The sequence below is a fragment of the Phalacrocorax carbo genome, chromosome 13 (assembly GCF_963921805.1).
Source record: "Phalacrocorax carbo chromosome 13, bPhaCar2.1, whole genome shotgun sequence".
Lineage (NCBI taxonomy): Eukaryota > Metazoa > Chordata > Aves > Suliformes > Phalacrocoracidae > Phalacrocorax > Phalacrocorax carbo.
This window is the reverse complement of record NC_087525.1, coordinates 2,394,164-3,547,596: the sequence shown is the minus strand read 5'-3', so window position 1 is coordinate 3,547,596 and position 1,153,433 is coordinate 2,394,164. Positions and strand designations below refer to the sequence as shown.

The window sequence follows — 1,153,433 nt, the reverse complement described above, 5'->3', positions numbered from 1 at the left end:
TGTAGCTGAGACTTACACTGCATCAGCAGCAGCTATTTGGGATCATCCTTTATTGCCAACCTGTTAAATGTAATTGTTGCATCCTTCTGGTCTGCCCACCTGTTCGTTCCCATTAAGAAAATACTACCTTTATAAAAGTGTTAGACTTCTTGTTGGTGAGGGAAGGATTGTGCCGTCTGTTAGCATAGCAGCGCTAAAAGTCAGGACTGAAAAAAACCTGAGGTAACTAATAAAAAAGAAATTCAAGTAAAAATGGTGAAGTTAGTTTAAAGGTTGCTTTTGGAAGTGGGCTGCTTGACAGGTGGAAAAGCTGCATGTCTTTGGTGCTCAGCTGAGCCTGGGAATGACGGAGCAGTGAACCTCTCTAGTGGCATGAAAAACAATTATTAGGAGGAGAATTAAAGAACATTTATTATTCACAAACTGAAAGATCTGATGAAGACATTGCCTGTGTTTAAATCAATCATCTCCGCCAATTTACTGCAATTCTTCAAACTTCAGCAGTAGTTGCCTCAAGATGCTATTCAGGAGGCTAATAGTTAGAGAAGAGAGATTAAGCACAGTGTGGGCACAGAAAGCGCCAGTGAGATAGAAGGAGTAGAAGCTGCTGGGTTACAAAAAGTTGGGAGTGCCTTGAGGTAGTTGGCTTAGAGCTAATGATCTAGAGAAGAGTGATAATCAGTAAATTGTCATTAGCTCATGACAAAATGGTGTAGGTCAGCGGAGATGGGAGGTGACGGGGAGGCACTGTGAGGTTGCCCTACAGTGCCAGGCGAGGGAGCAACCTCTTGGCTAGAGAAGAGTATTGCAGGTGGGTGGTGGCAGCTAATGAGCACTGGAAGACATAAAAACCCTAACTTTACTGAGGTCTCAGAGAAGCGTGTCTGCATGGGAAGGATACTTGGCTGTTGTTCAGGCCACCTCTAGCTGCCTGTGTGACTGTGGGATCTCAGATATTAAAAAAAAAAAAAAAAGAGAAGGGAAAAAATGTCCCAAAGTATTTAATAAGTGAGATTGAAATGGCATGGAAAAACTTTGTGAACCATTTATCTTTTCTTCTGGAATTGATTTCATGTGGAATTCTAGGCTAAGTGCGAGTCATCCATTAAAAAAAAAAATCCGAGGGAAAAGAAATGCAGGAAAATGCAGGTTTTATTCCCTCCCCCTCCCTTTAGGTATTAAACAACTGGGAAAAGAGACAAATAACCTGGGACACTCCAGTTTAGCTGTGTTCTTGTTATCCTGACAGTATACAAAGTAAAAATACGCAAAATCAAGCATTGTCTATATTTCTCTGAGACAGAACACGGAGAATTCTGATGAAATTAGAGGCAGAGCATTTTAGCAACAGAGAAATTTATGAAACATGATTAATAATCGGAATTTCTGACCTAAGAGATTACTGGTGGGAAGAAGTACCTGGATAGATTGACCAGATGCCTGGTGGGACCCAGCACGTAGCAGTCTGCCATTGCCATTCTGTCCTACGCTGTGCATGCTCATACCCCAACAAATGCCTGCTGAGATTTCATGGGTTTCCTGCCCATCTCATCAGACCCAGGTCTAATGAGATTCTTTGCAGAGGGAATCACTTGTCACTTAAAGCCCTTAAAATCACCGACTAGACAAAGAGCAGATTTAAAAAAAAAAATAAATATCCTTACCAGACTCTAGGTTTTATAAAGTGCGTCCATGCACAGATTGGTAACAAGAACATGGCTATACTGCAACGTTATGATTGTCTGCTGGTGTGTTAATATAGATAAAATAAAAAGTGGTACTTTAGCTATCGAGGCATCGTGCTGTTTCACATGATGAGTAACTTAGAGGAGTTTATGCTGTGTTTTTCTCGACTGAAGACTTATTTGTTTGTCTTATTAGTTGCTATAAAAAGAATGTTTTACAATGAAGAGAGGAAACCTTACCAAACAGTCCCAAAATAATTCAGGCAACTGACAGAAGGCAGTGCTTTCTGCTATGAAGATGTTATGAATGCCTACATTTTTTCCCTATCTCTGTCATCCACTTGAAGTTAGCTTTGAAGAGTGGTTTTATCTTTAAATATGAATCAGACAATGTTGCCAAGACAACCTCTCCTCAAGCTTTTCATTTCGCCCACAGTGTGTGCTGAACCTCAACCAAGTCTTCTCCCAGTGATTGGTCACTTATTTTTCGAGTGGGATTTGATTTGATGAAGCAAAATATTCAAAGTACTTGATTTTCCTGGCTCCTCGGCAAATCACTCCAGCTAGTTTCGCTTGCTCGGTCTCTAGGGCTAGAGGAAGCTAATCACGCTGGCAGGTGGATTCCAGCGTGAGAGGCAGAATATTTGAGGGCAATTACAGCCGTGCAGTCGGCTACTGCCTTCCTAGCCAGGCCGTAGATGGGGCGCGTACAGTCACTGACAGAGCACCTCCTCTGCAGGGTGTTCTACAGTATTTTCTCCAGAATATAAATTCTCAGTGTAGTGATGATCGCTTTTAGGCTATTAGAGTTATACCTGCTTTGTATTCCCTGCAGACGTTGTCTCATCGCAAGGTACCTTTTGTTAAAGCCAAATTACTTTTGTTGCCTGAAAGGTGCTTGTGTCCAAACTGGCTGCCACGTTGCTGATGGGGCAGGGAGCGGGATGGGGCTTTTAGTCGGTTGGCATCATCGCTTCCTGCCGTGAGAACTTTTTGAAAGGTATCTCTGTATAGGCTTTTCCTCATAAGGGGAGTGACAGACTTATGTACTACCTGAATAAATGTAGTCTGTTTGTCATACAGTAACACTACATTCCCTTTTCATTTCTTACAACCTCTGTATATTTTATGCCCCTTGTGCTCTTAATTCTCACTGCTTTTTCAACAGACTCCCTCTTTTCCCAGGCACTGCTCTTTATTAAAAGAGCTTTATTAAAAACGGTAGTATTGTTCTGTCTTAAACTTTCAACAAAGTAGGCTTCTGCAAAGTGATGTTTTAATTAAGTGTAACAGTAGCAATGGCTCAGCTTATATTACTAAAAAAAGGGAAAGAATCTTGTGTGAAAGGGGTTTTTTTTTTTGCTCTTTCGCTGCCACTGCAAATTTGATTTCTCAAGAAACACAGTAAGATTGGTGACAAGATGATGACCGAGACCGTCGATAGTCGAGGCTGTAAGGAAGCAGCAGGCGGCAGTGCCTTGTCTGTGGTGCCGAGGGGCACCGTCCGCAGGGCTGGGGGCGCAGCAGGGATCCGGGGAGCCGCCCCAGTTCCTCCTGCCTGCGCCTTCGGTGGTTGGAATTCCAGATTGTTTACCGAGAAGCAGCTGAAAGATGAGGCAAACAGGAATTCATCATCCTGACGGAGATGAGAGTTTTTCCAGTGACAGGCTTATATGATCACTGGTGCTCTGAACAGTTTGTGTTTTTCACCGAGAGAAAAACAATTTCCCCATGAAGGATTTTTTTTTTTACAAATATTTCCAATGTTTCAATTTTTTTTAGGTATTGCATCCTTTCATTGCAGCAGAGGCACAGAGAGAGGTCTAAATCTTTGCTCCATCCATCTCCTGAAAGTCCTTTCCATTTTCTGAAAGGTTTGCTGCAGCTAAGGGGCTGTGTTTCCAGTCTGCAGGTTTAATGTAGCTTTCCTGTTATATTTACAAATGTGGAATCTGTTGATATTGAATATGATCTGTATTGAAACCACAGCAGAAGTATATATATTTATAACTTTTTGTTTTCTGTGCAGACTATGAGGTTTTTAGATACTGGCTCCGTATCTCATGGGTTGTTGTGCATGACAGAGAGGGCTGTGGAAAACCCATCAAAGTCGTCCTGTGCCCTGAATACAGAAAATGCTGATTATATTGAGGGCTGCAAGGTACTAGAGTGAAGGGATTGTTCTAAATGCAATACCTCAAAAGTTATTTCAAGCCAGGACATAAATGACATTTCAGAATTTGAAAGAATAATTATGTGAACTGTCACTTGAAAGAGAAGCTCTTTAACTATTAGGTTTTTATGTTTCAACCTGTAAAAGACATCTATGGGATTTAATTTTAGTATGTGAATAAACCTGATGGAATAAAGTGGAACGACTAATAACCCTCGGTCTGCCAGACGCAGCCATTAGCCGTTTGTCCCAGAGGTACTCTGCCCATGCACTTTTTCTTGACACACTATGCAAGTCCAGGTCTTGAATCTCTGTTTTATTCACTTTGAGGCACCTGTGTGACTTGCAGAGTACAGGCCGAACTGTCACACCGGTTACTGCTACTGCTGTTCGAAGGCCGATTTCCCCGGGAGGTAAGCCCGTGTGGTAATGCACTGCCAGCACTGTGGCTGTCTTAGCACACAGTAGTTTCTGTACCTCTAGGTGTGCGTGTAAGGAATGGCAGCTGATTTGCCTAAAAACTTTTGAACTGGGCTGTACCTTCCTGACTGAAGTTAGTCTAGTCAGCATTTTGAAATGAAGCCTGAGCGTAACTGCATCATTGAACCGAGGCTTGATGTACTAACAGATCTATACAGAACCTAACTGTAAAATCCATCTCCAAGCTCTGTCTGTACAAACTGGCTCTTCCACTATTCAGATAAGTGAATTTCCTCCACTTTCTTTGACAGCGATGGATTTCAATGACTGACGAACACAAATTTCAGTTCCCCTCTGCAGACTATGGAGAACTCCTCAATTTCAGAGCACAGCTGGGCTCTGAAGGCTTTACCTGCCCTCTCACTTTCTCTCTTGTACTTTTTTTGGGTTTTTTTTGAGGGGAAAACTGAATTTGGAAACTATTGGAAACGCAAAGACATAGGAACCAGCAACCGATTGTCTTGATAAGAATTCACACAAAAAAATAGTTTAAACAATTTTTTTCTCATGTAGAAATTCAGCAATAGAGTGCTATTAAGAACATTAACCTTTTAATGAATTAATTAAAAGAAGAATAAAACATAACTAAATCTCATTTCCTTTTACAGATAATAACAAACAGTTTCCACAGTTTGTTATGTATTTTAAGAGTAAATTAAAAAAAAATGTCATGGCTATATAAACAACACAATTTAAGTATACAATATACAATTATATACAGTATACGTAAGTGTACAGGAAGAACTGTAGTTCTCTCTGAAATAGATGGATGATGTAAGAAAAAACTTGTGTTTACTGAAATGGACTGTGACCACAGAGATTAGCTTTGGGGCTTCATTAGTAATTATTCTCTTCCCAGCTTTGTAGTTTAACCAAACCACAAGGAAAAAGTTAAGAATTTCATGCCTTTTCTGATTGCTTTCCAAAACAATGCCAACCGATTGCTTTGGTTTTCTTAATATTTGTAAAATACTTAAAGGATTAGTTTAAAGAGATGACAGGGAGACAAACATCCTCTATGCCAGGAATTCACTCTAGCCTGATAGTCTGTAACTCTCCAGGAAAGCAGAAGGCATAGGTTCAAATTATTTTAGGTGAAGGAGCATAGGAGGGCGTTTTTTCAGCTGTCTGGGTAAGTGCCTTAACCAAAGACCTATCGGGAGTGCTGCTGCCACATCTGCTGCTGAGGAGCTGGGGCTGCACAGAAGCTTGTTACTAAGGGACAGCAGGAGAAGTGTGAACAGGAGTGAACTCATTGTGCACTCTGAGCAAGGGTGAGTTAGTGTGTAAGACATCGCAGTTAAAGATCTTCTGTAGAGTCCCCGTAGCTCTGCTCTGCTCCCCATAGCTTGGTTACAGAGAACAAAGAAGACAAACAAATACGTCTGTGAAATCAAATCACTCCCTGATCTTTCCCTAATCAACCTGACAGCTTCTCATTGCTGTGTTGAGAGATCCCACTGTACTTGTTTGTGTTCTCCTTCTAACATCCATTGTCATCTGAAATATTCCCCTAAATATTCTAAAGATAAATATTACCTAGGTTTATAAGAGTTTCTGGAAGGTGATAAGATTTAAGGATTTGTGGAATAGGCTAATATGCAAAATAATAGTCTTCGATGATAGTAATTGTTGCTTTATTCAGAGTTCCACTGCCTGATACCTAACGTGGTGAAGGTGTCCCAGCTTACACGGATTGCCATCTCCTAGTAGATAGTCTTTGTGGAGTAGCCCCTGCTATTGAGGTGAGCTCTGGGAATGCCACCAGTTTCTAACTCCTTCTTATCATATTGCAATACTTGATGTGTTTAAGCTTGTGCCTTAAAATCATTTTGCACATATTGTATCACAATATCACTCCTTGCTGTATAACAACCAAGGAAAACAGATGTTAGCTAGCTTTGAACTTTACTGACCAGCAGAAACTCCTCTGACCACCAGCCACAGAGCCGGTATGTAGGAATCCTCTGGTAATCCTTATGTGCTTTTGAAAGGTTTTTTTTTTCATTAGTAGTACTGGCCAGAATGGGAAAATGAAGTTACTCTATCTTAGATATCAGAGGAGTCAAAGAGCTCTTTTCCTAGAGGCATTGGAAATTAATGGCTTGTATTTCTGTAAACTTTGCAACTCATTTCTGTGATCACAGAAGTAGGATCAAATTGAAAGATGAGGAAGAATGTTGATCATCAGATGTTGTGTGGTTTGCAGGAGGTAAAGGTGTATCTCATTGCTAAAGGCATTTGTATGTTCATTCGTGTTGGCATGGAGGGACAGCAAATCCAGAACAAATTAATTGTTTTGCAGATAACTAGCTCAGGTCAAAGGGCAAACATTTTCCCCATCCTTTTTCTTTGCTTCATAACTAAACATATAAAAAGAATTAAATATTAGTCATCCATTTCTTTTGAAAGGAATAAAGACCATTATGTAGTATGTGTCATACGTCTGCATCATTTATTACAATTGGATTTTGAAGCCACGCTTAATTTAAGGTAGCTTGGGTTTCCTAGCCTTTCAGTTGTCCTTTAGCCTGCTAAAATGATGGGTAGACCAATGAGTGAGCACTGTGGGTGTTTTCATTTGCCTTACAGTACAACATGCCTGGAGACCTGGCAGCCATAAAGCTGCATAAAACAGTTTTCAAAGTCTATGGAAGAAACTTCATATCCTGTTCAGTCTCAATATTTATTGTCCACAGAATAAATGTACTCTTTAAAAAAATTAACCCTCTTGATATTTGCTCTATTTTTACAGTGTTGGCATTCCTTCAGAGTAAGTGTGAGCGCAGAGATAAATTTCTGTGGTTTGAAAAGAAAGTTTTATCTATTTTTGCTTGCTAAAGCACACAGAAAGGTCATATGTCACTATGAAATCTTAACGAGAACAGAGGTTTTTGGTAGTATTGCTTGATGTTTTCTGCAAACAATCAACACGTTTTCAAGGCATTTTAAGCATTGATTATTTTTTTAAATCAAACACATCTTTTTCCAAATGGTAGATTGTTTGGTTTGTCCGCAGTGCCTCAGCATTTATTTAGGCCATGAACCCTGCACTTACCCAATTCAGTAGACAGAGTTCCTTTTGTGATTCTTTACACTTCTGTACTTGTCACCTACTGTTTCATCCACAAACTAGATTATTTTTGTTTTCCTGGAAGCAACACCATAGGCATAACAAGTCTCTCTGAACTGTCACGGTTTACGTGTAAAATAGCCTTTTAAGGTTGTCTTTAACTGTTGTAAATCTCTTCATTCCCCCTCATACTGCAGAAGAGAGTGTTTCAGAATGTGGCTCGTTTGGGAAACTCTTTGCAGGACTTCTGCAGTACTCAGGATGCTGGGGAATCTGAAATGAAGGCAAACTCGACAACTTGCAGTTTATGAGAATTCGTATCATTTGAATGGCTTTGGAAGCTGACGTGCCTTCTTCCTGCCAGGAGACTGTGATGGTGGCATCCTGATTAGATTGCATGGAAGTCATCGATGAAGGGCAGTGAAGTGGTCAGCTAAAGGTCAGCTAAAGGGCAACATAAATGCTTTAGAGACGGTGGTAAGTTAGAAACAAAGAAACTGAGGAGGGGAAATCTCAGTTGCTCTGGGGTTAACCCACTAGAGCTAGGAGAGTGATCCTAATCCAAATAATCATCAGTAGCTAAAAAATATATCATACACCTAGGCAAAATCTTCCTGGAGATGTTGATGCTTTGATCTGTCAGTACCTGATGCTTGTCTACCTTTCCAGTCACTCTTGCCTCCAGCGCAGTCATTATTCTTCACCTTTCTTCTCTCTTAATTATGTACCTAGGAGAGTGTGGTAGTACTGTTGTGCTGGAACTGAACTTTCTTCTTTCATCAAAACTCAGCCAGGTTCTCAACTTTTCATGCTTCAACTTCTGTAGGACTCTTTAATACATTCTATTTCCCACAATATGGATATTTTCTTCTTGACACCAACCCCTACGTTAACTTCTGTCTTCTCTCATTCCTGAGACATACTCTTGAAGCTCTAAGAGTAATTTCCCTTTACTCAGATGTTCTCTTTGTAAAGCCCACTTTTCACTGGAGGTTCACCTGTGTTCACAGGATATACTGTTCCTCAGCCACCTCACCCGTAAGTATTTTTTCACTTTTTTCCACATCGGTTCCTGTGTATAAGGAACAAATCATTCTCATGCAGCTGTCCACCCATTTCTGTGTCCTTCCTTGAATTGTCCTGTGTAACTTCTCCTGAGTCGCTACCTGTGAGTCACTGTTAAGTCTGAGTGTGGAAATGCGATGCATTGTCCTTCCTTGCTTTGCTTCTCCCACTCTTCCTTTCCTCTTAACTTTCCCCATTTCCACCATTTCTGGAGGAAATTCTAGTAGGTAACTAAGCCCACAGCGTGTCTAACAGCAGACAGCCAAGAAATTTAGGCCTGGAACTTGTGATTAGCGTGTTGCGGGTGGTGGAAAATGTCCATAATTCTGTGACTGTTGTTAGCGAAACTGTATTTTCTATCAACATATTAAGCTCCTTACCCTCTGTGAGGGATGGTGTTCCTGGGACACCAGGCTGTTTGACTAGAAATGCTTTTGCATTACTTCTTTTGAAGACTAGCATAATAATATTTTATTCTTTTATGTTTGAGTAGCTTAGAAACTAAATTCTAATGCAATATTTGCATAAGTCATTCCGTACACAGAAATTTTTTCTAAACTTTTTAAGACATTAAAAATACCTGAAGCTGCAAAGTGCCGTAAATCAATAATGTATATTAATCCTGATTCATAGGTAAATATGCACACTTAATCTAACTTCTTTCTTTTCTTCAGAAAAAATCACAAATTAAGTAGTTGGGTTGGGATCGGATCATACCGACACATGCCAGAGAGCTTTCAGCTGAAGATATATAAGAGAAGGTGGGGTAGTTATTGGTCATTCTTTTCCATGCTCAGTGCTAATGTCTATTAATGTAACACCTCTAAATTGTAACCACTAATGAAAAGCTATAAAAATCTACGCTCTTCTATCATGAATGCAGAGCACAGTAAAATGTATCAAAATATCAACTCTGAAAGGTAGTGAAGAAATCAAAGTTTAAGAAGTTAAGCATGGACATGGGTTTCTCGGAGTTGGGTTCGATCTGTGATGAGCCTACCACAGAGAAAGTGCACTTCATGGGAAGGGGCAGTTTGTCTTTTTCAAGTAAATCTGATGCATCATATGGAGCAGCTTCAAATGTCTGTTCATTTCTTTAGATGATTTGGAATATTCCAGATTCAATTCTCCCAGGTAATTTCTGACCGTAATGGCAAGCTTCTCTTAATGCTGAGGTCTGTGGGTAATTTAATTATTGGAAAAGTGAACATTATATTCACATAATGGCAAAATTACAGCCGGAAACTTTTTGGTCTTTTTAAATTTTTTTTTCTCTCTCTCTATGAAGATGAGCATTAAATTACAGAAGGGATAAAGAGTGGGAACTTCTGGCATCTTGAAAAAATGTGTTCTAGAACCTAAATCTTTAATATTCCACCCCCCCACCCCCTTTAAAATATTACTCTTCTCCAAATAAGAACATGAATTCTATGGCTCTGTCCCCACAATGGCTTGGTAATGAAATTTTAAAACTGCTTGGTGTTTCACAGAACTGTGGCCGGGGTGTGTAATGCGACTTCTTGGATATCACAGATCATATGTTACGCCTGTGTGCTTTATAACAGGCAAAAAGACTTCATTTAACATTAAAAAAAAAAGGGAGTAAAAAAAAAAAATGTATTCCCCAAGTTAGAAACTGTCACAAGCAAAGAACAGGATTGCTACCAGTGCCTGAGGGTTCTTATGCTGCAAGGATTTGATGTGGTAAGATCTACTAGATCCTTTCACCAGGTAAATTACTTCTTGTCCTATAAAGAGAAAGAAAAAAAACCTCACTGTGTTTTTCACCAAGTGTCAAATTCCTTCTCACCCCCAGATCTACTGATCAGAGGGACTCCGCGCGTGAGTCAGCCGCGCCGGTCTGGCAGCTATGAGTGAGGATTTTTGTAATGTCACAGGGCTGCGATCCATATCATGCCATTCTTCCACTGCTGAACTTAAATGCTGCAGAGGAGGGCAGAAAAAATAGATTTTACATAGTGTAGAAGAGAAAAGGCTTCCTGGCTCACTTAAGTGATATGCTCGATCCCTAAAGTGTCAGAATGTGTTGAGAATAACAGAGAAATTTCTGCCTTCTCCGAGGCCTGTGAAAGGAGAGGCTAAAAGGGTTTATACCTGTATAGGTTGTCAGTTTGAAAGATCAGCCGTCACGAACCGCAGACAGACATCTTCTCCCAGAAGTTAGACTTTCTTTTAGGCAGACTTCCAGGGCATCAGATGCCCTTGGGTATGAGACATCAGCATGCCACTTACAGGTATGGGTCAGGTCCTGTGGGAAACTGATTTCTTCTTGACTGGCAGATGGATGTTGGGTGAGGAACACTCCAGGGCATCAAAAATAGTGCCTGATGCTTGTATTTCAGCAGCCAGAGCCCATCTCTTTTTTTTCTTTTTTTTCTTTTTAACAGGCTCTGAACAGTGCTAAGTCTGACGTTTTTCTTTGCAAACTGTTCCAGTGTTCCCTTATTCTCTTAGCTACCTAACTGCATATTAATTCATGGTTCAGCTTGCCAAATTTTGACTTCCAGCTGTTCAATCCTGTTTTTATCAACCAGGTTGAAAGAATTCTCCTACGGTGTACGTTTTGGCTTGGTGTTTAGCCTTGTCTTTGGTTAAAGCAGTAGAGCCAGTCATGTGGTACCCATGGCTTGCTTTATTCCCTGTGGAGTAAAGGCCCCATGGGTCTGTTCTGCTGCCTCTTTGTTTTCAGCAAAACCCAACTCTTGTTCTTGTGTTGCCTGTCAGGTCACTGTTGCTTTTGTGTCACCAGTCTTTTTGTGAGGACCCTATTTTTTAAATGCCGTTGCAAATCACGAGAAACAGTTGCTAACATTTCATTTCACTGATCAGCAGATATGGGGGATGGTTTGGTCCTTTTGAAGCTCTAGACCTCTGCTTTAAAGGGATCCAGATCTAGAGCAGATGTCTCTTACAGCTTGTAGGGCAGATATGCAGGTATTTTGGTTCTAGAGAGTGCTTCAGTTTATCTAAGGCTTCACATACCCACTGCATCCCTATGTAACGTCCTTCCAGCAGCTGCTGCCCTGCAAGAGAAGGCTTTCCAGGCAGACATTCTCGTGTAGTCCACCTTCCTTCAGCACCTGCATGTTTTACTTTTTTCTGTTTCCTGGCAAAAATCCCAAGCTTTCACGGATCCCCATTAATACACAGCTCCAGCCATTCCCTGACCTTGAAGAGGGCTTTGCAAGCCCTTACCATCCAGCCCCGACAGATTGATGTCACTGGTACATGGCCAGGAGGCTGCCTTGAATTTCATTTTTATTCCAAAGCTTTTGCTTGCCATCGCTTCACCTCTCAGGGTCTCAAACTAAACATCGCTTTGAACCAGCTGCTTCACTGTCCCTGTGATCTGGCCCGCTGACTTCTCCTATCTCCGTGTGTTTTTTACATTGCTTTTTCAGCAAGCGTTACTGCCCGTGACCTTCTCTGTCTTTGAGACTAATATTAATCCTACTTTGAGTCACTGTTCCTTTGCTGGTAGTTCTGAATTAGCCACTCTGTTCAGCATTCCAGTTGTAGGACCACCTCCACCAAATTTCAGCTACAGCAGTACCATAGTCACTGTCATAGAGCTTTGAGTCTTCTGATACGCTGTTTTCTTTTGTTCGTTTTCTTGTTTATTACATCGCCTCATGCTTGCATTTATCATACATGTAATTCTACAGCCACTTCAGAGAACTCACCAAAAGAAGCAGGTGTACCCTCATTAGGCACCAAAAAAAAAAAATCTCTGCACTGCATTTCGTATCTTTTTTGATATTTCAGCAATGACATACAATTTCTGTTACTAACAAAATCTGAATGTGAATAAGAGAAAAGTCCCTTAGTTACTATTCAAAATTCTAGTATTGGGTACCACTTCATGGTATTCGGTACAAGTGGGATCAAGTGCTGTCAAGTGTGCTGTTTTCCTGCTATATAGAAAAATATATTTCACAAAAGAACTCGGTGTATGAAATATGCTTCACCAAAATCCTTTTCTTTTTCCAACAATTGCATGGCAGTGCTGCTCTTTCTTTAATCCTCATTTTTAACTTGGTATTATTCAGATTTATTTTCCTTTTTCCTCCAGCCACAGAGCAAAGATAAGAAAAGAATTGGAGACTTTACTATTTTATTAGCTTTCTCTGAATACCTTTGCAAAACAGGCCAAGGATTTGTCTCTAGTAATTCAGCTCCAAGAACTGCCAGTTTCATGTATTTTCATGAGTTTTGCAATAAAGACTATCTATTAATAATGTTTTAAACATTTCACATTGTTTTTATGGTATTAGAATTGTCCCTATGGCTAAGCCTTAGACATTTCCTTGATCTGCATTTTGTGGGGGGTAAAAGTTTTAAGAGAGTTGCAGAAGCTTCCTCATTGCGCCAGGTTATAAAATCAGGAGGGAATAAATAAAACTGCACACACTTTCCCAACTTCCCAGGCAAGATGTGTGTCCACTTACTATCATCAGAGAGCTGAATCTGTCTCTCTCTCTGGGAGCAACCAGAGCATTGCCTAAGGCTGCCCCAGCCATGGTAAAACACCCAAGGAGGTGGTTCTTGGCCTCCAGATGTCTCAAAGGTAGCACCATTGCTTGCCTCCCTAATTACTTTTGCATTTCTCTCTTGTTATTTATCCCTTGAATGTAACTCTCTTTCCTTCTTGTCTTTGGGGAATATGTTAAAATAGAAGTGGCTTTCTTTTCTGGAACAGACAATGTCATGTGTTATGGATTGAACTTCAAAAAGATACTATAATTGAGAAGAAAATTTTCTGCGTGTCAAGCATCCTCAGTAGAGCCCTTCCTTTTTCTCCAGATTAAAAACGCAACAATAAAAACAACCCATAATTGTCTGTATTATCAGAATGGGGTACCTACAACAGCTTGTGAAGGGCAACTGGAGAAGTGGAGCACAAGACAGCTGTTCCCTCTGCTGCTGCCAGGAAAACAAGCTGCTCTATGTCTGCAAAAGGACTGCTGAACCCTTGAAAATCCCACAGGACTTTTTCTCTCCTGTGGCTCTCAAGGAACTGTATCTACTCCTGGGGAAAAAAGTTGCCCTGAAAGATCTTGAACTGGGAGCAGAGATTCTTCTTGAATGCAAAAGCCCACCCACGGTACCCACCCACCGCCCCTTTGAGGAACGCACAAAATTGTCTAAATAGCAAACACCTAAATACCCAAATTTGCACTTACTGTTTTGAAATGTTAAGGTTGGCCCCTTAATCAGTCTGTGAAGCTCTGGAAAGAGCAGACTGAGCTGCTGTGTTTCAGAAAAAAAACAGTTTCTGAGGTGAAAATGCTTGTGCGCTCTGGAAATACACTCCACAAGAGGATTTTAGGCAGGCTCGACTACACACAAGCCAAGCTGAATACTAACAGTTCAGGTGAGGTGTTAAAGGAACGTTACTTGCCCAGTGGAGGAGGTGGTTGTTAACGTTAAAAAAAAAAAAAAAAGACATTTCAGTTACGTCAGTCCCAGCATTGCCATCTGCCCCTGCTTTGGTATGTCTGTGGCGCTCTTCTCACAGTGCTTGATAGTTTTGCAGGGCTTTACAGCCACGTACGTGAGATGTTAGAGAAGCTGTAGCTTCCCCTGCATCAGTGTATACTGTATTACCGCTGCCTGGGAACTGGGGAAATAAATGTTTTTTCTTTATTCCTGAGATATTCCCGGCTGAGTGATGGGTGGGTGGCTCAATTAGGCGGACTGAAAGGTGGCTCAGTGAAACTCCTGTTGTTCAAAAGTAAATCTCTTTTCCATTCCTGTCTCTGACTTATGTCAATTGCTGAAATCTAGTCACTTTTAGCAGGGAAATTTGCACCTATAAACTCCTCTACAGCAGCATTTCACAGTCTTAGGCCAACGTGTGGGAATGCTCTGACTTCTCCAAACATGTGTTTCAGCTTCCAAGATGACAGTTTGGTGTTGCCTGAGGGATGTGCCTGTCCAGCTCATCATCATCAGGAGGCAGGGAGTCTCTTGGGTAACTGTTAGCAGTTTCCTTGTGAACTGTGCTCTTTGTGCCCACACTGGGGCTTTGGTACTTTCAGTTTTGAAACCACAGCCTTTAAATGTCACGGTATCTAGTGAACAACACGTAAACCTATTCTGTTGAGGCGCTGAGTGCCTGTTACATTTTAATGGTGATATACTAGTCCTTCAGGGCCATGTAGGCTTGACTACTTTTGGTGAAATTCCTTGATTTATTCACTTTATTCTTAAAAATGTAATCCAGAACTGGTTACTTCTCCATATTCTGTTTTGGTTCATTCAGTTCACTTGAGATTCTATATGTGTGTGTGTCTTACACCCATGCAAATGTATACAAATACCTGCAATACTAGCATTGCCTTGGGTTTTGGTGAAAGGAATTCTGTTATCTAAAAGATATTAAGTCTCTTCTCACGCACGTAGTTTGTCATTCCACTAGATGAAATGTATGTATCTTTAGGTGACCTGGCTTTAACTGATTGCTCTATCCTTGAGGAAAAGCACTGGTGTCACACTGCGCCTATCTTCTCTTTTGAAACCTTAATTCTGCACAGTATAGTTTGTCTAAATCCAGTCATAAGAAAAACCCATACATTACTAGCAGGAAATATGAATCGGCTTGATTACCACCTGAGGTTATACATGTATGTATGAAATATACACAAATGTAATATATAATATGTACAGTATTTTTATTTGCCGCCTGCCAAAAGTGTAAATGTGCCTGTGCTGTCAGTATATTAGTGTTGAAATGGATAATTCTTTCCCTAGGTACCATATTCTCAAATAGCTTATTGGGGTCATTAGTTTGTTTAATGTTATTGTTGCTGGTTTAGCTTACAAAAATGTGAATGGCCTTTCTTTTATAACAATGTGCTTCAAGCAATACTGTTTCTCTTTTAGGTAAAAATATTTCTATATAAAATGTCACATCTATAATACCACGTCTGTTATTAACCTCTAAAGAAGCCAGAACTTTTGCATAAAAACCGAACAGGGTCACTAGAGCATTTTTTCTTTGTCAATCCGGTTACACATCAACTATAAGACTTTGCAAAGATCCTGAGGACTGCCGTAGGCCAGCAATGTGTTCCTGGAAAGAACAAAGCCAGCGCAGCAAAGGCACTTTGCTGTCCAGCCTCTTGCTGGCTGTGGTCAGCCACTTCACTGAGTCCAGCTGGTGTCATCCTCTGACACCCTGGTGGTTATTCCATCAAGGGATTCGAGCTTTCTGTCATGATTTGTTTTCAGTAGACCCTGTTTGGTTTGCGGGGTTTTAGGTTTAGGTTTGGTTTTTGGTTGGGGTTTTTTGGGGGTGGTGGTGGTGGTGATGTTGGGGACTTTTTGGCCTATTTGGTACCTGTTTGGCAATTAATTTTCACTTACTTACATCAAGGTGAGGCTGACTGCTCTGTGCTTTTTTTTTTTTCTCCACTGGAGACAGACAGATGTCTGGAGAAGAACAAACAGAACCTCTGGGTGCTTAAGCTCCTCTTGCCTGGAGCTGTGAAACAAAATATAATGGTTTAGAAATTGCTTTGGCTGGGGTCTCCTGAAGAGAAAGTACTTATACTTTTAAACTGTAACCTGAGTTTTGTGGATATGTTTATGAACATAGATTTTTATTTTTATTTTAATCTTTAATGTTGGGACACAAAGCTAGAAGAATCAATGTAATTTTGTTTTCTCTTCGACTGTATTATTGTGAGTGGTATTTTTTTTCCTTGATTTTGATAGGAGGAAGGAGTAGTGAAAGAACTAGAAAATTATTTGTTTAAAGTAAGGCTCAGTTTTCTTTCAAATTGAGCTTGACAGTGAGAGAATACATTTTCATTAACATTACCTGGAGCCCAAGTGAAGATTTGATGCTGCAGTATAAGCAGCAGAACACCGTGTATTTTATACCTTCATGATCATTAAAACTAGGTATTTACTGCAGAAGAAATTTAGGTGGTTTTTTTTGTTGGGTTTTGGGTTTTTTTTTTTGTTATGGTTGTCTACTATGCCATACTGCATTTTAGAACACTCTTCAATTACTTTCAAGGTGCCTAAACTGAAAGCCTCCCCCTCTGTCATGATTTTGTACTTCTGGTTCAGAAACTTCAGTGTTTCATTAGTGGAAAGTAATTTGTAGCATCATGTAATTTGAACATCATTAGTTTAGGGCGCAGCTTTAGTACGTGATTTCTAGTTTCAACTTGGGATCGCTAATTTTAATGGACTGGTAGGCTCTATAGGTCTAGCAAGCCATCATTTCTGCATTCATACTTTGAAATGAGTTTGTCATACTTCCACTGTAATTTAGTCATAAGGGGGTTGGGTATTTTTTGTTCTGGTAGTGTGATAATTAAATGACACAACTTTTCAGAGTTTTTTGTATGTACAGTGCACAAAACATCTGCATTGCTCTCAGTTGCACTGTTTCAGTAAGTATGAGATGAGACAGGTTGCTGTACGTTTCTGTGCCGACAATAGCTTTCTCTGTGCAAAGCTCCGTACAGCGCAGGAGAAAGTATTAGAGTACAAGATCTGAAATACTTCCTGAGACTTCCATACGTCACAGGGCTGTCCCCTGTAGAATAAAAACAGCCCTTGCCTTGGTGGTCACTGTTGCAAATTAAGCGGAGACTTGTGGTTGTACTTGATGCCAGTTCAGGAAGGCCCTTCAATAATCATAGTCATCATCACGGAATACATCCTCTCCATAATCAGAAGCCACTTCTGCGCCACAGTAACTCACTTACCAGTATAGTATGCAGTCTGCTTATTCCAGGTTTAGTGTAGATAGCCATGTGTTTCTGATGGCACCCATGGAATTAGTGCTCTGGCATAAGTCTATTCTAAAGGCCATCAACTCTATTTTTGGTTAAAACAAATTGTTCTGTATGCAGTTGTACTCACAGACTTCATCAAGAGGAAGAAAAAGGGCTGCCTTATCCCAGGCTGTGTTTAGCCACAAGGGAGGAAAGCACAACTGGATGGGTGAGGTTCACTGACAAGTTACAAGGAGAAGTCATGGGGCTGGATGTGATAAAAACTAGTTGAAGTGAGAGAATGGGGTATGAGTGGAAAGCAGGAAACTTGTTTTCTTGTATTTCTTTCTTTCTGCCTTTCTTCTGGTTGATTGTGTTAGGAGCCTTGAGTTGTCCCGCTTCTTTTCTTTCTCATAAGGAAGTCAGCACGCCCCTACTGGCAATTAGGCAAGAAAGACACCGATCGCCTCCTGATTGCACACAGCCCAGGCAGTGAGATGGCCAGGCAGTAGTGAGCAAATCACAGCAGCTCTTGAAGCTTTCTGAAGGAAACACCTAATTCAGGGCCTTCAGTACTTATGCTACTGATTTTGCATTTCTTACCCCCCCTCCATTTTTTTTTTTCCCGTTTGGAATAAATTATCTTTTTGTTTATCATTAAAAAAAGATAGAGCCTGAGTTTGAATTAGGCACATCTCCATCTGTAAAAGTGCAATAATGATGCTGTCAAAACCAATAAAGAGAAGGGCTTTATTAAAATCAGAGGTATTCAAACGTTCTTGCCAGGTACTTACTCCTTTATTTTGCAGATATTCATATACTATTTGTACTTGGCTGACAAGTAAGAGTAGATATTGCTGCTCGCCTCTACTTGATATTAAGGAAGAGAAGCTTTGTGGTTTTGTGTGATATATGTATCTCTCTTTGTCCAGTATTTATTCTACTTTACATTAGGTATGAGAGGCATGTAATTAAGGGCTATATTTTCCTCTGTAGTGGGTCAGGTAGCACCAAATGGCAAGTCTGATAAGAAGTGGGCTTGATTTGTGACTTATTGTGCTTAACTTGCCCTTCACAGTAGGAGGGGAGGTGACCAGGCTCAGCCTCAGCCCATGGAGGAAGCTGAGGTGGGCCTAGGCTTTTCTACTGTTAGCTCCTACCAAACTGCAAAGCACAATTACTCTCCCTGTATTTCTGCTTTGAAAAGGAATTTGAAGATTTTCTTGCCCTCTGTGTGAGCAATAAAGTATGAAACAAGAAACAGGAGGGAGTTTACCAGCTTACTGTGCCTGTTCTTTTCAACCTAGAGGGTATGGAAGATCAACTTGAATTGCTATGTGAGACTTGACTATGTATCACAGAATCACAGATTCATTAAGGTTGGAAAAGACCTCTAGGATCATCAGGTCCAACCACCAACCCAACACCCCCAGGCCTCCTAAACCATGTCCCCAAATGCCACGTCTACATGGTTTTTGAGCACCCCCAGGATGGTGACTCCCCCACCTCTCTGGGCAGCCTATGCCAGGGCCTGACCGCTCTGTCAGTAAAGACATTTTTCCTAATATCCAACCTAAACCTCCCCTGGTGCAGCTTTGTTACTAGGGAGAAGGGACCAAACCCCCCTCACTCCAGCCCCTCTCAGGCAGCTGCAGAGAGCGAGAAGGGCTCCCCTCAGCCCCCCCTTCTCCAGGCTAAACCCCCCCAGCCCCCCCAGCCGCCCCCCAGCACACTTGTGCTCCAGACCCTGCCCCAGCCCCGCTGCCCTTCTCTGGACACGCTCCAGCCCCTCCAGGCCCTTCTTGTCCCGAGGGGCCCAAACCTGAGCCCAGCACTCGAGGTGGGGCCTCCCCAGGGCCGAGCACAGGGGCCCCATCCCTGCCCGGCTCCTGCTGGCCACACCAGGGCTGACACAAGCCCGGGGGCTGGTGGCCTCCTTGGCCACCCAGGCACTGCTGGCTCATGCCCAGCCGGCTGTCAGCCAGCACCCCCAGGGCTTTCTCCGCCGGGCAGCTCTCCAGCCACTAATACATACATGTATGGATATGTACACATACATATGTGTATGTATACGCTCACACACGATTTCCGTAGTGAAGAAAGCCACTGATAACTTTGATTTAAAAATGTATGATGATAACATTTGACATTAAATTTAAAGTAGCTACTGGAAAAATTATTTCTAGTAATTTATAATCTTATCTGAATGCCTAATCATTAATGGGTTTCTTTGAACTAATCAGGGTTGTTTTGTCACCTTAATGCCTCCAGTATAGTTGAAATATAAATAGCTGACCTTGACAAAAACTCACAAGAAATAAGACCACGATCATAAGAACCTTGCATTATAAAATACCCCGCCATACCTGGTAGCATGTCTGTTGACCTCAAGCTAATGCTTGCTTACTTGGTTAGTAGCCTGATTTTTCAGTTAGATATTTAAACATAGAAAGTAAAGAATCAGGCATCCTTGTAATTCTCCTTCTTTGGTATTTAAGATCTACCAAAGAAAGGGTTATCATTATTATAGGTAGAGCACTAGTTCTGCAAGTTTCTGTTTAAAGGCTGACTGTCTTCTACATGCTTTGAAGTACATAGGCTTATACAGATTGTCTTCCAGTTGAATGTGTCTCATGGCCACATTGAACTGAGTTACTCGGTTTTGAGGGTCACTAGAAATGGGTTTTTTTCTTCCTTTTTTTTTAGTCCAGGTGAAGAAGGTACTAAGTTGTTTCTGTTATGAAAAGAACATCATATCATTTTTCTCACTGAAAGTCGCCAGTGCTTCACCTCTATTTGGTTTTATTTCTGTTTGCAAAACTGTGCTGTTGGTGAAGCTGGCATTAGATGAATGTTTGTTTTTACTGGCAGTGTATATTTATCAAAAGGTTTTGCTGCAGAGAAGATCCCAGAAGTCTCATGCTGAGACAAACTAGGCTGGAAATTGTACATATTTTCCTTGGAGGGTGAAACTCTCTTCTCTGCCTAAGCAGGGTTAACGTAAGAAGCTTTTCTGTTGGGAATCTGGCATTGCCACTTCTGCTTTGGAGTGGGAGATCGTCATGGGCTTCATTTTGATAGAAGCATTGTTTGTAAAGAAAAGTTAACGCATTTAATACAAACGTTGAAAAGGAGCCATACAGCTCATGTTCTGCGGGAAAGATTGGGGCCGTTTCTCTCCTGTTAGAACCTCATGTTCAACAGTCTTCCACATTTCAGAATTTCAGGAATTCCAGACAAATGATTAATACACATAATCAACTCTCAGTGAGATATCCATCAAAAAATACAAGAAGAATCATTTCAATCCTGTGAGAGTTGCCCCCAGAAAACAAGTGGGCTTATGTTCTAAGGTGGACAACTTTCCTTTTTACCTTTGAGAGATTTCTGTTGCTTTTTTCTGTAACGGCATTACCGTTCTGCTGTGGCAACAGATTCCTTATTTCATTCTCATTGCGGTCTCTATCAGTAGATTAGTCTGTGTGTGGTCGCTAGATAAATGCTTCAAATCCCCTGCTGTTCTTAGGAAATAGAAGTTGTGTCCTCAAATCTGATTATTTATTGAACTAGCTGTACTGGAGCTGATGCTTTGGAAAAGGTATTTCCAGGCCTCACTGGTTTTCTTGGCTATTATCACATTGAACAACAAACGTAACGTTTTCCAAGGTAACCAACACTTTCTAAATAACTGGTCGGTTTTTCCAGGTATCAGAATTTTGCGGGTACCTTTGGGTAATGCTTTTCCCTTTGTGACAGATGAGCGTTGGTCACCTTTGTGTGCTCAGCACCAGGCTCAGCCAACCTCGGCAATACATCCTGCAGCCCAGGATGTCTCCTACATTTAGGCTCCATGTGACCTACAAAGGACCAGAGGCCTCCCCCATATTCCTAATGATGCCATTGAGTTTACAGAGAGAAAAATTTTGCTTGAAGAGGTAAATAAAGGATTTTTAAAAAAGTAGATATTACAGACAATCTAGAAGTGTAACATTACTTCATGAATAAAGGTATAAAAGGCCAAATCCTCTGAAGCAGTCACCTCCTGCTCCAAATTAACTTCAAGGAGGAGAGTTAAATGTATCTCCTTTGTCAAACAGAGAGCTGAGACTATGGTATTGGTGAAAATGTCCATAAATTTTAAAAACAAGCCATCAAGCAAAAAGAACTCAGTTGCTAACAGTACTAGAAGCACTATGGCAGCAATCAGGTGCGTCACTATATGCAGCTGTTGGAGATGTGTGAGACCCCTTAGCACAAAGTGCACTACACAGGAGGTTCGCTGCGTTGTGGTCTGAACAGGCTGCCGTGGAACTTTCAAGAGCGCTTGCTTTATACTCAGTGCCCTACCAATGTTTGTACGGTCTTTTCTAACAAATTAAAGATCCAGCATGTATGTCAACAGCGGTACTGAAAAGTAGATATCCTGAACTTGTCTGCCATCATATCAGGCTGTCGTTATTTGGGGATTTATTAGGAAATATTAGTAATGGAAACATACTTGAAGACTTGAAAATAGATTAGAAGTTCTGACTGCCATAGCATAGTGCACAATGCAGCTCAGGAGCTGCTCAGTTAATTGTTGAAGAAAGCAAAAGCAAATGACACACAGATGCAATTTTTCATCATTTGTACAAGCACTAGACAGTCAGACCTGATTTCTTCAAAAGACAAGAAAGAATGTCTCTTGCACCTATTCCACCTTCATCAATAATTGAATTATAATCATCCCGATTGCTCTTGTAGAGGAAAGCAGATGGTAAAATGTTACTTCAGAGTGTTCTGTGGAACACAAAATTTTGCTTAAAGGTTATTAATACTTCTACTTAAGTGTTCTATAGGTAGCTTTAAGAATATCTTAGGGATATCTAATGCTAATATAGAAATAATAAGGAGGAGATGATGTTCTCACATTTGGATTGCAAACTGGTAAAAGAGATTAAGTCCATTTAAGCTACCACTGGTTTACTGAAGAGTTCTTCGGTTTACCTTTTCAGGGCAGTATAGGTCAAAATGGAGGGTTTGTGCCTGAATTAAGTCTTGTCACAATAAGAAAATGGATTTATTTTGTGGGAGATCTGATAAAAAGTTAATAGGGAATTTGCTTCTTCTTGTAATCAAAAAGAAGCATAGCGGTTATTTTTAGCTTTTTTTTTAAAAAAAGTTTTTCCAAGTACACCAGTGAAAAAATGTGCACTGAATAGAAATTCTACACAACCACTGTTACTTGTTAATGAATATATTCAAAATAATAACAGAGCTTGCCAAAGAGCAACTTGAGAGGTGATTTTACATTTTTGTGCAGCTAATTATGCGCAGAAAAACAGCGATAGTGCTGGGGTTTTCCACATGGCTGACAAACATAGAAAAATTTAGTTGCTGAAATTGGCAATAGAGATGAATTCAATAATCAAGGAAGTGGCAATATGCTGCAGTGAGGATGATTAAAGACTAGATTTCAGAGGTGGTGATCCTATTACCATTTGAGCCTTTAAAACAAGGTTGGTTATCGTTATGAAATTCATCTTGTGCCCTAGATTTTAGAGGCTTTCTGCAGTCCTGCTTTGCAGGTGTCCACCGTGGCCCCTGCTGAGCTTGGAGCTGCTTAGTTAATGCGAGTTGCCATTGTAAAGCGTAGCCTTGAGGAGCCTTGGGGAGGGCAGGATTGCTTCTCGGGCCCTCGGGGAAACTCCTGCCTGCCTCGAGGCAGTTACCGTATTCCAGCCTGGAGCCTAGTGGGTTTCACTGGACGCTTATAGGATCTGGGACGTTGGTTTTTCCCTTTTTGTGCCTAATTAGCAGAGAGTGTTGGTCATAGGGAGATGTTTGTTTGTTTTTTATTAACTGACAGGTTTTTCATATTTTGATTTCATTGAAGCGTTAGTAATTTCCTTGAGCTGGTGAAAAAACAGCATTTGGTGGACTGAGAAACTGAAGTGATACAGAAAATAATCTTCAGTAGTTGGCAGGGAGCTACTGAAAAAAGCTGCAATAGTATGTTTAAAGTGTAGGAACAGTCTGCAGAAGAATAAAATCCTCTGATGGATCCACTTGTTAACAAAGGTCCTAATAATGACTAATAAACTGAAGGGGTGAAAAGCAAAACAAAGCTCCTGTTCTCACCTCTCATTCATAGAATTCAGATATAATCTTATGCATTGACTGAGATTTCTGCAACCTAAATAATAAAAGATAATAAACCATTAAATATTTCTTGTTTTTTCTATCAAAATAGCAGGAAATCTTATTTCTTGTGGATTTATCACATATAAATTGGAGCATTTGAATTGAGGTTGAATCCAGCATAACATACTTGTAAGGAACCTTGTCTGTCTTGATTTTATAGTGTATTCCCAAATTGGACAAGTAGCACTATCCAGGTTTCAGAATGTAATTTCACATAATTCCATGTTTTTTTCAATGGTTATTTGAAGATTTTGCTCTGTTGTTGGCTAGAAGTTATAGGTGGCTGTGGTTCTTCCTCCCCCGACCCTGGTAAATTAATGAATTAATGAATGAATGAGAAAATGCATAAGGCATCTTCTCCCTTCCCTTTCTTTTCACTAATGTATTAATGAAAGTCATAGTGTGGCTCCCTGTGAGCCACCTTACATTCTGAGGATGCAGACTTCGGACACCCTTTTGGTTGCTTACAGCCAAAGAAGGTGTTTGCGTGGGCCAGATTAAGGAAATTGTAAGCTAGGTTTCCTGCATCTGATATTTACTGTGAGATGATAGTGATAATAGGTTACATAGAACTTTAATACCAAAAGAAATAATTATTTATAGAAAGGAGTCCAAGTATCTAAAATAGTACTTTGTTAGATACTCTTGTGCCTGAAAACAGGTACAATTTTATAGTTTTAGTATTCTAAGAAAAAAAATATCTATCCTTGGCTATTTTGCATTAACCCAGAACCTGTTATCTCTTTGGTGGGAGGGCAAATGGCTCTTGTAAAGGCTTTGGGACCACATTTAGAATTGTTCTCGTTGTACAGAACTGCAATAGGCTTCCTTTTTGGATAATACTTTTGTGACTAATGACTATAACTTATGCAAGATCTGGCTAATAAATTCAAAGAAATCATATTAATTAGTTAATCGACAGTTTGATTGTGGTCAGTATCAAAATGATTCTACAATACTAGAAAGGAAATCTTATTTTAGGAACTAGTCACTTCTTTCATATATCTCATTTCTACAAAAGTGAGATTTGGAAGAAGGTTCATTAACAGTGAGTCACGGCATAATGGAATCGTACCAGAGCCTGCGGAATCCCTAAAAAGTTACTGAGCAAAATGGCTTGAGGAACTAATGTGCAACTGCAAATTTGAGGGGAGATGAATACAGTGTCAGCTACCATTGAATCTATTTCCATATATTAGATACCACTTCTTTTCACTTGCGTTTTAAAAAATATTTAAGTAAAAATATGGTTCTGTACCTCACAATATTTACCAAATGTTTGCAATTTTTCTCTGTATAAGTTACATGAGTAAATGGAATTCCCTTTTTCCATGGCTTTATAAAATATAAGGGAAAGAACTTACTTGGTAGACCTTATGCTTGAGCAAGAAATTTTGAATTCATATATCCTGTAAAAACACAGGGAATGTATATTTTCCACACGTGTCAAAAAAAAAAAAAGCAAAGGAAGATTCAGTGCTGCTTCTTTAATTCAATCGAAAGATAGTGAAATCGCATTAAAAAAGCTACAGTAGGGAGAGAGGAAAACTTTTCATGTGTAATGTGTAAAATTTAATTGGAGATGTCAGGCGAATATCAGAAATCAAAGAAAGCTCTTAAAGAGGCCTAGACAATGTTTGGCAGTTAAAATAAGGTAATGGTTGTCTGACCAAAGATGGTAAGTTACGAAGCTAGTAGTAACTGCCCTGCCGGGGCGGGGGAGAGGGGGGCAGGCGGGGTGCGCTTCCATGATGTGCGTGGTGGTTTTGTGAGCTTGAACGGAAAATGCTATGACGTTTGTAATCAAGGTAAAAGGAGGAAAAAAAAAAAAGTATTGTAAAATAGTATTCTCTGGAATGAGACGTGTTTGAAAAAAAGGTATTGTTTATAAAGCCAAGTATCAGGTATCAGAGTTAAAGTTTTATCTGCAGGAATTAAGGTCTTCCAGGCCTGATGCAATGTCCATTCAAGTCAACAGGAGGACGCTTACTGACTTGAGTGCACTCTGGAGGAGGTTCCCAAAACATTTGGCTTCGCTTAAGTTGTCCTGCTTAGGTCAGGTCGATCTCTTTTTGCTTGAAACACAGTCGGGCTTATGGAGGATGAAGGGTGATGGATATTGAGAATCCTCAGCAAACACTCAGCTGGGGAATTAAGGCTTTTGAGGTGGCTATGAAAGCCAGCCATTGACAGAAAGGAAAAATGTCATTTGTTTTTCTAGCACACGCCGAACAAGTGCCAAAATGAGTGATTCACTGTCTTAAATTTTAAATTAACAGAATCTGTGCATTTTGGAAAGCAGCTTATCAAGCCTGCAGTTTTGTGACAGAGGATTCTACAGTGTCCTCAAAGCTTTTGTGATCCTGTTAAGTACTGATGGTAAAATGAGATAATGATATAATTTATATACTAGAGCAGGCTGTCTGATCCAGAATGCCACTATGAATAAAATTCCAATTTCTAAATCATGTTTTTTGCCTAAATGGCTGTATTTTCTATGCTGGATCCCCTCCTTGCTCTGCCTTCAGAAATTTCAGAAATTTGCACCCAGAAAAAATCAGGAAAAAACCAGCCACATCGTTCTAGTTCAGCTCATTACAGCACAGAGATTGATATGACTATGAAGACAAATCAATAAGAATGGAACGGATCAGTCTGATTTCTGTTCCACCCACTTTTAGTGCAAACCATCCTATTTAACGTCCTAAAACCCATGACAGTGTGTTCGTAACCAAACAAGGAAAAGCTCCCATTTCCCACTGTGGCTGTAAGCTAATTACCAAGCCTCTACCAGTTTAAACATTTACTGATCCAGAAAGCAGCCTTCTCTGCTAGAGGAAATGCCTGAAGAATAGGGCCAAAGCTTCTCTTTGTTTTCTTCCCCACAAGGGCGTGCAGGAGTGGGAGTAGGAAGGACACGGGAGGCGGAGAGGGCGGAACTACACCCCTTCAAAGCTTCACGGCTCTTGCTGCTGTAGAAGTGCTCTAGGAACCAGCGCAAGAGGCATTCGTCTGGAATTCCTCCCCCTGGTCCCATACAGTGCCAAGCAATGCACAGTGAGAGCGGGTGTCTTTAAGGCACACTTTGGTCAATCGTATTTTAAGCAGTGGTTTTCATTAGCAATACGATTAAAGTGAAAACCCTGGTGGTAAAACAGTACCAGTCTTCGTGTGCAAGGGGCACATGTTTTTCTGTTCCTGTAGATGAGAGTGAATTTGCAGGCTTGCTGTCAGCATCGCTTCTCACAGTTATTCAGAGTCGGGAAAGGATTCAGCTAAAACTGGAATTGGAGGATTTCTAAGCTGCTTTGTGGTGTGTAAACATGGTGACAGGGTGAAAAGTATTTTGCAGGGAAGAAATTATTGAAGAATAAGTGTTTGTACTATTATAGATTTAAATGCAGCATTCTGGACAAAACTATAGTCACATTAAAAAGCCAGTTTATGTGAACTTCAGCATTTATTGATAACAAATAGTAAGCGATGAACTGAATTGTGCCTGAAAATAGATAAGGGTATAAAAGCACCATTACGGCAACCGTCATTATCAGTAATGAGGATGTGGCAAACTCCTATCTGATAGCATCACATGCATATTTTATCTTTAATGTGTGAATGGTCTCGTTTAGAGTTTGATAGAGATGTATTTTGTCTATCGTCCAAGAAGATGGTCAAAATCATTCCTGTCTTGAACAGATTAGCAATTCAAATGCCTTGAAAGCGTTTGTGAGGTGCAACCTAAAAAATCCAAAATCCTTTAATTAAATGTGTTTTCTCCACACTTTCATAAGAAAGAGGGAGTTTGAATTCTCAATATTCACTTATTTTCATACACTGCTCCTAGCTTTTGAAGGGTCTCGATAACTTAGATCACAGCTTCTTTTTGCAAAAAACATTTGATCCAATGTCTGCCTTTATAGGGTTAACGTATCCACTTTATTTTGAAGAATAACTGTTGATCTGTTCCTGTGCTTTTTCTGTGTACACTGCAGGAGAGAAGCCAAAAAATTAAGCGTGGTAGGTGGGGCTGGGGGGTTGCTGTGTTTTGGTTTTACATATATTCAACTTCCTCAGCAGCTCCAAAGACTTTATCTCTCTTCTGAAGTATTGTTGCACTCCTATCGGTAAGCAAGGCTTATTCTTAATCTTTTTATCATTTCAATCTACAGCCAAGTTTTTGTACAGACAAAAGCAGAACTGGCTGAGGTGGATATAATGAAATTTGACCTGAAAGGAATTTTGCAAAACAAACAAACGAAAGCTTACTAGGTGCCTTGATGCTCTGTGTTTTAAAAAGGGGTTATAAAAGTGTGTGTTTTCAAAGGTTACTTTAAACTTATTTCTTGTGTTCTAACCTAAAAGTATCAGTAATGCCAGCTCTTATTCTCAGTTTTTCTGAAAGCCTGCTGAGCTGCTTACGAGGTGTGCATTACCTTTCCTAATTTAGTTAGAGTGACCAGCATGTTGAATGTACAACTAAGACGTGCTTTCTGTAAACGTTTAGACATTGGCTCTTTATAGTTGTAAAAAAAGTAATAAATTTCTGCACAGATACTAAATATTTTCCCTACTTCTTCCTATTGTTCACAATTGAGTTTGTTTACTCTTCTGTAGTCATTTCACAAGCGCCATGACCTCTCTGTTTCTCTGAGTGTTACCGAAGCTAGGAAGCCCTAGTCTGGATGCCTAAGGGTCTGTTGCTTTTACCTGCTTGTGATTTGCATGAATCTTGCAGGGGTGTGACTGCATTAAAGACTTCGGTCTCTCTGGCAAATCTGATGGAGAATTGTCAGTGCATTAAGAAATTACTGTGGCAACAACAGGCTAAAAGGCTCTTCCTTGTTCCTCTCTTTCCTTCCCTTATACACATGTCACAGAAGCCTTGTTTCCATAGGAAGCAAGTTTTGAGTTGAAGGGCATCAGTGCCGTTGACAGAGGAGCAGACATGCTTTTCTACTGAGGTGTACGTGGAAACATTATTTAACCAATATTAAGTAGTATCAATATTACAGCATCACAGACTGGCGGGGCTGGAAGGGACCTCTGGAGCTCACCCCGTCCCACCCCCTGCGTGAGCAGGCACCCCCAGAGCAGGGGCACAGGGCCGCGTCCAGGCGGGGGGTGAATGTCTCCAGGGAAGGGACCCCACAGCCTCTCTGGGCAGCCTGTGCCCCTGCTCTGGCACCCGCACAGCAAAGGGGTTTGTCCTCATGTTCAGGTGGAGCTTCCCGTGTTCCAGCTTGTGCCCGTGGCCCCTTGGCCTGGCGTTGGGCACCACTGAAAAGAGCCTGGCCCCATCCTCCTGACACCCACTCTTCAGATAATTATAGGTATTTATGAAATCCCCCCTCAGTCTTCTCCAGACCGAACAAAGCCAGGTCTCTCAGCCTTTCCTCATAAGGGAGATGCTCCAGTCCCCTGATCATCTTCGTAGCTCTCTGCTGGACTCTCTCCAGGAGTGCTCTGTCCTTCTTAAACTGGGGGGCCTAGAATTGGATGCAGCACTGCAGATGTGGCCTCACTAGGGCAGAGTAGAGCAGGAGGATAACCTCTCTCGCCCTGCTGGCCACATTCCTTTTAATGCACCCCAGAACACCGTTGGCCTTCTTGGCCCCAAGGGCACGGTGCTGGCTCATGGTCAGCTTGTTGTCCACCAGAACTCCCAAGTCCTTCTCAACAGAGCTGCTTTCCAGTAGTTCAGCCCCAGCCTGTGCTGGTGCATGGGGTGGTTCCTCCCCAGGGGCAGGACCTTGCACTGGCTCCTGTTGAATTCCCTGAGGTTCCCCTGGGCCCAGCTCCCCAGCCTGCCCAGCTCTCGCCGGATGGCAGCACAGCTTCTGGTGTATCAGCCACCCCTCCCAGCGTGGTAATATTAAGTACTGAGTGACAATCCATTCCGAGTGAACCTTCTGCCTTTTACAAATGTGCATCACTCTTTCAGTTGCAGATGAGAAAGAGCTTGTGGCTTTTCCCTCTCTCTCCATGTATCTTCGTTATAAGTCATTACAGGAAACTTATACTGCCTGAGGTTACGGACAGCAGTCTGATTGCACTTCTAGATGAAGTCACACGAGCAATGAGCAGTTAGATAAAATCAAAACAAATTTGGAAGAGCTAACGGGTTTCTGTTATCAGACATCTGTCCAGTGGAAGGCAAGGAATAGCTGCGAGCAACAGTGAGCACTGCTTCCAGTCAGGGCCTCATTTCTTAGCAAACTCTTCTTCTGATAGCACCAGAAACAGTGATGATGTCCTGATGACACTGGCTCCACATGGACGTGCAAGAGAAGAAATACCTCTGTCTTTGCTGGGAAGTTTCAGTGGATAGATTGTAACTCCCTCTGGCATCTCAGCAGAACACAGGAACTGTTGAATATCCTGTCATTAAATAAAGCCCAGATATCATTAATTTCCATAAAGGTCTGGGCTCTCATTAAACGTTTATGAAGAAGTCAACAAAATACAACCCACAGTGCTATATCAGGACTGTGCTTTGAACAGTGAGGGAAAGATCATTTTCTGAGTAGTACCATTCCTGTAGCACTGAGAATCCCCACTAAATACAGTCCCAGCTGAGGTGGCTTAGCCTTTAGGGCTGTCAGGCAGGTATGACCTCGGAGACGGCTTTGGGTCATAAGGTTTTGATTTGCACCCACTGTCGGTTTCACAGTTTCATTTTGCAATTTACAGAAACCTTACCAGAATCTTCGTGAGTAAAATGAGAAAATTTTAATAGGACATAGAACTGCAATAAAATAAAAACTGTATAGATTTGTTTTTCTGCTAAAAGTTGGCTTTCCAGGGTAGGATATAAAGTGTTCAGCAAAATTCAATCGTTCGTTTACAGGTGAGTGCCTCTGTCTGCTTGATAGCAAGTCTCCTCGGCATATAAAGAATGTTGATCATCACCTGTCCTGGGTACATATAGTCGTTTTTGTAACAGGAAAAAAAGATTATTCTTTTTTCCCCTGCCCTGTTTAGTCTTCCTGGAGAGAATCTACGGTTCTCAGGTTTTAATGTTGACTATTCTTTTGGCTATTCCACACTGAATCTTTCTCCCATTCATGTGAGGGGGTGTAGGTATGGCTTTTAGAAAATCAGTTTGACAATTTCTCTACTAGCCTTTATGGGTACCAGAGAAATTATACTTGAGCAAATCACCAGTGGGTGTTTTGGAAAGGAAGAAAATGAAAATAGCTCCTTTGGAAAGGCATTTGGCTTGTCTCTTGCTGTAAGCCTGCTGCTACATTTACCTTCTCAGTATTAGTAAAACCTGAACTCCCCCAGCCTCCGAAGAGACCTTTTTTCCGTGTCAAGAAATGAGGAATACTCAAAACTGTCAGCCTGTCTCTGCTCGTAACATGTTGTATTTGTGGAAATCCCGCCCAGCTCTAAGCAATGACTTCAGGCTTGCGCTGGTTGCTTCTGACTTTCAGTCATTTTCAACTGTATTTTGAATAAGATGCCAGCTTCAATATTTCTCTTGGTATGAATCAGACCTGGGAAGGGCAATATCATTACTGCAGATGGGAATGAAGAATTTTATGGAAATTAGGGCAAGAAGATTGCATTTGCTATTTATCTTAAAATTAAAAAATTATCTGTGGACATCTTTAGAGAACTGGAGCTGCTAGAGATCATGTCTAGTACTAAGCCCGACCTGGAGAAAGACTTGTTATTTACTGTGGGAAAGACCAGCTAATTATTGACAGTCCTTTTATTCTGTCCATTTCTACCATTTCTCATGGTTGATTTTGACAAAGCATTGCTAAGAAGACAAAGACCAGTTTAGAAAAGTGTTTGGGTTAGTTTCTTGGTAGGTTCTAAAAATCAAAGCATTTGGCAGTGTTTTAGGAAAGCACTAGGTTACCTGAATGCTTTGGTGAGTACCGTGTAACATTTTTCACTCAAGTCAGGTGAGCCGTGCTTAGAAAGGATCTTGTAAAACATTGGTTATCGTTCTTCCGTCTGTAGCTGAAATAGTTTTTCTACTGGTGGTGGTGGGAAAAATTTTGTCTGGCCAAGAGGAAGATCAAAAAACTTCTGAATTTATTTTGTAATTGTAACTGAACCCTCCATCAAATGGACACATTTTGACTAAGTGAGGATCAGTTCTTTCTTCATAATCCAGTTTGTGGCGATGCTATATAAGAAGAAATAAAATCCAGAAAAAGTTTAGAGAAAGTGCATTTCATCCAGGGACTTTGTTCTTTAACTCTTTTCCCTTGACAGGGTTTATATGCTACTTGGTTTTCACCATATTGTGTAAAGGAAGCTTAGAATACGTGGGTCACGTGCTTGTCAATGTCACCTGCACACAGTTACAGGCTTTCTGAAGTGGTGAGAAGTAGGTCACTTCCCCAGAATTCAGCAGTTCGTTTTCATGTTTAGTGGTGCTGAAGGTTAGGAAAAATTTCAAACCCTCTTTTCTTTTCCTTTTTTAAGCCATTATTCAACCTTGAAATGAAAACTCAGTCACTAAACTATGCTAAATAGCTCATTTGCCTAGTTTGCTGATTGAGCTAAATGGCCTTTGGAGCTATTTATGAAGATGACTTACCTTTCTCTTAGACACAACACTCATGCTTCCTCATCCACATAATAGAAACAAGAGAGATTCAGGCCTAAGATTTTCACATTCTGAAGTGGTTTAGCTATTTTTGCAATGAATTTAATGTTTTCATCTGAGACCTGAGTTTTACATTTTAGAATGAATCACAAGATTTATTTTTTTTTTCCAAAGAATTTGACCTTTAAAACCAAGGTACATACTTGGAGAAAGTTGGATTCCTACAAACATGAAGATTTCAGCTGTGTTACTTTTATGTGACCTCTGAAATTCTGTACCTGAAGAAAGGGAAGAGCAGCTCTTCCTTCCTGAGCCCGCCACAGCTGGAGGACAGGGACACTGGTTAGGGGCCTGCTGAGCCGTGCTGGGGATGGCGATTGGGTCAAAGACTCTACACTTCTAAAAGTAATGTTAAATAATATAGGTATTGATCTCATCAATACCAAAAATATCTGAAGGGTGGGTGTCAGGAGGATGGGGCCGGGCTCTTTTCAGTGGTGCCCAACGCCAGGCCAAGGGGCCACGGGCACAAGCTGGAACACGGGCAGTTCCCCCTGAACATGAGGACAAACCCCTTCCCTGTGCGGGTGCCAGAGCAGGGGCACAGGCTGCCCAGAGAGGCTGTGGGGTCCCTTCCCTGGAGACATTCACCCCCCGCCTGGACGCGGCCCTGTGCCCCTGCTCTGGGGGTGCCTGCTCACGCAGGGGTGGGACGGGATGAGCTCCAGAAGTCCCTTCCAGCCCCGCCAGTCTGGGATTCTGTGAACCTTCCCTGTATGGAGAGACAATGGCTTTCTTCTACACAGAGCAAACCTCATCAATTCATGTATTAAGTTCTTGCCCCCTCAAAACTTCTACATGAATAGAGAAGCTGGAAGTGACTGTAAAGAAATACTAATCTTGCCTGTGTTGCATTTGACTTCTCAGTATCACTGCTGGCCATCCGGTAGAGATCAAGAAACCAGCAGAAGCTTTAGTTCGCTCCTCCCCTGCAAGCCCCCATCCTGCGGGTGGGCGGGCAGGGGGGCGGGCAGGGATGGAGGGGTGTAGGGGGGCGGGCAGGGGGGCGGGCAGGGATGGAGGGGTGTAGGGGGGCGGGCAGGCAGGGGGATGGGGGCAGGCAGGGGGGCGGGCAGCCAGGCAGGGGGGCAGGGGGCAGGCAGGGGGGCGGGCGGCCAGGCAGGGGGGCAGGGATGGAGGGATGGAGGGGTGTAGGGGGGCGGGCAGGCAGGGGTGCGGGCGGGCAGGCAGGGGGCAGGGATGGAGGGGTGTAGGGGGGCGGGCAGGCAGGGGGATGGGGGCAGGCAGGGGGGCGGGCGGGCAGGCAGGGGGGCAGGGATGGAGGGGTGTAGGGGGGCGGGCAGGCAGGGGTGCGGGCGGGCAGGCAGGGGGCAGGGATGGAGGGGTGTAGGGGGGCGGGCAGGCAGGGGGATGGGGGCAGGCAGGGGGGCGGGCAGCCAGGCAGGGGGGCAGGGGCCAGGCAGGGGGGCGGGCGGGCAGGCAGGGGGCAGGGATGGAGGGGTGTAGGGGGGCGGGCAGGCAGGGGGACAGGGCCAGGCAGGGAGGCGGGCGGTGGGCGCGGTGCTGCCGGCCCCGGCCGGCCCCGGCGGAGCAGCAGGGGGAGCTCCCGGACCGCCTTTGCGCCTCCCGCAGCCGCGCCGGGCTCGGGGCGGGCACCGCAGCACCCGGTCCGGGAGGTGGGGGGACCCCGCTGCGGGGGGGACCCTGCCTCAGCGTGCAGGCTCCCTCTCGCTGGTCAGAACCTCTCTGTGCAGATTACGTTGAAGACACGTTCAGGCGTACCTCGCTGGAGCGGGGTTAGGGAAGGGAACCCTTACAGCTTTGCCAGGGACGGGCTTTATTCCACAGGGCGCTGCTCTGCGTGTTGCTCGTGCAAGGCCACGGCCGGGCATCCACCCGCATCGCAGATGCACGCTAAAGGCATCGCTTATCGAAAGTTTAACGTTTAGATACAACCCCTATAGAGATCCCTATAGAAAAGAAGCAGAAATGGCTTTTGCACGGGTTTCATGGCTTTTTTTTTTTTTTTTTTTTTGGCTGTGGAAAATCACTTCCTAATTCCTCCCGTGGGCACAAATTTCATTTTGGTCGGGTAAAAAGTGTTGGGAAACCTTTCTTTAGTTTTTTGATAATGCATTAGCTCATTTAATGTCATAATTTGCCTAAATCTGGAAACATTTCCAATCCTATGCAAAACTCGGACATATTTTATTCGAAGGTAATATTCAGCAATAAGGCTTTTTTTGAATTTTGGTTTATTTACAAATTCAAATATAGAAGGAGTAAACATAATAAAGTTAATTTGAAAACTGCAGATCTTCTAAGGCATTGCAGAATGTGTGTTTATCTCTTATGCACAAATGCACAGGAGGTGACGTGCTGTTTTCAGAAGTCTCTTGGGAAATGGTTTGCAGGCAGTTAGTCCTGAAAGAAAGTTTGCATCTGACATGTATGCAATTATTTAAATTCTAATGTTTCTTCAGCTGTGGGAGAATACCAAATTCATTCACTGTATGGACATCTATATGCACCTTTCCTGCTGGCTTTAGTAGGCATTTGGTAAACGCTAAGGTGGCAAAGATTATGGTCACCTTGTGGGAGTACGTATCTTCTCCTTATTCTCCTAGTCCTGCTCCTCCTCCTCTTTTAGCAGAGTTCTCTTGGGGGGGGGGGGGGAAGAAAGACTTCTCGAATAAAAAATAGCCTTAAGCAAAAATCCAAAGGAGAACATCTTCATTGGAGGCTTCAAGTGAATTTGGCAAGAGTGGCTCGGCGTCGCAGATGGGGAACTATCCAGCAGAACTCTCCTTGCAGTCCTCAGGAAATCAAATTAGCCTGACAAATGTCTGGCTGCACACTTCAGAACTGAACTCATGAATGTTCTAGCAACATCTGCTGTTACTTATGTGAATGTGACAGAAGAAAATTGAACATAACATGTGCTAGTGAGCCAGCAAATCTGACTTTGATCTTTCTCTCTTATTCAGGACAAAAGGAGGGAACGAAGTACAAGATGGAAATCAATTTCTAAAATACAGTTTAAAATTCAAATTATGACTAAAAAGGTCTCAAATGGCCTATTTCAAATCAGGCTATCAGTGTGCAGCAGGTCAGATTTTCCAGGAATTCCCCTTGTTCAGAATAGTTGGCCAATCAGTGAGGAACAGGAGCTGATTTTCTAAGCTGACATATTGCAGTTTGTGAACTCCAGATATCAGAGACTTTACAGTCATTGCAATGAACCAGAGAGAGACAAATCCTAACATCAAATGTAGTCATGAAAGCTACTTCTTAGCAAGAATAATTAATAATTAAAGACATATTTTCCCAATTTGAAGAGAAAAATATGCATAATAGAAGTTTTTCCCAATAGGTCATTTTGATCAAGGAAGTAAAATACTGCATCTTTTAAAGGAAAAAAAATGTGCTTTGAACGCATAATGTTTGTAAGAGTATGTTGGAGAATCCTTTGCTTATGTTAAGGCTATTCAGGCTGCCATCACATTTACGCAGCACTTGGCAGATTGTCACATCCTTATATTCATTTTCAACTTAATTTCTTCCCATGTGTGGCATAACCGTTGACTCCAATTTTAAAAACAAGTGTGCAGATGCATGCTCATCTCAGCCATGGATGTAATGCCATCCCTTGCATACCAAGCTCAGTATTGCTTATATTCTGGCATTTTTCTCTGCTAATGATAACAGTTGTGGGTAAAAAGCATTTTACTAATGATGAAGTGGTAAGAGCAAGCGTTTGGAATATTTGATTCTAGCTCTGCTATTAAGTTGCTATTAATTTAGGTTTTAAACATGTCATAGAGGAACTGAAGGAACGGTCTGACTATTGGCCTGTGTTTTCACGTGGGATACAAAGCAGCTCAGCGAATTCCCTCTAGTGCGTGCAAAACGAGCTAGTGTATAGTCACCAGTTACTGCCTGTAGGTGCGGGGTCCCATGCCTGCAATGCTACTGCTGTAACAGAAAGGTCTTTTCAAACAAGATGAACTCCATGTTCCATGGTCTAGCTCTGAACCTGCTGTGCTCCAGAGGGCTGACAAAAACGTCTCACATCACTGAGTTGTGCCCTCCTTCCTAAAATGACTGTACAGCACTTCTCAGATCTTCGTGGCTTTTGAGGGTGAGAAAGAGTCAGTGTGTTTGCAGCTCCCGAATTTTCCCATGAAGCTGGTGGAAAGCACAGGGAATTTTGATGTTAAGTTCAAGAACCAAATCTATTTCTCTTGTATGCCAATAATGCCAACCAGTTTGAGAACACAGAACAAGACAGAAGAGTATAATCTTGTAGCTTCACCTGTTATGTACATGTCAGTAACATTCTAGTTAGAGTTTGCCAAAGTCTGGACTGTGGTTTAGGTATGAAGAACAAACCTCATTACTCATCTCCATACATCGTTAATTATTGACAGATAAGTTCTGAATCCAGTATTTTTATTTCAGCCTTGAGAAAAGGAGGCTCAGAGGGGATCTCATCCCCATGTACCGGTACTTAAGGGGCAGCTACAAAGAAGATGGAGACTCCCTTTTTACATGGAGTCCCATGGAGAAGACAAGGGGGGATGGACACAGGTTACTCTTGGGGAGATTCCAATTGGACACCAGAGGGAAATGTTTCACACTGAGGACAGTCACCACTGGAATAATCTCCCCAGGGAAGGGGTTGGCTCAGCCACGTTGGACACCTTCAAGAGTCGTCTGGACAGGGCGCTGGGCTATCTTGTCTAGGCTGGGCTCTTCCTAGAAAGGTTGGACTAGATGGTCCCTGAGGTCCCTCCCAACCTGGGATTCTGGGATTCTGTGATTTTAGTAAGGTAATGCGGTAGTGAATGGTATTCTTACTTGCGTTTCAGGGACTGGAGTGAGCTTGCGATGTTCTTAGTTGAACAGTCTGGCTTTGATTTGCTCACTGAACAAGCCAGATACAGAAGTTGTCTATGAAAGACACCTGTGAAAGGGATAGTGGTGTATTTCTGTGGAATAAGACACTGGACCATAGCCGTACTGAAAACATTAACATTTACAGCGTGGCTTTCAAGGAAGCAGATGTAACTCTGTACCTGGGTGTACTGTTGCCCCCTCCATGCATGGACCTTTCCCGACAGGCTCTGCATCCCAGAATTGGGCAGACAGACCAATACAATGTCTGTGCTTGTAGTAGGGTTTCTCTCCTGCTGGGTGCGGGCCTTGCAACAGTTCTGAAGGGAGTTTCCCAAAGCCTGTATGATCTTTAGCTTTATGATAGCCAGGAGGAGTCAGGGAGTTTGGAAGCAACCTGGGTGCTGCCCATGCTTACATGAGGAGCAGTGATATGGAATCAGGGAAATTCTTTATTAAAACTTTTGACATTTCCTTCAGCCTTTTCTCCTCTGGTGGCTTCAGAATGATTTTCACATTTGGTGATCTTCTTTAGGATACGCAAGTATCGCTCCCTGCAGGGGTGGGTGCTGTGTTCTGAGACTAAACTGAGAAAAATGTTGGTTTGCAGAACGGACCTAGGGTAACAGCAGTTTCTGTGAAGACCAATCAATGTATTATTTATAATAGTATCAGAAGTTAAGAAATAATAAAGTTATCCTTAAGTGCTTTGATTTTTTGAGACTTCTAGAAGGCAGCCTACAATGTAATACTTAAGGAAATTTGACTCTTAAGGAGAGCTTTTTTGCATAGTTTCCAATACCCTCTCCCAGGTAGGCTGCAGTAAGCCAGGGCCAGACTCTCAAAGGTAATCATGTGTTTCAGTGCTCGTTGGTCTCTGACTCTGCCACTGAATTAAGCACCAAGTCCAATGAATGCACAGGGAAGGGTGTAACTTTACCCAAAAGAAGGTAAAATGTCTTCAGAGCCCCAGGCGCAGGCTGCAGGCTCTTCATGCTGTGTGCTATAAACACAGAACAGCAAAAAGTCTAGAGGAGTCCAAATATAAAGTATATATGAAGAACACCAGAGGGAATGTAATGAAGTTAATCGACCTTCATAGATCTTTTGGAAGGCTTTAAGACACCTTGGAAATATTCTGCTTTGTCAGCAATGTTTTTTGCTTAAATAGGCCAGAAATAAATAATAAGAAGAAGGAAAATTATGATGATAATATGATAGCCAGCAGATTGGAGCTGACCACCAGATAAAAGATCAGGGTGGTTCATGTAACTTAAAGGAGACTAGAGGTGGCGTGTTGGCATGTGGGCTAAGCTTCTGTACAGCTCCAAGGCACCTTTGGGTGGTTTTGCGATGCCGACTGGTAGCAGCCTGTGCATGTGCGGGGGGGGGAACCCGACTGGCATGATTTTTTCAGCATATTGTCTGTGGTTTTATGCTGTGCTCTGCTTTTAAGCTCTGTTTAAGCATTGGTCAAGCACAGAACCAGCTTGAGATCTGAAAGGTTCTGACTGCAGAGAAATGACATGATTGGCAGTGGAATTAATATCCTAATTTTACTTTGGTCCTGATCAGAAAGGCTTTTCGTTTCATCAGCATGAGGTCTTTTATTTGTAAACAGATGGGTAGGAACTCATTATCTTCTCTAATACGTATCTATAATGCTGTACTAACTGATTAACATAGGACTGGTCTGTGTGTACATGTACACGTAGTGCTCGTAAGCCATACGCTGGATTTCAGTACTGGTCTTCACACCTGCCCCCCTCCAGAATACTGTTTTAAAGAAAGAAATCTGTGGAACTGTGGGTAAATAAAAGCTTTTCTGGAAAGTATAACAAAAATCTAAATGACAGGCTGACATGTGCCTATCTCAGACATTTATATCTGATAGAATCAAGGTTTGTTTTTCTGTGGCTGCCATTGAGCCTGTCTGCTTTGCTTTTTTTTTTTTCCAGCCAACAGTGTTGTTCCTCAGAATTTGTTGCTGTTGTCTTCCCAGACTCTTTAAGCCTTCTCAACTTAGAAATGTATTATTTTGGCTGGCAGTCTGCAGAGTGCCAGTATTCTCAGGAGGAGAGCATTAAAGGAAAACAGGTATTCATCTTGATATTGCCAGTTGAATAAAAATGATTAAGAGAAGAAACTGTTGAATGTGAAGATACATCCCCTGACTGCAATTCATTCTTTCTTGCAGCTTCTCAACATCTTGGTTGTCACCTTTTTTATCTGAGACTTACTGTTTTTCTGAATAACATAGAAACAAGTTATACAGTTGGCTTGAAACGGCTCAGAACTTATCAATATAAATGTTTTCTTCTTTCAAGAAGATTAGCAAAATCCAACACCTTCTGCTGTTCCAATTCTCTACAAGTTGGTCTCAGTCATCAGCTCTTGCTGGACTCTTAATGGAGAGGGTGAGCCACCTCCACAGGGTGAGCCATCCAATCTATTAATCCAGCTCAAGACAGTATCTTCTGCTGGACTTCCTTGCCTTGCCTTGTGATCTCATGTAATCTCTTTTCCCCCTCTGGCCAGCAACGGGCTCTCTACAGACCCCTGTAATGTTGGGCATATTGTGGAATCAAATAAGGATGTTAAAAAATTATAATTTCTTCTTGCCTGGTTTCAGAGCATTTTAGTAATCATACAGCTGGTGGGAGAAGTAACGCTAGCCATTAATTTTCTCACTTAATGTAAGCACTTTGTTCCAGACTGGTTGGTAGCGGAAGAAGGCAACAGCGAAATAAGAAATGCAGTCTGGAAAAATGAAGACAGATCAGAATGACTTCATTGAATGGATGGCCTGTAATGTAGTGAAATCAAATTCCTCTGTATTGAATAAAAGTAATGCCCTGTGAAAGTACTTCACAGAGAGCTCTGTCTCAGGAATTTTCTCCACTCATGTTTCTCACTGTCCTATTTTTTGTTCTTTTACATTCACTTTTCACTTGTGCGTGCTTTCACTCAACAAGCAGGGGGGAAAAATAATCAACAGGAGAAGAAAAGTTTCTATTTGATGCAATATCACTAGTACTTGTGTTTTGAAGGGAAAAATAGGAAATATTCTGTTATGTGGTAACATTTTCCTTCTCAGTTTCTGGAGCTCCTTGATATTGGCAAATCCTACCCTTACGAACCCACAAAGTTTTTTTGTTTGATTGGTTGGTTGGTTTGTTTGTTTGTTTTTATTTTTTCTTTATGTTTAGAATGGGCAGAAGTTTAATTTCTCCATAGCAAAGGAAATCCAAACACAGCAGAGGAAACCTGTGGGCAGTAGGTACATTAAATCCTTGCATTTCTTTGATGCTTAGAGGCCAGTGAAGAAGGCAGATTTCTTTAGCTGTGAGGGCATCTGAATGCCACCATTGCGCAGTGGGTCGCCTTTTCAGGCACCCTTATGGCTCAGTAAGAGACTCACTGAATAGAGTAGAGGCAAGAATAGAAAGATGTCCTTCATCAGCTACCACCCGCAATGGGTAGCTGGGACTAATGTGCTCTGCGTTAATATGCTCACGACACTCAGTGACTTTCTACTGACCAGGCAGCTGGAGGTCTTGGTCTCCATCACTGCTTGGAATGGGCTGATCCTTGATGATGCTGTCTGCTACCCCTTCCCACCCCACCCCACCCCACCCAACTTTGTGTCAGTATGTTTTCTTTAATTCTTGGTCTGCCAAGTATTAGTATTGCAATTATTGCTCTGCTGTCAGCATGATTACTTTTCTTATCTTACATTACTTTAGCTCATATCCCTTCTCATGCCTTAGCAACAAATTTTCTTAGCAGAATTGAGCAAAGGTTGTAATGTACCTAAGCAGGCCTTCAGTCACAAACAGCTCCTTGTCCAATGGTTACATGAATGTGTTCAAAATAAACTGGAGTGGAGGAGAAAAGCAGGCTCAGTGGCAGCAACGCTGATGCAAGACATAGTGGAAAAAGTTGTCATTATAATCCTGTTGTGCTAGGCAGTATGGGTGTGTAAGGAAGTACAGCATTCAATCCAGTGAGGACGTGGGGAGCAGAAGGCCCAGAGCGGTGAAGGTTACGTATACCTAGCTGATTACCAATGTGTTTTGTCTTTGGAAGGTGCACACAGGTAGCATTCTTCAGCGAAAAATAATTTTTTGAGGGGAAAAAAAGCATATTTTTAATTATGAGTTGTCAGCATTTAATAATATTTTTATTTTGTTGTATTTGCTGAATTGTTCATACCAGAAGTAGTCTGAAAGCTATGATGCTACATTTTAATATTGTGAATTGAATTAACTTTTTAACTAATTTTTAATTTAAAATGGTCTTTGCTTTCATTTTATGCAAGCATAAACAAAAGAATTAAAAGCTCAATATTCAAGTATTTTTTTCAAGTTATCACTACTGCCAGCACCTTTAAAACTGAGCTCCTACGCAGGATCGCTAGCGCCTTCTGCCTCAGTACCTCATCAGCAACGCCACCATCTGAACCCCGGTGCACTACTCAGAAAGCATACCCCATTTCCTTGCTGTGAGGAAGGCTTTTGTTTCAGGCTCTGTGTACGTTTGTTTGCATAAAAAAAATATCGTTATCTTTTTCTTTGGGTCCCAATACATAGAGACACACACACCACTGGAAACCAAAATTATTGAATTACATCTGTTCCAGCACCCACATGTGAAAGATGAGGTCTGATGAGCAAGAAGCGCTCAAAATACATGCGGTTAAACTGCTAAATATATCCCCAACACGTCGTTCGGGGTTCTGAATGTGGAGGAAGAAAGGCCAGAAGGGCTCCTGGGGCTGCCATCAGCAGGTCTCTGGGAGGTGCTGCAGGATGCCCGGCCTCATGCGCCCCTGTCAGGACTTTGAGGGTTCCATTGGCCTCTCTCGCTTATGAACCACTCCCAAAGCTGGTAGTCTCTGGTTTTTGTATTTTGGCCATACAAGGATTTTGCTGTTGTGGTTCACAGGATCAAGGGGACCTGGGAGCTGGACCGATCTCTAAGGAACAGCTGTAACAGAAGTGCTGTTCTGTTACAGAGCCTTTTATAATTAACCCCTTTAGAAACTGGTAATTACACAACAAATGCAGAAAGGTATCCTACAAACCTAGGTAGGCTGTGTGTTTTACTTACCTAGTAAGTGGAGTGGGTTTTTAATTTATTCTTGGTAGCCAGAGGTCTGACTTGAGCTAAAGTCTTCAAAATACAGGACAAAATCCATTTTTAAACTATGATAATGGACAAGGCAAGTCTTGTCCAATTAAGGATATTTTAAAAAAGTTATTATGTCCTCTTTGCAGATACATTCTCATTGGGTTTGAGATTTGTGTGTTCCCCACCCCCCCAAAAAGATCTGGAATATTGAGGCTGTCCACAGTGGAATTAGAAATGCTTTGATTCTTTGTAGCTAGAGCTGCTATCGAACAAACAGTAAAACAGCAATGTTAAAACATGAAACGCATCAAATCTTACCCTTTCAAAGTGAATGGCGGTACTTCCACGGAATCCCTAAGATGTCAGTTAAGTAAGGATTTGGGTCAGTGCAAGAGCACTTCAGCTTGCAGCTGCGGACAAATGTTTCAGAAGTGCGATAGCAGCGAAAAATATATGGAACAGCCTACCCTGAAGGTGAAAGTTTGAAAAATTTCCTTAGCTGTTCTAAATTCTGTAGTTTGCAGTGATTCTGTCGGTGAGTTTATGCTCAGGGAGCGTCTTTTGGCTAGTAACAGCCTTTTTCAGCCCTCAGCCCAGATGAAACAGGCTGGAGCAGGGAACAGGGCATACAGAGCCCAGCAACATAACTCTGAAAAGTCTTATGTCTGATATTTGGTTGGCACGTGTCAAGCATGTCAGTTGCCTTTGCAAGAGCAAGAACATCATTACAGGCAATGTGTGTGGAACCAATCTAGCCTAGCATCCTGTCTTGGCAGTGTCCAGCAGGAAGGGGTGTAAGAGTGGGGGAAACGTTTAGGGGCACTTCCCTGGAATAGTCTCCCTATAAATGTTTGTGCCTCAGTGAGTTTCTGGGTTTCTCTTGAGAGATTCCTCTTCCATTTGTCCATTTAATTTGTCCAATCTCCATTTTCCTGCCCACAGCATCCTGTGGCAAAGAGTTCTGTGGCTCACCCACATGTTGCGTGAAGAACCAACCCCACTTGGTTCTTCTGAATCTGTTACTTGCAGCTTTACTGGATGCCACCTGCTTCTAGTACTGGAAGGTACAGTGAAAAAAACCCAAAGCAAACCAAACCAACACCCTATTCCCCCTTTCCATGCCATTCATGACTGTATAGGACTTCAGTGTTTCTTCCCCAGTCGTCTTTCTCAGGCTGAAGGATCCTAACTTATTAGTCATTTTTTATGCAGAAGCTGTTGCAAAACTTGATCATCTTTTCAGTCTCCAGGTATTGAATCAGTTTTCGTTCATGCTTAGGTTTGCGTCTGTACCCACTCCTGGAGGACTTTTGTGTAGAATTCCAGCAATTCCAGCTAGGACTTCTGCATGTCCTGGTCATTGTTTCTTTTGCAATTCAACTTTCATTACTTTTTTAATATATTATTGTATGCATCATTGTAGAGTATGTCAAACGTTTCTCAAATATGCCTAGTTTCTTCATCTTTATTTAATGCAATGACTGGACTTTACTGAGAGTATTGCATGGATTCATTACACTGGAAATAGGGTTAAGGCTTGTCTTTTTTTGCTGTCATCTTTACACTAGTTTAAAATGAATCATCCTGTGCCACAATAGCATATGACAGCCATGAAGAATCACAGATCTTGCTCTGAGTCAGAATTGATTTAAAAAAAAACAAAAACAAACCCAAACTGACACAGTGTTATTTCAAGAGCTTCTTTGTTGGTCTTTCTTTTCTGTAGCCCTGTAGCCCTTTTACCTAGAAATGTGCACACTGATTTAAGAAGCAATATCTGTAGGCCTAACCTGGTTCTGCAAATTCTGTCCAGGGCAAGGCTTATTTAAAATGGAGAGATTTGGGCCTGTAAACAGGGAATTACTTAGGTTTAGTTGTGTGATTGTCACATAACTCTTGAAGCTGAAATTGTTTCTGTACCCCAAGCTACATACAGACATTAAGGTAAAACACACAGACAACCCCATTTCTTCTGCACCCACCCTAGCAGACCCCGTGGCGAGTCTAATGTTGCACAAAAAAATGATAAAAACTCTGATCTGTTAGCTGCAGAAGAGCTGTCTGACAACTTCGTAATTTCAGTATTAGATGATCAAGGTCATTAGAGAAGGCAGGCATTCGAGCTACTTTTTAAAGCGTCTCAGATACATACTCCAAAGTGTGTTTGCTATTATGTGCTATTACCTATCCAAAATAATAAGGTATAAGATACATAAATAGTACAGACTAATTCTAAAGGCTAATTCTCCTGGCTTTTTGCCTTTCATGTCTAAAAGCCTCTCTTCTTAGTATTCGGAAGTGGTTGGTTGTATATTCCCCAAATGTGGTCCTGCTCACAAGGAGCCAATTCTTCGACCTTTTTTGACCTTGATTTCTAAGTTTCAAAACATGTAACCCTTCCTGGGGGATGGGATGGAAAGAGGAAATAGTTACAGATTATTAAGGGGTAGGGAGTTGGAGAACTTTAACAAGAACTTCAGCCTTATTGGCTTGAAACAAATACTGTCCAACACGTGCAACTCTGTTAGCTCCACTTAGTATGAATTAGTAATTTGGTAAGAGAATATGTCAAAAGCAAAGGAGGACATTGCTGCTGAATAATAAAAGGGAAGAAATTGCTAGTGCCCTCCAACAATGCACATGCATTCTAGGATTATGGTGAATGCTCTCGGTCAGCCCTACTGGTGTCACCAGCAGTTACAATTTTCATAAACAAATATTCTGGGAAAGAAAAAGTACTGTTTCAAGAGTTGCAGTTCCAGCATTGCACAGCACGAGGGCTGGTTGTGCCTGTCAAGTGTCAAGTTAGTCACCATCTCTGGAAGGTAGAGTCCAGTCTTTGGAGGTAACGTTGCTCCAGGGGATCACCACGTCTCCACGTGCTCTTCGTTGTAAAGCAGACTCTGATAAAACATGCTACCCCAGGATGAAATCCACATCTGTTAGAACAAGTCATACATTCAGTACCTGAAAGTATAACAAAATGTCTCATAGGAAAAGGAGGTGCAGCTTCTGGGCATCAGGATGGGAAACTTCAGCTGTTTGTGTTTATACTTGTTTGTGTGTTTGCTCTTAATCAGCACTTGAAACACAAAATTGATTTACAAAACAGAATTTAGGATGAGGTAATTAAACAAACAAAAAGCTAGAATAAGAATAAACAAAAGCAGGGGCTCCTTTAAAGCACCAGTAGGATGAACGGCAAAATACGAGAATACAATTAACTAAAGTACTTGTCAGAGAAATGTTTGATTCATTTTAGGATCAAAGAATATCTAAGGGGGCTCCATTCAAGCTCAGATATATTGACCTGTTTCTGTGGGATTATTGTACTAATGCAAGAGGAATGAACAGTAATTTTAATTTGTAATGCTCATGAGTTAAACTTAATTTCATCGTCCTGAAGTATGTCTTGCTGTAATGGTATGATTACTTAAGATACATGCCACAAACAGGAATTTTTACCTTCAGCTGGGGTCAAGCCTTCCTCCAGTGTTTTAATGGGAATGGAGCGGGTCTGTTTTTTCAGGAGACACTTCAAACACTGAAATAGTTTAGGATGTTTGTTCGTGTAAAAGAAAAAAGAATCTTCTGTGAGGTTTATTTTTCTTCATGACCTCAATCTTTCAAAACTATAAGTAGCTGGGAAATTCAACAAGTCCTTAGTATTTTTTTAAAGATTAATATTTGTAAAGATTGCAAGTATGTTTTACACCTTAACCGTGATTAGAATTAGTTCACGAAAATTAAAAAAGTTATTTGAACTATCAACAAATATTTAGTTGATACTGACAAGGTATACTTCTTCCTGGAGGTTTAGTCCTGTTAACTTGCTTATGAATATTTAAATGAGCCTGTAAAGACTCCATGCACCCACACAAATTGCTTGCTATGTTGAGCTTCATAGTCCATACAGAGCAGGTACCCTGTATAGATTGTTTCTTTTTCAGTATACATTTCCAGGCCAAGAAAAATGAAGAAAAAAAAAAACCTAACCCAAACCTCTGCTGTCCCCTGTTTGCTTAAATCTCTAACTTTTTTAAGGCGTTCTTGTACTGGGTCAGATGAAATTTGTTCTTCAGAAAATGCACAAGGGAAAGGAAATGCCGCTTCACTCGCTGAACCTCTCTGCTGGCTCTCAAGCGTGGTATAACCTCCTCAAACTTTTCTCCAAGGATTGTGCACATTGATGTCCATCTTAAAGACCCATTTCTGTCATGCTGCCGACAGTGAATTGAATTAACTTACATCTTGCTCCTGTTCTCCTTCCCTTAACCAACACCTCATCCTCTACTGCTTTCGGATTTTTGAGCACCTTGAAATTAGGACTGTCCTTGAGGTTTCTGGAAGTCATGTGGGCCAGAGTGTGCGCACAGGAATTAAATGAAAGAGTTTGTGTTTGAGCAAATCCTAAATGGGTGTCAAGGATTTAATAAAGCGAGGAGCTCTGCTCAGTGTAACAAATCATTTTCTCGCTGTCTCCTGAGGCGCGTGGTGTCTGTTCCTTTGCTTCTGCTGTAGCACGGATTATCACAAGCAAGAAAGAAAACCGTGGCAAGCACTCCAGAGCTGCCTTTTTTGTGCTTTGTGTGCTCAGCGGTTGAATCACAAAGTTGGAAAGGATCTGAAGAGACAGTTTAGCTCACTGCTCTTTCTGGCAGATAGCTATCTAACCTATCCATTATCTGTCTGTCCGTCTAACAGAGGTTTAGCAGGATATTTGATCAGTTTGTTTTGGTCTGTACCTGTCCAGACCACCAGAAGGGTGTCCTAATAACAAAATTAAATCCAAAGCCATTTACAACTGTTTCTTCTGTGCCGTTCATAAGAACAGAGGAGGGAATTGTGATCCCGTTAGAAGCAAACTCTGCGCTCCAGAAAGGCAGGAGCACTGCCCTGCCGTCTCTACTAACTCGCCTTCCAGGGTGAGATCAGAGGAGCTCTCGTGGCCTGTTCTGTGTCATGGGCTATGTGCAGGCTGGTATTGCTGGACTTCCCTCTTTTTTTGAAGGCAGGGCACACCCAGCTTTAGTTGCTGGCTGGAGTATCTCAAGCATATATGTAGAACCAGCTGGTAATGCTACTATCCAGTTCCTAGTCTGTGCTTAGATTTGAAAGCGGTGACTAGCATTAGAGGTAAACATTATTTTTTAGCTGAACTCTTCTACTCAATGCGTTTAAAACTGTTACACATTTATATCAATACTTCATAAAACAGAGAAGGCTGAGCTAAAGCAATTTTTACGTTATTGCTTATAATTCTTTTCTGCTAAATTCATTTCCATAGTTTGGTTGTGGTTTGGAGGGGGTGGGCTTGTTTTTTTCTTTCCAGCTGGATGTAAGAAAAACTTTATCCCAATCAAATCTTTTAATGGGTGGAACAGGTTGCTGAGGGAGGTGGTGCAGCCTCCACCCTTGGAGCTTTTCAAGACAAGAGTGGATAAAGCCATGGGTACCAATGTTTAACCTCATGGAGCTGACCCTTCCATGAGCAAGGAGGGTGGACTAGAAATCTTCTGAAGTCCTTTCTGAGCTGAATTATCCTATGCTCCTGTGACTCTTATTGAGCTTATCAGCTGAGAGGGTTTTTTTTTTCTCCCTCTGATGATACAGAGATAAAAGACCACCACCCCCCGCCACCCCTCCCCAAGTATGTAGAACCTGTGATTACAGTGCAATGTATGCTCTGGTTACCAAATTCACACCCAATGTCTTCAGGGCAAGACAAATTTCAGTATACTCAACATCAAGGGAGCCATTTATAATGAGATTATTGTTGTGAAGTGCTTATGAACAGAAAGCACAGGGCTGGAGGGGTTCACCTGTCCTTACAAGCCTCGTCTACTGCCAGTTTAAACCCATCTGTCCTTTGCCAGCACTACACTTGAACTTCTTTCACCTTCCCGCTGTGTATGTTTAACACAGCTGTATTTCTTTCTTTGCAGCTGGCATTTCGCTGGGCTAAACAAGAAATCCTGTTAGTCTTTTTTCATCTCCTCTTGGGGGAGAGCCACTAATCACCCTTCTGCCTGCTCTGGGTCTGGTCCCGACTGAGATCTGGGAGGCGGCTTTGCAGCTGCGTTCTAGAGAAGGTCTCACCACCGCGCTCGGTTTTCTTGCAGTTTCCAGGTGCTAAGCTCCCAGCATTTCACAAGAGTTCCCGTGATTAGTCAGTAAATACCTGACTTCGATTTTTATATTATTCTCTCTCTTTCCTTCTCTTTCCTCTTGGCCAGTTCCTTCCTTGTTTTGCAGATTTACCTAGTCCCTGTATTATCCGGTTCAGCTCTTTTTTCACAGTATTTTGAATGTTTCGTAGAAGTCCACATCGATTAGGTCTATCACGTTTCCTCGCCTAAATAGCAAGGCAAAACAATACATAGCTGCCGTACCACAGCAAGCTGCCTGTTCAGTTTGGTTCCGACTCTCATGCTGAATCTCACTGTTCTGTTCCCCTCCATGTTCTCCACTACGCTTTCCTACAGAATGTGTTTGAGCCCTGAGTATCACTGAGATAAAACTAATGGATCTGCTGTTGCTTGGCTCACCTTTCTCCCTCTTTCTGAAGTATAAGTACGATTTCAGCTCCTTTTTGCTCAGGCAGTGACTCACCTCCATTTGATAGAGGCCTGTCCTATTTCACTTGTACTCATCTCTGTGTGCTTTCGTATAGTCTGGAATGGAGGCTGTCTGCTCCTCGCAGTGTAAGCACATTAAATCCTTTGATCTGAGTTTCTTTTTTGACTGTGGCAACCTCCATTTCAGTACTTTATTCTCATTAGACAGTGTGTTTTTTGCCTTAGACTCTTCATTTTTTCCCTTATTGAAAGCCAAAGAAAATTCTAAAAAAAATTCTTTAAAAATCTTAAATCTTAAGATGTAAATTTAAATAAATTTAAGAATTAAATGGAATCTTAATGTACTTTCTTCTTTTTTATGTTCTCTGTTATAGGACTGAAGACCCCTGTTACTATGTAGAAAACATTTGATTTTGGGCCATTCTCAAATTATTCTTGCACTTCTGTCTCTAAGATGTAGCTTGCTTGTGCTGCTTATTTTCCTTCTAGTGTGTCTCTAATATCTCTTCATGGATGATTATCATCCAGTTAGGGCTGGAGGCCTTCTGAATAAGTTCTTTCCTTTTCTTTGGAAAAAAGTTTTCGATTATTTTGAATTTCTTGAGTTAGTTTGAGTCCTGAGGCTCTTCAGTTCATTTCAGGTACTAGTGCTCTTAATTTGGAGGTTGTTGTTGTGTTCTACTTTTTTTGAATTATTTTTGAAAATGAAAACCTTTGTTTACTGTCTGTTTTTATTTATCCTTTACTGGTCATAAATGGAAACAACTCATGATCTCATCAGCTGTTTTCCATGGTGGTTAATAACATTAATAACAAAAAATATAACTAAGGTAGTATTAATTGTTATTGGCTTAATATATATTTCACTGTGTGTATATGTTGTGTGTATATATTGTGTAATATATATTTTTTGTGTGTGTCAAAGCCCGTGAATTACCCAAGGAAATATTGAGGCCCTATCACTAACCCAGGAAATAACCAGACGCTACAGTTACTATGGGCTGATTTCTCAAGCATAAACCAAGGAAGCTACTGCCTTCTATAGCAACGAAAGAGCCCGTTGCTGGTTTGCAGTAAGACCCTATAAGAGCAATAGCTACTCCTTCCCCTGAGCAATATGTCTGCAATACGCTGTGTTATCCACCTGGTGAAACAACAGACACTGAGGAGCAGCACGGCAGCAGGGCACTGATCTCTTGTTGCTTTAGACGGTCTGCTTTGGAATGTGTCTCCTGAGTAACATTAGTGACCTCTGCCTGCATCCCATGAGATTTATGGTGGTCTTCTGGGAGAGTGTCTCTTAGCAGCTAGTGTTGTTTGATCTGTTTTCATGTTTATTTCTTCAAAGTTTACCCAGTAATAGACTTAAAATGCTACATACCCCCCACCTTTATTTCTACTCTTTCCTCCTTTCTGTTCTTCCATCCACATCATGATAGGCGTTATCTTTCTGTTATCTGTTTTCCCGTCCTATACATTATTTCTAGTTCCTCTGTTCTGTTGCTGAAGTGCACTGTGTTGGTTTACAAAAACAATATTCCCTCCAGCTTTGCCCAATGCATTAATGAAATTGAATCTAGACCCTGGCGTAACCTCATTGCCCATCCCCTTTACTTTGATCTCTGTTAATGCTTTCTCCCTCTTTTCCCTTGTCCGGTGTTCCTACCCTGTATATTCTTGCATTACCTGAGTTTCTTCTTCCTTTAAAAAGAATTTAAAAAAAAAAAAATCACCCACATAACTTATAGGCTAGTGCTGCTCTTTTCCCCTCTGCCAGCTTGGATTTCAGAGGGGTGAGAGACTGTCTGTTATGCAGTCTGCGCGCCAGAGTCCTCTTTCATGCCTGGACATCTCGGAAGGTTCCTTGCAGAGACAACTGTGAGCTATCTGTTGATCTATGATAGCTCAAGGCCAGGTTTGTCCCTCTCTAGGGATCAAAATAATTTAACTGAAAATCTTCTGAATCCTTTTTCTTAGTCAAAATGTTTTTCTAATTCCTGAATTACCTTCTGTCTTCCTTGTTCTTTTATATCTGGTGTATTCTGAATACATCTTTTGCCTCCCACTGCATCCAAACTCCTCTGATCCTTTCTTCTGTGAGCATCGTCAGGCCACTTTCCACACAGTAATCCATAGCCTCCTCTCTTGAACGTCTATAAAAAGACAATTTGACGGGACATTATTTAAAAAGCCTCTTGATATTAGTCTGTGAATTTATGTGAAGGAGTTATATCTGCATTTATTTGTATTGCCCTATAAAATCCAGCATTGTGAGATCTTCAAAGGAATGAGAAGGTGGAGAACACTCCATTAAAAAAGAAAGAAACACACACCCCCACCCCCCCACCCCCGGTAACAACTTGCAGGTATTTTTCAGCTATTTGGAGGTGGGGTTTTTTGTAGTTGAGAAGATCATATTTCAACAGAATACTAAAGTAGGGGTTTACAGGAGAAGTGTTTCGGTACCCTCCAATTCAGTTTGCTTGTAATTAGGTTTTGCCATTTTAGATGATGATTCAGCAAAATATTTAATATTCTACCCTTAACTGTTATGCATGTGCTTAAATGCTTTGTTGGATTGAGTACTTGAGGGAGAACTTTCTACTCTTCTTTACATACCAATGCCCCAAAACTGTTTACTATGGAGGAGATTATCACTATCGAGAACATCGTGGCTTCCCAACTAGCAATAGAAATGAGACTGGAAAATGCAAGCCACTATGCAAAATGCCTTGTTGGGTTCCCCTTTATGTGTCACCTCAGGCTCTGCACCAAATGCCAGAAACCTGAAATCTTGGCACACCCAGAATTTGCAAGATAAGAACATGAAACAGAACAGAACTGTCTCTCTGCCACTGTATGTATGAGGCTGTTCCTGTAAGGTCAATAAGGAGAGGACAGGGTCCTGATCCCCCAGGTGCCATCAGGAATGCAGAGCACCCAGAAGGGTGTGAGGGTGATGAGAGATCAGGACAGCTTCCAAACAAACGAGGAACCAGCCAGAACAGGACTCTGCAGTGTTGCGATGTGACCTTCTCCTGGTTCACATCTTCTCCAGGTTCACCTCTTCAGATGTTGAAAGACTAGACTGACATTTGAGTCTGTGGAGCTGTAGCCAACAGAAAAAAACTTGAAAGTCTGACCCACAATATTCACATTTATGGAAAAAACATTAAAATGAAGATTGATTTAAAGAACTAATTTGAATACCAGAAAAGCTTTAATGATGTAATTTCCTTTCCTCTGTTTACAATAGCTAATGAAAATTTTTCATTAAAAAATACTGTGTATGCAGGTATAATGCATAAGACAGAAATGAAACTGCAGGTGAAGCATTCACAGTCCAGGAAATTATCCGGCAGATAGTGGCGCAGTACTCTCTGTTCTTCCTTACTCTGTTGTCTCTACTGTACCTATTTCACGCTGATTCTTCCCCTGTGATCATGTTGCTTCCAGTTTGAGATAACAGAGCAACCACGTGGTAGATCACTTGGAGAGTTTGTTCAAGAATTTTGCATGTAAGGATAACTGCGCTGCATCTTGTTTTCCCCACCGAGAACTTACTGTGTTATTCTGTCTTAAGTTCTTATTAAAACACCATGACTGCTCTGCAGCATAGTTTCTTACACTACCCCCGTTACCGCAGGCTCGTGTCCCTTCCAGTGCTGTGTTAAGCAGCACGACAAACATCTGTCACATGTTGGCTCTTCCATCTTCTCCGCGGGAGGAGGAGTGTTTGCAAAGGAGTCGTTTATTTTGGATTTATCTTGATTTGTACCTACACATATCTGCACAGAGAGAAACAGAAGCACACGTGCCTCGCTAAGCATTTGTTAAAGGACATGGAATCCACTCAAACATGCCTACGACGTAGCTTGGAAAGTAGAGATGTGTGATATGTTCCGTGGTTTCTCTGGGAGCTCGCTGTGCAGTGTTAGGTTACTTCACAAGAAAGCTATGACAAAATGAGCAAAAATGAAACAAAAATCTTTATGCCCCATCTGCTGTATGAGAGACAGTAGTCAGGCTCGCTACTTTAACCTCTTACCAATTCTTTTTTAGTTTGTTGGCCATTTCATCACTTTTTCATCAGTGCTGAGAATATAAAAGGAAGAATAAGAGTGACCATTTGGTAAAAATATAGAACACCGAAGAGGTCAAAGGAATACTGTTTACTGTTATCTTTCAGTGAACATATGAGGCTATAAAAACGCAATGCCTCATTCTGGTGACAAAGATAGTGACGAGGACAGAAAGGCCTGCACAAATCCAGTCTTTTGACAATGTCTACAGGAACGGGAAATAGCACAATGTGATCCATTGTCGTTAGAGCTTTTATAGAATCGTAGACTCACAGAATCATTAAGGTTGAAAAAGACCTCTAAGATCGTCAAGGCCAACCGCCAACCCAACACCCCCAGGCCTCCTGAACCATGTTCCCAAGTGCCACGGCTACACATTTTCGTGACACCACCACCTCTTGGCAGCCTGGTCCAATGCCCGACCACTCTTTCAGTAAAGACATTTTTCCTAATATCCAATCTAAATTTTACAATCTAAATATAAATTCAGTCATTACAATCTAAATTTAAATTCATTTACAATCTAAATCTAAATACAATCTAAATTTACAATCTAAAAATTTTAGATTGTAATCGGTTGGTTAACAGCCATGAAGTTTTAGAAGACTTTTAGTTTCCTTCAAGTGAGCCGGTAGTTGTTTTGTGACTATTTTGAGGCAAGTTGCAAGTGAGAAAGTGTAATGTTTTATTTACTTTACTCTAGTCGAGAGTCCAAGTTGAAACTGCAGGATGTCGGAACTTGTCCAGGTCAGTCATTTACTCTTAGCTCAGAGAAGGAGCATTCCCTAAACCAACTGAAGAAGCGATATCGTATGATTATTTCCAAAGCCATCAAGCTCAGGCTATCTATTGTTATGGCCTTGTCTACAGGCTTCTCTGGATTCTTCACATGCTATGCCAGCAGAGCTTTCGGTTATTGTTGTGGATGAGCATTAGACTGCAGAATTGGGAATGAAAGCACAGCTGGGAAGGTATTTGTGGAGGTGTTGCTTCGTGCTCTCTCTGGTTCCCTTCCCAAGGCAACTGCTATGGATGAGTTTGGGGAACAGACTTAGAGACTAGGTGGGCATTTGCTCTAACTTAGTGAGGCTGCTCTGAAGTTTGTATAGGATCCACCTTTCTCAGTCTATTTATTAAATATATATAATTATACACGTGTTCCTTTTCCGGGTTAAGTATAGCTGTCTTAAATACATTCTCTTCAGTAGCTGTTGGGATTTCTTCTGTGGCTGATGAAGGCAAACAGGCACCTCTGAGGGGGCATGCCAGATGTCTGGTAGTTAGCCCCTGTGGTTATACAGGAACCTTACACAGTAGATGTTTATCTTTTAGATGGCTGCATTCAGGAGAGATGAACACTAATACAAAGGATGTAATTCATGTTCGACTTCTTACCTTTGCAAGGGCTTCAACTGAATATTGCTTTCTGCCAATTCCGAATTCAGTTTGGACTAAATTCATGTTGTCTGATGCATCTAAGAATTAATTAGAGCACTCCCTTTCTTAGTAAATCTCGTTGTCCATAATGAGAAAAATATCCAGGTGTTGTAATACTCCATCTATGAATCCTGAACTCTCAAAAATTTTGGTTTGATATATCACAAGACTGTAGACTGTGTGGTTCAGTAGTACACGTAGCATAGTAGGAGCCAGAAGTCTTGAGTCTTAGATTAAGATTCTGTTTTAAAAACACTGGATTAAATGTTGCTGTTTAACCTTGAGAGTTTCAGAACATGGACATAGTAAGTCAGAACCAGCCTGGCAGACTGGAGCGTGTAAGAATGGGAGAATAACCTGTTCAGCATAACAGGCAACAGTCCATCTGCCTAACGATTGCCCTGTGAGTTTTTTGTTTGGTGAGTGCTGAATAAAAGGCGAAACACAGTCATGGAGGAGGAGCAGAACTTGGCTTCACAGGAGTTTATTTGGGAGTTCTTCTGTACCACAGAGCATGTGGTCATGCTCATAGCAAAAGTCACAGCCTTTGCTTGAAGTCATGACAAGTGAGCAATGGAGGAACTGTGGGCCATCTGGTGCAACCACTGACCTTCTAATATGGAATAAGAGGTGAGAGACGGGGAGCTGGAAGGGGGCGGCTGCCTGGGGGGAGCCAGCCGGCAGGGGTGTTGGCAGTGAAGACAGCAGGCTTCTGCTGGGCATGATGCACAAAGGGGTCAGGGAAGGGAAAGGATTGTGCCGAGGTTTGACGTGGTCCCAGCAGCAAGTGGAGAGCAGCTTTTTATAAGGACCTTCTAGCCAGACATCAGGAGAGCAGGATTACCTTTACCAAGGTCTGAGAAAAGGCTGCTGCAATCATTGAGACACAGTATAGTGAGAACTTCAGCTGTGCACACATGTAGGGATGTGGGTTCCTTGGTTCATTTGGTGTTTTTTAGTTTGCCTCCCCTCATCTTTCTGAATTGATTGATCTGATGTGTGAGCTCACTTATTAGATTTAAGCTTTTGGTGGCTTTTTGGAACTAGAATTTTTAAATTGAGAGTAATTTTTTCCTGGTGCTTTTTTTTCTTAAACTACTTCTAATCCTCCGTTGGTCTGAAAAGATATTCACATATTTAACATGCTGTCATTCATTAAGACAATCAAGCTTTTAATTAAGAAGATTTAAAATAAAGTTGTTTTAGAGGGGACAGTGAAATACTCTGAATTTCTTATTTAAATCCCGTCTTACATATTTTATAGATGGTAAATATTATGCATTTGATCAGTATGTACAGATATTAGGAAATTGACAAATCTTTTAAAATAACCATACATATCTTTAGTATAATTCTGTATTTGCTTTAAAAATGAATTTTGTTAGCTGGCAGTATAATAGAAAGGACTATACCATCTGCTAGCTGTATATAATTATATTAAAAACATCAGTCTGTACTTGATTCAACAATTTTCAAGAGCTTGTTAACCTTTCAAATTAGATTTGTACTATCAATTATACTTAACAAGGAACTTCTTATCCATGGGTTTTATACTTCCTTAATTAGTTCCATAACTCATTTTAGGCATTTTTCTAATACAGTAATGTCACGCAGCCCCAGCAGGATTTTCAGGGATGTCTTGTTTCATCTTCCCCCTTTTCGTTCCCCACTACCACACCATAACACTTTTGTAATGATGAATGTTATCACCTCCATCCCCACTCCAACAGCCTACACTCGCTGTGTGGCTCACGTGAAATATTCATGTTAAATACGTAAAGGGCCAGACGTTCTGCCTCTGAGCGTGCTGTTGCGAATGGGCTCTGCAGCCAGCCAGCTTCACGCCGCCGTCTTGAAAGAATGGATTATGTGTATTCCATAATCCTGTCTGGTGGGAGCATCCCTGCCATTTTTAAAAAGGTGTGAGACAGTCTTTTTTGCCTCTGAAACTTTCAGAGAATTCTTTTCAGTGAATTGTTCTCACCTTGACCCTTTAGAGGCCAGATTTAAGCACGTAGTGTGTGTAATAACAGTTTCAGCATTACCTTCAAATGGTGTGACATCCCAGTGGCGGATAGCTCTGTTTCCCTGGCATTCATAGCAAGTCAGAGATGTAATGGGATCGGTGTCCAGCAGGCATTTTCTGCAAAAAATACCCCTTGTGAATTGGATGTGGAAATGTACAGAGATGCTGCATCTTACTGACATATTCCACTATGAGGTGGGAAGGACCCTACAGTTGCATCACTCTCTCACTCATCACTCTCCAGAAAACCTCTTTATGTAGCCGCCCAGTTTTTTACCCTTTATTTTAACTTCTAATCATGATATTTTTCATGACTGTTTGCAAAATACATTTTAGAAAATAGACATTATATGGTAGAGAACTATATTGCAACCAACTACTGTTATTTTTCGCTTACGTGCCCATCAAATTCATGTTAACAGCACTGATTCATCATAGCTTAACCTTGCTCCTTAGCTCAGAGCTGTAGGATGGGAAAGGATAGGGAAGACAACTTTTTAAAATAGTCTTGACAGTTGTTTCTCCAGCCTGTCAGGAAAGGTCTCCCCATGGGCCATATGTTAAAGTCTAGCCTGAACTTTATTTACTGTAATTTCAATCCATGATCTCTTGTTGCATCAACTATAGGTGTGGAGAATGGATTATTTCTGTCAGCTTTATAGTGGCCTTTTATGTAGTTGAAGAGTGTTGCCCTTCCTAGTCTGGAGGCTGGGCAGCCCCATTTCATTCCGCCTTTTTTTGTCTGTCATATTTTCTATGCCTTGGTTAACCTACGCCTTTCTCAAAGGATGGTGCCTTAGACTGGATGCAGTGCTCCAGCGGAGATCTCCTTGAATTCTGCTTACTTCAAGCTTATTTGCTAAAAGCTGTCATCCAAGTCGCTCATATTGAATAGTGCTGGCCATAGGATGGATCCTCCAGACCTCTGCTGGAGGCATCTCTCCACTTCTGTAGGGAACCAATGGTAATGAACTCCCATGTGCAGGTTTTCCTGCAGCTTTCCATTTTTAAAGAGATTTTGGTTGTGTGTGTGCTGTTTTTAGCCTCCTGGTGCTCCATTTGCCTCCCAGGAGTTCTCTAGAAAGACCGGGTTAGTCTAGCCAGCCTTTCAAGTGTGTAGGAAGAAGCTTATCAGGCCCTACTGTGTGAACTTAAAACTAGTTATGCTGTAACCCATTTCTTCCTTAGAGAGGCTTTGAGCTTATCCTTTTGTCATTGGTCTTTATTGTGCTCAGCTATCTCTAAAGCTTGACAACTTTAACAAAAACAAAAAAGGCAAAAAAAAAAAAAGAAGCTTTAAACACTGGCCTTCAAAGTGCTGTGACCTTAGAACTGTTGCAAGAGCCTGCCTAAGCCTGTGGCAATCCTGTGCAGTAGCCTAGAGATCATACTTTCCTGCAGAGGTAGGTAGCTTTTATGCCCACCACCAATTGAGGCTAGGTGGGAGCAGGTCACGGAGCGTGGTTCCTGCCATTCCTGCTATTCTCCATTCTCCTTCTGCCTACCTGTTTGTGCAGGGAAATATTGGAAAAGCACTCCCTGATGCATCTCTTCCAGAACCACTCTATTTGGTGGCTGCACATTTAAATAAATTTAGAATATGCCCAAAGGAAGGGACTCATCAAACATTTCCAAGAACCTCTTAAATGTCTACGGTGAAGTGAAAAAAAGAAAAAAAAACAACACCCCAAACCTGTTACTGTTCAGTGAGAGTCGCCCCTTCCTGAACTCGATTATTTCTCCTGCTATATGGCTTTGTTTTTTTTAAAAAAACAGTTAAGTGCTTAAAGATGGAATAATACCAAGTGCATGTAGTCATCTTTGTTTCACAGCATTGTTCCCTAAAAAGCTGCCTCAGTTCTGGGTATATCAATAGGCTGCAGTGCATTTTGAATACGGTTTTAAGAATTTTAAGTTCTATCCCTTGCATATGGTCTTGGATAGGCAGCCGCCAGCCCGCTGCAGTGAGGTAATAACTTGTGGGAGAGCATATCCTCAGCTATTTCCAGGTATGAAACAAGGAATGGCACCGACCTTGCATCACGGGCTGGTGCTGCTGGCGTGCTGTGTGCCAACCCAGATCACAAGAACAAGAGCCTGCCTCTTCCGCACGCACTTACCCATAGCTGAGGTAGTTTCTGTGCTGTTGCCCTGAGCACTGTAGCAGCACCACGGTTTCTGTCTTGCAGGCAAAGTAGCCAGCCACAAGAAATAAATTGAAGTACTCTTAGTCAAATGTATTAAGAGGATTCTAATGTCGGTATTTCTGGGGTCAACATTTAGTCTTCAAAGGGAATTCGTGGATGTGACAAATCAGCATAAGATGCAAATGCTCTTACTTCTGAAGCCGGGAGAGCTCTGCATTAAAGCAAAAGGCTATGGTAAGAAAAGCATCTATTTTACAAATGTATTGGGATGGATAAATTGGCAAGTCCCAAAATGCCAACAAATCAGGTTTTTTGCTGTTCTAAAACATAGATGTATGGAATGGTTTACTAATAAGCTCTTATGCTGGTTTTTTTTTCTACCCAGGCTGTAAATAATACGTATAGTAAACTTAGATTGACAGTTTCTAGTCATCCAGATATTTCCTTTCATTGTAGCTGTAAGTTTATTCTAGAGGATGGCTTAAATCGTAGAATAGAATCATAGAATCATTGAGGCTGGAAGTCCCTTAAAATTATCAAGTCCAACCATAAACCCAGCACTGCCAAGTCTACCACTAAACCACGTCCCTAAGCACCATGCCTACGTGTCTTTTAAATACCTCCAGGGATGGTGACTCCACCACTTCCCTGGGCAGCCTGGTCCGGTGCTTGGTGAAGGAATTTTTCCTAATGTCCCATCAAAATCTCTTGTGTTCTAAACCTCGGCACAACTTGAGGCCGTTTCCTCTCGTCCTATCACTCATTACTTGGGAGAAGAGACCAACCCCCGCCTCGCTACAACCTCCTTTCAGGTAGTTGTAGAGAGCGAGAAGGGCTCCCCTCAGCCTCCTCTTCTCCAGGCTAAACCCCCCCAGCTCCACCTCATCAGACTTGTTCTCCAGACCCTAATATCCTGATCATCTATGAATTCATCATTAAAACGGTGGTTAGTATAAGTTAGAATCACATCTAAATATTAAAAAGTTGTAGGGGAATAGACAGGGATCAGCGACCGGAAGATCACGGGCTGTGACGGAAAGATAGACCCCTCCCCATAGGAGTGGCAGGAACAGGAACCGCAAGAGCTATATAAGCGTGTGACGCAGCCAAATAGACGGACATTTTGCATCCATCATATTGGTGTCTGTGCATCACTGTCCCCAGGGTGGGTAGAGCCCTGTGTCCCGGAGGTATGCGGCCCAAGATAAGTTCTCCCGTAGAAGCGTACAGCTACAAAAGTAAATGGCATACCCAAACTTTTAAACATTGTCTTAGTCCATACTTACTCACCATGTTTTTGACAAGTTATATGAAAATCACAATGAAAATTAATGACCTGTGTGAAACTTAGCTTGACTTATGGCTAGGCTAAATAATGCGTAAAACTAATGGAATTATTAAAAGCAGAAATTAAGACAAGGCTGTTCGGTACAGCTAGCAGTCTCAAAACTCCAGGTTTAGCCTTGCTGACAACATATGAAAGTATATGACATAATTATTTGGTACTGTGATTGTTAATTCCAGTAGTTCTTTATTATTACTTTTTTTGTTCCTCATCTAGGTAATTTCACTTGCTTCTGACAATACAATCAATTTCACAATAGTATTTTACAGTAGAATGTAGTGAAACCAATGGGCAACAGAGCACTGAGACCTTCCTTAGAGGAGCTGTGGGTAAGGGCCAAGGGAGCGCATCGCTTATGGGCAGGCTTGTGGCTGACAGGGGTGTGCATCTTCGTTATCTATTAGTAGTTTTCATAAGAAGCATATCCCAAAATTGGATTTTTGTTTAACTTTGTCTCCTTCACTTGATTTCTATTGAATCATGTCTATAGCTAAATTAAAGCATTATTTTTGCATGGCATTTCAGTGCAAATTGATTATAGTTTAAATAAAAAATAGTACTTCAACTTTTAGCAGCCCTAGAAATTCTGCCATATGTAACTATTACAGAAATTCATAATTCACCGCTGCATTATTTAATGAGGTATTTTAGTACATTTAGTGAACAAAAACAGTCCTTGAAAGCTTGTCTGGCTTAACTTCACTCTTCATTTTTCTCCTGCATGACTTATATTCCTGTCGTCTATATGGTTTTACAGCACCGATGCTAGTTACATAAGTATTAAACATAAATGTATTTAGAATAATTTAATTTAGTTATGCTTGTACTGAGCATAAAGATATTTAAACGTAACAGAAAAATGTAGAAAACTTTAGTACTTTTTAGTAACTTACTATTTGTGGCTCTGTAAGAAAGTTGATCCTGCTGACCTAGATATCTGTTCCTGAAACAAAGAGCTAAGGCACAAGTTTTTGAAGCAGGTAGATACATATGTGCCAGGTTCAAAATGGAAGCGAGCAGCTGTGTTTATGTAAGAACAACTATCCAAATTTATTTCCAATAATGAATGTTGTTGGCAAATCACATGAGGACTGTATATTAATTAAATCCAGGGCCTGTATGATAGGTGAATTATTCATAGAGTCATTAAAATAGCACCAGAATTTAGATGGAATTTTTTGTCAATTAAATTATTAGATAACTTCTCTTCTACGAAATTCCCAACAATACTAAAGTCATATCTGTGTACGGATACTGGATATAAATTGCATAGTTTTCAGATTGGATGCTTGCGGAAGAATGTACGTTCTTCCAGAAAACATGGTAAGAGTAAGGGCAGTATCTGTGGTTCATGTCTGTCACCTCTGGCCACTGTTACAGCTTACTTGAAAAACAAATGAAAAAAAAAAAAGTTACACAAAGCTACAGTTGGGCTACTTGTAACTTTATTGTCGAAACTTCTCCTTTCCTAGCTGGTATCCTGGATACAGGTTTCCTTGCTGAAAAGGCTTAGTGCCAGATCTTAATTAATTTAATTTACGAAGAGTGGAAGCCTTCAGGAGTCATCACCTGGAGAGTTAGAATTAATTATCCCATTATAGTATAGAGCCCCTTCTCCCAGGGTATACGACCTTTAAAGACGCTCGCTGGATTACTGCACGTCCTTCTAGGAGTCTTCTACGAACAGAGTAAGGTCAGAAGCTAAACCAAGTGCATGCTTGAGGGGAGTCCATTTGTAGCTTCCTACCTGGGGAGGGTGGTCTGAGCTCATATTTGCGTACGTGCCCCTCAGATGCCAATGCAAGGTAATAAATCTGCTGTCTCTGAACCTAAAGGAGAACAAATAAGATGAGTAATAAACTGAGCTAATAATAAATAATTAAAAAAAACCCCCAGGACATAAAGAACAGGGTAGAATATTTTTTAAACTGGTTATCTCAACCCATTTCAGTAAGCAGCTGCATCGATAAATTGTTATTCATTTTGAAGGTTAAGCTGTAATAATGCCTTTAAAACACTCAAGGAAAGTTGAAATGCGATCTACTATTTAGGATAAAGCGTTCCCAGTGTTAGACTCAGCTCCTTCCCAAATTGATTATATTCTCTTTTGAGCAGAAGTAAGTTTCAAGCATCTAATTCAAGAGGAGCCATCCATCTTCCTTTCTGCTAGTCAGACAGCTCGATATTCCAGTTTCTTCAGAAAATCCAACTTGCCAATGGAATGGATATTTCTTTTTCTTCAGCAATACTTTTTGAGTAGTTCCAAGCCTGGTTAGCATTTGTGGTGTTCGTGACAGGCATTCATTATGCGAACAAACTCCTATGCATCAGAAATGAGAAAGCACAATTAAAAAGAAGAATGCCAGATTATTTACAGGGGCATTGGACAGATTTTTAAGGGTAACTAAAGAAATTTTTTTAAAATATTTTTAGATATTTTACAGGTAGTCTACAGACAAAAAGCAATTATTGTAACCTGGGAATGTATAGTGTGAATTCATATTATTTTAGTTTACTGTTTGTGGGTTTTTTTCTTAATCAGTGATAAACAGCTAGAGCTTATGGTCATGAATATTGTTGGGAACACATCCAACTAATTGTTTAGAAAATGCTTTTATCTTAAGTTTAAAGAAATGTCATTCTTCTTACATGACCCTGGCGTAATGATACTTCATACTACAGAGCAAATCCCGTAGAAGAGTGACCAGGAGCTAACCAAGTAACTTCAGATCACAAAATAGTTTGGTATTACAAATGAATCTATCAGGGATGTCAATCACAAAACTGGTACAACTCGGGTTTTGCAATGAACTTGGCAAGGGTACATAGTTTTCTTTCCAAACACAACGGCCAAGAAAGAAATGCTGTTTTCACATTCCTAAGTGATCTAACTCTGTATTTTTCACAGCTAAAATTGGACATCTCAGTTGGCATTTAAATTCTTTACTCTCACTGTGTATGAACCAAATTCATCCTGGATGTAAAACAAAGTATGAAGGCTTTCTTTCAATGAGCAATCACCTTTAGTAGCATTTTCATTGATAGGATTTACCAAAAAATAAATCAACTTCTCAACATTTTCCAGGATGCCCCAAGTCCTAACGTTATCACTCCTTTCCCAGGGAAGTTGAAAAGATGACCTTTTAATTTTCTTTCATGTACAGAATGCTAAGCAAAAGTCATAAAACGTCTGTATACTTCAGGTGTAAAATCACCCTGTAAAACAGTCTGAGCCTAGCATTGTTACTCCCAAGACTTGAAACATAGCTTTGTGACAGCACCCAACCAAGTGTAGCCTCAAAGTAATAACGCTATAATTAAGGCAGAGGTGGCACTTCAGCTTTGTTGATACCATTCTTCCAAAAGCTCCCTTCCGGCTTAAAATTTCTCATGTTGTTCTGCCACTTCCAAGAGCGAATAAAAAACTATTGCTGACCCATCAGGAACCTGCAATTATATTTGACTGTGACTTAGATCACAACCTAAGCCTCTGCTGGGAGGGGAGACTTAAAAACTCGTAGATAAACAGATACAGACAGAATTCAGCTCCGATTTAACTTCTGATTAACCAACCTTGTGTCATAGTTTCACAAACAACAAGATTGTGCTGCTAACTTCTTCTGAGAAGAAAATCAGTAAAATTGAATGTCTGGAATATTTGAAATAGGAAGTAGTTCAGTAGTATGTGATTCAGGGTTGTTAATTTAGGGAATAGAAGTAACTTCAGGTGGAATTTAGAAGTGATGGAGGAGGAGGAGGAGCAGAATTCAGATGAACGAGTCCTATTGTGTGATGACTGTGAATCACTAATGAGATACAAAACTAAAAAATGTAAATGAATCCTCGGAGCCCTGTCAAACACGACCGACGATGTGATAATGCGCGGTTAGACCTCATTAGCTTAAGAAGGGCTATGATTGCAGGGTGAGGAAAGAACCTTTTAAACTGAAAGCTAGTGCTGGTAAAAATACAAAAGGTTTCAACCTGGTGTTGACTACATTAAGGCTTGATGTTCGAGTAAGCTTTGTGACCATTTCTGTACCTTAGAGCACTCGGATCCCAGAAGAACCTTCCAACCAGATAAAGGGAGAGCAAAAAGAATAATGATGCGGGGTGAAGCAGCTCAGCCTGTAGAAGCATTTTTGTGTGATGTGATCCTACAGTAACATCGCCTGACGAGCCAGGGAGGAGTCCTGCTCGGTTCCAGATCCCTAATTTTTGGGGAGCTGGGTTTTGGATTGGAGAATTCCCGTATGTTCTTTGAGTGCCCTAAATACCTTCTGTCTGCTTGTTCTGCAAGGACACCGTGGCTCTTCCTCCCTTTCTTGTCCAGTCCCTCCAGGCTCTAGGGCTCCTTCCTCAGCTCTTCAGAAGCTTGCCTTGTAGCACACAAACACTTATGCCAGGAAAACCAAGGCTTAGAAGTATGTAACCCAGACAACTCTGTAATTGTATAATTTCTATACCTTCGATGTTTAAGAAACATTATTGTGCCAAAGTTTTAAAAACTATATTATTATTATTATTAGGAAGGGAATTTTTTTAAGGCCTTCAAAAATTAAGAGTTCCTGTCTTCAAAAAATTTGTCCTGAGTAACTTAAGTTTTACAAACATCTACTTTAAAAAAATAGACCTAAAGACAGTTTGTCTTTCTTGCTGCACTCACTAATAGCAGATGTGCCTTTTCAATGGCATCACCTCCGTTTGCTTGTGGAGGCTGAAAAATATTATCATTCCACAATACAAAATTTAGAGGGGCATGTTATCCTTATACTTGGCTGTAAAACAGTGATATTGTTCAAAAATATCCATTTTTATTCCTAGCCCAGGCCTGTTGCTTGATGATGTGAAGTGCTTCATAGTGCTTGAAACAGCAAAATTATCCCACCCTTCACGCCCACACCCAGAAAGAGAAAATAGACCTATAATCCAGCAGAAGATTTTAATGTCACAAACGGAATTGTACCATCTAGCCTAGCAAACAGCAAGGGCCTTTCATTTAAGATAGGAATAATCGTACAGAAAACGGAACAAGCTGTAAAGCTGCTGCACGTTACATATGTTGCAGCGAGTACAGTAATCGACTCGGTGACCCCGCGGAGGCGTTTCAGATTTGCGGAAGGGGAATTTCAGGCTTACTATTGCTTGATAGAAGCGAATTGCATTATGGGTTGGTAGAGACTTGGAAGGGTTTCGGTCACCCCAGATGGTCAAGCTGACCTTGTTTGCTGATTATAAGGTAAGGCTAAAGACAAGGTTATTTTGCTGAGCAGGAACATTTGGTGTTAATGATGTGGCAGGATAATTTGTAATTATAATATAACCATGGCGATACAGAATGGAAAGTAGTATCTTAGTAGCCAATGAGGGTGAGAAAGGATTGTAAACTGAATATGCAAATTATATAGAATGAATAGCGAAAAGCACACTTAAAGAAGTTGTTATTTGGAACTTTACTTATGGTGATATTTTGAGAAATTGTGGCACAGTGCTTTTTTTGGGTTTTTTTGTTGTTGTTAGGAACAAAGAACTCTGCTTCTTGATTTCTCTTTCTGTTTGCATAAGGTAGGAATGTAATCACTTTGGCATGATTGTTTAGAGCGAAACGTATAAAAGAAAAGGAAGGGCTATCTGGGCTACACCTCATTTGACATCCATGTCATAGGCTATGAAATAAATTTTTCCATTACTCTTTCTATCTGAGGCCTTCAGAGGAAATGAATTCTATTTAAAGGTGATTAAAACCAAGCTGATTGTTTTTCCAGTGGGTTTTAAATCAAATTCGCTTTTTGTACTTTTAAAATTCATCTGCAAGAATCAGTTTAGAAAGCATATGAGACCTTTCCAGAATTGACCACAAACCCCAAGTTTATTAAAACTAAGTTAACAAAATATTAAACTGAATATAAGCTTCATACTGCTTCTGGAATTTTCTTTATGAACCCTGAAATGTGTATTATAATCCCTTTACATTTGAATTAACTTTTGAAAGTATTTTGTGAAGTTAATAGAAAAGTTGACATTCACTTCAAATGAAAACTTGTAGGTTCTTGGAGTTACCACTTCTTTCATTTAAGGAATAGAGCAAATATGTTTCCATTGATGTCTGCGGAGCAACACTGGTCTACAAAAGCTGGGGATGTTGCCCAGCTGTATCAGTCTTTAAAAAATAAAATCCTAGAATAACATTTCATTAGATTTTCTTTTTGGTAAAACCTTTCATGAGGCTACGAGATCCATACAGATGGTACTAATTATGTCATCTTGTTCTTTTAAAGATTTTTTTTCCCTCTAGATTTATTTTTCACCTCTAAGCAAAACACAGAATGCTGTTATATATAATGCATGGCCATTTAAGCAGAAAATTGTCTTAGAACAGTTATTTATTTAATTATTGCATGCACTATATCCTTGGTAACACAGTTTAGGGAAAAAAAAAAACAAACCCGTTAAGCAAGCAGAAGCTTTTTTCCTTAAACTTCATTCTTAAATAACATTGCCTACCGTTTTAATTGAATTTAGGATAGATGAAAATCCATTCAAATGAAGATAAAATTTACATTTTAGAACCTGGTATTTGGTTAACTTGGCTATATGTAATACATGTAAACAAAAGACTAGAATCGTAGAAAGAGGCACCATAAGAGAAGATCCACTCCTGTCTGCAGCAAGTCAAGATCAAATAGAGATGTCTGTTTAACTTTGTCTCATCTGTTCCTTCTGTGGAAGGGAACTCCAGAACTTCCCTTACAACCTCTTCTAGGACTTCATTGCTCGTATATTAACGTTATTATGTGATTTATTTTCCTTCAAGCGAAGCTAATGTCACCCCAGAAAGCAAGCAGAACCACGCCCCGCTGTCGCCTCTGTGCCCCAGAACCAGGGCTGGACACCTGGGTGGCTAGCTGGGCGCTCCCTGCCGCCTCCCTCGTCTCCTTCCTTCTTGCCACCCTTCCGACCTCTCTCAGACCAAGACAACAGCCAAGTCTTCTACACCAAAGCTTCGCCTTCTTTACGCTAAACCAGCTGGTTTCACCCTTTTCCCAGCGCATTCAGCAGGGTTGCAACGGTAGCAGTTCGAGTTTCTGCTCAGCATCAGTGGTCCTTAGCTGCCTGCCGTCTCTCTCCTCCGTATGGAGAGCAGAGCGCGCTGGCCCTGAACAGCAGGCGTGCCTTAGGCCCTGAAGGCTCTTGGCGTTCAAGAAGGGGTTTTTTCCCACCCCCCAATACCTGCTTCTCTCAGTGCCTTTAATATAAGCAGAAATATAAGCAGCGGAACAGCTCAACGTCAAGAATGAGGCCAAAAGAGATCAGCAGTACCTGTCTGATCGCCAGTGACTCTGACCCTCCATAGTGAGAACTTCCTCGTGTGGGAGGTGCGCTTCAACACCTTGCATAGGATGTTGCTAATGAGCTACCAAGTCACTTTTGTGTACTTGACACACACCCACCCCGCTCAGCATCCTCACTGCACATTTTTCCCCGTGCATCTTTGACATGTTTGGAGCTATTCTAGCTTGTAAATAGTATTTGAAATAAGGTTAAGATAAAACTACCTGCAAACCCAGCTGAACAACATCAGTATCATCCAGCACTGCTGAGCCCCGAAGCACCAGCTGATGGCTCGTTGTCGTGGAATTTCTCTGAAGAGCCGCAGGTCTCCAGTGGTAAGAAGAGTGCAGTGGATGTTATCTGCTGTATGCAGACTTAATATCTGCTCATGAAGGTCATGTTCCTTTAAAAGGTTTTGATAACAGGAAAAGATCTCAGCTGCTTGATGGCAGTGTACTGTCCTCGCTACTGCAGGTGGAGAAGATGGATGGGATGGGATGGGATGGGATGGGATAAGAGCACTCCTTCCCTGGCAGCACTTGAGCATCCTTCCTTGAGGGAGGTTTGCCAGCCTCTGGGCAGGATTGTGCATGTAAAGGGCAACCTGCTGCCTCAGCAAGAGAGAATCTGATGGCACTGTTAGAGAAAGGGGGACTTTGGAGAAAAGCAGACATACAGCCTGACCTCAGAGAAGACAGGAAATTTATTTTGATGAGTCCTGAGGGGATTAGGGTGGTCTGTTACAGCACAGAAAGGCTCTAGAGGTTGCTGAAATTGGAGTAGGCCTAGAAGAAAGACCCTGTGCTGTAAGGATACAGTGGATAGAGGGGAGATTCCCTCGAAGAAGTCTCTCTTTTCTGTTCAGTGTTATTCTGAGTTTTATCTGCTTTTGAAGAAACAGTTGTTTTAGTTTGTAGCATAATGAAACATGGCCGTAGAGTTAACAAGTTTTGGTAGTGTTTTGGGGATCTTGCTTGAAGGAAAACATTTAGTTCATGTCAAAGCTTTTGCCAGTTTAGGGCCACATCCTAACCAGTGTACGTCCAAGAACGTGTGCCTGGATTACCACAAAAGCATCTTCCTGTGGCTCTGCTCTTGGAGATGGAAGGCTTTTGTGTTTTGCTGGCTAAAAGGTGAATGCTAAACTTGGTCTTGTGTTCAGTTACTTATAAATCAGAGGGTCTTGTGTATGGTCACACTGGAATGGAAGAAGTACCCAGTGACACTACTTAAAAAAACTGCTTGAGAACATGGACCACAGCTAGTCTTATGAAGGACTGTACACGTGTGCGTCACTTCAGATCTAACATCTTTGGAGTTAAGCAAGTGCTTTCATTGGTTGAACTGAGACCTGCACACATTTGCTGTTATGAGCAGTGGTAAATCTGGGAATTAAATTTGTTCTGGTGTAAGAAAGAAATCGCTAACTGTCATAATCACTGAGAGTTAATTACAGGTTAAAATCTATGGGGGTTTTAAAGTATGTAAATATTGGGGTGAACAGGAGGGGAAAATACCCTCAGAATTTATGACAGTATTTTTCCGTAGCCCTGTCAAGGCTGTTTGCCTGGTGCTCTTCCGTGCACGGGGAGAAGCTGCCCCAACTGCAGATGTGCAGAGGAGAATGATGTTAGCCTGGAATAGAAGTGGCTCTCACCAGCTAAGCCTGGAGCACTGATTTTCCCTATTACATTGGGCTCTTCATTTGCCCCTGGGATTTCTGCGTGTTACCAGCAGGTCTTTGAAAGGGCCTCCACTGCCAGTGCAACATTTGGGTAGTCATTCACCTGTTTTACAATTTATCCTGCGACTACATAGCAATTACCTGGAACAGATTATAATGCTAATCCAACAAGTAACATTAAAATCACTAGTGGTTGAAAATAACAAGTTTTGTGTCATGGTTTTTAAAGGCAAATACAGACATCAGCTATTATGCTTAGAGCCTCCTGTGAAATTAATAATGAGGAAATACAGAGAGTTGTACAACAAGCAGCAAGTTGTTCTTCTTTTGTTGACAGAAGAGCTCTAGTTAAAAGTAAAAAGCTCTTAAAATATATCTATGGGGTATGGTTACTACAATTTTTTCAAGTACAGTCTGGCCTTTCTCTAAGTACTCCTGGTAATGGCATTTATGGTGACAAAGGCATTCAGAAGGGCTGTAGGTTTCCCCAGCAGCTTACCTACAGCCTTTCCCAAATGAATTGTGGATTGTCCTTTGGTACTATTAGTACATTAGCTGAGATAAATAGCGGTGTGCTTTCATTTGTCATTTCAGTCTGAGAAAGAAATGAGCAACGTTCACTGGCAGGATCACAGTCCTATACAGGACTTAGGGGAGTTGTCAAGGGCTTTGTGACATCAAAACCCTCCTATTTAAATTTTGTCTATACCTCATATTTTAAACACTTCCTAGAGCTGTGTAATATATACAGCACTTATAAAAATACCTTTAAAAATACTGTTCTACTGGGGACCTGTGCCCAGAGGCTGGCGGCTGAGGGGTCTGCGTGAGAAGAGTCTGGGGCTGTCCCAGGGTGGGCACGGCCAATTCCATCCGCTTCCAGCTGCCCCACGGCCGGCCACAGCCCAGGCCCTCTGCCCCACTGGTGGTGCCTCTGGGGAAAAGGATTAAAGAAAGGGGAAAATGTGGGAAAGGAGATGAATGAGGTAAAAAAGTGTGAGCAACAGCTCTGCGAGCATCGAGGGGGGAGGAGGAGGAGGTGCTCCAGATGCCAGAGAAGGGACTTCCATGTGGCCTGTGGGGAGACCATGGAGGGGCAGGGAAAGGTGCGGGGAGGAAAGGGTGGAAGAGCAGGGCTGCTACGGACTTACTGTAACCCCCATTCCCCATCCCCTGTGCCGCTCGGGTGGGGAGAGGAGTCAGGAATGGAGGATTAAAGTTGATCCTGGCAAAGGTGGGGACAGGGAGAGAGGAAAGTGGTTCTTTTTTCTCACCAATGAAGTCTAAGTCAGTTGGAAATAAATTAATTTTTGCCAAGTCAGTTATGCCCGTGATAGTGATTGGTAAGCGATTGGTAAGGGATCTCCATGTCTTTATCTCGACCCATGAGCTAATTTTGTCCCCCTCTCCTGGTGATGGCTGTCCGGCTGGCCAGGGTCAGCTCACCACAGTTGCGTAGCGCTTGCAGAGCATATCCAGCTTAAAGAGTGTGCGCGGTTTAGGAAAGAAAAACAAAGAGAACCGCCAGCTTTCCAGAAGCAGGATGGATATCATTAATGCATTTTATTAGTGCTTTCAAACACCAGGGACTGCTGATGTTTATGAAGTGAGTGTAAATGGTTGGGTATCTAATGCTGTGAAATAACCGTAGATTCGAGTTATAAGAGTACATCCATATTGAATGAAAGTGCTTGAATGTGGATTTTGATCTTCGTTGTGCACACCGAAATCTAAGGTGGTTGGAGGGAATTATGTCACATGAAGAGCATCAATTCAGAGAGAGAACAGTCTGAGGAATTGTGAAATAAACATCAATAGCGCTGTGTTCCTTCGCTACGGTACCCTACAGGTCGGGAATCAAAAGATGTGACAGATTTCGGGGGTAGCCTAAATGAGCCAAGATTTCAAACGTTTTCGGTCTAAAATTGGAGACTCAAACCTCTCATAATATGGCTGAATGCAAATATGTATGGCAGTCAATTAGTGACAGTAATAAAGTTCTTTCTTCAATTACAGTGAGAGCGGATGGTGCAGGCAAAGCCGAAGTGGGAGGCAGATGCAACACTAGAGGAAGAAGGAGAAAAAGAACTCATTTGCCAAAGGTAGGGAAGACATCCCACAAAATGTTTAGAAATTAGGGTGATTTTCTTGTGCTTGATCAAATGCAAAAAGTGATGTTAAAAAACCCGATGTCATTTAAAAATCCTTTTGATGTGATTTTCAAACTGTGGTTTGATAGCTTCTCTGGAACTGGCAGGATGTAGATTGCTGTTTCATAGGAAATGGAGTGCAATTAGTAACTTCCCACAGCTGAAGACAGTAGTCAGCAGTAACTTTGAGGCTTTTCTGATCTTAGCTGCATCTGAAACAATATTCTGATGCGTAGTACCCTTGCTGGTACAAAATTCCCCAGAGGTCTGTCTCCACAAAGTAACATTTTTTTTTTTTTTACTCACAGCTATGTTTCTCTCACATCATCTTTGGCAAGGAGCACTTGGGGTTTTCCCTTGCTCTGTAGTCTGGGGAGTGGGCTGTTGCCTAGGAGCATCTGGGAAATTCTTCTGAAAAACTCTTGTTTTGTCAGGGCCTTGGGACCTGATGATGCCTGTGAACTTTCCTGGGCTCCCAATGGGTTTAGAGAGCAGGTTTTCGCCTGTTGTAGGTAGGTTAGAGGCACATTCTGCAAACCTTTCTGGACTGAATGTCTGTTAAATGGTTTTAAGTGGATCTTACAACCATTTGCAGTCATAGCCATTCAGTTTATCCTGAGCTGTACTAATATATCACCCTGATGTGATCTATATAAATCAAGTAAATAATAATTTATAAAATTTTCAGGGTTGTTCCTTGTATGGAAAAGCCATTATGAAGCTAATATGTTTTAAAATTGGTAATTTGGCTTTATAATTTGCAGATTGCTGTTTGTCTCAGCTATACGCTCAGCTCAGAGCAATGTAAGACCCTACTACTCACCCATTTATTGTTTTATTTACGCGTGTCACCAGTATGGTTCACAGTTTGGGGCCTGGAGACGTTCCTGGCTTGTCTGATGTCTGTAGTTTCTTTCTATACTGTGTGTTTCATTCACAGTGTTAAACAACGGGAGATACAATGGACTGTGTTTACTGACTCTCAGATAGTTACCTTGATATCTTTAGTTCAGACTTATCCATCTACCAGTCTGTGCAGAATATGGCATCCGCTCCCATGAATCGAGTTATTCTTTATCTGATTTATAGCATATGCCTGTAATAAGTTATCTCAGCACAGTTGGAGTGCACTGAACAGCAGATTAAGAGCTGGAATGACCAGGGAAGGCAGGGACTTCATAAACCGGAGTTACGGAATCAAAACTCTTCTTGTTGTTTTGATTCTATAACAGAAGCTAACAGAAAGTTATCCTAATTAATAACTTTATAATGTACTTCAGCAAATTCTTTTTTAGCTCCACTGATTCCATAGAATTCATCTAATCTGTGTTCTGTATTTTAAATAAGCATCCTGCAACTACAGCAACTGTTGGTCTATCAACTATTAAGAAGCAGTTAGGTCAAAGACTGTTTCACCATGTTTAAGTCCAGAGCAGTGATATGTTTATTATTTTTATTAGTATTTTCTTCACTGAGACCTTCGTAAAATGCTACTTTCATTTTGATGCAAGTCCTCAGCCTTTGACTTCAGGCAGAGGCAGCGAATGTACTGCGGCCCCATCCTGCGGACTTCTTCCCTCAGGGAGAGTTATTTTAGCCACCGGTGAGGTATTGCTCTTCAGAGTGTGTTTGTTTAGTACATAATCCGGATTAACAAACTAGACACTGAGCTTCATGTTTTCCCTGAAAGGAAACACTGCCAGGCTGTGCATAACCTTGGTGGAAATAGGTATTTGTAGAGCTAAATGGAGATTAGAGAACCCATGTAATCATGCCAGCACTTAGACCCCCTAACTGCATGACAAGGCTTCAGAGGTTACAAATCCAGGAGGAGCTAAAGATCTGCTCAGTAACCTGGAATGCAGAGAACGACCAAAGTACCATTCCGAGGGTATGAGCTAAAAGCGTGGATGTTGGGTAGAGTGGTTGTGAACTTGGTAAGAAACATCGTTGTGGCCTCAAGGCTTCATTTACAGAGGAATGCTCAGCAGGACAGTTGGATTCCTGCAGGAGGCGTAGTGCCGTAGATTGATGATGGGAAGCACAGCCTGACTACATTCAGTAAAGATCAATTAAAGATTAAAACAGATCAACAAAAACCCTCTTTTGAGCGAGAGACCGTTGGAATAAAAAAAAATAGACTTCAGTGAAACAAGGTTGATGGAACAAGAGACTCTTCATGCTCCATTTTCTCCCATAGGTTTAGCAATTTGGCAATTTATTATAGTGATACATCTCTCTTGCTAATTCTTAAAATTATTGCCAGAAATACTTCCAATTCTAGGTTTATAAAGAGGCTGGGGTAAATTCAGGATGTTCGAACTTTGCTGATTCTACAGTACTTTTTAAATTTAATCCTCAAAGTTGAGTTCATTTGTGTCAGACGTTGGATTCTGGAAAGCACTTATTAAAAATGAGTCAGGAATAATTTCTGTTTGTTTTTCTCAGATATACCGCATGTAAGAGCCATGTAATTTTATTAAATTTAATAGTGTTTCTTCACAGACAAGCAAATGGATTGTCAGATTATCTGAACTGTTACAATTGTTTAAAAGGTCATAAACGATAGCACTTGGAGACATACCATTCTATTAGTCTAGAAAGCTTTCACCAACATTGCCCAAATATATTGTGTGTAACTAGTGAGACTAAAAGACTGCAATTGCCAATATTTGGAAGTCGCGCAGGGATTTTGGCTCAGTGTGAGGCGGTATAAGGCTGCATGTGCTCTGTTGTAAGGACACAACTTCCTGTGAGTATTTCCAGTAGCTCCTGGTTAAGGGAAGCTGTTGTAATGGCCCGTTGCAGGGTGTTCTGTTTCTCTGTCGTGCTCAACCTACCCACACCTAAGAGAGCTAAGAAAATAAAAGTCCAGACAGACTGTATGTTTACATACAACATCTCAATGAACGCAGTGATTCTTATTTAATCCAGATCATTGTATCCATCCCCATGGTCACTAAAGAACCACAATAAATGGTATTTCTCCTGTCTGGAATTCTCTTTTTCTAGCGACTTGCCATTGTAGCACTTGGATAAATACACCTAAAGCTTAAAAAACAGAGTGACAGAATGAGTTTTTAAGCTCACAAACATTTATCATGGACAGGACCCACGGAGGTAATATAGCATAGCCTTAGATAAAACGTCCAGAGTTAGTGCTGTATAGCAGTAGTACCGCTGTGTTTCCTATAGAAGCACACAATAACAAGCTAATAAATGCTGTCTCAGGTTTGACAACTGGCCAGTTGTTCTTTCCCTCATTAATAAAGCAGTGAACGCTCACGTTCCTTGTATCATGTCCGTTACGCAGTAATGGACAATATGAAATGTTTCAGTCGTGCTCTTGGAAACTTGCAACTCCAAACAAATGGTTTCGTGTCTTCCCTGTTGGTCATACTGCAGACGTTCTGAAAGGGTTATATATTAATGGGCGGTTGCTGTACTTCTGAATGGGCCCGTGGAAGCTGCCAGCCACATAGCTAATGGATACTGCTGTTTCGGCAACAACTTTTAAGTGAAATGCTGGAGATTGATAACTAAATATAGTTTTTTGGAAAACAGCCTAGGAAAGAGAACAACTTTTGAAGGTACTTTAATTAATTCATAAAACAAATATTTGCTGTGAAATAAAATAAATGTCTTGTTTACAGCATAAGGAGTCCATATTCAAGACGCCTTCATCTATTGTTCTTTGAAATATTTACCAAAAAGCTTTCTTAGATAAATAAAAGGCTGTGGGGATTTCACTGACAAATGTTGCGCTGCAGCCTGTTTCGTGTTTGCTATTCACTGAGGGATCGGTAGCCTTCAGACGAATTGCTGTTATAATGCAAGAAAAAAAAATTGTATAGCTTTAAGAAATTAAAACTACAGAACAGAGTGGTACAATAAAAAGGAAAACAGCACCCAGAGCTTGTCAAATATTCTGTTTTGGTACCCAGAATCTCAAATGGAAAAGAGAACACAAGCTAGAGCCAGCCACTGGTTAGCAATGCACATAGTAAATATTGCAGGGGTTTTGGATTTAGCTAGATTTGAGTCCAGTTTTCCCTTCTTACTTTATGGAATTCCCAGACTTGACTATAAATTAATAATATTAGTATTTTTTATACAAGTTTCAATACCTAGTTCAAATATTTTACAATGTGTATGTGTCGATGTATTACTCTATGCCTCATGTTAATATAAAAAGCAAAACAGAAAAGCTTTACTGGACTGAAATGACTAATCTGTCCTGTAACCAGTATTTTCCAATTAAAAACTAGTGAAAAAAATATTTTTGAACCAGCACTATGACTATAATATTAAAGAACTAAATGGAAACTATAGACAGAAATATGAACTGTTAATACCCTGTATGGCATATAATGTGAGAAATGAGAAAGTGGCTGCAAAGACGTAATGGTATTACAAGATGCATATAATTTGAGTCACGTGAAATCTGGATAACCTCCTGATGCACTTAGGGATTCTCAGAAAGGCAGTCCTGCTTCCTGACGTTGTTTACCCTAAGTTATGAGTCTGTGGAGCCTGTATGGGAGGAGGTGCTTCCAGAGCGTGATTGCAGAAGAGCAGTTAGGAGCCTAGCGAAGACTTGCCCTGGGTCTCCGCGTAACCTCCTGGAGAGGTCTGGCTCTCCCCACTATACAGATTGGCTTGAGAGAGGTTTGTAAGTGGGCACCCGACTTTCTTCCACTCCTGGGTGTGGTGGCGGGACCACCCTGGAGATCGCCACCCTGACTTGGCGTGAGACTCACCACGAGGTGAGGCTTCAACCTCGCGAGCGCAGCTGCTCCTGCGGGGACGGGCAACCAAACTGTCTGGCAAAAGGGGGAAGAACCTGCACGTTCGTACCTGCGAGCGCGGGGTCCGGCAGCCCGCAGAGCGCCGTCTGCGTAAAGCTGTCGTGTGCGTGTCTCTGCCGCGGTCACACCGAGCCTTCCCAAGATCCAGCTACGCTTGTGTGTAACGTCACTCCTAAATATCTCCGTATCTGAGTACAGCAGCACTGGCTACCATTGACCGAAGTGCTGCCGGTGATGAGCTCCTCCAACACAGACACATAGAATAACATAATTGTATGGGTGTGCTCAAAATCGTTGACTTTCCCATAAATCATGTTTAATTAGCTCTGGACTACCATTTGCCTGTCCTTCCCTGATGGCCATGGTGTGCGGGAACGGAGATTTAAGGGGGGGGTGGGGGGTGTGTGCCACACACTAGTAATGCATAAGGTTGCAAAGATTGCAAAGAATGGTTGTTTTGTAGAAAATACTGTAGATGTTAGACTGGATCTGTAATCTGGGGTTTTAGCAAAGTGTCTCAGTCCTCCTGGGAGATTGGCTCCATAATCCCTCAATGAAGTGAGTTTTCCTTCGTTAGTGGAAGTAGTTTTCTAGAGAGGACTAAAGGACTTCTCCATTTTCGGTGAAAGTACTGCAAGTTCTGCACTATGGCCTGAGTCATGGCATAATGTTACAGCTCACTCCATTATTTCCAGCTGTATAACTGATTTTCATGCAACCTGATTTCTTGTATTGAATGTTTCATTATTTCAAAGTGAGTTTAGGCAATTCTACCAACAATACCCACTTTCACTAATTTGTGTCAAACTTACATGGCCCTCTCCAGTCACTGAATTAACTACAGAACTCTGTGCAGAATTCTTAGAAATATTTTCCAGGTTCTTATGGAAAGATTGACATTGTTCTGCATATTTCAATGTAATCAGTTTTTTTAAACTAGTTTTAAATTGTTTTTCCTTTGCAGTTCCAATTAACAGAGAATGGGGTTTCCTAAATGAAAGGAGCTAATTTCTTTTTGCCTCTTAACCATTTAGCTATGAGGAATGAAAGAAATACAAATCTGAACAGTTTTCTGTAAGAAAAAAAGAACAGGGGAATGTAGCAGCATGACAACAATGGTAATTACAGACGGAGCAGAGAAGGGGGTTGTGTCAAATTAGTCTCAGGTGCATGAATTTGGATTTTTCATTTCTGTAGAATAGTGCAATAGTGGAAGAAGTATCTTGCAAGAATATTTCTTTCAGTCTGCCACTTGGAAACAAAGCTGAAGCTCTTCTGAGTCCTTGGGTCAGGACTGAGCTCTGTGGGATACCGCGTTACTGCTAGATGGTCTTTATGTGTGATTAGCAGAGTGGAGTGGTACAAAGAGCTGGCTTCCATCTTTTTTCCCGCTGCAGTTTCATGCGTGTATACACACATACATGGATAATGCGCAGGTACAACACACAGGTCCTGCCGGAGTTTCTACAAAAATATCGCAATATATTGTGAAAGAAAGATTTGAGTGCTGTAACTGTATGGAATATAAAAATGAGTCTGTGCCATACATCACTATGTAAGACTCAAACGTCCATAGTTGTGTAAGATTAAAATGTTGATAGTATATTATTATTACTGAGGTAATATTATGTATTTATTTCTGTAATTATTGAGATAGCAGCAACGTAGCATTGGATGTCTTCAGCATCTGTAAATAACTTTTAGGCTTGTTTGGGTTTTTTATATTCTGCCTATATATAATTTATAGGGGCATAGATTATTCTGATAACTCTGGAGATCCTATGATCGATGCAGGTAGAGCTGGATGGAGCCTCAGGGGGTCAGGTAGCTCAGGCCCCTGCCCCAGCAGGAGCAATTACACCTAAACCATGCCCGACAGTTAATTAGCTAGCCTGTTCTTAAAACCCTCCAGTGACTGAGATTCCACTCCCCCTTGGCAATTGATTTCAGTGCTGAACTGTCTTGACAGCTAGAAATATTTCCCTAAAGTCTAAACTAAATTTCCCTTGCTGCAGTTTAACCCTTTTCCTATCCTGTGAAGAATAGTTGTGTCCCTTTCCCTTGATGGCAACCTTCTGGATAATTGAAAACTGTTCTCATGGAGGGTTCACAGCATTTTAAATTAAAAAACCCAAGATTCTTCGGTCTTTTCTTCTAGCTCATGCGTTCTAGCTCACAGACTCTACTTGTTGCTTTCCTCGCGGCGCGCTCTGAATGACCCGCCTTAGGGGCCTGCTGCGAAGCCTTGGAGAAGTCCTCAGCGTGGTGCTGCGTATGGGGTGGGGGAGTGCCCCGGGCCGGTGGGAGCCCCTGCGGAGGCGCTGGGCTGGGGCAGGGACGGGCGCCTGCTGGGCGGGTGCTGCCCGGGGTGCGGCGGGGCAGGCGGCGCGGCACGCAGCAGCCCTGGGCCGAGCCAGGACACCAGCGCAGCGTCACTGCTGCCTCCTGCGCCTCTGCACCGCCTTTCCCTCTGCACGCCCGCTTACGGGCTCCTTAGAATGCTTTGAAATCTATAGATGAAATATACTTTGAGAGGTGTCGTAATTTTTCTCTTACAAAACCATGGCTCTGTAATTTACATCACTTAATGTGACAAGTACAAATCAATCCACATACTGTATATTTTTAAAATGTTCCTGGGTTGTTATTTTATATAGTTAAGGCATAGTTTAAAAGCATTTATTAGGACAAAATGTTGGCGGTTAGAAAATGCCAGCCCCAGTCTTCGTTTCATCCACACGAAAAGCAGTGATAGGTCAAGGTTGTTTAAGTAGGGCCTTGAGATGGTGAGGCTGCTTGGTTTACTAGCGCTGGCCGCATTTGCGGCTTTTCCCCCTGCGCTCTGTGTTGAGACTTAAGGATCTTTCTTTCACTGTTTAGAGAGCTGAGGTTTTCTAACGGCCTGCTGGAAACCCACTGAGGTTGGTGGCAATGGGTTGCAGTGACGCTTTTGAGCCCCATCTATTGCTACTTCAGTAAATTAGCTTTGGCCCATTTGTTTCATTTGGAATGGAACAATCCTCGCACAGAGCAGGATCAGAAGCAAATGAGTAGCCTTGACAATCCTTTTTTGGTGTTTTTAGTGATTTTGTAAGACTAAAAAGTAGATTAAAAGCATCTCAAAGACTAAAGGGAGGACTACCTTTATGGCAGGATTTGTTTGCAACACATATGTTTCCAGCTTTGCTAACTATTATGCTAAAAGGGGGAGGAATTCAGGCTGTGACCATTACATCCCAAATTTCTGATTAGTTGTTCTCAAAAGCTTGCTGTAAACACAGTCGCAAGCTGCTTGTCTCAGCAAGCAGGCCACAGGAAGGCGGAATTCTGGTGAAAGCTCTAGGTTGCTAACGGCTTTGGTGTTTGCATTTTCCAGAGTGATGCCGTTTTTCAAACAGGTCAGTCAGCGTCTGAAGAGTCGGTGTCCACTAAAGGTCCGCTCAACTTCACAAAAGCTGTGCTGACAGTTGCGTACTTTGGTGTATATACACTCTTCTTGGGGAAATTAATAAAGGGTCGGCAGGGAAATGGAGAGGAAAAGGAAAATAAGGGCAAAAACCCCAATTCCTCAGCAAAATAATAGGGTTAAGCATTGTGTTACTACACAGGTAATTTAAATATTACAAAAGGCAAATTTTATATTTTTCATTTTAAATAGATCACAGGTTATCCTGCTTTATTCATGCATCTGACACGCAATAGCAACAAATATATTAATAAACCCAATTTTAACCTCTGCGCTTCCCATTCTATCCTCACATATCTACATTTTTCAACGTCTCAGCATAATTAAGCACCCCAACTGCATAATGTGTTGTGCTGGGTAAGTGTGAGAGGGCATATGGTACATTTCTCCAGGAACTGAGCTCTCCGTTGCTTTTATTGTTGTGTCACAATCTTAATGCTTTTTTAATGGAGTTTTCAGAGGGTGAAACTCCTGTTTCTCCCTGTCAGCCCATTGTCTGCTATGCGCAGCATAGGGGAATGAGAAGTATATCCTTTATCGAAGCAGGGTAGAAAAATAAAGAAGGATATCATTAAAGTATGGGAGGAAGTTTCTTGATGAAATGATGATGCTCTCTGTTCTCAGGCATGACTTCTGCCAGTTTAGCAGTGATTTAGACTGAAATTATTTCTCGTGATGTTCACACCAGTTGGGTGGCCTGCAGTAAGGACTTGGAACAAAGTCATTCCAGAAAAAAAAAAACAGTGAAGTAATTTATAAACAACTGAAATCACTGCATAACTCATGAGTCATTTGGATGATCCCTCTCATTTCACTGCATATTTTCTCACTTGGTTTTCATTGATAAGAAAATCAATGCTGACTTTTAAGGCCTGATATGATCTAGAATATTTCACAGGAAGGCCTTATGGAACAAATCTGTTTTTAAATGAAATAACATACCTGGTTTATTTAGTCCCCTGTCCAGCAAATCACTTAAGCTCTTGACTTAAGTCAAGACACTCACATATTTAAAGTTCTGCTCAAACTACTGTGTGCTGCTGGAGTGCTTCCATATTTGGTTGAATAGATCTTAAATACATGATCGGTTCCTTTGTTTTGGCTTTTCCTTTGCTTTTCTCCCTTTTTTTTCTTGTACAACAAGTCTTGTTCCCATTTTAGTTTGGGATTTGTTTTTTTTTTTTTTTTGGTTTCCTGAGCATAATGCCTTGTCCCCTATGTTTGTAACAGGGTCTAACAAAAAAAAAACATTTTACATTGCTCATATATTAGATACAGGCATGCGGAAGATGAATTTACAGCAGCAGGTAAGGGTCAGAATTTGAGGGCGCAGCTGTCTGACAAAAAGCAGAAAGTGATTACATTTGGTACAAAGCGAGAACGGGGTGAGAGAGCAAAACGGATTGCTTTTAATGGCTCCGTGTGATATTTCTAGATTACACTTTAGGAAAATTCACTGCACAAGCTAGCCTTCATAGCTGAAAATCACGGGTTAATTAATCAAGCCCAACAGACATACCTACAGACGTCTCCATAATTCTAATACAAGCCTTGACTGGACAATATAGGAAACACCATTGCTGTTAACTGAGCTTGGTAACGCTGACACATAATTCACTTGTTTGGGCAACTGTATGTATCCAGCGATTACTTCACTCTGAATCAAAAACTGAAGTCTGAATCAAACATCTCTGAAGTGGCATCAACTGCATTGAAAATAATTGCTGCAATGAGGCAGAGCTAGAGAGATTAAGAATATGATTAGTTAAAATTTGGATTGCAAAATGAAACAGCCTAAAAAAGTTGTGCAGGCCTTCATTTACAGACTGTATGTAGTTAATATTTATCAGTTACATAGACAAAACAGGTTTAATAAATACCAGAATAATTTTATCTGTACTGGGTACCAGTTCACAAATGTTAATTAGGACATTATCTTCCCAAGATCTATAATTAAGGATACTGCTCTTTTACTAACGAAGAGATGGAAATTCGCTGGCCAGACACTCCCCTCTTCCCCCAGAAGGCATGCTGGTAGAGGGGAGACAACAAGTGAAGCAGTGCTGCAGAGGAGAGGTAACAAAATATTCTGCATGCTCACCGCAGACGGGATGGGAGGTCTTGGGTTGAAATTTCAACACGAGATCCTGGCGTCAGGTAAACTAGTGGTACCGGGGATAGCGGCCCGCAGGAGTGGGCTGGTTAGAGAGGGCAGAGGCAATGGAGTACCGCTTCACCTCGGCACGTGACACCTTCAGATCACCCTTCTGACATTTAGTGGCAATTCTGTGGCTGAATTCTCTAGGCTGTAACTGCTGTAGGGCCTACGCAGAGAACGTGCAAGTACGTGTGCGTGTGTGAATGTAAACACAGGTGGAACAACCTTGAGTTTTGGAAATGAAATTAGATTTAATTTTTCATTACGGTAAGTTTATGGACACAGCAATTTTATGTTTCTACTCTTTTCTTGTGTGTCTTGTTACTTTAAGTAGGGGAGCTTACCCTTCTGCCCCCTCTCAAGAATGAAAAGCTTCTACCATAACTTATATACCACTTGAAGCTTTAGAAATGCAAAAGCGTGACCATTTTGTGGCTAGTTGCATGTCCATGACTGAAGCGTGTCCTGAACTGGCTGTTCACCAATCTTGAACCCAGTATTATTTCTTTCTCCTTTTATCCTCTCTGCATAAATAAATAAATTGCAGATTGAAAGTGCAGATTCTGAAAAAAGGCACAGCAATGTGGAAGCCGCTGCAAAAGCTTTTCAAAGATGTTCTGGAGTCATGTCTTGGTGCATACACATATTCCGTGTTTCCTCTCTCATCAGCCTTGGTTTCTGTATCTTTTGAAGAAGAATGTAGGCATGCCTTTCCTATGACCTTGCTTCTGCTTTTCTGTAAGGAAAAAGTAAATGTGGAAGTTATTTCAGCAAGAAGAAATCTCTGTGTGGGATATCTTTGTCGATACCTCCTACATCTCGGAAAAGGCTAAGGGACCAATTCCTAAACTAGAAGAGTCTCCGGTTTGTTTTCTGTAATTGTTTGTTCAGTCTCACCTAACCTAATTATCATCTAACAGCTGGCCTTGGCAAGTGCTCTGGGCCGGCTCAATAATCAATAGAAAAGAATAGGCACCTCCAGAGGATGGCTTATATCATCCTAAGGTAATTACCTAAAATTGGTGGGCTGAATCACCTCTGGTGGTATTTATCTTCTTCCATCAATTATAGCAAAGGTCCGTGTGACTGACTCAAACTGGGTGATTAAAGAGATGAATCCTGCTCTCACGTAATGTTATGAGGTCTGCATCCTACAGTGTCTAATTTATCAGCACTATGGAAAATCACCTTTCCCGTAGCTCAGCAATAGGTTACAGCGGCCCCCTGTATAAGCCTCTCTCAGACGCAGTCCTCTCCTCCCAGCTGCGGGGGCTGCCACTGTCCGCCCCGGCCCCCCAGAGCCCCGGAGCTGGCATCCACCTGAGCCCCGAGAGCAGTGCCCTGGGTCACTGCAGCCGCTCCCCAGACCCTCGCGGTGATGAAAGGAGGATGCAGCGTGCCAGCTCCAGTCCTGAGGTGTTGAGGTAGAGAGAGGAAATAAGCGCCACCACCACGCTCCACAGGCACATCTGCTTCCCCTTGGATGCTCCCAAAGGCTCGACCAGGCGTTTCTTTTGCGTGGCAGCAAGTTACGGTGTAACCTCCTCACTCGGCCACTTCTCTGCTGCTTCTGGTGATCTGATTTGCCTCTCTGTTCTTCCTCTTATCTTCACTCTCTCTTATCTTCTCATGGGTTGAGTTTTCAAGCTACTAGTACAGCTTGTTTGGATCAAATGGACCCTCTTCCCTAATACTGTAGGCAAATTTATCCCACTTAACTGCAGCTATTTAAAAGTTTGGTGCTTGTTTGAAACCAGCAGTCTGCATTCCCTGATGACCAGTAGACGAGATACCACCAGAGGACATTCAACTCATCTAAGGCACGGCCTGACCTGCTGGGCATACCAGCCTATCGCCTCTAGAGCAAACCTGTGGTTTGGCTGAGCACCTCTTGCATGGCTATCGAGTTGGGAGCGTTGTGCCCTATACGCTGATCCCTCAGGGTGGAGCAGGCCACGCAGAAGCCTTTGTCATCCCTCTTGCGAGGACATGCTAAGCGCAGAACAGAGGGTTGAGGAAAATGGTTTATACCTTTTCTGTCCTAATCACAGAGGCACCACGAGTATCGATGGGGAACCGGCTGCAAGTTGGGGCAGCCACTGATGGTCAGTAATTACATTAGTAACTGGGGGCTGGCAAGAAAGGAGTATGAAAAGGACCTTTTATTCCCTGTATCTTATTCACATTTTCTGGTCTCCTTCTCTCTGATGCAGTTCCCAAAAGATTTGTCAAAGAGCCTTGCTTTCCTGTTCACCGTTCCTGAGGGTTATGATGGAAGGGGATTTTTTTCTGCCCACAGTAGGTTGTCCAGTAGAACATCGTTAATGTTTTTCAATGACCTACTGTAAAGGTAGTGACCCAAAGCAGCACTGCCAGAGGTAATTATCAGTTGCTTTTCTGCTAGACTATATGTCAAAGATTTGTTCACATAATTTGTTGTTAACTCATATAAGGGACAAAATATGCTCAAATGAGTTGTTACCCACTCTGGGTTTTCTTCCAGATTTTAAAAAGTGGACATGTACATAAAAGTCAGCCAAAAGAAGTTACACATCCCTGTGGTAGGTTTTTATCATCAAATATTGTCATGTATGACAGCAATCAGTTCTTACCGGTGTGTGTTGGTGTTTCTGAATTTACCTGGACTGAAATAATACAATCACATTTCTAAGTGCATTTTGTTTCCAAGTGCATTACATTATAAGTCAGATTCATTTTGTTCTTGATGTTATCCTGCTGCAAAACACAGAGAAAACACTCAATAAATGAAATTGCATCTCTCTGATTCCAAAAATCTGAGTAATACTAAAGGTCTTCAGCTGGAATAAATATATTTCTGCTAGAAAGGTTTTTCAAACCTTCTTCCACCAATAAATTCCGGCTGTTATTTTAGCACAGATAAGATAATACTCTCAAAATATGATTGCAAGAAGATCCATAAGACTGGTATGACAAACCCTGTGTACTTCAAGAAATTATTTTTTCCAGCAAAAACAAATATACAGTGTAGCGTATGTCATCCAAATGGCAGTTGTGTTTCGTGAAGTAAAAATCTACCATCAGCAAGCTCATATATTTCTTAGTGGCATCATTGGGCTTTGTAAATTTGGACTTGGGGGATCATAAAACCCCAGCCTGTGTACAATGAATTTTCTATGAGCAGTACAGCGTTCAAATTCTGAGTGTTTTCGACAGTATGTGTAATAATATATCTGTTTGTGAAGTATAAGTGACTTGGTAAGAAATAAGAGGAGGAGGATTAGCTACTAAACTTGTCAGAAATATATTCCAAGTAACTACCAGGTGGGGCGGGGATTGAAAGTGGTGGTTTTCCACAGCAACAGCATAGTAAGTTCTATCAGATTTACAAATTTCTTTTCTAATATGGAGGCAAAACTGTTAATCTTACGAAGGTAGGGTACTACGTAACTTGCACACAGAGGCATTTTCTGAGCTGCCAGCTCTTCGGGTGCACGTTCAGTGACGTACTTCGCTGTTCTCTTTTATATTACATTTTTGTTTGGAAGCCCATTTATATTTATTCCATGTGTCTCATCATGTATGTCAAAAAATCCTGCTTTTAAATTCTTAATTTTCTTACAAAATTTGTCTCAGTTTAGGAAGAAGAAAAATCAGTGTTATATAATTTCCTCATGTGCCATTTAGCTAAATCTCTTTGAGAATTGATGCCATTGCTCTGGGAGGCTAAATATGAAAGAAACGAGTAAAAGTGCATAATACTTGCTTGCATATTCCATATTTCAATGGAAGTAACGTTTCTATTGAGAATAAACTTAATTTCAGCTAGGATTGAAGGTTTGTGTTATTTTATTTTTACACTTATTAACTCTCAGAGCAAAATTACGCTGTGCCAAGGATGAGTTATTTCACCATGTAACTGCCCTCAGCTGGAGATTATAAAGGCAAAAGGACTTCTTGTTATAATCCTGTTAAATCTTCTATATAACTAGAACGTAGAGCTCATGCAGAACAATAATTGATGCTAGGCAAAACTTATTACTCGTTGGGTATGGTTTCTGATAAAATCTGTGTGGTCAGAGCTGGTAACCTGTGCCTGGCTTCCTCTTGACTAATATTCTGCATCTCTGGCAGTCAGTGTCAATCATGGAATGTGAGGATCACTTAATTTATAAAATTCTAAATAAAAACTTACGGAGTTCAAATCTGAAATTTTGAGGAGCATTGACAGGAAAATCAGCTGCAAAAGTATGTGAATGTCAAGTAGAAAAAGAAGAGGCGAAAAGAGGAATATGAGACAATGTTAAAGTAATTTTGCTTGAGGTTTACTGTTAAAGCATATGATAAACCTAAAAGTCATACTCTCCTCAAAAACTCGTATTCCATCTCTTACACAGTTGGACCACAGCTGCTTGGTTGTGGTTCGTCTCTCCGAGTCCTGTATCTTCTGTTTAGCTCATGTTTTGAATAGTATATCGTGATTGTCAGGGCCTTTTGAAAAAGTATTATTTTCAAAAGTAGCTTTTTTTTCATCCCTGCTATTTTTTGTTTTGAATGAAAGCCTCCTGTGAAGTTCACTGTGATTTCAATAGGCTTGGTATTAAAATCTCCTGCGTTTTGAGTGTTCAGGTTTAAGATTCAAATACACAGAGCAAGTAAACCTCAAGCAATAGTAACATGTGTTACAATGCTGCGGAGAAAATACAGGCTTCAAATGCATTGACATTTGCATAGATATGGAAAGACTCCATCACGACTCTAATTCTAGGGAAATTACCCATTGTGCCAATTCCTGCCAATATAATAACGATTCTCTCTCGAGATGGGTTTTCTTATTGGCTATTTTGCTAGTTTGGCGTACTGGGAAAGTCATTGGGTAAGTTAGATTCTTACTAGATGGCTTTTATAAGTATGCTTCTAAAATCAAATCTTTCCTTTAAGGGAGAAAAAAACCAGACTACTTGGTCTGTTTTCCTGATCTCTGGCTGTTTCAAGACAAACCATACATTATTTAATTTTTTATTTTAAAGATTACAGACAGACCAGCACTGGGACTGTAAGCTGTTCTTTATAAACCATGATTTATACATACTCCTCATTTCTGAGGAAGTTGCTGCAATAGCTTTTCTAGGACGCAGTAGAAGTGCTACACTGACAGAAAATCACAAATCACACATGGTCAATGGACAGAGAGAACCTTGAAAAAAATAAAATCTTTATTGAAAGCTTATACAGAAGTTATGCGTGCACAAGAGAAGCAAGTGAAAATGAGGCCTTTAACTCTTGAAAACATCCTCAGATTTTTCTGCAAATTACATTTTTCAGTTTAATAGCTCTCTGACATGTACTTGACACATCTCTTCTGTAGTTTAGGATGATCTCCTATCTTCATTTTCTGGGAAATACATCTCTAGTGGAGTTGCATTTAAGATAGGTGCAACAGAATCTGGATTTGTATAATTTTGCATGATGAAGGATTGAAAAAAGCTGCCTAAAATGCCTTCTGTTAAACATTGCTTGCTGTGCATTATTCTCTTTAAGCATGAAACAAGTTTCTTTTTCAAAGGTGGGATTTACAGCAGTCTCTCATGCAGAGAGCGCCGTGCGTTCTTCGGAGGAAGCTGGGCAGCGCTGCCTGAGCAGAGTCTGGAGAAGAGGTCTTAACAGAGTTGCATCCGCACACGGTGTTTCTGAATTGGGCTCTTTGTTTCTGTGGCTGTATTTCTAGGTGCCAGTGTTACATATGGCTAAATTGCCTTCAGGTCTAAGGGTTTCTACTGTCTGGGAATTGACTTGTTTCCCTGCGGTTCTGTCTCTTCAACTGGAGTGAGTAGGCAAAGCCCAATGATAAATCTGTGAATATACTTAAAGAAATAGCAAGTGTATTTTGGCTGCATTATTATTTTGAGTTCTGTAATATTAACTTATTATTGCCAACATAATAATGCTTTTTCAAAGCAGAAAATAGTACTGAGTAGTACTGAATAATTGGTGAATTGCTGAATAGCAGCAATAGCAGTTGTAGCGGGGGGGGACTCAGGCCAGAAGCGAGGCCAGTTGGGCAGCAGCAGCCCTCATCTGTTATTAGACCACCTTTGGAGTGATGCGTGGGAGTCAGAGGGTCAGGGGCTTGTAAATCCTTTGACGAAAATTCTGTGTTTGTTGCTTAAGCTTAGGGAGCCAATGTCGCATTAAATCTATCTTCTTCTTTAGGCTCTGTAGTTTCTATTTCAAATGGTACATTACAAAACCTACTGGTTAGATTAGTTTTCCTACAGCCGTGGCAGTCAGTGTAAAATTTCTCATCACATATTACACTCAGTAGAATCAGTGGCATTATCTGAGACAAAACAGTTTTTGATTGGCATTCAGATAACACCATCTGCTACAGAAGCTCCTTTATGAAATTGTACCTGGCGAGTGTTTATCACGTATGTGTAGGATCTACTGAGTGCATTCATAACTTTTTTTTTTAAGGTTCTTGAAATCTTTTATTTGTAGCCTGGGAAAGAAAGAGATTGCCGGTTTTTTTAATGGCCTTTAAAAAAGTTGAGTAAACAACATATATAATTACTCTGTAGGGAAATACTGCTTAATTAAAACGCAAAGTCATTCTATTAGCATACGCACCTGCTGCTCATGTGGTTCATTTCTTCCAGAAATAACCAAATTACTGTATAGAGATTGTTCTATAGTTCAACTACCTGGGATGTGTGCTTCAGCATTTTGTCTTGTCCTGCTGGTGATTCATTGTTGTCTTAAAAATAGTCACGCTACATGCAGATAGAGATCTGCTGGGACTCAGCTACCGGCTGTGAAAGGCTACCATTCATCTTGGCCGTTTAAGGGGGGAAAAAAAAATCCCACAAAGCCTATATAGTTTTCACAGACGTTACCTATGGGGGAAAGTTGCATTTGAATTTGGACACAACTGAATAGCTACTTCCCCCACGCACTACGCCATCACCCAGAAAGTGTGGGAAACGCAGGTTGTGGAAGAAGCTTGGAAATGCTTTGAAAAGTTGTGGCTGCTGTATAGGGCTAAGGTTTCTTATTACTTAGGGGCCTTGCAATGTATTTTGATTAACTTAATTATAATGTATCTGTCAGACAAAATACTCCTGGAGAATGTGAATATGTCCCAGCACGTGCCAGAAGTGCCTTTTCTGTGTATATACATGACAGCATTGATCTGAAAAAGAATTTGACTTGTTCTTGTAATATGATGGGATTTAATTCACATCATCCACTCTTATGTTATTTTTTTTCCCATGCGGTTTTAAAGTGAACGTAATATTCACAGAAGGGAGTAGACCAATAGAGATTAAAGTTTTCGTTTCTTCCAAGCTATATAGAGCTGCGTGTACTTGCTTTAACTGAGGCTCCATCTCCTCTGAAGAGCCTTAAATAAAGTGTATAAGAGGCACGGCAAGTGTGAAGTGACCCTTTCCTGATGCTTCTTTCCAGTTTCTGGTAATCAGGGCTGCAGAGGTCTCTGGAGCTGGTGGTTGTGGCTGGAGTACTAGGTGTAATAACTGTCGGTAGACAGTCCTCCTTCGATTAAGTGCACAAACTTTCTACAGAAGGTCTTGCTCCTTATTTGTTTCTTCATCTTCTTTCCATACTGATGTGCATTAAGTATTGCAAAGAGTTTGATTTAGCTGTTCCTACAGATTTATACAGGAAAACAGAGACAAAACTCAGCATGTGTAAGGTTCTGTTTCGATAAATCCTGTTCATACACCTCTAGGGTTGTGAAACTGTCAGTATGCCAATGTCACCCTTCAAACCTTCCTGTTATCAAAGTTTGCGTTCTTTCTGCCACACCACCCATTTACTAAATGGTTCTCTATCTAGTTATGATCGCAGTAGCGTGGCAGCCAGCTATGGAGAATAAATTGTTTACCTCCTGAATGTGGTTTAATGCAGGTAGGTTGCAGACCTCGTTGGGAAATCTATTCTAAGTACAAAGTGTAAAAGTGCCTCATAACCCAGCCAGCCACCCCAGAACTAGATTAATAGTTTAATCCTGGTGCAGAGTGAAGGCCACAGAACATAGTATAGTTTCCCAATCACTTCAGGATATGATTTAACAGGTCCTTGGTTTTTAAAGCTCTTCATATCTTTGGTGTGGATACTTCAGATATTGGCTCTCTCCTAGTGTCCTGTTAAAACAACTGGAATCAGCGGAGATGCTCCAAATTTCCTTTTAATACTGGCCATAGGGACGGAGCCGTTTCTGTGAGGGGACACGTCTCTAGGATTCAGCTTTCACCACAGCTCAGGCAAAAGCACAGACCTGAGCTTTTTAAGGGTGTTCCAAATCCTGATTTTTTTTCCCCCCTTAAGCTGGTGTTTTGGAGTATGTGCAATAAAAGAGGAACACTGGCACTGAAGTTCTTTCTTTGTGGAGCATCATTTTGTCAGCTCGGTTTAAGAAAATGCCGGAGTGTCTGGAGATGTTTGTAACTTGTGCTGTGTAGATGGAGATACAAAAAAAAAAGTCAATGTAATTTGTGAATTGTGTATTTAAATCAATCGATGTCAAGCCATTGCATAAGCTCTCTGAAAAGCTGTTTCAGGTTAGATTTTCTTCATGAGCAGCACACTAATTTCACTCAGCTACATGTTATTTGCTTTAGCTGATAAAAATTCAATCTTGGAAGAGGAAACATTAAAAATGTCATTTTATGGAAGACTTTAAATTAAAGACTTAATTTTCCAGTGCATATATTTAATACAACCTCATGTAATTACCACTTAAAGTATTGTTTACTGTTACAAAAGCAAGATTAATTACTTGAGTCAGGCTTTACATTACCCCATACCACAGAAAGTATGAGCTCAATCTTCCTTTTGATTTCTTATTGGAGACTGCATAACCTTCCTCATCTATTTTTAAGAGACCTTTCATCTCCGCTCTTCATTTCAGTAAGAAAGCAAGCAATGGGGAAGAGCAGCATGAATTTCGGGTAGCGCTCGATCCATGGCAGCCTCACTCCTCTCCAGTTAGTTAATGCATGTGGTTAAACCCTTCACATTTCAGGTTATCACTAAACTCTACAGTGCTAGTCAAGGATGAGCATATCTCTGGTCCCTCTTCCTCCTTTCCCCTCCAGCAGCTGAATTATGTTGGAGTGATGAAACCAAAACTTTTAGGAAGGGTCGTCTGAAGAGCAGGAGATAGGGCTTCCTCGGGAGCTAAGACATAGTCTTCACGTGTGCTGCCGGAAGGGATTAGAGCCTCTGAAAATTTGGAAAGTAGTGCCAAATTTATCCTTACGCTTTGGGCTGCGGCCTAGTTAAGAGGAAAAGGTAATAGAAAGGTGTGGTGGGTAGTGAGATATGATAGGGGAAAAACACATTCTTGTTCAGAGTACTTGCTGCTAACAGCCTGCTCAAGTCCCCCCGTCACTTTCGGGTGGATGTATAAGGTAGGCAAATAAATAGACAAATACCTTTCTCCACAAGTGTCTTCCAGCCTACCTTTTTTGTAGTTACGTGGTGTGCTAGTAACTGAGCGAGCCTTTAGTTACTGGGAAAACATATTTAACCTAAGTGTCTGCCTCTCACATAGAAAGGTCTCTAAGTTCAAGCTTTTAGGTGTACAAGTGAGCTAAATTTTGAAAGTTGTACAGAATTCTTTAAATTCACTTTCCAAAGGTTGAGGCATGTCATTGTTTCATTGTTATGTGGTATTAATAAGGGCAGGAAAGTTTCTAGAAAAAGAGTATGAGTGAGGTAACATTTATTATGCAAATCTGAAGTGTTACAACAGTGAAAGAATTATCATGAACAAAAATAATCGAGGGAGAAAAGAGGGACAGGGGGGAATCTAATTTAATAGGAAGAAAATAACTAGTAAACTTCTAAATAGTACACTTTACTCATTGACAAACTCCAGCTGAGGCTGATACAGTACTGCTGAAGTGGAAGGCGTCAGAAAAACCTCCAACTTGTGGTTAAATACCTATGCATGAGCTTTTCTGTGCTTTGCATTCTTTTGTACTGGACCTGGTGTCAAATCTGGTGGGCCTGATTAAAGTTTGGAGAGCCAGAACAGGCTTATGTTGTGCTCTGGGGTTATTCATGAGTTCCGTCACAATTTCTGAGGCTTCCTGTTGTTCAGTAGCATTGATGCACAGCGCTACGTGGTGTCTCCCTCCCCAGCTAACATCTCATTGTTGAAACTGTCGCACATAGAGAATGTCATCATTAAGTGTCCTGGCGTCCTGCCTGCTGCTGACGTACCACAAAACATCTGGGCAGTAGTCAGGCTGACATCTGCACGTTAGCTAACTAGCCAAGTTGTTCATTTATCCAATGGAAGAAGTGGAATTCTTTAAAATTACAAGCCATGCTGCATCTTACAATTTTCTTTCTGGCCGACAATTTTTCATTTTAAGTCCTTTAACAGAAAATTTCACGGGCTGGGTAGTAGAGGCTCCCTCCCTTTGAGGTACCCTGCGTATGACTGAAGGCTTTTGTGGAGGAAGGAAGAAAAAACACATGTTCAAAAACTGTGTAGATATGGCACTTGAGGTTTAGGAGCCATGATGGTGTTGGCTTGATGGTTGGACTTGATGATCCTAGAGGTCTTTTTCAACCTTAATGATTCTATGATTCTGTAAGAATGGTCGTGTGCTTCAGATATGGAAAAGTCTGCTCAGACATCCTGAAATAGGTGGGGGATTGTAGTCTAAGTATGCAGAAATAAGGCGTGAAGCCTAAACTTGCTTTTAGGCCTCCTGAGTAATTGAAGAGGGAGAGCGCGATTGACTTCCAGCAGGTGGTTCATCCTACCTCTCTTAGGCATTTTGGAATGTAATTAAGTGATCTTTGGAATTCTCTTCATTAGCTTTTGAGGAAGCTTTAATGATTGGCTTGGGGTAGATGCCTAGCTCTTACATGGTAGTGTTCAATGAAATGAAATCCACCCTTAAGCTCTCTGTAACTGAGATCTATATCTGTAATATAAAGACTATACTTCAGAGTCTGTTCATTAATTTTTTTGTGAGGTTCTCAGGTGTTATGATCATGGCAGCATACAGGAATATTGTCTTTCATGTCAGGTAACTTTAAAAATGCCTCATGACGGATACCCTAGCAAGAAAATAGAGGGACAAGTATGTTTATTGTGTTCTGAAAGAACATGCAACAGAATTGGGTAAAAGATCATCAGTTACGATAATTGGTTATTGTAAATCACCTAGTAGATCTGTGCATCACTGTACCTGTTAAATGCTTTTAAATGTTTGTGTGTTGATTTTGTGGAAGCCACTAAGGCTGTCTTGTCCTGTTGATATTACTATGACTTTACTCGAAATGACCGCGTGTCAAAGGAGGAAATGTGAAAAATGATACTAAAATTACAAAAACTCAAGGCACAGATCATTGTTACAGGGTTGTGCCGGAGGGAGGAAGGAGGCATTTGCTATGCAAACACCGAGCATTCATACACAGAAAAATCTAGGCATTAACTCCCCCCAAGCCTTTGGCCTTGGGAGCTGGGGTGCTCTGAGACAGTACAAGGTGCCTCTGCCAAGGTGCCAAACCTGCTGATAAAAAGAACTGGCTAATAAAGAGCATTATTCTGTTTTTTTCTGGTTTGTGTCTGCCTTACATCCCCTAAACACACCTTTTCCTCCAGAAGGAGTAGGCTGTCACCAACCTGGAATCTTACCCAAGAATTCATCCCCAAAACACTAGGTATTTTGGATGTGTTCAGCATTTACTTCCTGTTGTGAGGACTCTCTGGGGCAACCTTTATATTCAATCTTTGGGTCCTCTGCAGATTTGACTTTTCAAAGGTGTTGTGATATATTTGGTTTTATTCTTTCTCATAATGAAATTACAGTATAAACCTGAAATATCGAGGGTGGCATATTTATTCATGCATTAAAGATCAGATTTCTTAATGCATTTCTCCCAGCTCCCCCCTGCCCCCATTGAGTGGCTAATTCTTACCAGTGACTTTAAAGAGGACTCATCTGGGGGCACAGCCCAGTTCTGCACAGCCCTTTTGACCTACAGTACACCTGAACAATATGAAATTTGTTCTTTTACTCCTGCCCCTAGTTATTGTTTCATTTCACTACCTATAAAAGCTAGATCACCTTTTTCCTCTCTTCACATAAGAAAACTGCCCAAGGCAATGTTTTAGTGCTGAAACCGGCCTGACTCCCATGTACAGCTCAATGCTTTATTATTTTTGCAAGAATAAAGTCTATCATCATGCTCCAAATTGCATTGAATTGGAGCCGTATAACGCCGAACTGTTCCTTTGTTATTCCTCTCAGTGTCATGCTCTGTAAGTTACTGTAGAAGGAGAGTTACCCTCAGTACCTGTGTTTGGCATGACAGCGCCTTTCCAAAGCAGAGATTGGCTAGTTTGCCCTGGTACTTCCATCCTGTACCCGCTTGTGCGCGCGTCTCGGGTTTGATGGTGTAGGTGATGTGCTGAACTGGAAAATGGGAGCCAGGCTGTATCCTCAAGTGCCGCGGCAGGTTTCAGAACACAGAGACAAACCTGGCTGTGAAGTTTTCTTTTCAAACTGCACGTCTGTATTCACCTGCCACACAGGAAGCAGGTAGTATTTTATAGTCATTTATATACTGAATTATCACATGCTGGAGACTGCATGGAAACACTTTGTGGATTTTGCTGTCAAATTGCATTGACTAGAAGGCTACTGCTGCTATTTGGGAAGGCTTTTTACTCCAACCCATGATTTTACAAAAGTGCAAGTTTCCCTGTGGCTTTGTCAGTCTGTTGTCCAAAGACAGTGAGTCCAGGTGTCAGAAGTGAAGCATAACGTACAAGCAGTGGGATAAGTGGCACCGTGTTATTCCTGGAGCAGAGATACAAGCTCACCTGTGGTAATTAGTATAAGTTTCTTCCAGTTATTTCAGCTGAGCAAGAGGCTGCAGAGGAAAGCGTGCTCCTCAGCGTGCAGAGAACTTCAAAACCGGTGACAAGATTGAGCGTTACATCTGATAATATTCATCTGTTTTGACTTTGAAAATTGTTCAATTGTTTGTTTTGAAAAAAATCAATTATCTGAAGATAATTCAACCGAGCTTCTCACCTTTTACTCAAACATAAGTCTTTCAAGCCTTCTGTCAATATTAGATGACTCTGTACAGCATATGATGTCAAACTTTACCTTACTACAGATATTCCAGGATCCCTGACATACTTGGCATTATTGTAAGTGAACAGATAAGTATGATTCGCCCATTAAGTCTGTATCCCTCTTAAGTTAATTAATAGAAAAAAATTTCTTTCTCTTTGAAACGGGAGAGCTCTAGTAGTGATTTATGGCACGTTGACTTCACAGTTGTGTAGTTGCAGTATTATCCGTTATGGAGGTAAACGTTGGATTAGAGATACATTTCTTCTTAGAGATGGGAATTACTGATTTGTTTTATGGTGTGTGATGTAGTTGCATACAAAGCAGTCTGAAAAGGTTACACGGTCTGTGTAATAATGCTGTGAAACTGCTTTCCCACACCTTATTTTGGCATTCCCTCTGCCTTGCTAAATGGGCGAGGAAGGTGATTTCTTTAAAGGCTGTGTTATGAAATACAAATGACAGGAGGTAAACCACCTATCGGCCCGCGTGTCACTTCCAGCAAAAAGATAAGCAGTTAGCTAGGACCAGGTTCATGTCTGATGCTGTAATGCTAGTGTGTCTGCAATGTCGGTTTGCAGGATCTAGGGGTGGACCCTTCATTTCCCACCTATCAGCTCATGAAATCCCTTTCAGTAACACACCGGCTCCCTCGGTGGCTGCTCGCTGGTTTCACAGCAAGTCTATAATCTCATCAAAGCTTTGGGAACTTGATCAGGTTTTTGCTCCAACTTGTATTTTCACTTCACCTGTTTGATGAATGCACATTTCTTCTGCAGTTGCCTGCACCCCTAAGCAGAATATCTGCTGTCGCTTCCTTCCTTTTCCTCCCCGCCCCCTCCCCCCCCCCTCCCCCCCATATTTTGGTATTTTCTGGCCATTGGTACAGGTTAATTTTTGTTAAGAATCTCAGCCAGCATAAGAGTTTTCTGCAAATAATCAATTATTTGATTATTTGCTTTTCTGAAAGCGTCTGATGGATAGGTTTTCTTATGGACTCATTTCTGATACCTCAGCTAAACGTGGTTGTGTAAACTCAACTGTTCTGAAGGCAAATTCAGAAATAAATTTGGTTCCAAATTGCCAAATTATTCAGTAATCTCTTGGCTGCAGCACCTGTAGCCCTCTGATTAAAATAAAGGTTTTTTTCCAAAAAAATATGCTGATTTTCTTTCCTTCTGCTAGGCTGGTTTATTTGGGCTGTAAAGTCTGGAGGCTGTTCTGAAGCCTGCTCAGAGTGGGATAAAAAGAAAGGCGGTGTTGTCTTTTCTCCTGTGCAAGTAGATCTTTGCTTCAAAGAGAAAAAGAGCTATGGGCTCCATTTCAAAAAAGGCCAATTGCCGAGTATCGGAGCTAAGCTACCAAGGAGCAAAACACGTAGCTGAGATGAATGATCTCAAATTAATTGGGCCTGATGGCTTTAATCAGAGAGGCTTTCTTAAAGTGACTAAAGCAATCTCAGATCCATTATTAAGTTTATTTGAAATCTTAGATAGGATGAGTGGGATCCAGAAAATAAATGTGTTGGTAAACCTAGTGGCTGTCATAAAAGGAGCGAGTGGATGAGCTGGAGAAAATTCAGGCCGGTCTGTGTAACTTCACTTCCTGAAAAAATATTGGCATAAATAAACTATTTGTGAGCACCTTGGAGACAATTAACCTCTGATAGGGGATCAATAAGAGGCAGCATAGTGTTGTCAAAAGTAAACTAAATCACAACGATCTGATTTCTTTCAACGATAACACAGAAGGCTTTCCTAGAGGAAAGGCAAATGAAGTCCCGTGATTAGACTCCAGCAGAGGTGAAGCTTTGGGCAGCGTTGCATGTGGTATTCCCATAAGGAAAACAAAAGAACGTAGATGAATTAAGGTAAGATGAATGCAGTGTCCAGATGGAGCAGTGGTCTGTGGTTCGCTTCGAAAATGCAAGGCCTCTTACAGGCACGATTCCTCCAAAGTCTAGTCTTGGATCATTTTCATGAATGACGGGTCTGCTGGAACACATAGCACCTATAGCTGCAGGTAGTACTGGTTGAAAGGGGCTACACGATGAAAATTCAGAAGAAACTTGACAAGTTTGAAAAACTGTCTGGCCTCCAATGAGAACAGGATTCAGTGAGAAGTGTAAGCTATTACACTTGGGTAGGAGTCATCATCTGCTCAAATTCAGGCGGGGGGGGGGGAAACGGAACGCTACGAATATGCAGGAGGGAATTTGGAGGGTATCATGAATCATAAGCGCCGCAGTGCCAGCCTTTTACCGGGGAGGCAAGCCTCGCGCTGGAATGCTCAGAGAGGATGGCATAATCTGCAAGACAAGCGACGTGATCGTTTTGTGCTGCTCTCAGTGTACGGCGTCGGCTGGAGCGCGGCACTCGCTTGTGGGCGCTGCACCCCGGGGAAAACGGGGCATTTGGGAAAAATGGAGGAGAATGAGGAGAACGGCAACAAGGTCGGAAGAGTGCTTTGTTTAGTTAGGAGCGGGCTGACAAAAGCCATTATAAGCCATCAATTATGTAAAAGCTTACTTAAATGAAGTAATCGGTTCTCCGCGTCCACAGTATGTCAGATTAATAACCAAGGGCTTAAAGCGCAGCAACTGTGATACAAGTTTGACATTAGGAAAAGCCTTTGAGCTACAAAGAGTAATGTAACACTAGAGTAGGCTTGCAAAAGAATTGGTGAGATCTTCAGTACTTCTTCACTGAGGAAAACCTCTTCCTCAAGATTTTGAGGGACAGGAGAGGCACCCGTTCCCCAGGAGGCGTTTTGGTTGTGGTCAGTCCAGTCGCAAGGCGGGGGAACAGGGCACGTGCCTTTCCAGGTATCGCCTGTATTCCATCCCTTTCAGTTGCAGACACACATTGCTTTTCAAGTACATTATATATACACTGAAATAGCTTATTCCGAAATCCATGTGATCGCGTCCTTTCATCTCTCCTTTGTAAAAGTATAAATTTGGCTGTTAGAGTGAACATTTTTGTTTCACTTCTTGTGATAGTGCTAGATGAGTTGTTCTTTCTTCTCTTTTATGCTCTTTGAAATGTATTTTGCAAGTTTCTTTTATGCTATATTAAAATTGCTGAGTGTTTCTAAAAGCTGTGGGGTTTTTTAATCATTTTTCTCTGGTAGCTTAATCTGTGCAGGGTTTTTAATTTTTTTTTTCTTTTCCTTTGTCAACTTTTCTGTTCTTCTAGTGGATGTGCATACTGTTTTCAGCTCCACTGTGTTTCAGAAGAGAAGGGGAGCAGAGGAAAGCCAGTGCGTGATATAGTATAGCCATTTACCCCGCCCCTTTGTGACTTTCTTTTAATGGTTTCTCTTCCTTCCCTTCCTTCCCCCCCAATATACTGCTTTGATATGTGGCAAACTGTTAAAACCCAGCGGTGCCGTTAAGGAAAGATCTCGGCAGCGTTGGTTCGCCCAAAGGCTGTCTCGGGCCCCGAATTGCAGCGGTGCATCCGCCACAAAGAGCGACGGTTGCGGAAGCTGCTGGCACGGCTGCGAAGAGCCGCCGTGAGCCCCGTGACACCAGCAGCGTGCTGCCGCCGTAGTCGCCTGCACGCGTGTCGGCACTGGAAGAACCGGGCCCTGCGAACGTGAACCGTGAAAGCAGATGTTCAGATACGACTGCCAAGCGGGTACAAAATGCTGATCACGTACATAGATTCTGAAATACTGTAAATATTATCCTATGAGAAAATTATGACAAATTAACGGACTCACACTGCTACTGTAATGCTTTAATAACAAAAGACTACAGTGCCCACAGTTTTCCTCCCACTGGAAATGGAATCGACTGCAGCATATGCTTTCGCTGATAGAAATTAAAAGTAGTCTGACATTAATTATTAACATTTAAATGACATTTTAAATATTAAATGCAAGAAAAGTCATATTATTTCCCCGGGAAAGCTAACTGCTTTCAGGGTCTAATGACAATAAAATTAGCCTTCAGTGGTGCTAGCCTTTCGGGTGTCCTGCCCTCCCAGGGCCCCAGGGGCTCTCAATAACTGGTAAGGTGTCCTGCCTGCAGCGGCACTGAATGGGTTGTAGAGCAATTCAAACATCTTTATTTCACCTAAAATATTCTAACAGTGGTGATTAGGCAAAGGATACAAAATGTTCCCCTTTTTAGAAAAGTCAGGATTTCAGATACTCCTGTGGGATATGTAAGAGTGTTTTGGTGGGGGGGTGCCCGGGGGTGCCCTCCCGTCGCATGCTCTGTGGGTCTGCATGTGCCTCTCGTCCTGCCAGCGAAGAGGCTCCTGAGAAAAGGGCTGCAGGATGGGGAACACAGACGGTATTTGGTCTACATGGCTTTTAGTTCACAGATGATTATTTTGCTCAGTTTAACTCTTTTTTTTTTTTTTTTCCTTTTGGTAGTAAAATAACAATACTGTCTGAACCCATACTGTTTCTTTCTGGATAAATAGAGTTCAGTAATTCAGATACTGTGGAAGACCACCTACTGATTCCCTGTATGATTAAATGTCATTAGGCCAAACATTTGGCATTTTAGTGCACTGAAATCAAAGACACTAGATGAGCAGGATTCTAGATGGGGTGTCACTATCTCAAAAATCATTACGGGATTAATTAAGATATGCCCACTCACCACTTGAAAAGAGATCAGTCAAAAAAAGAAAAAAAAAATCTTGGTTTTTTCAATTAACATAAGACAATATATTTAGACATCTGTGAGGATCTGTAAAAATGCTTCCAGTTTCCAACAATGCTAGCCTTTTTTTGATTTTCTGAGATAAGTATGAGCTGTAGCAGTGAAATAAAATGTTTCTGTTGGAATTACTTTCAGGGTAAGCATTCAGAATTCAGATATTTTGTATTTACAGTAACAAGTCATTCACTTATTCATTCATTCATTCATTTATGAAAGGGCTTTGCTGTTCTATATTTATTATGCATTCCCTTGGCTCGCTTTCCAGTTTTATAAAGGACTCTCATGAGAGGTTTCAATGATAGCGAATACTGCAAACTGCAAGTGAGCCATTCGTTGTGTTGCCCTCACTGCAGACGAAAGCCCTTTATAACAGATAAGGACAGAAGCAGGTAAAGCTTTATTTGCATTGGACAAAACAATAAAAAAATCTTTTACGCATCCTCAGCAAATGATAATGGAGTTGTCTTTTAGATGCCATTTTGTTAAATAAATAAATAAAATTAAGGGGTTTTACTGAAGTTTTAGTATCGGCACCTAATTTGACTTGTTTTTTTCTCTATACTCAGCTAAAACAATGTTGAGCTTTCTTAGTTACGGTTGAGACTTGCAGCCCAGTCTTATGTCAGATTTTTCTATGTGTGGCTTTGAATGACTGCCTACAATCCCTGTTCTTCAAAACGAATTTCCCTTAGCTGTAGACACTGGTATGGCCTGCAGCATTATGGAAATATTTATCATTTTTTGCATATTAAGGGAGCTTTTAGAGCCAGCATTGCTCCCATGCGGTCTTTGCCTGTGCTTCTTCAAAGAGAATGTTTCTTAGCCTGTTCTGGAGGTCTCCTCCCACCGTAATTGTATTGTGAAGGCAAGAGAAATGTTACCGCTGATGGTTTGTGTCAGAGAAGCTAATGAGATTGTTTGGATTGAGATCATATGGGGTGTTACTGGCCTGTCAAGTAGCATCGCTGGAATGGATGGGTGCTCACACAGTCATTTCGCTTGCAGCAGGGCATTCTTCTGCACCCTGTTCTCCAAAGGTTGCTCTCCAGTCTTAACAAATACCAGTGTTTGGCGAGGCGGGAAAGGGAAAAATGGAAACTGCATTTCCAACGTCTACTAATTAACTAAGGTGTGTCAGGCATGAGTTACCCTCACGCTACAGATAAGCAGCAAGTGGCAAAGAGCCTTCGGAAAACCACCGTTAACGAGTTCACAGTGTCTGGCATTGGTTTTGTGTTTGGTACATGGAATAAAGCCCTGGATGAATCAGCGATCAATACTGTTTTCTCTGATTTCATTAGGTGTATTAGACTGGGCTATAAATACTCAGTGTGAATTCCCCTAGTATCATTATTTTATTCCTTTGTTTGTTTACAAAGGGTTAGTCAGCGGAGCAAGGGCTGTAATCAAGATATCGCTCTCCTAATTGGGTCTGCTGCCTGTCATACAGCGCAGTCATTACTGCACCTATTTAGCCTAGCTTAATCTTGGAGCAACTTTGACAAGGCAAACTGAGCATCCTTTCCCAGTGTAAACGGTAGCCGGGGAGTTAGGGCACTTGGCTGGGAAGCGGAAGACCAGTGTTTAAATACTTGCTCTACAACGTTTGAACCAGGGGTTTGTTCATGACCTAGATGTCACTAGTCCTGCGGACAGCATTGAAGTTTCCATGTTCATCAGGTCTTTTCTTTCCAAATTTTTATTGCTGTTAATAAAATGCATGGAATTGAAATAAAACAGGGCTTGGGGTGGGAGGGGGAGGATTGGCTAATCTGCTCTTTCTAATGGTTTGTGGTTTTTTTTGTGTTAACCTAGAATATTCTTAACCAGAGTTGAACTTTAAAAATCATTTATTCACATAATGGTAGTTTGGAGGGATTCAAAATGGCTGTTTTCACATTGCTTAAAGAGAAATATTGTATCAGCCCAAGTTCACTGAAAATCTGCCAGAGGTTCATCTGAAAGGTACATGAACCTTAGCTTGTTTGTCAACAAACTTGCCTTGGTTTTCAACCACGTCACACCACTTGGCACCAGCAGACTGTTGTATGTGTTTGGAGCTGATAAAAAAAGTTTCACCCCTGTGCCCTGCTGAATTAACTGTATTATTTAACCTACTCTGTAAACAAAGGTGCTTGTAGGTGATCATTAAGTAGTCCAGCCGAGAATATTCATGTAACCTAAAATGTGTTTTGAAGGTTTAAACAAGCACAGATATTTCCATTAAAACCTATGCAAATCCTACCCTGCAGAGTGTGATTCTTACATTATTCAAATTACAGATTCACTGTTAGATTTATTTAAGAAATTATCTGCATCATCAAAAGCAACAGAGATGACAGCAAATGCACAGGTGACGTAAAGTCCTGAAGAGAGGTGTCATGAGAGGCTGAGACTTGTAACAGGCGGAGGTCTCGGAGTTGCAACAAATGAGCAATGAATGTCAAGCAGCGCAGCCAGCCTGGCTCACTCAATACCAGTCCTTCTGAACTCAATTAGAGAATCCAAACTGGACAGAAAAAATGGGCACACTTAGAGTAAAATGCCAGTCAAGTCAACACTGAACAACACCGCAGTTTTCTGATGTGAACTGTAAATGGCATTACAAGAAACTAGTGGAAGAAAAGGAATTAGGAATCCATTATGTATGAGAGAAAACCATAACCATGAATGTCTTTTAATCAGGTTTGATGTCAGATTATAAATAACTGATTGCAAGGCTGCTTTGTACAGAAAATTACCCTCTTTGCATGAGTAACTTAGCAAAAGATAACCCTTTCACTGCTGCCCTTTGTCATTCCTTATGCTTTGTTGTCCTCAGTTGTTTGAGAAGATGGCCCACACTAGGAGCATTTCCTCAAGAAGCTGGCAGGAAGCTAATGCTGGACTTCATGATGGAGAGTGAGCGATGTCAATTGCATGCTTTGGTGAAGGTAGTGGAGAAAATGATATTCACCCTGATTCTTCATCTAAAACTGGCAAAACTTCTTGACTTTTATGATGTTTTGAATCACTTCAATATTTTTTTATTCTGCTCATTTAGAAATTGTAACACTTCAACTTAGAAGACAGCTGCAACTTTCCCGTATATGAACGACACAAATCTTGCAAATCATAGACCTCTACCTTCGCTGAGGAGAATGCTCATAAAATATATCGAGAGATAAATGCTCAACATTTTCATAAATGTTAATATTGAGTCACTGTCAAATTCTAGTTTCAGTCTTAAAAGAATTTCTGAAGGAATTATTTGTATTATTTCTTTATCATACTAATTTTTTTTTTCCAAATAAGGTTGTATCAAATAGCAGACTTTTTTTTAACTTAAATAAAAGAGTTCCTGTGCAGATACTATCGCTAGTAAATTGGAACAGATGAGGGGCTGATTCCTCTACCAGGGGCTGTTGGGCATGAACTGGTTTTCATCTATGGTGTGTAGGGGAAGAAGCCTCTAGAGCAAACTGTCCACACCCACACCGCCCACGATTTTGCCCTGGCTCTCCCCACGTGGTTCCGAGGTAATAATTAATTTTTTATGAGTTTCAGTTCAGTGTCTGTAACCCTGCAGGATGTTTGTTGGAGCCTGCCAGGGCATTCTTCCGGCACGATGCCAGGAGCACTCACTGCCTGCGCTGCGGTATGGCCTGAAGACTTGCGCGAGTTTTAGGGTGTGCCGATCATATCGGAGGAGTGTGGAGGGCAGAGGGAGTTAAACCTCACGCGTTCCTGCCCGTACCGTCTTTGAGCGGCGGTGCGTAAGTAAGCTAACACCCGAATTTGCCCAGGCATTGTGGCGAGGTCGTAGGAACAGTCCAGAGTAGGGGCAGGGACAAATCGATGGGCCGCGGGCTGCGGCGTTGCGTGCACTCCTTAGCCCTCTCAGTGTGCGGTATGGATGTATGCATTAAGACTGAGAAAACAAAAGCTTTCCAGAAAGAGTTCCTTCAAACAGAAGAAGTGAGGCAACCTGATAATGTCAATGAAAAAGCTGCTTTAACGTTGTTATCCCTTCCTGAACTAGTGGGATATTTCTGCTTTGGAGAGTGATGACATGTTTGAGGGTGGATTATAGTTTACCGGTGTTTAAGCTCCTTGGCTCAGTTGAAGCGCCGTGGCTTCTCACCGTTATCACACACAAAGGAAGGTGGGCACACTGATTCTGAAACAAAATGGTTGGTGTCTGCAGATGCTTTTTGCATGTGCCAAGGCAGAAAAAAAATCCAGAGGCATTTTTCAACAGTTTCACCCATAAACTTTTCAGTTTGTGAAAACCATGGGGGATTGTGAGAGACTCTAGATTAATTTTAAAAACTTGGCATATGAGATTCAGCTTGCATAAATTTAAAGATAATGTGTGCTGGCAAAACCAAGCCAAACCTCTCATGCTGCCGAGCTTTAAACTTTCCCGTTCCTCTGAGAAAAAGAAATTCTCATTGTCACTGGGAAACTAGCAAAGTAAAAATCTCTCCAGAATGTATCAACAGTAGGAAAAAGCAAAAATTAGATCTTCGATTCATTAGGGAAATGGAAAGCAATGCAGAGAAAGTTAAGATTTTATTGTCAGTGACAGTCACAAGCCTTTGTTTGGAACGCAAATCCCACGTTAAAAAAATACAGAAATAATTCTGAAAACATCCGGAAGACAGCAAGGCTAATGTTATGTTTTGAATTGCTTGTGAGCACTCCTTGCAAGTCTTGTCTTAAATGGAATGAAAGAAAAAAACCTGTATTAGAAGAATCAGTCATAATTCAGTGTAATTGATGGCAGATAAAGTAAGATAAAGTGAAGAAGTATTTCATTAGAGTACAAATAGTCAACTTGTGAAATTTGCAGCCAGATAGGGTGAGCGCTGAACATTATAGCTGAGTATTATCGCTGTTCTTAGGGTAAGACTAGTGTAATTTTTATGACCAGTAATAATATTCATAATAACATCTATTTCCACATATAGAAAATCAAATTGAATGTAGTAGACAGTAAGTTGTTTGCACAAGTATCAGCAAATACTTTTTTCCATCTCTCTGCATAGGAAACATAACACAAATTGTCATTACAGCTGAACTATTTCCCCCTTTTTTTCTTGTTCTCACCATTTTTTCCACACCTCTATACCCTCCCAAGGGAAACTGTTAGCCAAAGAAGCTGCAAGTTTTTCCTGTGTCCCATGATTGCGAGTGTTTTGCAGTTGTTCCTTGCCAGTTGTGTAGCGTGCATTCCGTCGTACACTCAAGGACAGTTTTGTTCATAGAATCATGGAATCGTTAAGGTTAGAAAAGACCCTTAAGGTCATCGAGTCCAACCGCTAACCTGTCACTGCCAAGGCCACCACTAAACCATATCCTCAAGCACCACGTCTACCCTTCTTTTAAATACCTCCAGGGATGGAGAAAGGATTGCCCTTCATTAGGGGAAACCGCCTAGCTCGCCTGTTGCACCTGCCATGTCATGGGGCGCAGAAGGTGCACCACGACAAGCTGGATGCACATGGACGCGCATCATTTTATCACAAGGGGGTATTTGCATTTTGTTACCAGATGTGCTTTCTTGGTCATGCTGAAGGGAGGAGGTACAGGGCACTTGAGAAAGGACCCAAAAGGATCTGCGAAGCCTTCTGTCCTTCACTTATGCCAGAGTCACCCATTATAAAAAAGGCGGCAAGGAATGAGGTGTAGGCCAGGTGACCTGGTCTGTTGTGTTGGATCCAGCCAAGACATCACCTGTGGTTTCATCACAACTGCTGTACTGACCACTCAGACCAGCGCTGTTTACTACCTTACTGACGCGTTTTTCTGCGCTGTGCGGGAACAAGGGCAAGGATAGGGTCATGTTCATATGGTGCTTTTATTTTCTTTCACATTAAAAATATCTAAAGGCAAAAAGCAAAACCATCTTCCTGAATGTGTTTATGCAGGTTGAGCTTTTGCCCCAGTAAGATTTATCTGCCTGTTAGATTTTACTTTTCTTATATCAATATTATAAAATACTTGAGTATAGATTAACTTTCCCACCATCTCAAGGAATACTTTTTTTCAGCAGTGAAATATGTGTGTTCAGTTATTAAACTTGATGGTTCTAAACTGCTGAACTTTGGGCTTGCTGAGGTTTGAACTGGGTGAAGGTCAGGTGGTTTTCAGAAATAATCCCTTCCTACCCCACTATGTCTGTAGACCTGCAGCCCTGGACCTTGTACTGGTTTGCTCTTCCACGTGCATTATGGAGCCCTATGTGGGCCTGCTCAGAGATCCAGGGAGCTATACCTGGTTTTAGTATACTGTTAATGCCTAAATAATCCTTGCTGTATGAAATGAAGAACCAGTTGCATTAGCTATCATTCAGTATGACTGTATGTAGGAACGGTTCATATGGGGAAAATGAGATGATTTTTCCCTACTTCAGCTTTCTTCATATTTCCAGAGCAGTTAGGAATAATGAGCAGTGAAGTCATTAGCAAAGTTCACACTGACTCTGTATTACATATCAATAGTAAACCCTAACGCTGAGGTGAAACCAGAATGTCTGACCTAGGTGAATGGTAAAACTGATAACTCTTTCGGTCAATTAATAAACTCAGAAAGACATTCTGGTACCAGGCTACATAAGGCTTGGAGGGATTAACTTGCACCCATCAAAATAGTGTGCGCTGACCCTAAATCTCTGCAACTGTAATCAACACCGCTCTGCATTCCACATCAGCATTCAGGCTCTTACCCGATTCCCCTACCTAAGTAATCACTTGGTCCCTATTCTCAAAAATCAGGGTGCTAACAGAATAAACCATTCAACTGCACTAAGGGGTGGTGAACAACTAGTAACTAGTGGCTCAGTCGGTCGCTGACCAGTGACCTTCCTTTCAAAGGGAAATAGGAACAGTTGTGTCTGTGAAAACTGGACACAGTACAGCTTAATTGAGAAAGAATCAGCATTCTTATTTGGTAGTGATGAATTATTACATAAATACTGAAAGCCATCTGCTAATGTTGTGATTTCCCCAAAGGTTTCTCCAGCTAAAGCCACAGCTTAAGTAAGCATTTTCTTAGAAACTAGGTTTTTCAACCCTAGGCCTCTGCATGCCTCCCTGTATTACTTTAATTCACTAAAAGAAATCAAACACAGCACATATTTAAGTAAAATATACCACTGTGTTTGCATTATAACATTAATAAATTATTAAGTGCAATAAGCATAATCAGAGGATAGAATGGAATAATGTAAAAAAAAGCTGAAGAATTCTGTGGACCTCTGCTATAGTCATCATTATGGATTATTAACTATTCTAAAACATGCTTAAATTTGGGACTACACAAGTAAATGTACTGAAAATAAACATTTCAGGGATAGTGGTGTGAAATATAAATTACCTTGAACTTGTGACTGTACATTGAAACATGGAAAAGAAATTGAAACAAAATGAAATTTACTGTGTTTTACCATTTAGTACCACCCATTAATATTTCTGTGTTTTTCACTAGAGTTTAAATTGTACTGAGCCATAATTGCTGTGTAAATACATATTTGAATTCACTTTGGGACAAGCTTTGGCTAAGAAATATATAAGCTTGAGATAACTCGAGCATTTGAGCATTCGCTGCAGTGCAGAGAAATTCATCATTTTCTTTGACTAAATGTCAGTTCCTTTTGACGGATCGGAATGGTTTTAAGTTGAAGTCGTAAAATGATGAGAGATTGATTAAAAGATTTGCTGTCATCAAATCGAAATTTAGATAAACACTTTAATCTGCAGAATATATTTTCAGGTCAACGCACAGGAATGGTTGGATACTTCTCCATTCAAGTACAATTAGTATTTATGATTTATTAATTCAATCAATTAGTTTGTTGTCTATTAATTTGAAGAATTATGTGGAAACACACACATTTCCTACTTCACATGAGTATTTGTCCAGGAAGATACTTCAGCAAAGAATAAAGCCCATGGGAATTTTTCTAGTTCAAGAGCAAGAAAAAAATGGAGGGGCTGTAAGATGTCCCCAGTAAGTAGATGTCCCCTTGAATAGCATTGAGCCTTTCTTTTACCCCTTTTTCCCCCTCCAGCAGAGCAATTCTAGCCTCAGGCCTCGTAGGTGGTGTGATTTCTCTCTATTCTTGTGGCCCAGGCCATTGGGAAGACGTACCAGGCAGCACCAAAAAAGGGGTAACGGCAGCAACCACTGCACCTTCGAGTGCGCAGGAACCCCACTGTTTTGCAATTCAGATAGTTAAAGCAGTCTTTTTCCTTACAGAAATATCACGTTAGCTAATTTTGTTTTGTGATCTTTACTTTGGAATAGAGACTCAACGTCTTATTTTCTTCGGTAGAAAATGATTCGGTGTCTTATGTATCGCTCCGTGGAGTTGGAAACCCTCCGTCTAATCCTGCCGGCAAAAGGCTGAGAGCACGTGGTCACCAGGAATCCGTGATGCTGGAAAGGAGGGCGGGAGGTCCGTGTGTTCGGCCGGTCACATCAGCATCTTTTCCAAACTGAGATCAGGGCTTCTTCCGCCTGCGCGGAGAGTTGTCAGCCTGTTTCTATGGTGATCTCCAAGACACTGATGGATTTGCTGGGCTTATATAACACGTTCCAAAAAAAATATATATTCAACTTAACTACCAGGCTCTTTGAACACTGTCAACATCTTTGAGTGTAGCCTGGACATTATGAGAGTCAGTGTGAGCTTAAACGTGAGCGGGTATTTAAATAGAGAGGGGATGTGTCTGCGGTAGGCTTTCACCCGGCGCACACATCCCCTGGTGGCTGCTGCCTCTGGGCTTTTCAGCTCTAACTTGTCCTGCTGGAGGCTTTGCTGCAAACCTGCCTGGAGATGTTTCTGGAGAGCGCAGCTCATGCGTGCTTTCTCTGATAGATATGAAGCGCGTGATCCCTGGGTGCGCCCTGTTACCTGGCTGATTCTTTTTTGCTTGCTGGGTCCACAGAGTTACCCTAACCACACTGGTTACACTCCAGCACACTCCCGATACCTTTGTCAGAGGATTATTTCCTTCCCTTCCCTTTACCAATGCTTGTAATTTGATTGTAGTTTGCACTGTATTTGGGGCAGATACTTTTTTTAAACCACGCTCTGCTTCCTCCACCTCCCTCCCTGCACACACACACCATCTGCCATTCCTAGGTTTATTTGGTTTCATGAAAATGTCATCTCTCATTTTAAGCAGCCGGACCTCTCTGATTCAGGTGGATGCTGCTCTGAATTAAATGCCAGGGAGGGGAAGCGTGCTGGGCAGCCAAGGGGACGTGGCAATACATGCCACACCGATCAATGCCACTGAGGGGGACACTTTGCAAAGCCTTCTTGTCTCCTGCTGTTAACTCCCTGTTTACTGGTGCTAGCAGTGACAAGAGGAAAAGCTCAGAGAATTCAAACCATCAGTAGTTGTTGTCATGATCTAAATTATAGGCTAAATTATTGGATTTTGGCTGTCTTTGAGGCCTTTTGTCTCCAAAATGCTTGCTTGCTCTGCGTGTTGCCCTGAGGCGATGTGGCTCCATGTATGAAATAAAGGGCTTGGTTTATATTAAAAACACGAATTGATCAGTGGTCGTCATGGCACATACGTGACACCCTAAATGAACAGTGTGGCATATTACTATTTTTAGCTGTAGTCAGAACTTCTTAACATGGATCTACCTCTATCAAACTATTAATGAGTGTTCCTAAATCGAATGACCAGTGCTTTGAAAGGAGAATGAAGGAAGATCTGAGAGGAAATACAGCTGGACAGACAAGACAGACATATGTTTCCTCAAAATACAGAGACCTCCCAAGGTCTCTATGAATGTGCTGCTGGGTTAGATGGCCCATAGCCTCACTAACTACAGCTGCTCTCGTGTGCTTACTTTCTTAGCAGATGCTGTATTCAGTAATCGTATTTCTGCCCCTTCTTCCTTAGATGTACATTTAAGCACTGCCTCAGTACTCTTACCAAAACTCGGGACTCTTGTTTCCAATAGCACTGTGGGGCTGCCATGATGCACCATCATAATTTATCTTTCTAAATTACCCAGTTTTGTACATTTAATTGAATAATCTTTTCCCTAGTTGCCTAAGAGTAAACATGTTATACGCCCGACACAAAAGGGCAATAAATGCAGGGCCAGAAAATCGTTTTGTATTCCACATCACCTGCGTTAAACATACAGTCTTAAATTGATCTCTAGGCAGCCTCCCGAGGCGGTGGAAGGGCAACTTTTCTAAAGGACAATTCATCCCACAATAAAATTGTTCTCTCTAAGTCAGGAGAGTTGCGCTTTCCATTCAGCAGTGAGCAAGTCTGAGTAGTTTTGACAAAATGTTTAATCTAGAGATGGCTACATTAAGGCAGAACGGATCTGTTTGCTGAAAGGAGTGAAATTCATACAAATATGCAGTTGAACCCTTGTACGCCTCTTTCGGGGTAAGCATTGACCCATGAGAGTGGCTGGGGAACTGTTACAAAAAAAGGAAAGCCTGGAATGTCAAACATACCCGTCGCCTTTTTTTCCATACCCCACATGCTCTGCTTTTTGTACACAGAAAAATGGCAGTTGCCTAAACTTTGTGTTTTTCACTGAGCTTGCCTGTCTTACCAAATTGAGCACCATTAGCAGAGGGAGATGCTAATTTTCCATGGAAACACATGGAAAAGGAAGCAGGTTTCAAAATCATCTCTCCACATACACGTGTAGCATCCTAGCGGCTGTTGTGGTTGGTTTAGAGATAGGTCCCCAGGCACAGCGTGCTCAAATGACGTGCTTGGTGTCATGCAGGATGGAGAGCAGGAAGCTCAGGGCTTGAATCTGCGCCTGTTGTCTTGGTCACAGCTTCTTCATGGTATTTTTGTGGGTTTAGATTGAATTTTTTAAAAATTTGTGGTTTTTTCCTTGTAGTACATGCTTCGGCTTGTGCTGTGGTTTTTCATGTGAATGATAGGCACACAACCATGAGTAATAAAATTACTCGTCAGTTCACAAGTAACTAGATCGTGTATTGAAATGGGGGGATGGAGTAAGCTGTAGGGAAATCAGGAAATCATCAGTTACAGTTTTTTATCGTAAAGCAGAAAGTGAAGCTTTGTCAAAACTGAGGTCCTGTCTAGACTGGAAGATATTTCTTTGGGTGTATCCAAACTGGATGCATTTTGCCCATAATGGCAAAATCTCCAGGTATAAATACCTCACCTGGTCAAAGCATAATTTGCTAACAGAGAGTACGTGTGCTGGCCAGGCAGGTTCCTTCCATGCGAACACTGCTGTCTTGGTGTCAAACGGTTCGTACCCATGTCCAGGCAGCAAAAAAGTCATCCCTCTTAACTCACGTTCTGCACTGGAAAATGTACCCGCCCCATGCAGGCCAGACGTTAGCTTTACTCAGAGACTGCATTTTGGAACAGACAGATCCTACTTGCTCTAATGCTGCAGCCACTCTTCTAAGCGCTGTCAGCTTTTCTGCTAAGGATAATCACGAAAGAAATAGGTAGTTCTTCCTACAAACTGATGCTGAACTTTAAATTGGTCCTAGGTAATTATGTATATAACAGATTTGTTTTCATATGGCATACCTGAACACAGTGCAAAACAGAGGAAAAGATGGCGTTTCATTTCTCTTGTTGCTACTTTGGAGGATAAAAGTGGTGCCGTATATCCAACGCTGTAAACAACTTTCACAGCTTGTTAAATGCTGAAAAGAAGCTCGAGAGTTTAATAATTTACAAAAGCTGCTGTTTTTATAGCAGGTAAAACATTTCCTGCGACAGGACACACCGAAAATGCTCGTTTTCATAATATGCTAGTTCATAACCAGTAAGTTGCAGCTCCATCTTTTGATGTTATTTCGTTGCTAACAGTGAAACCCTTTATCACTAACCCACCTCCAGGTCACTGTCCTTGCTTTTTGTGCGATGGCATTGCCTCTCCATAGCGATGCGGTCTCTCTGCGCACAATAACCGGTGGAGGAAGATGCAGGCTTTGACCACTTTTTTTTTTCCCCCAAACAGGGAAATGAATACCAATTATATATATAAAAGCTTAATTTCCGAAATGCAGATGACATAATTGCTAAGACAAAGTGAGTTGTAATTAGTCACTTGAAAATACGCGCAATGTTTATGCCAGGGGCATTAACTCAGAGGGGCTAAGTAACAGTTGCAGCGATTGGAGGAAAAAGGCCATGGTTATGTGGATTGAGGAATCTCAACTGACCAGTGGAATTTGCTTTTATTCTTATTGGTAATAATCCCTTTAACCATCTGCTGAAAAGGACTTGTTTTCATTTTGTGTGGTCAAGACTGCTGACACTGCATCCTTTTGACACTGCTGCTGGCTTTTCGTAGCGCTGGAGAATCTGGAAGAGTCTCTGTGCGTGAGCTCCTTCCCTCTGATTTAGGTTGTTCAGATGTTTTATAGACTTGGTGCAGGGTTAGTGTTCAGGCCACTTTCCCTTTTTTCCTCAATTTTATTGATTTATTTATTTTCTTGCTCACTTAAGACTGATTATTTTATCTCCTGCCATTATCACGGAACAGTTTACTCTGTGTCTGATTGAATCTTGTTATTGATCCAACTTGAAAGAATAATTTTTATAGTCTCATGTAAATTTTTTTTATAATCTTGCTTTTATTGGAGTTAGGAATGTTAATTTATCCATCATTTCAAGGTTGCATTGAAAATGTTTCTCTTCACCTATATCCTAATCCCTGTGTAAACTTAATGATGTGTAGATATTACATTGCAGCAACTCTCTCTCCTACTTTTCCAGTTGACTAATAGCCCCGTGCCCTGAAACGCGTGTCCCCCGGCCGCAGGGAGGTGAGCGAAAGCGGCCGGGCACACAGCGTAAGGTGGGAAACGTTTCACAGTTCAAAGTGAGGGACGGTTCTGCGAGCAATGCAGAAGCTGTTTCCCGTGGATTCATATTTTCAGGGCAAGCTTCTATATCAATGAGGAGCATTAATGTCAGCTTTTTACTCTACCTGACTCCCTGTTTGCATAAAATTTGTACAAACCTTAATGTCTTTTCAGTCTCAACTTCTCCTCCAGTTTGGTTGAAATCAGATGATAGATTTTAAAATAATCAGGTAGGAAATGCCAGCACATGCACCATATGCCATGATCACACAAGCTTTGCTTCCAAGCTGAGCTAAAAATGACTACTGAAGGGTAATGAGACATAATTACAAATCTGAGTGAGATCTGTCTGCATTGTTTCACTATGAATGTGGTTACTGCTAATGCATGTCTGTTTGTCTCTAATGTGGATACTATTACCGGGAAACTTCCTGGAGCTAACTACAGCTAAACTATGTGTTCACTGAGAATTGCGACGAGTGTGGTTTTTTATTGTTCAATATAATCCACCACCAAGGTAATTTGGCTTTTTTCTGCAAGTCATTAGCATAATAAATTGCCTAATATGCATCTTTTATTGTGAACTAATTCATCCTTTGAGGGGAAAAAAAGGCAATCGCTAGTGTCAAATCCTAAATTAAAATAAGCTTGGGAACATATTTGGCAAGATAATGCTGATGAAAGTGAGAATCTGAACTCCAACTAAAACAAAAATCATTAGCTTTGCTGCGGCACTTACAACTAATAAGCATACTGCTTATAAAGTGCCTTGTTACGCTGCTCAAGTAACGAACGGTTTCGGGTTCGGGTTCAATGCCATGGTCCGTTTGCACTTGTTGAACTGTTCTTCTCATAAGTCTTTGTCTTGTCAGTCTGCACAAACCTGATCTTAAACAAGGTGAGCGGTGAGGCTGTGGCTTTGCATACAGCCTGTGCTCTGCTGGGCAGTTCCGTCACCTCCTTCAAATGTACTCATACCTATTAAAAGTAAGCAGCAGTGGTAAGACCGAACCAATATTTGATCGCCCTGACAATTGGCAGTGCATCACTTTAATTAATAAGAAGCCTTTCCTTCTCTGTTAATCTTACCTTCCACCTTCAAAAGCTCAGCTGAGCAGCACTATCTAATGGAATACATAACAACTCAATCACAGGGAGAGAGCTATCTCCTCGGCTGCTTCGCAGCATCTGTCACTACGTTTGCTTGATATTTGAAAATGTAAGAATACATTATAAGTGGTTGAGATGTCTCATGAAAGAAATCAGCGTGTTAAAAGCTATTAGAACTTGTAAATAGAAGTTTCTTCTAAAGTACTCCCTATCCTGCGTTCCCTCTTGAAGAGGGAATTAATGTGCATGGAAAGTCTATTTTAGCTCTTCAATTGAATGCTTCTTCCTGGGGGATTGTTCATAATTCCACACCTAAAGATACTCTCTTCTACAAGGGAAAACAAAATATTTTGATGCACCAGGGAAACCTGGAAACGGTTCTTCATCCATTCTCATTTTTCAAAAAATCTGCACAAAATCTTGCGTTTGACAACTCCCAGGCAATAATTCCTGGCATATAATAACCATCTCATTACTGCATTATGAGCCCAAAAAGCCCAGGAACCCCAGGTGCTTCAGGTTCAAGTTCATGCCACCATTTCAAGTATAAAAAGGTATGTGCTTCCTGGTGTGTCTCCTTTTGGAAATATATCAGAACGCAAGCCACATGCCCAGGACAATTAGCCATTTCTCATCCTGCTGGGCCTAATATTGTATAAAGAAACACTGCACACAGCCAACTGCCTCAGGTACTTTTAACACTGTATGCATTCCTCTCCAGATGTCTGGAGGCTATGAAATAATAAACCTTTTATTTCTCTTGTCTTCCCAGAGGAGGAAAAAAAAATCTTGATTAATAGCTTTCTTTTGAACAAAAAGTTCTTTAAATGCGTTACCTGCATAGATAACAATCTCTCATTTAAAATACAAAAAAAACGCAGGCCAACTTTTACCTATAGTACTCCCTTTCCAATTCCCCCAAAAAGCAACAGAAAGGATTTCAGGGGTCCAGAGAAGGGCCACCAGGATGATCACAGGACTGGGAAGCTGCCATACCAGGATAGGCTGGGAGAGCTGGGTTTGTTCAGCCTTGAGAAAAGGAGGCTCAGAGGGGATCTCATCCCCATGTACCAGCACTTAAGGGGCAGCTACAGAGAAGATGGAGACTCCCTTTTTACACGGAGTCCCATGGAGAGGACAAGGGGGATGGACCCAAGTTGCTCTTGGGGAGATTCCGACTGGACACCAGAGGGAAATGTTTCACAGTGAGGACAGTCACCGTTGGAATAATCTCCCCAGGGAAGGGGTTGGCTCGGCCACGTTGGGCACCTTCAAGAGTCGTCTGGACAGGGAGCTGGGCCACCTTGTCTAGGCTGTGCTCTTCCTAGACAGGTTGGACTAGATGATCCCTGAGGTCCCTTCCAACCCCTGCCATTCTGTGATTCTGTGATTACCTTTTTCACTGGTACGCCAACTTTTGGAGGACTTGTGGGTGTGGAGGGTGGGGGGATTTGCTGCTTTGCTTCTATTCTGACCTGATTGTTTACCACTTAAGTGAAGTTAAGCATTTTTTGAAGACCTCACAGCTGATAGCTGATGGTTACTCTACAACCACGCTACTCTTTCAATGCACTTAGGTGACTTCTTCAACTTTGCATTTTGGAGGAGAAAAGATCACTCTTCTCATCCACTTCCACTTAGGGAGTCACCCAACTGTTACGCTTCTATAGGCAAAATGAGAAGATGGGAGAGTGCAAGGTCTGTTTACAAGTTATACTGTGTAATAAAATGACCTTCACACAGAGAGAACAGTGGAGAGGTTGTCATTAAAAAGCTTCATTAATAGGACCGACCGTGCCTGCAATGCTTTGATGAAGGTGTTCAGATGAGTTCCTGTAACTCACACTGCACCGCTGCTTTTCGCCCTCGCTTACCTATTTCCTACATGTAATTTTTCAAGGCATCTGTTCATACAACCTGGCTCGCTTTGGCCTCCTCTGGGTCCTCTCAGCTGGTTATTCCAGCTGGGTGGCCTTTGCTTTTTCTCAGTATTTTTTTCAATGATGCTGAAGGCTTTCAGGACAGGTAGTTTGTTTAACAAGACAGTTTAACAGTGACGTCTTGCTTAAACCTGCCTCGAGGATCTTTTGTTATCCAGAGTAAATCTTACAGGGAGCTACTTAATACTGTTATGCAAAGTTGGTCTTCGGCTGCTTTTACAAACGCTTTACAATAACAATTTTTTGTTGTTGTGTTTTGTTTTCTTCCCTGAGTTTCAGGCTTCTCTCTGAGCGATTATTCTTCATCTCTTGTCCTATGCAAGATTTGTCATTATACATAAGTCTGTATACACACTATACCTATAGTGTGTGTGCATATGTGTGTACTATCTATACACGTCTGCAAGTCAGCATCCTGCCAGACTATGGGGACTACAGTGCATAATATAAGTACTCTGGTCCCTGAATTTAAAGCAACACAAGCAAATTGAAACAACCACAATGGAAAATTTCATTTTTAAAAGTAATAAAGTTCTGTAATACTCTAAATTCTTTCCTTCATCCAATTCCCATTCCCTGCAATTAAATTCATGTTGACAAATTACCCTGTACATAAAAAAATTAATTTTGTCAGTTAAGTAGTGGTCACTCACCTGTTAATGGCAGCTGGTTTTGTCTGTGAGAGAAAAATTGGATACATCAGCTTTTGTAGCCAGCCTTAACTCATTCCTTTATTTTATTTTTTTTAAAAAAAGAGGCATCCTCCGACTACAGAAAGTCAGGTATTTAAGCATTGATATAAGTGCCCTCTTCCTTTCAAAAAAATCTACTCCTGTACCATATACAGTACGTGACCTTCTAATTAATTACGCTGTCCTTACACTGAGTAACTATTTCACAAATTTCAGTGAAGAGCCGATGCAAATATGTGACAAGACTGGCTGCATGACCACACAGCAGAGAGAGGTCCTCCCGTCTTGCTGGGAAAAGAGCATAAATCCAGACAGGAGTGTGTTGCTGTTGGGAGGCATGAACCTGGATTTGTCCCTGAAAGAGATGGAGGAAAGCATGGGATGCTGTGGCTGCTGTGAACTTCTCTCTCTCTCTTTAATGTCTTCCCTCTGCATGTACTCAGTCTGTTGACCTTTGTAAGGAAGCAAAGCCTAAATCCATCCTGTTAAAACCTGTCAGATCCCAAATAGAGTGCAGTACTATCAAACTTCTCTGTCCCAGGATGGGAGGCTTTTGGTTCTGCAGCAGTGGCTGAAATCTTCCTTTATTTCTTTAAAACGGGGGGGAGTCTTTGTAACGGGGGTGGGGTGCGTTACTTTAGCAGGTGCGTGGAGAGTTGTGAGGTGCTTTTGTAGTTTGTGTCTCAGCCAGGGAGTGAGATCTTCCACCCACGGGAGATGTGGTGGCTGTGGTACTACTGACCTGAACAAATTAGTTAATGTAATTATATCTGTGTAATTACTGAATCAATGCTACATTTAGATTTTTAACAAGAATGGAAGCAAACTAAGGTATTTATTACTGTGCTGTGGAAAATGATGACAGTGAGCTCAGATTAAAAACCATCTGTTTTTTAATCCTTTAGGAAGGGTTTTCACTGACAGGACATGGGAAGGAAAAGTCTCCATCCAACATTTTTACTTAATTTAAAGAAAAGCTAATTCAATGTTAGTTTTATTAACAGTAAGCCGAGGTGACAGTTGATCCATTGTAGCCTGCAGTGCAGGACAAACTGTTTCGGTGACGGTCGCCAGCGTCATGCTCCGGTTTCTAGTAGAGCCGATGCTGGAGGCATGGCTGCTGCCGCGCCGCAGGTCCCTGCCTCGCTGGTGGCTAGTTGCCAGCGTTGTGTTCTTCTGCGGTGGTGTAGAGGTGACGGGTGCCTGCTAGAGGGCTGTCTCATGTTCAAGGCCGTTGAATGGTGCCTGTGGAGTGGGTTTCCAGCCTTTGCCAGAGATGTGAGTAATGAGATGAGACATCTGGGAAAGGGTCGCTCATCACTTGGCCCTGATCACCTGGTGCCTGCCTTGAACCCCCAGGACCCGACTGGCAAAGTCACCATGTTCTCGCAGTTGAAAATGAGCTGGTTTAGATGTTAAAATTTGAATATTATAATGGTTTATGAAGCAGCAGGTGTTCCCCAAAATCAAGACCCAGGTGCCAAATTGGGGGCACTGCACTGGTGGCTACTTTTTGTCCTTATTTCAGTGTGTTTCAGTTTCCACATGTGAAAAATGAGGTGACAGTGGTCTGCAACAACCTGTCTACCTGCTTATAAAGCAAGCTGGCTTGCTTTTCAGCTCAGGGTAGGATTCACACTCTGCTTTTTCTTGGCTGAGTGTGAATTTTTCACAAAACTCAAGCAAGTCTCAAGCAAAACAGCCTCCTTATCACAGTTGCACACCCTCAGTACAGATACTTCTTCCCTCGTTCTCCCAGCTGGAGGTTCTCATCTCGTCTATCTGCCACACTCTCAGCTCTTTACAGAGAGCACCTCATGGTTTCCTGGCTGGAGCCGGTAAGGTTGTTAAAGGGCTGACTGCTGCCCAGTCCAAATCAAGTTACCTTCTTACACATCGTATCGTCTCACAGGTGGGTTATGCAAACAGATGCCATTAATACTTGAGTCACTCTCAGACTCTACATCGTGAGCGCCAGAGAAAGCCCTTTGCAAAAATTAGTAATTCTGCCTTCAGAGCAGCACACAGTAAATAAGGCATAGAGCGGCACACTGGATCTCTAGGAGAAGGCAAAAATATGGAATTGCTGCTTATTCAGGGAGTGTTGTCCATTCGGAGAGACAGGGCAGAGGCTGTAGGACAAAGTGATTATTGATGTCATGAAGACTCTCCTGGACTGCATATACGCGGGAGGCAGGGGCAAACTGCCATCCACAAAGCAGCTGAATTCTGGCATTTCCTAACTTTTTCAGGGCTTGGATTCACTGCCTTAATAATGCTATTTTATTGCTGTTTGTTTGTAGGCCGTGTGCATTTGGTTCCCTTTGTGCTCCTCTGTTTCCATAGCGTAGTTTTGATGGAACCATACAAGAGAGTCGTCCTTTCTCCGGTGAGCCCTGGTGGAGGTGCACTTATAAATGTATTTACATAATGAATAAAGTTACTTTGGTTTGGGTTAAAAATGTTTTCCGTATCCTCAGGCCATTCTAGGCGGATGCCATGGTACAGCTGAGGAGCAGTTTCATGGCCCAAGGCACCATTCACATCCAAAGTTATAACCGGGGCTGTTCTGTCAGTCCTGCAGTCCCATTGTGTGGTCATATCTCAGGGCTTTATAGCTGTCGTAGTTTTACGTCTAATTGCTCAGGTCTCCATAGACTTAAACACTGCAACATAATTAAGAGACAAATGCAACCCTTTGAGCAAAACGCTGGTGCAGCGTGCTAGCCAGCTGTGTCGCTGGCGTGGGAAGCCTCCTGCCAGCACGGGGCAGCTGCAGAGCAGGCTCTCCTGCTGGCTGACTGCCGCTGGTAACTTTTGCTCTTGCTCGAAGCAGGCGTGCTCGCAGGCAAAACACGCCGCACTTCCAGCGCTCCTAACCCTCAGGAGAAAGTTGATATGTATCCTGCAGGTGTAGCTTTCCACGGCGCCAAGTGCGCCCTGGGGATGGAGCTATTCGGCGAAGCTGCTGGTGTGGGAAGCGAAGGCACTTGGTTTTCTCTCCCCCCCACCCCCCCACCCCACCCCCCGATGCAGCAGTACGGCGGCAGCGTGGTCCACTCTAAGCTCAGGTAAGGTTGTGTCTTTCTCAGGGCCTTTCTGTGTTCTTGCCCTGGCTATGCATCTCACATTTTGAATCCCATCATTAATTGTGCTTTACTTTCCATTTCAACAGATTCGTCCTTATTGTCTCCGTCAACAGCCATCTGTATCTGTTCCATAACATTTCAGGTTGAAGAACTTCTGCCCGGTAAAAGTGGCCCAGGCTAATCACGTTCCACACAGGGGAATTTGGATTTGCATTAGAAAGCAGCGCTGGTGTATCTGTTTCAAACACTAAACCCCAAGGAGGAGGCTGAGATGTCTCTTCCAGAGAAGTGGAGTCTGAAATACCTACTTGTAAAGTTCAGCTTCACTGAACAAGTGCACGGGTCAAAGAGAGGCAAGCGAGTGAAATGTCAGGTGCGGTACGAGGTCTGCAGGAGTACTGAGCACTCGCGCTAACTTGGAGTTAGAGAAATATCTAGTGCTTGGGGCATGTTTTAATGATTTAGGAACCATGTGATGTTTACTGCATTAAGGTAAATTTTCAGATTGATTGCCCTTCACAGTAAATAGCAGCCTAAAGTTTGCCTCAGTAACTATTTGGCTTACACATATTGATGTTCACCAAACCGAGAAATCAGTACATGTATTTTAGAAATACTCTCACACTGTTAAGTCACAAGCATGTAGCTATTCTGCTACAGGAATTGAGGAGTATAATGGATTTTACCTAGTCTGAGATCCGGTAGAAAATTACTATTCGCCTTCTGAGATGAGATTTATATCTTTCCCTTGATTTATCTGCAAGAGCCATCATGTATTTTTCCTTTTGTGTGACCAGACTAATTAAAGCTGTGTTTCCCTCTCTAACATTGCTAATCTCTCTGGAGATGAAAAGGAGACTGAATGATACCAATTGCTTATTTTTGGCCATTGGTGTGGCAGGATTTTACCACAGAAAGAAACCACCCCCATTTCTTCACAGTTGTATTTATTAACCTGAGAAGGAAGGCAAGAACAGTATAGTCACATCCCTGTAAATCTGGCACACTCAACGTACAAAAAATGTTATATCGATGCAGCCTGATCTTGAGAAGAAGTAATATCGTCATCTGGTTTGTCTCTGAAATTACTTGAACAATATTCATTGCTGTCTGCAGTCATTTAGACTTGCAGTATGACAAGGTTGATGTAATTTGAGTAGCATCTCTGAGACTTCAGTAACAGAATCATGAACCAGTAAAATAAAGAAAATCTAAATCATAAAAAGGCATTAAGATTCCATATTTCCTTACATACATAAGGCTAAATTTCCATGGGCTTGCATAGCCATTTTTCACCTCTGTGAAGGGAGGACTAAACATGATCCTCCCAGGCCTAATACGTGACCTTCTGTTTTTACTTGGTGACCATTATTGACATACTTTTGCAGTTGAGTAGGAGAAATGCATGAGGCTAACGCTAAGCGGGTAAGACAGACTGTGGGCAGGAGAGCAGCCATGGTCGTGTTCTCTGAGGATTGCCTGGAGCGGTGAGTGGCGAGACAGAGTAGAAGGCGCTGGAGTAGTACGTACGCCTTGCTCGTGGCAGCATCGCTTGGGCTAATGACTTGGAGTAGATTTTTTACCGTTATTGTGACATTGCTCAGTCTACGACTGCGCATGCGTGCACGTGTACACCTCTCCGGTGCCTGTGACGGCGACGTAAAAGTTGGGGTTTAATACTGTCTGTTCTTTCTGTGAGCTATGTTTTAAGTTTTTAGTATTCTGTAAGCAAGACATGAAAAGAGAGATCAGGAGGAAGCACTTTGTCAGGGAAGGCTCCTCAGAAGGTGAGTGCAGCATGCAGGAGTACGTGTTGCTGCTCATATGATTAAAGAACTAATTTAAAGCTCACAGGAAAAAAGGAGGCAGCTTTCCCAGTTTAAAAAAACATCAAAAATAAAAAGAACAAAAGAGGATTAGGAAATAAAGCTGGAAGGGTGTAATAAACAGATTTAAAAAGCATAAACTTTTAGTGAACAGAGAATTGCCAAGGAAATAAAGAGAAACAATAAGATTACTTTAAGAGCTCTGTGTGCAAACACAGAGTGGCCGGCAGAGAAGGGGGTGTGTGTGTGTGGGAGGCAGGGGGTAAGCGAACAGGAGAATGGAGAGAGAGAGACAAAAATAAGAAATTAAAATCAGTTTCTCTGTGTAACTCTTGTTGCCTTTAATCTTTAACATCCAGCTTTTCAATAATGTATGAGTAGCCACTGGATACTTTTGAAATATACCATATTATCTCCCTATTAGAAAAAGGATAAAACTGTAATATAAATCCACAAAAATAAATTTAAAAAAAAAATAAAAAGGGGCAGCTACTACCTTACACAACCTTCCGCCTCGTTCCAGTGATGACCATTAGACAATGCTACCAAATACAGTGCCATACGTGGTTTTAAATTCTCCTTGTTGTGTTGTCCTAGCCCCAAAATAAGGCAGATAAATGTTAATGAAGGGCATGTTCTGTGCTAGAAAGATATTATTCTCCTAAATTAGGAATCTTATAACAGAGAGAATTATTAGAAACATATCTTTGTTTATCTTAATACACGATTGGTATAGGGCTTCTGCATACGGGAAAGCGCTCCGAGTTGATAGCTGTAAATGGGTAAGTATCATTTAATGATTTCTTTCTCCTCAGAGTAGGTCCAGAGGAAAGGGAGAGTATCTCAAAACCCTGGTGACTGCTCACCTCTTCAGGAAGCTCACTAAGCCCTGTGCTTACTCTAAATGAGCTTTAATGTGGTGGTGGCTAAAAAAAGCTCAGCTTGCGTGCCAGGGCACAGAGGCAAACACTAACGACATTTTTGCTTTGCATCACAGCTGAAGCTCTGGGTTGTTTTCTACTTTGAGTACTTTGTCCTGACAATAAGCCTAAATAGCAGAGGCACAGATCTCATTTCCCCTATAACTGCCATCAAACACGGTCTCCTGCATATACATGCTGTTTCCTTCTGATTCATCTTCAAGAGAGTGGGGAAAAATGGTGTAGTAACTAGAGAAATGGTGCTGGTGTGTTTCTGTGTATAAATTCTATGGGCGGTCGTGCGCTCATTTGCTCTGTGCAGTAGAAGTTGCCCAGTACATCACAGTCGTCTTTTGGGCGAGTTCAACAAGGAGCCTCAGGTTTGGTGTCTGCGCTCTCGGATCTGTTCTCTAAGCATTAATGACTCTAGTGATTTAAAGCCCAAGAAGGGTGAAACTGTGCAGGGTTCCACCTACTGTTGTGCTCCCTCTATTGTTGTAAGGTTAGCGTTTGGTGACATAGTCATCATCAGTTTTCTTAGAGCTGGCAGAAAGGAAAATGGTGCAAAAGCTAGTTTTTCACTGACATATTGCCTGTAAGAGCGCAGGTGCCTGGTGAATATCTGGGACACCAATATGCCTCCCATTCTTTTTCCTCAGTTGTCTGAACCAGATTGGAGATGACCTTCTTCAGTGTGACAAATTCCTGAACCTTTATTGTCAATAGAGTTGCTTTTCCTTGTAGGAACTACGTTGATGATAGTAACACCCCCATTTTTCTTCTCCTCCTTCTCCTCCTTGCTTTACACCTTTTTGCCAAGACATTTCAAATGAAAAAACATTTAGGCATGCACCAGGCTCTCCTGCCCTCCCAGCCTGACACCAGCAGTGCTTTGGCTAAAGCACCATTTAGCCCATGGTGAATGCTGCTGAAGCTACAGCTGGAATCAGGTCTTTCACAGGTTTCTTTAGTAGCTCTCATTGAATATTGGGGAAAGCGGCAGAGTGAAATTGTACAAGTTTAGAAGAGCTTCATCAGTCCATATTACGTCTTTGTCCTTATGAAATAGCTATTAGAGCTGATATGTTGACATCTGTTGAACTGAACTTCCTAGTAATTAGGCGTCTCGGCTCTAGTGGTGTCCCCAAAAGCACAGAAGGCGCTTCATTCTTTTTAGCAAATTATAGGAAAGCCAGCTTTCAATGATCATCAATTACACTAGCTTCTTTGAAGTGTAATTATGTGACATTTCTGACTCATTATCAGATAGATGTAGTGCAGATCACAGAAAAAAAAGAGAGGAAGGAGAGAAAGTGCTTAATACAGAGTGGTGGTAGCACAAGATCATCTTGAATTTTCACCTCTTGGGCCATTGTTTGAGGCTCTAATACAGCTATTTTTCCCCTTGAAGACTAGGCCTGCCTTTCTTATCTGCAGTCCCATGTTCATTGATTTGAATGGTGTCCTGATTAACACCCTTGTGACCCTATGGACTGGAGCCCTCCGCTATCTGAACTGTGTTCATCCAGTTTCTAGAACATTTGAAATGGTTTCTTTTCTTACTTTACACACCAGGGAACTTTTTCTTTAAAATGTTACACCATCTTCCACAGTCCGCAAGTTCCACTCTTAAACTAACTAACCTCTAGCTGTTCTTGTACTCACGTTTGCTTGGGAAAAAGCCAGCAGGCCTTTCTGTCTTACTTGTTCAGCTTGCCAATGTGAGGAGTGTCCTTCTTTGTGGCCCTTCTCTAAAGTTTATCCCCGTGGGGTACATAATTTTATTTCTATTCGAAGTTATATTTCTGAATTTAGTGACTGGCAATTGTCTGTAGAGATTTTTACCAGATAACTCAACTAGGTTACAGTCAAGGTTAGAGACCAAACCAATGTCAAGAAAGTGACAAACCTGCTCTAGTCCTCATTTAGCTGACTATTTGAAATCAGTTGCTGGCCCAGCTCCTGGTAGGCTCGTATCCAAATAATAAAGCAGAGCAGAAGATGCTGTATTTGGTGATAAATATAAGTCAGACTATGGGATTCTGAAACTGTCTCTGGAAGAAGTTGCCTTGCTCTTGTGAGCCCTAAACCAGCCCAGCATAGCTGTGAAAGCATTCAGCTCTTATGGAGGAATGTTATTTTCTCGGCCGCTCCGAAGAGGTGCAACACGGGATTGACGTTCCTGACAATGGCAAGACTCCTCGCTTAGGTGCTGGTGACTGAAAGATTAAACTGAACAGTAGTGGCGTTACTAGGAGTGCTAAGCAGAGTTTCGCTTAATGCAGTCCCTTGCTGCCATAGCCGTGAACTGAGGAATGGTAGAGGAGTAAAAGATTTTAGGACCACAGTAGGAAATCTCCTTTTTTCACTGAGATTATAATGTTGGTATCAGATTATTCTCTTTAGCTTTGACACAGTGCAGACTAAGGGAAGATTTTGGAATGTTCTTAATGGGCAAACAGGCAGCAAATGCAGAGGAAACAACCCACAGAAAAAGTATGTTCTGTTCAAGCAGTGTCCATAAAGTCATTGTGTAAATAGCTAGATTACTCTTCCAGGTTTGTTTTATTTTTCTTACAGGAAGATAAATTGTCTAGTTATGCCACGAGGAGCCCCCTCATAACTCACATTAGCCTAGAAAGGCTGTAATTTCCCTTCTGGCTCACTTAATGTTCTCTGTCCTGTTCCTCCCCCATGTTACGGCCCAGTCATTAGTTTCCGTAACGCTCCCTAGACCTGCATCCTCTCCCATTTCCTTTGCTCTTTGCTTATCTTCTGTGACAGCACGTTCTGCAAAAGCTCAGCAAACCTCCTTCAGAAGCCAGGCAGCCAAGACATCTACCGCGTGTTGCGCATGACTGATTTCCCACCTTCGCAAGTCTCTGGGCTGATCTACCAGAGTCAGGAACTATAGCAAGATTAAGTGCTTTGTGCAAATACCTGAGCCGGGATTACCCTAGCCCTACGGTGCTCATTAAATATTACAGTAAACAGATGTTGTTTAAGTTATTTCACAGAGTAACAAAGGAGAGAGCTGTGATATTCCTGTGGATTTTCAAACCATTTTGCCTTCCATTAATTCTTCTGTCGTCTTTTTTGCTTGTGTTAGTATTAACATTTAATTCAAACCAACTAGGTAACTCTTCTTTTACATTCTTTTTCCCAGCACTTTCTAAATACCTAATTATTTAGAAATTAAATATTTATTCCTTTGGGGAGGTTACAAACTTTGTGATGGATTCAAAAATTGATTATGATTTTTCTTCCTTAACATGACTTAAAACATTGATGACGACAGCCTTCAGCTGTCAAGTTTATCTATCCTCTACATTCAAAGTACAGTCTAAGATACTGACTTCTTCATTCAGGTTTGAGGAGCCAGCCTTTAAAAAATACTTCTTTGGATATTAGAGTAAATAATTGAGAGAGGAACTGAGTTACTCGGTGATCAGCCAGGGCAGAATCTGGATTTAGAAACTGCTGGTTCTAGACTGGGAAGAGACATGATATTTACCATTTTCCTAATTGTTGTCTTTTAGTGTCTCACCACACTCACTCGCAGCACAGCGGGCTTCAGTTTGTTAGCGAGGGACGCGTCATGACGAACGAGCTGTTATTAGATTCTTCCTGATGATACTCTGTTGAAATCAGTATAGTAGCAACAGGGACAAATACGGCTCAGTGGGAGAGAGAAGGAAAACTGCTTTTACCAAGAACACGTCTGTGGTAATACAAAATTTTAAACTCTGGAAAGGTGTTTCTCTTCCTCTCTTTGTCGAGTTAAAAATTGTTCTTCTTATTTGTGATCCTTCAGTGAAATTATGCACGCATTAACATTCATTTATCTTCTCCATTTATTTACTCAAAGCAGGCTTCAACTCACTGTTTAATATATTCAGTAACATTCCTTTTTGTGTTGCACCTTGAGTTCTTGCTGGGCTTTTGTGAACCAGACATTTTATAGCACATAACAAAAAGACGATCTCTGCCGCAGCCAGACTTTTTCTATTACTGAAATTGGCCAGAATTTTTAATGTAGTTTCTTTGTGTGTCTGATGTATTTGCCTTTGAGCAGCTAATGGCACAACTCCTGTTCAGTCTTTGCATGAGTATTACAGCATTGCCGCTGGACTCTGGCTCAGACTGAAGTCCTGCTGAGCAAGGCGGTGTCAGTACATAGGAAGGACAAGTGGTTTGCAAGGAAGCCTGCTCTGCAGTAAGCATCTCTGCTCTGCCCTGACAGCTGTATCAGAGCAGAACACAAAGGAGGAAGGTTCATGGAAGAAAAGCCCCGAACTTCACCCCTTTTCCACATTTGGGGTTTTTTTGCTGACAAACCGGGTACTGGAATTCCGGCATGACATATTAGCTGGCCTTTTCACTCCAGCATCTCTTGTGCAAGACAACATTGCCTTAATCCCTGGGTTCTCCGGATTTAAATGGCAGGCTTTGTCAGCATGGAGATTACATGCTTATGTGGGGTCCCCTCCTTTTCAATTCACCTGAGCAGGCACCACAGAAGAGGCTACTGCTCCCTTAGTAGCCTCACTCAATAGCTGCTATAGCTCACCATTGGTAAGAGCAAAAGGTTCCAAAACCTTGAATCTGGGACCAGACCTTCTTAGAATTTGTTTTAAACTAGCTATTTAGACACCTCACTACTGAGTAATGATACCAGAAAAACCTCTTTTCACTTATTAAACACAGTGACTGTTCTTTCTATCCACAAAATGAAAAGTACAGTTGACATTATGAGAGACAGCCTTGTGCATGTATATCTGGTGACAGCTCATCTATCCAACCTCAAATTAGGTTGCTGCTCAGATTGTTTTCAATGAAGGCAAAATGTAGAGCAATTTTACTGGTTAGGATAGAGTGGTTTTGAAAACACCAGTTTAACTTTATTTTAGTGCTCGGAGTAGCTGAAAATACTTTCCCTTCTTACCGGATTCAGAGTTTATTTCATGTCACTTTTCTCCTGTAAATGGTTAAGAGTCGATCAAATTCTTTTAATGGATATATAATTATTTTTTGAAATGATGCACAGGCAGTCATGGCTGCTACTTCACATGTAGTAGCAGGGTACGGTAAAGATGAGGCTGTGAGTGAACCCAGCAGGTATTCAAAAAGAGGAGACTGGTGGCAGTGAGCTTAGATCCTACAGGAGGAAGCACTACAGACAGGTCTGCAAAGCAGTTTCCCCTCCTCTTGTAGGAAGGGGTTTGTTACTGCTCTGGTCTCTGGTAAGATCAGAGAGAAGGAAAAAGGTCAGTAACCAAGGAGAGGGAAGAGATGGTACAGAGGAATGAGAAAATATATTGAGCTAATAAGGTAATCTGCAGTCATGGTGCACGGTTGCAGAGGGTGACTAGGCTCAGAAGAGAGGCTGCAGCGTATCTGGGAGCAGGCATTGGTTTCTGTATCGACTGGTCAGGTGAACAGCCCCCGTGCCCCAGCATCTGTAACCTGCGCTGAGCAAACGATTTTACATCAGTAACTCCAAGGGCTTTAGTAAAGCGGTTCGTCTGAAGAGGTAGTACAGTGCAAAGGCTACAGCGCCAGACCCAAGGATCGCTGGGGAGCGCGTGAATCACACCTTTCAAGCAGATAATGTAATACGTGTTTGATTTACCCTAGCTCTGAGGGCTTTCCCTCTCAGGTGTAACATCATCTGCTCCGGAGCAGGTTGTTTCAGGAGCCCTGGGGGGCTCTGCACCAAGGAGGCAGAGGTGGCAGATCCACGGCCCGCGCCCACAGGGTGTGTAGGCGGGTGCAGGAGGAGTCACAGCTGCTGGCTCGCGTGAGGGCTTTCAGGATGAACAACTCTGCAAGGCCTAAGGCAATACACCCAGGTGCTTTGAGCAATCAACAAATGGTGGGGGTTTTTTCTCTTGTCATTTTCTGTAGGAGGAGAGATGTTTTTGCAAAGGGAATGAGAAAGACCACTCTGCAAGTAAACTTTTTTTTTAATGTTGTGACATCATTTTAAAAAACAATGTGTTCTCATGGTTTGTTTTTTACAAAAACAAAAAATAGCAAGTCACAGCAATTGGCAGATCCCTGCTGTCAGTATCTGGTGACGCCAGCACTAGCTGCAGCAGATGGAGAGATGCAAACATTCTGGAAACTTGGACAAACTGATTTTCTCGAGCTTGAGAAAGCAGCGCTGTAAAACGCTCCTTCCTCCTCAGGTGTAAGTTTTCTTAATAAATGAGACTTTCAGAGGAAAGGAAGTTGGGATGTGACAGTGCTTTTGGGACCAAGCCAGCTTTCTATCCAGCAAGCTGCTCTTTCTGTTGGTGGTGGCTATTCACGAAGCATGTGCCAGGAACATGGCAAAGGCAGCAGCAAAAGTCGGTTTGCTTATAGTAAGGCGAAGGAGTGTGTTTTCTTATTCTCTTGCTTTAGTAATGACAATCATTGCCGAATCTTAAAAACACGGAGTCTGAAGCTGGATAAGCATCAGGAATTACAAACCTGAAGATATACAAGCACAGTAGCTGGATGACAGGCACCTACATCATCAAGAAATCACTGATGTTCATGTTTTAACCTCTTTAATACCACTGACATTTGCTGGAGAATTTAGGGGTGTCACAGAGGTCTCACTATACCAGCAAATGTCAAGGGTGGAACCACAGACCTCTGGTGCCTCAGACTGATACTACTTAAGGGTGAAATGATTGTTGGTGAATTGCCATATACTGTCCTGACTTACTGGGCAGTTGCCTGCCATTTCTGTGAGACAGCAAGTGCAGTGCGGGTATCACAGAAGGCTGAATGAGGAGGTTATTGTTACTTTACCAGAAGTACCAAAAATATGCAGGGTTTATAGACAATTCTGTTTGGAAACTCATTTGAGAGCTTGTAGCGTTACTTTGCTCGCTCTGTAGACCCCCAGAGAGCGACCCCAAAAACCCAGGCGATTTCTCGGTTGCTGAGGGTGACTTGTTGGGCTGGAAAGGGACACAGGACTAAGGGAGCTTGACAGGTCAGGCCACTAGATAAAGGATCTGCAACGTTACATGGAGAGTCCCCTATCACAAGGAAGCACATAGGTACTCTAATCCTAGAGCTTAGCAATAGAAACAACAAGCAGAAGGTGCTGAGATCAAACCAAGCCAGAAATACATGAGATCCTACTCATTGGGCGAATTGCAAGTGGTTAATGGCACTAGTGAAGAGCATCAGCAACCTCTGTAATACACACATGGGGAACGAGGCTGATTGTCTCATTCTACACTGTGCAGTCCCCTGCTTATCTTTCTTAGGAACATAAATAAGTGAAAAGACAGAGTAAAAAATCAAGGGAGAGTAAGTCAGAGCTGAGAAATACTTAACTTTTCAGTAATGCCCTAACAGAAATGATGAAAGCCCTTAAAACTCTATCACTAATAAAGCTTTTCTCCCATATCCAGGCTGTTCATTTCTCTGTGTCTGGAAAAGGTGGTTTTAGAATGCAGCAAAACTTGTCTCCCCTTTCCTCTGTATCTTAATTTCCTCACCCAGCAGGGTTCTGACTCCATGATGAAAATGAAATTCCTTGCGCTGGCTAACCAGTCACAGAGAACATGTGAAGGATGCACAGACTTAGCTAGTCATTGCTTTCTCTTTCAGGGACCAGTCATGGTCATATTTTTTTTAATGTGTAATTTTTATATTATTGCCTAAAACTTGGTTTGGAGTTGGAATACAGACTGAATAAAACAAATATTTACATCATCAGTATTAAAGGAGATTATTGGTGCTTATGCGAAGTTGTCATTACAACTATTTTGTTATTATTGTTAGAGAATTTTTCCCGTGTAACGGTTCTTGTCATAAACTAAGCCACGACCCCACATGTGTTTGAGTTCCCACAGACACCAGTGACACCTGGGGAAGCCCTTCTGGTGGTGTGGTCCTGTCCCTAGAGCCACTCCTGAAAGTGCACCAGAACAGCTTGTTGCAGGGCAACCCACGAACCAGACACAGGACCTAGGGAGAACCAGAAATAATCCCTCTTTTTTAAGGTCAGTGTTAACTTGGACCAGTGATGGCCAGCACTGTTCCTGGAAGAATATCTGAGTCCATCGGGGTGAAATATGGACATGTAAGTGAGCACGATACTCTTTCTAATTCTCTTTAGTCATATTTGTGGGATTCTCATTACTGAACTATCCGTTACATGATTCTGTATTGCAGAGAAGACAAAAAAAATACACATTTAAATGAAACCTACATATAGAAATAATATGTGTGTAACATTCATTAATTTGGATAATATTGTCTTTTTCTTTGTTGGAGGAAATAGAGGGTTAGGCATGATCTGTCGTGAGCTGTTGTATGTGAATAAGATTGCTGTGGAGGAGCCATGAAAGACTTGGCATCTAATCATTACAGACACTCGCTGAATGCTGGCCAGGGTGAATATAGCTTGATCGGATCTTGAAGCAAAAAAGGATGTAGGTGAGCTGCCTTGATATGTCAGGGCAGAACAGGCAAAGCGACGATCCTGGGGCGCTGTCAGTGACTTACGCTGCCAGTACTTCTGTCTGCTTTGGGCTCTCCTCTCCTGCTCTAACCTAATGTTTTAACTTAATGGGTGCCAGTGACAAGCAGAGCGCTGCGGGAGGTCTGTGCTGCGGCTCACTCAGGTTAACGTTTTCATCCGTGGCCCGGAGGAGGTGAGGATGTGCACTCTCATCATAATCGTGAATGACAACGAATTGGCGGGCTGGAGGGGTTTTACATCCTTGCGTGTTCTCAGGGTTCGAGTGGATAAAGCCCTGATCAGCCTGGTCGGACCCCAGAGCTGGTCCTGCCTTGAGCAGGAGGTCGGACTGGAGGCCGCCTCAGGTCCCTTCCAACCTAAATTAGCCTGTGAGCCTGTGTCTCTAGATGCAGTGCTCTGCCTTTTTAAAATGGCTGTTCCATGCCACTGCAAATTTCCGCTGTTTTCCTGTTGCTTGGTGCCCTTGTAAGACACTCCGAACTGCAGCAATGTCACCTGTGGTGCTGAAGTCATGAGTATGTTGTAAAGTAGGAGTGCTGAAAGGATTTGCTTGTCTGATATGGAAAGCCAAAGCACAGCATTCAGAAAGGTATGCTCCCCACGAGACAGGCTGAAGCTGAAATACCCTTCCTGGGTCCTTGGCAAGGAAGTTTCACGGTCTCATCTGAAGCTGCCTTGGTGAAAACTGCATTTTTTATTTTGTCGGGGGTTATGTTCCCACAGTTCTTCTTAGAGAATTTTCTGCCTCCTGCCCTCTGGGGTCTGTAGCTGTGGTTCTGATGCGCCGTGTCCCCAGCCGCTGGAGCTGTCATGGTACGAGAATGTGAAGAGGTGTAGAGAAAATTATTGCAGCCTTGCTCTTGAGGGTTTCAAAAACCGGGTCTGAGAAAAGGCAGCACCAAGATAGCAGGAGGGGAGAGAACTGGCTTCAGCACACCAACACTTCATAGATAAAAATATATTTCTGGCTTATTTTACTTAAGAGTTGGGAAACTGTAGAGTATGAAGCTTGCAACAGTTTGTGATTCTGTTCTTTTGTTTAATAGCTTTTTTGGTTTTTTTTCTAATGAGTTTTTCTAATTAAGATCCAGTCTTAGGCTACTTTAACTTATCTTGTATCTCTTGTACTATTAGGTATTCTCATTTGTGTTTGACCTTTTCTGGTATTAATGGTGAAGCTGGTGTCTGGTGGTAGCAGTGGGATAAAGCCATATCAAGATCTCAACTGCTAGTTTCTTTTTAAAATACGTTGTGAATAAACACTCTTGAGGGACAGAGAAGGGCTGTACTGTATCAGTTTTGAGCATTAAACATAAGCCTCTCTATCTTGAGAGCTTCAACTGATGTGAATCCCTGATGTTTATCAGGTGATTATGTTACTGCTCTCCAATGGGCTCTACCCAAGATCTAGGAATTGCAAACTGGACAAGGCCAGAGTTCCCCTAACCTGTCTCAAATCCCTCTGCAGAGGGATACTGGGAAAATCTCTTACAGACGGTTCTGGAAAAAAACCTACCTGGAGGCTGTTTCCTTCTGGTCTGAAATAGGGGTGAATTATTAGGCAGACTAAAATGAAGAGAGCTTATGAGTAGTTGATGGCAAGTGTTGTGCCTGTAGAAATGTGTTGAAGAGAAGGAAAAGAGGATGAGAAGTATCATGTTGTGTCATGTGGGGAACAGAGCAACATATCTCAGTGAAGAGCAATAATATTAAAAAATAAGCTACTCATATAAATCAGCCTCTCTAAGGACAATACAGAGCATGAAAACTTCTCAAGGCTTGGGCATGTTTTCAGCATTGTCTTGAGTCACCATAAATACTCTGAGACCATCTATATAAATTTAAAAATATTCTTTTTCATATTCTTGGAGAATTAGCATTGAATGGACTCCTTTGATATACGTGTTCATCCTTATCTGTTTGCATGGCTTTCGGTGCACGCGAACAAGTTGTCCTCTAAGTCCGTATGGATTTTTATATCACCTGGAGGACTTGCTCTCCGCGAGCTCTACTGTAGTGCCCTGTGCTGCGCCGTTACCTGTCTGCACGGCCCGCAGGGCGAGGGAACACCGCATCTGTTTGTACAAACGGAGCTCCCTGTTCCTGTAGAGCTTTCAGTTGATCTTGAAAGAGCTGTGAAGTGCATCGGCACTGTGTGTTCGTGCACGGATGAAATAGGCCTAGTGAACTTTTGGCAGACGCCCGCTTTATTTATTTTATATTCAACTGTAATGAGCAATTACCTGATTCTTCTCTTGTTCAGCACTTTATCTGTCTCACGTTGATGATAATGGCTGATTTTAAAATGTTACAAGTTCACAGGCAATTAGGACAAAGACGTATCAACAAAAGTGACTTTTTTGTGTGTTAAAAATTAGTTACAATTCAAACCAAAAATGACCAGAGAAAATGGAGGGTGTTGGGAACGTGACTTTTGGTTGCCCTTCTTCAAAACTATTACAAAGTCTGATTTATTTCTGCTGGTGAGTGTGGTAGGACTGTCCACAGGTGGCAGAATCAGAAGCAAAATGAGCTTCTGAAAGTGCTGATTTCCGTTGCACACAGTAATTAGGAGAACAGTGAACTCTTGGGCGCATAACAAATCATGGCGCATCCATCATTTCACACCTATCTGGTGAGGTACTAATGAGGTTTGAACACTACACAGGTCTGGTTCTGGCCTCTGCACTGAGTCAGAAGAATGCTTCGGAAACGTTTATACAGTAGCTATTTTAATTCTCGCTGATAACAGTTACTCCTTTAATAATACAGCTTTATTTTTTATTGTACTGGATAGCAGACCTGCTTCTGTATGCAGAATCTTCCTGTTTTTTCTGTCGGCAGGCCAGCTTATCTGGTGCTGGTACATCACCAACCACCTGCTGTGGGCTATGTATCTGTTTTCTTAATTGCAATGAAATCATTTACACCAAATACTGCCACATTGCAACAGCATAATTTAATTTGGAGCTGTTCATTATAGTTCTATTACCCTTCAGCTTTGGCACCCTCCCAGAAAAGGACCCATGAGTAGCAGGTCAGACAGCTTCCTGAAGTGATAAAAATGCACCCCACACAGCTCACTGCCAGGGCATTTCTGCTGCCGAATTCTGGCATAATTACATTTCCTGGGTTCCGCTTGTGTCGTGCTAAAAAATAATAATAATAGTGGGTTTTTTCCCTTAGACTTTCAAGTCTAGATTACAATCTCTTGCAATTCTAGCTTAATCATGCTGTACTATGAAAAATAAGGGGGTTTAAGATGCATTACGAATGTTGCTTACATTTGAACAGTGGAGCTTTTAACTTAAAACCTGTACAGAATTATGCACTACATTAATAGATGCCAAGGCTAGAAGAAATTCAGGGTGCTTCACAGTTATTCCCTATTGATCATAGTAATGACAGTTGAAGTTGTGAGCATTTGGCTTTTTGTAGTTCTTTAATGTACATGGTTTAAGGACTTTACTCCATTATAATTTAAGGTATTACTATGCAGAATGTAGTTTATTAACATTTCCACTGTTTGTCTAAAAGTATTTATAGTAAACTTTTTTACAATTAATCAAAAGCAGACATTGTAAAAACGAAATTTGGATTTATTGCCAAGATCATAAATGTCAAGTATACTGTTATGCAGGCTTTGTATTACTTCAGCTGTAACTTTAAAGAACATTTTAAGTGATTGGAAAAAGGAAGTTTATTAAAGGCTCAGCAGGTCTCCTCTGCACTCTGCTGTTGTTAATGTAAATCATTGCATCGTGTGGCAGAGGAGCAGGCAACGTGGTAGCAGCAGTTTGTAATCAGGTTTTCTCTGTGACTACCAATGCCTTTGGGAAGAAGTTAACACAGAGACCACCCTGTTTCCTCTGACGAACAAATGCAATGAGTTCTCAGAAGAAAGGACAGTGCAAACCATCCAGGGTACTTAATTGCTGAACTAGTTTTTGAATATATCCCTATGTCTTCAAGTAGCAGCTGGATGGTTAAAATATAGAGACAGGTTTGCCATTCACAGGCGAAATACAGCAGTGCATTTCTTCCCTATAGCTAGAGTCCTGGGGTGGAGAAATCGCTGCAGGAGAGCTCATCAGAGATTTTGTGCATTGTTCTTTTGGCAGGAGAGGTCTGCTAGGTCTGTGGAGAAAACATTGGCCCACACTGAGAACTGCCGTCGCAGCAGTTCCTCTGAGCTGCCGAGGCGCACGCGTGAAAAGGCAAAAGCTTCACGTGCAGAGAACGCATGATGCCCGTGGACCTGAATGAACCCCGCTGCCCCATCCTGTAAGGATTGCAGTTGGACACAGCTGAGTGCCGTGAAATGTATCTATGAATAAACCACACGGATCGTAACCAATACAGTGAACGGGAGAGAGGTTCGTTGCAAGGAGGACGGGGCCGGAGAAGATGTCTGCGAGCGAGACAGGGAGCACTGACTGTCTATCAAAAAAGCAGCTTATGGCATACCTTGGTAATGAGCCTTGTGATCTGTGGGGGTGTTAAAGGCTGTAGAAAACTCTGACCCTAGTAGACAAAGGCAATAGAGGGTGGAGCTGGAGAAAATCAAAGCAGTTGATGAGAAACAGCGGTGCCTTCTAGGACAGTAGGTGTACAGCAGCCAGTGAAGGGGGGGGGTGGAAGGAAAAAGCTTTGCGAGATCAGATGTCTGTATGGCTGCTCCACAAAACATGATCTGCAGTACACGTACACACCACGTGGGGCTAAAAAAAGAAGCTACAACTTTCTTACCTCCCTCATGGTCTTGAACATCAGTGCACAACTTAGCAGCCAGGCACTGTGATGTTTGTAAGGAAATTCAACACTCCCAACATTTTTCCAGTGTAGTTGGCTGTATCTTCAGTCCAGGATGCTTTGTAATGCTTGAGGCAAAGGTTGGTTGGTTGCTTTTCGTAGACAACACTAATACATTCCCTTAGCTACTAAGCTAGGGAAAAATCTACTAAGAAAGTTAAACGGTTTTGGTGCATGACCTAAACTTGCATTCTGGTTTGTAGGTTTTGATGACTTCTGGCATGATGGAGACATGATGGGGACTCAAACACGACCATAGCACAGAAGGCTCTGGGCTGGGATGCGGCTCTGGCCTCAGCTCCCCCATGGTCCATTTTACATGTCTCTGAAGTGTGGATAAGGGCTGGCACCTTCTTTCCAAACTCTTTTGACACTAGTAGATTAAAAATGTCACTGAAGAAAAGGACAGCGTTTTACTGTTAATATGCACTTAATTAAGTTGTGTAGGAGACAGAAGAAAGAAGTGAACAAGTTTTCCTCCATTTTTGCGGTTGTGACTTATAAGTAGGGAAGACTTGGGATAGGTATAGAAGGATAGAGAAGTACTGTAATATCTCTCAGGTGGACATTTTGAAATCTTCGTCTTTGAAGCTCTTTCAAGAGAAGAGTGTAGGGGATCCTGTTTTAAGAGCAGGTATGGATTGGTGAATTCTTGAGGTTGATTTTAGTCCAGCTGTTATGTGCAATACAAAGTCAGGTAAGAAGGTAAGCTAAGGAAGCTAGGTAAGGTGAAGAAGAAAGAAGAAATAGCTAGATGAAAGGCAAAGCTATAATTTCAAATGTTTGATTCCTATATTGCTGTGTGTTTTCAAAATACCGTAGTCCCTAAGATGTAAACATGATTTTAATGGCCTTTCTGCTTTGGAAAGCTACTGATCGTTTGCATTGAAGCATTAAACACAGTTATTTCATTATCTGAGAAGCTTTATCACCGAGAGGTGATAGAGTGAAAACACTAAGGAGTGTTTTGTTGCTGGCGGTGCAGGGAAATCAAAATAAAGCTGGAGCGAGTAGGACACATGCAAACAATACAGAATATTCAGAGCACTCTTACTGTTGAATAAGCTTCTAGGAAAAGCTGCTAACGTGTCAGGGAAGTGAAACGGCTAGTTTACAGATCTTTTCCTGTTACAGAAAAAAACCTGGCAAATGATACATGAAGTAGTTTATGACACTGTCATGAGAAGTCCTACGCTGTGAGTGACGGCTGACTTCTGCACACCTGGGCACTCCTCCTACTCACAGAAGCTCCAAGGCCTGACCAAAACTGTGTCTGACTTAACAACGTGTTCACCCCTGCCCAAACACTCACAGAGCACTGCTTACAAACCAGCATTGCCAGGGACTTAAATACAACCAGCCCTGTGGAGCTGATCCATTCCTGGTCACCACTTGGTTGCTTTTGTAATTGGTGAATACCCATATGAGCATTTGACTTGACTTGGAGTGATGCTTAATCAGCAAGGAGGGACTTGATTGCAGCTTTCCATAACGCCAGCCCACACCCAGCTAACGCACCTGTACAGTCACTTTTTTAATCTCTAAATGGAAAGATCTTAACAGGTTAGTTTTTAGTCTGAAAAAAACCCCAGATTTCTTTGTAATTCTACCTCGTTAGGATGATATTTAGAAGATTTAATTGCAACTCTGGAATGGAAAGTATCAACATTTTCAGAATTCTCTGGAACAGAACTACAGGCCTGCAGCAAGGTCTTAGCTCCAGCCCTTCTCTTTTCGACTTCTCTTCCTACCAGGACGTGCACTTCAGCTGAATTCTCCGTGATACTTCTCCTGCGGTAAGAAGGTTTGAAATAGCTTACTGGATTCCAGCTGTGACAAAATGGGACAACTGGGACTTTCAGTCCTTTAAGAATTCTGTAATTGACCTCAACTTCGGTGTGTGGTGGGGCAGCTGATGTCACACCTAACTCTAGCTGACTTCCAGTTTTCTCCTGGCTTTCCCTGTAGGTCTGCTGACTGCAGTCAAATTATCTACAAAGCAAAGTGTCTGAGATAAGTAGAACTGGAAGAAAATGGCTCTAGTTGTCTAAGGTACTCTGCAATATTTGTAATCTGTGGATAAGCAGCAATCAGCAAAACTCACAATAAGCGGTAAGTGCTCTAAAAATCGTAATAGCTCAGTCATTGAAATCTGAATGCCATTTATGTTGCCCTTTGATAATAATTTGTGATTGCCACTCAAGAAGACAATCATGTATCCAGTACAGCTAAAAATTAGATGCATAACCCAGGCTTTCCGTTACAGTCTGAACTGCTGTAAAGTATACTGAAAGGATCTTTGACTGCATTCGTGTTTAGATGGCTTATGTATGTCACGTATTAAAAGAGAAGGGAATCTTAAATAACAGGATTTGTGTGGAAAAAATATGTGCAGATTTCTGGTATTCTCTGGAGAATTCTACAGATAATGTTCTAGCTCATAAAATACATGTTATGATGCTAACAACATCTGGTCTCTTTCCTGCCCACATCTGTATGTTTTGGAGCGCTTGCTCAGTCAGAGCTGTCATACTAATCACCTCATTTTGGGGTTGGTTTTGTCCTTCTTTTCTTTCCTCCCTCCTTTCTTTTTTAGTTACCTATTGCTGACTGTTGAGGTGTTTTGGCCTGATTTTAGGATTATAACACCTTTTCTTTCTTTTCTGCCTCTTGACAGAACAATTTTTTAATATTTTCTATCTGAAAAATTTCTTGACCTGATGGAATGCTATGAGACTCTTTTTGGCTGGTTTTTTCCTTCTGTGTAAATGCCAAATGAATCACAAATATAATATAAAACCATGTTTGATACTGATGGGCAGGTAAAACTTGGCATTGTTGGCAGAGAGTACATACTTTCTTCTTCAACATAAAGGAGAAAGACAGGAAGAAGAGACTGGATGCAGCTTATCCAGTACCTGTTCCAGTGTCGACATGGATTATTCCACTGAATATTGGTAGGTAGCACGCTCTGTGCATGACACGCTACGTTGATCACACACCACTTTATCTAGTGGTAATGATACCCAATTGGTAATTAAGCTTAGCATTTGGAGGACTTTAGCAGACTTATGACAGAGCAAGCCCTCTAGAGAGGTATGTGGAAGGAAATTACTGCGCTGGTTGCTCAAGAGATGCAAAGAGAGGATGTGAGCCTAATGTTCACACTGCAGAACCACCCCAGTTCCCAACAGCAAATGGCTAAATCGTTTTTCCAGGCCTAAATTTAAGCCTTCCTCAGAGACTGTGCAGACAGTTTGTGCAAGTGGCTCTTCCCTGGCAAGTTCATTCTCCGTTTTTTTGCAGCGTGCTGTACCTGGATCTTGGCAAGAGCTATCCCTCCACCTTTGGCTTCTTTTATCCTGCAGGAGCACCACCATGTTGACAAAGAACCTTCTGAGCCACAGAACTTGCACACATCAATGTTGCAATACTGTGTATCCAATGCGTAGAGTCGCTGTATTAAATATACTCTTAGGAACGTAAAGACCACCATACAATTCATACCAACAAGATACTTAGTACAGTAACCTGTGTCCAACAATAGCCATGATTCAACAGACCCAGGATAACTGGAGTACCTTCCTGACTGTTGAGGGCTTTTCTCTTAGGGCATCTCTTCTAGGGTCCTCTGACCAGTGGCTGCTTGAAAAAGCCAGTGACAGAGTGAGAAAATTTAATCTTTCCTACTGTAACAGCTTACCAGGGGCTTTGGAAATCTCCCGGTAGCGCTGTATCTCCTGCCTTGCTGCTTCTCTCCTCCCAACAGCTCTTCATCATCAGGTATTGGAGTTTGGCTGCTGTAAAAGTTCTTTTGGGGTTTGGACTTTCGGCCGTCAGTTATCCAAGAAGAAAACTTCCCAAGGTCTTGGAGAAAGATTGTCAGCCTTGCATTGTTTGGAGTCTGCAGTATGACATTTAGTAGTCCTTCTGTACTTCAGTACCTACTTTTAGGTATCTGGTGCTATCTAAGACTATGCGAACAGTTACAGAATTAAGAGATAGTGAATGAGAAGGGGATAGCAAAGCAGCAGCAGAAAACTGCTGGCAAGGCTAAATCATCTCCATAGGAAACATTCTGCAGTGGGTGTGAGATTTTCCCATTAATGGTCTGTTGCTTCTCTGAGGGGTAAGTGTGGGCATCTGTCACTCCAGGGCTCAGAGGGAAACTCTTCCGTGCAGCAATCTTTCCATGGAGGGTTCTTTCCATGCAATGACAGTAAAGATTGCCATGCTAGTCACTGGCAGGTCATATGCTGTATGCAGCCTTCTGTGCCCTGGTTCGTCTTAAGGATATAAGGAAGTATCAGTAGGTGGATAAATTTCAGATGATGCTGGAATGCTCCCAAGGAGTGAAAAAAGCGATTCTGAGTTACTGAGTTTGATGGCGTTTATCTGCTGGAACAAGTGCACGCAGCTGAGCGTTTCCTCTGTTCATGGCAGTACCGTGCTCTATTCAGCTGATCAGTCCCCCACACCCAGACGTGTGTCAGAAAAACTGTCAAATGTAAGATTTGGAGGGCCTGGAAACAGCATGAACTGGCCTCCAGAGGAGTAACACATGTATACTGTTTGCATCTGAACGAGAAGACCAATAGCTCATTCAAATTATTTCAAAAAGCCTACTCCTATCTTTGAAGTAACATTCGCTTGCCGTATTTGCCAGTTGTTCATTGCTAGCGTGACTGAGTTTAGATTTTTTTTAATCACAAATCTTTGCATAAAAAACAGAGACAGAAATTTAGAGACAGAAATTTCTTCCCAGACCACGGGGCTCCTGCATGGAGTAAACCTTATTTCATATTTTCTGGATTTTGCAAGCAGCCTTAGAAAAAAATCTGTATTCAGTAAGGGTGTATAAAGTGTGCATCAAATGAGATAATCATAAGCCACCTACATCAGAACAGCTTTCCAGCACGCCTTTGCTGTCGTGGCTCTTACATATGTTGTATATATTATCTAAACATTGAGACGTTGCTCAACAAGTGCGGTAAACATAGAAAATACAACTTGGGTACTATATATGACGATTTGCTAATGATCTTTGTGGACTTTTCATCCAGGTTATTGCAGCAAACCTCAAAAGAAACAAAAAACCAAAGGAATTCCATTTGATAGTGAGAGAGACGTACACTGCAGTAAGGAACTATTGAAAGTGAGCTTGTAATTGCGTTTGCCCGAAGGTCTGAAAGGTGCAAGATTTATGGAAAGAGATGCTGTGTGTCTTTTATTAGACCAGCTGATTATATCTGGAAAAAGCAGATGAGGTTTGGGTCGCGCTGCCTCGGCATCAGACAGAAGAGCAGCAAACTTCAAGCCAAGTGCTGACTGAGACAAAATTGGTAGGAATGAGATAGCTCACTCTAGCAATAGGGAGAAACTGTTAACAGTGGAAGAGGTGATGAGTTGTCTCTCTAATTAGTATATGTGAAATAGAAAGGTGTTATTAGGGGCTAAAGAATGAAGTTTGTAATACTATAATACTTATTTTCCTGGTGATTCTGTGAGGGATTTTTTTTTTTAACCCAACTGTAATTCCTAGGCTTCTTAGGGCCAGCACTCTTTAATCTCTTTGTTAATGACTTTGAAGCAGGACTGCAAAGAATACTAATTAAGTTTCCTGATGACACAAAACTGGGAGGAGCTGTTGACACTCCTGAAGGCAGAGAGGCCCTGCAGAGGGATTGGGACAAATCTGGGAGCTGGGCAATCCCCAACCGTATGGAGTTTAACAAGGACAAGTGCCGGATTTTGCACTGGGGCGCAGCAGCCCTGGATGCACAGGCAGCCCGGGGAGCGAGGGGCTGGGGAGCAGCTCTGCAGGGACCTGGGGGCTCTGGCCGACGGCAAGTTGAACGTGAGCCCCCAGCGTGCCCTGGCAGCCCCGAGGGCCAGCCGTGCCCTGGGGGGCACCGAGCCCTGCATCGCAGCTGGGCGAGGGGGGGATTGTCCCGCTCTGCCCCGCGCTGGGGCGGCCTCACCCCGAGCGCTGCGGGCAGCGTTGGGCACCGCAGGACATTGAGGGTATAAAGCTACTGGAGAGTGTCCAGAGAAGGGCCACGGAGCTGGGGAAGGGTTTAGAGGGGAAACCGTACGAGGAGCGGCTGGAGTCCCTTGGGTTGTTCAGCTGGAGCAGAGGGGGCCGAGGGCAGCCTCATGGCGCTCTGCAGCCCCCTCCCGAGGGCAGGAGGAGGGGCAGGGCTGGTCTCTGCTCTCTGGTGCCCAACGCCAGGCCCCGAGGGAACGGCAGGGAGATGTGCCAGGGGAGGGTTAGGCTGGGCATTAGGGAAAGGCTCTTCCCCCAGAGGGTGGTGGAGCCCTGGCACAGGCTCCCCAGGGAGGCATCACGGCACCAGCCTGGCGATGTTCCAGAAGCACTTGGCCAAGGCCCTCAGAGACACGGTGTGAATTTGGGGTGTCCTGTGCAGGGACGGGAGCTGGGCTTGATGATCCTTGTAGGTCCCTTCATGCTCAGGGCGTTCTGTGATTCTGTGGTCCTGAAGGTGTTTCATCAGCCTCCTTTAAAGGTAAGATCTGAGAGGACAGACAGAAAGGTAGTGACTTTGTGAAAGCATTCTCCAGCTGGTATGTGGGAGTTTCTGTTTTTAGACAATACACGTTCCCTCTGTTTCTGCCTGGCTGTTTGTTTTCACCTATGTGCTTCCCAGGGAGGTGGGGCAGAAAAGCTAGACAATAAAATGTGGTGAGACGAAGACTTTCGAAATCTACAGGTGGCAAACCAGGACCTGTCTGCCTTTGGGATGAGGTAGAAAATGCCTGCAGAGACCAGAAGGAGCAATGCCTGCCATGCAAATTGTCGTTAAAATGGATAATGATACTCAGATTTGTGTCTTAAAATCTGGGTCTTATTGGAATAGGTTTGGGTGTCTGGCATCAAGTAAAAAAATCTGATGAATTGTCTTCATTTTTTTAATCAATGTTTATCAGATTTCCAAATATGTTGTTACTTTGCATTGAAAAAAGAAAAAAAAAAACCCAAACCCAAAACCTTTGAAATGATTTCTAAGAATGAAGAATCCAATTATGACAGAAATAGCCCCTGGCCCACTTGGTAGGGCATGTCCTCAGGATGTGAAACACTGAAGGGGATAGAGCAGGAACTAAAATATTTGTCTTTCATATGCCAGACAAACATACCTTTTGTGTACTCAACAGTAGTTACTAACTTAATTTGTTCTTTGAGGGAAAGCATACTGTGAAGAGTCAGGATTACAGGTAGCACTTGTCCCACAAGAAAAATTCACTAAGGGAAGAAAAACTTTTTTTTAATTTTTGTAATAAAAGCAATGAATTTGTTGGTTTTTTTTCCATCAATACTAACATGGTAGTTAGTAGAGGGACTTTCCCAGCCTCAGTGCTCCCAGGGAGGAGATCTGTAGCACAGCAGTGGTGTGTTAATGAGGTGCCTCTCCAGTGGCGTGTCTTGGCTTCTGACAGTCCAGACAGGCTTCAAAGAAGCTATTAGAAGACAAATACTGATTAGAAAGTAAAGGCTTGTTTATTATTTGACAGTGTGTTTCAGGTTTTTTTTTTTGAGTAGTTTATATTTCTGTCTGCTGAGGGCGTATGAACTTGCAGAAGCCCAGATTTGGAACTTTCTGCCTCATTCTGGTTCATAGTCCAGCCCCACAAGCGCCTGTTTTCACTCTGCTGCCGGCTTTGACACATTAGTTGCATTTGGAATTGATTATTCTGGGCTCAGTTTTGGATTGGTCTTGCAAGCCACTAACCGCGGAGCTGCTGCAGAGCCGCTCTTATCAGCCTCTGAGTACCATATTGCAACCTGGTAGAGCCTGCAGGGAGTTTTTTTCACAAGCAATGCCTTACTTCTTTCAGCACGGTACGCAACACGTCGCTGCTGAGTAAGAATGAGGTTTTACAGTGCGCTGCCCAATACTGTCAAGCGTAATAACAACCCAGTAAGTAACCTCATCTATCAAGGTGCAGAACGCTTCAGAAACCAAGTTCACATGGTTCTATAAACTTTTTTGATTTAACTTAATTAATTTTTACCTTCCAAAAATGTAGTAGAAATTGATACGCAGAATGGAATCAGTTGTCATACTCCTTCTAGCATAAAAATCAACAACTAGTATGTTGCTCAGTCATGCACACAGAGGCTGCTATGGGCCAGCTTGATTTGCCGTGTGAATAGTATTCATTGAAATATTTAATCCAGATAGTTTGAAAACAGTAACTCACATAGTGTTTAATATCTGCCTTTGGGGATGTCAAAATATACATATTTTCAAGTGCTGTGTGTGAAAGCCTTTGCCTTCAGTGAAGAAGACTGACTGTTCAACTCCAAAGGAGTCAAACAGGGAGCAGAGCTTTCGGAAGCCTTGCCGAGACTCTCTCACCTGTTATACAAGGCAAGGGAGGCAGTGTGGTATTTAAAGTCAGACCTTGTATTTTCATTTTTCCCAAGCCCTTAACCACAAGGTTCCAGAATTGTCAGTTAATTTTCAGTTAATTTCAGTTATTTATTTAGCAGTCTAAAAGATTAAAAGTTTGAAAACATCTAAAGTACTGTTAGGAAATTCGATTAATTTTTTTTTACCTCCCAGGGTAATTTCCAGTGCCTTTAATCTGCTGCAGATGTTTGTCATTAGACGTCTCATAGTCATACAGAGAAAATGACCAAGTCAGGGAATTTGCAGCTTGATTCCCAATATGGCAAGGGATGCTACCTTAAAAATTGATCTCCTGAGCCTATTTCAGCTACAACTAGTAAAAAAAAACAGAAGAAAAAAAATCCAAACCCAAAACAAAAACCCACCAAATCAAAGTTCGTTCTTAATCTTTATCAATGAGACTGCCTTCCGCATTTAATTTTTCACTTTGGAATCATTTCCTACTTCCATAGTAGAATTTAAATTGATTTGTCTCTACACAGAGTAGCCCATTTTTACCTATTTGGGTTTTTTGTTTGGTTGTTTGGGTTTTTATAAGATTAATATAGCAGTCATGTGGATTTCTCTTCTAATTTGTTGAGGTAATTGTCCTGGAGTTACGAGCTGTCAAGTACTCAGTCTGAACCAAGAGGTGAATAATACTGAAATATATTAGGACGAGCTAAGTGTGTTTTCACCGCTGGTACGTCAATCTGATGCTGCGATGTTTCTGTCCAAAGCGATCAGATGTACAGATTCCCTTAGGCAGCTTGGTGGTCTGAAAGTCAAGGCCTCTGTCTGGTGACAGCCTGGGAAATATCCCTCTAAAAGTATCTGTATATCACAGAGCCCCTAGGTGTTTTGCTTTCTTTTCCATTTTTTTCTTCATTTCAGTCTGGATTTGAAAATAAACGGAACACTGGAATGGTCTAATTGATATAAATTATTAGAATGTCACTACATATTCTGTTTATGGAAACTTTTTTCACTTTGTCTCTCTAAAATGGTGAATTGCAGTTTGGTACCGAGTTATAAGAAGCACAGTTTATCTTTGTGAATCTTCATCGTCCTAGAAATCCATGTAAATCAATAAAGTCTTGAATTTTTTTGTGTAAGGTCTGTATCCTATAAACTATTTAGTAATGAAAGCATCTAAGGACTGGAATATATAAATCGGAAATTCTACTGGACTTTAAGATCTTTTGATTAAAAATACATATCAGGATGAAATATTAATAAATCTGTAGTGCTGGGTACGCTGTGTATGTCCTGGCGTTCAGACGGGCTGAGTATCCAGCGAGCCTCTTGGAGTCAGCTTGTGCGGTACACGCTCAGCACATCTGAAACCGAAGCCCCGTCCCCAGCCGCTCAGAGGAGCGCGGTGTCCGTCCTCCGCTCGGGGTGCCTGCGCCCACAGGGCGCACACACCTGTGCATGGCCCCACGACGTCCTGTCCCCTTCCTCCTGGCTGCGGCGCTACCGCCTCGGGTGCCCCACAGAAGCCGCAGCCCCTAGCGAGATGCAGAAGTTACAGATCTTCCTTTGAGTGCTATATTCAGCACTTACTTGCAGCAAGTTCCAGGCCCTTATGTGACAAGAGTCGTGCAAAACTACAACTTGGACTGATTTCTCCTATTCTAACTTCAGGTCCATATGCTGACAGAGTTGCTTCTTTCCAGGCAGACTTTGTCAGCCTCTAGTAGAGCCGTACATAGCGAGTATTTAATACAGCGTTGCCAAGGCATTAAATAAACAAAAAATAATCACAAAGTATTAATGCAAGAGGGTGGGAGAGTTTGTGGTATTATGTTGTGTATTTACATGAAATAATAAGCTTATGTTCGTTTCAGGTTCTCCCTCAAATGTTCTCATTACTTGATTTTGCTTATTTTATTGTCAGCCTGGTGATGAAGGAACACCTAACTGTGCTACTGAGTGTACTGACCTGGGTGGTCCCTCATGGTGAGAACCTGCTGTTGAGTTTTGGTTTGATTTTTGTTTTGCAGTAGCCCAAATTATAGTAGGAAGATCAAAAATAGCAGAAAACAAAACCCCTGTGCCGGAAGGCTTGCAGATGAAACAGAAAAACTTGTGGGCCTGCTGTAGTTATTTGATAGTAGTGAAGCTTTGCAGGGGAGGAGAAGGGGATGAGGGGAGAAAGGTAAAGGAGTAGGGTGCTGTAGATCCAAATATTTGGGTCCATGTTCTATATATATCTGTGTCTATAACATGCATTTTTTGCTAGTTTTCCTCCTCAACCTGTTTGTATCTATACCTGATGTAGAATGAATTATATTTTAAACTGGGAAGGTCTGATTTTCTATCATGGCAGTTAATAACACAGAGTAACTCCCCCTTTTTCTCCTCCAAGATGTTACTTCGGTATTAGACAATCACTTTGCCTGCAGGGACTGTGGATCTTCCTTCATTCATTATTTAAGTCTTTCTCATCCTGGCTTTTATATTCATGGCTGTACTGGTTCAGCCTGGACTGCTTCACACAGCTTAGATTTTCTTTATGTTGTATCAGGGCTGTATACACACGAGGTAATAAAGCTAAGCCTAATCCACTCTTCCGTGTCCTCTGGCCACCATCCTTGCTCTCTGTCTCCACAGCCAGCCCCTGATTTTAGGTCCTCACAGAAAGTGCTGCTGTGAAACAGAACGGAGAAACGTCCAGAGCTGTCAGGGTGTGAAAGCTTGCAGATCTCTGTGCCTGTTCACTGCTGGGATTCCTGACTCGACTCCAAAGGCCGTGGGAGGTAATAGAGGTTAAGAGACCTATTTCTGATACAGCTCACAGACCGAACAACGGAGCCTTTTCCTTCCCGCTTTCTTGGTGTGCAACCACCTGCTCAGTGATTAGGTACATTCCGCTCACCCAAGACACGGGGAGTAAGTAGTCTTTGGGTGAAAGCGCCGAGGTGGGATGCAGGCATGTTGGGTCCGGGTTTTTTTCTCCCCACACTATGAACGTGCCATTTTGTACCAAGTGAAGCTGCAACTGGTAGATGTTAATGTAATTAAAAATAAAGACATTTAAATGTCATTTTCCCAGTTCTACCTCGGGCAGTATGGTAGAGTTAATTCCAGCTTGGAACGATGTTCTTTTATTTATCATGATCAGAGATGTAGGCATTGCTGAGAATGAGCAGAAGTGATGCCCTGAATCACTTGGGAATAGCCCAGTAGTTGCTTTCCAAGATGAATATGGATTTGAGCCTCAGGATGGAAGAACAAGGGGGTTGATGATAAAAACTTAAAAGGAGTTCAGAGGTGGTAAACTGTCAGTTCAATTTTCATTCGATAAGGAAGTATTCCTTTGTATCCTAAACTCAACATGTTAGCGGATCTCGCAAAAAATTCATAAGAACATGCAATAATTCCTTATATATCTACTGTATTTCAGCTTTGGATACTAGAGCATTACTTGTTTTATTGGAGGGATGGGTGCGCAGTGGTCTCTTTTTAAACTGTTTTGGTTGTGATTTAGTCTTACATAAAATCTTACTTCAGAAGCACCTGATTTAGCAGGAAGCCATTAAATGGTTTGAAGGGAAGTGTGAAAAGTTACACGGTCTGAGGACTGCCAGTATTGCAGTGTGGAAATAAAAGCCCAGAAAATGCTGACCACCTTCTCTCTTTTCCCTTTTGTTTGTATAAAAAACAAAGTTAGAAACCTCCTTATTTGTCTGAAACAGAGGCAAATACATTTGCTTTTTCTCCTGACTGTCTTATCGGCTGTGCTATATATGTTTACAATACATATTGCAGTTGTCCTTTGAAAAAAAAGAAAAAAAGAACTATTTCATTTCTGTTTGATCTTGAGCACAGAAGTTCTCTTTAGAACAGTACTGGCTTGGTTATCTCACTCTCTACCGACATTAAGCAAAACTAAGTCCAGATAATGAGTAGCCATAAAAATAAGACATAAAATGTATGAAAACTGTTTTGATTGTTAAATCCTTAATCCAATCCAAATACGCATGCAGTGCTTTGCATTTACAGTAATAACTTTGCTTACATAGTCTGGGTAGGTAGCTCTCTATGATCATCATTTATCTGTGAAACACAAATAGTACGTTCGTCTGAGAAGCAATGCGATGAAGCCTTCAGTTCAAAAGGTAGACTAAGATTAGAGAGAACCTACAAAGAAATACAAAAACAGTCTCAGTAAGGAAGAGTGAAAGAATTTAACACAGACAATAGCCTTGTAAGAGGCCTTCTGAGCTACTCGGCTGAAACACTGACAGGAGGTGACGGTGCCCAATCTGACACAGCTTGGATGCGTGTTCTTGTCTACATACAGAGGTACGTAATGAGTTTCAGAAGGGCAGACTCCAGAGCTAAATAATGGATAATCTGTGGTTCTGAGAAGCAGGAGTCAGGGCTTAGTCTCTGTCCTTTAGGATGCACAGGATTTTGAGCTTGGTTACAGCGGCATCCCGAAGGACCGCTCCCACTTAAAACTAGTTTTTTCCTCTGTATTTGTTTTTGTGAATTTTTAAAATACTCCAAGTTAACTGAATTCTAATGAATGACAAAAATCTTACCCCGTGGAAAGTTTGCTAACTAATTAGATGTATATGCCTAAATGGTTCCCCAGGTTTTCTTCTGACAGTAAATAATGGAGCGGTTTTTTTTTTTCCCCTTTGGCTGAAAGCAATGCATTCATTTCTGTTATCAGAGAACATTCAACCCTCTTGCCTGATACCCTGCAAGTGTTAGACTGATAGGATGCTTGTTTGCATCATGAGTAGGTATCTTTGGAGCTCCTTGCAAAGCTCTGGTTCTGGGAAAGAATATGTTCTGAAAATAAACAAATACAAACTTTCTTTTACTTCTGGCCATTTTCTGTAATTGTCAGAACTGGAAAGAGCAAATGTAAATATTTACAGACACATTTTGAAGTGATGGCCCTGAATTCCATCTTAATCTCTGTGTTAGCAGGTTTTGGCTGGCTGAATCCTGCTCAGTACTTACACAGGCCCTCTTTTAGAAGTGCATCGCTGTGCCCCTTACATGCAGGCATGTATGGACCAAAGGTTGGGCATTTTGTATTGCTGTATGTATGGTCTGGAAAGTTCAGCAATAGAGATATAACTTGCCTCCAGAAAATGAACGTGTTATCCTGAAAGTTACAAATACAGAAATACCTGCGTTCACGTTCGTGGTCTTTTTATGGGGCGTTGGTTCCCGTGGTGGCTGATAGCTGATGGTGCAGAGGCTGCGCGGGGTCCCCACTGACTAGTTGCGTGGTACATATCGTGGGAGAACAGCTTCTCCATGCCTGGTTTGCGTTCAGCTGTAGTGCTCAGCACAGGACTAAGGAAGCCTGTCTAACAGCACATATTCTTTCATTTTTCAAATATTTTAGCTCCCCATGATAGCTAATTTTGTCAGGTGAACTACATGTGGTCATTGAAGTGTCTGAATTTCAAGCTGTTATAACAGTTTTAATAGTGCTGTGTTGTTAAATCTAGCCCTATTGTTCAGATTTCAGTCCAGAGACACACATTTATCAGAGAACCAGAGGCTTCTGTGGATGTAGAACTTGTCTTCTTCTGAAGAGGAAGGAAAAAAAGAACGTATTTCATCATAAAACAGGTATTTTCTTATTCCTCTTTCTTGTTTGTCATTCTCAGCTTTATCCTTGTATTCAGAAATCACAGAGCCTGTATAAAGGCGGGGTTTTTTGTGTACATATATGTATATGTTCCTGGTATCGTACTGTGGTAGCACAGTAATGTATGCTAGCATCAATACTTCGTAGAATATAACATTCCTGGCTAGGGATCTAGAAAGGAAAAACACACATTTTGATTCATTTCATGGGAAAATGAAATGAGGTTGCTAGAGTGCGGCCCAAAAAATCAGTGAGATAATTAAAACATTGTTATATTTTCCTGGAGCTTGAGTAATATTTGAATTCTTCTGTAGAGTTACATGTGCTGCTAGTTCCTTTTGCTTTAGAAAGTAACCTGAAAATTTCAGTGAGATGGATTTTAGTGAGACATATCTCTTCTCTTGGTAAGAGTTTGGCACTTCTAGTTTTAGTCCTGTAAGAGGAGTGAAACACGTATATACAAATATATGTTTAAAAAAGGAAACGCAAACCTAAATCTTTTGAGAAAAGGCTGCTGTGACACACGGGAGACATATTTTCTAGTAGCATTTAAACGAAATGGACACTTTCCGGCTCATAGGAACCTAAGGGAGGGCTATAAAGGAAGTTGGTACAGTGGTGTGAGGAGAAAGGTGGCTCCTCAAGGAGAGATTTATACTTGAGAGAGCAGGAATATCACCAAGAAGGGAGCTGAGCAAGCATGGCTTGCATCTTCCTGCAGCCTGAATGACTGATACAGTCAACAGAAGCAGAGAAAGAATCTTAGATGATAGTGCTGGAGCTGGGGTATGTGCTCTTGGTTTGGCCAATAAAATTAGGAAGGGTGTGTGGCCTTGAAAAGAATCTGGCATGAAAGGTCTTCCTGTGTTTCTATCAAGCCTTCTAGTGGAGGAATATGAATTCTCAAAGGATGAAGTAGTTCAGTATCAGTGAAGGCTTGACTGGCTCTGGTTTGTTTGGGTAGGTGTGGCAGACTGCCTTGTCCGTGTCCTGTTTGTCCATCAGGAGAGTGTGGAGCTGGACCTACTGCTTGGTAGTTGGCTATGTACGCTGAGCAGAGGATGGTCCTCAGTGCCTCGTGAACCTACCCCAGTTCCTTTTGCATCTGTGGCAACCGCTGCTGCCCAGTGGAAACGAGTTACACATGAAGGAGTTATAACTTGCTCAGCAAGGTCATGTAACAGTGAAATCCTTCAACTACAGAGGCAGTGATACACAGCCAAAAAAGTGAGAAAAGGACAATTAGCACTGATTAAGTTGTAGTTCATAAACAGAAATTTCACACAGAGCTTTTTCCAGTTTTTAAACAACTCTCGCCACCACCTATGCATTCAGCGGAACATCGTCTCTAACTGAAAGCACTTCTCACACATGAAAAAAACAGTATTTGAGAAGGCAAAAAGACAGGCGCTGGTCTGGGCGAGGAGGCAGGTAGGAGAAGATGGTATTTCACCATAATAGGAATCACGCAAAAAATCCTCTGGAGTAGAATGGCTCATCCTCACATGAGTGAGAGGAAGCGTTCATATGGAGCATTGCCTGGTCGTTGCAGATGCACTGGTTCCTGACTTACGGATACATGGTTAGGTTTCGTTTTGTTTCCTTATTTTCTCAGTGGCATAGTTTTAAACTCAATTTTTCTTTAAACCTGGCAAATGCAACCAGTATTTTCAAGTGATCCTGCATCTCGGAGTTTACTTCTTTGCAAAAGAAAACTTTCATGATAAAACTTCAGGCTTGGCTTTTTGTGCTTGTCAAAGCAGCTGTGCCTTCTCTGTTCATCCTGGTGACTAATGGCAGAGTTTAAAACTCTTGCTAATATAATTCTCTGTAGATTATGGTCATATATCATAATCCTATCTAGCAAAAGCTGTTCTTTGATAAAAGGGAATGTAGTATCATTTGTATTTACAGTCTTGTTGAAAGGAGTGATGTGAGGTTAATTGGAAGGTTAATGAGGAGAGGTTTAATCGAAACGCAACAAGTCTAATCTCCACTCTCAGATTCACGAGAGAGCTCTTTTCGCTCAGCTTTTCCAATAAAAGCCACATTCCTCAGAGATAAAGATCTCTGACACCGCAGGCGATTCCATTTATTTCATGGTAGTATAAGTTCACAGGCATACTCACCTGGAAATACCGCAAGGGGACTGTAGCTGCTCTGGTTGTGCTGTGCCAGCCACACTAAGTCATCTTCCACGTTATCATGGAAAATCAAAATCTTGAAAGGAAACATTGGAGTCAAGTTAGGCTTTCTGACAAAACAGCTGTAGCTGAGTGTGACTTATTTTGCCTTTTTGGCAACCACAACAGAATTTCCAAGGTCAACAATGACACTGTCTGGTACTCTGCATTTTTCAATCAATAAGCATGAGAAAGATGAATTGCTTTTTAGATTAATAGCCAATCAGCACTGTAAGTCAAAGCCTGAAAAAATTACATGCCCTTCTACTGAGTTGACCTTCATATAGCCCAGCCTTGCCCTGAGCACCTGTGGCTATTTCTGCAGCCAGGGATTAGACAGTGTAATGGTTCCTTTTAGGCCAGAGCAATAAATAATGTTCTAAATAGACCGTGAAAATATAAGGCCTCCTGTAGTTGAGTAGCTACTGCTGTGCTCTCTTCTGTGGGCTGACAGTCTTGAAGCAGTGTGGTAGAAGTGAGTCCAGGAAGCCTTTTCCTAAACTTGCTTCAGGACCTGTTACTTCATCAAGGCAGAATTACCCAGGTGCTTTTCTTCCATTCATCACTTTGGTACTTGTCTCTGCCTCTTCTTCCCATCTCCCTGTTTCTCCTTTGTGATCGCTTACACGCAGCAACAGTGAGGAAGGGAAAGGAGAGGAGAGGTAAGTAAGTTCCAGAAGAGGCTGAAAGGGTGAGAAGAAACCATCAATGGCACAGATGGAAAAGGCGGAGAAAAGGGCACAGCAGTGGGAGGAGATGCACGTGGGCTGTAAATCAGAGAGCAGGCGGCCGATCTGCGTGCTTGGCCACACCGCTGTTTCTGGGATGTTATGGCTAAATGTTCCAAGCTTTGGGGTCACCCGTCAGGAGTTTCAGGCCAGGTAGTTGGAGCTAGTGATGCTTCACGCGTCATTTATGATGTGAACTCCCATCTTGATTTGTTTGGTTGTTGAATTACAGAATTTTAGAATTAAAAAACATTAAAATAAAAATTTTAGAATTAAATTTAGATTCTAAACCTCAAAGGTCTAAGCCACGTACTGCATGAGAAACGAGTAGACATCTGAATGCTGAGAAGGGTAAAGCCTGCAAAGCGAGAGAAGAGAAATGGCATTTTAGTTCAACCATGTGACTCTGCTGCAGATGCCTAAAACCAGGCAGCAGGGTAAGAAGATGAAAAGATGGTACTGAGGGCTCTTAAGTCTTCAACGGGATTCTCTAAGAGTACACTTAAAGACAAATGGAGCACTCCAGGAAGTCAGCTGATGTAGGCAATGAGGAGAAGAGGCTGTTTTTGAAGTGTACCTTATAGCTTTCACAATAGCGTATTAATTACCTTTCAGTCTTTTAAGCTTCACGAGTAAATTCTAAAAGTATCTCACGATGGACACGTTGTTTTACAGGCAAGAGTTTCTATTGCATTCTGGAAAATTTCCTTTAGTGGCCATCATATGTATAGTGTTAAGCTAATTCAGAGTATCCTTGCCATGTGATATGCTTCAGGACTCAAGAGTCACACTTGCCATCTCTGCCCTGTATTTAAGTATTTCCTTCCCATCATCACAATCTTAATTTTTGCCTTTCTTATGTCAGCATTAGGGTTTATCACACTTTTCCGGTTTGTGTTTGTAATTATCGGCTGTGTATACAGCTTTAATTTACACCTGTTTTAAAAATTAAATGAGATATGATTTTTTAGAAGCTTGTTTCTCATTGAGGCCAGAAATGAGGACATTGTCTCTAGTATTGGTGCATGACAGCTCTTGGTAGGTGATAATCTGTATTGGTGTTTGCTCCACAAAAACATAGTAAGCCTGTGGCCTGTCAGCATCAAGTACCATGGGAAGTGTCAAGTGCATGGGCAAAGTGTTAGAAGATGTCTGCCTTCACTGCAGCACTAAGGCTGGCGTTTGTCTTGTCTAATTAACCAGCAGTTCACTTGTGAAGGGTGTCCTTCCTCCTCCTCCAGCTAATACTGAAGACCCTTGAAAATCCATAAGCAGGACTTTGCCAGGTAAGTCCTTTCTCTTTTGTATATCAGTCCAGCTCAAGTGTTTAGGCAAGCTGATGACTGCCAGGGGCTCTGACCCCCTCACACCTTCTTCCCTGCTCACACACAGCCATTAATTTCAGTGTTGTCTACTATTACTCCCTCCTGCTAAGACCTTTGCCTCTTCTGCAGGCCTTGCCCGTGAAAAGGCACATGCAACAGCTCAGTTACAGCATATATGGGTAGGAATATCCCATACCTTTCTACGCTGAAGACAGAAGCACAGTCCATGTTACGTCAAGAGGTAAAGCCAGTACCTTCATCTTTCTCCACGCTCTGCTTGCCTGAGAGCCTGCCCTGGGGGAGACAAGCAGCGCACTACAGGTGCTGAAAGGTGAATGCCACACTCTGCAATGTCATAAGCGCCATTTGGATGCCTTGGCAGAAATGAGAGAGTACTTCAGGGCAGAAGCAGCAGCTCCACGGGTTCTGGAATAGCAGTGTCACATCAGATGTGTACAGTTCTGTGGCCTTTCTCAGATATGTCTGAAAACAGGCGCCTAGACAACTTTAAACAACCAGCCTAAAATCTCATTCTGAGTGTTTCGGTACAAAAGCATGGTCTTTCCCAGCTTCCAGATAAGACTGTGCTCATCTCAGCATGCCATTTGTTTCCCCTTTGCCTGGACTCTAGATCCCGACCACCCTGGTAGCCCAGCACAAGTACTGCTCCAGCAGCCCGAGCTTGTCATCAGTGTCAAACAGAGGTGTGGCCCAGCCCTTTTATCCATAAAAAAATCTACCGTTCTGGCTAGGTTTGGTCACCTACTAACTTGTTTAATCCCCACCCCTGCTTAGAGGAGTTGCCTTCACAGTACATGAAAGAATGGCATTTTGGGCAAAGGCACCTTTCCCGGATTAAGCAGAAACTTCTCCCCACACACCTCCTTTCCCAACTGCATGGACACCCAGGCCAAAAAGACAGCTGCTTAATCCGCCCAAGGTTTCCTCCATGTGGCAGTCTACACAGGAATCTCAAGCCCTTTATCTGTAACACTTTATGCCCTTTCTGGTCCCTCCTTTCCCTTATTTTCCCCAGGCCCAAATGTTTTTTGCATAGCAGGGGCCTTCCCTCTTTTCCTCCTAACCTGTCATATCAATAAACAGGGCAATGAACTACACAACAGTCTCCGAGACAATATTCAGTCCACTCAAACAGTCAATGTTTTGCCAAAATGTATGAACAGGGAGGTCACTGCTGTGCCAAGTGCCAGCCAGGCTGCCCGTTGCTGACGTTACCACAGCTGGGTTCACTTGTGCTGTGGCACTGTAAAGACCCCACATGGGACTTCTCCTGGGGCTTAAGAAGATTAACCAAAAAAAAAAAAAAAGAAACAACAAAAAAAACCCCAAACCCTTGATTATTAAGATCAAATGCCTGATTATGAGCAGTATTGTTTCCAGCAGGGAGGTGGCAGCAGGTGTGAGCGCTGCGTTTTGGCACTGCCGTCCCCACCAAAAGAGTGCAGCAAGGCTTTGAATGTGCACGTGTAGTTCGGCGCATCAAAGCTATAGCAGGAAAATAAGAGGGAGCCGAGCATGACCTCGGCGGGAAGGAGGGCCATGGAGAGGTGGGGCAGAGTTGATGCCCTCTTCCAGAGGTTGATGGTGGCCTCCTAGTAACCTAGCTGTGTGTTATCACTTTGCTATCTGGTACAGCACTTAACATTTTTGCTTTTAATTTTGTTCTAGTACTTGAAATCTTGGAGCAGTACTTTAAGATTGTTTTTGTTTCAAAGGTGAGAGTTTTGAGGAGCTCTTGATTCTGAATATCCATGGCTCTCTGCCTCCTCTCTTCTCTCAACCAAGGCATCATATCGTATTGAAATTCCAAGCTGACATTTTTTTCTTGTACATTGAACTTCAGGCATCTGTTTTGTATATGAGTAATAGTGAAAAATGACCCCACACTCGGAAATCATTCTGGTAACTCTGATAACAGTGAAACAACAAATTTCAAGGATCATCGGCCTCTCCAAACGTTCATTTTGTTAACAGACGTAGCAGCGAAGTAATCATCATTAGAATAGTAATTTTGTTTCAGCAACCCTTAAACTCCTGCTGTGCCACTGTATTGCCAGTCTCTGTGCTGAGTTGATGGAAGGAGAGGGTGATTCTATTAACTAAGTCTCAGAATAATTTAAGAAGGTCTTTTAAGATACAAACTTTGCTTTGATATAGGAATTTCAAAGGTGAATGGAAGCTTCAAAGGAGGCGCTAGGAATGCAAGGATAGCAGGATTGAGTTCTTAGTGGTGGGTAGCTCCTGACTTCAAATTATTTCCTGTAAAGATACTGGTTCCTTCTTTTCAAACCAAAAATATGTCAAAACAAGAAACTTAATTTATTCAGTTCTCTTGGATGCCATATGTAGCTGTCTTTCTCATGATTTAATGTATAAACATGAGAATTCATCTTTGCCATTAAATTATATTAGCAAATACTGTCTCTTTTAAGTACTCCTCTGAAAATTTGCTACATCTTTGGAAACAGAACTACAGAGACTGTGTTAAAACAGTATAGACACTAATGTGAAATGCCTTTGGTCTTGTGTAATTTCTAGACTGAGCCATGAAAAGTTGTCCTGTAAAGGTGGAAAACTATGGAAAGTAAAAAAGAAACTGAAAAAATTAAAAACTCTGACATTGCTCTGGATTCTAGGAGCTTAGATATTTGGCAGATTTCTTGTCCTGCAGGCACCTTTCTTTTGCACCTCCTTTGATGCAGAGATTCATGCAGTTGTAGAAAAGCAGTACCCAAAAATAAGAGGTTTTCTAAGTCGCTTCCATGCCAGACCTACTCAGCCTATGTCATTCCTGAGAGAATGATGGAAACCTCAGTCTCCCCAGCATATCTATTCTAGTACTTTGCTATCTTTGTGGTTAAAAATATTATTCTAGGACCTAACCAGAGACTTTCTTTCTGTCTTTGATGTTAGCCTGTTCTTGTTCCGTGCTCCCGGATGTGGAGAAAAGGTTATTCGTCTTCGCCGTGTGGTATGTATGCGGTGAGCATTCCCCCATGGTTTTTTTATGCTTTAGAGTAAGCGACTCCAGTTCTTCTAGGCTTTCCACATAGGTCACGATGTTTAGATTTTTGTTTGTGTTCCTTGATTTGTTTGGACCCTGCTCAGTTGTTTTGCATTTTTTGGACATGCAGAGCATGAAGTAAGAGACGACATACTAGTTATGTATTTATCATTCCTAATTACAACGGAAGGGTTAGCTAGCAGGTAGCATAGGTTATATTCCTTTGAATGTATCTTCCTTTTTTGCAAAGGAATGAAACTGATGACTCCTGTTCAATTCAATGTTAAGGCTAGTGCCGAGTTCTTTTCTGCAACATTGCTCCCTTGCCAGTTGCTCCTCGGTGAGTGTTTATTCAGGCAATTATTCCTTTTCAGGTGTAGAATTTTGCTAGTTCATTTTTAACCTACTTTTCAGACTAATTGTCAAGATTCTGAATTCTAATCCCATTCCTTATTGTAGTGAAATCTGCTGGTCCTTCTGGTTATTAAAACTATGTAGTTTTCAATAGAACATGAATCACTGGGAACTGACAGTAGGTGTGGCTATTCCACTGGTGTTGTCATCACCCAGTAATTGATTCATCCAGGTAATGTTTGTCAGACTTGTTGGGAAGATTGTCTGTCACTGGGGATGTTGTTCTTAATTTTGGTCTGCTGAATCTAACGCAACTGAAACACACCTACGCTCAAGGCAAGTTATTGGTATGACTTGTGTGCATCTGGCCATTTGTATCGTATGTAGGAAACAGACAGTATAACAAGGACACTAACAAAGATTCTAGTCTCTGCTACAGAAAAGTGTTTAACATCTGCATTTTAATAAAGTAGCTATAGAAATCTTTTACTTTATTAAATATCAACTACCTAGCCACACATGAATATTGGGTATATCCAACATTTTTCCCTCTATTTTTTTGGTGGATTGAAAAATATTGGCATCCAATGATATTTTTAGTAGGCTACACAAAGCTTTTCCACCATTAGTATTGATTTTGGATTCTTTACTTGTCAAGGGAATGGTGAGATTAATGAATAAACTTTGCTCTTTCGTATAACAGTTCGGTCTAATTAGATGATGGGATTAACTGAAGTCAAACAGCCACCAACCACTGCAATGGTGTGTCTTTGACAAGGGTATAAAAATAAAAAGTCTTCCTGCATGTTCAGGAAGAGAAGGGGTAGTACGTAGCAATGTGTTTTGCTGAGGACAAGAAGAAGATGGTGGTGACTGTGGAAAGAATAGCAGAAATGTGATGACTGTGAGAGGAAGAAGAGGTGGATGGACACATGCCACTGCAAAGCATCTGACTTCTTCAACAAACCATGGGGAAGAGAACAGAAGTTTTTAGAAGCTCAGTAGCAATCACGGATGTTTTTCAGTCGAGAGAATAATGATGCTTTTAGTGATCAGGAGTGCAAGATACTTTCCCACATACTTCAAATATTACAAAAAGCGCAAATTCATAAACATAATAAAATGCTTTTCCTAAAAGCAAAAGGAGACAACAGCATCAGAAATAAAACATACTGCCTCCTTTCCTTTGGAAAGGCAGACATTTTCTCCTTTTCAGGATGTTTCCTTTTCGGAATGTAAGCCTACATGCAGAACTCTGCACACTAGCCCACAGGTCATCTCTTTTCTCCTGTGTTTTTCTTGTTTTAATAGATGCCACAAGGGATTAATTGTGCATTCAAACAGACCGGTTTCTTTCTATTACTTTCTTTTTCATAGAGTTTCTTTTGGTACATTTGAGGCCTCATCCAAATTCCCCTCTGGGCAGCCTTAGGGACCTTTGTTCTTCCGTCTGTAGGGGGGCAGTTTGCTGGCCAGTGTGCTGGGAATGTGTGCCCTGTTCCTGGTGGGGTGGGCATTGAGTGGTGGGGCTGTTCCTGGGCTCGGCGGCTGGGAACGCGCCGCCTGCACCACCAGTCGTCGCAGAGGAGCTGCTACTCCCTGGGCCTTGTTATTCCCCCACAGTTCCTTCACAGCCCTGACCGCAGCAAAACCACCTCTGGACTTGTGTCAAGGTAGAGTAATTTAAAATTATTGCTTTTCTAGTCTTCCAGTTAAAAAGTAAATTATATCAAATTTGGAGAAGTTGGACCATTTTTAAAAGCTCCTTCAGATTGTCTTTAGTCATTTAAGTAACTTGGTAAGTATTACCTGATGTTCTCCTTTTGAGGAAGAGCCACTGTTGTCAGAAGCCTGCCCCAGACCAATGACAGTCAGATGAAAGCTGAATCAGTGCCTCACAGCATTCCCAAGTGTCTTCAGGAGCTGTGTCATGAAGTAAATAGACTTGCAATAGTTAACGGCAAAATGTTGAGCTACAGAGACGTTACAGCAGCAATATTTGTCAGAGACCTCTTCTCTATCCATTACAGTTCACTTCACAGAGGACAAATAAAGGCAAATTCCTTATGATATGCCTGCAGAAGAGTTGGTGTGGCAGGTAATTTAACAGCATCTTTTGTCCAATAGGTATATTTTAAAAGATTTTTGTACCTTGGTTAGGGAAACCTGCAAGAATTAATCTACGGAACGTGTTCAGATAATGTGTCATTATGATCACTTGGCCCCTACTGTTAAATCTCAGTGGATATTGCCATTTATAGACAACAAACTCTGGTTTTGCATCCAGAGCTCCATTGGCATAGTAGGGCTTCAGATCACTGCTGGGAAACTGACTGAAACAGATATCCAAAATAGAAAGTACCAATATTTTAATGTTGAAATTCTCCTTTGAAACAGCAGGAGAGCATAATTAATGCCAGTCAAAAGTTTTATGGAAATAAATATTGTCTCACAAATTTGGGGTAAGTTTTCAAGTGATTACTAGTTTAGCTTATACGAGTAATGGCACTAACAGAGTATATTCAGACTGTTATAAAGTGTATGACTAAATGATGCATGAAATCCCTTTAAGAGATCTGTTCTTAATGCTGTGTACTATCTGAAGAAAGCATGATGGCGTTGCTAATAAGATGACAAAAGTTGGTTGACTTTCGGATAAGTTTATGCAGCCAGTTCTAGTTCCTATAGTTAGATCTAGGTGATATTATATCCATTTACTTTAGAAGTTAGATTTCTTTGGGGGTATCATACCCAGTTCTTGTACCTAAGGATGATCACTGAACAGGAGAACAGTTGCAAGACCGAACAATGCCGTACAGTAAGAAGGAAGGAACTATAGCTTTTGTAGTTAACCTTAAAATAACAAGTCACAAGCTGTGTCAAGTCACTGGTAATATGAAGGAAACCTAATGGTAGCTGGTTCTCTACTTCAGCTGGGGAAAAAACCAAACCAGCAAGAATTTCTGTCTAGAAATTTAAGTCCTGAAACAAGTACAGAATTTTAGTGGTGAGGAAAATTAAATACTACATTTAATTTAAAATTTATTTATCTAGGGATAGATTCTGCAGGGATGTTGCTGTTCTTTCAGAACATCAGTCAGAAAAGATGCAGGATAGCTGATCTTGTGTGTAAAAATTAGTTAGATGGTGTAGCAAAGTCACTCCTAACCCTGCCGCTCTGTGATGCCACAGGTCCTCCAGCACTGAAGTGTTGCTGGTGGCTTTTTTTAATGGCAAATACACCTGATGTGATACAATGTTTGAGATCAGAACATTTTCAATGTAATGATCAATAAGTCAAACCTTCAAGGGAGCGTTTCAAACACATTTAAGATATGCAGAGAATGTCCAAAACTTTCCTTGCAGGTTGTGTATTGACTGTCTTTCTTTGGACATCTTGTGCTGTCGGCAGGAATTTCAAACGACAGTAGCACGTATTTGTCTCGGAGCTGTGTATCAGCAGTGGGCAAGTCATAACAGTGTGAAGATATTTGAGACAAACTACTAAATGAATTGAAAAATAGATACTTTCTAGCTGTGAGTTCTTATTACCTGCAGTTCTAACTTCTCTGTATTTCTTGTAATCAAAAATTTAAAGCATAATTCTAAATTCCTAAAGAAATCAGTAATAAAGCCTATTGAGCTGAACTACCATTTCCCAAGAAAAGCTGATGTGGCATATAGTTGTTTTTTCCAGTTTAATGGTTTTGTGCCCCATTTGCTGCTTTTAAGCTAGGGGTTGTCTTTTGGGGTTTTTTGTTTTAGTTTTTGTTTGTTTGTGTCTCTATGTCTAGGAGGGGGGTGAATACCACAGCTGAACTTTGGGGTTCCAAACCTGATCAAGTAGTTATGGTTCAAAATAGCCCCGTGTGAGCAGATAGCTTTGAGGGCTCTCTGTATGGCCCTACTAACATCTCACAAATCAGATTCAGTTGTTTTCAACTATGCAGATATGCTGTGGTGAAACATGGAGTTTTAATTAACAGCTTTGTCTGTCTGTCCTGTGGTTTCAACTCTGCAACCAACGAAACCACCATAGCGTTCATATTGTCTTTGTTTCCAGCCATTTCCAGCTGTTTAAGTGCTATGGGTTAGACACTCTCTGTGTGTTTGTACATACCTAATGCAGGTAGATTCCATCTCAATTAAAGCTTCTGGATACTAAAACAGAGCAGGTAACAGAATCAACAAGCAGAAATAAGTTGACACTGTTTATTTTGATACCAATTATGAGGCTTGTGACAGTAATGTTTTATTTGCCATAGGTATGACAACATGATGCCTGTGAGCCATTTTTCTATCACAGAGGTGGAATGGAGAAGAAATGAAAAGAATTATCCTATCCCACCGGCTGCTTCTAAATTCTTTTTTCTCTTGTTCTTCTGTAATGACGTTCTATGGCTGGAATGTTGCTTTTTAAAATTGTTTTGGCTTCCTATAAGATTTGCCTCAGTCTGACTCACATCTTCTCTAGCAAGCCCTCCATGACAGCTTTGCTGTTGAAAATACTACCTTACTTTTACTTTGTCCTTGGCAACAGCTAGCCCGGTGACAATAATCCTCAAGGAAAGATACAAAGGGAGCTGAAGGAAGCTCTTGTGAGAACACGCTGTGTCTGCTGACTCAGGTGAAGTGGCTGTGAAGAAGGAATTGGCTTCCTTGTCTGCACACAGATTGTGTCCTTTGCTTCTGCTTTGCTGAGAACCCCGAAGAAAGAAGTTGGGACTGCAGCTTAGAATGCCTCCTTTTTGCCTAGATAATATATTTCTCTTGCCATGAACAAGTGCCAGTTCATAAACATATGAGAAAAAACATATTACTACAGCTATATTTCATACACCAGTTATTGTGTTTCACTCATAAAAATAATTCATCGTTTTCTTCCTCTTTTCTGTTCTTATGTGATCTGGAAAGTGAGTGCTTGCTTAGAGGAATGAAAGGACTCTCAGCATCCCTGAAACTCAAATCTCAGGTATATCAAATCACTCCCTCAACTATGAAGGCATTCAGAATTCAAAGGATACCTTGTCAGTTTTGCTCTTTCACTCTCTGGGGAGCACATAGTAAAAGTGAAGATGGAGTATGGTTGGAAGCAACTGAAGGGCAGGCAAGCCAGAAGAGGCAGAAAAGAAGATCCTAGTTTGGTCTGGGCGCTTGGGTCAATCCTTCCTACAAAGAGCAGGAGCCCGTAGAAAGGAAGGGGTGATGAGCAGGGAAGAAGAACAAAAGCTGAATGAAGCGGTTTCAGGAGGGAAGAAAGGTGGAAATTAACTTTGCAAGAAAGGAGGAGCAGTACGGAGGATCCTAAGGAAAGAACTGCATACTAGGAATACAAGAAATTTACACAGGGAACAGAAAGTATAATAATCAAGTAATAGGCTCAGTAGCGTATGGACACAATAGGGAACGAGAAGAACAGAATGTTTCTGTCCGTATAGGAAATGGGACACAGGAAAACAGAAGAGCACAGCAAAGAACAAAACAAAGGGACAAGCAGAGAGAGAGATCTCAAGTCTCCCACAGCTTTTGTGCTGGTGAATTCAAGTACAAGTGAAGTGATTGCTGTGTGTTCTTAAACAGATGTGTGCTGTGGAGGAAAGCAAGCCATTCCCAGCAATTCTATTACATTAATGTTGTTGTCTGCTCTTCCCTGACATTTTTATGAGAGTGCATCAGCTGCTCCTCTAGACTGAAGAGCCAATTCTCAAGGCTCTTTTCAACATCTTAGACCTATATAGTGGTCCCCATATGCTCACCTTCCCTTCAATAAACTAAGTGAATGAATAGTACACAGCAGTATTTTCTATCTGAAGACTTTATTAATTGAATGGAGAAAGTTTAGGGCACTAAAACTATTTGCAAATCCAGGATAAATTTAGTGAAAAGCTCAGATGAAAAAGAAGAGATTGGATGAGGCATAAGGATGGGTTGTGGTTTTTTTAAAAGGTCATTTGCATTGTGAGATTGACTTAACGTGAGAAAAGGGATAAAACAAACACAAAAACCTGAAGAATCTAAAGGTAGACTATTTGCATTTAAGATAATATTATGAGTCCACCTGAGAAAAATTTCTTTTAATTTTTGGATTGGCTATCACCTAAAAATAAATACAGAAATCCTGTGCTTGCGCAAGACTTTTCTCAAGCTGTTTTCAAAGCTATTGCTTCTTCATATAGAGTCCTCCATTGTAGAAGTCGAACATCCTTTTTTTGATATCTGTTTGACTTACTATTTGCCTATGCTATAAAGCCTGCTGTTTCCTTGCCCTCAGCTTACCAAGCCATCAGGACACTGTCTACCAGTGATTCATCCACTGAGATTTGCTGTTCCACCGCTGTTTCTGTCAACCTCAAACTTCGTCACTAATTATTTTGTTTTTCACCCCCCCAAGTCACTGATAATAACACGGAGACAACATCCAAGCTCTGTAAAGTCTCATGGTGATTCCTGTTGATGATAATGGCCTGGTGGTTGTCAAAACCATCGGTTTGATGTGGGTGATGATAATTTATTTTCTAATGAATCCCAGTCACTCACTCTGAAAGAAATGTGCTCACTGCATGTCGTTGCCCATTTTGGGTGGGACTCTGCATTGTGTTGCACTAGAGATCTTTAAAATGCTGTTATGAACATGCTTTATATATTTTTTCATTACTTCAGAAAAAAAATAAACCATGTACATCTCAAGATTGGAGAGGGCCCTTTTTTTGTCATTTCTTGTCTCCATGCAATGAAATAAACTTCCCAGTTGCTGAATATTCCTAAGTGATTACTCTCTCAGCACTTGCATAATAGTGAAAAATACCAAATGTGAAGCTTCTTTTCCCTTTTCCTTTTCTCTTTGTCTTTTTTATTCTCCAATTTGTACATACTGTGTTCTTATAACATGGATCCTTAATTTGTTGCTGCAGTGAAAGACATGGAAGTAACACATAGTTTATGAAAACTGTTTACAGGATTGGTACCCATTTCCTGACAGGTCATTCTGAATTATAACAATAATGAATGATACTCTAGATTAATGATGTAGGGGGGGAAGCTTCGTTACTACTGAAGCCAAGGGAGGTTGTTCCATTGACCTTTCAATGTCAGGATTTCAGTCTAAGAATTAAATTGAAACTGAATATGGATGTAGAGACTTGGGCAATGGTTTTCTATGAAAATCCTGTGTGCCTAGAATCTCTCCTCAGTGCTAATAGCTAGGGTAAACAATGTGCTCTGTGCCAGTGCTATTTTTCTGTGCATTGTCGCTAATTTTCAGTGCTTTGTGCTCTAGGATCTGTTTTGTTATGTGTCCTATCATTTATTAAAAAAATATACCCTACAGAAGTGTTCTTCATGTGTCTGCACATCCAAGTTAGCAAATGCTTAAGTTTTTCAGTTCTCAGTATGCCACCAGAGGTATTTGTCTGTCTTGTGAATTGAGTTGTTGGAAGTAGGAGTTGCTGATGTGCTACTTTAAATATATTTTAACTTTTACAAAAAAGGTTATATAAAAGATACTGCTGGAAATTAGAAGAGATTCTTTCTGAAGTAATTGTGAGCCAGTAATTGATGGTGAGCTTGCTTCAATAGCTCTCTTTTTGTGTTTCAGAGTTCAAAAGGTATTGTGTCATTTCTTTAGCAGATGTTGCAAGCAACTGAATAGTTTGTTTAAATATTTCATGTAGTTAAACAAATAACTTTTGAACAGATAGCTTCCATTAACAAACTGATTCGAATATCAAAATGCATCCTACTTCCAGGAGTTCCAACTGTTAAAGATATGCATAACCTAAATTTTAAAGATAACAGTTTTATTTTATTTTACATGAAGCTTCTTTAAATAACTATGGTAAGCCTGGAAGATTTGGTGCTGAGCTGGTAATCTATCCTTGAGAAAGGTGTGATTTATTTGTGCTAATGCTAAAAGAAAAACAAGAAGATTCCATCCTCTTTTTCTTTTGTTATATTTGGTAATTTCTATTTTATGTGATGTTTTCTGTGCACATCACAGCTGTGGTACTTCAACACATCCCAAGTCATATTTTAGCCTGGAAGGATTAAAATGAAGACTTAACTTAGAGTGGCATCCTGTTGTGGCCCTGCTGGCTAGTCAGGCAAAGCAGGCCCTGAATGGCGTGACCAGGAGCCACTGCTTGCATGAGGGCGTCACAGACAGTTGTCCCATGGTGCCATCACGTAACAGACTGATGAACCGATCAGAAACAGCAGATCATATTTTAGTCGCTTTGCTGTGTTTGCTCTGCTTTTTGTGGTTACCTTAAATGGCAAAATTACTTTCTGGCTCTTAGCAAGTTATTGCAAATTTAATTTGGGATTATTTAGCAGGTTGAAAAATTAATGTCTTCATGTTTGAAATCCAGCCACTGGATTTTTTAATGAAGTTGAAATATCAAGAAGAGTGTTCACTTAGTATAAATCATTATAAAGCCATGTCCAGACTAGTCTAAGAAGTGAAGAGGACCTTTACGCAACCTCCTGAAAAAAAAAGGTCTAATGAAGATTTCCTTCAGGTTTAATATGGATATGCTGCAAAGCTGAATTATATTCTGCTTATCTTGAGAAACAGAAAAATGTCATGGCCTAGCATGAGGGGGAGAAGGGAGAGGAGATATTAATTTTCTTAACCATTGCCTGAGACTTCACAGATGAGGTGTCTTAGTCCTATCATTGGTAGATAAAAAAAAATTTGAAGGAAAAAAGAGTGAGGGAGGATGCTCAACACGTGGCTGTAAAGTATATGGAAAAGGTACTGACAATGTTAGCAAATAAATCAAACACGGGTGTAGAAGTCACGTTTATAAATCTGCTCATTAAATATTTAAAACTTACACTCTCAAAATTGGAAAATATGTTGACATCTCAATTTATCTTTTTGAACAAACTGTCATACCTGGCATGGTATAAAATTGGTAACAAAGAATTAACTGGTATGGAAAATCCAATTATGCTTCTTGATTTAGTGAAAATGACACTGAAAAAATGTAACATGTCTTTAGAGTCTCTTTTTGTTTATCTTTATACTTTATATTTGCTTTATATAGGATGACAACAATTCCACGTGCTAGGGTACAAAAATCTTCCTGAACCTGACTTCTTGAAAAGTTCTTCATTAGCATTTTCTGCTTTTACTCCGGTGGGGCAAAGAATAAATGTGATGAACAGTAGTCATGAAAGCACAAAGTCTTCTGTTGTTTCCATCTGCATACAGACGTGAACTGCAGGAGGATGCAGTGGTCTTGATTTGTTAGTAATTTTTTGGATTTAGAAAATGGTTTTGGGTTTTTTTTCAACAGAAAAAGACAAATATTCAGATAATTAAATGCACCTTAAGATTGCATTTATAAATTGATTTATATTTGCAAAGGAAAAAAATAATTTTTTACACTGTTTTTCTTCTTTTTAAAGTTAATCTCCTTTGAAACGCACATGTTTACACTAACCAGATCCCTTCTTCAGCCAGGATCATTGTATCTGCCATGGGACTTCTTTCCAAGTATTATGGAAATGAATAAACAGTCAAGTAGAAAGAAACATAGTTAGCTGAAATTTTGGTCTTAGGTGAGAGTGGAGGGAATTATGTTTTTTAAAGTGGTGGAAATGTATAGAAAATGTGCTGATTGTGTTTGTAAAGGAAGCGGGAGGTAGGCATCCAGGAACTGATAAAATCTCTAAATATTTGTTTAACCATTTAGGCTTGAGCTGTGCTTTTACTGCCACAGAGGTGAGGCCCAAAGACGCCCCTTCCGGGTCCTGTCACTTGGGCTGCGCTGCAGCAGAACATCCCACCTCGGGAATCCCCTGCAGCCCCGGCGGAGGCGCCTCCGCCAGCGCAGAGCCCCTTCCCGGAGCAGCCGCCATCGCCGCCCCCTCCCGCCCATCTCCTCGCGCCTCTGCCGCGCCGCCGCTGACCTCAGCAACAGCACCACGAGCTCCTCTGATTGGCCGGAGCACAGAGGCGCCCGTCTCTGATTGGCTGGAGCGCTGCAGGCTGGCGCCGTCGGGCACCCAGCCGGCTGGAACCGGCTGTGAGGGGCTCAAGGCGGAGCAGGGTCGCCTCCCTCACAGCTCACGCGGTCGTGGGAGTCTCTGCATTTATGCCCTGCACAGGACAAGATTTACTGTGAAATATGCTCTTCCCTCTCTGGTTTCCCTCAGCAGGGACCCCCTGGCTGCGGAGAAGCAGGTAGATGTCTGCTCGCAGGCAGGGCTGTGGAAATGGGGCAGCTCGTGTGGGCCGTGGTTGGCTGGTGTGTCGAAAGGCAGCTCTTGCAGCTTGTCCTACCTGAGGTTGGAAGGGGGCTTTGTTTTTATTACATAGATTTTGGCATATGGAAAGTGCATTTCTTCTAGCAGAATGATGTTCCTAATCAGATCAGTTCTGTATTAACAGTTTCTAAATTGCGTTTATTTTTCTTTCATTTAGCAGGCTGGAGCCACAAAATATATGTGGAATGGCATGAAACGTAAGGAGGTATTAAAATTCTTTGCCCTTTATAAGTCTGTGATGTTGTATTCGTTACAGTTTTTATAAGTCCCTGAGTTCAGGAATGAGACAAATCTGATATTCCGTCCATTTTCATATGCCATTTAGCTCTTTCTGCCATAGTGTCACATTTGTATTGATTTTAGTATTGACTGACTGAAAACCAGGACAATCTGAGTTGCATCATCCTCATACAGGCGACGTGATGATAATAGAGCAAGATATTCTCTAGGAACAAAAATATTCACAGGGAAAATGTATGCTGTGAAATAGAGTATCTTTTTGGACACTTATCTGTGCGTATATGCATTAATGACTTGGTGATGCTCACAGACTGTGCAAATAAGTGAGAAAAAGCAGATAATTAAAATTACTACCTCAGCAGGAAGAAGTCGCAGGCCCAGCTGAAAAGAACTTAATCCATAAACAGGGGCTCAGCTGGGCATTTTAAAGAAAAAGGACTGCCAAGAGGCAAGCAATAGTACAAGAAGAGAGAGGAAAGCAATTGAAACTCTCTCAGAAAGGAAGAAGAGGGATGAGGATCCTGTGGTGGGGGCTCTGTGGTTGGGGTTTTTACCCTTTCCATTCTGATTTGCTGTAGTTAGGGTCTTTCATTAGGACATACAGCTCTTGCTATTGCATGTGTCTGGGTAAGAAGAACCTGAAGTACTCCAGATTTCTGAAACTAAAGTTTGAGTCTTGTTTGTCAAGCTATGGAGAGTAGGAGACCATAAAATAAAGGTGAGGTGGACAGTTGTATTGAACTGCAGGAAGGTTGGGAAAAAAAGACTGCAGTGGAGGTTATTTAAACCTTTTGTAACTGAAAATTGACTGCACTCAAGATGTAAATAGGCATGATCATTGTTAACAAAAAGGAAAAATGTCCCTGAATGGGATTTTGAAGGGGAGGGTGAGAATGGCAGTATTTTATAAAAGTGACCTTAGAAATGTGTACATTGAGTGCTGAGACAGGAGAACTCAAGTAGAAGGGTGTGAAATTTTTGTACAGTTTTTCCATTTGTAATGAGGATGCTCTAGTTAGATATGGTGCCCAGCTACATACTGAAGCCTGGATTTTAAATATTAAAAATACTGCATCATGACGCTGTATAATGAAATACAACTCTTTTCAGAAGAACATTAAGAGCATAATGTGGATGTGATTCATTAGGATGAGATGAATGGCTTGGCTGTTACGCTGAGCTTCAGTAGTATGAGGTGCAGCAGTAACCACAGGGAGCTCCCAGAACGTGCACGTATACTGATCGGAATCACTAATTTTCCCTGTGTCAGGCCTAGGTATGGAAGCATGCCTATGAAAAAACATAGAATCATAGAATCGTTAAGGTAGGAAAAGACCTCTGGGATCATCAACTCCAACCACCAGCCCAACACTACCATATCTCCTAAGCTGTGCCCTGAAGTGCCAAGTCTACAGGTTTTTTGAACACTTCCAGGGATGGTGACTCCACCACCTCCCAGGGCAGCCTGTTCCAATGGCCGAACACTCTTTCAGTGAAGACATTTTTCCTAATACCCAATCTAAATGTCCCCTGACGCAGCTTGAAGCCTCTGGTCCTATCACTAATTATTTGGGAGAAGAGGCCAACGCCCACCTCGCTACAGCCTCCTTTCACGTAGTTGTAGAATGCATGTTCCAGAATGTGTTAGTGAGGGGTTAGCTGATTTTCTAATAAACAGGCAGGCTGGAGAGGAAGGAGCCAAGCAGCAGTATTTCTTGATATCAGAATCTTTGGTTGTCACAAAGAGGGAAGAAGAGTGGAGGACACTCTTGATTAATAGAGCAGAGGAAACTCCCTTCAGGACCTCAATGTAGCTCTGTTCCTTAACCCTGAAGCAATGAGCAGGTGGGGAGAGCAGGCTATGGGATGGAGGCAGTGAGCATGCATCTGTTTTGTGGAGATGGGGTGAACGAGGGACTATCTGCTGCCTTTGGCCAAGTGGTTACAAGGAACTGTGACCTCTCACATAGGGGTTTTCACAGGTTCTAACAGATGAGTTGTATTAATAAAACTGTGGCTTCAGGAAGACTCAAAGCATAAAGATTCATTAGCAGTCGGCCTGGTTCTGGCACGTATTTGGTTGGTTCATTCAGCCCCAATAATACAGACTTTACCTGTCCTCCCACACACATGCAGGATTTTTGGCTTCCCTGAGCGCTGTCACATGCTGACTCAAAGCCCTGCTCTGGAGGGACAGGTTGTGTGTCACCGCTGAGAGGAACATCCTCAGTCAGTGACAGCTCTTAGTCATGTTGCTCTGATGCGGTAATAGCCACGTAACTTCGTTTAACTTGTGCAGTCTGGAAAATGTATCAGCCTGGGATCTCAAAAACCTTTATGGCTGCTTTGTATCTGCACAGAAATTTGCACTTGGAAGAAAAATACTAATCCATCAAGCACTGAACAGCATGCAAGAAGAATGAAGTAAGCCTGCATCACCTTGGTTTTTAGGCTTAGACTTAAACACTGTAATGGCACTGGGATCCCATGACCTTTTAACGGTGAGTAATTCTAATAGGTATAGCAAATAAGTTGTAAAGTTTAGATGAGTGAAAATGCCTGTTTTCTTTATTAGCTTGTGAACTGTTTTTAGTAAATCTGTACCTGTTTGCACATAGAATCATAGAATCACAGAAGGCCCTGTGTTGGAAGGGACCTACAAGGATCATCAAGCCCAACTCCCGTCCCTGCACAGGACACCCCAAATTCACACCGTGTCTCTGAGGGCCTTGTCCAAGTGCTTCTGGAATATCGCCAGGCTGGTGCCGTGATGCCTCCCTGGGGAGCCTGTGCCAGGGCTCCACCACCCTCTGGGGGAAGGACCTTTCCCTAATGCCCAGCCTAACCCTCCCCTGGCACATCTCCCTGCCGTTCCCTCGGGTCCCATCACTGGTCACCAGAGAGCAGAGACCAGCCCTGCCCCTCCTCCTCCCCTCGGGAGGGAGCTGCAGAGCGCCATGAGGCTGCCCTCGGCCTCCTCTGCTCCAGCTGAACAACCCAAGGGACTTCAGCCGCTCCTCGTACAGCTTCCCCTCTAAACCCTTCCCCAACTCCGTGGCCCTTCTCTGGACACTCTCCAGTACCTTTATACCCTCAATGTCCTGCGGCGCCCAACGCTGCCCACAGCGCTCGGGGTGAGGCCGCCCCAGCGCGGGGCAGAGCGGGACAATCCCCCCCTCGCCCGGCTGCGATGCAGGGCTCGGTGCCCCCCAGGGCACGGCTGGCCCTCGGGGCTGCCAGGGCACGCTGGGGGCTCACGTTCAACTTGCCGTCGGCCAGAGCCCCCAGGTCCCTGCAGAGCTGCTCCCCAGCCCCTCGCTCCCCGGGCTGCCTGTGCATCCAGGGCTGCCGCGCCCCAGTGCAAAATCCGGCACTTGTCCTTGTTAAACTCCATACGGTTGGGGATTGCCCAGCTCCCAGATTTGTCCCAATCCCTCTGCAGGGCCTCTCTGCCTTCAGGAGTGTCAACAGCTCCTCCCAGTTTTGTGTCATCAGGAAACTTAATTAGTATTCTTTCCAGTCCTGCTTCAAAGTTATTAACAAAGAGATTAAAGAGTGCTGGCCCCAGGATGGATCCCTGTGGAACCGTGGTGGTGACTGGCCGCCAGCCTGATGTAACGCCATTTACTATGACCCTCAGAGCCCGACCCATCAGCCCATTGCTCACCCACTGCATTCCATGTTTATCCAGCTGCATGCTGGACATTTTGTCCAGGAGGAGACTGTGAAAGCCAGTATCGAAAGCTACTGAAATCCAAAAAGATCATATGAATTGGCTTTCCTTGGTCAACTAGGTGGGCGACCTTGTCATAGAAGGAAATCAGATTTGTTAGGCAGGTCTTTCCCTTCATGAACCCGTGCTGCCTCAGACCAATGACTGCGTTGTCTTTCACTTGTTTTTCAGTAACTCCCAGAATAATCTCCATAATTTTACCAAGCACAGAAGTGAGCCTGGTGGGCCTGTAGTTAGCGGGGTCATCCCTGTTGCCCTTCATGATGTTTGGAACAATGTTTGCCAGTCAGTGGGGACCTCTCCAGATTCCAAAGAGCATTGAAAAATCATTGAGGGAGGTCTTGCTGTGACATCAGCCAGCTTTTAAGTACCCTTGGATGGATCCCATCAGGCCCCATCAACTAATAGGGGTCTCCCTAGAGCAGCAAGTCCTGCACAAGTTCAGGGTTTGTAAGTTTATCATTCCCACAGTCATGGGTCTCTAGCCCAGGGCTCTGGGGGTTTCTGAGCCCACTGTCAGTGTTGAAGATCAAGGTGAAGAAAGTATTAAACATCTCTGCCTTATCTATGTCCCTGCTTGTGAGGTGACCATTCTCACCAAGGAACAGGCCAATGTTATTTCTAGCCTGCCTTTTGCCATTATTTTTTTTAAAAAGCCCTTCTTATTGTCCTTCACAGTACTGGCCAGCTTCAACTGTAATTGAGCTGTGCACATTACTGCTTGGGCTCACTGTCATTCACGAAAAATATTTCCATCATTATTTTAAATGGGATTTTGCCAGTGTCTTGGAACAACAGTGGGATCTCAAGCCAGGAGTCCGTATTTCTTTCTTGTAGGTCTGGATGGCCCCTGCAGCACCACATAGCTTTAATCCCAGGAAATAAAGAAAGTAGCATAAATAAGCGTTTTAGAGATGCAAAATTGTTGCACCTTCTGGAGAGATTACTTCACTTTTCAGCATGGGGGCGCTGTGCTTCAGCCTCTCTAACAATGAGAAGAAATGGCTGGAACGGGGACACCTTGGCTTTGAAGCTGTGCCACTGCAAAGAAGATAATTTAAATTCACAGGTATACATAAAGCAGGAGAAAATGTTTCTGTAGCCCAGTGGCTAGGCACCTGCCAGGGATAGGAGATTGCTGCATCACTACTCCCCACACTTCCCCTGCTTGAGGCAGAGGCTGTTGCATGTGAAATAGAAATAAGTTGTCACCCTTTTTATACCCAGTATGTTCCTTTGTAGTTGGTGCTGATTTTAGCAGTGTTGAGAGTTGATTCTGATCAGCTTCAGTTGCTCTGAACATGAGGTAATGTTAGCTAGATGTGAACTGTGCTTGTTGTCTTCATCATGTTCCAAGTTCTGACCTGAAACTCTTCTCCCTTTGTACAAAGGAATATTTTGCTCTGTGTCTGTCGGAATGGGGGAGATGGTGGAGGGGAAAGTTTTTCTTGCTTTCTGATGTTTGTAAAATACTAATTGGCCCTTTGTCTTCAAATATAACAGGTGACAATGGCATCTGTACTACCTGGCAGGATTGCCTCCTGCCGTTGGTTTCCATATCAGTGAGCACTTTGTGCAATTTTGACAGCCCCAGCCCCTGCCCAGAGTAGCTATGCGTCTTCCGTGCCCACCTCAAGTACAGACTGTTAAAAACAGTGTGCATCAAGTATATTTGAGGGTTCTTTGTCATACTTCATTTTTCTTGAGCAGCAACATAAAAGCCTTGAAAGTTGTCATAAGCCTGGCTGATTTACAAGCAGATTTTTCAAAAGGCTGTAAATTCTGGTGGTGTTTTTGGAGCACCCAAGCCAGGTCTAGGGAAATTACAAGCAGAGAAGTCTAACAAGGCGTGTTCTTTTCCTTATTGGGTTTCTCAAAAAAATGAGTTAGTTTTATGACATTTTTCATTCTTCTTTCATCTTTGATGGAGGAATGGATTGGATGATTTTCTTCTTTGGGAGTTTTTTCTTCACCTTGGAGTGTGTTTTCACAGGTTCTTTCAGTTCTCAGCGGACATTCCCTTGCTTCCCTCATGGCTGGTGAGGTTGTAAATGGGGAATGTGGTGCATTGCTGAAAGGGTGAGTCCTTCAAAATGTAGAATATTGAAAAGGTCAAAACAATTCTGAACAGCATCATGGTTTAGTGCATACTGTGCGTATTAACATTCAGATACCTTCCACTGCAGCAAAAATTGAAACAAGGGACAAAAACAATCCCTTCTGATGACAAGTATTGCAAGTGGGATGGAGAAAGGAAATAAACACTTAACCTGTAACTATTTTCAGATTTTAATCATTTTTTGCTTGCTTAAATGACAAAATCTTACTTACTATTAGTTTATAAGTTATGTTTTGCGACTTAATATATAAATACTACTTTCAGAGCTTATGATCAAAAATCAAACTGTAAAATGAGCTTTTCTTTCCAATTCTCTGACTGAACCAGAAAAATAAAATCAAAAATTTATATTCCTAATCACCACCCCAGCCATTGTTTTTCTTCTCTTCCCCCTTCACCCAAATAAAAACCTGAAGAATTGTTTTGGGTTTTGGTTATTGATTGGTTTAGCCTTCAAAAATGAAATAAACTTCAATTTCAAAATTTCTAACTGAAACTAGTTTTTGAGACAAGATGCTTGAAATTGAAAGAATAAGAAGTTTTGCTTATTTCAGATTTTTTTCAATGACTATTTTCCAAATGTAAAATATTCACAAATACTTTTGATCCACCTTAAACTGCTTTTTAGGGGCTTGAGAGGCTTGTTCTTGGCTATAGCCTGCCTGGAGCCCGGGCTATAAGGCGTGATACTAACAAAGCTTAGTCAGGTATGTTGCTGTGCCGATGCCGTGCACGTGCATCAGCTGTATTTTCGGTCCAGGTAGCCATGGGAACATGAAGTAAGAACTGCTTAGAGCAGAATGGGAGAAAAGCCTCGGTGACATGTTTAGTCGCACTAAAACAATTTCTCATGCTCCAGCTTATCCTAGTCACTGTTTCCTGTAAGTCTGTAACAGTCATCATTGTGGATGATCCAGTACTTTATTTTAAAAAAAAAAAACAATAAATCCCCTCTTTTACCATTTCTAACTTTGTCAATGCAAGTTTAATTAGAACCTTTCATATGTGGGTTCCTGTTCAACCAAGTAACCCTTTTCTATTCATCAGAGCTGCTCAAATAAACACAAAGTGGAATTAAAATCTCAAGAGTTTCATGCTGCAGTATTGACTGCTGAATGTTTTTTCTTCAGCCAAGTGTCCATTTTGCAGCCCCAGCAGGGTCTGGCTGGGGCAATAGTCAGCGTCTGGGGCAGGTAACTTTGCTGCTCGCAGCGTCCTCCCAGCGATCAGAGCAAGGCACCATTTTGCACGCAGCGTGCTCTGACCCACCGAGTCAGGTGACACAGGCACTACATTTAGTGCTGCACTCGTAGCACAGATTGTGTTGTGGAAATTACAGGGAGGAGTTGAAAAAATCATGGATGTATGCAGTCTTGCACAGGAACCTGATGGCTGCTGAGCTCCAGTACGCACTGGACTGAGCAGTGGTCTTCAAGTAGTTGCTGCTGTAGCAGGCTGATGGCTGGCTCTGCGTGAGAGGCAACGCACAGCTTGGTACTCTCTCATTATTCCTTACTTGGCGTAAATGGTGTGACTGACTTCACAGGGTCTGTGGTGAGGTGGCGGCTGCAGCAGGGGCACAACTGGCAAGGTTTTCTGTCAAGCTTTCTCAGCAGTTGAAGTGTTAATTTTCACTTGAGTGTTTTGGCAGGACTGTTGTTAGGTGCATTATGGCTAATTTGCAGCTATCTCTTAGGCTTATTTTAAAGCTCTGAGAGACTGGTCTTTATATTAGTGTTTGCAATTGACAGCTTGTAAAGTTGGAGAGCAGAAGAAGTTGCTGTTTAGGATAAATAGGAAGCGTTATTTATAAATAGGAAGGAAGAAAATTGACAGCTAGAGCAGCGTGAAGAAACGCAAGAAGGGTACTTTTAATAAACTAGCATTAGACTAACCTATTCTAACAGAATAAAATAAAGCAAGAAATCACTTGTCAGGAGGTGCTGCTTTTCTGTGAAAGCAGCAGGTATAGAAATTGGAAGGCAGGGGATCCTATACCTCCTCCTCTACCTGAACTGTTAAAATGCAACCAGGTTAGGCCTTAAATCCCTGGATTTAGGCATGCTACGCTGTGCAAATATGCTAGCCAAAGGATTTCTAAACATGCTTCCGCCAGGTTCTGTGTAGCAGGACTTAGCAGAGAGTCCTGGTGTTCATTGCTTGTGCCTTGGGAAGGAATGGTTAAGCGCCATAACTCTGCTGTCATGGAATGATGAAAGAGCACCTGAACATGCTTTTGTCATCCCACACCAGGCTGAGCAGTCCCAATCTTGCTCCTGAACACACATTTTGGACACCCCATATGCCATTCTCTAACCTTGTCCCTACCCCATCTAGTGCACTAGGCCTGCAGATCGCTAAACTGGCCCCGCTTACAGCTCTAACTCCTACCAGCTTCTGGGGAAACCCCAGTATGAGGGAGAGGAGGCTTACTTTCACCTTGTGAAAATGTAAGCAGAGACTGTTTTCACGCAGCCAGTCAGTGAGCAAAAGAGAAATAACTTTAATTGGGAGAATGGACAGTCTGAATGGATTTTTGCTTCTGCCCACATAACAAAATACTTACTGTCAGCTCTCAAAGTGATAGCTGCATTAGGGATGTTTGTAAAGAGAACTAAAATAAATGTATCGATCTGAGGCTCATAATTAAGCCTCTTATCCATGCATCATCTTTTCAATTAACAGAGTGTATAGTATTTTAAGCTCACCAAAGTTTAAATGATATCAGACATTCAGTACGCATCTTTTAATTGGCTGTCTTGATTGATGGCCTACGTAGAGAATCCTGAATTTCATTTTGTAGTATAATAATGAGACCTGTCCTAAAAAACTGCCATTAAACTACCTTTCAGGTACTTACTGAAACTTGTCCGACTTAAACATTAACTTTATAACAATGAATGGCATTGAGTAAATATTTTAACAGAGAAAATTTTAAAGTAGCTGTGATTGCAAGTTGGTTTTTTGGTTTTTTTTTTGCATTGGAAAGTTATCTGTTCTATGCTATTATTAGATTATTTCTAATACAAAAATAATGTAAATTGTCTTTTTAGTGAGGATTCTTTGATGTTTTTTGTGGCAAGGTTAAGATTTTATAAGAATTTAATTGATTTTGATTGATTTGCCTGTATAAAGAGGAGCATAACTAAGAGGGGCTGGTGAGTATGCCTGAGAGTACAGAAACTAAGAGGATGTTATGTGAAACTGTTTAATCTGAGACTTCATTCACCTGTTCTTCTTTGAAAACAATCCCAGGAAGGGGTAGATGTGAAAAATTTTAGAGAATAAGTGTTAATTAGAAATACGACATCTGGTTGAGTCTGTGTCATTAATGAATGGTACACCATGTTTATTCTGCTTCTGGAACATTTTGTTCTCTTAGAAAGAAATTACTTCAGAAATGGAAATTGTACATACTAGACTATCAGTCATATTCCAGTAAGACTTACCGGCATCACCTGTCATTGTCTTCACCCCATCATGTGGTTTAAATCTCTCCTGGACTCCCTTCTCATGTGAAAAACACTGTCTTGTTGCCTTCATCTTTACAAGCTCTGGCATGGCTGAGGAATTCTGTGATGTCCTGTCCTGAGGTCATTGCTGTGACTGTTGCTGTGCCCATTGCTGTGCCCATACCATTTGTCTTATTCATCTGATCCCTCCCCACACTTTTCACACCATCACTTCTATGGGTTTTCTTTTTCTATATGTAGCTGCTTTGGGAGTGTGAATCTCTGCCCTGCACCATCCTTGTTCCCTGTCATTCCTTCAGTATTTTGTACCTGTCTTTGATGTCTGCAATTTAGTGTTATCCAGCCAGGATGTTGGGCTGGTAGCAAGCTGGGACCAGTTTGAGCATATTGAGCATGAAAAATATTCGTACTTATTGCTTTTTTGCTATATATTCTCTCTCCTCCCTTAATTGGTTTACATACTTGTCATAACTGTGGATTTTGATTCCAAAAGCTCCCGGTCTATTTCTTTTTATTTGTTTTTACTGCACTTGCATTCTTTTGTGGTTATTAATGGGAACTCTAAATCAGATTTTATAACTGTTGGGATGCTGAGTCTTGAATGGTAAAAAAGGTAGATTAGCTTCTGCTGGAGAAAGAGCTTGTAAGGAGAACAAAGATCCTAGGGCTTTTATGTGGCTCAGACATGCTGCGTACTTGAATATCCCCTCCAACCGACTAGTCCTTGCCAGGGTGCTTGAGACACTGTATAATTTCATATTATTTAAGGGTCAGTTACCCTTACATCTGCTAGCTTGATGCCCTCACACATGTTGTAGCTTCTAGCAGCATGGGTAAATACCCTTCAGCAATACAGGTAATCTTTGTGATGCTAAACCAAAAGTTTGGTATCAAAGAAATGCAAGGTGTTCCCTCGATCAGGTTGACCATTTAGCCAGCCGGACGTCTGCCTGCTTCTACTCCACCATATCTTGATCATAAATCACACCGGCTTATGTGCTAATGCTGCCTTTGTTGAGTAAATTTAGAGGAGTTCACGGTGGTCCCTGAGCACATGGAGAATCCCTGTTAAAAAAGAAAAAGAAAAGAAATATGCATATTTTTGAACAAGAAGAAACAATGCCCAAGTGTCATTTGTTAGGAAGTGAAATGAAAATGTGGTCTAAGACAGGAAGGCAGGCTGAAACAGTTACAGAGAAGGAAGAAAAACTGGGATGTTGAGGACGGAGCAGGGAAGATGCTACAAAACAACAAGAAAAAAGCAGACTGGAAAGCAATGGAACAGATGTCCCACTTCGCCATTCAAGAATTTCGCTTCTTTGGCATTTAATCATTACTTCTCATATTCTCAAACACTAATTCATTACGTGTACCATCAAAATTCTCAACTCTTCCTATATGTTAAGCGTGTTACAGATAACACTCGTGTAGATGTACACTATGCTGCTGAAAAAGCTCAGAGAGATGTAGAAGTACCATTGGTTACATCTTTTTAAACTTCCTTTGAACAAAGAATATGCGCTTGCTGAGGCAGAGTTAAGCCCTAGCAAAAGCATGACGCAATATGATCTTTTTGGTTATTCTAATATAACTTCAGATTCTCAGGTTTCAATTCTCTTTTTCATCTTAGAGTGACTTCGGGCAGTGATTGTGCCCCCGTGCTCGGCACTAGTGTGTCCCACCTCAAATGCTGGGCTCGGGTTTGGGCCCCTCGGGACAAGAAGGCCCCTGAGGGGCTGGAGCGTGTCCAGAGAAGGGCAGCGGGGCTGGGGCAGGGTCTGGAGCACAAGTGTGCTGGGGGGCGGCTGAGGGGGCTGTGGGGGTTTAGCCTGGAGAAGCGGGGGCTGAGGGGAGCCCTTCTCGCTCTCTGCAGCTGCCTGAAATGAGGTTGTAGTGAGGTGGGGTCAGGCTCTTCTCCCAAGTAATTAATGATAGGATGAGAGGAAACAGCTTCAAGCTGCGCCAGGGGAGGTTTAGGTTGGATGTTAGGAACAATGTCTTTACTGAAGGAGGGGTCAGGCCCTGGCACAGGCTGCCCAGAGAGGTGGGGGAGTCACCGTCCCTGGGGGGGTTCAAAAAACCTGTAGATGTGGCACTTGAGGACATGGTTTAGGAGGCCTGGGGGTGTTGGTCTGGTGGTTGGAGTTGATGATCCTAGGGGTCTTTTCCAACCTTAATGATTCTATGATCCAATGATCCGGACAGCAAAACAAAAGAGTTTCTATTGCTTGAACCCATTTAATTTATATTGCTTGGATATTTAAGAAAATTAACATTTACAGATGTCATTGTTAATGATGGGAACATAAATGATAAACATAATGATAAAGGACCATAAAGTAAACATGTGTATTTTCCTATTTGAAATACAACCTTCCACATGCAACATTCTCTGTCCTTAAGTTAAACACACAGTTACCATATGTAAATTGCATATGATAACTGTGTGTTTAACTGTAAGGGGGGTGGGGGCGGGAAAGAGAGAGAAGGCATTGCATCCTGAATGCAGTGCAGGTAGCACTGGCTGAACTTGAGGGCCAGATCAGTAGAGACGAAAAAACGTAATGGTGTGGTGTGAATGGTGAGGTTATGGGTTATGCTGATATGAAGTAACAATGCATACCAGAACAAAGCAAAGCTTAGGATCTGGTCGTCTTTTCAGGGTCTCAAAAGCAGGGTAGTTTCAGAAGGGAAAGCACTTTTAATGGCCAAATGGCATGCAACTACTAGGACCTCTTCCTAAATGTTCCTTTGCATAGGACAAATTGTCATCACCTTTACTGTGTGCTGGTGTGTGTTGCAAATGCCTTTTCTTTTTTCTTCAGGAATTTTTTGCCCCTTCCTCAATCCCAAATGGCTCCTATGCATTCTCTTTTTAAAAACAAGCACAGTGATTTTGGTTTCACTTATACTATTTATGGCTTTATCAGGCAATACATTTTGTGCATCAAGATTGGTACAGACATTTCTACCTAGTCACATCTTTTGGCACTGCCTGTTGACGAACAGGTCTTTCCATCAGATGCTATCCCATGCTGACAGAGTAATGTGTCATGTGTGTTGTGAGACAGCCAGGAAGGAAGGAAGATCTTCCTTTAAGCAGTTATAAAACTCCTAAAGTTATAAAACTTCATCACTGCGTGAAATCAGTATGCACAGAGCCTTCATTAACTAGGCAAAGACTTGATTATGGGCTACTGTTTATTTTGGGTAATGATATTTAAACTTGGGTCACTGGGTGTTTCTTATGTAATCAAACAAAGTATCTAGAATCTCTTTTTCTGAAAACGTACTCCTGTGGTTAGCACAGAGAAGAGAAAGTGTAGAACTCTTTAGCAAAGCGTGTCTATTAAATTCATTGAGGTGATCAGTCCTGGGTTTGTGAATATGAAAGGCTTTCATTCTGTGATTTTGTTTCAGAAAATTTAAGATGTCTAAATATCTTTGCTAGGGACCGTTGACTGGTTAGTCATGCCTTTGAATGCATGCTGATCACTCAGCTGGTTCCGCAGGGTTTGTGCTATGGCTGCAGCTCTGCTCCTGCTGTTTTCTGAGCTAGTCCATACTAAAGCCTTTGCCTGTTTTCCTCATGAGTCACAGCATTTTGGTGAGATCAAAACTAGTTCAACAGAAACACCAGATTATCAAGTATAAGTGTTATGTCATCAGAACAGTTGAGAAGCCATATTTAAACTGTGAAGCAGAAGGATATTTTCAGTTTTGGACGTGACTAGGGAGCTTCAACCAGCTTGTTTATACAGAAAAGCCCCACAAAACTCTGTGTCATCCACTCATCTTTTGATCAATGCAGGTTTACCACGCTTCTCCCTAGGAGCGCCTTTGCGATGGCAAGGTGTTTCTTCCACCTTCCACTACTGACTTAGTGCATTGAGGAGAAGATACTACTTTCATCAGGACTTATTTCCAGTACCGTGTTTGTGGGTTAGAGATCAGTATGTGTGATACAGCAGTTCCCATGCTTTTAGCAGTAACTCTACACTGTGACTGCTTTTGCATTAATAATGAAAAGTATTTTAAATTTACTGTATCTTTTTATTTGCTCAGTAATCCTCTTTACATTTTATGTGTGAACTTAATCTCTGAGAAGAGATTCATGAACAATTTTCAAGGGTGCCTGTGTGTTTCCCACTGTATCCAGCTCAATGAAGCATCAATACACTCTGGAGAAGTGACAGACATTCTGGAAAGCTCTGTAGTACAGACTTTCTCTTCTCAAAATTGGGTTCAGATTTTAAGGGAAATATAACATCAGTTTGAGCTGCTGGATATAATATATTTCATATTTGATGTATTTTCTCTCGAGCCTATTGAATTAGAGGGTGTTAGCTTTGCCATCCAGGGGTGCAGCTGATAATTTTGCCTACTGCTGCTCAGGTTGTAGCACACGAATGCTGAAGTCTTGACATTTACAAGCTCAAAATGATTTACACATTTAACAAAAGTTTTCACAGTGTAAAAAGTGTTTGGCAATGGTATACAAGCTAACCTGTGCCCTTTAATGTTATTACCTTCCAGAAACTGCCAGTCCTAAATGATTAAACAATAAATCATAACACACTGAAACAACAGCAGTCACTGGAGTCATCTGTAAAAGACAGATTTCTTGAATGTTTTTGTATTTCCAGGCCATAATTTTCTCTTTAGAATGCTTTAGCAACAAGGGCAATTGAATTAGGGGTTTTCTGCTGTTCCTAGCCAAATATTTGACCTCTAGTGTGGGCAGGATAGTTTGGGGTTTTTTTGGGGAGGGTTTTAATTTGGAAGTTCATATTCCCACATTTCTGGAAGAGCCGTAACTTGAATTACCTCATCTAAAGTAGATGGCATAGTTATGGACAGACAGTTCAAACTAAAAGACAGAAACTGTTCTGAGTTCAGGAACGTGCTTCTCATTGACATAAGTGAACTTCCTATTCTCATAGTTAGATTTTTGATAACTTCTGGATAATATGAGCATCTTTTGATTACCTTGAGAAGAAATATGTTTACGTTTCTGCTCGTGTATGATTTTGTGGATTTTCAGTCAGAACTGTAAGACTGGCAGAATAAACTTTGAAAATTCTTTTAGGCATTAGGATGTTAGGGTGATTGTAGGTTTTCACAGGAAATAATTCATTTGTATTAGGATTTTTTTAAAAAAATTGTCACCTCAGTCAGGTTTGTTGGATGAAGTGTCTAGTATTTGTCACTGTTTCTCCACTTGTTAAATCTTCTGCATTCCGAAAGGCAATGACCCTATTACAAGTACTGTCTCTGAAACTGAGGTAATGGTCATGGCGAGGAGCAGTTTTCAGTACTTACGCTGAGTCTGTATGTTGTGGCATAGTGTAATTAGAGGAGAAGCTTGCGTATTTTATGCATGTGTGTACCCATGTATGCACACACTAAAGTATAACCAAATAAATGAAAAATTTTTCTGGGTGGGTACCTATGAGTCCCCACAGCTAAACACTAGGGAATTAATTTATACCCATACAAACTAAGAAGCAGCAGCATAAGGAGCATCACATTAATATCTTGCCTGCAAAAAATGTCATATATGGCTGCCAGGGGTTGAATGGGTGCAATAGCAATGCTTTTCTGCGGTTTGTTTCTGGATAACATACTGGGCTCTGGAGCATTGGACACACTTCAGCCGCGGAAACACTATATCCCAGCACCGTATCCCCTTTGGAGCTGCGGTACAGCCTGGCTCCTGGCTTTCAGTGCGCTTTGACTTGTCTCTCTGAGCCATTCCTCCCAAGCTGCCACAACATCCTCTCTCTCTAGTTTCCTCCACACACCTCTCCACCCCAGGAAGCTACTGGCTCAGGAGAGTCGTCTGTTATTTCTCTCTCCAGCCAGGTCTTTCTAGGTGACTTTTGCTGCAAATGGGAGTAGCAATTGCATGTGGCTATCTCTACACCACCTCTGCGTGGATCTGCTGCTTATAGTGAAGTGTGTGGGTGGGTGGCAGGCAAAAGGAACAGGCACTAAAATCATGAAAAAACTCCCTTTCTGTGCCAGTGTTGCTAAGCTCATCTGTTGAAGTACTCTTCACTGAAACACTGAATGCTTAACATCACCAAAAAGTACCCAAATTCCACCTGTGGAGACGTTGTAATCCTGTCTGCCAAAGTATATGTTTGTTCTCTATAATTTCGCTGCCTAAAACCCGTTTGATCTAAGTTTTCTAATGCTGTTTGACATTATGCTAATAAAATTAGCTTTGTCTAATTCCATTGCTTGTGAAACAAATTGACAAACTGACCTCCAATAAGCAAGTGTGTATTTAGTAAATGCCTTTAAAATCATTAATTTGTACTGGAAATTACTTACTACTGATGCTGAAAAAGATTTAATTGAACTGTTTTGGGTTTATATTCTCTTAGAATCAATGTTTGCTTGTTCATAGTAATGGTATATATATAGCCCTTTAGAATTGCAGTCATAAGTCCAGTATTACAATGCTTCTATTAAAGCAAAATGAACAAATTAGCTTTAGGAAGGGAAAAGTATAAATGTAAAAACTTAGTAAAGTGTTACATGGACTAGATTGCCATGTTTTTCTTTTCCTTTAAAAATCTTTACAACAAAAGCATAGAGTTCTATAAAAATAAAGATATAGGGAACTTATGATTAATATGGATTTCAGTAAATGCATTTCACTTCATACATTACTTTAGTCTAAGAATTCAATCAGAAATAAGGAAAGGCTGTTCTTTAGTCCAGTTTCAGAACATTCCTTTACATTTTGCAAGGTAATGCAGGAGGTGAGTGACAGAGATTGTTTCTATAACGTAGAATAGTCAAGGTTTGGTTCCACAGGTGAGGAAGGGAGGCTGAACTTCCTCAGCGGGAAGAATTTTTTATCTGTGATAGCTTGAGACAGGCTGTGGTGATGCTGATTCACATAGTCCCTGTCCTGCAATGGAAACGTTGTCTATTTCCTCCTTTTATTCTATAGTTAGAATATAAGGCTAATGAAAGTCTTTACATTAAAGGCAAGGTTTACATTTCTACCACAGTACTATATTCAATTTAAGCTTTAAGTGTGAAGTGGAAAGCAATCCATGTGGTACTAATAGTATTGCACTGGCTGTGGCTCTGGGAGGTGGCCTGCACTGGGGCTAGGCTGGTTGAGGGGAAAAAGCTCTTTCCTCTGTTTTGCTCAAAAATGACTCTTCAGTGTGCAGGAAAGTTGTGATGAAGAATGGTGGCAATAGTGTGAAGACACTACTGATGACAGACTAGGTTTTTGGCAAACAGATTGTCGTGGTTCAGCCTCAGTTGGCAATGAAACACCAGGCAGCCACTCGCTCACTCCCCCCACCCCTGTGGGATGGGGAAAGAATCGGAAGAGCAAAAGAACTTGTGCGTTGAGATAAGAACAGTTTAATAATTACAATAAAATAATCATTATAATAATGATATTATAATGATTATGATAATAATGACAATAATGATAATATAATGAAATGGAAAAGGAAAAGAAAAAAAAAAGTAAAAAACCAGAACCACAAGAGACACAACCGCTCACCACCCGCCGACCGACGCTGTCCGTCCCCCAGCGGCGATTGCTGCCTCCCTCCCCCAAACAGCCCCTCCCAGTAACATACTGGGCATGACATTACATGATATGGAATGTCCCTTTGGCCAGTTTGACTCCGCTCTCTTGGCTGTGCCCCCTCCCCTCCCGGCCCCTTGTGCCCCTGGCAGAGCCTGGGAGGCTGGAAAGCCCCTGACTAGCACAAGCGCTGCCCAGCCACAGCCAAACCATCGGTGTGTTATCTCAACATTTTTTGCATGCTAAGTTCAAAGCACAGCACTATGCCAGCTAGAGTGAAGAAAATTAACTCTATCCCAGCTAAAACCATGACACAGATAAATTTAAAAATAAATTTATTTCAATAGAAAAGTCAGCATTTTCACAAAGGGTGGTTTTATGAGTAGGCAAAATATTGCTTATTGCATATTTTGGTACACTCACAAATCTGGCTCAATTTCTTTGCCTCTCTTTGAAGTGCAATGGAAGAAGTCCCCCCACATGGAGAGTGAATATACATTTTATTCAGAAAGCTGGTTGACATTTTCTTTGGTTCAGTGGTGCAGCTTCAGTAGACCTGCAGAAACTGCCCATTTTGACCACACTTATTCTCTGAAGTGATACTATAAGGCGTCCTCAGCTGAAAGCAGAGAAGTGATCAAAATTTCCCTAGGCAGAGAAGCTTCGACCTTTGTATGTTATGGTGAGTGATTAATTTTTACACTCTTAGGTAGTTTAACGAGAGTGTGGCCAGTGCTTGAAAATTGCCATGGAACGTGTGTCTTGGTTTTAGGGCGATTTCCTGTGTTTTATAGGTTACCAAGCCTACCAGTCATGATCTTCACAGGATTTAGCTGTAGGAATGCCTAGGCTGTGCATTGCAAGTGATCTTCCCTGAGACAATTACACTTGCTAAACTGGGGTTACAGCAGTTCAGGGTATGAGCAACAGTTTCGTAGGCATACAGGGAACTTTTGTGGCCAAAACTTAGAATCATAGAGTATCTCAGGTTGGAAGGGACCCCTAAGGATCATCAAGTACAAAGTAAGAAATTAGATTACAGAATGAACAGACATGGACTCCTTTTGTAGCTCTGGACAGTTAAATGCAGACCTTTTTCTCTGCTGTTTTCCTGTTCTATGTTGCTGTGCTATGAAGCATGATTTGTTCTCTCCTGTGCCCAATGGGCATGTTTTCTTTCTTACATTTTTTACCTAGGCGTGTGGTCTTCACAGAATCACAGAGTCACAGAATCCCAGGTCGGAAGGGACCTCAGGGATCATCTAGTCCAACCTTTCTGGGAAGAGCCCAGCCTAGACAAGATGGCCCAGCACCCTGCCCAGCTGACTCTTAAAGGTGTCCAACATGGCCAAGTCAACCCCTTCCCTGGGGAGATTATTCCAGTGGTGACTGTCCTCACTGTGAAACATTTCCCTCTGGTGTCCAATCAGAATCTCCCCAAGAGCAACCTGTGTCCATCCAGGAGGAGACTGTGGGGGACCGTATCAAAGGCCTTGGAGAAGTCCAGGTAGACAATGTCCACTGCCCGCCCCATGTCAACCAGGCAAGTCACTTTGTCATAGAAGGCCACCAGGTTTGTCAAGCACGATCTGCCCTTAGTGAAGCCATGTTGGCTTTTCCCAGTCACGGGCTTCATTTGACTTGTGATGGCCCCAGGAGGATTCGTTCCATAACTTTCCCAGGGATTGAAGTAAGGCTGATGGGTCTATAGTTACCCGGATCCTCCCTCGAGCCCTTCCTGTAGATCAGGGTAACATTTGCCTTCCTCCAGTCCTCTGGGACATCCCCCGTTCTCCACGACTTCTCGAAGATTATGGAGAGTGGCCTTGCGATGAAGTCAGCCAGCTCTCTCAACACCCTTGGGTGGATGGCGTCAGGGCCCATTGATTTGTAGGGGTCAAGCTCCCATAGTAATTCAGATACTAACTCTTCCTTCACTGGTGGTGGGTCGGTGTTTGGATCAATTGGCAATTTCGTTCCCAGAGCCTGGGACCTGACAGTGTTGGTAAAGACAGAGGTAAAGAAGGTGTTGAGGACCTCTGCTCTTTTTCTATAAACAACTCAAAGGGTGTGAATAGACTTCCTAGTAGATATTTCAATAAGATCACAATTGCAGTAAGGACAGCAAAGATCCATTTTCAAGCAAATATCCGCAAAATATCTAGCAAATATCAGCAAAGCTTTCATTAAAATAACAAAATATTTTTGTATGTTTTTTCACATTTCATATCAGATAGCAAAATAAGCTCTACATATTAAAACAATATCACCTGTTTTGTATTAGCAAAACCCACTAGGGAAAAAATAATACAATTTTGATATGTTAATTTTAGAAGAGTTGTTAAAATGAGCCTTACAAAAAACAGAAAAGAACATATAAACAACCTGTGGGAGGCAGAAAAAATGTAAAATGCTACGATAATTTTTGTACATTTTAAACCCATGTTCATGAAAAAGATTCCCAAGAAACTGTGTAAACAGAAGAAATACAGATCATTCTACATATTAAGAAAAAAAATTATTTCAGTGTGACCAATTTAAAATAAAAAAGTTGCTTTAAAATACTATCTGCAAAACCTGTCATCAGTTAAACTGAACAAATAAAAGAACCTTAACATCTTTGATGTTTTTCTGTTCAGCCCCGCTCTTTCCACTGCAGTTGATTCGATTTGGGTACTTAGTACCCACTTTGGCTATCCACATAGCTAAAGCAGAAAAAGTCGGAGGAGTAGCCGGATATCCAGCGGGCTTTCACGTGATGGTGTTGCCAGGGAAACCACTCCCCTGGTACCCATGCAGCGAGCAGGGCCGCCTCCTCAGGCTCACAGACACAGAAGCATCAGTCTATCAGCTGACGGAAAGAAAGCAAAACAGCTGTGGAGGAAACTTAATACGGAGACGTAATTAAAGTGTTTAGGTACTTCAAATTTAAAAGTTATGATATTTTTCTTAAGTGGTCCACCGAGGGGCCTGCACTAGGGTGCCGGGAAGGGAGCTGTCACCAGCATGCTGAAGGCCTTGAAGGGAGTTACGCTTCTGGTCTCCTACCTGGGGTAGTTGTTAGCTCAGGCAGTACCAGTCTGTCACTCTGTTGATTTAAATTATATGCGTGTGGTGCAACCTCCAAAGGGAGATGGAAATCACAAGGCTGTAGCTGGGTCAAAATGTATCTAAATGCCTGCATCTTTGGTGGGCATTAACCATACACAAAGGACAAGCAGGCTTCCTAGTTGCAGGTGTCCCTTAAAATGTGTCCCACTGGATGGCATGACTTGCTTGTCCATAAACTATTGGGAAAGGGATGATTTTCCTTCTCACTGAGTGTGCAGTTTAAACCAATGCATTTCCAGGAGTATACTTAATCTCTCAGAAACAAATGATCCCCAGGACTACCAGCCACAGATGATCTTGGTACTAGCAGCTGTGCCCCTGAGGGACATCTTTTCCTCTGGTCAGTTGATGGTTTCAAAGGCCTGTGGGGTGTCCTTCACTAGAGGTAGAATGTCACGAGGGATACGAGTCTGAAAGAAATAGTCTCCTCTAAGCATTATTTAAAGTCAAGAGAACTTAGAAGCTAAGATGTTACTTGGTTAAACAGATCAGTAGAAATGCCCATTAAGAATATAGATTAATTTCTTAATCACCGGGGAGCTCATGAGCATATTTCCCCTTCTCTGAAAGTACCTGCCTAGCAGCTGATGTGAAGCCAAGGTATAGGCGTTTCTTAGTTCTCTAGCATCAACTGAGCTGTTAATATTTCATATTTTGTTGACTCAGATGATTCATATCTTTCTTACAATTTTTTGTATTATATGGAACACTAAATGTGTGGTTTTTGCAAATTTTCTGGAAAACAGAATGGAAACAGTAAGAGAGCTCTGTTGTCAGACCCAAAGCTTTACTTTGACCAGATTATCTCACCAAATGGTTTTCAATGGAAGAGAAGGCATCCTGTGCCCAGCTGTTAAGCCTTCTTGCTCTAGAAATCTTCAGAAAAGGAAGAAAAGGAGCTCTATTAAGCAGTTTCTTGCCAACATCCCCTGAGTGAGTGAAGATTTAGAATTACAAGGAAAACTGGGATAGTAAGTTGGAGGCCATGTCTGTCTTGGTTTCCATAAGTTGTTCCTCTGCATGCTCCCTGTTTTTTTCACTTGTGCATACTGCATATAAAAGACAGGGGAAGGATATATTTGGTTCTGCTGTATTGGTGCTACCCAAGCTAAGTAATTGAAGAATATTAACCTCATTATTTTGGTCCAATTCTAGTTTTGATAGTTATGCTCTACACTTAAAAGTCTTGGCAATTCCAAAATGCGCCATCTTTCTCTCACGTCTTACTAACTTCTACATATCACTGTTGTGTATAGTAAACTTTCGCTATCTTTCTCCTATGAGGGGCTGAAAATGATTCTTGTAAGGCATGTACTTAGCAAATCCATTTGTAAAGTGCATTTGTAAAGCTCATGAATGTGTGTGTGGTGTACTGTATAAATGGAAGATTATTCATTCAGTGTGAATTTAGTTACACATTTTCTATGCAGTATAGACTTCCCACCATGGAAATAACCCATAAAGTTTCTGTTGGGGGGGGAACAGTCACATAAATCGGTGTCTGTTTTTCTTTTTTTATGTGTTCATAGAAATATGGATTACTGAATGGATTAGAATGATTTTCTCACAGCATGCCATTTCTTGAATGATGCTAATACCTTGATGATTGACAGTCATTGTAGATGGGAGGGCATTAATAGTAAATACAATTGTTTTATTTCCCTGTCTATACATACATATTGTATTTAGCCAGAAACACATATTCTTATAGCCTCGCTGCTTTTAAATGCTACCACATTACAGTGCATGTCCTGAATAATATTTTTACAAATATACTTTGAGCTAAGTTATTTATAAATTAAAAAAACACCTTTACTTATGGCCTAATAAGATTTGCTAAATTCGTTTTTGGTTTGAATACAAAATTTTATGAGTAATCTTATAGGTAGGTGCATACATTATATTTTGAAATGGCAGTAAATTACTGAAATACTGTTTACATAGCCAAATGTTAAAATGTGCTAAGTAGTTGCCTTTGGACCTTCAGTCTTAAAAAACAACATCCTATGCAAACAAAAGATAGGTCTTATTAATTCTTGGTTTTCATGTTCACAGGCTGTTACTCCTTTTTTCCATTTTTCTCTCCTTTTCTCCTATGAACCACATTTCTTGATTCTGTTTTCTATTGCCTGTAGGTCTTCCCTATGAATGTGAAATGTTAAGAATAAACAAACAATGGCATGCTTATATTTTATAAATTAAATTGCCTCTTTAGTATATAACTGTTCATTAGCCAGCATGTCACTAGTTCTGCAAGACTGGATCTAAAATTTGCGTACCTTGATGCCCAGTTCATTTTGTTCTTCTCAGTTAATGTGTTCGTAGAGAAACTACTGCAGGTCACTGCTGGTTTACAGCAAGCCTAAGTGTAAAGTAACCTCCAGAGTGGGTACCCAGGGAAAAGGACAGTGAGCCTTACAAGACTGCCATATCATCCCTTTCTTCATACCTCTGTACTACCACAAAACTTTGTAGAGCTCGAAATCCTCAGTGGCCTTCTTAGCATGTTCAGGACTTACCTTGCTTTATACTTCCATGAGAGTCAGTATGTTGAAATAAATACTGCTCAGCCCACCTGGGTATTGCAGACAGCTTCAGATCACCTTGAATTAGTCCCACTGAAATTATCTATAAGGTTACTTGCATGAACAATGTACAGGAATTAGCTTGATTTTTTTAAGTAGGCATTTGCTATTTCAGTGCTTTATTAGTAACAGATGGAAGCTATTCTTAAGGATTAGTGTTGGTACTTCTGTTACTTAAGAAAACTTTTATTGTCTGTAGTTGTCTCTATAGGTATCAAGCTGCAGAGCAGAGATGTGACTGTACAACTCAGCATGGCTCTCAGTTCTAAATTAAAACTATTTGAGTTTAGTATTTCTAGGCCATAGTATTTCTGACACTACATTTCAATACCTAAGTGAGCACAGATGGCAACCTGTCTGAATGTCCACAAGGACTGCAAAATTGATCTTTAACATCATTGCTAAATATTGGGTTGATTATTGTGCTAGCTAATTTGAAAACACAGACTTCATTCAGAACATGTTATAGCTTCATTTACTTAAGGGAAAAGGAAAATTTCCCCTAATTTTCCCTCGAGGGAAGTTTCCCCACTGAATGAGTACTACCCCTAATCTCCCTCATGCCAAACCCACAAATTGCTCAAAGCCTTTGAAGCCAGAAGCAAAAGGAAACCATGGGATGCCACTGGATTAATGAAAATGGAAGGGCTATTGTAATCCTACCTGTAATAAGCCAGAGCAGTGTGAAGTAGGAGCTTTTCTATGCTGACACTGTGAGGATGACGGCATCCCCTGAAACCTGGATATTTTGCCTCTTAGGGCAACTATGGCACTGTCAGAGCTCAGGGTTCCTTTTCTTTTTTTATTGGGAATTTCTATTCTTGTCTGCACAGCTCTAGACACAGCAACCACTCCTTCATCCTTTCTGTCTACAGTGAGTATACACTGCAGCTGCTCTGTCATAAAGGATCCGGGGCATGAAGAGGGACATGGAAAAATTTAGTCACCGAAGTGCTCAGCATGACCAGGGAAATAGCTTCCTCGGGGGTTCCTCATTTATTTGAATCAGCCCTGGCTGTGCCCTGAGCTGTCCTGACCCACAGCAGCTGAGCCAAGCTGATGCTGGCAGAGGCTCTCCCACTTAACAGCACTTGAATGCCCTTTGTGGATGGGCTGCTGGGGTGCTCAGGATGTGTGCAGGTTAATTCTAACTTCTCACAGGCCAGATGACAGCCCCATGAAGGCAGAGAAGCATTTAGGATTATGAGGGGTAAAATTAACCTCTACAACTAGCCAGCAGGCTGTCTGTCAGAAAGACCTGCAAAACAAGAGTATCGCTTGTTCTCCTACCAGTTGGAAGACATGAATATGATTTAGTGAACAGCTGCAATGAACAGAACAAATAGGTGTTGTAGAAAAGATTTCTGTTTGGGTTACAGAAAAAGAGAATTATTACAAAGTGGTTTAATTACTTATAGATTAGGTTCAGTGAGTCAGGTCTTCTGCTAACATTCAACCCCCTTTACTCACTGAGGTTCAATAAAGGTAATTGATAATGGTGTTTGGCCCAAGATACTAATTCAATCCAGTGAGTCTCACTTCATGTATTTGAATCTGGTCATTCAGTTGCCATTCTGGTTTACATAGTAAGCAAAAATGTATTTAACCCAACACAGAGAGGCCTTGATAAAAATTTATCAAGGTCTGTAAGCTTTCAGACTGAGAAGAATGTAAATGGTTATTAAAAGCCTTATGTGGTCAAATGGGGAGAGAGTTAATCAGAGCAATTCAAGCTGGCTTGGAGTACTGGGAAGTACTGCCTCCTGTCCAAATGGCTGTGTCTGTTAATATATGAAAAAAGTTTATTTTTTACTAAGATACTTCATAAGGCCTCATTCTCAAAACAACTGTTAATTGTACCTTAGCAGGCTGGCTGTGTCAGGCAACAGCTTAGGTATGCTACAAACAGTTGGATCTATTGATAGTTGCCCATCAGTATCAAATTCTCCGAGGATGAGTGATACATCTAAGAGTTAGATGACCCAAACCTGTGATAGACAGCTTTAAAATGGGATAAGAAGGAATTGGCAATTTTGAATGTATTTCCTGCCCAAGTCTGGGTTTTTTTCTGTCTTTGTGGACTCTGGAGCGTTGCTGATTATTTTGTCCTATTTTATATAATAATTTTTACTCAGATTTTTCTACACATGTTTTTAGTGGCTAATTAATGCTTCTATTGATTTAGTGAAATCAATAAAGTGGATTTTGATCTACATACTTGATTGAACTTACAGATGCTGTCAGGGAAAAGAATGTTAAGCTCTTCCCAAGAGCAAGACGAATCATAGAATCATTAAGGTTGGAAAAGACCCCTAGGATCATCAACTCCAACCACCAGACCAACACCCCCAGGCCTCCTAAACCATGTCCTCAAGTGCCATAGCTACACGCTTTCTTAACACCCCCAGGATGGTGACTCCCCCCCCTCTCTGGGCAGCCTGTTCCAGTGCCCGACCACTCTTGCAGTAAAGACATTGTTCCTAATATCCAACCTAAACTTCCCCTGGCGCAGCTTGAAGCTGTTTCCTCTCATCCTATCATTAATTACTTGGGAGAAGAGCCTGACCCCACCTCACTACAACCTCATTTCAGGCAGCTGCAGAGAGCGAGAAGGGCTCCCCTCAGCCCCCCCTTCTCCAGGCTAAACCCCCCCAGCTCCCCCAGCCACCCCCCAGCACACTTGTGCTCCAGACCCTGCCCCAGCCCCACTGCCCTTCTCTGGACACGCTCCAGCCCCTCCAGGCCCTTCTTGTCCCGAGGGGCCCAAACCTGAGCCCAGCATTCGAGGTGGGGCCTCCCCAGGGCCGAGCACAGGGGCCCCATCCCTGCCCGGCCCCTGCTGGCCACACCAGTGCTGACACAAGCCCGGGGGCTGGTGGCCTCCTTGGCCACCTGGGCACTGCTGGCTCATAATGAACATGACTGCCTTGCAAGAGGTCTCCAAGAGAGCAGAGATTGCCAAAATCTTCCTCTGAAGCTGGGCCAGCTGCCTCAGAATTAGAAATTACCATTTAAATTAACACTATGAAGAGGTGGGATGCAGTCTGGATACTGTTGTGAGGAAGGAGAGCTGTGTAAACATTTCCCTGTGGTGAGATGGTACTGATGGGCTGGGGGAAGCAGTGGGCTTTCTCTCTGTATAAGCTAGTAAACCTGTGCTTATGTGTGCTACAAAGAAAGCTGGATTCCTGGTGGAAGCCTCTTCAAACTAGTAAAGTTATTGGTAGTCAAACAGGCAAACGCAACTTGGTTGGAGTATATGGGAGAAGAAGGATTTTTTGGTTATATAAATCTTACTGAAAATATCCTGCTAGTGGTTCCTGTTGTTGAGTTTTATATCTTTTTGGATAGTATAATGCTACCCTTATTTTCTGTGTGGTGTTATTAGTATTTATTTCATGCTTACACATAGTCATGGAAAAATAACTTACCATATACTTCCTTACATTATTTCTGTACCTAATTTCAATGAAGCCTATGAGAGTACTTTCTTATAAGTTAACAGGGTTTGTTCCTCCTACATAATAAACCATCACATGTCTAAATAGGTAAGAACTTCATATTTCCGCATAGGCTGAAACATAGTGAGTCCTAAAAAGTGTTTGATGTTTTAGAGACATAGCTACTAAGATTGAAGAAAAACATGAAACAATACACTGTTAAATTACAGTAATGTAAGTTAAACACTCAAAATAGGTAAACTGTAGCTGTAATGTCTGATGAGTACACCCAGCATGGTACATGAAAGTAGTATGGTTATTTCAACTGTGTATAGTACAGCTATGGTTTTTAGTGATTAATATAGCTAAAATAATAAAACCAAATGTAACTGGTGACTATAAGCAATAAATACCATTTCAAGCATCACAGGCTGAAAATAAGCCGTATGTTTTGGGCTGAAACATCCTCCTCTTCAGAGGAAACTTATCACCTTCTAGCTATCTGACTAGATTTATTGGCTACAACACAAGTCTGTAATGAACCTTAACAAAACAGTCAATTAGCAAAGAGCTTACCACTGTATTAGAGCAGGTTTTTTTGTAAACGTGTTGCTCCAAATTTTGAATCCCTAATATATTTTTCCTCTTATTAAATTGACTGTTCAGTTCGATTTCCTGATTTTGAGTGTTTCTTCCCAATTGCCCAACTCCTAGGCCTCATCACGTACCCTACTTAGTTTTGGGCTAGTGCCGCACTCATCATTCAGCAAGTTGCCATTGCAGTAAGAACTATTTAATAGTAAATGTCTTGCATAAATAAAAAAATAAATAGAATTGCATGCTTTATCCATCAACTATGATAACATGGAAGAAAATGTTTCCGAGTTAATATGCCTGTTAGTATTTCACAGTTAAGGTACTTGTAGTTTTGGGCTCAAATCATCAAAAGTAAGGATCTAAGAATTGTCATATTACATTGGACTAATGGTTTGTCTAGTCCAGAATCCAGTCTCAGGAAGTTTGCTGAATCGGATGCATTTAAGGGAGACAGAGAAAGTGACACCCCCCCCCCCACCCCGCAATTTGTCCATTCTTCCAGCTTCTACTTGGTGATACTTGGTTTACTTCCCAGATCATTAAGATTTGTGTCCTCATGTTTGCAATTTTATTATCGTCTGATGTAACTTCATTTTCATATAAATGTAATTTAAACAAAAGGATTGGCTAACTTGTTTTCAAGAATGTTTTTCAGCTGTGAAATCTTCAGGCTCACTTTTCGTTATATAAAATTATGGTCTGTCATGCCACTTTCAGATTGTTTCCAGTAATCCCTTGCTTTCCTGTCATGAGAATGGTATCTTGCTATGACCAATTTTGTTTTCATGTCATTCATTAGCTTTACGTATCTTTGCTTCCCCTGTATTTATCTCTTCTTTTAGCAAAATATTTCGAATCCATCATTCTTCCTTCATTATGTCTGTGATAAGTTTTACTGCTGTATCTCCCACTATTTTTTTTAATAGGGAATGACTAGATATTATGAGAATAGTTAAATCATTCTGATGAGTATAATCACTGTCTTACCAAGGCTGGAATTCTAGGAGGTGCTCAACCTTGCTTCATTTCACAAGCAAACCTAAGCCCTCAGAGGACACACTTGTGAACAGTAAGGAAACAGCTGTAGGAAGAGAGAACCTTGTGGGTTAGGCTTTCTAGATTGCTGTTCTATGGACCTATTATTTGCGGTTCACACTGAACAGGAGTTGTAATGACTGTTCCTGGGTCAGGGACTACAATGCAGGGCTCTTTGCCAGTTTAGTGAGCAGTGTACTTCCTTACATGTTTGTTGTTGTTCTCTGTGGATCAGCCTGTCTGAAATTCCCCATTTCTTTTTTTCAAATGTTTTATTTTTCTGTCATTATGGAAACTGGCACGACTTCAACATTAAGAGCTGGGAGATATTGTTTCCCCTAGGACAGTAATGTAGCCTCTGTTCAGGGGAAGTGGAAGATATAATTTTGGACCCTTTCAGAGTAAGTTTGACAGAGGGCTACGTTCTCCCATAGGCCTCTTTCATAAAAAAGAGCTTACCATCACCATCAACACTTACATATATATATTTTGATGAAATTTGCTGTAGATGATTCGTATATGCAAACACGGTCTTGTCAACACTGAATCTTATTCAGAATATGACTTCCAGGAAGTTTAAATATGGGGACACCCTAGTTTGAATAGACCAACTGGATTCTCATACAACACTGAACTTCTTAGTCCCATTGAGGCATAGGCAGATTGTACAATAGCAGAACTTCAAGTCTGCAATACCAAACACCTTGAACAGGAGCCTTATGATTAACTGTGAAAACTCCTTTCACTCTCTCAGAACCAGCATGTTGTTTTAATTTTTAAAGTAGAGGTAACTAGTACTGTAAGATTTACTTTGTTTTCCAGAAAAGGTGAGTGAAGAGGCAGTGATAGGAGTGGGTGCTCTACCGGTGATACAGATAGTGTGTTCAGAGACTACACGCACCTTTTCTTAGGTGAGCTGATAATGCTGACTATAATAGTGAGATTCAAAGCATGAAAGCCCAAGGACACTGAAGGAGAACAAATGTTCAGGGAAGAAATAGAGCCGTCATAATGCGTACACCTGCATGCTGGCCTCTGCGTTTGTGTTCTGTCATCAGGGTTCAGGAGATGTGTGAGGTGTACCTCACACCAAGAAAAGAGCCAGAATTGTCTCTGAGAGAGAGGACAACTTACCTTGCATTTTTAGAAGGCTCTCAGGCACTATAAGGCAAAGAAAGCTTCCCCACAGTGTGTGTAAATATTTTTCTATCTGTGCAAAACAGTGGGTGATTTTCCATCTAATTTGTCTGTAAGAGAAATGCAGTTAACAGTAATGCTTTTGTCTTATTCTCAAATTTCTATTTAAGTTTTGCTTACACTTGCATTTTGTTTGCTCCTAGACCAAAACAACTATTTTATACTCAGACAGTAATATTGCATGCAAACAGCCATTCCCTAACAATTTTTGCCAGTCTAAACTCACCTGAGACAGGCTGAGCTGATTCTTTGAATTGAGCTTGTCCACATACCTTACTGCATTGGTGAGACACTGGATACTTCAATTAGTCAAGATTTAACCAATTCTTCACATCCAGCTTTGTGACTCATCAATATGTAATGTTAGTCTTAAAAGGTCAATCCAATAACATTGAAAATCTATCTTCTCATGTTGCAAATACACAAGTGACACAAATACACATGCTGGCCTAGTAGGCATTAGGGGCAATGGCGCAGTTAGTTTAAGAAGATTCTTGAATAGGAGCTCTTCAGGGATGTAGTCAGTTGTCAATGGTAGTGATAAAAGATTCTCAAGGACTGCAAAAAGTTTCAGAAAGGAATTCATTGTTGAAATTGTTTTATCCACTTAAAATCCTCTCTCTGTTTCTCCTGATTAAGAAAAATAAATGACCTGTTTAGATTTTTGTTTTGGGCTCTTATCTCCATTGTGCCCATATAAATCAATGGTAACTTCAGTGAGACTATTATGGATTTCTACTGATGTAAACAAAGATTAGTATTAATCTGGCCATCAATCTATAAAAGGAAGATGCCATGGGTTGTGTTTCAAATGTTTATATCAAGGGTGTTCAAGACTTAATAATAGAGATATAATTATGGAAGAAGACTGTAAGTGACTGCTTTTAAAAAATGGCTGAAAGAGACCAGAGCTAGTATGGTTGGGAGTGATATGATAAATACCAAAGATTGCTCTTCTCCCTCAGGCTAATGTGAAGAAGTCACCAGAGGAGCAACACTGACCTTTTTGGCCATTAAACGTTACACTTTTCTGAGAGTAAAGGTTATTAGCTTCATGGTGCTGGCAGAATTCCATTTGGCATAACTGTATCCTAGCTCCTCAGTTGCTTCTGGTAGCAGCTCAGGGAGTCTCCACGTCCTGTCCTAAATGGATAGGTGGAAAGTAACCTGTGACATGTACTGCTAGTGAATAATCGGTTTTGACAAGGTCTTCAGTGGAATAGTGTTGGAAACCATTTGGACTTCAATGGGATGTCCATTCGTCCATCTAAAATAATTTGTCCTGCATCTGTTAAACCTTTTATAGCTATGCCACATGTGTTTCTTGTCTGTGAAAGTCACTTTCCTGACTTTCGTCCCTCTGTTAGACCAAAACAGTCCAGTAAAGTAAAAACTTGACTTTATTCCCAACTGTGCTTTCTACCTTGTTTGGGGCTGAGGTCCTGCTGCTGGACCGTGCCAGCCGTGTGCTCCACAGCAGGGAGCTATAGGACATCAGGATTTTTTTCTCACAGCTGGCTGGGCAGCTTGAAGGAATTGGAGATTTTAAAGGAGAATATGATACTCTTCCAGGTTTCTCCAGCACAAGGCATTGCACCTTGTGCAGAAGTAATAAGGGAATGAAAACTGCTACCATCCTGATACTGTAGTATGATTTTATTAGCTATTTCATAACTTACTTGGTACTGATTACAGATGTCTTCATGAGTCAGCCCTTTTGTGCATGAGTCCAGCCCTGCACCATAGAAATATAAAGATCATAAAACAACTTTATTTCCTTTATATCTTAATATTGATACATCAAAATATCAGGAAATTGAGATTCTACTATATCCTTTGGGAAGCCCTGGAAATGGTTTGCTGCTATGGTACCATAGTCATGGTTTATTTTTAGTGCACCTTCTTCTAGCTTCCATGAACGGCACAGAAGAGCAGCCTTGTCCACCCAGAGGCTATGCTTTTGAACCATTCATGTATTCTCATTCTGGGAGGAACCGGTAGACTGCCTGCCCTAACCACTTCCCATGCATCCCAGAATGGCCGCGCTTAACGAGTCTGTATTGAGACAGCCTGCGGTTTTCCATAAAGCAGTGCAGCAATGAGATTTCATTTGCTTAAGCCAGGGGAAGGTGTTTACCAAAGCTGCAAGTGCCTCATCGCTGGCATAACTGTAAAGCCCCTGTAGCTTTAGGAATGAGGGAGCAGGGCCACAAAACATGTCTAGTCTGTCTGTTCATGGTTCTGTCTTTTCTCTTACAAAGTGCCTGCCTCAGTTTTCTTTCAAGATTATCAAGCTTTATTTCAATTCCTGGAAAAATGCTGGAGCAAGTCATCCATCCTTGTGAGCTCCTAGATTTCAAACATCCAGAAGGTATTTGTCTCAAGGGAAAATAAATCACATCTAGCTGATATAATTTTCTCTTGAAACAGGGAAATTATTTTTGTGGATAGGGGAAACACAGTAGGTGTTCTTTTCAGTCTCATGGGGAAGCGTCCTCTGAATGAAACTACAAAAGAATAGATACAAACCTGGTTAGATAGTATATGTGAGAGGACTTGGTCACATTTCGCTGTCAAAAGAGGAGGGTGCTGTGCATAAGATCTGCAGAGCTTTGTGCAGGAGCCAGTTCTGTTCGGTGTTTTCATTACAGACCTGGATGATGGCATAAACAGCATGCTGCTTATATTTATTTGTAGGAGGAACGACAAGTAGGTTGTACGACAAGGTGAGAGTAAGAAATTATTGTATAAATTGGGTGGTTTAATGAAAAACAGAATGAAATTAAACAGGGCATAAGGTAACACTCAGGTAATAACACTGTGCACAAAGATGCTGGGGGATAACTGGCCGAATAGCAGGTCTGTATAAAAGGAATTGAAGGAAACAATCAGCCATAAGTTGAACAGGAATCAACAATACCATGTTCTTCCACAAAAAGAAATTACATTGGGGTGTATAAAAAAGATGTGTGAATGGATCCTCCCAAGTTACTTAGCATTGGTACTTAGAATTTAGAACAAAGAAAAAGAAAGAAAATAGGAAGACCACAAAGAAAATGAATGTGAAGTGTAAAGGTAACAATCACTTGGTGACATGGTTGAGCAGTTAAGTGATTTGGATCATCACTCTCTACTACTGGTAAGAGGAGGCAGGTCATAGTCAAGATTAGCTGTTTTCCAGAAATGGACACGCAAGGTAAGGAGATAATAGAAAAAAAGTGCTGAAAATGCAGTAAATTGCTGTAGTTCCAGGAGCTGAATTATGAAGTAGATGGCTAATGAAAAGAATATCAGTTTGGGGGGGAGGTGTACGTTAAAAACAATGAGGGTTTTTGGTTTTTTGTTTTGTTTTTTTGTTTTTTTTTTTTTTTTATTAAAAGGTTGTAAAAGTGATTTTGGGAATTAAAAACCTATAAGGCTTACACCCGGACCTGGCAAGCAGGACAAAGTATTACCTCAGAATAGCTAATAGTCCTATGGAAGGTCTAGCCAGAATGGGTTCAGCAAAGACATAACTGTACCACCCCTCTCTCCAGCCACGTAAGTGAAGTAGGGGATCTAGAATCAAGACCTGATGTATGTAGCCTCTAGAAGGCCATTACAGATACTATCTAATCACAGTGCAAGACACAAAGTACTTTTTCAGGCCAGAAACTGAATAGGAGATGAAAAATAAGATGGCACATTTTTGGTATGGTTTGGTTTCAGTAGGGAAAAATATGAGAGCAGGTGTTTTGTTGTTTGATGTATTTATTAATCTCAAAATACAGATCTGTACTGAAGCAGGAAATTTGTAAAAGTTCGTCAGCTCTTGCCCTGACTTGGGCCAGAGTGAGGAATTGAAAGAAAGGCATAAACAGAAAGGTGAATAAACAGAGTGCGATGTTGACCAATGCATTAGAAAAGATTCACAAGGGCAACCATATGTGGCTGCACCTTTTGGTTACTAAGGTTAAGAGATGCCAGTTCTTACAGTTGACAGCACAGGAGAAGAGTGCTCAGGTCCGAGCACCTCTGAGTCCCCCGCCCAGATAACTGTGCCCCGTGGCCTTTGAGACAGAATACAGTCTTCAGCAGAGAATAACATACATGTCTCTGTGCCCTTAGTGAGACGGCTTCAGTCTGCTGCCTCACTTAACACTGGCAATGCTGCTAATGCTGTGCTACAGGTATTGGCAGAGCAAAATATCCCCTCCTGGGTGCAAGAGAATGCTCCCAGAAAGACGTTCTTTCTGCTCAGAAAGACTTCCTCCTACACATAGTCTGGAAATGAGAAGAGATGTATGCAGGGCAGGTGCTATAGTGCATCTCTCTCTTCCAGGTGTCTCTAGGGCTCTTACTTAGGCCAGGCTGGGGAAAGACCAGTCATGTTACAAGAAATTCTGCATGAAAAGGAATAATGCCATATATTGCTGCTGTTAAATGGTTCCCGTGACTGTAAACATGCCCCGGACATGGGGGCAGCCTCTGGCATCTTCTCACAGAAGTGACCCCTGCAGCCCCCTGCTACCAAAACCTTGCAGTAACCTTTTCCATCCTTTGTATTATAGTAAAGTTTTTACTTCACCTGCTTTGCTTAATTGAAGATGGTGGCATTCTGGTGATAGCTGATCACCCCAAATACTGTGCTGGACCTCATATCAAGGTTTCTGAGTATTTTGGTGAAGACTATATTGAGCTGAACTCTTTCTTTCCCACTTCTACAGGTCAGGCTGGGTGTACTCTTCAGATTACAAGAAGGAGTGATATTCGGGTTACACGGGAGTAAATTCCTTGAGTAAGTGAAAATATGCTTTTTAAACTTGCATCAATTATTGTTCACGTGTCACAACTCAAATGAGTTTTGCTGCATTGAAAGGTGGGGGAGATTTCTGCCCCAACCTGAATGTACCTACCTGTGGGTTTGCTAACAGAGCGATCAACAGAAATACAAAAATGCTTGTGGCGAAATTTCAGCTGTGGCTGTGCTTGTGTTTCCTCCTAGGACTGCTCATTTCCCATCTGCTTAGCTCAAGGGGTTGGTCCATATGCCTCAGACAGCGGAAGCTAAACGTGTCTTTCCCAGCCACTGAAGGCATAGACTATCCCAGGCATGCCCTAGCAGCCTGTCAAGGCTCGTATGAAAGACAGGAAAAAATAACATTCAATCTATTTTGTAAAAAGTAATGCGTGGAACATATAATGAGACAGCAAGTCTAGGTACACCATATGCAGGGAGCTGCAAAGGTCAAACACCAAACAGATGTATAAAAAGGGCCTCTGAAAAAGAGGAGAAAAATGTACACTTCCTGTAAATAATGCTGAAATATTTTAAAGCCACTCTGAAATGTGAGAACAACCTGGAAGGCAGGTAAGGGTCAACATCTTGAAATGCAAACTGAAACACAGTTCTCTAAATGGCCGGACAGACCCGTTCTGGTGGCAAGCAAGCCGACGGCCCCACATTCAGAGGGCGATGGATAGGAACGCGTTAACCCCTCTGTCATTAGATCTGGAGGGTGAAAGGTCGCTGTGTGTCTCTGTGCTTTCCAGCTTTGGCAGAGCTGAGTAGATTATTAGAAAATGGTGGAAATTATTACTTCAGTAGGTGACCATGAGTACTCCTAGGCATCGTTTTAAGATACTGAATACAAACTTCAAAATATTAAGTAAACAAGGGGTAGTATTTTTCAAAGTTATTAGATTTTATTTGCAAATAAGTAAATTAAAAAGCTGTACAAAGGTGTTTATGAACCACAGATACAGAAACGTTGCCAACTGATAGTAAAATGATGTAAGCACTAAACTTCTATTGACTTTGATGAGTATATAGGCATTTTAGTTGTTGTTACAGTATGCATCTTGAATCTGTGTTTTAACTTTATAAAACACAGTTTTACATCTTTACATCTTTAAAGTTTTACAGATTTATCTGGAAGCTGCTAATTATTCTTAGCTGTTATTAGTTTTAGTGCCAGTCAGAGATATTCAACTCTTGACTCCAGTATTTTCTGTGCATAAGAACAGAAACCTTATTAGTGTTAACTTTCATAAAAGTACACCTGATTTTGACATCTGTCCCTAGGCACCACAGAAATGCAGGGAAGTAATTGTCACTGATGCAAATCAGCCCTTTTCCCGGGAAAGGGATCAGAAGCTCTGAGTAAAGTGCATCCCATGTGAGATGAGCTTTCCAAGACCTCCCTCTGTGCAGTATCATATTTTGGAAAAGTGGGACTATGAGCTCTACTTATTAAGAATCATAAATATGTTCTTCCTTGTATGAAAGGCTTTATATTTGCTATTATCCAGTCTTATTTTGTGATTCAAACTATGATACCTTCTGAGCACGGCATATTTATTTCTGATGATTAGAATTTACCCTTGTAAGAGACTCTGACAATGTTTTTTCAGAGGCTGAAGCACCTATGTTGTTTTCCATAATCCTTTGGAACTTGGCAGGGAAGAAAATCTCCAGAACCAGAGAAAAGCATTTATTACTTTATGAAATTCTGTTCACTTCTGGCTGAGATCTAAACTTGATAATTTCCCTTTTTAGCACTTGATTTCTTAGCAAAATGCTGGCAGTTTCTCAAAACATAAAACAGTGTAACCTGGCGCACTGTGCTGCCAGGAACAATGGCATCTCACGCGGTAGACGTAGATGTGTAGACGCAGGGAACAGGGAGAAGGTCTTGGGTAGACTGGACTTCTAATGAGATACTGTCTCACCTATTCCAGTGATCAAACCAATGAATAACCTCAATACTCCACTTCCCAGGTAGGACAAAACCCTCTTCTCTTTGGCAGGTGATGTAGTTACTCTTGTTGTGTGGGATTTGCACGCAGCTGGTGATAGATAACTGGGAACTGTTGTGATTTCTCTTGCCCCTTGCTCTCACTTGAAGAAAAGACAGGGAAAACAGCAGCCCTCTCCGCTTCACATTGGTTTTCTTGTGTTAAAAGCCACTTCAGTTGTGGAGTCAGGCACTCAAAAGTTATGAAAAGCCAGAATGACAGTCATCAGTATAACCTTTTAATTCAACCTCTGTGTGCATGCTCATAATGATGTAATCTTTCATTATGGCACTTAACTCTCTTGCCAGCTCTCTCACATATTAATCTCTAGATCTAAGTGTGTGTATGCGTGTGTCAGGAAGATTCTCAGTTCATGTGTAGAAATCTGAAGGTTCATGGAGAAGGGAACAATGAAGGTGATTGTTGAAAGAGAAAGGATCATCCTGTGATGAAGGCGGGTGAATAAGAAGAATTCTCTTCTATCCCCGTTTCTGCCACAGTCTTTGTGCGTGTTGCTGAGCAAGCCGCTTCAACCAAAACACCCTTTGTGGCTGCTTTCTGTGTTTGTCTCATCTCCTAGACCCCTCAGGCCTAATGTGTAGAAGTGCTGAGCGCTCACAGCTGCAAATGTGATCGATGGGAAGCATGGTCACTCAGCATTTCTGGAATTAAGGCAGAGTGGACAGGATATCTGGGCATGGGAAGGACAGTAGGTTCTGGGCGCCAATCTTTCCTCTGCAAATGATTTGCAGTGTGGCCTCTGTCGCGACACGACACACCTTGCAGGAAATGTGAATTAATTAATTAATGTCTGAGAGACACCCCTGGCAAACAATTTCCCAAATGCACAAGTGAAATGGATACCTTTTCTATGCATAGCAGATTTGGGATGGTACAGAGGATACAGTATCATGCAGCTGTACACAGCAGACATGTCACGCATGTACATACACACACGCACAGACTTCCCTAGATGAATATGTATGTGTACATTTTCAAAACATGTAGATGTAAAGGTAGCTTAATGCTTTTATTTTTACACATTTATAAATGTATTTGAAAATGTATTCTTAGACTTGATTCCCAAATTGGAGCTGGATAATATCTCTTCCCTCTGAATAGATGTCATCCTTAAATCAAGGGTTAAGGTGGAGGATGTTTATTAGCGAACAGGTAGAGTCATTGCCCCTTGCCCGGCTCTGTGTGAAGGTCAGACTAAGTAGCGGAGGCTGCTTCAGCCACTCCTCGCGTTAGATCTGGGAGTATTTTCAAATTGTTTTAATTAACTTCAGGAGCGCAGGATGGGACTCAGATGGTATTAAAGGAAAATAAATAGGAATGAATAATTAAGAGTGAGGGTTGGAGTCTTAGAAGACAATGTATCTTTCTAGTGGGCAATTGAATTGCGTCAGTAGAGTTACTCTGGATTTGCCCCTGCAAATGTCAGACAAGAAAATGGCCTGAAATGGACGAACACATAAAGGAGCTGCACCTGCTTTCGCCGAAATCAATATTTAAATTTTCACTCATTTCCACAGTGCTAGGAGATGATGTGTTAGGACAACTTTATTTTGGGTCTTTGGGGAATTATATTCACAACTTTAATTGCATTTATATAAAATGCACATTGATCCTTGAACAAATTCTCAGCACAGCTGGCCAGTGGAAAAAAAATCAGAAATGTTGCAAATGCCTCTGCACATTCTTCCTGTGATTAACTGTTCTTTAAAAGAGAAGAGAATGTATAGCTGTAATAGCAGGTATTGCCCTGTTTGCAATTATTTTGAGTGGTAAAACAGATTAAGCAGAGGCTTAAGGCATAAGCTTAGTGAATGTAGCCATATCTAAACAAACAGTGGTGAATTTGCTCTTTCACTCTGAATTTTAAGATTAAATAAATGGCAGAGTTATTTAAATTATATGAAAGCATATGCAAATATTTAATTAATGGGGTCTTGACACTTTAGCTTGTAATTCCTACTCTCTTATTAAAATCATCCACCAAATTTTGAAGTAGAAATTAAATCTTTCTCTAATTAAAAGCATTACTTTTCAAATAAGACTGTGTACTGTGACAGGTACTTGTGAATCCTGTGTTAGTACAAAAAGCTCTCAAATTTGTAGGTCTTCTGTATAAGCAAACAAGACTGTCTGCTAAAATCTCTGTGACTCATCTAATAACGGTGGTGAGAAGTACCTGGCTAGTGCAACAGCTGGCTCGAATGTTGCTATATATTTTCCTCATACTCAACTTCCTTATGCTTCCTTTTCTTCCTCCAGTAGTTAATGTGAAGAATTTGGATGTTTAAGAAGCCTGAGAAGGGAGGTACAGCATGCGGGGGGGAGAGAATAGAAGTCATTACACAGGTTTTCATTCACCTGCGTGTTTACAAATGATGCTGAGGCACAAACCCCGAGCTTATTTCCCTAGCGCACATTGCCATGTAAATATTTATAGGATTCCTGCACCAGGACATAACAGGGGTTAAAATTAATGCTCTTATCACTTTTGTAGGGGAGAGGAACAGAAGGCCTTGTCTAAAACAGTAGGAGTTTTGCTTTTGACTTCAGAGAGCATGTGGGATGAAATACTGGACTCAGCTGCAACTGGGGGATTTAATCTGGATTTACCCAAGTGAAAATGAGAAGAAGGGATCACGAAGTGGCTGAGCAAATTTCACCACTCCTGGCAGCTGGAAGGGATGGTCCTGCGCCACCTGCATGGTCTGCTCATTCCTGACCTGCTCAGCAATGGCTTTGCTGCTTATCTGACTCCTCGGTGATCCCACTTGGCTTGTTAAAGATGAAGGAAACACTGCTTTTCTCTGCCAGGTTAGTTTTTCTGCTGATTTAATGAGTTGAACTGGCATGCTGCAGGGTCAAGCAAAGTTGCTGCAAGGAAAAGAATAGAAATATGTGGCTTGGGAAAGTTTGGGGTTTTTTCTTGGTAGCAGAGCACTTTAAATAGCTCCCATCCCATATTCCCACCTATGTCACTTGCTCTCCACAGTTGCACCATTGCAATGGCCTGTCTATGGGGCTGCTGCAAGAAATGAGATCAGGGAATTGAACCAATGCTAAACTCAATTATGAAAAAAAAGGGATATTTTGAACCTCAGTCAGTTCTACGTGGTGGCATGGGAGGCTGACTTTTTAAACCAGCCCTGAAAAAAGCCAACTGGACATAACTTGTTTTCTGAGCGCACACCCTATGTGCGTTTTCATGTGAGCAAGTGCGGTGGGAACAGACAGGGCACTGGGGTTGCTGGAGTCTCTGGAGGGCCAGTCCTCACAGGATTTTATTGTTAAATATATAGTTCTTCGCAATGCTGTACCGAGGAGAGGAGTCTGGCCTAGCCTACTGCGTTGATCTGGGCTCAAGCTAACATTCCCCCGAAGGCAGGGGTGAAATTCCAGTGTGTGTGGTTAAGGCTGTAAATTTTTAAGTAAAAATTATAATGGCTGAGTCCCTGAATCCACAGGCTGCTGATCCAGCCTGTTTGAGGTTTTCCTTAAGATAGTTTCACACATTTAAACCTGCAAAGCTCACGCATTAAGGAAATGCTCATATTTAAAGCAAATAGAGTACTACAAGAAAGCTCATGGGCCTCTGTTGAAGTGCAGGAGGATCTTTACAAATACCCCTTGTTGGTAAAAACAAATGTGCAAATACACTTGGTGGGAGCCTAAACAACACTCCTGGTAATGAGCTGATGCCGTCTTCCCCCTTCAGCTGCTATAATTAATATTCTTTTTTACTTCATGGAAATCCCCACCCTCATTAACTTCCCAGCCCGTGCCAGCATCCCTAAACAAATCCCACTCGTAGAGTTCATACCTGTGGCACCAGCACACCTGTTTCTATTTCAATTAAGTTTGAAGGGGATTTTTTTCCCCTAACAAGGCAGACTACAGCAAGCGTATGATCTTCGTGAGCCCCCAGAAGCGGATCGGCCTCCGAGGTCAGGGCGCAGAGGCGGCGGCCGCCGACCGCGTTGCTGGCTTCCGAGCCTGCCGCGGGTGCTGCTTCAAGCCAGCACCGGGGGCGCCGTGCTGGGGGGCGCGGTGCCGGTGGCCGGGCGGGCGGGCGGGCGGGCGGCCGCGGCAGCAGCAGCCCCGCTGTCTGCGGCTGCAGTTCGCCGGCCCTCCGAGCCGAGAGGGGGGCACAATCCGCCCGCGTTTGGCAGCCCTGCCGCCTCGCCCCGGCTCCGCTCGGCGCGGCTCCCACCCGCCCGGGGTTGCGCGGCCCGGCGCGGGAGCGGCGGGGCAGGACGAGGAGGAGGAGGAGGAGGAGGCGGACGGCGAGGGCCGGCGGGCGGCGGCGCCGCCCCGCGGGAGCGGCGGCAGCAGCTCGGTAACGCCGCGGCGGCAGCGGGGCCGGAGCAGGCGGCGGGGGGCAGCGCTGCCCCGCCCCGGGCCGTGCTCGGGGGGCTCCGAGGCGGAGGTGAGGGGCGCGCTGGGATGGGGGAGCCCCCCCGGCACCTCAGTGGACCTTAATGCTGAGGCGGCCGGCTTGGGGAGCCGGAGCCCCGCGCGGGAGGGAGCGAAGTCGTCTGCCCGAGTAGCTCCGGGCACCGGCGTGGGGGGCGCGGCGGGGCGGGGGGCGCCGGGGGGTGAGCGCCGCCTAAGGGCGCCGTCCGCGGGAGAGGCGCTGCCATACGGTAGTAGTTGTCAGCATCCCGTTCGCCGGGGAGACCTCGCCTTAAACTCTTTTTGCTCCTTCTCTAATATCCAGGATGTTTAAGCTGTTGACTACTCTAGAAATTTAGTCTGAGTCCTTCTGAAGGCTGGGTTTAGTTATTAGGATTAAAAACGAATTCGCAGGCTCATCTAAAAAACCCTGGAAAAATCGGTTTTTATTCAGCTTCCGCGCAGAAAATTTGTGGTTCATATATTTACTTTATCGGTGGGATTTGGGATGATATTGAGACAGTAAAGATTTACATGGTCATCTTCACTTGAAAGGTCAGGAGTTATTATTTTCCTTCTTACGAGGTTTTACAGCAAGCTGTCGGTGGATTAGCTGATGGAGTTGCCCGCAGAGGTTTAATGAGGGGGGAGCCCGGGTGAACCCGGAGACGGGATTTGAAGGCGGGAGGGGAGGGGAGTTTGGTGCGGTGGAAGAGGCAAAGTCGGGTGTAGCGCTCGCTTGGCGGACGCTGCTCGGGAAAGCTCGGCTCCGGGTGTGCCGGGGCCCGGGAGCGCCGGCCCTGGCCCGTCTCGGGGGGCGGTGGAGGGGGTTCTGTGGAAAAGTGAACACGGGCCTTTGAAACCAGCGGTGTCTTAGGGGTCGCCGCTCGCCTCCGAGCGGTCTTTCCCTTGCGTTGGTGCCAAACAGCTGAATCAGTTTGGAGCTTGTTTACTAAGAAATGACGGTATATAGTTCTTTAAGGTGACAGCCGGAGGTTTGCCGTTGCAGGGCCTGTTGTGCTCCCGCAGCCGGCGCAATTGGCCGCGGGTTCATGCGGGACCTTCCCGGGGAGGAGGAGCGGGGGCCGCGGCGGGGCTCCCCCCGCGCCGCCGAGCACGAACCGGGCAGCCCACGGCTCCCCGCCGTGCTGATTCACCACCTGCAGCTCCGCACGCTGAATTCAGGTGGGTGGTAGCCGAGACACTTGTCCTCCCAGGGCAAAAGGCCTACAGGTGGCATTTGGGGATAAGGCACCACCAGGCTTGGCAGCCGAGGCGCGCCGCTCCGGAGTTGGGATCAGTAAGTGCTGAGAGCGGCTTTGAGTGCGGTTTTATTCCCGGTGCCGCCGAGCATCTCCCCGCACGGCCGCGGGGGGGGGGGAGGGAGCGGGCGGGGGGGATGCCCGGCGCCACGCCGAGCCCTGCGGGGCGGCCGAGCCGGAGCCCCCTCCCCGCCCGCTCCCTCCCAGGAGCCGCTCGCCGGGAGGGCTGGGGAAGGGGGCGGCGAGGCTGCGGGGTGTTGCTTGCTCCATCCCGGAGGGAGGAGGTTGCAGGGATGTCCGGAGCCTTATAAACGCTTGCGGTTCCCCCATAGGCCCCCCCCCCCCCCCCCCCGCTTATTTTCTCCCCAACCCTCCTTCCTCCCTTTTTTTTTTTTGGTACTGCCGGCTCATAAAGCGGGGAGGCGGGCGTGAGCAGCCCCTCGGCCGCGGCGCCGCGCTTTCTCCGCGCTCCCCCAGCCGGGAGCGGCGGCGGCGGCCGCCTTGCCCGAGCCTGCGGCGCTCCCGGCCCCTCCGCCGGGGAGGGGGGGCCGCACCGCGGCGGTGCCCCTTCCCCGCTCCCCCTGCGAGCCTCAAAGTTTTCCTCCCGCCCCTGCGCGGCTCCCCCGCCGCCGCCGCCGCCGCGCAGGCAGCCCCAGCCGCAGCCGGCGGCAGGCGGAGCGGGCACGGAGCCGCCGGCGACACAAACCGCCCCGCGGGCCTCGCTGCGAGGGGGCGGCGACCCCCGGCCCCGTCCCGCTCCCCGCCGCGGCCGAAACTTTCCCAGCGCCTGGCGGAAAGGGGGTAAGTGGGAAGGGGAGGGAGGGTTGGAGCAGCACCGGTCCAGCCCGGAGACCCCCCGCGCACCCTCCCGAGGCTGGGGCAGGGCTCCGGAGCCGGGGGAGCCTCCCCCGGTGGGGACAAACACCCATCTCCTCCCCTCCTTCCCCATCGGTTCCCGCCGCCAAGCATAGGAGGAACGGTGACCTCAAGTATTGTTTTAAAATGTAGGGTTAATTTGAAAGGGCTAGTGGAAGAAATGCAGCGCTTAGACTTTAATATCTGCGTATGGTAATCAGTAAAATAAATGAACCGGTTAGTATTCCGCTCCTGTAATACTTGGCGCGGGAGAGAGGCTGCTGTTACGTCTCATTTCCGAGCTCGTTTGGGGGAAGCGGAGTGATGCTGGGTGCCTTATCTGCTGCCTTTGCCCGAGTGCCTGATTCCTTCGAGCATCGGGGAGCCCTGCGGAGGGGAGAGGGGAAGCTCCTTGCCTCGTAACTGTAAAGCTGCGGGGAGACACCTTCTGGGGCTTGGAAAGCCCCGTGGATGCTTTGGGAGCGGAATTGCAGCAGCGGACTGAGCGCGGCATCAGCAGGGTGACCCTGGTCCCCCGACTCCTGGTAGGTGGTGTGGCTGCCTGCCTTTTGCACACCCTACAGATTTTGTCTTTCCCTGCGGCTGATCGGAGCTCTGCATTTGCGATGTTGTGCTAACTTGAGAGATGCACGGTGAAGTCAGCCTGGTGGGCTGGAGCCCGAGGAATACGTTACCTTTGGAAGAACAAACTAGGCGTGTGGGTGGTGGCATCTGGGGGCACACGTCGGGAGAGGCAGGCGCCTGCTTTCCAGACCCTGTACGTGTTTCAGCCGTGGCCGTTAATGACAACTGTGTGGTTGTCACCTTAGAGCGTGTTGCGTGGTGGCTGGAGGGGTGGGTTGGTGTGAAGCAATTCACATCTAGACTCATTTAGACTCTGCCGGTGGGGGGGAACCCCCTGTGTCTGCAAGGCTGGCTGCTCCCACCTCCCATCTTTAAAAGTTCAGGGGGAAACATTTCCTTGTTTGTTCCCCCGCACCACCCTGATGGGAGGAGGTTTGCGGCATGTGAAATTCTTGGACTGCTCTTTGGGGAGTCTGTGGGTTAAGTGAATATGTTTTTCACTTTCAACTGAGAACTGTTTTGCTTTCTGAGGGTTGGAAATTGGGGAAAAGGAGAGATTTAAAAATAAAATCAGGCTGTATAGCTGAAGTGGTAAAGGAAATGTTCTCAAGATCCCACGTAGCAAGCTGGGAGTGAATGCAAACTGTTCCTGCTCTGTACTTCTTCCAAAATCAGTTCTCTCTGAAAGATGCTATCTCCTCCTGCATCCCAGCAAAGCCCAATCTGCATGGCCAGTCAATCACATAATGGAAATGAGGTGCTTTTTCTCAGCCTCCTAAAGAGGCGATGGGAACGTGGAGGTACTGCAGCAGGAGTGGCAGTCTGGTCACATGCATAGCCCAGCGTGTATGGCAACGACGTGGAAATCCGTCCTGCCTTAAACCGTTTGTCATGCCACAAGGCTTCACAAAATTTGAGGCAGGCTACTTCCCAATCGGGGACCGCTGCCTCTACCCTTTTGCTTCAGCTGCTGTTGATCTGGCAAGCCCCCTTATGCCACCCTCTGGAAGGTACAGTGACTGTAGTTGACACATAATTTTCAAGAGGAAGACTGTAGACCGGTAGAGGGATAGTTAGAGTCAGATCAGGCTTGCTGAAGATATTTAAAGTCAGATCGTGCAACTTTGCACATCCTGCTACGATAAGTACTTTTTCTGTAACTTCCAAATGGCACTACATAGGCGTAGTTGGAAAGGTTTGTTAAAATGGGAAGAGTTACTAGAGCAACCTCCTGAGCATCTTTAAAGGTGAGTGTGTGTTCTGCAGATAGAGTTTCAGTCAGCTTTTTGAGGCCATAGCTGTTGTAGTAGCATTGTACCGGTTGTGGAAATGTGTGCGTGCTTTTCTTAAGTCAGCTCTTTAGGCGCTGGTTTTTCTATACCCCATGGGAAGTCTGAAGCACCAAGACCGAGTTGCTGCATTGTGCGTCCACAGCGTATATGCATTTGTTCCTTTGTCGGCTAGCTTGGGGCTGTCAGCGTCCTGGTGTCTGTCTGCAGGGACAGCTACACCGCAGTGCTGGGCGGGCGCAGCGCGCTGCGGAGTGTTGCACTTCAGAAGCAGATCCAGGACTGAACTAGGGAATGTAGAACTTTACCAGGGTTGATTTAAGAGCATGGATTTCAGACAGGAGTTGGAAGTTGGCTGCAGTTCTTTCTCCTCATCTTTATAAATCGGTGAGTTCCTTAGGCCTTGCTGCTAGGACCTGTACACCTCAAGATTCGGGAGCTATGTTCGTACTTCAGTAGGACACATTCTTAAAATGTAAGATCCTTCAGGTCTCCCTTGCTTATTGCTCCTTCCCCTCTTCCCATGCCTTAGCAGCCTGATACGCATGGAGATTTACTGCTGAACTCGACTTAAGTATTTGTGAACAACTTCTAACGTGGGGCATGCTTTGTTGTTAAAACTCTGCTTGTTGTCAGCAAACAGGTAAAGAAAGTGAAACCAGTAGTCTTATGCTTTTCCTTTCATAGATTTCATAAAGTTTTGGAACAAAGTTGATTACGTTTGTGGCCTTTATTAAAATTTTCTTAAACAGTAGAATAGTATGAATGCTGGCTTTCCTTTTTTTTTTGTTTTTATGTTTGTATCAGAGCCTCTATCCAGCTAAGCATAAAAATTTGAAAATAGGAAACTCAATTCTGGTCTTAGTCCAGCTGTAACAATAAGTCAGATAAAAACACCATTGGTTTAGCAAACCAAACCTTTTTACCCTGTGAAGGTGGTTTTCGGATCTTCATCAAAACTTCAAGAAAACTTAACAGGACTCTGGCAAAATGAGGTATCGCTTTTGTGTGACCCATCTAGTTTTCTCCGAAATTTAGAGTGTGCAGGTGAAAATTGAACTAATAACCAATTAATATGCACTTCACAGTATTTAAAGCATGCAGATGGGTGACTCTGAATAGTTCAAGGTTGAGGTCTGGATCTAGCCAAAAGGCTGCTTGAGGCTGAATTCCAGGTTTGCTACTTTTGTCCTATGAATAGTTTATGAATTCGGTATGTGAACCACAGAAAACAGTAGTTAAAGTGGAAGGGATTACAGCTCAAAATCCTTCAATCAGGCCTTCCTGTTTTAATTAAAAATAACTAATCAACTGATTGATGAAGGCAAAAATGTATCTTGCAGGTATTTAGTGTTCATTTTGCTGCTACTAGAGTGTTCTATTTTATGCATTTGTTGATGTGAAATCTTCTGGGGAAGGATATGTTGAGTGCCCCAAAACCTGTAAGAGTACAACAGAGCAGGCTTCTGGGAGAGACGGTGCTCCTGCACTTTGGGTGCTTAGGTGGTTTGTTATAAGAGACTTCAAAATAAATACTAACTCAGTAGTAATTGGATTTTACTTGTCTTTTGGCAGTTGATATAATCCTATTGGCAGAGGTTTTATGTATTCTAGCTGTTAGGATTACATGCTGTTCTTTGGTGACTGCATACCGGACGATTTTTCCAAGCTGTTGCACAAAAGAAGTTAGAACAAGTACTTCTAATCACTCGTGATAAACCTCTGAGTAAGAGCTGAGGTCGTTTAAAATAGTGTCTGTTTTCTATACATAAAATGTATCTGTCTGGCCTTTGTATGACACCTATATCTGCACAAAGCACCCGCCTGTGGGTGTGGGGAGAGAAGGGTGTTCTTGCTGGATTTGCCTTGGAAGGGAAAAGCCACTAGAGTGTTCATTTGAGAAGGCCGACCTATGGCTTTAGTGTGGCGGCGTTTGCTTGGACCACCGTAGATCCCCCTGTGTTCAGAGACTTGACCTGGTCAGTGGGATTGCCTTGCATCCTCGGCTGATGTTAACGAGCTTTGTTGGAGGTGCCAGAACAGAGCAAAAACCCAGCGCTGTGAAGGGGTGGGCAAGGGAGCCAGCCCCCTCTGCTCTCTGGCCTCTGCTGGAAGCGCAGGTGAAGGTTGTCATTGGGTGTGCTTCTGTCTTGGTTTTCTGGAGGAACTCGGTCTCTGCTGGGTATCCCTTTGGAGGGGCTTCTGAGGGCAATTAATGACCAAGAGGACTAGTGGTCTCAGGATGCTGCAGCTGCGGTGACAGCATAGAGCAGCGAGAAGCCAGGTGCCAGGCAGGCTCTTGCCTTGTGTATAAAGCTCTTATCTCAGCTCTGCTGGCTCATACTGGGAATAACTAATCAGAAGTGATGCTGTTCCTGGCAGTTGACATTACCAGTGTCACGATTGGAATCTTAGCCTAAAGCCGAACAGCGGAATCCTGGGTTTTTTCCTAATTTTACTTGAAACTTCAACCAAGCAACTGTAGTGGATGTTTGCCTGAGGAAGGGCCATGGACTGCTGTCTTTCCCCAGCCTATTTTGTCTATCAAGAGAATGCCCTGAAACACCGAAAGACGCAGTCTTGGTTCAAATGAATTCCCTGAAATAGTTCAGTCTGAAGGGCAAAGAAAAAAGAGAAACAGAGGGAAGTTCAAAGTGAAGTGCCACAAAGACCGCGGTTATTTTCTGTCACTGGTGAAGTACTAGCTTATTTTTTATTTAGTTCATACGTTTCATTTCTGTTTCCTTTTCTAACCTGAACAAACCATTTGAGGTATCAGAAAAAGAAACTGAGTAAAAAGACAAAGCTGACTGATAAAAGCTGTTAGAAAGACTTCCAAAGGCATTTGGGAAGGGTGGAAGGAGAAAAACATTCCTGATAAAACATCTTCAGGAACAGTCTTAGAACAGCAGTGAGTCCTTTCTTATGTGAAGATCATGCTTAAGTACTAAAATGCTGCTCTTGCTGAAGTGATTTAATTAGTGGGAGAGAAACATACAGCTCATTGCTTTCAGTGCTTTGGTTTATTATTATTTTGTTTGTTAGGCGGTCAGATTTGGATAAGAATTTGTGGATAAAATAGCTTTGTTTTTACAGAAATACACATTAGCACACATTTCAACTTAAAATACCAATTTCTGGAGAAAGTGGTTTATGCCCCAAGTTGTAACACTGGATGTGTAAATAGCTTGAGGATCTGTGAGGGCAGTGTGAGGAGGGCTGTTAATGTGTCCATTTTACAGACTACTTATTGTGGTAAGCGAGGAGCCTTCCTGCAAAGCCAGGTTATTGCTTGTCCATTTACGTGGCAAGGAACCACATGAATGAAGTACTGTAAACGGAACAGAGATTCTCCTTGATTTCCATTCAAGTTATGGTCCAGTGCACAACCATTGGAGTGGTTTTAGTGATTTAATGTTTTGGATGAGGTATAGAACTGCAGTCTTTTACTGCTCTATCCTTAAATTTCATGTGGTGGTTTTTACACAAATACAAATATTAATGCCGGCATGCCAGTGCAATTTGAATGGTTGATTACAGCATTTTCTGTTTGCCTACATTTTCCCCCTCACTGTGGCTTGAGAAACAGTTTTTCTGTCTCGGTGGTTTGTGCCTCCCATCTGGTACTTGGCTGCGTTTGGTAAGGGGGAAGGTACTCCTCTATAAGGTCTGGTGCCCCGTGAGCTGTCCCAGGGGAGCGCTCCACGAGTACTGCTGAGCTGCGGGCCCCTTCCCAGCCTCGCCTGCGGCAGCGCAGGGACAGCACGCATCAGTATTACTAGCGCTGTGCTAGATTGCAGCACTTGCGTGCCACCGGGTGACTGTATGATTCCAGGTTCCTTAGAGTCATCCTGTACCATAGGAATGGGGGAGCCACCCTATTTCAAAGCTAACAGTTCTATTTAAATATAAGGATATTACTTGGACCAGCAGCTCCAAATTTTGCTGGCTGATGAGCAGCAATATAGGGGTGATGACAGGCAGCGTTGTGCTCTCTTCTTGCAGGTGGTGGTATTTGCTATATTATTATAACGTAATATTTTTAAATGCAAATATCTTTTGTCTCTAGGGGTATTTCCCTAGTCAAGCAAATGCGATGGGAGGAGGTCACTGTATGTTTCTTGCTACAAGAGCTGTTAAAATTTCACAGTGATGTGTATTAGAGTAATGGACAGACAGTTTTTGTGAAGGGCATTATTCATGGCTCTTGTGGAGAAAATAAATCTCATCGAAACAGAAGTTAATTATTCCCTGTCAGAATTAGGAGAGAGATGCTTTTAAAAAACCCCAACATTTGACTACTCTGATCTGGTTTTGATCAAATTTTCTTTTGACTGCATTTTGTGCATTTTCTACAAACAGCAAATATGTGATGATGTAAACTTCGAGAGTGGTCATTCCGGTACATAATGGTGATGAATAGGCTAAACCTCATAGACCCTCCTGGGCCTGTCAGGGACAGAGTAGAAACTCTTCCTCTGGGTTACCCCTAGCTCAGACCTTGCAGAGTAGCTGTTTAAGCTAATCTGATTTTGTTTCATGGAAAAGTGGTGTCAGTAAGGCTGGCTGGGAAGCAGACCTCGGGGAGAGGTGAGACTATGCGGGTGAGCTGGAGGACTTCTCATCTGAAGCTGGGAAAGGCCTTGCCTGTGCTGGGCCAGTGGTGTCTTCTGAATGGCAGTAAAGTCACTGTTTCATTTCTATGCTAGTCCTCGCTTCATTTGGCAATCCCAAGTTACGTAGATAAGCATATATGGATATGTGCTGGTTCACTGTGATGGTGTGTGAATTCCTGAGTACTGTGGCAGATACAAATTCCCAAGAGTCTTCATTGAACAGACCTGTGCTTAATCTAGCAAACTTAATTTATTGCTTATGAAGATTTTCTTGATTCCCCTCCCCATGCCCCTTTAGTTTATATGCTTGGGTATTATCAAAGCTTGAAATAACTTACATCACCAGACACCTAAGACACCAAGTATCCAACAACACAAAATAACTAATGTCTTTATTCTTTGCTGTTGTCTGCAAACAGAGATTGCAAGCTTGAGGAAAGAAAATATTTGTGAGACAGCATGATGAAAGTAATTGGAATATGGTATATTTAATTTCTATTGTTATGTCTAAAATGAGTGTAAACACAAGCTAGAAATGAAACCTGCACTCTGATGGACTTACATTTAAGTGCCATGTGTATGACAAGGAAAAATTAACAACCTGAAGCAGAAATGCAATTTTGTGTTTATTAGTCACTCTCTGACAAAGAAAAGTGGTAGATGGATGAGCAGCAGTTAAATGCATGTCGTGGTTTAACCCCAGCCAGCAGCCAAGCCCCACGCAGCCGCTCGCTCATTCCTCTTGGTGAGATGGGGGAGAGAACCAGAAGGGTAGGAGCAAGAAAGCTTGTGGGTTGAGGTAAAGCCAGTGTAACAGGTAAAGCAAAAGCCGCACACACAAGCAAAGCAAACCAAGGAATCCATTCACCCCTTCCCACGGGCAGGCGGGCGCTCAGCCGTCCCCAGGGCAGCAGGGCTCTGTCACCCATAACTGTGATGTGGGGGGACAAATGCCGTCACTCTGAATGTCCCTTCCCCCTTTCCTCCTCCTTCCCCCAGCTCTGTGTGCTGAGCATGATGCCGTGTGGTGTGGGACGTCCCTGGGGTGAGCTGGGGTCGCTGTCCCGGCCGTGTCCCCTCCCAGCCCCTTGTGGCCCCCGGCCCACTTGCCGGTGGGGTGGGCTGAGGGGCAGGAAAGGCCTTGGCTCTGTGCAAGCCCTGCCCAGCAGGAACGGAAACACCCCTGGGTTATCAACCCTGTTTCCAGCACAAACCCAAAACACAGCCTGTACTAGCTACGATGGAGAAAACTATCTCTACTCCAGCCAAAACCAGCACAATGCACTAAATGAAAACCTATATAAAGTTTCTTCCTTTCTTGCATGGAACAGTCATCTGGGCCTGTGCTTTCCTGGGAGGGAGGGAGCTCAGCTAAGAGAACCCCTATGCTGAATAGGAGGTGCTGTGAGAGGGTCATGGTGAATTGCAAACAAGTTCTTGACTTGGCGTAGGTTTAACCAAAGCCTGCCTGCAAGACATGAGTGAAAGTCTTGTCTTTAGTTACACAGGAAGTAAGTGCCATCTGTGATACAGTCCTGCAAGTGGGGCCCAGCAAATAATCTCATGTCCTCTTCCTAAAACACCTGAAGGTAAAAATCAAAATATCTGAGTTGTTGGAAAAGAAACTAACCGGGGTTTAAGGCTTTAGTGAACTTGTGATATTGAGAGTATCTTGGACTACTTCAGTTGTATGGGTCGCACGTGCACACCCTCTTCAGCTTTCTGTTCTCTGCTGATGAAGGTTTGCATAGTGCTTGTTGCCTTTGAAGAAGCACCGACTGTTTCTGAATCCATTTACCTTATGAGAGCTTTCAGTTATTTAATGTTCACAAATGGAATCTTTGAATATCTTAAACAGTCTGAACTCTGTCACTCCGATGTCCGCTAGCATAAAATTATTCATAACAAAATGGCTGCAGTTCTGATAGTTAAGGAACTTAACAGTGCGCACTCATCTTTCTTTAGTTGGAGGGTTTTTTCCTCCTGTAGGTGCCCAATTCAATCGTAAGGCAGTAGATAATCGTTTTCAGCAGCCTTCCTTTGCTTCTCTTTTTTTTTTTTTTTGCCTACCAAGATCTGAGAGCAATGCATTGCATGGGAATAAAGATTCTAGTTTGGAAAAAAGTTCTTTTAACATTTAATGTGAAACAAGGTTATTTACATAAGTACTTAAAACTGAATAAGATCTGGATAAATGCACCTGGTGAATATCAGGTGGTGTCTGTTTCAGTGATTTGTTTTTTAAAACAGTAGACTCTTTAATAAAACGAGATTTATGACTGTTGAACCATGGGACAGAACTTGAGCTTGTACAAGTCTCCTTTTATTTTGAAAAACTCTGGAGAATAAGATACTGTTAACTCCTGTTGAGAACAGTTGCCGCTACGCTTGGGAGCAGGAGCAGAGTGTACGGCCTCCAGGAACTCTATACAATATGGTTTCCTTCTGTTTGGCAGCCAACTTGGGAAGCAAAGCAGAGGGAGGTGAAAAGCTGGTGGTGAGCGGTGTTTCTCCTTTTCTTAGCAGGTCAGCTAGGTTTATCTAGGGGCTTATCTGGATATGGGAGGTTTGACACTATGGCAGCTATAGGAGGGTCAGAAAAGCTGACCTACTCTTTGGTGGTCTTTTTCATCTAGAAAGGTGGCCTGAAGTACACTGGTGGGACTGAAAGTACTGAATAGATGAATTGGGCTGCTCATGAAATTCATAATGAATTGAAGCTTTGTCCACTGGCACTGCAACCGCTTCCTTTTTTGCTTTATTTCTTCCTGATTATAACTACAAAGAGCAATGAAGCAGTGGAAGATAGTGCCTAGGTTTCCCTATTGAAGGTAAAGGACAGAGGATTATTGAAATCCCTTAATAACTCTCCTCTTTGGGGGTACAATGATCTCTCCGAGTCTCTGATAATGTTCTTATTCTAATATCTTTGAACGCAGATTACAAAAAAAAAAAAATCCTCTAACTATTAGGGGAGTCTCAAACTAAAGGGAGCCATCTATCAGAGATATGGATCTTATGTCCTCTTGTCCTCCCACCAATTATCAAGATAGTGACAAGTTTATGACTTGGACTGTCAACCACAGGGGATGTCATCAAGGGCATGAAATTCCAAGTTCCTTCTGAAGTTGTCCTCATACAACTTCTGTGAAATAAATTAGCAAAATATTTTGATGGCACAACAGGTAACTACAACATCAAGGGTAGTGCAAAACTAAGTTGATCCTCTGGGGAACACATACCTAAGACACATTGGGGCTAAGATTTGCATTTTGGGTAGAAAGTAATCAGTTCAGGGCAATTGCTTGTCTGTTTTCAAGTTCATTTTGAAGTGAATTGAGGCTGGCATTGGTTGAGCCAGAGTTAGTCCCTGTGTGCTCTGTGGTGGTGGTGATTTGGTGGGGGCGTGTAAAGCTGATGGAAGAAGTGTCCTGTGTCTGGAAAATTTCTTTCCTTCTAACTTTGCATTTGCTAATGTGAATAGTACAGTAGATTTTTTTTCCTCATTTAGTGAATCAACTCTTTAGCTCTTAGTTGAAACCAATAGTTCCAGTTCATCTAACAACTGTCTTCTGCCCCTGTGTCAGTAACTTCATGTTACTGGGGCTGTTGAATTACTTGAGCTGGTCTGGGAGATGTGCAGCCTCCTGGAAGGAGCAGATCTGAGGTCACTCAGTAGGAAGAAAGCTCCTGAGCCAAGAGCAGCTAGTACCTAAGGATCATCAAGAAATGTGGCAAGTGGGGACGTGCAGTCTTTGAAAATATTACATTTCCAAGACAAAATTGTAATGAATCGGTCCCCAAAGTTTATCTGTATCCATTTAGTGCCCGCTGGAATTCTGCTTTTTGGACTTTAATGTGAAACTGCCTTCCGTTTCCCCTGGCACAGGTACAGAGAGATGAATGGGTGCCTATGCTCCCAGTCTTTTGAAGTAGATGGGCATTTATTTCTAATGCAAAAGCAATGAAAATTTTCTTGATTTGACAGCGTGTAGTTGTAGCCACAGCACGCAAGAAATTTGGTATTAAGACTGCGTAGATCCATCTTGTCAACAAACGATTATTTGCAGTTCTTGTACTACTATATATGATCTTTTCCCAAAATCAATTGCAGCTTAATATTACATGGAAATTTAAGAATAATGAAATCCATCACTAAGGTTGTGTTGCAGGCAGGCTGAGATTATTGTTAGTGTGCTGGTTTACTTATAGCAATGCTGTTTGCCTTTCATTCAGTCTCCTAATCAAATTTTAACATGAGGGTTGACATTTACATGACATTCACATCTGTAGAAACCCTGTTTCCTTTCCCCCATTCCTCAGTTTTCTTTGAGTTTAATATTATGCTCGAAGCAGTAGACTCTGAGGTGAGAGAAATTGTAGAAGGGGGAGCTGGTAAGAAGTGATGACTGTAACACATTGGTTGTGTTCTCAAGGCTGGCTACAACTGTTTTATACTTTGAGTGGTGGGGAAAAGCCTTTAATCCACAAATTTGGTTTTGGTCCCTTTATTGTTTTTAGCATAAGTCATTTTGCAGGGCTGAGAAGAGCATGCTGCTTGTTGCTGGTATAGACTGTGTTGATGCACTGAGAGCAGTGTCATGTAGTTTCCTAGTAGTAGGCTTAGGAAGTTAGCGTTACCTCCCGGGTGGCTCCTTTTATTTCTTTTTTTACTCCGCTGAGAAGGAAACATACTGTTGTGTATTCAAATGCAGCGATGCCGCTGAAGCAAACCACACGGTGTTCTGCATATATGTTGCCTCCTGATGCATTGTATTGCACTTGGTTATGGCATTTTTGGGTAAGACTCTGGGGCTCGAGAATTCGGGAAGGAACTCGCAGCCTGGGGTGACACCGTATACCCTGGACCAGTGCCTATACCTCCTCCCCAGAGCACCCACCTGGGCCTGACTGAGGGGTGGGTGGTGGTGGGGTGCTGAGCGGGGCCCTTTCCCCAGCGAGAGGGATGGGGGTGTTGCAGCCAGAGGGCACCAGCCTCACTTGCTGGCCTGACTGGGGAGTATGGGGACCTTGGAAACAGGGCACAGATGAGATGCGCAGTGTCTTGTTCACAGTGCCTCGGAGGTCGGGGCGCCGTAGTAACTGCAACAGTACATCTTGTTTTACATATTTTTACATGTGTCACAGAATGGTTTGGGCTGGAAGGGACCTTTAAAGGTCATCTAGCCCAACTCCCCTGCAGTAAGCAGCAGCACCTTCAACTAGATCAGGTTGCTCAGAGCCCCGTCCAGCCTGGCCTTAATGATACTCATAATAGAACAGCGTCCTCAAGGAACAGCACGGATACTGATATAGCCCTTGCGTGAGCAACAGGTGAGTACCTGTGTACAGTTTATGAATGAAGAGAGCATATTAGATTTGTTGTCTTCAGAGGAATTGTAAGCTCTGAGACTTAAACCACTATCTGCTACATGCTGACCTTACAAATATTCACTCAAGCATGCTGAAATGGTCTCTAGATCCTCCTAAAAGTCATGAAGACGTTTTTAGGATTTGTTCTGCATGCTCTGCTCAAATCAGAGCTGGTAGATGTGTATGTGCTCAATGTACTTATAAGGGTTTATTGTTTTCCTACAAAATTGTGCCATTCCTGGGCTGGTAAGTTTGTTGCATGTAAAGGAACAGCTTAATAATGAAGTTTTGATATATGAAATCTGAAATATGAAATCTGAAATATGAAAGCTGTGGATGTACCGTGGCTGCCCTGAGTGTTACCAATACCAGGGTAAGAAGGATTAAGCTACATTACTATATATGTCAGGTTTTGTTTTCAGCTGTTACTAGTTCTCCAGCCTGCCACAGCCTTTTCTGCAGAGCTGTATGCCAGCCTTGGCCTGCACGTTTTTCAGAAACTGCGTATATGTTTAAATCTAGTTCTTAATTTCACCATAACAATACTGTGCCAAGTAGATTTAGAAATTGAGCAAACCAAAGTGTATCTACCTCAAAAATTTGCATCCAAATACAGGTACTTAAAATCTACACATTTTGCAAGTCACATGGTCCAGAGTTGCTGCCAGCAACTTGTTCTCCCGTGGTCAGGATGGAACCGTTTAGGTAGACATTTGAACTGATCTATGTTATCATATTGCTTTTAGAACAAATGCTGAGTCCTGTGCAGCAGGTTTTTATCATGCATTTTTATTTCATAATTTTAACATCTGTGCTTGCTGTTCTCCTTGGCTCTTACACTGAGGAAATAGTTTCAAAAGGCAGATCTGTGGACAGAAAGGAGTCTGTAGCCCCACTTCACAGTCTGGAGAGCGCTAGCTGCTTTACATGCAGCAGGAGAGGGTGCAGTGCTTTGACTCCGGGAAGGTGGTCCCTGCATATGGGACTGCCTTCAGTGGTGTTAAATCATGTGTTAAAGTAATGCAGAATTGGGGTTGTGGAGGGCAACCCTACAAAACCAGGACTTGCTGCCGTATCAGATACGTACAGGTAGCAACCTGTTGGAAAGAAACTTTAAACAGCTGTGTGGTATGAGTGGTTTTGATGCTGTTGAAATGATGTACAGTGTTAGAACTCATCGTGCTGATAGTGAACTGTGACAAAAACATGAACTGCAATGTGGGGTTTTTGGATTAAATAAAGCATCCCAGTCTGTTTGTCCCTTGTAATTTCAGGCAGACCATGTACTTTAATTTTTGTTAGCAACTGAATGTAAGCTTTGCTGATAGGAATATCTGCTCAAGTATTTTCAGATCCCCCCTCAAACCCCCGCCTCCTTTTCAATCCTGTTGCATGTAGCAGCTGGTGCATTGTTCCATCCTGTCATGGAAGGGGAAAAAAACCCCAACCTTTTTTTCCTTTCTGTACTTAAGAAAAGTGTCAGAGCTTAAAGGAATTGATTATATTGTGTAATGGTATCAGCTGGGAACTAGTGAAGCACAACTAATGGATTTTGGACTCCAAATTCAGTAATAATAAGGAACTGAAAATCTGGAAAATTGTTTTTGAAAGTTGTTAGAAACAAAAACAGCCATTCTCAGCTGCAAGGCTGAACGTTGACTCTCTAAGTTAGGTGGGCATGTCTAACGGCAAAAGATTGTTCATTAGCTTTTGATCTGCTCTGAGGTACCTGTGCACCCTGGCTGCTTTTGAAATGGGTAGAATTAGAGAGGAGGAGGGAAAATTATTAGGAACAACAGATCTTCTCCGTTCAAATACATTGTTAGGTAGAGGGCCAAAGTCCTCGTCCCCATGTTTTGTCGTTTCTGTTTCTCCATATTACGTTGTATTGACTTTTTAAATGCTCTTTAAAATGATGCAAGTTTTATTTCCTCAGTTTGTTTTCTTGTAAGTACCTGAAACTGAATTTGTTCTTGGCCTTGTTTTAAACAAAACCTCCTGCTATTTTTGCAGCCAGACAATGATAAAGTAAATAGGAAACACTGGACATAGATGGTCTTTAAAATACAACCCAAAACCTTGGCAGGGTCTTTGCAAGAGATCACTTCTCATTAGTCAGCCTCCTGTCCTAGACTCCCATAAATGTATTGCTGATGGAGACGCTCTTTTCACCTGTGCTGTACTCCTTATTAAGCTCCTAGTTTTTCTGTCTCTCTTGAGTGGTCATTTAGAAAATGGTTTCATCCAAGTGCTCAAATAAACAAGTGGATTTGTTGTTAAAACTCTCATAGGAATGTAAAGCTTTAAGGGACCTTTTGGGTCATTGAATTGGTCTGCGTGCTACTGCCACAGTGAAAACTCCCTTTTGCAAAACAAAGCATGCCATGGTTAATATTCCCTCTTCGCAGTGTAAGGCTGATTACTCAAATTACTGTGCCTCTCACTTATAATCTATGCTTATTTAAGGCCCACATATTCATATTTGTTGCTGTGCCAGTGCTGTTTGTTTGCATAAGTAGTTACCTGCCCTCCTTGGTGTCCCCCGCTTCCACGATGCGTTTTGTGGAGAGAATGGTTACATTGCTTTTTGCCTGTGGTTTCCCAGAGTAACCAAACCACTATTCTCTTGTGAGATCTGTGTCGTTCCTAGCATCATCTTAAAATGTGGCAGCTTAGGTTTCCTTTGGGGACTTGAGGACTTGCTGCATTTAAGAACTTGTTAAATCAATGAAAAAACTCGGTCAGTGGTTTCGAGCAGTGTAGGCAGTATGTACTTTTGCCATTCCAAGGATTAAAGCAACCTTTTTTCCTAATAGTTGTGGAGAAAGCATGGCCTTTAAGGGTGGAGGGAGCATTGTCAGAGGATAGTGCTGTTCAGGGAAACGGTAGGAAGAGTTGATATCCGTTCTTCTCTCTCTCCCTAGTCAACTTACAAAGCCTAGGGACTTTAGGGACTTTATGGAAAAACTGAGCAACTCTCCTGTCCCCAGCCAACTTAATCTTCCTTTTCCTCCTTGGACAAGAGAGAGGTAGAACTAGTGATGCTGCAACTTCTCCTGGTTCAGGGCAGTGTAAATCTGTCTTTGTGGGTTTGTGTGGTTGGGGTGTGTGTGTGTTTTTTGGTTGGTGGTGTTTTGGTGGTGTGGGTTTCTTTTTGTTGGGTGTTTTTTTTGGTGTGGTGTGTTTTGTGGTTTTTTTGTGTAACAGAGCCTGAGCTAGTGGTAAGCCCTAGGCATGCAGTCTGGTTGTGTGCAAGACCAGCGCATGTATCTCATCATCATACCAAGTCAGTAAAAGGCTGTGGGATTTGCTGATATGGGCCCAGATCCATCTCTGTTGGGCTCATGTGAGCTGTGCATGGGTGAGACCCCCCAGACCATATCTGATTCTGAGCAGGCTTGGCGTGTTCCAGTGCCACACGAGTGCATGGGCCAGCCAGTGGTTGGTGTCTGCACCATGGGCAGGAAGCCCTGCTGTTATTTGGGGTAATGTGGAATATGATGTAGAAATACTCTGAGTCTTCAGAAAGCCAGTCTGGATCCATGATGGCTGGGGCTACTCAGCCTGTTCATATCTGAATTAGTCTTCCGGAAGAAGCACTTCTGTATTGTGCCTTTTCTCCTGGTGCTCTCTAAGCCCTTCAGGATCCTATTAGCTTTGCTTGAGTACATAGAGCCAACCTGAGATGTGTGTGCATCCAAGTAATTTGCTGTCCATACACCCAAACCACACCAAGGCAGGCACATCTTAAAACCTCCAGAGAAAGAAGCTTAGGTATGACTTGATTCCTTGGGTAGACCATCGCCCGCTTGTCTGCTTGATGCTCCCTGAGACTTTTATGTGGGTTTTCCAGTGTTGTCTAGGGGAGCGCTGCTGTATTCCTCTTCCAGACTTGTTCCTTTCCAGTTCTATTCTTGTTTTTCCTCAAACCAGTACTTCTAGTCCTGGTTTTCTCTGGATTAGTTTCCCCTAAGGTGTTGTACCAAATATATCACTATAGTTCCAATGGGGTGGAGAAGCATCACATCTACTTGTTTATTGCTGCCTTAGTAGAAGTACTTTGAAAAGCTGTTGTGTTTGCTTGATGCTTGTGGGTCTTGGCAGGTGAACTTGTCTTTGCCAAATCTTCATTGACCTGCATATCTTTTTCAGGTAGTCTTCCCTTCTAAAGCTCTGTATGCATTGGATACAGACTTACAAGCTTAGCTTCTCAATATTTTTTAAAATCTTTTTCTTAATTAAAAACCTGTATTTTCTATTCTGTAATCAATTATATCATTCTTGCCTTGAAGTGTTTGAAACTGCAGCAGCAGCAGGATATACGATTCATATGGTGGAGCGCTCAGAAGTCGTAGGCAGCCTGTCTGGCTCTACTGTTTCAAATGCCCTGAACTTCGCTAATTTGTCTTCTCCTGAGTAGCTGTACTAATTACCATCTGTGTACCCTTGATTTGTCTTAACTGTGCATCCTTCATAAGAAATGTTTCCCACAGGTTTTGGTGAACTCTTTGTTTCCATTACCTGAATTTTTCTCTTTTTTTTTCCACTTCTGTCAAGTGGCTCCATTTCTTCTCTGCCTGTAATAATTGTAATATATGGCAGAAGACATTTTTGCTGTTTATTGTACTGCTCTGCCTAATGTGCAGCTGTAGCCTAATCTGTACTTGAACTGACCGTTGGCAGTTTTCACTTTATTTTTATGCTTTCTTAATCTCTGAGAAAGAGCTCTTTCAGTTAATTGTACACTCTTCTTTTAAAGGTAACAGCTGGTTCTTTTTCCAATGTTTTTGGTGAGAGCTGCTCATTTACTGTGCTTCTGACCTCCATTTGTCCCAGGAAAGAGGGAAGGGATTTTGGTAGTAAGCGGTGGGGGGGTGTGCTGAGCCATAGGTCATTAACAAGTGACTCCAGAGCCCTTTTTAATTAATGAGCCTCCACTCAAGTCCTGAGTTGGTTCAGTACACAGAAACGGAACAGGACTTTCGCATCTAAAATATGTAATCCCATTTAGTTGTTTCGCTTGTAACGTTGCAAGAAGCAAGAGACACTTCAATGCTATTTGTTCTTTCTGCCTCAGGTTTAACAGCTCATTTTCTTCTAACTTCGGGGTTTTGCTATGTGACATGGTGATGTGTTTCATCTCATATGAGGCGGCGGGGGGAAGCGGAGGCAAATGTCTGAAAGTGAAGACACAACAGAAGTGTGGGAGTATCTTGGTACACGTTCATCCACCTACACTATTATATGGCTATCACAACTAAATTTAATTTTGTTTTAGAAGATTGCATCAAATAAAAGAAGAGGTAATCGAAATTTTAAGTATACAATCAAAACAGCTTTTGCTTTGCCTGTTGTACTGGGAACCATATATGGAGAACAGTACTATTTGCCCAACAATTTTGGTGATAATCTCAATTTAAAAAGCTCTTCCTCGGCAGCTGTAGCCAGATGCATGCTTTCCTCTGGCTTATTACTGCTCCAGGATGGCAATTACAGCCTGGCAAATAGGACAGATTGAGGAATACAAGACCTGCAGAACCTTCCTGTTTAAATTATATTACCAGTTAACAGCAGGGTTACCTCAGCACTTCTCAGCTCTTCCTCATTTATTGCTTCTAAGAGCCAAGCGTTTTTACAGTCTTTTAATTTTCTGCATATTTTTAAAACCCTCAAGAAGCAACAATCAGAAGGACCGTTAGCACCTCAGCTATGGACTAATGAGGAAGGGAACTTCTGTGTTAGAGATACTGACCTGCACAGTTCCAGTTGTATTTCTCCCCTCTAATTCTTTGTGTTCTCCCCTCAGCTGTGGTGGTTGTTTACTCACGGTACACCCGAGTGAGGACGGGAAGAACCACTGAAACTGAGTGAAACATTGGTTGCAAGGATGTTCCCGTTAATCATGACATGCTCCCTCACATGCAGTATCATTTTTCTTTCTTTTAAATGCTGCTGTTTGGTCATTGGTATGTGAAGGTCTTTCCCTTTGCATTCTTTAAATGTCAGAAATCTCCTCCTATTTGGAGCATCTTCTTAATCTCTTCCTTTATCCATGAAGGAAGTAAAGAGCTACTTTCAACAGTGTACTTGTTTGTTTTGGTTTTTTTTTTCCTGCCATACTCTGAAGGTGCTTCTTTCGCTTAAGTTGCACCTTCCTAGTCTGTTCCATTTCTGAGATGAGAAGGCAGGCAGAATTTGTCCCATATGCGTATGTGGATCAATTCCCTTTATTTTTTGATAAAGCGGTTTCATGTGGGTTCTTCAGCTGGATTTTCTCGTTTTAAAAACGAAACGTTTTGTTCTGACCTTCATTTTATCTGTGTGGCATTAGGAAAACAAAAGGATATAAATTAACAATTTCAGCGAATAATACTGTCTAAATTGAAGAATAAAATGGAAGAGGATAAACCATCAGTAAATACATTGGTAAAATGTCCTGAAATACGCCGCTTACCTTCTTGTTTGATATATTGCATTTTCTGAGCTCAGACAAATATTTATTCCTTGAAAGCAATTTCAGATTCACTTTTCCTTGCAAGATACAACTTCACCCTGTAAAGTCTCTTGTGACTAGAATATTGTTTTAGAGGAAAAAATAATATATATATATATAAAAAGAATAACCTTAAGCTCACTCCCTGCTGCTTAAACCTTTTGCTGCTGCACTGTGAATTTTGAGGTGTGAGTTGAAGTATAATGGTTTTATGATGTTTGTACCTAAGCACGATCAGCTGCTGTCCCTGTCTCTGCCTCCCAGTTCCAACACTGGGCGGTTTCTTACATTGCTCATTGTAACTGAAATCCAAACTATACGAAAGCAGCTCTTTCCATGTTAGCCTGCTTCCAAAACAGGTTGTTGTCATGGTACAGGTGTATTAGTTTACCAGATGACTGAGTTTGAAGGAACAATGTGTAGAAAATAAGAGTATGAAACTAGCAAGGCACACCTTGTTTTGACTTGTCAATCATGATTTCTACATTGTTCCTTATTTAAAGGCATTGCTTAAATACAGGCTCAGTGGTTTTTTCTTTTTTTTTTTTTAATACTAATTCTTATGCTTGTATTTCTCTTCTTCCAAGTTGTACTGGCTTAGTTTGTGTAAAAATGTGTGGGTGCTGGCAGATTGCAGTGTTTTGTAAACTCCTGAGGAAGTAGGTAGGCTGCACTTGTAATCTCAGAATGCTTTTTTTAATTGTGTTATTTTTTTCCCCTGGTGCTTGAATATGAAATAATTGTTAAATATCCAAAGCTTCTTAAAACAGAATGTTAATTTTTTTAAGCACTCAGTTATGATTGGAGAGCTATCTCCCTACATTTATCTGTATTTCAGGATGTTCCTTTCCAAAAGAACTGGAAACAGTCATGCTTCTCCAGAAGTGGCTTGCTAGATGCACAACGCTTCTGCTTTACATGGTGAAGAGAAAGAGAAAAATTCTGTTTCTAATAAGAAATGTTAGAAAGGACTGCAGATCAGGGAAAGGCAACATAGTGACAAAGAAATTAAGTGCAGCTTCAGAAAGTCAAATAGCTTGTTAAGTCTGGGCAGAAATCAATGAGCACTTTTGAGAATGGTGGTATTGAGTATTCTATTTTGAGGAAAACCTTCTATCTCTAGAAAACTAGAGTAAATGACCACAGTAGAGATGCAGATGAATTTTGGAGCGGCTTTTCTAGGCATGCACCTGGGAAGTCAAGGATGTCTGTCTTGCTAGACGTGTCTGGCTGTTGCTGTGGCTGGGTTTCCAGGTGGCCGCTGGACCCTGGGGTGGGCGGGCAGTGTCTGAGGCGGTTGCACCCCAGGACGTGCCCCGGACGAGCGTCCGTGATCTGCTGCACTGCTCTGCCTGGGCCAGGTTACAGCACCTGCCCTGGAAGTGGTCTGAGCCCACCCTGTGCTTCCTCGGTATTTGTCACGAGTACTAGATGGGATAACTGTAGGCTCTTCAGGACCGTATAGCAAGCTTTAAAATGCGCTTCTCGGCTAACAGGATCGACAGTGTCCTCCCCCCAGCCCCATTAGCAGCGCTCTTCTGCTACAGGGAGTAAATGATACTGTTTTTTCCATTTTCATTAAAGCTCAGCTGTGACTTCTGTTTTGACTCTGAACTGGATGAGAAACGTTCACCTTGAACCATTGAAAAAAGCTGAATCTGAGGTGGGATGCAGCACCCTGCTCTTCCCTCTCCATTGCAGCTCCTTGTAATGGAGCCGCTCTGTCAGAGGGGTTTGGCCAGCGCTGCTGCGAGTGGAAAACGGGAGAGAATCCTGGAAAGCAGCTACGTTCTCCCCCTGTCCTGGTAAGCCGTGGCGCTGTGTTGTCGCTGTTCGATACTGACGCACTGGCAGCTTCGCTCTGTGTGAAGGCCAGTTCTTGCAAAGGAGCGCTGGCTGCAGGAGGGCAAGTAGGTGGTTTTAAGTGTCTTCGGACCTCACTGCTGCTCTGTGCCCTTTGCAAGAGGAATATTTACGTGGGTCTGCAGAAATGAAGCTTGACTTTTAGTGGAAAATAGGACACTGATTGGAACTGGTTGCTGAACTCAACTGAAATAGGAGTTAGACTTTATGCCAAACGGCATACAGTGGGTCTCTAGATCATTACTGTTTAGTGAGCAGTCTATAAGGAAGCTCACTTTAAGACCCACAGGAAAACTTATGTTCTCTTACACTTAAATCAGTTAATGATACAAATCTGCTGATAACTGGAAGTATTTATTTCCTGTGAAAACAGCCTGCTTGTGTTGCACTGAGTCTCGTGGTTGAACAGAAAGTAAAAGGATTGTATATTATACGTGTAAATGATACTGGAACATGCATTATTGACACAGTCTTATTCAGGGGAGCAAGTTGGCATTTCCCGTGTGTTTCACTGTAAGGTGAGTTGAAAGGATTTTAATCCTAGCTTATGGTTTTTACATTGCCAAACAAGGTAAGATGTTGATGGGTATTGGAAGAGTCTGGGGTGCTGCTGGTTTCAGTGGGCCCAGTTTGTGCAGTAGGAGGGGGACCAGCTTTACTCCAGGACGGAAGCTTCAGGCTCACGGGTGTTTGAGAGGCGGTTTCACTTAGCTATTTCCCAGCTGCGGCAGTCAGTCCCTGTGCCTGGCTGGTTTTTGCAGTGTGGGGGACATAGTTGTTGTGTGATTGTTTCTTTCCCATGGAGGGGGAAAGATGTGTCCGCAAATGAGCAGGTGTATATTTTCATAAACCTCAAGCATTACTTTGTGGATGAAAGTGTTGTAAAATATCTGAAAGCTATTTTCTTTTACATATTCTCTGTTTAAAGAATATGTGGAATGATTTCTTATTAGAGCTGAAGTAGATGAAACTGTTACAATGTTCTGATGTAATGGACTGTATGAAATGCATATTTGGGCCTTTTTAAAGAAAACACTTTGAACTTGTCTTGAGCTGTGAAACAACTCAGATTGAACTGTAGGGAAACAGATAAGCAAAAATACCCTACCAAAGAGAAAAGAGAATTTCCTAAGATGTGCAGGGAAATGTGTGCTAGCGTTCAGCAGTATGTTTGGAGGGAGTGGACCCTTCACTTCTGGGGCAAGGAATATGTTGTTTGGTGACGTGATGTGAGAAGTGTCATTGTGCAGTGTTGCTATCAAGATTTATGTAAATCATTCATGCTGGTAAATGGTTTAGCTGTTTACTGTGGGAATAGTACCTATCTTTACAGGGAAATGTTATTAAAATTAGATTGATTAGAATCTGTGCAATGTTAAGGTGGAGGGAGGTAGAATAAAGTCTCAGTTGATTCAGTTTTGCAAAGAAATCCTGGATACAGTTATTGGTAAGTGATCAATCCACTAGGTATAACGGTTAGCATGCAGGCAGTTAATTTTTTTTTAATAGCTGTTGCTCACTGTTGCCCATGCAGTTTGCATCCCTGAGGGGTGTTGCAGCTAGGGTATGAATGTGAGAGAGATCACGTGTTCCATGGAAATTTTGGGAAGACTAGTAGCATTAATTAGCACAAAGGCCATATGCTTCTAGTCTGAGGGTCCTGGCCAGAGAATTGAAATGGCTGATCCCAAGAAGAGAGGGAAACAGTCTGAGGAGCTAATAGGGGTGTTGAATTTCACAGTTTGCAAATCATCTTGGCCTGACCTGCTGCGTATTGTGCAGCTTTCTTGTCTACCCAGATGCTCTGCGTTGGGCATCAAGACTTGAATCCAGACGAGAGCGTTTGGATCAGCAGGCTTGACAGTCTGCCACGGGCAGAGAGCAGGAACAGCCATTTAATCTGCGTTCATCCACCAGGCTCTTGATGATGAGAATATGATACTTATTTGTCTCTTGCCTCTATGAGGCCTCCTGAGAATATGCATTTATGAACAACCGGGGTTTCACATGCTCTCTTTTTTTTATCTTTGCGACTTTCGGAAGTGAGGCGAAGCGCCCTGCACAGCAGTGCAGCTGCTAAGCAAAAAAGAGCAAAGATGTGTTTGAGCACATAAAACCCTGTTCCTCACGGTGAAGCCCTTGATTCTGAGGTAAGGATAAATCACAGCTGTGTTAATCGAGGGACCAGAGCCTGTTGGTTTTTCCCACTACATAGTGTTTCCAGTGGTGCTGTTGGCCTGAGACTTGAGGCATAGTAGCAAAACCTCTTTGTACTTTGGGGGACAGGGCGTGTATGGACAGCTTTATCCAGAAGCACTGAGTGGTGGTGGCTGTTAACTATACTGATTTTTTTCCAATACTCCTTGTTATCTGACATACAGGGTTTGTTCTTCAGTGTTTGGAGGAAATAGCTGCTCGAGGCATTGCTGTGTCTGTTGCCCACCATGGTGGCTGAGCCCTTTGCACAGCCCCGCAGAACGTGGGAAGCGCCTCTGCTGGTGGCCGCTTTCACTTTTGTAAGTAAGAAATCTGCATGGAAAGTAGTTCTGCTGTCTTGAAATACCATGTTGTTGTTTCACGTTGTGCCGTGATTTGCATATTTTGTATAAATTAGTGGTGGTGGGGAAGGAGTAAAATACGGCCGTAGGGGAAGCCGCTCTGTAGCACTAGCTTCCTTCATAACTTCTTACTACTTGGCACGGAAGGAGGAAACCCTGTTAAAATAATTGAGCCTGCTAATAGATATCTCCAACCGCCTCATTTAAGCAATGAGTAAACTGTGACTATCCTGTCTTTATCCTGATTTAACTTTACCATAAAAGGCCTTTAAAGGGCATATGTACATGAGCATATCTGAACAATCATATCTGTACTTTGGTGTCTTATTGGAGTAACATATGATTTTATATGTGAAGCTTTGCTGTTGTAGTCCAAGGTGCAGCACTCTTGCATTATTTCACATCCTTTCCTCTTGCAACACCACTGAAACACAGATGGAGTGGCTTAAGAAATAAATTTTAAGGTGTATGTAACTCAGCTGGTTGATGATGAACAAGTTCTCTCTTAAAGGAGGATAGCTTTATCCGGAAGCGTTGAATCACTGTTGGAGGTGCGAAATGTAGCTCAAACTCAAGTAGAGAGCTGTGAGCAGTGCCTCCCTTATTGAGGTATGTGGTATGGGAACCAGAGGTGCAGGCTGGGCTCTTCACCATGCATCAGATTCAAACTGAGCGGAAAGAGTTCGTCCAAATCGGTGCCTGATTGTTTACCCAGTTCTGACAGTCTTAATTATTAAATTCCTGCTCTGCAAGCGGAGGGCTCCAGAGCGTTGTGCTTCTTTCTGACAAGACTAAACACTTTTTTCTTCATTTGCCCTATGACGTTATAACAGGGAGACTATTTTGACCCTAGAGGTATGAAAGGGTTGCAAAGTCTTCCTAGAACCTAGCTGGGTGTTTAGATACTGAATGGTTTAGTTGCCTATATGTGCTAGTTTGCAAAAGATCATAAGTGATATTGCATCTGTCGATGTGTGTCACGGGATCTTGAATGCTTTGTGGGAGGCCAGTTGGTTGCGGTAAAAATAACCTGTCATTGGATTATCTATGACACTTTAGTTTGTGAAGTGTGTTCCAAGACAGTATTATTTAATATCTCCTCTAGAGGAAACCTGATCATAAACAAACATTAACAAAAAACCTCCCAAACCAGCCCTCTTCAGTACAGTGTATTGGAAGGAGAATCATCTGCCTGCACTGTGAAGTTGTTTGACAAGTTGGAAGACGTGATGTATTGTTTGTGTGTGAGGGAGTGAATCGGCAGAGACAATAAAATAAACTCAGCCAAGCTAGAGGGTCTGGGGACATCACATACCATGATTCTGTGCAAGCAGTTTGATTGTTCTCCCCCACCACCTCATACCCTCGTTCTTCCAAGGAAAAGCATTTTTTCTCTTTTGTTTTCCCTCTCAAATTTTGTTCTTCAGAAAGCTCTTCTCAAAAGCGGCCATCAATGCCTGCAATTATTTCATACATATGTGTATATATATGTATGTATACATATATGGTATTCTAGTAAGACTTGCAACTTGGAAATTTTTTTAATTTACAGTTTCTTTTTTGTGGAGGTTATTTCAGTTGTCCAGTAATCTTACTGACGCTGAAGTGAAGCAACTGTTACAGCACCACAATCTGGCAAAGTTGTAAATAGGCACTACACATCTGTGGGGTTTTGCACCACCAGTAGCAACTGCATTGACTCTGGAGCTCGTTTGCTTCAGGCAATTAACAGTTGTGGAACAACATAATTCCAGAGCTGATAATTTAAATCTTCACATGACTTTGGTGTTTAGGATGTCCTTGTTAATTTTGAAAGCTTTTTCCCATAAAACTAAAATTTTACATCCATCTTAATGTTCAAGAGGCAAACATTACTTATATGTGCACATGTAGGTTTTTTTATCTGTCTACAAATGATAGCAAGAACTACAGTTTAAAACCCTGTTTGGTGTGTCTTGTTGCTCTTTTAACCACTTCTTTTCCTTCAGTGTCTGTATGGATAAAGCTAACTTATTCCAAAATATTGTTAGGGAAACTCTTAGTTCTATCTTCTGGGATTCAAGATCTGTATGCTGTGCTGTGAAAGAATCCTTTCTTTGCTATGGGGAGCAATTTTACCTTTTTAAAAATTAGTCAGTGTGGGGAAGCTCTATCTGCTTTAACAGTGTGTAGATCTGGGTAAAAGCTGTACGTAGGGCCCTTGGTAGGAAGAAAACCAAGATGTGTACCTGTGTGCTGAGAACAGCTTACGGTTTGCTGGTTTGAGCGTGTCTAAGGGGCAATTCCTCTCCCCATCTTCGCTCTCTGTGATACAGCTGCAGCCGTTGTTTATCTTTGACACAGCTGCTAATTTTAAATTATGGTTTGATAGACACAGAAATTAACAGTATAAAGGTCTTAAGGCTGTTCATTTCATTGCTTTCTGCTGTTTATTTGGTAATTGAAAACTTTAGTTAAAATAACTGACCAACTTGACACGCAAGAAATTGATTCAGAACTTCAATCTTCTGCTGCCATGCGCTGTTAACTTTGCTCTACAGCTCTCGTATTAGACGATCTCATCTCTAGGCTAGCAGCCATAGACCTGCTGAGACGGGGAAAAGCACTGCGCAAGAGATCATCAATGCAGTGAAGGCAGAACTGTTCTGTAAATAGGCCCTCCCCATCAAGTGATGGCTGCGTGTTCATTTGCATCAAGAATACCCCTTCAGCGACAGGGATCCCAGCCAAGAGGAAGAGAGAGGATGGTAATGCAGGGGCTTGACTGTCAGCTGCATGACTACGTGCATTTTGGGTGACTGCAAGGTAACTTGCCTGGCAAATGCAAAAAATCTTAGACCTCAATGGATGTCTGGACAGTCTCTTGGCCTGTGGATGAGCCAGTGGTCACAGTCTACATGTGTACCGGTGATTTAGGACTTGGACTGTTGAGGAGGGACCTCAGCAGTGTGTGACTGTCGTCAGTGGTGACATCCTCTGAAATGCTGCATGTGTCGTGCACAGGACCAGAGAAGTAAAAGCAGTAGTTGAAAAATGATACAAGACAATGGGGAATGGGGGAAATGTCTGAAACGGGGGAGACCTGTATAGCGGATTTGTCAAAATAACAGAGGAACTAACTGTTGGTGCTTAAAGACGACATTGAGAGTGAAGGGTAATTTTAAAAAGAAAAGTGGTGGAAAGCTAATGTGTGTGGAGCTATGTGTAGTTTGGGATGAAGCACTGCCCAAGAGTGGGGTGTGCTTAAAACTTTCTTTAGTAGAGGAAAATATGGCAGATGATGTAGAACTGAAATAGGAGACTGAGGTTTGAACAGAACAGGGTATGATAAAATGGATGCTTGGACAGATCTGTCTTTAAGCCTAAGAAATAGGTTGGAGAACTTAAAATGTTACAGCTGCTGCAAGGCCTAGCTACTTGGGGACCTTCACAAGAGAAACAGCTCTTTACCTGCTCCTGAGAAATGCAGAGGGTGTGATTCATAATATTGCTGTCAGAGCCCTTCTTCCATTGACCAGAATATACGTATTTGTAGGAGCTGGAGTCAAGAATCCATGGCAGCTGGACTTGTTACCAAAAAGGGGAACAGGAACAAAAGAAAGAGGCAACTGAGAAAAGAAAGGTGTCTCTCGATGAAGTAGTTGAGGGGTATTCGATGAAGTTACAGATCAACAGGTCTTATGTCAATACTAGGCAAGTTGGTTGAAACTAGTAAGGACTAGAACGAGTTGATGCATGGAAACAGCAAAGTAAGGAAGAATCAATGTGACTTTGTAGTGGAAGATGATCTTTATACAATTATTAAAGCCTTTGAAGGGGTCCACTGGGGCTGTTAAGGAACCAAGGGCAATAAGAGCAAAGGTTCTTGCACTGATAAAAGATGGTTGTAGCATGTAAGAAAGTTAGAAATAGAGAGCCAACTTTCACAATGCGGGAAGGTTACTAGCAGACCTGTGTTGTTCTACTGTTCCTTGCTGCCTTGGAAGAAAGAAGTACTGTTATGTTGATGATCGCTATTCAGGAATGAAAGATGAGAGCTAACTGTGAAGAGCTGCAAAAAGGCCTTGGAGTATTGAGTGGCTGGGTAATAAAAAGGCAGATGAGATTCAGTATAGATAAATGTGGAGTGATGTACATAGGAATCCTAATTTTCATATGAAATATAGCTCTGACTGACTGTTATAATTCTGGAGTGAGAGCTTTGTGTTAAAATAGGGAATTCTATGAACATATCAGAACAGTGCTTGGCAGCTGTCAAAAAGCCAGCTGAAGGGTTGGGAATTATTAGAAAAGGAGTAGAAAACAGAAGGGAATGCTGTATGACCGCATAAATCCATGCATTGCCTGTATCTTTGCACAGCTATCATCCTTCCAATCTCAAGAAGAGTAGTGGTAGCAATGGAAGCAATTTGGAGATGGATGAAAGGCATCATCTGTATACAGAATGGTGTCTGTGCAGCACAATGAAATAGGCTATACCTGTCAATCTGAAAAAGAAATATGGGGGAGAAGAGGAAAGGAGTTTGTTACAGGTCTCTGATGTTATGAGCGACATGGAGAAGGTGAGTAGAGAATCAGCTTTTCACAGAGGACCTGGAGGGTGTCTGATGAAGCTAAAAGGTTCAAAATAGCAAAAGGAGTTAACTTTTCACACCCGACGCAGGTGTGCTGCAGGGACCTGCCGTGAGGTGGTGTGGTGGCGAAAAAGTCATACTTTCACATACGCATGAAAGCAAACAGACAAAATGAAAACTCACTGCCATGGTTAAACACAGATATTCCCCCTGTTCAAAGCACTGGGGCTGCGGGTTTCTGAAGCCTAGGGAACACGGGCAAAACTTTGATACATGCTTGCCTTGGTCTTACTGGCTTCCTTTGCCATCTGTTCTTGGCCACTGTTGCAGACATCTCTGGTTTGATCTGATATCGTTGCAAACTTCCAGATTAAAATCAAACTTAGACAAATATTCCACCTGAGAAATTGCTTGGATTTATAGTGTCAGGTATAACTTTGAAAAGTGACATGCGAGAGTAACATACTTTAGCGCAACATTGCGTATTGATAAGGCTGGAGTTTAGATGAAATAGCGATGAAAGGCATCCATCATTGCTAAGAGCAAGGAATACCAGGTTTGGAGTTATTTGGAGTCTTAAAAGAAGAAAACACAACTCAAAATATTGTAATCTGCCCCCTTTCTCTCAGCCTCACACTATAGGGGTCATTTTAAAACAAACAAACAAAAATCATAATGGGAAAAACTTGCTCTCCTTTCCCCACTTGCTTGTCAAGGCTTTCCTGACTTGCTTTTCTTCATTTGATACTTGGTCTTAAACACATTCCTCATCTTACTTTAAATTTTAACTGTGGGCAAGAAGAACCTATAGAAGGCTTATCGTGGCTGTAATTAGAACAAAAGGACCTAACCCACAACTCCTTACTCAGGCTGAAATTTGAGAGCACTAATTGTGCTGGACACAAAGAACTTGTGGTGTCTGAATAGAGCATACTGGAAATTATTAATGATTTGTGATATTAAAAAGGAAAATACTTTTTGAGCATGGGGAATACTGTGATAAAACCATGTAAATAAATAAAATAAAAATGGAGATTACATATGTTTGTGCTTGGAAGATATCTTATATAGTTTAGCAAGACAAGATGCAGCAGAGGTGAATGAGAACTAAAAATAATGAATTTCAGTCTCCAGAGTTTATGACAATGGAACTAGCTGACAGCAAAACTTTGCTCAGGTCTGCTTGCATCATTCATTGATTTATTTATACAGCATCTAAGATCTCATTTCCCCACCTCTTAGAAACAGTGACCTAAATAGCAGAAGCTTAATGGCTTTTTTCTGTTCTTGAGAGAGAAATTAAGCAGTAGCTGGTTCAGCTGCTGCAGTAACTTCTTTTAGTGGTTTTGTATCAGCTATGATTTTCAGAAGTCCTTCTGTTGAGTGAAACAGTTCATAAATGCTTCCCATGCGGACAGAGAGCACACCAGTGGTCTCAAGGGAATTGCTGGTGGAGCGTAGGCTTCTCTGGTTCCCTACTGGCCAGCCAGTGTTGATTGGTGTCATTACCATTTTCCCAGGATAATTAAAGATGCAGGGTAGGCAGAGACATATGTAGCTGTGATCTGATACTGGCAGCAAGGCAACCGCAGCCTCTGTTTTCAGTCAGCTTAGTTGCATACTCATCTTGGTGAGTCACAAATGCTGTTTTCTTTTTTTTTGATCTGCTGTACCAGAAGTAAAATGTGAACATGAAAGTGTTTGCCTTAGTAGTCTCCACTGGATTTGGTTAATAATTTTTCCCTTTGATATTTTTCCAACTAATGTAATTGAGTAGGGGGAAAACTAGAAAGGGGGGCGTGGGAAGCTGCTAGGATTTCTTCCAGCCAAGCAGGGTGAAATTACTCTTCAGTGGTATGCACTCCAGTAGCAAAAGCAGAGAGCTTCCCTTGTGAGGCTGGTGCGTTGGTCCTCAGCAGGATGTCTCCTGTTTGCACTATAATTTAAAAAATGACCCTACTTGGTTAGGAAAACAAAACACAACCCACAAAGCAACAAACATGGTGGGAAGGGTTGACAATAAAACACAATCTCCTAAAAGTCTTCATGTATGCCATAGCTGTTATGTGAAGGCGGTGAAATTGAGTTTTGTGTGCATTTCTCAGCTTCATTGTCTGGTGTTGAAGAGTAGCTTTGCATTGGTGGAAATCAAAGCTTGGTAATGCATGAGATTTCTACTTGAGGTTCTGGCTTTAGATTCTACCATTGTTTAAGGATTATTTTTTTTTTAATGGGCTTAATGTGTACCTTTAACCATGGCTTTTCTTTGGCTCAGAAGTACCCTGTTATGAAACTATGACTTGGCAGTTCTAAAAGATTGAAGATTTATTTGGGGGGAAAACAAAAACACAACCAAAATCAAAAAAAACCCTCGTCTTGCATTTCTCCAAGAGAAGATATATGTGAATTTTGATTTGGCACGTGCTTTACGTGTTGAGCTGTAGTGCTCTACACTGTGGCAGAAAGACTGCTCCTGCATACAGAACAGACTTCTGTAATGCAACACAGCATACGTTTTGCCTAGTTAATCATTAAGTAAACTGTGCTTGAATGCATATGAGAATAACGTTTAAAAACATGAGAGGCACTCTGAGTATGTAACTCAAATAATTAGCAGTTACATTTCAGAATATTTTCCTGAGGAATACCCTCCCTTTGGGTGGATTTCCTAGGGTTCTTTTTTGGCATAGTTAATATCCATAAGCTTGCAAGGGAAGATGGCTGAAACAGGTAGCAAACAGTAGGTTTGCTTCCCAAAACCCTTTGAAATATTATAGTACTACTAGCTTGGCTAATTTAATGAAATGTCAGTGTGAAGTACTCCAGGGATAGTTAACTCCATAGTAACAGTATCAAGTTTTGTAATTTTTTTTCTCAAACTCTCCTAATTAAAACAGCAGGGGATCTCATGAAAAATCTTTTAAAATTTTATTCTTGTAAATGACCTTCTATATTTGGAATGATTAACAAAAATAGTCAAGATGCTTAAATTAATATTTTATTACTGTTGGGAAGGAAGAGTACAATTATGCCATGCCTTTCCGCCCCCCCCCAATCATCCTTTTCCTCTGTGGTGCTTCTCACTTCCCTCATATCAAGTCACGCTGCTGTGGAATTAACAACAAAAACAAAAAAACAACCACAAAACAAACAAAACAAGAAACCAACCCAGCCTCAAACCTGTGTCTTCTGCGTGTGAAACATTAACTGTGTGATGCTTGTCATCAGAGGAGGGCAAGGGCTACCTTCATCCTTTTTTATTGCAGCCAGATCAGTGCGGTGCTGCCCCACAGAGGACCAGCTGTGCAGGAAGAGCTCAGATGTTCTCCGCAGCTTGGGGTTTCTGTTATGAATCGTTCATTGAAAAAATAGATGGGGGAAATAAAAACTTGTATATGGCTTTTGGGGGTCAAGATGTGGTGAGGAATCACATGAGGAACGTGAGGCTCTGTACAGAGAAAGATGGACCGATTCTGAAGGAGCTTTGTAGCCAGTGCACTCGCTTGGGCCAAAGAGGCTCAGAGGACTTGGAAGCACTTGTTTTCAAAGGGGGGGAAATGAGATAGGAGAGAGGGCAGATTACCTGACAAATAACACTCTCCAGTATCTTTAGTGAGATCCCGGTGAAAGGTTTAGGTGCTTTTTTACAATCTTCAGATTATTTGGAAAGGACTTTTTTTCCCTGCCCTTATTCCAGTATGTGTTACACCTCTGCCAGTATATGGTACTGTCCCCGTCCCTGAAGGACTGCAACTTGATGAGTGATGTTCCTTAAAACTGGAAGTGTGCGTTCTTCGCTTGAACCTCTTTATCACATATGACCTGGCTTTGGAGATTTTCCACCACCTACGGCTTGGCAGGAAATAAATTAACTCTCTTAAAAACAAACAAACCCAAGAAAAAAACCACTGAAAAACCCACCTTAAAAACTTTTCCTGTTGCAACTCTGATTTGAGGAGTTCCTGATATCGCAATTACAGGCTGAATCAACAAGCTGTATTAAAAATCTGTAACCAATTTACTAGCATGTGATGGGTGCAGAATATGTGTATACTTATCTTTATAGAATCAGTCCACAAAATTCATTTCTGGAAGCACGTAGAAATAATGAGCTTGCCGGAAAACAAGACGGAGGAAGTCAATCAGGAAGGCCACTTTTCCTGTGATACTGCATAATTAGGGGCTCTCCCCCCTGCCCCCTTCAAATTGAGATATAGATATCTATGTGTGTATGTTTGGAGTTGGGTTGACCCTTAAAAATTTGGGCAAGACTGAACAGAATTGGATTTACAGTTCCAGTTGTTCTTTCTGGTTTCCTGTTTCTTTCTGGCTGACTGGAACTCTCTCCCGTTTAGAATTACCTGCCTTTTTATCCCAAATTGGTATGTTGTCCTAAAGTGTTCGCTTGGATAGAATAGTGCATGAGCTACGGGCACTTGAGCAGAAAGATATTTTTATGACCACAGAAATTAACATCAACTGACAGATATGTGGAATGGAAAACCTATCTGCAGGCTACTGCTGTGAGGAGAAGGGGGAAAAAAAGGACACAGAATGGAACAATTGAAATTTTTTGTTGTATTTTCAGGTTGAGTTTTGTTACTTTCTTTTGTGCCTGTGGAACAGAGATCGGTGAAAGGAGTTATTTATGGGTGGAAAATTGTAAGAAATTTAGAACAACATGGTAACCTGCTTGGACTCTGGGCAACTTAATTAGTTGATCCAAATTTTGACTCAGCCTTGCACCGTATGTAGATGATGAACGTACCATCAAATTAATTTTACCTGGTATGAAGGAGGAAATTATTACTATTGCCATAGATGCAGATTTTAGCAGGCAATTACAAAATCGTTGACACTAGTCTCAACAGAGTGATTTTGAGTTAGCGTGCTTTTAAATTTTCACTTAAGGTTTTGGCTTTTACTCATAACAAGGTAGGTTTTGTAGTCAAGGACAAAACAGCTTCTTTTTATTCTTTTGTTGTTTTTTTTTTTTTTTCCTTTTAACTTCAGACCTTAATAACTATTCATTCCAGATACAGTGCCACTGCAATACAGTTCCGTTCTCTTTTAGGTACCTACTACTGCCTGTAAACCTTTTGTGGGAATGTAGCTTGGGCTGCGCAGCCCTGTTCCCATCAAGGGGGCCATAGTAAATGTGGTAAAAGGTGTGAATGTGTTCAGTATTGAGACAAAACTTAGACAAAAATGGGCTGACAAATTGTCTAAAAATACATGTTCTCACCCAGAGAACTTTCAGGTGTGTGTTTGAAGTCTGATTGTGTAGTTCTTGTAGGCTAATGACTGTCTTGGTTAAGGTTTTCTTTCTTCTGTGAAGACGCTTTTCTGGAGCATCTTGGCAAAGTCTTTACAAGCTGGGAGCGATGGTCATTGTCAAGACCTCATGGAGACTGCGTCATTTGACATCCCTCCTGTGCGTCATAGCCCAAGAAGGCTTTTTGCTCCAAAGCACTTTTTCTGCTTTCCACCTTCACCTCTTAGGAGAAGAAAACTTGGTAAGTGTTCCCTGACTGCCACTGCTGTAAGAAACTGAGCGAGCGTGTTCCACGTGGGAAATAATTTTCATCTGCTTTTTAGAGAGAAAAAAATTTAACACAAATGTGTGACTATGACAGAGTGAAGTTATTGATCCAGATATATTTTAATTTTAATGACAGTTACCACTTTAACTTATTTATTTCCCAGGTGTTTCTTTACAGCAGGGCAGGCAAATTGCTGGCCATATCAGCGTGTACCAAAGTCTGAACAGCTAGGTTACCTAAGAAAGCTATACACATTTTTAAAATGTACGTATGGAAGGAAGCTTTGTTTTATTTTCCCCCCTCAACTGTTTTGCAGGTCTTGGCTGACATTCAGAGAAGCACTTGCACATATTTCAGTTCCTTCAGGTTCAGGGGAAATGAATTCTTTCTCAAGTCCATGGTCCAGAAAATGCTTTTCCTCACTGAACGCTTGTGCAGATACTTAAAATTCTTATAAAGAAACAAAAATACCCTTTGCATGATTTAATTCAGACATTTTTGGAGATCCTCCATACAAAGTAATTTCTTATAGATGAAAGTAAAGGCCAGTTATCTGGGGTTCTGTGACATCAGAGTCATTTTTTAAATGAAGTAATATTTTTTAACTGAACATGCACATAAATTTAAAAGGCCAAACTAATTTCCCATAGATTTCAAAACTTCCACAAGATCTTGTATTTTTTTATCATCTTTCTCCTGTCTTGGAAAACCACTCTGCATGGGAACCAAGTTGGATGAGGCACATGAAATAATGGAGAACGGGATGGATAGGGAACCGTGAGTTCTCTTCCTCCCTGGCTGTGAACAGACAGAATTAACCTTTTCCCTTCCATGTTCCAAGGCATTCACTTTCAAGGTGTTGCAGGGCAGGTGGTTTGTTTTGTGGGTTCCCCCCTGCTCCCCCTTCTGTATAATCCTTTTTCTTGCAAAGGAGATGTCTAAAAGCTCCCACCTCTTCCTTCCTTGCTCAGCCAGTGCACATTTTCTCCCCTGCTGGTGTTGATGTAGAGACGGTGCTGGAGGCATCGTACTGCTGTAGAATCCTCAAACTGTAAAGTGACACACAACCTAATCTGCCAGAGGGGGGTACTCCCCCTAAGTAAAAATGATTTCCAAGTTCTGGATGGGTGAAGCTGCCCTAGGCTAAGTTAGTGAGATCAGTTGGGAGTTTGTCTCGTTGCCTGTTATAGCTTGGTATCGTCACGTTTGTGGTGAAGGTGGGTTCTAACTGGGTGTAGGAGAAGCAATTTATGAATTTTTGTGGGTTTTTTTTTTTGTTGCATGGAGGAAAGGTACAATGAAACGTATCTTTTTCTGGAGGCAAATTTCTAGTTAGCATGTAAATGGTTTGCTGTGTCCAACAGAGATATTGGACACACAATCTGGATTAAAACAGTGGCTCTTTTGCTGGAGGGACCTAAAAAGAATTAATTCGTAGAAGAAATTCGCTAACCACCTTGAGTCGTTTTGCACTAGGACCAGATGTTGTCTACGTTGTGATGAATGGAGCATTCTGGAGAGATAGGTATGAACGGGGAGGCATGCAGAGAACAGATGCATATACAACATGTGTGGGGTTTTTTGTGGTGTGGTCTTTTTCTTGTCTTAAATCTGGGTCTGTCTGTTCAGACAGACCTTGGGGTGGCAGTTGGGCGCCGTAAACATTTATTGTGATCCAAAGGCTTTGAAGTCAACAGATACTAGCTTGTAGACCCTGTTTTCTACTTCGTGCCTCCAGAAGGTAATACAGGTCTTTAAAAAAAAAAAAAAATCATTAGTCTTCTGCCTTCACGGTAACAATTATGAAGAAGTAACAACTTTTCTGGAGTGATGGAAACTTATGGCTGCATAACACAAACTAATTTCTTTGGTAGCCGTTCTTGCCATTCACCTTACTTCTGCTGTAGAGATGTTTTCAAGTCATGTTTCTTTCTGCTAATGTCGTGTTAGTAAACACGTGCCCTGTTCTCATGGATTTTGCACGTCGCTAGCGTTGCTTGCCAAAGCTGCGCATGTATGAGATTCTCCTTGCGCTCATGTACAGAGACCAGGAAGGTGGCAAAGTCACAGTCGTCCTGCTTCCTTCTTGCTCTCTGTGGTAGTCTAGACTTTTCTTGACCAGTGGATGTGTTAGCTGTGACCCCATGAGAGAAACTTTCCCATCTTGGAAATTCATCACCATAACTTAGCTCATCATATTTATTTCTTACATAAAAGAGCAGTATCCCAATTAATGTAATCCCTTGAAGAGAGTTTCTAAAACTCAGATAAGTGCATGTTTCTTTACCCCCATCTGGTTGTATGTAGAGGAGCCCTAAAATGGTAGCGTTGTGCTGGGAAGTTTTGAATGACCGCTCAGCTCAAAGCAAAACTGCAAATGGCACCAGTTGGAGGTAGAGCCATGGTAGCAGTGACCGTGTCTGAAGGCTTTACTCTAGGTGTCTTAGCATTGCTGTGTGTTTATAAAACCGTGTCGTAACTAGAAAAAGTATTCATTCTAATACCTGTGATGAATATGGCTTGTCTCATTGATAGTCTTTTCAGTGCCTATATGCATATTTTTATTGCATAAACTGCCACTGTTTCCTACTTACTACAGGGAGGTATCTGTAGTTTTTACTGATGGTGGATAAATATTGAAATTTTTTCCTTTTTTATTGGTGTGCCTGCTTTACGGGCTCCAGTGAAGAACTTGAATTCTCCTTTTAGTCCTGTGGTAGTTTGATACCTGTTAAAGATTTCATTTGAAGTCACTGTTTTGAGGATGTTGCTTTTGCTGCAAGGAAGAACTCAGAAGTAGTATGTTTCCTTTAGTGAAATTACAGGACATGTATTATACCTGTATGACGTGATTCATATAACTCAAAATCTGAATAAAACTCCAGTGATTGGGACCATTTTATAATGAAACGCTATAATGAACTCAAGGCAAAAAAAGTATTACTGTTCTTCAGCTGTCTGTGCAGAAGGAATTTACTTTCTAGTTTTACTGTTTCTTAGACTTTGGAGCTAGAGTTCACAATACTATAGAAATAGGGATTGGGACATTTTTATGGATGGTTAGGATGGAAAGTAGTAGAAAATGGAGGATTAGTGGTTTTTAAAATGCCTTCATTAATACTTTAGTTAACTTATTGTGGTGTATTTGTCGGCACTGAAGGGCTTAGATTTCAAATGCTGAATTACTTAAAAAAGCCAAAAAAATCTCCTATGGAAATAAATGCATGTATCTTCAGTTTGAAGTCCAGGCAAATCTGTAATTTTCACAGCAAAGAACCAGACCAAAGCTTTGTGTACGAAAAGAAAAACATAATTGAGATGTAAGCTCAGTAATAATCTTCTAGTCCAAAAAGCATTTCTAATTGTACTGTAGTCAGAACAGGATGAAGTTATGAAAGGTAACCAATGAAACCAGAATTGTTCTCTTGTTTTCAAATCCGAATTGTCTGCCTTAGCAGAAAGAATCATGCTTGACTTTTTTTCTTAATGCATATTTTTTAAAAAAGTAATTAGCGTTTGTAAAACAGGATCAGTGTGATTGAGAAGCAAAACATGACACTAACCGGTTTGATTGAAGCTGTTTGGCTCTGCAGACTGCGAAGTGCTGTGTGCTTATGCTATCAGCAGTTACTTGAAAATGGTGTTTGAATTGAAGCTTGACTTTGCAATTGCTGGAACATAGACATGAAATGATGCGCAGAAAAAGGTTTAATGCAATGATCAGAAAACTTGTCAGAGGATGGAATGCAAGGGTATTTAAATAGTTCTTCCTTGCTTTGTGGAGGCACTGAAAGGAAAATACCTGTAGGAGAAGCGAACAAGGCTGGTAAAACTGATCAGTGTAAGACTTCCTTTGAGCCAAAACATGGAATGAAGGGGAGTAACATTGCAGACTGAAAGGAGACGGGTACCTGCTGAAACAGTATTGTGTCTGAATTACTTTAGCATCGCTGCAGGCTGATACTGTATTCCTGGCATGCTAACAAAAAATGAAACTTCATGGAAACTTTGCCTGGTGAATTTAAGGTGATAAAAATTTTTTCAGGTTAAAATTGTGGTTATGAAATAGCAAAACAATGACTGCGACTAAGAAAAGCTTTTCACAGAATGAGGTGAAATTTGACCTTTGTGTGCATCATCTGCCCCAGGGTAACTGTTCTTCTGTATGATCTGCCTTGAGGGTACCCAGAAGTAAGTGTGACCTGAGTTCGTGTATTACACTTCGGAAGTGAAAAAGGGGGTAGGTGGGAAGGGTGATAAGGTACAGGGGTGAAGCAGAATGGCTCACGTTCTGTCCGTCCGCATCCTGCCTTGCTTGTGCCGTCCTGGTGGTGGGACTGTAACATCTGTCTGTGGGGGTCCCTCATGGTGCCGTAGGAGAGAGTCAGTGCTGTGTGAGTGACCCTTCTGCTGATGGAGAGCCATTACTCTTAAATGCAAGTTTACCTTTCACTGAAGAATGAGGAAAAGTATTTCACTTCAGGAAAAATAACTGAGATGATGGAAACCATTTGAAATTGTGCCACTTGCACAGGAGCCAAGTTGTCTTCAGAGAAGTGGCTCCTTTTTTGCTGCTCTACTCAGAACAAGTGCTTAAACACACAGCAGAGACGATGACAACCCTAAAGTGTGTCTCATTTGGCCCTGCTGGGAGTGGTGGTAGTCAGTCGCCACCATGAAATACAGCAGTGTTAATGGAGCTTCATTAAGCTGACTGCTGGTCTCAGAGCTGCAGGAGAGAGACTAGAAGGAATTTTAAATTGCAGAATGTAATCTTAAAAACATGCCTTCACATTTGGGGTTGAGGGAGGGGAAGAACTCTCACCATTATTTTTTAGTCCATACAGGAAACTTGTATTGTTCCATTACAGACCGCAACAGAGATGAGTGCTTGTCCAAGTACATTATACAAGATAATCCTTGAAAATTTTTAATCAGTTTTTTTGGAAAAAAAGGGGAGGGGATCCAGGACCAGGCTTGCTTATTCCTGCTTGAAAGTCCAGGTACAGAGAATGTGAATACGTGTGCTGTGCGGTGTAAGTGATGAGTTGAATCCGTTTCTGGGCAAGTCAGATGGCATATCTGATTGGCCAGTCTAGCTTGCTTATGTCAGAGCCCTGTAGGGGCTGCAAAGGACCTCTGGATCTGTTCAGGTTTTTACAGACCATCCATTTTCCTGATCTTCTCCTTGTCTCTTTCCTTCTGCTGGTGACAGTAATTATTCTGGTACTCAGGACACTTTCAGTTTTCACAAGCCATAGCATTAGCTGAACACACGTGAGGCCCAGTAGGTGCTGTGGCTGTGCCTCTTGGGGACGGAGACTAGATGATCTCTGAGGTCCCTCCCAACCTGTGATTCTGTGCTTCTGTGAGACTTTGTTTTCTTTGTGGCTCTTCCCAAGACACTTTTTTTGTACCTTACTCAGCCAGGCTTTGTTGGGATGGAAAGTAGAGGGCAGAGTTTAATAGCACTAAATAGAGAACCTAAAAGCAAATACTCTTTTAATTGTCTCCTCTAAGAAGATTTAAGATTGGGTTTGATATCTGCCCTTCCTATGTGCATGTAACCTTGATTTAATTTGGCAGCATGGGGATAGCTGTGTTACACCAGTAGGCCACCATCTGTATCCCAATTCAGAGCTGTACATTTTCCTTTTTTCTTCCTCTGTTGCTATTGTGAAAGCTTTAAGGCTAGTTTGGGCTGGGTTTTTTTGCCAGCTGCATACAAAGTATCACCCTTTGCCAGGGACCGTCCATTGTTCTCCTCTGATAAGGCTGTTGTTTCTGTCTCATCTGGGGCAGAGGCAGGGCTTGCTGGGAACAGCCATTAACACACTAGAGATTCTGATGATGTGCACAAGTTCCTGGACATGTTGTGCTATGAAGCAATGAAGGAATTTCAAAGCCAGCTAATTTGCACTCTCAATGCTTGGGGTGTGTGTGGTGTCTTTTATTTTTCCTTTGGCATCCGCATCAAAACCAGCAGATGATCACTAACAAATGCGTTGAGGGCTTTAACAGTTTTATATGTATTTAGCCCTATGGTCGTCACTTGTCAGTGTGGTGAATGACCATCCAAGACAGCCTGCAAAAGGACACGTCAAAAGACAAGGAAGCTGAGAAAGGCGACTGATTGGAAGACTCTTTCTGTATCGGCATGCAAAAGAGAATTGGCAGTTACTGCAACTTCTTAACAAAGAACAATTATTTGCATTGAGCTTCTAAATCTAAATTTAAAGAGAGCTTTCTCCAAAATAAGGACCAAATTAGCCTTCATTACTGAAGGTAAATTTAGTAACTTTATGACATCTAAATTTAGGCTTCCAAATAAGCCCTTCTGCTGAAGATATGGCTTCTAGACATATGGGGGCTCATGAACACAAGGAGATCTGCTTGGCATATGATAGGAGATACTTCTAGTGTGACAGCAGTTACAGCTGAGAATATTCCCATGCTTCAGGTTTCCCATGCAACTTTTTCCAACTGGACACGGTGAGGACCTCTAGGAGTCCTGTACTCCAGCTTTAAAGCAAAATTGTTCTCAAGGTCTGAGCACAGTTGAGATGATTGACATTTATTTAATATACGGAAATCTGAAGCACCTAAAGTAGCCAGTAGCTTTAGAGAAGGAATTAACCTACATCTACTGTGTCTCGGTATCGGTCTTCCAGGAAGACTGGTTAAAGTCCGAGAGGACTTAATCTGTGGTGTGGGCCTGGAAAATGTAAAGGTGGCATGTATTATCTGTTTCTCATCCCCTTTCAGGCCCTGCTCTGTGTGATTTGTTATAATATTAAGGATGCTTCAACATTGTGGAGAACAGTGGAATACTGCAGAAATCATATTTTGCAAAAATAAAGTTAAGTTTTTTTGTTGGAACTGGCGCAATTGAACATATTCACTTAAAAGAAAGAGTTGAGGCTGACTTTGCCTTAAGTCAACCCATAGATCCATGCAGCTGTTAAATGGTGTCTCTCTTCTGGACTCATGTTTCATACAGAAGGCATCTGAAGTACCCAGTAGGAGGTTCTAACTGCAGTTTCATGCCACCCTCATTTGGCCTCTTCGTCATACTAAAGTTACTTGGGAGATGCTTGATGGTTAGTATGGATGAACCAGAGGTCCTTATTATCTTTTGTAAACTGACACCGAGATGACAGCCTCACTTGGGACAAGCCTACTTTTGAAGATTAAAAAAAATGAATCCACAACTCCTTTCATTATTTTTTCCCCTTCCTTCTGAAGATGAAAAGTAAAAAAAAAAAAAGAATAATTGATCAGTAACTTGTATTTGGAATTATAGCTATAGTAAGTTGTGGCGTTTTGTGTAGAACTACACAGGGATATCAGTACATCTCCTAGAAGTCCTGTCGTAGTTATTGGTACCTGAAGGACCCTCAGAAATCTTTCGAAAGAGACTTCCCTCCTTCCCTGCTGCTGGTGTCGGATATCTTCCTTTTTGTGTCAATGCTGGAGATTCAAGAGAAGTCTGCTAAGGCTTTGCGCTGGTCCGTCTCCTTCTGCATTTATCTCAAGGACCACTCTTGCGGAAGTCAGTCACTCTTGCTGAAGTCAAGTGCAATATCTTTACAGGCTCTAACATAACTTAACTTAACTTAACTTAACATAACTTAACCCTTGGTCAGAATATGGTTCGCCTGTGGAGTAACAGGTTAACATTTTTCCAACAGAACATTTCTCAGGACTGTGAAATGTGCTGGGAGATCACCTTTCTCAAGCTGTTTCTTAGCTACTGTTAGTCAGTAAAAGACAGAAATTTAAGGGGATCTGATCATAGTAATTTCCTTGCCAATGTGCTGGCAGGAAAAGAAGTTGTATAGCACCACAGGACAAGGCACCAAGGTGCCTGATGCCAAGATCTCTGGCAGAACTGAGCCAGATTAATCAAGGTATCTCCTCTGTGACCACATCATGCCTTGGACTTGAAGGGTTTCTGAGCTGACATTCAGAAATGTTGCTTTTCTAGCCAGATCTGAGACTGACAGTCCCTACAAGTTGTCTTCAGGTACAGGTGCTCGCTGGCTGCCCTCAGAAGAATGCAGTTCAGCACCCCTTCCAAGGGTCTGAATCTTCAGTGGCATGGACAACGAGGTTTGTTTATTTTTAAAATGATCCTGTACCTGGATAAACCCATAAATAATTTTATAGACTCTAAAAAGCATTTTCTTCCATCATACCTCTGTGGCATTCTGGTGGGCTCAGAGAAGGTTTGCCTCACAGCTCTTTCACGTCCTTTTTCAATATGGCAATTTTCTCCATTTTTGCTCTGTATTGTCTGTAGAATTTTACAAGCTCGGAGTCTGAAGGTACCGTGAATAATTAGCACTTGGTGGCAGGCCCAAGCAGCTTAAAGATTTGTAAATTGAGATTGCTTCTGATCATTTGTCAATTTGAGAATATTGGTTCAAGGAAAGTTATCTTTTTTTTTTATTTGTTATACTACCAGTTAATACAAATGAGTCAAAGTAACAGCTGATACCTGAAATTTTATCCAAACTAGAACTGGGCAGTGCAGTCATTGCAGTAGTGCTACAGTTGGAATAAGTAACTGAGAAAATTTTGTATAAAAATTACTAGTGTGAAATTAAACAGATCATCCTCACAAATGCTTAGTTCTGGAAGCGCAGTGAGCAAAACCTGCTTTAGAGCAGCAGCTGTGCCCTTTGTTTCTGTAGCTTGAATATGTTTCACAATTAACGCTCTCCCTAGGCTCGGTTCTAATACAGAACGGCTTGGGGTTTTGTGGCTGTTCTTACTGTAGCTGGTGATTTTCCAATCCCTGTGTGTGTGGTGATTTGAGACCTCTTTGGTTAGGTGTTTGTATTGCGTGCACGCAGCAATTTACCACACGTTTATGAGCAACAAGTGCACCTTCAATACAATACAAAAGGGAAAAAGAAGGTTAGCTATTAAAATTGTAAGTTGTTGCCAGCATCAGACTGAGGCTTTGGTTCCGAGCAACAGGTTGGTGGTGTCCTTGCTCATTTGTATCTTGTGCACGTAGACTCAAGTTAAGTTAAACTCATGTAGCCTAGAGTTGTTTCCTCCTAGCCTGGTGTCCTGTTTGAGGCCAATACCACCGATCTTCCTTGGCTGTGTGTCCCAAGACCTTCTCACCTAACTGTTCTGCTGAATAACCATGTCTCTGGCTGATAATCTCCTTCTGGCTTTTGGGAGCTGATGGCAAGCCAGAGGTTAGCTGATTTTTCCTACAGTGAGAACTTAACTGGGGGACTTGAACACATCCTACCAAGATACCTCTTACCTGAATAAAGCAAATGGCTGCCATTGATAAAAGTTCACTACGTTAAGAGCAGCGCTCCAAATAGCTGAAGTTCAAATTCCAGTTGGGCAAATGGTACAGGACTCTCTTATAAAGTACTTTAAGAACTATTGATAAAAGAGGCCGCACTGAAGGGTTGAATGAAATTATTACTGTTACTATAACATCTTTTGGGGTATATGGGTAAGTTCTGTTCAAGTGTAAATGATTGGAACTGAGATCTGATGTCAGTCTGAGTGGAAATTTGCAATAATACTTTATGTAAGAAATTGAAGGGGAATAATTCTTACTGATATTGACTGATCTCATTAAATAGTCAACTATGCTGTTCCATTAGGAAGAACAGAAACATTACATTTTGGTACTGAGGAGAGTATGTTTAGGGTCATACCACTTGACATGCAGAATTACTAAGTGCCAACTAATTTTTAAACTTTGTTCCTAAGGTGGAGTGAGGTTTTTGGGAGTTACTGAAGTCTGCTGGGAATCTGGGGTCAGAGTTTAGGACTTGTGATTCTCAAAGTCCAGGTTAATGTCTGTATTCATCTTCTGAGGGGTAGAGAGTGGTTTTAAGCAAGTTAAAATTCACTGATCACCTGTCACTGCTGTTGTTCAGCTGTGCATACTCTCAGTATACTTGGGGATGGCATAAGATCCTCCCGAATGAGGGAGACCTGTCCAGGAGTTCTATAAAGAATTACTCTTAAGATGCAACCAAAGACTAGCTCAGTGCCCTGCATTGTCCCCAAAATCTGAATGAAATTTGATAGCAGAGAACTGGACATCTCTATAAGAATGTTGTGAAGTTCTCTGTGGCTGTAAACTTACCTAAACCTCAGTGTGTCTGTCCTACTAGCTCTGTTGCCATGGCTTACTTTTTTCTTTTGATTAAAGTATTTCTTGGTTTTGCTAGTCTTTTCAAAGACCAAAAATCTGTATCATAATTTAGAAAATAATTCTCGGTACAGGAATTGTTGATATACATAGTGAATTGTTTTGAAATGTTGAACCTTTGAACTTTGTTTTGATTGAATGGCTAAAAATAAGAAGATATTGGTGATACTTCTGCCTTGCAGATGTTGAGATGCAGGTTATTCCGCATTGATAGTTTGAATTTCCTAAAATCATAGAGGATGCTTATTTATAAAGAGCTGGGAGTGTTTAAAGGACTTCAGACTAAAAATCGACTTTCTATTAATTTAGCTGCAACCATTGATCTTATCAAAGCTGAGAATACGAAGAACATTGATGGTTAGAGGGAAGAGATTGGCTTCCTCTGAGGGAATGAGCGGTCTGTCGCTTATTTTATCACACAATTCAAGCACCATAAATTATAACTCAGTGGGTTGAATGTTCCTACTGCTGTTATGTTTCAGAAGGCTGTTTATGTTGGAATTCCAAAAATATGAGAAATATAATACAATTCTTTTGTTGAACTGAAGAAAAAGCATATGTACCTGCATGCTTTTGGGGTGTAAAGAAGATCTGAGAAACTCTCCTGTTGTGCTTTGTCATCGCCTTTTCACAGAATCCCAGTCTGGCAGGGTTGGAAGGGCCCTCTGGAGCTCACCCCGTCCCACCCCCTGCGTGAGCAGGCACCCCCAGAGCAGGGGCACAGGGCCGCGTCCAGGCGGGGGGTGAATGTCTCCAGGGAAGGGACCCCACAGCCTCTCTGGGCAGCCTGTGCCCCTGCTCTGGCACCCGCACAGGGAAGGGGTTTGTCCTCATGTTCAGGGGGAACCTCCCGTGTTCCAGCTTGTGCCCGTGGCCCCTTGGCCTGGCGTTGGGCACCGCTGAAAAGAGCCCGGCCCATCCCCCTGACACCCGCCCTTCAGATAATTATAGGTATTTATGAAATCCCCCCTCAGTCTTCTCTTCTCCAGGCTGAACAAACCCACGTCTCTCAGCATTTCCTCACAAGGGAGATGCTCCAGGCCCCTGATCACCTTTGTAGCTCTGCGCTGGACTTGCTCAAGCAGTTCCGTGTCCTTCTTAAACTGGGGGCCCAGAACTGGCCGCAGCACCCCAGATGTGGCCTCACTGGGCAGAGCAGAGGGGGAGGATAACCTCTCTCGCCCTGCTGGCCACATTCCTTTTCATGCACCCCAGGACACCGTTGGCCTTCTTGGCCCCAAGGGCACGGTGCTGGCTCATGGTCAGCTTGTTGTCCGCCAGCACTCCCAGGTCCTTCTCAAAAGAGCCGCTCTCCAGTAGCTCAGCCCCCAGCCTGTGCTGGTGCATGGGGTGGTTCCTCCCCAGGGGCAGGACCTTGCCCTGGCTCTGGTTGAATCCCATGGGGTTCCCCTGGGCCCAGCTCTCCAGCCTGGCCAGGTCATTTTTATGTGATCAGTTCTTTACCTTTCAAACCAGTGGCTTTCATCCAAATTTTCACTTAATGCTCTTCATTCTTCTTGTTTCTCTCACTTCTCTAAATACGACTTTTTGCTTTGACGCTTCATAATTTTTTGAAATTTATAAAGTAACAAGTTTAGAAGTCTGTTTCTTTGCGTATGCGTAACTTCAGTGGGGGAAAATAAAGCTTATATTAGGATTTGAAAAGAACTTTGTATTTGACTCACATCAAATCTAAAATGTCTTAAGCATTTTCTGTCTTGAAAATACAGCTATTGGTGGAACCTATTTTTCATACTGTAGTTGTTTGAAATAACTTGGAAAAAACTTACATCTGGACCTTCTCTGAACTGACAATAAAATATTTTTCCCTTTGAACTCACTACCATTTCAGTGATCTGCATACTTTACCACCTCTTGAAAAGTACTTTTTTCTATTGATCTCTATGTAGACAATCTTATTTTGTCAGGTATTACCTGATGTAAGCTCTTGAGAAAAGAAATGGAGGTATGTGAGAATTGAAATTGCATTCTAAGACCTGCAATTAAGTACTGGCAGGAATATCAAAAGTAGACCCATTTTCCAGTGGGGATTTTGGACTTCAAGTTATAAAATCGGCACTGGCTGTTAAATTTGAAAGTTGAAACTTTTTTTATTCTTTTGAAAAATTGTCTGAGAAGACTTGGGAGTAATACATTATTCACGTGACAACCCCCTAATGGAATGACTGCGTTCCTCAGTTGATGGTAGATTTTTTTTTTGCATGTAGTCAAGGTTCCATGACCTAGCTCAAGAGCTGGTTTATGCTCCTCTGCTAAATGTTATTTATTTTAAAAAACATTATTAGTTAATAAAATCTGTCACATCTTGAAAGACTGACAAATACCAGCAGAATGTAAAAGAGCTTGCCCCTTTCTGTTCTTTCTAAATAACAGTTGGTTGGGTTTTTTTGCAGGAGGTTTGTCTTTTTTCTTTGTTAATACCAAATACTACTATTCCAGTAATTAATTGCAGTAGACAATGTTGGCCTCCCCTAACTGCATGTGTTCTTAGTCTTTAAAAATGCATTAAGCAAATAAATAAAATTGCAATATGAAATAAGACAGGAAAATAAGACAAATGCTTTTTTCATGCGTGTTAGTGTGGCTTGTCATGTGCTGCTTGGATTATATGTGCTGTGTTGCCAAAACAGAGGCACTCTCTCCATCTGAAGATGAAGATTAATAATGAAACACAACGCTATTTGTTTCAAAGTACTATTATAGGAAGGAAACGAGGGGGGAAAAAATGAAGTGCTTTACATTCTGCTAGTTCGTTTAAGTACCGTTTTCTTCCATGTAATTGCTATGGACAGCCATATGAAAATGACCATATTGTGTTTATAGTGTCTCCTTAAAAATGTCATTCCCTTCTCTTCTTTTTTTTTTTTTAAGAAGAACATTTGGCTTCTTAAATGCTTGAGTATTTGATACTCATTATTTCTTCCATTTACTCATGGGATAAATTAGAAAAATTGCAGTACTTGGAGAGATGGAAACTGCCTGTAATCAGGACAGATAAATGAGTATTGGTAGTAGAGGAGCACTGCCAGCTCTAGCTTATTGTAATATCTGGTTTGTCCTACTTCTTGTCATGTTTCTTTTATTTTTTTTATTTTTATGGCAATAGCCTGGGTTTCTTCTGTTAATTGATACCATTTGAGTAATGGTACCTTAGTTCACAGGGGCTCTTGGCTAAGGACACTGACCAAAGCAGATCTGACACAATTTTTCCAAGCCACCTTCTCAAATTAAACAAAACCAACAAAAAGCAAACCCCCAATCCTTCGGTTTTTGTAGGTAACTTAATTGACCATGTTTTTGTCAAGCAATTTTTTTGTGCCTAAACAACAAACAACTTTCTAGAAATTAAGGCACAGAGTTAACTAATGAGCTTTCTTGTTCAGCTGAACCTCAGTAAATGTATGTTTGTACCAAACTAGGTCCCTCTCCAGGCTTTTATGGTGTTGCTTTTTCTCTTTTTGCCCTTCATTTGACTTTGATTGTGGATTCATCCTTTTCCACATGTAATGGTGGCCTCTACTCTTGAACTTTGAGTTCTTTAACTTCTTCAGTTTTCATTGTTAGGCTATGTGTTTGGTGGTTGGGATTTATTTTTGGCTCCCCTGCTAGCTTTTATCGGAAAGGAGCAGCACAGTCACTCGACAGTAACTCTGTGTATGCTGTTTATTGAGATTAGTCGTTGTACAGCACCTGTCTCAAGTGTGTATCAACAGATAATTAAGTATTAAACCAGAAAATACCTATACACTCTCAAGTTGGTTTGCTTCTGGATTAGGGTCCTTCAAGTCTCTGCCTCTGGTAGAGCCTTGTTATCTCAGGGAGAGTCCTGGTGCTTTCAGTGGGACTCTTTCACTGACATGATAGACTTGGATTTTTTGTCTTGTGTTTTCTCTTCACCTTAGTATTGAGGTGTTTGTTGTTGTTCAGGACTTCGACGTTGTCGTGTCTGTGGTCTCTGTTGTCCACAGGGAATAACAGCAAATATAAATTGCGAGCCTCTGTGGACCTCAGGATGAAGTACCACAGTGCCAGACTTACTCCTTCACCAAGTGATGTGATTAGCTTTCATACTGAGTAGAAAGATCGGTTTTCTTGTCTTTCTCAGAGTTTCAGATCACCTTGGAGCGGGCAGGTTGGAGTACAGGTTATATCCTTTTCGGGAGAAAAGTCAGAACCTGCATGCTTTGGTATTTGGTGGTTTGTTTTGTTTGGGTTTTTTTGTTTTGTTTTTCTTCCCTTAATGAAGGGCTGAAGTTTTGAACCTCCCTTCTTTAATCAGAAGACGTAACATTAGTGATTTTTTTTTAAGGTTTGTTGTTTTTTTTATATCTTTGATGCTTAACTGAAGGTGAAATCACGGATCCCATCTGTTTTCCCTGGTGTTGTTCTGCAAAAATAATAGAAAAATAACAGGTAATAATTTCCTTTTCAAAACTGGTAGGCAATATCTGCACTCTTTCCAGCAGATTATAAGGACGTTTTGGGGTAGAGGGAACTTAAACCCTCAATTCTCTGTGCAGTTCATAGTCCTGGTCTAACATCAGGTTTTAAGAATGATACTGTGTTACGGCTGTCAACTCTTTTTGGCACTCAAATATTTGAACGATCGGTAGCAGGAACTCCAAAGCAATGACAGAGCAAGAGCACACAGTTATAACTTTCTACTGTAGAGATGTGATCTTCCTGTAATGATGGATGAAGGTTGCTCAGAGATTGACAGATGCTCTCAGTTGACTCCAAGGTGACAAACAAATAATCCCTGAGAGGACGTTAAAGCTCATTGACATTGGTGGTGCTTTCTTTAGCTGGCTTTTGAGTAGAAACTTGCAGGCTTTCCTTTCCCTAAATGATTTCCACTTCCTCAGCGCTTCACTACTTCTGTGTGGGATCTGGTCTTTCTGTACGTTCCATCTCCTGGAGCAAAGATGAGATGGTATTTCTTGAAAGGCAAAAGGCAGAATGGCTACTTTAAAGTTTTCTTTATGACATTGTGGAAATTTTTAGAAGTACTTATTCTGATCATGGTGACCAGTGCTGGTGTTTTAAGGATGCCTGAGCAGCAAATAGTTCAAATATTGCTCTTATTTCTGTAAAGATCTGCATCGTATGTAGTTATCCAAATGATGATCAGCAGTAGTTTTGCTTAGAGTAAAATACAAGATCCCAGTATAACTTCAGCTAGTAATACTTTGTAAGTTATTTGGAGCTGTAAGGACAATAGTTTAGCCCTGCTACTTATGTTTAGACAATCAGACATATTACTCTTACCCATATTACTGCTTAACCTTCTAGGATGCTGAATGTTCACATCTGTTAGTGACAACTTGAGAGTTAAAGGCTTGATTTTCATGTATTTATTGAACCAATTATTGTAGAACAACCATCTCATGTTACCAGAGTGGGCACTGAGAAGGTATGCTGAAGGTAGGATTTATTAGAGCAAAGCAGCTTACCTGGCATGTTTCTGGTGACTTTCCTTTATGACAAGCCTCACACTTGTAATGATTTTGCATGACTTAAGTTCCTTCCTATACAGGGTAGTTTTGCAAAGATGGGAGAATAAAGGGTTTTTCCCCAAAAAACAAACAAGCCCACACACAAAAACACCAAACGCACACAGAAAATACACCCCATTTACATAAAAAAGGGATTCCTATGATGGCTTTATTTCTGTTGATGGAAATAAATCAGAAAATAAGGTTTGAAGAAAATAATAGTAAATACAAGTATTACAAAAAAAAGCTGTGAAATCATCAACTCAGAGGTAAATAAGAGGTATGAACACAGTGTTGATTGTGCTATCAATGTGAAATCTAAGTTGCAAAGCAGAGTAAATGCTGTATATTGGTGAACATCAAATGGACGATACTTGAGATATAGAAATCCTAATTTCCATTGTCATTAGTTCTATTACTGCTAAATAGCCAAAGGATTGGATTTTACTAAAATTGTCAGCACCATGGGGTGGAGAGAGCAACTTTGAGTTGTTAGGAATAAGGACTTTTTGAATCCTTTAGCTTGGAGGTGAAGTGATGAAACATGGTTTTTCATACTGAGCGAGCAGCTGGTCATTGCATGTGGGTGTTGTAGGTTTTTTTGACTGTGAAGTGTGTTAAAGTTTTGGGGGTCTCGTGTTTGGTTTGTGGGGTGGTTGTTTGTTTTTTATTTTTAAATAAAATACTATGGTATTTGTTGTTGTAATTCCCTAATGTCCTTGTAGCCCACTTTCTACATTGCAGCACTATCCCTTGTTTAGCCAAAAAAAGAAGAGAAAGGAACTGGGAAAACAAAATGGATTTAGCTGGCACACTGTATCTCTATGTGCATAGAGCTGAGCAAGTCAGCTCAACAAGAAGGGGCATAGAACCTTCTAAAACCAGGATGTGATCCTAATGGGAGATGTAAAATTACTACTATTGAAATTTCCGCCCCCTCCGCTGCTTCCATTATCAGAGGCTAGTCTGCTATGGGTGTTGCCTTTCTCTTGCAACTCCCTAGCCTCAAAGAGCTGGGCAAAGCAGTGTGGAGTATTAGGAGGAATATAACGGTAAGGGTTGAAAACAGCTTTGGGGATGCACTGGCTTATCGATGGGAGATGGCAGTGTGCCAGTTGTACCTTTCCTCTTGATGCAGGGGATTACTATTCCAGCTTTACTTAGAACGACACCTTCCTTTATTAGGGTAAAGCTTGATCCCATGGCAATGCAGATGTTGAAGCCTGGAGGAGAAATGGAAGGAAAGTAATTTTCACCTGAAGAAGCTACCCAACCTTGGGAGTTAACTGAACCGCTCTGAACTGTGGTTCTGTCTGTCATAAAGAGATCAGAGGCAAAACCAAATATGAGCTTACACAGTGTTTTTTCACCTACTGGCTAATAAGAGCAGAAGGAAAAAGAAAAGGGTGGGGGTGGGGGGAAGCTGCAATCTTTCTCTAGGAGGAATACACAGAATTTCTGCTTACAAGTCATCCCTGGTCTTACAGAGTATTGTATTGTATACTGTATTGTATACTACTGAAACTGTTCTCTGTGTACGCAAGCGTGTGCTCTCCAAAGCTGTGCGGAAATCTCTTAAAAATTAAGAATCCTGAAGTAATGCGTTTTGAGGCTCTGTGTGCCTCTGACTCTTTCGGGAAGAGTGGAATCCTGTTTAGTGCTTGGGCAAAGTTAAGTAGGACTAAAATATCAAAATTACAGACAACATTTTTTCCTCACTCTTCCCAGCAGCTTTTCAGCTTAGCTCTTCTGCTGAGTGTCATTAAATCCTTATGATGGTGATTCAATACCACCCATTCAATCGCCTTTCAGAGATCAAATGACAATAAATAAGTACTGACATAATGGACCCGGCAGCGCTTGAGCTGCACCGTCATAAGTGATGGCATGTGTGCTTTAATAAAGGGCTCCCGGTCCTGCACTCTCTACAGCTAATGCTTCTGAAGGGCTGGCGTTATAGGGGTGACCTACACAGGGGCAGGGGCTGGAGCTGACACCAGGCTCAAGGTCAAAATCGGGAAAGATGCTGCGCTTATTCTTGGTCCATTTCTTAACAGACGCACCATTTGCTTTCACGTCAGAGTCCCTTATAGATGCATCTACACCTTACTGCACCCTGGTTTAGGCCTCCAGATTTCATGTTAAACACGATGTCAGCTCAACACCAGGGGAAAGAGTTTCCTCTGCACATGGGTACCATCCTGCTGTACCTAAATGCAAAAGATAGTAAAAGTGCTCCCTTTGCTCCTCTGAAGAAAAACCACATTGTCCGATTTCCGCTTGTTGAGTATGCTTGCAGAGCTTATCCAAAATATCAAATATAGTATTTTTAAGTTACTATAAATCAGACATTGCTTTAACAGTTGATTGATATATTTAAAATTAAACCAATAAAAAATCCAAACCCAAAACCTTCCCATCTGCAATGCTGTCACCTTTGTGACTAAAGGTCTCAAGTTTTATGAAGCAACCTTCCATGCACATCAAAATTAATCAAAATATGATAATTGAATGCATAAGCACAGCGGTAGTCGCTCTACAGGCAAAAGGAAAATAGAAGGAACAACTGAAAGCAGCTCTTTGCTGTGCCTGCAGTGCACTTGACTTACTGCATGTGTTGAAATAAATATCTGTGTATCTGTATGTATATGTATACATATATAAAACATATGCAGTAGCAACTTAGGTTCCCAGCTTCAAAAGCCTTCCTGTTTTCTCACCTGAGAGGGGTAGCTGTGGTTTGGCAGCTCTGCTGCTGGCGCGTTCTCTTGTTACGTGCTGTGCTGTGCTTGAGCTCTGGCTGGCACCAAGGTCAGATGGTGCCCGAAAACCTCGTTCTAGGGTTTAAGGGATGTGTGAATTAGTAGCTGCACCAGTTTGTTGCTATTATTCTGATTTTTAAAATGTTAACAGCAGCTATGCCAACAGATGGCCTTTGTCATGCTCCTATTGCTGCTTTCCTGCATGGCATTTTCAAAACCCATGCATCTAGGTGCTTTAAGCCTACGTTGTGTAATTAGCATCGGAGCCACTTAGATGCCATGTACGTGAATAGTTACAGTCAGACGGCAAGCATGCTTCAAGTCCTAACGCAGGAGGTGAGTGACCCAGAGGTGGTTTTCACCAGCTTATGTCAATCAATTTGCAGCTCAGCAGTTTCCTTCTGCAGCTCTGTTGTTCTTGTGCTGAATTGTAAGGCTGGTTTTCCCTTTATTGTCATTATCAAAACAATAAAGCTTTTGCCTTTATTGTCATTCCATTATTGTCCTTTTGATTTGATGTAATCGGACCCATCAGCTTACTTCCAAAAGTACTCCAGCATCCCAGTGGAATGCTATGTACAGGCATGTTAAATCTTTTTTTCATTTAACTCTATCATACATATTTGCAGGTATGATAAGGTTTGTGTTAGTCATGTTTTACTGTTACTTCTGTTATCCCACTACATTCCTTTTTCTTATTTTGTTCCTGCTACAGTCTCCAGCTGGTTCTACCAGGGAATGTACCATATGAAATATGGAAAAGAAAGAAACATAGTTTGTTCCCAGAAATATTAAAGGTCTGCACTAAAGTATTCCTCCTTTACAGAAATCATAGTAGTCTTATTATAATCTAAACTGATTTTAGTCCTGGATAGTTTGTAATTTGCTTTCTGAACACTTGTCTGTGTAATGGTCCAATGCACCTCTCCACGGTTGTTGTATCCGTTAGGCACAGAAGAGGAGACGTAAATATAAGAATACTGGCTAATTATCGATGGGTATTGTTATAAAGCATGCTTAAAAAAGAAAGGGGAATAAAAACAAAATTATCAAATCCAGACTGGACAATATAGATGCTGTTGTGTAAGTTTGAAAGTTCAGTCTCAAATTAGGTATTTCGGTAATTGATACGGTATTGGGACTCTAGTTATTGTATTGCATAGTGAGTATTAGCTGTGTATGAGTAAATAACATGGCTCTGCTAACCCCAGAGTTGGTGCCTTGCACCAGTTTAGTTGAGAGAGAAAAGAAGAATAGAAATAGTAATTTCAGCAATAGATTTCACCAGTGAAAGCTAAGTGTATCAGTCCTTGCTAAAAAGTGTGATTGTGATCCTAGTTCTACCTTCAGTTGCTCAGTTTGATTTTTATTTTCCTTTGGGTATCATTTGAGCACTTAATTTATCTCCAGGACTCCACTGGAATATTTTTATAGTAGACAAATTATTTGTCAGATAGCTTTTGATGGGAGCCTTTCTCTTATTACTCCCTAATGACTTCTCTGTAGGCTTTTTATGTTCTTTTTAGGAAGTCCCAGGGACCAAAAGCACGTTCTGGGGTTGAGGCAGAGTTTCCTACTGCTGCTTTTGCCTGGGGAGACGCTCTCTAGGAAAAGGCTAATCTTTTAAAGAAAACTCCCAGCTGAGTGAGGGCCTGGTTCCCTCCCCATTCCTCCAGTAATTAAATTTGTATCGTCACAGTGTCCAAAATTATACAGAATAGAGAGCCCTTGAACTGGGTACCAATTTGTTATTTGTGACTTGAGTGTATAGATCTAATGCTTATTGGGCATATTCATCGCGCCATATCAAAAGACCTACCGAATGCACGAACAGTAAGTGGTACCTTAGAGCAAAGACAAAATTCTGCTTTCTTGCTGGGAGAGTCAGAGAGGGGAGAGCTGGAAAATATGGCTGTGACCAGCACGGACATGTGTGTGCTTGCTGCATTTAAATAAGTGCATCTATATTTAGTCCGTAACGACTCAGTTACTGTGCAGCCCCAGCTTCAAAAGGTTTTCTGCTCTCTCAGGTAACAGAACCAACCACGCAGCATTGGTGGGCTGTGTGAGGTATTGTCCGGGCTCAAGGTCAAGGAGCTAAAGCTGGCATCAGTCAGGAGTGTGAACGCTGTTCTGGAATGCAGCTTCTGCGGCTGAGGCCACTGATGTCATCAGGTGAGGGTTTTGGCCATGGTCTAGATCTGAGGCGTTGCCAAATACCGTCAGATCAGTTAAATAACAAAGTGGTAATTAACAAATTTCATAATCCATGACAAGAATTTGGGTGAAAAATGACATTCTTAAACAGACCTTAGGGTGGCAAAGGGATTATACTTTTGCAGTGCAAAGACTGTACAGGCCTGAGGTGGACAGATTCTGAGGATGAATGGGAAAAACTGTGGTTCAGGGATGATAGATGTGGGGAAGTCCCTTTTCTACCATACGTGTAGGATCTCTCTGACATTGTCCTTTGAGGATTTTGCTGTCTAGAGATGACCCACAAATGCTGGTTTTCTCTGCAAGGCAGAAGAACTCAGTTCTGCGTTACCTGTGGAGCTGGCCCATACAGCATGATGGAGATTTGGGGGAGAAAGGGTTGTGTGTGGGGACTTGTGTTAGCTGCTGCTTCCCCCTCCTTTTATTTTCTTCTCCCTCAATCCAGTCTAACTTTGCAAGCAAGGGCTTGCCTCTAGCTGTTCCCCTGTAACGAAGCCACTGCTGGCTGCTCTCTTTGCTTGCCCAATTTGCACCCCTCCACTCCCATTTCTTTCCAGTTCTGTTTTGCTCTCTGGTTCCTGGGTCTGTAGGGTTTCTGGATTGAGGCGAGTTTGGGAACTGGCTACCGCTCCAGGTAAGGCCAGGGCCCGCCTTTCCTTCTGACCCATCCTTTTTTATTATTTTTCTCCAAGGCACCTAAGAATCAGGGTAGATCTCTGCTCCACTGGTTGTTTAACAAAATATACCATGTTTGCTTGAGCCCAGCAATAGTGGTAAGCCGAACCACGCATTGCTGCTTGGTGGTTTTCTGTACTGTTTTTTTATGTGTGTGTGTGTTACCTGAGAACGTCATCACTGAGAGTGGCAGAGTTGGGACAGAGGAGGAGTTAGGGCAAGGTGGGAAACTGGTTCCCTGGAACAAGTTTTGCATCTTTGTCCTCCTGTACAGCTGCATGCTGAGGTCCATCACAGTTTTTAATCCAATTTTTATGACGTTGCACTGCTTTTGTTTCCTAATCAAGATGGCCTGAGGTGCCAAGTAACCAAGTCTGAGATTCCCAATGAAAAACTCTGTAATGATTTATTTTGACAAGATCTATTTACCATGAAATCATGACCAGTGATGCTAATTTTACTGTCATTTTTAGATGAGCTATTATCAGCTTTTCCAGCACTTCTTACCAGGAGTGCTCTGACAGGCCTAAAATTGTGTGGCTTTCACGTTTTGGCACATTACAGTTTTTTCCCTCATCCCCTGGGACCATTCTTGCTCAGAATTGTCATGTGCGACAGCGCTAGACCAAATGAACAAAAGCAGGCTGTTGCTCAAAACTGAAGATTATTTAGCCACGGATTTAGTCAAAGTCATTATAATGAAAAAAAGAATTAAGTGGTTTAGGATGTTTTGAACTCAGATTATGGTTTCTGAAGAGAATTCCAGCAGTTCCCTTGCCCCACACATTTGAGTTTTTTCTGCAACTCTCTGACATTGATACTGACTGATAAGTTTGAGTAGCGAGGCTGCGGTTTTCTAAAGGTTGTAAGTGATAATAATCTGTAAACCAAATTATTTGGAAAGGCTCGTTCAGCACCTTCACTGGAGGAGATGATGATCTTCCTACCTGACTTAAAGCGAAACTCTGATTGCCAGTGCTATTTCTGGTGACATAATGTAGCCTCTTCGTTCAGCCCCCCATCCTCCCTGCTCATGCTTGACACAGGCATTAGCATGACACTAGTGTTACCACTAGATGGATCTGTTTCTTTAATAAGCCATGGACTACCACTTGTTAGAGAGGAATCTTTTAAGACTTTTCTGGGTAATATAAAGTACATTATCTAATTTATCTTTGATGACTACAGTTACTAGTAGGAAGGGCCATTAAAAAGTTATGCTTTTTATAATCTGCAAGACTGAACTATTCTACTGCTTTCTGTATATAGAACTAGTAAAAGCTCTATAATTCTGGAAAAAAACCCACAATATTTTGGGTTGGTTGGTTGTGAGTTGGTTGTGTTTTCCCAGTTTCGTTTGATTGGGTTTCTTTGCTTTTTTTGTTGGTGGTGGTGTTGAGGGTTCAACACTACTAACACCTCACTTAAGTTCCTATATGTACATCTGAATAATTTATCCGAAATTTTCCTGTGTAAACATAATTATTTTGACCCATGACAAATTGAAATGCTGGGCTTCAGTAAATTTGTTATACATGGTCATCAGTTGTTTTTATTGAGGACAAAATAGTTTATTGCCTTATAAATACTGAAAGCACATGAACATCTACTTTGTTTTACTCAAAATAATCTGAAACCGAATTGCAAGGCCATTGCTAAATTGTTTGTAACTAAGACAAGTCTTAAATGTGAGGTGCAAAGGGTATTTTTAGAAGCAGGTGCTTTATCAGTTCAAAGATGTGGCAGTTGCAATTTCTTCAATACTTTCATGCACTACGGTAAGAAAATCAATTTGTGTTTGATGCTTTGCTTTGTATCTTTATGCCAGGAGACATAAACCAAGAGATTCTCCCCGCCCAAAACTGACCGGTTCTGATAGAGGCAAGGAAAAGGGATGTGTCATTTATGCAGTGAGATCCTGGGAAAGAGGCAGAGGTTTCCCAGCAGAAGTCTCAAACAGCTTCACTGCAGCCCTCGAAACCAACCACAAGCACCAAGGCATTTCCTTTCTCTGTTCAGATATGAATAGCGATGTCTCAAATGGGTGTCATGGTTCACCTCAAAAATAAATGGGTAAGCACTTCAGAGGAGTTGAAAGTTGGCTGGGGCATCAAGTCCAAAGAGATTGGTGGTTGTTGTTTCGATGGTAGTTAGATCATGGAAGCAAATAGCTTTTAGTTATCAGACAAAACGAAAAGAGGCAATGGCCACAGATTACAACTTGAGACGTTCAGGTTGAACGTTCTGAGAGAATATTTCATTTAGAGGGTGGGGCAGCTCTGGAACAAGTTGCTTGGAGGGTTATGGCATCTCTGTCCTTGGTGGTTTTCAAGACCTCTCTAGAAAAAAGCTACAAATGACCTAGTTTGGTGTTGGCCGTGGTGGGAGTTGGTTTAGAGATGTCCATTCCGACGCATACTACAATTCTGAAATCTGAAAAATGTGAACGGATCGTAGATGTCTCTTATTCCACAAGAAGGGGCGGGGGAGACCTAACCAAACAAACCCAAAAGGTTTCTAGAAGCTTTCTTCACACATAACATGACACAAGAAAACTATCGGATCTTCTGTGCTTACTATTTTTTTTGGCAGACCATCACATTCCACACAGTTATGGATTTATTGAATTACTGTTTGATTTAAGTACCTCTTAAAAAAAAAAAAAAAAAAGGTGGGTTTTTTGTTTGTTTATTTTTTCAGTTCCAGCCTTGAAAGAGCCCTGTTCGCCCTGGCAGTTTACATGCTGAAGTTTCAGGTCAGCCTGTCTGTAATAATTGCCTGTAGCCAGCTCCAAAGTTTATTTGGTTTATGGTTTTAGTGTTGGACTGTCAGAAGACACAAAATCTGCAGCTTTAATTGACTGCAGCTGGACATCTTAGTTACCAGCGTGTCTGAACTTCTCGTCATTAAGCAGCAACTCATTTCTGCATAGGTGTTCCTCTAATGCTTATTTGTCAAAGCAGTTATAGCATGTACAAGGTGCAGCTGTGCCTCGGGTGATGGCGGTTTTCCTCTGAGTTCTGCAGATCTTCCAGTCGGTGCCTGAGACAGCTGTCTGTCTTTCCAGGTCATAACTGCAAGTATTTATTTACTTTTATTGGGCTGCTTTGATTCTTGTTTGCTTCCACATAGACAGCAGCAGCTGCCTGTTTCTTCCTGTAGGTTTAATTAATGTGGATACATTTTCAGAAGCCTGTTTCACACTGTGGTAGCAAAGAATCGTAACTTTTTTCTGTGTTCTCAGTGACTGTTTTCAACATTTGCTTGAATTTAGCAGGTTGGAGGTATTGTAGACAGAACTCATGGGTCTGAATTTTTAGAAGACACAAGTGGAACTGAGCTTTTTGTGGCATCTAAAGCAGTACAGCAAAGGGGGGAAGTATAAGAGGAGTAGATGTCAGTGTAGCATGAACTGGCCTTGAGCTATCAGTATCTTGAGCAACTGCTAGTTCATATAGAGGGTGTGTGCACGTGTGTGTCTAACCCAACCGTTCTGTGCTGTAATTAAGTGCGCTTGCAAATCACAGACCTTTCATGTGCATTTACTGTTCTAGTAGTTTTAAGCAGTCAAACAGACTAAAAGGATCGATATTATTAGTTGCTTTCTTCATTTTTTTCAAACAAGCCAAAGTATTAGGGTTCATGCCGCTGCTTTCTCTTGTTGCTGCTTTGGAAACAACTACTGTAACACAACTGGGATGGTGCAGGCGGGCTGACAAATAGGACTTTTGCTAGGAAATCCCTTGCAAATTAGAAACAGCAGAGGCATCCTTGTTGCAGTATCTTCACACCAATTGCATTAACCTAATTGCATGTGATTACACAGGCACCTGAGGTTGGTTTGGTTTACGTGGTAGCCTGCAGGTGTGTTTTTGCTTGGCTGCCTATGGCAGTGTGTCATGGCATCACCTACCAGGGCAAACTGCCAGAGCTGCACTGGAGGATGTAAGCTCTATGCATCTGTATATCGTCTATTCAGTGTTCTTGCCTGTAAATACTAAAATAGGTTTCATAAGGCTTCTGATGAAAATCTTCCTAATGGCAATTTATGTTTGAGGGGGGGATTTTGGTCAGGATTTATTTGCCTGAATTATCGTTTTATTGTGGGAATCTTTTTGTTAAAATTTTGTAGACATTATAGTTATTAATATCTGAAATCAGTTCATTAATGGTAATGAATAAAATCATAAAATATGGCAGTATAATAATATCTAATTGCAGCAAGCTAGATTACAATCTTTTATTTAGAGGAGGCATAAATGAATTGCAGGAGTACAACTCTGATAATACATATTCTTCTGCGTTTCGAGAAGTTTTTCTGTTTAAAAAAACTACTCTTCAGGAACACCTACGTAGGTATTTAAGTGCAAGGCATTCCCTGCACCGGTATGCTTTGTATTCTTAAATTTTGGTATATGCGTACGTGTTGGCTAGATGAGGCTATATAGAGAGCTTGTAGTTCGCTGTTTGCCTGCTGTAGCTATACTATATACAAGTTGGTTTAGGTGTGGGAAAGCGCTTGGTTTTCTCCCCATTTGGTTATTTAAACTAGGTGAATGTCTTTGCATATCAGTGTTAAAGCTGTAATTCTAGTTACTGCTACAGCATACAACTACGTTGGCGTTTCAGGGTGATGGGTAGCAGGCAAGGAGTTTGCTGTAATATTGAATGCCTATTATATGACGTGTATGGAAGCTCTGTTGCTTTAGTGGAACATCAGTTTAAGGAGGGCGTACAGAAGAGCTGTCATTAAAAATGTAAGCATGGTGGTTTAGTATAATGCAGGTTAATGTTCCGACTGCAGACCGATTCAACAGTTTGTCTCAATTGTGACATGGATTTTACATAAAATAAAAGGCAGAGCTTTCTTCTGAACAACTGTGCAGTGGTTAGAGTAACTGCTAATTTTCACCTCACAAGTGGCAAGTAAGAATAATAATTTTCTGTCTGCAAAAACTGCTTTTAGTTTCAAAAAACTTCAGTGCTTTAGCTGAAAATACTGGTCTTTCTCTAGCTATGTAGTTTGCTTCTGTGTAGACATTGAGCTATTAGCTGGAGACTCCTAATAGGCTGTTTCTTGTGATGCCTGTCTTGTGTGTATTTTTGTTCGCTGGTGATCAGGTAGACTCTGGCACACCTGATTTGTCACTCCACTCCTACAGTTAGCATTTGTGCTGCCATTTTGCCCAGAGAGAACGTAAGTGCCAAGCGCTAATTACCTACTCACTGTTCCTAGGAGGTTCAAATGATAAAGCAGTAATAAAACTAGGTTTGACTGTGCTATTTAAAGTAGTTTCAAATTTCCTCTGATTTTTTACATTGAAGTAGGTTCATGGTGGTATGGTCAAGGCTGTTGTAGGGGGCTGTCACGATAGGCTTTGCCCTCAGTATGTCAGCTGTTTGTCATCAGGTAGTCTTTTGGCGGGGTGGGAAGGACAGCTACGTGTTTCAATTTAAAATACACATGCCACTCTTAGGGTAGTACCTTCTGTATCTCTAGAGGAGATAATGAAGTTGCAAATTGTCTAATCACTGTAATGCATGCATATTGCCATTCTGTTTGGCAAATCTGCAATCAAGCCATTGATTTGGTTTAGCTAATGCTAGCTAATCACAAAGGGTTAGAATTTCAGCTGTGACTGATAGGCTCTGTGAGCAGCTTTCGGTGGGTGACAGATTGGTAAAAGCAAGAAGCTGTGAGAACAATGCTGTGCTTTCCTACTTTGCACTGCTCTGTTACCATTACAGCTGATTTAAATGGTCCCAGATGGCTGCTGCCAAAGATGGGTCTGTGAGCCTGCGATGGCGAGAATTCAGTGTTACTTAGACCTAGTGCATGTGTCCTGGGGAAATGAAGGTCTGCCGGGTGATGTTGCTTGGAGACTCCCATATAACCACTGTCAGTCCACCAGCATCGTAGGTTTTTGTTTTAGTTGGATGATGATTAACATAATGAACAGTTTCAGTAGGTAAGTGCCTGGAGCAGTTGCGTTACTCTGAGTAGCTGTGCTACTGTGCTTTTCTTACAGGATGCTAAAGATTCATGGCACTGTATACACAACAGCAAATCTACAGGAGAGAGAATTTACTGTGACCTTTGACATTTACAGCCGCTGTATTTCTTAGGCTGTTTGGTTTAGTATTGCTTCACACTGTTACTGCTACTTAATGTGTGTTCAGGAGGCGCGTGTGCTGTGTCAGCATTGTGTGCTGACCTATATTCCTGTGAAAAGCATTGCATTTTACTCTAGAGAAAGAATATCCATGTCCTGGAATTGTCTGTTATTGTCACTATGAAGTTATTAACATTGGGTTAGCATCATACTTGACACGTGCATGCAACCACAGTTTACAGTTCTATCGCACTCCTCTCAGCTCCTTTGCTGCCTAGTTTTTTTTCAGATTTTTCATGACAACCAAAGTCTCATCCCCTTTTTTCTAGTTTAGCTAGCCTTATGTTGTGGTGTAGCCGGCAGCTCAGCCCCACACAGCCGTGCACTCGCTCTCCCACCAGTGGGAGGGGGGAGAGAATCAGAAGGGTAACGCTCGTGGGTTGAGATAAGAACAGTTTAATAATTAAAACAATAACAACAGCAGCAACAATAATGCAATGGAAAGGAAAACAATGACAGAGGCACAAAACCCAGGCCAGGGGGGAATGAACAACCAGAACAACCCTCACGTGACACAGCCGCCCGCCGACCCGGCACCACCAGTCCCCAGCCGCAACTGCCCCGTTAATGTACTGGTCATGGCGTCACATGGTAGGGAATGAGCATCCCATTGGCCAGTTGGGGTCAGCTGCCCCGCCCCTCCCGGCCTCCTGCCCACGTGGCAGAGCGCGGGAAGCTGGGAGGGTCCCTGACTACTCTACGACAGGCGCTACCGCGAAGAGATTTCACTCTTTCTTAGCCAAAACCAGCACGCCTTACTTTTGCCTCTACAGTAACCACAATCTCCATTTGTGCATGGCAACTTCCCTTTATTCTCTAGCTTCTCTTAGGAAAGAAGTTGAGCATTACAGGGGGTCTCAGATCTCTTAGACTATAGACATTATGTACTGAGGCCTGAAGAGGAGCAATCCTAAGTTTACAGCATTCTTCAGAATGTGTGACCAATGTACCGCATCTGGTGGTTGGGCCGGTACCCTTACCGACCTCAGCCACGTCAGTATGCCCGAAGGCGGAGGACTCTCTATCAGATTAATAGGTCTAGCGCTAGTTTGGATGCTGCAGCTTTGGCCAGCAGTTAAAGCATTCGCAGACATTGCTAGCAGCCCGGGCAAGCTGACGAAGCATGGTTTAGTTCTAAACATGGCTTTTAGGAGGATACTGTACTTAGCAAGTAGGTCAGTCTCTCTTCTGTCAGCACTCACTTGTGGCTAGCTTTAAGGCTTCATGGCTATCAGCAGCCCATAAATTTCTATCCCTAAATACTACTGAGAAATAATAGATGCTCGGAAAAGGTAAAGCCCTGCAGTGGATAGTTTATGCCATGATACTCAAGTTTCTTTTTAACTGAGGATATTTGGTGGTAGACTTCTGTGCCATGAAAAAAATGACAGATAAAATGTGTGTTGTCCCCATGAGTCAAAGAAATTACCCCCCTAATAATAGTAATTACACTGTGCATCTGTGATGTTCTGCATGCTTAAGACTGTAGAGATATTAGCTAATTAATCCTTTCAACACTGCTGTGCAGTTGGTATAGCTGGTGTTATTATCTTCCTTTTGTAAATGAAGGAAAAAATAGAAAGGTTGACTGATGTGCTTAGCAGCACAGAGCAAACTCAAATTTCAGAAGTTTATTCCACTGCAGTGCCGTGAAGGCACAAGCCAGATGGGGGCCCACCTAGGAGCATCACTGCAGAGACAGGGAGTTAAAAATGCTGGCTGCTGTTGCCTCCCGCCCTGTTTTTTTTTATAACTACATTACCTACCAAAATAGTTGGTATTAAAATGATGGTAGAGGGGACAGCTCTTGTGGCACAACAGCTGTAAAAACAGCTACTGATGGACACATATTCAGCTTTCAAGCTTCAGCAGCTCTGGTGGCATGTAACATGCGTGTGAATTATGACAGGGTATGGTGTTTTCCAGCTGTTCAGGAAAGAAAAGCAGCTGTTGGTAAGTGCCAACTGTGAAGCTCATTTGATATATCATTCATTCATAGAGTGAATGAACAGTCAAGAGTGTTGATACAGCATCTTCTATGAAAACAGTAGAGCTACAATTCTCATGTTAAATGTGGTGGCCGCAAAAGTTGATGCTAACTGAACTCGAGGTGTTACTGCATAGTGTCCTGAGCAAATTAATTTCTTTCAGTGCTTGAGGCAGTAGATGTTTCATGTTCATCTACTGTTCAAATGCTGTAAAGACTGTGTAGAGTAATGTGGTTGCTATAATGCATCATGATAATCTGATAAGTGTGCTGCAGCTTGTGATGAGTAAATACTTGTTGCCTTCATAGCACTAACTATTTTTGTACGCAGTTTTGGTGACCCAGCTCAGGCACATGATGTGCCAGAAAAGCTTGTGTCCAGAAGGCTGATTTCCTCTAACACAGCCACCCTCTGCCCTTCCAGTTCAAGTCTCTTAAAAAGCCACCTGGCTGTTTCTGTCGTACCACAGCATGGTGGAACAAGGGAAAGCATGTATGCGTGAAGCACATCTAAAAGCTTGTTTGTTGGAACCACCTCCTCCGTTCCTGAGAAGCAAAGCCTTTGCATTATATGCATCTATATGGTCTGCTGATGGTTCCAAAGCTATGCATACTCTAACTGATGTTCTTGGATCTTTTTTGAGGTAGCAAATAAAGACGCTGTTGGCATCTTTGTGTCTAATTTTTGCTCCTTGGCAGCCAGCACAAAATATGCTGATGTTGTGCAGTACCTTGCAATACCTCCCCTCTTACGCTCGGGGGGTGCTCCGCTTGCTTAGTCAGCGGACAGTGCAAAAGGGAAGAGCGTACAAGAACACAGATCTGAGGGATCATCAGGTTTGGAAATGTCAGCTGATAGTTTCCCGCTATGCTGCATCGTGACCAAAGTGGTTGGTGGTGACACTGGCAACATTTTTAGTTTCTCACTGCAGTCTTACATGCATTTTTTTCCTTATGATTTGTCATCATCTCTCCAGTAATTTTTGACCCTGTCATCTGTTTCTGATCCGTTTTGAAACAGGAATGGAGACCTCAATGCTCATTTGCTTACTTGGAAGGAAAATTGCAGCTGGCTGTGGAAAACACACGCTAATGAGAGAGAAAGTGCTGTGTGGGTTCAAAAATGACAGACCGTATTTGACTTATGACTGACCGTTTGGTATGTGTAGCTCTGAACCAGCCACGTTTTATGCCACCTCTTAACCAGTGGTAACTTCTGGATGTCCAAGAGATCTGAGAATACTGGTTACATTGAGTGAGTTTGGCAGACATGCAGGGGAAATGAGAATCTTGCATTAAATAAATCCACAAGGGTCGTAAGGGAATTTGGTGATATTGCAGGGGAAGGTTGGAGCCGGTCTTTGAAGTTGGGTATCTTATTTTTTCATCACTTGGAAAACATTAACTTCTTTTTTTAGTTAATGAGTGTGAAGGGAAAATGACTCTTGATTGAACTGCCTGTCTATTTTCATAGCTATTAGCTTTGTGCTGCAGCGTGTAAAGCTAGCTTCATAAGCAGCATTACCAAAATAACACAACCTTTAAACTGAAACAATAAATACTATTTATCTTTAAAAATGGCACTTTTCCACTTTCCTCGTTTTCTGAATTATTTTTGATTCGTGGTCCCTTAGGCAGTGTGCTTTCCTCACAAATGCCAGTGGATATAAAGATTAATAACGCTGTACAGGTGAGCGCTTCTGATATTCTTATGTGTGCGCTAAACAGCCTGGCCCCAGTCTGATGCACTGCTTTTGGATGCTGGTGTGGAGAGAGATGCAATTAAAGAACTATTGAATGGGTTTGTATTGCTAATATTTATATGTCCCTTGAAACATTTTATTGAATTTCTCTTCAGTTTTTTGCCAGTTTGAAGGCTGGGAGGTTATCCGTCAATAGGCACACGATCTGTAAACATGCAGCGCATTTCTGGGTCTTCACTTTGAATTCATTCTCCCCAGGTGCAAGACTTCAACAATTCCCCTTGCTGAACTTGAATTACTAGTAACCCCTTGATTTGGGGCTGTCAGCCTGGCCACCCAGACAAAAAAAAAAGTACGTTATAGTGAGTGTTAATGTTTCAGAGGGCGTAATGGCCACCAGCGCTGCAACTGCGAAGATTTGGATCTAACAAGGTCTCCCCACGGGCTGTGACCCAGCCCAGGCAGCTGCCGACAGCTGCCTGTCAGCCGAAAGCGGTGGGGGGTGTGCCACAGCGCTGGGCTTGGGTTTGTTCAGAGAGAAAGCTGCCGAGCCTGCTGCGCTGTTCTGACCTGCTCTTCTGTTACTTACCTTTCTAAAAGAGAAGTCCTTGTTCTTAAAATCTTCCATGTTTATAAAATCTTCTTTATTCTGAAAAAAAGTTTTGCTAAGAATCGTTTTAATATTAGCTGTGATACTTGTACTGTTTGCCAGGTCTGATAGAACACTTTCTCGTTGTAATGTTTCGGTGAAATTCAAGATTCAAGGAACTGTACTAATCGGCAGGCTTGTCTCTTGGTCCTTGTCTGTAGAGGTACCACTTTTTCCATGCAGGTAGGCCAATTATTTGATTGTTTGAGGCAGTAATAACCAACTTACCTTTTTTGCACGCGGTGAAATTTACCTCCGCTCAGATACTCAGAATTTTAAGTATTTTTTCTCAGCTTGTGGATTTCTCTTCTTTTTTCATTTTCATCCTTTCAATAAATTATGTTGCCCGTGACAACTTATATTGTTTCACAGAAAAAGAGGGTCTGTTAAAATAGCTGGGGTTTTTATATCACTAATTAGTGTGAAACAGGTAACGGGATATGTTACTGCTGGGTTGAAAGTGGGAGTAAAAGGAGGAAAAGAATTGTGATTCTGAACACATGACATTTTATCTAGCACAGGGAAAGAATTCCCTTTATACCAGTAATAATAAAGTAGTATGTGTTTTGAAGATGTATTCAAGTGGCGTGATTATTTTAGGATTGTAGCATTTATTATAGTATGACAACCTTTCTCCCTTCTACCAGTAACACTTTATGTTCTAAACTGTCAAGCAAAATATCCCAATGATTGCATTAAGAATGATGATGTAACCAATGTATTTTTTACTTCTCCCCAGAAGAGGTTTTTCTTGAAAAGGAAAGACACTATGAGGATAGACAGTATTGGCTGATATCCCCTAAAGCTTGTGCTTAGGGAGAGAAACACAACTTTACGTAACTAGTGCTTAACTGAGTGTGAGAGACCAGAAACGAGCGATGTACATTGATCCCATATCGAAACAACTGAAATCCCTTCCAGTATATGCGTGGCAGAGGCAGTCAGACCTATTCCTAAGCGGAAGCCGAGAGCATTAATTGTAGCACCATTTAAGAAAGCCTTTGGTTTCTTCCTTAAGGCAATTCTTCTGTTTTACGTAGCCAGTGTTGTTAAATCTGGAGTGTTGATTTTCTTTGCTTTGTGGCCCAGGATTCATATGACGGGTTATAGGGAGGGCTGCAACTTTTCTGTCAAGTAATTCATGTTGGATGGTAATTTAAAACCTTGCAGCGAATTTATAAATGTATGTGTGCTTCTTAAGGCTGGGTTGCTGTGCATTTTTTATGTAGGGTACAGAGGAAAGGCCAGTGCATCCCTGCATGTAAGGTGAGGCAGCCTTTCGCCTTGCCATAAAGCACATCTCCCGTCAATGATACTCCATCGTGTAAATTTTCAAATGCGCTTAACCCAAGGGAAATGAGGTTTTCAGTTACAGTGAAGCCATCTGAAATGTTGAAATGTAGGCAGGGTGCTGGAAGTTTTTGACTTTGTTCACGTTTTCCAACTTGATAATTAGGCACAGCTCCGCTGCCACGGGGGAGGAGGAGCCTGGCTGCTGTGCTGTCTGAAGGTAGTCCTGCAAGTCCTCCCTGTTTTATTAATCACTAGCCCTGCTGCCCAGGTACTGGGGCAACGCTGCCTCCAGAGAGTGAGGGGAAAGGCAACGTTTTCCCTTGGATGCTGCCTTTTCCAGGAGACCAATCAAGTGATTGCTTTTTAAGTACGGTATGTATTTGACTGTTATGTGACGTGCTTTTATAGCCACGTGTAAATGCGCTGTGCTCATTTCTCTGAAATCACTCAAGTCTCTGATGAGGTTGTAACAGGCTGGTGGATCAAACGTGTTTCATGTCCCTTATCTTTCCAAGCCATCCAAAATCAGTTTCTCCTGTGCTGTTAATTGGACAAAAGACAAATGTCCTGTAAACAAACCAGTTTGATTGATGTATTTATGCATTGCTCTCACCTGGTAATCAGACATGAATGAGAAGTTAGGCCTTACGTGTGTGACTGTAGGAGAAATTCAAACCTATACTTCAGAGCAGTTGTTCTGTGAGCAACTTTTTAGATCTTTTTGTTTTAGAAATCTGTGCTGTAGGTCAGAATTCACAATTATCTATGAAGCTGGCGCCGTGAGATGTTTTGTTACTGAGTTCATCTAATAGCACGTTCCATGAGGCCAAAAGTTGTCTGCTATGAGATGAGATGCACTGATGTACGTCCTTGATCTGCTGTTACAAGTTAGATATTTTTTTTTTATACTTCACTTCTGGTTTTCTGTGCAGGATCTTGTTGACAAGAGGTACAGAACTTTGGCTTCTTCTTGAGGGTCTTTTTGATGAGCTGCTACTTTCAGTGATCACCTTAGCTAAACCAAAACATAGGTACTGCATAGCATCATTTGTACTGCTGCTGCTTTTGGACTCCACGGGTAATGTCTCTGTAAATTTGAGGTGCCCTTTGACAGAACTACGTCATGGGGTGCACACTGGAAAGCTCAGAGAATTTCTGTGTCACAGTGCACTGTGAGTCTGCTGTGTACTTGGTCAACCCTGAAAGACTTAAAAGTCTTAACTGGATGGTGGAAGCCAATATCTGTCTTGGTGCATCATCTTTTCTCTCTGGTGACCAGTGATGGGACCCGAGGGAACTGCAGGGAGATGTGCCAGGGGAGGCTTAAGTTGGATGTTAGGGAAAGGCTCTTCCCCCAGAGGGTGGTGGAGCCCTGGCACAGGCTCCCCAGGGAGGCATCACGGCACCAGCCTGGCGATGTTCCAGAAGCGCTTGGCCAAGGCCCTCAGAGACACGGTGTGAATTTGGGGTGTCCTGTGCAGGGACAGGAGCTGGGCTTGATGACCCTTGTGGGTCCCTTCCAGCTCAGCGCATTCTGTGATTCTGTGGTCTTTTATATCTACCCCGTATGAGTTAAAATACTGACTTCATAAGTAAAGTTTGCCAAATAGCAAGAAAAGAGACAGACATAATATTTTGTTGGTGTGGGCAACTGGGGAGCAGTAACATGCAAAGAAGATGAGATGGAGAGTCCTTCCTTCATAAGCCAAGAGGGGGAGAAGAGTGAGAGACACTATGAGTCCCTGCTGTAGTAAAAAAAGGATGGGGAATGAGCAGACCATGCTTTGGCCCTTGGTAGCGAGCAAGGCATGCAGAGCTTCTCCGGGCTCTCTGATTCTGTTTCTTGCTACACTTGCTGGACTCCTACCCTTCTCAGAAAAAATGCTGAGGACATCTACAAAGATAATCTAAGAATACTCCTTTTAAGTAGAATACTTTCATGCTTTAGATCGCTGAAGAAAACTATGTATCATAAAGAGAACATGGATTGTTTTTGTTTGTTTTTTCTAATTGTGATGATTCAATGACAAACCACTGTTAAAATTGAAGAGCTAAAATGCAGGTGAGCTAACACACAGTATGAAGCTGTGAGGTGTTACCTAGTTACTGATTTGGACTGATCACCTCAAAAACCTGAAGTGTTATTTGAGCGTGTAATCTCTGGTTTTCTTCTGGCTCCACCTTATCTCCATTTGATTGCTGTGTAAGCCTACATAGTGTTACCGAACTTGTAGTCTGGTGGTCAGGAATATTTTCTTTTTTAGTGGGTAACATTCCTCCTCATCTCACAGCCACTGAAGGATTGAACTGTAGTGCAAATGGTGTTTCCCTGGTTTAATAAAATGAGAAAAGATATGGCACTATACGTGCCTTGATTTGTATTTACCTGTGGTTGATGAGTTGCATCACTCTGCCTTTCCCATGCCCAGACATGGGCAAGGATGTTTTTTTGCAAAAACTGCCTTGATGTTCAGTGCTTTATATAATCTCTTTGAGTTCAGTGACTCCGAGATCTGCCAACAAAGCTGTTAAGTAAATCCTAGGTTTTTCAGTGCTTGAAATACATCAGAAAACTGTTATTTTATGATAAAGACTCTTTTTGCTCATTTCTTTCTTGAGCTGTCTGTTTTTATCTTTCTAGGAAGATAACCGCCCTTACTTTCTGGTAGTGGAACTGGATTTTCTGGATTACATTGGTTCATATTATTATGTCATGTACTTACCAGAGAATCTCTCCATGTTTCTTGCAAGCTCTCCATACGCAATATAATTTCAAGTAATTTGAAAGAATGAGCTATTGGCAAAGCTGTGTTACGGTAGGATTTTTTTATGTCTCTTCTATGGAATAATATAGAAATTGCACCTGGCCAAGTTTAGTTGCAGTGGCATTAAGTGTTTTTAGGATTTTTATGTCTGAATTCCAAATATCTTGTATTGGAATGTTTACAGGCCTTTTAGGAACAGTTGTTACCTGGAGCACAATTCCTTGTGACTGCCTTGAAAAGCAGGTAATGATGAAAACAGTGTGCCTGTGTTTCTAATGATGTTTTAGAATAGCACTGTGAAATTCTGTTCTTTAAGACAGATGACAGAGATGCTTTTTACCACTAAAATGCAAGAAAAGAATTAATGCTCAATAGAAGCATTTTTCCTCTCCTAATAGTGAAGCAGATAAGGTTTCTATCAAATACCCTATGAAATCAAAATAATGAGGACACAAAAAGTATGCATGAGATTCTTGAAGTTACAATCAGTATTTAGGTCCTCAGCAAAATAGAATTGTTCCTTTGATGTCTTTTCTTATGTAAGGAGATACAAGTAGCTTTTTCAATTTTCTTTCTCCATCTGTAAATCCTGGGTTGTGTTGGTTTTTTTTGGTTGGTTGGTTTTGGTGTCCCCGTCGCCCCCCCCCAGCAGAGTTGCATGCCTTTCCTTTTTTGGCATATGAAAGTGTGAGGTATTCTTTATTTCTGTAAACTGGCTTTGTGTTGAAGGTATGGGCAGTGCAGCTTGCCAGAGGTGTTTTTCATTTACTAGGTCTGCATTCTTAAGTGGGGGTGGGAAACCTCACCCCGCCTGCTACCTCGGGTATGAGACTTTTATAGTGACTTTGTTCTAAAAACACATTACAAACTATATGGGCAATATTTTTCTGCAATGAAAGCCACTCCAAGGAGCGAACAGTCATTTTACAGCCCATGTGAATTCTGTGGAGGGATCTAAAAGCACAAAGTTAGCGCTGGAGTTGGTATTGGCTTAGGGCACTGCTAACGGGGTTGTTCTTGCAAACGTGCCTGCAGGCAACAAGTGTTGCAGAAGAAGGTGTCAGATCTTTAACAGGAATACAAGCTCTGAATATGCTAGCATTATTTTAAAAATGCGTTGTGAAACAGTTTTTTGGTGGTGTGTCCTTGAGCCATGAGATTCTAGGTCTCAGTGCTGTTTTTTCACACTTAACGGCTTTTCCTCTGCTCACATGTTAATGCGGTAACTTAACTGAATAGTTTCCTACTTCACAGCTGTATCTGGACGTTCCCACAGCTTACATCAGTGCTGAAGTGGTCTTTAGCTAGCCTTTCCTCTATGGCTGCTCTGGGTAGGTTTTAACCACAGCCCATTCCCTCTTCCTGAGTGATTTATTGCCTCATCTACCTGACTGCTGGAGTCTCATCTTTACGTGAGGAAGGCTCAGACTGCTGCTCCAAGGTCTTTTAGTGCATCTGTTGTCAGGGAGGTGTCTGTGAGATTCCCACATTGCCTTTCAGCAGTGATTCGGAACGTTTGCTTTCCTCTAGAAGATCATCGCTTCGTTCTTGAAACGGGTTCGATATGTGCTGGTATTGGGCACACGCACTTCTGGAGGAAGCACGGTCTCCAGGGAAGCTCCCTGATGTGTCCTATATACAAATCCAGTCAGGCTCCGCGTTTGGTAACAGGTACCCCAAGCATGAGCAGCTGCGTAGGACACTATCTAATTAGCCTCTTTTTTTTTTTTAATTATTTTTATTTGACTACTTTTTATTTACTATTATCCACGTTATTCCATCATGCTCTGTGTGAAGGGTCTTTTCCCTAAGTTTTGCTTTCAAATAATCCCTTTGGCTGCCAGCTGTAAGATCAGGTGGTGAAGGGGATGAGGGTCCCTGTCTCTAGCTCAATACCCCAAACCCACAGAAAATGGAGCTATTCTCCATCTTGAGAGACAGTGTGACTTTGACAACCAGGGAGGTGGCTGGTCCCGCACTGCAGTGTCTGGTAGTCGCTAATTCAGGTCATCAGTGGGATAAACCAAACAACAATAATTGGTCCATGTCTTACAGTGATAAGGAGGCTGAAATCTGGAAGGAGACTGCAGTCGCGCTATATTGAGTGGTGAAACCCATCTTGAAAATAAGGCAAAAGAGAGAGAAAAGCCAGAAGCAGCTTACAGCTGGGTATAATCAGACAGTCTAGACAAGGTGCCTACACTGAAAAGGGAAAATAATACAGGTAATTAAATAAGTGTTAGCCAAGTGAACGTGCCCCCACCACTGCATCTGAGAGTTGATTGATCTCTTTGGTAATCTACTGAGCACACCAGTGTCTCCTCTCTGTTTGTTTGTTCTTTTATTACCTGCATCCATTTTGTTTCTCCTCTCATTATCTGCTGCAGCATGTTTATTCTTCCATCTCTAGCACTTTGCTGAAATAAATACCAGCCTTTTGCCATGACCAATGGCGTTTTCCTTCCTTGGAGTGCTGTAAGCTAAAAAGTTGTCTTAAGTGGAATCCTGAGATTTACTGTTGGGCTGTGTAAGTCTTTCTCCTGGGAGGATGCACAGTGTGGGGCTCGCTATGGGTATGCAGAGCCCCACAGAAACTCTGCCTGCCGATAGCTTCTGCCCTGCCTCTGTGTCTGCAATGCAGCTCAAGCTTCAGAGTAGCACCGTGTCAGTTGTGGTGCCTTAAAAGTGAAGTCCAGTATGGTCTTCCACTCAGCTTATAATGTGATATCATGAAAAATGATGCGCTTCGTACTTTCTGGTTTCATTTTGTTAGTTTTAAAAAATAATCTTTACTGAACTTCTGTCCTGAGTGTAGGAATAAATGGTGAAATAAATACAACTTATGGTTGTTATGTTGTTGTTCTGTATATGTTCCTTGTTTACCAATTATATCTTACCTCTAGGGTAATCAACTTTAAATATCCACCAATAATCTGAACATCAAATGGTACTTAGCCTAGAAGTACACCCGTGTAATCTATGCACATACATTAGGAGTATGCCAAAGTGTTTACTTAGTTTTTAATGTGATGTTCTGTATAATTTTCACATAGATTAGATACTGAAGGAAGTTTGCATGTCTTTTTCCCCTAAAAGCTACATTCAGTAATAATGGGTAGTATTTATAGCAGTTGTGGTGAATTAGAAAACTGATTGGGTGAACTACTTGATTGCTGCTCATTTAGCAGTTACGCTCTTGCCAAATCTCTCAGTGAAATTTTGCATGGAAGTTTGTGTGTTTAAATATGCCGGCACCAGCCGGGAGCATCTGAGGACAGACAGAGTTGCCTAGGCAGTACAGAAGTCAAAGCAGGATTTGCAGCATGTGCGAGAACTATTATTTGTCTGTAGAAATGACTTAGCAGCCTTGTGAGCTTGAAAGAGTCATATTTTGGTTTTAAGTGTTTAACCAGGAGCAGACGTTTCAGGGACAGAGATGCAGTCCCATGAGGACCTTCTCAATTTTAGGACTCAAAATCCTGAAGATCTTGAAGCATCTACAGATGTTTCTCCTCTTCTCTTAATCTTGGCGTGCCAGCAGCAAGACACGTTTGGTCTGTTGTCCCAAGGTACAGCACAGGTCTCGCATGATGAAGGAAGAATTTGTCAGATTTTTTGGAACACTGTTCAGTACCTGCTCACTATATGTAAGTGGATAGGGGATAGTTTAGGGTCTTGAGTGAAGGAAGCAGCTAAGTCTCCTAACCTTCTTTCTATCAAGATTAGGTGCTTTGGTCCATTTCAGAGTCTGGTTTTGAAGACTCTTCACAAGGAAAAGGATATTTAAATTCATATTACTGGGACATCTGAGACTGTCTTTGGCTCTTCTTGTCATCAGTTAACAGTTTCCGCAAGTGTTACGTAGTGTGCTTGGTGTATCTCTGAGCACAATAAAATCAGCAATGTAAAAAATTTCACGAGAAAATAAACGTTTGCATATTCTCCTGGAAGGAGTTATGAAGCTTATTAAGTGTCACACGGTAGTATTTCCATTATGTAAAAGTGATCAGAATTGCATTTATTCTGACATGCCTAGCACGATGTAGCAGAGTTACTCTTATACACTGCAGATACGTTGTGTTCCCGTATGTCATCTATAGAAGGAAGAAGATCCCTTCATAAATACTAAGGGAATGTTGTTTCTCTGTTTTACTGATGTGCCAAATAATATATGTATTTGATTTCTTTAAACTGAGGTTGACTCTTTGTTAATAAAATGCAGTTTCACAGAGCACAGTGGACAAATTAACTGCTCTATCAACACAATATGTAAATACATCTAACCAGACAGTTAAATCAGGTTTATGGTGGGTTTCCATTGCTGCAGTTGTAATGCAGCCAGCCTGCAGATGAATCCGATACGCTTTCTTTCTCTTAGTTATAAAAACTGGAAAAGAGAGGTTTGTCCTGGTTTTGTTGCTTTTTAAAGAGTGATCTTAGTTCTGATTTGTTTTTTCATTTCCATACCAGTTGGGAATAGTTCACTGATGACTCTGCTGTCAAGCTAGATACAGTTCGTGACAGTTGTTAGTGCGAGTGTCCCTCCTTCTGCCTCTGAGCCACACGGAGCTCTGCGTTCATTTTTTCCCCCGGTGCAGGTCAGCGTGCGTTACCCAGAGCCTTGCGCTGCTGCTGTTTGGTGGCCTCCCCGTGAGACAAGCTTTGGACAAGTAGGGGCAACCTGCCCTTGGCTGTGCACATTTGGCAGGTACGCTGCTCTCGCTTGTTCTGCTGGAGGGCATTGAGCTGTGCTAATAATTGCGCTGAAGCTAGAAATAAGCTTGGGAGTACCTCTACAAAAGGCAAGGGAATACGTGTCTTGAGTTGATGTCTGGGGTGGTGACTGCCCAGAAGAAGCACCTTCAGTGTATTTCTTAGGTCAGGAGAAAGATCATCTTTGCTTGGGTCTGGCACCGTGTTCACTGCTATGACTTCTCAGGTTGTTACTGTGGCATTTGAACCTAGATGTAGGTACCTTTAGGGTGAGGTGCAATTAATCTCGGTTCCTTATAAAGACTATTAATAATATTAGCTGTGTCAAAATGGTGTTGTTATTGGCACTGCCCACCGTGTGGACCCGAGCGTGCGTGGTGCCAATTGCTCATCACAGGTAGCCAGCTTGGAGGATGTGGGAGGTAGCCAGATGAAGTAGGTGCACTTTATGTATTTCACATGAGAAAGGAGCAAGTGCTTGCGTTACTGCGTAAGCTAATCCCACAAAGCAGAAAGCAGTCCCGAGCTGCCAGGGTGCCTACATCTGTCCCTAAGAGAACTCTGATGTGAAGAGATAACCTGATGCAATGTGTCGTTCTCCACTTTACTGGCCCAAGTTGTTACTTTTCCACATTACGCCATGCTGGCACCAGGTCGTAGGATTTTTTGATTTAGTTGGGTTTAAGGAAACTTTCATAAGAAAGTCTATTTAACAATGTCCAGGAATCTGGGACTGCAAGGAAGAAAAGAATGAGAAAAGGTTGCCCACTTTTGTTTTTTAGATTATATGTGAGGGTTTATGTTATTAATCAAAATAATACAGTACAGCACAGCTTCTCTATCATGCGCTGTGTTAATCCCTAGCCCTGCAGAGGTGGCTGGCTGTCAAGGTCAACAAGGCAGATAGCATCCTCAGGAAGCACTGCTGAAGCGTCGTACAGATGTCCTCCCTTCCCCTCATCCCTCTCGGTAGCAACAGCAAATAATGCTATTAGGTTCCTTGGCTCTGATGTTGATCGCAGGAAGGCTGCAAAACACTGAAGTCTTTGGTTACCGTCAGTGATCGGAGCTCAACGTTGCAAGGAACTGGTTGCTTAATGGGTAACTAATTATTTAGTGTTTATTCTGTGAAAGCTATCCGAGGCTATTGTGCAGTTTTAGGATCTGGTTCTTGGTAATGAGCAATTCATAATTCCTACCTATTTGTGGTGTCCAAAGAAAAATGAGAAAAGGTTAAAGAATAAAAATGAAGGGGCCCATTAAAAATTAGCAGATCCTGTAATTACTCTGATTTCTAGTGAAAAGCAAGTGAAAAGTTTCTTTTGGAAGTTATTTTTTTTAGGGTACTGCTTCATTTACCTGATTCTGTAATAATGGAAAAAGAGTTATCAATGAGTATGTAGTGTGAACAAAAGTTAGTGAAAAAACTCTGTTGATACTTGTTTGAATCTGGATCAATTCAGTTGTAAAAATAAGAGTGACAACTCACATTTTGCATATTTGCCAAATAGCATTGACATGACATTAAGTAGCAGGTAAAGTCAATACAAGATGAAATTGATGCTGTCATCCAGAATGCTGCAGAAATAGCAGCTGCCGACTCTTGTTATTAAGTCCTGGATTAGTGAAAAGGCCATGCAATAAAAATTGCAGGGAGGAAAACAACTCTTAAGTTACGCTGAGCAAAGAGGGCTAATGGGTGTTATGGGGCATCTCCGCGTTATGTTCATGTGGGGGTTGAGTGGTAGTGGTTGGAACTGGAGGAGTGAAGGGTTATAATAGTGACGCAAACTTCCAGCTGGGGGAGAAAAAGAAACAAAACATGCATTTTAAAATCCTGCAATAGCTATCATAAGACCAGTGCAGCACAGTGGTTAATGGATTTTTTGGGTTTTTTTAATATCATGAAGATGTAACAGATTACTTTTGTCAGTTCCTGTACCTATTTGCAGGAACCACAATATAAATAAATATAATGAATACATATATATAGAAGTAAGATGTGACCCTGTTTTTTTATCTCACAACAGTCTTGTATGGCTGTGTATTATTTTTAGTCTGGAAACCTTATTTTTTCTAAGCAATTCATAAATTTGAGCTGGACAGCTGTGGGATCTAGTGCTGCCTCTGTTTAGTCTGACTCAGTGCTTCTGGTACCATCAGTTATTGAGGAGATAATGAGATTAAAATATCCTTTCCCTCATAAAGAGGAGCTATTAATAACTGTTGCATTCCATTGACAATATAACAGGGAGGTGGTTATGTCGAAACAACTCTGCTGGGTCTCGCTTCCTGAGCGAAGCCATTTCTATCCACTGCTGGTGTGGCCTGCGTGCAGATATATGTGTGTATATGCATATATATGGGTCCAGGTGTGAAATTTGGTTTGTTAAACACCTAGGAATGCCATCCCGTTGAAGTCGAGGCGGCTGGCTCTATGTACAAAACCGGTAATTTTAGATGCAGCGATATTTTGACAGAAACTGGGCTTTTTGGTGCTGTGGCCATGGTAGGAAGCGGCTGGTTTCTCTGGCTGCTGGTAGTTTCCTACAAAGCCAGGCTGTTGTTGTGTCCTCATACGTGCCTGTCTGGCAGCACTGTTGCTCTCCTCTCCTGGGAGCTGATGTGCCGCTTTGGCCCTGGAAACACGAAGGAAGCCGGAGGCTGTTCTTATTAGAAAAAATAACTCCCCTAAATAGGGGTTTGCTGCAAGCCTTGTGCAGTTACCAAGGGAGATAGCAGCTCTGGGTTGGGGATGTAATAAGCAGCCTGTCATTTGTTCTAATTCTGCAGGATAATTGATAGCTGCGTGGACTCGAGTCCTAAACAAGACTGTGATTAATGCTGGTCATAGGTGTATGGGCTGGTGTGTCTCTGTTGCTGATAGACAGTCCCAGCTTTCTGCCTCCTGTTTTTAAAGAGGGTACGTCACATGAGCCCCGCTGATTTGTTGAAATCCTGTATCCAAACATTTTCAATTTTATCCTAGTGTGACACGTTTAAAAGGCTGTGTTGTTTAATGTCTGTGAAGCTTGTGTGTGCTGTTTTCCTTGTAACAGCCCTTTAGGTATTCTCCAGGTGTGTCATCCTGTTACTTGAGCGCAGGGGTACGTCTGGAGACCTGGCCTAACTCTCAATATCATGTGCATTAGTTCCTTAATAACAGGTCGATTTAAAGAAAGAGTTTTTGAGGGCAAATGCATGAAATTTCTGGGTTTTATTCCATTTTAGAGACCGATGAAAACTGTGCTCCTAAAAAAAGTCACTATTTACTTGTGTAATCCAGATTTTCCAAGATGAGGTCTAGTACTGAAAATTCGGTATTTTTGTGGAGAGTTTTACTCTGTAAATCTATTTCCAGAATAAGGGTATAATGAAAAAGAATTATATGTATATATAAAGTATAGGAAACTTCTGAAAGCTATACAAAATTGCTTCTGTAAAAGAGTTAAACAAAAAACTGTGCTTGCTTTATCCTGATGAGTATTTTGGCTCTTTCCTACTCAAGCATTTAATCACACCTTAATTTTAACTTCATTTTAACCTTCATTTTAACTGTCTTAAGTTCCATTGAGATCCTATTAGCTCTGTACTGCACATGCCAAGACATTTAGCAGTGTTTGGGCCAACAAGTTTGGAGATCCAGGTGAACAGCATAGAATAACATGCTAGGGAAGAGCCAGGGCACAGGTTCATTTAAGTGACAGAATAATAATAGCGATAAGCTGTGCTTAATTTTATGCAATAGTCTGCAATGTTTTACATACTTTGACATGTATATTGCTGCTTAGCTGTAGTAATGCCCCCAGCATCATCAGGTGGCCTTCAGTTGGTGGGTTTCTGCTTGTTGGTGGTTTTCCGGACATCAAGCTACCAGCATGTTGAAGAAAAAAACCTACAGATCTTAACTACAGAGGAAATGTGAGTAATTGAAGTTTTTGTCCCCAGCTTACAAAATAATGCAAAAGAGTGAGCTTCCTTGGATGTAATTTTCTTGTCTCTTGTGAAACTTAATCTATGCACAATACTGTGAACTTTCATGGAGCTAGACCCTTAAATGGTGAACTTCAACCCTAAACCCATATCCACTTTCAAGAACATTTGCACTGTTGTATGTTGAAACCTATATATTGTGTATATCCCGTAGAAATCAATCTAAAAGCTGCCACTGGCTACGTATTTACTAAGGCAGGGTATACCTGTTCTACGGAAGTCTGGAGCTGCTTGCTGCATATGGAAGTTCAACTTCCAGAATGTTACTGAGCTGTTGTAGAGTTTAAAATACGTACCTTCTTAGTATACTTTTTCTAATGTGCTCTGAAGTGACTATGGCTTAATGACTTTGAGCTTGACTTCTGTATTTGTCGTGAAAAATAAACCATGCCTTTTAGAAGGCAGAGTCGAAGTACTGGATAAAGTACGCTGATAACCTTATCTATGTTTGTGCTTTCAGCCCATGTTCAGGGTACCTGCTGCTGATTTTTACATGAGTGGTATTTCCACATAGGGCTTTCATGCCATTAAAACCTTAATGATGGCTAAAATTTTTTTTTCCTCTGTTAGGCCCATATGAAAAGACATGCGTGTTGGGTGACAGGGGAACTAGGGTTACAGCAAAATATATGGAATAGTGTGAGGGACTTTCTGCTAACTGGTTCCTATACAGGGAGCAAATCCTCATGCTTATATTAAAAAAAAAAAAACCACAACACAACAACAACAACAACAAACCAACCAACAAAACCCTACCAAAAAAACACACATGAGGAACTGTGCTGGTGTAGGCATAAGCACTGTGTTTTGGCTGCCAACATGCATCAGACTGCTTTTGCTGGCATGCCAGATGCCCGTGATGTGGACAGTGTGTGAATGTCACCTTGAAGCACATAACCAAAATAAAACTTATTGTTCTTTAATCTTGGAACCGCCAAATAAATTTTTGTATTTGTTTCGTGACAAGTCTGCCAAAAAACCCACAAAGGCAGCTGTGTCCAGTGGCACACAATGGTAATCTACTGAAAGAGATCTATTTACTTAAAATTTATTTCAGAGTAATTTTAATGTGAGTTTTTACAAAATCCTAGCAGTTTTTATGTAGCCCACCCCTTTGGAAAGTGTTTTCTCAGAGAGGGGTAGCTTCCCTTCTTACACAGGTCGCTGCCAGCAAAACATCAATTTTGGGAAAAAGAAAGAGGAATTGGATGAATTTTTGAGTGGAAGTAAGTAGTGTTTTAGAACCATCTCACCAAATCTTAAGCTCTCTGTGCCTTCTGTTGAAGGATAATGCAGATTAATGTAGGCGCACGAACTTTAGGGTTCAGGTTAAATGATGAAATTGGTTTCCTCCTTTGTTCTTCTCCAAAGGTGTCTGATTTGCTGCTGTCCACAGTGTCTTAAGTATGCCACTGGTTATACCCGGCCTCTTGATCCTTCACTGGCTGCAGCTTTGTTCTGTTTCTGTGAAATGCTGTTTTCAAAGGTGATGAGTTTTGTACACAGCTGGCTTACATGACCTTGCTTGAAATTTGTCCTAGAAGCTCTTCTGAGGAGTGTAGAGGGTGAATCAAAGACTGACCACCCTGTATTTCGGTGTCTAAATTACTAGTTTCTGTTAGCTCTCTCCCTGCCTGGTTGTGTTTCTTCTCTTGCAGTTTATAGTTGTCTGGTGCGTATCTGCTGAGCTACTCAGCTGAAAACTGAAATGTAGGTCACCCACTAACTTCAGTCATCTCATTCTAAGCATTGAATTTGTGCTCTTCTCTATTAGGATTCTTGGAATCCTTCCTTAGAAGAAGGCAGGCATGGGCTCAGGGCAGAGCCTCACAAGCGCTAGGAGGTGAGGGAAAGTCCAGGTTATTTAACATTAGCTGTTTGGTTATTTCTGGGAGCGCAGCTTTCTGTTGCTACTAGACATTCCTGGATCTGACCTCCATCTCCTTGTGACTCCATTAATTCCTATCGATAGAGCTAAAACTGCAGTGCAGACAATTGTAGGGCCAAATTCTGCTGTTACTGACATTAAAATGGGATTTTAGTGCGGTGGAGAGTTTGCCTGAGGGAAGGCAAAATTACCACCTCCTCTTCCATCACTGCCTTGTCCTGATGGCTGGTGCTTAGTGCCCTCAAGCATATTTGGCAAAAAGGTCTCACAGCTTCTTTTTTGGGGGGGAGGCGGGATAACTGCTGGAACAAGCTAAAACATCGAGCTGGTGGCTGCCCTGAGGGTCTGGGGGTGTAGTTAAAGGTGACAGAGGTGACGGTGGCCGAGTTCCTCTCCCAGCTACTGAAAGCGATTAAAAAAAGACGAAGCAGGGGTTGTTCCCTGAGGCTCTGCTGTGTTTTCAGCTGAGTGCGCCCTGGCCGTTTCTCTGGCCGAGCCATGGCTGCTGACAGTTTCTGACCCTGGCAGTCCCAGTCCCGCCCTGGCACTGGTCCCGCAGCGTCCTGCTGGGGAAGGGCCGGCCGCGATTACCCGGGAGCTCATCCGTTGCACAGAATTGCCCCCTCACACTGGTCAAGAGTGTTCTGGGAGGAGGTGGCCTGCTTGGGGTTTTTGTTTGATTTTTCCCCCCCTCCCAGAAGTCCAACCTGCAGCAAATCTTCCTTGATTATGGCTTAAACTGTAAAGCCACTCGTACCGCCGTTTGGGTTTTCCTCTTGAGAATCAGAAGACCACAAGATGACTTCTGCAGCTTAATAGAAGTTGCTCTGATCCAGCACGTTTAGTTGGCTGGGTTTGGATGATATTACTTAAACCCGCTGATGCAAAAGCATTCAAAACTTCCTGCTGTGTGTGTTCATTTTGCTTTGGTTGGAATACTGCATTCTGGTCAGGTTTGACTTCCAGATGGGGTTTAAATGATGGGATTTAAAACTGTTCATGGAGCCTGCACTCTTTTTAGTAGAAGATAAAAACTCTGTACATTTTAAATTGCATAGTAAGGAAGGAAACAAACAAACAAAAGGCAATGCATTACAGATATCACATTTGATAGTACTATGGAAATTCCCCATATATGTGATCACAGGTTATGCTGATGCTAGATGAGACTGAAAATGAACTTTGATTAGAATGAAACGTTACCTCAATGAACACTAATAGGGAATTTACTTTCTGGGACAGAATAGCTTCTGTATTTAAACTTGAAGACTAACTTTCAGTGAAAGCTTTGAAGCATTTTCAGATAAGGCTTATCTGTACTCATGTTGCAAGATCGCCGTTTTGTGGCAGAATCTCTCTTTTATTAGCCCTTCTTGATTGCCAGGGTAAAATAATCGGTATAAAGTGACAGGATAAAATTCAAATCATCTTAATAAAGTGTTACATCTATTATATGGGTTATAATTAAGGTGCTTCTCTAACCTTTTGCCTGTGTAAGGCACTGACTTGTTTTTGTCTCCAGAATGCCCCCTCTGACATTTTCCCATCGTCTCTTTTCCTATTAGCCCTGCGAAAGCTATGTTAAACCGTGCTGCCTGCCACAGTTTCTAATGCTTGCTAACCTGAGTGTGATTGATCTCATTGTCACTTTCTGTCTCTAATGGTCCTAGTATACTATTTCCAATAGTATCTTTTTGATAGATAATACACTTTGCCTGCTAAAAGAGTTGAAAATTAAATGACTGAATTCCAGCAGTTGTATTTTTTTTTTTTTCAGAAGAAGGCATACTGTGCCAGGTTCTTCTGTTCTTCAGTACTTTATAAGTCAATAGGACAGCTGTGGAATAAAATGATTTTTAATGAGAAGCTATGAGGGAATCTGGCAAAGAAATAATGGTGAGTTACTTGGGAAACTTCTGCGTTTTTGTAACAGCCTATTCTATGGTGTCTTAGTCAAATGATTTGAAATAATGTTCAGAGCAAGGCAGTAACAGTTCCGTATGTAGATATAGTCATAATTAAAGAAAACCCTAAACATCTACTTCTTTTCCCCATTCATAGTTGATCATGTAGCAGAATGCCTTTACAAAGAAATTATTCATTTGGCAGTGTCCGGGGTGGGGTATACTGCTGTGGGCTCTCGCAAGCACCGTTAATTTGTGAGTACTTAACTAAGGTGATAGTGGTGAAGCCTCTAACTCTGTGCTCTACAAAGACAGCTGGGAGAAGGCGAGCCAGAAAAGGTGCAATATGAAAAATACATACCTTTTCTTTTTCTTATCCAATGACTTCCAGTGTCAAATCAACAACTGTCTCTTTTAAATGAGGAGGTGTGAAAGTCTCTTTTGATACCAGACCCATCATAAATATGGAACTACTTTTTTTCAAACTTGCATAAGCAACTCTGAGAGAATAGTGGCAGACGAGACACATGGGTAACATGCTATCAAGCTGAGGTATACAGTTGTAGCATTATGCAGTAGTAAAAGCTGCAGCTATAAGGAAGATGTGATCAGACTTCTTTTGCTGTAAACAAGAAAAGGGTGAAAAAAAAACCACCCTGACTTCCTGCTGAAACTTCTTGCATTTTAGTTAAAAAGGTGATTTTTTTTTTTTTTCCCCCAATCAGCTTTCTGTAGGTAAAATGGTATAGCATCTGACACACTTCTTGCTCATAACAGCCATTTGAGAGCGGATTAAAACTAGTCAGTCCTTTACTGGAATTGAGAAAAAAGGCGTACATGTGCTCAGCCATTGCCAGCTAATTAATAAATTAATCTGTATCTCAGTTAAACATATGGTGGCTTGAAGAAAAGGTAGAGCTTTTGTGGTCTTAAAGATTTCTTTGTTCTTTTGGTAAAAGAAATGTTATGGTTTGCACTTCAAATGGTGTTATTGCAAGCAGTCCCCAAGATAGTAAACAGTTGGCTTATTGGGTAGGAAGTGCTGAGGTCTTTCAGAGTGGCCATAGGTGGGGTTGCACTTTTGCAAGAGCAGCGTGTTGGATGTAGAGGGTATGTTTGACTGCAGGGAATGGAAGGGACCATAACCATTTACTGACTTTTTGCTTTTACTGGGCAAGCATGACAATTATGTGCTCTATAAAAGCAAAGCCTGTGTGTTGTAGGCACTCAAAGACACAAAAAACACTTCTCGTAGAGCTTGAAAATGTGGAATGTGATGGGCGGGATGGGATTTGTTCTAGCCCCAAAGAGAGCATCTACCATGGGATATCCAGTGGGAAGAATGATGCCTTAAAGGGAGAAGCCTCAGACCAGTCCTGCAATGAGAGTCATCTCTGGTAACTCTGCAGCACTGGGAAGGAGGGCATTGTGTTTGGAAGATGCCGTTGGTGGCAGAGACGGAACGAGAAACCCAAGGTGCCACTCTCCTCTTGGGTCTTTCCGTTTCAATTACACTTAGGTGATTCACCAACAGGGGTTCTGATCTCGCTTGTCTTCTACAGTCATTGATTTATGCTCTTCCTTTAATATCACTGGGTTCCTTGGCAGCAGAACAGCATGACTCCATGCATATTTATAACAACACTAATTTATCAAGTGTCAGCGAGGCAGATAACTCTTGGAGGAAGGTTGTGTAGCAGCCGTGCATCTGCCCGTTGCCACTAATGCCATCCGCTGGAAAATAAGACGCCAAGGAAGCCTGCTAAATGTCTTTGGATTGATAACTAATGCTTATGTTCAGTGTTCTGGCTATGTGTTATAAATGTTTGGCATGTTAACTATACCTTTCACCTTTGGATGTACTGTTTATGAAAGCTAGGCACATTACAAATACAGTAGCTTTGTAGTATACTTGAGGTTGAACTAAGCAAATATTAGTGCAGTTCTATCCACAAACAACTTTCCATCTGAGCTGAGAATCTAAGTCATGATGAGGAAACTGGTAGTAATAAGATTTCTTTGTTACGTACTTCAGAAATGTGTTTAAACCAGAACTAACTTGGCCATCACAGATTACTTTACTTTGTGATTATAAAATGGTGTTAGAAGTATGGATGCGAATGAGAAGGAGCTTGAAGGGTAGGATATGGCAGTGGTCTCAGCAGATAATAGGGAAATGTCAGATGATGGAGAACTTTAGAATCAACATTCTTGGTCGAGGGGATGGCGTATTTGTAGTGCGCACTGAGCTTAAATGCAAGACGTACACGAAATACTAAGTTGCCTTTTGAGTGAGTCAGAAGTGCTGTTCTGCAGTCATAGACCTATGTTGTGTGTCAGCGTGTGGTGGGCTGGCATTGCTGCATCCTGCTGTGTTTTAGTTAGCTTGCCGTAGGGGTCAAAAACAGACTTCTGCAGCTTTTTTTTTTCCCTTATGATACTTGGGTGAAGCACACTGCTCATACTACTCCAGTTTTCCCCTAATAAGTTTATGAGGATTCAAAAAAGTAGTTCCCATATTGGTACTTATTTCTTTGTTCTGTTTTGTGCTTATTCCTTGCTCTCTGTTCAGGCATCTCACGGTAAGGGGGACTGCAGAGAATGCATTCCTCTTTCCAGTTTCTTCTCTGTTCTCAGTACTCAGCCAGATATTTCCCCAGAAGTTTGGTAGTCTTCCGTATGGTGCAATACCATCAGGATGTTAAGTCTGTATTTTATTTCTTTTTAAATATACATTATACTTCTATCCTTTGGAAGATTACTTGTTTCTGCTGTATCTCCTGAAGATTTGTTATACCCTTCTCCCTGCCACTATTTGATATGTTGGTAAAGCCTAACAAAGAAAATCTGCCCTTCGGCAAATCTTTTGCCTTAATGCTTCTGCTTTACAGAAATCACAGTTTGTGTTACCATCTTTAAAGAACTACATACGAGTGGAGTTGGGGAGTGCTGATGGGATCTAAGGTATGTTTATCGATATTCAGCTTATTCCTATTGGCTGTTCTTACTTCTCTTGCTGGTGCTTCACCTGTAATCTGTAAATCTTCACCTATTTTGCCTCTGTCACTTGCCCAAAGCAGACGGCTTTCTCTTTTTATATCTGGGACTTGGATTTTAATCTGGACTAGACCACAAGCCATAAAGCAGTTTTTTTTTTTTACTTTTCACTTGCCCAACATCTGAAGAGAAGCATTGTACAAAAAACGTTCAAAGGTTTGACACTGATAAAAACTAAATTTCTGCATGTGTTTTCAAACTTAGTGTTAGGTCTTGAGCTGTCACGGATCCTGTGATCTTAACTGCTTTTAGAAAATCTTGCATATGGTTTACGTGTGTCAGGCAAATACCTACGTAAAATCTGATTTCCAAAGGTCGGCTCTGGAGATAAGTTTGGGTGCATTGACAGCAATCCTGCCAAGCCTTGGTGATGGGCACGAACATGCAAACATTATCTCCTCATGTCATGGTCCATGCTGGGAGATGGATTTTAGATTTAAGTACAGTACTGAGGCTCAGTATTTTTTTACCGTTTGGTGCAAAACTGTAAGATCACTTTTTTCTCTTCCTCCTCAGGGCATCGTCTGGTTTGCTCATTGCTGCCGCTGTAAAAATGACTGCCCACGAGGTTGGCATCTGAAAGCTATACTCGGGGACTAGATGAAATCATTAATATGTGAATTAGGGAGTTCAGATCCTCCTTGAAGTGAAGCTGCAATCACAGTCTTGGTTTTGGACCTAACACTTCTTTATCTTCAGCTTCCTGTGATATTGGCTAATCGATGCTTTATGTGATGTAGCTCCTGTAGCTACGCAGGAGTCAAGGGAAGGGAGAAATGAAGGATGTTTTCTGTTCCCTAAATAGCAAACAAGAAGGGGCTCACCTCCAGCAAGGCTAACCTTTACATCATTGTGTCTGGAGTGTATTTCTGTAATAACAGTTTATCTTGTGGTGTTTGGAGTTTGTGTTCCATTGTTTCCCTGCTCACCCTGCTCTGCCCCAAGTGGTCGGTCTGTATTGATAAATGATGCATTTAGGACACGCGATGATAACTGTCAAAGTGAAAGCCTGAAAAACATATCACTGAACTGATGTACAATGAATGGTGGGAACCCAGATTCAACAAGGGGGGACAGGATCTCTGTGTGCGGGTCTGAGATTTTAGCCCCTAGGTTTCCTCCTCGGAGACACCCAGGCTCTGAGCACTCAGGAAAAGATCTGTCAACTTGTGGCACAGTCCCAGCCACCTTGCCTGGGGTAAGGCGAATCGTCCTCCCACCCCCATGGTTAGTACTAAGGCAGGTCAGCTCAAAGTGTAGCTGCGTGTATGTATTGGGAAAGAGTTTTACTAATATGTGTTCTGGGCCTCTGTGTTTACATGGCTGTATATTGGGGTTTTTTTTATTGAAATGAAACCTCTTTAGAGTTCCCCATTTCAAAAGACTGCTTTGTCTTTGCAAGAGAGTAAGAACAGTTGTAAAAGTTGTCAGAAAAGTCAGGCTCTTAAAGTTAAGGTCTTGTCTTAAACTCTTTGATGTAAACAATGCTCTAGGTAGTGGCGTGGCTTTCTCCCAGTTACATTGACTTTATTTAAAAGGGATCCTGACATGCTCTGGAGCCTGTAACTTGTTGCTCTTAAGAACTCCAACCAGAAATTTTTCTGTAATTTAAACAGAAAGTGTAGTTTCAAATATTCTCAAGTGGCAATAAAAACCAAGGCTTTGTTCTGTGTTGCAGGCATCATTCTCAAAGGTTAAAATTTCAGCTGTGTTAAGTAGTGATGAAGTGAAGCAACAACTTGCAGAGTTCACAAATTAAACATTACAAAGCAAACAGATCAAAACCATGACAACTAATGAATGGGTAGATGAAAATCATTGTATTATCACTACATCGGAACAAGTACTTTATCTACTTTAAATATAGTTCCAAAATTTGCATCTGCTTGTAATTTGATAATTAGCATGCTAAATTAATTGGAATACATTAACTTGTGTTTTTTTTTTAAATAATTAAACTGGTATTTTTGTTCTTTTTCTATTTAAATCTCATTACATTCCAATAACTTTATTTAAGGAAATATCTTTGTAGGTATAGAGTATTTCTGCATTAGCCTGAAGTTATTAATGAAGCAGTACCTGGGCCTGTTCTACTGATGGTTATGCGAGCATTTTTGGTCCTGTAGCTGCCCAGTTCTGTGGCACGCTGGGTGGTGTTCACCCACCCTGCACCTGGAAGCCTTGGAAGGATGTATCAAGAAGTGATGGTGCCCCCGTGCTCGGCCCTGGGGAGGCCCCACCTCGAATGCTGGGCTCAGGTTTGGGCCCCTCGGGACAAGAAGGGCCTTGAGGGGCTGGAGCGTGTCCAGAGAAGGGCAGCGGGGCTGGGGCAGGGTCTGGAGCACAAGTGTGCTGGGGGGCGGCTGAGGGGGCTGGGGGGGTTTAGCCTGGAGAAGGGGGGGCTGAGGGGAGCCCTTCTCGCTCTCTGCAGCTGCCTGAGAGGGGCTGGAGTGAGGGGTCGGTCTCTGCTCTCAAGTTATGAATGACAGGACGAGAGGAAACGGCCTCAAGCTGCGCCAGGGGAGGTTTAGGTTGGATATTAGGAACAATGTCTTTACTGCAAGAGTGGTCAGGCCCTGGCACAGGCTGCCCAGAGAGGTGGGGGAGTCACCGTCCCTGGGGGTGCTCAAAAAACCTGTAGCCGTGGCACTTGAGGACATGGTTTAGGAGGCCTGGGGGTGTTGGTCTGGTGGTTGGAGTTGGTGATCCTAGAGGTCTTTTCCTACCTTAATGATTCTTTGATTCTCTGTGGCAGGCCAAGGATAGCAATGGGTGAAGCATCACAGGCTGCTAATACTGTTGGTGATGGAGGATCATGGACTGGCTCACTCCCAGGACTGTTGCTATCCTAGACCTGTCCCAGAAACCAGAACCACTTTGGAAGAATTTGTTAGTTGAAATGCCACAATTGGAGATTTTGATGCCTTTCTTTTTTTCTGCTGTGCAAAACACAGGTTTTCCTTGAGAAATCCCTGTGCTGGAAAATTTATGATCGGTGCTAAAAGACAGTGTGAAGTTCAGATATTTTTCATTTGGGGGGGTGGGGCGGGGGAGGGAATACACCCTTTTTGTATATTGAAATAACTGTATTATTCCTGACAATGGTTTAGAAACTGATTTTAGTTTTTTTCCATTTAAGTGTAATTTGTCTTGCCCAGTATCCTGTTAGGTGACTGAAGAATTCGAACTTTCATAGACTTATTTGACTTGTTTATCTTTTGCCTAATAAGGCTGATGTTGAAAAGTACTGTTATTTTATTTTTTTAACACAACAGGATGGGCAAAATACTTTTGGAATGTGTGAACCCGTCTGAAACTTCATCTGTTTCTCTCATCAAAAACTTTTCCTTCCAGCTGGCAATTTTCTTACTGTTTCCCTTCTCTATCTCTTCTCCTGTCTGTTTGCTTGGAGCCGTTGCCTCACTGAGGAGACCAACTTCACAAATGAATTACAGTGGGGTAACACGTTTCCATGTGCTGCTTGTTTAGCGTTAAGTCACCTTCTGTTTGCTCCTGTTGTGGGTGATTCAACCGTTGGGTGAGGCTGTGAAGCACACATGTTTCAGGTTACCTCCTGGTGTTGGGTCCACGATGGAGCAATTTGGGAAACGCTGGATGGGAAGGAAGTCTGTATATAACATTGAGCATTTAACTGAACGCGACCCCTGCTTCAGCTAAGCCACAGCTACATTGCACAAGTCCCTTAATGAACCTCACCGAATGGGGTCTGGCGTTGCATGTGGATGGGTCTACCTTGGTTTCCTATTGCTTCACACAGCAAGCAGGCCTGAAAGCAAGGGCTGTTAGCAGCAGTGAATAATCCAGGTGGAAAATGACGGCACTCTGGGGTAATTGTGTTTTAAGGAAACCTTTATTCTTGGTTCGTCTGAGGGTTGGGGAGGCCTTCCTGGGAGTTCTCTTCTATTTTGAGCAAGGGAGGTTTTGGATAGAGGTATGGCACTAACTGTTGTGCTGGAAACTGACACTGGTAAATTAAGTCAGTGCTTATGTTCAAAAGGCAATTTGTTTGTGGCTTAGAATACACGATTGAAGAGCTCCTTCCTTTTTGAGAAAGGAAGAACAAAGACGTTGATACAAGTCCATCCATTTAAGCAATGCATTAGGGCTGATTTAGGGATGGCAAGAAAATTATAATTTCCATTAGTGCCATTAGTAGTAGTAATCTGTCTGTGTAAACTTAGCACTCCACCCGATAGCTGCAACTGCTTTGAGTCACCAAGTATTTTTTTAAAAAATGAAAAATCAGTTTCTCTAAGATGTCTTTAAGAAGGTACTTTTGTATTGGAAGATTGAACGTAAAATGGTAAAGAAAAGCAAACCCAAAAGTAACTCAAAATGAAAAAAACACCTCAGACCCTTGATTTTTTATTTTGATTTTATATTTAATATTTACCTTGACATTTTAGATGACTCTAAAAGGAATTCATGTTGCAGCTACAGTCCTTCAGCATTTAAAAAGTGAAGATTAATGTGGAAACTATGAAAACAGCCTACAAAAATAGTTAGTCTGTCTGACTACATTTGCATAGCACCAAATCAATAATATGTCCTGTACTCATAGAAGAAAAGTTCCTTAATAAACATCCATGAATAAAAACCCTAGAGTGGAAAGCTCCTGTTCTGATCTAAATCAAATTGCATGACATCTGTGTTCTCATCTGAAGATAATAATAGCAGTTGGCCAGACTGCATATGGGTGCTAATAAGAGCCCTAGAATCGTGCCTTACTGAACTTGTTGAGGCTAAGGAAAGAGCTGGTTAATAAAAAGGGTTTTTTAGTTTGTTTTTTTTTATAGGTGAACTCCTCAAGGGGGTGTTAATTTTCACAATGTGGTGTCGTCAATCTTTGGGTTTTTACTAATGATATCTCAAAATACTGTGTGCCGTGAGAACTTTGATTGTTGTCTTCCATCTTTTTCAGAGAAGGGAGGAAGAATGATGTATTTGAACAGCAGCAAGCTTAAGTGAGTTCATACAACTGGTTGAAAGGACCTGAAACCTTGAACATAGGCTAACTGATAGCAGTAACTTCAGAACCTCTCTAGAACTTGAGTTTTTCACATAGATACAGAATTAAAAGGAAAAAATCATTGTAGCTACTTGTGTTACTTTATTATGTGTCTTCTGTACTTTTATCCTAGAATGTGTATTTATACTATTATAAATTACCAGTTGAAATAAGAGTAGAAGTTTTAGTCGAGAGGCATCACCAATGATGGAGAAGCTGATCTTGTGTCCTCATGTTGTTACTTCGTGGATCAGCTCATGAATAGCTGTTCTTGGCAAACTGAGGCTTACCTGGTTTATCCTGTAAAACCAAGTGAGCCACCTGAAAATATTAATCTCATGTATTGTCTTTCTTGAAACCATGTTCTCTTTTATCAGAGAGTTATCTTAGTTCGACTGGAAGGCTCTTTGGGGGTTCATCATCATTAGTCTCCCTATCCAGACGCAGGACAGATGTTTGCCGAAGTTTGCTCTTACGGTAGAGATTCGCAGATTCCCCAGATGCTTTGTACTGGGGCTGCGCTGGCCTTGTTTACAGAAAGTTTTGCCTGAACCTCAATAATCTCTCCCAAAAATACAGCCTGTTCATGCCTGTTCTTCCCAAATGATTCAGGAATGGGGCTGACTTTTCTCCTCTTCATAATAACCTTTATATGGTTGAAGACATAAGTGCCACAAGTGCTGTGAGGTTTGATGGGTTTTTTGTGCTTTTTTTTAAAGACACTCGGTTCATTCAGCTCTTCTTAGTATGCTCTTTAATTATAGTTCTTGTGGTTTTCCTCTGAACTTCTCCAGTTAATTATAATGCAGTGACGTGATCTGGATGCGTGTTGTAGAGATGAGGTGGTGAATACAAAAGGGAGATTGCATTTCTGCTTACAGGGTGCAGAGTTCCTGCTGTATGTGCCTGGAGTGAGGTGCTTCTTTCTGCAGCAGTGTTACTTTGTCATACATTCACTGAATTTACTGCTTATAGAAAGTCCCAATTCTCTCTGTACAGCATCGTCCCCTTGTCCTGAGGTCCCCCACATGTGTTCTTGCTTCTGATGTAACTTCTCCTGTGTGGATTATGGGCTTGTTTGCATAATACTTTTGTACTTTTTCTTCCAGTTTCTCAAGATAGCTTCCAATTTTTGTCTTGTTCTCCAGAGTTATTTTTACCCTTTTCATCATCATCTGCGTATTTTTGTAGGTCTACTCTATAATTCATCTTCTAAATCATTAGTGAAGATATTAAAGAACACAGGACATATCTCTTCAGAACTGTACTTGAAACATCCTTCAGGTTGAAAGAGAACGTTTTAGCAACTACTCTTGTGCCTTTTTACCTAATTGTGGAACTTAATTCAGTTTTTCTAAATAAAATGTATGTCACTGGTAGAAGCCGTAGTAAAGACATTTCATATTTATGCACTAATCTAGTTACTCTGTCAGAGGTGGAAATTAGGTTGGTTTGACGTGATTTGTACTTGACAAATTCATGCTGGCTGTTTGCTATCCATTTATTATCCCCTAGGTGCCTGTAAATTGAATAATAATATGTTCTGGTATCTTTCTGCGTAGCACAAGTTAAGACTACTGATCTCTAATTCCTCGAGTCCTCCTTCCTCCTGTTTTTGAGATAGTCCCAGATTTGTCCTTTGCTTGTCCTTAGGGACATCCCGAGTCCTCTGTCAGTTCGGGGTTTGCTTCTCCTAGTTCTGAAGATAATTAAAAGTTTTTTTTTTGCCTACCCCTGCTGATTTGAATTATTCTTAATAGACAGTATTCTTTAGCTGGCTTTTTCCCCACTTTTGGGACTTGAGCTTCTAAACCCTGGTTAACTTGGCCTTGAGTATCTGGTAATGTCCAGTATTTCTGAAGAATTACACTAAAAATGTCTGACTTGAGACATTTTTAGACTTGCATACAGGATTATTTGTCTTCCCTATTAATCAGTCATTAGTACTTTCCTTTGTCTCTACTCTGCAGTACTTAAGATACTGTCATTTTGCATTTTACATCCTATGCTACTTGCCATTCATTTTATACCTTGGACTTTTGGTTTTATGCCTTTGTGCTTGTACAGTTCTCTCTTGCTGGTTTGCAGGATGCAGTATCAGGCTATATCTGACATGATCAGCAGGCAGGATGCCCTGAACGGAGCTGTCCTGCTCTCTCCTGCCCTGCCACATGTTTCCATGCCCCTTCTCTAGGTGGACACTCAATTGCTCGTATAACAAGACTAACCAATTTGGTTTCATCTTTTGACGGGTTTTTTGGCAGGTTGTTTTTCCATCACATTGATAAGCTGATTAATTCATCCTGCAGCTGCATGATCACTAGATCCAGCACAGGAAGGGAACAGGAATTGACAGTGCACAGCAGAGGGAAGAACAGATGGTCCTGTTTGGTGGCAGCCCCCAGTCGGAGTGAATGTGCCATGAGAATGCATTGAGTCATTTCCCGATGTGCTTCGATTTTGTTTTCTTTAAGAGGAAATTATTTTTAGGTCCTTATGAATCTACCCCAGTATTCATACTGGGATTCCTTTCTTGGATTGGAATTGTTCAGCTTCTCCTTAGCGCAGTCCCCTGCAGGAATGGCTGACCTTTCTGCTTTCCTTTATTCCTCAGCTTGATTCCAGTATCCCCAGGGTTTTCCGAAATCTATAGAGTCAGGAGTTTTCAACCACTTTATAACTGAGGTAAAAATTATTCTCCCTCCCATACACTTACAATGTAATAAGCTAATGAAGAGGCCAGAGTGGATCCTGACTGGTGGCATGGAAGCATGGACCGAGAAAATACTGGGCCATGTTGCAACTACTGTCAGCTTTCTTCAAGGCCTGCAACCCTTTGGAGAAGATATTCAGAGCAGTTTTCAGGAGTTCACAGCTGATGTACAGCAAACAAGTGGTGAATGGTGTCATTTTTGGTCCAGTCCTATTCAGCTTTTTAATTAATGTCTTTCCTAGTGGAATACCCTTGCTGTGGTTCTGAATATTGAGCACTGAGAAAGGAAGAGATGGAGGTGTTTTGAAAGTGTGGCTTACACTTCAGGAGGACTTTCACTACTTAAGAGTAGTCTGAAATAAATGGAATGCGATAGAAGAGGGATATATGCAGTGTACTGAACTTGGGCAAACATAATCCACATAAATACAGGTGGTGAATGGCTGCTGGGTATCTGCTTCAGAGAAAAATAATTGGGGATACTCTGAACGAAAATTAGTGTAAGTCAATGGTCAGACCAATGGGTCTGTTGCCAAACCCAAATGTCAGGAAAAAATATTAGAAATCTAGAATATCTGTAAGAACTAGGTGTGTATTCTAATGAGGAGAAGAGAGGTGAGAAGTTAAATAGGTAAAAGCCTCCTGGAAGGTAGATCTCTCTATTATTTTGGCAAAGAAAGAAATAGCAGGGGGAGGAGTAGGTGTTCAATTACAACACAGAAGCAAGAAGAAAAGGTTCTAAGAGTAGGCAGTGTTAAGCGTGGAAATAAATGATCACGGCGGTGGGATCTCCGCTATAGGCGTTTCCAAATATGCTGGGGACGCGTTTGTCAGGAGTGGTTTTTTGGATACAACTTATCCCACTTCTAAAAAGCAAGAAGTAAATACCTGAAGGTACTTTCTAGCTCTGCATTTTGGCGTTTTTTATTCTGTTGCTGTAATTTTTGCCTTTGTTTTGGCAAACCTCTGTTGATTCAATACATTTTGCTTTTACAGTTCGCTTAGTTCCTTCTTAATTAAAATTAGATGTCAGCTAGTGGGTCTCTTGGTAACTTCTGCAGCCTGTTGGGGGCAGCGCTGTCCCCACTGTACTCGCAGAATCAGTGCGTTGGCCTCAGCCTTTTGCATTGCTTTTTGCAAGCTATTTAAAACTGTAATTACTGCCAGGTCTTGCCTAGATGATAAATCAGTTGTGTTTTCCTGCTACAAACGAACGTGCCTTCCTTGTGGCACCTGGCAGCACGTGTTGCTGCCGGTACTTACTAAAAAGCTGTCCCTGCCTATGGTATAGTTGTACTCCTTTGTCCTGTTCTTATTTGTTGCCAGTATCGTCATTTGTGTATTAAAATGTCAGATGATACATGAGATGTGTGTTTATTTGTTAGTCTGTTATTTTCCTTCAGCTCTTATGCACTTTACATCCGTTTCTCTTATTTTTTTTCTTCCTTTATTGTCATATTGTTGGAATCGATTCCTTTAGGCTACTTTTTACTTCATTCACCAGTAGGCTTTCACTGAAGGTATAGAATCCTAAAAAGTGAAATTAATCTAGTCAGACGACCCTTATGTATCTTTATACGCATTAAAACAAAATTAAATATTACATTTCTGAACCACTTTATTATATGAGTAAAATTGTAAGGAAAAAAGGGAAAAGAATGCACAGAAATGGGAGCGCAGCAAGCTGTGTCTGAATGATTTGTTCTGAGAAACACAACTGCTGCTTGGATTTATTTCTGATACAATAACTGCTGAAGCAGGAATTAAATACACTGGAATGTTCTCTTAGTGCATGCAGATCTTGGGCACAAAAGGGGTTTACTTTCTTGGTAGCGTGTGATCCTGATTTGATTGAAGAAAGGAAGGACAGTTTTGCTACTCAAATGCTGTATAATGAACTTAAACTGTAGCTTGTAAGAATTTCACTTGTCTGTGCAGGTGGAACATGTTACAGTACATCTTTATTTTTCCTCAATCAGCCCAGTCTGGGTAGTAGGAGCAAGACATTATAATATGTGCAAAGGAGTATTGTTTTATTGGAAAATCCATCCTTTAAGGTAAACATATCTGAAGAACATGGTGGGTTGAGTGCCTGTACTACTGGAAGATGTAACCCAAAACATGCTAACTGAATTTATTTTCTTGCAACTGCATCATTTATAAGACAACAGCGAGTGGTATGGCAGCGTGACTTTGATGGAGATCATGCTTCCTATCACAGACATGCTGGAATTGATTCACTCCAAAAGGAAAACAACAATGGAAAAGGCTTCTACATCTGAGTCCTATGGTCAAAGACATAAGGGAGGATTTATCTAACCTTATTGACTTCTTGAGCCAGGAACTGAAAGGCATGTGGGTTTGTTGCCTCTAAGCTACATGTAATGGATTAACTGACAAAGCAGCTGTGTCAGAAACAGCAGCATCGTGATTTGTGTTTATACGAAAAGCTTTTATCAATCTGCTGGTTTTTGTGTTTGCTTTGAAAATGGCTAAATCATGGACCTAATGTTAAAAGACTCAAACTGCAGTTGGTATATATGAAGTTCTGTCTGAAGTAGACTCACATACAAATACTGCTCTTCAGTGTTGCCCAGGTTTGCAACTGTGCAACTTTCTCCTTCTCCTGTTCCCTTCTGTTAAACGTTCCAGACACTACTCTTGTCTCAGAAGAAGATACAGGTTAGAAGTGAAAGCTTAATGTTAGAACGATGGGCAGGAACACTGAGTTAAAGCACTTGGGCTATCAGGTTTTGTGATGTCAGGTTTTATATATTGGATTAAAATGTGTTTCTTCTACTCTTCAAGATGCTTTCTAGCGAGGGTGCATAGTGTTAAAGATGCTTGCTTATGGCAGGGTCCTCGTTGGTTAATATTGGCATTAGCACTACTTTTTGGTACAAGTTGGGGGGAGGGTATTGCAGCTTACTATTTTTATTTTTTCAAAACAGCTTAGCTTATGTTCCTTTTACTGTGTTTGCCGTAAGCATGTGAGCATGGAACCAGTCACTCCACTGCTTGTCCCGTTTTCCTCTTGGTTTTATACCCTAAAAGCTAACTTTCACAATTAGACTAGAGAGGAAAGGCTGCAGGTCAGAATTGAGTCTGTGCAGTCCTTCGTTCAGAAAGCTTTTGTTCTGATGTCCAATTTGATTCATTTTTAAGATCAACATTTTATTCTTAGGTATCCTATGCTGCTGCATGTCAGCGGGGCGGAGTTGTGAACGTTAGTCGATGCTAGAATCTGATGGAGGAGTTCTTGGTATCTCATTGCTGCTCTTTTAATATTTTGACTCTGTGTTATCTTTGTGTCTGTTTATCATAAATGAAAAAAATCATACGAACCTCTTTTTGATGGAGTGCGGGCATTTGGTAAAGGTCCTAATAAAGCTCAGCCTTTTTTATTTTATAGCAGTGGAAATTTGTATTTATATACTGGTAAAGTTTGCTGTTATTTTTCTGATTAGCTGTAGCATCCCATACTGTGGTCAGCGTTGCATAGTGTGTTCAGTTCACACTGCACATCAGCCTGGAAGGGCTTGGCTTTGGCTGTGTTTAGGCTTGAGTTTCTTTTGGTGATATGGACTGGAGCAGTATATTTACAGGAACTGACTTTGACAAAGGTATGTTTTTAGGATTAAAAAAAGAAGTTACAACAAAATGTAAATGCTAACATTGTGCCATGATTTTATAGCTGATGGAGTGCTTTTTCTGGAACGTGAGAAATACTTGGTTTGTTTTCCTAGAAGTAGTTGGAATCTCCAAGGCAAAGAGGGCAGGAAATAGGGATGTCTTCAGAGGGTGCAGATACCGGAGGTCACCTTGCTTTGGTTGTATGATATTATCTTTCCTTTATGAAAACAAGAAAATATGCAGCCTACCAAGTGAAAGCTGATGGTTAAGCCAAAGGAGAAGAAGGTACACGTGTGTTTGCTGAGAAACGTATGTGCAGCCTAAACGGATACAGGAGAGGAACGTTGCTGGTCTCGCGTGGCAGGGCACATCCACTACTGCTGTTTGAAGGTATAAATCTTGAACAGCGTTGCTTTCTAGCAAATAGTCTCTTCTTTTTGATTGTTAGTATTTTAATAGAGGCTGTAGAATGTACAAGTGCAAAATAAAGCCAGAAGTATACATGGTTTTGATTCTGATGCTAGGTCTTGAATTGTGGCAGGAAAAATCCAGTATTCTAGAGATGTGGTGGGTAGCCTTATCTTGAAGTAAAAATATTACTTTGAATTCATTATAAGAGGAGAATAGAAGAAATCATTTCTTTCAGTCTGTAAACTGTATTTTGAGCCTATTTAGTTTGCTGTTACCTTAGAACCAAAATCTGAAAGCTGCACAACAAATGCTCTTGGATCCTATGGCCTGATTCCTTAGGGTAGCTTTCAAAATGGCAAGCTAACTCCCATGCAGCTTACAGACAAGGGCAGGATGGTTGCGTTCTAAAAATAGTAGAGGACTCAAGATTTTGTATTAAATTCATATGTTTTTTTCTGTATCGAGTTATGAAGTGAAACATTCTCACTGTTAACAGAGAGATGCATTAAGTGAAAGTGCATTTTGAATTCTCCTTCAAATAGGCTATTGAAGCTAAAATATATTCTATTTGGAGTGAGGTACTGATATTTTATTTGAAAATGAATAATTATTTTTTTTATTTTAAATCTTGCTGGGCTGGAGGTTATTAATGCTGTTCTTCATTATAAAATCCAAACTGTTTTTCTGAGACTGTACTTTAGTATATGACAGTCTTGTTCTTATTCAGCTGGCTGTTTCTGCAGCTACTTAGGGATGGATTTTAGGGTTCTGTGAATATAACAGCGTGAATACCTGACAGTGAGTAAGGCTAAAAGATTTGCTGAAAAAAAACAGGTGAAACTTTGAATCTTTTTCCAACAAATGGGTGCTTCTCTCACCTTCCATCATATGCCAGTACCTCTGTCAACCTGCCACAGCCATCCAATAATCTTCCCCATTGCTGATGTCTTTGAAGGTTTGAGCAGAAACTAGAGGGTTTTTTCATGGTTCGGCTCCAAGTATGTATAGAGTCAAACGTCGTTTTGGTGCAGACTTTGTCAGCTCACCACTCCACTCCGTTCCTGGGTTGTCTGAGGAATGCGTTGCATGGCACAAACCTGAGCACAGATCCCGAGAAACTCCAATGGCCACTTATTCCTACCTTTTCTTTTTCTCATCTGCTAACCAAGTGGCTTGGTGATCCGGGCAGGGGCCTTGCCTCGTGTGTCGTAGTAGCACAGGTTTTGTAGGAACCTTGCTGGAAGACCTTGCTGAAACCTTTAGGAGAATGAAGTAGGCTCCGTCAACCACCACTCCCTTGTTTTCAGGAAACTCCAGGAGATTTGAGATGCATCTTCACCTTATAAGAGCTGTGTTGACTCTTCCCCATATGTTGCAGTTGTTCGTCTCTGCACCGTTTCTGCTCTTTTCTGCTAGTTTGCCTAACCTCAGGTCAGACCCGCTCACCTGTGCTCTCCCACACCCTCCACTGAATGCTTTTTAAATACATTGGCCTCTTGTTATTGCCTCCTGCCAGTGCATCTGGAGCTGGTTTGAAGTGAGTGGTTTAACTCGTGGTTCGTAAACCAGCTTTTCTATCTCTGAGTTATTTTACAACTCGCAGGGGATTGGCATCTGGTCCCGCTCACTTGTTACCCATGTTGTCTATTTGCTCCGTAAGTTTTTTATCTGTAGTGAATTTTATTCGAGACCAGTTCTCACATCTGCTCCCTCTCCCTGATCCAAGAGGGATTCTGATGTTGGCAGCCTTTTCAAACCCCAGGTAGGTTTACCTATTTTTTGGGGAAAGCTGTCAAAGGCATTTAAGACTATAATTAAGAATAAAATAATGGATCTTTCTAGTGTTATTTGACACACTGATTGTGAGGATATAACTTTTTTGAAAGTTTTCAAATTAGTTTATATTTAAAAGAAGAATAATAGCTTCAGACACTGTGTATTTTAAGGGTGTAAAAAATTAGAAATTCAGATATGATAATGAGACATCTGCATCCCTTTTTTCAATGCTGCAAGAAAAACAGCAGGAGAGCTGTTAGCCGGTAGAGAAATTGAGTTCAGGGAAGCAGCTTGTGTTGAATATTTGTAGAAAGAAGTCTTCAGTGTTGATTAGGTTTACTATTAGGTATTGGTCCAGATTAATGTTTCTGGTGTTACTTAAAGAGTGCTGATGGCTAACCTTAGTAGTCTAGCTGATAACGCGAGGTCCGTGTAGCAGTGACATCTATACTCCAGTAGTACAGTGAGCTGCTACACCAGTCTCTTTTGCCTTTTTACGTGTTTGACATTGGTTTAAAAGAATTCATGACAGGAAAAGAAATTATTTAAAAACAGAGATGTTATCTTGTCATGGTTTAACCCCAGCTGGCAACTCAGCCCCATGCAGCTGCTCTCTCCTTCCCCCCGGTGGGCCGGGGGAGAGAACCAGAAGGGTAGGAGCGAGAAAACTTGCGGGTTGAGGTAAAGCCAGTGTAACAGGTAAAGCAAAAGCCGCACACACAAGCAAAGCAAACCAAGGAATCCATTCACCCCTTCCCACGGGCAGGCGGGCGCTCAGCCGTCCCCAGGGCAGCAGGGCTCTGTCACCCATAACTGTGATGTGGGGGGACAAACGCCGTCACTCTGAATGTCCCTTCCCCCTTTCCTCCTCCTTCCCCCAGCTCTGTGCGCTGAGCATGATGCCGCGTGGTGTGGGACGTCCCTGGGGTGAGCTGGGGTCGCTGTCCCGGCCGTGTCCCCTCCCAGCCCCTTGTGCCCCCCGGCCACTTGCCGGTGGGGTGGGCTGAGGGGCAGGAAAGGCCTTGGCTCTGTGCAAGCCCTGCCCAGCAGGAACGGAAACACCCCTGGGTTATCAACCCTGTTTCCAGCACAAACCCAAAACACAGCCCCGTACTAGCTACGATGGAGAAAATTTATTCTGTCCTAGCCAAAACCAGCAATATGATCCTTTTCCTTTTCACACTGTCACAGCATGCTTAAATGCAGAGGTGGCTTTCAGAAACAAATCTTTTCTTACTATAAGCTTTATTCAAGAGTTAAAAATTTTTTTCAGAGTGCAAAATTGGGGAACCAGAAAAGTACGAGTTTGATGAAAATAATGTTTTATGTTAATAATTGCTGAGGAAGCTGCTGTGAGGAAATTGTTTTACTTTTTTAAAAAAATTTTGATGTAATAATGTTGCCACGAAAACCACAGCTTACCAATACTTCTTGAACTAAAGAGTAAAGTCCATGGGGCTTCCCAGTCTTTCTCATCTTTTTATAAAACAAACAAACAAAATTAATAGTTTAATGCTTTACAAGACTGTCCTTACCAAGAAAGGGAAAAAAATAGTGCGTGAATCTTTACTGGAAGGTAAAATAACTTTCTTTACTCAGTTTAGCTTAGAATTGCAGTCATAGGCACATCACAGTCCATTTTTGATTGGCAAATTCCAGCTGCAGCTAAAAACTGTACATTCTCTCCCCACCCTCATTCTTTAACTTACACTTGTTAGTCGTATTTACAGAATATTTTTGCCTAGAAATATATCACCAATGATATTTAAAGAAAATATGAATCAAAAAAGAGTAAGATAGTGGTGTGGTAGTAAGCCCTTGTCATAAATTAAAAAAGGAAACTACCAAACAATAAATCCAAACCTTAAAACAAATACGTCTAAGTGACCACAGAATGCTTCCTTACTAACTCAAAATGAGGAAAAAACCCTGGAAGAGCAGGTTGTAATTGTGCATTGAATGAAACCACTATCTTAGAAGACATTGGTACCATAGCTGAAATTGGGAGTAAGTTATGTGCATCCCTGGAGTCCTAAAGCCCACCAGCAGAAAGGAAACAACCCCTTAAATTATAAGAAAATAGCAGGGTTTTTCTCTGCTGAAATAGTGACGACATTCTCAGTCTGTGCGCTTTGGAATTTATTTCAAATTGAACGGAGGTGGGAACAATCTAGGACATAATGCATGGTCAGGCCAGGATGCAATGCATGTCAAGAAAGAGATTTTATGGGCTTGCGCCTAAAAGCTTTTACTGAAGCCCAGTGAGAGCAAATGAATTTCTTGAGCTCTGTACTGGTCCCAAAACCTGCCTCTCGAAGGTTAGACACCCAGCTGTTAAGGAAGGGCAGGAGATCTTCAGGGCTGAAGTTTAGTCAGCCTGTGCTGCAGAAGGATGAATGTGAAAATAAAGTTACTAAGCAAGAATTAAAATTGGGCTGCTTTGTTGCCTAAAATGAATCTTTGAAGTTATTGGGAGGGGGGTGGGAGAAAGGATGGAGTCTGCAAACATTTTTGTGGTAGGAGTGGGGACTTAGACCTGTCTGAAAAAAGTATTGGATTAGTGGCAGCTCTTGACTTCAGGAGGTGCAATGAATGTGCTTCACTGAAATCTTGACACTGGGTTTGGGGTGTTTGTGCACACCCCGCTGGGAACTGTACCCTGTTTAACTGTTCAGTGTGAGTGATAGGAGTGTTGTTTGAGTGAATTTGTGCATGTGTTTTAATTGCGGGTGTCCTCACCCCCTTCATGAGAGGAAAGAAGGGGTTTCCTGGCAGAGTGCACACAGAGAAAGCACTGGTTAATCTCTTCCTTTTGCCTGTTATGACCAAGACAGAACTCTCCCAAACCCAGTTTCTCTTTCTCCTTGAGTTTACTGATGATTTGGAAAGCTTCCTCTGTATTCCTGCAGTGTGAAATGTTTATTTTTTCTCTCTCCCTTTGGGTTTCTAGGCCCTTCCCCACAGGCCTCTCCAGGCCCAGGACTGCCTCTAAGCGTTGTTTGTATTCCTCATCCGAACTTCCACCCTGAAACAGCCTCAGGCATTTATTGAAGCCTTGGCGAAGAGACTGAGGGAGCCGAAGCTCTGATGTTTCTGCTGGAGGGGTGCCATGAAAGGAGCCCTCTGATTTGAGAGCCTCAGGTTGTTCTGTAGGCAGATTAATACATTAAGATTAAAAAATTGTATATAGGAGAAGCATCTTATGCAATATCATTCCTATCCTTACCATAGGTATTTCTATGTTTTTCTTTCTATTTTAAAAAGTCTGAAAGGCAATATAGAGGAGGAAAATATTGAACTTTAGGAAATTAAAAAGTTCACAGAGCCAATAAAAGCCACATTCTTTAAGTGGGAAGATGAGCGCTAACCAAGATGTGACAGCACAGTTGTCCTGAAGAACTGTCTTGCAATGAGTGTGTGAAAATCAAGATAAAAAGGTGATTATGAGACAAAAAGTCCCCAGTTTTTCCAATGTCCTTTGCTGTCTGAAGGGCTTAAACTACTCCTGAAACTTAGTTTCTGCTCAGATTAGTAAGGCTGCTGTCCACTTCCTGCAGAGAAAAATCCGATGTATAGTTTTCAGTTCTTGGTGTGGGTTCTACAGCTCTGATACCAGTGTTAGAGACAATTTTCTAGATTGTGGAAAGGACTTCTAATTATAGATTTTTTTCTGTCCACCATGCTAAGTTTGCTGTTTAACCTCACTTATAAATCGATATTTTTCTGAGGGAGAACTAGGTGACTGCAGCCTGAGAGACCCACGCTACCCAGAATTAGTGTGTATCCTTCAGTATATTCTTCTGCCCTAGTGGATTCATACTGTTAAAATTAAGGGGAAAAAAACCGGAGTTGTACAATAAAACCTGACTACAAAGTGTTGCTCATAGTTAGTTTCCACTAGCAGTCGTGAGCTCTGGTAATTGCAGGTTGGTACAGGAACATGCAACGCAGATCTTCTGCCAGCCCCGGGCTGTGTTTGCCCCGTGGCAGCAGGAGAAGCGGGGGCAGCAACCGGGGCCCCTGGTGCTGTGTCTGCCCCGTGGCAGCAGGAGAAGCGGGGGCAGCAACCGGGGCCCCTGGTGCTGCATTTCAGAAAGCACCAGTAAGTCACCGCGGCAGCCCATAGGGCAAACGAAGGGAGTTTGCGTTAGTAAGGGGATGCAAGATGTTTTGGCTCTCTTGCAGAGTACAGTGTAATGAGATAGAGGCGAGGTTGTGTAGAGGACTAGCTGGTATTTTAGTCTCGGGAGAGATAGGGAGCTTTTTGGCACACCAGTGTTTCTTTAATTAGGCTTAAAGGCTGTTTGGCAGCTCTCTGATTTGGATGAATGTCTGCGTTTTGGACTATTGTAACTTAAGCTGCTGAAGCACTTGCATCCTCCCTCCCCCCCCCCCAAAAAAAAAATAAAAATAAAAATCTCTGTGTTATTTGAAATCTGCCTGTGTTTTAGAATGGTATGTATTATTGTCCAGATTTTAGCAGCGTAGCATGTCAAGGAGATAGAGCAGAAGGGCTCAGAGTGTTTACAATTTGACTTTGGAAAAGGCTATAAAACCTGATTAAACACTCTTCACCAGCTCTGCTATAGAAACCCAAGGCCAACCCTCTCCCTCCTGGTGATTCTTGCAGGTTTCTCTGCTGCATTTGTCTGGTTCATTGTTAGCACTTTCATACTGTCTTACCAGCCCCCTAATAAGACTTCAGATAAATTTTGGCTACTGTGGCATGTGTATGATAGTCTCCATTGGTCGGTCTTCACTTGACAGTAGGGTTAACCCCTACATAAACTTACATGCCACCTTCTATGATTTTTATCGTCCTAACAATTGCTCCCTTTTTCCATGATGAAAAAAATAGGTCTCCTGCTTTTTGTTTGCTCTTTGCTAAATATGATAATAGGACATTTATATGTAAACAGATGCTATCATTTATTTATTATTTTGATAGAATAATCTTTTAAAGTGTGTTTCAGAACCTCTTTGCAAAACTGATATCTTGTCTATCAAAAGGAAACTGCTGGAATTGTGTTTGGTCTCTTTTGCAAGTCTCATTTTTTCCACCTGGTTTGCTTATCGCCTGCTCTTGAAGATGGCTGGTAGGCTCTCCTCGTTATTTGTAGACAGAGATGTTTAAAGCTTATTGTTGTTATTGTTAAGGAGTAAACAGTATGAGTCACAGTGGTAACCCCTGGGGGCCTTTTTCATAAACTATGGTCCCTTTTACATGAAGCATTGCAGAATCCAGTAAGACTGCAGTATAAAATACTCCTGGAAACTCAGCAGGTTTTCTTGTTTGGGTATTTTTTTTTTTAACAGAACATGGTGCGTGCAGATAGTTAGTGAAGCATGAAGAAGGGGGGAAACAAAGTAATGGCACAGCATTGTTACATTTCATGCCTTTTCTTCTGAGATCTATGGAAAAGATCCATCATTAAAAAAATGAGATTTTTTTCCTTTTTTTTCCTTTTGTTTTTTTTCCTCCAATGTGACTGTTTTTGTTGGGGGGTGAGGGAGAATTATGTCTCAATTAAAAGAAAGCTGTTATTATTTTTAAGATTTAATAATTTTTTTTCTATAGTTCTAATAATATATGTTTCACCCTCTGCAGTAGCGGGCTGCTCATGGTAAGGTAAGATGATAAATTTATTAAAGGTAAAAGCTCCTCTGATTCCCAGCAGTCTGTGGCTATTTCCCACATAGCCCACTGTTTCCCAGCTGTGATTTGGCGTCCTTAGGTAACAAGCTTTGTATTTCTGTAAATAAATAGGTATCTTTGCTAAGTATATTTTGCATATACCCTGTAGTTAAGGGAATCGGTACTTTTTCTGTGAAGGCTCATTTCTGGATTCATGAGGCACTCTTTCCTTTGTGGCTTCAGCATGTTGGGAAGCTGTAGCAGACTGAAGGTGACCCATTAGTTTGTGTGTGGCAGCAACCAATTCTTTTTGCTTCTGAAAAGAGGAGTTTGTCTTCCGTTTGAGGGCTGAAAAAGGAGATAATTTGTTTTGGCTGGAGAGGGAAAGTCTGACTACTGCTCATTGTTGCTCTACTGATGTGCTTAGCATTACTCTAACTCATGCAATTATTTCACCTTGTGGTTTTCTCTTGAATCCTCAGTTCCAAGTCGAAGATTGTTTGACATGAAAATTTGGACAATAAAACTTCAGAAAAAAATCTGCAGTTGAGCGTTCCGCTAATTGCTGAGGCATTAAAATATGATCTAATTTTTGTCAGACTTCTGGGTTTTGTTGTTGTTGTCTTTTTTTTATATATATATATATATAATATTGATGTACCTTGGCAGTTAATAATTCTTTGGGATCTGAACCCAGAAAAAAGCGTGTTTTTTTTCCCTTAGAGTGGCAAGACACAACATTCAAAAATACTCTTTAAGATATATAGACTCAATTTCAAATAAGTATGTAGCGTATGCCTCAGGCTTCAACAGGACTCATGCTCACTCGGTTCATAACAAAACTGATGGAATAAGATGGTTTCTATCCAATTTCTTTCCCTTGTGGTCTTTCTGTTTTTCTTCCCTCATGCATTCCTAGTTTCGTTTATCTGTGAATTAAGGCTTATGTGATCACACAGCCTCTTGTGTGCGCTTACCCGTTTTCATTTCTCTCCCTCGCACTAACAAGTTTTGAATTCGTTGAACAGTTCCAACCAGAACTGGCAGAAAGGTAGAAATTTCTAAAATTGGTTTACCAAGTTTTATGAGAAAAGGGCATCTGGGAAAGGATGATGTTATTAGAGTCCCACCTGATTTTAACTTTCAATCCTTGACTGTTTTCACTCTTACACACGCAGCTGGTTTAGTGGCACGTAACTCATTGTCAAATTTCATGCTAAATGCTCCATGAAAAATACTTTTCTCAGTGAGAATATCAATCCCTTACTTTGGCAATCCTGAAACCCTGCACTGTTAGCATGATGGTAAGTTGCTGATGTCTACCAGCAATGGCAAAATCGTACTTTATTAGGCTATACCTTCTAGGTTCTGTTGGGTTGCAGACACAAGTTTCATGTGTGTTTTTTTCAGTATGATCTGTTTAGAAAAGGGAAACCAGTGGCCCTTTGCAGAAATCAGAGTATCAGGCCAGAGTGAGACTGGGGTAAACACAGAAATGCTTGGACTTCTGGACAGAGGGCTATTCATGGTTAGCTCTTTGAAAGGTGTTTTCATATTCTGTAAGTGTCCCCATTTTAAGAAATCATCCCTTCATTGTTTTGTCTCCTGAATTGTCTCCACTTGATGATGTCCTCAAGGCTTCAGAGAGGGAGGGAGAATATAAGTCTTTGTCTTTTCCTTTCTTAAGTCAACTTGCATGTATATAAAAGTGGGGTTTGTATGTAGGTTGAAGTTGATTTCGTAGTCTGTTCTGGGTGCAATTACATACCCTCCCTGAACGGGGCGGGGGGAGGCGAAAGAAGAGTCCTTATCGCAAGTGCCATAGTGCCTAGTAGAGTTGTTCACAGGGAGAGGGGAAAACTCCCATTCTGAATGGTTCCAAATCTCCTTTATGTGCATGACCCACGTACAGAAGGAAGCCTGCAGACATGCAGAGTCAGGTTAACAGTGATTCCTGTAGCCAGAAGTACCTGGCTGGGAATGGGTTTGACTACCTCACGGTTGATACTCTTTCCTCAGCAAACAGTTAAGGGGGGGGAAGGTCCTGTAGTACCACTGCATCAGAATCACTCATCTAAACTGGTGGCTTACATCCCAGTAGTCTCTGCTTGGTAAGTTGCTGGTTATCTTTGCTCATAAGTACAAAAATTGAAATAAAATACTTCTGCTATCTTTTTTCCTCTGTGGATCTCAAACTTAATTAACTTAGCACTGGATTACAGATTTCTCTCCCTTCCTTGATTTGCTGCTGCAGGAACTGTTCTTTGCTGGAGAAGAAACAGGCTCAGAATGCGTTCCTGATCTTATGGATCCCAAAGGCAAAGTTAATAAGAGTAATTTATTCTTTTGGCCAGTGGAAGTTCTGTATTTGAACTGCTGTGTTAAACCGGGGAGATTCATATAAATGTTTCCATAGGACATCAAGGTAATTCCAACTTCACAGGTCATAAATGAGCAGCCATGGAAGCCTTTACTGCCGCTGTAGCTGTACCCGCAGTAACCGCCTCCAGGAGATGGTTATGCTTCCTCCTCGCTGCTTGCCCGTGTCCCAGGCAGAGGGGTTTTTTGACTGCAGTGAGGGGGGTGGGCTTTTAATCTCCACCGTACCGAAACAGGCGTTCCCTGAGCACATTTGGGAAGGATCCTTTCTTGTGAAAGCATCGTGTCTTTTCAGGTATTGATGGTTTCAGTGGTAATAAAGTGCATCTCTGATTTTTATGATGTTAGGCATCTGTTAGGCCACAAAACTTTCATTGCTGGTTGTTCGGTTTTAGCCATTTTTATTGGCAGAAGTCTTCTTCACACCTTTGCACAGAGGATTTAATAATACACAATTTTCATCATTAGATGTCTGTGTTTATTGGATGATTTTGCTTTTTATGCTGGATGCATGTTGCCAAAAATTTCAATTTACTGAATCTGTGGATGATGTGACAAAGGATAAATTGTTCTAGTACATCTGAAAAATGAAGTCATTTTCTTGTAGTGATAAGTGACAAAAAAATCATGTCAGATCATTTTTATAGGAATTTTCAGCCACAAAGAATTTGAGAGCAGCATGTAGTGAATGATAGATCTGCCTCTGGAGTGAATATGACAACTTTTATTTTTTGGGGTGGGGTGGTGAGGAATCACTTAAGGTCACTTTTTTTTCTATAGAAAATAGGAAAAATTTACTATTTTCTGTAGTAAATAACACATTTTGTTTTCTGTTTTTAACAATGGGGTAAATTTAGATGGTGTCACTCTGCTATTCTGTTGTTTGCTGCCAGTCTTGATAAAGTCAAAAGCCTATTATGGTGTCGTCTTTTTTTAACACCCATAGCCTTACTTCTATCTAACTAGCTTTCCTGGAGCGTCTTGTTGGAGAGCAAACTTCTTGTTGCAGTGATGGCCCTGCCCTGTCCTCATTGTCTTATCTGTTCCAGGTTCTTACTTGTTTTCATAAAGAGTTCCACTGCGGGCAAACCTAATGCTAACATTCTCAACACTTTTTCTGTTCAGTGATTTACTAGTCTTCAAGTAATGAAAGCAAACAGCTGATTTCTTTTTCTTCCGTTGTTACTATCTGGTATCCTGTGGTATTGTATATCACAACCTGTTAAGCCTTGATAATTCCTTTTAGGCTGTTTGCAGAAAGAGAGGCAAGTTCAATATTTTCATGCTGTGTGTGCAGTGTTTCAGATTTTTCACCGATGTCTGGAGTTCCTGCCCAAGAGTCATTTTCCCCACAGGCTACAATAATTGCATGCAAAAATTAATCTTGGAGCTGCAGTAATTTAGTCGCACTGTTGTGTGCAGAAGCCAGATCATTTAGACCTGACACAGTTTAAGACAGTTCTTCGACCAAACGTCTGCACCTTCCAAAGTGAAGCGAAGTAGCCTATCTTAAAGCCGTGTGTTTTTCAGAAGTTGGGAGAAGCTCCGTTTAATCAGGGTGGTGGGACTAGCCACTCCACACACTTCATTTGAAACCCAGCAGCGCGTCCAGGGCAGGCTGAGGTACATGTTTAGCAGGAGCTTAGGCAGTGGAGTTGAAGATGACCCAAGGAGCAGAGGATCCTGTTGCTTGGCCAGTGCATGAGAAAGGTGGATGGGAGCTGGCATCAGCCCCAGGTTAACCTTACCCCAACTACATGACAGACTTGTCTGCTCCTGTAATGCCCTGCTGCTGTGAATCGTTATGACACCAACGGGAGTCTTTCAACTCCTGATTCTCAGAAGTGTCGTCATTATTGCTCGAAGCGACTGCAAACATTAGAGGTAATTTTAAATATATTGATTTTCTGAATTTTTCTGTTGCTATCAACATGTACAGCTGTGAATACTTTGTTCAGCTTCGACTGCTGAGACCAAATCAGTAGGTTTGGAGAGGTCCCCAGCTAAAGAAAGCTTACATCCTAGTAAATAAGAATACATCATTAAAAATATTTTAATTTGCTGATTAGCAGGATAGGGTAAAGATCATTCTCAGAAGCCTCTCACAGATAGGAAGCCTTGAAACATTTTGTGAGGTGGGAATGAACACATACAGATTTATTGATGGTAGTCTTTGGATGCGTGTTTAATTTACAAATATGTGTCCACGTTAGCAAAGAAGAACAATTTTAAAGAATGAAAACTGTGTATATGTAACATTCTGAGACAAAGTGCTGGTTTAGATTGCAGCTTTTTTTCAAAGACAGGTCTTGGTGGAACTTTAAATTTAAATCTAAAATGCATACAATTTCTGTAACTGCTGTCTTACCTAAATTCAGATCAGTCTGTGAAAACGGTTCATTTCAAAGAGTCTCTTGTAGCCTTAGAACTACAGAATCCATCAGATGGACTCTTTCCTCTCCTAGTGTGGATATCCATGTGCTCATTTTAAGCTTAAGAATGCCCTAATCAACCAACCCAAAAACCCCAACCACCACCAACAAACCAGCCCTTCCCCCCCAAACCCCACCCCCACAACAAAATGATGAAGTCCTGAGCTGAAAGTAATTGGGAGTTGTATGTGTATTTTAAGAACATTATACTAAAGCTAATTCCTAGAGTACATGTACTTTATTATTATTAATAGTTGATATTGCAAAGCATTATGTGGTGATTAATGTTTTGTTAATGAGCTTTGGGGAAGGTTTTTCCAGGAAGTTATTTTATATTTGAAGCTAATTCTCATTGGTTCATAGTATTTGTGATGAAAGGTTTTATTATTATTATTACTAGTACTAGTATTATTTTGCCTTGCCAAGCCTTGAAAGGCAATTTGAAGGCTTTGTTCTGAAATGAGGGAATCAGTCCAGATGCAGTGGGACCTGCAAATAGCTACCTAAATAAGCTTTTTAACTGAAGTAAGGGAGATACTGTGGTATTAACGTATTTTAAAAGAACCTTCAATGGTAGTAGTTCGAAAGTTTTCAGTAAATACATGCTGCAGAAGGGATGTTACCGTTTCCACTGAAAGAAAGAAGATGCGTAACAGCAAAGGAAGAAAAGAAATAACAGATAGACAATTTAAAACTTCGCAGTTCTCTGTTCCTTTTGCTGTATTTGATCAATTGGCATGTCAAAAACGCCCATCGTTCTGCCTGAGGGACTTTTTTGCTGCTGTATTTGCCACTGCTGCTCACTGGTGTCAAAACGCACAGGCTGTAGCAGGCTTTGCCGTGTGTCTGTGTCGCGCTCGTACTCCCGTGCCGAGAAGCGTGGTGAGGTCAAGTGATAGTATTTGAAAGATCCCTTCTGGGATGAAATGGAGAGGAAGCACGCGGGAGGGACGCGCTCTCCCTGCCTGGGGTTGGTTGGTAAGCAGCACGCCTGCAGGCAGTGGAAGCCGTTCGTGGGTCACAAGGTGGCTGCAGGAAATCCCAGCTGCTCCGGCTGGTCAGGGCGAAGCTCCCTTAGCGGGGAATCTGTACAGTGCGGATCCCTCCAATAGCTGGCCTGAGGCACCTGGTCTATCCAGTACCTGGCCCTGGATGCCAGTCTCCCGAGTTGCTGACGGTCATATGAGCCCCCGAGGCTCACCGCCCCACCCAGCTGCCGGTGCGGACCCCGTTAGCACAGGCACACACGCTGCGGAGCCCTCCAGTGCCTGGCCTGAGGCGCCCAGTCACCCCAGTGACTGCCCCGGGCGCCAGTTGCCTCCAGTTACCTGATGTTTTTATAACAAACTTAAGCGGTCTCTGGTTTGCATGCAGGCACAGCTGTAGAGAGCCTGATTTGCACAAAGTGAGATGGTTTGCTTTAATATATATTTTTAAGTCATGTTAGAGGTATCTCCAATCTCTTAAATTATACGTTGCTTTCAACGGATGTTAGGTGGCATAGGCTGGAGATAAGGCGGCCAAAAAGGAAGAACATAGTGACACGGCCTTCATTCTGTCCAAACCTGAGGTAAGGTGCAGAACAGATCCTCAGCTGTTGTTTTATACTTGCTGGGGACATGTGCCTCAGTTCTGAAAAGTAATATTAATTAGGAAAAAATTACCCTGGCTTGGGTGGGTAGCAGTGAGCTGCAGGTATGCAGGACTGTAGCTGTGTTTTATTGGCAGATCCCACACGTTATGTATTTCTCTGTGCTCCCACTTGTAGAAATAAAGGGAAGTGTTGCATTAGTCTTCTCTTCCTCACTGTTAATTCTGGTGTTTCTTAGTTTTGGTTAAACATTTTGATACACTTTTCAGTTTTATCAGGAACCTTGAACCTGTTTTGGTGGCTGATGTGAATATCCTTCATATCAGAAAAAAAAATAACCAGGACATTGACAATATCAAACACTTTTCTCCTTAATATGTGTATCTCAGTGGCATGTGAACAAGATCAGTGCTGTGGCTGGGATCCTTCTGTGATCTGGCAAATAGGCATGTGCTGTTCAGCTGAGCGGAATTTGCTGCAGCACTGATTACTGGGATGTTATAAATACTTGCCCACTGCCAAATCCTGTTCTTCACATGTTCTTTCCATCTTGTAAGACTTCTCTTAGCAAAGGTAACTTCAGAATATGTAACTTCAGAAAGTTCACGGTGCTGTAACCAGCCACAAAATAGCGAGGGAGAAATACAGCGGGTGAAAGGGCGTGGGGAACCCGTGTCTGTGTCTAGATGCCTGGTTGTGAGGAAGCGCTAAGCAGAAGGCAGTAGCACAGGTGGCGTACATAGTATTCCTTTTTTCCCCTAGGTGAAGGAAGAGAAACACTTTATGTCAGTGCAAGCAATAGCCTTTATGGAAATGTTGACTTGTCCCTACACGGAGCCTGCTTGGGGCAGGAGAGATTTTGGTCTCTTCAATTACTGTTTGATACCGTGAGAGGGGGCAACTCATATCTGGAGCTCTGAGGCCACCTGCCTGTTACCCACACAGTGTGGGCTGCTTCTGCCCCTAATTCTACAAGAATTAATATTATGACTGGTCAACTGCAAACATTAAAAGCTTCATGCTCTTTCTTGCCCCCCGGTATGATGCTTATCACAGACGCTCAGCTGGTGTATCATTTGTGGATTCACAGACTTGATCTAAGAATAAGCTTTGTCCTGGAGCTGAAATGTGTCAGTCTGTTCTAACTGTTAGTCCTTCTTATTCTGACTATCCTGTTAAAATCCTGTAGAATTACTCATGCTGGTAATGTTCTAACATAAATAAATAGAGAAGAACATAAATAAACAAGAATCTAATTACTGCCAAGTTCACAGGGAGGCTGTGTCTCAGAATATGAAAATTGCTCTCGGCGAAGGGTAACTGATTATTTCACATATTCTAGGAACAGCAAGAAACCCACTGTTAACCTCTAAAAAGTAGGCTGCTGTGACAAAGGAGGAATAGTGTCAGAAGCATTTTACTCTTAGGTCTCCTAGCTGGTGACTGAGAAGGATAGATGATTTTCTGTGCCAGGGAGGCCTGACTCTGGGCTGATATATGTACATCCTTCCTTCCTGACTGTCTCAAGGGCCTTGCCCATCACTGCTTGGAAGACATCTGAAAAGGATAAGACAGTGCTTTTCTTAATGTCTGGAATGGTATTGGACATCACCTGTGCTGTTTGTCTGTGCCAGAGGTGCATCAGACACTGCTTAATCTCTCTGGAAATTGTATCCTAGAAACAAAGTCAGGTTTTGGGCTTAAGCTCTGTGTTTAGGGGGGTGGATATTGTTGGTTGGCAGAGTAACGCTTCTAGAGGCCAGTCTCTCAAATTCCCAATGTTAAATGTGTCACTAGTGTGAAGGATCGGTACCGTGTGCTTCTCTAGCTATGTATGGGATTAGCAGTTATTTCTCACAATGCCCGTATGTTCACCTAAATCACTCATCTTTTCATGAACCCGTTCTAGACTTGAGAGCAGGAAAAGATGGATAAAGTGGACACGCAGGGCATTTATGTCTGTGACCTTTGTAGAACTGAGCCACCGTATCAAAGTACTATCAGTACATTTCTTTGCACTCTTTCTAGTCTGCCTGAAGGTAAGTGCCCCTTTTTGAGGATGCTTTCCAGGTAGATCATGCATCTGCCAGGTGGTTTGTGAGCCTTTTCTTTCGAACACCGCAGCATATTCCAGCAAAACCAAGTTTGCAAGTATTTTCTGCTTCAGAGATACTCATATGAGAGCTTTAGGGCTCACCCTGGGTAATTTAATGAGTGACTTTGTAATTCTTCCTGATATCTAATAGTAACGAAAATGGATGTTTATTAACAATTTGGCACCTTGAGCACTACATTTCTTATGCCTTGTGAGAGATTTGCATGGAGCTCATGTGCATGGCCTTGACGAACGCAGTATCTACTTGTGCCTGTCCTGTGCTTTGCTGGATGGATAATGATTTCAGTGTGCTGAAGAATCCCAGTGACTGTAAATATTTGTACTGCTGCTGTGGGAAAACAAGTACTTTGATCCATAACAATTATTGCCCTGTAGACCTTTTTGTAGAAAACTTTGTGTGTAGAGTGCTTTATAACTTCCTTGTTTTTATTTATTTTTTAATGTTTTCCATTGCTCTCTGGTCTTTGTATATTGATTCTTGTCCTTGTACAGGTAGAATGTTCTGGTATTATTGTTCCATTAGTGATTTTTCATTTATTTTTTCTGTCAAGTGAATGGAAAAGAATAAAAGAGTGATTTTGGAGATTTCCCGTCTTGGTATGAAGTCTTGGTATGAAGTTTAATGCCACAGTACATCTTTGGTAATAGTGAAAATGTGCCTTGAATAATACAGGTGCTACCATGATCTTCTGCATTTTTCTTCAGGTTACATGTGAAAGTAGATGCATAAGCACTGAAATGTGACGTGCTCAGGCTCCCTTAGCCTGAAAAAAATCAAAATCTTGGCTTTGAAATTGAGCTTCAAAGCCCACCACAGCTGTGAGGCTGTTTTCTTCTATTCTTTGTCATTTTACTGCAGAATTTCTTAGGAATTTGAACATTAATAATTAATTTTAACAACTGTTAAAATGGAATCATGATATAAATATTTGGATTCGGAAGAATAAGTTTGCATTTCTGCAATATAAGTCATTGGAGTTTCTCACAAGTGCCATGATTGGTCTCTCTCTGAGATGGTGGTTCTTATTCTTCAATATAAATGTGATTAAATCGTTAAACAAAACAGTTTCTTTACTTAACTTCAGTTTTGTTTCCAGCTGCTCTTTTGATCACTTTCTGAAGCCTGTCTCTTCCATTTGCTGCTTCCTCGGGTTTGCAGAGGTAATATTTCGCCAGCTCTCACTGCTTTCTGCAAGATTAGCTGCTTCAACGCTCTTCCTCACAAAGAGTATGAAACATAATAATCTGTTAATAGACTGATAAATTTGGGATAATAAGGCAACCAGTTAAATTTGGCTGTATTTTCTCTAGTGATCTTAAGAAGAGACTTAGATGGATATGTATAACTGATGATAAATGTAGGGCAATATCACCCTGGACTCAGAAGTGGTGGTATTTCCATATGAAGTAGTGGTAAGATCATTCCTAGGCTGGAGAATCTGCTTTGGGTATCAACATTGTAAAAAGATAATGGAGGTGGTGCAGGAGGGAGCTGCAGAAATGATTTGAGGATGCTTGATTTCCAGCAAGAGAAAAAATGAATTGTCCATTTAGTTCAAAGGAAAAAAGACATAAAGTGTTTTAATACAACTTCTGTCTGCATAAGTATTTATAGATAATGTGGTAGTAAAGGACTCTCCAATCTAGTAGATGAAGGTATAAGAGTGCCTGTTAAATGGGATCTACAGTTAAAGAAACTCAGATTGCAAATAAAGCCTGAGTTTTTAACATTTATGTTTAAATAATCGCTGACAGTTTACGGAAAGATGCGCTACTTTCTCTGTCAGTGGAAATCTTAAGAAATTAAGACATTTATTGCCTCCCTCTTTCCCCCTCCCTGTGGATAATAGGAAGAAAATCAGTGCCCTGTGCTATCAGGAACTTATTCCAGGATGGTCATAATGGGAACTCCTGCTTTAATCATGCATACAGGTATCTCTCTAAGAAATATGAAAAAAAAATAAAATTGATCTATTCATCAGTAGTTGGAGCAGTATAAATTTCCCGACATAATCCATTTCTGTCATTATGATTATCTTTCAAGTGACTGTGTTGATTTTGCTTGGGTCCTTTCTACCAAGTAGTAAAGGTGTTAATTTTTATGTAGTTTGAACAACAACAACAGAAAATTATAATAGCAAGGTAAAGTACTTGTGTTAAAGCAATTCCAGGTAGAAAGGTTCTGCCTGTATGAGACAAAACATGCTGGCTCACTGGCATCAGGAAGAAAGAGAGGCAGTAACCTGACCGTACTACGTACGTTCCTTTACTAGTGCAAAGCGATGAGGTTACAGTCAAGCTAGTATGTGCTCAGCAGTTAATCTTGCTGATATGATGTTCATGCAAAGGTAAAATGCTTTTTCATTTCTTGCAACCCAAGACATGGGATCATTGAGGCCCTTTCTCTTCCCTCACTATTACTTAGCTCCGAAGTGTAAGGAGCAGTGTGTTGCCTACACCAAAATACTCCCTTTTTTGGGGGAATAATTCTTATGGAGAGTTTGAGTCGGCCCTTGCAGCAGTCATAAGTTGGAGCTTTATTGCTGACTGGCACATATGATTGCAGGCCTGGGGCCAAACAGTGGTGTGAGAGCCCCTTAACTTCCCTTTCTTCCTTCCACTGGGTGTTGTGTGTTCTTTCCTGACCCACAGTTTTTGTCCTGTCCCATCTGTCCCCCTCCCTGTTTTCTATGACTATGCACTGTTTGCAGTTTTTTGTTACTTGAGCAGTATTTAAGGGTTCAGGTTCCGAACCTTCAGGTATATGTAACTTTGGTGCCAAGATAGTGACAGAGGTCAGAGGTTCTCCTTCTGTAGCGCAAGGCTGGGACTAGTTCTAGGTCAGTATTTTAGTACACCTAACTCTTCTGACTTCTGCTCTCCCTCTCGCCCTGCCCCATGCATGGAGCTGCTTTTTTTCTGAGCCGTTATTCTAAGATGTAAATGCTGTCAGATAAGGAAGAAACTTATTTTGCAGTTGGCGTTGCTGAAAGCACTGTTGTTGTTGGAGAGTCAGAGTGGGAGAGGGGCAGCTGAGGGATGGAGCGACCAGCAGCATGTTTCATTTGAAATGTTTTCCCCAGTAACTTTCTGAATTGAGGAATTTCTCTGGTTATCAGTACTAATATTAGATGGTTTAGGTAGTCAAGAGTATTACGAGGTTTTTGTTAAGTAAGCCAAGCAGAAAGCATGTGAGCAGCGTGGTCCTGATGCTCTAATGCTCTGACTTGATACCAAATGATAGAGCAGCAGTGGCTGGTGGCAGTGGCATTTTAGTGGCTTTGGGAAGTATAAGATTGACGGAGGTAATTGTTTAAGGAGAAGAGAAAGGGAATCTGTGTCTCCTTGACGTAATTTCACATATGAGTATGGGACAGAATAGCTAGAGTGCAGCTGGGCTTGGGGAATTGGCATGAATGAGTAGTGTTGCAAGCAGAGATGGTGTTTTCCAGTGTGCAATAGTAGGTGAGCCGACTAAATTGTCCCTGGACAATAAACCATAAAGTTGCTTGAAACACAAAGGAATGTTTGCAGGACAGACACATGAATAGAAAACATGTGAGTTTGAGAAGCAAGCAGTGTCGGCACCGTAGTTAAAAAACCTGTTCCAAAAAAAAAAATCATAACTATGAAATGGTCTCAATGAGAGTACACTGAATTTCAGTTGCCTTTTGCATTTTAGCTTTTGTCAACCTGCACTGCATGGTAGCTCTTGGTCTCTGTTATACTGAATAACTGGACATGCCTTGGCCGTTCAGGGGTACGCTGAACCGCCTCCGTGGGTAAGGCTGCAAGAAGTGAGTCCTTTTTTCCCCTCTCTCTGGAAAGGGTGAGAAATGGGCCTTATAGTACATGGCATGAATGGAATAAAAACTTTACAGAACCGATTTGAAAAACTGAGTGAAAATTCATCATATGCATGCCTGGTGTAATAACGTGTTGGACAGGCAATCGAGAGAGATGCTTTCTTTTCTGAGATATGACTGCATATTTTGAAGGGAATGCTCGCACTAATAATGAATTTACAATAGGTAACTGCCTAGATGTGAATTGTGTCCGTCTCGTAGTAATTTCCCCTCCACCAAGGCATTTCAACCAAGATGTCAAAAGGAAAAGTATGAGGGAAAGAAATGGCACAATTAGCAGTTAATTTAAAGTAACTAAAGTGTATTAGGCCCAGTCAAATGAACTACTTTATTTTTGTTCCTCGTTGTTTGTAATCTCCTAAGTATGAGTCATTTAAAAGCCAATCTGGTTCGGTACAGTGCGTGCTGTTTTATAATGTTTTCTCCTTGCCAGCATGATCATTTCCTTGTTAATGTTTTACATCTGTTCTTTGTAATTTAGTGATTATGTGCAGGCCGCTGTGTCCTCCTTGTTTATTTTAAAAGGACTGTGGGAAGCGTCATTTACGTGAGATTAAATCGATGACTGTGATTTATTAAAGTTTGGGCGTCCTGGACTGCTTCTCTGCTGGTCTGTGTAAATGGATCTCTTTAGCAGAAGATGAAAATATGGATGGTTGGAGAAAATCGGTAATCTACAGTTAGAATCAGCTGAATGTTTTAGAATTGGCTTGGCAAATGTATGCTGGAGATTTATATTGCTTTCTTATCAGTCATGCTCAGGCTCCTTGCAAGCATCTATGATGTGTTTTTGTTTTAGCAAGCGTTCAGGGAACAAGTTTTCATTCTGTGGTTATCTATGTTCACGCAGGCACAGGGTATTCATGCCCGAACAAGAATATTTGCTGTTAAATAGAAATCCTACTTAGAACTTGATATTATTGGCCATTCAGACATTGGTATGGAAAGTAGCAATAACATGTAATTTAGGTGAGTGATTGCATATAATAATATGCAATATGGAGCAGCAGATGACCAGAGTGAACTCTGTTTAGATGTGAAAGTAAATTATTTATCTATTTTGTAAATGCTTTAATACCTTCTATGACACTGAGGTGTTCAAATACACAGAAGGGCAAGCCTCATCAGATGACTTAATAATTACGAATGGTTTGACTGGAGCACATAATGAGCTTTTCGGGTGTTATAGAGGAAGGTTTATTATTTATAGTAGAGTAGAACTAAAAAAAAATCTATCTGGTTGTGGAGATGATACTTTGCAATTAAAATACTACTAAAGGCTGGAGTCTGATTCTGGTATCTACCAAAGCTATCAGTATAACCTTCAGCAAATTATTTAGACCTCCAGTCTCAGTCGAGTGTAGAATTTAGATGCTGGGATTTGAGAGCTACGTATCCGGAAAGGGAAGAACCGACATCCTGAGACAACCTGTGTCCTTTTCATATGTACTCAGCACTTCCTCTTTTTCATGTGCTGGCGTATTTACATGTATGTACCGTCCTGTTGTTGCGAACTTGGGTGAAGGTGCTCTGGCCCAGGGATTACTGATGTGAACTGCGAATTGTGTTGATTGACAAAAGGGGTGAGGGTATATGCCAGTCCAAAAGAAGTTTACACAGCATTTGGGTAAGACTGGAGCAAGGTTTGGGGGGTGTGTGTGTGTGTGTTCTGGGAGTGGAAACCAGCTATAGCAGTTGGTGGAGATGAATGAGCATGGCTTGGCCTTGTAGGAGTCAGACAGCATCAGCCTGGAGCACTGCTGGGTCCCAAGAGCTTTTGACTGGATCCTGCCACCCTGGCTGGTGGTGGAAATCACCAGTGGGGTCACAAACCAGTTCTCCAGTTAATGCTCTCTACAGTGGTTGAGGCTGACCAAGGAAAACTGCAAGGCTGAGTATGATTTTTACCTTTATTTTTTTTCTTCTTCCATTCACAGTTTTCATATACTCCTATTTCATATTGAATGCTGCACTTGCCTCACAACCATCTTAAGCTCAAGATGGAGGGTTCTTCCCTGCTACTCTTGGATACTACTTGATTTTTGTGCTTTTCCATCATTTTTAGGGTTCTTCACTTGAGAGCAGGTGCCTGTGTGGCAGTATGAGCTTAGAGCAAACGTAATAAAACTTACTCAGAAAATTCTCAGTCTCCACACAGTTGGGCAGCTGGGGAGCCAGAGGTGCAGTCAAAGGATCTTCATCCCATATAACTTTTTGAGTCTCCTCTTAGTCTGTTCTTGGTATCTTTGAACAAAGTTCCCCAGCCTAATTACAGGCCATGTAGGAAAACACACTGCCTTTTCTTTGTTTTCAGCCGTTGTCCAATGCCCCATAAGCTCTGATCCTGACAGGGACAGTGAGCACCAGCCTGGGATTTTCACCCTTTCCACCTCACTCTGGATTTTCTAGACCTCTGTCATCCCTCTTCTGAGTCATCTCTCTTTCCTGACTGAAAGGTCTCAGCTTTCTTGCCTTTCCTTGAACCCTTGAGCCCCTTTTTTGAGCACAGGGGCCCCATCCCTGCCCGGCCCCTGCTGGCCACCCCAGTGCTGACACAAGCCCGGGGGCTGGTGGCCTCCTTGGCCACCCGGGCACTGCTGGCTCATGCCCAGCCGGCTGTCAGCCAGCACCCCCAGGGCCTTCTCCGCCGGGCACTTCCCAGCCCCTCTGCCCCGGGCCTGGGGCGCTGCCTGGGGTTGGTGTGACCCAAGGGCAGGGCCCGGCACTGGGCCTTGTTAAACCTCACACAACTGGCCTCGGCCCATTGATCCAGCCTGTCCAGGTCCCTCTGCAGAGCCTTCCTACCCTCGAGCAGAACAACACTCCTACCCAGCTTTGTGTCACCTGCAAACTTACTGAGGGCGCACTTGATCCCCTCATCCAGATCATTGATAAAGATATTAACAAGACCGGCCCCAACACTGAGCCCTGGGGAACAACACTCATGACCGGCCACCAACTGGATTTAGCTCCGCTCACCACAACTCTCTGGGCTCGGCCAGCCAGTTTTTACCCAGCCAAGAGTACCCCCGTCCGAGCCATGAGCCGCCGCCTTCTCTGGGAGGGTGCTGTGGGAGACACTGTCAAAGGCTTTACTAAAGTCCAGGTAGATTCATGTGTCCACAGCCTTTCCCTCACCCACCAGCCAGGTCACCCGGTCACAGAAGGAGATCAGGGTGGTCAGGCAGGACCTGCCTTTCATGAAGCCGTGCTGGCTGGGCCTGATCCCCTGGCTGCCCTGCACTTGCCTGCTGAGCTCACTCAAGATGAACCGCTCCATAACCTTCCCCGGTACCGAGGTCAGGCTCACTGGCCTGTAGTTCTCCAGATCCTCCTTCTGATCCTTTAGGTGAGGTGGGGGAGTCAGAATTACCTACAAGAAGTATGCACTGTGTGTTTTAAACAGAAACACTTTTTTTTCCCGTTACTTTCTATTCTTTCTATCATTATTTCATTTTTTATTTGACTGTCAAGGAGTCCGAGCAAATTTTTTCATAGAGTAATAGTTGCAGCCCCACGTTATTGTTCCTGCACATTATTATTCAGCACAGAGCCCATCATTTTGTATGTAGAGCCAGGATTTTTTTCCCTAGGTACATTACTCTACATTTACTCCTGTTGCATTCCATCTATCATTTTGATTGCTCAGTCACTGAAACATGGAAGGTCCATCTGCAGATCTTCGCAGGTGGTCCTCATCTTTACTGTCTTAACTGCCTTAGTATCATCCACAGAATGTCACCTTCCCAGACACACTTTTCCCAGATTAATTATGAGTATTGGGAGCAGCACAGCTCCTAGCTTGGCTGTCAGCAAGACTTCCCTGGTGAGCTGCCTCCCCTGTGAAAACTCTGACCATTTAATCCTACCTTCTGTTTCCTATCTTTATAACCAATTATTTATCCATGCAAAGACTCTCTTTCCTCCAATATTTTTTCTGTTTCCATAAATGGATTCATTGTTGACTTTTGCGGAGGGACTCAGACAGAGTTGCTGAAAACTGTCTGGCTCAAGAAGAGTTTTTATATTATTGATGTAAGATAAATTTCTATTTAGTGATTATGATTCCATTAAAATAGCTGGTATGCTAGGGATATAATAGCTTCTGGTTTATTCTATTTTAAACTCAAATATGTCTTGATTTCATCATGTTTTTAGGCTTTATGATTACAAAAAAAGGGTATTGTAAAATTATTTTTATTGGTAATATACATTTCCATTTATAGAGTGCCCATTGACATCCTCCACTGTTAGATACATAGTCTCATATGAAAGAGATTTAATTTTGTTTCTTATCCAAGTCATCACATTAGGTGTACAGTGCACACATTACTACTATTTATTATGCTTAATTTTTTATACCTAAACTGGCATTTAGATACAAAGAATAAATTTACTTGGCTATTTGTCAATATCCTATGAAAGCTACATTAAGAATCACTTTTGAAGTACTGACATTTCCAGAAAGAGTAGCTGTATTATAAGTCCACTGAATATGTTTACAAAATCAAATCTTATTAGGGAAATATGTATAAAAATGATTGGTAATAAAAGCAGGGAGAGGGCGGGGCCTTAGGAAAGTGCTGTCAATCCCACCCACTCAGAAGCTATATGAAATCTGGCATTTCTCTACAGAATTGACTTAGTCAGAGTAAAAACTGGAGTAATGCCAGAAAATTATTTGAAATCTCTTTTTGAATCTGAAATGTGGAGGCACCAGACAGAGGATTCCCTGAAGACAGTGAGCAGATAAGCTGTCTGTGCAGCAGACAGAGTAATCATCATTCTTAGCCCTGGTATATTTTTAGATTCTCTCAACCTGGTGAATAGACTCAATAGTGAATATAGTAATTGCTGGTACCGTTGGAACTATTGAGAAACTCTGTTTCCACTCATGAATAAGGGTGATTTCAATAATCTTTATTTTTATTATTGCTTACAGAAAAGTCTTATCAGTAAAATCCAAGTTAAAGATCATGGAAACTGTTTCTTTGCACCCAGCTGACTTAGAAGTGTTCATGATCTGGCTAAACACAAGTATTGCCAAGAATGTATAGGAGAAACCAGGCACTTGGACTAATAGATAGGTTTGGTTCTTTAAACAGCTCCCACCTTCAGTTGTTGCTCTGAGTCAAAAGTGCGGAAGGTGAACAACTGTCAGAGTAAAGAGAACCGGCCTTGTACAGCGGTGCAACATCCTCAGTTTTCCCTACTTGGCACCTGCGGTGCCTCTGCTCTGCTTCCCAGCCGTCACCGACCCTGCTGAGAGATGGGAGATTACGTAGTACCCGTTGTTCTTTGGAGTAAGTGTAGGAAGATACTTCTTAATCGTTAATATTTTGCTTAGTTGTTAGCACTGTCTGCTAAACTTAGAACCTTCCAACTTTGTGCAGAATTTCTTGATGGGGGGGAAAAACATCTTCCTGCAGGAAACTCCAATATTTATTTTGATTCATTGCAACTTGGATGAAAATTTTCAGTACTGAAAGGTGGTATAGACACCTGTATGTGAGCTTGCAGGAGGTTAAATATCTTGGGGTTTGGTTTGTTCTGAAATGTGATTTACTTCTATTTTCATAATGGCTCCAGTTCAAACTCTTTTTTTCTTAACTAAATTAGAATTAGAAAACATACTAAAATGTTAAAGTTAAAATTCAAGTATAATACAATAAAAATTGTGGAGCCCAACTTCTAGATTTCCATAGAAACTTCAGCTGTTTTGTGTAATACATGGAACAGAGAATCTGTCAGGCGATACATTTAACAAGTCAACCAGAGAAAATACTGAATATACTTGTGGTGCATTTCAAGCAGTTCTTTAAAACTTTCTTTTTACTTGTCTTGAGGTTTTATCAGATGGTCATGTAGCATAACAAAACAATCAGATATATATATTTATGTAGATAAGCCATCCCATGTCTCTGTGTGTGCTCTTTGGAAACACTGTAACTTGTTGGTATCTGTGAAGCGGAAAATCTGTGGAGTGTCTAATACATGGTTCTCAGGAAGCAATTCTGATGAGTGGCAGGAGGAGAAGCCAGCTGGTTATGCCGCATCGCAAGTCTACGCAGCTTCACAGCTCTTGCTTTGAGTTAGTCTGTAAAATGGGTGTATGGACTCAGCTTTCCTCATCAGTATCTCCAAGCTTCTCCTGTTCGGCATCTCAGGATTCTTCAGAGAAGTTTCTTAAATTTTTAAACATAAACCCAGTGTTGTACAGTGGACTGAGACTAAAATACAAGCAGGCATGGAAATTTAGAATGTGTTGCAAACCAGTTACAACTGAAAATCTTTTGCCCCTGCTTTAAATAAGTTAATAGGCTGACTGGAGTTGGTAATTTTTAAACTGTACCTTACTAGTCTAGAGCAAAAGCGCTGTCATTAAACATTTAAAGACCATGAAGACCTTGATAAGTTTATGGAATAAATGATAGCGGCATTATCTGCTCTGTCTGAAGGACGCGTCTGTGGCAGTTCACATTAAACAGACGCAGGGCATTTAACTTTTTTCTAACATATCCGATTACACACAAAGACACAGGAACTGGTCTGCAGATCCTGAAAACGGTGGACTGTGGAAAGCTTTCTACATCGCTTAAAGACTTTTTAAATACATCAGCTCATGGGATCATTGTGGTCTGATTTAACACCTGCCTCAAGGCAATGTGACAACGCTATATGTTTTTAATATTGCTACAGATTATTTATTTCAATACACCGTATTTTTGTATTTGTCTCGGTGGTATTGGAAGAGACTGGTGGTGAGAGGTGGAATTAAGTGCCAGCCTACCTCTTATGTGCATCCCATAGTTCAAGCCAGATGGCCAGGCTGATGTTAGGGAGCTTTGTCCACGTCTTCCTGATATCCACTGTGTTCTTTTCTTTTTCTTTCTATTTTGCTTTTTTTAGTACTGCTGTTTTGTCTGAGGATGTCTTTTGGTTGTGCAATTAAGAAAACATTAATTTTCAAAGATACCTTCAAAAGCTTAAAGTCTAGGCCTGGTTTTCAAATCTCTGCTAGGGCCACAGTTGTCTCCATTACCTCACATACGTAGCTTCAGAATATAAGAAGTGCTTTGAGGAATTTCAGAATCTTCCTGATGAAAATTTTGCCAGTAATATTTGCTCTTAGAAGCGTGGAAGTCAGAAAGACAATTCCTATGCGTAGCAGGCCTGTGAGCAGCATTTTGCTTCAGGGAGTAGATCGTAGCTGCAGTTACAAAACTTGGCTCAAGACTTGGAGTTAAAATGAAAGAAATAACATAATGGATTTGCCCAATCTCAGGTGCCACTAGCTGGCCTTTACTGCATTAGCTGCTCCCTTTCTGCAACCCCCAGTTCAACATCATCTCCATTTTGGCAATTAACAAGATTATTTCAAAGTATACTAGTCCTAGCTAACTATTTTAGCTGTATCGACTGGAAAATGTAGCTATGGTTGGATATATGTATAGGTTTTTTAATACATTCAGCTCACCATTGCTATAGTTGCACTGAATGGTACTGTGAGTCAAACATAAATCAAATAGGTATATCCCTTTTTGAATTCTTTGGGGAGTTAAATGTCTGTGGTGCGGTATTGATGAAGAAGCCTATATCATGGCAGAATCTGCAGTTAGTATAAGTGAATAATGTTAATTAAGAATTCAGGTATGCAGATTTGGCCCAACTCTGATGAAAAATAGAGCATTTGGCATTCTTCTGTTAATGAAGAATGTTACGTTAGGATGAAGAAAGACTTGGCATGAAGTAGATGTATTAGTAACGAGATGCAGCATTCTGGGAGGAAGATTTCTTGCCAGAACATGTACCCGAAGGGGAGAACAAATAGGAGGTATAAGAACTGAGTCAGAAAACTCTGCTCCTTCAAAATGTTTGGTGGGTTTGTTTGTTTGTTTGGGGTGGTTGTTTGGTTTTTTGTGTGTGTGTGTGGCTGCTACTCTTTTGGATATGGATACTGTCACCCAGGCTCTCCTTTTGATCCTGTGCCCACGTGTATTACTTTCTTCCCTCTTCACACCTGCACTGCCAATGCTAGCATCACGTCATGGGGAGCCGGGCTGCACTTTCAAGCTTCAGCTGAGGCTTGGTCAGGAGCTCGGGCTTCAGACCTTTGTGTTTGAGCACAAACTGAAGAGCTCTTCAGAGCTCCCGGTGTAAATCTGTTCAGTCTCCACCTTTCATACCCTTCCTAAATCACGCTACCCTAAAGGATACTTCCTAGGGCTGGGCTGACTCTCCGCTGGAAATAAGGCATGCGTCTTGGCATCAGGAGGGGCCCCACTTCTTCTCCTTTTCACTTAGTGAAGCCAGCCGTCTGCAAACCGAGGGAGAAAGCGTGAGAGCTTCCCGAGGGCTAGAGATCAGTGGGCAGAGTTTGCTGTCTGCAGGTCATGAGTTTGCACAGAAAAAAGGATGTACCTGGGAAGATGCAGGGACTGGGCAGAGTGTTGGCAATGACTTTATTTACATCTCTTGCTCCTTCCCTGTTTACTTTGATCTTTCTCTTATTGAATAATTAATTAGCCTAGTTGTTCTCATCAGGTTTGGGATTTTTTGCATGTATTCATGTATCTTTCACACACCTGTGGGAGGCTGACTTAAGGGAATGTCTGGATGGGTCCGCCTTAAAGTTACAGGCTTTGTTTATTTTTCGTATTAACATATATTTCTGCGCAGAATGGCAATAGTTTGTTCTGTTCTCCCTAAATCATTCCATAACACTTTGTTTTCCTGAGTTGAAACAATGCTGGATTTCTCATCAAATGAGGTTCACGCAGTCGCCTTATGAAACTTTCCGTCCTTTTTACAGTTGATGATGCCTGAGAAAATAAATCAGTTCAAGGTTACTGAAGTACTGAAGCCTGCAGCTTTGTTATAGCTGTGTCTAGGAAAGTCACCAGGCTTTAATGAGGTGATTTGTCTCTACTAGTATGGGGTGCTGGTTTGTAATTTATGTTTGTGAACCTTTTACTTAAGAATTGCTCAAAATAGGAAACATCCGCATTAAAATAGTTAACTTCATGTTAGGAAAATAACTTCTGCTGTTTGGACTACATTTCTTCATATACCTGTAGCCAGTTGTTAGGAAACATGCTGATAGATGAACCTTGGCAATCCCCATCCTTGAATTTTAGAGTTGTATTTTGCTTTCAGACAATTTTCAATGTATGTAGTAGTTTTTTAATGTAAGCACTAGTTAAGAATGATTCTGATTAATAATATGTGAAATGTTAATGTGTGTAAGGAAGCATTCTGTACTATATTTACTGGCAGTGATAGGTTAGCGGTTGGACTCGATGATCTTAAGGGTCTTTTCCAACCTTAACAAATCTGTGATTCTGATTCTGTGATTCTGTCCAACTACACCTGAACCCATGTATTTCCCGTTCATTAGCATCAATTAGTTTATGATTTGGGAGGCCCGCTCTGCAATGTTTAAAGTGCTTAAGTTAAGCACAGGCATTTTTAAGTGCTGTGAGGTGATTTTTTTTTTTTTTAATTTCTGCCTTTTAGGAAGAGTGGCGCCGTCTTTGATTTCTCTGATACTTCAGATTATTTCAGTCCTTAGTAATTAACTGAAGGCCTTTATATCCTGGATGTGTATTTGATGGAAATATAAAAGGATCTGACACTGCAATTTGCATCTTAGTCCCATAGCAGTATTTAGTGTTTTCTTTAAGCTCACACCATGTGGGTTTAGTTGATTATGTGAGAATCTTTCTGCTGAGATCCCTGGGAAGCTGAGCAGATGGATCTAAAAGTTTCTGTAAGACTGAGAGATCATCAGTGTTTCCTCCAAAGAGACATGAGTTGGATGTCGTCGCGTCCCTTCTGCCCAGGGCACTGGTAGAGTCTGTAGTGCTGGTGGTTATAGAGTCAGTCTTAGATTTAAGTTTTGCTGGGATTACAAGGTACCCAGATGCTTTTAGGTTCTCTGTCTTTTATAGACTGCTGCTGTATTAGAGAACCCGGTACTGTGTTAAATGAGCTAACGAGTTACTGCTAGTAAAAATGATTAAAATGAGATAGCAAATACTCGTCAGATGTGCAGTCAAATAGCTGTTGCATTTATGCCAACTGGGAAGCAGAATGTGAGCCCTTTTGTAGTTGTGGTTGTCCTACAGCCGTGCCACACCTCTCCTTGTGGAAGGTGAGCTTCTAGTGTCTTTCTCCTCTTTACTGATGTGAAAACTCAGCGACTGCTCTTCTGAAAACTCTTGAACTTTTGGTCTTGGTAGGCTGCTCTTCTTCGTTTTTCCTCCTGTTCAAATTCCCCAAATTTCGTGCACTATGGCAAGTGTTCAAGGCCTTTCTTGACCACTTCGTGGCTGAACCAACACCGTTGGGCCTACAGGTAGAGGAGATGGATCAGGAGGGGAGGTCTGGTGGGTGAAAGTAGGGAAGAAGATAATTTTTTTTGAACTAACACCTTAATGTTACATCCTTTCTTTCCTCCCTCTCACTCATGCATACACACACAAAAATATGTCTCCTTGTGGATTTAAATAGGGAAAATGCCCAGAATCCAGTGTTCCTGGAAAAAGTAATTAACTTTCTCACTTTTTTAATATGTTGGGTGAATTAAAGGAGACTTTCAGATACTTTGTGTCGTGAAAAATACTGGGAAGGTCTGTGTTTCTCCTAATTCTTTCCCTTTTTGTTTTTTCTTCTTAGACGCCAATTTAATAACTTAGTCTGGTAGTCCTGCAATTTGAGAATGATAACTGACTTGATCGTGTTTTCCATTTTTTAATGGATTTTCCTTTCAAATACTGCTTTTCTCCCCAGTCCTTGACATATTTCTAAGAGTTCTTACTCACCCTAAAATCTTTTATTAATGTTAGCACACTTGAGCAGTGGAAGATTGCCAGAGATGTGAAGGAACAGTGGGCTAAATGTCACTTGTCTGGAGAAAAGGCTCTGTGCAATTTGTGGTGGTGTTTCTTTTTCATAGCACTGATAACCAGAGGAGGATATTGGTGAATATTTTTGATGGAAAGTGAGTCTTGGAGAGTCGGCCTTTTTTTGGGGAGAGAATCTTTCTCTTTGAACTGTGAAACATTTGACACAGAGGTGATACACGGCTGTATATGTACGTGCGCGTTTTGTACAAAGGCTAGCATCAAAGAATTTTTTGAAGTTAGACATTCAAGCTCAGAAGTTCTGGATGTACCGTTGCTTTTATTCTTCCCCCTTTGGTATTAAGCCTAAGGCAGGATCCTTCTGGAGTGAAGGAACATGATTCCAGATGGCTTCATAAAAAAAAAGTACATCAGAGGTGAATTAAGAGTGCTCCAGTAATATAAATCTGATGTTTCCAACCCCTTGGCTGTGAGAGTTCACTTCTTAAATGTTCTTTTGCTGTATCTTTGTGTGTGTAATTTAGTTTAAGCTTTAGAAAAGTTGTATTACATGCTGCTGAATATATTCAGGAGTAGGATCAGTTTTCTCGTGAACTGTTGTTGAACTTCATGATTATGAGAATTTTAAACATATAAACAGCGGTTGAGGGATATTGTGTGTTATTCAAGTGGCTCCAGTTTTCTTTGCATCAAACAAGTGGGGATTATTATTCTTCAACACCAGCTCAGTAAACAAGCGTCTTAACTCATCCCTATGACAAGGAATTAAAGACCTAATTCCTGAGTGTCTACTGAAGGTTTATAGCAGATTTAGCATATTTATGGATCTAAAGTAATTTGGAAGCTGTATACTTGTTTCAGGCATGATTTCCTGCGTGGTTAAAGGGAGCGCTACTGTTCTATCCTTCTTCCCTACCAGCAAACCTCATTTTAGATTGTGTTTCTAAGGTTTTCAGCCATAGCATCGCACAGTTCTTTTTCTCAGCCCATTTAGAGTAGGGCTCTTTCCCACTTATCTATGAAAAGAGTGTTGCAAATCAATTTTTTTTTTTCATTAAGAAAAAGTGATTGAAAGAAAAATCTCATTGGCCCAGTTCCTGTTCTGCTTCTGCATTTGTTTGCAGAGCTGCTCTCTGCTGCTCCGCTGAAGGCTTCCGTGCCCGCTGCAGCTCCCCAGGCTTGCAGAACCTGTGAGTGTAGTGTCCTGGGAAGGGGCTGCTGCTGGCTGCCTGAGCGGTGCCTCTCGTCATAGTGTCCTGCTACGGAAAGAAACAGCGCTCACCTGATGGTGTTCTATAAAAGAAATTGCAAGTTGGGATAACTATCGGTTCCGCGTACTCTGTACGCGTTCTTCACCTGCAGACCACATAATGTGCAGATGTGATTAGCCTCACTTGACAGGCTGGGTATGTGTTAATTCTGCCTTGACTTTGCTGTTATCACGTCTGGTGGTTTGGAAGTGTGGCACAAACTTACCCGGTTTTGGCTGCCGAGGCTGCGGATGTGCACCACACTGCCCTTTGCCTGTGGCGTGTGGGTGCAGCACTGCGGCTCCGCAGGAATCATCGGCTCTGCATTAATTAGATGTTAAATATGGATTAAAGTATGCTTCCCTTGGTTTTTCCTGGATGAAGCTATTACTATTTCAAGGTGCATATTTTTCAGATATTTCTAAGAAATTTTAACTGATAATTTTTATATGTTTATTACCGGATTCATTAAAAAAGAATAATATTTAAACAGAACAAGTCTTGCACTTTCTATTTTCTTGAGTACTTTTGATATGTCTCCACAAAATGATCTTTATTCTATTTAAAGTGCACTTTTGTTCTGATGAGAATATACAAGAAATGTTCCCGTTGTGTTTTCTGTGTTCTGATGTATGGTGTTGGACATCTGTTTACTATCAGTTGAGGTTTACTGAAGAAACACAGGGGTTTACGCTGTAATTAATGACAAGTAGTAATAGTTTTGGGGTTTTTTTTCCACATCTGAAAAACAGTGCGCCGAGCAGATCTCCTTCTAGAAGAATTGCAAGGATTGTCGTAACAGCTTACTGCCAGTCTGAAATGTCCCCATTCTCCCCCAACCAAAAGTCTTCTCTTTCTAGACAACGTCCTTTATTTGATCTGTAGAGTATTGATCGCTTTGCAAGGCACTTCCCTTGGAATCCCTCAGGTTAACAAGCTCTGTGCTGAGCAGCTGCTCGGCATCCAACTTAGCCTGTACAGTGGCTGATCTGATACCAGATCTTGTTTTGTTGTCTGATTTTTATTTCCTCTCTGAAGGTTTTCATGCTTTTGAAATGGTTTTTGGTAATGACCTGAATTCATGGATTGTCTTACTTCTTCAGACAGCTCTGCTTGATCATTCCAGCTTTCCATCTTCTATTCTTGCTCCAGCAGCGTGAGTGGGAGCTGCGAAGCTGACCGCCCTCTGCTTCGTCCATGTGCCCTGGCTTATTCTGACTTTCTCTTTCACAGAGCTGATGCATGGGCTTCTTACCAGCTTCAGCACTACAACTAACATGCTGAATACTGCGGAGAGGCAGCAAAGGGAGTGAGCTGCTCTGTGGATAATGCATCGGGTTCTTCCGCACATACGTCAAACAAGGTCCAGTTAGCAAGCCAGAAGCGAGGAAGTCTCAGAAGAAGATTGCTCAGAGAAGCAGAAGGGATATAGTATATTCCGCTGGAGTTTGTATTGGAAGCCGTATCCATCCAAGATTGAAAGGTGAGATTTCGCGTGGGTTTTTTCTTTCATTTTTGCTTTATCTGTTAGATTCAGGGAAGACAATGGTGAATTGTCTTTAGTGCATATCTTTATGAAAGTTATCTCAGGAAGCATGCGTGTTAATTTGCTTTAGTTTGCTCGCTTTACTTGAAACTTGTTTATAGGGCAGTTCTGGTAATCAAATATTTCCAAGGAGATGACTCTTCCCTGACAGCTTAGTGAAGAGAACTGGAGAGGTGCAGGGACTGAATAAAATGTTGCAAAACTGGAGGAAGACCGGAATGACAGAAAGGAGCACAACATGATCCTTGGTAGGAGGCTGAAATCAGAGAAATGCAGAATAGAAACAGAGAGTAAGTATAAGGATTGGGAAAATAGCTTGAAGATGAGATCGAAAAGCCTATTACTTGGTGCTTTTAAATTGAAACTATATAGAATTCCCCAAATACCACCATGGGGCTAGCTATGACATTCTTAACTGTGGTTTTCAGGGGATGTCCAAACAGATGACAGCAGCGTTCCCTTCTGGCCTTTTCTTACGTGTTTGAAGTTGATAGAAAGCATTGTTAATGTGGTTTAAATTGTGGTGTATAAAATCACAGCTGGCAATTAGAGGTGAGGAGGAAGGACCCAGTAAGGATATACTCAGACAGAGAAACCATTAGGAAGACAGTGTGAATTGTCTTGTGTGCATTAGCAAGAGTGTTCCTCTTGTTATGTTTTAAATGGGAAGTATCTGGTGGTGGAAGTCATAGCATGTTGAAGGGGAGAGGAAAAAGGGCAGAGGAGCATGCCAGGTAGAAATCAAGTGATGGCACCATTCTGGAATGTTGACCTAAATCTGCATTTCACTGGTAAAATAACCTTTTCCTGGAACACCTGACAAAAGGTAGGTGTTTCATGTTAAGTAATTTTAAAAGTGTGACATTTAAGTATTTGCTCATCTGGGGTTGCCTGAAAGGCTGCTAACGCTGCTCTGTGGGGAATGTGCATTATTAAACGTTAGAAGAGATTTATGGTTTGTGTTCTTGCTCATCTCAGTAGTGCGACCTGAGCTTTATTTGTGGTATCATCTAAAACTTGGTGTAATTAATTCCAGTGCATAAGATTACTATATTCACATCTATTTCCCTTGGCAGTAAAGCTGATTAATTAACTTTCGTACTATTGATTCTCTGTGCGATATCTAAATATATACAAATGACAACTCAAAGATGATTTTTTTGTGGTTGTTCGTTTGTTTTGTTTACATTTTAAGTAAACTTTTAGCACACTTTCTCTGTTTGTTGTTATTCTTCCTGCTAAGGTTTGTCCTGCAAGCCTATTAGGTCTAGGTTATAGACAAGAAAAATACCACGGATGCGTTTATGATTGTGCATGTGCTTTCAGTTCCAAAAGGTGGTCGAACAGTCTGTTAGTAGTTAACTCTGATTGGTTTGTGGCAGGAGTAGAGCTGCAACACCTTCTCAGCGTCGCTAACTACTGAAAGCTTGAATATGAAATTTAACAAGTTGATTCTGTTGTCTAATAGGGAAATATGGTAGGTATTATTTAGGCAGTAAATGTCTTTATTTCTGTGTAGGAAACATCGACCTAGTTAAACAGTTTCTGGCTACTTTTTATGTTGCTATTTTAGCAGCACGTCTCTAACATTCATTTGCAAAGTCAGGTGGCGACACAGGAAACAAAACTCAAACTCGAGGCTGATCTTTATTACTACTTCACATTTTACTTAGTTTTGTAAAGACTAACTAGGATTAAAACTATATAAAGGCTATATTTGTTGGGCAATATTACAAACCTCAAAGAATTCTGACCAGTTATTTAGGTTTTCCTTTTTAGCATTAAGTTGTTTTTTTGTTTTGGTTTTTCTCTTATAAGCAGAGCATTCAGAATAGGGAAGCTTGAAATTACCTATTCTGTTAAGCCGTAGTAAGTATCGATGTACCTTAAAATATGAACCGTCCCAACCAATTCAAGACATTGTTCTTGATTGAGGCAAAGAGAAGGTTGTTCTAGTGAGCTTTTGTTCTACATATTTGCTTCTTAAAGTACAGTGAAATTTCCCAATTGTTCCACTGGATTGGATTGGTCACGACTCTCAGGTTTAAAATAAGTTTTAAAATAAAAAAAATATAATTTTTTTTGATAAATTCTTTTCTCACCAGTTTCTCCATTTGTTACTCAGTGGATAGTGTTCTGTCTTCTTCTGTCTCTATTTGTAAATTATAAATAACACATCTATGCAGAAAATCAAACCCAGGGTGTCAAGGGAAATGCTCTAGTCTTCACAAATGTGCTTTAGGAGCTGGGACTGCACTTTCCAGATTTTGCATTTGTAAGCAGTGTGGTCGGTACCAACAAGACTTGGACCATTTTATTGGGATGATCTTGGTCCACAGCTGCCACCTGAGAGCACAGGCATGAGATTCCAGAAATACTCTCCTACCAGGCGTATCCTTCTGCATAAATTACAGATTTTTATCACTTCCCTTCTGTCATTACTATGTGGATGACCTAAGGGTGGCAGTCCCCTTTTTGTTCTGTAGGCCTTTTGCTTCCTTTTTTTTTCTTTTTAAATATAAAAATTGCTTTTCATTCTCTTAACCTCAAATGTTAAGAGCACCTTCTCCTCCTTGATCCAGCTCCAAACCAAAACACAACAACCAATGAAAAACCTTCCTGTTTGTCACCCCAACTTCCTAACCAGTTCCGCAATAGAATTTTGGTGACTTTTAAGTCATTTCAGCTATTTGTATTTTCAGTCTGCTTTGGGATGAATATTTCTGTATTTAAAGGTGAGTCTCTCTTCATTCAGTGCTGAAGAATGCAGTAGAAAGCCCCAAACCCTGTGCATGTGGTGAATCTGCCTTTGTATTTCATTTTTGGAGGCTTGGAGAGAGGAACTCCTAGAGTCTAGGGCACCTGCTGCCTTTTATTTCTATGGAATGCAGGGTGGGAGAGGAGGTCTCCGCAGGCCTGAGGCGGCGCGGCGTGCGGGCGTGCTGCTGGCGGCTGGGCCGCGGCGGGTGCGCTCTCCTGGGCCGGCGTTTTCTGGTGCGGTTGCAGCGCTGCAGGCCCGGTGCTGCGAGGTCGGCCTGCGCCCGCTGCAGAAAGCTGAGGGCGCTCGGGACTCGCTCAGGTCTGCCTTCGAGAGGCAATTCAGAGGCGTTCGTGCTGTGTCTTCGTGGGGTGAAAAGGTGAAGGTTGTCTGTTGTTGGATTATGTTTGTTAGGGAAAAGCGAAGGGATTTGCGGGTATGGTATGTGTTTCTGAAGATTGAAGGACTATAACTGGAGGAAGGTTTAACAAACCCCAAGGAATCAAATCCAAGATGGATTTAGAGTGATATTTCTAACTCCTTTCCTTCTGTTTGTTTTTTTGTTGTGATTAATACCTATATTTAATTTTCCCTCCATACAAGATGCTTCCTAAATAAGATGGTTTCAGATGTCATGGCAAGTCCATATCTGTATGAAATCTCTCTGATTATTTTTTTTTTCTTCTCCTGTGCATTCCTTGCAGAATGTATGGTGATTCTGTTAACTTTGTTTAGTTTTTATGATGTTTTCATCATGATATTTTTAGTGCCAGAACTTCTAGGTTACATCACAGGTGTTCCAAAAAGGTCTTTCAGGTAGACCTACTGTTGGTACGGCTCTTACTTATTAGCACACTAGTGCAAGTGAAAATGATACTTCAGAAATTGAGAGTTGCAGCAAACTCTTTTTCCGAGTGTTTTGTGGTGTATCCTTACAGAGTTTATACCAAAAAAAAAAAAAAAACAAAACGCCAAAAAGGTTAAAAGCAATTATGTTAATCCCTAAAATGGAGCATAATTATAATTAATATGCTACTTATAAATTTGCTCTTGATGCTATTTTTCAGCCATGTAAATAAAACGGTTTTCCTATGCCATACTCAGCCATACCCTTTTCAAACGCTGGATGGATTGTGGGTAGTGTTAGCATTACTTGTGGGTAGCACTTCAGTCAGAGTGGAGGTTTGTAATGGGAGTTACGCTAAACAAAATAACTATATTTTCACACTTCTGAATTCCTTAGGTAAAGCTCTGTCACACGGAATCCCTGTTCTTTACATCCACATTTATATTGCAGTTCAACACGTTTCAAGCTATAATCTTTTGTGGGTGCATCAGGCTCCTATTTGGTTGGTGGGAAATCTTTGTGCCTGCTCGGGGGCGTTACTGCCCTATCATTTCTAGTGTGACTTAGCTCTTATAGCTTTCAATTGTTGTGACGGCAGAAATATGGAAACGCACTTAACGCAGGGTACTTGATGACCCATGGTTGCTGTTTGGTTGATTTTTAGACCACCGTTGCCTTCATGGGTACTGCGAGAGCTCTCTCAGTCGCTCTCCTTTATCTTCTCTCACTCTCTTCCTGATTATAGATGCAAACTATGGGGGCAAAAATTTCCTGTTACTTCATTTCTATGTAGCAACTTGTTTACTGCAGGACAGGCCCCACCTTTACGCTCCACATTCTGGTTTTCTCCTCAGGTAACGCTTCCATAAAATTTGTGTCTGAGCAGGGCTCGCCACAGCTCCAGATCCTGGTTCAGCTGTGGAGTGGTCCTCATTGTAAAGTGGATACTTCGATGGCTATTTTGCATAAAATTACTTCCATTATTTTTCTTCCTTTCCCAGATGCTTTTTTAATCTCTGACCCACTCTACCAAATGTAGTAAATGAATTCCAAAACTCACAGTGTTTTCTTCCATCCCCAAAATAAAAGCCATCTCTTATACTTGAGGGTAGAAGTATCAGCAAAATTAGACTCTTCCTCCTTATTTAGCATAGAATAATCTTGTGGCTGGAGATGACTGTTCAACTTCCACCTTCAGCCAGTTTTAAGTTCTAATTTAAAAAAAAAAACAATCAAACAAACAAAACCTAGCCTTTGGATATGGAAGCTCCTTTCTTCTTTAATTCCTAATTTCATTCAAAAAGTATTTTAAGAGAAAAATCTGGTATGAACACCGGCCCTTTTACAGGTTTGAGGAATGTAGTTTCTTCTTTATTTGGTTATAAAATCCTGTATTGGAGAAAGCATCCGATAGAGTGGGTGATAATCCATTAGTACTGCATTTACTGGCATATAGATTGCACACCTCTATTTTTCTTCCCTCCCCGTCCCCCCCCAAGCTGGCAATGACTTTAGATTTGCGTCCAGATTTCCTGGAAACTTCTTATTTCTTAGCAATGGCACCTATGCTGACGTCCGGAACCTTGATTTGAATCAATAAATGTAATGAGTTGTAAGATTAATTCTCCTAGCACTCCAAAATCTTCTGGCAGTTACATTAAACATTCAAATCTTGTATAAATTTATCAAGCAAATTTATTTAGTGGACTCTCCTTATGGCTTCCTTGGACAATATAAGAACATAATAAAAACGTGCTTCAGAAAAAAGGAGGGGCGGTGAAGGAGCAGGTGACCAGTGCTGCCCAACCCAAAGTCATGGGATCAGCAAAATGCTGTCAGCTGTACCTTGTTTCTAATGTGCTTCATTTGGAAAGAGAACATTTAGTGGACTCCCTTCAGGGGTTGGGAATATTTTTGGTCATTTTTCTTTTGTCTATGTGGAATAAACTGTTTTATCTTTTCTCTAAGAAAACGTGCTGTATCATGCAGAAAGAGTCCGGTATAACCAGATAAAGTGGCATTACGAGATTTCATCTTTCAGATATTTCCAGGATTGTTTTCTCTTTCAGACAGGTGAAAATTATCAACGGTTATCCAGTCGCAACTGGTTGGATTCTGACTGAATCACAATAACTTGGTTTCCTCCTTTTCAGTTTAAGTCCCCAGCTTCTTCCTGAGTTGCACAGGAGAGAAAAGCAGGTCTTTCTTAGTTTAAAAAAATATGCACCTGTGGATGACTTGATTTGACAATATGCTGCTTTGCATATGTAAAATAATCTGTACCAGGAGGGAATATTCAAGATCCTACTTTTATTTAGGCAGCTGTGGTTTTTAAATAATGCAGTTAGCATGTCATACTGCATGAAAAGAGATCAGATGCCAATAGCTCTGAAGTTTGACAGTCTCCTGTATAATATCTAAATTATTAAGAACAATTATTGCTTCTGTTACCTTGTAATGATACTGTTGCTTTAGGAGGGAAGATTATTTACCTGATTTTGCCAACAGAAGCGTGGCTGTATTTAGCATAAGGAAACTATTGTGGAAAGATACAGACTGTGTGTTAACTGAAGGTAATTGTGCTCGCTGTGACCTGGCCTATCATGAAGAAATTTCCTGGGTTTCCTTTGAATGACACTGTTTATTACACACAACATAAAAGTTTAAACTTCAGACCTGAAGCCATCTCCGGAGATTAGGCGATTAAGAAGTCAGTTCCTGATGGAATAAGCAGTGACACAAGCCAATGCGACATAGGCGGTTATTACCACTGCACAATAAACTGCTTAGTCCAAGTGTATTTGTCCAACTGAAGATAATCTGAGAATTAGTGTTAATTTAGCTGTCATGTTCCGTTGGTGTAACCACATGCACATGCTCTGTTTACATACATATATATACACACACCTATATGTATATTTGTTTACATTTGTGCTGCATATTTGCATGGAGTATAAATATCTAGAGATCTTGTTTGTTTCTGTAGGGTTCAAATAATTCTAGAGATATGCATCTCACAGGTTGAAAATCATTGAAAGCTTATGCCTTCCTTCAAGGCTGGCACTCAGGCCGTAGCAGTTTTCAGATCACTGCAAGGAATTTATTGTAGAATAAGATCTCCCAAAGGATATTGTATGCAGTTCTTCCCTGTGGGTACTGTGGTATGCTATAATCAGAAAGATAACATATGAAAATATTAATGGAATAAACCTGATCCTTATTGCTGTTTGATTGTCTGATGTTTCTTGGTGGAAGGAGAGGACAAGCTGATGGACTTTGATTTAGTTAGTTAGTTCTTTTGCCTGAAAAAATGTATGCTGGGCGTCTGTATGTTATGACCGCATACAAGTCTCTCGGAAGTTGCCCGACCCAGCTTAGAGATAAGGTTTCTTCTTGGTGCCTTATAGACCTTGAAAGGCTGGTAGATGTAGGTTAATGTCTTTCAGTGACACCACAGGTTGTCCTTTGTGGCATTTGTTTCTAATTCAGTCAGCAGGTTTTAACTATTAATTAATAAATATGGTTGTTGGTTTTTTTTTAAATCACTCAAGAACAGCCTGCCCCTAGCCTATGGAGCATCAATTTTTTTCAATCTGTGAAACATTATATCTGTAAGCTTTCAACTGTATGTGGTGTCTCTTAGATGTAATCAAAGCAGTCTGTGAGGATATCCACTAGCAAACTTCTTGAGAAAACAATAACGACCTCTTCCTCACAGGTTTAAGGCAAAAAGAGGACTTTTGTACAAAAGTCTTGCTTCAGGAGACTGTCAGAGACATAAAGGTACTTTTTTTTTTTTTTTTTCCTGTTACATAGCATAGTGATGTAGCTTTTCCAGATCTCATAATGACACACCTACCTAGTGTATTTGTCCCAGTTTGATTCTAACTTTGTGTGGATCCTCTTGTTTAAAGTGGCTCATTGGGCAACAAACAATGGGATTTTTGAGAAGGATTCTGTATCAAGAGCTTTTGGCCAAATTCCTCACCAGTGTGTTTTAAAGAAGTTAGGCAGCTGGGACTTCAGCAGAGAAATCCTTACGGGGCAAATTGATTAGAAAGTAGGAAACAGAGATTAAAAGTCTAGGATCAGTCCTCATGGAGGAAGGAGTTCACTACCGGAGCGTCCTCAGGATCTCTGACGTTCATTAGATTCATGAACGACCTGGGAAATAGGCTTACTGGGAGATAAGAAAATCTAGTGATGCTAGTAAGTTGTTTAGGGGGTACTAAAGATGAGAGCTGACAAGGAAGATCTGCAGAAGAAACTGCCAGAGCAATTGTCATTAAAATGCCAAATGAAATTCAGAATAAGTAATTGGCAAAAGATGCATGTGGGGCAATAATAATTCTACCTTCAACTCTGCTGATTGTTACCATTTGGAAGCAGGAGTTTGACCTTCCAAGAGAGAGTCCCATTAAAATGTCCTGTCAATGTTTATCAATCAATGAATTAAAGACATGTTATAAAGAGGGTAGATAGGAATCAGTTTTTCATGACTGCCTTGAGTGGAAGAACCAGGTGTCCTCAGATGAAGCTTGCGGGTGTCGGGGCTCCATGGAGACAGGAGAGGTGCTTTTTCACCCCACAGGTGTTTGAACCGTGGGACCTGCTTCCAGGGGATACTGTGGGTGCTGGAAGCTCCCACAGGCTAAAGGGAAGAGCAGATGTGTTTTTAGAAGAGCAATCCATTGCAAGCTACTGAGCAACTGAACTGAATATGGCTTGGCAAGTGCCTGATCTGGAAATGGGTGGACGTGGAGAAAGATTCAAGGATGTGTTTTCTCTTTTATTCTGCTCCCTTGGCTTGTGTTTTTGACACGAGCAGAGGCAAAGAACTGGCGTAACCCTCCAGACTGGTCCGGTACGGCCTTTTTAACTCTTGGCATTGTGCAGGTGTTGCCATAGGATCTGTCCGAGTGGCAGTATGGCTAAAATTCCCTAATGCCCATTACCAATCTCAGCAGCAAATGCATTTTTACTACTTTACTCGAGTTCCCAAAAAGAAATGAGGGCATGTATTGGGATGAATGTGCATGTGGAATTTTTCTGTCTGAGTGAAAGCTTACATAGCATGAGCTAACCGCAGGATTCAAGCTCTGTGGATGAAGATGTGAGATAATTACCTTTTCTGCCTATTTGGCTGCAGTTTATAGGAAGGGTTTTGACTGACGTGGAATCCGTCTCCACGAGTATTCGCTCTAGCCGTATGTCTGAGCAGGATGCATGCTACCTTTCTGGTGTTTATCCCAAATGTCAGGCTGGTGTTTGCGGTTTGACATATACCTGAAGGTAAGCTGAAGCTTACGTAGGTAGATTGATTCTCCTGAACAACAGGGAAATCACTTTTATTTAGCAAATGTCATTCATCTCATTTAAAGTTGTCAAATCAGAAATATACTCTGTTGACATTGCAAAAAACCTTGAAAGTTAAACCTCTTTATTGCTGGATGAATTAATCTTTTTGATAGCTTTATCCAGTCTTTCAGACATGGTATAAGAACCTCGGGGATTGGTGAAACAGTAGATCTTTCATTGTTATTAGTATCAGGTGTTCTCGAGTAGGGTTTGGGTATGGCTGGAAGCTTCTGTGCTCTCTGCCTGGCTCCATGTCTGTGGCATCAGCATGCTGCTCTTTGAGGCCTGGCCATCTTTATGGGGGACTCTCCAGCCACAACTACTCCCCATAAACTCAGAAGGAGCTAGGCTGCATGGCAGAGTTTCTGGAGAAATTGTATTCATTATGGCAGGTGTTTTAAACCTGTCTTGCAGATAGGTTGGTGAACCTTGTCTTTCTAGCCCTTGCTTAACTTTCTAAATACAGAAATCAAAATTTTCTGATGGAAATGGAGAATAAGGTACTTTGCAATTTGATTTAATTATCCCTAAATTAGGTTATTTTTCACCTCATTCCACAAATACTGACCTCTCCATTGTTGCTGGAGCTGTGAATCTGGTTAGTTTTCGGGGGGCGGGGGGACGACTTATATCAAGGACGGTATTTACCTTCAGGCTTTTGAGCGCATGGTGCTTGTTGGCAACCGAGCTCTGGCTGCAGGGCGGGAAGGGCTGCTGAGCGGCGTGGGCTGCCCACAGGAAGGGCTGTGGAACGGGGTGTCGTGTCCCTGGGAGGGACGGTGCCAGCTGCACCACAGAGGGACGCTTACGAGAGGTATGTTAGAAAGGTTTTTGCTTTTTCTTAAATGTCAGCTTCTCTGATGCTTGGGGGTCTCATATCTGCTTCTCAGGAAATCGTGACTTCTGAACTAGTCATTATATTTAGAAAGAAACAGAAATTTCAGACTTTGTTTCTTTTAAGTGCAAGTCTTCTCTTCCAGGTCTGACTGGTGACAGCCTCCTGGTAAATGTTTCATGGCAATTCGGATTACATGTCTGTCCCAGGGCATACTCTTGGACCAGTTTAGCATTTTCATGCCCAAATCACACCCATACCGCCAATTCTGTTTCCTTGAGGAAATAAGAAAAAAGAAAACTTATATTAAATATACTTATTTTTATAAATAAGGCAATGTTTTGTTTGTGTATCTCAGACCTGTCTTGCTGTCTCAGAAAGATGGCTAAATGGCAGCTTAAAGGCAATCCCTTCAGCGGGAAGATTTTTTTCATCTATTTAAATGCAAGCAGAATGTCAACATAAGAAATAGCCATTATGTGCAATCACGGTGTAATCCTGTTGCTGTCCTTACAGCTGTCTTGGCATGCTGCCGAGAAGAACAGATACATTTTCTGCCGGAGAACACTTAACAAGAGATGGTATCAAATGCCTGAGAAACATGCATCAGGACAGATTCTGAATGCTGCATTTAGGTCAGTCGGCATCAAGTTGGAATATGAAAAATGAGGTTTCATTCAGAGGTACTTCTGCCAGCAGACATTGTGTTACTACTTTCCAAAAACAATTTACCTATTAAAAAAAATTCTGAATAAGTCCATTTCTGTACATGTTTCTGTTTCAGTGTAGCAATACTCTCTTTCACAAGCAATGTTGAAATGGCTGTAGATTTGAAAAGCCTTTAAGGGTTTTTTGTAAGATTCCTTCTCTGACTGGATAAGGATTGTTTGTCTAACGGCTCTCCATTTATATACAGAAAGTTTGTGTTCCAGATCTTATACAAACCTCAGACTTTGAGAACATCAACCTAAATCTCTTTGTCACTTCACTTTGGGGAGAGAAGAGAGGGCACAAGAGCAGAATCTATGGCACGTAGCCTTCACTTTCTGATGAGCAGCTTGCCCCAGACATAGCCGAAGTTACAGGCTGTCTGCTGAGGTAACACCACCCCTACTACCCAGTCAGGCACTTCAGAAGAGTGCCCCTTTGGAAGTCAGGCAACACAGCCACTCAGACTTCAAGAATCTTGAATCAGTTTGGTTTTTTTTTATTATTTCTGTCTTGAATTCCCTGTTACTTGTAAACTTCTGGCACTTAACCAGAGCCGCAGCGTAGAGGTGAGAGTCGCTAGTCACAATGAGAAGTGTGCTGGATCACCTGCAGAGTGAGGGACTGTTGCCACCTTCTTGAGAGCCCTGGAGTTGGGAGCAGTCTGGGAGTCACGTGCGTGCCTGCCTGTAGGGTGAGGTTTCGAAAAGAGAGGCAGTGTATGAAGGGATGAGATGGGTGGATAAAGCAGTCTGAAACTGCAGGTATTTTAAGCACGTAAGAGCAAATGATTGGCTGATTCCCTGCAGGTGAGCGTAATGTCAATTCGTGTCCATTGATAACTTCTCAGTTGGTGGAGACAAGCTGGATGAGGGTGTGAAAGTCTGACAAGTGGGCAGAAGTTATCAGTTCAACTTCCTCTCAGGTTATCACAAAATGTTCTTAACTTATCCATGTGTAATTGATCAGCATTGCAATGCTGATCTTGTTATTTCTCCGTCCGTGCCTCCTAAACATAGCACGTGCTTGAACTCAGATCAGACTAATGCATTCAGTTCCCAACTCAACCATAAACTTAATTTTATAATAAACAATTTCCTCAGTCTGCCCTGTGCCCCGGTCTCCTTCTGTAAAATGAGAAGAACAGTTCTTTATTTCACAGGATTGCTATAAATGTAGAACTTATAAAAAATTTGATTTATGCTGTTATTTAATCAATATGTTCCATTCTGGCAGAGCAAAAGATGGTGCATCCCTCATTTTGTGCATCTTGAGCTTGTAGTCCAATTTGTGAAGAGCTGTGAGTGGCCACATACATGTGCACATGTGAACTTCATACCTAATGCTTGCTATTAGGTGTGATTATGCCTTGTCTATCTTTTTCATGTTTTGCTTCCTACTGTTGTTTTCTACCAAGACAAGCTGCCGTATGATGATCCAGCAGGCAGCATAGTTCAGTTCAAATGTTGTTGGCAAGCAAGGAACACGAGAAGTCCTTTTTATTACCTGTGTTGTCAATGCAAAAAAACCCATACAATTGTGCCAATGTCAACATTTCTCACTATCATACAAAAAGCTGAAGTAGAATACCGTTGTGGGTGTATATATATAAACAGGTAAGAACAGCCTCTCGGAAATCTTTTGTGGATTGTCGCCTTTGTACTTACACTGGAATTGTTACTTTATTGTGGTAGCTGTGTGGTCATATATAGCTTTGAAGCGTAAGGGTGGAAAGTTCAGGTTAAGAAGGCACTTCCCTATGTAGTGTTAGCGTTATAGCTTGCACTTGTAAAGCAGTTTTGCAGTAATTTACTGTCTCTGTTTCTTTATTTTTCCTTCTGTCTAGAACCTGTGGTCAAGAGAAGTATATGGACTGTCACATATTTGTAAAGCTTTGTGGAGAGTGTTCTTGTAATGAGAATGCTCAGGGCTTTGCTCCTGCTGGGCTCCACTCTAGGAGCAAAGTTTGCTTTTTTTGGAATAAGTGAAATTTCATGTACACTGCCAAATTATCATGAAAGCCAATAATGGAAACGGGAACCTGGAGGATTACATCTATTTGTAAAGGAGGAAATTGTGCTAAGAATAGGGAAAATAGGAAAAGAAAAATCTGTAAAAATACTATTACTTTGTGTTGTTGAGATTAGTCGATAACTGCTATGCAGAGGATAATCTGCATGTGTTTAGTATGCTTTTGTATCTTCTGGAGGCAACTTCAGACACTTAGAATTTTCATTTTTACATTGAAATTAAAACAAAACAAAAAAAATTTTTGTGGAGGAAAAAACCAGTAGAGGTCAGAAAGAATGCAGATGTCTGCGCCAGTGGTGCCCTGTAGCACGAAGGCTTACAGCACTGCCCGTGGTGAGATAAAACCAGCATCAGGGCTCAATTCAGGCAGGGGCGTAAGTTTGACCAGTGTCATACTGTTATTAAAGGTGATGCTATGGCTCTCTAATATCCTGGTCAGAAAAGTTTCCTTTCTTAATTTTTTTTGTTAAAACACACCACACAACATATGATGGGGAAAGCAAATGTATCTCTATTAGAAAGACAAACGTAGGTGGTCCCTGCCAAATTTATTTCATGTATGGTTTTAGGAAGTCTAGGCCAAATCGTGTGCTACTTCCATGGGGTTAATCCGTCAGTGTAATCCAGTCTTCAGTCCTTTTCTTGATGATTTCTTGTTGGCTTTAGAGTCGATTTCTTTTTACTAGTGGCTTAGTTAATCCTTCCCTTGCTTCTGGTTCAGATGTGCTGATTGCCAAGGTCATGATTTTTATCAGAAGTCCAGAGGTAATGGGAATTTCATAGCAATTTTAATCACTTTTTTCTCCTGAAGTGATTTTTTAGATTTCTTTATGGCTGTCATCAAGACAACGGATATTCTGACATCCACTTTAGAACAAGTAAATGACATCTTTATAATCACCAAAGGTAGTAGCAGGCACATTAATTTTTCAGTGAACAGTAGGAAGAGATGAAGTGACAGTACGCAACTGTGCCAGGTTTCTTCCGGTATCCTGTTTTTGCTTTCCTTTGGGTTACTGCGACCCTCTGGGACAAATGGAGGGCTTGCTTAAAGTCATTGAAACGCCCAATTTATAAAATCATAAACCAGAGTTTGTACATTACTGAGAAGGCAGACAGATTTCATTCAATTTCTCAAAATAGCATTGAATAACACAAAATGTCTTACAATATACTAGACTAATCTCATGAGTGTATGGTTGTACCCAGTGTGACTAGTAGGGCAGCATGTTTCAAACCCGGTTGATGATAGGCAGCCACAGACCGGTACGTCATAAGTGTGTTTGGAAGGAGAGATTTAATTGTTTGTGCAAATAAGTTACATGGCTGTTACTAGAATAAATGCTTCTAAGGAAATAGTTATTAATATGCTGACACAGAAATTATGATGCCATACTCACAATCCAGACTTGCGTTACAGTGGTATTTCCAAATACGCTTATTATGTTGTCTAGTCTATATGGCAATCCTTCTGTGGCACCGAGAATTGCCTTTGCACTTTCTTCCAAGAAAACTCACTGCCAGAGTCAGATTTTTCTCATGATGCGGCGGTTGCTTCGTACTGTTTTTGTCTTTCAGTCAATTCATGTGTATGTAAACTGTCAGCAGTGGACAGCCTTGCCTTTATTTATGGTCATAGTTGCCTTATATTTGTAGCCTTCAATTTCTTGGCCATTTTCGTGGCTAGCCTTTAGAATTATTTTTTACTATTATTTACCTTGTTTGTATAGAAAGTTCCAGTACAAAAGTTAAAAAATAAGGCATTTGTTCTTTCCATTTAAGAAATGTTACATGCATGAGCAACATTTCAGTGCTTTAAAGGCAGGGATGGCTTAAGTTTTAGAGTTTGAATTTTAATATACAAGCATGTTTGAGGATGGGTGCATGTATATATGCGCTTAGAGACTTAATTTTGATTTAACCAAGTCATAACTAACCTAAACAAAGACACAAACTCTTCACAGTGTAGTAAGAACAGCTGGCGGGGGGGAAGGTGTAAGTGTGCATTTTCAGATACTTTATCTGGGGTTATTGCTCTGGGTAGCAAACTGGTGTGAGTGAGAAGAAGTTAGGAGCAGATACGGATTTTCAAGGAGGGAATGAAGCAATGGATTCTGTAAACAACAGATGCAATGTAAACACCAGGGCATTATAATGTATTGGAAACATGATATGTTATTGTACTTTAAGGATTATATTACATTGTAAGGTTAAGAGCATATATACGTGTTTTTTTTAAATAATATTTAATAATTTTTAATACACTTCTTCGCAGGTCTTTTCTCACAGGATATACCTGCTATTATTTATTCCTAATAGCTTGTCTTCTGTAATGTAGCTATTATTGTAAGGACAAAGCACTAACTGAGCAGCTGTATAATATCTGATGTCATGCTGGATTTTTTATTTTCTCCAAACTGTGACCTCTTCCACAATAGATGGAGCACCTTTGTACCTTAATTGTGTTGTTCATGACCCTTTTCTGAGTCACCTACACTATTTTCCTGCTGAGATTCTTAGAATTGTAGACCATTTCAAGCTAGGAGGGGCCAATAAGGATCATTGAGTCCAACTCCCTGTTCCTTGCCGGACTAGCTAAAACTAAACCATGTGACTAAGAGCGTCATCCAGATGCTCCTTCAACTCTGACAGGCTTGATGCTGTGACCACTTCCCCGGGGGGCCTGTTCCAGTGACTGGCCACCCTCTTAGTGAAGAACCTAATGTCCCATCTGAACTTGCCCTGATGCAGGTTCATTCCGTTTCCCTGTGTCCTGCCTCTGATCACCAGAGAGAGGAGCTCGGCACCTCCCCCTCCGCCACCCGCCTCGAGGAAGGTGCAGACTGCGATGCAGTCGCCCCTCAGTGATGAGGGCACCCCTCAGCCTTCTCTTCTCCAAGCTGAACAAACCAAGTGACCTCAGCCACTCCTGGTAAGTCTTGCCCTAGAGACCTTTCAAAAACTTGGTCACCCTCCTCCGGACACACACTAATGGTTCGATGTCCTCCTTACTGAGGCACCCAAAAATGCATGCAGAACTTGAGGGGGGGCTGCACCAGTGCCGAGCAGAGCGGGACCGACACCTCCCTTAACCAGCTAGCTATGCTGTGCGATTCTGGATTTCCACCAATGTGGAAAGTAATGCTTGGTCTTTGTAAGTTGTGTTGTTTGCCCAGCATTTCTGCTCCCATCAATTTTGCTTGCATTTGTTGATGCTTGTTCCTTTAAGCTGGTGAGTCTTGGCATATAATTGTTTTTATTTAGTTTGCTCATTGCCCTCACTTACTGTATTAGTCATCATCCTGCCTCTAAGAAGTATTATTCATTCAAAGTAAATGACTGATGAAGTTTTGTAATCTGGTGTAATGAGGCTGTTATTACTGGGTGTACAGGGCAAGTGGTATTTCTCTCTAATTTCTCATGTTTCAGTTTGTAATGTTTTTGTTTGTTTTTAATTGAAGGAAGATACAGAAACTAGTTTATGATTTTGGACAGGAAGAAAACCTGCGGTTTCTTGAGGTCACTCAGCCTATTCTTTTATAGGGAATTGTCAGGTGAAGCTTGTCTTTTATGTAGGCCTTCAATGGCTCTACACAGGTTACGCTGCACAGAAGAGGGAAGTCAGAAAGCGGCATACAGCTTACTTTCGAGAGTACGGTTCCTTTTGATGACTTCAAAAAAAAAAAAAGGAAAAAAAGTCTGTAAAAAGGTTCTGAAAAAAATTTGCAAAGACAATGGAGCCAGTGTTGAGTCAAAGGTGTGCTGTGACTAGCAGAAATGAGCTTGTTGAGTAGAGGCAACAGGATTTAGAAATGTCAGTGCTTCATATACAGCCACTAAAATATCTTTTTTTCTACAGATAAATATCTCATCCCTATTGTTATATTAACAGTTATGATAACAGAAGAAACATGAAAAATTTCACAGATGAAAAATATTTTGGGGTACAGATCAGGTTTCACATCGATATAAACAAGTTGTCCTTTGGACAGGGGTGAAGCCTGGAGATCCATGTCTCGGAATACATCACTCTTACTCATTCCTCTCCTATATTCTATGGCAAAGTAGCTGGACGACATTCATATGTGTTAAGTACTGCGTGCTGTCAATGTGACTTCAGAGAAAAATTGTAGCTGGGAGCCTTTTTGAATGTTTTTCCCTTTTTGCGCTCGACATTCTAATAATAAACACCCCAATGAACACACAGTTCTGTGCTTCTGTTAGAATGAAAGGGGAACAGATTTCCAGCCCATGGAAATTGGATTTCCTGAACCTTCAAATGACATAAAATAATATTACAAATATGCATTTTGCAGTCCAGAAAGACATTTTGATAATCAGATTTATTTTTCAGTTATAAAGATTTATATTTGATAATGCAGAGGGAACTGTAGGAGGAGTGTGTACGTCTCCCAGAGTGAAAGAATAGTTCTTTAGTAACCACCTATTGTAGAAATAGGAGATCTCCTTGGCTCCCACGAGTAATGACCTGGAATGGATAGCTCTAATTCCCTCTCTTAAAAATGCATTGGTAACTTAAACAGTCCTAGTTGTGCTTATTGAAGCTTTTGCAATTGCAGGAAATGCCTGTCAAAAGCTCTGTTCTGTGTGACAGTTGCTACTGCTTATAGAGATTGATTTATTTAATGCACAAAGTTCTGTTCTTCCCTCAAGACTAGAGCTGCAAAAGTACTTTCACAGGGTTTATTTTTGACTTTTTTTCCACTTTACGTAGTTTTTAGTACTTGATTCAAAACAGCCATCAAATATGTGAAGTAGTGTCAAAGACACTACTTTTATTAGTCAAAACTTGGTCTAAAACAGATGAAGCTGAAAATTTTCCAGAGCACTTGTAAAGTTGTTAAATGTTTCCTCCTTTCTAAGCACAAATCTTTAGTGAACCGCAGAAGTGGTGTCTAATGTCACAGTTTGATATGGAGGTGTGTCTGAAGAAGTCAGCATAGTTTTTCCTATCGACATCTTGGTTCTGGCCCCCTGCTCTGTGACCTGCTTTCTATCCCCCTTCCTTCCCCTGTTAAGGACCTGCTTACCCAATTCCAGCCAGTGACCTTTGGGCAACAGAGCTGCTAAGCGTGTCCCCAAGGCTGTAATTGGGTTGGTCGGACCAGTTACGGTAATGTATGATAATTAAAAATCCAGTAGGACTTTGCTGCCTTTTCCCTAAGTATGTCAGGTTTTACACTTCAGGAATTTTTTAAATTAATATTAATTAGTAGTTTTATTTTAACATACAGACTGAGCACTTTCGCCCTGGTAACTACTGAGTACTACGAATGTGAACCTCCCCAGTCACATTTTTGATGTCTAAGTTTTTCAATGAAGAAGTGCGCTATGGCAAGCAAGGGATTTGTTGTAAAACACTGTTGGAATCTAGCTGGGTTCGGATACATTTTTAGAAGCTTAAACCTCAAACTTAGAAACAGGTTTTCTCAAGATTTCTTAGAGATTTTTCTGCCCAACATACTGGAAAAGAAAACCTTTCATGTTACAGGAAACAAAATAAGCTTCTACCAAATTCTTCTTCAGTACTCCCCAAATGATAGATTTTTTTACTATTCTTAAACACATGGCAAAAACATGACTACTCCATTGCATTGTCTGTGATATGTATTTATATATCACAGATTCCCAGGCTGGAAGGGACCTCAGGGATCATCTAGTCCAACCTTTCTGGGAAGAGCCCAGCCTAGACAAGATGCCCCAGCTCCCTGTCCAGACGACTCTTGAAGGTGCCCAACGTGGCCGAGGCAACCCCTTCCCTGGGGAGATTATTCCAATGGTGACTGTCCTCACTGTGAAACATTTCCCTCTGGTGTCCAGTCGGAATCTCCCCAAGAGCAACTTGTGTCCATCCCCCCTTGTCCTCTCCATGGGACTCCATGTAAAAAGGGAGTCTCCATCTTCCTTGTAGCTGCCCCTTAAGTGCTGGTACATGGGGATGAGATCCCCTCTGAGCCGCCTTTTCTCAAGGCTGAACAAACCCAGCTCTCCCAGCCTATCCTCATATGGCAGCTTCCCAGTCCTGTGACCATCTTGGTGGCCCTTCTCTGGGCCCCTTCCAGCCTGGCCACATCCTTTTTGTACAGCGGGGACCAGAACTGTACACAGCGCTCCAGGTGTGGCCTGACAAGCACTGAGCAGAGCGGGGTAATGACTTCTGACTGGTGCACTGGTTTGGAAAAAGCAATAGCTAGTGTGTTCTCAGCATCTAAGACAGTTTATAAATGATATAGAGGACAGCTCATTCTGGTGGTCTCCGTAAACTACCATAAAATCCAATTTGTTAATTGATTGAATTCCTGTTGAAAATAAAATGGACTGATCCGCTTGCCATAGAGGCAATCCTGTTGCTTCCTCATTTTAAAAAAATAAAGTATCATAGTTTTGGGTTTTTTTATTTCATTTTCTTTGCAAGGGTTTTGTGGACCCGCTTCAGACCCTTTCTTTGACCCTGTCCCAGCTTGGCCTTGTCTGTCTCAAAAACTGTAGGTGCTGTTGGAGAGGAGATCCTCCTGCAGGTGGTTGCAAAACTGGGGGAGGAAAGTGGGGTTTGTTTTAACTGATTGATAGTTGAAAGTAATAGAAAGGGAGAAGGCTAGAAAAGAAAGTTGTTTCTTTGTAGCAAGAGGTGTACTAGGATAAGTAGAAATAGATCAGTACAAACCAGGGCTGGTCTCTGCAAGGAAAATACATTGCGTTTTGTTTGACTCCGGGAACAGCGGCCCTGGGTGGCTTTGTGCAAATACCAAATGTGAGTGTACGTGCACAGGCTGTGCTGGGTGAGAGTCAGAGCCACCAGCTGGTGTGCGCTGTGCGCATTTGGTTTCAGAAGTTTGAAATGTGCTGGTCTTGGAGCTCCAGACGGGCCCAAGAGCTGTCGGTACTTTTATCTTTGACTAATGTCTGGTGCTGCTTTAGAATGACCCAGAAACAATATCAATACATTTATAAAGTGCATTGAGACAGTGGTTTGAGGAGGCAAGTGTCAGTATTGCTTTTAATGACTCAGCACGCTCCAATCTGGCTTCACTATGTGTGCCAAATGAGTGTGTACTTATACCTAACGGCATGAAATAAGGTTTGTTTCAAGTTAGAAGATGCAAAAAGTGTGGCTTTGCTTTTCTTGCATGTGGGTGTCTTCTATAATCAGTCACATAGTCCCTGTTTTTCCTCATGGAGCACACGTCCTAGCACAGAGTGGATAGGTTTTCACTTGCTATTGTGTGGCCTGTTTTGATGAGGTTGTGGATTGTGCCTTGTTTACTGTATGCTATTCTAATACTACCTGGGAGATTATTTACTTACGGTCTTTCCTGTATTGATAATAGCTCTTATGTTTCAGAGAAACTGACTGATTTGGGGGTTAATATCCGTATAAGTAAAGAAAATAATATTCTCAGTTTCTCAGTCTGGGCTCTTAAGATTTGATAGTTGAGGACTCTGTGCCATCTCTCTTCTCGGGCCCTTTTTGCCCTTTGTCTCCTCAATCTGTCACCCTGCCCCTCTAGTGCATTGCATGTATATTTTCTGTCTCAGCTGGCTGTAACCTGCCTTCTCTTCTCATCCAGTACTAAACCTAATGCCTGGGTTTCTCTCAAACTCTACCTAACGTACAGCTTTTTGTTAGCTGCATTCATTTCACACACCTTCTTTTCCTATCGTGTGTGGCTGCCAGTTAAGAAGTTTTCACTAAGGACTTTATTTTCATTTCTAGCTGTGGTCTGCTGTGTGACTTCAGGGGAATTCCTGGCAAAACATATATGGGAAGGTATCAGCATATCACCGTGGTCCTAATCTTTGGAGATTTTAGCTAAGTTTTATGATGACTTTTTATATGCACCTGTACACTGGGAAGGGATGCTGGGGTTTTTATGGTGATGTATGACTTGTCACAGCCAGGTTTTCATGAGGTGGGAAACATAGCCTCAACGCAAAGTGCATTTTTCTTCAAAGCCTGTGCTTTGAGAAGGGGAATAGAAAGAACCTCTCAATGAAACATTGTTTCTTGCAATTCTGGATGTAAAATATGATACCTTACAATTGCTCGGGATTTGAAACAATACCACAAAAGGAATTTGGCCTATTTAAAATGTTATGTACCTCTTTTTGGTGTCCAGGAACCAAGAGTGCTTTTTCTCCAGAGCAGAATGGTAGTGGGGGACAAAAATTATAGAAAACATTTTGTCTTTTTTCTATGAAAGGGGTCAGTCTCAAGTCCCAAAATTGTCCTAGTTGCTTGAACATCTGATAAACTGGACGTTCAGGTCATAATGAGAACTGCTGGGTGCTGCCTGGTTTTGAAGATTTGATCCCTAGCTGCCTATTGATTAAGTCTAATGCATGCTCCGTTAAGAGCACCATTTTAAAATTCTCTTTGGGAAAAGAGGCATTTTTAGTTTAAATGTCCAATGCACAGCAGGAACTTAAAGGTGATGAGAAGAGCTTTCCTTTTTCTTTCTGATGTTTTCTGTTGTCTTCTCTGTTTCATGGTAGCAAAGACACATTGTTCTATAGAAAACATAAAAATCATTTTTGCGATTGCTGAAACCTTTCTTTTCAGATGATTAAAACCACAGAGCATGCTCTCAAATGTCTCTCTGAATAATGATGACCCCCATTAAAATAGTTACTGAGCTATTCTTCTGAGTTGCATAACCTACATACTCATGTTAAAACAGCGCTATAATTAACTTCATTTTTATTGGTCAGGCTCTTTGACTTCAGAAGGATTTATGGCTGAGTGCGGTTACACAAAGCTTCAGACTGGAGGCATATGTCTTCATTCAACTCCTGCAAATTTCACTACGGTCTAAAATCATGCGGAACGAAAGTTTAAAGCCATTTGTGAAGGTGTTCAGAAAGATTAAATAAAGTGTAACACCGAGCAGGATTGAGAGGGGTTAGCAGTGGATTTCATAAGGCAATAGGACATTTTTCGGTTCTCAGAAACATGAAGAGGAATTTTGGTAGTTTCCATGTTTCTCTTTAGATGAGGAGGATTTCCATATTTTCCTCAGGAAGATACCTTCAAAAGTCATCCTCAGGGCCTTCTGATCACTCTTTCACCTCCAAATTTAACAGATGTTTTTTAGTAGTTAACTTACTATGAGCATATGACAAGTTTGCCTGAGCTCTGGAGGAAAAAAGAGTATGTTCCTCGGTCTTCTGGTTAAATATTATGATGATCTGGGTGAGAAGAGAGGGGCCTTTTGGTAAGGCAGTGTGGCCTGTTTCCCTAACAGGCATCGCACGAAGGATGTCATCTCAGTGAGCATTTCCTTTACTCCTAGTTCAGGTGCTAGCTTGAAGCTGTGAAGTGAACTGTATTTCACAGCAGCCATATTTTCACTGTATTTCACAGATTCAGTTGCTTGTGAGCAGCTCTGTAACGGCAAGGGACCAGCATCCCTGCATGCTGGCAGTGCTCCCTTTCCCCCTTGAATGGCCACCGGCAAATAGTACTGAGGAAGAGCAATGACATTGAATCATTTCACCTTCTTCAGTTTTATGTTTATAGAGGCTGTCCTTGACAGATACTCGAGCTGGTTCTGAGTAAGTAAATAAGCAGGTAAACTGACATAAGCCAAAGTTTGTGCTAGGTAAATTATTTCATTTCTTGGGCTCTTCCTTTTAGAGAACACTGACAAGCTACAAATACATCAGGCAATTGCTGCCTAACTCATCTAAGTTCAGAGAATACATTTTGGAGAAGATTAAAAAGCATTTGTAAATTGGCGCTTTGTCAGTTGCTAGAGGAACACTGCCTTACAGCAGCGCTTTTATAATCACTAGTACAAAGCCATCTTAATATGTGTATCTGTGAAAGGTAATATGCGTATCTGACAATAAGACAAATTTATTCTACATGAGGTAACACACACATCTGTCTGCAAACACACTGGCTTACGGATTTCTGCAAGCATAAAACCCAGGTTTCACTTATTTCTCCTCATCCATAATGTTCTTCCAGTCATTCTGCTTCCTATTAGCTTGATTAGATCTTGACTGAAGCTCTTGCTGCAGTTTGGCCAAGCAGCTACTTAAATTATTGTTTTGTTTCTGTTATTGTTTGCCATGATGAGGTATAAAGGCTTATGAAGATAATTCTGGTCGAATGTTAGACCTTTCTCCAACAGTATATGGAATGGCACATCGGTTCCCGGGACTATCAAAAGCGTGGTAGACCTGAAACCCAACAGGAGCCCGTAAGATCTGAGATCAGCTTAATTGTGTCAATGGTAATGAAAGTGTCTGGAAAGGCTTTTGAAGATTTGTGTATGTTGTGGTTGTGGTTTTTAAGATATTTGTGAGCTGAGTTATGGAACAAGCAGCGTAGCGTCTAGCTGAGACGGAGTGCCTCTTCCACTCGGGGTACGGTGCGTTGTGAGGCAAGCAACACAAGGGGCGATCCCAGCCAGGAAGGCAGCCTTTCCCCGTGGTCTTTTGCAGCATGCGTATTTTGCAGCTGCTGTTCCTGTCCCATCTGCAGGAAGGGACCATATGTCCCTGTACTTTAACTAGGTGGTATATTCTGAGAAGCAGCTTTGATTGTTAGTGTCTACTTACAGCTCCTTTCTCTCCCTGTGCTTTTTACCTCTTCATTTGTTCTTCTCAGGCCAGGCCACTCACCGGGTGCTGTTCAGTTCAGAATTTGTTTATTTGTATCAATCAAAATAATGTCATGTTTCTGAGACCACAAGAAGTATTTTTCATACCCCTTGGCATGAGATTGGACTGAAAAGAAAATAACTTCATGTTTATTATTATCACAAAATTGTTGTTCCAGTTGTCACTAAGTTGTAACTAGTAGCTATCACCTCTGCTCCCCTCAGAGCTTTCCCTTCAAGTGTGAGCAAGGTTTCACTCTCAGAGGGCATTCTTGTGTGAGATTTTTGATTGCGCTAGTTTCTCTGTGAAAGGGAGTCGTGCACATTAAGAAAGTAGGAGGTGGGCTTGCTCTTCAAGAATTGAACAGAGATTCCTGAACGGAGAGGTTGTATGGCTTTATTACCCTCTGGGCAACCCCATACTCAATGTACTGGCACGTATGTGAATGACATGCATTACTGCCTTCTACATTCACTGTTAGTCTGGCCTGTATAACTTGGGTGTCTACTCCCGCTTGTTGAAGATCCAGTACTGATGCCACAAGAAGGGATAAATTATTACTGCAATGGGAAAAACCAACATGAATAAAGGAATAAAGTGCCCATCAATGACAGAACCTTAATACCTTGTACTATTGGTCCTTATTACAATAATGTTAGTCATCTATCCATTTTTAATTCATAATTTGTGCTGTCTTCTGGATCCACTGGAGAGACTTGGCTTAAAGCAACTACATCCTTGAGTTATGGCTTCTGTTCTCGCTAATGTTTTCCTCCTGCTATACATGAAACATGCTCAAATAGTAGAAGTAAAAGGAGAAGAGATGAGGAAGTGTTCAAGAAAATATGATTCCAGGTCACAGGTGTAAATTCTAGATTTCTGCATTTCTGATTATTCCTGCTTGTCATTATTCCCAGGTGAAGCTGCTGAAAGAGCAGCTGGTTGTACAGCTCTCTTTAATGCTGGTGTCCTTTAAAATGAGGCTTTGAGTCCTCACTGAGCTGAGCATGGGGTCACAGGTGAAATCTCTCAGAAGTTACGGCATCTGGATATTCCTATGCCCATGGAGATGATGTAGGATAGTAAACATCCCTGAATTTCTCTCCTGGGGTCTCTGAAACCTTCCTGAAAAGTACTTTCACTGAGATGATCTTCAGCTTTGTTTCTCGATAAGGTCAGCTTTATCCCTATACATCATTTACTGGTAGAAATATCAAGTAGTGGTCTTGATGAGCAGTTGCTTTTTATTTTTGATACTAGCAACTGTTTTATCAATAGTAATGGGGTGTGGGGGAATGAATCCAAGAGCTTTCGGAAGAGTGTTGGTTCTGTGAAGTCAGATCTGATGTAATGAGCTAGAAATACAACTCTTCATCTCTCAATACCATACCTATCAATAGCTCCTCCTCAGACCCTCCCCAAATAATCATCTAGTTTCATTCAAATATTTTATTGAAGCATAGGGGAAATGTTAACCTTTCTTACAACAGAGATCCAGAAAAGGTAGAAACCTGCTAGGATAAATAACACAGAGTATTGTTATATTGATTCTGACCGCCTTTGCTACACCCACTGCTTCCCCTATCCTTTAGCAATTTTCAGGGACAGATAACTAATTCTGCAGAGATCCTTTCACTGAAACGACAATTTCGCAGCTCCCTCTTGGGACTGTCATGAGTGTGATCAGATTTTCAATCTGCAAATGCTTATTGATTTGCTTTCTAAAAACTTCCTAAGAAATCCCACCTGGGCAAAGAATTTCTCTAAACTCTATTATTCTGTCTTACAGGTTCTTCAAAAGGATAATTATCATTTAAATAAAACTCCGATGGTATGTTCTTGATAGAATATGAAATTAAATTACCTGAGCTGGAGTGCAGTTACTGCAGTATGTTTACAATGATGCATAAAACCAGATTATCTATCTATACTTAGGATATATTAATGTATTATATAACTAAAATCTTGTGCGTCGTCTTGGGTTGTTTTGTGTTTTGTGTTTTGTTTTTTTTAAATTGGAAAATTGATGGTATTTTATTACTTTTCTTCTAGTACCAGTTAATACAGATACAGCTTGTATTGGAAAGCCATCTAGCATCAAAAACAGATATTGGTCAAAAGGCACCATAAAGTGTTGGTGTTTTTTGTTTATTTTTACAACATTTTATATGTTCCTTAAGAAATATGTTGGAATAGGGCATTAGAGTTTGGTATAGCACTCCACAATTAAGATGGTGCCTCGCTTTTTTGTAGAACACAGTTTAGTTTGTTTTATTCCATCTCTCTCATTCTTTTTATACACGAGAATACATTAATCTTAAATCCTGATTATGTGATTACATTAATCCTAATGATTACATTAAATAAACATGTGAATTAAAATGTGATTTAGGACTAGAATTTGGGTTTGCTCATTATCGCTCAATATCAGGTGCACTATGTTCCATTTTAGAAAGACCTCTGCTGAGAGATGCTGGGCAGTATCCTTGCCCGACAGCGCGTCGCGTTGTGCAAGCCACCATCGGTCTGTGAGGTGAAATGACAGCCAATCTCACAGAGGTTTTGAACTGTATGGATTGGTTTAATACTTTGCTGTTAGTATTCAGTGGGGAGCGTGGTCCTGGAGCTGTGTCTGTGTGCAGGGATTACCTGAACTCCCTAATGGATAAAAACAGCTCTAAGTGGTGCCAAACAGGGCAAGTCCCTGCAAGATGCCTGGGAGAAGAGAAGGCATAGTGATGCGAGTTGCTAGAGGGACTGAAGGAGTGTCAGGGTTGGAATATTTTGTTTGTCTTGGGTTTGGTGTTTGGTTTTGGTTTTTTACTCTCAGAGAGAAAGCTACATTTGTATGCAAGTTGAAGCAGGGGAGACTTGACAGCAAACCTGAGCACTTCAAGTGTAAAATTTTGCTGTCAATTGACTGGAAGAGATCTAGGTTATGTGGAAAAACATCAGTCATAAGATGTCAATATATTAACATAGGAACAACTTGCAACTGTGATGGGGGGGTAGTCACAGATTTGCTTCAGTGTCACTTCAGTCCATCACCACTCACCGACCAAGATAGATTTTTTTTTTTTTTAACAGATAGAGGAAGCAAAATGCTCTTGTAATTCAAGTTTCCATCCTTCATCTTCACTAGATGTTTCCTCCATTGATCATATTCACACACTTTGTGTGGTGTGGGGTACCAAACGATAAGGCAGAAAAGCTCATAACAAATGAGGAGAATGAATGTGGATTTAAAAAAAAAACTCAGTTTTGAGTGATGTATGATTTGATTTCAAAGTTTTGTAGAAATCTTTTCTGCATAAAAGAATTTGGTGATTTAAGAAAAAATAAAGGGGAGATCTTTCTTTCATAAAAAACTTTTCTGGTTTTAAAATGACGGGAAGATCCAATTCCAGAAAATCTGTGAGGAAAGTAAATTTGCCTGCGTTTCCAAGATATGACACAGGAGGCTACAGGTGACTGCAGGTTAGGTGATGCCTTTGCATGGGATATGAGTCAGCGGAGGGCAGAGGTCAGGGTTTTTATTTATTCTGCACAGAACAGTGTATGGCACTTAGGCATAGAACAAATTTTGTCTGAATTGATGTGAGGAAAAAGATCACGAGAGGAAGTGATAAAAACAGAAGCTTTTTTGGTCATTGCACTTCTGTTTCTGAATCTAAGACAACACAGTTATCTGAGTTAAAAGATGAAATTCAGACCTGCCCAGCTTTGTTACTAGCACGAGGGCAAGCAAGCGCAGAAAAGGAAAATAGCAAAACTACCAAGCATGATGAACAGCGGGGGGTGGGGAAATCAGAGACCTGTCTGAAGTTTGCTATATTCGGATGTTGAGCAGTCAGAGCTGCCGCCGTGGGTTCTGTTGCACTATCTGTGAATACGTGAGGCAGATTCATGGTTCATTTTCACTCTGTGTGATGTGAAACCCCAAATCTGTACGCTTCCTATCTTTGAAGTTAGGAATGGTTGTGGTAAGTGTAGTTGTTATAGGATCTTTGTCTTATCCCAAGTCAGATAGCTATGGCACAGTGGTGGCTTTGGAGCTGTCCTGTATTTACCTTGATTAGCTGGGGGAGTTTATCTTTCTTAGTACTTCTAAATGGACCGTTTGTAAGCAGAGATCCTGCTGTGCTGAGAGCATCGCTGGTGTTTTTTTTATTCCTTAGGTAACTAGGGAAGTATTTTCAAAACAAAGCGTTTAAAAATGAGAAACTGTAATATCTGAGATCAGTCTAAATCTTAGTCCTATATATATAAACACACGTGTGTGTGATATGCATAGGTTGTCTTTACAGCCTGTAAATGTAGTTTGGCTGTGGCACCAGTGTATATACACTTGGGAGAGACACAGTTTCTCTTTGCACTCCAGAAAAATAAAAGCAGTGACCGTGGCTGTGAACCTGGGCTAATAAGCTCTGCAGGCTGGTGAAAATCATGGAAGTGTGCTGGTCATTTGTGCAATTTTTGATGGGCTCACAGAATCATTCAGAGCAAGGTATTCTCTGCCTGCAGCATATTCCCTTTATCGCTGTAGCCACAAGATGAGTATTAACCACTCTATTTATAGTCACATCTGCAAAGCATGCAAGTTTTGATAACATTTTAAATGTTTGAAATGTTTTTGAATTCTTGGTGGAGGAAAATAGAGGAAGATACCAAGACTTACTTTTATGACTTTCAAGGGATCGGTTTGTCGAATATATTTAGTCTTCCCAGAAGTGTTTCTCTTGCTTCCTTTCCCTGTGTTTGCTCTATCAAACAGTATTTCCAACCTTAGGAATGGAATTTGTCTGCCAAGCTGAATATGTTGCTTCTGAATAGCTTTAGTAACAAATAAATGGTAGCTGAAAAAGGATGAAATGTACAGGCAAGAGGACAAAAAAAATGTGATAGATTCTGGTCTTTTCAATGGGATTGTTCATTATTTGCTTGAGGTAAACTATTATATTTTTTTAAATCTTTCGCTAGTTTCTGCCTACCATAGTACTTAGACCTTCATTCCTTCTAGGGCAGAGTGTGCATGTGATACATGATCACAATAATGGATACTGTGGCTTTTAGTTCTCCCTTTTCCTTTTGTGTCCAAACGATCTTTTGGATTAAATTTAAATTTATGTATGTTGTTAATGCAGTCTTGTTTAAAAAAGGTTAAATTGATATACAGGAGGTTCTGATGGTACCACAGCTTAAGGAAAATGTGAGAAGTTTGAGCATTACTGGTTTAGTGTGTGTATCCAGTATTAAATTTAGGACTCTTCTAAACTGAGTAAGCTTCTTCATTCATTTTTCCTCAGCTTGCAAGATTGTGCTGAACAGCAGGTCCCCTAGCTATGTTAACTTCATTTAAAGACTGCTCATAAATAGTAATTCACTCATTACACTTCTGTGTTTCTCAGAGATTAAATAATAGCTGATCCTTTCTGTTTGCACTTTTGTAACTGCCCACGTGTGCTTGTTAAGCAAGCCTGTGTGAGAAGCATTTACACTTTTTTTAACATGGTTAAAATTCACTTTTAACACACTTGACAAATCACTGATGTTGCATCTTTTCACAGTTGACTGACTGCATCTTTTCATACTTCACTTGAGCCTTGTAATGTACTGTGGCGTGTTTTAGGTACTTAAATTCCTGATCTGTGTAGTGTTCTAGTACTTTTTTTTCTCCTGGGCTTTACAGGTGTAAGTACACATTTTATTGATCAGTCGGCATACTTTAGTTTTACGTAATGTGCATTGCTGACTAAGCTGTATACCTTAGGAGAGTTAGTTGGTGTGTTTCAGAGTTTAACTACAGTTGTCCTAACTGATAGTTATGCTTCAAAGATTTATTTTATGGTTTTGTTCTTTTATATATGCATAATTCAATATACTTTTAATATTTTATGAAGTTTACTCGGACTCTAATAAAAAGAAACGCATACAGGTTTCATTAACCCACAGTTCTAGCTCATGCCATGATACAAGAGGTATGGTTTTGAATGAAGTAAATGCAATTTAGGTATAATAAGTAGGAATAAATTGCAATGTTCTACAGCTGCCAACAGAAGTGTTGCATTACAGTGCAGTTGTTGCAAATACAATGAACTCATACACAGGATATTAAAAAAAACTTGTATAGATTATCAAAATCACAATTTTCAGTATGTAAGTAATAGAGGTTTGATAGATAACACCCAACAGTGTTCTCATCTGTGTTGCTTGTCTTTGGCTGCAGAGACTATGAAATGTGGTCAAAAAATTCCCCTAGTGGCTTTCCTTGCATACTTTTTTCAAAAGGATCTCAGAGTGGATGATGTCTGCGGCCACATAACTCTGATGCATCTTTAATTTATTCATTTTAACTCTTTAATATGGCTTTTAAAGATTCTGATCTTAGTTCTTACAAATACAATAGGCAACTTGGCGACTCTGTGCTGTGCTGTTTTTATTGTTCCTAAATCTAAGGGTAGCCAACTTGGTATGGAAAGGGATTTCAAATCTTATATAATATTCATGGCAAACTCACACGGTAGTGTTTTGCTAATGGCTGGAGATCATATAAGTAAAACCATAATAGTTCATTTAGGATCAAGGTGCTGTGATGAAATGTGTTGTTTTGTGCTTGTTCCAAGTGTCTGGTGAGAATATTTGTTATGTGAGAGATACCAAGTTGATGAAGTTCTTAATTATTATTTCTGTACTTTTAATCGCATTGTAATGGTGTGATAACAAGTGTATGGTTTTCACTTTGCTTCAAAGACCTGGCAAGATGTGGTAAGTTACTCCTTGTTTAGATTTATCGTAGGTTTTTATGATGATAATGTGCTATGATCTGCTCATACTGGTAAACACAATATAATTTCATTGCCACTGATAGAGCTACATGTCTTTGCAAAGGAAAATTGGCCGTGCACATTGCACAATCCACTATTACGTATTCTCTTATGCTCTTTTTGCAAATATTGTAGGCATTTCTGTAGTCATCACTTGGGCACTTTCCGGCTTCTCTTCCAGTACAACCATATTCTTTAGCTACAATCATTTTGGCTGGAAGTTGGAGGAACTCTGCAGAAGGCGTTTTTAAGGAAGACCTTCACAGCGCAGAATTCATCATCTTGCCAACTTCTAGGATGGCTGCTGTAGTAGTGAGAAACTAAGGGTGGGAGTAAGAATAATTTGGCTAGAGAGGGACCTGAGAGGGGCTCTAGTAGGGGCTCTAGCCCGCTCTCCTGCTCAGAGCAAGCAGGGCCAGCTCTGCAGTCAGACCAGGCTCTTCAGGGCTTTATCCAGTCACATTCTGAAAAACTCTGAGGCTGCGCAGCCTCCCTGGCAGCCTGCTGCACGGCTTGCCCCTGCTGGAGGGGAAAGGTTTCACAGGGCTGCTGCCAGCCCGTTTCTCCAGCCTGTAGGAAACTATCCCTTTCCAATGATATTAAAAATGAAGTCTCTGTCTAGCAATAGGTTATTCCTGTGGCTCAGCTGGTAAAGGAGTGACACTCACTTTAAAAAAAAAAAAACTTCACAAGCTAGCACTGAATCGTTTGTATCCTCGGTTATTTTTGTTCAGAAAATTGTTATTTGCATTGAAAGTATATAAATATTTCTGGAGCTGCATGATGTCACATATTTATTTCAGTGCTAACCTTTAGAACTGTTCTGTGTCTGGAAGACTGGAACAGTATTTCAAGATGGGGGTTACTCAGTAGAGAATGGGAAGGAGATGAAAACCCTCTGCAAGTGCCTTTAATGATATGCACATCATCTCTCTCTGTGCTTGTTTTGAGTAGCTGCAGGATAAATGTCTAAATTAATCTCTGTGTGTATGATATTGTTTTAATACTGCTTTTCAAAAAGACATGTCATTTGATATGCAGAATGATCTGGGTAACTTGGAAACAGCTCAGTGTTAGAAAACATTCTTAGTAAAGTAGTAACATAAATGAAATAAAATCCTGTACCTCTTTTTTATTCCAAACAGAAGTTTACTCTTAATTAAGTGTTGACCTCTGACTTGTAGTAGCACTTCAGTTAGTGAACTTCAGCTCAGATAATTTCCTTTCCACATGGTTTTCTGAATGGACCTGAGTAACTAGAGCACAAGTCTGATGAGGAGCGGCTGAGGGGGCTGGGGTTGTTTAGTCTGGAGAAGAGGGGGCTGAGGGGAGCCCACCTCGCTCTCTTACAACAAAGGAGGCTGTAGTGAGGAGGGGGTTGGTCTCTTCTCCCAAGTCACTACTGACAGGATGAGAAAAAAATGGCCTCTTGTTGCACCAGGGGAGGTTTAGACTGGACATCAGGAAAAATTTCTCCACTGAAAGGGTTGTCAAGCATTGGAACAGGCTGCCCAGGGAAGTGATTGAGCCACCGTCCCTGGAGGAATTTAAAGGACGTGTAGATGTGGTGCTTAGGGACATGGCTTAGTGGTGGCCTTGGCAGTGTTGGGTTAACAGTTGTACTTGGTGATCTTAAAGGTCTTTTCCAACCTAAATGTTTCTGTGATTCTAACTGCAGAACACCTGAAGGAAATGCCATAGAAGAAATTAAAGGGATTGAAAGAGGAGGTTTCAAATTAATAGAGAAACCAGCATTTGAAAGTAATCCATTAAAAGGTGTCGATTGTATGTTTATTATTAGCAGTCCTTTGGTCCAATGCGGTGTTTTGAAGGACTTCAATAACTCAGGAATCCTGCATGAGCTACTTTTCTTGAATTATTTCAGCTCAGTTTCTGCTTTTACCCCCTACCAGCCCCCAAACACATGGCGGATTTTCTGTTGAGATGACTGGCTGTTGTTTTTATCTGCTTCTGCAAATACTTCCATTACCATGTGCAGTGATTAATTGTTACTAGTATTCCATAAAATGTGGGAATGTTTTAGCCTAATGTCCTTATAGTTCGTATAACAGTGAAGCCAATGAATATGGGGGGAGGGGGTGTTTTTGGTTTTTTGTTTGTTTGTCTGGGGTTTTTCAGTAACTCTTACTTTGTATCTCATATAAATGCAGACTGGTCTATAGACCACCGTGCTCAGCACTGGGGTGAACAGGCAAAAAGGATGTAGCAGCACTCAAATCTGCTCACTTCAGTTAATTACCAGTGGAGATGTGCGTTGAAGGTCAGCCTGCTCTTCCTTAGAAGAATGAACACTGAAGGCTAAAGTTTTTAAAGCTAAGAAAGCGTCTCTCATTCAGTAAGAACTCTGGGAATCCAAAATGAAGGATGGAAGGGGAAGTCTTTTGTATTGTAGCTAATGCGTCTGATAGGCCTTACCCAGCACTTGGTCAAACAGCTCTTTATTTAGCAACCTCTTTGAAAAGTCTAGATTAATTGATCTGAATAGTTCAATTCTACTCTTGCCATTACTGTAGATCATCCTGTCACCATCAAATGGGCTGTTGAATTAGATTCTGCTCACTTAATGTCTTTCATAATTGTAACTGTGCATCATTCTAGCCTGAATACTGCCTCTTGTTTTTAGGATCAGCTGCAAGCATGAAGAGGAGCAGTTTCTTTTTGTTAAACAAAATGATTAACTGGGTCACGGACACTGTAGTCTCTGTGTGCATGTACTGACTTGGTCTGGGGCCTTGGCTATGAAATGTCACAGGTTTCCACTGAAAGCTGTTACAACCAAGAAGTTTTCTATAGTATGCATAAAGGTCGTGAGCATGACTGTTGACCTGTGTGTTTAGCAAGTACTTCCACAGGATCTTCTAGTAGGTATTACTGTGGCATGCTGAAAATATACCTTCTGTAAAGCATTACATGGAAGAGCTCCTCAGAGGTGCATTTGGCCTGTCCATCTGATAATAAAATTAATACCAAAAACTTACTAGAGTAACTACTGTTAAATTCCAGTGAGTCATTGTGGTTGATGAACCTGCATTTTATGGAATGCAGTCTTGAAATTTTTAAGCAGGTAATCAAAATATTCTTTATTTTGCAGTTAGTCTTAGAGTTGCTAGTGGTTCTCAGCTGTACTGTGAAGTCCTACTTCATTAATACAGTTTCATCTGATCTTCAGTCAGGCCTTAAGGATTCATCATAATTGTAAAGTTGAGTTGTTAAAAAGCAGTAGCCAGTGGGTTATATTGTATAGCATGGAAGTGGCTGCCTGAAGCTACCTGAATAACACTGTGCTTTCATATTCTTTTATTTCATCAAAAGACTCCATGCTAAAAATACATTAGTTGATTTATCAGTGTCTTTCTTCAAATAAAGAATGCATAATAACATAATACCATAATATTTGACTGTCTCAGAAACACCTAGCCATGTTTACACCTTGCTCTCCTCAGGACCTTGCTGTCCTTGCCCCAGGTCGCAGCTCTGGAGTCCAAATGGACCAGTCTAATTGCTCAATTTGTCCCTAAGATTGTACTTTTAGTGGAAAATAAAAAAAAAAGGGGAGGGGATCATTTAAATGTGGTTTTTTTTATATATGAGTACCGATCATATTAGTCTAAACCATATCATTGCAAAAATTTGCAAGGTGAAAGGATAATGGCCTGTATTGTTTTAAAATGTATGTATATCGACCAGTCCTCTGTAGCTTGTATTTATTATGTTGTATGTGCAGAGTGTAGAGAGGATTTGTGCAGTGTTTTTTTCCCCTGCAGATGACTAATTTAATACAAGGAGGATTTTTGGTTATTTTTCGTTTTGTTTTTTTCCTTTCCCTAGAAATATCTGTTGCAGAGCCTTGTAAAATTGACTGAAGATGGTGTGCAAGCACATTGAGAGACATTAGGCTTAGAAAGAGCACCTTCTAATCAGAAGGAAAACTTAATTTCAAAGGGAGCTTCATGACTTTAGTCATATAAAGAAATGTGTAAATGGAAGTCAAAATATGGTTGATTATGTAGGTATTCTTTAAGAGCAGGAGTTACGCTGTCGGTGTAGAAATGAGAAATGATACTGCACATCAAACCTTCTTTGTTCACCAGCTTTTTGTGTGACTGGGCGTTAGCCGAAGCTCAGTACAGTGCCCAACCAAACACGTGTATCCGCATCCATCTTTAAATATGGAAGTGGTAAAGACAAAGCAGGAGGTATTTTACAAAGCTGACTGCTACTGCAGTACGCTCGTTGCTCCTTGTCAGCAGCCAAAGATTGATATTCCTTGCTTTGGGAAATCTAACATATTGCCCCATTCTGGCAAAGGAGGATATAATCATTGGGAGAAGTTCATTTGAAATCCTTATAGTATTTAACAGGCATCCAACTTTCTATCTTAAAAATAGTAATGATAAAACAGTAACTAATGTGAGATGCATTGGAAATACAACTACTGGTATAAATACCCTGTCAAGACTTGATTTTGGAGAAGGAGGAATATTTTATCTGGGCGATTTTAAATAACATATAAAGAAAATCTTCAGTACTCTATGCATGTGGAGATGTATGTTTACAGGTTTAATACATCTCCTAGTGATACCATATTCCTGTGGAATCAGAAGTTTACACAACGGTAACCAATTTAAAATATCTGCAGAATACTCACTTGGACTGAAATGACCGTGTTTCTTTTTTGTTCAGTAATTGCTTCACTTAGGAAATATCAGGACTCAGAGCAGTATATCTGCCGTTCAGAACCTCCCGATCCCTATTTATCTGTCTGTTTCCTGTCTCAGTGGGTTTCAGACAAAATTTCTCTGTTTTTGTGCTGTGCTAATGGAAAAAGTGAAATTGAATCTAGCATAATTTATCTGCCAGACAAGATGAGTTTTCTTTCAGTACCGCACAGTATTGTTATGCTTCATGTAATGCTTAAGAGGAACAGGCTGACCTTACTTATTTCTGAATGACTAAACCAAACTTTTATAAAATAAAGTCTCCCAAGTCTAGGACTTTAAAATACATGTGCTGCTTTCAGTTCTTGATCCTTGTTCACGTATTTTGGCAGAGGCTCAATTTGACAGCAATTGGGATCATGCTGGGTAACCGAGTGTCTTAATGGACATGAGAAAACTCCCCCACCCTTTTGGTTCTTGTTTAGTTCAGTTTTGCAGTTAACATCAGGCACTGTTGTGTAAATGTACGCATGAGTTAAAAAAAAAAAACAACGCGCCCTGCAACCCTACATCACAAACAAGAGAGACTATAGGACATATTTGAAATAATAACTGTTGCGATCTGTGTAAGTCAATCAAATGCATCTCTCCGATTCCTAATATCTTGTCTCAACCCCCGGTTATGTGGAACAAGGAGAGGGATGAATGAGGAGTCAAGCAGTGTGAATTTGCACTGAAGGAGCAGAGCCTTTCCTACTGTTGTTTGTAACAGGTCATATTGAGCGGAACTGGAGATGAGCTTGCAGCAGGAGTCATATTTGGAGTACCTGCAAATTATAACCCTTAACTCTATTTTTCCAGGGTCTCTTCTCAGAGGGTTGTTTTATTTTCTTTTTGTGTGTGTATGTGAGTCAGCTCCTCAGGTCATAAAATCAGAAAGGGTTTTTTAATACATCTGTGTCTCAATGAATTGGTGCTTTAATGCCTTCATTTTAGAGGAGTGCTTTTGTCTGGATATGTGGCTCATCGGGATCGAAGTAGCTTACTGACTAGCTGGAAAGCTCTTGCCCAGCTACAAACATTTGGGTATAGGTTTTATTATATGTTTTACTTATAGATGGAAGAATTACACTATTCTGCCACACCACAACAAGGAGAAGAATTTGGCAGTTCCATGTGTTGACCTTTGGGTCTGCTTTTGATGTTAATAGAATCCACCCTTGTTTTCATAGTACTTAACTGGGTGGGATGTTGCAGTGTCCTCCCGCCTTGTTCCCTCTGTCTCAGCACAGGTACAGAATTAATTGTGTCTTCTGTAGCAACTAAGTGGTTTAAATAAACCCATATAAACAGAAATCTGTTAGGAGGGTTCATCTGACCTAGAAAATGCACTGACACAACAGTGCTAGGTTAAAGCATCTGTACCCCAACTTGGTATTTCCGCAAACCTTTGCTGTTTCTTGTGCCAGTCCCCATTAACCGCTGTGAAGTCCCACCCTGCCCCATGTCACGGTCACTTCTGTCACTTCCCACACTGTTATCTGCCATGGCAGGCAACCTTTCTTGTCTTTCTTGTCGTGACTCATGGTTTCTCTTGTCCTGTTCAGTGAGAGAAACCTCAGTCAGGAGTCTGTTCAGCAGCTTCATCTCTTTGCTGCCCTAAGAGTTTCATCTCTGGGGTCATTCTTTCTCTCTGCCTTGTGAGGCTGAGGCAAAAGACCTGTTTGGGTTTTTTTCCTCCCCCCCCCCCGGCTTTTCTTGGTTTTACTTCTTTGTTTACAACATGTCTGAAATTTCATTTGCTTCTCAGTTCCTTACAGGTCCTTCTAAATATTGATCTAAATGCAACAGAGCTGGAGGAATACAGCTACACCAGGGAATTTTCTGAATGTCCTGAATAAATTAGGGGAAGAAACTTGACTTTGCTAGCACAGTGGAAACATAGGTTAAAACCGCTTTGATCACTGGCGTGGATTATATTGAAATGGATTTAACATAATGGAATTTACGTTAAAAATCTTGAAACCAATCAGCCAAACATTATCTTTTTATTCTCCCTACCCTTCTTGTCATCAGACTGTTGTCATCTACCAGTTGTTGTTGGTAAAGGTTTGCGAGGAGCAATACACAATCAAATAGTCACTTGAATAATTACAATAATCAGACAACACCAAAATCGATCACTGTCATGGTCTGCACTCAGGATAATATAATTCCTTGGGAGACTATGCATGGCAACAGTTGGAGATTGATGTGGGTGGGTTATCACTTTATTTTTGGATCGCCTTTTCACATTATATGTGAATGCCATTTATTTTAGCTATGTTGCTTATAAGGTTTTTGGAAAATGTTGGTGATTGATGCAAACTGGTTGCTTGAACTTGACATATAGTAGTGAAATTCAGTCATCCGATATGTACATTATCTATTTTAAAGACTGACATTGAGGAATTGTATTTTAACATTTTTAAATGATAGTTTCTGATTTTAGGACATAAAGTAAAACAGGATCACCTTTAATAGTTAATTTTACTTTTTCTCCAACCAAGTTAATGTATTTTTGTAAGCTGTGACATTCTGATTTTCTGATTGTAGTCATCATCCCTTGGACAATATTGGTTAAAATGAATTCTAACTGAAGGCAGCAGAGCTTAGTTGCAGTTACACAGCTGCTGGGGGTCAGTATAAAGGTATGGTGTCTTCCCTTTACTGTTCCTCCAAAAGTTATAAGGAAACTGCAAAGCTATATATGGGATTATATTAAAAATACTGACACGGTTTTCTAATTCCTCTATATCTGTTTTCTGTATCCAAGTTTAATGAGGTTTAAAGAAAGTGTCTCATTGTTGAAGTAAACACCTATGCTAGTATGCTGGTATGCGACTACCAGGAATACCTGAGGAATTTTCTTCAGCTGTCAGGTTATATTGTTACAAATAATAATCTCCCTTTTGGCACTTTTGAAGGAAAATACCAGCTTTTCTTACAAGCTTCTACTCTGCCTTTTTTTCTGAAATACATTAAATATTTTTGGCCTGATGTTGTTCTCCTCTTCTAGAAGTTTTATTTATTGTTGTTTATACCCACAAATGATGTATTTGGGAAAAAATTCTGGTTTTCCATCATTATGGGGAAAGAAAATGTTTAATTTCAACACCTCAGTCAAATTACTAGTACAATTTAAACCTAGAACAAAAGAAAATAAAGACTTGCTACAGAAAGGCTGTCCCTATTGTGGAATTCAGAGGAGCTGGATGGAATGTCAGTTCAGTTATTGTTGACATTCAGCAATTCAGTACAATAAATTTATGATTTTGCTACCTTGACTTCAGGTTACTTTGGCCTTTTATGGGTTGTCCTCAATTTAGCTGGAAACTAAGGATGTTGAAAAAGGGAGTATCTCCTATGTTAATACGAGAAATTGTATGGCAGGCGTGTTAGATCATTGCTCTGTGATTTTTGGAAGTTGATCTCCAAAGCCTGCAGAGGTCAGGGTCTATCTGAGCGGTAGTCTGCGCCATACGGTGGTGACTGTGACAAGAAGACATACTTTAAGCAGAATTGTCTCGTTAAAAATAAAAGGAGAAATAAGAGTGTAGCTCATTCTCCATGAGCAGTCTCAACCTTCAAATTGCCTTTCTCTACTGGTCCTGAAAATTGCTTTTGTGTATTTGATCTCAAAAGCGTTCTTTCCAGGAGTCCTATATTGCTTTAGAGAGAATATATGAGCATAGAAAGTTTTATACTTCTATTTGCAATCTACTTTATACCCTCACTAATACATATTGGCATTTAATCCAAGTCTGTCCCTCTTTCGGTGCTATGTGACCCGATTTACCAGAAGTAGACAGAAGGATCGGGACTCGAGCAGCAAAGCCTCACTGTAATGTCCATGAGCATCCCAGTTCTTTTCATGGTTAATCAGTCCAGACTTATTAACCTTCCAGATAACCTATAAAATGTCCCTTGCCATTCCTGTTTTGGTACAGTGCAGATGTTACTGATTTTTGTGTTATCATAGTCATCTATATGGTGTATAAATAGATCATTGAAAGGATTGAATATCAGTAGATGCTGTGGCTTTTGGTTTGAAGACTAATATTATTTATCTGAAAATATTTTTAACTGTGTAAAATGAGGAATATAGGAGAGGAAATGAAGCTGCATTCTAAAGTGCGGGGGCTACGTGTCTCAAGAGGCTTTAAAGAAGTGTAATACTATATTTAGATATTGTGATACCCAGGTGAATAAAGTTGTAAGATGCAAACTTCATGACATTTCAGTAAATGAATTATTTATCAATTGTGGGGTTGTTTTGTGGTTTTTTTAATCCTTCTTGCATTTTATTTGTGTGGTTTTTTTCACTCTCATCGTTGTGGTTGTCACTTTAAATAAGTGATTCTTAGGCCTTCTTCAGTGTCAAACAGGAGCACTGCTCTTCAAAGAAAAGGCTAGGAAAAACAGGAGATGGTGTTGGAATATGAAGGGCACTTAGACAATTGCATTCTTGTATTCCATTGGCATTTTGGTTTGGTTTTTGTGGGGTGCTTTGTGAAGTCTGATTCGCCACTTAAAGCAAGTTGGGCAAGTGAACACCTTTTATGTGTCTTGTGGAACAAAAGGTCTTCAACCACCTGGTGGGGGGTATAGAGGACACGGTCAAGGCTCTCCCCATCTGAGAACAGACACAGGTTAGGTGAGAAATTCCAGTCAGATGTAAGGAAATTTTTCTTCCATCAGAAAAATGGTTAAACACTCAAAAAAGGACCCAGACAAGCTGAAAAAATTCCATCCTTGGAGATTTTCAACCCTAACTGGGCAAGGCCTTGAGCGACCTACTCAAGTTGAACTTCAATATTGAGCAGGAGGTTGGGCTAGACGATCATTAAGACACAAATAAAAGGATTAATTCAACACAAGCTTTTTCCGGCCAGTGCATTAGTTGTAATGTTGCCATTATGCATACACAGCATGTGGATGTTGTGCATCTGCTAACAAATAGTTTTCTTCTAAATATTTGTATTAGATTCAAAATTATTCTCTAAAGGTAAAGGACAGCATGAAATGGGCAGTGAGATTGCAGAGTAATTTGTGTCTGTTATACTGATATCAAGTCCCTGGAGGCTCTACCTAACGCAGTACGGTCGGGTACCAGGACCTGAAATAGCACTCAGAAAAAATGTTAGTAGCAATTCAGGATTCTAAGGGCAGGTAACTATGAAAAATTATTTACCCTTCCTCAGTATTTTTAAATGTAGTTTTGAGGATAGCATGAGACGTGCATCTTACTTCTCGTTTGGGCTAAATTGACATAACATCTGTTTATCACAGTTGAGGATCTCGCCCTGTATTGCCTAACACAGTCTGACAAGAGCAGCAGGCACTGGAGCAGAAAATTAATGTTGTTGCGTCGTTCTCAGCCAGCGATGGAGAACGAGCAAATGGTCAACACGGACTCTTGAATTCCCAAGTTTCTCTGATGAGAGTGCATTACAGAGTGTTAGAGAAACACACGGCCTTTTTACACAGCCCTTTCTGGAGGGAAAACATTTATGACAGATTACAATATGACTTTCACTTACCCTTTAGTGGGAGTGATATAAGGTTTTTATATATATAATATTGAAAGAACGCTTTGAAGCACAGCACAAAAACTTCTTGAGGCTCTGAAATAACTGAGGAATAAAATAATTTTGATGTTTTTCCCTTTTCTAGATATCTGAAATAGCCTCTCCACTACCAGTTCCTATAATGTAAATAAAATTAGTTAATATAGGTCTGTCACAGAACTTAAATATTGTGTGGCATAGCAATTAAAATTCTGCTGTTGCTGTTGTTTACGCACGGGTTTATCTGCCCCGAATAACTACTCAGCCATAATATTGGTGCAGCGTTCACGTGTAACTAGCGAATAGGAAAAGCAGAGCACTCCAGTTTGCTGGTGATGCTCAGTGTTCATTCTTTGAAGACCTAAGGGTTACTCACATGCAAGATAGGTACTGGTGGGCTATACGGTGTGATTCTGTAGTTAAGCTTAAAGGAGCTATGACTGAGATGGTAACATACAGGAACACTTCTTTAAAGTTTATTTTAAAAAATCCACAAGTAACCTTGAAGGTTTAGAAGTCAGAGGGGATTGCACTTAAGCGATGTACTAGCAGCAGTGAAACAAAAATATTTTTCTATGCATTGAATTTTCCACTCAACTTCAGAATCCCTTTTTGTAGGGTGATGTGCTTCAAAGTTTTTGTTATGGAAAGATAATTGGAGTGGAAGAACTGCATTAAGATTGAATTAATTCCTTTATCCTGGTTTGTGAATATTGTTGGGTCAGCAGCTTGGTATCAGATTTGGGGCTTAAGTTTTGCTAAAAAGATACAAATGCATTTTTAGCATGAATTCTGTAGTTATGATAAATTTTGTTACTTGGCATAGATTTATTCATATAAAATACTGACTGCAGATAGGCAGGCCTGTGTAAATGTTGACAAAGTTTAAACGGAGTTCTTTCAATTTATTTTTCTATTTTCTTTTATGTTTATGCTGGCATTTCACTCAACTGTAAACAGAAAATCTTTCCTTTTGAAAGTAGTTTCTAACTTAGGTTAACTGTCCATGAAATTTATAAATTGGAGTTCTGTGAATAACTTTTTTTTCCCCCACATTCCACACGCTCCTTACATACTGCTCTTTTCAGTCATTTAAATTGAAAGATGACTGTAGGGACCAATACAAATAACATGGGAACAATTATTCATTAGCTTGCATTAGTTCTACTGCATATTGCTTTTCTTCCCTACTCTCTCCTCCTCTGTACTTTCCTGAAGCCTTACAGGGAGGAAGGAACATGCCCAGACTGGAGTAGGGCACTTGGTACTTACATGTCCATATAACGAGTTAATCTCTTGTTTCTCAGTCGTCTTCTTACCTGTATTTCTTTTGCTTTTCACAAACATACAGTTACCTTCTGATGTCCTTACTAATTGAAGAAGATAATTCCTGGGGTAAGTATCAGGTTAAGACTTTGATTCCTGTACTGTAAGGACCCTACTTCTCACTGATTTATTTTAGTATGAGAATATGAAGTGTGTGTGACAACAGAACTGTCTGTGTCTAGGTACCTTGCAGAAACTACTGCTTCAGAGACTCAGAAGTATTCTACCTAGGCTAATTTTATTTTATTTAAATTTTACTTCTACTGGAAAGTAGTTTATGGGAAGGACACAGCAATTGAAGGAAGTGTTCTCTAAGGAGCTGTGGTGATAGGAAAGTGGCTTTTCTGGGGAGGGTGTGGAAATAAAGCCAGCATTGTATATCTTTTCTTCTACAACTACTTTCTGACTAACTCTCTCCTTTCCTGGTTTTTCTAGGGTTCACCTTTTGTTATGAATTTTTGACACATATTTGGATTAAGAACTAAGTATAAATATACACTGTGTACTTGATTTTTGTAGCAAAATTAAAAGGATCTAGGTAACCTGGTTAAAATACTATAATGAAACGAGGCATACAGCTTCCAATCAGTTCAAATGTATGGAACATTATGCTCTAGGTTCTTTGTAATTCTAATTGGCTACAATGAGGGCAGTGCTAAGAGGAGCTTGGATTTTCTGAGTGAGCAGTGTCTTGGTGCTGTGAATTGGTGAGAGAGATGTCAAGCCCTTCAGTTGTAATTTTAGATTTCAGGGTTAAGAAATCATCTGTAACTGAATAGGCATGGTATTTACATATCTTTTGGATTAGATAGGCTGTTAAGTAACAGAAGTATATTGAGAATGCTTGAAATGTACGAGACTGACTTTTTTAAGATGCTTAGTTGAATAAAAATAAAAAAGGATTTTTTTTTTGTGAAGTTGTCACATTAAAATCTTAAAAGCAAATATCTCCTTTGGGTAAATCTTAGATTATTAAGTGTTTATTTTGCTGGCATTTGTCCTCTCAACTATTGAGGTATGGCAGAGAGCGCACAGGAGATATAGTAGAGAGAGATTGTACAGAGTCGATTTCCCTCTTTCAAAAAAGATCTTTCAAATCTACGTATGAGAAAGAAAACCAACAAGTATTAATCTGGAAACAGAGATCTGTGTATCTTACTGATTTCACTAAAGATGGTAAGCATTTTGCAGCAGGACCATCCAGCAATATGGCAGTATAGTATTACTGTATTTCCACTTCCTAAACCTAATGCCTGGGGCAATGCCTGGTGGCTGCAGGTGCAGTGTAGGAAGAACCTAATGCATCCCAGAATGGGGAGTTTGTGACAGTCTGTGCACTCTGCTCATTTTGTCTTTTGCTAACTTACAGAAGTATTGAAGTAGTACAATTTTTTTTGAAGTGTTTGCAAGGTTATTTTAAATGGAAAGTTCAATTAAAGCACAGAGTATTACCTTTGAATGTGTAAATGTGCAATGGGTGTAAAATACTGGCCGTAACGTCATAAATATACATTGTGAAAATACCAGTTTTCTACGTTCCATGACAGCACTTCAGTAAACCATCCCAGTGTAATGAATGCGGAACAAGTTTCACAGAGGTGAACTTTAATTTTATTGCTGGAGCTGCTGATATTTTCTGGAGTAAAGTACATTGTGATAACTTCAATCTCTTTCCCACCTTTTGCTGTTTGTGATTTAGTATTGTGGGTCATTCTAGTTCTTACATAATTTTTGTACTTGTATCTGCTTAGAAGCCAAATGGGATGAAAGTATGATTCATTAGTGCTCTCAAGTATGAGAATCAAAAGCTGCTCGGAATTTAAATTTGAACACTCTAAATATTATACATAATTAATCTCATGTGAATGCCAGAAACTAGGAAGTTTGAATGTGTTAATTATACATAAAACATCTTTCATTTCACTCAGTAAATGTCAGGTGACCCAGATGTTGCTGGCATCCTGAACAATCTGGGACATAAGGACCAGAAAATCCTAGAGGAAACGGGCACTTTAGCGCTGAGAAGAGAGACTTTTTTGGACACTGCTTTCCATAAAAGTACAAATATTCTGTGTTTTCTGGAGTCCCAGAATGGCATGTGTTGTACTGGCTGTAATGGTGGTTATCCTCACTGCAGCTCAAAATGTACCAATGGAATTGAATGACTCCACTGCCTTATCCAAATTCTTCAGTACATCATTTTCAGTAGCTGCTGAAGTGGGCATTTCTTTGTTGTTTTGTTTCAGGTTCGTAGGGCTCAGTTGTGCTTTTCCATGCAATTTATTTAATTCTCTTGATATCCCAGCTGCAGGAACATGCTTGGCTCTGGAGGTGTTGCAGCAAATTCGCTTTCTTAACCTAGTTGTAGTTTACAGTGAACTCTTAGGGGTGCCTCTTCTGAAGAAAGCACTAGGGAAACAGCCTGTTGTGTTTAAGAAATTGAGATTTACTGAAAAATTATAGGTTAGCTGTTGCTTTGAGTACCTGAACCTTGAACAGGGCAGCACTGTGGGACTGAGGAGGCAGGAGAGGCTGCAAAGATCAATACGGAGGGCACAATTGTTTGCCATGGAAGAGTCTGGGCTTGAGCCTATGTAGGAGGTTTTAACCCTGAGCTTCTTGAAGACTGTGGAGCCTGGAGGTCCACTGTCATCCCAGAACTACACACTTGGTGTTTTGGGCATGAGAAACAAATAGTTATTTTGCTGATATCCTTGGGGTGGTAAAATTCAATTTAGTCCCTAATGTTGAGCAGCATTATGCCTGCCCTGGATAAAACTTTGTTTGCTCTTTAATAAGAATGATCAGAACTTCCAGAGGTTATTTCATTAGGTTTTTAAATACTGGGAAATAAAGACTGAATGTTTGACAACCCTCTTGAGTGAAATGAACATCTGTGAAAGTAAAACTGCAAGCATGATCTAGTTTTTGTATATTCATAGTCACAAGGTGAGAAATCTCATGGGGTCAACAACTATATTGTAATCCTAGAACATACAACTCACACTTTTGAAATGTGGTTTAGTTTTTAGCTTTTCATGCTGCAAAACTTTGCAGGAAGCTGTAAATATCAGGAGGAGTTGCTAGTGAATGAGGCATGGTGATGCTGAGTATGGATTTTAGTCCTCAGAGAAAACCAACCCCAAAACCTAATACTTTGTGTATTTCATATCCAAAGTTCTTCTACATTGAATGCTTAGTCATGTAACATGTCTTTGCCTTAGAATTTCTGTATGTATATATAAAACAGACATTATTGTCATTTTAAACTACATTTATAAGATTATTATATGGCTCATGCTGCTGCTGGAGAAAATTTAGAAAAATATCAGAGTATTCTTGTACAGAAAAGCATTTCATTATGTGAAGCAAGAATCGCAGGTAATAAAACTGATTCTCCATTAGGCTCCCACATTGACCACCACATTGCCAAAGCAGGGAGCAGTGAAGCTGCCCACGAGGTCGCTGATGAGACAAGGAAAGGCCAAGAAACATCTGGTAGAAAAATGCATCCCAGATTTCTGCATCTGCCTACTACCCTTGCCAAGCTGTGTCATGGGAAGCTGGAAATTGGCTTTAAGAGTTGAACATTTTAAACCTTTTTATTTTTTTGAGGAAGAAATTGCACCATTGCATAAAGAACAATATCAGCTAATCCCTAAAACGTTATAGGTTCACCAGTACAATTTAATTTTAACTTCTAGTGCTGTTTTGTGGGAGAGTTTGTTTCTCCATTTCTGGGCATAGAGGAATACTTTTGGGATGATGCAGAGACTGAGGAAAGAGGAATCCAGTGCTGAAGCTGAAATTAATTAATTCTAGATTTAAGATCCCTCAGTACCTTCAAGGTGGTAGTAAATGATTTGCAAGAGGTTGGAAAGCAACAAGCAAGTACTACATGCAGAGGGCCCTTTTACTGAAACAGAAATTTTAAGGCTTTATGTTAAACTTTTCTTTCTCTCTACAAGATGGATAATGACAAAATCACTCTCTTATTCCCTAACCTTAATTTTTTCCCATAATCGCCCATTACTAACTAAGGCTGACGGCACGCCCCTTAGCAAGATGGAACTGCTGCGTGGTCCACTACAGCTGCTCTTACGTGCAACAAACGCATTGTCGTCCTAGGTGTGTTTAGGTTTAGGCACCCCAGACGTGTCTGGTTCTACTTGTCACTTCGATTTTCAGAATCAAACCTAAGTCGAGAGCTCAAAGTAGAATATGCGATAGATGTATTTATCCCCCATTATGACTGTCTCCACCCTCTCACATGACAAAGTATGCAACCTTTATTCACATAGTAAGTAGTGTTTCTTTTGTTAATGCAGACAGACTGTTCTAAGGAAACACTTTTTCCATGGTTATTTGTCCCAACTTCTTTTTTTCCTCACATACTATGTTGTACTAGGAATTTTTCAGTTCAGAGCTAAGAATAAAAGTTCTGACTTTTAAGGACTGTTTTTGTTAAAAATAAAAGCGTTGTTACTAAAATAGCTGGCAGCAACAATCTATCGTATCTTTTGTGGTACTTAATTCATCTAATACAATAAAGTGCAGAAATGACATCTTAATAGATCACTGGCTTTGTGGACATGGAAGTATTTTCTAGTGGAGTGTAATTCTGTGTTTTTGGTTCACATACATGGGCTGCCATATATTTGCTTTCCATAGTAATTTTTCACATACCCTTTACAAGCAGTCCACAAATCCCCACGCATTTTCAAGAACTGTTGAAAACGGTTGCTACAATATTGTGCCACTTAGAATGGCATAATTGGTCTGACAGTGGTAACTGTTGATTAACAAAAAGTAAATCAAATGTTGGTCAACCATTTCTGCCATGGGCCTGCCCAGAGAAGGTGGCCTGCTAGGCAGTGAACCCTGTAAGGCGTGCTGGCGAGTTTCCCCAAAACGGCATCCTGGCATTTTGGCTAGCAGCCAGTAGCTGTTGCCAGGTATTTAATTTCTTTTTACTAAACATTTTTGGTGCAATATTAGACTCTGAAAAGCCTGAAAGAGAAGTTCCCATTAACACTTCATTTCTAGACTCTGTAACAGTACACAATAGTGGTGTTTCTTAATCTTCAGTTTTGTTACTGTATTCTGATCATGGAGTACTTAGTCTTATTATAGCATTTTTACCTAAATAGAAGTTAAATTCCATCTTTAGAAGCAATTGTTAAATTAGAAACAAACCCCAAGCAAACAAAAAAACCAAGACAAGATACAAAGCATACTACTTTTGGCTATTTGACTGTGTTATATTTTACTGCTACTCCGACATTGTCTGGAGCCATAATACTCCTGTTCTTTGAAATGGCACATGGATTTTAGACTTGCAGCTACCTTGAGTAAGCTCTGCTGCCGCCTTCTGCTCTACTGAATATTCCACGAAGAGGTCTTAAAGGTCTATATACAGCATCTTTTATGATATAATAATGGTATTTTCTGCTACAGAAGGTCTGTCAGTGCGTGTATGAATGGAAGCTATTGCTGCTTTGGCACGGAAATAGATGTTACGCTAATTAGTCCATTCTGTGCTTACATGACGTCCCGAGAGGACTGGGAACAAATGCTACCTCCCCCTGTGCTGCCTTTTAAAATTGGTTGCAATAACACTAAGTCAGGAGCTGAGTCAATACTTATTTTCTTTTTTCCTTGAACTGTACCCTTATGAAGCTCCTTACTTACAATAAATCATCCCTCAAAACACGAAAATATACTCAATCCTCCTTCTGTCCCCTAAAAAAGAGGAAAAGGTAGGATTATTCTGCGTCTTCACAATCAAAACAAAACAAACAAACCTACTAGCACTGCTACCTTGATATAAATTAGTATGGATAGAAGGCACTGTTTTCTGACTAATCTAACTAAGCTTCATCTCCACCAAAATGTGAGCTAGATGTGGCTGGATTCAGCAGCAAGCAAGATCTTGTACAGTCATAAGTACAAAGTACCTGTAACAGTTTCTGATGGGGTATGTGAGCTTTAAAAGAGTTCAAGCAGCGAGTGGGAAAGGAATTTACAGATTGCTAAACCTATTAGAATAAAAATAATCAGCAGTATAGAAAGACAAAACGAGACTGAAAATGGGTGGGTGAGGGGGCAATAGAGATGCTGCAGAAGGAAAGTCTTAAAATGTCTTAAATTGAAGTGATATTGGGACAAATCCTTTTAAAAAGGTCTTGTGTTAGAAGTTTGGGCTTTTGTTGTCGTTGGGTTTTTTCTGTTCCCATCCTTATTTTCATACTGCAGTGTTTGGTTTGTTTTTCTGCTTTACTCTTTGAATCCTAATTAGCATCTCTAAGATTCATCCTCATTCAGTCTTTACAATTCCAAGTTAATTGGGCCAGATTTTGCATTTAGTTTTACTTGGCTGGGTAGCAGTGACGTGTGGCTTTTGAATCACTCTGTGCTCATCACATAAATTAATACTGTTGCACTGATGCTAGTGGAGTCATTTCATCACTGAATGATTTTAGACTTACCCTTTGTACAAAGTGATCTCTTCCTTTTGACATACTTTTCTGTTTTCTTGGAGCCAAAAAATACCTGCATATTCCATCTAGCAAAAATGCTCTTATTTTCTTTTAACTTATTTCTTGGGCACACTGCTATCAGGAAGCAAGCCTTCAGGCTGATGAGCTAAATACAGTTTGGTGGGGCTGTTACAGTTCCAGTGTGAGTGCCTTTGGATTTACACCGGTAACCCTTCTCTGTGTTTGTGTCTTGTTATATGAACAGTGCTGGGGAGCAGAGAAACCTCTTCAAGGTTAACTCCCTGTATTTTCTGTATAATGAAATGCTTTGCATTTACTAGCCTGCGTAAGTACAGTTCAGAAATTTCTTCAGGTTTATCCTTGAGTGAAGGTGTTGTGCAGGGAACAAAGAGGGATGTATCCTCCTTTGTCTGACATTTGATAACTTTCTGTTCTAGGAATATCCAGGTTTGGTAGTTTGACTATGAATGTGTAACTGAGACTCTAGGAATAACAGCATTATTGCAAAATGAAGAATACAAACAGATCACCTGTCTTAAGAGTGCAGGTCATCACCAAATAGAAGGATTGAGTGTGAATCCAAATTTTTTTATCATTTTATTCTTTGTACTAAGTATAGAACTCAGGCTGTTGTTTTGCTAGTCACTGGCAGCTGGCGATTCTCTTATGACTGAGTAGAAGTCTTTAATATGTAGGTGCAATTCCTCATTTTTAATATATCTAGATTTTGATGTAAAAAAAATGCACTCTATGATTAAATTATAAAAAACTAATAACATAACAGTTACAAAATATAAGCAGACTAAAGCTTCAGCCTTTTTCTCCTCCATCAACCTCAATGTGCTTTAAATATGGGTTAAGTCAGTGTGCACAAAGAGGTGGAGCGGTTGTTTTTTAAGGATTATGCCTCTCCACAGCAGCAGTTCCACACCCTTGTGGCAATGCTTGCTTGTGTCTGCTTTTACATAAATGGACGAGGAAAGTTTGATGGGTGGTGGTGTGACTGGGGTGAGGCACCTTCCAGAAGCTGGTGTGGTGGTGTTGCACTGCACGGAGGAATAGTAGTTCTTGTGGAGGAAGCAAGAGTGCTGGCCCTTGAGGCAGGAGGCTCACACCAGTGCTGCCAGCACCACCACAGGTCATTTGCCATATTGCATTTTGCCTGTGCTGCTACCGCTGCACGCTGCCCGGACATGCTGTGTCAAATGTTTAATGGTTTTTCACAGTGTTGTCTATAGATTCTCTTCCAGGATAAGGCCCTTAGACTGGAAAGGCCATCAGGTGCTGCCCTTCCAGCTAGCTGTGCCAGATAATCCTTCTGCACATTAATCAATATGGTCTTAAATTGTGAGTACGTAATTTTGTGCGTGTGTTTCCTACAGAGAGGCTGTTCTGAACATAATGCTTCAAGCTATGGTTCTTTTATACAGATTTATACCTCAGCCAGCAAGTTTCATTTTGCTTAGCTTAGTTTATATTCCTCCTTCATGCAGTTGGTCTATGTAGAAATTAACAATGAATTCTCTTGGCTTTCATTTTGCCAGATACAAGCAGCTAAGCCCATCTTGCCTTGTTTGGTTAAACACTCTGTAAATATTTCTCCCTCCCTAATTCTGCGTACTTCTCTTCACCTCCTGTTCACTCAAAAAGATTAATTTCAAGTACATAGGCAGGACAAGAGGTCATACTGAAGAAAGGACCTCATGTGTTATTCCTCAGGATCTCAGCAGTCCTCTAGCCCTAACTGAAACCAGGCGAAACGGACTTTGCAGAAAGAAGTAGAAAAGTCCATGATAAAAAAGCATTTAAAAACGGCTCACGTGTAAACAGTCTGTGAAAATGAGACATTAAATTGTAAAATCACGTGTGTAGTAGGCATGTCTTGTTATATGTGTGTAAAGTAACAAGGTTATGGCATTTAAGTTATGATTTAATATGTTTTATGATAAAATATGTAGCACACCATATTTAACTTGTGCAAGATACAGAAACAGCTGGCACCTGCTCAGGTTTTACTTAATCATATATTTTATTCATAGAGACTGGTTTTTGTTTTTTTTTAATTCAGTGTTAAATTTAAATTTTCCTGTAAACTATTCTGTTTAAGCCCTTGATCTTAGGCATTAGGCCCATGTGATCATTCAGAAGTATTTTCCTGTTCTCCCCTGGACTGATTCTTTGCCTCTCCACTGATAAATAATGGAATTAAGGAACCCAGAGTGAGAGCAATTGCTCTGCGATTTGAAGTTTTAAGTTACTGCAAGGTATGTTAGATTGAGCATCTGCTGACTTGACTCAGCAAGTTAACTTTTTTGTTCTTGCAATATTTGTGTATTTTTACACTGCCTGTCATTAGCTGAGAACAGAGCACTCTGTGGTGCTTACAAGACATTTCTAGGCTAGCTAGTCATCTATTTGTGAAACTCAGAATGAGGAAATAACTGCGAAAGTTAGGTCTTTCATTACGCTATAATAATTTATTTTTTTAATCAGATATTTGAAATGGATCAAGACAAGACACACTTTCATAAACTCCTGATGTAATAAAGTTTTTAACTTCCCTCTGGCACAATAAGCATTCAAATATACTTCAAGAATATTTACATCTGATGCTTTGGATGCATCTGCAGACCATATTCTTCAGTCTGTGGTAACTTGCCTGTCACTGCAGAGAGGAAGTGCTCACAAGCTCGGTACAGCAGCTTTTTCTTGGCCTTGACAGAAACGATGCTACTGCTGCTCCGCAGATCTGGCTCTAACGTTGTGATAAACCCCAGTGCTCGTTGTGCATGTCCTGGGCTGGAATTCAGCTTACTGCTGGGACCTCTTCAGATACGCTTTGAACTGGTGTACTGTTGTTTTCGTGTACTTTGTGATAGGTATAATTGTTGTGTATGTATCTATAAGGGTAAATATTTTTATGAAATACAGTGGATCTTCATGAGAGTGAAAACTCAGAAGACAGGAAATATCACTTATATGACAGCTGATCTTACAAATGTGCGCTGCTGTTACGCTGAATATTTTGATAAGCATTCAGTGCAGCCTCTGAAACGAGGTTTGATCATATATACCTAGCCTTTCTCCAGTGTCTGTGGTATAAATCACATGTTGTCACCCAGAACATGTTCTGAAATAATTTTTTAAGACAGAGTGAAGTCTTCAGAGGTTATACCAGGTTGCTTGATATGTAGTCTGTTAGTGTGAAGATAGTATCCTCTCTTCCCAGGGATTATGTATGTCACTCTGTACGTGGTGCTCTGATGCAGAGACCAAATTCAGATCATGCAGTTCCATAGGACTGTTGCCTATTTTATCTAGAAATTGCAAAATGTGTTGTGCATGACACAGGACTAGGAAAGCATATCTGTCAAAGCTCCTGAACAGTGCACTAGAAAAATGGATTCTCTCCCTCCTTTGGTGCTGCAGCCCCATTTACAGAAGGTGGTCAGCTGGCCTAACCCAGAGTACTCGATTATTTCTGCTTCTGTATTCCGTTGTACTTCACTTGTAGAAACTCCAAAATGTGAGTAAATGCAGCGTGCTAGAGTTAGCTACTTGGAAAACTGGGACAGTTCTATTTGACTGTTGAAACCAGTGAAACCTTTCTTGATCTTTCTGTGCCTGTCTTACTGGCTTCTGTGCTCTGCTCCTAGTCTGTCTAGTGGGAAAAGCAGCTCCCCATGGGTTGGGAACATCAGTCAGTGTTTGAGGCTCAGACTCTGCTGCTCTACTGGCGGTGAGCATTACAGGAAAGCTCAGGAGGGAGCGTCTACTTTAGCATGGCAGTTTCCCACTGTTGTGCAGTGACCAAAATCTAGAATCTGCATTCTAAAGGAGAAAATATATTTACCTGATTAGTTAACCTGGTTTTGTCCAACCTGTAAAATTTCTGAGGAAGAGGTCCTATGGAAAAGGTATTAGTCACACATTATATCATAGAAAACATACCCAAAGCGGACAAAATAAGGTTGTACAAGCAGCCTTTTTCTGACAGTACTTCTCGGGGGTTTATGTGTTATCCTTATTTGTGCTTTTGTAAGTCATATATGCGCTCAGAATCAACTTCGCTGTTTTAAGAGTCATTGCTAAATGCATCTAGAAAACTCATCAATGTCTTTTTGTACTTAGTAAAAGTGGAAAATAAATGGATTAGTAATTCTAGTTCAGTTTCATTGTTTAAGAACAGTTTACTTACTGTTTTGGAATTACATGATAGAGGTATACTGGATTTAACACCTATGAAAATAAATATGAAAATAATCCCCAGTAAGAGTTGTTGTTTGTTTAAATTCTGTACTAGGCTGCAATGATAAAATGAAAAATTGGCACACTTCTGCAAGAATCTATATGCTAAAATTTTAAATCCTTGATATGTGACTTAAATGCTGAAACATGGTTGCTCAGTCACTATTTAACCTGGCTTTATAGGCAGTCTTTTTTATTTCTTGTGCATTAGGAGCAATGGGTTGGTATTAAAAGTGTAGTCTGGGATGGATTACTCTTAAAGAAATCTAAAATAATCTGTCTCCCTGAATATGGATCTTCTGTAGAATTTGGATCCTGTTTTACAGAACTCCTGCTCAGCCAGTTATTCCTTATTCTCAACAGGTACAGATGATTAATCTGAATAAATACATTTATTTTTAAATGTACATGTTGGATTTTAGTCTTGGTTAAAATGAAATCTCATCCACACCAGTATCTGTGACAAAAGTTCAAATGTCTTATATGATGTATTATTTTTAACTTGTTATATAGAAACTGTTTACATACGTTGCTGATTATAATTTAAATTACTACTTTAATGACTTTTCCTAAAATTCAGTTATACTAAATAATTTTAATATTTCATTAATTCATTTTCTAAGCTATTATTTTTTTAACAGATGCACGTGTTTCCCTCCAGATAGTGTCTTAAAGTGTTCTCATCTGGCTTTTTGGGGTTGCGTTTGTTTGGGTGGGTTTTTGTTTTGTTTATTTTCTTGTTCTTCAGCAGCTGAGTTGCCTTGATCTCAATAACTGCAGTTATTCTCAACACTGACCCTTCACCTTCTGTGAAGGAGCACCAAACCCCTCTTTGAGGAAGGATGTGTATTCGAACTTTTATATAGTAAGCTGTTCAGCCTGTGAGAAAGAATTAAACATAGCCTACTTGGGGCAAGACAATTTTGCTAATAATGTGATTGTTTAGGTGCCTTCAAACTTTAAATAAAATGGGTTTCTGAGAAAGAGGATATTTATGTGGTGGGATCTACTGATGTTGCAAGTAGCTAAAGTGACATTGTGATGGTAAACATGTAGAAAGATGATCCTAATCCAGGTCTCAGTGGCTGAGAGTGGGCAAGCAGTGTGGGAAGGTGAGACCCCTAGGACCGGTGACGTGAAAGCTTCACGGTTTTCCTGTTGCAGTTATCCCCAAAGCCACGTTCGGCTGTGTAACCAGGATTGTTACCAGGCATAGATGGGTGATGTTTCCCCCAACATAGTCTCTGGTTCTCACCTGTGACCAGTAGGGAACACCTTTTGATGAAGTATAACCCCAGAGTTATTTTAGATCCTTATGTTCGTTATAGGATGACTTCTGTACCCTGTGGTTTTCTCGCTGCATTATGCTGCTGGTCTCATATATTTTTTCCTTGTCATCTCTGTAAGCCCCTGCTCCCTGCCCAGCATTCTAACTGTACTTTTTTGTCTCCTTTCTTTGTATCAGCATAAAGGCAGACGATGAGGCTGTCTCTCCATCTTGAAATAGAGCATTGTTGCCTGGTCCCCCCTTGTGTCTTTCTTCCTTGACTTTTCCAATTGACTCCGCATCTTAGGGCAGTCTGGAAGATTTTGTGGTCTGATGATCTGTTGAGAGAACAGACTTGTGAAAAACTGGAAATTATTTTAGACCTACAGCTGCTCTGAACTTAGGTGGAGTATAAATAGAAACATAAAGTAACAAAATCGCTGCTGTATTTTGTCCAAGCTTTCTGGGCATAGTTTCAAAAGTCCGTTTCCAGTCACATGTATGAAATAGCTTAAACTAATGTATTCCAATAATTTTCCAATACTAAAGTCTGTCTTGGCCTCCCTGGTTTTGCCCATCTGATACAGAGTTTATTCAAACGAAAGTGGCAACACTTTTTTTGAGCATCTGCTTTCATTGTTGCTGTCCCCTTTGCTGGAATAAGCTCTGTCATATATTTAACTCTGCTGATGATGACAAAGCACAGGCTGCTCTGACCTCTACAATTTCTGTCAAAGTTCCCAAATGAGTTTTCTTTCAATTGTTGTTTTACTACCATTTAGTAACTCATTATTTCCATAAATTCTCTACTCTTGATGCCCTGCTGACACCATCTTCTGACAGAGGTCCACAAGTGCCCTGGTGTGCGCAACAGATAAGATATTTAGTGACAAGTCCTCTCCTCCTGACCTCACCTAGCAAATGATTTTTAGCCATGGAAAATGAAGTGCACTCCTCCAAGAAGCCCTATTGTTTGCTGAGACAATGCAGCTGCACTAAAATATGTCTTGTGTACAGAGTATTTTGCATTTGTAAAAAGTAAAGCAATGTTGGTTTGAAGTTGACTTTGCAATCACAAAAGGCTTTCAAAATCTTGCTAGGTTAAATCTGAAGCTAGAACTGGGAGAAAATATATTATTTCAGTAGCTCAGCACAAATCAGGTAAAAGGAATAAATAAAATCACACCATAAGTCTCTGGTACCCTTGAAAACAACTCTGCTGTCTCCACCATTTTTTTTACTTGGCTCCTTTGCCCAGTAAAAAGGGCAGTTACAGTCATCATCAGACCTTCAGCCTTGAACTCTTTTGTGCTGCATTTGTGTTTCGTAGGGAGGTTCTTCAACTGGTGGTACCGGAGTGTTGCTACTGCAGGAGCAGCTGTGATACCCGAGTTAGAGAAATGGTTGGGAACAACCTGGTGGTCACCATCTCATTTATAAAAATAAGAGATGGGACTTGAATTCAGCCCTGGAGTCTTGCTTGGTCTCTTTTCTCTTGTCCTGAAATCATCAGAAGATAAAACACCTTTGTTTCTGATAGGGAAAGCCCTCTAAGGCCATTTATCAGAACACAGATTGGGGTAAAAGGAGATTGGCTTTCTCTGCTTTTGCAGGGAGGTGCTACGTGCTCCACATCATACAGTGTTGCTGAGGGCAGCAGTATAAGATCAGATAAGAATGATCTGATTGGGTTTATTTAGAATGACAGCAATGAAAACACTCCACAGCTCAAAAAACACCAAGAAAAGATGGTAAAGATGGTTCTTCACTGTTGAATTGTGGAATTCCCGAGAAAATTCCTGTTTCATCTCTTAAAGCCTTGTCCTTTTCTGTTCTTAAAGGCATAGAGAAGTTAACAGCCTCTTGTAGACCTTCTTCAAAACAACAAAGAAGAAAATAGAAACTTTTAGTGGAATGTGCTCTGCAGCCTAAGTATTGACTGTAACCTGTTTTTTGGGTTTTTGTTTGTTGTGGTTTTGTTTTTTTTTTCCCCCTGGAAAAGCCAGTAATTCCAGAAATCAATCTCCAGAAAAATGGCTAAAGGACTTTGAAACTGATAAAGGATATGCTGCTATCTTCATACTGATACCGGTCAAAATTGTGTTTTAAAACATTTTGTCTAATTCAGCATATTAAAAGATGACATATTTGTTCTGTTTATTATGAAGAATAAAAAGGAAATTAAAAGATCTCTTGACAGATTTATGGCCCTTTACAACTGCTTCTATTTGTGTCAAGAGTTAAAAAAAAATAATGATAAAGCTGCTGAAATTATATACAGATCTTATCTCAGGCATGACTGTTACATAGTCTCTTTGATTAGCAATGTTAGATATGTATGGACCTCTAGCTGTTTAATTATTTGGATTATGTCTGTCTTTTGTGAAGACAAAATTGCTCAGTTTAAGTCCAGTTCTAAATAACAAGAGAGTGAAATCTCAGTCATTTTTGAGAAAGCCTGCTGCGCTGATTAGAATGAGATTCTGCCATTAGCTTCAGAATAATCACACAGCAAAACAGTAGTGTACTGCAACGTAGTATTCCTTGCATTCCTAAATCTTTATTTCAGAGACTGTATGGCAATGTGAGTGGCTTGATTACTTTGTAACAAAAAGTGGAACTTAAGGAGAAGAGCGTAACAACATTAAACAGAGAACTTGTTATTGAGCATCTTAGGAGGAATCCTGGCAGCTGAGGATGCGGTATGATGACTTACAAGAGCTTTATCAGCTCAGTTGTTTGACTGCTGGCTAATGTATAAGACAGCGAGTGCAAATGGTGTGCAACACCAAGGAAATGGTTTTCCTTTGTGATTTAGGTCTTTGTTTTCTAGCACAAACCATAATTCTTTAATAGCTTAGCACAGAAGAATAGCAAGCTGCTTTCTTTGGAGTCCCACAATTCCTCCATGGCATTAGCTTTTATTTGTGTGCTTCTGCCTTATTTACTGGGTTAGAAAAGTCAGGTGATGTCAGATGCAGATGAAAAGAAGCCAGGTAATGGGCACTGATTTTAACCCTGTGCACATTTGCTCTGGGGCTTGCCTTGTTTTAAAAACAGAAGGAAAACCCTATCCCATTCAGAAGCAACTCTGGTTTGAAGTTGACTTGCCAATCACAAAAGCCTTTCAAGATCTTGCTAGGCTAAATCTGAAGCTAGAACTGGGAGAAAATATATTATTTCAGTAGCTCAGCACAATTCAGGTAAAAGGAATAAAAAAATCACAGCGTAAGTCCCCTTGAAAACTGCTCTGCTGTCTCCACCATTTTCCAGCAATTTCTTCATTATTCTTTTTTTCTATATATTTTTGATATGTTACATTTTTATATTGGTACACACACCAAAAAAATGCAGTTCAGATCATAACTAGACTTCTCAGCTCCTTGGCTAGTATAAGCTCCTGCAGTGATCCTCCCTGCTTGCCTGTCTATGAATGACCTCCTATGTTGCAGCTAGTCTAGTTTTAATTTAGTGGGAATGGGAATAGTCTGAAATTACTCTTGCAAGTGTTTACATGAGCCAGGAGCTTCTTATGATGAGTAACAGCTAAGTTTCTTGAGAGCAGTAGGGCAAGCATTTGCTTCTGTAGCCATAATTAGTTTTCATTATGCGCTTACTCTGCTGAAGGAACAGATCTGTTGTGAAGCAACAAACAGAACTGCTGTTCAGATCTATAAATTTGTATCTAAATCTATACCTGTTGTTTTCAATGATTTATAGATAAGCCTCAAAAATTATCTGGACCTTCCGGCATCCTTGAGTGTTTGTGTCTAAGTATTTGATTTTAGGACCATATCTATAATCATGTTAGCCTCTTCCTTTCAACTCTTTTTTTTTTTTTTTTTTTTATGTTTATGTTGAAAACTTAGGAAGATTTGCATCTAACTATTATAATTAAAAAGTCAGGTACTAAATTCAGGGCTGCATCATGCTGCAAAATTAATTCCAGAGAGTCATCTCTAATGATGGGGGAATACTTCTTGCATGATTAGATAGCTTCAGGCACAGAGGAAAAACCCTTTAATTAGCTTAGAGAAGATAAGTTGCTGTGTCTGAGTCATTGCAAGGTAGTTATTTTGACTACTTGTCTTTGGCTGCTGGTGCTGCTAATGCTGAAAAAAATCTGTTGTGGAAAATTTTCAGGAACTATTTTCCTTAAAAAATAAAAAGGAAAATAATAAATTATTTCCTTATTTCAAGTTTGGAAGTATCTTGATTTACATTTGAATGTCAAAATTGCCTCTTTTAGCAGTGACGGCTAAACTGACTTCTGTTTAGCTATTCTGAAAAGAATTGTCATAGTTATTCATATTATTTGATTGATAACAATGGAACATACTGATTTCAGATATAGTGTTGGTCATTGAGAACAACCTGTCTGTTAACTTTTTTGTTTCATTCTATGTTTCCCAGCAATTTTGTTTGCCTTAAACAAAGACTTTATCACCACATCGATGGCATTCTTCAGTCCTTGCAATCTTTTAAGACTGGGACTCTCTATTTTAAGAATTCAAAGAACTAGTGCCGTTTTGGGGTTATTTGTTCTTTTAAAAGCTGTGCAGCAGCAAGGTAGAAATACTCATCAATTTAGAGCTTCCTGTCCTGCTTAAAACAGAAATAATTTAGAAATGCATCATTCAGAAATCATTGCCACTTAAAGGAATATATATCCTTTGTATGGGCTAGGCATGAAGAGCCCTGAAGGAAATAAGATGCCTTTGGAAAAGCTTCATTAGATACATGGGCTTGCAATACAATACATTTTCTAAAATCAGTATGTATAACAGAGTTTTACAAATACCTTCAGTCAACCTTATGACAGACTTGATCTTTAACATTTTTAAGGTAGTCTGATAACATAGACATGCTGCTAGAACTATTTTTTATGTGTGCCACTTTTTTTTTTTTAAAGTAGAGTGATAGCTGTACTTATTTTTTATGGCCATTATGTATATCATAGTTTACTTTTTGATTGTATTGTGTCTGAATACAGAGAGATAAATAGCTGCTGTTAAGAAAAGCAGAGAAGAAAGATGGCAGTGACCAGTTTTAAGACACTGCTGGATCCAGTACTTAAAGGCAGCTATTGGAAAATAGAGGAGCTTTGAGACATTGCTTTCCTGGAATACACCACCAACACACCTGGTTTTCTGCCAAGGGCAGAGTACACAAGATTCAAGGGCTTTTTAGCTATCTCATGTGGATGGGTCCGCCTCCCAGAATGTTTTTGGTAAAGATCTACCTAAGGGCCCCACTGCTCACCCCATACTGAGGTGATTGTCAGACTTCCCAGGTGGGCGTCGTTCTCTGTGACCAAATCTTGTCCTGATGATCAACTCGCATGATTATATGGACAGATAATACCAGGAAAGAGAGCGCAGGAAGTCAGCCCTGGGCCACTTACTGTATCCTGGGTCTGTTACTACTGTAGTGAGTTGTGAGTGTGATGTAAAGATCAGAAGAAACATAAGATTTCCGGCAAGGGAATATTGCTTGGTGTGGGATAAAATTGTTGTAAATAGCTGTGCTGTGCTCTCTTTGCAAACTCAGTCTCGTATGCGTATTAGGTACGCAGCAGCGCGTGGCTAAGGGTTCTTGCCCAGGTACCAGCATCTGCAGTGACAGCGGTGGGAGCTGCCAATATGTTTTGTGCCAGCTTGTGACCTTGCGGTGGGCTGTGTGTAGTGTAGACCTGGTAGTTGTTTGTCTAATACTGTACTGCCTAATGCAGTTTGGGAGTCCCTCTTCCAGGTGATTTTTGATGTGCTAGGAGCAACATAATTAATCCTTGCCTGAGCAGGGCAAGCAGGAACTGGAACAATTTCCTCAGGTGATTTCAGTATGTTCTTGGAAATTGTCTTGGCTCCCAACCATTTCAGGCTCAAGATACTGGAAGTTATTTATAAACCCACCATGCATAGTGGAGATGCATCACAGAATCTCTGTTTAAAATAGGTGCTAGTTCCCCACTGCTAGTTCACAGCGTGGCAGGTGGAAGCATCAGCATCCTGGGGTCATCTCTGCATCCTCAGGGTTGACAGGGCCTGCTTTCAGCATCATGTAATTACTGTTTTGAAAGTCGGATTACTTAGTATTCTGATTTCATACCTGCTGAAGGGATGAAGTTTATTTACTGCCTTAAAAGCTGGTTATTTCATGTGTGGATAGGTATATTCATGGAGTTTTGAGAAAGACTTGTTCGGTCACTGCCCCGGCTCTACCAAGATTTGTATCTTCTATCCAAGCAATAAATTATCTTTCCTGATGAAGAAGCCGCCATATAAGCTGTGCTTAATGGATTATTTGTTTATAATCTAACGTGCAGTGAAAATATATTTATTGCCACACTTCCTTATCCCCTTTCACAATTTCACTTCTCTTAGGCCATCCTGAATAACATGTTCTTCGCAAACCTAACAACAATCGGGGGAAGGAGTCTGTTGGGTTTTGGTGGTAGTCATCTTTCAGTGATTCGTTAAATGTTTGAGTCACATTAGTTTTAAGTAGACACTTCAAAAAAGCTAAAAGAAGCTCTGTACTAATCTCTGTAAGGTGACATTGATTTAGGGAGACTGCTGTTCTTAATTCCTATACTATTTGATTTCCTGCGAGGCTTTAATGCGTTATACAGGCGCTATAGAAACTGTATAAACATGCTATAAAGCAAATGTATTTTTTTCTCTAGAACGTGGTTGATATAGAATAGACTATTTTAATCTCATCATGAAAAAAGGTTCAATATTTATGGTATTGAATTAATTTCGTGATTAGTTTATTTTTAAAGACTGAATTTACATTGGTAAATAATGGCAATAGTTAAAGGAAAGAAAGATGATCCTGAGGCCCCTGCACTACCTACAGTGTAAGTTGTCAGAACGCTTTAGTAATAAATTGTTAATTTTATTTTGCAGCTAAAATTAATAACTACTGTGAAAATTATGCAAAACTTCTTTGGATCTTTTTTTGCCCTAGTTTAATAAGAAAAGTTTTGTTTTTAGTTTTCAACTGGTTTTCACTTTCTATTTTTTTGGCAAACCACATAACATCTATCCTCCAGTCTATTAGAGCCAGTTAAGTATTTGCTAATGTAGTACTGGGGGTTTTGTCGCCATGGAAGAAACCCTTTTCTTAAAATACTTGAAGGAGAAGACATTTTAAGAGTTTATTTTTGTTGACTCTTATTACATATCTTCAGTGGAATGGATGACTTCTACCTTATTTGTTTTAGAAAACTGTAGTGCAGATATTTTTTTTATTTTTATCAAAACACAGCTATGTCTCCTGCAAACAAATCTGAGTTGAAGGTCAGAGTGTCAATTCTGCTGGAGTTGTTGACACATTAAGAGCGGAATCTTAGCACCCCAACCGACAAGGAACAACAAAGCAAGCTAGCTTAAGTCACTTTGTTTCAACCTGGGCGTTGCTTGTTTTTATCACCAAGACAGGATGAGCTGTGGAGGAGACGTTGCTGCTTACATCTCTGAGTGTGTGCCCAGGCACCTACATGAGCAACCTTGGAGCTCTCCAGCAGCGCTGAAGTCTAGGTCATCATGATCCAACTTTTTTGTTATTAATAATATGCACCGAGTGCAGCTTGTTCTCATTAGTGCATCGACGTTCATTTTGGTTTCTGTATGACACCCTTACCAGCAGTTGATAGTGCTGAGCTCAGTAGAATACCAGTAGCAAAGTTAGCCAGAGATAATGCGATAGGTTGTTGGTGGATTTATTTCCCCCTCCCCACCCCAGTGTAATGCGCGCTGTGATTAGAGATTATATCATAAGAGGAAAACCCTATTATTTAAAAAGTTATTAAAAATGTAAATAAATGCAGCTGTTTTGGAGCTGTTTTCACAGTTCCAAAATATAAGGAATATGTGCACAACGAGCACTCTGCCAAACAATTTCTCCCATAAAGTGAATTTCAAAGCTTGTACTTTCAAATATTTATTCTGTTAAGACTGAACGATAAATACTAAGCCACTACCATTGGGGTACAATGGATATACAACTCTTCATTTTTTTTATTTTCTGCCATCAGGGTACAATGGCTATATGATCCTTTACTGCTTTTGATTGCAAGACAAAGGATAAGAAGAAATCCAAGATGAAACAGAATTTGTTTTAACTGACTTACATTATTAATATTTGATTTATCTATTTTTGTTACATGAGATGAGCACAATAGTGATTTCACTATATAGGGATGAACATCTCGGTGTCAATCTTGGAAAGCTTGGGTTTACTGCTAATTATTGGTGGTAAAATTTGAAAATAATGGCATCATGCAGCAAGAGTTATACCAATTCTAGACCTGCTATCTATTTAACATTTAAACTTACATTTGTATCAGAGCAATATGGTGACATTAAAATTAGAGATGATTAGTTGAACTTTTATGCCAGTTACTAAAAATTAAAAAATAGCTTCAGGCACAGTAAGCAACTTCATTATACTAATGTAAAATATTTTCCTGTTGTTAACAAATCAAGTACATTCAAAATGTTATTTAAACTCCCAGAAAAATAAATATCACTGTCTTTTTAGAGTTACTGATCTGAAAATAAGTGTTACCTACACAGATAATCATTGACAGAGCATGTGGCTGATATCAGGAAAAATATTGTACAAACAATATTATCAAAAGGAGAAATAGCGATGTCTGTATTACCCTTTGTCTCCTCCCTATGCACTTCTTAGTATAAAATTCTTTTATTATTTGTCAGAAATAACTACAAAGCAGTGATGCACAGCTCTAATTTTGTTTTCTTCAGATACTGTAACATTTTTTTCACTTTAAAAAATAAACGAACTGCACTTGCTAGAAATAGCTATCAGATGCACAGACTAGAGTGATTGTCATGGGAACTTTTTATAATTCTTTGAAGGTTTATCACAATCTTGCTGTACTTCAGTTCCCTCATGTGGACTATGAAAACGTGTTACTTCCCTGCCCTTCACAGGAGCCGTGAGAATGAAGCCATGTCTAGCAAGAATGTGTCAGGGATAATGAAGCCGCACACAAAATTATATGAACATCTTTTTGTGAGATTCCTTTGCATTCACACACACAAAATTAGGAAATCTGCTTTTTGTTCTTATTTCCTGCTTTGGATGTTTCATATTCCCCTTCGCTTATAGACTATTCATGAGCAACAAGCTTGTACTTCCAAATATTTATTCTGTTAAGACTGCTACCCCTTTTAGCAAAGTATTAGGACAAAATGGTGTCAGGGGCCAACAGTATACATTGCCCTCCTTAACTGTCTCCTCATAGCAAAGTCCCCTTTGCTCTGGGGCAGAGCCGCAGAGCGAGCTGCTGCTGGATGAGGTGGCTAAGGTTTGCAGGCTGTCCCTACCACTTCTAAATTGGTGGCAGTGCCTGTGAGGTGGTGAAAATTCCGTGGTAAAGGTTGTTCGCCTTACCTGTTGGTGGAGGTGGGATTCGCTGTGGTTTCTTGTAAGTAGGCTGTGCGTTAAGGCAGGCAACTTTTCTGCTTGATTTTTCAGGCAAATCCATTTCGGGGAGACTTCACAAACTTGAAGCGAAGGAGGTTGTGAGGTGCGGTTGCTAATTAATCTGCAGTCTGAATGTTTTTCAGGCCAAATTTTAGGTTTTTTTTCCCATCAGGCCATTTATAATTTTACCTTTTAAAAGAAGGGAATTGTGTTGAGCCATCCCTGCGGCACGCTTGGGGGTTAGTTTCAGTGAGAAGAGGGAGGTGACTGAGGGCAGAGCACTGATCCAGCACGTTCTGGAAGGATCTGGAACCACTGTGGGTGGGATCGGATTGAAGACCCTGCCAGCAGCCAATCAGGGAGCGCCTTGGGGTGAGGCAGACCAATCGCAGCGCATGGTGCCCCACATGGCGCCTGTGGAGGAGCGGGTTAGGGGGATGCCCGAGCGTGGAGGAAGGGGCAGAAATGGTGGATGTGAGGGGAGAAAGGGCCATCTGGAGAAGGTCTGGCCTGCCTTTGCCGGAGGAGACCTCAAGGACCTCCGAAAGACTGAGGGAGAGGAAGCCGGTGCGTGAAGGGCCGCTGAAGCTGGCATTTCAGCTGGCTGCAGGCCCTGGTGACCCCTTGTGATGTGAGGCATATGCGGGTGTGAAAGAGTAACTGGGAACATGATACATGATACCATGCTTGAGGTGATAAAGGTGCAAACTTGTTTGAATGCCCCCTCGCACTGCATCTGTTTAACCCTTGACAGCTGGTGAAAGAACACCTTCAAAGAATGCAATATCAAATGAAATGCAGGAGTGTGATGGTATCTAGGTACTTTTGGTATGTTGCAGGTGTGTGTCTGCCTTACATGTCTCTTTAGATACTTGTTTGTTTAATGTTTACGCAGAAGCAAAACAATGCCTGGTTCTTGTTTCTTTCACAGGTGTTACTCAAACTCTTTATAAATGCAGCCATTGCATTTCAGGAGACAAGAGTATAAAAGTACCATAATGTTCCTACCTTGTCACACCCCTGTTTTTTCTTTGGACCTGCAGCATAAGAAAAACTATATGATTGTGTTTGTATATGAATAAATAAATGTGCTTTAGCCCTGGAAATCCTCCTATCGTTCAATTCCCAGAGTCAAAATTTTGTGAGCTTTAGTCACATATCTGCTTGTTCTCTGTGTGTGATTTGCTTAATTCAAACTGTCTTGGTTACTACAGTATTAAATATTGTCTGTGTGCTTATGAATGTATAACATAATGGAAGAAATAGGATTATGACAGTGATGCATGGATGTGTTTTTGAAATCATACAGAAGCATGAGTAACCATCAGTCTATTCATGTAACAGTATTTAGATTTATTGAGCCTACTTACTGAAAATGGTAAATGTACTTATGTTGCCATAAAAAAAGAGTGTATTTTAAATCATTGTGTTTGAGCTGATAGAGCTGTGCTTGTTTTGTTAGCGTTGTGGTCAAATGCTTCAGGAAGGACATATTTGGGAGTATACTCCCTCTGTTGCTGAAGTCGAGGATGTTACTTGAAGGGTAGGTGGTAGAATACCTTCAAAGGCATTAGTTATAAATCAAACCAGTTCTTTCTCTGGAAAGCTTTGATTTATGAATGTTGAATTAACTTTTCCAAACCTACTGTAATTTATCACAAATATGGGAATTTTCAAGGTAAAATTCTGATGCAGTGCTAATCAATAACTATGTCTTCTAGAATGACGGGGACGTAATTGAAGAGATACGTTTGGAGCAACTGTCATTCTCCTGACTGACAGACAGACCAGGAGAAAAGGTAAGACAAACTTCCTGTTCCTTTCACAGTGTGTTTTTAATTCTGTCTAAATTCTGTGTCTTTTTTTTCCTCTGCTAGCATAATAATACAAAAATGCATGTTAGGAGTTTAGATGGAGAACTATTAAACAGATAAAACAGGTAAAGTTTAACCTGTGTAACTGGTATTGTAATGATAATGAAAGTCAGTGTTAAGGTAGTGAAAGAGAGTTTATTAAACCACGAGTCTCCAGAGATATAAAAAAATGTGTTGTTTCTTCTCCTATGCATTTACAAAAAATAGATTTATTATTCTTCATTGATTGCCTCATTCTGTTGGAGGACATTTCTGGCAGTAAAGTGGTAGACCTGTCACATCTATCATGATGTGTCGGAGATCTGTCAGGTCTATGGCTCTTTTTGAACTTTGTTGTTTCAGAAAAATGTAGCTGAGCATTATAAGCAGAAGTTTGACATTTCCAAGATGAATATCAATCTTATTTTATGTGGTGTTTCTCAAACAAGACTTGCGCTTTAATTGTACAAGTAGTGGTTTCAAATGTTTGGGGGTACAACATGGACACAGAATAATTTGGGAAACAGATGTGACAGGTGTTCTGTAATGAATACAAATTGAAGAAATGATGATATAAGAGGTACTCAAGGCAGATGGCAAATCAAACATGGATCTGCTGTTGTCACAAATATGAACCTAAAAGCTTGTATTTTTCTTTAAAGCTGGGGACTAACAAGGTAAACACAGCCTGTTGTGAACTAGTACACCATTTTTAGAGGGAAAGAAAAGCTGTGAGTAAGATCTGTAAAAATCAATTGCTTATAGTATGATAAACGAAGAAATGTCCTAAATAGGGGAGGAGGGGAGGTCATTGGTCAGACAAAGCACTTCTGTAATTGATGGACCTTGAACTTTAAAATTAATGTAAGAAGTGTTCAAGCAGTTTATTTATTTGTAAAATACATTGAAACAAAGGGAACCATTGTGTCAACACAGGTCCTCGTCAGCTGGCCAGCATCCGGGCTTTTCCTTATGCATATGGTCTTACTAGAGACAAGCCACAGCTAGTGTAGTTGTTTGGGAATGGCTGTACCTAGAGGCAAGAGAAGTCTAAGGAGAAGGGCAGCAAGACAAGCACAAACAGTAAGGTGCGAAGAGACTGATGGTAAAATATTTTGATGTTGGCTTGCTGCCCAGGGAAGATGTTCGGAGATAATGAACAAAGCGGTGGTCTGGTTCTGTTATTAGTTGTGTTCAGTGAAACAATCATCAGAAAATTAAATAAATTTAAAAATGTGTTGAAACTTAGTTTTCCCCTTCCAATATAAAGAAGCACGGAAATTCCCACGCAGTAGCCATTTTTGTTCTAGAGTGTAACTATGTGGGATGAAGAATTGCCTCGAAGTGTGTATGTCTGTGTTGATGCTTTATTTTGGTTTTGATTGAACTGTACCTTTGGTACAGACACACTGTATAATTAAAAGAATATGAAGATGGTCAAGTAGTAATAAGAAAAAGAATGATAAAAGAAAAAGAAAGTCAGAGGCAGAGTTCAGATTTACTTTAATCAGTCAGTTACAGGCATGAATTGAGCGATTGTTCTCTGTAATGTACAAATAAATTTGAAAAATCTATATGAATGTAGCACTGAAGTGTGATACAGCAGTCTACATTTTTAAAGGTGTTTTTTTAATCTACCCTGAGTAAAGGCAATCATTCTCGGAAAGAATTTCTTTCATGTCAAACATCAAGACCATTCTGTTGCCATATAGCTCTACTGATTTTACATTAAGAAACATGGTTTTACCTGCCTGCATAGCTCACAAAGCTCATGCAGCTAGAGAGGTTCTCTCTAAGTATTTTTAAAAATCAGTTCAAGATAATTGGTCATTCTAAAAGATACATATTTATTGAAATGTGTTATACTGAGGAAATAGTGAATGTAATGGAGGCTTTCCTGTTTTGTTTTCCTAAACGCCTAGGAAGTACATTTGGTACCTTCTGTTGTACATGATCTGATATTATTGTTATAACAGTACCTATTTAAATCAGGAGTTTTCAGCCCGGTAGTTTTTCATTTTAGTCACTAGAATATGCACTAGTCTTCCACACATGCAATAATGTCTCAGCCAGAAAATACTGACTCCACTTTGTTAAGGAGTTTATGCATGAAATGCATAATTAGAAGAGGGATGGTTTTGTACCTTTAAGTTTCTAACAATTGTTTCATTCAGGACAATAGCAAAACTCCCTAGAGCACACAAATAGTCTTAGGTTTAAATAAGATGTCATTCAACTTGGACTGATAATTTCTTGGCCCTATAATTACTACTAATAATAAGTTGGAGAAAGAAGTATTAGCTATTTCCAAGGTAAAGGTAAGGAGAGGAAAAAAAAATCCATTCCGTTCCACAGTAGACACCATTAACACAGATTGCCTTCAGCCCATTAAGCTTCCTCACTGAGATGTTTTAAACAAGTGTTTGTTTCTAAAAGCTGCGGAAGCAAAAGAATTAAAAGCCACCTTAGTTTTAAAAGCATGTTTTCTGAGCCTTAATAAAATGACACTTCGTCTTAATTTTGTGTCTCCAGTCATGCAGGAAATTAAAGGACTAGCTTCTTCCTGCAGAACTTTGGTTTTTCAAGCTTCAGGCTCAATTTGGCAGACTGTGTTGTTCAAATTAACTTGTAAATTAATTATTTGGTTCTAAAGTACAGCTGTTATCAACTTGCATACAAATACTTAGAATATGAACATATATTCTCATTTGCTTATGTAATTATATGATGGTTGCTCTTGTCAAGATGTGTATTTGCTCAGAAACTTAATTGATGATACTGCGTTTCTGAAACTGCAATGTGTCATTGCTAAGTATAATTTAGTATGGCCTTCTTTCTCGAATATTGTAAGTTCAAGGCCTGATCTTACTTCATACTAGCATGGTCTCAAAAATCATCCAACCCTTGTGCATGTAGAGTGATAGTGGCAAGTCTGGATGAAGATGATGTCATTAAAATGTCTGGTTTCTTTATGGGTATCTAAATGATATGAAATGACATTTTCAGGTGAGGCCTGCATACTGGTAGCACAAGAGAGGTTTTTGTTGGATTCCAGCTGTGGAGGGAATCTTCTTCTCTGCAGGGTCACCTGCTGGTCCAGACCAAAGTCAGGTTTGGGAGGGAGGAGTTATCTTCGGCACACAAACTGACTTTGAAATAAGAAATAGTCTGTCAAATTTGAGCAATGATTGCTGTCTCTTGCACCCATAGACCCATGCTTTGAGCCAAAACACTGCCTGTGGAACCCCTATGATTTGGTGGATGTTAAAGTCCTTTTGCAGTAATAGCCTTCACAGGTTGCAAGAGAAACATCAGGATTATTAATATTATTATATATTGTGTGTCATGTGATACTTCAGCTTTTTCTGACACTGAGGAAAGGTGAACGTGGGTACTCCGATTGCCCGTGCACATAAGGCACTTGTAGCGCTGTGCTGACACCCCAGTCAGCTAGAGCTTTGAAGGGATCTGCCTAGGCCTTCTCATTAAAGTGAGTTTCTCAAAGATGACTGAAATGCTTTTAAATACTAAATAAAGCCAAGTTCTGATAGAATAAAAACTTGAATGCTTAGTTTTTAGATAGAGAAAATTAAAAGTAATAGAAAGGACATATGGAGGGCATCTAAACATCTTGCCTTATACTGCCCTTGCCCTTCCTAAAGGGTCCTTGGTTTCAGCCAACAGAGTAACGTGCTGAGACACAGCAAACATTTTTCAGTCCTTGCTGATTCCTGGGAGGTCAGTTCGTTTGCTTGCAAGGCCTGACTGTCTGCACCTGCTGCCCTCAGCGCTCTCCTGTTCTCCCGGTGAAGCAGGTTCTCAGCTCTGCGTGCTGTAACTTACTGCTGCCTCCCATAGCCTGCACGGGGGGAGCTTGCCACCCTCCGCACCTCAGTTTTCCTCAGCCTTTTTAAAAGAACATACCACAAGGATGAACAAGAAAACCAATCCAACAACAACAAAAAGCAAACCCCAAAACAGGGGCTGCCTATCACAGATGGAAAAAAAGGGCTAAAAACCAAGGAAGACTGGACATGTCACTCTGTTTTGATGCTGGGACTTTAAAGAGCAAGCGGTAGGACTGACTGCAGAATTGGTGTTCAGGTGTTCTCTTCCCTTTTCTATTCTATTGGCCAACAGTTTCTCCTCAAACCCCTGTGTAAACACCTTACTACTAGTTCTGTAAAAGGCTCTTGATGTGACTGAAATCCATTACAGCGTTGCTCCGTAGTGGTGCATGAAGACCTGCTATTGTTTTTATGAGCAGTAGTTGGTTCTGAGCAAAGCCCACCTGAAGCAGATTATTAACATTCGTAGATGCTGGTCTGTAAGAATACATTAAAAGGCAACTACATTTCAGGAAAGGAGCATTTTTTTCTGGGTTTTTGGGTTTTTTTTGTGTTTGTTTGTTTGGTTTTTTTTAAACTGTATTTGCATTCCATACCAACCCAAAGACCCATTTGTAGAATCACAGGAAAGCTATGCAGGTCCTTGCTTGCAGCCTGTGTCATAATTAGCCAGTTCAGAAGAGGCTGCCATTAGGATGGTATGTTTAACATGTTGGTAACTAAATGCACAAACATGTTCCATGTCTTCTGTTCGTTTTGATGCCAAAAATAAACTAATCATGGTGAAAATTTATTTCAGCTTTTGCATTAATAAACTGGAATATTCTGAACATAGTTCATCTTGATTTCTTCAATTTCTTTTGAACATTATAAGTTGAGAGATCGTTTGCATGATGTGGAAATTAATGTTTAACACATTTTGACATTGTGATCAGAGCTCTTAGATTTCCTGTATGTCTGTGTGGCAGGGGTGAAGACGAGATGCTGGTCTCAGACCATGAAGCAGTAGTGGTTGGATCGAATAGACTCCCTCAGTAGTGGTTACTGTTGTCTGTGTGCTGAACCTGGGGTTCCTGAACCCTTACCTGGGGTAAGACAAAAAAGCATGGGGTGGGCAGTTGTTTTATCTGTTTAGTTTGGTTTGTATTGCTTAGCTAGGGGGAATTTTTCATTAACTCAGTGTTAGTCATTTGAATTCAACTGCATATGAAGTGTTAAGGTTTAAGACAGCCATCCTCATTCCATGCATTTCTTTAACCAGTAAATTATTTTACTTTGGAAGGTACTAATAGCTCTAAGTGAGAGCACTTCGATTTCAGGACAGTCTTTAATGCCAACTGGTATGAGGTGCGCCGTGTATTCATGCTGAATGCAGAGAACAACAGAATCGTTCAGCAGTGAGCTGGCTGATGAATAGAAGCCTCCAACCAACACAGCAGTTTGAGGAGGACAACTGCTTTATTAATAAAAATACAGCTTTTCTCCGACAGTTGATAGCCAGTAGGATCTGGGATATTGTTAGTTTGCAGATTTAAGAGGATAATCAGAAACATGAGATGAGGGACAATGCAGCAGAGAGAGGTGGTGGGGTTGGCAGAACTACCTGAGAGTTCTCAAGTACCTTGTCGAGGAAACAGCTTTGGAAGTTGTAAGGAAGCTCGTGACTGATTTGTTATTTGCTTTTTGTTCAGTGGAGCAGCATTTCTGTGCCTTCATGGACTGTAAGCAGGCTGGTGTCAGAGAGATTTGTTTGTCATCAGGTTTGTTCACTGTGGAAGTAACTAGGGATGGGCCTCAAATTGGCTTCTTGGTCAAAGTAGCACTTACCTTGAAGGTAAGCTTTCTGGTTGACTTGGTTTTAGCTGATAAAATAGGACTTCTGCTTGAATGCCATCTGTGTGCGTTTGCTCTTTTCTAGTTTCTCACTCATCTTTGTGAAGTGCAGGCTGTGCACTAAAAATTATATGTACGCAACTTTTCCCTCCAAAATGATAGCCTCTCCCAGATGTGCTTTTACTCACTATTTAAGACCTAAGCACTTTAATTTATGATAAGATTGCATTAATTACTCATATTCATGTATTCACTTTGCTAATTAAACAGAATCAATTTTCTTCATGTTATTGCAAAGCATACTGTGACAAACTGCAATACATGATCTTTGGTATTTTGAAAACACAGGCTTAAGCAGCAGAGGTGTTCTTCAGTCGTTATGGGAGCATTTATGCCTTGAGGATTGTAAATAAGGGATGTTTTTGCATCTGGTACCGACATAGATTTGCTGGCAGAAATCTGTAGTGTAGGCCAGTTGTTAGTTCAGGAACGATGCTGTGCTATCCTTGGAGCTCAGGTAGGGGAGAGCTACTATGGGTGTGTGGGCCAGCAAGGTCCCCTTCCTCCTCTGCCAGGGCATTTGCGATCTGTTGCAAACAAGGTGGAGTCTTCTCCCCAGCTGCTGCAAGCCTGTTGCGGTTTTCCTTTGTTTGCTCTGACGAGCATTTCTGCTGTAGTGCCATACTAATCCTCTTATATTTGAGTTTAGGGAGTGGTTTTGTAGCTGCTTATGTTTCCAAAGCAAAATATTAGAGCTAGGGAGGAGGAGACTGTATTCCATTTCCCCCAGCAATGTTTCAGGACAGGAGCAGTGGATCATTATGAACAACCCAAAGCTTTGCTGCATTATTAGTCGGTACCTGGAGAAAATTTGAGTGGGATGGTAGATTGTAGAAACTGTGTGTGCCTATGGCAGTGCTTCTGTGATAATGATGAGTTTGATTTTCAGAACTGAAAACAACTAGTGTTTTTCTAAACACAAAACCAGCAGTTCCAGAAAAGAGATTACTAGTAAAAACCTAAAATGTTTTTCAGGTTCCTGTAAAGTAAGGAGGCACCTGCCTTTTGGGTTATTGTCAGCTTTACATCTTAATAACGTCTTCCCTTTGCTTGGGTTTTCTTTAATCTAGGGTTCAGTCTTCCCTATAGGCTATAGAATATATGGGAAAATAATTTATTTTTTCTGTGAGGAAATTGATGTATGAAACTTGTGTTTGAAAGCCATAATTTTGTGAATAAAATTTCCTAACTTCTGCAGACATATATCATAGCCAAGGCAAATTGCTGACGAATCTAGTGAAAAAGATGTATGAAACCTAACCACTGGGGTAGCTGAGCTGTTGGGTGAAACTGATATTTCCTTCACTGCAATGTCTCGCAGTAGAGAGTCTGAACTACTCTACACAGTATAAACTCTGACTCCTTGTCCTAGGATCTTGGAGAAAGACTTAAAAATTAATGTAGTCCCAGCTTTTAAAAAGGACAAACAAGAAAAACAACTTTTTCAGTGCCTCTGATACGATGTGAAATTTTCTGCCTCTCCTCAGCCTCAGCGTGTGGTTTACCGATTTTCACATCTGTGGTGTCAGAGCAGAGAAAGGGCACCTCATTCTTGACATTTGTGTTGCATTGTGTGCCCTGATATAAACTGTCTGCATTTGATGTAATTTCTTCTCCTTATTGGTGATCTAACCTGTGACTGTGTCTGCAGTAGGGTAGCCAACGCTCCCTCCAAATTTCTCCAATGTAGACAAATTACCATACCCTAAGAAGTGAAAGTTATAAATAGCAGGCTAAATCTTACCAGGTGCTGAATCTGTGCAACTCCCAGTTGATCCTACTGATCAGGCTACTGGAAATACTGCTTTTGTGAACAAGCATTTCTTTAGCCTCTGATGAAATCAACTAATTGTGCCTAGCAAAGCGATGTTTTTAGAAGCATGATTTCACAAGGGCTCTAATTACTGTGCGCTGTGTGATGAGCAGGAGGGATTAGATGTAATGCTAAAACCACTTATTTATAAATTAATGTCATCTATTTAAAATTAGTGTTTTAAGAGAGCTGATTGCCAATACACTCAGTGGTAATATGTTGCTTGAGCAATTGTAACAGTCATAAAATTTTTTTAAGTCCCTAATTAATTTTTTTCCATTTGAGCAATTTGCTTCAGATTTATGGTTAAACTTCACATAAGTATGATAGCTGTCTGTGACTTTACATTTGTCATGTTTGCCATTTGCATTTATTTACTTCCTTTGTATTACAGATACAAAGCTAAGTCAAAACCCAGCATAAATATATCACTATTTCACTCTTTAACACAGGGGTGAAGAGAGTGTAATAGGGAAAAAAAACCTTGCTGCAGTAATAACTTCCTTTCTTTGTAATTTGCTCCTTCTTTTAGAACTTAAATAGTTTATATTTAAATATTTTCATTGCTAGTATAATATTTGATACCTTTTTTTTTTTTACATCTATGTGGGCATTACAGTTATTCTCCCAACAATTATAGTCCTTTACATACACAGCATCATCAATCCATGGTCTGTTTTTCCACAATGTGTGGTGGGGCACAAATTGTGCCTGTAGAGAGCTGAGGAGTGCTTGCGGAGAAGTTCGTTCAGCCGAGTACTAACGGCAGCAATCCTTATGTGGGAACATTCACTACTATGAATGACGAAATCTTCAAGTATCTTCAAAGTACATTATCTGCTTTTTCTGTGTAGAAAAATATTTATCTTTAATCAAACTACACATTATCTTTTGGTGTAAGCAAATACCTTGTCAGAAGATGAGATTGAGATTGGAAAGAAGATTATTAAAAAACCTGTTAAGCAACAGTCTGCATTCGTGTTTAAAAACAGACTGCAGTTCAGAACCCAGTAAATCTTGACTCTTTATCATGTGAAACCTGACAACAATGGGATTTATAGACAGGGGCAAGAAGACACTTCCTAAGATCAGGAAAAATAAATTCCTTCAGAAAAAAATAGTGACATACCATATTATATTAAAAATGTGATGGCAGGGAATGAAAGAGCGAGCATGTGGTGTTGGTGTATGATCATAGAGGCTGAAGCAAGTATGAAATAAATAAAATTATAAAAACAGACAAAACCCATCCTGAAATAAAAAAGCAACACTTAAAATTTGGTTGATAAGAGCATTGCCTTGCTTCATGGAGTTGTCCATGGAAAAAGCATTCTACTCCAATATTTAAACACCTAAAACTGAAAATAAAGAGAAGAAATACCATTGACAATTTCCTCTAAATGTGCAGTCTTTGGATGCACTATTAAAGGGTGAAATGAAAGCTAGTGAGGCCACCTGAAAAAACACAGATTGCTTCCATAAAGAAGAAAAAATATGCTTGTATGTCAACTGTTTATTCAAGGTTTACAAGATTTGAAATCTAGACATAAGAAACAGACATACCTATGGCTTACATGTAGCATTTTGGGGCACAAAACCAGGACATTAAAGGCAAGTAACTCCTTCATCCTGCTGCAGTTTTCCTGAAGGAGTCCAGTAGTCTGTGATCTTGCAGAGGAGAAATTATAGAGGAATGTAACGTCTTTAATTTTGTGTGATTTCTCCCAAATTATCGTCATTAGCAAGTGATAGCAAATCAAGCTTTTTAATCGTTGTTCATGCTCTCGTCCTCTAGGGCCAAATCTATGCGGTTAATGCGCTCTAATGCATTTCAAAAACAGAATTGTCAAGCTAGAAGGTTGATTTAGAAATACGGTATCTGACACTCATCTGCTGTGTGTGCTTCAACGATTTACATTTGTGTCCAAGCGAATTATACATATACACATGCGTGCTTATTTGTGTGTCAATAAAATCCGAATGCTTAATTACATGATCTTTCTGGTGGAACATTAGATTAAAGGTTTATGTATGTGAGTCTATTTTTAAAGATAAAATTTAATGCCTTTTTTAGGTAGAAACTGTACTTAGGTAGAAACTGTATTTAGGTAGAAACTGTAACAACAGTCACTAAGTATGTTTTATTTTCAGTGGAGACCACTGAACTAGTAGATTATATACTTTTGTATCAATCTGAAATAGAATGATCAGGAATTGTTCAATTTTACAACAAAAAAAACTTTGAGTAAAATAGCTTGGAAAAAACAGGAGGTTAAGTAGGCTTAATGCTTGATAACGAGGAATGATTGAGTTGCTTGTATGTCCGTACTGCAAATGGGAGGGGTGGAATATCAGTGGGTTCTTGAATATACTGAATAATTTCATTCTCGAACATCTTAGTGAATGGCCTCTTCAGTTGTTGCCAGGACCTGGAGCACATTCCCTGTCTAGGAATTTAATTGGCAAAGTTAGAATTTAGCTGGCTGAGCCCAAGGTCAGCTCTGCAGCTGGTTTTAAAGCTGTTGTGAAGAAAGCTAGAACAGACAAGGAGGGCTGCCTCCTTCTTTCCCTTGGGAACTGCTTTGAGGCTGAGGCTGTATCACTGCCTCTGTCTCTGCTACGTCCCAGCCGTATGTGTGTGCCTGGTCGGTTCTTCTGCAATTCTGACCTGCACCCACTGGCACCTTACTTTAATACAAGTGCTGCACTCAGGAATATTATTTCTCCCTGCTTTTTACAGTAGCAAGGGTTTTTTTGTATTTTGAACTTAGACTGTTTTAGTTATGTCTTTATATATCTTGAATCTCTTCAAATGTAGTAAACCATCAACAAAAAAGCATGTACATCTTAGAGTACCCATTGAAATAGACATTGAAAAATTAAGAGGTTGTCTTAGTAATATAAAATTATCATGCTATTCTACTAATTCCAGTTGCTGCTCATGCATGCATTCTCTCTTTCTCCCCTCTTTCTTTCCCTGTAGTGTTGGGTTTTTTTAATTGTGGTATATTTCTGGAAAAATTATTGTATAAAAATCTGTGCTACATTTCCCTTTATCATCTCAAGGCATTTACCAAATTATATGTGGGTGTAGACATTGGTGTGACTCAGCATTATTAACTCTCAAAAATTTAGCTATCTTGGGGTATTTAGCTTATTAAAGAGCTCAGTTTTGAAGGAAATAAAATTATTACAGGAGTCTCTGAGGATTCAAAGAAATGAAAGTGACAACTAGTCTTTTCCGATAAAGCTTTAAAATGACTCAAAATAGTTTAAGTCAGAAACCTATTACAATGCCTGTATTTGCTGGGGCTTATGATTTGGATGACCTGATTCTCTATATCTGCGTGTTGGGTGGTATTACAGCATCAGGAAGGAGCCTGGGTAGTATGTCCCTGCATCATGTAAACAACTTGCATGATTTATTTTTTTAAAATCTGACTACTTAACCTTACTTCCTTTTTTCAGTACTTATAATCTGTCATATTATAAATCTAATATTTTATTCTGAGTCTATAACACTTTTTATTTACCTCTGGGATTCTAGTAGTTCGTCCTGTTTAATTTATGTACCTGTTTGTCTCGTGACCTCAGGCAGGCACTTGTGTGAGGTTTCTTGTCCTGCAGAGTCTTCACTCTTTGTAGAGAGTGAACTTTTGTGCATGAACTGTAGCTTACTGATGGAAGGGGGTTCTGAAGAGAAACACAAGAATTCTACTATTCCTCCAATGTTCAATAGTATTAATAAGGCCTGTATTTCATTAAACCACACACAAGTGATAAAACACATATAAAACTACGTGTTCGGGTTTGTGTATCTATATTGGTAAAAAAAAAATGTTCTACAAGAAATACGTCTTCAGAACAAGAATGTCACATTAATTAGGAATGTAATACAGAAAGAGATGATGTTATCAACTGTCCTGAGCCCTGAAGTCTACAGAAAATGTTCTTTTTTCTCTGATGAATGCAGAACAGTCTCAGCACTGCTCTGATTATTGTGCAGTTATGGCAACATACGTGTTCAGCATGCAGGGCCCTTTCCTTGCTTGCCTTGGTGTCAGATGAATGAGGTCTAGATGTGGCTGCTCCGTCATGCAAATCGGATAAACTCTTAGTTGAGTGCTAGGAAATTATAAAGGCTACCTGGAAAGTCTGGCACAGTATGCAGTGGCATGGGGAAGTTTGTCTAATAGTTTCAGGAGAACACAAATGCTTATTATAGTCCATCTGAGGTGCTGCTGTTTTACACATTTATCTCATCTGAAGCATTTAAAAATCTTTAGTGTAAAGCTAGCCTTCCAACTCTGAGCTGATCTGCTATAGGTTTTCTGAGTCCACAAAAATGTTTCTGTTAGGTGAGTTTTGTGCTGTTAACTAGAAGGATTTGGAGATTTTTAAATGCTTGTGTAGACCCAGGAAGCAGGAATGGGAAATTCCTGGCTCAGAAGAAAATCTTTAGAAAGTAGTGAGCAGGAGAATATGGATGAGTATACTGAATATATACTTATAAAGTATGCTAAAGGCAAGATTGTATCTGTAACTGTGTCCAAAATCCTTGTATTTCTATAATGCATGCTCCGTTACATGTAGTTAAGGGACAGTTGTTTATTCTGAAAGCCATTTTGGGCATCACGGGCCATGAGAAACGCTTACTTAGTAGATTTATTGAGAGGTAGCATTGGTGACTAGAAGAGCAAGATTATTTCAGGCCTTCTAAAAATAAATGTTATATTGTAATTGCTTTATAAATAAGAAAGTACTGCTTGCTTTTGGAAGAGCTTTAGGAATAGCCTGTACTTTTCTCAATGTACTGTTATATACTTACAAAGGCACATAGACTGTCAGGCTCTTACACTTTGCTGTGGTGTACTGTAGATTACGCTTCAAGGAGGACTTCAAAATTGTCCTCTTTCCCTGATACTGGGTTTCTTCCAGAGAAAAGTGAGCAATCACTGGCACTGTGAATAAAAGTGTACCAGGTGACCACAGAGCTTGGAGTGTAGTGTTATTTCTGTGTTATTTTTAAAGCCTAAAAATACTGCAAATAAAATTTTATTTTTCATTAAATTGTATTATAGAAGGTCCTAAAATACTTTTTCTTTGTCTTAGTGGCTGCCAGTTTCATATAATTATATGTGAACCGTGGCTTCCATTAGAAAATACTAGTGTATGGGTTTGGGTGGCTAGGTTTTGGTGGGGGATGGCTTCTGTGGGAAGCTGCTAGAAGCTTCCCCTATGACTGATAGAGCCAATGCCAGCCCACTCCTAGATGGACCTGCCAGTGGCCGAGGTCAAGCCCATCGGAGATGGTGGTAGCCCCTCTGGGATACTGTATTTAAAAAATCAGGAGTGAAGTTAAGCCCAGGAAGAAGGGAGGGGTGGGGGGAAGGTATTTTTAAGATTTTGTTTTATTTCTCAATACCCTACTCTGATTTGATTGTTGATAAATTAAACTAGTTTCACCAAGTCAAGTCTCTTTTGCCTGCGATGGTAACTGCTCAGTGACCTCTCCTTGTCCTTTGGTTATATTTTCTGCCCCCATCCAGCTGAGGAGGGGAGTGATAGAACAGCTTTGGTGGGCACCTGGTGTCCAGCCAGGGTCAACCCACCACAGTAAGCAACACTGAAAGACTCACGGCTGCAGAGAAAAGCATAACAAAGAAAATGTGTAATTCCAAAAGGTTTAGCAGAAGGAGGAAAGTCAAAAATCTCAATCTGTTTTTAAATACCTGAGGATTTTTCCTTATAAATCATACTCTTTTTGTGATCTTCCATGTGTGATTTGATTATGTGGAGTTAGTAGTACTACGGCAGAGACCAAGAGAATGTGAAAGGGAGTGGGAGAGGGGACATAGAATCAGAACATGTGATGAAAGTAACACTGACTACAACTAGGTAAAAGATAAAATATATGTAGTTGATGCACCACTAACCTGTAGTGCTTCAGACACCAATGGTCCTAAAAAGTGAAACAGAGCTGGAAAATCTTCATGCAGAAATGTAAGATATAGCCGTTAACGAAATAAAAACAAACAAAACCCTGCAATTATTGATTGTACCTTTTTTGAATCACAAGCTGCAGATGAGGCAGTGTTTTAAGAAGGTGACAAAATGTGGAACAAAGATTTGAAAACATAATCAAAGGGTTTTTTCTTCTGTTTTGGGAAAAATTGAAGAAAAACTGGTCAAAAACATTTTCCTGCAGCAATGAATGTTTGTCAGACTGATCCTTATAACTCAGAGTTGTTTGCACAGAGTTTGCAACATTAATGGATGCCATCATTGATAGTCTAAACTGTTGCCTAAGTTGCCTCTGGGAACAAAACAAAAAAGTGCTAAAGCATATCTTCTTATGCAGAAGTATAATAACAGTAGCAGTAGAGGCATGCAATTTTAATAGCAGTTAAGCGGGCTAGACAAAGCTTTGTAAGAAGAACGTTAGAATGCAATGAATGAGCTTGTGATTATTTTAGATGGTTTGACAGAAATGTCAATTCAATGTTGATTGTCTATCAAAAATGCAAAGTGTCAGGGACTATTTGGAAGGATGGAGAATGAAGCAGAGTGTGTCTCTGCTGTGTGAAGTTCACGTTTCTCTTCAGACTCTGGGATTATGAGAGGTTCAAAAGGGAAGTGGGAATAATCAAAATCCTAGGATGGCTTCCATGTACAGCGTGGATGTGTCTTAGGCTCTTCAGGCTGGTAAAGTGACAATTCAGTGCACGTACAATGGAAGTTAAGTTCTGGGCAGCACAAGAGGGCATATAGGGAGTGATCATTGCCTGTGTCTTACAAGGCAAACTGGGGCTTGCAGATTCAAAGCAAACAAAGGGAGGTGGCTCTTGACACAATCAGCTGTGACTTTGCTGGCTTGTGTTTATGTGGATATGAGGGGAAATCGCATATGATTGTGGAAGGAAACATTGGTAAAAGTTAAATACCTAGAACCTGCCTCTGGCCCATGAAGTCCCTGAGCTGCAAGCTTTTGGAAGCTGGGAGCTTGTTTAGATGAAATGGAATTAATTTTCTAACAAGAATTTTTCACTAAAAGGATTCTCACCTGGTTCGCAGTGGTCAGAATCTGAGTCACCTAAACAGCAGGAGAAAACTAAGTGAAAAATTGATTTAGTCCTTTCTGTAATGATTGCTGAGGGGAAGTTTTATATGCAAAACAAATGGGTAAATAAAAAAGCAGTAGCTAAATAACAGAATAGATGGAGTCATAGAAAACATAATTTGCATTATGAATGTAAACCTTGAAATCAACAGTAAATTAGGAGTGTTTGTTTAAATGACAAGGGGATAATCATTGTCCCCTTGTCTTCCTCGCCCCCCAAAAAGGGGAAAAAAAAAGGTTAGACAAAATGGTACCTGAAAGGAAACACTGTTGGACTTATGCACCCATGAATTTCTTTGGCTTATGCATTTGTATGCCCAGGGAGACTCTTTCACTTTTCTGATAATCAGTGCAGCACCCGAAGTGTTTGTTGGATTGCGTTGCCTGCTGCAGAATGTCCTTTTACTCTATAAGAGGTACGAAGCAGTAAAACATGGCTAGTGAGGGTGCCTTCTTATTGAAGATGGGTATAGTAGCTGCAGCTGTAATGCCAAAATGCAAGGGCACCTCCTTTTTGTCAGATTTGGAAACTAGAGGATTTTCACCCAGGCCTGGACAGCAGCAACTGCTGCAGACCCAAGGCAAGAAATCCAGATGTAGCAACTCCAGGGAGACCTCTCTTGGTCATGCCCAGGAATTTATTTCCCTATAGAAAAGAAGTTTCCAAAATCCCAATATAAGTCCCAGACAAACTGTAGAACCAATGATATAATTTTTTCTTTCTTTTCCACCTTGCATTTACTGATCTGAGAAAAAGCTTTAGCCTCTTTGATTTTACTTTAAACTTGATCCGTTAGGGAAGAACTTGGCTGCGCAAATCGGTCTCCAGGTTTGCGGGCAGCTCCACAGCAGAACGTACAAAGAAAAGGTAGTACCAGCAGGTTCCTAACGCCACAATTCATTGTGAGGAGCACTGTTAAATTCGCAAGCATCTGAAGGCAGATGAATGGCTTTATACAGCACTGGCACATACAGCAGGTGACTTTTAACAGAGGTACTAGGATTTATTTTCATAGTTCCAGAAGGGAACAGGGCCTGATGTCAGATACACCGTCCAGGGACTCCAGTATGCACATGGCTGTGCAGGAGCCTGTTCCAGGCAAACTTCTCACCTGACAGGCCACTTGGCTGCTCAGGAAGCACCGCTGGAATTGGAGTTCCCTGCAGGCAGTCTTTGGAAGACAGTGTGCTGTCCCTTTCACTTGGGAGTGTTTCACCAAATACCGACAAAGAAGAGTCCTTAGGTTCCAGAAAGCTAGTGTGATGTTTGGTAGGCCTACTGCGAGGTATATAAAAACGATGTGCTTTTAATGCTGCAAAACAGTGTTGGAATTTGGCTGTTGTACAGAGTATCTGTGGAACTGCTGGACAGATTCTCGTGCCACTCTTGCACTCTGGTTGAGGTGTTAGGAACAGATAACCCTGTTGAAAGACTTCAGTAGATGTGCAGTCAACATATGGAAGCACGAATACCTGCAGTTGTGGTGGCGTGAACCACAGTCCAAGGGCATAAATGCCCAGGCAGTTCCTATGCAAGGAATGGATGCATGAGAAGAAAAGGTGTGTATTTTTGCTGGCAAGCCTCTTAAAGTTAGTGCTTGGCTTGGTGAACTTCTAGACACAAGTAGTAAGTGGTAGACATCAAAATTAGATCAGACACGAGTGTCTTAATAGACCAGTGTTCCTCTGGGCAAAAGGAGTATGCAAGGCTAAGGCTACAGGAGCAGCAGCAAACGGCCTCTTGCTGTGAGGGGCCTCTGGAGTGTACGACAAAAAGTATTTCTTTCACATATATGAGTACTCACAGTTTGAATCTCCCATTTCAGAGATGGGCTGTTGCCATGTGCTTGCTCACCTATCGAAAAGATTCTAGCCAATTAGATAAAGAGCAGTAGTTGCAATAATATTAAGATTTTGCCCCATGGAGAAGATTGGAAATTCAGCATTAAAACTGACTTTATTCTCAAGCTAGATCTCTGTTCTCTTATTTTGCATACTGAGTTTAAAGCTCAAGGGATGACATTTTCAGCTAATGTAAATTCACATAATTCACTTGAAGCTTTGATGATTTACTGAGGATCAGCTCTTATATGAGCCATACTCAAAATTTTTTTGGCTTTTGAGAGTCACGTCACAGCCTTATCGTTTCTTACCATCATATTTTGTATGAAGGATTTGGTTTCTTAAGGAAACCTGTGTGTAAGCATACTGCTTTAAACTCTTAAATTCTCACAAACTGTGTTACTTCAATGTGTGGTACGAGGAGCTAAATTTATATATTGACTTTATTGACGTCTCGGTATTATTTGGTAGTGCTGTAGATGAGATTATTGGGGCCACATTATGAAGGTTTACTACCAATTGTGTGTAAATAATAGGAGATTAGTGTATATGCTGACTGCAGCATATATTTTCTAAAATACAGGTCACTATTATTTTTTCAGCTTTATATACAGTTTTGTTTCATTGCTTTTCCAAAAAATTTTATTAATCTGATAGGTTAGTACCTTTAAAACATCGCAGTAACTCAGACAGATTGCATATTCTAAACCTTATGTTCATCTCATAGGAATATAACTTAAAATTATTGGCAACATCTTGAATATAGAACAACTTGAATATAGATATATCCAGTTCTGTAAAACTCAGTGGGATTTAGGCAAGCAAAGCATAAGAAATATGTACTGCATTAGTTTTTAAAGTTAAGAGCATTAGTGTGGGTGTATACTTCTAAGCTTGCTTTTTTTTTTTCTCTTTTAAATTTTGTTTGTCCAAAACCTTGGTCAATAAAGGAATCTCATCTTGAGAAAACCTGCTTAAACTGTAGCCTGGGCTATGATACAACTGAGAAGCACACCATTTGGGTATATCGTCTTTGCATGAGTTTAGTGCTGGGTGTGAATGATTTGCAACACCTTTCAGATACAGTAAAAAAAATAATTTCCTTGTTCCTCAACTCAAATATTGTCTGATTTCCCATCCTCCTTTTCTCCCTGCTTGTTTTTTATCCATTAACCCAGAGACTAGAGTACTCACCCCAGGTATATTAGACCAAGGTTCAGGCTGCTTTCGGAGAGTGAGGGTAAAAACTGTTTCTCATGGAGAGTTTGTGTGGCAGCATGCTGTAAGGTATCCTGATGAAATGTACTGTGGGGCACTGAATGTGTGAGCGCTGAATGAGCTGCCCAACGGGGGCCAGTCTATATCCACTCAGCTCAAGTTTGAATTGGTCTCCTCCCACCAGGAAACTTCAAACGTGTTGATCCCAAACCATGCAGACGAACAAACCCCACCTTTCTGGCTTTCGTTTCTTCTTGGTCTTGTCATTGTGCAGGAACTACTGACACTGAAAGAGGAAAAAGAAATCTTCATTTGGACAGTTCTTCTCAGATAAAATGTGGAACTGTTTTGTGTTGTCCCCTGCCCCCCATCCCCAAGTGGGTGAATTGGTATCAATTTCTTTCTGCAGAAGTTGGCTAGTGTCATCTTCTGCATTAATGATCTCCAACAAGATGAATACTTTATTGCTTTTCTCAGCACACAACAGCATGGTGCTCGTAAAACTTTATAGAACTGTCAATAGCTTTGACAGGACTCTCTGAAGGTTATTTTTTGCAACAGTGACCATGCTGTTAATATGAGTTCTGGGAGAAGGGTCATTTAAAGTTTCATTAATTCTGTTTCCTGGTGCCTTCATAATAAGATTGTGGCAGGGAAGAATAGAGTGTGGTACAGTTTCCTCCAGTGAACTAATTGTCTTGATAAACATAATGCTTTTATGCTGTTTGTCGGAATTGTGAGTCAGGGCTTTTGCCATAATCAAGTGGAGTACTCTTAAAGAGCTGGGTTATGTCTGCAGCTCTTTAGAATGGAAACCTCTGCTTTACTGTTGCTCAGGAGCGTTATCTTTGGTAGCTACACAAGGTTAGAGTGCTTCAAAAGTCTTATCCTGAGCAAGTGGCAAGTATGAACAAAGGAATTATTTGCTTATTGGAATTGAGCACCCATGCTTGGTTCTCCCTTCTTAAGAACAGGTACAAGACCACAGCAAAACCTGCTTAAGTCCACTCACAAGCTAGGGCATTATGCTCACAGTGCATCAACGTTTTGATCAGCATGGCCTTTTAGGACATGATTTGTGTAATATCCCTAATATAAAAGAGGCTTAGAAGCTAAGATCTGTTGAGAACTTCCACAATTTTAATCAGTGAAAATAATAAGCAAGCCCCCAGCTAGAAAAGAGTTTTGTTTTTTTTTTTACAACAACTGCATAGGGGTGACTGATTTGTCACCTGGCTTCATATTTTTTTACAGTTTTTTCCAATAATGCATTTTCATTACTAACCCAAAAATGTGCACAGAGATGAAAAATACATGAGAGCTATAAATATTTTTAAAGTCTTTTTTTGCTTTATTATTTAAATGGTAGCAATTTAAGACTATAGCTCAAATATATTCTGTTGTAACCTCTGTTCACTGCTCCCTGGAGCTGATGTATCAGGCTATAACTACTTCCCTTTCAATGAATCCAATAAAGTGTATGGTACCTAAATTTCAATTAGAATGGATAGGCCAGTATTTAACACCTCCAGTCTTAGCCTGAGGGACTGTCTCTTCTTAATCAAGTTCTTGCTCCTACAAAGTCAATAAAAATTTGGTAGTACAAACCACTTTGCAAATTACAGATGAATGTTAATCCTGCGAGGTAAATTTTCATAATACTCTGCGATAATTTCATAATGTGAGATAATTAACGTTTAGGCATGTCTGCCATTCACATGGGATAAAGATGGGTTTGAGACCCACATCAAGACTTCTGTCATCGCAGAGAGCTGTTATGTGGTTATTAAAATCCAAAGCAGCTTTCTCCAGAGGTCAAGCCTGTGAGCTCACTGTTTATTCACATGACTGACAATGATGTGCAAACAAAGAGAAGTCACACGAATCAATCCTTAATCACTGCAAAAACTGAGAAAGCAGATTAAGTGATCTCTGAAAGAATTTGTTTTTTTAAGAGAGTGTTAAATACACTGCTAGATTTGTTTGCCTTGAGTTAGGAAGTCTTGATTAGATAGAGAAACTAGATCACTCCTTGTAATGTATTTTCCTCCATAGCCAGTTACAGACAATGCAGGCAACAGAAGAAATCAAAGCAGTGTGATGATGTATAGTACTAAAGGTGAGATTTTTGTATATGCCCATACTTCAAAATATTTTGTCATTTATAGAAAACTGATTTGGAAATTAATTCAGTGCCCTTCCATCTGAAAAATGTAAAAGCAGTCTCTACCCAGAATGTCTTGTGTTGATGTATGGAACTACAGCTTTGTCTGTCATTCTGTCCACATTGTATATTAGGTTTGGGGCCAAGCCTGTGTCTGTGTTCTCTTTACATCTCCAGTTTAAACATTAGGCTCAGACTGCATCATTCCCTAAATTTGATCTAGAAACACTCTGGTCCCTAAGGCTTGAGGTGAGCCAGCTCACCATGCCAAAACTCAAGCTTGCAGAGTGCGTCAATGATGGATGAGTCACACCATGCCATTTCTCAGCAGTCAGAAGTCATCTTCTAGCCATGGTTGGATCCATACACTTAGAGTGCCTTTCTCTTCTATTACTAGAAGGGATCGGCAAACAGGACTGTTTCCAAATGGAGGCTAATCCTCATCCATTTGGCTCCTACAGAAATTATCAAAGTCATGCTGATTTGGAATAGGAGGCTCCAACAAACACATGCTCTCAGGGGGAATCAGTCTTGTTTTCATATATTTGTCCTTGGAGCATAGCCCGATTTTCAGGGGACTTCATGTTGAGGGAATTCCTCAAGCAAGACTCCTAATGAATTAGTTTATAGCAGTGGTTGAACTGTAATTAAAACAAATGAGAAAAAAAAAAAAAGATCAATCATAACTCTGATCTTCGTCTAAGGGGTGAGCAGCTTCCCAGTCCCAAGGCTGATCTGATGGGCAGATGCACAGTGACAGCCCATTAGGCTAATAGCCGTGCAATGCTGGTCTATCTAGTACTGGCCTGGCTACAAGAGCTTAAAGCCTTTTTGGTGCCGGTCTTGGGTCCTGGTCCTTGAGAAGCTTTTGTATGTATTTTTTTCCTCGCAGTGCTGTAAGATACACATGCTGTTCCTCTTTGTAAAGCTGTGATCGTTTCCTCAGGTGCCAATTCAATGCTATATTATCCAAACTCTCCTAATGGATCTGGTACTCTTCCCAGGTTTTGTTGATGCCTTACACCCTGCTTCTTTCTTCCCTTACTCCTTTTATGATAATTTGCTTGAAGAATTTCTTGATTCTCTTAGAAACAGGCCGCTCTTAAATGTACCATTTTTGATAAAGCCTCAATAATTTCCTGTGATTCTGCATACCAATTTCAGATGCTTTGTTCTTGGTTGAAAGGTTGTGTGCCTCTTTTCCTTTGCATTCCCATTCCCTACTCTCTGTTTACATTAAGTTTGTGGTTGAGTCTTGCAGAGATTTAGAATCTATTGGTTTCTAGGTCATCATGCTTGTTGCACTAGATTACAAGAAACATCCTTATGCCAAAACTGGGGCTGGTTTTTGTAGCGGCATTTCCATTTATAGGAGCAGAATGGTCGATTGAAATATGAATCCATCCAATAGCAGCTAATTCCATGCTTTTATATAACATTGATCTATAATGCATATCTATCTAAAATCATCTTTTCTGTTAGCATCAGGGAATTATTATATCATTATTTTGAAATAAGGGTGGTACGATGTTTTGGCATGATGTTTTAGTATTCCATAAATGTATAAACTCAGTTAAACCCTGAAAACCCCCCGCCAGACAGACATTGGATTGAGAAGAGTGTACTCTTACAGCTGCTCTGCTGTCAGCCAGCCATTTCCTGATTTTTGTCGTCTCTTTCAACCATATGAGGCAAAGCTGGGGAGATGCACTCTTCGTGTGGACTTACTCTGCTGGGGTCTTAGTGAACAAGCATGATTGTCATCTCTGGTAGTACTGCAGATATCTCGTCTGTTTCCCAGTGCCTGTTTTCTGTTTGGGGTTGTAACTGCGTCAGGCTCTGGCATCTCCTTATCTGTAATTCCTGCTTTGGTTCTTCTGTAGCCTGAGGTAGCTATCATGACCTGTAGCAGCAGTAAAGTCTTGGGCTCTTGACCAGTTTTTTACTATTCTTATGAACTTTTACATCTTTTTCAAAGCTACAAGGAGAAGGCATATGCTTAGTCTTTTACTTCTGCAAGTCTTCTGTCTTTATTTTCTTCTGATACACTTTTTTCTCATTATCTTTTCTTTGTGTGAAAAGGACTTTTTATTCTGTTGGACTTGGTCACAATTATGCAGTGTCTCTCACCCTCCCACTCCCTCACTGTATCCAAATCCCTTTTTCAAAAGAGAAACAAAAAATATGTATTAACATTTACAAAAGACACATTCAAAAAAACAGCTCAAGAGTGAATTAGAAGTCTAAATCATGACTTCTGTCTGTTTGTTTTTTTTTAAACTGTTATCAATTCCTTGGTTTTCCATAAGTGAAATAGTAATTTACTTCAAGAACATGTTTGTTCTAAGTGTTTCCAAAACAGTTATTAAGAAAAAAAAATCCTAATGCGAACACAGGAGAGCACCTTGTTGTGTAATATCCAGCCTGAATTTTGAACTAGCAATTATATACTTAGGTATACATTATTTATACAGCTGGTTAGTGGTCATTTTAATAACATTTAAAGACGTTTTCATGTGGTTTAATTTCTCTTACTGCTCGCTGGTAAATCTCAAGGTCAGGAAACTCTCAGAAATCTCTAGTTTAACCTTTTATTCAAACAGAAAATTGATTTCAGTCAGACTTAAAACCCATGGAGTTCTTCTGGCTTTTACATTTTATATCAGCTTATTATACATCTAAATTTTGAAATCAACTGAGTTTAATGCCTCTGTAATGTACAGAGAAGCCTTTTTTTAAAAGAAGAGCTGATCCTGAACTTATGTGGCATCATCTTGGTTATAATTGCTGTTATCAGAAAATACAAACCACTGGCAACCTGCATAAACTAGTATCCACAGTATCCTACACCCAAAAATTCTCCAGCTTAATGGTGTTATGAGTAAGGAACTATCAATTTTTGTTTCATTTCAACCCACCACCATGTAATTTTATTTGATGCCACTTAGAATTAATTTTTTTTAATAACAGAAAATCGTGGAATAGCACTGGATCATTTATGAATATGTCTGCCAAACAAAAGGAAAGGTTACTATTGTGTAATAGTCAGTGTCAATTGGGGAAGGCAGGGAACCAGTATGCCCTCGTCTTTTTTGCGGTGACTTCCTTGTTTATAGACATCTTTTGTATTTCCTCTCAGTTGTCCCTTTCCCAGCTTGACGAGTGCCGGTCCATGACGCTGTCCTTTCTGTGGGAGCCGCTTCATTCTTTTGATGAGCATCTGCTGTCCTTCCCTGAATCTCTGTCCCTTTGTACTCTGATTCTGTTGTTCACTATTATTCCTACCGATTTATCTGGTGCAGGCAGCAAGCATAAAAATCTGTAGCTCTCTTGGTCTCTCCAAAACCTTTTAAAGTGAATTAATATTTGCCACCTTTCAGTTTGGCACAAAAGCATTTTTAAGTCAGGGATTACAAATGGCAGTTAACTGTTTTGCTGGTGAGGTCTATTAGAAATGTTGCGTGTTATCTGGCTCTGCTGATTTGTTATCACCTCAGTATATTTTTTTTTTTTATCCTTTAGCCCCCTCTGCCAGCAGGTATGATAGATCCTTTCAGAAGTTACCTGTAAAGAAGGATTCTTGCTTTTCCAAACTTCCCTGTGTCAAATGTACATGCAAAAACATTCTGTTAACTTCTTTTCTATGGTTTGATCATCTTTTGATGCTACAGGCTCCTTGGCAAACTTTTTTGCTCATGATCTCTCTGAAAAAAGATTAATAAGCTTTTCTGCAAATACTGTTTTGTAACTTTTAATTGCCCTGCTTTATTGTGTTTTTATTTGTGAACACCGAGAGTTTATGAGCCTTTCTATTTTTCTCCTAGGAGCACTTGTTTCTTTTTATTTTCAGATTTAGACTTTTCTTTTTCTATTACTTCTTTCTTTTAGTAGGTATTGTTAAGCACATGATACAAACATATACCTAGGCATACAGAATTTATACTCACAGTAACTTCAAATGCCTCGAGTCATAACCAATAATGTATTCGGTCTGACTGTAACGGATTCTTTGTATTTAAGGCTACTACAGGGGTGCTCAAGTTTAAAATTATCTTAGAAATTTATGATGGCCAGCAATATAGGTAGAACACCTATTGGTTTTCCTACTGGCTGAAATTAAGGAGTAAGAGTCTAAATTCTTTCTTTTGTCCGAGGGAGCTGTGGAAGTTGCAAACTGTGTCAAGGAAATTCTGAACAGATATTGGGCAAAAAACTTGCCATGAAGGCAGTGAAACAATGAAACCAGGTTGCTCAGAGGGGTTGTGGGATTGCCAGCTTGGGGTATGAAACTTATCTGGACACCCAAAGCAGCCCAATTTAATGCTGCAGTTAGTGTCTGCTTCAGGACCATGGGGGATTGGATCAGAGATTCCCTGAGGTCCCTTCCAGCCTGCATCACGCCATGGTTCGGAAGTGTCCTGAATGATTTTTCCTGAAGGGAGTAGGAGGCAGATTGTATTCTAACACTTGTGCAAGAAATTCCAGATAAGTGACATGATTTCTGAAGGTGAGGCTTTCCGATCCTTAGATAATATTGTCTTGGAGCCAGTTTTCTTGTTGCTCTGTGTACTATGGGGGTAAGAAACACTGCTTCTCTGGAGAGACTGCTATTCAATTCGTGGTCTGGCGTTTCAGTTACAAGTTTGCCTTGCCAGCAGGGTATTTGCTTCTTCAAAATAATTACCCCGAAGTAAGAAAAGAAGAGCAGCTTCTCAACCACAGCATGGGGTATATAATGCTCAAACTGAAATACTTAATAGCTGTTCCAATGTGATGCTTTTCCCCCTGATGTGGAACTAGATCTTAGCTGTGAATTTTGCGGTCATAGTCTTCAGATTTCAAACACTTATGTTTCAAATACATGTTGCCTTATTCCTTGTGCATGTGACTTCTGTGGGTGTTTGAGAATAGCAAGGAGGTCCTGTTCTAGTATGTACCCTAGCTGGCTCCCTTTTTCCTCAGGGATAATGGATGATCATATCCGCCCAGATTAAGAAATTAGAAGTTGGACAGTGTTTATTAATTCTACTTTCTATTCAAGTAATGTGAATAAAATATAAACATGAAATTACATCTCTTCGTGGTAAAATGAACTCTGGTAACTGAATGTACCTCTGCTCTCTGACATCTCCCCATGCTGCAAAATTGTCGTTTCCTAACCAGCAGAGAGCCCAGGTGTCAGACTTACCAAGTGCACAAAGCACCTCTGAATCCTTCGCAATAGGTGTCCCACACACCCCGGCATATAAATTATCCCATCTGTGTGTATTCCTCAGTGTGACCTCTTGCTACCACTTGTTGTAAAGCTTGACCTGCTACAGAGGAACCCTTGCCCTGACCGCCCCAGTGGCCCGTGTCCTAAAGGGTTGTGGTAGATGGCCCCTTTTAACAATCTTGCCAGATATTTTTAAATCTGGGATAAGGAATGGCTGGAAACGGCATGGTTTCCTCCTTTCCGAAGGAACGAGCCGAGGGAGGCCCTTTACCAAAAGGCTGGGAAAGGGAAGAGGACATTAGCATGCCACAGGGGTGTGTGCTGTACTCCTGTGTAGGTCTGTAAACAAGAGCAGCTGGAGGAGGGAATGTAGGACTTGCATTAGAGCCAAACAGGGGAAACGGAATTTTTTCTTTCCCAGGTAAGGCGAATGCAGCATGGGCTGAGGCCGGTAGTGTTTGTGGAGGTCTTAATTTGTGAGCTGTCCTGCGGATGCTAGCTGGGCCCATGGGTACTCTGGTGCAGCTGGAAAGCTGCTGCATTTAGTGTCCTAAGATGGCATTTCAACGGCCAGGTTCCGTGTGCTGGTTTGCTCTGGATTTTAGCAATGGCAAAAAGGTGAAGTGGCTGTATCTCCAGGTGTCTCCAGCACTGGGTTGTCTGGCTGTTCCAGTTCAATGGCAATATTATGGTAGTTTCTGCCAAGTGTGAAATTTCACTCTGCACTTAGTGGCACGCTTCTGAGTGAAATAGCAGAAGCAGTTGATGTGGTGCATTAAAAGAATAGTGGGGTAACGCTTCTCCCATATTCATCTGATGTGACATATTTCAGTGAACTGAAAATATTATTGTCTTGTCTTGGTGAGTATTTGTGGCCTTTATCTTTGGTAAACCAAAAAAAGGATTAAGCACAAGTCCTTGGCAAAGACAGATACAAGGTTTACTAAACCATCCCTGGTTTTCTCTCTTCTCTTCACGTTACCACTTTCCTTTTGTCTCCCAGTTTGACCAGATGCATTTTTTTTCCATTCTTCTTTGAGTCCTTGTCTCTTTCTGTTGACTTGCACAAGGTTTCTGTTTTCCTTGTTCTGTATCTGATACCTATTCCCTGCTCCAGTGTATGGTTGCCAGCTCTGTCACTTAGGCCATCTCCATGGCTAGTTCTTTCCAGCCTGTGTTACGCTGTCTGCAGACTGGCATGCTGAGCTTTCATCGTGCTTCACAGTTTAAGCTGAATTGCAAATAATTATTTCTCTACTGTACATTCCTTAACTTAGGCATTTTGGGAGTGTTTTAGAGGAATATGTTTAAAAGATAGCAGATAAACCTCCAGATGACCAGTCCTGCCAAGGACTTAAGTTTTGTTGTTGGAATTTTTGCTAATGCGGTAGCAGAATTGCAAGCAGGTGCACGCTGCAGTGGTCAAAAGAGAAGTAGGAACCCCCATGAAAATTGCATAATGGTCTTCTGTAATTAAAACAAAATGAAACGAAAGAAAAAACGTCTCTTAAAAGTTGTGAATTCTTTCTATCACAGCTTTTGGATTAACCCTTTTTTTATTTAGTATTGGAGGAATAAACAATAACTCAAGACTTTTTTGTAACTAATTTCCTCCAGGAAATGTGCTATAATTCCTGATTTTACAGGAATAGGTGAACATACGTGAATCCTATTTTGAAGCAGATGATTCACTAGCTTCAGACAGTCTTAAATATTGGGTTCTTCATTTTTGAGGTAAATGGAATTGAAGCTCAGCTATCAGTGTTGAGTTGCTAATAGCAGCATTCAAAATTCTTGTAGATTATTTGTAAGTCTAAAGGTGTTATTGTTTGTTTAAATACTAACAGGCTCTTGGTGGGGGCTAGGGGTTGCTGGACATGTCTTTCCTTACCAGTGAAGCCAATGCAGAAATTGTTCTGTCATAGGAAATTCTCTGGATTGGCACTTCCCTTGCTCATTTAATGGCTCTCCGGAGGTGGGTGGCTCTCAGTCCTCACGCAATTCTTAGCCTGCAGAATGACAAATCAATTTTAGCGCTATGCACTGTAACAGAACATGCTATTGTTGAATATTTGAAACAAAGGTGTGAAAGGAATTATAGGAATAGGGTGCCATGGATTACCTTTTTGGTAATTATCCTAATAATTCATTTTCTCTTTGTTTTCTTGATTCTCTGTTAATAAAGACACACTTGTTCATTTGTTTGGTAATAGCATAACAAGTGAAAATGGCGTTCTCCACCTATTCAGTTCTTCTCTTCCATTCATTGTAACCTTTTTCTTTTGTTTAAAGAACAATTAAGATAAATGTCATCACAGAACAGACAGACATTTCAGAAAAGAAAATGAGCAATCGTAAATTTTTGACGAGCAGGAAACAGCAATACCTACCTTCTTGATAGCTAATTCCCTCTCGTGTTACAAATAGCAACCTCCATGACTATTTGCAGAATGTATCGCCATCACATTCTTCTCAAGTGAACCAGTTTCTAACAGTGTTCAGCCTCTCCTGTGTAAGTTCGCTTCCTCAGCACATCGCTTCCTGAGAAGTCACGCTGCTGTGGGCAGTCCTGCACGAGGACACCCCTTGCACGTGTGTCTCAGACCATGCACAGATGAATGAGAAAACAGTGACTACTGAAGGCGCGGGGCAGTGGAACACTACAGAATGGCTGAACGGGCCTTTCCTCTTCGTAGAGCGTCAGATCTGTGGTGTACCTACAAAGGGCTTTTCCCAGAAGAAGTAAAAGAACACAGTCCTATGTAATGTCGGTTAGAGGAAAAAAACCTGATTCATTACTTAGAAAATACTCTGCTGAGAGAAATTAAAGGTGTTTTTTTTCTGTAATAAGAGGAAAATGAGTAGGCTTTTAGAGTGTTCTCTGAGGGTCTGTTTTGTCTACAAGCTTCTACAGTTTTAGTACCATACGGGAAAGGCAATACATGTGATTTTCAGATTTAAATGGATTGAACAGGAACTCCTCAGGGTCAAACATTAATGTCTAATAATTTAATCTATTAGGGTGGTATCTAGAGGTTCCCATTGAGACCAAGTGCTGAGCAAGCCTGTGGTAAAAGGCACTGCAGCAAAATTTGTGTTTTGTCAATACAAGCAAGTAGGAAAGCAGTTCATAAGCACGAATCATAAAGGCCTATAAGCAGATTATGATGGGTACAATATGTTGAAAGCATATCGCTGGTTTATGAGGCAAGGACTTTGCGAGACTTCAGAGTAATACAATCACCAGGACAGCCGCAGTCAAGTAGCACAATCACGTAGGCACCTAAGAGTTGTCTGTAGTTTGCATGTGAAGCGTGTGTATTCTTCATCTCTTTGTGAATAATTGGGAGTTTTTAAGGCTATACAAAATTCTGTATTTTGCTTTTTAATGAAATTAATACAATTTTATACTACTATTTTTTCTTCTATTGCACTATTCTTCATCTTACACATAATATATAATTCCCAATGTATTCTTTTTCCTCGTGCTGAACTGAAGTTTTCGTTATGCTGTGGATATCTCAATTTCAATGGCACGGCTCTTGAAATACTTGTGGTATTCGGAAGTACTTGAATAATTATTACTTATTGTGTTGTTTTTTTTTTTTCTTTGAAAAGACTGTGAGAACCTCAGGAATATCCAGGACCATGAGTTTCCATCTGTCTTTGCTATAAGCAATCACACTGTGCACTTCCTTGCAGAAAAGCAAGCTCCATCTGAGTGGCGGTTAATATTTTTACCCAACTGTTGTTTTTGAGAGACTGTTCCAGAAACATGTTCCTCTGATGAGTAAAAATCTATTTTTAATTTCATTGTAGATTCATTCAGAGTAGTAATTTTTAATAGAGCCAACACAGTGTGCTTTCCATGATATGCGAGCAATGAAATTATAAACTGTGGTTGCTCTACTCTCATTTCTATTGTCCAGACCCAGCGTAGAGTTTACAGCTATGAAGGTCCTTCATATATTCAGTATGCATTTCACTTTATTTTAGTAGGTGTTTTGTGTGTAGGGCTATTTGATCATTGGATATTGGATTTAAACCACTTGTGCATAGAGGTTAGCAACAAAGCAATTTGGTAAGCTGTGATTAATAACGGAATATTTTTAGAGTACTGACAAAACTAAGTGATCTGTGAGTACATGCAGTGTAGTAAGGTATGGTATCGTTCTATTTTCGGTCACACTTACAGTGTTCAAAATTTTCCAAAGTCACGTATGAGAGAAACTTGGGAGGGTTTCAATATATAACAGATGAAATTTGTGTTCAAATGACTGGCTCAACTTTTGGACCCAGAAAGCTCCCATTTTGCCACCTGAAACTTGTGGCCATAAATGAAGAATGAGTGTGCATGAAAGAGGGACCGTTATTTGGAAAATTCACTGTTTGTTGACTCTTGGACCTTTGTAGTAATTTGCCTGATTTTAAACTGCTAAGTAGTTCTGATTACTTAAAATATTATGTAGTCTGTGAAATATTTATAAACCCAGTGGGGAGAGAAAACCAAACTTTACTGTGTTCTTTCACATTGACTCATTGGTAAAAAGTCCAGATTTATTTAATGCAGAAGTTATCGTGAAATCAATGGAAGTTGTGTGGTCTTTGGTAAAGTAATCCAAGAGCAGAAGTCCCTCTGATACCTGGGTGTTGTTACAGACCCCACACCATAAGCCTTTGAAGATCAAAAGGCTGTCAGTTGCTTAACTTGTGCACATAGTATTTAAGGTGTCAACACAAAATACAAAGCAAGGCTAATAACATTTTGAAATAGATGCTAGGCTAAGATAGCTTCATTTTATCTGATCTTCCTCAAAAGCTTTTGGGTGTAAACAAAGTGGTTAAACATTTCATTTGCCATTTTGAAAACATTAATTTTAAAATAGATGTGTATTAGATGTGTATTAGGATCCACTTTCGAGAAAAGGAATTATGAAGGACATGAAGATTATCGGCAAATGTTATTACAGTGTCACAGATCTTATATGGCTACTCAATAAAAAGCGAAGTGTTCATATTTGCATTGTGCTTATATTTGTAATGAAGAAAATCACTAAAAATGCATAAAAAGGAACTGCTCAGTTTCAGGGCCAGAGATTGGCATGTACAATAAACCAACTAAAAAACAAGAATTTCCTTTCTTTTCTAAAATAGAAAACATGGACTACATTAACATTTTGATAACTACGCAGAATTGCCTGAAGGCATGAGTTCCCAGGTGGTGAGTTGAAATAAGATTGTGAGATATTACTCAAAGGGAGTTAATTTTAGCTGTTATTTTGACTTATATAACAGGAGTGGTATGAATTGTACGCTTATTTTCATGACAAACTCAGTGATGACTACTTTCCAGTAGCAGATGAATACGTTTACTTCTACTGTAGGATTGCTTCTTCATTTGTAATGAAAAAAGGAGGAAGATGTCTGATAATTACTGAACTTCCTCATAGGGGTTTGAATTTACAGTTCTGAGAAGCTCATTACCATTCAACGCCTGCTGCCTTGGACCTACTTGCACATAAATAGGAGATAGTGGGACTGTAGAGCTGAAAGAATTTGTATCTGGATACTTTATGTTGTATTGCTCTTTCTTTAGAAAAAACGATGCCAAGGCAGGAATGGGTGCGCAAACAGTGTTGGATAAGCATTCTTGGAGTTTGCAGTTTGTAGGGTGCTGGAATGTACTAAAAGGGAGGCTGGGCTGTTACTTTTAATCCTCCAGTCCTATTTTGGTGCACTATGTATTTGAAGTAGGGAATGCCTTTCTGGTTTTGGGCAACTGTAATCATATTGGCACATATGCCTGAGACATGTGGAAAGCTCCCCTGGGTGTGAAGGTCATAAGAATTTTGTGACTTCTTTTTCAGGGGTTGCTTTGGAAAGCAGTATAGGACCAACTTGTGGAGCACCAGAACACAGCAGTGATTGACTCCAACAGTGGTGAAATGCCAAATGTGTTGAGAAGAGTTGAAAAGTTGGCTAACACGTGGGTTACTCTAAGTGGGGGGTGCCAGATGTCTTTCACAGGATCCTGTATATTGCATATATTAGTACTGCAGTAATTGATTTCTGTTGATTTTTAAGTTTGAATTGGAGAAAAGCAGTCTGTGTGTGTTTATGGGGGTGGATGGACTGTAGAAGAGCATATTTATCCACTAAGCCTGGGCACATTTAAATGAAATACTACTGGGTGTGCTTAGCAGCAGGCTTTGAACATGTGGAGGAAGTTTGCATTAATAGGAAGCTTTCCCCAGGTTCTGTGTCTGCTACCTCTGTGTGAAGCCAATTGAAGCTTAGCAGAGAAAGGTCGTGCTAAGAGGAGCTGGAGAAAGCCTTTTTGATTCACCAGCAGTGTAGGAATCAGAGATGCCTGCTGTGAGACACTGCAGGTGTCAGTATCTGTGCTGCGGGGTCCAGCGCACTAATGGTATAATGGCTCTTCAGGGCAGTCTTCAAATGGATTGGGAATGCTGATTGCAGATTCTTCAGGTATTTCTGTATAAACTACAGTAACTTTTAGTACATGTATGAACCAGAGTGGATTGGGTAGCGGGAGGAATGTAACAGTCTAGAAATGCAGGATATAATACTATAAATATAATTTTTCCCCTGTATCCTTGGTAAATAGGACAAGATGTTGAACTGCAGGAAGAAAGTTGAATGTTAGATGGTGTGAAAAAATTTATAACGGTAAAGACTGGAAAACACCAGAGTAGATTCTCATGTGTCCTTTGGGAGTCTCTGTCTGTAAGAATAGGTTTAATTACTCCTCTTTCATTAAAGCTGAATAAACCTTGGAATATGTTCTAGATTGTTGAGATCCCTTCAATCTGTGATAACAAGGTGTATCTTCATATGATGAACTCTTGGTTGGGCAATGAGTCAGTGCCTGGAGAGGGCTGGTGGGATATACAGATTTCTTTTAAATCTCTATCTTGATTTTTCTTTCAGAAATTCAGTAGCATTACATGCTCTGCGTGGAGAAAACATTGCTCAGATATGAGCAAGGGTTCTGAATATGAGTGCAGAAGCCTGCAGACATGGGAGCTGATGTTCTCTGCTCGGACACGATGTTGCAATTGAGCTTTTGGAGGACAAGAGCTGCCACCATCAGCAAGGGAGTTTTCCACTTAATACAAGTCCCCTGGTAGGACTGTGTTGGTAGGATCGAAGTAACAGACTTCTGAGGGGTGCAGTGGAGAGACATGCACTGCAGGTGCATGTTCATGCTCGCAGGGCCAGGGATTCAAGCTTCTATTAAGAGTCATAGCAGTTATTGGTTACAGCTAGTGATGTAGTCTAGCAAGACTAATATATACAGTTTCTCTCTTGGAATTAATTTTAGAGTTCAGAGGAGGTCACAAAGAGCTCTGGAGAAATGCTATGCCCACATTTTCCTACCAAGGGAATTCCCACCCCATTACACGTTAGAGATTCTGTTGTCAGCACTCACAATAAGAAAAACGGCCACAATTCTCTACCCAATTCTGGCTCCAGTTCTCATTTTATTTCCACCCTGGTCATAAAGCAAGAAACTCCTTTGGAGACGTACTGCAGGCTCCAGCTTTGCTGTAGGTGCATGGTCTGCAGCAGGACTCCTCATTCTCTGTTTTCCCAGCTGGTGGCATCTCCTGCCCCAGAGCTTCTGGCACGTGTTCCTTATATCAGACATCGCAGGAGAAGGCTGTGGGGTCTGTATTCTCACCAAGTACTCAGAGTTACTTTAAGTCCCTGCAGTAGGAGTAGCTAAACAGAGAATAAATTGCAAGCCCTGCAGCTGGTGTTTTGTGCAATAAGCTAAGCACCCTTGAGCTTCAGTGACTGGCTGCCTCATCTTCCTTTTGGCCCCCTAGAAACATGCTGAATTAGATGTGGGTTGTCAGGTGTTGGTGTGTTCATCTGGGCCCCACATCACAGTCACCTGCGAGAGTGCCTGCATCTGGCGTGGTTGGCAGCGCTGCCCGCCCAGCTCTGTTGCTGGCTTCCCTCCACGCGGGGCCTCCACGGAGGAGGCTCAGCTGCTTGGCGAGTTGTCGGGTGCGGCGGAGCTGGGCCTGGCACATGTCCTCCTGCAGCTGGAGGGAGAGGCAGCCCTCCCCGCTGCGAGGGGTGCTGCAGGACCTCCTTCATGGGGGTGCAATGAATCTGAGGTGAAAGGATGCGATTGTTTTGAGACTCAGCATGAAGGACGTGGGGAATGACGAGGGTGCCTGGCCTCACCCTCTGGCCTTGTGCCAGCGGCAGGATTCAACTCATCAGGAGGCTTTTCAATGTAGATTTTTTTTCAATAGGGTGTTTTACCTGCATATTATTTGGTAGTTACATTTTTTTATGTTTAGTTACATTTTACTTGATAAAGTTTTTTAGTTATTTAAGGGAGACATTCTTTCTCCCACTAAATTGCAAAAGAAGGTTATGATAGATGTTGCATGTACATTATTTTAAATTCTGAAGCGGTGGCAGCAGCACAGTCCTTCTTATATTTTACGAATAAGCAAGCAATTAAGTTTTACCTGGTTTTCAATGGTGTGATCTGTTACGAATGTCTTTTGAGACTTGGACATCAAAGAAAGAGGATTCTCACCTTTTGGCTTTTTTCCTGATGGTTAGAAGCTACTTTTTTGGGTTTCTTTTTTTTTTTTTTTCCTATTAATTTCTCCTGCCTATAGCTGAAAATGTCTGGTCTCTTGATTTTCATGAACAGCTGGTGCATAGCTAGCACTTCTTGTCAGGCTTAAAAAAGGAGAATAATTACTATCTTTGGGATGTCTGTTTTCTTGCTGGTGACTCAGGAATAGTCCCTGCTTAGGTCTTTTCCTCTTACACATTTGATTATTCCTGTAACAGCATGTAGGAGGTGGTTGGAGAATACCCGCTTTAGCCTTGCTACAGAGCTACGTGTTGAACTACAGTCTCAAGCATCCAAGTATTGTAAGCAGTGAGACTCAAACCTCCTTAACCTGTGAGCTGATTTTACAGCAAGCTTTCTGCTGGTTGTTGCCACCTATTCCCAGCAGGAAGGGTCTCTTAACATCAAAAGTGGTGGTTGTATTCCTACCAGAAGGCAGCCAGAAACGGGGCGTGCTTCTCTGTTGGGTGATAATATGGATTGGATTCTCTGAGTCCCTAGCAGCGTCTGCGCTGGTCACTCATGTAGTAGGAGAGGACCAACTGATTGAAGCAGCTGTTGAGGAGGACCCAACTTTCACATTGTATGTAGTTTTCGAGGTGTTCTGTGGGCAGATGGCCTGTAGTGGTTGGAGCATTTAGTTCCTTCAGTCCTGGGGATGACCCTTCAGTTTAGCCTCCTCTGAAAGAAGCCCAGTTTGTGCATGGCGGGATTGGTGTGCGCTGCGAGCAGAAGCACAGCGAGGGGACACGCTCCTGATCGGAACTAACATGCATCCAGTGTTGCACTGTTCAGATTGACTTGGTTGTGCTGAAAGAGAAGGGTGTTAATTAAGTGAATTTAAAATGCTGATCTGGTTCAGATTAAATCATAGTAAGCTGCTTGGGCATAGGAGGTAAGTGGAAAGGCAACAGGCAAAAAAACCTGAGAAAGCAACCACGAAGTACCGTCCTGCACAAGCTGAGCAATTTGAACCTAAATTTTATGAAACACTGTGGCATTAGTGGGACCATTTGTATCTCTAAAGCTAAAAATTCTGACAGATTTTGCACAATAAAAGTACTCACTCTCTTTAGCATCAGGTTTTTAAAGATAAATCATTCCTATATAAATGCATACATAATTAAAATAATTCCTGTTGAAGCTGCATGGTTTTTATTCCTCTGATAGACTTCTGAGAAATTATTAATATTCACCACTGTTTTCCAAGTTTACGTTAGGAACAGTCCAGGATATTGCAGGAGGATGTACCTCAATTGAAAATATTGATTTCTTTCATGCTTTTGACAGGCATTTCCTTTACTTAATGCTAAACTAAGTGGAAGGAGAAGGTTTTTAAGGGAAACGTGTTATGTTTTGGTGTTGTTTTTTTTTTTACCTTGCCCAATATTTATAGGTATTTCAAAAGCACTGAAGCATATTTTCCCATGAGGACATAGGATTGCTGTCAAACTGACGGGGGCAGTGGCTGAAGTGATCGCCTCAGTTATCATGGAAGTTGATTTAATAACTGTACCCATTTTCCTTTATGAGGTCTGTGCCTATATTATTTGACTTGACAAGTTCTTCCTCATTTTTTGTGGTTTTACGTCCCCTTTGAGATGCAATTCCCCAGTTCCATGTGGAAATTGTCAGGTAACATCTGGTTAAATGAAGCTGACAAGTGTGTTCTGTCAGTTTTCATTTTAGTAACTTAATATGTGAAGAAGTCAGGCTTTTGTGATAGTATCTACAAGATATTTTTGTGTCTTACACAGATTCATATGAGAAGCCCAGCCCACCTCCGGCATGGCTTCTGGCTTTAGGTGAGAGTTTTTACTTTTTAATAGTTTTCATTTTGATTTGGTGTGTTCAGAAATCAGTGGATACAAAGGGAGTGTGTCTGGGCTGCACTAGTCATTCTAGAAAACCAGTGGATTTTAGTGTCATGCTACAAACCCACAAATTGTTACGTGAAAAATTGTTTTGTGCCGAGTTACTAGGCATCAGAGGGTATGATATTAAATCCTGAAGTATTTGGTATTCTGAGGAAGACTTTCAGCAGAGTATCTTCTATAGTCCTAGCTCAGCAAAAAGCTTAACTGTGTTTAAATTTTAAGGATTTTAGTGGTCCTCTCAGGACCATCTGCTCACTGAAACTAATAAAAAATATTTTGGTGTTTGATCTTGGCCTGCCTTTAGATCAGGGTCCTTTGTGCAGGGTAACTTTATGAAATAAATCCATTATTTGCACCCAAAACAGTATTCTGCCAAGCTTAGAAAGGATACTATGTAAAGCAGACACACAGTATTAAGTAACATAAAAAATAGATTAAATTCTACAGTTGGTTGGAGTAAACCATATCGCTCAGACCAAGCCCAGCTGTTTCAGGCCAAGTCGGTGTGACTGAAGTAGGTCATGCTGCTGAGGGTTTGAAGCGGGATTCTGCATCCCTTATGGAGCCTGTGCTTCTGTTCGCATGGTTGTGCTGACTGGGCACAGAGTGCTTCCGCTGCCCAGTTACTGCTTCTCGCAGTAACGGGGAGGTTTCATACCCGCATGAAGAACTGCTTATAATGGAGCATGATTGGGTATACTTTCTACTTTTAACTAGACCCCTCCATTGTTTTGTGTTTTTGTTTTTTTTTTTTGTGTAGCTGATCTGACAAATATTTGGGACATTTAATTTACTTACCAAACAACAGAATTGTGGAGGTTGGAGGGCACCTCTGGACATGTCCAGTGAAACCCCCCTGCTCAGGCAGGGTCACCTAGAGCAAGTTGCTCAGGGTCACGTCTAGTTGGGGCTTGAGCATCTTCAAGGATGGGACTCGCAATCAGTCTGGGCAACCCGTTCCAGCATTCAGTCATCCTTATAGCAAACATTTTTATTCTTTTGTTTATTTGTACTTGATTGTATTTTAATTTGTGCCCATTGCCTCTTGTCCTTACATGACAGACATTTTAAAAAGGTGTGTCAAAACATCCATGTAACCTGTGTTTAGAGTTGCAGGAGTTTGAAGTGCTTTCCACTCTGAAATTCCTAGTAATGATACTGTAAAAAAAATTATATTTTACTCAGAACTATTTGGGTATTTTTTGTTTAGTTGTTTTTTTGCTATGAAACACTCTAATCCAAACTATTTCAAATTGTAGTGGGAACAACTTAGTCGTAACATTGTGCTGCTTATAATCAAAAGGGCTCTGTTAGCCTGTTTAATGCATTAAGTCCATTAGTAGCTTGACATGGCAAGTTCTAAGAGTACAGGTTCTGTTCTTTCTCTGGTATTCTCTACCCCAGCCTGCTTTTAAGTGTGTTCAGTGCTATACACAGTGTTTAAAGAATGTGATAAAGGCATTAATTTCTTAAATGACAAAGGAAATAAAAAATACAAGGGCAATTTCTGCTTTACAATCATTTACTCACTTTGTATATGTGCATGTACTATTGAGGTGAGTGCTGTAACCTGTTTGTGTGTGTTTGGGCAGAGTTGATGGTTCGTAGGAGGAAGGAGCAAATGCTTTCCTCTATGAATGTGTTTTTGCAGTCACATGGATGCAGCATGGATTGTTTTTCCCCTACTTTTCGCTGTTGGCATTAGGCATTCTCCGTTGAGACTGATGCAGTTTGCCAGCTCTACATCAGCCTCTATAATCCTGGCCTATGTCCATATCACAGATATAAGTAATAACGTCATGACTGAATGTACCCGTGGTATGAGCAGACTGAAGGGTATTGGGCACTAGTCCACCTAGGTAAGATGTGTTAAGTCATTAAGCAATGAATTTTTGATGTCAGCCTGAATTATAGCTTCTGTTCCACGTGTTTTAACCAAATTGTTAATTTCAGTGATTTTTCAAATATTTCTTTTGTGGAATATTTTCAGCTTTACAAATGCTGTGTAGCTCTGAGATTAGCCTGAGATACTGTCAGATCTTGTGAAGTGCAGTCCTTTACAATTGCAAAACAGACTAATCATTCTTTAACACTTAATCAACCCTTTCAGTTAAATGCATAGTAAAAAGGTGTTGGTTTATATGAAAGACATTTGGAACGGTTCAGTGTCATCTCACAGAGACATAAGCTTGCATGGGTAGCTGCTCTGTCGAGTAAGGCCCACTGGCAGTTGCGTAAAGTGTCACAGGAATGTCAGAACTGAAAACGTTTGTTAGCATCAGGGCTGCACAGCAGGAGATCCAATTTTAAGTACTTATTGCCTGCAGAAAGAGAAGGCATGGATCAGAGATCCATCAAAGTTTTCTCTCCTCCAGTCCTAAGAATCTAAAAATATTAAACAGGCCTGGCCTGTCTGATCTCTGCTTATTCTTCCAGAGAAGACAATAACCCTCTAATATCAAAACACCAATAAAGCCAAATTCCTTTCAAATCTTAGAAGGAATGATTTTCCTCCTTTCTAGTTCCTATTAAATTTAAGAACATATTATTACCAATGTTAACATCACCACCATTTAACAATCTAGATTATTAGTGGTATAGCTGCAATGTAAATAACTTTTTCTTACCTGAATGTTCAGAGTTCCAAAGCCATATGACACATCTGTGATCAAAGTATTGATCTCTTATATCCATTTTTGCCTCCATGTTCCCATTAAGTGGAGTGTTTTAGTTGAAAGTGTGCTGTGTATGGTGCGATTGCTTTACAGAAATGTTTTATAGGTGGGATTGTCAATAACATGGTAAAACAGTAGCTAAGGCTGTGGACAGACTTCTCTTTTCCGTTACGCCAGTTAAGACACTTGTGTGTGTGTCTCCTGGGGAATGCCATCTTCATTTCTTTTAGACTCTTGGGGTAGTTTAAACAGTGAAAGATCACAGAATCATAGAATAACTTAGTTTGGAGGGGACCGAGGCCAGTCCCTTCCTGGAGCAGATCTAATTAGATCAGGTTGCTAGGGGCTTCCCCAGTTGAGTCTGGAACAGCTCTATAAAGGCCTGGGTTAACCCAGTCGGTCTTGAATCAAATCCAGGAGTGCTCATTCTTCCTGCAGAACTGTGGGAGTCTTGGCTCACAGATGACAAGGGCTGAGAAGTGTCAGGGGAGGGTGATATGTAGCCCCGCCACAACTGCACCCTGAGAGGATGTGCTTAATTACCTTTGCAAACACTTCAGAGCCTGCACACCTGCTGCTTTGGCTCAGGCCAGGCAGACGCAGTGTAAGCCAGGCAGTTCCCATGGCCTAAACTCAGATGCCACAGAAGATTCTGTGTAAGCTCTGTTAACTTATTAGCGAATGTACATTCTCAGCATTGCTCGGAAGCGGTGGCAACCTCCTTCTTAGTTTCCTTTGTGTTTTTGAATGATAACCATTGATCACTACCTGTCCTGTCTATAAGACTTTCTGTCTTATGATAATTTAGTGTAGAAATCTCTGCCTTCTAGTCTTTCCGAAAGTTTTCACTCTTTATCTGGATTTTGGTATGAATATCATTCATTTTGCTTTTCGTAGGTAAATGCCCAGTGAGGTTGAAGTGAAACAGTAATCTGGGAGAAAATCGCAGTAAAGGAAAACATGACTGAAACTTCTCCTGGCAAGATGGAGAACAGAAATAGGCGCACAATATGGGTCACAGCTTCTGGTGCAGTTAAGGGCTGTTGGTGGTGTCATCTGAGAGGGCTAGAAGATAAGCCAGGGACAGTGGTGTTAACTTGGGAGAGGTGATTTGATATTTATTGTTTGCTCAGATGTTTAAGTTGTACAGAATACACAGAACTAATGCTTATTTTTTATTAAATTACTCAAATGTAGAATGCTCAGCTCTAGACAGCAATATCCTGGGTTTGTAGTTGACCTAAGGATAATTTCAATGTACTTAATAAATCAAGTGCCCTCTTATTTTTACCAAGTGAAATTTTGAATTTTGAGTCACCAAAGGTGATGAGTAAAATACTGCTTAGAATACTCACTTGATGATTTTGTATAATCTGGATCATTTACTGTATGCACTCAGTTTATTGACGTACTGTACACCAGAGCTGCAAAAGAAGAACGATGCCTATGCGTTCAAAAAAAGATTGCTTTAAACTAAATCCCTGATTAAAAAAGTAAGTCTATACCTGTCAGAGGGACTTTAATCTCACTGTAAACATAGATGCCATTTTCAGCATAGGTATATGCCTTCATAGGTACATACCCTTTCAGCATAGGTATATATACCTGTATACCTATAGGTATATATAGCCTCAAGACACAATTGAAGTGTTTAGGGATATCTGTTTGCCTACTTTAGTACATACAGAAACAGCACAAAGTATTACTTTATGAAGAAAAATTATTTGGTTGAAGCAGAAAAATTAATAAATCCATCTCGCTGTTGTCTATGCTTATGTTTTCATCCTTTTATCTCATGTTTATTTTGGTTCTGCATTGTTAATGTTGGAGAACATACTTCCTGCTTTACACAAGGTGCTGTCATGTTATAGCAGTTCTGGATCTGCAATTTTCTTTTTTTGGTAATCATAGATCATGTATAAATTAATCTAAATGGAAATGTCTATCAAATAAGGACTTACTAAATCACACTCTGCATATTTTAAAGAACTACCAGCATCAATGCATAAAACCAGTGTAAACAGATTTCTTTCTTTGGCTGTCCTGACTATAAGAGGTTTAAATATATCTTCATCTTCTAGCATCAGGTGACAGCTGTCTCTGGTTATGTGATAACTACTTTTGCATTCATTTTCCAGTGGTCTGCTAAAGGTGTGCTCATTGTCTTGGCACATTCAGTAATGGAGAAAATGTGGGCAAGGTCTTGAAGAATACTCAGTGTACAGAATCAGTTAGATTTTGCTACCTGTGCCTGAGTTCACCACTGTCATCTTCTCAATTAGCTCCACTGAATTTAGAGAGATGACTCAAGACATGAGGAGCTCCTTAGCTTGAGAAGAGCTTTGGCAGAACTCGTTCTTCTGTAAATGCTGCACTGAGATTTTAGGCAGTCCAGAACTTTGTCAGCAGCAGCCCTGGAGCAGTACTAGCTTATGTAGCCAGAAATGAGTTTGCTATTGGGATGCTATGCTGAGGAAGACAGAGGTTTTACGTTAATGCTGCTGCTATTTTCGTTGTTGGCAGATGCATATGTGTGTGTGATGTAAAGACTCGAGGACAAGTCTTAGATACTGTGCTGTTTTGGGCATGTGTTTATCATATTTACGAACTCTGATGTAAGGAAGCATGCAACTAACACGTTAAGAGTTCACCTATCCATCTAAATTTGACTTACTGGTGTTAAAGCAAAAATTTGTTTCCTCGTACTTTTGAAATGACATGACAGTGTCCCCTGGTGGCGAGAGGGATGGAGTCCTGCTGGATTCGCAGCTTCTCTCTTTTTTTTTCATTTGGGTTGTGGGTTTTTTGTTTTGGGTTTGTTTTTTTTTTTAATTGGAAGGAATTGTGACATACCTGCGAAGAAAAAGGCGATTGTTTAAACTAGTAATGATTTATAGAAGAATGTTATAGCATGCATATCTTGTAGATATGTGTGGCTAGTATGTATCTAGGGCTCCTGTAATTATGAAGGCAAAACAGTTGTTCTACCTAAAAACACGTAGTGCTTCACATGCAGAGATGGAGAGAAGGATGTTTCTCTTAAATAAAAAATGTGTTCCTGTACCCGGCAGGAGGTGTAGTATAATAAATTATTTCACAGCACATTCCTAATTAACTTGCAATGACAGTACAGCATGGAAGTTCCCAAGTCACTCAGTTACTAGATCAAACTGAAACAGCCCTGACTAGGTCTTCCAGGCACCCACATCGTACCATTCCTGATACGTGCTGCAGCCTCTGGGCCATGTATTCCCACTCACTCATTTCCTTTCTCTCAGTAGTCTTACAAATCAGATTTTTGGTGTTGCATGCTGGAATATCTTATATGTAATTAGTATAAAGTGCCCTTATCTACAATAGCTTAATGACTGATAGGTAGGGCAAGGACAAGCTTCTTAAAGACATTTCAAGTAACATTCCTCTGTGTATGTATTATACGCATGTGGCACATCTGCGAGAGTTTATTCTTCAAAAAAAAAATTTTATTTTTTTTTTTTTAAAAGCAAGTTTGAGAAGAATGAATTCTGGAACTTGCTGTAGAATGTGGTAGATTTCAGTATAACTTTGCTTATTGAGCTGTTTTCACTGTATGTCCCTTAAAAACAAATCAAAACAAGAAAGCTTTAAGCTTGGCTAGACTGATTTATTTAATTGACTAAGAGCTAGATCCTGTGAAGTAGCATTTCACAGACGGGTGTTGCAGTTGATGACCACATCAAATGTGAATGTGCAACAGAATCTTATTTGTCAAGGTGGGTGCATCCCACTGAACAGAAGTGTGACTCTTGTTCTACGAACAAGTGACTGTGTTTACATTTATATTTGTTTATAAACTATTGACATTGAAGCCAGGAAATATTGGCAAAATTATTACATAATAGAGCATTAAGGGATCACAGTAGAACCTCCTGGCACTAAAAGCTATTAATCTATTAAATGGGAGTGGAGACTCATTTATTTTCCCTATACGTGTGCGTATGCTAGAGAGAGCTGCAAGCCAGAGACTTAACTCTGAACGCCCTTGACCTGTAGAGCTCAGTGTTAGGTCTCAATGTTTAATGCACTCTCCATTTTCATGTAAGTATGGCTTCATCTCTCAAGATTAAGGAACAGAAAATGATTCACTGCATCAACGTATGAATGACCGCTTGAAGAAAGGAGGCCTATTTTGAATATTAATAGCAGAATTCAGTTAATCCATATACCAAGGAAGACAGAAAGTAGGTTTTTAAGCACGTAATAAAAATAACATGCAGATTTTCAATGGAACAATGCTCCTACTACTTTGGCAAGTGTTTTTCATTGAAACTCCTAGGGAGAAGGTTTGGGGATTTTTATGTTTTCAATGATATTGCGTAGTGTAAGCTAATAATATGATGGAAAGGTTCAACAAGCACTCCAGATATTTGAGTTTTTCATGAATAAAACCAGTTCTAGATGAAATGTGGAACTGGTTATGAAATCTAACCCAACTTAAATCAATGTAAAGCCAGTAAATCAGAATTGACTTTATCTTAATTTTTGCTGTTGTGTCTAGACCTATTCTTTACTTACTGTAGCACTGGGCTTCAAAACATTTTTTTCTTAGATGATGTATGAAAAGTATGCCATAAATGCAACATGTCGAGGCTGCAGTACCTAGGCACAGCATTGGGAAGGTCAGATTTTCAGGTTTGACTGGCTCTGCAGGGGCAGACTCTTGCAGATACAGAAGTCAGCTGCCATCTGTGTGCATGTAGGAATTGTTTCTTCTCTTTTTAAAGATGTAGAGTGTGGGTGTCACCTGGCATTTCCAGATGTGAGCATTTGCCTAGATAGTAGCCTTTGCATGCATGAGTAATGGAATTACTGAAAGTAAAGAATGCTAAGTTTTCATCAAAATTCTACTGAAAAATCTCCCTTCTGTAATTATATTGTGGGCAAAATCACAAATGGACAGTAGTTGTTGGATGACTATGTATTTCTTGTAAAACACCAAAAAAGGAAAGTAGTTCACTGGCAGTGACATTCACTGTGAAATTTACTGAAATGCAAAATGAACTACAGGAAAAAAAAAAGGGGGGCAGGCCACTTTAGATGAGAGAGGTGAGCTGAGTGGCTATGCCTGATGGTCACTTTGGAGCATCTTCCCCATCAGGTTGAATGTGATATTTGAAAATCAGGGGGGGAAAGACCTTTCAGGGGCCGGAAGTAGTTTAAGTCAAGATCCTCTAGATTTCACTAGAAAATCAAGACATTTTATAGTGAGAATTAAATCTCAGGCTGAGAATTATAACAGGTTGGAGATGGCTGGTCCTCTGACATGAGCTACTTACTAGCAACATGAGGGCTCTACCATGTCCCATCTGTTGGTTGATGGGTAAGGCACTTGGCATTTGCCCCTTATATCTGTCTTGCTGTACTCATACCTGCTGAGGAATTCAAAGTAAAAGATGTCCTTCTCTGCCCTCGTCTCTACTTTTTTTTTGTTCTCTCTGCAGTCAGTCTTAGAGAAAATTACCCTATTCTGTTATGATCCTCTGCTGCCTGCTATGGGAGCTCGGCCTTTCTGGCAGTGCCCTGTTCTACCCTATCTTAAGCCCAGCACAATGATTAAATATTAACATATATTTGGGCTTTTTACCCACTGAATGCTGGGTTGTTTTTAAACTTCAAGGGAAATCCTCAAAGTTGAAGTCATATTTGTTGGAAGTAAGAAAAATGTAGTAGTTATTGTTGGGGAAATTTTCAGATTATGGCTGTTGTAAATGGCTGCATAAATCCTGTAAGGAAATTTAAAAAAATGGATAGAGAAATGGCTTTCTCACAGAGAAATGATTTGGGGGCCTAACTGCCCTTTCTACCTTAGAAAATGGTCCCCTTAATTTTCAGCTACACAGCTGAATTGTTGAGAAATGTTGTGTTTAGCTATTCCAGAGCTTCTGTATTGGAAGAAGCGATAGCATTTTTTTATCTGAACAGTGTCTCACCCAGCCATGGATGAGTGCAGTTGTAGTTTGGATATTTCAACAGCTTGATTTTTCTGTACAAAAATAGAAAATGTCTGATATGGAAATGTTGCTTACAAACACAGCTAGTCTAATTTATGAGTTTTCTGAATGTCTATTTACTCTGCTAAGAAAACATGCCAATTAGCTGTAGTGACACAAAATATTTTAAGCCATAATAAACAAAACAAACCAGACTCACTGGTGTTTTGATGTATTTGTTTTCTAATTTCTTATAAATAATGAACACACTTTCCCTGTGGTTAGAGAACTACTAGAGGTCAGATCTGGATCCAACTTCCACGTTTGGCCAATTAAAGTACAGTGAGACAAATGAAAATGGTGGAAGAGGATCTCAAATACCGTGGAACTAAGAGTCTACATGGGATTTTGGTTACCTCTCAATCTCATCCCTAAAATTTCACGTCCAGTTAGTGAATCTTCCTCCATTCCCTCATTGATTTTTGTTGTTAGCCCATCCTTTCATTCAGGAAGAAACCCAAAGTGAACATTTTACAAAAACATTTTCTTTCTCAACACTAATTCACCATTTTTCTCCTCTTGCTTCACATAATTTAGTTCTCACAAATTCTATGATCCTACATAATGTCTGATGGATTTCTAATATCTTGTCTACTTTCATATACTCAAAAACAACTTGGAGAAAAGCTGGCAGGTTGCCATCTGCGCTGCATAAGGCATTGGCTATGCATAAACATGGGTGTTGCAGCATGAGCTCTGAGCCCCACGGGCTCACTGGGCAAGTTTCAGGATGAGAACTTGAGGAGGGATTCAGCAGAGATGCTGGTATGAAATAAGAGTGGCCTGCTTTACCTAAAGCTGATCAGGAGTCCGCGTGTCTCAGGAGACCTCAAGTTTTATCTAGGTGCAGCATCACCTACCAGCTGTCAGAGATCTGGCAGCTGCTAGAGTTCGGTACCGCTGTAGCAGGATCCTTTTGCTCCTGTTGTGCCTTGCATGCCATCTGCTCATACCACTCTTGCCAGCTGAATAAACTAACTTTCCACCTGCTTTGTGCTATCAGTGTCATGCAAAACAAGCGGATCGGATATAGAAGCTTGCTCTATCTGTGGTAGTAATTATAATTTGTTTCAGCTCGCTCACATGGTGTATGAAGACATTCTAATATCATAACTGTAGGGAAAACAAAGCGGTGTGGGTTGACTGAATTTAAAGGAATTGTTAATCGGAGTAATAGACTTTTGAAATTCCAGAATAAAGGTAACATAGTTTAGATCACAGATTATGGGTACATAATAATTAGGTAATACCCTTCCTATCATGTATTGTTTGATTTACAGGAAATTAGTCTGAGAAATAAGTTTTAAATAGATAATTTGTCTCAGGTTTCATTGCAAAGCTGTAAATCCTGGAGAAATGAGCAAAATAACCCAGAGCAGTGCCGTAACTGCCTGTGTGACACTGTCACCCATACAGCAAGGTTGCGAGAGAGAAACATCAAGAGTAATATTAATAGTGTTTAAAGTATACTGGGTCTTACCACTAATAAAGTGAGAATTTCTGCATTTTATGCATATAACTTCATAAACAGCACAGTAATGTTCATTTATTACTGTGAGGTGGTTCAAAACACAACCTATAGATACTAAAATTAAAATTGCTTTGGTGAATAAGACTATATTACTGCTTTCAGATATCTTTTAAAATCAGAACCTCAAGTTAATAATGGTTAACAAAGAATCGAAACATTAATGCTGTCACCTGAATAATTGACTTGTGACATACAGATATTTTAGAAGATTAATTGTGATGCTTAGCCAACAGAAATATTCTGTGCCAAAAATAGCATGCAGTTAAAATGGAAAATAATTAAACAATCAATACGTGATCCAGAAATGTCTCATGTTTTATTTTTAATCTTGCAAATGGTTCATATGAATTCAGATGAACAGTAGAATTGCTTTAAGAGATATTCTGTGGTGTGCCTCTACAGCTCAAGGCAATGACTGGGGTTTTATTTGGAAGGGTGGAGGGAGGAAACCACTGACAAATCAGCTGCACTTTTTCAGCGGTTGAAGAAAATAAACCTACAAAATAAATTAACGTATTAAAAAATCGACAGTTTTGAGGTTACCCTACATCAAACTGATTTAAATTAATTCCTAAATTCTGAAACTTGGAGAGGTGGATTAAACATCTGTGCACAGGCTGTTCAAAGGTTTGATTTCTGGTAATGAAAGCGTGGTTATTTAATACATTAGCGCATATTTTTAAATCACATTTTCTTAGAGATGTAGTAGTTAGGCAACACACACTTTTTTCTTACTAATTTAAACTATGTCTTCAAAAGAATGGATTACGTGTATGGTTGTACACATTGTCAGTGATGGTGACCTTTTGCTCTTGTTGCTCTCATTTGATCTGGTGGTTTTATTCCCCTTCAGGCATGCCTCAAGGGCTGCTTGCACAATATGCATGAATTAAACTGATCAGACTAAGTTTCTGACAAAGAAACTGGTATTGTGAAAATGTTAAATCCTGTCAGGTAGAATCATAAAATCGTTAAGGTTAGAAAAGACCTTTAAGATCATTGAGTCCAACCATAAACCGAGCACTGCCAAGCCCACCACTAAGCCATGTCCCTAAGCACCATGTCTACATATCCTTTACATACCTCCAGGGATGGTGACTCCACCACTTCCCTGGGCAGCCTGCTCCAGTGCTGGACAACCCTTTCAGTGGATAAATTTTTCCTAATACCCAGTCCAAACCTCCCCTCACACAACTTGAGGCCGTTTCCTCTTGTCCTATCACTTGTTACTTGGGAGAAGGGACCTATGATTTATTTGTGAACAAGGAAAACCAATTCTGTTTTCTTTTAGCTCTTGTGTGTGTAGTTTAACAGTATTGTGGGTTTTGTTCGAATCGTTGCATAAAGTGACCAGATTAACTTCACTTACCTGCATCATCATACTAGTTTCCATTACGGTAATACCACCAAGCTAGGTGCCCTCTCCCAGCTTGCTTTCCACAGCTGCAGTAGGTCAGGTTAAATGCTTGATATTTGGTAGCATCTTAAGCCATAGTAATATTCTGTCTCTCGTTGGTTTGCTTTGGGGTTGTAACAGGTTCAAAGCTGGAAGCACATCTAAATTTTCGTTTGTGCACGTGTCTATACTTTTTTGCCTATATTGTCTTTACAGTGTTCTTCCAGTAGGCTTTGGAGTATTTTATTTATTTGCAATTTGTGAAAGAAACACCATGTGTGGACTATTTTCTCATGACCCGTGAAAGAGTTTCAGTGCTCTTCAGCAAGTGTGGTTTTTGGGTTTTTTTTTTTTACTATTAATCTCCCCTGTTTTGGCCAAAGTTATTACATTGTTGCCGCCTTTCAAAGAAATGTAGCATTGCTTTTTCATAGAAAATGTACCATTAAATTGCAGATGTCGTGGGAGAAAGCACTGTAACTGCAAGAAAAGAGATTTGACATGCAAATATGTTGGGATCTAGTTCCATTCTTGCTGAAGTCAGTGGGAGTTATACAATTGACTTCAAATGGGAACGGGAGCAAACTCACGATGCTGAAATTAAAAATGTAAAGACCTTGCTGTTTAATCAGAAATGCATACTATTATTCTGAAGCCAGGTGGATTTACAGTGTAGCGTTGCTTAAAAGTTAGTAGTTTGAATTATTCATTTAATGAAGCTCAGTAGTGGATTGCAGAAGAGTCACGTTCTGCTGTTCTAAAGGCAGCAGAGATCTGGTCCTGACCAGCAGCGAGCACTCTCCACTGCCCCGGTGTTACAGGGACCCGAGGTGGTTCCTGATAGCAGCGGCAGCAGCGGGGTTCCCAGTCCTCCCTCTGGCCACCTGGGACCTTCGGTCCTTTCCTAGAGGGACAAATGGCTCACTGGTTTACGTAGGAATCTCCCGTTGTATTTCACAGCTGCTTCCTGATGATAGTTATGGTTTATGGCTGCATAAAGCAAAGTGGTAACATCTTTTTTTACAGTTGACTTTTTTTCTTAATGGAGCATTTTCGAGCAGGTGCTTGGGTCACTACATAGTGTGTGTTCCTTATGCAGGTGTGCATAAGCCGTTTTTATGTGTAAATACAGAGGGGTTTCTTTTGTGTGTTACCTTTGTAATTGATTTTAAATGTGTTTTGCTTAAACATGTAAAAGTATTTAGCTGTGCCGTTGCATTCTGGTGCATGTCAATGCAGTCATTGTTTGGGAAAATGATCTTTCCAAAGCTTTAACAAGCAGTAGCAGTAAAAAAAAAAACACCTTAGCTTTAGTTGAAAGGTGTTGCTTCTTAGGAAAGCCTTTTATTCCAGAAAACCGCACTTGGAAAAACTTCCAAAAGCAGTTTTAAACCTGCAGTGTTTTCTTTGCCAAGAAAGTTAAGCACTGCTTCTTAAAGCACTGATAAAATGTACAGACCTCCTTCGGAAAAGCTGAGATATACACTGTTGCTCTGCTTTCAGCCTCCTTTTCTCCTTAACAGTCCTTTCATTAAATTCTCCTCAACAGCCCTATATATCCTCTGCATTCATGGCAAGATATAGCAGTTTTATAGAAGACACAGTTTCATTTGTCTCACTTGTGTACACTGTATTAAAGCTGGGGCTGTTACTGCAGTGTGCTGGGCTTCTCCTAAAACACAATAGTGCTAAGGATGTCTGCCACTATTAGGTAATCTATTTCACTTCAAAGTAGATATGTAAGAACCTTTGTGTGTTTAAATTTCTCTAAATTTTATCTGAGGTCTTTTCCATTAAGTGAGAAATATATATATATAGTGTTTTTAATATATTATTTCTTTTAGTGTCTTTTTTCTTTTCACTCCTTCAAAAAGTGACTATTTGGAAAAAGAAAAAATATCTCCCTAAAGGAATAAGGGTTTAATTACAAGGTAAAAAAAAAGAGGGTTTGTTGGATTATGGATGGACATTCTGTTCCAGCACAACCAGATTAGTTGATTTGGAGTTGACCTTTGTGGAGAAATGATCCAAAGGCTGTCAAATGAGTAGGCGTTGTGAATTTTCACCTTCCACATCCAGGCGTGACTGTGAAATGTTTCTGTTTGCCTTTGCATACCATGGCACTTCCATTTCCGTGAAAATACAAGTCTGTTCTAGTTCTTCCCAGAGGTGAATCATGGTCAGGTAGCAAAAGCCTTGCTGAAGAAACTTGATTTGTGGTGGCGCTGTGTGAAAGTGCCTGCCGTGGCAGAGCTGGACCATGGAGGAGGTGCTGAGTGATGATGTCTCCTCCTGCAGCTCAGAGCAGCGCATCCATTTTAAACTATAGGAAATAGGGACTGTAGCTGTGGTAGTACTGACTATTAACGAATAGGTTTCTCTCTGCTCCAGCTGAAAACCATTCCCAGTTTTGTCAGTGATGAGTGTGTGATCTGCTGGAATACAGTATAGAAAATTAACGACCATCTCTGTACTTACTAACTTGCAAGATCCTGGTTAAGGAAAGGGGTTTGGTAAATTACAGTTTCCTGAGGGGGGAAATAAATAACATTTGCTTCACAAAATTAAACTGATTATCCGCATTTGAAATTATCCCCAAAGAGTGCTTAGAATTTCTATTTTAAAAAGGCTTGCTTGCTAAAGCAGATAAAATTTTCAGATTCGTAAAGCTGCCACTAAATGCTAAAATGTACTTTTGAAAGAATATAGGCTAAAGAAACTTTTGATGGGATCTCGAACAGGCAGCATTTTTGAATGTCATGGATCATCAAGTACAGGATAACACTGAGTTTTTCATTTTGAGATGATGAGAATTTCTCTATGATTTTTTTTATACCTAAGTGAAAAGAGATTAGACTGAGCCTTGAAATGTGTCACATACAATTTTGTGATATTTTTATACTTGTCTCTTTACGTTGCTTCCCTCCTTTGTTCTTTGTATGAAAGAGGAATGCAGATCTGCAACAGGTTTTCCCCACTGCGAGGGAACCAGCCACCATTTGCTCTCTGTAGCCCCACGAAGTGTCTGTGAGTTCAGAGGTGGCTGTTTGGCTGCTCTTAAGTGAGTCTTTACGATACAAATAAGTAAAGTCTTCCTAACAAGAATCACTTATGAAACCTGATTCTAGTCTTCTAGCATTTGGTTTTTGCTGTCAGTAACAAATGCTTTTTAGGAGAATGAAGGAAAATATACCCCTTTACAACAAAACAACAAAATATTTTTTTAATATATAAGCAGGAACTTGGGGTTGGTAGTTGCTACCCTCTGCCAGAAACAGCCCACACACAGAGCAACAGAGAAGGGCTGTGCCCCATGTGAAGGAAAATGTGTGAGCTCCACCTCCCTTCATGGGCAAGGACCAATGCGCCTCCCATGCAATGTGGTCATACATTGAATCACCTGCAAGAAAACAGCTCCTGAAGGTCTTTGCTCATCACCAGGGCTGCGGCTTTTATTCCTGCTCTGCAGTGCATTGGGGCAGAAGAGGGCTTCCTGCCACAGCTCCGGACACGTGTGGGCTTCGAGACACCACTTTAGCAGACATGGTAGACTCGAGACAGGAGATTTTTCTGTTCCACCCTCTTTTGCCCTGCCTTTTGTAGCAGGGAAGGTGGCAGATCTGCCACGACGGCTTGCTGCCATCCCAGACTGTAGAATCGCAAAGAATCTGTCTGGTAAGCTTTTGAATGGCTCACTCCTCTGGGAAGAGGGTAATGCAATATTTTTGTCTGCTGTGAAAAGGAACTTGTCCTGAGTAGGAAACTTTTTGCCTTGTATGTATGCAACTGGAAGTGGCACTTTCAAATCTTTCTCTCTCTATGAAAACAAAATGTATTTGACTGGAGGATTTTGTTTTAAGCTGTCGGAGGGTGCATGTTTTGAATTCTCGCACCCTCCGTGTTCTCGTAACCTCTGCAGAATCCTCCACAGTACTATATTTTCTACCTAGCCATCTCTATTACACAAGTCAACTGTGGTTCCCTGATATCCCCTGGGTATATCACCATCAGGGTCATCACCTCTTAGTGTTTCTAGAAGAATGTTGGCTAAAATGAACTATGGCAAAACACCTGGAGCAGATGTCATTTTGATCATCTTGATATTTAGAACATTTTGTGCAGCTCCAAGGTTTCAAGTGCTCTCTTGCCTTTCCTGTAATTGAAGGCAATAAGCAGAAATACTGGGTGGGGTTTTTTCTTTTTTCTTTCTTCACTTGTTCTGTTCCAGTAACAACCTGTTATTCTTGGGCTGGTTTTCCTTTTTTTGTCTTCTTTTTTTAATTATTTTTTTTTCTTGCATGTCTGTGGGTGTTTTTGTTTTCTTTTTTTTTCATCACAGTATAACCTTTTAGTGAATGTGGCTGCTGCATCAGAGCTGTGTGCCTATAGCAGATAATCATAGATATTAACAGCATCCGTATTCTCATTTGTGTGAACAGGTTTGACAAACATAGTTGAATTGTGAGGGGATATTGAAATGCAAAGGGAATACAGAAATGCTTACCATTAAGGATGTTTACAGAAATCCAATTTACTAATGAGCTGGAAAGCCCACACCATTTTTTTTTTTATTTAAAGCACAGAAAATAATTCCTACTAAGCGGGGCAGAGCTGAAAGACATTGTAGACCGCTCACCATTGTGGAGCTGTACATTTAGCAATGTATCACAGTATGTTGCTCTCATAACACATCAGCCTAATTACTTTCCAAAAGGCAGTCAAGGATGTTTGAAGCATCTTCTCATTTGATATCCATGATGAGTTTTGAAAGACAGCATTGCAGATAATGTCAAGGAAAAAATGCATCTATTAATTTTAATCTTCATACTTTGCCACGTGGGGTGCATTCGTCCCCAGCATCTCATCACTGTCATTTGACGAACGTAAAGAATCTGATGTCTCGCTTGACACGGTATCAGTGGTTATGGGGCCATGCAGCCAGCTTCAGGGAGGAGCTGAGGTGTGAGAGTTGGTCTTCCTTCAGCACTGACCCCCGTTAGTACTGACAACATGACAGCCTGTCGAGTTGCTTTTTCCTACTCTCACCTCATTGACCACAATGCTTTTTAGTGTCCCTGAGGATTTTTTTTTCTCTTGTCCTGCTGTCTTTTTTTTTCAGGCACTGTTATTGTAAAAGAAAAATTATTATAGTAAAAAATACCTTTTTAAAGATAAAAATCTAATATAAGTTATGTTTCCACACATATGTTTCAATGCATGTCAAAGATAACAAGAAGGGCTTCTTTAAATACATCAACAGTAAAAGAAGACCGGGGATACAGTGCACCCACTGCTGAACGAGGAAGGAGCCCTGGTAATGCAGGATGCAGAGAAGGCAGAGTTACTGAAAGCCTTCTTTGCAGCAGTCCTTACTGCTAAGGCTGGCCCTCAGGCATCCCAGCCCCCAGGGAAGAGAGGACAAATCAGGAAAAAGGAGGACTTACCATTAGAAGAAAAATCATCTTCCCTGTGCGGGTGCCAGAGCAGGGGCACAGGCTGCCCAGAGAGGCTGTGGGGTCCCTTCCCTGGAGACATTCACCCCCCCCGGACGCGGCCCTGTGCCCCTGCTCTGGGGGTGCCTGCTCACGCAGGGGTGGGACGGGGTGAGCTCCAGAGGGCCTTTCTAACCCCCGCCAGTCTGGGATTCTGTGACATCAAGCAGTTGTTATTTGACTAACAGAATAAAGTATTGCACAAAGAAAATACAAGTAGGACTTTTGACAGTAATGTAGATTGTAAGAAAATTCTTTTGTGTTCATCAAGACACTGTGCTGATAAAGTGAATTCAAGTGCCCTTAATAATGCCTAAGCAAAATTAACTTCATCTTACGCTTTCTGCATGTATCTAACAGTTTCTTCATAGAGCTTGGATGTGGTCCATGTGATTTTGAAGTATTCTGCTTTGTTTTTAATTGGGTCTGTATTTTTGTTTGCTTGTCTGTTTGTTTTGACATGCTGCCTCAGTGTTCTATGATTAATTTGGCAGCAAATTTACTTCTGTTTTCTGATTTTGTGGCCGGCAGAAGAGATGGTGCACAAATGTACAGTTTGGGATCACACTCTCCTTGGGGACAGGAGTAGCGCACATGAGGCCAGCCTGATCTGGCTAATTAGGGCTGAGGGGAAGGGAAACGTATGTCCTTTCCTAATGCTTGACCCATCCTGTGTTGTTGTTTGTTGTTTTTTTTTTAATTGGTGAACCTTTATGTGCTGGGGAGTGAGTGGGAAGGCTGGGAGAGAACCTAGAGAAAAACCTCATCTTCCCAGGTTGCAAACACTACTAATAAACATCTGCTGTCCTTTCTCCTGTCCCCGCAGTGCTGTATCTGAAGCCAGTTAAGCCTCCAAAATGTACGTCTTCATACGCATCAAGTTGATAGATATAGATGGGGCGATGACGCAGTGCTTTGTAGGGCAGCTGCTACATGGTGGTGATGGTGGCTTGGCCTGGTCGCAGCAGGAGTCCGTTTCTTCTGTGGTCGGGTCTGAGCGGGTTGTCAGTCTGTCCCCAGGGTGACCCAGGAACATTGAGTTGGAGCTGGTTTAAGTGTTTACCTTTTCCTCCAGGTATCAGCTGTGGTGTAGCAGAGTCCGTGCATGGCTCTTACTGTGGGACCAGAGCCTGAATGATCTTGCAGGGTACTCCAGTGCCAGTTCTAGGCACTGTGCTGTCAAAAGCACAAGCTATACCCGTGAGGGGAAAAAGATAATTTCTGCTAACTTCTTCCAGTCTTGGTTCTTGGGATTGCAGGAAGTGCAGCATTTTTTTAGGCGGTAATATTGATGTTCAAGAAGCTGTGGTCCCTTCAAAAGCTAAACGCGTGTGTATTTTGTGCGCTTGACCTTTTAGCAATGGCAAATACAGTAACGCTTTTTTATAAAATACATTTGTCTCAGCAGTCCTTGACCTGGGCTCAGTAAATGAAAATGTACTAGCAGAGCTGTATCCCCACAGGATCAGAAGAGGGACATCGTAAGCGAAGGAGAAAATAAAGAAAAATGTGCTAGTACTTGTGCTAAAGGATAGCATAGCAGAATCCACCTTCAGGCTGTAAATGTTATGCTTCTTATCAAAGACTTTATGCTTGGTGGATAGAGGGCACTCTCTACCTCTCTCCGGCTGCAAGTGGACGGTTGTGTTGGAGACAGCACTGTCCGGGCTGTGTGATGATGTAGGTCCCATCAACATGGTATCCTTCATTTTCAGTTGTTGTTATTATTTACAGTGTAGAGCCAGACAGATCATTCATCATTATTTAGTAGGATTTGAATCAGGATGGGCACTGGCAGTCTGAATTGGCACGTGGGCACAGGTGTTCTGCAGAGTCACAGGCTGCTGCTCTGCTGAGGAACGCTGCCTCCCTCTCCTTCGTCCAGTTGCCATGCCAGCCCAGGGTTTCCCTCTCTGTGGTCTTCATACTTGGTTTAAAGAAACAGAGATGTTGCTGAATGTAACTTAAAAACTTTGTTAAAAGTGCGTGGTATTTCAGGAGTACTTCTGCACTGGGAGGAAGTGAGACAAATTACCTGAGTGTTTTAAACTTCAGATATTAACACGTCAAATTGAAAATATCTGCATAATTTCTTTTGTCGTGTACCCTCGTAAGGTTATGTTTTGCCTTTGCAGACAGGGAGCAAAAATACCTCTTTCCCTTTTCTTCCCTAAAGAGTTGCCTTGCGAGAGTAGAGAGTATTGCACAACGTAAGGAGACTTAAGGGAGATCCTGAATGCGGTTATGAGTATCGACAGGATGGGGGGGGTGTGTGTGTGTGTGGAGTGGGCTTCGTTCTTAACATACTTGAAATTAATAAATGCAGTTCATAAATTTGAGAGCACCCAATCCATGCGAAAATATAAAATCAGCTGTGGATTTGAAATCCAGTGATTATGTTGGGCTGACAATTGGATTTGATGATCCTAGAGGTCTTTTCCAACCTTAATGATTCTATGATTCTATTTCATTTTTAACATTTATGTTGCTTAAAATTGGTTGAGTAGTTTAATAGTAACAAGGTTCTTCTAGAGTATAATTAGTTAAAAACTGACAATGTTTGATAAAATCATGCTGTGTTTAGGCCTGCAGTTGTTGCTGGAAATACTAGCATAGTGTTTTGGACGAGAGAACTCTTCTGTGCAGGAACACTGCGTTCAGAGGAGCACGTAGTTGTTAAAAACAGAATCTGGGAAATAAACAGGAATATCTGGGAACCTGTGATGACAGGAAAAGGAAACACCATGATGTGTTTAGGAGCAATTCGCTCTGCAGGCTTGTGTCAGGACCTACAATACAATTTGCAAATTTTTTTAAAATATTTTTTTTTTTGGTTTTAGCTACCTGTACGTTTGTGTAATTCTTCCATAGGGTTTGGAGAATTCTGTTTTAGAGGAGGTAGCCAGTACTAATGGCATTGAAGTACATTACTATACAGTTACTTTAAGAGTGTTTGTGAAAGGGTGGTATGTCTGTGGAGTTTTCTTTCTTTCCTTCTGCAAAACAGGTCCTGGATGGTTAAAATTAAGTGGTTGCAAAAAGTATATTGGAAACTTTGGGTTTCTTGGCACCTATTGACTTGTTGGAGTCATCCTTTTTGCTTGGTTCTATGTGAAATATATGCATTTATTGTCATGTTTGTGAAGTGAAATCTCTGTAACACCTGCAGTTTTCACCTTGGAGGTTACATGTGTTAAGATTAGGAGAGACAGACTGTGGTGTGATAGCCCTTTCTAGTCACGTTTTTTGTTTCACAGCAAAGTGTTTAACCAAAAAGAGAAGCCCAAGTGGGAAAAAAAAACCCTGTAGCTGCATTGCAAGGAAAAGTGGCAAATATAAGGGATGGGAGGGTTGTCATACCTACTTTATTATTGAGGGAGTAGTTTAGGATGTATTCGCTTTCCCTGTCAGTATAAGAACAATTTGTTTCATTTCTTTCACCTTAAATATTGTGAAGAAATAAAAGCTGTTGGGAAAATTTTGAGTAGACATCTGAAGGACAATTCAGCTTTGACTGTTACCCTATTTGAATCAATCACTCCTACAGGTTCTGATCTTTTTTTTTTTTAAGATGGAACACTTACCTATTTTCCAAGCTTTTTTTTTCACATACAGCAAAACAGAAAAGATCACATTTGAGTGAAAGCTATAACAACCAAATACCTGTCATCATGAAACCTGCCTCGAGCCAAAATGAAGGATGAGGTTTTGTATATTTGCTTTAAACCCATATTCCCCCTTCCATCCCCTTCTTCCCTGAGCAGAAGATTTCACTTTATAGTCATAAGGACATCATCAAATTGAAACATTGGAGGTGGCTTCACTGACAAGGGAATGGGAGTTGTGCCGGTGAATCCATTCAGGGAAAACAGAAGAGTGAATCCAAGTTTTCCACTCTGTGGGTGAGAGCTCTGATGCTCTTTCTTTTACCCTACAACAAGGCTAAGGAGCAGCAATGTTTTAAGAGGAAAATATCAAATATTAGTGCGTTTTCTTCAGAGCCTGATTGTAGTGCTACATGGTAAACTTTCTAAAGACAGGATTCATCATCTCAAGGAGACACACAAGGATCTCGATTTTTGCTTCTCTAGGGCTTATATGTGAGCGCTGAGCAGTTTAGCTCAGTCGCAACTGACGTGTCCCAAGACATGGGAGGTGGCGTAGCTGTAGGCAATGAAAGGAGTTTGAAATAAAGCCATGTGCTTATGAAACATAGACATGTGTGGCTGCTGCCTAGCGCTTACCAGGAGTTTTCAGGAAATCACTTTTGGGTTTACCTTCCTACTGCTACATACTGCTGTGACCCTGACCTTTAATGAGGGGTTTTACAAGTGTCTTACTCACCACAGCATTTTAATTCCTTGCTCCTGGCAAGTTGCAGTGTTTTGAAACTGCAACCTCTATGGGCCTTCCAGGTAGTCCTTCAGGAGACTTTCCATGCATTTTGCTGGGGCAGATACAACTAGCACTTCTCTGGGAATAAAAAAACTTGCTAATTTTTACACTGGGCAGGCAATCAGGGTGAAATGAGAGAGCTGCCTGAAGCCTTATCTCTGTTAGGGCTAGCAAGAGAATCCAGATACCTTGCTCTTTATTCCATTGCAAAGGTCATCTTTAAATGTTGTGACCTTCTGGTGTACCTGCATAGAATTGACTTCAATGAGCTCATAATTTTTCCTTTTGATATAGAAGAAAACATTTGTAAGAACAAGTACTTCAAATTTTTTGTGCTGTTCCTAAATTTAATCACAAGAGTCTGAGAGTTTTAACTGATCTCATTGAAAATAGAAATACTGTAATTTAGGGACTCTCTGTTAAAAATGAAACAAGCCATAGAACACGCACTCCGAAGTAACAGCAATACCTGCTGTTTTCAGTCCATGCAAATGCTGTAATAGGTCCCTTCAATGCAGCAGCGACTGCAGGTGAGTGCTGGCATATGTGAACACTTAATTCTCTGAATAGGCTTCCTTAGAAAACTAGTGAAGGCGGAGAAAGACTGCTTGTACAATTTGTTCATTTCAAGGCAATTTTTATTTTTATTGGTTTAGTGTTATGCTTTGTTTAACAACTTGGGTAAAGACTGGGTCATATTAGCATTATATTGGTAATGTGCTCAATGAAAATACTTTCCATAGTGTGCTTCCTGGCCTCAGTCTTGCTTGTAGCATCAAAATTCTGCGTTTCAGCTGTATACTGCCTGTGTTTCTGCGAGATGATCTTTTGACAGTATTATTCTAAATTCTGGTTTGCATGGCTTGATTTGGTTTGCTTTAAAACAGAGAGAGGCTTCAAGAGATAGTACTGAGCATTGATTTCTCTATGTGTTTTCTTCATGTGGGTACACCCATTTGAAGCTGATTAAGTTGAATGTGCACAATTAACACATACTAGAGGTAGCTCTGAGTGCATTTCTGATCTGCTGGTTGAGGCAAACTTTTACACAAAAGATGACAACCATGGAATTTTATCCAGCTGTTTCCCAGCATGACATTTTCTTGTGGATCTGTTTCAGCAGCACGTAGCATCTGTTGCATTTTAAAGGTGAAACTTCAATTCTGTTTGCTTTGTTCGCCTGTCATATAATACTTTCTTCTGTGTGCCCTACGAATGTAGTTAATATTTTATAGCTTTGTTTGCCTAGAGTATCAAGCTTCAGGAGTACAACTGGAAATGTTATAAACCAGGGGAGAAAGCCTGCATTTTATATGGCTAATTCCAGTCATTTTGCAGTTTCTATCTTATGGCAAATCTTCCCTTCCAAACCCCTTCTTTGGTAACAGCCTTTACTTTTCATCAGCAAGAATAGCAAAGAAGTTGTATTTTGTCTGTCTCGCTGTATGTGCACAGAACCATATATCTGCAGATGACAAGCTTGCAAAGTGGCATGTTCCTTACTATAAGTGGAAAACAAATGCAAACCCATGTGATTATGGCTCGCCGTGAAAACATATTCCAAGAGCGCGTGTTATCTGAAATCAGAAAATAAGCTGTCCCCAACATCACATATCAGAATAAATGAACAATGAACTAGTTCAACATGATGATTTTCTGTGTCTGGAAGAAGCCTTCGTGATCATAAGTGCTATAGAGGAGGTGACTGTGAGTTGCGTTGTATCCATTAAGTACAGAGGAAGTAACCTAGTAAGTGATGTCTAGAAACTGGGGGTGGGAGGATGTGGGACTGGGGTGTCCAGAGTTACAGTATTTAGCTTGCTTTGTTGAGATCCCTGCCTACATTCAGCGATAGCTGTTCAAATTTTTCTTTACGTGTTCAAGTCTGTATTTTTGTTAAGGATAAATAAGCCACAAAATATTTTACCAAAACAAAAGTATGGCTTTCTGCACTCGCAGGCTTCCATGCAAATTATATTGGTGATTTGAAAGCAGAGATGAAACAAGGTGCTGAATTGACCCGGCCTGAAAAAAAGGCCTGCAACATTATTCTGTTAAAGTGACAAAACAGAGCTGATGTTATAGATCAAAGCATCGATCACATGAGCAGCTGGCACGAAGAGCGCCCTTCCTGGGTTCAATATTTAAAAGTTCAGCAGGTCATTGTTGAAATTTGACAAGTCAAAGCTAAGTCACCAAATGTATGAGAACTTCAAAAAAAGGACCTGTGCAATTACAGCCATGCTCTGAAAAATAAATGGCTGTGGACTGTGACTTTAGAATTAGGTAATTATTTTTTAAAGTTAAGCTTCTCAAAATGTTTGTGGTGATTATATTACTTAGTAAGACATTATTGCTTGAAATAACCTTCTCTATTGTAATTCTGTAAAGACTTTTTTTTGAAATTAGACTAGGTATGGTTGGTATTGAAGAAAAATCTTTTGCATTTATGTTCATGTAAGTTTCCTGGATGTTTTTGTCTCATTGCTTCTCTGTACAGTTAGTGCCAGTTGCTCTCCCTGTGAGGTGCTTTCATTACTGTGCTTGCAAAAGAAAATTAATACAAAAGCAGGTTTAATTCATTGAATTTCTTCCTTTGATATTTTTTTTAAATCAGGAGATTCCAGAATCAGAGCATACCCGCAAGGTACTGTTATATACACCCAGTTCATGGGGAAAATCTAGGCATTCTGATACATTTGTGTGGTTCCCTGACAAATTCAGAGTATGTAAAATCAGGATTTTATTATTTTGAATTTATTACATTCAGAGTTATAAAAGAAATTGTCAGATCTGAATTGAATGTAATAACTGCAATATTTCAGTGTGTCTGCACTGAAGACTGGAGTACAGATGAGAAATACCCAAGCTCAAGTGTGAAAGGCAGCCTGTGTTTGATCTCCTACAGGCAAGTTACATTAACCTCCTCTGGCATTGCCTTTGCTGCCATCCTGTCAACCCTTCAGGAAATGGCAATGGAAACCTGTACTTCATAGCCTTTCATATTCGGTAGATTGAATGTATTTCTTAGTTACAGTCACCCGTGATTGCTGCCTATGGTTCCTAGTGAAATTCCGAACACTGCTGTTTTACTTACTGTTCCTCTCTAGTCAGTATACATTATTGCTCTACACTTGTGCGTCCCCCAGACTCCGTCACGCGTGGGAAGTGCAGAGCCTGGAGGAGGGGTGCTGAAAGCAGGAGGGGTTCTCGGTCTCGGCAGGGCTGAGAGACCACAGGGAGATTCCAGTATTTGGGTTATGTGAGGCAGTTTATCAGCAAGGTAGCTAGCTCTCAATAAAATATGTTTTTCATGCTAGTATTTCATGAACCGTTGCCTTTATACCTCTCTTTCATAGTAGGAGTTTGTAATCTTGAGATCTGAAATAAATAGCCATTTTTAAAAGGTGTTTTTTAAGGAAAATGTCATTCCTTAAGGCTCTGAAAAGCTACAGGAGGAATAGGTCCCACAAACGATACTACCAGGAGTAGAACATAACTGTTTACATTTTGTTCAATAACTGGGAAATGCTGGAAGGGGCTGTGTGGATGGGTGGAGGCATACATGCATATGTGGATTTTACCTCAGCTGGTAATTTTTAGTACTTAAGGAGAAGCTAATAATACTTAGAATCAGATTGGTGTTACATTCTTGAAGACAAGACAAATAGTAGAGGAAAGCAGAATTACTTTTTTTTGTGGTTTTGCCTTCTGTTAGGTTATTTTCTTGTGGTGAGGTTGTTCAGAAAGTGCTCGGCCAGAGTTGTTAATGGTGTCTCTGACACTAACTCTGCTTCTTTCTTTGAGTGGTGAGCCTTTGTTTCAGCATCTTCTCTATGGATCTTTTTTTACTAATAGATCTTTTAAACATTACACAGTGTCACCAAAAAAAAAAAAGAAAAGAAATTTTGGCAGCTTTAGAGCTCTGTTGAATGTCACTGGTACTCAGTTTAGAAGAAAGATGGCCTTCATGGTAGGAGAAAAACATCAAAGCTAACAGTTCTGCAATGGTATTGACACCTGGTTTTGTAACAAAGTTAGTCAAGCTTTAGTTCTAGCTTATGAAAGCTCTCCGTGTGTTGTGCAGTGATAAGGGAGCTACACTGGAAATGAGAGGTATGTGACCATCAGAAGCAAAGAAAGATATTAAAAGAAGCATCAATAGAGTTACATCATATTTAAACTTACATTTCAGGTTGATAGTGCATGGATGACTGCTCCAGAGGAGAACCCCTGGAATGGGTATTTGTATGCATAATACAAAGCGGGAGCTTTGTTAGCTTGCTTGCAAGGAGAACGATACACAAAATGTGCATGGTCTGTAGCTAATAAGGTGGATTTTATCATGAGAGAAGGAAATTGGAGTCGTATTTAAGTGATTAGAATTGCATGAATAAGCTTGTGTTGCATACAGTGATAAATACGTAAAATAGCCAAATGCAAACTGCTGTGAAAACGTGTATAGACAGCTGTTGTTCCAGATGTCTGAAACGGCTTAACTACTGAATGTCTTTTAAGTACCTTATTGCTATTGTTTGCAGAGCTCTCAGGTAGGATCAAGAGCATTAAATCAAAAACCAGGGTACCCTAAGAACAGGTGATTGGCTTTTCAGATGAGCATGACTTAGGGAGTGGTACACTAATTAGACAATTCAGGGTGTTTTTCCCAGGAAGCCTCCAGAAACTTTTCTGAAAACCTTCACAAAACAAGCACTTCTAAAAAGTCCCTCTGTATAACTGGTTTAAGAAACCTGGCTGAAGTTATGGACCTGGAGACCATAAAAGTTAGGCTCAGAGCTTTTGAAAACACAGCCAGCAATTGCATTTTGGTTTTGTTCCTTTCAGTGAGATCTTTGTACGTGCACAGTGCGGGGGGGTGGGGGGTCGGCGTGGGGAGAGGATTTCTTTTACAGCTGGAAAGAGGAGGAGAAGAATTGGAGGGAGGAAAGACCTCTGATTTCGGTTACTGAGAGGAAATACCCGCCATATTTCATGTAAGATTCATTAAGGCTCCGATGAAGACAGTTACTGTTTTGAAGAGTGTAACTCATTTCTGATTTGTCTTTTGTATTGTCTTTCACAAACTGCATGTGGTTAGATAGATCCTCTCAGAGCAGCGGGATGAACAGGATGACCTCCCAACAACTCTGCTCTTTTGTAATGTGATAGGGTGTTGCTGGCATGAGGAGTGATAGAATTGTACATAAAGAAATCACTGCCTTGATGATGAAAATTTGCCACAGTGGAGCATAGACAGATTTGAATCTCAGAATACAGAATAAAATAGAGAGGAGGTAGTATTCAGAAATCCAGACAGTGCAGCCCTTGCCTCCCCAATATGTTTTATCATTTGCCCCTGCTGTTAACGGGGATGTAATCCATAGCTAATTGATCCTTATCTCGAAGCCTGCATGTCCTCAAGCAGTGCCATACACTACGGCAAATCTGAACCTCATCTGGCTACACTAGGTTTGCACTGTGCTTGAACGAGTCAGGAGGAATATGTATGGATTTCGTTTAAACTTTTGTTAACTCAGGTGTTCTGAGGGTGGTATAGACACAGGCCGAAAGAACATTTTTATAGGAAAAAAAGCCACAGGAGGTAAAAAAGACCTCATTCACAGTGGCAAGAGAAAGAAGAGATTACTTCTGGATGCTTTTTGAAGGTAGCTGCTTGAATCGACTTCCAAGGCTTTGACTACTTCAAGTCATCCCAACAGGGAAGGGTCAGGCCACAGAGGCCAGGAGAAGATTGACTGTTCAGTGCAGATTGACAGTTACGGGCACCCCTGCATTCGATCACCTAGAATTTGCGACTTCGTAAAAGCAGCTCTGTGAGGGTCAGATAGGTACTCTCCCTGATGTGGAGGGACCCTTCTGCAAGTGGAAGAAAGCTAGAGTTGTTTTCAGAACCTTCCAGACTTCAGAAAACATGACCTAAAAAAAAAAAAATATAAAATATGTGTTTATACTTAGTATCTCCAAATTTTTCCACCTCTGGCACCTCAAACACAAATAGACTAAAAATGTCAAACAAAAGGCCTGACAACTAGCGGAATTCGGTTAGTTTCTGACCAGTGGATGCCCTTCAAGGTGCCGTTGTTCCTGATAACACAGTAAGTGCAGTGTCCTGTCCTAGGGCTCAGGTGTCACCCTGTGCTACGGATCATACTTGTCTCACATCTTTTAAAGTGAGATGCCCAAATCCGTGCTGCTCTTCTCTCTCTCATCCGGGTTTTTTAGATGATATTGCTTATTATCCGCAATATGTATCCAGCTAACAGATTCATTCCTTGGAGGGACCCAACTGTAAAATTGCAGCTGTTGGCAACCCCCGGTTCACGGCGGGGCAGTATGCTGTGGCGGTTGTGAAGTCCCTGCACTTGCTGCTGGGGCCCCTCACCTGCATCTCTATACGTTCTTCTTTTTTTTCCGATTCCTAAACAATTATTTATACAACTAGTGTGTGGTGTACTCTTAACACTTTTATCTGACGTCGTGAAGAGTATATTCAGAAGATGCGTTATTTCCTGATTTTGTATGAGCTGTAGCAGAGTGGAACAGTATTGGTACTCCCAAGGTTGGCATGGGCCCACGGCAGCAAACGCAGTGCGAGCAGTTTCTGTGAACAGTGGCTTTCTTTAAATGAAGCCGTGAATCTTTCCCACTTACGGTCACAAGCTAAATGCCGGGTATTGAGTGTATGTGTCGGTGTTTGCTAACGTGTGTGTGTAGCCACCTACGTTATTTTCTCGAGCAGCTTCATTTTGATCGCCACTTATTTTAGTTCATCCTGTGTCTTTCCTTGTAGGATTTTGGATTCCTTCTAGTCAGCGTGTTTGAACACTCCACTCTTCACTGTGTTGAAGAGCCAGTTGCCTTTTTTGGTCAGCAAACTTCAGCAAGGTTTTGTTCTCCACTGTCCAGTCATCTTTCTCTGAGAAATTTGGTTCTGAACAAAATCTGTTTGTCATCAGGGTTCGTAAAATTTCTGATCTAAATTATTTGATCTTTACCTTTATATTTGCTGTGTTTATGCTTTGTGCTTGTATTTTCTGTTTGAATCTTTATTGTTATGCTTCATTTTTTTCTGTGTGGAGAGCATTATCTGGAGCAGATTTTCTTGACAGAGTATGCTCTTATATGTAGTCACTTTGCCCGAATTAAAAGGAAATGTTGAAAATAGCAAATCCTTTAGAACAAGCTTCTCTAAAAATACAGTTCCCAAATCCCAGTCTCCAGCAGGTCATATCTACTACTCCTCTGCTTCTGTTAGAGACGGCAAAGCAGAAAGATTGAATGCAAGGAACCCAGTATTCCTGGATTTTGGTTTTTCTTCCTTTGTTTTACTTTCATCTAAAAATAGAAGTCTTCCTTTTATGTTGGTTGTATTCATAGCAACTGAGGACCCTAGTTAATTCGAACTTACGCTGAAGGGATCAGATCAAGTTGTATGAGGAGGGGACAAGAATTTCTTTAGGTGAGGGATGAAAATCTGTTTGTAATTTGCAGTGTAAGAACAGAAAGGAAAGTTTCCAGGCATCTATGTGGACTACCACCTCAAAAGTGTATTCGGTGTAAGGAAAGCCTTCAAGGAACTGAGAAGGAGACTTACTAGTTTAAAAAAAAAAAAAAAAAAAAAAAAAAGGAAAGAAAACAAAAGTGGTATTTTTTGATGCTGGAAAATGTTCATCTCCAAAGCAAACGAAAGAGAAACAAACTTCAGCCCTGTACATCCAGAGAGAGCACGGGGAGCAGTGGAGAAGTCAGAATCGGGTGGAGGTAAATGTAATTGGAAATGCCCAAAGCGCATTGCATAGACCTTTTTGTCTATTGATAGATCTTCTGTATTTGGACTTCAGAAAGTACTTAGTATGCTCTCGCATGAGGAATTATTGCTAGAACTACAAAAGATAATTATTGAGTATTGTTCAGGGAGTAGGGAACTGGCCGGAGCAGTGACAGTGGTGCGACTGGAAGCAAACTTCCACATTATTTGAAAATAGTGAAAATAGTCCATTTACTGTGGAAATTATGTGCAGGTCATCACAAAAGGGAAACTTTTGCAAACAGCCTTCAGGAGGAGCTGGGGAAAGCATAGGAACAGAAAATGTTCCTGTGTTTTAATATATAACTTTATAAATTTCAGAAGTGTTTAACTGATAAATGGTGAGTAGTGGCAAGGGACTGCACAGGGAGTCCTTTGAGGTCTGTTCCAATCCTTTATTCCCTGCCTGTCCACTTCGGGATGATGCATTGGCTGTTCCTGTTTACAGGCACTTGGCAGTTTTTTACACTCTGTCATGTACAGTGCCTTACCATGAAAATAGCAGGAAAAAAGGAGGCAATGTGCCTTATCTTTGCTGATAATCAGATTCAGGTATTGTAATATCACTAATTAGTTCAATACTAAGGCATGGTAGAGGCAAAGATGATTTTCTTGTTATGCTGGAAATATATTTAAAATCTATTTAAAAGATGACAACTCTTTTGATTAAAAAAACCCACAAACAAATAAAGAAACAGAAAAACCCAACTCACAAGAAGAAAAACTATTACATTCAGAATACACTTCCCCTGTATCCACATAGGCTTTTGTTCATTTCAGGAACAATTTCATTCAGAGAAGACAAAACTTCTAAAAACATGAAGTCAGTATAGGTCTGAACTCAATTTCCATGGAAGGTAATGGAAAAATTTCTGGGAACATTTTGTCAAGTCCTAGAAAAGTGAAAATTGTAAGATAAAATAGGGTAATTCAGGAATCTCACTGGGGGAAGATCATCTCTGTCAAGATAAGAGTATTCGTTTTCCCTTCTAGTTGTTTTATGAAATGTACTGAATATGTTTCTTGGTGTCATATATGATAGTCAAATATAAACCAGATATTGGGCTACAGGGCAAAAGCAAGAGCTTCATGCGGCTGTCAATACAGTTCAGAAATTTCATATGTATTCTGTTTTAAGAAAAAGGAATCATAGATTATGTTTTCCCTTTCTATAGATATCATAGAGAATAGAAAAGTGGTGTACCTGAGTATTTTGTGTACTGAACCATTTTTTTCAGGCTGCAGTAAAAGACTGTATTACTCACTATGCAGCTCACTGTGCTGCAGAGATATGTGCTGTTATAGGATATTTGTCTTTTTTCTCTCGGTATTGGCCTCATGCCAGTATCTCTTCCTACCAAAAGGCCATTCTTCACGTACAGAGGTGCAAGATGGAGCTTAGGTTGGAGAAGATTGAGCAGCCTCGTCTTTTATTGTCCTCCACACCAGAGAACACTGAGATGCAGCTGGTCCCTTTGGGTTCTGTTCTCTGCAGAGGTGTGCAGCCATTCACAGCAGTGCTGGGCATGGCTTTCTTCTGCTGCTGGGGTCCTTTTTTAGTTACCCATTCTGTGAAAAATATGTAATTGCTTGGAGATTAGTTCATTTCAAAACCTCAACATGCGACCTCTTGTTTTTCAGTCAGTTGCTTTTTCTAGTCTTTTGAAGTCTTTGCAATGCTCTTTTGATCATCGTAGTTTTTAGTAGGCTAAAATATTATGTTATTGGCACATATTCTCCTGCTGGGAGAAGTCAAATGTGCCAGTTATTTGGGAAAACTGGAGACTCCGGTTAGATCTACACAGTGAGACACTATTTTCTCTCCATTTATCTTTGCTACTTGACACTAAATTTATAACAGAGATTTTGTTCCTGCTTCTGCTGCTCAACTGCAGTACAGTTAAATTGGAGAAGGATTTTCTTTTGTCTTTCATGTATTAACGGCTCTGAGAAGATTTAAAGGGAAGTTTTCCCTTGCACAGTTGTTCTCACCCATGCCTTTATATTATCATTGCTATGGTTTTCCATTCTGTATCTTTTATTTGCTCTTCAGTGTGGCCTCTTTCCTACTCCCTGCAAGGATCACTTGTTTTTACTGTTAAGGGGATTCTTACAGAAGTCGATCTGTGTAAGCTGTCTCATTATATGGTCCTAACCTTTACTCACATCTGGGATTCAGGGCTTACGTTCTTTTGCTCCCTGGTAGATTTCTCATGAGAAATAATTTTTGCAAGTCACTGTAAGTGACATAATGTTGCTTTAGATTTGCTTAAACTTTTTAAGTTCTTGTATTATGACACTAGGCTTTCAGATGCTTTTCCATGTGATATATGAAAAATATATGTTCAGTAAGGAATCAAATTACACAAAGAAGGTCAGTTATAGAGTGTATTAGCCTGGGACATTAGCTAAGTTCCACATTATAAAATTTTAAATAGCATATGTAAAGACTGTATTCAATAATGTGTACTTTCATCCATTACAAAGTCATTGAGGGGATTTATAGGAATTGAGGCACTCTAATACCAACTTTATTTTCTCTCGAGGGAAAAGATGTAGTCTGTGTTATATTGTGTCTTTTATTTTTTCATTACTTACATGAGCAATGGCTTTTCCCTGGAGGAAGAAGATATTTGGTCACGGTACTTCATACGTTTGTGAGTTCTGGTTATGTTGTATGCCTTTGATTTAGGATCGAGATCAGATTAGCTAACTCCATTTGAATCTTTTGTTTTTACGATTGCATCTCCATTAATCACATACTTTTTGGGACAGGTGAAAATTACTTCTTAGAGTGACTGTCCCTTGAACGTAACAGTTATAAAAAACCTGCTCAGCATGATTTCCTCAGTCAGGGGAGTTACCTTGTCTTTTTCTTGTTAACTGGCTGCAATTAAAACCAAAATGGACAGCTGAGAGCTCTATTTGCAGGTCAGACGAATGAACTCCCTCCCATGGGGACACTGTTTTTAGTTGGATAATAACTGCTATCAAGGTTATTAAAGATTAGAGGGTTTTGTATAACTGAATTTTGCTGTTTATGGCAACACACATGCCAGCAGTGGGTTGTGCCTGCTTTGCTGAATTGTGGCTATTTGCTTAATTTCATATGTCTGAAGTTTATAAAGGTTGTGAAATGTATTTATTTTATATATACACACACACACACTGAGAAAATAGCAAAAGGAAAATAAACTTGACTGCTCTTTAGCTTTTGCCTCCTCTCAGGACCCTTCTCTTACCCATGTACTTGGCATATTTAGACCTGGTTAAATAGAAAAGTTTCTCTGTACTGCATTCATGTCCTCACTTTGGGTGCCTTCTGTGACCCTTCCCTTAGAGATGTTGTTGGAAAATACCCAGGCCAGAGTCATATTCTCTTCTTCCTTTTCTGGAGTGAATGTTTTCATATAGCATAGAGAATGAGGCTAAGATGTGTTTGATACTTAATTTTGTAATAAAAGGCAAGCAAACAGGCAGTTTCCAGTAGCATGATCCGCTGTTTTAGACAAGAGGAACCCAACTGAAAAAAAAATTATTATAGAAAGGGCATTTGAGCTGTCTCATTAGGATAAGCCTAAGCACGTGTTTCATGCCAGTTGACCCAGAAGCTTCAGAATCCTTTTGGAAGACCCCTGTGTGCTAGTATTCATGCAAAGCTATGTAATAAATCAAGGACAAAAATATTTAGGTTGCTTTCAGAAAACCCCTCTTCATAGAAAGCAAGTTCTCTGAAGAAAGCTGCTCTATTTTGCACTTAAGTGGCTATGAGATTAATCATTATGTCATTAATATTATGACATTAGCAATTTTTATAATTTATTCCTTTTTAATCTCTCTGCTACAAGATGCAAGAATTGAGAACAGTTAGCCTTTCTGTTTTCTAATATATCTTCAGAGATGGTTGAATTTTGGATGGTGTGCAGAAGTCAGTTCGGTCAATTAATACCAGATTTGTGAGCAAGTTTCATTGTCCTCCCAGGTTTTCACACAGTGTCGTGTTTTATCATGTTGCAATTCTGTTTCATTTAGGCCTTTTCCTACTCTGTCAGGTGTTCTCAGTGGAAGATTAAAATTGTGGTTTGCATACTGTTGACTGGACAGTGTGAGCTTATTATCTTTGGGTCCTCCAGCTGCTGCTGTGGTATTAGTTGGATTGAATTTCCCTGGGATTAGCTATGGTATCCTTACAGAGTTGTAGCTTTTGTATTTGGAGGGTACTGGAGGGCTCTAAGAGAAGGGGGAAATAAGTGCTCTTCTGCCTGACTCCTGTCTGTGTGGTTGAAAGACATGGCTAGAGAAAGTCTGTACATCTGTCTTGAGCTCCTCACAGGGCAAGTGGGGCGTTTTTAGCAAGCATGGATCTTCTCCTGACTGATGGTAAATTAAGTGGCAGATGGGTTTGTTTATGGGCTTAAAAATGGTTAAATAAAAGCATAGTGTTAAAAGGGTGATGTTATCAAGGACAAAGAGTTTATAAACTTTAACAGATGTGCTTTTAATTGTATGGCATCAGCTTAGAGCTTTACTGGAGGACATTTGTAGATAATACTAAGGCAAATGAGTGTATGCATTGTAAGCATATGGGTGTAGAGATAAGGCTCGATTTGCATATTTCTTTCATTTTACTTTCCTTGTTTTCAAAAGTTGCATTTGAGGATGAGTACAGCCCTACTTTTGTATCAGCTAAGTTATTTGCCATTTGCTTTTTAAAGTATTTTCATAGGAATAAGAAATCTGTTTGAGGGATGGAACGACTATTTATGCAGCTGCATTTACAATGATGGTTTTCAGTAGGGATGTGCTCAACGCTTCTCTGTGCCTTCAAACCATCTCCCTTTCAAATCAGAGCACTTCCAGCACAGTCAAACCTCCCCAGTTGCTTCCTTTGCCCTTCCTGTTTACTATTTACCCTTCCTCTCTTCTATCAGCCAGTTTCCTCAGGACCCACATAGTTTGTACATATCTTAGTACACTATTTGCTTCTTGGCCATCTGAGAGAAAAATGGAATTATTCTATGGAATCAGTGCAGTCTTGGGTACAGGAAGAAGGTGACAGATCAGACTTTGCATATTCCACAGCACAGGAAAAGCCAGGACTATGCAATGTCAGGCTGTTGTGGAGTGAGGCTGTCAGAAAGCTAAAGACATGGACGCAGACCAGTTCCCAGAGGAGATGGAAGAGACATAGGCTCTGTGAGGAGCAATAATATTGTTATTCCTCGCAAATCCTAAGCATTAAATGTAAGTCTGACTGTAGAGCTCTAATTGTTATCATTCCATGTTTAAACAGCATTTGTTTCCTAAATGCATAGCAAGTGCTGTCCTCTGGAGCAGAAACTAGCAGATGAGTGAGTCATTTTCATAAACAGAGCTCTCAGCCTTCATGTTTCATGCGGACTGAAAGCCTCCTTGCAATGTTGTTCAGTTAAAAAGGATCACAAAAGAGATGAAGAATAACATTAGCAAAGTTTTCCTCCAGACTGTGTTCCAGACTTATGCGGACACTTTCATTCACTTCTTTGAACAGTGCCTCCAAATGAAAATAAAAGAGGGAGAAGGAAAGAAAGCGTGAATATGCTGGATGGCATAAAAGGTGTAATTGTCCTTGATATAGTTGCAGTTGATAGAAGACAAAAGAAAGATGCTAAGGAAGGTGGGTCCCAGTTATGCTGGGAGTAACATGAACGAAGAGTGCGAAATTAAGCTGTAACTGTGAGCTAAGCTATTTGAAGTGGCAGCTCTCAGAGCCTGACAGCCCACTGCAGTGGAAGTAGTACTTCAGAGTATTTATTAAAACGGGGAAAAAATGAAAAAAGTAATCTATACTGTATAGATGAAATCTATGCTGCTATGCTGTTCTACTTGCTCTTCTGAAGATACACATATCTAACAAAGCTTATAGAGCGCGCCAGGAAAAAAGAAAGATTGTAATGTGATGTGACATATGGCCACCTGTCAATTCTCCAAAAATTTACACGTTAGTTAACGGATAAAACTGTCATACTTAGCTTTTAACATTAAAAGCATGGTCTTTAGGAAAAGAGCACGCTCTCACAAATTGCAGACAGTCTAATAATAAGATTGCAAGATTTTATGTGATTTGGCATATATAGTAAGTTAAGTTGTCTAATAAACTGTAGCAATTAATCATCTACTTTGTAAGTCTGAAGTTTAGTAGGTGGTCATATAGTATGTCTTCTGGTGCCTAGACTACCTCAGGAAAAAAAATCCTGGATTTTAGAGGGGCAAAGGGATTATGGCTTGATTTATTTGGCAACAAAATTGACTATAAAACTACTTTTACTATGCTCAGGGGACCAAGGCATAGAGATGTCATATTGAGTAATAACATCAGGATAATATCAAGGTCTTTGGTCATCTCACTGATTTCACACAGGCAAAGCCACAGATATAAAACACTTGATAGCAGCGGAATAGGAAATTTCATGTGGATAGTAAACACCTAGGGAAATTAATGATCTGTCTGGCTAAAAAGATAAGCCCTGAGTCACAATAAGTGGGAGCACTGGAGGGAGAGCCAGCTACATGCATTTAACTGTTTTAGTGCTGTCCAAAGTATCACTTATTATCAGGGAAAACACAGTTTATATATAATGTATTCCCATATAAGAGCCAGTGCTGCATCAAAGGATGCCCTGCAGTCTGCTGTGTGCTGCCTAATTTCAATAGTTAATGAAAAACGTGCATTCGTTATAAGCATCCCTTTTCCCTACCACACATTTTAATGCCAAAGTTAGAAATGAGGTTTTTGTAACTGGGAGTACCTAGCGGCCTATCTGTGGTCAGTAACACACTGAGTCTCTACTTACAAAATGATCTGTAGTTGAGGTTCCCTAATTTTGGTTCAGCTGCACACTGAGGTGCACAGGATTTTGCAGGAAAGTCGTGGACATGTTGAGCTTCTCTGGAGCTATGGGCAGTCAGAGCCTCACAGATCTGGCCCTTGTTACCCTACTCGTGCCGCGTTGGAAATGTGCAGCGTTTGGAAGCACCACCCCTTAGGATGAAGTGGCAGCAGAACGCATTGCTGTTCCTGCCACTAAGAAGTTTAAAACAGACTTTAACAAAATCTATCCTAAAGAAAAAAGGCAGTTCGGATTGTGGATTCACTCAGCTGGTTTTGTTTCCGATTGCTGCTCGCAATGCCTCGCTGCCCTGCTTTGCAGCAGATCTCAGCTCATGGCTTTATGGGGACTCTCCCCACGTCCACTGGGACTGAGTTCAGCAAAGCACTGAAACGTGCACTTAACTGCAAGCACACACTTGAATCCCGCTCAAGGCAAAACTGTGAATGAACTAACAAGCACATGGTGGAGTAGAGAGGATATGGGGTGGGTGACCCGAGCACAGTTAAATATCTGCTTAAGTACTCTGCTAACCTGGCAGGATATTTTACACTATCAACTGAGCTAAGTGCGAAGTGGAGGAAAGGCTATTTGCAAGTCTTGCCAGAAAATGTCTAGTTTCTTCTCCTATGCCGAGATGATTGTCTTCGCACTGTAGGACACAACTCACATGGCAAGAAACCAGAACAAACTTCTCTGTGGGTACAAAGCACACTGCAAGCAAGCAGCTTTAAACGGTATGTTTTTTCAAGTGGGTATGTCCACTTCTTTGATCCTACGATGCAAAGCGCGGAAAACAAAACACTGAGGTCGGAGAGAGGAGAAAGGAGAGGGAAGGCGGCAGACCCTGGGTTCGCACGTGTGATCAGCGGTGCACAGTGCAAAGGAGGTCGCTGCTGCTTTTGCGCTGCAGATCCGCGGCGCTTGAGTTAGGTGTGGAAGCAGTGCAACTGTTTAGCTCTTACACCAGTGGCTTTGTCCCCCTGTTCCTTATGGCAACCAAAATTGGTTTAAAAATGGCCTTGTAGTAGACGTGAGTATGTCTGCTTCAGTAAACATTTTGGATTAATTTGAAAAGAGAAAAAATCCATAAGCAGTTAAAAGCAACCTCCTGAGGCTTGGGGGTGAATCGGTGAATGATGAATCAATCCTACAGAGACAGGGCCAAAATACGGACCTGGCAGAGGAAAGGGAAGATGACAAAACTGGTGTGCATTCACAGTCTCATTCCACATGAAATGTATATGGATTCCTATCCACACTGAAAATAAAAATGGTTTGACTGAAATTTAATACCCTGTGGGTGGGGAGAACACCATAAGATAGATTTTTGAGATCCAAACACAATTTTAGCTTAGTACTTGGGAAGTTTTGAAAGACACCAGCAAAAGATAATGAGTTGGTTTACAAACGTAGAAATGGAACCTGTGCTCACTATCAACTGCACTATAAATTATGGCGTGTATTTTATGAGAAATGTGTGAATGTTGCTTTTATGGAAAGTTTCCATGAAGTTTGACCATCCTGATACTCCTGATACTGAATTCTGTAGCAGGCTAAGTTGTAAAATACTCCAATATTTGCATTTTTAATACCTCATTGCATTTTATGACTTACAGTTATGTTTTCACATTTTTTATCGTTTTATTTGGTCTGTATATGCATAGCTGTAATAGCAAAATTGCAGTCTACAGCTGTTCTCTCACAGAGAAACTTTTCAAGAATAGCCAGTAACTGTCATCCCAAACCTCTAATTATAAAATTTATATCAAATCGCTAACAAATGTGGACCATATAAATGATAGACTGTAGTGGAGTATGAATACAAACAAGTGATGAAAACACTAACACATCTTGTCAATAGGCTGTGCTTAAAAAGGAAATATTTATAATCAAGCACATAGCATACATACACACATGAAATTTCTTACAAAACTTAGTAGTACAGAGGTATTCCACTGTCCAGGGATCACAGAAAATTACAGTTCCCAGAGGAAGTGGAGATGCACTGCTGTGATTAAGTATTCGTGCCTGACAAATGCAGTAAAAAGCGGCATGCGGTGCTTCTTCCATATGGATTCCTTACGGCGCTGCAGTTTTACCTTTTCTGCGCAACCTGTGTATGCATTGCAGTGTCAGCTTCTAAAACAGGAGAAAAATAATCTGTTGTCTTAATATATGATTTAGTATATAAGGGCTTGAACTGAACTCTCAAAGATTGTTTAAGAAAGGAAATACTAGACTGAGTGAATCAAGAAGATATGTGGTAATCAGGGAGGAAAAAAGCAATTTATGATCCAGAGACCTCCGCTGGTAGAAGAAAAAAGTAAAATGCAGATAGAGCTCTGGGAAATTTCCACTCTAGGAACAGCAAGTAAGATGGCTTTTGGACAGGAAAAGAGGAATAAGATAGTCTCCCCTATCAAATAAAGCAATCTATTTCTAGCTGTTTTCCAGTGCCTTTAACAAAGAAGCCAATGCAAAACCAAACAGAGTTAAGAAAAAGCTCAAGGACATAAGACGAGGATGTAGGATGCTCATATTTAGTCAAGACAAGTCAGTCGTTCTGGTGGCATGTGGACTGAACTGGACAGGTACATGAGAATTCCTGATGTGATTCTCTTGGCAAGTAACCTAATGGAGCAATTGGGCTTTTTTTCTTTATTTTCTAAGTGCCAGAACATGGTAAATCATTTTTCACTGTGGGGACTTGCTTGCAGAAAATGTATACATGTTAATTGGCCTTAGAGTTTACTAAAATACTTGAAGATGGATTATTGAGAGTGATTTACTAGACTCGCTTGAGTAGTACAAGTTCCAGCGATGCTCTTCCAAAGTTTTTGTAGTGTGTACTCTGTTATTGTTTCATTTATTTGTGTTCTTCTAGAAAACCATAGGTGATTCTGAGATTGTTTAATTCCTTTGTTTACTGGGGAGAAAAAAGCTTTTGCCATTAGCATTTGATTAATTTTACAGGGATATAGAAGATGGAGAAAGTAGAAGTACGTTGTTGTTAAGAAATATAACTAAGATTGCCCGTTTCTTCTATAGTTTTCCATGGAGCGTGGTAAAAGGGTTGAATCATAATGGGGGGGGTGTGTGTGTGTGTGTCTCCCTCCCAACTTATATGTACATACATTTTCTTACCTCCTGATTTGACTGCGACTCCTGACCCAGCATTTTCACAAATAACCATGTCTCAGTACTGTAAGTGGTTTAGGTTCTTAGATCTAAGATTACATGATGAAGTAAAGACCTCATTTTTCTTAAATGCCTGCTACAGTGATAATTAAATATACTGTAGAGACGAAATTTCATTTGTGTCCCAAGACTCCATTCTTTAGTGCTTTTAATGCCAAACGTAACTAGAACAAAGAGGTGGTTTTGGTTCGGGGTTTTTCTTTTTCTAGCTGTGATGAGGTGGAATGACTGAAGGGTAGAGCCGGTCAGTGTAGTCTGTGGTTTCAAACTTGGACCTTTTCTAAGCAACATAAATTTCCTCCTTGTAAACTGCTAGTCATCTCAGTGGCAGTGGGTAATAATTGCTTTAAAAAAGATAGCATATTAATCAGGATACTTTAAAAGTTAAATGAGATTCGTTCATTACATATATTATGGTTCACAAATTTAAGAACTAAACCCATATTCTCTTCAAACAAATCCTTTTTATTGTACAAGGTACATGCTACCTCATATGTATATATGAATTAAATTTTCATCTATTTCCTGTTTTTTAAAAAAAGAAAAAATTAAGAAGGAGTCACTTGAAATTACATGCAAAGAAGTGAACTGTAAATATTTGATATTACAGTGAATTAAGAAGATTACCAAATGGCCAGCTTCGACGATTTTTGTACAGCTGTATTTATGTGGTTGTCGCATAGACTGAAACTGCTGGTTGCAAGAATGTTAAAAGGCTCATTCGTCTCTTTAGGCTGAAAGAGACACTTTACACAGGATGGTTGAGTTCTCAAAAAATTCCTGCAGTTAGCAAGGTCAGCTAGATCTTTTCCAGTTGAGAAAAGCAGGAATCTTCAGTGTGTCTGGCCAGTATATTTGGGAAAATACAGATCCCTCTGCTTAAAATTTGTCAGATTTCAAAGTGCTTTGAATCTGAAAGGGAGTAGCTACATCTTCAGCTGGTTTAAATCACTGAGTAGGCACTCAGCTCAGTCCAGCTTTGGTGATTTTACATTAGGTAACCTTTGCAATTCTTCATATTATAGTAATGTAGTTCCAGAGGAACATCATGTGTTAAATAGACTAGGTAGAGAACAATCAATTTCTTGCTGGCCTGTCTTGTATTCTCTGTATTAGAGTAGAGATAACCTACTGGGGCACAGAGCAAAAAAGGTTATCTAATGTTCTCTGCCTTTTATTATCCACTAGCGCTCTCAGGTTAGGGTCAGTGGTATACGGCAGAGATCTGAGAAACTCAGAAAGTTTTACAGTCTAAGACCAGAGGTGAGAAGTGAGTTCAAGGAGTGGCAGGACAGTGTTCATCGCTGTGGCAGGCAGTGGTCTCGGCAGCTGGCACCTGCCTGGTGGCATTTGCAGACCCCCTGCCAGTGGAGGTTTTGAGGAGGGTTCTGATCTCTCAGACTCTACTGAATGTCACTGTGAAGAAGTTTATATTGTCAAATTATTCATGATATATTTACTTTCCGGTGACTTCAGTTTTTAGGTCTGGCAGAAGCTTTCATGAAACTTGAGTTAATTTCAAAGACATTGTTTCTAATTTGGTACTATAGAGTCAGTATTAATACTTCATGTGCTACATGATAAAGATCTTCCGTTACCGTAATTTGACTGATGGCATGCACGTGTTAGGCAGAGATGAAGCTAGGAGAATAACTTTGTTTCTTGGAGTCTATATTAATTTTCAGTAGGTAGTGTTTTCAATATTTATGTCTCTGCAGAAATAAATCATGCCACTTTGTTCAGGAGAACCTCAGTGTGAAGTCAATCTCAAAAACAGGAGCAGCAAAACAAATGCATCATCCACAGAGACCTCGAGCGATGGCGGCGACAGCAGAACTGCAAAGCTTTAGAAAGAATCCAGCCTCGAGATTGAACGGGTTTGTGTAATGTGTAAATGTTGCCCTAGATTTTTGTTAGTCTCAGTCAAGTCCTTGGGATTTTTCTTTCCTTCTGTGATTTCCTTAGAGACTCCGATTCCGATAAAGGGTATTTTGTTTCACTCACATAGTCGCTCAGTGAGCGTGCCACACTTCATTTCAACAGAAAAAAAAAGTATTTTGTTTGGGTGTGTCAGACTTGCATACATGATTAGTTTAGGCTTTTCTTGTAAATACAAAAGATTATTGGAGCCTAAAAGCTAGTGTCCCATATGACTTCCTTGTTGCCCACGGAAAATAGGATTGTTTGAAAGAACAGCAAAAAGTTTATATATACGATCAAACGCAGTTCCCAGTTCTAAGGTTTGTTAAACTGGATTTACAATGCTATAATCTTGAGAAATCATTTCTGATCCTCGCTGCTTATACATCTTGCCGAGGTGTGTGATTACAGCTTGCACAGGCAAGCATCTGCACTTCTTACAGAATAACCTGCGATGGTGAGAAGTCCAGGGTGGCTGAACTTGAAGACTGCTATTACAGCTGTATCGGCCTTAGGGTCAGCAGCAAAATCAAACCTACTTCCAACATCTAGCTGCATTGTGCATTTTAGTGCAGACATCCTCAAATAGCAGTGAGTTTGGATCCTAACTTCTGATGCATAATCGGGCTGGGATCCATTCCTTGTACTAGGACCTTATCTATGCTGCTGGACAGGTAATTGCGGAGGTGTTCAGGTCTCACCCAGACTGCCAGCAGAATGGGGCATTGGTTTCTGTTGTTACTTCAAGAGGGACTCTGTTACTTTCCAGGACATTTTGGGGAATAATCCAGAGCGTGTGGTGCCCTACTGGCAGAGGGAACAGGTTATATTACTGGCAATGAACTTCATGACCAAGAACATCTAATTTGTGCCTCTGTCCTTTAAAACATGCCTTTGGATTGTCTAAAAAATAGCTACTGTGTGTCGAGCAACGACGCTGCAGTGAAGGGATTATCCAAGAGAGGTGAAGCAGTCCCTGCCAGTCGCAGCATGTTTTTTTTCCAAATCTCACCTTTATGCCATCATCCTGGGTGGGAGTTATGCTTGTTTCCTGCGGTTCTCTAAGCAAAGGCTGAAACATCCTATCCACACCTGTTAGTTCAGTCAAGGCTAAGTTTCCCAGCAGTGAAAATTCTTTGCTTCCAGCATCCAGGCAGCGGAGCTCTGGTTTCTGTGTGGGCTGCCCACACCGCTGTCTCTGGCAGTAGCCAGAAACTTGAGTGCTCACCTGAGCAGCGTTGCCAGCTGCTGGGTCTTTCCTGCAATTTTGGTGTTTCTTTCGAGTCAAAAGTCTTTAATTCCTAATGTATGTCTCGATTTGTATGGCTGCTTATTCCAGCGTTCATATGGTTATTCCCAGCATGTTTCCACAAAACACAGCGGTTTACCGGGAGCTAGCATTCCTGCAATAAGCTATAATAAAGGGGGTTTTGCCTCAGCTTCCACAGGATTACTTCAAGCAATTGCAGATTATTTTTGTCCTGTTTAAATATTTTTTAAAAAAAATAATAGCCCCACTTCCAGTAAGTTGACTCACTGTTTTCTCTAACAGTGGCTTAGATTTTCTCTGACAGGCTGCCTTTTCTTCTTCTCTAATTGACATGTATTTAAATTAAAATTCGGATTCGTTGTTGTTAACAGCATTTCAAAGATATGCATATGCACTACAACTATACAAGAAGTAATGTATAACATTTTTAATTGTCTACAAAACTGAAATTCTAGTCTTTCAAAACAGATAAAACCCTTGAGAACATGAACCATAAAGGTTTAGAAACAAAACATAAAGCAATAAAATTGTATAATTAAATAAACAGCACTTATGAAATAGTTTCATATTTGAGCAGGGTATCACAATTTTTGAAGACTGGAGAGGTTTGATCCTAGAAGGTGTTTTGCATAGACAGAGTAATTGTTACCTCTTGTTTAGGAAATGCTGGGACTTGCTCTGCATGAGATGTCCAAACACATAGCTGAGCCATAGTCACTTCCCTGTGGCTTCCAGGTCAGCAGCCTGAGCCCCCCAGGCTTCCTGGTTTTCTGATGGAGGGAAATAAGATCAGAGCATTGTTCAGGGTAGGATCCTGACTTACATTAGGGTGGGATTAGTGTTATTGGCTGAGAATAAGTGGGGCGAGATCATTTAGATGGAGGGTCATGTTTTATCTGGTTCTTCAGCATATTTTTATTGCAGTGTAAGGACTGAGGATGATAATTCCTCCTGCCATCACTTTGTGGTGTCTCCATTCCTCGAGGTGGCTGGAGCAGCCGAGTACCTACTGACAATGAGGAGGAGACATTGAGTATGACGTGCGTCATGTGAACCATAGGCACAGGAGCCTTTTAATGTGCCGAGTAAGCTGTTACATAGGAAAGAAGAAGGTGAGGAGCATTGCTGGGCTCCAGGAAGAACAGGGCAGGTGTCTCTGGCGTTTGTCAGACAACAGGATGTTAAAACACCTTGCTGCTTTTTTTCAGTGGTGCTTGGATTTCTCGGGTGGCATATAATCTATATAAAATGTTGCACAGAGCATACATAGATTATCCAAGAGAGAGTTCTCTCCATTTGCTTTTGAAATGTTGTGAGCTGGTTAATCTGAAATAGTGATACTTAGGCTTTTTGTGTGCTGCTGTTGTGATCACAGTTGTTCTAATCATATGAAGTACAGAAAAATACCATAGCTCTCAGTTAGTGAATTATAGTTTAAATCTACAACACTCAAAGAATCAAGTCTTGAAGTGTAAAACTCCCATAAGAAGTTAAAAGCAGAACTGAAATTATAGACGGTCAGAGGCAATCCAATCTCTTGCAGTCTTTTCTACACATCATTTACTTTCCTTAATATATAGTCCGTGCTTTCAAATGCGTTTTTCCCATGTCGGTTTTGAAAGAGAGAAGTTTATTTTCTGATCATGAAATCAAATTTGAAGCATTTTCTCTTTGCTAATGAGGTGAAACGTTCTTACCTTTCCCCTCCTGGTGAGCACACGTAGCCAGAGGCCTGGCTAGGTGCCAGTAGACTCGGTTCTTAATTTCAGCAAATTCTGCATTCAACAGCTTCAGCATGGTGATACGCTGAGGTAAGAGCTTTTACTAAAATATGAGGAATTTAATTGTATTAAGTTCTGACCTCATTAGATATGTTGGAGAACTTGCCATAAGTAAATGCTGTTTTCCTGGTTTCATAGTATATTTAGTGGTTAGCTTGGTGTAAGGGTTTTAACATTTTAATTAGAACATACATATATATATATTTTTACTTCTGTAGTAAAATGATTTAGTACGTGTAATTAATTGTGCCTGCTCAAAGTTCCTGTTTGCATTCCTAGGTTTATGGTAGGGCTGTGTAGAAAAATTTTATTATAGTCACTAGTATTAATTCTTATTTTTATCTGTAATGCATGCTCATATTAAAGGAGTATAAATGCCCTGAAACTACTTACAAGTACTGCTTTTCTCTTTCAAACTTAAAACCTAGGAACCTTGAAGGATTGATCTTGTCTGAAGCAAGCAGGGAGAAAAGTTCACTAGCTATTGAGCACTGGAGTCCTTTCTCATACCAAATTCACAGTTCTCCATCCTCTTATCCCTACATTTGAAATTGTCCCCCAAAATTTTGGCCTGCTCTTGTCATTATGCTATTTCTTTTTTGATGAGAAAGCATACTCCTAGAACCACTGAAATGTTGAAGTGGACTCAGGTAAGTCGTCTTCCATGCAGCAGCCCATTTGTTTGCATCACAGCGTGTAGTCCAAGTTATTGCAGCTGAGTGGACGAAACTCGTCAGGGGCAGGAGCTCACTCCATGGGACCCCGGATAGGAAGAGGGCTTAGGTGAACGTATCCCACGGAGGTGGTCGGGAAGGGGGCTGGGTCAGGTCGTACAACAGGGACGGTGATAAAGCCCCGTAAATTGCTCGGAGTCAGGCTTGAAGGGGAAGGGCTGAGAGCAGTTCTGCCAAATAGCTGAGAATACATGAGCAGAAGTAATTACGGGAATTGTACAGTTTACTGTAAGATAATTCCTATGTGACTTAATAAAGTTGCAGCAAATTAAGTTATATATTACTCTGTCATCCACAGAACAATAACATCAATCACCTGGCTGAGGAAGGTAAACTTATATAATGTGTCATTGTTTTTCTTCCTATGATATTTCATTTCTCATGGGAAATGTTACAGTATTAGCGCACCCATCCCTTTATGTACAATTTTTATTGCTGTTTAGTTCATTTATAGGTGAGGATTAAAGCTCTCCTATAAATATTAATACATTTTTCAGGATTCTTTCAACAGGGCTTGATGTATAACCAGTTAAAGATGCGAGCACGCTCCTTTTGCTTCTAGGCCAGCTCACTGGTAGCTATGAATGGAGCTCTTGCAGTTAGACTTAAGGATTTTAAGTTCCTGAACTGCTGGATTGGCCAGTCTGTCTAGCAGCCCCTGCCTTGGAGAGGCATGACCAGAGTCATCTTTCCCCCCTGCCCCCGTCTGATGGAAGCTGAAAATACAATATGTGTATTTTTAAAGAGAAACATGGAATAGAGGGTCTGATGTTGTTGCTGGTTTTCTCTAGTATTTTCTGGCTGCGTTCTTCTTCCCTTGAGCACTAAATCCGTCCACAGGATTTTCTTTCTCTCTTTGACAGGGTGTTCAAGCATTTCACGTAATTCCTGTTCTTGCTCAGTCTTTTTGGAACATTAGTGATGCATTGATGTATCATAGTTTTATTTTGCCTAGTGGCTTTGGTTGGCTGTTTTCCTGGTGTGAGAAGTGAGAAATATGGACGTAAGCTTCGCAGCAGAGTATGAACTGTGGTTGGTTCTTGGGAGATCTGTCAACCATAAGCAAAACACCTGTTGCCTTTTGTGAGAGTCCAGACCTCGTAGGCTTATTAATTTCTAATCTGTGTTCATAGCTTAGTTAACTTCCCAGCTTCTTTAAATGAATCTTATCACAACTGTGATAAGATTTATGGTTTGCTGGGATGTTTGCCCACTTTCCACCAACTGTGAGGCTTCATTATTTTCTTCTTAACATCTCCCATCTGCGCTATTGAAATGAATACTACACGGGAAATACTGGAAAGGGCAGACATGTCCCCCTGTGAGCATTCCTCTGAAAAGCAAAAGATTTATTACAAAAGGGGATAGTGTCCAGGTTGCAAGACTTTAAGCCTGTAATAGAGACTTTGATATCAGTTTGAGTGAAAGGGGATCAGTGAAATCTGATTCCAGGATTTCCGGGCTAATGTGTACTCTGTGGATCCCTATATCCACAGTGGTCTAAGCTGTGCTGGTACAAAAGGCTGCTCCCTGACCTGGAGATGATGTTCTCCTTGTATGATTTTTATGTGATATATTTGAAAAAAATATACAAATGTTTTGAAAGCACAGGACCAGTTTATTTCCTGTCCTCAGTTCAGTTTCATCTGCATGTTACCTCTGTGATTTTGTCTCCTAGGACATTGGTCAATCAGACAGACACCTGAAGCTTATCACACAGGATGTTTCTGTACCAGAGCTGAGCTATTACATTCTCTAAAACTAATCTGTTTTGGAAACAAGACCCATTGAACTAACTAGGTATCACTGCTACACCAAGGAAGATTACAGAGTTGCTAATCTGAAACTTCTTTTCATCTTTATTAGATATAGTTTGCCCTGTGGGCATATTGCCTTAGTTATAATGAAATGCTATGGAGAAGGGAGGAGAAGTGTGTAGAGGGAGAATAAAAAGTGAATCCTGTTTTCTTTCCTTATTTTTGTCGTCTGCTGTTCTGCCTTTCTCGTACACTCATCCTAAATTGATAGTATAGTCTGCTTTATGCGAGGTTAAACAACGTATCTTCCAAAGCAGATTCCTGTCATGTGCTGTCTGGAAACTATATCTCTTTTAATTGATAATCACATATTTGATTTTAAATAAAGGGGAATTGCTGTATGGGTTTTGTTCTGTGGCAAGAAGGAGGATTTTAAGGCCTGAAATACCCATTGGCCTGTTTAAAGTTCTTGCTATTATAGTAGTTGAGGAACAATTGTTCAAGATGGCACATGAGAGGAGTGCTGCTTTATAGTCTTTTAAAAGAAAAGTTTTTCTTTATTGGGAAGGTAGAACCTTCCAAATAAAATGCTCATCTGTAATGGGCAATTTGAGGGAGCGCCGGCGCAAGTGACAGAGCCTGCCGACCTGAGGGACTGTCACACTAAGTGTGCAAGTTCTCTCCGTGTGGAAGATTCATCTTCTGTGAGCTGTCATCCCATGCGACAGAAAGGTGTTTCTTACTTGAGATTGCTGATGGTTAAAGTTCATGGTGATGTTGAACGGAGGGTTGAGCTGCCTGTGTAGTTCTTGCCTTTCACTTACCCTGGATGACCTGAGGGAGATGTCTGTAATCAGATTGGGTTTTGATGAAGTGAGCATTTTTCCAACTGATACTGTGGATAAATAACATTGTGAAATCTTCGTTAAGGCTAAACCAGTGCTTTTCTCAGAGTTTATTTTCTGAAAAAGAATGATAATGACTCAGGTTGCTTTGAACCACATTGGGTATTTGTAAGTATCATTCCTTTCCACAAATTCCTGTAATAATAATTTTCCCCATCTGATGGTAAAGATTTATATGTTGAGGGGTGTTGCATACATGATCTTTAATATATTGACTACATTTGCAGAAGTACTAACAAAACCTGTCTCTGGATTTTCAGGTAATTTCATAGAAGACTTGTTGAATGGGATTCAGAGGTTAGACAAGAAAGTAGGAATAGTCTTTGGATAGATCATACCCTGTAAATATGTATATTAACGTCAGCTGCTATAGTCCGGTTTCTTGGAGAAGGACCTGACTGATAATTAATTCTGTAAGTAACCTGTCCCTCAAATCCAGCTTAAAGGAGCTGAGGTTTTTCTCTTTTTTGTTAGAAGAATCAGGTTCAGTTGTGATTGACCTTTGTTACTTCCTTATAGCAGAAGTTATCTGGGGAGCAAGTCTGATCTGAAGCTAAGGTATTTCATGTGTTTAAGGAGAAACGTCTAAGGAAGCTTTGAAAAGGCTGCATAAAAATGATGGATCTGAAACCATTTGAGGAATTTGCTGGTGCGTTCTGGTGTATTTTAAGGCTGTAAGTGGCAGCATTTGATTCAATCTGTTTTCCTTACGTGGTAGAACTGAACACCCACATTTAGCACCCTATGATTGAGTCCCACTTGGACTGCGTTTACGTTGTTTATTGTTCCTTGGTTTTAATCTCGCCTCTTTTCACATTGAAGAATGAACTGGTTGTGCAACACTGGTAATATTGCCATACATTATTATTATTAAAAATAACCTGGTCTCACAAGTTTATATAGGGCTTTTACTTACAAATAAGAAATGTTTGCTTCCCTGAAGGGTTCAAATTATTGACATATTTTCAATGTGTGTATGTGGTATTAAGTAGCTGTGTCACATCCCTTCATATAATGAAAGTGAAATGCCATTGAATGGTACGATGCTGCTTCTGGAAAGTTGCTGGAGTATTAGAAACCTCATTTCATCCAGCTGACTGCTTCAGACTTGGACAGGAATCCAGAATCAAGAGGTGCAGTTATTTTCCTGTCCATCCCTTCCCATAAAGGACTGGTTCCACCGGTCCCATAAAGGTTCTTTTTACTGTAACTTAAGTTTAAATTTAGGCAAGGGTCTCATTCCAACTGGTAGCACATCTCAGATAGTGAAGTTAAAGATATATTTATACCTGATGAATGGAAACATGCCATGTGTTCTTTACGTTACAAAAGTGACTCGTAAGAAAAAAAAAAAAAAAATATCCTGGAGATGTCCAGACTGTTGCCTTGTCCAACATTTGTCTCTCTGCAGATGCTGCTCTGATAGTGTTGTGCAGTTGTGCCAGAGACAGGCATAGCTCCTCGCTAACATAGAGAAGTATCAGCCTTTTTGGATATTTTCCTATGTGGAATGAATGTTTCATAGTGACAGTGACAACAGAAATACTCATAAAGTGCCTTCCATGGAGAAATTAAAAAATTACTCCCCCCAGAAAAACAAAACAACTTTCTTCTGCAAAGATGGAAGCCCATGTTTTAATCCTAGAAACACTCTATTAAAAAGCTGTTTTATCGACCTTTATTTGGTGTAACATTTTAATATTTCCAGATTAGTTTAAAAGCTGCTGTATTACTAATGTATTAAAAAGCCAGCCTCCACATTCAGCATTCTGAACTGTTGGACTTTTGGCACACTGAAAGAAGACAAGACAGTTTGTCCCTACTAATCCTGTTGCTTGTCTATTTATTTATTTTAATTTTCTAGGTTTTTTTACTTTAAGGACTGTATATCACATGTTTAGTACAACAGTGATTCTCTCAAAGGCAGGTTCACCACCTCCAGTAAGCTCTTTTCGGAGGTGTTTTTACTGTATGCAAAGGGGCAGAATTCTGTGAAGGAAGCACACCGTTGTCTTTCGCCTTGACTCATTTGCTCGCAAACACGATAATCAGTTTCTTTTCAGGAATGAAAACTAAAGTTTCTTCCTTTACGCCTGCCTTCCTCCTTGCATGTGCCAGGTTGTGTTCATTCATGTCCCCTGGCCTTAACGTTGGATTTGGGGAGCTGGCAGACCCGTGAACCCACTGACCTCAGCTCACCTTGCACTCCTTTTGGGGAATGTGCAGTGTCCATCCCTGACTGACACCTAGGCGTCTCCTCCCGCAGACGTGGCTACCCATTAGTCCCATCGCAATCCCCACGGGTGATGTGCTGCTGCTGTTTGTTATGTTACACCACAATGGCATCTGCAGAACTGGTCAAGTTCTTGTATGCAGAGAATGCCAAAGCTGGCTCCTGTCTCCAGGAATAACCATGGATTGCAGTTCAGACAAGATCTGAACTTTAATTTCTTCTGGGTGTGTTCAAGCAGAGGGATACGTTATTACTGCAGCAGTCCATACCGGTTGTGAAGTGTGGGTTAGAGTTATAACATAGCTGTACCGTTAGTTTTAAAGGCTATCTAAAATTTGATTTTGTTACTGATTTTGTAAGGGTACTCATAGCTCTAACTCCTTTCTGCCCATGTTTCCTCAATATTTGGCTGCAGGTGCGATTCTAGCTTTTGCTTAATTTGCTCCCTGGTGGCCTTACCACTGTGATAGATGGCAAGGAGATAGTGTCAGAAGGCTCCAGAAATCATTAGTTTCTAAACTTGTATATCTGAGTGGGACATCTTTAGTGTTTGGATCCACTAGTCATTTTTTTTCCTTTGGGGAAAAGATAATTTTTGAGTTTACCATACGTAATTTTCAGTGGCTGCTGCTAAAACACTTCTCAGCCAATAGTTCTGTTCAGTTAAAGGATGTCTCCTTACCTTTGGACTTACGTGATGCTGAGGAGATGTATTTGCTGTTGCTGGGGCCTGCAAGGGCAGCAAATACTTCTGGCCTTTCCTTAAACAGCAGCTGGTGATGCTGTCTATGAGCGTGTGGCTGGGTTTTTCTTCTGACCTGTTCTCAGCAGGGGTCGAAATCCTGTCGCGAGCACATCGCTCATCCTGACAGCAGCAGTCCATTGCCCCAGTCTGCCTGAGAGGGAGGTCACAGAGACCCTTCAGATAAGAAAAGATGGTGAGGTCCAAGAGCTCACCCTGTGCAATAACAACTGAGCTAAAGAAGTTTTAATATTAACTTGTTAATGAGTTGAAACTCCAAGAAGAGGTGAGAGATTGCTGAAGTGCCCAAACAGAGGTGTGAGGGAAATGCATGCCATCACCCCTGGCTCAGATTCTGTCTTCATTTTATGTGTAGAAATACAAAAGGAGTTGATTTTGATCAAAGTTTGGGTAAGTTCTGTACAGGAAACACAAATGAATAAGAGGGGTTTTTTTTTGTTTATTTTGCTTCAATTATATGGAAAAGTGAAATTTCTTGTGGCCTCCTGAATAGAGAAAATACTTAAGTGAGCCTTGTGTTCATTTCATGCATCAGAAGTATTACCAATTTATTTAATTAAAAGTATTTATTGTTGTTAGAACATCATAGTTTTTTTTAAGAAATGAGACTAATTTGAGTGAAAACAAATGTGAGATGGGACTAAGCAGGGTAGGGTTTTACCCTACAGTCACTTTAAGAGAAATTTGTCTTTCCTGTATTTTAACACCATACTATGTTAACACCTATATTGTTATGTTAGCGCAACCTTATGTTAAACAGAGTGCTATCTTAACTCAATCAGCTTAAGAGAAAGTTGTCTTTCCTTCAGGTGTAAGGTTGGACTCTTCTTTCTGATCCTCTGATCTTGTACTTTGCCCTTAGGCAGACTGTAAGTTGTTCCAACCCCAGCAGCCCAGGTAAAACGGGGTCCAGTCTAAAGCTGTGTGCCTGAAGCTGCCGCTGAAGAGCGCTTTACAGCTTTGTAACGTACAAGAGCAGCTTTTGGACTGCTGGATGTTTCCTTTCCATGCATAGAAGGATTTCACAAAACCGGACAAATTTTATGTTCCTTTTGCAGCAATTGGCTTTACTGCAGTCTTTTTGTGCCATATTATAGATCACAGAGACCCTCTTAATCTCATTAGCGTGCTCTAGACTTTCCTCTTATAATGTTTTTTTGCAAAAACCCCTCACTAACTGTCAGTCTTCCTGAGCACAAGAAAGAGTAAGGACACTGCAAACTGCCGATGGATTGGGGAAAAACACAAATAATAAATAAAGTAGGCAAATTTAAGATGGAGGTAACAAAAGAAAAATGTATATTTTACAGCTTCTGTAAATGTTTTATTTTTCCTTGGGTTAGCACTTTTATACAGAGATGCTATTTTTGAAACTAATAGCAAGTACTGCACTTAATAGATTTAAAAAATGCTCATGTTTCTATAAATCAGCCTTTTCTACATTCACATTTTTCTATCCCAGTACATCCAGGAGAAGATAAGATGTGAGAATTATTTTGGAGTGGAATGGGAAACAGTGTGTGTCTAATGTGGCTCCCTGAAGATGAATATTTTCTAAATAAGTAATGAAGCTGGCATGGCTGTAACTCACTGTTGTGAGTTTGTTTATTGATAGTTTCTGCCTCTAGAGCTTAGATTTTGCTGTCTTCAAGTTGAAATGGGCATGGCCAATGGTTTGGTTTTTTGGCTTGGTTTTTGTTTGGGGGGGAGGGGTTAGGGGTTTTTTTTTGATTGCTCAACTTGATTATTACTTGTCTTTCATTTGGAAGAGTTGCTGATTCTGACAAGTGTTGGTAAAACAACTAACTTTGAGTTAAACTCATGTGTTTCTATAGGCTGTTATAGTGGTTCCTTAAAAAGATATCAGCATTATCTTGACAGGGTAGTTATTTCTTATTACAATGTACTCCGAGACAGGAGTTGAAATTACAGTGTGAAAGAGGTTATTATAATTTACTGCATCTTATATAACTTTGCTAAGCAAAATATTTGTTTATAAATAATGATGTTTGGGTTTCTGTAGTGCTGAACCAATGACAAATAATAACAGTTGGTCTTTTGTGTGGAAAATTTTTTTTTCATGTCTTTAGTTTTTTATGAAGCTTATCTCAATTTGTCTCCTTCCCCAGTTACTTATAATAATTACTTTTAAAGCTTTATGTAAAACTGACTACAGCTGTGACCTCCATTCTTGATCAGTTTCCCAACAATACCCTGTTTTTTTAGTTACTTAAGCAAATGCATGTGTGTGAATTTATCTGTACAAACATTAGTTAAATACTGCAGTGGTTGATTATTTTTCCCCCTGTTGCTACGCAGCTGACAGAGTGAGCAGGCCTTTCACATAACCCCAGGGTGCAGTGTCCCCAGGCGATCTTTGCTTCAGTCTCATTTACATGCTGTAGGAAAAAAAAAAAAAACGAAAGAACAATATAAAGGTAGATAAAAGCTGGAAGAGAGCGGTGGCTGCATTTAACATCCTAATAACAGGCAGGGCTGGATCCAAGCATTAGAAACACTTTAAATGCATTAGATGGGAATCATATATCTATATTTGGTTGATGGCCAGCAATAACCATGGCAAGTCCTTATTGTGGAGGTACCTGTTAGCCATTTAAATATAAGGTGTACGTATCACCGCAGAGGATCTTCAGCTAAATTTGGTAAATAATGAAAGGAGAGAGGCAGATACCTTTTGCTAGAAACATCTGGGAGAAACAAAACGTGCATCAATCCAGCATGTCCCTAGCGTTGTGTGCTCTGTGGAGGTGGGGATGCAGTGACCCAGGGCATCAGGTGCCATTTGGAGGAGACTCCACAAGCAGAAAAGCTGGTCTGTTATGGTGGAAAAGGAGGAGGGCCGGCCTCACTGCAGTCTGAGGATTCCGGGGTGATACCTTCTCCTTTGTGCATACCTGGGAATGGTGCTGCTGCAGGTACTGCTGGAGTAAGGCTCGCTCTCAGCAGTGGTTCCTTTTTGCTGTCAAATGGTAGCTTATCCCTTCCGTAGCATCTGGGAGAGTCAGCAGCCTTGTGATGCTGCGCGTGGTGCGAAGTGGCAAGGAGGATCAAACCTGCGCTGGGACACGTCACATGTTAAACAGCAGCCCGTAAGGTATCTGGATGCTGGGGTTTATTTAAGAACCTAATGAGATTAGAGCTTTTACCCTACTTGGTTCTCTCACGCACTCACCCCTGCAAGCCACCCTCAGCCCAGCATCGCATTTATTAGCTCTCGACTTTCCTTCTCATCGGGCAGATCGCTGCTGGGTGAGAAGGTTGGGCACAAAGTCCTGTTCATGCTCTGCAGCTGCTTCGTTACCAATTTTGAGCATTACCAGCCAAGGCCCCTGGGCATGCCACAACATTTGTCCACACGGATCCCCCCGCCATTGCAAGGGTCTTCCTGCACTGCCAGCATCTTTCCTCCAGCCAGGGTGATTGCCACCTTCTTTCCAGGCCCCAAACCCCTGGTTTTCCCAACCTAAACAGGCTATGTGTAAAGCACACGTGATCAGCTTCCTAATTTGTGGTTCCATCTCATCTCTCTTTATTAATAGGAGCATTCAGGACATGTCTGTTGTGTTTAATCCAGGTGTTATCAAGCTTTATGAGCCTTTACTGGTACAAATAGAAGTAAAAGGCTTCTGCTTGAGATTCCAAAAGTTCAGTTTCACAGATTCATGCATGCCCCTGCACACTTAGGTCAGCATGCGCTATTTAAACTGTCTTAAGCACCTCATGCTTCTACCTGTACGAACGTACTGAGAACTGCTGGTATCTTATGGCATCATTTTCTTTTCCTGTGCTCACTGTTGCACAGCCTAGATGGAGCCCATTCAAGAAGTAGGCATAGTTGATTAGCTGGGGCATAATTCTTCTTATACTGGATGGTTTGCCGGCCTGCACATCCTGTAACAAATTGTACCTTTTAGAGTAATATGATTTCTTTTCATTAGCGGGTCAATTCTAGGCCGATTCCATCTGGCTTAATGGAGCATGGGAACACTTCTCGAAGCTCTTGGCTGACAAAAAGGGAAGATTGATGGGTTTTGGCAGAAACCACTGTTGTTGCAAGAGAAACTCAGTCTGTCCCTGGTCTCTTTCTTCCTGCCCTTCTCAGCCCCTCCTGGGACAGCAGGAAGCTGTTCTTCAGTGCCGGAGCACCTGAGCTGTGCTCTGGGGCTGAGAGTTAGAATCCAGTGACTTTTGGCATTTGTCATTCAATCTAAGCAAGAGGTTCAGACCCACTGCCTTTCCTTATCAGCTCTGGGTTTGTGTATCTACTGTAGTTTGGAGTTGTTGATGGTTGCCATTTTAATACGTTGCATGGGGCCAGGGCTCACAGCAGAAAGAGTAGTGCATGTCGAGACACAGGAGTAGAAAGGATGGGTGAGGGACAGATGACCATGGACCATCTCACTGAAAGAGCACCCCAGAAATGTGTGGAGACAAGCATTTGGAAAGTTTTAAGTGAAAATTCTGTCTCTATGGGAAGGCAGTTGTTGCTGGCGAGGAGCAAGTGCACAGGTTAATTTATGTTGTAGTTATTGAGCAAGAATAAAACAGTAGTGAGATTCTCTTTAGACGTGGAGTACTTGATGGTGCTTAGACACGCTGTCTAAACTTCATGGTGTTCCCCATACTCCTGGTCCCTTGACAATGTTGGCTGGCAAGCCTTTCTGAGCACCCCGTAGCTCCCTGTATACTCTTGATTTTCCTTCTAAAGGGAACTAGATTGGGAACAGAATTGAGTGCAGTTGGTGTGCAGGGTGTGCACCTGGGAGCTAGGAAGTGCCCTTGGCCACACAGTTTTAGTTCTTGAGAAAAGTAATCGTTTGGAAGGACAGGAGCCTGTGAAGCTGAAACAAAGGTCATGTTTGATGTTGTACTTGCTGAAGAAAATATGTAGGTATTCTGAGACTGCCAAACAAAACTATCTATGATGAGACTTCAGCAATGGTAGAGGATCAGTCTGTGCTTGGTGTAGATTGATGTGTACTGCAGAAAGTTGAGTATGGTTTCTCGGTTCTTATTCCAGCCATCCAGAAATAATTTCACTGAGGGATGTGACCGATTTTACATGTGATCTCACAGAGACATATGTACAGCTAGGAATGGCATACCTCAGCATGGTAATGACACATAATAAGACTGTTTGGTGTGAGTTTTCCTGAAGAGTATAATTTTAGGCACATTATATATCAGCCAGAGCAGTTGCAGTCTGATGGTTATGTGGAAAGCTCGACAGCCAAACAGTCTAACTCAGAAAGCTCTTTGGCACCACTAAATTATGATCGTTGAGAATGGAGGTCCTCGCCTCCTGAAATGTTAATTTAAAAGACATTGCCTCACTTTACAGGCACCATTGCTAAAATATACACATGTGCAGAAATATATTATGAGCTGTATTTTTACCTTCTCTGCTCACAAAGCGATGTGTATGCACGTCTGTAACAAAAACAGGTGGGCAAAAACCACAACATTCTCTTCTGTTTTTTTCCCACTGTCGAAGAGGTGGTGATGATCTCCAGGTCTCATCAAACCTCAGTTATTCAGTGATTCTCTGAATATTACGTAAGGACCAAGCTACAGAGGACAGAATGTACCTTGAGTCTTTTCCAGAGTGGAGAGAAAATAAAGAAGCTCAGTGACTCCAAAGTCTCCAGCGGGATGGGCTGTAGAGAAACGACTGGCTAAACAGCATCAGGTATAGCACTGGTAATTTGAAAATCCAGCTCAACCTGAGAGCTCCTCATGCATGCACACTTACGTATATTTCCCTGCAAAGGGGAGATATTACTGTCACTGGCTCTGCAAGAAGTCACCACCAAATCCTACAAAAAGGTGAGTTTCTCTACTGCAGCGTGCTCTGTGGGTAGTTTGTCAGGCCGGATGGGATGGGGAAGTAGGTGCTTCTGCTGAGGGTTTGCCCTCGGGACCAGAAGCAACTGCAAGGGCATACTTGCATCTGGAGCAACTGGGGTTACTTCACTTCACTGGTATGCAACTCCATCACTGGGGACCTGGGGTATTTCTTAACTCCCTTTCCGATGCCGATTCAGGTAGCTGCAGCAGCTCTAGAAGGTTTCACCTGCCTTGTAAGGCAAGAGAAGCTGTCTTGTCACAAACATGTGCACCGAGCTTCCTGACTTTCGCAGAAGTCTGCACCGAGTTAAGGTGTCCACGGCTCTTTGACATCTGCAGCCAGGGAGTGTAATGGCAGGCTGCTTTTGTGGCCATCTGTTCCTCTTTCTTCTGCCATTTACTTTGGATTTCCTAAGTTTTTTGCTTTTATAGAACACAGCAATACCTGAACCATTACCATCAAAATCCCATGTCTGTCTGTCACTGCTGTGCCAGTCCTGGTGTTACAGAGCAGGGTTATCAAAATTAAGAGTTATGGTCAGGATTTGGACTGTGAATAAACTTTGCTTAAGTGCATCCAGGTTCTAGAGGGATGCTGTTTTACACCAGTGCCACGGGACTCTGGTCCTTCAGAGAACAACTCCCAGCTAAGCAGATATTAAAAGAAAGGATCTAGAGGCTTTTTTATATAAGTGCTTTTACTTAGTGTTGTACTGCTTTTACCATAGTATTCAGTTAAAAGTTCTGTGCCATGTAATTCCAGTAAAATTAAATGTGAGGATTTAAAAGTTTCTGTCAAATTGTGTTCACTGTGACTAGACTCTCCCCAGATCATTGGTATTCACCTGTGTCTCAGCCAGCAGTTTTGTATGTTGTAACAATATGATCTTGAAATACGCCTTAATTTTGCAGAGAATGTAATAACTCTCTGAAAATTACTTCGTGAAAAATATGTTCTATCATTAGAGATTGATAGTTTATAGAATTAATCCTACTTCCATAGTAATCACTGTTATATTTAAATAGGTGATATGGCTCCATGTTCAATTATATTGAAATGGTGACCCTGAAACTCTAGAGGTCAGCTGGGAACATTAATGCCTATTTGCATTTCTTTCAGTATGGCTCAGCCAGTCATTAATATGCAATATTAATGCTATTTAATAAGACTGGGTTTAATAGGTCAAGTACTAATATCTATTTGGTGGTGATGATTTTCTATACTAAAAGAAGTTTCCGTGTAGAACAACAACTGTTTCTGATTGAATTGTGTCTATGCAAGCAATTGCACATGCTGTGACAACCTGGAATGCTTTATTTGGCTTTGTTCAATGTTGCTCAGTACCTGCCCAACTGAAGGTTGAATGGGAGTTCAGTTCTAAAAGTAGGAAAGAGGAATATTAAGAATACTGGGGTTTTGGTTATTTTTCACAGCTATAGTTCTGGGCTAGTATATAACAACTTTTTAAGGTGTGATTCCAAAAGCTGCAATTGTTAATATTTTACTGCTGCTGTAATGTAAAGTGTATATGAAGTCGCTCAGTGGTAGAGCCTCTTCACGTGTATCTAAACTGTGTTTAGCTTTCAGCACTAAAGGCAAATTGTTCGTCAAACTGGGTGCAAATTTGCATTGTGGGCCAAAACTCCACGTGCCTTCTCCTGAACAGCAGTCCTGGAAATCAGCTGTATGCAGATAATATTCTTCCTCACCTGGCTTGACCCCCATTTCATAACCTTGCATAGACCGTCTTAATTTCTAGATGTTTTTTCCTAAATTGTATTTCTGTCTAATATCATATCTCCTTGATGGTGTTGTCTGCTTATCTGTCTGTTCAGTGAGGAATCCAAAATGCAAAAGCTACCTACTTTTGAAAACTTTTCGTCGTAGGCAAACCCGTAAGGCCCCTGAGCGGCATCTCATTGCTCATTCTCACTATGACGGCATGTAATCGTAGAGAGGAGCTGGAGAAACTGGCAGCTAGCTGCCCTTGGAAGCTGCCTGGCGTGGCTGCCTGGAGCCCTGCGCTGACAGTGGTGTCTGAAACATAGGTTAGGAATGATCTAGTGCCTTTAACATAGAGTAAGAGGGAAAGATTCTTACTGTTAAAAAATATACTGGACTTAATGTGCTGAAATGCGTAAGGAAAAGCTGATGGAATATCATGGTTGGGGAGGCAGTCTTAGTAAACCAGCAGCTTTGTCAGCCATCAGTATTTTTGCTACCACCAGAAATCCCCTGCTGACTAGATGGGCTTACTGTGGAGATCCAAGCTTACTGTGCTTCAACATGGGAAATGAGCGTGAGAGCAAGGGGAAACAGGGGAGATGAGTTCTGTTTTGCCCAAAGGACATGTTAAGATTTCAGTGTCTTTCTAGATGCAGATAGCAGATTGTTAACAATTCCTACTTCGGGAAAAACAGTGCCAAGTTTCTGTGCATCCCTAAGAAGTGTAATCCAGGTCAGTTTAAAGGTGGGGACAATTTATTGCTGGCTTTTGAACCACACAGTAAAGAAAACCGGCTCCATCATTCTTGCATTCCCCGGGTGAGCAGAATCAGCATTGGCGAGGTGTTATGATATACGTGTTTTGCACGCCTGTGAAAGGCGTGCCGTCGTGAACCACGGGGACCAGAGGAATTGCATCAGTATTGCAGCAGAGGAGTGACAATGGTCCCTCATCCTCTCTGTCAAGTTTGGGTTGGTATGCAAGGCAACGCGTATCAGAGAGGCAGGTCGCTGTGCTAGTTTACTGTGTTTACCATCTCTCTAATTGCTTTCTTCCAGCTGGGAGAAATTGTTAATATACCCAGGTAGCAGTCACTGTGCTTTGTGGCTAATGCCACTCATCACATACAGGGCATCATAACCTCAGAAGGTACTGAAACTACTTGGCTATTGGTTGAAACCCAAAGGATGTTAAATCTTTGTTTGACATCAGTGTCTGACTCCAGCAGACAGAAATGTCAGGCCTGGTTTTTTAGCAACAGTGAGGGTGATAATGGAAATTTAAGTAGGTTTATTTGCTGTGTCTGCTGGAGGAAAAAAAAGTAACTGCCTAAGATACAGATTAATTTTCATGAACTGAGAAGGAACACAAAGGTTACTTATCGAAGTTAGTCCTCAATTCAGCGCTCCCTTTGGTCCTGTACTGAGGTCACAGAAGAAGATATAATGCCAGAACAATGAAATGTCTACTCTCCCTTTTCCAGTCCTAAGGTAAGTGAATGTGCTGCTGCAGGGAAAGAGGTGGCAGAGGAAGCACTTTAGGATGTAATGCTGGTGTCCAGTGGCTCTTTCTTACAGCCAGACATAGAAAAAAGTGTGACAGTGTTGTGTTAACTTGCAGTTACCCTGCCTCCTGCTTGCTGCAAGCTTTTTTCCAGAGTTCCTTAATAGAGAAATCTTAATAGCTTCCTGCGGTCAGCAATAGCTCTCTGCAGGAAATCTGGTGAGGCTTTCAGTAGCCAGAAAGAACAAGCAGGTTTTTGTATGTGGCCAAGGCCACTAGCAGAAGACTTTGAGGCCAGGAAGGTGGGGAAGGGGTTGTGAAGATATGTTTGAAGAAACTCAGTCACTTAAATCACCATATGTTTAACATAATTGTTCCCGAAGGCTGTGAAAACCCTGGATTATTTCACATCAAATTTACTCATTAAGTAGGTTATCGGTAGTGCTGTGTTTAATTTGCTGGAAGTTAAGTGCTGGGAGAAAAGATGCAATTTTCACATTCATGTAATCTTGTTTTGTATCATGGATATATAAATACCTAGATAAAAACTGCAGTGTAAGCATTGACTAATACACACCACACAATAGTCTTAGATACTTCTTGATCCAGTGGAAACATCTTGTGTGAATTCACGAACATGTTTTTTAATTAAAAGGTCTCACAAGTACTTGCTTTTAGTTCTATTTACCTATATTTTCTACGTCCGACTTGAAAATACATAAAGTAGAAAGCGGAGCCTTGTTTGGCAGTCCTTGGTTATCTGAAAACTTTTGTAAAGCTGACTGTGACTGCCCGTGAGTGTGAAGAGAGAGAAAAAAGATGGAGCTGTAAACCCTGTGTGCACACGTCCTCTTGGTCTTTCATTACGTTATGGAAGTATTCTTAGATTTTGTGGGATTTTGAGATCACTCAACAGATGGCAGTATGAAATTAAGGGCGCTTTCACTTCAGTGTTTCATTTGTGTGCTTTTTTGACCTCCAGAACTTCCTCTTTCAGTTTTGGTATATCTATTGCAATATGATTTTTGAGGGAGTTCTTGTTTTCAAATCTGCACCTTGTGATCTCTCCTTGGCTTGGTTGAAATGACGCAGTAGGTCATAATTGCTGCAATTCCTTTTCTTTCCAGCTTGAAAGTGTATGTGGCAGAGGTCCCTGGGCGCCTGTGGATTGTGTAAACAGGACTGCGGGCCATGCTGAGAGCTTGGCATGGCAGGCAGCTCCTCCCCTCGCCCTCCAATCCTCAGTGGTGCGAGGCTGAGAATCCCGAGAGGTGAAGGGGCCTCAGTGTCAGCCCTGCCACTAGTTCACCTCAGATCCTTCCCAGCACTGTGGTTTCTGTTTGAGGTGTCTTGCAGTTGAAGGAGTTAGAGCATGGCTATAAAGCAGTAGAGCTGAAAATGAACGAACAAATATTATCTAAGACATCATCTTCTGAAAGTAATTACCTCCCAACTCTATGAGGAGTCAGCTGTGAAATACTGGTTTTAATGTTGAGATTTTTGTGCATATGCACTTGTCCTCCCTGAAATAACATCTAATAACAGTAGCTGTCTGAACCTGGAATTGTTGAAGGAGGAATGATCGAATGCATTAACTGGTTGGAAACCCATTGCTTCATAGCTATTAAGTTGTAATAGTTAAATATATTTAATATTTTTCCTGGCTGTAAAACATTTGCTGTCTAAGGAGGCTTGCCATTCATGTCTTTGCAAAGATCCTAGCTGACCTTTGTCCACTTGAAGTTCAGCGGATCAATGCATTTTTATGATCAGGACAGCCATAGTTGTGTGGCAGGTAATTAAGTATCATCGATGGGAAGGTTGCTTAAGGTTCACGTATACCATAGTTCCACACTATCTTGCCTGTGCAGACATTTGCCCTGCAAGATACGGAAAGTTTCATGGTGTTCCTTTCTAGGAATCAACCACTGTGAGTGAGTTATGTGTTCATCTCTGCAGGGGAGAATGAACAACATTAATGTGACTTTGGATAGCAGTTTCATTTTCAGAATGATGTATCCTTTTCTTTTGAAGTTTCTTCTGTACAAATCTTTGAAGCAGGTGTGAAACTAATCAAATTGCATTTTGCAATCTACCTTTGTGAAAACAAATGTTTCTAAACATCCCTCTCTTAAGGCTGTAAGAAGTAGCTAATATACATATTATAGCCACTCTACTTACTTATAGATCCTGCTGTCTTCCCCTTTTATCATCTTATTTCTACCCCAGCTCTTACACATTGTTTTGGTTCAGATTGGTAAAGACTCTTGCATGCACAGAGGAAGTTGCGTGTAGAAAAAGTATGTGCAAAAGGAAATCTGGGGATCCTGGGACTAGGTAGGTGCTGATATTACTTATAGGCCACTGATGGGAATTAAATTGAGGTCAGCCCCAGGCATAAAGATTTATTTGATATTGTTGGTGTTCAGAGTGTGTAGAATTAATGTCTGACCTCAGTCTATTACCAAACAGCAGAGCAGATAGCAGTATCTTTGCAGGTTCATCAATGAAAGCTGCTCTCCTGCTCCAGCACCTGAGCGGGGAGGGGCGGAAACAGTTTCAAAGGATGCCTACAAACTGTGCAAACAGGGTGGTGGGAGACGGCTTGGGTCTGTCATTCATAAAGTTATCAGGGTGTACCTTAAACTTGTTTGTTTTCTCCTTTAGCTCCCAGTTTCTGAATTTTTTCCCTCTGGTAGCTTTACACTTAGCCCTAAGTGGTTAGCTTTCTCATTTCCAGCCTCAGTGGAATCATTCCTGCTTTACAGCCATTTGTTATTGTGTGAAATAAACAGAAAAGGCGAGCTTGAGTAGCACCCCCTCTTCTGGGCTATTTAGTCCAGGAATATTTATAGCCAGCATCCGTATCGTATCCAGTGCTGGACTTGTGATGCTCTTGTAATGGAGGTGCACTTTTCAGTAGCCCCCTGTGTACCTCTTTCAAGACAAGTGCAATGTTTCTGAGTATGTGGAGCCAGTACAATGATATAATTTCTCTTTATATCTTTTCCTCATGCATCCTAGGCTTATGTCTGCCTTTGTGTCACAGTAGGCGCTAGTTCACGACCATTTACCCAGTCTCCCCACCTAAAACATGGTTAATGCATCAATGTCATTCATCAAAATATACAGCCATATTGGTACTAACCTGAAGCCTTATGACCTCTTGGGCATCCTCTTTGCTGGTCATGGATACCTTTGTTGGCGTATTGTTCTTGTGTGTTTTGATAGATGAGGTGCAAAGCATTGCAGCTGTGGAGCACCATTGCAAAATAGTGCTTCACAGCTTTCTGGGTTTCATAACGTATTTGCCAATTGTAGGTCATTTCCCTGGGCAAATTATCATTTTTAAAATTTAAAATATGCTCCTTTTTCTCCGTATAGGAATTGCTTAAGTGTAAATCACATTATTACTATTACTAACACAGTGCAGTGTTAACCCTAGAGGATAGGTGAGGTTTCTTCCCACACAAACTATGTTAAGTCCATGGAGAAGTGGAGTGCCATAAGGGTACACCCTCAAAGGTTATATTATACAAATCCTGTTACTTCCTGATCAGTTGGTGTGCTTACATCCCACGTGTTGCTTGGAAAACATACCCATAAATTCAGTCAGAAGCAAATAGGGTGTTCTGAACTACTGAGACTTTAAAGTAAGTCTACATTTTGGATAGTAGAAGGTGGTTACATATCATCAGGCTGAGATAACAGCACTTCCATCTTAAAAACAAATACAGGAGACTTCCCAAATCAGAAAAGTTTTTAGATTGCACCTTTCTGACACAAGTCATCTTGCATATGCAGAAACCGGTTCTTCTGCTGAAAATTGTGTCTTTTCTTGCATGATAAGTGGGTCAGAAAAGGTAGGTTGAAGCTCAGTTACAGGTTTTCCCAGGAAATGTGTGCTGTGATCATGCCGATCCGAGTGCCAGCGTACAAGAGTGTTCTGCACCAGCACCAGTGCTGGCCTTGCTGGCAGCTCAGCTGCAGAGGGCTCAGCCGAGCATGAGAACAGGAGCCGATGTGGAGGGCAGCGGCACTTGTCTAAGGCTTCCCTCAGAACAGCAGCAGGGATGGCGGCAGTAAGTATTACCTGTTACTCCAGAGAGAGACACGTACAACCAAATAGAGAGTAGCCCTCAGAAATGCAAAGTTGTCACGTATGCCTGAGCATGAGTTATGTTTTCCTTTTCATCCATCTTGCTAATGTTCTCCCACACAAGCCGCCCCTTGCATTGGTACAAGTCGGTGACATTAAATCTAATGCTCTGTGATTGTGCAGAGGAAGAAGGGTATGAAATTGCATCGATAAGATTACACCACCACTATTGTTTGTGTTATACCTATGCCAAATGTTTTAAAACTGAACTCTAATTTGAATTATAAGGCTCACACTGCTGTAGAATAGTTTGGGGTTGTTTGTGTTTGGTTTTTTGTTTTTTTTTTTTTTTTTTTTTTTTGCCAGCAAGTCACAGTATTTATCTATCAGAATGTTATACCTTTGTAAAGGACACATCTTGCCAGCTGGTATAATTTGCATGGCTGTTTTTCCCATTTCCAGGCTCATGCTGTTTATGCAGGAATGCACTTTAAAGTTGTAATTTGATATGAGCTTGTTTTTATCTCACTGTTAAGATATGATTTTGGTTTGGGGAGGTTTGCTCTCCATCTCCACTTTACAAACTAACACAATATTCAGATGCTGTGTGGAACCTGTGTTTCAATTTGGCTCATCATTTAAAGAAATATGGAAAATGTTCAGTGCTGCATAAACAAATATTTTAAATTCTGCTAGGCCTTATGCCAAGGTGAGAAGGTGAGTGTTAGGAGTGCTGAATTTAAAAAACAAACCCTGAATTACATACAGTTTTTGGTAGGTTCCAAAGTAGCTCTGTGAAAATACTGAGGAAATTGCAATAACGTGGGAGTCTTGGAAAGGGCCCCTGGAGAATTTGAAGAACCAAGATAAATACAGAAGCCCTTGGTGTACAGTGCGGGGAGGAGCAGAGTTGCTTTGGTGCTGCTGAAACAGTACTTTGGTTGTCACTACTTCAGAGGGGCATGAAGTGTGGCTGGGTTAGCAGGGGTGGGCGGACAGGGCAGAAGGAGAAGTGGCGAGGGGTCATGGTGGTGACGCGGTGGTTGTTGATGTCCTTCATGCATCGGACAGCGTTTGCATTTTTAGAGTACCTTGCCTGAAAAATGGAACTGTTACGTGGGCGGTTATGTAGGTGCAGTGCGCTCATTTAACCTAACCCGCTTCACCTGAATGAGCCGGAGTTATTGTTCCCCTCTAGAAGTTGTTCATTTTATTCTGCCATGAGTTGACGTGGTCTAATAAGAGAGAAGTACACGTGTGGTGAAGAAAGCTTGTAAGGGCGAGTTGTGGGAGCAGGGAAGAGGAATTCGTTTTAGTTTCATTAGTTTTCAAAGGGTTGGAACAGAATCACTAGTGTGAACATTAGTTGAGCATGTGACACACATTTTCATGTCCACTGCGGAAAATTCATGTGAGCATGTTTGATACTTGTGTGCGTCCATGGTAAAAGGAATACAGAAGCAGAGAGAGGGAGCAGTGTAATAACATTTATTTTTGTCTAGGAAAGACACTTTTAGAAATCACTTGTTTCAGTGACAAAGGCTACCCATTTTTCTTTTGAGATACCTTCACTGTCCTATGGACAGCTTGGATGAAGTTGGTGAAGGATCTGGAGCACAAGTGTGCTGGGGGGCGGCTGAGGGGGCTGGGGGGGTTTAGCCTGGAGAAGAGGGGGCTGAGGGGAGCCCTTCTCGCTCTCTGCAGCTGCCTGAGAGGGGCTGGAGTGAGGGGGGGGCTGGTCTCTGCTCCCAAGGCACCAGTGACAGGATGAGAGGGAACGGCCTCAAGCTGCGCCAGGGGAAGTTCAGGTTGGATGTGAGGGAAAACTTCTTCACCGAAAGGGCTGTCAGGCACTGGCACAGGCTGCCCAGGGAGGTGGTTGAGTCTCCATCCCTGGAGGTATTTAAAAGAAGGGCAGACGCGGTGCTTGAGGCTATGGTTTAGTGGTGGCCTGGGCAGTGACAGGTTAGCGGTTGGACTCGATGATCTTAAGGGTCTTTTCCAACCTTAACGATTCCATGATTCTATGATTCTATTCTATGGTTTGCTCGCCCAGCATTTGGCCTTGTGCTGACAGTGGGAGTGTCACTTGTTTGGATCTTTTCAATGTTGTTGTGCTTCTGAAGTTTTTTCATAATTGTATATTTTTTCCTCTGCATAACAGTAATGTTATGGAGAAACCACATACGGGTTTATTGAAGATTTTTTTGGTCTTTTTATTAAAAATACATATTTTTAGATTTTTTTTTTAACATGATTTTCTTAGTGCAGCCTCTTTCAGGTAAATTCTTGATAAGAAACAGATTAATATAAGAGCTGTCATGATATGAGAATGAAATTACTTGTTTGTTTTATGCTTGTAATTATTCTCAGTGATGGTTTTATAGTTGTAACTGATTGTAAGCTTTAATAATCATAGTATGCAATCATACCTTGCAGCATTTTATGTATGAACCCATCTCTGTTTCCAGTTTGGTATATCAGCACACTTAATGTGGTTGTATTTTTCATGGTTTAATTAAAACTAATATTTAACATTATTTCAAATTGCCAGTTCTGGCAGCTTGCAGATAGATTTAACAAGGGTCAAATCATTGTCTTCTGAGAATGCTGAAATTTACGGTGAAATTTGTTCAGCCGGTCACAGCTCAGGTGGTTTGCAGGATTTTGAAAGCCAGTATGTGTCTGTCTTCAATATCAGTTATAGGCAATTCGAATAATTACTTTTGTATGGCATGTGGCCGATGAGTATTCTGTTTCACTGAAAAAGAAAATGAGTATTTTTCCTTCTGAATTACTGAGGAGAAGCAGCCTGAATTACTTCCTATCTATAATGTATTCATTGGTTACAAAACAAATAGACAGTGTGAAAATCCCTGAGGTATCCCTGCTGCATGCTTGGTTTCCAATTTCTCTATATGATGACTTAAAGAAAAAAAAGAAAATCATATAATGTTATTTTGTTATATTTGAGATGTGGAAGGAATTTAAGTTCCTTTACGTCGAGACCACTTTGACTCAGTAAATGTGTATCTAGATTTTCTGTTTCAAATGGAAACAGGGATAACATATACCCTTAGCCTGAAAAGCAAAGTACCTAAAAGGTACAAATCATGAACATACCAATCTAAAGCATTAGATTTCCTTGCTGGTGTGGAAGTGGGCAAGTTAGATGGAACATTCCTTGCTGCATTTCAGGCAGCAGAAATATCAGCCTTTATTATTTTAATAATTAATCTTTGTTATGTTAATTGATTGTGCATCTTTGCTGTAGCGTATGACTTAAGGTTGTTAAGGCTGTTGTTTAGGTGTATGAGTTAAATCTGTTGTGCTACCATATGCAGTAGTTTCGTAGGATTCACCTCCCAAGAGTTTGCACGTCAGGTATTCTGCCTGAGCACACTTCGGCCCTTCGGCAAGGCCAGTCATGTACGTAGGCAACGGGGGATGGGGAGTGTGGGCAGTTTTGTCTCTGAGGGAGGGAAGCGATGAAGTTCCCCAATGATCCCTGCTAGGGCCAGGCCTGATTCACTTGGGAAGTGTGTCGCAAGTACTTGCGCTGTGGCACAGAGCGGAGGCTGGATCTTTTGGCAGCTTTATGGGGGAAGCGGTGGGAGAGCAGCAGTTGCAAAGGGCTTGTGTAAGGCATCCAGCTGCTGCATGCTGAGAGGTTGCAAGGACCTAAGGGTGCAGCTGAAACCCTGGCGAGCATTTCCGAATGATCACGGGGAAGGAGAAAAATGCCCCTTACTGAAGTGAACAAGAATGTTGAACTGTGGTCTCTAGAATGAAAACATCCAGACTTTAAAGTAATTTTGATTTGTTTGATGAAAATGTCTATATGACGCTGAAGTGTCCATGGAAATGAAAGCTATTACAAAACCTCAGTAGCTTTAAAATAGTTATTCCTTGCCAGTAGCAAAGGCTTAGAGTCACACTGTGGTTTGGTAAGAGAGCACCTTTGCAGAAAAATTGTCCTTCTTTTTTTGACTGTTTTACTTATTGTTATATCAAAGCCATATTTTTTACATTATAGTCAATTTCTTTAAATTATCACCCCCTGGCCTGCTGAAGAGCAGCTCTAGTATTTCATTGTTCAGTGCTGTAATAAAGGGGAAAAAAAGTAATAAAAACATGTTAACACTGGCCACTCTGAATTCTTGGTTTTTGGAAAAACTCATATAGTTGAGCTAGAGGTTCTGGATATTAGGGGCTTCTTCACTTGTTGCTTATGGCTAAGGCAGGCGAGTATGCGCGTGTGTGGCTGGCAGATGTAAGTATTCTGATGTTATCTTACTCTGCTGCTTCTTGTCCTGCAAAGGACAATGATAGGGAGTTCTGAAAGAGTGATTTAACAATGGGAAACTTAACATTTATGTTACCAATAACTAGTTAATTTTTCTGGGAAGACTCTCTGATTCAGCTAATAAAATATTGTTCTCTGTGTTTTATTTCATTCTTTATTTTGTTAGGTATGAGGAGAGGAAAAAGGTGTACACAAGAGCCCTAGTACTCCATTTTATTATTTACACAGGGGCGGCATCAGAGGATCTGATTTTCCAAGGATAAATATAAAGAAATAATGTATATTGCATATAGATAATAATATGCTATATATAATATACTAGATATTATTTAGCTTTTAAGTACTGTGAGCATCATGTTTGCTTACAATAAAGAATTCATTTTAAGAAAATAAGTTAGCACAGTTGGATCATGAAACAGTTTCCCCCAATGTGGCATGAGAAGAAATTACACTTCTCACAGCAGAGAAAGTTGCACTGCACACAAATGAGATCAGTTAAAGGGAGACACATGAAAGGAATGGAATTAATATACAAATATGCTTTGCTGAACATCTAATTGCCACATACACAAAAAAAATTAGAGCATTTGTTCTCAACATGTTCTGAATCCAGACGCGGGCAAACAGGCTAAGAAGGAAAAACCTGCAACCTTCGTATTCATTCTCTGAGCTAACTCTGCCTGAGTTTGTCACATATATTCGTAATTTCTTCAGCATAATTTTTTGGAAATAATTTCTCTCTCCATCTTCAACTCCATTTCCAAGATGGAGGCATAAGCTGTTTGATGATTTGGTTGGAGCAGTGGTTGTATTTTTGAATGACAGCAGATAATAATGCCGAGACACAAATCTAGCTTGCACAGTCTCAAACATCGGCTGCCTGCTTGGAATAGGGGTGTAATTACCATTGGAAGGGATTGTTATCTACATGCTTTCTTTCTTTATTGTTTTCCCTTCTTTCTCAAACAAGCATTCAGTTTTTCTTATGTTTCAAATTTATATTCACTCATGAATTGTTAAAAAATCAAATTTTCTCATATAGTTTTCATATCAAAATTCCTCTCATTCATCCTTTTATCTACTGGGACTTGCCATTTCCTTTCCTAGATGTTTTCCTGCTTCCATTAGGTAATTATAGAATAAATAGAATTTTATTTAGAAAATAACATACATATTAACAATGAAGACAGTTATTTTTCTTGAATGAAATCCTGTAATGAATTGGCAGTAACAGACAACATCTATTGGTTGACTTTCTTGTAGACCTCTGTTGTTTGCCAGGGTTCTCTTATTATGGATTCTCATGGATCTTCTTTGATGAAGTGTCAATGATAGTGAGTCCCTTATAGTGAAAACTATGGAGTTCTTACGGAACTGCAAGACTGACCTCTGCAAGTGCATTTGTAATTTGAGGATGTTACTGGCATCAACAAGAAGGTCAAAACTGGACAACAAGCAACATTAACGAATTAATGGAGAAGTTGTTTCTCCTCCTGGTTATCTAGTAGCAGGGCGAAAACCTTGATTTTTAGCCTTCTACTAACAGGGAAGAACAGAGAATTTAACACTCAGATTACATACCCACCAAAATTGTAACAATTGAAAGAAAGTAACTTTTTTTAAAAAACATAACATTCATCAGCTTCATCCAGGTATTATGAATCCTCAAGAAAATTACTTATGAAGTGGTACAGTAGACTTACAATCTGGCTGGGTGCATCCATCTGTTTCTCTGGCATAGGGATGCGTAGCCACCAGACCTCTTTTGCCTAGCAGCTATATTGCTTCTCTGCTTGGCAGGCAAACATTGCAAATGAAATATTAGTACAAAAATGCCTTGAAACAAAATAATTTCATTTGTGCAACTAGCTCTGTAGAATACAAGCAAATAAGCAGAAAAAGCATAGCAACTATCTTAAAAAAATCCTTGTGTTGTAAAGTCAATGGATAATTTCCCTAATTTCACTCTTCTTCACCAGACTGGACTACTGTGTGAGCAGATCTAAGTCCTTTCTGGTTTTGCGGATCCCCTTCTGATTGTGTTTCAGGTCCAATATTCTTCTTATGGCCTGATCAGAGGTAAGAAAAGCACACGCTGTGCCAAAGGGGACCTCCGTGAGGATCAAGGACTGAGACCTGAGTTGGACTGTGATTAAACAGGATCCTCGGCTGCTTGGTAGGGGATGCATAAGCTCTGCATCCTCCAGCACAACTGCCCATCCGTCTTCCTGCTGTTGAGATCTCCAGGCATGTTCAGGTAGTGGCTCCTGGTTTATATTGTGTCCTGTGGACAGTAGGCTGCTGTCTCGGGTTTTAAAAATCTTTGCAGACATGGCAGGATGCTCTTTCACCCTTCAGCAGTACTATTTAGTGGTTTACATTTCATCTAAGAGTGCGCTGGGTTGGAAGGGCTGTTGGCAAGATACTGGTCTTTGGTCGTTTTAACCACTGAAAATGAAAGCAGAACAAAACTGGAAGGTGAATATATATGGCAGTGATTTTGTGCAGGAGCCAAGCAGGCACTAAGCATATAGCTGATCTTTGCTGTTCTTCCTGCATGCTGTCCGGTAATTTCTGTTGGTGTGAATTCTGCCTTCAGCGTAGACCTGCGTGTAAGAATTGCTGGGTTTGTTCTTTTAAGATGACTAGATTTGTGGATTTTATGGATAGATGGGGCTGTTGTGAGATTGCTTTTTCTTTTGTTTAACCCTGGCTATAGAGTTGCACCAAGTGAACCCTGTATTTTTTGGTCAACGGAGTAACCTAGTGAACCTGTTCGCAATGAAGATATTCTTACAGATATTAAGCTATATAATACTGTTTGGCTCTTTCTCTCCAATTCTCTATTGTAGCATTCAAGCAGTCTTTTATATTGACTCCTCAGCTTTGTGTGTGTAGAGACAACGTGTTCAGAAAAAAGCACTTGGCACCGAATCTTATGTTTCCTTTAAGAAAAAACTCTGCTCCTTATAATCCTTACTAGTGCATAAGGCTTGTGAGGTGGCATTGCTGGGAGGGTATGAAGTGTTCACCTTCCATGTATGAATGCATGCTTGTTGACCGTGGAAGTGCTGCTGGTAAAAGGGAAGAACTGGTGGCGGCTGCTGAAGTTCTTTGGTATTGCAGGATATTCCTGTAGTACAAGAATGTGAATAGGGTATAACCTCCTGTATTTGCATGGATATTTGGGTCCAAGAGCAAGTGAATTGAAGTGGGAGGGGAAAAGTTTGGTTCACTTTTACTTTTAGTGATTTATTCAGTATAACCCCAATTAATTATGAGCTATTATGACCTTTAGGTCTTCACTTGTCCTTGACTTCAAAATAAACGAAAACTCTTGATGGCAGTATGTGCTGGTTCTTGGCTGCAAAAACAACTCCCACAAACCCTGTCCCACTGGAGGTCTGGGATCTGTGCTTCCTGCTTTCTTTGGACTCACTACCTCTGTGAAGATAAATGACCAAAACTTGCTGGCAAGCCATGTCCTGACTTCTCCTTTGTGCCCTTGGGCTTTGGTGGTGTCAGTAGCCTGAGGACGGGCCAGGCAGCCCAGCATAAACCCTCTGGGTTTGCCCCTGCTTCTCTTCTTTAAAGAACTCTAGTTTGTATGATCTGTGTTCAAAGAGACTAACGTCCTTTCGCTAGCAGGATATTAAGTCTCTGAGGAAAAAGTAGCTGCTGGTGAAGATTTGTCTGAGTAAAGAGAGAATATACCAAATCACAGCAAGGGATTAAATGGTTCTGTTGAAACCAAGGGGTAATCCTTGTGGGCAAGGCTTGACAGAGGACCAAAATCAATTGATCCTGAAGTGCAGAACGTTAGGGGTTTTTTTAATTTCCAGGGCTGTGATCTAGTCCCTTCTGACTTTGTTCTTTCCCTTAAAATACAGTAAAAAAAGGTCGTAATGAGCAGTGTCACACTAGGCAATTCAGATTATGAACGCAAAAATGTCATCAAACCCAGTTTATCAGTGAATTAAGAATCAGATATGGTGATGTTAAATACCTTTCAGTGATTTCTTAGTCCTCAAGGAGCTGAGGGGCAATAGAAAAAAAAAACAACAAGTAATGCTAGATGTGCTGTACTTTTGTTAGTTTTGTGAAATTTAAGAGATTAAGCAGAGAAAAGACTTTGTCACAGTATGAGGTTCTCCCAAAGGGTAGGATAACAGATAATCCTTTCGTACTAAAGCTATATATATTTCGGCTACAACAGCAATCAAAGTAAAGCCGTGAAAGCCTGTAAAAACCTGCCTGAAGGGCAGGCTCTCTCTGGGTGCTACAGAAGGCAGTTTCAAAGTTGATGTAACAAGATCAAGTCACTCTTTTTCTAAACAGTGCATGTTGGATGTTGGGTCTCTTCTGATGGTCTCAGTAACAATGTCCCAAGCGGAGCTCTCAGAAATGTCACTTTCTTTAGTATCTGTGTTTAAAACAAAATGAATAAATAAAAAAGCTCTTTGGAAGGGGTTGCTGTATTTGAGGAATATAAAAATTTTGAATTATTATTTTATTTTTTACTGGTAGTGTTTAGCGAGCCAGGCGACAGCTCAGATTGATATTTTGCAGGCACAAGCATCTGCTGACCTGCTGGAAATGGAGAGAGGGAAAATACAAGTGGATCACGCCTACAAGTCGTAAAACAGGTTGTTAGTCTGTACCGCCTTTCAGCCATGGTCAGGCAATCAGAGCAGAAGTGTCTACTGGCTATTCAGTTTTCAGTCTTCCACCTGGGGTTCCCAGGGCGAGCCATCGTCTCTATCTGCAGCTGTATGAAGCCTGCCATATCACTAAAAGCTGACACCTAGAGATGTATTTTACAAGAAGATGGGTGAGGATTTCTTGTTTGACCCCTTATGCTAGGTGAGGGAAGAAACCTCCGGGTGAGGGGCTGTTGCAGCAGTGCTGACTTCTGAAGCAGGCAGAGCCATTTCAGCAGTTTCACGCCCACAGCATACAGGAGGGATGTTTCACAAAGTCTTTGGAGCCTTTTTTTTTTTTTCTTGGTGTAAGAATACCTTAAACCTGTTTGAATCTGGTTTTCTGTAATTTCTCCCTGAAATTAAGGCACGCTTCCTCTGTCTGAACAGACTTCATTCAGCAGTCTGTGGAAGAGAGTGTGGCATGTTACATGCATTGGAGAATATGTGGGTGGCTGTGTTCCTATGATAGTTCTGAATGCTTCAGCATAACTATGCAATTTTAGGAAGGAAAGACTAAAAAACACTGCTTTAATTTTCCTTTCACTATGCCTTATTTTTCTTTTGCTTTTCCATTAGGAGGCCTCTTCCGGACAGCCAGGAGCCCTTCAGTCATACCTTGCTGGAGCTGTGACTTTTATTTTTCTTGTAACGTGCAGCCATGACATGAAGAAATGCAGAACCATTAGTAGGCTTTTACAGAAACAGCTTTTTGAAGCCTAAAACACTTGCAAACTGCTTTTTAAGGTTTGCTTTTACATGTGAATTTTCACAGCAAAAATGACCAGTTTTGTACCAAATAAGGGACAGGTTTAATACTATGCAACTTCTGCTGTACATCCCAAATTTAAATAGCTGTTAGTGATGGTGGCAAGTTCTAAAATGTTTCTGAATAATTGCCATGATGGAGATGAGTGATCTTTCAATGGGTGGCAACATTTGAGTCTAATGGCAGGTTATTCTTTGGAAACCACCTACTTTGTGGTGTACTCCTCCCTAGCGTCTGCTGTGCTTGTCATATGTCACGCCTTTTCTCCTTACTCCCTTGCTCCCTTGTTTGATTGCTTTGCTTTTCTTTTTCTCTCTCGACCTTTAAAACCATGCTATCTCCTTGTAGTTTTCTGATTTTTGGACTTAGGTGCCTTTCGAGTCCATGCTGAGCACACCCTCTTGACTGAGCTCTGTAACTTGTGAGCTGTGTTGCCTTGTGCACAGCGCAGTAGGGAGAGCTCTGGGGGTTTCCCACTTGCTTTCCAGGGAAGAAGAAAGGAGGTGACCCTTAATCCCACGAACTCTAACCAGCGTGTGTACGTGCTAGGAGGGGAGGAGGAGGGGTAGTGGAAGCAGCAGCCTTGCATGGGAGGGAGTGGGGAACAGGCTAACAGCTGTGGCCTGATCAGCAGTTTCACCCTGGTACGTGCACACGTTGAAGGTGGCCCTGTGTAGGCACAGTTGTGATACCAGGAGTGCTCAGGCTGAACGGCTTCAATAGCTGTCTTTAGAGATTTACATGTATCACTTCAATGCAGCAAGTTGTATTCCTTTATGTCAAATTAAACATTAGTATAAAGGAAAAATTAGGAAAGTAACCGAAAGAAAATCTCTTAATGTCCTATTTGTCCTCTCTTTAACTTTTAGTTGCTACGTAACCATTGGGAAGGTGCTGAAACATATAATACCTACCAACTGAGAACAAAAATACAAACATGGTTCTATATAATGTATTTGGGCTAGGAGATACTAGTGCTAAGTCTTGAGCTAGCATTACCTGCTAAATAAGAAAGCATTTTAACAATGAAGTTCCCCAGAAGAGGAAAGATGCACATTTTTGACAAAGTGCGTGTAACAGTATTTAGTCAGTAAGTTAAAAAGTCACAACAGCGTGTTCATTTGTGGGCAGAGAATTTCTTGAATGAGCAATTAGGTGTTTGCTTTGATCCTAAGGGTTTGTAATAGCCAGAGCAGGTCTATGCATAAACCCCCAGAAGACGTTTGGGAGCAAGATGGGAGGTAACAGCTGAGCTGCACAAATACAAGTGTCTTCCCTGAGCCACCCCGCAGGCACATGTAGGGACTAAGTAGTGCTTTTATTTGAAGAGCACATTTTTCTCTCATGCATTTGTGTTTGCCCGAGTCATGTAGGGAGCTTCTTTCCACACTGCTGAGCGTCACCAGGGAGGTCCCCTTTCAGATTCAAGTCTGCTGCATTTGCTTTCCTTCAGCGTTAGGCGTTCCTCCTCCTCCTGTGCTTCAAAGGCAATGGGAACCAGCCCAGAACCCAGCTGTGTTCCTCCCTCTCCATGAGCAATCACAGGGCACCCTCTTGACATCTATACTGTTCTTCAGTGGAGGCATTTTATCCCTACGATGTGGGAAGCATGGGAGTGGCTGTGGCACACTCACCTTTGAAAATCAGCAGCAAGTACATTAAGGGTTGTTTCTAAGGCCATGGGAGGAGATGCTGGGAGGAAACTTAGCCTGAACCAAGTGGCAGCAAGGGGCAGGGTGGAGCAGCCACCTCCGGGCCACTCTGCACAAATGCACAAAACTCCTCCTGTGTTCAAGAGAGACATACGCGAAGCATGTGGTTTCGTTGCTGCAGGAGAACACCAGTGAACTGTGGTGCAGATTTCATATGATTACATCACATGGTGTCCTTTGGTACCACACTTCCTGCCCTCTCCTGTGACAGTTTATTGCTTAGAAGCAAAACTTTCCTAATTCCTCAATTCTACAGAAAACACAAAAAAACAGCACCAGTATGTTTAGGAGGAAAAACAGTCCTGGGAAAAAAGTCAGCTCAGTCATGCCCCAAGTATAAAACATGCTGTAGTTGGTGATGTAAAGAGGTTGCAGAGCATGGAGACCTCCATGTGAAGCCAGCCCCAACCTAGTTTTTGTTGAGTGATCTTCAGCCTTCCATTTTCCAGAATTTGCGTGTGAATTCTGTTAAGGCATCACTGCAGTAAAGCCCTGTGGACTGCAAAAGTAAATAATTACTGAAGGGACAAATTCTACATAGGTGCTTATTATGTTCAGGCATAAAACTTCATCTCTGCAAATACCTTTTGGGGAGGGAAAATCTAAAATATAGATTAGGGCAAAGGTATCACCCTATCAACTATTAAACAAATACGTGAGATGAACCTGAGAAGTCATATCAGCTCAGCCATCTCAAAATCCTTCTGCTAGGCTTTATAACTGAACACATCCTTTTTCTAACTTCCTTTCTCCAAAAACTGTGGTGGTTTTGCACCATCTCTGCCAGTCTGTCAGAGGGCTGTGATAAAAGATGATACTGATCCCTTTACCATAAAACAATCGGAGTCAGAAGAGATGAACTAACCTTTGGGACTTGGAGTGTGAATATTTTCACACTCCATTCAGTAAAATATCTGTCTTAAGGTATTTTTAAATTTAGTTTTGTTACCAGCTAAGAGTAAAATGCATGGCGCACATTTTCCAAAAGGTGAAGTATTGAATAGTGTATTCTACAAATATTTAATTAAATGCTTCCTGTCCTTGTGAGAAGCATTGGAATTATAATCAGAGTTTCTTCACTAATTCTAGGAGATAATGCAAGGGTCTAAGGAGGAATAGATCAAGTTAGAAAAATAATCAGAGAGATTATTTGTATTCCAGTCACCAGACTAATGAATTTCACCCTAAAGCATCTGCAGAACTGGCCAGACAGTTTCTGAACCATTATCCATGACCAATACCTGAGACTGGCGGTGACAGGAGAGGACCTAGAGGAGTGCGAAGGGAAATGTCATTGCATAAGTAGCTGGTTTAGGAGATGGGGACGGAGCAAGGATTGCAGTTTGTTTCAAGTTAAGTTGCTCTTTTAAAAGTTTACCATGCGTTGTTCTCATAAGCGAACATTGGAATTATAATCTAGGGTAAGTCACCAGTAATGTGCGTGCTGTCACACAGGGAAATGTTTTCAAGTCTGTTGTGAGCTAGTGACAACTGTTAAACATGAGACTGTCATGTTTAATTTTTTTCCTTCATTGACTTGTGTGATATCATAGAGACCACAATTGGAAAGTCGCGCACACAGCTTCAGAAAGATCTGAAAGCATTTCAACAAGGACAGAATTATAGTTTTAAATTATGTTGACACATGAAGAAATGATCTGAAATAATTAAGATTTAATTTAGTCATGACAAGTGCTAGGCAGTACCAAACAGAGAATAAATGGCTATGCATAACTAACAGGACTAAAAAAGGCCCAAAGAGGGGCAGTTGGATGGAGTGGCATCGTGTGAGGAGACACCGAATGGGTTTGGACTGTTCAGCCTGAGAGATGCAGCCACGGCATGGACCTCATGGAGGGTTGTAAGCTCCAAAGTGGGCAAAAGTGGTTGCAGGCAATTTATTAATTCTTTCTCATGATACACGAAGTAGGATTAGAAGAGGTTAAACAAAATTATCCAGTAGCAGATTTAAAGCAAGGAAATGGAGTGCTTTCCCATGTAGCGGTCGGCGCGTGGACCTCGCTGCCAGGGAGCGTGGCACGTGGCGGCGGCTCAGGCAGGTCCGAGATGCAGTTTGACAGCTTCCTGGAGGAAGAATTCTCCCGTGACTTCACCGGGCAAAGGTCCGACCTCAGGCTCAGTAAGTCCTAAAGCGGCAGTTTGGTGGCCGCTCTCGGGGACAGGCTTCCCAGCTGGACAGTTACCGCCTGGAGCTCCGTGTGCCAGGCCCCCGTTTCAGCATTACTTCAGAAACCAGGTTGCGCTATTACTGAATTTCTGTGGCTGCCTGCTGGTTTTGAGACAGTTGAGATCCTCATGACGATCTGTAAAAAACTATTGAAATCAGTGACAGTTTTTCTCTATAGATGAAGAAAGAATATATGCAACGCCTTTTTTAGGCTAGTTGCCATGAAAACAATTTCACGACTGCTTTTATCGTGCAATAAATTACCCATAAAAGAGGATAGATTAATTAATTTGATTGAATCTCAATAGTGTATTGTTTTATTAAGCAACGCTGTGGCATAATTAAGAGTTGTAACTGGTTAAACACTTTATAACCACAGAGCTATTAATTAATACTAAATTACAATAAAATTAACAAAGTAACATAAACAAGCCACATAAATGTTTTAAAACGACAGTGACAATGCATCAACTAAAAAGCTGCTTATGTAAACCATTTCTTAGAGTTTGACTACTGAAATTAATATTTATATAATAAGATAATTGCAAAAATGGAAATGGGGCAAGAAGAGCAGTCCGTATAAGTTTTCAGTTGCAAAGACTTCTCTGACGAGAAACGTGGTTTTTTTCAGTGGGTGTTGAAGCAAAGCCCTTGAACCCAAACTTACAGTACGCAGTGAAAAATCTAAAAAGTAAAACTTAATGCCACCTTCAAGACCCCCTCTGGATTTGACACTTGTTTGTCTTATTTGAATACAAATCTGAACAACTCAGGCGTTGCTAAGCTTTAATTTGAGTATGCTGTATTAATGCCACAGCTCAGGCTCTGTTCTCATTTGCAGGAATGTCAGGAAATGTATGAAACTATTTGCATGAGTTGCTGGATTGGACGGTTCACAAATTCTGGAAATCCCGCAGCTGTTCGTTTATCATTTTGCATTAGGTAGAAATACAAAATACACGGGATCGAAGTGCAGGACTACGGGGGCCAGTGGCAGTATGAGATAGAGAAATATTTTTGAACCTTTTCAAACCTGGGATCAAATCTGATTAAGACCAAATAAGTTACAGCAATTTGTAACAAGTTTCAGCAGTGTTTGAGAAGACCTAGGAGCGAGGTTGCAGAGGTTTATAATGCTACTCAGGCCTTGGGATTTTTGATCTGTATGAGGCAATGTAGAAACTCCTCTAAAGATATCTGGTTTTTAATGGCATTTTGCAGCCTACTGAAAAATAAAATAGATTATTTAGATTATCTGACAAACAGAAGCTCTAGAAAGATACTTTTTTTTTCTTAAATAAGTTATTCAAAGTTACTCTAAAGCCTAAAATGACTATGTTTGTAGCTTGCTGTTGATACAGAATAGACCTTGTGTCAGTACGGATTGAAGCCCAAATCTCTAAGCCAGCAGGCTGCTAAAAAAAAGTTTGTTACAAATATCAAAATACCTTAGACTTGTAGTTTCAGTATCTTGGGCAAAATTTGGTCCTTTTTATGTGTTTTAATACATCAGTGTGACTAATCTTCAATTAATCAACAGTTTCTGTCTTCTTGTGTGTAGTATGTAGAGACACAATGAGCATATGGGAGCACGCGCATGCTTCTGCTCAGTGCAGGTGCTCCTACGGGGAGGTCTGTGGGCATTCACGCACGTAACGTAACTGCATGTGTGTGATCCTTACCTTGAGCGGCCTTGTCGAAACCCGTTTGCTTTCAGGTACCAAAGTTTTTGGAGATGAGGGTATTGTCTTGAACAGTAAAGGGCATGAGTTTATGATTTTGTCCTTAATTATGTTTATCGGTGGACAGAGGGCTGATGAAGGGAAAAGAGCTAGGAAAATATCTGTTCAGAACCATTGCTGAAGGTTTCCTTGAATAGTTCCACCTAAGTGGGAGGAATATTAACCAAGCCAAACACAGCCTAAAACAGGCTAACATAAATATTACACAGACAGGGGGGATGAAAGACTGGGGGAGCTTTTAGTCCAGATTATGCTGCTCAAACATTCCTGAACCTTATTAAGAGGGAGAGTAGGAGGGAGATTTCAGAAGTACAGTGATGAGTATGAACAAACGTGGAAGAGCAACCGCTTGTTTAGGAAGTCCAGTGTAATTCTGTCACACAAGTTGATGTCATCCCTATTTAAGAACTGTTTTGAGACTGGGGGAAAGCACAGAGTGTGGGTGAGGGATTGTGTCTGGGACTATAACTGGGAATGTCCATCTGCTGGTTCTGCCCAGGTTCGTGATGTGGAGTGTGTGGCTGAAATCATGTTATTTTTATCGTCTAGAAGCATCTGCTGCTCTGTGCTTGCTTAGACAAAATCTTAAATCCTTTTCTGTCTCATGCAGATTTTGCATTTGATGTCTCTTGCTGTCAGTTTGTAACTGTAGAATATATAGATTGTTTTAACCTGGTGCAGACTTAATTTCCCTTGAGGACTAAGATCTTCAAATGCATGTCAGGGGGTACCCCATCTTTCCTGAGGAGAAAGGCTCTTACCCAGATTCTCCTTGGCTGTGTTTGCCGAGAAGGTCAACCTGCTGCTTTTCACCATTCTCACTGCATTCCCACCTCCACAAACCTCATGGCCGGGTAGCTTCTAGGAGTTTTTCTGAACAAATGAACCACGACCTGTCACTTAAACTTGCTTCACTGTGATTGAAACAGATTGGAGAGCAAGCTGGTGGCCCGTGCTCCCAGCAGGGCTGGGGGAGTGGGTGCCTCCACCAGAACAGCAGTGAGGAGCAGCTGGACGTAGGCTGGGAGACGAGTGGGCCCAGGCAGCTTTTCACTTGGCATAGCTGGAGCTGGGTGAGGACATATTTGCAGTTTCTCTCTCACTTCGGGTTTCTCTTCAGCTTCCCTCCTTGATGAATAAGAGCATTTCATGGGAAGGGACTGGCACCATGTTTTCTGTTTTTATAAGGAGGTCAGAATTAAGTGAGCTAAAGACTTTTCAGCCTGAGTAAGCCAAAGAAAGATAAAAGGTATTTGCTACATTACTTCTCACGTTGAACTGTTGGGATGATCTTGCATTGTGTTTCATGCTTTAAGACATTCTCTGAAAGGAATAAGATCCTTGGGGGGCCCTAATGAAGCTGAAGGAATGAGGCGGTGTTCCTGTGTTAGCTGAATGCCATTTCCTGTAATATTCAGCAAAGACAATTTTGTGAAAGCACTCAGATTTCCTGTTGAATGACGTGAGGGCAAAAGCAGAGAGTGTGGGAATATTGGAGCTTCTCTGCTGCTGGTCTGCAGTGGTACTGGCACGTCATGCATTCCTGCAGCAGGGTTACAACCAGTTTCTTGAACACCACACTGCAGATGTAGTACACGAGGAAGAGGTGGTAGGCTGCTGGCTAGGCTCCTAGTGAGGCTTGTTGGCTGGAGCCTGCTACCGTGTAACCAGAAACCATAGGGGAGGAACTACCTGAAAGGAGGTTGTAGTGAGGGGAGGGTTGGTGTCTTCTCCCAAGTTACTGGTGATAGAACGTGAGGGAATGGCTTCAAGCTGCGCCAGGGGAGGTTTAGGTTGGATATTAGGAAAAATGTCTTCACTGCAAGAGTGGTCGGGCACTGGAAGAGGAAGAGGAGTCACCATCCCTGGGGGTATTTAAAAGACGTGTAAACGTGGCACTTCAGGGCATGGTTTGGGAGACATGGTAGTGTTGGGTTGGCGGTTGGACTTGATGATCCTAGAGGTCTTTTCCAACCTTAATGATTCTATTCTATTCTATTCTAATTCTCCTCAGTTGCTTGGGAGATTTCTACCACAAGTGCTAGACACAATAGAATATGTCCATTGATTGTCAAGATTATTTTACTTATACAATTTTTTAAAGTGCATTGTATTATATAGTGAGTCAGCTGGTCAATCAAACAATGCATGAAGATTTGAGGTGTGAGGCAGTGCAAATGATACAAAGACAGATGAGGAATACGGAACAAGCACAGTTGTTTTGTTCATGTATTCTATAGATGGAATAAAATGCAATCCCTGTTGATCTCTAAGCAAACCTTTTTCTGAGGCACTGTGAAATTCTGAGTGACCTGCATTTGAGAAAAAATTCACTGAGACTTCTAAAGAACTCTTTTGGAGGTTTTATTTTATTTTAGGCAGTAAATTCTTTAACTATACTTCGGATGCACTTGAGTTATATAGTGAGTTTGCAGAAAAAAACAAAAATCAGAGCTGAGATTATAATTTGGGATTTTGATTGATGCTCCTGTGTTCAATCAGCCAGCTTCCACCAGCTGTGTGAAACCAGCAGAGACATGCATTAGAAGCAGAGGCAGACCTAAATATGTATGAAATGTATACAGAAAGCAAGAAATAATGCTAAAGCAAGTCACTTACTTTGGATCAAGTTTACTTTCTATTGCCAAGAAAAATATGAATGAGTTGATTTTCCAGAAGAGGGTTGCAGTAAATCAAGTTTTCATTGCTCCAATTTGACAACAGAACTTACAATAAAAATACCAGAATAATACTCTTTACATGTTATTAGGAGTTGATGGAGACTTTTGGAAGAGGGTGGATTTTGGGATTGGTGGTTTTGGGTGGATTTTAGGAATACCAGCTGTAAGTTTTGCTTACTAGGGAGTAAGCGTATTGATTTACAAACCTGGAACAGGTAAGTTTTATTAGTCATAGAGGATATGGTTGCATTTGTATTTTCTCTGATGAAAACTTTTATTTAACATACACTTAAGGCAAAATCAAACCCCATTTTTTCTACAGGAGAGGAGAAAAAAAAGTGTTTGCATGCTAAGCAGTTCTGCTCCCCTCACCCTAACGCTTCTTAGTGATTTTGGTTCATGAATTTCCCTTGTAAGCAGGCAAAAAAAAAAAAAAAGGTACTGATTAGTCTCTGCAGAAGGCAAATTATGTGAATACTTAAAGAGCTGTTCAGTACTCTTTAATTTCTTGAGTTAGAGAGTATATCTTAGATGCATAAAAATTAAGATCAGACACTGAGAGAAGTGCAGAGATGGAGTTTGTTAAGGTATCATATACGAAAAGGTACATACTGTAAGAATCATTATAGGTAGCATTTGCTTAATTAAAATAAAGGTGGTAATTTTCAAAGATGCCTGAGAGATTTTGGATTCTTGCTTCATGAAAAGTGTGAATTTGCATTCCTTAGCTTCAATAATATTGCTCTTCATGCTGATTTTTAACATAATTTTTTAAAGTAATTATATGAGTCACTTATTTTAGTGGAAAAGAGGCCAAGTGAATGTAGAAGTTCAGAGAACAGGCTGGAGAAAAAAAGTAAATGTCATGTATCAATAAAAAAATAAGGCAGGACAAAAGAAATTAAGGAAAACATTCTTTTTTATATGTTCCTAACAAAACCCTGCACACATCTCTGATCTTGCTGTACTGTTCCGTGATAAACAGGCATGTGGGCTAAGGGCGGTGCAAAAGCAGCGGCGTGGAGCGTCTCGCGGCAGAGAAGGGCAGGGAGCTTGCCGCCCAGACCAAGGGCCGGGCAGAGGCGGTGGGACCTCAGAGGGAGCTGCAGGCAGAAATGATGCGGTCGGTGGGTGGCGTGAGGTCACTTGCCTTGGAGGAGGCTGACAGGTGAGCAGCAGGTGGCTCTGTGTGGTGGTAGTGCCTGTCAGGGGTAACACAGGAGCAGAGCTGGGGGAGGGCAGAAGTGAGGCCAGAGGCTTCTGCTGGTTGTAGCCTCTGAGTACACGAAGGGGGTCTGAGAGCCGGGCCAACAGAGACTGCAGCTTTTGTTGAGGTAAGAGGGGTTCAGGTAAAGGTGATGTGACCGGGACACTGCTTCAGATGGGCCCTTAGCCAACGCCTAACCAATAACCTGAAGCCCTACCTTTAAACCTACACCTTACGCCCAGTGCTTACACCATTCCAACCCCAAATACTTACTTCTGAGCAGAAGGCTGTGGGGCAGCCTTTCCTGGGTGCTGAACTCCAGGGTCAGCAAATCTCACCTCTGGGTTCCTTCTTTCGCCTGTCTCCTGCCCTCTAGGCTTGGTCATGCTCTGGTACCTTCCTGACCAGTTGAGGTTCCTGCTCTTGGTTTCCTGATCTGCTCACATGACTCCTTGTTTGAAATCCTGACCTTTGCAAAAATGCAAAGCATTATTAATTTTGTGAATTTTGAGGCCGGTTCTGCTTCACTTCAGTTTGGTGTGCCTTGACTTTATCCCTATTGGTGCTGCCTCTGCTTTGGTACCTGGTTTCCATCCCCAAACCTGGTTGCAGGTTATTCTTAAAAACTGGCTACAACTATCAGCGTTTGGCTGTAGATGAAAGTTTGGAAAAATACTACCAGTCTTCAACAGGACATATCTAAGCAGTTGCTAAATCTGGCAATTAAAACCAAGTGGGCGCAGATGCACAAAGAGGCAGCGAGCCCTTCAACACTGACTAAAACATGACCAACTTCACTGGATCAAAGCACCAGCTCTTGGCCATTGTAAGCTCGTAATGTCAGCGTATCAGGATGTCAGCAGGTGTCTGCTGAAAAAGGTCAGGAGCACATTTCAGGAGAACTCAGAAATGAATCTTTATATACTCAAATTCTAGCATTTGTACTTTCCCTACATATCCTTTACAGAAAATGAAAAATTCTAAGCATCTGGACAGAATGACATGCTGAACCTGTCCTTTGGGTTTTTGACATTGCTTGTGGGTGTCCTCAGAAACACAGACCTTTTCACCGTTCTTCCCAAAATTGGCCTTTTCTTCTCTTAGGTGAAATATTCTGTTGTATTAATAAGAAAGGAAGAGAAGGGTGTCCTCAGAAAACCAGGATCTCTGAAATAATACCAAAAATATTTTGTATTTAATGATAGTTGTTGTTTTTCAGGGAATCATCAACTGTAGAAACTAAGCTCGTCTTGAATTACAGCCTTGATAATTTATTTAGTCAACACAATATTTTGAAATTATTTTACCCATGTGCTGTTTGTGCTTCCTCTCTAATTTAAAAGACGTATACATCTGCTGGGTATAAGGAGACAGGGCAACAGATTTTCAGAAGGGCCTTCACCAAGCCTTCCATTGCTGAAAAGAGAGCAAAGAAATAGAAGGCCAAATGTCCAGTTTTCGGTAGGTATAGGGATTTAATGGCTGCTTAGTAGATAACTATGCCGTCACAGCTAACTGGTGGATCCCCCCAATTCTTGCCTTTGAGGATGAATTTTGATATTACATGATTCTTGCAGACAAGGGCTAGGAGAGGGCACTGAATTATATAAATCACTTTCTTTACCCCTACCATGTTAATGTGTTTTTCTTAACGTATCCCATCAGTTGGGATAGAAATCGTTAATACTTAGGAGCAGTAGCATGGTTTTGAAGTGAATCCCTCAATCATTCCTGTTTATTGCAGTTTGGGTCAATTTGGAGTGTGTTAGTGCATGTGAATGAGGTTCCTTTTAGAGGAAACTAAACCAGAAGCCCCATTGCAGCGGGCACAAAATGCATTGCTGAGCCTAAGAGGGCTGTGAGGGTCCAAATGAGTGACTCATCCTTCAGGCGACTTTGAACCACATGTATGGTGGGGGCGTAAAGCCCTAAGCAACCCCCCCAAATTATAGATTGTGTAGATGCAGTGGCTACACAGCGTTCCCTGCTTTAATGTGCTTCTCCTGCACCAAATTGCAGGCTGATGTAATAGCCACAGCCCAATGCTGTGTTGTTCTCTTCTACTACTGTAGAAAACTCTGAGATTAAGTGTGTGTCTTTTTCTTTAATGTTAAAATGCAAACCAATCACAATCTAAACAGCCTGATTCTTTTTTTTTTTTCTGTAAAATAATATACAGAACTATAAACTCTTGATGATGAGAGGAAGTGTTCTACAGTGTGTGAACAACACACAGCATGATGTATCTTCATTACAAAAATGCAAAATGATGATCATTTATTATAAAATCTTCTGACAATAGGCGTTAATCTCTTAGCAAAGCAAGTAGTAAACCCTGTTTCTACTGCAATGCAATTCATTTTGTTCCTCTTCCTCTACTACATGCGTCGAATACTCTGCATTCTCTGGACAAACTAAACTGCCGCCTTAATTTTGTGGATTTTTGTGGGTGAAATACATCATTATTTTGGTGGAATGTCCAATCAGTGGTAACCGCGGTGTTGGTGGAACGCTCCTGTATTCCACACAGACTAGTGCCCACGCCTGTTGGGCAGCTACACTCCCATCCCGGTTTATACCAACTCTCTTTAAAGGCAAGAATAGGCGTTCTTTCAGGAGTAAGGTTCTGTAACATGTTTGTATGCTGGAACCACTTTTTTTTTTTCTTGAAAAATATGGCAGAATTGTTTGTCTTCAGAAATACAGACAACTGTTTGTTGTGATGAACTGTGTGTTGTTTTTTCTGTATTTTTCTCTGATTGTACTGTGGGTTTTTTTCTTTCTGTGTGTGCGTATATATATACACACATATATAGTAGAGAGAAATTATTTGGTCAAGCAGACCTGTTCTGGGGAAAAGTTATGCACTCCCACACACATATGGTGTCTTGTCAATGAAGCATACCAATTTTTACTTAAACAGTTATTTTGAAGGCTAATAAAATACCACGTTGGTTCCCCTTATGTGATATTTTGTTTGAAATCAGCATAACATCCATGTGTTTCCATAAACTTCCATCACCCTTAAAAGCTGTGAGTTATTTTATAAATCCGACTACTCAACCTACAGTGTATTTATTCCACTTCAGAACAAAACAACAGTTTCGGTTATTGCTAAGCAAGCCATGTGTACCTAAATATACCTGCTTTCTGCTTTCAGAGCATGGCAAGCTGGCTAACGCCAATATAACAAATCACTTGTGTCAATTAACAAGCCAGAGGATAAGTTTGGTTGGTTTATTGGTCGAGTCATAACTCTTTGCATATTCCAGGCAGTCGGGTCTGATTACGTAGATAACTTAACAAACATTAAAGTAAAAGACAAAGCAGCAACCTGCAAAATGTCTTTGCTTCCTGTGAAATTGTCCAAAGATAATGCTGACATGCTCTCAGTAAAGATCTGGATTTTTCCAAAAGAGAGAGGCGAAATGAGCCCAGCAACCCTACGATTAATTTTTAAAGCCAACCAATAACAACTTATAACCTCCCCCCGCATAGTAAAAGCTCCTGTTCAAATGCAGTTTCAAAATCTGTTTCATCCCCGAGATTTTTGCTGTATGGAGCGAGCAGAGCTTGACAGAACTGCAGAGCAGCTGTGCCTTGCTCATTGCAAGCCTTTTGTTTCTGGAACTGTCTGAAACAGGTTTGGTTAAGGTGTATTCTGCATACCTATTCTGCAAATGAGGCCATAGACAACTTTTTAACTTCAGATTACATTTTCAGGCTGCAAATAACCTTGAAGTTTGGAAACATTCAGAGCTGCATTCTTGGTTTAGATTGAATTCTATAGAATATGGGTAACTTAGGGTCACTCTTTCTCGGTGACTCATTAAACCGTGCAGACGCTGTTCCTTCAGGTAGATACCACTGTGCTGGTAGCTGGTAAGCTTACACACTTCCAAGAGTTCGGCACAAGACGTTACCAGGGTGAGGCAAGAGGGGTACCTATGGAGGGGAAAACCGGGAGCGTAGCCAGTGACCGCCCAGTGTCCCCAGTGGGTTCCTCTGCCCCGCGCCCACCAGCAGGCACTCCTTGGTAAAGATCCTTGCACGTTTGCCCTTGGAGCTGTGAGGAAGGTGACACCTCCCACCCTGACAGTCTGTACTGGGAAGTCCAAACACTTCTTGAATCCCTCAGCTTTTATGGGCATTCCAAGTTTCCCCACGGCACAGTCTCTCCTGGGTAGACACTGGTGAAACGGCCTCCAAAGCACTCCTACGCCCACCAGTTGTGTTCTCCGTCCCGGAGAGAGCTCGCATGCACAAACCCCACAGAGGGCTGTAAACCACCAGTCAGAGATTTTACAGTTAAATATTTTAGGTTGGGCAAGGGCAGAGAATATATTTGAGTGTAAACGAATTACAGGTAAGTGCCTTGTAGATACGTTTTAGGGTAGATATTTTATAAGAATAAAAGTTTTAATGAATTTTTCCTTGGTTTCTGAGTTGACAGCCTTCATGAAAATATGTAAACTACTTTAATGAAAACCTCGGGCATTGTTTTCTTCTCATTTTTCTTATTCAAAGCTGCCTTTCAAAGAAATAAAATAGGAGATATCAAAAGCTATGTATTCCACTCTTCTCTGTTTTTTTGGAAAGCTAAAACTATTTTAAGAAGGGATAAATACGTGATATTAGTTGCTCTTCTTAATCGGTAATTAAAATATGAACAGTATTATGAATCTGTTTTCTGCCTTCCAGGTGATCAACGTATAATCTCAACAACTATGGCTGAAAAGTGCAATTAAGGTACCGTAATTTCCCTTTTAATATAGGCATGCTTTTAGTGAAAGTGATTTCCAAAATACTCTCGCCAATAATCCACTTACTGACCTGCATTCCCTGAGGCTGAGTTCACCTCTGGGTGGGTTGGGTTTTTCATTTACCGCTTTGTCCACTGCGCTTCCTGAAAAGTAATTTTTTCCTTACATACCTTATCTTTTAATTTCGTGTTTTTAAATTTAGTAACAATGTTTTAAGATGTCTGTATAGACTTATATGCTGGAAATACTGCTTACATGATATACTTGTGACTGAAGGTCGCGTCTTTGAAATACCACCTCGGAAAATGTTGTAGGGAAGTGATAGAAAATCTGTCCATAGGAGGCTTTTGGAATGATGGCTGCCGCACGCTCCGTGGCACTAAGAATTTATTTGTTGATTTGAATCGCAAGATGACAATCAGCTCAGCAACTCTGCTGTACCACGGGGAAAAGATGGTTGGTTTTGTTGGAAATATGCATATTATGACTGGAGTTATCTCTCTGCAAGTCACGTTTTCACTTGTAAATTTCTAGCTGGGATTTCAAACAAAGAGTAGCAAGATAGGAGAAGGTGGAAATGTGTCAGCTTCCTTTTCCTTGGCAAGCTGCGCTGAACTCCGGTGGCAATGTAAACTTCAGTGAAAAAAATCATTTTCTTTCCTATGAAAAATACAGATAAAGTATGAACAAGGTAGCACACCAGTGCTATCAGATTAAAAACTTAATGAACAGTATGAAACAGTTGTTCTAAAATGACATGAATTAATTCTTGCAAAAGTAGTTATGATGGGAGTATTTCCATTCCACTTCTAAATGCTCCATTATTGATTTAATATCGCTATTGAAGTAGTAAGCTGTAAAATCATCCTGGAATACTAAATGACCAGTCTCCTTTCTGTTGGGAGTTTTTGTTGTTGAGCCTGCGTGTTTCATTCGAGGATGAGTAAAGGATAGGAAAATTCTCATTTTTGTTAGGTACATCCTTTGTAGAAGCTGAATACATTACCTTTCTGATTTTACCTCTGGTCACCAGCAGTCTTCTAGCAAAACTCCTCATGTTTATTTCACTATGGGGATAATGCACTCTGGCTGGTGAATATGAACATATGTGCAAAAAACAAATCCTGAAAAGTACATGCCAATTATGTTAATTCAACGCTGTGTAGTATCTTAGGACAGATTTTGAACAAGAGCAATCAAGAACGTAATCTTAAGTGAAAAGTGGAATGAAATGCAAAATTCTGATCAGAAGGTGATTTTGTCAGACTAACTTAATGTTTCTTTTTGCTGAGATAGTGAACATCTCAGACTACAGTAATGTGGTGGGCTTAAGCTATCTAGATTTACAGGAAGCATTCATTCCGTACAGTTCCCAAAGGAAATTATTATTTAAAGTGGAGATGGTGCAGATTAGTGCAGGAATTATAAGAAGCTGGCTTAGGCAGATAAGGAGTTGGGAAAAGAGGGGAGTGTGGCAGGATGTTCTGAGAGGTGAGTTACCAGGTTGCAGGGGAGTTACTAGAAGTATTCATAAGGGACAGGTCTTGTGCCCAGTTGTCCGAAGTACTTCCTTTAGTAACCTTGGCACAGGGTCTTTGGTACAGTTTTTTTAAACTCCTGTAATGCTGTGAAGGACAGATGTATTATACAGAAGAATTTTATTGACTTTGGGGCTTAGTATAGCAGAGACAGGATAAAATGTAATAATAATAATAATAATAATAATAAGCACACTGCCATTCTGTTAAGGGCTAATAGCAGGGACGGTTGCTGTAAACAAGAGTTTCAGCGTATGGAAGTTTAGCTTTTTCTTGAAAAAATGTTTGGTTGTAGCACATAGCTGAAGCTTTCATAATGACATAATTTTCATGAACACCTGCTTAGCAAAGAGTTGCTATTTACTCTACATGGTTTAGAACCTAGGTATTAAAATTCTATAAATTCTGATAAAATCTCAGATTTTAAATGTCAAGTTCTGAGCCTTATTCTATAAAGTTCGAAGCGGCTGCAGGTGTGAACTCTAACCTTGCGTTAGGAGTAGGAAGTTGCCAGACTACCAGGAAGTAGGTTACAGTAGCAGCTGAGGAACTGATCTTCATATAACCAGCCCATCTGCCTCCTCCCCTCCAAAAATCCCCAAACAACCCAAAAAGCTGGAAACAAGCCAGTGCAGATCTCAGGCACCAAATGAGCAGTCATGTTACTTAGAGGTAAGACACTGTGTCTAGGATGGGGGTAGCTGTAGCAGAAGCTTAGCCACAGGCACAAAACTGGAGGCAGAGCAATAACCATAATGAAGCAAAGGGGGTGCCAGGAGGTAGCTGGTGGATAAAACTGTACAGGTTTGGCTATGGGAGGAAGGAGAGCAGCAGAGCACTTACTGAGGGTCAGAGCAACCTGATGCAAAGGCAAACTAACTCAATCAGTGCACATCCGTTACAGAGCCAGCACATGGCGGGGGGGTCCAGCTTACTAAAGTGTGCGCCAAAATATCTTGAGGATCTGCCTTACGTGGCACTGGCAGATGTGTGCTGACTAGGCGGAGAGCTCAGTGTCCTCAGGGTCAGCTTCTCGGAGGAATTCGGGAACACTGAAATGTTCACTGACATGCTACCTTCAGGGTCATCTCTCAACAGCCCTTCCTCTAGCTGAAGAACACTAAAACTACTGAGAAAGAGGAAGAAGAAGGGGCATTTTAGCACAGTCCCACCCCCAGAGTAGCAGCCCCAGAGTCATGCCAAAATGACGTCATGGTGGAAAAAAGGAGCAAATGAACCCAAAAATGGGCCCTCCCCAGTGAAATATGGGTATGTTATACTCTATGGCTAACCCTCTGAGGATTAGTGGTTAAAGCCAAAAGGATGAGAAAGCGGTACTTCATTACTAAACACTTAAGAATCTGCACTTCCATCAGATAAAAGGAATGCTCTACAGATCAACAACAAATTGGTCAAAAGATGTGAAACAGAAGGTAGAACTAACTGATCAGTTTTCTGAGTGAGAGGATGACAGCAGTAGGGTCTCAAAAGAATCTCTGCTTGAACCTGTGATACTCAACTGATAAATGAACTGGAAAAGATGACAGAGTGTGCTGATGATGCTTTTGTTAGGAGCACTGAAGATGAGTGCTGACTGTGGAAAAACTGCAGAAGGATTGTGTAAAACACAGTGCCCGGGCAAGGCAACGGCAGGTGCAATTGGCTGGAGGTGGATACAAAGTGAAGATGGCAAACACCCCACACGTGAGGTGATGAATGCTGAGCTGACCGCTGCTGCTCACTGACCAAACGCTAGAGCTGTAAAATATGAAAGATGCTTCTCTGAGGATGCTAGCTTTAGTTTTGAGAATGTTAACTTTTGGCTCAGTAGTGGTTATAAAAGCAAGTAGTATAACAGGAGAGGTACCAAAAATATCCTGAAAATGTCACATTGCTACGGGTAAGCCTATGGTTCTCTTGCATCTTAAGTAGTGTACAGTTCTGTTTCTCTGTCTGAAAAAGGTATAGCAGGAGCTAGGAAAGTTTGGAGGATGGAAAGCATGACACAGATTCCTTCCAAGGAACAATTAAGTAGTGTTGCATTCCTTGGCATGGGAGAGAGATGGAGGTCTGAACAACTACCCGGGTCATACTGAGAGCGAGCAGGGGCCCGCTGGTCCTTCTCGTTTCCAGGGTCAGAGGCAGGGGGTGAAATTAGAGGGTGGTGAGGACGCAGCACATACAAGGGAGGGGCCTCCCTAGCAGGTGGTGGTTATTGTGGAGTCCAGCTCACGGCAGGAGGTGAGTGCTCAACAGGACAGAGTCATGGAAGGAAAGCTTAACAGAGCCTGAGAAATACAGAAAGACTTCACTTTTTGTTGAGGAAGTGAGTGTGAGTGCTTGAGGGTCAGGTGGGAATTTTGGGAAATTCTCATATGGGATGGATAGCCCTGTTCTTCCTTAGGGGCTGCTACTGTCAGGGAGGGACTGCTGGGCTGGGTGGTCCCTCTCGTGAAGGGGCTCTTCCCAGGTTGTTATGGAGCTTAAAATGAGAGGATCCACTGTTGATGGAACCACTGTTGATGGAGCTACTAACAAAGCCCCAAACTGCTGAGAGGGATTTCAGGCTGTGCCTAGCAAGTAGGAACAGAAAACTGTTTGCCCAGTTATACAAGGCTCGTTTAAACTGTCATATGTGTTTTGGTTACTTGTCATCCAAAGATCTATTTAAACTTGAAGAGCTGTAGAGGAGGATGAGTAATTGCATGGTGTGCCTCCATACCTCCCTGTTACAGGACTGATTGGGATTTACTTGCTTTTGCAGCAAAATAGAGAGGTGCTTACTTTTTAAAAATACATTGAGGGTTCAAATATGAGTGAGGGAACACAACGTAATAATATGGACCGTAAATCAAGTGGACTTAAGTGTCTCTTGAGTATGTTTAGACTAGAGATTAGGAAAAGTCACATTAACCAGAGAGATAAGTGATATTCTAGAAGTGCTTTCCAAACACAGCTGGGACACAAACTCACTGTTTTTTCAAGATGAAGTTATGGGAGGGATGAGATGAGTGGAAGCACACCTGCAGTTCCCAGTAGCAGCTTGCAGTACCGGGAGCTGGGCTACCAATTTGTGGGTGTCCCCAAGCTTTGAAGGAAACAGACTTGAACTATCCATCAGTTGTATTTACTGTTGTACAGTGATACTGTATTTGACTATTCCTCCGCCTTGGGACTTCACAAGTTGCCTCAGGAATCCAGGAGGACCTTTCTGACTCGAGGCTTACTTGATCTCTGGGATGTTTTCCTTCCTCCAGCACAGTTGGACTGGTCTTGTAGGGTCTTACGGATGTTTTCACGTAACATATTCAGCCACCTTCAGTGCTACAATGTCAGTCGTACCCTCCCCTTCCCTCCCCCACTTTTCCTGTCATATACTATAATTTTTGAGACTCTCCAGCTCATCTCAGCTTATCAGCCATCCTGGTCAACCGTGGAGGTCCCAGATGACTGGAAACAAGCGAATGTGACACCCCTCTACAAGAAGGGTCGGAAGGAGGACCTGGGGAACTACAGGCCTGTCAGCCTGACCTCGGGGCTGGGAAAGGTCATGGAGCAGATCATCTTGAATGCCATTATGCAGCACATGCGGGACAACCAGGCGATCGGGCTCAGCCAGCGTGGGTTTATGAAAGGGAGGTCCTGCCTCACTAACCTGGTTTCCTTCTACGATAAGGTGACCTGCTTAGTGGATGAGGGGAAGGCTGTGGACGTTGTCTGTTTGGACTTCAGTAAGGCCTTTGACACTGTCTCCCACAGCATTCTCCTGGAGAAGCTGGCTGCTCACGGCTGGACAAGTGCACTGTGTGCTGGGTTAAAAACTGGCTGGATGGCTGAGCCCAGAGGGTGGTGGTGAATGGAGTCACATCCAGTTGGGGCCAGTCCTGTTCAATATCTTCATTGATGATCTGGATGAGGGGATCGAGTGCGCCCTCAGTAAGTTTGCAGGTGACACCAAGTTGGGTGGGAGTGTCGATCTGCTGGAGGGCAGGAAGGCTCTGCAGAGGGACCTGGACAGGCTGGATTGTTGGGCTGGAGCTAACTGTATGAAGTTTAACAAGGCCCAGTGCCGGGTCCTGCCCTTGGGTCACACCAACCCCAGGCAGCGCCCCAGGCCTGGGGCAGAGGGGCTGGGAAGTGCCCGGCGGAGAAGGCCCTGGGGGTGCTGGCTGACAGCCGGCTGGGCATGAGCCAGCAGTGCCCGGGTGGCCAAGGAGGCCACCAGCCCCCGGGCTTGTGTCAGCGCTGGTGTGGCCAGCAGGAGCCGGGCAGGGATGGGGCCCCTGTGCTGGGCCCTGGGGAGGCCCCACCTCGAATGCTGGGCTCAGGTTTGGGCCCCTCGGGACAAGAAGGGCCTGGAGGGGCTGGAGCGTGTCCAGAGAAGGGCAGCGGGGCTGGGGCAGGTTCTGGAGCACAAGTGTGCTGGGGGGCGGCTGAGGGGGCTGGGGGGGTTTAGCCTGGAGAAGGGGGGGCTGAGGGGAGCCCTTCTCGCTCTGTGCAGCTGCCTGAGAGGGGCTGGAGTGAGGGGGGGGTCGGTCTCTGCTCCCAGGTAACAAGCGATAGGACGAGAGGGAGCGGCCTCAGGCTGCGCCAGGGGAAGTTCAGGTTGGATGTGAGGGAAAACTTCTTCACCAAAAGGGCTGTCAGGCATCGGCACAGGCTGCCCAGGGAGGTGGTTGAGTCTCCATCCCTGGAGGTATTTAAAAGAAGGGTAGATGTGGTGCTTGAGGCTATGGTTTAGTGGTGGCCTGGGCAGTGATAGGTTAGCGGTTGGACTCGATGATCTTAAGGGTCTTTTCCAACCTTAATGATTCTATGATTCTATCTCCTGAAGATCGTAATTTGATCAGGATGTGTGTTTCAGGAGAATGTTACTTTGTGACATGCAGTAAATGGAGAGGGCAAACTGTGACATCCTGCAGGACACTTTGCTCTTATCACTTACTGTATGATTGCTTGCAGTTGGTTGGGATCGGTAACCCAGGTGGTCCTTTCAAGGCCTATGTTCTGGTGCACGCCCTGAATTCATTCGCCGGATTCAAAGCTTACGCGCTTAGTGTTTATCTGAAAGTAGTTGAAGAGCTGTCTTCTCTCAGAGGATAAATCTCTTGCATCTGCACTTCCACTCCTGCCAACTCAGGAGGCGCACACCTGGCTTTGGAGCGCACGGGCATACGTGAGATGGCAAGGCAGAAGCTGGACTGTAATGCCAACAGTAAACCCGGGGCTACCTTAACAAGGACAACAGAAACAATACATACGGTTCCATGCATAATGCATCAGCTCTGTGTAGGTTACAGCGGCTCTTCAGGACAACTGTTAAAACAGAAATTAAAAACGTGGAAGGTAAGAGCTGCTTGGAACATACCTGCACTTTCTGTCATCTCCTATGGCAAACCATAATAATAGGAAAAGTACAGTTTACTAATACTAATGTTATAGTGAGGATATTCATCATTGGACAACAAGCCTTCAGGCTTCTACTTGTAGAAACCCATGCTGCCATATTTTTACTGATACAATTTGCAGTGGAAGCTAGAGATAAATTACTATTGCTTATCCACACTCCTTCATGTTGCTCTGTGGATATACCTAGATGGGTGAATCCTTCTAATAGAAAGGTGGATTGTGACACTTGGATGCAACAGGCTAAATTTATGTTCATGACATAATGTTATATATGTTAGGATCTGAAATATTTGGAGCCATGTACAGCATAGATGCTAGATGTTTCAAAGTGATTCTGCCATTTTAAAGCATCTTAATTATATAAGTAATCTTGTGGAGATCACTTGCTTTAGTAAAAGAGTTAGATGAAAGAATTAAAAGGGCATACTAAAAGAAGGTTATGAATATGAGGCCCCTAGTCATCTGAACTAACAGGTTTTCATAGACTTCAGTTTAATAACAGATTTAGAGCAGTGGAAAATATTTCCTTATCCTGAGGTCTGTCATTGCAAGTACAGTGTTAACATTTTTGTCAGGACTGAAAAAGTCATGAGGACTTGAAACTTTTCTAACAGTGAAGGGAAGCTCTAATATTATGGGTTGATTCTGGGGAATTTATAAACAAACAGGAAACTGTACACATATAATAAGATGAAAAATTGTGTCACTGTTAGCTTACATTTACTGGGACCCCAAAGGACAGCTGTTCTGGGAGAACAGATACCCATTAGAACATGGCTGAAGGGGAAGATTTTGAAATATAGCCAGAACCTACAGATGGAAACTTTAAATAAATAAACAAAAATCAACTTATAAGTAGCCAATATAAATAATGCTGGGAATGCATAATATGTTCTCGATTGTTCAAACCAGCAAACAAACATGCTTCTGCATTCTGAATGATGTGCCGCCGATGGAGCAGCTTTGCAAGGAGGTTAGCTGAAAGGGAATCAGAGCCAGCCAGCCTCCTGGGCATTCACAAAAGTAACGTCAGGACTCTGGTAAAGAGCAAAGACTTTCATTTGCAGAATTTGTTTTTTGAACACTGCTTTTCTCCTCTCTGGTACTATAACAAGAATTAATTTGGGGTCGTTCTATCTGAGATGAATCCTTTGAAGAGAAATAAAGAGAAAGGAGAGGAAGGGGATATAGAAGGACATTGCGTGTATAAATTGATAAAAGATGAGTAAAAACAGTCATCCCAGAAACAGCCTCAGCTACAGAATAGCACCGAATTTAGGCTTTTTACAGAATCCTCCTGAAGATACGTGTTTTCTGTTCTGTTATCAGTGTAGTGCTCAGGTTGCTGGGCGTGTACAGCACTAGCCTGGCAGTCCATTATTTCCAGCCAGTGACACTGTTTCTTAAGAAAAAAGTTCCACTGGCAGAGTAACATGAACAAAGACAGAGTCTCCTTTTGAGAGTGGCCCCTACGATGTACCGCTGAGTCACAGGTAACATCAGCGGCAGCAAAGAACAGGGCGAGTGCTTTGCTAAGAGAAGTCACACGTCAAAATAGCTTTGGGGATTGGTCATTTTAAGAAACCAACAGCAGAAGTCAGGAGGCTGTTACAGTCAAACAACAACCAATACCATTTTCCCTTAGAAAGAAAACACACACTAGCAGCTAGAGTTGTTTTAATTGTGCTGATTGTGAAATAGAAAACTGGGAACTGGTTAGCAGAAGCTTAGCGTGTCAAAATTGCCTGCTGTCCTGCTACATGGAGAGAAAGAATTTAGCATTGGGTGCCGAGGAGCAGAAGCCTTGTGTGAGGACAGACATAATTGTGGTTTTCCCAGCAAATACAATTACCCTCCTTTTGAACATGAATGCAACTACCCAGTCTTTGTGTAGGATTTTCCTAGAGAAGAAAGAGGTGACTTTCAAATTTTCATAGTGAAATTATAAAATATTCCATAGCAGAAAAATGGTCTCACTATCTCTAGTCATGTTACCTTCAGAGCTGTTTAATATTAGACCAGGGCATGCGTGTTGACGCCATGAGCTGTAGAGGTAGTTCTGTAGCCCTTTCCACATGAAATCCTCAAAGCATTCCTGTACTAGCAACGTTTCCCATTAGCAAAACCTGGCATCCCCAAACTTCATCAGCTGAACCCCTAACCCAGGAATGAGCACCTTGTTGGTTCAGCAACAAATGTAATCTGCTCTCCTGATGTGGACTGACTTCCTGAACCCTGGTTCTTGTCTTTCAGCTGCCATGCGCTGAAGCAGTAGTCTTACAGCAGCCCAGGTGGCCTTTGCGGTCCCAGTGACCGTGGGGCATACCCTGCCCCTCTCTGATTACTTACTTGTAGCCTGACCAAGTTCTTCAAATGTGCCAGGGGATGCTAACCTTAACGGTGCTTCCAGCTCTAGTCCCCATTTGGCTTGGTGACTTCTTTCGCCTCTCCTGTATGCAGCCTGGTAGGCTCAGGCTTCCTTCATAGGAGGTTCCTTCCCTGATTATAATCTTTCCCTTTTTTATAAACAGTATATCCATAGGAAGGCATGAAAGTAATTTGCATAATAGCATTATGGTAATTGTGTACTATTTTCTATTCCCTTAATACCTTGCTTGCTTTTTTGCATCACAGCTGTGCAGTTATACATTACCAAGAAAATATGTGCATACGTTCGTTTTCAGCTCTCACCTATTATTCCAGGGGTAAAGTACTGAAATTAGAGAAACTGATTTAAAAATCCATGTTATTAAATAAACATTTCCAGATAAACATTCTGATAGGGTTTTGATGCAAGAGTGAAGTTGCTGGTGAAAGAAGGTAATAAACCAAAGAATTCACATTAATTAACAGAGAAGGGAGCAGACTGTGCGTTTCCATATGCTAAAAAACAGTGTGAAATGAAGAAATTCTTTTAAACAACACACAGCTTATTTGTGAAGCCTTGTATCTAGTGAATTTGTCTGGCTTTTTAAAAAATGGTTTCCATATTACTGTGAAAAAATCACCATGCATAACTGAACTAACTTGATTTTTAAAAAGGCTATGCCTGTTTGTTTTCTAGTTTCTGGCAATTTGGCTGGTCTGGGAATCAGTTTTGCCACCATGTCCTATGCTATTAGGTGCTCTCTAGCACATTCATGCTCTCTTTTTATAAGGAACACTTTAGAAAAGCACAGAATAGGAGGCAGACCTAACCATCTAGGTTTTGTTTTGTTCTGTTTTTAACACAATGCCTACCACCACCAGATTTCAGTATTCTTCATGGCAAACCTTGCTATACCTAAGCTTCCTTATGTGAATGGAGCAGGATGTGGAGACCTCGCTTTGTGCTGCCCATCTATTACGTTAGTAGCCAGGCTGGTATGTTGAAGAAAGCTTAAGGGCAAGGCTGTCCTCTCTTACAACAATAATGCCTTTATTCTTCAGAAGCTAAGAATATTTTTATTAATTTTGCAGCAGTAGCTGTGTTGCTACCGTTTCTTCACTCAAAGCGGTGGTTCTTGCACATTAAAAACGTTGTGTTCCTGCAGTGCTGTCATCTTGCTGTTGATGGATGCACTTGCATCTGTCTCTCTGGCTAACTATGGAGCTTGACTTCTCCAGCCACAAAATTACCTTATTTTCACAGTGAACTTCTACATTTTACATACTATAACAATGCCATAAGGAACAAAACGTTGATTACACTGTTGATCAAACAGCATCACAGTGGGAGCCAGCCAGCCAGCAGCACAACCGGTTAAAATTTATTAGAAAGCTCTTCTTAAACAGTTTGTATTCTTACACATTATGAGTTTGCTAATAGGCCACATATCTTATTTACACATTTCACACTTATTCATGTACACCAATAATTATGCCACAAACACATGCTTTTACACAGAAATGTGATCGTTATTGGGAGCTAATCCAGTTTACAGATAATCTCAGTTAAGCCATGGCAGGTCTAATTTGAATAGTCAAACTGGAAGACTCACTCCTTCATTAGCCTTTCATCAGTATTGTTCAGATTCTGTTCAGAATCTGAACTAATTTAAGGCTCCTCCAATAACCCAGATCTTTTCTCCTACTTGTGCTATGTAGTGCTACAGACAGGTAGCCCCAGCCTCCACTTTGTGGTTGCCTTTGCCATAATGTCACTTAATTATAAAATATCGCTTGGGGAAGAAGTTATTGGGTTTCCAAGAAATGAAGTGAGAAAGAAATATTAAGGGAAGTGTATTTTTAAAGGCATTTAAAATTGGTGGAAAATAAATGTCAGTAAGATAAATTCCTATGTCTAAGTTAGAGTCCGCCTTAGTGGATATTGCAGTTTTAGCTTCCCCAAGAAGAGCTGAATTGCATTAATGGTAAGAGTCTGAGGAGTGGCTGGGGAGAGACCCTACTGTTGAGTCGTGAGGTTCAGACAGGACCCCCTTGCTTTCTAAACTCCATCTCCAAGAGGAGTCTAGGTGTGGCTAAGTCTGGTCTTAATCTCAGACTTGGTCAACGGTTTATTTTCTAAGGATTGTAAAAGTAACCACCCGTCAGAGTGTTTGTTGTTAGTAACTGATTTGCCAGATGCCCAGCTGGTGACGTTCAATGAGAACAATCATGGCCAGATTAATGAGTAGTACAATTTATTAAAGCAACAGATACACAGGTTCTTTGGATTACCAGTGATAAGATTCCTGGTTACAAGGCGCACACAGATATTAAGAAAATGAGTAACACTGCTAGGCTACAAGCATGTTAAGCAAATACAAAGCAACTCTAATGTGAAGCAAAGCAACTCTAATACATTAGAGACTTAAAGTGACTCTATAGAGGTTTCCAAGCTTACCCAAAGGCATCCCAATGGGGGGGGGGAAGGGGGCTCAGCCCATCGACTGGTCCCAGAAGCCAGAGTGCTACGTGATGGTATCTTCCCCAACACCCTCTTTCTCACCACACATTTTATACTACTTTTTATCTTCCAGGTGGAGCTTGAGTGACTCTTGTCATACATACCTTTATTATGATTGGGGTAGAATTTCCTCGCTTTACTTCTAAAAGCATAGACTAGAAGGAATTCCAAGCGCATGCGCAGTGAGGGGTGGCCGCACCTTAGAGGCGGGTAGCTTTGGGATGGAGGTGTGTTTTGGTATTATAATGATATTATAATGAGCAAAGCTGACCAAAAGGACAGCACTTTGTCAAAAGCATGACGGACTGTTGGCGCGGGGTGGCAAATATGCAGCGTGCCAGCTCCATGGTACCGCGAGCTCCCATTTATCCCAGAGCCTGGCCGCGATGCCTCCGCACCGCTCCACCCTCCGGACAACTCCTTAGAGTCAGGAGGCCAAGTTCTCGTGGCGTTGCCGACATCTGTGGTTACTGGGGAACTTGCGTGGAATGGATTCCTCACGTCAGCTGCGCTTCACCCTGACAGCTTCTTCAGGGCTGTACCTTTCCTAAAATCATAGGTTTAATTTCGAAGTCACCTCCACAAGCTGGCAGCCACATCTGGGCTTGCTGCCTGTATAAATGGGAACTCCTCCTTTAAGTGCAATGCTGATACATTACTGAGTTTATTCACTGTATATATTTCTCTCTGCCCTTCAACAATACTAATTATTTTGAAATTTTTAATTTAATTTAGTCTGAGGTCCTGACTTTCCTTTGTTGATATCTTCAGTGATTATTTCCGTGGATAGTTAGAAAGTCCTCCATAACTTAAGAGTAAAATATTTCCACAATAAGAATAAATAACACAAACACTGACCTTTCAGTCCCAAGCAGAATGTCTGCTTAAGAACTTCACAGCTTTTTGCCTCAGTGGAGATTGACATTTGCAAGGTTGGTGAGTTAGTTATTTGGATGTAAATCAACATGGAAGGAAAAACAGTCTCAGTAGTCATGATAGCAGAGTCCACTTTTTCTCTGTTTAATGCAATATAATGGATAATATATCACATAAATTCACCATCAATGTGTAATTTAAGTGATGGCTGCTGTTATATGTCAGTGTGGAGGTGTGGAAAGGGAGCGAGAGTTAAGATACTGAAAAATCTGCTACATTTAATAAAGAGAAAAAAAAGCCTATCGGGGAGTTTGCCAGCTATGCCTTAAAGCATCTTTGCAACCAATTATCTGTGTTGATAGTCAGTATTTTAGGGATTAGAAGCAGGCTTCTGAATATGAGTCATTGTGAATTCTAATCAAGATGTGCTAGCATCTGATACAGAAAATTGAGAAAAACGGAGGGGTTTTGTTCTTTATGAGCACTGCCCTTTGAACACCCTGCATCTTTTCATGTGCTTTCTGATAGCCAGAAAGGTCAGCAGCTTGCTCTGACCAGCCATAGCAACAAGCAAACTGCCTGCACCTGCACTCCTTGTTCCTAGTTTAGCCTAAGCTTCTTTCAAGTCTTCCACAAATCTTTAGAAATTTATTCTTGGCATAACCAGGATTACTGGTGTACAGCTATCATGGCTTCAATTTAGTGGTAGTTTTAACCGAGGAGCAGGGCGGCTGAGGGTCGAGAGAACTTCGCAAGGAGCTTTTGCACATGGGCACAGCAGAAACCCTAGAGGAGAGTGGCCAAGTCTTGTATGACGTTGAGATAAGGAGAGGCGTATGAGATCCCAACCTTCCCGACACAGCTGGTTCCCTGAGATCTGAAGAGATCCATCATTTATATCAAGATGCTCAACAGTGCTGGCATAGGTTTTGCTACTGAAAATGTCAGCATGTAAGAGTGATGCTTAAAATTTCATAGTCACTGGAAGAGCCTTCAGCACCAAGGCTTACACAGCCGTGAGGAGAATGACAAGCCTGGCTTTGATTCAGCTCATGAGGTTGGTGCGTTAAGGCAATGTGGCCCTACTGGACCACCTTGTACTGTATTATTCTCCATCTTGCCATTAGTAGATCTTCTCTTTGGAGATACAGGCAAGTTGTTACACCTACTATTGCCATTCTGGGCAGATAAAACTGTTTGTTTAGAGACTTCCCAGCTTATTTTGTGCTTCTGACACTCAGGGACCAGTGACTAATTCAGAGTGTTTAATTAAATGTGGCTGTTTATAAAATCATACTGACTGTGTAAGATCTACTGCTTCTGAATTTGTTATGGTCACTGCAAACCCCCCTTTTGCAACCACGGTTTGCCTTTGTTGATCTGTTCAACAAACTTGAATCCTTACATGGATAGGGCTCAGAAAACACATTCCTGGAATTCTGTTGTTACATGTTCTTAAGCACACACAGACCAGTCTGTACTGGAAGTTGTTCCAAACCGAACTGAAGCTGAGACAGAGCACACCATTTTTCTTGCATCCCAGAAGACCTTGAGCATAATATTTCTGAAATTGTATATATTGAAAGATAGGAATGCTAGCCTTTCATCTTTCCTGGCAATGCAGAGTTTTGCTTGAACAAGGCAGCAGATTTGACATTATGATTGATAACCCTTTCCCCTTGCTCTGCTCATGGGCTATATGTTCGAGAACATCGCCCTTGGGGACTTCGCTGCCTGTCCATCTGTAGGAGTCAGCAGTAACGGCCTGGCCTGAAACACAGGCGTTTCATGGATGAAGCCTTCAGAGCCAGCTCCATCTTCAAACTCTTTCGGAGCATCATCTTTTACTGCCTTTATGTGATTTGCTGCAGCATGATGGTGTGTGTTCTGGGCTTTGTCCCTTCACAGAGTGAGTGATGCCAGGCTCTGGCAAGGCCACCTGTCTTACCATAAGGACAGGTACTGAGGAGACCATACCCTAAATTAATTCTAAAGATAGCCCTAAACTTTTACCAGGACTGATCCAGTAGTTACTAGCCCTTGTCTGAAACTACTATTAATGACTGAAAAGAAGCAGTGTAGTACTTAGTGCGTTTGCTAGATACATGGTAGGCCTCCCTGGGAGATTTCCACACTTTTATTTATTCAGTCTGTCCTCTGTCCCCACCTCAACCCTGGAACTTTTTATTAAATTTCTAGAAAAAGAACCTTACAGAGTACATGTATATTCATCTGCTTTAAAATTATTGGCAAGCCTCCGTCCTAAATATCAAGGCGAAGCCAAAACCATCTCCTTCAGTCTCTGAGACCTGCAAGTCAGCAGAGTGAAACAGCCCACTGCCTTTTATTAGATGTTATGCACTTGACAGCCAAGTCAAATGCCAAGTTTGGGAGAGCAGTAATTCAGTTTTTGATTGAATAATACACTGAATGTGTCGTTCCTGTCCTCCAGAGAAAGGTGTGACTTCTCTGGTGAGGTCCATCCTAAAATAAGGTGCCTCCCAGTTTTTTCAGGGTAATGTTGGCAGTGTCTGAAGCCCCCCTCCACCACTCTGCTTCATTTTCCAGGGTCTTCAGCAAAATGGCTTAGGAACCAGGGAAATAACAAGAATCCGTTATCTATGGTATCCCTAGGAAGAGAGTAGATGTATAGTTGCTCTAAAGGCATCTCAAGAAAGTAAAGAGAAAACTGATTTTAAAGCAGTTCTTTTATCACTACTTTTTGTGGGACAACTAGACTTGAAGCAAGCTAACGTACTGAATTACTTCACTGTGGTTTTAAGGGTTGCTGCCCTAAACACCTTTGCTCCACCTTGAGTTAGGTTGTCTTTAGTATATGCAGTAATTAATTGCCTTAAAGCATATAAAGACTCCCTTCCTAGTCCACCCTGATGTGTGGGGACAGTGCATGCCTGCCTTCTCCTCGTGGTAAGCTTTTTGAACTTGAGCTAAAAGCTTCATCCTTCTAGTGTGCAGCAATTCGGTGAAACCTCCTCCATCAGAAAGCAGTGCTACGGAGTGAGAGAGTATCTGTTCTCCTGCGCTGCATGGAGGATGGGCCAACATGCGGCCTATAAAAGCAAGCAGAGCTCAGGCAGTTACAGTGAGATTACAGGAAAATAACCATGAAGACCTGCTTCAGCCACTAAACATTGGTGTGCTGAAATAAAATATGTCTTAATTATGCTTTTGCTATGCAAACTACATCAGAGCCCCTGAAGTTGCTGCTTCCTTACTTTCTATGTTCAAGCCATTTTTACTCTACCAGAGTATTACTTGCGAGCAGAAACTAGACTACCTGGGACTACATTGCCTTTGAATTTTAAACTCAGCAGAGCCTTTAACAATCAGGTTGTGACATCAAGCTTCCTAATTAGAGCAGTTTCAAAGGTGTGTCTTTATTATGGTCCAAACAGCCTTCAGAGGTGAATCAGAGGGTACAGCAATAACAGAGCTGCAAATGTGTGAGAGACATTAAGAAATTTTCTTGTTCCCCTGGTGATAATGTCCATGTATACTTTTTCCTTAACTCTAAGTAAAATTTAAACAGGATGATTTTTTTAACATCAGCATGTTTTTGCTTAAATGTATAATTCATGTTAATATTATAATTAATAATAATAATGGGTGATACTGTCTTTAAAATATTAGCTGATTTCTAGTGGGAAAGTTGTTAAATTTAATTTCACTATCACGTAGATTAAGAGTTTGGGATCCAAACATGTGCCACAAAGTAAAAATGTCCACTCTGCTTTTTGGTAGTTACTCTCAGGATCAATGCAAGATTTCTCAAAGGGCACTAGAGTCCACTGACAGTGGGTCTGTGCAGTGAGGAAAACACCTTATCTAATGCCTTTGATTAAGTAAATAAACACACTAAATGGCAAAAGGTAACAGTGAAACTGTTTCAAGGATCAACTATCAGACTGACCAAGAGCAAAGACATAATGTGCTGAAGCAGGATTAGTTAATTTCCATATTTGTAAATGTATAAGTAAAACGAAACTATAACAGTTCCGCTTCCATCCTTATGGAAGTTCCTCAAAAGCTTTCACTTTGCATGTTAATAGCGTAGTAGAACGGGGGGGGGGGGGGGTTTGCTGACAGCCTGGCAGCAAAGGGCATCCCTTTCAGCCTTGTGCCTGAGAGACCTGGCTGAGCAGAGGCAGGGCTGTAAAAGTCTGCAGGTGAGAGCAGCTCGGAGGGAGGGAGCTCATCCTGCTCTTCTTTTGGCCTCCCATTCTTATGAGCGTCAGCTGCACTGCTCTGCTCTGGCTGCAAGGAGGCAGAGCTTGCTGAATATTCAGGAGAAAAATGAGGAATGGATATTAAAGACGAGTGACTTACTAGGAAATTAATTTGTGAAGGACGTGAGATAGAAAGGTGTGTACCGACCGTGTGGTGCAAGGTAGGTCTTGCGATGAGAGAAGTCAGGTCCTGCTCTGTAACGACTGCAAATCAGAATGTTTCCTCCCTTTACATTAGATTGCAGCTGTGTTATGAGGTTACAGGCTCATCAGATATCAAGTACTAGCCATATAAAATTAATCTAAAAGTCTTGGGGTTGCTAAGGATCATATAATGTCCACTGAATATAACCCATGGAGTAACTTGCACTCTACAAGCTCAGCTTTGGAGGTCAAAAACTGCTGAAGCTATGAAAGCAATCAGTCTAGTGGTCCATGAACTTGTGTATTCATGATTTCAGAGCGTCTCCTAAGCCATCTGTGCCTAATCATTGTAAGGATATTTCCACATCCAAAATTGTGATTGTCAATGGGAAGCGTTGATACGAAAGGTCTTAAGCCACCTGCTTAAAATGTGTAACTGCTTGCTGTTGTAAGCAGTTGCTAAAACTGCATCGCGTGTCTTCCTTTGGGACTGGAACCAGGATTCAGCCAGGCAGTTAGTTTTAAAGAGAAATAAGTTATCGCAAAAGAATGACGCAAGAAGAAAAATCTCCAGTCTCTAATCTTCATTTTTTCCTGAAGAAACACATAATAGCAACCATTCCAACACAAAGACAAATTGAATATGCATGTCCTTAATTTAACATCTCATTCAACATGTCCCTCTGTCCTTTTTCCTTTCGGATTTCTCAGGAGCTTTTGAAATGTTAAAAGGCAAACTAGACCAAAACAAAACATGAACAGAAAACACTTCAAAAACACAGTATGTAAGGACATCATTGCTGTTGAAGGGGACAAAGAGCAATGGGAAAATTTTATTTTCCATGCTTCTGCACGCTCTAGGCTCCACTGTGGTATATAGCACTGGTTTTACTATAAACCATGATTCTATCTGAATAGATATAACTGATCTGCATCAATTGTAACTTTCTTACACACTTGGGATAAAGGCAGGCAGGATTGCTATTCAGTTAAACTGGATAAAACCTCATAGGCATAAAAGCAGTCTCACCCATCAGCCTAGGCTCTCTGGCATACAGATTGGTGGTTCCTAACTTTTTGAGGAACTGGCAATGCTGTTGTCATCTTAACCCTTCTACTGGCTTCTTGCCTCTTTCCGGCAATCTTCCTGATTGTCGCTTACCTCCCTGCCATCAGCACCAGCAGGACCTCCGAGAAGACCTAAGTAAGGCTAAATACAATTTCCATGGAAAGGGGGAGACATTGAAAAGGAAAGTAAATTAGCTCTCTTAGAATAGAGTTTAGAATAAAGTAATTTACTGTTGTATACTTACATTTTCTCAGTTTTACCTAAATCAAGAGGAATTGTATGTATTGAGTGGAGCCAAGACGGCAGAATTGAGTAAATAGTAATTCCAGTATGAGTGGAATTTATATTTCCTGCTCCCTTTTTCATACACAGGTATAAATTTCGGTCAGCATCATTGTTTCGTTTAGAACACTGCAGCAGCAGGGTTGGGCTTTCCTACCCTTAGCCAGGTTGTTTCAAGAGAATGTCCTGCTTCTTTGGGAAGGTCTGAAAGCCAGCTGCATGGTTAGGCTGTACGTCCCGTGCCTGGGACGGTCAGTGGGAGCTGCTTGCTCTCTTGGCTGCAGGGGAAACAGCTACCGAGCTCTGTGTGCTCTGTGAAAAAATGAAGCAAAACCAGAATATAACCAGGGACTAAAATCAAGGCATGTGTAAGTAATCCCATCTTGGACAAAACAAGAAGGTGGTTCTTTTGACTTATTTTGATAGAAATGTTGCAAATTTAATCTGAAGCGGTATTGCAGTTTTATAGCGCACTGTGGGCACGCTGGGGTTTCCTGGTAATTCTGCTAGGTGAGGCCATCGTGGTTGGCTTGTATCTCTTTTGCGGGCTCTGTTGTATTCAAGTTGCCAATCTGTTTTGTTCTGCTATTCCCAATGACTTTCCTTTGTAAATAATTCCTCTTTATAACACGCGTTAGTGAATGTGATGATTGTTATTAGATCTTTCTTATTCTGGCAGTCTTTGCTCACAGGTTGTATTTTACAAATCTCTTCATATTCCTGTTGTTCTTGAATATTCTCCTCTCTGCCTGCATACGCAAATGCAGTGTCCAAAACTGGACGGTTGTCTCACTGCGAAGCACCAGTTCAGAACAGAGCCCGAATTTCTTCCTGCTCCTGACAGACAGTATTCCAGCCAGGTTTCAGGATTACATTGCAGCGTTTAGTGATGATGCTCTGCAGTTTCCCTAGTCTTTCTGTTCGGTGCTGAGCAAGTCCATCCCCATGCTGTACCTGCACATTTGACTGCTTCTTACATGCAGTACTTTGTACTTGTCCTTCTTCACATGCCATCTGCTGCACAGGGTTTCCCTGGTTCAGGAGAATACCTGGCAAATTATGACAAAATAAGAACAGAAATCTGAATGCAGCTGAGTTAATTTCTTGTAGTTTTAAATTGTGAAATGCTTTCATTTGGATGCCAGGTTTGTTCTCTCTTTCTGTTGATTTACGGTAATGTTTTCTCTTAATTATCACAGAATCCCAGAATCCCAGGCTGGAAGGGACCTCAGGGATCATCTAGTCCAACCTTTCTGGGAAGAGCCCAGCCTAGACAAGGTGCCCCAGCTCCCTGTCCAGACGACTCTTGAAGGTGCCCAACGTGGCCGAGCCAACCCCTTCCCTGGGGAGATTATTCCAATGGTGACTGTCCTCACTGTGAAACATTTCCCTCTGGTGTCCAGTCGGAATCTCCCCAAGAGCAACTTGTGTCCATCCCCCCTGGTCCTCTCCATGGGACTCCGTGTAAAAAGGGAGTCCCCATCTTCTCTGTAGCTGCCCCTTAAGTCCTGGTACATGGGGATGAGATCCCCTCTGAGCCTCCTTTTCTCAAGGCTGAACAAACCCAGCTCTCCCAGCCCATCCTCGTACGGCAGCTTCCCAGTCCTGTGACCATCTTGGTGGCCCTTCTCTGGGCCCCTTCCAGCCTGGCCACATCCTTTTTGTACAGCGGGGACCAGAACTGCACACAGCACTCCAGGTGTGGCCTGACAAGCGCTGAGTAGAGCGGGATGACGACTTCTTTCTCTCTGCTGGCGATGCCCTTTTTGATGCAACCCAGCATCCCGTTGGCCTTCTTGGCCGCAGCAGCCACTGTTCGCTCATGTTGAGCTTCCTGTTTACTAGTTGAAGAAAAATAGAGTAAGAATGAACACTCACTAAAAAAAAACAAACAACCTAACAAACCACCTCCTTGAGCAGAATTGATTTAAATGCACCTCAGCACTGTTAAAGCTCCTAAGAGCCAATTCACAGTAGAGGCAGCTTCTTTAAAGATATTGGGCCAGTCCAGGTGCCAGTTTGGAGAGAGACGGGAAATTCCATTTCTGTCTGAAACCAGGGCAAAATCAGCCAGGGTGAGTCCAGAGTCAGGCAGTGATCAAATTACCTTGCTTTTCTTCTGAGGTTAATATGAGAAAGTAATTCAAAGATCAAGGTAGGGCTGATTATAACGGTGCCTGTGCTCTGTGGTTGTAGCACTTGTGATGAGAAGGTGCTTTCTTAAAGCATTGTGTGCTAATTACAGAAATGGTCGTGGGGAAAAAAGAAAAGAAAAAACCCAAGGATGTTGTTCGGTAAAAATCCAACTCTTAAAGCAAATAAAAAGTGAGGAACAGCTAAGGATTACATTGGAAGAGAAAGGAGTGGGACAGGATGGTGAAAAAAGCTCTATATGAATAAAAAGTGCCATTGTGATCAGGGAAAGAAATAAAGGCAAATACAGTCTTGCTGTATGTATGGAGCATAACCTGCAACAAGGACAAAGTAATTGTTCGGCTTTGTGCAGAGGCAGTAGCAGCCAGGCTGGGGTCTGTGCCCTGACCTGGGCAGTGCATTTCAGGAAAGCTGTGGGCCAGCTGGCGAGGGTCAGAAGAGAACAGTAAAATCAAGCAGAAGTCTAGAAAATACGCCCTGCAGTGATAAACTGGTATTATTTAGTATGAATGCGAAAGAATGGAAATTTGAAAACAGCCTTCCACTACATGAAAGGCTACATCCTCAAAGAGGAAGATAGTTCATTCTTATTATCTATAACAGATGGCATAAAATTAATGGGTGCAAATTGCAGTAAGGAAGGTTCATATTAGGTGTCTGGGGAGATGGGGCATTACCAGTTCAAGCAGTGAATAAGTTGCCTGAGACCAATGAAGAATATCCCAAATGGTGGGTGTTTAACTTAAACATCTCTCCAAAAACTTCAACATGGATCAGGAATGAAACTAAGATCCGATTGTGTCTTGGAGCAGGAAATAGGCTTGACCTGTTAAAGTTCCAAGCAGCCTGGTGATTGCTCTGAGATCATTGAAATAGAAGCTTTTTCCCTGCTTTTGTCTTAACATACCCAAACTAGCTCTGAGCATGGAGAGGAAAAGAGTTTCTGTGTGGCTGTGAAGAAAAAAAGTTGACGCTGCCCAAAAGAACAGTTGAAGCAGAAGGTGGGCAGAGAAAGGGACACCAAATGGCCAGTATTTGGATAAGCTGAGATGTTCTTAATGCTTTATCCCTGCAGAGGACATCACCAGGTTACTCGGCAGTACACACACGTATACCTGTACAATTCTGCATACAAATATGCAGTGATTTTGCTTTCATCTGTAAATCATAGTGTTTGAAGACAGAAGTTCATATTGCTCCAATTAAAGTTTTAGGATGGTAGCGCTGGTGAGGGGGTGGAAGTGAAGACTTCCCCTGTTCCCATTAAGTTAACTTATATTATTCATTTTTTAATTTCTATTTTTAATGAGCATAATGGCTGTGCTTACCAGGAGCTTCTCAATGTACTTGCTAATGAGAGAAAGAAAGTAGATTTGGGGTTTTTTTAGAATTCTTTGGATTAAATGTTTCCTTTTCCAAGTGACTTACCTCTCTCTCTGTGTACTAACAGTGGAGTCACAAAGGCCTTTCTAATCTGCCAGAGGTCTAAGTAACCAATTATTTTCTGCTGCTATGCAATTTTATTGCTAATACTATTTTTTTTACCAAATTTTCCTGCATAACCAGATATGCAAGAAATTTGAGGGGAAAGACCATGAAATGGAGCAAATGCCTCTGAGTTTTGCTAGCTGCTACTGTTGCTCCGTAAGCGGAGCTCTGTAGCAGGGACTCCTCCTGGGTGAATAAGCCTGGGAAGGGCTGGGGAGAAGGGAGGTACTTGTGACTTGGGCATCAAACTGTCTTTCTGCAGCAATCTAGTCAAATGACTTAAAGTAGAAAGTATGTTGCAAACAGCAATAACAGCTGCCAAAAATACTGACCCGTGCAGAAAAAAGACAGAAGATCAGGATGCTTTTTATTCCTTGGGATGATGAGCCCCAGTGTGGTTGGAACAGTGCTACCCTGGGGGAGGAAGAAGTATGGCTATGCGTATTGCAGTGGGAGGGCTCATGTGCCGTAGTGTGCCGTGCGTGCCTCTTGGCTTTCTGGCTGGCACCACAGAGGCCCTCCCCTCTGTACTGAACTTAATTTTTTCATTTACTTTGTTCGCCTACTTTCTGTTCTTCACAGTTATCATCCTGATCTTGCATAATTTTAAATAATAATTAACAGGTAGAAATCGTAAATTGGCATATACTCACTCTTGCTAGCAGAGACTTTCCCTTTTCTTCTTCCCAAACAGTGCGTTCACAAGATGATAATGTATGTAGTGTGGAAGGGGCAGGGCAGATGAAGCAAAGCCTGAGAGCTCACAGTGCCCTCAGCTGCAAGCAGCTATACTGATGATGTTTTGTAACAAGCCATAACTGCATCTAGGTTTGTGATTTTGCACAAAATTGTGTCTGTGTTTGAGACGTATCCTTTTATATTTACTGCTTTGGTTAAAATGAAAACCTCTGTTGCGTGAATGCTGGAATGAATTTCAGCACAGTGCTTGGATTACTCCCTGAGGAGCAAACCATAAGCAAACCATTTCTTTAAAGAATCCAGCTTCTAGTTTGTATTCAATTACGTGGTTATTTTCCAGTGGGAGAGACAGAACAGTTAGTTATCTCTGCTGCTTGTCTGGCTGCTTCCCTTAGTCTGCTTGTAGAGGGCGCTTTAATTCTGCCTGGGCGGGCTGTGTGTTGTGTTGAAGCCTGTCTGCCTGTGGTAGGGAGCTACTGGCGCACACCTGAGCAACAGAATTTTGTATGCGGGCATGTCACTGAGATTATGCACCAGCAGAGGCATTCGTCCTTGCACCTCTAATACAGCCCTGCCTCCTTCAGTTTGCAATAACGGTGCCTCTTCACCGTGGGGAAGGGCAGGGTGCTGCTCCTGCACCTCTTCATGATTTCCAGGTTTAGATATGCTCTTTCATCTCTGTAACAGTGCCGCACTTGCGCTAAGAAGGCAACCTGTATGTGGTTTAGATTGCATCTGAGACATGCTACGCCTGTAATGAGGGAGACTGATTGGGATTCATTAGCCAGGACTACGCTGGCCTTCCTGCTCAAACAGGCGATTCAACCTCTCATCCATTTCTTGTTCTTTGTGGTTGGGAGGTAAGAATTTCTCAAACTGCTTGAAAGATGGACTTTGATTTAATCTTTTTGAAGAGCGCTTATGTGCAACTGAGCAATCAGTATAAAGGCTGCATAGTAAGAGGAGCAACCTCCTGCCAAACGGACGTACAATCCAGCTTGTGTGAAGAGTGCAATGTAACCGATTTTAGCTTAAAAGAATAAAAATACCGCTTCTGGAAGATCCTGAACTGGCAGTGCTCAAAAAGCGTAGTCCTCAAAAAGCATAGAGCATGCACCTGCATGATGTGCGCCGTCATTCTGCAGGTGGATGCGGCTATAGGCACCTTTACTGACTGATGAAGATGTCACCGTATTTGTGATCTGCCCAGGGCCATTTTCATCCACAGCTACTACTCCGAGGCCTTGCCACACATCTGTTTCTTCTTGCTCCTTTGTGAGCTCTTTTTGAATCATGAGATATTCTTACTGTTTTTTCTTGTTTGCACCTTTTATTTTCACTTTTGATGTCTCACTTTCTTGCTCTGCCTTACTGTTTCCTCCTACAGAAAGGAGAAGTCCACAGGTAGAGTGCCATCACCAAAAGTGGACTTCTCCCAGGAGAAAAGAGGTTCTTCCAGTCTCCATCAATGGTACAACTATTGATGCTACTGTACCCCCTTACTGTGACATATGGCTATCTAAATAACAGGCGATAGCAACATTATTTAGCTGCATTCTGTTAAAAGAGCATTAATAACACTTTCCCAATTTTTCATTCCTATAGGCTATCGCTCTGTGACACTGCAGCAAGCTCTGCTGGAGCATGAAGGCGGCTCACAAGTTCATGTAAGTGTGTATCTTCACAAATGTGAATTGAAAAAGCCGCCGTTAGATCTCTAGCCCTTTTAAATATGAGGGAATTGATACAACAGGAAACACTTATGGAAAAGGGATGAGAAGATTGCAGGGGCAGAAAAAAAGATAAAAATGCACAAACATGGTTAAAAAAATGCAGCAGGTAAGAGTAAATTGTCAGTGTCTGACTTCTCGGGAGCAGTGACGGTTTGTAACGGCAGTGAATCACCCAGGAGTCTAGAAAGAATGATAATGTGCTGCTGACTTGCTGTTCTCGGTTTCTCTGGTTTTTTGGAGGGGGTTCGCGTTCAGCAAGTGTCAGGGCAGAGCAAAGACCAGTGGCTCGCTGGGGGGCCGGGGCAGCGCACTGTCCCTACCCCAGCAGCGGCAGGCCATGGGGCCTTGGAGTGTGTTAGTGCCCTCAGAGCCCTGGCATCATGTTTTAGCACACAAATTGTCAGGCGTTATTTTGTTGCGCTCTCAGTTCCTCGTGGGTTTAGCTGCATTTGCAGATGTATTCTGCGTTCTAAAAATAAACAGGGCATTAAGTTAAGGTGTGGACAGCTCTGCCTGTGGTAATTGCATAGCCAATTTCAGAATCGCACGTGGTTTACAAAGCCGTAAGAAGTTACTAAAGCATAGCTGAAATGATATAATCGTATGGGCTGGTGCCGTATTAATAAGACAAAGTATACTGTATGTACTGTAATGTTTTTGTCTGCTGTGCTTAAGTTCCATCCTAGATCTTACATTTTCCATCTGTAATGGGTTAATGTATATGCCCCAGTTGAACGTGTAGTGAAGTTATACGTGCAGTTTGCCTGATTCTGTGTCCAGTAAGTCCCTGACAACAGAAGAGGAATTATCTAAGAGGCTACTTTATGCTGTAGGTCCTGGCTGTTTTGATATTAACTCAAACAATAATGTTACACTGCTGTATATTGGGTAAACAGGTCAGCCTTACTCCACTGTATTTTCCCTTTGTCTTGGCTCGCTGTGACTTCCTCTAGGAAAAAGAAAAATCTTGTTTACCCATGAGCACCGTGGAAGTCAGATGGCCTGCTGCGTAGTGTAGCTGAGGTGCAAGAAAGTGATTTCTGTTCATAAAAAAGGCAATCGCTGGAGAAGCGCACTGCTGTAATGTCTGTCAGTGCAATCTGCCAGCGAGCATAGGATTTGGGCTTGGGAAAATCCCATTGCAGTAATCCATGGAATTACCTGGAAGGTTTTCGGTACAAGTAAGTAATTAGACAAGATCCTAATTTTTAAATTTGTATTTAACATTTATGACTCTTTCTGGTACTTTATTTTCTTTTATTCACTGCCCTCTAGAGGTCTTGCAAATGAAATTAGACTAAGGGAAAATAAGGTTGCAGCAAGGACTGTCCCTGGCTGGTGCTGCTGCGTGCTGGCATATACTTAATGTTTTAAAATAACTGCATAGATGCTCCTGGAGCTAAATGCTGTTTTCCACTCTCACCGTGGAGGAGAAGAAAAATATTCACAGTGGGAAAAGTTCAGGTTTTAATGTAGTGACCAACATTGCCAGTTTTATGAGTACAAAAGCAACTATATGACATTCCTCTATAACAGCCTACCTGCTTTATTACAGGTGATGAGACTTACAGCAGAGTTATCAGTTCTTCAGATGTTTATCCATTTATTCCTTTTTAATATCTTCTCGTTAAAAGCATTTGCAGCAGCCTCTGGAGCTAAAGGTCTTGCTCTTAGTAACAGAACTGGTGATGCCCAGCATCCTTACAGCTTCGTGTCTCCCACTTGGGCTCTGGGTGTCCTCGCAAGGCATTTCCCTCTCCCAGAGAGTCAGAACAACCGTCTTTTTAGTGGACTTTCCTTATATTTCATGAACACGAAGTGTAACCTGCAGCACATCCCCTTTTAAGGGTGTTCAGGAATTGTTCTCCTCTATCTGGCTGCCTGCTTTGATGAAGTGATTTGCATCTTAATAGCTTTGATACTGCTGTGAAACATTTTTTGGGGAAGGACAAAAAGGCAGTGGCATGGTATGATTATGTGAACCTCGCTTTTTGGAGAAAGCCAGCTGAAAATAGAAATGTTGTCTTTAAAATACGGCAAGACTTCAGTTCAAGCTTTGCTGCACCCACTGGTTCTTGGCATCAATCTGAGAAATTAATATAAATTCATATTTAGCTCTCTCACCCTTTATTCACTGATAGATGTCGTGTGTATCACTCGGCAGAGATGCCTGCAATCCCATTGCTTAGCCAATTAAGGAAATGGCAGCATCTCCTGGCTTTGTGTTTTACTGAGGAAAACACTATTCGGTACTTCTCCAAGTATGCTTCTGTGAGGTGTTTCTTAAGACATTGTGTTTTATCTTTGAAATGAAGCAAATTAAAGCTAGTTGGAGCAACATCAGTGTTGCTCCTCCCCTGGCTGAGGAGGGCCAGACCCAGGGAAGAGCAGCCTTTAGCAGAGCCCTGCGCTGGCACAGGGGCTGCTGCTGCACAAACGACCAGCGAGGACCCTGCTGGGGGATTTTTGGATAGTCTAGAGTGCGTTGTGGGCTGAAACAGTTATTGCTGGGGACCTGACGTCCGCCCAACATGTGCAAGAGATTTTGTGCAGACTGGCTCTAGCCTGGTCCTCTGAAGTGTCTGTCCCTTAGCAGCCGGAACGGCTGCCTCATTCCTGGATTTCATAGTGTTATCCTCCAGGAATCCAGTTTTTGTGCTCCCAGACCTCTCTGCAATGCACTCCAATGTACTGTAAAGTGTGGACAACGAGGACAGTCACTTCAGAAGTGTGTCTGACCTGAACTGTAGCACTCTTGTAGAGACACCCTTGATGTATCAGTATCTCTGTCCTCAACAGAAGAACAAAATTAATCATGGATCTCTGATGCAGTCATTACGTAGTCTCTGTAGATTTATATATGATACTTATCTCCATGATTTGTCTCTCCTGTGTACATCCATAAATTTATTTTCTCTGTTCAAGATACAGTTATAGATAGTTTTATAGACTCTACGATTCAAGCTTTAGTTGAATTGTATCTCAGTGTGGGGCCATTCCTCCCTAAAGTGAATTTGTTCCTAAATTATACTCCCTAAAGGAGAGAAATCTTGTCAGCTATCACAGTTGTACAGCGGCACAAGTAAAGCCACAGAGATAACTAGAGCTGGCTCTGTTCACCTGTGCTTGGTGCCTAAGTGGGCACCCAGAATTCATTTGCAGTTTTTCAAACTTAGCTGTTGGTGATGGATATGGAAAATGAACCTACATCGATCTGCAGCTTTGCATTCTTCTTAATTTTCCAGTTCATTGGGGATTTGGTGTATCACAGAAGAATTTGTCTCTCTTCGTGTCAAAGTCTTGAAGCGCAAAAAAAGCCACTGCAGATTGTCACACCAAATGTTTTATTATTGATGACATTTGTGAGATTTAAACGAGGAAGGAATGTTGAAGCACTTGCCTTCTTACAGGAGCTTATGGTCACAGAAATTAGTGTAAGGAGGGCGTGAAATACCTAGGGAGAATTACTCCAAATAACTGTAGGTAATAACAGTATGAAAAGATAGAAAGGTCAGATGGGTACATTTAGGATGCAGGCAGATCCAGGAGAGAGGTCTGTTCTCATGAGCGGTAGACCATTTGGGAGAATTTTCCTTCCTTTCTCCAGTGTCTTCCCATATGCCAGGTCTTTTCCTTAGCAGCTGCTGTTGGAAGATGCTCGACTGGCATACTGTTCTCTCGGCTTCTTGGTTGCTCCTCTGCCTGACCCCGTGCACTAACAGTACCGGGGAAGAGCAGCTGCTGAATTGTGGTACTGCTTTATGTTGCCTCCTTGAAGCCCCATTTACATGCCTGGGCTTCCCATTGTCAGTTAGGAACGTGCTGCCTTCATCCAAATGACGACTGTCCCAATATTTGCCAAGAATTGTTTTGGGTTTTTATAGTGCTGCACAAATGTAGTCAAGTTTTCCAAGGGTAAATGTGGAGAGTTGGATAATTTGATTAACACATAACATCAACCTGAAAGGGTCTACCAATAACACGTCAACTTTAAGCCAGAGCAGGACAAAACGGCTAGTATCTGTCAATTGCAGTCTATTTGATTTTTGGATCAGAACTTATTTTTTGCAGGTAACAGAGGAAGATCTAATGTTGTTCTCATTTTCCCCATGTAATTGTCTCAGTTGAGGTATTTCCCACAAATACATTCCTCTTAACATTAATTGTACCTGCAGATGGCTTTCCTATACAACTCCCTCTCTGCATGCCACATGTAGAGATTTATACTACCCTACTACTACATGGTAGTATAAATCCTAATGTTTTCATTAAAATATACAACAGAGGTAGATTAAAAGCAGGTAGTTACCCTTTACTGAACACTCAGCTCACGAAGAACTTCACCACACAGCTGCAAAGTAGCGACTAGCTGTTTGTGGCCTGTTTTCTGTAAGTAGGTCCATTACAAAGCCGTCGCTGTAGTTGCACCAAGCTGTGATGTCAGCAGTAATGGCCAGCACTGCCTATTTGGGTGTTACACAAGTACCTGCGCCCTTGCATCGATACTGACTATGCAAGAGCCTATTATAGAGAAAAGGACATTGCTGTGTACCTTGAGAGAATACAATAGATGCCTTGGAATGATGCGCAGCACCTGTGCCTTCATTCACCAGTTTCTTAACATATACTCATCTAGGATTTTACAAGAGAAAGCTTCACAATTTCATATATGTATATGTATTCTTGCATTGAAATAAAATGCATCAAGAAAATGCACTTTTCCTGAATTCCTAATCTCGTGGAACTGTAATGCCTTACTGAGTCTTTGTTTCATATGAAAACAGAGCACTAAGTAGCTCCAGTAGTGCCTAACTCACTTGGCCATTGATGCTCTTTTGTTTTGTTGGTGGTAAATATGCAATTTGCCACATCTCCACTGAGGTTATTCAGGAGGTGTAGCAGAGAATCAGTAGGCGAGGGGAGGGGTGGTGTCTCTACCATAGCCAGAAATAACAACCCAGCAGGTGTGACCAGAAGCCTAGATTAGCTGGTAAACATTCAGCCGTGCGGGTACAGAGTGACTGCAGGTATCAGGACATTTGCTTGGGCTCTCATTTATTCTCAGCAGTTGTATAGTCAGAAATAAAAAAACCTCGCAGTACTGGAGCTGGGATTGTACACTAATTTAATGGGATTATAGCTGAATAACCTCTTTCTCTTTCATTATAATTTTAAAGGTCTGCTTTTCTATCTGTTCTCTTTGACTGGTATTTAAAAATGCTGCTGGATTGTTTACCTTGATGGAGAGTGAGATAATTCTTGGACTACCTGAATGAGTCAAGTATTTGGAGCAATTTCTCAGACCTGAGTATTGGCTGAATTGATTTGTCTAGAATCAGAGAGAGTTGGTTTTGTTTTTTTTTACCTAAATGGGAGCAGAATTACAGCAAAGTTGATTTTCTCACAAGTCAGCTTTTCTGCTCCATGATTTAGACCTTCCTTTGTATATGGCTCCAATGAATGCTGCACTCACTGATTTCTCTCCCCACTTGCAACAGTGGTAACTTTTATATTATTAACAATTCAGTGAGATTACCAAACTGGAATTGAGTCTCAGCGCTTGTCAGGCCGCCCCTGGAGTGCTGTGTGCCGTTCTGGTCCCCGCTGTACAAAAAGGATGTGGCCAGGCTGGAAGGGGTCCAGAGAAGGGCCACCAAGATGACCAGAGGACTGGGAAGCTGCCGTAGGAGGGTAGGCTGGGAGAGCTGGGTTTGTTCAGCCTTGAGAAAAGGAGGCTCAGAGGGGATCTCATCCCCGTGTACCAGGACTTAAGGGGCAGCTACAAGGAAGATGGAGACTCCCTTTTTACACGGAGTCCCATGGAGAGGACAAGGGGGATGGACACAAGTTGCCCTTGGGGAGATTCCGACTGGGCACCAGAGGGAAATGTTTCACAGTGAGGACAGTCACCATTGGAATAATCTCCCCAGGGAAGGGGTTGGCTCGGCCACGTTGGGCACCTTCAAGAGTCGTCTGGACAGGGTGCTGGGCTATCTTGTCTAGGCTGGGCTCTTCCCAGAAAGGTTGGACTAGATGATCCCTGAGGTCCCTCCCAACCTGGGATTATGGGATTTCCTGCAATTTGGGAATCTTTAAATGGTCCCTACTCTGGGAGAACAGGCCTGGATGCATGCTTTCCCTGCTCTCAGTACCCCCAGCAGCAACTCAAAGTGCTTAAGCCGCATTTGTCAGGGTTCTGATAAGGAAATTCAGCATTTGAATACTGCAGTGCATCATTCCTGCCTGCTTTCATGTGACACTGTGCAAACGTTCAAGCTTTTTGTTTTGTTTTTTTTAAGGAAAGGCTTTAATTTTTAATGCTGTAGGAATATAGCAAGAACCCCCACACTTGCAGGGTTCATGCATGCATGGTGGAGCAGCCTCACCTAAGCTCCTCGAGGCAGAACATCAGGTGCTGGGGGTACTTGGAGGGGAAGTTCTGTAGAGCCCAGGAGGCTGTTTGCCAGCAGCACCCTGTCTGCCCGCTGCCTGCCCTCGGGCCAGTTGTCTCCAGAGCCCCCAAGAGCTGCTGGGCACTGCGAAGCCCAGCAGAGAGCCCAGCCTGCCCCGCTGCATGACAGCGGGTCTTTTGCTGTCGGTAACTGAAGGTCAGAGTTGCTTTGTCCAGAGAGGCACAACACTTATGAGCAGCAAAGCAGCAAGGTGAGAGGTTCCAGCTCCTGTTGATCTCAGAAGCAAATCCTGCTGGATTTTGGTCACTTTAGGGACTGCACAGTTTTGGAGCTTGCAGCATCCGTCCCTTGTTCCTGTGCACTCTCAGTGGCAACAGGTCTGAAGGGGCTCTGCAGGGCAGCTGGCTTATCGGGAAATGAGGAACAGCTGGGTGAAACCTTTGAGGTTGTCTTAGATTATAAGACAGAGTTAGTAATATCTCTAGGATGAAAATGCTGCAGATATTTCCAGACACGTAATTTACTTGGACAATTTGCAACCTTTTTTTCAGGTGCTGCTAAGTGCAAATGATCAGGCCAGCCTCAACTGGGGAAGTGTGCACAAATCCCAGGCTGTGCAGAGCTGCAGATGCTTAGTGTTTTAGTTTGGGGCTGGATATTTTCTTAACTCTTCAGAGTTATTTCTCACACTAAATGGCTGTTAGGTGAAGCAGGTAGCTTAGCAGGGATACAGCCATCCGCTGCTGCGTTTCTGTTCATTGCCTTAGAAGTGTTCGGGTCTCTTGCACCAAGAAAATTACCTGGGGTACAAAGTAGTAACACCAGCTTGTCTACAGGTGGCAACATAAATTTGGAAGTACAGTGTGGCATAAACTGGTCCATTCAGGTGTTCTCCATTAATAGCTATTTCCTATCAGTTTGTTATGTAACAGCATGGAGTATTCAGAAATTTAAGAACGCGTGTAGTTTTAAGGTATAAATCAGACATATAATCGTTTACTTATATGGCATAAAAAATACATGCAATGCTGAACAACCATTACAAAGTTGAAATGCAGAGATGTCCTGTCTTCACTGACACTCAGTGGAACACACTTGGTGGAGGCAGTACACGAATACAGTTAGAGTCTTGCTGTAGCGAGGAGGATTGGGACAAGAGGGCGAGGTGTTTCTCAAATACTGTTCTGTTGCTAGTTAGATACTGAATATTCACGCAGATGAGAGATAGGACAAATTGTTAGGATCAGAAGAACAGCAAAATGGAATTAAGCCTAGGATTGAGTGGAAATCAGAGGAGTGCATTTATGTAATGAGAAACGGTGATGTGCTCTGGCCGCACTGTTTTGTGGGAACAGATGGGTTGGGTGTGTGCAAAGTCAAGCACGATGCACTAATGTAGAGCCACCAGTGCTTCTCCTTTGCTACTTGCATATGATGCACACACAGTCCTTATTCAACCCTTTCAGCGGCCTCGCATCCAGATAAATTGGGGAGTGTGGCTGAACAGCGATGGAGCGCTCTTTGCTCTGGTGGCAGCTCAGGAACAAGGACTGGCAACCAGAGCAGTTGGAGGATGAATTCATTCATCCAAGGCCTTTATCAGCTGTTCCTGCCTGTGGCTCCTTTGCAAGGGAGATCCGTCCTGCTGATCTCCCCACCCAGACCTCCCCCAGACCCCCAGTGCACTGGCAGGAAGGCCTGAGGGCTGTCGTCTCCCCAGAGTCTTTCCACAGAAGCCTCTGGGGCAGCCTGTTCTACTCTCCTGCTAAACTTGACGAATATCATGAATGCTCTTCTTCTATCCACCCTACAGTGTCTTTGAATTTCCTTCAAAGCCTGGAAGGATGAGTGCGGAATCATCTTTGTGTTACCGGGAAGCTGGGGAAGATAAGGAGGTGTTCAGAGATTTAGACTAGCAAGAGGCTTTTACTGCGTATCAGTTTGTCTAAACACGCCTCCCGAGATGAGTAGTGCTCAAGTGCACAAAGCGATGTTTTCTGCACACTGTGGCAAATCAAGGGATAGCGATGGAGAGACAAGCGCTGAGATACGGTACGCATTTTCTAGGTCCCTTGCTGTGTGCTGTGGCAGTTGAGATACAAAATACTCCCTTCCTGGCTTTTTTTCTTTTTAATTTCTTTAGGCTTTTTTTTTTCCTCTCTGAATTTTGTAATCTCAAGATTAAGCAGAGAAACAGCAAAAATTGGTTTTTAAGGAGAAGCTTTAAAAGAGGATGGGCCAAATTCAGAGCACTGTGGAGGTTGTAGTCCTTTCCATTTTATTTCGTTATGCTATTTAGAGTTCCTTCTCAGTGTATATATGAACAGGAGAGAGACTACAAGAGTATGACCCAAGGAAGAATGGTATTAGGTATAGAAATGCATGAGCTGAACTAGGTTGTTTTTTTTATATACCTTTTGCCACCTCTTGTTTTACAGATCTGCTTTGGTGACTTGGCATACAGTGTTATAACCATTGCAACTTAGGTATCTTTCTCCAGCAAAGTAAAGAAGAATTTAAATATGAATATTCATACTTGGGGGAGAATCTAAGAAGTCTTAAGCATTCAGATTTTGCAGGCAGAAGTATCTGAAAGAAGCTAAAGTTTCACCAGCTTAGTCTGTCATCTGATACTTCCTCAAATCAAAGTCTTGAAAGTTTCCTTTGAATGAAGATAGAAAAGCCGTTGCTGGAAGGCAGGAGGCCTGTGAGGGGAGATAAAAGGGAACAGCAGGAGCAGGGGAGTTTGTGTATTGGTTCCATGCCTATACGGGGTTTAGGCTGTTGAATGTATTTAGCTTGTTTAACTACCAGTATATGAAAAGTCAGAGGAGAACGACAGCATCTGTAGGTGCTGGTTAAGGAATAGCCTTTGTCAGAGCTTTTAATGTAATGCGGTGGTGACATCGCAAATAGCCTATTCACCATTTGAAGAAAATCTGCACAGAACAGGGTGGGGGGTAGAAGGTGTCAGCAAGTCTGGTTATCTCTGACTGTTACAGCAGTTCCTAATAAACCTGTGGCGTTGATTAAGTGGTGACAGTTATTTCAGCCCAACCCATCCTCCTGTTTTGGCTTGTTTGCTGGAGCATTTCCTCTGGGCCGTTAACATCTCTGTTCCACTGCTTTACTTCCCTCCTTGGTTATACAGCTACATATCATGCCAATAAACCAAGAAACATGTCCTTCAACCCCAAGGTGATCCCAGCTGTTTGAGCACAGTAACAATTTTAAATAAATTAAAATAAATAAGTTAAATAGCTTATTTTGTGCATGAGCGTTAATGACTTGGCCAAAAAAGAGAGAGAGAGGAAGGAAAAGAGCTTGTAGTTCTACTGACAAACGACGAATACATTCAGCGTAGTCTTTGGAGTGAAACTTCTTACTCCCTCAGTTTAATAAAGAACTCAGAAAACTGTGACTGTAATTCTGTACTGCACAATTCATTGGCATTAGAATTTAATATGTATTCAGTCAATTCATTTTTGCACCTGTGAACCACAAAGTATGTTGTTTGTGACGGATGTGAAAGACCCTCTGGTTTTCTCTACAGCATAACATTTCTTTCAGTAATTATTATGAGGCAGTCAACAAGGACATGTAGTTTTTAGAGGGCGAGTTTCAATTTTTTTTTTTGTTTCCTTTTGCATTGTTTTAGTTACTTAAAAAAAAAAAGCTGAATGCAGCACAAACAGTTACAAGAGATGTAAGAAAAATATTTTGTGTCTGTGGCATATTTTTTCCAAACATTTTTCTCATACCACGTGCCTGTCTCTGCACAATAGAACATAGTTCAGGAACTGTGTTGTTTAAAATAATTCTTTCTTGAAGTAGAGTGTTTATTTTATGAGTTGACAAAAACCTGGTTCTTATCATGTTGCATCTTGAATTACATAGCCGTTGTTTTTCAGACCAAGAAGCTTTAAGAAGTGCCAGCAGGATGAATTATTTCAGGTGATTATTAATGGCTGGGGCAGTATGAGCAACTAGACAGAGCTTTGGACTGGTTTCAGTTGCCAGGTCAACCAGCACTGGCCCCGCTGCACCTCACGGTATTTCTCTGGACCTCGATTTTTGCACTTCCTCCAATGTCAGAAATTACATTGTTCTTGTTTGAAAAACCCTATGTAAAAAAAACCAAAAAAGGATTGCTAACCATAATTGCAGCGTTCAGAGCACAACAAATGGCTATTTATTCTGTTTTAACAGCTCACTGTGACCCAGATGTTTTAAGCTCTTAATGGTCTTTAGGTGAAGACTGCGCTCCGCTTATTGTGTTTTCCCATTGCAAATAGTAACTGCACTGGAAGTCTTAGCAGTAAGGCCAGTATATAAATGAGCACAAAAATTATTTTTGTTTCTCTGCAGCTAAAGATGGGACACTGTAATTTTGCTCTTTATACACCTGTCCTGTAGATAAATATTTAACTTAGTCCCCAGGTTTGTTCATGCAAGAGGCTTGGATTATATTGGCTGCTCTTCTCTCCTGTACCAATTGCTTCCCTCTCACTGACTGTGTTCTCTTGCCCTAATGTTTTCTAAATTCATTGTGTGCCAATCTAGATAGCATTTCCAAGATGCAATGAAAATTTAAAACCTCAAATAGAAAGCTGAGTTTTAATTAATAAACTACTTCGGACCCACTCTTCACCAGTAAAATCCATTGAAGCCCTACTAATGACAATTACGTTATGTAGGTTAAACAAGGAAGTAAAAAGGCAAAAAATCCCTTCTCGAACTACATTTAGCCAACCTTATAGTTTCAGAAAATCAAGAAAATTGTTTCTTGACGTTGACATTTAGTGTGCTTAGTAATTCTTTTCTAGAAATTATAAGGAACAATTTCCTGTAGGCTAATGTTAAGTTCTCTAATGTATTATTGTTAGTGAGTATTTTATTTTCATTTTTCATGTTGAACACCTGAGAACATATTGGAATAAGGATTAAATTACAGCAGCGTTCTGGCTCTCTTAAAGTTCCACTTTCATTCTGGCTGAATTTGTCCAAACTTTCACAATTAGCATCTTGGGGAAAATCAAGTGACAGACTGGGGAGGCTGCCATGTTTAAAAGACAAACCAAACCACCCCAGTCAGGAGAAAGGCAGGGGTTTGCCTTTTTATAAAAAATTAGTTGCTTTTTCTAATGTGGGATAATTAATCTGTGCATGTGTTGGTGTGTGGGGGAGAAAAAAATGAAGAGATCAGGGTTATGACTGAGGAACTGGAGCAGCCATGGCAGCCTGGGGAGGCAGGCGGAGGCAGACAGAGCAGCCTAAGATAAAGACCTACAGAACAAAATGTGCCAGAATTATTGTTGTTGGAGGCCTTGGCCTTTACTAGGTCAGATCATTAACCTGTGCTTTCTTTGCAAAAGCAAGCTTCCTCCCAGGCATATCTAAAGGCCTAACGAAGAAGTGATAACCATCATGTATTTAATATGCTTATCTTCCTGGTCCAATAGTCGTTATGAAAGCAATATTTATCTGGAGGTTCTCCCTTATATCTCTCACTATTTAAAAAAGAAAATTGTTTCCTGATGGTAGGTAAGGCTTTTCCAGAATTTAATTCTCACTATGACTTAACATACTAAACAACCCATTCGCCCCCACCCCTCCTCAGGGTCCCTAGAGTAAGAGCCTGGCTATTTGAATCAAACCAGCGGAAAGTAGGGAGGCAAGAGAACCTTTAATGAACTGGGATAAACTTTGTGTCTTTTAAAATACTATTTTGCTTTTCTTCTTTTTAGATATAAATGTGGGGATTCCCTTCCTAATCTTTGTTTACAGTTTTGAGATTGTATATTGGTGCCAGGTACCTTCCATACCCCAGAGAGCCTGTGCAGCAAATGAGCTACTCGGGGAAAGGTTAGGGTCAGGGGTTTGTTTCTTGGAGGCTCCTTCCTGTGGCAGTTCAGCGAGAGCCCAGATTTCAGTCTGAGGTTTTCACTCATGAGCTTTATTTTACAAAGTGACCTTTAGCTGCCTTTTTTTTTCTCCTCTATTGGTCTTGCTTGCTATGTTTGTAAAATTCATGAGCAGGCATAAGTTGTGGTGGTTAACTGCAAAACGTAGGCAACACATCAAAAGAGCTAATTATTTGGTCCTGTATTTTTTATTCTACCACCTTACAAAACCCACATCATTGCTCCTTTTTACATACATCTGGCTCTTAAAAAGAGAAAAGTTTGGGCCTGTGCTAAGTAAGGTTCATATTATGGCGCTCAGAATTGATGAAAGAAATGGTGAGAAAGTTGTATCTACCAAGTCTTCCTCTAACAAAAATCCTAAGTGATATTTTAATTTTACATAGAAACCAAGGCTTACCCACTTTCATGCTCAATCCAGCTCCAACACTGCTCACTGCTAATAAACTCTTTTCTTTTGGCAAATAGATTGCTGCAGCTGATATAATTTAATATCACCCCCATAAAGTTGGGTTTTTTAGTTATGTAACAAGACATCAAAGAGGTGTGCTACAGTTTCCCTTCCTCAGAGAATAAATACCAAATTTCTCTTTGAAGCTGGTATCAAAGCAAGAGTCTGCAACTGATTTGAGAAATAGGAAAGACAGGTACCCTGCATGGAAGTAAAATCGGGGTTTTGGCATTGACAGATATGTATTTTTTTTTAATACTTGTGTTTCCCTTTCTTGTGATTTTTGTCTGATGTAAGCCAGGATCTTCAGCAAATGGATTTCTTTGTTTACATTGCAAAGGAAATTCAAGTAGATTGAGTAAAGAAAGGATCCATTCTAACACATCATCTTTAACACACAAGGGAAAAAAATAATGTAAATAATAGAACCTAAGACTTCTAAAAATACTTGAGAAGTGCTTGATCAACCTAGAAACTTTCCCTTGGACACTCCAAAAAGGAGGCATCAGGCAAATCTTTCTTACTTAGGTTTTTGGTGACCGGCAGTTTCGTGCTGGCTTGGCGAAAACTCTCAAGCTTCATTCCTGTGGAAACGGCTGTGGAAAGCAGCCTTGCCACTGCCTGCGTTCTCTTGTGAAGGCGTTGGGTGAAGCGCGGTCCTTAGGAAACATCCATCTGTAAATAAGAAAGCACTGCTTTTATTTTGGAGTTAAAATAAGATCATTGCCTTGATAAAGATGGTAAGATGTATATTCTTATGTGATGATTGCATTTGTTTAGTATATTTTGGCTCTAACTCACTGTTGAAAGCAGCAGTTTTGCTGAGGTATAACAGTGCACTTACCAGTTCCGGACAAACAGACAGAATTGGAAATGGCTACACTTTTGCAGAATTGAACATTAATAAGCATTTGAAAATGCCAAGACATTGTGACAGTTCTGCATATTCTTCTACATACATTGGAAAATAGATTAATATTTCCTTGGCTTCATCCCAAATCTTTGCCTTAACAATACATGTAATCCCAAGATCTCCAGATGTAAAACAGAAATATAAACTCTGGCCTTTTTCCCGCCCTGCCGCGTTAGGAGTTAGCACTGAGATTGCACTGGCTTTCTGTCGCTTTATTGTCTCAGTGGTTTTTATGCTGCTATTTTTGCCTCAAATTCTCTAGTCCTCCGCTCCTTTTAGCCTAACTGTGATTACCAGTTCTTGGAATCAAAATAAAATATAGCTGCAGGCTTGCTTATAGCATTATAAGTACTTTTTGGCTTGTTATGGCTGTATGTTGCCTTTCCTAGGATTAAGAGTCAACATCACCACTTCTGCTCTTTCTTTCAAAAATCAGAGATTTGAAAAAACCCCTTGGGCTTCCCTTTCAGAAGCAGTTTACACAGTAGGAGCAGTGCTGTGGAGAAGGCATGTTTCCTCCACCTCACACTTTTCACCCTCCTCGTGTCTGAGAGCAGACCCGAAGATGGCTCAACCTTGAGCTTCAGAGGAGTTGAAGGAAAGATGTGAGTACTGTGACTGACGACCTGTGGATGCCATGTGTGTCCGAGACAGCCCCGCGGCAACTGGTAGAAATATGTGCAAATTCGTGTAAGTTTATTGTGGCAATGTGTTTATTTATAGCAGCAGAGCACTGTATCACTCAGGCAGGCCAAGTCAATCAGGAGTACCCCACAACATGCTCATCTATTACCTCCCTCAGTGTCGTGCCGTGTCATGTCGTGTCACCTCCCCTTGACTACGGAGTGTACCGCTGCCTCTGCCCTGGCTTCGTAGTGTTCTGCTGCGGGTAACGAAGCCTTGCAAATGCAGCTTTAAATATCACAGCTCTAGTCTCACAGGTTTTGCATAGCTTCCACACCCAGTTTTGGACTTTTGACCCCCCCAAAAGCAAATAATTATGGTATAGTATTCAGGTTTCTTTTTTTCAGATTATTAAATCGTTTGGGATATCAGATGGAAGGGTTCATTTATATAATTCAGTTTTGTTTTAATTGAAAAAAGCATCGCTTCAGCAAATCAGGACTTTATAACACTGCCAGTTATGTTCAGATTAGGGTATACTTTTGTATTCTGCGTGTAGGATGACGTTTAATGACAAAATTTTACTGCTGATGAAAAAAGAGGGCCTAATTTTTATTTTGCCAGGAGAACATTTAATTTATTCTGTTCTGTATTTCCACTATTTGACCAAAAAAAAAAAAAAAGGTGGGAAGGCTTTTTAAGTCTGCTGTATCATGCTGGTGATAGGCCCATTAGAGCTATACACCCCTGGATTTTAGTCAAGCTATTAGTAGTACGCTGGTAGGCAGAGGGGCAAATAGCCCTTGCACAGTTTATACCTTGGTAGAAAGCAGAAGGAAGCATATACTGGGGGACTATTCCAGACAGCTTCTGACCCTTGATTTTGCTTTTCAAATGTATTTATTCTCTTTGAAACTGTGGAGGAGGCTTTTTCCTTGGGAGCGGATCTCTTTATAGGAATGTAACAAATATTGAACACTGAAATAATAGCAAGGGTTATATATGTTCTGTTTAGGATGGATAGTTTCTATTTTAAGGGAAAGAGTAGCCTCTTTTAAAGCACTTTTTTCATCTTATTTGTATGATATTTTACTTGTTTGCCCACTAGATTTATAGAGGCCTACAGAGTTAGTTGTTTGTTTTATTTTACAGTCTTCTAAATAGGAGACATTTCCATCATCAGTGGAAAGCAGGAGAAATCCATTTCCACATAGTAAGGAGGTTTGGTGCAGACAGCAATAGACAGCCAAAAAAAAAAAAAAAGAAACTAGAGCTCGCCACCAGGTGTAATGAAATATCAATATCAAAATAATCTGATTTTTAGCTTGATTTGGCTTCTTGGCGCTCTCAGTGTGCACGCTGGCTTAAGCTTGCCAGAAGGGTTTTCACTACCAGTTCTTTGAGAGCAGGAGGAGGTGAAGCGGTGCTAGGAGAGCTCGGCCTAGGGAGCAGGGAGGGTGCAAAACAGGCTGCAAAGCTTTACATACAAACAAAAGGTAGCGTGTGGTAGGAGAGAGGGCTTGGCTTTGTTGGAGCCTGGGCCAGATGTGGAGACAGCGCTTGTGTGACCGTAAGATGGATAACATCAGAAATCACAAAACTTATGCAAGAGCAGGCAGTGCTACAAGGAAGTTTTAGAACTGTGTTTCAAGGGATGAAATCAAGTACATGAAGAAAAGAGCAAATAAGAAATACAGACATGTGGATGAGAAGGACAGATATAAAAGGGCTGTGTTCATTATAATGGAAATGAGCTATTCCAGGTTTGATTTCTGATTTGTGAAAATTTTGAAGGAAGACAAAAAGATAAATGAGGCACAGCCAGATGTCTCTACAAATGGGAAAAATTCAGCAAAGAAAACAGGAAACAGTGTAAGAAGAAAATACACTTTGAAGTAATCAACTAAAATCTATCTAGAAGGCAGTCAAAGGGCAGTAGATCATGACGGTGAGCAGAGTCGTCCCAGCCTATTAATACTCTTTCAAAGAGCTCAGCCCTGCTGATAACCAAACAATGGGTTTGACCCTTGGCACCAAAGATGTGTCAGGTCCTCCCTGCGTTTCTTAGTAATCTGTGAAATTGAGAGAGCAGAGGTGGGTAAAGGAGATAAAGCAGGATTTTACAAGAAAAACATTTTTGTGTTCTGAAGGGAAAGCATAATACTATGTTGAAAGGTCATTGAGGTATTTGACCAAGAACAGACAAATGTTCACGTTATAGAAGAAAGCATTGCTGGACAAGAAGGGAGATGGAGGGATAATGGGGAATGCAACCTGCAATGCCACATGATAGCACACAAGTGGTCTAACTGTGGTATTAGCATGGAGTTAGACATTAAATGTATCAGAAATTGTTTGCAGTGTAAAGACAAGAGTCTCTGGAAGAAGTGACCACGAATGGCGGAGAAAACAGACCAGAATGTGAGAATTCCAGCGGTGTGGCACGCTGCTGTGGGATGGAGGGGGAGGTTCTCAAGGGCACAAAGCAGCTGTTAGGAGACAAATGAAGGGTAAGAATAAGATTTTTCAGAGCGGTTGCAGAGGACGGTTGCCTGTGGATTCCCACATGATCTCATGCTCCTTTGAAGTTTGCTGTGGATACTAAATCTTTTAGCATAGAGACTGCAGAAGAAATTTTTGGTCCTGGGCATCTGTGTGAGGAAACAGTGAATCCCATGGTATTCAGCACAGATAAAAAAGTGAAAATCTGCTGCCCTGAAATAACGTGAGGATTGAGCGGAGTATTTTTGTTTTAGCTAATAATTATGGCTAAGTGTCATTTGACGGTCAAGAAAGTAAAATTAAATGTTGGACTTACTGAAAAAGGAACAGAAAGCATAATAGCAGTCAGCTGTGTCCGTGGTGCGGTTTTGGTCCCTCAGCTCAAAGGGAGTTATTGAAAACCTGTTGAAGGTCAAAAGTGTGGAAGGGCTTACAAGGAATGATTTCAGAGGCTGGCACCCTTGAGTCTGAAAAAGTGAAAAGTGCATGCTATATTACAGAGAATCATAAAATCCTGAATACAGTACTTAGGGAGCACACAATGAACCTAGAAGATAAGATGCCAGGGTCAAAACAAACAAGTGGAAGTCATTCCTCCCATGCGTGTAGTTACATTGCAGAGCTCCTTGCCTTGAAAGGTGCCGTCCCGTTGAACCTCAGAAGGTGCCTGGGTGGTGTCGTAAGGGAAAATCCATCACAGGCCAGTAACTGTGAGAATATAGCCTCAGCTTCTGGAAGCCGTAATAGCAAGTTGCTGGAGATTATTCCTAGAAGGAACCCTTACGTGCTTTCCTGTTCTTACTCTCTTCCCCAGGTTCATGCTGTGGGTGCCCAGCAGACAGAGCTCTCCTCTGAGCTGCTGTGGCTGTTCCTCTGTTTATGTTTTAATCGAGCAATTAGCAGCTGATGCAAATAAATGTAGCATTTACAAGTTCTGAATTTTTACGAAGCATCTTCAAGCAATAGCTTAAATATATCTTTTGTCTTGTAGGGCAATGAACATGATGTTTTCAGTAGAATTTATAAGACAATTGTGATTTGAAAAATGAGAGGTTTTGTTCAGTAGAAGATTGGGATTAAAGAAAGGAACGATTCAATACAGGAACTGAAAGCTTGACGCCTGTACAGTGTGATAGGTGGGAAAGCTGTTACAGTGATTAGTAATTCATTTGGAAAAGTAGCAAGGACTGACCATTGTGAAGTAGCACAAGATAAAAACTGTAGGAGTGAAATTATGAAGGACTTCCTTTGATAAAACTGGGACATACTTAGGAGTGGTAGAACACCATCTCACCAGGGATGCCTCTGGCTGCTTCGCTGTTTGAATGATTTGATGTCATGCCTAGTTTCAAAGTAACACATATTTTCTGTTGATACTTAATTGACAGAGGTACAAACAGAAAATAACAATGAAAGCACGTTTAAAATTATTTGAAAAATCTGAGCTTTTGGACCAAACTTTCACTGGTCTATGTTGGAAGATTAAATCATCATAAGTCCAGTAATGCAAAAGAGAATGCCACAGATAGATATAAAAAGAAAAACAAAAAACCTCAAAAAACTCAAAGTCCACTTGGGTTGATAACTGAAAAGCACAGCTAAAGCTATCTGTGCAGTCTTCTTTCCTCTAGTGGTGATAAAACAAACAATACCTTTGAGCTGTACACTGTGAGATCAGGCAATAAATGACAGAGCATTATCCTGGCCATGTAAAATGCGCTCTATAAGACCACGCTTGGACTCCTACGGGTTGGGCCTGTGCGCTTCAGAATGGTGTTGCCATATTACAATGGCACAGCAAAGCCGAACACCTTGATTCAAGTTTTGGGGAATACTGACTAAGAGAACACTCATCCACTGTTGCCTGAAATCTTTTCAAATCACCTTGCAGTGGGGTCGGACAGAAAAGTAGCTGCTGAAAAGTGAGAAGTGGATTGATGAGACTTCTCACTACTCAGAGAAATTCATGTGGAGATGTCAAGGGTGGGGCTAACATCAGGAGAAGAAACTCAGCCTATGTGTTTTGGGCATGAAAACCTATTAGCAGTGGGGGTGAGGAGTCCTCCTCCTTTAGGAGCTGGAGTCAGAGAGTGAATGAAATACACATAATCAATTTGGGAGGCGAAACTATTCTTGAAAAATCTTCGCGCATGAAATGGCTGTAGTGGATGATGGGGATTAATGTGCTGTGTGGTAGGTGATCTGTATTGCTTGACTGTTTAAGGACACATCTTTACCGACTTTATTAAATTTTCTGTGCTTGCTGTTTCTAATGTGCCTGTATCACACTTCTGGTCTTGGGCCCTTTCAGCACTTGCTGCGATTAAGAAATACCTATGGTTGCTCTAGGGGAGGTCGATGAGTATATGATGAGTAGTTTAGCCAGGAAGATTCACTTTTTGTCAGCTAACGTATAGTCTGAGAGTTACCTCATTGGGATACTTGGCTAGAGACCAAATACAACTAGTCTAGTACTAGACTAGTGGCAGAGAACATGATAAATCTATGCATCAAGGTACTCCACCACTTACGCAGCTCTGCATTTAAGACTAGCCACTTACAAACAGCATAAGGGTTATAAAAATGCAAAAAAGAAAAGGGTTAGTCTGCATTCATAAGCTCTCATAGGAGGGTACAGAACAGCAAAATACTGTTTTCCCAAAATATTCAATAGCATGTGAGTGTTCCCTGTTTTCTTTGAATAATATGAACTTTTATGTTTACAGCGTAACTATCTGGTTTTTAAAGTGACCTTAATATATAAACACAAAGAAAAAAGCTTTTGGAATAGTAGTAAAATATATCATTTTTCTATGAAACAGAGATGGAAATAAATGTTGTATTTGCTTATAGAAGAAGTTAAGTTGTCCAATCTAGGTTTAAATTTTAGATACCACTGCTATGAATATTTAAATATATGGTGCTTGCACAGTACTGCTCTTTCACTCCTCTGATCAGGGATTTCCACATCTCCCATCCCGCTGGCAGCTTGCTGTGCAAGAGCTGCCTGGCAAAATTTAAATTTCAGCTAATTGAAATAATAGCTATATTCTTGGCAGAACTGTTAAACAGGATTTATAGAGAATAAGACATTAATTGACATAATGAAAAAGAAAAGGAAAAAAAAAGATTTGGGGTGGAGAATAGCCCTATTCATGGGCTGTGTCACCAACATGCAGAACATCTATTCTGTCCAAGTAAGAACAGAATAACTTTCTGGAGAAATGTCTGTATAAATAGCCACAAAACGGTTGCTTCTCGCTTGGCCCTGGACTTTTCATAAGTTCAGTCATATTGTGAAGGCAGAATTCTTTGCCTTTGCACATTTCAAATATTTTAATTAATTTCTAAAGAATTATTTAATGATACTGAGATTTGACTCTTGTGGATGATGCTGATCATTTTGAATAAGGAATGTGAAGGTCTGTTTTTCAATATTGTCTTTGACTAATACTTAATTTAAATTCTCAGCCAATGAAGAACTGATACTATTTTAGCTGTTATTTCCCTTCATTTCTTTGTGTTATAATTTGACATTAATTTTATAACTTTCATTAAAAAAAAAAACAAACCTCTAAGTAGTTTTCTAATGTTAATTTTACTTTATTAAAAGAAAATAATGTGAAGTTTCTAAGTTACTGCTTTCAGTCATTGAGATCTTTATAATGGTGAGAACTTGTTAATCCTTGTGTAGCCTTTCGGATAATTATGAAAAATGAGACGTGATTGTTACCTTGCTCCTAACCGGGCTTCTGCCAGCACCGAAGTTAGCACTGGTGCGAACAGCTGGGAGGCCCAGAATTAAACAGATGTGGACAGCAAACTCTTGTTGAGTTGGACTAAATTGGCCCCTTGAGAAGACATGGTGAATTGGGACTGGAAATTTGAAATCTTAGCAAGTTGCCCTCTTTAGCACAGGCTTCCATTCAGTCGTGGTTTTTGTACTGCAAGGTGTCCCTGGTTACCTGTAGATCCAAATGATCAGTTTGGGGATGGAAATGAATGATTGTGTCTGGGTGGGACAGCAGAACTTACCTTTACTCCATGAATTTGTACTCAACAACAGCTGCAACGTGTTCTAGTCTGCCACGGGACAACATAGACATGTTGAACCGCGTAATATGGTATTTGATGCAACTTTTGAAATAACATGCAGTTGTTCCTCTTATCCAGTTGCTATGCACGTAAGCAGAAGAGCTGCGGATAAATAGAAATGGAAACACATTGTGAGCCTGGACTAAATTAGAAATGGAAGATCCCCAGAAAGAATGAATCTTTGCTATAAAACCTGCCCAATGGTTGAGATTTTAGTCTTTGTTACTTAAAATTGGTTGTGTAAACCTCAGCTACTGACAGCAGGTTGAAAAGAAGCTTTTAATCCATATTTATTTCTTATTTGTGCTCATACATTGTCCAACAAAAAACATGAATTCATTACTAAGAAGACACATTCTGCAAACACACAAAGGTTTCTTATGCTCTTTGATTTACTAAACTATTGGCCTAAATGCATCATTTTTACTATCTCCATAATATTCTCGAATGCAAGTGCTGGGCTGCAGAGTCTGGACTTTCAAAGGTTTTTCAATAGTGCTACTATAGTCCACTAAAAAACATTGTATATAATCTGAATGCAGGTTTTCCTCCCTGTATTGCACATCCAGTGACCACGTATCTTCTAAGAAGCAAGCCATCCATTTTTGTATCAATGTAATGGCTTCAGTGATGAATATTGTTTCTATCAGATATTCAGAAGAGATAAAAGCTAAGCTCCCTATTTCTGAAGAGAAACAAGAACTCTCCTAAATATGTGTAAAAACAGGTACAGAAAAATGTAAGCGTGCCTCCATAGCTGAAGTCAGAAAAGCTGCTTACAGAAATAACCAAAGGCAAATATGTATGTGTCTGTATATATGCTACTGTTGTGCTTAATTTAATGAGGGAACAACTTTACATGGAAAGTTGTTAGAAACAACCCTCAGTTTAAATTCTTGCAGATGGTGTGGATACAATTTGAAGGCATCATATGGGATGTTCTGAACACGCTAGCTATCAAAAGAGACATGAGAAAATCCAAAAGGAATCTTCCCTGGCTAGAAGCAGGGAATGGATAGTTGGTAGAAATACCAAAGGACTTCAGAAAGCTGAGCCTGTGTCCAAGCGAATAAAACAGAAAAGATCAATACCTGGCATATTAAACAGTAACGCATGCCAAGGAAGAACTGGAAGAACAATTTGAAGAAGGCATGAGAAATAAGAAATTCTTCTGCAAGCACGCCAGGTGGAAAAAGCTGGCCACAGAGCTTGTAAGATGAGTAATAGAGGCATAAAAGGAATAGTCAGAGAAAGTAAGGCCAGAATAGGAAACCGGAATGAATATTTTGCATCCATATCACTATGAAGAAGATTGAGCAGGTTGCCAAGCCCATTTTTTGAAGGTGAGTCCTTCCTTGCAACCATAGTGCAGTTCCTTGGAGCTGTCATTGAGTCTATGGACAAGGAAGTGTGGCAGAGTTTCAAAAAGCATTGGCCGTGGTTCCTAACCAAAGGCTCCAAGAGAAACTGAACTGCTATGAAATAAAAGGGAAGGTCTTCACATGGATAAATGATGGATAAATTATAGGAATTTGGCAGCTGTTGTGCTTCTCAAACACCTGGAAAATCAGCCTAACGTCCTTGTCTAAGTAGATGCCAATAGCTCTGCTCGGAAGAACTGCTAAGCACCATAGTCAGCTGATTTTTACCTTCAAACTACCTTTTAGCTGAATCACTCTTATTTTGCTTTCTAGATAATACTGTTTCTGAAATCTCTCTCCTTACTTGGGTTTACACACTAAGCAATGGGTTGTCCGCAAGCTGTTAGTAAATCCCCAAGTACTGGGTATTTTTACTCTAGTGAATATGTTAATAATCTAGCACCAGGCAACCTGCTTCCTTATTGCTTTTATTATGACTCTGCCACTGTTGATTTTAAATACTTACTGCAAAATGTAAAAAAAATTGTGCATGAATGGCTGCATGGCTGGAAAAAATGCAGAACTTATTTACTTACGCTGTTGCATTTGCTTTAGGATACATTATTTGGAAGTAATGTGAAAACCTGAATGACAGGCAGCATGCATTAATGTACAACACAGCTTATATTTTTAAAACATTGTGTAAATTTGGGAGATTTTTTTAAATTAAGTTACACTTTATACTAACTTTGCATATTTTTTTGTATGCACATCTGTGCAAAGACAGATCTCTCTGCCCCATCCTTAAACTCCGTGTGGCTTGAAAACATTTGTCAGCTCTAGGACAAAGCAGTGTAAGCATGAAAGCTAGCATCGAGTCAGCCTTTTTCATGCATACCATAAAACACAATAAACACATTTTATCATAATACATGTGTTACTTAGCATTCGACGGCAGATCTTCTGTTTCAGTAGGAATGGTAATATTCTGACCTGGAGGTCTGACAGCATTAGACTGACGCGGTTGTTAGCCTTACCTATTAACGCATGATGTAGGACTGTGTGCCTCACACTCTGTGTACCTCAAAGCACAATGCCAATTATTTTCACTGGCAGGCTGTCACCTGGCAGGGTTGACTCTACTTGTGCAATTTTCCCAGAAGTATAGGAAACTAAATGATGCACAAACAAGGCAGGACATGTTTTATTTATAATGATTGTTTTAGGTGTTCCCGTATGAAAATGGTTCTCGGGGGAAGTGTACTGTAGGTACTACGTATTTAAACAGGCAAAAGAAGGTCTGACGTGGGATGGAATAAGCAAGTGTTCAAGTCAGCTCGGTGTATGATACCTTGGGTTTCTTGTGTTGCCTGATTTCACAATGTTTGCTTTCTCTATTTGCTTTCTCCCCTCTTCTAGCTTACAGCTGTTCCTTGTAGCCTCTTCAGTTTTGCAAGTGACAAAAAATGCATATGATAAACAATTTGGCTTTAACCTGCTGATCGCAGACATTGTCTCCCAGAAATAACTACTATCAGTCATGGAAATTTTCTATTTTTAACTGAGTTCACTACAAACGCTCAGTCTTTTATGACCAGTATGTGGTCACATGCCACGTGAATCTCCAGTTTTACTTGCTTTTATAAGCATTTATATATATATATATATAAAAGCTTTTATAGAGCATTTAGGAAATGCTCTAACATTTGCCATTTTAAGGCAGCTGATGGTGTTTGGATAAAAGGATCTAGAAGCAAGTTGGTTTACAAAGAGCGCAATCATCCTCAGGCTTGCACATTAGCACTAACTTCTTATTTCGATGTTGTAGGCTACAACAGCATACCGGGCTAATGCACAGGCGTCTCGTAGTTCTCATGTCTGTTCTGAATTTTGCATTTCCTCCCACCCACTTAATTACAGTGAGTTTCATTTTCACGTTTGAAAAACAGGGATGATACATGTTTCTGTCTCTGTGGAATGGTATTAACTTTTGTCTTGAGACAATGCGGGGGGGGAGGAAATGGAAAAGGTTTTTTCATCTTTTTTTCCTCTCAAGGACTGAAAGTGCAACTGGTACTCAGCAGGCTTGGTAAGGAGGTAAAAGCAGAGTTAATAAAATGGTCTTTCAGTATTTTTCTTTTCATCCCAGCATACTGTATTTCAGTCTCCTACCATTTTTGGATTGTGAAAAAAGGAGAAAACTATTGGCAATGAATGTTGATATTAAAGATAGCATAGAAGTCGAAATTCCTCAGTGTCTAGAAGTGTAAAACAGAAACTAAAGCATGGGAGAGTTCACATAGAACAGGCCTCGTTAAAAACTCTCCAACCCCTGCAGTAAGCACGTAGTGCAGGTGCAGACATCCTTGTAGGTGTTCAGATATTCTTTGCTGTTGTAAAAGAACTACAGAGCTTGAAGTTGATGAATTTCCCCCAGAAGTGAGGAAATGTTAATATTTCTAAAGCAGCTTGCTGGTAAGGGAATGTGGACAGCTGTCTGCCTGGAAGTTTGGCTGTGCTCTGCAGGGATTTTTCTCGTTTTCCCTTGGTTGTTTCTTGTTTAGTTGTGTTTCAAACCTGCCTTTCCAGAGACCTCACCTGCATCAGGTCACCACCAAATGTATACTGCAGCCTATTTTATCAGAGGCCCGCTTTGGGTTGATTTTATTTAGATACTAATTAGAACTAATGTCGTGGTGAAAAGGAGTCTGATGTTTGGGGCTGGATGCTGGCGCTCTGTGATCTTCTGTGGTGGCTTGGTGCTTTCTGGATGAATCTCAAGGCTGCGTTTCCTGAAAATTAGGCAAGTGGATTTGAGCACCATAACATAGAGGACTACGTTTTCTGGCAATTCATGGAGATAATCAAGTAAGTTTATTTGTCTTAAATGGGAAAAGCTACAGAAACAGTATCTTGCAATATTGTTTAAATTATGGAAGCACTTCTTCCGCAAACTGAACCCAATTTATTAATTTGTTTGCCACACTATGAAGTTTATCATTTTTCCCAGATATCAGAGGGAAAAGTTCTTTGCAAATCAGAGTGGGTGGATGGAGAGTTCCTCTAAGAGTGCTTTATCTGTCGTCAAGAGAAATGTGTGAATCAAACACATTTTTGTAGTTTGTCTTGTATTGTTACCAGTTTTTGTGTTTTGTATTTGTAAAGCAACTTCAGCTACAAAAATACCCTCACCAATGAGCACAAATAAATGCTATAAAATATCCAAGGCAATTAAATCAATTTACCTACCATGCATGTTGTGGTATCTCTAACAGTCAGAGGTGAAGAAGTTTACTAATGAAAATACTGAGTTAGTATTACTGAAAGCACTACAGCAAAAAGGACTGTAATTGTTTTAGTAAAAAGTGAGAAACAAATTTCTTCTATTAGAAATACATTTGTCATTTATTAGAGATAACAATTAACCTTTAGCATTTAGAGGGCGTTACTGAGAAACACACGTGAGTGTATATACAGTGCCTACAGGGAATGTAGAGAACAAATATGACACAAAAACCATAGGATGTATGTCCTTGCATGGCTGCCTGTATGAATTTGTATATGGAAATGAGAAAAGTTTAGAGGACTTGGATAAAGTAAGGTTTTTATATTTGTTCTTATATAAATCCTCCTTTTTTTAGGGTACAAGAGGTTAATTTAGAAACTATTTCGGAAAAACAGTAGCAATCCTTCCTCCTCAGCAGCTTTCGGTAATGTAAAAGACATTGAAAACTCTGGAACAGTAAGATACATCCAGGCCTACTCCAGATTCTGGTTTTAATTAGTGTTTTACCAAGAGGCAGCTATCTGAAAATTGTTGATGTTTATAATTCACGGTGTAAACGATAAGCAGTAGGTATTAATATATTTAGAAAACTAGTTTTTCTGCCAAGAATAAATTATTTTTATGAAAAGATAACACCTCTCTTTTGAGACTGAAGGATTGCTTGTGGAAAAGTTCCTTATTTTCTCATTTGCTTTTATTTAATTAGGCAAATATAAAAGTAGGGGTTTAGTAATTTGCTGTGAATGAAGTCGGGAGAAGTAAACCTAAATTAACATTGCACAAAAATGTTGCAGGTTTTTTTTTTCCTCTCTCTCTTTAGATCCTAAAATACATGCATTCCTACATATTTCAGAATTCTTTGTGAATTTAGCTGTGAATCATTCTTTCTCTAAATTATTCAGGCTGCATAATGAATATGAGGGTAAAATCAAGCTGAAATCACAATCTGCTGTACTTGAAGCGCATGTAACTGGTTTATCTAACCAACCCAACCTGAACGTTAAGGGTGTAATCCATTTACATATATAGCAATTACCCTGTAATAGTTCATTATCAAGTTATCCAGTTAGGGAAGCAATCACATATGTTACTGTTTGTTACAGCCATAAAATATTTTAGGCCATCTTCTAGTAAATATTTGACCTAAAAGCTTATTTTCACTGATTACTGGAAAAAAAAAAATCAGATTCCTTGCATATTTACAGAAATACAGACATCAGGAAATCAATGTTCATTTTCAGAAATGGAAGCAGATTTTCTCTAATTTCTAAGCACTCGCAGCATTCATTCTGCTGGTGTTTGTCTGCTGCAGGATGAGTGAAGGTCCTTGGTCCTGTCCCTGCCGGCAGAATTACATCTTGTCTGCCCTGCAGGAACTGATGGGTGTGAAACTCTTAACTCTGGAAGGAAATGCAACATTTTAGCCTGTAGTAAGATAAGAGCATTAATTGCATCATGTGAAGATTACGGGTAATGAAAAGGTGCTCATGTTGCCTATAGATTTTTAAGCTGGTGCAAAAACCCCACAGTCGCATAAGCCAGGCAGCTGCCCCAAAGCTACAGGAGTCACAGATAAAGTTACAGGAATTAAAATTTTGTTTTCTAAGTGTAAATTTTAAATAATCGCACAATTATTTTTTTAAACGGTCATCAAAGTTTCTTCCCCAATGTAGGTACTGAAGTGAAGGAATCACTGTACACCACATCGGTTTTCATGCATTGTGAATTTTTTTACATATGCCTGTTTTCTTGAGAAGTGTCTCCTTGGGCCTGTAAGAAAGCCTGGGGAATTAAAGGCTCTGGTTTTTGTTTTCTGCAGACAGGTACTAAGAGCTATTAATAGCTGTTAAAGTATCCTCTTCCTTCTCTTTCATTAATAGAAGATTGAGGCCAGGCTTAGATCAGTTAACAGGAGACATTAGCAAATGAGTTGGTGCAGAAGGTCCATGTAGAAGGTTTTTGAGGCTGCCATGTCGTGCAGCAATGTCGGGATTGTGTTGTGCAGAGGAAAGATATTCTAAAGCGCAGATAAAGTTTCTTTGCACAAGGAAGCCTTCAGTAATCTGTACCATGTATATGGGGGTTTTTAAAGTATGTTTTAGAATCAGTGCTGAAGCTTCTAGTGTCTTTTATATTGAACATAAAAGCAAGGGAAGAAGTCTGCCCTGCTAGTGTCTGTAATCCCCAAGTCTGTGATACTAATGCTTGCTGGTTTGTATATGAACTGAGGAAAATTACCTTTAAATTCTGCAGTTCCCTTCCAGCCTACTGAATCAATTCTGCTGATCCTTATTAACCGGCCTCCAAAAACACCGCGTACCAAATGCATCCAAATTCTTGTAAAACACTGTTCAGATTTAAGAAAAATAGGTGTTATCTTTGTGCTAACTCACTAAAGAAACACATGGTGTGAATTGGGAGCATCTCTTTTTTTCGGAGCTGTTGTTAATTGTAAGTGGCCCTAAAGGCTGCACCAGGGGATGGTTGTGCGTTGTTGGGTCCGCTCTGGGCTGGCGCAGGGTATTAGAAGAGCTCTGAAATTCTGGCCTGGGGGGCAAGGCTGGTACTGAGGGTGCTGCCCTAAAAGTAAAGGTCAACAGTAACAGAGGCACCTGTTGCAGAGTTGGGTTTTGTCTAGAGACATGAAGAAAATAGCAGCACTGTATTCAGGGTCTCTGCACGTAGAAGTGCCTGCGTGCTTTTTCTGGCTCTTTGCTCAAGCTACACAGAATGTATTGCTTTCGGAAGTAAATAGATGGCATAAACAGCTACATAAATAGCTACATAGTTTATGTCTCCTTTTTCTTTTCTGTGAGTTTTGCCAGGTCTTCAAAGGTTCAGCTTTTCAAGGAAGCGGCAATAATTATAAATCAGAAAACAACCTGTTACTATTAATATTTCAGGGTAAAATATAGCTTGGAATCTGGGCTCTGTATTAACATTTGTGATATTGATTTGTCAGGCGTTTGAGATTTTCCCGATGATGTAGCCTTTTTTTTTAAGCCTTCCTGAAACCCCCCACCCAACCCTTCCTGGCCAAAGCTTATCCCTGCCCTAAAGCCCCAGGCTTATTTGATGCTGAAGGCAGTCCTAAAAGCTGGGGCACACTTGCTTATCTCATGGCCTCCTGGGAGGTAAAGCTAAATGAGCTGTGAAATAGAGACAGTCTATGGGAAATTTTCAGCAACAGGCATTAATTTTCCCTAGGCCATATAGCTTTTCTCAAAAGAGTGAGCGTTTAGTGGCTGCAGGGAAATAAAATTCCTGAGTTAAAATGCTGTCTTAGCAAACCTTCAGCAGCCACAGAGCCACTCATGGTCCTCTCTCAAGTCCTCAAGAGGGTTATCAGGGTGCCTTTCTCCTGGAGGGGCACTATCTTGTCAAGACTGTCTCTGTCTTTCCTGTTCTTAAGCGTATTTCTTTCTCACGTTATATTTAGTCCCAGAATAGAGATTTCATTGTTACTAGGTGGTTGTTGCTGTCATTGTATCCCAAAAACCACTTGCCCCCACGTTCCTATCTGTGCCAGCTTATGTGATTACATATAACTATACCCAAGGGCTCATCCCAAGACAAGACTCATTCTTTCCTCTTATAAATAGCATCCAGAAAGCTGAATAGAGGGAGTAAACAATGAACATAAGTATTACAAAATGCTCTTATTCTTCACAAGTTAATTTTAGAGGAAAACCAAAATTTGTTCATAGTTTAAAAAGATCCCTGTCCTCATTATTATTAGTATTATTATTGCTACGACTATTTTCACGCAGTGCCTTAGATTTACAAGTGTTATTTCTGGACCAAATCAAAAGATGTAGATTGAAAGCTATTGGTCGTGAACGATTGTTTCAGGATCGCTACACAGGGATGCTGCATTTCTTTGCAAACACAGAGGATTTTTTAGGGGTTTTGTTTTGTCTTTGTTCCTTTTGGAGGGAGTGGCAGTGAGGAGTGGGAAGAGCGTCAAGTTGTTTGCACATCAGATTTCATAAACAAATGCCAGTTGCACGTTAGGACCTCAAACCCAGTACATACATACAGACACTGGCAAAAGAAGGTGGACTTAATTTCTGCAGACTTTCAGCTGGTCCTTATACAAAGCAGAGGAGTCAACGTGAGAGTCTTGGTCAGGCCTCAGGGTATACACACATGTAGCCCTCTGCCAGGCTCATGGTGACTTACTCTTCTCAGCTCTGGCAAGCTATTTGTGTCCTGGTTTTGATCGCATCTTACTTTGCTGGATACCGTTTCTGTCTGGTTTGATCACCGGTACATTATGTTGTGAAGACAGAAGTTTTGAATCCTCCCATAGAGAACCTGTTATTCTCTAGGGGGAAAAAAGTCAACTTTCATTCTTCACTATGACTGTCTTGATTTGTGAAACCGAATGGTCCATAAAACAGCACTGTGGAAGAAAATTTGATGGGTTCCAGGTAATGACCAGCAAAGCTATGAGCAAGTTAACTGGCAATAGGTAATATAAATCACGCGGTCAAAACAGCCAAAGTTTTTGGTGGAGCTAGTAAGGCAGCATATCATCACTGGGCAAGGTTGATTGCTCTTGCAAGGGGAAGGAAACACTTCTTTCCTTTTTTTATGCGGAATAAAAGTTGGCTACCTGTAATGACAGCAACTGTCACAGAGGTACTTATCCGTGTTGTTAAGGAGGTTCTCTGTTCGAAGTGTGCTCATGGGTGCCACTGTGACAAGGGTAATTCCCAGGGGGAAAAGGAGGGGAGAAAAACCTGCGTTTGTCACGTCATATCCTAGAATGGGAACGTGGCACTTCATAGAAAAAAATAAGATTGTCATAATCAAGTTTAACAGCTTAAAATAACACGCAATGTAATGTAAGTTCTGCTCTAGTCAAACTTATTTGTAGATCTTTGGTGCAGTGTACTACTTCATCGAGAAAATTCACGTCCCAATTGAAATTTTTCATTTCTCATCTTCACCTAGAAGTGAATTTGGGTGGAGAGGATGTTAACGTTTTTTTTGCTGAATTACCAGAATAGTTTATCTCCCCAGTATAAATTAAATGTCCCTAGGCGAGACCAGCTGAACTCTAACATGTTGCTTTGCAAAGAAAAGGCTCGTATATCACTTACTGTTGTGAGAGGGTTTTTTTGTTTTTGAAGAAATTAAAATATTTCTTCCCTCTCCCCTACAAAAGGTGTGTGGATATTTACAAATGAGAGCTTCCATCACGTTCGTGATCTGTGTTCGTACTTCTGTTACATAAGTGTGACTTCTTATTTGTATCAGGTTATGCTCAGCAGGGTCTTTGCGTCCTAATATTATTCTGATTTAAAAATTAATAAAGTTTAGTTGCACTGAATGTAAATGTTGGATATCCAACTTGTATAAATCATAAAACGAAGTGCTGTTCTCTCTTGAAAATAATAATTAGGTATAGAGCACAGAATGATCTCAGATGAGAAAATTCACTTGGATGATAATGCTTCTATTTGACACTTAGATGTACCTCTGTGATTCAAAAGGCAGATGTGAGATTTTAGCCAAAAGGCTGCGAGGTAAGAAATGGGGTTTAAGATGTCACCTGTGCATCAAAATGATGTTTGCTTCTGAATGTACACCAACAGAGTATTTATTTCCGGATAATTATAATTCAGTACAATGCAAACAAAATCTCAATTTTTCTTCATTAATGAGCTGCTGTCTCATTATATGAAGATTGGTAACAGCCTGATATTTGAGATCAGTTATAATTATCAGCAAGAATGCAAAATAGTTGAAGTGTTTCACATTTTGAGTTTATTGAATATGATTTGTCGTTATTCTTAATCTGCTGTCAGACACAACGTGTAAAAGATGAGCAGAGCAGCAGAGGAATTTGCACTATCATCTGTATTCTTTTGTAGCTAAGCCGGTGTTACTATTCTATGTTTGATGTTGACCTGCTAATGTCATGGCCATTATAGATACAACCAAGTCTAGCAAGTACATCATTTAGATAAATTCCTCTGTTTTGAACTGCGTATTGAGGGCATTAAAATGATTACCACTGTGCCCTGGGCTAACTCCATTCCCGGGTTATTATTAGATTTACCTGGGGCACATACTGAGACTAGTTGAGCGGGAGGTACTAGGGACCATAAGCGTTCCCAGCGCCCTTGTCTCCCTGTGCGTATCCCTCAGGAAATACAATTCCTGGTTTCTGCTAGAGCACACTTTTCAGCCCTGATACACCTTGTGCTCAGGGCATGGGCCTCTCACAGGTTATTCCTTACTCTCCCAGTTATTTTTTTCATTTGGAGAGAAAGGAGGTGGGACAGGAGGCATCCCGAATCAGCTGCACACTTGACCCTGGCATCCAACACCAAGCATGCCTTTTTTTTTTTGCGCTGCTCAGGTGGCAAGATCAGATCTCCAGCACTGAGTAGCCTGGACACCACCAAGTAGTCAGTGACATACCGGGCGCTGTGCACTGCTGGGTTGTTTTTATTTTCTATTTTTCTTCTTTTTTTTCCCCCTGATGTTTTTCAGCACGTGGTTGGAAATGGTCTTCTAAAGTGTTCTGCTGCAGATAGCAGGGAGGTAGTGGTGAACGCTGGGGACAGGACAGAGGCTGGCCAGAGCTCAGCAGTCCCTCTGGCTTTTCCCTGAACTGTTTCCATTTCTGAGAGCTGCAGAGCAGCTGTGTAGTAATGACTTCATGTGCTCATAGAGCATTGCCCTGCAGTCCATTTTCAAACAGAATGTTTTCACCAAGCTAGACTGAGCATTCCTTCCGTTATATCAAGATCCTGTCTGATCCAGTCTGGGTCAGTAGAAGGGAGTGAAGTGTGATGTTGATTCTAGGAGTAAATCTGAGTCTCCTACCCAGCAGTCACAGCTCTTCAGGATGAGCTCTCTATATGTTTCCCATGAGTGTCAAGACACCAGGAACCTGTGCAGAAAAAAGGGATGCGGTATCCCTACCCTCCCTCAGTCAGATATGGGGCTGCTTCCAGATGCTGGCACACTTGTGGTAGGACTTCAGTCCCTGTAGATACTTCTGCCCAGTAGATGTGAATCACAACAGGTGGAAGTGCACCAGGAATGAGATACATGTGAAGAGCATGATTTGAAGGATAGTGTGTATTTGTCTGTGGGAAGACATGGATGTAGAAAAGCTAACACAGCTGACAGTCACCTTTGGAAATTCTGTAAGTTTTGGAAAAGCTGATTATTGCACGATGGTGTTTGGGAAGTAGAGTACTGGTGGAGAGATAAGGAGAGAAGCAACAGCAGGGTAGAAGTCGATTCCATTGAATTCAGGGTACGACCATTGAGACCTCAGCAGCTGAAAGTCCTCCTCCAAGAGCCCCTCAAAAGAGTCAGTGAGGGGAAGAACACATGAAAAAGGAGGTAGGGACAGCCAAGAGGATGACACAGAGGGGAGGACTGGAGGATAAAGAGTAGCAGATCATTCAAGTACATGAGGAGGAAGGAGCACAGCAGAGAAGGAAGAGGTTCCAGGAGCCAAGAGGTGTTCCAGAGACAGGAGGAGAAGAAGAGCAAGGGGCAGGAGCTGGCAGGGGTAGGCACAGAGGAAATAAAGTCAGAATCTGGAAAGTTGGTGAATGGCAAGGAAGGGGCAACAGGGGTGCATCACTGAGACTTGGAACTATTTGAAGGATTGGTGCAGATAGACAGAGCATGAAGAAAGAAGAGTTAACAAGAAGAGAAAGTACCACGGGAGTTGGAAAGAAAGGAGACAATAGGGATAAGAAAGGATTAAGCTTAAAGCAAGGGAGTTATTTTGATCAAGACAAATTACATGAGCATAATTAGCATTTAGAAGGGAGAGAGAAAAGGCATTGTTGAGATCTGGACCATCTTTTGATAAAATATAAGTATGCGCAAAAAAAAGTGTATTACACAACTGTTCTCCTTCTATCCACTTGCATTTGGCAATTATAGCAGGAGAGTGAAGGACAGATTTGAAGAGCACGTTGTAGTGGTTATGCAAGTAAATTTTGTAGAAGTGGCTTCATATGTTCAGTGACATGAGTGAAAGCAAAAAAAAGGGCAAATGGATGATGAAAACTAGCACTGCTGGTAGAGCATCGGCACAGGTTCCTTCCTTCCTTCTATTGTCTCATCTAAGAGGGCCTACCAAGGATGTTTCTAAAGAGTTATTCTCTGTTAGCACAACCTCTGTAACAGTTGCCAATATTGGGGTTTCAGTGAGAAAATCACCAAAGCATAAGGAGAACCTGCCTTCCTCTTATTCCATTGCTAGGCTCAGCATATACCTGGAGACAAATTTTTCTTAACTGTAGAAGTGGTTGTTCCTAACAGTCGTTTGATCCAGTCAAACACTGATGGTACTTAGTGCTGTGCTATTCTCTGGAGGTGTTTGATCCAGCTCTGGAATGCTTCAGCATTAAAATTAGGAATGGGGTGAAGAGCAACACATGGAGATGGAAAGGGGATAAGGGGGTTATCTGCACAAGATTTTAAATTAGAACCATTAATCATAGTGGTCTTTTCTGTATAATACTTCAAGGAAATCTCAGGTTCCTCTGAAATATTTTATCTTATTTCCTGCAAGACCCGAATCAACATAAAAATGAATTTGGGGAATACTTAAAGGTATTCTTAACCCACCTTTGTTCTTTTCAATATACTTTAAATATGTTTCCATTAACTTTCACAATACTGCACAGTGTTCCTACTTCTAAGAGCTACTTGACCCTTGCTCAAAGTCTATCACATAATAATGCATTAACATAGAAATTATTCTAAGAGGTGAAGTTGAAGGTATTGAGCGGTTACAATCTTCCTTCCTCAACTAGATAAGAAATGTGAAGAAAAATATTTTATATACTCATTTTACATTTTTTCTACTGCACAATATATATCCAAACAATCAAAAATGTTCAACAGGAAAAAAATACCAGCTACGCGGAGCATTTTAAGAAGCAAATATTGCCAACTTCAGAAAAGAATCAGAAAACCTGGAAATCCAGGGCTCTGTGATTTGCCACGGGCAGTGTGGAGGAGCCGGCATGCCCGCATCCTTTCTGCTCATCTTACCTCATGTCTGTCTGCTCCAGCCACGTGCACAGTAAGCCCATTGGCACTAGAAAGGTAATGATTTGCTCCGTTCTCGCTTATTGTACATTCCTCAGTGTTGTAAAAAATGGCAGTGCTGCTGTTGTGTTGAACTGATGGCAAAGTCTAGAGTCTAAGATTAGTAGAGACTCAGAACTGTAGAACTGTGAACTGTTGGTTATATTTTAAGACCCTGATCCTAAATATTCACACTTACTCAGAGGAGAAAAAGTAAATCAAAACACCCTGATCCAAAGTTAGAACCAAAAGAGCAGCCTCGGAGTCATGCCGGTTAGTGCTTTTTAGAGAGGCTGATAAAAGCATGTTGAAACTCACCCTTGATCCAGCACTGAGAAGGGGGTTTGGAGCAAAGCGGGTAATTCTCTCCTGCCGGTTCTCTGGCAGGTGTGTTTGAAGGGCTGTTTTCGGTTTGTGTGTATCTGAGGTGGGCAAAGGCGCACATTTTTGCCATCATCTTTTTCTTGGAAGCTCTCCGTGCTAGTTTTAAGGCTTCTCTGTCTTCTGAGGGAGAAACAGACTGAGAGAAGGGGAAGAACTGAAGTAGGTGAAGAAGTGGAGAAGTTATGGACAAAATCTGAAAGGGACAGCTCAGGCTTCTGTTCAAGTAAAAGAATGGATAGCCCTGCTGAATGATGCCCTTAGACTTTGGGAACAAACCTTGGCCTAGAGGCATTAAGGAAGTAGGAGGACAAATACACCTCTGAATTTAGGGAAAATTTTCATTTTGTAGTGAAGAACAAAAGAATGATCTAAATTTTCTATCTCTGACCATTTTTCACAGAGTTTCAAAACTTCCTTTTTAGAGCAACATTGCTCATCATTCCTTGGGGACCAGTTGCACGAGGACACCAGAAAAGCAGAGAGGGATTGTGGTTGTGGGTTTGTTGCTGACAAGTAGTAACGGCATGATCATTGAGTTAATCAGGGTAAACACACATGGCATGGGTAGTAGATAGTCTGGGAGCTAACTCACAGTCAGAGGTTGGTCTTAGTTTACCCCCTTTGATACTTTCTGTGCAGATTCTGGTTTGAGTTTTGGGGTGGTTTTGTTTTGTTTTGTTTTGTTTTCTCCCTAAGGTGATGACTTAGGATGAAACAAAATACTCTTCTCTAACAGTAGGGTTTAGGACCTGGGAGAGTGTAAGGATTTCCTTCTCTAATCTGTGGGAATTAGCCTTGACTGACAAGGAACTAGCATGCAGTTGTCTTACAGTCTTTAGTGAACCTTCAGGTATATGGTATATAAGACTACTGAAATAAAGCAGCTCTTGGAATTCATATGAGGATCCAACCAGAAGTGTCAATGCCGGAACAGAGGTTGCCACTGTGTCCTGGGGGAAAACCAATGCAGGTGGGATAGCAAAAAGTACTTTCGTTTGTGGGTTGGGTTTGGGGTTTTTTTTGAGGGGTGTGTGTTGGTTTTTTGTTATTTTTTAAATCTTCACTATGTAGTGATTACTGATCAGGGCTGGGTGTGGTGAACTGTGAAAACAATATTACAAATTGTTGTGTCATAGTTTACTAAAAGTGAGTTCAGTGTATATTGTACTGTAGGTATAGTATGCTGTTTCTGATGTTCAGCAGGGCTGTAAAGCTGTCTCTCCAAAGAGAGCCTTTCACCTTTCAAAAAATTTAGTTCTGAGTGATATATAAAGAGTAATCATTTGAAGAGTAAGTTTTCAGGTAGTGAAAAGCAGATAGTTAACTAAATGCATTGTGTGTGGCAGCTGGAAACAGTGAACAGAGTATGGGAGAAGGAAACAGAGAAACAAATATGCCAAAAAATCCCAATGTAATTTTTGGTTTATTGCTGGAGCAATTAGGAAAATCTCCCAGACAGAATTACAGCTTTTCAAAAATTGCTGGTTGAGGAGATGTCAGATCTCTCATAAGAACTAATATTTGGATATAAAATATCCCTTTCCTACAAAGGGCATTTCATTTTGTGTGATGCATTCTGTCCTCTTATTGCTGAAGGGTGAACAAATCATTCAAGTGGGGTTTTTTGTTGTTGTTTGTTTCCCCTGCTGCCTACTGTCAGCTCACCTAGTGAGAAGGAAGCAGAATGTAACCCCAAACAGGTTGGATTCAAGTGGGACAGGAAAAAAATGGTCTTTACCTGTAGCTCAGCTGCTGACCGCCTCATTGCTGTAGCAGTGAGTGGAAGCCAGGCCATTGTCAAGCGGTTGTGAAGCTATTGGTTTCATGCTTTGGTGAACAGTTGTTCACAGAGGAAAGCTGTTTTCAAAGCTGATATTTTTTTGCCTGCTTGCTGACAGTAACTGAAGGGTATAGGCATCAGAACCGCAGAGATGGTCCTAGGACAAGGCCACGATATTTGGAAGTTAACAGTGGGTTGTCACTACTGTGCTAGCAAGGAGGGCTCTTCAGATGCACCTATCACAGCCATTACATTCAGAGAGAGAAAGAAGAGAATTATCATTCATATTTATTGTTTGACTGTGACTTCAGTAGTTTGGCACTGTCTTGTGCTTGAAGTGCCTGGATCTTGTTTGGTGTTCCACACTTGGGTAGGCTTAAAATGGCTGAAAGGGGTGCTTCAAAGCTTTGAGAGCTGCTAAACTCTTATGACACCAAATAAAACGTACACACTTACCAGGCACTTTTTAATATATAAATGTGTGTGTTTCTACATATCTCTATGCATATTTTTATATTTGTATTTACATACATATATGTGTGTGTATATATATGTGCCTGTATTTGCTACATTCCTCTGCCCCCTTCAAATATTAAGTTAATTTTAACAACCCAGCTGCATCTTCTGGGGTCCCTGGATCCTAACCTGGATCCTGTGTGAGGTAGTGAGGCTTGCTAGGGTGCGCTGGCCCTACAAGTACGTAGCTGTGCTAGGATGGCACCATGCCGGATATTATAAACCTCGCACCCGAGCAGCTGCAGTTAGCCTCAGCACCCCACCACGCTGCCCTGGGCAGCCTGCTCAGCTGGAGTCTCTTTGCTACGCTACGCTGTGCATTGGAAGCGTGGCACCAGGTGCCACAGCACAGTGACCCCGGAAAGGGTGAGCAAACCAGGGCGGCACGCTCTCCGTCAGAGCTGTTGAAAGGAGAGCTTTGTGCCACCCACTGGATTGCTGCTTTGGGGATAGGTTTTTATTCTTTTCCTTTCAAGGGTTAAGCAGAGCTCACATTTTCTGTTTAAAACATGCCGGCAGAGGGGATTCTGTCCTGGGACTTTCTCTGCATTTTACATTAAACAGCCTGATCACCAGACTACAGTGGAGTTATCTCCTAATCTGGATTTGCAGCCCAGTAAAACCTGCTTTGCTGGCAGGGATTCAGCAGCAGAGGTGAGGAGTGTCTCTGCCAGAATCATTACTGTCCTGGTGCTTAGAGTGGTTCCTTGCAAAACAGAAGTGGTATCATCTTGGTTTCTTCTGACCCTGAAGGGCTTGAACTTGGTTTCATTTCTTATTGTGGTGGGTGATGGGCACCTCCATCCCTTCTCTGGTTGACTTTTTAGAGAAAGCTGTAGTAGTAGTATTGTGAAGGACATAGGACATGGGTAGTTAAGTCATGGGAGATGATGTGTAGCCTAGACGTCTGTGCCCTTCGTCTCTGGATTTCACTTTGCTTAAGGTGGGAAATGTTGCATTTCTCAGCCTTGGTGGCACTAAGACAGTTCTGAGTCTGCGCAGAGGTGGGGCTTGAGACAGCTGGGAAATGTGAAGGTCCGAATGTAGCAGCACCTGCGGTCTTCCAGCAGCACAGGTTACTATGTGAAAGAGGAGGATTTCAAGTCTGCTGTTTTGATTTAGGCATTAAAAATTCCACGTATTTCCCTGAAATATTGTTTCACTTCAGGACTGCCAGCCTGGCCATGTTCTGCTGCATCGCCCTGGGGGCTTTTCCTTCCGCTCCACCCCAATAAGCCTTGTAAAGAAATGGGGTCTCATCTATACCAGGCTGTGGGCACGTGTACATTGGCTGAATCCCAGTTAGTGCAAAGCCCCCACGTGTTTTCAGTCTTTTTCCTGATAGTTTTGCTCAAGCATTCTGATGACCTGCACCAAAAGGGCTCATGACACATCAAGCTCAATTTCCTTGGCAAGACAAGGTGGGATTGTGCCCAAAATATTGCCTTTGCAGTAAGAATTACAGGTTACATAGTCATTAGCTGTGCTGTACTTTAGATGAGAAGTTACTGTGCTGGTTCCATCTACTTAAACCTCCCGGTTCTTTAAATAGGTGTCCTTGGCCAGCTTTTCTCACTCCGTTAATCCTAGCACAGATGAACCGGCATGAATATAAATGTTTATGGCAGTCTTCACAGCTGCATATGGAATATATCTGATTGTTTGCATATAGTCAGCCTGTGGGTTTGTAATTTGATGCTCTATAAAGAGTCTTAGATAATTTTTCTGAAAGGAGCTGTGTAAATGCAGATATAATTAGCTTTATGATTTTTTTTTTTGAGGGGGAAACATATCTTTTAATAAAGCACTGGAGCGCAGAATAGCCATTTCCTGTGATTTTCATTCACATAATATTTATAGTGCTACAGAACAAATGAGCCGTTGAAAAGGGAGAAAAATTAATACTGTGAACGAACTTGCCTTGAGATGAATTTGTGATAAAATTATGAATCTAACAATCTTCAGTAAACCAATTACTGCTCCTGCTGGATTTCTGAATATGAAGGCTCAATGGGATTTGATGTAATCCCTCCCTGGGAACAGATGGGCAGATGGCAGGTCTCTGCAGAACACGTTCCAGCCTTCCCAGTTCCTTCCACGGCCGACTGTGATCGTGTTTCTTTACACCTTGACTCTTGGTGACAAAAATACTGAAAAAGGCACGAGCAGAATCACTTACCATGTTTGTGATGTGCCTCTCTGCAAATCGTGTTTAGGTCTTTTACCACCTAGTACTTCAAATCTCTTCACATGGAAGAAGGATGGTCTTTTTTGAATGCCCAGTGGCATGTTATAATGGGCCTATTAGTATTACTGTAGTTAAGAGGCAGTCAGCATTTTATTATAAACTCCTGTTTGCAGGGAATTGTAGCACAGCCAAATCTTTTACTCCAGGGTTCAAACCAACTAAATTGAAAGTGCAAGAACTAAGCCAGGGGCAATTTTGGATTGTCCTCCCTCCCTGAAATGAGTTTGATCAGTTATTGAATTGCATTCTGCATTTTCTGACTTCTAGAGCAGCAGACTTTCTGCTTTCCAGGAAGATAGTAAATATGTTGCATCAGGTCATAGATAAAATGGTTCTGTGTTTTGTGTAGTGTAGTTCCAACAGCCTCCCTATGCTGCTTACATTGCTTCTTACGTTGCAAAACAGAGGCATGTGGAAAGCTGCAAGTAGTTTTTGCCTCAACTAAACTACACAAAATCTTCAAATCATGAATATTTTTAACTGTCTTGTGCAGTTATGGTCTGTCTTTTAACTGGACATAGGTCATAGGTATGTTCGTAACTTTAAGACTTGATCCAACATTTGTTTCCTAAGTCATAGCTACTGTTTCTCAAGTATAGAATCATAGAATATCTCAAGTTGGAAGGGTCCCATAAGGATCGTCACGTCCGGCTCCCTGCTCCTCTCAGGACTGTATTTAGCAACTACTCAGTAATGACGGAAATGGTTGCCTGCTTATACGAGTATGTAACTTAACTTGGAGGCAAGACTAAGAATGATAGAAAATTTACATTGGAAGGGACCCGGGGAGGTCTGTGGTCCACCCTCCTGCTCAGAGTGAGGCCGGCTTTGAGGTCAGACCTGGCTCTTTGGGGCTTTGTCCACTCAGGTCCTGAAAACCTCTGGAGACGCAGACTGCACAGCCTCACGGCAGCCTGCGGCACTGCTTGCCTCTGCTCCCGGGGAAGAGGTGCCCCTTACAGCCAGTCTAAACCTCCCTTGTTTCAGCTTATGCCTCTTACTTCTCCGCACGCTACATCTGAGCCCCATCACTCAGCCAGTTTTTTAGTTCACCTCTTTTTTTAATTGTTCACCCATTTAGACCATGCCATCCTCACCTGGATATAAAAATGTTGTGTGGAAGACAGTGCTGAAAGCCTTGAGAAGGTCAAGGGAAATGACACCTGCTGTCCCCTGCTCATCCACTTTTTATCACTTGATTATTTCTGTCATTTTATCACAGTCAGCTGGGTCAGGCATGATTTAGCTTTGATAAATCTGGGCTGACTGATCCCAGTCACCTTCTCCTATGTATGCCCAGAAATGTGTTTCGGGAGGACAAGCTCCATAATTTCCAATGATCTTCATGTCATATAAGGGGTTTAAAATAGCTGGAAGGTGGAAAGTAACTTTATACACATATATATTTTAAAAGGCTAAACTGAAGAACCTGTTGTCTCCACATCTGACTGTGCGCGGAATCAGAGCCGTGCAACAGTTCCGCAGTAAGTCAGAAGGTCTGTCTGTCTTGGACACCGGTGGGCTGAACTTGCGTGCCTAGGACAGGTACACCCTCCTGGAAATGGTGGGTGGGGATAAGGTCAAAGGCGGCTGCAATGGGGCCTTAGTTCCTGCTTTTTACAAAAGCAACATTTCTTTCCCAGATACCGTATCCCGCAGTGCAGGAAAATACACCTCTGAGTCTGGCAATACTGTATTTTTATCTTCTCCGTGCTGCACTGTAACTGTGTAAATACAGTTGAACAAGACTTCGGCATGCTCATGAATTGATTGCAGGGAAAATCCTCTGCGAAATGATGACCCTGGATAGGTTTTGAACATATTAATTGGTGAGATGTGGGACCCTCACAGAAGGTAAAGAAATTAATAAGCACCTTTCAAGTCAATCATTGTTATATTTGTCAGATTTTCACACTTCCAAAATACCTTCCTTATGCCAAGCACTCAAATATTGGTGACCATAAGGTGAATTAGTTCCTTTTGATAATGTTTGGAGAAAACTTGAAACTAACAACAATAACATTATTGTAACATATTAAATATTTAATAAGCATATCTCCACTGAAGCAAGAAGTCTTTTCTCTCACTCTGTGGCAGTTTCCCTTGGAACAGACCTTTCCAACAGTAGGAATTTTGTTGGGGAAGGCAAAATTCTGGCTGAAGGATCCTGTACTGTGACTTAGTGGTGGCTGCTCTTGGCGTTTTGGGAACGTGAGCACCGAATGCTGTTATGGAAGTATATGTTTGTGGCCTGTGCTATCGACAGGTGTATTCTCTCACAGGGAAGCTAAAGCTTGTGAATAGATAGTAGAACAAACTAAATGCGCACACCTACACTGGGAAAGAGTAATTGCCCTGGGTTTTACTTTTTTTTTACATTCTGATTTATATATATTATTTTTTCATGTTTCCCATGTACAGTTATCAATAATATTCTTGGCCTCATAGGACAAAGAAAATACAGTCTCAGTTATGGTTTTGTGAGTTTCTTTTGAAAGAAATTAAGATTTGAAGTCTTTCTGGGTACTTCTTATTGCTGAGTAGGGTTTGTGTATGAGAATCAGCAGCGTTAGACAGTTTGGAAGAAGATGCTGTATTTTTATTTTTTTTTTAAGAACTGATGAACAATTTTAGTCTCAGCACAGGTTTTCAAGTATAGCTGATGTGCTGTGGTATTATTTCATATAAATCTTTTGTTGTGAGCTCCTATTTAGTCTTGCCCTTTCCCCTGACAAAAAAGACTCGTTTTGAAAAAATGGCACTTTTTTGTAACAGGGGCAACGATACAGTGGGAAATGGGCTCAGAACTTCTCAAGCTCTTTCACTTTGGCCACAAAAGCCGTTTAGAAGATAACTGCTGGCTTTTGTTTCCAGACCAGTCACGTTTAACTGGTGCCTACCCCTCGCCGAGAAGGTCCAAAACACTTTCATAGCATTTTCTCCATTTCACAGCAAGTTCAATAATGATGCTTCTTTTGCTCATCCTGGAACTTGCAGCCATAGAAATTACTGTTTAAAGCTAAGCCCAAGTTCAGGCAGGCTTGCTTGACTCCTTACACGTGTAGGCTCTGGAGAGGGTCGATGCCCGGTGTGAGATCCCACCTGTCCTTGTTAATTATTCAACTTTTAATAAGTTTGATTAGGTGCCTGTGCAGTCTCACATGATTTGCGCTGTGACTCCGTGCAGGCTTTTTTGCAGACGGGAGTTTCAATGAATGCTGTTTAAATTTAATGCAGGTAAATAAAAGACAAATCTTTTCAGAACACCCTCCCCCCCTTACGTTTTACCCAATTGCATCGGGTGCGTTTATTTCGGGTAACGTAGCCTTAAGCGGCAGCACCGGTGTGTTGAGAAGGGCTTTAAAGAGATTACTCCCGTGCTGTCAAATGATCTCATCAACAAGCGTGAGCCGCCGTGCCCGTCGCCAGCGGGGAGGCGGGAAGAGCCGCCACCGAGCCGCGGGGCCCTCGGCGGGAAGCGGCTCCCGGCGCCGCGCGGGCAGGGCGCGGGCGCCTCGCGCTCCGCCCTGCCGCGGCGCCTGCCCGGGCTGGGCCCTACGCCAGGTGCGCGCGCGGCGCGCCATCGCCCCGCGCTGCCGGGTCGGTTTCGGCCGCGGGGAGCGGCGGCTGCGCCGTGGCTCGGCGCGCGGCGGCGGGGGAGGCGCGCGGCGCGAGCCTCGGCAGCGCTTCCCGGGACTAAGCCAGGCTCGGCGTGCTTCTCGGCTGTTGCTTTCCCTTGGAAGTGAGGCAAGGTAAAATCTCCCCCCGAGCTAATAATTGATTAACCTGTTTAGAAAAAATCTTATCTGCGTGATCCCCTTTTTCCATTAGATTTAGAGTGGGGGGAGTCGCGTAAAAAGAAATAGTTTCTTTGATTTAGGCAGAATGTCCTTTGTGAAACTGAAGTCTGTGTCTTTCGTGTCAGTCTGGTTTCCCTGCAGTGAAATGGAAAGGACCGTAACACTTGCTTTTCAGTTGTTTGTACTGGAAATTACTGTCCGTTGCAAAGTATAGCTTCCACAACTGTTCTCCTCTTCCTCAGAGGAGTTTGTTTTCAGAGAAGCGCTCGTAACAGGGTAACTTGCCAAGCAGTATTTTGGCGAAGTTCTGCAGTTTTTAGAATGGAGGCTTAGTAAACTTAAGGGCTTGTACGTGGCTAATTTGATGATACGCCTCTAAAGTCGGTGCAGTAGGAACTGTTCTGTTAGTTCTTCGGGTTAGCTTCTCTCTCCTTCACCCGCCTTTTCTTATACCACAGTTAACCTTCGTTGTAAAAAAGTAACCTCTGTTGGTCATACCTTGAATATCCTTAATATTTGACTTTTTACTGCCTAGCAATTTTTTTATTGATTGCGTGTGCGTCACTTTGGCTGCTTGGTAATATTTTAGTAATTGTTGTTCTTGGATTTCTGCATTTTCCTTGCTCAGTGTTCATTGCAATGCTGCTATCAATGTAAAGGCGCTCCTTTAGGTAAAAAAAATATAAATGATTGATTATTGCTTTCCATTTATATGGAGAATTATAAACGTGTTTCTTGTACTTCAGATATTTGAAGGCAAAATGGATGTGTGTATGAAGAAGGAAGGCTATGTTTGAAGTGCTTTATTGTTACAGGAGGATAACAGGTCCCTCTGTAAGGTTAACTCTAGGTCCACGTTTCCTTACTCCTTATAAAGTCAGCTGACTGGTGGAGCTGGTAAGGTAATAGTATAGGAGATATAGTCAATAAGAATATTAATATTAATGTATTGTGGGCTTCTACAGGACTGAGTCTTGCCTCACAGTATTTGAGACTTTCTGTGAATTCTCAGTACTCTTACCAGGTTGTAACTATTGCTTTTGGTTTTCTTTTCCTGAGGACGCAGAAGAGTGGTTAGCAAGAGGTTATTTGATGCATTTTATCTGTCAGTGTTAGCACTCAGGTTTCAGGAACATAATCCACCTGGCTTTGCTGTTACAACCCTATGATATAAGAGTGCAATTTAACGAGAGGACTGCTCCGCTTAACGATGAAGTGCTCCTCTCCTGGCTGTTGTACGGAGCTGCTGAAGCAAGAAAGTTAGCCCCAGTTGCTGTGTTTCACACCTTACCCTTGGAGAGTGAATATGCAGACTGTAAAGAAGTTTGGGGCTTGATATCTTCTTTATGGTTTTCTACTGCTGCTAAATCACTGGTTGGAATAATTGTATTGTCACCTTGTGTCATATTTGCTCAGGTGAAATAGCTTTGCCAGAAAGGCAGTAGCCTGTAAAATTGTGGTGCAAAGGTTTTAATGTTCTCTGGAAAGGTGGGGAGGGATGTTAGAGGTTTTTTTTTCTTAAAAAAAATTTTTTTTCTTTTCTTTTTTTGTTGTATGAGCTTACTGATTTACTGGCATATGGGATTCTCTGATGATAACATCCTTTTTAGGAATAGTAGAATGGTCTTTATGAAGAAGAAATATTTGCTCACAAATACTTTCAAATAACATGAAATGAATGAAATTTAAGTTGTTAAGATTAAAAATAAAATTAAGTGACCATGCTGGATTCTGGTCTTTACTTGTGGAACAGCTAAATTGATGTAAGGGTTAAAGGTCTAAAGTTAGAATTAATTCCTTGTGTGCTGCAGGCCTTCATCTGAGATGTCCACTTTTAAACTTCATTTCTGCTTTTAAATAGTGTGCTAATATTTTTTTTTGTCTGTGAATGTCCATTATCCACAACCTCTATCTTGAAGAAAAAAAAAAGAGGAAAAAAATTTTTTTCACGACGAGCGGACTTGTGAAGGGCATTTGTGTAGTTTAACATCGGTAGTGAACTTTCAGGGCTGAGATGTGGTAACACTGACATTGCTAGCCAGCTTTGGCACCATTGGCTCTAAGTTCAGGATTTTAAATATGTATTAGGAGCTTCAGATTGGAAAAGACCATCTGTACCTCCAGCTGTGGTTCTTGCTACTGCAGCCTCAATACCATACCATCTGAAAAAAGGGTATGGCTGGGTGTTTTGTCCTCCTGCCCCTATCACTCCCCTTGGAAGTCCCGAGCTCCTCATATTCAGATCCTTCTCCAGATTTGCAGAGTAAATACATACGGTCTTTTTTCTCTAGGGTCTTTGCTGTCTTCGAGTTCCTCTTTTATCTGAGATTCATCTTTTAACATGGTGATCAAAATGGTATGTGGCATTTAATTTTACGCATTACCAGTGTTTCGTTCGGTGATACCATTGCTTTCTCATTCCTACTGGAAATATGTCTGTTCTGGAGCTGAGTATCTCATTTGCCTTTTTGTACCTGGATCACATTCATGGTTTATAATTATGTTGTAATTAACTAAAACTCCTTGGTCTTCCTTCTTTGCAGTTTTCCCTAGGCAGTACGTAGCATACCAGGAAACTTCTTGTACTCCCTGAATACATGACCTTGAGTCTGAATTTTGTACTGTCTCTGTTACTTCAGCTCTTCAGAGCATCTGGTTATTTCTGTGTAATATCTATGTCCTCTCTTCCGATATCTGTATCCCTGCTGTATTGTGTGTTACCAAGCTGTTCCTAATACTAGAGACAGAATTATTGTTTAACGAGATCAGTTCCAAGACTGATTTTTAAGACCCTCTAATAATCACTGAAGTTTTCAGGTCTTCTGCTATTGTGTCTCCCTTTGAACCAGATGCTCGCTTACCTCTAAATTCCTTCTGGTTGCAGCTTAACTAACGGTTTCCCATGTGACACTGCTGAGTACTCTGCCAAAATCCAGATTAATGGGATCTACAGCATTTGGAGAATGTTATCTGATGAAGTAATCTCTTACTCTTAGGTTAGTCTGTCACAAGCTACCTTGTGTTAAACCCATAATAAATTTGGTCACATTTTCCAGTGCTTTCATGTCTTTAGAAGGACATTTGAAGGGAAGCATACTTGGTCTCTGTGCCACTGAAGTAAGTTTTATAGGCTTGTAGAAAATTCTTCTCTTTTACTTTAACCATGAATAATTTATTTCCTACTGTTCAATTGTATGCAGTATCCTAGTTAAAAGAAATGGCTTAGTTACATTCAACTTTGTGTGCTGTTTACTTCAAAACTCTGGGTTTGACTGTTTTATGGCTTCTCAAGTTGTTTTTTTTTTTCACTTTGTGATGATTTCCTCTTTTGTACCTTTGTGTATCTTTTTTTTTCTTCACCATTCATGCTCTTCCTCTTATACTGTAGTAAACATTAATGCCCTTACTAAAAATAAGGTTAAAAATTTCCTTTGGTACTTAGATTATCCTTCCCAAAATACCCTTCTTGCTGCACAGGAACCCAAGTTGTTCTTTTCCTGATCCTTCCCTACTTAACGCACCCAACAATCTTTATAAAGCTATCAAAGGTGGGAAAATACTGTGTTAGGACTTTGAGATCTTCCCAAGATTGTAATACCAGTTCCCACTATTTTTTCCTTTCTTGACCTCTTCATTGTTTCTAGTTTTAGGCTTTTTTAAAAATCTGTATATTTTCATTAAAAGCCTTCTGACGTTAGAGGTAGTTAACTGTTAGGTGTGCATGCATACAGAATAAAATGGTGTGTCTTTTGTCTTCAAAGTCTTTCTCTCCCTCTTCCTTCCTTGGAATATTGAAGGGTTTGATACCTGGGATTTGAAGATTTCTAGGCCTCCTTCACAATCAGAGCGCTGAGCTCCTCGAGTCAGTTGATTTTTCTAGTTAGTTCCCTTAATTTCTTTTTTTCAAAACAAATGCTGATACCCTTAATTACAAATCTGTTTTCTTTTGTTCTTCCATTTTGTTTAATCAGCTTATTACCATTCAAATCCAGTTTACTTTGTGAGTGAACTCTCTCAAAATCAAGCAGGAATTAACCTTATTTCTTATAGATATAAAGGTTATCTACTGAATCAATTGTGTATGAGAGTGCACAAATTACACTGGTATTAGTATTCTTTGTATGTGGAAAATTAAATTCTTCAATAGTGGCACAGTTTCCATATAGTTCTTACTTCTCTAAAGACCACTGTAGCAATCTACGTGTTGCTTCAAGGTTTATGGCATTACTGCAGTCAAATGCAATTTGACTGGATCAGCTTTTCCCAGAGTGATTTTGATCAAAACCAGTATTGAAGTTTAACATATGGTGCTCTTCTGGCTTTATAGCTCTGTCTCCAATAGAAAATCCTTTGGAGAATATCTTCTCTGATCATATCTGGAGAAATAAGATGAAGTTAGTTGGTTGCACTAATGGTTCCTCCCTTTTGTTACCCAGGCTCATGGTATTTGTATGCAAACAGTTATTTTTCTACTAGCAGCAGTTTGCACCCCTATAGAACTGACCACGTTAATGGAAGAACTCTGCCCAAAATTAGACCAGACACAGTAACAGCATCAGCATTTCAAAACTGTTATTAACTGTGGCTACTGCGCTTTGTTGTAATAAGATGAATAATCAAAGAGCGGTTATTTCACCTACAGCCCGCAAAGGGTGTAGAAATGGTTAGCTTTGTCCTGATGGAGCAGAAGTGTTCCTCATGAGGCAGTCCTTCAAATGCTGCCAATGCTGTTTTCTGTTCCATCTGTAGAGAAGATATTTAAGATTTTCTTTTATTTTCTCCAACATAAGGTGATCACAAACTGGATATACATCATGCTGGTTTATAGTCATGACAAGGTGATGCCAGAAGGCTAGCAGACATAATCAAACCTGAAGCTTGTCCTTGGCAATAAATCAGAACCTGGTCTGAAGTCCATTGAAGACGGCATTGCTAAGGTTCAAATCTTTGCTTTAGTGCTGCCGGGTGGTGTGGTTTTGCATCCACACTACTGTTGTGCTTGTAACTAATCCAGTGCACGCTGGCTCAGCGGACACATATGTAATGTGCATATATATATATATGTAATGTGTGCGCATATGTATATAGTAACTGCTGTCCAGTCTTTGCATATTGAGGGTATGTGCTTCGGCGGTCGGTATGTCTGTGCTCCAGTCCTTGTTTTGGTGGTGCCCTGTTTGTTTTAATGTAAGTTCTGCTTTGCTGAGCAGCCCTTCTCTTTCACTAAGCAGTAGCTATCAGCTAAATTACCAGCAAGCTCATGCGCAGGTAGATATTAACTGTTGGTTTGATTCAGAAATATCGGCAAGGTTTCGGTACAAAACTCCAGACCAGAATCCAGGCTTTTAAGAATGAAACCTTTGCATCATGATATACAGAAATACTTGTAAGCTCTATTAAAGCACGGAATGTCTCCTGAAACTTTATAGTGGTTTTAAATATCATATGCCTTTTGTAAATTCTGCTATGACTTGTTTTTTTTACTGAAATTGTTCAGTCTTTCAGTATCACTGCTGCTTTGGCTTTGAAGCCGTGTAAGCTGAATCTACTTTCTAGGTGACATTTTTGATGCTACAGCACCTTTTGCTTTTCCAAAAAGTTACTGTTGCTTGGTAGTACTGTTTTCCTTTCCAGCATACCAGCACACTTTGGATTATAAAATAAATAAATTGTTCTTATTATTTGTAAGCACTTACGCTATCTTAGATCAAATAAGCGAGAAAAGAGTAGAGCAGGATAGTGACCATCAAATCATACATGAGGATTTGGAGATGTAATTTCTGATGATTCACTGGGACAAATATGGTTTGTTACAGTTTGCTTCTGAATGTACCGAGGCCATGATGGTTCTAGGTTGCAGAAGAATGTAGGTTCCTCGGTGACAGTTCCTGATCTAGCCACGGTCTGTCGGCTGTGGACATTCACTGAATCCCAGCCATGGGATTTCTGTCTTCGGGTAGAAGAGCTTGGTAGGGGGGCAAGCTGGGGTGGGGGCAGTACTGATTTTACTATTCATCTAGTGTCATTGCAAAGTGCTTCCATGGTTTCGAGCTGTGAAAGTGCATACCGGACCTGCTACGCTGCTGGTCCTGGGAAAGCGGACTTTGATTACAAGTTAGCAGACGGTAAAAGTTTGAGAAGTCAGTGTACTCCCACCCTGAGTACAGTCAAATCACAGCTCTCACAGACCAGGGAGCAGCCAAATAAAACAGCTGCTGTTTGACACAACAGATCAGAAGCTGATGATGGGATACAGAGCTGTTCTTGGTCCATAAATTTATCTTTGGTTCATAAATAACCAACACTTAATTTTAATTTGGCGATGTACGTTCACACTTTAGCCTTCCTTTAACAGTTCTATAATGAGTTTCCGGCACACTTGATGCTCTGGGGACTCTATTTTTGAAGTTCCCTGCTCAACCTACAGAGCATTTGCTTTAGAAATACTGTGTATTGAGAATAACTCTATATTCACCACCACTTCTGTGTCTCAAGTTCAGTTTTCTGCATGCTTTGGTGCATCCTGACCAGGGAGCATAGTGCTGCACCTTTGAAATCGCTGTTAACCAGATAGATGAGCTCACTACACCATGCTGGCCTAGATTCTTTGTGAGTCAGTTAAAAAATGTTCAGGGCTGTTTTTGCTGAGTAGACGGTGTGTTGGACAGCTTACCATTCCTGCTCTGCAGTCACAAAACCAGGTGAATTACAGTATACCTGACCCACCTCTGAAGTCATGAACCTCGTAGGAAATCAGCGAGAAAAAATCTGCTCTGTTTCCATACTTCTGCACCAAATATGTAGTGAAGTGGCCACCAAGCTGCTGTTTGTGGGGGAGTTGACTCTTCCTAAGGTGGGTGTGGAGTATAGCTACTAGACATCTTGCACAATGTTGAATGGATTCATCCTTGCCAGGGCATCTGTGCATGGATGTAGAAGATGCGTCTGTCCTGAGCAAAACATAAGAGCTGCTGCTTGCCCAAGTGACGGATGTTGTGAGGTCTCGGCAGGTGAGATGTTCTGTATAATGTACTTCACAGCAAACTAACATGTGAGGGGGGTGAGAGAAAGATGGTACACCAATGATGTGATGTGGCTGCTTGCAGTGGCAACCTTCTCTTCTTCAGATCTTGTGGTGTTAGTGCTAGCTTGATACAAAGTGCCCTGCTGTGCCTGGTGGGAGTGAGATGTGAGTGCCATAGTCTGCTTCTGCTGGACTATTAGAGCCTTGCTTAATTTGTACTGTCGTGACCCTTCAGTCCCATGCAGTATCCAATTTGCTTTCTAAATAGCTAAGGTGGGCCTCGGCGTTGCTTCTGCAAGTGAATCTTTATGCTACACACACTGCTTGAAATGCAGCCAGAAGTCTAGTATACTCATTTGTCCCAAGTGTACCTGTAAACAAGTGGAGGAGACGTGCTTCTCTGTTAACCTTGACTCCTGTGTCCTTTGTTCCTGGATGGTTCTGACTTACTTGAATGTTGAACACACCGTAGGCAATGCTTTCCTTAAAGGTAGGAAGCAGGACAAAAAATTATGGCCCTGTAATTTAAAATCTAATAGCTTAGAATATCCCAGATTTCCCAGCATCAGCTGGAAAGAGGAGTCCATACTGCAATTTATGAGCCGTGTTAGACCATGGTTATTACTACACTTGTTTCAGCTGATGAGTTGCACATGAGACATAGCTCAAAGCTGCTGCTAGTGCTTACAGAGCTTTCCAGAGGAAAGATGATTGATTGATTGCTCCAAGGCATAGCACTGTTTTGGCCATGGATCAACATCAGAGACCTGAGAATGCAACACAAACCATCCTATGGGTGGACCTGTTGCTTACCTTTTAGTTTAACTTCCTTCTTTTCCCTGCTCACATTGACTTAGCTCAATGCAAAACACGTCATCAGATAGCTTTAACCCCAGTTAAAAGCTGTTTTGCCCCTCTGCATTAAATGAAACTACTCTGTTCATTTGCAAGTGGTTTTTACACCCGCTGTTAAATAAAGCCAGACAGAATAATGTTGCATTAACTGGAATGGTGCCTGCCTGGTATTTTTGCTGTTGTAAGACCCCTCTCAGTTGAGGTATGCACAGTGGGGTCGGCAAGCCTCCCTGCAAATCCATGTTTTGTTCTCCAGCCTGTGCCTTGAATAGTTGCCACAGCCAGTGTGTTACCCATGCATCCTACCCCAGGACAGCCTCTACGCCACGCCACGAGAAGAGTTAGAGCTCCTGTTGTACTGCTACAGGAGCTGGGTCCTCTGTGGCCATTTCCAGGCACTGCACATATCTAAATGATGTACGAAGGCAGTAATGAGGCCCCAGAGGTGTGTGCTTGCTTGCTGTCAGGTGAACCCTGCCAGTTCCTGTCCCTGTTGCTGCTCTTCCTCTCTGCTAGCCTAGAAGCAGGAGGAAGCCCTCACATTCCTTTTTCCCCACAGTCTTCTCTTGCAAGGCTTATGAAAATGATTTGCCATGAGGTAGCCAAACTAGCACCATGTTTGCTGTAAGCGTGGGTACCAGCAGTGTCTGCTGGTACTCCTTATACTGAGGGGCAGTTGGAGCTGCTTGTTCTTCCCATCAGGGCCTCTCCCCCCCCAACTCAATGAGCTATTCTCCCTGGTAGGGATGGTCTCCCTCTTTAGAGTGGGATTGCTCTTTGTCTCAGTGGGCATTGCATCCCAGGCGTGTTGTCAACCTCTGTCTGCACCCCTGTTTCAGCAGCAGCACTCTCTTAGATCCTGGTTTGGGTCTTAATAGCCTTGCTGATGGGGACTGGCTTTACCCCCCAGGGTTCAGTGCAGCAGCCCCTTCATATTCCTGTGGGGTCACAGTGAGTTGCGAGCCCTGGCTTGGCCGTACTGCCTGTAGCAGAGCTGAAGGGGAACTCCTGTGCCTTCAGCTTGCTGGCACCTGAACCACACTGTGGGTGCAGGGTTTATAGTGTTTTCTGCAGTTTGTCTTCAGTATTCCCTTGCGACTGCCTTCAGCATCCCCTGGGACAACTCCTGCCCTTGTTCCTGCCCTAGGCACGGTCACACCTCTCCCAGACACCAGGTACCAGCACTTGAATATGTTTCACAACATGACTAGTGCACTTTGGAGAGCACCGTGTGCTTTCTGAGGGGCAGGTAGCGCCAGACTCTCTGCCACAGCTTGTGTGTGTGTGAAGCTTCAGCATCTCTGGTAGCACAAGCAAACATCTAACTCTTGCCTTGCACAATGTGAAGTGGCTCTTGGATCAGAAGTCAGACTCCTGGTTTCTTTACAAACGTTTACATATAACCCCTGAAAAGTGTGACTGGACTTCAGCAGACTTGGGGGAATGCAAAATTAGTAGTAGCATTGCTGATGTAGTCTTCAGTTTCTAGCTCGCAAACATCTGGGGTGTCAGTAGATACGCACAGAAAATGAGACAAATCTGAGTGCCTGATAGGGGGTAAGGAAAGGTTTCTGTACTTACTGTCTCGCCGCACAACCTACGTGATTGTTATGAAATGAACTGATGAGAGAGATTACTTCTCCCACCAGCATTAGGATGCAAGTGTTTTCTGAATGTGCCAGATGTTTGGCTTTCATTATCTGGAAGTTTCTTTCATTTCCAGCCCTAGTGAAAGGGAAGCTTGAGCACGTCCAGCAGAATTATAAACAGTTTCCTGTACAAACGAAGAAAGCAGCATACTTAATGAACTGCATCATGGTAATAGTAAGTCCAGCTAATGAATGCTTTCCCTGTTATTTTAGAGAGGTGGCCGAGTGACATTTTTCTGATTCTGGATCACTGAATCTGTATGGATTATTTGTCTGAGAAAGGATTCCTTTTATTTTAATATTTGGAAGGAGTTTACTCAATACCATATACTTCACAGTCAGATTTCTGAGTTGTTCAGAATAACCTTATATTCAAAGCTGGCTAAGGGTATGTCCTCTAAGATGCTAGCAGTTGAAAAAAGTATCCTTACTAGCACTTTTTGTATTTATTCTGGAGAAATCCAATGAACATTTTTTCAAAGCAGTGTAATACCAACTCCACTAACAGTTTTTGAAAGTATTAGTTTGTGTAGGAGGAGGAGTTTCTGAACTGCAGGTTGCAACCAGCTAGTTAAGACTTGCACGGTCGATACTGCTCTGCCAAACCCACGGTAGACTCTCTTGATTCCATGTAACAAGGCAGTTGCTCTTACTTACCAGAATATTCCCCAAATACATTGTCATATTTCTGGACTGCTCTGGGAGATGTGTGTATCTTTTTATTTCCAAGGATTGAATAAATGGTTTTGGAGCATTGAAAGGCACTTGGATAGACTGAATATCGCTGCACAAGATGGAATAGATTTGTTCTTTCTGATGGTAGAAGAGGGAACTTGTTTTGCCTGGCCTTCTCTGAAAATACTTTCTTCAGCGAGGCCAGCTGGACTGTGGGGGTGGGCTTTGCTGCAATTCTTTAGCATGTAATGCTTGCTGTAACTGATCTCAAAGTGATCTTTACTGCAGCTGAAGTGTGATTCATTAGTTTTTCTAGTGCTGGAGCTGAGAAACTATTGCAAGAAGTTACAACTAATGGGAAGACCAGAGTCGATGGCCTCATGGTTGAAATGCAGGCTTGTATCTTGTAATAGATGAACCTTTATGACTGCCCTACAATTATTCTTCAGAATTATACTCTTCCAGCAGAGGTGAGAATGTGGCCGAACCCTCTTCCTTGTTCTAGAAGCAAGGAGATTTTCATGAGTGGTGCTAGTTATTCGCATGATCTTTGGGTCGAGTGAGAACATCTGCATGTGTTAGCTGAACAGGATACTATGCATTTTCAACAGGAGGAGGGAATGGCACTTCAAATGATGTTTAAAAGCATTTCTTCCCCCCATTTTTCCAGCTTTGCTTTGTCTGTTTTTCTTTAGAGAGCTCCTTTTCTTCCAGGAGCAGGGAAATGCACTGGTGTTTTTGTGTTAGCTATATAGCAGAGGTATATAGGGAGTTGCCATCGTCATGTTGGCATCTCCGCCTGTCATTTCTCACTGTGCTCTTCTACAGTGGCAAAGGGAAGTAAAAGATGGCAGATTCACCTCGCCGAAAGCAAACTCTGGGGGAATCCTTATCCCCATTCCTTGCATCTTTTAGGAAAGACTGGGTGGAATTACTGCAGTGGCTGCACCATTTCTCCCTGAATAACTGGAGGGATTTAACAGGACCTTGAAATACAATGTGCCAAAAACTGATGAGGCTTCCAGCAGTATGGATGTAGAAATCTCATCTGTGCCTGTCCCATAAGTCAGTTCTGGAACTGTTCTGTGCAGAGACCAGATCAGCCCCTCAGTATCTCGAACTAGGTTCATTAGGCAATATGACGTTTTAATGCAGTCCAGTGGTTTCTTCATAATTTTTATCAGATTGGGTATGAAACAGTGAATTGATGAAGATCACTATGGTCTGTAGGTGACATTGCCAGTACTGGACATCCATACTGCATTCTTCATGGACTTCGTGTGCTTGCTTTTCAGAAGGTCCTTGGTTTCTCTTAGCTATAACCTTGAACCCTTTTTGTCAGGAAGCTGCAACTTGAGAAAAGGATCTGGTTCCCCCCCCCCCCCATTTCCTTGAAGAGAGCTGTGCAAGTATTTGGATTGAACAAAAGCAGCAGAACTCGAAGGGAAGGGCAATAGATGTGAAAGGAATGGGAAGAATATACAAAGATAAGTTGTGTTGGAAGAGGATGAGGATATAGAGGATGATGAGGGGGAGAAAGAGAATTAAAACTGAATAAACACAAAAGCAGGCTAAGATGGATGAATGCATTCTATTCTTCTGCACGAATGTGATGAGGAGAGCTGCACAGCATTTGGCTCTGTGTGGCTGCTGGAAGCTTGATGGGAGATGCACTTAATTTGAATGATTTTGTTTCATAACCTGTTTTTAAAATTATAGGAAAGCCAAAGTGTTCAGACTATGTTATGGAGCAATACATTATCATTTTAATGCCGTTTCTTTGCATGTGTTGACTGTATTAATATGAGAAGTAGAAAGGAAATTCAATGTTTAGTGTATAATATGTATAATATATGCTTATGTATTTACTCTTGTCTGTAGGTAACTGAAAGAGGGTTTTTTTATGCTTAAGCAGGTTTGAAATACATCTGTGCTATTGACCCAAATCAGCTGACTTTGAGTACTCTGTGATTTCCAAGTATAAGTGTTAAAATATTAGATATATAACTTCTCAGAAATAGCAAATGTTTTGTAAAATATGATACTTTTATATATATAAATTCACTTTCCTTTGTGTACCGCCTGGCTGAAATAAGAAAGAAGCTACGTAAAACATTTGGGTTCACTCATGCCTTAAACAGAGAATAGCTCCTCCAGGGAATTAGAAACAGTATAAACCCCTTCATTGTTGTTCCTGTCTGTCTCTTGAAAAGTGTGATTCGCCCCCTGCTTTTTTTGATTGGTAAGTGGTACGTGATCGTTGCTGCTTACTTGGTCCTTCTAATGGTTTCTTCATCTGACACTTGGACCTGTTGCCCTACTCTCTCTTGGGAAGAATTAGAGAACTGGAGTGTTCTTTGTGTTTGGTGGAAGGAGAACTTTATTATCAGCGTTGGTTTTATGTCACGATTGCAAGAAAGAAAATGGTCATATAGTGTGGCAGAAGTTGAGGAAAGAGGAATGTTTCATTCCGCATGTTGGTACTAATAAGCCCTATAAAATTTGCAGAAATCTGTATTTCTTGCAAAATGTGGGTTACAGGAAGTAGCCTAACATCTGTTGCTCTCCAGAAGAAGGTTTTGGAGCAATTCCTGCTATTTCTTAATAAAAAAAAAAAATCCCCTTTTGCTCAATTACTAGCATTAAATTATCATTAAGACATAAACTCCTTGAAATACAACACAATGATTTTCAGTGATATTTAAGGTTTGAGAATATATAGGAATAAGTATGAGCTTATGGGAAAGGAAAAGCCAATACTATTGCAGGTTTTTCTCTTAATGCCATACGCTTGATATAAATTTCTGGATTAAAGTTAATTATTCATACTTAGTGACTGATATTTTATAAAATAAATTTAGAAAAGGTGGTTTTTGAGAGGCCAACTAAATTTAAGCACAAAACTCCAGCTTTCTTCTCATAACAACAATAATAATAGTATTTTGTAAGTAATTGTAGAGAGGGCATGCAGAGTTTTTTGCTCAGATAATTCACTTTAATATAAATTATTAGCATACTTTTAGCATATTATTGATTTTAAAATTACATCTTCTAATATGTACCTTGAAATGTGGCTTCTTCTGCGGTAAGTGCTCTACTTCTTGCAAACTGGTTTACTGCATGTATTATGCCGAAGTTTATTGTTTATTGGTTTTTTTTTTTTAGGGTTTTGGGGAGGAGGAAGAGGTTGGGGTTTCTGTTGCTGCCGTTTAAAGGATAGGTCTAGGATAAACGGCTGGCCCCATAAGTGTTTCAACGCTATTACGTTACCGTGAATCATTCCACTTACTGTACTCAGGGGATAAGGCATTGCTCCCAAAGTAACTTTTAATTATTGCAGCTATTGACATTTTGTCTGACACAGGCAAGCAAACTGCAGAATCCCACTCATCCAGGGCAGGTACCACTTGGTGTGTCTTATTTTGTAAGGAGTCCTGTGCAATTGTTTTCAATGCCAGCAAATTAAAAATTTGCTGAGGAGCAAGTGACTACAGGTTGCTGATCCTAAAGTTCCGTAGAGCCTTTGGCCTTTTGATTGAAATACCAGTCCTTCACTTTGAAAGCACAGGTTTTCTCAGGCTTTATGGCATTAGGCATATGTTAATGGCTTCTGTGTCCTGCCATACTGTCTCCTCTCATCCAAGCTCTGAGCAGTGCCAGTGTAACTTACGGTATGATTCTTTCTCTTGCATCTCAGCATTTTTGAGATGTTACTTCTTTTACTTTTTGGATTCTTAAGGTTTTTGAAATGAAACTAAATATTCCATCCTTCAGAGGAATGGAAACACTTCCTTGCTTATTGTTTCTGGAGTTTGTGTGTAGGAACTTTCCACGCATCTGCAATGTTCGCATGGTGATTTCATCAGAAAATGTTCCCTGATTGTTTAAGAAATAGCCTGGAGTCACATGCATGGGTATTTATAGGAGATGGTAGTGGCACTAAATCCATGAACTGTACAGACTGAAAGTCGTCTTTTAATATATTTTTTTGTTATTTTCAGAATTTTAATGAAAATGAAGCACATTGTCATGATGGCTTTAGTAGGATATGTACACACAATGCCACCCATGGTTGACACTGATGTGCCTACTTTTTCTTCTGCTGCTGCTTTTCTTCTCCAAAGCTGCTGAGGATGGGAATGCTCCTGCAGGCAGCTGAGGGGAGGATCTGGCATTTGTGTTTCTGAGGAAGTGCCTGGGGAAGATGAGAATACTTGAGGTGGTAAGAGCTGAGTGGAAACTGGAATCAATCAAGGTGACAGCTAAGTGGATGGTCTTCATTTGTTGTTCCCACAGTTGCTTGCTTGCTCTGTATCAAAATTAGCAAGACATGCTGATGAAGGAGTTGCAGCATGGCAGTATCTTCTTGAAGCAATACCCTGTAGCAGCAAGTCATGCTTTCAGCCTGTCTGTACATGTGGGATGAGAAAAGAGCACTAGTTAGAAGTGGGGGTTGGAAGAGGTGTTTTTTTTAATGTAAGGAAGATAAACCAGTGCTTTGCAAAAACACCTTTTCAAGCCAATTTAAAATATTTCATGGTATCCATGTGTTAAAAATATACCTCCCATAGGCTGTTTAACTTTGGCTAACTGGTATTTCTCAATGGAAGAATATTCCAGTTGAGCATTCTTGTTTCTCTGTTTTTATAGGGAAGAGGAATATGTACGCTTGCTATAAATGACAAGCTTAATCAATCCAAGTATGCCATTTATCTAATTAAAATAGGAGATTATTAGGTTTTTAGGTAATCCTTTAAATTAGATCAGAAATAATTTTGTTTTACAGCTTGATGATTCCTTTCAAATAGAGTTTTGTTCTCTTGCCTAGAAAAATGAGGTGTTCTGTAGTCTCACGTCCTGCTTTCAGATATTCCCATTGCAATTTCATGCCCTGTAGCTCTGAGAAACTTTGATATATATTTTTAAGGCAATACATGTTGTTCAAAGCACTATGTTCTGTATATACATGAAGTTACGGAGTACATCTTCTACCCGAATGTTGCCAAGTGGCATTGTGACTTGCAGTGGAAGAAGCAGGTTGTTAAATCCTTGTTATATACCTGTAGATTTACACAGCAATCTGTAAGAAGCTCATTTGGAAATGCTTCTGTTGTTTAATGCTCTCTTTATTGTTTTCTGTTCCATGCAGTTTCTTCTTTTGCATGAAAATTATTTTGGTGAATTTAATCTGCCTCTTCCCCAATATGAGAATGAGCAAGCATGGTAATACTGATGCTACCTATCCCTTTATCTTGTTTTTCCCTCTCTTCCTTTTGCTCTGCACAGACCAAGTTCTCTCCCTGAGATGGTTTTAAGCTCAAAGAGCAGCTATTGCTTGCTTTCAGGATTTCAGTGCTGTGTGCAGTTCATGCAATATACAGTAGACTCCTATTTATAGCAAAGCTATTTTTCACGGCTTGCTTTGAGTGCAAATTGCATTTCAAATTAAGCCCTACAGATCTCCTATACCATCTACCTGTGTTCCCCATTCTGCCTCTCCAAGATCTGCTCCTGGTGGTCAGTTAGCTGCAGCCATACCTCTGGGTTACCATGTGTGAGTTGGCTACATTCATAGTAATGTAATGTTTACATTCCAGCACAGGGGCATCTCCTTTGGTTACTTTAATTCAAATTTACATTTAACACAATTTTTTTTTTAATTTCTAAAAATGAGCACTGTCCTAAGTGCAGTATATCACAGTTGCTAATCACATACCACGCCTGCAGTTGTGAATCCTCCCACTGGGTAAAGATGCACTTGTCTTCCCCCTAATTGTGATTAGTATTCAAATAGTACCTCAGGAAGCCAGCCTTCCCCTTGCTCTGCACACTCGGGTCACAAAAGCAAGCTCACTTCTCCTTGCGTGTGTCTCAGACAGTGGGGGGTGCATTTAGAAGGGGGGGGCGGGGGGAAGGCAAGAAAGAAATAAGCCCTGTGAATACTTGCTGTTGCTAGAATGTTTTGGTTTTGAAATGAGAAAGCTTGTATATCTTTTGGATCTTTTACTCCATCTATTGCTAATAAATGGATCATTTTATATGTTCGATTACTGGTTTGGTTTGGGGTTTTGGGGTGTTTTTGTTTGGGCATTTTTTGGTTGGGTGTTGATGCCACATATGAAACAGGTATTTCAATAAGTCCTGTTGTGTCAGCTAGTAATTTTTGTTGAAGATCTAGGGGCATGGAAGCGTGTGTTTAATTTTGGGTTATTTTGGAGGCCATTGGTCGGTCAAGTACCAGCTAATTTTGGACTGAATGCTCAAGTATCTCTTTTCATGAGGGACAAACGTACCGTGTGTTCCCTGGAATGTTTGCAGTAGGTGATTTGTATATTCTTGAATTTTCTTATCCCCAGGGACACTTTGTAGCCTGTCCTTAGTACAAGACTTGAAAAACTGGGTAAGGGAGGTTAGCTCCCTTCTTATTTCAGCCATTTCTAGCCACCGAGAGTGACACCGACTGCAGTGCCCTGGGGGTGCCTCCATGAGGTCACTCAGTGTTTTCTTTGCCTGGGGCTGTTTTGGTTTGTAATTATGTATATTCTCTGTGAAAAGAAATTTGCAAAGGCATGGGGTGGTTCCTGAAGATAGGCAGGTCTTGAAGCTTCACCAGATGTATTAGATGCAGTCTGATGGTGCCGTGCTGTGCTTCAGGTGCTACTCAGCTGGTTCCAGTTTGATTACTGGAGTTGTTGCTGCTTTGGAGCTTTAAGTGAGCCAAATCATTGTAGTGCCATTAATTTCACTCCTGATATAGCCTTTTCAAAATACCAGCTTTTTTTTGTCTGCATTCCCATATCATGGCTGGTTGGTGCTGGTATAAATTGCACATCATAATCCATCATCTTAGAGACTGTCAGAGTCTTTGTCACAAAACGTGACCTTCAGTTTTTCTTGACTGATCCATCCCTAAGCCCCTATTGATCATTGCCCAGTAGGTGGTGATACAGTTGCGTTTAGCTCTGGAGTCTTTACAAGTATGCTAGGTTAATAGTAAGTTTTTAAAACTTTCCCATTTTGAAGGTGGTGTGTTTTTGGTTTTTTTTTTTAACTACAGTCATTTAATAGACTGCTGTTGTCTTGGTCTTAGGCACTGATGTGGAAAACACGTCTTAAAACCTAGCTATGCTATGTGAATAACAGTGATCTCAATTTATGCCTCTTTCTAGGAGGACTGCACAGGCGGTTTTAGTCTATAGAGTCACATGGGCAATATTGCTTAATCAGTTGTTACATAAATTAATGAAGGCTTAAACTTTTCTCATTCTTGATATATTGCATTTAATAATCCCATTAATTCTCAAAGGCTAGAAAGAAACAAATTACAGGTTTCCAAGATTTATAGTTTTGGCATTTACAGTCTGCAAATCCTGCTATGTATTCTTGTATTTTTTCAGGAACTTTTAACCTCTGGGAGACTCAACAATTCTAAGTCAAGTGCTGAGAAATTAAAACTAAAACCCAAATTGCCCAGGGGTTCTGGCAGGGACTCTTTTTGTGCTTTTCTCTGGTTTCTGAGCTCTTAAAGTCCACCAGCTGTTTCTAAGCATTTCTAATACTTGGTTACTCAGAAACACCATTGAAATACCAGCATTTTCATGAAAGTCTAAAAGCTCCAGAACTCATTGCTTTTAGAGCATGGGCCTGATTCCCATGAAAACCTCAGCAGCAGCTAGCTAAGAAAATTAGAAACTGCTACATGGATATTATGTAGGCGTATTTGGGAAATCCGGATGAAATTGCTTTGTGCATGCTTTCAACTGGAATAAATGTATGAGTTTTACTGGCAGAAGAATCCATCTAATGAATTCTGGAAATGTTTCCCAGCATGGATTAGGCCAGATATAGACAACAGAGCCAAACAGGCAGTACTTGGGTTTTTTATATAGTAAGTCTCCCTCAGCCTTTTGCCACAGAGTGTCTGAGAGTGAAAAAGATACTATATACAAAGGTATAATAAGGCCTCACTTAAATTCTAGCACTTGAAGGTCTCAAACTTCATGTGGGAGTGAAGTGGCAGACAGGTGATGTGCTTGTGAGTGAATTAATCTTGAAAATTTAAATGTTGCCATTTGTCATAGCAATTATCTTGTCCTCTTGATATAAAACCAACAAAATGGTTTAAAAGACTCCGGGGGCAAGCCAGAGGGTGAATTTAAAGGTAAAGTTGCCCTCCATGCCTTTTAATGCTGCCAAAGCAGCATCGGAGTTTTGTGCCTCACAGACATCCTTCTATTTTTTTGGACAGATGATTTGTCTGTCTGTTTCTGTCTGCTGATAGTTGATTCTTCTGGTTCCTAATCAAACTTTCTTGGTCAGTTTCTGCTGGTTTTAAAAGTTTTTTTTAGAAACTCGCATAGTTTATTAAAAAAAAAATCCTGTATTTCATACTACCAGCATAGTTACCTGTCAGTCATGTCAAATCTAGAGCCATTTGAATGTGTGCAGAAATTTTGTAACCCCCTTGTAGCAAATGCAGTACTGAATCTCAAACTGCTTTTAGGAAGGGACTGAGCAATGAATAAAATAAGCTAACCTGAAGGGCAAATTAGTGTCCCTTGGAGATGAACCTGTTGAGCCATGTGAGAAGATACCCACACCTGGGATTGAGTGTGGTCTAAACACCTGAAGTGAGAGGAGGGTATGCACCTGTGGCAGCTACACTCCCCGCCCCAATCCCATCATGCAGGGCTGCCTATTTAGCATCCGTGAACGGGGAAGAAAGTCTGACTTGTTTAATATTGCAAGGAACCTTCTTAAAGCCGGAGTCAGAAATTGGGAAACCTGAGTTCCTGCTGCTATGAGGAGATGTAAAAAACCAATATTTCTTTTTAATTCTGGGGCGTTTGGTTTCTGTTGAAGTGTGGGGTTTGTTAGGTGACTGTAATGGGCAGGAGAGGGGAAAGAAGTGGTAGCCTTTAAAGAGATTTTGGCTTTTGATTTTCGTGTGTGTATGAGAAAATTGGGGAATGTAGTTTTGGGTTTTTTTAAGTGAGGTTTTAACACTACTATATTTACCTGAGATGGAATTGCTCAGAGGGTTTTTTTAAGGGAGGAGTAAGATTTCTGGCTACAGAGTACTTGGAATGTGTGTATGAATTACACATTCTTTCTTGAGCTGTTAAGATCTGCTGTATTGTTTGTTATTGCAGCATTTAGCAGTCAGACTTTTGTATAGAAATTTAAATAAGATATAACAGCCTAGCTTAATATGCATTTAGAATTTATAAATGTTGCTTAAGAAGCTGGCTTTAAAATAAAGTAAATGGCAAACTTTTTCCAGTCTGTCCCCTCCCAACCTGAAATAGTGTAGTGCAGCCTTCAAAGCAGTATGGATTCAACTTTTAATGAGCAAAATGAGATTGTTTTCAAACTTTCGTTTTTGTCAATTGCAAGCATGCTTTATTTAATTTTCTAATTGGAGAACTGCAGGAGTGATTAAAAGATACCTTTTCTGCAGTTCTTGATGTGCCTATCTTGTGTAGCTATTGTAAAATATGGGTATTGGAGTGGGTTTGGGGATGTAGCTTTACAGAGCGCTTGTACAAACAATGTAGAAAAAGAAATAAATTGAAGTAGATTTCTAACTACTGCTTTTTCTGCTTACAGTTTAATTAGTTAAAAAAAAAGAGGTTTAAAGCCAGATCACTGCATCCTATGAAAAGTATTAATTTAGGTTCCCCCCCCCCCCCATATCTGGGGGAGAAAGATGCAGCTTTGATAGTTCTTATATGATGATAATGGCTGGAACTTACGTATTTGGGATTGGTGAAACTTCTCTCCCTGTGTTGTGTCAGGGTCTGGAGAAGCCACTGCTCCTCAGGCTTCACCTCTGTGTAGGTGAGGACTGTGTGTATGCAAGTTCTGTGGGCATTTCTACTTGTATTTTACATGTTGGTGAAGGGAAGTCCAGGGATAGTCAGGGTCTCATTTAATTAACAAATTTAATCGATAGCAGAGGCCTTGCTGACTGCAGTGACTGTTTTCCTTGGGTATGCACACATATATGTTAAGCACCCAAGCGCACAGGTTCGTACACACAGGGCCACACGTTGCTTATCTTGCCAGTAGTCTGATTTTATGTCTGTAATGTCTTTTGCTCTCACAGTGTTGTCAGATATAGAAGTAGTTGCTTTCAGAGATTTTCGGGACTGAAGGCTTCAGGTTACAGTGGAAACACGGTTACTCCAGTTCCTTGAAAAGTGACTTAAATTGAACTTAAAGATGATGTGAATGCTGAGACAGTGGGTGTAGCATGCCTGAAGACGCATTTCAGCTGTGATGCCTCCATCCTGTTTTTCTTAAGCCTTGCAACCCTCTGCTGTTTTGATAAAATGACATAGAGGCTGATGTGGGTAAGGCGGGTCGGTGAGGAAAAGGTGCATTCAAAATGGCCACCGTGTGTTTGGATGTTTCTCACAGCCCCGTGCCTCTCGCGTACCTGCTCATGTCCCGCGTTTAAGCCTCTTGCATATAATAAAACCCTGCTTGGGGTGTGGGTGATGCTTGTGTGGGGCCGTGGGCGGAGCTACCCTCACACCTGTGTGGCTCCTAGGGGGCGGGCGGGGGGCCCCGCTGGCCAATGGCGCCTCCTGCTCAGTGTGATGTCATGCTCAGCAGGGAAAAAGAGCGGGAGGGAGGTGCTGCTGTGGTGGCTGTGGGGCAGCGGCGGGCCCCGGGCGAGCCCCCTTGCCTCGCCTCCTGGGGGGCTGGTTTGCTTCGTCCTCCCTCTTCCCTTCACTTGATAAAACATTTTTACCCCAACCCCCCAGTTCTCTCCTCCTTGTTTGCATTTCGTCCCGCCCTGATGGAGGGGGGCAGATGTACGAACAACAACAGGCTGGAGAGGCATTGACTGGTGGTTAATTCTTTGTCGTCTTAGCTAGACCTGATACCAGTGTGGAATGTGGTAACTTACTAGTTTCTGTATTAAAACCTTCTTGGGGCTTTTAATTTTTACATCTGTGGTAGTGTTAATTGGATGTAATTTAAGTCCTAGAAGTGCCAAACTCTTTGGAAATTAAATAGTAGCCCATCATACACCTCTTTGCAACTTGCACATGTATGGCAATGTAATTCGGCATTATAGTTCTGAAGTTTTCTCAAAAAACATTGTAGATGACCTTTGGAAATGTGGGCATATTGAAGGAGAAAGTTGCAAGAATTTGTGTAGATAATTAGGTGAGTCTTAGTGTATGCATGAACTCACATCACAATGTTGCCTGTCAGTAGTTTTCAAACCTGCAACTATCAATGTGACTAGCAAGAGATGACGAAGTGACAGCAGAAAAATCTGCATATATATCCTTTGTCTAAAATACTGTATTATGTTCTGAAGGATGTGCAATCTGTTCAATATAACATATGCAGTTGTGTGTTTATAAACTTGCCACAGTGTTGTGGTAGAAGCCCAGGACTGTGCCTGCGAGCAGAGCGGGTGATGGCAGCGTTGGTTCCCAGCTCAGTCTGACTGCCCTGGAGCTACCTTGTGTGGGAAGGTTGCAGGCAGCTGAAGTTAGGCTGGGTTTGTGTGTGACTACTTTGCTCTGAAAGTGGAAAAAATACTTGGCTGCTCCCAGCTGAAACCAGGACAACATTGTACCATCTGCTGGTTTATCATTGTTTACCAAAAGTTTAATCTGTGTTCTAAGCAGACTCTCAATAAGTAGTATTGAGTAGTTGATACACCAGGTTTTACCTTCAGGTAGCAGACAGATAGGTAGCCTAAAACTGCCATGTGTATTAAAGTAAAATAAATTAATTCGGAACTAATATTCTTATTGTAATCAGAGCTTTATTTTGCTCTCATGGGCTTTTAAAGTGTGTGCATGTTTGCCCTTATTTCTCCAAACAATAACTGTTTATACTTTCAATTTCTCATGCATTAATTATTGCCTTGTTCTAGCCAAACTTTATTAATCATATTAACACAAAATCAGTTTTAAGAAGGATGTGAAATTTATTGAACTGATTTGCTTGTTTTGGTTTTTTTGGATTGTATTTTAAGGTATTGTCTTCCAGATATGCATTTTTATTCGTTTGCCTTTTAATATTTTTGCATTAGCATCCATATTTTCAAAGTCAGGAGATGGGCAGCTTGTTGTATTTAACCCCTGGTTTCAAGTAGCTGGGGTTTTCACCATATTAGCTTCCTTGTATATTGATCTTTAAAGATGCAGAGCCCAAAACCTTGATAGTCCTTTCCTTTTGAGCATTTTTTAATAGCTTATTGAGACACAGTAGCAGGGTTGAGTGATATGAATAGTAATGTATTCTTAGATGACCTCAAGAGGTCTTTTTTCATCCCATTCTGGATGGTGCAGAGTGCAGTTTGTGGCTGCAGAACTTGCTGGAGTTCAAATGCTGCCTTTTCATAGAGATAAGGAGGCACCTGTAGCTGAAGAGCTGCTGTGCTGACCACTGCCTCAACACCTGTGCACACTTGGCTCTTCTGTTTCTTCAGTGACCTTTCTCATTGCCTAATATTCCCCCAGGTGCGTGTGTGTTCCCCTCTTTTAGTTGCTCCATTGCCTCCAGGCAGCAGCTTTAGAACTGCAGGGCACTGCAGCTGCAGAAAGAGCTGGAAACTGTCTTGTTGAGACAAGAGTGGGAAAGCAAGAGCTTAGGTCTCATCATACCAACTTTAACTCCTCCTCCAAAGGGGCCAAAGAGTGAGCAGGCAGCTCTAACAGCTCATTGTGGTGAGCTGTGTTGTGGGCTGACAGCCTAGAAGTTGTGGTACTTTTAAATACCTGGTGGTGTTTGGGCATGTCCAGGACTCTGCTGCGCATAAGATTCTTCCTGTAAGTAGGTTGAGGTTTCGCGCTACAGCTCTCTTCTACCAAATTTCTCTGAAGCCTGGATGCAACTTGGAGCCTTACAGATGCTGCTTTCAGGCACAATTTTTGCAGGATGTTTTGGAGACCTTGCCAGTCCTTGCTGTTTTCAGGGAGTCTGTAGACTCCACAGGTTGATCTGAAGTGTTGAAATTTGGAAGCCTAAAGGCTGCTGGACAAACTCAGGAATAGTAGCGCACATGTCAATTACTGCTTTGGGGAAGGTCAGTGATAGTAGCACGAGCAGGAAAGCATGGGGTGATGGCTCTTTACATGGTACTTCTGGTGACAAGAAGGGGAAGGCTTGCAAGCATCTTCCTTCATTGTCTGTGATGTGACATACTTTGCTGTTGGGATTTGCTTCATAGTTTGGTGCGCTAAACTGCTCTTAGAGCTCGGGCTGTGCCCTGTGTGTTCATATCCAACCCAGAATTTTCTGAGCTGTCTACTTCAGTGCTAACGTATCTCCAGCAGCACAGGCCCAGTCACTAATGCTTCAGACAAGTGAGTTTGTCTTTTGCCTACAGTATTTGTAACTCTCTTGGGTGTCTCTGCAACTTGAGATTTCTCTGGGTTCCCCACCAAATACTTGTCAAATACGTTTGGAAATGGAGTGTCAAATATGCCTGGTTTAGGTTTATGACAGAAAATGTGCACTGAAATACTGTTCGCTAATGAGATAAATTGGGACTTGCATGAAGCTGTAAACAAAATGTGAAAACCCAAAGTGTGTAGCTAGTGTGTAGATTGGACATGCGTACGGGCTCACCCTTATACCCGCGCCACCCTCCGCCCCCCCAGCATTGTCACAAAAAATGAACTAGTATCTTTAAGAAACATAATTTGCCTTAAAATAAAATAATCTTCTAATAGTTTGTTACTTGAATCAGTGGGTTGAGTTTTTTTGGTTTTACTGAGAGCAACACATTGTGAGAAGGAAATACTCATACGGTATTTGTCTTTGGTTTTATTTTGTCCAAACCTAATTGGATCTGCTAATTTAAATCTCGTGCAACTAGGCCAAAGTAATAATAGTCATACAGCAAACTGTAGAGCAGTGCCAGCTAGGATTTGCTGTATGGATCTTCCTTCCTGTGAAAATAAGGTACTGCTGTAGAAAAGGCAGAACTAAAATAACTTTTTATTTTTCCTTCCCCTCAGCTTACATCTGTGTTGGGTTTTTTTAATGCCGTTTTAATGACGCACTATTTCAAATACCACCTTGTAGCTGCCATACGAAGTATAAGAATGCTGAAAACTAGCAGTTCTGCTTATCTGTTTTTGAGTAGGTACCGTGTTTAGTCAGGGGTGTTTGGGAAGTGTTATGTGAAGGTATAAATCCCTTTGTTCCCTAAGTCTCTAGTATTGGGGAAATCTTTGAAATGGATATTCCTTCTACCTGTAGATATGAGTGTAAAGCTTCCTTCTTATCACAGATACATTTGGCTGCTTTTCAGGATTTTTGTTGCACTGCTTCTACAGCATTGGCCATTCTGTGTTTTCAATACAGTCACTCAGGTTGGATTTTTTGGTAATCAAGTCATACCCAGCTACTGTTCCCTTACAGTACTTTTTTCCCAGAAACTTTATTCATTTTCATAAAGAAAATATATTCCCCATGCTCCTGAGAGGTGTTTCTGAGGGCTTGTTTGCTGTTTCTGTTGGTGATACACAAATTAACCCATGATAATGCTTGAAGTGAGAAGTACGTAATATGCTTGTTGCCGCGTAGAAGACCTTGGCTGATAAGAATGCCAGGAAGTGATCCTTTTTCTGTTCATCAAAAGCACATCTCTTCCCGAAGAGCAGTAGTTCAAATATGAAATGGATTGCTGCTTGTGGAAGGGGTAAGGCCTGTTCCACCTTTATGTCTCTGTTCTTGGCTTATTGTGAGTGTACAGAGCAGACATGAGCGTGCACTTGGCATTTAATTAGAAAACCCAAAAATTCAGCTGATTTGTTATCATCATGTTTTCAGTTAATGTGTTGTGAAATATTACGTGTAGTGATTGAGGAAGAGTTCATGCTTTTGAAGCTCTTCTTTTTGCAGATGGAGAAAATTCGACTAACCTAAACAAAAAGTTTTAGAGCTATGATTATTTAGCTAAAAGTGCTCTTCAAATACAGACTGTCATCTAAACATCTAAAATCCACAAACGCTTGCTGCCAAGAGAAAACTTCTTTCTTTGAATTTTGCTGGTCAAAAATGTCATCTGAATAGTCTCATCTCTCCGTGATTCTCCTGTTAGCAAAATGGGGAAATATAGAAGATGCATGGTAAGGGGGAACTGGTTGAAACCGGAGATTTATACAGGGTGTTTTGTCTGGTTCTTGGTATCACCCATGTGTACGCTTTCTTGCGTTGCAGTCAAGAACCTGGGGCAGGCGTGAGTATTTCTATGTAATTGCCCTAATGAGTGTTTAACCCAGTGAAGATACAAGAACATCTATGATCTGAAAAATAGTGTCATTTTCACATCTTTGAAGTGCAAGATATATTGTTTACAATGAAAACATACTTGTAACTTTTTGTGAGGGAGAGACAGATTCCTGGCAACAAATACATTTATTACTTGCAGTGGTTTTACTTTTCTTGCAGCCTTTGGGTTTGATTTGGTGCTTTTGTGACGGTGTTTGGTTGTTTATATTCTTAAGCTGCTTAGCTGGAGACTCATTCAGACAGACTAAATTATTTTGAAGTCCCTGAGCAATGTGTGATCATGGTGGTTTCTCTAAAGTTGTGACTACCTCTTTGCTGTCCTTGCTGGTTAATGCTCACCAGGATAGTTGTATTCCCTTTTGTGGGAAACTCTAGCCCGGGAACGGCTAGCAGAAAGCGGGCATTGAAGTAGAAGGACAGGCTCAGGGTCGGAGCGACCTTGGGCCCAGCTGTTGTTGACCGGTAAAAGAATGTGAGAAACAAGTAACTGCTAATTGCAAGGCTGAACACAAGAGATAAGCATGGGAGGAGTTGGCATTTACCTCCCAGCCAAGGATGAGCTATGCTTTTGCAAATATGTATGAGCTAATTTATGAACGGTATAAAAGATATTTGCTAATTGCCAATAAACGAGACTTGATGATCATCATCGGATGGTGCCTGTCTCCCGCTGGTTTTCCGTCACCTTTTCCTGATACTCCTCTTCCTCAAAACTCCTGCACCTTCGTGAAGAATATACCCCTGTAGTAGGAATCCAGGTTGCAGGATATTTTGGCAACAGCTTGCTTGGTTTCTGTACCTACAGGGCAAGGGAGGTGTTTCAGATTCAATCACTTGACTTGAAGGCTTAACAAGGAAAACTTTGTTTATTCCCCAAGGTGAGGAGTTATGTGATTGATTATAAAGCTACAAAAAACCAAATTGAGAAAACACAACCTATGATGTGCCTGACCTTTATCTCCTCTGTTATTTTGCACCTATCACTTCGGATTTCTTGGTGTCATGTTTTGTCTGTGGAAGCCGAGAAAATAGCTTGCTTTCACTGCAGGCCCCACGATACTCAGAATTGTTCCCGCTTTCTGAAAAGAAAGTTGTTTTTTGGTTCTTCCCTCCTTCAAGCTTCCAGCTTTTGGATTTATACTGAATATGAGTGAGTGTGCTCTCTTCCTGCTTTTTTCCTCTACTATTGTGCTTTGAGATACAAAATTAAAACACATGGGATGTTCTCCCTCTCTTGGGAGCTTCTTAGAATGTATTTTGCTATTGTGTGTATATTTGGGCAAAACTGGATCATAGTAGCAGACACCTACAGTTCATATGACTAAGCTAATGGCATAGGCTAAACCAGTATCAATCAAGATGGTCCTGGACATGAACGTTTTGTGATGAAATATTTGTACCTGTAGCCTGATGTGTGTCTAAAGTGAATAACTTCTGCATGCCAATAGTTACTAAATACACAGCAGTAGTGTATTAGGTAGAATATATAAAGAAAACTAGGAGTCTTGAGCTGTGGATTATAGCTGCTGAGAGGACAGTTCCCCTTTCTTTTTATCTGCATCAGAGGTTTGTCTTCCCCCCCACGCCAGCGTTCTTGCAGCGTTCGTGATACTTTCTGCACTGAGCAGCTCCCTCTTAGCACTCTGTGTCTTCAGCTGCACCTCGGTGGCTCTTGTGGGGCAAAGTAGAGGCTAGATGAAACTTCTGTTCTTGATCTAGTGCCCCCCAAATCAACAAAGAGTAGCCTGTGTGTCCCCTCTGTCCTGTGTGTTGCTCTTTGTTCCATTTTTATTTTAGCTGGTCAGAATGAAAGTTCTGCGTTTCAGAATGGAGAGGCATCCCTTGTGTTCCTTCAAAGCACTGAGGGAGACAAAGAAACTAATAGTTCATTCTGATGATCTAAAGATTGGTAGCTTTGATGCCAGAGGAGATGGTAACATCTTTCTGTGGATCCCTGTTTCAATGTACAGCAGAGCCAGGAATGTATTGTTAGCTTGTATTACTAAGAGATGGATACTGCTGAAAACTATGCGTTGGTTTTCTACCCCTTACCCCTCCCCAAAATTAACCTTAACCACATTACTTCTGGTAATTCCTGGACTGTCATTACTGAAGAGCTGAATTCTGGTGGCTGTTACAATCTCTCTTGGTAATCTCTAACGGAAGCTGGGGGGAACCAAGCTTTTATTACTGGAAGTACAAAGTGCCGTTATAATCACTGATTGCCTCTAATTTATGTGCTTGGGCCGGTTTCAAGAAGCTCTGGTGGCTATGTCTGTACTGTTTCAGGATTTGTTAAATGTCCTCTAGGTGAAGCATATTGTAAAATTCAAATAATTAGGAAGATTGAGTGGTTTTGCTGCAAGCCTTGTTTGCCAAATGCGTCATAAGTTTTTTGAGATGAGGAGAAACTGGGCCATCTAAACTGGATGGTTTTTGCATATGAGAAGGGTGAAGAACCAAACTGAGAGGGCAAATTGCATATTGGAAGCTTCCTGTGTGTGTACCTGTGACTTTCACAGTATTGTAGCCCTTTGTGCAGTCTCTGAAGTCTGAGATGAAAAAGTATATTTTAATACTAAAGTTTAAAATTAAGTGCTGTGTAACACCAATGCACTTTACGCAAGGAGAAAGAAAAATAATAAGAAAAAGAGAAAATTAATAACCTGTAGGGTAACATTTTTTGATCCAGGCTGACTTGTGTTCCTCCTTGCTGCCCTTGGGTAGAGCTGAGCTCAGCTGCTGGGTGTCCCAGCATCCCGTACCCACTGCCTTGTGATGAGGGGGTTTTAGCCCAGGCAGCATTTGTATAATGAAGTGATGTTGGCCATCTCTCTGTGTGGCAGCATGAAAACTGTGAGGGGGAGAACCAGAGCCAGCTTCTATTGCAGGCTGTGAACCACAATACCAAAACAAGAAATGCAAACATATTTCCTAGACTCCAGTATATTCTCTTCTGATGCTAGTACTTCTGATAATGACGGTTCTATTAAAAATTATTTTTATTTGGAAACAGTTTTTAGTGTTAGAGGGCCTTTATTCTTGCAGCCAAATGTGTAACAAAACATAATAGCTGGAAGTCAAATTTGTTAAAGTTCAAATTGTAAACAAGCTGTAAATGTTTTACTGAAGGTAATCAACCATTGAAATAAATTAGCAAGGGATGTTATAAATTTCCTGTCTGAAACCATTCATAACTAGAAGTCTTTTTAAAACATCTCATGTCTGAGCCACCGCTAGTTGGAGTTACTGTGGGTGTTGCTTAGTTAAATAAAATTGCCTGTGTTGTGCATGATGGGGGTGAAATTTTTGTGTGGCATTAAAATGTGAGAGTCATGGGACTGGGCTCAGTGTAAAATAAGCATTTGTTTGTTGGCTTTTGGTGGGTTCAGGAAGGTGCTTCTGGTTGTGCAGTCAGGAGTGCTGTGTTGCTGTATCTGGAAGTATGGGGGGATAAGGAAGCTGGTTTAGTAGCATATGCATGATGATAGAGATTTAATCAGTAGCAATAGGTTTTGGATTTGATTTGTTTATTTCTATTTTTTGTGCTGGGGGTATATTTTTATGCCATGGAAAAAAGATTTAGGTGAGAAACACTTGTCGGGGTGCCAGGAGGGCCAGCAGTGGGCTGGGGCTGGGAGTAATGGGGCTTGCAGGGCAGGGTCTTGCCAGCTGGGGTCTGTCCCAGCACCCAGCTAGGGAGTGGGGCCACCCTGAGGCCCTGACAGAAACGTGGTGAGGACGCATTTCTAAAATTACGTGGGTAGAATCATGTTCTTGTCTTCATAGATGTCAAATATTGCTGCTGGGTTTTTTCCCTAGTGACTGGTAAAAGGATTTGCATGTGGTAGCTACAGTGTTCCCACAGCACCACCACGTAGCTGGTCTCAACAGCCCATGCTCAGGAGTGTAACTGCGTTCTTAGCCATACTGGCAAATGAGTTTTCCTCCTGGAATAAAGGCATGAGGAGTTTTCTTTCTCTGTGATGGCAGAGCACAGCGTAGATGAGTTTTAAAAGATTACTTGTTTTGGAGCAGGTTATTGGTGTGGTCTGTGTTGGCTTGCTTCTGTTATGTTCTTCACATGGGTCACTGGTGAAGTGATCAATTGAACACAATGTTGAACTGCAAACTGAGTCTTGATTTAGAAGAGAAAAATAACACATATTGGATGAAAATACACGTCACAGGCAGTGTTTTTACATTTGAAAGTTGACCAGTTAAGCACTTTTTAAAAAACTATGTTGCTCACATATTTGGGAGTAGATTGTGAAAAGCTTGCCAAGATCAGGTTTATTATTTGTTTCATAATTTCTCTGAAGGGATATCAAATAGAAGAATTTTGTTGACTAAATTACTGAAGGCTATTCATCGTACTGTTGAAATACACTATTACAAATATCTATCTAAAGTCATAAAGTCACCAACTACAAGTGGATTGTTCCTCTTATGTATTTGGCCTATTAAAAAAAAAAAAACTGATTGTAGAATTCATTTGAATCTTTAGTAGCAAAATTGGACTGTTTTGGTGTAACTAAGTCAGGGCTTGAAAGCTTATAGGAAAAAACAGTGCAGAATGTTGTTTTTTCCATGTGGAATTAACGTTAACATAATTTCCATACTGAAAGATGGTGGAAAGTCCAAATTAACACCAGCCTTGCTATGATGATATTTTAACACAAAGCCACAACAATTCTCTCGGATATCTGCAGGTAACCATTAGTTACAAACCATGATAATTTGTCATAGGGCCTCCTTAGTACTCAGGAGACTACCAATGAGTACAGATAACTAAAATAGAAGCTCCTTTTTACAATATTAACAAACTGAACAAAAAGGTTTTGGCCTGTTGTGTGTCATGCTGCAAGCACTCAGCTCTGCATATCTCACTCTGAATTGCAGCAGAACCTATAGAACAAGCTTTCTGAGGGGGAGCGTAAAGGAGTCCTTTGGCCTGAAGCTAGTCTCGTGTAAGGAAAAGTTTGAGGTGGTACATGGTTAGTGATTCTGGCAGAGGACGGAGAGGAGACTTGCGTTTTCTCTTAATGGCTATAAGAATTCCTTTTTCTCCACAGAAGCAACATTCTACACATAAAACCTTCCAAGAAAGCCCAATTCAGTGACTCTACCACAGTCTCTTTCAGTTTAGGTGCTTCTGTTGCTGCCTTCTGGCAGTTGGAGGTCTGAGGGAGAGGCTGTGTGCAACCTGTTCTGGTGGTTGAAGTTTGAGATAATTATCATTAAGTGAACACAGAGTGAAATAGCTGTTCTCCTGCACAGAGCAGCTGAGTGATGTACTTAGAAGCGTCAGCCTTGCTTAGTGACTCACCTGAGGCTTGCTGGGCTTCGTGGTCTTCATCTGAATTCACAAGTGGAGTTTGCTAGGGGAATCAAGCGTCAAGGCCATTCAGATCAGTGATCAGACCTTGATGGGACTGGATTCAACTGGCTGGAGGTTGTGGCCCTGTGGTCACAGGCAGAGGATGATTGTTTCCAACTGAAAAGAGACCACAGAGGTCAGGTGTGTCTCAAATGAAACTACTCAACTTTTTTCCTTTGCCCATGCTTTATTTTTTGTTTGAGCTTTACTTGGCTGTTTTCCCCTGCATACTTGTGTGCGAAGTACTGCCGGAATTACAAAGAAAACAGATGGATTTGGCTGCCTTGTGACATCCTGTTCTGCAGTTTTTCTTACCACTGGAAAATGTAATATATATTGAATTTTAGAGTATGGCCAGGAAGGGCCATGTGATCTGTTCCTGGGAAAGGAGCCGGTCACACTGTTACAAATATGGTGCTAATCTTTATGATGAAAGTAAGTAAAGCCACGTTTGCTGAGTATCCAGTTGTTCTTACCAGTCCTTTCTGAATTATCAACTTTTGAAAAGAGCAATAAAAATTGTGCAAAGACCTAACTTTCACAGATAATCATCTTCAAGTGTGACAGTTGTCACCTCTATTCCCTTGCCTTTGAGGCTAAACAGAGATGTATCTGAACTGTTGGCTTTCCCACTGCTCTTCGAATGAGTCATGGCCAGAATTCGAACCAAAATGGTTAGAAGCAGGGTGTTTAGTTTTGCAAAACATTTTTTTGGGGAAGTGATGATACTTGAGACAGCTTCCTGGCCTTTGGCCAGTAGGTTGCTCCTTGGGCAGAAGTAAGAGCAACCCGTCCCATGTACTTGGACCCAGATATTGCTTCTTGAGTGTCAGATGTTTGAAGGATCATCTCAATGTGGTTCTTGTACCACTGTGAGAGGAAAACCTCTCACGTTTTTGCTACCTGCTGACCAGTGAAACCTGTTCTAAACATAGACTCCTTCTTATGATATTCCTTAATGGATCTTGCTGCATTGGACAACATAATATTCAATAGCTGCTCAAAGGAAACCTGTATGTCCAGTGTCTTTGCCTCTCTCCAAGGTTGTCACTGGTTCAGATTTTATAAACACGTTTGTGGCTGTCCTGTAAGACTGTATTTGTTACTTGCCAAATTAACATTAGGTTCCTGCCTTGCAGTGTAAAAACTTGATTTTTTTTTTTAGACTCTGAATTTTTAGTGTGCTGTCTGTGAGCTAGATAGGAAGGCAAGTGAAGTTCACTGTATCAAAGGTAAGTGTTTCAGCGTACTTGGTTCTGCAGTTGCTGGTGTGGGTAAATAGGAAGGGAGGCAGACAATGGGCAAAATGAAATATGCGTAGAAAGGTGATGTGCTGACTGCAGCTAAGGAATAAGGATTGTATGCGGAAGTCAAAGGGAATCTGTTCCTGAGAGAAACTGGATTAAAGCTATAACTTGCATAAGGGCAAGATAGTTCTTTAATAACTACGGGCTATTGATTAAGATCATTCCTGTTGACTAATGGGAGCTGATAATCCTTTTTGCTTATGATTCGTTTTGAAAAATTATAGCAGTCTAGTGGGAAATAATTGTGAATGCAGAAGAGGGATATTTGTTTCACAGTTTTTCAGGTCTGTCATTCAGTGTCTACTTACCTCTGAGACAGATTTGCAAGTAAAGGAATTGAGCTGTGCGTTCACCTGCCAGCTGTGCGTGTTGCTTAGGGAATGCCCGAATGTTAGTTCTAGTGTTATTACTTGAGCCTGAGAGTCACCTTTTAAATGCCTAGCAATGTTAAACTGTAGAAATGTGTTTCCAACTCAGATTGAGTATTATTACTCTGAATTGTTTATTGTTGCTACTCTGGACTTTTTTTTCATAAACGTAGATTGCAGAATCCAGGATATCTTTTCATCTTAACCCCGCTTTGCTGAACAAGGTGATTCTGCTCTTGCTCTCTGATACCACATGCTGGTAAAATATTGCAAGCTTGCAATGTCAGATCCTTTCTCTCAATCTTTTTTGTGAAATGAGGAAAGAGCTACTAAGGTTTTGAGCAGACTGAACGCTTCTGTTGTCCTCACTCATTGCGTCCACAGAGATTCAAAGCAGCATCACTGTATCAAGTGCGCCAGGGTGGTGGTGGTTTAGAGCAAGTCAGTGAGTTACATTTTCTTAATTGGTTCAGATGATTCAGTCTGGAACATGAATCACACTGGACAGTGATTTGGATGTTTCTAGGGTAGTAAGAGCCAAGTAATTTTAGTTTGCCCCAGAGGCTAAATTGATGTATGGGTCAAGTTCAATTAAAATTTTTTTCACACTCCAACTATTCATTTCTCTTACCTGACAGTTTTATTTACTGTGAGCCCAAAAGGTCTGCCTCCATGGACCACTCTGGCATCCTGTCAAGAGCCTGAAGGCAGCACCTCGGTGACGCGTGCCTTGTATAAAAGTGTGTATGGATGGACCATTTGCTTTTGGATTTACTTAATTTAGAAGATGTCGCTGGTGTCCCTGTCCCCCTGAAAGCTGATTAGTAACAAACGCTCTAGATCTGAACTCACCTTGAGTTTTCAGGCAGAGGAGCTTTCACACCTTGGGAGCCATAACGTGTTACGGGTTTTGTTTGTGTTGCTTGGTGTCCATCAGTTGCAAACCTAGGCAAATTGACTCTGAAATAAAACCTTTTTAATCTTGATGATTAAAAACTTAAGAGATTTTTTTATTTTCTGGTATTCATTTTAGTAGAAAAACTTGCTGCATATTGGAGATGCATGGAATTCCAAATGGTTTGAGCTTTTGTTTCTTGTTCTGGTATATATTGCTGAACTGCGTATAAAACTTTGTGGAAGGATTTCTTGATTTGTTTTGCACATGGAAAATTTCTCCCAGGATGGAGATGTTTGCTTGACACTGTGCAGCAAACCTTCAGTAGTGTGTATCTGTGTCCTTAAATGAGAGACACAAGAAAGTACTTGTGGTGTGGAGGAAGCTGATTCTTGCTGAGGACAGGTGGAGATGCAAGTAGATCAACTTCTGCTTCTCTACAATTCTGAGTAAAGGCTCTGTTCCCCAGTGCTTTGGCCATTACATATCCTCTCGCTCCCGCTGTGTTAATGATGACTGTCCGGTCATCACAGTGGAGTAATCGTGATCAGTTACAAATCTAGTGGCAGACATCTCACTTGAGAAAGTCAGGTAACTAATGTAGCCCAATGGCAAGGCCAGAGTCTTACGCTTTCCAGTTTTTGCTGTTCGTACTGCCTATGGCTGTACACATGTTTTCAGCTAATTTTTCTGTTTAGATTGCACACTGACCTGTGGCAGAATAGTTTGTCTGGGCTTTTCCCACCATGGAACATCTGACATGGACCTTGCCACTGAAAAAGGTTTTCCAAGCAGGTTGCAAGGTTGTAATGCTTCTTTTCCCTTGCCTGCCACCCCCCCACCCCCCCCAGCTTAGCATTGATAAGTGCTGTCTATGATGAAGGTTTTACCTTCTAATGTTATTTCATCTGATTTTTTTGAAAATTAGGTTTCTTTGTTTTAAGTGAGGCAAAGTTTCGGGATTTTCCCTCAATCCTCACTGGTGCTGAGCTTAGTTTGACCTGTTGCTCTTGGGTTAATTAAAATTCAGGGCCTCTTTTCAAGTGATGTGGAGAGCTTAGATGAGCCTTATATTGCACCCCTCCAAATGTGAGTGCGTGCTTCTGGAGGTTAAAACGCTATATTAAGAGACTGATTAAAACACAAAATCAAAATGCATATCATAATTTTAGTTCCAAGTTTAGATTAATTAAAAGCTAAATTGCCTATATCACCTACCACTTTTGATACTTCAGTGCCTTCCCGTATGATCGGATGAAACGGCAAGGCTTAAGCTCTTTCAGCTGAACACGCTTGTACATGAACAATGAGAATTAAATAGTGAAGTTTAGGTCCTGGTCAATTAGAATTACAAGAGACACTGGTTATGATAAATATCTTCTGTTTTGCACTAGCATGGAAGTTATTTAAAGAGAAAAGGAGCATCCCGAATTAAGAATTTGAAGGAATTCTGGTGATTTAACCAGTAAAATTATATGGGGAAAACTGTTTTGGAAAAGCTTGTACTTGCTTTTAGAGAATCAGTGTTCCCAAGCTGCTATAATACATAAATATACATAAATATATACAAAAGCTAGCATGTGTGCGGCCAGAACTACACTGAACATGTTTTGCTGACAGTTGCAGGCTTGCGCATTATTAGTATTTATTTTGGGATTTATTCTATCTCATTAAAGACTTTAGGTAAAACACTAATGGTTCTAGAGCTTCATGTCAGGTCGTTTTTCCAACAATCGGCTTTATGGATCGCAGGACCCAGTTTGCAATGATTCAGTCTGTAGGGAAGAGGACCCTGTCCCTTGTGGCTCTTGTTTCAGAATCCCTAATTTGAAGATAATTAATTTGTTTACTGAAGCTCGTTGTTCTTATGCCATGATTTTTTCTCCTTAGAATATGTAGTTGGCAAGCTGTCCTTCAGATTTATCGCATGTTCTTAAAACTGTCTGAGGAACAAAATGAAGACATTTTTCCTTAAATGCTAGACTGTCCTCGAAGCCTGGGGCTTTGCAGTAGACAGCTCTGAGTACAAATGGATAGGGAGTTAGTCTCTGGTTCTGCTCTAGCTTTCAGCAGATTTTAATTTTCTTTCATTTCAGGTAGGAAATGAGGTGTGTCCTACTATGAGGTGGAAGAGAGTAGCAGAATCAGAGAAAATAGTAAGCATGGGAGGATCATTGATCAAGTATTCCTGACTCAAGTGTTCCAAATACTTTGGGTTTTTTTGAAAGTGAGTTTGCACATGCTGAAATTCTGAAGTTTTGCTAGCTTTCATTGTACCTATGAACTACTATAAAATAAAATACTGTTGTATTGCCTCAGAATAATTTTGCAGAAATTTATGGGGAATCTGGTTTATTCAGGGGACTTCAGACTGCCAGGGAGGGGGAGATTCAAACCATTGGCTTATGGAAACACTCATTTCTGTTTCTTCTGTATGTTTGTGTGATTGCAGTGAAATGATCCCCCCCAAATACTTGGGAGGCCTCTGCTCTTAAAGCTAGCAGATCTCTGGCAGTTGGCTGTGTATATGTCCAGCAGCAAATAGGTAATGAAGCAGCTGCTAATGCTGTAATACATTGCCCTTCTAGAGCTCTGTAATCAAGGAGAAGAATCTTTCCTCCAGAACTTTGCTCATCCATAATGATTAAATAATCTTTCCGTATATGTTATTAAGTTATGCTAGATAATTAATTTAGTAACTAACAGTATCAATCACACTGTTTTCCTGGCTGTTATCTATTGAATTAAAAACCAAGTTTCTAAAAAACAGTTACGCTTCTTGTTATTCACGTAACAGACGTTTCATTTACCGGTGTTATAAATTACCTTCTGGTGTTACTTTGTGAAGTGTGGCGGCCTGACAGTAATTAAGCAGTAATTGGTGTACAAAGGCAGGAAATGCTCCCAGTAGCTAACTATTCTGTTAGAAAATAATCTCGTTTATGCTATGATATTTTAGCAGCTCTGACCAATTTCCATTTTATTATGTGCCATATGTCTGCAGCAGAACTTCGGATTTGCTTGATGAAATGCAGTGGTTTCACTTTATTAAATGTTGATTTTAAAAGTACCTTTTCTCCTTACCAGTATATATAAATACAATTCTTTGCCTCCTAACAGCATTGCTCTCTCGCCTAAGCTTCTGCATGGCTTTTGCATTCATCATCTCCTGTTAAGGCAAATTATAAGAGGAGGAGGGATATGGTAAAATTTCTCTAATTGTGTGCTTTGTTCCCCAAGGGCAAGTTGGGTTGCTTGTTTTGTTTTGGTCTTCCTCCTCCCCCCCCCGAAGTCAGACCTGAGGAGTAGTGGTGGTGGTGACAAGCCTAGCTTCAGCAGGGTTTTGAAGGTGTCTTAATTGCCTGCCTTCAGGTTGGCATATGAATAAGTTACAATCAACAGCTACTTCCGCAGATCCACGTGCAAATCTGACATGGTATTTTGTTTCACATTTTTAATGCTTTCTGCCTGTTTTTCTTTCTTTTTCAGTGTTTGTTATCTGAAAGCCCATCTCAGTTGCATTTGCACACAACCCTGACTGTGTGCTTCCTAAAAGCAGGGTATCAAGGGTTTCCTGCTCTTGTTTAAGAGCACAGGTATTTAAAAGGACTCCTCCACAGAGACACAAATGATTGGTATCCATTGAGGAATATCCTACTAGTCTTCCACTGTTATAAGGTGATATGAGTCTTTCTGCACAAAAACTTTAACTATTGTGGCATTCTGGTGATATACAAGTATAAGCCTGATACAGAGATCTAGCTCAACAGCTGTAGGAAACTATTAGATGTAGTGATAATACATTGTAGGTTTTTTTCTCTGCGTTTCCGTTGCTATTAATGACCTCTCCTGGTGGGTAGGGAAAAGATGACTATCATGTCCCATCTCTGTCTCTGAAAGCTAGCGTACTGTCTCTGCTGCTTGAAGATTAGAGTAAATTGAGAATGATTTATCAGGGAAGGGTTAGAGAGGTGAGTTAATGGAAGAGATGAAAGGGTACAGGCAAGAGAAATGAGCTGGTGTTTAAACAGGGCTGGGTCATGGACTAGACAAGAATGTAATAACTGACTCCTGACCTGAGTTAAAGTTACATTCATATGATCACAGAAAAGCTACACCTAGCAAAAAATACTGGTGCTTTTTCCATAGCTGGGTAGAGATTTTTAAGATGTGATGCGTTGTTTCTTTCCTGATTACCGTGTGACACATCAGTGTAGCAGCAAAGACTATACAGCTGATGTAAATAAACTATGAATGTGCAACTGATGGCAGACAGCTAAGAGAAATTTTGTGGTTTGGCTTTTTGGTTGGTTGTGGGGTTTTTTGGGGTTGGTACCCCGCACCCCAGAGGCACAGTGGTCACAGAGGTGAAAGGTACGAGTCTAGTCCTGGTCTGACCTACAGCTGCGGTAGCACATAGTTCACGTGATGGCTGGGGTGTGCGTTTTTCCCCTGTGCATCAGCAGTGATGGTGATGTGTTGACAGTTTCCCTTTTTCCTGAATGTTTGGGCCTTATAAAAAGACTTTTCAGTATCTCCATTGAAACACAGGAGGTAGAAAAACATTTTGATCATTTTCCCTTGGAATTAGTCTTCATTCCCCCACCCCCCCATTGTTAACATTTCATGAAATCCAGGACAAATTCAGCAGAGATCTAATTTCAGACATATAAATAATTTCTCTGTGAAGAATAACTAAGTAGGCTAGGACTCTCAGCCTGGAGGAGGAATGACAGAACAAGGATGTGATGGAGGTGTATAATCATGACTGAAAGGGAGCAAGGGTAGATAGTTCCCATCTCTTCCAATGCAAGCACTGAGGCGTCGTCACGTGAAAGTAGTTGCTATGGGTTTTTCCTGCGTTTTCTTTTTAAAAAAAATTTTACTTTGTCTTCCTAATGATCATCATCTTTGGAGATAATGCAGCTGTGCCTAAAAAGCCATAGGTTTCTCTAGCCTGATAACCTTTTGTCTTCATAAGGGTTAAAAAAAAATTGATAGGTACTTTAATTCTTCAAAGGCTGTTCCCTTTTTTGTTAATGGTTACGTTAACAAATGAATGAACTTATGAATGAACTTATTAATGTAAGAAAAGGGTGTTGCTGCTTATCCTATTATAGGATTGATAGAGGAGTATGTTAAACAACTGTCGCTTAATTTTTAGAGTAGCTAGCTCTGTTTCTTTACTATGTTCTGTTTGCCCTGTGTCTAGTATTTCCCCTCTAAGTGTGTTTTGGGGGCTGGAAGGAAAACACAGAGGGAAAGGTACAGGGTGAATTTTGTTCTGATTTTATCTTCTGAAAAAATAACATAGGTGAACTTTGATCTACTAATGCTGTTCAAGTCTAAGACTATGGATTTAATTTAGGGAGCTGCCATCTATAAGGACAATTATGTCAATGCAGAAAGACCTCAAAACACCTGGGTTTACCCTTCCACATTTTCAGTAAAGACATACAGTGAACTGCAGGGTGCTTCTTAATCACATGCTCAAAGTATTTACACTCTATCAGCATTTATCTAATTCTCCTACTAAGAAAATACTTCCAAATAAGTGACAAAACCTACAGGAACTTTAAATTTGTTCTGAAGGCTAGGAGTTTTTGAAATGTTACAAATGGATATCTCTCCATCTGCTTTTCTGCAGCAATACTTTGCCTGTGTGGTGTGAATACAATAAAGGGTTTTGTTCTTAAAACAAAGAGAACTTTCCTTAAACTACTGAATTAAGTGTCAAGACCTTTTCTTGTTGCCACTGACAATTAGTTTTACCAACACAGGTTTCTGCTCTCAAAGAAGGTGGAGAATTGAAATGTGATGCTGAATTGGACAGACTGATTTTTATTACTATTTATTTAAATGGAAAGTGCCCTACTACTTTTGCAGGTCACAAATAATCAGTGTGTGTGTCACTTCTGTGTCTCATCTACAAGTGTCAGTTCCCCCCCCAGGAAGGCATGGTGCTGTAGCTGAGCCAGAGCTTCCTCGTCAGGAAGTATTCCTCCAACTGTCAGCCTGAGGGATATTGGGATGCCCAGAGTTTTGAGAAGGTTGCAGTAGGCCCATCGCTTCTTCCCCGCTGAAAGTTCTTTTGATCTAAACCTTTGTCTAAGAAAGCTGATTTACAGAATTTATTTTTATTCATTAGGACATACTTTAATACTAATGGAATGATAACATGAAGACTACAAGTGAAATAAATTCCTTACTGTAGCTGAAATAGTATATTTTTTTCCGTTGGCCTCACTTGTCCTCTCCACCAAGAATCTGGATTCTTAGGTTGTGTTTATGTATTTATCAGCTCCCTTAGTGGAAAGGTTATGTTTTGAAACCTTTACTCAAGGAGGACTGTCTGTCGCCTTCTAACGTAATTCACTTGTACTTGAGGCCAGAATGGTGTATATCTGTGCACTGGCATACATCTCTTCTGTGTTTGCACAAAACTCATTTATGTTCTAGTGTCTCCATTTTCAGCAATACAAAGTGTTCACAGTGGCAAGATACCGTAAAAGTATACTCCATTACGTAACATAATTTCACAGGTTTTTGCAATAAGTAATATTGAACTGCTTAAATCTGCTGTGTTTATTGGTGTTCTGCTGAACAACGTGTTTTTTCTCAGGTGTTTTTTAATTGTGAAATTTGAAAAGTAATGCATGCTAAAGTGCTATTCATGCTCTTGAATATTTTCTTTATTTCTATATGCATTGGAAGAGTAAAAGTGCAGGTAGTATCCTTTTGAGATCATTTAACTGGGAAAAGAATGAGACAGGAAAAGGAAAGATGATAATGGAAGGGACTTAATTTTAAAACAGGAACAATGTTTTCTTTAGCGCACTCTGTGTTTTTTCAAATACTGGGTAAGCCTAGCTTTCTTCCCATTTATGATCTTATGAATCCTTTGACTCTTCTGTTTGTAATCCCTGAAACGTTTCTAGTAGTTCCATACTCATACTAAGAGGATTTGCTGTATTAGGTATGCTTTTTGTGTTGCCTTTTCCAGTGGAAGCAGGGGAAGGATACTTGTTACAGTCATGTTTTGCCACTACTTTTACTTCTAATGTGTCCATGAAGCCTCTGTTGACTCAGTGTTGGGTCTGTAGCTGCTGACAAGCGAGCTAGCAGAGGTCCATGCAGCCTCTGCCTCCTTGGCATGGTTGGTGAATCATCCACGCGTTCACTTGCAGCTTGCTGTTTCCTTTCACGTATTGCATTAATGGTACTGAGAGATGGTTATGGCCGAAAATCGGGGATGAAACAGGGACAGCCTCACTTGCTGGATATTTGACAAGTGTGATGCCAGGTGACGGAGCATCCATAGACATTGAAATACAATGTCTGTCTATGTGGCCACACTGGTGCTTTTTATTCAGCTTGTATCAAAGGAGCACTTTTGAGAAAAAATTCTTCTAATTACTTCAAAATCCTATTTTCAGAAGGGCCATGGAGACTTAAAGGCACACGGTGAAATGGTGTGCTGTAAGGAGGTGCCCCACCTGAGCCTGTACCCATTAGGTCAGATGTGGGAGGCGTATCACTTCAGCAGTGCCAAAGCTGTCATGTGTGATCTGCTGTCCTCTTCTATACAGTGCCTCTTTCCTTCCTCATGGGCTTTAGGTATGTGATGCATCTCTGCTGCTACAAATAAACTTTGGAAAAAAACCCCTTATGAATGTGTATTTTAAGAATTTTACGAATGTGCACTGGGTGATAAATGCTAAAGCTCAGGAGTTTTAAATCAAGGCTGACCCTTGCTAACTGCTTATTCCAGTCTCTTCTGTCCTCAGCGAACTTGCAGATAGGCAAAATAAAAATCTGCTGTGATCATGTTGTGGGGTATGTTGAAATGATGATTCAAACAGAGGTAAAGTCAACAATTTCCAAAAGTAAAGTCAGCAATTTTGCTTTATAATACACTTTTTTTTTTTTAATAAGAGAGGCTCCTACCTGTAGAAGAAAACTTTAGGAGCCATTTATTGCGAAAACATGTTTATTTTTCCTTACCGCCTCTGAAGTAGGAATTCAGTTTGAATTGTTTTTCAGAGATCCCACCTTTTTACTGTGTTTTGCAGTTCAGCTGTTCTTTATGGTCCTGTTTGTTAATGGTGAACTGAATTTAGTATATAATACAAAAGTTACGGTGAGATTGGACATTTACTTAACTTTAAAGATTATACAAAGCTTTTTGTGTAATAAGAGTGGACTTGATGTGCTGCCACAAAACAAAATTACTCTCTGTGTTTTGGACAGCACAGATTTCGGTTTTAGAGATTTTTAAACTGGATTATGCTGGGTAAGTGGAAGTGTAAAATGGTTTTTAAACAGCAGTTTTCCAGTTGCACAAGTGATTGAAATGACAAGTGTGGTAAGTTGTTTTTTTTTTTTCATAATGAGAAGGGAGCGAGTTATTGGGGGAGAGATAGTAATGATCCAGCTCATAAAGACTGTGCTCAGGAGAATAATTTCATTAAATACTCCAGCAGATCAGTAAATCCTTCAGCTGCCTTTTTCAGTACAGTTATATAGTTTATGTTCTTCTGGGAGGAATTCAACTCCTGTTGCTTGCCTCCTCCCTCCAGCCTGACATTTTGCTAAATCAATTTATTGCGTAGCAGAGCCAGCAAACAATGTCTTCCAAAGCATTAAAGATCTGATCTATTTAGGGAAGACCTTTTCTGTTTATATCCTAAATATGCTGTCACCCGATCATTTGGTTGAAATGTAGCTTGTCCCCTTCAATCTCTTGCAAATTCACTCCAGTGACAAGCCCAGCTTCCTGACCTTGTCTGAGCTGCTGTTTCCTTTACCTTAAAAATGTTTTTTTTTCCTGTGCTCTGGTTTCTATTTTTCCTAACAATAGAGGGAGCTCACTTGGACCCATCTTGTTAGTACAGCGGCAGGCGTCCATAACTTTTGGTAACTGGATTGGTATCAAAGGCCTTCTGTGTTAGTGGTACTCAAAGAGCAAAAATAATCTTTTAATAAAGACCTGTTTCTATGAAAATTCACCTTGAGGGAACAGAAAGGAAAGAGGGAAACCAATAGTAAATGGTTACAGTTGAAACAAATGGAACCAGGATTTGTGTGTTTGGTGGCAAATGAGGAGGTAAGATGCGAGGAGTTCAGCGAATAGCGTTGGGAAACTGTTGTGCTCTTGAACTCCTTCGGCTATATTAAGCAGGTTAGTTGAGTGAATTTTGTACCCTGTAAATATTCTTGTAGAACGATGGTGGTAGTTCCTTACCTGAGCCCAGTTCTGAATTTGAAGTGCTTGAAAGCCTGGTTTCCCTATAAAGAATGCAAGGTATCTCCCCCAAAATACAATGTTTACTCTTTGAGCACTGATTCCCTCCTTCCCCCTTTAATGAGTTTAGAAGTATAATTATTAACTTCAGTTACAAGCTAAAATACAGAGCAGTCAATAAGAAATCAAGTAGTTCACTGTTGGGTCATTTTGAGTTCCTAATGAATTTGAAAATTATTTCATTAAACGTCCAATTTGGATCAAAGCTGGAAAAAATTCATGAACAGAGTACTTCTGAAACTCTTTCATTCAAATAGTGTTTAATATTTTTTGCTAATATTTTTCATACTGAGAAATCTGTTATTGAGCAGACTTTGAGGAATACTTATGTTTGAGGGGGGACGGGGGACGACTCAGACCAGGATGAAACAAATTTTAAATGTGTATTTTAAATATCAATTAAATCACAAATTATTTTTCTAAGCAATTAGAATGACGCTGGAAGTACAGCACAGTTCCAAAGAGCAGCTGGGTCACATAGATGAATTTCCTATGTCTTTCCATTATAAAACTGAGTGGTTTGGAAATGGGTATTACTCTAACACCACCTGTACATAATAGTAGAAGACTAGGATGTCTCATGAATAATTGTTCTCTTCATATTCAAAGGTAGTAAAAATTCCAACACTAGGTTGTCTTTCATTTGGGGAAAGACCTTTCCCTGTGAGAATTTTTTCAAAAGAGAGATTTATGTTGAAGAGTGCAAGACGGAAACAATAGGATTTTATTTCTAAAAGCTCCTGCAAGAGGACTATAGTGCAGTAAACTAACGTATGCTTGCATAACTTTTCAGTCCCCTGAGGTCTTCCTGATGGGACGTCTGCATTTTCCAAACTGCCCGCGTCAGATGCGTTTCCAGATATATGTAGTATTTATGATTGCATACTAAGTGATACCTAAAAATATACATATTTGCATTTTTGCCTTCCTGCATTTGTTCTGAGAAAGGTGTGAATGGTGATTAAAGCATTGGGTAAATGGTGCATGCATAAAATATTTGAGAGGGAGTTCAGCAGAACTTTGGAAACACTTGAAAACTGCAAGAGTGTAGAAGGCTCTCTATAAAGATGTATCAAGAGATTAACCTCAATAAAAGGATAATATGTTTTAGAGTAATGATTGAGATTGCCAGCTCTAAAGTGATTTATAGCTACCGAAGTTAACTGTATATGTAAGTTGTTCTAGGATAAGTCTGCTTATTGGTGAGTATTTCGAAGAGTTGCTGCTTTCCTGTGTGAGTAGGCTCACCGTGTAAGTGGCCTGCAAGGAGGTTTAGACAAAGCTTGGTCTTTGTGACCTCTTTTCAGTGTTAGTGCAAAGCATTTTTTCTCTCATTCTTATTTTGATTTCTTTCTTTTCCCCTCTGCCTTTCAAAGGGGAATGGCAAAAAATGAAGTGCTGGCTCATAGGGGCAAAGTTATTTAAAACCATCAGTCCAGTGATGTCCTTGAAACTGTTTCTTTAAAAAAAAACAACTGATCTCAAGTTTAAAACCATCTAATGCCTTCAAGATACAATTTGAGAGAGCACTGATAATTTAAACTTCACAAATGGGGTAAGGCTGTACAACAGCATTCAGGTAATCACTGTGACGTCCTCTACTTAGTTGTGCAACCTAAGGTTGACTCTATCCTCGGCACAAGTTTCAGTGCTTCTTTCGTGGATACTATTTTGTATGATTTCTTAAAGGTCTGTGCTGGTACTACATCCATATAGATTTTGCCTTGGTTTTGACGGCTTGCCTCCAAGACAAAACTCCCTATTGTTATAATGATACCTTGTCTCAAAGGAGATGGTCACAATTTTCTCTCTTGGGGAGTAACACCTCACATCACAGTTGTTGTGCAAATTAGGAGCTGGCTCCAGGAGGAAGTTCACATCACTGCAGTAATGTATCTGTGTGTTCAGAGCAAAACACACAGCTTCCTAATCAAATAAGCCCCGGCACAGAAGCAAAAATCTCTGTCTTATGGGAAGGCAGCCTGGGTCTTGGGGAACTGATGACATGGCTAATCTGTGTAGTTACCTACTAGCCAAGAAAAGGCCTTCACAATTATTTTTAAGTCTATCTTTAAATTGTGTGTTGAGGAGAAGTGATGGATTATGTGCTATAAATGGCACTCTAGCACCTGTTGACTTGGAGTTGGTCTTGAAATGATCTATATATTGGAGAAAAAAAAATCATCTGCTCAGTTCCAATTTCAGAAGCATTGCTATTAAAATATTGTGAGGCCTGCTTTAGTGGATGTGGTTAGCCTCGGCAGTGGAGGTTAGAGGAGAATTTGCAGTGGTGATAGTGCTCCCGCCAGGCGCACTCTGCTCTTGAGGCAGATGGCAATGCTCCGGCCTTCAGAAGTCTACCATTGAAAGGGACCTGCTGCTTGGCGCTGCTGGGGAGTCCCCTTTGGAAAAACCAGCAGACGGCAGTGAAAATTGGAAGTCCGTTCTGGAGAAGGAGAGCAGACAAAAAGGTCATCTTCTTACTCCAGTATGTGTTTTGGGGAGAAAATGACAGCGTGGTCTCTCTGGAGTTGGAGCCACATGCTACACAAAGCCAGAAATGCTCCCTGGGGAGCCAGTGCACACCCATGTGGTATGGCAGCTCCTGCCCCATGGCAGTACTGCTGCCTGGGCCCCGCGGTCGCCGTAATTTCTGACTGGCCTGTGATAATGGAATTGCGCAAGTTTAGGGACTTCAGGAGGTGCAGCTCTCTGCAGGAACATGATGCAACCCTGACTGCAGTGTCGTGGGATATTGGGTTTCTGTTGTTAGTGTGGACTGCAAAAAAAAAAAATATGTATAATTTGACAGCAGGAAACAGCTTGAAATGCATAATTCAAATTAAAAAAAGAAGAGTTGTCTTATTCCTTACAGTGTTGCCTTAGCTTGTTGAAAACCAAGTGAAAGTGTGGATTATTTCATTTGACTTGCAGTGCTGTATTTACTTTAATGCATTTTAACTCCTCCTTTCTTAGGCTGGAAACCCATTTGTCCTCCAGCTTTGCAGCACAATAAGGGATTCAGATATGAAAATGGTATTTTTTTTCTTTGAATGGAAACAGAGAGATTGGTCAGATCCTGTAATTTCATTAACTATTTCTTTTTTAGAATAAAAACTGTGTTTTGAGATTACATTAGTTTGAAATACTGTGTGAGGGAGAGAGAGGTATCAGAGAGCCTCTTTGGGATGAGTTTTCACTTGGAGTCATGTTACCAACTGCAGCTGGTCAGAATTAGCATGCTGTTGAAACAGCTGGAATTAAGCCTGAGTGTCCCAAAGAGCTGGCTGCCTTATGCTCAGGTAAGGAACCTTCTCTCTCCTTTTTTGTGTGCTGAGGGCCAAAGTGATGCAAGTAAAGCCAAAGAGGTAAGGTGAAGAAAACTCCATATTCAAGCAGTTTCTTTAGCTTGGAACAAGGGTAGAGATGTGTGAGAAATGCTTCATTTATGGGTTTATATGCTTCACTAAATTTATAAAAGACAGCTGGGGAAAAAAAGTTCAAACATACAAATTGGCTACTGAGTTAAGCCATTAATCTGCTGTGGTCAGCGTATATTCCTCTGACTGTGACTGCATGTTTCAGAGAAAGTAAAAAGCACCCCTGAACCATGGCCTGAGGTGAGCTATATAGCACTACATGGGTATCCTCTCTTGGCTCCTGCAGGCAGGTTGCAAAAGCCCTGAAACATAGAATATCCTTACCTTAGCCTGTGTTAGTTAAAATATTACTGTTTGGAAAGGTAACTTAACTGGGAGTAGAATCTGTCCCTCTCCCTGTCCTGATGACTTCCTGAACCAAGCCCAAATGTTTAGTTTGTGGGAAAGAGATCTCTTTGTATTTGTTCCTGTGTATATTTGTCTGTATTCCTGTAGTATAGAAATATTACAATGTCAAGTGAAAAATTTGTTACTACAGCAGTTTTTGTAACCAAGATTTCAGTTGATATCTGTAATGTCTTGTGATAAGTAATCCTTGGGCTTCTTTCTCACAGGGGTTATTTTTTGGGGGGGTTTCGTGTTCTGTTTGAGAAAGAAGGGTTGGGTCCCACAGTGTCTTAAAGGCAGCTGAGCTGTCCTTCCTGAGACCTTTTCCTCCTCTGGAGTCGCTTTCTGAAATTACAGCAGCAAAACCAGTGTTTAATGCTCTAGGGGTTTTCTATTGTCCTTTATAATGTCATAATAATTTAGGTCCTATTTCTAGCTCTTCTAATGCTCCCAAGCATTTTGTTTACTTTAGCTCAGTACCCATTATGCTACAGCAGCTATCTATACTGCCTCCTCTAAGGGGAAAATAGCTAAAAAGCTGACAAGTTCAGAATCCCTATTTGCATACATGAATATCTTATTTGTCCCAATGTGCATTTTTATCCAAAGGGAAATTCATTTCCCAAGCTATTGCTCAGGTACTAAATGCATTTAAATCCTCACTGAGCCGCTCACAGTCTTCTGTGGTTGTTAATAACTGTAGCTGAACTTGGTGGAGTCGGCAGACTTTCACGGTTGGCACTTCTTTATTCCACGCTACTCCAATACTGACACCTACACCTCCTTCATCCAGCAGTACTAAACCATGTGGGTCAGCTCATCTGGTCTCTTGTCTCTTAGTTTGCTATTGTGTTTACAACTAAATTGGTCTCAATAAAATTTTAGTTCCTACAGTTCAACATTTTGTCTTGGACAGCTTATCTTGCACACTATGGCTAGTTCATGTTCTAAAGCATACCAACCCCAAAACGAAACAAAACACCACCCCCCGCCAAAAAAAAACCACCCCACAGCACCCAACAAACGGCAATGAAAAACCCCCAAAACAACCAACCAAAAAACCTGACAGAGGAGCGTGAAAGTATCCCTCAAACCCGGGAGTGAGGCCAATCCCATCAAATATCTGCCTGCATTGACACTAAATGACACTAAATGCAGGCTGCCTTCTAATTTTATCTTCAGGATAAATGTTTTCCGTAATTATGTTTTTAATTTCTTGCTGTGGGGGCCTTTTGTACCTTATCATCCTGACAGCCTCAGGATGCCGCTGAAGGAGGGACAAGGCACCAGGAGTGGGCATATCACTTAACTTGGCACTACTTAGCCATAATTCCTGCACAGGTCATCTTTTGGATGCAAACTATACGAATGCATCTTCCTTCCCCTTCCCAACTCCTGAATCCATTCCCCTTTCCTTACTGTCATCTGATTTCAGCAGTGAGTAGGATTCTGTTGCCAATCCTGAGCTGTCTGCTGTTTGGAAATCTTAGCAGTTGCACTGGTGTCTTGCAGGCTTCTAGGTTGTAAAATTACTTGTCTAAGTGTTGTGTTCAGAGCAGTTTCCAAGATGGATTGGCATTACTTATTCTTCCTTGAATAAGGCAAGCCATTGCCTAGCTGTCCATCGTGAACCTGTGTATATATTTTCTTTCACATGAGTGACTCGGGTACTAGCCTGCTCGCGTGTCGTTGTCTGCTTCTGAGGGTCAACTAATTTTTATATTGGGGCCACTGCTGCTGAACCTTGGTCAAGTTATATTACGCCAGGTAAAAGGGGTATTTTCGCCCCTGGTTTCTAAAGCTTGGTTTACTATCTCACAACGTCACTTGTCATAATACCCTAGTAGGTATCTGTTGACTCGCTCATATGCGCTGTGGAGGCCAAGGAGTGTCAAAGTTGCGCTGCCTGTTTCCAGACTCCATTCAACTTTACCAGCTCAGCTTAATGACTTCTAAACATCAGTTTTTATGGAATTCATGGAAGTGTCAGCTCAGTAACAATGAAAATGTCAGGTGGGCTGTGCTGGGAGTGAGTAGGAAAGGGAGAGAACTTTATCAGGCGCCTGTTGACATGTATGGGCTGTCCACATCTTGAATGCTGTCTGCATCTCGGAAGGCATTTACTTGTTTGCTTTTGCCCATTCTCCCACAGCTGGCCTCGGTCAGAGACAAACCAGTGAGGCTAGGTGACCCTGTGTGGGTGTAAGGATACTGTTAGTTTAAAGACTGTCAAACAACAAAGTGGGTTTTTCCTTTGAGATGTTATAGGAAATTGTTTCCATAATGTAATTACTTTGACATCTTTTGAAATTTGAGAATAACATAGCCCTGTTTAAGTATTACTGTAACTGATGCGTTATTGCTGTGTTGTTAAAACAGCAGCTGTGAAAGCTCTTTTGTTGGTGGTAAACTCTTGGATTGCTTTTAAATATCTTATTTTTACTTGAATGTTTCAATACTTGGTTAAAGATAAATATTTGTAAACTTGTTTTGGCTGAACTTCTTTGGATTCTGGAAATAATCACTAGTACAGTAACTGAGTTAAGTATCTAAATTATTAGTTGTCTTGTGTTTAACAGAACTGCTTAACCTATTCCAAGGTATGTGCTGCATTTACACTAAAGAAATCTGCTGGAATAATTTTAAACGTTGCAGCAAGGACCTTGTTTTGCATCACTTGGCTGTGTTTTGTTCTGTCCACCTCAAAGCTTGCTTGTGGCAGAGTGTTCTCGTCTCTGTTGCACAACGTTGTGGCGAGGTGCAGCGCTCTTCAATGGACAACATTGTCTGTCTTAAAGAAATGCAAGGATCTTTCCTCTTTCCCTGGTGAAGGCACACAGCAGCTTTGGTAGGCTCTCTATCGCCAGCTGTCCCTGAATGAGCGCCCTGTGCGCATCAAAGCATCATAATACATCGGCACATATCCCCTGACTCTGCAACGTGTGAATCACTGACAGATGCAGTTGAACAAAGAAGCTGATAAATGCAAGATCAATTCCTCTATTCATTAGTGCGGATAAGCACTTTTCAAATTCTTGAAGGTTGGAAGAGAAGGATTTGCTTGAAAGATGCAGAGACTAAGTGTCTCAGAATAGCCAAAGAAACCTGGGCATGTGAGAGTGCTATTTGTTCTTTGGTTTAAGGAAAGCAGGAATATGCAAAATCCGGGAAATCTAGAGAGTAGAATGCTGTGTTGGGGCTTGATGACACAGTACTGAGGTGTTACCGGGTCTCTGGAGAAACAGAGGTTCTGGAGATGGATATACGTGCTTGCCAAAGGTCTAACAGGCGACTGGAGTGATGAGGAGGTTTAGAAGGTGATATAGTGATAAAGATGGGCAAATGTAGAGGGAGAAGTAATTGTGGCTTCTGTGAAGACTTTTAAGAGGGGGGGGGGAAATAAATACACGAAAACATGAGCAAATACTTCACTGCCTCCTTTCCCTCATGGCCAACAAGCTGAGAAAGCAATCAAAGTAAATCAAAACAAGTAATCACACCTAATTATGCTCTTATTGCCTATTAAGGAGTGATAAGAGGGATTTTTTTAAAGGTAAGATCTGCCAGAAATATTGGGGAGGAAAATTGTGGAGCGGAGGAGTGAAAGAGTACTTGAGGGTTGATAGACAGGATGTCAGATAAGGAAAAACTTGGAGAGCAGAGAGGCGTGAAAGAACATGGAGCAGAGCTGTAAGATTGGAAGAGGCTGTATGAGTGGTGATGAAAAACAAGGTTGATGTGCAGAACCAGCACTTGACAGAGTGAAGGAGATGGAGTAAGATGAGGCAGGACCCCTTTGGTTTTTGGATTGCTGCTAGATGGGAGCAGAGGAAGCTGAAGGGCAGGCCTACTGAGCGTAAGTAAAAGTAACGCTACGCAGGGCTTGAAATATGGGATGGCTAAGTAACACAGTTACGTGGTTAAAATAATGGAGGTCTTGCGTGTGACTCAGTTAGCAGGCTCTCAAATCTAGCTGTCCAGACTTACAAGGCTTCCCAACAAACCTGTGGCAATGTATGAGAGGCCTAAACATAACAGTTGTGTAATTGAATAGCTGAGGTGGTTTAATGTCTTGTAGCCTGCTTGTGTATTTGGCTTACGGGTTCAATAATTTGTTGATTTAAGCACTGATAAATGGGTAGCAGAATATAGTACTGATAATGTATTGACTGGCCTAGGAAACTAGGAACTGATAAACAAGAAACTTGCTATTTACTGAACTTTTCTAGAAACCTCAATTCTTTGTTAAAAAGCTTAATTTATGAGGAGTCTGGTCTCTGGAGAGTTTAGAAAGGGACTCCTTCCTGTAGTCAGCTGTGGCTGAGGGTAAAAGCCATATGTGGAGTGTCACTGGTTTATTGGAGGTTGCAGATGGACAGTGGTGAGAGGAGTCTGAGATTTATTGAGAAACAAGGAGAAACAAGCACTGATTAACCCGAGGGTGTGAAGGAAGGCAGGCTGAACTGAATTGTTCGTCTGTACAATAATGACATGTGCTTTAGCTTTTGGAGGACTTCTTAATGCTGTTGTCCCACTGCTACCAGCAACTGCTTATAGGAGAGTGTGTAGCCAAGTGCCCTGCTCAGCAATATGAATGGGGATGGTGTTACTCTGGCAAGCAGGGTAGTGGGGGGCTTTGGTTTTGTGCTCTGTGATCAGGACAAAACTTCTAGCATGATGCGGCGTGTTGAGCTGTGCTGTCCCCACAGGGATCTATCTGGGAACATGATTGTTAGGGAAAAAGTTCAGATGGGACTACAGATAAATCTCAAGGGCTCTCCTTGGTGGGTTTCTTTATTGAGGTTCGTTATAAATAGTATTACAGGTAGTTTAAGAACAAACTGCTCTAGAGTGTGAAGTGGAAAAATCCTATTTTCAGAGAAACAAATGACAGTGGAAGATGCTTATAAACCTTCTAAGCTTTCTTTACTTTGTCCGTAACTTGGAGTGCAGACGTACAACTCCTCTGATAGTTATTTGGCTTGATCAGCCTTCCTATTTGTAAACTGTGCTAACTTCAAAAGCTAGGACTATTTTGAAAGCTTCTGGCACAGTAATGCTTAATAACAATCTTCAACTTGACATTGAAGTAGCTGAATATAAAGTCTGCTAAGTGTGTGTGCGTGCACGTATATGTATATTTATGCTTGTTAATTCTGAAATGTTTTTGCACTAAACTATTTCAACAGAGCTAATAAAAACCCTGTAATTACTCCAGGATGTGTTTAACATACTTTTAATGTGTGATGACTGACAGGCAGGTAGATACAGTCATTCTTCTAGAATGGTAGACTTTGCTTTGACAAGTTTGACGTATTTGTTTTACAAAACTTAAAAAAAAAGTTCTCTTGGGGAAGAGAAGCAGCAGCATATAAATTCTACTTGAGAAAATGTAATTTTCTTCAATAAAATAAATTCTCTTAACATAGTTTTGGACATTTCGACTGCCATAATGCAAGTCCATTTTTAAGCCTTAAGATATTGAGACAGTTACTGGTTTCCTATAAAGAGCACTCAGAGGGACTCTTGACAGAATAGTTAGAGGGAGGGAGAGAGGAATTGAGAGGTTTCTGGGATATCATCCAATACTTGTCTTGCAGTAAAAGTGATGAAACTGATCTTTTACTTGATACTTTTATACCAAAATATATTTTCGTTATTAACCAGCAAAATAGCCTGCACTTTAATGTATAATTTAAGCTTTTCATGCATATTTTGTAAAGACAAAGGTTTTTGAAGAACTTACTTGAGTACTTCTGACTGTAGCATAAGGTATATTTCTTTTAATGCTTTTCTGTTAAGCAGTTAATGTTACTGTTTAAATGAAATCTTCCAGCACTGATAAAAGAGGTTTTAGGATATATTTCCCCTCTCCTCTTTCTGGAGCCACTCTCTGCAAAGTAGGATTTTCTCATGTACAGGGTGATGCAGCCCGAATTTACAAACTTCTTTTGATGAAGCACTTGAAACCTTCTGTGGAAACAATATTCTGTAGGTTAAGTCCGTGCAGAGGGTTGGGAAACTGAATGTATCTGTAATGCATGTGCAGTGAAAAATTGGGTTTGTACACAGGAGTGAATTGGAGACCCTGTTTACCCACCCATGGTTAAGAGGCTGTAATGCTGTTAATCCATCTCATAGCTGGATTATTTTTTAAAAATATATAAAACAAGTCAAACAGTCACAGCTGGTCGTGGAAGCAGGAAACAAAAATCCTTCTTAGTCCCTACCTTAATTATTTTATAAAATCTTTTTCCTATTTTTGGTAGTACAGTTGACGTTTCTCTGTGCAAAGCTACATATACTTAGCAATCTTCTCTCTTTTCTGTGGAAATTAGCAGCATGCTACATCAAGTGTTAATATAGTGCATTTATAGTATGTTCTGCTGGCAAGGGATTGGAAAAGTGCTCTCAAGATGTCACTTACTGTGAATCAGGCCATATGCATGTTAGCTACTATTGCTATATAGAGATGGAAAAATCAAGAACTTTATCGTTGATGGAATGCAGGAAGATACCAGTTACTTTGTTTTGGGGTGCAGAGTATTGAAATAAACTCTGGAATTTCTGCATTGAAGTACAAATGACTCTGTAATTGTTCACTTGTAAATTGCCTCTTTCGCATCTAGGTGCAGGGTCAGCTGTAGCCAGGTGAAGCGCTGTCACTGAACTTCTAGCTTATTTTTGAGCTAATGCAGAAGCAAGTAACTCACTGTTACTGATACTCTAATTTGGCTTTGAAATACCCTGCTGTGGCAGTGGCTATGCATCTCATACAAAAGCGATCATTTCTGTAAGAAAGGCACAGAAAAGAATAGGTTTAAAGAGTGGGGTAAAGAAATAATTAAAACTGATAGTCCTTTAGAAGAATGTGGGCAAGGAGGGATGTGTATATTACTTGAACATAGATACAGAGAATATGTTGAGGAATTTTAACTTGCAGATGAAAATATTTTCAGTTTTTCATATAAATTGCCATCAGATTTTCCTTAAGTTCTTGTGTATTTGCTTTCCGAAAAATGCTCTCTCCAAGTAAGGCTAAAAACTCAAGGCCATGATAAGCACAGAACAGAAGAGCCTAAAATACAGCATCAGTGATACTATATTCTTGATATGTTTATTTATGTGGAATAAATTAATAAGAACAGATCCAGCAGCTGTGAAAAGGGAATGGAGTTGAGAGCATGTTTAATCTTGAAATTTGGGTTAAAAAAAGAACAAAACCCAAACCTTCATATTACTGAAAGTATTTACCCAAGGAGAGTAACAAAATCTATACCAGTTGTGCTAATTCTATAGCGTGAAAGCCCTGTAGCTAATATAATAGGGATTGAATAAATGCAAGAGTCCATAGGCTGAAAAATTTACATGTGAAGTGCTCAAGCACTGTTAGTGAAGTAAAAACTGTAGTAGTGTTCTGGTTTTTGGAGCATCCAAAATTGGAGAAAGGGTTGTACCTGCGCTACAAATTATTTACTGTAGCCCTAGTTCAGCCCAAATATTTGTTTATGCTTAGATTTTTCTTCAGGAAAGCACTTAAATGGGTATTTAGCTTCAGTACATGGAGTTATTCACACTTGTTGCTGAATTAGAGCCACAAATAGCTTATGTGGCTTTAATTCAATGGTAAAGTCCTCCTTCATTGGCCGTTCTCTTGGCTGTAAGTAGGTGCTGTGAGACCGGCTCAGCAGCCGCCTGGGGGGCGCAGTGATTGAGCATGGGAGTTTGTGGGCTGGCATGTAGCTTCCCAAGGTGCCCTGGACTAGCTTAAGTGGTCCCTGAGCTGGATTTTTCTTTTTTCCTTTCTCTCCTGGTGAAGCCTAAAGCGAGGGTGCTCTGCAGCACTGTAGCTGTCCAGCTGATGTGCTCCAGGTGGGCTCCACCAGCAATTCGGGCTCAGGACCCAACTAATCACAAGGAAACCCCCGCTGCCCCGAGATACTTAGTGTGGATGTCGGGTCCCAGCACCGACTTCTGCTGTATGTGTCCCATCTGCTTGGTTCTGTAAGTGCCGCCGTGCCGACCGCGTCTGGCTTGTGTGGCACTAGGAGCAGCTAGAACTGTAAATGGGTAGGCGCTCTGCTGTGCCTAGCTGGATTAGGGCATATGTTAAGCCAGATGTAGCTGCCTACCATATGAAGTGATGTTAGTTAAGAATGGCATTGCAGCAAACTAGAGAGTTTTTTTCTTTGTTCTTGTGTTTAAATAATACCTTAGAAGTTTTCTTTATTCTTATGTTGACAGTTCAACATAATTGTTTCAGTGACAAAAATAAAACATTTGGGACATAGAGTTTAATGGACCGTAGCTTTAACCAAGCCAGGAACACTGTCAGATAGCAAAGCAAATTCATCTCCTTTTTGGCTTCTGTAAGAGCCTTTTTTTTTTCCTGTTTCTGCTGGCATTTCTGATTTATTATGGCACCAGTTTGCTAGAATAAATATTTGCACTTCAGAGACTCCCTGTTTTTGTGTCTATAATCTTTAAAAGAGTCCATTTGATCAGTAATAATATAGATGAGCCTTATAATAAAACTGTCCGCTGTAATTTTTCCTGTGTTTAAACAATTCAGTTAGATATACTTTTAAAGATCTATCACAATTGTAATATACAAAAAGCAACATCACTAAGCAAAATGTGTAACTTCTGATGCTTGAAGGACTTCTGGCTGGTTGTGTGAATTAATAGCATACCTATAAATGGGTATTTAATAATTTTTTTTAAATGCTGCATTATTCATCCAATCATGGTAGTTTCATGGGAGCTATTGTTTTTGATGTATATATTAAATGGCAAAGATTTGTTTACATGTCTACTGAATTAATGCATACTTCCTACTTTTTAAGTATGCACTTTCCGCTCCTACAGTGGGTTTGAAGCCCTATTGGAGTGTTTGCCTCAAAGTTGTTTTCAGATTTGCTGCTAATGGTAAGAAAACACTTGAAGCTGTTGCTCTGTGACTGTTTATGTGGTGTGGCACCTACTATACTCCACTTCTCGTAGGGAATCAGGTGTATATAGGTCAGTTCTGTTCTGAATAAGCTGGTGCCCTCTGGCTTGCTGCAAACTCAGTCCAAAATTCAGATTTTTTCCCCAATTTGAATTTAAATGTTTCAAGTGTTTACTGAAACACCATGTTCTGCTGCAATTTAAGCCCTGCTATTGGGTTAGGAGTTTATCAGACACCAATGTGGACAACGTGTGCAAGGGTTTGGCTATTTGTACACTAGTTTTTCATCTCCTAACCATGTCAATGACTTGTTCAATTTTTTTCCCCTCCTGTTCCCAACTTTCTCTGAGAGTTTAACTTTTATAAAGAATCAGTTCCGTTCTGCACGTGGCATTAGACTGTATTAGCATGCGCTCTATTTAAAAAAACTTCGTATAACTTCAGTTTTTATTTCCATACTGAGAACAATTCTATATTGGTTTTACCCCAAATATGTGTGGCTATTTATTTTATGTCCATGTTTTGCCCCTCGCCTTCAAATGAATGCAATGTGTAAGTACTGCAATAACACCTGATTTGGAAGTAAATATGTATTTAGGGTTACAGTAATATAGTTAGGCCTTAAACATATTCAAGGTGCTTGAATGTGCTAAGTCATATTTGATACTTTGGGGGGGGGGGGTGTTCACTTTTATCCCCTCTCAAAGTGCCTCTTACATAGATGTCTTGATAACTAGTTAGGGTTTTGGCTGATCCGATGGCTATGCTGGCGAGAGGGGAGGGGAAACTAAAAAGGCCAGAAGTGAGATGAGGAGACACGATTGCTCCTCGCAGCGTGATTGTGTCAGTTTGCTGTGGCTGAGCTGTGAACATCTCCAGTGATCGGCTGCTGCTCCTCTGGGAAAGTCTGTGCCCGTTTTTGTTTCTTAGTACAGCTGTACAGTCAAATGGGAAGTGCTCCGGAGAGAATATTATTGAAACTTTTCTTTTATAAATGCAGACATGCCAGGAAGTGAAATTCTGCTAAACTTCAATTCTTTTTATTTTTCATTTAAAGTTTTTTTTTTTTTTGAGCTTGAGTGTATAACTTGTCATTGCCCACGGTAACATCAAACTTAAATTCTGCTGTAGCAACGTTAGAATACTTTCCAGGAAAATACTGAGTCTTATAGACATATTGTATGTTCTTACTTCACAGATCTTCCTTCTGTCATCGATTCATAATTGTCCTTTGCCCTGTCAGATGGTGCATCTAGAGTTCACCTCTGTATTTCGGACAGATTATCTACTTTTGGGGACTTCATAGGAACTTGTGGTTTGTTGTGAGCTCTTTCCAAATTACCAGAATCCATGGAACTTAAGAATATTCTTGCTTTCTACACTCCATACCGTTTTTTTTCTGGTACAGATTGGAGGAAAAAGGGGGGCCAATTTTTATTCTGTTGTGTTACAGTTGCGCATAGAGATGCTTATTCTTAGAGCAGCAGTGTTGCTATCCTCGTGTTAACTTGACATTTCGTCAAAATCAAAAATAAATCTGCCAAGATTCTGTCCTAAAAATCTGTCCAGAGTAGTCTCAACTCAAGGATGTCAGCTGAGCTCTGAATAACTTTCTAAAATAGAACGTCGTGATTGGAGTTCTAGATTTTTTTTCCAAGGTTGTAAAATGAAATATCAGAGGCCCCTGAAATGTGTATGTGCATTTCTTTCTAGGTCTTATAACACGTCATCTGCATATGGATGTGATTTTTCTTAGACTGACCTGAAGAAACTAAGATGTTCTCCTGAACCACTTGTTTCTGTTTTTTGAGGTGTAAAAGGTTGGAAGCACTTGACAGCAAATGGCACCTAACGTAACAGCACTGTCTGCTTAAATTGAAAAAGCGACTGAGCCCGATTCTTTTAGGATCTCCTCTTTACATGGGAGGAAAAAGGGTGAAGTATCGAGAAGTCCGCATCCTCAGAAGTTCCCAGGAAGTCTAAGGATGACATAGGGTTCATGTGAGTCCATTTGGGCAATGTGGAGACACTTAGCCTTCATTTAAAAGGAGTCGACTAGAATATATTATGGTGGAAGTAACTTCTGTTCCTTGAAGGTGCTAGTGCAAAATCCAGAATGTCTTCTGGATCGGGTAATTGCAAATTCAGGTGACAGTAATCAAATGAGCATTTTGGTAAGCAGAAGGGAGGAAAAAGCCGCTTTTGAGCAACACTGGCAAACTTCCTGAGTGGGTTCCCCAAGGAAGGGATTGATTTTTTTTTAATAGGTAACAAGCTTGCCAAGTTATTGGTATCACACTTGAGCCTTGAAGCCTCCTTGTCATAGCTGAGTAGCAAGCTTTTAAATAGGGTTTTCGTGGTGTTTTTTTCTTTTTTTCTCCCTTATGAGTAGTGGGATCTTTGCTAACAATTCTGGTCTTCTCACATGTATGGGAATAATAGGCCCTTTACTAAGGGTCTGAAATGCTCACTTGAGCTGTCTCTGCTGGAGTTAGGGACAGAAACTGTTGAAGTGCCAGTGGAAGAGAAGGAGAGAAGAGGAGGGTGGGTGCTATTGAATGGATCATAGATACTATTGTATGCCTTGAATTCATTAATTCCTGTAATCTTGAGCTGTTTTGTCAAGACTGATGTTTGTCTAGCTGAAATGAAAATGAACAGTCCCTTGATCTGCCCTGCTGCTTCAGTTAGACACAGGCTGCCTCCTTGTTTCACGTATAATACTTATTTTTCCTGACATTGCTGCCTATTGCAACTAACTGCCTGCGGTGACCTGCTGCTGCTGAACAGGGTGGGAAGAGTCCTACTTGAATGAAGATGGAGATTGGAAAAGCCTCTCTTCGTCTTTAACTCTTGAACGAGAAGTGGAGCAGTGGGTGTGGTGTAGGATTTTAAACTACTTTGCCGCTTCCCAGCCCACCCCCCACCCCTCAGTGTTGGGTTTTTTTTAGCATTGTTTGGAATAGTGAATGTTGGTGTTAAAATACACTGGAAGGCAAGAAGTCAAGTGCAATCCATGTCTTTGCAAAGGGAAAATGAGCTCTGCTTGCTGTGTAAGGGAGCCTAATAGATTTCATCCATGTGAGTTGCCCTGGAAGCAGGCTAAATATCTACAGTGTCAGCCACCTAGGATCTTTAAATGTTTAAGCTAATATGGGCCACTAGGTCTGGTTTATTAAATTTCATTGCTTCCTTTCCTTATCCGTTTGAGAGAGAAAAACAAACCGCCAAAAATCCAAAACCAAAAAGCAAAGCCCAAACCAGTTTTCCTCCAAAACTCTTGTTCACATACTTGTTTTGGTCTTTTCTTTATTTTTTTTTAAAGCAGAACAGTTTATATCATAGCACTGTTTCCTTCATATTGACCAAAATGTTTTGCAAGATGATACGATTTGGAATAAATTCAGATCTTGGAGAGATTCTTGGCTTGTCCAGTACTTAATGAAACTATCACCTCCTTCTGTTAGTGGAAACCTTGCTTCCCTGTGGCTTGGATAACTCTTGAGAGTGATCTGAAAGGATGTTTTTATGCCCTAAGTACATATATTTTTTTGGTGTTCTGTGAATTAGATGCTGTCCATACATTTGTGTTTTCTACAAGCTTGGTTTGTGGATGGAAAATGATAGCACATCTTCAATAATATCTCGCTGACAAAGGATCAGATGGTGTTAATGCTGAGACTGTTAAGTGGGGGATAATAGTCTGTCTGTTTGACTTGGAATGAAACACGGCAGTGTTGTAACCGCAATAGAAAGTTATAAGCAGAAAGTGGCAATGAAATCTGAGTCAAGTGCTTTGCTTGGGAAAATTGACAGCACTTAAACCCTTTTTATACAATAGCTTGTTTTTATACTGCTGTAAGTCTCTCTCCATTTCATGCTTCTGTTGCTAGGAAGTCCATCGTATTTGTCACAATGTTTTTTAATATGAAGGAGTATTTTAAAATAACTTAGTTCTGGGCTACAGAAATATGTTAATTCTCTTTACTGGAGCCATAAAACAGAGCTTTAGATAACTTTCTAATGTTACTCACTCCAAGTGTGCTCTGGAGTTGATCCAGACCTGTCTTGGCTAGTTTATTCTCCTGTGTTTTGGGGTTTTTTTTGTGCACGTGGGGTTTTTTGTTTGTTCTTCTTTGCTGGGCATGAACCAACAGTCTGTCTCATTAAAGAACGCCGTCTATGGGGGTCGCTTGTGTTTTTGCTGGGAGGGGTTCTGCTGGGCAATGTCTTTGAATACTGGGTCCCTACTGACTTTTGCAATTGAACACCAGTTTTAATAAGCGTAATTTCTCCGATGTGGCCATTCCTCCAAAGTGCTTTAAAGCATAAGGCTAACATAAATACTTTATTTTATGGAAATTAGACCTGATTTAAGCAAGAAACTTGCATTTTCTTTGCTTGGAGGCCTGTGGATACATGATTATCAAGTTAATGAGTACATATGTATTTGTTGATGCTGATGGTGATCCCCCGTGCATCCGGCGCCGTGCTAAAGAATGTCTGCTTCTTAATACTGCATTGGTGTTAAGGCGTTTTATTCCTGATTTCAGAGACAGTGGGATTAACCTTGCTTGTTTTAACAGAAACAATGTCACATTCTTATAGACTGTGTGTGCCCTGTGTACATGCACACACGCAGTTACCCCTGAAATAGTTTGTAATCACACACCTTTGTGGAGGTTGGTTGACTAATGCATGTATCAAATATTTCTTTTTCAGATCTGCCTTGAGTGAAGCTTGACAAAAAATGTTACAGCGGTTTTGTCTCTGGAAATGGTTAGCTGTAGGTGTTGCAGTTGCTACTGTCTTAGCAGGTTGTTTGGCCCAGAATGATGAAGGTAAGTGTTTTGCTGTGGGGGATTCTGTGATTTCATTTTAATTTTTCCCCCAGCTAGAATTATTACTTGAAATAGTAGTTTGATACTTGGTAGGAAAGAGGTTACAGTAAAGAAAGGTCAGGGTATGTTTCATGACTTTAAGCATCTGCCAATGATTATATTTTACAAAGCTCCAGATATACCAGGCAAGATAAAATCTGGAGTTATGATTATTCAGTATTGGGCTCTAACATTAAAATTTGTTTCCTTTTATTCATTGAACAAATACTTTACCTTGCTTTATTTGTAAGTCAACAGCTATAGCACTCAGAACGGGAATTTGGGAGGGAATTATTAATGGGCTGTATACATATCTGACCAAAAACTTGAGAAAGATCCATAATGAGGATCTTCTAGAGAAATAATAAGAAATCCTGAAAAGTGGCACCCATAGCTCATATTCATCCTTACGGCATCCTTGTGGAATTTAATTAAGAAATATCAGAAATGTGTTCTGCCAATGATCTGCTTTTATCTTTCTACTCGGTAACAAAAAAGTATCTTTTTCTTCCTCTATTAATTGTTCTCCAGATGTCCTTTTACTCCCCTCTGTCCCCCAGCCCAACCCTACATTGTATTTGATGTCCATAATATACAAGACAACTAATTGCATTTTATCCATGTTATGCACTGATACTATAGCTGTCATTCTTGACACTGAAGTGAAGTGTTTGAGCCGCTCATATTTCAGATACTTGATCTATGCTTGCATACAATTAGCTGGCTTTTTAATCATTTATTATAGTGGAGGAGCGGGGTCATTACGCTTTGCAATCTTGGGCTTGGTGATGGTTGTGAAGTGCTCTTTGAGCAGCAGAACGCTCGATTTGAGGGAGCAGAGGCTGCATGGCAGCGGGATGTTCCCTGGCGTGTTCAGCAGCACAGGAGGAAGCGGATGCTGGAGAGCAACGGGAATCAGTTGAATGGAGGGGAGAGAAGCAGGATGATAGGACTGCACTGGACGATATCTGTTCTGGGGTCATGAGAAAAAAGAGCGTTTGTGGTAGGCTGAAAATATAAGGCAATACTTTTTATTGTGATCTTGTTTGTACTCACACAGGCAATGTTATAACATTCATCCAACATGACATTTTTGATCAAAATAACAGTGTGAATTTCAGTTGAATACCAATTTCTAGTTATACTTGAATGATGCTGAAGTGTGCAAAATACATGGCACGGATGCCTCAGAAAGTATAGGACCAGGCAGTTTGATATTTCCAATTGGGAAAGCAGATTCCTCAGGTTTCAATTTTTGTTCCTTTTTACTTTTTATATGGTGAACTTCCATGCTAATTAATGCCCTTATCTCAAAAAGTGTGCAGATTGTACCTCTTAGTTACAGGGGGTTTAGAGGAAGGCAAAGATACTTGTCCACAGTTACATATACAGCTATCATTCATTGATGATAGCGTGACTGAAAATCTATAGCACATTCCTTACTTAAAAAGGCTGTAAACATGTAGTCGCAGTGAGCGATCTGTTGTTCGTGTCGCTGTTTGTTGCCTGGTGGCGTCACGTGGTAGGAGCGAATCTGTGCAACTTCTTCACTCTGTGCCAGGAATTATTGCGAGCAGGTGAAAATTGCATCACTGACAGCAACGGCAGCAGAGACTCGGCTAACTAGAGTTCTTTCTGGTTTTTAAATTGCATTGCACCACTTCGACTTTTTATTTGCTGCTTTTGTTGAATGCTTGCAATAATTCCATAAAAACGTGCAAATAAAACTTTGTGTCACCAGGAAACGGAGAAGACCTGAAAATACGAAATATTTTCAAGTCAGATCTAAATCTCGTGGACAACTTAGCGATGCACCTGCTCCAGATACGCACAACTTCGGAGGCAGTATTCAGACAGTACCTGGGTTTTACAGACTTTCTTTTAGTGCATTAACTTAGATTTTTGAACTTCCCTGTTTTCTGTCTAAGCCAGTGTTTCAGATGAGTTTACAATGAACCCGCCCAGTGTGGCCACATCGTGATATTCCTCATGCCATTTTTTTTTTTTAGCACAGAACCCAAACTTGTTTTTATCCTTAATAATAACGTTCTCTTATGTAGTCTGAACAGAGGGGCATTGCTTTTCAGTGAGTATAAATTTGATGCATGTAGCCAAGAGTATTGGTTCTTTACTGGGTGAAAGTTCAGAAATGCTGTTGCTCGAGGAACATGCAGCACCCTGATACAAATTCAAGAATGAACTGATTCCCCCCTCTCCCCTTGTTCAGGAAAGGGGAAATTTAGTGAAAAGTACTTCTAATATCTTCAAGATACTTTGTATAAATACCATAGTGCTATATAGAGACAAAACCGTATGGAAATTAATTTAAGCCAGGGTGGGGCACTGGTTACTCAACAAATATCACCCACCTAATTGTTTTTATAAGCATTGCCTCATTACTTTGAAGTATATTCCTTGCTGCTAAATAGAAAATTACATTGTGTACTTACATCGTTGCAGGGAAGTACTTTGGCACGCCTAGGACTGGTAGAGTTGTTCTAATTTGCAGTAACAAAATTTGTAACGTGATATATAACATATAAAAGATGCACTCTTTTAGCAATTGCAATTCAAAAACTGTAGTTATTTTGAGAGCAGAACAATCATGAATGCAAACAGGAAAAATCAATTATGGCAGAAATTATAACCTCTTTCTTTGCATTTAGAATGCAAATGATCTGTTTTCATGGTTGTATCTGTGCATATTTAGTTAGTTGCATGCCTCTGTTACTGCATCTTGCTCCATTAGCTCCTATTTTCTCAATTTCAGATGGTTTTGCTTGACCTCCTGGGTCATCAAATCTTCCCCAGCCACAGCAATTAATGATGTTACAAAGTAGCCTTAAAAACTTTGTTGAGGACTGCCTTGGAAATGGTTAGGCTGCTTTTTTCCTACCCTTTTTAGAAAGCTTCCCCAAAATCTCCTTTGTTCATTTGGCTCGATGCTGTTGTCTCATAGAAATGAGACAGTTTATTCATGGCTAGCTGATAGTGCCTGTGTAATCTTTCAGTTCAGGTTATGTGTTTCCATCACTGGTGTTTCTGCTCTCTGGCCGAAGGAACATTTAGAGAACAATAATTACCCCTTTTGCTTTTTGCTCGCTAAACAAAACACGTACGTTTCTGTTGGCTGCCCTTGCAGAGTAGATTCTCCTTCCCCTCACGATCCCGGTAGTCCTGCTATGGCCCTCTTTCAGCTAAATTCCTCTTGAACGTGGTTGCTGGCATTTGCATCTTGTGTCCAGGTGACATCCTGACAGGCCTTTACAGTGCCAGCTGTGCTTTGCTGTATCTATTGGAGTTACTTCACTCAGTAAAATGTATTTTGTGCAGCGATGGCTGGCGGCCGTGCTGTAATGTAATACAGCTCTGTCTTTTTCTATCATCATCTGTAACATAAGCATGGGCCTTCAGGGATTTTTTTTTTCATAGCAATGTTTTTGTCAGCAGCATCTAACTGACATGCAAAGCAATGTCAAATTTGTACTTGAGTTTTGTTTCCATTTGTGCCCTTCATTTCTTTTTCTGAGTTTTCAGTGAGTGAAATTTCAGTCATATGTTACTACTCACCTGCAGAGAACTCTATCACCTTTCAGGACCAGGTGTCCGTTTGAACCAAGTCTCCTTGTCATCTCATTTTAGCCAGCTCTCTTCAGGTGGTACTTACAATTCTTATACTAATCCAGCCTTTCTAGCTTAATACTTTCCTGTGGGGAGTGTGTAAATATCTATTGATGAAATGCCAATACTTTATATCTGCTGTAGTCTCTTTGTATTAAAAAACACTTCTGTCCCCCCAATTATTAAAAAAAACCAAACCAATTATTTTGTTAGAGTTATCACATTAGCCTTAATGGACTGTTGATGAACCCACTCCGTGTTTTCTTCCAATGCCTTCTTTGTATTCTTTTGCTCAATGATATGGTCCGCCAGAATAAATGTAAGACTGGGTGGATGGGTAATGTGGTTGTTTTCTGGGTGTTTTTTGTGGGGGTTTTGTTTGTTCTTTAAAGGAAGAAATCTGGTTTTACCATTTCTGCTACTCATAGGTCACTCCTTTCCAAGCAGGAGAGACTGCAAAGGTTTTTAGATTTTTTGTTTGTTTTATTATTTTTAAAATTTTATTAATATTGTAGCTTAAGTAAAAGTAGAAATGTCAGTTATAGCCTTGCAGTATGTGAAATTAGGTCAGCTACAGTCTTTTATTTTTTTTCAGTGCTATTCTATTACATTTGGAGGCAAACTCTTAAGCTAGAAGCAGCAGTGAGGGTGAAGGTGGAAACCCAGGATCCAATTCCTTTCCTCTCCCCGCCCTGCCCCTCAATCCAACGTATATGGCTAGAAGAAACACTCTAGCAGCAATCTTTTGGTTAGTAGAGAAGGCCGCTGGACTTAAACGCTGCCTGTGTGCACTCATGCCACACCAAACCAATCCAGCAAAAATGCTCATTTGACAATTAACAGATTTAAGTCTTCAGCATTTAGACTTAATACGTACCCACCATGAAGGATATAGCTGCCAACTTGGGGGTACCAGTGAAGGTGAAAGAAAGGCAAAAATAATTCTGATCATTGTTTAAAAACAAAAGAGAACGAAAAGTAAACCTGCGGATCCACAAAAAAAAGTTGCAACGATTCTGGTAGTAAGATTTTCAGAAGTGTTTAATGAGAGTGTGAACTGTGGTGATCTGCTTAATGTAATGGCACCTTTGAAGACAGCCATTTGTTAGAGCTGCTTGAAGTTGACTTGTTTTGTCTTTTTTTTTATACCCAGATGAATAAAAGGATTGAGAAGTCCCCTTCTGTTTCACTTGAAGATTTTTAGCTGTAAAACAAGAACACTGACAGAATTGAGGACAGAAGTCCTCAATTAATACACTCAGAGATGAGACCATCTCAGTCCTTATGTTATCTTGTAATGCAGGGGAAAATTTGGATTGTATTTTGGGGAGTTCTGGAGGGGCAGGAGAGGAAGGGCTGGCCTTGCAAAGCCTGCCTGTAGTCCCCTGCACAACTTGATGCTTGCTTTCGCCTGTCTCCCTACATCTCAGTTGACCCAGGGGATCGTTATATCATCCTATTGCGTAACATCCTAAAATGTCAGTGCTTGAATTCCGCTTGTTTGGTATGGAACCAGTACTCATGTTGTAATATATGGTAAAGTAGGAATGATCTGTTTTGATTTTTAACTTCCCCCCCAAATACAGGTCCAGTTTGGACTTGGCACCAAGTAGTATGAGGTTATCTTCTAATCTAGTTTCAGACTCATTTGCTTACTTTTGACTGCTCTAGCCTATCGAACAGGAGATGTGCTGTTGACATCTGCGCTCTGGAATGTATCTGTCACTGATGGCTCAGTGGGTTGTGTTTAATTCTAACCTGGTGGTTGGATCTTTTCTCAGTGTAGGACTGGCTAGCAGAAGCACCTCTGCAGGACAAAGGCTTTATGCTTGGGAAGCTTGAAGGAATACGTGTTAGCATTTTCATTGCAGTCTAACTTACCTTGTAGATTGAGGGGGGGAAAAAAGAAAATCTCATTTTGGTTGAAATGTAAGATAGTAGATACTGACTGTTACCCTTAAGCTAGTGAAGGCCTTTGAAGGGCTGAACCAACACGGGGGGCGTTTTGCGGGGCAGTCTTGTTTGGGGCAAAATATACAGTAGGGAAAAATTGAGGAAGTAAGTGACTTGGGTGGGAATTGGTGGAAAACTGTGATCGCTAGGTATCGAAAATATGTTGCCTCATGATATATGCAGTAGGGTTGTGTTGAACATCGAGCACCTACTTCTTTTTCTTACCTTGGATACAAAGCTGGCTGTGTGGGAAGCTGCCCAAGGTAGCAGATTGCCAGGTAAGCCTGAGCACCTGCCTGGCTGTGCTGAAGGAGCTGCTTGAGAACAATCTTCTACTGCACCACTCTGCTACTGGTTTTTCTGCTTCTGCTGAAAGAAAGGTGTGTAGAAGCGGGGATGGGTAGTTTAACAGAAGACTAAAGGCAGGTGTCATCTATAGCAATGTCAAGGTTTTTGATCTCTGTATCAAAAGAACAGAAACTCTTACTGCTGGCTCCTTTTGCATATGAAACAGACAAACAAACCACCAAACCAAAAAACCAAACCTCTACTTGAGCAACTAGAGCTTTCTGGGTTCATTTTCCATTGGCTCAATAAGCTGAGCCGACTTGCCCTACAGCTGCGTAACTGCTAGATCTGCAGCAGGGGAGGGCGATACCAAGTCTGGAAGGGCTTAATATCAACTTCCAGGTTAGGCATAATGTAAAACTATCTGCACTGGATTCTTAAACTGAAACTCAGACTTTGCAAGGCCTGAGGGCCAGGCAGGAAGAAACACATCTCTTGCCAACTTCAACATTTAGAAAGTGTTGAACTAATTGAGGTTAAGTCCATCTATAGTTAGTTCTGGCATCTGAAATGAAATAAAATCGAGGCTAATCAGAAGATTTACTTATCAAAATATGTATTTTACTTTGTAAAGGTTAAGCAAATATTTGTTTTTACCAGGATGTAGGGAATAGCCATTTAAATAGTTTTTACCCTGAATGGGAGATTATTTTTCAAATAAGGGTTTTCCTGTGATAAACACAACTGTGCCATTCACTTTTGCCACCAGGATTGTTCAGGCATAAGCTCCTTCAGCTGTTTTTCTGCTGCATGGGGCCTCTTTTCTGAGATACTGTCTTTCATTCAGTCTGTTAAAATCTTGTGCTACAAAAATTGAAACACTAAAGGGCGTCACAAATCACTTTAAGAGGATACTTCAGAAATAAAATAGTTTCAGATCTTGATATATTACTGTTGGGAAGGAAATTAACTCAGGAAAATGCATACTTGAATACATGTAGCCCATTTATCATTTCCTGAGCCATGTACGGTACCTCTCCAGTGAAAGAAGAGAAATGCAAACAGGTGTTTGCCTAAGGGCTGCCTGGGAAAGCCTCTGTTCTTCGGAACACAAGTAATTTGTTTGATTGCTTTATGAAAACTTACTGCTTCTGGTTGGGAGCTCTGGCACCTGGGTCTGCAGTGATCGTGAAGGGAGAAGAGCTGTCCTTGATGTCTTTGAATTGCAGTTCTGCCATTAGTTCCTGAAGGGTTTAGTTCTTGGAAGTGTAACTGATGGGATGTCTTGAAGTGCCAGTAGCAATGCTTTGTGTCTGCAGAAGATCAATTTCCCTTTGGCAAGAGGCGAGTTAAATTTGTGAATTACAGGCATCAGAAACAAGGTTCACCTTTGTTAATGTGCAAATTTCAGTGCTCAGTCTCCTGGCAGAAGTGACCGAGTACCCAGCATGCTCCCTGTGGTGGTGCTGGGATGGGTGAGGCATGGAAGCCACTTGCTGAGGTGCAACAAATCCCAGATCCCAACATCCTTGGAACAGCCAGACATTGGGATCTAGCTAGGAATGAGCTGCTTCTACGCCCTGGCCTACCAAGTTCTTTCTGTTCAGCCTTATTTTTCAGCACACAAGGTGGTGTGTGTTGGATTGCCTGGCTTATATGGTTGCAAGCATCGATGTTCTTTGAGTCACCTAGGGCTTGACCAACCTGAGCTATCCTTTGGTTTGGGAAAGCTGTGAATACTGAGCTGGCACTTCTCCTCCAAGGGACAGGTCCTCTTTCTAAGGTGAGATTCCTGTCTGGGAAGGGGAGGCCTGGTACAGGGAAAGCAGAAACCCTTGTGAAAGGGCACTGGCACAGTTTATGTGAGATTGTCATATATTGACAAATAAACTGTGATGGCAGTTACCTCCCTTTGACTGCTGTGCTTCAATTTAATCTGGTTTTGACAAGAAGTATCTGTTTAAAACAAGGCACAAGAACTTCTACTTGATTAAAACTTTATTTTATTATGATTTGATTTTCACATAACAAGAACTGACTCAGAGCTGTGTCCTTTAGAGCACAGGTTCTCTGCATTATGAATTGCAGATCTGGTTTTGAATCATTTCAAATGCCCAATTTTCCTTCAGTTCAATTGATGTATATATTGGGAGCGGCATTCTTAACTGCATCAATAACGAGCATAAGTTTTCTGTTTTATTATGTGGCAAAGATGTGATTGAACAGTGAGTTATTGCAAGGACACCTCCAATTAGGATAGCAAGAAATATGAAGTTTTAAGTAATTGGTATAGAAAAAAATCAGTAGTGCTGTAACTAAGTTGTTCGGAAATAACTGAAGTGTGAAATATTTTTTCCGAGGAGATCATGACTTTCTTTGTTGATTGCTTTGTAAGTGTAGACTCCCATTTAGGAAGACTTTAAACAGGGGTTCAGGTTTTTCAGCGCTTCCAGAAGGTCTGAACTTCTGCAGGGTCTGAGTTCGTGCTCCAGACAACAGTATCTCTGCCGTAGTGTGTGTAGTGGGAGCAGAATCATGTGTTTGGGCAATAATTGTAAAGGATGAGCCCTCGCAGCTCACTTTAATGCATTCATTTTACAGTAATCATTTTCAGATTAGGGGATCATTACTGTTCAGCTGTTCGCTATCATTAAATATAGATGGTGTTTTTCTTCACTAAAGCTCATGTAAACTCAGTCAGTTGCTAAGGATTTATATGGAAAGTCAGTTGTGAGGAAATGGGTGGGTTTTGAACCTAAAATGAAAAAGAGTCACCAAAAAATCCCCAAACTGAACACCCTCCTCCCCCCGCTTTCTACAAATATGGCTGTAGTTTTTGAAGTAACTGCAGTTTGTAACTCTGGCCCACTGTGTCAGGTGAATAAATGCCTTTGACTTTGCAACAGGTAAGACTAGGATGGTAATATTTAATGTGAACTTAATAGAGCAAATAGAACTGACTTGGAAAGATTTTTGTCGTGACGAGTTTTGTCCTTATGCACAGCCGTGATCACTGAGTTTCCTCCCAGGCAAATACCTCTCTCTTATCTCTTCTAGGGAATCTGCTGAAAGATAAGAATTCTTTTGTAGGTGGCAAAAGGAAAACTTCTGAGTATACAGAAGAAAGAGATGGATTTATAAAAAAGAAGTCTGAGTCTTATTGAGTTAGGTTTCAGAAAATACTATGAAAAAGTCTGTCCTTTGCCGCAGTACTGATCAGACAGTGTATCGAGGCATGGTAAGCCTTAAATTGGTGTGGAGATGAGTAGTTTATGTATGTAGGCTGCAATGAGCAGAAATAAAATATTTAAATAATGTCAAACTATCATTATGCAGCTAGTTTAGCCTGACTGCAAAGTGAAGGGCTGAGGAGGTGAAAAAGGAAGCAAGGGAGAGAAGTTGTGTTCTTAAATTAGAGTTACAGATAAATGGGATTTCTCTGCACTTGAAGGCTGAACAGATCTAGTCGAATTGTCCTAGAAAGCTGATTTTAATAGAAGGATGGACATTGTGGTATGATTTTTGAGTACGTATACCTACAATGCCATCTTAGTTTTCTTTCTGAACTCAGTATCGATAAACATTATCACTTCTCATTTTAGAAGCATCTGAAAGGGCAAGGTATTGCAAACTGTTAGGCATTTTTAAACATATTCCTGCAAAGCAGTAAATAATTTACTTGCATCGTTTGCTTTCCTTGATCCGGTACTGTAATATTATAGCTTTAGCCATTGATTTTTAAACTACTGATTATTTTACCCGCAATATTGATGCAACGTTAAATACTTATTTGTCCCTTAAAAGAAGGTCAAATCCTGCTCTGTGGTACTATCTGTTGAGAAAAACAAGTTATTGCCAAAATGATTATTTTTCCTCTTTATTTGTTGAATGAGCTGTTTGTATTTGCTCAGTTATACTGACAGGGGTTTTCTGTTAGTGTTATCATCTTGTTTTGGAACGTCATTGGTTTGAGCAGCTACATATAATTCTGTTACTGCCAACTTGTTCGCCAATTTAAAGGATGTATAATGGGACAGGAGTTAATTATTTGACCTGCTGTGCAAGTCTTGCATGAGACTAATTTCACAGCTTATTTCTAAACAGCGTTGTTTGAAAGACTTATTTGTTAGGTCCTAAGGAGCGAGACACAGTTGCGAGCAGCCAGCGGCCTCCCTGGTTAAAAGTTTCATCTGAACCTCCGGATGGCTCAAGCTTAAAACAAGGTGTCTGTTGTTGCCTCGCCGTTGGTGTTGCTGAGATGGTAGTTTTGCTGTTTCCTTTGCAACTGGTTAGCCAATGCAGACTGATTGTGTTTCTTGAGAAATAGCTGGGCTTTTTATTTTTTTATTGCAAATGGATAACAGCACAAAAATAAATTACTTAAAAAAAACCAAAACAACACAGCCCACCAGGAAAATAGTAAGTTCTGAAAGATTTCAGAAAAAACATCAAAGGAAAAGAGAGTAGGTAGGCTATTTTTTTTCCATGTGGTATCGCTGACAGTGATAGTGGATGAGAGCAGTTGATGTGTTATATTGTTATGAGTTTATGGTGTATTGTTCTCTCTCATCTTCTTTCATAGAAACAATGGATTTTACTCATCTTTGCAATTAAGTCTTGACTCATCAGACTCTTTTCCACGTAAAATGATTGTGATTCTGCCACATGAATCAATGTAATATTTAATGTAATTCTGTGATAATGGCTAGTAATAGATGAAGTTGCAGTAAATGACACCTTTCAAAAGTTTCCTTAAATTGTTTCTCTGTTTATTTGTCAGTCATCGTGATGAACAGTAGGAAGGTGACTGTAAATTGGGGAGCTCCAAAGAAATCTCCTTGGCAATGTCGGCCCGTTCTGTGAACAGGCTCACCCAGCAGCAGTCGCAATGTGTGTTGTGAGCGCTCAGTCCTCAGGGCAGAGAAGTGAATCCCCTCTGAAATGAAATGAGCCCCACTTACCGGAAGATGGGGAGCCGTCCCCTGCAGCTGATGTTTGTTAGGATGGACACTTTAGAACCAGACTTGTACCACTATTAGCTGTAATTCAAGCCATCTGGTGTCTTATCTCAAGGTCTTTAGATGTATAAAGATGAAAACCACTATCTTCAAGCTAGTGTTATGATTTCTCCAAAGTTCAGATTCAGAGTTTTAGTAGGAGGTGCTAAAGGGCTTTTTGAGCCATTGGTATAGACGGTTTTCTTTAGTATGCACAGTTTCAGATACACAAGTCAAACTTCAGCTCTGTTTCCCTTTCTTCAGTGCTTTTTCTTTTGTCCTTCCAAGTTTTCCTTTACTGCTTTTTATTACAAAATCAATTGAAAAAAATCTGGATACTGTTCTTTAGGTTTCTAACAATTTGAAGTGTTTTATAAAGTGTCTCATGCTAAATATAAAACAGAAGTATTTGTCAATGTGGATTGGGAATTTTCTGGTGAGAGGCTATGGAGAGATTTGTGATGTTTCCCTTCTGAGAAGGATTTTAGGGTTAATCTGAGCCCTTTTTCCTCCTTGGCTACAGTACGGGAGTTGCTAAAGTGGAAAAAAAATTAGGATTCTTTTTCTAAATATTGTAAGTACCATCTCATTTGGTAAGTACTGTTTTATAAGTGAGAGGAGGAAGTTTGAAGATTTTTTGCGCATGTAGGTACATTTGTGAGCTATCTGTTCGATTGACCTGTTACTGGTTGGTTTTGGCTTTTTTTTGGGGGGGAGGGAAAGAAAAAAATGCATTGGTACTTGAACATGCCATATATCTGATCTAAGATATGCAATTTTAGCAAACTTTCATAGCCTTAAATTCATTTCAGTATAACATCAAAGATGTTATTTTAGGGACTTTGCTGATAGAGATTCTGTTTATCGTTTCTTCGTCACTAAAATGCCATGTTCTGCAAGGTATTTCTTACGAGACACCCCCAAAGTATGTTTCTCCTGATGGGAAATCTATTCCAGTTCAGTTAGACGGGGCATCTGCAATTCCTGCTGGGGATAACGATACAGTATGTGAAGAAGATGCTTTCATTTGATAGAGGTAGAATTAGGAGTGGCAGCTCGGAGTGAGTTGTAAGTTTTCTATGGGAAAAAAACCCAAACCAAACCAAAAACCCAAACAAAACGCCCAAAAAAGCTCACCAAAAAATCTGATGCTTCTTTGCTTGTCTGTGTAACAGCATAGTGTCTGCTGCAAAAATCATGCTGCTTCTGCATGTGCAGTGTGGTTTGGGAATGTTAGAGAGTTTTGCTCAGAAATGCTCTGAATGAACGGATAATGAAGGGGAAACTTGAATTCACCAAAAAGAACTGAAAAAGTCAAAGTGTGGCTCCTGAAGCTGTGGTAATTAGTCTTTTTGGGCTGTGTTAGTCACAGCTTAACACTCTAAAGCTAGAGAGAGGCTGAAGTTTTGTTTTCTGGTGCCGTTAAAATGATGAGCTGCTGTATTAACCTTACCTCTAAAATTTTGATTATCTTGGGGGGAAAAAAAACTGTTGAATGATTTTAAAGTGAAAATTTACCAGCAGCTTAAAAGAAAAGGAGAAATACTCTGTCCCTGAGCCCACAATGATATTGAGGATCTACACCCACAAAAACCATCAGTCTGCTTTGATAGGCTGTACCTGCTCTTTGAAATCTCTGGCAGTATCTGAAAGGTACACCGGTGGTGTCCATTTTTCAGGTCTCAAGTGCACAACCTGCAGGAAGCAATGTTATTTTTCATTTAATGAGTTTTAGCACATGAGCAATTAAGGTGACATAATTGAATGAAGCTAATCAGGAAGACACAGAAGCTTGCCTCTGGGATGCTGCTCAAGTCAATTGCCCCTCATATCTGCAATTTTATCTCTTTAGTTAATAACACCAGTGGGTATAGTGGCATGGGTAGTGGTTTTACAGCTCCAGGGGCTTAGCAGTTTTGTTTTGTTTTGTCTTCAAGCTTTAGCCTTTTTATTCTGCTAAGGAGGTAGTGATTAACAGGTGATGAGAGTCTCTGGTTGGCTAATAACCTTCTGGGTGCTCAAAGAAACGTGATGGAGGCTACTGTAGTATAAAAGGCTTTGAATTGCTCAGTATACAAACTGCAGATAAAGCCAGACATTTTATGGGCACGGTCTTTGCACAGCTCCATATAATCAGTGAACCTATTGTTGTCCGATATTTAAAATAGTTATGAACATACTGACAGGGAAAGGTGAACTGAGTGAATGGCTTCAGATAAATGACTGTTTTCTTCATTATCCAGAAATAAACCCATAATGAATCAGAATCTTACCAAAAAATTTATCTTATACTTAAAGAACATAAACAATCATACATAAAAATAATAAAAATCCCATAGCTGTGCTCAGCTGTGTACTGATGCTCCTTGCAGCTAGAATCTTTGTATAATTAAGAATGAGAGATATGAAAAGAAAATGCCTTATCTGCTTGTTCTTCCAGTGTAATCAATGGCTTAGGACTTACTTTCAGTTGTGCATCTGACTAATACAAAATTAATCAACCCCTCCATTACAGCCAGCCTGGATATGGAGTAGAAGCCAAGTACTTTTGTGTCAGGTGTGCTACTTTATCAGTGCCTGTGTCCTAGATAAAATCAGAGAGTAGTGTTGAATGGGATTAGGAGAGGAATAGTCTTTGGTGCTGCAGAATGCTAAGAAAAATGCATTTACAACCTACAGAAATGCCTGTGCAATTGTTGTTTCATCTGCAGGATTCTTTTCAATGCTATCTCATAGGTGGAACCTTACATGAAGAATTTGAGCTCCCCTATATCCTTGTATTTTCAGCTCTAGAGATGAAACAGAGTTCAGTTTGGAGGCATCACTTCTGTCCTACTGATGGCCTCTGTGTAGCCTTCGGGTCCAAGTTATTACTAAATTTTTTTTTTTATTTAAGAAAAAACATTCTTTGCTGCCCATCCTTGCTGGTGTAAAACTTGCCTGAATATGCACTTGGATTGGACTGACTTAGTAAGTACACGTACAGATACTTGTCTGTTCTAGTCAAATGCTGTTTCGAGAAGTGTTTGTGTGTACGGATGTATTTGGAGGGAAAAGAAGGATCACGGATGGGCAGGAGCTGATATTCCTTTGGCACTACTAGTTTTTCATAGGAACTGGAACGCTGAGGAGAGCTGTATCTTTACAGGAACAGATGATCAATCTTAATTTCTGCCATCAAATATCCTCCTCTTTTTTTTTTTTTAAATTTTCCATAGTCTTTGCAATAAGAAGCTGGAATTGCATTTTATGTTAATTTACCTATACTCATTATTAGCACCAGGAGCAGTAGATTTGTTAACTGTTTTTATGAAATTTCTTTGCTATTTGTTATCTTTGGAAACACAAAGGTACCAGCACCGTGTCAGTTTTAGGAAAAGAAATTTTTCCCACATCTCCAACTCTCCCAGTGATTAGTGAGACTTTGATGGTAATCAGTATGTCCTATAAGGTGTTTATTTTTTGAAACTGTTTTCATAGTAGGTACGAATTGAGAAGTAAATATTTTGAGGGTTTGGAGTCGTATTGCAAGGGATATGGAACGTCTTTTTCAATGTAGCAGAAATGTATGAACTCTCTTCTTGCAATTTATCTATTGTTTGATGATAAAGGTTTCAGACAGCACATGTACCGTGCTTTGACTTCATTTTTCTCTAGTGTTTTTTTTAAAAAAAAAAACAACACAAAGAATCATCCTGTCTAAAACACAAGTTCTGGAAGAAGTGTTTCGGTGCTTAGAGCTTGGAGATGCCGTGCACCAGCATCAGCTGCTTTGCTTGGCTTTAGCACCATGTTTTGGGAGTGCTTGGCACATTTTGGGAATCCTCTGCAGATGGGTGCAGAGTTAAACAGTCTTTGTCTCATCCCATGCTACTTTACTCACATAGTTGCTTCACAGGGGAGATACCTAAAACCTTAAATTTATTAAAACCTTAAATTGGTTCAAAGACAAAGACTCTAACTACTTTGCATTTACCAGACCATTTTTGAGTTAATAGTGCTCAGGCTTTCCAAACACATATATAAGGAAATGCTGGCAGGAGTAACAGATGATGCCATAGATATGTTCTTTCATCTCAGATTGTACTTTCCTTATTAAATAGATGCTTCAGAAAAGAGGCTTAACTTACACCTTCATACTTTTTACCAAAAAGTTTTTTTCTAAAATATATTTTGAATAAATATTGAGGAAAGTACTAACTTTCCATATAAGCTTGGTGTTCCCTCCCTGCCTTGTGTTTTTTCAGTTAAATTGTGTTTACAACTGGGAAATATTTTGTGAATTTACCTGAAAATGTAAATAATAAATTGTGGGACCAGGAAGACAAAGTACAACTTTATATAAGAATGGGTATGATTATCATTGTAGGTGGGAACAATTTTAATTATAAAATTAAATGTATCATTTCTTTGCTTAACAAAATAGGTACTGAAAGTGTGCATCTAACCAGAAGCAAAACAAATAACTCCTTGTAGCTGTTCAGCATTAGTCCTTATTGCCTCTATAATTAACTCAGGTTCAGGCTGTTTAGACACAGGCTAGATCTATGATGGGCAGAAAGCAGTTCAGGCTTCAATTATTGAATCCAATGGACCATAATTTATTAAACAGATACTTCAAAGAATGACACTTTCTCTAAAGTCTTATTACTTTGCATTTTTCATGGATGAGGAACATGCAAATGGATGTGACTCGGTCGTGTGGCATACAAGAGCTGCATATCTTAGATGCCTTAAGGTTTTTTTTACTTTTTGCAAAGGACCGTCTACCTGTGACTTTCCCCTTGCAGCTCTGTACCTTTTCATCCAGGCAGTGGGGCAGCATTTTCCAGATCTGTGGCTAATTAATTTTCGCATCTGTGAATATGTGTAAACACCCTCCGTGCAAAATAAGTTAACTTTATGAAGCCACAGGAACTTGATTGTAAGTAGTAAGGTCATTACATGCTATTTCCTGTGTTCTGCTACTACATGTCTGCCTGGAAATATGCTTAAAAAACAGATTTTGGCCATTTTTATGGCCTTTTGGGCATTTTTTTTTTTGGTCGCTAATATTGGATACAACATCATCTACTTTAGATATCTAAACCTTTCTGCTTTCAAAACCAAAGCACAGTGTTTGTCTTACTTCAAGATGGCATTCAAAGGTAATTACATCATGGGACCCTATTTTAAACATGAAAACCTCCAGGTCATGCCTCATTTGCCCAGAGGGTTGTTTCTGCAGGGGTGGAGTGAGGGGTACTCTGGTAAGTGCTAGTTAATCTACTAGAGTCCCGCGACGGTAGGACACAGCAGCTTGTCCTCCCAGAACAGGGTTGCATTTGCTGTGGAGAAAGAGGGAGAAAACTTGTGCTGCGTTCTTATAATTAAGATGCAGTCTATTTTGACTGGCTAATTTTAGCAGCATTTGAGTGAGTACTCAAGGAGCTGAAAGAGTAGGGTGCCTTTTAAGGCAAGGAGTTGTCTTGCTTCTCTTCGTTTCCATGAAGGGCACAGCAGGGTATTGCTTTACCAAGCAGCAAAGCGACTTCCTCACCTTCTGTCACTGCTGCTTGATGTCTTAATTACAGGAAGATGTTGATCAACACTGACTTCATTAGAGATGTCATGAGAAAGATATTTATAGGCACAATATGTAGATGTTCACAAAATTGCGAGGTAATTACCTGAAGCATAAACAGTCCTAGAACTGGCAGGTTAATTAGCGCAGTCTGTTTTCGGTGGAGGTGGGCACAGTTACCTGCTGTAGGTTTGGCACATCTGGTACCGAGTGGGATTTTCTTGAACCATTAAAATATTTACAGCAGCTAATGCTCAGCATGGGAGAGGTGACTTCAGAAGAGCAAAACAGCCTCTGGTTGTTCTGCCACCGAAGGCAGAAGGTAGACTGACAACTTGGTTCTTGTTTTTTGCTTCATAACATGTGAATGTTGCTAGTGTTTAGGATGAAGGGAAGGGGGGTTATAATCTCAAAAATCCAAAGGGAGTTTAAGGTTTTGTGTCAATATAACTTTTTTCCCTATTCTGTAAAGTGCTGCTTTTTAAAGACAGTTCCCAAACCCATAGTCTCAAGAATGTGGTTCAATGGTATTCACATACAGTAATGTAACATTCTAAAATTTCACATCTGCTTTAAAAATGAAAACATTCCTGCGTATATAGCAAAATGTCATGAAGGTTTTTTCTAAATTTAATCTTAAACTTCCTTCTAATGCTGCTTTCTTTTGTCTCAGCTAATCCAAATCAGTTCACTGTAAGACAGACTTATGTTTTCTGTGTCTGTTGTGTTCAAAAAGAATCCTGGACCGAAATGGGAGAAATTCTTCAAGGGAGGATGAGAAGCCTGATAATTAACTGATTTCAGTGGCAATGAACACTGATGTTGAGCCTAAAGTCTAAAAGTCACAAATGTACCCTTCAGGAAGAGGGGAAGGCTAAATATTATTAGCTTCTCTGTAGGCAGTTTAGCTGTCTTGTCTCTTATGTTTTAGTTAATAAATACTAATTCCTTTTTATTTGCTTGTAAATAAGTTTCAACAACAGGAAAGGTTGCAAGTATCTCCAACTGCCTTTTCCAAGGTGCTTGTACTGGTACTTAAATGCCTGCTTTTACACAGCTGTTAAAATTACTGTGATTTTAAAATTTACTTATAGTCCCTGAATTCAGTTTAATTCCAAATACTAAATATCTTTGCATCCTCCTGTGTGAAACTTTTGTCTTAAATGCATCATATGGGTAATAGGGAAAAAGCAATTTCAAAAATACTGAAAACAGCATGAAATTTTAATGCTCAGTGTGTAGTCATGGTTAAAAGCAGGTTTAGTCAACTCTTGAAGTTTAAGCGCTTCTGAAGATATTACAGCTATTCTTGAGGCACCCATTGCATTTTAATGGTCTTAAAAATTACTTTTGGTAATAGCAATTTAGGTGTTACATGGCATAGTATCGTATTTTTGTGTTCTACAGTCTTTTCAGGCACAAGTATGATTTTAAAGACTCTGTCAACTGCAAAACTGCTTGTAAAATGGAAAGTTATTTCAATCTAAAAGAATATTGCCCGAAAGACGGATGGTACTGTGTTTTTCTAAAGCTGTAACAGTAAAATAACAATCCACGGCACTTGCAGGGCAATTTTCACATACCAAACCTTTTATAGATATTATATCTGTAAAAAAAGAGTTGGAAGAACAGAAAAATAAAGCTACAAAATAAATCAGCTGTTCAGGTTGTATTTTCTGTATGAAAGCACGTTTTCTGAGGCTGGCAGAACAAGTGCTTACAATAATACTCTTTATTTGGTTTATGTCCTTTTTGTACCTGATTTATCCGTCAACCTCACTTTTTGTCCAGTTAAAAATAAAACCAAACCCAAATTAAGCTACAGTCAGATTTTTAACGTTATCTTTCACTTGAGTCTGTGAGTTTGAGCTCTGAATTTTAGACTAGTGCTTAACTGAGCCACTCTGAATCAAAGCACAGAAATTCAGTATAGTCTTAAGAGGTATCGCAGATGTGTTTGAATCTAACTCAAGTTTGCTGTCACTCCTTTCTAGTTTCTACAACTAGAGATGTCTATCAGGAAGAGCTGAAAATAGTCTGTGAAAGCCCGTCTTATGCTATTTTCAATACAGAGCAATTGTAGTACAAGCCTGCTAATGTAAAGGTTATGCCAAGCTTATCCTAAATTGCACAGCTGTAGTTGTGAATTCAGTCGCACAGGAAACAAGGCAGGACATTTTCCCCTTAAACTGGGTTGCTTAGTTACTCCATTTAAATGTATGGTTCTATGTAGCTCTTTATTAGCAACCTTGTTCTGTAAATCAAGATGTTTAGAGAGACTCTTTCATGGGGTTTCTCTGTGAGTGTTCCCCAGTGAATGAGCAGTGGAAGTACAAAACGTGGAGGTAAGTATAAGGTCTTTCAAAGGACTGTTTCCTTAACGAGCATTTCGGGCATTTCTGAGAATAAAGTGCGTCTGAAATACATTTTCCAGCAGATTTAAATGTGAGGTGCTTTAACCTCAGCCAATGCTAGAGTCTGTCAGAATTTCAGTTCTTGCGTTTCCAATTTATATTAAGCAGAGAACACGCTATCACTTTTCCTGCACATCACAAACTGCCAAGAGCTTTGCAGGGAATTTCAATCTATAAAACCTTGTGGGCTTGAGGTTTTACTGTATTCATTGTTACTCTGTTTTGTGAATCACGTAGTTGTCTTGAAACAGGCTTTCTCAGTAGCTTGTACCCTCTCCGACCACCCCAGCGATTCAGAATCTACCCTCGTGGCACTTGCTGTTCTGGGAACCTTTAGTAAACCAATGCATGCAGGTGTGTTGGCTTTGTTCCACTGTACGTCTCTCTTTGTGGCACATGCACAAACTCTCTTTAATTTCCAGTCAGTGATCAGGCAAAAATCATGTGTCTATTTTATTAATGACTTTCCATTAATTGCTTATATAAAGTGGCCACAGTATTATCAGTGACTCAGGCTTGAGGACTGGATTTAGTGGTTCTCGCTGTACTGAAGACTTTTATGCAAGTGTTTTATGTGCCTAACAGTGCAGAAAAAATGGGGGGGAAAGGCTTTAAATACTTTGACTTCCTTAACCCTCTTTCACAAGCTCTTCTTTCTTTCTCAACGTAGATGGAAAGAGTGAGAGTTGAAGAAAAGAGTATGCTTGAAATTAAGACTGCTGCTTAATGCTTACTGCTCTCCCTGAACTAAGGAGTGCTGCTGAATGCTGAGTGTTTGCTTTGTTTTATTCTCACTAGAGCAAAATTAAAATGCATATAAATGCAGAAGGGAAGAAACAAAACTTTTAAAATCTAGACTTCTAGCTCCACTTCTGGTACTAGAAAACTCCCCTCTGTTCATTTAGGCTTTTCTCTAACTCTGCTCCCACTCATCTGTCTCTCTGGAAAACGCTTTTGGCTTGTTTGCTGCGCTGGGTTTTTGTAGCATCAAATGACTTGTCAGTGCTTCGTTGTTCTAGAGGTTGAATTCCCAGCATTTGGTGTTGAACTATCCAAGGTTTTCTTTATAATCGCACGTATATCAAGCAAAGTGGCTTTGGCATCTCCTTTGTTGCAGAGCACAGGTAGGCAGCTGCGCCTCTAATTCCAGTGTTCAGAGAACGAGTCGGGCAGTTCCTCTGGAAACTGCAGGGGTGGATCAGGGTGTCGAAGCCTCCCATCTCACTTGCCAGTCACTTGTTACCGCTTCATGGTCAGCTGCTATTATTGGAAGAGCTGAGCCAGATTAAAAGACGGCACACAGTCATGTCGTGGGCTTCAGGACAAAATGAGGTGGTTTAGTTCAGATGTCGGTGTGCTCTCCTTTGCCAGGTCAGCAGCAGAGATGACTTTTCCTCCAGCCAGGAGACAGTACGTCCTAAACTGCCATAGTATTTCTGATGAAGTATACCATGGTGTATGTGGTATCAGCCTGAAAACTGTTGCTTGTGTTCATCCATGTCACTTTTAAAGAGGGGTTTAGCTGACTGGTTGTGTATGTTGTTAATGTGCCTTACTGTTATATTTGCACATATGGCTTAAAAATAATCTCGATGCAGTCGATGGTCAGGTCTGAGACATCAGCAGGGCTCTTTGCCTAGAGGCTCCGGCGTTGCAATTGGCCACAAATGACTTTGTTTAAAGATGGCAATCAATTTTAATACTATATTTTCCATGTAACCATTTTTGTTTATTCATAGCACATAGAATAGAATCATTAAGGTTGGAACAGACCTCTAGGATCATCAAGTCCAACCACCAACCCAAGACTACCATGTCTCCTAAACCACGTCCTCAAGTGCCACATCTACACGTCTTTTAAATACCTCCAGGGACGGTGACTCACTACCTCTCTGGGCAGCCTGTGCCAGTGCCTGACCACAGAGTCGTGTGGAAGTACATTGGAATCCTGAACTCACTTTAAATTATTGTTTGCTTCAGTATTTAGGGATAACAAAATGGTTTACTGAAGTCATAGAGGATGTAGAGGGTCAGTCAGGAGTGGTTGGATGCTGTTTCTTCCTGCTCCATGGTGAAGTGGTACCATGTGAACAAGCAGTGACTAGGTTCAGAGTAAGCTTGCTCTAAGATGTTGTAGATGCTATGCACTTCCATGGATTCAGGAAGAGTTTGGACAAATTAAGAGGAAAAAGAAATTAAGAGTTAATACTGTATTCTTGTAAATCTGCTTTTGTAGGCTGTGCTTGAAGACAAGTTTGAGTTTTTCCTGTTGAACACATATGGCTTTATTCAGTGTGTCAGTTGTCAGGCCGTAATTCTGTCCTTTGAGTTCACAGCTTTATTGGAAAGCTGTTGTCGGTGTGACGCACATCACCTTTCAAAATGTTTTCAGTTTGGATTAAGTGTAAAGGTAAATACTGAGTAATTGTTAAGTTTAATGTTGTGAACTTCATTAATACAACACAAGTGGCTGAAGCAAAAATACAGAGTAGTTGCATGGTGTGATTTTTCTGACTCGGGGAAAGCGCTAGGTAAGTAAGGGACTGATGCTGAAGAGTAATAGAGCCTTCTGCAATTATTGATAAAGTTTAGATTTTGATCTTTGTTCCAGAGACAAAATAAAGAATGAAATTTTATTCTGCCAACAAATAAAATAATTTTCTGTGGTAGTTAGTGAGTAGAATTTTTATTTAATAAGTCCTTCAATTCAGGCTGCGTATCTGCTAGGATCTGAGATTTTTGAGATTGCCTGTTGTACTTACCATGACTGTTTAAATGAAACCAAACAAATCTCCTTATCTGAATTTTTCTTTTATATAGTCAATATAAGATAAAATGTAAAATAACTTAGAGTAATAATTGGGCATTTCTGAAGCAGCTGGAGGAAGAGTTGGTGATAAGCATATTGAAGTGGATTTTTTCCAGTTTTAATTTCAGGAGCACTTAGGAGGAGATGACAGTTATTTCACAGAATAATGTCCCCAGAAGGGTTCAGGCTGGCTGTTTGTTTTCCAGGTGAGCGTGCTGTACCCCCTGCAGGGCAGCCACCCCCACCCCCCACCCCTTTTTTTTTTTTTTTGGTCAGGATGAAAATATTTGTCTTTGATGTGGTAGAACTAAGTTATAGAACACATCTTAAAGCTTGCTCTGTTATTGGGACACAAATTCCCTCTCGAGTGTTGTGGGAGACCTTTTTTTGGTTATAGTCACTTAAATTTATGAGGCTTTGTGAGGCAAGCCATTTTCATGATTAAATTTTCAAGCAGGTTGTGATTGTGTGCGTTGCAGTTGTATGACTTAATGATCAGAACAGCCAACTTGAGACACTGCTCCCAACTAAATAAAATTCTTTATTTAGCTAGAGTTTAGGGATATATGAAGTATAAATGGTTAATTTGGGTTTCCAAGTCATTGCGTTTACTAGAGGGAGGTTATGGGCAATTCTTGATCGCTGTGACTACCTCTGGCCTTGTCTCTTTGTTGTCAGACACCTTCTAAAGGTGGGTGAGGCTACAGCCGTCTTCGCAAGGGTATGAACGCGGGGCTTACAGGAAGCGTTACTGAGGAGATATTTGCGAAGGCTGTCTCGGGAGATGGCAGGAGAAAGAGGCTGCCGGAGAGGGGCTGTGAGGATGCAGTTGGCCTTTTGGGCTGGTGGGAACAAGGAGAAGAGAGTTCAGGAGGGGAAGGTGCGCTGCTGTTAGTGGCAGCCCCGCGCCTGGGGAGGTGGTTGGAAGGGCCTTTGGCTGTCGGGCGAGTTAACCCCCGGCTTGGCGCAGGACTGTCTCCGCTCAGGTCTCTAGAGCTCTCCATGTTGCGTGTCCGTTCCCCATGCTTGGAGTTGCTTATTAGCTAATTCAGTGCCATTTGTTTTCATTTTTATAGTTTGTTTTCTTTAGCTGTGAAGTTGGAACAGCGAGCAGACCTCTAAGTAATGCAATAGTTGGATGAGAAGTGGCTTTGAGAGGGCAGGGAGGAGGTGAAAGGACGGTGATCAGGCAGCGCTCTGTTGGCAGAGTGTGGGATTATTCAAGTTGTTTTGTTTTGGCTCAGGCTGTTTGACCTTGCTAAGCATCTTACCTAGAACAATGATTGAGGATTTCCTCTGAGCCATCTCATTAAAAATAATTAGAAATTAAAATAATGAGAATTAGCCATCAGAAACCGAATGGATCTGAGCCATGTAACTGTTCCATGAAGAGTTTGTTAAATAAGATTTTCACTTTGCCTCCAAGGTGATGGGCCCTTTGTTTATCTACCTTTGCCTTGATCATATAACTATAAAGCAAATGCACTAGTTAGATGAAAAAAGTGAAGTTAATGACAGGAACAAAAATGCTTCTCTAAGTTTTTTAGGAAAGCCTTCATAGCTTGTTTTATTTACTAAGTTTTTTTTGCCTGATGCCTACTGCCTTTTCTGTTAGGTGCCTGGGGGGAGGGTACTGCTACATCACGCTTACATTTACCCATGCTGCTGCGTAGGCATAAAACATACCGTGAAAACTGTCCATAGGGAAGCTCATTTATGTAGTGCCTTTTCTGCCTTTCTTAAAGCATGTTCAGTTTAAGGTGATTTGACTTCCATTACTACTCCGTTATTCCCAGGAATTTCAGGGACAACTTGCTTTTTGTTAAGGAAGTTAGAATAAAGAGACCGTGGCTCAGCGTGCCGCTTCTCCCTGCACTTCCAAGAGAGCAGGGGCTCTTTCCGTCGGTGAGACGTGTCAGGCAGCCTCTGTCTGCGCGGTGTTCCCTGCCGCTGCTTGATAGGGCACGGGGCCTCTTTTCGAAGAAGCTACGTGGTGGAAAGAAACCATCCTGTCTTAGCAATTGCAGTAGTTTTCTTAAAAACTTGAATTCTTAGTTAGGTGTAGGTCAGTATTCTGGTAATAATCTGGAGTGTGAAATTGGAATAGTTAAAATATCTAATAGATTTATACTAAGGCCCACAGTCAGATGTAGGGCACTTCAAAACAAAAGAATAGGAAAGTAAAGTCGCTTGTAAATATTTCCTTCAGAAGTCACCCTTGGTCCTGAAATTATCTCTGCTTGGTTATGTTGAATAGAGCAATCTGTTACTGCTGAAATAATTTCTATTGAGGAACATTTAAATAAAACTTGAGAAAAACTGTGCCCTGTTTCATATTGCTGAGGAGTATTTCATGCAATCCTTTTCGTAAGCAAGTAAAGGTAGGTTTCCAAATGCTGAAATAGCATTTCTGTGCTGGTGCTTCTGGGGAAGTGTTCCAGTATCTGCCTTCTCTGACAGTCCCCCCACCAAAAAAAAAAAAATAATTGGGGCTGTTAACGTACTTTTTAAATTTGTGAGCAGCATGCAGCCGCTTCTCCTGTGCACTCAGTGTTCTTTGTGCTGGTATTGCTCTTCAGTTTAAGGAACTCGTTTTTCCTCCTTGATATTTACCCAAGTGTATTTCTAGAAAGCTTTCATTTTCCTACACTAAATAATTCAAGGCTCAGTCATCTTTACTGGATGGACTCTCCATCCTCCTGATGATGGGAATAACCTTTCTGTGCACCTGGCTCAGTCTAAAGATGTTCTTTGTGTATCCTTCCCACCAGGTCTGTCTCATGCCTGGTGATACAACACAGTGCTTGAGCTTATTGCTTATTGCTGCTGCTTATTGATCGTATTTTGCCAAGGGAGAAAAAGGTGTACCACCATGTATTTGCAACATGTAACTTAATTTTAATTAAAAACCTTAAAGACATTGTCTCCCTTTGAATTGGAAATTTGTGTAAGACTACAATTTTATCTGTTCGGTGTATGGTGATGAATGTGAAAATAAATAAGGCTGTGGTGTTATTAGGTTTGGTCTTTGAGAAGGGGAGGGAGAGGTGACAGGCATCTTAAAAAGCACTCTGATACTTGGCTAGTACTGACAGGGTTGAAATTATATGAAATAATCTGTAAACTCTTATCTGTGCAATAAAACTACAGGTTTCCTCAGAAATTTTTTATTGGTGCCATGAGGGTAATTTCTACTGCACATCCTGTTTATTTTTCTTCTTCCCTAGCTATAGAAATAGTTTTGGCTATTGCTCTAATCTCTTCTTTTCATTGAAATTTATCTCATGATAAATTTTATTGCTTCACCTGCTCACACTTGCAATAAATCCTCTGCAAATCACTGAATTTAACTGTATAGTCTGCCTTTTCTCTGAGACCTGCATTTCTTCCAGATTTCAAAGCTGAACATTGATTTTAAACATACTGAATAACTGCTTTGATTATAATTCTGGAAATCCTGATGTGTTTGGAAAGCCAGTGCTGTGAAAAGGCTGCTAACATGTGATTGACTTGTAATTTTGACAGTTTCCTTAGTGAAGAGTAGAACTAGAGGTTGGCCTGTCCAGCAAGGAGAAAACATCATTGTGGGAACAGAGATGATGGGGAAAAAAGCTTATTCAGGTTTCAAAAGAATATTGATTATTCTTTTGGTAAGGCATGTGCGGTTTTTAGAATAAAAAATTGCCCCTGCTTTGGATTTCTTTTTGGTTGTATGTGTGGTGATCGCTGTTGAATGGTGAATAGCAGGGACTATTCATGAAAACGGTGTCTCTGTAGGAGTTTGTGTGGGTGAGCTTTGCAACCCTAACAAAGAGTTTGTAGGTTCAGTTAGCCAAATCCTAAACTTCTAGAAGATTGTAACACATGCCTCTGGAAACGGTTAGAGTTGTCTGTTGTGGTCCTGTTGTTTTTATAGCATCCGGTGAAATCCTCAAGGAATGCCATGCTATCAGTCCTTACCCTTGGTGTTTAAGCGTTTGGTCTTGCATTTGAACTCATCCGATGAATAGCAAAGCTGTTGCTTGATGAAATTACCGTGCCGTGGAGGTGTCCTTTTGAGACTTTGCCTAAATGGAGATCTGAATAAATGCTTTGCTATTTTGATATTCCTTCATAGGTCTTGCCTGTGCTGTGGTAATTATAGTCTGTAATTAGCTGCAGCACAATTCTTTTGAAGTCAACGAATGTGTGATTTTTTACTGTAAGCTGGGAAATAGCATTTTACCTCTGCTTGCTCTTGTGTTTAATTTACAGATGATGTTCTGCTGGGATTTTTGTGTAAACTGTTTAGACCTCTCAAAAGAAAAAAAAAAAATAAATCCAGTGTTTCTTTCCTCGGCAAGAAAGCAGTTAGAGGCTGTAATTTCTTACAAATGGGGTGTAGCCGTCCACGTGGCCGGGGCCGTATCAGGAGGATCAGAGGAGTGTCTGTTTAGCTTTAAAAACGTGGATGGCAATCTCATGTACAGTTCAACATGGTGGAATGAGAAGGAGGATGCTTGTCTCTTGTCACACTGTTTGTGGTGGTGGTGTGGCTCTTCGAAAATTAAAAGTGCTTCTTCATTAACTTTTATTTCTGTGTGCTTTAAAGAGGTAATATTTTTCTGCTATTTAATGTAGAAAACCAAACTGTTCACAAAGTACAGTCATCACATGTAGTATACATGCTTTTATATATTTTAAGACTACCCTATGCATTTACTAGCTCTGCATGTACTGCTTTATGTCTTTGAACCTATCTTTTGAGTAAACCAACAAAATCTTACTTATTTTCTTTCGTTATTCTGCTCTGCTTCCATTGATGACTCTAAACTTTTGACTCCAGACTGGCAATATGAGGGTAAGATGGCAAAATGTAACTTCCTGAACATTGCTCGTCTGTTTTTATTTTTTATTTTCCTTAGAACGTTGCTAAAATTCTGTTCGCTCTCTTTAATTAGATCCTTTTGTTGCAGTTAAATTCAAGTTATTTTTGTTTCTGTTGTGAAGCTTTCATTACGATGCATACTTTTTAATCGTTCCTCAGATATTTCTTTGGATTAAGATACCACTGTATTATCCCTGTCCTGAAGGACTTCTGTTTCACTGAGATCCCTGGTGGTATCTCTAGAGCAAGGGAGGAAGAGGTTTATAGCGTAGCCATCAAACTGTATTGTGGTGGTATGTGACAATGACTCGGGGTGTCTGCGTGTTCATGATGTGAAAAGGAGGGCTCACATAAGAGATAACAAACCATATTACATTTTTGCTTTAAACGTTTGTGTTTGTTTTTAAATATGGATCAGTATCTGAGGTGTACAATATTTTGTCATCAGGTTCTCCTGGGCTTTATAAAAGTTATCAGAGTTAACGGATAAGAAAACAGCTCAGATTTTGATCCTCTGTGAGTGTAACTTAGCGAACAGTTGTAGCTCATACATACATCATGTTTAAGCGAATACTTGCCTTCAGTATGCCGAATATGTTGACTTGCTTTAAAAAACAGCAACCAAACCCCCAGATCCTTCTTCTGGAATTAGAAATAACTTCTCTTTTCATCTTTATAGATTGCAAATTGGCCAGAACAGGTCCTCCAGCCACAATAGTTCCTATTGATGAAGAAAGTCGGAACGGTGAGTGCCCCTCGGTTCCCGCGACGCCCCTTTGGCCACCCCGCGTTAGCTGATCAGGGTGTAGAGGCGCGTGTGGGGGAGTGGCGCGTCCGGCTTGGCGGTGAGGGCCCCTCTGCTTTGACTTTGACCGGTCTCTGGAAACCTGTTAATGGGGGTTGTGGTTGGAAAGGTGACAGCGATCCAAAATGCTGAGAGGTCTCATTTCTTCCTGAAAACTATACATTTTGATGACGCTGATCTTTGACTCTAGGTAGCTCTTGTGAATATGCATTTAGTTTTAATAAGTATTTAAACTACAGGTACTTACTTATAATACAACAGTAGTTTATCTCCCTTGTTGCTAATATGCCAGCTTATTTTTTACTGACTTCTTATGTCAGGATCATGTTGCTGGAGGACAAAATTCTAGTCAATCTTTGTTGTTGTTTTTGGTACAGTTAGGTAAAGGTGAAACCTTCCTTCTCTGAAGCTCCAGAGGAGTGTTCATGCTGCTGTCTCCTGGGTTTCACATGCTGCTTTTAGAAGTTCAAAGCTCAAAGGTTTTTAGTTTTTTAGTTTAGTTTTTTACTTTGAGTTTAGAAGCTCAAAGTTCAGTAACATGAGTTCATGGATACCTCTGAAATGGCAAAACTTGCTTGCATGTAGTCGTGGAAACGTCAAAAGATAATTATTTTTTATATTTTGTTTTTTCTTGTATTCTCGTGTCAGTTTTAGAATTGTTGATCTGTAGTCTTAGTATTGCATTTATGCAGCATACTGTAATGTGATGAAGTGCTTTGCTGTGTTAGAGTCAATGCTTTGTACGGGTGGTTGTTACTCCTGATACTAAATTAGTTGTCTCTCTTGATTTTTGTTTTGTAGGTTGTCTTTAACCTCATAAGCTAGCACAGTTGTGTGCTGGTGTCATTATGATTTGTCACATATGGGTGCTTGAAATGGTGAGCAAAGTCTAGGTCATGCTGGTGGAGCCTCTCTGCTGTTATTCTTGGGGGAACTGTTTGCTGTTAGATTTGCTCAAGGTCATACGGATAAGAGTTATGCAGGTTTTACTGGTAAGAGAATCAAAAAACCAGTTTTTAATACACCTATGTGCTGAAGAGCTCAGTTGGTACTGGAGTGGCTTTTACAAACAGGCTGTTTTCCTCCTCCTGTGCTGATTTTTTTCTTACAGTTATGTCTGCTGAAAGTAAAAAAAAATTATGATCGGTCTCAGCAAAATGAAATTCCCCTGGTAATCGTGTCATGTGCTGAGCAGGACTCCTGTTTTTGTGTATTTTGTTTTTTGTAATTCAGCCTGAATGCTGTAACAGTAACTTATACAGTGCAATATTAATTTAAGTAGAAAGCTGGATCATATTTATACCATACTTATATCAAGTGAAAAAAACCAAAACAACCAAGTTGTTTTTTCTTGGAGTGTTTTAATGATGTGTGAACACAACATTCATGGATAGGTCTTACTCCTTAATAGGAGAACTTGTTTGTAATCTGTGTTGCCGTATTAGTCAACTATCATTAAAATACTTTGGTATATATGGTACCTCAGTAGTTCAAGGGTCCAGAATCAATACTGTGGGTTTTTTCCTTTATCTTTTTTCAATGTATGCACTGCAGAAGGAGTCTTGGGATTTGATGCTTATGAAATAATTGTATCTGTAGGACCTTGTTGTCAAGGCATCAAGTATTCCTGATTACACCTAGGTAGTACTGGCCCGTGTTATAGCACTTTATTCTTACGTGCTGGCAGCACTTGAGTCACTTATCTGGAGAGTGTGGTGAGAACAGCAGCTGAAACTAAGGCCAGATGCTGACCACTGAATTGTTTGAAATATAAATAAAAATTTCGAGAAATTAAAAGCTTGTAGCTCTCTGAATGGTGTAATAAACTGTATTGCAGACACATGCAAAGCTTTTAGGAAATTCACACGTCTCCCCACCATACTCAATTTAACCATCTTTCATGCGGGACCAGTTACATTTGAACAGAGATGTTAACTTCCTAGTTTTTAGCAAACACTGAATCAAGAATTAAAAAGGTGAGAAATAAGTTAATTTATCTATTTCACTATGAATTCTTATGAACCACTAACTCCCATTAAAGAAGTCAAATTGGAAGTAGAGACTTCAGTTCGCATTGTAGCTAATGGAAGCGGCACGCCTCATCTGTAAGTCGCAGTGTGTGTTAAGTAAATGGGTCTCTTGGGAAGCCAGTTCTTGAGTTGAAATGTCCTTAAACCTTTCACTGTCTTTGAAGTGGTATGTTGTATCTTCCCCACAACCAAGCGTGACTGAAATTAATGAAGGTGAAATCTCAGTACGCTGTAGAGGCTCTGTGGTTGAGTCGGCGCTACTACTCGCGTACTTCACGTGAAATAATTGTTTTTCCAGAAGTCTTGCTGAAACTGAATGTAGATATTTTAAAATAGAAGAATAGTTTGTGCGCCCTTCCAAATGCCTTTCAGGTTCGGGGAAATGCTTTAGCTTGCTAGCGTTGAATTTGGCTACATGCTGAATGATGGCTATTGCTGCCACTGAATGTGCGAGTACGCTCCCATGCGCAGGCCTGCACGCACGTACGTGTTGGGGAATTAGACTAACTGATTAGGTAACTCTCTGTTAATTGGATGCTTCCTGCATGCAACTGCACTTTGTGCATGTTTCTCTGTCTTCTCAGTGGCCGTGTTCACATGCTTGCAGAAAATGTTTAAAAGTAGTGTCCGGCCATGCCATCGGTGCTGCAAAATACTGATACGCTATTGTTAGTTACGCTCTTTTAATACGCTGCTGTTTCGGTCCTAGGCAAGCCACCGTGGTACCCTGAGCAGCACGCTTTCGTTGGCATGGCACTGGGTTTGGCTGCAGTTTCAGCTTTGTTCCCTGCAGCGCTGCCCTTGGCCAATTTCTTTGCATGTTCTACGCTACAGCTACCGCTTGAAATAACTGCTGAAAGAAGCAGACTGTGAGCTGATTCATTGCCAGTAGGGCCTCAGAGGTTTACAGAATGAGCCCTGTTATATTCAATAGAAATGGTTTGGTAGCCAGAGCCCGTCTCCTGTAGCCTTGCATCCTTCCTGTGCATTAGAAGATGAATCCGTATAAATGGTAAGGGGTTATAGATTAGTCAAAACAGCTCTGCCACCAAAAGACCTTTGCACAAATCTTGAAAACAAACGGGGTATAAAGGGTAATAAGGAAGGTCAGCTGAAGCAGTGTGTTATTATAAGAAAATATTTTAATACCAGTTTTAGATACACTGGGAGCTGCGGCACAAGGATTGGACATTGCTGTGCATGCAGCCTGAAAGTAAAAATCATGGTGATCGATGCCAGGATCAACAGGGTGAGTGTATTTACTGTGTGTGTGAATTCACTAGAATAGTTTATTAGAAATTATTTCAGATCAATGTCAAAATTGGCATTATATAGTTGGTAAAAGTGATAGCGAAGCTGTAGTTGGACATTTGGGTGATATGCAGATTATATGTTTATACAACATTTCCAATGACCAGAAAACCTTTATATTAGAATTGCCAACAGATGCAGAGAATGAATCTGCCTGTTTTTGTTCTAACATACACAAATATGTCTTGATCACTTAAAGTATTGAATATAATCAGGTTATTTTAATTCCTTGTGCTGCAGTTTTCAGAGGTCTGTTGTTGATGTTGGACTGTCTCTTCTAAGGTTTTAGAAGGAAGATCTCAAAACACTGAGTTAACACCTCTGTGTGAGATTTCATTTCATCCAGTGCATGTACTCATCACATTCTGGCAACTGAACAAACAGAAAATCCTGCTCTTTAGGAGTACATCTTTAGTTCCACTGTGGTGAATGTTGCTTCTGAGCATACTGCGTTCAATCATTTCTAATTCACAACAAGTCTGGACACCAACAAATCTCAGGGAATAAAAATATTTTACAAAATAACTATTCCGTGTTTTCATAGTCAGACAAGCAGTTACCGTGCCTGACCTCTGAAGATCTCCTTGAGAGATCAGCATAGATGTTAGGATTTGACAGTTTCCCACTACTGGATTAATATGTCTTTATATCAAGTAATTTAGATAGTATGTTAGATTATAGTTGTGTTCCTGTGAAGAACCGTAGAAGGGGTGAACTTTAAATTTCTTAAGGTACAAATGAATTATTTTTTCATTTTTTCCTTTGTTTAACTAAAAGGGTCATAGTACTTGAGATATTATTAAAGACAAAATGTAATTCTTCTAGATGTATGGGGTGTTTTTTTATAGGCAAAGAATTATTTTCACCCACAGGGTTTTTTTTTCTTCATTACTGAATTTAAACTTTGTTTTAACTTGTTTTAAAGACTGCCTGAATGAGACTTATTCATACTTCAGACTTTTTCACTGCAACTGCACCCCAAGTATTTTGGGGCCTTCATGACAAGCAGCCTGTGCTTTTTTCCTTAAGATGAGCATACTGGAATGCTACTAGGCTTTGAATCTTTAAAAAGGGTTTTTAATGGAAAGTAGACTGTTGGGAAAATTCTACAAGAGGCAAAATTGAGATCTGCTAGATATAGCTGATTAAAATAGAACTGGGAACAAAATGCAGAGGTCGGGGTGAGGGAGCAAGCAGGCTGCAGCGTTGCAGGCTTCTTGGCAGGGTGTTGGTGACTTCGTGTACGACGAGGGTGCACAGACAGAATAGCTGTACCTCTGTCACCTGCTGCTTGATGTTTGCCTTTAGGTGTTTTATTTCAGGAGAGCTACAAAGTTAATAGAATATGGGCAAGTACCATCCAAATTTTAACAGGTGTTTGTTTTGGATATAGGTTAAATACCTAGCTAATGGTCAAAGTGCTAGCCAGGTGCCATCTTAGATCCGTGTAATTTCAAAAGATCCACCCTAATGTGAAGAAGAATATGAACTGGGGTCTTGGTAATGCATTCCTAACAAAAACTCAGTAGTTATGAATAGTTTGTGTTCTTGCCTATCTGCGGTAAATCAGTAAATGTTGTACTGCTTTTGATTTTATTTTTGATGTTTATTTGTTTCTTCGCCCCCTGCCCTTATGACGGTGTAGAGTGCTAATGAATAGTTGGACCGCTTCCACAAATTACGCGATCTCTCTCTCCTCTCCGTACATAAATCTCTGTAATCGTCTCTGGGGGTGTTTGCTATTTATGCAAACACAGGTAAGTGTGGGAGGGAGCTTTCATGGCTGTAGGTGGGTTTGGTATTGTTTTTTGTATCTTTTCATCTTCCTGCTCTCTTGGCAGCAATTTCTTGTCAGCCTCACTTTCTGGGGAAGCAGGGGATGTGCGATCACTCTACAAATCGCCATCAGTAACTCCCTGCAGCGGGGAATTAAATGGGAAATAAGGCGCAAATAAGCAGCAACCCAGGCTGTGGGGTTTTTTCCTGGTACTCTTGGAGGAATTTAGTTTCAGCTTAATTGTATGTAATGCTGGAGGAATGGACCTGATTGCTAAAGCAAATTGACAATGTCACTGCAAATTTCCATGCCGTACCAAACTATTTTAACTTGATTTTCGGGGCCAATTGACAGGGATTGAAGAAAATGTCTCTAGAAGCACCAAATCTGTAGCCTCTCTTCTGAGACAGGCTTAGGTGTACTAATACATTTCCTATGGACTGTGTTTGATGGCTTCTGAACAGCCATTACTTAATAAAATTTTCAGTGACTGCCGGCGTGGGCAGGAATTGAACTAATGAGCCTTAAACGTTAAAGGTCCTGCTATCCCTCTCCTGCGAGGATTGTGTGCTGGTTCCGGTCTGGCTGCCTTAAGACATTTTGGCTAAGGGGAAAATTGATTTAGTAAAATACCATTTTCTGATTTGGAACGTTGCTGTGGTTGAACACAGGCACAGTGAGAACAGCATTTCTGAAGAGCTGCACCTCTGTGGGCTTTTCCTGCTCTTCCCTTCTGTTTCAGAAAAAGGACGAATGAATGACTTTGCGGATGAAAAAGTGTTTCAGCAGCTTACTTTCTTCAAATACATCTTTCCCACAGAAATTATGTCTCTGTTACCATTGCTGTTTTGAAATTCTTTTGTCTGAGTATTTTTTTTTGTTTTGCAGCTGAATTTTGAACATGCCACCAAGGCTATATAATTGTAAAATACCATTTAATTTTTTTTTTTTTTCAAACATTCAAAAGTCCCCTTCAAGTCTACTCAGGGTGTTTGGGTTACTGAAGCCCAGTGTGGTTTTTCAGCAAATACTCAGATTTAACTGTGAGAAGTGTTGTGTTATTTTACATCCTAAGAGTTACTGGGTTCGAATTAGCAGAACTAAAGCTCTGCAGCAATTAATCTCGGCGTTTGGCACTGTAAAGACCTACGTATCGGAGAGAGCAGGCTGAGATGAGAGGCATTAAACGTGTAAAGGAGTTTCAACTGCTAGCCTCCTGCACTTTCTGGTAACTCTCTTTACATGTGTGTGGCGAATGTACAAACCAAGATAAGTTAGGAGACTGTTCTGTAAAGTTTTGCACAGTCACGTCCATTTAATTAAAAGCTGATGTTTGTTTATATACAGACAAGTAAAACGATGCATCTCAAGCTGCAGCTTTCTGCTTTTTGTTAGGAAGAGAAGCGGTAGGAAGGGAGGGAGGTAATGCCTGTTTCATGGTAGCACAGCATGCTGTTCTAGAGACGTCCCCAGTGGAAGGAAGCAGTCTAAGCCTGGTTAAATAGCTGCTTCTGTAGAAGGTTGCCACGTGGAGCATGCAGGTTCATGTGTCTGTAGGCCTAGTTAAGTCTTCACGTTGTGCGTAGGGCTCACTCCTTTGAATGTTCCACTGTCTGCAATAGCTTTCTGTTTACTAGGAATTAGATGAGTCAGCTGACACACAATGCGGGGGGAAGTTACAAATTAAGGTGAGTTGAAGACAGCCTTGTGTACTCAGCTCTAAGTCTTGTTTAGGTGCTATTCCATGGGGATTAACAGGACTAAAATAGAGCAGAGCTTTTAGCCTGCTCTGGGTTTTAGCTCTGGGTTTTTTGCTACATTAGGGAGGACGTGATTTTCTTTTAAGCTGTGTGGGTGCTGGCATGTTGTATAGAGGTGTTAGAATTTATAAAAGTATATATTCCTGTAAGTTATAGGTTACTGCCTTCATGAGACTCTCAATCTTTAAGTTTAAACCCACACATTTTCAGCTATTACTTGTTATGTTCAAAAAATCAACTTTATAGGTAGCATTATGAGAGAAGAGTAATCTTAGTTTTACTATTTCAAGTGATTCTGAGAAAAAGGCGTCTCAAGTCTGGGATGTCTGTGTGGATGTGGAAAGCTGTGGACATTGTCTACTTGGACTTCAGTAAGGCCTTTGACACTGTCTCCCACAGCATTCTCCTGGAGAAGCTGGCTGCTCACGGCTGGACAAGTGCACTGTGTGCTGGGTTAAAAACTGGCTGGATGGCTGAGCCCAGAGGGTGGTGGTGAATGGAGTCACATCCAGTTGGTGGCCGGTCACGAGTGTTGTTCCCCAGGGCTCAATGCTGGGGCTGGTCCTGTTTAATATCTTTATCAATGATCTGGATGAGGGGATCGAGTGCCCCCTCAGTAAGTTTGCAGGTGACACCAAGTTGGGCAGGAGTGTTGTTCTGCTGAAGGGCTCTGCAGAGGGACCTGCACAGGCTGGATCTATGGGCCAAGGCCAGTTGTGTGAGGTTTAACAAGGCCCAGTGCCGGGTCCTGCCCTTGGGTCACACCAACCCCAGGCAGCGCCCCAGGCCTGGGGCAGAGGGGCTGGGAAGTGCCCGGCGGAGAAGGCCCTGGGGGGGCTGGCTGACAGCCGGCTGGGCATGAGCCAGCAGTGCCCGGGTGGCCAAGGAGGCCACCAGCCCCCGGGCTTGTGTCAGCACTGGTGTGGCCAGCAGGAGCCGGGCAGGGATGGGGCCCCTGTGCTCGGCACTGGGGAGGCCCCACCTCGAATGCTGGGCTCAGGTTTGGGCCCCTCGGGACAAGAAGGGCCTGGAGGGGCTGGAGCGTGTCCAGAGAAGGGCAGCGGGGCTGGGGCAGGGTCTGGAGCACAAGTGTGCTGGGGGGCGGCTGAGGGGGCTGGGGGGGTTTAGCCTGGAGAAGAGGGGGCTGAGGGGAGCCCTTCTCGCTCTCTGCAGCTGCCTGAGAGGGGTTGTAGCGAGGTGGGGGTCAGTTTCTTCTCCCTAGGATGAGAGGAAACGGCCTCAAGCTGCGCCAGGGGAAGTTTAGGTTGGATGTTAGGAAAAACTTCTTCACCAAAAGGGCTGTCAGGCACTGGCACAGGCTGCCCAGGGAGGTGGTTGAGTCTCCATCCCTGGAGGTATTTAAAAGAAGGGTAGATGTGGTGCTTGAGGCTATGGTTTAGTGGTGGCCTGGGCAGTGATAGGTTAGCGGTTGGACTCGATGATCTTAAGGGTCTTTTCTAACTTTAATGATTCTATGATTAATTTTATGATGTGGAGGGGGAAAAGAGACCAAACTGTAAAATACTGCAATTTTGTATTGATTTTTCATAGTTTCTGTAAGTGCAGTTTGAGGACTCTTTACATTTAACTTTTGGTTGGTGCACAATTTCTATTGTAGCAGCTAACAATTACATTTCTATAAAGGAAAAAAAAACCCACCCAAATTATTAGCTTATATGTTGTTATCCTTCCTGTGAAATGTTTCAGTTGATTTCCAGTCTAAGTTATGCAACTGTCTGTTGAGTGTCCACACATAGATTTTTCTCACACCTTTAGACAGTCTTGCAGCTTACCAAAATATTTTTGAATGTTTTTCACCAGCTGTGGAAACTATTTCTTTTCAAATATACCTTCACCAGTCTGGAGTCTGGTTTGGGTAGCAATAGAGATGTGGTATGTTGTGTGTCTATATGATAGTATAAGGTAAGCTATTGCAGACAATAAGTCTTTGACTTAAATATTATCTTGCTGTACAAGGGAAAGAGGAGTTCAATCATCTTTGCTTCTAAACCACCAACTTTTTTTCAGTTGCAAAACTAATTGCTGTTATTGTACACATACTGCCGCTTTCTCAGGTCCCATGTACACACTTGAGAATACTTAAATAAGTCTAGATACTTGTCAGCCCAGGATTGCAGTTCAGTCTAGTGATATCAGTAGCTATCGATGCAATCTAGATGGCTAATATGATTGTAGCATTGGGTGTCAGTAGTCTTTTGATGAATTTGTTCGCACTGATGCTATTCTGTGATCATTAATACTGGGTCTGTGCAACATTAGATTAGTCAGCAGTACAAATCTGATCTGGATCAGGCCCAGGCACATAATAACATTTTGTCTAATTAAGACATGCACTATGGAGTTTATTCTGGCTTTGTTTTTATACAGGAAGAAAGGTGATACATTAGATCTAATATCTGCCAGATTAAGTAACTTCTGTCAGGAGAAGTTAGTTTCAGAATCTTTTGGACAAATTTTAACCAGAGGAGGGGAATTGTGTTGATATGTGTATGCCACGTAGCTGCACAGTGCTAGGGCTGCTTCTAAGGGCCAAAGAGCGAATATACCACATTACAGGGCACTGTATAGTTCAACCTCATCTTCCCACACTCACACTGACGTGAGAGCCTGGGTGTTTCCTATTGATGCTTTTCTAAGCCATCCAGATGAACTACTGTTGCATGGGCTGTTTTAGATTGAGTCTAGATGTGGCTCTGAAGATCCAGATTCTGAGACTGTCTGAAAAGAAAGCCCACAGCCCTGGCAAGCACTGGCTCTAGTTATGGATCATTTGGGGCATTCCTGTGCCATTTAGGCTTTGGGGTGGGAAGCGTGCAGCAGGGTGCAAGTGCAAGAGTATTAAGAGACACCCACTTGCATCTGACTTGGTTTATCCTCCACACGCGAGGATTTTCTGAATACTCTGGTCCAAGCGCTGTCTTCAAATTTCTCCGTAATGGAGGAAAATTGGCTAATATGCCATAGTTTAATAATGTAATTTTAGACTATTCCTCTTTTTCTGTCACCGCTTGCATACGTAGTTGCCAGAGATAGAAATTTCCTTGTTTTGTATTCAGAGATACAGCTAATTAAGTGTAAGGCTTATTTGGTCTTAATCAGCTGTCTCAAGAATCATTGTTAAATGCAACAACAGGAATACTATCAGAGCATAACAAATTTATATTTCAAGAAAGGGTAAATTGCCTGGAAGAGTGTAGCTGTGGTTCCTGTCAGGTGAGAAGGCTTAGAGCTGAGCAGATAGAGGGTAAGTACAGGAATTAGAAGTTAGAAAATTCTCTTATACTCAGCTAATAAATGTCTTCAAGACGGAGCTTGGAATACTTTTTTTGTAATTTGTACTTGCGGTTTTCCTCCTGTTCTTCACATTATCAGTGGGCTCATACATGTTGGTGCTTAACTTGTCATCTTAACTTGTTTAAATCAAATTGTAAACTAGTGCAAGAAAGTGTAATTTCTTAGCTGACAATTTGATTTAGTTTATAAATTAATGAGATGGGAAGAGAGGACTAAATTTATGGAAATTTTTTTTGTTTCATTCAAGTCTGTTCATTTCCATTTTGAAATTATACTTTCTTAGGATTTTGGTATTAACGAATTCATTGAAAAGTCATGAATCAATTTGGTGTCTAATGCTATTTTTATACCACTGATTTAAATTCGCGCTCATGTGTTTTTCATGGAGGACAAATGTATAAAGACTGAAGAAGCTGTAAAATGGATGAGCTTATTACTCCAGTTCTATTCATGAGCACAGACATTAGCAGTGGCCAGTATTTAAGCAGACCTTATCTTAAAGACCTCTGGAATTCTCCTTTTTCAGTAATTTGTTTTTAATTATGTCTTTTAAGAAAAAAAAAATTCATGTGCTAGAAAGCAGGAGATAATTTGGAGTAGAAGTAGGGGAGCAAAGAAGTCCTTTTAGAAGGGATTAATTTATTCTTAAGGATAGAAAATAGAGTTAGTAAGTGATAGAGCCGGAATTATTGAAAACATTTTTGTGCTGTCAGCTGCCTAGAAAATTATCCTAACCTGGTGTTGGTACTCTTGGGGGGAGGTGAAATAGATGTCCTTAAATTACCTTCAGGGATGACAGGTTTTTCCCCTTATTTTCATGATTAACCATCTCATCTACCTCGCAGGCTCTTAGGACTTGTATGCAGGCCTATCAAAGCTATTTTGTTTTTCGTTGTTTGTCTGTGCAGACATTCAGGTGTCATGTCTTGGCTCCGGTTGTATCTGCTGAAATCTGCTGCTGCCAACCTGCAACTGTCTTGTACCCACAGGCACTAATTCAACTGCAAGTCATTGAGTTTTATTCACTAAACATTGAATAACTGTAGGAGTAATTAGCAGATCAGGCAAGACCACAGGTCTTCCCTAGTATTGATGTTTAAAATGACAAAAATTGGGACTTCAACTCCATTTTGCAGCAGGTACATTTTTTTGTGAAAAATGTGAAAATTATGCTCTCTAATACCCTGGCCTTTTCAAAATGCATTTGAGATTTACTTTTTTTAGTGGAAATTCTCCTCAGAGTGAATTAAAATTTTCTGAACAGCTCATCTTTGACAGTTTGAGTATTCAGAATAAAATATTCAAGTTATAGTACTTGATCCAGTCATTCCCAGGTTGTCAGTTTACCTTTGCAAATGAAGAACTGCATATTTCAACAACTTATTTCTTTCATATAATTTTGAAACGTTGAATGTCATTTTACTAGTAATATTCTTTGACTCTCTCCTCCTTTACAATTCCAGAAAAGAAAGGATAGGAATATTTAATCCTTTTTAAGCCTACTTAAAATCAGTTTTCCTCCGGGCAGTGGGAGGTGACTGTTGTGATCAATCCTCTGGTCCTAATTGCCAGAACTGTGATGTCGTGCTTTGTAAGTGTTTTGGTATCGCTGTATCTTTGGAGTTACTGTTTAACTAACATGTGGACCCACAGGAGATGAACAGAGAGCTCTTTTTCTCTTTCTGTCAAGTGAAGAGGGGGCACCAGTAACCTTTGAAAGAAATGTTTTGAAATCTATGTTCACAGTGCATTCAAAATATAAGCAGAATTCATTTCCATGGCATGGTTTTGAATACAGAATACTGTTTTCCACAAACTACATGTCGAACTGGATATTTCACTTCCTTTTGTCATGGCTAAAAACGGGTACTGTGAAAATCCTTTCAGAAGCAAGAGTGGCATGTATAGGTCAGCCCACAAAGTTAGATGATGCGTTTAAATATTTATCTGCTGCTTTTATTGGCACGACTTAAAATTAATTCTTGCTAAGTTCTTTTATGAAACCTTTCCTCTTGTGGAAACATGGTTTACATTTGGCACGCTGCTCATCGGGAAGAAAATCTCTTCCCTGGAGCATGTCACTGTCATTGTAGTGGCTCTTTATTACTGTTACACCACCCACCACCAAGTCAGACACTCTTGTTTTATGTTCTCTGCTGCCTGTTCCTATAAGCCACTATCTTACCCTGGTGTGGGGATTGGTGGCATTTATGTGAATGCCAAGACAAACGAGTGGCAGAGCCAGGAATAGATTTAAGCATCTGGTAGCAAGGGGCGAGGGGAGAAGTATTTTTGCTGAGTTTCACAAAAGTATGAAACAGGGTTCAAAGCCGGAATATAGGGTTTATTGGTATGGGTGAGCCTGCCTCAGCCACCTTCTAGGCGAGATCAAACCTGGGTCTGTTCTGCATGTCCCAGTGGCCCTGCCCGAGGCAGTGTGAATGTAGTGACTGCTGTGGAGATCTCGCAGTGTTGAGAGCTCAGGTCTCCTCTAATGCCACTGGCAAAGGTCTGCCACTGATGTTGGAGCGGATGGATCATCTGTTGCCTTCTGGGGAATGGCCTTCCATGTGTTTTCTGTGTCAAACAGTAAGAGTTCCTACCTGCAGCTCAGAATTCATTCATCTTCTTCATTTAGCTCTTTTGAGCTCTTGTTGGGCAGGTGCTCTTGTTCCTAAAGGCCCTGGCTCTGCTGGCGCCTGTGCACTTGAGCTACTTGATCTCAGAATCATCTGTTCTTACCCACTCGGTCTCTGTTGAGCTGAACTGACTTGGCTCACAAAATTCACCTCTTGTTCAACTCAGTCTTGTGTATGGTAAGAGCACGTTCCTCAGTTCTGTATGCTTTTGAATTTTTGAATTGGATTAATTTACAATTAATCCAATGTAAAGCATAAGTTGATTTTTTTTCTATCCATGTGAACTAAGACGAATTTGGACTTGTCAGACGCTGCAGCTATTTTCTCATCCTTTTGCTAATACTGCCAAGAAATATTTTTCACTCAGCTGGAAGTGCTCACTTGATTGAGTTGGAACAATCTGTGTGCTCAGATTCTGATGATGGTTTGGGGTATGCCATTGATTGGACATACTGAAGAGAGATGCTGACCGGAGGAAACCCTTGAGAGTGAGGTGTGTTCTGAAGGTAGGGGTAGGCTCATCAGTGGGGTCCTCTGTTCTGTTCCACGTCATGTCTGTCAGTGATGGTCCTGGTTTACTAGATCCCATTAAATAGTTTGTTAGGTGTAGTAAAAGTGCTAGGAAGTATTAGTGTAGCTAACCAGAATCTGCTAACTAGAGCAGTGTGGTGTGGCTAAGGTGGGGTGACCCCAACACTGGTGGGGCAGCGTCCCCACTGACAAGGACTCAGTCCCACAGGACCTGAGCGGGATGGGCAAAGCAGGGGTGGTGGTAACAGGGTCAGTCAGCAGTTGTGATGGAGGAGGCCTGGGTCTGCATGGAGAGCCCGCTTCTTGCATGGAAACATGGGGTGTGAATTTGTGGTAGGACGTGTTCACGTACCATTGTACAAATGGTAAATAATCTGTAATACTTTGAATTGAAATGACTTAGTTGGAGGATGTAACACAGTATTGCCCTCATTTACGTCATGACAATGCTGAACTCATCACCTTTCCTTAATGTCTTGATAGAAAGAAATGAGTTTAAGTCTTTGTAAGTTCCTGCCAGGCTGTAAAGATGTTTACAGCATATGTTGGTGCTGTAACATTTTTGTGTGTAGAGGGTGTCAGCCTTCAAGACTGGTAGCCAGTTGTGAGTATTATTTACAGCTGTAGGGACTGTGTTTGTGTGATAATGCTTGTGGAAAGAGTAATTTAGTAAAATGTCTCGTTTACCTATTTTTGTTTTTAATTTTTTTTTTCTGACAACTCTCTTGTAGCTGAGGGTTTGGTTTTTGTTTGGCTGTTTGTTTTTAAAGAGCTGACATAGTTTATTTAGCATTGTTCGTATTTTCTTAAATTTATTTTTACTCTAAGCTCCCTTCCCCACCTATCCGAGGTAAATTATTTGAATGACAAAATGATCTGGCTGTTGCAGAGCTGTAGTAAAAATTATCTCAAATTTATGAAAATAGATGTTTTGGTTGCATATAATAAGTTTCTGAAAATATTAATTTGAACAGTTGTTTTTAAATATTGTTTCCATGGTAATAAAGATAGGCAAGAGATTCAGCGCCTTTTTAACTATTTTACTATCTCTGATTTTTAGGAGTCCTTATGACATGCCTTCAGAGAGTACAGTGAGGTTTTTCCTCTGGTTTTATGAGTGAATTATAATGGAACCTTATACCAGGAAATACTGTCTGCAGCACAGGTCTGGAAGCAACGTTGCATGTGTGAAACGCTGTTCAGACCGGCACGCTGCTGCTGCAAGCCTGTAAGGAGGCCTGCAGGCAAAGCTGGCTGCGCTGCTTCGGACTGAAGCAGTGTTTCTGCACAGCGCTGTAAGCTGGCGGCCGGATTCACGGTGTGCTCAGTCTAACCTTAGCTTGGGCATTGCTTTGCCGTAGATGATTTGGATGCATCCCAGAATACTTAAATGTGGAGAGCCAACGTCACTTAGTGGAACCTACTTTTGTGGATAGGTATCTAAGAAGCTTTTTTGAAAGATTGAGCGCGTTGGGTTTGTAAGCCTTGTTGGGTTCGTAAGCCTCCTTGGCTTTGGTGATGGCCTGGGGTCTGAGCCACTGCAGTTCTTTTCAAAGTCCACTTGACACCAGGTGATAGGTTTGACAGTGTGATGGGATCCCAAATTGGTCTCCTTTCTTTCTCTTCTGTGTCAAATGAATCCCCCGCTTTACCTTGTTAGAAAACAAAGTGTTTTATTAAAATGCACAAAACAACTAAAAATGACAGCTCGTTAAGCAAAAGGACTGTGGAGATCCTGAAAGAGCAAAGAAGGGTTTGCGAGCAAGTCTCATCGTGGTAACCACAACGTATGTCCTTTCCAACAGTGTTCGTTGTTTAGCTGGTATCCCAGATTTGGGGAAAAAAAGTTGTGCTCAGGTCCTCCTTGAATGATCGAGAAAATGTTTTGTCTGTAGGGCTTAAGGTTCAAGTGCTGGCAGGCCTGCTCCTCTGGCTTCTCCTGGTTTCTTCTTGCCGCTCAGCATGTTCAGTTGCTCTTGGCAAGGCGGATGTAGTCCTCTCCACTTGCTATCCAAACAGCTCAGCGTGATGTCGAGGCTAGTGTCCAGGTAGAGGTAACCTCCCTGCTTCACTCTTTAGCACAACAAAATACACAGAATCTATAGAAAAGCCAGTAAATGGATGCAGAAACTGAGTCCTTTTGTCTCCTTCAGGAGGTGCCTGGGTACCTTTGAATGTCCAAAACAAAATTCCCATTACTTTTCTGAGAGGCTTTCTATAGGCAAGGCATGCTTTTGAAAATTTGCTTGCTTCTAAGGAAACATCAACTAAACTTTCATTTAAAATGATGATAAAACCCCAATACTTTTTCACATCTGAATGAGAAGGTATGGCTTTGCATCTCTCATTCTTCAACATGTGCCTGAAAGGGCTACTGGTATCATGAAACTGGACCAGGCAAGTAATGAGCTGTTATCAATGCTTTCATAATCATTAATATCTTAAAATAAAAAAGAAAAAAGGGGGGAGAAGGAGGGAAGCAGTCTTGTATAAGTGGTCATGCCCCAGCTTCCTTTGATTACATTTATTTTTGTGTTGATCTTGAAAAGACAGGTAAGTATACAGCAACTCAGGGTATATTTTTTTCTCCCTCATATTCCCTGTGTTTTTAAGCATGTTGTTCTGAAAACGTCAGTAATTTTAGCTTTGTTTCAACATGGAAATGCTAATAAGAATAAGATGTTATTGCTTGTTTTGAACAGCAGAGTGCTCGTAACAGTAAAATAATTCAATAAATGATGGATTTCAAAGCTTTGTTTGGCTCAAACATAAATTACAGTTGTTGGTTTATTTTGTTACATAGTCTCATGTGAAAACTCACATCCTTTTAGATTTTCAAAGTCATGTTAATCAAGCTAAATGTTATCCTCCACTGCTCTGATATTCCCCCCCCCCCCCCCCCCACTTTATTCACTTACCATTTTTCATCATTACTGTGGTATTCTACTCTTCATTCTACTGATGCAACTGTTTAGGGAAATGTGGCCTGATTAAAGTAAATCATTGAGCCTCAACCCTCAACCTGGGGTGTCTGCCTCTAATTTATACCATTAGCACATTCCTAGTGATAATTTTCTTCCTCTGATAAGCCTGTCCTTTCTTCTGTAGCTGTTCTGAGGAGCAGTGGTCAACTCTGTGGTCTGAAGGGGCAAGATATTTTTGATCAAGTATTTGCTGAGCGAGTAAGGCTGCTGTCAGCTGTGAACTCTGAAATGCTTTAATGCTGTTTTTCATCATGAGCCTGCACTGTTTTAAGACCCAGCTGAATTCATTGCCCCTCGGGAGAGAGCTCTTTTGCGTATAAACCAGGTGTTTTATTGTTGTTTGTGGAACTGTAGTGGAGGGGCTGTGGTGGCAGTACTAAATGCCTTCAGAATAAAAATGACACCAAACTTCTACAGAGTGTGAGGCTTGTAGGGTGTAATTTTTTTTCTTTGCGTAATTATTTTGTGCCAAGTTCTAAATCAGCCCAAATGCATATGACTTCTTTTCAGAGGAATAATTGTATATGGCTGCTGCCAGGCATTAAGTTTTATTTTGCAGGTTGGTTTATGAGACCAATGAAAAATCTGGCAAATACTGCTTCTGAAATGCACTACTGAGCATTTGTGTTGGGCCTATTATTTTGTCACTGTCACAAAAACGTGAAGTTTAAAAGAGCAATTCTGTGATAAATTATCTTCCGCACCAGGAATTAATAGTTTCTGAAAAGGCCATCCCTGAGGAAACCAGGAACTGAGAGCGCCACCTGACTTTTCAAGCATATCTGTGTTTTGATAGTTTCTTGTTTGTTCTTTTTTTCTTTGATTACTTATGCTATTACCCTACACCTGGGGAACCATAGGCCTGTCAGCCTCACCTCCATCCCCAGAAAGGTGATGGAGCTGTTCATCCTGGAGGTCATCTCCAGGCATGTAGAGGGCAAGAAGGTTATCAGAAATAGTCAACATGGATCATGGACTCACCAAGGGAAGATCGTGCTTGATATATATAAACCTGACAGCCTTCTATGATGGTGTGACTGGCAGGGTCGATGGAGGGAGAGCAGTGGATGTTGTCTATCTTGACTTCAGAAAGGCATTTGACCCTCTCTCCCATAGCATCCTCACAGGCAAGCTAAGGAAGTGTGGGTTGGATGAGTGGGGAGTGAGGTGGACAGAGACCTGGCTCAGCAACAGAGCTCAGAGGGTTGTGATCAGTGGAGCAGAGTCTGGATGGAGGCCTGTCACTAGTGGTGCTCCCCAGGGGTCTGTGCTGGGTCCAGTCCTGTTCAACAGATTCATCACTGACCTGGACAATGGGACAGAGCATCCCCTCAGCAAGTTCACTGATGATCCCAAGCTGGGAGGGGCGGCTGATGCACCAGAAGCTGTGCTGCCACCCAGCGAGAGCTGGCCAGGCTGGGGAGCTGGGCCCAGGGGAACCTCAGGGAATTCAACAGGAGCCAGTGCAAGGTCCTGCCCCTGGGGAGGAACAGCCCCCCGCACCAGCACAGGCTGGGGAGGACCTGCTGGAGAGCGGCTCTGCTGAGAGGCCCTGGGGGTGCTGGGGGGCAGCGAGGTGACCCTGAGCCAGCACCGGGCCCTTGGGGCCAAGAACAGTATCCTGAGGTGCATTAAAAGGAATGTGGCCAGCAGATGGAGAGCGGTTATCCTCCCCCTCTACTCTGCCCTGGTGATACCACATCTGGAGTGCTGTGTCCAGTTCTGGGCTCCCCAGTTTAAGAAGGACGTGGAACTGCTTGAGCAAGACCAGCAGAGAGCTACCAAGATGATCAGGGGACTGGAGCATCTCCCTTGTGAGGAAATGCTGAGAGACGTGGGTTTGTTCAGCCTGGAGAAGAGAAGGCTGAGGCGGGATTTCATAAATACCTATAGATATCTAAAGGGTGGGTGTCAGGATGATGGGACTGGGCTCTTTTCAATAGTGCCCAACGCCGGGCCACGGGCACAAGCTGGAACACGGGAAGCTCCACCTGAACATGAGGACAAACCCCTTCCCTGTGCGGGTGCCAGAGCAGGGGCACAGGCTGCCCAGAGAGGCTGTGGGGTCCCTTCCCTGGAGACATTCACCCCCCGCCTGGACGCGGCCCTGTGCCCCTGCTCTGGGGGTGCCTGCTCACGCAGGGGGTGGGATGGGATCATCTCCAGAGGTCCCTTCCAACCCCTAACAGTTTGATTCCGTGATTCACATGCAGCTCCCTACCCTCTGTTTTAGGCTTTCAAGCCTTTCCATAGCTGCACCCATTGTACGACGGGGTGGGCTGGGAGGGTACAGTCCTGGCAAACGTGGCAGCGTGGGGTATACCTCGTGCTGCTCCATCCCCTCTCCAGTTGTTCCTGTCAGCTAGTCCTCATCACCTTGGGTTCTCCCTCCTTGTTGCATTTTCACTTGTTACCTGGTCCTTGTTAATGCCTCTTGTGCCTCTTTCCTCTTAAAAGCAAAAATCTTAAGTCCCTTTGGGAATCCTTTTGTGAATTACGCTTTCTCTCAGCAATGAAGTGTGGCATGTCCTGATTTCTTTCTCAGTTGTGGAGCTTGTAGGTTGCTCCCCACATCTGTCTGTCAAAGATCATTTTTTTATTGATTTCTCTTTACAGAATTAACTCTGCTTACGCCACAGACCAACGACCCCGGGGAATTAAGTTCTGGCTTTGCCTTAATCTCTTCTTTATTGAGTTTACCAGAGATCATTATTCATCCCTTGCTTTGATTCCCTTTTTGCATTGTGTTGATGTAGCTCCCAGGGTTGGTTTTTTTTATTTTTTCCCTCTAATTATTATGTAGTTTAAATCTATTCCTTCGAAATGATAGAAATTTCAAAGAAGAAATTATAAAATGAAATTTGCCTTTCCTAAGGACATGTTTAGTGGGTTTCATCTGACTTTACTGATTCTTTGCCACTTCTTCAAAAAAAAAAATTCAAACAAACCTTAAATCAATGGAGATCTGTCTTCCTTTTATCCTTCCCGTCAGGTTTATTTTCCTTTTTCTGAGCTGTTACTTTTAAAGCACACATTCGGCTTCGTTTAATTGTTTTCCCAAAATGCTCTAAGTACACTAGCATTTATATTGCTGTGCTCTTCCCTATAATTTTGTGATCTGTTTCAGCGGTGCTACTTGTGTATGTTAAAGTAGGAGAAATTCTGAGAAGTACAGCTGAATTCATTTGTCTTTTCAATTCCTTACTAAATATGAGTGCAGATTTCTACAAAAAATTAAATGTAGTTTATTTGAAAATAGAGGTGAGAAAAAAGAAATTGGACAGCAGGTACTAGTACTCCAGTTTCTCTTTGCATTCCACTCTTTTTCCTACTTCTAAAATTCTTTTCTTTATGGATTTGTTCTTCAGTACAGTTTAGTGCACTGCCATATTTATGCCACAATTCCCTTTCATAGGGAAGCAGTCCCGGTTCTGAAAGCAGGAAAGACGAGCCGTTGAGCTCAAACTGGGCACCCTTACAGACTCTGGTGGTACCTGCATTTCGTTAGCTTTTCAGGAGCGTTAGGCACATAAGCCAGATGGACAGTTGTCGGTTTATATATAAAGTTGCCTTTGGGCTATGAAAAATACTGGTAACAAGTCTGTAGCTGATATAAACCAAGGCTGTTCACCAGCTGTGTAGGTTTTCTGGGAAATGCCTTGATTTATGGAGCCGAAGTATTTGTGGGTGTATGATGATGAGAATGTGTAATTGAGATAATTGTATTTCCCATTTCAAGACTGTAGAGATTGTGGAGACACGCTTCCTCTTCCTAGGAAGGCTCATCCATGAGAGAGCAAACACCCAAAAAAGGCTTTGTCCCTTTTCCTAGGGAAGTCAGGGGCTACAGTGTTTTAATATCTTGACGGGCTTTTTTATGCTTAGTCTTAGGAAGAATATTTATTATCCTTTTATCACTAGATCTTTTCTTGAGTATGAGATTTGGAAACTTGTTTGGTAATACAGGCTCTGGAGAAGATGCAAAACCTGTGTTTCTGGACCGGATTATATCCGTTGTGTTTCGTCCCGCCACTGTAACCTATGGATAAGTTATTTCTGTTAGACTGAAAGCTAAAGCAAATACTGGAAAAAGCTGCGAATTGCTGAAGTTAAGGTTAGTGCTGCTTTCTGAAGTTGGTCCTGTTTTGAGCAGGGGCTCTGCTGGACTAGACGGCCTCTGGCGATGCTGTCAGAACTTACTTATTCCATGATACTGGGCTTACGCTAAAAACTGCATTCTTAGCAAGCAGGATGGTTTGTTGGTAATGCAAATTTATTTGCCATGTTTGCATCTTTTGGAGGCATAATGTTCTACAGTCTCCGAAGTTGATCATTAAGGAAAACAAAAATAAATGAGATGGTGTGCTCATTGTCTGATTGCTGTTTACTCTCCTCTTTTACTAACAGCTGTAAGGGAGTCATACTCATTTTTTTTCCTCCCCATAGTTCCTGATTTAAGATTGAAATTGGTATAATACTGAGATATATTAAATTTCAGTTTTTGTAAATATCTCTGAATACGGTAGCTCCTGTTTTACCTAAGCTACCTTGAAAATCTCTGGATCAAGAGTCATTTAGAAAGACAAGCTTCTCATATGTTGAATGTCCCAGGGGAACTCCTGGATGTTCTATGCAGTAGCTTTGAATATTACACACCTTGTAGCTATTGAACTTCTCTGGATGTCCCCAAAATCTTATGCTCTGTATTGTAGAGAACAACTGGAAATAGCTCATCTTTGCCCTTCAACAAATCAGAGTGAGTAATTTTTTACTCCTGAGCTAGGTGAGAGTTGAACTACAGAATCAAAAAGGACAATAGTTAAACTGAAATAATTCTCATTAAAGGTGAGTGCAGCTCTAGGACCGGTCTCCCCTGATGACACAGCGTGCAGCTCCATCCCCAGGGGAGGGGGCAAGTATTTTTCAATGAGATTAAGTGTTTGCTTGGGAGTCACAGTGGGTGTAGTGACGTCCTGTTGGACTGCCAGTGTGATGCTTAGGTTGAAATAAAAAAAGTGCAGTTGACTTTACATGATGTCTTGCATTGGGTTAGCTACTGCTGATTTGATTTGTATAACTCAACTTCTATTTATAGTTCATTGTTCTTAGCTAGACAGGAATTAGAGGTTTAGAAAAGAAAACGGGGGCAAAAGTTACCAAAAGAGGGCTGCCAGCGCCTAGTTTGGAAAGCTGAAGGAGTTTCAATAACACCCCCTTGTTGGATGATGAGTTTTCTAGGTAATCCAAAAGATTACCAAGGGAAGTTATTCTTAAATCACTTTGAACATAAACACTGTTTTCTTATTTAAAGAGCAGTTGAGGATGGTTCTTCATTAAAGACAATTCTGATCAACTGGAAGCCTTGCAATAGCGAAGGGTGGTTAACAGAGGCAAGATGGCACTCTCTTTTTTAGCCCTAATTCAAACCCATTTTGTGTAACGTTATAGTCAAGTTTGTTTTTTTTTAATTCACTTAATTCTGCTCAGAAAAGCTTTGGGGAATCAGTCATGGACCTGAGCGCTCTATATGCATATTTTTCTTTGTATTTGGGATGTTGCTATATTAATGCAGGAAGTTCACATGACATTCAGAATAATATGTGCTGTAGGTATCCAGGATCAGCAGCCTCGAGGCAAAAATCATTATAAATTCATGACGCTTTGTTTTATTTGAACTGCATAGTAAACTGCAATATCAAAAGGGACGGGACAAGCAGAGTTCGGTGTCTGGGATGTTCTTTATCACAGTGGAGGAGAGCTACTCTTTGAAAGGATTCAGAATTATGAATGTCACTATAGCTCTTCAATTGAATTTAAATTGAATATTTAAATATTAAATATTTAATAACTTTGATTTTTAATTTTTTTTCCAGTATAAGAAATGTTGGTTTAGGAAATAAATAAGGTTTTATTTTACTAACTCAGGATGCTAAAAGCAAACCAGCTAGGTAAATGAGATTCTTGAAGAACACTTGGGATGTAGATGGGAAACAGAGGAAATGGGTCAGCTGAGAAGGGCTTTGACCAAGACATCAGGAAGTAAGAACTGTCAAAATCTAGTTGACTTGGACATCAAAATATGTATTAAAAAGAAAAATCATTTTCAGCAGAGGGAAGAGAAAGTATAAATGAAGTGGGGGGTGGCTGTGCTTTAGGAAGAGAGTAAAGGTTAAAGATGGTCTTGGATATTGCCTCAAACCTAAATACCAGATTGTCTGGGTTGTAATTACGGAGGACCATGCTGAAATCGAGGGCAAGGGCAGGAGAGCTGATGAAAAGGGATGGAAGCAATGGAAGTGACTGCGTTTAGGCTGGATGAAAATCAGTGAGCTGTCTGTCCTTAAAGCAGGAGGACCCGGGGAAGCAGGAAGGAAAGCAGATAATTTTCATCCCACAATAGTGAAGGAGCTGAGGCATGAAATCACTGATGAGGCGACAAGGATTTTAATAAATCTTTCAAGCTTGGCAATAATATATGATTGGAAAATATATTGGCATATGTGTTGGCTGAACAATAACAAATATAACATCCTATTTTAAGGAACAGAAATTAATCAGAACCTGGTTTCAGTAGTGCGTGAGCAAAAGTCTAAGCATGCCAGTAAATATAGTCTGGGTAAAATGAATATACCGCTCCATACCAGATGTGACATCAGTCTATGATTTTTTAGAAGAGAAGTTATAGTTCTAAAGAAGTCAGGTGATGTGCACAATGGGGGAGGAATGACGAATTTGTTGCAGAAACCACAGCCACCGCTGTTGTTTAAGGCAGAAGGATCGACAGAGCGACTTGTCAGAAGTCTGGTTGGGGGCCAGTCACTTTTAGCGATACCATCCACGGCAGTGAAATCCCGCACATCTAGTCTGTTCTGCTTAGTGTGAGACACAGTTTCATCTGGTGGTTTCTGCAAGAAACCTGAAATTATTGGTTGAAAGAGCATCTCGATAACATCACCTGTGCACGGGGGAGCTCTGCAGAGGCCAGTTCACTCCTCTGCTACTTTGCAACTTAGGATATCAAACAGCTTTATTAATAAGAGATGTTCCTAAGTGTCAGAACTTATCATTCTGTGGTCTTTTAATATTAAATTCTAATTCCAACCCTGATAGCTGGAAATCATCTGGCTGCAAGAGCGTTTAGGCAAACCTTGATCCCCCCAGTCAGGCCACTACAACTCAGAGCTCAATGCTGCTTTGCAGAAGACATCAGCCTTTTATCTTGAGTGGGCATGACCTCGTTTAGTGAGCGTATTCCTTCTCGTTAATGATGATGAAAGAAGTCTCTAATTCTTGTGCAATCTCTGGAGTCTATAGGAATGATTTTCTCTTGCCACAACTCAAGTGTTTCTGTGAGGCAGGTGAACATGCGGAACAGTGAACATTTCCCTGGCGCTCACTGTTCAGCTTACTGTGGTAATAACGAGTTGGGTCTGCTTGTCCACATGGTGTCATGTTATGCTGAGCAGGTAGAGGAAATCTTAGCTCTGTAGGATTTATCCTCCTTACCCATGTGAATTACGTTTCATAGGTTTTAGACTGTTCAGGCTGTCCATGGCTGGGATCTGAATGGTGTCGCTGTGGAGCACATTTTAGGTTTTTGCAACATAGCTTTATTTAATTCCAAATCGATCTCTCTGCTCTAAGGTTTGAAAGCTGAAGCTTGCTTATCTCCAGAAGCGTCGAGTCACTTTATCAGTATATTTTTACCAAAGACAGACAGTTATGCTTGTTATGTATTTCTTCTCTGTATTGCGTGGCAATTTCTTTGGGTGATGACAGGCATGCTTTACAGCAATAAGCAAGTAATGTAAAGTTTTATCTACACAGAGGAGCAATCAAAGGGAATGGGTTTGTTTGCTGGCAGTGCACTCTGCAGGATTTTTAAACACTTTGTTAGATGATTCATGCAATTTAATTTTTCTAGATTGAGTGGAGTGATATAATCTTAGCAATGTACTTCAGGACTGGGGATAAACTGTGATTGATTGAATTGTCTGCAAGTGCAAAATCCTTCACTCTAGAGCTCGTCTTTCTGCAGCAGGGCCATTGAATAGCTTGGACTGTTCAGTGTGATATTTACGCTGATGTAGGCATTTTCTCCATCTTCAGTTTTGGCTGAAGAGATCTTCCAAGCAAAACAGGATTGGGCTTTGCTAGGTAACCCATGAAGTACACGTCAGACCTCCTGCAGCTGTATGTTGAGAACAAAAACCCTCACTGTTTCCAGATCTTTTAGCAATTCATTTGGGGCAAAATTTGAAATATTTGTCATTTGGGATTGAATGAGTTTTTTGTTAACTATGTCTTATCTGATACTAAGAAGTTGCCCACTGAAGGAAGAAAAAAATGTGACCAAATGGTTGATGTTTGTGATGTGATGTTCTACATGCTCATGTGCTCCCACTTGCACTTCTTTTTGTGTGGGAAAGAAAGAGTGTTTTGGTTTTCTGTTGTTTGCTAAATCAGAGAAGTAGAAGTCCGTTTGTCAGCAGTTTTGGCTTTGCATAGTTTAATAAAGGAATTTTCTGTTTGTTTGCTGGTTCCCCCCCCCCCCCCCCCCCCCCTTGTATTAATGTATATTAAGACTTCTTTCACAATTTAAAGACTCTCTCTCAATAGAACCTTACACCCTGAATAGCATATTAGTGTTCATATATTTAAAGGGAAGAGTCCTTGAAGCTGTTAGCCTCTTGTTCCTGCCTTCATTTGTCCATGAAGGAACGCACTTCTCTTGTAGAAGCAAGGCCTTCGCACAAGGACCTTGAAAAGAGAAAATCTTACGTCTTTTTCACAATATTTAGCCAATGTTACATTGGATTTTTGCTAGACTGTGAATGCAAAGGCATCTCTGTTTTTCTGTGCAGCAAAAGCTGTCCAATCTTAGGTGCATCTTTTGCTCGGTAGCCACAGGCTGTGTGTTTTAGCAGGACTCCTCATACTTCTGTGCCCGCTGCAGACTGCTGGAAGGGATTGCCTGCTCCAGTGGTGCCTTTGTATTTGGCACAAGGTGGTTAGGGACAACTGCCCCGGGTTATTAAAATGCTTTCAGTACAGCTCAAGGAACATCAGCATCATCAGCTCATAAGGTTTTAACATGTTAAATTTGCAAGGCTACCATATGGAGTTTTTCTTATTCATAATGCTTTTATTAAGCGTTAATGCTCCTGTTGAAGCATCACAAAGCAACGTTGCTTTTGGAAGTGTAGTCCCCCAGTCAGTGCGGGCTCTGAGATGCCCCTCCAGGTACTTAAATAGTTTCTCAACCCTAATATTAATTATCTTTAAGATGTGTTGTCAACATGTACGTTTGCCACCCCTGCCTCTCCCACAGAGTGCCCCTGCTTTTAAGCAAGTGTGGCTGAGAGGAGCTGAAAGAGAAGGACGTGCTCCTCTCTCGTAGTCTAGCTTGATGGTGGGCCTGAGGGATGCTGCTACGGTTATTTAAAAAAACAACAACAACAAAAACAAAAACAACCCCAATGACAGTAGACTGCAAAATGTATTTCCGTAAGAATGCAGTAACTATCCTCACAGAGCTTTCAGTTGAGATCTTGATTATTCCTTCCCGGAATATCATATGATGCTAGTTCTAACTGCTTTCTGCTATTTCCAGTTTTTTATTAACAGCATCTCACGGCAAGACATAGGTTTTCAGCTGCCTTTAGGATAATGACAAGCTCTGTAAAAGGCACTTAAAGAGCACCTTTCTTTGAGCAGACTCTGCAACTGGAGAACACGCTTTGTTCAGGTCCCTACAGACCGATGCCTGTTATACATTAAGTGTTAAAGATCTTGAAATTATATTTCCTGCCTGTTGTTGAAATCTCTCTCATGCATTATTTATCAAACAGTAGGTGAAGACTTCAACCTTTTTATGATAATTGATAGTGGTTAGAATACAAGATTACAAACAGTTCCTGAGCACCAGTAAAAGACAGCACGGGAGGTGTATCATCAGGACACATTTTTCATAGTTAATTCAAAATATATATGCCTTACTGAGCCTCACTCAGTCAACATGGAGGGGTAGAGAGGAAATGATAAAACTGTATGTTGTTAGCATTGCATGGGATTTTGCTCGCTTGTGTTTTACAGTACTCCTTCAAACTACACGAACTGCAGCTCTTTCCGTGTGAGATAATGAGATTAAAGATACCTTCTGTGGGTTTTACAACTTGTTCGGTATGATTGTCGTGCTGCCTTGAAATCCAGGATCTTTATGCAACAGTTTCTCTGTATAACCTGGGGATTTTAAGCAGTTTTAACATTAGGTACAATTAGAACTACCTCGTGTTAATCAGCTGAATTCTTCATGGTCAGGAGGAGCAGTGCTGCCACAGGAGCGGCTTGAGCTCGCAGGTGATTGTACAGACCTGAAGACGAAGAGGACTTCTTACTACCCAAGGGGCAGAGCTGGTCGCTGCGTTAGCTGCTGCGTCGCTGCTCGTGGCGCGTCCTTTGCTTCTGCCAAGTTTCTGCTCCAGACGGCCCAAGGCCGCCTCGTGTTTGGGCGCACTCGATACCTGTTGAAGTTGAGACTTCAAAAAAAGTAGCCAGTGAGTTGTACTATCAATTCAGTAATGTGAAGTACAAATTAAGTTAGGAAATTTTAGCTGTTCATAAACAGGCCAGGGATCGGGTGGTTATGGGGTTGTAGGTTGTTTGGTATTTAGTATCAATTTTATTGAAGAAACACAAACATTGGTGGAGACTGAGAAAAAAAAAATCACTTTATACCCATGTACTGTTAATTCAGTTTGATAGAGCTGAAGCACCTACATATTGATGCCTCATTATTTTTAAATTGAATAAGATCTTTCCTTTCATTAATCCTTTATTCTGTAGGCAGATGGGAAACGGTAGTTGCTTTTTTCAAGGGCAATTTCGCCCAACTTGGCAGTACGTTGAAAGTTAGTGGATTGTTTTTTCACTATTGAAATCTGGTGTGGCATAGTTGGCGAGGGGGAGAGATACCTTAGTTTGAAAACTGGCTGCCTTGTTTTTGTTTTATTTCTTTATAATCTGTGCCAAGATCTGTATTCGTTTTCAGCTTGGGTAAGTTGTGTATCTGCAAACATGCCTGGTAGGTGTCAGGTGGAAATATCTCAAATTAAAAGATTATGTTTGTGACCCAGTTATAGGTCAGAAGAGCGAAACAGTCTGAAAAAGGTCATTGTAAAACTTGACAGGTTGATCCTCACTGGAGCTAATGGCTGGTAGTGGCTGTGCCTCCCCTGATGCTGAGGGAAGCACCTCCTGGGCTTGGGCTCAGCTGTTATTTCCTATCTTCCGTTTAGCTGCTAGTTCTTCTTTTGTCTTCTACCTTGCTAAGTATCTTGTATCTTGTTTATGCTGGATTGGTAAACATTAAGATACATTGAAAACACACATTTACTCTCATTTCAGTACTGATTTGCACTGTCCTTTTCATTCTGTGGCTGGGCTTAGCCTCGAAACTTTCCGTAACATTTCTATTAGCTATAATAAGCATTTAAGCAGGATGAGCAACGTGACAACTCTGGAATAGCTCCATGTATTTTAGGAGTTCTAGATGTCAGTCCAATTTGTTGTACGTGACTGCTATCTGTTAGGTTAAACCCACAGAAAAAGTAGGAGAGAGAAAAAGCTGAGTTGAGATAAGCCTCTCGCACTTTCCTGCTTCATCCCATCAAAGCCATCAGGGTATTAGCTAAGGAGAATGCTCTTGCAGCTCAAGTGAAAATATAAACCTTGCTCTTAGATGAGTGCAAGGATGAGACTGAGAACTGGAAAATCAAAAAGTGCTATAGCTGGGTGAATAGATTACAAAGTTGCTGTAACCTTCTTGTCTCTCAGGGTATGAGAATATCCTCACGCAGCGCAAGTTTCAGTTTTCCAATCATCATCTAACGACGTTTCTGTTAATGAACAATTCACTCACATTGTTGATAAACTGCATGAAAAGTTAAACTTCTGAAAGCAAGGGCACCTTCTGTGTTCCTGTGGTAAGAATCCAGTCTTGCTGGACTGTTGCTCTCCGCAACGAAAGCGGTTTCTGGCCTGGTGCTGCCTTAAGGCTGCAAAATCTGATCAGGTCATTCCTCAATCTCTGCTTGATGAAATAGAAAGAGGGAGTTTTAGAGCATTTCTTGTGATACCAAAGGCTCTCAGATTTGGTCATTGATCTAGTCTTTTCTCTGACTCCTTTTGAAGGGCTGGGATTAATTTCATTTTTTGAGTTATGGACCCAGTGTTCCTGCTTGGCTGCGCCAATAGCAAGTACAGCGGTTACAGAACCCTGCAGGCATCCCCTTGGTCACACAATGACATAGTGCATCAGCCCTTGTGGATAACGTCCTGCATCCAGTAGCAACTGCAGGCAGATGCTGGAGGAAAAATAGGCATGGCACGAGCCTGCGGGATATTTGCCCTGAGTACACTCGAATTCGGCAGCTGTTTACATCTCAGAGGGACAGAGGTACCTACAGGGCTCTGCAGCGTTGTGGTGGTGGCCAGACCCTTCCTGGGCAGGACGTCCTCCATTTCCCAAATGTTTCCAGACCCGGAGCTGTGAGGTTACAATTGGCTAACGCAGTGGTTTCCTCCTGGTTGCGCTTTGACATCTCTCAGCTAACTAGCTCCGAATTAATTTTATTCTGGTATATTTTCGGTTTATTTCGGTTTTGTAATCAGTTTAGGTGATACGAGGCCAGGGAAATTTAAACTTAGTAAGTCACATTCCCTTTGTTGTCCAGGCTTCTCATTTAGTTAAAAGTAATACAAAGTTGGTCATTAGTGTTTTCCATAAGCCCATGTTAATAGGCATAGTTATATTCCTGTAGCATGCATTGAGTCTTACATGTGTCCTTGCATTTTCTTTCCTGGGGTCAGCGTTGAACTGACGCGTGTATTTACTGGGTTTAAAGAATGGCACAATGTTTGCTTTCCTGTGTTTTAGGACTATTGGCGAGTGATGTGCGCAATCGGCTAGCTCTTCTGAAACACCTTCGCATCCACGCGCTGGGACCAGAGGCACAAAAATGTTGACACTTGTGTGAGATTGTCCTCAGCTACGATGTAAATAAGTGTTTTGTCAGCATCTTGTGACCAAATCACCTTTCTGTTGAAAAATTGACATATATTTAATAAGTGCTTCTGACTTCTCTGTCCCATGGACAGAGATGTTAAGCCACACCAGGGTTCAGATTTTTTGCTTTCTATAAAACATAACAAAGTAAGATCTCAAAGCTGCTTTCAAGGTCTTGGTTAGTCACAGATTTCTCCTGGGGCCTTTTTTTTCTCTTCTCGGTGTTGTGCAGTGTTCTCTCTGTCTCCTATTAGTTTCTTCATCTCCATTAGTGTTCAATGGCCTCCATTTGCTGGAGTGTTTTGTCTGCTTTGCCTGATCAAGTTGGGATTTTTTTAGCTGATTGCTGCCTTGAGGGTGTTGAGCTAAAGGGTTATGTGCCTGTGTAACCTCTTAATTTTAAGTGGCTCTGACAAGAGGTGTGTCATTCTGCTGCTGATTACAGGTACCCCAGGGAAGACAGCGCTTGCTTTGCTACCAGAAGTTAAAGCCTTGCTGATGATGTGTGTTGGCACAAGTTCACAAGTCAAAGTTAGCCTAGATCAAATGGTTTTTACCTCACCAGCAAAAGTGTTGGTGGTATGTTGAGGCCCACGTATTGCCAAAAAGGGGCAAGTTTCTTCAAATTTCCAGTTGCTCCATTACTGGGCAATAGCTGAGATGTGTGACCGGTGGCTTCTGCCAGAGCGGATACCCACATTACTGCATTTCTATTTCAAGATTAATGTGAAGTAAATTTTAAAGTTATGGTCGTATAGAGATGTTTGGCATTAGAATTTTTTGCCAGTGTAAATGTAAATGTCAATCTATCTGTCATCTTAAGCAACGTAAATATGCCCTTATAACACTTTTTTGTGAACAGCATCATGATTGAGAGAGGAGAATCTTAGCAGCAGTTTGACAAATGGTTTAAAGAGTTGTGCTGTTTTCTCAAGTGAGGTGAAAACACGAGTCTGACACCAAAAGGCATGCAAAGCCAAAGAAAACAAAGGTAGCTAATCAAGTGTGACAGCCCTGTCCTCTTTCTGGTCATCCCTTGCTAGTGAAAGCTACAGCTGAATTAGAAATGACTAATAGAGATTGTTAGAAGTGTGGGAAAAAAATCAATAGAAATGTATATTAAAAATCTTCTGATTCCTGAAGTACAGACATGCCATGCTGAAGGTATGGGAAAGGTAAATAGAAGTAGTGTGCCATGGACACCACTGCTCATATGAATGAGGTGTCCACTGACTGCAGAAGCAGCCTAAGGCAGCCTGCTCCTGTGCAGATATCTGGATTGTTGCTGCCTGAATATATCAAAGGGAGACGTGTCTCCTCTCACTTTAATTGCAGATGTAATTGAGTGAAAGGGGTAGTTAAGGCTGCTCGGTCAGTAGGATGAAAATATAGCTGTGAATGTCATCAGTTCCCCTATGGTAAGGTCTTGCTTCATCTGTCTTATCAACATGAACTACTAATTGTGGCCAGTAATTTACAGCAATGTTATAGTTGATGGGAAGGAGAGAGAACCGCACAGCCACAGTGTCAGGGGCCGTCTGCCAGGGTACCGTGTCTCCAGGAGTGGGCAAACCCAGTTCTGCCTAGCGGGAGCATGCAGAACAGTCCCTTACTGGGTGATGGGCAGGGCTACGGTGTCGCAGGTGAAGGGCTGCTGAAGAGTGTATAATGGCAAAATGTTTGAGGTGGTGTGCGTTGCATTTTTGTTTCCTAATAGTCGCTGCTGCTTTGGTTTTTTATTTGACCCCTGTTAAGGTGCTTTCATAGAATTGATTGCAAATCCAAGGTCTGATGTCTGAGTGGAAAAGGCTTGCTTGGAGCCCAGTGTATTTGTACTGAGTTTGAGTTCCCCACCCCAGTATGTGTGTATTCATATTTTTGTGTGCTGAGTGTGTAACCTGCAGAAGACTCTTCTTCCTTTTCTTTTGTTACTTTGGAAGTGCTGTTCCTCATTGGTACTGTGTCAGCCAGAGTGACAGAGGTTTAGGTTTCTTTCAAAGGGGGTGGTAGATTGTTTTTTAATCTCACCAAGGACAGGAGTCTTCCGAATGCCTCATCTTCTAGTCTTTAATGTCTTTGTGATCCTGATGTTAATAGGCCTCTTCAGAAGTCTTCCATCCGGTGTAGTTCCAGTGTAGGTGGATTTCAGCCTGCTGGGAAGCAGCAAAGTGAACCCTGGTGATTGCTGGAGCACGTTTCTGCTGGAGTCCGCCTGCCTCTGGCAGCAGCATGGGGCAGTGCTCCTCTCCCAGCATTTGCAGTGTAGATGCCGAGTCGTCCCTCGATCAAGTCTTGTGCCTTTCTCAAAGCCTCAGCAGGTCACTACCACTGCTTTGAGCAGATGACGTACTCTTCCTTCCGCTGCGTAGTATGCCATGCTGACCTGAAGGAGAGGTGATGAGCTTTGTGGGTGTTCAAGGGAGAACTCCCCAGTCATCAGGGAACCAACGAGCACGCTTGGCGTATGGGAGTACATGGGGACAGCATGTACTGAAGTGTGCTGGCTAATGGCAAGAAACTGGTCCATCTCCGGTGATGTTCATTCAGTTAATTTCCAACTGGAGACAAGTAAAAATGCCTGATTTGGGTTAGCAAACTCTCAATTGTGGTCTCTCGCTGGGCGAATGAGCAACAATTGCGAATAGCCAGAATAGAAAGGAAGAGAACTTTATACGATGGGGGGGTGGGGGGGTGGGTGTGTGCCCCCATGCTGGAAAGAAAAGCATATATAGCACAATAAGTGTTAAATTAAAATAATAATATAATATAATAAATATAATAAAATAATAATAGTAATAATGGAGGGAACAAACCAGAAAGAAGACTTTGACTGAAATGTGAAACAAAGGCATGAATACAGAATAGGACGTTTTTCCAACTTAAAGAGCTGTATTTTGAAAGGCAAAGTAGACGGGTCATTAGTACAAAGATGTAGAAAGCTGTTGGCATGCTAGCATTTAAATTCCTGTTGTGCTAAGTGGAACTTTTTGCCCTGTTTGAAAAACTCCTCTTCGTCTTTGATTTGTATGTACTTGAAGGCCAGGAGACCTTTGGTATTATCTCATGCTTGCAAGGACAAAGTTAATTTCCAGCTGTTCATAATAGAATTCACTTTCTCTGTATTAATCTATATCAATCAAATTTACTAACTTCCTTTATGAGAAATATTTATGCCTACTCAAAACACATCCAGTTAAAATTGATTGCATCTTAATTGGATCCAGTATGAAATATCTTTTTCCTGGTAGGAGCATGGGAGTGTTAAAAGGAGAGAAGATTGAGAATGTTCTCTGTAGTAGTATCTAAATATAATTTGAAGTTTTGGTTGTGAGAGTAACAACTTTGGAGCTGCGATCTGTACTGCTTAGGGCAGTGACCAAACTTCTTCTGGAAGTGCTTGTACTTAGCCAGCAGTATTATGGGATTGAAAGGTGAAAGGGCATCTGGAGCTCAGTCCTCATGCAGCGTGGAAGAATGCCTGCCATTTAATGTGGTTCTAAAAGCTGGCTCCATTTCATGATTAGTTTTTGATTTACAAGCTTCTTAGCTAATCCCCCGTTGTTAGAGAAAATGGAGTGGGCTGGTTGCGGCACAGAGGATTTAAGTTCAAGTCTGAGAGTGCTACCCTTGTGTGACCTGCCCATCGTTACTGGCAGAGTGAGAACTAGGAATTACTTTCTCTGAAGCCGTGATGCATTGCCCAAGATTCGTCTGGTAAATATTCTTCCAGCCAGTTGAGAGGTGCGCTGTTATCGTTGGGTGCTGTTGAAATGAACTCCCCAAAAATTAGGAAGGAGGCTGCTGTGGAAAGAGCCACGTTCCCAGTTATATTCAGTGATAAGACATGGACTTTGTGGCATAGTAAAAGATAGCAGAATTAGAAAAGAACGGAAGAGCCGTGTGCAGTGCTCCTTTGTGCACCCTCTCTGAGCATCCTGATCCAAGTACTACCCTAATGAAAGGGGATGAGGGGCCTCAAATAGCATGAACGGCTCCAGGCTCTGCATCTCTCGGCTCTTGCTCTAGTGGAAAAAGTCTGATAAAAAGGTGATAAAATTGAGCAGCCTGGTAGTCATACATTTTCAGATACTTTAAGCTTTCAGACAGTAGGGTAAAACTGCCTTTCTTTCTCAGCCATATAAAATTGCCACGTACATTCATTGGCCAGCATGTGGGTTACATGGTGTGTTGGTGTTGTGTAAAGGCTAAACATGGTATGTTTTCATTGAAGTCTGCTTTCATAAATAAAACAAGGTAAGTAACTAGGTGGTAAATAACGTACTTAGAGGGCCTCCAGGTTTTCATGGAATTTCATGGCTTCTTTTAATAGTCACTGTTCAAGATGGATTTCATTTAAGGCAAAAATGCCATTTAAAGTTAGAAGTCTGTAGGGAACTCGAGGTATGAATGGTTTTGACAAATGAGCAGTGTGAGGGAATTCATCTTCTGTGGAGGAAATCATTGAATCTCAGCTTTCTTATACAGGGATAGGGTAGAATTTGATTAACTTCAGGTAGAAAACAATGAAGAAGTGCCTTGGGAAGTAAGATTTTATTCCGATTAGACCAGCTGAGCAACCAGAGCAAGACCGAATTGCAGATTTTTATACTAATGCTTGAAGTCTTAAAAACTGTAGTAGCATACTGAAATCTGTGTGCTTTGGACATCTGAAATTACTGTTGTAACAAACGCATCAGAAGCTTGCTGGAAGGTAGAGAATTGATGGGATTCTTAACAGCAAGAGCAAATGAGATGGGAGTAACAAGGTGGGCTATTTCCAGTGAAGCCCTAAAGAAAGCACAGATTTATAAAAGGAAAATAAGGCAACAAATACACTGCTGCCTCTATGGGCTACCATGTCATCCCTGAAAAGGAAAAGTGTACTACTTGTGGCCCACCCGCCAGCTGGGCAGCCTGGGAGGCTGAGAAGACGGAAGCCGGAGTAAGTGGGGAGAGGCCGTGGCTAGCCCGTGCAGAGCCGGTAAACGGCGATGCGGCGCAGCGTGGTGAGCGAAGCCTCAGGCGCTGAGGTGGAGGAGCCATCCCGGTGGCCTCCTGAGCAAGGTGTGGTGCCCGACTCAGGTGGTAACTGTCAATATACCACGTTTTAGTTAGTGACCTTAGTGAATTTTTTAATGGTATCCTTATAGAAGCAAATAGTCATTTAGGTCTGTAAGGTAATAAATGGCAGGAAAAGCTTTAACATATCCTAGCAGGAGAATGAGGAGCTATCGTGTGCGATTACCAGGTTGCATGATTAAGCAAGCAAAACATTCTTGTAGTGCCTCATCAAACTGCAATGCCTCCTTCCCCAAAGTGTTTGAAATGTGAGTGACCTCCAAAAAGGAATTGGAGTAACGGAAAAATTTATATCCTGCCCCTTTTTAAGATCCTTGTAATATGATGGCCCAGCTACACTTGCTGGCTCTGGATTTTTCTAACCTGATGATTGTAGGAGCCTTGCTTCCCTCCGCACCTAGTAAAGGAGTCAGATATTCTCTGATATATTCACTACCAATTGCCGTTGAAGAAAGGACAGGTACGTTTGACCTGTGTGTAACCTGACTGCAAAGGAGCCTCACGAGCTGGTGGGGTGCGCGTGTCGGACCTTGCCCTGGGCCAGCTGCGGGACCTTGCTGTAAAGAGGGGAAGGTGTGAGGTGAGTAGAAGCCGACTGCTCCGTTAGATCTGTTGAACAGACCAACAAAAAATCTGCAGCCTCCTTAGAGTTGGAGAAGGAAGAAGCAGGAAAACAGACAGAGCAAACTCCACTCAGCTAGAAAATTAAATTAGAAAAAAAAAAGTTTGTTTGACACTGCTGGGATGGTTTTTTTTTTTCTTTTCAAGAGGGAGCATAAATGCAAACTCTCAGAGGATGAAACTGTACTAAAATAAGACCATAAGTAGGAGCAGTTGTGGTGCATCAAAATATGTATAATAAACTTCTGCTGGAAGTGAGTGGGTATGTCACAGAAAGTTTGCAGCAATAACAAGATAAAGCCAAATAATCATAGCTGCCACAGCCAGGGCTCCGGGTTTCTCCATGATAAATATATAAATCTAGCATAATTGTTCCCCAGAACCACCTGCTAGTTGCTTCTTTACACTATAGTAAAACTCATGCTTCTGCCAAACTTCTTTTTCCCTTCTACTTATGATGAAAATGAACTGTTTGTTGAATAAAAACAAGCACCCTTCTATCTTACTGGAAAATGTGGTTAACTGCCACAGCTGGGCACTTAATTTTAAGCTCTTAGTAGACAATGAGCAATTGGCTGTTAGTTGCCTGTTAAATGTATAAAATATGTAAGTATATACACTATCTTTTAGCTTCACAAAGAATGTGTAGTTGAAATCATTAGCTTAACCGCTCTGGTGAAATAACGTCATTTATGTGAAGTTTTCATATTCTTTACCATCTAGGAGTTTTACAAAGGATGAAAATGACTGTACTTATTGGGTATCGGTGCAGTCGCTAACAGGACAGAAAAGGTGCTCTGTACACATTACAGCTCCTTATTTCCAGGCGTTTACATGCAGTAAGCTCTGGCCACATTGTTCTACTATTGCACAAGCCCTGAGGTAATTCCTATCAGTATATACTTTGCCTTTTACAAGGTGAGTACTTGTGCACTTGAACAAAAATAAGGCTGTGAAAATAGTGTGTTGCTTCGTAGCTGTAAGTATAGATTTTTCAGTCCTTACTATGGACCTGTTTCATCTGTCCCAAGTAATCTGTGGCACAGTGTTGCCAAGTTTAAGCATTGATTCATAATAAATACATTAATGGTGCCTAAGCAAAGACTGACTTCTCTGAGATAGCTCGATTGAAAAAATCCAATAGGGATGGTTTAGAAGAGTGAACCTGGGTCTGTAAGGAGAGGCGATAGGCCTGCCTGGCCCCCTCACTCTGTGCCCGTGGGCAAACGTGCAAAGGGTTTCACTGGCTGTGGGCACGGCATGGCCTGGCAGGCAGTGGCTTGTGCCGACTGATGGCCCGTACAAAAGGGTTGTCGTGTAGTAATATGCTGCCTGGGTTTGAAACATGCTGGCTTTTTGCTTCTCTGAATACAAAAGGAAATTTAAAATAGGAGAAGCGTATGCTTTGAGGAAATACCGTAAAGAGACAATAGTGAAGGGCACCAGGTGAGTTATCCTCTTGGAATTAGTCATTACGTACTAAAAAATGTTGGAAGAGTGGTCAGAAGGGCAAGATTTTATCTGGACACTTGTGAAAGCAGTTCACAATGAGGAAGGGGTACCTGGCAAGCTGCAAGGAGAGGCACAAGGGAGGAAGATACTGTTGCTTTTTTTTTTTTTAATGAAAAGTCTCAAGTAGGATAGAAGAACAGCTGGCTGGAAAATTGCTTATCTACAAACTCAAGATAACAGCTGCTGTGGTTTATAATATTGGCTTAAAAAGCTGTTGTACGTCTTGGTCGTGTTCAGGTGTTTCCCATAGTAAGATCGCTTCATCCCATGTAGCAGGACGATGGGTAACAACGTCTCCACGCCAGCCTGCTGCTGCCAAAGGGCTTAATGGAAAAAAAGCAGGTTTACTATTGTATTTTTGGTTTAACTCAAAGTGACTCAAAAGAAAGCCATCTGCAGAGAAAGCAGGCTTCCTTTGTTCAATTGCTTGCTTTGAGTTGGACCGAGTCGAGCAATCACTGAAGAAGCTGCTCTCTGCAATCACGTTTTCTTTTCACTTTCCCCACCGCTGAGTGTGGAGCCAAATCATCTCCAATGTATTGTGGAGCATTTTGGTGGGTACTACAGCAATTGCTGACATGGGGAATTCTTTAACCCGTGGATTGTCTCTATCTGATTCAGCAGCTTCAGTTAAACAGGCCAGTTAAGTCCACAGCAAACAAGACAGAAGATTTCAAAATAAGCAGGATAAATTATTCTCGTTGGAGATTATTGTATTTTTACCTAAGCAAAAGTCTCAGAGCTGCGTAAAACATTTGAGAGGAAAGTTTCCCTGGGGAGTCTGTGGCAGGCAGTAGCAAAGATCTCTTTGCCAAGTGCTCTATCAAAGACTTAGTGAGATTAAGAGCGATGGGGAGAATTGCATGATTTTCCTGTGAATGATTATTTTTATATGCATGGGTGGAATTTGACAACTGCTTTGTTAAAAAAAAAAAAAAAACCCACAAAAAAACCCACAAAACAACCCAAACCCAACTGAACTTTTCATGTAGTATTGAAAGAATTTTCCAGCTTTCAGTTGAAAGGTGATGCAAAATCTGAACCTAACTTGTTTCTTTTGCCCTTGCACTGAAGAAAAGCACAGAAACCAAAGCAAACTTTCAACAGCTAGAATGAAATGTTCTTAGTTTGAGATTCAAAAGCAAGCTCCCTTCCTTTCCCTCCCACTTACACATATTGGTTTTAGACTGACCAGAATTACTGTGGAAGCTGGGGGTTTTTTTGTTTGCCTGCCACTACATTTAAGACAAACCCAAACAAATAAAACCCCGGCAAAACAAGCAAACTCCCCAGTTTTAATTTTGCCTGTATAGCTTAACACTGAAACTGTTTATGCTGATGAATTGGCACCTCTGACACATGGCAGTGCCTGGAAAACACCCCTTTACAGTCAGTAAAACCACCTGATGAGAGTCTGAATTAAGCAGTTTCTTGGCTTGAAGAATGACTTGGTATAAGTGCTTTTGGTTGGTTTGTGTGTCATCTAGGTTAGAATTTGAATCAATTTATTGTGCCCCTGTGTGGAGGTTAAAAATCCTGACTTTTTCCATATGAACAGGAAACAAAGTTTTGCTTTGTCTATTCTGGACAACAGCAATTGATGCCTTTGGATCTAGGTAAACAGCTGAAAAAGTCTCATCAACATTTGTCACTTTTCATGTTCTCTTAATGATTGCAGAAACCAAATTGGCACTTAGAGGTATCATCTCGCACCAAGCCTGGTAGAGTTCTCCCAGATAGCAGCGTTGGGGCAGTCCGACAGGCTTCAGAGTGCTACCACCACCACATATCCTTCCTTCCTTTACTGTATCTTTCTTTTCTTTGTAATAAACAGCCCAGGAGTCATTTGGGTGGGTCTGCTTTGGCCTTAGCTGCATCTGTGTGGCTTTTATGGTCTATGCCCCCATGTGGTAACATCATATCAGTGGTTCTGTTCATCATCTAAATTGGCATATTCGGGCATACTCCTTCCTTCAGTTTGCTCTGACAGAGTTCTCAGATAATGTGATTATTAGTAATAAACAGTATTATTACTTCCTCCACACACCATCCAGTCAAATCGGGTCGCGTAAATTTATTTGCCTGTCGATTATTCTCATCTCATTCCTGAATGTGCTTTTCAGGTCGGTTCTATGTAAAGCTAGTTCTTACAGCTTTGCAGAGCTGATCGAGAGCTTTTCTGCAAGACTTCTGATTGTGGGGTCAATTTCCTGCCCAAATCCCCAAAAGTCCATTATGCAAATAGATTTTCATGGCACATTACAGGTTCTAGTCAACCACCAATATGTTTTTATCATTAAATATTTATTTGAACTTTAAGCATTGCATCCAGTGCGCTTAAAAGTCTGCCTGGGTGGTTTTGGTAATTTTTTTATTACATCCCATTGCGCGCTCTTCTGAAAATGAAGTTGACTCTATTGTTCTAAATCATGTCTTTATACACGTCTTCCCAAGCTGGAGGCATGATTGCCTTCCATTACTACTGAAATGTTTTGGAGTCAAGATCTTGATTTATCTTACATGCAGTAAAGTGCGTTCCTAGCCCCATTTGGATTATGACAGGTATCTGTCACCAGCAGCAGGGCTTACGGATGTTTAAACTGAAACACGTTTTTTATTTGCAGCTATTACTATTCCGTTGTTCGCTTGTGATCTGAACTGGAAATGCTGTCATTAAGCCTTTGTTAAAGGCACACAGCTGAATCATTTGGGGGGAGTTAGATGCTCAGTTTGAATGTTGTGGGTTGGTTTCATTTGCACTTCCGTTAAAACAGTTTTCAGCATTAAATTTCCGTTAAAAATGCAGAGGTCGGTAGCTATGTGTGGCTTGTGAATACTGCAATTGACCAGAAGAGCCAGTGACATGAGAAGATGAGGTGAAGCGTGGCAGAGCGTTAGCAGTAGGTTTGACCAAGAGGCCCACGGTTGACAGCCACGGTGGGAGCACGCGCAGAGGCCAGGAGCAATCTGGGACCTGCTGCTGGGTACCTGTGAATCCCAGGCAGGGAGCTGCATAGCTCTGTTGGCAGGTCAGTGGTATTCGCTGCAAGGGCTCCCTCCGGCTTGCTGCTCCCTCAAATCCAGCATGTGTGCAGCCCCCGAATCCCGCTGATTTGGCTGTAACCAGGAATGGTGAAAGACGATAGCTCAAAATTAAGGCATGAGATATCTGTAATGCCTCCGTAAGTGGATGTAAAGAAGGAAACTCTTAAGTACTGGCATTAGGGTGAACAGCGTAAAGCTAGGAGTGACAAAATCAGTCTTTGTCCTTTCAGCATGGAGATTGAAGAGTCAAAACTATTAGCCTGAGAAAATTTTCTGTTTCTAGCTCCTGTGGCTAAATGTGTGTGTATAGAGGAAGTGATTTCTTCTCCGGAGTTGTTCTCCAGGCTGCTGCCGGGTCCCAACACTGCAGCTGATGCAGCAGTTAAATGGGTTGTCTGGCTTGGCTGACTCTGTAGGCAAGTCACCCCTTCCCATCTGCGTACGTGTAGGCTGTCTCTGTGGTGCCTGGACTAGAAGCTAAAGTAGAACAGAAACAAACAGCGTGGCTGCTGGCCATCGAAGGTACCTAAAGGCGAATGCGTGTGGCAAATAAAGACCACAGAGAACCACACACCAAAGAAGAAAAACGGTAGGAACAACTGTACTAGTCAGATTTTACTCTAGCTGAGCTTTGGACCACTGGTTAGAAATACTTTTGGGCTTAAAACACAGCTTCAAAAAACAGTTTGTTTCAAAAGCTAAACAAGCAGGGTTGGAACAAAGTTAACGCTTCATATAGAGCGCGGCTCTGCCTAGTCCCTGAGGTCAGTTCTTAATTTCCCATAATGGAGTAGTTTTTTCTACACTCCTATTCAACTGAACACAATACCAGTTATTTTTTAAGCCTCTCTATGTTGTTGCAAGAATGTACTGGAAATGACAATACTCTTTACAATAAAAAGGAGAGGGAAAAAAAAAAGCTAAAGGGCTTGAATGTCCATGAAGAATTACTTCTAATGTTGTTTATTTGCCCATGTAATCAGCTGGTATTGTGTTTCTCAAATGACACTGGCTTTCCCTTGGGATGCTCTGACCTCTTCAAGGTCTCTTCAGGATAGTCTCCTCTTCAAGGATAGTCTTACGCAAACTGAGAAAAAAATTAAACAGTATCTTTTGTAACAATATGTCAAAATAGAAACCAGCACTGAATATTCAATGCCAACTGCTATGGGGAGGGCAAATTCATTTAGATAATATGGTAATGATGCTGCAGGAAAAAAATTGGGGGGAAGGGAGCAGTCTTGTAAGAATAAAATTTATGGCCAAGCGTATTGTTATCTTTTCCTCTCAGAAAAAAAACAACACACTTCGTTTTTATAAATTTGCATTCACAGATGTTTATTTTATGCATTTGGGAGGTAAGAAAGAGGGGAAGTAGTACAGTTTATTAGGACGTAGTTTAATGTACTGAACAACAGTATAGTTTATTGAGAAAAAGGATTATAGATTTATGATGCAGTTATTTGTAGTAGATGTCGTCAATGCAGTGCTCGATCAGTGTATCATTTCTAACTGAGAAAGTAGTCTGGGTTTCTGCCAGCTCCTTCCCCAGGGTTTTCTTTGGGCAGATTCCGCGGGCTTCCTGCACTTCCCGGGGCTGGGCTTGGGGTAGCGCAGCTGTCAGGGCGTCACTGCCCCGGGCTCTGCTTTGGTTGTGCAGTGCCTTGTAAAAACTCCCCCTGTACCCCAAAAAGACAAATGCCTTTGCAGTTCGGGGCTAGGGAGGTGTGCATCAGCTCGGGATGCACCCCCTGAACGTCCAACGCGTGTCTCGCTGGGAGAGGTGTGGGGGTGTCAGACAGAGCCAGCCGGTGCTGCCGTGAGTTCTGTCGTTTGACATTATTGATCAGTTTTGATTGTTTGGAGTCAGACTAGAATTCAAAAGATGTAATTTGCAAGTAGCTGTAAGGGATTATTCTGGTAAGAGATGACAGCAGAGAGAAGTACTTTTCTTGATAACAAAATTGGATAGGTATGCATTACTTGCTGGCTCTGATATTAAAAAAAAAATTAGTTTGTCAAAGCTAGATGATGTGTGCTGGTTTAAGAAATGAATTTTAGAAGGCAGAATATGGTAATAACAATGCTATATCGGGTATCTCATTACTCCAAGCAGCTCTCAACATTTGTTTCTGGTTAGCAGTTTATAAGGGGGTTAAGCTATAAATGGGAAATGAAATATGCCGTCCCTCAGTTCACTCCTGTGAATGCTGTCTCGTAGTTCTGGAGCTCCTGGAGCTCCTGGTTCTAGTGCTGTCACCAAATTATGGTTTGAATGAAATTGCTCACAAGGTTTCGGGATGATCAAATCTAAACGGGCTATAAAGGTTGTTTTATATTACTGTGTGAATTGTCTGTCTCAGGGTGTTGTTAGCTATGTGAAGTGGCTTTACTTTATTTAAACATAAAAAACCAAAGCCAATAAACCATGAGGTAATTCAGGTAAACATTGTCATCCTTTGAATATAGCAACATTCACCTGGAGTAACACCTTTGACCCCAGCACGGTGTTGTTCAGAGTTCTTTGCTGTAAGATCTGATCTGTTATTTCTGGATTTACGTAATTAACAGACGGCTCTAGTTGTTGAAGGCCTTAGTGTCTTATAAGAAAAAGTAGTAGCAAAAAAGCCTTCTGGTGTTCTGTGACTTGTTTGAACAAGTGAATAACGAAGGCTTTAACAGTTGTAATGAAAGAAGGGATCTGTCACCACTGTTACGTGTTTAGGTAGTACGCTGTATATTTTTTTCCTATAAGCTCATATAGTTCAGAGTCAAAATAGACGTTAAAAATATCTCTCATGACCTATGTACTATAGGCTATTAAATGAACATTTACCCCTGTATTGCCGGGGCAACATTATAGTACAGAAATAAGTACATAATCAGAGAAAAATACTTTAAGGGATAATAACTGTTTATTACATTGCATTTAATGGGATTACATTTACCGCATTATGCTTATATTTGGTGAACTTAAGTGATTAATTTCGATGTTTAGTTGCCCTCTCCTTTTTTCTGGTTCCTTAATGCTATGTTTTTAGCATTTGGACATGGTTCTCGTACTGGTCTCCACTAACCCTACCTCTCATAACTGGTACGTCCACCTCCTGGCAACGCTCACACAGAGGCATCAGATAAGTCGTGTTTTTGCCCCGGTCAGGCTGATTCAGATCTTTTGGTGCCTTCTTGTGTAGTATTACTTATACACTAACAGTGTTATTTTTTTTAATTCACTGGATCCTTACCCATTTATTGGTTTCTTAACAAGCAGACCTGGGAACTATAGTCACGCTTGCAGTTTGATGCTAATCCCTGCTGTGCACAGAGTTAAACTGACACCCCTGTTTCTTCTGTCTTTCATCTTGGTAAAATGTCTAAGGGCAGCACGGTTTTGATTTACTCTTTGAGAGGACAAGCTGAGTAGCTTGTCCGCGATGATTTGTGAATATTTTCCAGAAGTAATGCACTCCAAGGAGCATCTCATTTTGTAACTATGGACCATATCTCCAGTGTGTTAGACACTTCCCATTTGTATCAAAAAGCTTTTGAATGCTCTGGGTCTGCTTCCTGTGAAAAATCTGCAAGCTTAAAACTTGGAGTAACTAAGGATTCTACATGTTGTTTTGTGGCTGCCTAGAGAATTTACTCTTTAAAACACCTCCTTAATTTATTAACAGTTCTTCATCACACGTAAGAAAGCAATAAAAATGTGTTACTGAATATGTGTGGCTTAATAGGCTGGACATGTAATAGGTTAAAATGTTTTACATTTGTAGATGAGCAGAGGTATATTTTTAGATAAGAAATATTTTCTTGTAAGGAAGTGGATTTAATGTTAAGTGAGCTGTTTTCTTTGCAAAAGCTTATTAATCGTTTTGCTTTAAAATGTTATTCTGAATTCCATTCAACATTGTAACAACACCTAAAATTTCTGAGTAGACTAATAAGTTCGCTTTCTTGTTTATAACTTTTGCTTGAGTTAAGGTTGAACAACTGGAAGGAGTTTATTTTGCTTGGCCTCTTTGAACAGACATAACCACGTTCACATTATTGCTCCACATTGGGAGCAGAGCAGACACCAAATACTGCTTGGACAATGACTCTTCTGCCATAATGAAAGGGTAAAATGGTGATTACCTGGGCAGAGCTGCCCAAACTAAAGTTCAGCTGTTAGCAGGCTAATGTTTTGTAACTTGTCCTCTCCACTTCGAGCCAGAAATTCAAAATGCCAGAAAAGGCAACTTTGCCAATGTCATGCATTAAACTGTCAGCAATTGTGAAAGGGTTTGACTAGGAAACTTCAGTGAAGTGCAGCTGCAGGAAAAATACGTAGGCAAGCAGGGGACTGACTCTGCGGTACTGTTTGCAGCTCCTTGTCCAGTACAGCTACACCTCCCTCTTAGAGGAAGAATTGATTTTGGAGCAGTTTCTGCGCTAGTCAGTGAACTGCTGGATTTATTTGGACAATGAAAGTGTTGCTCGTAGATGATGTGTGGGACAGCTGCTCTATTCTGTGGCCACTTACCATCTCTGCATCTCTCTTGGGTTGGAGATCTGTATACTAATGCAGTTACAGCTGGATCTAGGTCTGAGAATGAAGGCAAGCCTAAACTTCATTAAAAACCTTAAACTCTACTGCCATGTTGCTTCAAGCCTTGCCTTTGAAAGCTAGAGCAAATGGGGGGGGAGAACTATACAGGTAATGATTTCAGCACATGAGGCTGGGTATTCGCTTTGGTCATTGGTGACTGAGTGATGAGACCTGGAAGCAATTTGACTGATGAAGCCAAAGTTTTAAATTAGTTGCTTACAGTTTTGAGCCTCTGCGGGCACATCTATACTGGTAAGTTAAGCAGCACAAGGGCCTTTTCTGTGGCCCTGAAGCCAACTGGCATGGTCTGACCATGTCTGTACAGTTAGGTTCCCTTAGCCTTCAGAGCCAGTACCTGCATCCGAGCCTGAGTAGTGGCACCTCCTAAGCTGTGCCTGGCGGTTGTTTGGGCAGGGACTAGCTGGCCAGGGCCAAAAATACCCTGGAGACAGTAGTAACCATTAACCAACACTGACTATTGGTCTCCAGTGCTCAGGTCTGTGCTATGGCACTGTTTAATACAGTAAAAATATACTATGCTTATGTGGGAAGGTTGGAAAGCGGGTCAGGTCTTTATGCCTTTCCTTCCTCTTGCTAATGCCAGAGTGCCTTGCCTTTCAGTAATTTGCTTGGCGAATAAACATTGCTGATGCTTCATTAACATGCGAGAAACTTATTTTCATCCTTACTGGATATCAGCCATTTACAAAGCAAGTTCACATCTGGTTTGGTTTTTTTCTCTATGCAAACAGAGATTGTACAAGAAAATAAAGGAGATGCAAATGATCTGTTGCTAAACTTGACAGGGTTTTTGATTTAATATTGTTAGGCTCTATGTTCCTATTTTCAATTAGCTTTGAAATCTGCTTACGTACTCTGCTGTTTAGTATTTCTGTCAAAAGAAGGGAAGAGATTGCAGCATGTGGTCAGGAAGGACACAAACCAAGAAATACCGCTGAAAGAAATACTCAACTGCGCGCATGATTTGCTCCTACAGTGTGCTGCTGGAATTGCTCGGTGTAAAGATAAAAGCATGCTGTGTTTGAGACAGCATCAGAAAACATCATTAGGTTTCTGAGATTTTGTTTTGTTTTTTTCTTCCATCAGAAGCTCTTATTTTGACTTGTGTTATTTTTGTGTTAAAAAAAATCTGAAAACGTAGATGCTTTTCATGGTTCAGAACAAATATTGTGAGAACACGAAGAAAATGGGTGTGTGAAGGAGACTTTGTTGAAAGTCCAATTTCCTCAGGCTTGAAGTATTGACAGAGTTTTTGGGCTGCCAAATCAGCCTTTATCAGCAAACACTAACAATAAACTGTGCAAGATCATAATGAGATTGGATGCAAAACAATAATCATATAAGAACTGTAGCAGTTGCCAGTTCCTGTTAGTATTCTGCAAGCTTGATGACATGTGTGTGTGCCTCCACGCTTAGGTCGGTTCTACTTTCAAGAAGTGTTAATTCTGTATCCACTGTCTCTTTTGTAGGTTTTCTGCAAAAAGTGATTTGGCCCAAGTATTTGGGTCTTAGGAGGAATACATGCTGTGTAGGTATCTTCTTTTGGCAGGCTATTTTCTGGCATGAGATGTGCCACAAGCACAGGTCGTTCTGTACGTATTTGCCCTTTGTCATTAGTTCTATCTCCTCTTGTCCCCTGCCGTAGGAAGGCAGCCCTTCGGAGATGGGCTCCCAAGCTCTGCCCTCCAGTTGCCGTAGCCAGGCTTTGCCTCTGCAGAGGAGATGCTCTCCTCAACCCAAACCCCGCATTTCTCACAGCACCCCTAGGAACACTGAGACTTCCAGCTGTGTTTTACACTTGGTTGAAAGAGACCAAGGAGTTCTGAAGTTACCACAGGGGAGTCTGAGAGTGGATGGACAATGATTTCATGTGACCAATTTCCGTTTAAGATCAGGCCAGAACCCGAGCTGTGGGTTAGCATGAAGAAAAGTTTGGTGATTTATGGAACAGAAAGGGATTATTTTTTGGTTTTCCTATTTCTTGCTGTATTTATTTATTCTATAAGAAATGAGTGTGTCTGAGGAGGGACCTGGGGAAAGAAATACAGCAGTAAGGGCTGGGAAAATACTGAGAGGGGACACTAAATTGTTCACTCGTTTGGACAGAATACTGCTGTGGGTCTGCTCTATATGTAAATGTGATTACGCTCTGACAGTGTTACTCTCTCAGAAGTAGAATTAAACTTTTTTGTAGTATTTGTTAGAGTCTCAGGTGTATATTGTTGACAGCAATAAACTGTTGTTTGTGTTCAAATCGTGAGTGAAATTATGCTCACAAAGATTCACATGATTTTCCATGAAATGTGCTCAATAAGTGTATAAATCTGCAGAAATACCTCTTATTCTGGGCTATTCAAATACAGGAAATTTTGCAATAGGAGGGGAAAAAAGTGGAGCGCTAGGAACTCTGCACTGAATCTCTCTGTTGGGATGAGAGGGCGTCAAAGCATCCGGCTGGTTTCCTCCCGCCAGGCCTTTCGGCAACTGAGCACTTGGTGTTCTGCAGCCTGCTTGCCCAAAAAGATGTTACAATCAAGATACCATCCCAGTGTGAAGTCCTGATATATGACCGCCTTCTCCTGTGACACTTGTGGCTGTAAAAGTCAAACCAATATAGAATTATTCTTTTAATGTATTTATCCTGAAAAATATATGCATGCACATCTTTTTAAGTAAAAGCAGTCCTTTCATTATTCTGTACTGTCACTGTGGGTTTCCAGAATTATGGACTAGTTCCGCAATTCCTTGTAAGAATAGGTGTCATAGAACCTGACATGTGATGATCTTTAGGGTTCTTCTGTTATTGTGTAGTGGAGCTCATGATCGACAGGTTCAAAACATGCTGCAATACACATGATTCCAGAGAATATACCAGTGGCAACTGAACTCTGTCCTCTGAAAGGGTTGTTATTTGCCATGTTTGCCAGGTGTGGGATGCCAATATAATTATTTTGTAGTACTACAATTAAGTTGTATGAGGCTATTTATTATGTATGTCACTCCAGTCAAACTTTACAAAGTTTAAAGAGAAGCTAGCTGTTTGTTCAGTCGTATTAACATATTCTATTAGCCCTTACCTGTGCATGCTAAAGCAATGCATCATTTCCAGTGAAAAAGTGCATTTGTATTTCTTCTTTACTTATGGATTTCAACTTTTTCCCCCTGCACTTATCAAACAACTTGGACAAGTGATTCAATATTTTTTTACACTTTGATAGTAGAATTTTACATTGTAGAATTAGTGATGAAAATACCCTCTCTAATGTGGGCACATAACTCTGAAAACTGCTTTTTATTTGAAAATGACAAGTTAGAGTAATTTTTTAATGTTACAATAGAGCCTTTAATTGGTGCATCCATGTATCTTCCATCCAGAAGCAGGGACCTTCCAATACCCAGTTACAGGTAGTTCTCTGTTGTGCCTCTCAAGGCATAATGAAAAAGCTTCATTTTAAAGAGTGTGTTTTGGCGTTCTTTGTTCTTCTGAATTTGGCAGATGTGACTCAAGTGAAACAGAAGCAGCTGGGGATGAGTCCAAGAGGTGTTCAGACCTCTTGTGTGCAGGTCTATGTAGATTATCCAAAGCCTTTAGTTTTCCTGCATTTCCTGCATTTTCACTCGATTCATTTCTGGGCGGCTGCTTCTTCCTCTGCTTTGTTTTGGTCCATTTGCACAGCATCTGCGCAGGGATGCCAGAGCCGTGTGAGTGGGACCGTTGTGGTCGGCTTGTTAGGGCAGGCAGGTGTGTGGAGACGTATTTTCCCTGTTGTACTTGTACACCTGGTTTGGCAGGCACAGGTTTGTGGTGGGCGGTAATTATGCTGTAGGTTTCTTGCAGCTGGAGTTGTGGTTTCACAGCTGCAGCTCTGTAGCCTCCTTCTCCCCACCAAACTTCCTTGTGAGTGACTTTATCGTTAGGTGCCTTTTTAGGCAACTTGCTGAAGTTAGGGAATGTGATACTGAAGGTTAAGTGTGCATAGCCTCCTAAAGGCTATCAACTGCTTTACTTCCATGTTTCTTTAGTGTTCCAGTACACTTCATTTTTCAATATCCATGTAATTAGAAATTCTCTTTAACTTTGCCATAAGGTGACCGCTTTGGTTCTGATTGTTAGTATATCGGTGAAATTCTCAGTACGGGATTTCTTGTGAATATGGGACCCTGGAGAGCTGTAGTTTGGGCTGGCAAAGTGGTGACAGGCTCTGGAAGAGATAGTCAAATAGGTTTGCAATGATACGTTATCAGACCAAAGTGAGGAGGCTAGAGAGCTTGTTACCTATCTCATCTGAGAAGATATTTGCAGTGACTGTAAGACTGTTTCAAAAGCACCTAAAGAGCAACAGCAGAGAAATTAGTTGGTTGTTATATGGGTTTTGCAATGGAAAATAGCCTATATCTGTGTAGGCACATGTGGCAGTTACCGTATGTTTAATTATAACATGCACATAATCCTGGATTACACAGCCTGTGTGAATTTATTTAAGAAAACGGGTACTTGGAGTGTTGAGGGTGCACAGAGGGCTTTTCGTCCTCCTCCGCCTGCCCTGAGGTGCAATTTAAAAAAATCATGGCAGTGCCCAAACCTCCAAGTCGCACTGGCCTACACAGGATTAAGGTATGGAAGCAGGCTGGCAAGCTGTCATGTTAATTTATTTTAAGAAGTTAGCCCTCCCCGTCTGATGATTGCTGTCCCCCAGCTGCAAGGCAGGAACCAGTGTTTTCCAACGCATAAGGTAACCCACCTTGCTTAGGGCAGATATTTCGGGTTTTAACTGCATTAAGTTTATTACTTGTAATTGTATGCTTGGTTTAGCTGCTTTTTTTTGGCCTCTCCCTGAGGGAGCTTTGCCTCCCTCAGCTGCTGCGGTGCGGCCCCTTACGTGCTAATGGCAAATGAACCCCTCCCGTTTGTGAATTTTTTTTTGGAGAAGCAACGGGAAATGTTTCTGGTTGCAGAAACTTTGTTGAAACTTTCTTTCTGGAATTGTTAAAAGAGCTTTTTGGTAGTTTTACACTCCTGTTGCTTCTTTTTAAATAAGTCTAGAATATGTCATTTTGTAATGGGGTTTTACATAGCACTGTGGCTTTTAAGGAGGTATGTCGGTTACTTCAAAAAACCTTATCTTCTAGCAAGTTGCATTTATTCACCTTCACAGGGCTCAGATCCCTTCCCAGCCAAAGGCACAGATTGCTCCTTTGGTTAATGCAGTAACTTACTTCCTGCAAAACCACCGATAAATTTTCTTTTATGTATATTAAGTGCCTGGGTTTTGTAAAAGGAAAAATTCTGGGAAGTTACTAGACAAGATAGTCCAGAAATTCTACTCCGCTGTGACTTTAGACATGGAGGAAAACTTACGAGAAGAAAAGCAATAAGAAAACATGAAACTTTTTGAACAGTTGTGAATGATCAGTGTTTGGGAGGGGGTGCTGATGCTGTTCGCTCTTCTGTTGCCTCTTAATTCACTTGTGTAGAAAGAGCAGCTTGCATGGTCCTGGTGGCTGAAAAGCAGATTGAAAACTTCTCCTGGAAATTAGATGCATTCAAGTGGTGATTTTGCCTCATAAGCCTGTGCTTGAATAAGTGAAAAAATACGTAAATAAGTTGAAAAGACTGTCAGAGCTACTTTTAGGTACCTTCCATGGAAACTTTTAATGGTAGAAATATGGAGTAAAAATATACAGTTCAAATATCTGTAGTTTTCTGTGTTCTAAACTACTGCAAAGAAGCAGTTAATATCCCTCTCATCCCGAGCACTTACTGGCTACAGTAGCTTCCAAGTTAGCATAGTATTAAAACAAAAATTATGTACTAAAAGCTTTGATGGGAAAAGTCTGAATCATATTGTGCTTATTTTTATTTTAAAATTAAATCAACATTCTGAAAAATAAATTTTTAACTTCCATCACACACATTTTAAGCTACCACTGAAACTAGAGAGACACCGTGACCTTAAGCAGTGGTTTATTAAGTGGTCCCAGTTAAGTCGGTGGCTTTAGGCATCTTGCTGGCATCAGTAGAGCACATGAATGCCTCAGACATGAATTGTCAAAAAACTTATGGGGGGAAAAAATATTATCAAGCATGACTCTTTCATGCGGATTTTTTTTTTGTGCTGAAAAAGATACTAACCGTTGCATCATGAGGCAGCATTTGCACAGCATGATGGCTCATCATCCAGGTGGAACGTATAGATCTGCCGCGCAGGAGCCAGCCATCGCACGACTGACGCATCCTCGCTGTGGGCTGGTAGTAGCGGAGTGATGGGGTGAATATTTTGTGGATGGGCTTCACGGGAGCCTCCTGGTGGCAGAGAGACGGTGAGGTGTGGGAATCCTGCCCGTAGCTTTCTAGTAGCAGGATGTTGTAGGCTAACAGGTTCAGCCGACTTCTCTCGATTCCCTCTTGGGCTTGGCCTATGGAATTGCATCCCAAATCTGTCTGGTCTTCATTCCTAGAAAAGCTCAGGTCTTGTGGTGGTTTTATAACCCCTGTTTAGACCCTGGAGATTTCCAGCTGCAATCCCAAGCAGGCCGCGTGGGGAAAGGGATGATGCGATGTCATGTTGGGGGGCTGGCACATGAGCAAGCTGCCGTGGGCAGTACTGGTGTGCTCAGAAGTGATGGCATTTTCCAATAGTTGCTAAATTCCCAAGCCCTGTTCTGAACACGTGTGAATTGTGTTTTATTCAGCAGCGTGCTCGTGGGTAAACTTTCACAGGGTGACAAAAGGCACATCCCTGATGTGATTCAACACTTTGCTTCATTTCAGATTCCTGCTCTGAAAAAGAAAACCTAGAACTGTTAAAGGGTGCAAGACTCTTTAAAAGAAGCAAGAGGTTTATTTTCAGCTCGTTTTGTCATTAAAAATCACTGTCTTAAGACAATACCTTTGTTTTATGAAGAAGTAATCGCAGATGCTTAAACATTGTGAGGGTCTCAGCGATATTGTAGCAGAAAGCTTCTCTGAGGCTCAAGTCCGGTAGTACCAATTGTGCATGTGTATAATCGTTACTCTGTTTTATTGTTTCAGTGATTTTTTTTTTTTTAAACTTCATTACATGCCAAGGCTTTTTCTTTTCCTTTTAGGATTTGCTGCAACTGCTTGATAAAGCAAATGCCTAAAGTTTTCAATTCTATAGGGCATATAGTAGAACAGCAAAAACTTAGTTAATTACAAGTCTATTATTTTATTCCAACTCAGCTTTATTTTTTTTTTTTTAAGACGACTCTCAGGTTACAAGCCAAATCAAATGTCATGAGCTCTCTAGCAGCCTCTTCCAAATGTTTGCTTTCATTTCACTTGATGACTTCTTCTTTATGCTAAGGCCTGCTCAGACAGCCTTTTAGTGAGTGTGGTTTCCCTTTGAAGAAAGAGCAGGTCTATGGGGGGGAATCATCATTTGCAAGGTAAGCAACGAAGAGGCCAAAAAACTGATCCTCATGGCAGGCTTGTAAGCTGGATATGTCCTCGCTGCTTCCCTGAGGCCCAAGTCAGGGAAGTCTGAAATAATTGGCTGTCTCTGGGGAATAGTATGGCTCAAAGAGGTCTGGCTTTTTCCCCGGCAAATATAACACTGTAGTGGCTTTAAGGACTTTGGCTTCTTCATAATTCAAATCCTGTGCTTGGTTGCAAAGGCAAAACAAAATGGCTTAGAACTTGCTTTTGAATGCCCTCTGGGGCGGGGTGGGAACACAAACAAACCTGCTTCAAGGCAGGATGTAATGCCAAGTATTTCTGGTTTTAGTTTTCTCTTGGTGTGTCTACAAACACAACCATGAGTTGGTATCAGTGACATAAATCAGCTAGATTTCGTGTATTTCAGTGCAGTGAGAATAAAACAGTATGGAAGGATGTTAGATTGATATTTTTATTAATCTGTCCATTGTAATCCATTGCTCTTTCTGCTTGCTATCTGGATTGCTTGATTCTGTATTTACTCCAAAACTGGTGGTGCGACTCTTTCTTAATCACTCTTTTGTCAGTTTTTTGAAATTCTGATTCCTTGACATCAACTTGGTTTATGAAAGTTTATGCACAACTGTCGGTTATAAATGGTATTTTGGGTTTGATAATGAAGTCCTTTTCTTATGCTGTTTATTTCTGTAATAAAGCAATTCCCAGGAAAAGAAAGGATTTCTCTCTCCCCGCAAAGGAGGATGCTTTCTGTGTCCTCATAGTTGGGGTATCCTAGGCAGTAATGCATAGAAAGCTTAGGCTATTTAGAAAAGTGCACCCTTCTTCAAAAAACTACACTAGTACAGATCAGCAAAGAATAAATTTCAAAGGCAGAATCTCCTTCTCTTCTGTTCTGCTGTTGGGCTCTCAGGGCATTTGTCAGTTGGGGTAGTTTGTCCTTCAGTTGCCGCTGCTAAGGCATCATACAAAGTCCCTTCCTTCATTCTCTGAAAAATTACATCTCCCAGTTTTGTATTTCTCAAGAGGTAAGGGGTTTTCCAAGCTATCGTGGATTTTCCTCTGTTCTGAAGTTGAGTATGATCTGTAGTGCTCCATTGCATACCTTAAGGGTTCTTTCTGCCTATGAAAATAGGACAGGCATTGTAGCAGTGGAGTACAGAAGATTGCATTATTGTTTAACAAGACTTTTATCCAAATCTAGCTAAAGATACAAATTTAGGTCTGTGATATATTTTTCTAGCTGGATGGTGTTCGATGGTGGCTTTTCCCAGCATTTCCCAAACGCTCACCTTTTTATTCCCTTTTCTCGAGGCTCAGGTTGCAATGCCTGTGGATTTCCATCATCTGCAGCTGGGATACTTAGAGCCAAACTCAGACTAAGCAGTCGTGTTGGGCAAGATTTTGGAAAACATGGCTTTAGTTGCTCTGCCTTTGTTATTGAACAGGGTGCACTGAGAAAATCCAGGTTTGCTGGCAATGCTAATTTTTTTTTCCTCAGGTTACATCCCTGCAGAGAGTAGCACAAGCAGATAGAGAGGATGTATAAGCATCAGTAAGTGGTCCTTTTTTTGCCTTCATTATAAGGAGAAAACAGATATGTGTGGTTATTACAGTGCATAGTAGATGCCTAGGAAATATATTAAAAAAAATGCAGATAGCCATAAGCAACGTTTAGGTAGGTCTTTTGTAGTTTTAATAATTCAACTTTAGAGCAGAATGTGATAGGCTCCTGCTGCTCCCCTCAGAACGGTATGCGCACAGGCCCTGGGATGGCTCCAAATTAGGGTGAAAACATTCAAGTCATTTAATTCATGCCTTCAATAGCCATTGCTTGATCATGGTATTCCCAAATAAATGCTTGATCTGTTTAATTATTTAAAAGTCCCGGAGTGTTTAAAGTGTAAATTAGACTTTTCTAAACAGAGAACCATTAAATCCTGATGCTGATTTGCTTGAGTTAATGGCTAAAGGAATTGGAAAGCAAACAAGGTTTACAAAAACAGTTTTTAATATATATTTGTGATGTGACACGCTGAAATGTGCCCGAGAACTCTAAAACAGATTACCTGAATATAGGGCTTTGCCGAGGCAATGTGACGGATGGATAGCTGCCCTGCACTCCACCTCTGTGGGCTGCATGCTGAAAGGCTCACTTTGATAAAATAGTTTGCATTAGAATTTCACTGGTCAAAGACACCTCCCCATGTACACGGCTGCCTCCTTATTATCAGCCTTGCTTGCCTGTATCGAGAGCTCAAGTCTCACCCTATTTGCACAATCCCAGAAGTGTATTTTAGGTTAATTTTGCAATATGTGTTCCTGTTTTGAGAGCAAACCTAGCCAAAGCTTGGCCATTCCTGACTGACAAAAATCTGGAATTCCAAATGAGTAATTTTTCTAGAATCAGAATGATAATTAGCTTGTTTCCTGTAGGATGGAAATAGAAATATGGTATCCTCTCAGAAAAATATAAGTGGAACAGAACAAACAGTCTCTCCAATTCACAGGCATTTTGTGCAGAAAGCAGCTGATGCCCAGGTACCAAGTACTGGCCAAGGACGAGGTACCAGAGGACCTTTCCTTTCCATGCATTTTCCAGGATCCTGAGGCTTACCTGTAGGGAGAGAGACAGGGATCTCGAATTGCTCCAACTTGGCTGTCTCCCACTCCATTGAGTTTTGTGGACTTGCAGGTTCTCCCGTTTGGCCTGAAGAGCCCTGGCTGCAGCCCTTCCCGCTGGTCATCCTGCCCCGGAGCTCAGGAGCCATGGGCTCACCCTGGAGATCCCCGTGCTCCAGGGGGGATCTTTGGGCCAGGTTTGGCATGTGAGCTGGTCTAAGGCGGCACTGCAGGTGTCAGCTCAGGTCCTCGGTGTTCCTGGTGCATGTAGGCTCCAGCAATCCAGAAAGTAAAAAAATGAAGTAGTTCCCTGATGAAAACCTGTTTGTATTGCAGCAGCATTTGTCAAACCTGACAGCATCAATAGAGAATATTTCCAGGAACTTAAAAATAGTGTTATCAGAAAAAAATTCGTCAGGGACCTCGAGAGGAAATGGAAGGACTGCAAATACAGACTTTATGACACATGGTCGGTAGTTGCCTCAAAAAAAAAAAAAAAGTCATTACTGTTGGCACTAAGTTAATTCAGGAACACTTTTAGTTTTCAGCAGAAATATTTTTCAAAGTTGCATTTCTTTTAACCTATCCATGCATATTTCTGTCTCATCTAAGGACTGGTCAGTGTACAGTATAAGTGCCACTGGTTTTAGTTTCTGATTTTAAAATCTGGCACGTTTGCACTCAGTACGACAGCTTGCAGGTGTAGTTTGAGTGCATTCAAGGAAAGAGGCAGGGCCTGCTAACTTGATGAAGGGTTTGGGAAGAGAAAGCCCAAAGTTAAAGATGATGAACACAAACTTAAAGGAAAGTGCTTGGACTTTTGGGTTGAATGCAAGGTCACAGTTTTGGGTTAGGCAAACACAAAAACGGACAGTGGCACGTGCGGTGTGCTTGCAGGTGAGGATGTTTGCTCATAGGCCTGGAGAAGAAAGGTGCCAGAGAGGAGCGTGTTGCAGGTGGTCTTTGCAGTCCTGTGCAAAGGTCGTGGGATAATACCATTTCTTTCTGCTGTCTGTGGGTGGCACTGATCCTGCTCACGGGACAGAACACGCTTCCTCACGGCAATGCTGTGCAGGTAGGAGCTGTGACTGGACTCCTGGGTGCTGGGACTTCCCAGGCACATGGTATGAAACTGGGACTCCGTTGTGTGCGCTTGGTGACTGCTGTGTCTGGGATGTGTGGGTCTGTCTTAATTATGAGGGGCTTGACCATATTGCACAGACATAGTAAATTAAATCCAAAATGTGTCGTGCTAGAAAATAGCTGGTATGTGTGTCCCAGGCTTCCACTAATGTCTCTGTAGTCACACAGCTAAAATTGGTTTTGCTTTGTCCTGGCTTGGTACCTGCTTTGCAGATGAAGAGTAAATACAACATTTATTAATGTTTATTAATATCTCAATAAAATAAAATAGGTCTGAACTAGAAATGAGATTGCTTTTGTGATAATATATTTAAGTGGGAGGCTTGGATATCCCTGGGAACGTGACTCCTTTTAAATGCAAATCATTTTGTTCGTAGGTACCTAATGTAATAATTTATGCACATAATCAGAGAATTTGTGTTCCCAGGAGCTCAGTTCTGGCTGGGAATATACATGGACTTTGTTAATATACTTTTTTTTTTCCTTAAAGTGCTTTTCAACGCAGCAAGGTGTAATAAGCTTACTCTCAGAAGCGATAACTTCCAGTGCAAAAGCTTGTGTGTAGTGTGGCAAGAAATGTCCGTAACTTTGGGGTAGTTTCTACCTTGAGAGCTGTGGCAGAACATGGCCATTTCACAACCTGGAATTGTGTAAAGCTTCGTGTTCCTGTACCCCCTTGTGCTCCGAGGTTTCCCTGTACCAGTTCTCCCTCATCTCTGAGTGTTAATTAAGGCGAAGGGTAACTTCCCAATTGTGACTTTCATAAACTGGGCCAAATTCAGGAAGATGTCCAATGTGTGTCAGGAAGTATAAGTTGTTGATCTTTCTGCTCTGTCTCTCAAAATAAGAGGATCGTAGAAGAAAAAAATGTCAGTCCATTTCTCAGGCTTCAAGAGTAGGGTTTTGGGTTTGTTGGTTTGGTTGGGTTTTTCCTGAATGAAAGCTTCATTGTCTTCCTAAAGACCTTCCAGAGCTGAAGGTCTCCTCTTAGAAGTCTCACGATCTTGCCTGCATTTAGGTGAGGAGCTCGTACATCTGGCTCTTCCTCCAGTTCCTGAACTCAGGGCTACTGTCAGTCCTCCCTTTTCACGATCTGACTTGTCTCTCCGATCTCCAACTAGTTTGTGTGTTCCTTTGCTTTGCCTTTAGGCAAGGACATTGTGTTTAATCTTGTTTCTCCTGTACAACATTGTTTTCCCTCTTTACGTCACCTTTAGCCATTTTGAAAGCATTTTCCCTCATCGTCTGCCCCAATGAATTGCAGGGATAATTCCCATGTTGTTATTTTTTTCTCACAAAAATGTGTGTCTAAGTACAGTAAAAACTTAAGCGGAAACTTAATGGTGCTCATGTGCTTCCTTTATCAAAGGCTGTGTAACTTGGGTTCCTCTAATTCCAAATAGCTTTATCCCTGAAAAGCCTAACTCGATGTGGTTCCATTCTGCCTGTTTATACATATCCTTGCTGTTCCTGTGTGCATACATCTTAATAATCTAAATCACCTTCCAGAATTGCTGTTGCCAGGCTCTTCTGGGAAGTGAGACAAGAAACAAAGTGTTTGCTGGAATAGCCCAAAGACTTTTTATCTCACCGCTGACTGTAGTATGTGCATTTTATTATTTCTGTGCTGTCTGGTGAGAAGAGGAATGTTTTCTTTTTAAAATGTTTTCAGAAATTTTAGCCTGTGGATTTTTTTTTTGTCTTGATAGCCTTTCCATTGTGTGTGGGGTACTTTACAAGGTAACATTTTTGTTAATGGTCATTTTCTTTGTGTCTGCACACGTTGTCTGGTATAAGAGCACCAATCTGGGAATATTTTTTTTTAAGAATTGGCAGCTTTTTTGTGTAGATAATGGAGAAACTTATGTTAACCTTAGCAATCTGTTTCTGGTCCCATTGGCTAAAATAAAAAATAAAAGAGGAATCTCACAATTCAAGGTCTCTCAAACTTTATTTCAGTAGACATTTTACCCTTGTGGGGTTGCCAGAGACTCAAGAGCCCACTTGGAAGATGAGCAGGCGGGCTGGGGAGGCTGCTATAAAATCCCCCGGACCCCTGTGGGGGTCCTCCTGGCTGCCCTGCAGCCAGCAACCCTGACCTCCCCTCCAGTTGTTCGGTGAACTTTTGCTGCTCTGCGTATCTTTGTCTGCTGACTTGGAGAGAGGTGGGATTATTAGTTTTTCTTCAGTTGGCAAGTCGGTATATTTCAAATGTATGCATCGTTAGCTATTTAGAAATAGTCCCTTGGGCAAAATATGATCGATGCCTTCTCAGTGTGTGCAGTTGTAAGCTTTTAAAAGCTTTTGAAGAGCCTGCGTGGTTTTTAAGCGCCTCAGTCTTCTTTACCCATAAAGCCAGTAAGCCTGTGGACAAGGGACATCTGGAGCCAAGGAACATGTGGAGGAGGGGAGATAAAAGTAAACTTGATTTCTAGAAGTAGATTGGCGAGTTCTTTTACCAAAGCCTCTTTAAAGAAGGAAAGTGGCATGCAATGAGAGGCCAGATTCTTGCACTAATGAGAAAACAACCAAAGAAACCCCAAACCCAGAATCAGAATGGCTGATTTTCATGGTAGAGGAAAATCACTAGTGGATTCTTGCAAGAATTATGTGCAAAACAAGACCTGTTCTATTCAGCATGTTAGTAAGCTTTCCAGAAGGAGGATGATTGGTTTGGACAGCTAGGCTGTCTAGAGTAATTATAAAAAGGCAGGGTAGGGAGGGAGGAATATGCAGAAAACATGAATATCGAGTGACTTGGAGAAAGAATGGCAGGTGGTCAGCTGAAAACTTTAGGCACGTTTTGATGAGAGTCATTGCATTTGCCTTCTGTACCATGCAGTTAGAATCACAAACAAGAGATCACAAACATTAAGAAAAACAGAAAATTTTCCCAGGAGTTTTTGAAGGCTGAAAGAGGAAAAAAAGATCCTCTGTAGGGGAAAGACATTCAGTTCTCTCACCTATCTCCTTCAGACTTATTTTGCTTTGCTGCTTGAAATGCAGAGTATTGTTGGACATCTAGTAAAGGACTTTGCAGACCATGCTCTGACCCAATAAAGACATTCCTGTGGTTTGATGTTGCAAAAATACCGCTAAATGTAGTTAAAAGCTGCCTTTGATGTTTAGAGGCTCTGTTCAACAATGTTGGCTCCCGACCCTGGTGCTGAGTGAAAGGGAGGGTAAAATGTGAGAAAAGGCAAGTTGTGGAGGGAGGGGGGGTGATGGAGGGGTGCCGCTGCTGGTGATGTGGGTGGGCAGACACCACAAAGTGCACCTCGTGAGCTGGGTACTGAAGAAGAAATGTTGGAAAGGCCTTACGTGAAGGGTCTGCTAACTTTTTGGTTTAAGGCCTTGTAAACGGGGCTGCTGGAGGAGGGAGTAGGAAGCAGTTGGTACAGCCATTGCTCCGGTACTCCAGGGAGGAGCTACACCTCTTCCAGTTTACCTTAGATTGTTGTTAAAACAACTGGGAGTAGGACTCTGGATTTTGCTCTGTGTAATCTGTCGCAGTATGGTGGAGAAAGGTAGTCTTGTTGAGGTCCAACAAGTTTGTTTAATCTTTCAGTAGAACTCCTGGGTTCTGTTGAGACATAGAGAAATAAAATAATGGTACGTTAAAAAAAAAAAAATCAACAAACTCGAGTCAGTCCTTGGACACTGGTATGCTTTACCTACTTAACTTACCTACTTAACTTAACTTAGGTCAGCACTAAGAGGCTTTCTGTCAGAAACACTTGTAGAAAGAGAATACAAGAGCTATGTCAGTGGCCTCAGCATGTGGCCTTCCCCAGTGAAACGTGAAAGGAGGTACAAGAGGACCCTTCTGTGAACCAAGCAATTATCCTGCTCCTGCAACCCTGAGCATTAGGGGAAAAAAACATTGTTTTTCAGAAAGGATTTCTGAACAACTGCTTTCATGTTTTCCTGTTTTAAGCCTTCAGGAGTCATTGTTTTCTGTTTATTCTCTTAGCTATACGAGGAAGGACAGGGTGCTGGATTTTGTCTGAGATGCTCCTTTGCTATCGTGATTTTATAGGATGGGGCTTTGTGCAGAATAACGTATAACCTGGGACTTAGGAAACTTGTAACTTGTAAACTTTGTCCCCAGCCAGACCCCTGGCCTCTCCATTCCTTAGTGGTATTTGTATTAGGACAATATAGTCTCTACAGCCTGAACTCTTTTTTTCCTGTATCCCTGCTGTGTCCCCTGGCTCTTTTAAATGCCTGTTCCTCTGAGTGCCATGAGGTGACCCAAACTCTCTGCTCTTCTTCCTCGTTGCCCTCTGCTTTCTCCCAGACATCCATCTCTCTCTTCCACAGTTGCTCTTTAGCTGTTCATCTCTTGCTCATCCTCTTAAACGGAGGGGGAATGAAGAAAAATATTAATCTAGGTTTATACACCTAGGGAGGCAGTACTGAATATGGAGTGAATTTAGGAGTTAGCATTTGACCGTCAGGCTTCCCTCTTCTGGTTTCTCTTCATCCTTATTCGTTTTGTTGTAGAGTATAAATGCTGTGGGTCAGGTTTTTTGAAGTCACGTACGCGTCCTGTGTGTGAAGTACTGAGGTGGTGCTTCGATGGCACTATGAGCTGCTGGTCCCATTGTTTGTGAATGTGGAGGGATGGTGGGGAGGAAAGACAGTGATTCTTTGTCCTGCAGGACAGGCATATGTATGCTCTGAACTGATGGTGATCCCAGTGCTTCTGCCTTTCCCTAATCGGGAGCTGCCTCTGAAACACATTCCATCATCTTGCTGCATTGTTTGAGCCTGGAGCAGGAGTCACGAGTGCTAGGTCTCTGCCTTCGTGCTGGCTGGGAAGCACTAAACCAAGAAAATGGGTCACCTTCACTTACAGTGGACCCAAACTGGTACTGTCCAGTGCCTTAAGGACAGACCTTTCCCTTTGTTGCGTTAATGGTAAGAGTCTGAGGAGTGGCTGGGGAGAGACCCTACCGTTGAGTCATGAGGTTCAGACAGGACCCCCTTGCTTTCTAAACTCCATCTCCAAGAGGAGTCTAGGTGTGGCTAAGTCCGGTCTTGGTCTCAGACTGGGTTGTAGAAGCAACCACCTGTCAGAGTGTTTGTTGTTAGTAACTGATTTGCCAGATGCCCAGCTGGTGATGTTCAATGAGAACGATCGTGGCCAGATTAATGAGTAGTACAATTTATTAAAGCAACAGATACACAGGTTCTTTGGATTACCAGTGATAAGATTCCTGGTTACAAGGCGCACACAGATATTAAGAAAATGAGTAACACTGCTAGGCTACAAATGCATTACGCAGATATGAAGGATTGGAGATTTAAAGTGACGCTATAGAGAGGTTTCTTTATTTTTCTGGGGAAACAGTTGGTATAACAGTTGGTTTTGATTTTACCCAAAGGCGTCCCAATGGCGGGGGGGGTGGGGGGTGGGGGGAAGGAGGCTCAGCCCATCGACTGGTCCCAGAAGCCAGAGTGCTATGTGATGGTATCTTCCCCAACACCCTCTTTCTCACCACACGTTTTATACTACTTTTTATCTTCCAGGTGGAGCTTGAGTGACTCTTGTCATACATACCCTTATTATGATTGGGGTAGAATTTCCTCGCTTTACTTCTAAAAGCATAGACTAGAAGGAATTCCAAGCGCATGCGCAGTGAGGGGTGGCCGCACCTTAGAGGCGGGTAGCTTTGGGATGGAGGTGTGTTTTGGTATTATAATGATATTATAATGAGCAAAGCTGACCAAAAGGACAGCACTTTGTCAAAAGCATGACGGACTGTTGGCGCGGGGTGGCAAATATGCAGCGTGCCAGCTCCATGGTACCGCGAGCTCCCATTTATCCCAGAGCCTGGCCGCGATGCCTCCGCACCGCTCCACCCTCCGGACAACTCCTTAGAGTCAGGAGGCCAAGTTCTCGTGGCGTTGCCGACATCTGTGGTTACTGGGGAACTTGCGTGGAATGGATTCCTCACGTCAGCTGCGCTTCACCCTGACAGCTTCTTCAGGGCTGTACCTTTCCTAAAATCATAGGTTTAATTTCGAAGTCACCTCCAGCGATTATTCCACACCCCTGTAGCAGAGAAATTCTTACAGTGGCTTGAGGTGGGAAGGCATAAGGTCCACGTGGGAGGACTGGAATAAAAGCCTTAAATGTGAACCTATCAAACTCCTAGTTTGGCCAAAACAATGGGCTGGTTTGACCTGTGCTCTCTAATTGCTTGGAGGCTGCAGTTTCACGCAGAGCAGGACGGGAAAGGACGGGCCAGAATGGCAGGATAACAATCTTGAAACAACCTTGAAAACTTCTCAGAGATCCCTACTGATGATGTGAGGATAGAGATTAGGAAATATATAATCTAGGAGGTGGCTTTGTAGAATTATCCTATTTTTGTGTATGAACCTGCAGCATGGGTCTAAGTAAGTTCGTGATAACGTTGAGAATTTTCTTCTGCAATGAAGTTTTCATTTTCCATTGACTTCTAATTTATTGCTATTTAATCCATCCTATGCTACAGATACACGCCTTCAATTGTAGAAAAATAAGTTTGTGATCCAGGTTTAACTATGAAAACTCTGTAGAATATAAAAAAAACCAACTGCCATTTCAACTGATCCATCTAATGCCTTTCTATAAGAAAATAATCCCCATTTTCAAATTGCTTTGCAATCAGTGGCAGGCGGAAGAGCGCAGTAGAGAGATACAGGTGGGGGTTTTTTAATGCACATTTTTTCTGTCTGAAGGAACCTGGTGTTTACACACTGTGTAAATGTTGTCGGGTGTGTGCAGGTGGAACTTGGGTTCTGCAGCCTGTTCTTAATGGTCCTGAGCAGACAGAGGTGGGACTGGCACATGGAGACCTTCCTACCTCTGACCTCCCTCTGTCTGCTTTGGTTTCTTCAACTTGACCAACAGAAGCTGCAAGTGCAGAGGCACCAATGGGAGCGTCGTTTGCCCTTTGGCAAAGGGTTTATAACCACGAGGTCTGTCTGACATTGTGTTTCCCAGCTCCGGTGCATGTCCCCACTGGGGCATCACTGTTACCACCACCGAGTCTGCGCCTGCTGCTGTCCAGAGGTGCTAACTTCAACGGCTCTTTACAAAGCAGGAGTCTCTAATCTCTTTACGCTCCCTATTCTCACTGTTCTTGCTTGGTTGGTTTTCATATTTTAACAGACTAGGTGTGAAAAAAACCCACTGCTTTAGAGCGCAGAAGTGATGAATTTCCTTCCATCTATTGACAGCTGTCGGTACTCACCCTTACTGCAGCTCAGTGAGCGCATGTGTGTATGTGCGTATATATGCCTTTTAAGTACCGATTTTCTTTTCACTTGTCTTTTGCAAATTCACCTCCTTTCCCATAAGCGAATAAGTAATATCTCATGTTGCTCATGTAATGTACCATGCCTCTGTGAGTACAGTGCATCAGATACTTGATTCCTTCCTAAAGTCACTTCCTTCCAGATGGGTACCATGAAAAATTTATAGACGGTGTTCCAGGGCAGGAAACACCGTGTATGTTTAAAGTAAATTCCCTGACATGTTATTCAGACTTGTTGTTATACAGATTTGGTTAATATGCTGAAATGAAAACTGTTTTGTGTGAACAGCAGAATATGATTTTTTATTGTTGTTTGATTTTGCCTTTTTGTATAGCATAGAGCTGAAGTAGCTGCCAATGTTATTTGGCAATACTGGAGGTTAATCGTGCTGTTGCAGGTGGTTTTATCTTTTCATCAACTTGGAAAATTAGAATGACAAGTTTTAGACTGTTTTCAAAGGAAGGATAAGTACACTTGGATGATAAAAAACTTTTGGGGGCTATTATACTTCTGCCTTGGCTTCAGACACACTTCCCTTCAGGCTTTGGCTTCAGCCCTGTAGCTTGTGAGTGCTCAGGTGCTTCTGGGATCTCTCACAATTTTCTGCACTGAGCACAGCTGAAGCTGAACACTGCCCATCTAGTCCTGAGCATGTGGAAGGCTACACACAGTTGATGTTGCTTACAAGAGCCTTGTTCAGGGTAAGGTCTGTCCAGTTTGGATTTTGTATTTCTGCAGAAATACAGCTTTATTGGCTGCAGTTAGGTATATCTCTTCAAGGTCACTGAGACTGACCATCCATGATGTGTGAAGTCCTTGGTCCCACTGTCAGGCATGAGCCTGAGCAGCCTGGTGCAGCCCTTTGGTGGTGTCACTGGGGAGGCGGGGTGTGCTCCACATGCCTTGAGCTCAGCGACTGCCGAAAGAGAAGCCCCGCTCCTGGCCCACTTTCGTCTTTTTAATTACTGCCTCAAGTAGGAAGAATATGATGCTTTCCTCCAGCTGTAGGTTTAATTTTTAAATTTGGAATATTACTGGTGGAAGTAAACAGCCCTCTTGTTTTGTAATCCTTGCATTTAGGCAACTAGTGCAAGTTCCTTCTAGGAGTTAAAAGACAAGAGCTGCGGGTTTCATTCTACTGGATCCTGTTTTCTGATTCATGTGCTGGCATAAGGGTTATTCCCAGACCCGCCGTAATTCACTGACTCCTTAAAAAAGGGCTCTGCTGAAACATTCAGCTAAAATAATCCCAAGATGTGTTAAATCATGTTATAATTGAGTCTTCAATGAGCACTGCTGTCTTTAGTAGAGCATCACCAGCAAAATCTGTATTTCATGGTTTTTGCGCCTGCGTCCCTCGTAATACCCTTCCCGTAGAAAGATCACCTTCTGCAGAGGCTGATCTGTAAAAGCAAACCCTTCCCTATTATTTCACTCTAATGAAGATTTTCAACCTCTGGATTCCTCACAAAGGAATAGTCTAGTGTAGAACTGTTGTTATGAGGTTTTCAGCGCTTTGAAGTTTTTATTGTTGTTGTCTTGTTTTGTAGGTACTTGTTGAATAATTCCCAAGAAGCTCAGATAACGTTTCTGAGTAAATGTCATTACTTCCAGTAAAATAATATTACACCTGAAAATAATAGATCTTTTCTCTCTTGTACAGGCTGTAGTTTTCTGGCGCTTTTTTGTTGTTTTTTTTTTTTTTTTAGCCAACAACTTGCTCGACTTTGATTCCTTGAGGCTTATTCTGTACTAATCCTTTGAAAATCTGTGTGGCCTTTCCACAAGACATCTCGGTCATCGTCAGGCTTCAGTGAAGGTGGAAAAGCAGCCAAATTGTGGTCTCCACACAAGATGAAAATCTGTTCTTAAAAGCTACTTGTGCTGATTAACTTTCACATCAGTCTTTTTATTAATTAGTCAGGAAAAATATGACGAGTTCTAGTCCGGGTGTCCTTTTCAATGACTTGTGCACACAGGACAGAAGTGCCAGGAATGGTGCTGAAACGCTGCTGAACGTTTGGGTGTTTGAGTGTAACTGTCCAGCGGGTGGATGCATGACGGACCGCCGCTCTCCTCGCCGTGAGTGGCAGCATCTTCCTCAGGTGCCCTCAGCAGACTTTAGCCAACCCCCCGTCCCCCCCAGATCTGTAGAACTGAGTTTGCAATATAATTGCAGGAGAAGGTATGCATCCTTTATAACAAGGTAAAAGACTTCACTTCAGCTAGAGCATTATTGGAGCCTCTGTTTGTGCAAAAAATTCTGAAAGCAAATTGCCTCAACTTGCTGTATGACTGCGTTGGAAATATAGAGGGATATGTTTGCTTTTGTGCTCGCGTGTAGGGAGAGTTAATGGACAAACTGTTGATACGGTTGCATTGAACTCTGTGTATCTAGTGTCATTCTTCGTAGGTTACCTCCCTGGCATTTTTAGTCCAAGGACAGAGGGAGGATGTAAGGAACAAAATAATACTGATCTAAAGAGGGGTAAAGACCTGCAGTGTCAGATTCTTTGTAAATTAGAGGAATAGCACTTTAAGGACGGCTATTAAAAGGATTATTTGCAAACTGCTGTCTCCTGAAGACAAAGTACGAGTGCCTCATGAATATCTGAAGAAAATCCAGTCCATTTTTAAGAATGAAAGAGTCACTGTATCAAAACAAGCCGAATAGAAGTGCTTTGTTAAATCAAGTAGATAGCTATTACAGAGTGCAACAGAGGAACGTCGAATGAGATGCAGAATTCAAAGCAGTGAGGTCAGTTAAGTATCAGTCCTTTACTAGAGACTGTATGAAATTTATCACATCAAGATTTCAAGTTGATCAAATATTTTTCAAAGTATGCAATTGCACTTATCTATTCTCAGGTTCATTCAAAATTAAAAGTTGTTTGAGCTCTTTAGCCCTTGCGGAAGTAAATCTTCTAGAAACTAGACAAGGGAGGACAAAGCCTCCTTGGACAAAGAGGAACGGACCACGGTGTACGTACCTATACTGAACCAAAGCTGCCTGCAAATGCCAGGTAGTAAAATATTTGGTGTATCGCACCGAAGGATGCGGTTACAACTTCTGTTGACTTGTTTTGCAGCACTTTCCTCTTTATGTATATGTTGCAGTTTAAAATTACACTTCTTTTTTTCCCGTTACTAAACGGGAGGGAAATCCTTAACCTGCAGAAAATGCTTCTGGTATTAAGGCCCTTGTGTCTTGCCACTTCCAAATGCACACTGTCCCATGAGGAATTTAGATGTGCCTTTGAGGTACGTATTTTTTCCTCTGATGCAGTTGATGGAAGGGTGATCGCTACATTCACAAGGGCACAGCCCTGCAGACTATTTTATTAGCAGTCAGAATTCTGCCAAAATTATCAGTCTAATTCCTTTAGCATTGCATACACTGGGTTTCTCTTCAGGCAGTGGACTGCAAAGTTTGAAGGTAATTTGTCTTTGCTACTGTCACCTGTCAGGACCTACGAGTGTTGGGTTATATTCATAGTCTTGCGTTTGGTAGAGACCAGGGACCAGTTTTCATTATAGGACAATATTTTTAAAAAATACTTTTCTGAGGAGAGAAATAAACCCTCTTCGTACACCGTGATTGGTTAAGCATCTGAAAGTGGTGTATTGGTGGGCAGGTGTGGTAGCTCTGGGTCTGGTAACCTGTGCTGTGATGCCCCTTTGTTCCTCATGGACTTAGACTTCAACGTGGGAAAGAAGACAGAAGCCTTTTCTGCTATTTCCTTCCCTTATTTCCTAATCGTCTGTTGCAGTATATTTTTACACTACTCTCACAACCCTCTCCTGTTCCCTTTTCCATGTCATCTGCTTACTTCAATTTCCCCAGTTCTTCCATCCCTTAAGCTCCTCCTTTTCCTGGCAAGAATTTGTCCATGTAACATTTTCTGTAAGCACCACCTTACAGCTGAGCTATGCGCAGGCGGCCCTTGCTGGAATGCCTACTGCCCTGCCGTTCACAGGTGGAAACTGCAGAGTTTTATTTACCTCGAGAGTCATTCAAATGGGGATATACAGCCTTCTGCTGGGATTAGTGCTGGTGAAGAGGCAGCTAGAACTTAGGCTTTGCCTTCAGGTCTGGACAAGAAGACTGGAAGAGATTAAAACGACTGAAGCCATTAGGGTGACTGTGGTGTTCGATATCTTGGTTGGTTTTTGGGTTTGTGTTTGGGTTGGTCTTTTTTTTCAGGGAGGCTTTTCTTGGTGCGCCTTTTGTTCAGATGAGCTCAAATTCAGATTGCTGACCTTTCTTTGCATCATCATGGAGGCACAATAATGAGGGCAATACACAGGAGCTGGTGGATTTTATAGATCTTGGAGAAATTTGTGACTAGACGTAAACAGTTTGAACTGTCAGAGGATTGGTAAACAGCATGTTTTTCCTGGTGAAATCCTCTTTACATTAAAACTAGTGATGGTCTCCCAAAAGCTGTATGTCAGTTCAAGCTACTGGTCAGAATATAATTGTACAGACGGTATTGCACTAGAAATCGTGCTGATAGCCATAAAACAGGTGGGTGGCAACTGTTTCTCAGGTGGCTAAAAGGTATTGCTCCTCGAACTTGAAACCAGTCTGTGGTGCAAAGTTAGGGATGCTTGGCAGTATTTCTTCCCATCATATCTATTGTGTTATATACTTTCAGAATAAACGGTTGAAAAAAACCTTACTGTGGTATTTTCCTCGGACTGTAAATCAGTTTGCTGTGGCTAAGACCAGTAAATTAGTTTTACTGTTTTACCAGAAAAAGCATCGGCCCAACTCAAGAACCACTCCCCAGAGATGAATAAATTTATACAAGGTCGCTGTCATTGTGAAGTGAAGGTGTAAAGAAACTTTACTCTCCGCTTCGGAATAGATTATTTGGGCCCTTAATACAGGAGGTTACATGAAAAAATATTTTCAACTGATTTAAATGTTCTGCAGCTGGTGACATTCACAGATTTTCTCTATAACTGTTGATGGACTTAAAGATAATTTCTTTTAATATTTCAGTGTGAAGAAAACTGGGTACTGTTAATTGTTCAGGAAAATGAAATCTTGGAGAATTGTTTCTAAACACAGTGCATGCAAATCTGAGGCACCGGAGTGCACTGGTTAGGGTAATCAGTAACGCCTGAAGTTTGGAAAAGTTGGAGTGTTCTGCCCAGGACATTATGTACATCGTGGGTACTGTGAGCTGCCTGGTAGAGCTGGTTAACTGGTGGGATGGGAGAAGGGAAAAAAAAAACCCATGTTTTGTGTGTGGACTAGGTGGCTGGTCCTTATTAAGCACCTCCTTTGCCTTGGTATATAGAGTTTTCATTTCTTTATGCTGCAATTTAGCTCTCAGTTACAGAGTAACTCACGGTATAAAAACTTCTTTTTTTCCTGGAGAGCTTTATGTAACCATTTGGGAGTTTTTCCCTCACCTTCATGTGTCGCTCTTGCTGTAGAAAATTTGTTCCAGTTTTAGTTAGTTCAGTGCTTTCGTTTCTTTCAGGTGAGATTGGGTGATGATTACTCAATGGAGAAAAAAACTCAATGTTAAATAGATATTTGCATATGATGGGTCTCATCGTCAACTTACGTTATTGTGCGTTGCAAGTGCTTCTTCTAGTATTGTCTGAAACAGCTTCAGTGTCAGAGGCAGTTTTTCATTACAGATAATAAGGTTCAGACTTTTTAAAAATCACTCAAAACATAAAATACCAGAAACCCTTGTTAGAAAACAGTATTTTTAGTGCTGCAGTTGTAATGAAAAGACAAAAATGTAGATGCATGTATAAATTCCTCCCTCGTGTGTTTGTTGTTTCTGCAGGCACTATCCTGGTTGACAATATGCTGATCAAAGGGACCGCAGGAGGGCCAGACCCCACCATTGAACTCTCCTTAAAGGATAACCTAGATTACTGGGTGATCCTCGATCCTATCAGCCAGAGGTTATACCTGAATAGCACTGGCCGAATTCTGGACAGAGATGTAAGTTTGGGGTTTGACGTTTGCTTTCTTTTCTCCCCATAGACATTAATTTCTGAATCTATGTATGCTCGTCGAAGGATTGTAAACACAAGACCTGCTAGAATATAACAGCTGCATCTATCTTTTGTCCCCAGGTAGATGTGAAGAGAGTTAATTTGGTTCTTTATTAGGACTTACTGGGACCCTGCAGAAACTTGACCGTTTCTGCACAACAAATATATGAACAAACAACAATAAAGACTGAACAAATAGAGGCGTGCGTTGGCAGAAATATATATCGACCCAAACTTGACTTGTTTACTGAATTAAAAACAATTTTTTTCTGGTTTGCTGCTTTTGTCTGGAAGAAGTGCTGCTCACCTCATGTCCCTTGACACTTGTTAAAAGCCTGCTCTAGCTGTGTACATTGACTTATGAGATGTGAGCGAGCGCCAAGGAATTGTGAATATTACAATTCACTTATAAAGCTTGACATATTCAATCGAGAATTTGCTAGTTCAGATTCCTTTGTTTAAGGCAGCATAAAATTTGTGTGGCATGGTTGTTCCTAAGAGTATTAAAGAAATATTGTCAGGCTAAGTTTGATTTTTATAAGAAGAAAGAATAAAAGCACAAAATAAATAGGAATGTTCTCATCTATGCTAATTTCATTGAAGAGAAACACTTTAAAAATTGAGACATTTTCTCCCAGTGTTATAGCATCGCTGCAGTTCTTCAGAATCTGAAAGGAAAATTGACTCACAAGTGACTGTAATGAACATGGAGAGAGTGCTTTGAAGATGAGGAGTTCCCTTGAAGTGCATGAAAGTTTGTTTTGTATTAGCTTGATTGATTAATTTGTCTTCTCTGTGTGTTTTGAGTTATATTCGTAAGTACCAGAAACAATATGCAAATTTTTCATTTCCATTTTTAGTTTAAAAGAGCTAATTGAATTCAGCTGTCCTTAATCTAGTTTTAATTCACAATCTGTTTTCATATGTGAAGCAAAGGGAAGCAGCACAAGATGTGGCAGAAGGGACGTGGTGGCAAAAGGCTCTTTGGTGCATTGGCAAAGAGTTGGCATTTCCTCAGGTGCCAAACAGCTGCTTTGAGGAGACAGGCTGGTGCTGCAGCGTATTTGGCGTTTCAGTTTCAAGTCAGAGCAAAGAGCAGGAGCCCCGAATGGGAGGTGAGGCAGAAGAACCACTCTAGGAAGTGTAGGGCAGGTTCTTCACCCCACACAGGCCTGCATATCCATGTGGCATTGGGAAACAAAAGGAATTCTGGTTAGATCAGCACTAATACTTTTTTCAATGTCTTTTAGCGACACTTTTCTCTCTACAGGATTGTTCATCTGAGCTGCTTTATCTGAATCTAACTAGATGCTTTACCACAATAACCTTGTCGTATGATTTCCAGTATTAGTAACAGTCTAATAAAGTCACAAACATCTTACAATATCGTAAATACATGGACACTTTACAGTGATGTGTTTTGCAAGAAGTAGACTCAAGTTGCAAGGAAGCAAGTGGAGGGTGTACATTTTCTTAATTCTATATATGTAATACATCAGCGTTTAAGGGGTTATTTCCTCTTCTTCCTGTGACCTGAAACACTTCCCATCCCTAGTACAGTAGTGCTGGCTAAAATTATTGATTTGTGGTGTAGTCATTTATGTTTATTTCAATTTACTGGAATATGAAAAGAACATCTGAGATTTAAGGTAATTGAGATTTTGGGCATGAGCCCCACTGTACCTGTCCTTGGTGGTCTCAACTAATTGGTGTAAGTCACAAGCCAAAGAAAATGAAAGCAACCCACAGAAACCCCACTGATTGAGTAAAAACATGAAATTTATGTCATTGACTTGATTAATGTGCCTCTTATTTAAAGCATTTTTCCAGCCTTCGGATCCAGAGCGATATTAACCCCTAAAATGCAAGCTCATTCAAGAGTGTGTGCAGTTCCTTTTTTCCTTTTTTTTTAAATAACAAAAAATAGTTAACTATTTTTCTCACCTTTTTGGTTAAAACCATGTGAAACCGTAGTAGTGCCAACAAAATTTGGGGTTTTAAGTTGAATCTTAAAATTTTTTTATCATGGAGCAGAAATTGCACTCTCTGATTCACAAATGGTGCATATAAGGTTGCGTTTAATACATTTGGATACTCTTCCTATTTTCCTCTCCAATGTGCCCACTTGTCAGCTCACTGCTGATCCAGTTAGCCTGATCCTGTTCTTTTTTATTACTTTTCTTGAAAGAAAATCTTATTAGATTCCATTGATTGATTTTACTGAGAATGACAGTATGTTTTCAAAGCAAAATCAGATAAGAAAATTCCAGACTTTGTTTCCAAAACTTTAAATACTTAAGACCCGATTTTAAATCTGAGCACTGACCCAGCAGGAATTGTACATTTGTGAAAGTATCATAGGCCCTCTACTCTGTCATATTTTGCCAAAGGCAACAAACTCTCCTGTTTTTTCATGTTCTTGTGAGACACCAAATCCAGAACATCATATATTTGCATACATATCTATCGTTACTATCATTACAACTAATTGTTTTTCCTGGCCGTTGCTAATAAATCTGGGTGAACTCAGTAGTGTTTGAAGTTTATTAGAGGTCCCAGCATGAAAAATAAAAGGATGTTATAATGTTAGAGTCTTAATTTCAGTCACAGATGATGTTTGGTATGTTCCTACCTGTGCTAGAAGCCCCATTGATAAAAGTAGAACCACATCATAGCTGGCTGCAGATTTTTACAGCAAGGAGAATGGACTTTTAGTGAAAAGCTCATGCTGTAGTTCACTGCACAGATAGTTGAGGGTGAAATGTGTAGGGAGGAATAGATATTTCATGCAAGATCTAAACGGCACCGTAAAGGCCCCTTCTTTCCCCAAGTCTGCAGACTCTAAAATCTGGTAAGTGCCAAAGTCTGAAGGGTAAAGCAAGCCGTATGGTTCTAAACTCCATTATAGTGCAAGTGAAAAAACCATAAATCAATCAAAGAAATTGTAGCATTTGGAATGAGTGAAATCATAATTATGTAGCTGTATAATTATGGTATAATTGTAAGTCTCAGAATCTCAGTACAAAAACCTGTTTGCTTGGACTGTACAGAATAGTGTGGCATAGGCATCTTTACGTTTTTGCGTTGCTTATTCTCTTGAAGACTTTGAGGTTAATAAATACAGAATTTTTTCATTTTGTCCCTTCCCACACTTGCCTGCTCTCTGCTGGATGTTAGATACAAAATCAAAATGGACTTGCTGTCAATATTTTACATGCCAGACTGTTGTTTCAAATATGTAAATTGGCGCTTGCCGTGGTGGGAGCGGTGTGAATGGAAGCCACGCTGGAATGCTGTATTTCCATAGCAGTCTCTCTGAATTCCCATTTCAACCAAAGGTGCCTTTTCCTTTCTTCTTCTTAGAATTGTTTTAATAACTCAGGTAAGCAGTAATAGCCTTTCCAGCTTAAATTTCTTTACCCATTCATCAAGTTTGGGAGTTATTTTTTATTTGAATATTATGATGTTCCCTGGAGTGAAAACAACAGGACTTTGGATTGCCTACGCTTAAAGGTAATCAAGTTGTTTCTAAAGTACTTGGTAAATGTAAGTGTTAGCATATTGAATTTATTTCTGACTTGACCTTTTGATTCCAATATTAATAAACAAAAGGTTAAAAAGTGTGACATTTTCTAGGTATGTTTCAATAACCAGAAGATGCTCAGATGATGTGCTTTGTTGTTGCTGGTCTCCAGGGAAGTGCGAAGCGCTAATCATGCTGGGGGTTTTATTTCTGTGGTAGCACATAGAGCTGGTAAAGCTCGGTCTGCAAAATACAGCTTTGAGACATGCAGGTCTACTTAAAATATTGCCAGGGTGAGTTGTAGTCTGGACACTGAGAGAAGCTTTTTAATCCAGACACAGAGTATTAAACCTAGCCCAGGCAGGCTGATGGGCTATAAGGGAACCTGGGCAATATTAACGTCCGTGGAAAATTTACCTGTTAGTTCAGGTTTTGACTGCGAATTGTAAAAATTTATTTTCACTTACAGCCACCGACGTCCATTCAGTCCATTGTGGTGCAAGTCCAGTGTGTTAACAAAAAGGTTGGCACCATTATCAACCACGAAGTACGGATTGTGGTGAGAGACAGGAACGATAACTCACCTCGGTTCCAGCAGCAGCGATACTATGTGGCAGTAAATGAGGTCAGAATCGCTTCCCTCTTCTTCCTCTCTCTTGTGTGGTGTCGTTGCGAAAGGCCGGCTCTTGGGTCTTTCACTTCTCATGTGAAAACCTGGTAAATTCACTTGTTTTAAAATCCCTTCCGTTCTTTGGAAGTGTGCTGCAGCCTATAGCATGTACGCTGTTCCTCCGATTCCGTAGTGAATACACAAGCACGCTTTTCCCCGGGATGCCTGTAATAGTGCGGAAAACACGAGAATCTGAAGCTACGTCTCAAGGAGTGAAGCACTGATTTCTGTTAAATTTACAAAATGTTTTACTGCATTATGGAGTTATAGCAACAAACCTGGAAGTAAAATAAATGTGTTTAGGAAGAGAAAATGTAAAGCAAAGAGTTCAAAGGGTTTTGTTAACATTATTGAAGCTTGGCAAAGTGCAGTTTTGGTTTATTGTTGTGTCTTTTTTTTTTTTTAAATGATGTCTGTGAATGGAATTATTTAGCTTTATCTTTTTATGGAACAGAGAGCTGTGGATTTGATCCTCTGTATTATTTGAAGGAAAAAATTTATTTCTTTCTTGAGCTTTCTTGATACAACTGCATTTCACTTTACAGTTAAGTTTTTTTAGTCTATTAGGGATTGAATAATCTGCTAGTAACCGATACAAAGGATCTGTGTTTTCAGTAAGTTAGTATTTGGGGGCTTTAGTTAATAAGAAGTGGAATTAACATGCAAAAGTGGAAGTGTCCAGACTGAAACTAAGAGAAGAATGGAAAGATGGGTCAGTCTTCTGCAGAGAAAGATGTGAAGAATTACAGTTACGTTTCAGAAAATAAAGCTGTTAAATGCAGTGTGCATTGTGTCCTTGTTGGGCGGGTTTTGTCTTGTGAAAGAGCACGACTGCTTGCAAGTTGTTTGATTTTTAGTAGGATTGATTTGCTGTTTCAAAGAAAAATTTCATAGTTTTGTGCGTTTGGGAGACTCAGCTTTTCAGTGTGTCGCACGTTCCGTTACAATTGCTGCACTGCTGTCAGTGACGAAGCCCCCAGCCAAGTGACGTGCGGGAGATCTTGTAGGCCTTAGGAGAGGAGCGGGAGACTTGGTTGATGAGTTTAAGCCTAGTTAAGCCAAAAGTACAGAGGAAGAAAAAACAACCCACCCCTGCATTATTTTTGAGTACAGAGTTGGGATAAGGATATGGAGGTTTTTCAAACTTAGTGGTCTCCTGAGTAGTGACACCTTCTAAATGGGGATTGTTTCCCTACAGACAAATTTTCGGCAGTCCTTTTACTGATGTTTCTTACCACCAGAATTTGGAGGTCACAAAATGCCATCTGTATGAGTAAAGTCCTCCTTATGCTCTGAAATTGTTTTCAAGTTGACCTTTACATGGTCATTATAATTTCCATGTTTTTGCAGACCTGTTGCAGAAGTGCTTCTGGTCTTGAATAAAGGCAATATAAACATTACTCTGAAGTGCCTGGATGGGCTGTGATGCAGGTCCCAGATCACTTCCAAGACCTGCATAAATTTTGCCATGAAACTGAATGCAAGTAGTAGGTCAGTGCTGTAATACTAAGGAAGCAAGGATTTTCCATAATTTGAAAGAAGTCCGAAAGACAGAGTGAAAAACGCACTATTTAAAATTATTTATATTAAGAACTGTAGCAATGTTGCAAATACACTCAGTCATTTTTTTGCACCACTGTTGGGCAAAATGCAGTGTTGTTCTTTGACCAGTTGCAGTCCTGATGTTAATTAGCTGCTTTGTTTCATTTTATCACCATTATGCTTATAGCTTCTGACATGGCAGCAGTGAGCCTTTCAGTACCCAGTGGGTTAGTGCTCTCATTAATTAACAAAAAAAAAGTTCACAAAGTATCTCAGGCTTTCTCAAAGGTTTTAGTGACTGATTACATTTTTTAATGATAGTTTATTCTGCTAGTAATTGGCACTGCCTCTTGTGAATTTAACTACAGGAATGCACTGGAATGAGGGTTTTGTGGTGATTTTTTGGTTGCCTCTGGTCATCTGGTTTTAGTGTGCTTGTAAACTAAAAAGTACAGAAATTTCTTTTACATAAGTACATAGAGCAAATCAAAGGGAAGTAGATTTTATTATTTACAGCTACCATATAGGTGAGCATCACAAATATCTCCTATTTTTTCTAGCCAGAATGTAATCTGTGTCAATTTGAGGATTTGTTCAGGTGCTTTACAGGGTTGTACTCAGCAGTTTCTCCTATCAGCTGCCATGTCTCTCTGGCCGTCCTACGTGGGATGAAGAACACATGCGCTGTGGCTTGCACAAAACATTACGTGGGCTTTCCACACGTACCATTTAATCCACCTGCACGTACGCAGTAAGCGTCGGATTTACAACTCCGGTGCTAACCAGCTTAACAGTTTGTATGCTTTGTAGGTGTAGAGTCTCTGAAAAGCACCCTGCTTCTTGTATACGTCTACTGTAAGGAAATCCTCAGCAAAAATGACAGCCTTGCTATTCCTTCCCCCTCTTCTGGTTTTTAGGGAGTAATGTCTAGGGCAAAGGTTTCCCCAAATAGTCAAAACTATTAGGGATTAGGCCCCGTCAGCACGGCTTTATGAAAGGCAGGTCCTGCCTGACCACCCTGATCTCCTTCTGTGACCGGGTGACCTGGCTGGTGGGTGAGGGAAAGGCTGTGGACACATGAATCTACCTGGACTTTAGCAAACCCTTTGACAGTGTCTCCCACAGCACCCTCCCAGAGAAGGCGGCGGCTCATGGCTCGGACGGGGGTACTCTTGGCTGGGTAAAAACTGGCTGGCCGAGCCCAGAGAGTTGTGGTGAGCGGAGCTAAATCCAGTTGGTGGCCGGTCATGAGTGTTGTTCCCCAGGGCTCAGTGTTGGGGCCGGTCTTGTTTAATGTCTTTATCAATGATCTGGATGAGGGGATCGAGTGCCCCCTCAGTAAGTTTGCAGGTGACACCAAGTTGGGCAGGAGTGTTGTTCTGCTCGAGGGTAGGAAGGCTCTGCAGAGGGACCGGGACAGGCTGGATCGATGGGCCGAGGCCAGTTGTGTGAGGTTTAACAAGGCCCAGTGCCGGGTCCTGCCCTTGGGTCACACCAACCCCAGGCAGCGCCCCAGGCCCGGGGCAGAGGGGCTGGGAAGTGCCCGGCGGAGAAGGCCCTGGGGGTGCTGGCTGACAGCCGGCTGGGCATGAGCCAGCAGTGCCCGGGTGGCCAAGGAGGCCACCAGCCCCCGGGCTTGTGTCAGCCCTGGTGTGGCCAGCAGGAGCCGGGCAGGGATGGGGCCCCTGTGCTCGGCCCTGGGGAGGCCCCACCTCGAATGCTGGGCTCAGGTTTGGGCCCCTCAGGACAAGAAGGGCCTGGAGGGGCTGGAGCGTGTCCAGAGAAGGGCAGCGGGGCTGGGGCAGGGTCTGGAGCACAAGTGTGCTGGGGGGCGGCTGAGGGGGCTGGGGGGGTTTAGCCTGGAGAAGAGGGGGCTGAGGGGAGCCCTTCTCGCTCTCTGCAGCTGCCTGAGAGGGGCTGGAGTGAGGGGGGGGCTGGTCTCTGCTCCCTAGTAACAAGCGATAGGACGAGAGGAAACAGCTTCAAGCTGCGCCAGGGGAGGTTTAGGTTGGATATTGGGAAAAATGTCTTTACTGACAGAGCGGTCAGGCACTGGCACAGGCTGCCCAGGGAGGTGGGGGAGTCACCATCCTGGGGGTGCTCAAAAAAACATGTAGACGTGGTACTTCAGGGCATCATTTAGGAGTCATGGTGGCATTGGGTTTATGGTTGGATTGATGATCCTAGAGGTCTTTTCCAACCTTAATGATCCTATGATTACAGTTATTGGCACCTGTAATAATAAGGTCTAGCTATAGTTATTTGTTTCCTAGGTAGTTTTTCAGTTTCAGAAATGTCAAGGGGTTAAATTGTGTTTTGGAGAAATAGAATGGGTTTTATGTCAAATATTCTTTATATTTGAACTGTCCACAACATAGTAAAATTAATTTGTAGAAGCAGCAGAGGGTAATTCTAATACCAAAATAGTTCCTAATTTCACAGAAATCTCTTCCATTTGCACATTAAAAGACATAGTTTAAAATTAAGCTCATATTTTTCCAGAAGGCTTAGAATGAGGTGGATTTGATAGGGTAGTGTCTTGGTTAATGTCAAAAGGTATGCCGATTGTTATACTTGATTGTTTAGAACGGGAGGGTGTCCGTACTAAGTTGGACCAAACGCTCCCCTAATCCACTGTATGTTCGCTGTCAGCGGCCCTTGCAGATGCTCATAATGCAGATGCTCACATGCAGAAGAGCATAAGGATTGGGAAACATGAAGTGGTGCTTTCCTAATGAGCTCACCCAAGCTTTAGTACCTTGTAGCTGTAAAATGCATTAGACTAAAGGCAGTGTAAGTAATAGCTCTTGACTAATTTTTTTTTTCTTTTCCAGTTGCTTGTGAACATGTATATATTAAAATTCTTATTACAATAAATATTGCCTAATCTGTATCAAACTCCTCCTGTTGTCACAGGCATCTGCCACAGCATCAGAACATGCATGGGTCTAAGTTCACAAATATCATGGTAGCATTTACTTGATTTTTTTGAAAGGCATTCTTCAGTTTGAGAGTAGAGAATTTTATCATTAACACCTGTTTGCTGATAACCTCAGTATTTCTGAGTGGTAATACTCCCTTTGGTCTCCCTTCTCCCTCTTAAGTTGAAGAGAGCAAAATTCCATGCTTTAAGACGAGCTTCCCAAATCCTTCAAAATATGCACACTTATTAATCCAGTAATTATGTGGTCCCTCTTATGAAAAAGCCCTGGTCCCTTCCTTCCTTACTTAAGGTATTTTAAAGCTTTTTTTTTTTGTGTCAGGTCTAATCTTGGATACTGAGATGAGAAATACAATAATTTCTTACCCTGTTGCTTCAGATACCTTAATCTGGATCCTAAAAATCCTGAGAAATCTCTGTACAATTTGGCTCTATTCTGCATATTGTTAAACGATCCTTAGGGATATAAGCGTTACCTTCTGTCATTCAGAGACTTGAATGTACAGAAGGCCCCTGGGTAAAGTGTTCCAGAATTACAACGTGCAGAGGAGTTCATGTTCCCTTCCAGTTCATGTGTGGTTTGAAATTTGTATGCTTGGCTGCAAGAGATACATTTATCCTTACATGTTTATTGAGGAAATACTTTTTTTTCAGGAGCATCTTAATTATTCAATTTTTCTGTCAAAAGAATGTAGCTGCAGTGTGTTGTTCTTGTGCTTATTAATGTTGATGGAGCCTGTGATGGTTGTTTGACTGGGTGGCTCAGCTTTGAGCAGCAGTACTGGGGTTCGTACTAAGTTACGGTTAAAATTGGTTTTAAAGTTCAGCTTATTAATTTGAAGTATAAAATAGAATGTCTGTTTCCCTAAAATAACTATGTGCTTTTTAACCTAAGGGTTATTATCTGGGCATTTATAAATGAAATAGCTAGTTAGTTAATAGGAAAAAACATACATATTTATGTGGACACTTGTGTCTATGTGTATATGTATATATGTATAAGTAGTCTTCATTGTTGCTGCTCTTCAGTGGTCATAGGAGGCTAATGCAGACACAAAATAGCCATCTGCTTAAATTTAACTGGCATTTTGTGCATAAGCTATGGTCAAGAAAAATGAGGTTGTAATTAAGCTGTTGACTTTTTATAGTTGTCTGGGTTGTGAAACAGATCTGGGACATAATTCGGGCAACTCCTGTCGTGGTTTAGCCCCAGTCAGCAACCAAGCCCCACGCAGCCGCTCGCTCACTCCCCGTTGGTGGGACGGGGGAGAGAATCGAAGAGTAAAAGTGAAGTAACTCATGGGTTGAGATAAGGACAGTTTAATAGGTAAAGCAGAAACTGCGCATGGAAGCAAAGCAAACCAAGGAATTCATTCACCCCTTCCCACGGGCAGGCAGGCGCTCAGCCATCCCCAGGAAAGCAGGGCTCCATCACGCATAACAGTTACTTGGGAAGACAAACGCCCTCACTCCCAATGTCCCCCCTTCCTCCTTCTTCCCCAGCTTTATATACTGAGCATGGCGTCGTATGGTATGGAATATCCCACTGGTCAGTTTGGGTCAGCTGTCCCGGCTGTGTCCCCTCCCAGCTTCTTGTGCACCCGGCAGAGCACGGGGAGCTGAAAAAGGCCTTGACCAGTGTAAGCACTACTTAGCAACAGCTAAAACATCTCCGCATTATCACCACTGTTTCCAGCAAAAATGCAAAACACAGCCCCATACTGGCTACTACGAAAAAATTTAACTCTGTCCCAGCTGAACCCAGGACAGTATCCACCCCTTACTCTATACCATTTACATCATGCTCAGGTTCCACACTATCCAATACAACCTCATTAACCTCCACCCCACCTTCCCATCCTTTGATAAAATACACAGATATCATTTAGTCCATGGCTTTGGTCTCCATCTCTTCTTGTGGTCACTCAGGACAGGAGAGGTGGTGTGTTGCGTGGAGTTACTGGGCACCAAAGCCAGTTCAGGTCGGGTCACTGCTGCACTTGCACTGCTCCTTGAAAGGCTTGTCCTTCATTGGTTCGGGTGGTTCCTGCTGTAGTAATTCCTATAACATGCAACTCAAATCGCAGGTTACAACAATTTAAAGGTATATCCGTTACAGTCTCCACTCCTGGCCCCTTTGGGCCAGGTTATAGGTTTTAACATTGCAATGAACTCCTCCCCTTGCTCCCAGCCTGGCTAGCAACCAGGGGTTTCTGCTATAGTAATTTCCATAATATGTAACTCAAATCCCGGGTTAGAACAATTAAAGGTATTTCCATTACACTCCTAAGTAGTGCTGTTCTGGCATCTGAAGTAACTAAGGTGATCGCCGCTCTCGGGCTGCTGCGACCGTGCCTGCCACACCACAGAGTCTGGGCAAGCACCAGGATGGAAATGGGCGCTTTTCCTTCATGCCACAACTGGCCCAGGGCCGCTGCTCTGCCGGTAGCCGGGGGTTTCAGGTGTTTTGTCTATATTGTAGCAGGCCCCAGCCTCACGGAGAGCTTAGTGCAGCACAAGTGTGGAAGCCCTTTAAAGGGGTGCTACTGTTCAGGAACAAGTTTCCCTTTTCCCTTTCTTATCCTTTTTCAAGACCAAGTATATAAGCGTCTCAGCCAAAAGCAAATCCAACTGCTATCCACAGTGTTATGAATCTCCTCATAAAAGTAACAATTAGTTAAGGTTGATGTTAAAATTATGATTGTTAGAAATATTCTGCAGGGGTATTTCCTTTGTTTTGTGTGTTATATGTTTTTCTTTGTACGAAAATGTCACATCGTTATTCATTTAGAAAAACAATCCTGACAAAATGACATTAGCCTGGGGCTGAATTTCACCATGCGTATTAGTTGCTTAAAGATACGAGTTATAGCAGTATATTAAAACAAAGGTCTAGAGCTACGCTGAAATTCAGAAGAATTATGCAACTCAGTGAATGCTTTACAAGCAAATCTATGGTATTGCTACAAGGGTTTTAAATACATATAACCTAATACAGGGACTAGAAACTAAAATTTTGTAATACTAGGGCAGAATTGTGGTTGTCTGTGTTTTGTGTTAAACACAACTTAACAAATTTTATCTGGGGTATTACAGCTCTCATTCTGCATGGCCTGGGTTTCACAAGACTGACTTTTTTTTTTGGTGTTAGTTTTTCACATGAGCCTTACCTGAGTGTTACAGAGGTGTCCGTAAGCTCGGGAGCATTTAATAACATGGGGTTTTTTGGAAAAGGTAATGGAGTTGCTAGAATACTGCTTGAAGTCAGTGTTACTTTAGTAAACATACATAACCTTAGAGCTGATGAGAATTTTCTGTTTGTAAACCAAAATTTTAGAATAGATTTGTTTTTCTGGTTGTTTTGGGGGTGTTTCCCCCCTTAAGTTGGCAGAGATGGGAATCCATTGCAAAATTAGTGTGTTTCTTAAGCTTCAGTCATCTTAAAACTTTGGCTTCGGGCTATTGAGAATTATAACTTGTGCTGAATTTTCATTGCTTCTGGTGTAATTATTCATATCTTTTTCCTTGTGGTATTGAAATAATTAATCTCTGCAGGTAGACATCATCAAAAGAATATTAGCTCAGAATGATTAACTGTAAATCTTACTTTGCTCTGCTGTTCAGGGCCACTGTGAAAGATTATTCATTTTCAACTTTGTAAATGGGCAATAATAAGAAAATTTATTTTCAAAATGTTTTATGGAAGTGTTGAACATTCCTGTCTGCATCTAGACTTCTAATAGACATAAATCATGTTGAAGGAAATTTTTAAGCATTACAGCTGTTGACTGTGGAAGAATGAGATTTATTGTGTGTATTTCCTCTCACTTTGTTCTATTGCTTTCTTTTGAAATCTTACTTGTTTCTTGTCATCGTGGTTCTTTTTCACCACGTTGAATTCCCACAGATACTATTATCCTGAAACTGTCACTAACACTCATAATTTTTTTTCTTTACAATTCCTAATATTTTATCTTGCATAAGGTAAGACACTCAGCGTGGTCAAACCATTTACCACACAACTTCAGTCCCTTTCTGTAGGAGATACTAACGTTTAATGTGGAGAAACAAAATTCCTCCTCAAGGTGTTTTCTGGAGTAGGCATGTCTGATGGGAAGGAGACACGTGGGGCTCTAGAGACAGCTGAAGCAATGCTTTCTAGAGCCATTTTGGGGTCTTTCTGAAAGGTAGGAAAGCAAAGAAGCTGGGAAACCCCTCTGTAGATGTATTTCCACCTCCCCCAACTGCCAGAAAACTTCGTGGTGGAAGATTTTTCAGAGAATGAACTGAGTCGGAAACGGTGGGAAAATGGGTGCTGTGCAGAATCTCTCTGTTACTGGTTGACATAGCAATGGTGTGGGGTGGTTTGAGCTCTAGAGGAGTGTTTACTCTCTAGAGAGTGTGTACATCTACTAAAGAATGAGTTTGATCACTGCATTGAGGAATTATGTAGCTTAAATAGTACGTTAATACAAAACCACCTTGAAGTTCTGCTTTTTGCCAATGCCAAAAATCTGATTAGCCAGTTTGTTCTGCTTGCTCGTGCATGTAATCAAATGGCATACCTAGTCTATGTTGGTATGAGATCAAACCCAGTCTTTCAGCCTGCTCTTTTAATTTTTGGATACATGTTTTAGATACCTCCATGATTTTCACTAGAAAATTAGGCCTGTCGTTCCTGTGTCACTTGTCTGTCTTCCTAGGAATGTAGTTCCTCACAGGCTGTTCACATAATAAGTAATCCTTATTTAAACAAGAACAGTGGGATTATTCATGTTGGTAAAGAACTATATATATATATATATATACACACTATAAATATATAGTACTATGTATAGAGTCACATTTTTATAAGGTGAACCGAGCTCCTCCTTATTGTTGCAGCAATAAAGTGAATGGTGACAGCAGTTTGTCAGAAAGCCCTCAGAAATTGTGGGGAAAAGTGATATTGCTGGCTAAGAGTAAATCATCGCAATGTTGAGATCACAGTGTAAAAATATTATGTAGCTTTGAATGCTAAGTGCCTCTCTCGAATGATTAGAAGTGCACTTTGAGACATTTAATTAAGAGCTCACCTGCATTTTTCCAAAGGCTGCAGCAGCCTCTGATGTCAGATGATGGGCAGGCTGGAAAGTTGAGTGAAATGAGTTAGTTTTTTCCTAACTTTCAGGAAGAGGGAGTGGCAAGGGAATTTTTTCAGTGTCCTTTCTAGTATCATTTGTGTTGTATAAACGAAAATGTAGATAACATAGAAACTTGTGTATTAGGTTCGTGAAGGTCTGCACATCTGCCATCAGTTATTTTGGATGTAATACGCTAAATCCAAGACTTTAGCTTTTGACTTTTACTGCATGCAGTTGTAATTCTGATGTTTACTGCTATTTCCTTTTTACAACTGTCTCCTTTGTTATCACTTAATGATGTGCTTTATAGCGCTGGAGCCTTTTTATGTTAGTCTTCATTTATCTGCACCCTGTCAGGATCCTGATACAGCTTCTCTGGATGAAACAGAGCAAATAACTATTGCTGAGCAGAGCTGCCGGCTGAATTCAGTGGAAACCATGCATTTCTGCGCTTCCGAAAAGCAACAGAGCTCTCTGCATCCTTCAGCTGTGAGCACTTTTGCAGGTCTAGCCGTTCCTCGGCCTCTCGGCAGCCGTGGAGGTACCTGCTTAGGTCAGGCTCGACGCCTGGGGCGTTGCGCTGGAGCTCTGCCCTCCCCCTTTGCAGGGCACGGCGTGACAGCGGCCGGCTAGAGCGGTCAGTACCAGCACCTCCTTGGGTGTCTTCAGCTCTTGGGCTGTTCTGATGTGACAGGATTTTTTTGAGAGATCTGTCGTTTGATTTCCAGCGGTAACCTCTCCCGCTCCTGAGAGCAGGCTGGTGTGACGGCCGCCGGCAGGGGCTGAGCAGGGAGCGCTCCTTCAGTGGGTGCCGGGAACCCTGTAGGCAGCCTAATGAGCGTGGTGTTGGGCAGGGTGTTCCCCGCCCGCTTGCCAGCCTCTTACACATGTGATGTCTTCAGAGCCGCTCCTCTCTCTTTGGCTGGGAGCACTGAGGCTGCTTCTGTTCTGTCAGCATAAGCGTGGGAGATCTCCATCACGTGCCAACCCCTCACAGGCCAGCGTCGTGCCCAGCTCTTCCCGCTCATGAGACTGTATCATTTAACCAATGATTAATCGGTTAAACTATTTAATGTCATACTGCGCGTCCGTGCCCAGGTGGGGGCTGAAGGGTCCCTGTGAGGACCCCAGCCATTGCCAAGGGCCCCAGCACAGGGGCCGGCGCCTCAGCCAGGCTGGTGGCGCCTCAGGGAAACAGGGTTGAGAAAGGGGAAAATGCCGTGCAGAAGCGAGGAGTGAGGAGAAAATTGTGAGGAGAGGAGTCAGGAGTGAAGCTGAGCCTTGGGAATGGGGAGGGAATAGGGGAAGGTGCTGTTTTGTCTTTGTTTGTCACCAACCAAGTGTATTTTTAATTTGCAGTATGTTAAATTAATTTTCCCCAAGTGGAGTCTGTTCTGCCTGGGAGGGTAATGGATAAGTCATCTCCCAGTCTCGACCCTTGAGTGTGTCCATCTGAGGAGGGGGGTGGGAGGACCCCTGGGTGGGTGTCTGGTGGGCAGCCCACCATTTATGGGGGGAAGGAACCTACAAACCAATTTTCCAAATCGTTTTTCAGGTTGCTTTGTTCTTCTGTCCCCTTACAAAAACACGAGAGCGCCCCTTCTCCCCTGCACATGCACTTTGTCATTAACCGCGAAGGTACCCTCTTTGGCCAGTGACAGTTGACTCTGATTTTATACTGTCGGGCACGACTCATGGTTCTGAGCTGATAGCTCTCCTGGATGGCTGGTGCTGTAGCAAAGGTACAAGGCAGAGACTCTCTGCAAGGTAATTATCTCCCGATTAGTAGGCAGGAGGAACAGTCAACTTCCTACGCCCACGTATGACACTTTAACTTACCTGTACCAGCAGTAAGCAAGTCTAGTTTGGAGCAAAACAGAAGCATACATCGTTATTGTGGCATAAGTGTAGATAATGTGAGTAAGTATTGTAAATTAAGCTCACCTGTTATTAGAAAAAAATGCTTTGAATTGGTGTGTTTTATTTCAAAGATTCAGTATTCCTAGCCCTGAAAATATTTCTCAGAGGACTCTGTCAGCCATTAAACTCTTAAAGTAATTATCAGCTTTATAAATAAAACAAGATCAGGAACTGTTGACTGTAGGAGGAAATGGGAAGTTAATTATTTGTTTTATGGTGTGAGCTACAAAATATGAAAGTGGAATAGCATCCACATTGGCAACAAATGTTTGAATGGCTCTCTGTGCTTTGCCACCTTCTATTTTTACAGCAGTTCAAATCTTTTTAGATCCTATAGCTTTAAAGATGTGCAACAACTTAATGTGAAATTCGGAGGAAGGAAGAGGGGGTCAGTGGGTCTCTGCGAATTCAAGAGCCAAAAGCTGGGGTGCGATGAGAGCAGCAGCAGGAAGCATGGCTAGGAGCAGTGTCTATGTTGAATCAAGAACTGTTTGTTCGTTTGTTTTTCTCTTTCGGGTTGATTACTCACAAAGTTTTCTGAATATTAAAATTCAGGAATGATGACTCCCAAGAAGTCAGTTGGACTGCTGTCCTTGATCTCAATGGGTCTTGATTTCACGCTATTTATCTACGCTGGGATAATTATAAATTGAATCATTTTCAAAATATAATTTTATGCGTATTCAATTGCTGCCAACAAAATATTGGAGAAACAGCATCATTCTTGTGTTTGTATAAAGCCATAAAGCTGTCTGAGTGTCTGTGTTTGCATGTAATAATGTTTATCTGGTGCTATTCACATTGTTATGAAGACGCTGTTAAATAAGTTCGGTTTACTTTGGCAGCTCATCTTTATTTTCCTTCCTGAGTCCGAAAAAGTAGCTTTTATTTTTTTTAATCTATTTCTATTTATTTCATGAATTCTTTCATTTCTAAGACTTTTTTTTTTTATCTTCATCTTTTTTAAAACAAAAGGGGGTCCGTCCTGATGCAGCCAATCTGTGGAATAAAAATGGAAATTGGTGTCACCCTCTGTGGGACGCTTGGCATCAGCTAAAGTACATTGTGTCCAAATAGTTGCTCGTACATGAGGTTCCAGGGTGAACAAAGGGGAGGAGAGAATGTCAGCCGTGCATTACAGACCAGAGCTGGGGGGGAGGTTTTGCAAACACTTCTTTAATGGTTTCTTCTATACCATAAGGCTTTAATGTCTCTCTGTTCTTGCAGTTAACTCCAGTTGGAACAACTATCTTCACGGGATTTTCTGGAAACCATGGTGCTACTGACATTGATGATGGTCCGAACGGCCAGATAGAATATGTCATCCAGTACAATCCTAATGACAAGGTAAGTGCATTTAGCTTTTTTCCTTTCAGGTGTGTGAAGCAGAAAATGAACAAGAGGGTGCCGTTGGACTTCACAGAGAAATTTCTTGCTTTGTGATGTAGAGTATCCTCTCTGCCCAAGAGCCTTGCTTGCCATGTAAACACAGCTGCATTTACTTTCCCTTGCATTGCCGTGTTATTAGCAGCCAGATTGCTTCAGTCATTAATAATCCCCTGTCTTCTCCCGTGTTGTTCACATACTTCACCTTGATTCTTGGCAGGCCTTTTCCGTCTGTGATAGGTAGTTGTATTTACTCCTACACATTTATACCTGATAGATTCACAGCTAAGAAATATTCATAGGCATGGCTAAGTTGCTCTCAAAAGAGATGTTTTGACTCTTCTCATGGAGCCATTTACATTTAAAGATCGTTGGTTTTTTTAAAGAAAGAGGGTTATATATTATTAAAATAAAACAATAGTGATCCCTACCTGTTACCTTTGCAAACACATACTTTTAGAGACGAAAAGCTTAAAGTACAAGAATAGCCTTCAGGGTCAGATGTGTGATTTTCTCTGTTATAACAAGGTTTGGCACATGGGTGATTTGTGTGAAGTGTCCCCATATGCATTTTCATAGCAAATTTAAAGTCATTTTAGCAACCCTTTTTTGCAAACAAAGCTCTCTTTTGCCATGGGCTAAGAGCACAGTTACTGAGGATCAGCTGGTGTGATAATTTGTTAAGCAGGCTAACGTGATTATGTATTCATCCCAAACATGACATAGGTGTCTAAGTGGGGGGAAGAAATTTATAGTATATAGACTAGACTTAGTAACCTCTCTACCCTTCCCTATTTTTACTTAAGGGGAATTATGAGCAGAAGAGGGTTTGTGGGAAAACAGTAGTCTGATTTGCAGTTTAATTAGAAGCATAGACACACGAGTTCTGATTCAGTTTGCACCATTTAAGCTGTACACCTCAAAGTTTTCAGTCCTCTTTCCACTGAAGTCAACAGGAGTTTAAGCATCTACTGAATTACACTTAGTGCTTGTACTTTCTAGGAGGTAGAATTTTGTAGAATAGCGACAGTATCAAGGAGAAATTCACTGTGAACTAATGATATAAGACCCTACTTTTTAATTTTCACTGGGGTAAGGGTTGATTTTGGCATAGTTACATGCTGAGGTATAATATTTACTTACTATATATACATAATTTTAGGACAGAGATGGTTTCTTGAGAAACTTTGCAGCACCTTAAGTTGCAGTCTTTTCTGGGGAGCTGTCATGGTTTTCGCTGGGATAGAGTCAGTTTTCTTCCCCGCAGCTGGCAGAGTGCTGGGCTTTGGACTCAGTGTGAAAACACCGCTGGTAACACACCGATGGTTTGGCTGTGGCTGGGCAGCGCTTGTGCTAGTCAGGGGCTTTCCAGCCTCCCAGGCTCTGCCGGGGGCACAAGGGGCCGGGAGGGGAGGGGGCACAGCCAAGAGAGCGGAGTCAAACTGGCCAAAGGGACATTCCATATCGTGTAACGTCATGCCCAGTATGTTACTGGGAGGGGCTGGCCGGAGGAAGCAGCAATCACAGCTCAGGGACCGGTGGCATCGGTCGGCAGGTGGTGAGCGGATGCACCACTTGTTTGTTTTTTGTCCTTCCTCCTGATGTTTCATCCCTCTCTCTCTCTCTCATTATTTTCCTTTTCGTTTATTATTATTATTACTATTACTGTTTTATTTTAATTATTAAACTGTTCTTATCTCAACCCACAAGTTTTCTTTCTTTTGCCCTTCCGATTCTCCCCTCCGTCCCACAGGGGTGGGGGACTGAGCGAGCGGCTGCGTAGGGCTTAGCTGTTGACTGGGGCTAAACCATGACAGGAGCTTTGTTTTGCAGAGAGGCAATGTCTTTTTGACAAAAGTGGAATTGTGGTGTTAGGTTTTTGTGATATAAGGAATTTTCTGACTCTGTGTTACGTATGTTTGGATTTATTTCATTTTTTAAATGTTTGCAATCATTTCTTAGAGATTAAGTTGCACAGACTTGAGCCGTCTCTTGAGTTATGACACTTCCTTCAGCGAGACTTCTTAAATGATTAAAATTACGAGTGCATGTTGTGTAGTCAGGCGTTGGCACAGGCTGCCCAGAGAGGTGGGGGAGTCACCATCCCTGCAGGGGTTCAGAAAACGTGCAGACGTGGCACTTGCGGACATGGTTTAGGAGGCCTGGGGGTGTTGGGTTGGTGGTTGGACTTGATGGTCCTAGTGGTCTTTTCCAACCGTAATGATTCTGTGATTCGATCATGTTACATTCTCCAGCTGTTCTTTGTACTGGTGGTACGTATGACTGAAGAGTTTCTCTCCTAAACTTTGCAGAGAAAGGCAAGGGTTTTCCACGGAAATAATGGGTATTAAAATGTTACGCTAGCATCATCTTTTAACTGTGTGCATAACGGAGGTGTTGTAAATAAATGCTATTCCCCTACCACAAATATTTGAAAAGTAAACAGAAGGCAGGAAGGAGCGACAGGAATGGACAAGCAGTTCTGAATTCACCAAAAAAACCAACCAACCAAACAAAAAACCACCAACCCAAACCCAACCTTTTAAATTTTTCGCTCTGCTGTTTTTCTTACACTTAACTTACAGTACTTAATAAAACCAGCTTAAATAATTTATTCTGTTTCAATAAAGACAATGAAAAATGTTAACACTGAGAAAATACCTCTTCCAGAAAATATTTGTTCCAGATAACTTTAGAAAATGGAAAGTGTTTTTTAAAAAAATGAGTATTTTAGCATACATTGAATATGTTGGTATATTGAAAACAATAATAAAGAGATCCAAACCCCTTAAAATATGATTTCTTTGAAGTGTGTTATGCCCCAGTGAAGTAGAAGACCCGATTTATATTAAATTTACTGCTAAGTCATAGCATTATATTGCTCAAAACTATCCTGAAAACTTATTCTAGAAGCATCTCCCAGAACCACAGTAGCCTTGAGCTCAGCAGAGGGGGGTTTGTCTTACTGCTGGCGACGGACATGATAGCATCTCTGAGTGGTTTGGTCTGGTGTTTTGCCACAGGGAGAGTTAAACATTTCTGAAAACTTTCCTTTCCTCTCTCTCACTCAGTGAAACTTGTTCTTGTTGAGGGATTTCCCTGGTTGGAACAACTTCTTTGGAATAGTTAGTTGCTTTATTGCCTCTTTTCCCTACTACTTTTGTATTCCAGATTAAATATATCTGACTCTTCCATATGTATGTAGACTTTCTGTGCATAATATTGCTTTACCTAGCGATAAGTTTTGTGCCTGTGCTAGCCAGAGATGAGTTCTCGTCACTGTAAGCTGCTTCATCTCGGCTGTCGCCTTGCAGAAAGTTACTGCATAATATCTGCTACAAGTGGATTTTCTTCCTTAACCTGGGAAACAATTCTGCCACGCTCAAAAATGATGTGTACAGCTTAGTGCAAAATTTCCCTATTTTTCTGCTTCTAGGATCCACCTCTGTTGTGTGACGAAGATGCCTGCACTGCTGTTTGGCACCAATGAGTGTCCTGCCTTAGAAAAAGCAGACTGATTTATAGCTCATAAGTTTCACTGAAGGGTAGTTTAGGCATTCGAGAAAAAAGCAGTTAAAAAAAGAGGTGTTATTCTGGAAATGCAATTTAACTTAATTATTTTCTTGTTTAATTGGGAAGATATATAAAAGCCATGTAGAAAAATGAATGCAGATCATACTTGACACAGGGCTGGGCTCTAACTATCATGTGAAGGAATGCTAGAAAACTTTTCTTAGCTCTTAAAAGGTAAGGCTCAAGTCAGTTAACATGCCAAAAAGATTCTGTCTCCTAATGCAGGGTGCATTTTTAGATTCCTGATGGTTTTATCTATACCTGAAGGTTATTAAGACAAATGCATCCTCAAAACAAGTTCTGGACTCTCTCCTTACTAGCTAATTTTACTGAGGTTCATTGTATTGTGTTTGGTGAGGAATCAAAATTAAACATTTTGAGTTTATCCGGCGTTAGGGAATATGCATAATGCTTTTGCTGAACTGATTTTTCACTTATCATCTCTCTGGGGAGTAAATTGAATAGTTATTCGCATGACTTTCCCCATTTATTCAAGGTTACAGGCCAACAAATGTCCTAAGTTACGGAGACTGCTGTACAAAAGCCCTTTGCTGTCCCTGTTTTGAAGTGAAAGGAGAACCAGTTTTGTTCTCTTGGAGTAAGCAGGTGACAAAGCTGTGTCTTGATATTCCCGACTTCTAGCACGCATGGCTCGTTTCAGTACCGGATGGAAATGTAGCTGAGAGGTGATGGTGTTGTGCACCTCTCTTAATCCCCTTGGAGCTCCGTTAGAGTTTGGGCTGCAGCAGAAGTAAACGGAGTTTGCAGAGGGATCGCAGGGTTGATCTGATGTGCTACTGTCAGGAGCTGCGGCGCAAACTAACACCTGGAAGCTAAGCTTTAAATCACCACCGAACGATTGCACTTCTGTGCTGTGTTGGAGCAAGAGGGGCCCAAGATATAACCAGTTGGGGAGGAGGTTAATGTTTTCTGCTGAAATTGTGCTGAACCTTGGTAACAGTTTAGATTGTACAGTTCCACTTAAGTGCATCCTCCTGCCAAGGAAAAGGCAGTTATTCTGAGAGTGCCTTGGCTGATTCTCAGCTGCAGAGTCTTTTCCAGCTGGCTCTGGCCTTTTAAATCAGAGATGAATGGTCTAAAGCAGTTGGGAGATCTTCCTTGTGAATTAGAAGTGGCACATTTATGTGTGCATGTGCGCACACATGGCATCATCTTCTGTGTCGCACAGTTCACAACCTGCTGGCTTTTGTTGCAAATACAGTTAAAAGAAAGGAAGGGGAGAAAACATAGAAAACCTTAAAATCTCTGCTCTGGACAGTGTATGCAATTTTGTTATGCCATCCAATCGATCATGTTGTCGTGGCCTATCTGAAATGTGTTTTAACTTTGACGCGTGTTAAATTTTATCGTACTGTGTTAACTTTTGCAGACTTCCAACAGGACCTTTGATATTCCTCTCACTTTGTCCGGAGCAGTAGTTCTACGAGAGAGACTAAATTATGAAGAAAAGACGCGTTATTTTGTCATTGTTCAAGCAAATGTAAGTATAGGTGTTGCAATGACCGTTTGTGCTGCTGATTTAGGTGGGGTTTTAGTTTGCAGATGTAGAATTTTCTGAGGAAAGGAAAAGTCTCACTGAAATACCATGTCTGATAAGACTCTGCTCCTGAAGATCTTATTTAAGATTTATCTAAGTTGTTGAAAGCTTGGCCATATTATTACTGGTTAAAAAAGCTTGCTCTGTGTGTGTAACAAGACAACCTTTTTGGCACAAGGAACAACTTGCAGATTTGAAGTACAGCCCATGCGGAAAAGTGCATTCTAGTGTCACTAAGTGTTCATTTTCTAACAAATCTAGCGATGCTAATTTGATCTCAAATTAATTTAATGGATACAATTTAGTTGTATCCCTCAGGTTTGAAATGCATTTTTCTCTAAAGAGGTGATTTTTATTTCAAGTGATGTTGCAAGCATATATAGAGGTTTTTACAGTGGCTGGCAGTGGATAATGCATACCGGGAAGAAAAGTGATGTTTAAGCTGTATCTAATATATCTGTCATCAGAGAAGTTTTTTGGTGCCCTTGAGGGTTGTGAAAGCTTTTTTCCCTTTTTGTCCTTCTGATAATGGCAGAAATGAAAACTTTTCCTCTGTTGTTTACCTGGGTTGTGATACTACTGCATTTGTGGGAAAATGAGAATGCTTTGACGCCCCTTTAGATAGCTTGCTCCTGAACTCACGTGTTTATATTACTGTCACCTTTCTGATACAGAATTGTAGATATATTGTACGATACATTTTACAATCTACTTTCCTACATGTTTTGTGGCATGTTCAGCATTCCCCTGACAGAAGATAGACACCAGCGGTGCCGCAATGCTTTTTGCACTTAGATGTATCTACAGATGCTTCCTGGCTGCTAGAATAACTCATTTTACCTGGGTAACGGAACTTGCTTGTCTCTTGATCAAGAATACGGGAAGGCTCAGAACTGATTTCACAGGTTGGGAGGGACCTCAGGGATCATCTAGTCCAACCTTTCTGGGAAGAGCCCAGCCTAGACAAGATGGCCCAGCGCTCTGTCCAGACGACTCTTGAAGGTGCCCAACGTGGCCGAGGCAACCCCTTCCCTGGGGAGATTATTCCAATGGTGACTCTCCTCACTGTGAAACATTTCCCTCTGGTGTCCAATCGGAATCTCCCCAAGGGCAACTTGTGTCCATCCCCCCATGTCCTCTCCATGGGACTCCGTGTAAAAAGGGAGTCTCCATCTTCTTTGTCACTACAATTTGCCTTCTTTTTTAGCAATGTTTTAGCAATGATTTACTCCACAGATCACTGCATATTCACAACTCTCTTCCTTTGATGTTCAGAGCTGTGAGTTTCAGGAGATGCTGCGCTCCTAGAAGAGTAACTGGGGTAGTTGAGTAGGTCATGCTTTTCAAGAGAAAGGCACGGTGTGCAGCAGCACAAACACCTCGCGTGCGGAGGGAAGCCTGTCATGCTGCAAGAACAGCTGGTGAAGGTGCAGCTTGGGAATCGTGGTGGCAGCATGGCAAAGCAATCTCATATTAATTTGTTCATTCCTTTCAATATACGGCCTTACACAGTACATTGTCACCTTTGTGGTACTGAGTTTGGGACTAGAGCTGTGCTGATAGCTGGTTAGTATCATGTTTATACATAATGGGGCAGCTTGCATCATTGACTCGTCTTGCTAGGCCATGTGTTTTCTCAAACATACCCAAATGGGAACTGAGTTTTGAGCGCTCAGAGGTGGGAGACTAGAGCTCAAAGAAAGGCTCTACTTAAGCTCTGTAGCCCAGCTTTTTTAGGAGTTTGCCTTATGCACCCTTTTATATGGTTTTGTTTGTTTTGTGGGTTTTCGTGTTTTGTTTTTTAATTTTACAAAATACTGCAGGCTGCATTTAATTCTCTCTATTGTACGTACTATGCAGTCCTACCTCTATTCCACTGATTACATTAGCAGTGAACATTTATTGTTCTCGTATCCTGAAGACACGACATGAAATTAATTACTCTGTATCTGTGCTTTGATCCAGTGTTACTCAAAGGAACGTATTGGGGGAATATAAAAAAGTTTAGCTGGTGATCAAGGCTGCTCCTTGTAACTGGGACTGTTTTCCATGGTTGACCATAAAGAAAGCTGAATGCAGAAATTCCCATATTTAGTAACTGAAAATGTAAAGCGATTCCAAGAACTGAGTGGATGCAAAGTAGGAAAAAAACTATGTATCCAGTCTGATTTAGAGCAGTGTCCTATTCTTCTTAGAGATGATGATATTCAACAGCATAAATACTTTAAAAAAGCTATTTTCTTTTCTGTCAGTGTTATCCTAGGATAGGAAGGTGAGCCTTAGCTAATAGCCCATATTCCCTCCACAAGCTTCCCAACAGTTCCTCCATGAAAATGAAAGCATTTTTGACTGTTTTTAAAAAAATATTGGAGAGTAATGCTGTTTCTTCACTATGATAACAGAAGAAGAAAGAAAAGGTGAATTGTTGCTAGAGTGTATTTTGTTTAGTGTATAAAACAGGAGCGAGGGGCTGGGGAGCAGCTCTGCAGGGACCTGGGGGCTCTGGCCGACGGCAAGTTGAACGTGAGCCCCCAGCGTGCCCTGGCAGCCCAGAGGGCCAGCCGTGCCCTGGGGGGCACCGAGCCCTGCATCGCAGCCGGGCGAGGGGGGGATTGTCCCGCTCTGCCCCGCGCTGGGGCGGCCTCACCCCGAGCGCTGCGGGCAGCGTTGGGCACCGCAGGACATTGAGGGTATAAAGCTACTGGAGAGTGTCCCGAGGAGGCCACGGAGCTGGGGAAGGGTTTAGAGGGGAAACCGTACGAGGAGCGGCTGGAGTCCCTTGGGTTGTTCAGCTGGAGCAGAGGAGGCCGAGGGCAGCCTCATGGCGCTCTGCAGCCCCCTCCCGAGGGCAGGAGGAGGGGCAGGGCTGGTCTCTGCTCTCTGGTGACCAGTGATGGGACCCGAGGGAACGGCAGGGAGATGTGCCAGGGGAGGGTTAGACTGGGCATTAGGGAAAGGCTCTTCCCCCAGAGGGTGGTGGAGCCCTGGCACAGGCTCCCCAGGGAGGCATCACGGCACCAGCCTGGCGATGTTCCAGAAGCCCTTGGCCAAGGCCCTCAGAGACACGGTGTGAATTTGGGGTGTCCTGTGCAGGGACGGGAGTTGGGCTTGATGGTCCTTGCGGGTCCCTTCCAGCTCAGGGCGTTTTGTGATTTTATAAAAATAATCAAGGTGTTTCCCACAATTCAGGAAAGTGTAGTTTTATTCTGTACCACCTGGAAAGAAAAAAAAAAAGGAAAAGGAGACAATAAATAACTTGTGATACTCAGTGGTGTCTTGTGTACCCAAAGATCAGGGGAGGGGAAAAAAAAACCAAACCACGGTACACTGAAAGAGCCTGTCACACAGCATGGAGACTTGCTCGGGATGCAGCGTGGTAGCTGTTTTGTTTTGGACAGAAGTGTTCTTCAACCTCTAAAACACAAGCAGTGTAACTCATTCTCCAGGCAAATCAGCTTTCTACATGGAGTGCAGTTTGTAGGTCTTAGATGAAGCTCATTGCTGAATCTTAAATCGTGGTGTGCAGAGGTAGATTGAGCATTACAGTCCAGGGCTTGTCCACTGACAATTGTAAAAGTAATAGTAACTGCTTATACCTTCTATTTCTGTAAGTGGAAGCCCTTTCACTTACAGATAGGATTTGCACAAGGCAGCATAAGAATATATTTCAGATTTTAAGTAAGGCATGAAGGACTTCTTATCTTACACAGGTATGCTGCATTTTTATAGATTTACCAAGACACGTGTCTTCATTTCCCACATTTCCTGAGAATTAATTTCTCAAAACTGTATTACTTCTGAGTGATAGATATTTCTCAGTATTGCTTAAGTCAAGAGGTAAACTTTTACTTCTTAACTGTATTTCTGAGCCTTCGTGAAATTAAAGGCTGTAGCTCTGAGGCTGAAGTTTCTGTAGTTTGCGATTTCCTAGAACCTGGATAATTAGGTGCTTATATATTTTGCCCTTTACTTTAAACATTTTTGTAGATTCTAAATTCAGAAATTCTGACCAGATGTAACTTGTCTGTTTCACAGGATCGAGCCCAAAATCTTAATGAGCGAAGGACAAGTACGACCACCCTGACTGTAGACGTGCTTGATGGGGACGATTTGGGACCTATGTTTCTTCCTTGTGTCTTGGTGAATAATACTCGTGACTGTAGACCTCTCACCTATCAAGCGAGCTTGCCAGAACTGACTGATCCTGTAAGTCCACTTGATTTATTGCAAGTTTTATATGTTTGTTTTGCAAGCAACCATTGTCTTACTCTGTGGACCCAATTGAGAACTGTAACTAGAAAGGTTATGTATGCTTTATGCCATGTTTTATGTGCTAAACAAAAGAAAACCAAGGTAAGAGCTATGTAGGAATAGATGGTGAAATTCTAGCTTTGATAAAATGGCAAACTGCTCATTCACTGCAAGGGCTGAGTCTTGCTGAAATTCGGTAAATTGTGGAATTGCTTTTCCTGCTCTGTCCGTGTTTTGCTCTCCAAATATCCTGAAGAAGCTCTTTTGAGAAGGGACTTGACATGTTATTCCATTCAGGATTGGTACAGACCTTAGGAGAAAGATTATTTTTTTTTTTTTAGGAAAAGGAAGCATTAGTCACTAATCCCTGAAAAAATTATTTGTGGCTGTTATCTATTTTTAATCAAGAGGCACTCAAGAGCAACGTGTGTTTATCCCATGTAGATGCTTGTACTAAATATGTCAGTTAATACATCATTTAGGATAGGGATAAAGGTCAGTGTAAGGCTCGTTTCACACTGGAATATGCACAATGAACCACAAAGGGAAGAGGCGAGAGCTTTCTCATTTCTTGATGCAAGGAGAACTGCTGCTTGGCATGATGGAGATGTGCATCTCTGGCGGGTGAAACAGAAAAATGAATTTCTTAAGTGATGTTGATATATGACCTTTCATTCATGTATTTAAGACCATAAAAACGAAGACCCAATTGAATCACTACGTATTACCCTACCTGGTACCCTACATTTGACATTAAGATGACATTAAGATAACAAAGTATTGACACTGAGATTATGACTCCCCTTGTTCATTGCAGAACACACTCTGTCGTGCTGCTTCTGACCAGGAGATGGGGGAGGTTGAGGCTGTAAACGTGGAGGTTCTTGCTGTTCTTTGCCTTACTTGTCTTGCCATCCTGTGCTTCATAGCCTTTTGCCAAACCACTTGTTGGAGGCTTGGAGGCTTAGGTTGGATGTTAGGGAAAGGTCCTTCCCCCAGAGGGTGGTGGAGCCCTGGCACAGGCTCCCCAGGGAGGCATCACGGCACCAGCCTGGCGATATTCCAGAAGCACTTGGCCAAGGCCCTCAGAGACACGGTGTGAATTTGGGGTGTCCTGTGCAGGGACAGGAGCTGGACTTGATGATCCTTGCGGGTGGGTCCCTTCCAGCTCAGGGCGTTCTGTGATTCTATGTTCTGGTTTCCTGCTTTCTCTGGTCCAAGAGTCCTGCTGCAAATATGCTCGAGCAGGGTCACCAAGCACTGCTGCCACCCTGCTTGGTTGATTAAGACGATACTCTTTGTGAGTTTTGAAATCTCTCACTGTTGTTTTATCCATTTTAGGAACAGCTAACACTGGGTGTAGTACACAGCAGTTGATCAGTTGCATCTGCGCAGGTTAATGGTACAGGCTCTGGTTTAATAACCAGTACAGTCTCAAGGAGGTGACATAAGGCTTACTGTAATCAAGATGTGCGATTAGTGTGCCTTCTGGATAAGGGAGGGCTAGAACAAGTTTCAGGGAGGTGGTATAAGTCAGTCTGGATGCTTTGGCAAACTTCTGGAGGAAGATGGGGTCTTGCATGACACGTGCACCTCCAAAGGAGGTGGTGTTTCTCTCTACCAGAGAAGCTCTTCCTAACAACTGCAGCCTGATTTGTGAGGTGTATGAAGGAAGAGACTTGAGAGATATTCAGCTTTTGGCAGCAGCAAATCAGTTGGGGAAGGGAAGGGGAGAGACGTTCCAGATTTAAATTATTATATTGATTTATGCATCTCTCTTTCACTTCCACACCTTGGTATTTGATAATCCTCTGTAACTGTGTTGTCTGTTTTGGACTTGGGCTTATATTAAGTTAACTGGGCAACCACAAGTTATTCCCTGGCTGAGTTGTGGCCTCATCAGGGTTACTGGGGTCCCCAAACTGTGGAGGATGACAGAGTGTGACCCCGTTTTATCTGCACAGTTCTGATAGAGTTCCCAGTACAGAGGCAGGTGAGGCAGAAATTATGGATAACTGGTGTTTGGTCATTACCTTGTTTTTTATCTATTTATCTTAAGATATAATGTGAGTCTCATAATTTTCCTGAGACAGCCCTCTCAGGTGGAAGGAATCCAGCTCTGTCTTCATTCCTGCCCTTGGTCAGGCACCTACGCTGCGCTGGAAGACAGAGAGGTGTCTGCCTAGGAGGGTGTCTAGGCTAGGAAAAATCTGACTATTGATTTGGTGCTGAGCTGCAGTGTGCATTCGTTCAATTTCATAAGCTACAGTCTATTCAGGTGTTAGGTTTTTTGTTGGATTTTTGTTTTTTTTTACATCAAACTGCACCTTGAGGTATCTATGAAATGAGAAACGGGTTCTGTTGATAAGCGACCAGCTATTTGCTGTTTATCTGTTTGTAGCGCTGCAGCTGTTCTGATAAATGTAAGTGGAAGAAGGCTGTCTGAACTCAAAGTTTTACCTTGGTACCTCAAATATATACTTGACTTCCAAATTCTAATTAATTTAGAAGATACTGATGGTACCTGAAAAGGTTCAGCTAGTAACGTATTACATCTGTGTCCTGCAAGCAGCAGTATAATCAAGCGCAGAGAAGCAAATAGACCAGAATGCCCTTGCTGAAGTTTAATTGTGGCCACTGTGTAGGCTAAAGGATTATTTTTAATCCAACGCTGTCATTTTTTTCTCTATTTGCTTTTTAATTTCTTAATGAACATGAGAAGGAATATTAATGAATCTAGAACAAAGGGCGACAAATTATGAATTATTCAGAAGCAGTAGCTTGAAAAAGAAGTCCTGCTTTATAGGGCAAGATGCCTGCTCAGCTGACCCCTGAAGTAAAGAATTTAATGTAACTGGTAAGAATAATATTTTTGTTCAGTCTTGCACGATTTAATGATCTTTAGTTGGCCTCCATCCATTAATTTACTGAGGTAAATATCGTATTTCCTTTCCAAGCTTCTTTCCCTTAGATGCTCTAAAGCAGTTGGATACATTGGCAGTGAAGAATCCATACAGCGTGTGCTTTGTTTATGGTCTTTGGCTGGCAGAAATGGAAGAGGCCAGCAAAATTAATGGATGTCTTTGTTACCAGAAAAGCAATTTATTTTCCTGAAGAGCAATATCAAGGTTTACACTATGCCTTCTGAGAGTTGCTCTGACTCATGGCAGTATTAATATTATTATTAAATCTGCTCCAGGCTGGGTAGTGTGCTGTATAATTACTTGTAAAAACCAGTTTTTTATTTCTGCCATTTGCACAGAGAGTGTAAATTCCCCCAAAGCTGCAGATCTTCCAAGCAGAGCCAAAGGTTATCCGATGGTCCTCTCTGGGTGTGCAGATGGAATGAAATGTTGCGGCTGTACCTTCTTGGGCAGCCGGGTGCTGCCTGTTCCCGACTGAGCTTTGCCCCCAGGTGTGACATCCTTCGTTGGTCGTTGCCTGGTTTTGAGAGTGTCCCTTCTGCAGTGCCACCAATGAACTACTGTAATTAATTGCCGTGATGGCCTTATTAGGTCTAGGGTCGTAGCTAAGGTCATATAAACATCAGTGTCTGATACCAAATGCTTGTGAGGTGCTTTTTGTAACTTTGTAGGGGAGGCAGAAACTCTTAGTTCAGAGTAAACAAACTTTGGCTGCTTTTATAGCACATGAGCTATTCGGGATGCTTAACCCTGTGGTAGGTGGGTGGTAAGTGACGGCTAAACTGCCTCACCACTGCTGAAGCCCAGGCACAGAACTCAGTTAAGCAGCCTGTAATCCCCACCTTAGATTATGTACTGCTTCCCTGGGCAGTAATTTGCTTGTGAAGTGCTACCTGTTGAGTCTGATTCAGTGCCCATGACAGTGATGGAGTAAACTGCTTGAAAAGTTCCTGGACCAGGAGGGAAAAGAAATAAATCTACTGAGTTTTGAGTCCTCTAATAATCATTGCAAAAAGTATCCTGCAGAAAAGACACCAAAGCCCATGATATGATAGCACTCAAAGTCGTTGCTTGAAGTTCCGTCGCATAATACACGTGCAAATCCTTTCACTTTGTTTCCTTTAGGGGAATGCAAAGTACAGCCTCAGTGTTACCTTGCAATCAGCTAGCATAAACCTTTCAAAAGTCCAAGTTCCACAAGCCAAATCTATTGCCTTGTAACAAAGGGGAAACCAATGCCTGTGCTACATGAAAGGGTGCGTGTAGGAACCTCCTGTGTCTGCTGATAGCTCCATAAACCTCTGCGTGTGTTCCCTGGTTGTCGTCATCCTACTTTCCCTCTGGGAACGAATTTACTGTTGTTAGATAGATTTCCATTTCCAAGAAAACCGGTGGCGTTTGTTGGTTGGGGGTTGTTGTTGCTGTTGCGTAGTTTTATATTTACCCTAGTGTTTCTATGTCTGATCAAATCTGGTAAGTAATTTTCCCCCCATTGTCTCAGGAATAAATTAGCATTTATTATCAGGACATGCAAGCCCTCAAATGGAGTTAAAAAATATAGCTTCTGAATGTCTCATAACATTGGAAAGATAATTTCTTCTCCCTCTTTCCCCTTCAGTCTGTTCCCGTCGTGCTCACTTTGTGAAGGTTTTATCCATTTCTATACTCATTTTTTCCATCATCATGCAAAAAAGAAAAGCCAATTAGCAGTGAAATATAGATTACATTTATCTAATCAGTTGCTGGACTAGTTTTGCAACAAACGGATTCCTGATCAGGTTCCATGGAATAATTATCAGTCCCCACGAACACTAATGCACTCCCTGACACCTCTGAGGCTTTCTTTGTACTAATTCAAGATTCAACACTTCAAACACCTAGCTGCGTGACGAGACATTGCTTATTAATGCACCACTGACGTATCTTTCTACATGGAAAGTATTTCTTAGGATTGGTATTTTTGTACTAATTATCCTCAGTATCCGTAGGAGTTGTGTCAGCAGGGACCTTACAAAGCCTGTGGGCTCAGCTGCCCTGCTGAGCAGAACTGGAGATGGGCCTGAGCAGAGGACTGCTAGATGAAAGGCTTAAAAAAAACCCAGAATTCTCCAAAGAACGGTGTGGTCGAGGAGGGTAAAAAAAGACGCTGAAGAGCAGGAGGTGCCCTTAGAAGCCCTCAAGCTTTTGTTAGCAAGAAGGACCTCTTTAGTTACGTTAGTTTGGATTCAGGGGAAGAATCCTGAACTTGTAAGAGGTGCAAGCCTTGCTTGATGAGTCAGGGAGGGAGTCCTCCCTGAAGAGCGCTGTGCGCATCGTGTAACGCATAGTTTTGAACAACTGTGGAAACAGCAGACTTTTGATGGCAAGGTGAAGTGAACAGTTTTGTTCTAATGTCACAGAAATCAGGAGTTACAATATTTTTTTTATTGCAAAGTTAATTCATTATATATTCTGTATTTACAACTGAACAGAGTCTTGTCTGATCACTTCTTCAACAAGCCCCCTGCACCCCCAGCCCCTCCCCAAGGAGAAGGGTTTCGAACACTTCATCCAAGACAAAAAAGTTAATTGACTTTCATACATGCAAAGTGTAATAAACCACCATAATATTACAAATTGTGGCTATACAGTAAATTCATTAAATCCTCACTATATCTTGACAGAAAGTACATCTTGGAATCCAGAGTCACCTGCGGAGCTCCCAGTTAGCAGCGAAAAATGTTTTGCATCAGACTGATATGTCAGAAATGACAGGAGCTTTTTAAAACTTGTGTTTTGTCTTTTCGTTTCTTGCTGAAACTCTAGGGGCAATCCCAACAGTTTTTTCTCCAAGCCGTTTCCCATTCCCTTGCGCCGTTCTGGCTCGGCATCATCCGGTGACGTACGGTAGCGGCTGCAGTCAAGTGACTTTCATACCCCCTTCCCTGGTGTACTGCTGTTCGGCAGTTGTTTGCAGTTACTCCGTTTGAGGAATTGGGAGCTTTATGGTACCTTCTGGGCACCATCGCCTACGGTGGCGGGGGGTCCGCGGGATGTGGAGAAAATGGGGCTGCTCCCTCAGTGAGAGAACTGGAAATGCCGTAGGAGGGAACTGAGGTTGTAGCAGCGCAAAGGCTAGTTTCGGTGTGGTGGAGGACTGAAGGCGTTTGATCGGTGGGTGGGGCTGGCATTGGGAACACAGGGCACTTCCATGAGTAACCAGGTTTAATCAGCTCTATGCTTATGATTGATAGCTAATTCACATTGTGGAGGATGTGCTGTTTTTTTCAGAACCTCTGGGCTTGAGGGTGACAACCACTTAAGTTCTTTCTAAACTAATTTCCTTGCTGTTCCTTGCTATCTGACCGTACAAATCCCAGTTCCTTCCACACAGAAAACTTCCTGGAAATGTTCTTACGGAGACATGTTAATATAAAACTTGCTGCAAAACAAATAAACAAATCCCAGATTAATGAAGCTTAGTCCACTGTATGGAAATGTGCCTGCAACTTTTGGAAACATCTCCCCATCTTAGTTACAACAGCAGGTATTAGTCAAAGAATAAAGTTCATCAAAATATTCTGGGCTTTTTTTTGTGTTGGTTTGTTGTTTTGGGGAGTTTTGTTGGTTGGTTGTTTTATATTTCTATTTTTTTTGCTGCAAGAGATACTTACTGACAGAAGACATTTTATTCCTGTATCTTCTATGCAAACTAAGAGCAAATAACCTTCCCTGAGGCTTCAGAGTAACTTGCTAGTTCAACACAAGATTCCATAGAGAGCTAAGTAAGAGTTTTGTGGCACTGCAACACACAGTCCTCATAATTTGACAAATTTAGGCTGAGTTGAAGTGAATATGTGTGCTTAAATCAACTTTAATAAAACCTTTCAATGTGTAAAGAAGCAGCCTCTTTTACCTGCATGAAGGGTAACACCTCACAGAAAAGCAGAGATGCTTACCCCGAGGAAAGCTGTTTCTTCCTTCCCTTTTCTTATAGGCATGACTGCTTAAAGTTAAATGTGCATGAGGGTGAATTTACCCCTGCTGACAGTAAAACTGTATGAAGCTAAGAAAATCAGGTTAGATTGCCCGTTTTTCTTGCCAAGTAATTCTTTTTGTCTTGGTTAGATATGGTACATTCAAAATTGCAAATGTTCACGGCTAATTTAGGAAGTTGTTAGTTTCTGGTGTGGTTGTATCTCAATATGCCTTTTTTTGTCCTTTGCCTTATTTTCCTAAGATTTGGAATCTTTTTTTGAAACATGGCAGAAGAGGTTTGCCAGCCTTTGGCTTACTCTGCCTGCATGGTCTTATTAGCTCTGCTTGTGATTTAGTTGCATCAAGCATCAGGAAATTATTTGAGATTTAATTTGTTTCTAATGATTCCTTTCTCAGCAAAATAGATGCTATCCTGTTTTTGGGACTGATGCTAAAAATGCTCTTGTAGGGGCTGGTATTTACACTTCATCCTGGAATTAGACCGTGATTGAGCACAGTGATGGCCGCTGGCATAACTGAACGTTTAAAGCTTGGGTTTGTGGCTTCCATAGAAAATGGAGCTTTCATCATTAGGAGAGCTGCATGTTGCTCTTCATACAAATATTTTTGGTAAGGAAAGAAGTGACTTTGCGTTTTGAACGGGCAGTGTCCAGCTCTGCAGTGGTGCCTGGCATTGAGGCTTCTGCTGAAATCGGAGGTATGCCGGGGCACCCTAGGAAGAGAGGCTGGCTGTTTAGGGAGACGCGTCTTCTGCCCAGCCCGGTAAATACGCTCCGTCTCCCTTGCATAGTTGCTTGTTTTTTGCTTCCATCTGTTTCTTCATCTCCTCCTATGTTAGAAACTGATCTTAGCATTGAATTCAGATGTACGTTTCTCAGTAGTCAATACATGGGAACGCAGCAAATGCCTTATTAACTGTGCTGTGTTCGTCTTTGTCTTCAACTACGTTCACGTTGCCTGAGGATCTCTCTTATGTTTACCGATGATGAGCCCAGGTGTTCTTTGTATCTCATTGTTTCAGGGCTTGATAAGAAAGAAATAAGCATAAGCATGCTTCGGTTTTAAATAATATTTTTTGAGAAGATCAACTTCTAACAGGTGTTATTTCAGAGTTTCTATACAGTCTATACAAGAAATGTTTCATGGTAAAAGCTTGCATTTTGTATAACACTCCTGCAGCCATTCTCTAATGAATGTAGTAGCTCCAGAGCATAGAAAATCAGGCCTCTCGTGCATTATAGCATAGGCTGCTAACTTTTTGGTTTTACTGTATGCGTGTGTCGTCCAGCTTCCTGTATGAACTCATTCTCGTATTTAATGCCGTAATCATTTACCTTTTCTTCACAAATGCTCCAGTTTCTGAGCGAATGTTAGACAGAAAAGCACTGGCAAATCATCACTTGCTACTAAAAGGTTTATGTACTTTCATGCCTGTATATTATATCTTAGGATATTTATTTAGAAAAGCCTGGCGGTTGGTGTTAATTAGACTAAAATCTTTGGTGAAGACAGCATGTGCTGTCAGCTGTTTAGCTGTAAGATGAATGCGTTCCTCTGTATTTACTAGCCAAAAATTATTTGGTAGACAGGGCAATGGTGTCATTTCAGCCACACTACAAGAACTTACGAGGGAAATGCTTTAAAAATCAGGGTTGTATCCATATGTTCTTGGGTTGTTGCTTGTTCAATAAATTAGAAGAGAATCTCGTGTCTGAGCCTTTGAGTAGTCCCTTTGCCACTGGATGAAAGATGAGCAAATTGACCCATTTTTCAGGTATTAATTTTTCATTAGCAAGTTAGGTAAAACCTGAAACTCGGATTGGGAAAGTGAAAATGAAGATGGATTTCCATGACACGTATGCCGTTGTCAGTGTATTTTGTTATTGAAAAAGGCGAATTGTTATGGCCAAGTTATTTGCAGTGTAGTTGAGCAGCAGATAGCAATTTTTCTAATTAAATTTAAACATAGGTGCATGATGAACTGATAGGCAATCTTGAATTGCTTTGAAAGCCAGAAAGCAATTCAGAAGCAATGATAAAGTCCTCTCTTGGGTGCAGCTTCCCCTTTAAAGTTCATGGATAAACTTTTCATTTGCATTTTTTTCACTCTTTTCACTCTAATTGTAGCCATACAGAGGTCACCAGATTGATGTTGTGTTCACGGTAATGGACAATGTTAAACAAGTAGTAGTGCCCACTGTGGATGTACTAGCACAGGCTTTTTGATAAGTTGATATGGGTGATTTTGAATTAACTCTATGGAAATGACTCTTTCGGCAAAGTCAAAATGGACAGCTTTTATAAGCTATTGATTATCTGCTAGTGCATGATAAGGAGTCATAAAAGGTGTTTTAAGTCTTCCATTATGGTTTTTTCCCTCTCTCTTCGGTTTTTGTGATTGATTGTCTCCCATACGCAATCTCTTGATAAGTAGAGCCTTTTTTTTTTTAAAGGAAATGCCACTGAAATGTAGTGAAGCATGAAAAGGCTAAAATTACAAAGATATGATATTACAGGTAATTAATTTTTATATATTTAGTAGTATACCAAGATGGCACGGCTAATTAAAAAGAATTGTCGGTAAAATTGTCAGTAACCTTAATATGTGAATATATGAACCTGAGAATTGTTTTCTATAATCTTAGCAAGCAGGCAAGCGCTGCACTTGCATGGGGTATTGATCAGGCAGGGCAGTCACTGTTCGCTGTCTAGGATTAACTTGCGATTTTAAATACCAATGTACAGCAGATAAAGGAGAAGGTAAGTTGGCTGCTTTTCACTTCAAGAACAAACAAAACCATGCTTTTAGCATATAAAATGTGATGAATGTTTAAAGAAACCAGATGTTTCAGTATTGAAAACACTGTTTCTGATTCAGAAAATATAGCAAGGCTGCGGAGTAAGTGAATATAGTCTGAAAGATACTTCTCTGGTGGGGATTTTAACCAAGTTGCGTTTCAGAAATAGAGTTGATGTCTGTGGGGAGGAGTAAAGTGATATGTCACAGTTTGAGGACAGGAAGCTTGCTTTAGATGTGGGGTTACTATGGTGGAGATCTTGCCTCATATGTTTGGTACGTGCCGGAAAGAGGGGGAGAATAGTGAGTTTCATTGAAAGCACAGGAAGACACACGGACTTCTTTTTCATAATGTGAAAAGAGAATTGGTTGAACATGATCTACATGCCTTAGGTTTTCACTACTAATAATCTTTCTTAAAATACACCTCTAGAAGTTTTAAGGGAAAAAGGATCAAGCTTGACTGAAAATTGATAAGTTTCGGACAATATGTAGTAAAAAATGAAAGAGGAAAAGGAAAATATCATTGCAGATAATCTTTGAAGTTGTGTCTGGGGTGAGAGAAACACATTTTGTTTATTGCTAGGAGTGGGTTATTAAGTGACCCGTAAAACACAGCGGGTATGGGGCTCCCTTGCCGGTGCTGGAGGAGCAGGAACTCTGGTAGCTCACCAGAAACCCTGTCTGGGCTGGATATTTGGCTGATGGTGAAAACAGGCAACTTTTCTGGGTGTTTATCAATCTGTAAAGTGACATTTTAGAGAGTTAATCTCAAATCTGATTCCTTCACGTATCAAGAGTAAGGGGGGAATAAACTGGTAAAAAAGGCTGATTTTATCATATACATAATTTTCTTTTTTCCAAATATGGAAATGTTCTATTAATTGCCTTATTTATTGTCATCATTAGTTACTTACTGGGAACACTAATGGAAATATTCAGTTCTTATAGCTTTGTCAGGAGCTGAGAAGAAAGAGGGTCCTGATTTTACTTGGAAGGAGTAACTGTGGAGCTGTATTTTAATTTCTGAAAGGAAATTAATTTAGACAATCTGCTTTGAATCAAACTTGAGTCGGGCACATCAGCCACATAAGCCAAATACATTAAACGTTTGAGAGAGATCACCAGGGTTCCTGGGTGGGTTTGTGTGCAGTAGTACAGGTTCACTAGCATAAACCACCTTCTTGCTTGGCAGAACCAATGTCAAAAATCCGATCAATTAATGCAGTACCAAAACTGCCAAACGCCCTAGTCTTAGTTGAAAAGACCTTGCTGTTTCATCCTGTTGCGTTCTTTGCTCATTCTCCAGTTTTCATTTTGAAGTTTGTTAGAAAGAATTAGAAAAAAACCCACCTGCCTCTTAATAGAGATGGATTTAGCCATAATGTGTGAGATCACAGAGCTTACAAAGATAAGTGAGGACAGCAGAAAAGTGATTCCTCATGTCTGTGAGATATCCCAAAACCTAGGGTTTGAAACCATCTTGCTTTCTGTGATGCTATTAAGGGATTTCAGATATGAAGTGACTGAACCTGTCTCTCCACACAAACTAGAGCTTCAGGAGAGGAAAGAGTGCCTGAGGAAGTACCATCCTTGTCTTGTTCTGAGCTCCGGTCTGTATTGTGAATATACAATCAACTACTTGTGTGATTTAATTGCTGTCTTGGATATTTGCTATGACAAAAAAGTCACTTTCACAATATGCATGTCTGTTTTCTAGTTCATAAAACCGTGTTTGTTACGGTGTGAAGTGGAGCTTTTGTCAAAGAGGAAGCATATGTATTAATTTATTTGATCCTTAAATGTCATTTAGAAACATTTAAAGGTTTTTAATGTTGACATTTAGACAAAATACTTTTGCAGTGATGCTTTATCAGTGAACTTCAGAAAAATTCTCATCTATGTCATAACACTGATCCTTGTAGAGATAATTATCGTTTCAATAGCTAGGCGATCCTGTTAAACTATCACTAGCTGTTCATTAAGGGACAGAAGAAAGATTCCTCTTTTCAGCTTGTTGTCACAACGCAGAGGGTGCAGATTACATTAGTTCTTCAGTTAGTCAAATAATGATTCATCAGTTAAGGTGTCTTGCAGATACGTGCAAGAACGCTTGCAAGTGATGGGAGATGAAGTATCAGAGGAGCTTCCTTGCTGGGGCGGACGCCTTAACCCTCGGAGGCTGGGGAGGCACTCTGAGTGCTGCTTCCCTTTTGATCACCACAGAGTCAGAACTGGGGCAGCAGGATTTGCTGTCCCCTTCTCGTTAGCCGTTGCGCACCCAAGAGCACGTGATTTGGCGCAGGCTTCCTCACCAGGCTTGGCGTTCACGGCACGGCTCTTGGTAGCAGCGTAGGTATGGCACCTCAGAGCTCACCTACCTGGTTTTTCGGTTGTCCCATGTCTTTTAAGGCTAACTTGGAAGTCTCCTTGGTCCACTGTAGTCTGGGGTACAGATGTACCCTTTTTATACTTGTTGTGCTCCCAAAGCAGTGTTTGCCCTTGAGGGGCCACCAGCCTTCCCAGCCGTGCCGTCCACGTTGGGATCGCACCGGGGAGGGAGCAGCCAAGGGAGCCTTGCTATCGCAGCCCAGCAGCTCAGTTTCTCCCCAGTGCCCTGACCCGAGTCCCTGGATAAAATGTGAAGAAGCCCGAGAGAATGTGTTGTGACATGCTGTAGAGCGTTTCTCTGCCTCCAGCCGTGGGCTGCACACACGATGTAGGGTAGGGACAGGGCAGCCCATCATCACCATTACCACTACAGTTACGTTTGTCTCTGCTCTGTGCTATTGGTAATGCTTCTGTAGAAAACCTTGCTTAAATCTTAGCAGTCTTCCCGCTAGAGCGCAAGGAAATTCCTGGTGAGCAGCAACACCCTCTTTGGAAACAGGAAAATGTGGTTAGTCTGCATTTGGCTCTGCATCGATACCTCCAGCTGTACAGCAGTGCTCAAGTTCAGAGCAGCTTATAGGGCTAGATAGGTAGGAGTTTGTTGTGTAAATAATTCCTGCTTTTTGTACTGGAGGAGTATTGAGATTGAGAAAAGGAGCATTTAAACGTAAGAATAGAATTTCACTATACTGTAAAAAGACGTGAGGATGGACTTATGGATATAGCGAGCCTTGCGGATTGTGTGTGTGCATGCACACGCATGATATACCTGCATAGCTGTACAAATTTGTTGAAAGTTAAAGCACCTGAAGTACACCTAGGAAAACTAATTTTTCCTTTAACCTTCAATCGAATGGGTATTAATGCTACTGTTAATGTTACCATTAAAGCAGTGTAATAAAGTGGTTGTAAGAATGGTGATACAGAATTTGTAGCTGGCTGTGGGAAAGAGATCTCTGCCTAAAATTATCTCTTGAATGGGTACAAACGTTAATGAGAAAAGGACAGTGGTGGATACAGTTTAAATCATTTGAGTGTTAGTTTCAGCTGATGTTCCCATGGCTGACCTAGAAAAGGGCACATTTAGTTGCAAGTACCAAAAAAACCCAAACCAAACCAACAACAACAAAAAAAAACAGTAAAGAAAGTGTAAATGTTTCTTCACAAAGCTGAGAGTGGTGGTCCATAGTGGTGTCATGCTAACCCCAAATGTCAGACTCCTGTATGAGCCTGACCGATGGGAGCACTGCTTGGCTGCAGGTTCATTACTTCAGAAATTTCCTCCCCTTTGAGACTTTTGACCTTGCTTTTTCCTCCAGGTGAGAAAATGGTTCTACCAAAGTAAAGTTCTCTGAAGGAAGATACTAAATGTTTTTTTTATTATTTATTTACACAAATTAAGAACATTATCTTAAGGAAATCTATGTGTAAAATGAATCAGGCAAGAGACAAAGGATCTGGGTGAAGCACAACCTCTTCATTTCTGTATTTACCTTATCTGGAATTTTAGATGAGTCAGTGTTTTGGTGGTGGTTTTTTTGGTCTGGTTTCATACAAATTTATATAGGAAAGGTCCCGCCAGCGATACTGGTTGTACTTCCCCAGAGGGTTCTCCCATGTCGCAATTAGAAGCGCTGTCTTAAAAATGGATAGTAGAGATATTTTTTTTGTTCTGTGAACCTGTCTGGGTTTTGAGCCAAGGTAACCTTTTGGCACCTACGGTGCCTGTAGCGAGGAGCACCCTAGCATGGTTGTATTTGGGTGAGGATCCTTGTTGTTCTGCCCATTTTGAGCCTGCCACCAGGTACTTTATTTAGACGTTCCCGACCTGCTGGTTTGCAGGAGGCAGCGAGCAGTGGACGCTATGCACATCTCTGTAACACACGGCTTTATAGACCTTTTGTGTATTCTTTGTCCTTTTTTTCAGGCTGAAAGGTACTTGCTAAGCCAGAGCCTGTACGTATTCAGGCTATGCCCTGCTTTCAAGCATACCTTTGATCAAAACTTTTCATGCCTTTTATAATATCTTCTATTGTGGCTAACTTTTCTAAAGGCATAGAGAAGCAATCAGTATCAAGAAAGATACTTACTCCTTAGCAGTATCAAGTAAGATTAGATATTTGCAAACTCAGCTGAAATTAGCAACTCTTGACACAACTGACAACTGTGTTCCTTTTTACCCTCTGAGAGAAATATGCATTTTAAAGAAAACAATTATTTTTTTAATATAATGAAGTTAGTCTTAGAAAAAAAATCTTTAATTTAGTATGGTGAAGTAAGTGTTAAAATGATCCTTAAAGAATTTCTATTTTTTGTGAATCTGTGTTAAGCAGAAGTAGGTGCGTTTGTCTTGGGTTTCACAACTTGCCTTTGTGCGGCTATTCTCTTGCCTCATTCTGAGTCCCGAGCAGCAATCACAGCCAAAAACCTACTGTCAAGAATTTGGAAGATAATCAAGGAAATAGTCTTCATAGCTTGTATGGAAAAAAGGGAAATGTCAAAAAGGAAATGTTTATTGTTCTTTAATCACAGTCATCGCGTTGGAACAAGGGAAACCTCCAAATTGAATTCTTGCTTTTTGCCTGAATTGCACAGGAGATTATACCTGCGTGCCAAGCCAGGAGGCCCATTGCATAATGCATTTCGTTTAGTTTCCAGCGCAGATTCTCTGTTGGAGACATTTCTTATAAAGCATGTCAGATACAGAAAAAGCAATTTAGTAAAGGCTGTGATCAGATCCTGATGAAATTCAATTCTTTTTTGGACCTGCCATTCCTGGAAGACATCATTGATAAAAATAGTCTCTATTTTCCTCTTTGTGCTGATTCCTTATGCTTTCTTGCTTCTCGTGCAAAATATTTTTTCCCCCTCAAAGGTGGCTTGTTTCTGCAAATAAATGAAAGGCATTGTGTTTTTTGACACCTTACTCTGTTAACAACGTGATCTGTCAGGATATTTGAATTTTACAGTTTTGATTTTAGTAAACTGCACGAAGATTAGACACAACAGAAAACTAAGAACACAGCAACTATGGATTATATTGAGCAACAAAATAAGGTGCTAAAAGCTATTTGATAATTACAGGTCTGAATTTGGAAAGCAGGTCCCTTTCTAATAATCTCATGTCTTAGTTTTTCCCATCAGTCAGTAAAACAGTTTTTTGCACCCCCGAGAAGACATGAGGGGTTAGTTCAGACACGTCAACTGCATGAATTATCTGCTTTTGCTTTTTATCAGTGGCTTTTAGAAATGAAAGTAAATGTCTTAAAAATAAATAAATAGAAAAGTTAGATTTAGTCTAAACTTTCAGATCAACTCCCTATTATCATTACTTTCTGCTTACAAGTATGTTTGAACTGAACAGCTTTTTAACAATGATTTCATAATACCAATTTCATTATCTACTGTTAATAGTTAGGTTCCCCTCGGTGCACTGTTACAACACGGTTCCTCTTTTGCTAGTGGTGTTGGTAAAAGTGCCCCCTTCACCCAAGTGCTGCACAGCAAAGTTAATCTCCAGGCGTGCTGCGCAGTGCTGCTCCTATTTCATTCTCATATCGAGTGTGGATATCTCACACAGTCTGGTTGGACTCTGCAACATCATCTGGTGGTAGGAAGTGTTATTTTAAGAGTGTGGACCTTCGGATGTATGTGCAGTGTTGCAGACAAGTAAGAAGCATTGATCAGGTGAACCGGCTCCAGATCTTTAGGGTTGAGCAACGCATTTGACGGGTTGGTTTCCTCATGGACGTTTGCCCTTTCTTGGGGAGCAGTGTCCTAGGCACAGAATTGTTGCCCTATAAACCCGTTTAGCTCCTGTGACAATTTCATCAGAACAATTTCCTTCAGAGGATTTACTCTCCATTTACTTTCAGCTTCACAGTGTGTTTTAAATCTGTGCTTGGGGTTTTCTTCCTCTCTCTTTGTATTGCCTTTCAGTTGAGATTGTAGCCTAGAAGTTGGGTGTTCTGTTTCAAAGAGGGGGGTCAGAAAATCCCATTCACCCTCTATTCCTGTACATCTTTGTATTGCATTAGCCCTCAAAGAGTAGCACAGGAAATTCTGCACGCTCCTGATGCGAGGCCCTGCCTTTGCTCACTGATCAAAGGGAGCGTCTGTAGGCGCTTGTAGCTGTCAGTGGGAAAGCAACGAGAGAGGGAGAATGGCGAGATCCTGCAAATGGGAGGTTTGACGTGACACACTCGATTTGACTAGTGACAGATTTTTGATAGTATCTTCAGCTAAATATACTTTTCTGGGGTGTTTCTTCCTTTTTGGATTTACTTCACTTATGGTTGGATAACTCTTGAAATATTTTCTGCATTTTACTGACATGCAAGTACTTTATGATGGATTTGTGTTCATTAGGGTTTTATCACAGCCCCTGTACTGGCAAAGAATCTAAAGCAGCGGTAAGAAACGATACAGGAGTGGTTTTGCAATTCTTCCTGCTGTTTTAATACTGTGTGTTGGCAATAGTGTGTGCCTTTCTGCGCAGCGTGGATATAACTTGGGTAATTTCCAATTTACAGCTTGTTTTCTAATCGCATGTTTCTCGAGAAAGCACAAGGAGAACCAGTATAACCATAATGATTTATCAATTTATCAAAAACTTTCTTGGTTTAATATTACAGGGCTCCTTTCGAAGGGGTAATGTATGTTGCTTTACTACTATTTTCTACCTGGCAAAAAGCTTGCTTTTGTTTGCATAGAGATGAGAGCTCTGCTGTCTTGATCAGTAAATTCATCAACTAAGCTATAAGTGTGATGTGTGTTGAATGCCTCCGGGCTTTATTTGAAGTCCATTGGGCACAGTTGCAGCTTTCTAACTAAGAAAGCTGAAAAAATAATACTTTTCAGGGTTTAAAATGCTAGCATGAAATGTCTTTGGTCAATTAATTGCCCTAATATTGACCACCCTGTTCCAATAAAATACGTGTACCTATATTGCTTTGAACTGTGAGATAAACCCGAGAAAAACTGATGGTTAAATGCAATGCATTGTTTTCTTTTGGAATATTTCATGTTGTCAGTTATCATTCTGAAATACTCTACAATTCTCAGCACTTCCTAGAAGATAACGCAAAAACAAGTGGGGAAAGAAAAGAATGCTGCATCTGTATGTTCCTACAACTTGGCTGTTGCAAAGCATTTTGTGCGTCGTCTTTAGTTTTGTTCAAAGCAATAGAGACTCTCAGTTGTCAAAGGCAAGAAACAGCCTGTGTGTTTCAGTGATTTAATCCAGTTCGCCAAACTCTTTTAGTATGTTTTAACCTGACAACAGAGGGGCAGGGAACTCTGGTCTTATTTCCTTGAAAACCACTGAGCCACTTAACTGGTGCAAAATTCAGTTTCCTGTGTCCTTGGCTAGAAATCTGGGTGCTTGTATGGATTCAGGCCCACGGCTTGGGGAAAGGGGGCAGTTCTCACACATACGAGTCCCTGCCCTTGATGTTTATAGTCACACTGCACTTGGTGCTACCGCCCAATAAAAATACTGGTGTTCCTCGGGGGTGTCGGTGCGTGCCGCTTGCCGCGACGGCAGCACGAGGGGTCGTGGGGTGATCGATGGTCGGGAAGCAGGGATTTGCTGGCAGCCGGGAAAATGGGAGGGCAAAGCAGCTGGGTTTGCTTGCAGTTACTGGTGGGGGATGGGGGTGTGGGGCAGGGAGGCGGGAGAGGATCGCCACTGTGACGCTTAGTAAATGTGAAGACTGAAAAGAAGAAAAAGGGAGAAGCACTTGGAGATGTAGGGGAAAAAGACAAATCTTTGTAATTTGTTGCCAACTGAGTGACATAATGTCGCCTGTCTTCTAGTGTTGGAAATAATCAGTTGAGCTGATGCAGATCAAAATATTTAATTGCTACCACATGAAAAAGTACCCTTTTTTAACCTCCCCCCCCCCCCAATTAGAGTATTATAGTCTGCTGAATCTGAATAAATTAGTATAAGCTAGTATTTGGGAGTTAAGTATGCTGTTCTCACAATTGAATGTATGTTCTTATCTCCTCAGAGAAGAATGCCTCCGGAGACATTTCAGATTTTTCAATATGAGATAATTTATTGAACTCCTTACAGAATATGCTTAACTGTCCAGCATTGATCATTTATAAATACCGTGCACACCCCCATGGAACAGATCGCGTAGGTGTATACGGGTGCCTTAGAGCAATCGAATAGGCAACACAGGGTTTACTATGAAATAGGAAATTATTTTAAAATAATATAAATTTATTTGGTAATGCTTGATTTAGGACAGGTTTTCACAGCCTTGTTAGTAATAGATATATTGGGTAAAGGTCAGTTGCGTCTGTGTCTGCCGAAGAAAAGCCTCCACAGTTGGCAGATTGAAATATTGCAAGCGAACGTTCCTTTTTTTGGTGGATTGTTGCTCAAAGCACCATGATGAATCTTACTTTGGTCAACCTTAGTAATGCATGTTTTCATGATACTCCTCCTTTTTTATGTGTACTTTTAGCAGTCTTTGTGTATGTCTTAATAACTTAATCTTTCATGTGAATTAGTGGGTAGAAAATGTCTCGCTGTGTTTGAATACAATAATAAATTCTAAATATGTCATTTTTTTCCCTTCTGTTAGTGGTTTCCTGCAGGCTAATAGACATAGGAGCACTATGGGTGGGAAGCTCGCCGTGGTGAATCTAGACTAAATTCAGGAACTCTTCCTTCTCCTATGGCTTTATCTTTTCCAGCAGTTGCTGATGTTTACTTCTGTCCACGCAGTGGTCCTGACACTGACTCCCAGGAACATCTCGGGGCAGGCAGGTGGGACCTGAAGTGGCTGTGAATCGTCAAAGCAGCACCCACCCCAGTTTGTGAACCCATGGCTGGTTCATGGTCTGTTGTCCCCAGTCACGTAAAAGGCAGTTGTTATTCATAAGCGAACTGCTCAAAGCCAGGCAGCGTCCTAGTTCAGTAAGGTTAACTGTTTCAGCTTCTCAGAACACCATCATTTTTGTGGTAATAAAAAAGAAGCTCTGTGAAGATGATGATCTTGTTGTTCTAACTCTAAAACTTGTCATTTCCTCCCTTTTCCTTCTTATCTTTCCTAGAGGAAGCAGTTCTCCATAAATAGTTGGAGTTGGCAAATGTAGCCTTGCATCTCAGGTAGACCGTGGCAAAGACAGGAAATCTTTTTGTCTAAAGCAGAGCTGCCCTCGGTATCAGCCGTGCAACAGTAATTGTGGTAGAGGTCCCCTGGCTTTAAAGCCAAAACAAAACCAAACCCCAATCAGTGCTTTTTTCTTTCTCATTTAATGCTTAGTACTCGATAGAACGAGTGTCCTGAACGAGCCTATGGCACCTCGAGTTCAGCGGAGCGCTGTGTGTGGTACAGTATGGGTAGCTGACTTGAAATCCTAGACTGTTGTTTCATCTTGCAGTTAGGTTCTGTTTTTTCATACATATGGTGGTTTAGTAACAAACAGACAATAGTGAGAGAACAGTGTTAGATGCAGGGAGAACTGAGTACTGACCTGAGAGGTTTTAAGTCACTTAAAAAGCTGCTGTTCATATAATGGATGAAGTTGCTGTATTCTGGGGAGGGGTCAGGGTAAAGCTGTAGGTATGCAGCATTAAGTTTAGCTCTCGCTCCTCAGAGGTTGAACCAGTTTTTATTTCCTTAACTTTGAGTATTTCTGAGCTGCTTGGCTTTAAAAATCAGGAAGGTGAGCTCCAGGTGAACATAGAAAGGAAGGAAGCTATTTTGTTCAGGTAAACGAGTTGCCTCAAATTGCTTTTCTCTTGCTTTTCTTTATCTTGCTTATTAATCATTACTTAGCAGAAATGACCCACTGTGGGTTTTTTGGCAACATGCTGGTTTTAAACCATTAGCAGTTTTCCCAGAGATGCAAGATCTTGGAAGATCCAAGCTGGTATCTTCCAAAGACTTCGTGCAGTGCTGAGAAGCAACGTTTTACCCCTAAAAAGTGGATGAGAGAAATCTCGCGGGAGGAGGATGGTGACCGGAGTTACAACTAAGGAAGGAGGAGGAGGCAGGTGGCAGTCATTTGCAGAATCGATCAAAAGTGGCCATATAAGAAGACAGAAGTCTCCCAGTTTGTTTTTAATCAAATAATTGAGTCATTCCATTTAACCCTTATGACATTTTACATATTTTTCTATTGAAAGTCTGGCAGTCATGGATGTCTTAAAATGTTTTAAATAAAATAATGTACGTGCAAAATCTTTGAAAAAGATGTGACCTTAAATATAGTCACTTTTGGTTTATTATGCTTGAAAGCACGAAATGCATATTCTGCATCTCGGTTGTAAATTTCCTTTTAATCGTTCCGTACGGTATTTCAGTCACCATGTCATGGTGAAGAAAATACATGTGTTTATGCAGTTGTCTAGAGATACTGTTTGGATTATGGAATGCAACCGCAGACCTAAATTTATTAAGCTCTGTGTTAATAAATTAAAGAAATCATCTGTTCTTTTTCCTCACTATCCTTAGTAGGAGCTTAAAACGCTCTTGCGTGAACGCATGCGGAGTGTTATGGCTTCCTTTGCAAGCTTTGGGACTCGTCAATGATTTGTGGTTTAAAGATCTTCTACTTTAGATTTTTTTAATGTATTTTTCAGGTAAGAAAAAACAGGCAAGTTTCTGCCAGTCATCATTATTTAATGCTATCGTATTTATTATCATGTTATTATCCTACTTAGACACCTGTATTCTAGCCATGTGCCACCCTTTGCAATAGAGGTATCAGCTGGGAGCGTTTCACTGCGCTATGAAGGTGTGTGTGGCAGAACAGCAAAGCAGGGAGGAGGGAGCACCAGAGGCGGGCTCAGACGTGCAGGTGGCAGGCAGTGCCTTAACCAAAGGGGTTTTGTGGCTGGAGTATGTTCAAAGAGGTACGGAGGAGCACTAGTGTCTGGAAGCTCAGTTTCCCTCCTCTCCAGGGAAATGTGGCTTGTGGCTTTCTGCTGAATAAACAGGATTGTTGAAAACAGACCCGGCTCCGTTGTCGGTTTCTTCTCTAAACAGAAACAATTTGCAGCTAAATTTTGGCCAACCACACGGGTCAAAGAGTGAGACATGAAAAGAACGTAGCAAATTAGTGTGTTTTCCAGCTATGCTTTTGAATGAGTATTTGCTGTTGTGGTTTTTTTTCTTTTCTAGTCCTTTCAATTTTATAGCAGTAACTTCAGATAATTTCCAGTCGCGTCTTTCCCAGGACAGAAACTCAGTGATGCTGCTTTCTGAAGCAGGTATCATTGGATGACTGGGTAGGCGAACGGCACTGTTTTATGACATTTGTGAACAAACATTTTATTATTCACTGCTCATTTCATAATGAATTACGAGAGATCCTTCTGTTGAAAAGAGCTGAGGGAAATGTCCCCAGTGCTCTGTCCTCAAGCCCCTAAGCAGTCAAGTCTTGTTTGATTTCATTGAAAAGGAGGATCGTTTTGACTCCTCACCCTCCCAAACGTAGATGAGAGGATTTCTCTGTGTGAGATTACTGAGGGTCTTTTCGTAAAGGACTGAATATGTACCAGGAAAATGTGAAAAAACTGGAGGCACTTCATTAAATACGTGGCCTTCAGAGCATAAAACTGAAGTCTTTTGCAGGTGACCCTCATCCTGTCTACTCTGAATAATGGAGTGTAATCTGTAATTCTCCGTACTTGGCTCTCCCCCGCGCTGCCGAGGTCGCGCAGGAGCCAGCCGGGCGGCTCCGGTGGCAGCACGGATCCCTGTGGATCTCCCCTCCCCGCCCGGGGGAGCGGAAAGCTAGCTTCTGCTCCGCCTCGCGTCGTTAGCCTCGCTGTTGCTAGATACACAGGCCTTTGCTTGTTTTCTGTCGAGACCAAATTTCCGTACGCGTGTTTTGTAAGGGAGCTTGTCAAAGTTGGCTGGAAGTCTACATGTGCTCGATCAGAGGGTTCTGTGGTATCCATGCGCCGGTGGTTCCTGCAGGGAACCGCAGCAAGATTAAAAGGCTGGATTTCCCTTTGCAGAAAACTGAACTTTCCCTGGTGTGTTGCATTTATGTACGTGTTTGCTAAGACTGGTACTATACAAGCCTCAGGCTTCAGGGCGGCATTCCCCCAGGTAGCCCTGGGACCCTTTTAATTTTGGTATTATGTTTGTCACCTGCTGTTCCTCAGCTACTAAAGCACTTTTAAGCAATAAATTGTATAGCACAGCAAGCTAACATGATTCAGTCTTGCCTTCCTGTAGAAAACCACCTGCCCCTGGCCTCGTGTTACTCTTCATCTGCCTTCGTCAGTCCATAATGTCTCTGAATGCGATGATGTTTTGCAGGACGTGCTAAGCATCCTGCATGGGGAAGGTGCTGGCAAGGGCACCCATCAGAGTCCTTTCACGGTGAACACAAAAGGAAGAAAAATTAGGGTTTGTGCCTACTACCTTATTCTCTCTGAGCTTTTTCACATTTTTTTTTTTTTCTTTTTTGCCTTGATGATTTCTTGGCCTGCAGACTCCCTGCAGGCTTCCTCTCACCGTTCTGTTTGATGAAGGATTTATTTTTTTTAATTTATTAATACTTGTGATAGCATTTGCAAGTTGGGGTTTGGGTTCTCTTTTTGGCCAGCCTGATGTGTTTTCTGCTATATTGAAGCACCTGGAAGTCTATTAATACCAAAACCAGTAATCGAGATCTCTTGCCTAATAGGGACAAGTAAATATCTTACTGCATATTTTACCCTAGAACTGACAGTATCTCCTTGTTTGTTTGTGTTTTAATCACCTGTTTCTGCCAGAGCTTGTGAACCCTTTTATGTTCATCATTTGGAAGTGGCTGGTTCTTGAAGGCCGTCGATTTATTCTGAGTAACCTTCCCTGCACCGCTGCGTAGCCGTGCTGACTTGCCTTGCCCTTTCTCAAGCCTGTCTCAATAAAAACCCCATGTGCTTTTTCTTTGCCTCAGAGTGTCCGTAAGCAGTCCTGGGCCCTGCAAACATTTTGCTTTCACGAATCTGTTTTCCCTTCCTTTTAATGAGTTTCCACCTTTTCATGCAGCTCTCCTTTGAGGCTGAGAATGACAGTGATGGGGGTTTTTTTTCTCTTTTGCAAGGATGCTGGTTTTAATACACAATGGTGGCTGTCACAGGCCCATTTTTGTAACGTTTGCCCACTCTGTAGAGCTGCAAGGAGGCTCTGCCTCCTCTGCTTAAGTCAGGAGCCACCTTCTATCTGCATGGGACCATGTCCTCTCTGTCAACGGGCTGAGCAAAGCCTCATCTCTTCTCTGAACCTCCTGGTGAGGACGGTGGTGGGCGTTGTACCGTTGTGGTCTGCCGGTCTGTAGCGACAGCTGCCAACCGCCATATGCAGTGCACTTGTGGGGGGGCAGGACTTGTGGGGGGGCAGGACTTGTGGGGGGGCAGGACTTGTGGGGGGGCAGGACTTGTGGGGGGGCAGGACTTGTGGGGGGGCAGGACTTGTGGGGGGGCAGGACTTGTGGGGAGCTGCCCGGGGCCCCGCGAGCCCTAATGGCTTTGCTGCTCAGCAGCACCACATCAGTGGGACGTGGGGGATGTCGTGAGCACAGTTCGTGCCTTTTACGTTTTAAAGTGCTCAGGAAAGAAGGAAATATCCCTATGGAATAATCATAGTTATTACTGCTATTGATCAAAGCATGTTTTGACTAAAAATTTTTAAAACAATTATTTTTCATAAAAAGGATATATACGCCTTCTGAAATGATCCCACATGTGTTTTTACAAATTTATTAACATATTTAATGGCTGTTTCTTTGTGCAGTTATGTTTTCATAGCTCTAATTCAAGTTTAAATGAAAAAGACACTTGCATTATCTATGGAATATTAAAACAATACAAGAGTACCTTTAGCTTCGCTTCAAGGCACATCAGCCTATTTAGTGCAGAACAGCTTTAAACTATCCCTAAACATTTCAGCAGATTGCAACTGATCTTGCTGCATGATATCTTCTAGTTTATGAGCAGCCCATTTCAGGGTGTGTACAGTACTTAGAAAAACAATTTTTATGGAGTAACAGTTTAATGGATTTCACATTTCATTCTTAGTTTTCTTATACAACTTGCTTTTGTTCAGTTGATTGCTTTGGTTCTGAGGAGTCAGTGTAATGGTGGCAGCATGGGATAAAATATCTATTGTTCAAGTAGAGCCTGATTAATTGCAAGTGCTGATTTTCCAAATGCTGCTCTTGATATTCTCCTTGAATTGGAAAGTAAAGCACAAGCCTTTCCTATCTGAGTTATATATCCAACAATTATTATTTAGCCTAGTTCTGGCAGTCGGGTAAAGCTGACAGCTCATTATTGACAAGGCAAGATCCATCAAAGTTACTCCAGCACAGACTCGGATGTTTCAGGTTGGTCTGCAATATTGTAATGGTGGGTTTAAAACCTTGCCAGCCTTAGCAAATGAGACTGTTTTTGTTGTGGGTATGTTTTTAACTTTAATGTGGATTTGTCTGAGAGTGCTTCAATTGATCTGTAAATTTAAAAATAGCATTTTAGTCTTGGACAGTTTTGTGCATAGTCATATCTGAGCATGTGACTTTTATGCAGTCCTGAAGAATTTTAAAAATTCAAACTTAGTCAAATATATCTTCTCCCTTTATGCCTATTTTGAGCTCGTCTTCCTCATTACGCTTTTAAGAGTTTAATTTTTTAGAGTCAAAAGTGGGAACAGGCGTGTGACAAAGGACCTTGCCTGCTCCTTGGGGACTGTGGAAGAAGCCGTGCGCAGAGAGGCAGAGCGAGGAGGTACCAGGCCCTCTGCGTTGGTAGGCAGGTGATCTGCACCCACAGCCGAGAGCTCTGTAACCACGCGTCACTGCAAGCCCTGGCTCATGAGCCTGGAAAAGCCTTGTCGGACCTCAGTAACCTGTAGGAAATTATTTCTGGGCAGGCAAACGGTGGCCAGAATAGCTTGTGTTATTGCAGATGACCACGTGGCTATGTAGTCAAAATCACAGGGCGGGTATTGACTCTCCCCTCTTGCAAACTGCCTTGCATCCACTCCTGTCTTGTTCTCCTCCTCCTGGCTCACCTCTTTTCCCTCTAGGTTTATTGACAGGCATCGCTAAAGCTTTTGCAGATTTCTTCCAAATCTCAGCAGGAGGATTTCTAAAGGCTGTGCCAAAACTTGTCCGTGTGTAGACTCATTCCTATTCCTATGCTAAATTTCCCTCTTGCAGAACATGGAACGTTAGAGCTTTCCAAAGCAAAGGCTGCCAGGATTAGTTGTATGTGGAAAAAAGGCGCCTGGTTTTTCATAGAGGTTACTAAATGTTTTGGCCAGGCAAATGAAAGTTCCAAGGGGAGGGAAAAGACCGGTGCACGTACATTTGTGGGGTGGCTGTGCTTCTAGTTGATTAAGCAGCCAAGGTTACCGAAACTGTTCTTTTAGAGTTGGGAATGGCAGCTCTGGTGTTACCACTGAAGAGTGTACCAGCATGGGAAAGCGTTAGAAAATATTCAAAGCAGCAGTGAGGGCTGCGTGCTGTTGGCAGGCACAGCAATGCTGTTAAGACGGTAGGTAAAGGCTTGGGCATACAAATACTGAACAAGGTGAAGGCCTGCAAATGCTTTTTCTGGCCTTCTGCTTCCATGTTTGGCATGGGAGATCACTCCACTTCTGAATAGTGGTGTGAATTAGTGCAAAGTCCATACAAACTTTTCACATGTACCTGTCTTGAAATGTCTGTACCTTGGCTTGAATTCCTTTGGCAGTATGTATTCGCGTATCACAGCCACTCTAGCTCCTAATGATTCTCAAATTGATTTTGGTTTTATTTCCTTTCTTGAAGTATTTGCTGCATTTCACTGCTATGATGATGTCTGAAGTGTCTGATTCAAGGGACTATTTACAGTAGCCTAGTCAAGCATTTGCTTGAACATTTGCGAGCTTCCGTTCCTTGAAGGTATTATTGTAGTATAAAACGCATCTAAAAGAAAGGAGATTGCTGTAGAAATATATATGTTGCCTACTTAATTTTGATTTCAAAAGGGAGATGCGCTGTAGCTATTCTTAAATATGAGGGTTTTTTCCCCTACAGCTTCAGCAAATATCCTTTTCAGTGGGATGTTTTTGTGTTAAGCCTAAAGATCTGCCTACTGGCTTTCTAATTTTTCTGTTTCAAATCTGTCTGATTTTTCATTTCAGGCACGTGTGAATCCCATCAGTGTCACTCCACCCATACAAGCCATAGATCAGGACCGAAACATCCAGCCTCCTTCTGATCGACCGGGCATCCTCTATTCCATCCTAGTTGGTTGGTGTCTGCTACTCTTGCTATCACTCACAATCAGTCGCTTTATTATGACCGGCCAGAGAAAGATTATCCAGGAGAATGGAAACCTAATAAAAATTCATATTGTGGTTAGTGGGGTGTTTGAAATCATTGTTCTACCTATTTATGTTTAATTGCAATTTAGAAGCTGGTTTCAGACGGTTGCATTATTATTATTATTATGTATTCAGAATAGATTCAAAATAGTCTGGTTTAGCAAATACAGCAACACAGCAAGCGAAAGGAGAGACACTTGTCTGTGCCCGTAGCTGTGCTGCAATGCATTTTTTTTATTCACAGGTGCAAGGCGCAATAGAAGATGTTAAGGAAAGGCAATTAGAGCAGGTTTCCTTCCAAAAGTCTTCTGGCACAGAGCAATCTAAAGGGTCTTACTGCATCCGCCTTTAAGTTCGCTGCCCGTGGGCCTGCATGCTTTCCCTTGTAATTTACTGTTCATTCAGTTGGCTGTGCTTTTTTTCTGGCCAGAGGGGAATGCAGTTCTAGAAAGAGTTCAGAGAATACCCACTTTGGGGGATTTCTTGTATTCTGCTGTGGTTTGTGGTTTGTTTGGTGGTGGCTTCCCCCCACCCCTCCCGCCCCCTCTACCTTCCTTTGTTCGGCGTTTGCTTCCCATCGCTTGGATTGTATGATTTGATAACGGAAAGTTGCAGACCTGCACCTGCCCTGCTCTTCCCAAAGTACAGAGACTGATGTTGCAGTAATTTCTGTTCCCTGTGATGAGCGTGGGAGCTAAAAAATTGTGGTTTTTTGTGGAATCACATCTTTTTCATGTTTGCTGTGTTAAACTGCAGCTACGTGGCTTTCTTGCCCATGGAGAAGTGGAAGTAAGGATTTTTTTAATGAGTGGATTATGTAGTTTTGCTTGTCATTAAAAAAAAAAAGATGCTTACAGGTATTATAGTTCTGTTGTGAAAGGGGAAGAGTAGTAGGTTTGATATTTTAAGAGCCATCTGAAGAGGGTACGAAGGAATCGCTAGTGTACCAGGTACCGCTGTACTGAACGTGCAGGCCCTGAGCTCTGTGTGCAAAATGCAGGAGCCCGAACCCGCTCGGCGCCAACAGACTGGTCCTGAGGCACCTCCAGGGCTCTGCTCCCAGGGCTCTGCTCCCAGGGCTCCGGCAAGGGACACGGCGTGACACGGCAGCCTCAGCACGACAGACCTCAGCAGAAGAGAAATGAGGTTTTGCTTGGATAGCCGTGAAGCGAGCTAGAGTCCTTCAGGCTGTAACTGGGTTCAAATCTGGCAGGCCAAGGGATGCATTGCTGTCAGCCAGTCCTTTTCCAGCAAAACTGTTTCGTAAGGAAATCTGTAAATACTTGTAAACATACCATGTGGTTTTATGTTTGAAAATTGACTTGGCTTATTGATAAATTCTCCTATTGACTGTTATGCCCTAGTGCAATGTTTAGTCCAGTTTTTAACACCCTTTGGGTAACTTGCAAAGTTTTTTAGGATTGAACTTTTTAACAATTGTGTTTCACTAACCTACGATATTTTTAATGTTTGAGTGACTGTTTTGACCTCAAAGAAATAATTCAGAAAGATGTATTACAGCAGTTTCGGTTGGTTTGGGGGATTTTTTCAGTTGAAAGGCTATCTCTTATCTTTTTTTTTTTTTTTTTGACCATGGTCTTCAAAAGGATTTTTCTTTTTTAGATTTTAAGCCTGTCTTCATCTTTGGCAGTATGAAGTGCTATTTATATTTTAGCCTTTACCTCAGAAAATTTTAAATAGTTTCACAGGAAACAGGCCTTGCAGATATTTCTTGTTATATGGATTTTTCCCTTACTTTAGATCTAAATGTAGCTGGTCTTTATATCTTTGGATATGTCTTTTTTTAAACACTGGAAGGTCTGAACTGTGTCCATAAAATGAGAGAATAAGCTACCTACCAAATATAAGATTGATTTTGAATTTCATTTGGTTTGGCTGAGTTCTAACTTGGTTCTTGTACCCTGCTTTCTTCCTCCCACTGCACACCTGTACAAGTCAAGGCTTGGCTTATGCTTCGGGCACTACGGATGTTACATATGAGGTCTGTGCACCTTTCTCAGCATCTTTAGGATCTACTGTGAAGATGTGTCTCTCTTAATGAAGTGCGGCATCGCTGCAGCGGTAACTCACTCCTACTTGATGTGGCTTAGTAACATCACCCCTAAGTGCCCATAAAGATCTCTGCCTGTCATGCTTTCAAGCTAACCAGCCTTGCAAATATTGGGGCAGATGCCTCAATGCTTCTTTCACCAAACCTAGTGATCTTTCCCACGAGGAGGGTATGAGTGAACCTCTCCGGTTCCAACAACAGCAGGTTCCCCTGCAGGTCATTGAAAACAAGTTAGACTTACTCAATGAGGTAATGATAACTGCCTCTGGAAGTCTTGTTCCTCACGTTCACGTGAGGATAGCAGTGCTGAACACAAAAGTGACTTGAGGGTAAAGTGCTTGAGAAATGAAGAAATACTCCAACTATGTTACTAGCCCATTATTTTCTGTTTGCTTCCTCATTCTGACCTGTGAGTACAGTCCTCTCGGTACGTCAAGATGTCTGGATGTACTTGTTCAAGTAGTTACGGACTGGTACTGATAAAACTATGAAGATTAGGTGTTAACTATTCTTGAGGGTCATCCTAAGATTAGAGAACTAATTACAGCACCATACTACTGTATTGTTGCCTTCTGTTTGAAGTATTGGCTAAAGGACCCGATGAAAGAACTACCTTGCAAAGTGCAGTGAAGTGCCCCAGAGAAGAGGCTGGAACTGGGGCCATACTGTAACATTTAATTTCTTATAAAATGCCTGAAATCTTTACATTTAGAAACATGATGTTTGGAAATGTGTTTTTTCATGCACTATTTTTTCCAATCCTTGACTTTCAGGGGTGTTAATATATTTGGGGCATTGCAGTAGATCCACGTACAGTGGCTGGTGTACGCAAGTGTGTAAGCGAGCCCCCTGCCTTTGCATGTAATGTGTGTGCAAAAAAAAGGGGGTAGAGCCAGCTCACATCCTCTCATCTGCAGTCTCACCCTGCTTTTTCCTTAGCACTAACAGTGTCACAGCCCTGTGCTACTCTTCTATTTACTGATTAGCCCTGTTTGAAGGTTTTCCCGTAGTTATTTTTATTAGTAATTTTAAGGCTTCCTTTTCCCTGGGGCTGGTTCTTGGAAAAAATGAAGGTTTTTTTTTTAAATCATCACCCTCTGGTTTTGACCCTGGGACTTCCTCTGTGATTTCTGCTGCCAGTTTTGAAAAATTAAGTATTCTATTTGTGTGATATTTAAATGAAGAGCCAAAAGGCACAACAACCTTTTGGGGAGCTTCTCTCCAGTCCCGTGAGCTCCCTGATGCGTTTGCCTGGCAGGCAACACTCCCCGCAAAGGCCCTCCTGGCTCCAGAAGAAGCAAACCTAAGAGTGCTCTTCACCTTGTGGACATTCCCCGCTGCTGTAAGATCGTCAGGGTAGAAGAGATCATGTCCCCTCCTGGGCTGTCAGCTCGCTGCTTCTGTTACCTGGGCCAAAAGAGCGTAACCAGAGGTCTGCTGAGCACTCACACGCTCGTTTCTTGTGTGAGTGGTGCATCTCCACGTACTAACGTGCAGAATAGCAACCACATGCCACCCTTGGTGCGGGTGCTTACGGACCCACCAGTGCATGCTGGCCCACCGCCTTTAGATACTGTAAACCTCCAAAGACACAGACCAGATGAGTTTCTGGAGGCAGGAGACTCAGAGCTCATCCAGAGAGCTTCAGACCTCTCTGCTTTTCCTGGGTTACATCTCCTTGCAGGTTGGACTAGTGAGAGACTGGCAGCGCGGGGGTGACGCGAGCACTTCTCTGGCCAGTAGAGCTCATCTGTCATACGCAGACGACACATTTTGAAGACACACAGTTACAGTTGCAGCAGGGAATTCCTCCTTTCTGAAGCAGGTCAGGCAACAGGTGGACAGAGGGTTGGTCTGCTCTGTTAAAATACGAATATTTTTGTGCATGCAGCTGTGTTTCCAGAAAACTTTACTTTCAGAATTTAAGGTGTCCTGGAGTTTGGACTCTTTCTGTGGTAGGCAGCAGCTGAGCAGGCATCATCAGCTGGGATTCAGGCAATCCAGCTCTATTACACTCTAATCTTTACTTTCTCGTCGTCCTCCTTGCTGTCTTTTCCTCCTTTACCTGTTTGTTTGGGTTTGGGTTTGGTTTTTTTATTTTTTTCTTCTCCTTGGATTCTTTCCTGGCATCTTTACACAATATCAGCGTCATCTTCCCTGCTGTAGATCACTTTGTGCTCCTTACAGCCATCCTCCCTTATGTATTTGTTCTCCTTCAGGGAACATACTGGTTTTTACTTTTGCATTTAGTCCTTCATTTCTTGATTTTCCTTAGCTTCAGCGTTAGCCCTTGTGATGTGCAACCTCCTAAGACTACAGCAATCCATTATCTGCCAAAAGCTTGCAGCTCCTGCTGGATGCCTAGTGCTTTTAAAAAATTAGATCAGTTAATTAGGAGTTGAAATTAAAAGGGGGGGAAGGGGAGGGAAGACTTGGAGCTAGAAACTCTGCATTTATGTTGGCGGTGTAATAGGAAAAATAATCCGTAGTGGTTCTTCCTCTCTGGGCGTATGGCATCCGTACGTACAGAGATATTTGTAGAATGTGTACGGTGTGTCTGTATGTGTGTGTATATATATACATGCACAATATATATACAGACATGCAAAATATATATGCGCAATATACACACAGTATAACAAATGGCTGTCATATGATGAGCTGCAAATTAAAGTATTGCACATGAGTTTGGACAGTAATCTGTCTCCTGGGGTAGCTACCCGCTTTCTAAAAGCAGTTTCTAATCATTTCACTTGAAAGGTGAACAAATAATAGCATCATTTATCAGAAAAGTGGTCTTTTTTTGTGTTGAATCCTATGCCTCGCAATATTTGTCCTGCTCTCATGGTGCTTTAAGTTATCGTAACTCATGAGCTCCGAGGACTTACTGGGGCATTTATGCTGTCAGCCAGGAGTGCTTTATGCCTCTGAGCTGCCACACGGGACTGTTCCTAGCCCTAAAATAACTCGAGATCTTAGACATGTAATCTGTATTTTGGTTTCTTTGGATACTTTTAGTAATACTGATAAGCTGGGAGATGCCGGAATTCATGCTATTTCTAAACACTTCGGCTTTCTCAGCCCTGCTCTGTTCAGAGTTGTGCTCTCACACCTCCCCAGCTGAGAGTCAGGCTGGTTCCGGGGAAGTCAGACAGTTAAACCAAAGCAAACTGGGATGAAGCAAAGAGGCTAGAGGAGGTGGATACGGGTTTCTGCCGCGTAAATGAGGAGAGAACATCCCGCTGCTTTTCAGGAAAAAAAATCCAAAGATACAGCCTCTGATCCCTGACCGGTGATGGACTGTTTCTGAACAGTATCCCGTACGCTAATTGCTTCCTCCTGCACTGGCAGTTAATGTCCCACCATTGCTACTTTTTTGTGTACTTTCTTTGAGAATCATGCGGTTCGAAATCACTGTAGCTTAATTCCTCCCTCCTCCTGTGTCAGGTTATGCTGCTTAGAGCCTTTTGGCTTTAGCACGGTACCATGGGAAAGGTTTTGGGCTGGAACTGCCTCGCTGGCCAGCATCGGGGCCAGGCACAGCCCCTGGTCGTGGCTGTCTCCGTTCCTTACACAGCCCTTGCTGGATCTCCAGGGGATCGCAAATCTGTTCAGGCTCTGACTGCTTCTGTTTTGATGGGGCTGGAGAGGGTATCCTGGAACCTCACAGCCATGAAGACACTATTTATTGCTGACAATAAATGGAAGCTGTTAGATGCAGATGAGGTTTCATCTGATGCTTCCTCCCTGATAAGAAGCTTCTTTTCTTAGAAGGCTTTCTAAAATAAAGTATCTGTTGTTATTACTTATGTATATGTTATTAATAACGCATTAGAGAGCTTGCCCATAGGTGCAACAGAGGGCTACGAGAACTAAAGATTTTAAAAATTGCATTTTAAATTGCAAATGTCAGGGCATCGTCTGTGAGCAATAGCGTGGCGGTCATGAACTTAGTGGGAGCGTCTTCGTCACATACCTCGTCGTGTATTCTCTTCGTTTAAACATGAGCCCTCAAAAACCGGTTCACAGCGTTCTCTGCTTTGTGACTGATGTCAGTGTATGCCCCGCGATACTTCAGGGGAAATGTCCGTCAGAGCCGGAGAGAGAAAATGTCCGCGTACGTGTTTAGCAAGTTGGGTGTCAGGGATGTGGTGGGTACAAGCGGAAGATGATTGGCAGTGAAAGCTCATTTCTCCATATGCCCTCTTATCTGATCAGATTTATACATATCTCCTGGAAGCCAAGGAGCAGAATTTCCACCAGCTGCTGGTGTGTTTGGGCTCTGGTTGTTATCAAGTACTGAGGGATTCCCAGTTGAGAAGAATCTTCATGGTTAGGGAGAGTAAGGAAATAATGATAATATCGAACACAGAATGTTAGTAGTATCCTTAAGCTCCATGTACACATGGTGCAATTTTTTATCCTTATAATAGCAGGATTAGTTGTTGTTCCTTTGATGACTAATGAGCAAAAAATATCGTTTAACTAAATCTTTCAGAAACAGCATTTGTTCAAACCTCAATGTCTTTTTTACAGGTACTCCTGAGGATTATCCACAGTATTTCCATATGAATCTCACAACAGCTGTACTCACACTCCTAAAGCCAATAAACAGGGATTTACACCAGAAGTTTGACTTGGTTATTAAGGTAATTTTGGCTGAATTCATATTTCCATATGCTTTTGAAAGCTGCTTGGTAACAAAGAACTCTAGAGCAAATGTGGGGTGGGTTGGCTTGTCTTTCCTGCTTTTTCTTCTTTGTTTTTTAGCCTGTTGGGCATCATTGAGCACAACCCCAGGGAAGAAGGGTGTGAAGCATTTTTGCAAAGGGAATGCGTCGGGGTAGAGTGCTAACGTTTCATGTTGTATTGATATCGTATGAACAAACTAAGTACTGCTTGTACGTTTGCTTTTTGCCAACTCAGTTGTCCTGAGAATGCATTTGTTTTGTATTTCGTGTTTTCTCCAGTTCACAACCCGTGCTAGACTGTCATACAGACACAAATAATTGTCTGAGTACTGAATATTGGGAGCACGCAGAACAAAAAGTCATCTCCACATCTTGTAGCAATTTTTCTGCGGTGTTTGTTATTTTTAGTGGTGGGGTTTTTTGTTTTGTGGTGGGGTTTTTTGTTTTGTGGTAGGGTTTTTTTGGGGTGGGGTGTTTTGGGGTTTTTTGTTTGTGTTGGTGTTTTGGGGTGGTGGTGGTGGAGCTTTTTGTGTTTTGGTTTTTTTTTTAATTTTTTGTGCTTCATTGGTTTTGTTCAGGAATGGTTCAGGGGAGAAAAAAGCTTACTCCAGAGCTCTGCTACTGGATTAAAAAGAAAGCTTTTGAAATATAACCACTGCTGGTCTCATTCAGCTCCTACTGCTTGGAAAAGACATAAACCACTTCTGTGCGGTTGCTCTCTTCAAATCCTGCCATTGATGAGGAGAGTTGGCTTCTCTCCTCTTTTGTACGTACTGCTTTGTTCTTAATTTTACAGTCTGACTCGCTAAGAGTCTGCAGTTCTCCTTAGCTGAGCCAAGTGATCGCAGCCCATATCAGTTAGTTGTGAAAAGTGTGTCTTTACAGAAAATCTCAAGATGTGCCTTTGTCCGGTTACCAAGTCCCAGCTTTGCAAGTATAAATTATTTTCAGTATCTGCTGTTTTCTTTGCCAATTTGAGGATTAAGAGGAGAAGAATAGGAGGTGATGATATCGATATTTAATTGTTAAACTTGTTAAAAGTAGTATGCTATTAATTTCACTTTGAGCAAAAGTGTCCAATGCCGTAAGCTTTGCTGCAGGTGAAAGGTGTGTAACGGACTGCAGATGTCAGCTCAGTAAAGGCGGCCTCGCCTCTAATACCAGTAGGGCAGAATTACGTCTGGTCCTTTCGGAGACAGTCTAGAGCTGTCCCTAAAGCTGTTGTCTAATGACGCACAAAGTTGTATTGGCTTTGCAGTATTTATTAGTAAGCAGAGGAGCAAATAAAAGCAGACTAGCAAATAAAACAAGTCTGTTTTATAGTAGTAGATTGCTTGTGTGTTTATCAGTGTATTTCGTGTAGAATAAAGAGTGGGCTTTCCAAGCTAGCATTTTTTTTTTTCACACAGGGGTGTCATAAAGCTCTTGCTGTTAGTATTATTTAATCTACTTCTAAATACAAGGCCTGTGCTCATATAGTAAGAATGATTTATTTGCCTCTCCTTCTCCCCTGATTTTTTTGGGGGTGTTAATGGTTGCACCTTTGGCAAGAGCAGCTGCTTCTATACCAGCCTGTGACCGTCTTTGAAATCATGGGCCGTAGTGTTGCTAGCACCCAGCCTCGACGCTTTTGGCCTGTTGTGCAGTCAGACCGACACGCTTGCTATCGTTCCTCAGGCAAAATCTGAGTAGGATTTTGGTTTTTGTTTTTTCCTCCAAAGCAGAAGCAAAGCTCAGGATTTTTTAAGCATTTGGTAGTGGGAGGAGCAGTGAGACACGCTTCTGCTCTTGAAATAAGGAGGGGCGAAGGAACATCTTCAAATACAATGCGACAGAGCGACTTGGGTCGCCGACTGTGCCTGTGCACGGCCGTGCAAAAGCTGACTGTGGATAGTACCTGTGTAACTTGTAGGAATTCTTCTTTTTTATATTAACTCTGAGCATTTATTAAGCACAGGAGAATAAGGCCAGATTTGCAGGCTGCTTCTGTGCATCTCGAGAGGGCAGCAGTTTCTCTGGGAAGATGGTAATAAGTTTATTATAATACAGGTCCGTTCTGTATCTTCTGAGGAATATAGCTGATTATAGTATGACAGAGGAGGATATAAAGCGCAGCTTATACGATTTTTTAATATCTGGCCGCCTTTTTAAATACTTGTGTTATTTCCTGCCTCAGCTGATTGTGTGTGCATCAAAGTACAAAGCTTGTGTATGCTTAGAGTGAAATAATTTGTGGTTGCTTTCTTTTATAAGAATCTATTTTTGGGTTACTTCCTGTTGTGGAGTTCTGCTGCCACTGGGACAGGTGAAGAAACTTAGGTGGATTAATAGCAAAATAAATATGCTAAGAAGTTACCGGTTGAAACCCTGTAGCACTTTGGGGGGTGGTGGTGGTGGTGGTGTCAAAATTCAGCAGCGATATACAGTAGCATAATACATCAATTAAAAAATCAATTAGACTGCTCTGGTACCACATTCTGTGTGCCTAAATAGCAAGCTCTGTTGTTAATGGAAATGTTTATAGGCATTATTAGGTTCACATTGCTGTGTTACATGTGCAGTCAAGAGGATAAGAAGGAGAATTATCAGTCTGTAAGAATAATAATATGCCACCTACTAGAATAATAAAAGTTTTAATGCTGTGTTGTTCGGGGACCTTTTGAACTGGTATGATGTCTCAGGCTTGTACCAAATAAAATCTTCGCGTTCTTGTTTTGCACATTCTGAAGTTGGCATTTCTTGCAGTGTTGGAAGTTGTGGAATCTGATTCTGTTTTATCTGGAGGGGTGCAATGTGTGATGGTTCCCGTTAAAAAGAAAATAAGCTATTTTTACAGAACTGACTAAGCATAATCTTTAAAATATTCCCTTTGATATCAGGAGATCATTTTTTTCCCTGCCAAAATATTATGGAAAACAGTGAAATGGAAAAGGTGGTTAAGTCAATACATGACTATTAGAACGCGTGCAGTAAGGCGAACAGGCAATTGGTGCGCTCATCTGTGGTATAAAAACTGCATTGCTGATAAATGCTGAATTCTCAGATAGACAATGGGAAAAGCTAAACTACTTAAGAAATGCTGGTTTTCAGCTTCCCTGCTATCTCCAGAAGTTATCTGGTGATAAGCCAGGAGGCAGACCTGTTGGCGCTCCTAGGGAAGCTCCTGTCACTTCCATTCCCTGCAAAGCAACAGGGGCTTTTACAAAAGAACATTTATTTCTTTTGCCTGTCCCATTGAAATTTCCACGTGGCATCTCATGGCTGTCGCAGTACACATGTGGATTTAGAGCCTTTAAACTGAAAGGGCTTTCAAGTGTTAATGACTTTAATGACTGTATGTTAATGTTAATGACTGTACCTACAAATATAGCCTATACGAGACCCAAAACGTGTAAGGCTGTGAACGGGAAGCACTTGCTGTTGCTCCTATTATAAAAGATTGTTCCTGACGTGCAAAACCACACCCCATAGTGCGGATTCCTTTTTTGAAAGCAATTACTGCCTTTGGAGTAAGTTTTATTTATAAATATATATATATATCGTTTCAAGATTTATCCATAAAGGTGGGGACTTTCACGTCGCGGCTGAGCAGACAATTTGGAGAGAGAATGATGTCCTCTGGAGCAGAGGGTCCTGCTTTAGCAAATGTAGTTGCTAGAGAAATCAAACCTAAGCTACAGTGAGAGGGAGCACGCTTTCAGCAACCTCAAAGGCTGAAAAATAATTACAACTTTGATCTGCAGCCTTGCTGAAACATCTCCTTATATTTGCAATAAAATAATAAATCTATTAAAACTACATTTCCTTAGCATTGTCACTACCGTAGTTATATTTCTCCTGGAGGGCAATGATTTGTAACAGGAAGGCATAGACTCACAGAATCATTAAGGTTGGAAAAGACCTCTGGGATGATCAAGTCCAACCGCCAACCCAACACCCCCAGGCCTCCTAAGCCATGTCCGCAAGTGCCACGTCTACATGGTTTTTTTGTTAACACCTGCAGGGACGGTGACTCCCCCACCTCTCTGGGCAGCCTGTGCCAGCATGTGATCTGTTTAGTCCTCAACAGAGTTAATTTCACCTCTGATACCTCTTTGCTTGTAGAAGGGGATATATCTGCCTAAAGAAAATGGCAGCAGCTTTGATCACCTTTCTGGAAAAAACACGACCATTGCGCTGTAGACATGAGACTACGTTCTTGTTGCTAGCTCTAGGAAGTGTCAGTGAGCTTTTTGTATTTTTTTTGAAGCATGTATATCATGAAACAAATAGGAAAATTAACCAAATTGATGCACTCTGATCCTTTCCTATTTGAACGTCAGTTACTTATCAATCAGACAAAATCTAACCTGACAGTTCTGTTAAAATCAATTAGCAAAGTGGATGGACTGCTGAAGGCTTCATGTGCTTACACAGTCAATGAAGCACTAATGAATGGAAATGCTATGCTGGAGATGAATTTACGACACGTCTGAGAGACCAGATTTTGCTAAAATTACTCATGCTGAGTATTTAGTTCATAGGGACTCATGTGGCTTTCATAGTAGTGTGAGGATGAGGAGCTACGCTACCACGGGGGCTGTCAGTCCAGCCCAAAGAATGCATATGTAGAGATTTGGGGGAGAAGTTGTCATGAGCAACTTCATAAAATACTTAAAAACAGCATGACTTCATAGAATATTTCAGTGTCTCGTAAATCAAAAAGTAATCCTCCTGTAAATAAACAAATAGCGATGTTATTTACTATGATCACAGAAATTTTGTCAACTCTGTTAAGACCCAGGGTGCTCCTACTAAAAATCTGAATGGTGATACAAAGTGAAAGAGGTAGGAAAAGTATTTTCTTAGCAACTGTTGCGTAACCAGTTGAGAATATGCGTCGGCAGTCAGCTCTGGTTCTCCAACACATCAGTACTGCAGTGGGTTGGTAAGTAAGGAAGAATCAAGAATTTTGTTCATTTAGGATTGCTGTAAAACCTGTAGGAGTTGCAATAGAAAAAAAGACTGCAAGTGTTTTGAGGCTAATGACGTATATGCATACCATTTCACTTCATGGTCGTATCTCTCTAGTCTACGTTACTTACGTAGAACAACTAATACCTGAAATTTTCTCCAGTGTAAAGAAAATGTGTGCATGTCGGATTCAAAATCAAGATAGGAGTTTCATTTCTCTCACAAGAATTGATTTTTCATTTTAAATGTCATGGGGATACTTGTATTAATGAGTAAAATACATTGAGTATTATAACATGAGATAGAAGAATAGAGGAGTGGTTGTTTTAATCTTGTGAGGACACCTGTGTGCTGGGGAAATCAAATCTATAATGTAGTTTTAGAGTAGGTTTTCCTACCGCCTGTATGGTTGCTTTTTAAACCACTCTGTTGTATTTGATTGTATTTATGCCATTGGGAAATTGGGAAGGATTAATGTAAATTGGACATCTCAATAAAAACTCCAATTAGATTCAAAGAAAAAAGGGCAGGGGGAATAAGTTTCCCATCCTCAAATAACATTTGTAGCCTGACTTTTTAATAAGAGTTTTCCTTGGATCTGGGAGTTTTACAACTCTTAGGGAACAGACTCTTAGAAACAGAATTGCTTTGTGTCACAGTTGCTTGCTGTTTTTGGTGCCTTCCCAACAGTGTTGGTAACAGAAGTGTGCTTCAACACCATGCCACAGCTGTGCAGAATATTGTTAAAGAATATCCTTACAGAGTGTTTTCTGTATCTTAGGTACCTATCTCAAAAGTCTCTTTTCCCCAGGTGGTGTTTCAGTCAGTTTGGCATTAACCTCATGACAAATAATACCACAGAAAGAGTTTTGTAATGGGATTGTGTTTCCTTGTTGTTTAGGTGGTAGCAGGTCAATGCCATGTGTCAGAGTTGAAGAGGCTGTTTGAAATTCCAGTGTCACAAAAAAATAGTTTGGGGTCCCCTTGGGCAAGAAGTGCCGTTGAACCTTCCAGCAGTAATATCTACTCTGTTTACTCTTTAGGCTTGAATCTTTGAATGGAGTGTGGTTTCCAATTTTTAGAAGGCTTCCCACTGCCGAATTGGCTGTGGCATCTATATAGGCTGTGACTAGTCACAGGAGGTTTTGATAATTCTACTCGCTTTGAGTTTGCATGTAGAGACTGAGCCAGAGTGTTAGCCAGACCAAATTCCATGTTAATGCCAGAAGATTGGGTATAAAGCTTGGCTACAAATATAAAGTGCCATCCACCAGTGCGCACATTTAATTACATGAATACTGTTGTGATTGATTGGATATTAGGAAAAATTTCTTCACTGAAAGGGTTGTCAAGCACTGGAGCAGGCTGCCCAGGGAAGTGGTGGAGTCGCTGTTCTTGAAGGCATTTAAGAGACATGTAGACGTGGTGCTTATGGACATGGTTCAGTGGTGGACTTAGCAGTGCCAGGTTTATGGTTTGATTCAATGGCATTAAAGGTCTTTTCCAACCTGAATGATTCTATGATACTGGCATGGCATGCATTTGTGCGCCTGTTCCGCTGCACATCCGAAGAAACCGCCTGGGAGCTGGAAAGGCCACTTTTCCTTTCCAGTGGAGGTACTTTGCATCAGAGAGATGCTCCCAGTTACATGTATCAGCTGTTCCAGTATAGTTAAGCTGTTTGCAATGTGCGCGACTTTCCCTGATATGGATCTCAGCAGAAATGACAGAAAATGATACTCTCCTGCTACTCGTACTGAAGGTTAATTGGTTTCTCTGTTCCTGTTGGGAACTTCATTGATCTCTCCTGTCCGTTGCTCTTGAGGCTGCTGAAAGCTTGCTGCATTACATGAAAAGAAGGCATAGCTTCATCAGCAGTCTCAGGATGAAACTGTGGTCAAATGTGCACTTTGAAGGCAGAAAGTAAAGTATATATGCGCCATGTTTTCTGTGGTCTATTCATTGAACAAAGACTGTTTTCTGTTCAGAGCAGAAGTACAGGGAGGCTCAGTGAGGATGCTTTGCAAGCTACTAGCTGGTGCAGAGGGCAAGGCTAAAGAATCAGTGGCAAAAAACAGGTAGGTCATTGAGCACAGCTCTAGGCTGGGGCGCTTTGCTTTTTTAGGAAACTTGGGAATGATCTCAAAGGTTGAAATACTGAAATTAAAAAGCTTATTATGATCCGTATTTTATGATTACAGAATCATAAAATTGCTGAGATTGGCAGGCATCTCTGGAGATTGTCCAGTCCAACCCTCCTTGCTCAGGTTGGGGGTTAGGGCAGGTGTTGAGTACTTCCAAGGCTGGAGACTCCACAGCTGCTCTGGGCAACTTGGTCCAGTGTTGGACTACTCTGAGATTAAAAGTTTCTCCTTATATTTAAATGCAGTAACTTATATTTCTTCCCCCGCCCTGCCCCGAACTGATCCCAGTGCTCCAGATGTGTCTCACCAGTGCTAAGTAGCACTTGACCCACTTAGCAATGCTTTTTTCCTAATGCAGCACAGGTTTGCTGCAAGGGTATTTTGCTCAAATCATCTACCAGGACCCCCAAGTCCTGCTCTGCAAAGCTGCTTTCAAGCTTTTTGGCCCCTTGTGGCAACTGGTGCCTGGGGTTATCTCTCCCCAGGTGCAGGACTTGGCATTTTTGGGGTTTTTTTAACTTCATGAGACTCCCATCTGCCCATTTCTGCAGCCCGTCAAGACCCCTCTGAATGGCAGCACACCCATCTGGCAAGTCAGCCACTTCTCCCAGTTTTGTATCGCCTGCGAACTTACTAAGAGTGCACGTGGTCCCATCAACTGGGGCATTAATAAAGATGTTAAATAGTGGTGACACCACTATTGACCCCTGGGTGCACCTCTATTAACTGGCTTACAGCTGGCCTTCGTGCTGTAGCAGCCGAACCCTGTGTACCCAGCAGTTCAGCCAGTTTTCAGTCCACCTCATTGTCCATCTATCTAGTCCGTACTTCACCAGTTGTCTATGAGATCATATGGAGACAGTGCCAAAAGCATTACTCATGTCAACCTAAATAATACCCGCTGCTCTCCCAAAACCTACCACGCCATTCACCTCGTTGTAGAGGCCTATCTGGTCAAGCATGAATTGCATAAATCCACATAAAGCATAAATCCACACTGATGACTCCTAATGTCCTCCTTGTCCTTCATATGTTTGGAAATGGTTCCCAGAATTATTTTCTTCACCATGACCTTTCTTAGCACTGAGGTGATGTTGACAGGTCTGTAGTTCCCTGGATCTTCCTTCTTGCCCTTCTCGAAGACAGAAATGACATTTGTTTTCTTCCAAACCTCAGGGACCTCTCTTAATTGCCAAGAACCTTTCAAATGTAGTGGAGAGGGATCTTGCAGTGACATCGGCCAGCTCCCTTAGCACATGTAAGTGCATCCCATCAAGTCTCCTGGCTTTGTGTATGTCCAGTTTGCTGATACATATCCCTAACCTGATCCTCCTCAGTCTTCCTTGCTTCAGACTTTTCTGTGGGTCTCAAGGATGGAGATTACTGAAGTCAGGTCTTACCTGTAGAGGCTGAGAAGACAATGACATTGAGTATTGCAGTTTTTTCCATCTCCCCTGTTGCCCTGTCCCACTCAGCAGCAGGCCCACATTTTCCATAGTCTTCCTTTTGCTGCTGATGTAGAATATAGAAGTATAGAAGCCTCTCGGCGTTCAGTTCCAGGTGGGCTTTGGCTTTTCTAAACCTGCACGTTAACTGTAACCTGCCTGCTCAGACAGTGCTTCGATAGTCTTTCTGCATCACCTGTCCCTAGTTCCGGTTCTTGTAGGCTTTCTTTTTATGTTTGAGTTAATAACTGCGGGGTTCCTCCTGCTCCTATAATCCCGCAGGCTTTGGTGACCAGCCTGGGTCCACCACTTCCTCACTTGGTTGTCGGTTGTCATCTCCTTGCCGAGCTGATCAGCTGGTTGGCGTAGATGCTGTTGGCCCACCCCTACCGTTCTGGTTGTAAAGATGAGGATTGACAGTAGAATTGCAGAAGGACTTTGTGAGACCAAATGAGTCGGTGATAAAATGGCTGGTAAAATTATGCATAGCTTAAAAATTAAGTGGTACAAGTCTGAAAAGATCATCCTGGGCTTATACACAAAATGATGCATTCTGGCTTGACTTGGGAATGAGGTGTTGGCACTGTAACTGATAACTGAGTGTGAAGGTTGGCTCAGTGATCTGTGGCTGTCAAAAAAAAAAAAAAGGCAAAAAGGCAAATTGAACGTTAGAAATAATGAGGAAAAATAGAGAACAGAACAGAGTTAAAACCACTGCAGTACTGTACAGATCCAGGCTGTATATGTGCCTTGACCACAGCGCACAGCTCTGGTCTCATCACCAAAAGGGTAGAGCAGAACTGAAGCAGGCTCTTACTGGGTGAGGAAGGAAGAAGGTATGATAGACACCCATAAAATAGTGCCACAATTCTGAGAGTGAAGAGGAATCAATAGTTCACTGTCTCCTGCCATGCAAGAGCTAGGAGTTATCAAATAAAACAAGCAGGTGGCAAGTTTAACCCAGGCAAAATAAGGTGGTTGTTCATCTAATATAGTTTGTCTGCTTTGACAGACAGTGATATGGGGCTGAAAGTTGACATGGGCTCAAGGGGAGGCAGGGCTGGCTCATGGAGGGAAAAAAAATCTATTGATACAAAGTGAGATCCATGGATATCTGAGCTGCTTTCATTCTTCTGTAGGCTTCTGTCTTTGGGTGCAGCTGCAACTGATTTTGCACTGGATGGATTATTGTTCTGATCTAGCGCAATTCTTCTTATGATATTCTTCTATTGTGAGCTTCAGAAAACATCAAAAGAAAACACAATGCTAGCAGGCAATGAGAGGACATGCACCAATTGAGGCTCACTAGGCTGGAAACTCCTGGATTGCTGTTACAGAAATGGTCCAAAGCCTATGGGTATTTTGGGACTTAAAAAGTCCTGAATTATCTTTTTTCCCCACTTCAGAAACTTCCTATTTGCAATGTTTGTTAGATTTTTGTAATAACGTCAGCCTCCAACTCTTCTCAGCCTGTTTTGATCTCTTGGCTCTGTGTATCTGTTGACCTTTATTTATTACCTTTTTCAGGGTAGCTCTAGTTTTCTCCTCTTCTGGTATATCACGAGGAACATATTTTCCTGCATTTAGGAGGATTTGTGCCTGTTTATTATGCCATTTATTTAATTTAAACAACATGATAAAGACTTATTGGTTTGAAGTACACATCTGGGCTGCAGCATTTGAGAACTCTGAGAAAACTTCACAGTGATTGCTATCGAATAGGTCTTTAGAAAGTAACCTATATGTTAAAGAGCTCATTTTCCTAATAGTGTTGGTTTTTCTCAAATGTCTCTGAGTTCAAGATGGAAAATAAAACACAGGCCCCAGGGCAAGTATGGTTTTCAAAAAAATTTTGCCCTTGTTTTGAAACTGCTTTGGTTTTGTGTCTCTCTTTTGAAATGCAACTGAAGATAGTCTCTGATGTTCTTGCACAACAGTAGGGATGTATCGGCCACAATGGGAAACAGGGCGATTGCTCTGCCTCAAAACAGAACATGAACTGAACAAATGAGGGTGGTTTTGTACTCATGGTGACAGATTAGAAGAAGAACGGAAGAAATGTATTTTCATTAAATAGTTGCCCAATCCACTTCCTGACAATGATGAAATCTTCGAAATCATTAGTTCGGTTGAACTGCTGTGCATCTCCTGTAGGTATTAAGTACAATAACTGCTTTTTAAATTAGCTTTTCAAATGTTCATCCCTTATGTGAACTCAGTATTCAATTACTTCTCTTGGCTTATCACTGTCACAAAAGCGTACCTAATCCAAATAGCCTGGAAGTGTCTGTTCTCTCTGAGGCGGCCTTTTTTTCGATCTTGTGTGTAATACAGTAGATGTAGAAAGTCGATGCAGAATTGAAAATCTGAGTGCAAAGACAGGTTTTGTGTTTGTGAATAAGGAGAGAAAAAAAGGGTACAGGAAAACCAGACTCTTTCCTATGCATCAATAAAATGTTTCTTCGTATCAGTCTCTCTGCAGCATTATCATACACATATTGAAAATAGCAAGTGTGTCCCGCGTTTGGCAGCATCTCAGCGTGGTAAATGTTTTTCACTGCCTGTATTTGCGTTGTCACAGATACACATTAGAAAGACCCGTGATGGTGAGTTAAGACCCTAAATTGTGTGTCATCACTAACAGAAATGAAAATATTAAAACCCATAAATGGTAAGTTCTGTAATGTCTTTTATTTACGGAAATAGCTGTCTTTCCTTTTTGCAGCAAACAGGCCTTCCCCCCCGCCCCATTTAAAACTTAAACATCCATCACTTAAAATTTGGCTAATGACTTCATAGTTGGCATTTTCTTTAACTGAAGGGAAGAAGAAAGTTTTATTGTTTGGAAAGGTGGTAAGTGGCAGCTGTAAGTATTGCTGCTCACTGCACTTACAGCATCAGAAGCCCTGCTGATACTGAAGTCACCCTTGATACATGAAGAAAAAAATGTACATTTCGGGTTTGGTTTTTTTTTTAAGCATAGCGTCTAGGTGTATTATGTGCCAGCGTCATCTCACTGCCACTTTACAAGCTTCGCTGATGGTAAAGTGAAATGTCTTCTACATTCTAACGATACCCTCTGCTTCTTGTCCTTAAGCCAATTTTTAATCCACTTCAGTAGTTCTTTCCTTATGCTGAACTTTCTGACCTTGCAGATTAATCCGGTGTGTGATATACAATCCTAAAGCTTACCCCAAATCTGGGTAAGTTATGTCCCTAGTTTCACCTTTATCTCCCAATTCAGTTATGCGCTTAAAAGAAGCAACTTTGTCAGACCTGACCTTTCTTCTCTGTGTGTGTGCTGACTGCTCCTTTTTTAAATTGCATTGATTTAAATACTGTGCAGTGTTTCCATCTTCTCTGCAGCTTGAAGTCAAGTTTAAGTTGAGTGTCTGAAGTTCCTGGGCTATTTCCTTGTATCTTGTATTAAATAGAAAATCTGAAGCGACCTGCCTGCAGTTCTCCAGTACTACATCTCCTTCAGTGAGCTGACAAACATGTTTGCCAGAGGCTTTTCCGTCTTTTAGTGTATCTCTTGAAATGCTAGGGTATAATCAGTGGCAGGGGAAGCACAGAGGATTTTGGTGGTCTTTGGAAAGGAGATGAGTGCAAGACTGGAAGCAGTGAGGGCACCTGAAGTTATAACATTCATTGTTCTCGCTGGGATGCTTGTGAAAAGATAGCCGGACCGAATAAATGACACCGCTTAGAGGATGGGCGCAGGTCGTGGTCGACCGGGCAGCGGCGCTCTCCTTGGCCTCTGTGAGGGAGGCTCTCGTAGCCTACTAGAGGTTCTCTCTGTCGTCTTTAGGTCGGTATTTTCTGGCGGTAAAGTTTAGTGTCGTCATTCTTACAGCACGCCTAAACGGATGCCTCAGTTCTAAACCCAGCATTAACTTCTACCAGCAAAAGAACAGGCTCGTTTCCCTTTCAGAAAAGCCGAAGGTCAATTTTTAGTTATATTGTGAATCCTATTCAAAGAGCATTCTGTTCTTTTTGTTTGCTTCATGTGAACATTTAAATATCTGGGATGCAGTGGCGTGTGTTTTTTGCGTGGGATTGTATGTGTGATGGTGCAGATATTTTAAAAGCTTTGTCTCAAGCTCTAAACAGTTGTATGTTAGGGTATAGAGGTATCATCATTATTGAACTGGAAGAAATAAAAAACATGGAAATGATTGCTTAAAATAATACTAAGTAAGCCATGATTTTTGAATGCTATGAAAAAAATCAGTCTAGCCATAGAATAAAAATGCAAAGTTATATTTATCCATCAAATACATTTTTCATCTAATTTTGATTCTTTCGTGAGTGATAACAAAAGTTAAGTTCAAGCACGTGGTTGTGACTTACACACTTCAGATACTGTGTCATGTAGGGAAGAAGCAATGATTTAATCCCGTTATTAAAGAAACGATATCCAGAAGCTCACCTGGCTGGGGTAGGTACAGCAGGCTTAGGCTGAAGAAGCACAAGGAGAACCATGTCTAAAATCCATTTTGTTGAATAAAAGTATTAAGTTGCTCAGGGAATTAAGAGGATCGTGTTAGCACAGAGTAAATGACTTTAGAACCTAACTGCAATTTGAAAAACTTTGGTTGTGAAGAACAAAAGACTGGTGGCACTGATTTCAGCAAACTCTTTGGTCAAGTAGTGCACGAAGAAGTTCATTTTAATGGACCAATTGGTTGCATGGGTTCCAAGAAACATTCTTAGGGCTGATATTGGTGTAAACTAGATTATTTCCACCACTGGTATTTATTCTTTTAGCTCTCCACCATTTTTTTTTAGGTTTTAGACATTATTGGCCCAGTTATTTATTGGACGGTGATAACCTACCTTCATTTTTTTTGGGTCAGGAGGTCTGTGATAGGCTCTATTGTTATTTTAGACACTATTTCCAGTGGTTTTGTCGTTGTGACAGAGCCACGTCTGTTTTAACTGGATCAGAAAGGCAATATATGTATTTTTAAAATTGTCAGAAACATGCTGTTACATGGGTGGTTGCATGTGCCAGATTTACCAGCAAATCAAGAAAAAAACCACAGAACAACAAAGGGACATGGGAATATTTAGTGCTGCTGCTTTGAATATGCTCGTATTCCCTTCTGGCGGTGTATTGATTTTTTCCCTGGATCTGAAGTTTGTGTGTGTGTACACATGCTAGAGTGGGCATTTTCAGGAGGGAATTTTAGAGGCTTTCATACCTGATAAAGGTTGTATGCAGAAGGAAGATGAGAGATTTCTGAACTTGAGTTTCTTGAAACTTGAGTTTTACACCAAGCAAGGAATGATCCTTGTGAGGAAATATTTAAAGCACAAAAATGAGATCCCAGCCTGCTCCCAGGAGTGTTTCTGTATCTTCTCAGATAGCTATTTAATGTAGCCATCGCTTCAGCCAGAAGGATAAATGAAATGGAAGCTTTTATAAGTCAGTCTGCTTATAATGGTCTTCAGGGGAGATATTTCAAGGTAACTTACCCAAAATTTCATTCCGACAGGTTTTCTCATAAAATTAATTCACTTTTCCCTGCCACCCTATAGAAATCTCATCCCTTCTGAGCAATGTCAGTTCTGTCCAAGCGCTAGGCAATGGGCAAATGTTATGTTGTTGTGTTGACCAGATGAGATCTTTTAGAGGAGGGGTGAGCAACTAACTCATCTTTGTCATTGGTTGCTGTTGAAATACTTAAAAACTCTCCACAGTTTCTTCTCAGGTGAGTTGCCGCTACAGTTGCAGGCTCTGTGAAATGATGTTGTTAAATAGCTAACAAAGACATCTGCTTCCAGCGTGAGCCCCTTTGCTCAGACCCCTCCTGCAGTTGGCCGGGGGCGGGTCACACTGGGCAGCCGCCTGTTCATCAGCACCACCCTCTTGGCCAAGCCTGCGGATCTGCTGCCTCTGGAGGAAACGGCCACCTACCTTTGTCTTCCTTAAGTCTCAAAGACCTTCTTGTAGATCAGTTTGCGGGTCTCGCTTCCACTCTCCCACACTGCAAACGTGCAGCCTGTCACCCGAAGGGGGAAAAAGTTACTTAGGTTGCAACTGTTGTTAAGATGGGTTAAGTTCATGTTTATCCCCATGCACTGCTTCCCCCTCGGCTCCACTCGCTCATCCTCCTCTTGGGATTGGAGGGTGGAGAGACAGAAGCCCGGTTTTCTTTATTTATTGACGCTAAAACTGCCTGTGAAGAACAGGTGTGAAACATGCCCGTTACTGGTGCTACTACTGCCCGAAATGCACCAGCTGATGGTGCTTACAGATATGTACCTTGCGATTTTTGTCAAAACGGCATATCATGAAGAAATATAGTTACAGGGAAGACTCACATCAGGCCTGCATGAGGGATAAAGGTTGCTTTGCCCATAGGAGCACTTCTCTGCATCTGCAGAAACATGGGGAAAGGCATTACATGAAGAAAAGAAAATGTGACATCCTAGAATCCAGGCTCGGTTGGTACTATGCAAGAGCTGAGCTGGGAGACTGAGAGCTAGAGCTTGGGACTTAGGCCCCTGTATTTCACCTACACTCAGCTTTGTACTGAATAACTAAAGTTATTCTTGTGGATCTGTCTCATAGCCTTTCTTCTTTACCAGCTATGCGGAGTTAAGATGCCTGTATGAGTACTGAAGTCATAAAGAACAGAAAAGACAGTCAACGTATTTCAAAGAATCATAGAATCATTAAGGTTGGAAAAGACCTCTAGGATCATCAATCCAACCATAAACCCAATGCCACCATGATTCCTAAATGATGCCCTGAAGTGCCACGTCTACACGTCTTTTAAATACCCCCAGGGATGGTGACTCCCCCACCTCTCTGGGCAGCCTGTGCCAGTGCCTGACGGCTCTGTCAGTAAAGACATTTTTCCCAATATCCAACCTAAACCTCCCCTGGCACAGCTTGAAGCTGTTTCCTCTCGTCCTATTGCTTGTTACTTGGGAGAAGAGACCGACCCCCGCCTCGCTGCAACCTCATTTCAGGCAGCCGCAGAAGAGCGAGGTGGTCTCCCCTCAGCCCCCCCTTCTCCAGGCTAAACCCCCCCAGCCCCCTCAGCCGCCCCCCAGCACACTTGTGCTCCAGACCCTGCCCCAGCCCCGCTGCCCTTCTCTGGACACGCTCCAGCCCCTCCAGGCCCTTCTTGTCCCGAGGGGCCCAAACCTGAGCCCAGCATTCGAGGTGGGGCCTCCCCAGGGCCGAGCACAGGGGCCCCATCCCTGCCCGGCCCCTGCTGGCCACCCCAGTGCTGACACAAGCCCGGGGGCTGGTGGCCTCCTTGGCCACCCGGGCACTGCTGGCTCATGCCCAGCCGGCTGTCAGCCAGCACTCCCAGGGCCTTCTCCGCCGGGCACTTCCCAGCCCCTCTGCCCCAGGCCTGGGGCGCTGCCTGGGGCTGGTGTGACCCAAGGGCAGGACCTGGCACTTGGCCTTGTTAAACCTCACACAACTGGCCTCGGCCCATCGATCCAGCCTGTCCAGGTCCCTCTGCAGAGCCTTCAGCAGATCAACACTCCCACCCAGCTTTGTGTCACCTGCAAACTTACTGAGGGGGCACTCGATCCCCTCATCCAGATCATTGATAAAGGTACAAAACACAGCTGGCCCCAACACTGAGCCCTGGGAACTGACAGAAAATTTAATGGTATCTCACTATAACCTTAAGGAAGTGGAAGTAAAATTGTGCCGCCTTCCATATAGCAACCAGGGTTTTTGAGAATCTGTTCATTCAGCAAAGTCTGTTCTTGAACTGTAGGCAACAGTTTTCTATATGCAGCAGTGATCAGATATGAGGTATGTTTTGACCCCAGCATTATGGTAGTCACAGTTGGAAAGTCTGGCAGAAATTCAATTTGAAGGATTTTGAGCTGAATGATTTGAATTAAGATAATCTGAATTTTACATAGGCCACCATTACTTTCACTGGATGCTGAGCAGGACCTTTAAAGGCATAACGGACAGAGCCTGGGAGCAGGCAGGGTAGCATTTATACAACGCTGCTTCTGTCTTTGCCGGTAGGTTTTGAATGTATGATGGAAGGGATGATGCTAAGATAAGTTTTAGCTGAGTTGGAAGAGGTGGCAGCCATCTTCCCAGGAGGTAAAAGCTGTGAATTAACGCTGCTCAGAAATAACAGCTGAAATGGAAAAACAGGAGCCTGCTGTGTCGCTTTAGGCTGGTTGCAGGAGAGGATTCGGGCATAGAAGCAAGGGGCTGGCGACATAGAATCAAAGCTGGAAAGAGAAAACATTTCTTCTGTATGGCAGGTTAAAGTTTTGCAGTGTGCCTCTGGCTGCTGTGCTGGATACTTGACTTGTAACCACCAGGGTTGTTGGGAGTTGTTGGGTTTCTTGGTGTTGTTTTGGGTTTTTTTGTTTGTTTTTTTCTTTGTCCTACTTAAGCTATTAAAATTAACTTGGGGAGATCAACTCTGAGGTCTTGTGGAGGAGCAGCAACATAGAAGTGTCTTAGATAAACTGCACACTGTGGGGTTTTCATGCATCTTACGGCAGATTTTCTGGACTAAGTATTCCTGAAGTGTTATACCAGGGCACGGTGCAGAAGTCTCATTCTGTGAATCCACAGAGAAATAGGAACCCTGAGTTTAAGCAAAGGTGACTGTGTTTTGCTTTCTATTAGACGTTTCTACCTGCTCAAGCGGGGGTGGGGGGGTTGGACAAGATGATCTCCGGAGGCCCCTTCCAACCCCTACCGTTCTGTGATTCTCTGAGACAAGACCATACTGCTTTGCACAGTGGGAGATGACATTGTGAACCTGGGGCGCGTGGGATGGAGCAGACAGGTGCTTCCAGCTCTCAGTGATGCTGATAGCCTGCCTGCGAAGTTGTCTTCTCCCACAGCATTCCTTGGTAGCTGTACCCCCCGCGACTGTCCAGGCATCCCCACCATGGGTCTCTTCAGCACGCCTGTGCTTTGCCCTCTTCCAGTGGCAATGGGCTTGGAGAGCAGAGATGGTGCAACAGGAGCACCGGAGAGTCTTGCTATGCAGCAGTGTCCATCTGGAGGTTGTTCTGTTGTCAAAGGTTAGTTTATCTCGCCAAACAGATCCCTGGTAGCTCAACAGGAAAAGAATTTCCATATTTTTGTGTCTTCTTCTGAAGATTCAGGGAATTTTATTGCATTGCTTTCATTTCTCCTTTCTGTTGGGGAACTGTTTCGTCTAATGCTTTGAATAAGTGAACTTCGTATTGTTTCTGTATGGAACATTTCTTCAAGTTGGTAACCCAGTCAGTTGCTCTTTGCTCCTGGTACGATATCACCAGTGGGGCTGGTTTCATGTCATCCCTGGTCATCTTCCATGAGGGCAAAATTATGTGTTGGCTGCTACAAATATAAGCATTCTGCAATCTGCATGTAAATGTTCAATACTGCATTTTAAATGTTCAAGCAGCAGGTTACATATGCTTTTTCACAGCAGATTACGTAATAAATGTAGTTAAACTTCTTTGGTTTTAAAATTAAAACATTTCATGCTATTTTATCTTTTTTTTTTCCCCTCCCTTAGGTGCACCCAACTACTTAACTACAGCAGTAGTTCCCAGAGCGTAATTCTGAGCTGCTTGCTTTGTGTGTCTTGGGGGTGGTGTGAAGGTACCTGCTGTTCTCCCATATTCATTACAACATGCAAGTCTAAAGTCCTCATCACCATGTGTGTCACTGATGAGGGCTTCGTTGCGCACTTGTTCTTTCTTGCTCGATTAGTGTCTCCTTATGATTCTGTATCTTCAACCTGAACCATCTCGCCAGCTTCACTGCAAACTGCTCTTTTGACTGAAGGACTGTGGAGTCCATTCAAGAGCAAATATCATCCCTGGGTTTATTTGAAAGATCACTCATTGTTTTGAACAGCAAAGGACGTTTTTGGGGGGGACTAGAACTGGAATGCTTTGTGTCTTGAATATCAGGGGCTTGCTTTCTGAAAGAAAGGTAAAATGTGCTCCAAATTATGTGACAGGACGCGGAGATGCTCAACTTGTAGCCAGCAAGCCCGAGCTAGTGTTTAACAGGCCTCGATGAGGAAAAACTGTAAATTCAGTTCTCTAAAAACAACAACAAAAAACCACCCCCACCCCCCCAAAAAAAACCCCAAACCACAAAAAACCCCAACCAACCAAGAAACAAACAAAAAAACCCCACAACCCAAATAAAAAAAACCCATCCACCACCCCCACTCCCCCCCCCCCCCCCCCCCAAAAAAAAAAAAACCAAACCAAGAAGTAGTTAAGGAATAGGGGGATGCAGCAAAAATTGACAATATTACAGGTATTGTATATTTTTGCAGAATTATGAAGGGTATGCATCAACGGTACGAGAACTGCTCCTAGCCAGGCATTGCTCGGGGAATATGTATGTAAATTACGAAAACAAATCAATTTGTCATCTTTTATATGAAACAGAAGAAAAAAGAAGTGGCTGTTAGAGAAGATTTCTTAAAAACATTGCTTGAAAGTGAATATTTGTAACTAGTATCTTACTAATTTCTTCTTTAGTTCATCATGTACTTTTGTGGGCCCATCATTATGTGTAAAGGCCAAAAGGAGAAAGAACTTATTTGTATTTTCCAGTGGCTTCAACCAGAACAACTCTGGAAGAGGCCTTGTAAGGAAATGAGCGGTTTGTTCTCCCGTCCAGCTTTCAGCTCATGGAGAGGAAGAGCTTATATTTGTCTTTCTGTTCTTACGAATATTAGGGCTGGGTTTTTTTCTTAACACATAACTGTGTACTCTAAGGATCAGAAAACAGCGACTTTTTTCTGTGGAGGTTGTGTTTCACCTTCTATTGGTCGGAGCAGTCTCGATGTAAACTGATAGCACTAGGCTGTGAAAGTGATTGGAAGTGAGTTTAATGACAGTCTCACAAGTAGGTAGGTTGGATTAGAAAAGCAGAAATTGAATGCTTTTTTTAGTAGATTTGTAAAAGGAAGGCACACTGAGCTGGTTAGAATTTCAGCACTTTTTTCGTTTTTAAAGCACTTCCCTCTCTCTTACCAGAAGTGTTTTGCTTTACTTTCTTCGGCTGTTGTAAAGGACATTCTTTTTGAGTAGGCAACACAGGTCAGATGCAAGGGCTCAGGTGCTGCTGGACCTAATTCTGCTCAGCCCTTGAAGAGGAATTTCTGGTCCTGCGGATGGCACTGGCGTTTGCTGCTTGGTGCTGGTGGCTCCCGAGGTGGGTAGGGCTGCAGAGCGAGGGCCTTCATACCTGTCCCATCTCCTGTGCCTGAGCACCGAATCCTGAGAGCTGAGCTCTGGTGCTTTGGGAATTTCAAGTCCTACCCTGATACATTGATTTCTGGATTAGTTCTGGAAAGGAGGCGATTTCAGTGGTGGGTTCCAAAGCTTGCTTTTTTCCCCCTAAATATAGGTGTCTTTGGAAACAAAACTTAATTAAACGGCACAAGAGTTGAGCTGAATGTGGTGGTTTTCATATGGAAGCCTGGTAGTCGAGCACTTGCTGAGGAAGTGCAAGAGTGAAGCTGAGTTGTGTCCTGGTGCAGCGCTGATGCTGTGTCCTAGTGCTGCCAGAAGCCGCAGCTGGGAAGCGGCTGTCACTTTCTGAAGGGTTAGTTGCCTAATTGTCCAGTTCCCAAATGGGGAAGCCAGAGGTAATTGCTTTGACCAGGGTACCCAACCTGGTGAACAAAAAGGAAAGCACCTGCGAAGTTGAAGTGCTTGTGAGTTGAAGCTCCCACTGAGGAAGGAGTCCTTTTCGTTGTAATCTTGGTGTCTAGGGCCTAAAATTTCAAGTCCAATCTTAGGAGCACACATCGTTCTTTGTATTTGACCCCATGTAATTTAGAGCACTGTCTCTGCCTTCAGAAAGGCACTGCAGTGCTGTGGTGATGATGCAGTAAATGCACTGCGTAGATTAATATTTTCTCTTCTAACCCAGGACGGGGTCTGTGCTCACTTATGCTTTAAAGCAAGGCCGGTATTGTGGCACTTCAGCTCTTAAGAAGGTTGGGACCTTCTGTTCTTTGCATTTTCCTTCTTTTATAATCTCTTTGCAGCAGTTGCAAGGAACATCAAGGTTTGTTATAAAGAAACTTGCAGCAGTTGCGTGTAAACTTTTTACTGTTTTTCTTTATGTGGAACAGAGCATTTAATGACGTTCAGCCATAGATCTGCTTATAAAATAGAACCGGATCAATATGTATTTGTTGCTCATAGAGTGGACTTTTTTCTGAGATTTTTTTTCAGTGTATTATATTAACTTGGGCAAAAACTCTCTGTATCAGGACGTTTTTGAAGTTTCATCCTAATGGGTCAGTAGCCAGATTACTTCTCAGTAATTTTGGTGGTGTTAGTTTTTACGCATGAAGTTTATTTTCATTCAGTGGAGCATCAACTTCAAAATAAATCTCATTTCTGTAAATTATGTTCAGCATTTGGAAGTCACCCGGTCTCCAGTCCTATTCCCAGCTGCAGCTATATCGGATTTGAAATGTGCTGCTGTTAACTTCCGCAGGACCAGGATTTCCCCGGGGATGTTTGGGTGCTGCTCTGTTGAATGAAATTCAGTGTAATTGGGAGGCTTATAACTAAATGCTAATAAAACTGAGATCTGTGATTCTCTTACAGTGACCAGTGTGAAGAATAACTTCCTCAGCTAATGCAAATATCTTTAAAACTGGTTGGGATCGCCCAGAAGTATCAGTCTCCTTGGGTGGACTGGAGCCTGGTGTACTATTTTCCTGTTGTATGTTTTATTTGAATAAGAATAATTGAAGTTGGCTGAAAAAAAATATTCCTACTTAATATGGTAGTAATTACTTGAGGCCATTACAGGTTTGATCGCTACTAGTATCCTGTACCCCTAGAAGCATGTAAGAACAGCAGTAGATAAATATGTTGCCTCCTGCACCCTGGTTACTGAAATCTTAATGTGCCAGTGAATTAACGAGCAGAACTCCCAATTTCTTCAAGAGAGTTTTGTCTCATTAACAAAAATTAATCTCCTAGGATAAGCCTGACTAATTTCAGATACTAGTGTCTGCTTATGTAAATCCACTCGCGAGGTCTGACCTCACCCTCAGGAGCCAGAAAATAGACACATACAAGGAGGTGGGTGAGTGGTTGCTTTTAAATCTGTGCCAGTACCACTGTTGCCCGTCTTTTGGTCAAGGGTATTGCTGATGTATTCTAAAGAGGAAAACACATTTTTTCCGAAGAACTGAGTGTTTTGAATGAGCTTCTTATGAGTTACTAAAGGTGTCATCACCTACTTTGAACAAAATAACAATTTTGATGGTTATACTCCTTTTTAGTTGAAATGGAAGCTTTTATCAATAGCATACTGCTGATGCTTAGTAAACAAAGCAAAGCTTTATACAGAATGATCATGTTGCAGACAAAACCAAAGTGTCTACAGAATAAATTAAAAATAACGTGTTGATGAAATCAAAATGGGATGTTTCCAGAAGAAAGCTCCTTGGATGTTGGTTTTGAAAAATGAGGAATTCTCGTCTTTTGAAATGGGGGAAATACCAGAATGAAAATAAAATCTCTGCAAACAAAACTACTGTTAACAACAATAATTTAGGTACTGTTCTCTCTCTTCTGAAATATTTTTACACCTGGGAGGTTTATTGGACAAATCACTTCCCACATGTGCAGAAGGGTAATAGAGCACTACTGTCACGGTCCCAGGGTCCGTGGGCTTACAGTTTGGCAGTGAAGCCACAGGAGTAGGAGAGGGCCTACAGTACCCTGCTAGTGCCTTGCTACAGGTACACGTGCAGGACTATAACCAGGACTGGTTCGCTTTTTATAAATTAAAGAACAAATCACTTGTTGTCTTCTACTTCTTTTTTTTATTTACTTCAGTTAGTCATAGGTAGTAAATTTTTTAAAAAAGCAACATCATGCATTTGTATTGGATTAGCGCACTGGAATGGGCAATTAGCGCTTTTATGTTTAGGAACTTTGAAAATAAGAATAAATCAGATTAAACTATCTGTGAGTAAATCTTGGTAGGGGAGGTGTTGCCATTGAAAAGTGGGGGTTATTATTTGAAGTAAGGAATTTTGCTTGACGTTCAGAAACAGGCAAAACCAAAATTAACATCACACTCATGTAACACTATAAAGATGGATTTTGGGGGAGAAGGAGAAAGAGCCATATCCAGGGCAATGTGCTCTTCCAGTAACCTGTGGCAAGTACCATATGCTCGTGTGTACTGGTGTCATCCTTTGGTTTTAACTCTCTTGCTAGTGCTGCGGGTGTAGGTTCTGTTGCACAGTCAGCAGCTTCCCGTTTTCTTTCATCCTTTGAAGATTTTCCAAAGCTCTCAATCCTGATGGCTTAAGGAACTGTGTTTGCACGGTGCTGTACAGCTCGGGGCTTCATTGTGGCTACTGAAAAGGTTATTGGGACTGAAACTCTTTCTGCTCGTATACCCTAGCTAATTTTTATTTGGTGTTTCTTTTTTTTTTTTTTCCTGATGCTGAGTTTCATAATAAGGTGACCTAAACATTGTTATTTGTTTCTATAACTGGATTGTAATTCTTAAATATAAGCCAACACCAGTTAGTAATTGCTTGTGGTTTTACTTGGCTGAGAGCCTTTGATAAATAAGGTGTTTTTTTAGGCTGAACAAGACAACGGCCACCCTCTTCCTGCCTTTGCCAATCTGCATATTGAAGTCCTTGATGAGAACAATCAGAAGCCTTATTTCACAAGGTCTACGTATGAGGGCTTCATCCTCGAATCCTCCCCAGTGGGAACAACCATCTCTGATAACCAGAATCTGACTTCTCCGCTACAAATCATGGTGTTGGACAACGATGTGGAGGAGGTATGTTTCTTGTTCTTTTATAGTGTTGTACTGGTGTTTACCTTTTTATTATTTTCAGAGTTCTTTCTTTTTTTAATATTTTTTTTATTGAGACAACACTGTTTGGTCAATAAGTAAAAAGAAAAATCCTAACATTGTTACCTTTTTTTGTTCTGAGTTCAAACAGATTTGAAAGTGCACCTGAACTGAAAAACTAATCTGTATTTTACTCAGCTCTCCTTAAGATTGTGTTCTGTTAGAGAAGATGAGTGCTTAGTGCAAAGAGGGGGAAAAAAAATACCTCTTGTGAGAAGGATGAATCTGCCACACAGCGTGGGGAAACAGGAGGGAGAAGCTCCAAGTGGAAGGAAGTAGTAGCTTGAACAAACCGGGAAGAGGAGGAATAGGAGGGCAGAAGTTCAATCCATTCTTTGCTCTGCCCAGATTTTGATACTAACATTGCTCGTAGTAAATATTGGGCATCTTCAAAGGAATAGTAACCAAGTGGTAACAAATCAACACCTGTAGGGCTGACGTTTCTTCTGTTCTTACTGAGGCTGTTGCTGTTACGTGGTTTCTTGATAACGCTGCTTTTGGACTCTGACCACCGTTGTCTCTCTAGTTGTCCTTTTTGTTCTTTTTTTGTTCTGTTCTCTTCTTCTGTTACCTTCAGATATGTACGGAAAGCGAGGTTGTAGGCATAGGTTTTGTAGTAATATTTAGAGTATATGCAAATATGCTTTAATGAAGTTCTTAACTTGATAGTCTGAAAACAATCTTCTGTTATTTAAAGTTTTGCCTGTGACATAGGCAAATTCGTTACTTTTGAGAAACACAAGAGGCTGCTGTCACTGAAAGATGCTTTCGACATCGCTGTCTGCATTAGAGTGATTTATTGTCCTAAGAAGCTATTTTAAAGCCCACACTTATGTAGACTGTCTCCTTCCCATCCATTAAAATATCTCAGTCAATTTATGAGCATTCATAAAAATCGGTTGGAAGGCAAGGGCTGTTGGAGATGGTTCTCGTAGGGGCTGGGTAAAAGGTGCGGAATAAGTGCACGTAGCAGTCACCCGCAGGCATGGCTGATGGGTTGTATTACTTGTGAAATGCTCTTGTGAGGCACCGCTTTTGCTAAAAGCAAAGCAATTTTCCTGTTTGATCAAATTAATGGGATCTTGTAGGTTGCTTAATGTAGGAATAAGAAAGGTGTGCAGGCATCACATATGGGTTTGTATTTACAACACATTGTCTGATTGTGTTGTATAAAATCTGTGTGTGTAATGTGTGCCTGAACAAAACAGAAATCAAATCGTACCAGTTAGCGTCTGTTGTTCTAAGTCCTTTTTAAGGTACTAATTTGAGAGATTTTCTCGGAAGGCTGCTTTTAGTTCTGTGATACATATATGTATTTAAAAAAAAAAATGGGGATGTTTTTAGCCTAAGCAAATTGCTGTATATTTTGCTTAATCCACACTTCCATGAAAGTACTAGTAAACCCTTTGGCTGAAGTATGCCTTGGTGCATATCTGTTTGTTAGAGAAATCTGGAGGGTTAGGGCACTGTTTATGCCCACCTTATAACAAGTGTGGCTGCCTATTAACTTTACAGAAATGGAAAGAAAGGTTATTAATCACCTGAAGAGTGGAAAACTGAAAGCGAGCAAGTCTGTCTGTGGGACCGATAGACTCGCATGCTGGATCGGCGTGGTCTGGAGCTCGGAATGTAGTGGGGGTTTTGGCAAGCTGGAGAACGTGTGAACCATTTCTGCCTGGGTTGCTGCACTGCCAGTTCGGGCGATGGGTAGCCGAAAATAGTACAGAAATCTCCCTGTTAACCCACAATGTGCCGCTGGTGGTGCCAGCAAGTCACTGATGTTCCAGGGGCTGAGATATTTGCCCTCAAGGCTTTGTAGCCGCAAAGACTGAGGAACATCCTACTGTGCAGACACAGTCCACAGTGGTAAAAGAAGTCACGCCGCACGGCAGGTGAGGGAGGGGCTGAATGCCTGGTGCTTGAAATAATTTGAAACAGCTGTTTTTATGAAAGAGAATTCAGTGTCCCAGTTCAGACAAATTTGTGTGGCAGTTTTCCACGCTGGTGGGTTTTTGGGACTCTCTCCTATTTCCTTGTAGATGATATTGTTACACTAAAGGCATGACAGGAGGACTTTGGACTTCATTAACCTCCAGAGGTTTTTTAGGTGGTAGTTATTAGTGCTCTGATTAACCTTTCCCTGGCAGTTGCACGACTCTACCCACAAGATGTCAAAGGCAGATTTCATAATACAAGGTTCTTCATTGTAACTACCTAGTCGATCATATACGAGACTGAAAATTAAGATTACTTTGATCTGTTAAATCCTCAGTTTGGACTGACTCTTTGTCTAGCAAATGATATTTGCATACTCTCAGACTGCAAATATTTAATTTCAAAAACTGCTCAGAAGAGTAATTTGTTCCCTTAAACTGCTTCGTGAGGTTTGTAATGTAACCCTGGTATTCATGTTCTCCTCCAAAAGTGCTTTCCGTTACTGATTTTATCAGTACAAGTTCAATACCTCAGGTTTTGAGGGGTGCTCTGAAATTTGTCGCAAGCAGTTTGACCACAGGGCTCCACATTTTATTGTTGTGCTTTCTCTGTAGTACATCAGCACGTTCCCATGAAGTTATCTCAATATTTGGGTATTGAATAGGGCAGTTCATTCATATACTTGTGTTTACCTGCACTAGAAATTTCAACATAGGTGTGGCCCAACTATTTGTAGTTTTAATTGCATCACAGAGAACAAAACAAATCTGTCCTATCTGCAGCAGATATTTCATAACTTAAATAATCTGCGTCCAAAGATGATGAAAACCAAGTTTATCATTCTTGAACGCAAGCTGCTTTGCACAGCTGATTAGAAGTTGCTAAATAGTTCTTTGTCTCAGTACAAATAGATGTGAAATTTCCTATCCACAGGAAATGACCATTCAAGGGCCCAAAAGCGTTTCCTAGTGAACTTAATGCTTGATTGTTTTACATCATGTTTTTATTTTCGTTGGATAATGAATAACAGCAGTTTGATTAAGTTAGTGAAAATCTAGTTCAGTCACATGACACAAAATTTGAATGAAGAAAAATAGTTTTCCAGTGAGTTTTTTCTGAGTATTATTGAAAACGTGTTGCAGGATGAATAACTGCCAAGGATTTCTAGACTAGGAAATGATATGGCATAAAGACTTAACGTTGACACCCCACCCCATCCCCTCAAAGTGAGGACAAAATAAGGAGGATCTGTGGCCCTGCTCGGATGTAATGCCGTGGGCTGCGCAAGATGGGCTGCGGAGGAACGTGGCCGGTGCCCCTCGTGCTCTGTCCTCCTTGAGGCTGAGATGGCGTGTACCTGCGAGGCCGCTTCCCTTGGGCACGGGGGGATAAGGGCCAGCGGCACGGCCCTCGGTGCTCCTCACCACGCCTGGGAGGTGCAGGTAGAGGGAAGAGTGGCTCTGTCTCAGCAACCTGAACTACTCGGGGAACCTGGTGTCGGGTTCCGTGACTGTATCAGTCTTCTCTCTTGTGTGTTTTGTTGATGCTTAAGGCCAACCAGATCTGATCCACCAGGTCCGCCCGACGCCACGCGTCCTCTCTCTTTCCAGAATGCTGTAGAGGAACCTCAGCACCAACAGAGATCTTCCTGCAGCCGCGGAGAGGTGACCAGCCTCGCCCTCGGGTGGAAGTGCTCTGTGCCATTTCCTGTTCCGTCGGCATCACCTGGCTCGTGCCAGCACAGCTCTTTACAATTCCATGAAATGATACAGGTGCAACATGGATGCGAGGGAGGAGGGAATCAGATTGAACTGCCTGTGTTGATACAGGTGTCAGTGATTCATGGGGTGCTTATACCCCGTTGTGGGCATGGGCCTTCCAGCAGAGCAGGGCTGGGAGAGCAGCAACTGCCTGTAGCTCATACCTAAAATGGCCAGACAAACTAAAATGACAGGTACCTTCTTGATGGGACTAGGTGGTAGCTCGGGGTGGATTAGTAAGCACAGGTAATGCTTATTAACTTCTGCCGGTCTTAATGTTCTGATGGCTTCATTGTATCTTGGTAAATTAATGTATTTAGTAACTAGGGATTGCTGATGAGAAGTTGATATAGATCCTCTACGTGCTCGTGCATGTTAGTTTCCAATACTGACACTGGCTAAACATAATGTATTCAGTCTTCTAATTGACAAATCAGTTGAGATTATATTTCATAGCAAAATAACTCCCTGTCCTCATATAAATGCATGAGGAAAGTGGTCATCCTATCTGTGTATGTTAAGAAAAAAACAAAAACACATTCTAAATTTAAACCTTGTGGGAATTATAATAGGGTCCTACTGTAAACCTTCCAAAAATTAATTTATAGATGTGACATTGCAAACAGACCTTTAACTAGAGCAGCACTGCCAAGTGCTGATATAATTAAGTGGTCTGTTTAAATGGCATAAATTAAATTAAGCCACACAAGTACCTTAAGACCTGAGTAAACCAAAGCTGAGATGAGGAATTTAAACAGTATGGTCTGATTGCTGTTTACATAAGGCTTCCTGAGCCACTTGCTTCCTTACTCTTTTGCTTCCATGGGAAAGTACTGATTTCTTCTACTCCGGTGGTTAGGGCTGGTGAAAAAGCTACACAGTAACCGCCTTACTGCCTTGTGTGGCCAGTTGGGTTGAATCTCTCTTAAAAAGAAAAACGAAACGAAAACCCCCCAGGATTTAACTTCCAAGATGGAAGAAGCTGGTAAGTATTCCTACCCATTACTACTCAACTGCCAAGGTGTTTACCGATACCACGTGCGGTGTCTTGATGAAGCAGCTCGGAGTGTCGGGTAATTTGTGCGTTGCTCATTAGAACACAAAATGGATGTGGCGTTTGAGGTGTGCCAGCATGCGTTCCAAAGCGCTTACCATGCGCGCGCGCACGAAAGGACCCGTGCAGGAGCCCTGATGCTTCTGGGGATGCCTACAGCCCAGCGCAGCATCCCTGGGTGCCGGCATGACACGGGTCAGTTGTTGCCATAGGTTTCTCTCCAGGTCCTTTTCTACCGGGCCAGTTTCTTGTTTTGTGCTTCCGTTGTCTGTGGAAGTCAATCTAAGGACGTGGCTGCTCAACAGCCCTGTTTCCAGAGAACTTGTGGGAAATCTTAAAGAATGATTATTTTATATAACGGTATCTTAGTAGCAACCCGGGAGGACAGAGCAAATAATGGATAAAATAACTTCTAAATGTAACTGTTATGGATTTTCAATTATATATCCAGATAGGGAAAAAGAATGGATTTTTTTTCCATCCGTAAGTACTGAAGTATTTAAAGTATCAAAGCGTTTTTCTCTAATATTTGCCTGATTGCTTATACGTTTCGCTGCTACTGTTTGAACCTGTTTCGCAGCCGGTATTCTCTCAAGGGGACCGTTCTCATAACACCGCTATCCCTGCACAGCACTTCTGTGATGCCCTAACAGTCACATTACGAAATAGTAATTCAGGAAATATTCTTCCCACATGTAACAGACTAATAATATCATTATTAAAACAAACAAAAGGGAAAGGCAAAGCGAAAAGGCTGCTTTTCTTTCTTTAGGGTTTATAAAGATAGCCTTTTTTCTTTTCTGAATCTTTCTGCTTAAGAAGGAAAAATAAAAATCATAACATTGAATGACTACTGTGGTATTTTATTTCTTCCTTTTCTTGTGTGTAGGATGAATATCTAATGTTTTGTGCCTTCTGAAGTTATTCTTTCTCTCTTTGAGTTTCTTAAAGTCCTCAAGGAATTTGTTTCCTGTATATCTGCCCTGTTTTAAACAAATACTGTTAATCAGTAGAAGTGCTGAAGATGCTGCTCCTTGCCCTCTCTCTGGAGTGGCTCACCTGTGTGAGGAACAGGAGATGATTTTTTTTCAAAACTTCTCTGTCGTCTTTTCGTTCAGGGAGAGGCACGTCCCTCTGTGCCTCAGCCTGAAAAAGTCTAAGTGACTATGGAGTCATGCTTGAGCCTCAGCCCTTGCTTTGTGCAGGGGCCGGTGGGGTTTTGGTGGTGATGGAAAGAAGTCAGAATTAAAGCACTGCGCAGCATCCATCCTGGTTCTCTCGTTAGTCTTTTGACATCTTTTCCTCCAAAGTGGAGATGACGTAAATGGTGAAGAGCTTTTTTTTAATTATTATTTTAAATTGTACAATTAAATATTATTTAAATGAACTCACTTTAAAGGAAAAAAAAAAGTTTAAGGAGAAAAAAGTTATTTATAGGGTGTCCTAGGCAAAGTCTTCTCAGGCTGGTTTACCTCCGCTAGTTTTCCAGTTGCTCAGAAGGTGGGCTTCATTTGTTGTTCTCCTTGGGTTCTGTTCATCTAAGCAGTTTTACAGCTAAAGCCATCATGAAGACGTCTCAGGAGGCTGTGCTTCAGGTTGAAGTTCACCCCAGATGCTGTCTCTACATCGTCTATTCCACCCAAGCTATTGTTGACCTGGAGAACCATCTCATCAGCCCCTGTAGAACTCACCTCACACAAGCTGGAGAAAAGCAACGAGGTCAGTGCTGAGACAGCCTGCAAACCCCTTGTCAGCGGGACTGAGAATCTCACTTGCTTCGCCTCTGCAAGACTCTGAATCTGATTTTTGCAATGAAAGGTGTGAGTGGAAAAGATTTTCTTCTTTGACCCAGAAATGAAGAGAGCAAATGCTGGAAACATCTCTTCAACAAACAACCCTTTTCCCTGGGTGTCTCAGTGCTGATGATCCTCTACATGAAGAATGTTGGAAAACCAAGACCTGTCATTAAATTGTCTTTGTTATCGCTACAGCTTTTTGGAGACAAGCCTGTGCTAGCAATCGGGAAGCCCAAGCGGTTCTGATACTTTCGGAGCTTGTTCTGGGTACCCTGGATAATTTCACAGCCAAATATATTCCCTCTAAAAAGGCCTTGAGGATGTTGAAGCACATACAGAATATGTGTCATTGTCTGATCATTCTTGACAATATCGGGTAATTTTGGTTTAATTTTAGTAAATTGTGGAAAACTGTTCGCTTTAGGAGGAGCTTGTCAGCCCTGGTGGGAGGAAAGGAGCAGCAGGAATGTAACAGCAACATCTGCACAGGCTCTCAAACTTTCAGGAACCTCTCCAGAGATTTTGAAGCAGAACAAATTGAAACCCAGGCTTTGCTAGTTAAGAGGGCACTGGAGCACTTTGAGTCTCATTTTATTGTATTTTTGTCTCTAATCATTTTTCCCAATTGTACCACTTTTGTGACGTCCATCAGTATCAGATTTGTGTTTCTTTACTTGTATTTATTTTGTATCATGTGTTTTTCTTCATAGCTTGCACCAGGTGCCATTCCTGTAGGTATTGGGTATTATGTTTGCAAAATTACTTTTTGTTTTAATTGCATGATTGATTTATTTCCTGCTGTCCTCCTTAATTTTTCTCTGCCCTGTCAGTGTTTGAGTCTGGGACTGTCACTTGTTTTGTGAAGCCTGCAAAGAACCCTTTAAGCACATTGCGCCAGGTTCATTTAGGGTATAAAGTTGCACCGCAGTTACGGTGCGATTGCTTTATTTTCACTAAATTATTATATGTCTTTATAGAAATCTTAAGTATTACAGAAAGTATTTTTTAAAATTTAAAAAGTACCTACTAGTCAGTTTGACGAATGTGAACCATATCAGGTTTACAATTTACAATTAGTTCAAGTAATTGCATGCTTGAAATGGTCCTTGCAGGTGTACTCTTTTGTGTGGATTCTGATAGTTTTCTACTTAAAACTATATGCTGAACAATTTGTCAGAGACAAGCGAGTCTCCATGACCCAGTGATATAGTCAGGAACCACAGTGCTTAAGTCCTGGCCCCAAAATAAGAGCAGTTAAAAAATTTGAAGTATTGGAAATACCGTTGGCAACGTAGATGGATTGTTTCCCACAGTTGCACTCTCACAGTATCTGCCGCACACAATGTTCGCAGTTAAGTGGAGCAGACTTTCCTTCAGCATAAAATGTGATAAAAATATAAAAGCCTAACAATGCCAAGATTAAGGGAATAAATTGCTTTGTAGGTCTGGTACACATGGAAGGTAGTAGAAATAGGCATTGATTGCAGTAAAGGTAATTTAACTTACACATTAGGATAAAATTCCTTATGCGAGAGTAGGTCAGGAATAGGATGGATTACTTTGACAGTGTAGGGGATCTCCATCATTGGTTTTTCTCAAGAACAAATTAGGAAAAAACCACTTTTGTTAGTGTTCAAAATGGCATGACAAGCAAGAACTGTAAGAACTATCCAGGGTTTTTGTAAATTAAATTTTTGACTGACTTTGTGGTGTTTACAAAGCGAACAGTTATTGGCAATTACCTTCTGTAATTTTTCATCGAAAAAAAGGGATTGCCGTCTGCATTGCTAGCTGTAAAATGAATTTTAATTTTACTGAAAGCTGGCATAGTAGCAGCAAAGCTTTAGGCAATAGGAAACCACTCATTTGGAACACTTTGATATTTCTTTCACAAAGCTTTCAGCAACCGAACTGGTTTCTCATTGAACTAGTACAATCTTAGCCTTCCCAAACATGTGCTTTAGAGTATTTTGGATGGCTAAAATCAGTTTCTCCTTCTGTTGTACTAATCTTCCTTGTAGTTGTTCACTATGACACTTAGTGCATGTTAGAGTTAGCTCAAGTGTTTCTGCCTGCTATACTGTAGGGGTTGGTGAGCTTCCCAGCGGTCTGTTTTCTTTTTTAAATTCTGTAGGAGGGACAATAATGACAGGATAGGAGTTACCTTGTAGAAGCGTTTTGGCTTCACATTGAGCAAATGTTTGGAGAAGAAGAATGCAGTGCTACTTTTTGGATAATATTTTGAGTACAGCTGTCTCTGACTGCATTGTGTGTCCTACCCTGTATGGGCGGCTTCTGTAGAATTACCTTGGAAAGTAGATGGGAAAAATACTTTTCAAGTTACGCCTTCTGCAGCCACTGCATTTTCTGTTATGTTTTATTCACGGTACTAGTCCTCTGATTCCTCTTGTCCCCATTATTTGGGGCAGTTCGGAACAGTTTTTACAGGACTTGTCTCCCAACCTTTTGTGTTTTGCCCAATCACATTTGCATTCCTCCTTTGTAACTTCACCTCATATAACAAACTAACTAAATAACGGATGCCTGAGAGTAGCACATTAAGTCAGGTTAAATTAACCAGATTACATACAAGGACACAGAAATGTTTGCTGGAATACTGTAGGCAATAAAAGGTAATGTAGTTTATTTAACAATTTAGCTGTAATATAGTGACCTGTGCAGTCTAATCACTTTACTAACTCAACAGCATCTTTAAAGAGACCGGGGAGGATGTTGAGGCATTTCAACCTCGTCACGATTCACATTTGTCTTTTCAACAACACAGAGACCAGAAAAGTGTCTTGATTTGTGGGGCTTTTCAGAACCCCCAGGGCATACAGCGTTTAAACACCCTTTTTTCCGGCTCTGTGCTGGCATCCAGCAGGCTGCAGGGTAAGGACTAAGGGTAGGAAGTCCATTGTGCAGCTTTGTATCCATCTGGTAAGTTCACACTGGAAGGAACTGGCATGAGGTTCTGGACTTCAATTAATCTGCTCTATTCCCTGTGAATACAGCAATAATTTCTGTGTGTGGCAGAAACGTTCCTCCCCGTTTCCGTCAGCTGAGATTCCATTTGCCCCAAAGTTAATCTGCCTCTTTCCCCAGGGAACATTTCATTCTTCCCCGTACTCGGATAATCTGCTAACCATGCTGGGAGAGAGGCTGGAAGTGGAAGGTTGAGTTCCTGAGCGGCTGCTCAGGGTATCTTGCGAGGCATTGCACTGTCTTTACCTTGTCGCGTGGTTTTGCACCTGCAGCACCACTCTTGGTGCTCGCCCAGTTGTACGTCGAGCCATCCAGCCCTGAAATCTGTGCTCCCAGCAGGCTACCTGGGGAAGTCACGAGTAACAAATTTACGATGCCTTGACTTGCCTTTTTTTCCCTTCTCTTTACCTTAAAATGTTACTTCCTATTGAAAATTATACCTCACTTGCTTTACTATGGTTTTCACCTAATCAGCTGAGAGATTTGTAATTCTGCATCAATATATTTTGATCCTTTCCAAGACACGAAAAGAATCTCTGAAGAGCATCTATTTAGTGATATGCTTCAACGTATATGATTATATTTTTTTGTTGCATCGACCCAACTGTTTCATTGCTCCATTAATCAAGATAAGTTTCGTTTTGTTTTTAATATGGTAGAATGCTACTGCTTGAATCTAGTTTCTTATATTGGTAAGTTATGTTTGGCTTAAAAATTATTCTTTTAATGAAAAAAAGCATCGTTTAAAACTAGCAGATACAGGTATTTGTTTACCATTTGGTTTGCTTACTGTATAGGCTAAACTGTATTTTTAATGCATTTTTCATCAAGATGATTAGATTTTTCAGATCAGCAGTGCTATTTTTTAGGTTTGAGGTTTTCTTATGCTTTTGAAGATTGAGTTAGTCACAGTATTTGTGCTTTCTGCTTATTTAGGTTTCAACTAAAACAAGCACTTACACTGAGTAATTGGAAACTTAATGGTATATATGAGTTTATAATGAAATGCTCTTTTTTAATATTGTTTAAAGACCAAGGATCCCCAGCTCCATCTCTTTCTGAACGATTACAATACGTTTTTCACTGTGACTCAGAGTGGCATCACCCGCTACCTCACCCTGCTGCAGCCCGTTGACAGAGAAGTCCAGGAGCTTTACACCTTCTCGGTAAGCTAAATCCACTTGAAGGCACGTCAGGCATTGCTCAGAGCGAGTGTTGAAAAATCATTAGTTGTAGTTCATTGAAATGGCACAGAAGCAGCAAAACACCTGAAGGATGAGTAGCAGCAATTCTGGGGCAGGGGCAAGCTGATAACTGGGGTCGTGTGCTCTTCCAAAATGCATGTGTTTGGTTTGGTAGCAGCATCATCTCCATGGTCGCAGGCTTGTATCCTGCTCCTCCCCACCCTCCCATGACACAGCCCCACTCTTTTGTACCCAGCATGGCCTTTGAGGCCACTTTTGCCTTTTCTTGTCTCATCCCTTGAGCTAGGAACATCTAGGACACCTCTAATGGCCTTTCTGCTTTATTTTACTACAGAATAAAAAAGTAGGTTAAAATAGACCACAGCCAGCAGTATTTAAAAAACAAACAAACAAAAACAAGCCCCAACAAAACAAAAAGCCCAAAACAAACAAAAAACAAACCCCAACAAATAAACCTTAAATTGACTTAATACTCCATGGGGCATTTCCCACTCTGTATGTAAACATCTTAACAGCCCTAAAGCGATTTGCAAATGTGCTGTAGGGAAAGCCCTTCCTCTGCAGGGCTTCCCAATCAATGCCTCCATATCTTCTGCCTGCTTCTCGTTTGAAAGAAGAGTTCAGGTTTCCTCTCTGGAGTAAGAAGGCCTCTAGCTCTTTAAGTCACACCTTAAAATGCTGTCTCTTATATTTAACATGTGAATAGCACCTGTGTGTGGCAGTGCCCAGGTGAGACTTGCAGTGTTAGGTTTGTGAGCTGTTGTGCCCAGGTCCTTGAGGGTGCTCAGAGCAGCTGGGGACAGGCTCTGCCCTTCCAGCTGAGGACTGCAGCTCGGATCCTGGCCCCAGCCCTGGGAAACAGTTATTCCCTCTCATTTCTCCTGCTAATCCGGCACAGTGTGGTTTAAAGGCATTTTTTCGTTTTGCCTTTGCCCTGAGTCTTGCAGGCACAAGTTCAGCTGAAGTCTCCTGTAATTTTAAGTGCAGACAAGAATGAAAAATGAAATGCTGATTTTTAGTTGTCATACTGTATTTTCTCACAGTTGGAACTGTATTAAAAACACACCATTAAAATATGTTCCTGTTCTGCTTTTTATTTTTAACCCTGAAGATGACAGCTTCTGATGGTGTGCAGGAGAGTGTCCCCGTGACAGTCAATATCCTGGTGATTGATGCAAATGATAATTCCCCAACCTTCTCCAATATATCATACAACGTCAAGATTTATACAGATATGAGGCCTGGGGAAGGCGTTATAAAGGTAATTTCAGGTCTTTTTATTAGCTTTGTTAACTCACCTTTTGTTAGCAGTAGATGGTCTTGTTAACACAAATTGGAAATGCACTAAAACCAGCTAGACATGACGTTTATCTCTGTCCACTTCAGTAGCTACCTAGCTATTAAAAAGTTGCTAATACTGAATTATAGGCCTGTCTTAGATGTAGAGCTGCAGATCAGCTGTTTCACAAAACCTTTTCATCTGAAAAATATCAGAAGACAAAAACATCCTGTATTAGCTGGATATTGAAATAAAACGTTTTAGGAGAGCAGGTGAACAGTTGAGTAGAACATAACCAGAAATGATTTACCATGTCATAAAACCTTTTGGTTTTTACAGAAGCCTAGTCTCATCTGTTTGTAGAGCAAATGAGCAGTGAAACATGTGTTGAACATGGGCCCAGAGAGAGAAGCAGTTTTAATTAAAGTTTGCAATCACTGATTTACATTTCACTGGAGGTGAATCCTGGTTGCACTGAAGTTAATGGGAAAAGGCTTTTTTGGGTAGTAAATCTTCTAAGATCTCAGCCATGCTCCAGCGTGCTTCCCGGCTAGATGGATGAGATGACAAGATGCTGTTAGTGGAGGTCAGCATTCAAGGATCGTAGAAGGCAGTGGGAGTATTGGAAAAAAGAAAATTCATCAGCTGACTTAAGTAATAAAATACCATTTCCTGAAATATAATCAGGAATTAAGCATTTGAAGGTAACAGTGATTTAACAGTATTAGGAGAGAGTTCAGTGTGTGTTCTGGCATATGCCCTACTTGAGCCTTATTGACTTGCTGCATTTGCTGTCTTTGGAACTTCAGTAATGTTATCCTTGTCTTTTCATCAGTCTGGGCTACGAGTGCTTAAAAAGCATCAATGAGAGCCATGGGAACATTTTCAGCAACCTTTGAGGGAAAGATAAACAATTTGAATCTAATCAAGTTCCTTCAAGCTATGCACGAGGCGGCGGGGGGGGGAAGAGGCCAAATACTGTCATCCTGAATGAGCAAAAGGCAGGCAGAGCTCAGGAGCTGCGCGTAGGGTTTGACATCAGGAGCTTTATTTGCAACATCTCATAAATTCCGAACTCCCTGTACAACCGTGTGGGTTTTGCAAGTACAATACAGTCACTTGGTATTTAAGGTACAGAGATACATACGGTGCTGAAAATGTAAATCAAGGGGTTTTTCCAAAGTATAAGCACTCTAGCCCAAAAATAAATCATTAGGGTTATCACATGGCCTTTGTTGTGCAGAGCACCGGGCAAAGTAGCGTGCTATGGATGTCAAGTATCTGAGTATCTAAATGGTTTTTCCTCTTAAAGGTGCATGTGCCAGGAAACATGAGGCAGATGATGTTGCTAAATGAGATTGCAGCAAGCATGAAAAGAATGGTTTCAGTACCCAAAGTTGGCCTTAAGGACGCTCTGAGCTGCCGGGCTTATGTTTATGATACTTGGGACGAAGTGAAGCAGCTGCTGTGGTTCTCTAAAACAGCTACAATGCTTAGTGCATTTAGTGCTTGTGCGTCCAACGGGAACGTGCTGTTCCGAGGGGCTGCACTTTCTGGTGTTTCAACTGCAAATATTTTCAGCCCCTGGAGGCGTGCAAAGAGCAGGAGTACAAATTTCTTGGTAAATTGTTCCTTCTGAGAAAAAGCAAGAGGGCGGCTCTGCAAGGCCGTCTGTGTTAGCCTGTGCCCCCAGAATTCGTTTAGCAGAGAAACAGATTACTACTCTGTGAGCAGGTTTGGGCTGAGGCACTGTTACGTTCCTGCTCCTCCGCTGCCCGTCGCAGCAGCTGCCTTTGGCCTTCCAACAACGCCGCTGTGTAACGGCTTGTCTAAAAAGCATGGATCAGATCAATGTAGTTATGCCGATCAGAAACACTGCAAGGACGAACAAGTGTAAAGGCAGAAACGGTAAGAAGAACAGTTTAGATGTGGATATTGTGCAGAACATTTGAATTTAGGTAATGCCTGAAGGGGTCCCTTCTGGAATGAAATTGTGAAGTTGGAAACAAGTAGGGGGGAAGTCAGGCATTAAACTTGCCTTTGCTGAAGGTGTAAATTATTTGGGAAAGCATAAGAGTTCTGAGAGTTTTTCCCTTTCTTCACACTTCTGTCTGCAAGGTCAGCACATGGTTACTTCCAGACTACATGAGTATATAATGTGGTCAGAGGGTAGGAAATTCTGGCTGTTATGGGAGAGGGATTGTGTTTCAGCTAATCTTACATTGCCAGATGATCTGAGTTTATAAACTAACTGACATAAAATAAGCTAGGAGTCATCTTAAGATTTCTGCATACTGTGAAAATGCTGTAATAATGACTTCAGGCTGCTGGGGTATCTGGGAAGTTGCGCACCTTGTTCTTTTGCCTGGGCTGCAGGCACCAAGTCTCATTCAGTGTTACAGGAGTGTGAGAAACGGGATTTGTCTTGTGGAGTTATAAGTAGCCACCGAGTCAGTGGTGCCACAAATACCCGTGGGTTTCCTTAGGCCAGGAAGGTAGGTATGTGCTGCCTGATCACTCTGGTCCTGCTTTATAAATACCTTCTCAAATGAAATACAGATTTTTTAAAAACTGCTAAATCAGTGATTTTGATGATATACTTGGCTTGTTCTCTATATGCAGAGCAAACTCGTCTCGTAAGCCTATCTCATCATTGGTTTAAGAATCATTTGAGATGATCAGCTGTGATAGTTCCCAGAGGAAAATGACCCAGGTCAGATACGATTAGTCTGTACAAAACGCTTTCTCTAATCAGAGAAAGTAGGTTAGAAAAAGAACACTGACCTCCATGAATCTGTACAATCTCATAATCATCTGCACATAAGCACTAGCTTGTGCTTAACTCTCTACTCAGGCTTATTTTCACGGACGATGAACGAAGTGAAGCATGTCATCTTTCTACAAAAATGCGAATTTCTGGTATAGCAATGCAAGTGCTCTCATGTCGATCCCACTTTGCCTTTATTATCCTGAGGGCAGTAAGAGATCGAGATTTTTTTTTCATTTTATTTGCTGAGTGCAATTGCGTGAAAATTTACAAATAACCCCGGTTTGTACTTGCCTGTTGTCCCATTTTGTGGGTAATTGTTTTGATCTTACTTCTGGAAAAAACCACCAAACATGTTAGTTAATAGTTTAGGTAACCCCCCCCAAAAAAGGTAAATTAAAAAATCCTTAGGCTCTGTGTCAAAATAACCACAAATAGCAGGGAAAAAAAATCATTACAAGTAAAATTCGATCTCCCCCCCCAGGTGGTTAGAGCAAGGCATTTCCCTCTTTCCCATTGCCTTTAAGAGAAGTGAGCAAAACAGTGGAAACGAATTTGCATCCTACTGAGTTGCTTTGGTTTCATCTGGGAGCCTGGTGGTGGTGGGTGACGGACCTTTTGCCGTCCAGCTCTATGTGTGTGCTGCAGCTTTGCAGCACTGCTCGTGTGTTTTTCGAAAGTTGGTGGGTATCGTGATAGAGGAGGTTCTGTCCCCTTCATAGGGACAGCCTCCCTCCGCTTTCTGGGGATACAGAGTGGAGCATGAAATCTCTGCTCGCTGACTTCTTGGGCACGGGCTATGGCAGTACCATCGGGGTGTTGAAAGCACAACTGGCTTGGGAAGTTTTTATTTCAGTCTCTGAGTACTTGTGAGATTGATTTTTGCCTTGGTTTTGTCAGTTAAGTTTAAGTGTGTGCGTATTCTCTCCCTTTCAGCTTGAGAATTTCTTACCTGATTTTTTCCTTCTGCTTTTATAGGTATTTTATTGTGCTCCCTGAGCGAGACAATAGCTGACTGAGAAGTGTCATTTTAAAATGTCTGATAAATAAAATGTATCACTAGAATGACCGATTAATACTAATCCTATTAAAGTACTTAATTCCATCTTTTTTTATACTATTATAATTTTGCTGTTCTCTTTCCCACTTTTCTATCAGGACTTTCTTCCCGTGATTCAGATATTTATAGCAGTTACACATTGATGGGTGGAGTGTGCAACCGTAATGCAATAATATTTCACATAAGTAAATCCACTCTGTTTCTTTAGACACCTCTCATTTCTATCTACAGCATAAACTGTGCAGGGCACAGAGAATATTGAGCATGAAAATGAGAGAGCTGAGAACGGATAGAGGATGGCAAAAAAACGTTGCCCACCTAAATCTTTGTGTAAAGTTACCTGAAGGTCAAAGAATTCCTTGGCCCATGAATAGATTTAGCGTATGTTCTCTTTACAGTATAACTACAGAACTGGCCTTAAGAATTATATGCTGTTCTTACTCTGCTTTAAATTTATGAAACCAAAATAACTTATTTTCAATTCATCTGTGTATCTTCATTTCTACCTCATTTCCTGTTGCAGAGGTATGACCCATGTGCAGGGGCTCTCTAATAAGAACAATTAAATAACTCCATGATTGAAAATGGAAAACAAGCTACGCAGAGGATTGGTGCATTGCCTGTTCGCCTGCCGTGAGCTGAAACAATTCTGCCTCAGGTCACCAGTGCGAGTTAATTTGGAGGCCCTGCCCCAGATCTGGTTACCCACAGCACTTAACTTCACACATCCCGGCGTAAACGGCCGTTGTGCTAAGGTCAGAAATGAAAGCAAAAAGATAAAACACGGTAAAACTGCAGGCACTAACGTTTCTATCGCTTATCTCTTGCTCACGGTAGAATTGGACTCGAGCAGTACCAGTACTTTCAGCTGTACACGGGGACAAATGTTACTTGGAGCCATTCAATAAATGTCTCCCCTGGGACTGTTTTGCCGTTACCCCAAACGCGGCGTCTCAGTGCTGGATCACTACTACTTTTTTTAAACAACGTCTTTTCATTCCCTGCACATACGGACCTGTGACTCGAGCCCTCCTTGCGTATGGACGCGTACTAAATTGTGTATCAGAGACGTGTTTGGGTATTTGCAGCTGGGCATATGCTCATGGTTTGCGGCTCTTAAACGTGCACCTTGCTATGAAGCCACAGAACAATTTAAAGGAAATCTTCACAAAAGTCATCTCCAAACCACGCTTCAGGTTTTATTTATGTGGTTATTTGCAACCCTCTGCCTTTAAGTCCCCATCAGCATACTGATTTCCAGCTACAAAGTAAATGTTATTAGCAGAAGCAGAAACCAAAACTGGGTTATGTATGCATTTCTCAGTAAGTGCAGTTATGTGTTCAAGTGAAAATATAATGGACAGGGATGTACTGAAATGTCGGAAGGAAGATATTGCGAAAGTATTTTGACCTGCTCTATGTTAGTGTTACGTTTCGTGAGCCCAAGTTTAGGAATATCTCCATCACAATCCTGTATGCCCCTGACACACAGAAACTTATTACCGCTTTTCCTGTTGCAACCAGTGGCTGAGATGAACTGCCGAGCCCCAGAAGGACAAGCAGGGTGTGTAGTTGCCATCTGTGCTCTGGCAGGCCAGCGTTTTTCACTGGTACGCTGCTCTGGAGAGCAACTGTACTCTTTCCTTGGCGCTGTTACACCACGTAAACGTGCACCCAAGGTGGCTGCGGAGCCTTGCGCTCCCCTGCCTGGAGCACTCGCTCCGAGACAGCCGCTGGGAGGCGAACCGGCGTGACTTGTGGCGTCCGCAGGACGCGCTTTGGGTCAGCACCAGTCAGACCGACTTTGCCAAACGTTCAATTTGTTGAAAAACGTAGGGTTACTGGAAAGGTTGGTAATCACTTTATCTGTTCGCGGCAAGGTCCCGAAAAGTGTTGCTGCGGAAAGGCTGTAGGTCAAATGTTGAAGTCCCGTGTCCTCCAAGTGTGAAGTGGGGCTGAACAGAGCTTATATAGCGACCAGGAATGTGTCTTTGTAAACGGTAAGGCTGTCTTTGCAAGTCTCCTTTTCCTTCCAAGAAAACTACTTCTTGCTGCAGTAGAATATGCACCTGTTTTGCAAAACGTTCAATATATTAAATGTTAATGTAACGAAGCTGAGGCTGCTAGGTGGAGGAAGTTTCTAAGGAAATTAAAATAAATCTTGTTTTATACTTCTTTCCGTGTATTTTAGACTGTGTTTCTCAAATCTTGTTAGCTATGAAGCTCTACCAGTCTGGGACAGAGGAGATGGAATTTATAGAATCATATATTATGGCAGCTGTTAAACTTTAATTCTGTTTAATTCCGGTTTTGATTCCTGGTTTTGCCCCCAAAATGTTATTCAAATCACTTATCTTTTCAAGCATTCAATATTTGTAAGTTTAATTAACCTTATTAATCTGTGTACTGTGTAGTCAATTAATTTCCTTTTTTCATGTCATTGCAGTAAAAACTGGCCTTGTTCCAAATCCGGTCATTAAATGCTTAGGCCCTTGTATTTTGCATAAAACCTTTATTTATCTTTTTGTGTGCATTACTTGTGAAGTTCAGTCCAGGAAGTTATTACAGCACTTTTCTTAACTGCGTCACTTAGTTTGATAGTTATTCTTTGCGAGGCTAATGAACGCAGGCAGTTGTATATAGTAACTATAGAACGAGTGACTAAAGAAACAGGGTTTGAGAGGGTTTTAAGCTCTAAACCCTGAAAGGGTGCAGAAAGTCTGTTTCATATGCTGAGTTTTGGTGAGTTAACTCTGACCGTTGCAAGTGAATATATTGGTATATCGAGGCGTCATACGGGTCGAATGCAAAGTAGGTTCCAAAAGTGCAGCCTTTATAGGATGCCTTTTTCAGAATTTCAAAAGAAAATATAGAATGAGATTTGCTCTCCAAGAATAGCACATGGGTATTAATTTGCTTTTTAAACTTTCAAGAGGAGGTGATCCCTCTTTTGTGATTTTTTTTTTGAGGTATTTTAAGTGTTTATCCTGTGTCTGTGTCAAAATATGATAGGAGGATGAATTAAGAGGATTTGCTCATTCTAGTCCCAACCGTGATCGGTTCACGTTGTTAGAGGGAAGCATCTGTGACAAAGAAATTCAAATAAAATCAGTTTAGATCGAGTTAAGTACTTCTGTGCGTGAAAGAAGCAGAACACTGATTTCTTCAGGAGAAAAGTAACTTAACTAACATGCTTTTCAGTTGATGAACACTGTGTACAAACTATTCCATCTTAAAGATGGTTGGTCCTCCGTGAAGTAGCGCAGGCCCCAACAGCAGTAATAGCTGGCACTCCGAACAAAGAAGGTAAACCCCTCTTCCGTTAATACACCTAAATCGCTTATTTTTTTAGCATTTCAGTTAATTGATTCTGTGTAAGCTATTGTGGCTTAGTTTTTTGCTTTTGAGCAAGTTTTTGAGTTTTCATATGAAATTTTGTATTTCACTGAGCTTAGGTGCATAAAGAACTGAGATTGTCCTTTAAAGCAGCTAGATCCTTGAGTGCTCACACACTCCCCTGGGTGTTTAATGTTGTATGCAAATGTGATTAACTTGAATATTACAGCTTTGGGTTTTATTATTCAATTCCTTTCTTGTTTCTAGTTGCAAGGTTTGGCTTCTACTCTTCTCTTCCAGTTCTTTAGTTTTCCTTGGGCAAAGGTGTTTTGAATCTGTAGGAAGGCTGTGACCTGCGGAAGGTTGAGCACGATGCTATGTTGATTAATAGATTATGTTATATCCTAATGTAGCAGAGACTTGAATGAGTTCCTCTACCTGTCTGCACTGCTGTCACCTTTGAGAGTGTCACAGGGATGAGAAAAGGGTGCCTGGCAGGCAAACATTTAGCCTGCTGTGTTGCCTGGCCCTGGCTGAGATACGATGTCTGTTGACCCTGCCATCGGCTTCACAGCCGTCGCTAAGGTTTTGTGTCATCGTGTGTTATCCTTAAATCCTGGACTTGCAACGTTGCCCACTGGCATGAGTGTTTGTGCCAAGACAGCCAAAGCATATAGGCCGGCAGAGACCTTTTGAGAGGCCACGTGCCTATTCGGTTTGTTTCATTCTCACTTCAGGAGCCCTGCAGGGAATAATTTCTGAGGCTGGGATTTCGTATTGCTTTGTACACCCCGCGGGGGGGCTCTGCTGCTGTACCTGCTGGTGCCCCTTGCCATTTCCCAGCCCAAACTGCTCAGCTGCAGCTGGGAGCAGCAGGAGCCTGTTGTGCCATCGTTCCCTGTCATTTCCACTCACCACTGTTGGTAGCGAGCAGCTGGGTGCACAGGCAGCGCTGCCACTGCCTGCTGCAGCTGTGGCCTCCTGGATGTTCAAGTACTGCTCATACAGCGTTCTGTCACGCCATGCACAGTTTGAGGTAACACAAAGTCATACAAAACTCAGAGCCAGCGAAGAAACCAGTGTGTGTATCAGCAAACCTAACCCCTATGGGAAGAAGACATTCGCCTTAAAGTCCAGAGGTACCGGTGTAGTTGGTGGTATTTTGGTGACTCAACCCTAAACGTAACAGAATGCTGTGCTCCTTTTTGTTGTCTGAATGTCGCGATAATTAAGACGCAATTTTAATCATTGTGCTACATGTCAAGTGATAGGCACTGTGAGCAGTTAGCTGAGTGATTACACCTCATAGGTAGAATAACTTGTGTTATTCTGTATATGTGTAAAGGAAGAGGAGAGGTAAAAGGGCTTAGCTAGGACACGGGGCTGTCAGCTGGTGTGGCTGAGGCATGGGTGCATATTTCTGTTATGGCAGGGGTCTGATTTGAAATCTCAGGTTCCTATTTCTTTGCTCTGTGGCACGGCAGTCAGAGCCATTGGTACTTGACACCTGGCTAAAAGCTAACAAATATGAATACTGAGCTATATTTTTCTGGCCCTGTGTATGAATGTGTGATTTCGCATGGCATGCTAGAGAAGTGGGATAAACCCGTTGCCTTTCCCAGGGGCAAGGTAGGAACCCCCTCATTTCACTGGTGACAGTCACATTCATCATTATAATTTGGGTCTAAATTATTAGGCCTTAGATTTTTCTCATGCTGAGAATCAAAATTGTACAATTATATAGAAGAAATGCTACATGCGAGAGGAATCACAGTCCCAGTAGAGAGGCAGTGTAGAGGCAACAGAGTACAGAAGTATATGCTCGGTTGCATTTATCACACAGCTCTGAGATTGTCCCCACAAGCACAGCCTTCCAGGTAGGTGGTGTCACATCGCCACGTGAAATGAGCCTTGCGTGTCGGCGAGGTGCGTGGTTGTGCCTCCAGCGGGGGTATCCATATGCCATTGCCCTTCCACTTGGCTTCCTTGATGGTACACGCACACGTGAGTAATACACACACTGTTCTCCGGCTCCACACAACGAAGGCTTGTAATGCAAGACCTGGATATTAGAATTTCTGGCAGTAACAAGGCTGTCACTTTGAAGAGTGTAGAGAGAGATGGGAACTTGCAGTAATTAAATACAATCCTCTTGTTAGATTTGCGACACAATAAGTATCTTCCCACCCCCACTCCCCCTTTTATAGGAAGTGTTATAAATTCCAATCCACAGAGAGTAAATTTGGTCTTAATTAGTTTTCTTAATTCGTATCTTAAAGTAATTTGCCTGCAATCTTAGGTAAGCAGTTTTTCTCTGCTTCATGATGTTTTTACACCTATTGTCCTTCATTTAAATTGTATCCTTGTTGTACAGTAATTAGAAGTTACGGCATATGTTACAGGTGTTCAAGTTTTTCCCTCATCTCTGCTTCCTCTACCCCTACTGAGTTGCCTTATAAAAAACTATTAAACTATGACACTGAACCATGCGTGCTGACATTCTGGTTTTGAATTGCAGCTCACTGCTGTAGATGCGGACGAGGGACCCAATGGACACATAGTATATGAAATTTTGGCTGGGGATCAGGGAGACTTCATCATCAATGACCGAACAGGCCTTATCACCATTGCTCCAGGAGTTGTATTGTCAGTGGGGCAATCCTATGCTCTCACTGTCAAAGCATCTGATAGTGCTCCTCCTGCGCAGAGAAGGTAATTCATCTTATAATGAACCTAATTTTTTAATTGGTGCTTAGCAGTGCATAAGAAGCGTGGCACACCCTTGTGTCTATAATTCCACACTGTAATACGATTCAATGTGCTGTGTTTGGTGTGAGGATCACATTTTGGAAAAGTGTAATATTAGAAATCTTTCACTTTTTGTTTTTTATTTATTTATATTTTCCTTACAGTACACAGTTTTCATTATTTCGTTTGCTTGTAATGGTCTGGTTTTTAAAAGTTCACATTGTGCTGTCACTGTGCACGCCCATCTGCTACAAGAAATTGAAGTGAAGGGATGTAAGGAAGAAAGTAAGTGAGAAGGGAGATGCTTTTGGTTCCGAATGCAGCTTGCTGTGATGCAGAAGACATCAGAAATAGTCTGGTTGCTGAGCTGGAGACCTTCTCTCCAGGTATAGGGTGTGCAAGGTCATCTAGCCTTGGCATGCCGTGGACATACCCGACAGGCTGTGCGAATGGTGAGCAATGCTCCCACTAAGATCTAAATTCTCACTGGCAGAATTATTTCATTATTTCTGTTCTCCGCCAGCTGACAGAGAGCAGCAGCCTGCAGATTTAGTATGGGTAGAACGTGATGCTTCCAAAAGAATAAAAATATTGAGTCCTGCTTTCACGAAGGTGTAGGGGTGGTGCATCAAAGTGGCACTCGTGTTCTGGGCCTGGTATTGATAGTGTGACAACCTCATTCTCCAAAGAAGATGACAGAGAGCAACAGTACTTTCCAGCATTTAAATGTCCCACAACCTTCCCTCTTTTCCTCACATGGAGAATGTAAGAAGGAAAGAGAACACCAAAGTGGCATTTCAGTTATTGGCTTTTCTTCAGGACCTGCTGCTTCTGTCAAGTCTCCAAGAAAGCAGCTCATACTGTTCTGTACAGAATTTAAAATTACATTTCCTAATCTGTGAAGTATTCAGATTGCTGGATTAGTCATAAAACTAATATCTGGTAACACAGTCTTCCAGCTGAATTTTATTCTCCTTTCCCTCTGTTGCTTGCCGCCTTGATAAGCCCTTTCTTAGGGTAGCTGATAGTAGGCTGTTAGTGCAAAGGGGAAGATTGTGGACCATTATGCACTTACTTTTGTGTAGTACTAGCATAGTATTAAAGTGGAGGAGAAAAATCGATAATGCCACTTCAGAGAACTTCAGAATCCAGCCACGTGGTCCCAACAACGGTAGCCCCTACAATACAGCTTTGATTGCTATCAGCTCCTTTTATGTTTGAGAAATCCTTATATTGTCTAAAAATACATACTTCTGATGATGTATGTTGGGAGCATGTGCTTCCTCCTCTGAAAATGTCTTTATTGCAATAATCTTCCAAAGTGGAAAAGCTCTCCTTTCTTGTCGTTTCTGCTTGTCTCCCCTTTTATGGAATTAGAGCATGTAATTTGCTTCATAGCTTTTAATGTGTGTTCAAAAAACCATTCCACCTGGGCAGTATTCCTGTAGCTGGCATGGGTGGCCCTGGGGCGAAGCTGGCCTTGGCCTGAGGTGTATTTGGGCTCCAGAGCTGTTTTCTGTGCGTGTGTAGATTAAAAAAATCAGAGGGAGGGCAACTGGAGCTTCAACAAGGTGCCATGGAGAATGAAAGTGGACAACTCCTACTGTCTGGTAGGGGACATTTGGATAAAAAGATTTCGCTGCCGTCCTGATGTTCTTTCTGTAAGGCAGGAAAACCAGGAATGAGCTGGTGGTGCTTGAAGCAGCCTCCTATCATTCTATGCAGAGAAAAGCCAGGGAGAGCTTATGTGGGTGACAGCTCTGAGGTCTTTAAAACTGTCCTTTTGCATCTCTGTAGTTCATTCCTTCTGTCTGCGAGCTGGTTAGTACCTCGCAGTTGGGGTTGTACAAACTTCTTGCTCCTTCTCATGCAAAGTTGCCATGTTGTGTTAGGTGGTTCACGTTGCCTTGGTGGAGGCAATAACCAGTATTTGAGATTTCTAGGAATGGGCTAGGTCTAGCCAGACATTACGTATCTGTGCAGGCAGGAAGGTGTGTCCCCTGTAACATAAATAAATAACCAAAGGATTTTTAATGTAATTTTAAATATTAAGTGTTTTTTCCCAAAGCTGTGTTCTGCTGCAGGACGCACCAGGCTAACTGTAGTCATGTGTAAACTGCCTGGGTTTCAATTATCCCCTGGCTTATGCACAAAGCAGGACCCAACTGCTAAACCTGGCTCAGGAACTGTAGCTTTGTAGCCTTTGTGAGCACAAATTCAAATTGAAATGCATTCTGTGTAGATGTTTTGCACATTTGACGCATTAAATTCTTGGCGGGTGACTGTGCATAAAACAGGATATTTTGTTGAGTATTATTAAAGTTTCTATCTGTAGCAAGCATCATTAATGTAAGTTATTGAGGTATATTTAAGTCCACTTACGTACTTCAAGTGTACTTAAGTTTCTACAAAGTATAGAAGTTTAACAATTTAGCTTTTTAGAACTAAAGTTATAGGTAAGCATATAGTGATTAGCAGTTTCTGTAACTGAAAAAAAGAACAACATTTGTAAAATCAAACAGTTCCAGACCATAGCCTTTTCACCATTGACCTCAGATTCCTGTACAGTGGAAGCATTTCACTTAGTTATAACAGTGATTCGCCAGATCAAGTCCAATCTAGAAAGTACTTGATCATAAGACTATTGAAATACATACACTTTCTCTTTCACTTGCATATGCGGAGATTGTTTGGCCAAAGGTATATTGGTCCACATATGTATAAATATATTAATTATACATTTTATAATATAGTTATATGTGGAAAGCACACAGTGTTAAAGCAGAGACAGGGACGTAGTCTCAATTACTTGTTGACCATGCTTTCCTTGCATTACCATTTAGCTGAAGTATCATAGAACCCAGGATAATTTGGGTTGGAAGGGACCTTTAAAGGTCATCTGGTCCAATGCCCCTGCAGCGAGCAGGGACATCGTCAACTAGATCAGGTTGCTCATTGCCCCGTCCAACCTGGCCTTGAATGTTTCCAGGGATGGGACATCGACCGCCTCTCTGGGCAACCTGGGCCAGCAGTTCACCACCCTCACAGTAAAAAAGTCTTTTCCTTATACCCAGTCAAAATCTACCCTCCTTTAGTTTAAAACCATCACCCCTTGTCCTGTCACAACAGGCCTTGCTAAAGAGATTGTCCCCATCTTTCCTACAGCCCCCCTTTAAGCACTGGAAGGCCGCAATAAGGCCTCCCCACAGCCTTCCCTTCCCCAGGCTGAACAACCCCAGCTCTCTCAGCCCGGCCCCACAGCAGAGGGGCTCCAGCCCTCGGAGCATTTCTGTGGCCTTCTCTGGACCTGCTCCATGTCCTTCCTGTGCTGAGGGCCCCGGAGCCGGAGGCAGCGCTGTGTGGGGTCTCACCACAGCAGAGTAGAGGGGCAGAATCCCCTCCCTCGCCCTGCTGGCCACACTGCTTTTGATGAAGCCCAGGATCTGGTTGGCTTTATGGGCTGCAAGTGCACATTGTTGGCTCATGTCCAGCTTTTTACCTACCAGTACCCCCAAGTCCTTCTCTGCAGGGCTGCTCTCCATCCCTTCATCCCCCAGCCTGTATTGATATCGGGGATTGCTCGACCCAGGTGCAGGGCCTTGTTGAAGTTGGCCATGTTGCTTTCATGTGAAGAACCTAATGAGGTCCCCCTGGGCCTACTTCTTGAGCTTGTCCAGGTGCCTCTGGATGACATTCCATCCTTCAGGTGTGTCAGCCACATCAGTCAGCTTGGTGTCATCTGCAAACTTGCTGAGGGTGCAGTCGACCCCACTATGTCATTGATGAAGATATTAAACAGTACTGATCCCAGTATGGACCCCTGAAGGTCATCACTTGTCACCAGTCTCCATCTGGACATTGAGCCATTGACCACTACCCTCTGGATGCGACTGTCCAACCAGTTCCTCACCCTCTGAACAGTCCAACATCAAATCCGTATCTCTCCGATTTAGAGAGAAGGATGCTGTGGGGGACCCTGTCAAAGGCCTTACAGAAGTCCAGACAGACACCATCTGTGGCTCTTCCCTTGTCCACTGATGTAGTCACTCCATCATCACAGGAGGCCGCCAGGTTGGTCAGGCAGAGCTTGCCCTTGGTGAAGCCTTGAATCACCTCCCTCTCCTCCATGTACCTTAGCGTAGCTTCTAGGAGGATCTGTTCCATGATCTTCCCAGGCACAGAGGTGAGGCTGACAGGTTGGTAGTTCCCCGGCTCCTCCTTTCTACCCTTTTTAAAGATGGGCACAATGTTCCCCTCCTTCCAGTCCCCAGGGACTTCACCTGAATGCCATGGCTTTTCATATATCACAGAGAGTGCTTTGGCAACTATGTCAGCCAGTTCCCTCAGGACTCTGCGATGCATCTCATCAGGTCCCATAGATTTACATATGTTCAGGTTCCTCAGGTGGTCACAAACCTGATCTTCTCTGACTCCCCCAGACCCTGTCTTGTGGTCCATCCACTTCAGAGGTGAGGGAAGAGAGGTTGCCAGTGAAGGCTGAGGCAAAGAAGTGGTTGAGTACCTCAGCCTTCTCATTCATTATTACCAGTTTTCCAGTCACGTTCATTGGGGCAGTACACTTTCTTTGACCTTCCTTTTGTGGCTGACATACCCATAGAAGCCCTTCTTACTATTCTTTGCATCCCCTGCCAAGTTCAGCTGCAGCCGTGCCTTGGCCCTCCTGACCCCATCCCTACACAACCAGGCAGGGTCCCTATACTCTTCCCAGGATACCTGGCCCTGCTTCCACTGCTTGTGCGGTTCCCTCTTGCTCTTTAGTTTGACCAGCAGGTCTCGGCTTATCAATGCTGGTCTCTTGCCTTTGTTTCCGGATTTCTTACACCTGGGGGTTGTAAAAGCCACATTTCCATGCTTATGTGAGTTTGTGAGCGCTAGTGAGTTCCTGAGCTCTGTTCTGTCCTCAGTGTATCCAGCTGTCCCTGCAGTGTTAGAACACCAGCTGAAGCTGTTGGAAAGTTCAGCTCTGTTTCCTTTCCCTTGCCAAAGCAGATTTTGCCAGCCACTTAAATTATATATATATGTATATAAATGTATATAACATACAAAAAACTCATGGGTTAAAATTACAAAGCACTAGTAAAAATGATTGGAAATTTTAAAAATAGCAGTTTAATATGATAGTGCTTTTAGTTTGCAAACTACTAGTGCTTTACTTTTGTGATATTGCCTTAAAGATTTGATGAAAATTTGCTTACTATTGTGGTGAATATAAACCATTGGGGGTTTTTTTAGAGCTTGATAAATCATCTTGGGCATTTTTAAGATGTAGCAGGATCAGGGAAAAAAAAAGGATACAGAACAATATATTTTTATTAAATATTCAGCAGTGGAAGAAAAATGCATGCTAAACTGCAACTATTTGGATGTGTGTATCATGCACAGACAGCAGCTATCCCGAGAAAATATGCAGCTCAAGTGATATTTTGTCCGCTAATTCATTGTGTCTGTTGCTGAGCATTTGGTGATAGTATATTTTTTTTTTTTTTACTCCAACAATGTAAGTGTGGAACATCAATTCAGAAAGATTAGTGGGATATGAGGGAGTATTTTAAATAGACAAGACGACAGGAAATTACAATAGTTTATAAGGAGGTAATCTACACTGAGTGATCGACTTTAGCCGTAATCGTCCATCTTCCCCTGATTACAGTGGTTTTGTTCCTATCTATTGAGTTAGTAATCTGCAAATTCAGCTTCTTAAATGCCCAAGGATATGACAGATGGGAAGGCTCTATCATTCACTGATGCATTTCAGTGCAAGTTAGGCACTTGTTTAAAGTTTGATTAAATCAAAGAAGGACCCGGCTAGACTTTGAACATCAAAGCGGTAAGATTCTCAACTCCTGTATTTGTAGATGGGCACGAATCTGGCACTTGCTGCACAGAGACACAGCTGTGGCAAGGCAGCAACCGCAGCATCCCTGCCCATGGGAAGCACGGCATTGCCCTGGACTAGCTGGTAGCCAGGGTTTTGGGGCACAGCTGGATGTTTGCTAAGCTGTCGTGACGTGGCTAGCAGTGGAGCAGTTGAACGTTTAAGGCTTGTCAGAGTCAACTTGAATATATTGTTAATATATAGGTGGTGGGTTGACCTTGGCCAGCTCCTAGATACCCTCCCAGCCACTCTTTCATGCTCCCTCTTCAACAGGACAGGGAGAAAATAAAGTGAGAAAGCTCATGGATTGAGATAAAGACAGGGAGGTTGCTTACCGATTACCATCACAGCAAAAAGAGGCTCAACTTGGGGAAAATTAATTTAACTTACTGCCAATTAAAATGGGTTCACATGGTGAGAAATAAAAACAAAGACTAAAATGACAACTTCCACCAACTCCCCTTTTTTTCCCAGGCTCAACTTCACTCCTTCATTCCCAGCTGCCCCCATAGCGCTCAGGGGTAAAGGTGGGGAATGGGGGTTCCCGTCAGCGTGTAACCACCTGCTGTGCTGTTCCTTCCTCCCACACCTTTCCCTGCCCCACCGAGGTCTCCCCATGGGTTGCAGGGGAAGGTCTGCTCTAGCACCCGGAGTTCCTCCTCCTCGGTGCTCACAGGGCTGTCCCTCACACTTTTTTTCCCCTCATTTTTCTCCTGTTTGGAGTCCTAAATCTATTTCCCCAGAGGCATCACCGTCGGGGCTGAGGGGCTCGGCTGTGCCTGGCCGTGGGGCTGTTGGAACTGGCCATGCCCACCCTGGGGCAGCCCCAGCCTCTCCTCGCAGAGCCTCGCTGCTGCCGCCGGGCGCGGGCACCCCGTGCAGTACAACTGACAAGCGTGTCTGTCTCCGGTTCGAAGCAGGCAGCACCGAAGCTGCTCTCGCTATGTGCTCCAACCTGGCCAAAATACGTGGCTGGGTGGTGGAAGGTGGGCGCACCAGGCTGGGTTTTATCCCTTCCTCGTGGGGTGTGGGGCTGCGTGTGTGGATGTGCCCCTAGGGACAGAGCTCCTGGGGCAGCTACCTACGGGTGGGACTTGTCTTTCTGGGCAGAGGAGTTCATGGTTTAGTATCTCGGAGCATGGTCAAAGCCACTGCGTGACATAGCCCTGAAAACGTAGCTGTTTGCACGGTGTTGCAGCGATGGTCTGCCCAGCTCCGACCAGTGGCTTAGAGTTACACAACCTGCTGGCCAAGGGCAGTGGGAAGCATCTGTAACACAGCGGTGACTGTGCTCGGTCAGAATCCTGCATAGTTAATTAAAAATACTGATCAGTGGTGTATCATTTTGGTATTTAATGAACTCTCTCAGTTAACACAGAAGCTGTTTCAATTAAACTGTATCTGGCAATTTCTGGTAGGAGTCTCTAAAAATGTTCGGAGTTTGCCAGCCCCGCAAGAAGCAGCTCATTGTGCATGCTTGTTTTTCTTCTCCCTCCTTTCCCCCGCCAAGACAAAAAAAGAAAAAATTGGGACATCTCCCTTTGCCCTGAAGTGGTTCCGTCACGTCAGCCCTAAAGCTGGAGATTTACCAACTTTGCTAAAGGGCGTATGGGGAGGAAATCTGCACCTGCGGTGTAACGCTTGGTCTCCTCGGGGCTTTGTTCTGGGGAGGGGTACAGATACAACATTCAGGAGAGAAGGCAGATGGGTCGCTGCACAAAGATGCAAGAGAAAGGCCACTTTAAGCCAAATTTTAAATCTCGTTCAACTTCTGGCTACCTTTCTAATTTCGGAGCGGTGGAATAGCAAGTGTGCGTACAACATGGTCTTTGCAGGGTCTGTAGAGGGTGTCAGCGATTCCAGAAGAGCTTTCAGCTTGCTACCTGGAATGCTTTTTGCTGGATACTTGGGTTAGTCGGAGGGTTTGCCAGGTTTCCTTGGTGGGTTTTGTAGCCTCCTGTATTGCCCTGGTTTACTAGTCTGAAGTGGGATCGGGTTTATCTGTGTGAACGACAGCGTTGATACAGCCTTCAATAGAGTTGTGTACATCAGTTTTCTCCCAGAGTTATTCTCTCTGAACATTTTCTGTTCTCTCTCTGCAAAGGTAGCAAACCGCACAACAGCAGGGATGCTCCAGGGGTGGGTATTGCGCTTGGCAGGAGCAGTTACCATCCCAGGATTTGTCATCCTCTTCTAGAGGACACAGTATCACTAGGGGATTATGAGTCGTCTTTTTATGTGGAGTGTGCACTGATGTCTTACTGTTTTGTTTTTCATAAAACACTTGGGCTACTTGTAAAGAAATTATTTAGCTTTTCTTCTGTTAATGTGCCAGCCTGCTTTATTTTTAATGCAGAATGAAAAATATGTCCTGAAGCTTTTAAAGGAGCAAAGGGAGGTTATTAAAGCTAGAGAACACACAGTGTAGAAAATAGACATTGCTGGCTGCCTTGTGTTTGTTGATTTATTGATTTTGACTGGCTTTGATGACTTTTTTCCCCCCCTCGCATTGCAGGAGCTCTATTACTACTGTTTACATTGAGGTCCTTCCGCCCAACAACCAGAGCCCTCCCCGCTTTCCCCAGCTGATGTACAGCCTTGAAGTCAGCGAGGCCATGAGAATTGGAGCCGTTTTGTTAAACCTGCAGGTACAGATGCTTCCCTGTAAGGCTTTACCACGTTCCTTCTGTTTGAGTCCGTGCCATACAGAACCCGGTCCTCACATACAGGGGGAAAGGACAATTTATAGAGGCTGAAAGTTATTTAATTGTCATAAACGGCCCCTTTTACATGGACCATATAGGAAAAGTGCTTACTTGGATATTTCTGTAGCTTCATTTTTGTGTTAAATGTGCTAAAAGGTACTGTTGGCTGCATATGGGACTGAAGTACATGAGAGAAAAAATTCATGAATGGCTCAAAACTTTCAAGCCCTGTGATTTCTTATGTTAAAATACCTAGGTACATATTTGCCAGCAAATGAGAGGAGCTTAGGACTTTCTGCACCTCATTAATAAGGAATTTCAGCAAGATTTTTGGCACTCAGCTTTCTTTAGCCTGGCGTTTTTGAAAAGCATCTGAAGATATTTACTCCCCTTGGTGTATGTGACAGCTGCTGTTGAACAAAAAGCAGAGGTGCCTGTACTGACCACCCGATACAGCTCTGCAAGTGGGAGCAGTGAAAGCACATTAGTCCAGTGTCACTCATAAATAATGCTGCATTGGCACGCTTTGCAGGCCCAGGTTGCTCCTCTGTGTGCTGCTGCATGGTTAATATATCAGCTTTCTCCTAGTTTATTTACTGTTCCCTAAGTTTTTGCTGCAGTGTCTTCTGTCCACATATCTTGAAAGCCAGCTGTTTAAAATAGGTAGATAAATTACAACAGTTTAGATGGGGTTTTTTGGGATCAGGAACTTAATATTCTTATGAAATAATTATGCCCTCAAGTCTAAAGCAGTAAACTCAGTGCAGCATGCACTCTTGAGCATGGTCCTCTCTCCCCTGTAAACATGATAGCTTTATTCAGACTTTGTATAAAGCCATTCAGAGGAAGAAGACTGGAGACACCTGAGCTAAACAGAAACCATAGAGGGCAATAGCCTTAACTGATCTAAGTCAGCGTAGCTCTGCTGAAGCCTGTCGAACTCCGTGGAATTAGGTCAGTTCATATCAGCTGAAGCGTGTGGCTCTGTGTGTTTTGCATATTCAGTAAATGCACAGGAAAAAAAAATAATCTACCCCAAAGCTTGTGAAATAAAGGAACTTTAATTGAGTCACTGGTGCAGGTGAATGGGTAAATGTCTATTAAAATCGTTTGCTGATGAAAGATTAAGGTTGTTATGGATGGTTAAGCTGATACAGTCACCTGCACTGAGGGAGGATGACTCATTTAGCTCAGTGCTGAGAATTAACTTCTGGCATGTCTGTGACGCCTGCGTTGAGTTCAGAAATGAAGAGCTGTGCTGTTCAGGAGCCGTCTGCTCACTGGTGGGGACATGCTTGGTTTTGGAAACCCCAAAGAGCAACAGGAGCCAGGAGCATGCTGAGAAACATTTGTGTTTACTTGACAGGTGTTGGAATATATGGCTGAAGGCCTGGGTGATCTTCGGGAGCAGAGAAACTATTAGCAGGTTTTAGTATTTAAAGATTTTTATGCAATTTAAATGTGGTTAGAAAGCAAACCTCATTGTCGGAATAACCTGTCTGCTTCAATGTTTCACTAAAACCCAAACATTTTGGCTGGATTTTGTTCTCCTTTTCCAACGATCCCTGGTAGTGTAAACTGACTAATCTGGGAAAGGCAGCCCGGGCAGGGCAGGGGAGCTGGAAACTCGTCGGGCCAGCCGGGATGGCGGTGGGCGTTCGGCGGCACCGCAGTGGCGGCAGTTCTCGGGAGCACGGTCTCTCGCTCCGTGCCCAGGATCCCCAGAAATGACCAGTTACTGTGTTTGGGAAGGAGCCAAATGCATCAGTTAAAGAGCTTTGGAAACACATAGAAAAACTTTTCTACTTATTGTGACTGCCTCGTAGATTTATCTTGTATTACCACTATGCTATGCAAGGCTTGGATTCAGCTAGGTTAATGTCTGTTTATGAAAAATACTTCATTGTTACCTCACAAATACATTTGGCTTCCTCTCTAGGGGATTAGTCAAAGACTGTATCTCTTGTAGGGCTGGTGGTCCTGGACCTGAAACACGACGGGCTGTCTTTATAGTGCTAGTTCGGCTGCCTCATTCTGCATTAATATGCCTGTCTGTATTAAAGGACTTCTGGTGTGTGGAGTATATTTCTGTCTTCATCTTTTTTTATTCCCTGTGTAAAATTGGCCAGGATATTTTAAACATTCATAAACTGAGTACTTACGCTAATGAAATCTTGTGCTGTCTTTTCCGGGCAAACAGAAAGTTACCAGTTAGGCATCTTGGGGTTGTTTGTGTCATTTTAACAAAAGCTTAAGGTATTGCCTGTGTTCCATATGAAATATTACCAGACCTCAAATATTTCACAAGTGTTCTCATGTAAATTTTCACACTGATTTTTTCTTTCATGAGTAGCCTTATCAATGCATATTAAGTGTTTTGGACTTAAGGTATGTTTTAGCTGGTGCAGTAGGGTTCAGAGGTTATGCTTTTATGGCTCTCTCTTAGTAATATTTTTAGTGTTGCATACAGCACGAGGGTTATAAGAACTGGGGAAGAGCCAACAAGTTATTCTAAATATTCCAGAGTTAGCAGATCTGAAGATCTGTAAAACATCAGTGTCAATAGCAGTGCAAATGCAGGCGTTTTAAATTTGCCTATTAGACTTTGAAATACATGTTCTAAAAATAAAATATACTTTCTCTTTTTCCGTTAAAATTTTTCACGTGGATGATGGAAGGTTATATTTTCATTTTATACTATTATTTATCTTATAATATACCCAGTTGGTTGTGACTGGTGTTTTAATTAACAACTTTTGAGATTAAGTAATGCAATATTAAATGATCTCTACAGTATTAATTTGTAAATAAACCTCAGAGTTTATTGCATGCCTGGGAGGCATTTCTTGCTTCGTGTTCTGCCAGCCATTATTAAAATATGCAAATGGTGTAATTTTTCTGGGAGTCTGCAAAACAAATGGGCCCATTATCACAGTCCAGTTATGTGCTGAACAAGGAAGCAACATGAAATTATCGTGTACAATTTATGAAGTCACTGTATACAATTTATCTGGAAAACAGTAGGTATAGATTGCTCTTTTCTCATGTGTGAGTCTTCAGTGTTTTTCTTATGCACGCAGTAACTTGCTGTTCTTCGGCTTTAAAAAAGGCAGAAGTTTTTTAAAACAATGATAACAATTTTTCCCGATTTTTTAAGTATGTTGATTAAAAAGTACATTTTCTTTGGACATAAGGAAAAAATTAAATGGACGCGAACCAGTCTGTTATCTTCTGTCTTTTTTAAAGTCTCTTGTCTTGCCATGAATTAATGTAGACCATAAACAAACCTCTGAGGTACCCTTAAATGTGAAGTGAGGACAGGATCCACTGCAGGTAAGGTAAAATGAATGCAAGGGGCCTCTAAAGATAGAAGCAACAATGTGATTCTGGTGATTTATGATCTACCGATAGTCCTCAGAGATGCCAACTAGTCAGGTTTTCTGTATTCGATATTTGTATAGTTTCATATTCTCGGCTAACCCTTTTTCACTTGTCTTTACTGACCGTTCATATCTTCAGCATAAGAACATCTCAGTTCCACTCGCACCCACTAACGTGTTGGCACCTCCTGTCACTCGGTGCTGTCTGTGGACTTTATAAGTATATTTTCTATTCTGTCACTGATGGTAATGAACATATTGATAGGTATTGGAAGAAACATACACCCCTTTGCAGAATTTAGTCAATACTAAATGCTACCCGCTGCTGTCTGACCTTAATTTTTATGATCAGGTTTATTCTTGCTTGATTCCGTCTTCCATTTGGAGACCAGGCTGCCTAAACTTGTTTGTGAAAATTTCACGTAAGGCCGTGTGAAAAGCCTTGCCGTGGCTAAGATGCATTATTACATCCACAGCTTTTTTTCCCTATTTACAAGACCTGTTGCCCCGTTGTAAAAAAGATTAGATTGCTTCGACAGACTTTGTTCTTGAGAAATTTAGCTTCCTGTTATCCATCTCCATATTGTCATCACAGGTACTTACGAATAATTTGATTATTTTTGGTTTTCTGGGAATTACGCTCTACCTGTCTGGTCTGTGATTTCCTGGCTCGTTCCTCTGTGAAAGATGTACCTTGTGTTTGCCCTTCAGCACGTTTGTCCTCTGTGAGTTTTCAAAGAAAGCTGCTAATGGCTTTGAGATTGCTTCAGCCTGTGTTTTTATACACTAGGATGAATTTCATCAGGCTTTAATTTCAGCAAATGATTTAAAGATGATCTATTTATGTACATATTCTCTGCCTTATTCTTTCCCTATTCTCATCTGAGATTTTACCCCTTTGTTGCCATGCTTAATTTTGTTAGCTGCTTGATTGCAGCTGAAATGCAAGGTGTGTTAGCTCTTTGATCTTCTCAACGTCATCCTTCTGCTTTAATACCATGGCACGGTAGCACGCTGCTCAAGTGTCCTCTGTAATTTAAACATTTCTTTCTTATCCTTTGTATTCTTTTCTGTTGCTGTTACAGTTTTGCCTCAACTTTTTCTCACTTTAACCCCATATAGTTGTGCTTGCTTTTTGTTTGTGCTGGTCCCCTTCATCTGATTTAGCCACTATTTTCTATATGCTTCCTTTGGTTAAGGCAAGTTATCTTTTACTAGATTCCCTGTTCTGCCTGCACACTGGAAAAATGTGTGCTTCTGTTCTCAGTATTGGGGGGGTGGTTGGTTTTATCTTATTTTTGTGGGGTTTTTTGTCTTAAGAACTGCTTTTTAGCCGGTCAGCCTAAAGATAAACAGTTCTTGAATGTGGTCTAAAGGAATGCTGATGGAAAATAGATAAGAAAAAGGATGGTTGTTGAAAGATGAGAAACACAAAAATAGTCTGTCGTCTTTTTAATTTTGACCTGTCTCCTATTAAATCCTATGTGTTCTTTGAACTTTTTGGTTGGCCTTCTTGCAATTCTCATAGCAGTGTTTTTATTCTTTTTCCTGCAATAATATGCTTAATCACTATAGATTTTGGATGCTAAATAGCTGTAACGGTGAGACAGTTCGGTAGATGGCATTTTCTCTGAAAAGCAACTGATAGTCCTTTGGAGGAAAAGGTGTGTGTCCACTTAACAAAAAAAAACCCCAAACAACAATTACATGTCCATTTTTAGAAACAGATTAGCCAAAGCTTATCTTCAAAAGGAGTTTGCTCAACTTCTGCAAAGCTGCTCTGTCATCTAGTAGGTGGAATATACTTGTTTTGGTGCTGTTAATGGTCCTTCTGGAAGGTCTCATCCCGGTCTTCGGTCCCCCCTCCGAAGCAAATTGTGATGGAAGGTGAGTGCTGCAATGTCTCCGCTGCTCAAAGGAGCGTCAGGAAAAGGACTGGGTTTCTGGCAAACTAACAGGAAGAAAAATCTGGATAAGAAGTGGAAATAAAGAACAGGAAGAAAGGAGACAAAACGTTCATTCTAGCCAGTCTGTAGCTTCACGAAAATAAAAGTAATTGAATAAAACCTGAATTTCATACTTGTGATGCTGTGTGTTTATGTGTAGCAGTAATTTGAAGGTCTGTATTCAGGGTGCTGTATTTTCTCTGTAGGGTAGGAATTCTGGTGGGCTACAGCTTGTCTGTAATTGCCACTGTTGCCTTAGAAATAGAGAAGTTGGCGTCATTCCTTTAGACAACTTTAACAGAGCTTCAGGGGTTAATTTTCCAGTTTGTAAATTGAAGGAAAGAAAAGAAAGCTTTGCAACTGACTTCATTTTATCCTCTTTTTTCCTAAAGGCTTTTGATAGAGAGGGTGACCCGATAAGATACCTCATTCAGAATGGAGATCCTCAACAAGTTTTTAATCTCTCTCAAAGGTAAGTGGAAAACCCTTAGAAAATAGACATGTAACTTTTCAGTCAAGTGAATACATAGGCTGAGAGCCAAAGAAAGGGCTTGTAATCAGACATACTCAGCTGTTTCTTAGATTGGCTTTTAGACGTTAATGAGAGCTCCGTGAATGCTATTGCACTCTGGAATTTTTCACAGGGGACTATTTATTTATTTTAAACACTTTAGTAGGTAAAACTCACTGAGGTGGAAAAGTTCTATTTAAAAGGGTGACCATGGATTAATTAAAAACCTTTTACTTGTCAGCTCTTGAGTAATGACAGGGACAATTTTTGCTTTGGTTTCCTGCCTTCATGTGTTTTAGTCGGTAGTGGAAAGTCTTTTGGCATTGTTTTAAAATCTCTTTTCCTTAAATTGAAAACCAATTTAAATAGAGGTAAGAAGAGAGGGTACGTTATGAAATAATAAGCACCAGGTAGGTCTGTGCCTGTCCCACCACTCCCTCCTTTATTTTACCCAAGCAGCTATTATTTACACTCCAAAGTATCATTTTTCTTTGCAGGAAGATGGGAGGGTGGTGAGCTGACTTCCCAGTGTAGATGGTGGGACAAAAGAAACCTGGGGCTTATTTGTTCGTGGTGTGGGTATAATTGCAAAAAAAATTGTTCTAATTTGGTGGAGGGAGAGATTGCACTAAAACAGGTCTGTGTGTTTGGGGTAAGCTCTAGATTACTCGCTGTGCTAAATCTGCTGTATACAGAGACTCAAATAACTTCTGAAACAATGTGAAAAAAGCCTTGAAGATCCCAAGAGATGCTGATGATGTGATGCTGTTCCTCCCCAGGATTGAGGGGACCTCTCATACTACAGACAAGGCAAGGAAAGGGACAGCTTAGACAGAGGAGGCGGCTTCAGTGAGGGGGCGAGGGCAGGAAACGGTGTTGGGCTGCAGGTTTTATTCGTTGCTTAGGGCTTGAGCTTTCAGCACAGATCAGGGAAGGTGTGCTTTGCTCATCGGCTGAGAAGGAGCGCTAGGAGTCGTACCTCCAGCAGCACAGCACAGATTTGTAGGGTGATGCTAGCAATTCTCCTCTTAACATAGAGAAACTTGGTCTGGCCTACTCTGTGACCTTTAGAACTTGAATAATGAGCGTGCCTGGCTACATGAGAGATGCTCCAAAGCAGGGTTACTTGATGGGTAGCTGTTTTGTATAGTTTGTGCTTATCACAGCACTGTTCACGTCACACCGTAAAAATCCTGATAATTCTCCATACTAGAGAGACTTTAAAACTGTGTGCAAATTCAGGCCAACTTATGGCATGCCATACCAGTGGTGGCGTAGGTATTCTAGAGGTCGGATCCTAGGCAGCTCCTGTGTTGTCCAGCTTTGGGTGTAAATGGTGTGGCAATACCCACAAGTCAGGCTGTTAGGGATGGCATGTGGATTCAGTCAGAAAACAACTGAGAAGCCTCTGGTGTGCCCTCTGAAAGCTGCAGGCACAGCACACCCTTATGTCTCCACGAGCAGCGTTGCAGCAGGTGCAGGTGTCACCTCCCAGGGCCTGTCGGGGTGGCTGGGAGCCCTCCTCCATCCCACCCGCCTCTGGGGCCCTTCGTGGGCAGCCTGACATCCCCCCGACACGTGTCTGACATCACGGCATGCTGAGGGGATCGGTGCACGCTCAGGCCTGTGTTTGTCTTTTTGATCTGTTGCCTCTTGGTAAAAAGGAGAACTCTTTGAAGTGTTTTTTCATTCCCGCTCTTCTTGCATCTGTTTTCTTGGAAATTGTTTGTGCAAAGTTTTCTTCAGCCTTTTGCACATTTTTTTTTCTAGATGCTGAAATGTCTTGATAGGAGATTAAAGTAGGATTAATATTAAACAAAGCATGTAGTTAATGTGAGTGGCATATTAAGGCTACAGGAATGAATCTCAACGTTACATAAATACATTTTTTAGATCCTTTAAGGCCAAGGCAGAGACCGTGAACATGATTCGCGCTCTTCCTTTTTCTCATCTGGATTATTTTCTGGAGCATGTCAGTTAATCCCTGTGTAATTCTCTGAGTACTGAATGTTACCAGTTTCGCATCTACCTACTAGATCTCTCTTAACCTCGATCTGAAGATTGTGAGATGGTTTTGTTCTTTCTTCTTGGGCAATACAACATGAGCGCTCTCTGTAGTAATTCAGTGTCTCCTTATGTTCCCCCCCGAAAGTGATGATTGGGGTATTAAATGAATGTGAGTACATCCGAATCCTTGAGTAAAACATGGGACGTTTTATAAATTAGCCTGTCTCTTGAATGATGTTCATCTATTGAAATGGAGACTGAATTTTTCAAGCGGTAGGAGGGAGGAGATTGAAAAGGTGGTATGATAGTGCAAAAATTTGAACGGATACGTGCAGCTAAAGGTCGGTGTTAGTAAAGCAGTATTTGTTATCAATATTTTATTGCATATATACATGCGTTTTAGTGTGCGTGTATATGTAAATACAAAATACGTATATTGTGATTTATTTTCTGTATATATGTATTTTGAACATTTATATGTGTATAATCATATGGATGTATGTATACGCATATTTTAATGCTATATAGGTGGAGTTCCATGGGTGAAGCTGCTTAGCCACGCAACAAGAGGGTAAATGTCATCCTGGGTCCATGTTTGCTGGCGCATATTTGTTAAATAGTATATGGTTTGGGTGGTATTTAAGAGAGAGCTGCTTTTGTTACATACTTGACCATGTTCCAAGTAGACACCAAAATCCTGTAAATGAAATGCAGATCTTTAGTGCTGGCCACAGAAGTACCACTTGTGCCAGTTCAGTTAAGCAGAATTTAGCCTGCTCAGACGGGATTGTCAACTCAAAGGTGCTCTTCTGATGCTTCTTAATAGAAAAGTAGTGAGTCCACAGGCGGGATCTTGTCTTTGTGTTGGTACAGCACACCTACAGGTAGTGTCCAGACTTCCGCATGAGGAAATGAGATCATCCTAAAGACAAAATCTAGGTGGTTTTATTTGTCAGCAGTTATAGGAATTTGCAATGCTTCCAAACAGCATTTTTGGAAATTTTTATTTGGGGTTTTTTTTTTGTGCACGTTGCTTCCAAATAGCCCTTCACGTGTCATCTTTTTTAAATGGGCATCAATAATCACAGTATCCCGATTCGTTTTCCACAACTTTTGTGCCTGTGTTAATATTTTGTTACTAGGGAATATCTGTGCTTGCCCTGAAAGGGCGTTAGCTGCTTGCAGCGCTTCTACCGCAGTTACACCAGGTCAGTAGCCCTTCCCTATAAAACCCGACGGAGCCTCCTACTTAAGGCCGTGCGTGCTGTATTCCCGGAGCTTACTGCTGCAATCCTGTCAGGGCTATCAGGGCTTCCGCTGTGGTTAACAGACTGCTTCTGATTCTCTCGTCTCATTTATTATAGCACGAAGCTTTCTAACCAGTGAGGGTCCTGTGTTCAGTGTAGGTCTGTCTTTTGTTTAATCCTGTAGCTCACTGGGTTGTTATTTTAATCCTAAATTATACATTTATCGAAGACGAATGCATTAGAAATTGGCTCATGGTTTTCATTAGCCTTTACCTACACAAAACATGCTTTTAGTTGTAATAAAGCCTAAAAGCTTATGAACTTGTTCAAAGGGAAACCTTTGCGTAATGCAAAGTAGCGGAACAAAAGTGCTTGTAGATGTCTTAAAACTGTTGTGATAACGTTTTATGTTTTTGTTTTATTACTAGTTCTGGACTGCTAGCCTTAGGAAAGCCCTTGGACAGAGAAAGCACTGATCGCTATATTCTGATTGTTACAGCCTCGGATGGCAGACCAGATGGGGTGAGTCTCCTGTGAAAGTTTAAGAAAACGGGCTATTACAATACATAGTTAGGCACTTGAGGTAGTCTAACTGTAGTATCTTTTATATGGGTCTTGATCAAATATATCTGTAATCTGCAACGATTTTCCTTTATCTGAAAAAGGTTTGTGCAGAGAAAGCCCGTACATCGCTGGGGTAACGTCCCTTGGTCCTGAAACGGAGTGACTTTGCTGCTGCTTCTGCCTTTTTGTTATTCTTCCACAAGAACCAATGCAGTTAAGGTTTTGTGTTACTCAGATATGTGCATCTTCTTACTGCTTCCTCTCTGTGCTATTAAATAACCCGTCTTCCTTTCTGCCTTCTCCTAAAGCTCAGTTATGTGGCAGCTATATTATAGATTTGTACTTTGTCTAGTCAAATGCACCGAACTTCTTTCAGAACTGACAGATCAAAGCACTGTCTAGCTTCCATTTTTTTAAGCTCTCAGGAAAAATCTGGAAAAGTGCCCATGTAAATTCTCTTTAAAAAATAAAACTCTCTTTATTGGGAGGTATTTCTAAGTCTTCTATGCTTGCATTGATCAGGTGTGCAGCGACCCCACAATTAAACCAACAAACTACTGCTCACATTTGTGTTTAATATAACAAAATTGTGATTTTGAGTTTTCATAATAAAAAATGGAGGGCTATTTAAGGACAGGTATTTATTTATTAAGCAGAGGCAATGGAATTAGGTTTTCTAAAAGTTTGCAGCAATCCTGACAGGGAGAACTTACAGTTTGCTGTTGAATTGTGCAAGGTACCTGGGAGTGCAGCAGTTCTGCTATGGACCTGTGCCATGGAATAATAGCATAGGTCGAGCAGAATTCTCTAAGTATCTGACCTTAAAATTACAGTATGCAAGGGCAGATGTAAAATCATATATCCACATTGCCTGGGCTGTTCTAGGAGGCAGAGTTCAGCTTTGAGACGGAAACAGAGACATGTTTGACAGTTTGATAATGAGCGATGATGAAAACTCTTCAGTTTGGACCCTTACTCACCCTGTCTTCACTGCAGCAGAAGAAAATCTTATGTATTATTTCTGTGGCATGCTCTTTTCCCTATTTTAGCTTCCTCACCTTATAAGATTTGCCTTCCTGCTCAGTATTTATCCATAATTTTTTTTCCCAAAGTATTGAGAGAGTATTAGACCTTTATGCACTTCTATGGCAATATGGAGTAACTATAACAGAGCCTATGCGTTTTCCATTAAAAAATCTTGCTACAGTTATTCTTCAGTAATTCATCTTAATATTTTGTAGTTTTGTTACTCACGAATAACTCCCCGTTCTTGATAGCTACAAGTTCAATTGTTTTAATCTCTAACTTCCAGCTGCGAAATCTGAAGATTTAAATAAGACTTGCATCCTGTTTCAGACTATGTTACACTGCTGAAATACTCTCTGGGGCATAGAAGGGCTACGGAAAAGATATCTCCTCTTCTTTTCACTTAGAGATTCACTCTTTTTGTCCTGGAACTTAACTGGACATCTGATCCAGTTTAACACTCGGAAGATAATGTTTGCTTTTTCAATAGAAAACCAGTTAATCATGGTACGCTGCTTAAAATAGTTGTACCTAAGGTGAGATATGGCTTTTGAAGCTCAACTATGTTTAGAAAACCACCAAAAATAAGCTGTGGAGAGCTTCATTAGTATTGTCGCTGAGCGACGCTGATGTAGGGCGGACTGCCTGCTGCAGCAGCAGCCTTGGTGCTTCAGTCCGGGAGCAGCTCAGTACCAGGCTGGAGCACGTAGCGGCCAAGCTGCAGAGGCAGAGCCCTGTCCTTTCACTCGTCACGCGTCGCCTAGCCCACTGAAGACAGGGCTAGAGGTTCCTAGACGTGTGGTAATACAAATAAGAATAGTAGCGTTTTCAAAAGTAATTGTAATAATATGCAAGTTTCAAGGAATTTTTTAGTGGTGTGGTTTATGTTTTGGTTTTTTGGGGGGGGTTTGGTTTGTTTTCTTTTTTTGTGGTTGTTTTTTTTTGTTGTTTGTGGTGGGGTTTTTTTGTTTTTTGAGAAAATAATCCGGAGTATCCCACAAGGAAATCAAAGAATTAGAGCCCAAGGAACGGTTGCAATATCAGTGAAGGCTATTTGTGGTTTCCCAGCGCTGCCATAATACTCGTCATTTCTCAGTAAGCATAACAGCTCTTACCAGTACAGCAGGCACTCAGCAAGCAGGAGGATGAGCAGAACAGCAGCAGGTTGCTGGACTCTCCGGTACCGAATGCTCTTGATGGATGGTGCTGTTACGTTGTTGTTGCTAAAATCCACTCCCCTGCTATCTCATTATCCGCTTTCCTTCCTCAGTGCCGTATGGTTTTTTTCCTGGAGTTTTGTACCTGCAGGTGTGTGCGTTAATTGTTCTCACAGTGAAATGTGGCCACGCTTTTTAGCTTGTGTGTGTTCCGTTTACTGCTGCTTGGTTTAGGGTCTTCATCACTCTCTCTTACCTGCCTGCAGCTGTTTTCTTCCGTCGTGATACTTTCTGCCAGTGGTGGGGTGCCTTTCTTCTTCAAATTGTCCGGCAGTATGGCTTACTTTCCCATGCCAGAAAACAGTGGGTTTGACTAATTTGCAAGGCTTCCTTGTGTCTTTGCACAGTTTCTTTGGTTTGCAGCGCTTTTGGACTTCCTCTACTATTTGGCAGGCTGCTCCTGGGTCAGGGACTCATTTAAGTTCGCTAGCTGGTGACACGGCAAACTCTTCTAAGGGCATGAATGCTTCTTTCAACAAGTCAGTGAAATTTCATGGAGGACCTTTTCTTTTTAACTAGTTTATATCAGGAAACAATGATGTCTCTTTAGGAAAAAAATTATTCCTGCAATTACAAAACTACTGTTCCCCAAACTAATTCACTTGCTGCTTGTCATCGAGGTTTGCTTTTTTGAGCAATTCTATTAGTGCCTACACAAAACCGCTTATCTGGTTGAAGAACTTGTTTCAGTTTCCCTAAAATCACACAGTTAATTCCACAGGCAGGTGCAACTTAATTTAAATGACTTTAACATATTTTAGCAAGTAACGTATAGAAACTGATTTCCTTCCATCCAAGAGTGGGCTGTTTGAAACTACCCATTAGGGTCAAATATACTTAAGAGTAAGCTTTTGTATTCTCTACAACCTTTTCTCTATTTGCTTGTTTCTTTAAAATTTGAAAGGAATTTAAAGGGAAAAGGCTTTATTAGTGTGTTTTGGGGGCGGGGGTATGTTGTTGATTTTTTTTTTTAACTAGAACTTTCCTCTTTAGTTACAACGTGAAAATTTGGCATTTTTACGTTTTTGTATTTAAGTTTTAGAACAGTCATAGGCTCAAAGGATAATTCAGGGATCTCAAGAGGCGATGTAGTTTGATAGTTTGAGCCTGTTCCTCAAGCCTGGTCTGCTATGGTTGCACTGAAAATTTAACTGTGGAGCAGGTTGTTTCATTCAAAGTCTTCAAGTATATAGATACATAAAATGCCCTGTTAGTACCCTTACATAGTGGAAAAAATAAAACATTTTTACTGATGTTTCATACTTACCTGAGAAAGTTTAGTCTTTGTAATTTCAGCCAGTGAATTTGCTTCAGAAATTGTGAACACTACTCAAGGCATTTCAATATTGATAATATTTTTCAGCTAAATTCTGTTGTGAACAAATATTTTAGCCATTAGAACATAGGCTTCAAAGGGGCATAACTTCAGCTCATTTAATTTTTCAATAATAGTGTATTAAATACTGCATTTTAGATGGAATACTTCAGGGAAATGTTTCTATGCTTTGAAATTGTTGAAGCTTTCAGGAAGAAATTTGTCCCCTGCTGCTTTAAAAGTTGTCTGTCTCAAGGTGACGACTCTCTTGTCTGTTCAACATTGTTCTCGTAAACCTAAGGATGTTTTTCTCCATAGAGATAAGTCAGGCTCGTTAGGTGGGTGAAGGCTGTATTTCAGTAGGGAGCAAGAAGTCTCTGGGATTGGCTCACCTGAAGCAAATGGAAAGAAAGGGCCAGAAAGATTCATCTCCTTTCATACCTTCAACGCTGGCCCGGTTCACACGCTGATTGCCATCTTCAGCCCTGGCAAGGTCGTCTTTGGCCCAGGGATTCATGCCAAAATGGGTCTGTCTTTCTGGTATCCCCAGGAGTTTGGAAGTCAAGCACATGGGGCAGCAGGACACTTGCCACGCAGGGTCACACTTCTGCTTGGGGTGCAGCATCCCCAGCCCCCGTCTCTTGGCATACAGCAGCCCCAGCCCCCGTCTGTTGGGGAGCAACGTTTCCTCCAGGTGCCTTTCCCATAATCCTGGTGGTACGAACTATTACCTTTCTAAGCCCACAGGTTACTCAATTTCTGATATTCTGGGGGCTGAAACTCTGTCCCCCCCAGCTGTGTGCCCTGCCTGCTCCGTGCTGCTGTAAAACCCCACGGGGTATTGGACTAGGGCTCAGTATACGATGTGGTATCAGCTCTCCTTTTTATCCCCAGTGTTCTCTAGACAAAACTAACCCGTTCCCCATCATCATCGATGAAGTCCTTGGAACACGTTTTTTGCTTTTGAAAAGTCTGTGGCCCCACACACCTGAAATTTTTGGTGTTTTAATGGTATTTTTTTTTCCCCTGCTTTTTTTTTCTGTGTCATTAGTAAAAGGGTCTAAGAGACTTTTAACAGTGTTGCTATGACACTAAGTAGTTGAGGTTTCTGTATTCTAAGCCCCGAGGCTTATTTAACTGCCTGATGTTGTGTGGTGACAGTCACGTTGACACCTTTTGACTTTGGGGGACTGCTTATTCCATAAAAATTAACACAGACCTACTTACGCCTTCACCAAGCAATACAGCTTTCCATTTAGCAGTGTGGCCCGGCTGACACCAGTTCATCACTTTTGCATGCCTTATAATGCTCTTGATTGTTTAAAATGCCTGACTGTGCTTCCCGAGTTGTTGTTCTGATTTATAACCTGGAGCATTAACAGGCTTGTGGTGATTCTCTGACCTTGGAATAACACAACCTACCGCCCGTCACTGCTAACAACACGACACGACAAACAAGTATGCAATAATTGAGTAGTCAGGAAAATAGTTTTGTTTCTCTAGTAATGAGACGTAGTCATAGATGGGCAGAAGAATGATGTGCAAATAAAAAATATATCAAGCTCAAATTGGTTTCACAAATCGTGGTACTTTTGTATAGGATTTCAGGGCAAAAAAATCATGTCTCTGCATTTCAGAGGGAGAAGTTAAGGAATAAATATGCATGGCTGTTAGAAGAAAAAGCCTTCTGTGCTATTTATTTTTTGGCTTGTGCGAGTGTGTATGTGTCAGTTAATTTATATAGATAAAACAGGAAGCTCCATTGTATTGTCTTACTGTGTATTGTGTGATTTAAGCAGAATTCAAACCTCCAAATACAAATGTCTAGTCCTGAAAATATCCACCCAGCACTTCAGAAATATGAATCTGACCAAGTCTTGGCAAAACAGAGCAGCTCAGTGCCCAGCTTACAAAGCCATTCGGGAGTCAGCAATTAGGTATTCTTAAAATCTGTCAGTCATCCAGGGGGTGTTGTCAACATCCCAGGCAGCTACAGCCTTCCTTTTTAATCAGGCTGAAGGAGAGCAGCAACACTGATGGCCCTTGTCACACTCACTCTGTGCTACCCAGAAAATACTGACGGGGGTTCAGATCCGCTTGTATGTCTTGGAAGACTCGATGTTTACTTAATGTGTTTTCCCAGAGTGTGTCTTAACCACCAGGCCACTAAACTGCTTTGGAAGTCCAGAAATAGCTGTTGTCCATCTGCTCTTTCAAAGTTCCACTGTTCAACCTGAAATTCAGTGGATAGGAAAGATCAGAGGCAACCTATCTCTGGGAGGGTTTCTCTGGAGCCGTGAAGCCAAGGTCTTGCCTGTTAATCTCAGACTGTGGCTATTTCTTCTGCAATGAACCCTGCATGAAAAAAATCAGAAAAATTTTAGCGTTGCACACCCCAATACTGTTTTGGGCCATGTTTGTTGAGCAGACCAAGGTGCCATCAGATGACCCTTAGGAAGGCATCTGAGAGAGAACTGTTTTCTCAGTGGTCTGGGCTAGCCCAGAGCAGCTGGGTGCCAAATGCAGGGATCGAATTGACATTTTTGAAGACATTTTAAGGTTTTTTTTCTTTGTGCTTTCTGTATGCGGTTCTGGGTGCCCAGCACTGGGTTCCACTCTGATGTCTGAGGTGTAAAAATGCAATGCTTGACCTTTAAGTGTGGCTAAAACGTTCATGGGTTTGCACTGTACGCAGTGCAGGGGCTTCAATCAGTAGGGCTTAGAATTTAGAAACCCTCAAAATCATATTCCTGGCTACAGTATGCAGAAGCATGGGGTTCATACAAAGTCATGGCAGCCTCTCTGCCGCAACAGTGCCCTCAGAAGGCCCAACAGTTCAAAACTAGTGTTTGCTCGCCTTATGATCTAGTTAAATAGTTGCCGCAGCCTGTAGACTAAAGTAGAATAAATACCGTTGTATTCTGGATCCTGGGAAAAGATGTGTCGGTCCCAGGGCCCTTGAGGGCACACTGGTGTGCTTTGTGTAAATGCAGGTACCGTGCCTTATTCCCTCTCGCCGTCTCGTTCTTGGTCAGAGCAGACCAACATTTCACGAGGGTGTTCAACCCCTGAGTGAGCCATAAGTAGCCTGATTTCAGTGCACTGTGTTTCATGTGAGTTAAACTTGGGTGTTGCAGTCATCTTAGAAGATCATTAATTTAGAGCATCTGTCTCCCGTGGCACTTGAATTAATTACATTCCTAAGAGCAAAGAGGTAGCACTAGATCAAGGTAATTTAGACAAAGATTCACTACTTGAATAGCATACAGAGAAATAATTAATTACAGTAAACTTTCTGTTTCTCCTACAAATATTACCTTTATTGTTCCACATCAGTTCCATTAACTATCAAGAATAAAGCAAGCACGGCTCTTTCAGTAAGTACTCATTGAACAGAAATTTTGTGTACAAAAAGGCTTGTATCGAAAATGGCTTTTACTTAACTGACCTTTTTGTAATCAGTAAAACAAGGTTGTCAACAAAAAATAAAAATCAATGGAATCTGTTCGTCCTGTGGAACTGTAACACTACCTTAGTGTAGCCCATTTATTTTGATCTGTTGGTGCAGTAGGAAGGAACAGTTGTTAAATATATGAAAAAACCCAATATAAACAGGTAAATGATTTTGTACTTCTTCCTCTAAAGAACTCCTCCTCAAATGATTTTCTTTTCAGCAATACAAACTGTAATGGGAGAAACACTGCCTATTACTGTTTTCCTGACAAGTTATGTAATTGGTATGAGAAAACCTTAAAAATTTCTGCTGATCTGTACATTTCAGTTTGCGTGAGAAGTCCGGATGCATTTCCCTTTCTGCAAGAGAAGGGTTTTCTCTGTGCATCAGCACTTTCATTAGGGCAAGCTTTAGGAGACTCCCAAACTTGCAGTGTTTGTGCAGCTTGTCTGCTTGCGTTGCATGGGCAGTATTCGCCATAAAGGCTTTCATTTCAAATGCTGACGGGGAAGGGAGATGTAAGTAATCTTCATAAAGAAATAAACTGATCACAGTTTTCAATCAAAGATTTCGAGAATTACAATCTGCTGTTTTGAAAGATTGCTTTAATTATTTTAAGGTGAGAAAATTCTGCGCCAAGAATTATTGAAGCATTTTTTTATCCCAGAATAAATAAGCTTAAGTAGAACTATGTTAAAACAGGCCTTGCAGCAGAGTTTGCAATGACAATAATGTATAGTGTAACATTGAGTATAGATTAGTGTTATTGTGTGTTTACAGTAATAGCACAGTCATGACAGTAAATACAATGGTCGTGAATTCTAGTTAGGCTGGAAAACATAAGTCGGGCAGACTGTTTTTCAGCCAGCACTATATGCGCAAAGTTAGAGAGCTCAAGAGCAGACACACCTCTTAAAGCTCCTTGCCCTGAACACCTCTGTAGCTGAGTGTGCCTTCGGACAGACCTTGCAGGTTAGCAGAAACCTCTGTTCTTTCTATAACAGCAGCAAAGTCGCCAGTTCTAAGCAAATAGATAGCCCATGCGAGAAGGCCAAGAGAATAGCAGCTGAAGGCTCTGGCAGCCCATGTTCCTCACCTGTTTTGAAGTTCTCAGGTTTGGTTTATGATAAAAGGATGTTGGTAGAGATGCCACAGCTTTATCAATTTGGGATTAAGATGCCAAACCCTGAGCTTTCAGTTCAGATGCAGACCCGTTTTCCACAGCTTTGTCTCTGCCAGGCTGCATGACAATCGTAGCCTACTTTGTCCGTCGGCCTCCAACTACGTTAGGTGATGCGCAGCCCACAGTATGCTCTAAATTTGGCTTGTTTAGCCAGAGCCGTATAGCTTGGGATATAAGGTACCAGCTCCTCCTGGTTCATCCCATAGAACAGTAACGTTTCACTCCTGTGATATTAAGATGCTTTTCAGCTGCTTGGACAGCAGATCAATACTCTTCGTCTGCCACAAAGACGCGCAGGGTTGGAGCCCTGGCTGTTACGTGGCCAGAGACTGGCATAATGGTGGAGGCCAATCCTGCCGGTCCCACGCATTTGTCAAGGACATTTCTCGAATGGATGTGTTTTTCTCTTCCTTTCCTGTTGAAGTTCTCTTCTTTTGTATTTTCTTTTTGGATGTGTGAAGTTACAGTTTTGGGGGGTTTCCTTTGGGGATTTATTTTTGTGTATTTGACAGCTTTTTTCTTTGTCTCCTCCACAGGCTTTTTCTGATCTTTTTTCATTAGTGTAATTATTGACAAGCTCCAGCCTCAGTCTCTTCTCTCTCCTAAATTTCTTTGCAGTCCGGCTGGCCATTTCTTCTTTGTAACTTGGAGAGGTGTAGAGGGTCGGTAATACCGCTTCTAAAGTTCTGATGCCCTACACTGGAAGGAAACAAGGTCTGAAAATACTCGAGGCTTGCAGCCTTGCTTATAGGAACAGACTGGAAAAGAATGCTCCCCCTTTCCCCTTGCAAACATTGTTTGGTGTGGTTATGAGGCTTCTGTGCCTTCAGAAAGGTCAGCGAACGAGGCCATAACCGGTTGTGCATATTTACCCATCACTTTTTCTGACTTGGGCACTTCATTGTCAGTCTCCATTACCAGTTATTATTAGATTCCCGTTAGCAATGTCACTCTCCTGCAGCACTGAACTGGGACAGCGTATCTGACGATGTTATCCTGGTCCTTTGCACACCCAGTATCTTAAGATCTGAGCAGCCATTTCCCCTGTTGGGTAAAGAATAGCTATTATTTTGGATACCATAATCAAAAAGTAGTTTTTCTGAATATAGGTAAGTCCTGATACATAGTTCAGAAGCATTATTTACAGGGGGTTTTTTTGGATCAAATAAGGCCTTGGGCTTTGCCTCCAATCTTATTATTTGCAAACCAGTTCTATCTAGAGATGATAGCATTTGTCTTAGGGTTTGTCTAAATGAATAAACTTGCTTGACATCAGAGCTAAGAATGTTTCCTCTCCAAGGCATAGAATGCTCTCATCAATCCCCAACTTCAATTTAAATGGCAGGGTACAAATAAAATAAGTCACAAGTGAAATTTCCTTCAAATTTATCATCCATAACATTTTTCAGGACCTGGCATACTTAGAACAAAAGATATTTGTGGAGGTGATGTAAATGTTACATTTATTGCTTAGGGAAGAATTATATATGTAAGAACTATTTTAGTGGCCCTAAGAAAGCTATAAATTGCAGCTGCTGATCTTTTGTTTGACTTATGTTTATTATAAAAGAGAAGTAAACATGGTTTTCTTCAGTAGTAAGTAGGAAATGCCCAATACGAGGCTGTACTACTTTTTTCCGTGTGTGAATTTCCAGTAATAACTTCAGCGCTCCTTTCCAAACTGCACTTGGCAAATCTTTTGTAGAAATGCCTAGTTTTAAAACAGTCAAGGCAGATTTTAGGTGTCCTTACTGTATTATCTTGAAATTTGCGGGAGGAGTATCCATTCAGTTGATATACAAACCTAGCTGTGAATTAGGTTGGTCTCCCATTACTTTGGGGAACCACTCAAGTTTGTTTAAAGACTTTTAGTGCTAATTAAACATATGTCAAGAGTTTTAGCAGAACAGCAGCTCTATTTCATGAGAGTGCTATTGTACTGTCTCTTCTAGGATTCTCTACAAAACGCTGCAACTTATTATAATTCCTTAAGAAATTTGTGATATTATTTGCTTTCGTTCTGAAGTATGTAATGAAAAACATAGTGTGTATACCATCAAGTGGAACAATTAAAAGATTCTATCTGCAACTGATTTTCTTCAAACATCATCTTTTTCTCTATTTCTTTTCCCCAAACTTTGCAAGGAAAAACCCGCCTCGTGCTGCTGGTAGTTCCAAGCATTCATTGCTTTAATTTTAGTCTGCCGTACTCAGGTCACCTTGCAGTGGTACCAGAGTAGAGCCAACCAAAGAGGACAGTAATGTTGTAGGGAGCCGGGACATAGGTTCCAGATAAATGTTACAGCACTTGAAGTATGAGAACTGACGAATTGAGGGAAATTAAATCCTGTTCTTTTAAATCTTGAGGCTACCAGATGTGCAATACGGTTATCTTCAACTCCCCTCCCCAAGATAAGAAAGCTGGCTTTGCGGCAGTAAATGGGCTCCCAGTTGGAACTGGTCATTAAATATAACTTCTGCTGCCTTGAGAGTCAAAGGCAAGAATTACTTTTAGTGCTCCTCTTGCCCTTCATTGCTGACTTAAAAATTTCGATGTGGTCAGTTGTGACAAAGTTGAAAGCATCACCACCTGTGTCTGTGTGCTGGGGGTTTCCTTTGTGGAAGGATTTAAGCTAGTGACATAGAAAACGGAGTGCAATTTACATGACGGTGGGAGCAACCTCAGGCAGCCACTGCTACCTGCAGTTGAAAATGGTAATAAGAAACAATAGGCTTCTCTAAAGGTACAAGAAACTGAGCTTCATACAGAATATAGTGACCCTTTTTCAGTGTGTTTACCTTCATCCTCTCTGCAGTGCACTTTTTATCCCCAACGCATGCATTCCCTACCTGGTGTCCTTCTTGCCTGTTGACTAGCGTGCCAAAGAGTTACTTGGCTGCTGTAGGAAAGTCTGTGACCCCCAGTCTGCTTGCTTTCTTATTTTCTGTCCTAGTGACAGACTGAAAAGAGGTTATGGCTCCCCCTGAACATAACTTCTAAGCAATGATTATTTAGTCAATGTGATTTTAGTGTTGCCGGTGACTTTTTACATTGTCCACAGGACAGATGATTATGATGTTACCAATACTGCTCCGTGCTGCAGATCTGAATAAGCCACTAATTTATTCTAGTTGCCTAATAAAGGCTATTTCAGAACAACACATTGGGCTTAAGCTGTGGCTTGCAGAGCGCTAAGCAAATCTTTGGAGCCACCTCAAGGGGATATGAAAATGTTAATTTTATTTAATAATCTTTGATTACAGCAGTTTCTGACACTAATGGCAGAATTGCTGCTTTACACATCTCAAAGAAATAAAGGTAGCCAACAGACTACCGCTTCATGTAAAAGGTTGGCACCGCTCCAATAACAAATGTGGATAACGAATGTTTCCTATATTCAGCTGAAATAACAAGATCTTGACTATTCCTATATTCTTTCTCAGTTTCAGGGTTTGTTGTTACCGATTTAAAGGAGCAGAAGACAGGGGAATTGCTGCTAAACCCAGAGCGTGGTTTGGATGCTCGTCCTGGTGATCCTGCCACTGAATGCATCCGCTTTTGATAGTTGCTGAGTTGTGACTAATATGAAAATGAGGATATGTTTGAACTATTGGCCTTATTACGGGTTCTTATTTCAGTACCCTTGGAAGTTTAGGAAGAAAAGAAAACTTAACTTCATAAAATAATTTTCCTGTTTGGCATCTTCATAAAATATGATTCCTTTGCAAAAATATTGTTTTTAATTCATAAGTGAAAGTTTAAGTATAGCTTGAGACTCGATAACAAGTGGAGCACTATCCTGTGTGGCTGTATTGGCTGGCAGGTAAGGTAGGATGCTTAAGATGAGTAAAAGTATTGCCATCAATTTGAAAAATACTGCAATTCTTAGATAACAGAAGAGCTGGGAAACAATTCTAAATGTCTCTTCTCCTACCTCCCTTTCTTCCTTCTTATAAAATCCCCACAAACTCTCTTTTTTTTCTTGCAAAACTAGCTAAGCAAATCTCTTCGATTCTTCCAATTCTTGTTAGTCTTGGGGTTTAGTCTGACCTGGAATCCCTCAGCACTAATCACAAGTCCTACCCTGCATTTCAGCATAACCTATAGGATAACTCAAGAAAGCAAGCTTTCACCCTTTGCATACACAACTCAGGCTGGTAGTGGATTTATTGTATTTTTCAGGTAACCCCTATGCAGTGAGTTAAAGGCATCAAAAACGTGATCTTTTATGTTCTCATCCAGGTAGTGCTGAGAACAGCTTTTTCAGTACCTGTCCATAGTGTGAAGACAAGCTGGAGCGCGGCGTATAGGAAACGCTTGTGTTTCATTGTGCTGAAATGCCCTCATTTTTGTTGCTGCAGGGAGAAGCTATTCCTTATGCCCTGTCTGAACCTCTTTGGTTTCAGTCTACACCTGTTTTCTCTCCTGCCACTATCTAAGTACTAGGTGCAGTCTTCTGAGGGTTGGGCAGAAGAGGGTATAATCCCTTCCTTACAGCTGGCCCCCTGCCCGTAGAGCCCACGGGCCGCTGGCCTGTGTTGCCCCAGGGCTCGGAGCTGCTCCTGCTCCCCTCGCTCTTTGCCGATGCTCGCAGGCCTGTCCTGCAGAGCTGCTGCCGGCCAGGCAGGCCCTGGCCCAGGTCCTCCTGAGGGCCTTGTCCTTCCCAGGGCAGGGCTGGGCATTTGTCCTTGCTGAATTTCACAGGGTTCCTGTTGGCTCATTTGTCAGCTGGCCAAGGTCCTTCTGAATGGCAGCCCTGCCCTCAAGCATGTTGACTGTTACTCCAGTTTGGTGGTGCCTGCAAACCTGAGGAGGCTGTGCTTCATTACCTCCTCCACACCATTGATAAAGATGTTAAAAAGGATCTTAAAATTCATCTTAATCCAGGTTATAGCAAGCAGAGCTCAGCCTTCCCTGCTGCCTCCACTGTCTCCTCTTAGGTGAGACCTGAGTCTCCTTTCATACTTCAAATGACCTCTTCTAGACTTATTCCAGAATTCAGTAAGCTCTCCATTTCTAATGATATTATAATGATTGGGTTTCAAGAAGGCTTGAGGAGAAGAAAGGTTCCCTTTTTCTTTAAGACATATGAGTATTGCTGCAGGGTCATTTGTTCATAGCATGCTTCCAGAGCAGAGAGTTCCTTGGGCTTAGAAAACCACTGTCGTTTAGGAGAAGTGCTCGTAGGAGTTCCTCATACCATGTTGCTATGTTCATCTAAAATAAGGATGTGACCCCCCCCCCATGGGCATGTGCTGTGTACAAAAGTTAGACCTGTAAGTAATTCACAACAGTAATTTTACTTTCAGCACTTCTTTCAGAAGTTACCAGGTGCAAAGGCACGTTTTGGCAGCTGTTCTGAGAGCTGCTGCGGGTTGATTCAGCGTCATCAGAAATGAACACGCCATGGATTCAGATGCATCCTGTTAAAATTCACTTGAATGGAAAAGAAATATTTTGAAAATGAGACTTACTCACTGTCTTAAGCCAATGTGTTTTATGCCATATTTCTCGCAGTGTATTAAATCTAAGAATTTTTATTCCCCTGTATTCTGTGGAATTAAGTGAACTTGGGAAGATTGATTTACATTCGGTGTGCGTTGCGTGTCAGAGCAAACATTCTGGAGTGTGTTTAGTGTTGACAATGATGCATAAATTGTAAAGTACATTCTCCTTAAATTGAATGTGGGAGTGGCAGTTTCAGAAACAATTAGCAAATAACTGAGCATAAGCAAATATAAGAAGGCAGCCTGAAAGCCTCTTTTTGTTTGTCTGTTTCAAAAGATTATGTATTCACAGAATCCCAGACTGGCGGGGCTGGAAGGGCCCTCTGGAGCTCACCCCGTCCCACCCCCTGCGTGAGCAGGCACCCCCAGAGCAGGGGCACAGGGCCGCGTCCAGGCGGGGGGTGAATGTCTCCATGGAAGGGACCCCACAGCCTCTCTGGGCAGCCTGTGCCCCTGCTCTGGCACCCGCACAGGGAAGGGGTTTGTCCTCATGTTCAGGGGGAGCTTCCCGTGTTCCAGCTTGTGCCCGTGGCCCCTTGGCCTGGCGTTGGGCACCGCTGAAAAGAGCCCGGCCCCATCCCCCTGACACCCGCCCTTCAGGTATTTATAGGCGTTGATGAGATCCCCCCATAGCCTTCTCTTGTCCAGGCTGAAGAAACCTCATAAGGGAGATGTTCCAGCCCCCTGATTGTTACTTTTTAAGTATTAAATATTTATTGTATGGTGCTTATAATGGAACAGATCTGTGTTCTGCATTTGCCTCCATACAAAAACTCTCATTCTGAAAGAGCATCACTGTGTATGGATATTATTTATGCCACTTGTGTATGTTTGGGTTTTGCTCTTTGCTGTGCCGATATCGAGAGGGGTTGCTAAGGAAGCCTGCTAGCACAGATAGCACCTCAGTGAATACGTGGGGCACCATGTAAATGCCCCAGATGGATTTCTAGCCATGAAAAGAGGCAGCTGACTCCAATACCGCTGACCTGCTACAGGATCTCTCCTGCAGAGAGTAAGTTATCAGATGGAACCGGCGACACAGTAATGAAAGCATGACCAAATACTATTAAGACTGTGAGTATATTAGTTGTCCTTTGCGAGTGCTTTTCCCATGTGGCAGGTACAAGGAGCTTGCCCCTTAAATAAAAATTAGATGATGTTCTGCATTTATTGTGGGCAGTTAACTGTGGGGACCTATGAGGGTGTAAAGCTGCTTGAGGGTTGTTACCTAGGAGGCACGCACCAGAAGATGGATCAGAAAAGGCATGCAAAGATGCAGGTTTACATTCAGACTTATTTTGTTTTTTAAGGGAGGATGGTTACAGGTTTCTTAATGAAACCTGTGAGGTGCCTCTTCTGACCAGGTTAGTTAGTCTTGTGCCTAAAGCAAGAGGCTTTTTCAGGGGTTACGTCTGCGCAGGAAAGCTGATTTAATACACTGTGTGTGATCTTACGCTGCACTTGACGGCAGCAGTGGCTGCAGCGTAGCCATCGTTACAAATATTGCTGTCACGGGGAAACAGTACAAAACAGGCTGGAGAACCAGCATTAGCGATCTGCAGCAATAAGGCAGCAGGGTTAAACTTCACATGTGTTTCTTCTAGCATCCGTGTCCCTTAGTATACCTGCCTAACAGGCTGTATTTATAGAATAAGATAATTTTATTTTCTTTTCATGTGATCTGAATGAAATGCTGAAGGAAGCATGCATAGACTAATGACACCACGTTATAATACCAGGTTACACTGCTCCACCACAGCATCGGTTTACACCGCTATCAGTCACGCCAGCTACTAATGCGACTTGCTCCTGGGGAGGATGCTACAGCCTCCCTGCACTGTCTGTGCCTGTGGTCCTCTGTTCTTGCAGTGAAAGGCTTCCCTAGCGTATCATTTCCACTTCCTTACCGTGGTTTTTGGCTAGTCGTGCTCCTCTTTTCCTTGGTGGATGAAGAGTACTGTTCATTCCTTCTCTTTGCAGCCCGTGTCACTGGCCACAGAGACTTGCATTATTAGCCTCAGCTCTTCTGTACTTATTTTTATAGGGTATAAAGTAAAGGCATGGTTTTTGTTGCTCTTGCCACAACGATTCAATTTGTGATGCTCAAACTGAGGTATTTCTCCTCAATTTAAAACGGTTAACCATGAGAAACGGAGGAGAGGTGCCAATGCTTAGGCATATTCTGAAATAACTAACTGCATGAAGTAGCTAGTGTTAGCTGATGTATCCATTTCTATTATGATCTTAAACAGCCATAAACCTGAAGCAAGCTTGCAGTGGTACTTGCTCCTGTGCTGGATTTGAATTTATGGAATAAAAGTATCTCTGATGGCAAAGGTTTTAATATTTGTTGAATTGATTTAAAACACAGTAATGTATTAATTACAATAATGTATTAAATACAATAACATGGTGGTTTGTGTCTGAAACACTTGGTATATGGGACTAATGAAAAGGGATGTGACTTGAGCTGTGAAGGTCTGCAAACAAAGTATTTCACTCTCCAGTTGCTTTGATTTGGATAGCAAATTTCAGTAAGAAGCATGGATGTGTTTTGCTGAAACTGTATATGTGTTAAATATAGTTAATTACGCTGTTTCCACTAAGCACCTCTCTGTACATTGAAGTTGATGTGCTAATGCTCAACAGCACATCGTCAGGGTGTGGGTGAAGGATGATAGATCTCTGTGCTAAGGCCAGCTGAACTCACCACAGAGCTGTGGTAGCGTGATTGTGCCAGCAGAGAAGCTGGCTAATCATCACAGTAGCATATTTTGATTAGTAAAATCAGTAATTGCTTTCCAAATTTATAGTTCTGGCACATTTTGATATTTCTAGCTTCTTCCCCCCCCCCCCCGATTGAAAGATCCTTAAGTCCTTAAAACATCATTTAGGAAAAAAAGATATCTGGAGTCCTTCAAGCATCACTAGTACATTGTTCAGTCTTGAGCCTGTTTTGTCCTATAAGAAAAAAATGTAAAAATAAGGTCTCCAAATGAATAATGCTCCTGTTTCACAAAAACGTGAAAAAATTCGGTACTCTGCCCGTGATTCTGTAGCGGATGGGTCTAATATCTAGCAGTAAGGTCGCGGATCAGTTGTCATCTGTGAAACTGAAAATAACAATAATGTGCTCATAATGTTATCTTTCTCTGTAGACCTCCACTGCTACTGTTAATATAGTGGTGACGGATGTAAATGACAACGGACCAGTTTTTGATATGTTTCTACCTAAAAACCTATCTGTACAGGAAGAGGAAGCCAATGCTTTTGTTGGTCAAGTAAGGGTAAGTTATTAACTGTGCAAGTGAAATTGTTTATTTTATTACCCAAACTGTTCAGACTCTTAGGAAAGAGCACAAAATAATTGTCCCTTAGACAAACGCACGTCAAAATGTCTGAGGTTTAAATGCAAACCGTCTATTGTCAGATGCGTTTATGTTAACAAAATCATCTTTTGGGCTTTAAAACAGAGAATTGATTTTCTTGTTCTCTGCGCTTAATAGCTGAAAAGGCTTTTTCATTCAAAAATAACATGTTAAAAAACTGTTTTTGAAGACACACCACTGTAAACACTCGCCTATGACAGATCTACAGCGTTACAATATTGTCGCCACGTTTTTATACTCTTACAGATTTCTTTTAAAATATTTTTCTAACAGACTGAACAACTGACATATATGTGTATAAAATTATCATGCGTATAGAAAATTTTAAGGTCATTAAGGAGAAAAACAGTTAAACTGTTGACTGAAATTAGTAGTTACCTATCATAAAAATAGATTGCGGTTGGGGTGTTGTTAATTTGAGTGATTTGCAGTTGTATGAATTTTTTTAACACACACGGGTCTTCTGGGCCACCGAACGCAGATTCAGTCACGTGAAACATACATCACTTTTGTTTGGCAAAGTCAGTTTTTCCTAACACCGGCTGAAAGAAGAAAGTATGAGTTGTTTGGTGGGTTTTTGTTTGGTTGAGGGTTTTTTTTTAGTGTGGGGTTTTTGTTGTTTTTGGTTTTTAACTAGCAGTTGAATATGTTGCGTATTTCTTTCAGAGGTGGGTTAGCACAAAGGCTGGATGCAATATGAGCTGTAGGTACAAGGTGAATTTGGAAGCATGGTTTTTCAGGAATTAAGGTGAAAAATCTGCCTTTCGTTCCAATAGCAACCATCTCAATAGAAAGTGGGAGCTCCTTAACTGTTGCATTAGCAGTACCTTCGGAAAGAATAGGGCATTTTGAGTAGCGTGGGAGCCATATTGGGTAGCATATAGCCGTAATAACCATGTTTCTTCCCAAATTTATATTGTGCAGTAAGACATCTACCAGTGTTTCTCATGTCTCGTCTGTCTTGTTAATTCTGTGTTCTTTTTAAGTGTGTTTCACTTTAGTTGTTTTCTGCTATTTGTAAACTGAAAAAACTGCCTCCTTGGTTAGGTTTGTGTTTCCTTCCAATTTTTTTCCTTACTCTCGAAGTTTGATTTCATCCAAGTTGTACTTCGGGTTTCGGAGGCTGCTTCAGCACAGTTTCATTTGCGCTTACACTGAAGCGGTTCTACCTATGTCTGCGCTTTTCTTGCTGGTATCATTAAAGGTGGGCATTACTCTGAAGCTGTCCGAGCTCAGGTGTAATTTTCAAGGGAAATAACTTTTGTTAGCATTGATGAAGATTACAGTTCTCCTAAAGCTTGCTTTCGTTACTCTAGAAGTATCAGCCACGTCGAAGGCTGTTTTGAAGCCTTGGACATACAGGAATTAGGATCCCTACAATTAAATCAGTTTATATAAATTGATAAGTTATTGCTTTCAGTTTTGTCATTGTGTTTATCTTATGTGGTCGTTTTTCATTTTGCATCCTAAAACAAACGGACAGGATATTTCGAGTCACTACCAAATATCTTTAAAATCCATTTTGTGTTTTGCTGGGTGCCCTCAAGGTGCAATAATCTTCACCACCACTAGATTGGGTCTATTTTTAGCTGAGATGGAACCGTAAAATAAAACGAGTTATTGCAACAGAACTTCTCTATCTTGTAAATTACTATACTTTATAAGTTGTGTTGAAATGAAATTATGTAACTGAGCCTCCTGATAGTTTGTTCCTAGTTGTAGAATGACAGAAACTGGTTATATCACTTATTGTCGTGTTTATCGCCATTCTAATTCCCAGTCTCTGGATGGAAAAAGCTTTCCCTTTATAGCACCGCTACTGGATGTAGTTTCTGCTGTTTCACATTCACAAATGCAAATAGATAGTACAGAAAAGGGTGGGCTGGGCATTTGGCTTTTTTTTTTTCTGGCTTCAGTGAGGTTATTGAAATAAGGGTGATGAACATTTAGGTGTAGCTCTGTTGTTTGAGGATATTCTTCTTTAAAAGCTGAAATATCTTTTGTCAGAATCACAGCAGATATGGGAGAGGTCTCTCTGCGAATATATTTTGTATAGAAGCTGTGATGTGGTTAAAATATAAAGGACTATTTTAGATTAAAACAGCCTGTAAAAGAAGGTAGCCCTTATTGTGTCATGTGTTTTCACTACCAAGAATCAAGCTGCTGACTGGCAAGCCTGCTTTTCAGAATACCTCTTACTTACCTTCATTTCAAACAGAAACCTGAAATCTGCCAGAGTAAGCAGTGATATAGATGATTGCAAACAAAACAAAACAGGTTTTGGGGTGTCCCTTTCCCTTTTGAATGTTGGCATCCCATTTTGCAAGGGTTTAAATGCGGCAAGAGATTTTTATCTTAAGACCCAAGAAGACCCAGGCCCTGCCGCTCGGTGAGGCAGAGGACCTAGTGACGAAGGGTACGGAAAAGGTGCTCATCTACCTTGATGCCTCAGGTTTTTTTTCACTGGTAAGGTTTGTTGTCAGGATCATCAGCTGCCTGAGCCCACTGTCAGTCTAGGGGAGGAAAGCACCACCCACAGTAGAAGATGGTAAAGTTATGGGCTGTTTAAGGAAATAGGACATGAGCAATGAACTGGATGCTGAAACAACCTTCAGAGTTCTCTCCCAACCAAATCTATTTTGTTTCTAATTGGCTTACTATTTGAATGTATTTTATAGTGAAAATCATTATTTTATTCATTAAAAACCCACCAAAATCCATTATTATATGGTTTGATTATTAGCAGCGGCTGCTACTACTATTATTGATTTTTTTAAAACTCTTTTTGCAATTGATGTGATAGTGATGCTGGTAAGTGCGGATATATTCTATAATGTCAATAAGGTAAAGCTGTAACATTTATCAGTACCTATATTAAAGTATTAGAAATAGTCCAGATGACATGTGAGCAGCTATTGGAATGTTTTTCCCATTCTTGACTTTCCATATGGGCTTTCTCTCTTTCCTCTCCTGAGGCTGCAGAACTTCACATCTCGTCTGCTCATCTATTCTAAACAAGCGTTGAATCGCATTCACACCTCCTTTTGTCCCCTCTCCCCTAATACAGGGAAGGTTATAAGCAGGCTGGGGTATAAAACAGTTGTGTCAAACACTCCCACTAATAACTGCTGCCGCAGGCAAGAGATTTCTATGCTCTACTTTGTTTTGAGTGGGAAGGTTGGACTTAAAAAGGGATTCCCAGAAGGGCCTAGGTAACGTTTGGGAATTTGTTTCCCAAGGAGATGCCAAACAAGGGCAATGAAAGATCTTCTGTTGAAGACGGGAGGGCTTGTTACAGGCAGGGAGGCAGCGTTCACACTCTGCATCGCTCTCCGCCTCTCCGACAGCCCTTTGTCTGCCAGCCGGAGTTCCTGAAGGCACTGGCAGAGCACTGCTGCCTGTGGGGATTTGAGGAGCGTACTGAAGATTAAAAGAACAAAAGCTAGAAAGGATAAGGCTGGAAGTGTAGCAGATGTATTTCAGATCCCTTTTATTTTGCACAGTGTTGTCTAAATTGGGGCAGTTGGAGGTGTATTAGATTCCCTGCTGTTCTTTCATGTCTGATCATGGGGATCCCTCCGCAAGACAGGAGGAGAATTGCTGAACTAAGTTCTCTACAAAGGACCAACAGGAAACAAAAAGCTTCAAATGGGAAACTTGAAAATTAAATTCAGGCACCTTATTGTCTGTTGCAGTCTAAACCAGCTAAGATCCTGCTGAAGGTACGGCATCTGAATGATTTGCGTTGTACCCTTTACTATTAATCAATACCAGGTGCACAGGACGTAAAAAAACCGGAATGACATTTAGATGGGGAGCAATCTGCCAACTGCAAAATCTGCAAGGGGGCTCGCATTCTTGTTCAGCGGAACACAGTTCTGAGTAGTTTGTTACAGACCTTCAAAACGCAGTCTGTGGTCAGTAAGAAGCGGTTGACCTGATGGGGCCCAGGAGAGGAAATGAATCGCTCGACTGAAGTTTTTATTCATCTGTTTTTTATGTATAGCCAGGTTTGTTCACACACACCCGTCATTTGTTTATTGTAGGCACATTTTTGTGTCATTGATCGGCACTGTTTGAAGTCTCTAACGTGAACATGTTGGTGTCAAGGGTAGATAGGGACATGAGAGGAAGTGAGAAGGAAAGTATGGACAAACCAATCCCCAGTCAGATGTTCAAGTAACACTGGACCTTAGCTCTTCCTAAAATGGAGACAGTACAAATAAGCTCCAGTAATGAAAGGGGTTTGCAGGCAGTGCGTGTAATACCTCCGGGTTCTGCTGCTTTTCTTTAAAAGAGAAAAGAAACACTTAAAGTAAGTTGCTCTTTAGGATGGAGCTCTCCTACCTATTGGAAAAGTGAGATTTTGGAGGACTTTCTTTGATTGTACTGTGCAATGGAAATATTTTACTTTTCTTTTTACGTAATAAATGTAAATTCATACCTGTGGTATATATCCAGTAGCGTCTGTCTACTACAGAACAAAGCAAGGCATAACTGTAAGATGAGTGAGACAGAGGCAGCCTATATGGCACCAGTCTACTGACTCTAGCCATTTTCTTTTAATGGCATAGAAGTATTTTAAATGTGTCATGTAAAGAAGCAAACTGTCACTTTTGAATGCTAATTAAATGTAATTATGGTGCCAGTTTCCTAACAGAGCTTTTTGTCTGTGAATATCAGTAAATTTTTACCAGCTGCTATTTTTATTTAAATTCACAAGGTAGTAAACCCTGCAAGTCTCACCATTTAAAGTCCAGTTTAAATTTCGCAAATGTTGGTAAGGCTTTTTGTGTTGGACGAAGTGACCTCTGGAGATCCCTTATAACTACATGATTTTGTGTTTCTGTATACAAGAAAACTGCTTCAAGTGCTGATGAGGTATTACATTACAAAATTTTGTTGTAAAAAGTCTAGAAATGAATTTAGCTTTATCTAAATCACCGTTGTTGTGTTTTCTGTGTGAAGGCTCATAGAACAGCGTATAATTTCCCACAGCCTTAGCTGTAGAATACACCTTACCTGTATTAAAAATACCAGCTTCTGAAATTAAATTCTCAGGTCTCCTGTACCTTTAGACAACGTGCAGGAAAATTAAAGGTGGAGGAAAAAGGACAAGACCAGAAAAAAGGAGATTTATTGGCAGAAGAGGACAGTCTGTGGGGGAAAGGAATTAAGCCTTTGGGCAAGAGTAAAGTCATGGTCTCTGAAGTAAATCTCAAATACCCAGAGTGAGTCCATGACTACTGCTCGCTGCATAATACATTACCTTCCAACGTATTTTGAGTTCATCTAATATATGTAAAACCACTACGAGCACCTAGGATTTTAAAGTCAGAATTGATAAAAAAATTAATCACAATCTAAAATTGGAGAATCATAACGTGGCAGTTGGACCACGATTGGAGGAAATTCGGGTTTCCATATTTGGTTGCAATGTGCGCATCCACAGCAGCAGTGCATCTGCTGCCGCGTAGCGGTATGGCTCTGCAGTGTCTGCGTGTGTGGGAATGAGGTGCTCGGAGCTGTTATTCTTGAGCTCCTGTTTGTGCTCTTTTCTGTAACTCTCATGTAGTTTCTTAAAAGTGATTGGCTCATCGCAAGGTCATTTTGATAGGACCTTTGTGCTTTCGTTTCCTTGCGTGATTATTAAGAAAGTAGTCTACATAGTAGGTTAGAGAGGCCTTTAGTAAGGCTTTCAGCACCGTCTCCCATGAGATGCTCATGCGGATGCCAGTGGCATAAAGACTTTCATAGTTTCACGTCAGACAAGACGTGCAGAGGGGGGAGTATTTCCGATAGGGCGTGGATGTGCTCAAGTCCTGTTGCAGGTGCTTTTATTCTTCCTGCCCGGCCCGTATCAGTTTTGTCAGCCCCTAATACCTGATGAAGGTGGAAGAATTGTAGCTTCTCTGAATCACTGCATCCACAGAGCCTGCCTTTAACCTTTTGCATGTGTGTGGCAGGGCATGCTCATGTCAGCTTGGCTGAATGCTGCTTAAAGTTGTGTACAGAAAGGGGATTTGCTCCTTGCTTTCCTCAAAATGATAAGTCTTGGGGAATATCTTCTTTCTGACCTAAAAGGGGATATGCAAGAGGGATGAGAAGTGCAGAACATGGTAACTTCTATGAATATTGTTCGCTATACGTTTTAAATTAATTTTATCTTTATTTCCCTTTATCGGCTCTTAGATTTTATAATTAGCTGTCATAGTAATTATTAAAGGCTGCATCTCTACTCTAGAGAGTAAGAGGAAATGAAATGACAGCCGTAGCTAAAGTTGATGTCATTGTCCCATGAGCTTCTAGTTGGATTTTCACCTGTTTCTTAGCAAGAAAATTCCTTCACCCTCTTAAAACAAGATAGATGTCATGGTTTCAAGTCCAAATTTGTGGCTTAGAAGAAATACGTGCAGTTGTAGATTTGTGCAGTTTTTTTCCATCTTAGACCAGCAGTGTTAGGCATGATTAACTTCTTTCTGCTGACACCCCTGAAGGGTTGTATAATTCCTGGAGGGTATTTCACAGCACGCGGCTGCAGCCACACTCCCTCAGCTTTACAGTGGTTTGCTGAACCTTAGGTGAGCTTAAGACACAGATCAAATAATTTAAAACGCTCCTTGCCACCCATACCATGTGGTAAATGGGGTGACCATTTAAACCAAATGTATTTCAAAAGCCGTGCTCTCGTCTTTCCTGTTTCTGATGTTGTGTTTGTGCTTTAATTTACATCTTTGTCTTCCAGAGTAATAACATTTGTGATGTCATGCAGTGCAAATTTTGATACTTGCTGTCAGAGAAGTATTTCCGCCATTTTCACAATCACGACAGTTGATCATTGAGAGTCCAGGGACTTCTGTATGAAAGGCATTCTTGTTGTTGTCTGCCTGACACCTTGCATCCCAGTGTGTTTTTAAGCCCTTTCATCTTTTGTCAGCCCAATGCCATACTAAATCTTCTGAATCAGCGGTTTCATGTCTGTAATACATGCTCATTTAGTATTTTGATGGCTGATTCTATTTGTTTAGATTTGGCTGTTCAGATTTCTGTCACTGGGATAATAAATCGTGGTTTTCCTGAGCTTACAGATTAGAATGGTTTGTATTGGGTCTGCAAACTTTTGCCTGCAGTTTCTCATTATGGATGTTCTTCTGTGACTCGAACAATGGTCTAGATTAGTGATTCCTTTTTCGAAGACCACCTGGTAGAAGGAGAAGTGAGGGAGTTTTCTTGTGATGTGTGTCAGGTGTCGATAAGTTTTTTCTAACATTCAGACCTTGTGGCCTTGATATCTGTAACTGATATAAGAAAACTAATTTCCTTTAAGTATTATTCTGTGAATAAAAGAAGACAACAGAGAGTGCTTTAAGAGTGGCTGGTGAGATAAGTAGTTTCAAATCCAAATGTTGGCCGTTATGTTCCAGCTCGGATTCAGATTCTAATATTCTCTAATAAGGTGGGCTTATGAGGAGAGCCAGCAATCTAGAGAAATTACAAAAATAACTTTAAAATGGGTAAAGGTATTGGAGAAATGTTTGGAAGCCCAGCTAAATGTGGAGATTTTAAACAATGCATCTATTTTTCATCTGTGATTTAGAAAGCTTTGGGGTTTATTCTTGCTAGTGTATATATTCATTAGTTTAATCCCTAAATTGCTTGATCATATCATTGCCAAAGAACATACTCATCATAAAAGCAAAATTTCTAATGATCTTTCAAGTAAAAACAGGCAGTGCAAGTCTAAATTTAGGATTTGGTTGCACACCAGGCGAAAGAAAGCTTGTCTGTTTTTAAATGTTACAGTATGATTAACTTCTGTAGGAGGTTCATCAGTCCGTTAAATCATATTGTTGCAGCCATGAGCTTTCTGATTTTCATTTATTTTAATTTATATTTGCTTGTAGCACTTAACTGTTCTTACTATCGAGTTTTATTTAGAGTCACATTTAATTGGTTTCCAAACTAACCCTCCAGATGCACTGAAATTTGCATTGTCTATGAAAGTAATTATCAAAGGTTTTCCCATCTTGTATAATGGCTAAAATGTATCAGTATTTGAAAAAATTACCATGTGCTACCTTTACCCTAACAAATTACTCTAAGTGTAGTCATGAGAAAAATCATACACTGGTATGACTTGGTAGTTCGATAAGATAGTTCTTCTTTTGAAAAGTTCCTGGAAGATATACACAAAACCTGTAGATTTTTTTTCAAAAACATGCGTGTGTAGGGCATTAGATTGTTCTCTTAAAAAAGTTGCCTTGAAATGTCAAGATAGCCAAAATTTGAGGGTGCTGCCTCCGAGTTGCACTTTTGCCTCTCCAATTTTTTTAGACCAGCTACACCCAGTTGGGCTGCCCCAGCCAGTGATAGATCACTGATATTGCTATGTCTAATTTTACTGTGGATTCCTTATATCATCTTTCTTCATCAAGTCATTTTTTTTGCAGGCCAATAATTCAGAACATTTAAGATTTATCACACATTGTAACTAAGCCTCTGTCTCTTGCAGTATAACGTTAAGTTTTGCGGCATGTCAGAAATTATATAGCAGAATTACGTAAGTTAAAAAGCCTTCTATATACTTTTGGTTAGGCATGAACACAGAAGCATTACATCATTTTTTGCCTGAAACTTGTACAAAGCCTTGCAGTCTTCTAACCCTGCAAGTCTGTAAAAGAATTTTCTTTTCTTTATATGAATAAAGTAATTTAAATGTCAGTTTTGTAGGTAGTTCTGCACAAACGAATTCTTGTAGGGTTTGAGGCTACAAGGGAGTATTGCAACTATCTGTGATGGACATACAGCAATGCCATGAGTGTTTAGGAGCACGATTTATTAATCTAACTGCGAGAAACAATAGAAAAGTGTGTGTGAAGCTGCTGACAACACTGGCAGGGCAAAGGTATTTCCTTGTCTCCTTACTACTTTTGACATTATTCTGAGTTGAGCTGACAGAATTCTTTCAAAACTGTTGGGGACTTCTAATATTTTCCTTGGCTTAGAGTACATAATAAATGAAATAGGGAAATGAAAGACTGTGTAAAAGCAGGCAAAAAGAAATGAAAGAGAGGAAAAGCCTTTCTGAAAATATAGGGAAGAAGAAAAATTCCAAACTTTTATGGATGACTGATTTTTCCCTCCTTAAAATATTTTTAAATAAATACCAAGAGGTCATTAATGTTTCAAATATCTGTGGCTTCTTGCTGCACCTGGGAGATGTTAATTTTGTCCCATGAACTCAAACTGTAATCTTTCTGAAAAACGAGTACAAAATCAGTTGAGCACTCCCACCCACACTTGATTTACTATTTGACACAACTGAGAGGCTTGGGAATCTTCTGAACCCTTTAATAATAAAAAATAAACCCATAATAATAAACCCATTAAACCCATAAAAATACAAAAAGTAATGTTGTTATCCAGGAAAACAATAACCCAACCCCCACCGACAGCATTCTTTGTGTCCTCCAGCACAATTTCCACCCCTTGCTCAAGGTGCAGTGTTTGCTGGAACACTGGAGAGGCTGTCGGCGATTTGGAGCTTTTGTTGGGTGGGTCATGGGGAGCTTCTGTCCCTGAAGAAGACCTGAAGGAAAAATTAATCTGGAGGAAGTTGGGTCGGTGGCAGTGGTTCCTAAGAAGCGTTTCAGCTTGCAGCTTTAGTGAAGAGATATGTCATGTTTGTCTCTGCTTTACAGAGAAGTATGAACACCACCAGCACGGTGCTTTATTTTGCTGTTTTCCAGCTCCAGCAGTCTGAGCATAAACCTTCAATTAACCTGCTTAAATCCTGTTGTTACCCTTTGTGAGCAAGACTTGTGGATATTAGTAGGAGGTTTATTTTGAAAAGAATGATAATGATATAATTAATATTGTTGACATTTAAGCACTTGTCATTATATTTCAGAGTTAATGATCCTTCAAGAGATATTTTGGTAATTCAGATCTCCCAGAATTGTATTTTCAAGCTGTTTGAGAAGGAGAAAGATAATTTGTTACTCTGGAACACTGTTGGTTTTCCTTCATGAGGGTTTCTTAGTAATGTTGAAGCACAGTTGGTAATACAAATTTAAGCTTACCACAACAGATAAAGGCTATCACCTTTAGATTATGGTATTTTCCAGGAAATAAAGTAACGATTCATTTATATTCCGATGTTTCTGGGTTTGTTTTATCATGCAGGACTTTATAAGTTAGCCCCATGAGAAATGGAAATGAGAGTAGTTGTTTAGACCTGAGGAGTTACTAGAACAACAGCAGGAGTTACTAGAGACTCTTCAGAGGAACACGCTTTTCCTAATTCTGAATAAATATAATGAGATGGGAGAAATAGAAACGTGCGCCCCATCTTTGTGCATCTCTTGCAGCATTGGCAAGAGGAGCCAGTCAGCAAGGGATTGGTTTTTTGCTTTTCTCTTTTTTTTTTTAAGTCAATCTTGTACTCCTGCAGATGCTCTCAGTTAAAAGAAAATAAATTACCTTAGACCTGTGTGAAGCAGGCTCCTCTATCCTGACAGAATCTCTTTTGGTTAGGCCACATTGACGTAAGTGAATTTATGAGCTCTTCAGTTGTGTAACACTGCCATAGTAAATTTGCCTAACAGGCTGCTTGAACCAGCTTCAGTAAGAAAAGAGGGAAACCTCTGAGCATGCAGACGACTGGTTCTGAATTTTTATTTAACCCAAAATAGCAAAATCAGCTTAGTTTCTTACTCAAATTTACCAAGTGTGTTGCATGTGGTTGCAAGTGATCGGACACCAGAATGGGTTGGCAGATTTGGGGTAGTATGGTGGCTGGGAACTCAGGTGTTGCAGCAGTGCTTGTGTGAAGGCCAGTTGCCTCAGACTCTTTCGCTCTCTTGTGTATTACCCCTCGCTGCCTCTACGGGCACTTGAACTGATACTTTCCTTCCCTGTGACAACTGTAGGGAAGGGGGGAAGCAGGGACTCGGGTTACAGCTGGATGAGGCAAAAAAAATCATCTAGCAGGAAAACAGGGCAGAAATGAGAAGGTTCTTTCTTCAGTTGTCTGGTCTTGACATCCTGCTGTGGCAGGGGAAGAGTGAGTGATCATCTTTGGAAATGTGGATTATCAGTTGTGCTGCCCTCAACTTTGATAGTTTTGGCTTCTTGTAGGGCGGGGGGAAATGTGTTCTGTATGTATCCTACACATACACGCAAGTTCAGATGTATAGGGATTAGAAGCTGGGGTGAGACAGAGACTGCAGTATTGGGAATAGGAAGAAATCTGGCCAGTTTTGTGGTCAGATCTTTCTTACTCCTAATGGACCTTAACTAATAGAATAAATTATTTTCAGTGTTGGTGTAGCCCAGAGAAAAACAATATCTGTGACTTGTATCTCATGGTTACAGCTGAAAACAGAGAAGGAAACTGGTTGCTTTATGAGCTTTAACAAGGCCCAGTGCCGGGTCCTGCCCTTGGGTCACACCGACCCCAGGCAGCGCCCCAGGCCTGGGGCAGAGGGGCTGGGAAGTGCCCGGCGGAGAAGGCCCTGGGGGTGGGGGCTGACAGCCGGCTGGGCATGAGCCAGCAGTGCCCGGGTGGCCAAGGAGGCCACCAGCCCCCGGGCTTGTGTCAGCACTGGTGTGGCCAGCAGGAGCCGGGCAGGGATGGGGCCCCTGTGCTCGGCCCTGGGGAGGCCCCACCTCGAATGCTGGGCTCAGGTTTGGGCCCCTCGGGACAAGCAGGGCCTGGAGGGGCTGGAGCGTGTCCAGAGAAGGGCAGCGGGGCTGGGGCAGGGTCTGGAGCACAAGTGTGCTGGGGGGCGGCTGAGGGGGCTGGGGGGGTTTAGCCTGGAGAAGAGGGGGCTGAGGGGAGCCCTTCTCGCTCTCTGCAGCTGCCTGAGAGGAGGTTGTAGTGAGGTGGGGGTTGGTCTCTTCTCCTAAGTTACTAGACATGGGATAAGAGGAAACAGCCTCAATCTGCGTCAGGGGAGGTTTAGCTTGGATGTTAGGAAAAATTTATTTCCCAAAAGAGTGGTCAGGTATTGGAAAGGGCTGCCCAGGGAAGTGGTGGAGTCACCATCCCTTGGGGGTATTTAAAAGACGTTTGGATATGGTGCTTAGGGACATGGTTTAGTGGCGGACTTGGCACTTTATGGTTGGACTTGATGATCTGAAAGTTTTTTTCCAGCCTAAACGATTCTATGATTCTCTCCACCTTTGGTAATGGTATACCCAGGTAAATCAGCTAAGCTTTGGCCATAAGCAAATCATATTAAATGTATTGGGATGTTGCTGGCTTCTGTTTTAAGGGTAGTGAGAAGTTCAAGAAGGGCTGATTTTCAAAGCAGGACATTATGAAAGCCCAACTCCTTGTTGTGCAAACCTCCTCCTCCCTTAGCTTCTGGTCGAGGCTTGTGATATGTACATGGCAGCGTGTACCTGTCAGTGATGGAGTGTGGGGAGGAAACTGGGATGACATAAAGTCATCTCTTTTGATACAAAGCAAGACCTGCAAACAGGAACAGATAGTAACCATGTCACCAGCAAGTCCTTCAAGGACTGCTCTGTGGAGCCAATGCCCACAGGCTCCAAGAGGCTCTGTGAAATGTTTTTCATGTGGAAAGAGTTAATTTTGCGTACTGTTGAGATAGGATTCTTTTAGGAAACAGATTAAACTCTTTTTCTTCCATATCCATAAAGAGTACATGATCTCTCTTCAAGTTTATAGTGATAAAATGTTAATGAATGGAGATCTTAAACTGTAAAAGCAATTTAATTTTGTAAAATACTAGCATTTTCTTAAAGCTTTTTTTCACAAAAAGATCTGTTTTAATTCTTTAAAAACATGCACTTCAGTTTTAAACATATATAGACATTTAAGGTTTCCCAGGGCTGGCAGTGGGGCTGAGGGGTCTCTGTGGGGCGGGGTCAGGCATGGCTGGGTCAGCTGGCTCCAGTGGCCTCCCAGGGCACAGCCCAGCCCTGCAGCGACTCTGCTGGTGCCTCTGGGAAACAGAAATAAGAACTAAGAAAGGGCAGAACTCCTCCCAGCAGCGAGGAGTGAGGAAGAGCTGTGCAAGCACTGAGGAGGAAGAGGAGCTTCTGTCGCCAGAGCAGCTTCCCCTGCAGCCTGTGGGGAGACCACAGCAGGCAGGAAAAGGCGTGGGGACAGGGGCAGGCTCTTATGGGATATAAAAGCCCCTCTGCTGTGCAATACAGGAGTCTGGGCAGAAGGCAGCAACCCCTGGCATGGGCTTGACAGCCACCACGTACAGCATTCTGGCCTTTCCAAGTCTCTTGGGGTCGCAAAGCTGCCTGAGGTTGGACAGTGCTCATATAACCTGTTGTAACTTCTCAGCTTTGCCCTTCTCCTCAGTGACTGTGCTTCTGCATGGTGTTCATCAAAGACGGGTAACGCAAAGCACTGCCCGAGAAATGGGATGTTGGCTTTGTAAACAGGCAGTAGCAGTGTCTGGCGTAATGCCACAGATAGAGCAGGAAGGTTGGAGAAAAGCTGGGGGTTTTTATCTAGTAGAAAATCAGAGGATCCATATGGTAGAAATTTTAGTGGACAAAGTGCAGCAAGCTTCTGTTTGAGGGTTCAGTCAGAGCATCCTTCCGAAATTTGAATTTGCCCCATGCTGTGGAAGCACAGGCCTAAGATATGGAAAAATGCACAGAACTAATGACTGTGCTCACATGTCTTTGGCTGACTTCTCACTGAGTTATGGTGGTACTATAACAATTAGTTTAACTGGATTTAACCATGATGATTTGCCTGCTAGGCTGCATGGAAACAAATCAGACCTGCAGAATGTGGAAAAGATGTTTATGCCCAAGGCTGTACACAAATGACTTTACAACATACATAATCATGTTTTTGGGAACCAAACTGCAAAGCCTGCCATATATTTGAAAGTATTTTTAATTTACTTTCCTAAAAATTAAGTTTGTCTATTCAAAACCATACTTCCAAATTAATCTTCAATAAAAATGTTACCTGGTTTACTCTCATAGTTTCCAGTGGTCATAGAATTTCAGCGTACTGTTAACAATTTTTGTGGGGTTTTTAATGCCATTTAAACTCTGTTTAGTATCAGTTTAATTGCTATAACATGGCTTTGGTTTAAGCTAGAGGCTAAGTGTGAGGACTGACCTCATACTCATGTTGGAGCTTAAGTCTTATGAAGGTGAATCTTGCTGTTAGTGTCTTATTGAGAAGTTCTGCAACTTACTCTGCATTTCCTGTAATTTGCTTTCCATTCAGTGAAGCGAAGCGTCTGCTGCTGCACGCTTTAAACTTCTCTCCTTGAGTAGCATTCCGATGGTTTTCCAGTATGTCATCTAGGAGGTCTTTCTGCCCCAAATCACTTATTTCTATGGAGGAAATGGAATTGCTTGTAAACTAAGCAAATCAATCATATGTTGAAAGATGTCGATGAAAAGACTATGTTATCCATAGACTGGTCATCATGAACTTGTAGCCGTTAGTTCTTAATGCGTTGATGTAGTGCAGGGGAAAAGCACAGTGAAATTTTTCTTATTAACAATTCTAATTAACTTTTAATTGATTTCTAGGAAGATAAATGGTTTCATTACAGTGTCTTGCAATGGATGCCTTCACTGGAATTAAATGCTCATGGGAACTTCCTGCCAATTGTTCTGATAACAAAACATGAAAATCTCTTATGATCTTCCCAGATGTCTTTAGCATCATTTATAAAGTCAAGTAAATGAAAATACCTTGCTCACAGAATGCCCTTTTCTTAATTTACATAACTTTATTCATTATGCCATAATTTAATTAAGAGGAGGAAAAATAACAGGTCAGCATCAGTCTACATTGAGGGCCTGGTAGCTCTAGGAAAAACATAGGAATTTTGTCCATCCCTGTAAGGGATGTAAGTTATGTAATAGCAAGAATTATTTGGCTGATACTGAAATTTGAGACTTACCTGAGACTTATTTCACTATGTGAGAACAAAGATACCAACTGAACAAAATCTGAGCAGTTTTCTATTGCAGTCATCTGCCTCTTCTGAGTGTAGAAGAATAAGGATGAAATGTTGTAATGTTTGGTTTTGAAGAAAATGGTAAACTATAGAAAGTTAAGTGGTTCCTCGGAAAGCAACGATTAAAATATTACTAAATGTGACAAACAAGTGAGATGAAAATTTCGAACTAGTGTGTCCATTCTATCGCTCTGCTGACTGCTTTATCTTTCATCTAAGCATCTACTCCGTAATGATTTGAGCAGCAACGAAACACCCAAGTCCAACAGTGTAAAATAAAAATTCCCCTCAGATACCACCTAACCCTAAAGATACTTCAGCATTAGACGTATCTGAATGCTTGACTTTAAAAACATCTGGTTTGTCTTCTGCTTATGTGCGCAGCTGTCCAAGGCTGAGCAACCAAATGTGTATTTTCTCCTGAAGTCCAGTTGGGATCCAGTAAACCTACCTTCTGTCACTGCAAATTGAGAGATTTGTTTCTGTGGGATATTTTATCTTCAGCAAAATATCCGAGAGAGGCAAGCTGCCGTAAACAAGAAATGCTGAGTAGCCACACAAGCATTAGTACCCTGTTGAATGTTACCCTAGCTTACCCTGTTATTCCCATGTAGGTATGGCCCTTGTAGGTATTTAAGACATGCATTAAAACGTGGCTCTTTTTTCTTTAGGCTACAGACCCAGACGCTGGTGTTAATGGTCAAGTTCATTACAGTTTGGCAAACTTCAACAATCTTTTCCGAATCACATCAAATGGTAGCATTTATACAGCAGTTAAACTGAACAGAGAAGTAAGGGACTATTATGAACTTATTGTTGAAGCAACAGATGGAGCTGTGGACCCTCGCCGTTCAACGCTAACTCTAGCGATCAAGGTGCTGGATATTGATGACAACAGCCCTGTTTTTACTAATGCTTCCTACACTGTCTGTGTGCCAGAAAATCTACCACCAGGCACTGTCTTCCTGCAAATAGAGGTAAGAAAGCATTACAGAGTGAAGATGTTGTGTAAGTGTTCGGCAATACTAAGCATGTTCTTATTTAACTGGTCAGTGAGACTGCAGTAAAAGATTGCAAACTGGCGCAGGGGAAGTTATGACACTTAACAGACTGAAAAATGCATGACCTTTAGACAGGTACATAAAAATACTTTGAAGCTGAGGTTCATTTGGAGATAAAAGCAATGATGAAAAAACAAACAGCAAAACCTACACCATTATTGTAATTTCTTTGATTATTGTTTTATACATTTAAAGTGCTTTTGATTTGTCTTTTGAAAGCTCCCATCTGATCGCTTCTACCTGTTTACAGTAGTAGCAAAAGAGAGCTTTATCTCAACTGATTTAGACATCTAGGTCCAACCTGGATGTCTAATCTCACATTATGGTTAATGGAGATAAATAGTTGCTTCCAGAAGTAATTCATCCAATTCCAAGCTCTTCACCTAAGATAGTTGGAGTAAAGTGAAGTGAACACCTGGAAGTGTTGTCTTCTCTTCACTGACTATGAAAGATACTCAGACAACTGAGAGTTAATTGTTCAAGGATGAGCTAGATCTCTAGAGACAGCTGAGATTCACTTCCCACAAGCAGTCTATATATCCTCCTGATGTTTTGGTCAGCGTCCTTTAATGAGAAGAATCTGTCCTGAGACAATTTCAACAAGGGTGCTTTTCTCTGGACTTGACTGCAAATAAATCTAATGTCAAATTACAGCTAAAGCAATCACATAATACTCCTTATGCTGGTGAAGATCAATATTCTTTGTTTAAATACTGGTATGAAATAAAAACGTCCGCACTGCCATGTGGGGTGAGATCAAATGCCTGTGTAGCCCAGAGTCTTCTCCCTGGCAGTGGCCTGTAGCAGGTGCCCAGGGAAGGGAACGAGAACAGACTGAGCTTCCAGTGACTCTTGCCCAGAATTCTTGTGCTCATTTCCCGTGTCAGATATCTCTGGATTTTATAACCTTAAGTGGATTTGTCTTCCTTGTGTTTGTCAGTAGTATTAAGTGCTATTAGAATAAATAACAAAACTAAAGTTGTTTGCAGTAGTTTGTTTTTTATGTTCTTTAAATCTAGTAGGGATTTTTTAATGAAAATTGACTTTGTTTGGCTTTAAGTACATTATTTTTTTCCTGTGTGGCACTCTCCAGGCAAAGGATGTTGATCTTGGTTCTGATGTTAACTATCGAATACGGACCCAGGAAGCCCTACAGTATTTTGCACTTAAGAAGTACACAGGCGAGCTATCGCTTTTGAAGTCCTTGGATTATGAATCATTCTCTGACACAGAAGCAACCTTCACCTTTCTTGTGGAAGCCTTCGACAGCAAGGGCACTATGCCTCCTGGTCTCGCTACTGTCACAGTGAGAGTGAAGGTGAGAGGAGTAACTTGTCAGTTGATAGCATCCTCTCCTGTCTGTTACAAAAGACTTCTTCAACCCTCGCAGGTGCCCTGCTGAAACACCAGCGCATGCTAGGCGTATGTCTGCTTTCCTGCGTTTTCACTTGTGTGAAGCTACTGCCTTTTTCTGTCAGCAGCTTGTTCAGTTAAACTTACACTTTATAACAGCTGTAATTACTTTTCTATATGCAATTACGTAGTGAAATCTTGGATCACAGATTTATGAAGTACAAGAATACCTGACACACGCAAACGTTCAGTCCTTTACAATTCCTGAAAGGTTGAAATAAGTACCTAATGGATTTGTTTGCAAAAATGACACCGTCACATTTCAGTTAAAGCTCTCCTAAATTGTGATTTTATGAACCGTTCAGGTGCATTGAGTGCTGATGTGGCATACCTTATCCTATATTTCGATTTCTGCTGCTTGAAAATACAGAGCTGCAAAGGAACAGGCTTATTTTAGTGATCCTGCACAATGAATTGTTTTTATGCAGCGACTTACAGCATCGCCTGTGGGTTTCAGTTATCTCACCAATAATATGGGGATAATGATATTCTTTTGGTAATGATCCACAAATGAAAAGCATTTGTAGCTGAAACATTAACACTTACCCATCTTAATTTGGTTGGTGCACTCAAGTCCAAGAGGAGAGGATATTTTAGGTGCTCTAAATCATGCCTCCGTGCCTTTACAAAGGTGCAGTTCTGGAGCCAGTCAGTTGAGTCCTTTTGCACAGTTGCTTCATTTTTGTTGACTTTGTCAGTGAAGAACTGTGAGCTGTGGGAGAGAAGAGAGTTTAATTACTTGCATTTTAGCTAAGAAGAAAAAATTGTAGCGGGAACAAAAGCATAGCTCACAAATGTGAGCTTCATATCTGGCAACTTCAGTTTAAATGTAAGTCTGTGGAAAGTATTTAGCATATATGAATCAGTCTCGGGTTCAGTTTACTGTGTATCTGCAGATGCTATGAATTGCCACATGATTTTGAGTAATTCTGATTTTCAGTCTCTACTGAGATCAGAATTATTTCAGGGACAGTAAATGTCTCTGATTGTTAGCTTTGATGACAACGTAAGGAAGCTTCCACAATACCTCTCTGTCTCTGCAAAATTTCTCAGGCCTAGATGCAGGTCACCTGTTTGCTAATAGTCTGCACTCTCCCCCGACAGTTTCCAAGTCAATCAAAGAAAACATAGCTTTTGACATCATTCACATCATTCCCTGAGCCGTTTCTGTTACACTTTTAAGGAGGAAGCTGCTTAAACCTGACTTTTTTGTTTTTCCCCTAAAAGAAAATTTTTCCCAGCACAGTGAATTTTTGAAAGAATTAAGTGTTTGGGTGGTTTTGTGTTTTGTTTTTTTTTTTTTTTAAATGTACTTTTTTTCAAATTCAGAGAAAAGCCATAGTTTGCGTCATAGGGCTGACCCAGCTGTATGACTGTGGGTGTGGATTGCATTCACGAAAGGCGGCGTACGGGGAAGCAGTACAGTTCAACTTGGTGGCCGTAGTGTAACAGCAGCTTGTGCGCTGTCAAAGGGGGTGGTGTGCGAACAGGGAACTTAAGAAGGGGATTAGTAGGATCGTACAACAGGTTTCTTGTTTTCCTGCAAACTTCCCACACACAGCAACAAAAAGGGAGGATGATGATACTTATTTGGAAAGGCAGTGTGTGAGAGGCTGGAATACTCGGTTGGAAGCAGGAGTAACAATTTCAGCAGCAAAAGACGTTAGGCTGGGACAGAACAGGGCCTGAAAGCGAAGACAAGCAGCTTATATTTTAAATCAGAATGAAAATAAATCAAAGAAATGATTAAGTGTCATACTCAGTGACAGGCTGACTTTTGCAACAGATCAGTGGACGTAATTAAATATTATATATATTGCTGCTTAGGTTCCAGCCTTGAGTGACGTGTAGAACAATAGTATTTTGAGTGGCAGTTGAGCAAATGGGGGAGGGCTGTGGAGAAAACGTTTTTAATATCTCATTTTGTTGGGCAGATGTCATTAATGGGCTATATGTCAGATGGTAGAAATTTAGAACCTTGGTCACGAGAGATGTATAAAATAGAAAGAATGGTTTAATTTGAGCTTATAGATAAACTTTCCAGATACAAATTTTACAGGGTGGGGGGAAAGGTAGAGATTGAGATGAGAGCCTTGTGATACCCCTGCATGAGATGAGAGGGGTCCACAAGAGGACACCTCGACTGGGGGATTGAAGAGAGAGCAGCAGGAGAAGGGTGCAGAATCTTGGAAGCCAAGAGAGAACAAGAAGGGCAGGCCTTGGGTGTGAAAGGAAATGCAGAAGCACGCTGCAATGCACTTTGGGTTTGTTCTTAATGGAATAGACTCACGCTGCCCCTTGTTCTGAAGGGGGAGAGCTGACATGCATTTGCTGGGGGTGAAGAGTCCTAGGCAGCACAGAGAGGGCAAGGCACTAAAGCTTCCTTGAGGGCAGAGGTGGTGTACGCCTCATACGGAGCCAACATCAGCATATCCTGGTAAGCTGAAAGAACAAACTGATTTGTGTCCAGCAGCTCAGTGAGGTTGTTTACAGGGCACTGAATCTGGCCCTAGGTCTTGAATGCATGATGGCATAAATGACGTGTTATGTAGCAGCGTAGAGCCTCACGCACAGTGCATTGCCTGATTCCAATCCAGTCTTTTATTCTTCTGCAGTCTTAGAATCACAGAATCATTAAGATTGGAAAAGACGTCTAGGATCATCAAGTCCAACCATCACCCCAACACCCCCAGGCCTCCTAAACCATGTCCGCAAGTGCCACATCTACACATTTTTTGAGCGCCCCCAGGATGGTGACTCCCCCACCGCTCTGGGCAGCCTGTTCCAATGCCTGACCACTCTTTCAATAAAGACAGTGTTCCTAATATCCAGTCTAAACCTCCCCTGATGCAACTTAACTGCAGTCCGAGCTGCTGCTTTAGGGCATAGCTAAATAGATAACTCCTAATGAGTGTGTTCACTATTTCATTGGAGTAATTTATAATTTTTTGTTGACGGATTTAGATGTCTGCACAGGGAATTGAAGGGCTTCTAAAACTCACAATTTCTGGCAGACCATCTGCCAAATCAGCATCTGTGTTCAGGGACAGGGTGCTTCTGCGTGGGGATGAGCATCCCTCTGCCATGGCTCTGGAGGAGTTGCTGCCATTCAGCCTGTCTTTTGCTCCTGCTCTGGGGCCAGGAAACAGATGTTTCTGATTCTTCTTAGAGGCAAATGTGCATTTACTTTATCTAGAAGATGATATTAAAGTAAATATTTTAATACAGTGTTTGTGACCCCAAATAGGAAATAAAGCAAGGGCGGATACACTGTAGGCCCCAACATAACAGTTCTGCCAATTGCAGTCTTCAAAAACACGAAACTGAACTAGAGAAAGCCAGAAGCAAGCATTAAGGCAATAGTGGGTCCAAGCAGGGAACTGATGTAACCTTTATGGATTCAGCCCCTGTAATCCTCAGAGCGTTATTTGTATTACAGAGGTCTCCAAGTCCTTTTGGGCCTGTGCTGCTCCTTTAGCATTTGTCGTTTTTCACAGTCCAGCTCTTAACCGAAAGTGGTGTCATTTTTACTGTGCAATAGGATTCTGTTAACCAGCCACGGAAAACATCTGATGGTTTCACGTATCATTTATGTGAAGTAAAACTGAAGGAGCAGCCGTGCAGTACACCCATAATCACACTGACCTTTGTGACTTGGGGAAGGGTAGATACACACAGTGACTTTCTTCAGACTCTTCCTTTAAGCCTTTGGCATGCCAAGTTACAAACAGCTTGTATTAACCTTCCCTGAACTTGATCAAAACATAGATTGCATAGCAGAATACTCACTGCAGAAAAGATAACTTAAATCTGGTACCTGCATTTCAGTACTGAAATACATTACTGGTCGCTACTGCGGCCAAATGGCCCTTTACATTTTATGGACATCTTATTGCTCTTTCTTCGAAGAAAGCCAAAGGTAAATTAATAAATTGTTGCATCCTTTCTAGTGTTACTGAGGATGAATAGTGTAAGTGGCATTGATTTCTTTTTGCCAGAAAGATGCAAACCACCTCCAACAGACTGAGATTTTTCTTTTTTTCTCCTGTTCTCAGATTCCTCTCGCACCTTTCATAACTTTTCAACTTAACCTGAAAGTAGTAATGAGTCATCTTGTCTTGGAATGGCATGGGAGATTGCACAAGTGTTCATCCAGAGTAATTGATGGTTGTAATTTGATCTGTAATCAAGAACACAAAACTTTTTATTTTATCTGGGTTCTTATATATATATATATAAATACAGGTTAATGATAGCAAATTTTGTCAGTCTTGAAAACGATAGTTTAGGGGAGAAAAGCAACTCCAAGAAACAATTTGTGTGCTATTTTTCAGTAGTTTGCCACTGTCAAGGCATAATTTCTCTCGCCATGAGAATGGCAGAGATTTGCATTCCCTTAGTGTCTGGGAGGGCTGTTTGCTACGAGTGCCTGTAGCGCACGCTGCAATACGCACAAGCATCCACTTGCAGTGTAAGTGTTTCCCAGTATTGGAAGAAGCTAAATCATAACTGTTCAAATGGTCTGTTATTATTAGGATTTGGCATTTGGAAACAATTACTATGGTAACAGAGCTTCTTAACAGAAACAGGACTAACCTTTTCCAGTTTATATTGCTGTTAAATGAGTAATGTATTCTTAAATATTTATTATAAGAATGTCTGTATCATGAGGCCTGTAAGGTACTTGCATATTTTGTGCTGTGACCTCCACTTATTATTGTTACCAGCATTCTTTTTGTATTACTTTATGTCTCTTTCTTGTTCATTATAATTGCTTTTTCCTCCTCCTCCTGTGTTCTAGGATTGGTTTTCTTTTTAGATTTTCAAGGGGAGCATGTAGGGTAATGAAGCCATTATTTCTCGCTGATGATTCAAATTGATAAAGCAGCAAGAATAAGTAAAAACAGATCTGTACGTTCTAGCAATCCCGTATTAAGAGATTGCCTACCAAGTTTTTCCATATAATTTCTGCCTTGCATTAATCCCAGTGGACTGTTATAAACATGTTACAATGAATTTCCAGATTTAATAAAATTGATGTTACCCATGAACATCAATAAACATTGCTATCATCAGAGAGTACACAAACTGCACCAGTGAAGCTAGTTTTTCAAGAGAAGTATGCCGTTGAGAAGTTCGGAGTCAACGTAAGCTTTAGAGGATTCATTATGTGCATCGATTGGTACTTATTGTGGGGACGAATTTGACTCTTTCATAACCACTATGCTAAGTCTTTCCTTCCTTGGGAACTCTGCATAAAAGAAACAAGCCAACCATGCAAAAATGTATAGCAGCTAAATCTTTATCTCTGGCATGGTTGGTCTGAATGGTCCTTTGTCAACATGGCCGTTCTTGCTGTCCTTCATGTCCAAGTTGGAAGAAAATGGCATGGTCGTGGTTGTCGTGATGCCACAGCAGTGCAGAGCGCCAACCTGCTTAGACAAGAAGGCTCACTTTGTTTCTCTGACAACCTAAACTTTGAATCAGAACAAGGGGAAATATGATGTGTTTGCTTTTCTAGGGTGGGAGGGTTAGAAGAAGCTGCATGTTTGTGGATGAATCACCCTCTCAAACCAAACAATCAGAGCCAACAGTAAAGCAAAGAAAATAAGTGTGCTGGAGAAAGTATGCAGGAACCTGGTGTTTGAGACAGTGGAATAAAATCCTACAGCAGGACCCTCTCCTCTCACCGAGCACATTTACTGCACTGCTGCAGAGTGCTGGGGAGCGAGTAGCTGTAGTCTCTATAAAATGCTTAAATTATCACTAGGAGAGAGTGGGAGAAGAGGGATCCACAGGTTGTCATTAGGGAGAGGCGGGGACGTGTTGGTTCAAACCTTGCTCCACCAGATGTTTAAATAGGCATGCATGTGTGTAGCTGCCACTGCTTTCTCTTCCTGCAGGTTTTCACTAGAAATTCACCCAAGTCTTGTTTCTGTTGAGCGGGTGAGCAGTAATACATCATTGCTTCATTATGATGGGATTTCATGTTATGGTGAGATTTAATTACAGTAATAATGAAGATTTTCTGCCAGAAATTATGCAGGTAACGAAGGATACGTGGAAGGTAAAAGACATTAATGAATCAGTTAAGGTCAAACAGATTGTCATCAGTTTCTAATATTTCTAAAATAAAATTTAAGTTACATCCATGAGGTTAATCCTTCCATTCTGACATGTAGTAAAAAACATTTCCCATTTAAACAATAACAGGGTGGTCCAACACAGCAGCAGCACATAACTTACACAAAGGTTAAAAAATGAGCTGTATTGCCTCCAAACTAACTGCTTATTTATCTCTTTTCTAGAGACATTAGTGGAATAACAGGCATGGTGTTGGACTACGGGGCCAGTAAACAAATTCTTTTTTTCAGTCTCAACGTATCTGCTCAATCATCTGCTAGTCATTTATTACCTCATCTATTCAGCTATGAATATTATCCCTTAATTTATATCAGGAGCTACTTCAGGGTTTGCTGAACACTAAATATAAAAAATAGAGGCAGTTACACTTGGTAACAAGCCTCTGTTTTGTACGGCTTTAAAGAAAGATCCCTGTGCACTGCGCGCAATTACAGATAAAATTCAAAGTACCACTTCATACAGTTTTCATATTACCTTGTCAAGCATCATCACAAAGATTTTGAATTTGCTCAAATTTACTCAACATTGCTTGATTCTCTAACCTCAGTCCTTCCAAATTAGTCACTGTGGCTGATATATAAATGTAAAGGATATTTCAAATACTTGTGGCACAGCTAGGAGTAGTTTTCAAGCAGTGGCTTACTTCAGTGGACTTACTGCAAATATGAAATTGAAATTATACCTTAGCAAATCAAAACGTGGCTTCACAACTGAAGGTTTGGTTGCAAACTTAGGATACATGTCTTGGGGCATGAATGTACTGGTGAGATGCATGAACCTTAAAGGAAAGTACCTTTAAGGGTAGTACGTGTTTATTGTAAGAGGCCAAGAAATTACATAAAGAATGGGAAGGGACTTCAATTTCTTGATACTCTCATATCTGGTGAAATTAAGTATTTCTATATTATGTCATGTAATGAGTTCACTTCTCCCCCTCCCCGCAAAAGCTGCATTTTTCACAAGTCAAAACTCTGAAGGCACTCCTTTACTTATATAATTTGAAGTGAAATTAATCACAGTAGTTTTCCATCACATACATATCCGATTATTAATAATAAAATTGATTTGTCATTGCATTTATAAAAGAAACAGTTTTAAAGCTAAGAATCACGGAGATAAGGGATAAGTAGATTTTTTTTCCCATTATTTTTATCATATACATTAGGAAGTATAAATTGTTCTTCATATAAATTACAGAAACTGACTGACGAAAGTACGAATTAGAGAGGGAGCAAAATTGAAACACCTTAAAAAGAATTATTTTACCTCAATGATTTTAAGCCATTGTACAGTTACTAATTTATAATCCCTTTGCAATTAATTTGAAAGGCTAGATACACCTGGATGTGTAATGTTCTGTTGCTGTGAACCTCTCCACAGAATTATGTGGGTAAATTAAAACAAATCACTCATTTAAGTTAATAACACCAGTCTTTTAGCTGAAGGATGAGAGCTTGCTTGAAATCTAAAGATCCTGGTTATTGTCCCAGTTCTAGATAGTGTATTAACTGCCGACAGTGGTCCTTTAGGGGATTTTTAGTGGTTATTAAGGCCTGGAGAATAATGTACCTTCTCAGCTTGCACGGGTGTTTGCTTAGTGAAAGAATAGCTACAGTTTACATGCCTGCATGAAAAAAAAAATAATGCACATCTCAATCAACCCTTGGCTCAAAGTAAAGATCTGTGGTTGTACTTTGCTGTAGCTGTGTACGTGGCATGGTTGACATTTAAGGGAAGAGGAAAAGAAAAGATAATCTTCTAGTAAAGGGATTATAGTTGAAAAACATTTTGGTTTTCTTTCAGAAAAATAAACTCATCTGTAAGCGAATGGTTTTCTGAAGTTTTCTGAAGCTCAAATTTTCAGTTGTTTCAATGCTGAGCCTGTGACTCCAAATCCAGAGACTTTGTTTCAGAAGAGCTTTAAAACTTATTTTTAGACTATCATGTAATGTAAGATCATGATGATATGAAAGTGTATGAAATCTGCATTTTAATATTTAATATTTTTACATTCGTACTGTTCTGAATAAGGTTGATTAGCATCCTATTGAAAGGCTTTGGAAACTTCCAGACTTTAATCATAGAAATACAATCAAATGACATTTTGCAGAAATAGAGAAAATACAAAGCGAGCTGAGGGCACTAGATGGCTGGTACCCGTCAGCATGCACCAGAGGAACGGGTGGTAAGCAAGTATGGCGCTTAGAGATGCTGTAGCTGAAATGTCATAATGGTAGAAAAGACCAGATCCTGAGCGAACGTTAGCGAGCACCGTGCTGGAGAGGCTTCTGCCGAGGGGCGGCCTGCGCTTGGCGTTTCCTTTAAGGCTAAGCAGAGCTTCAGGAACCCATTGCAAAGCGTAGTTGCATCAAAGTGAGAGCACTTGCCCGCTTGGGCCCAAAAATGTTTTGTTAAAGGACAAGATAAAGCCTTGTGGCAGAGGCCAAAGATCTTTGGGCCCTTGGGTGCTTGTTACAGAGGGCTTGCTTCCCACTTTCCTGGGTTTTTTTCATGAACTGGTAGGTAACAGATGAAGAAATTGAAAGTTATGGTGAGAGACTAGCGTGAGCGAGGCTGCGGCGTGTGGAGGGGTGAGCCGGGAGGGCAAGGGTGACCCAGCGTGGGCAGTGCCCTCCCCGGCTGGGGGAGTCCCTGGGGGGACAGAGCCGGGCGGGCAGACCAACAGCCTCCATCCGCAGCCCCAGACATGGGGAGGGCACGAACCCAGTCTGGGGCTGTCTGGGGAGTCCAGCCAGGAGCAAACCAGGATGGGGCCAGAGCAGGGCTGGAACACGGTATCCTGTGGCGTCACTGGCGCTGGGCCGAAATGGGGTCCCAGGGGCAGGGTGTTAGGAGCACCTAGGTGAGGCTGGTCCGGGCCGTTATGGGCTGTGGGTGCCCGTTGGGCCGTGGTTTCTTGTGGCCTTTATGGTTCTTTCATTCTGCTTATTTAGTAATAAGATAACTTGGATTTTTTTTTTTAATAAGGCATTGAGTGATATCTTTCTATGCTTAGAGGCTGCACAAGAGGAGTAATGATTTTCAGGTACAGTGATACCAAAACACCCCTGTCCTTTCTGAGAAGAGCTTACCAGGTAGAGTAGAGGAATGTTAAATGTGCCTTTGGAAGTCCCCAAACAGCAGGGGATTATCAAACACTTGGAGGCAGCTCAGATGGAAAGCCACCAGCTCTGGTAATGTGCACATGGACTTAAGTGGCAGATGTTCAAAACAAAATGATAGCAGAAAATTACAGATACGTATGTGTAGTTGTACAAAAAGATTGGGCAGCATTGAAAATATCAGCGTGTGACATATGCTATGCTTTGAAGTAAACCGTTTTACTTTCTCCCTTTGTGGTATTATATTACGTACATTTAACATTAGTGGAAGGAGGGATCACTTTAAAAATACTATTTTTTTTCCTATTTATTACACTTGTGATAAAAGCCAGCAGACTGCAAAAGGAGATGTGAATGCCTCATACGCATTTGCTAGCTCAGACACTGTTCAGGTACGCTGTTTTTTATAGTGAGGGAATGTTGATTTCCACTTAGATGCAGTTAACTAGAAACCCTGGTATCAGCAGGTATAATCAAAGAGCGCAGTAGCAGGAAAAACACGTGGGTGTACTTACAAATGCTTCATGAAACTATTTGCAAACCAAGAAAATGTAATATTTAAGAAGCTAACAAACTTAATGAGTGATTTTGTCAACAGGTCAGAAATGGGAGAGTAAAGCATTTCCTCGTAGACTTTTAGAATCTCTATGGTAAGGTGCTTTCTGCTTAGCAGTTCAGGAGAGAGGCAAGAAGAATGGGAAGCTTTGTGCCAAATTGCATTTGTAATGCAGGCGCCCCAGGTGGGCACCGCCACACACGCACTCTGTTGATAATAGTGAAAATCTCCTAAACAGTGTGGTTCTCTTAGAGCTTTAGATAAATCAACAGAATCTGTGATTCTGGTGTTCTTTGCCAGGAATTTGTCCCTCTGGAACTATTCAGTAGATCAAAAATTAGATTTTGCTGTCCTGGAATTACAGGTATTTTAATAAATAATCAATACTTGATTATAATTAGGTCACAGACTACAAAAAGCAAGAATAAAAGAAAATCAAACTAATTTTATAAGCTCCAAAATACCCAAAGCCTAGATGACTAGATGTAAAAAAAGTATAACTCTGGTTTTCATAAGAAGGAGATTGGGAGAGGGCGAAATGTGGATTTTTGTGGGTGTTGGGGAGGAGAAGCTTCGCTCCCATTTGGAATGGCTGCCCTCTAGTGCGCTGCCAGCTAAAGGCAGCAGGTTTTTCAGTGCAGTAACATGGTTCCCGGTGTAGGATAAAAGGGCATTTGCACAAATTACGCCTGAGATAGGTATAGAGATCTATACAGAAATATAGGTGTATATATGTAAATATATATCTCTCTCAAATTGGAGTGTCATCTGGAGTTGCTTCTGTTTGTATGGAGATAGCTGATGAAAAACTAACTTTTTATTCTTTTTCCCTTACAAAACAAGATTTCTACCAAAAAGCATTTTCAAAAAAAATTATAATATTCATAGGCATAATATTCAACTCAGGCAAGTGTGTCACTCATTGTAATGTTGCGTTCTATTAATTGAAGCGTGGTAACAGTCAGGAGCTGGAGCTGGAGCTCACTGGCGTGATAAGGGGCTGCACCCTGAGCTCATCCCAACTGCCTTGCGTGGAGCAACCAGCAGAAGGGAGCTCTAATCCCTGTCTGTCCGGCTCCTTCCTTGGATTTTCCAAATGTCGTGGAACTGCCATAGCACCTCCTGGCGCAGCTGACCTTCCCAGGCTTTGCTGCTAGGTTACGGTGTTGAAGTGTGGGATTTTATTTTCATGCACGCTTCTCGATCCTTTGGGAGGTAGATCTGCCAGATACACTGTGGAGTCAGAGGAATGCTGGGACTGCTCCGGTTTGTGACAAATGGTTTTGCAAGTCCTGGTGGCCCCGGGACCCAGGGGCTGCCCAAGCGGCGGAGCTGGGGGAGCCGCTGCTCGGGTTGTGCTGCCCGCGCTTCAGGTGACGTTAAGGGGCAGTGGTGGCCCGAGGGAGAAGGCGGACGTTTGAATCCCATTTGTGTGTTTCCCAGATTAGTGAATGAGGAGGGAGAGGGAATTGTTTCACCCTGATATTAAATGCTTGTATTATTAACATAGCGGAGTACAAGCATTAAAGGTCTCTTGTTGTCCCCATACATCAAAAAGATATTAATGTCTCTGAAGTCCGTTAAAGTTTACAAGTTAATGTTATGCGGGGAATGCTGTACTGCAGGTATTTTTCTTCTGCTCTAGTTGTGTGTTGCCCTCCCACGTCGGCAGTCACCACCCGTCTAGGAGCACCTAGTTTAATATTAGTACATTACAGCTAGTGACTGTCCTAATGATTTTTAAATTACATATTGATTTGCTCTTTAATGCCTTTCCTCCCCCACGCTTTGTTTCTCCTCATTGGCATTCCGAGATGACTGTCTCAGTTCACCAAGATTTTTGTTCTGCATTTTCATAATCTTTGCAGACCGGTCAATATTTGTTTCCTACGAACCTTTTGCCAAACAACAGCCCGTTAAACCTTGTGAATGAGACGTGTCTCGTTCAGAGGGTGAGGAGCTTGGTCAGGAAGTGGGATCGTTCACGTGCCAAGGGTGCTGTCTGAGTTAACCGACGAGTTGGCACCTGGAAATCTCAATACGTCATCATTTGCTTTTGAAGGTACTAATATGGATTCTCAAGGACAATAATATTTTAGTATCTCTCCCACTTTCAGCTTCCTTCATGCTTGATTCTTAATCTTTGTGCAAACATGTAACAAAGTGTCCTGTTGTGCTTTTGTGTGCTGCCCAGTGTGCGCAATGGGAAACAAAACCAAACAGAAAGTGATAGATGAAGAGCAGCCCTGATAGGGAGAGAGCTTTGGGGTTTTTATGCTTTGACTTTCATTCTGTTTTGTAAACAAAGATGTATAAAAATATAATAAATCTGCAGCCAGATGAGCAGTGACACAAAGGTTGTTTTGTATTTATATATAAATATGTGGCTGCTATTACCTTACTGTCAAAATACACAGCCCGAGTATTTTGAAGAGAGATATGTAGAGAATTCATTACCTGTATTTTCCATTTACATATTTTTCTGTGTCTGATAGTTGATAGCAGCCTGGATTTATGTGACTGAAGCAATGAACTGTGAACAGCTCTAAGATGCTGCAGCTCAGCCACAAGGGCATGCGTAGGATTATGCCCCAGTTTTAAAAGGCAATTACCCTACTTTGCGGAAGGTTACTACCCTATTCCTAACCTGTGCTTAGGGCTTGCACTCATGTGCTGCATCCATTTCTATGCAAAGTCAGGTTTAATGGCGTTTTGAGCGGAAGCCACCGGGTATAAAGTAATCTTAGCTCTGCAAAACCATGTCTGTCTGTGGCTTTGGCCTCCAGTGATGACAGAAGCCCAGTACTTTCTCTAAATGTTATCTTTTTGCCCGAAGTCCCTCGGTGATGGAAACCTCTCTGCATCTGTCAGGGAATGCTGAACACTACTCACTGTTAAGTCCACTAGAATGAAGAAAATTGAATTGGGGGCCTTGACCACAGGGGCACAGGTTTTGGGGGTGGGATGGGGCAGATCATGCCCATGATCTCTTGAGCTATTTGCAGAAAGTACAGAGCGCGCTTTCTTTCTGCGCTCTAACAAAATCAGATCTAGACTGTATTTCCATCCTTGGTGATGGTGCTTTTTGCCACAAAATCAATACTTTTTTAATGACCTTTTGTTCTTGTGACCTTTTTTGGTACCTTTAAGTGCCCAAAATATGTAAAGAGAAATTATACCAGTTGAAGGAGATGATAATATGTGAATTTCTCCAACATGTCTTTAACAGAATGTCTACTTACTTTATTGGGAATTGCCCAGAAGAGCCACTTCAACCAAAAAAAAAGCTATTTCCATGTCATCTGCGTGTTTTCCATGTAAACCTTCTGCCTGCAAAAATCTGTGTTCTGCTTCTAGCGGTTATTCATCATATACATTTGCGATGAGTGCGTGAGACTTGATCACCTGTCTATAATGACAGTCTTGGTCTCTCTGAAGTGCACGTAGTGCAGCTGCATAATGAGAAGACCTGTGGTGATTCTTATAGGGAACTCTTATTTTGATGAAAGTGGAAACATTTAAGCTTGAACTCTGCTAGAAAAAATTAGTGGCTGATTTCAGATTCAGGGAGAGATGAGCCAGGAAGAAAGGCACGTGGAGCTATTCTGTCTAGTTATGCCCGAAACATTTGGTGCCTGTTCAGTCGGCTCAGCTAAGGTTTATGAGGCACAGTCGTGCATAAAGCTTGCCTTAGAGAAAAGTTAGAGAAGCTGACGGCTTTCTGTCCTGCTTTATGCTTTGCTTTGTGTTCCTGTGTATTTTGGACTCATCCATGTATCTTGGAAAATAAGTGCATTAGGTAGGATGACTTAGTCATTTTCTATAGCAGAGGATGTAGTGTATCCTCTTTAAACAGGATTATGGTTTCCAATACCTTAACTCACAGATTGTCAGGTGCTAAGGTCATATAAAGGTATTCAAAAGATAAAAAAAAAAATCAACACACAGTGATTCTCCCCACCCCCTCAGTGCGCAAACGGTAGAATGTGATTTCCTGCTGCTACGGCAAAGAAAAAAGACCAGATATGGCTGTGGATTTGCAGGTGCACAGAGAGAGATGGATTCAAAATAAATGAATAAATACAGATAAAAGGCTGGGTTATTCCAGAAACTTCACCTGCTTCATGGAGGTGATCCTAAGCATCCAGATCATGGGAAGCAGAAGCTGCAAAAAAAGTGTGGTATCAGAAGCATAGTAGTGGGTCGTTACCCCACTGGAAACTGCATAGGACAGAAGGTGTCTTTCTTCCCTGTGCACATGCAGTTTGTAAAAGGTTGTGTCCCACTGGAAAGCTTTCAGGGTCTACTAACTGAAACAGTTCCCAATTTACACAGTTGTAAAACCTGTGCATGTAGTGTTGCATCACATTTCTCCTATCATACCAGAGATTATTTTTAATATTCCATCCCTAAATGCCTAGGATTTCTGTACTCATAGCTACGCTGCGTCTGCTTCAAATAAAGTAATTCCCTGTCTTTTCTTTGAGGTAGGATGGCTCTGCGTGGAGCCTTACAGTGTGAGATTGCTGGATGATGTTGGTTTCTTTGCCACAGCGGTATATTGCTCTGGAGTGGAGTTTCTGGGAGCAAAATGGAACAAAGGATAGTTTATCTTACAAGCACGACGTCGCTTTGAAGAGTCGTGAGAAACAAATTGTTTATGTAAATTACTCCTGGGTATTAAATTCTCCAATGTAGTAGATTATTTTCTTGCAAACAGGTCAAAAGATTGAAATTATAAGATTGAATGCCTGTAATTCCATGCAAAAATGCTAATGCCTTTGAATTGGAATCTTTTTCCAAAATGTTTTCATTTGAGTGCTCTCCCAGTTTAAATTGCCTAGTAGTCGCTTTTTGATGATCCAATTGTCCTTTGAAAATCAGAGAAAAAGCATTTCCTGTGCCTTGAAGGCTTGAATTGCAGACCTTTCAGCAGAACAAAATGCATTAATTATTCAGGCATTTGCTATGGGGACCTGTAGTCATTATTTTATATATAGAGAGGTGTTTATTATACTGCTGTTTCCTCTGATGAGGTATGGATGAATGTTTCAAACGATAGTGTAATATGGCCTGTAGCCAGTATCAGCATAGTGCATTTGCTGCATGAGGAGCTGTGATAGTAGGTAGAGGCATCACTGTATAAACCTGGAGTAGCTCTGTGTGTTTGTGTGTACCTAAGAGACGGGGGCAGCTGTACCGCCTCGCAGCTCAGGCGCGCATTCTGCTTTAAGGGGAAAAACGTCTGCTCTTCATTTGTGGATCAGTACGTTCACTCTGGCGTGCTGAAGGCTTCTTATCTGTTGTGCAAAAAAATCAGAAAATTTTATCTATGTTACCCCTATGTGCAAAACAATTGAAACAGTAGTATGCAAAAATGAATAAATCTGTTCGTAGTAGAATTCAAGCTAGGGAGGTGGCTCTACAGAAAAAAAAACCACCTGGAAATCAGTTTTATTAGTAAAATATTGTGATTTAGAGATATATGTTTAATTTTTTCAAAAGGAACATACATATACATTTTCCGGAACTCTGTGAGAGGATTTTGACAAAAAACTATTTTCGGACCACTTGTGACAGCCAGAATAAATGCCTTTTTAATAACCTGTGATGCTGGCTGAGTTTCTAAATCTTTGTGGCTCCTGATGCTTGGGGGGCCGTGTCGCAGAGCCACGTGCATCCGACTGCGGCCTCCACCTTAGTGCCAGCTTGCACGATCCCACACAGCCTGGCGGTTGGGTGAGGTTACATATTTCATGCATGAATATACACATATACATACACAGCTGTGCACACGTATATAGCTGTGAAAGTATGTATATGCTATATGGGGATATGTACGTACATATATAGGTGTAGAAGTACGTGCATACACACGCTTCTACAACAATGAAATTGGGCTTAACTCAAGCCTTCGCAGCGTCTTTTTGGCAACATCCACATCAGTCTGAGGAACACCATCTTAAGCTCTCATGAGGTGTTGATACAAATCTGACATTATATTTTCCCTTCACTTACTGCATATTAGAGGAAACAAACACTGTCAAGCAACAGCGGCTCGTTCGTTTTAGAAAATTAGCAAAGCCATGTTGCGGCCTGCTGCTTGAGACGCAGGTGTCATGGAAATCTCTGCTTTGTTTACTTGTGAGACTGCGGTTTTCTGCAGAATTTCCTTCGGTCGAGCTGCCTCGCATGAATATTTCTTTTCAAAACTCTGGCACCTTCCCCTTGTGTGCTAGTTTTGTGTGGTGGCAATGGAATTGAGAGCCGAGAGGTTCTGTGAATGGCAAGTAGGCTTCCTAACGAGGAAGGAGTGATTGGGTAGAGTTTGAAAAAAAAGCAATTTTGAATGCATCTATAATTTTCTTTGAACCTCAGAACTAAACTCTTAATTATGTTTTGCAGGATATGAATGATTACTCTCCAGTATTTAGCAAAAAGCTCTACAGGGGAATGGTTGCTCCTGATGCAGTCAAGGGCACCGTTATCACTACAGTTTCAGCTGAGGATCAAGATCCTCCGGTAAGCAAAAAGGTTCTATTAATATTCTGCACCCAGGAGGGAAAAATCTTTAACCCTCATAAGTGACCTAACTCTCTCAGCAGCAAAGGTGATTATTACGAGGTTCACAGAGCAGTAACTCATACTTTTTTATGTCAGCCTGTCGTTTGTTGTTCTGGACAGAGGCTGCATTTACAATGATGGTTCCTGAAGCTGGCAAATCAATGATACAGATCCTTTCTGTCAGGAAGATATTTGGAAAGCTCTTTAGCCGACTTCACAGGCTAGATGAGTAAGAGGACTAGGCAGGAAGGGAAGCCGTGCCTGTCGTTGGTACAGTTCTGCAGCTTAAAGAGGAAACAAAACAAAACTTTGCAAGATTGTCACTGTCTTGATTTTGCAGTCGTCGTGCATTTCCAGTCTGAGGCGTCACAGGGAACCATGCAGCTCACCAGCCAGCCCGATTGCGTGTGCGGTATTTAAACAGAGTGGACCTGTTTTGGGGATAAAGCTTATTTCTGCAACTGGATTTTATCACTGTTCCCTGGTGAAGCACTTGATTGACAGAACTGGGCACATGTTTTTGACTTGTTAGCTATTCTGAAGGGTAATATCAATTTTTGTAATCAGAGGTTGATGAACATTGGTGACCAGATGATACACTGAGGACAATAAAAGTCAAAGATGTTCTGCCAGCCAGGTTTAATTTTTAATTGTTAGTGTTTGGCATATTAATGAGAATAATCCTCAGGGAGAAGAGTTCAGAGGAATGTGCCATGCACATTAAAAGCTGATGGCAGTGCTTTGACACAGATCAACTGTAGCTTAGCTAAATATGCTACACAGTAATTTATTTACCACCCAAGGACAGAAATGCTAAAGCAGTGTATCTGTAAGGACAGCCCTCCTGTCCCCTTGGAAAAAGTCCTAGCGCACAAAGGTAAGTAAATTCCCTGGAGGTGATACATGTCAGTGGGGTATTACTGAGCTTGGGGGCATTTGAGATCGTTTATAACAGCTGAAGATCCGCACTATTGTTTGTTTGAAGTATATGAAAGACAGTAATATCAAGTAGGTAATGAATAGCAGTCGTTATCAATTAATAGTGCTATAGAGTATTTAAGGAATGCGACAACAGAGGACATAGACATTATTTGAGACGTAAACAGAAGAAACAGAGAGATGTCCCGTAACGGTAGGTCTTGGACAATTTGAAGGGGAATATAAGAGGTGTTAGTTCCTGATTTTGAGTGCTCTGCCTGCAGAATGGAGCCTGAGGTGTGTTTAAGCTCCTTCCATAGAGCACAGGCACATTAGAATAGGGTCCCAACAGTCAACATGTTAATTAACAAATCTGTTTGTTTAAAAACAGAATAGTTAGCACATGTATGTGTTAGGCTGGTCGGCAGAGGCAAGTGGGAATTTCTAGTGTCTTGCTTTAGAGATGCTTTTAAAAATGCATAGCTTAGGACAGTTCTTTTCATGGCAGGCACCTACACTCTCCTTCAAAGACACGTCTGGGTGTACTCACAGCTTTTAGCATGCAACAGGAGAAAGTTTATGTAGTGGTAGTGCCTGCTCTCCTCTCTTTCCGTCTTGTTATATTAATCTTGCTAGGAAAAGCCTTTCCATGGATGGTTAGAGGCCTGGGCTGCCTTCCCTCCACTGACTGAAGGATTCAAACCTTTAGCTCTATTTCTATATAAAATATCTTAACCACCAGGAAGGAGGCTGGCCAGAGTTCCTGGCAACCTTGAAACATATCTGCAGGAGTGTGGAAATCTTCCAAGCCAGGAAGTTGCTATATAAAGGTAACAAGCTGCAGCACCTGTGAAGATGAGGGATATGTGCAAGGTTAACTAGGCTGGTACCTGCACCATATGGTCCCTTTCAGGGCTTGAACCATTAGGCCTAAGCAAGGGGATGTACCTCTAGTAGCATTGTAGAAGTCTAAAGTATAGAACTGCCTGGTATAGCCCTTCAGAGGGCTTCGTAAGTGCTCCTGCTTTTGTGGCCTGCCTACGCTCTTGCTCCCACTGCCTTTTTGCTCTGTGGAAGCCTAGTGCTTTCATCCGACCTCCTTCACTGTTCCCTGGGGCGTGCCAGGCCTAGGTTTCCACCACGGTCTTAGTCACTGTTCAAAGCACTAATTTGCAGGGGAAAGTAGGTTTGATTGCTCAGATCTTGTAGTTATTTGCTGGAAAACAATTTTGGAATTGATTTAAGACTGTTTGGCTCTAGTCTGTGAATGACTTTTGCTGTCATGTTTCATGAATGTCTTATTCTTCCATGTTAGGCACGATAACATGGCGATTACAGAATGGAAACTGATATCAAAGTGGGCAAAGTTTCTGGGTGGCATTAAAAGCCTGCAAGGGTTATGTTTACACTACGTATATTGCACAAAGGTATTGGCTCATTCTGTCAGCATTTCTTCCTGAATAAAACACTGTACTACTGGAGTGCTACCACCAAGTTAGCAAACCTTGCCTTCACCTAACTGGGTCTGAATTGCATTCAGCTTTTCACGGAGTCCAACAGATGCTGCTCACTTGGAGAAGGTTCTCTTGCTCTGCCTAGGAGTGACTTGGGAACCAGGGAGGTAGGAAACCCCATTTCAGTTCAAGAGTTCTCATCCTTGGCAGTTAGCAGCAAATAAATGAAAAGGAAACATTCTGCCTGTATCGCAACTGGAGTTGCTCCAGAGTGATCTGTCAGTGGAGAGTGGGGAAAACTGGCTGTGCATGACTGAAACCATGTGGGTTGTTTTTTTTAATTGCCACAGTCAAAATCTGAAATATTAAGTTCATTAGTCACAGTCCTATGGACCTGTCTCTGCCCCTTGCACCAGTACATATTTGTTCCTAGCAGGTTTATCATACTGACCTTTGAGGAAAATTCTGCAGAAGAGGCTGTTAAGGATCAGTGAAACTGGGCAGGAAGATTAATTTCTGTTCCATGGAAATTTTGACATAAATGAGTTACTGAGGATAGAAAAAAAAATAAATTATTCATTGGTTCTAGAAAACCACTTTTTAACTTGGTTTTTGTGCAGCTTTTATGTAATAGTATCTGTTGCCCTACAACAAGATATTTTGGTCTTGATAAAGTATTTGCCCATTCTGATATAAGCTCTGTTTTATAATCCCTGTGTTTAATGTGTCCCAGATATTACTGAGATAGTAGAGGAAACAAAATAGTTCAGAAACTGATGAACTTATATTTATAACAATTCTTAGTCCCGTGGAATCAGCTTTTCCTAATGCAAAGTTGTTTCACTTTTTCATTTTTAAAAAAAAACCAAACCCTTCTGAACTCTCTCCTTTGCTAAGATTTCTGTCACTATCACTTGAACAGATAAACGTAGAAACTGGACATGGATAAGCTTGCATGCTATTTTTTACGGTGGGTAATAATGGCCCTCTTTAGGTGGTATGAGAATGACCGAATAAAAACCTAAAGTGCTTATGTCTCCCAGATTCCTTTCCTGTGATTTCCTCACGTATTTATATGGATTTCTTGTATTTGGTTTTTGGGTGCTTTGTATCTGCAAGGTGCGGGAATCGCTTCTACTTCTGTGGAGAAACAATGCACACGCATGAGAGAGATCAAAATCAGTGAAGAGGGGATCCTGTTTATTACCATTATACAGGCATAAATGCGTACGACAGTAATGTTAACATAATGTTATTCGAAATCAACTGTTGCATTTCTTTGATTTTTATGATGACTTAAAAATGAAGCTACCCGTAGGCATTTAATGAATGCAATAGCCATAAAAGATAGCCAATTACAGAGGAATGCTTTTAAAATAGTTTTGGAGACTTGGTATTTTTTTTCCAGACTAATGGCTGATAGATTTTACTTTTAAAATAAAGAAGAAGATAGAGAAAACCATGAGGCATAAATGGCTTGCTTTCTTTTTGTGACTGAGCCAACCTGTTTAGATGTTTTGTGCTACTGGCAAATCTGTATTTATTTGGAGCTGGCTTTGACATTAAGTGGTGTCACAAAGTGGTTGATACGAATTCACCAGGAATTGTTTTAAAAAATAAACAACCTTTTCTCTGTTCAGCAAGAGTACCTTCCTCTAAACTTGCCTTAAGGGAAAGAATATTCTTATTGTCAATATTTTGTTCATTTGGGGATTTTTAGCCTGGTGGAATCCTATTTGCACAATACTAATACATCTATTTTATCAGATCAGGAAAAGAAATATATATTTATAAAGAAAATAATTGTGGCTTTAAAATATGCCTGATTATCAGGGCAGGTCCAATAAGAGCCTAACTACTTTGAAGTATCCAAGCCTGAATTTTTCTGTTGTCATTTTACAAGTAGTGTAGACTATTCCCCTGTCAACATTAAACTCAGCCCAGAATAAAAGTCAAGCTAGATTTTTTCTTCAGCATCTGCAATAAAAGCTTTTCAGACCTAATCAGCTCTTCAGAGACTGCCCGCTCTTTTCAGCAAGTCCCAACTTTGCTCTGCATTGTCAAATTAATATGGATGGTATGAGAATCCAAACTGAAACGCGCACCACCTGCACGTGATTTCTCTACAGATAAGGCAAATTAGAATTTTCCAACAGCAGAAGAGTGGGTCTGGGGCAGGAGGGAGGTGTTGAATCGCGTCAGTGGAGTTTGGCTCTCCGTTTCACTCCATAGGCACCATCCTCAGCCTCCTTTGAGCTGCTGGGCTGGGGCTATTGTAGTGGTGCCCTTCTGTTCCTCCTACTCCCCCGACAGCAAAGGTGACAGCAGCAGTGACGGGCATGGAAGGGGCAGAAAAAAACTGCATACCACTGAAGTCAATCTTAATAAATCATCACCTGCAGCAAAGGATGCAGGCGTTTTACCTACTGTGTTAACTTCTTGACTGTGGAAGTGCTCATTCAGTGATGTTCCTGAGAAAAGATAGTTTTTCTGTGGCTTTTGACTGCTAAAGGACAAGTCATAAATATAAATGCAAGTATTAAACTGTTAGTGAGGGTGGCCTGGGTACAAAATGTAACATAGGTGAAAGGTGAGAGGCTGGAAGAGACTTGTGGCGTAGAGTTTTCTGGTTTACACTAGCAATGTATTTCCCAAGTGATTTAGAAACTTACAGCATATAGACATGGGAGTGCCATGAGTGGCTACGAGACACTTCCAAAAACAGTCACAAGGAGTAAGAGTGAGGTTTTACTATAAATGAAGTTCTTTTTTATTAATTTATTGGAGATGTACATCGGAGGTTATCTTGTTGTTTTTCTTCAAAAAGATCTCCCCCCTTCAAGTCTCCATGCAGTAAATTACCTGCAACTCGGTGTCTATTGCATGTATGAATGTGTATATGTGTGAAAGAATGAATGGCTGAGTCGGGACAAAGATGTGTAATTTTCTCAACTTAACTATACAAACCTGATGTCTAGAACATTCAGCCATCATTAGAATGCAGCTGTTAATAATAGGATTGGTTTGGTTGCAAAAATCCATGGGTTTCTGGTTACTATTAATAATTACTAATTCAAAACAAAAATTATCTATGCTAGAGCCAAATCCTTCCAAGTAGATATTTTGTAATGTTTTTATTTTGACCTATGGATTTCAAAGTGATCAAAAAAATCTTGGCCTGAAGGCGTAAGAGACCTCTGATAGTTATTCCTGCAGGTCCTTAGTGAAATGTCAATTAAAACATAAAAACCAGTGCTTTTCACTAAAGGCCAGAGCAGGATTTGAAGGGCTGTCTTGAGCAAATGTCACTTCAAGTTCTTACCAGTTTTCTCCTTCCCTTCCCTTTCTTTTCCAGTTTGAGTTCACTTTTTTGCAGTGACTAAGAATACATAGAATGTTTCAGAAGTTGCTTTTACATTTGTTAAAAACACTCTAATTTGAAATGCCATTCTGGTAACTGAAATCTGGTGAAGTTCAACTTACATGTTTTTCACAGAGTATTGTAAACCAACTTATTGTCCTTTGGTTTATTGGAACAATCCACAGTATATTTCTCTACAGTTTTAAAATAGTTACATGGTATCTGACTTTTCAAATTCCTTAGTGCATCCTATAGTTGCTCACCCTGTCTTTCCCAGAAGAGCGTACCTCTCCTTCCAGACACACTACGTGTAAAGGGTAGGAAAATACTAAGCAGAAAGCAACAAAAACAGGTCAAGCGAGACAGAGGGAATTATGGTAATAGGCTAGAGCTACGGTTATGTGGCTGCCAAGGAAAAGCTTGAGTACAGCTTCAGTACTTTTACTTTCAGAAAAGCAAAATCTTCTATTTTGCAAACATTGCAGCTGAAATTGTTGAGAGAGTTGAGCGCATTTTCTGTTCATCATTTGAATATTCCCTTTAAGGCATAAGTACTTACGTATTCAAAATACTTGGTTGTGTAGAGAGCTGCAAGAAGAGAGGGAGGTAGCTTTTCGACGGGTTGAGAAAAGCTGTACTGTTTGTGTGGGGCGTGACTGTGAAGAAGCGGGCGGGCAGGCATCGCAGCCGCTGTGGAAGCTGAGCTAAAAGGGGGACAGCACGGTGGTAGGAGGCTGCTCGGAGTGGGAAACGGCGGGGGCAGTTGTGTGTCGGGGGTTTCCCCTCACATACCGTCCTGAGTTTTCTTTGCAGAAGTGTTGTCCAGCTGGAGCTTAAGGGCTTTGTCTATTTATCTGGGGTTTCTCAGTGTCCAGGAGTGGATTGGTTTAGGCTGTTGGACCTCATGGTCAAGCGTCATGTTTAGGGCGAGGGGGGAGCCCCGCACCGTGAAGCTGTGCCTCGAGAACCCGCTCGGACTTCCCAAGCAGGAAGGGTGTGCAGGGTCACTCAAGAGGCTTCGCTGTATTTGTGTTGCCAAAGTTGCTCCAGGGCGTCCCAGACGGGTTTGGCTTGCCGTATACGCGGTGTAAACGGGCGTCTGAGTAATCTCAGACAGAAATACGGTAAAACTAAGTGAGAAAGCCATTTTTTTCTGCTATGAAACTCCTTGCTTTGTTTCCTGGAAGACCTCCGTTGGCCCTATTTGAGTTTAGTTTCCCCACTGACTCTTTTGTGTTGAAGACAGTGATCTGACCAAAAGCCAACATCAAAAATGGTGAAAGGTGCAAGCAGGTGTCCTGTGTGAGGTGCGAAACTTTGCAAGGGGTTTGTGCGGCTGGGAAACCACAGAAACGCTGCATCTCTGCCAGAGGTGCCAAAGAAGTGCTTCTGGCAACTAAGGTAGATGTGATAATATCCTATAGAAAAAGGTTTATTTTTAAGTGCTGCTTTGCTTTCGCTAACACAAGTGTATGCAGCTTTGGCTTCTCTCAGAGATATTTTCAAGTATTTACAGGGAGAGATACCTGGAGTCCCCAGAGCCTAGATGAAGTTGGTGTCTGCCTCTCTCACCAACACTTCTGCATTTTATTAGCACAGTCTTCAATATCCCCAGCCAGAATCTCTTGCCATCTACTCTTTGGGCAAATAGATGATCCTTTGTAGCTGAACAAATCTGAGGCCCGTATCCGGGCTGGTGCAGATGCATAAATCCCTCGGTTTGTCATCAGTCAGATGCTGAGAGAGTCCTCGGGACTGGTTATAATATTTCCCCTCTCAGTGCTCAGTTTGAGAGCTTAGCTCTCAAAGAATGACGAGTGGCCCGCCTAAAAGCAGAGCTTCTTGAAGTGCTTCAGGAGCAGCAAGTGAAAACACGTGGAACCGGTGTCTAGACGCCGCCTGGGCCATCTGGGTGAGTCGCCACTTCTGCACTCAGCAGCTGTACGGGGACGCAGCTGAAGCCGCTTTTAGACTGCCTCCTCCTTGCCGCTTTTCCACTCTGTGTCTCGGATTTTGATTTAACTTCAGCTGAAAATAAATGCTAACCCCCATTGCACATGGCCACAAAAAAGGGTGCGGTGTCTTTGTTTCCTACCTAAGCTAATGGAGAGTCTGAATTGAAGTGGTGAAGTGGCAGGGACAGACGCTTTGGAAGCAAGAGAAAGGAAAGCAAAAGGACTCTTGTGGCTCTGGAATGATCAAACCAAATGCACAGCAGAGCAATGGTTTGCTCTGCAACTTCAGAGGTGAAACTTAATCAGCTCAAGGCTGGGAAGGTTTTGCTGACAGGAGAGAGCTTTAAACCTGGTTTATTTCCTGTTACGTGCCTACGTTTATCAATCTGTGTTTGAAATGCGACAGTTGCACATGGAGGGATTTGAATAGTGGTTGCTTTTTTGCTTGGCAAAGGGGCTACCTGTGATTACGTTCAGCGGGTCTCTACAGATGGCTGTACACATACCTGAGTCATTCAAGGACCCCTGGGATCATCCTTGGAGAGCAGGAGGAGAGTTTTCTTCATTGTGAAGGGCTTATGCTTTATTGCAGTGCTGTGGTGATGTGAGATGCCAGATGATTATGACAGTGTTCTCAAAGCTCTTAACCCTCCAAATGTTTTGAGAGGAGAGCAACGGGAACTATTTGATAGATGCTTAGTTTGTTTATCAGAAGGTGAATATTCCCAGGACCGACATAACTTGAGGTGTTTGATTTTCCTGTGTATGGCTTTTTTTTTTTTTAATGGTTTATCACAGTAAAAACTGGGATATTTCTTCCCTGGGCAATTCCCCTGCATATTCTGATTTTGTTGACTTGAAATGTCAGTAGAAACAGATGCAGAACACTAATTTTAACGAGCAGCCAGCTTCCAGAGCTTCGGAATATCCAATTTAATAGTTTATCCAATCTCATAACACCTTGTAAGGTTTTTGTTCAATGGAGCCTTTTTGTCAAATTGAGAGTAATTGTCCTTATTGCTTTACAGGCACCCACTCAAAGAAAGATGCTGACGGATATTTAATTAGAGATTTCATAGATATTTAATTGGGGATAAAACCATTTCCAGGCAGTCCAGGGCTTGACCTTTTAAAAAGTATTACTGTCGGATTTCATAGTGTCTGCTGGAGGTTTGCGTACAGGAAACATGCTGCAAACTCAATGAGTTCTTAACGTAATTTTGTCTCATGGCTTTGAAGGTTCACGTTCTTTTTGTGCTCGCCCTGTTATAGTTAATAATTCACAATTTCCAGATTCAGTAATTCAGAATTCCAGGCCCCCTTGTTGAGTTACACACTAAAGAATAAAATCCTTCAAATTTTAGAGTTTATATAAATGAATTTAGGGTGAATATACATGGGTGGACCATTCATAACCCGTAGCTGGTATAAGACCCACCAGAATCATTCGCATACTCTGTGGTCTGCCCCATCTTTAATGGTTACTTTACTTGGAACATGTTACAAAGAAAATGTGCAGCCACGTGCAAATTTTGTTTCCAGCTTCACTCTGCAATTTTTTTCATAGAATTAACTTTACAAAGTTTGTCTTAGTGAAATCTTCATGACGTAAATCATTCAGATTTGCATTGAAATCTACAGACGCAGATAATTTATTAAATTCTTTATCAGTTTCACATTTTATTTATATTACCCTCAGAGTTTTTCTGACTTCGGTCAAAGAGGCATTATAACAAAGTCACTTGGTAAATAAGTCCATGTTCATTATGCCACTATTCCGTACTAGTGCTTAGGGGTAAAATCCAGGTCATTTACCAGATGCCCATCTGGGATCTTCACGAGAAAACTGCAAATGAAAGTGAAATGCGTTTTCCCCCCTCTTTCCCGGGCCAGATCATTGTGGACGGTGGAAGTAACGATTTTTAGCTTCCTTTTTAATTGCTTGCAGGAATAAGCACAAAAACATACAGAAGTTATTGTGTTGCACTTCTCACCCTTTTCCCTGGCGTCACTGCATTGCAATTCCTGCGCAACCGACCTGTGCCTTTTGCGAGTTGGCAGCGCCCGTGAGCCCCCGCCACGGCCTCCCTGCCCAGCGCCTCCCCGTGCCTGGGCACCTAACGCACGTGGTGGGGACATGCCGTGCCTCGCAGCTGTGGCACAGGCGAACGTCGTTTCCCCAGAGCAAATGGAAACTTAAGGAATTATGCAGCAATAAAAGAAATCGTTGAAGCTGGATGAGCTTTACATCTAAGTTTCATAATAGTCTTGAACTCTCAGGAAAACTTCAGTTTGAGAGAACAAACATGGTTCCTGCCAAGTGCAATCCTTTGTCTGTTGTTTATTTGAGAATATTATCTGCTGTATTCGAGTTCTGCTGTAAACAGAGGAATGCACCTAAATTAATTTAGAACAGAGGCAAAAGATGATTAATATTTGAGATAATTAAAACTCGTTTCTAAATAGATTTCCCAGGGAAATCTCTCTGGAGATTTTTTTTCTAATTATATTGGTGCCAAAATGTAATAAATAAAAAATAAACCCCTGTTTTGTTATTTTCAGAACTGACAGGAGAAAAGTGTACTTGATAGTTATATCAGGAACAATAACCTGATGAGATTTTTGTTTATTTAATAACAAATTACCTAATATGTGCAGGTTTAATGATGATGACAGCTTTTAGTCTTCCAAGCAAATGTGAGGACCATTACTCTGAAACCAAATAGAGTGGATTTCAGCAGGTAATTTCCTCTTAATTATAATGTTGAAGAAAAATGACTGAATCGGAGAATGCCAGGGGAAGAGTTGTATAATCACCTCTGTTATGCTACGATCTCTGAAATTTCTCATGTTTTCAAGGATTTGCACTGTTTACTGCATGGTCCTGTAAATGACTTTTAACTATTAGCATGGTCTTTCATACATCACTTCACTAAACATCAAAACACATCTGGCAGACCCAGTTCTGAATTTTCAAAGGTGCTGGCTTGCCAGCGGCACTGGAGCGGTGTACTGGCTAATAAACGCTTCCTGGGCTGGGTCTCCTCGAAGGGTTCAAAGAGGCAACGGCCTCGTCGCTGCTGCAGCTAAAATCATCGAGCGGAGCAGCTGTGCAAGCCTCCCCAGAAACTCTGTGAATGCCTCAGTTACACCCAGCCCTTCTCTTTCCGTGCAGGGTGTTACGTGCTATGGGGTTTATGGGGAGGAAGGCTGAGATGGCCTGCGTGCCTTGTCCTCTGGCATAGTCTTTTAGTATTAAAATTAAGTATTGTTCTTTTAACAGATGTAAAATTGATACCACCAATTAAATTCTCAGAAGCTACCTATAAGTTTAAATTCAAGTAAATATTCTTCACTGAAGAGTCACTTTTCTCACAATGAAGTATGGTTTGTTCATTGAACAGCCCTACTACTCATCAGAACGTAGCGTGGCAAAATCTGACACGTTCCACGGCTCTGTAGCATGCATTAGCATGGAGCGTACCTGTGCTAAATCCATTCCGGTAAAGCTTTTAGTTTAAACTATGTATTTTGACTGAGCATTTCAATGCACTTGTGTTATATCAACAAAAGGTTGATGCGATTTAGTGACCTTAAACCACTTTTGCAGCTGTTTCTGTTGCTGTTTACAAAAGTAAATGTCCTGTTTCCTTGTAGTTAGTAGCAAACGTGGTACATTGAATATATTCTCAACAACAAAGCTGCTTTATACCACATTATTGAATACAGATGAAAAGCACCAATTTGCTATTAATGAAACTGAGCTCTGATTTTTAGTCTGTTTAAATACGATGTAAAGGTCAACACCGAATCTGAGGTCTAGACTCAGAGGCATTAAGAAACTGAAAGGATACGGGTGATAGGACCTGCGTTTAAGCGCTTCTCTGAATCTACTCCTAAATATATTTAGCAAATAATGTAGTTTGAATTTTGTGAAATGTCCCAAGTGCCTACATATCCAGGTAACGCAGACATTGGTCTGCTGAAAAATAGTTATTCAGACATCAGTGTGAAAAAAGACCCTTTCTTTGTTTTAAACCTGATCTTTGATGCTCCTTTTTCTTACAGCTGTTTAGAGCATGGCTTGTTTTCGTACTGGCTTCTCTGCTCTGGGAGCCTGCTGCTATGTCACCTTTTAATCTTTGAAAACAGTGGATTGCTACCAATACTAGTGAAGGGTCACTCGCTGAGAGTGGAAGTAATGTGTTAAAATTTACTGTCTCCCAGGCATCCTCTGTAAAGAGTCAACGGTACGGTTTGTCTCATCCGAAAAGAGGTTGGGTGGTTCCTGCCAGAAAGGTCTGTTGCTTTGAAGTTAGATGGGTGCCAGGAACCGTCCTACTGCTACCAGAGAAGCTCCTCCAGGGGCACATGGGAAAGTGGCTGTTGCAGGAGAGCCTGGGGTGCTACCAGGGAGTGGTGGGACTGCAGAGGTGCCAGGGACGAGCACTGCCACCTCTTTGGGGTTTTGGGACTTGACAGATCAGACAGGCCAGCGCAAGCTGCCAGAGCCCTCCCGTCTCTCCAGTGTGGGCGCAGCTGCCTCTTGGGCTGTGCTTGCAGGCACCGTGTTACTCCACCTCCTCTGAAGGTCCCTGGAGGTGACTGCTGGAATGGGACCACTGGAATACAACGGATACTTTAAGAAACTTTGTTCCTCACAATAGATGTTATTTATTTAGGCAGTTAGTGTTAAATCAGTTAAATCAGGTAAATGGCCTTCTATTAGAAAATGCTGAGTTACTGATCCAAAAAATTAATCTATTAGATCCCCTGGCAGTGCCTCTTCTGATTCTTCCTTTGTTTTGGTGTTTTTGAGTGCAATGCATGCAGACCATTTGGGGCCGTCTCTGCTGCTTCCTTGTCATTGAAACAGGGTTTGAAGAGTGGGGAGTGTTCATTACGGGCTGCTTAAAATCCATTTGCAAAACTGCATTTTCTGTTACTGCTACTACGACAAACATATTCTCCGTTCTGTTTCCTGACGTTGTGCTTTGAGCCAGCCCTGATGCCTGCTAGTAAGAGGCAGAAGCCCTCTGTCACAGGCGGGGAAGGCCACAGGTGTCCCGTCACTTCCCACAAGCACTGTGACCGTCTCTGCGGTGAGGAAGGCGTGGATGGGAGCTTTTAGGTGGCTGTGCCAAAATTGCTAGACCTGAACAGTTCAGCCACAGAAAAAGCATGTGTTGGACTATGTTTGGAAGTGCTGCAGGCCCTGTAATCTCTGTGGTTTACTTCTCAGATGAGGATTTTTGAAATGTATTAGGTCTTCATCGCTTGGCTTTGGTGAAAAGTAAAACCTTCAGATACTGCTCTTTGATTTCTATGTAAAAAAGTCCATTTCAGCTCCATGGTGGGTTTGCCCAGGCAACCCAGTACTGGTTGCATTTTGTTACCTCTAAAAGAGAAGTGTGTGAATGTCACACAGGTTGGACTGTCCTGTATGCAGAACTGTAGTCTGACTTTTTAGAAAATAATATAACACACATTTCCCCACCTTCAGCAGCAAGACACTGCCATTTCAGGACAAGCTGAGTAAGTGCTGGAGTTTTTAGAGTATTTATGTTTATTGAACTTCAAAGGAGTTTTTATAATGCATTAAAATATTTTTGAAAAGCGTATTAGCCAACCTTAAGCCGTGCCCGTCTTCTGTTATTTAAAAATTTCAGTAGTTATAAAACAGACCACTGCTTCTGTCTGTAGTTAAGTAGATATTTTTCAGTAGATTTTTCAGGTCTCTCCTTTCCAAACCTCTGATCATTTTTCTTACTGGACCTCTCAGGTGTAAGATATTCTGGGGGGACACAGTGGGGCTGCGAAGTAACAAACCCAGTCTGAGGAAGGCAAACTGCGGGTTTTGTTTGTGGTGGTCTGTTTAGCAGCGTTGCCTTTTAATCTTTTAGTAACTTCATGAGATGTGTAAAAATACGAGGATATGCAAGTTGCTTTGTTTTTGCCTTACAGGGCACACCAGCAAGTCGAGTCCGATACAAAGTGGATGTTGTCCAGTTCCCCTACAGTGCCAGCATTTTTGACGTGGATGAAAACTCGGGGCGCGTGGTAACCCGAGTAAACCTGAATGAAGAGCCGAGTACGGTGTTTAAGGTATGACCTCATATTGCTGTATATTGTCAGGAAATGTTGCCTGCGTTTGATGGAATTCCTTTTACCTTCACGTTTCTCCGTGTTGCTGTATATTGCATAGAAAATGTGAAGTTTCTGTTTCGTTTGTTTCTTTACTTCGTTGATTTCTTCCTGGCACGTGTTTCGTGCCTTTTTGATTTCAGAAACGTCTTGAATGGATGCGGTTGCTGCTGTTAGGAGGTCAGAAGAAAGAGGGAGGCACCAAGGGAAACTTCAGTTTTTGAAAGTTACCTTGCTGATCTCTTTGTTTTCAACAGGGCTGTTAGTGTAGCGGTTTTGTGAGAACTTTTTTAAGAATGGCAAGATTAAAAATTAAAAAGTGTCTCAATAAGCCAAAGAAAAAAGTATCTATAATATATGGGTGTTTATATCTAATTTCCCTACTTGGAAACTGCCAACCTTCTGCATGGCCATTAAGGTGTGTTTTGTTTCTTCTTTCAGTTATTTATTTTTGAAAAGAGGATTAAAGAGAGGTTTATTTTCATGCTTTAACATTATAAGGAATAAAGCTGTCCGCTTCACTGTTTTCCACTTCTGAGGGTCCTGTTAAGCGCTGCTGTGAGCTTGAGTAGCGTTGAAGTGCTGTCACTGTTTTAGGAGCTTAGGACAGTGCTAATTTGAGTTCTTTTAAGTTTTTAACTAACGTAGTAAAACTCAAAGGGGAACAGGATTAACTCTTGGTTAGCATCACCAGAGTGAAGGTTTTCCATTGCTGCAAGTTTTATTTTTAATCCTCATTAATTATTTAGTATGGCTGTTTTCTGAAGCTGTGATACGTAGCACACAGGTGACGTGCACTTAGACATGGCGCTACGTTTCTCTATGAAGACTGCTCCATGTTAGGGCAGACCAATGGTAAATTTAGCAAAGCATAAGTTTTCAGAAAATCTGGATGCTTAGGGAAGAAGCACAGAAAAGACTCCAGAAATCAGTGATGTGTGGCCACTTTGAGCCAGTATTTGCATCTAGACCATTGGGCTTGTATCTGCACTGAATCTTCTGTGAGTTTTTCCAGTCAGTTTTTAACACGCTTGTACTTTCTGCGATTACAATATCTTGCGCTGGCGAGTTCCCCAATATACTGGCTGGAAAAAATACCGGCTTTTGTTTTAAGCTGTCCCTTCATTGACCTAGTCTGAGAATAGCTTGGACTTGCAGAAATGAGTTGGAAACCCTTTGCAAGAATGATGTGCTGATCTACTCCATCCACTGACCTGAAATAAGGGCAAATTTAGAACGAGGGGAAAATGGAAAACTGTCCATTGCTCCATCTTCAGTGGGCTGGTCTGTCATCCTTTTGCTAGCAGATAGCTTACCTTCATATGAAAGCTGAAAACAGGTGAACCTATTTGTCCCAGCAGACAAGCACAGATTAAATAAACAAATAGACATAAGTAAAGATCAGATAAGCAAAAGGTTTATAGTAGGCTGCCTTTGGAGAAGGTCCTCCAGGCTTGCCCAAGTTTCAGCATACTAAAGTTCTCTTTTCTAAGAGGATTTTTTTTGGAGGGGAGGCAGTGTTCATTATTTTGTTTTGATATCAGACCTCAGTTTTAAAAATTAGTGTCAGCAACACAGAATTCTTACCTAGCACTACTTCTCTTTTCTTGGGACTCATAGGTGGTTTTTCAACAAAAATTATCCCACTGCCTAAATGTAGACTTGAACTATATACTGTTAAAGCAGTTGAAATTGATTCTGGAGTTCTGAGTAAGGACCATGTTTAGATGTGAAGGGAATCCCCTGGAAAATGTATTTGAGGCTGGCAATGTGTTTTGGAGAGGTAGTTGTAGAAGACTGTTATATCTGAATTCCACTTCACTGTGTTTCTATACATTTTCTAGCAGATGGTTCAGCTTGTGGATGGCTGTCACCTTTGTCCTCTGTTTTGTTCTTATACAATATACGATTTGCAGTGAAAGAAAATACCATCCAACCTGTTAGACCCTGAAGAAGTATTGTTGCAATTCAGCATAACAATTGTCGCAAGAGTGTGATTTTCTGTATTGTTTATAGCTAGTGGTCATTGCATACGATGATGGGGACCCTGTGAAGTTCAACACCACTACCGTAGAAATTTCCGTTCTGCAGCCTTCAGTAATTCCACGGTTTACGCAGGATGAATACAGGTAAAGCATTTATTCAGTCACATTGCAACTGTTACCTTGAAATAAGTTCCTGTTTGAATGCTAGTCTGAGATAAGTGGGCTACGAAAATACTCTGCTGTCAGGGTGGAAGTGCTTCCCCTGCATATACCTCACCTTTTGTACCTTCTGCTGTTTACTTTGGCTCATGGAAGGAAATATGACGCAAAAATAAGGTTTGAACCAAAGCACCAAAAACCTTGTGTACTTAGAGGTGATAACAGATTTACTGATGCTAACTCTTCTTTCGGAAATAAATTGGATGCTGCTCTGAGGAGAGAGCAGTCAGCGCTTAAGTCCACCAGAAGCACGGCTGTGTGAAATTGCATGCGGGACTTTTTTGCAGCACTCCTGTTTGACAAAGCGAGGGTGGCAAAATACTTTAGAGTTGCTTCTTTCTCTTGGCCACAAGATATTTGGCAGCCAGCCATTCCCTAATCATACTGGACAGCAGTGCAGTTCTACCATCTTAACAGGTTGTCTCCAACTGAAAAGATCGGGGCTGTCGGCGACAAAGCCAGTGAGGAGAGGTTGGTTTGAAATTATCCTCTCAGAAGCTCTTGAAAACGTCAGTTGTGGGTAAACAAGAAATTTTGTGCATTGAAATTGTAGCTGGGGTCACTGGGACGCTAGGTTATTTCCTCCAGTCTGAGTATATTTTGACCCTGTACACCATTCTCGTGGGACATGAGAGAATTCAGGCTCGAACTCTTTCACATTAGAATGCAGATGATAGTCATTATTACTACAGAGTCATGATTTGATAAAGCTCACCCTATGACAATTTAATAAAATCAACCCCATTTTCTTAAAATTAAGTTTAAAAAAAAAGAAAATGGTGCACAGGCTGAGTAGTTTGTTAAATTTTGTTACAGAGAATGTGTTCATAAAGTTTGACATCTGTATAATAGTATGAAGCGATAGGATCAATGCAAGCAGCCTCCTGATATCATGAAATTACAGCCTTGCCTCAATATGTAGCGACATAATCGGTATTGGAATATAACGGCGTTTGTGCATATGTTTTCAAAACAAAGTACTGCAGGAAATCAGAAACCAGAAACAGAACGGAATATTACTGGCTTCAGTAGACCCTAATGAGGGGACTTGCTCAGCTGTTTTAAAGAGTTCAGACAAAATTTCATGATGTGCATTCTCTTTTTCCTCATGACTCGAGTATTATCATTGTAATTAGCATTATTAGCATTGTAAAGCAAGACCTTAAAGAAATGAAAAATAGCAAAATACTGCCAGTCTTCTACTAATTTTATATTTGATCTTGAAACACATACAAAATGTGAAGGGATAGTGCAATATTATAAACTTGGCGTTTAATAATGGTGCAAATGATAATCCTTTGCTGAAGGATTTTTCTTGAGAGAGATTATTCCTGCTTCTTGCTATATTTCATTAGGTATCTTCAAATGTGTGAAGTGTAGCTTAGGTAACGTAGCAAAAGGCAGTCCTTTAAATATGTTTCCATTTGATACTGTAATTTCAGGTATCATGTCAGTGCACGCAATTTCTGAATAATATTTAAAGCCTTTCTGTAACAGACTTAACCTTCTGTGTTGCTATTTTCAAGAAAAAATGAACAGGTACTATATGCATAGCTGGGAGGAAAAAAAAAATATGTAGTTACATTTAACAGAACAGGACATGGAAATATGGTGATAATGAGACCTTTCCAAGATAATTCATATTTTGGGTAAGTTACAAGAGCTTATTTACCTAGCCTCAGGAGCCAGCCCGGCGGCTGGTGCTGCTGAAGGGACTCTTCGCTGCTAGGAACGTGCTTAGTAATGCACTTTGTTTCCTTTTTCTTTTATAACTTGATTTATAACTTCAAGGAGCTTGTCCTTGAAGCTCAGCTGGTGACAAACGTGGTCCCGAGCAGTGTGTTTTGGGAGAGGCTACAATGCAGCCGCAGTGCTGGACCGCTCAGGCCAAACCCAGCACGAGTCCAGCCTCAGGACTCCTTGGAAGCACGGTGTGGTCCGCCCTTGCAGTGCAAAAGAGGTTTCTTGCAGTTCTCGTGTCAACCCACGCAGCACCTTTGTTTGCCGGATGGTGAGAAGTGCGTCAAGGTTCGGGAGCACAGGCAGGGTGCTGACAGCCTTCTGGGAAGTGAACTGAGCTCTTGCTTTCTGAGGCCACCATGGGCCCCAGTTTTATCCCAGGAGATGGGAACTTTATTTTGCTATAACGAAGAAAGCTTAGAGAAAAAAGTGGCTCATATCCCCTAATGCCCCTAGATGACAACTGAATAAGCCATGTTATCTTTTCCTCCTGCGAACTCATCAGAATTAGTTGAATAGCCTGGTTTCTCTTTCCAAAGAAATAGCGCTACTCTGTCCCTGGTAAATTCTTCGATGCACACCATTGTAAAAAAATCTCTTAAAATCTCTTGAGAACAGCAAAGGCGGTTACTCATTTTCTTCAGCGTCAGAAATTAAATGAAAACAACCCTATAACTTTCTGATTCAGCTCTGAGACTCTCTCAATCTTTTTGGAGCAGGACTAGTTTTGATTCCTAAGATTTTCAGGGATTGTCACACACTGCAAACTGCACTTCTTGTTTCGTTTCTTGACAGTGATGCGAGCTGAAACTGGCAGGTTTCATATAACCTTATTTTTCAGTTGACATAGTATAACTTTAGGGTAAATGTCAGCACAGAGTAATGGTGCTGCTTGCAAAATGATAAACTGCTGGATGTGGCGACTGGAATTTGTGAAGGATTGAGAATTGGTGGCTTTAGAGTGGATTAGTATTGATCTTTGCTTGAGTAATTATCATAATCTGAATGATTCCAGCATTGTTTTCTAGCTGTTTTACAAACTTCATTTCTCTGGATTTAGAAAAAGGTCACAGTTGAACAGCTTTACAGAATAAAGCTGCCTGTGCATTTGCAGCATGTATTACAAATGAGAAATAAATACAAAAACTAGGAGAGAGGGGAGCAGATGGTATGATCAAAAAGGCATAGCTGTGTTAGATAGGGTGATAAAAGTGCAACTCTGCCTGTTGCTGTTGGTCTGGCAGCTCTCTTCTCTGTCAGAAGTACAGCAGCGCGGTAGGGTCTCTGCTTGGAGTCCTGATCATACGAAGGGAGGCTTTGACTGATTATTATCCATGTTTTAAAGTGACTTCCACAGGAGGCAGCAGTTAAGAAGATGAGAGTCAGAGATTTGCATTTTATTCGTTGTCTCTCCCTCTGCTTTATTCCATAATAGGGCAAATTAATTAGTCTCTTCCCCCCCACACCTTCTTTCTTTGGATTGTAAATTATACTGGAGACTTCTAAATGCTGCTGTGCTATACATATAAACCAGCAAAGTGAAGTAAGGGCTGTAAGAACCGTAAAATACAACACGGAGCAGTTGCATTATGACGAGTGATAAAATATCATTCCTTCCTAATGATTGAGACAGGTGATCGCTAATGTATATCAGGAGATGCATCTGCTGCAGCCAGTCAACTCTTCTGGTGGGAGCTAGCATGTCACAGAATCCCAGACTGGTGGGGGCTGGCAGGGCCCTCTGGAGCTCACCCCGTCCCACCCCTGCGTGAGCAGGCACCCCCAGAGCAGGGGCACAGGGCCGCGTCCAGGCGGGGGGTGAATGTCTCCAGGGAAGGGACCCCACAGCCTCCCTGGGCAGCCTGTGCCCCTGCTCTGGCACCCGCACAGGGAAGGGGTTTGTCCTCATGTTCAGGGGGAACTTCCCGTGTTCCAGCTTGTGCCCGTGGCCCCTTGGCCTGGCGTTGGGCACCGCTGGAAAGAGCCCGGCCCCATCCCCCTGACACCCACCCTTCAGATATTTATAAGCATTGACAAGATCCCCCCTCAGCCTTCTCTTCTCCAGACCGAACAAAGCCAGGTCTCTCAGCCTTTCCTCACAAGGGAGATGCTCCAGGCCCCTGATCATCTTTGTAGCTCTCCGCTGGACTTGCTCAAGCAGTTCCCTGTCCTTGAACTGGGGGGCCCAGAATTGGACACAGCACTCCAAATGTGGCCTCACCAGGGCAGAGCAGAGGGGCAGGATAACCTCTCTCGCCCTGCTGCCCACACTCCTTTTCATGCACCCCAGGATATTGTTGACCTTCTTGGCCCCCAAGGGCACGTTGCTGGCTCATGGTCACCTTGTCCACCAGCACTGCCAGGTCCTTCTCAGCAGAGCCGCTCTCCAGCAGGTCCCCCCCAGCCTGTGCTGGTGCGGGGGGTTGTTCCTCCCCAGGGGCAGGACCTGGCACTGGCTCTTGTTGAATTGGATCAGTCAAGGCCAAGCTTCCCAGCAGCCTGGGTGCAGCACACTTTAGACTTTCCATGTGCTCACACCCTGTTAGAAGCAGAGCAGCATCAGCCAGCAGGTCTGCATGATCTGGTCCATCAGCTTGTGAAGATGCCACCCCTGGGGCTTGCAGGCCATTAGCGTAGTTAACAAGGGCCAGATGATCCATGCCCTGTGCTTCTTGCACATGACCATCTTCTGGGGACACCAATACTCTGCAACTCCCACACATCTCTCTCTGGTACATCCTTAGATGTGAGCCTAGATGCCTTCGCTGCGCTTCAGCTGGCACTGCCCAGTGTTCCTAGCCTGGATCTTCATCTGAAGGCACAGAGTTTAACTGCATTGGCAATGTGGATCCTTCTCTACTTGGATCATTGTCTGCCCGTGTCATGGGTATTAAATGTGACTTTGAGAGAGCCGACAGCAGCAGTGCCTGCTGAATAAAGTGTTTTCCAAACCAAGCATTGTTTGCTTGTTCCTCAAAAACATGAAGTGTAAAGAGGCAAAAGTCAAAAAGAATCAGAGGTCTATGACATGCAGACATTTAATTGCAGATGGCTAGTCCACCTCTGAGCCCAGCTGACCTTTTGCTGCCAGGGAAGGACGCTGCTGCTGCTGCTGCTGCTCTTCTCGCCGCATCTCCCCGCAAGGTGGTTGGCAGTCAGTTGGATTGCGCTGGTTCTCCAAAGCACTGACGGCAGAGGGAGGCACAAGCACCCAACCTGATGCAGGAGGGTGGTTGTCAGCAGTGTACGGACTAGGCCTGAGCTGCCCACTCCTGCTGCCTCTCCAGCTGAAGTGACAGCCTGGAGAGCAAGGGCCTGGGCTGCTGGGCACAGCAGGGTGATGAAGAAAGGATTGCTGCGACATGGCACCTGAGACTTTCTGCATCGCTGCCCAAAACAGGCTCTGGCCGTTTGCACAGTTTATTAAGGTTTTTAATGCTGACGTTGATCTCATTCCGCTTAGTGCTGGTGAAACAGCGACGTCTGGCAATAAACCTCTTGCTTGGGAAAATCAAATCAGCTGCTCTGAATGCTCATTTCCCAAGCTATTCTTTCTCTTGTCCCGACGGCTCCACCCAGATCACCTCTTGATTGAACTCCAGAGCAAGTAATTGATCCAGAAGTTTCCATTTCTTGCAAACAGGTAATGGCAGCACTTTAATTTCTTAATTAACAGATCATAATTAGTAGCGCTACAGAACAGTGAAGACCAGATGTGAAGTGAACCTCAGATGAATATAAAGAGAATTTTTTTTTTAGCAAGCCTCTCCTCTTTATGAGTACATTCTCATTTTTAAAAAGTAAAAGTTCAAAGGGACTTGGGATCTTTTTCTTCTTTTGTTAATTAATAAATATCGCATCCTCTGCAAATAGAAGGTCATTGCTAATAGCGATGTGCTGCTGTAGCAGGAAATTAAATGTTAACCGAAAGCAGCGTCATTGGGTCCTAATTATTGCCTGTGGGCACATTAAACAGGTGTTCAGCCGTTTCATAGCAGAAAAAATGAAAATATTGGAAACTTTTAGCTTCTGTTAGTATTGCATTATAGGTCCCCAACCTGTTTGAAAAGATGTGTCCAGTTGTGTGGTAATCTGAAGTTTGGTTCCAGTTGATGAGGAAATATGTGAAGCTGCATAGTTGAGGCTATTATTTGATGTAAAAGTAGCGTGGCGATTTGTTTCTCTACTAGCAACAGCACCCTACTGTGAAAATGCATTCCGGTTAAAAAGTGAGATTTTGTGACACGTGGACCTCTTGCTTGCTCGGTAGAAGGTACGATGTAATATTTTCCACTTAATTAAATCTGTCAGTGCTGTAGGCAGACCTCATCCAAGCAAATAGCTGCGTACTGTAGGATTTAACCAAGCAAAATTACGGAGATGTATCGGGAGTCAATTGTAAGTGTTATTCCAAGAGGGTCTTCCCAGTTCTCTGGTTTGCTGCTGGTCAGTCAAACAGTAATTCTCATTGTGAAGTAGGAAATGGGGAATCCTGCACAGCGACACTGAGAGTATGGGTAGTGTTTCAGGTATGAAATTTCTCTAATTCGTTGCCTCCTTCAAAAACATGCCATTTGGCACAGAAAACAGCATCCACAGTGGTGTGAATGTCTGAGGCCTAAGAGAAGCAACTGAGCTTTTCTTATCATGAGTATCCTACTGATTCAGTGACGTTTCTTTACCGGGCATGAGAGAAAAATACAAATATTGAGGGAAATTAGTTATTCCAGGGAGAGGTACAGGTTAATCTATGCATATCTTAAAAAATCAGGAGTGAAAAGTTCTCTTCAGAAAGGAGGACAGCAGCTGAGAATGTCCTTTGTTCAAACCAGGAGCAGAACAGGGGATAAAAGCCCAAACCATATATACCAGGGATTTGGAGGGTGTCATGGTTTTCGCTGGGATAGAGTCAGTTTTCTTCCCCGCAGCTGGCAGAGTGCTGGGCTTTGGACTCAGTGTGAAAACACCGCTGGTAACACACCGATGGTTTGGCTGTGGCTGGGCAGCGCTTGTGCTAGTCAGGGGCTTTCCAGCCTCCCAGGCTCTGCCGGGGGCACAAGGGGCCGGGAGGGGAGGGGGCACAGCCAAGAGAGCGGAGTCAAACTGGCCAAAGGGACATTCCATATCGTGTAACGTCATGCCCAGTATGTTACTGGGAGGGGCTGGCCGGGGGTGGGAGGCAGCAATTGCGGCTGGGGGACGGGCAGCGTCGGTCGGCGGGTGGTGAGCGGTTGTGTCACTGGTGGTTCTGGTTTTTCCCCTTTTTCCCTTTTCCTTTTTATTATATTATCATTATTGTTATTACTATAATAATAATAATCATTATTAGTTTAATTATTAAACTTTTCTTATCTCAACCCATTTTTTTTTTTGTTTCGCTCTTCCGAAGCTCTCCCCCGTCCCACAGCGGTCGGGGCAGCGAGCGGGCGGCTGCCTGGTGTTCAGTTGCCGACTGGGGCTGAGCCACGACAGAGGGGAAGGGAACATTTCTGGGTCATAGGCAACAGTCAGATTTCCAAAGCTATTTTCTTACTGATTTACTTATTTGTCTCTGACAAGTAGCTTTGAGAAGTAATTTGAGAAGTCATAACTTTTTTCCTATAAGTAAAATGGAATCAAGATGCACCATAAATGAAACCATGTGCCGAAGTGCCAGGATATAAACTTCTGCCTTGGATGCCGTTGGTTTTTCATCAGGCTGCTCGTGAGCTGTATTTCTTTAAGCCTCTGTTTGCTTGAGTTTTCTTTTTTCCTTCCTATTAGAGCTTGCTGCTGTTTTAAGTAGTCCTCGCTTAGGGGGTCACCTCCCCGTCTTGTAATAGGAATGCACAGGGGTTTAGTTTGGTCCCTCAAAAGAATTTTGTTTAATGACGGTAGATTCAGAACATCCATTTGGGTAATCCTTTTCACAGGATATCCAAGTCTTACCACTGCTTCTCCCACCTTTCCCATAATGGAATTTACATTCAAGCTTTGTGAATTAAAGACATGAAAAAGAGTGAAATACCACCGGCACCATTTTCAATGCAGCATTTCTGAGGCGAGGGGGGACATAGCCAATATTTTCCTCAAACTGAAGCTAGAGGAATGATGTGTAGGTTCCAACGTGCATTTTTAATTTGCCTCAGATATCAGTGGCAGCTTGGCTTGAGGAAAATATGTGTGATTTTGCCTTTGGAATCGATGTTCTATGGTGATGTTCTCCTGGTACTTATTTAGTTCATAGAAAGAAGAATCATAGAAGTTGGAAGAGACCTCTAGGAAGAAAGCACACTTTAGCGTGTGGTTATAAAAAATCAGGAAATGAAATTATTTCTACAGCAGACACTGAAGCATGGTTTGCCACTGAAAAATTAGTGAGCAAGTTAGCAGATGATTACAGTGGAGTAGAAGGATCACCATTTTTTCTGGTTTTCCTTGTTTTAGTAGCGCTACATTGTATTTTATTAAAATCTACTTCTTTTTACCAAATGAAAAGGAAAGTCTAATTTTGGGGAATTTTCCCTAATGAAGTATCATGGTGAAATGCATCTACTGCCTGTTACCTGCTTACACCAGCAGAGGAAGGCACGGGGTCCAGGTCCGTGCAGGGAACCTGCCTCACTGGGCTTGGTGCGGATGAGCGTCAGAGCTTTCAACACCGCGTTGTAGTTTGATGAAATGTAGAACTAAGTCATTCTGGGAATGGGAATATGGAATATAAATAATATGCAAATGTAGTAGTAAACCCTATTGGCTTTCGGCAGTGTATTATGAGAGTGCAAAGCCGCAGCGTTATCCTTGGTCTTAGAACTGGTTCTGTTGATGCCTGTGTGTCCGACTGACACAGGTATGTGCGTGTGTCCTACAACATTGTGCTTGATGGGATTTTGTTTTCCTTTTTGTTTTTGCTTTTGTAGTAATTCTGACAAAATGTTTGTGTCTTCATGTCTTTAGCTTTAATTTAGGAAGATTGGTGGGATCACATAAATGTATTATGCCTGATGACAGAGTTTATGGGAACAAAATTTGACATCTGGTTTAAAAGATAACAAGTTATGACAGGGGCCCGCTGTAACAACGTCCAGACTCTCTTGTCATCTGTTTTAGAGATAAATACCATGAAAAGGTCAGAATGTCTTGAACCAGCTTGAGAATTGAGATAGAAAGTGAGGATATTAAGTACAGTAGGACTACGTCATCCTTTTCAGGATGCTTTGAAGATAAACTGCTTGACTAATACATCTAATTAAGAAGAAAATATTCTTTTCCAGAAAAAAGGAATTACTGTCTGTAACAAACTGTTCAGATTGTTACAGTTGCACATACTAGAAAATGAAAATTTGAAAAAAAAGATCAGTTATTGTTCTAAACTGTGGCTGGGTCATCCTCCTGAGCAAGGACAGGAAGCCAAGATAGTCTAAATGCGTTGGTGAAAGGAGTAGGAGAGCTGCCATCATGCTATTTACTACTTGTGTTCTTGTTTATTTACACGTTGTTTTACTACACCAGTTAGAAACTTGTACATTTTTTCACAATTTTAAAAACTCAGCTGCACAGCCAGTCAAATTTGTGTTTCTGTTTGTAGAGCTTTTATTAGCTGTTTTAATTTCCATATAACTTCACTGTGAGCTCTCCTCATTTTAGACACTAGTGCTGTGTCTACACTTGCATTGGCTCCAGAAGAATACATGCATTCAGTTGTTTTTATTGGCTTACGTAGCTTCTCTTGAATTGAAAGCATCAGCCACACAAAAAGCCAAATGAAATGGCTTCCCATGAGGAGCCTCATGAAAAGAGTCTGGGCAGGAACCGGGTACGGTGCTCAGAAACAGGTTCCAGGTAGAAGAGGGTGGAATAGCATCAGGTAAAATGCCCTTAAGAGTTAAAAAATAGCTAAGACACTTTAAGAAGCTGTAATGCAAGAGAAGGTAGGGGGCGATTTTACCAGGAGAGGTCCAAATGGCATTTTAATCAAGTTGAACTAAGAATCTTAGCAGTGTAATTAAACAAGAAAATAAAATCTTTACGTTCTGAGGTATGCTTATGGACCTCCACGAACTAAAATATAATCCACAAAATAGAGTTGACTGAAGTGCCTAACACAGAGTGCATGCACATCACACTATTAAACTAATAGTACTAAACCAATTTTCCAATTTTATTATTGGGTTTGCTGGTTTTAAATTTAATTTTTGATTAAATCTCATATTCATGCTTTTGGATATAGAAGAGTTTCATGGTGAATGCAAAGCGTATTGGATAGCAGGCAAATTGAAAAATGGATGAGAGTCTGATGTGTGTAGCAAAGGGAAAAAAGAAGCACAAGAGAGGAAAAGTTAAAATTCCACTTTGGAGATTAAAAATAGTTATGCCCTGCCATGTGTGTGATATGTGGTCAGTCTCTATTTCCCCCTCTGATCAAAATATGCATAACTGAGATATAGCAAATTAAAAGATATTATTTTACTTTTTGTATCCTTTTTCAGAGTTTTTGTATATAAATAATGACTTTAATTCTGTTGTTCTTTTGGTTTAGGGTTGGGGTTTTTTTTTCTGAGGGGCAAACACATTTTCTGGCATGGTTCCGTACTGAAGCAGTCAGCAATGCAAAAGGGGCCTCAGAGAAATGCAGGCAAATCTTAAACTTGTTCAGGCATAACTTAATCAGAAGAGTGGGATGGAAGACTTACTATTGAACATCTGTTTTTTCCATTTTAAATTAATTTGTTCTTCCGAAACCCGCGGCCGTCAGATACCGATCTTATCTCAGCACGGCACAAAGCGACGCTCCTTTTCACCCTTTGCCGTCTTCGCGCCCTCTTTTCCCACCGCGGCTTGTCAGGAAGGGTTGGGCCGGTTGGGTGGCTTCACACCAAGTCCAGGCATCCTACAGGGTTTCTGGTGCAGTGCAGCGATGGGGGCCCCCCCGGTGTCCATCCCATCCTGGGTGCTGACAAAACACCATTTACTACTTCTATGGAAAACATTAAAGTGAGGATCGACGGACCTAAATTGCACATTGCTGTGACAGTTACAGGGAAACACCGGGTGAATGAATGAATAATTGGTATAGAAATATATTCATTTTGTCATGGTCAAAAGATGGTTGTGCAAACGGAGGAAAGATGAAGGCTGAGTTGCAGCTGAGGTGGCTGAAGTGTGCGTTAATTGCTGTTTATCCCATTTCACGCTAAGATTTATGGGGTGCAAGCAGATTATCGTGTTAATGCACGGCACCTTCTCACGTTCAGTGGCTGTATGTATGTGGATGCCCGTGGATGGAAGTACTGGGGGCAATATTAGAAAGCATCTATTTGCGAAAGCGTTCAGAAGCTCAGAAAGCAACCGATGCATTTCGCGCACTTCAGATAAGTCAGCGCTGGACTGTAAGGCAGTGGCATGCCAGTCCCACTCAAGTGACAGTGACAGAAACGTGCTCGGGCGCGGTCAGCGCCTGTGCCTCCGGGGTAATGCCTGTATTGGCAGCTGCATTCAGAGGCTCAGGAAGGTGTTGCAAACGCTAGCAGGCAAAAACACCTTCAGATGCTCTGAATCCTAATCACGCGTTGAAGTTGCAGCGGTACCCTTCCCTGTCACTACGTTGTTGGTTTCTAAGCCCTCTCTGGGTGGCTTGGACTGGATTGCGCTGCTTTGCTAATGTCACATCTTCTCTCAACAGTAACTGGTGTTTATCATCCAGTAATGCAAAATTATTGCATAAAAATGGCCTTGCCTGTCCCCTAAAACGGCTACAAATACTGTGTCTACCACTTACAAAACATAGCAACAAAAAAAAGCGCTGTTGTACGGCTTAGACATTCAAAAATTGGAAAATAATGAACTTATCCCCAAATAAAGCTTATTAGAGCTTGTAGAACAGTATATTGTCAGCTGAAGAGCATTGTCTTTTGCTGATTCACTTCTCTACAATTCAGCAAAATGTTCTTAAGAGACCAGCAGTGTTTTTTAATTCAGCTGATGCATTGCTCCCATTGAACTTGATCACCTTCGTTAAATCAGGGAAATGAAATCAATACAATTACCATGGCAGTTTTCTGTCCACTCCCTCTGTAGCGCCTTATAGCAAACACAAAAGCCACTTGCTAGTTGATATTGATTTGCCAATTCATTGAATTCAGCTGCGTCAGAGGGGAGGTTACAAGGCCATTAGAATGGGAAGATGGTGGTATGGGGTGGAGGATTTGAAAAATACCTGGGGGATGAAAAAGGGAGGTCATAAAATATTCTCTGAAATGAAAGCAGGTTCTGTACAACTGAAATACTCCTTAAACTCCACTCCTGTTTAGGAGCTTATCTCAACGTATCCTCATCCATCTTTTATTTCATTATATACTGAATGAGTGTAATTTTTTAAAAGTGGAAATTATCTGGATAATGCTAGTTTTACTAAAGATGCATCTACATTTATGGATGTGAACATTTCCTTTCAAATTAATCTGTTCACTAGCATGAAGAGTTCTAAGCATTAATTCAGGCTTTACTTGCTGTGGTGAAAATCTGAACATTGAGCTTAGCTCAAGTGTCTCACTTCTCCGCGTTGGAATTGTTTAGATTTCTGTTCTAGCACATTAGCACAGACTCCTTGTTCATTCTGAAGCAGTTACAGTTTCCTTAAGGAAACGGCATCTCAGATGTAACTCACCCCGTTTTTGGAGGAGGTATCATTTGAACAATAGAAGAGAAAGTGAAATAATTCTTTGCTGCGTTTCAGGAGGAAACTCATTATTTATACATGATGAAACTATACTGAATACGAGATGCTCAGTTTTCAGCGTTTGTAGGATGTGAAGAACATGAGATACCGATGTGTTAGTAGCGTAATCTTTCTCCTCTTCCTTTCTTTACGCGAGTTGGTCCTCAGCGAATCAGAAACAATTTACCAAACACTTAAAAGATGTGTACCTATACTTGGGTTGCAGTGCATTTCCTGAAAAGCATCTTGGCTTTTAGTACCACAGTGGCTTGGCAGGAAAATTTGTTGGTCTTTCTGAAGAGTAGAAACTCCTGTGGAGGTGGCTTTAAAGTCTTACTGTTTAAATGATAGAGGTTTACCCATGAATGAATGTTCCTGTGTGCATTTCTGAGAGATTACTAAGTTTTCTTAGTAGAGGTGGGTATTATAAAAGAGCTATTATGTTCTAAATTTTATTTGCCGTTTATCAGTCTGTGGTGGTTCTTGTGTTTCTTTCTACTCATTCTTTCCTGCTGTTCCGTTTCTGGTCTCAACGAACCATTATACCTGTATATTGCCACCTCGTGCCAGTTAGACTTTTTACTGGTTTTTGCATTTGCAGAGGTGAACGTTAAACCTTTGCATTTTTAATATGTCTTTCTGTAATAACAGATCCTCTTGCTTTGGCAGCCAGATGAAACTGCTAACCTGAGGAATAAGTTTCAGTAACGTGCTCTTCAGGCAACGGGAAGATAACATAAATACTTTTGTTCAATTCTGCAGACCCCCGCCAGTGAGTGAAAGTGCACCAAAAGGAACCGTGGTCACAGTTGTTACAGCGGCCGCCTTGAACCAGACAATTGTCTATTCAATTGTTTCAGGAAATGAAGAGGGTGAGTACTAATATTTTGCTCTTAGTGGTTCCACTGAGCCTAGTGCGTCCATCAGAAGTCTTCAAGAAGTAGTGATTAGAAAGAAAACTCCTTTGGTGAAGTCCCACCTCATCTGTACAAGCAGCAGGGACTGCCATTATCAAGCCTTTAGAGATCAGCTAAAGATCAGATTAGTTAGCGGAATTACAATAAAAATTAAAACACAATGAAATTCTCACCGATGTAAAAATTCACATCAGTGGCACGTGGTGTGAATCCACGGCATACTGAAATAAAAATATAAATAGCTTTGATGGAGTTATTCTTCTTGCATAGAAATCTGTTTTAAGGCTTTATAGACTTTGCCATGCTGTAGCCACAAGTATTAGATTGGAGCCTGATGTTTAAATGAAACATCATTCCTGCGTTTGCATCCTTCTCGGGCACTCTCGGTATCCACCTTGAAATCTCTGAGCAAAATTACGCTGAATTATCTGGAGGGATGTGGAAGAATTTCCCGTCCCATCCTCCTTTTTGTGAGTGGGCTGTTTATCTTGCCTGCTCTTGACAGCCTGTCCTCTAGTCGGTTATTCCAGTACCAGGTCAGATTCAGCTGCTGTGCTGCTTTGAAGACAGCTTCAAAGAGGAGTTCTATGGGCTTTTAGAGCCTCGAGGGAGGGATGGGAGTGACTTTCTGAAGACAGTGTCAGAGAATAGTGTCATCTGCAGAATAGAAGCATTTTGGCATTAAAAAAATAAAGAAGTGTTTATGCACCTTAGAAAGTTACTTCTGTTTTTGCTGGATTTCAGAGGTGTTTGCTGTTAATAACAGAACAGGCGTGATCTCAGTTAAAAAGTCTTTGGATTATGAAAGCGTGAAAAGTTATGAGCTTCGAGTTCAAGCAGACTCTTTACAAGTGGTACGATCCAATCTGCGTGTCCCTTCCAAAAGTAAGTTTAAAAATCTTTATTTTAAAATCTCTTTTTAACATACATATGTATTGTTATTTTTTGAGGATATTGCAGGATAACTGCAGTCTAGCCAGTAACCTTGGGCTTTTATCAGAAATACAGCAGTGATGACGGTATGTGAGCAGCAGAGAGTGCATTGTGGATCTCTGTGCTTGCCTTCTGTACATGGAGCCGATCAGTGTTGAGCTAAATCATGTCATAGGCCCCACTGATACAGACAAAAGTTGTGTTTATGTATAACCAGAGAGTTGATGGCACAAATGGAACGTTTTCAGTGTATTAGGGCTCTGTCTCATCGTGAAGGTTTTCTTTTTCCCTTTATTGGTTTACTTTTTCTAATGGAAATAATTCAAAACATCTTTTGATTATTTTTATCGTCCTGCCTGTAAGGAAAAGGTCTGGGAAGTCTGGCTTTCAAACACCTGACTCACTTAACGTCCTATCCGTTCCTATACAACTTCCCATTTAAGCCACAGTTGGGCCCCAGTAAAAAAAAAAAAAAAAAAAAAAACAAAAAACACCCACACAAAAAAACTGCAACCAAACACAAAAACCAAACTTTGTGCCAAAAAGTATTTCGGTACGCATTTTGACAGACTGTGGTGTTTGTCTTGTGATTTTCTCCTGTATTTTTGGTCTCTGTAAGTCTCAGTTTTTCCCTGCTCTAGCTAAGGAGCATCATGGTGCAATGACTGTTGTGCTGAGAAAAGGGCAGTGAGGGATTGAACATTGGTTTAAAGGCTATGAAAATATTACCTGCTTTCATTTCAAATTGAATATAAGATTATTTCAAGTCATTTGTTGCGCAGCGCAGTCAGTTATTCCAGTATGAGCTGTGAGCCAGATCTCTCGCAGGTGGCTGGAGCTTTTTTCTCCTCTGCACTTCCACCAGTGTTAATCATAGAGCAAATCTTTATCACGGGGAAAAAAGCAGGCTCATCCTGCCCAAAAACACCCCCATGAACTAATAGGTTGAGGGGAAAACTTCAGCCTCTTTCATTTATAAATGTCTGTCCAAGAGACGCTGCTGTAGCATCTCATTGCATTCCCCCTCGTGTGAGCTGAGGTATCTGTCCCCAGGAGGCCAGGCTTCGGGTACCTGTTGTTTATTGATGTGTGCGTAAAAATCATTCAGAAAAGGGACGTCACATTGGTTTTTTGAAACCGTGGAACACAAGTGGATTTCAGATCTACTCCAGACTTCAGTTTTATGCAGATAACCAATATTTAGTTACTTGTCAATCCAGGGAGACAGGCGGGGGGAGATACCGTAAACAAAATGCCAGTACCAGGCTGTTCCTCAACGTCAGTGAGATTTGGCCACTTATTGAAGTGTGCACGTAATAAAACCTTCTTACACTTTGTTTGGAAGCTCCCAGTAATATAATGAGCAATTTTAGTTTGAGTGCATCTCTTAAAGCATTACTGGCAGTACGATGCTGTAGGGATTGTGCTGCCTGGGAGTTCGCTTTGATCTCTGTTCCCAAGCAGGTCTGCATGGCAAGCCAGGGGCAAAAAAAATTTCCATCAGTCTTCCATCTGTCTCTAATGTTAGACTGTCACCTTTCCACCTGCCCAGAGTAAGAGATAATTCATTGCCCTGGTGTCCAGGCACAGAGAGCACTTGGCAAATTAGGACTGGGAGCACTGCGTGATCCCTTTTTCTCCCCTGCGGCAGGGAGAGGTGAGCTGTGTGAGCTTTTTTGCTTTTGCTACTCACCGTGGGCTCTTTGGCTGGCACGCTGACAGGCAGAGAGCCGAAGTGCCGCCCTGTTATTGTCAAAGGTGACAAAGTTGTTCCATGACAGAGTCTTTCCCACACTGCAGGTTGTGATCCACAGAGTTAATAGTCTGAGGGCTACAAAGGAAGGGCCACCCTTAACTAACTGGGCTGATTCTGCCGTTCTTTTTCTGTAACGAGTCTTCTAATTATTGTTCTGATGGATGCAATAACAGCTGTGAATATAAGGAAACCCACCTCTAGTTTATTTCAGTGCCAGTTTGGTGCATATGCTTGAGAATATTGTGTAGAGATTAGAGAGCAACATTCAGATTTTTCAGGATAGTAACTTAAGCAGGGCGCAAGTCTGTTGCTTCTGTGTAAAGATACTATTGTAGAACCTGCTTGTGATACTAAAATTGGTACTTCCTGAAAATTTGCATACAGGTTTTTAATGTTCTTAAAGATATTAGACTTAATATGCTTAAGTATTCGGGAACATGCCATAAAAAGGGTTGATAGACTCTGGCCTGAGACGTTGTACAGGGTGTGGCAGTTAAAATACAACCATCGGGCTTCTCAGTACTACCCATGTAACTAGCAGATTATTTCTGGAAATTGAGCATGTATTATCATGGGTATTTCTTCTTCCTTAAGGAAGAATTGAGTATGTGTGTGGCGTAACACGTAGGGCTTAGTCAGTGGCCAGAAGTTGAATAGTATTAGCAGCAGTGTAAGATTCTGTGTGCTGTTATAGCCACCATAGATGAAGTATCTGGAGAGGGAGAGAATGAGAGAGCCAGTGCAAGTTGACTGCATTTCTTTGTGTCTGGGAGAGGTCCCGTTAAGGCTATATTCTGTAAAATGCAGCCAGGCTGTAGCCAGTGAGGAGGTAAGGCTTCTGTGCCGTGTACAGCTTTTTTCAGATCTTTCTCTGACGTGGATGAACAGACGAGGAAGTCGGCAGGTTCCAGCGGAGGTCTTTGGGAAACCTCACCGGTCAGGGAAGCAGTGGCCTCTCTATCCCTCTTCTGACCCATAGTCTGCACTAGAGCAGTTCTCCCAACTGGGCAGCAGTTTTGAAAAGATGATGGCTGAATTTACTTTATTCAGGGGTACTTGATAATGACTGGAGTTTGAGTTTGGCCCAACTTAAAGGAAGACATGTACTTGCTGTGTGTCTTTGGATATCATGAGTATACTGCCTGGATGGATAGCTATAAGATTTTGGTAGAAGTATATTTTTAAAATACTTTACAAGTATCTGCCTAACTAAATCACTTACGTCTTTGTAGTGGAGATCCCTTGACCTCTAGGTTTGATTCCTACATTTGTATGATGTATGTCTTTCCATTTTCGTGGCACCTTTGTCTTTCTTGATGAGTTTTAATCAGGTTAAATACTACTTCAGAGTTTCAGGGAACTGAATTGATGAACTACAGTGGAAGGAGATGAGACAGAATTAAAGCTTCACTGCGGACTTTGGTGACATCGAAATGATGAACCACTTCAGAGATAGGTGACTTTGAATGCACTTCTCTAGAATTATGTAGCATTGAATTAATACACTGCTCTGACACTCAATGGCAATGAATTGCTGCCAGTTCCGGTGTGAGATACCAGTGAATTGGTGAACCATTCTGGAGTGTGTTGGCAGTGAATCAGTGACCTATTCTGGAGCTGCAATGACGAAGCCCTTCTGGAGCTAGGTAACGCAGCACTGACAGACTGCTCAGTCACAAAACAGTGCTGATTTTTACAAAACTCAGAAGCTAGGTGCCGAATTGTTTTTAACTGTATGGTATTATAGAAAATCATCATCTAGAAGTAGGAGTTTGAGTTTACATCTGTGTGGTGGAAAAGTGGATTGCCATAGTTTAACCCCAGCTGGCAACTGAGCCCCACACAGCCGCTCACTTACTGCTCCGCAGTGAGCTGGGGGAGAGAATCAGAAGGGTAGAAGTGAGAAAACTTGCGGGTTGAGGTAAAGCCAGTTTAACAGGTAAAGCAAAAGCAGCATACCAAGCAAAGCAAACCAAGGAATCCATTCACCCCTTCCCACGGGCAGGCGGGCGCTCAGCCGTCCCCAGGGCAGCAGGGCTCTGTCACCCATAACTGTGATGTGGGGGGACAAACACCGTCACTCTGAATGTCCCTTCCCCCTTTCCTCCTCCTTCCCCCAGCTCTGTGCGCTGAGCATGACGCCGTGTGGTGTGGGACGTCCCTGGGGTGAGCTGGGGTCGCTGTCCCGGCCGTGTCCCCTCCCAGCCCCTTTTGCCCCCCGGCCCACTCGCCCGTGGGGTGGGCTGAGGGGCAGGAAAGGCCTTGGCTCTGTGCAAGCCCTGCCCAGCAGGAACGGTAACACCCCTGGGTTATCAACCCTGTTTCCAGCACAAACCCAAAACACAGCCTGTACTAGCTACGATGGAGAAAATTAACTGTGCCCAGCCCAAACCAGCACATTCTCCACCCCTTATTCCATACCATTTACATCATGCTCAGGTCCCACACTACCCAACTCACCCTCGTTAACCACCACCCCCCTTCCCGTCCTTTGATATAATACACAGATGGACCACCCTTGCAAAACATATCCCTGTACTAGGTACTATGAAGAAAACTAACTCAGTCCCAGCCAAAACCAGCGCAGGGTGATACTGCATTAAGTGTAACTGAGCTTGTAATTCAGTGATAGTGCCAACTGATAGTGTAGTGATAACTGAATAAATGAGGAGAGAAAGTAAATTGAGATGTCGTTTGGACTATGAGAACATAAAATTGGTGACTTAAACTGGTTTTTTAAAATATGATGCCAAACGATGCAAAATCAGACTCTTTCTTTCAGTGGACTCGAACTCCTGAAATGAATTAACTGAAACTTTATAATACAAAGTCGCCGTGCATTTTTACTTCATTTGAATGGAAGAAGGGTTCGGTTTTCTGATTATAGTGAATTTAAAAATTTGGAATTCTGGCTTCAGGAATCAGCAGCTGGTGATGCTGAGCCCTGAAAGACTTTCAATATTAATGGACTTCTCCGATTCAGTTAAATTTAGCAGCCTGGGTTTTTCTGTCTGCTCCTTGCTTCTTGTATTATCTATCACAACAAACCATAGCCTGGTAGTATACTGTAGGTCAAATTAGGATTGTGATTATTAGCTTCCAAATAGAAGGTTTCAGTTCTCCTTCAGTGGATAAGATGAAAGAAAGAAAAACTGATGTATAAGGGGAACAACCCAAAACTGTGTGTGGCATGACGTGTCCTGCAATTGGAAGGTCCTGCTCTGTAATCTATCACAGAGCAAGCAGCTGCTTCCTCCCAGGAAGAGTTGTGATTTAGTGAGCTGAAGGGAATTTATCAGTAGAATTAATCATTCACTAAAACAGGAGAACTTCTTGAACAAGAGCAGGAGAAACATCATCTTCTACCTCATTTGAACACTGTCAGCTGTTCACAAAGTTGTCATCAGCATCTCACTGTCCTGCAGTTCGATACCCAGGAGAAACGCAGTCAGAGCAATAACCTTCTTGTGGCAAGGAAGGCAGGCACCGGAGGAAGCAGAGGGGTTTACAGGAAACCAGAGGGAGCAGCGAAGAGAAAATGCTGCCTAAACACAGCAAGAAGGAGCAGTGGAGCGGTATGGACAAGAAAGGGGTGAGGAGAGGGTTCTACCAGCAACGTAAACATGGTCTCAATTTTAAGAATCAAAGCATTCGTGGGCATTTGGTCCCTGTGCCGGACAGAGGAAGCATGCACTGTGGTGGGAGACACCAAGGCTTCCCACTTTGATCTGCAGAGGAAGGTATATTTACAAAAGCACCAGAATGTTTGATTTTGAGTACTGCTGACAAAAGGGGCCCCCAAATTCCTCTGAGTGCAGAAGTGGAGGATTCAGTCTCATGTTTTCCAGTGTTCACAGTTTCCAGCATCTGAGAAAAGTGCATCTTTTCATTCCCCGGCTCAGTTATATGACCCTTTCGGTCTGCCACCACACTCTTGCTCACTGAACTGCTGCCAACAGCAGTTGTCATTTGCTCTCTTATCTTGACTTACTGTTGACGTCTGTGCATAACTTCACCTGTCCTCCGTGGCTGCTCAGCAAGGTAGCCTCCAGGCTGTCCTGGTGCCTGTCTGCAAATGGACATGGATGCAGACAGATTGTTTAAAAATTAAATCTTGCAGGCAAAGGTGTTCCCACTTGGCACAGCGCTGCGTGAAAGGGTTGTCTTCATTACAAGTTACCTGTGTTAACAGCTTCTTGCTCGATCAGTTGTTGAGGGGGAGAGGGGGAGGCCAGGGGGAGTATTTTTGACTGCAGGTTGCTCTACTGTAGATTCTGTCTTGTTTTGATTGTCTGTAAGACTGACTGCGGGATGCCTCTGCCTCCCAAGTAAGTCATGGTCAAAAAACGTGTAGACTTGGACTTTGGGACGTGGTTTAGGAGCCCTGGGGGTGTTGGGGTGATGGTTGGACTTGATGATCTTAGAGGGCTTTTCCAACCATGATTCTGTGATTCTGTGTTGTCATGGCAGGGGTGAAAAGCGGGGTTTCTTGTCTTGCGGACTTGTAAATGCAGTGGAACCCTCCCCTACATCCCTGATCTTGTCAACCGCATCTTCATGAGGAAACTTCTGGCATCACTTGCAGTCCCACTGTCATCTCTCCCACGTCCTCTTTTTTTATTTTCGCTTGCACTCTTGCTGCCTCGATTGGCTCTAATTAAAGAGTAGGGAAAGGAAGAGCAGCAAGCACGCATTTCACATTCCTAGAGATGCAAGAGTAATGACAAAACCACGTGGTTGGTTTTACTGTCTCTTAAGGGGAATTAAAAAGAAATTAAAAGCCCTGCAAACAATGGATTGGTTGGTTTTTACAGCTGTGCTTGCACCGGCTTGATAGACAGATTATTTTTTTTTTTAGAAATTGCAAGTGCTGTCTTCATGTTTGCATCCAGCCTGCTACAGGTGGGAGCTAAAACAAGGTATCCCTCCAAACTCTCGTGGGTGCAGTGAATTCAGCGTAGCATGGATTTTTATTAAAAATCAACTTAGAAGTAGAATTCAAGCAGCAAGAGGTAAGGTATCTCAAGAGCATTAGACCAGCTGAGAGGGGAATACACTGCCACGTTTGTTCATTTCAGTCAGGTGTGCTATACATTAGATTCACTGCCAGGTGTGAATGTCATCTTCATAGAGATGGGGTTTTTTGGTATCAAAAGATTTTTAAGCAAACACGCACCTTTTGATTTCTTATTGACATGTTTTATTCATTTAGGTAGAACAATTTTTGGCCCTTGGCACAGCCCCAAGCAAGAAGTGGTGCATACCAATTCCCCAGACGTAGGCAGAGGCACTTGCCCCGACAAGGGTCATTTCTGTTGTCAAATTGCTGCTGTAAACCCAGCTGTGAGGCAAGGCTTTGCTGTGGGTGTTGGAGGGTAAAAGAACAGTTCTGTCTCTCCTGCAATGTTTTTAGGTTTCTAATCACAAAGTAAACCTTTGGGAATCATAAAGCAAAAAGGGCTAAAACTAGGTTTGCAACCAAAATTCTGCAACTGCTCTATACTAATCAGGAATGATAATTTTACTAAGTTAAATATGAAAATGAATTCTGTGTCCTTGTATTATTGACTTTTCAAATAGCCGTGCATTTTTAGTTTCAAACATGTTGCAGAAGTTCATGCTGATGGTGTTTTATGAGTTGGCTGCCATGCCAGTCCCTGAATCTGGGAGACGTGACAGATGGGCAAAATATGCTGCAGAGCCTAAAGAGCTGCGAATCTGCCTCCTCTGCCACACAGCTCTGGGGTAGTTTCCCTGAAAGCCACTGGGACAAACTTGAAATATCTCTAGGCAAGAAAGCAATGCATTTTAGAGAGACTGCATGAAATGTGAGAGCCCTTTCAGTTAATTATCTGGTAGAAATAGATGTTTTATATTTATTTCTATCAGACCTTGGATCGGTGCCGTTCCAAATACGTTACTGTTTACGTCTCGTCAAAGCTTGTTTTTGCACTGTTCTTGATCAGCTACAGCATATGATGAGCTTCTTCAGGCTTTTTGGGCATATGCTGATTTAGATAAAAATGTCACTGAAAAAAATACTTGGTGCTGATTCCTATTCGGTTCTGCCAAATTTAGCGAGGCGAAATTGAGCGCAGCTGCAGTTCGGTTTAGTTTACCTGCCAAAGCACAAAGTCTGCTCGACAGACTTGTAAGACAGTAGTAAAGCAAAGTGCTATTGAACCCTGACGTATTAAAATTCTCATTCCCAGTTTGATTAAACTTTTAAAAGAGAAGAATCTGCTGTTACCTACTGCGCAACAAACAGCCACTGCTTGAGCTAGATGCTAGATTTTTTAATGTTAAAATTGCCGATGCACAAAGAGCAGCTGTATCAATGGCTGGTTTGGCATAATATAGAAGACAAGTGCAGAATCGTTGCTGAAAGCGTAATGTAAAACAAATCTGGTAACACTTAAGGCATAGCTGACACTGTCCCAGCGTTCAGAAAGCATTGCTTTAGTTCAACTCGATTCTTGCTAGATTGCAGGAATTTCCAGGCTCCCATGAATCAGGCGCATTATTAGCACTACTTAGATAAGCAGTGATACTGGGACATGGTTCTCAACGAGCGTGTTTGGGAAAAACTTATGGAAATACTTGTACACACTGGTTCTGACCAGCTTCCTGGAGTTGTTATTGGTTTTGTCTTCTACGTTTGCCATTCATGATCTAAAAGTTTTACGTGTTTGAGAAGATCCTCTGGTTCCCTTCAGAGCAGCTTTCAGGATGTTTTCACTCTCCTTAAACAAATCACAGAAGCTGAAAGATCAAAATGCCTCGTCTTCTAGTCATGGGAGCAATTATTTAGCTGGAACAGTGCATGCAGTATGTTTGGTTCTTATAAGCTGAAGATGACTTAGACCAGCTGCAGTTCTGTGTAGTCTGCATTGCAGCTCATCTCAGGGGGTCTAGAAGAAAGGAGGCAAATGGGGCATAGGAGACCTTGCAGGAGGTTGTGGTGCAGAAAATTCCTTTGCAGTGTGTTGTCTGGGGGGGCTGACTTGACCCTTGTGACTATTGAACTAATTGGTGTGAAAAATCCAGACCATAAATGTGTCTTAGCAATAACAATGTGCAGTAAAACTGAAGAAACTTTGCCTATGAAATATTATCTCCATACTTTGTGTACAGAGAAACACTTCCCTTACAGCTGAAGTTGTAGCACTCTATCAGTCTTTCTTCTCTGCTCTTTCTGGCCACCTTGGCAGTCCTGTGCTGCTTTGTCCAGGGGAAGATCCTTTCTTCTTTCACCCGGCCAGCTATGTGGGTAGCTCAGTCACAGTAAGAACTACATTTTGATTGCATGAGGTCTCACAAGTACCACAGAGGAGTAAAGTCTGGTTTCAACTCCTATAATCCATGAAAAAGAATGTGACTGGAGCTGGATTCCTGATCTAGAAATACCTACCAAACAAGCAAGGTTTTACATATGTGGGGATACAAAATATCTCCTCCAGAACGTGAGTGTAAATATTGGTGTCCTCTGGTGTTCACTGCCCCACCTCTGAGAGTATCAGTAACCAACAGTGCCCATTATATAGCGGATGCTGTTGCCTCCCTTCAGGTACCAGAAAAGAGGGCTAGAGCCACACACAAACCAGTGTTTAGAACAAGCATTAACAAATATGGAGTATGAAGGAAAACAGAGCCTAATGCCAGAGTCTAAAGCAGAGTCTGAAAGAACATGCTCCGGCTGGGTGGCCTTTTCACTCAGGCAGGGCATTGGAGGTGCAAGGGGTGGCAGAGGTAGGAGCACCACTCCCCCCACCTCTGGGGCCCGCAGCCCGGCGTGCAGGGGGTATCTGACTGAATCAAGCTGAGCGGCTGGGGAAATCCCTGTGCTGAAGGGCCTGGCACGACCTTCGCACACATGGCACGGTTTCTGATGAGGGATTTTAATGTGCGCCTCTTTCAGGCTTAGCCGATGCGAGAATAAGGCAACCTCTGTAGCTGGCTGGGAGTCACTCACTACGGCCAGCTCTAGGCTGGCATCGGATAAGAAGCACGTGGTAGAGAGGAGTTCACAGGTGCCGCGTTCCCCTTCTTCTGCCAGAACGAATGAAATCTAAGCTGTGTATAAAAATCAGGCAGTAAGATGAAATGAAGGTATATGTTTAATTTAACGTTAACGATGCTAACGTTAGTCTTTATATATGCAGGATATTTAATTTGCTTTGTGCTTAATGTAATAACTTTCATTTCTCATTTTCAAAGCATTCAACCGTCGCTAAACAAATCAGCCTTTTGGCAGCTCAGAGAACTACCAGCAAATTAAACAAATGTTTTTGAGCAAATTGCAAAACAAACTTTGTACGGGGTGAAGCCACCCCACCAAAACTGGCTTGAAACGATGAAGGTAGTGAGCCCTATGCAAAAGGCGTTTAATTTGCATTAATTTGCATTAGAGAGAACTAGTGCAGGTTAGTAAATGCCTAGTTCTACCAGCACTGAACGTAATACAATTAGGATCTTCCCTACGGCAGTAACCCAGTGCCAGCCACTGATATAACTGCTCATTAGCTGAGCAGGGCAAGGTCACTTACACACATTGCCTGTCGCCCTGCGCCAGTTGCCTGCTTCCTTCGAGAGTGTAGCTGCAGTGAAAAAGCCTGCCTGGGAATCTCATTTTTCTCCACAGGGCTGCAGTTTCTAACTGTAACTTAGTATTGCAGCCAGAAACATTAAGGTGCTGGTTTAACAAGAGAGAAATCTGACTATTCACAGAACCTCATGATGCCTCTTTGACTGAAATTTTTCTTCACTGTAATAAATCCTGTATTCAAGGTAAGAAGCATTCTTTTAAAAGGAACACAAGCAAACCAGAGATGATATCAAATAGACCGTTAGATCCACGTTACACATGTTCAGATGTTGGATTATGGCTTTTTTTCACGTCCGTAAAAAGAGAGCTTGTCATGAACTCATTTTCCCATGAAGTAACAGCACCTACAAGTTAAGATATCTGCACAGATCAGTGTGGGAGGTAAATAATTGATTATTCCTCTGAGGAAATGTAATTTCCTTTGTTTCTTTCCTTTCTCTGTTTTTCCTTCTCTCTGCACTAATGCCTTGGATAGCATTTTAAGTGTTTTCCTCAGATTTCAGTGATGTTTATGAAGTCCTCATTTGTTTCCCATCAGTTGGACCGTCAGATAGACAGAATATTTTTAGTGACTGAGGCGGTCTAAGAAATAGTCTGGGTTATAACATTTTTGTCCCCCAAAGATAGAGCTACTAAGCTCTTTCTAAATGAGACTGCGTTTCGAAGCTAACTCAGATCAGCATGGCACCTGTGCAACATTTAAATTACCCTGGCACTGAAACAAGCTGGGAAAACCAACTCTGAAATGAGGCAATTTATCACTTGAAAATGTGGTTTTAATGAACTGGATATCATCGTTTCCAGCAATCTTTCTGGATTATACAATTCTGAAAGAGACAAACAGATGTTGGTATAGATCACTGCGCAGTTGAATCTTTTTTGCACTAGGTCCATAATTTTTGCTAGACGTTTTTTCCTTGCAGATGGAGAGAGCTGTTTATTGTTCAGTGGGGTGGATCAGTAACTGTTTAATAAAACAGAAATTAACAGCTGTATTTTGCTTGAAGGTGTGTTGAACCACTAGGAGGGAAGTAATCCTTCTGGAGCTCCCCTGGGCCAGGTTTGTGATGAGGACAGGCTTAGGCACGCATTCAGGTAACGCAGGACATTCATTAGGTGTTGAGACTGCTCAGCCCACGCGTGGCCAAACCTCGCAGATATTTGCAGTTTATGGCTTAAGCAGGTACAGAAAAGGCTGCATTGACCTGCAGCGTATCGCGTTGTTCATCCAGAGGGTGTTTCTGCCGGTGCTGTTGTATGAACAGCTCTGAGTTTGCAGGCACCATGGCAGAATCACCCATTGGGTATTTGGATGGGAGTTAGTCATAATTTAAATACATAAAGCAAGCCGTGCATGACGTGGGCAAAGCAAGCTGTTGTTTGCAGCATAACTACTAGTATTCGTCACCTGTTCATCACCTCTTCGTAACACTTCAGAGAATTTAATGTGACCAAAAACTGTGTTACTAAAGTACAAGATTCTTATATGTGCTTTTCTATTTACTCGAAAAATGAGTTACAGGTGTTTTCTTATATTTTCCCCAAATAGCTCGCTTTCTAAAGAAAGGCATGGCAGCCTTTTGCTTACAGGCAAATTCGGATAGCCCTAATAGTGAAGTGCAGGTGTACATGTAAGGGGAATAATTTTCTATAAAAGTACAAATTTCAGCTCAAGATTAATTAAAAAAAAAAAAAAGCAGCAAATGCAGAAACAATAAAAGCAGAGTACAAAAATAAAAGAAATCTCTACTTCCTTGAAGGTCATACTTTTCTTATCCAATGTGCTATTATTTCTAATGTATTTATTTTTACAGTGTTATCCATGCACTTATTTTAAATTACCTTTTGGGCTGTAAGCGTTTGAACTCTGGTAGGTGTTAAAGATTTATTGCCAAATGTTCTGTGTATGCTTTTTACTCCTTCTTCTAGGTAATACAGCCAAGGTATTTATTGAAGTAAAGGATGAAAATGACCACGTGCCTGTCTTCACCAAAAAAATGTACATTGGAGGAGTGTCTGAAGATGCCAAAATGTTTTCTTCTGTGCTTAAAGTTAAAGTAAGACTGAAATTTGTTTTAAATAATGTTCACTTGCAGTGGGAAAATATTTACTCACTGGTTTGATTTTTCACAGGAGGTTATGAAATGTGTTTCTCCTAAAACCGCTTGAGCTCCCCAGACACTGACAGTAATTTCCATTTTATTTCTTTTCTATAATCAAGTCCAGTGAGCAAGAATGGGTAATTCTTCTTATGAAATCAGTGTTTAAGTATGAATATGAGCGTGATGGTTCCCATTTGTGACCACGATTGACATGCATTGGCCCAGTGTTCCAGCAGTTACTGACACAAGGTTGATTTTGAGCTAAGAAGAGTTTTGCAGGTTTTATTTCTATAAAATTTATGTGTTTGTTTTTCATTTTGAAGATTTGTAGCTATCATTTTAGGTAAGATAATATTTAGAGGGTTCCTTTATGTTTATCTTTAGTTTTTACCTTAAATTCTTCTGACTACTTCTTTGGCAGCAGCACATTTATGCTTTAAAATGGAAAGGACGGTTTCCGTTTCAGGTCAGCAAAGCGGTTTCAGGTCTGTGCACTGCCCCACAATTTGTGAGTAAAATTGGCTATCTGTAGTTTGGGTTTAAAAAAAAAAAAACAGACAGAAAAAATTCAAGGAAATATATCGAATGTAATTATCATCAGACAGAACAATAGCTTAGAATAACAGCTTTTTGTTTTCTATTTTTCTATGACATGCTTTGTGATGCAATCTGCTGTGCTAGAGACAGCTTGAGCTGCCAGGACTTTCCAAGTCAGCTTGTGTCCTCTGTCTCTATTTTGTTACCTCAGCAGGCTCCTGCATCTTTTTTTCACCTTAAGCATTAGTGGAATAGCTTTGAAGTTGCTGATTCTAGCTTATGCATGAAAGGGCACAGAAATATGACTTGCTAAGAGTTTTACTTTGACCTCATGATGTGTTTAGAGCACAAGGAATGAAATAGAGAATATCAGAGCTTATTAAAGTTGTCCGTTGCTTTTTTTTTGTTTTGTGACAGTCCTTCCTAAAGTAAGACCAGAAATGGCAGAAAAGTGGGAAATCGTTAAGCACTGACTATTGGATAGAAACCTCTGTAGATGAAATCTGTTTACTCTGTGCACTAGTCCAGAGTATTTGGTTTTTTCGTATTATTTTTTTCATACAGTGCTTCTCATAGGCAATTTTTTTGTCCCCGGAGTATCCGTATTGGTCTTTCCTAGAAACTCATACAGCAGTCCCAGTAAACAGCTGAGAATTTACTGAACATAACTTGGAAAAGGAACATTATAGTGTATAAATCTGCCCTACACCAATTCTTCCCAGCTTCCTCTGCAGGCTGATTGTGTTTGAGGCCAAGCAGGTAGGGAGAGCCCTACTGGATAGGGCTGGTCAGGAATTTCACATTACACGTTGCCCTGGGATGGTGCTAAGGCTGGGCTTGTGCTTGCTAGTCTCCCAACTGCAAAAACGTGAAGGGGCCGTAATACCGCTTTGCCCCAGGTGCGTTCCTGGCATAGCAAAGGATGCTGTTCAGCGGGCAGCATGAGACAGTTGGTCTTTCCAACAGTTGCCTGATGGGAAGACCCGTGCCCAACCTGCAAGGTGGCTTGGGGAACCGGATCAGATAAGGTCAGTTGGCAGATCAAAGCCAGTGCAACTTCTCTCGTAGCATTGTTAGTAACGTGGAGTGGTTAAAAGAAATAGCAATCCTGAATGAGAGGGAAGGTGTAGGGAAGAATTACAATGAGAGGACATTAAAGATATGTGTTGGTAACTCTAAAGAGTGATTAGCCAAAAGTGCTTGTTGAAAAGCAATCTGAGACCATAACTGAGCAGTTTTGAAGGTAGGCATAATGTTTTTGTTAATGTCCCTTTTTCCAAACATTTTGTCAGTTATTGTGTCTGGCTACGAACTGAAGCCCTGGCATGCTCAAAAATAGGAAACAGAAAACTCTGTCAAATCCATGAACTTCAGAAGTGCTGAAGATACAGAACTGCACACAGATACTGGAGTAGATAAAGAACAGTGAATAGCAAAGTTACTTAGATAAAGGAGTCTTATGTGTGTGAAACTAAATGAAACACAAGACACACAAGTAAAATTATGTTTTGATTTGGTCATACAAAATTTGATCAGGCTGGGAAATCCTACGTGGTTTTCAGAGAGGCGTTCCTGATTTCCAGATATACATGTGCGTCAGAGGGATAAGAAGTGTGCGAAAAAGAGCAGGCATACACGTAAGGGGTATTTCAGGGGTGGAGGGGAATCTTCTTTTACCCTTCAGAAACATTTGACTCAGAAAAGGTGATCAGAGGACAGAAAAGGACAACACAAAGGAAGACGCAAAAGAAATTACAGGTTGATGTCTCTAACCTGCTTCTGTTAAAACATATGACTGATTCCTCCCTGGCTTTGCTGACAGGCAAAATAGAGCAGGGTATAAAACAAAAGTTGTTACTGGGGGATGGCCTCAAACATAACTGTGTGCTTAGGTGAAGTAATATTAGAAACAGTTAGGAAGTGCTTGTCACAGAAAATCAGGCTGTAATTTATTGTTCTTGCACCAAGCGTTTTCAGCAGTTGGTGCTAGTTAGCTTATTTTCTGTCCTTTAGGAAAAAAAGTAATTGATCTGTTAGTTCAATACGGTACCCGGTCCAATTAGTGTTAAGAAGAATTAATCTAATTAATTCTTGAAGAGTTCAGGTGAATAGAATTAAATGAGTAGTTTTCCAAATGGAAATTTTAAAGAATATTAATAAACTACATGCATAGCTTGCTCTGTGGCAATTATTCAAATTTTTATTCTAATAAAATCATTAGAATTTATATTTTAGTAGTAGTATTCAAATTTGTATTGTAATAAAAAACTCCTTAGTAGGAGTTTTAAATGCATTTGCTTTCATCTTCTGCATTCATTAATAGTTGCTAAATTTTTTTGTGACATCTGAGTAATTTTGAAAAGAAACTGATATTCTCATCGTATTCTCATTCTTCCTGTCGCTGACAACAGCTTTGATGATCCTTGAACATAGTATTGGCTAGCAGAATAATTTTTACATTTTAAGCACAAGTGTGTGTTTTATTTGCCTCAATAGGTACAATAAAAATTCCCCAACAAGGGCCTTCTGGCAGGCTGGTGGAGGATGCTGCTTCTGGAAGCCCTAATTTTGGAAACAGCAGCACTGGCTCTATTAGTGAGAAATGTCTCTTTCTGGAGTGGCAGAAGGAGATGTTGTTGGTTGAAAATAAGGGTCCGATTTATTGCAAGAAGCTGGTCATTGCTAGTTTATTTATATAGAAAGCAAACGGCAGGGGGGGTAAGGACATAATACTTGAGTTCTCAACTCATCATTTGGGTACCTATATCTGTTTCAGCCTTTTACATCTAAAGATCAGGGTCTGGAATTTCATGTTAAGCCCAAGTGCCAGAAACCCGTTTGGTTTCTGTTACCATTTACCCATGCATCCATTTGTGAGGAATGCTTCATGACAGAAAACCAAGACTCATCTTGAAACTTCTCCTTTCTACTAAAAGCTTGAGGTCAAAGCTGTTTGTGGCTTTAGCAGAGAGGATGAATGAAGACCACACAGTTCTTTGTCATAGAATCATAGAATCACAGAATCGTTAAGATTGGAAAAGACCCTTAAGATCATCAAGTCCAACCACTAACCTATCACTGCCAAGTCCACCACTAAACCATAGCCTCAAGCACCACGTCTACCCTTCTTTTAAATACCTCCAGGGATGGAGACTCAACCACCTCCCTGGGCAGCCTGTTCCAATGCCTGACAGTCCTTTCGGTGAAGAAGTTTTTCCTAATATCCAACCTGAACTTCCCCTGGCGCAGCCTGAGGCCGTTTCCTCTCGTCCTGTCACTGGTGACTTGGGAGCAGAGACCGACCCCCCCCTCACTCCAGCCCCTCTCAGGCAGCTGCAGGGAGCGAGAAGGGCTCCCCTCAGCCCCCTCTTCTCCAGGCTAAACCCCCCCAGCCCCCTCAGCCGCCCCCCAGCACACTTGTGCTCCAGACCCTGCCCCAGCCCCGCTGCCCTTCTCTGGACACGCTCCAGCCCCTCAGGGGCCTTCTTGTCCCGAGGGGCCCAAACGTGAGCCCAGCACTCGAGGTGGGGCCTCCCCAGGGCCGAGCACAGGGGCCCCATCCCTGCCCGGCCCCTGCTGGCCACACCAGGGCTGACACAAGCCCGGGGGCTGGTGGCCTCCTTGGCCACCCGGGCACTGCTGGCTCATGCCCAGCCGGCTGTCAGCCAGCACCCCCAGGGCCTTCTCCGCCGGGCACTTCCCAGCCCCTCTGCCCCAGGCCTGGGGCGCTGCCTGGGGTTGGTGTGACCCGAGGGCAGGACCCGGCACTGGGCCTTGTTAAAGCTCATGCAATTGACCTTGGCCCATCGATCCAGCCTGTCCAGGTCCCTCTGCAGAGCCTTCAGCAGATCAACGCTCCCACCCAGCTTGGTGTCACCTGCAAACTTACTGGGGGCGCACTCGATCCCCTCATCCAGATCATCAATGAAGATATTGAACAGGACCGGATCAGCTTCTGAAGTTTGCATCACATGTCTTGGCTTAGCGTCTGAGGCCGGGAGGGCCTGAGAGCTCAGTCTGCCGAAGCTCTACGACAGCTTTATGAGTGGGCACGTCTCTAGGGACACCGTGGGGCTGCTTTAACCCAGCTCCTGTTGTCTGCTGAGAGGCTGGAGCAGGCCTGGGCAATCAGGTTTGCTTTGTCCAGCCGCTGTTGGTAGAAGAACCCCAGGAAAAGATCAACGGATGGGTGGGTTAATTGCAGTAATTGGAATGGCTGGTATTTAGTTATTGATACATGGCTCCTGCAGTTAGATGTGATTTACAGGGTATGCCTGCTTTTATTTGCCATTGCTGTAATTAAATTAGTTAAGCATAATAATCACAGTGGCAGGCACTTGCCAGCAGTTATCGTTTAGTGGCAGTTTAAGCTAATATAATTTTTCCTTTTTATCAAACAGTAAATAGAAAAGATGAGCTGAGAGGTGATTGCTAGGAAGTACTAAATTATAGTGTTTACCAGTGTAGATACTAAGGAGGTTCAAAAATTATTTTACAACCTGGGTTGAAATTCGGTGCGTCTTTATTTTACAGAGTTAAGGGGTTACATTAAGCAAGGGGTAAGCTGTATTTTAAATTTGTGAAAATATATCTAGTTTTGCAATAGTTTAAGGAGAAAAACAGTCAACATTGGCATTAATACCGAGGGACGCTTATGTTGCAGGACAGGATTAACAGCTGTGTTTATGTCCAGCTCCTCAGCTCCAGGCGATCCCTACCCCACCAAGATCCACAGTGGGCTCTTCCAGCAATCGTCCGGGCCAAGGGATGTGTTAAGGTGCCTGCAGCTCTCTTCCCAGCCGCACACCTGTGGTTCCCCAGAGGAAACCGGGGGAGGGGGGTGCAGGGCAGTGCCTGCTCAGGCTTTGCTCTGGGTAAGCAGTGTCAGCAAGATCTGTAGGCAGTTCTCCAGTTCTGTCTCATTTTGGCATTTAATAAATTATTCTCAGCTCCCTCTCTTTGTACAATGTTGTTGGCACGTAAGAGTGACTCATTTCTGATGAGTGTAATTTATATAAAAATAAGACGACAAGCTTTATTGCCCTCTGCAAAAACGACAGCTTTCAAATTAAATAAACCCCCACAATTACTTCCTCTTTAATAGTACTTAATGATTTGCTGTAGTCATTAATTTTTAATATTGCAATTTATGTAAAACAATTTTAGATAAATTCATCACAAAGATGCTGCTTACCGTTTGTATGTCTAACTTCAGTTGCTTAAATCGTTCTCTACTCTGTGGCTTGAACAGAAGTTCACCCCTCCCATCAAAGCACGGCTCTTCCCCTTTTGAAAAATATTTTGTAAAGCACCCCAGCCTTGGCCCTAATAATGCCACGCAGCCTAGTGAGTAGTACTGAGGGTCAGGAATAGCCTAACTGCCATGGACCAAACACAGAAAAAACGCAGGGAGAAAAGAAAACGACTACTGGGTATGTAATCTTGCACACAAATTGAATTTACAGACAAATAGGCCAATAAATACTGGATAAATACTTCTCTCATCATCAAAACAGTTACATATGTGACTAAGGCAAATACTACAGATTGCTCCTCCGAGCTCTGTAAGGTGCAGCAATTTTGCTGGCGGCAGCAGCCGCTCTCTTAAATATATTCCTTTAAATATAAAATCCTTTTAGAAGAGGTTAATGTGTTGTCTTGCTCTAGATTTTTAGAAAGATTACTGTAAGAGGATAAAAAGAAAGCTTGAGCTCAGAAGAATGCCAAAAATCATTATCAAAAAGTCACTTTTGATGAGAATTAATTTGGTGAATGATATGCCGTATGAATTACTCTATATGAATATGATTGTTTTAAGGCTCGCGTCCTCTGAAAGCTGAAAAGTACTAATGTCTCAAAGAAAATAATACAAGGAATATATTGCTTCAAATGGCACTCTTTAGTCCTTGCATCTTAAAGACCATGTTTATATTACTAATAGCTCAGCAGGAAATGTCAGGCTGTGTTAAATACCGTTCTCTTGAAACGATAGCCGAGGCTGGTCATCACGTCTCAAATCTGCAGGCAGCTCCACGCAGCCGTCTCCTTAAGCCGCTCGTTTCCCCCAAAGCCTATCAGAGACGCAGCGCGCAGGTGGGGACGTTGGAGCCCAGGCTGGTGACCTGGTGCAGGACCGAGGGGCGGTGGGAGGCCGCCAAGGTAGGGCAGCCGCGGGACGCCTCCGGCGCTGGGTACCTGCATTTCCCCTCCTCGGCGCCGCGGCTGCGCCGGGCCTGCGGTGGCGGGACAGCTGGAACGGCAGCCTGGATAATCGCCCTAGTTACCGTTCCGGTGGTGCCCAGGGAAAGGGTTGCAGGTGTTGAACAGTCCTGGCGAGGACTGGCGTTATAATAACCTTTTACGTTCTCTTCCCTTGCCTGTAATTCTCTTTTTTTCCCCCAGAATTTGCAGGGTATATAAGAGCCCACTTCCACGATTAAAGGCCTTTTCACACTTTTTGTTATGAATATGTTAGTTAAAAACACATGTAATACTCATAACTACTAATTTATTAATTTTGTGGTTTGAGATTTGCTTTCCATTTCATTATATTAGAATTAGTTTTTTTGCTTTGCCACTGGTATTTTCACATAACTCCTGGTTTTCCCCCCAGAATTCGAACCAGACTTCCTTTAGCCACATATACAGTATTTTCAATCTGCTCTATAAAAACTAAACCAAAATCAACACAATCTTCAGGGAAATTACTAGCAAGAATTGACTTTTCACTAAAATGGTGTGTTAATAGCCCTTTTTTTACTAGAATTAGCATCCCTGACATTTCCTCGTTTAAATGCACTTCAACAAACAAAACTAGAGATTCATGATGCAAAAGAAAAGGTTTAAAAAGTGAAAGGTTCTTTTCTGAATCACTCCTCAGTTTATAAAGGGATTTTTTTTTCACTGAAACTGTTTGCAGAAAAGGGAGCTTGCCAAAGCAAATGCCAGTGAATCAGAGTCTCTGGAAGTGGCTGACCTGTGTTTGATAGAAATGGCTCTAATATGAAGCCGGCAGAGAGGGTTGATGATGACGGTAGGAGCCAGTGGAGTCTGAAATGCAGTTCCATCCTGAAGGAAACTTGAGTCTTACAATACAGTTGATCATATTTCCATTTCAGACCTTTTCTGCGTTCTGTGCCCCTTTGATAGGCCTCATAATGTACCTTCATCCTTTATTACTGTTTGAGTATCTTAATATCCAGAACAGCAAAATAAAACAAAGCTATTTTGTGCTACAGGTTTTTACCCTAATGACACACAGGTGAAAAGGAATTACTCTTTACTTAACCATAACCCTTGAAAGCACTCTATCTTAGAGGTTGCATACTGATCTAAAGCAAATGAGAGAATAAATATTTAAAATTCCTGGGAATGGTTATGTGTTACGTATAGAGAGAATACTGGGATTGTTGTTTTGCTCAGATGCATTTATTGATGTTAGATCTCCAGTTATTTTTTATTCATGCCTGTAACCTCTAGGTTTCTTTTGGTATTTCCTTTTTCCCTGGGATGACAGGTAAATCTTCACAGTGGCAAGTTCTATAAAAGTGAGATCCAGCCCTCGGCACCTTCAGACAGCTTTCTGCTGTGAAGCACAAAGTTTTCCTTTCTCTGACGTTGCTTTTGCCATGTGCACAAGAGAACTACTTCTTTGTAAAAATGAACTGCTTTGCCAGTCGCAATCTTTTATTTGTTAAAATATGATTTATGAAACACAGAGAGTAATCTGTAGGGAGAAACATACTTGGTAGAGTAAAAATCTCCTTTGAAGCCTATTTGCAGTGACAACAGCACGCCCTCAAACACGCGCATCTGCTGTCACATCTGGCCTCTGACAGGAAGCTGCTTGCCCAGCTAAGAATAATATTACACTAATTCCAAGCACGCAGGTAATTTCTTTCGACTAACATATCTCTAGATAATGTGTTGGCTTGCTAAACTTTTGGCTATTAAAAAACAGTACTGTTGTTTTCCTTTGGCAGTGTTCAGAAAAAGTACTACCCTTTGTGATTTTTTCAAATGCAATATTGGATAATTTAAATGACTATGTTATTTTCTAACATTTTTAAGACTGTGAGTCCTGCACGTGCCATCCAGAGGCCTCCTGCCGGGCCTGGAAGGGGTGAGTGTGCCTGGAGCGTTCACCACACTGGATCATTCCCATCCCGTGGAGGATCAGCCGCGTGGTCTGCGCTCCTGCACATGCACATGAACCTACCGAATCGGGCACTAGCTGCTGTTGGCATAGCAGGAAAGTGCTATAAAACCAATGTTTCTAATTTTTTTCAAAACACAAGTTTGGGAACCCCTCTTAATCAACATTTTTTTCCCATGAGACAGCCTATCAAAATTGATCTGCGTTTCCATGTCTTGTTTTTTTCGACACCACTGGAGGAAAAAGTGAACTATGCTTAATCACCTTTTTTCTTGCTACCTGTATTTCTAAGTTTCCATGGAGCTGGGATTTACTCAAATATGCTTAGAAGGCTCCATTCTTTTCCTCTTTTTTGTAGTGCCTTTGTAAGTATGCCTAACAAACTACACATTTAAAGCATAAATTAATTACTCTTTGGCTCCATGCAGCCTTCATGAAAGGTGATTATTTGAGATTTCTCAAATCTGCATATTTCCGCAGGGATTATCACGGTGCGAGGTGCAGCTCCGTGGCCACACAACCACAGGGTTATGGTAGGGTACTTATCCCCTCACCTGGAGAGACGTGTAAAAGCACTGCCATGTGGCAGTAACGCTCTGATGCTGTCGCCAGAATTGCCAGTGGGCTGACATGCGTGGTGGCTTGTTGGGGATGAGCGTTACAATCTTGATTAACTGTAGCTCCTGGAGCTATTGCACAATCATCAGATGATTACGGTTTTCATCATGCTCAGTGTGAGCTAAATTCAAACTAGCTGCTTAGAGTTAAATGTCATTGTTAATTTTAAGTGTTTTCCAGACTCCCTAGCAGGCTCACCCTTAATCATGAGCCTGAGGATGTTAACAGGGCATGTAAAATGAATGGGACTGGGCTGTTGGGTGTCTTTTTAATTCTTCCTAGCCTAGTGCCACTAATCAGATGGCAGGTTCGACTGTTTCCAGTCACTCGCTGGCACATAAAATAGCTTTTAGAACAAACCCATTTTTGCCAGTAGGAATTTACAGATTGTTGAATATTTTCAGTCCCGAAGCCACATCTGCCATTGTACTGTTTTAGAGGTGGTTTTATTTTGTGATTTAGAGATGCTTAAGCCAGTAAGTTTGTTGTAGCTGTGCAGTTTTCCTCTTTCCCCCCCCCCCCCCCGTATTTCTTCACTACTGCGCTCTTTTACACTGTTACCTCTCTTTAGCACTTTTGAACTCATGGTAATGAGCTTGATTTTGCCACAAACTGCATTTCTTTGCATCTGCTCCCCAAACTTACTATCCTTTACAGACCTCTTTCTGCCAGATTCTTAGCTGTGAGATATTTGAATGGCCTTTAGGGACAGCTGCTCTGTGAAGTGCTAAAATGCAACCCAAGTCTTGTGTTAGTTAGTTACACCAGAAGAAAACATACATACTAGGACAAACTAAACTGATTACAGAGGCACCACTAAAGGGATCTCTATTATGCCTAGTTTAGGTTGGATATTAGGAAAAACTTCTTCATGGAAAGGACTGTCAGGCGTTGGCACAGGCTGCCCAGGGAGGTGGTTGAGTCTCCATCCCTGGAGGTATTTAAAAGAAGGGTAGACGTGGTGCTTGTGGATATGGTTTAGTGGTGGCCTGGGCAGTGACAGGTTAGTGGTTGGACTCGATGACCTTAAGGGTCTTTTCCAACCTTAACGATTCCATGAGTCTACGATCTCTTGTCTTCCAGACATGCAGCTTGACTGAGCTCTAGTGAGTCCTATATATTTCCATACTTGAGCTAACGTTTTTTTTACCTCTGTCCTCCTAAAGCTGAAAACCAAACCAAGTACCCTTCTGCTCCTTCTCTGTTTTAAGGCAGCCAATGTGTTAAAAGCACTTTTTGTTGGCAGCAAAGCAGCTCTACCCTTCATCCTCTGGCTGTGCAGTGCTGGGCTGAATTAGACATGGCTTACCTGAGAGCGCAGCCGGTGCCGACAGTTCCCTCTCTGCTGCCTCTGCAGTGCCAGGAGTTTTAATGTTTCTAATGACTTGCTGCGAGGCGTGCTGGGAGTCCATGCAGAGGAGATGTAGTCACCCAGAATGCTTGGCTTACTGGTCTTGTTGCTCCAAGAGAGATAGCTGCCAATGAAGGTACAAAAAAAAAAATACCTGTTAATGACTTTGTGGTAAACACCCTCAAGGTTAGGGCCTAGAGCAGCATATTTCATCTGACACCTGGCTGGTGTAACGCGCTTTTGTGGTGAGGTTAGGGAGCAGGCCAGCAGTTGCACCTCTTCCACCATCGGAGGCTATGAGGTGATGGGAGAGGGCTGGAGGCAGCACCTCCACGTGACGATGCCAACAAAGCTCCATTCATGTGGGCACGCTTACACTCAGTTATGGGAGGGTTGAATTTGGCCTGGCAATTCCTAAAATCATACATATTTAGCAGCACTCAATCATATCAGAATTTAGGAGACACCTGTATTTCTTGCACATAACAAAAGGAAGATATACTGCTGTAATATTAAGATTAAGTATAGCTCTTTCTCTTCTTTGACAGGCCTAACGCAACTCTTGAGATGTCGTATATCTCTTCCTAATGAAGTGTCAAAAATATTTACCTTCAGGACAAATTACAAGAATAGCAAACACCTTACTCTGTATTAAAGTTGCTACGTTAATGTCAGCAGCTCACAAGCTCTCTCTGGTGGTTCTGCAAAGCTGAAAGTTGCACAGAGTGCATTAGGTTTGCTTGAACTATAAATAGTGGTGGAAAGGGAGAAAATGGAAACAACACAGTTAAAATATTTGAAATTGAAATCTGATGTTTTATCCAAGTTCCTCAGGCTGTTTTGCACCTGGCTTTGCTCATCTGCTTGTAGATGGTGTCTGGGATGGAAATAGCCTGAACTGTAATGATTTTGTGGCCATTGATTTTTCTGGAGTGCCACTGAGTTCTCAGAACTTCAGAAAACTGAATAGCCTGTCTACCAGCTTGGGGCATCTGAGCTGCAGGATTTTAGGGGCTGCATGCTTAAAACTTCAAAATGCCTCTTTCACTGGAGTTTCATGCGTTAAACTCAGCTGCAAGGCTTATCATACCATTGCTTCAAGCAGCAACACTAGTGCGATGTTTGTTCAGAAAGGCTGACTTTACATAACGTCTGTACCTGCAATACTGATGCCCTAATTTGGATCCAGATTTGGTTTGTCCTTAGTTGCACACATATACATGCGTGAAACACTGAAGGTGAAATTGTTTTCTGTTGTTATTGAAACAAGGTACTATTAAAAGTTGTATCTTTCTATTGAAATAGAATTTGCTGATATTAAAAATATGATAGGCTTATGGCCCAGCTGAACCAGTCTAATAAATCCATTTTAACAAAGAAATTGGCTTTTTATTGAAAGGGCGTAGTGCTCATCTCGCAGAGCACCTCCAGAGAGCCTTTGACAGTTAGCCAGGCAGTCACTGTAAATTCTGTCTCACCGCGGTGAAGACCCCGAAGGAGCCAGATAAGATATTGCTCTACTCTTTTGCTCTATTCCCCATCCCTAAAAACATTCAAGGTCAGGCTGGACGGGGCTCTGAGCAACCTGATCCAGTTGAAGATGTCCCTGATCACTGCCAGGGGGGTTGGACTAGATGGGCTCTAAAGGCGCCTTCCAACCCAAAGCATTCGATGATTCTACTACCTGTGCCTTATTGCCTCGTGTGCCAAAACACACGCCGTGTTGGGTTACAGGAATTACTTTTTTTTTTACCCCAGCATGGTACCAACATGCGAAGTGGAGCGTGGATTAGCCATGGTTTTTTGCCAGACTGATCTTTCCTGTGTTGTTCATGGCTTTAAACTGAGCTATGTTGTACAACCTGTACATGCCTGGTCTTAGATGCACGCACACAGTGATTTTGTTAAGTATGAGGCAAAGAAGTGATTATTTTTAAAAGTTAGCTGCTCTGCATCACCATGAAGTAATTTCCGAAGAGGTTTCCTTCTTGTCTTTCAAGCAGCGTGTAAGTGGTCTTCTGGATGGGTTGTGCCAATGTACGTGTACAAACGTACCCCGCTACTACTGGCAGAGGCTTCCGGATCTCTTTTTTGAGTACACAGAGGATATAAAGCTTTCCTAGAACACATAGGCAAAATTGGTCCAAAAAGCACCAAGAGAAGTTACTTTGAATGCCTCGGTAACCAACAACTTGCATATTTTCAAGGTTGTTTTATTTCTGTTATCGTGCCAGTATTAAATGTATCTTTAGTAAGAGTAATTTAAGTAGTGATAGTAATCACATGGAATCTTTTAGTTATAATTTTAATATTTCCTTTGTATTTGGTTAAGAACAGGTATTTGAAGAGAAATATTTGATTTTTAGAGCTGTACGGGGTGCCCGTGCCCAGGCAGGGACTGAGGGGTCTCTGTGAGGAGAGGCTGATGCTGCCCTGGGCCAGGCACAAATGGTCCCAACAGCCCATGGCCAGGCACAGCTGAGGTGGTGTTTTAATTTTTGTCTTTGTTTCTTATCATCCAAATCTATTTATATGGCAGTAAATTAAATCGATTTTCCTCAAGTTGAGGCTGTTTTGCCCGTGACAGTGATTGATAAATAAGCCCCTTGGCCTTACCTCAACCCGTGAGGTTTTTTTGTCTTATTTTCTCCCCTGTCCTGTTGAGGAGGGAGAGTGAGCGTGCCTCGGGCAGCTGGCCAGGGTCAACCCACCACAACACGCTAATCCGAGAATGCATCAGATGAAACCGCGGTGGGAGTAAGTCCAGTAAGGTCAGTGAAGTCGGTGCGGTTGCTGGAGGAGCGAAGGTAGCCTGTTGTGCAATTCAGGCATTTATGCACGTCTCGGAAGGGCTGCCTTGAGCTCGGTGCTGAGCGCTGACGTTTCTCTCTCAAACAGTGGTTACTGTTAGCAGTTGCATATCAACCAGATTTTTAGGTACAGCTGTGTCCTCGTGCCATATAGCACGCCTTCACGCTTATTTGTTCCTTCAGCAATTTACTTGTCAAAAGAAAAGCCAAAGATGCGCCTAGTCCTGAAAGTGCACCTGTCAAGCTCCTGTCTGCTGGCTCGGTGATGTTTTGGGGTTGTAGGTTGGTTCGTGCCAGTTGGATAGCAGGAGTGCTCTGGAAAAGCCCGACGATATCTTTACCTGTTGACTGACAGAAGGGGATTAATTTCAGAAAGCTTTTAACCTTCCCCATCTTTCCTAAAAATGCAAATAAAGGGGTTTGAGATCACCCAAGAGGTAGTAATCTTGATTTTAAAAGCCTTAAAAAAAAAAAAAAAGCTATAGAACTAGAGAACAAAAGCACTTCAACATGTTTTATAGTTTGGGGTTTTTTTGTAGTCAAGCCAGATAAAGCTTTGTCAATTTAGAGGAAAATAAAACATTTACAAAGGATGCAAGGACCATTTTAAACAGTTCTGTCTCTGTGAAGAGCGGCAGCCAGTGTCACTGAGGGAGCGCATCTTTCGGGCGGCACGTTGGTGTGCTGTGGAAACACATTTGCTACCTCTAGCTAAACCTGCCCAGATATTATCGCTTAAGCACTGTATAGTTACATCTACCCCATCTGGTCTGATGGCAGTCAGAGTGGAACGGAAAGCACATACATTTTTGAGCGCCTGGATCATTTGTCTGGCACGGGTATCTCTTGATGGGCACAATTCAATCACTGTGCTGTATAGGCTTGCTTATTGTATCTCCTCACTGGTATTCCCTGAAAATTATCAGAAAATAAAGAAAAACAGGAGTTAGTAGAGGTTTCCACCTTATAGATCTGGTTCACTGATGGTGAGGAAACAATTAATCATGATTAACAGCATCTGTTGAAGGCTTAATGACCTTGCACAGATAATGCTTTTTTAGAGGGCGATGGTGTACCGTGGTAAACAACTCTGCATGCTGCTCTAAACCCTGAGTAGACTGTGGTTATTGGTTTTGTTTTTAAGTCATGGTGAAGTACGGATGTTACACAAAGACCTGCACCTTTTTGAAGTTAGGGGTGTTTTTTCTCCAACATTAGCTGAAGCCACAGGCTTAAGAAGTCGTGCCAATATTTTGATAAAAGCCTGCTAATAGATGCTGGAGTGCCCCAGAGGCTGAGGCTGTGCCCAAGTCTAACGTGTGGGCAAACGCACAGGCAGTAATTAGCTGCCATCTCATGGCCCCCCTCCTGGATGGAGCACATGAAAGCATTATAAGGGCCCTCAAAAGCACTCCCATCTGCATATGGGTGCTGCCTTTCAATGTGTGCAAAGGAGCACGTCTGGAGAGGCCAGAACGGGGCTGGGGCTGCGCAGGGCTGTCAGGCACAAGGTGGGAGAAATAACACAGCTCCCAGGGCAGCCTAAGTGATGCCAGGCCTGTGTCCTACTTCTGCAGAAGTTCAGCAGTGGGAGAATGCCAGGGCAGCTTCGTGTCCTGCACTGGGTCGGTAATCGGGTCCGATGTGCAGCGCTGCAGGAATGCCGCTCAATCACTCAATCTTTTTTTTTTTTTTTTTTTTTTCAATAAAAAAGGATAAAATTATTCCCAAAATACATGTGCTCAATCAGAGAGGGTGCAGAATGTCTGTAAGAAGAGGGTGTTCTTGCTGTGCAAGTTTGTGAGTGTGTTGCTGTGGTTTTCTTTTTCTTTGATGATTAATATTTGTCAACAAGAACTTGGCAGTGGAGGTTTCTCAGAATTAAACTGTTCCTACCTGTTCAGTTTGTTGCAGACTTGAAAAGTCCATTTATATTTTATTTCTTTTTTCCTTTTTTTTTTTTTCCAGTTTAGTGCCAGTGCAGGAGGAAGAAATTGCTGGAAAAGCAAAACTTGTATGCAGCAAAGTTAAATGAACCATTTAAAGTAATAGCGATATCTGCTCTCCAGGATCTAATGTTTTAAACGTCAGAGTGGAAGAAATGTGCTGGACCAATATGCAACTTTATTTAAAGGACAAGGTTAATGATTCTTTGCATGCATATTTACTTTATTTGCCTCTGCTTGTTTTCTTTTTCCTATTAGGCTGATGATAAAGACACGGGGAATTACAGTGCCATGCAATACAGACTAATCATTCCTCCAATCAAGGATGGTAAAGAAGGTTTTGTGATTGAAGCTTACACAGGGCTAATAAAAACTGCTATGCTGTTCAAAAATATGAGAAGATCCTATTTCAAGTTTCAGGTCATTGCAACTGACAACTATGGAAAAGGACTGAGCAGTAAAGCAGAAGTACTCGTAAGTATGAGCCAGGCATTATCTTTATGGAATAATTCCTAAGGAAATTCTAACACTACATAAAGTTTAATTCCAGGCAGACCTATAGGAAGACCGTTAAACTGTGTGTACTTTTTAAGTCACTGAAATAAAGCTTTTTTTTTTTTTTAAACCAAAAGCTTTTATGACCTTCTGAAATGTGGTCATGTTTCATGGCAGACGTACCTGTCTCAGTTATCACACTAGTCATGACTTTCAATATTCTATTTATTCAATGAGCCAATGTTAATGGTTCAATTTAGATTCTAATTGTTTGCATTAAACATGGACCAAAGTTATGTACTGGGTCTTCTGGACCAAGATGGCAGCAATAAAAATGCTGGTTTTGTCCGTTACAAGTATAATGCATGTCACATCTGCGTGGTGGGACACAGATCATCTCCGCCTAGTCTCTAAGCCAGCAAGGTGCAGCCAGCGCCTGTATCAAAGTTGTGAAGCAGGGTTAGCATGGCATTAAGTCCCAGTTAATAAGCCAAGCTGAAAGCTTGCTGGCTGGGGCTGTGCTCTGTGTTAACATAAGTACGTAGCTTCTGGGTCGGAGTTAGGTCTGGTGTATGTGGCTTGCGGTGCGGGCAGATATCTGAGCAAAGGGTGTCTGAAAGCGAGAAGTCAGCTGAGGGCCGAGGTTGCCATGTCTTAGTTGTTTGTGTCTGGAAGGGAGGCACAAGGAATAATTTTGGGCTGAGGCTCTACTTTAAGTCTGAGGGAAGCAACGTTGCCCAAATGGTACCAGCTTCAGGCCTTGAGCTCGTGTCTTTGTGCTGAGTAAAGTACATTGACTTAGTCCAGTCACAGAAACCATCAAAGCTAAATTTCTTTAAAGCCTGTATGACTTGATGGATTGGATTAATATTAGCATAATGTCATAGGGATGAAGTGCATTATCTAGTTCATGGGAACACTGTCAAATGATACAGATGATAGCCATAATACTTGGTATATTGAGTTATGCGGGAATTCAGCAAATAAACATAATGTCTGATGTCCTCATGCTTGACCTCCCAAAATGACAGGGCATTCTCATGCAATTTATGCAGTAATAGTATATTAAAATATAGCCAGAAGGTATCGACATTAAAATTAGAAAGTGGAGTATGTCTCATTAATTTATAGAGGTAAATTTAGGTTGTCTGAGTGAGTGATGAGCACTCTGGTACAGTGTTTTTGAGCAAGGCATGAAAGCATAGAGCAGCTGTAGATGCCATTACAGACTGGTACCATCCCGCCATGAAAGTCTGGGATTACACTGGGCATGATCCATATGTGACGAGCCTTTCTAACTAGACTAAGCTGTTCCCGGGCTTCATAATTCGAACAACACTTATCTGCTGTCACTGTGGGGTCAGGTGCTCGGACTGGGAGGTGTTAATTCCTTTCAGTACAAGCCTAAGGAGCGCACCTAGATAAGGGAAGGGAATTTTCTCACATGCATAAGAGTAAGGTGTGGGGGAAGAAGACAGGATTGCCTTGGGAGGAGGCCTAGAGAGAAGAGGTGGGGCGACACCAGAGGGTCAGTACTGCGAAGAATTTGAGCAGAGCAAGGTGTCCTCCAGAACTGGGGCCAGGGTGCTTCCTCAGAGCCCTGGCACAGCTCTGTGAGCCACGTAAGCTGCCAGACCCACTGGTAAAAGGTCATCTTCTGTAGGGGACAGTCCACGTGAAGGATGCCAGTCTGTTTCTGCTGGCTGGGACTGGCAGGATGGCTCAAGTTAAACACCTGTGGATCTACAGTTTGGTTCCGTGTGACGGAATTTCCCTTTTTAGCCTCTGTAAGACAAATGAAACAAATAAGGAATTATATCTTAAAATGTTTGCTGCAAGTAAGCACTTAGAAGTACTAAGTGTGGACAGTGAATATCCATATGATATAATCTGTAATCAAATATTTGTCGGGGGTTGGGGGGGGGTCCCAAGGCCCCTTCCTCATTCAGCTGTCAGTAGAAGCTACTCTCAGGAATCCATTGGTGCCATATAATGACCGAGACTGTTTGTAGGCTCTGCCTTGATTGATTTAAGAATTGGAAAGTGCCTAGTGAATGAAGCATGGCATCAAAGGGCTATCACTTTTGGGCTAGTGGTTATCAACAGTTATACGCTTTCCCTGCCTCTGCTGCAAACTTCCAGTTTGTTGTGTTACTTATTTAATTTAACCTGGAGTTTGCCTGATTCTCAGCAATGTATTCTTCAGACAATTATGGACATGAGACATCTGAACGTGCAGGCTTCCACCCCTATAATTTAGGCTAGTGCCTGCTATTTAGCATCACAGGACCTGGCTGTATTCTTGCTCAGTAGACTGGAAGTAGGAAAAACTTCCTAAGGAATGATGGGTCAGAGGATCCCTGGTAACTGCGCCCCAAAAAGCTTCCAGAGAGTGGAGCACTGTCAAGTGGTGCCTCGGGAAGAGCCTTTGCTTCCCCACACCTGCCACCTCTGCTCCCAGCATGCTTCCATTTCGCCTCAAGTGAAAGGAAACAGTTTCTCCCCACAGCTTTTCTTACAGTGGAGTTAAACCAGACTTAGTTCCTCAACCTAATGCTACTTTTAATAATTGAAAAACTAAAGCCTTTACAAATTTGGATAGCAAGCAAGTTATTGTTACTATAGGAACCTTAACTTTTTCTTGATTTTTTTTTTTTGTTCAACACCCTTGTTCTACTATAGCTTGTCAGGAATGTGTGTTTATTCATATTTTTATATACGAACAAGTAGTCATAATTGTGATTCCTTGAATATCAAAGGAACTAATGCCTTTTTTTAACCGTTGCATTTATGCAGTACTCGGTACATAGGTGCACAGTGGTTGCTTGAATTGGCTAATGTAGTTAATTCTATTAAACTGTTCACTGCTTTAGAGTTCCTTTCAATGATCATAGTCTAAAATTTGTTTTGAGTTCATTATAATTCTGTTTTTCTTACACAGAAGTCTGAACATGCTGATCAGTGCATCTGATGACATTTCAAGAACATTTAAATAATTCAGGTTGATTTAAGCTTCAAAGCTGGTGAATCAGTGTTTGATGTGGAAGTGTATTATGGCTTGTCTGCTGAAGTGCTTACAGGGCTCAGACTTCCCTTTTGAAAAACGGGTTGTTTTGTTCTTTCAGAATTGAATCAGCTAACTCCAATTTTTAAAATTACCAGGTTTAAAGTTGTCCTGTGTTTCCAAACTTACCTCCAGAATCCTCTCTAGGGAGGTGATTTGGAGTGTAATGTTTGCTCTCCTGCCTGTATGGATACGAGCCAAGTTTTAAGGAATGTTTTCTTTTCTCCACCAGTATGGGAAGTAACTGTTCCTTTCACAACCTAAGGGGAAGCTGGCTGTGCTAGCAAAGAGAGAGCCATTACAAAATGCAAAAATATTTAAAAGGGAGGAAAAAGCATGCAGTCATTCTACTGGAAGGCAGTCTTTTCTTGCGATAAAAATAGCTTGAGGAGACTAGATCAGGAGATGTGAAGCAGAGTTTGCCAGATCTGCTGAATTTCATGCATGCGTGTAGTGCGTTCTGCACGCTGACCGTCCACCATGCCGTTGAGAAAGAGAAGAGTTACATTGCTTTTGTAGCAGAAAATGCTAATGTGAGAGATTTGTTCTGAGGTCAGTCGGTTCTTTCCTGGGAACCCTGAATAAAGCACACAAGTATTGAGTGTATTGAAAGAGGCATTTTTCCTGTCCTTCTAAATAAGTGCAATTGTAAAATGCATGTGGTTCTGCACAGTTTTATGCCATATAGAGGGAGAAGCTAAAAAAAAAATATCAGATATTAGAATAACTCACACAGATGACTTCAAAATAGATGAACAGTTTCCTTTGTGAGTTTTCTAAAGAAGTATCATTGGTTTAGTTGAATTAATCTGCTATTTGCATTTACATTGGTGCAAGCTGCATATTTCCAAGGTTGGATTTTCCTGTCAAGTCATCAAAAATAATAAAATGCTCATAAGTGATTTTGAATACGGCATATGGGAGATCCATGATTCTGTATGTGAAGTCTAAACTATGAAGAACAGGTCTCGTAGTCCCTGCCTTAAAAAGCTATAATTCTGATGCAGTCTTGCAATTACAGTTCTAGTTAGATCTTTGCCTGCTGTTTATTGGTTTTGGCTGCCAAGCAAAGCAAGATTTCCCAGCTCTCTTATTTGGAATTAAAACGAGAAATCCGTACATCAGGGCATGGCTGTGAAGGCAGGAAGTAATTACTCCATTCTTTTTTGTGTGGGGAGGATGTTATGCATGGGAGTGCCAATTGAATTTCACTCTTTTGTTTCCAGGTCTCTGTGGTCAATCAGTTGGATATGCAAGTCATCGTCTCTAATGTTCCTCCCACCCTTGTGGAACAAAACAAAGATCAACTCATAGGGTAATACATTTATTTACTCTACAAATATCAGACAGATCACTGTTTTTGTGTTTAGATTCAGCAAGGACTGCTTCCTTTACACCACGATCTACTTTTTTTTGCCAAAAGACTTGGAAAAGAGCAAGTGGGTGTTTTGATGGGCAGCACAACTGGCTGGGTGACAACACTGCCTTCCCCCTCCCGCCCCCAATCCACAATTTTGCCCCTCTTCTGGAGAAGGCAGAGGTACAGAACTTCTTTGCTTACACATTTGCCCACTTTGCAGGCTCAAAGTAGGTTCAGAGCTGCCCCTAATATAGACCACAGTGGAGCCTCCAAACGCTGAGCACAGAACCTGCACCTGTCAAAATCCAGGGTGTAAAATGAATAAAGCACATCTCCAAAAGGTTGAGGCAGTGTGTCTCCGTGAGCTGTATTGCTTCACTATCCTTTTATTTGGGTTACATAGCTGTAAGGGAAAGCAGAATTTAGAAAACTTATACTGGTACAATTAATACCACTGGCATCACTACAGAAAATTTTAACTGCAAAAAATTGGTAACCGGGTGTCATTATTCAGGCCTAGCAGGTATAAAATGTTGTGATGGAGGGATGGGTAATTGGAAACATTAATGCTTTGCAATAAAAGCAAGGTATTTTATCATGCTGGAAGCCAGCTAAAATCCTTTTAGTAAAATATGTTTTAATAGCACTCATATACCACAACATCAGCAGCTTCCAGGCGTCAGGTTTTTACTTTTACCTTCTTTTTGTAAGACAAGGATGATTTTCTATGCTTTGTGTCATTAGGCATATAACCATGAATTAGGCAATATGGGAAAGCAAATACTATAGGAAATAGTTTAAAAACAATCTTTGTACTCTTCTATCAGTTTAATCAGTGATAAATGGCATTTTTCAGATTTCAGTAGGTCTGTTCCACCCTGGCTGTTGTCATACCTTTACTTCTCCATGGAAATTGAAATACTTTAGGGTTGATATTATCACTCACTGAAAAAGAAGTGTGTTGTCTCTAAATGGCTCGCGACTCCATTAGACTAGGAAAAAATGTCAACGAATTTGCTTCTGGAGATTTAGGACATGTTCCCCTTTTCTCTCTCTTTTTTGAGCCAGGGGTAAGTTAGCTCTGGTAGATTCTAAGGTCAGAAACACTAATTAAGTTGTTCAGGCAATAGCCTGGATTCACAGGGACTTCATGCCCTAGAGCTAAGAATAATAAAGGAGTCTGCGTGTTCAACACTTAAGATCCAGCTTTCCAAAAGTGTCAGGTGTTGGTGTTGGCTGGAGAGGTGAAGAACAATATCTCTTCCAGTGACAGTAATAGGAGAAGTTTGCTTCTGCTTTGCTAAGCCTTCAGGTTCGCCTCAGCGTGCTGCAGTGTACAAACTTTTCTTCACACAGTAACCTCCCGGGCTTCTGTTTTCTTGAGCGGAGAAGATGAACTCATGTTCTGTACCATGTGTTTCCACGTGATGTGGCAGAGATCTCGTGCTAAACAGGACTTAGGCTGTGCTTGAGATCCTCCCAGTTCTGGACTGTCCTGGAGCCAAAGGATCCACGGGCAAAATACAGACAGCTCTTACAGGAGGTGGTTTGAAAACAAGGTAGAACAAGCCTGGCTTGAATGAAGAATGTCAACCACATCGCACAGATGTCGTGGGACTGGGAGGGTGGATGCTGCAATGGGTGGCATGGCAGGACCAGCAAGAGCAGATTGCGTCTCGCCCTTTCACCATCCCTGCAAAAAACTCCTTTTGCAAACACCGGAGCATCTTGTTTCCAGCTCCCAGCACGTCTCAGCAGCGTTCAGTGCCACAACAATCAATCCTAGCATAACCGTACTCTTGCTTCTCTCCTCTGCGGCCCAGAGGAATAGCTGGCATATCATGCCACAGTCTTGGAAAGTGGCCGGGAGCCACGTTCCTCAGTCTCCATGCTCCAAAAAACTCTTTTCTGCCAGGTTGGAATCTTTTAAAACTTGTTTCATGCTGTTCTGGCCCTTGTGCCTAGAAGTCTCTGACAGCTGTGTAAATATTTCACAGTGGATGAAGCTTCCGAATGGGTATAAAAATTAGAAAAATAAAAAACATGGCCAGGTTTTGAATTCTCAAAATTAGCTTGGGGAGCCTTTACGTTCACGAACACTGTGAGGCCAGCAAGTGAACATAGGGTAAGAATTTCACTTCTAAGGATAGGCTTTCAAGGACAGCCTTTGCCAGAAGAGATTGCATTAGCTTGTTTTAAAATCGTCACATCCCTTATTGAAAATATTTGCAGAGAGCAAAAGTCTCAGAAATAATTTTGCATGTGTGTCCTTACCTGTTTCGCACAGAAATGTATTTCTTTCATTGCCATCTTCAAATTTATTGGATTTTCCTCCTGCAGTTTAAAAACACGTTATCTCCCTGGTTTTATAAAAGCTTTAATAATTCAGGCAGGACATAAAACCAAAATACTAGGAATTTGTGATTTTTCATATGCTATACAGAAGATACAACCACAGGCAAAAGGAAACCTAATAATTTGGAGACCTTCTCAGGCTAAAGTACTTTTGCCTAAAGAAGTTTCTGAGCCATTTCAAATAATGCACTAATTCATAAAATTAGAACACTTTGTACAATTCATTAACAGATAAAAAGGCTATATCATTAACTAAATTAATCACTACAGAGGTTATTCAGCTCTTTCTCCTCTCATTTTGGCACTGGAGTGATAGTAAATATTAATGCCTGAAAATATAACATTTAACCACCAATCGCAGTGCTCGATTGTGGGGAATGTTAGCGAAGTGGGTAGTTGGGCCATTTTTGAAATTATATTGATTTTTTGTAATAAAATAAATAGGGATTTAAACAACTTTGGAGAAGAAGTTATAACAGGTTCTTCCCAGTTGCCTGTAATTTTCGTTAGAGAGTGGATACAAGGTATTAAGAAATATATAATTAATTCAGTTCTTCCACTCTGGGAAGGCTTACTCAGCAGAGCCGCGAGATGTACGTTGGTTAATGGTCCAAAGAAAGGAAGCATACCATAGAAGACAAGTTTTAAACCATCTCTGTCTGTTTGGCCTTAGGAGTTTGGGCTTTTCGAGGGATACAATGGTGGGTGTATCTTCAGCTGGCATTTCTGATAGTGTCGTGACCCTTTGCTGTCATTCAGTAAGCACCTCAGTTTTCCTCCAACTGCTCTGATTTCATCAACAAGCTTTTCATATCCTCTGGACTGCACATCAGTTTCAGATTTGCCAACTTGTTCATCCGCTTTAACTATGTCTGTTCAGATAAGTCCATTTATGTCTGCTACAGAAGATGACAACAAAAATGGCGTGAGGCTTAGCGGGAAATTCAGTGCACGTTTCTCTCCTTCAGAAAACTTGGTGAAGGCACTCGACACAGTGTTCTGTAAGTATGGCAGTGTTTGTGAGTGCTTACTTGTAGGGCAAGGAACAGCATTTGAACTGGAATAAAATGGGCAACTTCATGCTCAGAGCATTTGGTTCTTTGGTTTTCACATGACTACAACTTAAGCCTTTAGCTAAAATCAGATGCGCCGCATTACCAGGAGAGACCTGTGTTTCTCTCATCGCACAGGTAATAGCAACGTCTTGTGTATTAAGTTCCCCTGTACGCACTTCTACAGGTGGCAAATCGCTTTCACTTAAATGGAATAATGGAGTGGCTCAGAATGAGTGCTTTCGTGAAATGTGCCTTAGATACCCCTCTTGAAAAGGCTGGGTTTGCCCTACAGCCTACAAACCCTACAAAATGGTGATAATAATGCTTAGGGAACTCTTCTTTCCTGAACTAGAGCCAGACAGTACCGTTTGGGCATCATTTTCAACATTAATGTTAACATTTTTTGCCTTGCGTGTGCTTTCTGAGCCGATCGGATGGGTAAAGAAAACACGTTTAGCTGCACTTGAACTGCTTTGGAGCTGTTAAAGAACGGTATGAGGATTGTCTCCTCACTTTCAAAAACCATGTGAGGTTTCCCATGTTCTTTCCTCCCCATAGTGACAAGCGAGCCCGGAAAGAACGGAGTTTCTTTTCTGTCCACATGAAGAAGATCTAGTGGTGGTGTGGGAGTCTTTCATTGGAAAAGAGGATCAGATGTAATCACCTCATACTGCTAATAAATGTGTATAGATACAGCAAGAGAGAATTGTTTGATTATTTATAATACATTATTAGTAAGTATTAATATTTAAACACTGAAATCTTGACTTCCCACATCAAGAGGTTTCTGTAGTCGCCCCTGTTTTCCGTGTGGTCTTGATGGTGATTCCCTTTATTATTTTTTTTTTTATAGTTTGGCTTCATAACAGACAAGTCGCGGTGCCTGTACTAGTGCGGAGGCAGAGGTCCCAAAATGCTCGTACTAGTTGTGTATTGTGGGCTTTTGAGCCTGCCGTCTCTCTGCACCGCTCCAGCATTTTCATTCTCCTGGGCTGAGGAATTTGGGTGCGTGCAGCCTCCTGGCCAGACCTGGCTCTGGAACTGGAATTCAGGTGCAGGTGTTCTTGAGTAGCAACTTTATCTGTCTTCTGGACGTTCGTGTGTATTGTGTGTATCTTAACAGAGGTTGTTCCCTACTTTTCAAGACAAAATTACTGGAAATGTGATAATTCCAGGGAACTTCTCCTTTATGTGTATTTTGGCCTGTTGCAGTCTGCAGTCCTTTAGTACCTGAATGGTTATAAAAGAATGGAGCAGTTCCATAGTTAAAGATGATCCATGTTGAACCCTCTGATGCAATATAGAAGTGACCAGGCAGTTTTTTACCAGACAAACCAAATGTAAAAGCAAATGTTGATCCTTGGAGACACACCTGAGCGAGTGTGTCGGATTATGAACATTCAGCTGCTAACTTAAGAGTTTGTATACATGAAGGTGCCATCGTTTCTCAAAGAAGTGTCTGCTCTGCTTTGCTGCATAGAAACTGTGGTCCACTTCAAAGAAATGTCATAATATATAGTATAGCAATATATATTGCTATCAGTTGTATATCATAATATACATCACATGTACGTTGCACATCATATATAATTTTATGTCTAATCATGGCATATGAGATAATATATTTTTCTATACAGGAGCTGCAATGCACAGCCCTCTCTTTAGGGAAATGTTTGAGAGTGTGGATGATTTCCCTTCAGTTGTGTTTTGCTGTTGACAGTATAGCAAATTCTGTTTTCTAATCCTCAGCTGCAGAAGGCAGTCGGTGGCATTTAAAAGGGAAAGCGGACGTGAGTGCTTTACGTGGCACTTGTGTGTATCGCTGTATTTCAGTTCTTTGTCTTCCTGCTTTCTTTTTTGTTAGAACGTCGGTATATTCGGTAATTGGGAGGGTGCGTGAATGCCTCTTAAATGCAGCATATTTATCACGATGTGGCTGTGTATAATGAAACCAGGTGTTATGAGGCATCGCTAGGATTCCAGCATTCTCGGTACGGTCAGCAAAGCCAGACACCACTACCCCTCATATGGGCTGCCTTAGAGGTGCTTGTTTGGAAGTGTAGTGCCTCTGAAAGTGCTCTTGACTCTCTTAAAATATTCAACCTTAGTGCACCAGTGTTTTTTCTTCTCCTCAGTCCATGAATTGGTAGAAAATAAGCTTGTCTCTCCTGCTGGATGTAGTTGCAGTATATAAATCACTCAGACTCGTTAGTTTTCCCACAGGACAAGTGCTATTCAGTTGCTTGCTTCATGATTTTTGCCACGTAATTACTGAATTAAGCCTAATGACAGGTGGCTGGACTTCTTGCGCATTGGGGTGGTGGCAGTGAACTTGCCATTAAACACTCTTCACAGCTAGCACTTGCTTTCCTCCCCGTTATTAAATGTTCTTTAGTCATAGGCACTGCTAGAGCTGCCCTGTTCTTTGCCTCAGCACTTTCTGACGCTGTTATATAGGTTCATTTTGCTCCTGGCACTCCAGTCCACCTCCCCTTTGCCTTTTCCCCTTCACTTCTTTGCACTGTGCTGTTTCATTCTAAATTAAATTGCAAAATTAGCAAATAAATAAATAATGAGATTAGGGGAACATTTGCCACCGACTGGCTGCATCGTATTTCGTATCCACCCTACATCTGGCTTTTCTTGGAGAATGCTTGTCCTGTAGTTCTCGCTTTGTACAGTGGTTAACTGAGCCCATTCCATGTCTTAGCTGATCTTAGCCTCCCTCCACTGTAATCAGGATGATTAATAATATTAGGCTGCCTTTATTAAGTCAGGTAATAGAGACCAAAGCTTATTCAGCTCCAGCTTTTCCACTTGCTACTTCCACTGCCAGCTGGGAAGCACTGGTTCAGCGATCTTCTCCCCCCTCCTCTCTATAATACCGAATGTTGTTCCGTTAATATATTTTCTCTGAAGTGCTATAATACAGTGCGCGGCTTCTCAGATAAAGCTGTAAACTTCTGCTTTATTCTGAAATTGCTTACTATTGCAGTAAAACCCTTTTGTGCTGAGATCTGAAGATATGTCTTCTGGGTCAAAGTCAAGATGTCTTTGTGTATTACTCTTTGGGCGAGCGTAGCATAATGTTCCTTCTGTGACTGGGAAAAATGATACTGAAATGAAATGTTGGAGTGCACGTAGGTTTTTTGGAGGACAGGATTACACATGATGAGCACAAAAAGAAGAAAAGAAACTCTAGCAATATGTAAGAAGGCACATTTCCTTTGTGGTGTGCAATCCAGTACGCTGTTATAGGATTAGGATAAGTATGTATAAAGACATTGTCTCTGGGTTGTTTTCTAAATAATTCAGATGATATTATATGCAGAGTAAATTGGCTCAGTGGTGCTCCTTCCTGCTAGATAGATGCCTTGTGTGTGGTATAAAAGTAGAAATAATCTTTGTCAAAAGGCTGTTTTATAAAGAAGTAGTCGTCTTAGGCTTGAAACAAACCCCAGTTCTGGCTTTTTTATTCTACGTTGCAGCACAAAGCAGGCTGACTGAGCTGACTAGTAAGGGTTTCTGGAGTTGTGTTGGCAGCTCCAAAGCAGCTCAGCCCTTCTCCAGAGGCCTCAGAATTGGTATAACCTTCCCTGCGCTCTATGGATGTTGTAATAAGGCATCTGGCAGCTGGGGCCCAAGTGCAGCAGCTCTCCAAAGCTGCAGCTAACTGCACAGGAGGGGCTGGACTTGGTCCTTATCTATTTGTGAAAGTACGATTGAAAATCCAGCAGGTTTGTTGTCAATTATTAACCTTGCAAAAAACTCAACACAGCCGGAATTTGGCTGATGTTGAGCAAAATTGAGAGCATGTACTCAGGTTAAACGAAACACTAGAAAAGTCTGTATTGATGCCTGCCGGCAGAGCTGAGTGCTCTCATCTGCGCATTGTTGCCAAATTTGCTTACATTTTCAAATACCTAGAATATAAATTCATTATTAGTACTCAGTTGTTTTGGGGAGCTAGAATTTTCAGTGGAGAAGCCAGAAGTTTGCAGATTATCTAGTCTCCAATTCAATTTCAAGTCTATGGTACTGCTTATTTCAGAGTCCTGAAAGAGAGAATGGATTCTTGTTTGGGGTTTTTTTTTCCCACTTCTTAAAATATTTTATGTGCTCCAGAAACACAGCAGGCTATCAAATCACTAAAGAACAGAAACATCTTTTTTTCCATAGAATATTCTGCTAAGAAAATTGTTTAGTTATTAAATTCAGGTACTGGTGAGGATCTAAAATTTTCTGCAAATTGATCTGTTTCTTTTGTGTGCCGATTCAGAGGATAAACGTACAACTTAGCAAGCTGTCTCAAGGGTATAGAAATACTGGAACGTGGCGGTGCTCTTTCACACCATGTCATGCATGTTCTCCACCAGGGACAACAGGGGGTCATTAAACCTTGCTGCTGACTTACCAAGACTTACACGATGACTGTTAGTCTAGTTGAGTTGCCGTTGCTGCTGGGCTCTCATGCGGCTGATGCCGTATCTCATATTTTGAGGTGAATTAACTGACTCTTACGGACTTTCACATTAGTTTTCAAAGATTCCAAGCGGTTCTTTGCATCTTTCCCAGTAGCAGCATCTCTGCCAGGCTGGGGCACGTGTCTGGCATGCCGGATTTGTGCAGCTGTTGGGGAGAAAGCACCACGATGCTGTGATGCCAGGGTGCACCCCTTAATTTAGTCCTCTGCTCAGTAGGGTCTCATCTGCCTGTAACGGGGTGCGGCAGCCTCAGCCCTGCCACGTGGCGTGACGCCTCAGGGGCGCGTGTCGGCTCGTGGGCAAAGTGCTGCGTGTGGCCCGGGAACAGGGTGCCTTATCTCAGATTTTGGGTGTCGGCCTGCTGGTTTCAGAAATGTTCTGGGAAGCGGGATGCCACCAGCCAAGGGAGAGCTCCACAAACCAACATAACTGGGTTTTTTTGCCTTTCCATCTTTTTTTTTTTGCATCCAAGGACAAAAAAAATAATTTCTGCACTTTCAGGGTATCTAAGTCTCCATTATGTCCTCAATGACAGTGAAAATCCTTTTGTCCTTCATTTAATTTCACTGGTGTCACTGGTGGGGATTCGCAAGCAGTGGTAATGAAGACGCACTGGGAGGCATTTCTGTTCATTACATTATTTCTGCAGAGCTAAATGGAGTTAGAGCAGTAGGAAAGTCTCATCGCCTGTTAAGTTGCTGGTTGTGCCTCTCACTACACCACTGTTGGGAGGACGGTAATTACCCTTGTTGCATTAACAAGTGACAGGCTAATTTTAAGCTAACTTCTGCTGATAAATAAAGTAGAACTGCAGACGCTGTTGTTACTTAAAGTGTGTGTTTTAAAACCTGGTCTTGTAAGTAGTACTACAAGCAGGTGGCCACTTTCAGTAGAGTTTTAAAACACTGCTGTGTTTTCAGCATCACAAGTTCAGCTGAATGACTTTTAAAATAACTCTATGGGGAACTGCCCTATTTTTAAGTGCATTCTTCAATTGCTACTTTTCAGTCTTCAGTGCATTTTTATTATATATTTCAACCTAAACATGCAATTTGTGTGTTTCAGGTGAAATATTATTGTCATTCCACTATACTTTGTGGTGTTTCTTGCAACGTCAGTTAAAGCCGATGGCTGCAATGTACCTGTTTCTCATAGAAAGTAGCATGCTATTTGTTCTTCACTTTTAATCATGTTTTAGACAAAGATATTCTCAAAGACAATGAATCCCAGCAGAAGCCATGCCAGGAATTTCTGAGGAAGGGGAATGTTGTTACCAGTTCTGCTAAAACTGAGCCTACGTTATAACCTTCCAGCCTTACAGGATGTTTCTGTCTTGAGTGAAACAATAGTTCTCCGCAAGGAGACAAAAGCATCCCCCCCTCTGCAGCAACAGGCGATGACGGTATGCTGATTAGGGAGGTAAATCTCTTACACACTTGGTCTATCTGAATCCTTGTGCAAAAGGCCATTCTAAAGATGGTTGTAGTTTCTTTTAGTCCCTTACATTTATGTAATGTTCGGGGGTGTTTTTTAATAGTAATCTGCATATCCCAGATTTGTTTTGTCAAGTTTTACCTGGGAGAATTACTGTCACTGAGGTGCCTGTGACCGGTTATCACCCTTGCTGCCAGGTAAATACATGCCAGAAGCAGAGATGAGTACAGCTTACCATATCTGCAAACAACAGGAGTCTTGTTTAGAGGATGCCAGTCAACAAGCAATGTGTCAGACAATCTACTGTTTTCATTTTCCCAACAAAAATGGCTCTGCACTAAGAGTATACATTTACTGCTAGGCTAGGACCTGGGTCTGGCAGACTTGGGTTTTTCAAAATCTTATAGAAAAGCTTCTATTTTAAGGGCCTGCTAAACTTTAAAACAAAGAGCAGAGAAACTGGATGGATAAATGTGAATCAGTGGTCTTGAAAAATTATGATACGGTGATACTGCTTTGACAGCATTACTGTACTTTGGAAATCTTGTGTCAGGAAAAAAAAAAAAAACAACAGCAAAATGTAACCTCAGCAACTGCAAAAAATTTTGTTCAAAACAAGAAGTGACTTAAAGTCATGGATGCCCTTTTTAATGAGATTTGTCTTCCTCCACACCCTAGTGCATCCGTGATACATCAAGCAGCATATTCCTTCTCATTCCCCTGCTTTTGCCTCCTAACTTAGCTATTGCCTTTTGATTTGATAGTCTAATAACATAAATTAGCCCAGAAAAATCTTGTGTTTTCCCATAACTCGTTCTGATAGAGTGTTTAGCCTTCCAGCTTCTCTTGTTTATTTCCCCATACTTTTTTGTCCTTGTATCCAACATTGATGCTAATAGTTTCTATGTCTTTGTTTATAAAACTCTTTGTGGTCTTTAACTGAACCCTCCTCATTCCCCATTTGGAAGCCTCATCACGCCGTTAGCAAGTCTGCATGCAAAGACGCTCTTCCCATTTTCCCTGAGATGTATTCTGTCCTTGCCCAACAGCCATGGTTAAAGCTCTTATGGCACTGTCTAAGCAGCTTTCCATTTTCCTTCTGGCTCCATGCGTTCTTGCCGGAGTTGGGCTCCCCACCGTCTTGGCTGCCAGCCCCAGCTACAGCCTCGATGGGAATACCGGTTCTCCCTGCGTCATACAGAATTTGATGGTCGTCCAGCTGAGCTGTAATACTTCTAAACCTCCTTTTTCCCTTGGGTGCACAGCGCAGCAGATACAGAGAAGCAGCCTGCTACAGGAACTCAGCAAATTGCCCGGGCCCCATTAGGGCAGTGGACCAGACAAAGAAGAAGGAAAAGAATATATTTTTCTAAAACTTTGTTAAGTTATTGTCCTTTCTAAAGCAGTTTGTTAGAGCAGGAGTGCCTTATGCTTATAACTTCTCATAAACTCCATATCTGAGGTACAAGCGTGCTTGCTATCTCTGCAGAAACTTCCCAGGAGCTCAGCGAGGTCCTTTCCCCATTGCTTTGGTGCCCCTGCAGGCAGTTCAACCTGGCGTAGGCACGAGTGCTATTTGTTTGTTTGGAGGGACATTCTGCAAACAGCCGCTCTCCCTTTGCCTTTTTGAATATTTTAGGAATAACATCACACGTTAGGACTTCTCCCATAAACAGTTCTGCATGGAAAACTGTAGAAAAATATGAGATTTTGAATTTAGAACAAAGGCTTCCAAAAGCACAAACGAAGATGTCTGCGGGCAGTCAGTTGTCAAAAAGAGGAAAGAATATTCAGTAATAAAGAAAATAGGTCATATGACAAGAATTAATAAAATGGCAGGTAAATGTCACCATCTCTAATAAATTTTAATTCCCCAGCATTGCATTTATCTCCTGTATTGACCTATTGCGATTCATGGACACATCCGCAGAGCGCGCCATTCGGTGCTCTGGTGGCCTGTAATGAATCCCTCTCTTTGGAAAATGAACAGATTTGTTTTGGTTTCTAGTTATGCCCCTGTGAGCTCGGGCGTAGCTGCCAATGAATTCTGTCAACCTGTCTTTCTTCTGCTTGTAGAACTTCTGCAGTTTATTTTATTTTTTGCTGTGGTAAACGTGTCGGCTCAATATTCCCACTTTCTTATGCCCGTAAAAGTTGCTCATGCCTTTTGGAGTAGCAGGTGTTCTGGCACCTGATACGTTGTGCTTTATCGGAGGGCTAGATAAAATATCCTACTGAAAGTGGTTGAAGTAGTTGTTTCTGTGGGTGAAAATTTATGGTATGCGCCCTGTGTAAGGCTGCAATTGAAGAGTTCTGAAATCATATAGCTTAATAAAAGGATGACAGGGTTTTTTTCTTGAAATATAGATGGTGTTTCCCATGAGCCTTTTAAACCTCAACTGATGTCATAAATACAAAGAGCAAGACTTAAGGACACTATTTCTGGTGACCTCTCCTAACACTTCTAAGCTTTTTCCAAGAGTTCGGCATTTCAGAGGTTATATTGGAGCAGAGGTTTTTTAAAAGTGCTCTGAAGGTTACCATCCTTCTAAGCCTGTGGTTTTTGTCTATTAGTATCTTGTTTGGGCTGTTTTCAGTCTTGATCAGCACAAATAAATCACTGCAGCTTTCTGGCTCCCTCTCATCTTTAGGATTTTGGAGCGCTATGTCCAAGACCAGATTCCCGGTGCGACAGTCGTGGTGGAATCCATCGGTGCACGGAGGTTTGGGGATGGGTACTCTGAAGAGGACTACACCAAGTCTGACCTCATGGTCTACGCAATCGACCCACAAACAAACAGAGCTATAATGAGGAATGAACTTTTTAAGTAAGTGTATTATTTGTTGCTCTTCCTATATTTCTATAGACTGTTTTGAAGCCTGTTGGTCTGTCTCTGTTAGCAAGTGGTTCAGCACAACAGGAACAGAAAAATCTGTTGAAGCAGTTGGTGCATGCCCCTAGACCTCCCCTGTGTGCAACTCGGGAGTTACCAACTTCACTAGGTTCAGTCCATTCCCTTCAGCTGAATGGCCCCAGTCACCGTGAGAGCTTGCAATACCTTTGGTCCTCCCTGTGGAGGAGCTCCCAGTTTAAATTCCTCTGAAGGGATTTACTTTCTATGTATCAAAACTTCTCTGAGATCTCCAAGCAAGGGCTTTGGTGCTCCAGTCATCGACCTTCAGGCTTCCGGCAGTTTCCATTTGGAGCATATCCCTTTCTCTTTTCTTTCTTGTGGAAGCTGAAGAAGAAAGGGAAGGGGAAGGAAGAGCGGTGGTTCACCCCTCGTCTGAAGCATAGACATCAGGGCATGGCGCAGGTGTGCATCGACATCCAGGATATCAGTACTGCTCTCACTGGGCTGGGCGGACAGATCTGCGCGGGCCCATCCCACCAGCTGCTACAGGAGACAGGGAACAGCAGCAGACAGGCCACTTATATTCGCAATTTGACATCATTTTGCCTCTTCAATCGACTTCCAAATTAGCAGTTAAATTCCACTGTCACATAGAACATAAGAGGCGCTTTTTATTGACTGGTTATAGTCACAGTGTGTTGCCAGTGAATGGGCCAGCTCTGGTCACTGCAGCAGAGCGGTTTGATAGGGTGCCACTCTGCTGGGGCCTTTGCACCTTCGCAGAGGTCCAGTGGGACATCGCTCTGGCGTTCGGCCGCTTTGGGGGCCAGCGGCAACTCCACTCTCTGCGTGAATAAGAAGAGAAGCCAGAGATTACAGGGTTGAGGTAATGAAATTAAGATAGTCTCTTTACGTGGGTTTTCTGAGTCATCGCTAGCAGCAAGTAGGTTCTAAGACAAAATTAGTATCTCAACCCGTTCAGCTGCCGATGTATCAATGTGGCTGTAGAATCATTATGTTAGAAACTGTATTTTTGTGTTTCAGCGTTCTGCATATGATTCAAACCAACGAAAATGCAAATCAGGCTGCTCATCTAGAGCAGCCACTATCTTTTGGGGTTTTTTGCGTGTGGTTCGCCTTTGCGTTTGCATTTTATCTTGGTGAAAACTAGATCAGAGTGTCCGTGATGGTGTAAAGCAGCATGTCAGTCAGCAGCCTAAAAAGCAAATGGCTGTGAGCCATCTCGGTGGACTGTCATTGAAAAGGGGCTTGTTCTCCCAGGGTCTTAATTTACTACCGATGAATTATAGCATACTAAAGCTCTGCATATATTTGGAGTTTATAGGCTGGAAAAGATCACTGTGATCAGTCTGATCTAGTATAATAAAGACCATAGGAACTCCCAAGATTAATTCTGCTTTGAGCATGTCTTTCAGCAAAGCAACTGCTCAAGGAAATCCAGTCAGCTACAACCTCTGTTTTGTTATTGCAGGGTAATTATTTTTACTGTCAAAAATTAGAAAATTAGGCCTTTTTTCTTCCTTTTTTTGTAATTTGTCTAGATTCAGTCATAGAGTTTTATTATAACTTTGAGTTCTAGATGGAAGCATCCGGTTGGTGCTTTTAATTTCTGGGTCCCACCAAGGTCTAGGCTTACGATTACATCATCCTCTTAAATTTTTTTTCTTGAGAAGTTCCTCGACCTCTGCACTCTGGGCTATGTTTTAACTCTTTCAATCACTTACAGGTTTCTCTGAACACTTCAGTCTTCCAGCATCACCTTCTGAACTAAGAATAGAAAAATCAGATGCAGTTTAGCAGTGGTAGCTTTCAGGGAGGTGGCAATAAAGCCTCCTTCCTCCTGGGGGCCATTTTTGTTTGTAGGAATCTCCAAGGTCATACAGTCTTTTTAGGTCTGGTGATGTGCTGGGAGTTCGGGTTCACTTATCCGCCGACAGAGCTGCAGATTGTTCCCAGAATGGGGTCTCTGTGATTTTCTTTCTCCCATTTTTATTCAAGAGTGGAAGAGTAAATTAAGGAAACCTGGCAGGAAGCCAGCAGAAATCCCTGATAGATAATCAATTTCCTTTCTTTCTGAGGAAAAGTGCCGGTAAATCTTCTTGCAGTGCTCCTGTAAGTGACTGTTGTACCCCAACCCACCCCCAAAAGTAGCCTCAGTGAAATGTATCCTACTGCCTTACACCCAGACTATCTACTGATCCCTCTTTACCATTACTTTTCCACTTCTACAGTTTGTAAATTCATTAAGGTCTGTGTTTTCTTCCAGTCATAGCCAGTTTAGAGTACGGCCAAAGTGGTCAGAAAACGTGTCCCTCTTCATTTGGGTGCCTTTTGAAAATACAGGAATGTCTTTTTAGAAATGTTTGTGTGTCCAGTGAAATACACAGACTAGAACAATGTTAAGATAGGTCAAAAAAGCATTTTTTTCAAATGTGAAGGGTGCCTGGTCTGCAAATGTATGGGGTATCGGCTTAGAAACAACCTCATTAAAATGCTCCATGTGCCTGCATGCTCAGCTTTTTTTTTTTTTCTTCTTCTTTTTCCTCTTTTTTCTCTTCAAAAGCTTTTAAATATTTAAATGGGCAAAATCCCGAGGAATGCTTTCCTAGCTTTAGAGTGAGTAAGTGTCAACTGACTAAAGGAAGGAGAAAAATGAAGTGAGAGTTTTGTAGCCTGACATCTGAAGTTAACAAGTTTTCACTAGCAAGGGGGTGAATCTCAAGAGATTTGGCTCAGCTCAGGTGCCTACCCAAATCTAAAAGGAATTCCTTCTGAGACCATCTTTCCTGGAGTTTTGATCTTTAGAGGGATGGATCAATGTAATTCCCTCCCCAGTCACAGGACACAGTAGCAATGGTTGTCCCCTCGTTGGGAAGGGATTGCCAAGAGTCACAACCATCCTCCTGCCAGCCAGGAATCTGCTCCGGATCCTGGCAGAAGAGATCAATAAGAGAAAGGTTCATTTAATAAACTTGATATAACAGGAGAAAGGTTAGAACGTCCAAAAGAGATGGACCCCCTGTTTTTAAAATTTAATTAGCAATAAGGAATATAAACTTAGCCAAGGTATTTTCCAAGTGTTCAAAAATTTCATGATGTGTATAAAGGAGAGAGAACTGTACCAACAGCACAGATTTAGCACATGAAATCTGCCAGTTGTGATTTTAACACAACATACAAAATTATTGGGTATTGGAAGATACCTGTGGCTTTTCTTAAATGGGCTTTTTGGGAACACCCTGCTGTGTTTCTGCTTATGAAACCTAGTGGAGGCCCTGACTGTAACAGAGTTTATGTTAAACCTGACGCTGTCTGGAAACAATTATCTGCAAAGGTCTTTTAAGGAATGTAGGGGTGAGCTGAGGACAGGGTGGAGCAGAGCGACCTGTTCCCACTCGCAGGTGGAGGACTGCTGGCATACAGACAAACATCACGGGTAACTCATCCTGGTTGGTGCTGGCAGCCAGGCACAAGTCAGAGCAGTGTTGGGGTCCCAAAGGTGCTTGGCTTTACACTGGAGCTGGGAGGAAAGGATACTTAGGACAGGTAATGCCCATCAGCAGCTGAGCAAAGTCATACTCATGGCCAGCCACAGAGCTGCATTTCTACAAGAAGTAACCGCCACTAAACCAAAGCTAATGTTTGAGGCTCCCACAATCACCCCTGGGAAATGTCGCTCCAAGCCGTCACGTCATGTCCAATGGTCATTAATGAAATGGAGATACAAGGAGATGCGGTGTGCTCTGGATGTGCTGGATTAATGCTGCTGGGCACGACGACAGCTCGTGCACAGGCTGTGTCATACTCGCTACCAGGCTATTTTGAATGGGCTGCCTCACATCCAGAAGTCCCAGATGAGGAACCCAACCCCACATATTTGCGTTCAAGCAAAATGTTTGGCTAGAAAACTAAGACTTGATTTAGAAGCCATGGACATAACAGCCGTGCTGTGTTTGTCACTGCCAGCTGCAGAAACCCCATGTGTCGCTCAAGAAAGGCTGATTTTTCCCTGTCCTATACTTTGTAAGACTGATATGCAATGAGAGATACATACTTTTCCTTAAGACTGCTATGGCTGATTACCTGACATCTTTATTAATCAGGAATCTGTCTGGTTACACCAAAAAATGTGTCTGAATAGTAACTGTGCTTTGTTACTTCCTCCCTCTACCACAAACTCCTAAAAGACTTTGAGGCCACTTAGATAATTTTACAGACTGAAATGATCAGCCTCCTTTTTTATCTTTTATATGAAAGAGGGTTTGATTTATTGGAGCATAAAAGCCAGTTGAATCCAGAATATTTCTCCTGCATGTATTAAGTGGAAAATGTCCACCATTAAAAATAAAATGCTTACCCTGTCTGAATCTTTTGCACAATGTGTCATGTTTCATCATGGAGTAAATGTGCACAGTTGAGTTACGAACCTGTTAAAATAGGGTTTGTCAAGAAAATGCTAACAGAATTTTAACTGAGAGATTGTTAAAATCAGCCAGAGGTTTAGTGCTGTCCTACTTGAACGCTTTTGCCAACTCAGAGGACGTGTAACATGCACCAGTGACATCTAGTGTACAGCAAAAGAACTAGAGCTCGGTTTATGTCTTATTAATCGTCATTGCAGGTCTTCAAGCTGTGAAAAGGGATTTTTGCTCAAATACCAAGAAAATGTTTTGCGGAAGAAATCAAATAATTTGTTGTGAAAATCAGCAGAGGGTACTACAAAGGGAAATTATTCTTCAAAATGCCTTGGGTTGCTTTTTGTGAGAGTGTGGGTCTGTGAATGAGCAACCTCTGCTGCTCTTTGAAGTTAGTATTGTGAAACCAGCACCATTTCATCAGTCGGGATGACTTGTTCTGCGTGTTATGAGATCCTGCGAGTACGTTACACGCACAGATCAGAGTGCATTTTCCCCAAAGTTCCAAAAAAACCCAGGGACAAACGAGGCGATGAGGGTTTATCAGTAAATTAATTTGAGAGGAAATCATTGTAAAAAATCAACACCCTTTAAGAAATCGTCTTTTAGGAGTGTAATTTGTGTCTCATGATCAGACTAAGGAAACAAAAGCTATTTCAGACTTTCTTTAGACATTCAGAGTTTATATGCAGAATCCTTTCAGAATACTTTTTTAGCTGTTGGTTTTGTGGGTTTTGTTGTCTCAGCACTTTTCACTTGACTATCTTTCTCCAGGATGGCCACTGTACATGTAGGGTCTGGGGCTCTGCTATAGCCAAGAGCCAGTAGGATCCTCCTCCGTGCTAATGGGTGCGTCCTACTTTGGTCTGTATCGCAGGAGCCTGCTACTTGGCATCTAGTGAGACAGTCAATCCTCATTTCAGAAGTGATCCAAGAATTTTTATTTTCCTTTGGAAGTTAAAGCCTTGGCCAATGTATTTTTTTGAGATAAAGCCTTGGCCAAAATCTTTTTTTCGAACTCCTAAATTAAGTTTCTTTAACAAATAGACTGTTTGCTGTCAAAAAGTCATCCAACAGAAAATTTTCCATCATACGGGAAATGAGGTCATGTGATTAGGATTTACATTTGGCTACCTGTCTTTAAACTGCCAATTATCAGATCAGATATTGAACTTCTTCCACTGCATTTGCTTTTTCAGAGACTGATCCAGTCCTTTGCTTGGTAACTATGTTTTTGCAAGTTCCTCTCGAAGGTGATGCACAAACGGAAGACAGATGTTGTTATAGGTTGCAAGCAGTGGCAGCAGCGCATGGTTCCTGATTAGCTAATACCCTAGTTTTGCCTAGGATCTAACTCTGTCTTAACAGTGTGCCTTGAGGCCTACCTGAAGCCAGCGTTTTTCTGATAGCCTGTTGTTCCTGTAAGTAGTAACGTTAGTCAAGGTTGTTCCAGTATCTGGCAGTGTTTGGAGAACCCCTGAAGGTTAAATTACAGTTTATTATAAGCATTTAGTGCTTTTCCTTTTAGAAGAGGGGTGACGCTCCAGAAGAACCGGCCTGCATCTTGTCACAAAAAGATAAAGAGGAGGCAGTTTACAGTTATCTCTATTTGTCATCTTCTGTGACCTCCAATTAGACTTTTAAGGAAACAAGTAAGTGACGATGATGCAGCATTTCCTAAAACGTTGTGGTTTTCCTTGTTACAATTCTCCTGCATCTCTCAGGGAAGTGGCTACAGACGCCACCCAAAAATTGCCACGATGGAGAGGATGCTGTCAGATAGCCTGAAGCCTCAGCACTGTGCCAAACGTTGAGAGGGCACATCTTCAGCCACTCTGATGTTCCCTCCCACTGGAGATGAGTCCGTCTGATCATTGTCCCTCTGTGTTTCCCTCTTGCCATCAGTCACACTATAAGAGGAAAGTCTTACTCAAATAATTCAATACAGCACTACAATCTAAGAAAACAGCAGAGACACGGAGGCGAACGAGGCAGAGCAGATGTGAGAATGAGGTTCAGAATTGAAGCCACTGGGGGGAAGGGAGCAGGGATTAATAAAACCATAGGTTTTCCAAATCCCTTTTCTTTTTAATGCTGACAGGGAAGTCAAAAAGGAGCCAACTGTAGGCTATCCTTCCAGCTGAGGAATTTCTCTAGGAAGCTGAGGAGAGTCCTCTGAAAATTACCTGCTTTTAGAGTAGCATCAGATTGATCTTTAGGCCAAAGTGTTCTTTAGGGGTGTGTGCAGGAGAGCTAGTTAACCCTCTGCAACAGACCACTGAAGGAAAAAGCACAAAGCAAGCCATTTGCCATGCTGCTCTCAATGGCGCGGAGAACTTTTTGCCCCTATAAATTAGTATAAGCTTCAGCTCACCTCTCCTTTTTGGTGTTTAAACTCTGTTCCGGTATTAAGTACATTGGAATTATTACTGACATAGGGATTACAGGGAATTACTAATATTCTTAAGCACATAAAGAAGTAGTATGTACTTTATCAGACCATAGCTATTAAGCCAACTATGCAGGAATTCAAACACAGTTAATGAACTTGGCTGTAATAGTCTTCTTTTGTGACGTTGAAGGTTCCTGGATGGCAAACTGCTGGATATCAATAAAGAGTTTCAGCCGTACCTGGGGCAGGGAGGACGCATCCTGGAGATCCGCACCCCAGATGTGGTAGCGAATGTCAAGAAGCAGGCGCAAGCCGTAGGCTACACGGAAGGCGCGTTACTTGCTCTAGCCGTCATAATCATCCTTTGCTGTATGCCAGCTATTTTAATAGTTATGGTCAGCTACAGACAGTAAGTACCCCTCCTCCTTTTTGTGGTAGCAGCGTTGTAGTAGGGATGCTGCATTTCGTAGCAGAACTGCTTTGAAAATTATCCTTCATTGCAAGGAAATTATTATGCAGGGAAATATTTTTCATTTCCCTCTCACCACAAGAGTCGTTCAATGCTTGTGCATGGAAAGAGAAAATGCACGGGAAGTGCATCGTGCTGTATTTTCTAAAGCTGTGGTGCAGTAACTGTTTTAGAGTACATGTCGAAACACAAGCTCAAAAGCCAGATGTTTGAATCACAAGTGTAGATTCAGAGATGAAGTCCATGCCAAAAAAAAAAAACCTAAAAGGAAAAAAAGGTGCTGTTTCAATAAATGAATCAAAAATGAAATTTTGCTCAGGCAAAATAAGAGGACTCAACTGTTTTTGTTTAAATCATAAGTCTAGAGAGCAAGTGTGCTGGGGAGCGGCTGAGGGGGCTGGGGGGGTTTAGCCTGGAGAAGGGGGGGCTGAGGGGAGCCCTTCTCGCTCTCTGCAGCTGCCTGAGAGGGGCTGGAGTGAGGGGGGGGTCGGTCTCTGCTCCCAAGTAATTAATGATAGGACGAGAGGAAAAGGCTTCAAGCTGCGCCAGGGGAGGTTTAGGTTGGATATTAGGAACAATGTCTTTACTGCAAGAGTGGTTGGGCACTGGCACAGGCTGCCCAGAGAGGCGGGGGAGTCACCGTCCCTGGGGGTATTTAAAAGTCGTGTAAACTGGGCACTTTGGGTCATGGTAGTGTTGGGTTGGCGGTTGGACTTGATGATCCTAGAGGTCTTTTCCAACCTTAATTATTCTACGATTCTACAAAATACTCAGTTATATTTTTTCCCTATCTGTATGCTGCTTAATTGCCAATGTTTCATGAAGAATTGATTTCATGCCATTTTAGCACTATATAAAGCAGCATACACCAGAAAGAACCTTCTTGATATTTTCACTCACCTCTTGTAGACTCAAGAGGTTTAAGTAATTGGGCTTATATACTAATTAAAGGATCAACATCACCAACAAGTTCCTCCCAACTGAGCCTTTTCAGGTCCACTCATATTTAAAATCAATGCATTTGGACTTAAAGGCTGTCTATTTATTCTTTAATTTCTTCTCGTGAAAGATTTCTAATTCCACATGCATGCTCTGAGCATAATATGCCCTCATTATGGAAAACCTGTGCTCCACAGGACCGTGTAGGAAGGAGTTCCCAGAGCCCTGATGGATTTTTTTGTTTGTTTTTCTTTTCTGTTTGTTTTGTTTCTACAAAAAAAAAAAAAAATGCTTTGGCATCTGCTGCCTTCGTTGTGTTGAGGGCAATGAAGCGTCAGTGCCTCTGCAGACTCCTGCTGCATCGGTCTGTGAGAGGAGAGGGCACGGAAGAGCTGATATACATGTATTACATTAAAGCAGTTACAATCTCAGTGTTGCAATAGATGTAGTGAGGTACGATATGCCAGGTGAGCTTTAAACTGTGCATTTTTCCTTTCTACGCTGCAGGTAGGAGTTAGCAAAGCACTGTGTTAGTCACCATTTAAGAAGCATATCCTACATGAAAAAACAGCGGCCGCCTTGAGAGCGCGCTCCTTAGTGACATCAGAAAAACAGCCAAGGATAACCGCTTCTTGATGGTTACTGCATGTTCTTTGGATTATAGTTACATCCAAGTTTCTCCAAACGATTTGGCCCAAAATAAGTCTTTCAAAGGAGTTTGAAAGAGCTTGACAAACTGCTGCGCCTTTGGGATGGCAGTGCAGCTCAAAGCTGCTTTACTTCTCCCAAAATTGTATACAAAATTTCCTTCAGTGAAGCACTACTGAACCGGCTCAACTTACAATTAGTTTCTTACTGTTGTTATCTGAATTGTCTGTTTCTTTAAGAAACCTGATAGCACTATTTTTCCTTGATATCTGTTAGATTATCAAAAGATTAACAATCTCTTTTAAGAGCTTTAAGGAACCCACCTAACATCATTTCATCAAAAAAAATCCCATTTTTGTTGTCTGGAAGCATGACTTGGAGTTGGATTTATAGCACAGTAATGTGCATAAACTACACTTTTATGAAAAGTGTATCACTGAAGAGTGCCAAAGAAAATAAAAGGAATTTTAGTGTTAATATCAATACCAAAAGCTCTCCTGAGCCTTATGGTTTGTTTTTGCATTACAGCCTTTTTTCTCCTTTTCCAAAGCAGTTTCAGCATTTTTCCTGGTACCATTCTGGCAAATCAGGTGCTCCAGTCTGCCACTGAGTGTAGAGTTTATAGCGGGATAAACGTAACTGTCACACTCACAGCACATATAATGGAAATGTTAAGATTTTCTCACTGTTAAAACTTCTTACGTGCGGTAGGTCTGTTTTCGAGTGCTTTCCAGATCAGTGATCAGTGTACTGAATTTTGTCAAAATAACAGTTACTGAAAACTCATTTGACTTATAAAATTACCCCTGTCAAAGTGCAGCTCAGTGCCTACATTTATGACTCGTAAACAAGCCAGAAACTATTATTATTCTTTTCTGTTAAACAGTGTCTTTGAAATACACAACCCCAGAAGGTAGCTATAAATAATATATTATTTGCTAATCACAAAAGACCGGAATCTTCTAAATAAAACCAAAAATAATACTACTTCGCTATTGAAGATGTTTTCTATAGCATTCTTGAAATGTGTTAAAATGAGAAAACAGTTATAAAAATGCCCCCCCTAATAGTCTACCTGTTAAAGAAGTATCACGAGGTATATTCCTGGTTTCATTACTTATTCCTTCCTGCGCGCGTGCGAGGGAGTTAATTTCTGTCAGCCCAAAGCAGTTTCCCCTGCTGTAATTCCTGTTCATGCTGACTGCAAAATTGTTTCAGGAGTATCACAAAGAGCACCTAAACACTGCTCAGCTCTGGAAAGTATGATTCTTTAAACATGTCATTAATTCTGTAATTTTATGTGTGGAATAATTAAGCAGCATCTAGTTTATTACTCCTATTAGGTTTGCTGTTTAGGACAATTGTTGCAACCAGAATTCATTTAACCTTCCTTTTTATCTCTTTATCTTTTTTTGCATAACAAAACAGATTCAAAGAGTAAGTACTTCTTTTCAGCTTTGTTTCTAACAGATTGCATAGGAATACTGACAGCCTACCAGTCTTTATTTTTAAGAAGAAAGGGTACCTGATATTTAGTAAGAGTTACTTCCTATACTCCAACTCGTTCCTGAACACGTTGTGTGCGAGGTTAAAAGTTACTTATTCAGCTACTCCGTATATTTTATCATCGCATGGTAGCACACGTTAAAGATACCGTGGTTCAGGGCACCGCCTGTTTCCTGCAGGGGAAAAAGTAAATATTTCCACGTGTGCGGGATTCCTCCGGCAAGCGGGCGCACGGCAGGCTAGAGTGCTTGGAGAGCTTTCCCTGAAAAGGGTCAGGTGTCGACCTCCCGCGAAACCAAAGCGAGGCGGATCAGTCATGTCACCTCAGCGGTGATGCTCCCCCAGTTACACAGGAGAGACAACGGGCTTTGTTTTCCAGATAGAAAATAGACATTTGTTTCACAGTGGAAATACTTTTTCCAGGAAAACTGTTCACTGAGACAGAAATTTCCCAGCCAACTCTGATGAGAGGAGAGTTATAAGTGATAACGTAAACTTTGCCAGAGACTTCTTTTGTGTTTAAAATTCCAGTTTCTTGGCACTTGAATGAAGCACTTGCCCGAAGAGCGTACTCCCTCCGCTGCTCTTGGGCAGCCAGAACAGATAAGCCTCCTAATGAGAGCAGTGTCAAAGCTAGCACGTACCTTATTTCCTGGGAGGGACCTCCTGTGGCAGTGACGTACTGCTGGTCAGGTCTCTGTCCAGGGGGAGCTCTGGGATTCCAAGAGAGGACAGGTAACGGAGAGCTGGAAAAGCCAGGAAAAGCTTACCATGTTATTACTTTTCTTTGAAGAAGACAAAATGCAGGAACGCTTTGAAAACCGCAGGAAAAAACATAGGAAACTTTACATCTTGGCTTATGTTAGGGTATAGAGTGTTTCTAATGGTATTTCTCCTTCCTTACGTGGCTTACCAAAGGCGACAGGCTGAATGCGCAAAGACTGCGAGAATCCAGATGGCTTTACCAGCAGGCAAACCAGCAAGCACCGCTGCCAATAACCTCTATGAAGAGCTTGGCGACAGCACCATGTGAGTATTCCTTGTGATACGTCAATAAAATTGCTAGTGACCAAAGCCGTGATTCACTTCCCAGGGATATTGCTTCCTGCAGTCTATGTCAAAAGCTCTTTTCTTCATGAAGGGGGTCTTTCTCCAGCTGCTTGGGGTTCTCAAACATCCAGAAAATAAATAGGATGGCTCGTTAAGGAGAAAAAACCCAATGTAACCTGCTAATGGGGAGGGCTTGTAGCACATGGGGGAATATTTAACAGGTTTTAAGTTGGCAAAAAGCAGGCTATAACCAGATGGTTTTTTTCTAGAGCAAGAGCCTACAGCAGGCCATTGCGACCAGGACGAGCCAGGACTGGGCTCGTTTAGTGCCTTTGCAAATCCAGGCCAGCATGCCGTGTTTTTCAAAGCTGTTGACTAAATACATCCAATAAAATCACTGCCCCAAAGTCCCCATTTGCTGTAGGAAGAAATATTCTGTTGGGTAAAGTCAGGTTTTTTGCTCTAAATTTGAAACTGTTTGGATATTGAAATTAAAGATAAAGGAACTGTCAAAGTAGAGAAACCACTGGCATTCAATAAATATATCTTTTACCTATTATATGCTCGTAAAACAGTAATAGTGCAAAGATGCCTATGTTTTCATGAGTCCATAAATCTGAAGTTTATGGTCTCCAACAACAATTTAATTCTCAGTACGAGAATATTACAGCAGAGAATAGGCAATTAATATCTCTTTCATATCGGTGGGGTTTGTTGATAAGCTTGCCATGCTCACTCATCTACTTTTATATTTTAAAACCAAGTAATGCTGAAGAGCACAGCGTTAATACGTTTGGAGGCAGGGAGAGAGCGAGCTGCTGGTGGCGGTGTTGAGGATTGCCCAACTTCTTTCTGCTCTGTTTTCAACTATTATTTGTTTTGCTGAGAAATTTGGCATTTTACAGATGCTGTGGTTGAGTTCATAAAACGTTAAGGAAGCATGAGAAAGCGTAACACTGCTGCTTTAACGCTTGGCCACCTGAATGTGCTCTCTGTGTCTGAAATAATTCCAGAGCCTGAGCTTTTCTTTGTAAATAGAGGAGCTGTACTTGAAGGGAGAATAGCTTCTCCTAACTGTTGCATTGCCTCCCATGCCTTTTGCCTTTGTGAAGTGTTACTGCTCGGGCAGGGAGGGAGGAAAAATGTATGTTCGGCAGTAGCTTGCAGCTGCGTTTTTGAATGTGAGCGCTTCTGCTTGTGAACCACATGAGATCACATCTGTACACTTACATGTACACAGTGAGGTGCTCTGAAGGATAAAATCCCTGTTTCTTTTGCATTTACCTAAATTTCTACTGAAATTAGTTACTTTCTTCTACTACTTTTACTGGCAGTGATATAAAGCTGATTATCTGTGGGAACTGGCTATCCCAGTGGATGAACCTGCATTTTGTACTGATGAATACCTCCTGCTAAACCCAGAACAATCCTTGCTGTGTTGGGTTTTTCCCTGCGCGGATTTTTTCTTTACGTTTTAGTACTGCAACATACAGGTGCAAATGTACAGATTTGCCGTTTTGACTTTGCGGCTTAGATTTCTGTTCATTTTGACTACAAATAGGTTCCAGTGCACCGGAAAAGATGCCATATCTACACATATCCATGATGCTAAGGAACTGATTAAACGTAAAACTAGAAAAAATACTTATAAAATACATTAAAATCCTTAGGACTTTAAAGAAAATAACATGCTTCAATCAAAACAATTACAAATTATCTTTTTGTTTTTCTGTCAAATAGTTGATTTGAAGATACTGGTGTGCCTTAGGAAATTATTCTTCAGAAGATATATTTTCTTAATATTTTTCATGACTTGTAGTACAATGTTTCCTGTCTGTTGTTGTCCTAAGACAGTCATCTTTCATTTGCAGTGCTGCCTTGTGTCTTGTTTTCTTAATTTGGTGTTTATAGCAAATGAAACGGAACTAAGCTCTTTAGTTTTAAATCTGCCTTGTCTCATAATTTTTGTTTTTCTCTGTCTTTGGATACATAGGCATCAGTAAGTAAGCTCATTTCATTGTCCTAATATTTGTAGCTAGTAGAAATGCTAGTTAATTTTCCTTTCAGTAATTCCCATTAAACCTTGCAATCTGAAATTCATATTTTATTTGTCCATTGATCAAGTACAGGAAAGACATTTACTGTGAAGTTTCAATACTTCTATGCTTCTTTATCCTTTTCTTGGAAGTAGAGAAATAGTATGATTGCTGAACTTGAATGATATTATTTCTAAAGCCAAATAGTCCTACTACCTTAAAAAAACCAAACAAAACCGACACTGAGGTGTTGCTTTCGGTTTGTGGACTTAAGATCTCACAATTGGATGCAAGCGAAGTCTTTCTTGCCTGCTATTTACAATTCCTTGCAAGGCAGGTACTTTTCTTTCAATTTACAGAAATGCGCTTCAAACTGGTGAGCAGATGTTTCTCATTGATTAAAGTACCTATATGTCAACAGAAAAAGGATGCAGGGTAACCTCATCGTTGAGAGGCGTCGTGTGAAGTGAGGAAGGAACTGAGAAGCTTTAGAAATAATCTGTTCCAGTAGCATAACGGTTGTGTCATCTTGCATGAGCCTTCTACTGGAGGGCTTCCTTCAAGTTCAGAATCATCTATTTCTCTTGCTTCTAAATTGACTGAGGGTGGTTGACCAACCTCAAAGTACGCTGCTTTAGAATAACGGGTCAGTTTACTATTAGTGTGAAATCAATTATTTTTCATACAGTTAGATTCTGCCCGAAGGCAGGCCTTGGGCATGCTGTGTTGCGGAGAACTGCAGTGCTCGGGGAGGGTTTAGTCGCTGGTGTAACCCTTCGTGGCTTTGCTGGGTGTTATCTGCAAACGGGAGTGATCCCTGCGCTCTGTGCAGAGTCTTCGCTGGGTCCTCTCGGGTCCCTGTGCCCTTTCGGCGGCTGTAGCTCCTCTGTGAGGGTGACCCCCGCAAGCACAACGGGAGACAGAAGTTAAGCAGCAAATGTGATTCGTTACTAAACACAGGCCTTCAGGGGACTTCTACGTATTAAATAACGTAGAGGAGATTTAATATCTCCTAATTAACTCCTATCCAGTATCTAGTTATTTAAATTTCTCTTCTGGTTTTGCTAGGGAATATTTAACCACCAGAGGTTAAATTTGCATTAATTTGTATTTGGTAATATTTTCTGATATGTGGAAAAGCAACACCGAAGAAGAGGGAACAATCTGACCAAGAGGTCTAAAACTTCATCTTCCAGCATTCCTGTAATTAAGTAAAACGTAATTTTTCCCCTATGCCTTTTGTTAATATAGCCTAACCCTTTTTTATCTAAATTCTAAAGAATACGACTCAAATTTTGTTAGAGACAAGATTTAAGATTTTTAACATAGAAGGTTGTTTTTTTTTTAAATATCGGGCAGTTCTAAGGTGCTACAAATAGTTTTATATGTTTGGTTTTTTGTTGGGCTTTTTTTTTTGTGTGTGTAGAGGTCATTGGTACTCATGCTATACTTAAGCTGCAGTTTGCTTAACTGCAGAAAATAGGAAGGTTTTAAGTATGGCATTTAAAACGTATTTTTGAACTCTGCCAGTATTAGGCAGAGGTAGTGAAGCTATAAGTGAATTGTACAACAGTGGAATGCAATCTTTATACCCCATTTCTACCATAATGTCCCCATATACCATCATATTCTCACCCTATCCTGCCTTACAGATAAATTTAATATTTCAGAGAGCTTTTTAGAGTAGGTATCCTTTTTAAGACTGGTTTTGGGGTGGGTTTTTTGCATCCCTGTGCCAGATGGCACATGTGTGTAGTTACAATAAGTTTGTATATGGCAGCGATGGAAATGTGTTTTGATTCAGTCTCATTGCTGAGGAGGGTAATCTTCTCTTTGAAAGGATAAGGGTTTTGGCTTTAGCTCTGCCAGATGTTGGCCAATATCTTAAATTTGTCACAGGCTGGGGGGAGAGAAGTTTATTTTCAGCCTCGGGTATTCAGGCATTATTTAAAATAGGGCTCTAAAGGCACACTTTTCTAGCTGGTAGTTTGGGGATATTGATTTTAAAATACTGCTTATCTTACAATCTCCTCAGAAGTTTGTGGTATTAAAAATACTTGAGGAAGGTAGGTTAATGAGGCACTCAGAGGGCCTAGATGACTTCCAGAAAATAGTGAGACTTTTGGGGGCAGAAATTCAGTGCAATCCAACTGCAGGGGTTTTTTCACTCACATTAACGTGGTGCAGAGGTGAAATTCATACACGTACTGATATTTCTGCATCAATGTATGTATTGTAGATGCAAGAAACAATGCCCAGCTTGGTAATCCTTTAAGAGTCAGTGTCAGGAGAATGGTCTGAGTACAACGTGCATCTCAGCTGACTGGCTTCAGCTCCTGTTGGCCACCTCACAGAGACCCTACAGATCTATGCTTGGGTACACCCCTGCCTCCTCCCGCGGCCACAGCTTCAGGCTCGCGCTCGGCTCGAACCATAGTTCTAATTTTGTCTGTGGCCAGTCCTTAAAAAGTGCAGGCACACTTACACACTTGCCTAATCATACATGGGTTTTATAGAATAGCAGAGTTATGAGGCACAATTATTATAGAATACAATGAACATAAAAATCCCTGTGAATATTCTGTGTTGGCTGTGTGCAGCGTGGCATAGTGCCACTGCTGTTTGAACGACAGAGGCACAATTATACATACATACAGTATACATATCACGATTCCGTATTATCTCACAGAGAAACTATCACATAACTACGTAGCATTGATGGTTTGTGTCACTGGGGAGATAGTGTATGGTTTTGACTGATACTTTTGAAATCTAAGGGTTTTTTTAAAGAGGTTCACTTATTTTTGAACTTGCTGGGTAGCTGAAAACTTGCTGTGATTTTTCTGCCTCCTCAAGTCCTTCTCCCCTAAAGAAGATGTAAAAGTAAATGTCTTGCCAGTCTAGTAAATGTGGTCTTTCTGTTGAATAGTAGTAGTTTGCTAAAAGTAATTTAATGGCTCTGATTCATATCATAAGTTCTTTTTTTCTCTCTCATAAGTATCTATGTCCATGCATGTTTCCTCACACGTGATTATCTTCTTTTCTTTCAAGTCTTTTTCTTCTCTACCATTTCCAACAAAGCAGGGGAAAAAAGTCAGTCTTAGAAGAAGGAGACCGTCAGAGAGTTATAAGCAGCTTTGCTTCCCGTGCTATTGAGGCTCACAAGCAATCTAATATCAATGGATCATTGAACAATAATCTCCCCAAATCTTCAAGTAACATTACTTTTTTATCTGATGAGAACCCATTAACTACACAAAACCCCTTATATGTGGAAGGTGTCACTCCAAGTCCCACTGCTGCTGGGTTTCTACGGAAAAGAAACGATACTCTAGATACTCTTTCTCCTTCAAGACTAGTCTTGAGAGATGCCTCTTTGGGAGGCAGTCACCGTGCATGGACGGTACCAACGCACGTTACTAAAAGACACGCGCCTGGTTCTCTGAGTAGGCCAGTTATCATGGACCCCATTCAGTGGCAACAAGAGAGGCTCAAAGCAGAGAATGAAGGGACTGAAAATCAACAGAGCGCTGCTGATATTAGCAGTCCACTCTTTCAGAAAACAAGTGGCCCCAAGTTGACCGTAAAAGAGAAAGCAAGACAGTTTGAGCAGCAGGCTTTGCAGGAAATGAAGCAAGTGAAGTCTCCTGATGTGAAATCCATCCGATCGCCAACGCAGAGCACCTCTTTCCGAGAAGGAGAGACCGTGCTAGAGCAGTCTCCTAAAAGTGCGGTTGCTTCTCCTTGCCTTCGCTCTTCTCCTCTGTCCTCTCCAACGCCCTGTGCTGAAGTAGTTGAACCAGAGGCCTCTGCGGTCCCCTCTGTAATCATCACTCACCACGACTATCCTGAAGAACTTTCTCCTCCACCAACTCGCAAACCAACTCCTCCGTCTTTTAGGATAAAGAAATCAGTTTGCCAAAGTTTTCTAGCTCCACAGAGCAAAGGAGTTACAGAAAGCATTCCAGATCCGCCTAAAATTCCCCCACCCCCACCTCCACAGCTGCCACCTCCACCACCACCTCCATCCCCTCCTCAGTTGCCACCACATCTTCCGCCTCTGCCCACAGTTTCTCTTTCTTCTTCTTCATCTCCTCTTAGCACCCAGCACCGATCCCCTGCCAAGCATTCAAAATCCCCTGCCAAACAGCCAGCTGTACCAGCACCGGCCACGGTGCCAGAGCCTCCTCCCAGTAGGGAGCTGAAAGGTATTCTTAAAAACATTCAGAATTTAGCAGCGATTGAAAAGTCTGTGGCCAACATGTACAGCCAAATAGACAAAAACCACGTTCTGCCCAAGCACGTTTCTAAGCTCAAACCGGTTGCGACACCAGAGCTGCCAACGCCAGAAGCTGTGGCCGAGCACAACCAGCAGAATGGCAACTTGAGCTGTGTTGTGGAGGAGCTTGAGAAACGCTTTCCGTCTCAGTCGACAGCACTGTAATATTTACAGTTGGATGTTTTCTGCATGTAACATTTTGAGATAACTCTAATGCAGCACATGGTATCTGCCTCAGACTCTAGAAATTCAGACTTGTTCCCTTTCTCTGCTGTGTATCACTACTTATTCAGTCCTAATCCCAAAATCGAGAGACATTGTCTTTCCCGCTCGCTCGGAAATTTGTAATGTGTAATAATGCTACAAGTTGTTTTCTCAGAGCTACGTCTTACTGTTCTATGATGCTGGTTCTTAGCCTGTGTACCAAAAAATTCTTGGGGAAAACTGTCTATTTTCACCCAAGGATCAGTCATAGACGGCAGAGGGCTTGATACTGCTTTATGTTAAGCAGCCTTCGCTGTAGGTAGCATCACTGAGCTGAGTGATTTTTCTGCAGCTGTAATTGGAATCTCTTGCTTTGCCCATAAAATGAACCACCTGGGAGGAATCTTACTGTCAGATATTGGATGTCAAAGAAAGCAAGTACTGGTAGTAAGCAGGCTCAGCACTAGTGGGCCGGAGTTATCGCAGTAATGCATCACCATTCCGTGGGAGATGACGCAGCGCTCTGCCACGCTGGCACGCTTGCTTTCAGCTCACGTCTGCATCTCAAGGCAGAAGAAGGGTTTTGTCTTGACTTGTCAGGAAACCTAGTTGTCTTCCCTCCTGTTACCTGTTCTCTGCCTTCCATTGCATCTTTTTGTATTGTAACTGCATGCTAAAATTTTTTATTTTGTAAATTTCTCTAACGTACAAAGCATTTGTTTGGTTTTTATTTTGCGTGTGCATGTTGTTGGCGTCTCTCTTCAACTTTCACGCTAGTTTGCCATGAGCTTTACAGCTGAAACATCTCACTTAAATTGTAATAAAGTCACCCTGATTAGTGTCACCAAGTGAAGATTTTTCATGCACTTGTAAAAAAATCCATGTAGTATGGATTTACTTACTGGCTTTTTTGCTCGCAGTCATCTAAATTAGACCTTTACATTAATTCTGTCAATTATAGAAATTAGCTTGTCCTTTGAAAAAGAAATGGTAAGTAAAAGCAATTTTGGCATTTAAATGAACGTTAGTTTGGTTCAACTTGCAAGTTTCCTTTTAGTCTTTTGCCAAAAATCAAAATAGTTGTGTTTATAAAATGACATTTTTAAAAAACATATCGGGAAAGGCAAATATTACATAAATAAGGAAATCTAAAAGCCCAGTTCAGTATCAAATGTCGTGATTCTGAGCAAAAAGGCAATTAATTATTTATCAGACTGTCCAGAGAAATTCAGCCTCTCCATGGTGCTTGGCTTTTTCTCTTTTCTCTTTTATTTTTTTTAAATCTGCAGTTAGGACATGTATGGATGCTTCAGTCGGAAACTGCTGAAGGTAGTTTCTCTTTCTTTGTCCCAGAACCAAACTCCGTGAACTCCATCACTCCAGTTTTGCTGATACATTAGAATTTTTCTTTGCTTAAAACTCTTGTTGGGCTAGACTGTCGTTCCAGGACACGTATAGGAGTGAAACGTGTGAGGGGAAGGATTACCGCTCACAGTATTTTTGCTGTGACAGAATCTGTATGATTTATGAGCTGCACGCACGTAGAATACCTGCCAATGATGTGAAATGCTCCAAGAGTGGCACCACCGGAGCACCAGCAGCAAATTGCCGAGGTTCAGCAGCTATTAGGCAGCAGAACTTTTAAGAGCCAGAATCAGAAGGTGACTTACATGTGTACTTGCTTCTGTGTGTCTGCCATGGTCCAGGCGTGGAGACAGCGAGGCAGTGGAAAGTTTGCGGAGATGAGCGTGAGAAATTATTGTGCTAAGCACGGTCAGAGTGGATCAACTTGAATTTAAGTATCCAAATCCCACTTTAGGGCTTGCAGTCCCGTAACAGATGCTTTTGTGAGGTTCATTACATCACTAGTGAAATATTAGACAAATATGACCCAACTTTGCAGAGTGTGGTGTCACGCAGCAAAGCTGCAGGTGTTTATTCATCCACAGCATAAACTCCAAAGGTTTTATTCACCACAATTATTTGTGGCATTCCTTACGCAGAAAGAATGAGCATCACGCAGGAGCTCCTTTTAAAATATTTAGTTTCATCGGTCTCAGAAGAGTCTGTGGGGGTCATGGTAATCAGCCCTTCATTAAGGAGGAACACCTTCTTTCTCCTTCTGGAAACCTTTATTGAGTTGGAAAGTTTACAAAACCTAGTTTCATTCTGTCTGGAGTTAATGCAACCTTTGGTCTCCTGTCGGGTTTTTGAATAGTCTTTGTTTAAAAAAATCATTCTATTAGACCGGGAAAGAAACTGTACCAATAGCATGTATTTTTAACCTAACTCAGGGAAGGTCTGTCCCATTGAGATGCCCGGATGCTGCTGCAGTTCTGCAGCACTACAAAGTATAACGACCAATGTATTGGTTGGTAAGAAGTTGAGTATATATAAGCTGATTGGCCCCTTTTCAGGTTGTCTGATTTGGTTAAGGAGGGTCAGATGTAATCCGGGATATATCTCCCATCCTTTTGTCATCAGCTTGACTGGGTTGAGCTGTGAGCGGGAGCAGAGATTGCGCCGGTGGAGAGCGCTTCTTTGCATACCCATTTGCAAAGCTGGAATGGAGCAGTGGCCTGTCATCACTCATCTCCCTCCCAGGTTCTTTCACCTCAGTTCCAGCGATGAACTGCAGGGAAACCTCCGTCTTAAGAGTCAGGGCAAACTAATAAGCAGTTGCCTCCTCTGAGTGCTATCTGTAATATTTGGGGTTTGTGATGCTTTTGCTTTTAACATGAAAACAGATATAAAGTATGAAATCGCAAATGCCGGCTGGGATGCCTGTAATTGGGAAAAATGTTGCTTTAGGCAGATCACAGTTCCTTTAACCTTTGTTAGCAGTGCAGACCTGTGAAAGGTCGGCGCATTTTGTATATGCAAACCCATTCTTGTTCTTTCACGTTAAGTTCGAGAATTGTATATTAGCTGTCATCTTATCCTACATCATCATAGGCACCGTGGCCTTGCTTCCCGTTTTCTGTGGAAGATTTCCCTCTGACTGCAGTGAAGTCTAGCTGATGATGTCTATCCGGAAGCAATTCCTCCCTGGGTGGAGAGCTTTAATTCCTTCCTGGCAACAAACGATGGTGGTTTGACCTTTGCCTTTTTGTCAGAATAGATCCTTGTGCTGTATTGAGTGAATGGGAGGTTTTTTTGTGTTTTGGGGGCTTTAAGCACGGCCACACAAAACTATGAGAGAAGTATAAGCATCTCTCAAATCATAGCGTGGTGCTATTTTTAAGAAAATTGAATTCCAAATTGAATAAGAATTACTTATATTATGCTTTTAATCTGCAATATAGTGACTACTCGAGAGCAATTAAGAGTAATAGGCTTACTTATCCTCTGTTCAACACAAGACCTTCTTTATCTGAAGATTGTTGTAGGCAATGTGGAAACTAAATAGCGTTCCTCAAGCGGGCTTTGAAAAGTCACAGATCATCTTTTGATGATAAATCTTCATTTGAGTTGTTCATTAAGTTTATATTCTGTGGGCAACAGCATTAATTTAATGCTGATAATCAATTCCTGTGCTGAATATTAATAGAAGACTTCATAGATGGTGATATTAAAGAATTAAAAGGACTTCTACTCTGCTCTTTATTATTTACTCAAGTGTAATTAAAGAAATTCCCCAGACTGCTTTCTGTGTACTAGGTTAAGCTCAACATAATTTTGAGCATTTACCCTTTCCTTCCTAAAAAAAAAAAAATTTAAATCCAGGCTTATCCTTAATAATAATGCTAAGATCTAAATTGCTGTTCCCTAGCTTTGTCTAAACCCTTTTAATTTTCTGGCACAAAATGTGAAAATAGAGAACTTGCTAGACATAAGTGCATTTGTCATGCATATGAATGGCTCCAAGAAAATGAATTAAAACAACGACAAGAAATTTCCAATAAGATCAAACACACAAAGCCTGTGGCAAAATAAACACAGATAGAAAAAAAACTCCCCCCTGCAGAGGAAATGTTAGGAAATGTGTGATTTTAAGAATAATGTTGTTGCAAGAAATTAGTAATAGAAGCTCCAGGGCAATTTCTGGCAAGTCCCGAGCGGATACAGAAAGTCCAGAAGTAGAAGAGACACTGCTTCACTGCCTAAGCAGTTGCGAGAAACAAGAGTCTCTGTGTAGACGTCTCTGAGCGGGCAGGGAAGGCAGCTGGGCCGGACCGTTCATGGGAGGGCGAGGCCACCCAAGCGCCGCATTCAGCCCCTTTCCCTGCTCTGTGTTCCTCTGCGTGCGCTGGCTCTCTGGCTCTTGGGGATTGGGGATTTCTTCTCATTCATTTGCAATCTAAAGCAGGAAAAGATCCCAAAGTTTCGCTAGCCTTTCTCATGCAATAATCCGTACGTCCAGAGCAAATCTAAAGAAAAACATATTTTGTGTTGTAGATATGTATTTCTTTTCTTGCTAGTTATGTTTCTAAGTACATTATCTTTTCACCTCTCTCCAGAAAGAATGGCTATATGCATCTTTACATAGTCTCGCAGAAGTATACTAATTTTTTTCTTCTTTTCTTTCTCTGACCTCTAGGCGAGGATACGCGCAGCAAGAGGTAAGGCTGTTCCCCAGTTACATTTAAAGCACTAATCACATCAACATACTTTTCCCATACAGCTTATGTTACGAAACTCATTGCTACTGGTGTTTTAGAGGCCAAAAATACAAAGTGGTTCAAAAAGCTCAGGAGGCGTAGGTTCACTGAGGGCTAGTAACCACCGTGGCACAAACGTAACCTCCACGCTAGGGGGTTGCTGCTCGATGAACTGCAAAAAATGCTCTCCCAGGGAATTCCCTCCACACTTGCCGTGTCTTCTTAAGGCATCTCTAACCACCTGCGGTGGCCCTCTGCCGTGGGGCTCGTACTGGGCGACACAGACCTCTGCAGCTCAGTGTACTCTGTCGTCCTTGCAGGAGCTGTTTTGTCATCAGTGAGCAATGGGGAGAGTTTTCTTCAGAAATCTGAATGAACTCATTTAATAATTGGAAAGTTCTCCAAAATACATTTCTCATCACAAAGGCTGATATGTACTGCTGAGAGCTGGATCAGTTTTATTAATCTTAAGGTTTATGTCTGGAGCCTCCTGCTCCTTATTCCGCAGTGTCTTACAAACTGAAAGCTTTCTGTTGTTCTGCTGCAATTTTTCCTCCCTTCGCAGGGCTGATTTGTGTCTCTTAATTCAGATACAGAACATCCCTGTCTCTCAGGGTTTGGTTTTGGCCAAGAAGCATGGCTGAAATAGTGCCACCAAATTTGGGGAGGAACGTGGGGACAACGGTACTGATTTTCCTGAGTAAATCTGACCCTAATTTACAAAACAGCAAGTGATGTGCATCGGTCTGTCATCTGCAGAAAACTGGAGCTGCGGAGTAATTAACAACATGACTCCCAAAAAATGACCCGTAGCTGTGACACACCTGAGAGGAGCCATATCATCCTGTCGACCCTCTCCCTGCAGCCTCCCGGGGTCTTTTCCCTCACGTCAGCATGCTTTTCTTACTGCGTGCCACGTCCAGAAAGAAATCACACATAAGCTGTAGAGAAAACAAGTGAGAGAATCCTTCGCTGTCTCGTCGGTGTTGTGAATTACAGTCTGTCTGTGGTTGTGAGGTACTCGGTTGAAAGCCACAGAAGTACAGAAATATAGATAATTAAAGGGATGGTATTGCAGTAGAAGCTTGGGTAAGAAATCAGATCACTTCAGGTTTTTAATAGCTGAATCACAGACTTGACCGCAGATTCCCCTAGATTTGCTTTCTACCTGTCGTGGATAATTTTCTTTTGTCTGCCGTTGCCTCCCTGCTGTCTTGAACGTACACCGCAGTTCCCGTGGGCTCTGACAGAAGTTCTTGAGTGAAATAATTTAGAGTGGGTTTGTAAAGCGATGTTACTACATAAGGTGCTTGGTGCTGCACTGCCGCTCGCGGAGCGGGGAAGCAGCCGGGTTACTGCTGTACAAAAAGCTCTGAAGGGCCTATTTTTAGGATTTCTTTCCAATCTTAACTGACACACAGATGACCTGCACTTTAATTGTTGCTGCCTAATTAACCCCTTTCTAATTTCCTTTTGTAGCAACAGCAGTTGCTGAGACCTTCTCTTCTCAGACCAGAGGTACCACTGTTTTTCATTTCTTAATGTTTTTCATTTTTTTAATGGCTTTTACATAATTCTCTAATAAAAACTTGGCTGTCTTAGGTAATATTTTCCCCCCTGACTCTTTTAGATGAAAAGGGAAGTCAGACATTGTTATCCCATTTATGTTGTTTTAATTAAATACCTTAAATTTACCACATCTTGGTATTTTCCCCTTGAGCATCTCTCAGCTGCTCGCAGGGACTTCATCACACAGACTGAAAGCTTTCCTAGCTTCGTGTCCAGATTCACAGACAGAATCATTTCCTCGCTGTCCAACCGCAGTCTGTGTTTTCAGATGTCAGTCAACTGATGATTATTGTACCTAAAGATGAACTAAGCAGTTGGCCGGCTAAGGCAATGGGAACATTAGCACACTGCTGTGAAGGGCAAAGGCCGCTCTGGATTATAAACCCAATAGTTTCTATTTCAAATCTTTTAGTCCCAATATTGTTTCCAGAATAAGCAACAGAGCAGATGTAGCTTTTGTGAGACATCGCTATCAATGGTATTTCTGTGGTACAGAAGAGTGATGGTTTCTGCAGTCATTGGAAATAATTACAATGAGATGCTCTGACACAACTTTAAATTCATTGGGCAGGAGAAGACCCTTTAGGAAGCTCTGAGGTGGAGACAATATGCAGTGCCTTGCCAAAAGCCAGGCCCTGGTGCTCTGTGTCGATACTGAAGTGCAGAGAGAGTCCACAGAGCAGCCTAATACCGAACAGTGTGTGAAGGGAGCTTAAGCAAACACTGGTACTTCTGTAAGGTACGGACAAGTCCTTAGCTTGGTCGAATGCTGCTCATGGTTGAGAAAACATAAAAAAAAGAGACCTGCCAAACACTGTAAGTAAAATAGCCCTAATCTTTCAATGCAGCTTTTTTCCTTTGAGAGGAAGAAGTGACGGCGTATTTGCTGTGAGCCCAGTTTACTGAATGAGGCTTTTGTACAGGGTAAGCGAGACAGGGTCCCACACCAGGACGGCATCTGCATTTATCTGAGTGAGAACGGGCGCTCCCAGGAACTACACCAGGGAAGGGGTCATCTGAAGCTCCTCTTGGCTTCTCGTTATGGATCTTGACAACTGCCAAAGTTCCTCAAATTATTATAATTTATTTTGCTTGTTGGCACTGGAAGATACTGTTCTTTGCGCCTTTTTCATCAGTCATTACCGATGCATTCAATCAGTGTTTCTCTTTTGACAGGAGTTAAGCATGGAGTCTGGAATCGACCCAGGGCAGGAGTACTATGGGCAAGATTACTACAGTTATGAGCATGGGTGTGTTTTAATTTTTCCTATATATTTCTGAAAATGCTGCTTTTCCAAGTTGGTGACATTTATTATTAGGCATCTAATCTGGAGACTTTACCTTCACCTCAGGATTACTTAAATCTTTATGTCCACGAAGGTGCGTGCTGACAAGAAAACTCTTTTTAAAAGTTACGGGGGCATTGTATAACTCCCAGCTTCTTTAGGGATCTATTACACTTGCAGAATGTGTACCCCATCTATCACACCATTTTTATATTTACTTTTTCGTTTGCATATTTCTGCTGTCTTGGAAATTAATTTCCATTATCTCCTCCCCTTTTGTGGCTCACCAGCCTGAGTTCAGTGACTGATACTTTTTGCCCACAGTTCCCAGCCAGCATCTGGCCTTTTACATTTACCTAGAAAACATCGTCCTGCCTTGTTCTGACTGCAAGCACGTCAAGGATTATCGCTGTTCTTACAAGCTTGCAGGGATTTCCAGAACTGATCCCAGGGAATCTGCTCTTTCATCCCCCAGTTTGAAAAAAGATCCCCCAAATAATCAGGTACCTGGAAAGAGGTTTGTTAGACTCGGAGGATTCTTGACTGATTGCAGAGACCTGGCAACGTGGGTCCCCCTCCGGTTGTAACAGGCTTACAGGCAATTGCAATAGGAAGAGCGTTGCCGCCAAGGGGCGGGTGGGGGGGTGGAATCGTCTCAAAGGTAGAGAGAAAAAAGAGCAAAGAAATTCTTGTCCTTTCGGGATGTGTGTGTATTTTTTGCTGCGTGAGACACACCTGAACACATCGGTGCATGTTACGAAGAGGCAACGGTGTCTTTGCCAGGTATGAACTGCCTCAGTACGGGAGCCGCCGCCGATTGCTGTCTCCTTCGGGGATGTACGATGAGTATGGGGAAGTCGTGGTGGAGAATGATGGTGGATACTACTATAGCCCGCATGGATCAACAGCAGAAGAGGTAAGTGTCTCTGTTGTGTTGGTCCCATCTCTGCAACAAGGTGAATGACGATGAAACCTTGTCAAATGGATTTTTTTCATTTATTAGAATATTGTGCTCTGTATAGACCAAGTAAGCGGCTCTTCTAATGCTAATCATTGTTTGCCCTTCTGATGACTGGTACAGTTTTGTGTCAGCACCTCTTTCCCCTCTTCTAGAAAAGAAAAGGAATTCATAGAATCACAGAACGCCCTGAGCTGGAAGGGACCCGCAAGGCTCACTGAGCCCAGCTCCTGTCCCTGCACAGGACACCCCAAATTCACACCGTGTCTCTGAGGGCCTTGGCCAAGTCCTTCTGGAATATCGCCAGGCTGGTGCCGTGATGCCTCCCTGGGGAGCCTGTGCCAGGGCTCCACCACCCTCTGGGGGAAGGACCTTTCCCTAATGCCCAGCCTAACCCTCCCCTGGCACATCTCCCTGCCATTCCCTCGGGTCCCATCACTGGTCACCAGAGAGCAGAGACCAGCCCTGCCCCTCCTCCTCCCCTCGGGAGGGGGCTGCAGAGGCCATGAGGCTGCCCTCGGCCCCCTCTGCTCCAGCTGAACAAACCCAGGGACTCCAGCCGCTCCTCGTACGGTTTCCCCTCTAAACCCTTCCCCAGCTCCGTGGCCCTTCTCTGGACACTCTCCAGTAGCTTTATACCCTCAGTGTCCTGCGGCGCCCAACGCTGCCCGCAGCGCTCGGGGTGAGGCCGCCCCAGCGCGGGGCAGAGCGGGACAATCCCCCCCTCGCCCGGCTGCGATGCAGGGCTCGGTGCCCCCCAGGGCACGGCTGGCCCTCGGGGCTGCCAGGGCACGCTGGGGGCTCACGTTCAACTTGCCGTCGGCCAGAGCCCCCAGGTCCCTGCAGAGCTGCTCCCCAGCCCCTCGCTCCCCAGGCTGCCTGTGCATCCAGGGCTGCTGCGCCCCAGTGCAAAATCTGCAAAATTGCACAGTTTCTTTTAATAGCCACATCTATTTTTCCTTCAATGTAGGTTTCTTGTTCAATGAAAAAGTCCACGTAGCCTTAGGTAATTCCATTTTATATTGTTAACCAAATGGGGTATTACTAATATTCAGCCTATAACTGGTGATTTTCCACTGAGAAAAGCAGTCAAAACGCATTTATCATAAGGTACACAACTGAATGTAAAGAAATTTGAAAATGTCAGTGGCAGCCAGAAAAAAGTTGATGTAAATGTTCCTTTTTTTTTTTAATCTAATTTTCAGAAATATTAGACTCTTAGTCCATCACATGGGTTTTAATTAAATGAGATGAGAGAGCATTTCTGAGCCAGCATTCTTCCCTGTTGCAAAGTAAGGTAGTTGTGCCCTTGCAGCCTATTCTAGAAGTAAAACTTACCCCATAGCTTTGGTAAAAAGCTATTCTAAAACAGGTAAGTTAGTTTTGATGCTAGGGAAAAATGTTGCATTTGTCCCTACTGGCTTATTTTAGGTTACGAGTTTTCATAATAACTATCTTTAAAATTGTAATCAAGTTCCATTTTCATAATTTGCAGGGGATGAGTCAAGGCAGAGGTCCTTCGAGCCGAGGTATAAGCCAGAGAGCAGGGGCTCAGATAGAAGGTAGACCTTTAGGTGGTGGGATGGATCTGAGACATGGCTCTGGAAGAGCGTATAGGACCAGCCAGGGAAAAAGGAGACTAAAAGCAGTGATGCACTTAAGTCGCGTAGCAGTCAGTGCTCACAAACCAGTCGGAAGAACTGAGTCTGCTCGTTCTCCATGGAAGAAAGCAAAGATATTCCCAATGATTCTGCAGAAAGTGAAAGGCAGTAGGAAAGATTCCAGTTATGCCAAGCTGATGTCAGCTCACCAAATGGATGGTGAGAAAAGCATGATTATCAGGGGAAGTTACTTCCAGAAATCAACTGATGACAGGCCTTCGATGAGAAAACTAAATCATGTGTTAAAACGCATTAGTGTCTCCAGAAAATTTCAAGAGCCTGTCAGCAAAGATTCAGTGCATGCAAGAGGAAAGGGAGAGGAAGAATATGAAAGAGATGAAGCAAAATCAGGAGTTTCAATAAATATCACAGCAGAGAGTGAGCATGAGGGTAGTGATTATGAGAAGAAGAAAAGGAAGAGGAGAAAATACACCTCAGAGGAGTCATCCGTGAAGAGTAGTAGCTCTGGCTCAGAGTCAGAAGATAAAGACTACCTGAAAGTAACTCTGGACCAAGATGAAGCCACTGAAAGTACTGTGGACTCAGATGAAGAAACTGGGCATGATTTTGGGGAGTCCGATGATGACTCTGGATCCAGCTCTACCAGTGAATCAGAGGAGGACTCATCTGATGAGGATGATGATGAGGAAGACACTGACAGTGATGAAGATGGTAGCCTGTCAAAGAGCTCATCTACACAAAGTTCGTTCAGCAAATCAGGGACCAGCGAGTCCAGCAGTAGAAGAAGCACTGAAAGGTCCAGTATAAAAAGTAAGAGAGGTAGCTCTCATGGGAGAGCAAGGCGATCCAGCCAGAAATCAAATATTACCTCTAATGCGTCAGGTAGCGACCGGGACACGAGCTACCAGAAAACTTCAGGGTCCAGCTATAAGAGCAAAACCTCCTCCGCCAGCCTTGAAATAGAAGACACGATAGAAGAGGTGTCAGAAGAAGACGAACAAGCGGATATGGAGCAAGTTAGCGCAAGCCCAGATGAAATGGCAGATAACACAAATAAGGCAGTTTCTGAAATAGCTGCCAGTGCAAAAACTGCAGCTACTGAAGAAGCCAAGAGAGGAAAATCAGCTATCAATGGTGAGGACAGCATGGATGAAAGCACAGAAGAGGTTGACACAGATGCTAGTGACAGGGAGGAAACTATCAGTAAGAATGAATCGTCTTGCCTGGAAAGTGAGATCAGTGTTACTTCCAAAGGTACTGAAGGGACAAAAAGCACAACAAGTGCCACTTCTGGTAAAACGGCTACTTCCCCTGATACTGAGAATCACAGTTCAGACACCAACGTGAAAAAAAAGAAGATAAAACCGATGTCCCAGGAAAGCAGTCGGTCTCAGTCAGATGCGACGCTGGATACTGCCGTTACGGAGTCCGAGACGGCTGGTGATTCTACATCCTTTTGAAAGAGCGACAGCAGGTGGACGTTTTGCAGTAAGGAGTGATCTCGTTTGCTGTGCCTTCTGTGTGGTCTTTCCTAAGCAATACACACTTGACTAGAGACAGACAAAAAGAAAATGTCAAAGCTTATTGCTTCAGCATTTGAGCCCTATATGCTCTCTTAAGGATAGGACTGTAGAAAACCAAACTAATATTCCTCTGAGAGACTACTCAGGTATACTCAGTGGTGAATATAGAAAGAATAATTTTCATCGAGCCATGGCAGGAAGGAGTACTTCTTTTTCTCTGCTAATTTCAATAATGTAATTAAAGAGGCATTGTCTTGATTCTTAGATTTAATCCTTTTTGCATTATGCACGCTGTGAGGCACAGTAAGATTGCAGTTTGCATGAGCTGAGATGGATAGCTTGGCAAACCTGCTGGCACACACCTGCTAAGGGCCCTGTGTTCATCCCGCTCGTGTCTGTCACAAAAATGGAACCGCTGCAGGAAGGAAAAGGGGCAAAACTTTACACATCTGTTTAAAAGTGTGAGATGTGTAACAGCAAAGTGTTCCTGAAGGTAACCACCAACTCTGTTCCATATTTTGATATCTGCCTTTTAAAATTCAATAACCCGGGATATCTGATGTCACTCAGTTAGAGAAATCGCGTGGCACGTCCGTTAGCACAGTCCCGCTCAGAATGAGCGGGATTGCGTAGGACGGACTTCTGTTCCTGAGAGCGCAAGCGGCCTTCGCCTTTCCATGTAAGAAGGAACTTTAAGACGCGGTTCCTCACAGGGCTCTCGTCCGTGCCGCCAGCGCACAGACTGTGCAAGCTCTGTATGCACACAAGCTGCCTGTGCTTTATTTGCCTTGTATCAAATGCCACAGAGCTGTTTCTCACCCGCTAGATTTGTCCAGATAAGCCATTTAGAAGCCTAAATAAAATGAAAGCTTTGAGACAGTGTTGGATTAGCCTTGTGAGCGAGTACTTTAAAGCTAGTACAAATTTTGGCATATGCACCAAAGCTCTGCCAGGAAGTCTCTGTTAGTTGAGGGAAAGAAAAATGTTTGAATTTTTAAGATGCTTGAGCCTGCTGTGGAGTTACCCGGGCAAGACAATTGGTGTTGAGCTGCAAAGCGTAATACTAAGTTTTCAGCTGTTGTCTTTAATTCCAGTTGAAATGTGAACTAGATTTCTGATCGCTTACCTACTTTTTTGAGCTCCCATATAGCGCAAAGTTGTAGCTGCACACAGTGTTTTAACGTAAATCCCATTTAAACTAGTCAGTCTTTTCATCCACCTGAATATGTGTGTGAAGAAAATGGTAAGTCTTTATCAGGAACAAAAGAATAGGCCTCTCTATAATCTGTACAAAGTGTAACTTCTCAAAAGCTGAAGAGTAATCATCACCCGTTTGTACCTTGCATTATTTTCTTTCTCTGAAAACTGGCTTTTCTTGTGTGCATGTGTATGTATTGCAGTGGGAGTTAGCTGAGATGGTATCTGCTGCCTTTGTGAAATAACAGTGTTTTCATCTTTAATTCAGGAATGATAGTCATTGCTTTCAGTGCACTGCAAGGAGGCATTTATTTTTAAAATGCCTCAAGTATAAATTAAAATAAGTAACGGGTTTTGTGTAATCACTATTAGTACAAATTCACAGCAACGTGGCAACTGTTTGCATTAACTCTTTAGGAAATATATAAATTACATAAAATCTAAAGTTTCATTTCTCCACCATCTTGCATTTAATAGCACAGCATCTCCACTGATCCCACTAGACTGGAACTGGCACAAAGCCTTGTGTCAAGCTTTTCGGTTTTATAACCAGCCAATTTTGCCAACGTCATGCCTGAGAACTTCTCTCGTGTAGGTCCCGACCCCTTTCTCTGCTTGAAGTGTTGCGTGTATAAAACTGACCTGCTCAATGCTGTTTCTGCACTGAATTTACAGCATAGTAATGCTCTGGAAGAAAACTTCTAAGACCTTCCTAGCATTTAGCCGTTAGTACAGTAGTTTCCTAGGAGTATCGCTTACACCATGGCTGCATCATCAGTGCCTTCCAGTTCCTGTTAGAAGGGGTTGTTAATCTAGTTGTTTTTCATCTCTCGTCATAAGACACACTGAGACATTGCTTTGTCAAAATACGACTGGCTTACCAATATCATGATTTACAGAAGTTTCCTTCCAGAAAGTAACGTCTCCATCCTCAGAATTCTCCAAAAAAGGTACTCATTGACTTAAAGGAAGCACAGCTTCCCACAGATTTGTCACTGCTTTTCAAACCTGAATTAAAACATCACCGTTTTTATACACTCTAACTCGGATTATGCAGTTCACGAACTAAAATGAGTTTATCTTTCTTATAACTTTTTAGTACAAAGAATTGTTTGCATGTTCACACAAACTGGCACACAGTGATAATCAAAATAGTCAAGAAGTATCTGCGTACAACCTGAAAGGAAGGGTACAAAAGACCAAGTTAATAAAAATTCATATGAGTGCCTAGATAACAGATAGAAAAAGGAACCGTAAGAAATAATGCTGACATTTAACGACATTTTTATTTATTGTCAAACAGTGGGCCAGAAAGAAAAGGATCAAGTTGATAGTTGACCCAGAGTATGAGACCAGCTCCACTGGAGAAGACAGCGCTCCCGATTCCAGCCAGAGGAATCGTCTTAATAACTCGAACGTTCAAAACAACATCAACGGTAACATCTACATCGCGCAGAATGGCTCCGTTGTCAGAACCCGTCGCGTTTGCCTTGGTAATAACTTAAAAGTCACATCTCCAGTGAGACTGGGGAAACAATTCAAGAAACTGGACAAGCTTGCAGTGACGCACGAGGAGAACGTCCCACTGAACACGTTGTCGAAGGGACCATCTTCTAGTGATAAAATGAACACAAGACCTTGCAGTGTCTCATTTGCCCCCTCTACTATAGGGGGTGAAAATGTAGGAGCAAAGCCAGGGGGCTCCAAAATGAAAAGCACAGAAGAACAAGAATCGGTTGTGGATAATGAGGATGTCAAAGAGCCCTTGGAGTCGCACAGTGAACACACACAGTCAGATGAAGAGGAGCTCTGGATGGGCCCTTGGAACAACCTTCACATACCAATGACAAAACTGTGATCTTATTTTTTTTAATTTTAATTTTTACTTCAGTTTATAATAAACTGCGCTTTTTATTGTCACTGAGGAAAATGTATGAAATTTGTATTGTGCACATACGTTGTATACTACAAACGACACGCTTTAAAGTTTAAAACAAAGTTTGCACACACATTTGTACCAATTAATTGTCCTCCCCAACAACTATTTTGACAGGCTCCCATTTCACTAGACAATACTTCATTTAAATTAATTAGGTTTTTTGGATCTTGATTTAATGTTTAATAAACAGTAAACTACTAATAAATGCACAGCAACATTTCGTTAACTTTTCAGACAGTTCTATACATGCCTAGCTTGTTTTTCTGTACGGTACTTGTGGCTATACTGTTTAGATTTGGAAATTGTCTATTTATGTTCGAGATTTATATCCAGAGCTCTTGATTCTGAACTCAGAGTAATAAATTAAAAATAAATCCATGAAAGTCAATGGAGCAAATCCTCGGCTGGCTTAAATTTGAGTAACGATCCCAAAGTCGATAGCGATAGACCAGTTTATGCAAACAGAGGATCTCACTCAACACCCAGCTAGGGAACTTACGTAAGAGTGGAATTGGAGTGTATAAATAGAGTATAGCACCGTTACACAGAGAAGTGGAACAGAAGATTAAATACGATAAAAATTGCAAAGAGGAAGGAACTGTGTAGCAATTAATCTTATCCAGAGTTACCTGGCCGTGGTTTGTTCATTTTCTTTTGCAAATTAGCTCTTTCCAATTTTCTTCTCTAGTCAATTTTTCATCTTTTCATCGCTTCCCACATCAGTTCTGTTTTCTTCTTTATATGGTCTTTACCTCCAGTTTTTATGCTCCATCAATAATTGTCATCCTATGGCTATATTCCTCTGAAATAAACCAGGATGATACACGAGCCTGTGTGATAGAAATGGGCATTAAAGAGTAATTAATAGGAAGGGGACGGATACGTTTTCAAGCCCAGCTAGCTGTTGGGTTAAATGGTACAGTCACCATTCCACTCCAGTAGTGTTGAACATAAACCTGCTGAAAAGACAAATGGATCATATTGAAGAGGATAAAAAAATGAATATTTTAGGAGGCTAATATGCATGAACGGATCTGTGAAGGGCAAGGGGTGTCAGAACACACGCACAGAATTGTTTCAAAAACTTAAAGCAAGCATTACTTGTAAAATACACTACATACATTTTGGTACCTGCTTATGATTTCTGTTTGTACCTCAAAGTAGTGAGTGTGTTGTGTTACGACTTGACTAGGGAGCCGAGAAATGCCACTGTTCGCGATCACCAATACCTAAAAGACACTAGCGATACAGAGCAAGGTGTTTTTCTCCAATGTGTTATAGGAGAGAACATAAGAAGATACGTATTCACATGAGAAAGGTGTCCTGTTGTATTTTGCAAACTTTTCTTTTCTGGATAAGATCAAACTAGTTGTGAGAGCAAAGCGGATACGTCTTGGAAGATAGGAAGAGATAACGGATGAATGCGCACAATTAGTAAGGAGGTGGTTGGCATCATCATTCTTTCCCTGGTGCTGTAGTTGAAGTTTCACCACGAGATCTGGATGACGATGGCTGTTGGTTCTGCCCTGGCAGTAAATGGACTTGTGCTACTGTGATTGTGCGCGGTTTCCCCTTGCACAGGTTCTCCTCCGCAAGATTCCTCTTAATGTTTGTCTTTAGAAGCTGTTCGCATGCTACGCCGATGTAAATGTGACATTTCTGTCAAATACCTCCTTTTCAAGCTGAGGTTTCCGACCAAATATTTTGAGACACGGTGCTTGTTTCTAGGCATGAGAAACGCAATGTAGCCTACCACCCAAGGGGAAAAAAAGACCGGGTGTTTCTTTCTCCTAACTCTTTTATCTTGGCATATTTGCACTTGATACCTAACAAAAAATAGCTGTTTGGAGTTTAACTAGAGTCTGAACATACAGATAAGAACAATGGAAGAAAAAAAATCTATTCTTTGAAATAACTAGTAAAATATTATATTTTAATCCTGTTTAAGATACTGTTATTATTTCGCTATATTGTTTTTATTTCAAGACCTGTCAGTTCGCTGCTTACTAAATACTTCAGTAAGGTCATATGCTTTTTAGAGAAGCATTTTCTCCCAGCTGTTCTCAGTTTCTGAGGGGAAAAAGTTCTTGTTTCTTTTTCTAGGGACTCACAGCTGTACCAGCTTTAGCTCTAGCTCTGTGAGGGACTGCCAGGGCTAACACTGGTGGTCAGCAGTGCTGTGCGTGCTTACTGAAGGCAAAACCTGTCAATTCCGGCTCCTTTGTGCTGTCCAAGTGCTCGGAGCCTTTGCCACAATGCAATAACCGTTAAGACATTTAATAAGAAATTTCGCTTTTTAAGCAATGGGTGGGGTTTATCTAAAATCTACCTCGGTTTTAGCTCAGCTTCTGGTGACTTTCAGATTCTTGAACACTGTTGGCATAGTGAAATAGTGTTGGCTTTGAGAAATCTTTCACGGGTGCTGAAGATTTGGGGGGGGTTTCCTATTTTCTGTGGACGTAATACTGTCAATCAATACAGAATTCAAAACTATTTTCAGGGGACGCTATACTGTAAACTTCTACAGATTTCAGACTGAGCAGGCAGTGGGTGCTAGAACCAACAGCAACGACGGTACAGACCGATGCAATACAAAAAGCTCACTTCTGCTTTTCCCGTGGGAAGTTAAGTATTCGCGTGGCTGTGGTGGATACAGTAAGTAAACCAAAGTAGCTGGGTCTTGGGATATAATTTACAGCTATTTAACCACTGAAATGTGTAAAACTGATGAAAGGCATGAGCATTTTCCCCTGGGTGGCAGAACGATTCACTGTCTGACCGATCAAGTGACAATCATTGCTCCTGACATTGATTTAATTTGTACGCTCCCCCAGGCAGGCCCTGATAGCTTTGTGGCCTGGAACAGCATCTGCTGCGCTTTCAGCGTAAGCAAGGTTTAGGTGACCAGTGCTGTGGCTGTAGAAGGGCAGTGTGATGCCCGCTGTGAGGCAGGACGAGGAATGTCAGGAGAAAAATAGAAACTTTGATTTTCCCCTGTGTTTATGTATATACTACTTCGAACAAGATCGCAAAGAAAGCCCCATAGACCTCTTGGGGACCTGTTAGGGAGCTTAAAATATTTATGCATTAATGGTAGGTAGTCCTTGCACCCAGGATTTGCCTGAGTTGGTGTGGGGCAAAGGACAGTGTGGTTGTGGGGGTGCTGCCTGTGTCCATCTTAAAGCCGTCTGCTGGCAGAGAGATGTCACAGCGTAATCACTCAGCATCCCCCGGGCTGAATCCTTCCAGCACCTGGTTATGTACCTGGGAAACTTGCACAGTCAGCAAAATGGAAAAGAGAGTGGGGGAAAAAAATCTTAATTTTTAGCAGTGGGACAACAGCACCAATCTCTTACACAATTTTCAGCTTACATGGTGGAAAAACATAGTGGGAACCAGGTATTTTGGGCCAGAAATCACAACTGGTGCTTTCTGGGAAGAGTCACACACTCCTAAGGGAATACAGCTTGGTATTTGAAAACGGCTGTAATGGATCAAAGCCATGGTGGTTTCTCGTGGTCATCCTCAGGTTGCTTCTGTGTGATGATCTTGGTGGCTGGGAAGCGGCTTCTCCTTTTTACATCCGTTTCCCTCTAGCAAATGTCGCTTGTAACTCAGGGCTTCACAGGTAAGTCATTTTACAGCTGGTAGATGGTAAATGCTTCTTACCTTGTAATATTTATAATTGTGCTACAAATGGGGTTATAAAATTGAATGCTTTCTCATCAAGCCCTGGTTCGTGGCTGCGCCAAGGCACACAGCTGGCCAGAAACAAAAAGGGCAGCAGCTTTTGCTGCTCAGCCCACGCCTGCGTGCTGACCCTCCGAGCGCTGCTCGCAGAAACGGTAACTTGAAGCTACCATTGACCGTCTCGTCGTTTATAGTCTGAGCTAGACTTGCGTTTATGACAAAGTATTGATAAACCACAAGGTTTGATGAACCCAAAGAATGGTGCGGTTTGTCAAATGAATTTTGAAGGCAGCTGGTTCTCAAAAGCCCATTAGATGAGTACTGAGGAATATTACCTTTTTTCTTTATTATTGGAAGAAGAGAGTTTCAACAATTTCACTGTTTGGACTAGGAGCGCTAAGCCCAGCTGATTAAATGATAAAGCTGTAGCACAGGCCTGGATCGATAGCATAGCAGCAACTTGAGCAGGATCAGGTGATTCACTCGCAGCATAACGAAACCAAAGCTTTCAGGGTGGCGCCAGCCCGGACGGCTGGAATGCAGTTTATCTTTCTGGCGCCGATTGCTGCTCTTTTTACCAATACACAATAAAATGACGTCGTTCCTGTGGCGACCCACCCAACGCGAGCGGCGCCAGCCCCGCAAACTCTTTGCAAGTTGTCAAGCAGCAGCCGTCCGCAATGCCGCCGAGAAACCCGGAATGGGTTGGAGCGTTTGCCTGCCCTCGTAGGGATGCTGTGGAGACACAGAGGTGACCGTGGCATTCCGGAATTGCTACCGTCTGACTCAGGCGAGGAGCCAGAGCGGGGTGAGCAGGCACGGGGAGCCCGTGCAGCGGCTCAGCAGAGGGGGATGCAAGCTCCCGGTCCCGGTTGTGTGGAGATGCCTACTTGGAAGTAGTAAGTGGTTCTAGCCTGAGTGGGCTTAATTTGTATGCTCTGCACCTGGTAAGGAGCAGCAGTTCCCCCAGGGGGCCGAGGGAGTCACACAGGGCTGCTCGGGCAGCAAAGCCACCGGGCAGGAACACGGAGACCCTTGGAGCTAGTCCTGTAGGTTTTAACCTGTATTTGGCTTTCAGGAGGCCTCACTGAAACTCTAGCTCTGGGCAGGCTGACCTTGCTTGGAGCTGGTGCATTTTTTGTGCTGGATTCAAGTGTGTTTGGGAAAGGGACGGTGCCTGACAGCTCTTTTGCTGTTCAAGGAACAAGGTACAAGATCCTGTTTCAAACTGCTAAAAAAATCTTTCTCTTCACCCTCAGAGCTCTGCTGAAATACTTAAAGAACAGAAAATACCATCTTTTTAAGGCAACAAAGGTAAAATTAGCCTTTTTTAGTGTGTGCCACTTGAGACTTGGCTCTCTACTCCCAGAGGACTCTGAACATGGTGCCTGGCGAAGTCAGGCGTGAGGGCAGGTACAGGGCTTATCTCATTGCAGCCGTTATCAGAAACGGCGCAAGTGCCTGGTCCTGGCAGCCCTGTGAGTGCTACAGAAGTACAGTCGGAGTATTTTGGGGAGATTTTGGGGGGAGATGGGGACAGGATGCTTATAGAGAAGGGCAGCTTTGGTGCAGAAGTGAATGTTGCGTTACACTGAAGGGAGGTTTAGTTTTGTTTCAAGAGTTTAGGGATAACATAAGCCTTTATACTGATAACACCACAAAGCCCTGTTCTGTGTCAGTGCTGCCGAGACTGGTAGTTAATGGCTCATCGCTGAAATCCACCGTTGGTTCTCCTCAGCAGTTCGAGTTGCAGTACGTGCGCCCATCATCTCTCCAGCTGCCCGTAGATGATCTGTTGTCTTTTGAGGCACATAAATGTCTCACGCTGTGTCTCCGAGTGGCTCATGGTGGCTTCGGTGCACGTGCTAGCCAGTTCCCTTTTCGGAGGGCAGTTGTCTCGTAAGAGTTTGGCACCCCGCAGCCAGGTGTCCCGGAGAAGCGCTCCCTGCAGTGCGGCCATTTGCCACCAGGCACGCGGGCTGGCGCCGATGGCGTTTCATCCCCCAGGACGGAGTTAAGCCCAGCCGCTCGCAAGCGCTGCGTTCTGCAGCACGGCCCCGTTGGGCGGCCCGAGCTGTCCCCGCGGGGCTGCTGGCAAGTTGGGCGCTGTGTGGTGTAGTTAGCGGTGCCCAGCCATGCCCTCCTGCAGCTTCGCGGTGGGTCGCTGGCTTTTGCGAGAAAATGTGGCAAAAACAGTGTGTTCAGCACTCCTGTGGTTTATTGCTACTCACGGGGTGTTGCTTTAGGTTGTTCTTAATGCCCGTGTTGAAGGCCAGCAGGAGAGTTTAGAGAAACCCTGCTTTGCCGTGATTATTTTTAGTATCTAAGAAAGAATTTCTTATTTTCTTGATAAAGGTCACCAAGGGAAATTGTATTAAGGTCTTCGTTTAATCTGATTAATTTTTCACAGGTAGAAAGATTTTTATTATTTAATGTATTACAGTTTAGCAGCTAGACTTAGACAGCATCTCTCTATCAGCATTCAAAAAGAGCTATTTTACTCTAACTTGTTATCTCAGAAATCCTGGTAAGAGGCTGTTTTAATGAAAAAGGAAAGTGCAATTTTTAAATATATGGAATATTGAGCGGGGTCTGCCCTGATTTAGTGTTGCAAAGAGCTACCACAGCAGGCTAGTCCTAGGAAGATTGGGTAAACAAAATGGTGCATACCATCATTAAGCCAAGTGAGAATAGTAAATATTTGTTTCTCCCATCAGTTTAATTTACTGATACACATTTTTCCCTTGCAGACTGAAAAAATCTGCATAGTTACACTATCAATATGCATAAATAAATGAATTCTGAGTAGACTTCAGGGCACAAAGTGGCCTGTAAGCACCTTGAAAGACCTTCTCGATGTGGTGAAACAGTGGTTGTGGGTAGGAGTTAGAAGTGCAGGGAGGGAACAGAAGCGGTGCTCCCAGATCTCCTGTTCAGACGCGGCGCTTGGCTCAGCCACCAGGTCCTTCTTCGTTTCCTTAAAAAAGGTGAGCAAGGAGAGGAGAGGCAGGACCCGGCAGCGTATGGAGATACCCGGTCTAGCACGGGTGCCAGAGTACAGCCGTGCTGGGCATCGTGCTGCCCAGGCTAATTATCCTGCCAGGGTGACAAATTACAGTCCCTGTTTTTTTCTGGACTTACAGAATAGCCGTGCCCTTTTTTGCTTGGAGGGGAGTCGCTCTTTCTGTGCACGTCGTGTGTGTATCTGTACACACACCTGCCCATCCGTCCTTCTCCTTCTATAAATTTATACGTACGACATAGATTATTAGATAAAATAGATTTTCCTGCTAAAACAAGCTAATGGCTAAGGAGAGACTACTGTAAATGAAATAGGAAAAGTCTGATTTAAAAAAATTTCAGTATATCTTAAAGGGGGCAGGAGGGGGGAGAAGGAGCGAAGTGGTTGAACGCGCAGCACGCGTTACCACCCTGCAGCGCTGTGATGCGACCGCCAGGCCCCAGCGGCTCAGCACGCTTGGGCCGCACGGCCGCGGTGCCGCGGCGCGCACCGGCAGGGCTCTGCAGCCGCCGTCGCCCCGTGGCAGCGCAGCACCTTTCCCTCCTGGTCCCCCGTGCGGGCCGCACGCCCTGGCGCTGGCAGCCGGGGACCCAGCGCTGCCCTGTGCCCACAGGCGCCCGCTGGAGCTGGAGCTGGAGCTGGAGCGCGCCGCTGGTGCCGCTGCGAAGGTAACACGGCTAAACGGCTGCTTGAGCCAAATGAGTCTGGGTTAGCAGGAGGCAAAGAGCTCAGCTGTGGTCTCCACAAAGGCAAGCAGAAAATTCACGTTGATTTCAGCAGCTGCTGTTTATCACACAGCTTTCCAGCCTTCCTGATAACCTCAGCATCCTCAAACTAATGAAGAGGCAGTCACTAAAGAGAAAAAAGTATACGGAGGAAAGACAGCAAAGCTCCTTAGGTTTAAAAACAAGGCCACCCCATCTGCTGCTACTGCAAGACGTGTCACCTTGATTTCTTGTGCTTCCTTCCCAGCAGTCGGTCACCTGGCGTGTTGCATGAGAAATCAGATGAGGGCAAGATTTGCAATACTGGGGGGTGGAGGGAGGGATGGGGTGGTGGAGATTGTAAAAATTAATTAGTCCTAGGCTGTGATATACGTTCATCTGAGTGCTGCTAGTTTAGCCTCCATAGAAAATACATTCTATTGTTGCAAATCAGGGGTAATAAAATCTAATAAATCATACACGACAGCAGCTGGAACTACAGTCCTCGCAAGGGCCACTTTAGAGCGGAGACTTGGCTGCACCACCCTGCTGTCGGCAGTGCCCTGAGCACAGGTAAGTGCAAAACTGCGGCTGCTACAGCGGGACGGTTATATCCCTTTTCTAAACTTTAGACCTTGTTTTGCTGATCTATAGACTGCTTGTAAAAAAAAAAGGGCAGGGGGAGTATGGTCTTGATGCTTAGGGCCTGGGGTAGCTAGGCACATAATGTCGCAGATAGGCTGTGAAGGGATAGTATCACCCTTAAGTCCCTCTTGAGGAAGCTTCCTTCTTTGGCCCCTTAAAATCAAACCATCTCCCAGGATTACATAAACTTTATCAAACGTGTTTAGCATGTGCTGGGATTTTGTGCTGGTATTGACTGCAGTAGTTGAGGGCCAAGCTTGTTGCACACATCTAGGCTGAGCCTTGGTTTCACTGGAGATCACTGGGACCGTAGGGATTCCTTTTGCAGGGGGGCACGGGTTATCAGGGCGCTGGCACCTTGCCAGTGCGCCCTCAATTCCCATCCTTCTCTTCCAAACATCATGCTTTCCGTGGTAGAAGAAAATCATACTTTCTAAGAGCTAACTGCTCTTTTTTGTTTGTGTGTGTGTGTGTGTGTGTGTGTTCATTTTAGATCTCTGGTAGCTACTGAGCAGCTGCGTTGTTTGCATTGTACACCGATGCATGTATGTATAGGAAAATAAAAGGCTGGCTTAAGCAATAATTAGCTTTTGGGGGTTAACAAGAAAACATCATCAACTCTTTATGTTTGATCTTTTCTGGCTGAGTCAATTGAGGGCAGGCTGTTAAAGTGATAAAGTCTTTATCAGTTACAGTGCTATTACATACTTACTACTGTGCAGTAGCTGCCATAGCACTGCAGTTTCTGAGCGTGGCTGATGTTAAAGGATGCTCAGTGGATGCGCACACTGACCGTGCCTCCATACAGGGAAACGCGGAGCGATGGCAAGCGTGTTACACATCATCCAAGAAAAGGGATGGTTTAAGACCTAATGAAAAATATTCCTCCAATGCTTGTTTTTGTGCTGCTGAAATGCAGGTTTCTAGTTGCACCTAAAAAATGGAAGAGCTGGTCTCCTGAATAAAGCACAGAAGAACAGACCAGCCAGGGACAAACCAATTCTTACATCGCCTTAGCGGAGGGGACTGCTGTGAGGCCATTTCGCATGAGAACATGGCCTCGGCTATTATTACTGATACATATTTTAGAAGCTTTAATAATAAATGAAAGGGTTAATAACTATTGAAATATGGACCCTTCCTTTTATTCAAGCAGCAAAATGCCACGTGGATGTATAAAAGGAGACTCTCTTTATGAATGCACTGAAATAACTACAAGAAGCGCTGTAACATGGGACTTGGTTTGAAGGGCTTTTTTTTATAGTAAGCTCATTATGGAAGCTATTCACAACTGGTCTTTTTAATGCATAAGTAGCTTGAGCCATGTCAGTTCTGTATTGCAGAGTTCAGGGCTTAAGGCCATATTCCTTTCAAGTATAAATATGAACTCCTCAGAGTGATTCCCTGCCACAGGTCCCATTCTTGTTTTCACATTTCCCTTTTGGCAGGTTGCTTTATGGCATCGATTCCATGCTGTTCCTATAAAGGTGGATTTAAAAGCAGATCATCTGTATAGAATGGCAAAACCAGGACACGGCAATATTGGTTAGGGCTAGTGAAGCAGCCTGGCTAAAGTGTGCATTACATAAACAAGATGACTTTTCAGTGAAAGGTGTTTTTCCAATGAAGGTTCACCCTCCGAGGCAGTTTCCTCTGTCTTTTTCGCAAGCAACTTTTGCAGCAGGATTTGCACGGAAGGCGTGTTTGACCTTCCCTAGCTTCTTTCTCATTTCGTGCAAATATGAAGGAGAAAAATGCCATCTCGGCCGTGATGTGTCTGATGATGCCCAATTATTTTGACTATTTCTGGTTACTGATACGTGTTGGGCTGTGCCCTTATTTCCAAGAACTGCCAATGATGACTCCAGCAGCTCCTCCCGCAGTTGTAGCGATCAGTGCAGAGTTCAGCATCTTGCAGGTAGCATTTGGATTATTTTCCCTAGATGCGTTTCCTTGCATTTATCTCTGCTGAAAGCCACCAGCCTCCCTTTTTTTGCCCTGTCCTTCAGTTCTGTGAGGTTCCTCTGGAGTACTTCAGCATCACTGTGGCATTGAACTACCCAAAACTACTGGTTTATTTGGTTTTGTTTGCTTTGGGTTTGTTGTTTTGGGGTGGATTTTAAAAATAAATTCCATAATATGAAGTGAAATAGCATTTGGTGGACAGGTATTCTGTGTTGTTGCTGTTGACAGTAGTATGTATTTGTATTGGAACAGTGCAATATGAGTGGGATGTTCCTAGCAATCTAGCAATAATGTGAGGGTTTAGCTAGTCTTTAATCCCTCTCCATCTTTCTAGGAAAGCTTATATTTATATATAAAAGATAAAAATAAAAGGTCTGGTCAGGTAGGTGGTGTTGGGGAGATCTTATTTACAGATGAATACAGCTCTGTGTGGCTGAACTGAAGAGAAAAATATAATCCCCAAACCCACTGGGGACAAACTGAGGCAACAAAAGGTGTGGAGATTAGAAGCAAGTGTCTTATGCACTCCTGCAGGTGACTTTGCTTAAGTGGGCTAATGAAGTTCTTGTGAAAATACATACGCTATAATGAAGTTTGATTATTTTTTCCTTTTTAAACGCCATGTTGTTAAAAGTTCGGCCTGAGCAAGCATTCTGCTGAGGGCCCTGCTTATGCAGGCTATTGTGTTAACAGTGCTAGTTTTAGCCTGTGAATTTATTGATTTGCCAACCAGATGGAGTGGATTTGTTCTCTTCCTACTCTCATGATAATAAATGTTGCAGCCTTATCTTCTGAAAAAGGTATAGGAAAGAAGTTTTTAAGTTTTACAGCCTTGCTTAATAACACCTTTCCAGAATCTGTGTAGCTGAGTTCAGAGAAAGGAGTGTTAGTTTCCATCTTACAGGATCGCTAAAATCTCCAAAAGCAACCAAAATGATTTCTTACAGTAGTGCTGCTCACTGATTTTTTTTTTTCCAAAGGCAGACTGAAAAAACCCGCTCTTCTATCATGATCGCTACTGTCGCTTCTCCTTCAGTGCCCAAACCACTTCTTATTTCCTCCCATGAAAACCTTCAGAGTTTGGTTTTAAGAAATACCATTCCCACTGACGTGCTGCTTCGTCACGTCTAAGGCATGGCTTTATGGCGCCTTCTTTCGGTGGTGTATTACACACCAACTTTCCGTTGACCTTAAACCTGCCAGACTGCATTAAAAAGCTTTGGTTTTGTGACATGGCACGGGCACCTGGAGCCTGGCCAGTATTTCAACTAGCTGCTGTTGATCGCCCTTACCTTCATGAATTCAAGTTCTTTTCCAAGTGATGTTTTATTTACAGATTTGAGAGTGCTCTTTATATTTGGCAAAGAGCCCTATCACCTGTAGTCACGCCCCTGTCCGGGGGAAGTGCCCACCCCCAGCACTGCGGCACCACCACGCCCATGTGCATTCATCGCCCGGTACTTTCCAGATGCCTGGTCAAAATTTGTCCATCAACAATTAGTCGTCCGACAGTTGTGAGATACTAATTAGCTCTCCTAAGATTTGAGGACCTCTGTTTTTCTAATGTTGTTATTAGTCTCTTGTTTTCAGTTTGAGTTCCTAGGGAAACAACACTTCCATGACTGCGGTGTCCACCCCCCGTCCCTCCTGCTCGGAATAATTTCTGAACCAAGTGACTGACTTCATTCAAATTTGAAGGAGGGTTAGCAGTCTCCAAATTAATTAAGTTTACACAAGCTTCAGGAAAATTGACAGCTGGGTAGAGGCAAGCAAGAAGCAAATTAACATCTCTGTTCCCCCAGAGGAAGACGAGAATTCAGCTGTTACCCATTCAGTTGGCCACAAGCAGATGGCCAGCCAGGACGCACCCGCTTCTTCCATGACCACTGCGGGTGGCCTTGGGATGCTGATGTGACTGTGGTATGAGTGGCAGAGGGACAGAGGAGAGAAAGCCAAATGCTTTCTTTGCCAAAATTACTTTCTTTTCCTACTGTTGTAAACAGCTGAGATCTTAAAAACCATTGCCGAGCCAGTCATCGTTGTCTGATACATACACCTGCCATGAGACGAGAATGTGCTTGTCACTGTTGCACTTGGCCTAGCAGAACTTTTCAAGCACTGTCCTCCAGCACAGGCTTAAAAACCTTTGACATCTGGTTTTAGTTAATGTTTTGAAGCTATAATAAGAATTTAATATGTTGAATAAGAACAATTATTTGGTCACTTATAATGAGAATTATGGCATCTGTGTAATACAAATTTTTATCTCACTAAAATGAAGTTCTATTTAGAATGATAATGTCTCTTCTTTGGTGAAGCTTTTAAAGTAATTGCGAGGTCACCTAAAACTTTGTTTGACTAGCCAGTTAATTCTCAGCTTCATTTTAGTTGCCGCCATCTGTGGCTTTCGCCATTGTCATGGTTTAGCCCCAGCCAACAACTCAGCCCCACGCAGCCGCTCACTCAGTTCCCCCCGGTGGGATGGGGGGGAGAACCAGAAGGGTGAAAGTGGGAAAACTCATGGGCTGAGATAAAGACAGTGTAACAGGTAAAGCAAAAGCCGCGCACAAGCAAAGCAAACCGAGGCATTCACTCACCCCTTTCCACGGGCGGGCGCTCAGCCGTCCCAAGGGCAGCAGGGCTCCATCACGCCTAAGCAGCGACTGGGGAAGACAAATGCCATCACTCTGAATGTCTCCCCCTCTTCCTTCTTTTTTCCCCAACTTTCTATGCTGAGCATGACGCCATATGGTGTGGGACATCCCTTGGGTCAGGTGGGGTCAGCTGTCCCGGCTGTGTCCCCTCCCAGCTTCTTGTGCACCCGGCAGAGCACGGGGAGCTGAAAAAGTCCTTGACTAGTGTAAGCGCTGCTTAGCGACAACTAAAACATCTCCGCGTTATCACCACTGTTGCACAAATCCAAAACGCAGCCCTACACTTGATACTGTGAAGAAAATTAACTCTAGCCCTGCTGAAACCCACAGCCTCCCACTAAATGTAGTTTCTCAATAACAGAGATTCAGTCAGATAGATACTTAAGGTTTCTTTGGCATGTTCGCTAGGAAAGGCACCATACAGACAATGCAGGGTGATATTTACTGACCCGGTTTTACTTACTTCCTAAAAGTTAACAGGAACAGAACTTGTGTTTTTAAATCTTGATTTTCGATCTATCATTTTAAGTGAACTCTAAATGCATTAAGCCTTATGCTGTCTGCTGTTCGGAGGTAGAAAGTGACATAGGCAGCCGTGCAATATCAAGCGGTCACGATAGCTGGGCATTAGTAAGCAGTACAGCAAACCACAGTTAAATACGTGCACCTTAGTAGAAACCTTAAATTGTGCTTTTGGTTCTTCTTCTGGTGGTTTACAATGCGTTACTCTCGGGCAGGCATGACTCCATGGATGGCTCAAGCTGATCAGCACCGGGGCACGTACCTCCTCCCTCACTCCCAGCACTCTTCTACGGCATATTCCCCTTCTCCTGCTCTGCTGCCCAAACCCCAGCCTGCAGCCCACACCCATACCTGTCTCACAGCTTCTCTGCACGCTTCACCTAGGCCACTCTCTGGCTTCTCCTGCACTGTGTGCGTGGCTGGGGACGTGCCTCGGCGGCCCGGCAGGCTCTCCCGGCCCTGGAATATAATCAGAGGTTGCTATGGGTGGTCAGGTTCTTTGTTTGTAGTTTCTATCTAGTGGATCAACAAAGTCTCTTAAATTCCCCTCTGTTAAGAAAAATTAATTGGATATTTGCAACATGCAACATGCAGTATAAAACCAGGAGCTGAACGGAGCCAGGACAGCAGTTGGACATGACCATAAACTGATACCTGTTAATGAATTTTGCAGATTAACATCTCCTGCGGGCTTAAAAACTTAAAGCCTAAAATGGTCTCTGCATATTCAGCTGCAGAACTGATTTAGTCATCCTTTCCCTTCTCTTTGAAATTATTTTTGCCCTATAAAGTTGTTTTAGAGTCCCTCTTGTGGCATACGGCATAAAAGCAAGAGGCAGGACTGATTTTACCTGCTCTCATTTCCCCCCCGGTCTGCAAGTTCAATGTATAGCTTGCTATTAGATCAGAAACATTAACAAATCAAAGTCTGCCCTGACGTTTTTCTTGGGGAGTTTTGCAATTGGTATTAGAACACCAGAAAGTGAAGACATTAAGACTGATTTTCTTCCGCTTGCCAATTCACAGCTCATCAACTGGGGGCTTCATCACAACTTCTGCAAACCATCGTACTGGAGGGTGAGTAGGGAGGGTGAGAAAGCTGCAGAGAAGGCATTTTGCAGGATTTTCCTCAAGTCTGAAAAGCTGAAGTGGGAGAGAGGAAACGTCAGTGGGTCTGTGCTTCCAGACGTCCCAGCGGTGCTGGGAAAGGACAGAGCCATTCGGTGTGGCTGTCGGCGCTGAACTCGTCCCTTGGTCTTACGGGAAAAGATGCAGCATCTCTTCTGACCACTGCCACTTTTCTTCCTCTCTCTAATGTATTCAAATTTGTTTTTATTGAAGTGTAGAAAAGTCTGAGTGCTGCGTGGGACGGCTTATGGAGCTGTGAATTATCATTTGCATGTTGTTCATCTTATAATGTGTTTTCTGCTTTACTCCTCCACTGGGGGGGCTGTTAATAACTTTATCCACTAATAAGCTGTTCAGGGCAGTTGCGCTTAGTGGGCTGCTCCATCTCCCTTGCAAAGCAGAGGGCTTTTGTGAGTGCACAGTGATGGTTTTTTGGCAATACATCTGGTTCTGACTCTGCCAGGTCACTCTGTCCCCAGCACAAGAGTGACCACATTCAGCTTCAGATGGTAGGGAGAACGACCTGTAGTTTTTAAGGCTGAATTAGTGTTTAGGCTGTCTTACCTGCTTATGAAAAGAATTCCCCTCTCTTTTGAGGGCTCACACCATACTCTTTTTTTTTAATTTCTTTATTTCTGATATTTTTTTTCAGTTCCAGCAGCCGCTGCTTCTGTGTCCATTTGTTATCTCTGCACAGTGAATGAGAAATTCATAGCTTGACACCCTGCAACTCTGGTGAAGCAGCATTTCTGGGTAAAGCCTGGCTTGACTGTAACTTCTTTGCAGTGTGGGAGAAAACAAAAAATTAGGCCCAAACTACACAAGAGTTCTGCAGTTTTAAGTAGGGTGGTCTTTAAAAGGGATATCCTTTCTATTAAACCAAGGATAGTCAACTACCCTGTTCCAAGGGTTGCCCACACAGACCCTCTGGAAGTATTTAAGGGCCATAAACTGTTTACCCTACCAAGTCACCAAACACAGAGTTGCTTGTGAGGCTTCCCCCTCACCCTTACCCCGTCACGGTCCCTGGTCCCTCCCTTCACCTGAGGCCACGGACAATTTATCACGTGGGATGGGGTGGAGAGGGCATCCTGTCTGATGTGCTCTGGTGACCAGGAGAAAGCCACAGTTTGGATGATTTCTAGTGGACTGGCTGTACTCAGGGGTGCTGGAGGGTCTATGGAAGCACAGCCTAACGTCTTTGTGGGAATATGGGGGCATCAGGCATGGCTGGCCTGGACCAGCTAACAGGTGGAAGTCTGTGACAAGTAATGATTTCCCCATTATGGGAAAAGTCCTTTCATGGAATGGCTCAGGTTGGGCATGTAACGGTCCCGTAACTTTTTCCTGTCTGCCTCCCTGATTTGCGAACCGTAAGAACTAACTGCTAACTAACAACTAACATTTCTTGCTTTTTCCATCTTGCCAACCTCCCATTAAAAACAAAAAACCACAACACAAAACAAAACAACAAATCAAAACAAAACAGTATTTGTTGGGCTGCGCTCAGAAACCAACTAAAGGCTTTGCTCATTTAACTGCAGGGTGCACAAAATTTTTCATCTTCTTGGATGCAATATTGTCAGAAAAGTTTAGAAGGGGGAACAGAAGGGAGACAGAGATGAGACACTGGACGGTTGCCTGTGATGCTATAAAAAGCTCTTAATTTTAAGTATGCCTGCACTGACGGCATGATTTGCGTGTGTGTGTATGCGCAACCAATTGCCAGATCTGAGATGCAAAATGGATGGGACCTTTTTCACCTCTTTCCACCACCCCGTACTTACTACAGGTCAGTGCAGAGCAGCCGCTCAGTATCGCCTTTTCTCTGTGAGGACCCGCATGACGCAACCTCCACATGACCAACAGCCTTTCTTCCAGCTCAAGCTATTTGGCTTATGGGGGCAAAGGGATAAAATTAGTGCCCTATGACAGAACTGCATACCAGACCGTGCTAATGCTCCCTTCCCCAGGAAACAGCTCATTTGGCATTTGGTTACATGACATTTTTATGTGATAAGACCTGTATTCAAGCCAGCAGCACTTAGAACCACTTTTAAAATTATCATTGACTTTTCTATGTACCGTCAAGTCTATTTCCCATGATATAGGTTTATTTAATTGAGTGAGAAGGTGCTGAAAGGGTTGTGTGTATTCACTTCTTACATACACTGGACTCCTCACCTCTGTGTTTGCATTGTTCCAGTTCATTATCCATGAGGATACAGCAGATGAGAGCCGGGTGAATTGTTACTGTCATCTGAGGCTGAGAGCCCATTCTCAAAAGGAGGCAAGTAAACAAAAATAGTGGAAATGAAAGCCCTAACTCTGAAATCATATTGCAAAACTTCTACTCTGAAACCACTTGACCTTGGAGGCCAGTAGCCTTAGTAAGAAGCTTCGCTGGGTTTTGGCAAGGTTCCCTAGGTATCGCTCTGCATGGCCAGAAAGCATTTTCTCGGGGTACACGCGTGGAGGCTGAGCCCAAAGGCAGCTCAGGACCCCATCGGGTGGCTGTTTCAGAGCATGTGGTACAAGTGGAGGAGCCCGGACTCCTGTGAGGAGTCTGTGACACTGTGAGGCCAGTGTCTTTCAAGGTGAGGAAGAGAAGTGCAGTTTTTCTCGAGTTGCTTAAGCATTCAGAGAGGAGTTGGGGGACCCAGGGTATGTGTGGGTCTGCCTTGAGGTCATCTGCAGAGTTGGTGTCTTAGATGCCTCCCTTGGTAGGGTGTTAATATGTCCTGGGGTAAATCTGTTTGCTGCTTCTGATGGGCAGTTGCTCCATATTCAGCTGTAACACGCGGCTATGTGAGGACCAAGGAAACCCTTGGAGCACACCAATGCACCAGGTGAGCCAGGGATGAGACTGGGGCATTCAGCTCTTGGTCAGAGCACCTTGCAAGTATGCTATGAAGGCATGAAGGCATTGGCATTAGAAGACCTCCATATCCCCTGAAAGAGCTGTGCAGAACAAAGCTAGGACAGTTGTCTTAGGTGCCCCTATATACAGCTCCACAATGAAAATGCATAGCCAGGAAATTCCTGTTCTGCCTTAAAAAAGGAAAAAAAAAGCTGTATTTGGGGATATAGCCAGTTTTGGATGTTGACGTACCCTTTAGACAAAGCTGAGGGGGGACTTATACACACCACACCCTACTTTGGAGGCCTCCTTTGCTACAGTTTAATAGTGATGAAAAATAAAAACAGTAGAGTTGGTGCTTGGAAACAGGGTGGGAGTTTGTTGTGTGGGGTTTTGACAAGCCAAGAAATCTCTAAGTAGAATAATCCTTATGGGAAATCAGAAGAGTGAGATTTTTTTTTGGTCCAGTTCAGATGTCTCTTAATGGCCAGAAATTGGAAGGTTTCTGAGCTGCCCTCCACCAGCGCTGCCGGCGGCGGTTTCGTGCAGGCTGAGTAGGGCCCAGAAGATGTCACCACAGGACAGCAGGAAAGCAGGCAAGAGCCTGAGCCCTCTTAAAAACAAAGAGGCGGGTGCTAGGTCTATGCAATAACCAGCCCAGGCAGCCTCTAGGGTTTTCATTGTTGGATTTATATTTAGAAAACTTTTTTAATGATCAGATGAACATGAACGCAATTATGGTAAGAGAAAAACCAGAAATGTGGTAGTAGCTGCAACGCTTTTTTTCTGGCGAGGATTTTTTGGTAAAGATTTACATTCTGGAATAGATATTTATAACTAACTTACACGACAAAACTGAAGACTATTTTTGAACAGTCACAAAAACAATCATGGGAAGAAACTCATTTTTCTCCATAAAAGGAGCGGTCAGATGGTCAAATTGAGTGGGATTATGAAAAACAAGCACTGTCCTGCTCTTTTTTTGTTTGGTTTGTTGGGGTTTTTTTGCATTGCTCTGGGGCTGCTCCTCTCATTTCCTCTTCCCTGCCATAAGTTTAACAAGTTTCTCGTTTTTTACTAGAAAGCTAAAGGGTCATTTTTTAAACATAACAACGATGTACAAATAAATAAAGCGACTTTCTTTTGCAGAGTCAGCGTATAAAAAATGATGCAAACAAGTATAGCCAAGATGTGTCAAAGCAATCCCCTTGGGATCAACACAGGCATCCACAAACGCTTTATGAGAGCTGCAGCTGCATGCTCAGATGTATTTTAGTTGCTTGCACTCTTGAGTCTCCAGTCTACTCCACCAGGAAATCAGAGCGTAAAACTCATCCTATCCAGAGCCTTGCAAAAATTGCCATGAGTATGCGTCGTAGCGCCAAGCGGCTTTGCCTGCTTGTTTCTGTAGAAAGTACCAATCTCTACAATATTTCCTAATAAATTATATTTCTTATTTGCCAGGAGTAAAAAGGCTTTGAACATAGTAATGGAAGACCTCTATATGCTCTGTTACGTGCTAGAAGAAAGGGGTTTGTTGCACGTTGTTGCTAACGCTACACCTGTGACTCCGCTTTTTTGAATTCGCACATCAAAGCTGTCGCAACACACCAGTTACGGTAGAAAAGATTTAGATCTGTCCATGCTATGGTCCCTTGGCTGCCTTCAACACAGCACGTCCCCACTTTGCAGGCCGTAAGGAAAGCAACCTGCCTCTATGCTGGACGTGTTGGGCTCTTACAACGCCTCCCTGCTGCCTGTTTCTCCACCTCACGCCTCTGGGCCACCACTCTCCTTTGGGTCACATTGTAACGTGACCCAATTTCGCTGGTGCCATTAGAATATAAATATGTCTCAGGAGAAGCTACTCCATATAGGACAGCTCAAAAGAAATTACTTTTCAGGCAGTTACAAAACTTACTAACATCAGATTGTCCCCTAGGCATCAAGTCACACACATGCGGTGCGGGGACAGTTATTTAATCTCGCATGCTTTGTAAATGGACAAAGTTGTGAGCTTTTCTTTAGGTTCATTTTTAAAAAGTTATTTATTTACTTTTAAGCCAGAGCAGAGTCACATTTTTTTCTAGCAAGCCTTTGCAATACAGCCAGGAGAGAGTCCCAAGGGAAGGAATTTTTTTCCTTCCTGTGTTTAGGCCCAAGACTCATACCTTTGATGTGTAACTTTTCTGTTTAGTGGCTTGCATTGTCAGCTGAGTTTTGAAAGCCCACCAAAGTAACAACTCGCCGTGGTCGCTCTAATTTAAGACTAAGCCGGTGCTGCAAGCCGACGTTATCAGGAGCCACTGTGCTGGCCTGGGGCTGTGCACCGCCTGTATGGGAAGGTCGGGGTCATCCTGGACCCACGCACTGCCCAAGTAGCAGGCCTTCAGGGTATATTGCAGTTGTGCAAATAAATCCACAAGTGTCAGCGGAGGAACCCTCTCTGGCAGAAAGCGACAGGGAGGCACAGTTCCGGATAGAGGCGCTTCTTGGGCACGCAGCCTATGTTCAGCCATACGGATGCCATAATTCACCGGGCTTGTACACCGGTGCACAAACTTTTGGCAGATAAAAAGGCCAAGATGTGAATAAAAGCTAAAAATAACTAATACTAACAAATAAAGGCTTTCCACTATGGTATCTATAGCTCCAGACTGACTCAATATATACATCCCTGACAATTCTTCCTATAGCTAACTAATGCTTTCATAGCAGACATCAGCAAAGAAAGTTTTATTCAAATATAAACCCAAAAATATATGCCCCTGCTTAAAACACTAGGGAGGACAAGCCAAACTGAAAAAACTTATGTTAAAAGAAGCGGGCAGGCTGCAAAGCTTCAGAACTGAAGTTATCTGATCAGCCATAATCACTTACATGCATCATGGTGGAGTCATTATGGCACAATTTTCTTCTGTTAACTATGTGCCAATGCATAGAAAATCGAGCCAGTCTTCTCTCCCACACTGAAAATACCTGCAGCATCTCAAAAATTTGAAGAAATAATTTTTCTCCCTGTCTGGTTACCAGCAAGAATATAAATAGACCAACTCTGGGGGATTATGGGATTATCTCCCCTTTTCTGTGTGCTGCTGATCAGGTTAAAGTATTTACCATTTCATTTCATACACTGAATGAGGTCTTTACTGTGAGACAACAGAGGAGAATTCCAGACTCCGCTTTCTGATCTCTCCACGTTCCCCTGAAGAGCACCCCGCTTCTTGGTCAGGCACAGACGGGCGTGCGTTAGCTCTGCCTGCTCTCAGGACCTGCAGACCCTCCCTCCAGAAATTTATGGCCCCCCTAGCATATCTGTGTTTGGCAGTCAGGGTGGGAAAATAAGGGCAAAATCAGGTTCCTGACTGATGCTGCTGCCTACTGCAGGCAGGAAAGGGTCTCTGCCTCCTGTGGCCTGCAGGTAGCACTGACCAATGCACAATTTAGCCAAAATGAAGGCCAGCCAGAAGCTGGAGACTGGGATGAATATATCTGCATTTCTACATGGTTTTCCTTTCCGTACTGTTCCAGACACCTTGACAAACAATCTTAAGGACTGATGCTCCAAAATCCAGCTTTTCATGCCAACAACTATTTGGCTTCGTATCATAAAGTCTATATGTTACAGAAAAGTGGTGTGTGGCATTACATTTCAATTTTTTTCCTGTAGGATTAATTGCTTTTAAAGATTGTACGTTTTCCTTCCACATTTTTCAGTGTAAGTGAACTAGTGCATCTTTGCAAATGCTTCTTCTCTTGGTTTTTTTTTTTCTTTGAGGTTTTTCTTTTTTAGATTTTTTTAACCTAGCTAGCATAAACTGAAGAAAATAAAATAAAATAAAAAAGAACCCAGGTAGTCCTAAAGGGATGAATTTAATTATTTGAATTAGAAGCTGAATGTAGCAGCTAAAAAGTATTGTAACTCAGTCACAGAGTTAAAAACTGGTGTCATGTTGGGTTGCAAAATCAGTTGTTTTAACTACCTGGATTTTGAAATCATTCTCTGGTAGTTGCTGCTATACTGAACTGCTGGTTCAGTTTAGCTTCACTGTAACTTTGGCTCTCATGCTTCAACACTGCTTTCGTTCTAGGCGGTCAGCACCTTTACCGACTTACAGTGTAACGAATAACCATCTTCCCACCCTTTCTTCTGTACCTAAAATAGTGCGGTCACAACATCGTGGCACTAGATGGCAATGGTGTCCACAGAGAAGGAAAACAAACTCGAGCATCAAGTTCTGCAGAGGAACCGAGTTATTTGAGAGCTTTCACCCCCTCGTATTTAAATAAGGAATATTATATTGGCTAGGAAAATCAAGGTTAAAAAAGTAAGGTGATGGGCATTTACCCAAAAGAACTTGCCAGGGTGTGCGGGTGAAATGTGTCAGAGAAATGAAGGAAAGCCATACCTTAAAAACCGAATACCGATGTCTAATACTGCGGTGGCTGAGCGAAATTACAATATAATTTCCTTTCAGCGCATTGTTTCCATAATTCTCATTCAAGTCTTGTCTTGGATGTGTGCTTTCTGCCTTGCTTCATCCTTCATTATTTTTTCTTAATTGAACCGCGTAGCTGTAAATCCAGAAATTAATATTTTAGGAAAAAGAAGGGAGGGGGAGCCTGGTATCTTTTAGAAATCTGTACATCATTTGCATAGTTGCGTATTTAAGGGTAGCAACGTCACAGAAGTGAAATTTCCTTGGAAACGTGTACTTCGCAATGTGTTGCTTTCAGTGGAAAAAGGATCAAAATGTTAATCTGCCTTTGTGGTTTTGTACATATATACATATGTACACACACGTATGTATTTATAAGGGTACCTATGTGTGTTTATATATAGGTGTGTACACAATCACATGTATCTATATTAACCCACAATTTGGTTTTAGGTAAAACTTACAAACATTTTTCCTCTCCCCAGGTCAGCCCAGCAGAGAAGACGCATCCGTCTGTCTCAGGCTTTATCCTGGAGAAACTTTTGAGCCCGTTCTCCCTGTGATCCCTTGGCTTTCACAGCACTGCGTGTAGCGTTTGGCTCCTTGCCCTTCCCTGGCAGTAAATCAGCTTTGGAGCACTTACAGCTGGAGCTACCAGCTGGCGCTTACCGGGAAAGCCCCTCTTGGCCACTCCTGCGCGACATATTGCTGAGCGCTGGCGGTGCGAGAAGGGACGGCACAGTCGGCTCCCGGCAAGGTCAACAGGGGAATCGTCCTTTCTACAGGTGGCGGCCGCGTGAAAGACCGAAGCCCTCTATGCAAGACCAGAGCAGCTCTGTACGTGCGGGCCGGCTGTTTGCACTCGCCTAAGTGGGTCCTGGCATCTGCCGGTGCCCGCTGGTCTCTGGTTCTCTCTTCTGGTGGACCACAGAGACCCAGCTTTTATAAGCCAAGCAGTTTACCCTGTGTAACCTCAGTGTAACGTGAAGGTATGCTGTATGTACAAACTGCAGAATACACGTCCACTCTTGGTTAATTCCCTCGCCTGCCATCCAAATGCTGATGGGACCATCGCCTGAGTGCCAGATACTTTCTTCCCTCACAGCTGTGTAAGATGGCAATGACCTTGCTCACAACAAAAGCTGGAAAAGCCTGTCTTTTCCTTGGTTGCGAGACCGAGGTGCCAAGCTCGGGGGTTTAGTTCCTCATTAAGGGCAACTGAGTGCGGCTCTGCTGTCTGCCCACGAGGCCCCAGCTCAGCGGGGCTCTGCTCCGAGCCGAGCTCTCTTTGGCAAAGGTAAGCAAGTACGTGCAAGGAGGCCTCACGCTGCTGTGTATTTGAAAAATACATTTTTCAGGAACGAGGTCCTGTTTTCATGTAATTGACTTTTCCTTACGGAAACGAGCTACGCTGTGAGCTTCTAGTGCTTCCACCACAGCGCAACGCAGAAGTCTGACATCGTACATTGCTTATCTGCCCAAACTCAAGTATTTTGTTTTCAAAGTTCATTTGAAATTAGACATTTGTTTTGGAAATATAGGGTCTCAGAAAAGGTAAGGAGGCTTTATCTCTAAATAGTGGGGTTTTTTTTTTCAAGATCTTGACAATGTTTCAATATTTATTCAATGGAACTTTTGCTATTGACTTAAAGGAATTACAGACCAGCCCCAAGTCTTCCAAACGGCCTCTCTGCTACCAATAAATTATACTGTAGTTTCTTACTTAAGGGCGTTTCTTACACTTAACGTGGGAATTCAACAGTTTATATATAGAACTGGAGGCTATACAAACGGAATTATGTTTACAATGTAAATGTTTACCACATAATCTGACCCGTTCTTGCCTCTTGGCTATAGTTCTGTTATTAGCTAGTCCAGCTAGATATTTTTAGGTTTCCCTATTTACATAACAGCTACATATACTTTTAAGTTTATCCATTCATTTTTACTTAGAAAATTTTATCAGTAAATAGATTTTTTGGAGGAAGATTGGTGTTATTTGGAGAAAATATTTTCAAGAAGTGACAGATTTAAACTATCTCCTGCAAATTTAAAGGGAATTTAAATCACTAGAACTGATGTCTGTTAAATTTTATCATGCTGGAAAAGTTTTGAAGGAGTAAAGAAAACTTAGTCTTTAAAAAGGTGAACAGGCCAATATAGTCTGGTTGGCTTGAAAATGGGTCTGAGGCTGGATATTGGAAAGATATGGCCAGATGCATTCAGCGAAAGATTTAAGGCAACATAATTAACACCAATCACGGGCATTTTGTGAAAAAATCTTCTTGTGAAGCTAATATCAAATCTATTCTGATGGGGTCAAAAATTTAATCAATAAAATTAACTTTCAGTAGTGGGGCTGCAAAATCATTTGCAGCACTTAATTAAAGTCACAGGAAAGCATCTCTTGTGGTATTAAATTGAGACTAGACTGTTTAGGAAAGCGAACAGTACGGTTCAAAGAGGAGGCAGCCTCTGATGTTGGTGAGTGAAGTCCTGCAGCAGCTAGCCTTGATGAGCCACAGTCTCTTCTGCCCTTCAAATCTCGGAGGTGAGTTGCACAGATTTCCTCTAAAGCTTCAGTCAGTATTCATGCTGACACAGAAGAACGAGAGCACGGCCAACCCCAGTCACTGTAGAGCATAGGTTGTTAATAGCCTGTTTGGGCTGCTTCGAGGTTGCCGTGATGCTGGGGTGTAGCGTTCGCCTCTCTGCTCACAAGGCTGATGTTTACTTTTTGTTTTTTAATGAACAGTGAAAATCTAACGCCACTGTTATTACCTCGCTACCCTGGTCCCAACAAAATCATGAGGGTTGGCAGCACTGAAACACACCTTTTTCTATGAAATATGGAGGCTCAGCACAATTTTCTATATAATTTTTACCACAGATGTACACATTAATCAGTATAATCGCACTGCACTGTAATTATACTGATTAACGCATGCATTTGTGGTAAAAAGTATTTAGAAAAATATACAGAGTTAGAAATACTGATGCTAAATTGTTTGGTGGTGTTTTCAGGATAGCATACATATGGAGAAAACAGGATTGCTGACCTTGCAGAGGATCCTAACCAGGCAATGCATAAAGGAGAAGATGTCTCCTCATGTGGCTTCACTGTGGATGAGGAACAAAAAGAAATCCTCTGAGTGCATGGGAGTCCCAGGGCAGGTAAGGAGAGGCTTTCAGTCATCCTAACCCACAGGACAGATTGCACTGCAAATAAATGGCAGGATCTGACTTGGCAGCAGGGCTCTGTAGGAAACTAACTATCGAGGTTGGCTCAGAAAAACCTGCCTCACTGTAAAATCAAGTCAGCTACATGTCTGGGCTGTGAATTGTGTAAAACTTCTAACCTCAGAACATGTGGTGGCACAGCACATTCTCGTGACAGCATTCGGTGCCAGACGACTTGCCAACGTGACGCCCATCTACAAGAAGGGCCAGAAGGAGGATCCAGGGTCCTACAGGCCAGTCAGCCTGACCTCGGTACCGGGGAAGGTTATGGAGCGGTTCATCTTGAGTGAGCTCAGCAGGCAAGTGCAGGGCAGCCAGGGGATCAGGCCCAGCCAGCACGGCTTCATGAAAGGCAGGTCCTGCCTGACCACCCTGATCTCCTTCTGTGACCGGGTGACCTGGCTGGTGGGTGAGGGAAAGGCTGTGGACACATGAATCTACCTGGACTTTAGTAAAGCCTTTGACAGTGTCTCCCACAGCACCCTCCCAGAGAAGGCGGCGGCTCATGGCTCGGACGGGGGTACTCTTGGCTGGGTAAAAACTGGCTGGCCGAGCCCAGAGAGTTGTGGTGAGCGGAGCTAAATCCAGTTGGTGGCCGGTCACGAGTGGGGCTTCCCAGGGCTCAGTGTTGGGGCCGGTCTTGTTAATATCTTTATCAATGATCTGGATGAGGGGATCGAGGGCACCCCCAGTAAGTTTGCAGGTGACACCAAGTTGGGCAGGAGTGTTGTTCTGCTGAAGGCTCTGCAGAGGGACCTGGACAGGCTGGATCGATGGGCCGAGGCCAGTTGTGTGAGGTTTAACAAGGCCCAGTGCCGGGTCCTGCCCTTGGGTCACCCCAACCCCAGGCAGCGCCCCAGGCCCGGGGCAGAGGGGCTGGGAAGTGCCCGGCGGAGAAGGCCCTGGGGGTGCTGGCTGACAGCCGGCTGGGCATGAGCCAGCAGTGCCCGGGTGGCCAAGGAGGCCACCAGCCCCCGGGCTTGTGTCAGCCCTGGTGTGGCCAGCAGGGGCCGGGCAGGGATGGGGCCCCTGTGCTCGGCCCTGGGGAGGCCCCACCTCGAATGCTGGGCTCAGGTTTGGGCCCCTCGGGACAAGAAGGGCCTGGAGGGGCTGGAGCGTGTCCAGAGAAGGGCAGCGGGGCTGGGGCAGGGTCTGGAGCACAAGTGTGCTGGGGGGCGGCTGAGGGGGCTGGGGGGGTTTAGCCTGGAGAAGGGGAGGCTGAGGGGAGCCCTTCTCGCTCTGTGCAGCTGCCTGAGAGGGGCTGGAGTGAGGTGGGGGTTGGTCTCTTCTCCCAAGTTACTAGACATAGGACGAGAGGGAACAGCCTCAAGCTGTGTTAGGGGAGGCTTAGATTGGACATTAGGAAAAATTTCCTTCTTGAAAGGGTTGTCAGGCACTGGAACAGGCTGCCCAGAGAGGTGGTGGTGGAGTCTCTTCAGTGGTGCCCAACGCCAGGCCAAGGGGCCACGGGCACAAGCTGGAACACGGGAAGTTCCCCCTGAACATGAGGACAAACCCCTTCCCTGTGCGGGTGCCAGAGCAGGGGCACAGGCTGCCCAGAGAGGCTGTGGGGTCCCTTCCCTGGAGACATTCACCCCCCGCCTGGATGCGGCCCTGTGCCCCTGCTCTGGGGGTGCCTGCTCCAGCAGGGGTGGGACGGGGTGAGCTCCGGAGGTCCCTTCCAGCCCCCACCGGTCTGGGATTCTGTGATTCTATGGTGGAGTCACCATCCCTGGAAGTGTTCAAAAAATGTGTAGATGTGGCACCTCGGGGCATGGTTTAGGAAGCCTGGGGGTGTTGGGTTGATGGTTGTACTTGATTGATCTTAGAGTTCTTTTCCAACCTTAATGATTCTATGATTCATTAGCTGTGCTGTCGGGCTGACTGGTTTGTACAGAGGCATCCTTTTCACAGGACCTTCAGAAAAGTGATAGTAAGTCTTGATCTTGGGCAAAATGTGACAACTACCCAGTGATAACTGCAGCTCCTTATCAGTGTTGTAAACATGATCAGCCCTTGATCAAGTGCAATGTTTTAGGCCTCCTGAGGGTGGTTACAGATTCCCAGAGAGGTAGTTTCCCCCTCCTACAGTTAGGCTTAAATTCACAGCTTTAAGATACAACGTCATTTAATCCTGGGCTAATGCCCCTTTATGCCTATTTACCTGGCAATAACTCACCCTCCGTGTGACTTGATCACAAAGGTGCTGATCCACATTGTTTTTAAAAAGTCATTTCAAAGAGTTAACTCCAGATAATATAAGGCACTGCAAGGCAGTTGCTACAATTTGGAAATCAACCTCGATGTTCAGTATGAGGGAGAAGAGAAATGTTTTCCCTCCTTTCCTCTGCTGTTGGCATTAAACCATGGGTTTGATTTTATTCATTGCGTTGTTGCATATCTATCTCATGCAAAATGGTGTCTGAACTTTTTTCATAACTCATTTTAGGATAACTCTCTTGAATTGATCTTTTATCACCGGATGTGCAGGTTGGCAGCACACTGGTTTCCTTTGCAAGGAGTGGCAGAATTTGAAGTAATTTTATAGGGAATCATCAAAGACATTAAATGGTCTGTGTTTCATAGGTGGTTATTTCTCTGGCTCTTCTCAGTTTTGGTGTCAATTTATATAATGTACTCTTTCATTATTTTGAAATTGCATCTAATCCTACAGTAAATTGAGGGATTCTGTTATACTTTAAACCATTTTAAAAAATGGAGTATCAGGTATAAATTATACAAACCAGCTAGTAAATTAGCATTGAAAATACATTTTGAAGGAACTAACGCAATCAAGCCAGAATTGCATTTTCTTCCCAGAAAATACTCACTCCATCAATTCCCCTGTGATGCTATCAAAATCAGAAATGAGGTAAATATAATCTCTTTGATGCAACTCATTATTTATAAAGTACAATGATTTCAGCTATGGGAGAAGACAGGGTTTAGCAAGGGCTAAATAGCTTGCAGGAGTGCTTTTGAATAAGTTTCGTCTGTCCAAAAAGAGTCTATTTTTTGCCAAATTTAGTGAAACCGTGTCTAATAGAAATTTTGCAGAATAGCCTATATCTGAGCACCCCAAATGCTGTTGAACTGGCATGAGTGACAGACAGCTTGTTTCCGTGCCCCGTGTCAGGGAACTAGAATAAATCTGTTACAAAGGCAGAGTGAAAATCAAAGGAGCGGGAGGAAAACTTGCACAGTCCTGTCACTTAAGCACTAGCAAAAAACGAAGATGAACAACTGGCATGGAATAAAACCATACTGATGCGAAGGTAGGATAGAAGAAAAGCATTTGGAAAAATGACTAGAGGCTTCAGGAAACCTCTCCCACCTCCATCTGCAGAGATTTAATTTGTTTCTGGTGCCAGAGCAGGTGGGAATTGTTTACATTAAGAGCTGCAGCCTGGGGTTGAGGGGAATCATGAAGGGCTGGTTTCTGACAGTCTGTAAAACCTGGCCTGAAGAGGAAAATAACCTTTTTAAAAGTTTCTTCTGCTTCTTTTCCTTCCCATTATGTTGTCTCTTTTCCCCTCTCTTGCTTAGTCTCCCCTCTCTTTTCCAGGACGTGGCTAGGCAAAGCCACTGGTGTTGAGTAACCGAATGGGTATTGGGAATTTTTCTCACCCCTTTTTCCCTGAAGGACGTGCTTTTGGGGGGCTGTTTCAGTGCCAGAGCTGGCATATTTTCAGAATGAAAATGTTCTTTTTTCCCCTCAGTGTTTTCCTCACAAACTGTTGGGTTTCATTGCCAGCTGCCTGACAGCTTTAGCATCGTTTTAGCCTTAAAAGAAAGCCACGCGTCTCTTATGCCACTTTGCCTCAGTTCCGTCCCCAAGTTGGGGGACCCAGCTGCAGAACAGACTCAGTACAGCCAACGTTTGGGCAGGAAAGCTTCCCACCCCTCTTACCACATCCCTTGCAGAGGCTGTGAGTCCTCGGCTGTCAAAAGCTGCCATCGGAGCCAGGCTTGGCTGCACCTCCCACCTTCTTTGTGGCCCAAAGGGGTGACAAATATAGCTGTCACAGCAGCACGTGAGGAGGCTGTGCCAGGAGTGCTGGGTGCGGGAACAGCAGCTGGTGGTGCCTGGGGGGGGGCGGCGGGGTCAGGGGTGGCGTATGGGGGGAAGCCCAGCCTGGTGAGGCTATTGCAGGGTGGCCAGTTAGGCCTCGCATTTCTCTAGCCGTAACTGGGCTTCAGAGAGGCACGGTGATGTCTAGATGCTACCGTCCCTTGCTTCTTAGAGGGCTAATGCAGGTATAACCCTTTCATTCCCCCAGAGTGCTCGTCGGCGCAGCAAAAATGATAAAGTGTTGAAATACCTGGCAAAGCAGCCTTCAAGTTTGTGTCTGGCTGGACAGCAGTCGACAGAGTGACATGTTTAACCTGCAGTGCCGGTGGCTTTTACCTCTGTTCCTACATACTCCAGGGTGAGTTAATTTGTAAAATTCACATCACCTGCAGAGCCTTCCAGCTCTGCACAGGTGAATCATTTTACCAAGGTTAGATAGCTTATCCTAAGCCATTATTTAGGTTATATTTATTTATAATAATTATTATTTTTATTTATAATAATTACTATATTAAACATAACCCGGTTATTTAAGTAAGGTAATAGATTCAGCCTGTTGCTAGAAAGGCTTGGTTAGGGGAGGGATTATGGAAATTTGCTTGCAAAACACTCAGCTTTATGCTGCTGGTTGCTTAGGTATGGGGCGTGCTGTTCTCTCATGGAAGTATGTTCCATGCACCTTCAGTGCTGGTCCATGTGGTTGCGTTGGCTGAAAATCTCCATGCATGCTCCTGCAGCTTCAGCTTCGGGGAAAGATAGTTGTTGATTGAGGAAAGTCTGGAAATGCTTGGATTTGTGGGGAGATGGAGAGAAGAGTCACCTGAAAAATAACGAAGTAAAACTTATTTTGTCGATCGTCCCATCCCACCTGCCTTAGTATTGTATAGGTTCCCATATACATACAGATTTTTAGCGTTGTTGGGTCCCAGTGAACATCACTTCCTAGTCGGCGCTAATATGCATGAAGCAAATAAAAATTATGTCCGTTTGTGTCTAAGAGTACCAAGAACTTGGCCGCTATGCTGCTGTTTGCAAGGAGTGCTGGGGACATATGCTGATGTTCCTCCACAGTTTAGAGGTTCATCTGTCATGTTCAAGTTGTAACTGTTGACCATAAATGGCTTCACATTTAACTGCTGGGCACCTAGGCTGCAGCCAAATGCTATCAGGGAATCACAGACTTCTGTGGGGAAGACTTTAGAGCGTGAGCTGTTAGCATCCAGAAATACTATTGACTTTTATTTGCTTCCTTCATGAAGTACGGACAGCATGGGGGTTTGTTTCTGGAGTTGTTGGTGCTGCAATTTCATCTCCCCATAGGAAGATGTACGGGGAAAAGTTCCACTACAGGATGGTAGTAGGGTTCTTGATGTGCAGGTGGTTGGATACTGGTGTGTGTATCAAAGTAGCAGATTAATTTTTTTTTTGGTGGTGGTTTTGTTCTGAAGCTCTGTTTAAGTTCTTCTGGACATTTCTGACTATTGTAAAAGCATTATGTTTGGAACATTGCCTAAATCTGAGTGAATTAATCAGATACAGGCTACAATTAGAGGTCTTGATATGTTTTGAAAGTTACATTAACAGACATAAAATGTGCAGAGTTTTGGTTGACAACTCTGCGTGGTGTTGGCATCAGCGCTAGTTCAGAGCTGGCTCCACTGCAATGCTGAATCTATAGGTTATAAAGAGGGCATAGAAAGAACTCGGGATGCAAGATCAGACACCTTTTTTAATACTGCAGTCCAGCCCCCCAAACATGGCAGAAAGCCTGTACATGGGGTGAATGTTCTTAGTAAGAGACTTGCAGTTGGGTTTAGGTAATCACACTTTGCTTTGTGCTTCCGTTATCAGGCTGTCAAACCATGAGGTTTGCTTTGCCATACACAGTTAGAGCTTGTGGCTTCTGTGTGTAAGGTTATTGTTTGTAAAAGCTGTTTCCAATCTTCAGCTGGAATCTACTAATGGTCCAAAAGGCTACATGTTGCACCTTTTTGTACTGAGGCTTAATGTGGTGAAACTAAAACTGTGGGGCCACAAAATTTCAACTTCATACAGAGCCAAAAGGGTAGGAAAGGCCATGTTTTAAGATTCCGTTCTCTGTAAACAAGTATTTCAAGGGTTCCCTGTTATGACACCTATTGAACACAATGTGAAGTGGCAACCCGAGCACTGTTACTGTTCCATGGACTCATACTGTGCTAGGTAAAACCACGAGCTTTGTGTGGAATTGCTTGTTATGCGTAATGTTCCTTTACCAATGCGATATTAGTGTGATGTAGTTCACGTGGTCACCTCTGGTGGCATCACTAGAAACGCTTACTGTGAGCTCTCTGATTTCTTCATTACAGCCCAAACATTGTGGGTGTCAAGACATTTGTCCGCTGCGTAGGCAAGCTGGTATGCCGATAATTCTGGCTCTTGAAATCAAACACAACTCCCCTGTGGAGTAGAAGCTGGAGACTGTGCTTCAGGGCCAGGAGTCAAGTCCAGCAGCGCTCAAATTCAGCAGCGGATCCGAGGCATTTCAACTGGAATTAGCAGGGTCAGAAAAGGCAGGGCTCCCAGAGGACGTGCCTCAGAATGTCAGCTGGCCCACATCATCATGAAAATTGTTACAAGTAATGGCTACTGCATTCTACTGTAATTGTATACTGTATTTTGGAGATGTTGGGGATTTTGTTCAGCCAGACGGGATAGCAGGATAACCTAGGCAGTATATTAGCATTAAGAAAAATTAAATTCTGCAATGAGAATTGGACTGATGGTGATTTGAATGCGACTGTGAAATTTCTTGGTGTAGAGCTGGGACTATCATGTGTAGGCTCACGGTCTCAGGTGTCGCCTCTGTAAGATGCGCATAAGCAACTTTTTAATACAAAGGAATGATGCTTTTCTAGACTTTTGATTGCTGCTTCTTGTGAAAATACAGTCCCTTGGGAGCCTTTCTTGCACTAACACTTGCTAAAATACCTTTCTGGGGTGTGGAATTTTGACACCCTCGATAAAACTGAGGTGATTGGTAGGCTTACAGGCACCTAGTAAATTGCGGCTGGGGGACGGGCAGCGTCGGTCGGCGGGTGGTGAGCGGTTGTGTCACTGGTGGTTCTGGTTTTTCCCCTTTTTCCCTTTTCCTTTTTATTATATTATCATTATTGTTATTACTATAATAATAATAGATACTATCATTATTATTTTATTTTCATTATTAAACTGTTCTTATCTCAACCCACTTTTTTTTTACTTTCGCTCTTCCGAAGCTCTCCCCCGTCCCACAGCGGTGGGGGCAGCGAGCGGGCGGCTGCCTGGTGTTCAGTCGCCGACTGGGGCTGAGCCACCCAAGTAAGGGACAAGCGCTGTCTGAAGCGCTCTGTTACCATTGCCAGGCGAGGTAAAAGAGTCAAAATGTCTGTGGAGCTGCAAAGTTTCACAGCAGTTTGGTAGCAGGTCCCGTGAAAGAACCGACCTCTCCGTTATGGTAGTTCTCTGGTTTTGGTGAACTTTTTTGGTAAACCTGCAGCTAAGCACGGCCTGGCACTCAGCGTAGCAGTGGTGGTACCAGGGGCTTGGGCTGGCATCCTTTCTCTCCCAGTATAGTGTCAGGCAGTGAAAGTAATTTCAGTTGCTTTTAAAAATGGTTTCGTTTTTCTGTAAATCCCATTTCTTTAAAAGACTAGTGAAAGAGGAGTGAGTTTACAGGCTATGTTGCCTCAAAAGCGGGAGTTTTAACCATAGTGGTATTTCCAGAAAGAGACAGTAGAGAGGGCTCGTGACACACACATGCTTGGTTTCTGCAGTAAAATACCGACCGGCTTCATTTTTCTGTTGCTGGGGGGGTAGAGGAGGATGCTGAAATTGTTTTTCAGGCAGACAGTGCACCACTGCTGCAGGCTGGAAGCTGAGGAGAATTTTGAGAGGGTGCCAAGTGAGATCTACTACGGGAAAAAGCCTACAGCACCCGGGGAAGTTAACGTTGCGTTACGCTTATTTTTTGGTTTTATTGTATGGGGTATATATGGAGCACGGAGTGACCTCCGCTCCTTCGCTGTGCAGCTTGCGGTCCTCGATTCAACAGAATGAGCTTTCTAAAAGGCCTTTGGAGTGTCTTTTCATCTTTTATCATCTTGGCAAAAATTTCATCCTATTTTCAAATAATCACAAATTACGACACCATCCCTCTATACAGAGATACGATCAAATAGGGGATTTCTCACCATAATGACCCAATCTTAAATGCGACATAAATGTAGAAGGGGTGGGAAAGGTGAATCAACAATGAACAAGAGCCATACGGGTAAAATAGCACTTTTAGTATATATGATGATGCAACTATAGTACGCACACATAAGCACTTTCTTTGAGTGAGAAGTTATTTCTTATTTAGTCAAATCTTGTATGTTTTTCTACGTTTTAGGACTGTTTCTCCAATCACTTCTTTGAGCTTAATGTGGCAGCGTGTTTGCTGTTGATAAGACAAAGTGTCACAAATTTTAGGAACAGAAAAGCAGTCCTGCTGCAGTAAACCAGCATTGCTCTAAATGTTACACGTATGACGGCTTTTTGTTCTTGTCCATCTATGTTTTAAGCATCTAGAAGACGTGCTCTAAAAGCTGCCAGTTGCACTGTTCCAGCTCCTGGTCTGCCAGCGTGCCTGAAAATTTTTAGGACACTAAAATATCGCAGGATTTGCACATTACTTGTAAACAGAACGAGTAGACTATTGACTCAGAACAGTATTGCAAACAGTAGGACATAATACAACATCGATTAAATATGTGCTTAACTGTTCTTTTAATATTTACTCTGCTGTTGAACAGATTAGAGAGGTGAACAGATTTCTTTTTAACCTGAGGTTTTTCTGACTGAGACACATTTGCTATTTGATATGCCGCCTTCTAACGGGACTGAACTGTTGATGGGAATGACCTTTGATTTGCTGTCAGTGACATCGTGTTGAGCCTCGGTCAATGCTCCCTTGTGGAGACATGGTTGTAACAGTGTGTGGTGAGTTTAATTCCGCATTTCACTTCCGTAATAGCAATGACATAATAACCAATGTACTACTGGAACGACAGTGTATTTTTTCTCCAGGTAATTGAATTCATATGGATTTTGGCCTCATGTCCTGTAGGAAACCACAAGTACAAGGTGCTGAAAAATCCCCTGTAAAGCTAGGGAATGAAAGTGGACATTTACAGACCAGAGCTTTTGCTGAAATGTGTCCTGGAACGCATTTTACAAATGTTCATTTAGACGGTATCTGAAAACAAAACCCTCCCAGTAAAATAGCCAAACAGGATGAATTTTTCCATGCAAAGGGCTACAGTTCTTCACATGTATGTGTGTCTGATGCAGAGTAATATTTCCTGGGGACTGTGGAAACATCAAAACCCATTACAAGCCCGTTAATCGCTGCCAATTATGTAATGAGTACCTCATTCTGAATACATATCTTGTCCGGAGTATTTTGTCAGTAAATTATCAGGTAGGTATAAAGTACCTCCCATTAATTCTCCACAGACAAAGTGCTGTAAAATTTAAATGTTTTTCACATATCCTTGACAGAAAGATTAAGTTGTAATAAGAGAGCTTTTTTATTGCAGAATAAGTAGGAATGTGTTTATATAGAAGGGTTCCATCATGCCAAAATACGCACCATCTCTGGCAGGCCTTGTATAAAGCTGAACAATATGCAGGGCTGCCTGCTAACTTTGGATTTAGCCTTGGAGTGGAGAATTGATGGCTGTTCGCCTTCTCCTTCTTTAATGGTCCAGGAATACTGTCTGCCATGGTGTTCACGTGAATTATTTGTTCCTGGTTTGGGTTTTTCATGTTACTGCCAGCAGGAGGTAACTGGAGTGGTACTGTGGGCAACCGAGGTGAGGGCAAGGGCAGGTGTCCCAGCCGTGTGCTGGCTGCTGAAGAAAAGCAGCCTCCAGCACCTGTCATGTGCACTCTGCCTTCTCTTCATCTAGTGATTTTGCTAAGTTCAGGGTCGGGGGGATGGACGTGTCCATTTTCTTTCCATTTTATCCAGTTTCCTTGCAGTCCAGTTCCTGCACGCCTAGTACACCTGCTAGCCACAGCCTCACCTGTAACTTGTTTTCCTTCTGGAATAGCAGGTCCCAAAGATGTGGTAAAAATTTACCACATGGAAGAAATTGTTCCATTAGTTCCTTATGCTTTGATCTTGTGGCCTGTGTTGAAGAGTGAAGTAGCTGGGCTAGGAGGTGTTTTACAGGCAGCAAAAGTCCTCTGGGAGCTAGCTAAGCAAATTCAGGATTAGAGCAGAGCTGCTGGAGTCTGACATTTGATCCTAAATTGTAGAAAACTTCAAGTTCCTGAGACTTCTGAGATCTTACATATCAATCAGAGGTAGGCTAGAACCCATCAAAACCTTCATTTTCTCTCTTTTTTCTTGTCTTTTTTTTTCTTAATAGGAAGAAAGCAATTATTCAGTTACTTCTGTTGAAAGAAAAGGATTCAGCCCAAACCCTGATGCTTAACCCTGTCACTATTGTCTTCTGTGTCAAGCATAGAGGTGTTACAAATTCTCTTGCCTGGGGGAATGAGGAAGAAAAAAATAAAGGACAAGTATATTGTGCTATTTCTTGAGTAAACTAAATAGGAAAGGCAGAAGTAGTAATGACAAGCCATAAGCTTTCCCATGCAAAGAAAACTTAAAGCAAAATAAATTGAATTACTTTAGCATTTGTTGCAGCAACTTTACAATTTGATGTATTTTTGTACTAAACTAGCTTTTCCCCTTATGCCAGGTGTTTTACATAAGGGTTAGTGTCAGCACAAATCTTCCTGTCTTCGAGCTGCTGCAAACCACAGATGCTACCTGCCGGAGCGGAGATCAGTCTATGGGAGTCTAAAGTCTATAAAGGCTATTAAATTTAAAGAGAGGGGTGGGGGTGGTGGAGAGTTGTTTTTTTTAAAAAAAGGGTAACTATAGCTGAAAAGCTGAGACTGTGCTCCAATTTTGCCATAGATTTTGAGCTGTATTTTTATCCGTGTGATTTTGTGTTAAACTCTTACTGTTAGTTTTCATCTTTTTTCCCCGATAAACACAGAACGCTACTCTGAAGTATGTCCACCACATGGTGTCTAATAGAAATAAAACTGGCCAGCCCAGATTTTTATAACCACAGCAAAACTAAACTTTTGGGTGCACTGTATTAGGTCCTAGCAGAGACTGGAGGAGATGATAGGAAATTCCTCTTCTCAAGGCTAATAAAACTCCAGTTTTAGTTGGATAGTAGATATTGCCAACTTAAATGTCTCACCTAAATGTCTCACCTAATAAAATGCCTCAATATCTGAGTGGAAATCCTTTTCTACTCCAAGTCAATATGACTTATATAGGGAGAGCTAAGAAAAAGGAAGGGAACCGGGCACTTGTAATAAGAAGGAAAAAAATGCCCCCCCTCTTCTTTCTTTGAAAATGAAAAAGAAGCCCAAACCATTAGTCCAGGTCTTACCAAACTTACAGTTACTGGAAGCAGCTGAGTGGTTGGACAAGCTGGAGCTGGATTAGTGAGCAGAGTACAAGTGGTTTCTTGGCACAGAGGTCCATGCTGCACGGAGCGTTCATATGAATCACTGGGTGAAATGTCTCCTGCAGTCCTTGACGTAACTCTTTCAAGCTGAGGTACTTCCAGTTAAGTGGCTCATTAATGGTGCATCTTTTGCATTATCGAATTCCCTCAGGAGTTGTCTCAAATTTCCCCTCATCTTTGTTGGCTTATGTACAGCAATAACCTTCTAAGTCCTTGGCATCTGTCCCCTGTATGTAATTATGCAAAAATTAATCTCCATGTATCTGAACAGCTCATTTTCCAAGATTAACATGAGGGCTGCTTGCATTGTCATTAATAAAGCACCTAGATTTATCAACTCTGCAAGGAACAGGCACGTAGACTTCAATATGTAAATAATACGATAATATTCTAGCTGGCTGGTCTACAATCAGATGTTGGAATGCAAATGCTTTCTTTTTTTCTGGAAAGACAGCAAATGTTACATGTTTTCCACTCTGTAAATGGCCTTAGTTAACATTAATCAAAATTGCTTATCAGCTGCAAAACACACTTCTAGATGTGCATCTCCAGGGCAGCCCAAAGCCAAATGGGTGACAGGCTTCTAACAGATATCTCATGAAACCCTGTTCTGGCAGCACTTGTCTGTATTAAAGCTGAACTCGAGTTCATGTTCTCATCCCGTGATACAGGGGCTGGTCTTGGAAACTGGGACTCCTCTGTGTTATTGGTGAACCAGGAGCATGAAAGCAGTGTAAATATGCAACCTGAACATGTGCAAGTCTTTTTCCCACAGAACCCTGAACTCTGAGTGTTCCTTGCACGACTGTAAAAAGCTCACTTAAAAGAAGCATCCAGCCAAATCCTCACAGAGGTTCCCTCAAAAGCCTGATGTCCCAGCGGGCTATGCCATCATTTCCCATTTGAGGAAATGTGCATTTCCAGTGGTATATGCTGTTACTAAGGTAAAAACTGGAGCCCATACTAATACAGTAGGTTGGCTTCTCTATGGGGAGCAGAACAGAAAGTGGGTCAGGGAATGGGCTAGAAGTCAGCAGTGGGACTGCTCCACAAGCAACTAGTTTTGCACTTTGGTCTGAAAACACATAATCCATAAACTGCGTCAAACTGTATACCTAAAAATGCAAGGTTCCAATAGATCCTATTGATAACTTTCTGAGGAATGGTTTCCTGTTGCTTTCCCTGCAGCAGAGAGTTAGCTGGGTTAACAAAATGAGAACTGGATGTATTTAAAAGCTGCCTCCCTGCTAGAGTAATATGGTTCACGTGAACATAGACCTCCATGTGCTTGGGAAAGTGGGGCAGCCAGTAGTGGAGTAACAACAGCCTGGACAGTCCGTTAGTTGCTCAGCCTCACATCGGTCGCTAGAAAGGCACATCCTCTTGGATTCTACTTCCAAATACTTTAAGAGCAAGGGGATAATCAAGGGTGCATTTGTTGAGAGTGAATTGTGCTTGACCAGCTGGACTGCCTTCTCTGATGAAATGGCTAGTTTTATGGTTGAGGGGAGAGCAACGGACACAAACTACCTTGATGTTTAGAAAAGCTTTTGATAGGATCTATCAAAGCATTCTCATTTGGAAGCTGTGGAAGTTGTGGCCTTGAAGAACAGCCAGCCAGATGGGATGAAAGTTGCCTGAGCTGCCAGGCTTGAAGGGTAGTGATGATGGGCCAGATGTCCAGCTAGGAGCTGGTTAAGAGTAAGGTACCCCAGGGGCTGATCCTGAGGCTGACATCATTCAATATCTTCATCAACAACCTGGATGATGAAACAAATTGCCCCCATGGCAATTATTAAGTTACCCTTTATATATGTGTACTGGTTAGTGACAGAACCTGTGAGGCCGCTGTGTTTTCTGATGGTAGACTTGGAATTATTTGCTAGTGCTGGGTTTTTGCAACACATGATCTTCTGTGAAATGGTGGAAAACTTTTAAATAGGCTGAGTTTACTTGCCAATATTGGAATCAGAAAGGGACCCTGGTAAAGTAATATGCTAGACATTGCTAGGCCCAGTTCCATGAGCAGCTTAAAACCTCATAAGCAAGGTGACACAGTCCAGCCCCAAGGGGGATTCAATCATTGTTTTAGTAAATCTTACAAATTTGACTTCCTAGAGCAGTTTAGTACCTTTATACAACATAAAAATTATATTACAACATCATTCTCTTGCCAAACAATGGCACTTTGAAATAGGTCCACTTTTGGTACAATTTTCCAGAATAGCAGCTTAATTAATGATTTTTTGCTGAGAGGTCTTTTTCTCATACAACACCTTTAAAATCAAGCTAGAGGACTAAAATCTATTAAAAGGAGTATTTTTTTTTCTGATATATTGTCTTCAATTCTGTACTAATTATATAGTGGCTGGAAATATGCTGTGATCTCACATAAAATAATTTCCTGGCTGAAAGGGCAAAAATAGAAGCTTAATTTCAGTGGTCCCTAAGGAGGGCAAAAGAAAAATATTGTTTCCAATACAGAGTTTCAAGATTTTGTGGCATTAATTCAAAGCATGTTTTAGTGCTGTTACCTGTTGAAGGGCTTACAACTTGCAGTGCCTAATAAAATGCTCTAAAAAGAATTAACTTCAGTTATGTGTCATGGAGGCTGGTGCTCACGTACAGGTTTGTGTTCTCAAGATGCTTGTTTTGTAAGAGCATAATATAAGAAGAGCAATACTAAGGCCCATGCAGTTTCTGAGTGCAAAGAACCTCTGTGAACTTTTCTTTCACATTTGTGTGCACCTCCCCCCAACTACAGACGAACCATTCACATCCTCAACATCCCATGTCAAGGAGTTGCATGGTTTAACTGAGCATTGCATGGGAAAAAAATACATCCGCGTGTGTGCTCTTGAACATGCCGTCTGCTAACATCATTTGATAACCCCCAGGTCCTGTGGTGGAAGAGTCAGGTAGTAGCTGGCCCCTATTCAGGCTCTCCTTGCCACCCATGATTTTATAGATAGGTGTTGCTCTCCTGTATCACCTTTTCTAGATGAGAAAGTCCCTGTGCATGCATTCATTCCTTCTGTGAAGGAATTGGCACTTCCAGACCACTGGCCATCCTTGTTGCCCCTCCGTGAATTTTTTCCAGTATCAGTCAGTCTTCTTGGGGGTGAATGAGAAGGACCAGAACTGCAAAAATTCCCTAAGCTCTGGGCAAAACTTGGGTTTAGACAGCAGCATAAAGATGTTCTCTGTGGTTTTTTTAAGAATGCTGAATGATTTCTGGGGTCTGATGACTGCACACTGAGCTGATGTGCTTGTTAGATATCCTGCCTAATCTAAAATCCCACTCCTGAATCAAAATAGGCAGGATGTTCCCCACCATTGTCTCTGTGAAGTTTGGGTTGGTTTTCCATTTATGTCACTTTACATTGGAGTTGAAGTGTCATTTTAACACCCTGTTACTCAGTCCCATAGGTTCTCCTGCAGTTCTTCACAATCTGCTTTTTACTAACTTGAATAACAACATAATTACTAGACTCCATGAGTTACTATTTATCCCTTTTTCCATGTTGTTTGTGAATACTGCTCCACTTATACCGTAGCGTGACTAGTGGTTACCACCAAGAAGCCAAATGCATTGGTTGTTTTGAGGTAAAAATGCTGTAATTGCTGAAGAATGATGGAACTGATTCTGATTTAAACGTGGGACTGTGTTGCGATTGTGTTTGCTAGGTCATTACTGTTGATTTTGGACCCTCACGCTCATTACCTCAGGTCCACTATCTTACCCACAGCGGTGAGACTGGGCTGCTGTTGGAGGATCGCCTCAGATAAGTCTGCATTTTGCTTCCTTGCTCATAACCTCCAGTCCTACCTTTCCGGGCAGCGCATACACAGGGAGCCTGTCTCTGCTCCTTGGCAGAGAGCTGCTGACCACTGGCTTCTGCTTTCTTTGGTTTTGACTAAGTTTCCTACTTCAGTCTCCATAGTTTTTAATGGGTCCTGAATGAATTACTGTGGACTTGCCTGGGTAAGCTTCTCCTCAGCTCTTGCCCAGCCAGCCTGGGTCTGGCTTACTTCTATCGCTCCAGGCCTGCGTATGATTAAGCAAAATTTCACTGAAGTTGCCAGTATAATTCTTCTTAGCAACAGTTTTCTGTAGAGTACAAAACAGTTTTCTGTTAATGTTTTCTGCATGAGATACACAAAGATACCTTACAGAAACCCAACTTTGCCGATACAAGTTCATTCAAAAACCTAATTATTTCCTTCAATTTAATTGGAAGAATATTGGTCATTAATAAAAACACAAACCAGAAGGAGGTTTGATTCTGCATTGGCATTCATAAGAGGTAGAAAGCTACGAAGTTCGGCAAAGGTCTTTCCAGCCCAGTGTCTCACCCCCAGCAGTGACCAGTAGTGGGTTTTCAAGGAAGACCCTGAATCTATCTAAATAAAATGCTGTTCTCCTGCCCTTTTTTTTAATAAGCAGAAGTAGCGTTGCAATGTTTGCCTGAGATCCCCAGGGCGGAGAGATGCACACACATGGAGCAGTTGGTCAGGGTCAGGGCTGGCTCCAGGGTGCCTTGGGATGAACTGGCTGTTCCGTCCATGTGCTGCACAGCTGGGCCTTCCCACGTGCCGGAGTTGGCACCCAGAGCTGATGCATCCTGAGTGCCCTGGGTTTGCTCTGCATGCGTAGGCCGTCCGCGCAGCACGTGGGCAGCAGATGTTGTACGGCTGGTCAGTGCTGGGCATGCATAGCGCACGTGTGCTGCTGTGGGGACAGCCGGGCGTCTCCGAGACTGGGCTGCTCTGGGGGCATTGCTGGTAGTCTTGGTCATCTGAATGCCTCAAGCCTGCAACCTGCATATGGACAAAGCGCCCTTTGGAAAAGACGACATGGCCCAGTGAATCTGGATAACGCAGGATATACTTAGCAATTAAGAGTTTTTAAATAGCTACCACCGCTACATTTCTGGTGCATCTCAAAATTTGGGACTAATTTCTCTTCCACTGAAGCCAGGGCCAAAAAAATCATACTTGTTTCTACCAAAGCAGGCACTGGGATCCGTTTCCGCTTTCACCAAAAATCCTACTGCCAGTACATATGAGAGGAACTGGGCAATAGGGAATGGCGAAGTGCAGTGAAACCAGGTCCTGTTTAAATCATGGCAGTCGTGTCAGAAACTTGTCTGGAGTCAAAACTTTGGGCATGGATTTTAATTCTTCCAGTGCTGAATTTCTATTCTTCTGACAGTGAAGAGAAAGGAATAAAATTGTTGAATTCACTGGCTGTAGAAGTAGGTTCCACTCATTTCTTTGCCACAGTTGCTCTTTGTCCTGGGAAGTTCCCCAAATGTTAAAAAAAACCCCAGTCTCAATGAATCTAACTCACAAGGTTTCCGTGAGGCTTGCAAACATCTCTGAGGTTCTCACAGCTGCTGGTGCTTTTGACTGACAATACCACTTCCATGTAATTCTTCCATGTTTCCTTTTGTGTTGTTTTCAATTACAGTCATTTCAACAGAGCTGTCTACAAATGAAAACTATGGAAATTGAATACAGAAAGATGTAATATTTCAAGGAAGAGTAAGCATAGCAGTGTCATTTTTTTTCCTAGAGAGAGGATATAGATTTCTCAAGACCAGCTCTGTATTCTCAGTTTAACTGGCAGACAGGAAATGTTTTTTTTTCTTTAGGTCCCAAAGGATGTTTCTTTGTGAGAAAGCCAAACCTCCATTTCCTCTATTCCTTGTAACCGATAGCAAACCTGGTGAACATAGAGTAGACTTGGCACCAAACCCATGAACTTGTAGCCTATTTCTTTTACAAACCAATTTCGTTTGAACATTGGAAGTCTGCCTTTGTTTTCTGCTGGATAACTTGGTAGGCAACTAATTGATTTTTCTTGTGGCCAGATGCTGGAGCCTACCCGATGTTAATGAGACTTCGCTTACACAATCGGTCTCAATGAGGTTAACAGCAGCCCGTGTGCGCACCAAGTCCCTGATGCAGCTGTTTTATGCTGAGAAATGTTGGCAGTGGCTTTATCTCAACCCCCACTTCGACCCCCCCTCTTTCTTCCCCAGGGTTGTGTGCATACAACTGGATATGGCTGGACTGCGTAACGCATACATAGAGGTACCCAAGCTAGCTTTGGTAGCAAAACCAATAGCTACCTGCAGCCACAAACCTGCTTTTGAGAGGGCTAATTGTAGTTTGGGCGGTGCAGCATGCTGTCCAAACTGCTGTGCAGGTAACACGTGGACTCACGTCCCGTTAAATGTCAGGATGGCAATTTCAAGAGCATTTTGAAACAAATCAGCCTCGTAGCGATCAAAAAGCTGTGACCACAGCCAAGTGTTTAGGTTGAGTAAGTCAGGTACCTAGGATGCCAAATAAGTGTGGCGTGATGATTCGGAGCAGGTACTGTGTAGCTGAAAGGGTTGGAGGACTATTCCAAGGAGACACAAGATTCCAAGAAGTACTGTCTTAAACAGTGCAAAACTGAGACACAGCAGCAAAGAGCACTGAAGTCAAGCTTCTGGCTATTTCTGGCACAGAATTGTCAGCTGGGAGGCTGCAGGAGCAGAAGCGTCGTATGGCTGAAGCTGACCTCAAGACTCTAGGACCAACTGTGTCTTTCTGGTTTTCTGTATAGAGGTTAGGAACCACGGATGCTGGAGCCTGCCACCTCTGCAAACTAGTCTGAGGTAGTATCTGCAACATTACCTCTTCGCTGTCTTTATATTTTCAGGGGATGATTTTTCTTGATTTACTTCAGATCAGGATATAATACCCGTGCGCTTTAAAGGATTGCTGCTAACGAGTTTCCTTGATGCTGAACTCCAGTGTAAAGTTTCTTAGCCATGAGGTTCTCCTGTGCAGAACTGCTGAGATTAATTTCATTTACAATGAAATGAGAGGTAAAGTTTAGCCTCCCGTTTTGTTTGGCTTTGCACCCACACCTCTGAATTGCTTCTGCAGTGGTGTGTCTGACCACGCAGCTGTAGAGACCAGACAGAGACAAGGAAGTCTTCAGCTATTTGATTGTCACCCAGCTGGCAAGACTAGTGTTTAAGCTGGGGTTTGAGATTTTTCTAGCTGATAAGTAGGTTGATATGTTTGAGTTTGATCATTCTAGGCTGTCTGTTGTGTTTACTTCTGGTTAAAAAGTTACTTGAACAACCAGTTGCTTACTTTCACCACATGCAGAAGTTCACACTTCATTGGTCAATTAGCCACATATTTCGTGTTTAGAAGTTCCAAAATATTCTCCCATGCTGCTTGTCCGTGACACGTGAAGCACAAGGGGAGTGACAGATTTAGGAAGTCCCTTATAACAAGGATACAAATAAAAATTAAGAACTCATAAAGGACGAAATTATAGGCTAGAATGGTGATAGTTGGATACCTTAATGACAAAATATTTCTTCTGCTTGCAAACAACCTGCAGACACATTAAAAAAAATTATCTGTGAAGACAATATTTTCAGAAATAAAGACTATGTTTTCTTAGCGGAAACTACAGTAGTGAAGGAGCACAGGGAAAAAAAGAAAGCATTCGAGTAGCAGGTCTATTATGTTGCCTAACTTGAATTCTATACTTTACTTATCCTGAGGTTAGATTTGATCTTGATAGTCAGTCAATCTGACAAACAGTCCTGCAGTAATTTGCTGTAACACTCTCTTGTGCTACCCTTCAAAGGCAATGAGGCTTTTTGACTGGTATAGTCCAGCTTTTATAAAACGGAAGCAAAAATTGCACTTCTTCAAACCATCAGTAAATTTCAACTGTTTTAGCTGACAAGAAAAATAATATAAATTTTAATAAACTTGCTAAAAATAGTTTTATGGTACAAGATGAGTAGTCAGCCTCTGAAAACACATGTAGATAAGATGGTCTGTTTTCACGTAAATGTGCGATAGGAAATGAACCACAGTTAATAACTTAATAATCAGCCTAACTTTGATAAAATGCAGTCATTAGCACCTACCTATTTTGTCCAATGCTGAGACGCCAAGGTTCTCTTAGGTCATGTTCCCCACAAGAATTTGTTTTGTCCATTTGCCTCCAACTGCCTATTCTTTGTAAAATCAAAATAGCAGGATGTGGTTAGAACATCATACATGATATTATAGCTCTTAACAGCAAGGCTTTTCCAGGAAGGGATGCTGGAGGCTTGTCTGATATAGTGCTTGCAACCATGCCCCAGCAAAACGCCGACACCTTGTCGGAGTGGCTGTGGGCGGCTAGTGTACTGCTGACCCGAGGAGCAGCGAGGCTGTATGAATTGGTGGACTTCGCAGCTATTACCACTGGCCTTCAGCAGCGTCCCTTGACCCTTACTGCTAAGTTATCCAATAAGGTGCTTTTCTTTTACTGAAACTAACAAACAAAAAAAAAACCCCACCAAACTCCCCCATCAATGTATCATTTACTCAAAGCGAAGCAACAGAACTGTACTTTTCTGACAGAAAATATGGACTGTGATCTTGTTGTTACAGCACAATGCAAATGCAGCCTATTTGCAAAGTAATTCTTTGCTGTCTTGATGGCTGGCTTTGCCGCTGAATTATTTTTAAACGGGATCTGTTTTAAATGCAGTCTGCTTTCTTAATTTCCTACTAATTAGTCTTCGATAGACATTATGTAGGTCAGTGGTCCCCCAGGATAGAGATGACCTGCTGCAGGAAGGATAAATAGGGCTCCAAGGCTTGTTCACAGGCCTCACAAATCTGTTTTGCTCTCCAGAGGGCTGGTTTTCTTTCTTTCTCGTTCCTTTGGAAAAAAAAAACTTTGGTCCAAAGTAACCTTGAAAAACATAAGGTAAACGCAACCGGCTCAGAGAGCTGAATCTGTGAAGAAGCTAAAACCAGATCCCAGAAATGAGCTGGGATTCATACGCCACTTCTGGCATCTCTTTGGCATCTTCTGAACAGAAATTCTGCTCAGACGATTTCCAGCTAGTGTTGCCCAAAGCAAAGGCTGAAGCAGAGTTTGCTGGGCATGATGCTGAAAACAGCCAACCGAAGATGTGTAAACTTGTAAGGGGGTGGGGGTGGGGGGACTTTTCCTGAACCAGGGCTCTGTTACTGGTGATTTGGGAAGAACTGCGTGGTCGTGTCAGGGTTTTGTGAGAACAGCTCAGCAAAGAATGACAGAAACTGCAAAGCTTTCTTTGCTTGGGCTTAGTCCGTTGTATAGAATTGAGGTCTCAGGAAATGAAATGAGAGATAAAGTGTCCCATTACTTCACTACAGTGAAGTCTTTTTACTTTGTTAGACAACACCTATTGAATGAAGAAACTTATCAGAGCGCTATATTGGAAAGAACGGATTGTTTGGTTGCTGTGGACATGTGAGGTGGAGCTCAGTGCTTTCTGCATGCACCCAGGGACCCCACGCAACTTGTGGAAGCCGTACCCTGTGAGAAATGAGTCCTCCTTGCAGCAGTGTTTGGATGAGGCTTGGCGTGCAGGAGAGCTGATAGAGCTGACGGGAGTGTGACCAAAGTATGTGTGTGTTTGTACAGCTTGTGCTTATCGTGAGGCAGAACTTCCCTTCACTATAATAATGCCTCAGTGGACGCTGCTGTGCTGATGTACAGAGGTCCGCTGTTTCCTCTCCATTACACGGTCTGCCTTGTGGGCAGAGGCAAGGCACAGAGCTACGTGGCCCTCACCAGGCCCAGTATGGCCATTCTGGTGGGTGCCTCATGTGTCGCAACGGGAGAGGAGCTCAGAGAAAGCAACATGTGGGCTATACCCTTGACCCAGATACTGGTGGGAAGAAAAAAAATCTTTGAGGTTTTACTATGCACACTGGTGTTTTGCTTTCCACAGAGAGCAGTGGTGAGCCAGAGGGAGCCGTTTCAGCGGCTGAAATACAAGTAACGGTTACCAATGGCTGTGGGTCTCCTGCTGATGATGCTCTTTTCCCAGATCTGATGATCCACTGTAATATATATATATCTCCAACCTGATACTTTCCCCCTCCCCATCCATCAGATGAACTGTAGGTTTCAATAGCTACTTAAGATCCCATGGTTGAAATAAGACCCAGAGGTGTGTACGTTTATACTTACCAGCTGCTGTAGTAAAAGCTCTGTGGTTTGATGATCCAACTGAGTATAAATCACCACTTTAATGCTCAGTGATATATCATAGTGAGCCATCAGCCTTTGAGAAGGGTCTTTGTGGCTGTTATGGTGCAGTGATTAGGGCAAAAATGCTGGCTGCGCTGAATAAGGATCATTATTAAGGTGGACTGACCTACTACTGTGTTCTACCAACCTTTGCAATCTGTAACACATCCTTTCAACAATCCTTGTTTAATCTGCGGGCCTTGAAGCTACATCTTGCTTAGTTGCTCTGCCAGACTGTCACTTAGCACGAATGCTCTGTGCTGCCTCTTCAGAGCTGTTAATCGGTGCCATGGCTTGGTCCTGGATTTTTGCAAGAAAATCATTGCGCATCATGTGCTTGCTGATCCAGTTTGGGAAGGGGGAGGTGGTGAAAAACTTGTTTGTTCCTTTTGAAGTAGATTTTACATTTCTGCCCCATGTGCCATTTTTCCTGTGCTGAAACAGTTGGATTTCCAAACAGACATTGTGGAGCCTGGTTTGTCCAACAACTTTTAATGAGGGTTTCCAAATGTTTCAGGCAGGAAGACCTAGATATTAATGCTCCTAGGAAAACAAGAAACTTAGCCCACATCTGCTGTGTGGAATCAATTTGTTATTTCCAGAGGTGCTGCAGCTTCTCAGATAAGACTTCCGTGTCTTTTTCTGTTTAGGAGCTAATTCAAGTTTGGCTATGTCCATCACTAAGGCTGTTGATAATGTCTTTGTTGCCATGATGTCTAAAGATGTGCATGAAGATCCCACACAGTAATTTATTCCTGTCATTTGAGAATGAGGCAAAATGTGTAAGAGAGAGAGAAGAAAAATAGATGAAGTCCGGGAAAAGAAAATTGAGGTGTTTCTGTAAAGCTTGCGGAGGTGATGAATGCTGTTGCTGTAATATGCAAACAGCAAAACAAGTGGTTTGGCAGCCACTGCAAAGCAATTTACCTTGCTGACCAGTATCACCTCAGTTGCATTTTTATGCTCCTTTTATGGCTTGCACACTGCTGCGGTTCCTAGTCTCTAGCTCTGCGCATGGCTTGGCTGGGGCTGTTTTGTTCCCGTTGGTGTCTAAAAAGTGGCGTTGCACAACTACTTGTTACTAAAGGTAATAGCAACTCCATCATAGCTTTCAGACCCTCTGTGGGAATGCAACACCTCCTGCCCGTTGCAGTGGAGTATGCATGATGGTAGCCACAAGGCTCTGAGATCCCCTGGGATTTTCCCAGCCTGCTCTGGTTTGGGTAGATATCCATTAGATATGTTAGTCAAACATTGAGAGGACACTGTGTTAGCCTAGACTTTAGGATACAGAACAAGTGAGAGCCCTCAGTGTGATCCACGTTTCACTGAAGACAGCTAAAACACTGATGTGGTCCCATCTGCTGGGGAGGAGGCCACGTCTTCTGGCTGGACTGCACGATCTATGGCATAAAACTGCTAAAAGCTACGATAGCAAGACTGACCCTTCGCTCTGTAGGAGCTGTACCGAATGTGTAGTGCAAAAGCTGCAACACAGCACTCTGAATGTGATTGATGACGTCTCGGATGCAGACACGGCTCTGAGGTCCCATTATAAAGTGTGGCAGGCTCTCTACCCGTGACCTTCGGGCTGAGAGGATGGGCTAGCCCAGCTGAGGCTTCAGCAATGAAGCGCCTGTGGGGTGAAAATATCAGTCCTGTTCATATCCCCGTAGCAGCACAAAGATTCATGGGCACTGTAAGATGGTAAGTGAAGGAAGAAATAAAGTTCCCGTGCTCCCTGCCTGTAGCGACGACGCTGTTTGGAGCCTGGATTGCAGTGGAGCCTCTGCGGAGCCTGGGCCAGGGCTGTTGGTGCTCCTGGACCTGCGAGCGTGGCACCAGTGCTGCTCCAAGAGGACACAGCTGCTGAGGCTCTGCTGGTAAGTCCAAGCAGGCCCTTGAAAATACCCCTGTGGGTACACAGTGTTGTATCTCAGCTCCTGACACTGTTTTGTTAGAGCTGAAGACAGCTCCAGCATCTCTCTATCAACAGCAGCCTAACTCTGACGAGCAGCCGGTGGATGTTAGTTCACTGGTATTCAGCTATCCTTATTCTGTGGGTATTGGTGGGCTTCTGGGGACTGGTATGAGCAGCAATGAGAGTCACCTGGGTTGCCAAAATGACCGTCAGTCAGGCAAGAACACCTGTGCTTAATCTAGAAGGCCACCCCTTATCTGATGAGGAGAGCAGGGGAAAAGGATTGGATTAAAATTGCTGGTGTGAAGAGTGCTGGTGAAATGGGTGGAAGTGGTTAGCACCAAATACTGTATGGCTTAGTGAGTACTGGTTCACGGTATGTAAATATTGGCTGGACAAGATGAATTTTGACCCTAGGGTTTTAGTTTTTGTTGTTTCTTATGTGGCTTTTTATGCTCTGGCAAGACAAATCAAAATTAGTATTTAATGTGAGTGTATATGGGTGCAATACTGGCTTGCAAACGCCGAATCTAGGGTTCAGAAGTTTCTGTAGCAGTGTCCATAGAGGGCAGAAAAAAGGATAGATATTATAGGTGTTTGGTTTCTTTGTTATTGTTGCTTTCTACGTTTGCACGTGGCCAAGATGACTGTGCCAGCTGACGTGCTCTGGTTTGTGCCCCTGTCACCACCTGAGACAGCCTGCCTGTTTCGGTAGGTCTCAGGAGTGATCTCTGACACAACAGATCACCTTTTTTATTTGATGGCTAATTGTGTAGGATAATAATGTGGTATCCTGGTTAAAGTCTTATCTCAATGGAGGCTATTTGCTTGGCTAATTCTGGTCAAAAAGAAGCAAGCTCCCTTTCCTGTGGTATACCACCAGCATTTCGTGTATTTTCATTGTTGTAGCAATGGTAAGCTGTCTCTTAACAGGAATATTGAGTGGCTATAGAAGTATGCATGTTTCAAAGAACAAATATGTGTTCCTAAGTTTTTAAGCCAAGGTTAAGACTGGGAAAGTGTCTAAATCTTTCTCAATAACACCTATTTTGCATCTTATTTGGGAAGTCCCAGGTGTGTTTCAGACTAATTACTTCAAAATACGTTTGCTCCCAGCTGTAGGCCAGCTGTGCAATGACAGCTATGAAGTACGCAGCTATGAAGTACTTGGAATTTAACAGATCGGGGCTATTAAGCCTACGAAAGCACATCATCTACAGAAATGGTTGATAGGAAACAATTCTAATATGAAATTAGATGAAAAAGGAGCATCCTGACTTGCAGCAGAGAGTTCTTTTTCTTCAGTCTACAAAGACTGTCTAAATTTTTTGCCCCTCTCTAAATTTTATGGTGGAGCTAGTCTGGATATTGTAGCTTGAAAAACCTCACTCTCCTCTTTATCTTTGTCTCTGCTGGTACCACCTCCTCACATCGTGGGTTGTATTTAAGCGATTGTCGCACACTGCCTGCAATGCAAAAGTTTGTGGTGTCTGGCTTTCCGCTTTTCTCCTGTACCTCTTTGAGACCTAACGCAGGTTTCTCTTTTCTGCTTTTGGAAAAATGCTCTAATCTGGTGCTTCAAAGGTGCAATAAGCTATTTTAAAGGGGCACAGTTTGGACTGTTTTCCCTTGAAAATAATTGTCTTATATACTTCATATTTCCTGAGACCTGTTTTCTTCCCCTTGCTTTTTCCCTGGGTGGGGAAGTATTTATAAAACCACCACTTGAGTCCTGTCTTTCCATATCGTAGTGACAAAAGAGAACCTGCATTAATGTCAGAAAGTATCACTGAGGGGATTTAGTGCCTTGGTTTTGTTATCGCAGCTGTAAGTACCAGTCAAATTCTGGCAGAAGGTGTATTTCATCCTGAAAGTGCAATGTGGTAAGATGTTAAAACTGCCAGTGGTTCAGAACAAACTTCACTGTAGCAAGTGTGATTGAAAGGATACTTGTGTGATTAGAACAAGCAGCTTGGGAAAACACCTTTTGAAATCATCCCTCAAAGGCGTCTTGCTGCATGTTCTCCGCAGCCGGCTCGGGAAGAAGGAAATAATCAGTAATTACAAGGGAATGTTAGGCTGGTTGTCTGCACGCGCTTACCTCCCCGTTTTACTCCTTCCTAGCAACTCTGAGTCTTGCTGCCCCTCCGAGCTAGGTACGTGCTGTATTCTTTGCAAAGAGAAAACAATAGTTTCTGATAGTAGGCTCAGAGCTGGCTTTAGCAGAGAAGGGTAGGGAGGTAAACTGCGGTATTTGCCTATGGTTGGAGGGATGAGCTGGCTGCTCTGAGGGTAGGCTGAGCTGCTAATCCTTCCCTCTTGCTTGCACAGGCCTATGCTAAGATGCCTTTGGGCTGGCTTTGAAGGAGTCTGATTCACTGAAAACATCTGCTTCCGTGTTCTTGCTTTCAAAGCAACCATACCTTGTGGTGTGTCCCACATCCAGAAATTTGGATTAGGAAGAAGTAAAGGAAGGTTAAAAAAGCAGTGTTATGGTGGACAGGAGAACCAAAGAGTAACCGTTCCCAGAGCTGCGGCTGGATGTAGTGCTTGGGACCCCTTTTTTTTTGGTGATGATATATTTTTAGTGTAACTTCACAGCATCCCCTGCTCAATACCTCTGTTATGGAAGCTGCTCACTCTACCTCCCTGCATCTTTGACTGTACCCTGTCTGCACCTGTCCTGGCAAGTACCCAGATCATTTTGGAGACATCTGCTCATCTCTAACGTAGGATTGGCTTTGCTAATCTACTAAGGGATCCACTACTTCAGTGAGAGAGCCTGAATATTTTTATATATGTAGAAATACTCGGGGGGAAATAGCTAAGCCAAGCTCTCAAATTATCAGAAGGGCAGCTCCTATTGTACGTGCCTGACTGCTCACGCGCTACACACACACAAAACTGGGTGGTGGAGCATCAGGAGGGAAAAACAACTGAGGATTACCTGTAATTCTGTACATTTGTCCTTCTCATTCTCAGATCTTTTCAAACCAAGGTTATAAATTGTCTTGAAAACATAATAGTAGCATGAATCCACTAAAATGCCAGCAAGTGTGGAGTGAAAGGTACCTGCCATCACATACCTCCTGACAACATGCAGGCCAGCTCTCCCCTTTGCAGCCCACAGGAAGGAAGCTGAGTGCAAACACCCTGAATGTACAAATCCCGGCCTGAGGCAAGGCTGTCCCCTCCTGAGCCAGCTCAGGGCACAGCGGGAGATTGTATTGCCTGGGCCACCCCTGCACGAGGCCATCTGTCCTACCTGTATAGCAAGAGCTCAGGTGTGAAGGGAGGCAGCATCTTCTCCCTCCTGCCTCGCCCCTACCTTAGGGGCAGGAGTAGGGAATGCCAGACTGTCCAAGACTTTCATCCATCCAGCTTTTCATCCCAGCCCTGCCCTTTGTCTTTTACCCGTTGAGGTGGAAGATGACTCTGTTCATGTTTTTCTGACCTACCCCTTCATCATGAGGGGGTCAGGGTGGAGGAGATTAGTCTTGGTAGAAGGAGTAGTTAGGGGACTTGCAGAGGGCTCCTGGTATATTCCTCAAAGGAAGAGGATGAGAGCGAGTGATGTGAAGGGGGCTTTACTCCTCCCTCATGCTTTTAATCCCAGTGCCCTCTCCTTGCCTGCACTGCATACTCCAGGACACATTCTGCCGCAGAAACAAAACCAGACTTTGTCCCTGGGGCTGGATGCCTTGAGTGCTGAAGTGTCCTTTGTGTGTCAAGGAAACTGTCCCACGCAATAGCCTCTGGGGTGTGACTGTCCATGGGCGTAGGTATTTCCCTATGTTCTGGGAAACTTTAAACACTGTGAATACAGTATTACAGAAGAAGGATTGTTGGGAGGGACCTCCAGGGGTTGGTAAATCCAATCCCTTGCCCGAAGTCAAGAATGATTACAGTGAAGCCGTTCCTGTGAGATTCTTGCACCACCACAGTTGCAGAAGACTTGTAATCTTCCTGGACATTCTCCCTGAATTTACTTCTCCATTAAAAACCTTCTGTTATCCTCTCTGTTACTTCTTTCCCTATCCACTGCAGAGAATAGGCTATCTGTTTCCTTGTGGCCTGCAGTGGCTTTTGATCAGTTTGAAGATGGTTATTGTTGGTTTCCTCTGGCTAGCCCTTCTCCAGGTACCCTGGAACAGATGAGTCTGGTTGCTCCAGATGGATGCCACAGGAGCGACTCGCTGGACTCACTTCAGCAGGTTCTTACCTTCCAGGAGGGGTGTTGAGCAATACAGGATACCGTGCCCTGGCAGAGACCTTCCCCCAATACAGTGTGAAAGTACATGGTAGAACATAACCTTTCCTGGCTGAAAAGCTGTTCTGCTCAAGAGAGAAGAGAGAAAAAGGCTACTTTTAAATTTTTTTTTTTTTAAAGAAGTTAGAAAAAATATTTGAGACAGAAGGGGAGACAGGTTATTGTCATTTTTGTTTAAGACAGCTTTGCAGAAAATCTTTTTCCTCATCCTGATAGACATGGTTCCATCTCTGATGGCACTGATCCACCTTCAGCAGCGTGGATGTATTGGCAGATGAGAGGCAGGCACTGTAATGGCTCTGTGTTATCGGCAGGATGTCTCCCCGAGGTGCTTCAAGGCGGGCTGCTCCCGTCCTTGACGCGATCTAAGGCTTTTTTCTCCCAAAGCACAAGGCTGGCTTAACACTTGCTGACAGTTGTGAAAGGAATTAGTTTTTGCTTCTCTGTTAGGTGTAGGCTGTAACTGGTGTTGCTGTTACGCAGGTGAATGCTTCCCTGGCTGCAAACCTCTTCTTCCCACACAAAAATCTTATAGTAGGAAACAAACTCTTACTGCCAACCTGAAGTGCTGAGCCGCGAGTTTCAATCAACTGAAATGCCCCTAAGTTAATTGTATGTCTCTTCACTAAAGCTGCGTATAGGATCACAAGTCTTTGCTGTCTCAGAACGGAGCCTTCTTTTTAAACATCACATACCACAAAATTTATCGTACACAAGGAAAAGACTATTTCTATGCAAACTTCTGCTTCTAGTTCTTTTCCATCCCTTCTTGATGCGGGGTTTTCCCCCAGTGTTTTATATTGTGCCTGTTAGATTAGTATCCGAGTAAACCCTCGGTTTACAATTGTCAGGCTGCGTTGGAAGTTAAGCTTCCCTGTGGGGCTAGGTGTTCCTCTAGCCTGCATGTGGATTAGGTACAAGCAAAGCAAAGGAAGACTAACGTGGTTTGCAGGCAGTTCCTTGAATCTTGCCTGACCGCTGCCTTGGCCCTCCTAGGGGAAGGGCAGGCACAGGTAATAAACTGTGTTTGAGGAGGCAGTTTCTGTCCTGAAAGAGATGCAAAAGGTGACCCTGATGGAAGTTTTTGAAAGAATGCAATTTTCTTATCTTCCATCCTGTACAATGTTGTTCGTGTTCATAAAGACCTAATAAGAAGGGCCACACCTCTACTCTTTGACATGCAAAATGCTTCACTTCAGTGGATCTCTAGCTATGCCACGTGTGATTAAATAAGACATGGTATCCGTACACTCATTTATAACAGTGGCACTCAGAGAGTAGTATTAGTTTCCCTCATCTTCTAATGCTTTCATAAATAGCAAAGAACAAACACGTTTTTAATGTTTCTTTATGATAACGATCAACAATATTACTTCTGTTAAAGCATAAAAAATAAAGCAAGTTATAGCTCTTTTGATGAAAGCTTCTAAGCAGTAAGATGGAAACTTTTAGTGCCTGGCTGCTGGGAGTGTGCATGCGTGCGGATGATTCAGCTGAAAGCTTGTAAAAATGTACCTATAATTGCTCAACTTTAGTCATGAAATTTATGGGACGGTGAATGAAATATCTTGGTGTGCTCTAGAATAACTGTGTTTATGATGGCCTTCAGGAACCACGACTTGAGTTATATTAGAATATTTTTCTGACAAGTCATAGCTGCTTCTAAGCCAAAGGCACGGAATTACTAAAGGAAGATAATCTTTGATTTAAAAATACATAGGACAAGATTTGGAGACGATCCCACTTGCATTTGGGATCTGCTTACAAATTACCTGTACATCCTATGTCCTAGTCATGAAACTGCTGTTCCTGTAATGACTTTTGTGCGCATGTTGTCATTTGTTTGATGTTCTGTGTCCACCAGGAAGAGAGGCTGATGGTGGGAGGCTGTCAAAGAGTAAACCACCTGAGGCAGTGAACTAGCAGAAATGTGTGAAAGTGAGCCTGGCCAGGTTTGTTGATGGAGAAGAAATAATGTGCAGTGGCCCCTCTGGGAGGGGAGAAGGAGTTCATGAGGCTGATACGGCTGGTATCAAACCAGAAGCTGCATGGGAAGTGGAGACAAATGCCAGAAAGCCTTGGGCAAGAAATGGAAAACGGTGAGCAGCCTGAGCAGTGTTAGGAAAAGGGAAACCGAGCTGTAAAATTGCCGTTGTTTAGAAAATGAGCCATGAACTATACAGAAAAGGTTGGACTTCTATAGGGGTAAGGATCCTTGGCACAATGAGTGCCCTGGGGAGAGGAGGAAGCAGAAACTGGGAAGTATGAATGGGGGAGGTTGTTGTGTCTTGTTTTGGGATTAGTGTTCAGGTTATTCAGCAAGGAGCAATTACATCTCTATTTCCTTTAATCCAATAGGTGCCTCTAAGCAGGTGAGATGTCACAACCGCAGGGGCTGACTGAGGGAGGAGAAAACTTGTTAATATGAAAGGAATCTAATGGCTTTACACTAGGCCCACTGAAATCTTATAGTGAAGGGTGTTTGCCTCGTCAGCCTTCTCTCAGATCTTTATCCCTGGGCAGGAAGGATGTCTCTGAGCCGTCGTCTCTGAGCTGTCCTCTCCGAAGCAACAAAAATCAATTCTGTCCTGTGTTGTTGAAAAGGTCAGGACTGGCTTTTCTGAAAGGGCTTTCTCTACATCTTCAGGAGACCACGCAGGGACCTGGGCATTTGTGTATATTTAGCTCTGGACAGTATTGCCTTGCAAAACAAGATTTTTATCAAGAAAGGTGATAGAAATATAGTGGGTACACAGTCAGGAATACTTTGATGTAACCATAGCCTGAGGAGATAAGACACTTGAAATGCTTCTATAGCTTTACACGCTAATAATCCTTGAGAGACAATTATTAATGGCTTTGAAAGAGAATTACTGATTTATGCATGTATCTCTTCTTTCACTAAAGATATCTGATATGCTACCATTAATCAGCAGCCTAGAGAAGAGCCTATGGCTGCATACCGCTGGAAAGTCAGTGAGGGGGTGACATACAGATTTCCTCGAGACATACAGGTTTTGATTCTAGCTAGATCCTAAAAAACAGAAATTGTCAAAAGTGTTCTTTGTTGCATTTTCTGAATTTTTCTTAATCTCTAATGTGTCATTGCTCTGTCTGCGCATTGATGTGCACTGTCCAAGCAGACGGATTTCTATTGTTACCCCAGGGACTCTGGGTTCCTCTAGGGAAAGGGGCCGGACCACTCCAATCTCTTATCTCTTTTTGCTAGTAAAATGCTCCTCAGTGAACACAGGTTTGTAGCTGCAGAAATGTACAGGCATTCTCCCTCTATTTGCATTTTAATGATATCTGGAAAACAAAACTTCAGATAGCACTTCACAATCTATCCTAAATAATTAAAAGAATAATTTCTATGTATTGTTGAAAGATATGGAGAATCTAATTTAAATCCAATTTCAGCTGGCCCATGCTCGCTTTTAGTGCCCCTCTGGCACTTGCTTATCTGTTCCAAAACTTGGTGAAGTTCTGTTTAATTATGGCTTTTTTCTCCCTCTCTCTGTTTTACACTTGGGTCTCTTTCTAACACTGTCCTAAAAAGGAACACTGCAGAGGTCTACAGGATGGTTTCATTGATTTCAGTGAATCACTTGAATTATCTCAGAACCGCTGCTTTTATTGGCAAAAGGGTATGCCAAGAGAGGAAGCTATAAGTCCAGCGTATTCCATACTGCTGTGTTCAGTGATGGGAAAGAGGCCCCTGAACATATAACATTGCTCACCGCAGGTATGCGTTCTGTATCTTTGTAGAGCAGATCCAGTGCTGCTGCGCTTTCTACCAAAAACCATACGTGGCTGTCAAGTGCCTGGTTTTGACTTTCACATCACTCCTGCGGAAAGTAGTGTCCAGGTTCTGTGTTTCGGTGAGAGGTGGAGGAGGAAGGAGGTGCCTCCTTCAGAAGTTTTTACCTCCAGCAAAAAGGCAAATTGGGGTGTGTGTGGTGTGATTTTTGGACAAAAATGCTGTTGTCTAAATGGATATTAGCATAGGAAACAGTGGAGAGGGGGACGGTAGCACACTGTACTGAAGTACACAGCCTAAAGCAAAAGCCGTTGGTGTGGTTGGTATTAGGGAGGGAGATAACCCAAGATCACTTCGGTTAAATAACTGAAAACTTGCCAAATCACTGAACTCACCTTAATAAAGTGAATGAGGGGAGCTGGGCAGCTAAAAGCTGAACGTGGGTAAGACCCATGTACTCAGCTGGAAGTATTTCTTATGTCTAAGTTTGATTCATCCAATGAAGAGTACCTTGCCAGCTCAATGCGAGGATTGCCATAAGTGCATCATAGTATCTGTGGGGTCCTGCGATACACATTTTCCTTTGGTGTCCCTACTTGAACCGATGACCTGAGTAAAGCTTTCCTGGAACCGATTCCCAGCTTGCAGAGCTTGCTCCCAGCACACTGTTCTTCTCGACGAAGCAGCTAAATTTCAGGTAGAGGGGTGGGGAGGTCTTGTCTCCTAGATATGTCCCAATCTTTCTGATTGGACTGGCAGCTCCCAGAGTTTTGAGATGTGGAATCAGACAGGTCCTCTAGCAAAACTTTGCCTTGGTTGGTTGGTATTTTTTGGTAGTTTTCGTTGTTTGAGGGGAGGATGGACAGGACATGACATGACAACTCAGTTCCCCTCCTCCAAAAAAACTATAAAGTACTATTTTAGTCCTCTAAAACTCCTGAAAAAAAAAGGATTTAGGAGGATGTAGTTGTATATTTTGATAACCTCCTACAGTCTTTCCTGTGTTGCTTCTAACCTCAGCTGCGAACTCTGCAGTGGAGGCTGCAAAGCAGCACATCAGATGGGGATGAAAAGACTGGCTCTAGAGAGATGATCAACAAGCAGGAGAGAAAGATGAGAATGAGGAGATAAATAAAAAGAAAGGAGTGAGAGACAGGCAAGCAGGGGGTGGGAAGTGGAGTTAAAAATGGGCAAAGTTGTCAGGGTCTGAAGGGTCTGTTGCACTGAAGAGGGCTGAGAGGGAAAACCTGAGCAGGTAGAGATCTTTATAATGGATGTTATTTTACCTTCCAGCTGTTCTCACCAATAAATACACGGTTGCAGGCAGACAGATGAAATAAAGGCTCTATCGGCTTCTGAGGCTCCTGCCAATCCATCCTGAGCATCCCTTGGGAGTGGAGACTTACAGTCTGATGTAAGCTTGCAAGGAATGGGATGAGAACAATAAATAGCTTGTTTTCATCTCTGAAATTAGAATAAAATGCTGGCCCAGAGATGACAGACTACCGTAACTCATTGTGCTGTTCAGACCCATCTTTGATTTTCGCATTTAATTGTATGATAAGGCAGAAGGATGCTTATGGAAGCATAAGAGGCCAGAGCCCTCTCTGGAAGCAAACTATGCAATCCTGGATATGAAACAGCAAAACTAAGAGAGGTTGTACATAAAAATCTAGTGTTATGATGCCTACTTTCCTTTCCCTGTATCTTCCATCATTTCTGACTTCTGAAAGCTGTCTTGCTGTGGTCAGTTGCTTGGTGTGTGTGTCCCAGCAGATGAGAGTTCTCAACGGATTAAATATCTGTACTTGATGCTTAGCAGGCAAGTGAAATTTGTGAGCGAGTAACTCCTTTGCACCGAGTTCCCTTTTGGGCAATGTCAGGCTCCAGGGTTGCCAATCAGTAGCTCTGCATTAACGAAAACAGAAACTCCCTTTAAACACAAACACGTACTTAATAGAATAATCCTTAATTTCAGGGCCTCTCTGAGACGCGGGATCTTTGTCTGAATTCCTTTGACAAGAGAAAATTGAGGGTTTGTTTTTTTGTTTTGCTGTGGTTTTGACTAGGGCTCCACTAATTAAGTAGCAATTTAGTTGCTTACACTTTGAAGTTTCATTCATTACCTGTCCTGTGTTAAGTCAACAAAAGGCTACATCTAAGGCAGTGAGTCTCAGGCCATCACTTTTTGGGCTGCCTAATTAAATGTAATTACTTTATTTTGTGCCAGGGTTCATACTTGTAACATTGCCTTGTAATAATTTAAATTGCATGTATGCTGCAGGGGGACTGTTTGACGCCAGAGAGGAGTCGTTCCTGCTGTCCTTCCTTGCAATAGCATGCAAGTCAAAAGTACAGGGACGTCATTTTCCTACCTACTTATTAACTGCCCTACAGGAGAATCACCAGTGAGGCACTCATTTTATAGGGACAGGACATATAACGGACCCACTATTGTACCTAAAAATAGCCTGTGTTCAGGACATGCTGGGATTAGCCACAGAGGGAATCCTAGACGTTTAAAAGTGAGTGACCTTCCCATGGCATATGAGCTTTGCATCCGTTCTCTTTTATTTTATAATTATGACAGATCAAAAGCATTACACTGCCACTCATTATCTCTTTAGAGGGATTTGAAGAATTACTGTCCTCTTGACAAGCAAAATACTCCCGCTGGTTCTATTTGTTGAGATCAAGCAGCAAACACAAGAATCACCTGTATTTCATTTTTCCCTTCGTGCATAAGGAAAAAGGTTGTTGCAGAAAGAGTAAATGAGTAGCCCGGCACAGTTAATGAGCTCCGGTAAAGCTCCCTGACCCATGGAGTAAGTACAAGCCTGTCTGAATTTTGAGTCAGACTTTAATGATTAATAATATGGTAAATCTAGTCTCAGTAGCAGTAATAATAGGGGTTGCCTTTGGCTCTTTGTTGGCCACTGAAATGTGCACATCTTCGTGGCCTGTTGGAGCCCTCTCTGTTTGTCAATGGTGCCAGCAGGTCTACAGTGAAGCAGTTAAAACTAATGTGAGATCTTAAGTCTCTCAAGCTGCCTTCAAGTTTGGGGGTGGGGTGGGGGTGGGGGGAAGCCAAAGAACAACTGGCTTCCTAAAGGCCAGATAATTTGTGGAGTGTTTGGAGGAACATCACAAAGAATACAAATGGAAAAACAATTAATCAATTTAATGTAAAAGATGGAAGGGAATGTTTCTTTCCAGAAGTGATGTCATATCTGTATTTGGGTACAAACAGGAAGCAGGAGTTAATTTATAGTGTATTTGGTTCAATATAAAATGGCTTGGTGGGGGAAGACTAAATTTTTATGGCAGTTTTGTGAGGGGCATCAAGATAAGAATCAAAAATGCATGTATTCGCTGTGCGGTTTTAGTTTGGTTGGGTTTCGTTTTGTTGTTTGTTTTTTTTTTTAAATACCGTTAAGAAAACCTGATTCCTGCTACATATTGTTTCAATTTAAACACCTTTGGAGATTCAAGTGCTGGCTATGCCTGATCTAATTCTTTATCTTGCTGCATGTGCTTGGCATCCAGCCCACAAAGTTTATCCTAGCTGTGACAGAGAGCACATGTCACTTGCAGAAAATGGTGGGAGTTACTGGGAAAATGTTTGCTCTTTGATTACGGTCATCAGGATTTTAGTCTGTTTCTTAATCCGTGGGAATATGGGGAGGGGGGACTATATGTTCACCTGATCCTCTCTTGTGTTTAGGACCCCACTATATGTCGTATCAAGAGAGTGCTTTATATGAGGGCTGAGGATGTTTATCTCCACGGAGCAGGCTAGACAGCATGAAAAGCATTTCAGTTTTGCCCCAGTACGTACATAAGCTAAACCATATAATTTACTTTTCTCTTTTACCTTATATTTTCACCCATTTACAGCCCTGTTTGCCATCTCATGAGGGCATAAGTTTATAGAGAGCCTATTAGTCTGTGTTCGATTTTAGGTGTAGGGATATTGTTAATTATTAACTTCCATTGAATATCAATTTAAATCAGGTCCATTTAGAATATTCATTAGAATATTGCAATCACAGAGTCCTCAGACTCAGACCTCCTTAGCAGGCTCACGAAACCAAATTCATTTAAGGATGAGATAAACAAGATTGTGATAATAGAGGCAAAAAGTCATTATGGACACCCACTGCAGAGCATCGGAATCATGCTTTGCATGTAACTAGTGGTTCAGTGGGAGAGGAACCTAGAGCCGTGCCTGCTACTGATGAAAAAGCTTGAAACTCATGGAGAATGCTTCTGCTTAAATTCTGCCTCTTCTGAAGCCCTCTCCATGCTATGCTGGCAGTGCCAGGGAGATAAAACTGCATTAAAGGAGTAGTGAAGGGCTATCTTCACAGTGAAGATTGTACAGCCTCATAAACCAGCAGGTCCATGATTAGGTGTGTCTGCCCCTACAGAGACTATAGGCTATGGAATTCAGCAGCAGAAGCAGAGCAGTGGGGCCACTCGTGTAGAGCACGCTGAGATGGTCTATCTTGCCTCCTCAGAGAGGCTGTCTTAGACAAGCAGGCGGGTGGCAGAGCTAAAGCCAAAGAAATGAGGAAAAGCTGAGAGATGATATAAACTGTGATCTGCTCTGTGTTTTCTTCTGCAAACTGTAAGACCTGTATCAAGAGAGATTGAGGTCGTCCCCATCTTACCTCCATGTTTCTTGCCTCTTGCTCTGCCAAGGTTCAGGGCATTTGAGGCTGGCTGTGTCCTGCCAGAGAACTACAATCTAGAAGAATTTGCACGTTGTGCAATAGAAGCTAAAAAGAAAGAAACCACTTGTGTGAGGATCATGATCCGGTCTTCCTGTGTTTCTGCAAAAGAACAAGTACGACACAAGTCATTCAGCAACTATGCAGTGTAATAAAAAGAAAAAAACCCAAACATGGAATGGTTAGCTGGCTTAAACTAATGCATAATGGTACATGTTTTACTATAGCTTGGATTAACACTCACGTTCCAGATTTGCTTCCTACCAGATGGTTTCAAGTACAACTTCCTGCTCTTGTACTACTCTCAGCGGGCTCTTGTAGGATGACTGACAGAGTTTCTTTTCCAGACTGAAGAGTCTCAGTCTACACTCATTCGTTGTCCAGGAGCTGTTGTGTATTTTTGATAAGACTGCTCTGACTTACTCCCCTCCAGCACTATCTGTTACAGCCTTTCTTGAGGGGAGGTAGAACACAATATTCAGGGTGAACCACAGTATTCAGGGTAAACAATGAATCTGGCAGCATAATCATAGATGGCTTAGGTTGGAAGGTACCTTTAGAAGCCATCCAGTCCAACCCGCCTGCTATAGGCGGGGATATCTTCAACCTGACCATCCAACCTGACATTGAATGTTTCTACAGATGGGGCCTCTACAATCTGTGCCAGTGTTTTACCACCCTCATTGTAAAACATTTCTTCCTTATACCCAGTCTAAATCTACCCTCCTTTAGTTTAAAACCATCACTCCTTGTCCTGTCACAACGGGCCTTGCTAAAGAGATTGTCTGCATCCTTCTTCTAGCCCACTTTTAAGTACTGGAAGGCCGCAATAAGGTGTCCCCGCAGCCTTCTTTTCTCCAGGCTGAACAACCCCAGCTCTCTCAGCCTGTCCTGGAGCCCCTCTGCTGCGAGCCCTCGGAGCATTTCTGTGGCCCATCTCTGGACCCACTCCAACTCCACTCCATGTCCATGCCGTGCTGAGGGCCCTGAGCTGGAGGCGGCGCTGCAGGGGGGTCTCACAGAGCGGGGCAGAGGGGCAGCACCCCCTCCCTCGCCCTGCTGCCCGCGCTGCTGGGGATGCAGCCCAGGGCACGGTTGGCTTTCTGGGCTGTGAGCATACACTGTCAGCTCATGTCCAGCTTCTCGTTCACCAGTACCCCCAAGTCCTTCTCTGCAGGGCTGCTCTCCATCCCTTCATCCCCCAGCCTGTATTGATATCGGGGATTGCTCGACCCAGGTGCAGGGCCTTGTACTTGGCCTTGCTGGACCTCCTGAGTTTCTAACAGGCCCATCTCTCCGGATGACATCCCATCCTTCTGGCATGTCAGCCGCACCAGTCAGCTTGGTGTCATCTGCAAACTTGCTGAGGGTCCACTTGATCCCACTATCTATGTCATTGATGACGATACTAAACGGTACTGGTCCCAGTATGGACCCCTGAGGGATACCGCTTCTCACTGGTCTCCCTCTGGACATTGACCACTACCCTCCGGATACGACCATCCGACCAATTCCTTATCCACCGAACAGTCTATCCATCAAATCTGTATTTCCCTAGTTTAGAGAGAAGGATGCTGTGGGGGACCCTGTCAAAGGTATGATGATATTCTTGGTTTCCTTTGCTGTTTCTTTCCTAGTAGTTCCTAATGTCTGAATTGCTTTTTGACCTCTACTGAACACTGAGATGATGTTTTTGTGGACCTCTTGACTATAATATCGAGATTTGGTAATGGTCAGCTCAGCTGTCACTATTTCTGCGTATGCAGTTGGAATCTTTTTTTCTTTGTGCATCGTTTCATGTGTATCAATATTGAGCTTGATCTGACATTTTATTGCCCAGCTTTTCATTCTCATAGGGTCCTTCAACAATTTTGATCAGCCCATACTACCTTAAATTGCTGAGTGTCATTAGCAGACTTCCTCATCTCTCTGCTGAGATAATTTTGTTAGTACGTTGACCTTATTCAACCATTCAGATAGAGTCAGGGCAAGTCAGTTTGCGCATAAACTGTTTGTGAAATGTTTCTTACGCTGGGTGTAAGTACTGTTTGGCTCCCTTAACAGTACTTGGATTATTACCCACCATTACATTTGAAAGAGTTATTTGGACCCCGAATGAAACTGTAAGGCCCGCAGGAATCTGTCCACCAGCTGTGACCCTGTTGAGAGCAACAGATTTGAATGGATTTGGGAGAAGCAGTTACTTTGTCTCCCTCTGATAGATTTCTGGGCTGTGTATAGACAAGATGCGAAGCCAACATTGTTTGCCAGGAGCTGATGAGGCTCAACTTGAATATCAAAAATACCAAAACAAAACACTTCCAGCTCCTGTGTCCTGTTATCAACAGATGGTATTGATAGGCTGTTCCACAGTAAAACAACAAAGGTCTAACCAGGATCTTTAACAAATTGCCAGTGGGGAAGTCAGGAGGAAGGATAAAGGAAGAAGAAAGATGGTGCCTTTAAACAGAAAGGAAAGGGAAAGATAATACAGTTTTATAATAACACAAGTCCTGGGGCCAGCAAGAAAAATACTCCACCCTATTGGAGACCCACAAATGGCAGCAGAGTAGGAGAGTGAGGAAAGGAATGGAATTGCTCACAAAAATTTGAAGCCTTTCCAATATTAGAAACCTTGAATGATATCGGGGGAGTACCAAACCCCTCAGCAGCAAGCAAAATGTAGATTAATTCCGTTTTCTTGTACATGCAGCAAATGTCCCCAGATCTGTTGTTGTCGCACTCTGTTTCAAAAAGGGAACTACATTTTTTACAAAACGGTCATTTGAAAGTAACTTTGTCTTTCTACCAACTCTGAAGTTCTGCCATTTAGGAAATTCAGAGCAAAAAGCTGTCACCTAGCCTTGAGAATAGGGAAAGCAGCAGTACAGCAAATCACAGCCTGGGAAGCCTGACCTAAGAACTGGGCAAATAAGGAGGGACTGTCCTCCAGACCAGACTTTGCTTTGATAAACATCACATATCTGTGAGGAGCTGGTAGGGTGCCTGAAAAAGCAAGTTAAGTCTCCCATTTTTTAAGTTCTTTGCGGGAACCCTATTGCTGTGTGTGTCACAATTTTATTTTTTTAATAAAAAAAGAAGTAGAGATTTTGAAAAAGTATTTGGCAATTAAAGGCACTGTGGGATGAGAGGAGAGGTATTTACATGGTGAGGAATTAGTTAAAAGACAGGAAAAATTGAGCAGGAGTAAGTAACCAGGCTTCAGAAGGGAGAGAGATCACCAGCAGGTTGTGCAAGGATTTGTTCGATGCTCAATATACTGAGAAACGAGTGGGAGAACTGTACGGTAATGAAGTTTGGTGATACCAAGCTTTTCATGTGAATAAGGCTGAGAACCTTCTATGATGGACTGCACATGGACACTGAGGCTGACTTGTGGCAAGACATACAAAGCAGCAGAAGTGGCAGTACACAAGGCGGTGGGGGAAGTGCTCTCATCTTTACACTTACCGCTCTAAGTTGACTTTTTCCACCTCGGTTATAACTAATAGTGCCCCGAAAACACTGGCTGAGTGCAGCAGCAGCCAAAGGAGGGACCCAAATGTGAGGAGTGGAGATGACTATCCACTATGAATCTGTTGTAGGTCGGTGTAGAGCAGTCTGTGCAGTTCTGGTCCTGAAAGGATGTGCACAACTGGAAAAAGCCCAGAGAAGGTTGGTGGGATAATCGGAGGTCTGGTGTGACTTCTGTATGAGCAATGACTACATAACAGGACTCATCAGCCTGGAAAAACAGGAGGATATAATAGAATATGAAATAAGAAGCGTTGCAAAGAGGGTGACTGCAGCTCAACTGTCCAATGCCAGCACCATTTTTTTTCTTTGTAACCAGGTTTCCAAGTTCTGATCAGGATCTCCAAGTTTGGTCTCAGTTGGCTTTGCTTGTGAGTGATGGCACTGCAGAACGGAACGGATCACAAGCAAAAAGCTGGAATGTCTGTAATTGTTTTAAGGTTCGGTGTATACTTAAAAAACCCATTAGCTGATACACTGTCTACACTTTTATGCAGTAGAATATCAATGTATTGGTCTCAGAGCAGTTGCAGAAGAAAGTACTTAATATTGAATTTTCTTGCCGTTAAATTTGAATTATAATGTTGTGGCTTTGCATTTTACAATACAATTTTACAATACAACTCTAAAAATACTACACAAAAACTTTAAGATACATTCCTTATGGTAATGTCTGTCTTGGCAAATGGTGTGCGTTATAAAGATATATTGTAGCTGTACTGAAGGTACATGTTACACCAAAAAAACCACTCATTAAAAATGGATGATGAATTAATTATAAATGTATGCTCTTTTTGAAAACTGAAATTGTTCTTAAAGCACCTATCAAAAAAGTTCAAATAACAAACCCTTTTTTTTGCTTATGTATTCCATCCCTCATAGGGAAAAAAGAAAAATCCAAACAGTATAGGGGTCTGAGCCGTAATGCTGTTGCTATTTTCTTGATGCTTTCAGATAACTAAATGTTGCAAATCAAATTTTGGTGTGCTGCATAAGGAACTCCCTCTTTCTATAGCTTTTGCATCTCAAATTCACTGTTTCACGTCAGAACAGCCTCTGCAGAGGGGGGTGTGTGTATAAGGACAAGGTGGTGTGTGGAGGTCTAAGGAGAAATTCTGAAGAGTATTTCAGCCACTGCAGGTTGTGATAATTTAAAAATGTGTCTTGCAGGGTTATAAAGAACCTTTGTCAGGTATAAGGTAACACTAGTAAACAGTGGTTAGCAGAACTGCTGAAAATATTGAGTCCATTTAACCTGCAAGAGAACCTTTTTGAAAGCCAAGAAACGTATAATAAGGGTTGCTGTAAAAGTGGGGTGAGAACATGCCAGATTTCCTCTTAGGCAAACACTTCCTTCCCAGTCAGGCAGACTGGATATTGCGCATCTGAAATAAAAACAGTGTCTTCATGAGCCACCATCAGTACCTGGCTCACTCTGTCTCTCCACGTAACTGATTCGGTCAGGTGTCACGTGTGTTCAATCATATGATTTCTCCTTATTCAAACCCCTTCCTTAATCCACACGACTCTGAATTCATTACTCTTTGATTAACCATAATTATCAGGCTCTTATTTTGACTGCAGTGTCTTGTGTCACCCTACAGCATTGTAAATGCTACGGTTTTCTCCCTTGATGGCTGGCTACCTTGCCACCTCTGTGTCTCAGACACTTCCACCTGTAACATTGATGCCCAAATTCTTCTTTCACCTCTGTTTTCCAGTGCAATCTTTTTTAGCCTTTGAGGTTTTTGCACTTTGAGTTCTCTCTGACAGAAGTCCCGTTTCATGCGCTCCCAGTCTCTTTCCCACATGCATTTCAGTTTCTACTCTAAACTCCTCCACTATGTCCATAGTGCCATCCAGGACCACTTGTCACCTTCTTATCTTCTTCTTGATAGGATATTAAAAAAAAAAAATTTGCAGGTCAGTTTGCTTAGAACATGTCCTCTGAATTTGTCTTTCAAGCTGTGTTTAGTTTTTCATGGATGTGAAAAGCTATGCTGGTGACTGAAGGCCTGGCCTGTTTCCTACGTAAGCTCTGACTAAGTTTTATTGCAGAATGATGCAAACACTTATAAGAAACTCCATTTCATAAACACTGGGAAGGCCAGACAAAACCTACTGTAAACAGAGCCAGAAGAGAGGCGGCCATTCCACTATTGACTGCATGTTTCTGCTGTCCTCATTTCAGTTCATCTCTGGAAACAAAGGTGTTTCAGCAGAGGCATCTGTAGATGCACGCTTGATTGCAGTGTGTGTACGTATGGCCAATATTTCTGTCGCTACACTGGGATAGATATGGCAGTTAATTAGCCACTACTGTGCTTTGTTGCTTTGGCAGCTGCTGGGGACGGTTAGCAATGGCATTGCTCTAGGCTGGGAGGGAAGTGAGGGAAGAGGCTGTCCCAGTAAGTGCCTTGCCTCCTGTTTGTAGCTTGGCCCGTTGTGTCTTGCCAGACACACAGGCTCCTCCAAGTACTTTCATAATCATCTCTTGTCTCTTCAATTACCACTTCCTCCTCCCCCTGCCCTTCTCTTCCGTTTGACCTTCTGGTAATTCCTCCGGCGCTAGTTCAGAATGGTGCAGTAGGCTGTACTACCCCCTCCAATTAAAGATATAACTCTGTGGCACATTAGAAGTTACCTAACAAGCCCCTAAACCCCCCTCGAACAAGAGCCTGCAGTCTCATTGATCTTGCTTGACCCACTTTGAATCCCAAATTTTTGTAGGCTGTAGTTAACTCTCTTTCACAGCAATTCCGTGTTTTTAGAACTGTGCTGATGCTTTGCTTTTTTACTTTGTGCTGCCAACCAGGAGGAGTAGGCTTATACTTCCAGATTTAGGCACATATTAATTTCCAGGTTCACATGTTACACTTGGGGTTATTTTTAATTCATAAAGACCACTTGATGTAATGATCAGCAATCAAAGAATACGCAATTATCACTCTTGCAAACTTTCCTGTGCCTCAGTAATTAAACCAACAAATTAGTTAAAGGCTCCAATGCGGAAGAAGATTGGTAGACTGTGGTCAAGACACACATTTACGGATTTTCCCTTAAGCTGCTTTTCTTGAGGAAGCTTTGATAAAGAACATATGATATCAATTATCATTAACTCTGTGTGGTTTCTCTGCATTTGGAGCTCTCAGACGTTAGTAGACTGGAGCCCTGTGTTAAGTCTTTAATGTATAACTGGTATTTATGCTGCATAGCCTATTCTCATTTTGATTTGTCAGCTGACGTTTGAAAGGGAAGATTTGAGACAATTTATACGCACAGACTGTGGCCTGTTGTGCTGAGTGACACTTCCTCCTCTGATCTGATTTGACAGAGAGCTATTCTAACAGCAGCAACAACATATTTTAAATGCCAGATTCAAAACCAAATATTTTAATTATACCTCATGTTTAGTTACTTCCTCAAAAAGTGAAGGATGCTTTTTGTTAAGGTGTCACTGCCTGAGCTTGACAACAGTCAGCACGATTTAATAAACTGATTTAAATCCTCTCTGCAGAGAGCGCGCTTGTATAAAGTCCCTAAACATCAAAGTCTCTCTCGTCTTGAGCTCTGTTCTACAGTCCGTCAGAGCGAGCCTTCCTTTACAGGCAGCAGAAGGAATTCAGCAAACATGTAGATGTGATTCATTCTTAAGATCTTCAAATACGTGGATGAGTCACTGATAAGTACATGTGAGTTGTGCTGACCAGATTTAGAGTGCAGCAACCAGCGTTGGAAATTACAGGATGTAGCTGGGAGCAGATGAGGGAGCCTGAAATCTCTTATAATTGAGGAAGTACATATGAAAATCCACAGCAGTCTGGAGAGTTCATTTCACTGGGGGGGGGGCAGGGGAGTCTATGTACTTAATTTTACTAGGATTTACAGAGAAGTTTAGGTCTGATAGTTCACAACTCCTCTTTGTTACTTTTTCAGATTGGGGTTCTCAACAATTTGGAGGGGAAAAAAAAAAAAGGCAAAAAATCCCCTAACGCTGATAACCCTGAAATGTCTGTATTCTGTAACATTTTGGAGGTTGAAAGGCCGCATGTGGTTGGCAATACTGGCTCCTCTGTCAGCTGAACTTTATGTGCCTGTATGGTCTGGATGCTGTGAGCTGGGGGGGCCAGTGCTGTAAGCATGGGTGTGGATAACCAGGAGGCAGAAACATCGTAAGAAATTATATTTCCATTATATTTTGATTTGTTTTGTTAGCAACAGGTAGAGAGCTAGATCATAAAGGCTGAGGGAACCCTAAAAATTTTCTCCTGACCTTTTGTTACTGCAGCGGAGCCTGTGGGTTGCTGCTTTACTTCGTATGTAAGACCACCACCATTTCAGGGACAAGGAGGGGGAATTACTCTTGAACACACCACACCCTATCAGGCAATATTCTTCAACCCGGCAAGTGAAATGGTGCGCATCGTTTTATACCCTTGTTGGTACAGGAATCAACTTTTGCCTCCAAAGAGAAATTTGGAGACTTCAAACGACACTTCTGTAGATCACCTTAGTCAATTTAACTGACAGCTACATGAAGTTATTGCCTACTGCTATTGTCTTTCCAACTTAGCACATCGTTTTGAGTCAGTCCGATGCTACTATGCCTTGTGTCATGTTTTCGTTAGGGCTTTTCTTCTGTTCATCTGAAGCTTGCAAGGCTTTTTTTAAAGGTACAATAGTCAGCATGAAATAGCACAGGTGGCATTTTCAAGTGTCGTAACATAAAACTTGCATCTATTTTGCAGCTACTAGATATGCAACAAACCAGGCTGTTAAGCAGCCAAATTCCTGCTTGATGTCAGCCGCAGCAGGGCTCCACCTGCACAGCAGGCCTGGACTTGACCTTGTGATTTTTTTCACACTGATTCACCAGAAGGTTATTTGGGTGGGATATTGCTATAATCATGGTGTAATTGGAAAACCTTATGCTGTTCAATCGCCTTTAACCACCTACTCTTGTAGCTATATGTGAGCAAACGGCTTCACGGACAGCATGCCAGGGATGCAGTTTCCCATGGCTATCAAGAAGAATTAAGTGGGTTCCCATTTTCCTTAGAAAGTTTCAGAACTTTTGGTTTATTGGATGCACAATCAAAAATATCAATTCAACAGCTTTTAAAAAAAACCCAGCACCTTTTTGTATTTTAAATAGCAGTGCTGCCTTAATGCTTCCTATTTTTCAACATTTTTGGTCTGTCTTTTCCCTAGCCACTCTTTATGGTATTCTGAAGACCTCAGTGTTCAGCTTGGGAGTTTGCTTTTTAACTTCAGATGCCTAATAGTTCTTGCTTAGCTGATTAGAAATACTTAGCCTATACTCCTATTTAGTGAGATTTTTTTCTCAACCAAAAGTAGTGGGAGCACAGCCAGGCACAGATTTACCTTTTCTTCCCAGATTTTCCGCACCAGGTGACTCATTGCATTAAATAGAAATGCAGAGCTTGTGAGAATCCCCTATTTCTTCTCTGAAACTCTAATATTTGCAGTGTCCTCTGACTCAGGCAAGATACAAGCCCATGACACACAGTGTAAACTTCACAGATTACAGGTTTCTGTAGCGACCCCCGATGTTATTGAACAACAAAGCCTAGGGTTTTTTTACTTGAATTATCGCTAACTTCAGACTACCTGCATTAAATTCAATGTCCTGGCACATAAAGGGCTGATTTAACACAAGGCTTTCATCCCTCCAAGAGGGTGGCATTCCAAAATGATGCTAAGTTCAAGATGGGACTGAGCTGCGTGGTTGATCACAGGGTGCCCTCACCAACAGGAGGTCTCTGCACACGTAGAGCCCATTCCTAGAAAAAGTTAGAGCCTGAGTGTGTTGCTGTCTGACTAGCTGACCCAGGCTTTCGGTAAAACCTCTCCCAGGTAATGACTCCACCAGATCAAAGAGCGAGTTGCAGTGTAGCAGTAGAAGAAATGGAGAGAGGTAGAGGGAAAACTAAACAACTTTCACCAGCCACTCGAAAACTGCTCCATCTTATAAGAACTGTGACAGGCAGCTCAGAAGAAAACCCAGACAGGAGAGAGGAAAATTTCCATCAGCAATCTGCAAACAAGAGCGTTTGGAATGCATGCCCATGTTAAACAGAGGCTGGCCCCTGGCTTAAACACAGTCCTTTCTTAACCAAACCTAGCTAAGAAAAGCTTGTGGTGCTCAAGACATGCAATTTCTGAGCATGGTTAGTGTTGTAGTGAGAGCCACCAAAGAAACAAAAATTTAAATACATCACACCAGCAGAAATGCTGTGTTTTGATTGAGTGGTTTTGCTATTGACAAGGATCTGAATGAATGGAAAGAAATCATTTCCCATCAAAACTTTTTGCAAATTACCCCAGTCTTTCCATTTTAATAGCAGATTAAGGCAGGAAAGAGTTCTTGCATCAATCTCACACTGCTACTGAGAATATGTCTAGCAAAGCTAGGAGTTAATTATATTTACTGAGATACATCTTGACCATTCATTGAGTTTTTTGTTATTGCTGTATTTTATTAATCTTCCTTAGCAAAACATGCTGGAATTACGTTTGCTTACCCTTTGGCTAGGTTTTTACCATTTACACAGAGCCATCTCCAAGCTAAATGTTATGCACGTACCGTAAAGCCTTCAAAGCAATACACTTTATCTGCTGGGTTTATGCAACGAAAGTTGAATAGGTTACTGAAATTCGTAGTGAGCCCATCACATCTGCTCCTTAAGCTAAAACCTATTGGGATATATCCTGCAATGCCCTTTTCTCAATTTTCAGGTTCTTATGAAACAACACTTAAAAGGATCTGGGAGTTAGCTTTAAAAATCCCATTAGTAAACTGGATTAGCATCATGACAGTGTGTGGCCCTGAAGCAGACACTGGAAAGCTAAAAATAAGGTGCTGTTTTTAAAGACTTGTAGAAAAAACATGCCCTCAAACGTCTTTTAACACGCATGGACCACCTTTGACTGCCTCACGGTGTGACTGTGTGTTAGCACAGTCGTGACAGGCTGCATGGCAGTTGTGCTGTGTGTTTCCCTGCACATACAGCTCTGCCAGCCCTGCACAGTATGCGCTCTGGAAGCTACAAAAAAATAGTTAAATGCAGTTTGTGCTTGTCTTTTTTAAAAGAAATTATTTTTTAAAAAACCAACAAGCTGTGAGGATTGATTAATTGGTAATGTGATCACCATTCAAGGAAGACCTAGGCAAAAAGCCTCCAGTAGAGGGAGTGACCAAATTAAAAATCCCATCTAATCTGCCTCTGAATTATGTGTTGCTGGTAAACATTTTTATTCCTCCAGTGTATGTGCCCTGGAAAGCAGGGAACTATCTTAAACAGGCCTGTATTTTAGAGAGCCTCACGCGTGAGGCTGACAGTCACACTCCCACGTGCAAGCCAATGCAATTCAAATGGTGATATTTGAATACGTGAACAGGATTAAGAAGCATTTTTCCTTTCTGCAGTTCGTGCGCTGTGGCTGCTGTCATCCACGTTTACTGCTCTGCACTGCAATATTCAGTACGTCCCAGGCGTGCATAACGCTAATCACGCTGCCTTTCCGTTCAAAAGAAATCCAAGAAATCGCAGCTTTGATCCTCAAAACCCTCACTGAGCTGAAGTCCAAATACAAGTCGTATTTACTTCTCCTTCTAGAAAAACAAGGATTAAAAGATGGATTAGCTTTTAGGTATCACCTAAAGCACTGGTAATGGCATCTTTGAGGTACCTGTGTATTTTCCTGACGGTGAGGCTAATCTGTCCTCTTTCAAATCCATCTTTATTACCCTTCTGCAGTCATCCAGGCATATGCACCTCCTTTCTTCAAAGGCAGCTCAGGGGGACGAGTCCTAACCATGGTGGTGATGAAAGATTAAAAAACCCCCTTTCTCAGTGAACTTCATAAATGTACATTCTTTCCATCATATCTCAGTTTAATATATTTTTTTCAACATCTTTTTACATATAGCAAATTTTACATACATACTCTGAACTGGGATCTCTGTGTTGCAAGGAATCGGACAGTGGAGATATGGTTTCAGAAGCTTCTCTACACATGCTCACTGAACAGTATCAAAACCTGTCCTATGTAAAAAATAGCATATATTCTATCTAAAAATGTGATTAGAAATGCAGTGTTTGGGGATGTTAGGGAAATGCTGCACTTGATAAAAGAATTTGGGGTAGGGGGGGCAGGAGAGTGAACCCCACCTGGAAAAGTACTCCCAGCACTGAGTTTAAATGTAGTTTTTGATAGACAACTAGCTTTTTAAATGATTCCTCAGCTTTGTACTTTCAAATGTAGTTTTTTTTTCTTTTTGTACCCAAGTTGAACTGTGTGTAAAGTAGTAGTCCCATTTCAGGTGAATTTTTAAGTTCTATAAACTTCATAATTGTAGCACACAAACACTTTTTCCCAAAGACAAACAATATAATATCCTCTGGGGAAAACAAGAGGTCTCCAAGTTTAGAAAACAGGCTGGAGTGATCATTAGTGAAGCACAATTTCATGGCAGGAAGTCGGCTTGGATCCCGTCTATGTATCCCAGACATTTTATGGTCTGGATACAGAAAGCTCATATGGTGAATGTTGGGGTTTTTAACAGCCATATTTTGGGCCCATAAAATAACCAACTACAACAGTTAATTTTCACCCACACACCCAAATTGCTAGTTGGTATCACAATTTCAGTCCCCTGACACCCCTTACACAAACATACACTATTCACCACCAAAAAAAGTAAAACCAGGAGGTTAGTGTTTGGGGATTGCAATGGAAGTTAAAAAAACACACACCATACACACAAAAATGAGCAGCAGATGACTGATTATACCTTCCAGCAAGTCGCAGAAGGAAACAGTTTACAGAATGTGTTGCCTCACAGCTCTTCCATCTCTCCATCACCTCCCTGTCCTTTGCCTTTCTTTTCTGCTCTGGTCTCTGTCACCCTCCTTTCATAGGCTGTTGTAGCCCAGAGCAGAATCAGCAGCTTCCAAGAGCACCAGCAACTTTAAAGTTCTCTAACTCTTTCCAAAACAGCTCCGTGTGTTTGAGTGGGAAATACAACAAATAGGTTGCTACCGGCTTGTTTTGTATTGTGAGAAACTGTAAGCAGGCAGCCAGGTTATCATCGACTCATCCTAATGAGTGCTTAGCCCCATTTAAAATACTGCCACACCGCAGAAGAAAGAAATGGTGATCCTCTGGCTCATCAGAAAGTGAACAGCACAACCAAGCTAAGTTGTGAAACACATTAAATCTTGTTGGTCATTCAGTTCAGTAAAAAGTAAAAAAAAAAGAACAACAACAACAAAAAAAAAAAAAACAGAAAAGGGGGGGGAGTAAATGCTTACTTATTAAGATGGAGATCTTTTCTTAAGCTGTCTGAAGGATTTGGTTCCCAGGTCCCACTAGACGTTAGTTAGAAGGAGTCCCATAGATGCTTTTGAAAAGCGTGTTTAGTGTGAGTTTATTTTCAGCAGAGATGTGTGTTAATGTGTAAATATGTATCTTGAACTAAGATCCTCCTTTTAGGAAGATGAGGGTGATTAGGGATGCCTAGAGGATATAATCTTTTTAGGGAGAGAGGTATTATTTGATAAATTATAGCTAGCTACTCAGTAACTTAAACTGGGTTGAAATTAAAATGAAAGCTTTCTGGGGCGCATAGGCCTTCCCGAGGTGTATGAAATACTGGGCTAGGCATCAAGAGCAGGATGCTGGCTCAGCAGGTTCTAAAACAAGGAAAACGGGTGGTGGACTTGAAAGGTGCAGATTTCTAGACCAGTCCTGCACTTACAGAATGCATTATGTAGATGATTTAAGAAGGCCCTTGTTCTTACCTTTTTAGGTCCTGAGCACTTTCTATGGGAAAATTATATCAAGCGTAAAAAGAGCTCAAAAAATTCTAAGGTACAGGGAAAACGAGCTGTAAAATACAGATTTAAAGATGACCAAGTCATTCCAGCCAGCCATGTCACCATTCTGTCTGCCTCATTTAATCAGTCTTGCCTAAAACAAGTTACATGCTGTAACACATTGCACCTCCTTTCACTGTGTGTTCAGACTGGTTGTCTTCTCCCACCCAGCTTAGCCAGAGGGGAGCTCAGCGTACAGCTTGTAAACACAACTCCTTTGGAGTCTGCATGGGAGAGGTGGTGTTTTTCCTGAAGCCACATCCCAGGAAATTCTCTCCTTAAAATGCTTCCGTAGCATCATTTCATAGTTCCTTATAAAAAAGGCGACGGCTTCCTTACGACCTTCCCGGGCAGAGAACATGAGAGGAGCTGCAATCCTCTTGACCTTTCCCTGCCAGAAGGTGTTTTATCCTGTTGAGGGCCTCAACTCACATTTCCTGGGTGGAACTTGTCTACACTGCACACTTCAGTGTTCAGAGCTGGTCTCTCTTAGCACCTTGCCCTGCGATCCCACAGCACCCTTCAGCTGGGGTCCTCAGCTTCACCTCACGCACTAGCTCTTTGCAGTACTTCGGCCTAGTTTCCAGTCACCAAGTTTCTTCACTTGCTTGGTCTGTATCTGTCTGCGGCCTTCCAGCCTCAACCAAGATCTCCAATAAGTGTCCGGACTAAGCCCTAACAGCACGTTTCTCTCTGTTTACCTGAACACGGGATCCGCTGCTAACAGAATGCACTTAGCATCCTGGCCTAGAGGCTCTTTTACTAAAAATACATGCATTACAGGTACTATTGCTGCCGGTGAGCCAGGGATAGGAAGGGATTTACAGCTCCCTTGGCATCAGCTCTTCTTTTTTTAAATATATATTTTTTAAATGCAGGTCATTTGCTGGCAAAAGCTGCTGCTTGAGAACATTTGAAAAACACCACCTCAGATTAATGGGCCTTGTGAGACTGGCTCAGCAGACAACTGTAACCGATACTGTTTTAAAAGTCTTTAGTAGGGTTTCTTCTGTTCACACTAATTCTGATTAAGTCCCATGTAACACGCCAAAGATAAAACATGTTGTTTTTTCCAGACTGCAACATTTTTCAGGTAGTTGTGGTTTTGAGAGAAGGGTTACAGCCAACCCGAGCTCAAACAGAACACACGGCACATATCCATGTCTTGAAAGATGACGGTTTTGTGGGGTACAATGAATGACTTGATGGATGGATGGAAATTCAGACTGTAGATCCATTAACCTAGCATGTTGGGGAGAGTAGTGAAAAAATAGCTATAACGCCCCACTCATCAAGGTTATGGCATACACTTATTATGCAAAGTATTCTTTATCTACAGGCTTACATATATTCCTCTGGGGCCTGAAATCCATGTCTAAAAGATAGAAGAGCTGAAATGTTGTTGTCTGACATGCAGAGCTCTCTTTTTTGAAATGTGATATATATAGCAAATTTCAGCTTTAAATATGTAACAACAGCAACAACACTCTTGAACTAACTGTTTATACTGTTGTGGAAAACAGAACTTCTGCCATTTATCACTCAGCTTGAACTTTTACATTTCAGAGTCTTGGTTTGGGGCAAACTTTTTCTGGTTGTAATTTTCAAAGATTTTATTTTATTTCTGATCAAAGTGATACAAAATGAGCCACAATGAACTTAGCCAATATAGCACCACCAGAACTAGTTTCCAGATTGCTCATTTTCTGTAAATCATATTACAATGGTTAGCCTTACTGTGTGGTTTGTGCGATTGCAAGAGAATTTAAAAACAAACTTCAACACTCAGCAAATTCATGGAAATCCAATGACAAACTTACTGAGCTGAAAGCAGCCAGTGCATGTCGAACATGGGAGACTGCAGCCTAACAGAGCACAGCTGGCAGCCTTAGCTTAATGATTCATCTTAATAATTACAGTGGAAAATTAAAAGATTTAATCCACCTATATAAGGCACCCTCCCAGCGTTTGATGTTCTCTTCTAAGGCAATATCAACTAATACAATGGCGTTAAATCTGAACCACAGTGGAGAACCACTGAAATGCTGGCTCCGGTCAGGGAGTACCACCATGTGTTAGGAAAAGCTTTGGAGTTGCTGGTATCGGTCGGAGTAGTTTTTTAAGAATTACTCCTCTGATACACAATGTGGAACACTAATCTGATCTTGAAGGGCCATAATCTGCCATGAACTCCACCATCACAAGCTCTCTGCAAGTTATCTTACGTGCTGGGGGAGTGTCAGAGGCAACAGCAGAATGCGTACTTGCATCAGAAGGAATTAGTTTAAATGTTTGGCTACTGCTTCTGTTCTGATGTCCACAAAGTCGTATATACAAATTGCAAACTGCCTGTAAATTCAGTGCTCCCAAGTGGGAAAGAGACATGTTTTTTCACAGGCAATATTTTGGATTGTCTTGCTTACCAGTTCCAAAATTCCCGTCTAAAACTGTGCTAAAAGTTGGTATTTGGATTAAAACAAATCTTACAACCTTGCAGTGGTTTTAAAAGGCAATCCCACATGTAATTCACAAAGTAAATTGGACATAGCCTCAGATATGATTTTTAATTAGTTTTCCTTCTCATATATGGGTAGTATAACTAACACTCTGCATATGTATTGAGTCCAACAGGTTGGTTCCTGCTGGAGGAGTGTTTTCAACTATTTTAAGCAACCATAGTTTACACTGTCATAGGCTGGGTTTGTAGAGTAAAAAAGAATGGTGACTCCTGCTTTTAAAACAAATCATTACATGTTTGCTGCTATTTTTCCCAGAGCCCTTTGCACGCCTTTTTCTACCACAACTAGAACAATCCGTTCTTTTATAGAAAAAAGAGAAAATGTAAGTTAACCCTGATCAGAGTAGAGCCTTTGCAACCATCTTCATCCCAGAACTGCAAGAGCAGAGACAGAAGCTGTGGCAACACGATGCAGCCAAGGAAAGCATTTTCAAGGCTAGCGACCGAATGCAGAGTAGGGCTGCAGTGGCTCTCCCACATCAGACGGTAGATCAGGCTGACCTGGCACAAGGGCTCACTGCAAACGTGGAAGATGTGAGCTAGTCTACAAGGGAGTATGTCCGCGGGCAGCAAGCCAGTTGTGTGCAACCGTTAGCTCAGGAAGCTGCTAAGCTGTAGAGTGCCAGAAGCTGGGAGGGCAGCCCAGGGAGAGACTGGTGCTAAAATTGCTGGTTGTGTTTTATTGAGGCCTTCAGTATTGGGGACAGTCTGAAACAGGGGCTGGAGCAGACGATTTGGGAGGGCTGTCTCGGTATAGCTGTTCCTCTATTATGTTCAGTGCATAGCATTTAGCAGGTGTGAACTGCTTGTGCTTCCTAAACTCTGTTTGTGCAAGTTTCTCTGACACGGGGGAGAAACAACTGACCCAGATGAAAAACGCTCACCCAGTGACATTTACTCCTCTGTAATATTTTAGAAGCTCAGGTCCAGCCAGTGCCAAAATTGCAGGACACATTTTAGGTACTGGTGTTCAGAACTCTTTTTTTTTTTTTTTTTTTTTTTTTTTTTTTTTTTTTTTGTAGTGTAAGAGGGAAAAGTTGTGATTCAGTGAGTTGACCCAGACAGCAGCTTTTTCCTTGCCGAGGGCAGACGGCTCTATCTCTATATCTCTCCTATCCTGTTGTTCCTAATATCTACCACAGGGAGCAATCTAATCTGCAGTTGTCTCCTCTTTGAGTGTAAAGCTCAATCTAACAAAGTTTTACCAAGTATCTTCTAAGCAGAATCTTTGGATTAAGTAGGCTCGTACCTGCTTACTCCTCCCCCCTTCCTCACACCCTTCCTCTTACTGCTCCATCCTGCAGCAAGTCTCTGACTGACTGTACCCAAAAGTGTACCAGGAAACTCCCCCAAAAACTAAACCATTTTCTTTTCTGGGCAGTGATTCCACCAGGCGGGTTCTCTAGGCCTGCAGTGCTCCATGAAACTGCTTGCGGAGGGAGGGCTTTGTATGGGGCTGGGAACAAGTTGCTTTAGCAGTTTTGCTGACAAATGTTTTAGCCCGGTCTAAGCAGCCTGACCTGGGCGACCCATGAGCACAGGGGTGCCTGCCCAGCATCTCCCCGGCTCTTGTGTGTGAGAGAAGGTCTGCAGAGCAGTGAGAAATATTTTTTGAACTTTTCCCAGTATGTAGGCTGTGCCACTTCAGAACTTGCAGAACTAAAAACACTAAAGAGAAAAAAACCCTCCCTTTTTATAGCCTACTGTCTCGTTGAAAGTGATTTATGAAATGAAGCTTCCTGCCCACCCAGTGCACAGAACAAATACAGACAGTGCTTTGAAATAACTACAGTACTATGCTATTTTCAGTAATATTTAGCTTAGACTTAGCCAAGAAAGCCCACTAAGCTTAGCAGACAGACATAAAAAGAAACGCTCTTTCTGCATTTTTGTGTGCGCATGCATCTATTTTAGGTTTTACTCCTCTTTTCTCCAGTTGCATAGCTGACTATCAATGCAGCAAAGTCCCAGCTCAGGAGAATTCTTTAAGCCCACTTCTCAGTACAAGAAACCGCTCTCAAGCACATGCCTAGTTTTAAGTGCCTTAAAAAATGTAAGCGTGTGCTTACATTGAGCTACTTCTGTTTACTGTAGCGAACCTTGTTGAATTCATTCACTTCGACAGCAGTGGAAAATACTGTGGTCCATGTACTTGCATAATTTGATTATATTTTGTGTATGTGTGTTTAGGAAGCACTTTTACATTTTCTCTGACTATGAGGTTTTACGTTGTCACAAGGTTATTACCTGTCACATCTGGCATCAGGAGTGCAGCTGAGGAGGAAGCTCTAGCTGAAACTGTTTTGGCCATCACCTTATGTATTTTCTTTACACCCCTTTCTTCCCTATCTACAAATTTTGAGCTGTTACTTGTTTTCACAATTACATTTAGGAGAAAAGATCAACACAAGCCTACCAGGTCATTTAGGTCTGACAATGACAATGACAAATGTCAAGTCCATTTCTCCTGCCTTCAGCAGGGGGTGCCTAGGGAAGAACATAAAATCAGACTGAGCATATAGTTCTCCAAAATACTCTTCTCTTTTCCCCGGTGATTTGGAGGTTGAAGGACTTCTTAAGCCAATATGTTATTTTCGCACTAGGTAAATTTCTATTTGAAGCAGTGTAATGCACTTGGATGCATGCAGAGCTCAAGCATCCACTCTTGCAGCAAGGAGTTTCACAGTTTAACGGGATGTGGTATGACAGAGCATCTCCTTGGCTTATTTTGAACTTGCTGTCTCCTAGTTCTGCGTGACACTGCCTGGCTTTTGTGGCACAGGACAGCAGATTACAGTTCCCCTTTCCTCTTCCCTGTGCCACCCAAGCAGTCACAAAGCACCCTGTCATCTCCTACCCTCCCAGGTACTTATTTTCCTTATGAAGAGTCCTCCTTCCTGCAGGAAACTCTCACTTGAGTAGTTCTGTTGGCACCAATGAAGATGCTTCCAGAAGCGAATGCTGGCATTACTCAAGACCAAGAGAGCAGTGCTTCATTTAGGTATTGTGGATACTGACTGTAGCTAGCATTTCTGTCTACATCTGGATATCTGGATCCTTAATGTAATCCAGTGTTTGTCAGAGCTCTGTGGAAATAGAGCTCCTGCCACTTGGGTTTCTACTCTGAGATTTGTGGGATACATATGCATTTCAGTTTCAAACTCCCCCAGCAAGACAGTATGCTCTCACATAAACTTATGAAATATCTGTAAAGCTTACCAGCTTATCTCAGTTCACCACTCCTGTCTCCATTTTCTAATTTTCCTGGTTCAAGTTGCTTTTGTTATTCTGACCAAGCTCTGGGATCTATCTCTCTGATGAAAGAGACGTCAGTGCTGCAAAACTATCTAGAAATCTCATCATGTTCAAAACACAGTAAGAAAGGTCTCTCTTCTTGGTGTTCCCACGCTGTTAACACGTGGTTTTCTTATTGTGGTTTACTTTATAGATCAAAACCATGTGCTATATTAGGAAATGCTATGGAAGGTCCGTTTCTCATGATAGTTTATCAGATGAGATCCTTTAGAACATACATTGAAAATACATCAAACAAAATCAGTATTATAGTTCACTATCTCATTTTAAGGACATGGTAGGAAAGCACCACACCAGTGATAAGGACTTGGATGTTGTGTCTGTGTTGCCATGTAAGCAGATAAACTCCCCGACCCAAATAGGTCTCCAAAGAAATCTTATATAATGGTCCTTTAAAATTATAAACAACATGTCTTTTTAGTTTAGCAATGCATAAAACTCAGTTGCATAGTCAGATTTTAAAAACGCTAAGACTTCACTAGATAGAAAAATCAGTAGTAGTATTTAATTTACATCCTACCTGTGACAGTACATGTCACTGTTTATTCTTCCATGGTCAACTAAGGTAAACTTTTTGATGTGCTTTCTCCTCATTTAAAGCCCATTTGGAATGTTTATGTCTCACAGCCCTAAGACCTGAGATGGAGTATGTCTTTTACTGCTTTAAGGAACAGGATAAAAATATCAAAGGCAGTAGCTGGATGCACTGCATAAGAGCCCAGGTATAATGGGATGCTTGATCCTCTGCCCCATAATTACAGAAAATAGTTCCTTATCAAAGACTAAGATACCGATTTGCAGACTTTCTGATACATTGCTCAGTGAGACGCATTGCTCCTTTTATATGGCTGTTTTTATTTCTAATTCAGGAGAGGCTTCGACACAGCACTTTCTGTCATGCATTAGTAACTCTGAAAACATGTTTACTTAAGTACAAAACCACATTAGCTCAGCATTATTGTATGCCTCCAACACACATAAATTACAATATATTGCGGGGTAGGAACTTTGATCAAGAAAAGCCCACACTGAATTAACTTGGAGGTGGGGAGGAGGGTTGGAACATTAGATGTTCCTTGTCTCCTTTCCTCTCATCCCTGCGATTCTCACTGCCAGTCAGTCTTTCCGATTGCTGCTATATCTGCACTGCAGGCTACAAGAAAAGAAAGTACTAACAATAGTAGCCCTAGGAAAATAATGCTATTTCATGGATCTAATCTCCTCTAACATTCATTTCCATATGCAGAATCTCAAGTGTCATTTGTAGAAAACGCTCCCTCATTCTGCACAACGTCATGGCTCTCACCCTAACAGCACTGGGATTCTGGAATAGAAAAACAGCTTTGGGAAGGAAAAATGCTAATAGAGGCAGACTCCAAAAAACACAACTTGTAGCCAAAATTCTTTCCGCATCAGAGGGCTTATACTAGGATTTTTGCCCCATCAATACTGCAGGAATCTTGTCCAGTGGTAGAGACAATTATCTAGTCTGGCAGCGAGGAAGGGGCTGTTTGTACATGCTGTTGTTGGTAGAGCCAGAGGTGGTGAAGGGCAGCCTCGGTGCTCCCGACAGGGCTGCAGCAAAGGGCACAGCACAACTCCTGCCACTGGAGATGCCAAGTGCCTGCAGACAGTCCAGCCAGCCCTGGCTGGCCAGCCCGCCTCCTCCCTGCAAACCAGCCTCCGGAGGCGAGGTGGGCAGAGCTGAGAAACAAAACTGGCCTATTCCTTCCTTACAGACCCAATATGATATGTCTTGCAGGCTACCAACTCTAGAAAGCATGCTTTTTCCCTCCATCTGATAAAACAAAGAACATACATCCTCCCACTGCTATTTTTTTCTGGTAGCTCTGATCATCCCCTTTTGGAGGACCTTTGACCTTTTGACCACCACTACACGTTGCACTGAGAGGTTTAATATATGGCTGCTCTCAGGTTCATAGAATGGTTTGGGTTGGAAGGGACCTTTAGAGGCCATCTAGTCCAACCCGCCTGCCATAGGCAGGGACATCAACTGGATCAGGTTACTCAGAGCCCCATCGAACCTGACCTTGAATATTTCTACAGATGAATATTTCCACAACCTCTCTGGGCAACCCATTCCAGTGTTTTACCACCCTCAGTGTAAAAGATTTCTTCCTTATACCCAGTCTAAATCTACCCTCCTTCAGTTTAAAACCATCACCCCTTGTCTCGTCACAACAGGCCTTGCTAAAGAGATTGTCTGCACCCTTCTTATAGCCCCCCTTTGAGTACTGAAAGGCCGCAATAAGGTGTCCCCGCAGCCTTCTCTTCTCCAGGCTGAACAACCCAAACACTTTCAGCCTCTCCTCGTAGCAGAGGTGCTCCAGCCCTCAGATCATTTTTGTGGCCCATCTCTGGACCTGGTCCAACGGCTCCATGTCCTTCCCATGCTGAGGGCTCCAGAGCTGGATGCGGCGCTGCAGGGGGGTCTCCCCAGAGCAGAGTAGAGGGTCCTCCTTGGCCCCTTGACCTGCTGCCCACGCTGCTTTTGATGCAGCTCAGGATACAGTTGGTCTTCTGGGCTGCAAGTGCACATCGTTGGCTCATGTCCAGCTTCTCGTTCACCAGTATCCCTAAGTCTTTCTCCGCAGGGCTGCTTCAATCTCTTCATCCTGCAGCCTGTATTGATATTGGGGATTGCTTGACCCAGGTGCAGGACCTTGTACTTGGCCTCATTGGACCTCATGAGTTTCTCACAGGCCCATCACTCCAGCTTGTCCGGGTCTCTTTGGATGACATCCTGTCCTTGTGGCATGTTGATGCCATTGCCATTGATGCCAGCATGAGAAAGCAGACAAGAAACAGCCACACTGCCAGGGAGTGCCTTAAAGATCGAGAAGCTAATGTTGCTTCCATTGAAGCTGGAAGAAACTTTGCTCCTAATGCAAATGGCAGCAGAACTTAGTCCTTACTTGTATTTGAGATGTTAATTGATTTTGTTGATTAGGCAGCATGATACAATGTTAATATCAGCTACTAAGTAAAAGCACAGATTCTTCCTGTGCCAAGTATTTGATTTTTTAGTTAGTATTTGTTTGTAAGCATAAAAAGCTAAAGCCATAACATTTGAGAAACTTTACACTCAAAGTGAGTGACTTGCTTGTCTATTTATATATACACAAGTATCCAGAGCGTTGCATGACAGTTTGACTCTGATACTAACATGTTTTCTGTATTATTCCTCACTTGGGTTTTGCAGGTTAGAACATCCTCCAAGCCCTAGGCTGTATCTTGTGCTATACACATTTAAAAGCCATGTACAATAAGAAACAGATACTGCTGCTCTATGCAACTTTGTCCTCTTAAAGTGCTTGGATCCTGCAAGTAAGTGATGTTTGTCTTGTCCAGCAGTCCACTCTTGTTGCAATAATACTGAAAAAAAAAAAAAAATCTTCCTTCTATTTAGTTTGGGGGCTTATTACAAAAAAAGGTGTATTACAAGAAATATAAAGTTCAGCAATGTGTGAAAGCAGAGAGGAAGACTGCTAGGAATTTTTTTGTACTTGTATTCATCAGACATCACGTCCCTTTCCTTGCTACATCTGCTCTATAATTTGTAGTTCCATTTATTGTGAAAATTAAGCTACTTTGAACAATAAAGATAGCATGACGTTTGAGAAAAATTACCACTGGAGAGCATCAGTATGTCCCTAGATGTCACCTAGACTAAGGGCGTCATCTCTCTAGCTCCAGAAATCTTGTTTAGAAGTGGACCCAAAGATAACGAAAGGCGGATGGGTTCGTTGCAACTCCCCAGAGATTTAGGGGAATGTACCGGTGCACAACAAGCCCTAACCAGTTCAGCAGTCCTACAGAGTACTACATACAGTCCGCGGGACCTTCGGCAGCCCATCAGCCTGTGTGCTACTCCACACCATCCTGGCTCGTGGGGGCAGGCATCAGTAGGGAGGGAAGACGTGGCTTTTGTACTTGCTTAACGCTTGTATGGTGAAATGTCACATCACTCGTCTAAAATGGCAAGTGAAAGTTTATATGATGATACCCCCTTTGCATTGTAGGCTCTACTGAATATGCCTTGCACAAGAAACAAGGTGAAAATCTGGCTCAGCTGAAGCCCAAGGAGCTTTTTCCTATTAAATATGCAATGTGTATGCAAATTAACATTAAGAAAACTTACAGATTCCATAATATCTGCAAAGAACTGCTAAGACATGTTGAAGTACTTCCTATGCAGCACATTTTATTTCTGTGTTCCTCAAGGCTGTCCTAAAAATTGATAATTAATAGTTCAGGAGCTAACTCACAGCAGTTATAGCAATTGTAGGTATTACAGCTGCCATTAATTTTTATTAATTAATATAACCAAGCAGTTGATAAAGGACTTAAATATTGCTCTGTGTTGAAGTGCCATGCCACATTATGGCTGTCATGTTATTACGCACATATTATGAATACGCCGAAAAGAACTAGAAGATTTAAGAAAGAATTCTTCCTCCAGAACTCGGGTGATTTACAACACACACAGAAACTACCCAGGTTTGTTATGGAGTGTTGCCTACTTTATCTTTTTCTTTGATCAGAAAAAGAAAAATTAATTAATTTAAGGTCACTGTAAAGGTCACATCCCAGGGAACAAAATGGTTATGACACTTCTCATTTTTAGAGAAAAATTCAAGCCGGTTCTGCTTGTAGATTTCTACAGGCTCATACAGACACCCCTTTTCTAAGGCGGCTAATATATTTGAAATCTATTCTTGGTACAATGATACAGCTCTTGTAATTGCAGAATTGGATTTATATGGTTTGATCAGTGTCTACAGAAACCAGCATCAGTTTATGCAATAACTTATATTTCACTGAGTTTTCTTGTGCTTTTGCAGGCTCCCAGCACAATTTGTAGCTCTAAATGATCTAAGATGGCACACTCCCAGGAATACATCACAAGTACTGCAGGGTTCCCAAATCGGAGTTCAGATATCACACTCGTCGTGCATAAACTTACTGGAAGGCATTTGCCAAACACAAATAAAACACTGTCTGCTGTCAACTGCAGTCAGAAATTACTACAAATCCAGGCAGGGCTTTGCTTTGACCTGACAAGGTACAGGAGTAACTGGGCTCAAGTACATCATGCTTTGCTGATTTCCTCATTAAAGCTGGAGGAGCCTTTAGGAGTGCCATGTGAGACATAAGAAAATGCTGTGCTCGCATCAGCAGCCCATCAGGGTGTGTTGCTGGAAATCCCCTTTACGGCAAGCACGTGAGCCTGGCCACTTTTAAGGTCCATTCACAGTATCTGGGGAGATTCACTCGATCACAAATTCATCGAACCCTTTTTGAACCTGCTGATGCTGCATCCAGTGGCAACAAGTCCCAGAAGTTTATCTGACGGGCACTGTAAACTGAGCTGTGTCGTTTCAGGGATGTTTTCTGGCTGTAGCTGCCAGTTCAGAGCTCAGCTTTAGGTGAGTAGGTTCTGGTTTATTTTGTTCTTATACATAAGCAATATATTTATCTACACTGATACTCTTCTACCTCCTCTTTACCCTTTCACTCTGAGAGATCCTTACAGAGTTTCTCACTGTCAGCAAAGCTTTTGACTACCCAGAAGAGCTGTGTCCACCATCCAGAGTCCTGGAGATTTCACTGCTTGCTTTCCTCCCCAGTAATCAGTAGGGCTGGCTTTATTCCACAGCTTCAAGGAAATCACTTAGCCTTTCCCTGTAGCTGCCTGGCACAGCAGCGGTTTGCAGTAACAGGTTGCACACCCTGGCTAGGAGTTTTGCAGTCTCACAGCTAAATTTGTTTAGGACTTTCAAGCAATGCCATTCAATCCTGGGCTTTAATCACTCTCTCACTAGAGCGATACCTCTGTTCTGAGCTCTGATTATTTTTATTTTTTTAAGGTTCAGATTAACTCAATTTCCCCTTTGCAAAAGGGATTAAGGCATCACAACTGCCCCTTGCTCTAGACTTATTACACTAGCAACGAAACAAGATACGTCTGCTGAAACAAACCCATAAGTAAGCACGTGGGAAAAAATCTGCTGACCTGAAGACCCTGTGCTTTCCTGCTGGGTACAGATGCTCACCAATACAGCCCTCTGAGCCAAACTGATGCAATGAGGTCTAAGGTAAGGAAATACCACCCCTTCATTTGCTCCTGGGTTGGAGGAAGTCCCAGCCCCTTGGCAGAATTAAGGCATCACATGACACAGCCTCCAGCCTCCACTCCCTAAATAAATAATCAGCAAATTCAGATGACCCTTGCCAGTCACGCATGATCACCTGGCCTATAGCCACAGCCACCCCCACTGATGGCTCAGGGCCCACAGGCCCATTACTCACCCGAATGAGCCAGCTCTCCTCCCTTGCCTGCCTTTCCTGGGCAAAACCGCATCGCCTGGGCTCATTTGCCTACACTCTGTCTTTGCTGACCCTTGTTTTACCCTTAGATACTTATTTGGCTGCGCATCTCTCTGCCTGCCTATATAAAAGCTGCTGCAATGTTGTTCTTCATGAAGGTAATCTATGAAAACTCCTGTTTCAAACACGGCGTTCCTATAGTGCACTTTCCTTTCCTCAGGGGCTCAGGCTGCTGGGTATGGCACGTGAGCAGGCACAGCCCACCCCAGCTGGGCTATGGCAGTTGTGGGGAGGCACCAGCATCCTCATTCGTTCCCTGCACATCGTCCCAGCCAGTATTTTATCAACAGCTGCTGGTGAACCACAGGGACCACTAAGACAAACTTCAGTCACATGGGTAAGTCATGTTCCACTGGCTGTCAAATTCACCTGACACCTGCTGGATGCTAATAGTTGTCCCAGGTGGATGATGCCATGTAATGAGCAAAAATATTTTTTAATGTATTTTAGCAAATGTGCAGTCAAAAAAGAGCTTCAAATCAATGCCTCTGTGACCTTGGGTTTGTGCCACAGGCTGAAGAGATGCCCATCAATTTTATGGTGCCTGTGCACACGTTGCACCTCTGAGCCATTGAGGTCAGCGTTGCTGAGAACAAAGGGTAGGCAGAGTTGACTTATACACATGCCTGTCTTCTCTGACATAGATCTGTCTTCCATCACATGGCTTTCATATCATCTTGAAAAGAGCAGATGAGGCTACAGAAGCTGTCAAACTCTCTCAGCTTGCTTAGCATCTTTCTGACACTTGCTTGACTGATAATACACAGTGCCTTAGGCTAATCAATACAGACGCAGGTGCTAGTCCCCACCTTTTTCCTGAATTTCCTTGCCTGTGAACTGTAGGTGTTTATATAGGCTATATATACTGTACTAAGATTGAGCTGTAGTGTGTCAGGACTGAAAACCTGTTGTGAAGTTAAACAGCACCTGCTTGACACCTGGTCAGAGTGACAGACCAGAGTCTTAAAATTCAATAGGAAAAAAAATAGCTCCTAAAAAGATGTCATGCTAAAAGAAAATCAAGAGAAAGATCAAATGAAATGTAGAATCAAAATACTCTCTCTGTTAAGGTCCACCTGTCTCAGCCTATTTTGTTCTAGCAGTGCCGTAAGTGAATTTTCACTTTGGAAATACAGCTGCTGTAGTTTTGTTTAACAACTGTACAGCTTTGGGCAGCAGCTCCATCACTGAATGCTGCTGGGTATTATATAGACTGAGTGAACACAGATGCCTTACCCCAAATATTTACAGCTCAGCAGGCAGATTTGTGCAACTAAACATATTGAAGAGCTGATGTGCGGTAACTGAAGCAGTTGTCATACCTCTGCCTGGTCTCATTTGTGTCTGGAGAGTCCCCATCCCTATTCCAACCTTTGACCCAACCCAGGGACTCACTGAAGGGATAGCATGGACGGGGGCAGCCCCAGCCTGGGGACGTCAGGCTCCTCCGTGGGGATGGGCTGAGGCCAGGCACAGGCAAGTCATGGTCAGGATGCAGATCAATGGGTCTATGGCCAGGGTGGCAGGTTGAACCTGGCCAGCAACCAGACTCCTTTCACTCACTCCCCTCTCCCAGGGTATGGGGAGGAAAATGGAAGGGGAAAAGGTTCATGGATTAAGACCATGACAGTTTAATAAGAAAAGCAGAAGTTGTGCATGGAAGCAAAGCAAGAAGAGGAATTCATTCACTCTTTCCCATCAGCAGGTGGATTTTCAGCCACTTGCTGGGAAGAAAATCCTCAGCATGTGTGGTGGTTACTTGGAAAGACAAACGCCGTAACCATGAATGTGTCCCACCTTCTTTTTCCTTCTTCCTGTGACCTTTTACTGCTCAGTACAATATCATATTTATGGGGTATCCCTTTGGTCAATTTGGGTCAGCTTTCCCAGCTGTGTCCCCTCCCAAACTCTTGCCCACACTCAGCTTACTGACTTTGCGGTGGGGAGGAGAGAGAAAGCCTTGACCCTATGAAAGCCCTACTCAGCAGTACCCAAAACGCTGTGTGTTACCAACACTGTTTTAGGCACAACTACAAAGCAAGGCTCCACAGGAGTTGCTATGAAGAAAGGTAACACCATACCTCCCTCCCGTTCAGACCCAATACAATCTCTACACCTTGTCCCATAGCATTTGCATCGTGCTCAGGTCCCACATTAGCTCTACATCTAAGCAGCCGCTGATGCTTGCTGGGGATGTGATATACCCAATCAGTGCTGTGTTGGCACAAGGGTCTATGAGTTTATTCTGGAAATTAGTCCCATCATCTGACTCAACTCTTTTTGGGATACTGTGTCACCACAGAGCTTGCCTTTCAAGACCTAGGATGATGTTTCAGGCAGTGGTATGGTTTACCTGTTACCAGCCACCAGGTAGTCGCTTCCTCCGCGGTGAGTGTGTAGCGATTGCCTTGGCAGGCTTGTGGCAGCTATCCAACGTGCTCAATTTGCCAGGCTTCACCACATTGATATCCCTGCCACCACCCTCTTTTCCAGGGAGACTTTAGTCACGTGGATCATTTGATTGTGGCTCATTTTGCATTCATTGGTGACCTGTGTGATGACCTCAGTGGTCAGGTCCATCCCTTGATCATGAGCCCATCTGTATGTGTTGTGTCTCTCTAGATGTCCCAATCATTCATGGGCCCACAGAGCTATCAATAACTCACCCTTACATTCCCAGTCCAGGTCCACCTGAGCCACTTCAATTCTGGTAGCCCGGTCTACCTGCTTGTTATTTTGATGTTCTTTGGTAGTGCGGTTTGGTTTGGTTTGTTGGGGTTTTTTTGGCATACGAGCCAAACGGCAGATCTTTACAGCAATGTTTTCTACCTGGGCAGCGATGTCTTGCCACGATTCAGCAGCTCATATGGGTTTACCTCTGCATTAACAGTTCATCTCTTTCCATTGCTGTAGTCACCCCACAGGACATTTGCCACCATTCAGAGTCAATACAGAGATAGAGTACTGGCCACTTTTCTCATTCAGCAATCTCAAGGCCAGCTGAATGGTTTTCACTTCTGCAAACTGACTTAACTTACCACCTTATTTGGCATCTTTGATGGTTTGTTGTGTAGACTCCACACAGCAGCTTTCCACTTCTGATGTTTTCTTCTAATATGACAGGATCTGTCAGAAAACAGAGCACAGTGCCTTTCACATTCTGATAACTCACTGTATGGTGGAGCCTCTTGGGCATAAGTCACCTCCTTGGGCAGTGGTCTGAGATTGGTGCCTTCCAGCCAGTCCATGATCTCTTCCAGGATTCCTGTGCAATTGGGGTTCCCCATTTGAACCCATTGTGTGATCAACACCGCTCACTTACTCCATGTAGCGTTGGTTGGATGATGTGTAGAAGGGACCATGAACAACCAGTGCAGCACAGGCAACAGCTGTGCTTCTACACCAACAACTTCTGAAGTGGCTCAGCCCTGCCTCATACACTGGTAGTATCTTTTTTTTCAATTGGAGTGTAGTGTGCTTCAGATCCTCAGTAACCCAACTCCAAAACCCTAGAGGTCAACCTTGGGTTTCTCCAGGTGTTTCCTGCCGAGGGCTTCAGGTGAGGCTATGCTCCCAGATGCAGTAAGGAGCATGTTTTGCATAGCTTTGCACTCTAGAGGGCACCAGGAGCCCTACCTGGGGCCTGACAAAGCCTGGTGAAGGAACTCTGGAGGGCCAGACTTTTGCACTGGCCATATGAGACTATTAAAGGGTGTTCAAGTCCTGCTGATTGGTCCTTGGCTCTCAAGTCATCAATTTAGCTCGTGGGTGGGAACCAGGGAGTCTTGGTTGTTGTGAAGCTGTTTTTGGTGCTCTGTCATGGTAGCAATTGACCACATGCATGCAGGACCCCTACAACGGCCACTCCAACAGCCAAGGCACTGGGAACAATGGAGGAGAGGGGGTCTTTTCAAGATGTCAGAGCAAGCAGGGCAGCCTCTCCACAGCTGGTGTGTCAAAGTCTGGCCAGTCCATCATTGCTAGTTTGTTGGAATATGACACTGGTGCATTGCAGACCAAACTCATCCACATGGATCTTTGGACACTGGACATCAGCTGGATCTTTGGAGATCTGGTTGTCATCCAAGTTACTGTAGATGATGACTTCCAGCGCCACTAATTCTCTCAGTTATTGGATACCTTTCTTCATGGTTGTCTACTTCACTCAGTAATTCACGAGATCATCTTTGAGGGGATATCTTGCCTTCACACTTGACAGAAGCTGTCTCCGGAGGCTGTGGGTTGTTGCCTGTTTTCCAATTCCTTTGCCAAACACCCATGCCTAGAAAGGGATTGCAGCGGCTGGGCTTCCTTCACCTCTAATTCCTGACTGTTGGCCCCACTATCTCAGCATCAGAGGAACCAGGCAGCAATATGATCCCCTAGCTAGCAGCTGTAATCTTTCTGCATAACTTGAAGTTCACAAGGCATTAGGGACTGGGTAGTTTCCACCTTTTGGATGATTTCTCTCAAATCCTCTTCTTTGCTGAAGGACAGCTACCTGATCAGACCCTTCTTCCTCCTCTGCCTCCTCCCTTAATAACTGATGCTACAGATCTGTTGAACATAGCATCCAGTGTTTCCTTTTGACTGCAGGAGTGATGACTTTAGTTGGTGTTTGGGTACCTGCCTGATCCACTAAACAGTTTATGTTCGGATGTGCCAGAACCTGTGCAAAAAAGCCAACCACCTCCGTCCCAGAGGAGGCAAGGGAGGTGTGATCCCAGCTTTTACCACTGAGCACAGTGTCATATGGTGTGGGATATCCCTTTGGTCAGTTTGGGTCAGCTGTATTGGGTGTGTCCCCACCCAACCTCTTCTCAACCCCAACCTACTGACTTTGGAGCAGGGTGGGCAAGAGAAAGCCTTGACGCTGTGCAAGCATTCATGGTGTGTTACCAGCACTGTTTTAGCCACAGATGCAAAGCATGGCACTGTACGGCCTGCTGTGAAGACCTCCATGCCAGCTAGCCAAAATTCCACCAGGCAAACAGTGCCTCTCTTCACCCCCAGCCCACCACCCCTTCCTTTTTCCAGACTCAGTTTCACTCCTTCATTTCCAACTGCTGTTTTTCCTCTCTACCTTGGGCAGCACAGGGGTGAGTGGGGAGTGGGGGTGGGTTACAGTCAGTCCATAATGGTTCCTCTCTGCTGCGCCTTCCTCCTCACACTTTTCCTCTGCTCTAGTGTGGGCCCTTCCCACGGGCTGCAGTCCTTCAGGGAATATTTGCCTGGTCCAGCGTGGGATTCTCCACAGGCTTAGCTGCCTACTGGAGTTAACCCACAACAGTCCTTTTTGGCACCTAACGTAGTATTTACAGGGTTCGAGGTAACAACAGAGTTGATTGGAACCTGCTGGAGCAAATGTATAGTTGTGATAGTTTATCTACTAATTGGCAGGCTCCTGTTCTTGTCACCGGGCTTTCTTGCCTTACTGTAATTAAAGTTTTGTGCCTGTTAGCGGCTGCTCTTGGCTTTTGCGGTGCCGCTGATCATCTTCCGCTGCTGCGTTGGGGACCGTTTCGTTAACAGTGATGGCCATGTGCCAGGGCTAGGGCGTTGCTGGTGTTTGTGTGCTGCTGGGCTGGACAGGCTGGAACTCCGCTGTGAACGCAGGTGAAAGGGACCTGTGGCTAAGCGCATGCATTAGCAGGTACTCCCTGAAGGGACTGTGGCCCAGCAGTGATGTAACCCAAGCTGGCTTTGGAGCCCACACACCAAACTCCACGCAACACACTGTGTCTCCAGTCCTGAGTAACTGTAACATATGGAACCCAAGTCGTGGGCTAAATGAACTCAATGAACATTTTATGGATATTTTTCGGGGGTGGCTAGACATCTGCTTGCCAATGGGAAGTAGTGAATGAATTCCTTATTTTGTCTTGCTTGCACACTTTGCTTTTTCTTTACCTATTAAACTGTCTATATGTCAGCCAATGAGTATTCTCACTTTAACCCTTCTCATTTTTTCCCCTGTCCCACTGGGAGGGAGCAGCTATGGGGGGCTTAGCTGCCAGCCAGGGATAAACCACAACAGCTGTCCAGTGCTGTACTCAGAGACGTCTGACTACAGTCAGTAGAAAATGCTCTCCTGAGCTCTGCTTCATCCTAAAAGATGGCCGCTGGACAAGGTAGTCCCCACAATGAACAAACATCCTTCTCAAGTCTGGGGAAACTGGTTAAGGTTTGTTTTTTGCCTAAGGACATTTCAATGGATGCTTTTTTGCTCATCGCCACTTACAGGTATAGGCAATTTCACCCTCTCTTCCTCCTTATTTCTCTCCTCTTGAAAAGCATAAAGCATTTTCTGGGTTCAGAAGTGTGCTGGAGCAGGGCTGAAGAGCCTGCACCACAGTAGCAGAAGTCCTGGGTTACAGCTGTTATTGAGAAGTATTCTGTACAGTAACATTTTGGTAAAATACATATATAAGTTCACTGCAGTCCTACACCAGAACCCAGGTACCTATTGTCGCAATGTCGAACATTGTGGCAGCCAGGATCCTTACAGGGCTAAAACTTTCCCGAAAGCACTGGCAGAGAAACAGCTCATGGTGATGGTGAGCCAAGACCACTGACAGTGAGTGCTTGCAGGAAGGAGTTGTGACGGGACCGGCTCACAGCTCCTTTCAGAGTCAGACACGCAACCCTCAGGACCACTTACACCTGCAAACCTTTTGGAAAGCGATTGCTTGGCATTGCAGTAACCGCAGCTCCCAGCTCTCTAGGCAAATTGGTAGCATCAGTTTCTAGCTCAGATCGTGCCCTTCAGTGGCTGCTGAGCGGATAATTAATGATCTATAATAATTAATGGGACTGCCACACAAACCCAATTAGAATTTGCTCATCCAGACTGCGGCCTATTTCTTGGGGCCTCAGCCAAGCAGGCAGTGACATTGGTTCATTCACTGCCGCAGTCTTATCCCTGGCTGGTACAGTTCACAACCTTAGTTTTAGTATACTAAAGAGTTAAATAGCATTAGGGCTGATGAGTTCATTAAGTCCCTGACTGAGCAAAGCACTTAAGTAAGCATGCACTTAGCTAGTTTAGTTATCCTGAGCGATCCTTACCAACCGAACAATCCCCGAGGAGAAGTAAGCCAGAATTCACAGGATATAACCTTTTGCCACTAGTAAGAAGAGCCTTAAGTGGTTTCACTTAAGCTTTTGCTGGTGTGATTCTATATCCACATTTATAAATACTTCTGAACAATGAAATGATGGGAATAGGTTGAAAAGTTTGAGCTAAACTAGTGTTAGTCTTTGTGATTCAGGAGATGTGCTGGGATAAAACGCCTTGAATATGTACATCTAGAAAATTGTGCAAATAGCCATGTTCATAGGCCTGTCTTCAAAGTCAGGGATGGGTTTTGTTCCCCCCAACCTGCCACAAGATAACGAGAACCCTCCTTGCTTTGTCCAGGATCAGTGAATGCTGTCTGCCCCAGACTCATAAAGCTAGATGGTGCCCAAGAAAGTTATCTGGTCTGGAGCTGCCCCCACGCAAGCTCAGCCTGTTCTCAAAGACAGCAATCCCCACCTCCGCTGGCCGATTCCTGGGCTTCAGGATCTTCCAGACGGTGTTTCCTACTGTCCTGAAACCTCCTTGTCTCAGGACAACCCCACCACTATGACCATAACCCGACACTGTTGTCATCACCCTTTTCCAAGTCCCTCACCTTGGCAGCAATTATTTCAGTCACTCTTCAATAAAGATGGATCTATTAGTTTTTATTTTCTAAAATAGGTATATGGGGTGGGGTTTTTTTAACGGTTTGAAAGTACAAAACCAACTCCTTGTACGATTCTTGGCCAAACATATGTAAAGTCACGTGACCTGACACTTCTCACACATTTTTGTGTCTTGATATATTTTTATTTGACAGCAACAGGTATCAAATGCTTGAGACATGCTCAGAGCTGGACAGAAGCAATACAGCCCTCCAGTCCCTTGACTGTTCTTAAATGATGAAATCTTGCACTAAGCTAACGGTGCTGAATTTGTTTAGCATACAGGTAGGTAAAAGTACTCAAGAGCTGTACACAGTGTAGTCTTTCATATTTGTAATGCAGTAATGTAATGCAGTAATGCAGTAAAAGACACCGAAACATCTGAACAGAAATATGTTGTTCTGTGTTTTCATGATCTGATTCCCTTTTATTTATTAATTACATTTGTAGTTCAGGCCCTTGGGTGCACTTCTGAAATTGTTCCAGCATCAGAGAGGACAGTCCAGGCATGGGACGACAGGGACTAGATCAGAGCCTGGCCAGGACAACAGCTCTGTACCAAAGACGGCCGACAGCGGTGTAAGTGAAGCAGCAGATCTTGGGTATTGGCAAACCAGGGGTACTGCACTTTCCTGTATTCCAGGGCCTCATGTTAGACAATTTCTCTGCCTCTTTAGTTCCTGTATATTTCTAAACAGCTAAGCAGTATTTTTTGGGCCTTATCTGCAAATTACAAACCACGTTCAGACCTGGAAAAAGATAATATACTGTAATGGATTTCAGCAAAATTATTTCCAGCTTGTCCAGCTCTTAATTTAGCTCCTCTTGCTTATAGCATTAATAACTTCATAAAAGAGGCTAATTAGTTCAGAGACTAAACAATTTGCAGAGAAACCAATGCCTTCATCAAACTGAGAATAGCTCTTCAGGAGATGATCTGGTCGACTGATTATACTGAGACTCCATGACTTCAGAGAGGATCGGGTGATGGACGGTGAACCCTATGGCACGTTTGCCTTTGGGAACTGCCAGAGTTATCTTATGAGACTTTCCTGTCCTGCTGCTGGGATCCTTATCATTTATTGATTATGTCCTGCAGATTAAAGAAGTTGTTTTGGTTTAGCAAAAAAATTTGCTCTTGGCCAGTGCCATACGGGACTGCTTCTGCAAAGAGTCCCGCTTTCTGCATTTGCCCTCTGCCTTTGACAGCAGGAAGGTGTTTGAGTTACGTTATCTGCGGTGACTGGCCCCTGTAACCAGGAGACCCCGAAATGAGGAAATAATGCTACGGATTAGAAATTCCACCCCAATAACCTTTCATGACTTCACCCTTTGTAGTCAGACTTCTGAAATCAAAGCAGCACTGGCCATTTAGGCTGTTTGACAGATTTTCCTCTAAGCCAGTTGCCTGATACAAAGCAAAGAAAATAACTGATGGGGTTGAGAGGAACATCAGGTGTATCAAATATATCTTTTTCGTCTTTACTTCACCAAAGTTTTGTGTGGTTGGTTAGCATTTTGCGACACACAAATACAAGAAAAATATTGTAACGGTGGAAGCAAAGGCAGAATTTTGTGGCCGTGAGACCACATTTAGCCCAGACTGCCCTCCAATATGATTAGCAAACCCTACCTCCCACTGCCAGTCACAGTTCACACCCCTGGAAATTTGGACACAGCTCTGGAGCTGACAAAATATCCTGAGCCTCTTTTGGCTTCGCTCAGCGGTGCAGCACTCCAGTGTGCACTGAGGAAGCCAAAGGCACGCTATAGCACGTGAGGGATCACTGAAGTGTGTGAGATAGATACTGGCCATGAGCCCTCTATTTCAGTCTGTAGCCGTTTTAATAGTAGGGTACCAATCTTTGATATTTAGAAGATAAAAAATGTGTCCCCTCAGTTCATCAGAGCAGCCCAGGTTGCTGTGCTTAGCTGACATTATGGGGAATGTGTCCGGGGCTGCAGAGCCAGCAAGAAAAATACTGCCCCGGGTTCCTGCCTAAAGAGGCTAAATTTTCAGTGTATTTTAGGTAATTTTGTGAGTTTGGAATTTATGTTTCACTGTGGCCAACTGAGGAGGGAGTGTCAATAATTATGTTCCTTTTCAGTATAGCCATAATTATGTGTACTTTAATTTCCTTTACAGGGTCAGAGTAGTATCATCTGGGGAATTCATATGTGTGAGGCTCAGGCTCCCAGTCTTTGTTTAATAAACTTGTATAAGAGACCTTTTATATTTCTTACTATGTCCAGGTGCTTATGTAGAAGTCTTCATAAATTCTTCTGTTTTGTTATTGGTATTTTAAACAAAATAAATGTGTCTATTATGATGCAAAGTAACCTGCAGATATTTTGGGATTTTCTTCATTCAGTAGTCCCATGCATCTCCGGATGTCATTTATCAAAACCAGATGTTCCTTATATCACTACGTCTTGTATCAATGTCTATTTAAAGTTAAACTGGGAGCAACTGAAGCCAAAGAAGCATGCTTTGATTTAAATAAATCAAAGCATATCACAGTCGTAGTAATTAATAATCCAAGGCTGGAGCAAACATGAAGACTAGGAGAAATCCATTCAGACAGGATTGGTTTTGTTCCTTGCTGCTTTTCTAAAGCTTATTAGAAGCAACAATTATTTGATTAAACTAGATCAACTTCCACAAAAATCCCTTGGCAACAATAGGTATTAAGATGCTCAATCCTGGCAGCCTGAGCAAACAGCCTGTATAAATCAAGGCTGGGGTTTTAATTATAACGGTCCCTTATTTATGACAGGTCATAGAGAGCAATCCTTCACTTGAATCATCCTCAGCATTAAATGCAAAAGCTCCTGCTAATGATACAGGATGAGGTCTCAAGCTGTAATTATGTTATTTGCATCATGTATCAGGCAAAGATATTAATGAACCACGGCTCAAGTAATTATAGCTGTGGGAGAGGAGCCTTGGATTATAAGACAAACTTCATATTGTACTGGAGCAGCAAGACCAACGTCTGGCTTTATTCCTGTTAAAGTTGGTTGGTATTTTGTGTGCCTTCAACTGGAGGGCATCTTCTTCCATCCTCTCCAGCACACATTTACCACAGTACCAATTCTGATCTGACTGAATGCTGCTGTCCAAAGAGGCATCACTGGAAAGCCAAATCCTGTCTCTTTTCAGGAACATAGTTTTTGGGAAATAGCAGAAGTGTGCCCTGTTGAGAGGGCACAGTCTCCGATGCAGGTGTAAGGGAATCACTGTAGAAGTAAGCTACTGATGGAAAATAGCAGAAAATTCAGCTTTATGTTCAGAGTAGGTGAGAGAGTCTTAACAAACCTTTCACCTCTTTCTACAGAGAGATTTTTCTGTAATAGTGGAAGATACAAACATTTCTAAGGAGAAAACACATTTTCTTATCACAAAGATAAAATGGGTATTTGTTCTGTGACACTCTACAGTGAAAACTCCATTTTCCTGTAGGTGTAATTATTTTGGAACTATGCAAATATATATCTCTTTAGATGCTTGTAAACAGTCCCCAATGATTTGGAAGAATGGTACAATGATACCACTGATGTTTTATCAGTACACCTGAAGTCTGGCGTAGGAAAGGCGTTATGTCCACAGGCCAAAATCCTGCCCTCTGCTGCATGCAGACAAGAAGGGCTCAATAGGGTGCAAGTCAGCATGCAAGAAGTGTGGAGGCATTAAGCCTGTCACATTTTCTGCAAGCAGTAGGCTTATCATGCTTTCTACATACATTATTCCTTTGCCTTCCTTTCCTTTGCCAGCTCTAGCCCACTCCGTTCATCCTGAACAAGGGAAAAAGAACATTTTTTGTTTTCAGAGAGGATGGCTACATTGCAAACATTCATAAAAGCTGGGGTGGTAGAATATTGGTGAAAGTATAATTAGAAGCCTAACAGAAAATATTGTATCAGAACCTTTTTTTCCCATTCAAAATGTATTTTTGAGTTTACCCAAACAATTTATGGCAATTGAAAAGCCAAAATAAGGGGGGGTTTCCCCATATTTTAACTTTTTTTTTTTTAATGCTTCACTTTTTGTTCAAAGAGGACTTTTCTACTTGATGCCAGCTTGAAGGACAAGTGATAATCTTGACTGGCAAGTGTTGTTGCCCCATCTCCTTTAACCGCAGCTCTTTCCTCTGCATCTGCAGAGCCAACACTGAAATCAATGGGAACGTGAGCCATTAGGTAATGTGTTGGTAGGGCTTAGGTTTAAGCTTCTTATATCCACAGAAGCAGAAATTAAAATGATTAAAGAGAGACTAGCTGCACTTAGCTTAACTAATGACCCGAATGGCAAATTGGAGGCATGTACTTGTTTTCCCTTTACCACTCAGTCGGCAGTGCCTCGCTCTGGGAGGTTTCAGCCTTTCGGGAGCCGCCGTAATGCTGGGTCGCGCGACGCAGCCTGTGCCATCGTGCGGCACGGACCGGCGCGCGTGGCCCCTGTGCCCTCCAAGCATCGCACGGGCACCCAAGGGGACAGGGGAGCAGCCAGCAGCTTTCCTCCTCTTTTCAGCAGATGCTCAGAGGTCTGGTACTTATTATCTTCTGAAGAAAGGGCACAGGTTTTTGCAAGCACCTTGAGCTCGTGTCAGCGCTGAGATCACAGCTCATGATGTAACTGGTCAGTTCAGAAAGACATATTGGCTTGAAGAGGAAAACGAACACAGTGCTCCAACCCTCTGGCTTAATTACTTTCTGCTCCCATTGACAGGCCGGGGTTTGGCAGGCAAAACATGAAACGAAGCAAATGGCGACTCTTCATGTGAGGGGAGGACATAGCCCCGTCTAAGCCAGAAGATGATATATTGCTTGCAGAGCTGACTGTGAAAACAACGGTGTCGGAATAAAGCCGTGAATCATCCCCCCGTCTCGCACCACCTCCAGTCGAGTAGCTTCCCTTCTGAAAAAAATGTGGCAAATCCTTTGACTGCAAACATTGCAAATAAAGATGTCAGTCCTGGCAGCTCTTCGGTCTGACTGTAGGTAAATGGGTATGTGTCCCCCCAACCCCACTGGGGTGCCTGCTCCCTTGCAGTGATGCAGGACGGGACCATCTCCACCATCGCATTAAAGTGAAAAAATATCTTGATGCTTGGTCCAGTTCGGATGCATTCCAGATCCTCAAATGACTGATAATTTTCTGAGCAGAAAAAACCACGCATGTGACATTTGCCTTGATTAATGGTTGATGCTGAATACGAGTGCCACCGGTGGTGTGGTTAGGGTTAGGTTTTAAGAGTCACTCCAGTTGCCTTCGGGGCTTGTGGTACAGGCTCTCAAAACCAGGAGAAATATTTGAAGGAAAACCCATGAGGGTAACTGAGCCAGCCCTGGCTGAGCCAGGGGAACCTGGTGCAGTCTACTTTTTTGGTGGATACGCTGAGTAAAAATAAAATATCCCTAAAGGCTTGGCACGCGTATCGGTTTTCTCCATTTTTCTTTGTGAGATGTAACTCCCAGGTACATGGGCATATCTTCGTTTAATTTAGTTGGAATATTTGAGGGATGAAACAGGATCGTGGATGTACCCCATAGCTACTGTCTGCCCAGTCTTATCTAGTCACTAAAAACAAATCGTGGTTCACTGTGTTTCACTTAAATTCTGAAAAACAAGAAGGGGGGGGAAAGGAAGGAAAAAACCTAGAGAGTGGGTGAAGTGAAAAACATGCACTAAGAAAGTGTGGGGGGAAACTATATATACATAAGTCAATAAATAGAGTGACTATTTGTGCTGCCGTGCACTTTGAGAGGTGTTCTGCTCTCCCCGAGGTAGAAAAATACGTTTGTTTTTTGTAAACTGTGTACCTTGGACGAAAACAATATGATTTGAAATGGTGATGAAATACACTTTTCTACCCCAAATTGGCAAGCAAACTCTGTGAACCTGAAACAGCCTTTGCCAAATTCACAAAACCTCAAACACCGCAAAGTTTGCCCACCTCTAACTTGAGCTCCAGGACTGTGTGAAGGCGATCTTTGAATGGTGCAGCATAAGCCTGAGATCTGGGAGGGTATTAGAAAGATGAATATTTACTGAATGTATGAGGGCTATAATCAGTGGAAATTTTTGGCATCCTCCATTAGCTATGAAGTTTCAAAAAAAAAAATCCAGAAATGTTGTTTGAGCATTGGCCTGTCAATAGAGATTTAGCTGAGTTTGCAGGCTCTGGTAGCGTGACAATCCTAGAAGCTCCTTAGGAACCGAGTTTAAGGTTAATGCTATAAAGCAGCTAGCTCAGGCTTAAGGAAATCACAGCCTTAGGAGAACACCTGGAAAATCCAGCAAGCCATGAACCAATGGCACAGTCACGCTTGATGCAAGAAAGCGTGGAACAACACACCCGTGTTCTTGTTATAACACAGCCATATCATGCTGTGTTATTAAAATAAGAGCCGCCATGGCAGAGCTGCTCCTCTGCGCACGCAACCGCTGCGTGCTTTCGTAGGCACAACTGCAAGCGAGACGCGGCGTACCCACCCCAGCAGGCGTTTTGCCTGTAGGCTTTCTTGCTTTTCACATGGGACAGTGAGATGCTTTTTGATCTTCTGCGAATTCATTTGTGGAAGTCAACAGAGACTTTATTTATCCCTTTATTTCACTGGAGAAATACGATAAAGGACCGGAAAAATTTGTTAATCACAGAGCAAAATTCCCCCACAGGTCTTACTTTACATGCTAGAAGGAGCTGAAGCGATGGGCTGGAAGATATGAGAGGCTGCTTTCGGGATCTGTGAAAACATGTTGACTGCCACCGTGGGGTCTAGCCCAGGACTTGCTATTTAAATGTGCCCTTGTTAATGTCCTCACAAAGTCACTACACATTCACCAGTCAAGAGACCAAGGTTTTGGCAGCAGAGGGCTGCAGGGTAGAAGAGGTCTGAGACTCTGGCAGCAGCTACTCTGTGGTCTTCATTTAAAACCTGATCAAAGATACAGTTTAAAATAAATAAATTGCTGCAGCAAAGGCCATGACATGCAAGCAATGGTGCCCCGAAGAGGTGTATTATACAGGTATAATTTTACCAACAAACTGTTTGCTTTCAAATTCTTTCCAAAGCATGGTAGACCATGGATGCTTAAAAATTTGCTCCAACATTAACATTAAGAAAATGTATACTTAAATACCAGTTTAATCATGACAGGTAATGGAAAGTAAGTCAGGGCAAAAAAAAGCCAGCATTATGTGCTTTGTGCCCTCTCACAAGTCACGTTTTTCAAACTGCTACCTGTAGTTGGAACTTGTTGTCCTCATTTAAGCCATTTGATTGCTGAGCTGGACAATCCCGGCACTTGAAATTCCGGCCATGTTTATCCTTATGCCAACGATGCAAAATGGTGCATAGGATGCACATAGGAGAAAGAGTCTTCAGAGACATGGGATTGTTTAAATGATGCCGTAGCACTGAGGGCAGAGGATCAGGGACCACCTGGAAGACTTTTCTTCTACCCCTCCAGCTTTCTCCTTCTGAGCGCAAAGACCCATGAATCAGTGGAACCTGCCCGTTTGGGGAGTAAATTGGCAGAAAGACAGCTCACACCTTTGATGAGCGCTGCCTCGGTGGCGGAGGGAGAATAAAGTGGTGTGACAACAGTCAATGTGAATGAGCGCAGGAGGAATTTAATATATGTGACTCCATTTTTGGCAAGTTATTTCTTGCAACAGTGAAACAAATACTGCACCGTTACAGGCTCATTTACTTCTTTTATCACCAGTAATAAAGGCGAAGCAGTCACCCAAGTTGATTTTTTTTCTGCATTGCTCTTTCCAGGAGAAAAATCCACCATACTTCTTTCATGAATTAAATAGGGGGGACCACACCTAGTGCAAAAGAATGCATTATTTTTTCCAATTCATTTATTGCAGTTTCGTCATACACATTTTATCCTGTTGTAATGTGAGTAGGAAGGCAAAATGGGGAACCCAACAGAAAATTTATCAGATGACTTTGTAGGAGAGGTGGAAAATGGACTGATTTTCATTCTGCAGCTGGATGCAGTTTTATTAAATGCCAGGATATCCAGGGGGTTTGGGATAGCTAGTTATGCTAGACATGTTTTAGTGGTAAGTCATTAGAAGAATGAAATTATCCTTCCTGTACTTAAGTGGGATTGTTAGAGATGGTTAAAAAAACCTGAAGGAAAGCAATGTCTGCCATTAAAAAAAAAATACGTTTCTGCTAAATTTTGCTGAGGGCTTTCCTTTTAGAATTGCACAAACACAGCTTACATGGCGTTGCATTAAAAACAACAAAAAAAGTGGAGAAGCAGAAGCATATTATTAATTCTCATTTGTTTTTGCTTAAATCTCAAAACGGAAGAAAGCTGTTGATCAAATAGGAAACTTTCAACTCACCAGCTTTTAACCTGCTTCCAGCTTTCTCAGCGGAAAGGGCAGAATTTTGTTCTTGGGAGAACAGCACAGATTTAACCCAGTTAAAATTATATTAAACCTGCAAAGAGTGCCACCAAAGCTATGGCTGGAACTGCATCTGTTGCCAACTTAGTATAACCTTCTTACAGTCAAATGTTTTTCAAAGGCACTGCTAGGAATAGAAAAGAAGTAAAGCTTTGCATCCTGAGCTCTGACATGGGCTACGTGTGTTCTCAAATACTCAATAATTTTTTATAGAAAGCCTCTACAGTTTGGACACTACATCCAGCATAGCTAACGCAATACGTGGTGAGTGTGTTCATACCAAATCACTTGAAAGGCTGCAGAAGAGTTGCTTTATAAAGGCAGTTCATCAGGAGAGTGATGGGTACTCAGCAAGGCCAGCATTCGCGCCATGAAGCTGACTTTCTTAGGTTGCCTTTATAGTCAATGCCAAGAGAGAAGAGAAGATGACAGAAACCCTTTCCCTGCAGCACATCTGGTTGTAGCTAGACCACTTTATAATATATGATAGTGGTATTGCAGAATGATGTGCTTTCCCATATGTTGGGGGAAAAAAAAGCAAGCAAACAAGCAAAATAAAATCCAATTGCACAAAATTCCTTCCTTTCTTAATTTCTCTCCAGAGCCTGGAGATGGTCTGCACAGGAGATAATTAAAAGCATGCTTTGCATGAGCCCTGATGCTGTGCAACTTCTTCCCTTGGCCTAAGACTAATTAAGGAGGGGTTATTTTTTATTATTATTATTATTTACAGGACAAACCAGTCCTGCTTTACAAACGGAAAAGCCAGAGCAAGCTGACAAGCTGTTTCCTCCTCTTGTATTGACAGCAGTGAATGGCAGAGAGCAACAAGCTCTTTCCTGCAATGCAACAAGCCTGGAGCAGCTCTTGCCCCATCCTGGCACACAGCAAGGACATACAAACCAAAACCCGTCAGCATCTTTAGCACTGGGGGCAATGGGACACTCGGGCTTATTTTAAAACTCTTTTATTCAGGTTTGCAGTTTGCTAACCACTTTGCTTCCTTCCCCCGTAGGGTTTTCAATGAAATATCACTGCCTGAGGATGGCAACATCTCATCTCCTAAAAACCAGCCGCGCTTAACAGCAGTGCTTCCATCCAGCATGTCATATTTTCCCTTGCCACCCAGCTTCAGTTTAATGAAGCTGACATGTTTTCAATTAGTTTTAAATGCCGCATTTGAAAATATAGCCATGTATTTAAGTTGCATGTAAAATTCAAGATGGAATCATGTTCACAGCAATATGATTGGGCTTGATTTCTTCCACGCAACTTGGGTTTTTTTCCCAGCCATCTGTCCTGCTGTTCTTGAAGTCCAACGTTGCTCCGACATGCCAGGAGAAGTGCAATGCATTTACACTATTTTCTGTAGCTTGTTGCTTTGTTTTATAGGACGTCCAAGAGAATTATTGCCTTGCAAGGCACTGCTGATTCACCTCTCAACTCCCACCGTGCTCATGGCAGTTTATGGACCCCAAAGCCATTTCCCAGGTTTGTGGAGCACATTGTTGCTCTTTTCCTCTGTAAGATGGTGAAGCGGAGAAGGATGTGAAAGGACAGGCTCCTTTTTATGCCATTTGACTGCAATTTATACAGTGTCTCAGCTGGAGCCTATTGCTCAGCCTTGGGCTTGGAGGTCCTTCAAGACTGTTCGACGCTGCTGTGGGAATTGATGTTCTCACCAGGAGGGGTCTGACAAGTGCTAGGCATCAACCAGAGCTACTCTGCAATATTTTTCCAGATCTCTGTAGTGGGCATAAGCAGCTAAACACTGCCTGTATCCCTCCTGCAGGGCCATACCCTACACCTCCTCACCCCACATCTACCCCTTGGTGCCATGAATGTGATGAGGCATAGCGGTACCCAGATGCCCATCTCTCCCTGGGGCAAAGATTCCACCAGGGTCACTTTTTCAAGGTGACAAAGGGCCAGAAGCTGAAACATGCAGCATGCTGACTGCTTTCAAAGCAGCCACAGCATTTCATCCCCGCGTCATCTCACAGGAGAAGGGGTCTGTTCTGAACAAGTTGTGCCAGAGACCGGGGAGCAGAGCAAGTGGTGGAGCAAAAGATGCCTTAGGCATTCCTTCCCCCTCACCAAGCAAACCCATACTGGCCACCGAACAAAAAGGTCTCCCTTAACTGTGCTAGAGAGCCCACAAGCTCCCTCCCCATCTGAGCGAGTGAATCCTGCCTTTAAATCAAGGCTTCCACCAGCGAGCTCCCCGCCGGATGTTGCTAGACACTGCTCCTTAATGAGACTGACGTGTATTTTTAATGTGGTAATCTTCTGGCTCTGGCAATTGTACAGACAGCGAGACTACAAAAGAGTCACTTCAATGCAATGAGCTGCCAATGAGCTTCACGTCAAAAAGCCACTCTGCCACAGGGACGAAGACACTGCAAATAAACACTTCTGGGGAACTCTCTCTCCTTAAATAACACATTTATAGAGCATCCAGATGTTGGTTTAACACTTAACGACTGTGGGAGAAAACAAAGCATGAAGGGCTGTGTTTGGTTTGGTTCATGTGTTTTTTTTTTCTCTCCTTGATCTCATATATTGAGCGTGTACAAACAGACACGGTCTAAAAAAAGTATAGGAAGTCCGTATATATATGTATGTATATATGTATGCATGTATGTTATTGGTCCATGATAATAGCTGGGTCGTGCAAGGATGGAGGTAGCAAGGCAACCCTGTGAGAAGTGTGCTCTGTGGTGCCAGGAGACACAGCTTTGCTTGGCTTCAGAATGGTCACAACGAACCTGTCTCTTACCCAAATTATTTCCAGACTGGTTGCAAGAGGCACAAGGAGGGAGGGGGGGAGGGGACAACAACTCCCCCAGCTGTGGTAATGGGGAGCCAAATGTCCTAAAAGGAGATACGAAAATTGAGGAGCAGGAACCAGATGAGGTCTTACAGCTTCAACCAAGGCTTTGCAAACAACACTGCATGTTTGCCTGGTCTTTCAAGGGGTGGGTTCTGCCTTTGAAAGAGAGGTGTCCCAGAAGGTCAAGGACTGCTTGCAAATTGGAAGTGTGAACCCATCATTTCACCCCCGGGGCTCGACCACCAAGTCGGGCTGGGCATACCTGCCAGGTAGCCAGGCATGAGCAAGGGCAGGGACCCTTCCCCAAACCCCAGCAGCTCCATCCAGAAGGACCTGTGAATATTTCAAAGAAAGAAGCTCATTATGGTCCCAGGGAACCTCGCTGAGTGAGAGATGTACTTGAAAGTGAGGGGAAAGAGTTTGTGTTTTAATGAGTCATTTCACAGCGAGATTTATGTAGAGGAAATCTGGCTCCTTAATCCAGAATTCCTCCTGGCATAACCTATTTTTTCTTACTCTTGTTCTCCTCTCTTCCTTTGTTCCTCGGGTGGGGGGAGCCCTCAGCATCCTACACAGCTTTGGCATCAGAGAGGCAAGAGCAGTTCCAGCTGTTGCTGCTGGATATCAGACCGTGTTCCCGCTACTCTCCAGAGCCAGGGCAGCCTCACCTTCCCAGATATTTCACAGCTTGCCCAAGCCTTCCCTGCTGCTCTTATTGGATTTTCCAATTGCATGGCATACAGTCTTCCCCTAAGAAGCAAGAAAGCAAATAGTGGATGGCAGTTGTAAATCCAGTTCTGGGTATCCATGGCCCAGAGAGTCTGCAGGAGTGAGGCCATTCCCAGCCAGCATAAAGCCATTAAACTGAGCATTGCTGCTGGGATGCTTGTAGGACTCTCAAGTATTGAAAACGTTGGCAATGACAAGCTTAGATTAATACAGGTCTTGCCATGGGGTAGGGCAATCCCACTAATGTGGGGTGACTGTGAGAAACTGCTGCACTATTCCAGTTTAAATCACAGTAACGAAACATGGGCCGCGAGCACCTGTGGCCTCTGGCGACAACAGCACTAGGCACTTACAAAAAGCAAAACCAGTTATTTAGGCTCCACTGATGAGCCCCATGGCCACACACCTAAAATCTGGCCCCATGGGAAACTGGTCTGCACTATCACTACATAAAACCTGTTTTGCAGACAGGAGCTGAAAGCACAGTGACTGTGTTGCTAAATTTGGCAGTTTTGGGATAGCTTTGTGGGAGAGGAGCGTCTGCCCTGAGAGCTCCCGGCATGTTTGACACCAAAGAGTCTCTGGATGAAATACAGACCCCTTGCCTGAGCCTGGGGTGTCTGCAGGGATTTTGGATCGCAGCCAAGGTGCCTGCAGGATTTAGGCCCCTTTAGATAAGGCAGGAGGCTGGGGATTTTCAAGGTCAGAGTTTGGGGTTTAAGCACATAAATGCTGCCCGAGTTCTGCTTTAGGCACTGAGACCCCATTGTAAAGCTGGTTTTAGCTTTTTGGTCACTAAAGTGTCTCTGTGGCTTCTCCAGGATGGAGGCACTAGGGGACACGTGGGATCATTTGGTTGAGGATTGCTAAAAACAGAGGTTGAGACTTGCACAAGGGTTTGGAACTCTTAGACCGGTTTTGCAGAGTGATGGGGATGCTGCGTTTGAAGGGAAAAAACACAGCTTTGATAATTTCAGTGCTGACCATCCTCTGTATCCCATAGTACAGGCCAGCGAACGACAACTGAGCCCCACCCTCCACAGCCAGTGTGACTCTACCTTGCTCTTTCCACCAGAGGTTGAATTCTTTGGTTGTGGTTTTGGTGTTGGTTTGGGGTGGTTGGTTCTTGGGGCGGGTTCACACAAGTGAGAGCCTTGTCTCTGCCTCTGCAGGCAGCATCCAGCACCACCCACCGAGCCACAGCTACCTGAAATCCCCCGGCGCCTCGTCCCTTCTCCTTCCAGCTGCCCTGCCACCGTCCCCTGGTATGAAGGCAGTAGCACTTCTCCTGCCCGCCGCCTGGCCACCCCAGCCCCTCTGCACCTCTCTTTACCACAACCTGAAATTATGCTTCTTTGGAAAGTTTACCTTGTGTCCTTTATTTGTGCACTCACATAATACACATTTCCTGGCCTGAGTTTCCCCTTTCCCATGTCTAACACACCATTTCTCAATTTTCCAGCTCCCAATTATTCTACATCGGTGCCTTTACCTTTCCCATCCCCTGGCCCATGGCTCTCCTCAGAATCAGGTGGTTTGCCTTCCTCAAATCCTCATCCTCCAAAAAAAACTCGGAGCGTGACGATTATTTCAGGGCCTGCCGTAAGTGTCAGAGACAATCTAATGAAATGCCACTCTCAGAGACTTTCTGCTTGTCATCCCTGCACGGGTGCTCCTCTGAGCATCTGTTTTAAAAGCTAATTCTTGACAATACAGGATTAGTACCTGAACTGAGGTCACACTCCCCATGCAACATCCCCACCATAAACCTCAGCAGATAGACTCTCGCTTTTTTTTTTTTCTTGTAGGAAACTATTATCTCCTAGCTGCAAAATCTGCCCTGGAGTCTGGCAGAGTGGAACGAGGAGCCGTCGCTTAAAAATCAATTCATGGTGGTCTCGAGCTATGTTTTTGTTCTGGCACATTAAACAGAATGAAGACATATGTCTGAATTTAAGACATCCTTTTGGTTCCCTGTATACACGAGCCAGCCGAGAAATTTGAACTATTTCAAAGCGCTAGGAAAAAGAATTGTAGACACATCCTTTGTTTAGGCATATATTTTTAATTATCCTGCCTTTTAATATTCCTCTCCATTTGAGTATAATCAGAGAAAATAGATCCTGCTGGGCATTGTCATGCTTAATAAAAGTAAGACTGAACATCTGCAAATTTGGCGACAGTGTGGCGCATATGATGCACCAGCGGCTGAGCTGCATTCTTGTGTAATTATAACACCACATGCAGCTGTAATAGTGTAATTCTCTGTTTACATTAGTTCTAGCACTTATCCTAAACTCCGCTGGGTCGGGGTGCTAAGCATTTGCAAACTGGTAGCATTTTTTACCCCTACCGAAGAAAGCTGAAAGGACAGGAGGACCGCGTGTTGTCTGCCCATTGGTGAGATATTGGGTTTGGCTAAGTTGTGCAAGGCAGGGGCCTGCCCCGCTGTGCAAAGCAGGGCTGGTGTCACCGAAATTAGTGCCATTAGAATTAAATCAGCGAAAGTGAGAGCAGACTTCAGGCTTCCTACTTTTTTTTTTTTTCTTTTGGCAATGCAAACCCCACATCCTGCAGCAGCTGAAGCACACGCTTAACTGCATATTCTGCAAATTGCACCACTGCCCCCAGGGGAAAGCACGGTTTTGCCCCCACCTAACCCTTTGCATGATGAAGAGTCAAAGGCAATGCTTTCTCCATCACCCCAGAGAAAGCGGAGCCATCCCGCCATTCTGCGGAGCGGGGAGACGGATATAAACTGCTCGGAGCAACAGATGCACATGGGCATGTGTGGGAGGGAAAGCAGGGAAGGTCTTCTCCTGGCAGGCAGCTGTCTGCCTCCTGCAGGCTTCACCTCCAGCCCGGCTGCTGTACACAGCGGGTGTGCTCTGTCCTTCCAGGGCTGGGGATCAGGGAAAGCAGGCAATAGGGAAAAGTGACCGAGGAAAGGGAACAAGATGCACATTGGCATGTTCCCAGCCCTGGTAGACAGGCAAAGCTTAAGCTCTCAGCAAATATAGGCCTCTCCAAGAAGCACACCTTGCCTTACCACCAGCCTTCCCTGCATTAGTGCTCGTCTGAGAAAAAGACCTGTCAGCTAAGCAATCAAGCCTGGGATTATTACAGGTGTAGTCTGCTCTTGTACATCCAAAATCTTGCTACACATTCAGGTTGTTTCTGTCCCAAAGCACTCTGGTACCTAACTTAGCTTCCACAGCTGTATTATCTCGCTTTCCCCCTGAATGCCACAGCTCTGCGTTCGCAGTGTGTCCCCCAGCACCAGCCCACCCACAGAAATACCAGGGTGATGGTGCTGTGGGCGTGCAGTCATCTCGGCCGCAGCCAGAGGCGTGAGAGGCAGCAGGTGGAGGCTGTAATGGACTGCTGATGCTCTGGACTGTTTCGGGGGACAGGAATGAGCTCCCCCTCCTGCCCTAAATCAGCCCCCACCCAGGAGTGACAAGAGGAGATAATTTTTACCCAGCATCATAATTTCAACTCCAGGAAGATCTTGACCTTTCTCTGAGACCAAAACTGGATATTCATGTGCCAAAAAAAATGTCCTGAGCTGTAAGGAGAAAATGCAGGGGGTGCGTAAATAAAGCTGTCGTACCCACCTAGCAAATGGGGGCTTCACTGGCCCAAATCTTCCAACTTGCAGCCTAGTTTTGGAAGCTGTTAAATGATTTCCTAGGAGGCTCAGGGTGGCACTTCTGCTGCAACAGCTCAGTCCTGGCATTTGGGGGCATTTGCCAGCATTTACTGCTGCACCCATTGAGGGGAATGGCAGGAGGGCAATATCCACGGTGCTGTGCTTCCCACCATGCTCTTGCATGGGCTTGCTGTGCCTCACCCTCCAAATAACTGTTTCCCCTGGACATTAGTGCAATTCAGGTGCTTTTAAGGCATCCTTTTTTATAAAGGCAGTGCCAAACTGAAGCTCTGCCACGCCCTTCTGGCTGTTCTACCCAAAAATAGAGACCTATGGGCTGGCAATGCAACATCTGATGCTTGAACACTTCAGAGCATGACCCACAAATCTGAGCAGCCTCATCTTTCAGTGACTTTCTAAACCATTGCTCTGTAAGAGGAATAAAATTATCCCCCCCCTGTACTCAGCCTGGCATTCACCATTGGTGTGGGAGCTGCTTTGTATTGCACTGAAATCACAGAGCTTGGAGAGGCCAGGAAGCCACCCCCAGCAACAATGGTGCTGCAGAGAGTGAATGCTCTTATTATAGTGTTGCTTTAACTAACAGGCAGCGCTTTCCCTTTGCACATGTGCTCAGCAGCTGCCTGGCTGATCTTTTGAAAGGGTGCCACAAGATGCAGCGCCAGATGCTCAAGTTTCCAGAGAGGCTGATAACGGTGGACTCAACTCTGTCTTGTTCTTGGCTGCTGCGCCAGAAAGGAAAAGGATAATAAAGGACCAGCTCACCACAGCAGGGGCTGCAAGCTGGGAATTTCTTTTATATGATTTAAAAGTGATACAGCCAGAAAGGGAAATGATGCTGAAGGTACTAGGCCAGTTGTTGCTCTTCAAGCAAGATGGGACCTTCGGCTGCTCTGACCTCCTCAAGCTGCGACAATGACCAAAATCCATGGGGTTACCTCATTGCAGGGCTGAGGCACAGTGGTGGTTTGCAGTTCACAGGGCCTGTCTAGTGTTCCAGTCTGCAATCTTATGTGCTGATGACAGCAGCAAGCACTAGCAGGGAGTGTGTCCCATTCTGTTCACACGAGTGGCAATTTCTCTGCGCGAATGTGCTGCTGGAGATGGGTTTTGCCATGGGTTTGAGGATAAAACAGGCTGGGGTGGGAAAAGGGAGGTCAAGATTTTAGATTTGATACACTTTATGTGAACTATAGCTGTGTCCTATGAAGAGCAGAAGAATATCACACCGGTTACCCAGCTTTAGAAACCTGCCTTATTTCTAGCATGTCTTTGTGTCTGAAAGACTTTATTACAGGTCAAAGTGCTTTTGCATTTCAGTTTCAACATAACATGTTTTCCAGCATATTTTCATGGCTTGCTGTCATGGCTGTATGCTTCAGAGTCGTAGTTATTGTACCAGCAATACTCCAGAGGTGGCTGCCAAGCAAGATATGCAAAATCATGCACATCATAATGATGTGTCTGAGGCATTTCCAGATGATCCAGGCAGCTCTATAAAGGCAAGAGCAATGGGGCAGAGAAGACAGCGCTACCTGCAAAATGCCCGTTGCTGCTTCTGCTGGAATTCTTCCTCAGTGCAGGAGTCAGCCTCAGTTATATTTGCCTCTTGACCAGGCTACGTATTAAATGCAATTATACAGAAAGCAACTGTTACCAATATAACCTAGAAATACAATAAGGCATAATCACAGCTGTAAAATTTCATGAAACAAAGCAATTATGAAATCTTTCTCCTGGTCTTCTGCAACGGCTCTGGGGACAAGGAACATAACCTGTTCCCAACCCTTGCTTGATAAGAGAGGGGACGTGCGGCTGGAGAGAGGGTGAGTTGGCAGATGAACATTAAAGCTTGCCTCTTGGTGTGTGTGGCTTGTGATATCCCCCAGCATGGTTCAAAGAAGATATAATTATTGTTTATTACGCCAAATATGTCTACCACTCTCTGCAGGGACCAGGAGTTTTTCCCATCCTTTGCATCTTAGCTTGGTTGCTTGGGGTTTTGCCCTCCTCTGTAGCAACAGCAAGAGATGGGCTGTTGGCAAGGTGCTTGGCCCAATGGCTCTGTCCTGCTCATGCTAGTTATGGGATCAAAAAGCCATCAAATTTTCATTATTTTTGGTCTTTTGTCCTAAAAGCCTTGTACTGACCAGCAGGGAGTGTTTGGGGTGTGGAGGGCAGGTGTTCCCTGGACCAGTTTCTTTGCTTGAGGGCTTTTGACAGCGAGGGCTGGTTGTCCCATGCTGGTGTTCCTCTACTTCGTAAATGTGCTGGTGAATACTGCTGCTTCAGCCCTTGAAGAGGCACGCTGCCAGCTGCATGCTGTAATGGTGGAGAAGGGGAAAACAGAGACGGTGTCAATACTGTGAGGCATCCAGGAGCTTTGTGCAGCATCTCACCAGGCAAACCACTTGCTTAATGCTCCAGGTGCGACAGCCAGCCCTGTGCTCGTCTCCTCTGCAAGTGCACTGCAACAGGCAATAGTGTCTTCCAAAAGAGCTCCTTCCCTGGCACATTTGAAACAAACCCAGAGAGCCTTCCCCAAATACTCTGCAAAGAGATTTCCCTTGGGAAGAGCACAGCTGTGCAGCTCCATGGGCTATGTGACCACACTGGGATATTGCAGCAACATTCCTTGTACTCCCTATGCATTATAGCATTATGCATTATCTTATACACCCACCCACACCGTTCCATACTTATTCATAATTAAACAAATACAATCAACCCCCCACATTCCAGAAATGTGCCGTCTTCCAGCTAATTAAAACCACCATACACTTCGTTATCCCAGCTTTTCTTCGGCTCCAGTTTCCACAGTCCAAAAGAAATGAAAAGGAGTTGGTTCTGGCATGGCTTTTCCTCCTCTGGCTCCACATTCCTCGGGGTCTTACAGGAATTGCTCAAATTCTCAGATGTTGTTAAACAATCAAAGAGTAAATATTCCATCACATCCTGATTTTTCTGAAATGGTTGTGGTTGCAGAGAACAGCTTCTGTAAAGGGGGCTGAGCCCAGCAGGCCTGCAACTAGTGGTTACTGAATGGCCACAAATTAAAGGCAGCCAAAAAAAAAAAGAAGCAAGCCCGGACCACAAGTGAGCGAGAGCGAGACGTGCACTGAAGCATGGATGAATTTGGTGTCTGCCGATCACACAGGGAATGATGCACTTGCTTTAGAGGGACTTTGAAATTGCAGTGTACCTCTTCTCCACAGTCACCCCAAGTCCACCAGTAAAGGCGCCGAGTCCCAGAGCCCAGGTAAGATTTAAGTGCACAGATTTTGGGCAGGGGCTGCAAGCTCTAAAATACACAGCTTCATAACCGCTGTCCTCCTCAAACCATGCTAAGTGCTGTTGTATATCCAAGGGGATTTAAATTCTTGTAGAGGTCAAGTTAGGCTGTGGCTGTCCCAGAAGAGGGCAGAGGTGCTCCTTCCAACCCAGCTTGGCATGGAGGTGGCTTCAGAAGCCACCAGTACTCACCGCCAGCTCTGCAGCCTTTGCAAGCACCTTATCTGACACCTTTGGAAAGCGTGACTTTCATCATGTTGTTTCTCCTGCTCCCAGCGTGGCGCAATCAAATGGTGTGGGCCATGACTAAAATGACTGGCACTGAAGAGAAGAATTTGGGATGTAGCTGGAGAAATCTTTGCTTTGCAAGCCTACATGGCTCTGTATTTTCATGGGCAAATAAACTGAGATGTCAGATCTTTAATGGTGGCTTCTTAAAAGTAGCCTCGTGTCTGGGGATGCCATCGAGAGATTTTTTTGCAGACTGATATTGTTCAGAGAGTTAAAATGTGTAACCAAGAGCACCTCTGGCTGTCCTTGTATATTTGTCCTCAATAGCATATGATACAAATAGAGGTGAAATATGGGTTATACTTATTTTTAAATTTCTTTTTTCATTTAAATGCCTATTTGTTAAAATCACATCAGGGAGCCAAAACATAAGGTGTTAATTTCACTGATTCAGACATTAATCTCGGCCTCAAGGATCAGCATTTTACCTCACCATGAAAATAAAACCTCACTACCTTCTAAGCAAACATCTTATTTGTTTAAGGCTGTCATACAGTTTTTAAGTTCAATAACCATTTGCAGGCTGGTTACAAGATTTAGTAGCAGTGGTTGTAACTGCAGAGGCCTGCAGAGGCAGGAGTGAAGCAACAGCATCTATTGGAGCAACTGAGATTTGGAAATACAGAGCAGTGTTGGGCAAACTGCCTCTACTTCTCGTATTTTCCTTTTCCTTTCCCTTGTTCCCTCCCCATAGCTTTGCTGCACAGAGCATCCCATCCTTTGGAAATAAACGTTGTATTTTATCCCCCAACAACATCAAGGGACCATCCCTCTGCTTGGGTGTTGTGTTTGCCCTAGCAGCAGGTGACTCCTCTGGTCTTCATCCGCTTCAAATCCTCTTGTTCCTCCTTTTAAAACACAGTTGCTTTCAGGAGGGCCGAGATGAAAGTTTCCATTAAAACAAGCCCCCGCCATGGAACGAAGGCCAGCTCGGGCGGCGTGGCTGCCAACTTGCCACCGAGGGGACGAGCCTTTCATCTCCCAGCTGCCCTCCCCACCCGGCTGTTTGTCCCGGCCCCAGCAGCAAAGGTTGTTTGTCTTCAGTGCAAGACTTTAGCCCATGAAACTTTGAAGTTTCCTGCCTGGCTCAGTGTCACCTACTGTTCCTGTCAGCAGCGGCCAGATAAACCTGATGGGCTCAAGGTGTCCGCTCTAATGCCTTCATTGACACGTAGGCTCGTCTTCAAACGCTTGGGTAAATGGCTGAGTGTGGAGATAGTAATGCATCATTAATCCTCTGCCAGATAAGCACCCTGGTGTATGTGCTGGCCCTCGCTTCCTAAGGCCCTAACAACCCCCAAATCTTACAAATTAGCACCTCACCGAGATCAAAGATTTTGCTTTCCTTTCTTTCTGCCGTTACCTACTGGCAGGGTTTAGACACCGAGCCCTCTCCAGCCCACGCACGACTTACCCCAGTTACAGAGCAAATGGTTAAATTACACTTGTGAGAAGGTCTGGCTGTCTGTCCGTGGTCATTTCCCCAAAGAAACACTCTGGGAGGGGAAACCTTTTCTCTTACAGGATGGCGATGACATACAGCAATTTAATTTTTTTTTCATTGCCCACATAAGCTTATGATGAAAGCAGCAAAATCCTCCCAAGGCTTGTGTTTACGAATACATTGCGTTGTGTGCAATCACAATTTTAAAGGATACTTGATACCAAACCTTGAGCGAGGGGGTATTGCTTGGTCTTTCCTGAAAATGCCCTGCACAGCCACTGTCCTGCATGACAGACTGACCCCAAAACAAGCGGACAGGTCTGAAAAGTGCCACGTACACAGAGAGAGCATCTTGCAAAAGAAAATAAGGTATTTTTCACAGAAAGACTCTTTCAGTTTCTCCTTCGACATGGTATGGAGCGCCATGCACCTGCATGAGCCGTAGCTATGGATAAATACTCTTTTATGTACATCTTTAGCATATGTATAAAGTGTGTGGTAAAAGGGAGCACTGGCATCAGCCATGATGCCGCGCGCAGTGTTTAAGTCATACGTACATACATAGTACGTAACATGGTTCATATAGAGGTGCCTGTCATTAAAAAAGTGTCAAAGGGTTTAAAACAAACAAACAAAAAATGATATGATGATAAAAGTGTTAGAGGAGTTGGATCTCCCTCATCCAGCCACCTCAGCATCTGGAGAGGAGATGATGAAGACTCATGTAAGCCAGCTAGTAGTAAATGGTGAAAAGGTAAGTATAGGTAAGGCTCAAAGAAATCAGTATGTCTTTTCTGGCAGGATTTATCACTCTGGAGGTCTCGAAACTTCTGCTGGGTTTTCCCCTAATACCTTTTTAGGACAAACAAAAAAAGGTCCTTTCTTCCCAAAGGCACCCTCCTCCCTCTCCTTATGCAATATCTCAGTGATTAAAGCATCCATTTAGGATGTGGGAGATGCACATTGAAGTTCCTCCTTGCCTGGAGGGGTTTGGACCTAATCTCCGACATCAGGAGAGCGTCCAGCCAGCTGGGCAGGAGCATGATCTGGGGGAGAGGGAGGACGAAGGGTCGCCACCCCACCCACCCAGCCCCACATCACAGCTCCTAGCAGGCTGGGTAAAATTTAAAAAACCCTCTCTTTAAAACGAAAAGAGAAATGTTCCTGTAGGTCATACATGTCATACTTTCAAAGAAGAGAGTTGGCATCTTCATTTTTGCCCGCAAAGGTAAGTAAGAAAAAATAATAACCTGGTGAAACCAGGGTTTAAATGAAGTTTCATGAAGCTTTAATGAAGTTTAATGAAGTTTTCATTTTTAAAGAAGTTTCTCTTTTATGCTATTAAATAACTCCTCCTACCCATGAAAGAAGCTGCTGGTGACTTACTTTCCCAGGACAAGTGAAGAGTGGGTTCTGTACACGGAGGACAAAACTTTATCATCTGTGGCTTGTGCTATGAGCCAAATCCTTGGGTAGGAAAGAAATTATTTAGAAAGCAAATGCTTGTAGCACATTTAGCAAACACTGCCCAGAAAAAAATGATGCTAGGTTTGGTTTGGCTGTGATGGCTTGAATGTGTCACTGCTTTAACCACAGAGGATACTTTACACACTGGCTTCTCCTGCGCCATTCGTTACAATAACCGGTGTCCTGGATGTGTGGCAGTGTTAGCAGCAGTGAAAGCACATGAAAAAATTGTGGCTAGTAAAGACTATATTATTTTAACAGTGTTTTAAGTCATCCCTTCCAGAATAATATGGGTGTGAAGCATTTCGCTGACCCATTCCCAACATGCCAAACCATTCCTACAGCAAGGCCAGTGGATTTTCTAACTCTATTTTGTCCAGAAAGGTGCATAAAGCATGAAGGAATGGCTCCATAATAAGCTGGAGGAGGCAATGCTTATCATTAACATTTGTGTTGATGTACCTTCACGGCTGAGGTCTTCCCTTGCCCCCAGCTCCTGGGAGGGCTGCAGTGAGCCATAGCACGCTCTGAAGCCACAGACACAGTGTTGGGCTCTGGACCCACAAGGACCTGTTGCGCCAAACTGGACTTTAGGGCAAGGTACATTGGCTGTAGGTCAAAAATGAGCTGGATGTAGCCATGGGAGTACCTATGCAGCTTTACACTTAGAGACTACGGATGGGATTCAGTCACCTAAATGTAGTTATGTGAGGTGCTATAGGGGGTATTGAGAACACCTCCAGCTCCTCTTCCTCAGGGTGCAGGTCTCCTGCAGGTTCTGCTTTGTATCTGCTGGTCCCTTTTGGCTGGAAGTGAAAATCTGGGGCTCCTGATGGCGTCTGGCAAGCAAGGAGGATGCTAGACCAAGCCATTATCTGAAGTCAGGCCGCAGCAATCGGCAAGTGGAAGAGCAGATGTGAGATCTTCCTACTCAATCTCCTGCCTCCGCTTTTGAAGTGTGAGATTAATGACCATATCAGACTGTTGACTTTACAGAGGCTATAGTTTGGGCTAATGTCATAGTGTGATACTTCAATAGCGGGAGGACGATCCTTGTGTCTGACAAAAGCAGCTAATAAACAAAGATAAATTGAATGTACTTCCAGGTTATTAATGACTTCCCAGCAAAGTAATCTCTAGAAACAATAGGGAAATGTTTACTCAGCAGGTTATAGTTTTACTTAGGTTAATGGCTGTTGAATTAACGAGCAGCTCAGGCAATGCATCAGTGTGTGCTTCGCGGCAGCATCCTGCAGGGACGGATCAAATGGTATGTTTTGGGTTGGTGGGGAAGGAATGCTCAGCTGTGACCTGTGTCTTCTCCAGTACATGGAGATGCTGGGAAAAATAATTGGAAGCACTCTTCGCTGAGTGCCACTCAGAAGATGAAGCGCTCTGTTTATCTGCCCTTGTTTGCCTAGTCTTTCTTCTTCATCTTCAAAGCATTTGGCTAACGTTATCCCATTAACATCCGGGCAGGAAAGGTAAGCAACGGGCGCTGGTGAGGGGACAAGTCTCTATGCTGCTGACGTCCACAAGCACCACCAGGAGCTGGCATGGGGGGACACCCACCCCCAAATGGTGCATATTGCCCATACCCAGGGCAAGGAAAGTCCCACCCTGCCCAGGTCCTCCTCCTTATGGGATAGGGATGCTGCCAGTGGTACGGGCTGAACAACTGCTGCCCAGATATGGATTTACGGGGAACACTCTGAGGCAGATGCTTGGCCTTGGTCAGCCATTTCCAACAGCTAAAATGAATCCTCCTGCAGGGGTTTTGCTGGAAATAGGAGCTGAACGTAGACATGCACGGTCCTCTGGGCACCTGAGCTACCAGTAGTGACTGCCCATGGGTAGGGCAATACTAGTTTTAAATACAGGGCTTTTTCCCATTTGGGAAAAAAAAAAAGTTTTTCTTTTTTACCCAAGGTTGCCCAGTGAAAGTAGAGCCAAAGCGTAAACGGAGCCACCAAGAGAAAGTGAGGTTTGTTTTTCTATTGCATTTCTGAACAGTTTGAACACTGTAATTTCGGCATGTGGTTCAGCTGAAGGCAATCCCACCGGGACGCTGCAGGACTTTGAGCAGTTTCTCCATAGTTAATAGCTCTTTAAGGAAGAATCTATTAATTTCTCCTTCTTCTTCTGCCTTTCTTCCAGCCCAAAACTGCTGAGAAAAATCACGTGAACCTGGGCGCTTGGGAGGAGAGACAGAGGGGGCTGCACCAGGGGGAGAAAACAATATGGTTTTAAAAGGAAAAGAGGTAAAATTCCAGATATTTGGAGTAGCCACACGACCCCAGCATTGCTCTCAGCTTTGCAAATCTTTGGCTGTCACTCTCAACGAATTCCCTGTCTGCTGCCAACAGGAGGGCAAGAAAACTAACATGAATTACCTCTGGTCTCACGCTGCCGGGAGCAGCGCATAGCGTCTTACATCGAATTAAAACCTTTATAAGAAGAAGATAATAATCCCCCATGCTTTCTTACCTCCCTGGCAAGGATGCCACGAAGGGCAGCGTCTCATTTTCCCTGTGAACGTCTTGACATGACGTTTTTCTATCGGGTGCTTGAATTACAGCTCGATCGCCGGCAGTCACCTGCTGCGCGGCGCTGTCATTCGCACTCCCCATCTTCCTGTCTGCTGGTCATGTCAGAAGGTCGCGCAGCGTGAGTGGGCTGATTTATGGGCAAGCCGGAGCACACAAAGGCTTTCGGAGGAAGTCGGAGC

At 41.7% G+C, this 1,153,433-nt stretch overlaps 1 protein-coding gene across 5 annotated transcripts; it reads left to right on the top strand.

The window, feature by feature from the left end:
- Positions 1-206,846: 206,846 nt before the first annotated feature.
- Positions 206,847-1,033,823, top strand: PCDH15 (protocadherin related 15). Of its 5 annotated transcripts, XM_064464573.1 has the most exons (42): positions 206,848-207,009; positions 207,561-207,631; positions 338,409-338,658; positions 403,521-403,598; positions 527,254-527,301; positions 551,715-551,776; positions 655,393-655,511; positions 682,742-682,807; positions 751,456-751,616; positions 755,662-755,817; positions 768,616-768,735; positions 773,738-773,848; positions 777,941-778,111; positions 804,394-804,502; positions 811,184-811,296; positions 834,489-834,695; positions 845,332-845,466; positions 846,617-846,766; positions 856,466-856,659; positions 865,107-865,239; positions 871,015-871,094; positions 874,816-874,909; positions 891,813-891,941; positions 907,696-908,001; positions 909,179-909,403; positions 925,726-925,842; positions 939,537-939,677; positions 941,733-941,845; positions 955,119-955,228; positions 956,018-956,158; positions 968,497-968,624; positions 984,345-984,560; positions 988,872-988,960; positions 1,000,985-1,001,161; positions 1,008,207-1,008,425; positions 1,012,497-1,012,607; positions 1,023,688-1,023,709; positions 1,025,228-1,025,266; positions 1,026,494-1,026,567; positions 1,027,387-1,027,519; positions 1,029,057-1,030,526; positions 1,033,207-1,033,823. In XM_064464573.1, exons 7-42 carry the CDS (start codon positions 655,421-655,423, stop codon positions 1,033,759-1,033,761), a joined length of 6,606 nt encoding a protein of 2,201 aa, XP_064320643.1. In that variant the 5' UTR covers positions 206,848-207,009; positions 207,561-207,631; positions 338,409-338,658; positions 403,521-403,598; positions 527,254-527,301; positions 551,715-551,776; positions 655,393-655,420; the 3' UTR covers positions 1,033,762-1,033,823. The 5 variants fall into 5 exon arrangements, with proteins under 5 accessions (XP_064320639.1, XP_064320641.1, XP_064320643.1 ...); XM_064464569.1 differs by lacking the exons at positions 207,561-207,631; positions 1,033,207-1,033,823 and adding an exon at positions 682,021-682,035 and having other exon boundaries at positions 206,847-207,009; positions 1,029,057-1,030,644; XM_064464571.1 differs by lacking the exon at positions 1,033,207-1,033,823 and having other exon boundaries at positions 206,847-207,009; positions 1,029,057-1,030,644.
- The last annotated feature ends 119,610 nt before the right edge of the window (positions 1,033,824-1,153,433 follow it).

Coding starts and splice junctions, on each gene's coding strand:
- PCDH15 (XM_064464573.1), top strand. CDS start 655,421: ATGTTACAGCGGTTTTGTCTCTGGAAATGGTTAGCTGTAGGTGTTGCA. Junction 751,617..755,661: donor GCCGAATTCTGGACAGAGAT/GTAAGTTTGGGG, acceptor TTTCACTTACAG/CCACCGACGTCCATTCAGTC. Junction 956,159..968,496: donor TCTGCGTGTCCCTTCCAAAA/GTAAGTTTAAAA, acceptor TCCTTCTTCTAG/GTAATACAGCCAAGGTATTT.